The sequence below is a fragment of the Erinaceus europaeus genome, chromosome 17 (genome assembly GCF_950295315.1).
Source record: "Erinaceus europaeus chromosome 17, mEriEur2.1, whole genome shotgun sequence".
Lineage (NCBI taxonomy): Eukaryota > Metazoa > Chordata > Mammalia > Eulipotyphla > Erinaceidae > Erinaceus > Erinaceus europaeus.
The window spans coordinates 44,616,221-45,769,653 of NC_080178.1; the positions used below are offsets into that span (position 1 = coordinate 44,616,221).

The 1,153,433-nt window shown below is 42.5% G+C and overlaps 3 protein-coding genes, 2 long non-coding RNA genes, 3 other non-coding genes and 9 pseudogenes across 10 annotated transcripts; 8 read left to right on the forward strand and 9 right to left on the reverse strand.

Annotated features, from left to right (window-relative positions):
• Positions 1-2,007: 2,007 nt before the first annotated feature.
• Positions 2,008-2,975, forward strand: LOC132533719 (protein SET-like; annotated as a pseudogene).
• An 11,227-nt stretch (positions 2,976-14,202) lies between these two features.
• On the reverse strand, positions 14,203-20,342 carry LOC132533720 (polycomb protein EED-like; annotated as a pseudogene).
• Positions 15,440-15,565, reverse strand: LOC132534186 (small nucleolar RNA SNORA3/SNORA45 family). The gene has a single exon (XR_009545859.1). It is a non-coding gene; the product is annotated as a small nucleolar RNA SNORA3/SNORA45 family (small nucleolar RNA).
• A 99,287-nt stretch (positions 20,343-119,629) lies between the features above and the next one.
• On the reverse strand, positions 119,630-120,260 carry LOC132533721 (protein SET-like; annotated as a pseudogene).
• Positions 120,261-215,012: 94,752 nt separating this feature from the next.
• LOC132533722 (polycomb protein EED-like) lies at positions 215,013-600,853 on the forward strand. Its single transcript, XM_060175777.1, is given in 6 exon segments — positions 215,013-215,129; positions 218,339-218,435; positions 218,438-218,490; positions 220,855-220,947; positions 235,205-235,351; positions 600,775-600,853. Coding segments are annotated over 5 exon segments (429 nt in total). The 3' UTR covers positions 235,274-235,351; positions 600,775-600,853.
• Positions 219,792-219,917, forward strand: LOC132534187 (small nucleolar RNA SNORA3/SNORA45 family). The gene has a single exon (XR_009545861.1). It is a non-coding gene; the product is annotated as a small nucleolar RNA SNORA3/SNORA45 family (small nucleolar RNA).
• LOC132533955 (protein SETSIP-like) lies at positions 232,407-233,369 on the reverse strand (annotated as a pseudogene).
• LOC132533987 (coiled-coil domain-containing protein 81-like) lies at positions 306,541-311,421 on the forward strand. 2 transcript variants are annotated; one of them, XM_060177407.1, is made up of 6 exons: positions 306,541-306,741; positions 307,287-307,391; positions 308,263-308,435; positions 309,576-309,654; positions 309,860-310,080; positions 311,273-311,421. In XM_060177407.1, exons 1-6 carry the CDS (start codon positions 306,616-306,618, stop codon positions 311,400-311,402), a joined length of 834 nt encoding a protein of 277 aa, XP_060033390.1. In that variant the 5' UTR covers positions 306,541-306,615; the 3' UTR covers positions 311,403-311,421. The 2 variants fall into 2 exon arrangements, with proteins under 2 accessions (XP_060033390.1, XP_060033391.1); XM_060177408.1 differs by having other exon boundaries at positions 311,281-311,421.
• On the reverse strand, positions 315,526-327,747 carry LOC132533723 (NADP-dependent malic enzyme, mitochondrial-like; annotated as a pseudogene).
• Positions 354,590-828,621, forward strand: LOC132533990 (polycomb protein EED-like; annotated as a pseudogene).
• On the forward strand, positions 358,108-358,237 carry LOC132534169 (small nucleolar RNA SNORA3/SNORA45 family). The gene has a single exon (XR_009545842.1). It is a non-coding gene; the product is annotated as a small nucleolar RNA SNORA3/SNORA45 family (small nucleolar RNA).
• On the reverse strand, positions 424,564-461,889 carry LOC132533980 (NADP-dependent malic enzyme, mitochondrial-like; annotated as a pseudogene).
• Positions 597,130-598,644, reverse strand: LOC132533956 (protein SET-like; annotated as a pseudogene).
• On the forward strand, positions 727,515-729,806 carry LOC132534001 (uncharacterized). Of its 2 annotated transcripts, XR_009545719.1 has the most exons (4): positions 727,515-727,821; positions 728,196-728,346; positions 728,961-729,039; positions 729,245-729,806. It is a non-coding gene; the product is annotated as an uncharacterized LOC132534001 (long non-coding RNA). The 2 variants fall into 2 exon arrangements; XR_009545718.1 differs by lacking the exon at positions 728,196-728,346.
• Positions 828,622-931,551: 102,930 nt separating the features above from the next.
• LOC132534009 (uncharacterized) lies at positions 931,552-933,418 on the reverse strand. The gene is made up of 3 exons (XR_009545728.1): positions 933,350-933,418; positions 931,922-932,244; positions 931,552-931,697 (listed from the first exon to the last, which is right to left on the reverse strand). It is a non-coding gene; the product is annotated as an uncharacterized LOC132534009 (long non-coding RNA).
• A 551-nt stretch (positions 933,419-933,969) lies between these two features.
• LOC132533724 (coiled-coil domain-containing protein 81-like) lies at positions 933,970-935,749 on the reverse strand. Its single transcript, XM_060175779.1, has 3 exons — positions 935,340-935,749; positions 934,429-934,522; positions 933,970-934,137 (listed from the first exon to the last, which is right to left on the reverse strand). Exons 1-3 carry the CDS (start codon positions 935,525-935,527, stop codon positions 933,970-933,972), a joined length of 450 nt encoding a protein of 149 aa, XP_060031762.1. The 5' UTR covers positions 935,528-935,749.
• Positions 935,750-1,068,180: 132,431 nt separating this feature from the next.
• Positions 1,068,181-1,069,177, forward strand: LOC132533725 (protein SET-like; annotated as a pseudogene).
• Positions 1,069,178-1,153,433: the final 84,256 nt, after the last annotated feature.

Sequence of the window (1,153,433 nt, forward strand, 5' to 3'; positions counted from 1 at the left end):
ACAAGACTTTAGTCTGCTCAGGGAAACCTGGTTCTTGAACACAGTGTCCTTGTCTTTCGTTATCAGCTATCTCCATAGAATCTGCTCGGTCTCTGGATCCTTTTTTTATGTTTCCTCCCGGCAGTACAGCAGGCTGTTGGCCTTGACACGATGCATGCACCCATAGCACAGCTCCTACAACGACACCAAGGGTCTGCTTGTACCTTTTTCTTTCTTACCTTCAGAATTCTTCCTGTGCTCTCCCAAGACTGGATTTCTCCAGAACTGTGTTTGATAAAAAGATGTATGAACAATGATCAGCACAATGTGTTTGATAGGTTGAGACCTCCGGTTGCAGGAGTGGCCACAATTCTGCTTGAAGTGCAGGGTCTACATGAACTCAGAACCCTTACTCTCCCAGCCCTATTTGTGTTCAGTGGCAGACACCCCATCATTTGCTTGTCTGGGGAGACCAGTACCTGCCCTGCTTTCTCATGATCCCTGCAAGATGTAGTCTCAGAGGTCTTAGGTTCTGTTTTGGTGTTCTTTGATGGACTATGGATGCGGTATTCTATAAGAAAACAACAACCACACAATTTCACATCTAGAGTAACTATCATCTAAGAGGCAAATATAGACAATGGAAGATGTCTCAGTGGTTCTTTTCAGGGATCTGCATTGCAGAAGTTAGGGATCTATGTGTCTGATAAGCCTGGACTTCAATCTCAGCATGCTTGCTTACAACTTTACTTTTGAACATTACGGACAGCACAGTCTCAGGCATAGAAAATGCGGTCAGCACACACACACACACACACACACACACACACACACACTGCCTGTGGAATTAACATTCTAAAGCAAAGTTACTAAACAAGGTAAGTGAAATCTCTAGTGTATTTGGAAACACTGATGACTATACAGTTCTACCTTCTTCCTGAGAGACTGTGAGCCCTGGACATCCCTGCTGTCCTCACTATGGAGCACAAATGGTGGGACACTCTGTGAAGGCATGAATGCAAATATCTAATATTTCTGAATCAAGATACAACTCAAATTACATTTAGTAAAGTGTGCACTTCCACCCCCCCAAAAAAAAAACAGCCTGTTACCTTTTGGTTCTTGTTTTTGTAAAGACAGACTTATTAAGCTCCAAGGTGATAAGCAATGTTACAGGTGCAATATTTCCAGAGGCTGGAATGGGTTTTTAACCTGGAGGTTTAGGTAGAAAGTTGACTGCAGAATTAGAGAGAGAGAGAGAGAGAGAGAGAGAGAGAGAGAGAGAGTTGGTTTCCTTTCAAACTTTTCATTTTAGGCTTTAGAGGTCATATAGATACACTGAAGAGAGAATAATACAATAGGAACCTATAATACATTCTTACTCTACACCAACAGTGCTAAGTGCTTAATATAATGCATAATGGGCAAGGGATATAGGAAAGTTTTTATGCAAAATTATTTTTTGTGTCTGACGCTTTGAGGTGACAGGTTCAGTTCCTGGCAGAGGGGGGGAGAGATAGAGAGGGAGAGAGAGAAATAGGGGGGATAGGAGAGAATGAAAGAAGATTGCATAAATAGCAACTTAAGATAACAAAGAAAATCTCTAAATCGAAGGACCAGTCCTCAAAAGGTTGTCTGACAACTTCTAGGTATCTCGAGCACCTAAAAACAAACAAACAAACAAACAAAAAAAAAACTTTGGATTTCTCCATATGCTTCAAGCAAAGTCACGAGTCACAGACATGAGGACCCTACTAATTTCTATTAAGCCACATAGCTCAGTTTAGAACTACAACTCAGGATATATATAATGGAACACGGTACATTCAGCTCACTTGATGCATTTCTTTCACCTACCTAGGCCATCCTCCTTACCCAGCAGACATCTGAACTTTGACTCTTTGAAGTAGTAGAGAGTCAGCAAAGAGTCTTAGTTGAGAATCTCAGGGATTAGAATTAAGGTGAGATAGAAAATTCTAGAAATCTCCTAGCTGGCTTGTTCATTAAGTCTATTTCATTCTGTACTAAATGGATATATTCCATTGCTTCCTGTTGCTTTTTCACCAAGCTGCTTTATGGGGAGTGACAATTTTGAAGGTAGAACAGAAATATATCAAACTCTGCCAACCATTTTTTCAGAAGAGATCAGAATTGATGGCCAATATGCCAAAGTTTGGGGTAGCATTTGTCAACCACCCACAGGTGTCTACACTGCTTGGGGAAGAGGATGAAGAAGCGCTGCATTACCTGACAATAGTTGAAGTGACAGAATTTGAAGATAGTGAATCAGGTAACAGAATAGACTTTTATTTTGTTTAAAACCCTTACTTTGAAAATAAAGTTCTCCCCAAAGAATTTCATCTGAATGAGAGTGGTGATCCTTCTTTTTGAAGGATCCACTGAAATCAAATGGAAATCTGGAAAGGATTTGATCAAATGTTCAATTCAAACACAAAATAAAACCAACAGGAAGAGACAGCATGAGGAACCAGAGACCTTCTTCACCTGGTTTATTGACCATTCTGGTGCAGATGCAGGTGAGTTAAGAGAGGTCATTAAAGATGGTATCTGGCCAAATCCACTACAATACTACTTGATTCCTGATATGGATGATGAATAAGGTGAGGGGGAAGATGATGATGATGATGATGATGAAGGAGAAGAGGAAGAAGGATTAGAAGATATGAAGAAGTGGGGGCCTGGTGGTGGTGCACATGGTTGAGCTCACGTGTTACAATGTGCAAGGACCTGGGTTCAAGCCCCCAATCCCCACCTGCAGGGGGTAGAGCTTCACAAGTGGTGAAGTAGTACTGCAGGTGTCCCTCTGTCTCTCACCCTCTCTATCCTTCCCTTCCCTCGTGATTTCTGACAGTCTCTATCCAATCAATAAATAGATAATATTTTTTTAAAAAAGAAGATATGAAGGAGATGAGGATGAAGGAGAAGAAGATGGTGACTAGGGGGAGGAAAGAGAGGAAGATGAAGGATATGACTAATGAAACACTGATGAATTTCAGCATTTTAAAATTTTCTCCTGTCCCTGGGAGCAAGTTGTATTCTTTATTTTTTTCCATTTTTTCCCTCCCTTGTACACAGTCACCCTGTCTTTGAGGTCTTCTCTCTCCTTTATACGATAGTTATCAACTTATTGGGGGGGGGGATACTTTGATAAGAATAGTTGAAAAGAATCTCTATCCTTTTCTGTTCCAAACTAATATATTTTTTCATTTAAAACATTTTTAAGAAAACCTGTATCTTTCTGCAGTTAGCAGAAAGACAGACAGCTTTGTGTTGTTGTTGTTTTTCATTATTTTTATTTATAAAAGGAAACACTGATAAAACCATAGGATAACAGGGGTAAAACACCCTCATCCTTTTTCAACAAAAACTTTTGGAATCAATATCACCAAGCTCTGTGGGAACAAAAAACAACTTTCTGCTCCTTCAGCTCTGCTAGAAGCTGGGCGCTTCTGTGTAGTAGTGCATAGAATTCTCGCTTTTTTCCTCCTTTCTCTCAGATCTTGAATCTGAGGGGATCATATGGCAAAGCAGGCACCTTCCCAGTTTTTGTTTGTTTGCTTGTTTTTGTTTTTGCCTCCAGGGTTATAGCTGGGGCCCAGTGCTGGCACTACAAATTGACTGCTCCTGGTGGCCATCTTTTGTCCATTGTTGCTGCTGTTATTCTTGTTACGACTGCTGTTAGACAGGACAGAGAAAAATTGAGAGGAGGGGAAGTTGGAGTGGAGGAGAGAAAAACAGACATCTGCAGACCTGGTTCACGGCTTGCAAAATGACTCCTCCCTCCCCCGCAGGGAACTGAACTGGGATCATTGTGCACATCCTTGTGCTTCACACTATGTGTGCTTAACCCGGTGTACTAGCTAGTTTTGAATCCTCATTCCCAGACTATTCCAGTCTGACTATTCCAGTCTATTTTCAGTCTGAAAATGTAATTCAGGAGCTAGGTGGTGACACACCAGTACAGTGCATATGACACTGCAGAAGGACCTGGGTTCAAGCCTCTGGTCCCTAGCTGCTGCAGGGAGGGAAGCATCATGAGTGATGATGCAGTGCTGCTGATGCTACTGCTGCATATGTTAGTGCTGCAGATGTTCCTTCCCTTTCTTCTCTAATTCTCCCTTCCCTCTCAATTTCTGTCTCTATCCAACAAATGAATAAAGAAATGAAATAGTAAAGAAGTGAGTGCAGATGTAAAAATAAAAATGCAATTTCATCAAACTTTGAGCTGTGGGAGTATCATAGCCAATGAGCTTTATCAGAGTTGAACTACCGTTAACTGGAGAAGAAAACCATCATAAAATTCCTTTTAAGAATCCCAATTGCCAGGAGCCATTTCTCTGCTTGATAGATGATAAGCTTTGAGATAATGGAACCCCTCAAGACAAGTGTTAATTCCCCCCTGGGCAGGCCATTTCTCCTCAGGTAAACCATTTATCAGTAATCAAGTGAGTCAACACAAGTGAGTCAACACACAGTTTGGTTTCCGCCATTTGTTGCAAGGAACATTCCGCTTTGAAGTTTGCTCCCCCTCCCCCCTCCTCCAGCATTCCCTTTCCTTCCCCAAAGCCTTATAATGCCTGGGAACACAATAAAATTTTGCAGCTTGATCAGAAACCTGTCCTGCTGTCATTCTTTCGTGTCTCGTGTCCCTTTCATTCCAGGTCTTTTTGGGTTCCTAGCCCCTGCTCACCACCCTGCTGGTTGGGGCACCAAATGTTACAAATAATCTTCTCAGTCACACTGAAAGTCACAGTAGATTAATTCAGAACCTGATACCAACTGCATTTCTATCAACAGAGCTTCTTGACCCATGACAACTAAACACGATCAGGGCAGGTTAAGAAATGTACACATTGGAAGTCCGGGGATAGCGCAGCAGGTTAAGCGTACATGGCGTAAAGCACAAGGACCGGTATAAGGATCCTGGTTCAAGCCCCTGGCTCCCCACCTGCAGGGGAGTCGCTTCACAAGCAGTGAAGCAGGTCTGCAGGTGTCTATCTTCTCTCCCTCTCTCTGTCTCCCACTCCTCTCTCCATTTCTCTCTGTTCTATACAAACGATAACATCAATAACAACAACAATAATAACTACAACAATAAAAACAACAAGGGCAACAAAAAGGGAAAATGAATAAATATTTTTAAAAATCTTAAAAAAAGAGAAATGTACACATCAAGGGTGGGTTGGTGGCACAGTTGGATTACACATGACTATGCACAAGGACCCAGGTTCAAGATCTCAGCCCCCAACTGCAGGGGGTGGAGGGGGGGAAGCTTCAGGAGTAGTAAGGCAGTGATGCAGGTGTCTTTCTTCCCCCCTCAGAATTTCTCTATGTCCTATATAAGAAAACTAAAATAAAACAAAATAAAAAAAAAAGAAAGCAGACACTGTATTACTGAGTCTCCTTGCATAAAAGTTCCTAAAATACTGGTATCTTCCCTTATGTATAAATGGTTCAACAGATGCTGACAGTATACCAGACATTATACCAGAGGCTATGAATACACATGCTCACATATAACATATACCTATGATTTCATATCAATACTTTAAAAGAAGCATTATTCTTGGAGGATGTTAAACGGAAATGAACTCAATTTCTGTACTTTTTCTGAAAACCTAAATTATTTATTTATTAGTAAGACACAGGTTATGGAGGAGGAGAGGGAGGCAGAGTGAGAACCAGAGCATCACTCTGGCATGAGATGCCAAAGCTTGAACTCAAAACTTCTTGCATGAGAGTCCAACATCACCTCTCAGGTACACAATCACCTTTAAAAAAAAAATGACATACAGGGCAGGGGTAGATAGTCTAATGGTTATGCAAAGAGACTCATGCTAGAGGCTCTGAAGTCCCAGGTGATCTAAAATAAGTATTTAAGATATCACCGAATGAATGAAATCTTTAAATAAAAAACAGATTTATAAGTATCCAAGGAGTCTCTAAAACAGCTGACTCAAGTACAGAGTTTTGTCATGTGCAAGAGCCAGGTTCCAGGCCCGGCCCAGCGCACTGGAGGAAGCCGCGCTGCTGTGGTCCTTAACACCATTCAACAAAGAGTCTGCAACACTGAACAGCAGCAAGAAAGCAGAGCTCTGGGACATTTCCAGGCGGCTTCCAAGGTGGCGAGCCAGGCTGCCTCCAGAGTATTCCTGACCATTTCAGGGGGTGACCTCGCCCCTGTCACACAATCTAGCCCAGTGGGCATCCTCTCTGGGGACCTTACAAGGAGTCCTGCTACCGACCAACACAGGGCGACTGGGGAGAAACTTAGGTCCGGCTTGCCCTGGACTCCTCCAGGCTACACCCGGCCGGGTAGGTCTACACTGTCCGAGCACGGGGGTCGTTAAAAAAACAGGGTCCTCAAACCAGATGAGAACTCCCGACTGCCGGCGGGTGACAGGAGCTCCGGCAGAGGTCTACACTGCCAGCCACACAGCTTGACCTGGGTGGGAACTGGAGCTCCTGGAGAGGGTGGTGAGCAAAGAAAGGCCCAGCCAGGATGCGCCTGCAGAGGCCAGGTTTGGGGCCAGACATCCCTGCTCCCCGCCCAGCCTGGCCTCAACACCACCCCCACCCCGCCCTTCCTCACCAGTCTCCCAGCCACTAAGCAGTGAACATGGCGGAGACCCTGCGCCAGCTGGCGGGTGGCCAAAACCTTTGATGAGTCGCGGATATGCCAGGCCATGTGGGGAGGAATTCTGTCCAGCAGATGCAGGAGGCTCAAGGGCCCATACTACAGGGCCACCCAGTGCATGACCTCTGTCCTCCCTCACAACTAGCGACCCACCCTGGGAACCAGTACTTCCGGGCAATGTGCCAAGCTCTGCCACTACAAGTGAGTGACAATCATCTATAGTGTGATTTTCTTTGGGCGGTGGGAGGGTGCATTCAATTTTGTAAACCGCTACTAATCACAATTTTCAAAAAGGAAAAATTAATGTGCAATATGGTGTATTATCATGATCGTTGTTATATAAATAAGGGCCATAAACCTAAAAAAAAAAAAAAAACTTGTCAAAAAAAAAATCAGTCTTTGTGTTTTGTGATCACCTGACTTTTCTTTCCAGATCTTGAGAGAGAGAATCAGACATCTCTTTCTCTCTTAGGTACATGTGCTATAAAGGATGAAACTCACAGGACTTCATCCTTGGGATTCCAACACCCTGTCCACTGTACCACCTCCCAGATGGCATTTTAGTTTCTACCTGCTTTACAGGCCTTCTGTATTGCCTCTGCTTTAGATACACTCATTTCATCTGCTGTCTCCGGATATTCTGGGATTTTATGGTCTTTTACCTTCTGATTTCATTTTTGTTTCTTAAACATAAATATATGAAAAATCATGTTGCCTTTGGGATAAAACAGCGATTGTCAGCTCTATGATATCCTCAACCAATTATTCTTAACCAATTTACAGGTGAAATAATTCACTTTAGGCATACTTGACATCATTGTTAGCCTTCTGCATTTGTTTCTACTTCTAAGTTCATTCCTTCTTTAATATTCCCACTAAAAGTCCTATGGCAATATTTTACATATTACTAAATATTTTGTATTCAACTGTAGTCAGGAAATAGCTCATGAAATAGATGAGCTTATTGAGTGTGAGGTCCTGCATTCAAACCAGGTATGAAACAGGAGTACCAGAGATCACATGGAGAGTGGGAGGAGTGGCAGGAGAGCTCCATGAATGGTGGCATGGTGCTAGGTGTCTCTCTAGATAAATGGAAAGAAAAAAATGTGCTTGGGTACACTCACAGTCCAGAGTTTATTCCTCAGGGAACACTAATAAAATTATATATATATTAGAATTTGCAGGCCATCAAAATAACTCACTTTAATAGTGTGGTGTGGGTGGGGGGAGATAGCATAATGGTTATGCAAAGGTCATAATGGTTATGCCTCAGGCTCCAAAGACCCAGGTTCAGTCACCCACACTACCAAAAGCCAGAGCTGATCAGTTCTCTGGTTAAAATAAATAAATAAATAAATAAATAAATAAAATAGATTAATACTGGGATGCTCTGACATGCCTAGAACCTAGGTTCAAGCCCAGCTCCCTCTGCATTGGAGGAAAGCATTGGTGATGAGTCTATTTGAAAGTCAGGTCAGAGTAGTGCAGCCATGCTGACAAAATTTTAAAACTAAAATTTTTAATAAAATTAAAAATGTATTTACGGTTTAGTGTAGGCTACATTCCAGTTGCTTTACATGTGTTAACTGACTGTATGGATACAATAACCCTATGAAGCTTATTATTCCATACATAAGGAAACTGGAACAAATTCTAAGATATTTATCCAAGGTTAGCACATGGTGGCAGCAAAATCTTATGTGTTTTTTTGTTTTGTTTTGTTTTGTTTTGTTTAGAAGTAAATGATCCAAACTTTATTTGGACTGGCAGAACCACAATTTATGTCCTATCAGGAAAAAGAACTACAAAAATAAAGATCATTACAAAAAGGTAAGTCATATATTTATTACTTTCAACCATTCTTTTCATCACAATGAAGCAACATAATTTTACAAAAATAAAATTTTATTAAAAGCAGTAGAATCTGAGCAAGAGACAGTATAAAGAATGTGAACAGTGTAAACATCACTACATTCAGCTCACCTTGGTTGAATGCTGATAGACAACAATGGCTCTAAGTGCCCTTAATAGTTCTCTTGTACACAGAAAACACACGCTAATTTTGATTAGGAAAAGGTATTTTATCGAAGTCGGTCCCATCATCAAATGCTGCCATTGTCACAAATAGCTATGAGCATGCCACTGTCTCTGCTAAGCTGGTTTGACAAATAGCAACCCCACATTTATGATGAGACAATGTTGTACATCTAGGGAGAAAACATGACAACAGGTTATACTATTCATGCAGAATGCTGTCGTGTTTCATTCATTTACATCTAACTCACTTAAAACTGTGAATGAGACAGTGAACAATGTTCCACCTCATGTAGAAGGCATTCAAAACAAAACAGACTTCACACAAAGACTTCTGTCCAAAATGAGCATATTTTAAATTTAAGATGTACTGTGTAACTTACATAGAAAACTAATATTCCTTCACTATACTCCTGAAAAGCAATAAAATAAAAAAAACAAAAAAGTAGGGCTGGGGAGACACCATAGTGGTTGTGTGAAAGATTTTCATGCCTGAGGCTCCAGGCCCCAGTGTTCAAACCATAGCACCACCATAAGCCAGAGCTGCGCAGTGCTTTGGTAAAAACTAAATAGGTGCATCAAAATAACTCTGGAATGATATAAGAATCTCTAAAGTGATAAAACATTTTAGAGAAAAGGATAGAAATTATGAATTTCTAAATACTTGCTTAGCTTTGTGAGGATCTTCAGCTTCTAAATCCCAAACATAGAGTTTGCCAACCCAATTGCCCAGTGCAAGCATCTGTATAAACCTATTTTTAAAACCATCGAATTATCAAAGTAAGGCCACTGAGTAGTCAAATTGTCCTAAGAAACCTTTCTACCTTTAGAAAAGTCACCTCTTGAAAATGAGTGTATTATCATTCTATTGCGTTTTTTACTTCTGATTTGTAAATGGGTGCAAGAAACATTGTAAATGGACTATGAAATCTCATCTGAAATTACCCTTTCCAGTAATTTGTTATGCCATGGCCAATTCTGATAAGAAATTACATGCTATTTGGTGGCAGAGAAACACAGCTTTTATTACAGTAATATTGCAACTGTCCCTTTGTTATTGCTATTAATCTCTTACTGTGCTTAATTTATAAACCAAACTTCACCATAGGTGTGTATGCATCTTAGGAAAAAGCAGGATATACACAGGTGCTACCTGAACTTTGAAAATTAAGGTATTATGCAAATCATTTGACAATGACTTTACAACTTGCACCAGCCAGTAGTTTCTTCTGTTGTAACAGTATAGCCAAAGCTATAGAAAACTCTTTCAATACTTTCATCCTAATATCAAATGTCCTAAGAATTTCAGATAGCTGCTATTTTTGTCTTTACCTTATGTACTGATTTTTTTCAAATTTTTCTGGTAATGTTACACAGATGGATTAATAATCTAGCCTCCAATATTAAAACTTAGTAACAGGGGGAAGAGCCAACATGGTGACTGGAATGTAGCAGCACCTGTGGGCGCTGACATCAACTGCTAGAAAGCCTTGAAATCCTGGCCTTCAGCGGGACAAGCAAGGAGGCATCCTAAAAGTAGACCATGGAGGTGATTATAATTCAATTTGGGTAAAAAATAAGAAAGTATATTTCTTGATTAACTCTCTTAGACGCCTCTCCCCATAACCAGACCCCAGGGGTAGGGAGCTGCTGCTAGAAGGCTCCCCGTGGAGCTCTTTCTTTACCAAGATTCCTGGCCCTCAGGGGTGCCATTAACCCTGCTTCCAAATTTCTAGGCTATTTCTGTTGTTCCTCTGATTAAGGGACTTAGACAAATTCAAATGATAATTAGCTGATCAAGCAAGCCTCACCCAGCCTGCTTGAAAGTTTTAATTTTCATATTTGTTTTGTATTGTGTTTTCTTTCTCAATCAGGTGTCTAGACTAAATGTACATAGGCTAACAGGGAGCTATCCAAGCTGAAGACACATTGCTTGGGCTTTTTATTCTGTTTTATTTTACAAATACTATTATATATACATGCATATCCCTTCCCCTCCTCAGGTAACCAAAATTAACACTTAGTATACTTTCCATTGCTAGATGACAAGAATTACCACCCACTGTGAGAGAAACTTGTCTCACTTTTCATACCTCCTCTTAACACTATCACCCTTCTCCCACATTCAAGCCAATTAAAAAATATATATACACAACTCTCCTTTCACTACTTTTTTTCTTTTTCCTACTTTTCTTTTCTCTCTTTTTTTCCACTGTCTTCCTTTCTCCCTTGCTCCTCCCTCTACCTTGTGAATTCACTGATACTTATTTGTGAACACTTTCAGGGAAGAAGACTGACTCAGAGCGGACTCTCTTTGTGTGTGTCTCTGCTCTACTTCCCCTTCCCCTCTTGCTACTCCTAGAATCTATAGTGGACAGTAGATTTGCATAACTGTCTATTCCTGCTATCCCTTTTTTCCTTTCTCTTTCTTTTTCATTTAGATTTGGTTGCTATTTTTTTCTTGAACTGGAGACATTGTAGGACTAACTGGTATTGGTTATACTGCTTCAGTCATTGCTTTAGTTTCTACTGTAATTTCTGAGGGTGGTGATTGCATTTGTCATAAAGGTATTTAGTATAGTGTGGCTTGTACATAAAACAAAGCAACTGAGGAGCAACAGAACATAAAAATAAAAAACACATTAAAATGGGTAGATCAAGAGCAAATAGAACTGCTAATACAATAAATGAAGACAAGAGCCAAGAAGAAACTACAAATCAGACAGAAGTAACAATAGATAAAAAAAAGCATGCAAGCGATAATAAATTTAGTAATCACAGAAATGAAAACAGCTTTGGATGAAAGGAATAGCACTTTAGGGAAACAAGAGATGAGACCCTCAAGGAAAATACTAACTACCTTGAGGCAATTAGAGAACTGAAAGCTGAAATAGCTATAATGAAGAAAGCAGCCGAGGGAAGGGAAAGCAGACTAGCAGAAGCAGAAAACAGAATTAGTCAGACAGAGGATGAGTTAGAGAAAAATAATAAATAGTTGAAAGAGCTCAAAAAGAGATTGAGAGACACTGAAAACAGCAACAGAGACATATGGGATGATCTCAAAAGAAGTATCATTTGCATAGTTTGCCTGCCAGAGGAAGAAAGAGAGGAAGGGGAAGCAAGCATTCTAGAAGAAATTATAGAAGAAAACTTTGCAGACCTGAACAACAGAAAGGACATTAAGATCCAAGAGGCTCAAAGAGTCCCAAACAGAATCAACCCAGACCTGAATACACCAGGACACATTATAGTCACAATGAAAAGAAGTAAGGATAAAGAAAGGATCCTACAGGCTGTAAGAGAAAAACAAAAAATCACATGCAGGGGAAAACCTATAAGACGATCAGCAGACTTCTCTACCCAAACTCTAAAGGCCAGAAGAGAATGGCAAGATATCTATCGAGCCCTGAATGAAAAAGGGTTTCAACCAAGGATAATATATCCAGCTAGACTTTCATTCAAACTAGATGGAGTCATCAAAACCTTCTCAACAAACAACAGTTAAAGGATGCAACTATCACCAAACTGGCCCTGAAAGAGGTTCGAAAAACCTCTTACAAACAAGAACATCACTATAATACTTGCAAAGTATCATATAAAAACTTGTTGAACAATGGGACTACAACACATTAAATCCATAATATCAGTAAATGTCAATGGCTTAAACTCACTCATCAAAAGGCACAGAGTGGGATGATGGGTCAGAAAACATAACCCAACCATATGCTGCTTGCAAGAATCCAACTTGACCCAACAAGACAAACACAGACTTAAAGTAAAAGGATGGAAAACTATCCTACAGGCTAATGGAATACAAAAAAAAGGCAGGAACAGCCATTCTCATGTCAGACACAATAGGTTTTAAATTAAATAAAGTAATAAAAGATAGGCAAGGTGATTACATAATGATTAAAGGACCAATCAGCCAAGAAGGTATAACAATTACTAACATTTATGCACCCAATGAAGGACCATCTATATAATCAAACACCTTCTCAAAGAACTTCAAAAACACAACAATAGTAATACAATAATAGTGGGAGACTTTAACACCCCATTCTCACACTTAGACAGATCAACAAATCACAGAATCAACAAAGAAAAAAGAGAATTAAATGAAGAGATTGACAGACTAGAACTCTTGGACATTTTCAGAGCTCTTAACCCCAAAAACTTGGAATACACATTCTCTTCAAATACACACAACACATATTCAAGGATAAAAATTGCTCACTTGGATGGCGAGCTGCTGTGCCCCCACCACAATGAAGTAGCTTCAGTTCTTTGGTCTTGTGCACACACACTCCTCCCCCCCTTTATTTATTTGATAGGACAGAGAAATTGAGAGGAAGAGGACAGGTTAGGGTAAAGAGAGACATGGATCACTACTTCATAGCTTGTAAAGCTTCCCCCTGCAGGTGGGGACTGGGGATTGTACCCTGCACATGGCAAAAAAAAACTAGCAATAATATATATATATATATATATATATATATATATATATATATACCAGAGTACTGATTATCTCTGGCTTATGGTGGCACAGGGACTGAACCTGGGACTTCAGAGCCTCAGACATAATCATGCTATCTAACCCCTACCAAAATGATAAAATATAAAAATCTCTTTCATGATAGGCTGAAAGTATGAATCTCCACCCCTGTGAAACAATTACAGAAGCCAGACCTTCCACCTTCTACACCCCATAATGATCCTGGGTCCATATTACCAGAGAGATAAAGAATAGGGAAGTCTTCAAGGAAGGGGATGCAATACAGAGTTCTGGTGGTGGTAACTGTGTGGAATTGTACCCCTTTTATCCTATGGTCTTGCCAATTTTTCCATTCTATAAATGATAAAAAATACTTTAAAACTTAGAAAGCAAAAGGCTTACAATTCTACAGATATGAAAAAGAATATGAGAGGAACAAAAACCTCTCATGAAAATCCAGAGAAATATGAAAGAAATGATGTTTAGTCATTAATACTAGCTTTGCTAGGACAATTTTAAAAAACTAGCCTGAGAGATGGCACAGTGGCTAAAGCCTTGGGACCTCAGGCAAGAGGTGCTGAGTTCAATCCTGGTATGCATATGACTGTGATAATCGGGTTATCTCTCTCATTAATAAACAAATAAATATTCTTAAAATTTTTATTTAGGGTGGAGGCAGACAGCATAATGGCTATGCAAAGAGACTCTCATGTCTGAGGTTCCAATGTCCTGCACCACCGTAAACCAGAGCTGAACAGTGCTCTGGTAAAAATAGAAAATAGAATCAATAAAAGTTATAGTGGAAAGAGACAGAAATTAAGAGGAAAGGGGAGATAAACACACCTGCAGCACTGTTTCCGCACTCATGAAGCTTTTCCCCCTGTAGGAGGGGGTTGGCGAATTGGATCAGGGTCCTTATACAGTACGCTCTACCAGGTGTGCCACAGCCCAGCACCAGGAAGGAGAATCTCTTGGCCTAATCATATATATTTTTAAATTTAAATTTACTTAATCAATAACTGATACTCCAAGACCAAAGCACTGCTCAGCTCTAGCTATGGGTGATGCTGGGGTTTCTATCTGGGTCCTTAAAGAGTCAGGGATGAATGCCTTTTGTATAATCATTTTGCTGTCTCCTCAGCCCGTAACTTTATACAAAAAAACAGCCAAGCCAACTACATAAACTTCAAAAACATCACAATTCAGTATTTATGCACACACCTGCATCTACCAGCTCACATCCAGGAAGACTTACTCTTTTGCTTCATACTGTTGTGAACACTAATGGATCCCCACCTTTACTGCGCCAGTTAAACTGAACCTCAAACAGTGGCTGTCTGTGACCTTCCTATAAAATAAAAATGAGGAAAAAATATGAGTATTTTAGAAATCAAAAACATGGTAAGCCACTTGACCATTTCTCCATACAACATTCTTCCAAAATACAAGCCAGTATTTTATATACCATCACTTTCTGATACATAAAGAGACTTAATAGTCCAGTTATGACATTTTAAATAAATTTATTTTATTTTATTTATTTAATATTGAATAGAGATAGAGAAAAATTGAGAGGGGAGATGAGAGAGAGACAGAGACACCTGTCTCCCCTTGCTGGTGGGGGGGACGAGGGGCTTGAACCCAGGTCCGTGCACACGGTAGCGTGTGTGCTCAGCCAGGTGCCCCACCACCTGCTCCCCCCCCCCCCGTTATGACATTTTCAAATACTGGCTGCATGGTAACATTTTATTACAAACACTTAACTCAGAGGCTTGGTGACAAGTACTTATCTAGAAAACTGCTTGAAACTTGCTTTCTATTTTCTTAAACCATCATAAGATTTTGAATCAAAATCAGTACTTTTAATGACTCTTCCTCTGTGTGCTTTCACACTCACAAGACATAAGCTCCCCCTACACCTCAGTCAGCTTCTCAGCCCTTCTGCTAAAGAATGTGGTCTTCAGGACATCAGTGGGCTTTGGGAGCTCTCCCTCCAGAGCCCTGTAGCAGCCCTATCACACCACATCAGGTATGGGAGTAGCTCCAATCTTAATTCTGGTAGCGTTTTCCAGTGTCTGCACTCTGCACATGGTCCAGGGTGGACAACTGAGCAAAAGTTCTGACTCCTCTTTACATAGCAATGCTTCTTACCAACTTCCCCAAAGTAACCTTGGTGTAATGGAGGTCTCCTATGCAAACCTAGAGGTCAAACCACTAAGGAAGTGCCCTGACATTGGCCTCTTGTGGACACTATTTTTAGTACATATCAATGTAATGCATGTCCCTGCCCTGTTGACTATGCCAGGAGGGCCATAGCAAGAGAATAAGGTCAGCAGTGATACTCCAAGGACCCAAGCACACTAAGACAAAAGATGGTACCCAAGAATGACTCTAGTTTCAATAACCCACAGCTCCAAGATGGAAAAGGAACAGATGTAGAGGAAAACAACTAAAATCACCAGTCATCCCTCCCTCTTATCGATAAAATCTACTGAGGAAGAAGTTTTCACCTCCCCCCAGGGTTATTGCTGGGGTTCAGTGTCAGCACTACTAATCCACCTCTTCCAGTGGCCTTTTTTTGTTTTCATTTTTTACCCCAGTTTGACAAGACAGAGAGAAATTGAGAGGGGAAGGGGAGATAGAGAAGGGAAGGGAGAAATATGTGCTTCACTGCTTGTGAAGTGTGCTCCTGAGGTGGGGAATGTGGACTCAAACCTGGGTCCTCGCACTTGTACTTGGAGATAATGGGCACTAAATCAGGTGTGCCACCACCAGTCTCCCCCGAGGACGTAATTACTTATGTAACCAAGTCTGTCTTCCCCAAATACTCAACAATCAAAAATGTATTACATTTATATGCTCTCCTTACACACATACTGTCACCCCCCCCCCCAACTTCTTTTTACTTCTGCTCAGCTCTGGCTTACAGTGGTGTGGAGAGTGAACTTGAGATCTTTGGAGTCTCAGACATGACAGTCTCTTTTGCATAATTATTACGCTATCTCCCCATCCCACATTTATACCCTTTCTTTGAAAGCAATCACAAGCAAAGAACAAAACATATATGTGGGAGTTGGGCAGTAGCGCAGCGGGTTAAGCGCAGGTGGCGCTAAGCACAAGGAGCAGTGGAAGGATCCAGGTTCGAGCCCCTGGCTCCCCACCTGCACGGGAGTCACTTCACAGGTGGTGAAGCAGGTCTGCAGGTGTCTGTCTTTCTCTCCCCCTCTGGGTCCTCCCCTCCTCTCTCCATTTCTCTCTGTCCTATCCAACAACGACGGCATCAATAATAACTACAACAACAAAATAACAAAGGCAACAAAATGAATAAATAAAAAAATAAAAATTTTAAAAAACATATGTATGAACTGCACAAAAATATCTTTCAATTCATACAGACTTAAGGTTAACTAGTCAACTATTTTCAGAAACAAGTGCTACTTATATATTTTTAAGATTTTATCAAAAGAGTAACATTTCCCACAATAGTTTCCTTGAATAAAAACAGAAAAAATAGTCTTATGTGCCAAGTATTACCCATTTAAAACAAAGTAAAAAATTAAGCAATACAAAATGACTATTCATCTCAACTACAAAACAGAAAACTTGAGAATAATCTAAATTGGAATTACTCTAACCTCGACAGTTTCTCAAAGATACTTTCCACTGCAAAGTAACTGTAATGCTTAGTGTTCAGCACATACCTTGAGACTATTCACACACTTGAAGGAGTATTTACACTTCTTTGACTTCCATTTCCTTTCCCCCAGCTTTACCTTCCAGGTGCATTCATGGTAATGGTATGTGTATCGGGGCATTCTGAACTTGTATCACCTTCTACACGGACAGCATCATACTGCAAGGAATAAGTTTAGGGGGAAAAATCCACCAAGTGTGAGCACACTTTTTTAGTAGCAAATTACTTTTACTGGGTAGCTTGATATTAAAAAAAGCATTTTCCAAATAAAAAGCATATCAGCTGGTGTCAGCAGGTGGTTCACCTGTGGAGTATACAGGCTATCATGACTAAGACCCTGGGTCTGAGTCCCAGGCCACCATAGAGGACAGTTTGTGTGGTGGGGGTGGGGCTTCTGAAGTAGTGGAGATGTGCTGTGGGGTCTATCCTGTCTCTCTATCTCTCTTATCTCTCACCTATCATCTAGAGAAAAGAAAAAAGTGGCAGGGTTGTTGGCATTCAGGTGGGGTGACACTAACAGGAAAGCTAATCCAACTGGTTCCCTCCCCCCCTTCTCTCTCTCTCTCAAGGGATGACACAAAGCAGGGACACCGGAGATAACTGATGTGTTCTCAAATATCCTTTATTATCAGGTGGGCATGAGTTTAAATAGAAAACCAAACTAAGGACATTATTCAAATATGTCAGAAATTACAGGTTTCTTAAAGGTCAGCTTGCCCCTATGGTATGGGGCTGGTATCACAGGAATTGATGAGATACAAGACACTTATTCACCATGACGCAAACAACTTAATTATCCAAAGGTATTTGGAAGAAACATAGGGGTTAAACCAGTAGAGAGAGACAGAGAGAAGATGGATATCAAAGGCCATATAGTTGAGAATTTCTCTTGTCTGGGGTCTGAGGTATATGATGGAGTGTATGATAAGGTGTGTTCTCCTCTGTGATCAGAAGGTGAGGTGAACTTTGAGTAAATGAATCTTAAGGTAGGCAGCCATGTGGCCTGCGGTTAATGGAGAGGGGTAGGGAGGTTTCTGTGGGCTTGAGAGTCAAAAAGGAAGAGCTAAGTATAAGAGATGTGGTTTCTCCCCATTGCTCACCTCAGCAAGGGAGACTTACAAGTGGGTGTCTTTCCCAGACCTTAATCCAGGGATGGGGGAGCTCTCCCTAAGCTCTATCAAGCTTACACATAGCCCCACACAGGGTGGGGACAGCAGGTGGCTTACCAGGGTGCCAGCACAAGTCACCACATGGTAACATCTTGGGTGGCTGGGGGAAGTTTGACAAGTGGTGGAGTGGTGTTACAGTCTATCTCATTCTCTGTTCCTTATCCTTTATCACAAGAAGAAAAAAAGAAGAATCTGGACACTACAAACAGTAGAGTCCTCTAAGCATTAAAGTCCCAAGTGAATTCTAGAATTGGTGCCTTAACATATCAGCAAAAAATACAAAGAAAGCACCCCCAATGAGAATGATGGGAATGATACTACCTTTATGTGGCCTCATGTGTGCCAGTCACTTTAATATTCTGGCTTATTTCACCTAACTGATCTTTTGCTGGGTAGGGTTGCAGGTTTCAAACTCACTTGCACTTAACCCACTGTAATACTACCAACTCCCTATCTGTGGGAATTCTAACCTACTACCTGTATCCAGTACCAGGTTCTAATCACTGATAAAATGCAAGGACCGGCTTAAGGATCCCAGTTCACGCCCCCGGCTCCCCACCCAAAGGGGCGTCACTTTACAGGTGGTGAAGCAGGTTGGCAGGTGTCTTTCTCTCCCCCTCTGTCTTCCCTTCCTTTCTCCATTTCTCTCTCTGTCCTATCCACCAACAACGATAACAATGACAACTGCAACAATAGAACAAGGGCAATAAAAGGGAACAAATAAATAGTTTACAAAATGTAAACTCCCAATACTGAGTAAGATTGGGAACACAAGCAGGAAAGGGAAAATGATGTAAAATGCAGTCTCCAGAAAATTCAAGGATAAATCCCACAGACAAGCCCCCACTATCTTGAATACTTTGAAAGTCAAGGCCTACCTTGCAAAGGCTGTGTCTGTGCCAGTGTATTTCAGTGATGAAGACTCTAGGGACTAGATGTGTAAGATGCAACCTTTACTCCTAACATTGGTCCAACAAAAACAAACACCACACACCCTGAGAAACTTACACCAGCCTCCTGTAACAAACCAGTTTAAGCTATGATCTTGAGGTCTGTCAGGCAGCCCCCCCTGCTCCATCCTCCATTGCTGACACCATGGCCTATTTACATAATCACTGTTTTGCCTGATCTATCTTCTTTGTACCTTGAGATCTGCCCTGCCTTCAGGGTATTAATTAATCCCACCCACGGGTTAAAACCTTCACAACATTTGCTAAAAGAGTCTCTAACATTCGCCTGCTCTTTCCTTTTCTCCATGCCCTTTCCTAGTCATTTCATTTTCTGACTTGCCACTTCTGGTTTGTGTTGTCTCTGATCAATAAAACCCATTGCTTTCCATCTCTGCCAGGAGTTCCTGGTCTCTCTTCCTCTCCTGGTCTCTCTTCTGTTAGCTAAGCAGCAGCCCAGGTTGGCTCCGGTCCAGTTCTCTCCAACCCAGAGAGCAGGTGCCCAGGAAGAAACACCTGTATCCTTAGCCTAGCAGTGGTCTATCAGAAGAGGCTTCAGAATTTAGAAGAGCAACTTTGAACACATCGTCACTTAAGACAGTTTGAGGAGCTCACTGTATAGAAACTTCACCATGAAACTGGGCTTAGTGGTAACATTCATTTCTTTCTTTTCCTTTTTATCAGAGTATGGCTCAGCACCAGCTGCTGGTGTTGCTGGGGGCTGAATTTAGAACTTTGGAGCCTCAGGCAGAAATGTGATTGTGCAGAATCATTATGCAGGTCTCCCTTGCCCTAGTAATGCCAACTTGTTATTATTATTCCATGTCTCATGACTCGCCTCAACACAGTCAGTCACTGGGCCTAGATGAGTCATCAAGGTCCATGGCAGAGCTTTAAAAATTTAGTAATAGTCATCATAATCATAATCATAACAGTAATAGATTCGACTTTGGAGGTTGGGGAGGAGGCACAGCAGGCAGGGCCCAGGCTTTGCAAACACAAGGTCGCAGGTTCCATCCCCCACTCCACGCATGCCAGGTTCCTGCTCCAGTCTCATTTAGAAAATTATCATTGTTATTTTTTTAATGTGACCACGGGTGGTGAAGGAAGGGGAAAGGAAGAAAGAGAAAGGGTGATAAATGTCTGTAAAAACTCACAAAGCCAGGAGTCCTTGCTCTGACTCCCCCGCTGCCAGTGGGATGGGAGCAGAGCACACCCAGAGCCCTGCACTCCCAGACCACACTGCACTCACATTCTTGTCCCAGGACAGGTTCAGGTTGCTGTTCCAGTTGCTGCTCAGCTTCTGCTTCTTGGAGGCAGGCATGTAGCTTCCCACCACTACCACCACTGCCACACCTCCCTCAGACATGTTCCCCTGCCGTCACCAGTGTGGCAAAGGGCTCCCAGCCTCCATGGGCGGGCGGGCTGGCGACCTCCACACTGCTGACAAAGACACGTGCCCGCCCGCACGTGTCTGGCCAGTCAACGACTGAGAGTGATCGCTGGGCTCTGAAGGCAGCGCCTTGCCTCTCCTCTCCTCACAGGACCCCTGCCCACCAGTGCTTGGACAGCAGAGGTGGGCTCTGAGGGTCTCCCCTCAACCCCAGCTCCTACGCAAACGGTGCAGGAACACTGCCCACACCTACATGCCCAGCCGCCTGGAAGACGCTGGAGTCTGGGCCGTGGACCAGCCCACTCAGCCTTGGTGGCCCACTACACGGCTCGGCTCTGTAATCTCCGATGCAGTAGTTAAAACCTTCACATTATGCACAGGGATGTTCACAGCCCAACTTTTAAAAACTCAGATGGGAATTGAAATGCTAGAGGAAGCCAGACTGGCCTCCCCCATCCTGTCAGTGAAAGAGTCCCTGGCAGGTGCGCAGGCGCCAGTTGAGTTCTCCAGTGGTCCAGTGGGCGCTGATCCAGGCCACGCCCCGTCGGGCCACGCCCCCTCAGGCCAGGTGGATGTGGCCTGGGATGGGTTTCTAGGCCCCACCCCATGTTCTGCTCAGGGCCGCCCAATTCAGCCCTGATGCATATTTATGAGACTGAGTGATGGGTGTCCTCCAGGCAGTGCTCCTGCTGGGTCAAGTGGATGAAGTCATTCTAGAAGTAGGAATATAAGTCTAAACTCTCAAGTGCTCTATTTTTTATTAATTTTTAAAAAGTTAGCCAGAGCACTTTTCAGCTCTGGCTTAAGGTGGTGCTGAAGGTTGAGCCAGTGACATTCGAGCCTCAGGCATGACAGATATTATTATTATTATTAACCGCCATGATGTCGCCCTGGCATATTAACAGTAGTTAAAGCATCCTGGAGCTTGATTCAGGACTGTTGGAGCAAGTACTGAGGCTCCTAGGAGAGAAAGATTCTGTTCTAATTATAGTAAGGTCAGAGATTAGGGGTCATGAGGCAGTTGGGGGACGGGGGAGTCAGGACAAACTGCCCACAGTGTGTGGCTTTGGTACAGTGATGATTTTAGCAGAAGGCACTTGGATCAGGCTATCTCAGGACTCCCAGGACTCCACATATCTGACTAAAGACGGATCCTCCAGTGGCACGGGAGGTAGTGAAGTTCATAAATCAATGACCTGGCAAGCCTGAGGTCTTTTCTGAGCAATGTTCTTGTTCTCTCTCTCATCATTAATATTTTTTTCTTTTAAAAGCATTGGGCATGAGTAGATAGCATAGTGGCTATGCAAAGAGACTGTCATGTCTGAGGCTCCAAAGTAACAGGTTCAATTTCCCGCAAGACCCGAGCACTGCTCTGGTGTTTCTCTCTGTATATTACTATCTCAGCATTGCTCTCAAAAATAAAATAAAATAAAATACTTTAAAAAATTAATTTCTTTAAAAATTTTATTTATATCACTGACTTAATAATGATTGACAATGATTTAATAATGATTGTGGGTTTAAGAGGGTTATAATTCCACACAATTCTGAAGGCTTTTTTAAAATTTATATAATTTTACTTTATAAAATGGAAATATTGACAAGAACATAGGATAAGAAGGGGATAATCCCACACAATTCCCACCACCAGAAATCTGTATCCCACCCTCTGCCCTGATAGCTTTCCTATTCTTTACCCCTCTGGGAGTATGGACCCAGGGTCATTATGGGGTGCAGAAGGTAGGTCTGGCTTCTGTAATTGCTTCCCCGCAGAACATGGGCATTGGCAGGTTGATCCATACTCCCAGCGTGTCTCTTTCTTTCCCTAGCAGGGGAAGGGCCTGGGGAGGCAGGGCTCCATGACACCTGATGGTGTCATCTGCTCAGAGAGGTCAGGTTGGCATCATGGTATCATCTGGAACTTGGTGGCTGAAGAAGTGTTAAGATACAAAGTAGATCAAATATTTGACTAATCATGAGCCTTAAGGCAAAAATATTACAGATGAAAATTTGGGGTCTCTGTTTTAGAAAAAGCAGGTAGGCCTATTTTAGGTATATTCCAAGGGTCCCATGACCATTAGTTTTTGCCTGAGTCTGACATCTGAGATGCAGGTGGACCCAACTTCTTCTCTGGGGAGATGGTGTCATAGTTGTAAAAAGGACTGGAAATCTGGATCAGGGAAGAGAGTAGCTTCCAAATATGGGAAAAGTATATAAATATTTTTAACTACAAACCCCACCGGTTTGATCTGGAGCCCATATTCAGCACAGAAGTCTGTTGTAACGTCTGTATCCCTGTAGGTCTGAGTTCACATTCTGTGGTCACTACTAGGAACACTCTGGGCTGCATTAATTTCAGAACCCATCTTCCTCTGGTGATAGGTAGAGTAAGTTATCCAACCTTCATTTGGAGAATGGAATAATAGTCCTACCATTGTTGATCCAGCTTGATTGCAAGGTCCTCAACATAATTGTTCCACAAAGGGGTCTATTATATTGTTCCTGATGGAGATTACCAGTGACAGTGGTGAGAGAGATCACTTAGAGGTCTAGGCCCATCATGTCTCTGTGGGAATCCCAGGACTCCCTGACTAGAGTCCCAGGTGATGGGATGTCCTGGTAGTGACTAAAGAGTTATCATTAAAGTATGCCCATCTCATGCCCTTATTCAGCTTTTGTAGTCCTTATTTTGGCAAAGTGAGCTTTGGAGTGATGGAGGGAAGAGGGCATCTAGGTCTAAGTAGAAACTATTTGATTAGGTACTTTATGGTGTCTTTTTAGATCTTTCTGCTTTGCTGCATTTTTGACTCACTGCAAACTATTGTGCACTTTTGCTTAAAGGTATTTATTTCCTCTTACTTTATAGATGCATGTGTTCATGGGCCCTGGTCTATATATAGGTCTTGAGACTTTGTTAAGAAGTGCACCACCCTAAATGGAATTAAGGAGTCCTATGAGCTAGGAAAGGTCTCAGCAGGGTAATGAAGCTGAAGAGTTGACATTCTGTTGAGCAGTAAACTAGCTCCCCCCTGCTTAAAGCCTCTGTCTCTAATCCTGCTTAACTAAGCACCGCCCTGCCAGTTTAACACTGCAGTCTATTTACATAACACTGTTAACTAAGCACCACCCTGCCTCCAGGGCATTGGTTTAATCCTCACTGGTTCCGGCTTTTTCCTTCTCCCCACCCCCTATCCTAGGTACATCCTCTTCCGACCTGACAGTTCCACCTCAGGATATATAAGGACAGGATTGTGATTAGAGATAGCTTAGATTGCACTGCATTCCACATGAATAAAGACTGAACTGCGTACCACTTAGCCATGAGTCCCTGGTCATCTCTCTCTTCCACCTGTGAAGCTAGCTCGGTAACATTCAACACCTGACATCTCTGAACACAGTCCAACGTGAAACATGCTGAGGTGGTACTCCTTGCATTGATTAGGTTAGATCCGCAGATGCAGTATCAGTTGGTATGACTTGAGAGAAGCATGCCAGAAAGTGAGCCCCACCCTTAAGATTTAAGAACTGGAGAAAATACTGGCTTTATGGGAGTCGGGCTGTAGTGCAGTGGGCTAAGCGCAGGTGGCGCAAAGCACAAGGACCGGCATAAGGATCCCGGTTCTAACCCCGGCTCCCCACCTGCAGGGGAGTTGCTTCACAGGCGGTGAAGCAGGTCTTCAGGTGTCTATCTTTCTCTCCTCCTCTCTGTCTTCCCCTCCTTCTCTCCATTTCTCTCTGTCCTATCCAACAACGACAACAACAATAATAACTACAACAATAAAACAACAAGGGCAACAAAAGGGAATAAATAAATAAAATAAATTTTAAAAAAAGAAAGAAAATACTGGATTTATAGGGAAAGGGGAAGGTTCCTGCTGTCTCAGAGTTTAAGATGGCAATCTCGGGAACCAGGCAGTAGCACAGCGGGTTAAGTGCAGGTGGTGCAAAGCTCAAGGACCAGCATAAGGATCCCGGTTCAAGCCCCCGGCTACTCAATTGCAGGGGAGTCGCTTCACAGGCACTGAAGCAGATCTGCAGGAGTCTATCTTTCTTCTCCTCTCTGCCTCCCCCTCCTCCCTCCATTTCTCTCTGTCATATCCAACAACAATGACATCAATAATAACTACAACAATGAAACAGCAAGGACAACAAAAGGAAATAAATAAATACATAAATTTTAAAAAAAGAAGACAATCTCTTGCTATAAACAAATTATTTGGCAATTGGGTTAACTTTGAAAATCCCATTGTTCCAGGTGTCATCAGGATGCCGGCCAGACTTCCCTGGATTGAAGACACCACCAATGTGTCCTGGAGCTCAGCTTCCCCAGAGACCCATCCTACTAGGGAAAGAGAGAGGCAGACTGGGAGTATGGACCGACCAGTCAACGCCCATGTTCAGCGAGGAAGCAATTACAGAAGCCAGACCTTCTACCTTCTGCAACCCTCAATGACCCTGGGTCCATGCTCCCAGAGAGATAGAGAATGGGAAAGCTATCAGGGGAGGGGGTGGGTTAAAAAAAAAAAAAAAGAAACAGAAGGATGAATACGGGATGATCTCACTCTCAGGCCGAAGTTGAAAAACAAGATTAGAAAAGAAAACACAAGTCGAACCTGAAATGGAATTGGAGTATTACACCAAAGTAAAAGACTCTGGGGTGGGTGGGTGGGTGGGGAGAATACAGGTCCATGAAAAATGATGAATGAATAGTGGGGGTTGTATTGTTAAATGGGAATCTGGGGAATGTTATGCATGTAAAAAAAAAAAAAAGAAGTAAAAACGCAAAGCAGAAATTGACTGAGTTTGGAGCATGGCACCAAAGTAAGAAAGCAGAAGTACACTAGAGTTTGCAGTGAGTACCTCCCTAATACTTCCTCTCCACTTTTCCAAGCTTTGGGTCCAGGATTGCTCAACAATTTGTTTGGCTTTGTATGTTAACTCTCTTTTCAGTCACCAGGTTCCAGGTGTCATCAGGATGCCGGCCAGACTTCCCTGGATTGAAGACCCCACCAATGTGTCCTGGAGCTCAGCTTCCCCAGAGACCCACCCTACTAGGGAAAGAGAGAGGCAGACTGGGAGTATGGACCGACCAGTCAACGCCCATGTTCAGCAGGGAAGCAATTACAGAAGCCAGACCTTCTACCTTCTGCAACCCACAATGACCCTGGGTCCATGCTCCCAGAGGGATAGAGAGTGGGAAAGCTATCGGGGGAGGGGGCGGGATATGGAGATTGGGTGTTGGGAATTGTGTGGAGTTGTACCCCTCCTACCCTATGGTTTTGTTAATTAATCCTTTCTTAAATAAAAAAAAAAAAAAAAAAAAAGAAAATCCCATTGTTAAGATATCATATCATAGAAAACCTCACCAAAATTTATGTCCTTTAAATTATGTCCTTTAATGTTATTTATATATAGTCCTATCTTAGAAAATAATGCCACCAGTTGCATCTGTACTCCCTGGTCTAAGCTTTTAGGAGATTTAATATTTAAAAGAATAAGTCACTATTAGAAATGTGTAAGCAAATGAGCCCATTCAAAAATGGGCAGAGTTGATGAACAGAATACTCACTACAGAAGAGATCCAAAAGGTCAGCAAATGTATGAAAAAATTGTTCCAGGTCACTGATTGTCAGAGAAATGCAAATAAAGACAACACTGAGATACCACCTCACCCCTGTAAGAGTGGCATGCATCAAAAAGGACAGCAGCAAAAATGCTAGAGAGATTGTGCAGACAAAGGAGACCTCCTATAGTGCTGTTGGGAATGTAAACTAGTCTGCCCACTGTGGAGAGCAGCCTGAGGAGCCCACACAAGGATAGAGGTGGACCTTCCATATGACCCAGTAATTCCTCTCCTAGGGATATACCCCAAGGACTCCGTAACACCCAACCAAAATATACGTGTACATCTATGTTCAGCAGCACAATTTGTAATAGCTAAAACCTGGAAGCAACCCAGGTGCCCAGCAACAGAGGAGTGGCTGAGAAAGTTGTGAGATTATATATATATATATATATATATATATATATATATATATATATATATATATACAATGAAATAAGATGTAGCTATTAAGAATAATTATTATGAGAAATAGATGATCACAGAGTGCATTGTTGTTTTCTTTGGGCTGGCTTCACGGGTGGGAGACATAGATGACCAGAAACTCATGGCTGAGCTGAGAAAGCAGTTTAATCTTTATTCATGAGCAGGCAAACAGTCCAACAACCTAATCACAACACAATGGGCTCCCCCATCTCTCTCCTCCTGGCCACCACATCAGGAACCAAGGAAGTACTTACAATTGGGGGCAGGGAGAAGGAAGAAGCCCAGAACTAGCAAGGACTAAACCAAAATCTCCCGGAGGCAGGGGGAGCAAGACCAAACCAATGTAACAGAATGACCATGTAAATAGACCACAATGTCAAGCAATGTAACAGAATAGACCCCAGAAGCAGAACTAGAAGCATACCAACAGTGCATACTCCCCTGATTTACCCCATGTGGATACTTTAGTCTATGTGCCTGGTGAAGAAGTGCCTTTCCTCTCTGATATGGAGACATAGCCTCAGACTGCATTTCCTTTGTACTTGCTCTCCTGGCAATTAAAACAGTTGCTGTAGTTGTTACCCTTCCCTCCCTCCCCTCCACATTGCTAAGCTAATGGGCCCCAGACAGCAGTGCTAAAGGAAAACTGATGACTAGGGAGTAAATTGAGCTGTCTCTAGACTGATGCATGCCAGGCACTAGTTCTTCCCTTTCTTTACCCACACCACAGATAAGGAAGGTGTATAGCGATTACCGGAAAGATTGCCTTTGTCTGTTTCTGCCTACTTTGTAATAGTGAAACAAACCTGCTCTCTCCACTCCACTGTGGAGTAGGACCTCAATAAAACTGTGTGCTTTTCAAAGATACAGAGAGAAATTCCCAGAGTGACCTGGAGTCTCTTATACACCGATGTAATAAAGTCCTCTAATGCACCAAATACTGGCTCAAGTCTTGTGCTTTGGGAATCATTTCTGTAACATAATGAACCCACCTTCTCTGAGCCATCTTGGAGGAAGATAGAAGGAATTTTTGCAGGAGTCGGATGGTGGCACAGTGGGTTAAGCGCAATTTGTGCAAAGCGTTAAGGGCCAGCATAAGGATCTCGGTTCCACCCCTGGCTCTCCACCTGCAGGGGAGTCACTTTACAAGTTGTGAGGCAGGTGTCTGTCTTTCTCTCCCCCTCTCTGTCTTCCCCTCTGCTCTCCATTTCTTTATGTCCTATCCAACAACAATGACATTAATAACCACAACAATGTTAAACAACAAGGGCAACAAAATGGAAAATAAATATAAAAAATAAGGTATTTTTTTCCTGAGCCTGACATCTAATATACAGGTGGACCCAGGCTATCTGGGGGATTTTGTTTCATAGTTGGAAGAAAGATTAGAAAGCTGGATCAGGGAAAAGAGTAGGGAGAAAATTTTTTATTGGATGGTAAGCTCAAGGCTTTTGTCACTGAGCTCCCAAGAAAGCCTTCCACTAGTGTTGCTTCCATGGAGCCTGTGAGTTATCCAGGTCCTGGACTATAGACCAGGCGTTACTCTCATCTCTTTTTAGTCTCCAGAATCCTCACACTGTCGATCCAAGTATACAAACACAGAAGCTTCAAAGAAACATCCAAACAGTGTTCCTTCCTTCCCTAGGTGAGTGCAATGCCCCACAGGTTCCACGAGGCTATCAACACTGGCCTCCAAAGTTCTCTGCCAAGTACATACCACTCTGACACCACTGTACTGGATCTGGTGACAGAGCTGGAAAAAGCACGTTCAAACTGAAACCAAAACCCAAAGTCATCCTCACCCATCCTGCGTTAGAGTACCTTTTCAGACATCAATTTAGAAAAGGCAGGCCACAGTCAGACTCAGGATAAAAAGAGAACAATTCTAAGTCTGTAACTTCACATAACCAAGTCCAGACTCTCACTCCCAGGAGACAGACTTATTTCAGAATTGTCAGGCTGGCTGCGGTGCTGCTCAGAACTGAGAATTCTCCTAGTGTTCTATTCAGGTCCAGTGAACAGACAAACATTTTGACCCATTCCTAGAATTGAATTCAAGTTAAAAACCAGAAATGTATCATTGGATACTATTACTAAAAATATCGAACCAGGCAAAGACGATCTTCAAGGTAGACCAAAGATTTTAGGTATCATCTCCTAAAACCAGTGGGGAATGTGACAGGCTTCCCACTTCCTTAACATAACTGACTCCATCTTGACTTAACCTGAACCTGTTCAACCACTTTGCTAACAAAAGTAGCTATTAGTGTTTTGAAATTATTAATTGTTGATTGCTTTCATAACGGGTTATCCTGACTGCAGCAACAGACCAACCTAACAACCGCATGTTGGGCTTCTGTAACCTAGCTTGCTTCCTGCACCTGCCCCTAAAATGGCTGTGCTACACTGAGCTCCAGACAGCATTCTGAGCAGTACTTTTAGCTGTTGAGTGTAGTCACCATCTGGCTTAATAACGGCTCTCAAATTTCTGGGAGTCAGGCAGTAGTGCCATGGGTTAAGCGCACATGGTGCAAAGTACAAGGACTGGGTGAAGAATCCCAGTTCGCACACCCAGCTCCATGCCTGCAGGGGAGTCATTCCACAGGCAGTGAAGCAGGTCTGTAGGTGTCTGTCTTTCTCTCCCTGTCTCTGTCTTCCCCTCTTATCTCCATTTCTCTCTGTCCCACCAAGCAATGACAACATCAATAACAGCAATAATAATAGCTACAACGGTAAAAAACAAACAAACAAGGGCAACAAAAGGGAATAAACAAATAAATATTTTAAAATAAAGACTCAAATTTCACTCAACTGGCCTCGAGTGGTCTCAGATGTTTACCCCACAACAACCTTGCATATCTCTAACCTTACATTTGGTGGCCAGAGGAGTCTTGGAGAATAGTCTCTTAAGAGCACAAGACTTCAAGGACAAGTTCCAGCTCACTATAGACACCATCACAGTTTCCCTGGCTTCACTGCAACACCAGATCACCTCACATGCCCAGGTGGCTCTTCAAAACCTCCCTGCACTAGAACTTCTGATGGCAGATTGTTTTCTTACAAGGAGAGTGCTGCTACTGTGTTAATGAATCAGTCCTAGTCAAGCAGAATCTCTCAACACTAACTAAGTTGAGCAAAGACCTGCAATCCTGATATCTCTCTGCCACCTCCCACAGGGGATGGCTGTGAGAACAAGGACTGTGAGTTGATGTAGACACTACACATCAAGCAGAATTGTGGCCACCCCTGCAAACCAAGGGGCTTAGCCTATCAAAACCATCATGCCAATGGCTGCTCATATGTCCTTTTAGCAAACACACTCTTTGAGAAATAAACTCTTGGGAGCACACAAAGTAGTGTAAAGGTAAGAAAGCAAAAGGTAGGAATAGATCCATCATGTCATTATAGGAGCTATGGTATCTGTGCATGCAGCGTGCCAAGGTCTGCAGTGTGGTATATTACAGTGTGAAAAAACAAACAAATAAAAAAAAGATTAGAGGCTGAGCAGACTGTATGGAGCTATTAAATGCTTAAGGAGAAGGAAGCAGTTTTCAAGGACCAGGTAGTGCAATGCTTTGACTGAGAGGGGGTGCAGTGGGGGCAGCAGACAAGACAAGGCCACTGCAGATGTCCCGCGCATGTCTGCCTGGCAGTGTGCCAAATCAGGCATTTCATGTGAGAATGAAGTTTAGGTCACGGCCAGGTTTCCAGGAACAGACTAAAGGCATGTTTGGTGCACTACGTTTTGGAGCTGATGCTACTTTCTGATCTCCTCACAGCTTATATAAATGCATTGGGGAGGGGTTTGGAGGATGAATGGAGGGTTTACTCTTCTCTGTTGCATGAGTGCAGGGCAGAATATAGACAGCCACACATTTTCAGGTGCCATTTCAGGTGGTCAGTTGTGTTAGTAGAGGAAGAAGGGGCCAGTATAATGCAGGGACCCTTCCCAGTGTAGGTTTATGATCAGTCTGTTGGGGGTCCAGGACCAGGGTCAGGAGTGTGGGGGCCCAGACTGGAAGTAGGGTCCAGGCCATCATGGAAAGGCTTCCCCATGTTCATACCTGCCATTCTCCTGGGATGAACATTCCTCTCATTTCCCAGTCCTGAGGAAAGAGTGTTTGGTTACATTTGGACTGAGGATGAGCATTTGGGTCAGGGAGGATGTTAGGAGAGCAGTGAAGGAAACTTATCTGGGAAAGACTCCCCCAAATGGAGATAGTTTCTGCCTCCCTAAAGCTAGTCTCTTCCTCCCATCCCTTCCTTATTTGTCACTATGGTTATCTGGGGCTTGGTGCCTCTGATGCTCCACCATTTCTGACAGTCATTTTTTTTTATATATATAGAATGTGTGTATGTGTGTGTCTGTCTGTGTGTGTATGTGTGTGTGTGTGTATGTGTGTGTGTGTGTGTGTGTGAGAGAGAGAGAGAGAGAGAGAGAGAGAGAAAGAGAGAGCAGGAGAGATACCTGCAGCACTGTTCCACTGTTTGTGAAGTGTCTCATTTGCAGGTTCAGAACTTGATCTCAGGCCTTTGCACATGGCAGCATGTGTGCTCTCCTAGATGAGACACCACCTGGCCCCAAGTTCTGTCTCCATCAAGTGCAATGGAAGCTTCCAGAAGGAAGTACCAGCTTTTATTTCCTAGGCACTTATTCTCACTATTACTTGGTAGACATGTTATGATGATTTTGGTCGACATTAGAATAAACTGTGCCTTTACCTCCTCTTCTTCCAGTTATCAGGATTGTAGATTAAAAAGCTCAACTCTGAAAGGACAAATGTGATGAAAAAGAGGTATATAAAAAATCCCTAGAAGCCCAGGAAAGTGATGGTTGCTTTTTTGAGAACTACAAACTGCTACCTAGCATTGTGAATGTTGGTGTGTGGATGATAGAATACTGTGCCCCCACCCATCTACCTGGTTTCCTCATGTGAGTTTGGGGTGCCCTGGCTCCTTCCTCTAACAGTAGGCCTGTCATTGTACCCCAAAGCTTCAGCCTTCACTCTGGCCCTCTTTGTTCTGGCTGAAACACCGACTTTACAGACTGCCCATTTATGAGCCCATGAGCACTTCACCATTGTTGGGAAAAATGAGAAAGATGCAGTGAAGCATAGACTGTATGGAAGAAGAGATGGAAGCCACTGAAGGAGACAAAAGAAAAATGATCCCAAGCCACATTGAAAGTCAGCAACAAGACAAACACATGCTACAGAAAAACCAAGAATAGTAAGGGGCTTGGGCCTTCCTTCCCCACCATAACCCTCTCCTCCTTTCTCTGCCTCTCCTCCCCTCTCCCTCTAGACAGCTTACTAGAAACATGGGTGGACACATGGAGAGTCCATGACTGGCCCTAGCTCATCCCACCCTAGTTCTCATCTGACTCTCCCCAGTCACCCTCTGAGGCTGTCGCTTGTCACATGCCACCCTATGAGATGACGTTTTAGATAAGTTAATGAAAACGAGCATCTTTGAGTGGAGATTCATTGACAGAAAGAGGGTTTTGGCTAAAAGACCTGGACTCCTCAGTTGTCAGAGAACTAGGGTTCCATGGTTCTGCTCATGTCATTGACTCTTTTTCTTTCTTTCTTTCTTTCTTTCTTTCTTTCTTTCTTTCTTTCTTTCTTTCTTCCTTCCTTCCTTCCTTTCTTTCTCTCTTTATTTCTTTTTTTGTCGAAAAATCTTATTTATTTTGGATAGAGATAGGGAGAGAGGCAGAGAGATACCTGTTGCACTTCATCCCTGAAGCTGGGGACCTGAGGCTTGAGCCTGGGTCTTGCACACTGTAATGTGTGCTTTCAACTAGGTGCACCACCACCTGGCATCTGCCTTTACCTCTTATTTCAAAGAGTGAGAGCAAAACCAGATTTCCCACTGAATCCAAAGGACAGAGGACTTGGGGGGAGGTGGTTTCAGTGGATGGAGTCATACTCTTGCCTTCCCTCCCAGAATTTAGCAGAAAGAACAGGAATGAACAAAGAAAATCAATTTAAGCCTACAGAAAGAATGGAATAAAGATGTGCTGAAGCAGCAGTGAGATGAAGATGCCAAAGATTTTGACAAGTAATTGCCTTCTGCGGTTCCAAGTTGTCTCCTTTCCCCATTTCCTCCACTCTGATCTGGGGATCTGTAGGGCTTCATGCAAATGAGTGGGGATTGCCAAGGGAACTCTATAGAGGATAGAGATCTGGGTTTAGTGTGGGGACACTTGTGTTGCCTGTTATATATTTACCAACGGTGTTGCAGTCTGCCTCTACTCGAGGAAGCTTTGTTTTCCTTTTGTGGAGGGTGGGGAAGTCTGGGTGGATCAGATGACAGGGTATTTCTCTTTGGAAATAACAAGTTTGAAGCAGGGAGAGTGGCTTTCCATCCCAGGCTTATGGAGTGGTCATATAAGAATGGAGCTGGAGAGTTATGGATAAGTGGGAGAGTCAATTAAGAACAGAGATGAGGAATCATGGGTAAGTGGGAGAGTCAGTAAAGAACAGAGTTGGAGAATCCTGGGTAAATGGGTGGTCAGTTAGGGATGGGGCTGAGTAGTCATGGGTAATGGGTGCTGGACAAAGTGAGACATCCAGCAAGGAACCAGCCCAGACCATCCTCTCAGAGGGCACCTGTCCCCTCTCCTCAGCCCTCTGTCTCTACTCACCACCCACGAGCAAAGCCTCCAGCCCCAGGCCATGGAGGTTAACAGCTAGCCTGGGAAAGGTGAAAGGCTGATGATCATTTGTCTTATGTTCATTTGTCAATGGGGAAAGTTAACAAGTGCCTGACTTAAAATGTGAGAACTTGCCAAAACAGATGGAGCCTATCCCTTCAGATGCTATCAAAGCCTCAATATACCAAACTTTTTTTTTTTTTTTTTTTTTTTTGCCCAGAGCTCAGCTCAGGCTTATAATGGATCTGGGACATAAAGGAAATGAAAGTCATTTGCAGAACCACTGCGCTATCTCCTGAGGCCACATATATTCTAAACGGCCAATTAACAACTTGTAATCCTGGGTAACCCATGGATAACTCCTCCTTCTGGTACAGAGGATTGAACCTGGGACTTCAGAGTCTCAGACATGCAAGTCTTTTGCAGAACCACTGTGCTATCTTTCCCACTGGGATACAATCTCTTCTAAAGGAGATGTGCTGATTTTGGTGGAAGGCATTTCCTCTCCATCTTTCATGTAGGGCCCATCATTTGTGGCAGTGAGTGATAGGAGAAGAACAGGCCGGGGGAAGGGGAGCAGGTACTGGGGGCGGGGGTCACTGTCCTTGTCTCCTTTTCACAGTTTTGAGGAAGCTATGCAGAGTATCTGTCAACCAGCTTCTCCTACACTCTTACATTCCTCTGCAGGTTGGGCCCTCACAGACCTATTCCTACCTTTAACCCCTACCACATGTCGCCCCCATTTAGCAGGAAGCAGCCAGAATGACTTTGGCACCCTATATAACCAAAAAGGTAAGAATGATACAACTGGGACGGCCTGACCTTTGAAGGCGCTTGTGGCTAAAAACACTCAATCATAAGAATGTGGAACCCAGCAATACCAGCTCCTCCCTGGAATGCCTGCTGGAGGCTAGCAGTTTCCTAAACCACAGACCCACCACACTTAATGTCATGGAAAATGCCCACTGAACTCTCACCTAAGTTCCTTGTTCTCCTCACCTATAAGAATCTCCCTCCCTGACCCTGGCTGCGACTCCATGCCCACCCCACCCCACCCTGCCTGCCTAGACTGGAGAACCTTGCCCCAGGAGCACACAAATAAAGCCCTTGTTGATGATATTCACGGCCTGAATTTTTCTATCAGGTTCCTTTCGCCACCCACCAGACCATTCAATCAGTAGACAGCAGACAGGCACTGGTCTCCCCAGACAAGCAAATGATGGAGTGGCTTCACTGAACACACACAGGGCTGTGAGAACAAGGATTCTGAGTTGATGTAGACACTGCACATCAAGCTGAATTGGGGCCACTCCTGCAACCCAAGGAGCTCAGCCTACCAAAATCATCGAGCCTAGCATACCCTCCTACCTATGATGGTTGTGGGCTTCACCTGCTGCACCACCTCCTCCAAGGAGCCCTTCTCAGCATGATCCTGGGCAAAAGTCTCTTTCTCAGGGCTCAGATGACTCCTCCCCTGCAGGAGAGGAAGAAGGCATGTGGCTGTGGGGAACCCGGGCAAAATTGCTGCATTTGAGCCACAGAGTGTACTCTTTGTACTTCTTTCCGAGACACACACACACACACACACACACACACACACACACACACACACACAGAAGGAGAGCCACCACAGCACCAGAGCTTCTCCCAGTACAGTGACACCCTCCCATGTGATGCTAGGGTTTGAATGTGATTCAAGTGCATGCCCACTGAAATATATGCCTCTCAGATGCAGGTGTCCATAGTTCTTAAACTTTAATTTTATTATTATCATTATTGCCAGCAGTGTCATTGTCCAGGATCAGTGGTTACACAACTCCACTGCTCATGGTGGCCACTTTGTTTCCTTCCTCCCTCCTCCTTTTCATCTCTTTTCTTTTTTTAAAAAAATATTTATTTATTTTCCTTTGTGTTGCCCTTGTTATTTTTTTATTGTTGTAGTAGTTATTATTATTGTTGTTGATGTTGTCATTGTTGGATAGGACACAGAGAAATGGAGAGAGGAAGGGTAGACAGAATGGGGGAGAGAAAGACAAACACCTGCAGACATGCTTCACCACCTGTGAAGCAACTCCTCTGCAGGTGGTGAGCCAGGGGCTCGAAGCATTCTCTTCTTTTTTCTCCCTTCTTTTATAGAGACAGAGACTGAGAGAAACGGAGTAAGGAGGGACATGTTCAGCCTGTTCTACTATTTGGGAAACTTTTCCTTTGCAGGTCAGGACCAGGCACTTGAACCCAGGTTCTCACAAATGGGAACGTGTGTGTTCTACCAGGTGTGTCAACTCTTAGCCCAGGTTTTTACATTTTCAGCTCTGACCTTTGAACTGTCTCTCCTGTCCCTCTCCCCAGTTTTCTATGCTAGTGGAATCTGGGACCTGAATTCAGGCTCTGAGTGACATCTGAGGGGAATCACTCTGTGCTGCAGATGTCTCCCCTTCTCTCTACTTCCCTCTCTTTTTCCCTATGTATTCCTCTCTATCTCTCCCTTTCTCTGCAATAAAAATGGCATTCAGGAATAGTGAAGCAGTATGGTAACCCTGGTGGCAAAATCAATCAATCCATCAATGCAAATAAAGAGCAGGCCCTGCCCTCCTCGACCTCCTCTCTCTCCTGCCTGCCAGGCTTGCCTCCTCACAGGTGAACACCCCATCTCCAGCTGCTGTAAGACACCCCATGTCTTGCCCCCAGACCAACACATCTTGACAATGAGTCCCCTGGAGTCCACTATCCAGATCTTCTTGGTGGCCTCAGCTGCAGGGACGCCTTCCTTCTCCAGGGCCATAACCAGGAGGTGAGTGATGCCCAGGGCAGCATGGGGGTGCCACACAGGACAGGCTCAGACCCAGGGAGGCAGCAGCCAGCCCTCCTCCCTCTACACCTGGGGCATGCAGGGATCCTCAAGTGAGAGAGGGTGCAAAAAGCCCATAGGTCTGGAGGTTCCTCCAATGCAGTGGTCGTGCACATGGCAAAGGAGTGCAGTGTCCAGATGAGGCATCGTGCCAGGCTGCCTCTAGGCTTCTCCATTTCCTGGCAGTACCTACTTCCCCGGCTCCTTGGAAGATGAACACATGGCTAGAGAGCTGGCTTCTGCTGACCCACAGAGTCACAAGGATCCCAGCCACCACCATGAATCCTTCTTGGACCTGTATTCTTCCCAGCCATCCACCACAGAGTCTTTTACTTTGATGCAATATGCAATTCCATTTCAGGTTCTACTTCTTTTTTTTTTTTTTTTTCTGATCTTGTTTTTCAACTTCTGCCTGAGAGTGAGATCATCCCATATTCACCCTTATGTTTCTTACTTATTTCACTCAACATGATTTTTTCAAGGTCCATCCAAGATCGGCTGAAAATGGTGAAGTCACCATTTTTTAGAGCTGAGTAGTATTCCATTGTGTATAGACCACAACTTGCTCAGCCACTCATCAGTTGTTGGATATCTGGGTTGCTTACAGGTTTTGGCTATTAAGAATTGTGCTGCTAAGAACATATGTACACACAGATCTTTTTGGATGGATGTGTTGTGTTCCTTAGGATATATCTCAGGAGAGGAATTGCAAGATCATAGGGTAGGTCCATTTCTAGCCTTCTGAGAGTTCTCCAGACTATTCTCCACAGAGGATGGACCAATTGACATTCCCACCAGCAGTGTAAGAGGGTTCCTTTGACCCACGACCTCTCCAACATTTGCTGCTCTTACCTTTTCTAATGTATGACATTCTCATAGGAGTGAAGTGGTGTCTCATTGTCTTTATTTGCATTTCTCTGACAATCAGAGACTTGGAGGATTTTTTCATGTGTTTCTCGGCCTTTTCAATCTCTTCTGTGGTGAATATTCTGTCCAAGTCCTCCCCCCATTTTTGGATGGGGTTATTTGTTGTCTTGTTTTTGAGTCTGACAAGCTCTTTATATATGTTGGTTATTAAACTCTTATCTGATGTACGTCATGTAAGGATCTTCTCCCATTCTGTGAGGGGTCTCTTGGTTTGGGTAGTTGTTTCTTTTGCTGTGAAGAAGCTTTTTAATTTGATGTAGTCCCATAGGTTTATACTTGCCTTAGTCTTCTTTGTTTTTAGTCTGTCTTAGTCTGGATTTGTTTTATTGGTGATGTCTTTAAATTTTATGCGGAAAAGAATTCTGCTAATATTTTCTTCTAAGTATCTGATAGTTTGTGGTCTAACATCCAAGTCCTTGATCCACTTGGAATTTACTTTTATATTTGGTGAAATACAGTGTTTCAGTTTCATTCTTCTGCCTATTTCAACCCATTGTTTCTAACACCATTTGTTGAAGAGACTCTGCTTTTCCCATTTAATAGTCTGATCCCCTTTGTTGAAGATTAGATGTCCATAGGTGTGGGGTCTCACTTCTGGGCTCTCAGTTCTATTCCATTGGTCATGGTGTCTATTCATGTTCCCGTATCAAACAGTTTTGATGACAATGGCCCTGTAATACAATTTGAGATCTGGGAGTGTGATGCCTCCAGTTCTGTTCTTTATTCTCAAGATTGTTTTGACAATTCTAGGTCTTTTCAAGCGTTGGACAGGGTGGGCGAAGATATCCGCGTATATTGGCAAGTCCAGTTGAGCGTAGATGTGGGAAATGAACTTAGATGATGCCGCATCCCGATGAATATCTGGTGGGACGATGTTGCTAAGAACTGGCAGCCATGGAACCGGGGTGGAACGGATGGTTCCAGAAATTATCCTCATGGAGGAATATAATTTGGAATCGACCAAGTGGACATGGGGGCTACAGAACCATACTGGGGCACAGTATTCTGCAGTGGAATAGCATAATGCCAGAGATGATGATCGTAGTGTGGAAGCGCTCGCGCCCCATGAGGAGCTGGCCAGTCTTGCAATGATGTTATTCCTCGCGCCCACCTTTGCTGCAGTTTTTATGAAATGTTTGTGAAATGACAGAGTGCGATTGAGAGTAACGCCAAGATAGACTGGCTGGGCTTCATGCCGGATTCTTGTATCGCCAAGCTGCACATTAAGCTTACATGAGGCCGAGGCATGGTGTAGATGGAAAACAGATGATACCGTTTTTGCAGTGCTAGGGATTAGTCGCCATTTTTTACAGTAATCACATATCAGAGACATGTCTTTCGTGAGTGTTTCCTCAAGGATGTCGAACTTGGATGCCTGAGTTGCACAGCAGATGTCATTGGCGTAGATGAACTTCCTTGAAGAAGTTTCTGGGAGGTCATTGATGTAAATATTAAATAGCGTAGGAGCCAGAACAGAGCCCTGGGTGAGGCCACTTGAGACAAGTCTCCATCTGCTAGACTTGTCACCCAGATGCACCCGGAATCTTCTGTTTTGGAGAAGAAACGATATAGTGTTGGCCACCCATGGAGGCAGGCATCTTGAGATCTTGACTAGGAGACCATGGTGCCAGACCATGTCATAGGCTGCTGTGAGATCAACAAAGCCAGCACCCGTCTTTAAATTCTTCTGGAATCCATTTTCAATGTAAGTTGAGAGGGCCAGGGCTTGTTCGCAGGTAGATCTTCCTGGGTGTCTCAACTGATAAACTGTAGGACTGTTACCAGCCACTTAGACTCTCCCTAGGCTCCTCTCTATCACAATCCATGTGTATTTGCACTCACCGGTGATTTAGTGGGTTCCTGTAGTCGTTCTAGTCCTGTCTTGTTTAGGTCCCAGGTGGTCTCCTTTGGTATCTCTAGTTGATTCTCAGAGGAAAGGAGAGGAGAGGAGAAAAACAGATCTGCTGCAGCTGTTAGCCCCGCTTCTGGAAGTCAAAAAATAGAAGATAGATCTCTGTTAACACAGAGAGAAGCTGAAACAGGATTCTTGACATTTTGGTGCTTTATTCCTCCATGGAATGTGCAAACATTATCTAGTACTTTAGTGGCTTTGGTCCTGAGGGGCTTTTCTGGCAGGAGAAAACGAAGTCAGCTATCATGTGATAACATTAAAAAGTGCCAAGAAAACTCAGAATGAGCTGGTTACAAAGGGGTTTCTTTTTCTATTGGAATGTTTATGCCTCCAAAAATTATGACTTTTAGAACACAGCTCTTTTGTAACATGAGTTTCTGATTTATCCAAAGTAAGCTTCCCTTAAACACAAGAGCCTGTAATTGGTATGCTTCTGACCGAGTGGCACACTCAAACAGGCAAATTGTTTGCAAGTATAAATGACACAGTATGAGAGAAATACCCTACTGGCTTGGTTTTTCCAAAGAGGGCCTGGTTTACTTTTGTCCCCTCAGTCATCCTTGTTTGTGCTTTGTGCCTCAGTTTTTTTTTTTTTTTTTTTTTGGGGGGGGGGAGATGAGACAGGTGTGCAGAGATGCTCTCAAGAAACACTGAGGCAGCAGCTTTGGAGCCAAGGTCAAACTGATTTCCTCCACACTGTGTCCCATTGCACACTGTCATTAAAGGGACAGTTGTCCATGCAGACATCTGTGAACCATCTTGAAGTAATTTGTAAGTGGAGGGAGGGATCTTCCCCCTTTAATTTATTCAGACACTCAGGTGGATGGAGCTCACAGGCATCCAGTGCCAAGAACTAGAGTTTTGAGGAGAACACAGTGAAGTACTTACTCAGTGAGGACAGAAGGTTATTACATGTCCCTGTCACAGGAAGCCAAAACACAAACATGGATGACTAAGGGGACAAAAACAAACCAGTCAAGAGAAACACTTGCAGTACTACTTTACTACTTGTGAAGCTTGGGACCACCGTGGGCTTGAGCCCTCTATCCTTGCACCTGTTAATGCATGTGCTCAGTTGGTGCACTACTGCCTGGCCCCAGGAAAAGTGCTCTCAAGTCAGGATGAAGTGGACCATGACCTTCATTCCCCCTTGACCTTTTACCAGGTGGGAGAGGTCAACAGGCTTCAGACTGCATTTTGCACTCAGTCCTCTCAGCTTGCCCGGGATCTCTGTGACTCGGAAGGTGTTGCTGTAAAGTGAGGCACTATCAAGCATGAGTCCCAAATTCCATCCCTGGTATGGCAGATCCCAGAGTGATGCTTTGGGTCTCTCTCTCAACTGTATAAACAAACAAACAAATGAGCCTTAAAAAGAAATAGGGTAGTCTTTAAGGAAACCTCTGAGGACATTCTAGTAAGAGAATGTGAAGGAATCCTATTTATTGCAGTGGTCTCACACAGGGAAGGGATCTAACACTGGAGCTGGGTTGACCAGTTGGTTGGTGCTGAGTTTCTTTGCTGACCAGGAAGCCTGTACATTCATTGAAGCCATTCTACAACGAGGCTTCACTCATGCCCTAGTCCAGAGCCTTTGGGAACACTTGTGCCCTTTGCAGCCTCTTTTAAGAAGCTTCTCTTTTGGGACAGAGCTTTAGCCAGCTGGTGTGTGTGTGTGGGGGGGTTGGGGGGCACCTGTTTAAGAGCATTTCACAGGTCAGTGGGAGAGCAAGGCCAAGTGTCTGCATGCACGCCTTTCCTTGGGTTAGGAAATTCTCCCCACCCCCTTCTTTTTATCCCTATGGCCAGGATGGCCAGGACCAGGGAAAGAAAAGGTGAAAGGCAGATAAAAAGGAAACTCAAAAAAAAAAAAAAAGAAAAGAAAAGAAAAAAGGTAACTCAGGTCCATTTGTTTCCATTGCCAGGAAGCTCTGCCTTTAGCTGAAGGTTCTCAAGCTCAGGGCAATCTGTTGGAGTTGTGAAACTTCATCTGCCTCTGGTTCCAGTGGGAAATAAGACATGAGGTCTGCCAGCCCCCTGACACTCCAGTCCCTGTGCCCACACTCACAGGAGCATGTTGGGTGTTCCCTGCTTCCCAAATACAAGCTGCTCCTTCAGTATGCCAAAAAATTCCTACTCACGTGCATCTGAGACTTTATTTAGTTATATATATATATATATATATATATATATATATATATATACATATATATCATATTTAACAGAAGATATATATATCTTAACCCCTGATGATAATTGTTTATTTTGCCCTTTATCCGTTTCACCCTAACAAAACTTTCTATTCTTTTTTAAAAAAATTATTTATTCCCTTTTGTTGCCCTTGTTTCATTGTTGTAGTTATTACTATTGTTGTTATTGATGTCATTGTTGTTAGATAGGACAGAGAGAAATGGAGAGAGGAGGGGAAGACAAAGAGGGTGAAAGACAGACACCTGCAACCTGCTTCACCGCCTGTGAAGGGATTCCCCTGCAGGTGGGGAGCTGGGGGCTCGAACCGGGATCCTTATGCCAGTCCTTGTGCTTTGCGCCAAGTGCACTTAACCCGCTGCTCTACCGCCCAACTCCCAAAACCTTCTATTCTTTAAACCTGTTGAGAGCAAGAGCTCCCCATTTTGAGAGTTTCTCCATCTTAGGGACTTGTTTCTTTTCAAGTAAAAGTTGAGAAACAAACTAACCTCTCTCCCAGGAATGACCAAGGCCATCTGGGTAGCTATAGATAACTAGCCTGCAATAGTGATGATGCAAAATAATGTTTATGTGACAGTTTAAAAATGGAGGAAGAATTGTGCTTTGCCTTGTTCAAGGCAAAGATTAGAATGTAACGTGCACCTGTTTTCCCTTGGGACATCCTGCTTGTGCAACCACCATCCCTCGAGAGTGTAAATAGGGGGTCTTAGAGTTGCCTGAGGGATCTGTCCCAGCTAGACCCTCAGTGCTGAGTTCCCCTGTGTGTGTGTCTTGTGTGTCTGTGTGAATAAATACTTTAACTTTGTCAATTGCCTGTGTCAGCCTCAGTTTGTGATAGGGCTCTGTCAGTAGCAACTTAGCACTGTTCTCAGCTCCCACAGTGAATCCTTAAGCACCCAAGTCCTAAGTTCGTTTTTAAGTCTCAAGTTACAACACAGATCCAATCCCCTTTTAAAGTTAAATTTCAACAAATGGCGCCTCAACGTGTTGAATATATATTTTTTAATTTATCCCACCTCTATTTTAGTTGACTTTCATTTCGCCCTACCCACTTTGTTCACATTACAAATCCATTGTTCCTGGCGGCCAATTAAAACAAAAAAATCTGAGGAGTCAGGTGGTAGCGCAGAGGGTTAAGCGCAAGTGGCACAAAGCGCAAGGACCAGTGGAAGGATACTGGTTTGAGCCCCTGGCTCCCCACCTGCAGGAGTGTCACTTCACAGGCAGTGAAGCAGTTCTGCAGGTGTCTCTCTTTCTCTCCCCCTCTCTGTCTTCCTCTCCTCTCTCCATTTCTCTCTGTCCTAGCCAACAACAATGACATCAATAATAACTACAACAATTAAGGGCAACAAAGGGAATAAATAAATATTAAAAAATTAAAAAAATTAAATAAAACATTTTTTTTTCATTTCAGAAGGACAAAGAGAAACTGAGAGGGGATGGAGAGATAGAGGGGAAAAAAAGATAAGACACCTGTAGACTTGTTTCCTGACGGTTGGGAGTGTGGCTCGAACCCAGGTTCTTGCCTTTGGTGGTATGTGTGCTTAACTGGTGCACCACAGCCCTGCACCCTTCTGCTTCTTTTTCTTGTTAATGAATAATTATTTCTTTAAAGGAAAGAGTGATAATGCCTGCTGTAAGGATTTAGTGAAGCGATGCTTATAAAGGCGCACTGTAATTTCTTTCTTTCTTTCTTTCTTTCTTTCTTTCTTTCTTTTTTGTAATTGTATTTATTTATCTTCCCTTTTGTTGCCCTTGTCTCTTTTTTAATTGTTGTTGTAGTTATTGTTGTTGTAGTTGATGTCGTCGTTGTTGGATATGAGAGAAATGGAGAGAGGAGGGGGAAGACAGAGAGGAGGAGAGAAAGACAGACACCTGCTGATCTGCTTCACCACCTGTAAAGTGACTCCCCAGCAGGTGGGGAGCCTGGGGCTCAAACAGTGGTCCTCATGCCTGTCCTTGCGCTTAGCGCCACCTGCGCTTAACCCGCTGCGCTACAGCCGGGCTCCCGCACTGTAATTTCTTAAACACTACACAGAGGCAATAACTCAACTGTCAATCAATTCTGATTCCAGAATTTGGGAGCCCAAATTTTCTCAATGGGGGTGTGTTTTCAGGGACCATAACCTACAGTAAGTAGGCGCGAAGCCTTCTGGGACTTGTAGTTTTCATTTATGTTCACGCACTTATAGTGGCGGAGCTTGGCGCAGGCCCGGAAATACTTGTTCCAGGGGCAGATAGCTAGTTGTGAGGGGGGGTCAGAGGTCCGCCTGGCCGGCATCCCCGCGACTCGAGGACGGTTTCGGCCGCCCATCAGCTGGCGTAGGGTCGCCGCCATGTTCGCTGCTTAGTGGCTGGGAGACTGGTGAGGATGGCTGGGGTGTGAGCCCAGCTGGGCGGGGAGCAGGCGATGCCTGCCTGGAGCCTGGCCACTGCAGGCACATCTTAGGCTATTGCTTGCCGCCCTCTCCCGGAGCTCCAGTTCCCACCCTGGGCGAGCTGCGTGGCTGGCAGTGTAGACTTCTGCCCGAGCTCCTGTCACCTGGCGGGCAGTCAGTTCTCATGTGGTCTGAGGACCCTGTTTTTTTTTAGGTCTACCCTGCAGTGTAGACCTAAGGGGCCTGGGGTAGCCTGGAGGACTCCTGGGCAATCGGGCCTGAGGTTCTCCCCAGTCGCCCCGTGTTGGTCGGTAGCAGCAGGCCTCCTTGTAAGTTCCCCAGAGAGGATGCCCACTGGGCTAGATTGTGTGACAGGGGCAAGGTCACCCCCTGAAATGGTCAGGAATACTCTGGAGTCATCCTGGCTCGCCACCTTCGAAGCCGCCTGGAAATGTCCCAGAGCTCTGCTTTCTTGCTGCTGTTCAGTGTTGCAGACTCTTTGTTGAATGGTGTTAAGGACCACAGCAGTGCGCCTTCCTCCAGTGCGCTGGGCCAGGCCTCGAACCTGGCTCGTGAGCATGGCAAAGCTCTGTACTATCCGAGTCAGCTGTTTCAGAGCCTCCTTGGATACTTATAAATCTGTTTTTTATTTAAAGATGTCCTTCACTCAGTGATCTCTTAAATACTTATTTTAGATCACTAAGCTTTATGCTTTTCTGGTATATTTGTTAATGACATGGAATATTAGATTAGCTATTATTAGATTATTAGTGGTATAATGATTGTAATTGATTATACTTAGAAGTAGTGCTTACAGCTGTACTATAAAGGTAATAGAAACCTACCAGACTTTTCAACTAAGAGGAGTTAAGAATAGTGATAAAAATAATAATAAGTGAACTGGGGACTGGTTGGTGGTGCACCTGGTTAAGTGCACATAGCACCAAGCTCAAGGACCAGGGAATACTCTCGCACCCCGTGGAGACATTCTGCGAGTGGTGAAGCAGGTCTACAGGTGTCAGGCTTTTCTCTCTTTTTTTTATATATATTTATTTTATTTATTTATTCTCTTTTGTTGCCCTTGTTGTTGTTTTTTTATTGTTGTAGTCGTTGTTGGATAGGACAGAGAGAAATGGAGAGAGGAGGGGAAGACAGAGAGGAGGAGAGAAAGATAGACACCTACAGACCTGCTTCACCGCCTGTGAAGCGACTCCCCTGCAGGTGGGGAGCCGGGGCTCGAACCAGGATCCTTACGCCAGTTCTTGTGCTTTGCGCCACCTGCGCTTAACCCACTGCGCTACAGCCCGACTCCCACTTTTCTCTTTTCTATCTCTCCCCTCCCTCTCAATTTTCTCAGTCTTATCCAACAAAATAGAAAAAAAGGAAAAACTGCCCCCTGGAAGTGTTGTATTCACAGTGCTGGCACCAAACCCCAGTAGTAACCTTGGTGGGAAATAAACTAAGGGAGAATTTCGTTTGTTCCAGGTGCAAAGAGCTGCACAGCAAGTAGGAGAAGATAAATTTGTTTTCGATTTGCCTGATTATGAAAATATCAACCACGTTTTTTTTTTTTGTTTGTTTGTTTGTTTTTTGCTGGGAACTGTCCCGTGGATCAGTCTACTTTTCCTACCAGGATTTCAAATGGGGTGACAGTCTGACAGCTCCTGGGATTTGTCACGAATGGGAAGCCAAGTGCCATCTTCAAAATTTCAGGTCTTCAATCAGGACAGAATGGAACATTGAAACAGTCTCCTAATTGGTGAACTGTTTTCTTAGGAAAAGACTTCCTTTGCTCCTCATATTAACACCTTCTGCCCCTGGGGAAAACCACTCAAAATGTTCTCTTTGTAAAGGGATTTTCCTGATTAATGGATGTATACTGAATAGGAGAGGGCAGTGAAATAGCTCACTCGGATAATGCACTGCATTGCCTTATGCATGACCCAGGTTTGAGCCCAGCCCCCAATCCTTTGAAGGAAACTCCAGTGCTCTGGTCTCCTTCACTTTCTTTGCCTTTTTACCTCTTTGTCTGTGTCAGTGTTTAAAAAAAGAAGTTGAGCACCTGAGAGGTGGTGTTGTGGAACAAGAGTTGGACTCTCAAGCAAGAAGTTTTGGTTTAAGCCCTGGCATCTCATGCCAGGGTGATGCTCTGGTTCTCTCACGGTCTTCCTCTCCTCCATAACCTCTGTCTTACTAATAAATAAATAATTTAGCTTTTGAGAAAAAGTACAGAAATTGAGTTGATTTCCATTTAACATTCTCCAAGAATGATGCTTCTTTTAAAGTATTGATATTATGAAATTGTGAGTATATGTTAGAAGTGGGTATATGTATATATAGCCTCTGGTATACCATCAGGATCTGTTGGACTATTTATATTTTTTTTCCTTTTTTTTTTTAGGGAAGATACCAGTATTTTAGGAATTTATATGCAAGGAGACTCCGTAATACAGTGTCTGGTTTCTTTTTCTTGATTGTAGTTTTCTCATATTTGATAGGACAGGGAGAACTTGCGAGGGGGTGGGAAAAAGACATCTGTATCACTGCCTTACTACTCCTGAGCTGCCACCCCCCCCCCCAAGTGGGGACTGAGAGCTTGAACCTCGGTCCTTGTGCATGGAAATGTGTAATCTAAGTGCGCCACCACCCAGCCCCTGATGTGTACATTTCTTAACTCTGCTCAGAACATGTTAGTTGTCATGTTTCAAGAAGCTTTGTTGATAGAATTGCAGTTGCTAGCGGGTCCTGAATTAATCTACTGTGAATTCAGTTTGAGATTATTTTTTAATTATTTTTTAATTTTATTTATTCCCTTTTGTTGCCCTTATCGTTTTATTGTTGTCGTTATTATTGTTGTTGTCGTCATTGTTGGATAGGACAGAGAGAAATGGAGAGAGGAGGGGAAGACAGAGAGGAGGATAGAAAGATAGACACCTGCAGACCTGCTTCACCGCTTGTGGAGTGACTCCCCTGCAGGTGGGGAGCCGGGGCTCGAACCGGGATCCTTATGCTGGTCCTTGTGCTTTGTGCCACCTGTGCTTAACCCGCAGCGCTACAGCCCGACTCCCTGAGATTATTTTTAACACTTGGATTTTGAAAAGGAGTTTTGTGATGAATTTTTTTTCAGTTAACAGTAGTTAAGCTCATAAAGCTCATTGGCTATGATACTCCCACAGCTCAACGTTTGATGAAATTAAATTTTTATTTCTACATCTACATTCTAACCCTTTTTACTATTTCATTTATTTGTTTGTTGGATAGAGACAGAAATTGAGAGAGAAGGGAGAGACGGAGGAGGGGGGGGGACATCGGTAGCATTGCTTCATCACTTGTGCAGCTTCCCTCCGTGTAGCTGAGGACTGAACCCAAATCCTTGTGTACTGTCATATGTACTCTACTGTTGTGCCACCACCCAGCTCCTGAATTACATTTTCAGACTGATGCTTGAATAGCCTGGGAATGATGATTAAAAACTAGGATGGGGCTGGGGGATCCTGGTGTTCCTGTAGCAGGTTGAGTTCACATGGTGCAAAGTGCAGGGACTGGATTAAGGATCTCAGTTTGAGCCTGGGCTCCCCACCTGCTGGTGGGTGGTTTCACAAGTAGTGAAGCAGGTAGGCAGATATTTATCTTTCTCTCCCCCTCTCTGTCTTCCCTCCCTCTCTGGATTTCTTTCTATCTTAAAAATAACTTGGTTAGGGAGCTAGGTGATAGTATACTGGGTTAAGCGTATGTAGTGTGAAGTACAATGACTCATGCAGTGATCCCAGTTCGAGTCTCCTGCAGGTGGAGTCACTTTGCAAGCTGGGAAGTAGATCTGCAGGTGTCTTTCTCTCCTCCTCTCTGCCTTTCCTCAAATTTTTCTGTTCTATTCAACAGCAGTAGTAACAACAATAACAGCAGCAGCAGTGGACAAAAGATGGCCACCAGGAGCGTTCAGTTTGTAGGTTGTGTCAGTACCATCCCCAGAGATAACCCTGGAAGAAAAAAGAAAGAAACAAACAAAAAACTGGGATAGGTGGGCCTTGGAAGGTGCCTGCTTTGACATAGGATTCAGTCAGATTCCAGATCTGTCACACAGCACTGAGGGAAGCTTCAGTGAGTGCTGCTGTGGTATGTGGCTCACTTGCTCTCTTTCTCTTTCTCTCACACTCCCCACCCTTGCACCCCCCACCCCCACTTTGCCTTTCCCTTTCTGTCTGGGAAAAAGATAAACAGAAAGTTATCACAGACCTGTGAAAATCCCGGAAAAAAAACAAAACAAAAAACTAGCATGGGACTAATCTTGAGAATGTAAAATGAAAGGTTCACTATTTCAAAACAGGAAGGAACTTTCTTCCCTTCATTTCTACCTCCAACAAAAATCTGTCTTTTTAAATTATTTTTTGCATATATTTCTCTCATAGGTATGATTTGGTAGCTACAGAATTTGGGATGTTTAAATGAATCTTTTCCTATTTTGTCTTTAGGTCGTGTCTTCTTCCTAACGTGCATGAGACATTTAACTGAAAACTCAGTACAAATAATGAACTACTGGAAGTTTATAAAGAGTTTTATAGAGATTCTTTGCTTTTGTAAGTACATATGAATTCATATAAGCACATATCAGGAAGTGTTAACAAGGTTAAACATTTTTTTTGTTTTATTTTTGAAACTGCCAGGTAGTGCTATTAGTTACTAGTAGTGTGGTATAAGTACTGTATGTCTGTTTGCTATAACTTGATTTTTAAACTGTCTACACTGTGAAAGCTTAGGGAAATATTTGGAATTTATATTTAAGTTACAGAAGAAAAAATGATCTGAATTTGTGGTTAAGACTGTGTTGTTTATCTTTTTTAAAAATATTTATTTAATTTATTTATTACCTTTTGTTGCCCTTGTTGTTTTATTGTTGTGGTTATTATTGTTGTTGTAGTTGTCGGATAGGACAGAGAGAAATGGAGAGAGGTGGGGAAGACAGAGAGGGGGAGAGAAAGATAGACACCTGCAGACCTGCTTGACAGCCTGTGAAGCGACTCCCTTGCAGGTGGGGAGCCGGGGGCTCGAACCGGGATCCTTGCGCTGGACTGTGTTGTTTATCTTATTCCTCATGAATATCTATTCTTTCTTCACATGTATGCTTCAAAGTGATGACTGTTTTTGGGATAGTCATATCACAGATAAGCAGCATTCAAAGAAAACAAACGGTGCACTGGTTGAAACAGATCTATGAAAGGTAACGTTTCTAAAGTGTTCAGTGGGCTTGGATGGGATAAAAGTGGGAGAATGCCAACTGCGTTTGGTAGTAGTTAGAATCATCAACTAGTAACATCTGCACCTTCAAGTGGAGAGGGAGCTTTTAGGATGGCATGATAGGGTTATTTTTGGAAAGTCTTGAAGATCAAGTAGATTCGATGGCATACAGGATTGCACACTCCAACATGAGGTCCTGAGTTTAATCCCTGGCATCACATGTGGTAGAGTGATGCTCTGGTTCTTTCTCATTGATAAATATTTAAGTAAATAAATGTTGAGTTGAATTGAGTTGAGTTGTGTTATAGCCACACTAGGGGGGGTTTCTGTTTTTTTTCCCTTCTAGTGGGCACATATTTGAGCAAGACTATATTCACATTGGTGTTTGAGGAAAACTTGTCTGGGATGACTTGAAGAATCTTGGTTAGGTTAGAGTCAAAGGGTAATAGATGCTGACCGTGCAATGTGCCATTGCAAACTTTTCCTGTGTACTAGCTATGTTATATTTTAAAATCAACCTTTTGATGTGGTGCTATTGATATCTTCTGTTTCAAGAGACTGAGTTACAAGAAGTTTAGTATGTTGTTTAGGCAACCCACTGATTTGTGGGCAGTAAACAGTCATACTTTGAAGAGCAGCACCATGCCTCATTCAACAAGTTCCAACTGCTGGAAATTTGGGGGTGGCCTCATATTTCCTTAGCGTTTTACCAGCAATGCTGCAACAAGTATTCTTGCATGTGTCTTTGCACATATTTTGTAGCACTGTTTTTCTGTAGAAGGAACTAGAAGTGAAACTGAATCCCTGGATTAAAATGCCCCTTAAACAAATGGTATAGGAGGCCTGGAGAAAGGGTACTGAGTGGCTGTGGATAATGGATCACTCTTGTTATGCAGTGTGAGAGGGGGAGAGAAAAAAAGACACCTGCAGACTTCCTTCACTGCCTGTGAAAGGACTCCCCTGCAGGTGGGGAGCTGGGGGCTGAAACCTGGATCCTTAGGTTGGTCCTTAAGCTTTGGGCCACCTGCGCTTAAACCAGATGTGCTGCTGCCCAACTCCTCATGCAGAAGCTTTTTAATATGATGTAGTCCCATAGGTTTATTCTTGCCTTAGTTTTCTTTGCAATTGGATTTATTTCATTGAGGATGTCTTTAAACATTATGTGGAAAGATGTTCTGCCAATATTTTCCTCTAAGTATCTGAAAGTTTCTGGTCAAACATCCAAGTCCTTGATCCACTGGAATTTACTTTTGTGTTTGGTGAAATATAGTGGTTCAGTTTCATTCTTCTGCATGTTTCAACCCAGTTTTTCCAACACCATTTGTTGAAGAGACTGTCTTTTCCCCATTTAATAGTCTGGGCTCCTTTGTCAAAGATTAGATGTCCATAGGTATGGAGGCTCGCTTCTGGGCTCTCAATTCTAATCCACTGGTCAGTGTGTCTATTCATTTTCCAGTATCAAGCAGTTTTGATGACAATGGCCCTATAATACAGTTTGAAATCTGTGAGTGTGATGCCTCCGGTTCTGTTCTTTTTCTCAAGATTGTTTTGGCAATTCTAGGTCTTCTCTGGTTCCAGATAAACATTTGTCGCCTTTGTTCTATTCTCCTAAAAAATGTGGTTGGGATCTTGATGGAGATATCATTAAATTTGTAGATGGCTCTGGGTAGTATATTCATTTTGATGATGTTAATTCTTCCAACCCATGAACATGGAATATCTTTCCACTTCTTTGTGTCTTTTTCAATTTCCTTGAGTAGTGACTCATAATTTTCAGTGTACAAGTCTTTCACTTCTTTGGTTAGGTTTACTCCTAGATATTTTATTGTTTTTGTTGCTATAGTAAAAGGAATTGATTTCTGGATTTCAATTTCTTCTAGTTTAGTGTTAGCATACAGGAATGCCACTGCCTTTTGAATGTTAATTTTATAGCCTGATACCTTACTGTATGTCCTGATGATTTCCAAAATCTTCTTGTTGGATTCCTTAGGTTTGAGTTCTTTTTTTTTTGAAGGTTTTGTAGAATTCATTTGTTAAACCATCTTGCCCTGGTCTTTTATTCTTGGGAAGGTTATAATAACTGTTTCAATTTTGTTAGTTGTGATGGGCCTGCTCATATTATTTAGTTCCTCTTTATTTAATTTTGTATGTTTGTAGGTATCTAAGAAGTTGTCCATTTAGTCCATGTTCTCTAACTTGGTGGCATATAGTTGTTCATAGAAACCTCACATGATATGTTGAATTTCTGCTGTCTTTTTTTGATATCTCCTCTTCAATTTACAATCTGATTTATTTTGGTCTTCTCCCTTTTTTTTTTTTTTCAATTTTGTTAGTCTGGCTAAAGGTTTGTGGATTTTGTTTACTCTTTTGAAGAACCTATGTTTACTTTCATTGATCTTTTTTTATAGTTTTCTTATTTTCAGTGTTATTTATTTCTGCCCTAACTTTAGTGATTTCTGTCCTTCTGGTTGTTTTAGGTTTCCTGTATTCATCTTTTTCTAGGTCTTTAAGGTGTGAAGTCAGGCTATTTCTTTGTGCTTTTTCTTGTTTCCTAATGTGTGCTTATATGGCTGTCAGCTTCGTTCTCAGTACTTCCTTAGCTGTATCCCAAATGTTTTGATAGCTTGTGTCTTCATTTTCATTGAGTCTAGAAATATTTTGATTTCTTCCTTTATTTCCTCTTTGTCCCAGTAGCTGTTAAGTAGTGTACTCTTGAGCTTCCACATTTTGGGACCATTAGTAATTTTTTTCTTGATTGTTAAGTGTTTCATACCACTGTGGTTTGAGAAGATGCTTGGAATGATTTCAATGCTCTTGAATTTGCTGATGCTATCTTTGTGGCCTAAAATGTGGACTGTCCTTGAGAATGACCCATGTGGACTTGAGTACAATGTGTATTAGTTTCTTGTGGTGAAAGACTCTGAATATGTCCAATGGTTCTAGATTATTTATCTCTTCATTTAGCACCTTCATTTCTTTTACTTATTTATTTATCTATTTATTTAGTTGTTTTTTATTGATGTAGTTATTATTGTTATTGATGTCATCATTGTTAGATAGTATAGAGAGAAATAGAGATATTGGGGAAGACAGAGAGAGAGACAGAAAGACACCAGCAGACCTGCTTCACCACCTGTGAAGTGACTCCACTTCGGGTGGGGAGTCGGGGACTTAAACTGGGACCCTTATGCTGGTCTTTGCACTTTGCACTACTTGCACTTAATCTGCTGCACAACCGCCTGTCTCCCTATCTCCTTCATTTCCTTAGTGATTTTCTGCCTGTATGATCTGTCATGTTGAGAGAGTGGGGTGTTGGATACCCCAATATTACTGTGTTGTTGTCTGTATATTACTGTACCTCTTTCAGTACATGTTTGATGTATTTAGATGACTTCTCAATAAGTGCATAAATGTTAATAATGTTAAATCCTCTTGATTGATTGATCCTCTGTGAGTTAGGTAGTGTCCATCCATATCTTTTTAACTTTTATTCATTTTAAAATCTATCGTGTCAGATACGATAATAGCTGTTCCTGCCCTTTTTTGTGTGCCATTGGCTTGTATGACAGTTTTCCATTCTTTCACTTTGTATGTGTTTGTCTTGTGGAATTAGGTGGGTTTCGTATAGACAACATATAGTTGGGTTCTGTTTTCTGATCCATCTTTGTACTCAATGCCTTTTAATATGTGAATTTAGGCAATTGACATTTATTGATATCATAGGCTGAAAATATTTTAACATCATTATTGTAGATTCTTAGAGTGATCTGATAGATGGCATGTTTATGGTGGTCTGTTTATAGGAGGCCTTTCAGAACTTATTTCAGGGCAGGTTTGGTGATAGTTGATTCTTTCAACTATTGCTTATCTGAGAAGGTTTTTATGCTTCCATCTAATCTGAATGGCAGTCAGGCAGGATACAGTAGTCTTGGTTGAAAGCCTTTGTCATTAAGCACTCGATAAATATCTCTTTTGGCCTGCAGTGTTTGTGTGGAGAAGTCTGCTGCTAATCTTATGGGTTTTCCTCTGTAGGTGACTCTTTGTTTTTTCTCTTGCAGCCTTAAGGATATTTCTTTATCCTTTTTCCTTTCCATTCTAAATATCATGTGTCTTGTTGTCTTTAAGTCTGGGTTAATTCTGTTTGGGACCCTCTGGGCTTCTTGAACTTTTATGTGTGTAGAGTAGGGAAGTTCTCAGCTACTATTTACTGAAGAATGCTTTCTTCCCTTCCTCCTCTTCCTCTGGTAAGCCAATAATACATATATTATTATTATTATTATTTTAATTTTTTAATTTTTAATTTATAAAAAGGAAACATTGACAAAACCATAGGATAAGAGGGACCAACTTCACACAATTCCCACCACCAGAACTCTGTATGACATCCACTCCCCTCCCCTGATAGCTTTCCTATTCTTTAACCCTCTGGGATTATGGATGCAAGGTCAATATGGACTACAGAAGGTTGAAGGTCTGGCTTCTGTAATTGCTTTTCCACTGAACATGGGCATTGACAGGTCCATCCATACTCCCAGCCTGTCTCTTTCCTTAGTGAGGAAGGACTCTGGGGGAAGCAGAGCTCCAGGACACATTGTTGGGGTTGTCTGTCCAGGGAATTCTGGTTAGCATCATGCTAGCATCTGGAACCTGGTAGTTGAAAAGAGAGTTAACATACAAAGCCAAACAAATTATTAACCTATCATGAACCTAAGGGCTGAAATAGTGCAGATGAAGAGTTGGGGGCAGGGTCCTCCATTCTGTAGATAGCTAGTAGGCATATTTTAGTTAAATTTGAAAGGGCTTGTGGCTATGCTAGTTTGATGGGCCTAGACCTCTAATAAATACTTCTCTCCATTTTTATGGGTCATTTCTGATAGCAACAACTCAATAGACCTCTTTGTGGGCCCCCATAGGACCTTGCCCTCAACTTGGATCAACAATGATAGAGAGTGCAGGGGAGATAGCATACTGGTTATACAAACAGACTCACTCTCATGCTTGAGGCTCCAAAGTCCCAGGTTCAATCCCCCTGAGCACCACCATAAACCAGAGCTGAGCAGTGCTCTGGTATTTCTCTTTATCTCTCTCTCTCTCTCTCTCTCTTTCTCTCTTCCTCTCTTTCTCTCTCTTACTCTGTGTATTCATCTCTATCAAAAATAAAATAAATAAAATATATTTTAAAAAATGGTAGAAAGTGTTCTTTCCTCCAAAGGGAGGATGGACAACATGCTCTATGCTACATCTGAGGAAGATGGATTGATATTGGAGCAACATGGAATGTTCCTACTCAGGACCACAGAATGTGATCTCAGATTTAGAGGGATACAGAGGTCACATAGGCTCCTAAACTCAATATGGGCCCCAGATCACATGAAATCGATGGTGTTTATAGTCAGCAATATTTATACACCTTTCCCATATTTGGGAGCTAGTCTCTTTCCTGATCCAGATTTCTGGTCCTTTTTACAGCCATGACATCATCTCCCTAGACAATAACTTGGGTCCACTGGCATATCAGATTTCAGGCTCAGGGACAAAATGGAAAAAAAAAAAAAAACGCGTATATTATTTCGTTTGAAGTCATCCCATAGGTCTCTGTTGTTTATGTCAGTATCTCTTAATGTCATTTTGAGATCTCTAATTTCATTTTTAGTTGTCTCTAAGTCATCCTCCAACTTGCTCATTCTGTCTTCAGCCTCATTTATTTTATTCTCTCTCCCCTCTACTGTTTTCTGGAGTTCATCTATTTTTTTTAATATATTTATTTTTATTTCTTTCTTGGGGAATTAATGTTTTACATTAAACAGTAAATATAATAGTGTGTACATGCATAACATTCCCCAGTTTCCCATATAACAATACAGCCCCCACTAGGTCCTCTGTCATCCTTCTTGGACCTGTATTCTCCCCACCCACCCACCCCAGCGTCTTTTACTTTGGTGTGAGAGTTCATCTATTTTGTTATCCTGTTCTGATACTGTTTTGGCTTCTCCAGCCTGTTGTGTTCTTAGCTCAGCTATTTCAGCTTTCATCTCTCTAATAACCTTGAGATAATTAGTGTTTTCTTCCAGTGTTTCATTTGTTGTTTCTGCATATCTGGTGAGAATTCTTTCAAACTCTTTACACACTCCTGTCACTATTTCCTTAACTAGTGTTTGGATGTTGACCTCATTATTTTGTGCCTCACCCTTTGGGGCCCTTTTAGTTGGACTGTGGTCCTGGTTAATTTTCCCAATATTTATTCTTGTTGGTTTAACCATTCTATACAGTATATTATGAGGTCTCTCTCTCAGCACTTTTCAAATTACTGCAGGGGAGTCGCTTTACAGGTGGTGAAGCAGGTCTGTAGGTGTCTGTCTTTCTCTCCCCCTCTCTGTCTTCCCCACCTCTCTCCATTTCTAAGTGTCCTATCTAACAATAACACCAGCAATAACAACAATAACTACAACAACAATGAAAAAACAACAAGGGCAACAAAAAAGGAACATAAATAAATAAATAAACAAATAAAATATTTAAAAAAAGAGCGAGAAAGAGGCAGAGTGATGGGTGTGGGTAGATAACATAATGGTTATGCAAACAAACTGTCATGCCTGAGGCTCCAAAATCACAGGTTCAATCCCCCGCACCACCATAAGGCAAAGTTGATTAGTGCTCTGGTAAAAAGAGAGAGAGAGAGAGAGTGAGAGAGAGTGAGAGAGAGAGGCAGGCAAAGTGAAGAGACCACAGCACCAAAGCTTCCTTTAATGCTATGGGGACTCAGCTTCAGGCTGGGTTATGCACATCGCAAAGCAACACACTTTCCAAGTGAGATATTTCACTGGCACTGGCTCTCTCTCTCTCTCTCTCTCTCTATCTCTCTATCTCTCTCTATCTCCCTCTTCCTCTCTCCCTCTTCCTCTCTCTCTCTCACTCTCTCCCCCATATATATATATATATATATATATATATATATATATATATATAATATAGTCCAGGAGAAGTGAAATAATATACAAGACAATGTCATCTTTAAGATTTGCTTTTAATGAGCAGAATCAGAAATGTATAGATTTTCATATTTTGTTCAGTAGCAAAAATTACCAGATGGAAGCATTTCAGTTGTTGGATAGATCAGACATTGAATACAAAGAGGCAAGGCGCTTGAGTTTGGTGGCTAGTCTGAGGTTGGGTGAGAATATTGTCTGAATGAATGGTGTCAGAGTAGAGAAAAGGGCTAGATATTCAGATAAGGGCAGGGAGTAGCTCCCATTATTATGGAAAAAATATGTGCCTAAAATTAACTATTTACCTCTATCCATCTTTTCCAGGGCATATATATATATATATATATATATTTATGTTTAGCACAGAGCCTGAGTAACCTCTAAGTCCCTGTTGGTCTTAGCTTATACCTCATGGTCACATCTGAGGACCATTGCAGGCTGTACTCATTCCAGGATCAATCTTTTTCAAGTGGAAGGGCAGGATACCCTCAGCTTCCCTTCAGAGTCTGGGGCTATCTCTACCATCATTGCTTTATGGTAGAGCTAAGGTCCTGGAAGGCCCCCAAGAGGCTGTTCCTTATGGAAGTGACCAGCAGTAGTGGAGATAGGGACCTTATAGTGTTCAAGGCCCAGTATATGTGTATGGGAATCCAAGGATTCCCTAAGTAGGGCCCCTGATGATCAGATGGTACGATATTGACCAAACAGGCCATTACTAAGTGGGCCAGTCTCTTGCCCTTAACCAACTTTTGTAGTCCTTTCTTTATCTGATGATCTTACATTTTCTCTCAGTTGTTCAGGCATTGAGTATCATTTGTTGAGTTCAACCAGAGTTAGGTTTTGGGGATGTGTCTTCTTAGGACCTTTCTGTTAGGCTGCCCTGCTAATTTGGTCTAAATCCAATCAATTAAAGTTTAAAAAAATATTTTATTCAATTTTATTGAGAGTTAGAATGAAAGAAATCACAGTACTGAAGCATCCTTTCTGGTTGCATCTATGTCACCTGTCCCTGCAAAATGTTTATGGGTGCATGTATTCATCATTGCTACCTGAGACTGCAGTGTCATTGGTTCAGACTGCAAACCAAGTACAAAAGCTCAGGAGAAAAGACTGGGAAGAAGGATTTTGAAATTCTCAATACATACCATGTATATAAAGAATTAACTGTAAATCTCAAAATATTCTAAAAAGTAGACTATGTGAAGTATATTCTCTCAGTGTTGATAGAAATGACAGATCTGGAAAGTTAACATGTAAAATTAAAATAATTTTAAGGGGACTAGGTGGTGATGCACCAGGTTGAGCACACGTGTTACAATGCACAAGGGCCCAGGTTCAAGCCCCTGGTCACTACCTGAGGGGGAAAGCTTCATGAGTGGTGAAGCAGCGCTGCAGGTGTCTTCTCTGTCTCCTTCCTTCTCAATTTCTCTGTCTCTATCCAATAGTAATAAATACATAATTTAGAATAATTTTAAAAGCACTGAAAAATCTCAGACCAGTTATGTATAGTGAATGTGTTTTTTAGAGCATTTAAACACATTTATGGTTTTTCTCATTTGCTTGAAAATTTAAGAAGGGTTTTGATATTTGCAGTAAATATTCGAGTTATTAGGATCACTTTTCTAAAAACTAGGTTTTTTTTGTCTCAGTGTCTTATTTAATTAATTAGTTAGTTAATTTTTTGGTCAAGCTTCCTTGTTTGTTTAGCAGCTAGAACACAGACTTGCATATTTAAGGCCCTGGGTTCAACCTTCAGCTCTGTAATTCTGCAGTGATGCTTTGGTCTCTCCAAACTAAATTCAAAACCAAAGTAAAACATCTAAAAGTTTTACAGTTATAGAAAGTTCAGGTAATTGGATAAAAGATTGTAACTTCATTGTATGTTTTTCTTAAGAGGTATAATCTGTAGAAGTGGCCATTTATAGATCTTTCTTTGGTGAAATTTTCAGGAAATGTTAAAACCTGCCAGGGGCCAGCCCCAGCAGGTCTCATGGATCCCAAAGGAGGGGTGTTGGCCAAGAATGAGAGATGAGTGAGTTGATGCTGAATCAAGCTCAGGCAGACATCTCTGTCATGCTCAAGCAGAACTTTATTTTTATAGTCTCATAAGGCATAGATCATTAATACAGAAATCACCAAGGTATAGATTATTAAAACAAAAATCACCAAGTAAGCACAGCACAGGTAGGGAACATCTGCTTTGTGGAATATTCACATTCTAGGGGCACTTTTCTCCCTAGAGATCACATCACAGTTTCTAGGTCTTTTGTTATTTCCTGTACCTATGTGCTAGTCAGATGTCCTTTTGATTAAGATTAATATTCTCCCTATTATGTATGTTTATGCCATCCTCTTGCCCCTAGGCATCGGAAGCTGTGGTTCATAGAAAATTCAAGCTTGTTATGTTTCTAGGGGCCTTAAACAAATTGAACAGCCCATTTTTCATATATTCTGTTCCATTGTTTTATCAAGGAGTTTTGTTTTGTTTCTTACTGAGAATGCAGCAAGGTGATACTTAATTTTACCCCATAAAATTAAGCTTGCTTTTTTGTATGCTCATTATGTGACCTAGATTCTCATGTACTATTCCTGTATAAGGAAGTGGGAGCATGGTGGGTGGTAGCTTAAAAGGCCCATTGTATGTATCTAGGCAAGTACCTTAACTTTCCATTTATTAATTAGGCTATGTAAGGTGACCCCTCCACTGTGGGAACCACCAATCTTTCTCTATGTTTTAGGGGGACTACTAAAGGAAGTGGTGTAGATAAATGGGGAAACAATTCTTCCTCTTGGAGTCTCCTGAAAAATTCTGCATTACTGATATTCCTTGTTCCATTATGATCAGTCTTACAGGGTGCAATGCAAGTTTTGTCATTACTTTTGTTATTGATCAGGCTCTGAGCCTGGCCATAGGTAAATATTATTAAGACCACACAGAGCTTAATCCCAAGACCTATACATGGCAAAAGGCAAGATGGTTTCAGTTTATCCTGGAGATTCCAGCAAGCTGAACTTCCTGCAAAGCTGGTAGTGTGTCAAGCAGGTCGCATGACAGTGCCTGTGCCATCTCCCCCTTTTTTATTTTGTAAATGAAACTTTCATGTTTCATTGAAATGGCTTTGATGCTGTGCCTTAGCACTCACTGAGCTCTTATGGTTGTTTTTGCTTTAATTTTAACTATGATTAATTATCCCTAAGCAAGCTTCCTGGAGTAGCTATTGTTTCTAAAAGGTGAGTTTTTATGAAGCAAATTAACAGTCTACCCCTATTCTATAAGCTTCTCAAGGCTGTGGGAAGAACCCACTGCTCTCTATATTTCCCTCTAAACTTTTCTGCTAGGGGTGTAGGTACCGGGATGATAAAGGGGCGGGGGAGCTAGGAATTGCCTTACAGACAGCTTATCTGATAATTGGCCCATTGCTGTTTTAGACCTCTTTAGTCTGGGGGTCTTTAAGGGGTTGTTTTTTGTTAAACAGCATTCTCCTTAGGAACTTGCTATTTTCTCAGTTGTCATTTGGAAATTAACCAATAAATCTTATAAAATAGCCAATAATACCCAATATTAATATCATGATTAGTGGAACAAAAAGGCAGAGTGGTTTCGGTTCATTCCAGGGCCACTCACCTTGCAGAGGCCCCCCACCATGCTTGGATCTTGTCAGATAGCTGGTGTGACTTCGCCTTCCCTAAAAACTGGTCCTTAAAGTCTTTAAAACCATTCTTCCCTCAGAGTTAACATTGAAAATCTTTTATCTGATACTTGCTCTCATTCATTGATTTCTCTCTTTTTATTCTGTCAACTTCCAGCTATACTAATTTAATACAATTTAGAAAAAGCTACTTTTTATGGTGGGGGAAATGTTATGTGATGATTTGTATTTTTATTTAGCAATATGGTAAAAACTCATTCTTTACAGTTAAAAAAGCAAACTTTCAAATAATAACACACACACATATATATATGTATGTGTATATATATATATACACATACATATATATACATATATATATATATATTTAAGCTAGAACACTGCTCAGCTATGGTTATGGTGGTGTAGAGGATTAATTCTGGGCAAATAAAAATTATTCTGGGCAAATAAAAATTATAAAAATACATTTATTGGGAGTCAGGCGGTAGCACAGTGCGTTAAGCACACGTGGTGCAAAACGCAAGGACCGGCTTAAGGATCCCAGTTCGAGCCCCAGCTCCCCACATGCAGGGGAGTCACTTTATAGGTGGTGAAGCAGGTCTATAGGTGTCTATCTTTCTCTCCCCTTCTCTGTCTGAACTACTCTGCAAGGACTACTGAGCATCATTCTGGTACATGTGAAACTAGGGATCAAGATTTCGGACCTTATGCTTTCAAGCCCAGTATTTCATTCCCGACCCCACCTAACAAGCCACTTAATTTATTAATTAACATGAAACTGAGAGAACAGGGCATTGCTCCGGCAATCCAGGCATTGAACTCAAGACCTCATGCTTAAGACTCCAACACTGTTAGCCATCTCCCAGTCTGCTTCAGAACTGATTTTTAAAGGGTTGAGTTTATTCCATAGGTGGTAGACCATTATATTCACATGACAGAAGCCACAGTGCCACTCCAGTAGGTGTGTGTGGCACTGGGAATTGAATCAGGAGCCTCCTGCATGCAAGTCCTGCACTCTACCAATGGAGCTATTTCCCTGACTGCTTATATCAAAACTTGCTTTCTTTAACTGCATTTACACTGGAAGTTCTTACTTATTTATGAATTAATTTATATGGACCCCAGTTAGGCTTGAAATATGTGTATATGTTCTTTTTTTTTTCCAGGAGAAGGGAGCCAGCATCCTTTTGGAGCCATGAATATGGTGTGGACTCCATCTGTTGCTCAGATTGGAATTTCAGTGGAATTACTGGATAGCGTGGCTCAGCAAACTCCTGTAGGCAATGCTGCTGTGTCCTCAGTTGACTCCTTCACTCGGGTAATGTCATCTTATTTCCTTACTCCTTTAAAAAACAATATATACTTTAAAAATAAGCCTGGTGGGGAGTCGGGTAGTGAGTTAAGCACACGTGGCACAAAGTGCAAAGACTTGCATAAGGATACCGGTTCGAGCCCCCTGCTTCCCACCTGCAGGGGAGTCACTTCACAGGTAGTGAACCAGGTCTGCATGTGTCTATCTTTCTCTCCCCTTCTCTGTCTTCCCATCCTCTCTCCATTTCTCTCTGTGCTATGTAACAATAATAATAACTACATCAACAATGAAAAATAAGGACAACAAAAGGGAAAATAAATAAATATAAAAAATTTATATAGTAAAAAATAGCCTGGTACTGGAAAGTTAAAAAAATGAAGGTGGATATATGACATTAATTACTGACTTTATGAATGCTTTTAGTTTATTTGTATATGCTTAAGTATCTTAGTATTTGTAAATGTTTTGATGAGTTTTTTTTTAACATTTATTTGTATGTGTGCTAGAACAAGAGAACTCTGTTTATAGTGATTTTTATGACATTTAGGCTTAACTATTATACTTTACATATATGTTCTAAATTTTAAAAATTATTTTATTTATTTTATTTTTGAGAGAGTTGCAGAGAGAGAAAGACACAGAGAAACACCAGAGCAAGACACAGCTCTGGCTTATTGTGATGCGGGGGATTGAACCTGGGACTTTGGAGCCTCTTTGCATAACCATTATCCTACTTACTTTTTTTTTTCTCTTCATTTTACTTACTGATGAGAGCATATGGATGAGAGAGAGAGAGAAAACAAGAAAATCTTTGGTGTATATAGTGCCAGTGCTCAATCTCAGAGCCTCTGTGCACACAGGTCTGATGCTATCACGTTCATCCTCACTACTTCCATTTTTTTTTAAGATAAATATTGGGCTATAAGTAGCTTAGCAATCTACACAACAGACTTTCATGTAAAAGGCCCCAGAGGTCCAGAGCTGAGCAGTTCTCTGTTTTTTTTGTTTTTTTTTTTAAACCAGAGCACTACTCAGTTCTGGCTTATGGTGGTGCGGGGGATTGAACCTGGGACTTTGGAGCCTCAGGCATGAGAGTCTCTTTGCATAACCATTATGCTATTTACCCTCTGCCCTGCTTTCTTTTTTAAATATAATTTATTTAATTGTTTTCCCTTTTGTTGCCCTTGCTTTTTATTGTTGTAGTACTTATTATTGTTGTTATTGATGTCATCATTGTTAGACAGGGCAGAGAGAAATGGAGAGAGGAGGGGGAGACAGAGAGGGGGAGAGAAAGGTAGACACCTGAAGACCTGCTTCATTCACTGCCTGTGAAATGACTCCCCTGCAGGGTGGGGAGCCGGGGGCTCGAACTGGGATCCTTATGCTGGGTCTTGCACTTTGCGCCATGTGTGTTTAACCACTGCGCTACCAACCGACTCCAAGCAGTTCTCTTCTTAAAAAGAGAAAAGCAAAATTACACATATGGTCCACTGCCCTTCCGTTTCCCTCCTTATATCTGCTCTGTGTCTTTTTTTTTTAATGATAAGAAATTTATTTATTTATTTATTTATTTATTTATTTATTTATTGTGCCTTCAGGGTTATCACTGGGACATGGTTCCTGCACTACAAATCCACTGCTCTTGGAGGTCATTTTTCCCATGTATGTTGCCCTTGTTGTTGTTATTGTTGGATAAGATAGAGACATCGAGAAGGGAGGGGAAGACAGAGAGGGAGAGAAAGGTAGATACCTGCAGACCTACTTCACCACTTGTGAAGCGACACCCAAAACGCCACCACCACCACCACCACCACCCTCCCCCCTTGCAGGTGGGTACCCTGGAACTCGAACTGGGATCCTTATGTAGTCCTTGTTCTTTGCCCCATGTGCAATTAACCTGCTGTGCTACCACCCTACTCCCTTGATAAGACCTTTTTATCTGTGTTCCAGTGGATAGTGGCATTACTTCTAGATCTGGAATCTGTACCATAAATCAGTACATTTATCTATGTGTGTGAGTTTCTTTGTATTTGAAATGCCTGGAAGCATTTGTCCTGTGAATACTGACATCCTAGTGCCTTCTGGTATGTCGATTACATGGAGCAGTCTGCAGCCTAGAGGAGGGCTCACACCAAGCTGGCACCTTGATCTTGAACTTGCAGTCTCCAGAATTGTGAGAAATCTTGTGTTAACATCTACCCAGTCTGAGGTCATTTGTGATAGCAGTTGAATGGGAAAAGATACACTGACACTTATTTTTTTATTAATAAATGTCATATATATATATATGTTAACCCAGGCAAGCTAAATTCTGGTAATATGCCAAGTTATCTTCTGTTAAGTTCAGTTATTAATGGAGAGCTCAGCTAGCGTTTAGGCAGTTTAGATTTGGAGAATACTGAAGAAACTAAATTTCTCCTGTTATCTCTTCTGAAAGGTGAAGGAAACCCAAAGAGCTCATGCAGAAAGGCATCTTAGCAGTTTTATTGTGACTGGATTTGGGAAAGGCAAATTCAATGAGCTGTCATAGAAGACAAGGTATGAATGAATACGAGTAAACAGTATGTGTAAGGCAAGAAATAGTCTCCATTTTCTGGATCCAATACACTAGAAAACATAATACAGTTTGCAGCTGATGTCCCAGTACCCCCCAGAGTACTTTTTTCCAAATCTGTCTTTAAAAATATAAATTTATCTTTATTTTACTTGTTAAAAGAGAGAACCAGAGCCTCACTCCAGCATGTACACTACCATGTACTGACTGAACTTGGAGCCTCATGCTTGTGTACAACAATTTCGCCACTGTGTCAGCTCCTGGATCACCTTTATTTTTATTTATTTTTTGACCAGAACTTTATTTAGCACTGGTTTAAAGTGGTGCCAGAGATTCATTGGGACCCCAGAGCCTCAGACATAAGAGTCTTTTGCAATGAGGATCCTGGTTAGGGCCCCTGGATTCCCACCTGCAGGGGAGTCGCTTCACAGCCGGTGAAGCAGGTCTGCAGGTGTCTGTCTTTCTCTCCCCCTCTCTGTCTTCCCCTTCTCTCTCCATTTCTCTCTGTCCTATCCAACAACAACAACATCAATAATAACTACAACAATAAAACAAAGAGGGCAACAAAAGGGAATAAATAAATATTAAAAATGCAAAAAAAAAAGTCTTTTGCATAACCACTATGCAATCTCCTAACCCAAATTTCCCTTTCCAGTGTTTTTTATGCAACCAAAAACACACAGTACAGTCTTTTGTGAGTCCCTTCCTTCATTTAGCATGTTTCCCGATTTACTCATTTTTAACATGTATAATACATATTTTTTGCTAAAAAATATTTTTTCCATTTCATGATTATGCCACATTTCCCTCAGAAGAACTGGGGCCTCATTTATATGTAATTTCATTGTTCTTAGATTGATTTTTCATTCAGCTAGAAAGGGGGAGAGACAGACGGTTCCAGAGCTACCCCTGTTTCCATGTCACCTTGTACTTGGTGCCAGTGCTTGAGTCCCACCCACACAATTAGACAAGGCATGTCCCCTAGATCATGAGCTGTCTCTCTAGATGGATAGACCGCATTTTAGCCATACTTTTGGGTTGATTGCATCTTTGGCTGTTATGAGTAATGTTGCTGTGTATATTCATGTACAAGGTTTATTTTATTTTTTTGTTTTTGTTTTGTCCTCTCTGGGGCCTCACTTTTCTGTAAAGAAAGGGACAGATACCACAGCAACAAAACGTTCCTCAGTGTGATAGTGCCCCCATGTGGTGTAGCAGTAGCTCAAACCTGGGTGGTGCACCTGGCAAAGCAGACACCCTCCCAGGTAAAGTATCTCACTGTCCCCTGTATACATGTTTTTTTTAATGGACATGTGCTGTCATTTCTCTTGCATATATTTTCAAGAATAGAATTATAGGTTCTCTATGCCTAACTTTAAAAATATTTTTGTTAGTGATTTAATATTGATTTACAAAATTATAAGATAACAGGAGTATAATTCCATGTTTTTCCCACTGCCAGTGTTTTCTATCCCCATGCCCTCCATAGGATACTGCATTTGTTCTCCCAAGATCACAAATATAGGTTGACTATTATTTGTACAACTGTCAGTCTCTCTCTCTATATATATTTCCCCATTTTCCCTATGATCTTGCTTCCTCTTCCTTTCTAAGTCAAACTTAATACTTGTGTGTCCCCCCCTTTTTTTTGTCTTTTTCTATTTCTTTTCCTTCTCTCTCTGGTTCCTGATGAAATTGGAGTTCAGAGCCCTGTAGTCACCTTTCCCTGACATTTACCCCTCTGGGAGTATGGACCAAAATTCTTTATGGGGTACTGAAAATGGAAGTTCTGGCTTCTGTAATTGCTTCTCCACTGGACATGGACATTGGTATCTTGTGTTGGGTTTTTGGTTTATTTATTAAAAAGAGAGAAAGAACAGCATTAATCTCCCATACTTGACGCCAGGTCACAAAACCATTGCACCACAAATGCAAAGTCCTATACTCTACCTGCACAGCTACCTTTCATCACAGATTTTGTTGTAAGAGTTATAGGAATAAATTCTATATGGAGGCCAGGTAGTGACATGCCAGGTAGGGCACAAAGACCTGAGTTCAAGCTCCCAGCCTTGACTAGCTCAGAGGAGTGCTGCAGGTATCTCTCTTTTTCCTTCCCACTCTATTCCCCCATGTCTCCCCCCCCCTCTCTCTCTCTCTCTCACACACACACACACACACACACACACACACACACACACACACACACAGGTTTTCATAGCTCTTGGCCCAGTAAAATAGAATAGTTTACATCCATATGGCCCACAAGGAAATGGACTGGGAACACTGGTGCAGAGAGCATCTTGATCTCTCTTGACACTAGTGCCACTTTATCACTAGTGTCCCTCACCTCCCAGAGCAGAGGCTTTCCCTAGAAATTGCTTCACTCCAGCCCCCTCCATCAGGACTATTGCTAGGGGTGAAGACACAGTTTTTACATAGTTTTCTTCCATCAGCCAACAAGATATTTCATTAGTGTGCATGTACAGAGTGAGTGGGCTTAGAACACTAAGGAGAGTGAGATGACCTTTTTCATGCAAAACCAAAGAGGAAGAGAGAGACTTGGGAGTCAAGAGTTCTCCTCAGGGAGGCACACAGGAAGCTGGGTTTCACCAGGAGCACAGGCACTCAAGGCAGGGGTAAGAACTCTGGGGAAACTCAGTGGAGAGCCATGCTGGCAACAGAAACTCTTCTTCCTTCTAGTGAAGTCAACACTCTTCCTGGGATCTGGTGCCTCCCAAAAAATGACCCACACCCTCTAGCTGACTGATACAAATATGGGATATAAAGTATGTGATGACTGTGTTAAGAAGATAATAAAGGACAGACGGGGTGGGTGGTAGGATAGGTAACATATGGTTATGCAAAGAGATTCTGATGCCTGAGACTCCAAAGTCTCAGGTTCAGTCCCTTGCACCACCATAAACTAGAGCTGATCAGTGCTCTGGTAAGAAAGAAAAAAAAAAATGACAGTGTGATAATAAAATAAAAATTTAAGTCTTCCATCTCTACTTCTCATCAGCAAGGCAGTCACTTTGCAACTAAGTGGGTTACTGTCAGTGAGAGACACATAATAGGGATAAAGTATTGTTTCCCAGGACTGCTAATACAGTTTATACAAAAGTGCTTGTAACTATACAGCATAGCACATGTTATGTGTTATTACAATTATAACGAGTACCTATGATGTCATTGCAGTTGTCCTGATGATAAAAATGATCTTTTATGCTTCTTTTTACTGGGTGGTTAGATGTATAGATGAATTGATAGAAAGATTAGACATACAGAAAGTCATATTCATAGTTAGGGAGACAACATAGTGGCTTTGCAAAAGATTTTCATGCTTGATGATCTGAAGTCCCAGGTTTAGTCCTGAGCACCACCATAAGCCAGAGCTGAGCAGCACTCTAATCTTTCTGTATCTCTATTTTTCTCTCCCATTAAAATAAAATAAAATATTAAAAAAGAGGTCCTATTTATGAACATTCCCTGTTACATAACAAATTACAAAAACTTTTCTTCATCATCTTTGTTCAGGTGAAAGCAAAACTATCAGCCATGCAAGTTAGACTGTGACTGTGGTATGCAGTATATCAGCAATTTCAGAATATGGTACAAAACTTTTTAAAAATTTTTTATGAGAGGGATAGGGGAGAGAGAAAGAACCAGACATCACTGGTACATGTGCTACCGGGGATCGAACTCAAGACCTAACGCTTGAGAGTCCAACACTTTACCTAGTAGGCTAAATCCCATACCACTGGTACAGAACATTTTAACAAGTATCAAGTTATGACTAATTACAAGATAAATTATTAGTTAGAACTATAATTTACAGAGGATGGGCTGTGTTGCATCTGGTTGTGCACATGTTACAATGTGTAAGGACCTGGATTCAAGTCCATGGTCCCCACCTGCAGGGGGAAAGGTTTACAAGTGCTGAAGCTGTGTTGCAGGTTTTTCTCTCTCTCCCTCTCTATTTCCTTCTTCCATGTCCACTTCTCTTAGTCTCTATTCAATAATAAAAAATATTTTACAAAATGAATTAGAGGGTGGGAGTAAATAGCAAAATGGTTATGCAAAGAGACTCTCATGCCTGATGCTCCAGAGTCCCAGGTTCAGTCCTGCACACCACCATAATCCAGAACTGAGTACTGCTCTGGTAAAAAAAAAAAAAAAAAAAAGAATTGTAATTTACAGATATAGAAATTGAGAGATGGAGAGATAGCATAATAGTATAATAGTTATGCAGAGACTCTCTTCCGTGAGGTTTTAAAATTCCAGTTTCAGTTCCCCATACACAAGCCAGAACTGTGTTAAATAAAATTTAAAAAAAAAAAAAAAAAAAAAAAAAACTTGAAAGGCAGACATGACAAATGAGCAGAAGAGAAAGGAAGAAAAAATTTACTCTTATTAGATTTTAAGTTGAGTTAGAATCTGTGACTCCTCCAGACGCAACCTATGTAATAGGATAACATCTGTGCAAATCATATATCTAAATGCAGGTTTATATTCAAAATGATAACTTAAAGGAACTCATGAAACTCAAAGCGTCTGACACCAAATTACTCAAGTTTGTAAATAGGCAAAACCACTGACCAGATATTCCTCCAAAGAAGATCTACAACAGGATTGTGGGAAAAGTTGAGTACCCACCAGAGAAATGGAAGCCAAAACCTCAGTACCTGCTAGAGTAGATATTATTCAAACAGAAATGAGTGCTGAGAGGAGAAGAAATTGGAGGCCCTGGGTGTACTGTTGATGGGTAGGTAAAGTGGAGCAGTCCCTGTGGAAAACAGACCAGATGTTGCTCACAAAAGGAAAAGTAGAACTACTTCCAAATAAACTCATGTCTAGGCCCTTGAAGATGTCCTTGTACACCCTTGTCCACTGCATAGTTAGCATGAACTTGTCTTGAAAATGATAAAATGTAAGTAACCCCATGCTAACAGAGCTGCCAAGTCCCAGACCCCTAGACTGGAACCCAGAGGCCAGATCACAAAACCCTTCACTGGTGTGTCTAGTGCAGACTGTCTTTGGACTGGTGCTCCACTGTTCCAGTTAATGCAAGCCGGTGGTTTCTACCTAGTGCACATTCTCTAATAGAAATGCAAATGATGACAGCCCTGTAGATGCAAATTCATTTTTTCTTCTTTATTGGGGGGAATCAATGCTCTACAGTCAAAAGCAAACACAACAGTTTGTACATGCATAACACCTCCCACTCCTCCACACAACACTACATCCCCCAGTAGGCCCTCTATCATCCTGTCCCAAGACCTGAACTCCCTCTCCCACTCATTAACTCCAGAGTCTTACTTTGCTGCATTATACCACCTGCAGTTGGGGTTCAACTTAGTGCTTTCTCTTCTGATCTAGTTTTTCAACTTCTGCCTGTGAATGAGGTCATCTCATATACATCCTTCTGTTTCTGACTTATTTCACTTAACATGATTTCTTTAAGCTCCATCCAAGATGGGCTGAAAATGATTACATCACCATTTTTACTCTCCTTATTTACCTTTCTCATTTCTTTATTGGTTTTCTGCCTGGATAATCTTTCAAGTGAATAGAGTGGTATGTTTAAGTTCCCTATTATGACTGTGTTACTTGCTGTTAATATATTGCTGTAGCTCTTGCAGTAGATATTTGATATATTTAAATAGCGTCTCCTTGGTTGCATAAATGTTGATTGATCCTCTGAGCACTAAGTAATGTCCTTCCCTATCTTTTTAAATTTTATTTATTTTAAGGTCTATTGTGTCAGGTATACACATAGCTGTTCCTGTCCTTTTTTGTGTGGTCCATTGCCTCATACGATAGTTTTCCATCTTTTCACTTTGAGTCTGTGTTTGTCTTGCTGAGATAGGTGGGATTCCTACAGACAACATAGGACTTTTTTTTTCTTTCTGATCCATGTTTCTACTTTGCCCGTTTTAATACGTGAATTCATGCCATTGACATTTATTTATTTATTTACTATTGGATAGAGACAGAAATGGAGAGGGAAGGGGGAGATAAAGAGGGAGAGAGACACCTGAAGCCCTGCTTTACCACTTGTGAATCTTCCCCCTGCAGGTGGGGACCAGGCGCTTGAACCCAGGTTCTTGTGCACTGTAACGTGAGCGCTTAAATAGGTGTGGCACTGCCTGGTTCCCTCATTGATGTTTATTGTTATCATAGATTGAAGATATTTTATCATCATTATTGTAGATATTTAGAGTGTTCTGTTATATGGCATATTTAAGGTGATCTGAATGTTTATACAACTTTCAGAATTTCTTTCAGAGCAGGTTTGGTGATAGTTGATTCTTTCAACTGCTGCTTGTCTTAGAAGGTTGTTATGCCTCCATCTATTCTGAATGAGAGTCTAACAGTAATCTTGGATGAAAGCCTTTCTGATTGAGCACTAGATAGATATCTTGCCATTCTCTTCTGGCCTTTAGTGTTTGTGTGGAGAAATTTGCTGCCGATCTTATGGGTTTTCCTCTGTAAGTGACTCTTTGTTTTTCTCCTGCAGCCTTTGGGATCCTTTCTTGTTGAGTTATGTTGGTTTCCTGTAGATATCATATTGTTGGGTTGTGTTTTTGGAACCATCTTCCTTCTCTGTGCCTTTTAATAGGTGAATTCTGACCATTGACATCTATTGATATCATAGATTGAATATATTTTAACATCATTATAGATTTTTAGTGTGTTCTGATATATGACATAATTATGGTGTTCTGACTGTTTATAGGAGACCTTTCAGAACTTCTTTCAGGGGAGGCTTGGTGATAGTTGATTCTTTCAACTGTTGCTTGTCTGAGAAGGTTTTGATGCCTCCATCTAGTCTGAATGACAGTCTAGCAGGATACAGTAGTCTTGGCTGAAAGCCTTTCTCATTGAGCACTAGATAGATATCTTGCTATTCTCTTCTGGCCTGTAGTGTTTGTGTGGAGATGTCTGCTGTTAATCTTATGGGTTTTCCTCTGTAGGTGACTCTTTGTTTTTCTCTTGCTGCCTTCAGGATCCTTTCTTTATCCTTATCCCTTTCCATTCTAAATATGAAGTGTCTAGGTGTCTTTAAGTCTGGGTTAATTCTGTTTGGGAACCTCTGGGCTTCTTGAACCTTTATGTCTTTGATGTTATTTAGACTAGAGAAGTTCTCTCTCTCTTTTTTTTTTCCTCCAGGGTTATTGCTTGGACTTGGTCCTTGCACTACAAATCCATTGCTCCTGGATGTTTTTATTCCCCCTTTTTCCCCCTTGTGTAAGGATCCCGGTTTGAGCTGCCGGCTCCCCACCTGCAGGGTATTCACTTCACAGGCAGTGAAGCAGGTCTGCAGGTGTCTTTCTCTCCCCCTCTGTCTTTCCCTCTTCTCTCCATTTCTCTCTGTCTTTTCTAACAACAATGACATCAATAACAACAATAATAACTACAGCAATTTAAAAAAAGGCAACAAAGGGAATACATATTTAAAAAATTTTTAAAAAGCTTTAAATCAAAACCATAAACATACGGGGCATCATTTATTTTTTTAAGTTGTTTTTTAATATGTATTCCCTTTTGTTGCCCTTGTTTTTTTCATTGTTATGGTTACTAATATCATCTTTGTTTGGATAGAACAGAATGAAATGGAGAGATGAGGGGAAGACAGAGGGAGAGAGAAACATAGACACCTGTAGACCTGCTTCACGGCTTGTGAAGCGACTCCCCTGAAGGTGGGGAGCTGGGGGCTTGAACCGGGCTCTTTACATAGGTCCTTGTGCTTTGTGCTGCATGTGCTTAATCTGCTGCGCTACCTCCATACTCCCACAGGGCATCTTTCGAACAAAATCCCCTGCAATCCTTCCATATAGGTGCCAACATTTACAAGCTTTTTCTTTCTTTTTTTTTATTTTCCCTTCTGTTGCACTTGTTTTATTGTTGTTGTAGTTATTATTGTTGTTGTTATTAATGTCGTCATTAGGACAGAGAGAAATAGAGAGAGGAGCAGAAGACAGAGAGGGAGAGAGAAAGATATAGACACCTACAGACCTGCTTCATTGCTTGTGAAGCGACTCCCCTGCAGATGGGGAGCCAGGGTCTCGAACCGGGATCCTTACTCCTACCCTTGCACTTTGCACCACTTGCACTGAATTACTGCGGCGCTATCACCGAAATCCCGGTTTTTTCTTTTTTAATGGTCATTACTGTTCACAGTAGACAATAAGAAGAAGAGATTAAGAAAAAGCCATTAAGAAAAAAGCCATTAAGAAAAATAATAAAGAAAAAAAGGGAAAAGAATAGAGAGATGTGTTGCTCTATAGATGTCAATGATGGGGACCAGGCAGTGGTGCATTTGGCAGAGTACAATAGTTAAAATACACAAGGACCCATTTCAAGCCCTTGGTCCACACACACACATATCTGTCTGCAGGGGGAAAGCTTCAGAAAAGGTGAAGCATTGTTGCAAGTGGCTCTTTCTCTCTTCATCTCTGTCTTCTCTCTCAATTTCTTTCTGCCCCTACTCAATAAATAAATAATAAAAAAATTAAAAGATGTCAAGAACATGTTCTATAAACAAAGACAAGTAGCCAGAGTTGCGAATTGTGGGTTCTGTCATAGTCACCTACATTGGTAACATTCACATCAAGATGTATTGGTGGAGACTCAACCCTATGGGGCATGTGGATGATTTATAAAAGGAAAAGATAATAACAGTAAAAAGAATCTCCAGACTGCTTCCCACAGGAGTTGTACCAATTTTCATTCCCCCCAGCTGTATAGAAGGCTTTCCCTCTCCCCATCCCCTTGCCAGCAGTTGGTGTTTCTGTCCTTTCTGATGTCTAACATTCTCACAGCTGGCATCTCTTTGTTGTTCTTGCTTGCATTTCTCTGATAATCAGTGACTGGACATTTATTCATGTGTCTATTGGCCCTGGAGATCTCCACCTATCACAAGGATATAAGAAATGGTACTCAGATGTCAATAACTGTCCTATAAACCATTATTTCTCCCAGGAAAATTGCTTGGGGCGGGGGATGGTCTGCAGAGCTGGCTCAGAGGCAGAGCACATGCATGAGCCCCTGAGTTTGATTCCTCCGCATCTTATTTCTGAAAAATACATCAGAAACTTCTGCCTTCAAACAGTGAAATGTCTCATCTCAATGCTGGAGGCATGCATCCTGGGATGAAGGTATTGGCAGGGTCATGTGCTTTCTAAAAAATATGCCAGGGGTTGGGGGAGGTGGAGTCCTGTCTTGCCTCTGTAGCTTCTGAACTTCACAAGCAAGCCTATTCCCTCCTTAGTCTGTGGATTCTGCTGCATTCACCCAGTCTCCCACCACCACCACATGCCAGTCTCTCCCTGTGTGTCCCTCTCTTCCCCTCTTCTCTGGAGACAAACAACAGACTAGATGACAGGTCCTCTTACCTTGAATGTGTCAGGAAAAAAAACCCAGTTTCCAAGTAATTTCACTGGGATTAGGGTTTCCAAATGCCTATTAGCTAGATCCAGTCCCCCAGGGAGTTAGCAGGAAATACCTGGCTATGGTATCACTCTCTAGCAAAAGTAACCCTCCTCCACCCTTATTTATGGACTGCTAGGTCATGCCCCTGGTCCCATGTCATCCTCATTTTGAGGTGACTCTGATGATATGTCCAGAGGCTCTATTCACTGAAAAAACGAAAAACAAAAAAGTAAGATGTAGACCTGTACACTTGTGTGTATGTGAGTGTCCTGGATCCAACAAGCTCACAAGTGCCCTGTGGAGGGTGATGGTAGGGTAGGCTCTGGGGTGGCACCGGTGAGAAGACAGGTATTTTCTGGTCCCACAGAATAGACAGTCTAGTGGGAGGAGGTTTGCACTCAAGATGTGGCTTCCTAAATAACAACCTCTAGCCAGACCTGAGGACAGAGCCTGGTTATGTGCATGCCTGGGCTCTGGAGTCCTCTGGTGACTGTGGCTGTGTCTCTCCTAGTGGGCTATTCATCACCATTCATGACAAGGGCCACATTGCCACCATACTCAACTCATGGCCTGAGGATGACATTAAGGTAGGGATCTTCTCTTCTGTGCTGTTGCTCTGTGCTGGACTGGGTCCTCTCAGCCTGGACCAGAAAGAAAGCCACCAGAGCACCAAAGGGAAGAGTCAGCACACCTGTCAGGCCTGACTCACCCACCTGTCAGCTACGCACAGGAAGGCCTGACAGAGGGAGAGTGAGTCAGAACAAGGCCTCCAGGTGTCGCGGGGGCTGAGGATTTGAACCCAGATCCTGGTGCAGGGTAGCCTTGGTTTCTCTGAAGGATGATGGCAGATGGGTTTCCTCCACTGAGCCTGCAGCAACCACCAACCCTTAAAGGGGAGTCGAGGGGACAGGGGCCCACATTGGCTCAGGCAGGTTGGCATCCAGAGGAGGACCACTGCAGGAGCACTCCCCCTGTCTTGCTTGCTGTGGTGGTGACAGATGGGGAACACATCCTTGGCCTGGGGGACCTGGGCTGCTACGGTATGGGCATCCGAGTGGGCAAGCTGGTGCTTTACACGGCATGCAGGGTCATCATCCCATGCCAGTGCCTGCCTATGATGCTGAATGTAGACCACCTGCTGCCAGAGTGCCATTAGGGCTCCAGTGCCTCATGGCTGAGGCTTCGCTGTGACCTGGGAGAGAGTGCTGGGGCTTTGCTAAGCCACTGCACCCTGGTCTAGACCTTGGAGACTATGGCCACATCCAGGGAGATGAGTACTACATGACTGCATGTATCTGTGACTGTACAAGGACGCAGGGTCGAGCCTCTGGACACCACATGGGAGCACCTACAAGAGGGAAGCTTCCTGAGCAATGGAGCAGTGCCATGGTGTGTCTCCTCTTTCTATCTCTCTCACTCTTAATCTCTCTCTCTCTCTTAACATCTATCATATATATCATGTAGGCATTGAGCCCTATCAAGAACACTGGTGGCAAAAAAAAAAATGGAATGAAACATGTAAAGGGCATTCTAAATAATGCAGCCAGCTAGTACAAGAGCACCTTTGTGAGCCACAGTTTCAGCCTCTGTCCACAGAGAAAGCTAACAAAGACCTGGGGCAGATACAGTAAATGTTTAAAGCACTAATATATGGGGTCATATGGTGGCATGGCCAGTAGATCATACAGGTGATCATGCTCAAGGACCCATGTTGAAGCCCACAGTCCTCCTGCAACAGGAAGCAGGAAGCTGCATGAGCAGTGAAGCCATATGACAGATTCCTCTCCGCTCTGTCTCGAAAGACCAGATATCCTTGGTATCTACACTTGCAGGGAATGATGAAGTGTGAGCAATGGGTTCCCTTTCTGGTGGCCATGAAGACCTACAGGATGTGGGAGGAGCTTCTAGCAGACACTGACAAGGATGTCCTGGGGTGGAAGTACCCAGGAGGGTCCAGAGTAGAGCCCTCAACTATGGGGACTGGATAGCTGTCCCCAGGGCCAACATGGGCCTGTGACTGCAGGCAGGGGACACTACAGGGACAGGAGTCTCTGGGGAGCAGCTCTGCTCACTACCAACCCAGTGGCTGGGCATGCTGCACCTGCTGCCCCCTGCCTTTCCCTCTTGCCCTGTCAGGGCTGCCACCATGCTGAGACAGAGCAGGCCAAGTAAAGCAGTCCTGGTGTTGGGGTTGGGAGGTGGAGGTGGGGGCCTGGGTCCTTCATCCTTGGGCTGACTCTCTACAGAACTTTAGAGGAAATGCATGGCTCTGATTCAGGGGATTACTGCTGTTCTGTTTGGGACCTGGAACGTCCCAGCGACCACCAAAAAGGGGGTTGTAACAGGAGAGTCCTTGCTGGAGGCCAGCAACTCCCCACCAGGCTGGGTAGAGGGAAGCCCATCAGGTCCTCCCTGGTTTTGCCCTGGTGGTACCTGCCAGGGAATCCATGGGGGGAGGGTGGGGGGTGCACACCAGGTCCCATCACCTTTATGCCTCCCACTGTCCACTTGTGGCTTCCATTAAGTGGCCCAAACTCTGCCTCACTGTGACACAGGGCTGACAGGGAACCCACAGTGACAGCTGGCCAGTCATGATGGCAGGCCTCCAACAAGCCCACCTTTCTATAATAAATAATTCAACTGGAGGCTGGCCCACTAATCAGCCCTCCTGACCCATTTGGTCTGAAGGTTTTGTCAAGTGACCAAGAATCTGGGGGTTAGCAACTTGAGGAGACATTGCAGTGGTTCTACAAAAAGGCTTTTACTCCTGAGGCTCTGAGGTACGGGTACAGTCCCCAGCACAACCAAAACTCAGAACTGAACAGTGCTTTGTTTAAAAAAATAAATGGGTAAATAATGCAATCCCTCTAGAATATACATATATGAAATACACACACACACACACACACACTCATATATATATATATATATATATATATGTATATATGTATGGGTGGTGATGCACCTGGTTAAGTGTGTGTATTATCATGCACAAGGACCCAAGTTCAAGCCCCCGGTCTGTGCTATATGCAAGAGGAAAGCTTCATAAGTGATGAAGCAGTGCTGTAGGTTCTATCTCCTCCTGTCTCTCAGTTTCTCTCTGCTCTATCAGATAAGATAAAGTAAATAAATAAATGTTAGAAAGAAATGTAAACTACATGGTCCGGGAGGTCATGCAGTGTTAAAGCTTTGGACTCTCAAGCATGAGGTCCCGAGTTTGATCCCAGTCAGCACATGTGCCAGAGTGATGTTTGGTCCTTTCTCTCTCCTTCTTTCTCATAAATAAATACAATCTTTTAAAAAATATAAACTGCATATATGAAATATATATACATATTCAAAAGAAACAGGGTTAGGGTGGGGGCTTTGAGGGAGACAGGCAAAATAGCTCATTCAGATAGTGCTCTCCTTTCTCCTGTGCACAACCCAGGTTTGAGCACAGCCCCCCACCACACTGGAGGAGCTATGGTCTCTTTAACTCCCATTCTCTCTCTCTCTCTCTTTCTTTCTCTGTCAGAAGTACACAGAGTACTCTCTGTGACTCAGCTGCAGCAACACTGCCTAGGTTTCCCACAGCCACATGCCTTCCTTCTCTCTTGCAGGGGAGGAGCCATCTGAGCCCTGAGAAAGAGACTTTTGCCCAGGATAATGCTGAGATGGGCTCCTTGGAGGAGGTGGTGTGGTGGGAGAAGCCCACAACCATCATAGGTAGGAGTGTCAGCCAGGCTTGATGGGTTTGATAGGCTGAGCCCCTCGGGTTGCAGGAGTGGCCCCAATTCAGCTTGATATGCAGTGTCTACATCAACTCAGAATCCTTGTTCTCACAGCCCTGTGTGTGTTCAGTGGAAGCCACCCCATCATTTGCTTGTCTGTGGAGACCATTGCCTGCCTGCTATCTCATGATTGTGTGGTCTGGTGGGTGGTGGCGAAATGGACCTGACAGAAAAAGTCGGGCCATGAATATTATCAACAAGGGCTTTATTTGTGTGCTCCTGAGGCAAGGTTCTCAGGTCCAAGTGTGCCGGGGGTGGGGGTGGGCATGAAGTCGCAGCCAGGGTCAAGGAGGGAGATTCTTATAGGTGAGGAGAAAAAGAAACTTAGGTGAGAGTTCAGTGGGTATTTTCCATGATGTTAAGTGTGGTGAGTCTGTGATTTAGGAAACTGCTAGCCTCCAGCAGGCATTCCAGGGATGGGCTAGTATTGCTGGGTAACACATTCTTATGACTGAGTGTTTTTAGCCACAAGCGCCTTCAATGGTCAGGCACTCCCAGATTTATCATTCTGACCTTTTTGGTCATATAGGGTGCCAAGGTCATTCTGGCTGCTTCCTGCTAAACAGGGGCAATATGGGGGTGGGGTTAAAGGTAATAATAGGTCTTCCGGGGCCCAACATGCAGAAGAATGTAAGAGTGTAGGAGAAGCTGGTTGACAGATACTCAGTATAGCTCTTGAATGTAGGTCATAATGGACCTAATAAGGCAGGGAGCAAAAAGAAAAAGCAAAGAAATTAGGATTAGAGTGGTATCTCCACAGAATCTTTTCATCCTCTAGATCCTTCTTTTGTTTTTCCTCTCTGTGGTGTGGGGGGTGGCGGGGGAGGACAGGGAATCCAAAGTTAGACTGAGTGCTTCCTCCCCAGCTGTCCTGGTATCAGGGCTTTGAGGTTGAGGGTGGACTGGGGATGGGGACTGCGGGGAGAGAGGGTGGCCTAGTTGGAGGGGGTTTGATGGGGTTGTGTGGGGTGGACTGGTGGATGTAGGGGTTTAGGCGAGCACACCACAACCAGTCTTAGGCTGGATGTCTTGTCCCCAGCTGGCCTGAGTGTGGACTGGGAAGGTGGAAGGATGGTGATTGGGGTGGGGGATGTTGAATGGGATAGAGTGCTTTGGGGTACTAAATGGGGTAGAGGCAGTTCAATTAATCCCCGTAGGGGGTGGTATTTGGGGTTGTTTAGTGGGGTGCCTCCTCTTCAGTTGGGTGCCTCCTCCCTCAAGCCCCCCAGTCCACTCTCAACCCTCTAGCCCCTAATACCAGGACAATTGGGGAGGAGGCACAGGCAATAGTGAGAGGCCTTCCTCAAAACTATGAAAAGGAGACAAGGACAGTGACACCCCCCCCCCCCAGTACCTGTTCCCCTTTCCCCCAGCCTGCCCTTCTCCTCTCACTCACTGTCACAAATGATGGGCCCTACATGGGAGAGGGGGAGAAAATGCCTTCCACTAAAATCAAAACATCTTCTCTAGAAGAGATTATATCCTAGTGGGAAATATAGCATGACGGTTCTGCAAAAGACTTGCATGTCTGAGGCTCTGAGATCCCAAGTTCAGTCCTCTGTATCATCATCAGCCAGAGTGAAGGAGGAGTAGAGAGAGGAAGAAGAGTAGAAGAGCAAGGAGGAACATGAGGAGTTATCCATGGGTTACCCACAATAACAATTTATTAACTAGTCATTTAGAATACTTGGGGGCTGGGGATATAGCATAGAGGTTTTGCAAATGATTTTTGTTTCCTTATATGTTCCATTTTGATCCCCAACTCCACTATAAGCCTGAGGTGAGCACTGGGCAGAAAAATAAAGTTTGGCATATTGAGGCTTTGATAGCATCTGAAGGGATAGGCTCCATCTGTTTTGTCAAGTTTTTCACATTCTCAGTCAAGCACATGTTAACTTTCCCCATTGACAAATGAACATAAGACAAAAGATCATCAGCCTTTCCCAGGCTAGCTGTCAGCCTTCATGGCCTGGGGCTAGAGGCTCTGCTCCTGGGTGGTGAGTAGAGAGAGAGGGCTGAGGAGAGGGGACAGGCACCCTCTGGGTGGATGGTCTGGGCCTGTTCCCTGCTGGGTGTCTCACTTTGTATACCACCCATTACCCATGACTCCATTCCTAACTGACTGCCCATTTACCCATGATTCTTCAGCTCCCCTCTTAACTGAACACTCAGTAAGCCTGGTATGGAAAGTCACTCTCTCTGCTTCAAACTTATTATTTCCAAAGAGAAATGCCCACACCCTATTCCTCACCCTCCACAATAGGAAAACAAAGCTTCCTAGAGTAGAGGCAGACCAAAACACAGTTGGTAGACATTTAGCAGGCAGCACAGCTATCCCACACTAAACCCAGACTTCTGTCCTCTATAGAGTTCCCTTGGCAATCCCCACTCGTTTGCATGAAGCTCTATAGATCCCCAGATCAGAGTGGAGGAAATGGGGAGAGGAGGCAACTTGCAACCCCAGAAGGCAATTACTTGTCAAAGGCCTTGGCATCTTCATCTCGCTGATGCTTCAGCACAACATCTTTATCCCATTCTTTTGTCAGGCGTTGATTGATGGTGTTCCTTCGATCCTCTTCTGCACATCTTTCTGCTAAATGCCTGGAGGGAAGGCAAGAGTCTGACTCCATCCACTGCCACCATCTCCCCCCAAGTCCTCTCTCCTTTGGATTCAGTGGGAAATCTAGTTTTGCTCTCACTATTTTGAATAAGAGGTAAAGTTGGAGGCCAAGTGTTGGTGCACCTAGTTGAAGGCACACATTACAGTGTGCAAGGACCCAGGTTCAAGCCTCCGGTCCTCAGTTTCAGGAGGGAAGTGAAGCAGGTTTCTCTCTGCCTCTCTCCCTATCTCTATCCAAAATAAATGAAAATTTTCACCAAAACAAAAAAAGGAAAAGAAAAAGTCAATGCCATGAGCCCACACAGTGAACCCTACTTCTCAGATAATTGAAGGGACCAGGACTGCTTACTTTCAGCCAAAACCCTCTTCTGGTCAATGAATTCCCACACAAAGCTGCTCGTTTCCATTAACTGATCTAAAACCTCATCTCATGAGGGGGTGAGTGACAAGGGACAGCCTAAGAGGGTGACTGGGGAGAGTGAGATGAGAAACAGGGTGGGGTGAGCTAGGGCCAGTCATGAACTCTCCATGTGTCCACCCATGTTTCTAGTAAGGTGTCAAGTGGGAGCGGGCAGGAAAGGGAGGTGAAGGAGGAGAGGTTTATGGTGGGGAAGGAGGGCCCAGGCCCCTTACTGTTCTTGGTTTTTCTGTAGCATGTGTTGGTCTTATTGCTGACTTCTAATGTGGCTCCGGCTAATTTTTCTTTTGTCTCCTGCACTGGCTTCCATTTGCTCTTTCATACAGTCTATGCTTCACTGCTGCTTTCTTGTTCTTCCCAAAGATGGTGAAGTGCCCATGGGCTCATAGATGGACTGTCTGTAAAGTCTGTGTTTCAGCTGGAACAGAGAGAGCCAGAGTGAAGGCTACAGCTTTGGGGTACACTGACAGAGGTCGTCTTTCTTTTTTTTCTTCCCTATGGTGTGTGTGTGTATATGTGTGTGTGTATGTGTGCGTGTGTGTGTATGCAGTCAAAGCCCAGGGTCACAGGTGTACAATCCCAGAATCTCCCACTAAGCTCTACCCCTGGCCAAAACCCTACATGGTGAACAAAGGCAATACAGTGGGCTAACTATATGTCCAGAGAGTTGTCGGGTTAACTAGATAATTGTTTGAAAAGAGGACTATTTAGGCAGAGAAAAAAAAGAAGCCATAGTGACTAAAAACATGAAAGTGTTGGTCAAGCATGTTCACTACCACCTGAAATGAGGCTTCTTGAACTTTCTGAACCTATAGCTCACCTGAGGTTCTTCCTCATGTGGAGACCTCAGTTCTGGGTCTATGGGGAGCGGCCACCCAGAGAGGAAATGTCACTCTTGCAAAGCCCACTGGCATCCCTACAATCTGCCCTCCAGAGAATAGGTTCAAATAGTCCCAAATAGGGTTATATGCAACAGAGAGGCAGAAACAACTCTTACATAAAAGTGACATTCTGGTTCTTGTGTGCTTTCATAACTTCTGCAACGCTGAATTTACAGACTGCATTCTTTTTTATAAAAATATGTTATTTATTTATTTTTGTCAATGACAAAGAGAGAAAGGAACAGAAATCACTCTGGTACATGTGCTGCCAGGGATTGAACTCAGGACCTTATGGTTGAGAATCAGTGCTTTGTCCACTATGCCACCTCCTGGACCACTAGTCTGCTCTCTTCATGAACCTCTCTTTTTCAGCATTTAGTCTCAACTTTGCAAGGAAAAAGACAATAAATAAAAAACATGCTGGAAATGTAATTCTGTTTGTGTGGGCTACTAATATTCTTATCTTTCTCTCTACAAAGACTATGTTTTATGGGAGTCCAAACTGATTGGGCTTTTCTGTGTTTTGAATTTTTTCTGCTAGCTGAGGAGTTTTTCAGTCAAGGTCTTTCTTCTTCAAATTCAAGGCCTTGCCCAAGCAAGCCAAGCAGAATGGCACATGAAAATCTGTGGCTGTCTATGTTCTTCCCTGCACTCATACAACATAGTAGAGTAAACCCTCCATTCATCCTCCAAACTCCTCCCCAATGCATTTATATAAGCTGTGAGGAGATCAGAAAGTAGCTTCAGCTCCTAAACGTAATGCACCAAACATGCCTTTAGTCTGTTCCTAGAAACCTGTCCATGACCCAGTCTTCATTCTCACATGAAATTTGGCACCATTCAGGCAGAAATTCGAGGGACATCTACAGTGGCCTTGTCTGCTGCACCCACTGCACCGCCTCTCAATCAAAGCATTGCACTACCTGGTTCTGGTATTTGAACACTAATTCTTTCTCCTTAAGCGTTTGATAGCTCCATAGAATCTTGTCCTCTAATACTTTTTTTTTTTTTCCCACACTGTAGTATACCACACTGCTGGCCTTGGCACACTGCATGCACAGATCACATTGCTCCTAGAATGACACCATGGGTCTGTTCCTACCTTTTGCTTTCTTACCTTCATACTTCTTCCTGTGGCCCCCAGGACTGGATTTCTCAAGAATGTGTTTGATCAAAGGATGTATGAACAGCCATCAGCAGGATGGGTTTGATAGGCTGAGCCCCTTGTTTTGCGGAAGTGGCTACAATTCTTCTTGTTGTGTAGTGTCCACATCAACTCAGAAACCTGTTCTCACAGCTGTCCCCTGGGAAAGGTGTCAGAGAGATAGCAGGATCGAGGGTCTTTTCTCAGCTTAGTGAGTGCCCAGAGTTTCTGTTTGACTAGGCCAGATTCATTGCACAGTAACAGCACTCTCCGTGTAATAAAACACAGGTTCCCCCTCTCTCTGCCTTCAGAAGGTCTAGTGCTTCCAGTTTTAAGTGCCACCTGGGCATGTGAGCTTCTCTGGTGCTGGAGGGAAGCCAGTCAAGCTGTGGTGGAGTTGATGGCTAGGTAGAGCTTGTCTTTTAAGTCTTGGGTTGTTACAAGATTGTTATCTAAGGCTCCTCTAGCTACTATATGTAAGGCCAGAGTTATGTAAGGTTGTCGTGAGGTACACGTCAGAGACCACCCGAGGCCAGTTCAGTGACATTTGAGAGCCTTTTTGTTTTTGTAATATTTATTTACTTAATTAATGTATTCCCTTTTGTTGCCTTTGTTGTTTTTTTATTGTTGTAGCTATTATTATTGCTAATATTGATGTCGTCATTGCTGGGTAGGACAGAGAGAAATAGAGAGAGGAGGGGGAGAGGGGTAAGAAAGACACCTGCAGACCTGCTTCACTGCCTGTGAAGTGACTTCCCTGCATTTGGGGACCTGGGTGTTAGAACCGGGACTCTTCCACTGGTCCATGAGCTTTGTGCTATGTGCACTTAACCTGTGGTGCTACCATCCAACTCCAAGAAATTTGGGAGTCTTTATTAAGCCACTGGTGACTACACTCAACAGCTAAAAGTACTGCTCATAGTGCTGTCTGGAGCTCAGTGTAGCACAGCCATTTATAGGGGCAGGTGCAAAAGCAAGCTAGGTTACAGAAGCCCAACATGTGGTGGTTAGGGTGGTCTGTTGCTGCAGTCAGGACAACCCGTTACAGAAACAATTAACAATGGACAATTAATAATTTCAGAACACTAGTATCTACTTTTTTCTTGGCAAGTAAAGTGGTTGAATAGGTTGAGGTTAAGTCAAGATGGAGTCAGTTATGTTAAGGAAGTGGGAAGTGTGACCCTGTCACATTTCCCACTGGTTTTAGGAGATGATACCTAAAATCTTTGGCCTACCTTGAAGATTGTCTTTGCCTATTTGACTTTTGGCGTGATATTTTCAGTAATTCTATACAATCTGGTTTTTAACTTGAATTCAGTTCTAGAAGTGGGTCAAAATGTTTGTCTGCTCACTGGACCTGAATAGGGCACAAGAATTCTCAGTTCAGAGCAACACCCCAGCCAGCCTGATAATTCTGAAGTAAGCCTGCTTGTCTTCTGGGAGTGAGTGTCTGGACTTGGTTTTGCAGAAGTCACAGACTACTGTCCAGTGTTTCATTGATGCTTTTTAACTTGAATTCAATTCTAGGAATGGGCCAAAATATTGTTCACTGGATCTGAATAGGACATTAGGAGAATTCTCATTTCTGAGCAGCACCCCAGCCAGCCTGATAATTCTGAATTAAGCCTGTCTCCCAGGATTGAGTGTCTGGATTTGGTTATGCAAAAGTCACAGACTTACTCTCCTTCTTGTTTTAGGCTAAATCTGACTGCTACTGGTCTCTTCTAAACTGAGGTCTGAAATGGTACTCTTCTGCAGGGTGGGTGGGGATGACTTTGGGTTTTGGTTTCAGTTTGAACATCCTTTTTCTAGTTCTGTCACCAGATCCAGTACAGTGGTGTCAAAGTGTACTTGGCAGAGAACTTTGGAGGCCAGTGTTGTTAGACACTGATGGAACCTCTGGGGTATTGCACTCATCTAGGGAAGGAAGGAACACTGTTTGGATGACTCTTTGAAGCTTCTGTGTTTGCTATACCTGAACCCACAGTTTGAGGTTTTGGGAGACTAAGGAGAGAGGAGAGTTATACCTGGTTTATAGACCAGGACCTGGATAACTCATAGGCTCCCTGGAAGCAATGCTAGTGGAAGACTTCCTTGGTGGGTGCTCAGTGACTAAAGCCTTGAACTTACCATCCAATAAAAATTTTTCTCCCTACTCTTTTCCTTGATCTAGCTTTCTAGTCTTTTTTTTCCAACGATGACACAAAATCCCCAGAGAGCCTGCATATTAGATGTCAGGCTCAGGAAAAAATTCCTTCTATCTCCTTCCAAGATGGGTCAGAGAAGGTGGACTCATTATGTTACATAAATGATCCCCATAGCACAAGACTTGATCCAGTATTTGGTTCATTAGAGGACTTTATGACACGGGTGTTTAAGAGACTCCATGTCACTCTGGGAAGTTCTCTCTGCACCTTTGAAAAGCACACAGTTTTACTGAGGTCCCCCTCAGCAGGAGGGTGGCGAGAGCAGGTTTTTTTCATTATTAAAAAGTAGGCAGAAATAGACAAAGGCAATCTTTCTGGTTATTGCTATACATCTTCCTTATCTGTGGTGTGCGTAAAGAAAGGGGAGAACTAGTGCCTGGCATGCATCAGTCTAGAGACAGCTCAATTTACTTCCTAGTCATCAGTTAACCTTTAGCACTGCTGTCTGGGGCCCATTAGCTTAGCAATGTGGAGTGAAGGGAGGGGTAGCAACTATAGCCACTGTTTTAATTGCCAGGAGAGCAGGCACAAAGGAAATACAGTGTGAGGCTATGTCTCCATATCAAAGAGGTAAGGCACTTCTTCACCAGGCACATAAATTAAAATATCCACATGGGGTAAATCAGGAGAGTATGCACTCTGGGTTCTTCTATCTCCCATAATTATGGGAATAATAATTTTAGCTTAATAGCTATGTTTTATTCCTTTATATATATATATATATATATATGTACATATATATGTATGTATATATCAAATTGTGCTGCTGAACATAGGTGTGCATGCATATGCCCTTGAGGTTTAGGTGGGAAAGTGTTTCACCGATGTTTTCCTCTAAGTATTTGATAGTTTCTAGTCTGACATCCAGGTCTTTGATCCATTTGGAGTGGATTTTTGTTTCTAGTGAGATAAGGTGGTTCAATTTCTTCTTCTGCATGTTAAAACCCAGTTTTCCCAGCATCATTTATTGAAGAGAGTCTCCTTCTTCCATTCAATACTTTGGGCCCCCTTATCAAAGATTAGATGTCCATAGGTGTGGGGAGTTATGTATATTTTTAATATTCAAGGTATTTTATTCAGTTTTTTGTCCAGGCTTTGGAAATCTGTTGTTGGGCACCTGGGTTCCTTCCATGTTTTAGCTATTATGAATTGTGCTGCTATGAACTTAGATGTACACCCATCTTTTTGGTTGGGCATTATGGAATCCTTGGGGTATATCTCCAGGAGAGGAATTACTGGGCCATATGGAAGGTCTTTGTCTATCCTTGTGAGAGTTCTCCAGACTGCTCTCCAGAGAGGCTGGACCAATTTACATTCCCACCAGCAGTGTAGAAGGGTTCCTCTGTCCCCACAGCCACCCCAACATTTGTTGCTGCTGTCCTTTTTGATGTATGCCATTCTCACAGGAGTGAGGTGGTGTCTTCATGTTGTTTTTAATTGCATTTCTCTGACAATCAGCGACCTGGAACAGTTTTTCATATGTTTGTTAGCCTTCTGCATCTCCTCTGAGGTGAATGTTTTATTCATATGCTCTGCCCATTTTTGAATGGGGTCATTTGCTTTTTTGGTACTAAGTTTGCTGAGTTCTTTGTCTATTTTGGTGATTAGTCTCTTGTCTGATGTTTGGCACGTGAAGATCTTCTCCCATTCTGTGAGGGATCTCTTTGTTTGTGTGATAGTTTCTTTGGCTGTGCAGATGATTTTCAATTTGATGTAGTCCCATTGGTTTGTTTCTGCTTTAGTCTTCCTTGCAATTGGATTTGTTTCATCAAAGATGTCCTTGAGGTTTAGGTGGGAAAGTGTTTCACCAATGTTTTCCTCTAAGTGTTTGATAGTTTCCTGTCTGACATCCAGGTCTTTGATCCATTTTTAGTTGAATTTTATTTCTTGTGAAATAAGGTGTTTCAATTTCATTCTTCTGCATGTTATAACCCAGTTTTCCCAGCACCACTTACTGAAGGGAGCCTCCTTCTTCCATTTAATACTTTAGGCCCCCTTATCAAAGATTAGATAACCATAGGTGTAGGGGTTCAGATCTGGGTTTTCAATTCTGTTCCACTGCTCTGTGTGCCTATTTTTCTTCCAGTACCAGGCTCCTTTGATGATGATGGCCTTATAATATATTTTGATCTGGGAGTGTTATGCCTCCATTTCTATTTCATTTCCTCAAGATGGTTTTGGCAATTCTAGGTGTTTTCAGGTTCCAGATAAATGAATGTATTTTTGTTCTATTTTCTTAAAGAAGCTTGGTGGAACTTTAATGGGTTTCGCATTAAGTTTGTGTACGGCTCTGGGGAGAATATTCATTTTGATTATATTAATTCTTCCAATCCATGAGCATGGGATGTCTTTCCATTTCTTGGTATCAGTTTCTATTTCCTTAAAGAGTGACTCATAGTTTTCAGTATACAAGTCTTTCACTTCTTTGGTCAACTTTACTCCTAGGTATTTTATTAATTTTGTTTCAACAGTGAATGGGAGTGATTTCTGGATGTCTTCTTCTTCTTCAGGTTTAGTGTTTGCATAGAGAAATACCACAGTTTTTTGTACACTGATTTTATAACCTGACACCTTGCTATATTGCCTAATAACTTCCAGTAGTTTTCTGCTGGGTTCTTTAGGTTTTTCTATGCATACTATCATATCGTCTGCAAATAGTGAGAGCTTGACTTCTTCCCTTCCTATCTGTGTTCCTTTAATTTCTTTCTCTTGCCTGATTGCTATGGCAAGAACTTCCAATACTATGTTGAAGAGTAATGGTGACAGTGCACAGGCGTGTCTAGTCCCTGATATGAGGGGAAATACTTTCACCTTCTTTCCATTGAGTATGATGTTGGCTGTAGGTTTGCTATATATGGATTCCACTATCTTGAGGAATTTCCCATCTATTCCCATTTTTTGTAGAGTTTTGAGCATGAATGGGTGTTGGATTTTGTCAAAGGCTTTCTCTGCATCTATTGAGATAATCATGTGGTTTCTGGCTTTGCTTTTATTGATGTGGTGAATGAGATTGATAGACTTACTGATGTTGAACCAGCCTTGCATTCCTGGGATGAATCCCACTTGTTCATGATGAACAATTTTTTTGATGTGCTGCTCTATCCGGTTGGCCAAGATCTTGTTTAATATTTTGGCATCTATGTTCATCAGAGATATTGGTCTGTAGTTTGCTTTTTTTGTTGTTTCCCTATCTGCTTTTAGGATCTGGGTGATGTTGGCTTCTTAGAAGGTGGAAGGGAGTATTCCTGTTTCTTCAATCTTATGGAAATATTAAAAACTATGGGTACTAACTGTTTCCTGAAAGTTTTGTAGAATTCGTTTGTGAAGCCATCTTGTGCAGGACTTTTGTGGTTGGGGAGATTCTTAATAATGGTTTCAATTTCTTTGTCTGTGATTAATGCATTTAGCTTTTGTAGTTCTTCTTGATTCAGTTATGGGAGGGCATATGTTTCTAGGAATGCTTCCATTTCTTCCAGATCTCTAGCTTGGTGGCGTATAGTTCTTCATAGATGTTTCACATGATTTTCTGGATTTCTGTGGTGGCAGTTGTGATATCTCCTTTATAGTTTACAATTCTATTAATTTGCGTCTTCTCTGTTTTTTTTTTTTTTTTTTGAAGAGTCTGGCTAGGGGGTTGTCAATTTTGTTTAATTTTTCAAAGAACCGATATTTGACTTCATTGATCTTTTGTATGGTTCTCTTATATTCGATGTTTATTTCTGCTCTAATTTTAGTGATTTCTGTACTTCTGGTTGCTTTAGGGTTCCTTTGTTACTCTTCCTCTAAGTCTTGAGGTGTGCAGTAAGGTCATTCATTTGAGCTTTTTACTGTTGTTTAATATGTGATTTTTATGGCTGTAAGTTTCCCTCTCAATACTGCTTTAGCTGTGTCCCAAATATTTTGATAGGTTGTGTCTTCATTTTCATTTGTTTCCAGGAACATTTGAATTTCCTGCTTGACTGACTCTCTGACCCAGTGGTTCTTAAGGAGTATGTTGTTTAGTTTCCAAGTTCTTTGACTTTTAATAGTTTTCTGTTTGTTGTTATATGTTAGTTTTACTCCACAGTGGTGTGAGAAGATACTTTGGATGATTTCAATGCTCTTGAATTTATTGATGCTATCTTTGCGGCCTAACATGTGGTCTATCCTTGAGTATGTGCTATATGGATTTGAAAAGAATATGTATTCCAGTTTTTTGGAGTGAAGGACTCTGAAAATGTTCAAGAGGTCTAGTATGTCAATCTCTTCATTTAATTATCTTCTATCTTCGTTGATTCTCTGCTTTGTTGATCTACGTTTGAGAGTCGGATATCAAAGTCTCCCACTATTATTGTATTACTATTGATGTATTTTTGAACTTCTTTCAGTAGGTGCTTGATGTATTTAGATGTTCCCTCATTGGGTACATAGATGTTAACAATTGTTAAGTCTTCTTGGCTGATTGATCCTTTAATAATTATGTAATGTCCTTGTCTATCTTTTATTACTTTATTTAATTTAAAATCTATTGTTCCTGAGATGAGAATTGTTGTTCCTGCCTTTTTTTGTGGTCACTTACCCTGTATGATAGTTTTCCATCCTTTCATTTTAAGTCTGTGTTTATCTTGTAGTGTCAGATGGGATTCTTGCAAGCAGCATATGATTGGGTTGTGTTTTCTGATCCATCTCCCCACTCTGTGCCTTTTGATGGGTGAGTATAAGCCATTGACATTTATTGATATTATGTATTTGATGTATTGTAGTGCCATTGTTCAACAATTTTTGTTTGCTCTGATATATTGCAAGCATTATAGTGATGTTCTTGTTTACAAGAGGTCTTTTAGAACCTCTTTCAGGGCCGGTTTGGTAATGGTTGCCTCCTTTAGCTGTTGTTTGTCTGAGAAGGTTTTGATGACTCCATCTAGTTTGAATGAAAGTCTAGCAGGATACATTATCCTTGGTTAAAACCCTTTTTCATTCAGGGCTCCATAGATATCTTGCCATTCTCTTCTGGCTTTTAGAGTCTGAGTGGAGAAGACTGCTGATAGTCTTATGGGTTTTCCCCTGTATGTGACTTTTTGTTTCTCTCTTGCAGCCTTTAGGATTTATTCTTTATCCTTACTTCTTCTCATTGTGACTATGATTTGTCTTGATGTCTTCCGGTCTGGGTTGATTCTTTTTGGAACTCTCTGGGCCTCTTGAATCTTGATGTTCTTTCTGTGGTTCAGGTCTGAGAAGTTTTCTTCTATAATTTTCTCTAGAATTTTTCCTTCCCCTTCCTGTCTTTCTTCCTCTGTCAGGCTGTTATACAAATGATATTTCTTTTATGATCATCCCATATGTCTCTGTTGTTGTTTTCAGTGTCTCTCAATCTCTTTTAGAGCTCTTTCACATCTTTATTAGTTCTCTCTAACTCATGCTGTGTCTGAGTAATTCTGTTCTCTGTTTCTGTTAGTCTGCTTTCCCTTCCATCAACTTCTTTCTTTAGTTCAGCTATTTCAGCTTTCAGTTCTCTACTACTACTACTAGCGTTTGCCCTTCTTCCGTAGCCAGATAACAGCATCAGGTTGAGCCTGATGTAAAGTTTCGAGACCTCCTTTGAATCTGGAGAGGTGGCAGTCGTTGACTATGTGGGTCATAGTTTGTCTGTAGACGCAGGGGCAGTTCGGGTCGTCTCTGGCTCCCCAGCGATGGAACATAGCGGCGCACTGGCCATGGCCTGTTCGATAGCGATTGAGGAGAGCCCAGTCATAACGTGCTAGGTCAAAGCTGGGTTGACGCTAGCAGGAGTCTGTGATGAGGTGTTTGTTCTTTAAGTCAGCTGACTGCCAGCTCTGTTTCCAAGAGACTGGAACACAGAAGTTCAGTGTAGGCATTGGGGACCAGATTGGGTGATGAGACGTCAAGCGTTGGACAGGGTGGGCAAAGATATCCGCGTATATTGGCAGGTCCGGTCGAGCGTAGGCGTGGAAATGAACTTAGATGATGCCGCATCCCGATGAATATCTGGCGGGGCGATGTTGCTAAGAACTGGCAGCCATGGAAATGGGGTGGAATGGATGGTTCCAGAAATTATCCTCATGGAGGAATATAATTTGGAATCGACCAAGTGGACATGGGGGCTACGGAAGCATACTGGGGCACAGTATTCTGCAGTGGAATAGCATAATGCCAGAGGTGATGATCGTAGTGTGGAAGCGCTCACGCCCCATGAGGAGCTGGCCAGACTTGCAATGATATTATTCCTCGCGCCCACCTTTGCTGCAGTTTTTATGAGATGTTTGTGAAATGACAGAGTGCGATCGAGAGTAACGCCAAGATAGACTGGCTGGGCTTCATGCCGGATTCTTGTATCGCCAAGCTGCACATTAAGCTCACGCGAGGCCGAGGCATGGTGTAGATGAAAAACAGATGATACCGTTTTTGCAGTGCTAGGGATTAGTCGCCATTTTTTACAGTAATCACATATCAGAGACATGTCTTTCGTGAGTGTTTCCTCGAGGATGTCGAACTTGGATGCCTGAGTTGCACAGCAGATGTCTTCGGCGTAGATGAACTTCCTTTAAGAAGTTTCTGGGAGGTCATTGATGTAAATATTAAATAGCGTAGGAGCCAGAACAGAGCCCTGGGGGAGGCCACTTGAGACAAGTCTCCAGTTCTCTAATTGCCTCAAGATAATCTGTTTCATTGGGAGTCTCAACTGTTGTTTCCCTAATACTGCCATTCCTTTCCTCTAATGTTGTTTTCATTTCTGTGATTAATAAGTTTGTTATTGCTTACATACTTTTCTTATCTATGGTTACTTCTTGGTGATTTGTAGTTTCTTCTGGGCTCTTGTCTTCATTCTTTGGAGTATCAGTTTTATTTGTTTTTGATATACTCATTTTTTTGATTTATGTGTTTCTTATTTTTATGTTCTGTTGTTCCTCAATTGTTTTGTTTTGAGTACAAGCAACACTGTACTAAATACATGACAAATGCAATCACCAACCTCAGGAATTATAATAGCAACTGAAGCAAGGATTGAAATAATTTGTTCACTACCAGTTAGCCAAACAATGTCTCCAGTCTGTTGAAAAATGGCAAACAAGTCCAAGTGTAGAAGACAGAGAAAGGAAAGAAGGAATAGCAATAATAGATAATTATGCAAATCCACTATTCACTGTATATTCTAAGGGTAGCAAGAGGAGAAAGGGAAGTAGAGCAGAGATACACACATACAGAGTCCACTCTGAGTCAGATTTCTTCCCCAAAATAATTCACAAATGAATATCAGTGAATTCAGAAAGACAAAGAAGAAAGAAGAAGAAATGGAAGACAAGATAAAAAAAAGAGAAACAAGAGAGAGAAATGAAAAACAGCTGTAATAAAAGAGCATTGAAAGGAACATTTTTAATTGGTTAATTAATTTTTAGTTTAATTTTATTTTTTAATTAGCTAGGAGGAGGGAGAAGAGGAGAGTCTGTAGATTAGGTAGGAGTAGTGAAACAAGTTTGTCTCGTAGTGGATAATATGCCCAGTCCCCTAGTAATGAAAGATACCCTAAGAGTTAATTCTGGTCAGCCTAAAGGAAGCAGGGAAAGAGATACACCTTTATATAATATTAATAATAAAATACAGTATGGTGAAAATCCTGTCCCATATTGCCTCAAGCCTCCTGAGCAGAGGAAGCTAATTATTCAGAAAGTAAAAAACAAAAAAATCCTCAGGACTAGACAAGCATAGCAGGAATAGACAGTTATGCAAATCTATTACACACTGTATACTCTAGCCTGGCTAGAGGAGAAAGGGAAGTAGAGCAGAGATACATGCAGAGAGGTCCACCCTGTTTCAGATTTCTTCCCCAAAATAATTCCCAAACGTGTATCAGTGAATTCACTAAGTTGAAGAAGGAAGGAAGAAAGGATGACAAGAATGAGAAAAAGAAGAAAAGAGAGAGAGAGAAAAAAAGATAAGAAAAAGAACAGTAATATAAGAACAGTTAAAGGAGAGTCATGTATTTATTCATTTATTATTATTTAATTAGTTATATGGCGGGGGAGGGAGAAAATGGGTAGGGGTGGTAAGAAGAGTCAAACAAGTTATTTTAGCAGTGAATAAGTCACCTAGTCCCCTAGCAATTGAAAATACACTAAGAGTTAATTCTGGTCAACCTGAAGGAGAGGGGGAAAGGGATATGTGTTTATCTTGTATTGATCATAAAATAGAACAGATTAAAAAACCCTCTCCTGTCTTCAGCTTGTATGGCTCCAGATTGCCTCAGGCCCCCTGAGCAGAGGCAGCTGATTGGCTACTTAGAAAGAAAAAAGGCCGAAGGTTTCAGAAGGAATAAAACTAGAATGGATTACATCCCCTTGTGGTACAGGAATCTTGGTAAAGAAAGAAGCTCAGCAGGGGAGCCTGCTAGGAGCAGATCTGTGGCCCCCAGGAACTGGTTATGGGGGGAGGGGGGACGGGGTGCTCTTCGGGAATAATAATAAAAAAAAACAATTTTCCCTTTCTTTTTACTCTATTTTCTAACCCAAATTGAGTTATAGGCACCTCCTTGGTGTCAAAGCTAGGGCCTCTTATTGACTGTCCTACTAAAGGCAAAAAATCCTACTGTTTCCAGTAGATGAAGTCAGAGCTCAAGCCACTGGCAGCTTCTGGAATCTCCCACTGTTTCAGTTTCATTAGCTGTGTTGGGCCTGTTCATATTATCTAGTTCCTCTTTATTTAACTATGGAAGTTCCTACATATCTAGGAAATTATCCATTTCTTCAATGTTCTCTAGCTTGGTGGCATATAGTTGTTCATAGAAGCCTCATTTCCATTAACAGCAGGAATAATCTTAAACAATATTATTATTATTATTATATTATTATCATAGGTATATATTATTTGAAAAGTTACCTCTGTTTGGGGCATCCCAGTCTTGCCTTATAAGTTTCCTGGGTCTGGGGTAGTCTAAATCTACCCTTGAAACTTCCCTTGGTCTGGAGTAGTCTAAATTTTCCCTTAAATGACCATCTGTGTTCTGACTGTCTCTCTGTTCTGACCTTCTGTGTGAATAAATATTTTTCCCTGGAGATAAGTCTAATAGCCTTTCTTCTTAACCCATTCTTGGATGGGTCTAACTAGATCATACGCCAAGTTTTTTTAATGAAATCTTCTGGGAGTTGGTCGGTAGCACAGTGGGTTAAGCTCACATGGCACAAAGCACAAGGACCGGCCTATGGATCCCAGTTTGAGCCCCAGCTCCCTCTTGCAGGGGAGTAACTTCACAGGCACTGAAGCAGGTCTTCAGGTGTCTATCTTTCTCTCCGCTTCTCTGTCTTCCCCTCCTCTCTTCATTTCTCTGTGTCATATCCAACAACGATGACAAGACAAATAACTACAACAATAAAACAAGAGCAACAAAAGGGAATAAATAAATAAATAAATAAATATGAAAAAAGAAGTCTTCTGCTGTTAAGTAAACATACACCATGCTGACTCTCTTATGGTTAACCTTTGCATATATGAATGTTCACTGAATTTTAGGTAATGAAAGTTTACTTACTTCTACCCATATACCCTAACATTAGCTATTTAACTGTACAACTTCTACATTCATCATGTATGCCTATAAGTGGAAGCAAGGGTATGTGAGTGAGGGTACACAATAGGGCCTCTTTATATTTAGATGGAGATCACAGTCTGTCACTCATGCTACATGCCACACATGATTCTGGTTTTTAGTCTAAGTACAGCTAATAGAGAAACTGTAATGGTGACAAATAGCTCTTTTTCTGAAAGCCTCCCAGTAGGTACAGCAGCTTTTGCTCTTAGGCCATTTTTAGTCTTGTTACACTCACTGCTATAATTGTTGTCACAATGTACTTCCCCCAGAGATCTCCTTTTATTGTTCCCAGGTATTATTTGTGCATATCCAATATAACCAATAGGTCTTTAAATTATCAATGTAAGAAAAAATAGCTTCAGTTTAGTCTTAGGACTCCACGCTTTGTGGTTAACTCTAGTATGCTGGGGCTGTGTCATACAGCAGGCCTGACTTTGCCTCCATCATTGTCCTCAGGTAATACTTGTGTATTTTCAATATTGCCAATAAGTGTTTAAATTATCAATGTAAGCAAAAACGTTTCAATTTAGTCTTAGGACTCCCTGCTTTGTGGTTAGCCCTAGCCTGCTGGCTCTGTGCCATACAGCAGGCCTGACATTGCATCTGTCACTCTCCTCTTTTGATTTCTCTCTGACCTATCCAAAACAACAACAGCAATGGCAACAATAACAACAAGAAAAAGGGCAACAAAATGGGAAAAGAATGGCTCTAGGAGCAGTGCATTCCTAGTGCAGGTACAGAGCCCCAGAGATAACCCTGGAGGCAAAAAAAATGATTAGAGACAGAGAACTTGAGAGGGGATTAGGACAATAGATAGGGAAAGAGTCAGAGAGACACCTGCAGCACTGTTTAACCACTTGTGAAGTGTTTCCCATGCAGGTTAGGCCAGTGGCTTATACCCTGGTCCATGTGCATTGTAGCTTGTGCACTCCACAAGGCTTTTCATGACCTAAACTCATCTTCAACCCTAACTCTACCTTTATATCTCTAAAAGAGAGGCAGAGTGAAAGAGACCACAGCACCAGATCTTCATTTAGTGCTATGGGGACTGGGCTCCAAGCTGGGTTCTGCACATGGCAAAGCAACACACTTTCCAAGTGAGATATTTCATTTCATTGATGCCCCCCTATATAGTATATGAAAAAGCTACTCCATTAGCATTAAAATAATATGAAAGACAATGCCATCTTTATAGATTTGCTTTTCGCTTTTAATGAGCAGAATCAGAAATGTATAAATTTTCATTTTTGTTCAGTAGCAACAATTAACAACAGATGGAAGCATTTCAGTTGTTGGTTAGATCAGAAATTGAATACAAAGAGCAACGAGCATTCCAGACTGATAATGAAGATGATCATATAAGCAAAACACTTGTGAAAACTCAGATGATCTTTCTTTTTTTATCTATAAACTTACCAGAATGTTTTCATTAGTGATTTAATATTGGTTTACAAAATTAGAAGGTAACTGGGGTACACCTTTCCCATCAGCATAACTCTGTATCCCTACTCCCTCTACTAGAAACTGCGATATTTCTCCAAAAACACAGATAGAGGTTGACTGTTCTTTCTATAATTCTCTATATTTATATATATTTGTGCCCCCCCCCCTTTATGCTCCTGCCTTCTCTTCCTTTCCAAGGCACACCTACTACTTCTGAATGGTTTTATTTTCCCTTGCCCAGTGGGTCCTGGTGGAATTGGAATTCAGAGTCCTTTGTTCATCTTTCCCTCTGGGAGGCAATCTCTTAAATAATTTTCTGTCAAACTGTAAAATTGAATAGTACATATCTGAAGGGTAAAGAGAAGAATATTTTATGATAAAACCTTGCATCTGTGATAAGGGATGTTTGTTGGTATTCCTCTATCTCTCATGGCCATGTCCCAAAGTTGAGGGGACTCAGTGTGTAAATGGAAATTTGGAACATATGTTCTCAAAGAGCATTGGAAGGATATGTATAGAGGTATATTGCTCATTCTAAGCTATGCTTTTAACTCTAAAGCTGATGGTGTTAGAGGCCAGGTGGTTGTGTATCTGTTAGAGCATATGTGTGACCATGCAAGAGAACCCAGGTTCAAGAACCGAATTCTCTACTTCAAGGGGGAAGCTTCACTAGTGGTGGAGCAGTGCTGCAGGTGTCTTAGTCTTTCTCTCTATCTCTGTCTCTCACCCCCTATCAAATTAATAGAAGGGAGAAGTGGCCACTGGCAATAGTGCATTCATCCTGCAGGCATGGAGTTCTAGTGATAACACTGATGGCAAAAAAAAAATTCTGACAATTTTGTAAATTTTGGATCACTGATGGAACTGTAGGTGTTTTTCTCCCTTCTTCTCCCCCTTTCTCCTTTGATTCTTTTTTAATTTTTAATTATAAAAAGGAAACATTGGCAGAAACCATGGGATAAGAGGAGTACAGATGCACACAGTTCCCACCAACAGAACTCTGTGTCCCATCCGTTCCCCTGATAGCTTCCCTATTCTTTATCCCATAATGACCCAGCGTCATTATTTGGTACAGAAGGTTGAAGGTCTGGCTTCTTTAATTGCTTCCCCACTGAACATGGGCATTGACAGGTCAGTCCATACTCCCAACTGGTCTTTCTCTTTCCCTAGTGGAGTGGGGTTCTGGGGAAAGGAGGGCTCCAGTGTGTATTGGTGGGGTCGTCTGTCCAGGGAAGTCCGGTTGGCATGGTGGTAGCATCTGGAACCTGGTGGCTGAAAGAAGAGCTAACATATAAAGCCAAATAAATTGTTAAATAATCATGAACCTAAAGGCTGGAATAGTAAAGATGAAGATTTGAGGGTCTTAGTTTTGTAGATAGTAGCTCTATTTTAGTTATATTTCAAAGGGTCTATGACTATACTCCTGGTTTTTTATTTTATTTATTTATTTATTTGTTTTTTGTTTTTCTGAGCCTGACATCTGACATGCAGGTAGGCCCATGTTATTTTCTGGGGAGATGTTGTCATGGCTATAAAAAGGACCAGAAAGCTGGATGAGGGATGAAAGTACTCCCAAATATGAGGAACTTTATAAATACTATTGACTGTAAACCCCATCAATTTGATCTGATGTGGGTCCCATATTCTGATTAGGACCCTATGTGATCTCAGCGTCCCTGTAGATCTAAGCTCACATTCTGTGTCATGAGTAGGAACGTTCCAAGCTTCCCCAGTTTCAGGAACCATCTTCCTCATGTGGAGCATGGAGTATGATGTCTAGTCTCCCTTCAGAGGATGGAACATTCTCTGCTGTTGTTGATCCACACTGAAAAAACGGTTGTCTAGAATGATCTCATGGATTTGTGCAGACACTGAGCACCTTGGTGACACTGAAGTAAAAAATAAAAAGTACGACACAGTCTGAAGTGAAGCATGTTGGGGTGGCAATCCTTGCATTGATTAGATTGTGATCGGCAGATGCACTATTATTTGATATGGATTGGGAGAGGCATATGGGAAAGTGGGCCCTATCAAAGGGTTCCAGGACTGGGGGAAGTAGATGCTCATAGTGGAGATGTGAGGTTCCTGCTGGCTTAGGGTTCAAAAAGACAATGGATAGTTAATGTTATCATCACATTATTTGGTAATTGGATTAACTTTGAAAAGTCCTTTTGTAAGGGTTTGCTGTACAGTACCCAGTATCTTGTATACAGCTGTGCTATTGGTTGCTTCTGATCTACTTGGTCTAGGCTTTTGAGAGAGTCTGCATATCAAATACACAGCCTATATATTAAAGAGATTCAGTCTGTGTTTTAAAAAACTTTAAGACATACAATTAATTTCCCCCTCTCATATTAACTAGTGATTTATATGACTACATTTTACTAGGAGTGTACCTAAACACCATTCCCACCACCAAAAGATTGTGCCCCATCCCTCCCACCCACTGCCACTCCCCACTGTCCCAGGAAGCTGCATGTCTACCCCTCAGCACAGGGTTTTTACTTTGGTGCCCTACTTACAATTTGGTCAGGTCCTGCTTTTAGTTTTCCTTTCAGATCTTCTTACTCAACTTCTGTTGATGAATGGGATCATCCCATACTCATCTTTATCTTTCTGACTTAGCTCACTTAACATAATTCCTTCTCGCTCTGTCCAAGATGGGTCAGAGAAGGTGGGTTCATTGTTCTTGATAGTTGCATAGTATTCCATTGTGTATATATATAACACAGCTTTCTCAGCCACTCATCTGTTGTTGGGCACCTGGGTTGCTTCCAGGTTTTAGCTATTATGAATTGTGCTGCTATGAACATAGGAATACACACCTTTTTTTGGTTGGGTGTTATGGTGTCTTTGGGGTATAACCCCAGGAGAGGAATTACTGGATCAAATGATAGGTCCATGTCTAGCCTTGTGAGTGTTTTCCAGACTACTCTCCACAGAGGTTGGACCAATTTACATTACCACCAGCAATGTAAAAGGGTTCCTCTGTCCCCACAACCTCTCCAGCATTTGTTGCTGCTGTCCTTTTTGATGTATGCCATTCTTACAGGCGTGAGGTGGTATCTCAGTGTTGTCTTAATTTGCATTTCTCTGACAATCAGTGACCTAGAGCAGTTTTTCATATGCTTGTTAACCTTTTGGATCTCCTCTGAGGTGAATGTTTTGTTCATATGCTCTGCCCATTTTTGGGTGGGGTCATTTGCTTTTTTGGTGCTAAGTTTGCTGAGCTCTTTATATATTTTGGTAATTAGTTTCTTGTCTGATATATGGCATGTGAAGATCTTCTCCCATTCTGTGAAGAGCTGAAAGGGAAACTAAAAGCAGGATCTGACTAAATTGAAAGTAGGGCACCAAAGTAAAAACCCTGTGGTGAGGGGTAGCCATGCAGCTTCCTGGGCCGGTGGGGGGTGGGGGTGGGTGGGTGGGTGGGATGGGACACAGTCTTTTGGTGGTGGGAATGGTGTCTATGTACACTCCTAGTAAAGTGTAGTCACATAAATCACTAGTTAATTAATGAGAGGGGAAAATAATTGTATGTCTCAAAGTTTTAAAAACACAGACTGAGTCTTTTTAAGACAGGCTGTGTATTTGATATGCGGACTCTCTCAAAAGCCTCGACCAAGTGGTTCAGAGGCAACCAGTTGCACAGCTATTTACAAGATACTGGATACTATACAGCAAACCCTAACAAAAGGACTTTTCAAAGTTAACCCAATTACAAAATAATGTGAAGGTAACCTTAATTATCCATTGTCTTTTGAACCCTAAGACAACAGAAACCTCACATCTCCACTATACAGCCTATATTTCTCCCAGTCCTGGAACCTTAGGATAGGGCCCACTTTCCCGCATGCCTCTCCCAATCCATATCAAATAATAATGCATCAGCCGATCGCAACCTAATCAAGGCAACAATTGCCACTTCAACATGCTTCAGCTCAGACTGTGTCAGAGACTTCACGTGTGGAATGACAACCCTTCATCTTCATTACTCAGGTGAGAACTTTCCTTTCATAGCTTTCTCTAATTCCATCCCAGGTGGATCTCTTTCTGACAAAGTCCCCAAACCTAGATATACACAAGGTTCTGTGAGAGAGAGCATATGTTGACACGTATCCATAAACAAGTGGAAATATATACCTGAAAGCAGAAGTACACTGGAGTTTGCAGTGACTACCCCCCCCCCAACACTTCCTCTCCACTATTCCCACCTTTGGGTCCATGATTGCTCAACAATTTGTTTGACTTTGTATGTTAACTCTCTTCAGCCACCAGGTTCCAGATGCCATCAGGATGCCGGCCAGGCTTCCCTGGACTGAAGACCCCACCAATGTGTCCTGGAGCTCAGCTTCCCCAGAGACCCACCCTACTAGGGAAAGAGAGAGGCAGATTGGGAGTATGCACCGACCAGTGAATGTCCATGCTCAGCGGGGAAGCAATTACAGAAGCCAGACCTTCCACCTTCTGCAACCCACAATGACCCTGGGTCCATGCTCCCAGAGGGATAGAGAATGGGAAAGCTATTAGGGGAGGGGATGGGCTATGGAGATTGGGTGGTGGGAATTGTGTGGAGTTGCACCCCTCCTACCCTATGGTTTTGTTAATTTAACCTTTCTTACATAAAAAATAAATTTTAAAAAAGGATTGTTTCCCAGGACTGCTAATATGATTTATACATAAGTGCTTATAACTATACAGCACATGTTGTGTAATATTATAATTATAACAAGTACCTATGATGTCATTGCAGTTTTCCTAATAATCAAAATTATGATATGCTACTTTTACTGGGTGGTTAGATGTATAGATGAATTACTAGGAAGATTAGACATGGAAAATCATATTCACAGCTGGGGGGACAGCATAGTGGATCTGCAAAAGACTTTATTATTTATTTTTATTTTTTAACTTATATTTATACAAAGAAAACACTGACAAAAAACATACTAAGAGGGATACAACTTTGCACAGTTCTCACCACCAGAACTCCATATCCCATCCCCTCCCTGAAAGCTTTCCCATTCTTTATCCCTCCGGGAGTATGGACCCAAGGTCATTATGTGGTACAGAAGGTTGAAGGTCTGGCTTCTGTAATTGCTTCCCTACCGAACATGGGCATTGATAGGTCAATCCATACTCCCAATTGGTCTTTCTCTTTCCCTAGTGGGATGGGGTTCTGGGGAAGCAGGGCTCCAGTGTGTATTGGTGGGGTCGTCTGTCCAGGAAGTCCGGATGGCATAGTGGTAGCATCTGGAACCTGGTGGCTGAAAGAAGAGCTAACATATAAAGCCAAACAAATTGTTGACTAGTCCTGAACCCAAAGGCTGAAATAGTGCAGATGAAGAGTTGGGGTGTTTCCAGTTTGTATATAGTTAGTAGGTCTATTTTAGTTATATTCGAAAGTGTCCATGAGTGTACTCATGCTTTTTTTTTTTTTCCTGAGCCTGACATCTGATATGCAGGTACGCCCAAGTTATTGTCTTGGGAGATGTTGTCATGGCTGGAAAAAAGAACCAGAAAGACGAACTGGGAACATTCTCTACCATTGTTGTTCCATGTTGAAGGCAAGGTCTTATGGGGGCCTGAAAAGGGGTCTATTGTGTTGTTCCTGATAAAGATAACCGGTAACAATGGAGAGAGGGATTTATTTGAGGTCTAGGCCCATCATGTCTGTTTGGGAATATGAGGACTCCCAGACTAGGACCCAACTGATTGGGTGGCCTGATGACTAAAGAGTCATTGTTAATGTATGCCAGTCTCTTGCCCTTATTCGGTGCAAATGACATTCATTTTTGTTTTCTCTGTTGTCTTTTTTTTTTTTTTTTTTTTTTTTTTGCATCCAGGTTTATTGCTGGGGCTCAATTCCTGCACTATGAATCCACTGCTCCTGGAGGCCATTTTTTCCCTTTTGTTGCCCTTGTTGTTTATCATTCTTTGTTGTTACTATTATTGTTGTTGTCATTGTTGGGTAGGACAGAGAGTACTGGAGAGATGAGGGGAAGACAGAAAGGGCCAGAGAAAGGTAGACACCTGCAGACCTGCCTCGCCACCTTTGAAGCAACTCCCCTGCAGGTGGAGAGTCTGGGGCTCGAACAGGGTTCCTTACCTGGGTCCTTGCACTTTGTGCCACATGCACTTAACCCGCTGCACTACTGCCCGGCCCCCAGACTTTCATTTTTGAGGGTCTGAAGTCCCAGGTTTGGTCATGAGCACGACCATAAGCCAGAGCTGAGCAGTACTCTAATCTTTCTGTGTCTGTATTTTTCTCTCTTTATTAAGAAATTATTTATTTGTTCCCTGTTGCCCTTGTTATTTTTTGTTGTTGTTGTTGTTGTTGTTGTTGTAGTTATTCTTCTTTTCGTCGTTGTTGGATAGGACAGAGAGAAATGGAGAGAGGAGGGGAATACAGAGAGGGGAAAAGAAAGATAGACACCTGCAGACCTGCTTCAGTGTCTGTGAAGTGACTCCCCTGCAGGTGGGGAGCCTGGAGCTCAAACTGGGATGCTTATGCTGGTCCTTGCACATTGTGCCACATGCACTTAACCCCCTGCGCTCCTGTATTTTTCTCTCTTATTAAAATAAAATATTTTTAAAAGAAGTGATATTATGAACATTCCCCATTACCTAACATTACAAAACCTTTTCTTCATCATCTTAGTTCAGGAGAAAGCTAAACTCTCAGCCATGCAAGTACAGCTGTGACTATGGTATGCAATATATTGGCAACTTAAGTATATGGTACAAAACTTTTTTTTTTTTTTTTTTTTGTGAGAGGGATAGGAGGGAGAGAGAGAGAACCAGCTATCACTTTGGTACATGTGCTGTCAGGGACCAAACTCAAGGCCTAATGCTTGAGAGTCCACCACTTTATCCATTATGCCACGTCCCAGAACTGGCACAGAACATTTTGACTAATAACAAGTTATGACTACTCACAAGGTAAATAATTAGTTAGAATTATAATTACAGGGGCTTGGCTGTGGTGCACCTGGTTGAGTCCACATGTTACAGTGTGCAAGGACATATATTCAAGCCCCTGCTTTCCACCTGAAGGGATAAAGTTCACAAGTGGTGAAGCTGTTCTGCAGGTGTCTCCTCTTCTCTCCCTCTTCCCTCTCCACTTCTCTTAGTCTCTATTCAATAATGATAAATAAAGTATAAATAAAGTTTTTTACAAGTATTTTAAACTATTGAGAATATAGTAAGGGCCAGTATGCTGTAGCCTTGGGTGATGGACACTTGATTTGTTCAATAGTTATTGATCCTTGTGAAAGTTGTGAAGAGATCAGAGCACTGCCTAGTTCTGGCATATGGTGGTCTTGGAGTGAAGCTGAACCTCAGGGGTTTCAGTCACACAAGCTTGGTATGCCTCTTGCAGGGCTACCTCCCTGGCCCTGGCTACTGTTTGGGTAAATAAATTTCATAGGTACACAAGCAGTGTCTGGCTGTCACTGCAGAGCTGAGTAGTGAAGCAAAGAGCCAAATAATAAATATTGAGTGGAAGGCATTGCTTTTGTTTGATCACATGCTATACTTTTTTTTTTCTTTTTGTCTCCAAGGTCATTGCTGGGACTTAATTCCTGCATTACAAATCCAAATCCATTGCTCTTGGTGGCCATCTTTGTTCCATTGTTGTTGCTGTTGTTATTGTTGTTGTTTTGGATAGGACAGAAAAATTGAGAGGGGGAGAGGAAGACACCTGCAGACCTGCTTTGCTGCTTGTGAAGCAACCCTCCCTGCAGGTGGGAGCCTGGGGCTTGAATCGGGATTCTTGAGCCGGTGCACTTTGCACTATGTACACTTAACCCTGTGTGCCATCACCTCTCCTCACCCCCGTGTAGTTTTTTGATGAAAAGGCTTGTTAAATCTAATGGTATAAAGAGAAATGAGAACTTCTGTGTCAGAAACTTTTATCAGTTCTTGAGAACCCCCGTGTGTTGAATTGTAACCCTTTTATTTTTTGAAAACAGTGACTTCTTAACTGACACTTATTAGGTTGATGAAAATGTTTACACTTGTGGGTGGACATATGATTGCAATACCAGCCATCTTCTGCTGGCTGTGGCTGGATCTAGAGGCATAGTTAGGATTATTAATCCCATAACAATGCAGTGCATAAAGGTAGGTTTCTGGTTCAGTTGTAGTGCAGTAGTACTCCCTCCCTTTCTCCTTCCCTGCTTGTCCCCCTTACCCTCTCAGTGCACCCCTGAGTACTACCTCAGAAGTATTTCTCCTCATTCGGGATAGCTATCATAGCACTGAAGCTTCCTTCAGTACTATGAGGGTCAGGCTCAAACTGGGGCCAAGTGTATGGCCACGTGAGCATACTATGAAAGTAAGTTATGTTTGCCTGTCCTAAAATATTTTTAAGACCTACAGGTATATTTTTTCTGCTCATGAAAGTTTGAGCTCATACCTTTAAATTTACATGAGATATAAATATTTAAAGTTACAGTATAATCTCATTTTTGTTCTTTACACAGCTGATGTCCAAGTTTTTTAAAATATATATATTTATTTATTTTTCCCTGTTATTTCCATTGTTGTTTATTGTTGTTATTATTGCTATGGGCACGAGGAATAACATCATTGCAAGACTGGCCAGCTCCTCATGGGGCGCGAGTGCTTCCACACTACGATCATCATCTCTGGCATTATGCTATTCCACTGCAGAATACTGTGCCCCAGTATGCTTCCGTAGCCCCCATGTCCACTTGGTCGATTCCAAATTATATTCCTCCATGAGGATAATTTCTGGAACCATCAGTTCCACCCCGGTTCCATGGCTGCCAGTCCTTAGCAACATCGCCCCGCCAGATATTCGTCGGGATGCGGCATCATCGAAGTTCATTTCCCATGTCTACGCTCGACCGGACCTGCCAATCTACGCGGATATCTTCGCCCACCCTGTCCAACGCTTGACGTCTTCTCACCCAATCTGGTCCCCTACGCCTACACTGAATTTGTCTGTTCCAGTCTCTTGGAAACAGAGCTGGCAGTCAGCTGAGGTAAAGAACAAACACCTCATCACAGACCCCTGCAAGCATCAACCCGGCTTTGACCTAGCACGTTATGATTGGGCCCTCCTCTGTTCGCTATCGAACAGGCCATGGCCAGTGCGCCGCTATGTTCCATCGCTGGGGGGCCAGAGATGACCCGAACTGCCCCTGCGGGTACAGACAGACTATGAACCACATAGTCAACGACTGTCACCTCTCCAGATTCAATGGAGTTCTCGAAACTTGACATCAGGCTCAACCTGACGCTGTTGACTGGCTACGGAAGAAGGGCAAACGCTAGAAGAAGAATAAGATTATTGCTGTTGTCATTGTTGTTGGATAGGATAGAGAGAAATCAAGAGAGGAGGAGAAGACAGAAAGGGGGAGAGAAAGATAAACACCTACAGACCTGCCTCACCACTTGTGAAGCAACTCCGCTTCAGGTGGGTTGCCATGTGCTCCATAGGAGATCCTTATGCTGGTCCTTGTACTCTGCTAGACATGTACTTAATCCGCTGCACTACCGAGTGACTCCCAAAGTCCAAAATTTTCAAGTTACTATATAAAAGTCAGTATCTAAATGTAAGTGATTTTGACCTTTTTTTTTTTTTTTTGTCTGTGCTAGACAGACACTCTGGTGGCAATATTTGGTGGTGTGGAAGGGCGCAGAGATGAAGTTCTCAGTGCTGTAAGTTGAGAGCTGCAGGGCAATGACCTTCAGGTGTATGTAGCTGGGCATGACCCTTGTGGGCCTCTTCCCTTAGAAGGAAGAATATGATTTGTCTCATGAAATCTGCCAGCTTCACTGACTTATGACATAGAGGTTTTTAATCTTACAGTTGAAGACCTGATGGAAGTTCCTTGGTGTTTGAGCCATATTCATTTTTTTTTTTTTTTTTACTAGAGAACTGCTCAGCTCTGCCTTATGGTGGTACCAGGATTGAACCTGGGTTTTTAGAGCCTCAGGCATGAGAGTATCTTTGCATAACCATTATGCTGTTTACCCCAACCCTTGATCCATATTCTTTCATATTCTTTTTAAAATTTCTTTATTAGATTAATATTTTACATATCACAGAAAATACAATAGTTTGTACCTGCATAACATTTCCCAGTTTTCCACATATCAATACAACCCCCACTAGGTCCTCTGTCATCCTTTTCCAGGACCTGCACTCTCCCTCCACCCCCAATCCAGAGTCTTTTAATTTGCTGTAATACACCAACTCCAGGTTCTACTTGTGTCTTCTCTTCTGATCTTGTTTTTCAACTTCTGCCTGAAATCCCATATTCATCCTTCTGTTTCTGACTTATTTCACTTAACATGATTTCTTCAAGCTCCATCCAAGATAGGCTGAAAATGGTGAAATCACTGTTTTTAATAGCTCAGTAGTATTCCATTGTGTATATAGACCACAACTTGCTCATTCACTCATCTGTTGTTGGACACCTGAGTTGCTTCCAGGTTTTGGCTACTACAAATTGTGCTGCTATGTAGATAGGTATACACAAATCTTTTTGGAAGGGTGTGTTGGGTTCCTTAGGATATATCCCCAGGAGAGGAATTGCAGGATCATAGGGCAGGCCCATTTCTAGCCTTCTGAGAGTTCTCCAGAATGCTCTCCCCAGAGGTTGGACCAATTTATGTTCCCAACTGCAGTGCAGGAAGGTTCCTTTGACCCCACAACCTCTGCAGGATTGGTTGCTGCTACCTTTTCTGATGTATGACATTCTCACAGGAGTGAAGTGGTATCTGATGTTTGTCTTTATTTCCATTTCTCTGACAATCAAAGACTTGGAGGATTTTTTCACGTTTCGTGGCCTTTGGGGTCTCTTCTGTGGAGAATTTTCCGCCCATGTCTTCTCCCCGTTTTTGGATGGGGTCATTTATTTTCTTGTTGTTGAGTTTGGCAAGCTCTTTATATATTTTGATTATTAAACTATTGTTATAGTGATTCAATTTCATTCTTCTGCATGTTTTACCCCATTTTTTCCAACACCATTTGTTGAAGAGACTCTGCTTTCTCCATTTAATAGTCTGGGCCCCTTTTGTCACAGATTAGATGTCCATATGTGGGGGCTTACTTCTGAGATCTCACTTCTATTCCACTGGTCAGTGTGTCTATTCATGTTCCAGTACCAAGCAGTTTTGATGACCTGACCCCATTATACAATTTTTAGATCTGAGAGTGTGATGCCTCCAGTTCTGTTCTTTCTGCTCAAGATTGTTTTGGCAATTCTGGGTGTTTTCTGGTTTCAGATAAACATTTGTAGCATTGTTTCTATTTTCCTAAAAAATGTGGTTGGGATCTTGATGGAGATATCATTAAATTAGTAGATGGCTCTGGGTAGGTTATTCATGTCAATGATATTAGTTCTTCCTTGATAGTCTTTTTAAATGATATTTATTGGTTTTTCAGAAAAGTTATGATACATGTTTCATAGAAAAATACTCCATTATTTTTCCTACAACCAAAGACATAATATAGGTTTGTGTGTTTAGGTACTGCACCTGGTGTGTGAATGATTCCACCCTTCTGAACTGCTTTTTAAAAGTTATTATTAATCGTTAGTTACAAGATTATGAGATATACACTTTATAGTTCGATACCATCTCCACCCTTCCTCCTCCCAAAGATAATCACTGTAGTTTTCATAATTCTTAACAGTTTCCTTGCTTCTGTTTTGTTTGGATTCCCCCACCACCACTTTGGCAAATTCATGTAAATCAGATCTCTAAATTCCACAGCACAGATCTGTAGACACTGCAGCACCAGAGCTACTTTTTCCATAGTACCCACCATATATTGCTAGGATTCAGACTGGGGCATTGCGCTACGTGATGAACTCTCTCTTGATCCCACATAACATAATTTTAAATACTGAGTGTGTCCTACCTATCTACTGTAGCACTGCTCAACTATGGCTTATGGTAGTGCCTGGGGCATTAGAGACTCAGGCATTAAATTTTATGCAGAACCGTTTTACAGTCTCCCGTTCCCCTGGGTTAATTCCTCTTCACTGAAATAGGTACACTTCTTTATACTTGGGTGTTGTGAGTCATTTGATGTCACAGTACCTCCCAGAATGGGTGGCTTCAAGTTTGTTGGCAAGTGGCCTGACAGAGGTAGTCATGAGCAGAACTTCCCCCCCTTCAACTTAACTTCTTTCTTCTGCCGTTTCTCCTGGTATGGGGTTTTTCTCTCTCTCTCTCTTCCCTCCTTGGAGCTTCATGTGGCCCAAGCATAATTCCAAAATGGATATAATGTACCCACTCCACATTTACAATCGCTCAGTGAAGTGAGCACTTGCTTTTATTACTACCAAATAATTGTTGTTTATAGCCTCTTGTAGTTTGTGTATTCCTTATGTAAATAAACAAACAAATGTGGCTATTTCATTCTTCCTTATTTAGTTTTATTTTTTAATTTTTATTTATAAAAAGGAAACACTGACAAAAAACCATACAATAAGAGGGGTGCAACTTTGCACAGTTCCCACCACTTGAACTCTGTATGCCATCCCCTCCCTTGATAGCTTCCTATTATTTATCCCTCTGGGAGTATGGGCCCAGCGTCATGGGGTGCAGAAGGTGAATGGTCTGGCTTCTATAATTGCTTCCTTGCTGAAGATGGGCATTGGAAGGTGGATCCATACTCCCATGCTGTCTCTCTCCTTCCCTAGTGTGGCGGGGTTCTGGGGAAGTGGGGCTTCAGGACACATTGATGGGGTCATCTGTCCAGGAGGTCTCATTGACTAATCATGAACCTAAAGGTTGTAATAGTGCAGATGAAATGTTGGGGGGGGTCTCCGTTTTGTAGATAGCTAGTAGGCCTATTTTAGTTATATTCCAAAGGGCCCATGACTATACTAGTTTTTTATTTTTATTTTTTTGATCCTGACATCTGATATGAAGGTGGATCTAAATTAATGTCTGGGGAGATGATGTCATGGCTTGAAAAAGACCAGAAAGCTGAAAATCAGGGAAGAGAATAGCTACCAAATATGGGAAAGGTTATAAATAATGTTGACAGTAAACCTCATCAATTTGATGTGATCCTGGTCCCATATTCAGCTTAGGAGCCTATGTGACCTCTGCATCTCTTTAGATCTGACCTCACATTCTGTGGTCATGAGTAGGAACATTCCAAGCTACCCCAGTTTCAGGACCCATCTTCCTCAGGCGTAGCATAGAGTATGTTGTCCAGCCTCCCTTCAGAACATTCTCTACCATTGTTGATCCACATTGAGGACAAGGTCCTATGGGGGCCCAAAGAGGGGTCTATTGTGTTGTTCCTCATAGAGATGACCATTAACAATGGAGAGAGGGTTATATTTGAGATCTAGGCCCATCATGTCTGTTTGGGAATCTCAGGACTCCCTGACTAGGGCATCAGCTGACGGGATGGCCTGATAGTGACTAAAGAGTCATTATTAGAGTATAATAGTCTCTAGCCTTTTTTAAATATTTATTTATTTATTTATTTTCCCTATTGTTGCCCTAGTTTTTCATTGTTGTTGTAGTTATTATTGTCGTCATCATTGCTGGATAGGACCGAGAGAAATGGAAAGAGGAGTGGAAGACAGAGAGGGGGAGAGAAAGATAGACACCTGCAGACCTGCTTCAGTGCCTGTGAAGCAACTCCCCTGGAGCCAGGGGCTCTCTAACCGGAATCCTTATGGCAGTCCTTGCGCTGTGTCTTGCCTTTATTCAGTTTTTGGAGTCCTTACTTTGATAAGGTTAGCTTTGGAGTGACTGAGAGAAGTATAATAGGAAGTAGGTGAGGAGGGTATCTAACTCTAAGTAGACACTATTTCATTAGGAACTTTATGGTGTCTCTTTAGGTCTTTATACTTGCTTGCTGCATATACTGACTTACTACAGACTATTGTGCCCTTTTGCTTTCAGGCATATAGTCTGCCCTAATTTATGGATACATGTGAATATAGGCCCTGTCTCGCTCTGGCTTATGGTGATGTTGAGAACTGAACCTGGGACCTTTGGTGCCTCAGGCCAGAAAGACTTTTTGCACAACTATTATGCCATCTCCCCAACCCAATACCTCTGTCTTTTACTGTAGTAACCTCTACAGTCTTTCCATACTTAGAAAAAAGCTGTTCTTAATAGGTGAGTCATGGGTGACTAGGTAAAGGGGTGAGTTGGATGCGTACACTGTACTTGAGTTCAGTTCTCTACTCTCTGTTCTTCAGAAGTTCATGAGTGTTCATCTCAATTGAATCTCAGTTCGGGAGTTGGACAGTAACACAGTGGGTTAAGCACACATGGCACAAAGTGCAAGGACTGGTGTAAAGATCCCAGTTTGAGCCCCCCCCCCCTGCTCCCCACCTGCAGGGGGGGTGCTTCACAAGTGATGAAGTGGGTCTGCAGGTGTCTATCTTTCTCTTCCTCTCTCTGTGTTCCCCTCCTCTCTCTCTTTCTCTCTGTCCTATCTAACAACAACAATAACAACATCAATAACAACAATAAGAAGAACTACAAGACTAAAAGAAGGGCAACAAAAGGGAATAAATAAATAAATAAATAAATATTTAAAAAAAGAATCTCAGTTTGTTTGCCTCACTTCAGGCAACTTCCATGGCATGAACTTAGTAGTGGAAATCAGGTGCCAGAGCACAGAAGATATCTACAACAGCAGGACTTCTTCGTGGAGCCCTATTAGTTTCTTCAGCCGAAGGAACAGAGATGCAGGTGTCTCTCCACCTCTCTATTTCCTCCTCCCCTCTCAATGTCTGTCTATCCAATAATACTAACTAATTGCCGGATTAGCTTTGGAGGCAGGAGACAGAGACGACCAGGGACTCATGGCTCAGCTGAGAACGCAGTTCAGTCTTTATTCAAGAGTGGGGATGCAGTTCAAAAAACTAATCTCTTCTAATCACAACACGATTCTGTCCTGCATCTCTCTTCTCTGGCGGAAGAGTCAGGAACAAAGGAAGTACATAGGATAGGGGACGTGGAGAAGGGAAGAGGGGGAACCAGGGAGGACTAAACTTAATGTCCTAGAGGCAGGGGAAGTGAGGGCCAAACCAATATCCAGGAGGCAGGGGGGTGCCCAGCTAACAGTGGACACAAACAGAACTCATCACAAGCAACACAAAGCGAAACCAATGTGATGATAAAAACAGAAGGCTTCACAAGCAGAATCTAGAAGCATACCAACAAATAATAATATTTAATTTTTTTTAAATGAGAGATAGACACCTACAGACCTACTTCACCACTTGTGAAGTATTCTCCTGTGGGGGTTGGGGTGGGCACTCAGACCTTAGGAGGGAGTCCTTGTACTTTTTACTAGTATGCTTAACTGGGTGTGCCAATGTCTGTCTTTCTCCCTCTCTATCTCTTCCTCCCTTCAATTTCTATCTGCTATGTCAAATAAGTTAAAAGAAAAACAGGGAGGGAAGAAGGAAGGAATGTGAAAAAATAGCCTCCAGGAGTGGTGGCTTTGCCATGTAGATACCTAGCCCCAGTGATAACCCTGGTGGCAGTAAACATAAAATAAGAAGTGCAGATTTCTGCCTCCCTTAAGTTTTATCAAAACATTCAAGGACATAACTAGGCAACTGGAGCATACAGATGGACTCTGTAAAATAAACAGATTAATTGAAAAGGGTTTATCATATTACATGGTGGCAAGGCAGTTTATCCAAAGCATTCATTAACTGTGCACGTAAAGCACTCACAGAGGGATTTTTTTTTGCCTTTAAATCTAATACATCTATAGAACAGTATATTAGATAATTTAGTGTGAATTTTAGAAAAAATGTAAAAATGAAAGCAAACTAGTGTTTTTTTTTATTTAAGAAAGGATTAATCAACAAAACCATATGGTAAGAGGGGTACAACTCCACACAATTCCCACCACACAATCTCCATATCCCATCCCCTTCCCTGACAGCTTTCCCATTCCCTATCCCTCTGGGAGCATAGACCCAGGATCATTGTGGGTTGCAGAAGGTAGAAGGTCTGGGTTCTCTAATTGCTTCCCCGCTGTACATGGGCGTTGACTGTTCAGTCCACACTCCCAGTCTGCCTCTATCTTTCCCTAGTAGGGTGGGTCTCTGGGGAACCGGAGCTCCAGGACACATTGGTGGGGTCTTCAATCCAGGGAAGCCTGGCCAGCATCCTGATAGCATCTGGAACCTGGTGACTGAAAAGAGAGTTAACATATGAAGCCAAACAAATTGTTGAGCAATCATGGACCCAAAGGTTGGAATAGTGGAGAGGAAGTGTTAGGGTGTTACTCACTGCAAACTCTAGTGTGCTTCTGCTTTCAGCTAAAACTAGTGTGTTTTAACAAGAGTTATTTTAAAAATATTTATTGTAGAGAGAAGAGAGCACCAGAGTATGGTCACTCTGGCACACGCTGTTGCTGGAGGTCAACCTTGGGGACACTGTGCTTCTGAGCCCAGATTTTTATCTATTGTGCCACCTCCCAGGTTACAACAAATTACACTGGAAAAATATTTGATTTTGGGGCCATGCAGTGGTGCACTTTGGTTAAGTGCTCACATTATAGTGCTCAAGGAACCAGGTTCAGAGCCCCTCGTCCCAACCTGCAGGAGGAAAGTTTCACGAGTTATGACACAGGCTGCAGGTGTCTCTGTTTCATTCCCTCTTTTTTTTTTTCTTTTTTTGCCCCCAAGATTATTGCTGGGGCTCAGTGCCCATACTATAAATCCACTAGTCCTGGAGGCTATTTTTCCCCTTTGTTGCCCTTGTTGTTTATCATTGTCATTTTTATTATTATTGTTGCTGTCATTGTTGTTGGATTGGACAGAGAGAAATCAAGAAAGGAGGGGAAGACAGAGAAGGGGAGAAAAAGATGGACACCTGCAGATCTGCTTCACCGATTGTGAAGCAACTCCCCTGCAGATGGGTGTCGGGGGCTGCAAACCAGGATTATTATGTGCTTTGCACCATGTGCACTTAACTCACTGCACTACTACGAACACCCCTCTTTCCCTCTTTATCCCCACCTTCCCTTTCAATTTCTCTGTCTGAATACAATAATATATAAATAAAAGGTTGAAAAGGATTTATAAAATTATTTAATTGATTTCTTAATACAAGGTAATGGTGTGGTGGGGAGATCCAGAGCATCCTATTGTTTCTGAGTGACGTTTCAGTGTCTCAGCAGATTATGTTCAGAATACAAATAGTAGAGCTGTCTTCACAAACTCTTGAGTTCAGTTTAGCTACTACATTGCCATCATCATCATCATCATCATCATCATCATCATCATTTCCATGACCAAGAGCTTTCACTGACTTTACCCTGTTCTGGAAGTTCACCATATACTCTTAGGGTTGCAGCTTCCTCTCCACTGTGCATATGGCATCAACTTTGTTACTCCAGTGGTCTGGAACACCAACCAGTGTAACATGTGAGGTGTTTCTCCAGATCCTCTGATATGACATCTCTTTATACCATCAAAATGCATTGCTTCTAATCATACACTTCTTAACAAGTAATTTCCTACGCACACTCTTGACTGTCCTCTGCAATCATCAGTTCTCTCTCTTACTTCTTTGTCTCTTTGTTTTTATTCTTGTGCATGGGATTGGCAGTCACCTCACAGTCTGCCTACATCCTTCCAGATTATGGCAGTGAAACGGCCACTGCTTTCAGAGATGACTACAAGTCTCTTCATCTTTTTTTTCTTTTCTGAGACTTTAAATAAAATTTAAGTATTCATAATAATCTTAAGATGACTAACCAGTTGCCCAGATGAAGTGAATTTCCTGGAGTTACAAATGCAATGAGCTTTTGGGTGGGAAAAGATGAAATTATTGAAGTAGCTGGGCCCATATTGAAGAACCATGCATTCTCAGACAGAATTTCTAATTTTCTTTTCCTATAAACCACTTGAAGTCTCTGAACACCAAAGGGCCTAGAACTGAAGGTGATTTTGTCTGGCAGAGACAAAATTATCATTTCCAAAGTAAATACCCCATACAATGTATTGCTTTTTTGTTATCAAATTCTGTTGCTAATCAGACTTCTTATCCTCAAGTGTGGATACTGAATCAGCTTAAATGAATATATGTCACTGTCTCTTGGTAGATGGGTTACCCTGTTTCATGAACTGTCAGTTCTAAAATGACAAAGGGAAAACCAACTTTTTTTTCTTGTTTATAAAATGACAACGGGAAAATCAATTTTTTTTCTTGTTGTAGTTATTTTTGTTGTTATTGATGTTGTCATTGTTACATAGGACAGAGAGAAATGGATAGAGGTGGGGAAGACATACAGGGAGAGAAAGACAGACATCTGCAGACCTGCTTCACTGACTGTGAAGCCACTCCCCTGCAGTGGGGAACCTGGGGCTTGAATCTGGATCCTAACAGGGTCCATGTGCTTAGTGCCACATGTGTTTAACCCTCTGCGCTACTGCCCGACTCCTGCTACTTTGTTTTTATATTTAATAATGAGTTTTGCAAACATTTCTTTATTTTTATTGTTGTTGTTATTGATGCCGTTGTTGTTTGATAGGACAGAGAGAAATGGAGAGAGGAGGAGAAGTCAGAGAGGGGAAGAGAAAGATAAACACCTGCAGATCTGCTTCACCACTTGTGAAACGACTGCCCTGCTGGTCGGGAGCCAGGGGCTCGAACCAGGATCCTAACACTGGACCTTGAGCTTTGCACCAGTGCGCTTAAGCCACTGCACTACCACCCGACCCCCGTAACATTTCTTTTTTCTCCTTTTTATTTATTTATTTATTCCCTTTTGTTGCCCTTGTTGTTTTTTTTTTTGTTGTAGTTATTATTGTTGTTGTCGTCGTTGTTGGATAGGACAGAGAGAAATGGAGAGAGGAGGGGAAGACAGAGAGGAGGAGAGAAAGATAGACACCTGCAGACCTGCTTCACAGCCTGTGAAGCGACTCCCCTGCAGGTGGGGAGCCGGGGTTCGAACCAGGATCCATATGCTGGTCCTTGTGCTTTGCGCCACCTGCGCTTAACCCGCTGCGCTACAGCCTGACTCCCTCTCCTTTGTTTTTTTAAGTCTTGTGAAATGCCATTGTGGCCTGGTAACCTGACAAGATGGAAGATGATATAGATAACATTAAACCCAATGAATCTAAATAAATTAAATAATAATTAAATACAGTGTGACTATCCTTGCGTGATTTGTTTACAGTCGGTATGACATTTGGTACATGAGGTTTTATGGATTTCTGAAAAAAGGTAGCAAAATTTACATATGAAATTACAAAATTATGATTATTGTTTTCTCTTCTGCACATCTTTTGTTGTTTCATGTAAGAACTTACTCAGTGCTTTGCGTGTTTCTCTTTTTTTTTCCACCTTAGATGCTATTCTACCTTTGTGACTTCACTCACCATCTGTACTGCTATTATGAATGAATTGATAGCTGCCAGTGGTGGCAGTTTGGTGTATATTTTCCATAACATCTGTTACTAAGATTTAATATTGGAGGCTAGGGTATTAATCCATCTGTGTACCATTACCAGAAAAACTTGAAAGAATCAGTATATAAGGCAAAGACAAAAATAGCAGCCATCTGAAATTCTTAAAACATTTGATATTAGGATGAAAGTATTGAAAGAGTTTTCTATAGCTTTGGCTATACTGTTAAAGCAGAAGAAACAATTAGCTGGTGCAAGTTGTAAAGTCATTGCCAAATGATTTGCATATTACCTTAATTTTCAAAGTTCAAGTAGCATCTGTGTATATCCTGCTTTTTCCTAAGATGCATACACACTGATGGTGAAGTTTGTTTTATAAATTAAGCACAATAAGAGATTAATAGCAATAACAAAGGGATAGTTGCAATATTATTGTAATAAAAGCTGTGTTTCTCTGCCACCAAATAGCATGTAATTTCTTATCAAAATTGGCCATGGGGTAACAATTACTGGAATGGAAAAGTTCAGATGAGATTTCAAGTCCATTTACAATGGTTCTCGCACCCATTTACAAATCAGAAGTAAAAAAACGCAATAGAATGATAATATACTCATTTTCAAGAGGTGACTTTTCTAAAGTTAGAAAGGTGTCTTTGGACAACTTGACTACTCAGTGGCCTTATTTTGATAATTTGATGTTTTTAAAAATAGGTTTATACAGATGCTTGCATTGGGCAATTGGGTTGGCAGACTCTATGTTTGGGATTTAGAAGTTCCTGAAGATCCTCACAAAGCTAAGTAAGTATTTAGAAATTCATAATTTATACCCTTTTCTCTAAAATGTTCTATCACTTTAGAGATTCTTATATCATTCCAGAGTTATTTTGATGCACCTATTTAGTTTTTACCAAAGCACTGCTCAGCTCTGGCTTATGGTGGTGCTATGGTTTGAACACTGGGGCCTGGAGCCTCAGGCATGAAAATCTTTCAGATAACCACTATGCTGTCTCCCCAGCCCTACTTTTTTGTTTTTTTAATCGCTTTTCAGGAGTATAGTGAAGGAAACTTAGTTCTCTATGTAAGTTACACAGTACATCTTAAATTTAAAATATGCTCATTTTGCACAGAAGTCTTTGTGTGAAGTCTGTTTTGTTTTGAATGCCTTCTACATGAGGTGGAACATTGTTCACTGTCTCATTCACAGTTTTAAGTGAGTTAGATGTAAATGAATGAAACACGACAGCATTCTGCATGAATAGTATAACCTGTTGTCATGTTTTCTCCCTAGATGTACAACATTGTCTCATCATAAATGTGGTGCTGCTATCTGTCAAACCAGCTTTAGTAGAGACAGCAACATTCTCATAGCCATTGTTTGTGTCAATGGCAGTATTTGCCGATGGGACCAACTTCGACAAAATACCTTTTCCTAATCAAAATTAGGGTGTGTTTTCTGAGTACAGGAGAACTAATGTATCTTGCTATTAAGGGCACTTAGAGCCATTAAAGTTGTCTGTCAGCATTCAATCAAGGTGAGCTGAATGTAGTGATGTTTACACAGTTCACATTCTTTGTACTGTCTCCTGCTCAGACTCTACTGCTTTTACTAAAATTTTATTTTTGTAAAATTGTGTTGCTTCATTGTGATGAAAAGAACGGTTGAAAGCAATAAATGTATGCCTTACCTTTTTGTAATGATCTTTATTTTTGTAGTTCTTTTTCCTGGAAAAGAAATGCAATGTAGTAAAGTATAAGCTCCATATAGGACATAAATTGTGCTTCTGCCAGGCAAAATAAAGGTTGGATTATTTACTTCTAAACAAAACAAAACAAAAATGAGATTCTGCTGCCGCCATGTGTTGACCTTAGAAAAGTATCTTAGAATTTGTTCCAGTTTCCTTATGTATGGAACAGGGATAATCAGCTTCATAGGGTTATTGTATCAATCCAGTCAGTTAACACATGTAAAGTACCTGGAATGCAGCCTACACTAAACCGTAAATACATTTTTAAGTTTATTAAAAATTTTAGTTTTAAAATATTGTCAGCATGGCTGCATTACTCTGACCTGGCTTTCAAATAGACTCATCACCAAAGTTTCCTCCAATGCAGAGGGAGCTGGGCTTGAACCTAGGTTGCAGGCATGTCAGAGCATCCCAGTATTAATCTATTTTATTTATTTACTTATTTATTTTAACCAGAGAACTGATCAGCTCTGACTTTTGGTAGTATGGGTGATTGAACCTGGGACTTTGGAGCCTGAGGCATCACCATTATGATCTTTGCATAACCATTATGCTATCTCCCCCCACCCACACCACACTATTAAAGTGAGATATTTTAATGGCCTGCAAATTATATATATATGTATATATAATTTTTATAAGTGTTCCCTGAGGAGTAAACTCTGGCTGTGAGCATACTGAGCAAATTCCCAAGCCTATTTTTTCTTTCCATTTATCTAGAGAGACACCTAGCACCATGCCACCATTCATGGAGCTCTCCCCCCACTCCTCCCATTCTCTTATGCTCTCTGGTACTCCTGTTTCATACCTGGTTTGAACCAAGGTATGAAACCCAGGTATTGAAGCCAGGTTTGAAAGGTCAAGTGATTACAAAATACAAAGACTGATTTTTTGACAAGTTTGTTTTAGGTTTATGGCTCTTATTTATATAACAACAACCATGATAATACATCCTCTTGCACATTTATTTTTTCCTTCTTGAAAATTGTGATTAGTAGTGGTTTACAAAATTGAATGCACCCTCCCACCTCCCAAAGAAAATCACTATAGGTGACTGTCACTCACCTATAGTGACAGAGCTTGGCACATGCCCTGGAAGTACTGGTCCTCAGGGCGGGTCGCTAGTTGTGAGGGAGATCAGAGGTCATACGCTGGGTGGCATAACCTTTTTAAAAAAGGCCGTTGTGCACCTGAGAGGTGATGTTGGACTCTCATGCAAGAAGTTTTGAGTTCAAACCTTGGCATCTCATGCCAGAGTGATGCTCTGGTTCTCTCTCTGTCTCCGTCTCCTCCTCCATAACCTCTGTCTTACTAATAAATAAATAATTTTGGTTTTCAGAAAAAGTACAGAAATGGAGTTCATTTCCATTTAACATCCTCCAAGAATAATGCTTCTTTTAAAGTAATGATATGAAATCATGAGTATATGTTATGTGTGAGCATGTGTATTCATAGCCTCTGGTATACTGTCAGGATCTGTTGAACAACTTATACATTTTTTTCATTTATTTTTTTAAGGGAAGATACCAGTATTTTAGGAACTTTTATGCAAGGAGAGTCAGTAATACAGTGTCTGCTTTTTTTTTCTTTCTTTTGCTTTATTTTAGTTTTCTTATATTTTATAGGACAGAGAGAAATTCTGAGGGGGGAAGAAAGACACCTGCTAATATTACTGCCTTACTACTCCTGAAGCTTCCCCCCTCCTCCACCCCCTGCAGTTGGGGGCTGAGATCTTGAACCTGGGTCCTTGTGCATGGTCATGTGTAATCCAAGTGTGCCAACACCCTGCTGTTGATGTGTACATTTTTTTAAAGATTTTTAAAAACATTTATTCATTTTCCCTTTTTGTTGCCCTTGTTGTTTTTATTGTTGTAGTTATTATTGTTGTTGTTATTGGTGTCATCGTTTGGATAGAACAGAGAGAAATGGAGAGAGGAGTGGGAGACAGAAAGAGGGAGAGAAGTTAGACACCTGCAGACCTGCTTCACCGCTTGTGAAGCGACTCCCCTGCAGGTGGGGAGCCGGGGGCTTGAACCTGGATCCTTATACCAGTCCTTGTGCTGTGCGCCATGTACACTTAACCCGCTGCACTACCCCTGACTCCCAATGTGTACATTTCTTAACCTGCACTGAAAGTGTTACTTGTCATGGGCCAAGAAGCTCTGTTGATAGATATGCAGTTGGTAGCAGGTTCTGAATCTATTGTGACTTTCAGTTTGACTGAGAAGATTATTTGTAACACTTGGATTCAGAAAAGGAATTTTATGATGATTTTCTTTTCCAGTTAACAGTAGTTAAACTCTGGTAAAGCTCATTGTCTATGATACTCCCACAGCTCAAAGTTTGATGAAATTGCATTTTTATTTTTACATCTGCACTCACTTCTTTACTATTTCATATCTTTATTTGTTGGATAGAGACAGAAATTGAGAGGGAAGGGGGAGTTAGAGAAGAGAGGAAAGGAACATCTTCAGCACTAACATCTGCAGCAGTAGCATCAGCAGCACTGCTTCATCACTCATGATGCTTCCCTCCCTGCAGCAGCTAGGGATCAGAGGCTTGAACCCAGGTCCTTCTGCACTGTCATATGCACTTGACTGGTGTGTCACCACCTAGTTCCTGAATTACATTTTCAGACTGAAAATAGACTGGAATAGTCAGACTGGAATAGTCTGGGAATGATGATTCAAAACTAGGATGAGGGCCAGGCGCTAGACACCGAGTTAAGCGCACATAGTCTGAAGCACAAGGACCTGCACAATGATCCCAGTTCAGTTCCCTGCAAGGGGGGGGGGGTCATTTTGCAAGCCATGAACCAGGTCTGCAGATGTCTGTTTTTCTCTCCTCCTCTCTAACTTCCCCTCCTCTCAATCTTTCTCTGTCCTGTCTAACAGCAGTCATAACAAGAATTACAGCAGCAACAATGGACAAAAGATGGCCACCAGGAGCAGTCAATTTGTAGTGTCAGCACTGAGCCCCAGCTATAACCCTGGAGGCAAAAATAAAAACAAGCAAACAAAAACTGGGAAGGTGTCTGCTTTGCTATATGATCCTCTCAGATTCAAGATCTGAGAGAAAGGAGGAAAACAGCTAGAATTCTATGCACTACTACACAGGGGCCTAACAGCCCCCAGACTCTAGCAGAGCTGAGGGAGCAGAAAGTTGGTCTTTGTTCCCACAGAGCATGGTGGTATTGATTCCAAAAGTTTTTGTTGAAAAAGGATAGGGGAGTAGTACCACTGTTGTCCTATGGTTTTATCAGTGTTTGCTTTTATAAAAAAAAAAATTCAAAAAAAAAAAAAAACCACAAAGCTGTCTGTCTTTCTGCTAACTGCAGAAAGATACAGGTTTTCTTAAAAATATTTTAAATGGAAAAAATGTTACTTTGGAAGAGAAAAGTATAATCTATTCAACTTATTCTTCTCAAGGTACCCCCCCAAATAAGCTGATAACCATTGTACAAAGGAGAGAGGAGACCTCAAAGACAGGGTGACTGCACACAGAGGGAGGGAAAATGGGGGAAAAAAGACTGCAACTTGCTCCTAGGGACAGGAGAAAATTAAAAAAGGCTGGAATTCATCAGTGTTTCATTAGTCATATCCTTCATCTTCCTCTCTTTCCTCTCCCTCATTATCATCTTCTCCTTCATCCTCATCTCCTTCTTCATCTTCTTTTTTTAAAAAAAATATTATCTATTTATTGATTGGATAGAGACAGTCAGAAATCAAGAGGGAAGGGAGGGATAGAGAGGGTGAGAGACAGAGAGACAACTGCAGTACTACTTCACCACTTGAGAAACTTTCCCCCCTGCAGGTGGGGACTGGGGGCTTGAACCCATGTCCTTGCACATTGTAACATGTGAGCTCAACCATGTGCATCACCACCAGGCCCCCACTTCTTCATATCTTCTAATCCTTCTTCCTCTTCATCATCATCATCTTCCCCCTTACCTTATTCATCATCCATATCAGGATCCAAGTAGTACTGTAGTGTATTTGGCCAGATACCATCTTTAATGACCTCTCCTAACTCACCTGCGACTGCACCAAAATGGTCAGTAAACCAGGTGAAGAAGCTCTCTAGTTCCTCATGCTGTCTCTTTCTGTTGGTTTGATTTTGTGTTTGACTTGAACATTTGATCAAATCCTTTCCAGATTTCCATTTGATGTCAGTGGATCCTTCAAAAAGAAGGATCACCACTCTCATTCAGATAAAATTCTTTGGAGAGAACTTTATTTTCAAAGTAAGGGTTTTCAACAAAATAAAAGTCTATTCTGTTACCTGATTTACTATCTTCAAATTCTGTCAATTCAAATATTGTCAAGTAATGCAGTGCCTCTTCATCCTCTTCTCCAAGCAGTGTAGACACTTGTGGGTGGTTGACAAATGTTAATCCTAAATTTGGGATATTGACCATTAATTCCGATCTCTTCTGAAAAAATGGCTGGCAGAGTTTGTTATATTTCTGTTCTAACTTCAAAATCGTCACTCCCCAGAAAGCAGCTTGATAAAAAAGCAACAGGAAGCAATGGAATATATCCATGAAGTACAGAATGAAATAGACTTAATGAACAAGTCAGCTAGGAGGTTTCTAGAATTTTCTATCTCACCTTAACTCTAATCCTTGAGATTCTCAACTAAGACTCTTTGCTGACTCTCTACTACTTAAAAGAGTCAAAGTTCAGGTGTCTGCTGGGTAAGGAGGATGGCCTAGGTAGGTAAAAGTAATGCATCAAGTGAGCTGAATGTACCATGTTCCATTATATATATATCCTGAGTTGTAGTTTTAAACTGAGCTATGCGGCTTAATAGAAAATAGTAGGGTCCTCATGTCTGTGGCTCATGTGACTTTGTTTAAAGTATATGGAGAAATCCAATTTTTTTTTTTAAGTGCTAGAGATACCTAGAAGTTGTCAGACAACCTTTTGAGGACTGGTCCTTCGATTTAGAGATTTTCTTTGTTATCTTAAGTTGCTATTTGTGCAATCTTCTTTCATTCTCTCCTATCCCCCCTATTTCTCTCTCTCTCTCCCTCTCTCGCTATCTTTCCCCCTCTATGCCAAAGACTAAACCTGACACCTCAAAGCATCAGACACAAAAAAGAATTTTGCCTAACCACTTATGCTATTTCTCTGGTCCATTTTGCATTATATTAAGCACTTAGCACTGTTGGTGTAGAGTAAGAATGTGTTATACGTTCCTATCTTATTTTTCTCTCTTCAGTATATCTATATGGCCTCTAAAGCCTCAAAGGAAACGATTGAAAGTAAACCAACTCTCTCTCTTAATTCTGCAGTCAACTTTCTACCTAGACCTCCAGGTTAAAAACCCATCCCAGCCTCTGGAAATATTGCACCCGTAGCATTACTTATCACATTGGAGCTTAATAAGTCTGTCTTTACAAAAACAAGAACCAAAAGGTAACATGCTGGTCTTTGGGGGCGGCGCACACTTTACTAAATGTACTTTGAGTTGTATCTTGATTCAGGAATATTAGATATTTCCATTCATGCCTTCACATAGTGTCCCAGCGTTTGTGCTCCGTAGTGAGGACAGCAGAGATATCCAGGGCTCACAGTCTCTCAGCAGGGAGCTAGGGCTGCATGGTTATCAGCAGTTCCAAATACACTAGAAATTTCACTTACATTGTTTAGTAACTTTGCTTTAAATGTTAATTTCACAGGCAGTGTGTGTGTGTGTGTGTGTGTGTGTGTGTGTGTGTGTGTGTGTACTGACTGCATTTTCTATGCCTGAGACAGTGCTGTCCATAATGCTCAAAAGTCAAGTTGTAAGCAAGCATGCTGGGATTGAAGTCCAGGCTTATCAGACACATAGATCCCTAACCTCTGCAATGCAGATTGCAGAAAAGAACCACTGAGACAACTTCCATTGGCTGTATTTGCCTCTAAGATGATCATTACTCTAGATGTGTAATTGTGTAGTTGTTATTTTCTTATAGCATACTACATCCATATAGTTCATCAAAGAACACCAAAACAGAACTTCAGACCTCTGAGACTACAACTTGTAGGGATCATGAGAAAGCAGGACAGGAACTGGTCTCCCCAGACAAGCAAATGATGGGGTGTCTGCTACTCAACACAAATAGGGCTGGGAGAACAAGGGTTCTGAGTTGATGTAGACCCTGCACTTCAATCAGAATTGTGACCACTCCTGCAACCGGAAATCTCAGCCTATCAAACACACTGTGCTGATCGTTGTTCATACATCTTTTTATCAAACACAGTCCTGGAGTAATCCAGTCTTGGGAGAGCACAGGAAGAATTCTGAAGGTAAGAAAAACCCTTGGTGTCATTGTAGGAGCTGTGCTATGGGTGCATGCATCGTGCCAAGGCCAACAGCCTGCTGTACTGCTGAAACATAAAAAAAGGATCCAGAGACCAAGAGATTCTATGGAGATACCAGATAATGAAGACAAGGGCGCTGTGTTCAAGAACCAGGTAGTGTTATGCTTTGATTGAGAGGTGGTGCAGTGGGGGCAGCAGACAAGACAAGGTCACTGCAGATATCCTGTGCATGTCTGCCTGGCAATGTGCCAAATCATGCATTTCATGTAAGAATGAAGTTTGAGTCATGACCTTGTTTCCAGGAACATACTAAAGGCATGTTTGGTGCACTACATTTTGGAGCTGATGCTACTTTCTGATCTCCTCACAGATTATATAAATGCACTGGGGAGGGGTTTGGAGCATGAAGGAGGGTTTACTCTACTCTGTTGCATGAGTGCAGGGAAGAACATAGACAGTCACACATTTTCAGGTGCCGTTCTGCTTGGCTTGCTTGAGCCAGACCTTAGGTTTGAAAAAGAAAGGCCTTGACTGAAAAAACTCTTCTCAGCTAGGAAAAAAACAACAACAGAAAAGCCCATAATTTGCACTCCTATGAAACATAGCCTTTGTAGAGAGAAATATTAGTAGTCCACAAAAAGAACTACATTTCTAGCATGTGTTTTATTTACTTATTAATTTTTTATTTATATTATTTTTCCCTGTAATGTTGGCCTACAATCAGAAAAAAAAAAAAACAGTTCATGAAGAATGCAGCTAATAACCTTGGAGTCACAGATGCTATGAAGGCACATAGGAACCAGAAATGCCACTTTTTCTGTAAGAGTTGTTTCTGCCTCACTCTTGCATATAACCCTGTCTGGGAATGTTTGAACCCACCCACTGGAGGGCAGATTGAAGGGATGTCAGTGGGCTTTACAAGAGTGATACTTCGTCTCTGTGTGGGAGCTCATTCCATAGAATCTTGGGCCCCTTCCCACACCCCCAGAACTGAGGTCTCCACCTGACTAAGACCCTCAGGTGAGCTATAGGTGCAGAAGGTTCAAGAAACCTCTTTTCAGATGGTAGTGAACATGTCTGACCATCATTTTCATGTTTTTCGTCACTATGGCTTCTTTTTTTATTTGCCTAAATCATCCTATTTTCAAACCATTATCTAGTTAAACTGACAATTCTGGACATAATAGATAGTCCAGAGTATTGCCTTTGTTCAACATGCAGGACTTTGGGCCAGGGGTAGAGCTTAGTGGAAGACTCTGTGGTTGCATGCCTGTGGCCCTGGGGTTTGATTACACACACCACACACACACACACACACACACACACACACACCATAGGGAAAAAAAAAAAGAACTGTTGCTTCTGGTAAGATTTGCTCAGAGTCTCATTTGAGCACGTGAGTTCAACATGTGGCTGCTTCATTCGCACATTTAAACATTATTATTTTTTCTTTTAGATAGATAGAGAATGCAACCAGAGCACTGAGGCTTCCTTCAGTGTGGAGGGGCCGGGCCTGAAACCCAATTCTCCAATGACAAAGCAGCCACTGTATAAGCCAGATATTTTACTAGCCCATCAGTTGTTTTCTTGCTCAGCTCAAAGAAATGAACTGCCCCTCTTTCATCTTGGAATTCATACATCTTTGAAGACCAATCACTCTGTCATCTCTGCAAAAACAAGAGGACTATTCTGAGTTTGCTAAAACAAAGAGATGCCAATTGTGAACTGGCCAAGAAAAAGCAACAAAACCAGGAAGTCTTGGAGCAACTAGAACTGCTGCAACTCAAACAAGAGTGAGTTTTGGCGGATATGCAGGGAGACAACAGTGGGGAAGGTTCAGGCAGCACAACTAGTGCTTCAGCACATCTCAGTCAGCCAACTGGGGTCTCCACGCAGCCCTTCATCGCCACCATGCTTAGCGTCAGGACAGCCTTGGTGGCCAGGAACAGTTGTCAATCAGCATCATGTCCTTTAGCTTTGTGATCAGTGGTGTTAGTAGAGGAAGAAGGGGCCAGTCTGAAGCAGGAACCCCTCCCAGTGTAGTTTTATCAACAGTCTGTTGGGAGCCCAGGACCCAGGGTCAGGAGTGTGGGGTCCCAAACTGGAAGCAGGGGCCAGGCCATCACGGAAAGCCTTCCCTATACTCATACCTGCCATTCTTCTGCAGCTCACCCTGGGATGAATATATCTCTCATTTTCATTTCCTGAGGAAAGAGAGTATTTAGTTGCTCTTGGCCTGAGGCTGAGCATTTGGGTCAGGGAGCAGGTTAGGAGAACAGTGAAAGAAACTGCTGTGGGGAAGACTCCCCCAAATGGAGGTAGTTCCTTCCTCCATAAAGCTAGTCTCTCTCTCTCTGTCTTCCTCCCTTGCTCCCTCTTTCCTTCCCTCCCTTCATTCCTTCCATATTTACTACTATATTATGTGGGGCTTGGTGTCCTGATGCTCCACTATTTCGGGCAGTCCTTTCTTTGATAGAATGTATGAACTAGAGGGAAACAGAGAGCAGGAGAGGCACCTGCAAAACTGTTCTACTACTTGTCAAATATCTCCATTGCGCATGAGGACCTTGAACACAGGTCTTTGCAAATGGCAGATAGTGTACTCTTCTAGATGAGACACCACCAGGTCCCAAGTCCTGTCATCATCAAATGCAATGGAATCTGCCCACTATCACCAGTGCTATTCAACATAGTGTTGGAAATTCTTGTCATGGCAATCAGGCAGGAACAAAGAATTAAAGGCATACATATTTGTTGTATGCTTCTCATTGGTTTTGGTCTCCCCTACCCTGCCTCTGGAAGATTGTGGTTTAGCCCCTGCTAGTTTCTCGCCTCCCCTTCTCACTGCCCCCAACCCTACATATTTCCTGAGTTCCTGCCTCAGCCTCCAGAGGAGAACAATGCAGGACAGGTCTGTGTGGTGATTAGTTTAAGAGTCTCTCTCTGCCACTGGAGGAGAAAGACAAGGGAGCACATGTTTGCCCGCTCGTGAAAAAAGATTAAACTGCGTTCTCAGCTCAGCCGTGTGTCTCTGGTCGTCTCTGTTACCCACCCGTGAAGCTATCCCGGTTAAAACAACACATATTGGAAGAGAAGCAGTCAAACTCTCCCTATTTGCATAGGACATGAGAGTCTACATAGAAAAATCTAACCAGGGAGATGGGCACTAGTGAAGCAGGTTAAGCTCACATGGCGCAAAGCACAAGGACTGGCATACAGATCCTGTTTCAAGCCTGTGGCTCTACACCTGCAGGGGAGACTCTTCACAGGTGGTGAAGCAGGTCTGAAGGTGTCTATCTTTCTTCCCCCCTTTTGTCTTCCTTTCCTCTCTCCATTTCTCTCTGTCCTATCCAACAACAATGTCATCAATAACAACAACAATAATAACTACAACAATAAAACAACAAGGGCTACAAAGGGGAATAAATAAATATTAACAAAAATATTTAAAAAAAAGTAAAACCTAGGGAATCCAAAAAGAAGCTTTCAGAAGTCATCAGGCAATACAGTAAGGTGTCAGGCTACCAAATTAACATTCAAATGTCAGTGGCATTCCTCTTCGCAAACACTAAGTTAGAAGAAGTTGAAATCCAGAAGTCAACTCCTTTTACTATAGCAAAAACAAAAAATATCTAGGAATACACTTAACCAAAGAAGTAAAAGACTTGTATACTGAAAATTATGAGTCACTACTCAAGGATAATGAAAAAGACACAAAGATTTGGAAAGATATCTCATGTTCATGGGTTGGAAGAATTAGCATCATCAAAATGAATATACTACCGAGAGCCATATACAAATTTAATGCTCTCCCCATCAAGATCTCAACCACACTTTTGGGATTGATGTTACCCTGCATGCAGGGCAGGTCTGGAGGTAAAAGAAGATACATCAGTGGGATGGGTGGGGATATTTTAGGCAAAACAATCATTATGTAAATAGGCCATACTGTCAGCAATGCAGGATGGAGCAGGAGGGCTGGCTTAATGCCTGACAATGGGCTGCTTAAAAATATTTAATTCAAAAGACTTAAGAGAAAAAAATTCATCTAGGAAAAAAAACTACAGAATATTGTTGAATGGGTAGATAGTATTTTGTATTTATAAACTTACTGGATAGATATGGAAATTGAGAGAGGGGGAGACAGAGTGAGACACACATTGACTCACACATGCACCACTGGCTCACTGCTAGGGAAGCTTCCACCTCACAGGTAGAGATGGGTCTTGAACCTGGGTCTTGTGTGCTCATTTGCATACACTACTGCACTGAGATTTTAAAGGGGGTAAAAATATTCTTAAAAAAAGGTTAGACATACCACGTAATGCTTGATAAGATATTTCTTCCATATCTGTTTGCAAAATAAGAAAAGACAAGGATGTCCATTTAGTCTTCCTTAGTCATTATGGAATGAAGTGACTTGTAACTACATGTAGAAGGCCTCAGGGAGCCAGGCACACTTGTTTGAGTACACACATTACAGTGTGCAAGGAGCCAGGTTCAAGTCCCTGGTCCCTGCCTACAGTGGGAAGCTTCATGAGTGGTGGAGCAGAGCTGCAGGTGTCTCTCTATTCCCCTCTCAATTTGTACCTGTTCATTAGTAAATAAATAAATAGTAATATATGTAAAATTTAGAGAGACAGAGAGAGAGAGAGAGAGAGAGAAGGATGGTACATATGATAGCAATACCAGCCTTCCTCTGCTGGCTGTGGCTGGATCTAGAGACATAATTAGGATTATTATACCATAATGCCAGGATTGTGTGGGGAGGCCTCTCTCAGGCACAGATTTCCTGGCATGTCCACCCTGTTGCGCACCAGGAGTGGGTGCTTAGGAAAATGTGAATCGAGGCAGCCGGGGTAGGGCCTTACGGGATTCTCAGTGTCCGTTGCTAGTGACATGACATAAAATGACCCAGAGACTGTGTTTAGGAATGATCCGTTTATTGAACAGCAAAGCAGGGGTTTAAGGGATCATAGGAGGAAGTAACATGTATATTCCATATATGGTAGGAAGTCAAGTGGCCTGGAGGGGGTCAGGACTTCTCTAGTGAGTGATTTAAGGAACGAGGGAATTGTTAGAGGTTGAGAAAAGGTCAGGGTTTGATTAGTGACTATTGAGCAAGGGTTTATTTGGTTGGAGGAATGAGGAAATGGGTTATCAATAACCAGAAGACAGAGACGGGTCCTGAGGGCAGAGAGAAGATGGATCAGGTATGATCAAAGGAACGGAGTGGGTTGGGAGAGGGCCTGAAGTTACTGTTTGACAGAGAGCAGAACAATGATGTATGGGTCATATACGATCAAAGAGATGAACTTCCAGTAACCCCAGAGCTAACCATCTGGTTTGGAAATGAGCAAGTGGGCTGTGTGTCAGGGGCTACAGGGTCTTTGTGAAGCAGGGATACTGATGGGGGGGACAGATCCTGTTGGTTGTTTCCCTCCTTGCTTGGTCTCTAGTGGAGAGAGAGAGGCTAACAGGATGGTCGTGCCATCCAGGCACCCATCTTTCAATGGGAGGTCCCACACCAAGCTCAACCACAATCTCACAATTTCCCTACACCATAACAATGCAGTGCATAAAGTAGGTTTCTGGTTCTGTTGTAGTGCACTTTCATTCCCTCCCTCTCTTCTCTCCCCCTTCCTCCCCCTCACCCCTGTAATGCATCTCTGTGAAAGAAAACTTCTTGTGCTGAATTTAAAGCTAGTGGAATAATGTCTGTAAAATTTCTCATTTGACTTTGTTTAAACAGCTTATTTCTACCTTCAGAAAGGTCCTTAGTAAAAATTTTCACTTTTGAGTAATAAAAATTAAAGTGGAAATGCAAAGATTTTTATTTGTGAAGCACTTTCCCTCCTATCTTGCCTTATTTTTTAAAAGATTTTATTTATTTATTTATTTATTTATTTATTTATTTATGAGAAAGATACAAGAGAGAGAGAAATAACCAGACGTCACTCTGGTACATGTGCTGCCAAGGATTGAAATCAGGACCTCATGCTTGAGAGTCAAGTGCCTTAGCCACTGTGCCACCTCCTGGACCACTCTTGCCTTATTCTGAAAGCGTAAATCACTAGTAACAGAAGAGTGATTCCATATTACAAGATACTCACATGAACTACACTGCCTTGAATCTTTGCTAAGAATATTTTAATTTTTTAAATTTTTATTTTTTAAAGAAAGGATAAATTAACAAAGCCATAGGGTAGGAGGGGTACAACTCCACACAATTCCCACCACCCAATATCCATATCCCACCCCTTCCCCTGATAGCTTTCCCATTCTCTATCCCTCTGGGAGCATGGACCCAGGGTCATTGTGGGTTGCAGAAGTTGGAAGGTCTGGCTTCTGTAATTGCTTCCCAGCTGAACATGGGCGTTCACTGGTCCCAGTCTGCCTCTCTCTTTCCCTATTAGGGTGGGTTTCTGGGGAACCGGAGCTCCAGGACACATTGGTGGGGTCTTCAATCCAGGGAAGCCTGGCTGGCATCCTGCTGGGATCTGGAACCTGGTGTCTGAAAAGAGTGTTAACGTACAAAGCCAAACAAATTGTTGAGCTATCATGGACACAAAGGTTGGAATAGTGGAGAGGAAGTGTTAGGGAGGTACTCACTGTAAACTCTAGTGCACTTCTGCTTTCAGGTATATATTTTACACTAGTTTATGGATACATTTGAACATATGTTCTCTCTCACAGATACTGGTGTCTATCTAGGTTTTGGGACTTGCTAAGAACTTTTGCCAATCCAAAAGTTTCATCCTGGGGCACATTGGAGTCTCTTTTCAATCTTTGTTTGTGCCTTGGCTAATCTAACCCGAACTGGAGTGGCTATAGGTGAGTCTTGTGAGTTTTTTTCCATCTAAGAATAGGGGTAACTTCAAGTCATAATCAAGATTAAGAAGTATTGTTCAAAGTGAAACTATTTTCCCAATTTCTTTCTTTTATTTTTTTATTTTTACACCAGAGCACTGCTCAGCTCTGGCTTATGGTAGTGTGAGGGCTTGAACCTGGGACTTCAGAGCCTCAGGCATGAGAGTCTCTTCATTTAACCATTATGCTATCTACCTCACCCTTATTTCCCCATTCTCTAAAGACTAAGGGAAAACTTATTGATGTCTAAATGTGAAACTGGAAATGTTTAGTTTATTCTAGTACTATGTTGGTCATGGAAATGCTATTAATGAGCTGAAATTCCACCCAAGGGATCCAAATCTTCTCCTGTCAGTAAGTAAAGGTAAGAAAAGTAAAAGTACGTGTAGTCCTATTTATTTGGGTATGGTTTATTTATTTATTTTCTTTGTTTTATGAGAGCAAGAAGACTAGAGGACTGTAGCTTCTGTCCACAATTAAAAAATTTCTGTTGACTATAGGGGTGGTGTAGTGGGTAATGTGTTGGAGTCTTAAGTCTGAGGTTCTTCCTTCAATCCTAGTATTACCTGTGCCAGAGTGATGCTCTCTGGTTCTTCCTCTCTCTCTCTTTTATTTTAAATATTTTAATATTTATTTATTCCCTTTTGTTGTCCTTGTCTTATGTTGTAGTTATTGTTGTTATTGCTGCTGCTGTGGTTGGATAGGACAGAGATTAATGGAGAGAGATGGGGAAGACAGAGAGGGGGAGAGAAATATAGACATAGACACCTGCAGACTTGCTTCACCTCTTGTGAAGCAACTCCCCTGCAGGTGGAGAGATGGGAGGTCAAACAGGGATCCTTTTGTCAGTCCTTGGGCTTTGCACCACTTGCTTAACCTGCTGTACTACTGACCAACTCCCACTCTCTCTCTTTCTTTTCCCTCCTATCATAAATAAATAAGTACCTTTTTAAAATAAAGAAGAAACAAAGATTTAAAATATTTTTTTATTGTGTAGAGGCAGGGAGACACCTGAAGCCCTGCTTCATTACTTGTAAAGCAAACAGACAAACACCTCATCACAGACCCCTGAAAGCGTCAACCCGGCTTTTTTTTTTTTTTTATGATTGGGCCCTCCTCAATCGCTATCGAACAGGCCATGGCCGGTGCGCCGCTATGTTCCATCGCTGGGGAGCCAGAGACGACCCGAACTACCCCTGTGGCTACAGACAGACTATGAACCACATAGTCAATGACTGCCACCTCTCCAGATTCAAAGGTCTCGAAACTTTACATCAGGCTCAACCTGACGTTGTTGACTGGCTACGGAAGAAGGGCAAATGCTAGAAGAAGAACTTGTAAAGCTCTCCCTTTGCAGGTAGGGACCAGGGCCTTGAACCTGAGTCCTTTCGCACTATAGTGTGTGTGCCTAAGCAGCTGTGTCACTACCTGGCCTGAATTTTTTTTTTTCTGTTCTATTTTTCCTTGTTTATATGCAGGGCCTCACATATGGTCGGCATGTGTTTTTCCATTGACTCTTTGACCCTGTGATTTCCTTTTTTTTTCTTTCTTTCTTTTTTGTCATCAAGATTGCTGCTGGTGGTTATCAGTGACAATGTACCCCACCTTTTTCTTTTCTTTCTTTTTTTAAGATGTAGTTATTTACACATGGGTAGTTGAGAAGAGAGAGCTAGAGCATCATTCTTGCACATAACCTGATGCTCTTGAACTTTTGCACTTTTGGCACTGTGCCACCTTCTGGGCCATGGCTTTTCCTTAAAATCTATTTAATTTAATTAATTTTTTATTTTTTGTGGGGCTGGGAGACACCTTACCTTGTAGACAGCAGTGTACATCACCATGCTTGAGGATCAGAATTTAAGCCCCTGACCAGCACATGGGAACATCTGTTTGGGGGAGACTTCACAAGGGTCAAGAAATGCTGTGGTGTCTCTTCCCCTCTCCTCCCTAACCCATCCTCTTCTCTCTCTCTCTCTCTATCTCTATCTCTATCTGTCCATCTCTCTTTACCAGAAAACTGCTCAGCTCTTGTTTATGGTGGTGTGGGGGAATGAACCTGGGACTTGGAAGCATCAGGCAGCTTTGTTATCTGAACATTGTGGAGAGACAGGACCATAAAAGTGATGGCAAGGAATTAAAATACTTCCTGTATTTTCTCATGAGAAAGAATACATAAGAGCAGAGCAGAGATTTGTCATGTATGATGCCAGGAATTGAGTCTAGGGTGTCATGCAGGCACCTGGTATTTTGGGTTTAATATAGGAATCTTATACATCTACATGATCCCCTTCCTTTCAACCTTCTCCCCAAGATTTTACTGTTCTGTCAAGTGTACACATTATTATGAGCAGATCCAGGTTCACACCCATAGCTTCCACCCACACTAGGGAAGTTCCCCCTGCACCTCCCCCCTGAGCAGTATTCAGCTCTGGCTTGTGGTGCTGGGAATTAAACCTGAGATTCTGGTACCTCAGGAATGAACGTCTTTTTGCATAACCATTATGCCTTCTCCTCTCTTGATTTCTTTGTGCTGTCAAATTAAAATTTTCAACAATATTTAAAAGTTTCACTTATCTGTTTAAATTGTTATGATATACCAGAGCATTGTCCAGCTGTGACCTAAAGAAATCCCAGGAATTGAACCATCAGCCTCTGGGATTTCAGATGTATGGACTAGTGATCTAATGAACTGAGCTACCCCCTTTACTTTGTTATCATGCCTGTGGTTAGTATCTGGTGGCAAATATCAGTATAAACTTAAATCCATGAGTACCACCTCAGAAGATTTCTCCTCATTAGGGAAAGCCATTATAGCACTGAAGCTTCCTTCAGTACTATGGGGGCCAGGCTCAAACTGGGGACAAGTGCATGGCCAAGTAAGCATACTATGAAAGTAAGTTATTTCTGCCTGTCCTAAAATGTTTTTAGGACCTAGAGGTATATTTTTTTCTGTTCTTGAAAATTTGAGCTCATACCTGTAAATTTACATGAGTTATAAATATTTAAAGTTGCAGTACAATCCTATTTTTGTTCTTTATACAGCTGATGTCCAAGCTTTTTAAAACATATTTATTTTCCCTTTTGTTTCCCTTATTGTTTATTGTTATTATTATTATTATTGTCATTGTTGTTGGATAGAACAGAGATCAATCAAGAGAGGAGGTGTCAGGCCTTAAAGCCAGTCCTCCTTGCTCTGCTCCCTGCTCCCTTGTTGACACTATGTTCTATTTACATAATCATTGTGTTGCCTGAAAGATCCCCACCAATTTATACCCGCAGGGTATATTGCTAATTCAGTTAAAACCATTGCAGCAGTTGCTAAGGATGTTTCCATCTTCCCAGCATACTTTTTACTCTCCCCACCTCCTTTCCTAGCAATTTCCATTTCAGGCTTGCCACTTCTGTTTTGTACCCTATAAAGCTTGCTGCGCTTCTGGTTTCACTCTCTTTCTCTTCCAAGTTCTGACCAGGAGATGGGCTGGAGTGCATAGCGGGAGGTGGCTATTTTGCTAGCTCCATGTGGCCTAAACTCACTGTGCTCACTCCTGATTCTGGGATAACCGGATCAATAAGGAATTGTATGACCACACTGCCACGAGTTCCTCGTCTCTTTCTTTGGTGAAGCTAGCCCAGCAAGGAGGGGAAGGCAGAAAAGTGGAGAGAAAGATATACACCTGCATACCTGCTTCACCACTTATGAAGCGACTCCCCTGCAGGTGGTGGTTGGGGGCTGTGTACCATCATCTTTATGTGCTTTGCACCATGTGCACTTAACCCACTGCACTACTGCACGACCCCCTCTTTCCCTTTTTAGCCCCACCTCCCCTTTCAATTTCTCTGCATTCAATAATAAATAAATATAAGGTTGAAAAAGATTTATAAAATTATTTAATTGATTTCTTAATACAAGGTAGTGGTGGGGTGGAGAAATCCAGAGCATCCTATTGTTTCTGAGTGACATTTCAGTGTCTCAGCACTGATTAAGGTCAGAATACAAATAGTAGAGCTGTCTTCACAAACTCTTGAGTTCAGTTTAGCTACCACGTTGTCTTCATCATCATCATTTCCACGACCATGGAGCTTTCACTGCCTTTACCCTGTTCTGGAAGTTCACCATATACTCTTAGGCTTGCGCCTCATCTCCACTATGCACATGACATCAGCTTTGTTACCCCAGTGGTCTCAAACACCAGCCAGTGTGACATGTGAGGTGTTTCTCCAGATCCTCTGATGTGACATTTCTTTACACCATCAAAACGCATTGCTTCTAATCATACATTTCCTATGCACACTGCTGACTGTCCTCTGCAAACATCAGTTCTCACTCTTACTTCTTTGCCTCTTTGCTTTTATTCTTGTGCATGGTACTGGCAGTTAACTCACTCTCTGCCTACATCCTTACTGATTATGGCAGTGAAACAGCCACTACTTTCAGAGATGACTACAAGTCTCTTCATATTTTTTCTTTGCTGAGACTTTAAATAAAGTTGTAAGTATTCATAATAATCTTAAGATGACTAAACAGTTGCCCAGTGAAGTGAATTTCCTGGAGTTACAAATGCAATGAGCTTTTGGGTGGGGAAAGATGAAATAGTGAAGTAGCAGGGCGCATATTGAAGAACCATGCATTCTCAGACACAATTTGTAATTTTCTTTCTCCTATAAACCAACTGAAGTCTTTGGACACCAAGGGGCCTAGAACTGAAGGTGATTTTGTAGTGCAGCGGGTTAAGTGCATGAGGCACAAAGTTCAAGGACCCAGGTAAGGAACCCTGTTCGAGCCCCAGGCTCTCCACCTGCAGGGGAGTTGCTTCAAAGGTGGCGAAGCAGGTCTGCAGGTGTCTACCTTTCTCTGGCCCTTTCTGTCTTCCCCTCCTCTCTCCAGTACTCTCTGTCCTACCCGACAATGACAACAACAATAATAGTAACAACAAAGAATGATAAACAACAAGGGCAACAAAAGGAAAAAAATGGCCTCCAGGAGCAGTGGATTCATAGTGCAGGAATTGAGCCCCAGCAATAAACCTGGATGCAAAAAAAAAAAAAAAAAAGACAACAGAGAAAACAAAAATGAATGTCTTTTGCACCGAATAAGGGCAAGAGACTGGCATACATTAACAATGACTCTTTAGTCATCAGGCCACCCAATCAGTTGGGTCCTAGTCTGGGAGTCCTCATATTCCCAAACAGACATGATGGGCCTAGACCTCAAATAAATCCCTCTCTCCATTGTTACCGGTTATCTTTATCAGGAACAACACAATAGACCCCTTTTCAGGCCCCCATAAGACCTTGCCTTCAACATGGAACAACAATGGTAGAGAATGTTCCCAGTTCGTCTTTCTGGTTCTTTTTTCCAGCCATGACAACATCTCCCAAGACAATAACTTGGGCGTACCTGCATATCAGATGTCAGGCTCAGGAAAAAAAAAAAAAGCATGAGTACACTCATGGACACTTTCGAATATAACTAAAATAGACCTACTAACTATATACAAACTGGAAACACCCCAACTCTTCATCTGCACTATTTCAGCCTTTGGGTTCAGGACTAGTCAACAATTTGTTTGGCTTTATATGTTAGCTCTTCTTTCAGCCACCAGGTTCCAGATGCTACCACTATGCCAACCGGACTTCCTGGACAGACGACCCCACCAATACACACTGGAGCCCTGCTTCCCCAGAACCCCATCCCACTAGGGAAAGAGAAAGACCAATTGGGAGTATGGATTGACCTATCAATGCCCATGTTCGGTAGGGAAGCAATTACAGAAGCCAGACCTTCAACCTTCTGTACCACATAATGACCTTGGGTCCATACTCCCGGAGGGATAAAGAATAGGAAAGCTTTCAGGGAGGGGATGGGATATGGAGTTCTGGTGGTGAGAACTGTGCAAAGTTGTATCCCTCTTAGTATGTTTTTTGTCAGTGTTTTCTTTGTATAAATATAAGTTAAAAAATAAAAATAAATAATAAAGTCTTTTGCAGATCCACTATGCTGTCCCCCCAGCTGTGAATATGATTTTCCATGTCTAATCTTCCTAGTAATTCATCTATACATCTAACCACCCAGTAAAAGTAGCATATCATAATTTTGATTATTAGGAAAACTGCAATGACATCATAGGTACTTGTTATAATTATAATATTACACAACATGTGCTGTATAGTTATAAGCACTTATGTATAAATCATATTAGCAGTCCTGGGAAACAATCCTTTTTTAAAATTTATTTTTTATGTAAGAAAGGTTAAATTAACAAAACCATAGGGTAGGAGGGGTGCAACTCCACACAATTCCCACCACCCAATCTCCATAGCCCATCCCCTCCCCTAATAGCTTTCCCATTCTCTATCCCTCTGGGAGCATGGACCCAGGGTCATTGTGGGTTGCAGAAGGTGGAAGGTCTGGCTTCTGTAATTGCTTCCCCGCTGAGCATGGACATTCACTGGTCGGTGCATACTCCCAATCTGCCTCTCTCTTTCCCTAGTAGGGTGGGTCTCTGGGGAAGCTGAGCTCCAGGACACATTGGTGGGGTCTTCAGTCCAGGGAAGCCTGGCCGGCATCCTGATGGCATCTGGAACCTGGTGGCTGAAGAGAGTTAACATACAAAGTCAAACAAATTGTTGAGCAATCATGGACCCAAAGGTGGGAATAGTGGAGAGGAAGTGTTGGGGGGGGGGTAGTCACTGCAAACTCCAGTGTACTTCTGCTTTCAGGTATATATTTCCACTTGTTTATGGATACGTGTCAACATATGCTCTCTCTCACAGAACCTTGTGTATATCTAGGTTTGGGGACTTTGTCAGAAAGAGATCCACCTGGGATGGAATTAGAGAAAGCTATGAAAGGAAAGTTCTCACCTGAGTAATGAAGATGAAGGGTTGTCATTCCACACGTGAAGTCTCTGACACAGTCTGAGCTGAAGCATGTTGAAGTGGCAATTGTTGCCTTGATTAGGTTGCGATCGGCTGATGCAATATTATTTGATATGGATTGGGAGAGGCATGCAGGAAAGTGGGCCCTATCCTAAGGTTCCAGGACTGGGAGAAATATAGGCTGTATAGTGGAGATGTGAGGTTTCTGTTGTCTTAGGGTTCAAAAGACAATGGATAATTAAGGTTACCTTCACATTATTTTGTAATTGGGTTAACTTTGAAAAGTCCTTTTGTTAGGGTTTGCTGTATAGTATCCAGTATCTTGTAAATAGCTGTGCAACTGGTTGCCTCTGAACCACTTGGTCGAGGCTTTTGAGAGAGTCCGCATATCAAATACACAGCCTGTCTTAAAAAGACTCAGTCTGTGTTTTTAAAACTTTGAGACATACAATTATTTTCCCCTCTCATTAATTAACTAGTGATTTATGTGACTACACTTTACTAGGAGTGTACATAGACACCATTCCCACCACCAAAAGACTGTGTCCCATCCCACCCACCCACCCACCCCCACCCCCCACCGGCCCAGGAAGCTGCATGGCTACCCCTCACCACAGGGTTTTTACTTTGGTGCCCTACTTTCAATTTAGTCAGATCCTGCTTTTAGTTTCCCTTTCAGCTCTTCACAGAATGGGAGAAGATCTTCACATGCCATATATCAGACAAGAAACTAATTACCAAAATATATAAAGAGCTCAGCAAACTTAGCACCAAAAAAGCAAATGACCCCACCCAAAAATGGGCAGAGCATATGAACAAAACATTCACCTCAGAGGAGATCCAAAAGGTTAACAAGCATATGAAAAACTGCTCTAGGTCACTGATTGTCAGAGAAATGCAAATTAAGACAACACTGAGATACCACCTCACGCCTGTAAGAATGGCATACATCAAAAAGGACAGCAGCAACAAATGCTGGAGAGGTTGTGGGGACAGAGGAACCCTTTTACATTGCTGGTGGTAATGTAAATTGGTCCAACCTCTGTGGAGAGTAGTCTGGAAAACACTCACAAGGCTAGACATGGACCTATCATTTGATCCAGTAATTCCTCTCCTGGGGTTATACCCCAAAGACACCATAACACCCAACCAAAAAAAGGTGTGTATTCCTATGTTCATAGCAGCACAATTCATAATAGCTAAAACCTGGAAGCAACCCAGGTGCCCAACAACAGATGAGTGGCTGAGAAAGCTGTGTTATATATATACACAATGGAATACTATGCAACTATCAAGAACAATGAACCCACCTTCTCTGACCCATCTTGGACAGAGCGAGAAGGAATTATGTTAAGTGAGCTAAGTCAGAAAGATAAAGATGAGTATGGGATGATCCCATTCATCAACAGAAGTTGAGTAAGAAGATCTGAAAGGAAAACTAAAAGCAGGACCTGACCAAATTGTAAGTAGGGCACCAAAGTAAAAACCCTGTGCTGAGGGGTAGACATGCAGCTTCCTGGGACAGTGGGGAGTGGCAGTGGGTGGGAGGGATGGGGCACAATCTTTTGGTGGTGGGAATGGTGTTTAGGTACACTCCTAGTAAAATGTAGTCATATAAATCACTAGTTAATATGAGAGGGGGAAATTAATTGTATGTCTTGAAGTTTTTTAAAACACAGACTGAATCTCTTTAATATATAGGCTGTGTATTTGATATGCAGACTCTCTCAAAAGCCTAGACCAAGTAGATCAGAAGCAACCAATAGCACAGCTGTATACAAGATACTGGGTACTGTACAGCAAACCCTTACAAAAGGACTTTTCAAAGTTAATCCAATTACCAAATAATGTGATGATAACATTAACTATCCATTGTCTTTTTGAACCCTAAGACAGCAGGAACCTCACATCTCCACTATGAGCATCTACTTCCCCCAGTCCTGGAACCCTTTGATAGGGCCCACTTTCCCATATGCCTCTCCCAATCCATATCAAATAATAGTGCATCTGCCGATCACAATCTAATCAATGCAACGATTGCCACCCCAACATGCTTCACTTCAGACTGTGTCGTACTTTTTATTTTTTACTTCAGTGTCACCAAGGTGCTCAGTGTCTGCACAAATCCATGAGATCATTCTAGACAACCGTTTTTTCAGTGTGGATCAACAACAGCAGAGAGTGTTCCATCCTCTGAAGGGAGACTAGACATCATACTCCATGCTCCACATGAGGAAGATGGTTCCTGAAACTGGGGAAGCTTGGAACCTTCCTACTCATGACACAGAATGTGAGCTTAGATCTACAGGGACGCTGAGATCACATAGGGTCCTAATCAGAATATGGGACCCACATCAGATCAAATTGATGGGGTTTACAGTCAATAGTATTTATAAAGTTCCTCATATTTGGGAGTACTTTCATCCCTCATCCAGCTTTCTGGTCCTTTTTATAGCCATGACAACATCTCCCCAGAAAATAACATGGGCCTACCTGCATGTCAGATGTCAGGCTCAGAAAAACAAAAAACAAATAAATAAATAAATAAAATAAAAAACCAGGAGTATAGTCATAGACCCTTTGAAATATAACTAAAATAGAGCTACTATCTACAAAACTAAGACCCTCAAATCTTCATCTTTACTATTCCAGCCTTTAGGTTCATGATTATTTAACAATTTATTTGGCTTTATATGTTAGCTCTTCTTTCAGCCACCAGGTTCCAGATGCTACCACCATGCCAACCGGACTTCCCTGGACAGACGACCCCACCAATACACACTGGAGCCCTCCTTTCCCCAGAACCCCACTCCACTAGGGAAAGAGAAAGACCAGTTGGGAGTATGGACTGACCTGTCAATGCCCATGTTCAGTGGGGAAGCAATTAAAGAAGCCAGACCTTCAACCTTCTGTACCAAATAATGACGCTGGGTCATTATGGGATAAAGAATAGGGAAGCTATCAGGGGAACGGATGGGACACAGAGTTCTGTTGGTGGGAACTGTGTGCATCTGTACTCCTCTTATCCCATGGTTTCTGCCAATGTTTCCTTTTTATAATTAAAAATTAAAAAAGAATCAAAGGAGAAAGGGGGAGAAGAAGGGAGAAAAACACCTGCAGTTCCATCAGTGATCCAAAATTTACAAAATTGTCAGAATTTTTTTTTTGCCATCAGTGTTATCACTAGAACTCCATGCCTGCAGGATGAATGCACTATTGCCAGTGGCCACTTCTCCCTTCTATTAATTTGATAGGGGGTGAGAGACAGAGATAGAGAGAAAGACTAAGACACCTGCAGCACTGCTCCACCACTAGTGAAGCTTCCCCCTTGAAGTAGAGAATTCGGTTCTTGAACCTGGGTTCTCTTGCATGGTCACACATATGCTCTAACAGATACACAACCACCTGGCCTCTAACACCATCAGCTTTAGAGTTAAAAGCATAGCTTAGAATGAGCAATATACCTCTATACATATCCTTCCAATGCTCTTTGAGAACATATGTTCCAAATTTCCATTTACACACTGAGTCCCCTCAACTTTGGGACATGGCCATGAGAGATAGAGGAATACCAACAAACATCCCTTATCACAGATGCAAGGTTTTATCATAAAATATTCTTCTCTTTATCCTTCAGATATGTACTATTCAATTTTACAGTTTGACAGAAAATTATTTAAGAGATTGTCTGCCTCCCAGAGGGAAAGATGAACAGAGGACTCTGAATTCCAATTCCACCAGGACCCACTGGGCAAGGGAAAATAAAACCATTCAGAAGTAGTAGGTGTGCCTTGGAAAGGAAGAGAAGGCAGGAGCATAAAGGGGGGGCACAAATATATATAAATATAGAGAATTATAGAAAGAACAGTCAACCTCTATCTGTGTTTTTGGAGAAATATCGCAGTTTCTAGTAGAGGGAGTAGGGATACAGAGTTATGCTGATGGGAAAGGTGTACCCCAGTTACCTTCTAATTTTGTAAACCAATATTAAATCACTAATGAAAACATTCTGGTAAGTTTATAGATAAAAAAAGAAAGATCATCTGAGTTTTCACAAGTGTTTTGCTTATATGATCATCTTCATTATCAGTCTGGAATGCTCGTTGCTCTTTGTATTCAATTTCTGATCTAACCAACAACTGAAATGCTTCCATCTGTTGTTAATTGTTGCTACTGAACAAAAATGAAAATTTATACATTTCTGATTCTGCTCATTAAAAGCGAAAAGCAAATCTATAAAGATGGCATTGTCTTTCATATTATTTTAATGCTAATGGAGTAGCTTTTTCATATACTATATAGGGGGGCACCAATGAAATGAAATATCTCACTTGGAAAGTGTGTTGCTTTGCCATGTGCAGAACCCAGCTTGGAGCCCAGTCCCCATAGCACTAAATGAAGATCTGGTGCTGTGGTCTCTTTCACTCTGCCTCTCTTTTAGAGATATAAAGGTAGAGTTAGGGTTGAAGATGAGTCTAGGTCATGAAAAGCCTTGTGGAGTGCACAAGCTACAATGCACATGGACCAGGGTATAAGCCACTGGCCTAACCTGCATGGGAAACACTTCACAAGTGGTTAAACAGTGCTGCAGGTGTCTCTCTGACTCTTTCCCTATCTATTGTCCTAATCCCCTCTCAAGTTCTCTGTCTCTAATCATTTTTTTTGCCTCCAGGGTTATCTCTGGGGCTCTGTACCTGCACTAGGAATGCACTGCTCCTAGAGCCATTCTTTTCCCATTTTGTTGCCCTTTTTCTTGTTGTTATTGTTGCCATTGCTGTTGTTGTTTTGGATAGGTCAGAGAGAAATCAAAAGAGGAGAGTGACAGATGCAATGTCAGGCCTGCTGTATGGCACAGCGCCAGCAGGCTAGGGCTAACCACAAAGCAGGGAGTCCTAAGACTAAATTGAAACGTTTTTGCTTACATTGATAATTTAAACACTTATTGGCAATACTGAAAATACACAAGTATTACCTGAGGACAATGATGGAGGCAAAGTCAGGCCTGCTGTATGACACAGCCCCAGCATACTAGAGTTAACCACAAAGCGTGGAGTCCTAAGACTAAACTGAAGCTATTTTTTCTTACATTGATAATTTAAAGACCTATTGGTTATATTGGATATGCACAAATAATACCTGGGAACAATAAAAGGAGATCTCTGGGGGAAGTACATTGTGACAACAATTATAGCAGTGAGTGTAACAAGACTAAAAATGGCCTAAGAGCAAAAGCTGCTGTACCTACTGGGAGGCTTTCAGAAAAAGAGCTATTTGTCACCATTACAGTTTCTCTATTAGCTGTACTTAGACTAAAAACCAGAATCATGTGTGGCATGTAGCATGAGTGACAGACTGTGATCTCCATCTAAATATAAAGAGGCCCTATTGTGTACCCTCACTCACATACCCTTGCTTCCACTTATAGGCATACATGATGAATGTAGAAGTTGTACAGTTAAATAGCTAATGTTAGGGTATATGGGTAGAAGTAAGTAAACTTTCATTACCTAAAATTCAGTGAACATTCATATATGCAAAGGTTAACCATAAGAGAGTCAGCATGGTGTATGTTTACTTAACAGCAGAAGACTTCTTTTTTCATATTTATTTATTTATTTATTTATTCCCTTTTGTTGCTCTTGTTTTATTGTTGTAGTTATTTGTCTTGTCATCGTTGTTGGATACGACACAGAGAAATGAAGAGAGGAGGGGAAGACAGAGAAGCGGAGAGAAAGATAGACACCTGAAGACCTGCTTCAGTGCCTGTGAAGTTACTCCCCTGCAAGAGGGAGCTGGGGCTCAAACTGGGATCCATAGGCCGGTCCTTGTGCTTTGTGCCATGTGAGCTTAACCCACTGTGCTACCGACCAACTCCCAGAAGATTTCATTAAAAAAACTTGGCGTATGATCTAGTTAGACCCATCCAAGAATGGGTTAAGAAGAAAGGCTATTAGACTTATCTCCAGGGAAAAATATTTATTCACACAGAAGGTCAGAACAGAGAGACAGTCAGAACACAGATGGTCATTTAAGGGAAAATTTAGACTACTCCAGACCAAGGGAAGTTTCAAGGGTAGATTTAGACTACCCCAGACCCAGGAAACTTATAAGGCAAGACTGGGATGCCCCAAACAGAGGTAACTTTTCAAATAATATATACCTATGATAATAATATAATAATAATAATAATATTGTTTAAGATTATTCCTGCTGTTAATGGAAATGAGGCTTCTATGAACAACTATATGCCACCAAGCTAGAGAACATTGAAGAAATGGATAATTTCCTAGATATGTAGGAACTTCCATAGTTAAATAAAGAGGAACTAGATAATATGAACAGGCCCAACACAGCTAATGAAACTGAAACAGTGGGAGATTCCAGAAGCTGCCAGTGGCTTGAGCTCTGACTTCATCTACTGGAAACAGTAGGATTTTTTGCCTTTAGTAGGACAGTCAATAAGAGGCCCTAGCTTTGACACCAAGGAGGTGCCTATAACTCAATTTGGGTTAGAAAATAGAGTAAAAAGAAAGGGAAAATTGTTTTTTTTTATTATTATTCCCGAAGAGCACCCCGTCCCCCCTCCCCCCATAACCAGTTCCTGGGGGCCACAGATCTGCTCCTAGCAGGCTCCCCTGCTGAGCTTCTTTCTTTACCAAGATTCCTGTACCACAAGGGGATGTAATCCATTCTAGTTTTATTCCTTCTGAAACCTTCGGCCTTTTTTCTTTCTAAGTAGCCAATCAGCTGCCTCTGCTCAGGGGGCCTGAGGCAATCTGGAGCCATACAAGCTGAAGACAGGAGAGGGTTTTTAAATCTGTTCTATTTTATGATCAATACAAGATAAACACATATCCCTTTCCCCCTCTCCTTCAGGTTGACCAGAATTAACTCTTAGTGTATTTTCCATTGCTAGGGGACTAGGTGACTTATTCACTGCTAAAATAACTTGTTTGACTCTTCTTACCACCCCTACCCATTTTCTCCCTCCCCCGCCATATAACTAATTAAATAATAATAAATGAATAAATACATGACTCTCCTTTAACTGTTCTTATATTACTGTTCTTTTTCTTATCTTTTTTTCTCTCTCTCTCTTTTCTTCTTTTTCTCATTCTTGTCATCCTTTCTTCCTTCCTTCTTCAACTTAGTGAATTCACTGATACACGTTTGGGAATTATTTTGGGGAAGAAATCTGAAACAGGGTGGACCTCTCTGCATGTATCTCTGCTCTACTTCCCTTTCTCCTCTAGCCAGGCTAGAGTATACAGTGTATAATAGATTTGCATAACTGTCTATTCCTGCTATGCTTGTCTAGTCCTGAGGATTTTTTTGTTTTTTACTTTCTGAATAATTAGCTGCCTCTGCTCAGGAGGCTTGAGGCAATATGGGACAGGATTTTTACCATACTGTATTTTATTATTAATATTATATAAAGGTGTATCTCTTTCCCTGCTTCCTTTAGGCTGACCAGAATTAACTCTTAGGGTATCTTTCATTACTAGGGGACTGGGCATATTATCCACTACGAGACAAACTTGTTTCACTACTCCTACCTACTCTACAGACTCTCCTCTTCTCCCTCCTCCTAGCTAATTAAAAAATAAAATTAAACTAAAAATTAATTAACCAATTAAAAATGTTCCTTTCAATGCTCTTTTATTACAGCTGTTTTTCATTTCTCTCTCTTGTTTCTCTTTTTTTTATCTTGTCTTCCATTTCTTCTTCTTTCTTCTTTGTCTTTCTGAATTCACTGATATTCATTTGTGAATTATTTTGGGGAAGAAATCTGACTCAGAGTGGACTCTGTATGTGTGTATCTCTGCTCTACTTCCCTTTCTCCTCTTGCTACCCTTAGAATATACAGTGAATAGTGGATTTGCATAATTATCTATTATTGCTATTCCTTCTTTCCTTTCTCTGTCTTCTACACTTGGACTTGTTTGCCATTTTTCCACAGACTGGAGACATTGTTTGGCTAACTGGTAGTGAACAAATTATTTCAATCCTTGCTTCAGTTGCTATTATAATTCCTGAGGTTGGTGATTGCATTTGTCATGTATTTAGTACAGTGTTGCTTGTACTCAAAACAAAACAATTGAGGAACAACAGAACATAAAAATAAGAAACACATAAATCAAAAAAATGAGTATATCAAAAACAAATAAAACTGATACTCCAAAGAATGAAGACAAGAGCCCAGAAGAAACTACAAATCACCAAGAAGTAACCATAGATAAGAAAAGTATGTAAGCAATAACAAACTTATTAATCACAGAAATGAAAACAACATTAGAGGAAAGGAATGGCAGTATTAGGGAAACAACAGTTGAGACTCCCAATGAAACAGATTATCTTGAGGCAATTAGAGAACTGGAGACTTGTCTCAAGTGGCCTCCCCCAGGGCTCTGTTCTGGCTCCTACGCTATTTAATATTTACATCAATGACCTCCCAGAAACTTCTTCAAGGAAGTTCATCTACGCCGAAGACATCTGCTGTGCAACTCAGGCATCCAAGTTCGACATCCTCGAGGAAACACTCACGAAAGACATGTCTCTGATATGTGATTACTGTAAAAAATGGCGACTAATCCCTAGCACTGCAAAAACGGTATCATCTGTTTTTCATCTACACCATGCCTCGGCCTCGCGTGAGCTTAATGTGCAGCTTGGCGATACAAGAATCCGGCATGAAGCCCAGCCAGTCTATCTTGGCGTTACTCTCGATTGCACTCTGTCATTTCACAAACATCTCATAAAAACTGCAGCAAAGGTGGGCGCGAGGAATAATATCATTGCAAGTCTGGCCAGCTCCTCATGGGGCGTGAGCGCTTCCACACTACGATCATCAACTCTGGCATTATGCTATTCCACTGCAGAATACTGTGCCCCAGTATGCTTCCGTAGCCCCCATGTCCACTTGGTCGATTCCAAATTATATTCCTCCATGAGGATAATTTCTGGAACCATCCATTCCACCCCATTTCCATGGCTGCCAGTTCTTAGCAACATCGCCCCGCCAGATATTCATCGGGATGCGGCATCATCTAAGTTCATTTCCACGCCTACGCTCGACCGGACCTGCCAATATACGCGGATATCTTTGCCCACCCTTTCCAACGCTTGACGTCTCATCACCCAATCTGGTCCCCAATGCCTACACTGAACTTCTGTGTTCCAGTCTCTTGGAAACAGAGCTGGCAGTCAGCTGACTTAAAGAACAAACACCTCATCACAGACTCCTGCTAGCGTCAACCCAGCTTTGACCTAGCACGTTATGACTGGGCTCTCCTCAATCGCTATCGAACAGGCCATGGCCAGTGCGCCGCTATGTTCCATCGCTGGGGAGCCAGAGACGACCCGAACTGCCCCTGCGTCTACAGACAAACTATGACCCACATAGTCAACGACTGCCACCTCTCCAGATTCAAAGGAGGTCTCGAAACTTTACATCAGGCTCAACCTGATGCTGTTATCTGGCTACGGAAGAAGGGCAAACGCTAGTAGTAGTAGTAGAGAACTGAAAGCTGAAATAGCTGAACTAAAGAAAGAAGTTGATGGAAGGGAAAGCAGACTAACAGAAACAGAGAACAGAATTACTCAGACACAGCATGAGTTAGAGAGAACTAATAAAGATGTGAAAGAGCTCTAAAAGAGATTGAGAGACACTGAAAACAACAACAGAGACATATGGGATGATCATAAAAGAAATAACATTTGTATAACAGCCTGACAGAGGAAGAAAGACAGGAAGGGGAAGGAAAAATTCTAGAGAAAATTATAGAAGAAAACTTCTCAGACCTGAACCACAGAAAGAACATCAAGATTCAAGAGGCCCAGAGAGTTCCAAAAAGAATCAACCCAGACCGGAAGACATCAAGACAAATCATAGTCACAATGAGAAGAAGTAAGGATAAATAATAAATCCTAAAGGCTGCAAGAGAGAAACAAAAAGTCACATACAGGGGAAAACCCATAAGACTATCAGCAGTCTTCTCCACTCAGACTCTAAAAGCCAGAAGAGAATGGCAAGATATCTATGGAGCCCTGAATGAAAAAGGGTTTTAACCAAGGATAATGTATCCTGCTAGACTTTCATTCAAACTAGATGGAGTCATCAAAACCTTCTCAGACAAACAACAGCTAAAGGAGGCAACCATTACCAAACCGGCCCTGAAAGAGGTTCTAAAAGACCTCTTGTAAACAAGAACATCACTATAATGCTTGCAATATATCAGAGCAAACAAAAATTGTTGAACAATGGCACTACAATACATCAAATACATAATATCAATAAATGTCAATGGCTTATACTCACCCATCAAAAGGCACAGAGTGGGCAGATGGATCAGAAAACACAACCCAATCATATGCTGCTTGCAAGAATCCCATCTGACACTACAAGATAAACACAGACTTAAAATGAAAGGATGGAAAACTATCATACAGGGTAAGTGACCACAAAAAAAGGCAGGAACAACAATTCTCATCTCAGGAACAATAGATTTTAAATTAAATAAAGTAATAAAAGATAGACAAGGACATTACATAATTATTAAAGGATCAATCAGCCAAGAAGACTTAACAATTGTTAACATCTATGTACCCAATGAGGGAACATCTAAATACATCAAGCACCTACTGAAAGAAGTTCAAAAATACATCAATAGTAATACAATAATAGTGGGAGACTTTGATATCCGACTCTCAAACGTAGATCAACAAAGCAGAGAATCAACGAAGATAGAAGATAATTAAATGAAGAGATTGACATACTAGACCTCTTGAACATTTTCAGAGTCCTTCACTCCAAAAAACTGGAATACATATTCTTTTCAAATCCATATAGCACATACTCAAGGAAAGACCACATGTTAGGCCGCAAAGATAGCATCAATAAATTCAAGAGCATTGAAATCATCCAAAGTATCTTCTCACACCACAGTGGAGTAAAACTAACATATAACAACAAACAGAAAACTATTAAAAGTCAAAGAACTTGGAAACTAAACAACATACTCCTTAAGAACCACTGGGTCAGAGAGTCAGTCAAGCAGGAAATTCAAATGTTCCTGGAAACAAATGAAAATGAAGACACAACCTATCAAAATATTTGGGACACAGCTAAAGCAGTATTGAGAGGGAAACTTACAGCCATAAAAATCACATATTAAACAACAGTAAAAAGCTCAAATGAATGACCTTACTGCACACCTCAAGACTTAGAGGAAGAGTAACAAAGGAACCCTAAAGCAACCAGAAGTACAGAAATCACTAAAATTAGAGCAGAAATAAACATCGAATATAAGAGAACCATACAAAAGATCAATGAAGTCAAATATCGGTTCTTTGAAAAATTAAACAAAATTGACAACCCCCTAGCCAGACTCTTCAAAAAAAAAAAAAAAAAAACAGAGAAGACGCAAATTAATAGAATTGTAAACTATAAAGGAGATATCACAACTGCCACCACAGAAATCCAGAAAATCATGTGAAACATCTATGAAGAACTATACGCCACCAAGCTAGAGATCTGGAAGAAATGGAAGCATTCCTAGAAACATATGCCCTCCCATAACTGAATCAAGAAGAACTACAAAAGCTAAATGCATTAATCACAGACAAAGAAATTGAAACCATTATTAAGAATCTCCCCAACCACAAAAGTCCTGCACAAGATGGCTTCACAAACGAATTCTACAAAACTTTCAGGAAACAGTTAGTACCCATAGTTTTTAATATTTCCATAAGACTGAAGAAACAGGAATACTCCCTTCCACCTTCTAAGAAGCCAACATCACCCAGATCCTAAAAGCAGATAGGGAAACAACAAAAAAAGCAAACTACAGACCAATATCTCTGATGAACATAGATGCCAAAATATTAAACAAGATCTTGGCCAACCGGATACAGCAGCACATCAAAAAAATTGTTCATCATGAACAAGTGGGATTCATCCCAGGAATGCAAGGCTGGTTCAACATCAGTAAGTCTATCAATCTCATTCACCACATCAATAAAAGCAAAGCCAGAAACCACATGATTATCTCAATAGATGCAGAGAAAGCCTTTGACAAAATCCAACACCCATTCATGCTCAAAACTCTACAAAAAATGGGAATAGATGGGAAATTCCTCAAGATAGTGGAATCCATATATAGCAAACCTACAGCCAACATCATACTCAATGGAAAGAAGGTGAAAGTATTTCCCCTCATATCAGGGACTAGACACGCCTGTGCACTGTCACCATTACTCTTCAACATAGTATTGGAAGTTCTTGCCATAGCAATCAGGCAAGAGAAAGAAATTAAAGGAACACAGATAGGAAGGGAAGAAGTCAAGCTCTCACTATTTGCAGACGATATGATAGTATGCATAGAAAAACCTAAAGAACCCAGCAGAAAACTACTGGAAGTTATTAGGCAATATAGCAAGGTGTCAGGTTATAAAATCAGTGTACAAAAAACTGTGGTATTTCTCTATGCAAACACTAAACCTGAAGAAGAAGAAGACATCCAGAAATCACTCCCATTCACTGTTGAAACAAAATTAATAAAATACCTAGGAGTAAAGCTGACCAAAGAAGTGAAAGACTTGTATACTGAAAACTATGAGTCACTCTTTAAGGAAATAGAAACTGATACCAAGAAATGGAAAGACATCCCATGCTCATGGATTGGAAGAATTAATATAATCAAAATGAATATTCTCCCCAGAGCCGTACACAAACTTAATGCGAAACCCATTAAAGTTCCACCAAGCTTCTTTAAGAAAATAGAACAAAAATACATTCATTTATCTGGAACCTGAAAACACCTAGAATTGCCAAAACCATCTTGAGGAAATGAAATAGAAATGGAGGCATAACACTCCCAGATCAAAATATATTATAAGGCCATCATCATCAAAGGAGCCTGGTACTGGAAGAAAAATAGGCACACAGAGCAGTGGAACAGAATTGAAAACCCAGATCTGAACCCCCACACCTATGGTTATCTAATCTTTGATAAGGGGGCCTAAAGTATTAAATGGAAGAAGGAGGCTCCCTTCAATAAGTGGTGCTGGGAAAACTGGGTTATAACATGCAGAAGAATGAAATTGAAACACCTTATTTCACAAGAAACAAAATTCAACTACAAATGGATCAAAGACCTGGATGTCAGACAGGAAACTATCAAATACTTAGAGGAAAACATTGGTGAAACACTTTCCCACCTAAACCTCAAGGACATCTTTGATGAAACAAATCCAATTGCACGGAAGACTAAAGCAGAAACAAACCAATGGGACTACATCAAATTGAAAATCATCTGCACAGCCAAAGAAACTATCACACAAACAAAGAGATCCCTCACAGAATGGGAGAAGATCTTCACGTGCCAAACATCAGACAAGAGACTAATCACCAAAATAGACAAAGAACTCAGCAAACTTAGTACCAAAAAAGCAAATGACCCCATTCAAAAATGGGCAGAGCATATGAATAAAACATTCACCTCAGAGGAGATGCAGAAGGCTAACAAACATATGAAAAACTGTTCCAGGTCGCTGATTGTCAGAGAAATGCAATTAAAAACAACATGAAGACACCACCTCACTCCTGTGAGAATGGCATACATCAAAAAGGACAGCAGCAACAAATGTTGGGGTGGCTGTGGGGACAGAGGAACCCTTCTACACTGCTGGTGGGAATATAAATTGGTCCAGCCTCTCTGGAGAGCAGTCTGGAGAACTCTCACAAGGATAGACAAAGACCTTCCATATGGCCCAGTAATTCCTCTCCTGGAGATATACCCCAAGGATTCCATAATGCCCAACCAAAAAGATGGGTGTACATCTAAGTTCATAGCAGCACAATTCATAATAGCTAAAACATGGAAGGAACCCAGGTGCCCAACAACAGATTTCCAAAGCCTGGACAAAAAACTGAATAAAATACCTTGAATATTAAAAATATACATAACTCCCCACACCTATGGACATCTAATCTTTGATAAGGGGGCCCAAAGTATTGAATGGAAGAAGGAGACTCTCTTCAATAAATGATGCTGGGAAAACTGGGTTTTAACATGCAGAAGAAGAAATTGAACCACCTTATCTCACTAGAAACAAAAATCCACTCCAAATGGATCAAAGACCTGGATGTCAGACTAGAAACTATCAAATACTTAGAGGAAAACATCGGTGAAACACTTTCCCACCTAAACCTCAAGGGCATATGCATGCACACCTATGTTCAGCAGCACAATTTGATATATACATACATATATATGTACATATATATATATATATATATAAAGGAATAAAACATAGCTATTAAGCTAAAATTATTATTCCCATAATTATGGGAGATAGAAGAACCCAGAGTGCATACTCTCCTGATTTACCCCATGTGGATATTTTAATTTATGTGCCTGGTGAAGAAGTGCCTTACCTCTTTGATATGGAGACATAGCCTCACACTGTATTTCCTTTGTGCCTGCTCTCCTGGCAATTAAAACAGTGGCTATAGTTGCTACCCCTCCCTTCCCTCCACATTGCTAAGCTAATGGGCCCCAGACAGCAGTGCTAAAGGTTAACTGATGACTAGGAAGTAAATTGAGCTGTCTCTAGACTGATGCATGCCAGGCACTAGTTCTCCCCTTTCTTTACGCACACCACAGATAAGGAAGATGTATAGCAATAACCAGAAAGATTGCCTTTGTCTATTTCTGCCTACTTTTTAATAATGAAAAAAACCTGCTCTCGCCACCCTCCTGCTGAGGGGGACCTCAGTAAAACTGTGTGCTTTTCAAAGGTGCAGAGAGAACTTCCCAGAGTGACATGGAGTCTCTTAAACACCCGTGTCATAAAGTCCTCTAATGAACCAAATACTGGATCAAGTCTTGTGCTATGGGGATCATTTATGTAACATAATGAGTCCACCTTCTCTGACCCATCTTGGAAGGAGATAGAAGGAATTTTTTCCTGAGCCTGACATCTAATATGCAGGCTCTCTGGGGATTTTGTGTCATCGTTGGAAAAAAAAGACTAGAAAGCTAGATCAAGGAAAAGAGTAGGGAGAAAAATTTTTATTGGATGGTAAGTTCAAGGCTTTAGTCACTGAGCACCCACCAAGGAAGTCTTCCACTAGCATTGCTTCCAGGGAGCCTATGAGTTATCCAGGTCCTGGTCTATAAACCAGGTATAACTCTCCTCTCTCCTTAGTCTCCCAAAACCTCAAACTGTGGGTTCAGGTATAGCAAACACAGAAGCTTCAAAGAGTCATCCAAACAGTGTTCCTTCCTTCCCTAGATGAGTGCAATACCCCAGAGGTTCCATCAGTGTCTAACAACACTGGCCTCCAAAGTTCTCTGCCAAGTACACTTTGACACCACTGTACTGGATCTGGTGACAGAACTAGAAAAAGGATGTTCAAACTGAAACCAAAACCCAAAGTCATCCCCACCCACCCTGCAGAAGAGTACCATTTCAGACCTCAGTTTAGAAGAGACCAGTAGCAGTCAGATTTAGCCTAAAACAAGAAGGAGAGTAAGTCTGTGACTTTTGCATAACCAAATCCAGACACTCAATCCTGGGAGACAGGCTTAATTCAGAATTATCAGGCTGGCTGGGGTGCTGCTCAGAAATGAGAATTCTCCTAATGTCCTATTCAGATCCAGTGAACAAAATTTTGGCCCATTCCTAGAATTGAATTCAAGTTAAAAAGCATCAATGAAACACTGGACAGTAGTCTGTGACTTCTGCAAAACCAAGTCCAGACACTCACTCCCAGAAGACAAGCAGGCTTACTTCAGAATAAGCAGGCTGGCTGGGGTGTTGCTCTGAACTGAGAATTCTTGTGCCCTATTCAGGTCCAGTGAGCAGACAAACATTTTGACCCACTTCTAGAACTGAATTCAAGTTAAAAACCAGATTGTATAGAATTACTGAAAATATCACGCCAAAAGTCAAATAGGCAAAGACAATCTTCAAGGTAGGCCAAAGATTTTAGGTATCATCTAAAACCAGTGGGAAATGTGACAGGGTCACACTTCCCACTTCCTTAACATAACTGACTCCATCTTGACTTAACCTCAACCTATTCAACCACTTTACTTGCCAAGAAAAAAGTAGATACTAGTGTTCTGAAATTATTAATTGTCCATTGTTAATTGTTTCTGTAACGGGTTGTCCTGACTGCAGCAACAGACCACCCTAACCACCACATGTTGGGCTTCTGTAACCTAGCTTGCTTTTGCACCTGCCCCTATAAATGGCTGTGCTACACTGAGCTCCAGACAGCACTATGAGCAGTACTTTTAGCTGTTGAGTGTAGTCACCAGTGGCTTAATAAAGACTCCCAAATTTCTGGGAGTTGGGTGGTAGCACCACAGGTTAAGTGCACATAGCACAAAGCTCATGGACCGGTGGAAGAGTCCCGGTTCTAACACCCAGGTCCCCAAATGCAGGGAAGTCACTTCACAGGCAGTGAAGCAGGTCTGCAGGTGTCTTTCTTACCCCTCTCCCCCTCCTCTCTCTATTTCTCTCTGTCCTACCCAGCAATGACGACATCAATAATAGCAATAATAATAGCTACAACAATAAAAAAACAACAAAGGCAACAAAAGGGAATACATTAATTAACTAAATAAATATTACAAAAACAAAAAGGCTCTCAAATGTCACTGAACTGGCCTCGGGTGGTCTCTGACGTGTACCTCACAACAACCTTACATATCTCTGGCCTTACATATAGTAGCCAGAGGAGCCTTAGATAACAATCTTGTAACAACCCAAGACTTAAAAGACAAGCTCTACCTAGCCATCAACTCCACCACAGCTTGACTGGCTTCCCTCCAGCACCAGAGAAGCTCACATGCCCAGGTGGCACTTAAAACTGGAAGCACTAGACCTTCTGAAGGCAGAGAGAGGGGGAACCTGTGTTTTATTACACGGAGAGTGCTGTTACTGTGCAATGAATCTGGCCTAGTCAAACAGAAACTCTGGGCACTCACTAAGCTGAGAAAAGACCCTCGATCCTGCTATCTCTCTGACACCTTTCCCAGGGGACAGCTGTGAGAACAGGTTTCTGAGCTGATGTGGACACTGCACAACAAGAAGAATTGTAGCCACTTCCGCAAACCAAGGGGCTCAGCCTATCAAACCCATCCTGCTGATGGCTGTTCATACATCCTTTGATCAAACACATTCTTGAGAAATCCAGTCTTGGGGGCCACAGGAAGAAGTATGAAGGTAAGAAAGCAAAAGGTAGGAACAGACCCATGGTGTCATTCTAGGAGCAATGTGATCTGTGCATGCAGTGTGCCAAGGCCAGCAGTGTGGTATACTACAGTGTGGGAAAAAAAAAAAAAAAAGTATTAGAGGACAAGATTCTATGGAGCTATCAAAAGCTTAAGGAGAAAGAATTAGTGTTCAAATACCAGAACCAGGTAGTGCAATGCTTTGATTGAGAGGCGGTGCAGTGGGTGCAGCAGACAAGGCCACTGTAGATGTCCCGCGAATTCTGCCTGAATGGTGCCAAATTTCATGTGAGAATGAAGACTGGGTCATGGACAGGTTTCTAGGAACAGACTAAAGGCATGTTTGGTGCATTACGTTTAGGAGCTGATGCTACTTTTTGATCTCCTCACAGCTTATATAAATGCATTGGGGAGGGGTTTGGAGGATGAATGGAGGGTTTACTCTACTATGTTGTATGAGTGCAGGGAAGAACATAGACAGCCACAGGTTTTCATGTGCCATTCTGCTTGGCTTGCTTGGGCAAGGCCTTGAATTTGAAGAAGAAAGACCTTGACTGAAAAAGTTCTCCTCAGCTAGCAGAAAAAATTCAAAACACAGAAAAGCCCAATCAGTTTGGACTCCCATAAAACATAGTCTTTGTAGAGAGAAAGATAAGAATATTAGTAGCCCACACAAACAGAATTACATTTCCAGCATGTTTTTTATTTATTGTCTTTTTCCTTGCAAAGTTGAGACTAAATGCTGAAAAAGAGAGGTTCATGAAGAGAGCAGACTAGTGGTCCAGGAGGTGGCATAGTGGATAAAGCACTGATTCTCAACCATAAGGTCCTGAGTTCAATCCCGGGCAGCACATGTACCAGAGTGATTTCTGTTCCTTTCTCTCTTTGTCATTGACAAAAATAAATAAATAAATAAATAACATATTTTTATAAAAAAGAATGCAGTCTGTAAATTCAGCGTTGCAGAAGTTATGAAAGCACACAAGAACCAGAATGCCACTTTTATGTAAGAGTTGTTTCTGCCTCTCTGTTGCATATAACCCTATTTGGGACTATTTGAACCTATTCTCTGGAGGGTAGATTGAAGGGATGCCAGTGGGCTTTGCAAGAGTGACATTTCCTCTCTGGGTGGCCGCTCCCCATAGACCCAGAACTGAGGTCTCCACATGAGGAAGAACCTCAGGTGAGCTATAGGTTCAGAAAGTTCAAGAAGCCTCATTTCAGGTGGTAGTGAACATGCTTGACCAACACTTTCATGTTTTTAGTCACTATGGCTTCTTTTTTTTCTCTGCCTAAATAGTCCTCTTTTCAAACAATTATCTAGTTAACCCGACAACTCTCTGGACATATAGTTAGCCCACTGTATTGCCTTTGTTCACCATGTAGGGTTTTGGCCAGGGGTAGAGCTTAGTGGGAGATTCTGGGATTGTACACCTGTGACCCTGGGCTTTGACTGCACACACACACATGCACACATACACACACACATATACACACACACACCATAGGGAAGAAAAAAAAGAAAGACGACCTCTGTCAGTGTACCCCAAAGCTGTAGCCTTCACTCTGGCTCTCTCTGTTCCAGCTGAAACACAGACTTTACAGACAGTCCATCTATGAGCCCATGGGCACTTCACCATCTTTGGGAAGAACAAGAAAGCAGCAGTGAAGCATAGACTGTATGAAAGAACAAATGGAAGCCAGTGCAGGAGACAAAAGAAAAATTAGCCGGAGCCACATTAGAAGTCAGCAATAAGACCAACACATGCTACAGAAAAACCAAGAACAGTAAGGGGCCTGGGCCCTCCTTCCCCACCATAAACCTCTCCTCCTTCACCTCCCTTTCCTGCCCGCTCCCACTTGACACCTTACTAGAAACATGGGTGGACACATGGAGAGTTCATGACTGGCCCTAGCTCACCCCACCCTGCTTCTCATCTCACTCTCCCCAGTCACCCTCTTAGGCTGTACCTTGTCACTCACCCCCTCATGAGATGAGGTTTTAGATCAGTTAATGGAAACGAGCAGCTTTGTGTGGGAATTCATTGACCAGAAGAGGGTTTTGGCTGAAAGTAAGCAGTCCTGGTCCCTTCAATTATCTGAGAAGTAGGGTTCACTGTGTGGGCTCATGGCATTGACTTTTTCTTTTCCTTTTTTTGTTTTGGTGAAAGTTTTCATTTATTTTGGATAGAGATAGGGAGAGAGGCAGAGAGAAACCTGCTTCACTTCCCTCCTGAAACTGAGGACCGGAGGCTTGAACCTGGGTCCTTGCACACTGTAATGTGTGCCTTCAACTAGGTGCACCACCACCTGGCCTCCAACTTTACCTCTTATTCAAAATAGTGAGAGCAAAACTAGATTTCCCACTGAATCCAAAGGAGAGAGGACTTGGGGGGAGATGGTGGCAGTGGATGGAGTCAGACTCTTGCCTTCCCTCCAGGCATTTAGCAGAAAGATGTGCAGAAGAGGATCGAAGGAACACCATCAATCAACGCCTGACAAAAGAATGGGATAAAGATGTTGTGCTGAAGCATCAGCGAGATGAAGATGCCAAGGCCTTTGACAAGTAATTGCCTTCTGGGGTTGCAAGTTGCCTCCTCTCCCCATTTCCTCCACTCTGATCTGGGGATCTATAGAGCTTCATGCAAACGAGTGGGGATTGCCAAGGGAACTCTATAGAGGACAGAAGTCTGGGTTTAGTGTGGGATAGCTGTGCTGCCTGCTAAATGTCTACCAACTGTGTTTTGGTCTGCCTCTACTCTAGGAAGCTTTGTTTTCCTATTGTGGAGGGTGAGGAATAGGGTGTGGGCATTTCTCTTTGGAAATAATAAGTTTGAAGCAGAGAGAGTGACTTTCCATCCCAGGCTTACTGAGTGTCCAGTTAAGAGGGGAGCTGAAGAATCATGGGTAAATGGGCAGTCAGTTAGGAATGGAGTCATGGGTAATGGGTGCTATACAAAGTGAGACACCCAGCAGGGAACAGGCCCAGACCATCCACCCAGAGGGTGCCTGTCCCCTCTCCTCAGCCCTCTCTCTCTACTCACCACCCAGGAGCAGAGCCTCTAGCCCCAGGCCATGAAGGCTGACAGCTAGCCTGGGAAAGGCTGATGATCTTTTGTCTTATGTTCATTTGTCAATGGGGAAAGTTAACATGTGCTTGACTGAGAATGTGAAAAACTTGACAAAACAGATGGAGCCTATCCCTTCAGATGCTATCAAAGCCTCAATATGCCAAACTTTATTTTTCTGCCCAGTGCTCACCTCAGGCTTATAGTGGAGTTGGGGATCAAACTGGAACATATAAGGAAACAAAAATCATTTGCAAAACCTCTATACTATATCCCCAGCCCCCAAGTATTCTAAATGACTAGTTAATAAATTGTTATTGTGGGTAACCCATGGGTAACTCCTCATGTTCCTCCTTGCTGTTCTACTCTTCTTCCTCTCTCTACTCCTCCTTCACTCTGGCTGATGATGATACAGAGGACTGAACTTGGGATCTCAGAGCCTCAGACATGCAAGTCTTTTGCAGAACCGTCATGCTATATTTCCCACTAGGATATAATCTCTTCTAGAGAAGATGTTTTGATTTTAGTGGAAGGCATTTTCTTCCCTTCTCCCATGTAGGGCCCATCATTTGTGGCAGTGAGTGAGAGGAGAAGGGCAGGCTGGGGGCAAGGGGAACAGGTACTGGGGGGGGGGGTGTCACTGTCCTTGTCTCCTTTTCATAGTTTTGAGGAAGGCCTCTCACTATTGCCTGTGCCTCCTCCCCAATTGTCCTGGTATTAGGGGCTAGAGGGTTGAGAGTGGACTGGGGCGCTTGAGGGAGGAGGCACCCAACTGAAGAGGAGGCACCCCACTAAACAACCCCAAATACCACCCCCTACTGGGGATAATTGAACTGGCTCTACCCCATTTAGTACCCCAAAGCACTCTATCCCATTCAACATCCCCCACCCCAATCACCATCCTTCCACCTTCCCAGTCCACACTCAGGGCAGCTAGGGACAAGACATCCAGCCTAAGACTGGTTGTAGTATGCTCGCGTAAACCCCTACATCCACCAGTCCACCCCACACCACCCCATCAAACCCCCTCCAACTAGGCCACCCTCTCTCCCTGCAGTCCCCATCCCCAGTCCACCCTCAACCTCAAAGCCCTGATACCAGGACAGCTGGGGAGGAAGCACTCAGTCTAACTTTGGATTCCCTATCTGTCCTCCCCTGCCACCCCCCCACCACAGAGAGGAAAAACAAAAGAAGGATCTAGAGGATGAAAAGATTCTGTGGAGATACCACTCTAATCCTAATTTCTTTGCTTTTTCTTTTTGCTCCCTGCCTTATTAGGTCCATTATGACCTGCATTCAAGAGCTATGGTGAGTATCTGTCAACCAGTTTCTCCTACACTCTTACATTCTTCTGCATGTTGGGCCCCGGAAGACCTATTATTACCTTTAACCCCACCCCCATATTGCCCCTGTTTAGCAGGAAGCAGCCAGAATGACCTTGGCACCCTATATGACCAAAAAGGTCAGAATGATAAATCTGGGAGTCCCTGACCATTGAAGGCGCTTGTGGCTAAAAACACTCAGTCATAAGAATGTGTTACCCAGCAATACTAGCCCATCCCTGGAATGCCTGCTGGAGGCTAGCAGTTTCCTAAATCACAGACTCACCACACTTAACATCATGGAAAATACCCACTGAACTCTCACCTAAGTTTCTTTTTCTCCTCACCTATAAGAATCTCCCTCCTTGACCCTGGCTGCGACTTCATGCCCTCCCCCACCCCCGGCCCACTTGGACCTGAGAACCTTGCCTCAGGAGCACACAAATAAAGCCCTTGTTGATAATATTCATGGCCCGACTTTTTCTGTCAGGTCCATTTCGCCACCACCCACCAGACCACACAATCATGAGATAGCAGGCAGGCAATGGTCTCCACAGACAAGCAAATGATGGGGTGGCTTCACTGAACACACACAGGGCTGTGAGAACAAGGATTCTGAGTTGATGTAGACACTGCATATCAAGCTGAATTGGGGCCACTCCTGCAACCTGAGGGGCTCAGCCTATCAAACCCATCAAGCCTGGCCGACACTCCTACCTATGATGGTTGTGGGCTTCTCCCACCACACCACCTCCTCCAAGGAGCCCATCTCAGCATTATCCTGGGCAAAAGTCTCTTTCTCAGGGCTCAGATGGCTCCTCCCCTGCAAGAGAGAAGGAAGGCATGTGGCTGTGGGAAACCTAGGCAGTGTTGCTGCAGCTGAGTCACAGAGAGTACTCTGTGTACTTCTGACAGAGAAAGAAAGAGAGAGAGAGAGAGAGAATGGGAGTTAAAGAGACCATAGCTCCTCCAGTGTGGTGGGGGGCTGTGCTCAAACCTGGGTTGTGCACAGGAGAAAGGAGAGCACTATCTGAATGAGCTATTTTGCCTGTCTCCCTCAAAGCCCCCACCCTAACCCTGTTTCTTTTGAATATGTATATATATTTCATATATGCAGTTTATATTTTTTAAAAGATTGTATTTATTTATGAGAAAGAAGGAGAGAGAAAGGACCAAACATCACTCTGGCACATGTGCTGACGGGGATCAAACTCGGGACCTTATGCTTGAGAGTCCAAAGCTTTAACACTGCATGACCTCCCGGACCATGTAGTTTACATTTCTTTCTAACATTTATTTATTTACTTTATCTTATCTGATAGAGCAGAGAGAAACTGAGAGACAGGAGGAGATAGAACCTACAGCACTGCTTCATCACTTATAAAGCTTTCCTCTTTCATATAGCACAGACCGGGGGCTTGAACTTGGGTCCTTGTGCATGATAATACACACACTTAACCAGGTGCATCACCACCCATACATATATACATATATATATACATATATATATATGAGTGTGTGTGTGTGTGTGTGCATTTCATATATGTATATTCTAGAGGGATTGCATTATTTACCCATTTATTTTTTTAAACAAAGCACTGTTCAGTTCTGGGTTTTGGTTGTGCTGGGGACTGTACCCGTACCTCAGAGCCTCAGGAGTAAAAGCCTTTTTGTAGAACCACTGCAATGTCTCCTCAAGTTGCTAACCCCCAGATTCTTGGTCACCTGACAAAACCTTCAGACCAAATGGGTCAGGAGGGCTGATTAGTGGGCCAGCCTCCAGTTGAATTATTTATTATAGAAAGGTGGGCTTGTTGGAGGCCTGCCATCATGACTGGCCAGCTGTCACTGTGGGTTCACTGTCAGCCCTGTGTCACAGTGAGGCAGAGTTTGGGCCACTTAATGGAAGCCACAAGTGGACAGTGGGAGGCATAAAGGTGATGGGACCTGGTGTGCACCCCCCACCCTCCCCCCATGGATTCCCTGGCAGGTACCACCAGGGCAAAACCAGGGAGGACCTGATGGGCTTCCCTCTACCCAGCCTGGTGGGGAGTTGCTGGCCTCCAGCAAGGACTCTCCTGTTACAACCCCCATTTTGGTGGTCGCTGGGACGTTCCAGGTCCCAAACAGAACAGCAGTAATCCCCTGAATCAGAGCCATGCATTTCCTCTAAAGTTCTGTAGAGAGTCAGCCCAAGGATGAAGGACCCAGGCCCCCACCTCCACCTCCCAACCCCAACACCAGGACTGCTTTACTTGGCCTGCTCTGTCTCAGCATGATGGCAGCCCTGACAGGGCAAGAGGGAAAGGCAGGGGGCAGCAGGTGCAGCATGCCCAGCCACTGGGTTGGTAGTGAGCAGAGCTGCTCCCCAGAGACTCCTGTCCCTGTAGTGTCCCCTGCCTGCAGTCACAGGCCCATGTTGGCCCTGGGGACAGCTATCCAGTCCCCATAGTTGAGGGCTCTACTCTGGACCCTCCTGGGTACTTCCACCCCAGGACATCCTTGTCAGTGTCTGCTAGAAGCTCCTCCCACATCCTGTAGGTCTTCATGGCCACCAGAAAGGGAACCCATTGCTCACACTTCATCATTCCCTGTAAGTGTAGATACCAAGGATATCTGGTCTTTCGAGACAGAGAGGAGAGGAATCTGTCATATGGCTTCACTGCTCATGCAGCTTCCTGCTTCCTGTTGCAGGAGGACTGTGGGCTTGAACATGGGTCCTTGAGCATGATCACCTGTATGATCTACTGGCCATGCCACCATATGACCCCATATATTAGTGCTTTAAACATTTACTGTATCTGCCCCAGGTCTTTGTTAGCTTTCTCTGTGGACAGAGGCTGAAACTGTGGCTCACAAGGGTGCTCTTGTACTAGCTGGCTGCATTATTTAGAATGCCCTTTACATGTTTCATTCCATTTTTTTTTGCCACCAGTGTTCTTGATAGGGCTCAATGCCTACATGATATATATATATATATATATATATATATATATATATATATATATATATATGATAGATGTTAAGAGACAGAGAGAGATTAAGAGTGAGAGAGATAGAAAGAGGAGACACACCATGGCACTGCTCCATTGCTCAGGAAGCTTCCCTCTTGTAGGTGCTCCCATGTGGTGTCCAGAGGTGTTGGTATGCATGAGACCCCTTCTGTTTCATTTGGTTTAAATCCCCCCTGCTTAACACTATTCTATTTAGATAACCACTTCATTCTATTTACATAACCGATGTTAACAAGCACCTCCCTCCAGGGCATTGGTTCAATCCCCACTGTTTCATGATATGTTTTTGCTCCACCCCCCTCCTTGTCACACCCTGATCCCTTCTTTATCACACCCTGATTTTCACCAGTCATTTTTCTCTCCACCCTCTCTATGTCACACCCTGCTTCCACCCTACTTGGCAAGTATATATAAAGACAGCATTGTGAGTTTCAGAGTACTGTACTTTGAGTTTAACTTAGCTCATCTTAGATTGTGCTGTGTCCTGCATGAATAAAGAGATACTGCCTACAGCTCAACTATGAGTCCCTGGTCGTCTGTTACCCGCCCGTGAAGCCAGGCCGGCGAAAACAACATAACCCGTCGAAAACAACACAGAGGCTCGACCCTGCGTCCTTGTACAGTCACAGATACATGCAGTCATGTAGTACTCATCTCCCTGGATGCGGCCATAGTCTCCAAGGTCTAGACCAGGGTGCAGTGGCTTAGCAAAGCCCCAGCACTCTCTCCCAGGTCACAGCGAAGCCTCAGCCATGAGGCACTGGAGGCCTAGTGGCACGCTGGCAGCAGGTGGTCTACATTCAGCATCATAGGCAGGCACTGGCATGGGATGATGACCCTGCATGCCGTGTAAAGCACCAGCTTGCCCACTCAGATGCCCATGCCGTAGCAGCCCAGGTCCCCCAGGCCAAGGATGTGTTCCCCATCTGTCACCACCACAGCAAGCAAGACAGGGGGAGTGCTCCTGCAGTGGTCCTCCTCTGGATGCCAACCTGCCTGAGCCAATGTGGGCCCCTGTCCCCTCGACTCCCCTTTAAGGGTTGGTGGTTGCTGCAGGCACAGTGGAGGAAACCCATCTGCAATCATCCTTCAGAGAAACCAAGGCTACCCTGCACCAGGATCTGGGTTCAAATCCTCAGCCCCCGCGACACCTGGAGGCCTTGTTCTGACTCACTCTCCCTCTGTCAGGCCTTCCTGTGTGTAGCTGACAGGTGGGGAGTCAGGCCTGACAGGTGTGCTGACTCTTCCCTTTGGTGCTCTGGTGGCTTTCTTTCTGGTCCAGGCTGAGAGGACCCAGTCCAGCACAGAGCAACAGCACAGAAGAGAAGATCCCTACCTTAATGTCATCCTCAGGCCATGAGTTGAGTATGGTGGCAATGTGGCCCTTGTCATGAATGGTGATGAAAAGCCCACTAGGAGAGACACAGCCACAGTCACCAGAGGACTCCAGAGCCCAGGCATGCACATAACCAGGCTCTGTCCTCAGGTCTGGCTAGAGGTTGTTATTTAGGAAGCCACATCTTGAGTGCAAACCTCCTCCCACTAGACTGTCTATTCTGTGGGACCAGAAAATACCTGTCTTCTCACCGGTGCCACCCCAGAGCCTACCCTACCATCACCCTCCACAGGGCACTTGTGAGCTTGTTGGATCCAGGACACTCACATACACACAAGTGTACAGGTCTACATCTTACTTTTTTGTTTTTCGTTTTTTCAGTGAATAGAGCCTCTGGACATATGATCAGAGTCACCTCAAAATGAGGATGACATGGGACCAGGGGCATGACCTAGCAGTCCATAAATGAGGGTGGAGGAGGGTTACTTTTGCTAGAGAGTGATACCATAGCCAGGTATTTCCTGCTAACTCCCTGGGGGGACTGGATCCAGCTAATAGGCATTTGGAAACCCTAATCCCAGTGAAATTACTTGGAAACTGGGTTTTTTTTCCTGACACATTCAAGGTAAGAGCACCTGTCATCTAGTCTGTTGTTTGTCTCCAGAGAAGAGGGGAAGAGAGGGACACACAGGGAGAGACTGGCATGTGGTGGTGGTGGGAGACTGGGTGAATGCAGCAGAATCCACAAACTAAGGAGGGAATAGGCTTGCTTGTGAAGTTCAGAAGCTACAGAGGCAAGACAGGACTCCACCCCCCCAACCACTGGCATATTTTTTAGAAAGCACATGACCCTGCCAATACCTTCATCCCAGGATGCATGCCTCCAGCATTGAGATGAGACATTTCACTGTTTGAAGGCAGAAGTTTCTGATGTATTTTTCAGAAATAAGATGCGGAGGAATCAAACTCAGGGGCTCATGCATGTGCTCTGCCTCTGAGCCAGCTCTGCAGACCATCCCCCGCCCCAAGCAATTTTCCTGGGAGAAATAATGGTTTATAGGACAGTTATTGACATCTGAGTACCATTTCTTATATCCTTGTGATAGGTGGAGATCTCCAGGGCCAATAGACACATGAATAAATGTCCAGTCATTGATTATCAGAGAAATGCAAGCAAGAACAACAAAGAGATGCCAGCTGTGAGAATGTTAGACATCAGAAAGGACAGAAACACCAACTGCTGGCAAGGGGATGGGGAGAGGGAAAGCCTTCTATACAGCTGGGGGGAATGAAAATTGGTACAACTCCTATGGGAAGCAGTCTGGAGATTCTTTTTACTGTTATTATCTTTTCCTTTTATAAATCATCCACATGCCCCATAGGGTTGAGTCTCCACCAATACATCTTGATGTGAATGTTACCAATGTAGGTGACTGTGACAGAACCCACAATTCGCAACTCTGGCTACTTGTCTTTGTTTATAGAACATGTTCTTGACATCTTTTAATTTTTTTATTATTTATTGCGTAGGGGCAGAAAGAAATTGAGAGAGAAGACAGAGATGAAGAGAGAAAGAGCCACTTGCAACAATGCTTCACCTTTTCTGAAGCTTTCCCCCTGCAGACAGATATGTGTGTGTGTGGACCAAGGGCTTGAAATGGGTCCTTGTGTATTTTAACTATTGTACTCTGCCAAATGCACCACAATGCCTGGTCCCCATCCTTGACATCTATAGAGCAACACATCTCTCTATTCTTTTCCCTTTTTTTCTTTATTATTTTTCTTAATGGCTTTTTCTTAATCTCTTCTTCTTATTGTCTACTGTGAACAGTAATGACCATTAAAAAAGAAAAAACCGGGATTTCGGTGATAGCGCCACAGTAATTAAGTGCAAGTGGTGCAAAGCGCAAGGGTAGGAGTAAGGATCCCGGTTCGAGACCCTGGCTCCCCATCTGCAGGGGAGTCGCTTCACAAGCAATGAAGCAGGTCTGTAGGTGTCTATATCTTTCTCTCTCCCTCTCTGTCTTCTGCTCCTCTCTCTATTTCTCTCTGTCCTAATGACGACATTAATAACAACAACAATAATAACTACAACAACAATAAAACAAGTGCAACAAAAGGGAAAATAAAAAAAAGAAAGAAAAAGCTTGTAAACGTTGGCACCTATATGGAAGGATTGCAGGGGATTTTGTTCGAAAGATGCCCTGTGGGAGTATGGAGGTAGCGCAGCAGATTAAGCACATGCAGCACAAAGCTCAAGGACCTATGTAAGGAGTCCAGTTCAAGCCCCCAGCTCCCCACCTTCAGGGGAGTCGCTTCACAAGCCGTGAAGCAGGTCTACAGGTGTCTATGTTTCTCTCTCCCTCTGTCTTCCCCTCATCTCTCCATTTCATTCTGTTCTATCCAAAACAAAGATGATATTAATAACCATAACAATGAAAAAAAACAAGGGCAACAAAAGGGAGTACATATTAAAAAACAACTTAAAAAAATAAATGATGCCCCGTATGTTTATGGTTTTGATTTAAAGCTTTTTAAAATTTTTTTAATATGTATTCCCTTTGTTGCCTTTTTTTAAATTGCTGTAGTTATTATTGTTGTTATTGATGTCATTGTTGTTAGAAAAGACAGAGAGAAATGGAGAGAAGAGGGAAAGACAGAGGGGGAGAGAAAGACACCTGCAGACCTGCTTCACTGCCTGTGAAGTGAATACCCTGAAGGGGGGAGCCGGCAGCTCAAACCGGGATCCTTACACAAGGGGAAAAAAGGGGGAATAAAAACATCCAGGAGCAATGGATTTGTAGTACAAGGACCAAGTCCCAGCAATAACCCTGGAGGAAAAAAAAAAAGAGAGAGAGAACTTCTCTAGTCTAAATAACATCAAAGACATAAAGGTTCAAGAAGCCCAGAGGTTCCCAAACAGAATTAACCCAGACTTAAAGACACCTAGACACTTCATATTTAGAATGGAAAGGGATAAGGATAAAGAAAGGATCCTGAAGGCAGCAAGAGAAAAACAAAGAGTCACCTACAGAGGAAAACCCATAAGATTAGCAGCAGACATCTCCACACAAACACTACAGGCCAGAAGAGAATAGCAAGATATCTATCTAGTGCTCAATGAGAAAGGCTTTCAGCCAAGACTACTATATCTTGCTAGACTGTCATTCAGACTAGATGGAGGCATCAAAACCTTCTCAGATAAGCAACAGTTGAAAGAATCAACTATCACCAAGCCTTCCCTGAAAGAAGTTCTGAAAGGTCTCCTATAAACAGTCAGAACACCATAATTATGTCATATATCAGAACACACTAAAAATCTATAATGATGTTAAAATATATTCAATCTATGATATCAATAGATGTCAATGGTCAGAATTCACCTATTAAAAGGCACAGAGAAGGAAGATGGTTCCAAAAACACAACCCAACAATATGATATCTACAGGAAACCAACATAACTCAACAAGAAAGGATCCCAAAGGCTGCAGGAGAAAAACAAAGAGTCACTTACAGAGGAAAACCCATAAGATCGGCAGCAAATTTCTCCACACAAACACTAAAGGCCAGTAGAGAATGGCAAGATATCTATCTAGTGCTCAATCAGAAAGGCTTTCATCCAAGATTACTGTTAGACTCTCATTCAGAATAGATGGAGGCATAACAACCTTCTAAGACAAGCAGCTGTTGAAAGAATCAACTATCACCAAACCTGCTCTGAAAGAAATTCTGAAAGTTGTATAAACAGTCAGATCACCTTAAATATGCCATATAACAGAACACTCTAAATATCTACAATAATGATGATAAAATATCTTCAATCTATGATAACAATAAACATCACTGAGGGAACCAGGCAGTGCCACACCTATTTAAGCACTCACGTTACAGTGCACAAGAACCTGGGTTCAAGCGCCTGGTCCCCACCTGCAGGGGGAAGATTCACAAGTGGTAAAGTAGGGCTTCAGGTGTCTCTCTCCCTCTCTATCTCCCCCTTCCCTCTCCATTTCTGTCTCTATCCAATAGTAAATAAATAAATAAATGTCAATGGCATGAATTCACGTAGTAAAAGGGGCAAAGCAGAAACATGGATCAGAAAGAAAAAAAAAAGTCCTATGTTGTCTGTAGGAATCCCACCTATCTCAGCAAGGCAAACACAGACTCAAAGCGAAAGGATGGAAAACTATCGTATGAGCCAATGGACCACACAAAAAAGGACAGGAACAGCTATGTGTATATCTGACACAACAGACCTTAAAATAAATAAAATTTAAAAAGATAGGGATGGACATTACTTAGTGCTCAGAGGATCAATCAAGAGGACTTAATGATTATCAACATTTATGCAACCAAGGAGAGGCTATTTAAATATATCAAATATCTACTGCAAGAGCTACAGCAATATATTAACAGCAAGTAACACAGTCATAATAGGGAACTTAAACATACCACTCTATTCACTTGAAAGATTATCCAGGCAGAAAATCAATAAAGAAATGAGAAAGGTAAATAAGGAGAGTAAAAATGGTGATGTAATCATTTTCAGCCCATCTTGGATGGAGCTTAAAGAAATCATGTTAAGTGAAATAAGTCAGAAACAGAAGGATGTATATGAGATGACCTCATTCACAGGCAGAAGTTGAAAAACTAGATCAGAAGAGAAAGCACTAAGTTGAACCCCAACTGCAGGTGGTATAATGCAGCAAAGTAAGACTCTGGAGTTAATGAGTGGGAGAGGGAGTTCAGGTCTTGGGACAGGATGATAGAGGGCCTACTGGGGGATGTAGTGTTGTGTGGAGGAGTGGGAGGTGTTATGCATGTACAAACTGTTGTGTTTGCTTTTGACTGTAGAGCATTGATTCCCCCCAATAAAGAAGAAAAAATGAATTTGCATCTACAGGGCTGTCATCATTTGCATTTCTGTTAGAGAATGTGCACTAGGTAGAAACCACCGGCTTGCATTAACTGGAACAGTGGAGCACCAGTCCAAAGACAGTCTGCACTAGACACACCAGTGAAGGGTTTTGTGATCTGGCCTCTGGGTTCCAGTCTAGGGGTCTGGGACTTGGCAGCTCTGTTAGCATGGGGTTACTTACATTTTATCATTTTCAAGACAAGTTCATGCTAACTATGCAGTGGACAAGGGTGTACAAGGACATCTTCAAGGGCCTAGACATGAGTTTATTTGGAAGTAGTTCTACTTTTCCTTTTGTGAGCAACATCTAGTCTGTTTTCCACAGGGACTGCTCCACTTTACCTACCCATCAACAGTACACCCAGGGCCTCCAATTTCTTCTCCTCTCAGCACTCATTTCTGTTTGAATAATATCTACTCTAGCAGGTACTGAGGTTTTGGCTTGCATTTCTCTGGTGAGTACTCAACTTTTCCCACAATCCTGTTGTAGATCTTCTTTGGAGGAATATCTGGTCAGTGGTTTTGCCTATTTACAAACTTGAGTAATTTGGTGTCAGACGCTTTGAGTTTCATGAGTTCCTTTAAGTTATCATTTTGAATATAAACCTGCATTTAGATATATGATTTGCACAGATGTTATCCTATTACATAGGTTGCGTCTGGAGGAGTCACAGATTCTAACTCAACTTAAAGTCTAAGAAGAGTAAATTTTTTCTTCCTTTCTCTGCTGCTCATTTGTCATGTCTGCCTTTCAAGTTTTTTTTTTTTTTTTTTTTTTTAATTTTATTTAACACAGTTCTGGCTTGTGTATGGGGAACTGAAACTGGAATTTTAAAACCTCACGGAAGAGAGTCTCTGCATAACTATTATACTATTATGCTATCTCTCCATCTCTCAATTTCTATATCTGTAAATTACAATTCTTTTTTTTTTTTTTTTTTACCAGAGCAGTACTCAGTTCTGGATTATGGTGGTGTGCAGGACTGAACCTGGGACTCTGGAGCATCAGGCATGAGAGTCTCTTTGCATAACCATTTTGCTATTTACTCCCACCCTCTAATTCATTTTGTAAAATATTTTTTATTATTGAATAGAGACTAAGAGAAGTGGACATGGAAGAAGGAAATAGAGAGGGAGAGAGAAAAACCTGCAACACAGCTTCAGCACTTGTAAACCTTTCCCCCTGCAGGTGGGGACCATGGACTTGAATCCAGGTCCTTACACATTGTAACATGTGCACAACCAGATGCAACACAGCCCATCCTCTGTAAATTATAGTTCTAACTAATAATTTATCTTGTAATTAGTCATAACTTGATACTTGTTAAAATGTTCTGTACCAGTGGTATGGGATTTAGCCTACTAGGTAAAGTGTTGGACTCTCAAGCGTTAGGTCTTGAGTTCGATCCCCGGTAGCACATGTACCAGTGATGTCTGGTTCTTTCTCTCTCCCCTATCCCTCTCATAAAAATTTTTTAAAAAGTTTTGTACCATATTCTGAAATTGCTGATATACTGCATACCACAGTCACAGTCTAACTTGCATGGCTGATAGTTTTGCTTTCACCTGAACAAAGATGATGAAGAAAAGTTTTTGTAATTTGTTATGTAACAGGGAATGTTCATAAATAGGACCTCTTTTTTAATATTTTATTTTATTTTAATGGGAGAGAAAAATAGAGATACAGAAAGATTAGAGTGCTGCTCAGCTCTGGCTTATGGTGGTGCTCAGGACTAAACCTGGGACTTCAGATCATCAAGCATGAAAATCTTTTGCAAAGCCACTATGTTGTCTCCCTAACTATGAATATGACTTTCTGTATGTCTAATCTTTCTATCAATTCATCTATACATCTAACCACCCAGTAAAAAGAAGCATAAAAGATCATTTTTATCATCAGGACAACTGCAATGACATCATAGGTACTCGTTATAATTGTAATAACACATAACATGTGCTATGCTGTATAGTTACAAGCACTTTTGTATAAACTGTATTAGCAGTCCTGGGAAACAATACTTTATCCCTATTATGTGTCTCTCACTGACAGTAACCCACTTAGTTGCAAAGTGACTGCCTTGCTGATGAGAAGTAGAGATGGAAGACTTAAATTTTTATTTTATTATCACACTGTCATTTTTTTTTTTTCTTTCTTACCAGAGCACTGATCAGCTCTAGTTTATGGTGGTGCAAGGGACTGAACCTGAGACTTTGGAGTCTCAGGCATCAGAATCTCTTTGCATAACCATATGTTACCTATCCTACCACCCACCCCGTCTGTCCTTTATTATCTTCTTAACACAGTCATCACATACTTTATATCCCATATTTGTATGAGTCAGCTAGAGGGTGTGGGTCATTCTTTGGGAGGCACCAGATCCCAGGAAGAGTGTTGACTTCACTAGAAGGAAGAAGAGTTTCTGTTGCCAGCATGGCTCTCCACTGAGTTTCCCCAGAGTTCTTACCCCTGCCTTGAGTGCCTGTGCTCCTGGTGAAACCCAGCTTCCTGTGTGCCTCCCTGAGGAGAACTCTTGACTCCCAAGTCTCTCTCTTCCTCTTTGGTTTTGCATGAAAAAGGTCATCTCACTCTCCTTAGTGTCCTAAGCCCACTCACTCTGTACATGCACACTAATGAAATATCTTGTTGGCTGATGGAAGAAAACTATGTAAAAACTGTGTCTTCACCCCTAGCAATAGTCCTGATGGAGGGGGCTGGAGTGAAGCAATTTCTAGGGAAAGCCTCTGCTCTGGGAGGTGAGGGACACTAGTGATAAAGTGGCACTAGTGTCAAGAGAGATCAAGATGCTCTCTGCACCAGTGTTCCCAGTCCATTTCCTTGTGGGCCATATGGATGTAAACTATTCTATTTTACTGGGCCAAGAGCTATGAAAACCTGTGTGTGTGTGTGTGTGTGTGTGTGTGTGTGTGTGTGTGTGTGTGTGTGTGAGAGAGAGAGAGAGAGAGAGAGAGAGGGGGGGGGAGACATGGGGGAATAGAGTGGGAAGGAAAAAGAGAGATACCTGCAGCACTCCTCTGAGCTAGTCAAGGCTGGGAGCTTGAACTCAGGTCTTTGTGCCCTACCTGGCATGTCACTACCTGGCCTCCATATAGAATTTATTCCTATAACTCTTACAACAAAATCTGTGATGAAAGGTAGCTGTGCAGGTAGAGTATAGGACTTTGCATTTGTGGTGCAATGGTTTTGTGACCTGGCGTCAAGTATGGGAGATTAATGCTGTTCTTTCTCTCTTTTTAATAAATAAACCAAAAACCCAACACAAGATACCAATGTCCATGTCCAGTGGAGAAGCAATTACAGAAGCCAGAACTTCCATTTTCTGTACCCCATAAAGAATTTTGGTCCATACTCCCAGAGGGGTAAATGTCAGGGAAAGGTGACTACAGGGCTCTGAACTCCAATTTCATCAGGAACCAGAGAGAGAAGGAAAAGAAATAGAAAAAGACAAAAAAAAGGGGGGGGGACACACAAGTATTAAGTTTGACTTAGAAAGGAAGAGGAAGCAAGATCATAGGGAAAATGGGGAAATATATATATAGAGAGAGACTGACAGTTGTACAAATAATAGTCAACCTATATTTGTGATCTTGGGAGAACAAATACAGTATCCTATGGAGGGCATGGGGATAGAAAACACTGGCAGTGGGAAAAACATGGAATTATACTCCTGTTATCTTATAATTTTGTAAATCAATATTAAATCACTAACAAAAATATTTTTAAAGTTAGGCATAGAGAACCTATAATTCTATTCTTGAAAATATATGCAAGAGAAATGACAGCACATGTCCATTAAAAAAAACATGTATACAGGGGACAGTGAGATACTTTACCTGGGAGGGTGTCTGCTTTGCCAGGTGCACCACCCAGGTTTGAGCTACTGCTACACCACATGGGGGCACTATCACACTGAGGAACGTTTTGTTGCTGTGGTATCTGTCCCTTTCTTTACAGAAAAGTGAGGCCCCAGAGAGGACAAAACAAAAACAAAAAAATAAAATAAACCTTGTACATGAATATACACAGCAACATTACTCATAACAGCCAAAGATGCAATCAACCCAAAAGTATGGCTAAAATGCGGTCTATCCATCTAGAGAGACAGCTCATGATCTAGGGGACATGCCTTGTCTAATTGTGTGGGTGGGACTCAAGCACTGGCACCAAGTACAAGGTGACATGGAAACAGGGGTAGCTCTGGAACCGTCTGTCTCTCCACCTTTCTAGCTGAATGAAAAATCAATCTAAGAACAATGAAATTACATATAAATGAGGCCCCAGTTCTTCTGAGGGAAATGTGGCATAATCATGAAATGGAAAAAATATTTTTTAGCAAAAAATATGTATTATACATGTTAAAAATGAGTAAATCGGGAAACATGCTAAATGAAGGAAGGGACTCACAAAAGACTGTACTGTGTGTTTTTGGTTGCATAAAAAACACTGGAAAGGGAAATTTGGGTTAGGAGATTGCATAGTGGTTATGCAAAAGATATTTTTTTGCATTTTTAATATTTATTTATTCCCTTTTGTTGCCCTCTTTGTTTTATTGTTGTAGTTATTATTGATGTTGTTGTTGTTGGATAGGACAGAGAGAAATGGAGAGAGAAGGGTAAGACAGAGAGGGGGAGAGAAAGACAGACACCTGCAGACCTGCTTCACCGGCTGTGAAGCGACTCCCCTGCAGGTGGGAATCCAGGGGCCCTAACCAGGATCCTCATTGCAAAAGACTCTTATGTCTGAGGCTCTGGGGTCCCAATGAATCTCTGGCACCACTTTAAACCAGTGCTAAATAAAGTTCTGGTCAAAAAATAAATAAAAATAAAGGTGATCCAGGAGCTGACACAGTGGCGAAATTGTTGGACACAAGCATGAGGCTCCAAGTTCAGTCAGTACATGGTAGTGTACATGCTGGAGTGAGGCTCTGGTTCTCTCTTTTAACAAGTAAAATAAAGATAAATTTATATTTTTAAAGACAGATTTGGAAAAAAGTACTCTGGGGGGTACTGGGACATCAGCTGCAAACTGTATTATGTTTTCTAGTGTATTGGATCCAGAAAATGGAGACTATTTCTTGCCTTACACATACTGTTTACTCGTATTCATTCATACCTTGTCTTCTATGACAGCTCATTGAATTTGCCTTTCCCAAATCCAGTCACAATAAAACTGCTAAGATGCCTTTCTGCATGAGCTCTTTGGGTTTCCTTCACCTTTCAGAAGAGATAACAGGAGAAATTTAGTTTCTTCAGTATTCTCCAAATCTAAACTGCCTAAACGCTAGCTGAGCTCTCCATTAATAACTGAACGTAACAGAAGATAACTTGGCATATTACCAGAATTTAGCTTGCCTGGGTTAACATATATATATGACATTTATTAATAAAAAAATAAGTGTCAGTGTATCTTTTCCCATTCAACTGCTATCACAAATGACCTCAGACTGGGTAGATGGTAACACAAGATTTCTCACAATTCTGGAGACTGCAAGTTCAAGATCAAGGTGCCAGCTTGGTGTGAGCCCTCCTCTAGGCTGCAGACTGCTCCATGTAATCGACATACCAGAAGGCACTAGATGTCAGTATTCACAGGACAAATGCTTCCAGGCATTTCAAATACAAAGAAACTCACACACATAGATAAATGTACTGATTTATGGTACAGATTCCAGATCTAGAAGTAATGCCACTATCCACTGGAACACAGATAAAAAGGTCTTATCAAGGGAGTAGGGTGGTAGCACAGCAGGTTAATTGCACATGGGGCAAAGAACAAGGACTACATAAGGATCCCAGTTCGAGTTCCAGGGTACCCACCTGCAAGGGGGGAGGGTGGTGGTGGTGGTGGTGGTGGCGTTTTGGGTGTCGCTTCACAAGTGGTGAAGTAGGTCTGCAGGTATCTACCTTTCTCTCCCTCTCTGTCTTCCCCTCCCTTCTCGATGTCTCTATCTTATCCAACAATAACAACAACAAGGGCAACATACATGGGAAAAATGACCTCCAAGAGCAGTGGATTTGTAGTGCAGGAACCATGTCCCAGTGATAACCCTGAAGGCACAATAAATAAATAAATAAATAAATAAATAAATAAATAAATTTCTTATCATTAAAAAAAAGACACAGAGCAGATATAAGGAGGGAAACGGAAGGGCAGTGGACCATATGTGTAATTTTGCTTTTCTCTTTTTAAGAAGAGAACTGCTTGGAGTCGGTTGGTAGCGCAGTGGTTAAACACACATGGCGCAAAGTGCAAGACCCAGCATAAGGATCCCAGTTCGAGCCCCCGGCTCCCCACCCTGCAGGGGAGTCATTTCACAAGCAGTGAATGAAGCAGGTCTGCAGGTGTCTACCTTTCTCTCCCCCTTTCTGTCTCCCCCTCCTCTCTCCATTTCTCTCTGCCCTGTCTAACAATGATGACATCAATAACAACAATAATAAGTACTACAACAATAAAAAGCAAGGGCAACAAAAGGGAAAACAAATAAATTATATTTAAAAAAGAAAGCAGGGCAGAGGGTAAATAGCATAATGGTTATGCAAAGAGACTCTCATGCCTGAGGCTCCAAAGTCCCAGGTTCAATCCCCCGCACCACCATAAGCCAGAACTGAGTAGTGCTCTGGTTTAAAAAAAAAAAAAAACAAAACAGAGAACTGCTCAGCTCTGGACCTCTGGGGCCTTTTACATGAAAGTCTGTTGTGTAGATTGCTAAGCTACTTATAGCCCAATATTTATCTTAAAAAAAAATGGAAGTAGTGAGGATGAACGTGACAGCATCAGACCTGTGTGCACAGAGGGTCTAAGATTGAGCACTGGCACTATATACACCAAAGATTTTCTTGTTTTCTCTCTCTCTCTCATCCATATGCTCTCATCAGTAAGTAAAATGAAGAGAAAAAAAAAAAAGTAAGTAGGATAATGGTTATGCAAAGAGGCTCCAAAGTCCCAAGTTCAGTCCCCCGCATCACAATAAGCCAGAGCTGTGTCTTGCTCTGGTGTTTCTCTGTGTCTTTCTCTCTCTGCAACTCTCTCAAAAATAAAATAAATAAAATAATTTTTAAAATTTAGAACATATATGTAAAGTATAATAGTTAAGCCTAAATGTCATAAAAATCACTATAAACAGAGTTCTCTTGTTCTAGCACACATACAAATAAATGTTAAAAAAAAACTCATCAAAACATTTACAAATACTAAGATACTTAAGCATATACAAATAAACTAAAAGCATTCATAAAGTCAGTAATTAATGTCATATATCCACCTTCATTTTTTTAACTTTCCAGTACCAGGCTATTTTTTACTATATAAATTTTTTATATTTATTTATTTTCCCTTTTGTTGTCCTTATTTTTCATTGTTGATGTAGTTATTATTATTGTTACATAGCACAGAGAGAAATGGAGAGAGGATGGGAAGACAGAGAAGGGGAGAGAAAGATAGACACATGCAGACCTGGTTCACTACCTGTGAAGTGACTCCCCTGCAGGTGGGAAGCCGGGGGCTCGAACCGGTATCCTTATGCAAGTCTTTGCACTTTGTGCCACGTGTGCTTAACTCACTACCCGACTCCCCACCAGGCTTATTTTAAAAGTATATATTGTTTTTTAAAGGAGTAAGGAAATAAGATGACATTACCCGAGTGAAGGAGTCAACTGAGGACACAGCAGCATTGCCTACAGGAGTTTGCTGAGCCACGCTATCCAGTAATTCCACTGAAATTCCAATCTGAGCAACAGATGGAGTCCACACCATATTCATGGCTCCAAAAGGATGCTGGCTCCCTTCTCCTGGAAAAAAAAAAAGAACATATACACATATTTCAAGCCTAACTGGGGTCCATATAAATTAATTCATAAATAAGTAAGAACTTCCAGTATAAATGCAGTAAAAGAAAGCAAGTTTTGATATAAGCAGTCAGGGAAATAGCTCCATTGGTAGAGTGCAGGACTTGCATGCAGGAGGCTCCTGATTCAATTCCCAGTGCCACACACACCTACTGGAGTGGCACTGTGGCTTCTGTCATGTGAATATAATGGTCTACCACCTATGGAATAAACTCAACCCTTTAAAAATCAGTTCTGAAGCAGACTGGGAGATGGCTAACAGTGTTGGAGTCTTAAGCATGAGGTCTTGAGTTCAATGCCTGGATTGCCGGAGCAATGCTCTGTTCTCTCAGTTTCATGTTAATTAATAAATTAAGTGGCTTGCTAGGTGGGGTCGGGAATGAAATACTGGGCTTGAAAGCATAAGGTCCGAAATCTTGATCCCTAGTTTCACATGTACCAGAATGATGCTCAGTAGTCCTTGCAGAGTAGTTCAGACAGAGAAGGGGAGAGAAAGATAGACACCTATAGACCTGCTTCACCACCTATAAAGTGACTCCCCTGCACGTGGGGAGCTGGGGCTCGAACTGGGATCCTTAAGCCGGTCCTTGCGTTTTGCTCCACATGTGCTTAACGCACTGCGCTACCGCCTGACTCCCAATAAATGTATTTTTATAATTTTTATTTGCCCAGAATAATTTTTATTTGCCCAGAATTAATCCTCTACACCACCATAACCATAGCTGAGCAGTGTTCTAGCTTAAATATATATATATATGTATATATATGTATGTATATATATATACATACATATATATGTGTGTGTGTTATTATTTGAAAGTTTGCTTTTTTAACTGTAAAGAATGAGTTTTTACCATATTGCTAAATAAAAATACAAATCATCACATAACATTTCCCCCACCATAAAAAATAGCTTTTTCTAAATTGTATTAAATTAGTATAGCTGGAAGTTGACAGAATAAAAAGAGAGAAATCAATGAATGAGAGCAAGTATCAGATAAAAGATTTTCAATGTTAACTCTGAGGGAAGAATGGTTTTAAAGACTTTAAGGACCAGTTTTTAGGGAAGGTGAAGTCACACCAGCTATCTGACAAGATCCAAGCATGGTGGGGGGCCTCTGCAAGGTGAGTGGCCCTGGAATGAACCGAAACCACTCTGCCTTTTTGTTCCACTAATCATGATATTAATATTGGATATTATTGGCTATTTTATAAGATTTATTGGTTAATTTCCAAATGACAACTGAGAAAACAGCAAGTTCCTAAGGAGAATGCTGTTTAACAAAAAACAACCCCTTAAAGACCCCCAGACTAAAGAGGTCCAAAACAGCAATGGGCCAATTATCAGATAAGCTGTCTGTAAGGCAATTCCTAGCTCCCCCGCCCCTTTATCATCCCGGTACCTAAACCCCTAGCAGAAAAGTTTAGAGGGAAATATAGAGAGCAGTGGGTTCTTCCCACAGCCTTGAGAAGCTTATAGAATAGGGGTAGACTGTTAATTTGCTTCATAAAAACTCACCTTTTAGAAACAATAGCTACTCCAGGAAGCTTGCTTAGGGATAATTAATCATAGTTAAAATTAAAGCAAAACAACCATAAGAGCTCAGTGAGTGCTAAGGCACAGCATCAAAGCCATTTCAATGAAACATGAAAGTTTCATTTACAAAATAAAAAAGGGGGAGATGGCACAGGCACTGTCATGCGACCTGCTTGACACACTACCAGCTTTGCAGGAAGTTCAGCTTGCTGGAATCTCCAGGATAAACTGAAACCATCTTGCCTTTTGCCATGTATAGGTCTTGGGATTAAGCTCTGTGTGGTCTTAATAATATTTACCTATGGCCAGGCTCAGAGCCTGATCAATAACAAAAGTAATGACAAAACTTGCATTGCACCCTGTAAGACTGATCATAATGGAACAAGGAATATCAGTAATGCAGAATTTTTCAGGAGACTCCAAGAGGAAGAATTGTTTCCCCATTTATCTACACCACTTCCTTTAGTAGTCCCCCTAAAACATAGAGAAAGATTGGTGGTTCCCACAGTGGAGGGGTCACCTTACATAGCCTAATTAATAAATGGAAAGTTAAGGTACCTGCCTAGATACATACAATGGGCCTTTTAAGCTACCACCCACCATGCTCCCACTTCCTTATACAGGAATAGTACATGAGAATCTAGGTCACATAATAAGCATACAAAAAAGCAAGCTTAATTTTATGGGGTAAAATTAAGTATCACCTTGCTGCATTCTCAGTAAGGAACAAAACAAAACTCCTTGATCAAACAATGGAACAGATTATATGAAAAATGGGCTGTTCAATTTGTTTAAGGCCCCTAGAAACATAACAAGCTTGAATTTTCTATGAACCACAGCTTCCGATGCCTAGGGGCAAGAGGATGGCATAAACATACATAATAGGGAGAATATTAATCTTAATCAAAAGGACATCTGACTAGCACATAGGTACAGGAAATAACAAAAGACCTAGAAACTGTGATGTGATCTCTAGGGAGAAAAGTGCCCCTGGAATGTGAATATTCCACAAAGCAGATGTTCCCTACCTGTGCTGTGCTTACTTGGTGATTTTTGTTTTAATAATCTATACCTTGGTGATTTCTGTATTAATGATCTATGCCTTATGAGACTATAAAAATAAAGTTCTGCTTGAGCATGACAGAGATGTCTGCCTGAGCTTGATTCAGCATCAACTCACTCATCTCTCATTCTTGGCCAACACCCCTCCTTTGGGATCCCTGAGACCTGCTGGGGCTGGCCCCTGGCAGGTTTTAACATTTCCTGAAAATTTCACCAAAGAAAGATCTATAAATGGCCACTTCTACAGATTATACCTCTTAAGAAAAACATACAATGAAGTTACAATCTTTTTTCCAATTACCTGAACTTTCTATAACTGTAAAACTTTTAGATGTTTTACTTTGGTTTTGAATTTAGTTTGGAGAGACCAAAGCATCACTGCAGAATTACAGAGCTGAAGGTTGAACCCAGGGCCTTAAATATGCAAGTCTGTGTTCTAGCTGCTAAACAAACAAGGAAGCTTGACCAAAAAATTAACTAACTAATTAATTAAATAAGACACTGAGACAAAAAAAAAAAAACCCTAGTTTTTAGAAAAGTGATCCTAATAACTCGAATATTTACTGCAAATATCAAAACCCTTCTTAAATTTTCAAGCAAATGAGAAAAACCATAAATGTGTTTAAATGCTCTAAAAAACACATTCACTATACATAACTGGTCTGAGATTTTTCAGTGCTTTTAAAATTATTCTAAATTATGTATTTATTACTATTGGATAGAGACAGAGAAATTGAGAAGGAAGGAGACAGAGAAGACACCTGCAGCGCTGCTTCACCACTCATGAAGCTTTCCCCCTCAGGTAGTGACCAGGGGCTTGACCCTGGGCCCTTGTGCATTGTAACACGTGTGCTCAACCTGGTGCATCACCACCTAGTCCCCTTAAAATTATTTTAATTTTACATGTTAACTTTCCAGATCTGTCATTTCTATCAACACTGAGAGAATACTCTTCACATAGTCTACTTTTTATAATATTTTGAGATTTACAGTTAATTCTTTATATACATGGTATGTATTGAGAATTTCAAAATCCTTCTTCCCAGTCTTTTCTCCTGAGCTTTTGTACTTGGTTTGCAGTCTGAACCGATGACACTGCAGTCTCAGGTAGCAATGATGAATACATGCACCCATAAACATTTTGCAGGGACAGGTGACATAGATGCAACCAGAAAGGATGCTTCAGTACTGTGATTTCTTTCATTCTAACTCTCAATAAAATTGAATAAAATATTTTTTAAACTTTAATTGATTGGATTTAGACCAAATTAGCAGGGCAGCCTAACAGAAAGGTCCTAAGAAGACACATCCCCAAAACCTAACTCTGGTTGAACTCAACAAATGATACTTAATGCCTGAACAACTGAGAGAAAATGTAAGATCATCAGATAAAGAAAGGACTACAAAAGTTGGTTAAGGGCAAGAGACTGGCCCACTTAGTAATGGCCTGTTTGGTCAATATCGTACCATCTGATCATCAGGGGCCCTACTTAGGGAATCCTTGGATTCCCATACACATATACTGAGCCTTGAACACTATAAGGTCCCTATCTCCACTACTGCTGGTCACTTCCATAAGGAACAGCCTCTTGGGGGCCTTCCAGGACCTTAGCTCTACCATAAAGCAATGATGGTAGAGATAGCCCCAGACTCAAGGGAAGCTGAGGGTATCCTGCCCTTCCACTTGAAAAAGATTGATCCTGGAATGAGTACAGCCTGCAATGGTCCTCAGATGTGACCATGAGGTATAAGCTAAGACCAACAGGGACTTAGAGGTTACTCAGGCTCTGTGCTAAACATATATATATATATATATATATATATATATATATATATATATATATATATATATATGCCCTGGAAAAGATGGATGGAGGTAAAAAGTTAATTTTAGGCACATATTTTTCCATAATAATGGGAGCTACTCCCTGCCCTTATCTGAATATCTAGCCCTTTTCTCTACTCTGACACCATTCATTCAGACAATATTCTCACCCAACCTCAGACTAGCCACCAAACTCAAGCGCCTTGCCTCTTTGTATTCAATGTCTGATCTATCCAACAACTGAAATGCTTCCATCTGGTAATTTTTGCTACTGAACAAAATATGAAAATCTATACATTTCTGATTCTGCTCATTAAAAGCAAATCTTAAAGATGACATTGTCTTGTATATTATTTCACTTCTCCTGGACTATATTATATATATATATATATATATATATATATATATATATATATATATATATATGGGAAGAGAGTGAGAGAGAGAGGAAGAGGGAGAGAGGAAGAGGGAGATAGAGAGAGATAGAGAGAGAGAGAGAGAGAGAGAGAGAGAGCCAGTGCCAGTGAAATATCTCACTTGGAAAGTGTGTTGCTTTGCGATGTGCATAACCCAGCCTGAAGCTGAGTCCCCATAGCATTAAAGGAAGCTTTGGTGCTGTGGTCTCTTCACTTTGCCTGCCTCTCTCTCTCACTCTCTCTCACTCTCTCTCTCTTTTTACCAGAGCACTAATCAACTTTGCCTTATGGTGGTGCGGGGGATTGAACCTGTGATTTTGGAGCCTCAGGCATGACAGTTTGTTTGCATAACCATTATGTTATCTACCCACACCCATCACTCTGCCTCTTTCTCTCTCTTTTTTTAATATTTTATTTGTTTATTTATTTATTTATGTTCCTTTTTTGTTGCCCTTGTTGTTTTTTCATTGTTGTTGTAGTTATTGTTGTTATTGCTGGTGTTATTGTTAGATAGGACACTTAGAAATGGAGAGAGGTGGGGAAGACAGAGAGGGGGAGAGAAAGACAGACACCTACAGACCTGCTTCACCACCTGTAAAGCGACTCCCCTGCAGTAATTTGAAAAGTGCTGAGAGAGAGACCTCATAATATACTGTATAGAATGGTTAAACCAACAAGAATAAATATTGGGAAAATTAACCAGGACCACAGTCCAACTAAAAGGGCCCCAAAGGGTGAGGCACAAAATAATGAGGTCAACATCCAAACACTAGTTAAGGAAATAGTGACAGGAGTGTGTAAAGAGTTTGAAAGAATTCTCACCAGATATGCAGAAACAACAAATGAGACACTGGAAGAAAACACTAATTATCTCAAGGTTATTAGAGAGATGAAAGCTGAAATAGCTGAGCTAAGAACACAACAGGCTGGAGAAGCCAAAACAGTATCAGAACAGGATAACAAAATAGATGAACTCTCACACCAAAATAATAGACGCTGGGGTGGGTGGGTGGGGAGAATACAGGTCCAAGAAGGATGACAGAGGACCTAGTGGGGGCTGTATTGTTATATGGGAAACTGGGGAATGTTATGCATGTACACACTATTATATTTACTGTTGAATGTAAAACATTAATTCCCCAAGAAAGAAATGAAAATAAATATATTAAAAAAAATAGATGAACTCCAGAAAACAGTAGAGGGGAGAGAGAATAAAATAAATGAGGCTGAAGACAGAATGAGCAAGTTGGAGGATGACTTAGAGACAACTAAAAATGAAATTAGAGATCTCAAAATAACATTAAGAGATACTGACATAAACAACAGAGACCTATGGGATGACTTCAAACGAAATAATATACGCGTTTTTTTTTTTTTTCCTTTTTGTCCCTGAGCCTGAAATCTGATATGCCAGTGGACCCAAGTTATTGTCTAGGGAGATGATGTCATGGCTGTAAAAAGGACCAGAAATCTGGATAAGGAAAGAGACTAGCTCCCTAATATGGGAAAGGTGTATAAATATTGCTGACTATAAACACCATCGATTTCATGTGATCTGGGGCCCATATTGAGTTTAGGAGCCTATGTGACCTCTGTATCCCTCTAAATATGAGATCACATTCTGTGGTCCTGAGTAGGAACATTCCATGTTGCTCCAATATCAATCCATCTTCCTCAGATGTAGCATAGAGCATGTTGTCCATCCTCCCTTTGGAGGAAAGAACACTTTCTACCATTTTTTAAAATATATTTTATTTATTTTATTTTTGATAGAGATGAATACACAGAGTAAGAGAGAGAAAGAGAGGAAGAGAGAGAGAGAGAGAGAGAGAGAGAGAGAGAGAGAGATAAAGAGAAATACCAGAGCACTGCTCAGCTCTGGTTTATGGTGGTGCTCAGGGGGATTGAACCTGGGACTTTGGAGCCTCAAGCATGAGAGTCTGTTTGTATAACCAGTATGCTATCTCCCCTGCACTCTCTATCATTGTTGATCCAAGTTGAGGGCAAGGTCCTATGGGGGCCCACAAAGAGGTCTATTGAGTTGTTGCTATCAGAAATGACCCATAAAAATGGAGAGAAGTATTTATTAGAGGTCTAGGTCCATCAAACTAGTATAGCCACACGCCCTTTCAAATTTAACTAAAATATGCCTACTAGTTATCTACAAAATGGAGAACCCTGCCCCCAACTCTTCATCTGCACTATTTCAGCCCTTAGGTTCATGATAGGTTAACAATTTGTTTGGCTTTGTATGTTAACTCTCTTTTCAACTACCAGGTTCCAGATGCTAGCATGATGCTAACCAGAATTCCCTGGACAGACAACCCCAACAATGTGTCCTGGAGCTCTGCTTCCCCCAGAGTCCTTCCTCACTAAGGAAAGAGACAGGCTGGGAGTATGGATGGACCTGTCAATGCCCATGTTCAGTGGAAAAGCAATTACAGAAGCCAGACCTTCAACCTTCTGTAGTCCATATTGACCTTGCATCCATAATCCCAGAGGGTTAAAGAATAGGAAAGCTATCAGGGGAGGGGAGTGGATGTCATACAGAGTTCTGGTGGTGGGAATTGTGTGAAGTTGGTCCCTCTTATCCTATGGTTTTGTCAATGTTTCCTTTTTATAAATTAAAAATTAAAAAATTAAAATAATAATAATAATAATATATGTATTATTGGCTTACCAGAGGAAGAGGAGGAAGGGAAGAAAGCATTCTTCAGTAAATAGTAGCTGAGAACTTCCCTACTCTACACACATAAAAGTTCAAGAAGCCCAGAGGGTCCCAAACAGAATTAACCCAGACTTAAAGACAACAAGACACATGATATTTAGAATGGAAAGGAAAAAGGATAAAGAAATATCCTTAAGGCTGCAAGAGAAAAAACAAAGAGTCACCTACAGAGGAAAACCCATAAGATTAGCAGCAGACTTCTCCACACAAACACTGCAGGCCAAAAGAGATATTTATCGAGTGCTTAATGACAAAGGCTTTCAACCAAGACTACTGTATCCTGCCTGACTGCCATTCAGATTAGATGGAAGCATAAAAACCTTCTCAGATAAGCAATAGTTGAAAGAATCAACTATCACCAAACCTGCCCTGAAATAAGTTCTGAAAGGCCTCCTATAAACAGACCACCATAAACATGCCATCTATCAGATCACTCTAAGAATCTACAATAATGATGTTAAAATATTTTCAGCCTATGATATCAATAAATGTCAATTGCCTAAATTCACATATTAAAAGGCATTGAGTACAAAGATGGATCAGAAAACAGAACCCAACTATATGTTGTCTATACGAAACCCACCTAATTCCACAAGACAAACACATACAAAGTGAAAGAATGGAAAACTGTCATACAAGCCAATGGCACACAAAAAAGGGCAGGAACAGCTATTATCGTATCTGACACGATAGATTTTAAAATGAATAAAAGTTAAAAAGATATGGATGGACACTACCTAACTCACAGAGGATCAATCAATCAAGAGGATTTAACATTATTAACATTTATGCACTTATTGAGAAGTCATCTAAATACATCAAACATGTACTGAAAGAGGTACAGTAATATACAGACAACAACACAGTAATATTGGGGTATCCAACACCCCACTCTCTCAACATGACAGATCATACAGGCAGAAAATCACTAAGGAAATGAAGGAGATAGGGAGACAGGCGGTTGTGCAGCAGATTAAGTGCAAGTAGTGCAAAGTGCAAAGACCAGCATAAGGGTCCCAGTTTAAGTCCCCGACTCCCCACCCGAAGTGGAGTCACTTCACAGGTGGTGAAGCAGGTCTGCTGGTGTCTTTCTGTCTCTCTCTCTGTCTTCCCCAATATCTCTATTTCTCTCTATACTATCTAACAATGATGACATCAATAACAATAATAACTACATCAATAAAAAACAACTAAATAAATAGATAAATAAATAAGTAAAAGAAATGAAGGTGCTAAATGAAGAGATAAATAATCTAGAACCATTGGACATATTCAGAGTCTTTCACCACAAGAAACTAATACACATTGTACTCAAGTCCACATGGGTCATTCTCAAGGACAGTCCACATTTTAGGCCACAAAGACAGCATCAGCAAATTCAAGAGCATTGAAATCATTCCAAGCATCTTCTCAAACCACAGTGGTATGAAACACTTAACAATCAAGAAAAAAATTACTAATGGTCCCAAAATGTGGAAGCTCAAGAGTACACTACTTAACAGCTACTGGGACAAAGAGGAAATAAAGGAAGAAATCAAAATATTTCTAGACTCAATGAAAATGAAGACACAAGCTATCAAAACATTTGGGATACAGCTAAGGAAGTACTGAGAACGAAGCTGACAGCCATATAAGCACACATTAGGAAACAAGAAAAAGCACAAAGAAATAGCCTGACTTCACACCTTAAAGACCTAGAAAAAGATGAATACAGGAAACCTAAAACAACCAGAAGGACAGAAATCACTAAAGTTAGGGCAGAAATAAATAACACTGAAAATAAGAAAACTATAAAAAAAGATCAATGAAAGTAAACATAGGTTCTTCAAAAGAGTAAACAAAATCCACAAACCTTTAGCCAGACTAACAAAATTGAAAAAAAAAAAAAAGGGAGAAGACCAAAATAAATCAGATTGTAAATTGAAGAGGAGATATCAAAAAAAGACAGCAGAAATTCAACATATCATGTGAGGTTTCTATGAACAACTATATGCCACCAAGTTAGAGAACATGGACTAAATGGACAACTTCTTAGATACCTACAAACATACAAAATTAAATAAAGAGGAACTAAATAATATGAGCAGGCCCATCACAACTAACAAAATTGAAACAGTTATTATAACCTTCCCAAGAATATGGAGACCAGGGCAAGATGGTTTAACAAATGAATTCTACAAAACCTTCAAAAAAAAAAGAACTCAAACCTAAGGAATCCAACAAGAAGCTTTTGGAAATCATCAGGACATACAGTAAGGTATCAGGCTATAAAATTAACATTCAAAAGGCAGTGGCATTCCTGTATGCTAACACTAAACTAGAAGAAATTGAAATCCAGAAATCAATTCCTTTTACTATAGCAACAAAAACAATAAAATATCTAGGAGTAAACCTAACCAAAGAAGTGAAAGACTTGTACACTGAAAATTATGAGTCACTACTCAAGGAAATTGAAAAAGACACAAAGAAGTGGAAAGATATTCCATGTTCATGGGTTGGAAGAATTAACATCATCAAAATGAATATACTACCCAGAGCCATCTACAAATTTAATGATATCTCCATCAAGATCCCAACCACATTTTTTAGGAGAATAGAACAAAGGCGACAAATGTTTATCTGGAACCAGAGAAGACCTAGAATTGCCAAAACAATCTTGAGAAAAAGAACAGAACCGGAGGCATCACACTCACAGATTTCAAACTGTATTATAGGGCCATTGTCATCAAAACTGCTTGATACTGGAAAATGAATAGACACACTGACCAGTGGATTAGAATTGAGAGCCCAGAAGCGAGCCTCCATACCTATGGACATCTAATCTTTGACAAAGGAGCCCAGACTATTAAATGGGGAAAAGACAGTCTCTTCAACAAATGGTGTTGGAAAAACTGGGTTGAAACATGCAGAAGAATGAAACTGAACCACTATATTTCACCAAACACAAAAGTAAATTCCAGTGGATCAAGGACTTGGATGTTCGACCAGAAACTTTCAGATACTTAGAGGAAAATATTGGCAGAACATCTTTCCACATAATGTTTAAAGACATCCTCAATGAAATAAATCCAATTGCAAAGAAAACTAAGGCAAGAATAAACCTATGGGACTACATCATATTAAAAAGCTTCTGCACGAGGAGTTGGGCAGCAGCACATCTGGTTTAAGCGCAGGTGGCCCAAAGCTTAAGGACCAACCTAAGGATCCAGGTTTCAGCCCCCAGCTCCCCACCTGCAGGGGAGTCCTTTCACAGGCAGTGAAGGAAGTCTGCAGGTGTCTTTTTTTCTCTCCCCCTCTCACACTGCATAACAAGAGTGATCCATTATCCACAGCCACTCAGTACCCTTTCTCCAGGCCTCCTATACCATTTGTTTAAGGGGCATTTTAATCCAGGGATTCAGTTTCACTTCTAGTTCCTTCTACAGAAAAACAGTGCTACAAAATATGTGCAAAGACACATGCAAGAATACTTGTTGCAGCATTGCTGGTAAAACGCTAAGGAAATATGAGGCCACCCCCAAATTTCCAGCAGTTGGAACTTGTTGAATGAGGCATGGTGCTGCTCTTCAAAGTATGACTGTTTACTGCCCACAAATCAGTGGGTTGCCTAAACAACATACTAAACTTCTTGTAACTCAGTCTCTTGAAACAGAAGATATCAATAGCACCACATCAAAAGGTTGATTTTAAAATATAACATAGCTAGTACACAGGAAAAGTTTGCAATGGCACATTGCACGGTCAGCATCTATTACCCTTTGACTCTAACCTAACCAAGATTCTTCAAGTCATCCCAGACAAGTTTTCCTCAAACACCAATGTGAATATAGTCTTGCTCAAATATGTGCCCACTAGAAGGGAAAAAAAAATAGAAAGCCCCCCTAGTGTGGCTATAACACCACTCAACTCAACTCAACTCAACATTTATTTACTTAAATATTTATCAATGAGAAAGAACCAGAGCATCACTCTACCACATGTGATGCCAGGGATTAAACTCAGGACCTCATGTTGGAGTGTGCAATCCTGTATGCCATCGAATCTACTTGATCTTCAAGACTTTCCAAAAATAACCCTATCATGCCATCCTAAAAGCTCCCTCTGCACTTGAAGGTGCAGATGTTACTAGTTGATGATTCTAACTACTACGAAACGCAGTTGGCATTCTCCCACTTTTATCCCATCCAAGCCCACTGAACACTTTAGAAACGTTACCTTTCATAGATCTGTTTCAACCAGTGCACCGTTTGTTTTCTTTGAATGCTGCTTATCTGTGATATGACTATCCCAAAAACAGTCATCACTTTGAAGCATACATGTGAAGAAAGAATAGATATTCTTGAGGAATAAGATAAACAACACAGTCCAGCGCAAGGATCCCGGTTCGAGCCCCCGGCTCCCCACCTGCAAGGGAGTCGCTTCACAGGCTGTCAAGCAGGTCTGCAGGTGTCTATCTTTCTCTCCCCCTCTCTGTCTTCCCCACCTCTCTCCATTTCTCTCTGTCCTATCCGACAACTACAACAACAATAATAACCACAACAATAAAACAACAAGGGCAACAAAAGGTAATAAATAAATTAAATAAATATTTTTAAAAAAGATAAACAACACAGTCTTAACCACAAATTCAGATCATTTTTTCTTCTGTAACTTAAATATAAATTCCAAGTATTTCCGTAAGCTTTCACAGTGTAGACAGTTTAAAAATCAAGTTATAGCAAACAGACATACAGTACTTATACCACACTACTAGTAACTAATAGCACTACCTGGCAGTTTCAAAAATAAAACAAAAAAAAATGTTTAACCTTGTTAACACTTCCTGATATGTGCTTATATGAATTCATATGTACTTACAAAAGCAAAGAATCTCTATAAAACTCTTTATAAACTTACAGTAGTTCATTATTTGTACTGAGTTTTCAGTTAAATGTCTCATGCATGTTAGGAAGAAGACACGACCTAAAGACAAAATAGGAAAAGATTCATTTAAACATCCCAAATTCTGTAGCTACCAAATCATACCTACGAGAGAAATATATGCAAAAAATAATTTAAAAAAGACAGATTTTTGTTGGAGGTAGAAAGGAAGGGAAGAAAGTTCCTTCCTGTTTTGAAATAGAGAACCTTTCATTTTACATTCTCAAGATTAGTCCCCTAGTTTTTTGTTTTGTTTTTTTCTGGGATTTTCACAGGTCTGTGATAACTTTCTGTTTATCTTTTTCCCAGACAGAAAGGGAAAGGCAAAGTGGGGGTGGGGGGTGGAAGGGTGGGGAGGGTGTGAGAAAGAGAAAGAGAGCAAGTGAGCCACATACCACAGCAGCACTCACTGAAGCTTCCCTCAGTGCTGTGTGACAGATCTGGAATCTGACTGAATCCTATGTCAAAGCAGGCACCTTCCAAGGCCCACCTATCCCAGTTTTTTGTTTGTTTCTTTCTTTTTGCTTCCAGGGTTATCTCTGGAGATGGTACTGACACTACCTACAAACTGAATGCTCCTGGTGGCCATCTTTTGTCCACTGCTGCTGTTGTTATTGTTGTTACTACTGCTGTTGAATAGAACAGAAAAAATTTGAGGAAAGGTAGAGAGGAGGAGAGAAAGACACCTGCAGATCTACTTCCCAGCTTGCAAAGCGACTCCACCTGCAGGATACTCGAACTGGGATCACTGCGTGAGTCCTTGTACTTCACACTACATGCGCTTAACCCAGTATACTATCACCTGGCTCCCCAACCAAGTTATTTTTAAGATAGAAAGAAATCCAGAGAGGGAGGGAAGACAGAGAGGGGGAGAGAAAGATAAATAGTGGTATAATGATTGTAATTGATTATAAAAGATAAATATCTGCCTACCTGCTTCACTACTTGTGAAGCCACCCACCAGCAGGTGGGGAGCCCTGGCTCAAACTGAGATCCTTAATCCAGTTCCTGCACTTTGCACCATGTGAACTCAACCTGCTACAGGTACACCAGGATCCCCCAGCCCCATCCTAGTTTTTAATCATCATTCCCAGGCTATTCAAGCATCAGTCTGAAAATGTAATTCAGGAGCTGGGTGGTGGCACAACAGTAGAGTACATATGACAGTACACAAGGATTTGGGTTCAGTCCTCAGCTACAGGGAGGGAAGCTACACAAGTGATGAAGCAATGCTACCGATGTCCCCCCCCCTCTCTCCTCTGTCTCTCCCTTATCTCTCAATTTCTGTCTCTATCCAACAAATAAATAAATGAAATAGTAAAAAGGGTTAGACTGTAGATGTAGAAATAAAAATTTAATTTCATCAAACGTTGAGCTGTGGGAGTATCATAGCCAATGAGCTTTATGAGCTTAACTACTGTTAACTGAAAAAAAATTCATCACAAAACTCCTTTTCAAAATCCAAGTGTTAAAAATAATCTCAGGGAGTCGGGCTGTAGTGCTGCGGGTTAAGCACAGGTGGCACAAAGCACAAGGACCAGCATAAGGATCCCGGTTCGAGCCCCGGCTCCCCACCTGCAGTGGAGTCACTCCACAAGCGGTGAAGCAGGTCTGCAGGTGTCTATCTTTCTATCCTCCTCTCTGTCTTCCCCTCCTCTCTCCATTTCTCTCTGTCCTATCCAACAACGACTACAACAATAAAAAAACAACAACACGGGCAACAAAAGAGAATAAATAAATAAAATAAATATATATTAAAAAAAGAGAGAAAAGCCTGACACCTGTAGACCTGCTTCACCACTCGCAGAATGTCTCCATGGGGTGCGAGAGTATTCCCTGGTCCTTGAGCTTGGTGCTATGTGCACTTAACCAGGTGCACCACCAACCAGTCCCCAGTTCACTTATTATTATTTTTTATCATTATTCTTAACTCCTCTTAGTTGAAAAGTCTGGTAGGTTTCTATTACCTTTATAGTACAGCTGTAAGCTCTACTTCCAAGTATAATCAATTACAATCATTATACCACTAATAATCTAATAATAGCTAATCTAATATTCCATGTCATTAACAAATATACCAGAAAAGCATAAAGCTTAGTGATCTAAAATAAGTATTTAAGAGATCACTGAGTGAAGGACATCTTTAAATAAAAAACAGATTTATAAGTATGCAAGGAGGCTCTGAAACAGCTGACTCGAATAGTACAGAGCTTTGCCATGCTCACGAGCCAGGTTTGAGGCCTGGCCCAGCGCACTGGAGGAAGCTGCGCTGCTGTGTCCTTAACACCATTCAACAAAAAGGCTGCAACACTGAACAGCAGCAAGAAAGCAGAGCTCTGGGACATTTCCAGGCGGCTTCGAAGGTGGCGAGCCAGGATGACTCCAGAGTATTCCTGACCATTTCAGGGGGTGACCTCGCCCCTGTCACACAATCTAGCCCAGTGGGCAACCTCTCTGGGGACCTTACAAGGAGGCCTGCTGCTACAGACCAACACGGGGCGACTGGGGAGAACCTCAGGCCCGATTGCCCAGGAGTCCTCCAGGCTACACCAGGCCCCTTAGGACTACACTGCAGGGGCACCAGAGTCTTAAAAAAAAAACAGGGTCCTCAGACCACATGAGAACTGACTGCCTGCCAGGTGACAGGAGCTCGGGCAGAAGTCTACACTGCCAGCCACGCAGCTCGCCCAGGGTGGGAACTGGAGCTCCGGGAGAGGGCGGCGAGCAATAGCCTAAGATGTGCCTGCAGTGGCCAGGCTCCAGGCTGGCATAGCCTGCTCCCCGCCGCCCAGCTGGGCTCAAGCCCCCGCCATCCTCACCAGTCTCCCAGCCACTAAGCAGCGAACATGGCGGTGACCCTGCGCCAGCGGATGTGCGGCCGAAACCTTCCATGAGTCGCGGGGATGCCAGGCCAGGCGGACCTCTGACCCCCCTCACAACTAGCTATCTGCCCCTGGAACAAGTATTTCCGGGCCTGCGCCAAGCTCTGCCACTATGAGTGAGTGAACATAAATGAAAACTACAAGTCCCAGAAGGCTCCGCGCCTACTTACTGTAGGTTATGGTCCCTGAAAACACACCCCCATTGAGAAAATTTGGGCTCCCAAATTCTGGAATCAGAATTGATTGACAGTTGAGTTATTGCCTCTGTGTAGTGTTTAAGAAATTACAGTGCGGGAGCCGGGCTGTAGCGCAGCGGGTTAAGCGCAGGTGGCGCTAAGCGCAAGGACAGGCATGAGGACCACTGTTTGAGCCCCAGGCTCCCCACCTGCAGGGGAGTCACTTTACAGGTGGTGAAGCAGATCAGCAGGTATCTGTCTTTCTCTCCTCCTCTCTGTCTTCCCCCTCCTCTCTCCATTTCTCTCCTATCCAACAACGACGACATCAACTACAACAACAATAACTACAACAACAATTAAAAAAGAGACAAGGGCAACAAAAGGGAAGATAAATAAATACAATTACAAAAAAAAAAAAGAAAGAAAAATTACAGTACGCCTTTATAAGCATCGCTTCACTAAATCCTTACAGCAGGCATTATCACTCTTTCCTTTAAAGAAATAATTATTCATTAACAAGAAAAAGAAGCAGAAGGGTGCAGGGCTGTGGTGCACCAGTTAAGCACACATACCACCAAAGGCAAGAACCTGGGTTCGAGCCACACTCCCAACCGTCAGGAAACAAGTCTACAGGTGTCTTATCTTTTTTTCCCCTCTATCTCTACATCCCCTCTCAGTTTCTCTTTGTCCTTCTGAAATGAAAAAAAAAATGTTTTATTTAATTTTTTTAATTTTTTAATATTTATTTATTCCCTTTGTTGCCCTTAATTGTTTTAGTTATTATTGATGTCATTGTTGTTGGCTAGGACAGAGAGAAATGGAGAGAGGAGAGGAAGACAGAGAGGGGGAGAGAAAGAGAGACACCTGCAGAACTGCTTCACTGCCTGTGAAGTGACACCCCTGCAGGTGGGGAGCCAGGGGCTCAAACCAGTATCCTTCCACTGGTCCTTGCAATTTGCGCCACCTGAGCTTAGCCCTCTGCGCTACCACCTGACTCCTCAGATTTTTTTGTTTTAATTGGCCGCCAGGAACAATGGATTTGTAATGTGAACAAAGTGGGTAGGGCGAAATGAAAGTCAACTAAAATAGAGGTGGGATAAATTAAAAAATATATATTCAACACGTTGAGGCGCCATTTGTTGAAATTTAACTTTAAAAGGGGATTGGATCTGTGTTGTAACTTGAGACTTAAAAAGGAACTTAGGACTTGGGTGCTTAAGGATTCACTGTGGGAGCTGAGAACAGTGCTAAGTTGCTACTGACAGAGCCCTATCACAAACTGAGGCTGACACAGGCAATTGACAAAGTTAAAGTATTTATTCACACAGACACACAAGACACACACACAGGGGAACTCAGCACTGAGGGTCTAGCTGGGACAGAACCCTCAGGCAACTCTAAGACCCCCTATTTACACTCTCGAGGGATGGGGGTTGCACAAGCAGGATGTCCCAAGGGAAAACAGGTGCACGTTACATTCTAATCTTTGCCTTGAACAAGGCAAAGCACAATTCCTCCTCGATCTTTACCTAAACAGCACATTCCAATCTCTTTCTATGGCACGAGTTTATCTCAGCAAAGCAGGTAAACAGAAGCGAAATGAGCGGGAACATTCGAATTTAAACTGTCACATAAACATTATTTTGCATCATCACTATTGCAGGCTAGTTATCTATAGCTACCCAGATGGCCTTGGTCATTCCTGGGAGAGAGGTTAGTTTGTTCCTCAACTTTTACTTGAAAAGAAACAAGTCCCTAAGATGGAGAAGCTCTCAAAATGGGGAGCTCTTGCTCTCAACAGGTTTAAAGAATAGAAGGTTTTGGGAGTTGGGCGGTAGAGCAGCGGGTTAAGTGCACTTGGCGCAAAGCACAAGGACTGGCGTAAGGATCCCGGTTCGAGCCCCCAGCTCCCCACCTGCAGGGGAATCCCTTCACAGGCGGTGAAGCAGGTTTGCAGGTGTCTGTCTTTCACCCTCTTTGTCTTCCCCTCCTCTCTCCATTTCTCTCTGTCCTATCTAACAACAATGACATCAATAACAACAACAGTAATAACTACAACAATGAAACAAGGGCAACAAAAGGGAATAAATAATTTTTTTAAAAAAGAATAGAAAGTTTTGTTAGGGTGAAACGGATAAAGGGCAAAATAAACAATTATCATCAGGGGTTAAGATATATATATCTTCTGTTAAATATGATATAAATGTATATATATATATATATATATATATATATAACTAAATAAAGTCTCAGATGCACGTGAGTAGGAATTTTTTGGCATACTGAAGGAGCAGCTTGTATTTGGGAAGCAGGGAACACCCAACATGCTCCTGTGAGTGTGGGCACAGGGACTGGAGTGTCAGGGGGCTGGCAGACCTCATGTCTTATTTCCCACTGGAACCAGAGGCAGATGAAGTTTCACAACTCCAACAGATTGCCCTGAGCTTGAGAACCTTCAGCTAAAGGCAGAGCTTCCTGACAATGGAAATAAATGGACCTGAGTTACCTTTTTTCTTTTCTTTTTTTTTTTTTTGAGTTTCCTTTTTATCTGCCTTTCACCTTTTCTTTCCCTGGTCCTGGCCATCCTGGCCATAGGGATAAAAAGAAGGGGGTGGAGAGAATTTCCTAACCCAAGGAAAGGCGTGCATGCAGGCACTTGGCCTTGCTCTCCCACTGACCTGTGAAATGCTCTTAAACAGGTGCCCCCCCCCCACACACACACACACCAGCTGGCTAAAGCTCTGTCCCAAAAGAGAAGCTTCTTAAAAGAGGCTGCAAGTGTTCTCAAAGGCTCTGGACTTGTTCTCAAAGGCTCATGAGTGAAGCCTCGTTGTAGAATGGCTTCAATGAATGTACGGGCTTCCTGGTCAGCAAAGAAACTCAGCACCAACCAACTGGTCAACCCAGCTCCAGTGTTAGACCCCTTCCCTGTGTGAGACCACTGCAATAAATAGGATTCCTTCACATTCTCTTACTAGAATGTCCTCAGAGGTTTCCTTAAAGACTACCCTATTTCTTTTTAAGGCTCATTTGTTTGTTTGTTTATGGAGTTGAGAGAGAGACCCAAAGCATCACTCTGGGATCTGCCATACCAGGGATGGAATTTGGGACTCGTGCTTGATAGTGCCTCACTTTACAGCAACACCTTCCGAGTCACAGAGATCCCGGGCAAGCTGAGAGGACTGAGTGCAAAATGCAGTCTGAAGCCTGTTGACCTCTCCCACCTGGTGAAAGGTCAAGGGGGAATGAAGGTCATGGTCCACTTCATCCTGACTTGAGAGCACTTTTCCTGGGGCCAGGCAGTAGTGCACCAACTGAGCACATGCATTAACAGGTGCAAGGATAGAGGGCTCAAGCCCACGGTGGTCCCAAGCTTCACAAGTAGTAAAGTAGTACTGCAAGTGTTTCTCTTGACTGGTTTGTTTTTGTCCCCTTAGTCATCCATGTTTGTGTTTTGGCTTCCTGTGACAGGGACATGTAATAACCTTCTCTCCTCACTGAGTAAGTACTTCACTGTATTCTCCTCAAAACTCTAGTTCTTGGCACTGGATGTCTGTGAGCTCCATCCACCTGAGTGTCTGAATAAATTAAAGGGGGAAGATCCCTCCCTCCACTTACAAATTACTTCAAGATGGTTCACAGATGTCTGCATGGACAACTGTCCCTTTAATGACAGTGTGCAATGGGACACAGTGTGGAGGAAATCAGTTTGACCTTGGCTAAAAAGCTGCTGCCTCAGTGTTTCTTGAGAGCATCTCTGCACACCTGTCTCATCTCCCCCCCCCAAAAAAAAAAAAAAAAAACTGAGGCACAAAGCACAAACAAGGATGACTGAGGGGACAAAAGTAAACCAGGTCCTCTTTGGAAAAACCAAGCCAGTAGGGTATTTCTCTCATACTGTGTCATTTATACTTGCAAACAATTTGCCTGTTTGAGTGTGCCACTCGGTCAGAAGCATACCAATTACAGGCTCTTGTGTTTAAGGGAAGCTTACTTTGGATAAATCAGAAACTCATGTTACAAAAGAGCTGTGTTCTAAAAGTCATAATTTTTGGAGGCATAAACATTCCAATAGAAAAAGAAACCCCTTTGTAACCAGCTCATTCTGAGTTTTCTTGGCACTTTTTAATGTTATCACATGATAGCTGACTTCGTTTTCTCCTGCCAGAAAAGCCCCTCAGGACCAAAGCCACTGAAGTACTAGATAATGTTTGCACATTTCATGGAGGAATAAAGCACCAAAATGTCAAGAATCCTGTTTCAGCTTCTCTCTGTGTTAACAGAGATCTATCTTCTATTTTTTGACTTCCAGAAGCGGGGCTAACAGCTGCAGCAGATCTGTTTTTCTCCTCTCTTCTCCTTTCCTCTGAGAATCAACTAGAGATACCAAAGGAGACCACCTGGGACCTAAACAAGACAGGACTAGAACGACTACAGGAACCCACCAAATCACTGGTGAGTGCAAATAAACATGGATTGTGATAGAGAGGAGCCTAGGGAGAGTCTAAGTGGCTGGTAACAGTCCTACAGTTTATCAGTTGAGACACCCAGGAAGATCTACCTGCGAACAAGCCCTGGCCCTCTCAACTTACATTGAAAATGGATTCCAGAAGAATTTAAAGACGGGTGCTGGCTTTGTTGATCTCACATCAGCCTATGACATGGTCTGGCACCGTGGTCTCCTAGTCAAGATCTCAAGATGCCTGCCTCCATGGGTGGCCAACACTATATCGTTTCTTCTCCAAAACAGAAGATTCCGGGTGCATCCGGGTGACAAGTCTAGCAGATGGAGACTTGTCTCAAGTGGCCTCCCCCAGGGCTCTGTTCTGGCTCCTACGCTATTTAATATTTACATCAATGACCTCCCAGAAACTTCTTCAAGGAAGTTCATCTACGCCGATGACATCTGCTGTGCAACTCAGGCATCCAAGTTCGACATCCTTGAGGAAACACTCATGAAAGACGTGTCTCTGATATGTGATTACTGTAAAAAATGGCAACTAATCCCTAGCACTGCAAAAACGGTATCATCTTTTTTCCATCTACACCATGCCTCGGCCTTGCGTAAGCTTAATGTGCAGCTTGGCAGTACAAGAATCCGGCACGAAGCCCAGCCAGTCTATCGTGGCGTTACTCTCGATCGCACTCTGTCATTTCACAAACATTTCATAAAAACTGCAGTAAAGGTGGGTGCGAGGAATAACATCATTGCAAGACTGGCCAGCTCCTCATGGGGCGCGAGCACTTCCACACTACGATCATCATCTCTGGCATTATGCTATTCCACTGCAGAATACTGTGCCCCAGTATGGTTCTGTAGCCCCCATGTCCACTTGGTCGATTCCAAATTATATTCCTCCATGAGGATAATTTCTGGAACCATCCGTTCCACCCCGGTTCCATGGCTGCCAGTTCTTAGCAACATCGCCCCGCCAGATATTCATCGGGATGCGGCATCATCTAAGTTCATTTCCCACATCTACGCTCAACTGGACCTGCCAATATACGCGGATATCTTCGCCCACCCTGTCCAACGCTTGACGTCTGGTCCCCTATGCCTACACTGAACTTCTCTGTTCCAGTCTCTTGGAAACAGAGTCAACCTGGCTTTGACCTAGCACGTTATGATTGGGCACTCCTCAATCGCTATTGAACAGGCCATGGCCAGTGCACCGCTATGTTCCATCGCTGGGGAGCCAGAGACGACCCGAACTGCCCCTGCGGCTCCAGACAGACTATGACCCACATAGTCAACGACTGCCACCTCTCCAGATTCAAAGGAGGTCTAAAAACTTTACATCAGGCTCAACCTGATGCTGTTGACTGGCTACGGAAGAAGGGCAAACGCAAGAAGAAGAAGAAGTTGAGACCCCACCTCCAGTCTGTTCCACCAACAAGGGGACAGCTGAAGGGAGGAGAGGACTCCCTGGAGACTCACCAAGTGCAATTCTAAGTCTCCATTGCTACTGCCCTCAGAATCTGGAGCAGTAGTAGGGAGGGACAACAGGGGACAGAGATCTAACCAGGAAACAGAGGAGAAGACCTATGCCTCCATGGCATAGCTGTTGGACTGTGAAAGTCTCTTTGCATAACCACTGGACTATCTCTGCCACACACTGCCTTATCTCTTGGTCAGGAGTCAGTGATTAAGCTAAGAAGCCTACTTATAGTTTAAAAACTCTCAGGCTCCCATAGCCTAAAGAGAGAGAGAGAGAGAGAGAAAAAGAGACTTTCAAATCACTGAGCTCCAACTCAAGGATTAAAATACTATTTAACATCTGTTAACTTCCACCACTGTGAACCCTTTAATTACCTTACTTAGACACAAGTCAACCCAGGAAATAGTGGTCAGTAATTTGAAAAGTACTAACACAGGGAAATCATAACATAATATATAAAATAGGTAAACCAACAAGAAGAACTATTGGAGAAACAAACCAGGACAAGAGTCCAGCTAAAAGCCCTCCAAAGGGAGAAGCACAAAATAGCAACTTCAGCATCCAAACATTAGCTAAGGAAATAATCACAGGAGTGAGTAAAGGGTTTGAAAAAATTGTAATCAGAAACACGGGAACAACAAATGAGACTCTGGAAGAAAACAGTAACTAACGATCTCAAGGTTATTAGAGAGCTGAAAGCTGAAATAGCTGAGCTAAGAACTCAACTGGTTGAACAAGCTAAAACAGTGTCAAAACAGAGTAACAAAAAAAATGAACTGCAGAAAACAGTAGAGGGCAGAGAGAATAGAATCAATGAGGATGAAGGCAGGATTAGCAAGATTGAGGACGATTTAGAGACAACTAAAAAAGAAGTAAGACATCTCAAAAAGAGATTAAGAGGTGCGGAAAATAACAACAGAGACCTATGGGTTGACTTCAAAGGAAACAATATACACATAGAGTAGGAAGATGGATCAGAAAATACAACCCAACAATATGCTGTCTATAAGAAGCCCACCTAACTCAACAAGACAAACACAGACTTAGAGTGAAAGGATGGAAAACTATCATACAAACCCATGGCCCACAAAAATAGGCAGGAATAGCTATTCTCACATCTGAAATGATACACTTCAAAATAGATATGATTAAAAAAGATAGGAATGGACACTACTTAATGCTTAGAGTATCAGTAAATCAAGAGGACTTCACAATTTTTAACATCTATGCACCCAATGAGAAGCCACCTAAATACATCAAACATCTTCTGAAAGAGCTAAAGTAATTTATTCATAGCAACACAGTCATAGTAAGGGACTTCAACACCTCAGTCTCTCAATTTGACAGATCATCCAGGTATAAAATCAATAAAAACATAAGGGAGCTAAATGAAGAGATAGATAAACTAGAACTATTGGACATTGTCAGAGTCATTCATCCCAAGAAACTGGAATACACATTTTACACAAGTCCACATGGATCACTCTCAAGAATAGACTATATGTTAGGCCACAAAGACAGCATCAGCAAATTCAAGAGCATTGAAATCATCCCAAGCATCTTCTCAGTCCACAGTGGAAATAAAATAACACTTAACAATCAACAGAAGATTACTAATAGTCCCAAAATTTGGAAGCTCAACAGTATACTTCTTAACAACCTCTGAGTCAAAGAGGAAATCACGGAAGAAATCAAAATGTTTCGAGACTTCAAAGAAAATGAAGACACAAACTATCAAAATATTTGGGACACAGATATGGCAGTACTGAGAGGGAAGTTCATAGCTGTACAAGCACACATTAGGAAACAAGAAATAGTACAAATAAACAGCCTGACTGCATATCTTAAAGACCAGGAAGAACAACAACAAAGGAACCCTAAAGCAACGAGAAGGACAGAAATCACTAAAGTTAGGGCAGAAATAAATAACATTGAGAATAAGAAAACCATACAAAAGATCAATGAAAGTAAATGTTGGTTCTTCAAAAGAATAAACAAAATCAACAAACCTTTAGCCAGATTCACAAAACAAAAGAGAAGACCCAAATAAATCAGATCATAAATGAAAGAGGAGCTATCACAACAGACACCGAAGATATTCAACATATCATGTGAGGCTTCTATGAACAACTATATGCCACCAAGCTAGAGAACCTGGAAGAAATGGACGATTTCCTACATATCTACCAACTTCCAAAACTAAGTAAAGAGAAAGTGGATAACATGAGCAGGCCCATCACAGCTAATGAAATTGAAACAGTTATCAAAAATAAAAGTCCTGGACCAGATGGTTTTAAAAAAGAATTCTACAAAACCTTCAGGGAAAAACTAATACCTCTACTTTTAAAAGTCTTCCAGAAGATTAAAGACACTGGAATACTCCCTGCCAGCTTCTATGAAGTCAACATCACTCTGATACCAAAAGCAGACAGGGACATAAACAAAAAAGAAAACCTCAGATCAATATCTCTGATGAACAATGATGCTAAAATACAGAACAAGATTCTAGCCAACCAGATACAGCAGTATATTAAAAAGATTGTTCATCATGAACTATGTGATCCAGCACATCAACAAAAGCAAGACTGAAAACCACATGGTCATATCAATAGATGAAGAGAAAGCCTTTGACAAAATACATGGCTTTATGAGTGGAAAGATATTCCATGTTCATGGGTTGGTAGAAGTAACATCATCAAAATGAATATACTACCCAGAGCCATATACAAATTTAATGCTATCACCATCAAGATCCCAAGCACATTTCTAGGAGAATAGAACAAATGCTACAAATGTTTATCTGGAACCAGAAAAGACCTAGAATTGTCAAAACAATCTTGAGAATAAAGAACAGAACTGGAGGCATCACACTCCCAGATCTCAAATTGTATTACAGGGCCATTGTCATCAAAACTGTTTGATACTGGAACATGAATAGACACCATGACCAATGGAATAGAATTGAGAGCCCAGAAGTGAGACCCCACACCTATGGACATCTAATTTTCAACAAAGGGGATCAGACTATTAAATGGGAAAAGCAGAGTCTCTTCAACAAATGGTGTTAGAAACAATGGGTTGAAATAGGCAGAAGAATGAAACTGAAACACTGTATTTCACCAAATATAAAAGTAAATTCCAAGTGGATCAAGGACTTGGATGTTAGACCACAAACTATCAGATACTTAGAAGAAAATATTAGCAGAATTCTTTTCCGCATAAAATTTAAAGACATCACCAATAAAAAAAATCCAATTACAAAGAAGACTAAGGCAAGTATAAACCTATGGGACTACATCAAATTAAAAAGCTTCTTCACAGCAAAAGAAACAACTACCCAAACCAAGAGACCCCTCACAGAATGGGAGAAGATCCTTACATGACGTACATCAGATAAGAGTTTAATAACCAACATATATAAAGAGCTTGTCAGACTCAAAAACAAGACAACAAATAACCCCATCCAAAAATGGGGGGAGGACTTGGACAGAATATTCACCACAGAAGAGATTGAAAAGGCCGAGAAACACATGAAAAAATCCTCCAAGTCTCTGATTGTCAGAGAAATGCAAATAAAGACAATGAGACACCACTTCACTCCTATGAGAATGTCATACATTAGAAAAGGTAAGAGCAGCAAATGTTGGAGAGGTCGTGGGTCAAAGGAACCCTCTTACACTACTGGTGGGAATGTCAGTTGGTCCATCCTCTGTGGAGAATAGTCTGGAGAACTCTCAGAAGGCTAGAAATGGACCTACACTGTGATCTTGCAATTCCTCTCCTGGGATATATCCTAAGGAACACAACACATCCATCCAAAAAGATCTGTGTGTACATATGTTCTTAGCAGCACAATTCTTAATAGCCAAAACCTGGAAGCAACCCAGATATCCAACAACTGATGAGTGGCTGAGCAAGTTGTGGTCTATATACACAATGGAATACTACTCAGCTCTAAAAAATGGTGACTTCACCATTTTCAGCCGATCTTGGATGGACCTTGAAAAAATCATGTTGAGTGAAATAAGTAAGAAACATAAGGGTGAATATGGGATGATCTCACTCTCAGGCAGAAGTTGAAAAACAAGATCAGAAAAAAAAAAGAAGTAGAACCTGAAATAGAATTGCATATTGCATCAAAGTAAAAGACTCTGTGGTGGGTGGCTGGGAAGAATACAGGTCCAAGAGGGATTCCATGGTGGTTGCTGGGATCCTTGTGACTCTGTGGGTCACCAGAAGCCAGCTCTCTAGCCATGTGTTCATCTTCCAAGGAGCCGGGGAGGTAGGTACTGCCAGGAAATGGAGAAGCCTAGAGGCAGCCTGGCACGATGCCTCATCTGGACACTGCACTCCTTTGCCATGAGCACGGCCACTGCATTGGAGGAACCTCCAGACCTATGGGCTTTTTGCACCCTCTCTCACTTGAGGATCCCTGCGTGCCCCAGGTGTGGAGGGAGGAGGGCTGGCTGCTGCCTGCCTGGGTCTGAGCCTGTCCTGTGTGGCACCCCCAGGCTGCCCTGGGCATCACTCACCTCCTGGTCATGGCCCTGGAGAAGGAAGGCGTCCCTGTAGCTGAGGCCACCAAGAAGATCTGGATGGTGGACTCCAGGGGACTCATTGTCAAGATGTGTTGGTCTGGGGGCAAGACATGGGGTGTCTTACAGCAGCTGGAGATGGGGTGTTCACCTGTGAGGAGGCAAGCCTGGCAGGCAGGAGAGAGAGGAGGTCGAGGAGGGCAGGGCCTGCTCTTTATTTGCATTGATGGCTTGATTTTGCCACCAGGGTTACCATACTGCTTCACTATTCCTGAATGACATTTTTATTGCAGAGAAAGGGAGAGATAGAGTGGAATACATAGGGAAAAAAGGAGAGGGAAGTAGAGAGAAGGGGAGACATCTGCAGCACAGAGTGATTCCCCTCAGATGTCACTCAGAGCCTGAATTCAGGTCCCAGATTCCACTAGCATAGAAAACTGGGGAGAGGGACAGGAGAGACAGTTCAAAGGTCAGAGCTGAAAATGTAAAAACCTGGGCTAGGAGTTGACACACCTGGTAGAACACACACGTTCCCATTTGTGAGAACCTGGGTTCAAGTGCCTGGTCCTGACCTGCAAAGGAAAAGTTTCCCAAATAGTAGAACAGGCTGAACATGTCCCTCCTTACTCCGTTTCTCTCAGTCTCTGTCTCTATAAAAGAAGGGAGAAAAAAGAAAAGAGAATGCTTCGAGCCCCTGGCTCACCACCTGCAGAGGAGTTGCTTCACAGGTGGTGAAGCATGTCTGCAGGTGTTTGTCTTTCTCTCCCCCATTCTGTCTAGCCTTCCTCTCCATTTCTCTGTGTCCTATCCAACAATGACAACATCAAGAACAATAATAATAACTACTACAACAATAAAAAAATAACAAGGGCAACACAAAGGAAAATTAATAAATATTTTTTTTAAAAAAAGAAGAGAAGAGAAGGAGGAGGGAGGAAGGAAGGAAACAAAGTGGCCACCATGAGTAGTGGAGTTATGTAACCACTGATCCTGGACAATGACACTGCTGGCAATAATGATAATAATAAAATTAAAGTTTAAGAACTATGGACACATGCATCTGAGAGCCATATATTTCAGTGGGCAGGGTAGATACCTTGCCATGCACTTGAATCACATTCAAACCCTAGCACCACATGGGAGGGTGTCACTGTACTGGGAGAAGCTCTGGTGCTGTGGAGGCTCTCCTTCTGTGTGTGTGAGTGTGTGTGTGTGTGTGTGTGTGTGTGTGTGTGTGTGTGTGTGTATCTCGCAAAGAAGTACGAAGAGTACACTCTGTGGCTCAAATGCAGCAATTTTGCCCGGGTTCCCCACAGCCACATGCCTTCTTCCTCTCCTGCAGGGGAGGAGTCATCTGAGCCCTGAGAAAGAGACTTTTGCCCAGGATCATGCTGAGAAGGGCTCCTTGGAGGAGGTGGTGCAGCAGGTGAAGCCCACAACCATCATAGGTAGGAGGATATGCCAGGCTCGATGATTTTGGTAGGCTGAGCTCCTTGGGTTGCAGGAGTGGCCCCAATTCAGCTTGATGTGCAGTGTCTACATCAACTCAGAATCCTTGTTCTCACAGCCCTGTGTGTGTTCAGTGAAGCCACCCCATCATTTGCTTGTCTGGGGAGACCAGTGCATGTCTGCTGTCTACTGATTGTATGGTCTGGTGGGTGGCGAAAGGAACCTGATAGAAAAATTCAGGCCGTGAATATCATCAACAAGGGCTTTATTTGTGTGCTCCTGGGGCAAGGTTCTCCAGTCTAGGCAGGCAGGGTGGGGTGGGGTGGGCATGGAGTCGCAGCCAGGGTCAGGGAGGGAGATTCTTATAGGTGAGGAGAACAAGGAACTTAGGTGAGAGTTCAGTGGGCATTTTCCATGACATTAAGTGTGGTGGGTCTGTGGTTTAGGAAACTGCTAGCCTCCAGCAGGCATTCCAGGGAGGAGCTGGTATTGCTGGGTTCCACATTCTTATGATTGAGTGTTTTTAGCCACAAGCGCCTTCAAAGGTCAGGCCGTCCAGTTGTATCATTCTTACCTTTTTGGTTATATAGGGTGCCAAAGTCATTCTGGCTGCTTCCTGCTAAATGGGGGCGACATGTGGTGGGGGTTAAAGGTAGGAATAGGTCTGTGAGGGCCCAACCTGCAGAGGAATGTAAGAGTGTAGGAGAAGCTGGTTGACAGATACTCTGCATAGCTTCCTCAAAACTGTGAAAAGGAGACAAGGACAGTGACCCCCGCCCCCAGTACCTGCTCCCCTTCCCCCGGCCTGTTCTTCTCCTATCACTCACTGCCACAAATGATGGGCCCTACATGAGAGATGGAGAGGAAATGCCTTCCACCAAAATCAGCACATCTCCTTTAGAAGAGATTGTATCCCAGTGGGAAAGATAGCACAGTGGTTCTGCAAAAGACTTGCATGTCTGAGACTCTGAAGTCCCAGGTTCAATCCTCTGTACCAGAAGGAGGAGTTATCCATGGGTTACCCACGATTACAAGTTGTTAATTGGCCGTTTAGAATATTTGTGGCCTCAGGAGATAGCTCAGTGGTTCTGCAAATGACTTTCATTTCCTTTATGTTCCAGTTTGATTCCCAGATCCACTATAAGCCTGAGCTGAGCTCTGGGCAAAAAAAAAAAAAAAAAAAAAGTTTGGTATATTTAGGCTTTGATAGCATCTGAAGGGATAGGCTCCATCTGTTTTGGCAAGTTCTCACATTTTAAGTCAGGCACTTGTTAACTTTCCCCATTGACAAATGAACATAAGACAAATGATCATCAGCCTTTCGCCTTTCCCAGGCTAGCTGTTAACCTCCATGGCCTGGGGCTGGAGGCTTTGCTCGTGGGTGGTGAGTAGAGACAGAGGGCTGAGGAGAGGGGACAGGTGCCCTCTGAGAGGATGGTCTGGGCTGGTTCCTTGCTGGATGTCTCACTTTGTCCAGCACCCATTACCCATGACTACTCAGCCCCATCCCTAACTGACCACCCATTTACCCAGGATTCTCCAACTTTGTTCTTTACTGACTCTCCCACTTACCCATGATTCCTCATCTCTGTTCTTAATTGACTCTCCCACTTATCCATAACTCTCCAGCTCCATTCTTATATGACCACTCCATAAGCCTGGGATGGAAAGCCACTCTCCCTGCTTCAAACTTGTTATTTCCAAAGAGAAATACCCTGTCATCTGATCCACCCAGACTTCCCCACCCTCCACAAAAGGAAAACAAAGCTTCCTCGAGTAGAGGCAGACTGCAACACCGTTGGTAAATATATAACAGGCAACACAAGTGTCCCCACACTAAACCCAGATCTCTATCCTCTATAGAGTTCCCTTGGCAATCCCCACTCATTTGCATGAAGCCCTACAGATCCCCAGATCAGAGTGGAGGAAATGGGGAAAGGAGACAACTTGGAACCGCAGAAGGCAATTACTTGTCAAAATCTTTGGCATCTTCATCTCACTGCTGCTTCAGCACATCTTTATTCCATTCTTTCTGTAGGCTTAAATTGATTTTCTTTGTTCATTCCTGTTCTTTCTGCTAAATTCTGGGAGGGAAGGCAAGAGTATGACTCCATCCACTGAAACCACCTCCCCCCAAGTCCTCTGTCCTTTGGATTCAGTGGGAAATCTGGTTTTGCTCTCACTCTTTGAAATAAGAGGTAAAGGCAGATGCCAGGTGGTGGTGCACCTAGTTGAAAGCACACATTACAGTGTGCAAGACCCAGGCTCAAGCCTCAGGTCCCCAGCTTCAGGGATGAAGTGCAACAGGTATCTCTCTGCCTCTCTCCCTATCTCTATCCAAAATAAATAAGATTTTTCGACAAAAAAAGAAATAAAGAGAGAAAGAAAGGAAGGAAGGAAGAAAGAAAGAAAGAAAGAAAGAAAGAAAGAAAGAAAGAAAGAAAAAGAGTCAATGACATGAGCAGAACCATGGAACCCTAGTTCTCTGACAACTGAGGAGTCCAGGTCTTTTAGCCAACACCCTCTTTCTGTCAATGAATCTCCACTCAAAGATGCTCGTTTTCATTAACTTATCTAAAACGTCATCTCATAGGGTGGCATGTGACAAGCGACAGCCTCAGAGGGTGACTGGGGAGAGTCAGATGAGAACTAGGGTGGGATGAGCTAGGGCCAGTCATGGACTCTCCATGTGTCCACCCATGTTTCTAGTAAGCTGTCTAGAGGGAGAGGGGAGGAGAGGCAGAGAAAGGAGGAGAGGGTTATGGTGGGGAAGGAAGGCCCAAGCCCCTTACTATTCTTGGTTTTTCTGTAGCATGTGTTTGTCTTGTTGCTGACTTTCAATGTGGCTTGGGATCATTTTTCTTTTGTCTCCTTCAGTGGCTTCCATCTCTTCTTCCATACAGTCTATGCTTCACTGCATCTTTCTCATTTTTCCCAACAATGGTGAAGTGCTCATGGGCTCATAAATGGGCAGTCTGTAAAGTCGGTGTTTCAGCCAGAACAGAGAGGGCCAGAGTGAAGGCTGAAGCTTTGGGGTACAATGACAGGCCTACTGTTAGAGGAAGGAGCCAGGGCACCCCAAACTCACATGAGGAAACCAGGTAGATGGGTGGGGGCACAGTATTCTATCATCCACACACCAACATTCACAATGCTAGGTAGCAGTTTGTAGTTCTCAAAAAAGCAACCATCACTTTCCTGGGCTTCTAGGGATTTTTTATATACCTCTTTTTCATCACATTTGTCCTTTCAGAGTTGAGCTTTTTAATCTACAATCCTGATAACTGGAAGAAGAGGAGGTAAAGGCACAGTTTATTCTAATGTCGACCAAAATCATCATAACATGTCTACCAAGTAATAGTGAGAATAAGTGCCTAGGAAATAAAAGCTGATACTTCCTTCTGGAAGCTTCCATTGCACTTGATGGAGACAGAACTTGGGGCCAGGTGGTGTCTCATCTAGGAGAGCACACATGCTGCCATGTGCAAAGGCCTGAGATCAAGTTCTGAACTTGCAAATGAGACACTTCACAAACAGTGGAACAGTGCTGCAGGTATCTCTCCTGCTCTCTCTTTCTCTCTTTCTCTCTCTCTCTCTCTCTCACACACACACACACACACACATACACACACACACACACACACATACACACACAGACAGACACACACATACACACATTCTATATATATATAAAAAAATGACTGTCAGAAATGGTGGAGCATCAGAGGCACCAAGCCCCAGATAACCATAGTGACAAATAAGGAAGGGATGGGAGGAAGAGACTAGCTTTATGGAGGCAGAAACTATCTCCATTTGGGGGAGTCTTTCCCAGATAAGTTTCCTTCACTGCTCTCCTAACATCCTCCCTGACCCAAATGCTCATCCTCAGTCCAAATGTAACCAAACACTCTCTTTCCTCAGGACTGGGAAATGAGAGGAATGTTCATCCCAGGAGAATGGCAGGTATGAACATGGGGAAGCCTTTCCATGATGGCCTGGACCCTACTTCCAGTCTGGGCCCCCACACTCCTGACCCTGGTCCTGGACCCCCAACAGACTGATCATAAACCTACACTGGGAAGGGTCCCTGCATTATACTGGCCCCTTCTTCCTCTACTAACACAACTGACCACCTGAAATGGCACCTGAAAATGTGTGGCTGTCTATATTCTGCCCTGCACTCATGCAACAGAGAAGAGTAAACCCTCCATTCATCCTCCAAACCCCTCCCCAATGCATTTATATAAGCTGTGAGGAGATCAGAAAGTAGCATCAACTCCAAAACGTAGTGCACCAAACATGCCTTTAGTCTGTTCCTGGAAACCTGGCTGTGACCTAAACTTCATTCTCACATGAAATGCCTGATTTGGCACACTGCCAGGCAGACATGTGCGGGACATCTGCAGTGGCCTTGTCTTGTCTGCTGCCCCCACTGCACCCCCTCTCAGTCAAAGCATTGCACTACCTGGTCCTTGAAAACTGCTTCCTTCTCCTTAAGCATTTAATAGCTCCATACAGTCTACTCAGCCTCTAATCTTTTTTTTATTTGTTTGTTTTTTCACACTGTAATATACCACATTGTAGACCTTGGCACGCTGCATGCACAGATACCATAGCTCCTATAATGACATGATGGATCTATTCCTACCTTTTGCTTTCTTACCTTTACACTACTTTGTGTGCTCCCAAGAGTTTATTTCTCAAAGAGTGTGTTTGCTAAAAGGACATATGAGCAGCCATTGGCATGATGGTTTTGATAGGCTAAGCCCCTTGGTTTGCAGGGGTGGCCACAATTCTGCTTGATGTGTAGTGTCTACATCAACTCACAGTCCTTGTTCTCACAGCCATCCCCTGTGGGAGGTGGCAGAGAGATATCAGGATTGCAGGTCTTTGCTCATCTTAGTTAGTGTTGAGAGATTCTGCTTGACTAGGACTGATTCATTAACACAGTAGCAGCACTCTCCTTGTAAGAAAACAATCTGCCATCAGAAGTTCTAGTGCAGGGAGGTTTTGAAGAGCCACCTGGGCATGTGAGGTGATCTGGTGTTGCAGTGAAGCCAGGGAAACTGTGATGGTGTCTATAGTGAGCTGGAACTTGTCCTTGAAGTCTTGTGCTCTTAAGAGACTATTCTCCAAGACTCCTCTGGCCACCAAATGTAAGGTTAGAGATATGCAAGGTTGTTGTGGGGTAAACATCTGAGACCACTCGAGGCCAGTTGATTGAAATTTGAGTCTTTATTTTAAAATATTTATTTGTTTATTCCCTTTTGTTGCCCTTGTTTGTTTTTTACCGTTGTAGCTATTATTATTGCTGTTATTGATGTTGTCATTGCTTGGTGGGACAGAGAGAAATGGAGATAAGAGGGGAAGACAGAGACAGGGAGAGAAAGACAGACACCTACAGACCTGCTTCACTGCCTGTGGAATGACTCCCCTGCAGGCGTGGAGCTGGGTGTGCGAACTGGGATTCTTCCCCCAGTCCTTGTACTTTGCACCATGTGCGCTTAACCCATGGCACTACTGCCTGACTCCCAGAAATTTGAGAGCCGTTATTAAGCCAGATGGTGACTACACTCAACAGTTAAAAATACTGCTCAGAATGCTGTCTGGAGCTCGGTGTAGCACAGCCATTTTAGGGGCAGGTGCAGGAAGCAAGCTAGGTTACAGAAGCCCAACATGCGGTTGTTAGGGTGGTCTGTTGCTGCAGTCAGGATAACCCGTTATGAAAGCAATCAACAATTAATAATTTCAAAACACTAATAGCTACTTTTGTTAGCAAAGTGGTTGAACAGGTTCAGGTTAAGTCAAGATGGAGTCAGTTATGTTAAGGAAGTGGGGAGCCTGTCACATTCCCCACTGGTTTTAGAAGATGATACCTAAAATCTTTGGTCTACCTTGAAGATCGTCTTTGCCTGGTTCGATATTTTTAGTAATAGTATCCAATGATACATTTCTGGTTTTTAACTTGAATTCAATTCTAGGAATGGGTCAAAATGTTTGTCTGTTCACTGGACCTGAATAGAACACTAGGAGAATTCTCAGTTCTGAGCAGCACCGCAGCCAGCCTGACAATTCTGAAATAAGTCTGTCTCCTGGGAGTGAGAGTCTGGACTTGGTTATGTGAAGTTACAGACTTAGAATTGTTCTCTTTTTATCCTGAGTCTGACTGTGGCCTGCCTTTTCTAAATTGATGTCTGAAAAGGTACTCTAACGCAGGATGGGTGAGGATGACTTTGGGTTTTGGTTTCAGTTTGAACGTGCTTTTTCCAGCTCTGTCACCAGATCCAGTACAGTGGTGTCAGAGTGGTATGTACTTGGCAGAGAACTTTGGAGGCCAGTGTTGATAGCCTTGTGGAACCTGTGGGGCATTGCACTCACCTAGGGAAGGAAGGAACACTGTTTGGATGTTTCTTTGAAGCTTCTGTGTTTGTATACTTGAATCGACAGTGTGAGGATTCTGGAGACTAAAAAGAGATGAGAGTAAGGCCTGGTCTATAGTCCAGGACCTGGATAACTCACAGGCTCCATGGAAGCAACACTAGTGGAAGGCTTTCTTGGGAGCTCAGTGACAAAAGCCTTGAGCTTACCATCCAATAAAAAATTTTCTCCCTACTCTTTTCCCTGATCCAGCTTTCTAATCTTTCTTCCAACTATGACACAAAATCCCCCAGATAGCCTGGGTCCACCTGTATATTAGATGTCAGGCTCAGGAAAAAAATACCTTATTTTTTATATTTATTTTCCATTTTGTTGCCCTTGTTGTTTAACATTGTTGTGGTTATTAATGTCATTGTTGTTGGATAGGACATAAAGAAATGGAGAGCAGAGGGGAAGACAGAGAGGGGGAGAGAAAGACAGACACCTGCCTCACAACTTGTAAAGTGACTCCCCTGCAGGTGGAGAGCCAGGGGTGGAACCGAGATCCTTATGCTGGCCCTTAACGCTTTGCACAAATTGCGCTTAACCCACTGTGCCACCATCCGACTCCTGCAAAAATTCCTTCTATCTTCCTCCAAGATGGCTCAGAGAAGGTGGGTTCATTATGTTACAGAAATTATTCCCAAAGCGCAAGACTTGAGCCAGTATTTGGTGCATTAGAGGACTTTATTACATCGGTGTATAAGAGACTCCAGGTCACTCTGGGAATTTCTCTCTGTACCTTTGAAAAGCACACGGTTTTATTGAGGTCCTACTCCACAGTGGAGTGGAGAGAGCAGGTTTGTTTCACTATTACAAAGTAGGCAGAAACAGACAAAGGCAATCTTTCCGGTAATCGCTATACACCTTCCTTATCTGTGGTGTGGGTAAAGAAAGGGAAGAACTAGTGCCTGGCATGCATCAGTCTAGAGACAGCTCAATTTACTCCCTAGTCATCAGTTTTCCTTTAGCACTGCTGTCTGGGGCCCATTAGCTTAGCAATGTGGAGGGGAGGGAGGGAGGGGTAACAACTACAGCAACTGTTTTAATTGCCAGGAGAGCAAGTACAAAGGAAATGCAGTCTGAGGCTATGTCTCCATATCAGAGAGGAAAGGCACTTCTTCACCAGGCACATAGACTAAAGTATCCACATGGGGTAAATCAGGAGAGTATGCACTGTTGGTATGCTTCTAGTTCTGCTTCTGGGGTCTATTCTGTTACATTGCTTGACATTGTGGTCTATTTACATGGTCATTCTGTTACATTGGTTTGGTCTTGCTCTCCCTGCCTCCGGGAGATTTTGGTTTAGTCCTTGCTAGTTCTGGGCTTCTTCCTTCTCCCTGCCCCCAATTGTAAGTACTTCCTTGGTTCCTGATGTGGTGGCCAGGAGGAGAGAGATGGGGGAGCCCATTGTGTTGTGATTAGGTTGTTGGACTGTTTGCCTGCTCATGAATAAAGATTAAACTGCATTCTCAGCTCAGCCATGAGTTTCTGGTCGTCTATGTCTCCCACCCGTGAAGCCAGCCCAAAGAAAACAACAATGCACTCTGTGATCATCTATTTTCTCATAATAATTATTCTTAATAGCTACATCTTATTTCATTGTGTATATATATATATATATATATATATATATATATATATATATATATATATATATCACAACTTTCTTAGCCACTCCTCTGTTGCTGGGCACCTGGGTTGCTTCCAGGTTTTAGCTATTACAAATTGTGCTGCTGAACATAGGTGTACACGTATATTTTGGTTGGGTGTTACGGAGTCCTTGGGGTATATCCCTAGGAGAGGAATTACTGGGTCATATAGAAGGTCCACCTCTATCCTTGTGTGGGCTCCTAGGCTGCTCTCCACAGTGGGCGGACTAGTTTACATTCCCAACAGCACTATAGGAGGTCTCCTTTGTCTGCACAATCTCTCTAGCATTTTTGCTGCTGTCCTTTTTGATGCATGCCACTCTTACAGGGGTGAGGTGGTATCTCAGTGTTGTCTTTATTTGCATTTCTCTGACAATCAGTGACCTGGAACAATTTTTTCATACGTTTGCTGACCTTTTGGATCTCTTCTGTAGTGAGTATTCTGTTCATCAACTCTGCCCATTTTTGAATGGGCTCATTTGCTAACACATTTCTAATAGTGACTTATTCTTTTAAATATTAAATCTCCTAAAAGCTTAGACCAGGGAGTACAGATGCAACTGGTGGCATTATTTTCTAAGATAGGACTATATATAAATAACATTAAAGGACATAATTTAAAGGACATAAATTTTGGTGAGTTTTTCTATGATATGATATCTTAACAATGGGATTTTCAAAGTTAACCCAATTGCCAAATAATTTGTTTATAGCAAGAGATTGTCTTCTTTTTTTAAAATTTATGTATTTATTTATTTCCTTTTGTTGTCCTTGCTGTTTCATTGTTGTAGTTATTATTGATGTCGTTGTTGTTGGATATGACAGAGAGAAATGGAGGGAGGAGGGGGAGGCAGAGAGGAGAAGAAAGATAGACTCCTGCAGATCTGCTTCAGTGCCTGTGAAGCGACTCCCCTGCAATTGAGGAGCCGGGGGCTTGAACCGGGATCCTTGTGCTGGTCCTTGAGCTTTGCACCACCTGCACTTAACCCGCTGTGCTACTGCCTGGTTCCCGAGATTGCCATCTTAAACTCTGAGACAGCAGGAACCTTCCCCTTTCCCTATAAATCCAGTATTTTCTTTCTTTTTTTAAATTTATTTTATTTATTTATTCCCTTTTGTTGCCCTTGTTGTTTTATTGTTGTAGTTATTATTGTTGTTGTCATTGTTGGATAGGACAGAGAGAAATGGAGAGAAGGAGGGGAAGACAGAGAGGAGGAGAGAAAGATAGACACCTGAAAACCTGCTTCACCGCCTGTGAAGCAACTCCCCTGCAGGTGGGGAGCCGGGCTTAGAACCGGGATCCTTATGCCGGTCCTTGTGCTTTGCGCCACCTGCGCTTAGCCCGCTGCACTACAGCCCGACTCCCATAAAGCCAGTATTTTCTCCAGTTCTTAAATCTTAAGTGTGGGGCTCACTTTCTGGCATGCTTCTCTCAAGTCATACCAACTGATACTGCATCTACGGATCTAACCTAATCAATGCAAGGAGTACCACCTCAGCATGTTTCACGTTGGACTATGTTCAGAGATGTCAGGTGTTGAATGTTACCGAGCTAGCTTCACAGGTGGAAGAGAGAGACGACCAGGGACTCATGGCTAAGTGGTACGCAGTTCAATCTTTATTCATGTGGAATGCAGTGCAATCTAAGCTATCTCTAATCACAATCCTGTCCTTATATATCCTGAGGTGGAACTGTCAGGTCGGAAGAGGATGTACCTAGGATAGGGGGTGGGGAGAAGGAAAAAGCCTGAACCAGTGAGGATTAAACCAATGCCCTGGAGGCAGGGTGGTGCTTAGTTAACAGTGTTATGTAAATAGACTGCAGTGTTAAACTGGCAGGGCGGTGCTTAGTTAAGCAGGATTAGAGACAGAGGCTTTAAGCAGGGGGGAGCTAGTTTACTGCCCTACAGAATGTCAACTCTTCAGCTTCATTACCCTGCTGAGACCTTTCCTAGCTCATAGGACTCCTTAATTCCATTTAGGGTGGTGCACTTCTTAACAAAGTCTCAAGACCTATATATAGACCAGGGCCCATGAACACATGCATCTATAAAGTAAGAGGAAATAAATACCTTTAAGCAAAAGTGCACAATAGTTTGCAGTGAGTCAAAAATGCAGCAAAGCAGAAAGATCTAAAAAGAAACCATAAAGTACCTAATCAAATAGTTCTACTTAGACCTAGATGCCCTCTTCCCTCCATCACTCCAAAGCTCACTTTGTCAAAATAAGGACTACAAAAGCTGAATAAGGGCATGAGATGGGCATACTTTAATGATAACTCTTTAGTCACTACCAGGACATCCCATCACCTGGGACTCTAGTCAGGGAGTCCTGGGATTCCCACAGAGACATGATGGGCCTAGACCTCTAAGTGATCTCTCTCACCACTGTCACTGGTCATCTCCATCAGGAACAACATAATAGACCCCTTTGTGGAACAATTATGTTGAGGACCTTGCAATCAAGCTGGATCAACAATGGTAGGACTATTATTCCATTCTCCAAATGGAGGTTGGATAACTTACTCTACCTATCACCAGAGGAAGATGGGTTCTGAAATTAATGCAGCCCAGAGTGTTCCTAGTAGTGACCACAGAATGTGAACTCAGACCTACAGGGATACAGACGTTACAACAGACTTTTGTGCTGAATATGGGCTCCAGATCAAACCGGTGGGGTTTGTAGTTAAAAATATTTATATACTTTTCCCATATTTGGAAGCTACTCTCTTCCCTGATCCAGATTTCCAGTCCTTTTTCCACCTATGACACCATCTCCCCAGAGAAGAAGTTGGGTCCACCTGCATCTCAGATGTCAGACTCAGACAAAAACTAATGGTCATGGGACCCTTGGAATATACCTAAAATAGGCCTACCTGCCTTTTACAAAACAGAGACCCCAAATTTTCATCTGTAATATTTTTGCCTTTAGGCTCATGATTAGTCAAATATTTGATCTACTTTGTATCTTAACTCTTCTTCAGCCACCAAGTTCCAGATGATACCATGATGCCAACCTGACCTCTCTGAGCAGATGACACCATCAGGTGTCATGGAGCCCTGCCTCCCCAGGCCCTTCCCCTGCTAGGGAAAGAAAGAGACACGCTGGGAGTATGGATCAACCTGCCAATGCCCATGTTCAGCGGGGAAGCAATTACAGAAGCCAGACCTACCTTCTGCACCCCATAATGACCCTGGGTCCATACTCCCAGAGGGGTAAAGAATAGGAAAGCTATCAGGGCAGAGGGTGGGATACAGAGTTCTGGTGGTGGGAATTGTGTGGGATTATCCCCTTCTTATCCTATGTTCTTGTCAATATTTCCATTTTATAAAGTAAAATTATATAAATTTTAAAAAAGCCTTCAGAATTGTGTGGAATTATACCCCTCTTAAACCCACAATCATTATTAAATCATTGTCAATCATTATTAAGTCAGTGATATAAATAAAATTTTTAAAGAAATTAATTTTTTAAAGTATTTTATTTTATTTTATTTTTGAGAGCAATGCTGAGATAGTAATATACAGAGAGAAACACCAGAGCAGTGCTCAGGTCTTGCGGGAAATTGAACCTGTTACTTTGGAGCCTCAGACATGACAGTCTCTTTGCATAGCCACTAAGCTATCTACTCATGCCCAATGCTTTTAAAAGAAAAAAATATTAATGATGAGAGAGAGAACAAGAACATTGCTCAGAAAAGACCTCAGGCTTGCCAGGTCATTGATTTATGAACTTCACTACCTCCCGTGCCACTGGAGGATCTGTCTTTAGTCAGATATGTGGAGTCCTGGGAGTCCTGAGATAGCCTGATCCAAGTGCCTTCTGCTAAAATCATCACTGTACCAAAGCCACACACTGTGGGCAGTTTGTCCTGACTCCCCCGTCCCCCAACTGCCTCATGACCCCTAATCTCTGACCTTACTATAATTAGAACAGAATCTTTCTCTCCTAGGAGCCTCAGTACTTGCTCCAACAGTCCTGAATCAAGCTCCAGGATGCTTTAACTACTGTTAATATGCCAGGGCGACATCATGGCGGTTAATAATAATAATAATATCTGTCATGCCTGAGGCTCGAATGTCACTGGCTCAACCTTCAGCACCACCTTAAGCCAGAGCTGAAAAGTGCTCTGGCTAACTTTTTAAAAATTAATAAAAAATAGAGCACTTGAGAGTTTAGACTTATATTCCTACTTCTAGAATGACTTCATCCACTTGACCCAGCAGGAGCACTGCCTGGAGGACACCCATCACTCAGTCTCATAAATATGCATCAGGGCTGAATTGGGCGGCCCTGAGCAGAACATGGGGTGGGGCCTAGAAACCCATCCCAGGCCACATCCACCTGGCCTGAGGGGGCGTGGCCCGACGGGGCGTGGCCTGGATCAGCGCCCACTGGACCACTGGAGAACTCAACTGGCGCCTGCGCACCTGCCAGGGACTCTTTCACTGACAGGATGGGGGAGGCCAGTCTGGCTTCCTCTAGCATTTCAATTCCCATCTGAGTTTTTAAAAGTTGGGCTGTGAACATCCCTGTGCATAATGTGAAGGCTTTAACTACTGCATCGGAGATTACAGAGCCGAGCCGTGTAGTGGGCCACCAAGGCTGAGTGGGCTGGTCCACGGCCCAGACTCCAGCGTCTTCCAGGCGGCTGGGCATGTAGGTGTGGGCAGTGTTCCTGCACCGTTTGCGTAGGAGCTGGGGTTGAGGGGAGACCCTCAGAGCCCACCTCTGCTGTCCAAGCACTGGTGGGCAGGGGTCCTGTGAGGAGAGGAGAGGCAAGGCACTGCCTTCAGAGCCCAGCGATCACTCTCAGTCGTTGACTGGCCAGACACGTGCGGGCGGGCACGTGTCTTTGTCAGCAGTGTGGAGGTCGCCAGCCCGCCCGCCCATGGAGGCTGGGAGCCCTTTGCCACACTGGTGACGGCAGGGGAACATGTCTGAGGGAGGTGTGGCAGTAGTGGTAGTGGTGGGAAGCTACATGCCTGCCACCAAGAAGCAGAAGCTGAGCAGCAACTGGAACAGCAACCTGAACCTGTCCTGGGACAAGAATGTGAGTGCAGTGTGGTCTGGGAGTGCAGGGCTCTGGGTGTGCTCTGCTCCCATCCCACTGGCAGCGGGGGAGTCAGAGCAAGGACTCCTGGCTTTGTGAGTTTTTACAGACATTTATCACCCTTTCTCTTTCTTCCTTTCCCCTTCCTTCACCACCCGTGGTCACATTAAAAAAATAACAATGATAATTTTCTAAATGAGACTGGAGCAGGAACCTGGCATGCGTGGAGTGGGGGATGGAACCTGCGACCTTGTGTTTGCAAAGCCTGGGCCCTGCCTGCTGTGCCTCCTCCCCAACCTCCAAAGTCGAATCTGTTACTGTTATGATTATGATTATGATGACTATTACTAAATTTTTAAAGCTCTGCCATGGACCTTGATGACTCATCTAGGCCCAGTGACTGACTGTGTTGAGGCGAGTCATGAGACATGGAATAATAATAACAAGTTGGCATTACTAGGGCAAGGGAGACCTGCATAATGGTTCTGCACAATCACATTTCTGCCTGAGGCTCCAAAGTTCTAAATTCAGCCCCCAGCAACACCAGCAGCTGGTGCTGAGCCATACTCTGATAAAAAGGAAAAGAAAGAAATGAATGTTACCACTAAGCCCAGTTTCATGGTGAAGTTTCTATACAGTGAGCTCCTCAAACTGTCTTAAGTGACGATGTGTTCAAAGTTGCTCTTCTAAATTCTGAAGCCTCTTCTGATAGACCACTGCTAGGCTAAGGATACAGGTGTTTCTTCCTGGGCACCTGCTCTCTGGGCTGGAGAGAACAGGACCGGAGCCAACCTGGGCTGCTGCTTAGCTAACAGAAGAGAGACCAGGAGAGGAAGAGAGACCAGAAACTCCTGGCAGAGATGGAAAGCAATGGGTTTTATTGATCAGAGACAACACAAACCGGAAGTGGCAAGTCAGAAATGAAATGACTAGGAAAGGGCATGGAGAAAAGGAAAGAGCAGGCGAATGTTAGAGACTCTTTTAGCAACTGTTGTGAAGGTTTTAACCCGTGGGTGGGATTAATTAATACCCTGAAGACAGGGCAGATCTCAAGGTACAAAGAAGATAGATCAGGCAAAACAGTGCTTATGTAAATAGGCCATGGTGTCAGCAATGGAGGATGGAGCAGGGGGGGCTGCCTGACAGACCTCAAGATCATAGCTTAAACTGGTTTGTTACAGGAGGCTGGTGTAAGTTTCTCAGGGTGTGTGGTGTTTGTTTTTGTTGGACCAATATTAGGAGTAAAGGTTGCATCTTACACATCTAGTCCCTAGAGTCTTCATCACTGAAATACACTGGCACAGACACAGCCTTTGCAAGGTAGGCCTTGACTTTCAAAGTATACAAGATAGTGGGGGCTTGTCTGTGGGATTTATCCTTGAACTTTCTGGAGACTGCATTTTACATCATTTTCCCTTTCCTGCTTGTGTTCCCAATCTTACTCAGTATTGGGAGTTTACATTTTGTAAACTATTTATTTGTTCCCTTTTATTGCCCTTGTTCTATTGTTGCAGTTGTCATTGCTATCGTTGTTGGTGGATAGGACAGAGAGAGAAATGGAGAAAGGAAGGGAAGACAGAGGGGGAGAGAAAGACACCTGCCAACCTGCTTCACCACCTGTAAAGTGACTCCCCTTTGGGTGGGGAGCCGGGGGCGTGAACTGGGATCCTTAAGCCGGTCCTTGCATTTTATCAGTGATTAGAACCTGGTACTGGATACAGGTAGTAGGTTAGAATTCCCACAGATAAGGAGTTGGTAGTATTACAGTGGGATAAGTGCAAGTGAGTTTGAAACCTGCAACCCTACCCAGCAAAAGATCAGTTAGGTGAAATAAGACAGAATATTAAAGTGACTGGCACACATGAGGCCACATAAAGGTAGTATCATTCCCACCATTCTCATTGGGGGTGCTTTCTTTGTATTTTTTGCTGATATGTTAAGGCACCAATTCTAGAATTCACTTGGGACTTTAATGCTTAGAGGACTCTACTGTTTGTAGTGTCCAGATTCTTCTTTTTTTCTTCTTGTGATAAAGGATAAGGAACAGAGAATGAGATAGACTGTAACACCACTCCACCACTTGTCAAACTTCCCCCAGCCACCCAAGATGTTACCATGTGGTGACTTGTGCTGGCACCCTGGTAAGCCACCTGCTGTCCCCACCCTGTGTGGGGCTATGTGTAAGCTTGATAGAGCTTAGGGAGAGCTCCCCCATCCCTGGATTAAGGTCTGGGAAAGACACCCACTTGTAAGTCTCCCTTGCTGAGGTGAGCAATGGGGAGAAACCACATCTCTTATACTTAGCTCTTCCTTTTTGACTCTCAAGCCCACAGAAACCTCCCTACCCCTCTCCATTAACCGCAGGCCACATGGCTGCCTACCTTAAGATTCATTTACTCAAAGTTCACCTCACCTTCTGATCACAGAGGAGAACACACCTTATCATACACTCCATCATACACCTCAGACCCCAGACAAGAGAAATTCTCAACTATATGGCCTTTGATATCCATCTTCTCTCTGTCTCTCTCTACTGGTTTAACCCCTATGTTTCTTCCAAATACCTTTGGATAATTAAGTTGTTTGCGTCATGGTGAATAAGTGTCTTGTATCTCATCAATTCCTGTGATACCAGCCCCATACCATAGGGGCAAGCTGACCTTTAAGAAACCTGTAATTTCTGACATATTTGAATAATGTCCTTAGTTTGGTTTTCTATTTAAACTCATGCCCACCTGATAATAAAGGAGATTTGAGAACACATCAGTTATCTCCCGTGTCCCTGCTTTGTGTCATCCCTTGAGAGAGAGAGAGAAGGGGGGGAGGGAACCAGTTGGATTAGCTTTCCTGTTGGTGTCACCCCACCTGAATGCCAACAACCCTGCCACTTTTTTCTTTTCTCTAGATGATAGGTGAGAGATAAGAGAGATGGAGAGACAGGATAGACCCCACAGCACATCTCCACTACTCCAGAAGCCCCACCCCCACCACACAAACTGTCCTCTATGGTGGCCTGGGACTCAGACCCAGGGTCTTAGACATGATAGCCTGTATACTCCACAGGTGAACCACCTGCTGACACCAGCTGATATGCTTTTTATTTGGAAAATGCTTTTTTTTTATAACAAGCTACCCAGTAAAAGTAATTTGCTACTAAAAAAGAGTGCTCACACTTGGTGGATTTTTCCCCCTAAACTTATTCCTTGCAGTATGATGCTGTCCGTGTAGAAGGTGATACAAGTTCAGAATGCCCCGATACACATACCATTACCATGAATGCACCTGGAAGGTAAAGCTGGGGGAAAGGAAATGGAAGTCAAAGAAGTGTAAATACTCCTTCAAGTGTGTGAATAGTCTCAAGGTATGTGCTGAACACTAAGCATTACAGTTACTTTGCAGTGGAAAGTATCTTTGAGAAACTGTCGAGGTTAGAGTAATTCCAATTTAGATTATTCTCAAGTTTTCTGTTTTGTAGTTGATATGAATAGTCATTTTGTATTGCTTAATTTTTTACTTTGTTTTAAATGGGTAATACTTGGCACATAAGACTATTTTTTTTCTGTTTTTATTCAAGGAAACTATTGTGGGAAATGTTACTCTTTTGATAAAATCTTAAAAATATATAAGTAGCACTTGTTTCTGAAAATAGTTGACTAGTTAACCTTAAGTCTGTATGAATTGAAAGATATTTTTGTGCAGTTCATACATATGTTTTTTAAAATTTTTATTTTTTTATTTATTCATTTTGTTGCCCTTGTTATTTTGTTGTTGTAGTTATTATTGATGCCATCGTTGTTGGATAGGACAGAGAGAAATGGAGAGAGGAGGGGAGGACCCAGAGGGGGAGAGAAAGACAGACACCTGCAGACCTGCTTCACCACCTGTGAAGTGACTCCCGTGCAGGTGGGGAGCCAGGGGCTCGAACCTGGATCCTTCCACTGCTCCTTGTGCTTAGCGCCACCTGCGCTTAACCTGCTGCGCTACTGCCCAACTCCCACATATATGTTTTGTTCTTTGCTTGTGATTGCTTTCAAAGAAAGGGTATAAATGTGGGATGGGGAGATAGCGTAATAATTATGCAAAAGAGACTGTCATGTCTGAGACTCCAAAGATCTCAAGTTCACTCTCCACACCACTGTAAGCCAGAGCTGAGCAGAAGCAAAAAGAAGTTGGGGGGGGGGGTGACAGTATGTGTGTAAGGAGAGCGTATAAATGTAATACATTTTTGATTGTTGAGTATTTGGGGAAAACAGACTTGGTTACATAAGTAATTACGTCCTCGGGGGAGACTGGTGGTGGCACACCTGATTTAGTGCCCATTATCTCCAAGTGCAAGTGCGAGGACTCAGGTTTGAGTCCACATTCCCCACCTCAGGGGCACACTTCACAAGCAGTGAAGCACATATTTCTCCCTTCCCTTCTCTATCTCCCCTTCCCCTCTCAATTTCTCTCTGTCTTGTCAAACTGGGGTAAAAAATGAATACAAAAAAAGGCCACTGGAAGAGGTGGATTAGTAGTGCTGACACTGAACCCCAGCAATAACCCTGGGGGGAGGTGAAAACTTCTTCCTCAGTAGATTTTATTGATAAGAGGGAGGGATGACTGGTGATTTTAGTTGTTTTCCTCTACTTCTGTTCCTTTTCCATCTTGGAGCTGTGGGTTATTGAAACTAGAGTCATTCTTGGGTACCATCTTTTGTCTTAGTGTGCTTGGGTCCTTGGAGTATCACTGCTGACCTTATTCTCTTGCTATGGCCCTCCTGGCATAGTCAACAGGGCAGGGACATGCATTACATAGTGTCCACAAGAGGCCAATGTCAGGGCACTTCCTTAGTGGTTTGACCTCTAGGTTTGCAAAGGAGACCTCCATTACACCAAGGTTACTTTGGGGAAGTTGGTAAGAAGCATTGCTATGTAAAGAGGAGTCAGAACTTTTGCTCAGTTGTCCACCCTGGACCTTGTGCAGAGTGCAGACACTGGAAAACGCTACCAGAATTAAGATTGGAGCTACTCCCATCCCTGATGTGGTGTGATAGGGCTGCTACAGGGCTCTGGAGGGAGAGCTCCCAAAGCCCACTGATGTCCTGAAGACCACATTCTTTAGCAGAAGGGCTGAGAAGCTGACTGAGGTGTAGGGGGAGCTTATGTCTTGTGAGTGTGAAAGCACACAGAGGAAGAGTCATTAAAAGTACTGATTTTGATTCAAAATCTTATGATGGTTTAAGAAAATAGAAAGCAAGTTTCAAGCAGTTTTCTAGATAAGTACTTGTCACCAAGCCTCTGAGTTAAGTGTTTGTAATAAAATGTTACCATGCAGCCAGTATTTGAAAATGTCATAACGGGGGGGGGGGGAGCAGGTGGTGGGGCACCTGGCTGAGCACACACGCTACCGTGTGCACGGACCTGGGTTCAAGCCCCTCGTCCCCCCCACCAGCAAGGGGAGAGCTTTGCAAGAGCTGAAGTAGAGCTACAGGTGTCTCTGTCTCTCTCTCATCTCCCCTCTCAATTTTTCTCTATCTCTATTCAATATTAAATAAATAAAATAAAATAAATTTATTTAAAATGTCTTAACTGGACTGTTAAGTCTCTTTATGTATCAGAAAGTGATGGTATATAAAATACTGGCTTGTATTTTGGAAGAATGTTGTATGGAGAAATGGTCAAGTGGCTTACCCTGTTTTTGATTTCTAAAATACTCATATTTTTTCCTCATTTTTATTTTATAGGAAGGTCACAGCCAGCCACTGTTTGAGGTTCAGTTTAACTGGCGCAGTAAAGGTGGGGATCCATTAGTGTTCACAACAGTATGTAGCAAAAGAGTAAGTCTTCCTGGATGTGAGCTGGTAGATGCAGGTGTGTGCATAAATACTGAATTGTGATGTTTTTGAAGTTTATGTAGTTGGCTTGGCTGTTTTTTTGTATAAAGTTACGGGCTGAGGAGACAGCAAAATGATTATACAAAAGGCATTCATCCCTGACTCTTTAAGGACCCAGATAGAAACCCCAGCATCACCCATAGCTAGAGCTGAGCAGTGCTTTGGTCTTGGAGTATCAGTTATTGATTAAGTAAATTTAAATTTAAAAATATATATGATTAGGCCAAGAGATTCTCCTTCCTGGTGCTGGGCTGTGGCATACCTGGTAGAGCGTACTGTATAAGGACCCTGATCCAATTCGCCAACCCCCACCTACAGGGGGAAAAGCTTCATGAGTGTGGAAACTGTGCTGCAGGTGTGTTTATCTCCCCTTTCCTCTTAATTTCTGTCTCTTTCCACTATAACTTTTATTGATTCTATTTTCTATTTTTACCAGAGCACTGTTCAGCTCTGGTTTACGGTGGTGCAGGACATTGGAACCTCAGACATGAGAGTCTCTTTGCATAGCCATTATGCTGTCTGCCTCCACCCTAAATAAAAATTTTAAGAATATTTATTTGTTTATTAATGAGAGAGATAACCCGATTATCACAGTCATATGCATACCAGGATTGAACTCAGCACCTCTTGCCTGAGGTCCCAAGGCTTTAGCCACTGTGCCATCTCTCAGGCTAGTTTTTTAAAATTGTCCTAGCAAAGCTAGTATTAATGACTAAACATCATTTCTTTCATATTTCTCTGGATTTTCATGAGAGGTTTTTGTTCCTCTCATATTCTTTTTCATATCTGTAGAATTGTAAGCCTTTTGCTTTCTAAGTTTTAAAGTATTTTTTATCATTTATAGAATGGAAAAATTGGCAAGACCATAGGATAAAAGGGGTACAATTCCACACAGTTACCACCACCAGAACTCTGTATTGCATCCCCTTCCTTGAAGACTTCCCTATTCTTTATCTCTCTGGTAATATGGACCCAGGATCATTATGGGGTGTAGAAGGTGGAAGGTCTGGCTTCTGTAATTGTTTCACAGGGGTGGAGATTCATACTTTCAGCCTATCATGAAAGAGATTTTTATATTTTATTATTTTGGTAGGGGTTAGATAGCATGATTATGTCTGAGGCTCTGAAGTCCCAGGTTCAGTCCCTGTGCCACCATAAGCCAGAGATAATCAGTACTCTGGTATATATATATATATATATATATATTATTGCTAGTTTTTTTTTTACCATGTGCAGGGTACAATCCCCAGTCCCCACCTGCAGGGGGAAGCTTTACAAGCTATGAAGTAGTGATCCATGTCTCTCTTTACCCTAACCTGTCCTCTTCCTCTCAATTTCTCTGTCCTATCAAATAAATAAAGGGGGGGAGGAGTGTGTGTGCACAAGACCAAAGAACTGAAGCTACTTCATTGTGGTGGGGGCACAGCAGCTCGCCATCCAAGTGAGCAATTTTTATCCTTGAATATGTGTTGTGTGTATTTGAAGAGAATGTGTATTCCAAGTTTTTGGGGTTAAGAGCTCTGAAAATGTCCAAGAGTTCTAGTCTGTCAATCTCTTCATTTAATTCTCTTTTTTCTTTGTTGATTCTGTGATTTGTTGATCTGTCTAAGTGTGAGAATGGGGTGTTAAAGTCTCCCACTATTATTGTATTACTATTGTTGTGTTTTTGAAGTTCTTTGAGAAGGTGTTTGATTATATAGATGGTCCTTCATTGGGTGCATAAATGTTAGTAATTGTTATACCTTCTTGGCTGATTGGTCCTTTAATCATTATGTAATCACCTTGCCTATCTTTTATTACTTTATTTAATTTAAAATCTATTGTTTCTGAGATGAGAATGGCTGTTCCTGCCTTTTTTTTTTTTTTGTATTCCATTAGCCTGTAGGATAGTTTTCCATCCTTTTACTTTAAGTCTGTGTTTGTCTTGTTGGGTCAAGTTGGATTCTTGCAAGCAGCATATGGTTGGGTTATGTTTTCTGACCCATCATCCCACTCTGTGCCTTTTGATGAGTGAGTTTAAGCCATTGACATTTACTGATATTATGGATTTAATGTGTTGTAGTCCCATTGTTCAACAAGTTTTTATATGATATGTTGCAAGTATTATAGTGATGTTCTTGTTTGTAAGAGGTTTTTAGAACCTCTTTCAGGGCCAGTTTGGTGATAGTTGCATCCTTTAACTGTTGTTTGTTGAGAAGGTTTTGATGACTCCATCTAGTTTGAATGAAAGTCTAGCTGGATATATTATCCTTGGTTGAAACCCTTTTTCATTCAGGGCTCGATAGATATCTTGCCATTCTCTTCTGGCCTTTAGAGTTTGGGTAGAGAAGTCTGCTGATCGTCTTATAGGTTTTCCCCTGCATGTGATTTTTTGTTTTTCTCTTACAGCCTGTAGGATCCTTTCTTTATCCTTACTTCTTTTCATTGTGACTATAATGTGTCTTGGTGTATTCAGGTCTGGGTTGATTCTGTTTGGGACTCTTTGAGCCTCTTGGATCTTAATGTCCTTTCTGTTGTTCAGGTCTGGGAAGTTTTCTTATATAATTTCTTCTAGAATGCTTGCTTCCCCTTCCTCTCTTTCTTCCTCTGGCAGGCAAACTATGCAAATGATACTTCTTTTGAGATCATCCCATGTGTCTCTGTTGTTGTTTTCAGTGTCTCTCAATCTCTTTTTGAGCTCTTTCAACTATTTATTATTTTTCTCTAACTCATCCTCTGTCTGACTAATTCTGTTTTCTGCTTCTGCTAGTCTGCTTTCCCTTCCCTCGGCTGCTTTCTTCATTATAGCTATTTCAGCTTTCAGTTCTCTAATTGCCTCAAGGTAGTTAGTATTTTCCTTGAGGGTCTCATCTCTTGATTCCCTAAAGTGCTATTCCTTTCATCCAAAGCTGTTTTCATTTCTGTGATTACTAAATTTATTATTGCTTGCATGCTTTTTTTTTTATCTATTGTTACTTCTGTCTGATTTGTAGTTTCTTCCTGGCTCTTGTCTTCATTTATTGTATTAGCAGTTCTATTTGCTCTTGATCTACCCATTTTAATGTGTTTTTTATTTTTATGTTCTGTTGCTCCTCAGTTGCTTTGTTTTATGTACAAGCCACACTATACTAAATACCCTTATGACAAATGCAATCACCACCCTCAGAAATTACAGTAGAAACTAAAGCAATGACTGAAGCAGTATAACCAATACCAGTTAGTCCTACAATGTCTCCAGTTCAAGAAAAAAATAGCAACCAAATCTAAATGAAAAAGAAAGAGAAAGGAAAAAAGGGATAGCAGGAATAGACAGTTATGCAAATCTACTGTCCACTATAGATTCTAGGAGTAGCAAGAGGAGAAGGGGAAGTAGAGCAGAGACACACACAAAGAGAGTCCGCTCTGAGTCAGTCTTCTTCCCTGAAAGTGTTCACAAATAAGTATCAGTGAATTCACAAGGTAGAGGGAGGAGCAAGGGAGAAAGGAAGACAGTGGGAAAAAAAGAGAGAAAAGAAAAGTAGGAAAAAGAAAAAAAGTAGTGAAAGGAGAGTTGTGTATATATATTTTTTAATTGGCTTGAATGTGGGAGAAGGGTGATAGTGTTAAGAGGAGGTATGAAAAGTGAGACAAGTTTCTCTCACAGTGGGTGGTAATTCTTGTCATCTAGCAATGGAAAGTATACTAAGAGTTAATTTTGGTCACCTGAGGAGGGGAAGGGATATGCATGTATATATAATAGTATTTGTAAAATAAAACAGAATAAAAAGCCCAAGCAATGTGTCTTCAGCTTGGATAGCTCCCTGTTAGCCTATGTACATTTAGTCTAGACACCTGATTGAGAAAGAAAACACAATACAAAACAAATATGAAAATTAAAACTTTCAAGCAGGCTGGGTGAGGCTTGCTTGATCAGCTAATTATCATTTGAATTTGTCTAAGTCCCTTAATCAGAGGAACAACAGAAATAGCCTAGAAATTTGGAAGCAGGGTTAATGGCACCCCTGAGGGCCAGGAATCTTGGTAAAGAAAGAGCTCCACGGGGAGCCTTCTAGCAGCAGCTCCCTACCCCTGGGGTCTGGTTATGGGGAGAGGCATCTAAGAGAGTTAATCAAGAAATATACTTTCTTATTTTTTACCCAAATTGAATTATAATCACCTCCATGGTCTACCTTTAGGATGCCTCCTTGCTTGTCCCGCTGAAGGCCAGGATTTCAAGGCTTTCTAGCAGTTGATGTCAGCGCCCACAGGTGCTGCTACATTCCAGTCACCATGTTGGCTCTTCCCCCTGTTACTAAGTTTTAATATTGGAGGCTAGATTATTAATCCATCTGTGTAACATTACCAGAAAAATTTGAAAAAAATCAGTACATAAGGTAAAGACAAAAATAGCAGCTATCTGAAATTCTTAGGACATTTGATATTAGGATGAAAGTATTGGAAGAGTTTTCTATAGCTTTGGCTATACTGTTACAACAGAAGAAACTACTGGCTGGTGCAAGTTGTAAAGTCATTGTCAAATGATTTGCATAATACCTTAATTTTCAAAGTTCAGGTAGCACCTGTGTATATCCTGCTTTTTCCTAAGATGCATACACACCTATGGTGAAGTTTGGTTTATAAATTAAGCACAGTAAGAGATTAATAGCAATAACAAAGGGACAGTTGCAATATTACTGTAATAAAAGCTGTGTTTCTCTGCCACCAAATAGCATGTAATTTCTTATCAGAATTGGCCATGGCATAACAAATTACTGGAAAGGGTAATTTCAGATGAGATTTCATAGTCCATTTACAATGCTTCTTGCACCCATTTACAAATCAGAAGTAAAAAACGCAATAGAATGATAATACACTCATTTTCAAGAGGTGACTTTTCTAAAGGTAGAAAGGTTTCTTAGGACAATTTGACTACTCAGTGGCCTTACTTTGATAATTCGATGGTTTTAAAAATAGGTTTATACAGATGCTTGCACTGGGCAATTGGGTTGGCAAACTCTATGTTTGGGATTTAGAAGCTGAAGATCCTCACAAAGCTAAGCAAGTATTTAGAAATTCATAATTTCTATCCTTTTCTCTAAAATGTTTTATCACTTTAGAGATTCTTATATCATTCCAGAGTTATTTTGATGCACCTATTTAGTTTTTACCAAAGCACTGCGCAGCTCTGGCTTATGGTGGTGCTATGGTTTGAACACTGGGGCCTGGAGCCTCAGGCATGAAAATCTTTCACACAACCACTATGGTGTCTCCCCAGCCCTACTTTTTTGTTTTTTTTTATTTTATTGCTTTTCAGGAGTATAGTGAAGGAATATTAGTTTTCTATGTAAGTTACACAGTACATCTTAAATTTAAAATATGCTCATTTTGGACAGAAGTCTTTGTGTGAAGTCTGTTTTGTTTTGAATGCCTTCTACATGAGGTGGAACATTGTTCACTGTCTCATTCACAGTTTTAAGTGAGTTAGATGTAAATGAATGAAACACGACAGCATTCTGCATGAATAGTATAACCTGTTGTCATGTTTTCTCCCTAGATGTACAACATTGTCTCATCATAAATGTGGGGTTGCTATTTGTCAAACCAGCTTAGCAGAGACAGTGGCATGCTCATAGCTATTTGTGACAATGGCAGCATTTGATGATGGGACCGACTTCGATAAAATACCTTTTCCTAATCAAAATTAGCGTGTCTTTTCTGTGTACAGGAGAACTAATATATCTGGCTGTTAAGGGCACTTAGAGCCATTGTTGTCTATCAGCATTCAACCAAGGTGAGCTGAATGTAGTGATGTTTACACTGTTCACATTCTTTATACTGTCTCTTGCTCAGATTCTACTGCTTTTAATAAAATTTTATTTTTGTAAAATTGTGTTGCTTCATTGTGATGAAAAGAATGGTTGAAAGTAATAAATATATGACTTACCTTTTTGTAATGATCTTTATTTTTGTAGTTCTTTTTCCTGATAGGACATAAATTGTGGTTCTGCCAGTCCAAATAAAGTTTGGATCATTTACTTCTAAACAAAACAAAATAAAACAAAAAAACGCATAAGATTTTGCTGCCACCATGTGCTAACCTTGGATAAGTATCTTAGAATTTGTTCCAGTTTCCTTATGTATGGAATAATAAGTTTCATAGGGTTATTGTATCCATACAGTCAGTTAACACATGTAAAGCAACTGGAATGTAGCCTACACTAAAACGTAAGTACATTTTTAATTTTATTAAAAATTTTAGTTTGAAAATTTTGTCAGCATGGCTGCACTACTCTGACCTGACTTTCAAATAGACTCATCACCAATGCTTTCCTCCAATGCAGAGGGAGCTGGGCTTGAACCTAGGTTCTAGGCATGTCAGAGCATCCCAGTATTAATCTATTTTATTTATTTATTTATTTATTTATTTATTTAAACCAGAGAACTGATCAGCTCTGGCTTTTGGTAGTGTGGGTGACTGAACCTGGGTCTTTGGAGCCTGAGGCATAACCATTATGACCTTTGCATAACCATTATGCTATCTCCCCTCACCCATACCACACTATTAAAGTGAGTTATTTTGATGGCCTGCAAATTCTAATATATATATAATTTTATTAGTGTTCCCTGAGGAATAAACTCTGGACTGTGAGTGTACCCAAGCACATTTTTTTCTTTCCATTTATCTAGAGAGACACCTAGCACCATGCCACCATTCATGGAGCTCTCCTGCCACTCCTCCCACTCTCCATGTGATCTCTGGTACTCCTGTTTCATACCTGGTTTGAACGCAGGGCCTCACACTCAATAAGCTCATCTATTTCATGAGCTATTTCCTGACTACAGTTGAATACAAAATATTTAGTAATATGTAAAATATTGCCATAGGACTTTTAGTGGGAATATTAAAGAAGGAATGAACTTAGAAGTAGAAACAAATGCAGAAGGCTAACAATGATGTCAAGTATGCCTAAAGTGAATTATTTCACCTGTAAATTGGTTAAGAATAATTGGTTGAGGATATCATAGAGCTGACAATCGCTGTTTTATCCCAAAGGCAACATGATTTTTCATATATTTATGTTTAAGAAACAAAAATGAAATCAGAAGGTAAAAGACCATAAAATCCCAGAATATCTGGAGACAGCAGATGAAATGAGTGTATCTAAAGCAGAGGCAATACAGAAGGCCTGTAAAGCAGGTAGAAAGTAAAATGCCATCTGGGAGGTGGTACAGTGGACAGGGTGTTGGAATCCCAAGGATGAAGTCCTGTGAGTTTCATCCTTTATAGCACATGTACCTAAGAGAGAAAGAGATGTCTGATTCTCTCTCTCAAGATCTGGAAAGAAAAGTCAGGTGATCACAAAACACAAAGACTGATTTTTTTTTTTGACAAGTTTTTTTTTTTTTTTTTTAGGTTTATGGCCCTTATTTATATAACAACGATCATGATAATACACCATCTTGCACATTAATTTTTCCTTTTTGAAAATTGTGATTAGTAGCGGTTTACAAAATTGAATGCACCCTCCCACAGCCCAAAGAAAATCACACTATAGATGATTGTCACTCACTTGTAGTGGCAGAGCTTGGCACATTGCCCGGAAGTACTGGTCCCCAGGGTGGGTCGCTAGTTGTGAGGGAGGACAGAGGTCATGCACTGGGTGGCCCTGTAGTATGGGCCCTTGAGCCTCCTGCGTCTGCTGGACAGAATTCCTCCCCACATGGCCTGGCATATCCGCGACTCATCAAAGGTTTTGGCCACCCGCCAGCTGGCGCAGGGTCTCCGCCATGTTCACTGCTTAGTGGCTGGGAGACTGGTGAGGAAGGGCGGGGTGGGGGTGGTGTTGAGGCCAGGCTGGGCGGGGAGCAGGGATGTCTGGCCCCAAACCTGGCCTCTGCAGGCGCATCCTGGCTGGGCCTTTCTTTGCTCAACACCCTCTCCAGGAGCTCCAGTTCCCACCCAGGTCAAGCTGTGTGGCTGGCAGTGTAGACCTCTGCCGGAGCTCCTGTCACCTGCCGGCAGTCGGGAGTTCTCATCTGGTTTGAGGACCCTGTTTTTTTAACGACCCCCGTACTCGGACAGTGTAGACCTACCCGGCCGGGTGTAGCCTGGAGGAGTCCAGGGCAAGCAGGACCTAAGGTTCTCCCCAGTCGCCCTGTGTTGGTCGGTAGCAGGACTCCTTATAAGGTCCCCAGAGAGGATGCCCACTGGGCTAGATTGTGTGACAGGGGCGAGGTCACCCCCTGAAATGGTCAGGAATACTCTGGAGGCAGCCTGGCTCGCCACCTTCGAAGCCGCCTGGAAATGTCCCAGAGCTCTGCTTTCTTGCTGCTGTTCAGTGTTGCAGACTCTTTGTTGAATGGTGTTAAGGACCACAGCAGCGCGGCTTCCTCCAGTGCGCTGGGCCGGGCCTGGAACCTGGCTCTTGCACATGACAAAACTCTGTACTTGAGTCAGCTGTTTTAGAGACTCCTTGGATACTTATAAATCTGTTTTTTATTTAAAGATTTCATTCATTCGGTGATATCTTAAATACTTATTTTAGATCACCTGGGACTTCAGAGCCTCTAGCATGAGTCTCTTTGCATAACCATTAGACTATCTACCCCTGCCCTGTATGTCATTTTTTTTTTAAAGGTGATTGTGTACCTGAGAGGTGATGTTGGACTCTCATGCAAGAAGTTTTGAGTTCAAGCTTTGGCATCTCATGCCAGAGTGATGCTCTGGTTCTCACTCTGCCTCCCTCTCCTCCTCCATAACCTGTGTCTTACTAATAAATAAATAATTTAGGTTTTCAGAAAAAGTACAGAAATTGAGTTCATTTCCGTTTAACATCCTCCAAGAATAATGCTTCTTTTAAAGTATTGATATGAAATCATAGGTATATGTTATATGTGAGCATGTGTATTCATAGCCTCTGGTATAATGTCTGGTATACTGTCAGCATCTGTTGAACCATTTATACATAAGGGAAGATACCAGTATTTTAGGAACTTTTATGCAAGGAGACTCAGTAATACAGTGTCTGCTTTCTTTTTTTTTATTTTGTTTTATTTTAGTTTTCTTATATAGGACATAGAGAAATTCTGAGGGGGGAAGAAAGACACCTGCATCACTGCCTTACTACTCCTGAAGCTTCCCCCCCTCCACCCCCTGCAGTTGGGGGCTGAGATCTTGAACCTGGGTCCTTGTGCATAGTCATGTGTAATCCAACTGTGCCACCAACCCACCCTTGATGTGTACATTTCTCTTTTTTTAAGATTTTTAAAAATATTTATTCATTTTCCCTTTTTGTTGCCCTTGTTGTTTTTATTGTTGTAGTTATTATTGTTGTTGTTATTGATGTTATCGTTTGTATAGAACAGAGAGAAATGGAGAGAGGAGTGGGAGACAGAGAGAGGGAGAGAAGATAGACACCTGCAGACCTGCTTCACTGCTTGTGAAGCGACTCCCCTGCAGGTGGGGAGCCAGGGGCTTGACCCAGGATCCTTATACCGGTCCTTGTACTTTACGCCATGTACGCTTAACCTGCTGTGCTATCCCCCGACTCCCAATGTGTACATTTCTTAACCTGCCATGATCGTGTTAGTTGTCATGGGTCAAGAAGCTCTGTTGATAGAAATGCAGTTGGTATCAGGTTCTGAATTAATCTACTATGACTTTCAGTGTGACTGAGAAGATTATTTGTAACATTTGGTGCCCCGACCAGCAGGGTGGTGAGCAGGGGTTAGGAACCCAAAAAGACCAGGAATGAAAGGGACACGAGACACGAAAGAATGACAGCAGGACAGGTTTCTGATCAAGCTGCAAAATTTTATTGTGTTCACAGGCATTATAAGGCTTTGGGGAAGGAGAGGGAATGCTGGAGGAGGGGGGAGGGGGAGCAAACTTCAAAGAGGAATGTTCCTTGCAACAAATGGCGGAAACCAAACTGTGTGTTGACTCACTTGTGTTGACTCACTTGATTACTGATAAATGGTTTACCTGAGGAGAAATGGCCTGCCCAGGGGGGAATTAACACTTGTCTTGAGGGGTTCCATTATCTCAAAGCTTATCATCTATCAAGCAGAGAAATGGCTCCTGGCAATTGGGATTCTTAAAAGGAATTTTATGATGGTTTTCTTCTCCAGTTAATGGTAGTTCAACTCTGATAAAGCTCATTGGCTATGATACTCCCACAGCTCAAAGTCTGATGAAATTGCATTTTTATTTTTACATCTGCACTCACTTCTTTACTATTTCATTTCTTTATTCATTTGTTGGATAGAGACAGAAATTGAGAGGGAAGGGAGAATTAGAGAAGAAAGGGAAGGAACATCTGCAGCACTAACATATGCAGCAGTAGCATCAGCAGCACTGCATCATCACTCATGATGCTTCCCTCCCTACAGCAGCTAGGGACCAGAGGCTTGAACCCAGGTCCTTCTGCAGTGTCATATGCACTGTACTGGTGTGTCACCACCTAGCTCCTGAATTACATTTTCAGACTGAAAATAGACTGGAATAGTCAGACTGGAATAGTCTGGGAATGAGGATTCAAAACCAGCTAGTACACCGGGTTAAGCACACATAGTGTGAAGCACAAGGATGTGCACAATGATCCCAGTTCAGTTCCCTGCGGGGGAGGGAGGAGTCATTTTGCAAGCCATGAACCAGGTCTGCAGATGTCTGTTTTTCTATCCTCCACTCCAACTTCCCCTCCTCTCAATTTTTCTCTGTCCTGTCTAACAGCAGTCGTAACAAGAATAAAAGCAGCAACAATGGACAAAAGATGGCCACCAGGAGCAGTCAATTTGTAGTGCCAGCACTGGGCCCCAGCTATAACCCTGGAGGCAAAAACAAAAACAAGCAAACAAACAAAAACTGGGAAGGTGCCTGCTTTGCCATATGATCCCCTCATATTCAAGATCTGAGAGAAAGGAGAAAAAAAGCGAGAATTCTATGCACTACTACACAGAAGCGCCCAGCTTCTAGCAGAGCTGAAGGAGCAGAAAGTTGTTTTTTGTTCCCACAGAGCTTGGTGATATTGATTCCAAAAGTTTTTGTTGAAAAAGGATGAGGGTGTTTTACCCCTGTTATCCTATGGTTTTATCAGTGTTTCCTTTTATAAATAAAAAAAATGAAAAACAACAACAACACAAAGCTGTCTGTCTTTCTGCTAACTGCAGAAAGATACAGGTTTTCTTAAAAATGTTTTAAATGAAAAAATATATTAGTTTGGAACAGAAAAGGATAGAGATTCTTTTCAACTATTCTTATCAAAGTATCCCCCCCAATAAGTTGATAACTATCGTATAAAGGAGAGAGAAGACCTCAAAGACAGGGTGACTGTGTACAAGGGAGGGAAAAAATGGAAAAAAATAAAGAATGCAACTTGCTCCCAGGGACAGGAGAAAATTTTAAAATGCTGAAATTCATCAGTGTTTCATTAGTCATATCCTTCATCTTCCTCTCTTTCCTCCCCCTAATCACCATCTTTTTCTCCTTCATCCTCATCTCCTTCATATCTTCTTTTTTAAAAAAAATATTATCTATTTATTGATTCGATAGAGACTGTCAGAAATCACGAGGGAAGGGAAGGATAGAGAGGGTGAGAGACAGAGGGACACCTGCAGTACTACTTCACCACTTGTGAAGCTCTACCCCCTGCAGGTGGGGATTGGGGGCTTGAACCCAGGTCCTTGCACGTTGTAACACGTGAGCTCAACCATGTGCACCACCACCAGGCCCCCACTTCTTCATATCTTCTAATCCTTCTTCCTCTTCTCCTTCATCATCATCATCATCATCATCATCATCATCTTCCCCCTCACCTTATTCATCATCCATATCAGGAATCAAGTAGTATTGTAGTGGATTTGGCCAGATACCATCTTTAATGACCTCTCTTAACTCACCTGCATCTGCACCAGAATGGTCAATAAACCAGGTGAAGAAGGTCTCTGGTTCCTCATGCTGTCTCTTCCTGTTGGTTTTATTTTGTGTTTGAATTGAACATTTGATCAAATCCTTTCCAGATTTTCATTTGATTTCAGTGGATCCTTCAAAAAGAAGGATCACCACTCTCATTCAGATGAAATTCTTTGGGGAGAACTTTATTTTCAAAGTAAGGGTTTTAAACAAAATAAAAGTCTATTCTGTTACCTGATTCACTATCTTCAAATTCTGTCACTTCAACTATTGTCAGGTAATGCAGCGCTTCTTCATCCTCTTCCCCAAGCAGTGTAGACACTTGTGGGTGGTTGACAAATGCTACCCCAGACTTTGGCATATTGGCCATCAATTCTGATCTCTTCTGAAAAAATGGTTGGCAGAGTTTGATATATTTCTGTTCTACCTTCAAAATTGTCACTCCCCATAAAGCAGCTTGGTGAAAAAGCAACAGGAAGCAATGGAATATATCCATTTAGTACAGAATGAAATAGACTTAATGAACAAGCCAGCTAGGAGATTTCTAGAATTTTCTATCTCACCTTAATTCTAATCCCTGAGATTCTCAACTAAGACTCTTTGCTGACTCTCTACTACTTCAAAGAGTCAAAGTTCAGATGTCTGCTGGGTAAGGAGGATGGCCTAGGTAGGTGAAAGAAATGCATCAAGTGAGCTGAATGTACCGTGTTCCATTATATATATCCTGAGTTGTAGTTCTAAACTGAGCTATGTGACTTAATAGAAATTAGTAGGGTCCTCATGTCTGTGGCTCGTGACTTTGCTTGAAGCATATGGAGAAATCCAAAGTTTTTTTTTGTTTGTTTGTTTGTTTGTTTTTAGGTGCTCGAGATACCTAGAAGTTGTCAGACAACCTTTTGAGGACTGGTCCTTCGATTTAGAGATTTTCTTTGTTATCTTAAGTTGCTATTTATGCAATCTTCTTTCATTCTCTCCTATCCCCCCTATTTCTCTCTCTCCCTCTCTATCTCTCCCCCCTTCTGCCAGGAACTGAACCTGTCACCTCAAAGCGTCAGACACAAAAAATAATTTTGCATAAAAACTTTCCTATATCCCTTGCCCATTATGCATTATATTAATCACTTAGCACTGTTAGTGTAGAGTAAGAATGTATTATAGGTTCCTATTGTATTATTCTCTCTTCAGTGTATCTATATGACCTCTAAAGCCTAAAATGAAAAGTTTGAAAGGAAACCAACTCTCTCTCTCTCTCTCTCTCTCTTAATTCTGCAGTCAACTTTCTACCTAAACCTCCAGGTTAAAAACCCATTCCAGCCTCTGGAAATATTGCACCTGTAACATTGCTTATCACCTTGGAGCTTAATAAGTCTGTCTTTACAAAAACAAGAACCAAAAGGTAACAGGCTGTTTTTTTTTTGGGGGGGGGTGGAAGTGCACACTTTACTAAATGTAATTTGAGTTGTATCTTGATTCAGAAATATTAGATATTTCCATTCATGCCTTCACAGAGTGTCCCACCATTTGTGCTCCGTAGTGAGGACAGCAGGGATGTCCAGGGCTCACAGTCTCTCAGGAAGAAGGTAGGACTGTATGGTCATCAGTGTTTCCAAATACACTAGAGATTTCACTTACCTTGTTTAGTAACTTTGCTTTAGAATGTTAATTCCACAGGCAGTGTGTGTGTGTGTGTGTGTGTGTGTGTGTGTGTGTGTGTGTGTGTGTGTGTGCTGACCGCATTTTCTATGCCTGAGACTGTGCTGTCCGTAATGTTCAAAAGTAAAGCTGTAAGCAAGCATGCTGAGATTGAAGTCCAGGCTTATCAGACACATAGATCCCTAACTTCTGCAATGCAGATCCCTGAAAAGAACCACTGAGACATCTTCCATTGGCTATATTTGCCTCTAAGATGATAGTTACTCTAGATGTGAAATTGTGTGGTTGTTGTTTTCTTATAGAATACCGCATCCATAGTCCATCAAAGAACACCAAAACAGAACCTAAGACCTCTGTGACTACATCTTGCAGGGATCATGAGAAAGCAGGGCAGGTACTGGTCTCCCCAAACAAACAAATGATGGGGTGTCTGCCACTGAACACAAATAGGGCTGGGAGAGTAAGGGTTCTGAGTTCATGTAGACCCTGCACTTCAAGCAGAATTGTGGCCACTCCTGCAACCGGAGGTCTCAGCCTATCAAACACATTGTGCTGATCATTGTTCATACATCTTTTTATCAAACACAGTTCTGGAGAAATCCAGTCTTGGGAGAGCACAGGAAGAATTCTGAAGGTAAGAAAGAAAAAGGTACAAGCAGACCCTTGGTGTCATTGTAGGAGCTGTGCTTTGGGTGCATGCATCGTGTCAAGGCCAATAGCCTGCTGTACTGCCGGGAGGAAACATAAAAAAAGGATCCAGAGACCGAGCAGATTCTATGGAGATAGCTGATAACGAAAGACAAGGACACTGTGTTCAAGAACCAGGTTTCCCTGAGCAGACTAAAGTCTTGTTTGGTGCACTACATTTTGGAGCTGATGCTACTTTCTGATCTCTTCACAGCTTATATAAATGCTTTGGCGAGGGTTTTGGAGGATGAATGGAGGGTGTGCTCTACTCTGTTGCATGAGTGCAGGGAAGAACATAGACAGCCACACATTATCAGGTGCCATTCTGCTTGCTTGCTTGAGCCAGTCCTTAGGCTTGAAAAAGAAAGGCCTTGACTTAAAAACCTTCTCTCAGCTAGGAAAACACACACACACACACACACACACACACACACACACACACACACACACACACACACACACAGACACACACATATAAAAGCCCATAATTTGAACTCCTGTGAAACGTAGCCTTTGTAGAGAGAAAGATTAGTAGTCCAGAAAAAGAAATATATTTCCAGCATGTGTTTTATTTATTTATTAATTTTTAAAAAAATTTTTCCCCGTAAAGTTGGACTACAATCAGAAAAAAAAAAACAGTTCACGAAGAATACAGCTAATAACCTTGGAGTCGCAGAAGCTATGAAAGCACACAGGAACCAGAAATGACACTTTTTCTGTAAGAGTTGTTTCTGCCTCTCTCTTGCATATAACCCTGTCTGGGAATGTTTGAACCCACCCTCTGGAGGAAAGATTGAAGAGATGCGAGTGGGCTTTAGAAGAGTGACACTTTCTCTCTGGGTGGGAGCTCATTCCATAGAATCTTGGGCCCCTCCCAATACCCCCAGAACTGAGGTCTTTTCCTGAGTAAGACCATCAGGTGAGCTGTAGGTGCAGAAGGTTCAAGAAACCTCATTTCAGATGGTAGTGAACATGTCTGACCATCATTTTCATGTTTTTAGTCACTATGGTTCCTTTTTTTATTTGCCTAAATCATCCTATTTTCAAACTATTATCTAGTTAAACTGACAATTCTGTACATAATAGATAGTCCAGAGCATTGCCTTAGTTCAACATGCAGGGCATTGGGCCAGTGGTAGAGCTTAGTGGAAGACTTTGTGGATGCACACCTGTGGCCCTGGTGTTTGATCTCACACACACACACACACACACAGACACACACACACACACACACACACACACACACACACATCATAGGGAAGAATAAAAGAACTATGACCTCCGGTCAGTTTTTCTCAGAGTCACATTTGATCAGGTGAGCTTAACATGTAGCTGCTTCATTGGCACATTTAAACATTATTATTTTTTCTTTTAGATAGATAGTGATGGCAACCAGAGCACTGAGGTTTCCTTCAGTGTGGAGGGGGCAGGCCTGAAACCCAAGTCTCACCAATGACTGTTTAAGCCAGCTATTTTACTAGCCCATCAGTTGTTTCCTTGCTCAGCTCAAAGAAAGGAACTGCCCCTCTTTCATCCTAGAATTCATACATCTTTGAAGACCTATCACCAATGCTGCTGTCATCTCTGCAAAAACAAGAGGACTATTCTCAGAGTCTGCTAAAACAAATAGATGCCAATCGTCAACTGGCCAAGAAAGAGCAACAAAGCCAGGAAGTCTTGTAGCAAGTAGAACTGCTACAACTCAAACAAGAGTAAGTTTTGGTGGACTTGCAGGGACACTCTAGTGGGGAGAGGTCGGGCAGCACATCTCAGCCAGCCAACTGGGGTCTCCATGCAGCCCTTCATCACCACCATGCTTAGCGTCAGGACAGCCTTAGTGGCCAGGAACAGTTGTCAATCAGCACCATGTGCTTTGGCTTTGTGATCAGTGGTGTTAGTAGAGGAAGAAGGGGCCAGTCTGAAGCAGGAACTCCTCCCAGTGTAGGTTTATCATCAGTCTGTTGGGGGCCCAGGACCCAGGGTCAGGAATGTGTGGTCCCAAACTGGAAGCAGAGGCCAGACCATCACGGATAGCCTTCCCTATACTCATACCAGTCATTCTCCTGCAGCTCAGCCTGGGATGAACATATCTCTCATTTCCATTTCCCGAGAAAAGAGAGTGTTTAATTGCTCTTGGCCTGACACTGAGCATTTGTGTCAGGGAGCAGGTTAGGAGAGCAATGAAAGAAATTTCTGTGGGAAAGACTCCCCCAAATGGAGGTAGTTCCTTCCTCTATGAAGCTAGTCTCTGTCTCTCTTCCTCCCTTGCTTCCTCTTTCCCTCCCTCCCTTCATTCCTTCCATATTTACTACTATATTATGTGGAACCTGGTGTCCTGATTCTCCACTATTTCTGGCAGTCCTTTCTTTGATAGAATGTGAGAGCTAGAGGGAAACAGAGAGCAGGAGAGGCACCTGCAAAACTGTTCTAATATTTGTCAATCATCTCCATTGCGGGTGAGGACCTTGAACTCAGGTCTTTGCAAATGGCAGAATGTGTACTCTTCTAGATGAGACACCACCAGGCCCCAAGTCCTGTCATCATCAAGTGCAATGGAAGCTGCCCACTATCACCAGTACTATTCAGCATAGTGTTGGAATTTCTTGTCATGGCAATCAGGCACGAACAAGGTATTAAAGGCATGCATATTGGAAGAGAAGTAGTCAAACTCTCCCTATTTGCAGAAGACATGAGAGTATAAATATAAAAACCTAATCAGGGAGCTGGGAAGTAGTTCAGTGGGTTAAGCTCACATGGCAAAAAGCACAAGGACCAGCATACAGATCCCGATTCAAGCCCATGGCTCCACACTTGCAGGGGAGACTCTTCACAGGTGGTGAAGCAGGTCTGCAGATGTCTATCTTTCTCCCCCCTTTTGTCTTCCTCTCCTCTCCTCTCTCCATTTCTATCTGTCCTATCCTACAACAACATCATCAATAGCAACAACTATAATAACTACAACAATAAAACAAGGACAACAGAGGGGAATAAATAAATATTAAAAAAAGAAACACCTAAGGAATCCAACAAGAAGCTTTCAGAAGTCATCAGGCAATACAGTAAGGTGTCAGGCTACCAAATTAACATTCAAAAGTCAGTGGCATTCCTCTATGCAAACACTAAGTTAGAAGAAGTTGAAATCCAGAAGTCAACTCCTTTTACTATAGCAATAAAAACAAAAAATATCTAGGAATACACTTAACCAAAGAAGTAAAAGACTTGTATACTGAAAATTAGGAGTCACTACTCAAGGATATTGAAAAAGACACAAAGATGTGGAAAGATATCTCATGTTCATGGGTTGGAAGAATTAGCGACATCAAAATGAATATACTACCCAGAGCCATACACAAATTTAATGCTATCCCCATCAGATCTCAACTACATTTTTGGGATTGATGTTACCCTGCATGCAGGGCGGGTCTCGAGGTAATATAAGATACATCAATGGGATGGGTGGGGATCTTTTAGGCAAAACAATCATTATGTAAATAGGCCGTACTATCAGCAATGCAGGATGGAGCAGGAGGGCTGGCTTCATGCATGACAACTGACTGCTTTAAAAATATTTAATTCCAAAGGCTTAAGAGAAAGAAAATTCATTTAGGAAACAAAATACTACAGAATAGGGTTGAATGGGTAGATTGTATTTTGTATTTCTAAACTTACTGTATAGATATGGAAATTGAGAGAAGGGGGAGACAGAGACACACATTGACTCACAAGTGCACCACTGGTTCACTTCTAGGGAAGCTTCCACCTCACAAGTTCGAGATGGGGCTTGCACCTGGGTCTTTGTGTGCTCATTTGCATACACTACTGCACTGATATTTTAAAGTGGGTAAAATATTCTTTAAAAAAGGTTAGACATACCACATAAAGCTTGATAAGATATTTCTTCCATATCTGATTGCAAAATAAGAAAAGACAAGGATGTCTATTTAGTCTTCCTTAGTCATTATGGAATGAAGTAACTTGTAACTACATGTAGAAGCCCTCAGGGAGCCAGGCACACTTGTTTGAGTATACACATTACAGTGTGCAAAGAGCCAGGTTCAAGTCCCTGGTCCCTGCCTAAAGTGGGAAGCTTCATGAGTGGTGGAGCAGAGCTACAGGTGTGTCTCTAATCCCATCTCAATTTGTACTTGTTCATTACTAAATAAATAAAAAGTAATATATGTGAAATTGAGAGAGACAGAGAGAGAGAGAGAGAGAAGGGTGGGACATATGATAGCAATATCAGCCATCCTCTGCTGGCTGTGGCTGGATCTAGAGGCATAATTAGGATTATTGTCCCATAATTCCGGGCTTTTGAGGAGAGGCCTCTCTTGGGCACAGATTCCCTGGCGTGTCCACCCTGTTGTGCACCAGGAGCAGGTGCATAGGAAAATGTGAATCGAGGCAGCCTGGGTAGGGCCTTATGGAACTCTCAGTGTCCATTGCTAGTGACATGACATAAAATAATCTGGAGACCATGTTTAGGAATGATCCATTTATTTAACAGGAAAGCAGGATTTTTAAGGGATCGTAGGAGGAAGTAACATGTATATTCCATATATGGTAGGAAGGCAAGGGGTCTGGAGGGGGTCAGGACTTCTCTAGTGAGTGATCTAAGGAACGAGGGAAATGTTAGAGATTGAGAAAAGTTCAAGGTTTGTTTAATGACTATTGAGAAAGGGTTTAATTGGTTGGAGGAAAGAGGAAATGGGGTTATCAATGACCAGAAGACAGAGAAGAGTCCTGAGGGTAGAGAGAAGATGGATCAGGTATGATCAAAGGAACAGAGTGGGTTGGGAGAGGGCCTGAAGTTACTGTTTGACAGAGAGCAGAACAATGATGTATGGGTCATATACGATCAAAGAGAAGAACTTCTAGTAACCCCTGAGTAAGCTAACCATCTGGTTTGGAAACGAGTAAGTGGGCTGTGTGTCAGGGGCTGCAGGATCTTTGTGAAGCAGGGATACTGACAGGGGGGCAGATCCTGTTGGTTGTTTCCCTCCTTGCTCAGTTTCTAGTGGAGAGAGAGAGGGTAACAGGATGGCCGTGCCATCCAGACACCCATCTTTCAATGGGAGGTCCCACACCAAGCTCAACCGCATCCTCACAATTTCCCTACACCATTGCAATGAGTGCATAAAGTAGGTTTCTGGTTCAGTTGTAGTGCACTTTTACTCCCTCTGTCTCTCCTCTCATCCCTCCTCCCACTCACCCTTGCAATGCATCTCTGTGAAAGAAAACTTATTGTGCTGAATTTAAAGCTAGTGGAATAATATCTGTAAAATTTGCTGGACAGTACCCAGTATCTTGTATATAGCTGTGCTATTGGAAGCTTCTAATCTACTTGGTCTAGGCTTTTGCGAGAGTCCGCATATCAAATGCATAGCCTATATATTAAAAAGATTCAGTTTGTCTTTTGAGAAACTTTGAGACATACAATTGATTTCCCCCTCATATTAATTAGCTACTGATTTATATGTCTACATTTTGCTAGGAGTGTACATAAACACCATTCCCACACCATAACAAAGGGACTTTTCAAAGTTAACCCAATTAACAAATAATGTGATGATAATATTAACTATTGATTGTCTTTTTGAACCCTAAGACAGCAGGAACCTCACATCTTCACTATAGAGCCCCTACTTCCCCCAGTCCTGGAACCCTTGGATAGGGCCCACTTTCCCGTATGCATCTCCCAATCCAAACCAAATAACATTGCATCTGCCGATCACAACCTAACCAAAGCAACGATTGCTACTTCAACATGCTTCACCTCAGAATGTATCCAGAGACTTCACGTGTGGAATGAGAACCCTTCAGCTTCATCACTCGGGTGAGACCTTTCCTTTAATAGTACACTCTAATTTCATCTCAGGTAGTTCACTTTCTAACAAAGTCCCATAACCTAGATATACACCAGTTTCTGTGAGAGAGAGCTTATGTGCACACGTATCCATAAACTACTGCAAAATATATACCTGAAAGCAGGACTACACTAGAGTTTGCAGTGAGTACCTCCCTAACACTTCCTCTCCACTATTCCAAGCTTGGGATCCATGATTGCTCAACAAATTGTTTGGCTTCATATGTTAACTCTCTTTTCAATCACCAGGTTCCAGATGCCACCAGGATGCTGGCTAGGCTTCCCTGGATTGAAGACCCCACCAATGTGTCCTGGAGCTCAGCTTCCCCAGAGTCACACCCTACTAGGGAAAGAGAGAGGCAGACTGGGGGTATGGACCGACCAGTCAATGCCCATGTTCAGCGGGGAAGCAATTACAGAAGCCAGACCTTCTACCTTCTGCAACCCTCAATGACCCTGGGTCCATGCTCCCAGAGGGATAGAGAATGGGAAAGCTACCATGGGAGGGGGTGGGTTATGGGGATTGGGTGTTGGGAATTGTGTGGAGTTGTACCCCTCCTACCTTATGCTTTTGTTCACTAATCCTTTCTTAAATAAAAAACTAAAAAAAATATATCTGTAAAATTTCTCATTTGACTTTGTTCATACAGCTTTTCTTCTTCTAGCGTTTGCCCTTCTTCCGTATCCAGTCAACAGCGTCAGGTTGAGCCTGATGTAAAGTTTCGAGACCTCCTTTGAATCTGAAGAGGTGACAGTTGTTGACTATGTGGGTCATTGTCTGTCTGTAGCCGCAGGGGCAGTTCGGGTCATCTCTGGCTCCCCAGCGATGGAACATAGCAGCGCACCAGCCATGGCCTGTTCGATAGCGATTGAGGAGGACCCAATCATATCGTGCTAGGTCAAAGCCGGGTTGACGCTTGCAGGGGTCTGTGATGAGGTGTTTGTTCTTTACCTCAGCTGACTGCCAACTCTGTTTCCAAGAGACTGGAACAGAGAAGTTCAGTGTAGGCGTAGGGGACCAGATTGGGTGACAAGACGTCAAGCGTTGGACAGGGTGGGCGAAGATATCCGCGTATGTTGGCAGGTCCGGTCGACTAATCCCTAGCACTGCAAAAACAGTATCATCTGTTTTCCATCTACACCATGCCTCGGCCTCGCATGAGTTTAATGTGCAGCTTGGCGATACGAGAATCCGGCATGAAGCCCAGCCAGTCTATCTTGGCGTTACTCTCGATCGCACTCTGTCATTTCACAAACATCTCGTAAAAACTGCAGCAAAGGTGGGCGCGAGGAATAACATCATTGCAAGACTGGCCAGCTCCTCAGGGGGCACGAGCACTTCCACACTATGATCATCATCCCTGGCATTATGCTATTCCACTGCAGAATACTGTGCCCCAGTATGGTTCCGTAGCCCCCATGTCCACTTGGTCGATTCCAAATTACATTCCTCCATGAGGATAATTTCTGGAACCATCCATTCCATTCATACAGCTTATTTCTACCTTCAGACGTAAAATTTTTCACTTTTGAGTAATCAAAATTAAAGTGGAAATGCAAAGATTTTTTTTCCAAGCACTTTCCCTCCTGTCTTGCCTTATTCTGAAAGCGCAAATCACTAGTAACAGAAGAGTAATTCCATATTACAAGACACTCACATGAACTAAACTGCCTTGAAGCTTTGCTAAGAACTTTTGCCAGAGAGGTTCCTGGAAGATGGTGGACTGAGAAGCTGCTAGTGGCTTGAGCTCTGACCACATCTTCTGGAAATGGTAGGATTTTCTGCCTTTAGTAGGCCAATCAATAAGGGGTCCTAGCAGTGACTATAACTTAATTTGGGTGAAGAAATAGAGTAGAAAAAAAGGGGAAAAAATTCTTTCCTTTTAATTAGTAAGCACACCCCCTCCCTTCCCCCCCCTCCCATAACCAATCCCTGGGGACCAGCTCCTAGCCGGATCCCCTGCTGAGCTTCTGTCTTTACCAAATTCCTGTCCCACCATGGAGTATCATTCATTCTAAGTCTATAGCCTTCTGAAACCTCTGGCCTTTTTTCTTTCTAAGTTGCTAACCAACCTCACCTCAACCCACATAGCTAATTAAATAATTAAAAATAAATAAATAAATAATCTCTTTCCTTTCACATTTCTGTTATGACTGTTCTTTTTTATCTTTTTCTTTTTTCTCTCTTTCTTTTTTTTCTTTTTCTGATTCTTGTCACCCTTTCTTCCTTAATCCTACAGCTTCCAAAGCCACAGGCCCCAACCCCCACACCACCAAACAGAGTGCTTTTTTGACGTCACTGATACACATTTGGGAATTATTTTGGGGAAGAATTCTGACTCAGTGTGGACTCTCACTGCGAGTGTCTCTGCTCCACTTCCCTTCCTCCTTTAGCCACCCCTGGAATATACAGTGGATAGTAGATTTGCATAACTGTCTATTTCAGCTATCCTTGTCTAGTCCTGAGGTTTTTTTTTCTTCTCATTCTTAACAGTCAGCTGCCTCTGATCACGAAGTTTGAGGTAATCTGGGACAGGGTTTTTTTTTTACCCTGCTCTATTTTATTATTAATATTATATAAAGGCATATATCTTGCCCCCTTTAGGTTGATCAGAATTAACTCTTAGGGTATCTTTAATTGCTAGGGTAGTGGGCATTTTATATATTGTGGGAGGAACTTGTCTCCTTACTACTACCTCCTTTACAGACTCTCCCCTCCCTTCTCCTCCTAGCTAATTAAAAAAATAAAATCAAATTAAATTAAAAATAAAGTAATAAATAAAGCCTTTCCTTTCACTGCTCTTTGATTAGAGCTCTTTTTCTTATCTTTTCGCTTTTCTCTCACTTGTGTCTTTTTTCTTTTTTCTTTTTCTTTTTTTATCTTGTCATACACTTCTTCCTTCCTTCTTCTTTGCCTTTCTGAATTTGTGAATTATATTGTGGAAGAAATATGACTCAGAGTGGACTCTCTATGTGTGTATCTCTGCTCTACTTCCCTTACCCCTCTCGTTACCCCTAGAATATACAGTGGATAATAGATTTGCATAACTGTCTATTGCTATCCCTTCCTTCTTTTCTATTTCTTCTTCACTGGGATTTGGTTACTATTTTTTCACAGACTGGAGAAATTGTTTGGCTAACTGGAAGTGATTAAACTGCTTCAATACTTGCTTCAGTGTCTACTGTAATTCCTGAGGTTGGTGAATGCAATTGTCATAAAGGTATTTAGTACAGTGTTGCTTGTGCTCAAGACACAACAACTAAGTAACAACAGAGCATTAAAAAAGAAACACATAAATCAAAAAAATGGGTAGATCAAAAACAAATAAAACTGCTACTCCAATGAATGAAGACAAGAGCCTAGAAGAAACTAGAAATCAGACAGAAGTAACCATAGATGAGAAAAGCATGCAAGCAATAATAAACTTATTAATCACATAAATGAAAACAACATTGGAGGAAAGGAATGGCAGTATTAGGGAAACGACAGTTGAGACCCCCAAGGAATATACTGATTATCTTGAGGCAATTAGAGAACTGAAACCTGAAATAGCTGTAATGAAGAAAGAAGCTGAGGCAAGGGAAAGCAGACTAACAGAAGCAGAAAACAGAATTAGTCAGACAGAGGATGAGTTAGAGAAAACGAAGAAAGAGGTGAAAGAGCTTAAAAAGAGATTGAGAGACACTGAAAACAACAACAGAGACATATGGGATGACCTCAAAAGAAGTATTATTAGCATAATTGGCCTGCCAGAGGCAGACAGAGAGGAAGGGGAAGCAAAAATTCTAGAGGAAATAATAGAAGAAAACTTCCCAGACCCGAATAACAGAAAGGACATCAAGATTCAAGAGGAGCAGAGAGTACCAAACAGAATCAACCCAGACCTGAAGACACCAAGACACATCATAGTCACAATGAGAAGGAGTAAGGATAAAGAAAGGATCCTAAAGGCTGCAAGAGAGAAACAAAAAGTCACATACAAGGGAAAACCCATAAGATTATCTGCAGATTTCTCCACTCAAACTCTAAAAGCCAGAAGAGAATGGCAAGATATCTATCAGGCCTTAATGAAAAAGGGTTTCAACCAAGGATAATATATCCCACTAGACTTTCATTCAAACTAGATGGAGGGATCAAAACCTTCTTAGATAAACAACCATCACCAAACCGACCCTGAAAGAGGTTCTGAAAGACCTCTTATAAACAAGAACATCACTATAATACTGGCAATATATTAGAGCAACCAAAAAAAATTTTTTTTGAACAATGGCACTACAATACATTAAATCCATAATATCAATAAATGTCAATGGCTTAAACTCACCCATCAAAAGGCACAGAGTTGGGGGATGGATCAGAAAACATAATCCAACCATATGTTGCTTGCAAGAATCCCATCTGTCACAACAAGATAAACACAGACTTAAAGTGAAAGGATGGAAAACTATCATACAGGCTAACGGACCACAAAAAAGGTCAGGAACAGCCATTCTCATCTCAGACACGATAGATTTTAAATTACATAAAGTAATAAAAGATAGGCAAGGACATTACATAATGATTAGAGGACCAATCAGCCAAGAAGACTTAACAATCATTAACATCTATGCACCCAATGAGGGACCATCTAAATACGTCAAGCACTTACTGAAAGAATTTCAAAAATATATCAATAGTAAAACAATAATAGTGGGAGACCTCAATACCCCACTCTCACTCTTAGACAGATCAACAAAGCAGAGCATCATCAAAGATACAAGAGAATCGAATGAAGAGATTGACAGACTAGACCTCTTGGACATTTTCAGAGTCCTTCACCCCAAAAAACTGGAATACACCTTCTTTTCAAATCCACATAACACATACTCAAGAATAGACCATATGTTAGGCCACAAAGACAGGATCAATAAATTCAAGAACATTGAAATCATCCGAAGCATCTTCTCAGACCACAGTGGAGTAAAACTAACATTTAACAACAAACAGACAATTATTAAAAGTCACAGAATTTGGAAACTAAACAACATGCTCCTTAAGAACCACTGGGTCAGAGACTCACTCAAGCAGGAAATTCAAATGTTCCTGGAAACTAATGAAAATGAAGACACAACCTATCAAAACATTTGGGACACAGCTAAAGCAGTACTGAGAGGGAAACTTATAGCCAAACAATCACATATTAAACACCAAGAAGAAGCTCAAATGAACGACCTTCCTGCACAGCTCAAGGACTTAGAGGAAGAGGAACAAAGCATCCAGAAGGACAGAAATCACTAAATTAGAGCAGAAATAAACAACATCCAAAATAAAAGAACCATACAGAAGACCAATGAAGCCAAATGTTGGTTCTTTGAAAGAATAAACAAAATTGACAAACCCATAGCCAGACTCACCAAACATAAAAGATAATTTGAGAAGACTCAAATTAATAGAATTGTAAACGATGGAGGATATATCACAACTGACACCAGAGAAATCCAGAGAATCCTGTGAAACTTCTATAAAGAACTATACACCACCAAACTAGAGTATCTGGAAGAAATGGAACAATTCCTAGAAGCATATGCCCTTCAAAAACTGAACCAAGAAGAACTACAAAATCTAAATGCACCAATCACAGACAAAGAAATTGAAACCGTTATTAAGAACCTTCCCAACAACAAAAGTCCTGGACCAGATGGCTTCACAAATGAATTCTGCAAAACTTTCAGGAAACAGTTAGTACCCATACTTCTTAAGCTTTTCCATAAGACTGAAGAAACAGGAATACTCCCTTCCACCTTCTATGAAGCCAACATAACCATGATACCAAAAGTTGATAGAGACAGAACAAAAAAGGAAAACTACAGACCAATATCTGTGATGAACACAGATGCCAAAATATTAAACAAGATCTTGACCAACCGGATACAACAACATATCAAAAAGATTGTTCAACATCACCAAGTGGGATTCATCCCAGGAATGCAAGGCTTGTTCAACATCCATAAGTCAATCAATGTCATTCACCACATCAATAAAAGCAAAGCCAGAAACCACATGATTATCTCAATAGATGCAGAGAGAGCCTTTGACAAAATCCAACACCCATTCATGCTCAAAACTCTACAAAAATGGGAATAGATGGGAAATTCCTCAAGATAGTGGAGTCTATATACAGCAAACCAACAGCCAACATCATACTCCATGGACAGAAGCTGAAAGCATTCCCCCTCAGATCGGGGACTAGAGAGGGCTGTCCACTGTCACCGTTACTCTTCAACATAGTATTGGAAGTTCTTGCTATAGCAATCAGGCAAGAGAAAGAAATCAAATAAATACAGACTGGAAGGGAAGAAGTCAAGCTCTCACTATTTGCAGATGATATGATAGTATACATAGAAAAACCTAAAGAATCCAGCAGAAAATTACTGGAAGTTATTAGGCAATATATCAAGGTATCAGGCTACAAAATCAATGTACAAAAATCAGTGGCATTTCTTTATGCAAACACTAAATCTGAAGAAGACATTCAGAAATCACTCCCACTTACTGTTTCAGCAAAATCAATCAAATACCTAGGAATAAAGTTGACCAAAGAAGTGAAAGACTTGTAGGCTGGAAACTATGAGTCGCTACTCATGGAAATAGAAACTGATACCAAGAAATGGAAAAATATCCCATGCCCATGAATTGGAAGAATAAATATCATCAAAATGAATATTCTCCCCAGAGCCATATACAAATTTAATTCAATACCCATCAAAGTTCCACCAAGCTTTTTTAAGAGAATAGAACACTACAATCATTTATCTGGAACCTGAAAACACCTAGAATTGCCAAAACCATCTTGAGGGAAAAAAAAAAAACCAGAAATGGAGGCATCACACTCCCAGACCTTAAACTATATTATAAAGGCATCATCATCAAAACAGCATGGTACTGGAACAAAAATAGGCACACAAACCAGTGGAACAGAATTGAAAGCCCAGAAATAAATCACCACACCTATGGACATCTAATCTTTGATAAGGGGGCCCAAAGGATTAAATGGAAAAAGGAGGCTCTCTTCAGTAAATGGTGCTGGGAAAACTGGGTTGTAACATGCAGAAGAATGAAATTGAACCACTTTATCTCACCAGAAACAAAAATCAACTCCAAATGGATCAAAAACCTAGATATCAGACCAGAAACAATCAAATACTGGTTTTGTTAATTAATCCTTTCTTAAATAAAAAATAAATGAATAAATAACTTTTGCCAATCTGAAGTTTTACATCTGGGGTCACATTGGATTATCTTTTCAATCTTTGTTTGTACTTGGCTAATTTAAATGATACAGGAGTGGCTATAGGTGGGTCTTCTGAGTTTTTTCCATCCAAGAATGGGGGGTAATTTCAATTCATAATCAGACTAAGAACTATTGTTCAAATGAAGCTATTTTCCCATTTTTTATCTTTTATTTTTTTATTTTTACACCAGAGCGCTGCTCAGCTCTGGCTTATGGTGGTGTGAGGGCTTGAACCTGGGCCTTCAGAGCCTCATGTGAAGCAACTCCCCTGCAGGTGGAGAGACAGGAGCTCAAACATGGATCCTTTTGTCAGTCCTTGGGCTTTGCACCACTTGCTTAACCCGCGGCACTACTGACCAACTCCCGCTCTCTCTCTCTCTTTTCCCTCCTATCATAAATAAATAAATAAATACCTCTTTAAAATAAAGAAGAAACAATGTTTTAAAATATTTTTTATTGGGTAGAGGCAGGGAGTCACCTGCAGACCTGCTTCGTTACTTGTAAAGCTCTCCCTTTGCAGGTAGGGACCAGGGCCTTGAACCTGAGTCCTTTCTCACTATAGTGTGTGTGCCTAAGGAGGTGTGCCACTAACTGGGCCTGAAAAAAATTTTTTTTTCTATTCTATTTTTCTTTGTTTATATGCAGGGCCTCACATATGGTTGGCATGTGTTTTTCCATTGACTCTTTTACTTTTTTTTTTTCTTTCTTTTTTTGTCATCAAGACTGCTGTTGGTCGTTCTCAATGACAATGTACACCACCTTTTTCTTTTCTTTATTTTTTAAGATGTAGTTATTTACACATGGGTAGTTTAGAAGAGAGAACTAGAGCATCATTCTGGCACATAAACTGATGCTCTTGAACCCAACACTTTTGGCACTGTGCCACCTTCTGGTCCATGGCTTTTCCTTAAAAACTATTTAATTTAATTAATTTGTTTATTTTTGTGGGACTGGTAGATACCTTACCTCGTAGACAGCAGTGTACATTACCATGCTTGAGGATCAGTGTTTAAGACCCTCACCAGCACATGGGAACATCTGTTTGGGGAGACTTCATAAGGGTCAAGAATTGCTATGTGTCACTTCCCTTCTCCTCCCTAACCCATCCTCTTTATCTATCTATCTATCTATCTATCTATCTATCTATCTATCTATCTATCTATCTCTGTCTGTCTCTCTTTACCAGAAAACTGCTCAGCTCTTGTTTATGGTGGTGTGGGGGAATGAACCTGGGAACTGGAAGCATCAGGAATGAGAGTTTCATTGCATAACCATTATGCTATTTACTCCTGACCTCCATCTCCCAGTCTCTAAAGAAAAATATAATAATTCTTTGGGAGCTGTGTTATCTGAAAGTTGTGGAGAACACGGACCATAAAAGTTGTGGTAAGAAATTAAAATACTTCCTGTATTTTCTCATGATAAAGAATACATAAGAGCAGAGCAGAGATTTGTCATGTATGATGCCAGGAATTGAGTCTAGGGTGTCATGCAGGCACCTGGTATTTTGGGTTTAATATAGGAATCTTATACATCTACATGTTCCCCTTCCTTTCAACCTTCCCCCCAAGATTTTACTGTTCTGTCAAGTGTATACATTATTATGAGCAGAACCAGGTTCACACCCATGGTTTCCACCCACACTAGGAAGTTCCCCCTTGAGCCCCCCCCCCCCAGCAGTATTCAATTCAGGCTTGTGGTGCAGGGAATTGAACCTCAGATTTTGGTACCTCAGGAATGAAAGTCTTTTTGCATAACCATTATGCCTTTCCCTTTCTTGATTTCTTTGTGCTATCAAATTAAATTTTTCAACAATCTTTAAAAGTTTAATTTATCTATTTTATTTGTTATGATATACCAGAGCATTCTCCATCTGTGGCATAAAGTAGTACCAGGAATTGAACCATCAGCTTCTTGGATTTCAGGTGATCTAATGAATGATCTAATGAACTGAGCTACCCCCTTTAGTTTGTTATCAGGCCTGTGGTTAGGAACTGCTGGCATAATATCAGTATAAACTTAAACCCATGAGTACCATCTCAGAAGTATTTCTCCTCATTAGGGAAAGCCATTATAGCACTGAAGTACTAAGGGGGCCAGGCTCAAACTGGGGCCAAGTGCATGGCCAAGTAAGCATACTATGAATGTAAGTTATTTCTGCCTGTCCTGAAATGTTTTTAAGACCTAGAGTTATATTTTTTCTGTTCTTGAAAATTTGAGCTCATACCTGTAAATTTACATGAGATATAAATATTTAAAGTTGCAGTATAATCCTATTTTTGTTCTTTACACAGCTAATGTCCAAGCTTTTTAAAACATATTTATTTTCCCTTTTGTTTCCATTATTGTTTAATGTTGTTGTTATTATTGTTGTCATTGTTGTTGAATAAGACAGAGATAAATCGAGAGAGGCGGTGTCAGGCCTAAAGCCAGTCCTCCCTGTAATACTCCATTCTCCATTGCTGACACTATGGTCTATTTACATAATCATTGTTTTGCCTGAAAGATCCCCACCAAGTTATACACTCAGGGTATTGCTAATTCAGTTAAAACCGTTGCAGCAGTTGCTAAGGATGCTTCCATATTCCCAGCATGCGTTTTATTCTCTCCACCCACTTTCCTGGCAATTTCCATTTCAGGCTTCCCACTCTGTTTCTTACCCTATAAAGCGCGCTACTCTTCTGGTTTCACTCTCCTTCTCTTCCACGCTCTGACCTGGAGAAGGGCTGACATGCATAGTAGGAGGTGGCTTTTGCTAGCTCCATGTGGCCACATCAATAAAGTATTGTATTACCACACTGCCACAAGTTCCTTGTCTCTTTCTCTGGTGAAGATAGCCCAGCAAGGAGGGGAAGACAGAAAAGGGGAGAGAAAGATATACACCTGCATTCCTGCTTCACCACTTAAGAAGCAACTCCCCTGCTGGTGGGGGTTGAGGGCTGTGTACCATAATCTTTATGTGCTTTGTGCCATGTGCACTTAACCCACTGCACTACTGCACGACCCCCCTTTCCCTTTTGAGCCCCACCTCCCCTTTCAATTTCTCTTCATTCAATAATAAATAAATAAAAGGTTGAAATGATATATAAAAATATTTAATTGATTTCTTAATGCAAGGTAGTGGTGGGGTGGGGAGATCCAGAGCATCCTATTGTTTCTGAGTGACATTTCAGTGTCTCAGCAGATTATGTTCAGAATACAAATAGTAGAGCTGTCTTCACAAACTCTTGAGTTCAGTTTATCTACCACATTATATTCATCATCCTCATTTCCACGACCAGGGAGCTTTCACTGACATTACCCTTTTCTGGATGTTCACTATATATTCTTAGGCTTGCAGCTTCATCTCCACTATGCACATGACATCAGCTTTACTACTTTAGTGGTCTCAAACACCAACAGGTGTAACATATGAGGTGTTTCTCCAGATCATCTGATGTGACATTTCTTTACACCATCAAAATTCATTGCTTCTAATCATATACTTCTTAACAAGTAATTTCCTATGCACACTGTTGACTGTCCTCTGCAAACATCAGTTCTCTCTCTTCTTTGCCTCTTTGCTTTCATTCTTGGGATGGTACTGGCAGTCACCTCACTATCTGCCTACATCCTTCCTGATTATAGCAGTGAGATGACCGCTACTTTCAGAGATGACTACAAGTCTCTTAATCTTTTTTCTTTGCTGAAACTTTAAATGAAATTGTAAGTATTCATAATAATCTTAAGATGACTAACCAGTTGTCCAGTGAAATGAATTTCCTCAAATTACAAATGCAATGAGCTTTTGGGTGGGGAAAGATGAAATAGTGAAGTAGCAGGGCCCATATTGAAGAACCATGCATTTTCAGACAGAATTTGTAATTTTCTTTCTCCTATAAAACATTTATAGTCTCTGGACCCCAAAGGGCCTAGAACTGTAGGTGATTTTGTCTGGCAGAGAAATTGTGATTTCCAAAATAAATACCCCATACAATGTAATGCTTTTGTGTTATCAAATTCTGTTGCTAATCAGACTTCTTATCCTCAAGTGTGGATACTGAATCAGTATAAATGAATGTATGTCCCCAATAAAGAAATTTTTAAAAAAGTAAATAACCATGGTGGCAAAAAAAAAGAAAGAAAATTTACTTACTGACTGTGCATAATTGATCATTCTTTTCATGCAGTGTGCAGTGATTTATGAAGATGGGACAGTGTGCTTGACACTACACAAAACACAAACTGAGCATATGCTCACCAAGTAGAGTAATGGAGTAAGTCATGGAGCATTAGAATGGAAGGCCTTAAAATAATATACTCTGATTTGTAATTGTGTTTTTGAAACCTGAAACACCTTTTTTTCCTTTTTCTTTCCTTTACTTCTCCTTCTTCTTCTTTCCCTCTCTTCCCATTAAGGTTATTGCTGGTGCTTGCTGCCTCCACAGCAAAACCATCACTCCTACCCACCATATTTTCATTTTTTGATAAAAGATGAGACAAATAGAGAAGGAGGAAAGACACCCTCAACACTAATCCACCACTTGTGAAGCTCCCACCTACAGTTGGTGACTAAGGGCTTAAACCCCAATTTTCAAGCATGGTCACATGTAATCTTTCTGTTCTAAATATTTTTTTAAATTTATTTATTGGGGAATTAATGTTTTACATACAACAGTAAATACAATAGTTTGTACATGCATAACATTTCCCACTTTTCCATATAACAATACAACCCCCACTAGGTCCTCTGTCATACTCTTTGAGCCTGTACTCTTCAACCTCCCCAGAGTCTTTTACTTTGGTGCAATACACCAACTCCATTCCAGTTTCTGCTTGTGTGTTATCTTCTGATCTTGTTTTTCAAATTCGGCCTGAGAGTAGAATCATACCCTATTCATCCCTTCTGTTTCTGACTTATTTCACTGAACACGATTTCTTCAAGGTCCATCCAAAATGGGCTGAAAATGGTGAAGTCACCATTTTTAATAGCTAAGTAGTATTCTATTTTGTATATAGGCCACAATTTACTCAGCCACTCATCTGTTGTTGGACACCTGGATTGCTTCCAGGTTTTGGCTATTAAAAATTGTGCTGCCAAGAACATATGTGTACACAGATCGTTTTTGGATGGGTGCGTTGGGTTCCTTTGGATATATTCCCAGGAGAGGAATTGCAGGATCATAGGGTAGGTCCATTTCTAGCCTTCTGATAGTTCTGCAGACTGTTCTCCACAGAGATTGGACCATTCACTTTCCCACAAAAAGTGGAGGATGGTTCCTTTGACCCCACAACCTCTATAGCATTTATTGCTGCTATCTTTGCTGATGTATGACATTCTTATAGGAGATAAGTGGTATCTCATTGTTGTATTCATTTGAATTTCTCTGACAATCAAAGACCTGGAGCACTTTCTAATGTGTTTCTTGGCCTTTTGGACCTATTCTGTGGTGAATATTCTGTCCCTGTTCTCTCCCCATTTTTGAATGGGGTTATATGTTTTCTTGTGATTGAGTTTGGCAAGCTCTTTATATATTTTGGTTATTAAACTCTTCTCTGATGTTTGACATGTAAAGAGGGCTGTCTTTCTTTGGCTATTGGTTCCTTTTTCTGTGCAGAAGCTTTTTAATCTGATGAAGTCTGATAGGTTTTTACTTGGCTTAGTCTTCTTTGTAATTGGATTAGTTTCATTGAAGATGTCTTTAAATTTATGCAGAAAAGAGTTCTGCCAATATTTTCCTCTAAGTTGTGCTAGTTTCTTGTCTAAAATCTAAGTCCTTGGTCCACTTGGAATTTCCTTTTGTATTTAGTGAAATATAGAGGTTCAGTTTCATTCTTCTGCATGTTTCAACCCATTTTTTCAACTCCATTTATTGAAAGGACTCATTTTTTCCCCACTTAGTAGTCTGGGCACCTTTGTCAAATATTAGATGTCCATGATGTGGGGCCTTACTTATGGACTCTCAGTATACTATTCCACTGGTCTGTGTGTCTATTCATGTTCCAGTACCAAGCAATTTTTATGACAATGGCTCTATAATAAAAATTGAGATCTAGGAGTGTGATGCCTACAGTTCTGTTCTTTCTTTTTTGTTTTTAATTCTTTATTGTGGAATTAATGTTTTACATTAAACAGTAAATACAATAGTTTGCACATGCATAACATTCTCCAGTTTCCCATATAACAATACAATCCCCACTAGGTCCTCTATCATCCTTCATGGACCTGTATTCTCACGTCTGTTTTGACAATTCTAAATATTTTCTGGTTCCAAATAAGCATTTGTAGCATTTGTTCTATTCTCTTAAAAAATGTGGTTGAGATCTTGATGGGGATAGCATTACATTTTTCTATGGCTCTGGGGGTAGTATATTCATTTTGATGATGTTAATTCTTTCAACCAATGAAAATGGAATATCTTTCCATTTCTTTGTGTCTTTTACTATTTCCTTGAGTAATGACCCATAATTTCCATTATACAAGTCTTTCACTTCTTTGGTTTGGTTTATTCCTAGGTCTTTTATTGTTTTGTTGTTGTTATTGCTATAGTAATAGGAATTGATTTCTGGATTTCATCTTCTTCTAACTTAGTGTTTGCATAGAGAAATGCCACTGAATTTTAATATTGTACCCTAAGCCTTAGTGCATTGCCTGATTATTTCCTAAAGCTTATTGCTAGATTACTTAGGTTTTTTGCTTATATTGTCATGTCATCTGCAAATAGGGAGAGTTAGACTTCTTCTCTTCCAATCTGTCTCCCTTCAATTCCTTGATCCTGCCTGATTGCTATGGCAAGAACTTCCAACCCTATGTTGAAATATAATGGTGATAGTCAGCAGCCCTGTCGAGTACTTGATCTAAGTGGAAATGCTTCCAGTTTTTCACCACCGAGTATCATGTTGGCTGTATAGTATCTTGAAGAATTTTCCATCTATTCCCATTTTTGTAGTGTTTTGATCATAAAGGGATGTTGTATTTTGTCAAAGGCTTTCACTGCATCTATTGATATGACCATGTGGTTTTTGGTCTTGCTTTTGTTGATGTATTGGATCACATTGTTTAACTTATGTATATTAAACCAACCTTGCATGCCTGGGATAAACCCCACTTGGTCATGATGAACAATCTTTTTGATGTACTACTGTATCTGGTTGGCTAGAATTTTGTTCAATATTTTAGCATCTACTTTCATCAGAGATATTGATCTGAGGTTTTCTTTTTTTGTGTGTGTTCCTGTCTGCTTTTGTTATCGTGTGATGTTGTCTTCACAGAAGCTGGCAGGGAGAATTCCAGTGTCTTCAATCTCCTGGAAGACTTTTAAAAGTAGAGGTATTAGTTTTTCCCTGAAGGTTTTATAGAATTCATTTGTAAAACGATCTGGTCCAGGACTTTTATTTTTGGGAAGATTTTTGATAACTGTTTCAATTTCATTAGCTGTGATGGGCCTGTTCATGTTATCCACTTCCTCTTTACTTAGTTTTGGAAGTTGGTAGATATCTAGGAAATCATCCATTTCTTCTAGGTTCTCTAGCTTATTGGCATATAGTTGTTCATAAAAGCCTAGCCTGATATGTTGAATTTCTGTGGTGTCTGCTGTGATATATCCCCTTTCATTTACTATCCAATTTATTTGGGTCTTCTCCCTTTTTTGTTTTGTGAGTCTGGCTAAAGGTTTGTCGATTTTCTTTACTCTTTCGAAGAACCACCATTTACTTTCATTGATTTTCATTGATCTTTTGTATGGTTTTCTCATTCTCAGTGTTATTTATTTCTGCCTAATTTTAGTGACTTCTGTCCTTCAAGTTGCTTTAGGGTTCCTTTGTTCTTCTTCTTTTAGATCTTTAAGATGTGCAATCAGGATGTTTATTTATGCTTTTTCTTGTTTCCTAATGCTTGTATAGCTATGAACTTCCCTCTCAGTACTGCCTTAGTTGTGTCCCAGATATTTGGATAGCTTGTGTCTTCATTTTCATTGACGTCTTGAAACATTTTGATTTCTTCCTTTATTACCTCTCTGACCCTAAAGTTGTTAAGAAGTGTACTTTTGACCTTCCACATTTTGGGACTATTACTAATATTTCGTTGATTGTTAGGTGTTAGTTTAATTCCACTTCGCTCTGAGATATTTCTGGGGATGACTTCAATGCTCTTGAAATTTCTGATGCTGCTTTGTGTTCTAACATATGGTCTATCCTTGAGAATGACCCATGTGGATTTGAGTAAAATTTGTATTCTAGTTTCTTGGGTTGAATGACTCTGACAATGTCCAATAGTTCTAGTTTATCTATCTCTTCATTTAGCTTCCATATGTCTTTATTGATTTTCTGCCTGGATGATCTGTCAAGTTGAGAGAGTGGGGTGTTGAAGTCCCCTACTATGAATGTGTTGCTGTTCATATATTGCTGTAGCTCTTTCAGTAGATGTTTGATGTACTTAGATGGCTTCTCATTGGGTGCATAGATGTTAATAATTGTTAAGTCCTCTTGATTGACTGATCCTCTGAGCATTAAGTAGTGTCCATTCCTATATTTTTTTAATCATATCTATTTTGAAGTCTATCATGTAAGATATGAGAATAGCTCTTCCTGCCCTTTTTTGTGGGCCATTGGCTTGTATGATAGTTTTCCATCCTTTCACGTTGAGTCTGTGTCTTGTTGAGTTAGGTGGTTTTCCTGTAGACAGCATATTGCTGGGTTGTGTTTTCTGATCCATCTTCCTATTCTGTGTTCTTTAATAGGTGAATTCAGGCGATTGACATTTCTCAAAGTTTGATGATATTTTAATGCCATTCTTATAGAGTTTTAGAGTGTTCTGATATATGACCTATTTATGGTGGTCTGACTGTTTCTAGAAGAACTTTCATAACTTCTTTCAGGGCAGGCTTGTTGATAGTTGATTCCTTCAACTGTTCCTTTTCTGAGAAGTTTTTGGTGCCTCCATCTAGTCTGAATGACACTGTAGCAGGATATAGTATTCTTGGTTGAAAGCCTTTTTCATTGAGTACTTGATAGATATCTTGCCATTCTCTTCTGGCCTGTAGTGTTTGTGTGGAGTAGTCTGCTGCTAATCTTATGGGTTTTCCTCTGTAGGTGACATTTTGTTTTTCACTTGCAGCCTTCAGGATCTTTTCTTTATCCTTATTTCTTTCCATTCTAAATAAGGTGTCTCTTGGAGTCTTTAGGTCTGGGTTAATTCTGTTTGGGATCCTCTGGGCTGCTTGAATCTTTATGTCTTTGATGTTGTCTAGACTAGGGAAGTTTTCTTCTATTATGGCCTGAAAAATGCTTTCTTCCTCTCCCTCTCTTTCTTCTTCTGGTTAGCCAATAATGTGTATATTGTTTCTTTTGACGTCATCCCATAGGTCTCTGTTGTTTTCAGCATCTGTTAATCTCTTTTTGAGATCTCTTACTTCTTTTTTAATTGTCTCTAATTCGTCCTTGATCTTTCTAATTCTGTCTTCAGCCTCATTGATTCTATTCTCTGTTTTCTGGAGTTCATCTATTTTGTTGCCCTGTTCTGATACTGTTTGAGCTTGTTCAGCTAGTTGTGTTCTTAGCTCAGCTACTTCAACTTTCAGTTCTCTAATAACCTTGACATAATTAGTGTTTTATTCCATAGTCTCATTTGTTGTTCCTGTATTTCTGATTAAAATTCTTTCAAACTCTTTACTCACTCCTGTGAATATTTCCTTAGCTACTCTTTGGGTGTTGAACTCATTATTTTGTACTTCACCCTTTGGGGGTTTTTAGCTGGACCATTTTCCTGGTTTGTTTCTCCATTATTTCTTCTTGTTGGTTTAACCATTTTATATATTATGTTATGAGTTCCCTTTCTCAATACTTTTCAAATTGTTGATCACTATTTCCTGGATTGACTTGTGTCTAAGTAAGTCAATTAAAGGGTTCACAGTGGTGGAAGTTAACAGTTGTTTCAATAGTTTTTAATCTCTCAGTTGGAGCTCAGTGATTTAAAAGCCTCTATTTCTTTTTCTTCCCTGTAGACTATGGGAGCCTGAGGGCTTTTAAACTATAAGTAGGCTTCTTAGCTTATTCATTGACTCTTGACCAAGAGATAAAGCAGGGTGTGGCAGAGATACTCCAATGATTATGCAAAAAGACTTTCACCGCTGGACATCTATGCCACCAAGGTATAGCTCTTCTCCTGAGTTTCCTGGTTAGATCTCTGTTCCCTGGTGTCCCTCCCTGCCACTGCTCCAGATTCTGAGGGCAGTAGCAATGAAGACTCAGAGTTGCACTTGGTGAGTCTCTGGGAAGTCTTCTCCTCCCTTCAGCTGTCCCCTTGTTGGTGGGACAGTCTCTAGGTGGTGTCTCAACTGATAAACTGTCAGACTGTTACCAGCGACTTAGTCTCTCCCTAGGCTCCTCTCTGTCACCAGCCACAAATGTTTGTACTCCCCAGTGATTTTTATGGGTTTCTGTAGTCATTCTAGTCCTGTCTTGTTTCGGTCCCAGGTTGTCTCCTTTGATATTCTTAGTTGATCCGGGAGAGGAGAAGAGAGGAGAGGAGGAGAGAGGAGAGGAGAGGAGGAGAGAAAGATATCTGCTGTGGCTCCCCTATTCTTTATTCCTCTGGGAATCTGGCTGCTGCATCATTATGTCATGCAGAAGGTTGAAGGTCTGGCTTCTGTAATTGCTTCCCCCCCAAACATGGGCATTGACAGGTCAGTCCATACTCCCATACCGTCTTTCTCTTTCCCTAGTGGGGCGGGATTCTTGTGAAGCAGGGCTCCAGAGTGTATTGGTGGGGTCATCTGTCCAGGGAAGTCAAGTTGGCACCATGGTAGCATCTGGAACCTTGTGGCTGAAAGAAGAGCTAACATATAAGCCAAATAAATTGTTGACTAATCATGAACCTAGGCTGGAATAGTGAAGATGAAGATATGAGGGTCTTAGTTTTGTAGATTATAGCCCTATTTTAGTTATATCCAAAAGGTCTGTGACTATATTCCTGTTTTTTTATTTTTATTTATTTATTTACTTACTTATTTATTGTTTTTCTGAGCCTGACATCTAACATGCAGGTGGGCCCATGTTATTGTGTGGGGAGATGTTGTCCTGGCTGTAAAAAGAACCAGAAAGCTGGATCAGGGAGGAAAGTACTCCCAAATATGAGAAACAGTATAAATATTGTTGTCTGTAAACCCCATTAATTTGACCTGATGTGGGGCCCATATTTGGATTAGGATCCTGTGTGACCTCAGCGTCCCTGTAGATCTGAGCTCACATTCTGTGGTCATGATATTTTTAAAAGAAGTGATATTATGAACATTCCCCAATTAACTAACCTTACAAAACCTTTTCTCCATCATCTTATTTCAGGAGAAAGCTAAACTCTCAGCCAGGAAGTACAACTGTGATTATGGTATGCAGTACATCGGCAATTTAAGTATATGGTACAAAACTTTTTTTTTTTTTTTTTTGGTGAGAGGGATAGGAAGGAGAGAGAACCAGCTGTCACTCTGGTGCATGTGCTGCCAGGGATCACACTCAAGGCCTAATGCTTGAGAGTCCAACACTTTATCCATTACACCACATCCCAGAACTGGCACAGAACATTTTGACTAATAACAAGTTATGACTACTAACAAGGTAATTAATTAGTTAGAATTATAACTACAGGGACTTGGCTGTGATGCACCTGGTTGAGTCCACATGTTACAATGTACAAGGACCTATATTCAAGCCCCTGCTCCCCACCTGCAGTGGTAAATTTCACAAGTGGTGAAGTTGTTCTGCAGGTGTCTCCTCTTCTCTCCCTCTTCCCTCTCAACTTCTTTTAGTCTCTATTAATAATGATAATTAAAGTATTTTACAATATGAGGTATAGGGTGGGGTAAATAGCATAATGGTTATGCAGAGAGACTCTCATGCCTGAGGATCCAGAGTTCCAGGTTCAACTCTCACACTACCACAAGCCAGAGCTGAGCAGTGCTCTGGTTAAAAAAAAAGACTTATGATTTACAGATATGGTAATTGAGTGATGGAGAGATAGCTTGATAGTTATGCAGAGACTCTCATCCAGCTTCAGTTCCTTACACTACTACAAGCCGGAGCTGAGCAGTACTCTGGTTAAATGGAAATTAAAAAAGTGAAAGATGGCAAATGAGTAGCAGAAAAAGGAAGGAAATGTTTACTCTTCTTAAATTTTTAAGTTGAGTTAGAATCTATGACTCCTTCAGAGGCTACGCATGTAATAGGATAAAATCTGTGCAAATCAAATATCTAATGTGGGTTTAATATTCAAAATGATAACTTAAAGGAACTCCTGGAACTCAAAGCATCAAACACCAAACAACTCAAGTTTATAAATAGGCAAAACCACTGACCAGATATTCCTCCAAAGAAGACCTACGACAGGATTGTGGGAAAAGTTGAGTACTCACCAGAGAAATGCAAGCCAAAACCTCAATACCTGCTAGGGTGGATATTATTCAAACAGAAACGAGTTCTGACAGGGAGGAGAAGAAATCAGAGCCCTGGGTGTACTGTTTGTGGGTAGATAAAGTGGAGAAGCCCCTGTGGAAACAGACTATATGTTGCTCACAAAAGGAGAAATAGAACTACTTCCAAATAGACACTCATGTCTAGGCCCCTGAAGCTGTCTTCGTACACCCTTGTTCACTGCATATTTAGCATGCACTGCATATTTAGCATGCAGTAGTCTTGAAAATGATAACAGAGCTGCCAAATCCCAGACCTCTGGACTGGAATCAAGAGACTAGATCTGAAAACCCTTCACGGGTACATCTAGTGCAGACTGTCTTTAGACTGGTGCTCCCTTGCTCCAGTTAATGCAAGCCTGTGGTTTCTACCTAGTGAACATCCTCTAATGGAAAAGAAAAGGACAACAGACCAGTAGATACTCATTCTATGCCAGTCTTGATAAGGCCTCCCTGAAAAATGGCCAGAGAGAAATTGAGAGGAGAGGGAGAGATAGAGAAGGAGAGAGGAAGAGAGATACCTGCAGCACTGTGCCACAACTTGTGAAGCTCGTCCTGCAGTTGAGTACCAGGGACTTGAACCAGGTCCCTGTGCCTCTTTCTCTCTCTCTCTGAATCTTCCCACTCCCTCTCAATTTTACTCTTTCATATCAAATAAAACAGGGAAAATAGAAAGAAAAGAAAAAAAGACAAAATAGCCATCGAGCATGATGGATTGATAGCACTGATCTCCAGCGATAGCCCTGATGGATACAAAAAAAGAAAAAAGGTATAAGGGGCCAGGTGGTGGCTCGCATGGTTAAACACACACATCACCATATACAAGGACCCAGGTTCAAACCCTGTGTGTCCCCACCTGTAGGAGCAAAGCTTCATGAGTGGTGAAGCAGGACTGCAGGTGTCTCTCTCTATCCATTAATAAAAATTAAAGGATAAGAAAAAAGGTCCTAGAAATATGTATGCTCAACCTACTTCACTACCAATCAACCCTAATATAAACTTTGAATGAAAATCATAAATATATAGTGTATCTTTTAAACAAACCCCCTGCAAGCCTCCCATATAGGTGCCAACATTTTCAAGATTTTTCCTTTTTTTCATAGTCATTATTGTTCCCAGTAGGCTATATATGCCATTATGAAAAAGAAGAAACCAGAAAAAGGAAAAGAAAAGAGAGATGTGTTGATCTACAGATGTCAAGAATGGGGACCATGCAGTGGCACAGTTGGTGGGGCAGAAATGACAATACACAAAGACTCACTTCAAGCCCTAAGTGCTTGCCTTCTGCTCCTACCTGCAGGGGGAAAGCATCACAAAAGGTGAAGCAGTGCTGCAGATGTCTTTTTCTCTCTGCATCTCTATCTTCTCTCTCAATTTCTTTCTTCTCCAACTCAATATTTTTTTCTTTAATGTCAAGAATGTATTCTATAAACAAAGGCAAGTAGCCAGAGTTGTGAGCTGAAGGTTCTGTCACAGTCACCTTTATTGGTAACATTTTGTAGGATCTTCAGATCAAGATGCATTTGGAGTCTCAGCTCTATGGACATGAATGAAAACGAGTAAATAAACTGTACTGCATCAAGCTAAAAGTCTTCTACACATTGAAAAAGCTATCCAAGGGGAGGCAGAGCTATAAGCAGCAGCAAATCACTTTCTCTCCTCTCCTCTCTTCTCCTCTTCTCTCCTCCCCTCTCCTCTCCTCTCCTCATCTCTCCTCTACCGGATCAACTAGGAATACCAAAGGAGACCACCCGGGACTGAAACAAGACAGGACTAGAATAACCACAGGAACCCACTTACTCACTGGTGAGTACAAACACGTGTGGCTGGTGACAGAGAGGAGAGAGGAGCGTAAGGAGATATTAAGTGACTGCTAACAGTCCAGCAGTTTTTCAGTTGAGACACCACCTCTAGTCTGCTCCACCAACAAGGGAGGAGACGACTCCCCAGAGACTCACCAAGTGCAACTCTGAGTCTCCATTGCTACTGCCCTCAGCATCTGGAGCAGCGACAGGGAGGGACACCAGGAGAGAGAGATCTAACCAGGAAACTCAGTAGAAGACCCATACCTCGGTGGCATAGCTGAGGGGCTGTGAAAGTCTCTTTTCATAACCACTGGATAATCTCTGCCACACCCTGCTTTATCTATTGGTCAGGAGTCAGTGATTAAGCTGAAGCCTAATGTTAGTTTAAAGGCACTCACACTCCCATAGCCTACAAGGAAGAAAAAAAAGAGGCTTTTAAATCTCTGAGACCCAACTCAGGCATTAAAATACTGTTGAAACAACTGTTAACTTCCACCACTGTGAACCCTTTAATTGACTTACTTAGACACAAGTCAATCCAGGAAATAGTGATCAGTAATTTGAAAAGTACTGATAATGGGAACTCATAAAATAATATATAAAATGGTTAAAATAACAAGAAGAAATATTGGAGAATTGAACTAGGACAAGAGTCCAGCTAAAAGCCCACCAAAGGGTGAAGCATAACATAATGCGTTCAACCTCCTAACATTAGCTAAGGAAATAATAACAGGAGTGAGTAAAGAATTTGAAAAAAATTGTAATCAGAAATACAGGAACAACAAATGAGACTATGGAAGAAATTACTAATTATCTCATGTTATTAGAGAGCTGAAAGCTGAAATCACTGAGCTAAGAGCACAACTAGCTTAACAAGCTAAAACAGTGTCAGAACAGGGCAACAAAATAGATGAACTCCAGAAAACAGTAGAGGGCAGAGAGAATAGAATCAATGAGGCTGAAGACAGAATTAGCAATATTGATGATGAATTAGAGATAACTAAAAAAAGAAGTAAGAGATCTCAAAAAGAGATTAATAGATTCTGAAAACAACAACAGAGTCCTATGGGATGACTTCAAAATAAAGAATATATGCATTATTGGCATACCAGAGGAAGAAAGAAGGAGAGGAAGAAAGTGTTTTCCAAGCCATAATAGCTGAAAACTTCTCTAGTCTAGAAAACATCAAAGACATAAAGATTCAAGAAGCCCAGAGGGTCCCAAACAGAATTAACCCACACCCAAACACACCAAGACATATCATACTTAGAATGGAAAGGAATAAGGATAAAGAAAGGATCATGAAGGCTGCAAGAGAAAAACAAAGAGACACCTACAAAGGAAAACCCATAAGATTAGCAGCAGTCTTCTCCATACAAACACTACAGGCCAGAAGAGAATGGTAAGATATCTATCGAGTGCTCAATGAGAAAGGCTTTCAACCAAGAATACTATATCCTGATACACTGTCATTCAGACTAGATGGAGGCATCAAAACCTTCTCAGACATGCAACAGTTGAAGGAATTAACTATCAACAAGTCTGCCCTGAAAGAAGTTCTGAAAGGTCTCCTTTAAACAATCAGACGACCACAAATAGGACATATATCAAAACACTCTAAAACTCTACAACAATGGCGTTAAAATATCTTCAATCTTTGATATCAATAAATGTCAATGGCCTGAATTCACCTATTAAAAGACACAGAGTAGGAAGATGGATCAGAAAACACAACCCAACAGTATGCTGTCTACAGGAAACCCACCTAACTCAACAAGACAAATACAGACTTAAAGCGAAAGAATGGAAAACTATCATATAAGCCAATGGCCCACAAAAAGGGCAGGAAGAGCTATTCTCATATCTGACACGATAGACTTTAAAATAGATAAGATTAAAAAAGATAGGAATGGACACTACTTAATGCTTAGAGGATCAGTCAATCAAGAGGACTTAACAATTATTAACATCTATGCACCCAATGAGAAGCCATCTAAATACATCAAACTTAAAGAGCTACAGCAATATTAAAACAGCAACACAACCATAGTAGAGGACTTCAACACCCCAGTCTCTCAACTTGAAAGATCATCCAGGCAGAAGATCAATAAAGACATATGGAAGCTAAATGAAGAGATAGATAAACTAGAACTATTGGACATTTTCAGAGTCATTCATCCCAAGAAACTGGAATACACATTTTACTCAAATCCATTGGGTCATTCTCAAGGCCACAAAGACACCATCTGCCAATTCAAGAGCATTGCAATCATCCCAAACATCTTCTCAGACCACAGTGGAATTAAACTAATACTTAACAATCATCAAAAGACTAGTAACATTCCCAAAATATGGAAGCTCAACAGTATACTTCTTAACAACTTCTGGGTCAAAGAGGAAATAAAGGAAGAAATCAAAATGTTTCAAGACTTCAATGAAAATGAAGACACAAGCTATCCAAATATTTGGGACACAGCTAAAGCAGTACTAAGAGGGAAGTTCATAGCTATACAAGCACACATTAGGAAACAAGAAAAAGCACAAATAAACAGCCTGATTGCACATCTTAATGACCTAGAAGAAGAACAGTAAAGGAACCCAAAAGCAACCAGATGGACAGAAATCACTAAAGTTAGGGCAGAAATAAATAACATTGAGAATAAGAAAACCTTACAAAAGATCAGCGAAAGTAAATGTTGGTTCTTTGAAACAGTAAACAAAATCGACAAACCTTTAGCCAGACTCACAAAACAAAAAAGGGAGAAGACCCAAATAAATCAGATAGTAAATGAAAGAGGAGATACCACAACAAACACTGCAGAAATTCAGCATATCAGGTGAGGTTTCTATGAACAACTAAATGCCACCAAGATAGAGAACCTGGAGGAAATGGACGATTTCCTAGATACCTACCAACTTCCAAAACTAAGTAAAGAGAAAGTGTATAACATGAACAGGCCCATCACAGCTAATGAAATTGAAACAGTTATCAAAATCTTCCCAAAAATAAAAGTCCTGGACCAGATGGTTTTACAAATGAATTCTACAAAACCTTCAGAGAAGAGCTAATACCTCTACTTGTAAAAGTCTTCCAGAAGATTGAAGACACTGGAATACTCCCTGTCAGCTTCTATGAAACCAACATCACTCTGATACCAAAATCAGACAGGGAAACAACAAAAACGAAAACTACAGACCAATATCTCTGATGAACATAGATGCGAAAATATTGAACAAAATTCTAGCCAACCGGATACAGCAGTATATCAAAAAGATATATGTGGAGTCTATATATAGCAAACCTACAGCCAACATCATACTCAGTGGTGAAAAACTGGAAGGGAAGCATTACCACTCAGATCAGGTACTAGACAAGGATGCCCACTATCACCATTACTATTCCACATAGTGTTGGAAGTTTTTGCTATAGCAATCAGGCAGGAGCAAGGAATTAAAGGCATACAGATTGTAGTAGAAGAAGTCAAACTTTCTTTATTTGCAGATGACGTGATAGTATACATAGAAAAACCCAAGGAATCCAGCGAGAAGCGCTTGGAAATCATCAGGCAATACAGAAACGGTGTCAGGCTATAAAATTAACATTCAAAATTCTGTGGCATTCCTCTATGCAAACACTAAGTTCGAAGAAATTGAAATCCAGAAATCAATTCCTTTTACTATAGCAACAAAAACAATAAAATATCTAGGAGTAAATCTAACCAAAGAAGTGAAAGACTTGCATACTGAAAATTATGAGCCACTACTTAAGGAAATTGAAAAAGACACAAAGAAGTGGAATGATATTCCATGTTCATGGGTTGGAAAAATTAACATTATCAAAATGAATATATTATCCAGAGCCATCTACAAATTTAATGCTATCCCATCAAGATCCTAAGCACATTTTTTAGGAGAACAGAACAAATGCTACAAATGTTTATCTGGGACCAGAAAAGATATAGAATTGCCAAAACAATCTTGAGAAAAAAGAACAGAACTGGAGGCATCACACTCCCAGATTTCAAACTGTATTTTAGGGCCATTGTCATAAAAACTGGTTGGTACTAGAACATGAATAGACACACTGAACAGTTTAATAGAATTGAGAGCCCATAAATGAGGCCCCACACCTATGGATATCTAATCTTTGACAAAGGTGCCCAGACTATTAAATGCAGAAAGCAGAGTCTCTTCAACAAATGATGTTGGAGACAATGGTTTGAAACATGCAGAAGAATGAAACTGAATCACTGTATTTCACCAAATACAAAAGTAAATTCCAAGTAGATCAAGGACTTGGATGTTAGACCACAAACTATCAGATACTTAGAGGAAATTATTGGCAGAGCTCTTTTCCGCAGAAATTTTAAAGGCAGTTTCAATGAAAGGAATCCAATTACAAAGAAGACTAAGGCAATTATAAACCTATGGAACTACATCAAATTAAAAAGCTTCTTCATAGCAAAAGAAACCACTACACAAACCAAGAGACCCCTCACAGAATGGGGAAGATCTTTACACACCATACATCAGATAAGAGCTTAATAACCAACATATATAAAGAGCTTTCCAAACTCAACAACAAGACAACAAATAAACCCATCCAAAAATGGGGGGAGAACTTGGACAGAATATTCACCACAGAAGAGATACAAAAGGCCAAGAAGCACATGAAAAAATGCTCCAAGTCTCTGATTGTCAGAGAAATGCAAATAAAGATAACAACAAGATACCACTTCCCTCCTGTGAGAATGACATACATCAGAAAAGGTAACAGCAGCAAATGCTGGAGAGGGTGTGGGGTCAAAGGAACCATCCTACACTGCTGGTGAGAATGTCAATTGGTCCAACCTCTATGGGAACTCTCAGAAGGCTAAAAATGGACCTACCCTATGACCCTGCAATTCCTCTCCTGGGGTATATCCTAAGGAACCCAACACATCCATCCAAAAAGATCTGTGTACACATATGTTCTTGGCAGCACAATTGTAATAGCCAAAACCTGGAAGCAACCCAGGTGTCCAACAACAGATGAGTGGCTGAGTAAGTTGTGATCTATATACACAATGGAATACTTCTCAGATGTAAAAAAAATGGTGACTTCACCATTTTCAGCCGATCTTGGATGGACCTTGAAAAATTCATCTTATGTGAAATAAGTCAGAAACAGAAGGATGAATATGGGATGATCTCACTCTCAGGCAGTAGTTGAAAAACAAGATCAGAAATGAAAACACAAGTAGAACCTGAAATCTAATTGGTATAACGCACCAAAGTAAAAGACTCTGGAGTGGGTAGGTGGGGAGAATATAGGTCCATGAAGGATGATAAATGATATAGTGTGGGTTGTATTGTTAAATGGGAAACTGGGCATGTACAAACTATTGTATTTACTGTTGAATGTAAAACATTAATTCCCCAATAAAGAAATAAATTAAAAAAATAAAGACAAGACAGACAGATCCTTACATATCATTAGGGTGGCCAGTTCAAAATCTCAGCCAACTAGGCTTTTTGTCTCTATTAAGTTAAGCATTGAACCCCCCTACACCTTTCCTCCAAAATAAATTGGTCAGTCTTTTTTTACCACCAACTATCACCATTCTCTAAAATAGAAATGCCTCCAAGTTGTCTCCTAATTCCTCCTCACCTGTGACAGGGGCTAGTCTGTTTAGATTATGCCTCAAAATACCTCAGTCTCTTCTGTACCATCACTGCTACTGCCTTATTCTGGTTCATCTCAACTCTTACCTGGATGACTACCACAGCCACTGATTATGACATCTCCCCCTGAAGTATGTACCTCCCATTGTAAAAAAAAAAAAAAAAAAAGAAAAGAAAAAGAAAAAGCTATCCAAGGATAACCAGGTGACACAGTAACTAGGAGAAGATATTTGCACTTCCTACTTGTAGAAGTGACTGATACTAAATATCTATAGGGAACTGGTACAAATTACAAGGGGAACAAAACAGCAATAAAAATATGTCCCAACCCTTGGATACAACCTAAAATAGACTTTCCTAGTTTCTTTCCATATGAGGACACCTAGTTTTATCAGTTCTATTGTTTTTTTTTTTGAAAGGATTTTATTTATTTATGAGAAAGGAAGAGAGAGAAAGAACCAGACATCATTCTGGCACATGTGCTGCTGGGGATAGAACTCGGGATCCCATGCTTGAGTGTGCAAAGTTTTATCTCTGCTTCATCTCCCGGACTGCTATCTGTTCTCTTCTTACTTTTACGTTCCTGTTCATTAAACAATTTGTCCCGCTTTATATCTTACTGCCTTTCCCCCCCACGTTGCAGATGCTACCATGATGCCATCCTGATTTCCATGGGCAGACAGAATCACTAATGTGTCCTGGAACCTCACCTCCCCAGAGCCTTACCCCATTAGGTAAAGATAGGAACAGCCTGGGGTTATAGATCGACCTGCTTATGACCATTTTCAGAGGAGAAGCAATTGCAGAAGCCAGACCTTCCCTTTTTTGTAGCTTGTAAAGAATTTTGGTCCATACTCCCAGAGGGATAAAGAATAGGCAATCTTCAAACAGAGGGTATGGGATTTGGAACTCTGGTGGTGGCAAGTATGGTGTTGTTGCCCTATTATTTGGTAGTTTTGTTAATCGTGATTAAATCTCTAATAAGACTTTTTTTTAAATTGTGGCCAAGGGGACCGGGCAATGGCACAGTGGGTTAAGCGCACTTGGCAGGGCTCACAGATCCCAGTTCGAGCCCCTAGCTCCTCACCTGCAGGGGAGTCGCTTCACAGGAGGTGATGCAGGTATGCAGGTGTCTATCTTTCCCTCCCCATCTCTGGATTCCCCTCCTTTAGCCATTTCTCCTTGTTCTATCCAACAACAACAACATCAATAACAACAACAATAACCCCAACAATGATAAAACAACAAGGGCAACAAAAGGGGAAAAAATAACCTACAGGAGCAGTGGATTCATGGTGCAGGCACTGAGCCACAGCAATAACTCTGGAGGAAAAAAACAAACACAAAAATGTGGCCAAATAACTGAACAGTTGTTGAAAGAAGAGGTTCACATGGCGCACAGACACCTGAAGAAATACTTAACATTAGAGAAGTGCAAATTGAAACTACACTGAGATTCCACTTACCTTACCACTAAAATTCCATTACCTTATAATTCAGCAATAAATAAAGAGATGAAAGAAAACTACCAGATAGTTTCACTCCTGTGGAATCCAGAGAACTGATACTCATGAATAAGAGAAAAGAAAAGAAAAGAAAAGGTAAAAACCCATACTGTGTGAGCAGAGTTGAGATTGAAACACAGAACTTTGGTGGTAGGTGTGGTGTAGAACTATGTCCTATAATTTCTTGTGACCCAGTATTGATCACACACAAACTAAAATCTACACTGAGATTCCACATTAAACCTGGAGAATGACCTACATCAACAAAACAGGAGATGACAAATGTGGGTAAAGTTGTGGAGACAACGGGACTTTATTATATTGCTTGTGGGAATGTAAACTCTGCAGTTCCTTTGGAAGACTGGAGGATCCTTTAATAAAAATGAAATTACCTGATGATCCAGTGTAGGAGTAAATGTATATATCTTAGTGTAGGCAAATTGTAAGGATATGGCTGAGCATGGTGTGGGACCTCCCATTGAAAAACGGGGGCCTGCATGGCACGACCTTCCTATTAGTCTCTCTCTACCTGAGATTGAGCATGGAGGAAAACAACCACCAGGAAATGTCCCCTCTGTCAGTCTCTCTGCCTCACAAAGACTCTGAATGCAGTCAATTTCCTTGTTCCCAAACCAGATGGTTTACTTACTCAGAAGTAAATGGAAGTTCATCTTCCTTGATCACATATGACCCATATATTATTGTTCGGCTCCGTCAAACAATAACTAGGAGCATTTTCCTTACTCATCCACCCCTTCCAGTCCCTTTAATTTTACATGATCTATCTTCTCTCTGCCCTTCAGACCCTTTCTGTATGTTAGTTATTGATAACCTTACTTTCCTCGTTCCTTTGATCAATTAAACCCCTTGCTCAACATTTGATAGAAATGCTCTGCTCTTTTCCCAACCCATTACCTCTCTTTGCCCCTGTTCTCCCAAACCATATATGGAATGGATAACTTACTTCCTCCTATGACCCCTTATAATCCCTGATGTGCTGTTCAATAAATGGATTGTTATCAGACACAAGTCCCTGGGTCATCTCTTGTCACTGCACTAGCACCGGACACTGAGTTAGTCCTGTAGGCTCACTCCTGCTGCCACCGAACATTCTCCTAGGCCCCAGCATCTGGTGTACAGCAGGGCAGGTAAGCCGGGAGTCAGTGCCCAAGAAGAGGCCTCCCCACAAGAAGTACAGCATCTTAGCATGCCAGGTTTGTAGCTGCCTCAGGTTTTCACAACCCATGGCCTAACTACCCTGTAAGGCTGATGACATCTAAATTTGCAAACACTAATTAGTGTCTATGGATGCCACAGCTCCAGAGCCCAAACCCTAACCAAATCTTCATCTCACAGCACCCTCATTGGTCACATTATATAACTGACCCTTCTTTACTTGAATCACATCCTTGTGTTTTATCCACCAAAAGCTAATAAGGGGCTGGCAGGTGGGTTCCTCTGAGTGCACACATTACCATGCAGGAGGACTCACATTCAAGTCCTAGGTCCCACATGGGAGCATCCAGAGGACCCAGGGAAGCTTCATCAGTGGTGGACAGTGCTGTAGTGTCTTCCCTTTTCTGTTTGTCCCCCCACCCCCAGACTTTATCTAATCAAAGAAAAAAAAATATAGGTCTCTGGGACCAGGGGGTGATTCACCTGGTTGAGTGCACATGTTACAACCTACAAGGACCCAGGTTGGAGCCCTTTGTCCCCATCTGCACAGAGAAAGCTTTGCAAGTAGTGAAATAGTGCTGCAGGTATTTTTTTCTCTTTTCTTCTCTATTTCCCCCTTCGCTTGTGATTTCTGACTGTCTCTATAAAATAAATAAAGAAAAATTTAAAATAATAATAATAAAAAGAATGGACTCTGGAAATGGTGGAGACTTGCAGGCACTGAGCCTTGGTGCTAACCCTGATGACAAAAAGGAAAAACAAAAAGCCACAATCAGTTGTCACCATAGCAATACTTAGAATACTTAATCCTTGCAATACCCATCAAATTTCCACAAAGGCATCTTGAAGAGAATAGAACAAACACTACACTCATTTATCTGGAACCTAAAAACACCTAGAATTGCCAAAACCATCTTGAGGAAAATAAACAGAAATGGAGGCATCACACTCCCAAACCTTAAATTATATTATAAAGCCATCATCATCAAAAAAGCATGGTACTGGAACAAAAATAGGCACACAAACCAGTGGAACAGAATTGAAAGCCCAGAAATAAATCCCCACACCTATGGACATCTAATCTTTGATAAGAGGGCCCAAAGGATTAAATGGAAAAAGGAGGCTCTCCTCAGTTAATGGTGCTGGGAAAACTGGGTTGTAACATGCAGAAGAATGAAATTGAACCACTTTATCTCACCAGAAACAAAAATCAACTCCAATTGGATCAAAGACCTAGATGTCAGACCAGAAACAATCAAATACTTAGAGGAAAACATTGGTAAAACAGTTTCCCACCTACACCTCAAGGACATCTTTGATGAATCAAACCCAATTGCAAGGAAGACTAAAGCAGAAACAAACCAATGGGACTACATCAAATTGAAAATCATCTGCACAGCCAAAGAAACTATCACACAAACAAAGAGACCTCTCACAGAATGGGAGAAGATCTTCACATGCCATACATCAGACAAGAAACTAATCACCAAAATATACAAAGAGCTCAGCAAACTTAGCACCAAAAAATCAAATGACCCCATCCAAAAATGGGCAGATGATATGAACAAAACATTCACTACAGAGGAGATCCAAAAGGCTAACAAACATATGAAAAACTGCTCTAGGTCATTGATTGTCAGAGAAATGCAAATTAAGAAAACACTAAGATACCACCTCACTCCTGTAAGAATGGCATACATCAAAAAGGACAGCAGCAACAAATGCTGGAGAGGTTGTGGGGACAGAGAAACCCTTTTACATTGCTTGTGGGAATGTATATTGGTACAGCCTCTGTGGAGAGCAGTCTGGAAAACTCTCAGAAGGCTAGACATGGATCTTCCATATGATCCAGTAATTCCTCTGCTGGGGTTATACCCCAAGGACTCCATAACACCCAACCAAAAAGAGGTGTGTACTCCTATGCTCATAGCAGCACAATTCATAATAGCTAAAACCTGGAAGCAACCCAGGTGCCCAACACCAGATGAGTGGCTGAGAAAGCTGTGGTATATATACACAATGGAATACTATGCAGCTATCAAGAACAATGAACCCACCTTCTCTGACCCATCTTGGACAGAGCTAGAAGGAATTATGTTAAGTGAGCTAAGTCAGAAAGATAAAGATGAGTATGGGATGATCCCATTCATCAACAGAAGTTGAGTAAGAAGATCTGAAAGGGAAACTAAAAGCAGGACCTGATCAAATTGTAAGTAGGGCACCAAAGTAAAAACCTTGTGCTGAGGGGTAGACATGCAGCTTCCCAGGCCAGTGGGTGGGAGGGATGGGTCACAGTCTTTTGGTGGTGGGAATGGTGTTTATGTACACTCCTAGCAAAATGTAGACATATAAATCACTAGTTAATTAATATGAGAGGGGGAAATCAATTGTACGTCTCAAAGTTTTTCAAAACACAACCTGAATCCTTTTAATACATAGGCTGTGTATTTGATATGCGAACTCTCTCAAAAGCCGAGACCAAGTAGATCAGAAGCATCTAATAGCACAGCTATATACAAGATACTGGGTACTCTACAGCAAACCATAACAAAAGGACTTTTCAAAGTTAACCCAATTACCAAATAATGTGATGATAACATTAACTATCGATTGTCTTTGTGAACCCTGAGACAGCAGGAACCTCACATCTCCACTATAGAGCCCCTACTTCCCCCAGTCCTGGAACCCTTGGATAGGGCCCACTTTCCCGTATGCCTCTCCCAATCCATATCAAATAATATTGCACCAGTTTCTGTGAGGGAGACCATATGTTCACACATATACATAAACTACTGCAAAATATATAACTGAAAGCAGAAGTACATTAGAGTTTGCAGTGAGTACCTCCCTAACACTTCCTCTCCACTAATCCAAGCTTTGGGTCCATGATTGCTCAACAATTTGTTTGGCTTCATTTGTTAACTCTCTTTTCAGTCACCAGGTTCCAGATGCCATCAGGATGTTGACCAGGCTTCCCTGGATTGAAGACCCCACCAATGTGTCCTGGAGCTCAGCTTCCCCGGAGTCACACCGTACTAGGGAAAGAGAGAGGCAGACTGGGAGTATGAACCAACCAGTCAACTCCCATGTTCAATGGGGAAGCAATTACAGAAGCCAGATTTTCTACCTTCTGCAACACACAATGGTCCATGCTCCCAGAGGGATAGACAATGGGAAAGCTATCAGAGGAGGGAGAGGGATATGGAGATTGGGTGGTGGGAATTGTGTGGAGTTGTACCCCTCCTATCCTATGGTTTTGTTAATTAATCCTTTCTGAAATAAAAAAAGAATGAAAAAAAAAAGAATACTTAATCTTTCAGGTGTTTCATGCCACTTTATCTCAGAAATTCCTCTGGCTGTCCCTGTCATATATTTGTGCCATGCCATGAAATGCAAAGTCTATTTTAGTGCTATGCTAAACAATTGAAGAAATTGTCTGTGAGTGTTAAGGCCATCCTCTTATCCCAGGACTATCAGGAATCACTACACCTTTTAAATGAAGTCTGAAGTGACTGACTTAGCATTCCGGTGGGTCATCTCAGCTAGATGTAATTTCCCTTCACATCTTCCTGGCACACCATCTTCCCACCTTTCAGAAGCTCCTTCACTTAGCTTGCAGCTGATACACTGAATATGTGTATCAATTCAAGTCTCAGGAGAGCCGAACAAGAATCATTTAAGGGGGCTTCACAGCTCACAATGTGGCACTGTGCTCTAACTCTGGACTTAAGAAGTCTGCTTCCTGGGGGGCTGGGCGGTGGAGCACCTGGTTCAGTATGCATGTTACCATGTGCTAGGACTCCAGTTCAAGCCCCCCGTCCACACATGCAGCAGGGAAGCTTGAGGGGTAGTAAAGCAGTATCTCGGGTCTCTCTTCTTTCTCTCTCTCCCTCCTCCCTTCCCTCTCTATATTCTCTGTCTTTATACAATCAATAACAAATAAAATATAAAGTAAAAAATAAAGAAGTTTGATTCCTAACTTTAAAGTGCCAGAACTCTAGTTCTGTCTCTTTCTTCCTTTTCTGAAAATAAATTTTTATGGCCCTGAAGTTGGGCAATGGCTAGAATACTCGACTCCAAAGCATGAGATTCTGGGTTCAGTGTCCAGCATCACTTGTGCCAGAGTGACGCTCTGATTATTTCCCCTTCTCTCTCATGTTAATAAGTAAGTTTTTTTTTTTTTTTTTTTTGCCTCCATGGTTATCACTGAGGCTCGGTGCCTGCACTGTGAATCCACTGCTCCTGGGAGCCATTTTTCCAATTTTCCCATTTTGTTGCCCTTATTGTTATTGCTGTTATTATTGTTGGATAGGATAAGAGAAATCAGAGAGGAGGGGAAGAAAGGGAGAGAGAGACACCTGCATACCTGCTTCACCACATGTGAAACAACCCCATCCTTCAGGTGGGGAACCAGGGACTTGAACTGGGATCCTTAATGCTGGTCCTTGTGCTTCACACCATGTGTGCCTAACCCGCTGTGCTACCACCCATCCCTACCCCAGTAATTGTTTTTTTAAAAGTAGGAAGGTGGGTGGTGAAGTAGTAAAGTTGAGGGTCCAAGTGGTGATGCACCTGCCCAAGTATGTGCATTAAAATGTACAGGAATTCAAGCACTCCAGTGTTGGTATTGCTTCGGTCCCCCTCCCCCCATCTCTAGTTGATTGTGGTTTAGTCTTGCTAGTTTTGGTGGGGCCGCTTGTCCCCGCCCTAGGAAGAAACCCCAACAGAGTTCCAGAGTTGAGTGGTAATTGGCGCCACCGCATGAGAAGGAGGCAGGAGAGTTCTGTTTGGTGATTAGTTTGGTTTAGTTTATAAATCGCTGATCTTAAATAAAGAAATACAGCTTCCAGGCCCAGCCGTGTGTCTCTGGTCGTCTCTGTTACCCGCCCGTGAAGCTAGCCCAGCCTGCTGAAGCCAGCCTGTCGAAAACAACATATGGCGCCTACACCATGGGACCAGAACTGCGCAACTCCCAGATAAGTGAAGATTTTGACTACCTATGTACTATGGCCTTCTCTTCTGCTTGTCAAGAGATCTCCAAACGCCTCTGCCCTTTCTTCACAAGGCTGTTTTGCTGTTTCTGGAACATTTATCTCTGGACCACTCTGTGGTTTCCACTTCCTCAGTCGCACTCAGAACAGCCAGCAGAGTCGGGAGAAGCCAGCAGGCGGGGGGCGAGGTGTGGAGCTGCCATTTCCACTTGGTGGAGCAGCCAGCCAGCCAGCTGGCCGCACCCAGACAACCCCACATACCACGCCCGCAGCCCCACAGCCCGCAGGAGGCTGACGCCAACCCACAGGAGCCCCCCCCACGCGCCTGCAGGAGCCCCCCGACGCCAGCCCGCAGGAGCCCCCCAAGACCGGCCCACAGGAGCCCCCGATGACCACCTGCAGGAGCCCCCCACGCCAGCCCAAAGGTGCTAGCCTTCCGCTGCATGTTGTGGGGCACTGGGTGACGGCTCCCTCCATGCTGCTCAGCCACTGAGAGCAGGGCAGCAGACATGGCAGGGCCATGGGGCAGGACAGCAGATATGACAGGGCCATGGGGCACGGCCATGGCGGCCTATCTTGGCAGCCACTCCTGGGCACCTCGGCCCATGCCTTCTGCACAGCTGGCCCGCCCACCCTCGTGCTTTGAGATCTGCATGCATCCCAGCCCCCCCCACACACCACGCCCGCAGCCCCGCAGCCCCGCAGCCTGCAGGAGGCTGACCCCAGCCCACAGGAGCCCCCCACGCCCGCCTGCAGGAGCCCCCCGACGCCAGCCCGCAGGAGCCCCCAAAGGCCGGCCCACAGGAGCCCCCGATGACCACCTGCAGGAGCCCCCTGACACCATCCTGCAGGAGCCCCCCGACGCCAGCCCAAAGGAGCTGGCCTTCTGCTATATGTTGTGGGGAATCGAGCCACGGCCTCCAGTTCCCAACTGCAGGAGGAAAACTTCCATGGGTGGTGATGCAGGGCTGTGGGTGTCTCTGTCTGTAAACCTCTCTAGCTCTACCCAATAAAACAAGTCATTTTTATTTAGTTATTGATTTTTCAAAAATAGCTAATGGGTAATGTGCTGCTTTGCCAAGTGTGCACCCATATTCAAGCCTGGCCCTCAATGATTTGAATTAAGATTTGGTGCTGTGGTGTGTCTGTCTATTTGTCTCTCTCTCTCTCTATGCCTCTATTTAAAAAAAACGCACACACACACACACACACACACGGGATTTTATTTGAGCACATACACATAGCCACTTATCTCCTCTTGATTGGTGACTAGTGTCCTACCAATTAAGCAACAAGTGTGAATCTTAGGGCTAGGTGGTGCACCTAGATAACAACACACAGTATAGTGCAAAAGGACCTGGGTTCAAGCCCCTGTTCCCCCCTGCAGGGGGAATGCTTCACGAGTGGCGAAGCATGGCAGCAGTTGTCTCTCTGTCTCTCCTTTCTAACTCAGTCTCCCCTCTCAATTTCTGCTGTCATTAAATGTAAATCATGTTCTTATAATTTGCATTTACTCTTAATGAAGACAGAAGAGATTTCATCCCTAATAGAGTTAGTAGTTTAGAATAAAGAATATATATCATTGTATTTTAATATAGAAAGTCATAACATTTTTGGAAACTCAAAATACAGGTTGCTTAAATCCATTGCTTATTGGTGGTGGCGTTTTTGTTCTTACTGTTATTGTTTTACAAAGTGATTCAGAACATACTGTTTTTATTGACAATGTTGTACTTTATTTACTAGGTAAAACAAAGCAAGAAATTTCTGGGTTTTGAAAGGTATGTCTCATTCTGAAGTCCTATAAATATACTACCATTGATTTAGTCTTGATAACTCATCTCTAAGATGTTATCTATTTAAAATATTCAATGACTTGAGAGAGTGAGAAAGGAATACCAATGCACCAAAGATGTTTCTCAACATATATATTCTTATCACCTGATCAGCTGAAACAAATGCAGTTGAAACAAATTTAGAAGAGATCTTTTTGCTTTTTTTTTTGTTGTTGTTGTTTTCTTCACATATTCATTTAACCGAGCCCTGCTCAGCTCTAGTTTATGGTGGTATGGGGGACTGAACCTGGGACTTCAAAGCATCAGGCATGAGAGTCTCTTTGCATAAGCATTATGCTTAGAATAGATCTTTACTAGAAGACCAGATGGGATGCATTGGATCGACCTTCCCATGGTGCATCCCGTGAGTACCCATTCATTGGGGAAACTGACGATCCTTCCTAGCCGACTGAATCCACATGGATCCCAGTCACTTTCAAAGCCAGCAACAAGTAGCTCTTGACAACTTTCAAGCTGTTGGTCCTGCTCTTCGAGTCCTCCAACTTAATGTTGAGGGGCTGTCCTTTGCCGAACGCGTTCTTATTGGTCAATTGGTGATACAGCATCAGGCAGATGTTATTTGCCTACAAGAAACACATATAGCAGTTGATGAAGCTGCTTGATTCACCATCAGTGGATTTGATTTAATATGCTATAATCTCCATCGTAAACACGGCCGAGCCATCTACGCCAAATCGTGTCTTGCGGACGTTTACCATAAGGCCTCTTCGACCTTCTATGACTCCATTACTATTGGAACTATTCAGCTCGTCAATGTATATAAGCCTCCCAGTGCCTCATGGGATAATGAGGTCCTGCCTAGCCCGAAACACCCAGCCATTTACGTTGGAGACTTTAATAGTCATCACCAAGACTGGGGATATTCCTCCACTCGTGCTGACGGCTCTATCTTAGCCGACTGGTCTTCAGCAAATGACCTCTCCCTATTATACGATCCCAAACAGCCAGTGCTAGATGGAATAAAGACTCTTTACACAGTGCTAGATGGAATAAAGATGTGTCACCCGACCTGTGCTGGATTAGCACAGTCAACAGCCAAGCCTTTCCCTCTACGAGACACCTTCGTTCTCAACATCTTCCTTCACAGTCATCACTATCCAGCTATCATCCACATTGGTCTCCAGCTCCCACTGTGCTCGGAGAAACTAAGATGGAACTTTCGGAAAGCAAACTGGCGTCTGTTCAGTGATCTTACCAACAAATCTATTCCTGCAATTCCAATTAACTCTATCCCCTCTGAAGACTCCTACAGGCGCTTCCACCAAGCCATCTTCAAAGCAGCTTCCCAAGCTATTCCTCGTGGGAGACGTGCTAACTATAAGCCTTGTCTTGATGCTGAATGCGAGCAACTACTAAAGCAGTATGATGAGTCGGGTGACCCAGATGTGGATGACCAGCTCATTGCCTCCCTGGATGCAGCACGCCAAGCCCGCTGGCAACAACTCATGGAAGGCCTGGAAGCTTCTTCACAGACTGGGTGCCGGTAGCCAACCCCCTCCAGTCTCCCATCCTCCCGTATCTCCAAACTCAGTGGCCAGTCACCTAACTCAAGTTGGACGTGCTAAGATCGACCCAGTCTGGAAAAGAGAAATTTCCCATGAGTGGTCATCCCACTTCCGGTTGTCTTGTCTATGTCCAAAACTCTCTCCCTTTACACTGTCTGAACTGGAAGATGCTTTGAAGAGGGTTAAACCGGGAACAGCTGCTGGCTATGATAACATAACCCCAGAACTCATTCTTAACTTGGGCCCCGCGGCAAAGAAGTGGCTCACTACATTCCTGTCCCACATCTTGGAATCGGAATCTATGCCCAAAATTTGGCGTCGTACCAAGATAATAGCAGTTTTGAAACCAAAGAAAGACCCAACACTGACCGCCAGCTATAGACCAATTTCTCTCCTCTCCGTGTGTTACAAACTCCTTGAGAGGCTGCTTCTGTCACGAATTTCTCCTCTTACAGAGAAATTCCTATCACCCGCCCAAGCTGGTTTCCGCCCAGAAGATCTACCTGCCAACAAGCCCTGGCCCTCTCAACTTACATTGAAATTGGATTCTAGAAGAAGTTAAAGACGGGGGCTGTCTTTGTTGATCTCACAGCAGCCTATGACACGGTCTGGCACCGTGGTCTCCTAGTCAAGATCTCAAGATGCCTGCCTCCATGGGTGGCCAACACTATATCGTTTCTTCTCCAAAACAGAAGATTCCGGGTGCATCTGGGTGACAAGTCTAGCAGATGGAGACTTGTCTCAAGTGGCCTCCCCCAGGGCTCTGTTCTGGCTCCTACGCTATTTAATATTTACATCAATGACCTCCCAGAAACTTCTTCAAGGAAGTTCATCTACGCCGATGACATCTGCTGTGCAACTCAGGAATCCAAGTTTGACATCCTCGAGGAAACACTCATGAAAGACATGTCTCTGATATCTGATTACTGTAAAAAATGGCGACTAATCCTAGCACTGCAAAAACGGTATCATCTGTTTTCCATCTACACCATGCCTCGGCCTCGCGTGAGCTTAATGTGCAGCTTGCCGATACGAGAATCCGTCATGAAGCCCAGCCAGTCTATCTTGGCATTACTCTCGATCGCACTCTGTCATTTCACGAACATCTCATAAAAACTGCAGCAAAGGTGGGCGCGAGGAATAACATCATTGCAAGACTGGCCAGCTCCTCATGGGGCACGAGCGCTTTCACACTACGATCATCATCTCTGGCATTATGCAATTCCACTGCAGAATACTGTGCCCCAGTATGCTTCTGTAGCCCCCATGTCCACTTGGTTGATTCCAAATTATATTCCTCCATGAGGTTAATTTCTGGAACCATCCGTTCCACCCCAGTTCCATGGCTGCCAGTTCTTAGCAACATTGCCCCAACAGATATTCGTCGGGATGTGCCATCATCTAAGTTCATTTCCCACGTCTTCGCTGGACCAGACCTGCCAATATACGTGGATATCTTCACCCACCCTGTCCAAAGCTTGAAGTCTGGTCACCCAATCTGGTCCCCTACACCTACACTGAACTTCTCTGTTCCAGACTCTTGGAAACAGAGTTGGCAGTCAGCTGAGGTAAAGACCAAACACCTCATCACAGACCCCTGCAAGCGTCAACCCGGCTTTGACCTAGCACGTTATGATTGGGCCCTCCTTAATTGCTATTGAACAGGCCATGGCCGGTGCGCCGCTATGTTCCATCGCTGGGGAGCCAGAGACCCGAACTGCCCCTGCGGCTCCAGACAGACTATGACCCACATAGTCAACAACTGCCACCTCTCCAGATTCAAAGGAGGTCTCGAAACTTTACATCAGGCGCAACCTGACGCTGTTGACTGGCTTCGAAAGAAGGGCAAACGCTAGAAGAAGAAGAAGAAGACCAGACCATGAAGAAAACCAAACTAAAGGGTAGTTATAAGAGTTACTTCCTAATGAGTGGTTTGAAAGCAAGTTCTATGCCATATATATGATAATTAAATGTATTTTCTGTGTACTATATACACTGATTTAATATGCAAGGATTAATATAATGCAGAAGTTCATAAAGTTATATTATTTGATGTTCATTAATAAATACATGCTACAGAAAATATATTTATTGATCCTGGAAATATTTTAACAGGAAAGAATGACAAGAAATTTAAGTTAAAATAGCTAATATTGAAGAGAATTTATATATATATATATATATATTTCACCAGAGCACTGCTCAGCTCTGGTTTATGGTGGTGTGGAGAATGAACCTGGGACTTTGGAGCCTCTCTCTTGAGAGTCTGTTTGCATAACAATTATGCTATTTGCCCCACCCAAGAGTTTTTTTTAAAAAAGTTTTACATTCTCCTGCAGGTAAGGACTGGGGCTTGAACTTGGGTTCTTGTGCATATTAATGTGTGCATTCTACTGTATGTGCCAATGCCTTTCTCCCACATTCCTCAACTTTTTTTTAAAGATTTATTTATTAATGAGAGAGAAAGATCACTGTTCTGAGTAATTGACCTCAGGACCTCATGTTTGCAGGCCCTGTGCTCCCCTGCTTTACCCACCACTCCTTGAGATATTAAGTGCTCCCGTTTTTTCCTTCACTATATTATTTTTTCTTCAATAAATATGTGTCAAGTGGGGAATAAATGAATTGTCTACCTCTTGCATGGAGGGTTTTGTCTCTGCCTCACCATCTTGCCTCTTGTATCTTAGCAACCAGCCAAGTGCCTGGTAAAAGCTAATATATGCTCAGTAGACATGGGTTAACTTTCTGGCAGGTTTTGAATATTACAAAAGTGAGGGCATTGTAAATGTCTTCTCTTTCAGATACATCCCCAGACTGTCCTTATTCAGAGTGTGAGTCTTTGGGTTGTGTGGCTGCTGAGGGATCTGAATGAAAAAGTGACTGTCATGTGGGTTTTGCAATGCAAGTCAGAGCTTGCAGAAAAGCATATGTGCATTGAGGCAGCTTAGAAAACTCTGACCCAGTTCATTTCTGTCTGTTTGCTTAAATCCCTATACTCTCCCTGCACTTTACTCTGTGTGTTTCTTACCTTGACCAACTCTTGGACTACTTGAAAAGTAACCCATACTCTTGGTGATCAGTAAATTGTAAAAGGCAGTAGCCTTGAAATTCCCTTTTTATGCAGTTGTTTGTTAAGTGCTTTTAGTATGAGTTGCTTGTAGTATGAGGTGGAAAATTCCTTGCTCCTTCCCCCTTGAATAAGCAGGACCTAATCAGTGAAGGCCACCCATTGTTCGAAGGACCCTGCCTGGGGACAAGCCTTATCAGGACCTAATCAGTGAAGGCCACCCATTGTCTTGTAAGTTGTTCGAAGGACCCTGCATGGGGACAAGCCTTATCAGGACCTTTGCACAGACTTTGTGGTGTGCTGTCTACCGGATGGGTGGTCATAGCCGATGGCAGGAGGATGTGGCAACCCTGCCTGGTTGAATTCTATTGGTTGTGTGATCTTACTATATTTGAAAATAGCCCGCGCTTTGCTTTGAATGGATCATGCTTTTGCTAAGTTTGAAATGATTGGATCTTGTGTTTGCTATAGCCTGTTATTGGATGTAGGTTGATAAGGTGATGTGCTCCCCCTCCCTGAGTGTAGTCTGAATTCCTATAAATTGTATGGTTTGAGCCCTGTTCGGGGTCGAGCTTGGTAGACTAACACCAGTCACCATCTCGGCCCGGATTGCAATTCGTCAATAAACATCTTTGCTTCCTTACAGTGGATGGTGGTTTGATTTATGCTCGCTAACATTTGGAGGCTCCAGCGAGATCCCTCAGATGGGAATTCCTGAGGACACCCCATCCCGGGTCCGGACCCTCAGAGGCCTTGGAAGCCCTGCCCGGCGCCGGTAAGTTAGGCCTAAATTTTGTGCGGTACCGTTTTGTTTTCAGTTTTGTGCCTCCGGAGGACTGGTAGATCAGGCCTGATTTTTGGTGCACGTCCCCGCGGGGCCTGAGGGTCTGTGGATTGCGGGACGCCGCGGTGTAATCCCAGACCTCGGTGCTGAGAAGTGACGACTTCCAGGCCGTTGGGGCAGGTCAGACTGGTGACGAATCTGAAAGAGGATCGACACCCTAGGGATCTGGAAGAAGATCCGACAGCCCCGGTTAGGCAGGGTGGTAATAGGACTTGAGAGATAGTTCACGCCCTGACCGCGATTTGTCTTGTGTGGCCACTCTCTGTCTGTCCTTTTTCTTTCTCTCACCCTTTGGCAATTCGCGAAAAGGCTGAGCTTGATAGTGCAGCTGAGGGGGTCTGGCCAGAGCTACTCTCTGGTGATTCCCGAAGGCCTAACTGGCAATATTCCTTAGTAGCGGTGGCTGGAATGGTAATTGCCCAATCTTGACTGAATGGATGGTCTGCTGCGTGTGTGTGAATGTTATGTGCCTCACGGCCTGAAAAGCTACGGGGCTTGAGTGGGCTCTAACCTGCGTGTCCGTGGGGTCGTTTCAGCTAAGTGGGGGTTCTCAATGTAGTTGAGACCTAGACCGGGGATCATACGGTCACCCCTAAGCTAAGACCCCTTAAGGTCCCGCGAGGGGCCCGGCCAGGCGAGCATCGTTGTGTGCCTGACATCTGTCAGATGTCAGTTCCTTTTCCCCACTTACAATCTGCCTTGTTGGTCTCGCAGCATTTGCGGTTTGTCTTTTTGTTTGTCTCCTTCCCTTATTTTGTGTTACGGTACCACAGGAGGTTAAAGGTTAAAAAATTTTAGAAAAACTGGAGTCTCCATTAATAAAAACTACTTGCAACCTAAAAAGGGAAGAAGGTCCCAAGTGGACACCCTTTGGGTTGATAGGGAAAAAGTGTGTGAGAATGAGAAAACGGTGTGCCAGCTGGCTGTAAGAAAAAGTATAAAAAGAACCCGTGAAATCTGGGGTGTTAGATATTGTCTGGACATTTGTTAAGCGCGCTTGTCTGTCTGTGTGTGTCTTGTCTGTTTGTCAGTCTGTGTTTCGTGTTCACTTACTTTCACTTTGCAGGAATGGGCCAGGCGGCATCTACCCCACTGGACCTGGTTACTCATAGTTTGGGGGTAGGAGTGCATAAATATAAACTCATGACTTTTTGTTCCTCAGAGAGGCTCACCTTCGATGTAAGATGTGTTTCTGTGCTTTTTTGTGTCCCTGTGTCTTTTTGGTCAACATTAAGAAATCATCTCAGAGCGACGGGACCAGATTTGGTTCCGGCCTGAAGTTGCCAGCTGAATTTTGCCTTGTCTTTGTCTCTCTTTTAAGCCTGAGTAGCAGAATCATGTCCTCAGGCTAGTCCAGGCAGGACCCTGAGGGTGCCACCCCGCCCTGCCCTCACAGGAGTCAGGCTGGCTGGTCACAGCAGGGGCCTGGAGCCAGGCCAGGCAGCAGCTCTAGTGCAGGGGCGACACCCCGCCCTGCCTCGGTGTGGCTGTGACCTGGGACTGGCCCATGGGTGCAGATGGGTGATAGTGCTAGCATGTGTGTGGCTTTACCCATGCCCCCGGAGCTGACTGGAGCTGTCTGAAAACTGTCCTTGGTCCTCTTGGGCTCCTCGTGGAGAGAAGCTGAAAGAATTTGTTTCTTCTTCCTTGTTTTTTTAGGGCTAGTTAAGGTTGTCCTAGGAGCTATTGGATAAAAAGAAAAATCTTAGTATATAAATGTGAGATGTTTCATCTTGAAAAATTGTGTGAGTGCAGATCTAAATTTGTGTTTGACCAGGTATGTTGCTAAGATGTGTCTGTACTGGTTAAAAGCTGCTCTTTTCCCTTAAACAATCAGCCCAGATATATAAATGATAAAAAGGTGGCTATGAGATGTCTTACATGTTTATATGTGTGTTTTAGGTTTGTTTTTGTGGCCTAAAAATGTTAATCTTAAGGTTAAAAGTGTAAGTAACTTTAAAGCTGCATTCTTATCAAAGTTCTTAAAAAAAGAGTTTTCAATACAGTTCTTATGTGGTAATATAAGGGTAAAAAATTCATTTGCTAAGACAGCTAAAGATTTAAAGTCTTGAGTATTTAATGTGACAATTCATCTTCTCCAAATTGATATGCAAATTATCTATTTTATAGATATTGGTCCACAGCAAATTTGGCATTTGTCTGACATTGAAAATGCTTTGAGAAGTCACTAGTATGTGTTAACTCTCTAAGTAATTAGAGTTTGTTTAAAGTTTAAAGAAAAATTTAGTTAAACTGAATTTGGTTTAGAGATCCTGGTTATGGAAATTGCTACAGGAGGTTAAAAAAATAACTTTTAAATGTATGCTCTTTAAAATTCAAACAGAGTCTCTCAAGTTAGGTATCATACACTGAAGATGTGTCTCTATCTCTTGTGTGAAAAATGGCAGGAAGGTTATTGACATGTAAACGTTTTAAAATACCTTCTCAACTAAAGAAGTAGAACTGGCTTAGGTGAGTGAAAAATAACACAGTGGTTATATTAATGATTTTCTAGCCTGAGGCTTTTGCTCTGGTTTTATATCTTTCTGCTTTTAAAAATTATCTGGTTTGTTTTAAGACACTGTCAGAGATTTATTCTTGACAAATGGTATTTTTGGTCTGATAGATTTGTTTTGGCAAATCCTGATTTAACAAAATTATTATTTTAAATATTTAAGTTATGAGGTTTATTTTAGCCCTTTAAGTTGCCATATTAGAGTTCTAAGGGGTAAAATCTATTAAGAGTTTTATATCTACACTTATTCATGATAGCTTTGTGATGAGTAAAGATCTTAACAAAAACTGTTTTGATATTGTGCTTAAATTGTCCAAGCAGTTTAAAATAATGCTAAAAAATGGTGATCATTTTATTATGTCAACACATTAGATATTGACTTTATATACTATACTGGTATATCTGTTTGTTAAAAAGACCTTCTAAAATTACATAGAGATGTATAGGCAAATTCTGGTCATTAGATTGTCAGTTTTGGTAAGCTCTTAATCTGGTTTTGTGTATGTCTTACTGGTTACAAATGTACGAGTACGGCAGTGATACCCCTTCAATCATACTGCCAGGTTCTCTTAGGGGGTCTCCAAGAGGCAGTAAAATGGCCCACAAATTTCTCTAAGGTAAATAGAATGACACTAAACTGGGCCTTTTGTTGCTCAAATCTGCCCCAGGTGTTAGAAAAAAGTTACAGAAGACAGAAAGATTTTAAAGAAAAGCTGAGAGATTGCTCAGAGGGTTTTTAAGAAGTTGGTAAATGTTTTGACATTAGACTTTGGAAAGAAAGAAAGGAAGAAAGAAAGAAAGAGAAAGTTGGGGCAGTGCCCAGAGGGAAAAGGAAAGTCAGAAAATAGGGGCTAAGGGTAGAGAAAGATCAGTGATGTTACTGCAAAGAAAAAGGACACTGGAAGAAAGGCTGTTTTATCAACAAGCCATTTAGACTGCTGGTGGATGAACTTAAAGGCATAAGCCGGGGAGTGCTGACCCAAAAACTTAGGCCATGGCACAGACCCATTGCCTATTTGTCAAATATTGGACCCTGTGGCTGCTGGATGGACAAAATGCCTGAGGACAATAGCACCTGTGGCACAGCTGGTAAGGAAAGCAGACAAGCCATCACTGGGGCAAGTCCAATGCCCACCTAACCTGCTACCAAGTTCTGTTCCTAGACCAGCCATGGGTGAAATTCAGTGCTGCCACCAGCCTGAACCCTGCCACCCTGATGTAGGAGACGGATCCTGAGGCTCCCTACAAAAGCATGACTGCCAAGAGGTATGCCTTTGCTACATGGCGTGTGCATGGAGCATGTGGGGAGAGAAGATTCCTGACTCCCACCGGGAAGATGATCCAGCAAAAGAACCTACTGGAGGCCGCATGGACCCTGCAAGAAGCAGCCGTGACCCATTGTTCCGGACATCAGAAAAGAAACTAGAGGGCAGATGAAGCCATTTGTGCAGCTACACAACAAGCAGGGCCAGCCTTGACATTGATTCTACTAGGCTCCCTGCTTCCAAAGGACCCTGGATACAGTAAGGAGAAATAAGATGGGCAAGAGATTAGGACTAGAGACTAAATAGATTTTACAGAAGTAAAATCAGAGACTTTTGGGTATAAGTACTTGCTGATATTTATAGACACATTTTCAAGTTGGGTAGAGGTTTAACCAATAAAGTCTGAGGGGGCATAGATGGTGAGCAAGAAAATTTTAGATAAAACAGTGCCCAGGTGGAGAGTTCCCTCTCACCATTGGTTCTGGTAAGCAGACATTCACTGTTTTTGTGTCTCAGTTAGTGGCCCGAGAAATGGGAACAAATTGGAAATTTCATTATGCTAACGAGCCCCATATCCCTGGGCAGGTAGAGAGATAAATTAGACCTTAAAGGAGACTTTAACTAAATTAACCCTTGAAACTGGCAGGGGATGGGTATCGCTCCTGGCTCAGGCCCTTCTGAGAGTACACTGTCTCCCATTGTAAACAAACTGTCTCCCTTTGAAATGGTTTTTGGCAGACTGCTGCTGTCATGATCTGTGATGCTCTTGTCTCTGATCTATCCCACAACTGTTACCAAGTTCTTACAGATCTCCAGACTATATTGCAGGACAATTAGAGTGCTGTGCTACAAGCCTTTGGGAAGGACCCTGTCACCTGCTGCCTGCTCCACAAGGCACACCCTGTGAGAAAGACCTTATATTGTGATCCTGAGTACACCAACTGCTGCAAAGGTTGCCGGAAAGTGCCACTAGATTCATCACACTCCTTTGAAGAGGACAGTTGCTGATCCCACTGACCCAAAAGAAAAAAAGATGAAGATGAATCAAAGATTTGATTCTCGGCTAAGACAAGTGGGGAATGTAAAAGGCAGTAGCCTTGAAATTCCCTTTTTATGCAGTTGTTTGTTAAGTGCTTTTAGTATGAGTTGCTTGTAGTATGAGGTGGAAAATTCCTTGCCCCTTCCCCCTTGAATAAGCAGGACCTAATCAGTGAAGGCCACCCATTGTTCGAAGGACCCTGCCTGGGGACAAGCCTTATCAGGACCTAATCAGTGAAGGCCACCCATTGTCTTGTAAGTTGTTCGAAGGACCCTGCATGGGGACAAGCCTTATCAGGACCTTTGCACAGACTTTGTGGTGTGCTGTCTACTGGATGGGTGGTCATAGCCGATGGCAGGAGGATGTGGCAACCCTGCCTGGTTGAATTCTATTGGTTGTGTGATCTTACTATATTTGAAAATAGCCCGCGCTTTGCTTTGAATGGATCATGCTTTTGCTAAGTTTGAAATGATTGGATCTTGTGTTTGCTATAGCCTGTTATTGGATGTGGTTGATAAGGTGATGTGCTCCCCCTCCCTGAGTGTAGTCTGAATTCCTATAAATTGTATGGTTTGAGCCCTGTTCGGGGTCGAGCTTGGTAGACTAACACCAGTCACCATCTCGGCCCGGATTGCAATTCGTCAATAAACATCTTTGCTTCCTTACAGTGGATGGTGGTTTGATTTATGCTCGCTAACATAAATAAGAGAGAAAAATAAGCAAAATAATTCCCTGAACTCTTCCTCCCCCTTCACATACGATGTCACATGGTTCCCAAACAATCACAGCCAACACTTTAGTGTATCTTTCCTCAAAGACTTATACAGGCTTGCACAGTATACTTATGCCAGGGAACAAACTTCATAGTTAACTTTGTACCACCTGGCATATAAGTTTGGCATTGTTCCCACTGAACTTTTCTCCTGTTTTTTGCAGAGCAGATTGTTGGCAGGGAAATAGCCTGGGTGCCCTAGCTTTGCTGTGGACTGAAGCCTGTGTGTTCTGCACCCCGAGTAGAGTCCAACTAGTCTCTAGTCTCTGTTGGGACAGACTGGGGAGCAGGATGGAACAGTTGTTTCTTTCTTTTTTTTTTCCTCCAGAGTTACTGCCTGCATTACGAATCCACGGGAGGCTATTTTCCCCATTTTGTTTCCCTTATTGTTGTGCTTGTTGTAGTTGTTTTTGTTGGCATAGCTGTTGTTGTTGATGTTGTTGCATAGGATAGAGAGAAATGGAGGGAGGAGGGGAATACAGAGAGTGGGAGAGAAAGATAGACACCTGGAGACCTGCTTCAACACTTAGGAAATTACCTCCAGCAGGTGGGGAGCTAGGGCTTGAATCAGGATCCTTACTCTGGCCCTTGGGTTTTGTGCCATGTGCATTTAAACTGCTGCACTACTGCCCAGCTCCCCGGAGCAGCTGTTTCTATTACTGATGAAGTTCTAGTTCTTGCCTTCGGCAAGGTGTTGTTTTCGACGGGTTATGTTGTTTTCGCCAGGCTGGCTTCACGGGCGGGTAACAGACGACCAGGGACTCATGGTTGAGCTGTAGGCAGTATCTCTTTATTCATGCAGGACGCAGCACTAAGACGAGCTAAGTTAAACTCAAAGTACAGTACAGTACAACTCACAATGCTGTCTTTATATATACTTGCCAAGTAGTGTGGAAACAGGATGTGACATAGAGAGGGTGGAGAGAAAAGTGACTGGCGAAAATCAGAGTGTGACAAGGAGGGGGTGGAGCAGGCGAGAATCCTATCACTGAACCACAAATGCCCTGGAGGGAGGGTGGTACTTGTTAACAGTGGTTATGTAAATAGAATGAAGTGGTTATGTAAATAGAATAGTGTTAAGCAGGGGGGATTTAAACCAAATGAAACATAAGGGGTCTCATGCATACCAACAACAAGGTATACATGACTGTGTTTAAGGTGTGAGAAGTCATAGCTAGCAGTGAAGAGTGTGAAAAACAACAGTGCAGGATGGTGGGGCAGGTAAGGGAATGGAGGGGCAACTGGATAAAGAAGTGTCAAGTGCGATGAGACAAATACTGCTTTGTAATTTAAAAAAAGACCATTGGAGGTGATGATGCTGAGTGAAATAAGGGAGTGAAAGGCAGCTACCATTTGGTTTTGCTCATGTGTGGAATATAGAGGGTTGAAACACAAACTTAGGAAAGGAGGGGGTAAGGGATGGAAGGGAGGGGGAAAAGAGGAGGAGAAATGATAAATAATGAAGGAGAATGAAGAAAGGAGAAGACAGGTGAAGGGGGTGGGTGGTAAGAGGGGCCAAATTGTCTCTAAGACTTTGTGAGGTGGGTCAGGTGGCAGCACACATGACCTGAAGCACAAGGACCAGTGTAAGCATCCTGGTTTTAACCCCAGGGTATTCACCTACAGGGGGCTGCTTGACAAGTGGTGAAGCAGGTCTGCAGGTGTCTACCTTTCTCTGTTCCTCTCTGTCTTCCCCTCCTCTCTCCATTTCTCTCTTTCCTATCCAGCAACAACGATGTCAATAACAACAATAATAACCACAAGGATGATAAAACAACAAGGGCAACAAAAAGGGGGGGGGCACAAAAACCTCTAGGACTGGTGGAGGCACCAAGCCCCAGCAATAACACCAGAAACAAAACAAAACAAAAAAAACTTTGTGAGAACTATGGTTATTTTGTGGTGGGGGTAGGGTGTCACATAACTCTGGTGGTGGGTGTAATGTGCAACTATACCCTTGTAATCTTATCATCTTGTCAGCCACTATCAGATCACTGATGATGATAATACTGAAAAAGGTTCATCCCAGCTATAAACTCATTTTTTAGGTTAAGAACAGAACATTAAAAAAAAAGTCAACCTAAACTGGAGTTTGTGTATTGCACCAAAGTAAAAGATTATGGGGTGGGTGAGTGGTAGAGTACAGGTCCTGGAAAAGGATGACAGAGGACCTAGTGGGGGTTGTATTGTAATGTGTAAAACTGAGAAATGTAACTGAGAAATGTTATGCATGTACAAGCTATTGTATTTACTATGGAATGTAAAACATTAATCCCCCAATAAGTGAAAACATAAAAATTAAAATGAAATAAAAAAGTATGAAAGGGGGAAAAACCTTCAACAGAGAAAGCCAGAATGACAACCTGTGGAGCAGATCTGACAGCAGCATTCTAGCAACGGGGTGGGGGCTGGGGGCCCAGGTGATGACCTCTGAGCCTTTGTTCTTTGTTGCTTGCTTGCCTGGCCACGCCCCTTCGGCAGGTTGCCCACATTTTCTCTCTGAATCCTGAGAGTGTAGGAGGGCAGGAACCCAGCTCCATTGTAGCACTGCCCTTCTGGCACTCTTGCCCTAAATACTGAGCCCAGAGGGTGTGGAGGGGAGTCTAGGAAGAGCCTTTGCCCTATATTAAAAAAAAAAAAATCAAATTGCCCATTCAGTTTTAGTGTAATTTGGAGGCACAGCCAGAAGTCAGACAACCCCAGTGCCTGCCTTGGTGGGCGATCCCCACCGCCCACCTCCGTGGGGAGGGTGGAAACCATGCGCCCTGCGGACAAGACAGGCCTCGGCCCTTCTGCCGCCATGGGTGCCACTGCAGAAGAGTTGACCATCTGGCGACAGCACATGAATAAGAACAAGCTGCACACCCTAGCTCGGCTGAGCCGGGATGGTAAGGACACCACGCACCCCTCTGTGTCCCTCTCCGTGGGCAGGCTGGTGGGGCTGGGGGGCGGGTAGGGGGAACCCACACTCTGACAGCCTGGGGTGCCCCAAAATCTGATATGATCTGTATACTGGCAACAAGTCTGTGCCCAATAAATGCCACTCACCACAGCCACCTCCAAGCTTCCTGGCCAGGAAAAGACGGCCGGTGGCATCCCTGAATCCTGGGCTTGTGTTTTGTTAAGAAACTGGGGTGAGGAGGGCCCAGGTTCAAGGCCCCAGTTCCCACCTTCAGAGGGTGGAGATTTTTAGGAGCAGTGGAGCAGTGCTGCAGGTATCTCTTCAGTTTCTCTTGCACTTTCTCTCTGTTTTCCCCCTCTGTTGGAAAGTAAGTGGGGGTGAACGTAAAAAGAGCTGCTTAATGTTTGGGAGAGGACCAGAGCAGCATCTCCTAGAAGACTTTCTAGGCTTGTTTGAAAGTGAACCCCAAGGGGGTGCTGAGCTCTTGGCAAAACAGGTGCCTCATGAATGGCACCACCATTACCATTAAGTCACTGGGCTCTTGCCCAGACTCTCACTAAATGATGTGAGATAAACCAGGAAGAGGCATCTCTTCTTTCCCTTCCTTGGCATCTATTCGACTTCCATATTTTTATAAGAACTTTATTCTGCTGTCAGGAACAGGAGAGCTATGGTGTTTTGGTTCACTGGAAGTCATCTTCCTCTGTTGGACATTTAATTACTTTCCCAGTTTTCATATTTCCATTAAATTATAGTTAAAACATTTCTTACTAAACATCGGTTATTTTTTTTCCCCCAAACAAATTCTGAAATGAAACATAACAGGTAATGGTTTTATGGGTCTTCTTTTTAAAAATTATTTTAAAAATATTTATTTACTTATTTCCTTTTGTTGTTCTTGTTTTATTGTTATTGTTGTTGCTATTAATGTCATAGTTGTTGGATAGGACACAGAGAAATTGAGAGAGGAGAAAGATAGATAGCTGCAGCTGACCTGCTTCACCCCTTTAAGCCACTGCGCTACAGTCCGACTCCCGATGTTATGTGTCTTAAGAAATCTATGCCTGGGCAAATTTCTCATTTTTTTTCTTGATTTCTTTCTGATTTCTGCTAGTATTCCTTCCACCAAGCCATTTGGCTAGAGGTCAGGTTGCCTGGGAGATGATTATGTCACAAAGGCCACCCTGACTGCCAGTCCCCAGGTCATAAAGGCTTGTATTGTTATATGGGAAGCTGGGGAATGTTATGCATGTAAAAACGATTGTATTTACTGTTGAATGTAAAACACTAATTCCCCAATAAAGAAAAAAAATGACATTTGTGAACTGTGAAAAAAAAAAAAAACGTGGGCACTGTTGGGGAGACCAGTATGTGACAAAGGTCAGCCTGGATGCCAGGTCCCAGGTCATAAAGGTGGACATTTCCCAGCACCTCCAAGTGTATGGCTGTGTGCTGGGTACTGGGGAACTGATCAAAGTCAAACTTTTTTTTTTTAATTTATAACCTAGTAGGGGGAGATACACAAAACCCAGTAAGCACAGATATAAACACACATGTACAGTGAGTGTGAGTTGTAATTTGTATGGTTACTAGGAATGCTATTTTTTAAAATTTCCTTATTGGGGGATTAATGTTTTCCAGTTAACAGTAAATACAATAGTTTGTAGATGAATAACATTTCTCAATTTTTCCACATAACAATACAACCCCCACTAGGTACTCTGCCATCATGTTCCAGGATCTGAACTACAAGGAAGACTTTTACAGAGGGCGAGGGTGGGGTATGTTTCAATGTTGACTAGAGAAGGGGGAGATGTGAAGTGAGAATCAGGATCAGTGGAGCAGGAGGGGAGGATTTTCTTTGGTAGAGGGAACAAGGAGAACAAACACACTTGACTGAGGGTGGGTGGACAGTGTGTGAAAGGAGGTGAATGACAACACTATGGCTGCTGTCTGACTGGGCATGGAAGTATGTGATTTTTTTCCCACCAAGGTTATAGTTGGGGTGTCGTGTTGGTAATACAAAGTCAGCACTCTTGGCAGCCATATTTTCCTTTTAAGACAGCAGAATTTAGAGAGTAGGGAGAGAGAAAGATAGTCACCTGTAGTCCTGTTTCATTGTTTGTAAAACATCCGCACTGCTGGTGGAGAGCCAGGACTCAAACTCAGGTCCTTGCACAGGTCCTTGCACAAAAAACTATGTGCACTTAACTGGGTGCATGACACGCAGCCAAAGTGTCTGTTTAATGAGAGGGAAAAGTCATGTTATTTGGGGCACTGTCAGTCACATCACATAGGTTGGCATTGAAGATAATCCTAATGAGGGGGTAGAAGAGGAATGAACCCCCAAGATCTGTGCTGGGAAACACTGGCTCAGGTGGTAGTGTGGAGAATTAAGTGGAGGTCGGGAGTGCCTTTAAGAGTGATCTAAGTGACAGCTCAGGTGGTGGCACAGTGGATAAGATGTTGGACTCTCGTGTATTTGTTATACTTTTGCATAGAGAGTGCAAAAGCTCACAAGAACAAAATTTCATTTAAGGAGTTGGAGGCTGGGCTTGGACCTGGATAGCACACATGCAAAGTACTTCATTGTCCAAGGAAGCATTTTGCTAACTCAATTTGTTGGATTTTCAAGCTTGAGGTCTTGAGAATAATTCCATGGCATCCTATGTGCCAGAATGGTTCTCTGGTTCTGTCTCTTTCTCTCTACTTATTCTTTTCCTCATAGGGTTCCCCCTCCCCACCCCTCCTCGTGTTTTAAACTTTAATCAGGAAAATGAAAAGGCCACGCACTAGTGAAGCATGTGCGCCACTTAGGCAACAATGGATGACCTAACGTGGAACAATTGTTTCCTTTCAGAGTTATCTAAGAGAGAAAGGATGGCAACTTGGCATGAATTGGTAGAATGAAGTGTAGAACGTGGACAGACTCAAAGTCCAGTGGGACATGAAAATCTATTGGTTACGTTGATGGAGTACACGACAGGATAAAGCAGAGAGGAACTTTCCAAGCAGCTTTTGAGCTCGGGTCTATGCAAGTGAATCAGTGATGATGCTATTCGTCGAGAGCAAAAACCTGAATCGAAAACAAGATTTAATGGAAGCCCGATTCTAGTTTTGAGTGAGTTGTGTGTGGTTTTTCCCAGAGCACTGACCTTTGCAGGCTTATGGTTGTGCTGGGAATTGACCCTTGCACCTCAGAGCTTCAGGCTTGAGTCTTTTTGTATAACCATTGTGCTATTTATTTCTCCAATCGAAGCATATCGATTGTGGGATATTCAGGTAGGAAGTCAAAAGGTGATTGTGTGTATGTTGGTGGTAGGGGGTTGACAGGAGGGAACCTAGGCTTCTGAATTTGCCTTTGGCAGAGATCTGCATAGTGATGGTTGGCAAGGTCCTGGGCATGATGTAAGCAGAGGGCATGGAGGGAAAAAAGAGAATGTGGGGCTAGACCTCAACAAGCTCCAGCACTGATGTCAAAACTGAGCAAGTGAACCTGCTGAGGGAACTGAAAAGAAATGGCAGAGAGACATAGGGAATCCCAAGAGAGAATGATGCCACAAAGCCAGCCTTTGATGCCACAAGCCCTCATCTCCAGGGCACAGTGGATGCAGGCTCAGTGAGCTTGTTGGCAAGGTAACAGTGTCAGTGACTGCTGCAAAAGCCTCATTGGTTGAAGGGTAGAGAAGTATTTTTAAATATAAAAGTCATATTCCAATTCTCTGACACACTGACATATTGGGTCATCAGAAAAACTAGTTCGAAATCAAGTCTGTAAGGTTTCTAAATCTATACCAACTGAATTGCAGAGGCCTGAAACTATTCTAGAGGGGGGCAAGCGGTAGCTCACCGGCTTATGTGCACATAGTGCAAACTGCAAGGAGCTGCACAATCATACCATTTCAACCCCTTGGTTCCCCATGAGCAGGGGAGTCTATTCACAAGTGGTGAAGCAGGTCTGCAGGTGCCTACCTTTCTCCTCTCTGCAGTATTTTCTCCTCTCAGTTTCTCTCTGTCCTATCCAAGAAAAGAAAAAAAAAACGGTGTCCAGGGGCAATGGGTTCATAGTGTAGGTACTAAGCTCCAACAGCCCTGGAGGAAAAAAAAAGAAAAAGAAAAACTTCTGAGAGTGAATACTGTGCATGTGTTCTCTGTCTTCAATGAGAAGTAGGAAATATCAGGTCAAAGGAATTTAATGTTGTTCTTATTAGAACATCTACTAGATTCTTAAAAGCAAAACCACACAGTGGATTTGTATAGTATCCAGATGAAGAAACATGACTCTTACATTTCCAATTTAGCTCTCACAAGCCGTTCTACTCACATTTGGTTGCAAGAAATACTGTTTCTCTGGGTCCCAACTAGGTCATTTTCTTTTTGAATAGATGTGTTTCCTGAAATCTGAGCTGCCTGCCACAAATCTATGTGAAAGACAGTGATTTTGACGCACTAACTTGGAAAGGGCTCCCTTAGATCCAAATAGTGAGATTCTGTTTTATTCCTATGTATATTTGATCATGATGAAAATTTTAACTTGGTGGGTACAAGTTGGACTAGGTTGGAGGATCTCTTTTGTGCTTAGCTTCCAGGAGGAGAATTCTTTGGTGATGAAAATATGACAGGATAGAGGAAATAAATGATCAGATTCAGAGCTTGTTTGGAGGTTCTAGCAGGGGAGCACAGCTACTCTTATACCCTCAACCAAAGACCAGTCACTTCTACTTAGGGAAGGCCATCCTCCTCGACCGAGTGCAGGACATTGGGAGGATCACACATGGAGTGGTGAGGGAGGAAGGTGACACCCGCCTAGCCAGCCAGATCAGCCAAATCAACCTGACAATCAATGGGGTGACAGATGTCACAGCCAGATTGCCCTCACATGCCCTGATTAGTTTTAATACATTGATTAGCTATGATTTAGACCATGTTTTAGAGGATAGGGCAAAAATCTTAGTATTTGACTTACTTACCTTTAGTACTTGGCTTATCATAGCATATGTTTTGGGGTAGGTTTCCACCACCAAGTTTGTCTCCAATGTCCATAAGAGCAATTACTAGTTCTCCTTGAACAACCTGTGCTTCCTTCCTCGGACATCAGAAAGACTGTGTATAACCTCCACATACTGGAAGTGAAAGACTATGGTATCTCTGTCTCGGGTAGTGGTTTGGGGGTGGAGGAAATATTCCAATGAATTGAGTGAGAGTTTGCTTTATTCCAGAAAGACTTTCTTCGAGCACACATCATGATGTGCTATTTCTTACATATTTACAGAGCTTAGCAGGGGTAAAGTTAAACAATCAGGGAAACAGACTTTCAGGAAGGACCTTATTTTCTGTCTGTTCCTAGCTGAGAATGACTTGCTATTTGACAGAGTGTTTTCCATTTGAATTTGGATAGTGACAGGGGCACTTACATAAATAAAATTATGTTTTTGTTTTCTTTGAATTTCAGAAGTCTCTATGATATGGAGCTATGTTTGTGACTTTATTCTACGACAGCTGAGGCTGCAAAAGGTAGGACTTAGGAAGGTGACAAGGCAGTAGAGCACAGACCCTGCACACATGCCTGAGATCTTGAGTGTGAAGCCTGGCACTGACTGTGCTGGTGTGGTGCTCTGGTATCATGCTCTCTCACCTCTCTCTGTCTCTGTCTCTCTCTCTCTCCATATATATATATATATGCAACTATGGCATCCCTATAGCTTCTCTTAATATTATAGCCTTTGAGCTAGAAATGGACCTACTCTATGATCTTGCAATTCCTCTCCTGGGGATATATTCTAAGGAACCCAACATACCCATCTAAAATATCTGTGTACACATATGTTCTTGGCAGAACAATTTGTAATAGCCAAAACCTGGAAGCAACCCAGGTGTCCAACAATAGATTAGTGGCTGAGCAAGCTGTGGCATATATATATATATATATATATATATATATATATATATATATATATATAATACTACTTAGCTATAAAAATGGTGACTTCACCTTTTTCAGCTGATCTTGGATGGACCTTGAAAAATTCATGTTAAGTGAAGTAAGTCAGAAACAGAAGGATGAATGTGGGTTGATTGCACTCTCAGGAAGAAGTTAAAAATCAAGATTAGAAAGGAAAACACAAGTAGAACCTGAACTGGAATGGGTGCATTGCACAAAAGTAAAAGACTCTAGAGTGGGTGGATGGGGAGAATACAGATCCAAGAAGGATGACAGAGGACTTAATGGGGGTTGTATTATTATATGGAAAAATGGGAAATGTTATGCATGTACAAACTATTATATTTACTGTTGAATGTGAAACATTAATTCCCCAATAATTTTTTTAAAAAGAAAAAATATATCATAGCCTTCTAATTGGTTATATTTTATGCAAAAATCATGTGAAAACTTTGAGTCTAAACTTCTCTCAGGATTCTTCTTTATTATCCCTTCAGAGAAGTCAGCATCTTTTCTTCCCACCTTTTTGCTGCATTTCTAGGGGATCTACATACCTGCTTTTGGGACATTTACTTTTATGTGGCAAAAACTAGATGCTGGGAACAGGTTTAGCTCTATCCAGATACCGATCTTTATCATGTCAGAGAAGCTATTGCAGCTACACGGACTACGACAAACTAAAATCCACACACCTGGTAAGTCCCTTTACTGGCTAAGCCTTCCCATTAAAAGAGAGACAGTTACTTCTGAGTATCTGCCATCCGCTCACTGTCTTTCCCGCACACAACTGTCCTTTTCTCTTCCAGGGGATATCCCCGTTGTACCACTGAATTTTATCATGGTTGCCATAGCGGGGCATTATAGCAGGGACACAGTCGAAGGATGCATTAAAGAAACTCTGCAGCTCTTATCACGATCAATCTGCACACGAAAGAAAGTTGAATTTACTTTCCAAGGAATCGGTATCCTTACAATTGAAAATGACAAAGTAAAAATGAAATTTTTTCAGGACTTCTTGTCTGCAGTGAATACAAGTGGCAATCTGGAGAAAGATATTGCAAAGGTAATATTGACCTTCTAATTGTTTCTCTTTCTTACAGTTCTCTGTTGTCTACAGAGGTGTCATCCTTCAGTTGTTGGTCTGTCTTAGATGACAAGTGCCCCATGGGCAAAGAAATGCTTGATTCTAAGTGTCTTACTCAGATAAAATAGTCAGAAGGACAAAACAATCTGAAGGTCTGAGCCAAGGCCAGGGGAAAAATATGGTTTAAAAGTATCTTATTGGGAGTTGGGAAGTTGTGCAGCAGGCTGAGTACAGTTGACCCAAAGCACAAGAACTGGCATAAGGATCCTGGTTTCAGCCCCTGGCTCCCCACCTGTAGGAGAGTCGATTCACAAGCAGTGAAGCAGGTCTGCAGGTGTCTATGATTCTCTCCCCCTCTCCATCTTCCCCTCCTCTCTCCATTTTTCTCTGTCCTACCCAAAAACAAAGACTTCAATAACTACAATAACTACAACAATAAAACAACAGGGGCAATAAAAAAGAGAATAAATAAATATAAAAATAGATAAAAGTATCTCACACACATAATTTCTTTTTGATTATTTTTCTTGGGGAATTAATGTTTTACATTCAACAGTAAATACAATAGTTTGTACATGCATAACATTTCTCAGTTTTCCACATAACAATAAAATCCCCACCTGGTTCTCTGTCATCCTTTTTGGACCTGTACTCAACCACCACTGCACCACGGAATCTTTTACATTCTTCTTCTAGCGTTTGCCCTTCTTCCGTAGCCAGTCAACAGCGTCAGGTTGAGCCTGATGTCTGCTTGTTGCTGGCTTTGAAAGTGACTGGGATCCAATGTGGATTCAGTCGGCTAGGAAGGATCGTCAGTTTCCCCAATAAATGGGTACTCACGGGATGCACCATGAGAAGGTTGATCCAATGCAATATACCAACTCCAGTTCAATTTCTACTTGTGTTTTCTGATCTTGTTTTTAAGCTTCTGCCTGAGAGTGGGATCATCCATATTCATCCTTCTGTTTTTGACTTATTTCACTTAACATGGTTTCTTCAAGATCCATCCAATATGGGCTGAAAACGGTAAAATCACCATTTTTAAAACCTGAGTAGTACTCCATTGTGTTTATAGACCACAACTTGCTCAGCCACTCAACTGTTATTGGACACCTTTGTTGCTTCCAGGTTTTGGCTATTACAAATTGTGCTGCCAAGAACATAGGTATACACACATCTTTTTTGGATGGGCATGTTGGGTTCCTTAGGATATATCTCCAGGAGAGGAATTGCAGGATCATAGGGTAGGTCCATTTCTAGCCTTCTGGAAGTTCTCCAGACTGTTCTCCATAGAGGTTGCACCAAGGAACAGCAGCGCAGGGGGGTTCTTTTGACCCCACAACCTTGTAGCATTTGTTGCTGCTACCTTTTCTGATGTATGACATTTTCATAGGAGCGAAGTGGTATCTAACGGTTGTCTTTATTTGCATTTCTCTGACAGTCAAAAACTTGGAGCATTTTTTAATTTGTTTCTTGGTCTTTTGGATCTCTTCTGTGGTGAATATTCTGTCTATGTCTTCTCCCCATTTTTGGATGGCGTCATTTGTTTTCTTGTGGTTGAGGCTGGTAAGCTCTTTATATATTTTGGTTATTAGCCTCTTGTTTGATGCATGGCATGTGACGATCTTCTCCCATTCTGTGAGGGATCTCTTGGTTTGGGTATTGGTTTCTTTTGCTGTGCAGAAGCTTTTTAATTTGATGAAGTCCGATAGGTGTATATTTGCCTTAGTCTACTTTGTAACTGGATTCATTTCATTGAAGATGTCTTTAATATTTATATGGAAAAGAGTTCTGCCAATATTTTCCTCTGAGTATCTGATAGGTTCTGCTCTAACATCTAAGTCCCTGATCCATTTAGAATTTACTTTTGTGTTTTGTGATTCACATTCATTCCTCTGCATGTTTCAACCCATTTTTCCAACACCATTTGTTGAAGAGACTCTGCTTTCCCCTTTAATAGTCTGGGCACCTTTGTCAAAAATTAGATGTCCAATGTGTAGGGGCTTTCTTCTGGGTTCTTGGTTCTATTCCACTGGGTAGTGTGTCTATTCATGTTCCATTACCAAGCATGTTTGATTACAATGGCACCATAAAAGAATTTGAGATCAGGGAGTATGATCCCTCCAGTTCTGTTCTATCTTAAGATTATTGTTGACAATTCTAGGTCTTTTCTGGTTCCAGATAAACATTTGTAGAATTTGTTCTATTCTCCTACAAAATGTGTTTGAATTCTTGATGGGGATAGCATTAAATTTGTATATGGCCTTGGGTAGTATATTCACTTTAATAATGATAATTCTTCCAACCCATAAACATGGAATTATCTTTCCACTTCTTTGTGCCTTTTTTCAATTTCCTTGATTAGTGACTCATACTTTTTAGTATACAAGCCTTTCACTTCTTTGGTTAGGTTTATTCCTAGACATTTTATTGTTTGTTGTTGTTGTAGTAAAAAGAACTGATTTCTCAATTTTTCTTCTTCTAACGTAGTGTTTGCATAGAAGAATGCCACTGAATTTGAATGTTAATTTTGCAGCCTGACACCTTACTGTATTGCTTGATGATTTCCTAAAGTTTCTTGCTGGATTTCCTAGGCTTATCTATGTATACTATCATGTCATCTGCAAATAGGGAGAGTTTGATGTCTTCTCTTCCAATCTGTATGCCTTTAATTCCTTGCTCCTGCTTGAATGCTAGGGCAAAAACTTCCAACACTATGTTGAATAGTAATGGTGATAGTAGGCAGCCCTGTCTAATACCTGATATGTGTGGAAATGCTTACAGTTTTTCACCATTGACTATGATTTTGGCTGTGGGATTCTGAGGGATCAGAGCTCCAGGACACATTGGTGGGGTTATCTGTCCAGGGAAGTCTGGTGGCATCATGCTAGCATCTGCATCCTGGTGGCTGAAAAGAGAGTTAACATATAAAGACAAACATGTTGTTGACTGATTATGAACCTAAAGGCTTGAGTGGTACAGATGAAGAGTTGGGGTTGGTCTCCATTCTGTGGATATCTAATGGGCATATTTTAGTTATATTCATTTTTCTAGCTTTATTTTTTTATTTATGAAAGGAGACATTAACAGAACTGTAGGATAATAGAGGTACAACTGCGCACAATTCCCACCACCCGATCTCCATAACCCATCTCCTCCCCTGATAGCTTTCCTATTCTCTATCCCTCTGGGAGTATGGACCCAGGGTCATTGTGGGTTGCAGAAGGTGGAAGGTCTGGCTTCTGTAATTGCTTCCCTGCTGACCATGGGTGCTGACTGGTCGATCCATACTCCCAGTCTGCCTCTCTCTTTCCCTAGTAGGGTTGGTCTCTGGGGAAGTGGGATTCAGGTCACATTGGTGGAGACTTCAGTCCAGGGAAGTCTGGTCGGCATCATTCTGGCATCTGGAACCTGGTAACTAAAAAGAGAGTTAACATACAAAGCCGAACAAATTGTTGAACAATCATGGACTTAAAGGCTGGAATAGTGCAGATGAGGTGTTGGGGGGGTACTCACTGCAGACTCTTGTGTACTTCTGCTTTCAGGTGTATATTTTTCCCTGGTTTATGGACACATGTGAACATGTGCTTTATCTCAGGGGATCTGGTCTATATCTAGGATTGGGGACTTTATTGGGGAGTGGACCACCTGGAATGGAATTAGAGAATACTATGAAAGGAAAGGTCTTACCTGAGTGATGAAGCTGAAGGGTTGTTGTCCCACACCTGAAGTCTCTGGACACAGTCTGAAGTGAAGCATGCTGGGGTGGCCTGATAGTGACAAAGAGTCATTGTTAAAGTATGCTAGTCTCTTGCCCTTATTGAGCTTTTGCAGTCCTTGCTTTGATAAGGATATCTTGGCAGTAAGTATAATAGGAAATAGGGAACGAACTTCCCTATTCTTTATCCCTCTGAGAGTATGGACTCAGGATCATTATGAGGTACAGAAAGTGGAAGGTCTGGCTTCTGTAATTGCTTCCCCACTGAACATTGGCATTGGCTGGTCAATCCATATTCCCAGCCTGTCTCTCTCTTTCCCTAGTGGGGCAGAGATGTGAGATAGGTGTGGCTCCAGGTAGAGTCGTCTGTCCAGGGAAGTCGGTTGGCATCATGGTATCATCTGGAACCTGGTGGCTGAAAAAGAGTTAATATAGAAAGCTGAACATATTCTTGACTAATCATGAACCTAAAGGCAAGGATATTGCAGATGAAGATTTGGGGTCTCTATTTTGGAAAAAGCAGGTCTATTTTAGGTTTATCCAAGGGGTTCATTTTTGCCTGAACCTAACAGGTAATATGCAGGTGGACACAGGTTATTGTCTGGGGAAATGGTGTAATAGTTGGAAAAGGGACTAGAAAGCTGGATCTGGGAGAAGAGTAGGGAGATCGTTATTAAATGGACGGTAAGCTTGAGGCTTTAGTCACTGAGCACCCAACAAGCCAGCCTTCCAGTAGCATTGCTTCCAGGGAGCCTTTGAGTCATCTATGTCCTGGAATGTAGACCAGGTATAAATCTCCTCTCTCCCTATTTTCCAGAAAACTCAAAATGTCAATTCAACTATAGCAAACATCAAAACTTCGAAGAGAAATCCAAACTGTGTTCTTTCCTTCCCCAGGTGAGTGCCTTGCCCCATAGGTTCCATGGACCTATCAACTCTGGCCTCCCAAACTCTCTGCCAACCACATACCACTCTGACAGCCCTGTACTGAATCTGGTGACAGAACTAGAAAAGACACATTCAAACTGAAACCAAAACCCAGAGGCATCCCCTCCTTCCCCCCCCCGCCCCCCGGAGTACTTTTGAGACCTCAGTTTAGAAGAGGCAGGTCACAGTCAGACTCAGGCTAAAAAAGAAAAGAGTCTTCAGTCTGTGACTTCTGCATAACAAAGTCCAGGCACTCACTCATGGAAGAGAAGTAGGTTTATTTCAGTATTATCATGCTGGCTGGGGTGCTGCTCAGAACTGAGAATTCTCCTAGTATCTTATTCAGATCCAGTGAGCAGGCAAACATTTTGGTCCATTCCTAGAATTGAATTTGAATTAAAAGGAAATAATGAAACACTGGAAAAAATTGAACAACCTAAACTGAGGAAATCCGTGTTAAGAATGAAGTCAGACAAAGATGATGTGCAAGGTAAGCCAAAGATTTTAGCTGTCTTCTCTTTTCTGCTAAGCAGCAGGGCATTGTTGCTGAGCAACTCCTGTGCCGAAAATCAGTACCATTAGAGTTATAAGAAATGTGTTCTTCTAAGAAACTGGTCTTCTAGAATTTTCTTTTTTTTTTAAATTTTATAATTATTTATTTTCCCTTTTGTTGCCTGTTTTTTATTGTTGTTGTAGTTGTTATTGTCATTGATGTCCTTCTTGGATAGGACAGAGAAATGGAGAAAGGAGGGGAAGACAGAGAGGGGGAGAGAAAGGCAGACACCTGCAAACCTACTTCACTGCTTGTGAAGGGACTCCTCTGCAAGTGGGGAGCCAGGGGCTTGAACCAGGATACTTATACCCGTCCTTGTGTTTTGTGCAATCTGCATTTAACCGGCTGCGCTATTGCCCGACTCCCAAGAAATATGCTCTTCTAAGAAACAGCTCTTCTAGGGAGTCAGGCGGTAGCACAGCGGGTTAAGCACAGGTGGCTAAGCACAAGGACTAGTGTAAGGATCCCGGTTCGAGCCCCCGGCTCCCCACCTGCAGGGGAATTGCTTCACAAACGGTGAAACTGGACTGCAGGTGTCTATCTTTCTCTCCCCTTCTTGGTCTTCCCCTCCTCTCTCCATTTCTTTCTGTCCTGTCCAACAACAATGGGATCAACAACAACTACAACAATAAAAACAAAAAAAGAAGAGCTCTTCTAGAATTTTCTATCACACCTTAACTAAAATCCATGAGATTCTCAACTAAGACTCTTTGCTGTCTCTATACTACTTAAAAGACTCAAGTTCATATGGCTACCGGGGGAGTGGAGTGGCCTAGGTAGGTAACAGAAATACATCAAGTGAGCTGCATGTAACATGTTCCATATATATATTCTGAGTATGAGTTTTACAACTGTCTTATATGGCTTAATAGAAAATAGTAGGATTCTCATGTCTGTAGCTGATGTGACTTTGGTTGAAACATATGTAGAAATAACAAAGGTTTTATTTATTTTTTCTAAGTTACTAGAGATAGCTAGAAGTTGCCAGACAATGTTTTGAGGACTGTTCCTTTCATAAAGAGATACTATTTGTTATCTTAAGTTGTTATTTATGCAATCTTTTCCTTTCATTTTCTTCCTTTCTCTCTCTCTCTGTATCTGTCTCTGTGTCTCTCTGCCAGGGATTGAACCTGTGATTTCAGAGCATCAGACACAAAAAAGTCTTTGGCATAACCACTATGCGATCTCCCTGGCCCATTATGCATTATATTAAGCACTTAGCACAGTTGGTGTAGAGTAAGAATGTGTTATATGTTCCTATTGTAATTTTCTCTCTTCATTGTATCTATGACCATTAAAGCCTCAAAGGAAACGACTGAAAGGAAACTTAACTCTATCTCTTATTCCGCAGACAACTTTCTACCTAGACCTCCAGGTCAAAAACCCATTCCAGCAACTGGAAATATTGTTCCCATAATATTGCCTATCTCAGTGGAGCCTAATAAGACTGTCTTTACAAAAACAGGGACCAAAAGGTAACATGCTGGTCTTTTGTGGAGTGTGGGGATTACACTGTACTAAGTGTAGTTTGAGTCTTATCTTGATTCAGGGATATTAGATGTTTCCATCCATGCCTTCACATGGTGTCCCTGCATTTGTGCTCCATGGTGAGGACTGCAGGGATGTCCAGGGCTCACAGTCTATCAGAGGGAAGCTAGGTGTGCATGGTCGTCAGCAGTGCCAAACACACTGGAGACCTCACTTACCTTGTTTAACTTTGCTTTAGAATGTTAATTCCACAGGCAGAAGGTGTGTGTGTGTGTGTGTGTGTGTGTGTGTGTGTGTGTGCGTGTTCACTGTACCTCCCATGCCTGAGAAAGTGCAGTCAGTAATGCTCAAAAGTCAAGTGTAAACAAGCATGCTGAGATTGAAATCCAGGGTTATCAGACACATAGGTCACTAACCTATACAATGCAGAGCTCAGAAGAGAACCACTCAGCTGTCTTCCATTGGCTATATTTGCCTCTAATTTCACTCTAGATGTGAAAATGTGTTGTTGTTTTTTAATTATTTATTTATTTATTCCTTTTTTCTGACATTGTTGTTTTATTGTTGTAGTTATTGTTGTCTTTATTGTTGGATAGGTCATAGAGAGATGGAGAGAGAAGGGGAAGACAGAGAGAGGGGAGAGAAAGATAGATACTTGCAGTTCTGCTTCACTTCTTGTGAAGCGACTACCCTGCAAGTGGGGAGCCAGGAACTCAAACTGGGATTCTTAGGCCGCTCCTTTTGTTTGCGCCATGTGCACTTAACCCGCTGTGCTACTGCCCGACTCCCTGTTGTTGTTTTCTTATAGTGTGCCACATCCACCCAGTCCATCAAAGAACACCAAAACAGAACCTAAGACCTCTGAGACTACAACTTGTAGGGATCATGAGAAAGCAGGACAGGTACCAGTCTCCTCAGACAAGCAAATGATGGGGGTGGGTGCCACTGAACACAAACAGGGCTGGGAGAACAAGGGTTCTGAGTGAACATAGACCCTGCACATCAAGTGGGATTGTGGCCACTCCTGCAACCCGAGGACTCAGCCTATCAAACCCATCATGCCAATCGCTGTTAAATGTCCTTTTATCAAACACACTCCTGAGACTGGAGAAATCCAGTCATGGGGGAGGCACAGGAAGAAGTGTGAAGATAAGAAAGCAAAAGATAGGAACAGACCCTTGGTGTCATTGTAGGAACTTTGTTACGTGTGTATGCAGCGCACTAAGGCCAACAGTACACTGTATTCTAAAGTCGAGAACAAAGAAGAAGAACAGGACGAGCAATTTCTACATCAATACCAGATAATGAACAACAAGGACACTGCATTCAAAGACCAGGTAGTGTTATGCATTGATTGAGAGGTGGTGCAGTGGGGGCAGCAGACAAGACAAGGCCACTGCAGATGTCCTGCGCATGTCTCCCTGGCAGTGTGCCAAATCAGGCATTTCATGTGAGAATAAAGTTTGGGTCATGTCCAGGTTTCCAGGAACAGACTAAAGTCTTGTTTGGTGCACTATGTTTAGGAGCTGAAGCTAATTTTTGATCTCTTCACAGCTTATATAAATGCCCTGGGGAGGGGTTTGGAGGATTAATGCCTTTACTCTTCTCTGCTGCATGAGTGCAGGGAAGAACATAGATAGCCACCATTTTCAGCTGCCATTCTGCTTGGCTTGCTTGACCCATCAGGCCTTGGGTTTGAAAAAGAAAGGTCTTGACTGGGAAACATTTTGTCAGGGAGCAAAACAAACATAGAAAAGCCCAATCAGTTTGGACTCATTTGAAACACAGTCTTTGTAGAGAGAAAGGTTAGTAGCCACAGAAACAGAATGACATTTTCAGTGTCTGTTGGTTTTATTTATTTATTTTCTTTTTCCTTGCAAAGTTGAGACTAAAATCAGAAAAAGAAGAATGCATGAAGAATGCTGCATATAACCTTGGTGTCGCAGATGCTATAAAATCACAGAGGAATCAGAAATGCCACTTTTCTGTAAGAATTGTTTCTGCCTCTCACTTGCATATAACCCTGTCTGGGAATGTTTGAACCCACCCTCTGGAGGGCAGATTAAAGGTATTCCAGTGGGCTTTACAAGAGTGACACTTACTTTCTGAGTGGGAGCTCATAGAATCCATAGAATCTTGGGCCCCTCCCCACACCCCCAGAACTGAGGTCTCCACAGGTGTAAGACCCTCAGGTGAGCTTTAGGTGCAGAAGTTTCGAGAAACCTCATTACAGATGGTAGTGAATATGCTTCACCACCATTTTCATGTTTTTAGTCACTTTGGCTTCTTTTTTTATCTACCTAAATCATCCTTTTTTCACACCATTATCTAGTTAACCTGAGAACTCTTGGACATGATAGATAGTCCACTGTATTGCCTTTGTTCACCATGCAGGGCTTTGGGCCTAGGGTAGAGCTTAGTAGAAGAACCTATGATTGCACACCTTTGGCCCTGGGGTTAGATTGTTCACATACACACACACACACACACACACACACACACACACACACACACACACACATATTCACATCACACACATATACATACATACATACACATACCATGGGGAAGAAAAAAAAGACCTGTGACCTCTGGTCAGTTCTGCTCAGAGTCACCTTGGAGCAGGTGAGTTCAACATGTAGCTGCTTCATCAGCACTTTGAAAAATGACTTTTCTTTCTTTTAGATAGATGTAGAAAGCAACCACAGCACTGAGGCTCCTTCAGTGTGGTAGCGCAGGGCTGAAACCCAGGTCTTACCAACGACAAAGCAGTCACTGTATAAGCCAGCTATTTTCCTAGACCATCAGTTGCTTTCTTGCTCAGCTCAAAGAAATGAACTGCTCCTCTTTCATCCTAGAATCCATACATCTTTGAGAACCGACCAGAAAGTGCTGCTATTGTCACTGAAAAGAAAAATGAGTATACTAAGAACCTTCTTAAACAAATAGATGCCAATAGTAAACTGGCCAAGAAAAAAAAAGAAAGCCAGGAAGTCTTGGAGCAGCTAGAACGGCTGCAACTCAAACAAGAGTGAGTTTTGGTGGACTTGCAGGGAGACTCCGGTGGGGAAGGGTTGGGCAGCACAGCTAGTGCTTCAGCACATCTCAGGCAGCCAACCAGGATCCCCATGCAGCCCGTCATCGCCACCATGCTTAGTGTCAGGACAGCCTTAGTGGCCAGGCACAGTTGTCAGTCAGCACCATGGCCTTTGGCTTTGTGGTCAGTGGTGTTAGTAGAGGAAGAAGGGGCCAGTCTGAGGCAGGGACCCTTCCCAGTGTAGGTTTATCATCAGTCTCTTGGGGGCCCTGGAGCCAAGGTCAGGAGTGTGGGGGCCCAGACTGGAAGCAGGGTTCAGGCCATCATGGAAAGCATTCAACATACTCATACCTGCCATTCTCCTGTAGCTCAGACAGGGATGAACATTTCTCTCATTTCCCACTTCTGAGGAAAGAGAGTGTTTTGTTGCACATGGCTTGAGGCTGAACATTTGAGTCAGGGAGGAGGTTAGGAGAGAAGTGAAGGAAACTGCTGTGGGAAATACTCCCCCAAATGGAGGTAATTCCTGCCTCCATAAAGCTAAACTCTCTCTCTCTCTCTCTCTCTCTCTCTCTCTCTCTCTCTCTCTCTCCCCCTTCCTCCCTCCTTCCCTCCATTCCTTCCTTATTTGCCACTATGGTTATTTGGGGCCTGGTGCCCTGACACTTCACTATTTTTGACAGTCCTTTCTCCCATCCAAGTACTAACCAGGTCTGACCCTGCTTAGATTCTGAGATCAGATGACATCGGGTGTGTTCAGGGTGGTATGGCCATAAACCTGACAGTCCTTTCTTTGATAGACTGAGAGAGAGAGAGAGAGAGAGAGAGAGAGAGAGAGAGAGAACAGGAGAGACACCTGCAGCACTGTTTCACTGTTTGTGAAGCATCTTCTTTCCAGGTGAGGACCTTGAGCTCTCAGGTCTTTACACATGGCAGCATGTGTGCTCTCCCAGATAAGACACCACCAGGCTCCAAGGCCCGTCTCAATCAGGTGTAATGGAGGCTTCCAGAAGGAAGTGCCAGCTGTTAATTCCTTGGAACTTATTCCCACTGTAACTTGTTGGGTGTGTTTTGATGATGTTGGTCTCCATTAGAATAAACTGTGGTCTCACCTCCTCCTCTTCCAATTATCAGGATTGATGAACAAAAAGCTGAACTGAAGAAACATCAATTTGAGCAGAGAGAAATGTATAAGAAAGCACTGGAATACCAGGTAAGTGGACGGGTTGCTATTTTGAGAACTGTACACTGCTTCCTAGCACTCTGAACATAGGTGTGTGGAGGGTAGAATACTGGGCCCCCACCCACCTAGCAGGTTTCCTCATGTGAGTTTGGGTGCCCTGGCTCCTTCCTATAAACAGTGGGTCTGTCAGTGTACCCCAATGCTGCAGACTTCACACTGGCTCTCTCTGTTCCAGCTGAAACACAGGCCTTCCAGACTGCCCATCTATGAGCCCATGGGCACCTTCACCAACTTTGGGCAGAATGAGAAGACCCTGGAGGCCGAGAAGCGGCAGAGAAATATTGAATACATGAAGCAGCAGGTGGAAGCCGCTGCAGGCCACAAAAGACAGCTTATCCTCAGCCACATAAAAAATCTGCAGCAAGAAAAAGAAATGCTCCAGAAAAACCAAGAAAAGTAAGGGGCCTGGCCCTTCCTTCCCCACCATAATCCTCTCCTCCTTTCTCTCCCTCTCCTCCCCCACCCCTTGACACCGACCTTAGTAGAAACATGTGTGGACAGGTGGAGAGTCATGAATGACCCTAGCTCGCCCCAGCCTGCTTCTCATCTCTACTCCCCTGTCAACTTCTGAGGCTGTTGCATGTCACAAGCCACCTTATGGGATGAGTATATATCCAGGGATTAATGTTTTACATTCAACAGTAAATACAATAGTTTGTACATGCATAACATTTCTCAGTTTTCCACATAACAATACAAACTGCACTAGATGCTCTGTAATCATTTTTGGACATGGACTCTCCCCCCACTGCACCACAGAGTCTTTTACTTTGGTGCAATACAGCAACTGCAGTTCTGGTTCTACTTGTGTTTTCTCTTCTGATCTTGTTTTTCAACTTCTGCCTAGGAGTGAGATCATCCCATACTCATCCTGTTTCTGACTTATTTCATTTAACCTAATTTCTTCACACTCCATCCAAGATGGGCTGAAAATGGTGAAGTCACCATTTTTATCACTGAGTAGTATTCCATAGTGTATATAGACCACAACTTGCTCAGCCACTCATCTGTTGGACACCTGGGTTGCTGGTAGCTATTACAAATTGTGCTGCTATGAACATATGTGTATACAGATCTTTTTGGATGTGTATGTTGGGTTCCTTAGGATATATCCCAGGGAGAGGAATTGCAGGATCATAGGGTAGATCCAAGAGATGTGTTTTTAGATGAGTTAAAGGAAACAAACAGCTTTTGAGTGGGGATTCATTGACAGAAACAAGGTTTTGGCTGAAAGCAAGCGGTTCTGGACCCCTTAACTAGGGTTCACTCTATCTGCTCATGTTATTGACTCTTTTTCTTTTTTTTTTTTTGTTGAAAAAAATTTATTTATTTTGAGTTGAGATTGGTAGAAAAGTAGAGAGAAACCTGTTGCACTTTCCTCCTGAAGTTGGGGACCTGAGGCTTGAACGTGGGTCCTTGCACACTACAATGTGTGCCTTCAGCTAGGTGCCCCACCATCTGGACTCCACCTTTACCTCTTATTCCAAAGAGTGAGAGCAAAACCAGATTTCCCACTGAATCCAAAGGAGAGAGGACTAGGCGGGAGATGGTGGCAGTGGATGGAGTCAGACTCTTGCCTTCCCTCCAGGCATTTAGCAGAAAGATGTGCAGAAGAGGATCGAAGGAACACCATCAATCAACACCTGAGAAAAGAATGGGATAAAGATGTTGTGCTGAAGCATCAGCGAGATGAAGATGCCAAGGCCTTTGACAAGTAATTGCCTTCTGGGGTTGCAAGTTGCCTTCTCTCCCCATTTCCTCCCCTCTGATCTGTGGGTCTATAGAGCTTCATGCAAATGAGTGGGGATTGCCAAGGGAACTCCATGGAGGACAGAAGTCTGGGTTTAGTGTGGGGACAGCTGTGCTGCCTGCTAAATGTCTACCAACTGTGTTTTCCTCTGCCTCTACTCAAGGGACCTTTGTTTTCCTTTTGTGGACGGTGGGGAACAGAGTGTGGGGCATTTCTCTTTGGAAATAACAAGTTTCAAGCAGTGAGTTATTTTCCAACCCAGGCTTATGGAGTGTTAAGAGCAGAGCTGAAGAATCATGGGTAAATGGGCAGTCAGTTAGGAATGGAGTCATGGGTAATGGGTGCTATACTAAGTGAGACACCCAGCAGGAAACAGGAAACAAGACCATCCTCCCAGAGGGTGCCTGTCCCCTCTCCTCAGCCCTGTCTCTCTCTACTCACCACCCAGGAGCAGAGCCTAGGGCCATGGAGGTTGACAGCTAGCCTGGGAAAGTCTGATGATCTTTTGTCTTATTTTCATCTGCCAATGGGGAAAGTTAACATGTGCCTGACTGAGAATGTGAAAAACCTGCAGAATCAGATGGAGCCTATCCCTTCAGATATTAGCAAAGCCTCAATATGCCAAACTTTTTTTTCTGGACCTTTGGTCAGGCTTATAGTGGAGCTGGGAATTAAACTGAAACTTAAAAGGAAGTGAAAGTCACTTGCAGACCACTATGTTATCTCCCTAGCCCCAAGTATTCTAAATGACCAATTAGCGACTTGTTATCCTAGGTGACCCATGGATAACTCCTCCTCCTCCTTCCTCTCCTCCTACTCTTCTTCCTCTCTCTACTCCTCCTTCACTCTGGCTAATGATGATACAGAGGATTGAACCTGGGACCTCAGAGCCTCAGACATGCAAGTCTTTTGCACAACTGCCATGCTAGCTTTCCCACTGGGATACAATCTGTTCTAGAGAAGATGCTTTGATTTTAGTGGAAGGTGTTTCCTCCCCCTCTCCCATGTAGGGCCGTCATTTGTGGCAGTGAGTGAGAGGAGAAGGGCAGGCTGGGGGCAAGGGGAACAGGTAGTTGGGGGGGGGGGTCACTGTCCTTGTCTCCTTTTCACAGCTTTGAGGAAGGCCTCTCACTATTACTTGTGCTTCCTCCCCTGCAGGGCCCCAGACAAACTATTTATTTTGGATCAGTGTAATGACTACAAACACTGCAGACAGTGTCAGCGAGACCCGTCCAACAAGGGCAAGACCCACTTCTGGCCTTATAACAAACACTTGCCAGGGTATCGCATGCTCCTGTGATGCCAGAGTCCGATCCTCGCCTCTCAGTTGTCTTGGGACTCCAGCAGGATGCCATCTGGGAGCTTGCGGAGGAGATTGTGTCTGTCCTCCCACCTTTTGTGAATCCATGTGTGCCTGATCACCCCCAGCCTCCCCCTAGTCCACCTGCACCCCAGAGCATAATGTGACAGCTGTGGGGAGGAGTTATGTAGCCTCAACCTAGGGTGTAGTGCTGTCCTCCACCCACACCACCAACATCAATCTAGCCTCAACCTCACAGCACCTGCTGCCAAGGTGGCAGGGGTGAAGGCACCCAGCCTCACCTGAGCTGTGGTGCGCTGCCCTCACACCCGCCCGCCCCCACATCCCTTTCCCTCACAGCCCTGATTTCAGGACAGCTGGTGAGAGTGCTCCCAGCCTAACTCTGGACTATGCATCTGACCTCAACCTCCAGCCTGCACCAGACCACTCTCATCCCTCCCACTAAACTTCCCTATCTCCCAGTCTAAACCCCTTGCCCAACCCTCCCCATTCCTCTATTCCAGCCCATCCCCATCCCACCCCTCCCCCCCTCAAATCCCACACCTCCCACTCTACTCCTCCCTGAACCTACCCCCTCCCCATTACCCCTCCCTCTCCACTCCAAACCTCTCCCATTCCATTCCCTCTCCCCCACTTTACCCCTCCCCCAACCCACCCCTCCCCACTTCACCCCCCATTCCCCTCACTCTCCCCCAGTCTACCACTCCCCAAACCCACTCCCTTCCCAACCACCTCTCTCCTCCCACTCCAACCTTCTCCATTCCACATCACTCCACCAACCTCCTTCCCCCCACTCCACCAGTTCCCTTCAGTCCAAGCCAACCCTTCTTGTCCACCAGTGCAGCCTCCTGTCCTCTAGGCTCACCCTTGACCCCATATCACTCAATTCCAGGGCAGCTGGGGAGGGGGACCCCAGCTTTACCCCCTAGCTGTGCAGTGCTGTCTTTATTCTCATGCCCTTGGCACCCAGTCCATGCTCCCCAGAGCATCTGCCAAAGAAGCTGGGGAAGAGGCACCCAGCCTCACCTAGCCTGGGGTGTATTCCTGCTTGTGCATGTACCCTCCTTGTGTGTCACCCCCGTCCTTTTCTAAAAAAGCACAACCTCCTCTTGGAATTCATGTTAAAATAATAAAGCATTTCTATGTGCCTGCTTGCTCTTAATCTTTTTTTTTTTTTTTCTCATCAAGACTTAACCACTATGGGCTGACTTTTTGAGAGACAGAAGCAGCACTGAATTTCCCTCAATTCTGTGGATGCCAGGTTTGAACCAGGGTCATGCACATGACAAAGCAGCACACTGTTTTAGTGAGCTATTTTTCCAGTCCATAGTTCTTTGTCTAATGTGGTGCCTTGTTCGAGGTGGAATCCAGGGGCCTCATGCCTGCTCATTGTGACTGAGCTACCTTCCTCGGACAACCTGTAAGTCTGTATGTTTTAGAGAGAAGACAAGATCAAACTACTGTCCCACCATCCATGGAGCCCAATCCAAGGCTTCAGCCCTCCAGGGAATTCTTTCAGACAGAGGGAGAGCAGGAAAGACCCCAGTAGGGCAGCTTCCTCCACTGTGGTGGGGGTTGGGCTCTAGCAGGGTTGAGTGTAGGGCCAAGCAGGGTCTGTTCAGGGAAGCTTTTCTGCCAGCCTTCCACTGGCCTTTATCCAGGGTGCTCCCATGTAATGGTAGGTCTCCAACTCAGGGCCTCCTGCATCAAGGCTTTATCACAGCTCCCTCCTGGGTCCCTGCATGTAACAACTTTCTGTAGCTAATGGTAAGGAACCCAAGGCCCTGTGCTTGTGTAATTCCATTGCTCAGAGGCCTCCTGGCTTTAAATGTTCCACTGTGTCCAGAGGGGGAGAGAGACTAAAGTTACCCTAGCACCGGTCCCCTGACCATGAAGCTCCCCACCCCTTTTACCATTCATGGTACTCTCATGTGGTACAGGGGCTCGAACCCAGGGCCTTAGTATGAAGAGCTATTTTCTGCCTCTCTCCTCCAGAAAAGTTGCTTGTGAATCTGATCATGCCTCCCTAAGCCTGGACTTTTCTGAAGGAATGAATGTTCTGGAACAACCCCCAATCCCCATGAATCTTTAGCCCGAATCCAGGAGTCATGGGACAGAGCTATGCTTTGGGGACACTACACTGAGTGTCAGCACACTGGGAGATATGGAGAGACTAAGACCTGCACGAAAGGGGCCTGTTGTGGCTGAAAGATGGCAGTGTGGCTCTAGGCAGAGCAGGCAGCAGGGGTTTCCTGAGTGTCTGCTTCCTGTGTCATGCAGTATCATCACTGGCACACTCGATGTCAAGGATTGAAGTCAGGATCTCATGCTTGTGACTCGTGTATTTTAGTTACTGCTCCACCACTCTGCTCTCTCACTTCTCAGCTGCATGTCCTGAACCACTCTCCTCCCGTCCAAGTGACTCCCCACATGGCACACTTCTGTCCCCACCAGCAGCTATGGGCACTGTCAGGGCTGAGCTCCAGGTGGGGCTTTTAGATTTCTCACAAGCTTAGGTTCAGAGCTGGCAACAGAAAGTCTGGAGAAATCCTTAAGCCAGATGTTGAGGGAGGTTCTAAAAAGATGGGCACTTAGGGCCTGTGGGACAAGATGTCCCTGGGCTTCTGCTCTTGAGCAGAGAGTTTAGGGATAGACAGTGACAAGGACAGCCATCAGAGGTCATCTGTATTGTGGGTGTCCCTCCCTTGTCCCTGCCCCCAGCCCTGCAGAAATGGCATCAGACCATCTGCACACTCATGGCTTCCCTAGGCTAGGTGTAGCTGTCCAGTGAGAAGGAGTCGTAGTCAGGAGTGTAGACCAGGGAGAAAACAAACACCTCCTTGTCCAAGGGTTCCGGGCAGTAAGTGGCCAGGTTGTGCTTGTAGGCATATGTGAGGACCTGTGAGATGGTCGGGGTGGGGGATGAACGGCCGTTAGTGTGCCCCTAAGGAGGGCACCAGCTAGGGGAGCAGGGACAGTTAGGAGGACTATATACTATGAAGCTCCTCAATTCTAGGAAATGAAAAAACACAAATAATAATTGGGGCCAGGTAATCACACATCTGATTGAGCACATTTGATACAATGCCCAGTGACAAGGGCTCAGGCTCCCAGTCCCCATCTGCAGGAGGGACGCTGCACAAGTGATTGAGCAGTACTGCAGGCATCTCTCTGTCTCTATCTCCCTCTTCCCTTTCAATTTCTGATTCTATCCAACAAATATTGCAAATATTAAAAATGATTGGGGAAATAAATACTTCAGGTATATTCATAGAAGCACTATTTGTATCAACCCAAGTTTCGAAGCAACCAGATGCCCAATGACAGATGAGTCGCTAAGAAAGTGGAGCACTGGTGGAACACTGATCAGCTGTGAATAATGACAAGGTCATCTCCTTTTCCTCATTGTGGATGGAACTTGAAAGAATCATGTGAAATAAGATCAGCCCCAAAGAGAAGGATGAATACTGGATGATCTCACTCACAGGCAGATCTTAACAGTCAAGGACAGCAAGGGAAAACAAGTAAAATTGAACTGAGTTTCATGTATTGCACAAAAACAGCAAAGGACTCTGGGGAAGGTTGTGGGAAAAGGGCCGTGGGGGAGCTTGAAGGGAGGATTTCTGTTGCATGATGGAACAGAAGGACCTAAGTTAAGATTGAGAGTGTTCTGCAGGTGAGAGATTGCACCCATGTGTCAACAACTGTCCTGTAAACCACTATCCAGCCAACATAACAGTAAAAAATTGGTTTAATCAACAAAAAAGATGTAAGGTATATATGTATATGTATATTAATATAAATAACAATATAATAATGTCCTCAGCATTCCTGGAATCATCAAAGATAACTTCACTGCTCCACATTTGTTTTTTCCACCAGGGGCATTTCTGGGGTTCAGTGCCTGCATGGATCCACTCTGCCCTGTGGTTATTATTTTTTAATGAGACAGAGATAGTGATAGATAGAAGTGAGAGACAGAATTAGAGGGAGAGACAGAATTGGAGCCACCTGCAGCACTGCTCCACTGCTTATGAAGATGCCCTTGCAGATGGGGATCGTGGCTTGAACCTAGGTAACCTGTGCTCTCTACGAGGTGAGCTACCACCTGGCCACTCTGATTTACGCTTATGGCCTGGGCTCTCAGGTTCCATTTCTGGTTCCATACAGTCTTCTGTGTATACACATGTACATTAACACATATGTGCATGCATAAGATGCACATGTACACACATGTGCAGCTATGTCTTTCCATACCTGTGTGTGCACAAACATATGTGGGAGCACTGGGTGAGAGCATGGCTGACAGGAAGCAAGGAGGGGACAGCCCAGGTAGCACAGTTCCAGCTTCCTCTGCACCATTCTCCCCTCCTCTCCGCAAGCCACAGAGAAGGCCACTTGCCTCCCTGCCAGTGTCACAGGGCAGATGTCCTCATCTTGATGGCGATTCTCAGAGACACATCTCTGATGGAGCTGAGGGGCGGGTACTGTCTCCCCTGTGACAGGTGCTGCTCTGACACCTCCTGGACATTTTGCTGGGGGGGTGGGGTGGGGTGCTCTTGGGGAGGGGAGTAGGGAATGGGAAGAGAGAAAGAAGTTGAGTTTGGCCATTTCCAGAACAAAGCCAAAGTCTGAGCCTTGGCTTGGTGGGGGGTGGGGGGAGGTTGGCACTGACTAAACTCTCAGAAACACTCAGCTTCACTCACTACAACAGGGGGACACCAGCAGTTGAGTACAGGTCCCCCAAGCCCGAGGGTATGCCTTGCATGTGCCAGAGCTCAGCAGTCTCTCTCTCCCTCTCTCTCTCTCCCCTCATCAAAATAAATATTTAGTCAAATATAGCTGTTCTTATGAATGCCCAGAGTTGTCCAGAAAGAATCCATGAAGCGCATCAGAGTCTTCTAAGAGTGGAAGCAGCCTAAATGTAATGATAAGCTGAGTAAGTACCAGGATATATATTCCATGGAATACTACTCTGCGTCCAAAAAAACTTGACATTGTGATCTTTGGGGCAACATGGATGGAACTGGAAGTGATTATGCAGGCTCTAGGTCCCAGAGCCTGCCTATTTCAGCCTGCCCACCTACCTGCCCTCCAGCTGCCCACCTGCCTGACCATTCACCTGTCCACTTGGATACCCACCCACTTGCCTGCCAGCCCCACAGCTCTTGGGTCATGTCCATGCCTCCTCCAGGCTCCCAGGCCCCAGATCATCTTCCCCTGGAGGGCTCATCTGCCCGCCTGGTAAGGGCCTTCTGACCTGGATGTTGCAGTAGCACTGCTCAGCTGTGCACTCGGCCCTGCTGGTGGGGTTGCTCAGTGCGAAAATTATGGAGCGCTCATGGAAGGAGGCCATGTCCCTGAGGGAAAGCATCTGATAGATATCTTTTATCTTACTTATTTCACTAAGCATAATCAGGTGATTGACACAAACTCTCTCTTCTCAGTCCAATCCTACAATACTACAATATTTTATTTTATTTTATTCTATTTTTTGCCATCAGGGTTCTTGTTGGGACTCTGTGTCTGCATACCTCCACCAGTGGCCCCTTTCCCCTATTTCCTCCAAAGAGAAACACAGAGATAAGGGGGACATTGCAGAATAACTCCAACTTTGGGAATCTCCCCTCCTGCTGCTGCTCCCTTTGGTGACATGGGACTTGAACTCAGGCCTTTAAGTCTGGTCACGTGTGCACTCTGCCAGGAGGGCCCCTGCTGTCCCCATAGTCCCAAGACTTTTACCCAGTAGCTGCTCAACAAAAAACGTGGCCTGAGCAAAGAGCTTTGCCAGCATGGAGTCTCAATACCTCCGAGCCTGGCCGACCCTCCTACCTATGATGGTTGTGGGCTTCACTTGCTGCACCACCTCCTCCAAGGAGCCCATCTCAGCATGGTCCTGGGCAAAAGTCTCTTTTTCAGGGCTCAGATGGCTCCTCCCCTGCAAAGACAGAAAGAAAGGGTGTAGCTGTGAGGAACCTGGGGAGAGTTGCTGCATTTGAGCCACAGAGAGCACTCTGTACTTCTTTCTGAGAGAGAGAAAGAGAGAGAGAGAGAGAGAGAGAGAGAGAGGGACACACACTCACACACACACACACACACACACACACACACACACACACACACACACACACAAGGGTAGCCATCACAGCATCAGAGCTTCTCCCAGTAATGACACCCTCCCATGTGGTGCTAGGGTTTGAATGTGATTCAAGTGCATGGCAAGGCATACACCCTGCCCACTGAAATATATGGCTCTCAGATGCAGGTGTCCATGGTACTTATACTTTAGTATTATTATTATTGCCAGTAGTGTTATTGCCCAGGCTCAGTGCTTACATAACTCCACTACTCTTGGTGGTCACTATTTCCTTGTTCCTTTCTTACCTTCCTCCTCCCTCCTCCTTTTCTTTTCTTTTTTCTCCCTTTCTTTCATGGAGACAGAGAGTGACAGAAAGGGAGTAAGGTGAGACATCTTCAGCCTGTTCTATAATTTGGGAAACTTTTCCTTTGAAGGTCAGTACCAGGCACTTGAAACCTTGAACTCAGGTTCTCACAAATGGGAACCTTTGTGCTCTACCAGGTGTGCCACCTCCTAGCCCCAGTTTTTACATTTTCATCTCTGACCTTTGAACAGTCTCGTGGGTCCCTCTCCCCAGTTTTCTAAGCTAGTGGAATCTGGGACTTGAGTTCAGGCTCTAAGTGACATCTGAGTGGGGTCACTCTGTGCTGCAGGGTAATTATCTTTCTCTCTCCTTTTCCCCTTCCTATTTCTCTCTATCTCTTCCTCTCTACATAAAAAAGGCAGCCAGGACTAATGAAGCAGTGTAGGCACCGAGCCCCAGTGGTAACCCTGGTGGCAAAATCAATCAAGCCATCAATCCAAATAAAGAGCAGGCCCTGCCCTCATCCTCCTCCTCTCTCTCCTGCCTGCCAGACTTGCCTCCTCACAGGTGAGCACCCCATCTCCAGCTACTGTAAGATACCCCATGTCTTGCCCCCAGGCCAACCCACCTTGACAATGAGTCCCCTGGAGTCCACCATCCAGATCTTCTTGGTGGCCTCAGCCGCAGGGATGCCTTCCTGCTCCAGGGCCATGACCAGGAGGTGAGTGATGCCCAGGGCAGCCTGGGGGTGCCATACAGGACAGGCTCAGACCCAGGGAGGCAGCAGCCAGCCCTCCTCCCTCCACACCTGGGAGACGCAAGGATCCTCAAATGAGAGAGGGTGCTAAAAGCCCATAGGTCTGGATGTTCCTCCAATGCAGTGCCCGTGCACATGGCAAAGGAGCGCAGTGTCCAGATGAGGCATTGTGCCAGGCTGCCTCTAGGCTTCTCCATTTCCTGGCAGCACCTACAACCCCGACTCCTCCCCGCTTCCTTGGAAGACGAACACATGGCTAGAGAGCCGGCTTCTGGTGACCCACAGAGCCGCAAGTATCCCAGCCACTGCCATGGAGGCTGTGCCTGTGACAGAGCAGAGTGAGCTCAGCTACTTGGTGGGGGTGGGGGTGCCCCGTGTGTCCAGCTGGCTCCTAGAGAGACTGAGGAAGACCTAATTAACAGTCTGTTATGTAAAGACAGAAGCTGCTGTGTAGCCCTCCCACTCAGAAGCAAACATAGTAATGGACCAGATCAAATAATGATAATCTTGTGGATATTAAAACCAGTGAATGGGAACCAGAAGAGAAGAGGGGCTCTTTAGGGAGAGGTAGGAAACCAGGGTCAGGGGATGCTGATTTTCTTTCTCCCAATAAACCCCGCCCCCCAAACACACACACCAGCCCTTTATATTGATTTGCTGTGTGGGGACTCAAGCACAGTCTTTGGCCTACATTTTTATCCCAGTGGATCACCAGGGCCTTACACTACTGCAGACAGGGGAGAAAAGATTCGAACATGAATTTACAGCTTGGTTTGCAGAGCATTTAGATTGTCTGGGGACCTAGTAGGAGTAGGTCTCTTGGGCTGATGAAATCATACTCAACTCAAAGAAACTTCCAAAGCCAAGTCAGGGAGTCACAAATCTGAACTCACAGATCTTATGACACAAAAGATAGATATCTTTCCCCGAATGACAATAGGCCCTCGAAATCCAGCAAAGAAGTCTCTGGTCCCCTTTTTTGGATAGGTATTTCCCCAGAGCCCTCTTTAATGTTGATCTCTTGGAGTCTAAAGATGTGTTTCTGCCAACTTGATGATTTTTTGAGCGCCTGTAAATCTTCCCTAGAAGAATTCCAGGGTTTCCTCAGCCTGGGAACCTATTTCAGCACAGCCTTCTGCCTCTTGGAGGAGGGATTGTGCTCTGACCAGCAGATGGCTCAAAGACCATCATCAGAACAGCCCCAAGGCAGGGCCTTGGTGCTGGGAGTGGAATGTTCTCTCTGGTGGCTGGAATCTGAATAACCCTGACAGTATCCACTGCCAAGGTGCTCTCTGCTCTACTGACAGGCAATTTGCTCCCCCAGGTCACCAAATATAATTTTCCTAGACTTCTGAGCAGCACCTTGACCTTTGACCATTGGTACTCTCTATATCCAGCAGTGTATGTGGCTTCCTGAGCCCCCCAACCCCTTGGCTGCCTAGCTGGCTTTGGGTGTTCTCCCTGGGGTGCCTTTGGAGGAAAAAGTTACTCCCCCCACAACACACAGTTCAGCCCAGAACCTCAAAGGCTGAACAACAAGTCTTGAGCTCTACAACAGAAGGTTTGTTTTTTTCTCCAACATTGACTTTCATGGGGGTTGGGGGTGGCTCTTGGGTGACATATTAAGGACTTAGAAAGGGGGGATCAGAAGTCGGCTCACCCTGTAGAGTGTACACATTACCATATATAAGGTCCTGGGTTCAAGTCCCCCAGCCACCCTAAGGGAGCTTCTGCAGAGGGGTGGGGGCTTCTCAAGTGGTGGAACAGTACTGTGGTATCTCTCCTTCCCTTGAAGTCTTTCATTCTCCATCTCAAGGAAAAAAATGGTCATTGGGAGTAGTGGAGTCAGGCAGACACTGAACCCCAGTGATAACCCTGGTGACAAAGAGAGAGAGAGAGAGAGAGAGAGACCATAGCACCTCCAGTGTGTGGGGGCTGGGCTCAAACCTGAGTTGTGCACAGGAGAAAGGAGTGCACTATCTGAATGAGCTGTTGTGCCTGTCTCCTTCAAAGCCTCCCACCTTAACCATGTTTCTTTCAAATATGTATATGTATTTCATATATATGTAGTTTATCTTTCTTGCTAACATTTATTTATTTATTTACATTATTTATTTTATCTGATAGAGCAGAGAGAAACTGAGAGGGGGGAGGTAGAGAGAACCTCCAGCACTGCTTCACCACCTACGAAGCTTTCCCCTTGCAGGTAGCGACAGATTGAGGACTTGAACTTGGGTCCTTGCGCATGATAATAAAGCCCTTAACCAGGTGCACCACCACCCAGGCCCCAATACTTCATATATCTGTATGTGTGTATTTCAAATATGTATATTCAAGAGGGATTTCATTATTTATCCATTTATTTTTTAAACAAAGCACTGCTCAGTTCAAACTTATGGTTCTGCTGGGATTGTACCTGTACTTCAGAGGCTCAGGAGTGAAAACCCTTTTGCAAAACCACTGCAATGTCCTTTCAGGATGCTAATCCCCAGATTCTTGGTCACCTGACAAACCCTTCAGATCAACTAGGGAATGAGGGCTGAATAGGGAGCCAATGTGGCCTCCAGTTGAACCATTTATTGTAGAAGGTGGGCTTGTTGGAAGCTAGCCATAGTGACTGGCCAGCTGTCCCTGTGGGCCCATTGTCAGCCCCGTGTCACAGTGAGGCTGAGTTGGGTCACTTAATGGAAGCCACAAGTGGCCACTGGGAGGCATAAAGGTGATGGGACCTGATGTGCCCTCCCCCATCTACCCCTATAGATACAGGGACCAGGGAGAAACCAGGGAAGACCAGGTGGGCTTCCCTCTCCCCAGCCTAGTGCAGAGTTACTGGACTCCAGCAAGGACTCTCCTATCACCACCCCCTTTTTGGTGTCTTCTGGGACATTCCTGGTCCCAGACAGACCAGCAGTAGTCCCCAGAGTCAGAGCTACGTATTTCCTCCCAAATTCTGCAGTGAGTCTACCCAAGGATGAAGGACACAGGCCCCCACCCCTACTTCCCAACCTCAACCCCCGGACTGCTTTACTTGGCCTGTTCTGACTCAGCATGCTGGCAGCTCTGCCGGGACCAGAGAGAAAGGCAGGAACATCTGGTGCAGCATGCCCAGACACTGGACTGGCAGTGAGCATGGATGCTCCCCAGAGAGTCCTGTCCCTGTGGAGTGTCCTCTATCTGCAGTCACAGGCCCTAGGGACATCTTTCTAGTCCCCACTGTTGAGGACCCCTCTCTGGATCCTCCTTGGCACTTCCAATCCAGGTCGTGCTTATCAGTGTCTACTAGAAGCCCCTCCCAACCCCTGGGGTCTTCAAGGCCACCAGAAAGGGGACACACTACTCATAGTTCGTCATTCCCTGTAAATGCAGACATGACAGACATATGGTTGAGAGAGAGAGAGAGGAGGGACATCTGCCATACTGCTTCAGTACTCATGAAGCTTCCTGCTGCAGGTGAGGACTGGGGGCTTGAACTTGGGTCCTTGAGCATGATAACCTGTATGATCTACTAGCCATGCCACCATAGGACCCCTATATATTAAGTGCTTTAAACATTTACTGTATCTGCCCCAGGTCTTTGTTAGCTTCTTCTGTGGAGAGAGGCTGAAACTGTAGCTCACTACCAGCTTGTACTAGCTGGTTGCATTATTTAGAATGCCCTTTACATGTTTCATTCCTTTTTTTGGTCACCAGTGTTCTTCATAGGGCTCAATGCCTAAATATATATATATATATATATATATATATATATATATATATATATATATATATGGTATGATAGACGTCAAGAGACAGAGATAGATTAAGAGTGAGAGAGATAGAAAGAGGAGAGACACCATGGCACTGCTCCATTGCATGAAGCTTCCCTCTTGTAGGTGCTCCCATATGGTGTCCAGAGGCTCGACCCTGCGTCCTTGTACAGTCACAGATATATGCAGTCATGTAATACTCATCTCCCTGGATGCAGCTATGGTCTCCAAGGAGCAGTGGTTTAGCAAAGCCCCAGCACTCTCTCCCAGGTCACAGGGAAGCCTGAGTCATGAGGCAGTGGAGCCACAGTGGCACGCTGGCAGCAGGTGGTCCTGTGTGAGGGAGCCAGTCCCAGATACTCAGTCCCAAGGCAGAACCTACCTTGGATGTCATCACTGAACATGCAGTACTTTTCTCAGTCTTGTTTAGCAGACGGAAAGCATTGGCACTGGCCAAGTCCTCAAACTGGATGAGGCAGTGGATTCCGTATCTGAGTGGAGAAGTCAGTGAGAGTATATGCTACTATGCAAGAGGTCCTGGGTTTGAACCTCAGCCACAACATGTGGGCAAATGTGGATGGGGAGGGACTTCACAAGTAGTGGACCAGCACTGTGGTTTCTCTTCTCTCTGTGTCTCTCCTCTCTATCTCTCTGTCACTCACCCTTTATCTAGAGGAAAGAAAATAAAAAGCTTCTGTGAGCTGTGGAGCTGTGCAGGCACTGAACCCCAGCAATGAGTTGAAAGGGTGAGATACTGAAAGGGATAGAGAGCTAGTGAAGGGGAGACACCTCCACAGCACTGCTCCTCTGCACAGGAAGTGTCTCCCCTGCAGGTGCTCACACACAGTGGCCTGGGATTCAAACCAGGGTCCTCTGGCCACGTAACATGTGCACTCTACCAGACAAGCCCCCTAGTGCCTTGTTGCTCCCTATTTTTTGTTTGGGGTGGGGGCATGAAACAGAAAGAAACAGCACTGGTCCACCAGGCATAAAGTGCCCCTGGTGTTGTGATGCTCTCACGTGGTGCTGGGGCTTGAACCCAGCACTTGCAGCTACTCCCAGCTTCTTGAAGAGTCCCTGAAGAGCCACTGAGACACGCAGTTCATTCAGTTCCTCATCCTGTGTCAGGGTGCTCTGCCCCAAGAGAAGCCAGAGCACTGTGGGAGGTGCTGGCTTATTTAGGCCAGAGGACAACCTCTCTGGGCATTTCTGGATGACATCCCTCTGGCTCTTCTCCAAACATCTACCACATTCCTGCCCCTTTGAGCCTCAGTCTCATGTGTCCTCCTCAGCATACTCGTCCCTTCAGATACATTTTCAGCTCCTTTTTCTGGATCTTTCTTTTTGGCTCCAAGTGTGTGTGTGTGTGTGTGTGTGTGTGTGTGTGTGTAGCTGGTCGATGTGATTTGGGGCAAGACAGAGCAAGAAACTCACTGGCCTTAGCTGGGCTTCCCCTGGGCAGTTCTCCACAGAGTGAGGGCACCCTCATTCCAGGGAGGAGATGTCCCCTCATTAATCTCACAGCCAGTATCCACAGGACCTGCTCACTCACTCAACCTGGCCCCAGGTAGGGGTGAGGCATCCTGAATGCTAGAACCTTTTGTGGGAAGGACACATTTCCCCTCCACTCATAACATCCTGAAGCCTGCCTCCAGTCAGAACAGCTCGGGCCTGGAGGTTTCCCTCTTTGGACTTTAGATGCTGGGTTCCCTCCCCTATGTGCCTCAGGAACCACCCAAGCCCACACCCCACACACACTCACCACTGATGGCCCTTACTGTCTCTGAATTCAGAGGTGAGGTCAGCTCAGTTAATTGTTTCTTTGTTTAAATTTTGACACAGGGTTGGTCCTGGAGCTTGGTGCCTGCACAACAAAACCGCTGGTTCTGGCAGTCACTTGTTTTTCTTCCTTTTTGTAAGTTATAACTTTATTTTATTTATTTATTGCTGGATAGATACAGAAATTGAGAGAGGAGAGGGAGATAGAGAAGGAAAGAGACAGAGACACACATGCAGCTTTATTTCAGTTCTTGTGAAGTTTTACCGTGCAGGTGGGGACCAGGGGTTTGAACCAAGATCCTTGCACACTGCAGTGTGTGCTAAACCAGGTGCACCACTGCCTGCCTCTCTCCCCAACTGTTTTTCTTTTAGTTACTTGTTCAGAGGTAGAGACAGACAGACAGAAGAGAGACACTGGAGCATAGCTCCTAACTTTCCCCTCCCATCCACACCTGCAGGACCATCTTTTCCTTTCTCCTTTTATTTCTTCCTTCCTTCATTTCTCTCTCTCTCTCTCTCTCTCTCTCTCTCTCTCTCTCTGTCTTTCTTCCTTCCTTCCTTTCTCTCTTTCTCCCTCCCCTCCAACATTGCTTAGCTCTTGTTTATGGTGTGATTGGGGGTTGAACCTGTGACCTCAGAGCCTCAGGCAGGAAAGTATTTGTGTAGAATCCCTGTGCTATCCCCCCAGCCTTATGTTTCTAAGAATTTATCCTAAGAAGATAATCAGGATGGAACACAAACACTGATCCGTAGATACTCAGTGCTAGAACTGGGTTTCTATTTGCCAGGAGATGAGAAACCAGTTGTGGGAGGGAATTTCTTTATGGAACTCTGGATACACCCAGCATCTGATCAAATGACACCTTTCAGCAGGGAGGCAAAGGATACAGCTTAATGGTAATACTAAAAAAAACCCATGCTTGAGGCTCCAAGGTCACAGGTTCAATCCTTAGCACGAACAATAAGCCAGAGCTGATTGGTGCCCTGGCAAAACAAACAAACAGACAGACAGACACAAGCAAACAAACAAAGCAATGACACAGTAGGACAAAAGGTAACTTGGGAGGGAACTCAGAATACACATGACCTTGAGAACAGCTGAATTCTGGTGGCTGGGAAAAGGCATCTTAGGCCTTAAGGATGGCTTTGGTGGAAAAAAGACTGAAGAAAAGAGTCTAGAATGGGAACCACTATTCTACTTTCACCACTTCTCTTCATGTTCTCCATGACTTTAGCTTTTTGGAACCAGGACTAAGGCATGGGTAATTTCATTGCCCAGGACCACATTTTTCAGAAGAGAGAGAGAGAGAGAGAGAGAGAGAGAGAGAGAGAGAGAGAGAGAGAGAGAGAGAGAGAAAGGAAAAGGAGGAGGTGGTGAAGAATGAGTAAAGTCATCACAGCACCTGAATTTCCCCTGGTGCCAAGCATCCCTGTGTGGTGTGGGGGCTCACACCTGGGCCAGGCCCTTGTCCTACTTGGTCTGGCTTCTTTTCCTGGTTCCTTTTAATTTGATGTTTTATTAGTGACTTAATAGTGTGCTGCAAAATCATAGGATAATAGGGGTCTAATACCATACTACCCCTACCATCAGAGTTCTGTGTTTCCATCCCTCTCCAGCAGAAATTGCTATAGTTCTGAGGTCATAGGTGTCGGTTGAGTATATTTTCCTCTCTCTCTCTCTCTCTCTCTCTCTCTCTGTGTGTGTGTGTCTATATATAGGTGTGTATGTAGTTATATTTTTGCCCATTTTTATTCATTTTAATTATTTATTCACTTCCTTTCTAAGTCACACCTACACCTATTACTTCTTCCAAATGTCCTCCCTTTTTCCCCTTTTCTCCAAGATAAGCAAAAAAGTACCTGACTTCCTCTGGTTTTTGAGATTCTCTTCCCTCTCAGTGATGGTATAGAAATAAAGATACTTGGTGACAAACATTTCAGGTCCCAGTGGAATTCAGGTCATCTTCCCCTAACATTTTCCCCCTCTGGGAGTAAGAACCAAAATTCTTTTTGGGGCAACAAAGGAGTTCTGGCTTCTGTAACTACTTCTCTGCTGGACACATATGTTGCCTGGCCTGGCATCTCTCTCTCGCTCTGTCTCTCTCTCTCCTTCTCCGATGTGGCCTGTGCAGAGGAGGTGCCCTGAGGCAGAAGCATCCCTGCCCTTGTGACTCAGGTTGGGGCATTACCTGGTTGTTGGTGCTCACATCCAGCATCACAGGCAGGCACTGGTGTAAGTTGATGCCCCCACATGCTGTGTATAGTGCCAGCTTTCCCACAGGGATGCACATGCCATAGGTGCCCCAGGCCAAGGATGCGTTCCCCATCTGTCACCACGACACCTGCAAGACAGGGGGAATGCTTCTGCAGTGGTCCTCCTCTGGATGCCAGCCTACTTGAGCCAGCGTAGGACTCTGACCCCTTGACTCCCCTCTGAGGATTTGTGGTTTCTGCAGGCTCAGTGGAGGGAACCCATCTGTCATCATCCTTCAGAAAAACCAAGGTTACCATGCACCAGGATATGGGTTCAAACCCTCAGCCCCCACTATCCCTGGAAGCCTTTCTCTGGCCCACTCTAACTCTGTCAGGCCTATCAGGTGTGTGAGCCTGTCTTAGCTAAGACAGGATGACTCTTCCCTTGGTGCTGCGGTGGCTTTCTTTCTGGTCCAGGCTGAGAGGACCCAGTGCACCACAAAGTAACAGCACAGAAGAGAAGAACCCTACCTTAATGTCATCCTCAGGCAGAAGTTGAGCATGGTGGCAATGTGGCCCTTGTCATGAATGGTGATGAACAGCCCACTATGGGAGACACAGCCACAGTCACCAGAGGGCGCCAGAGGCCAGGCATGCTAATCACCAGGCTCTGTCCTCAGGCCTGTCTAGAGGTTATCATTTAGGAAGCCACATCTTGAGTGCAAATGGCCTCCCACTAGACTGTTTATTCTGTGGGGCCAGAAAACACCTGTCTTCTCACTGGCACCACAACCATAGCCTACCCTACCATCACCCTCCACAGGGCACTTGTGAGCTTGTTGGATCCAGGACACTCACATACATACAAGTGCACTGGTCTGCATCTTATGTTTTTGTTTTTATTTTTGTATTTAGTGAATAAAGCCTCTGGGAATATGATCAGAGTGACTTCAAAATGAGGATGACATGGGATAAAAAGTGCCGGGGCATGACCTAGCAGTCCATAAATGAGGATGGAGGTGGGTTACTTTTGCTAGAGAGTGATACTATAGCTAGATATATCCTGCTAACCCCTCAGAGGAACTAGATCCAGCTAACTGGCATGTGGAAACCCTAATCCTAGTGACCTTACTTAGAAATTGGGTTTTTGCTGACAATTTAAGGTAAGAGGCGCTGTCATCTAGTCTGTCAGTTGTCTCCCAAAAAGAGGAAAGAGAGAGACACACAGGGAGAAATGGGTGCCCCAACCAGCAGGGCGGTGAACAGGTGCTAGGAATCCAATGAGACCTGAAATGATGGAACATGAGACACGAAGAATGACAGCAAGACAAGTTTCTGATCAAGCTACATTTTATTGTGAATACAGGCATTATAAGGCTTTGGGGAAGGAAAGGGAATGCTGGAGGAGGGGGGAGGGTGCTGGGATAGCCTGAGGGTACTTCTTCCCGAGCTAGTGCTCTCTGGGTTGGAGAGAACTCAACTGGAGCCGATCTAGGCTGCTGCGTGGGAGAGGGATCAGGAACTCGTGCCGCACCAACTTTGCAGGAGATACACTCTGGAACTCTCGGAGCCGGAAAGCAATTTCCAAGTGTCTTTAATCAGAAGAGCAGCTGTTTTTATACTCTCCAAGTAGGGTGGAAACAGGATGTGATATAGAGAGGGTGGAGAGAAAAGTGACTGGTGAAAATCAGAGTGTGACAAGGAGGGGGCAGAGCCGGCAAGAATCCTATCACTGAACCACCAATGCCCTGGAGGGAGTGCTTTATGTAAATGTAAAAGTGATTTATGTAAATAGACCAAAGCTTTGAATGGGTTCAGTAAATCCCTATATAGGCATATGGTTAAGCAGAAGCCAGGGGGAGGTGGTATACTACCCAACAGGAGGGGGAGCAAACTACAAAGCGGAATTTTCATTGCAACAAATGGAAGGAACCAAACTGTGTGTTGACTCACTTGTGTTGACTCACTTGATTACTAATAAATGGTTTACCTGAGGGGAAATGGCCTGCCCAGGGGGGAATTAACACTTGTCTTGAGGGGTTCCGTTGTCTCAAAGCTTATCATCTATAAAGCAGAGAAATGGCTCCTGGCATATCCTCCCTTTTTATAATTTAAAATTGAGGCAGGCAATGGGGGTGAGGAGCAGAGACCCTAACAGCAGGTTTGGTGGGCGTAACCAGAGGAAGGAAGTATTGACCTGATTCCTCCCGCGGAGTGGGTGCAAAACCAACCTGCCCGCATCTTATAAGGCTCTCGGTGTCTTTTTGGGGAGGGGAGGCAGAGCCACAGTTTCTAGGGAAACAATTTTTGTTGCTGACACCAACCTCCATGCAAATCAGGTTTGCTTCACGGGGGACTCAGAGGCGGACGATAGGGTCCTCCCCCTGCAGTGCTTTGCCTTGTACCCCTTACTGGTGTCCTTGCCCTGCCATGGTTGGATGTCTCGATGCATAATTCTGAGTTTTATGCCATCTGAAAAGGGGGTCTGTCATCCTCAGGTTTAGCCAGGCCTCTGTCAGCCAAATCAAGTCTGTGATAATGTATTTGCAAAGGTTTTGATGCCAAGGAGTCAATCTGCCATTTTATAAAATCAGTAATCTTATTAAAATAAAGGACCTTAAGGTAATCATTAACAAAAGACTAATAAGGGTCTCATAAGGGGCTCTGTAGTGACTCAAGACTATTTGTGGTGGAGTCTATAACCTGTTGTAATTTGTCAGAAAATTCATGGGAGAAATATATAGAGTGTCCTAGCGTGCCACCAGCAAGTCTAAGGGAAGCAGTCAGTGGATGTGATGTCTAGGGGAAGAAACACAGCACGTCTGGTCTTCTGGTCAGCGCCAACTGATGAAATTTTTCTCTTCATAGAGGGTCAGCTGTGGAACAAGCAAAACTAGGAGGCAAGGACCAGGTAGAGAAGAATTGACATGAAAATATAGGATGGTGTTGTACCAAAACACAGAGGAGGTGCATACACATTAGAAGTCAAGGTGAGGTTCCTTGAACATCGAGGAACATTTTGAGAAAAGTGAGCAGTCAATAAACATGCAAAGATAAAGTCAGCAGTGGTAGGTCAGCAGAAAGAGAAGACTTGGATAGGCTGGTGAGGTTAGCTGGAGTATCTACTGCCATGGCATCCTTTGTGGTAAGGACTTGCCAACAGGGACTCTGTGGATTTTGCAAGAGCAATGTCATCCACCATAATAAAAGGAAAACAAACATGGACATCCAGTGTTGAAAAAGAGAAAAAGAATATGTCTCTGTGACTGGAAAAGTGGGTGGCTTTGTCAATGAGATACAATAAATGGACAATTCGAATTTTTGTAAATATTAAGAAGATTTAGTATGTTACTTCATTGACACTTTAGCCAACTGAATACTGGGGGGTGCATTTCCCTTTTTTATTAATTAAGCTTAAGGGTTTTAGTTTTTCTTTTTTTTAATTTTTTTAATATTTATTTAATTTATTCCCTTTTGTTGTCCTTGTTGTTTTATTGTTGTAGTTATTATTGTTGTTCTCATTGTTGGATAGGACAGAGAGAAATGGAGAGAGGAGGGGAAGACAGAGAGGAGGAGAGAAAGACAGACACCTGCAGACCTGCTTCACCACCTGTGAAGCGACTCCCCTGCAGGTGGGGAGCAGGGGTTCGAACCAGGATCCTTATGCCGGTCCTTGTGCTTTGCGCCACCTGCGCTTAACCCGCTGCGCTACAGCCCGACTCCCACGGTTTCAGTTTTTCTTGTTTGAGCTGTAGCCCAATAAATTTAGAAAAAATATCAACTGAGAAAAAAAAGTTTTTGTTTACTAAACATGGGCAGGTGAATTACATCAATCTGTCAGAGAGCATTGGCTTTTATCAATGGAGATTAATCTTAAAAGTCTGAATAACAGGATCTTAATTAAACAATGCAGGAGCCAGTAAAGTGCTCTCACTATGGCAGGTCAAGCGTTAAAATATTTAGAGGCTTGTAAAAAAAATGAGAAAAATTTTAGGATATGAGTGACTTCAGGAGTCATCACACACCCATAAATAAAAATAAAAAATGTTTAGTTTTAAATCTTACCATATGAGCAGTCAGTTCTTCATGTGCAGATGTACCTATAATTATTTACTTAGAGAGAGAACTTGTACCAAGTTAATTGATGATCTAATGGTTAGAATTGGCTTGAGTTTTTTTTCTATGATTTTAGAAGGCTTTTTATTAGAATATACCAATATGTTATAGAAAGTCAATACCTAAAGTGTTGACATGATAAAATGTTTACCTTTTTTTGGCATTATTTTAAACTGATTAGACAGTTTAAGCACACTATTATACCTTTAGTTTACTAAGATCTTTACTCATCACAAGGCTATCATGGGTAAGCATAGATATAAAACTCTTAATAGATTTTGTTCTTTAGAACTCTAATATGACAACTTAAAAGGCTAAAATAAAACCTCATAACTTAAATGTTCAAAATATTAATTTTGTTAAATCAGGATTTGCCAAAACAAATCTTCTATCAGACCAAAAACACCATTTATTACCTTAATTTATCAAGAATAAACCTCTGGCAGTGTCTTAAAACCAGATAATTTTTAAAAGCAGAAAGATATAAAGAGGAAAACCAGAGCAAAAGCCTGTGACATGTAAATAATTAACATAACCATTGTGTTATCTTTTACTAACCCAAGCCAGTATTAAAAACAATTTTAAGTAAAATGTTAAACTTTATTTGCTAGGACCTTTGTTTATCACAAAGCTATCACACCCTTAAGGCAGCTATGAACAAGGGTGGGTACACGACTTAATTGATCTTTCACTTTGACTTGGATAGGTAACTTAAAAAGCTAAGATAAAACTTATAACTAAAATGTTAAAATAAATTTTTACTGTTAACATTTCTTTTAGATGATTATTTTACACTAAATAATTTTGTTGAATCACATCTGTTGAATGAAAATTTTTTATCAGGCCAGGAATATGTTTAACCCTTTTTTTTCCTGGCAAGGCCACTGCTCTACACTGACTGGGTTATTAGAAAGTCAGTTCAAGCATGGAATTAAATTAACAAACAGTGGCAGTTGATATTGAGGTGCTGGTAATATCTACAATTTTCACAAGAGTGAGAGAGACTGTAGAGGCATTTTACCATGCCTAGAGATCTCAGAAAATATTTTAACTAATGAATTGATGTTGATATTAGCTATCAGAAGGACGAAACTGTCTTATATTTTACTCTGGTAAAGGTGTGCCAACTCTATGAGTCCGGATCTTTAAAACCACATTTAGCTTAACTAAATCTTATTTAAAACTTGAAACAACTTTAGTTACTTAGGGGTTAACATACATTAATGAAAACAAGGTTAGCACAGACTTAAAACATACATTTTTGGTGAAAAGAAAATTTTCCCTTTGAAAAACCGCTTTGTTTTTTGGATTTCTAACTCACAGACTATCTAACCAGGTGGGGCTTTTGTAACTAGGGAATGATTGACTGCAGTCTTTGCCAATCTGTGGAGCAGGGGCTCTGAGCCGTGATTGGCTGTGCAGGCGGAACAGGCGGGCTTAGTTTACCGCCGCCGAACAGAGAAAAATCCTTGAAATTTTTTTTCTAGGCTAAGATACATTTTACAGTTTTAAAGAAAGTGGTCTAATCAGTATTATTGGCCAAATCAAGGACCGGAGCACAAAACGGAGGGGCGGTGGTGTAGGGAGGCAGTTTGGACAAGGAAGAGCATAGGGGTTAGGGTTAGCCAGTTTGAGCCTGGCTCCGAGTAACAGGGAAAGCCAAAACCTGTCTTGATTTAGATGGTTTAGTTTTAGTTTTAGGGATTGGGTTTTTTGGTGAGGCTAAGAATGTAAGCTCTTCTGTAACTGCAGCTATTTCTTTCATTAATTGAAGCTGCTCTCTCCGGTCAGCAAGGACCTTGCGGAGGGTGGAAATTCCTGTAAGGGCTCCTGAGCGTGCCTGCCTGATATAAGGATTGTCAAGAAGAGGGTCAGGCTGGAGAGCAGGGGCACGGATATAGGGAGGGAAATTAAAGGGAGGAGGACACCAATCAGGATTGTAGTATCTGGCAGCCTCTTTTTCTAGCAAAGCCTCATTCTCTGAGGGAAGTGCTTCAGGAGAGGGGGGGTTTGTAAAACTGGATAGAGGCGGGGAAAGAATGCTGGGTTTCATTCTCATGTGAATTAGCAATAGGAGGGTCAATGGAGAGAACTTCAGTGAGTGCGGTGGAACCTGTAGGGAGGGGAACAGGGCTTTTACTTTCATCTGGTGCTGGGAGGCTTTTATTTTGACTGGGTACTGGGGGATCAAGATCAATAATCACAGAAGGGCATGGGGATGGGGACTTTGTCCTGGACAGCGGACTAGAAAGTTGCTGGAGGACCTTTTCACCCTCTTTAATAAGGTTTTTAATATCAGGGTGATTATTATAAATGTTTAAGATATCATTAAATTCCAGTAACAAACGGCAGAAACAGTTACACGTTCAGGAAAAAAGACTGATAGTGATCATTAATACAGTCACCAATTCTCCAATGTTTTTCATCTATAGTGCCTTCCTGGGGGAACCAGGGGCAAATATTTCCAATATAATCTAAAAACTTCTTTAATTCTTTCTTTTTAACCCTAGTTCCTCGTGTCTTGAGTGACTCCTTGAGTCCTATAATGAATAAATATTGTTTGCTAAATTCATGTCCCATGGTTTTGCTTACCTCAGCCGCTGTGACACTCTCCTCCAGATGCTACTCACGGTCCAGTATCTCTGTGGCTATCTATGCGAGTCTTTGCGTTACCCTCCTTCGGCCAAGGTGACTCATTGAATTCGGGTAGGCCTACCCTCTCCATCAGCGGAGTTTCTAGGTCTAGAAGGCTTCTTCGCCCCACGTTCTGGGTGCCAGAATGCCCCGACCAGCAGGGTGGTGAACAGGGGCTAGGAACCCAATGAGACCTGAAATCAAAGAACATGAGACACGAAGAATGACAGCAAGACAAGTTTCTGATCAAGCAGCAAAATTTTATTGTGAATACAGGCATTATAAGGCTTTGGGGAAGGAGAGGGAATGCTGGAGGAGGGGGGAGGGGGAGCAACCTTCAAAGCGGAATGTTCCTTGCAACAAATGGCAGGAACCAAACTGTGTGTTGACTCACTTGTGTTGACTCACTTGATTACTGATAAATGGTTTACCTAAGGAGAAATGGCCTGCCCAGGGGGGAATTAACACTTGTCTTGAGGGGTTCCATTGTCTCAAAGCTTATCATCTATAAAGCAGAGAAATGGCTCCTGGCAAATGGGCATGTAGTGATGATGGCAGACTGCAGGAGAATCTACAAACTAAGGATGGACTAGGCTTGCTTGTGAAGTTCACAAGCTACAGAGATAAGACAGGACCCCCCCCATAGCTTTTAGAAAGCTCATGACCCTACCATTACCTTCATTCCAGGATGCAAGCCTCCAGCAGTGAGATGAGACATTTCACTGTTTGAAGCCACAAGTTTCTGATGTATTTTTCAGAAACAAGATACTGAGGAATCAAACTCATGCATGTCCTCTGCCTCTGAGCTAGCTCTGCAGTCCATCCCCCACCACAAGCAATTTTCCTGGGAGAAACCATGGTTTACAGGACAGTTACTGACACCTGAGGACAGTTTCTTATCTCCTTGTGATAGATGGAGATCTCAAGGGCCAGTAGACATGTGAATAAACATTCAGTCACTGGTTATCAGAGAAATGCAAGTAAGAACAACAAAGAGATGTCAGCTGTGAGGATGTCAGACATCAGAAATGACAGAAACACCAAGTGCTGGCGAGGGGATGGGGAGAGGGAAAGCCTTCTATACATCTGGGAGAATGCAAATCCAAGCCCTGTGGGAAGCAGTCTGGAGATTCTTTTGATTCTTCTTATTTTTCTTTTTATCAATATTTTTAATCATTTTGTTGGGGGATAATGGTGTACACTATAGTTGTTGACACATATAAAATTAAACCAGGCTCCGTGTACATTGTAATGTGTGTGCTCTACCAGGTGTGCCACCACCCAGCCCCTGTAGACTCTTCAGAACACTAGAAACAGATATGTTGAGAGGAAGATCCAAGATGGTGACTGGAATGTAGCAGCACCAGTGGGCTGTGACATCAACTGCTAGAAAGCATTGAAATCCTGGCTTTCAGCGGGACAAGCAAGTAGGCATCCTAAAGGTAGACCAGGGAGGTGATTATAATTTAATTTGGATTAAAAATTAGATCAAAAAGAAAGGAAAGTTCTTGATTATTTGTCTCAGCCCTCCTCTCCCCATAACCAGACCTCAGGGGTAGAGAGCTGCTGCTAGCAGGTTCCCCATGGAGCTCCTTTCTTTACCAAGATTCATGGCCCACCAGGGTGCCAATAAACCCTGCTTCCAAATTTCTAGGCTATTTTTATTGTTTCTCTGATTTAGGGACTTAGACCCATTCAAGTGACAATTAGCTGATCAAGCAAGCCTCTCCCAGCCTGCTTGAAAGTTTTTTCTTTCTTTTTTTCACATTCGCTTTGTATTGTGTTTTCTTTCTCAATCAGTTGTCTAGACTAAACTTACATAGGCTAACAGGGAGATGACCAAGCTGTAGACTCATTGCTTGGGCTTTTACTCTGTTCTGTTTTACAAATACTATTATATATACACGCATATCCCTTCCCCCCCTCAGGTGACCAAAATTAACTCTTAGTATACTTTCCATTGCTAGATGACAAGAATTATCACCCACTGTGAGAGAAACTTGTCTCACTTTTCATACCTTCTCTATACACTATCGCCCTTCTCTCACGTCCAAGCCAATTAAAAAATATATATATACATATACATATACATATACATATACATATACATATACATATACATATACATATACATATACATATACATATACATATACATATATATATATATACTCTCCTTTCACTGATTTTTTCCTGTTTTCTCCTTTTCTTTTTTCTTTTCTCTCTTTTTTCCCCCTGTCTTCCTTTCTTCCTTCCTCCTCCCTCTGCCTTCTGAATTCACTGATCCTTATTTGTGAACTATTTCAGGAAAGAAGTCTGACTCAGAGGGGACTCTGTGGGTGTCTCTGCTCTACTTCCCCTTCCCCTCTTGCTACCCTAGAATCTACAGTAGACAGTAGATTTGCATAATTGTCTATTCCTGCTATCCCTTTTGTCCTTTCTCTTTCTTTTCCATTTAAATTTTGTTGCTATATTTTCTTGAACTGGAGACATTTTGGGAGTAACTAGTATTGGTTAAACTTCTTCAGTCATTGCTTTAGTTACCATTGTAATTTCTGAGAGTGGTGATTGCATTTGTCATAAAGGTATTTAGTATAGTGTGACTTGTACATAAAACAAAGCAACTGAGGAACAGCAGAACATAAAAATAAAAACACATTAAAATGGGTAGATCAAGGGCAAATAAAACTGCTACTCCGATGAATGAAGACAAGAGCCTAGAAGAAACTACAAATCAGACAGAAGTAACCCTAGATAAGAAAAGCATGCAACAACAACAAAAGCCCTGGACCAGATGGCTTCACAAACGAATTCTACAAAACTTTCAGGAAACAGTTAATACCCATACTTCTTAAGCTATTCCATAAGATTGAAGAAACAGGAATACTGCCTTCCACCTGTTATGAGGACAAGATCACTCTGATACCAAAAGCTTATAGGGACAGAACAAAAAAGGAAAACTATAGACCAATATCTCTGATGAACATAGATGCCAAAATATTAAACAGGATCTTGGCCAACCGGATACAGCAACACATCAAAAAGATTGTGAATCATGACCAAGTGGGACTCATCCCAGGAATGCAAGGCTGGTTCAACATCCGTAAGTCAATCAATGTCATTCACCACATCAATAAAAGCAAAGCCAGAAACCACATGATTATCTCAATAGATACAGAGAGAGCCTTTGACAAAATCCAACACCCATTCATGCTCAAAACTCTACAAAAAAATGGGAATAGATGGGAAATTCCTCAAGATAGTGGAGTCTATATATAGCAAACCAACAGCCAACATCATACTCAATGGACAGAAGCTGAAAGCATTCCCCCTCAGATCGGGGACTAGACAGGGCTGTCCACTGTCACTGTTACTCTTCAACATAGTATTGGAAGTTCTTGCCATAGCAATCAGGCAAGAGAAAGAAATCAAAGGAATACAGATTGGAAGGGAAGAAGTCAAGCTCTCACTATTTGATGATATGATATGATATAGATGATATGATAGTATACATAGAAAGACCTAAAGAATCCATTAGAAAATTACTGGAAGTTATTAGGCAATATATTAGGCAAGGTATCAGGCTACAAAATCAATGTACAAAAATCAGTGGCATTTTTGTATGCAAACACTAAATCTGAAGAAGAAGACATCCAGAAATCACTCCCATTTACTGTTTCAGCAAAATCAATCAAATACCTAGGAATAAAGTTGACCAAAGAAGTGAAAGACTTGTATACTGAAAACTATGAGTCGCTACTCAAGGAAATAGAAACTGATACCAAGAAATGGAAAGATATCCCATGCTCATGGATTGGAAGAATAAATATCATCAAAATGAATATTCTCCCCAGAGCTATATACAAATTGAATGCAATACTCATCAAAGTTCCACCAAGCTTCTTTAAGAGAATAGAACAAACACTACAATCATTTCTGGAAACAGAAAACACCTAGAATTGCCAAAACCATCTTGAGGAAAAGAAACAGAAATGGAGGCATCACACTCCCAGACCTTAAACTATATTATAAAGCCATAATCATCAAAGCAGCATGGTACTGGAACAAAAATAGGCACACAGACCAGTGGAACAGAATTGAAAGCCCAGAAGTAAATCCCAACACCTATGGGCATCTAATCTTTGATAAGGGGGCCCAAAGGATTAAATGGAAAAAGGAGGCTCTCTTCAGTAAATGGTTCTGGGAAAACTGGGTTGAAACATGCAGAAGAATGAAATTGAACCACTTTATCTCACCAGAAAAAAAAATCACCTCCAAATGGATCAAAGACCTAGATGTCAGACCAGAAACAATCAAATACTTAGAGGAAAACATTGGTAAAACACTTTCCCACCTACACCTCAAGGACATCTTTGATGATTCAAACCCAATTGCAAGGAAGACTAAAGCAGAAACAAACCAATGGGACTACATCAAATTGAAAAGCTTCTGCACATCCAAAGAAACTATCACACAAACAAAGAGACCCCTCACAGAATGGGAGAAGATCTTCACATGCCATATATCAGACAAGAAACTAATCACCAAAATATATAAAGAGCTCAGCTAACAAACATAGGAAAAACTGCTCTAGGTCATTGATTGTCAGAGAAATGCAAATTAAGAAAACACTAAGATACCACCTCACTCCTGTCAGAATGGCATACATCAAAAAGGACAGCAGCAACAAATTCTGGAGAGGATGTGGGGACAGAGGAACCCTTTTACATTGCTGGTGGGAATGTAAGTTGGTACAACCTCTGTGGAGAGCAGTCTGGAAAACTCTCAGAAGGCTAGACATGGACCTTCCATATGACCCAGTAATTCCTCTCCTGGGCTTATACCCCAAGGACTCCATAACACCCAACCAAAAAGAGGTGTGTACTCCTATGTTCATAGCAGCACAATTCATAATAGCTAAAACCTGGAAGCAACCCAGGTGCCCAACAACAGATGAGTGGCTGAGAAAGCTGTGGTATATATACACAATGGAATACTATGCAGCTATCAAGAACAATGAACCCACCTTCTCTGACCCATCTTGGACAGAGCTAGAAGGAATTATGTTAAGTGAGCTAAGTCAGAAAGATAAAGATGAGTATGGGATGATCCCACTCATCAACAGAAGTTGATTAAGAGGATCTGAAAGGGAAACTAAAAGCAGGACCTGATCAAATTGTAAGTAGGGCACCAAAGTAAAAACCCAGTGGTGAGGGGTAGACATGCAGATTCCTGGGCCAGTGGGGGGTGGTAGTGGGTGGGAGGGATGGGTCACAGTCCTTTGGTGGTGGGAATGGTTTTTATGTACACTCCTAGCAAAATGTAGACATATAAATCAGTAGTTAATAAATATGAGAGGGGGAAAATCAATTGTATGTCTCAAAGTTTCTCAAAACACAAACTGAATCCTTTTAATATATAGGCTGTGTATTTGATATGCGGACTCTCTCAAAAGCCTAGACCAAGTAGATTAGAAGCATCCAATAGCACAGCTATATGCAAGATACTGGATACTGTACAGCAAACCATAACAAAAGGACTTTTTCAAAGTTAACCCAATTAACGAATAATGTGATGATAACATTAACTATCGATTGTCTTTTTGAACCCTAAGACAGCAGGAACCTCACATCTCCACTATAGAGCCCCTACTTCCCCCAGTCCTGGAACCCTTGGATAGGGCCCAGTTTCCCGTATGTATCTCCCAATCCAAACCAAATAATATTGCATCCGCCGATCACAACCTAACCAACGCAACGATTGCCACCTCAACATGCTTCACCTCAGACTGTTCTAGAGACTTCACGTGTGGAATGACAATCCTTCAGCTTCATTACTTGGGTTCCAGATGCCACCAGGATGCTGGACAGGCTTCCCTGGATTGAAGACCCCACCAATGTGTCCTGGAGCTCAGTTTCCCCAGAGACACACCTTACTAGGGAAAGAGACAGGCAGACTGGGAGTATGGACCGACCAGTCAACGCCCATGTTCAGCGGGGAAGCAATTACAGAAGCCAGACCTTCTACCTTCTGCAACCCTCAAAGACCCTGGCTCCATGCTCCCAGAGGGCTAGAGAATGGGAAAGCTATCATGGGAGGGGGTGGGTTATGGAGATTGGGTGGTGGGAATTGTGTGGAGTTGTACCCCTCCTACCTTATGTTTTTGTTCAGTAATCCTTTCTTAAATAAAAAATTTTAAAAAATGAATAAAACACCATAAATTCATAATTTGTTCAAAAGTTTTAAAAAAAAGAAAAGCATGCAAGCAATAATAAATTTATTAACTTCAGAAATGAAAACAACTTTGGAGGAAAGGAATAACAGTATTAGGGAAACAACAAATGAGACCCTCAAGGAAAATACTAACTACCTTGAGGCAATTAGAGAACTGAAAGCTGAAATAGCTGTAATGAAGAAAGCAACCAATGGAAGGGAAAACAGACTAGCAGAGGTAGAAAACAGAATTAACCAGACAGAGGATGAGCTAGAGAAAACTAAGAAAGAGGTGAAAAATCTCAAAAAGATATTGAGAGACACTGAAAACAGAAACAGGGACATATGGGATGGTCTCAAATGAAGTGACATTCACATAATTGACCTGCCAGAGGCAGACAAAGAGGAAGGGGAGCAAGCATTCTAGATGAAATAATAGAAGAAAGCTTCCCAGACCTGAACAACAGAAAGGAAATTAAGACCCAAGAGGCTCAAAGAGTCCCAAACAGAATCAACCCAGACCTGAAGACACCAAGACACATCATAGTCACAGTGAAAAGAAGTAAGTATAAAGAAAGAATCCTAAAGGCTGCAAAAGAAAAACAAAATCACATGCAGAGGAAAACCTATAAGACGATCATCAGACTTCTCTACCCAAACTCTAAAGGCCAGAAGAGAATGGCAAGATATCTATTGAGCCCTGAATGAAAACGGGTTTCAACCAAGGATAATATGTCCCGCTAGATTTTCATTGATACCAAAAGGAGTCATCCAAACTTTCTCAGGCAAACAACAGTTAAAGGAAGCAATGGCCACCAAAATGACCCTAAAAGAGGTTCTAAAAGACCTCTTCTAAACAAGAACATCACTATAATACCTGCAACTTATCATATAAAAACTTGTTGAACAATGGCACCACAACACATTAAATCCATAATATCAGTAAATGTCAATGGCTTAAACTCACCCATCAATAGGCACAGAGTGAAAGGTTGGATCAGAAAACATAATCCAACCATATGCTGCTTGCAAGAATCCCACTTGACCCAACAAGAAAAACACAGACTTAGGAAAGGATGGAAAACTCCTACAGGCTAATGGACTACAAAAAAAAAAGAAAGAAAAAAGGGCAGGGACAGCCATTCTCATCTCAGACACAATAGATTTTAAATTAAATAAAGTAATAAAAGTTAGGCAAGGTGATTACATAATGATTAAAGGATCAATCAGCCAAGACGATATAACAATTATTATATAACAATTATTAACATCTATGCACCCAATGAGGGACCATCTAAATACATCAAACACCTTCTCAAAGAACTTCAAAAATATATCAATAGTAATACAATAATAGTGGGAGACTTTAACACCCCACTCTCACACTTAGATCAACAAAACACAGAATCAACAAACAACAGAATTAAATGAAGAGATAGACAGACTAGACCTCTTGGACATTTTCAGAGCTCTTCTCCCCAAAAAGTTGGAATACACATTCTTTTCAAATCCACACAACACATACCCAAGGATAGACCACATGTTAGGCCAGAAAGACAGCATCAAAAAAATTCAAGATCATTGAAATCATCTCAAGTATCTTCTCAGACCACAGTGGAGTAAAACTAACTTTTAACAACAAACAGAAAATTATTAAAAGTCACAGAATCTGGAAATTAAACAACATACTGCTTAAGAACCACTGGGTCAGAGAGACACTCAAGCAGGAAATACAAGTGTTCCTGGAAACAAATGAAAATGAAGGCACAACCTATCAAAATATTTGGCACACAGCTAAAGCAGTAATGAAGGGGAAACTCATAGCCATACAATCACATATTAAACAACAAGAGAAAACTCAAATAAACAACCTTACTGCACACATTAAGGACTTAAAGGAAGAGGAACAAAGGAACCCTAAAGCAATCAGACAGACACAAATCACTAAAATTAGAGCAGAAATAAACAACATAGAAAATAAGAGAACCATACAGAAGATCAATGAAGCCAAATGTTAGTTCTTTGAAAGATTAAACAAGATTGACAAACCCCTAGCCAGACTCACTAAACAAAAAAGGGAGAAGACTCAAATTCATAGAATTGTAAATGATAGAGGAGATATCACAACTGACACCACAGAAATCCAGAAAATCATGCAAGACTTCTATGAAGTACTATACACCACCAAGATGGAAAATCTGGAAGAAATAGAAGAATTCCTAGAAGCATATGCCCTTCCAAAACTGAACCAAGAAGAACTACAAAACTTAAATGCACCAATCATAGACAAAGAAATCGAAACTGTTACTAAGAATCTCCCCAACATAAAAGTCCTGGACCAGATGGATTCACAAATGAATTCTACAAAACCTTCAGGAAACAGTTGATACCCATACTCCTAAAACTTTTCCATAAGATCAAAGAAACAGGGACACTCCCTTCCACCTTCTATGAAGTCAACACCACTCTGATACCCAAAGCAGATAGAGACACAACAAAAAAGGAAAACTACAGAACAATATCTCTGATGAACATAGATGCCAAAATATTCAACAAGATCTTGGCCAACCGGATACAACAGCACATCAAAAAGATTGTTCATCACGACCAAGTGGGATTCATCCCAGGAATGCAAGGCTTGTTCAACATCCATAAGTCAATCAGTGTCATTCACCACATCAATAAAAGCAAAGCCAAAAAAAACATGATTATCTCAATAGATGAAGAGAAAGCCTTTGACAAAATCCAACACCCATTCATGCTGAAAACTCTACAAAAAATGGGAATAGATGGGAAATTCCTAAAGATAATGAAACCCATATATAGCAAACCAACAGACAACATCATACTCAATGGATAGAAGTTGAAAGCATTTCCCCTCATATCAGGGACTAGACAGGGATGCCCACTATCACCATTACTCTTCAACATAGTATTAGAAGTTCTTGCCATAGCAATCAGGCAAGAGAAAGAAATCAAAGGAATACAGATTGAATACAGCCAGAGTGAAGGAGGAGTAGAGACAGGAAGAAGAGTAGGAGGAGAGGAAGGAGGAGAAGGAGTTATCCATGGGTTACTCATGATAACAATTTGTTAATTGGTCATTTAGAATATTTGGGGGCTGGGGATATAGCACAGTGGTTCTTCAAACGACTTTCATTCCCTTTTATGTTCCAGTTTGATTCCCAAATCCACTATAAGCCTGATCTGAGCTCTGGGGGAAAAAAGTTTGGAATATTGAGGCTTTGATAGCATCTCCATCTGTTTTGGCACGTTTTTCACATTTTCAGTCAGGCACGTGTTAACTTTCCCTGTTGACAAATGAAAATAAGACAGGCTAGCTGTCAACCTCCATGGCCCGTGGCTAGAGGCTCTGCTCCTGGGTGGTGAGTAGAGACAGAAGATTGAGGAGAGCTGACAGAAGCCCTCTGGTAGGATGTTCTGGGCCAGTTCCCTGCTAGGAGTCTCACTTTGTATAGCACCCATTACCCATGACTATTCAGCTCCATTTTTTAAAATTGATTTTTATTTAAGAAATGATAAATTAACAAAACCATAGGGTTCATCTCCATTCTTAACCAAGCACCCATTTACCCATGATTCTTCAGCTCTGCTCTAAATTGAAAATTCCATAAGCCTGGGATGGAAAGTCACTCTCCTTGCTTCCAACTTGTTATTTCCTAAGAGAAATGCCCTGTCATCTGATTCCACCCAGGTTTGCCCACCCTCCATAAAAGGAAAACCAATTTCCTCTGAGTAGAGACAGACCAAAACACTGTTGGTAGATTTTTGTTTTCCTCCAGTGTTATTGCTGGGCTCGGTGCCTGCACCATGAATCCACTGCTCCTGGAGGCCATTTTTTACCCCTTTTTGTCGCCCTTGTTGTTGTAGCCTCGCTGTGGTCATTATTATTGCCATTGTTAATGTTGTTCGTTGTTGGAAAGGACAGGGAGAAATGGAGAGAGGAAGGGAAGATAGAGAGGGGGATAGAAAGATAGACACCTCCAGACCTGCCTCACCACCTGTGAAGCAACTCCCCTGCAGGTGGAGAGCCGGGGGCTCCTGGTCCCTGCATTTTGCACCCCATGTGCTTAACCCACTGCGCCACCGCCCAACCCCCACTGTTGGTAGATTTTTAACAGGCAACACAGCTATCCCCACACTAAACCCAGAGTTCTATCCTCCATAGAGTTCACTTGGCAGCCCCCACTCACCTGCATGAAGCCCTGTCAAGCCCCAGATCAGAGTGGCAGAAACGAGGAGAGGAGGCAACTTACAACCCCAGAGGGCAATTACTTGTCAAAAGCCATGGCATCTTCATCTCACTGCTGCTTCAGCACAAAGTCTTTATCCCATTCTTTCTGTAGGCTGAAATTGATTTTATTCCTTCTATCCTGTTCTGCACATCTTTCTGCTAAATGCCTGGAGGGAAGGCAAGAGTCTGACTCCATCCACTGCCACCACCGCACCCCCAAGTCCTCTCTTCTTTGGATTCAGTGGGAAATCTAGTTTTGCTCTCGCTCTTTTAAATAAGAGGTAAAGGCAGAGGCCAGGTGGTGGTGCACCTAGTTAAAGGCACACATTACAGTGTGCAAGGACCCAGGTTCAAACCTCATGTCCCCAGCTTCAAGAGGGAAGTGCAGCAGGTTTCTCTCTGCCTCTCTCCCTATCTCTATACAAGATCGATATTTTTTTCAAAAAATAAAAGGAAAAAAAAGAAAAAGTGTCAATGACATGAGAAGGAACAGCGAACTCTAGCTCTCTGATAACTGAGGGGTCCGGGACTGCTTGCTTTCAGCCAAATCCCTCTTCTGGTCAATCAATTACCACTCAAAACTGTTCATTTCCTTTAACTGATTTAAAATCTCATCTCATAGGGTGACATGTGACATGTGACAGCTTCACAGTGTGACTGGGGAGAGTGAGATGAGAACCAGGGTGGGGTGAGCTAGGGCCAGTCATGAACTCTCCATGTGTCCACCCATGTTTCTACTACAGTGTCAAGGGGGTGGGGGAGGAGGGGGAGGGGAAGGAGGAGAGGGTTATGGTGGGGAATGAAGGCCCACACCCCTTACTATTATTAGATTTTCTGCAGCATTTGTTTGTCTTGTTGCTGACTTTCAATGTGGCTCGAGATAATTTTTTTTCTTTTATCTCCTACAGTGGCTTCTGTCTGTTCTTTCATACATTCTATGCTTCACTGCTGCTTTCTCTTTCTTCCCAACGATGGTGTAGGTGCCCATGGGCTTATAGATGGACAGTCTTTAAGGTCTATGTCTCAGCTGGAACATAGAGCCATTGTGAAGGCTGCAGCTTTGGGCTACAGTGACAGACAGAAGTTGTATTTCTTTTTTTTTTCTTCCCTATGGGGTGTGTGTGTATGTGTGAGCAATCAAACACCAGATCCACAGGTGTGCAATCACAGAGTCTTTCACTACTAAGCTCTACCCCTGGCCCAAAGCCCTGCATGGTGAACAATACAGTGGACTATCTATCATGTCCAGAGAGTTGTCAGGTTAACTAGATAATGGTTTGAAAAGAGGATGATTTAGGCAGATACAAAAAGAAGGCATAGTGACTAAAAACATAAAAATGGTGGTGAAGCATGTTCACTACCATCTGAAATGAGGCTTCTAGAACCTTCTGCACCTACAGTCCACCTGAGATTCTTCCTCATGTGGAGACCTCAGTTCTGGGGGTATGGGGAGGGGCCCAAGATTCTTTGGAATAAGCTCCCACCCAGAGAGGAAGTGTCACTCTTGAAAGGCCACTGGCATCCCTTCAATCTGCCCTCCAGAGAGTGGGTTCAAACATTCCAAGACAGGATTATATTCAATAGAGAGGCAGAAACAACTCTTACATAAAAGTGGCATTCTTGTTCTTGTTTGTTCTGATAGCTTCTGCAAGGCTGAGGTTATAGGCTGCATTCATTTTTTTAAATATTTATTTATTTTTATCAATGAGAAAGAGAGAGATAGAGAGAGAGAGAGACAGAAAGGACAAAACATCACTCTGGTACATGTGCTACCAGGGATTGAACTCAGGACCTCATGCTTGTGAAACAGAGCTTTGTCCACTATGCCACCTCTGGACCACTAGGCCACACACTTCATAAAATGTTCCTTTTTGGCATTTAGTCTCAACTTTGCAAGGAAAAAGAAAATAAATTTTGAAAGGCTGGAAATGTAATTCTGTTCACGCAGAATACTAATTTTCTAATCTTTCTTTCTACAAAGGCTACATTTCATAGGAGTCCAAATTATCAGCTTTTCTGTGTTTTTTGTTTGTTTGTTTTGTTTTTTGGCTGAGGAGAGGTTTTTCAGTCAAGGCCTTTAATTTTCAAATCCAAGGTCTGGCCCAAGTAAGCCAAGCAGAATGGCACCTGAAAATGTGTGGCCATCTATGTTCTTTCCTGCACTCATGCATCAGTGTAGAGTAAACCCTCCATTCATCCTCCAAGCCCTTCGCCAATGCATTTATATAAGCTGTGAGGAGATCAGAAAGTAGCATCAGCTCCTAAACGTAGTGCACCAAACATGCCTTTAGTCTGTTCCTGGAAACTTGGCCATGACCCAAACTTCATTCTCACATGAAATGCCTGATTTGGCACACTGCCAGGCAGATATGCGCAGGACATCTGCAGTGACCTTGTCTTGTCTGCTGCCCCCACTGCACCACATCTAAATCAAAGCATTGCACTACCTGGTTCTTGAACACTGCTTCCTTCTCCTTAAGCATCCGATATCTCCAGAATCTGCTCATCCTCTAATTCCATTTTTGTTTGCCCACACTGTAATATACCGCACTATTGACCTTGTTGCACTACATGCAGAGATAGTATATTTCCTACAATGACACCATGTGTCTGTTCCTACCTTTTGCTTTTTTACCTTCACACTTCTTCTTGTGCTCCCCCAAGAATGGATTTCTCATGAAGTGTGTTTCATTAAAGGAGGTATCAACAGCAATCAGCAAGATGGGTGTGATAGTCTGAGCTCCTTGGTTTGTGGCAGTGGCCACAATTTTGCTTGATTTGCAGTGTCTACATCAACTCAGAATCCTTGTTCTCACAGCCGTCCTCTGGGGATGTGGCAGAGAGATGGTAGAATCACAGGTCTTTGCTAAGCTTTATGAGTGTCCAGAATATCTGCTTGATTAGGCCGGATTCATTAACATAGTAGAAGCACTCTCCTTGTAAGAAAACACAGATTCCCCCCTTTCTCTGCCACCAGAAGGTCTACTTCAGGACAATTTTGAAGAGCCACCTTGGCATGTGAGGAGATTTGGTGCAGGAGAGAAGCCAGGGAAGCTGTGGTGGAGTCCATGGCTAGCTGGAGCTTGTCTTTGAAGTCTTGGGCTTTTACGAGACTGTTATCCAAGGACCCTCTGACCACAAATGTAAGGTTAGAGATATGTAAGGTTGTTTTAGGGTAAGCATCAGAGACCACCTGAGGCCAGTTCAGTGAAATTTGAGTCTTTTTTAAAAATATATTTATTTATGTATTCCCTTTTGTTGCTCTTTTTTATTATTGTTGCAGCTATTATTATTGCTGTTATTGATATCATCATTGCTGGGTAGGACAGAGAAAAGTGGAGAGAGGAGGGGAAGACAGAGAGGGGGAGAGAAAGACAGACACCTGCAGACCTGCTTCACCGCCTGTGAAGTGACTTCCCTGCAGGTGGAGAGCCGGGGTTTGAACCGGATCCTTCAGCCAGTCCTTGCACTTTGTTCCCTGTGTGCTTAACCCACAGTGCTACTGCCCAACGTCCAGAAATTTGAGAGTCTTTATTATATCAACAACTAAAATTACTGCTCAGAGTGCTGTCTGGAGTTTACTGTAGCACAACCATTTATAGAGGCCAGTGCAGGAAGCAAGCTAGGTTACAGAAGCCCAAGATGTGGGGGTTGGGCGGTCTGTTGCTGCAGTCAGGACAACTTGTTACGGAAACAATCAACAATCAACAATTAATAATTTCAGAACACTAGTATCTACTTTTTGTTGGCAAGTAAAGTGGTTGAATAGGTTCAGGTTAAGTCAAGATGGAGTCAGTTACATTAAGGAAGTGGGGATCGTGCCACATTCCCCACTGGTTTTAGGAGATAATACCTAAAATCTTGAAGATCGTCTTTGCCTGGTTTGCCTTTTGGTCTGATATTTTCAGTAATATTATCCAATGATATAATTCTGGTTTTTAACTTGAATTCAATTCTAGTAGTGGGTCAAAATGTTTATCTTGGGAGCTGGACGGTAGTGCAGCGGGTTAAGCGCAGGTGCACTAAGCGCAAGGACTGGCATGAGGATCCCGGTTTGAGCCCCCAGCTCCCCACCTGCAGAGGAGTCGCTTCACAGGTGGTGAAGCAGATCTACAGGTGTCTGTCTTTCTCTCCTCCTCTCTGTCTTCCCCTCCTCTCTCCATTTCTCTCTGTCCTATCCAACAACGACGACATCAACTACAACAACAATAACTACAACAACAATAAAAAGACAACAAGGGCAATAAAAAGGGAAGATGAATAAATAAAATTACAAAAAAAATTTTTTTTAAAAGTTTGTCTGTTCACTGGACCTGAATAGGGCACTAGGAGAATTCTCACTTCTGAGAGCACCCCAGCCAGCCTGATAAATCTGAAATTAACCTGCTTGTCTTCCTGGAGTGAGTGTCTGTACTTGGTTATGTAGAAGTCACAGACTACTGTCCAATGTTTCATTGTTGGTTTTTAACTTGAATTCAATTCTAGGAATGGGTCAAAATGTTGTTCACTGGATCTGAATAGGACATTAGGAGAATACTCATTTCTGAGCAGCACCCCAGCCAGCCTGACATAATTCTGACATAAGCCCGTCTCCCAGGAGGGAGTGTCTGGTGTTGGTTATGCAGAAGTCACAGCCTTAGACCCATTCTCTTTTTAGCCTGAGTCTGACTGTGACCTGCCTCTTCTAAACTGAGGTCTGAAAAGGTAATCTTATGCAGGGTGGATGGGGTTGACTTTGGGTTTTGGTATTAGTTTGAATGTCCTTTTTCTAGTTCTGGCACCAGATCCAGTACAGTGGTGTCAGAGTGGTATGCACTTGGCAGAGAACTTTGGAGGTCAGTGTTGGTAGCCTCGTGGAACCTGTGGGGCATTACATTCACCTAGGAAAGGAAGGAACACTGTTTGGATATTTCTTTGAAGCTTCTGTGTTTGCTATACTTACATCCACAGTTTGAGGTTTCTGGAAACTAAGGAGAGAGGAGTGTTACAGCCGGTCTATAGATGACTCACAGGCTTTCTGAAAGCAATGCTACTGGAAGGCTTTCTTGTTGGGTGCTCAGTGACTAAAGCCTTGAGCTTACCATCCAATAAAGAATGTTCTCCCTACTCTTTTCCCTGACCCAGCATTCTAGTCCTTTTTCCAACTATGACACAAAATCCCTAGATAGCCTGGGTCCACCTGCATATTAGATGTCTGGCTCAGGCCAAAATTCCTTCTATCTCCCTCCAAGATGGGTCAGAGAATGTGGGTCCATTATTTTACAGAAATGATTCCCAAAGTGCAAGACTTGAGCCAGTATTTGGTGCATTAGAGGACTTTATTACACCGGTGTATAAGAGACTCCAGGTCCCTCTGAGAAGTTCTCCCCACAGTTTTGTAAAGCACACAGTTTTAGTGAGGCCCCCTTCAGCAGAGGGGTGGAGGGAGCAGGTTTGTTTTACAATTACAAAGTAGGCAGAAACAGACAAAGGCAATCTTTCCAGTAACTGCTATAGATCTTCCTTATCCGTGGTTTGGTTAAAAAGGGGGAGAAAATAGTGCCTATCATGGATCAGTCTTGAGACAGCTCAATTTATTCCCTAGTCATCAGGTACCTTTAGCACTGCTGTCTGGGGCCCATTAGCTTAGCAATGTGGAGGGGAGGAGGGGTAGCAACTACAGCCACTGTTTTAATTGCCAAGAGAGCAAGCACAAAGAAAATGCAGTCTGAGGCTATGTCTCCATATTAGAGAGGAAAGGCACTTCTTTACCAGATACATAGATTAAAATATTCACATGGGTAAATCAGGAGAGTATGCACTCTATGTTCATCTCTTTCCCATAATAGTTATTTTTAATAGCTACATTATATATATACATATACATATATATACATATATATATATATATATATATGTAAATATCACAACTTTCTCAACCACTCATCTGTTGTTGGGCACCTGGGTTGTTTCCAGGGTTTAGCTATTACAAATTGTGCTGCTGAACATAGGTGTACACATATCTTTTTGGTTGGGTGTTATGGAGTCCTTAGGGTATATCCCTATGAGAGGAATTACTGGGTCATAAGGAAGGTCCATGTCTAGCCTTGTAAGAGTTCTCCAGACTGCTCTCCACAGAGGGTGGGCCAGTTTACATTCCCAACAGCACTATAGGAGGTCTCCTTTGTCTGCACAATCTCTCTAGCATTTGTTGCTGCTGTCCTTTTTGATATATGCCATTCTTACATGGGTGAGGTGGTATCTCACTGTTGTCTTTATTTGCATTTCTCTGATAATCAGTGACCTGGAACAATTTTTCCTATGTTTGCTAACCTTTTATCTCTTCTGTAGTGAATATTCTGTTCATCTCCTCTGCCCATTTTTGGATGTGCTCATTTGCTAACACATTTCTAATAATGACTTGTTCTTTGAAATATTAAATCTCCTAAAAGCTTAGACCAAGGAGTACAGAGACAACTGTTTGCATTACTTTCTAAGACATGGTTTTTATAAAAATAGCATTAAAGGACATAAATTATGGTAAGGTTTTCTATGATATAGCAAATCTTAAGAATGGGGTTCTCAAAGTTAACCCAATTGCCAAATAATTTGGTTAGAGCAATCTATTGCCTTCTTAAACCCTAAGACATCTGGAACCTTTCCCTTTCCCTATAAAGCTAGTATTTCTCTCAGTCCTGGAACCTTAAGGGTGGGGCTCACTTTCCAGCATGCTTCTCTCAAGTCATACCAACTGATACTGCATCAACCTCATCAATGCAACCAGTACCACCTTGGCATGTTTCACTTCAGCCTGTGTTCAGAGACGTCAGGCGTTGAATGTCAACTCTTCAGCTTCATTACCTTTCCTAGCTCATAGGTCTCCTAAATTCCATTTCAGGCGGTCTACTTCTTAACAAAGTCTCAAAACCTAGATATAGACCAGGGCCCATGAGATAGGGCATATATACACATGTATTCATAAATTAGGGGAGAATAAATACCTTTAAGCAAAGGTGCACAATATTTTGCAGTGAGTCTATAAGTGAAACAAAGTAGAAAAATTAAAAAGACACCATAAAGTACCTAATCAAATAGTTTCTACTTAGACCTAGATACCTATTTCATCTATTTCCTATTACACTTCCCTCCATCACTCCAAAGCTAACCTTGTCAAAATAAGGACTATTAAAGCTGAAAAAGGGCAAGAGACTGGCATACTTTAATGATGACTCTTTAGTCACTACCAGGCCACCCCATCACCCTAGTCAGGGAGTCCTGGGATTCCCACGGAGACACGATGGGCCTAGACCTCTAAGAGATCCCTGTCACCACTGCCACTGGTCATCTCCATCAGGACCAATATAATGGACCCCTTTGTGGGCCTCTTATGTTGAGGACCTTTCCCTCAAGGTAGATCAACAATGGTAGGACTGTTCAATTATCCAAAGGGAGGTTGGATAACTTACCCTACCTACCAGCCGAGGAAGATAGGTCCTGAAATTAGTGCAGCCTAGAGTGTTTCTAGTAGTGACCACAGAATCTGAGCTCAGACCTACAGGGATGCAGAGGTTACATAGGCTCCTGTGATGAATATGGGCCTCAGATCAAACTGGTGGGATTTACAGTTAACAATATTTATATAGTTTTCCCATATTTGGGAACTACTCTCTTCCCTCATCCAGCTTTCCAGTCCTTTTTGCAACTATGATGCCATCTCCCCAGACAATAATTTGGGTCCACCTGCATATCAGATCTCAGGCTCAGGCAAAAACTAGTAAATAAAATATACCTACCTGCTTTTTCCAAAACAGAGACCCCAAATCTATATCTGCAATATTCTTGCCTTTAGGTTTATGATTAGTCAAAAATTTGATCTTCTTTATATCTTAACTCTTTTTCAGCTACCAATTTCCAGACTGTCGTGAGCATAGACCGAAAAAATGACCCTGATATTCATTAATTAAATAGGAGAAAGAATTCTGCCAGTGGAGACCAAGGCTGTTATTTTATAAGTGCTGCAGTACTCATTTAGTGACACTAGATGGGGCGGCTCTAACACTATGTTACACTTTAACATCACACTCTTAGATTAAATTATTTAAATGCAGTTTATAAATCTCAATAATATTCTGACATCAAATTCTTATAATTACAATTATGTATCCCAAATACCTCCTCAGTATAAGACAGGTAGGTGCGCAGGTAAGGTCATAACAAGTGATGTCCTCAGGTTGAGAAAGCTGGTCCAGGCAGAGTTCTGGTCCGGCTGGGTCCTGGTTCTGGTCCGGCTGGGTCCTGGTTCTGGTCCTGATCTGGTCTGGTGTTGGTCCTGATCTGGTCCATTTCTGGTCCAGGGAGATGGTCTGAATCCTTTACTGGCTTGGTTCGGAATCTGCAGATGCCTCCGTGACTGATGTCAGTGTGTTGATTGCCACGGGGTATGCTGGATGTATTTACAGACTACCATGCAGTTCAAAAGTTGCCATCCATGTTCAAAAGTCTGGGGCTTTTTATTCCTGAGCTAGGCTGGAGTGTGGATTAGGTCATTTCCAGTCAATGAAAATTGGGGGCTTCGTGACATGTACGTCTAACTTTATCAGGCTATACAGATGTAGCGCTTGCCCTGCACAGGACTATATCTTATGCTGGTGTAAGAAGCATTTGAGAGAACTCAGGGGCCGCATAGGGCTTGCCCTGCACAAGACTTTATCTTATGCTGGTCTGCAGGGGGCATTTCAAAGAACGGGGCTTGCTCTACATGTGACATTATCTTATGCGGGTGCAGGAGCATTTCAGGGCGTATGTCCTATATAGGACTGGATGGATCAACCTGCCAATGCCCATGTTCATCGGGGAAGCAATTACAGAAGCCGGACATTGACCTTCTGCACCCCATAATGACCCTGGGTCCATACTCCCAGAGGAGTAAAGAATAGGAAAGCTGAAAAGTGCTCTGGCTAACTTTTAAAAATAAATAAATAAATAATAAAAAGAGCACTTGAGTGTTTAGACCAATATTCCTAGTTCTAGATTGATTTCTTCCACTTGACCCAGCAGGAGCACCACCTGGAGGACACCTATCACTCAGTCTCATAAATATCCATGAGGGCTGAATAGGGCGGCCCTGAGCAGAACAAGGGGCGGCGCCTAGAAACCCATCCCAGGTCACATCCCCCTGGTCTGAGAGCACAACCCAGAGGGGACTTGGCCCGATGGGGCGTGGCCTGGATCAGCGCCCACGGGAGAACTCAACTGGTGCCTGCGCACCTGCCAGAGACTCTTCCACCAACAGGATGGGGGAGGCCAGTCCGGCTTCCTCTAGCTTTTCAATGCCGGTCTCAGTTTAAAAAGTTGGGCTGTGAACATCCCTGTGCATAACGTGAGGGTTTTAATATGGAGCAGTGCGGTGGGCCACCAAGGCCGAATGGGCGAGTCCACAACCCAGACGTCAGTGTCTTCAATGAGGCCCAGCGCAGAGGGCTGGGCAGTGTTCCTGCAGCATTTGCGTAGGAGCTGGGGTTGAGGGGAAACCCTCGGAGCCCGCCTCTGCTGTCCAAGCACCGGTGGCCAGGGGTCCTGCAGGGGTCCTGCGAGGAGAGGCGAGGAGAGGCGAGGCGAGGCGAGGCGAGGCGCTGCCTTCAGAGCCCGGCAATCACTCTCAGTCGTGGACGGGCCAGACACGTGCGGGCAGGCGCCCTGCGCCCCATTGTCAGCAGTGTGGCGGTCACCCGCCCACGGAGGCTGGGAGCCCTTTGCCACAGTGGTGGCAGCAGGGGAACATGTCCAAGAGGGAGGCGGCTGTGAAGGCAGGAAGCTACATACCTGCCGCTAAGAAGCAGAAGCTGAGCAGCTAGGAGAGGAGAACAGCAACCCGGACCTGTCTGGGGATGAGATTGTGAGTGTGGCGCTGGGGCTGGCAGCACAGGGCTCTGGCTGTGCTCTGCTCCCACCCCGCTGGCAGCAGGGAGTCTGAGCAAGGACTCCTGGCTTCTTGAGGTTCTGGTTTTTACAGACTTATCTCCCTTTCCCTTTCTTCCCTTCCCCTTCTTTCACCACCCCTGGTCATTGATAATTGACATTGATAATTTAATAAATTAAATTAATTAAATTAATAAAATAAATTAATAAAATAAATAACATTGATAATTTTCTAAAACATTGTTAAAAGTTCTGTTAATGAGACTGGAGCAGGAACCTGGCATGTGCGGACTGGGGGTTCGAACCTGCGACCTTGCGTTTGCAAAACCTGCACCCTGCCTGCTGTGCCTCCTCCCCAACTTCCAGAGTCGGATCTATTACTGTTATGATTATGATGACTATTACTAAATTTTTTAAGCTCTGCCATGAACCTTGGTGAATCATCTAGGCCTGTATTGACTGACTGTGTTGAGGCAGTCACGAGACATGGAATAATAATAACAGGTTGGCATTATTAGGGCAAGGGAGACCTGCATAATGGTTCTGCACAATCACTTTTCTGCCTGAGGCTCCAGAGTTCCAAATTCAGCCCCCAGCACCACCAGCAGCCCGTGCTGAGCCATACTCTGATAAAAAGGAAAAGAAAAAAAAAAAAAGAATATTACCACTAAGCCCAGTTTCATTGTGAAGTTTCTATCCAGTGAGGTCCTCAAACTGTCTCAGTGACGATGTGTTCAAAGTTGCTCTTCTAAAATATGAAGCCTCTTCTGATAGATCGATAGATCATAGCTTAAACTGGTTTGTCACAGGAGGCTGGTGTAAGTTTCTCAGGGTGTGTGATGTTTATTTGCTTTGGACCCCTGTTAGGAGTAAGGTTACATCTTACACATCTAGTCCCTAGAGTCTCCATCACTGAAATACACCAGCACAGACACAGCCTTTGCAAGCTAGGCCTTGACTTTCAAAGTATACAAGATAGTGGGGGCTTGCCTGTGGTATTTGTACTTGAAATTTCTGGAGACTGCATTTTACATCATTTTTCCTTTCCTGCTTGAGTTCCAATATTACTCTGTATTGGGAGTTTACATTTTGTTGCCCGTGTTTTATTGTTGTAGTTATTATTGATATCGTTGTTGTTGGATAGGACAGAGAGAGAAATGGAGAGAGGAGGGGAAGACAGAGGGGGGAGAGAAAGACACCTACAGACCTGCTTCACTGCTTGTGAAGCGACTCCCCTTCGGGAGGGGAAGCAGGGGCTTGAACTGGGATCCTTACACCAGTCCTTGTGTTTTGCACCACCAGGAGTTGACATTTTTTACCTCTTTTACTCCTGTCCTTGGGAAATGTTTTATTCTCTTAAATTTTGTTAGGCAAGTTTTTGTAGTGATTAGAAGCTGAGACTGGATACAGTTAGCAGGTTAGAATTCCCACAGATAGGGAGTCGGAGGTGTCACAGCAGGTTAAGTGCAAGTGAGTTTGAAACCTGCAGCCCTCCCAAGCAAAAGATCAGTTATGCGAAATAAGCCAGAATATTAAAGAGACTGGCACACATGAGGCCACATAGAGGTAGTATCATTCTGACCATTCTCACTGGGGGTGCTTTCTTTGTATTTTTTGCTGACATGTCAAGTCAACAATTCTAGAATGCACTTGGGACTTTAATGCTTAGAGGACTCTACTGTTTGTAGTGTCCAGTTTCTTCTTTTTTTCTTCTTGTGATAAAGGGTAAGTGACAGAGAATGAGATAGACTGTAACACCACTCCACCACTTGGCAAACCCCCCATCCATCCAAGATGTTACCATGTGGTGACTTGTGCTGGCACCTTGGTAAGCCATCTGCTGTCCCCAACCTTCCCCTTTTTTCTTTTCTCTAGATGATAGGTGAGATATAAGAGAGATAGAGAGACAGCAGAGACCCCACAGCACATCTCCAATACTCCTGAAGCCCTACCCCCACCCCACAATCTGTCTTCTATGGTAGCCTGGGACTCAGACCCAGGGTCTTAGACATGGTAGCCTGTACACTCCACAGGTGAGCCTGCTGACACCAGCTGGTATGCTTTTTAATCTTTATTTGGAAACAAAAAAGTCTGTTTCTTAGAAAATGCTTTTTCTTTTTAGATCAGTCAGGCTATCCAGTAAAAGTAATTTGCTACTAAAAAAGAGTGTTAACACTTGGTGGATTTTTTCCCCTAAACTTATTCCTTGCAGGATGATGCTGTCAGTGTAGAAAGTGGCACAAATACAGAATGCCCCAATACACCTACAAATACCCTGAATACACATGGAAGGAAAAGCTGGTGGAAGGGAAATGGAAGTCAAAGAAATGTAAATCCTCCTTCAACTGTGTGAATAGTCTCAAGGTACGTGCTGAACACTCAGCATTACAGTTACTTTGCAGTGGAAAGCATCTTTAAGAAACTGTCCAGTTTAGAGTAATTCCAATTTACATTACTCTCAAGTTTTCTGTTTTGTAGTTGAGATACATAGTCATTTTGTATTGCTTAACTTTTTGCTTTGCTTTGTTTTAAATGGGTAATACTTGGCACAGCAGACTATTTTGTCTATGTTTTTATTCAAATTAGCTATTGTGGGAAATGTTACTCTTTTGATAAAAATCTTAAAAAATATAAGGAGCACTTGTTTGTAAAAATAGTTGACCATTTAACCTTAAGTCTCTATGAATCGAGTGATATTTCTGTGCAGTTCATACATATATGTTTTGTTTGTTGCTTGTGATTGCTTTCAAAGAAAAGGGTATAAATGTGGGCTGGGGAGATAGCGTAATAGTTATGCAAAAGAGACTTTCATGTCTGAGGCTCCAAAGATCTCAAGTTCACTCTCCAGCACCACTATAAGCCAGAGCTGAGCAGAAGTAAAAACAAGTGTGTGGGGGGGGTGAGAGTGTGTGTGTAAGGAGAGGGTATAAATGTAATACATTTTTGATTGTTGAGTATTTGGGGAAGACAGACTAGGTTACATAAGTAATTATGCCCTCAGGGGAGACTGGTGGTGGCACACCTGATTTAGTGCCCATTATCTCCAAGTGCAAGTTCAAGGACCCAGGTTTGAGCCCACATTCCCCACCTGCAGGGTCACACTTCACAAGCAGTGAAGCACATATTTCTCCCTCCCATTCTCTATCTCGCCTTCCCCTCTCTATTTCTCTCTGTCTTGTCAAACTGGGGAAAAAATGAAAACAAAAAATGGCCACTGGGAGAGGTGGATTAGTAGTGCTGACACGGAATCCCAGCGATAACCCTGGGGGTGGTGAAAATTGCTTCCTCAGTAGATTCTATTGATAAGAGGGAGGGTTGACTGGTGCTTTTAGGTGTTTTCCTCTACATCTGTTCCTTTTCCATTTTGGAGCTGTGGGTTATTGAAACCAGAGTCATTCTTGGGTACCATCTTTTGTCTTAGTGTGCTAGGGTCCTTGGAGGGTCACTGCTGACCTTATTCTCTTGCTATGGCCTTCCTGGCATAGTCAGTCACCAGGGCAGGGATATGCATTACATTGATATGTACTAAAAATGATGTCCACAAGAGGGAGATATCAGGGCACTTCCTTAGTGGTTTGACCACTAGGTTTGCATGGGAGACCTCCATTACACCAAGGTTACTTTGGGAAAGTTGGTAAGAAGCATTACCACTTAAAGAGGAGTCAGAACTTTTGCTCAGTTGTCCACCCTGTTAAACACTGGACCTTGTGCAGAGTGCAGACACTGGAAAACGCTGCCAGAATTAAGACTGGAGCTACTCCCATACCTGATGTGGTGTGTTAGGGCTGCTACAGGGCTCTGGAGGGAGAGCTCCCAAAGCCCACTGATGTCCTGAAGACCACATTCTTTAGCAGAAGGGCTGAGAAGCTGACTGAGGTGTAGGGGGAAAGCACACAGAGGAAGAGTCATTAAAAGTACTGACTTTGATTCAAAATCTTATGATGGTTTAAGAAAATAGAAAGCAAGTTTCAAGCAGTTTTCTAGATAAGTACTTGTCACCAAGCCTCTAAGTTAAGTCTTTGTAACAAAATGTTACCATGCAGCCAGTGTTTGAAAATGTCATAACTGGGGGCCAGGTGGTGGGGCACCTGGTTAAGCACACACAGTACAGTGTGCAAGGACATGGGTTCAAGCCTCTGGTCCCCCCCACAAGCAGGGGGAGAGCTTCGCAAGAGGTAAAGCAGAGTTACAAGTGTCCCAGTCTCTCCCTCTGCTCCCCTCTCAATTACTCTCTATCTCTATCCAATATTAAATAAATAAAATAAATTTCTTCAAAATGTCATAACTGGACTGTTAAGTCTCTTTAGGTATCAGAAAGTGATGATATATAAAACAGTGGCTTCCAGAATTTTGGAAGAATGTTGTATGGAGAAATGGTCAAGTGGCTTACCCTGTTTTTGATTTCTAAAATATTCATTTGTTTTGCTTCATGTTTATTTTATAGGAGGGTCACAACCAGCCACTGTTTGGGGTTCAGGTTAACTGGCTCAGTAAAGAAGGGATCCATTAGTGTTCGCAACTGTAGGAATCAAAAGAGTAAGTCTTCCTGGATGTGAGCTGGTCGATGCAGGTGTGTGCATAAATACTGAATTGTGATGTCTTTGAAGTTTATGTAGTTGGCTTGGCTGTTTTTTGTATAAAGCTACAGGCTCAGGAGATATCAAAATGATTATACAAAAGGCATTCATCTCTGTCTCTTTAAGGACCCAGATAGAAACCCCAGTATCACCCATAGCCAGAGCTGAGCAGTGCTTTGGTTTTGGAGTCTCAGTCTCTGATTAAGTAATTTTAATATATATATATGTATATATTTAATTAAATTTTACATATATATATATATATATATATATATTCTAAAAACTGAAGTACTTTAGAAATTGTCCTATCAGGTGAGGGCAGATCACAGAATGATTATGCAAAGAGACTCTTCTTTCTGGGGCTGGGTTGTAGCATGCCTGGTAGAGTGCAGTGTGTAAAGACCCTGATCCAAGTCGCCAACCCCCACCTACAGGGGGAATAGCTTCATGAGTGCGGAAACAGTGTTGTGGGTGTGTTTGCCTTCCTTTTCCTCTTAATTTCTGTCTCTTTCCACTATAACTTTTATTGATTTGTTTTATTTTAATATTTTTTACCATACCACTGTTCAGCTTTGGTTTATAGTGGTACAAGGCATTGGAGCCTCAGACATGAGAGTCTTTTTGCATAGCCATTATACTATCTACCCCCACCCACAATAAAAATTTAAAGAATATTTATTTGTTTATCAATGAGAGAGAGAACCAGATTATTACAGTCACATGCATACCAGGATTGAAATCAGCACCTCTTGCCTGAGATCCCAAGGCTTTAGACACTGTGCCATCTCTCAGGCTAGTTTGTTTTTAAAAAATTGTCCTATCAAAGCTAGTATTAATGACTTTTATATTTATTTGGATTTTCAGGGGAGTTTTTTTCCCTCTCATATTCTTTTTAATTTCTGTAGAATTATAAGCCATTTGTTTTCTAATTTTTACATTATTTTTTATCATTTATAAAGTGGAAATATTGGCAAGACCATAGGATAAGAGGGGTATAATTGCACACAGTTCCCACCACCAGAACTCCCTATCCCATTCCCTCCCTTGAAGATGTCCCTATTGTTTATCTCTCTGGTAATATGGACCCAGGATCATTACGGGGTGTAGAACATGGAAGGTTTGGCTTCTGTAATTGCTTCACAAGGGCAGAGATTCATAATTCTAACCTGTCATGAGACAGATTTTTATATTTTATTATTTCAGTGGGGGGTAGATAGCATAAGGGTTATGCAAAGAAACTCTCATGTCTGAGGCTCTGAAGTCCCAGGTTCAGTCCCCTGCACTACCATAAGCCAGAGCTAATCAGTGCTCTGTTTTTAACCATATATGTGTGTATGAGTGTATATATATGTATGTTTGGTTTTTTATTTGTTTATTTTTGACCTGAGAACCCCATAGTTCCCAGGTCTCCAGTACAGTCTCCAACACCGTTAAAAACCAGAGCTGAGCAGTGTTCTGGTCTTTCTCTCTGTATCTCTCTCATTACAATAAATAAAATATTAAAAGAGAAAGGAAGAACGGTGACTTGTCATTCAGTTATTTCTGACTGGCTCTAGTTGGAATACAGCAAGGGCCAGTATGCTGTAGTCTTGGGTGATGGCCACTTGATTTGTTCAATAGTTACTGATCTTTGTGAAAGTTGGGAAGAGATCAGAGCACTGCCTGGTTCTGGCATATGGTGGTGTCTTGGAGTGAAGCTGAACCTCAGGAGTTTCAGTCATACAAGCTTGGTGTGCAGCTTGCAGGGCTGCCTCCCTGGCCCTGGCCAGTGTTTGGGTAAATAAACTTCATTGGTACACAAGCAGTGTCTGGCTGTCACTGCAGAGTTGAGTAGTGCAGCAAAGAGCCAAATAATAAAAAAATATTGAGTGGAAGGCATTGCTTTTGTTTATCACATGCTGTAGATATTTCTTTTTGTCTCCAGGGTCATCCCTGGGACTTAATGCCTGCATTACAAATCCAAATCCATTGCTCCTGGTAGCCATCTTTGTTCCATTGTTATTGCTATTGTTATTGTTTTTGTTTTGGATAGGATGGAGAAATTGAGAGGGGGAGAGAAAGATACCTGCAGATCTGCTTTGCCCATTGTGAAGCAATCCTCCCTGCAGGTGGAAGTCTGGGGCTTGAACCAGCATTCTTGAGCCAGTCTTCGCACTCTGCACTATGTGCTCCTAACCCTGTGTGCCACCCCTCCATGTAGCTTTTTGATGAAAAGACTTGTTTAAATCTAATGGTGTAAAGAGAAATGAGAACTTCTGTGTCAGAAACTTTTATCGGTTCTTGAGAACCTCCACGTGTTGAATTATAACCCTTTTACTTTTTGAAAACAGTAACTTGTTAACTGACATATCTTAGGCTGATGAAAATGTTTACACTTGTGGTTGGACATATGATAGCAATACCAGCCATCTTCTGCAGGCTGTGGCTGTATGTAGAGGCATAATTAGGATTATTAATCCATAACAATGTAGTGCATAAAGGTAGGTTTCTGGTTCAGTTGTAGTGCAATTGCACTTCCCCCCCTCTCCTCTCCCCTCTCCCCTCTTCTCCCACTTACCCCCTCAGTGCACCCCTGAGTACTACCTCAGAAGTATTTCTCCTCATTCAGGAAAACTGTCATAGCACTGAAGCTTCCTTCAGTACTTTGGGGGCTCAAACTGGGCTCAAAAGTGCACGGCCAAGTAAGCATACTATAAAAGTAAGTTATGTTTGCCTGTTCTAAAATGTTTTTAAGACCTAAAGGTATATTTTTTTTCTGCTTTTGAAAGTTTGAGCTCATACCTGTAAATTTACATGAGATACAAATATTTAAAGTTGCAGTATAATCCCATTTTTGTACTTTACACAGCTGATGTCCAAGCTTCTTAAAAAAAATTATTTATTTTGCCCTGTTGTTTCCCTTGTTGCATATCGTTGTTATTATTGCTGTTGTAATTGTTGTTGCATAGGACAGAGAAAAATCGAGAGAGGAGGAGAAGACAGAAAGGGGGAGGGAAAGATAAACACCTACAGACTTCCTTCACCACTGGAGCAACTCCCCTGCAGGTGGGGGAGACATGGGCTAGATCTGGGATTCTTATGCTGGTCCTTGCGCTCTGCTCAACCTGCACTTAACACACTGCGCTACCGCCTGACTCCCAAAGTCCAAACTTTTCAAGTTACTATATATTACTATATAAAAGTCTACAGTAAGTGATTTTGACCTTTTTTTTTTTTTTTTGTCTGTGCTAGACAGACACTCTGGTGGCAATATTTGGTAGTGTGGAAGGGCACAGAGATGAAGTTCTGAGTGCTGTAAGTTGAGAGCTGCAGGGCAGTGACCTTCAGGTGCATGTAGCTGGGCATGGCCCTTGTGGGCCTCTTCCCTTACAAGAAAGAATATGATTTGTCTCATGGAATCTGCCAGCTTCACTGACTTATAGAATCGAGGTTTTTATCTTACAGGTGAAAACCTGAAGGAAGTTTCTTGGTTTTTGCTCCATATTCTTTTTTTTACCAAAGGACTGCTCAGCTCTGGCTTATGGTGGTATGAGGGAGTGCACTTGGGTCTTTAGAGCCTCAGGCATGAGAGTACCTTTGCATAACCATTTGCTGTCTACCCCCAACCCTTGATCCATGCTCTTTTTTTTATTTCTTTGTTGGGAGAGTAGTGTTTTGCATACCACAGTAAATACAATAGTTTGTACATGCATAACATTTCTCAGTTTTCCACATAACAATACAATCCTCAATAGGTCCTCTGTCATCCTTTTCTAGGACCTACACTCTCCCCCCACCCCCAACCCAGAGTCTTTTAATTTGGTGTAATCCACCAACTCTAGTTCAGGTTCTACTTGTGTTTTCTCTTCTGATCTTGTTTTTCAACTTCTGCCTGAGAGTGAGTTCATCCCATATTCATCCTTCTGTTTCTGACTTATTTCACTTAACATGATTTCTTCATGTTCCATCCAAGATGCGCTGAAAATGGTGAAATCACTGTTTTTAATAGCTGAGTAGTATTCCGTTGTGAACATAGACCTCAACTTGCTCATTCACTAATCTGTTGTTGGACACCTGGGTTGTGTCCAGGTTTTGGCTATTACAAATTGTGCTTCTGTGAACACAAATCTTTTGGAAGGGTGTGTTGTATTCCTTAGGATATATCCCCAGGAGAGGAATTGCAGGATCGTAGGGCAGGTCCATTTCTAGTCTTCTGAGAGTTCTCCAGAATGCTCTCCCCAAAGGCTGGACCAATTTACATTCCCACCAGCAGTGCAGGAAGGTTCCTTTGACCCCACAACCTCTGCAGCATTTGTTGCTGCTATCTTTTCTGATGTATGACATACACACAGAAGAGAAGTGGTATCTGATGGTTGTCTTTATTTGCATTTCTCTAACAATCAAAGACTTGGAGAATTTTTTCATGTGTTTCATGGCCTTTTGAGTCTCTTCTGTTGTGAATATTCTGCCCATGGCTTCTCGCCATTTTTGGATGTGGTCATTTGTTTTCTTGTTGTTGAGTTTGGCAAGCTATTTATATATTTTGATTATTAAACTATTGTTATGTGATTCAGTTTCATTCTTCTGCATGTTTCAACCCATTTTTTCCAACACCATTTGTTGAAGAGACTCTGCTTTCTCCATTTAATAGTCTGGGCACCTTTGTCAAAGATTAGATGTCCATGATGTGGGGGCTTACTTCTGGGTTCTCACTTCTATTCCACTGGGCAGTGTGTCTATTCATGTTCCATTAGCAAGCAGTTTTGATGACAGTGACCCCATAATACAATTTTGAGATCTGGGAGTGTGATGCCTCTAGTTCTGTTCTTTCTACTCAAGATTGTTTTCGCAATTCTAGGTCTTTTCTGGTTCCAGATAAACATTTGTAATATGTGTTCTCCTAAAAATGTGTTTGGGATCCTGATGGGGATATCATTAAATTTGTAGATGGCTCTGGGTAGTATATTCACATTAATGATGTTAATTCTTGCTTGATAGTGTTTTTTAATGATATTTGTGGGGTTGTCAGAAAAGTCATGACACATTTTACATAGAAAAGTACTTCATTACTTTTCCTGCAACCCAAGACATAATACAGGTTTGTGTGTTAAGGAACTGGGTTTAAGTTACTTACTATTAATAGTTATTAATATTATAATTACAAGATTATAAGATATACACTTTATAGTTCCATACCATGTCCACCCTTCCACCTCCCAAAGCTAACCACTGTAGTTCTCTTAATTCTTAACAGTTTCCTTGCTTCTGTTTTGTTTGGATGCCCCACCCTTTGATAAGTTCATGTAAATCAGTTCTCTAAATTCTACATATGAGTGAAACTATCTGGTAGTTTTCTTTCATCTGTTTACTTATTTCACTAAGCATAATCACCTTCAGTTCCATCCATTTGTCCCAAAGGACACAATATCATCTTTTTAACTGCACAGTAGTATTCCATTGAATATATATGTCATAACTTCTTTGGCCAGTCATCTGATGAGGGTCATCCAGACTGCTTCCACTTTGGCTATTTTGAATAACGCAGCTGTGAACATAGAGGTGCATATGTCCCTTCTAATTGGCACTTGAATGGGATGCTTTTTTGTTCTGATAGAAGGAGAGACACCGCAGCACCAGAGCTCCTTTTTCCATAGTACCCACCATATAGTGCTGGGCTTCAGATCGGGGCATTGCGCTGTGTGATGAACTCTCTCTTGTTCCCTCATAATATAATTTTAAATACTAAGTGTGTCCTACCTACCTACCATTGCACTGCTCAACTATGGCTTATGGCAGTGCTGACGACTGAGCCTGGGGCCTTGGAGACTCAGGCATGAAATTTTATGCAGAACCATTTTGCAGTCTCCCCTTCCCCTGAGTTAATTCCCCTCCACTGAAATAGGTACACTTCTTTATACTTGGGTGTTCTGACTCATTTGATGTCACAGTACTTCCCAGACTGGGTGGCTTCAGGTTTGTTTGAAAGTGAAGTGACAGAGCTACTTATGAGAAGAATCCCCCCTTCAACTTAACTTTTTTTCTGCTGTTTCTCCTGGTATGGGGTTTTTCTCTCTCTCTTCCCTCCTTGGAGCTTCATGTGGCCCAAGCATAATTCTGAGACGGGTGTAATGTACCCACTCCACATTTGCAATACTTAGATTTTTTTTAAATTTTTTAAAATTATATTTACTTATTGGATAGAGACAGCCAGAAATTGAGAGTAGGGGGAGATAGACAGAGAGACACCTGCAGCCCTGCTTCGCCACTCGCAGAGCTTTCCTCCTGCAGGTGGGGGCCAGGGGCTTGAACCTGGGTCCTTGCGCACTGTAACATGTGCGCTCAACCAGGTGCGCCACCATCCGGCCCCACAATGCTTAGATTTATCGAGGTAGTTTCATCCCCCAGTGAAGTGATCACTTGCTTTTATCACTACCAAATAATTTTTGTTTATAGCCTCTGGTGGTCTGTGCATTCCTTATGTAAGTGATCAAACAAATGAATGTGGCAATTTCATTCTTCCTTATTTTGTTTTATATCTTAATTTTTATTTATATAAAGGAAACACTGACTAAAACCACAGCATAAGAAGGGTACAACTCCACAAACTTTTCACCACCAGAACTCTGTGTCCCATCCACTCCCTTGATAGCTTCTTATTTTTTATCCCTCTGGGAGTATCGACCCAGGGTCATGGGGTCCAGAAGATGGAAGGTCTGGCTTCTATAATTGCTTGCCTGCTGAAGATGGGCATTAGCAGGTTGATCCATTCTCCTAGGCTGTCTCTCTCTTTCCCTAGTGGGGTGGGGTTCTGGGGAAGTGGGGCTCCAGGACATGGGGTCATCTGGGGAAGTGGGGCTCCAGATGATGGGGTCATCTGTCCAGGGAAGTCCGGTTGGCATCATGTTAGCATCTAGACCCTGGTGGCTGAAAAAAGAGTTAATATATAAAGCCAAACAAATTGTTGACTAATCATGAACCTAAAGGCTATAAAAGTGCAGATGAAGAGTTTGGGGTTGGGGTGGTCTCTGTTTTGTAGATAGCTAGTAAGCCTATTTTAGTTATATTCCAAAGGACCCATGACTATACTAGTTGTGTTTTTTTTTCTTCCTGAGAATGACATTTGACATGAAAGTGGATCTAAGTTACTGTCTGGGGAGATGATATCATGACTGGAAAAAGGACCCGAAAGCTGTATCAGGGAAGAGAGTAGTTCCCAAATATGGGAAAGGTGTATAAATATTGTGGACTGTAAACCTCATCAATTTGATCTGATCCTGGGCCCATATTCAGCTTAGGAGCCTATGTGACCTCTGCATCCCTATAGATCTGAGCTCACATTCTGTGGTCATGAGTAGGAGCGTTTCAAGCTGCCCCAATTTCAGGACCCATCTTCCTCAGGTGTAGCATAGAGTATTTTATCCATCCTCCTCTCAGAGGATGAAACATTCTGTACCGTTTTTGATCCACATTGAGGACAAGGTCCTATGGGGATCCACAGAGAGGTATATAGTGTTGCTCCTCATAGATACGACCATTAGCAATGGTGAGAGGAATCTATTTGAGATCTAAGCCTATCATGTATGTATGGGATACTCTGGACTCCCTGACTAGGGCCCCAGCTGATGGGGTGGCCTGATAGTGACTAAAGAGTCATCATCAAAGTATGCCAGTCTCTTGCCTTTTTAATTTTTTATATTTATTTATTTATTTATTTATTTTCTCTGTTGTTGCCCTTGTTTTTCATTGTTCTTGTAGTTATTATTGTTGTCGTCATTGTTGGATAGGACAGAGAGAAATGGAGAGAGGAGGGGAAGACAGAGAGGGGGAAAGATAGACACCTGCAGACCTGCTTCACCGCCTGTGAAGCGACTCCCCTGTAGGTGGGGAGCTAGGGGCTCTAACCAGGATCCTTATGCCACTCCTTGCGATGTTTCTTGCCTTTATTCAGCTTTTGTAGTCCTTACTTTGATAAGGTTAGCTTTGGAGTGACTGAGGGAAGTATAATAGGAAGTAGGTGAGGAGGGTATCTAACACTATTTCATTAGGAACTTTATGGTGTCTCTTTAGGTCTTTCTGCTTGCTTGCTGCATATACTGACTCACTACAGACTATTGTGCCCTTTTGCTTTCAGGTATATAGTCTGCTCTAATTTTTTTTTAAATTTTTTATCCTAATTTATGGATACATGTGAATATAGGCCCTATCTCACGGAACCAGAGCACTGCTCGGCTCTGGCTTATGGTGATGCTGAGGATTGAACCTGGGACCTTTGGTGCCTCAGGCAAGAACATCTTTTTGCATAACTGTTATGCCATGTCCCTAACCCAATACCTTTGTCTTTTACTGTAGTAAACTCTACAGTCTTTTCATACTTAGAAAAAAGCTTTTCTACGGTTCGAACCCTGGCTCCCCACCTGCAGGGGAGTCGCTTCACAGATGGTGAAGCAGGTCTTCAGGTGTCTATCTTTCTCTCCTGCTCTCTGTCTTCCCCTCCTCTCTCCATTTCTCTCTGTCCTATCCAACAATGACAACAACAATAATAACTACAACAATAAAACAACAAGGGCAACAAAGGGAATAAATAAATAAAATTTAAAAAGATGAAAAAAAGCTCTTCTAAATAGATGAGTAATGAGTGATTAGGTAAAGGGGTGAGTTGGATGCTTACACTGTACTTGAGGTCAGCCCACTACTCTATTCTTCAGAAGTTCATGAGTGCTCATCTCAATTGAATCTCAGGTCCAGAGTCGGGTGGTAACTCAGCAGGTTAAGCACACATGGCGCAAAGCACAAGGATTGGTTTAAAGACACCAGTTCGAGCCCCTGGCTCCCCATCTGCGGGGGGGGGGGGCTGTGCTTCACAAGTGATGAAGTGGGTCTGCAGGTGTCTATCTTTCTCTCCCCCTCTCTATCTTCCCCTCTGCTCTCCATTTCCCTCTGTCCTATCCAACTAGGATGACTCAATAACAACAACAATAATAACTACAACAATAAAATAAGGGCAACAAAATGGAATGAACAAATAAATAAATATTTTAAAAAAGAATCTAAGTTTGTTTCCCTCACTTCAGGCAACTGCCATGGCATGAACTTTGTAGTGGAAATCAGGTGCCAGAGAACAGAAGATAGCTACAGCAGCAGGACTTCTTCCTGGAGGAATATGAGTTTCTTCAGTCGGAATTTATTGCCTAGTTGAAACTTTATACTAAGATAAGCATTTGGTGCTATGAATTTACCTTTAGCCCCTTGTTATATTTGTCTTATTGATTTATAGTTTGATTCCATTGTGGTCAGAATATATTTTATGATTTTCTTTATTTTGCTTTTAAAATACTAACATGAGAGAGAGCCAGGGCACCACTCTGACATGTGATGTTAGGAGTAAAACTTGGGGCCTCCTGCTAAATTTTAAGTCTACCCCTCTGGTGTTGAGATATATTTAACATATTTTTGCAGCTACTAATCAGAAATGCTGTATGAACTAGACGGCATTTTGGAAACCTGTTTTTTTTTTTTTTAATGGCATGGAAATGTAAAAAGATGACAAGAATATGTGTCATCTTGTCAACATTGGGTTGTCAGAAACATGATGCGTTTTTGCATAGGAAAAATATGTCATGACATTTCCAAAATTTAATGGCATAAAAGTACATACAACTCTGTGAATGTGAACATAGCCTCTCTTTTGATTTTAGGGTGCTGGGCAGTGGCACACCTAGTTAAGTGCACACATTACCATGCATGCTTCCATGGTTCACTAGTGGTAAAGCAGGTTTGCAGATGTCTCTCTCTGTCTCTTTCTCCCAGGGTTATCACTGGTGTTGGGTAGCTGGCAATACAAATCCACTGCTCGTGGAGGCCATTTTTTAATTTTATTTGATAGGACAGAGAGATATTGAGAAAGGGAGGGAGACAGAGAAAGAAGACACTAGGGCCAGTCAGTGACACACCTTTTTAATTAAGCACACACATCACAGTGTACAAGGACATGGGTTCAAGCCCTTGGCTCCACATGCAGGGGGAAATCTTCACAAGTAATGAAACAGTGCTGCAGGTGTATCTGTCTCTCTCCCTCTCTATTTCCTCCTCCCCTCTCTATTTCTCTCTGTCTTTCCAATAATAATAAATAATAATATTTAAATTTTTTAATTTACTTCTTTATTGGGGAATTAATGCTTTACATTCAACAGTAAATACAATAGTTTGTACATGCATAACATTTCCCGGTTTCCAATTTAACAATACAACCCCAACTATGTCAATTATCATCCTTCATGGACCTGTATTCTCTCCACCCACCCACCCCAGAGTCTTTTACTTTGGTGCAATATGCCAACTACATTTCAGGTTCTACTTATGTTTTCGTTTCTGATCTTGTTTTTCAACTTCTGCCTGAGAGTGAGATCATCCCATATTCATTCTTCTGTTTGTGACTTATTTCACTTAACATGATTATTCCAAGGTCCATCCAAGATTGTCTGAAAACGGTGAAGTCACTATTTTTTTACAGCTGAGTAGTATTCCATTGTGCATATATACCATAACTTGCTCAGCCACTCGTCTGTTGTTGGACACCTGGGTTGCTTCCAAGTTTTGGCTATTACAAATTGTGCTGCCAAGAACATATGTGTACACAGATCTTTTTGGATGGATGTGTTGTGTTCCTTAGGATATATCTCCAGGAGAGGAATTGCAAGGTCATTGGGTAGGTCCATTTCTAGCTTCTGAGAGTTTTCCAGACTGTTCTCCACAGAGGTTGGACCATTGACATCCCCACCAGAAGTGTAGGAGGGTTCCTTCGACCCCACACCCTCTCCAGCATTTGTTGCTGTTACCTTTTCTGATGTATGACATTCTCAAAGGAGTGAAGTGATATCTCATTGTTGTCTTCATTTGCATTTCTCTGACAATCAGAGACTTGGAGCATTTTTTCATGTGTTTCTCGGCCTTTTGAATCTCTTCTGTGGTGAATATTCTGTCCAAGTCCTCCCCCCATTTTTGGATGGGGTTATTTGTTGTCTTGTTGTTGAGTTGGGCAACTTTAAAATTTATGCGGAAAAGAGCTCTGCCAATATTTTCCTCTAAGTATCTGATAGTTTCTGGTCTAACCTCCAAGTCCTTGACCCACTTGGAATTTACCTTTGTATTTGGTGAAGTACAGTGATTCAGTTTCATTCTTATGCATGTTTCAACCCATTGTTTCCAACATCATTTGTTGAAGAGACTCTGTTTTCCGCATTTAATAGACTGGGCACCTTTGTCAAAGATTAGATGTCCGTAGGTGTGGGGCCTCATTTCTGGGCTCTGAATTCCACTGCTCAATGTGTCTATTCATGTTCCAGTACCAAGCAGTTTTGATGACAATGGCCCTATAATACAGTTTGAAATCTGGGAGTGTGATGCCTCTGGTTCTGTTCTTTTTTCTCAAGATTGTTTTGGCAATTCTAGGTCTTTTCTGGTTCCAGCTAAACTTTTCTAGCATTCTATTCTCCGAAAAAATGTGCTTGGATTCTTGATGGGTATAGCATTAAATTTTAGATGGCTCTGGGTAATATATTCATTTTGATGATGTTAATTCTTCCAACCCATGAACATGGAATATCTTTCCACTTCTTTGTGTCTTTTTCAATTTATTTGAGTAGTGACTCATAATTTTCAGTATACAAGTATTTCACTTCTTTGGTTAGATTTACTCCTAGATATTGTTGGCTAGTATGCCAGCTCCCCCGTCTTCTGTCTCTAGTCCTGCTTAACCAAGCACTGGTATGCCTGTATGGGATTGGTCTGATCCCACTCAAAGCTGCAGTCTATTTACATAAATCACTAACTATGCACCACCCTCCCTCCAGGGCATTGGTGGTTCAGTGGTAGAATTCTCACCTGCTCCGCCCCCTCTCCTTGTCACACCCTGATTTTCACCAGTCACTTTTCTCTCCACCCTCTCTACATCACATCTTGTTCACACCCTACTTGGAAAGTATATATAGGACAGGATTGTTCCTTTTAGTTTAGCATAGCTTGGCTTAGATAGTGCTGAGTCCTGCATGAATAAAGAGATACTGTGTACAGCTCAGCCATGAGTCCCTGGCCGTCTGTCTCCTGTCAGTGAAGCTCAGCACGACAAGATATATTATTGTTTCTGTTGCTATAGTAAAAGGAATTGATTTCTGGATTTCAATTTCTTCTAACGTAGTGTTTGCATAGAGGAATGCCACTGACGTTTGAATGTTAATTTTGTAACCTGACACCTTACTGTATTGCCTGATGATTTCCAAAAGCTTCTTGCTGGATTCTTTAGGTTTTCCATGTATACTATCATGACATCTGCAAATAAGTAGAGTTTGACTCCTTCTCTTCCAATCTGTATGCCTTTAATTCCTTGCTCCTGCCTGATTGCTATGGCAAGAACTTCCAACACTATGTTGAATAGTAATGGTGATAGTGGGCAGCCCTGTCTAGTACCTGATCTGAGGGGAAATGCTTCCAGTTTTTCACCATTGAGTATGATGTTGGCTGTAGGTTTGCTATATATAGACTCCACTGTCTTCAGGAATTTTCTATCTATTCCCATTTTTGTAGTGTTTTGATCATAAAGGAATGTTGTATTTTGGCAAAGTCTTTCTCTGCATCTATTGATATGACCATGTGGTTTTTGGTCTTGCTTTTGTTGTTGTGGTGGATCACATTGATTGATTTATGTATACTAAACCAACCTTGCATGCCTGGGATAAACCCCACATGGTCATGATGAACAATCTTTTTGATATACTGCTGTATCTCGTTGTCTTGAATTCTGTTCAATATTTTTGCATCTATGTTCATCAGAGATATTGGTCTGGAGTTTTCTTTTTTGTTTGTGTCCCTGCCTGCTTTTGGTATCAGAGTGATGTTGGCTTCATAGAAGCTGGAAGGGAGTATTCCACTGTCTTCAATCCTCTGGAAGACTTTTACAAGTAGAGGTATTAGTTCTTCTTTGAATGTTCTGTAGAATCCATTGGTAAAACCGTCTGGTCCAGGACTTTTATTTTGGGAAGCTTTTTGATAACTGTTTTAATTTCATTAGCTGTGATGGGCCTGTTCATGTTATCCACTTCCTCTTTACTTAGTTTTGGAAGTTGGTAGGTATCTAGGAAATCGTACATTTCTTACAGGTTCTCTAGATTGGTGGCATATAGTTGTTCATAGAAGCCTCGCATGATATGTTGAATTTCTGTGGTGTCTGTTGCGATATCTCCTCTTTCATTTACTATCTGATTTATTTGGGTCTTCGCCCTTTTTTGTTTTGTGTGTCTGGCTAAAGGTTTGTTGGTTTTGTTCACTCTTTTGAAGAACCAACATTTACTTTCGTTGATCTTTTGTATGGTTTTCCTATTCTCAATGTTATTTATTTCTGCCCTAACTTTAGTGATTTCTGTCCCTCTGGTTGCTTTAGGGTTACTTTGATCTTCTTTTTCTAGGTCTTTAAGATGTGCAATCAGGCAGTTTATTTTTGCTTTTTCTTGTTTCCTAATGTGTGCTTGTTTAGCTATGAACTTCCCTCTTAGTACTGCTTTAGCTGTGTCCCAAATATTTGGATAGCTTGTGTCTTCATTTTCATTGAAGTCTCGAAACATTTTGATTTCTTCCTTTATTTCTTCTTTGACCCAGAAGTTGTTAAGAAGTGTACTGTTGAGCTTCCACATTTTGGGACTGTTACTAATCTTTTGTTGATTGTTAAGTGTTAGTTTAATTCCACTTTGGTCTGAGAAGATGCTTGGGATGGTTTCAATGCTCTTGAGTTGAATGATGCTGTGTTTGTGGCCTAATATGTGGTCTGTCCTTGAGAATGACCCATGTGGATTTGAGTAAAATGTGTATTCCTGTTTCTTGGGATGAATGACTCTGACAATGTCCAATAGTTCCAGTTTATTTATCTCTTCATTTAGCTCCCTTATGTCTTTCTTGATATTCTGCCTGGATGATGTGTCAAGTTGAGAGAGTGGGGTGTTGAATTCCCCTACTATGATTGTGTTGCTGTTAATATATTGCTGTAGCTCTTTCAGTAGAAGTTTGATGTATTTAGATGGCTTCTCATGGGATGCATAGATGTTAATAATTGTTCAGTCCTCTTGATTGACTGATCCTCTGAGCATTAAGTAGTGTCCATTCCTATCTTTTTTAATCTTATCTATTTTAAAGTCTGTCATGTCAGATATGAGAATAGGTGTTCCTGCCCTTTTTTGTGGGCCACTGGCTTGTAAGATAGTTTTCCATCCTTTCACTTTTGAGTCTGTGTTTGTCTGGTTGAATTATATGGGTTTCCTGTAGACACCATACTGTTGGGTTGTGTTTTCTGATACATCTTCCTACTCTGTGTCTTTTAATAGGTGAATTCAGGCCATTGACATTTATTGATATCAAGGAGTGAAGATATTTTAATGCCATTCTTGTAGAGTTTTAGAGTGTTTTGATATATGTCTGCCGGGATAGCCTGAGGTTACTTCTTCCCAAACTAGTGCTCTTTGGTTTGGAGAGAACTCAACTGGAGCCGATCTAGGCTGCTGTGTGGGAGAGGGATCAGGAACTCGTGCCACACTAACTTCGCAGGAGACACACTCTGGAACTCTCGGAGCCGGAAAGCAATTTCCAAGTGTCTTTAGTCAGAAGAGCAGCTGGTTTTATACTCTCCAGGTAGGGTGGAAACAGGATGTGATATAGAGAGGGTGGAGAGAAAAGTGACTGGTGAAAATCAGAGTGTGACAAGGAGGGGGCAGAGCCGGCAAGAATCCTATCACTGAACCACCAATGCCCTGGAGGGAGTGTGGTGATTTATGTAAATGTAAAAGTGATTTATGTAAATAGACCAAAGCTTTGAATGGGATTAAATCTATCCCTATATAGGCATATGGTTAAGCAGAAGCCAGGGGGAGCTGGCATACTATCCAACATCTCCTCCTTTCTTTTTAACTATTTGCCATAGTATCAGGAGTGTGGGACACTTTGTGAGGCAGGGAGACTGATAAGCGGCACACTTTTTGGGGTTCTACTGTCCCTCCTTGCTCAATCTCTCCGTAGAGAGAGAGACTAACAGGTTTGACACACCCCTCAGGCTCAAGCCCTTCCAAGCTCAACCATATCCTCACAATTCCCCCAACATCTCCCTCTTACTTAATGGCCATATATAACTGGGTCAATGTCTGTAAAAGGCTTCATCTCTGTCAGGGGAATAGCAGTGTAGGGGTGAACAGAAACCTGTTGGGAAGAAAGCAGAATGATAGCGTGTAAGTGTCTTCAAAAAGAACTAGCACAAGACAGGGAGGGATAAGTAAGATTAGCAAGAGACAGAGTGAGCCTGATGGGTGGAGGAGTGGGGGCCTGATAAGCTGAGGGGCTAGAGGGGTGATCTGGCATTGCAAAATCCCAAGTCAACTGGCGGAAAGTTCTATGAACTGCTACAGTCATTCTTCAAGAAGTCCAGCAGTATAAAGGGAGTGTCCAATAAGTTCTATAGAAGCATCAGTCCAATGTCAATGGCCAGGAAATAAATGCCACATGTCTATCTTGATGGAGGAGGACTGGAACTTTTCTTCTCTGTAGAGAGTGACCTGGAATCGCCAAAACATGATGGGCGAAACAGAAGCAGGAAGAGCAGACACCGATGGTTGAGAGAAAGGCAGTAGGAAAGTCTTGTCCTTTAGAGTCTGTGAATCAGGTTCTACAGATTGTGTCAGGTCACATCATGGGTTTTGGGGGATGGCTGTAATTGTGGGTGATGTCAGAGGTCAGGGGTCCAAGATGGATTTCTGGGGATTCTATATGAGCAGATGCTTCTTTATGCAAAGGCTTGTCATAGCTGTAGTCAATTACTTATGAAAAAACTTTGTAACAAATTAGAAGTTTGCTACAATTGATAACTCAATGATTATAATTGGTTTAGGTATCTTTATAATTTCGTGTAAAGGTCATCTTATGTGACCTCATGTAGCAGTCTCTATATAGCAAAATTTTCATACCGAATTTAAGTCACATATATTGATTCTTAACTATTTTTACATTGGGTTTTGAAGCAAACTCAGGTTATTAGAATTAGCACATTTTAGTGACAATTTTTTTTGGTACATTTACAATATCAGATTGATGCCAAATTTGTTGTGGTTTAATTTCCAGATAGCTTACAGGACATTTTTGGGGATCCTCCAAAAATGTCCTGTATAGAGGATTTGTATTTTAACTTAGGAGATGATGAATTGTCACATTGAATATTTAGAATTTTACCTTAAGCACTCAGTTACTTTAATGAATTGATTTTACCTCTTCTCGTAAGAATGTAGCTTCGAAGTTACAATTTAACCTTTATGTTAATGTTTACCAAACTTGAAACACACGTATTAAACATATAGTTTATAACACCAAGGAGGAGAAAAACTTGTAAATAAGACATATCATTTCAAATGCGAATTTAGATCTACTGTCATAGTTGAACCATCTTTACTCACACAGTTTAAGACTAAACATTTCATATTTATATCAAGACTTAAAAAAGAAATCAAAAAGGGGAATGAACAATTTTTGGACTGTTTCTGGACGTCTCCAGAAACCATGGCTGTGTCCAGCCGTTTTATATAAAGTTAGTTAACTTTCAGAGTACTCTGAGCACAATGGGTCATCCAAAAATTTTTGTCACTCAATTTTTTTTTTTACTCACTCACTCACAAAATACAACTGGCCAGTCATAGCACAAGACATTTGGTGTTAGGGGGGGAAAGTTCTGTGAATCATATATTTTTTATTCTGCTATGCTGTATTATGGATCCTGGGGTGCATCCTGCAGCCAGTCCTCTTGTAGCCAGTCTTCTTGCAGTGTTTCTTGTTAGTCAGGGATATCAGCGCCATCATGTGGGTATTGCCGAACATGGTGGGCAGGAACCCAAACAGGCTTGGAGTAATTTTGTGGAAAAATGCATGTGAAACCCCTCCCCATAGTCAACAGGGGGTCAGGTCCTTTCCATATTTCATCAAGTGAGTCTTTCCATTAAACTTTAATAGCTGGGAGGGTGGGTGGTGTTTGCCAATGAAGAATAATAGGAGGTTGGTCTGAGTTTTTGTAAATATTAAAGAGGTTTAATGTAGTTAAGGCTTTTGCCAGCTGGATATTGGGGGGGTACATTTCCCTTTTTTCTTTATTTAATTGAGCCTTAAGAGTTTGATGGGTCCTCTCAACAATGCCTTGTCCCTGTGGATTATACGGAATGCCTGTAGTATGAGTAATGTTCCAGAGGGAACAAAAATCTTTAAATTGTTTGCTGGTAAAAGTAGGTCCATTATCTGTTTTAAGTTGAAGAGGTAATCCCATTACAGCAAAACAGGAGAGCATATGGCTTATAAGCTTTTTTGAGTTTTATCCAGTCTGAGCTGTAGCCCACATAAACTTAGAGAAGGTATCAATTGAGACGAACACATATTTTTGTTTGCCAAAGTTGGGTATGTGGGTAACATCAATTTGCCAAAGAGTGTTGGCTTTTTAACCTCGAGGATTAACCCCCAGAGTTTGAATAGCAGGTGTTTTGATTAGACCTGTATAGGAGGAACATGTAGCAAGAATATGTTTTAACTGTGGCAGAGGAATATCAGGAAATCGAGCTCCAAGACCTTTAAGATTAACATGGGTTAGGGAATGAAAGTCAGCAGGATTAGAGACAGAAGCTAGGAGTATTCCTGTGGTGGGCACAGCACCAAGCGGGCAACCTGCTTCCTTCCCTCTTGGGGGCGTGGCTAAGGGAAGCCCCACACCTAGTTTAAATCCCTGTTTACATTTGGCAGAGGCGTGCCATTCCTATGGAACCTTGAGCAACAATCTCTCCTCCAGTGAAATCCTTTCTGGCATCTGGGACAAGGCATTCGTGGTCTCTGATTCCCTGTCTGGAGGCCGAGTTGCCCTGACTGGAGGCAGGGTTGCCCTGACTGGAGGCAGGGTTGCGGTCTATTTTCTGGACATTGGTTACACCAATGCCCTTGGCGACCGCACTGAAAGCAAGCCCCTTTTTGCTTATGTAAGGTAGCTGCATAGGCTTGTAACATAGGTCCTTGAAAAGAGCTTGATCTGAGATCCTGTGTAGCTAGAATCCAAGTATCTGGGTGTTCGTTTTTAAGAGTGATACAGGCCTGTCGAAATTGCAGAAGCATTCCATCCCAGACTATGGATCGCAGGAGGAGAAAACGAGCGTCAGGATTATAAATCTTCTTTTCCAAACTCGACTGGACCCTGGCAATGAATTTAGCGAGGGATTCATCAGGTTCTTGTTGCAGGGAGAGAATGGGGGCTGAGGCTGCTCCCATGGGTGGTGTTAATCGCTCCCATGCTTTTAATGCACACAGGCGTACCTGACCAAAATACCCCGGTGGAAACTTGGCTTCCGCCTGTTGAATCCCTGTTTCTAATTGGCCTGTTCCAAGCAATGCATCAAAATTCCCCACTGGCTGATTTTGAATATTTTTCCGCGATTGTTGTGAACATTCTTTGCGAAAGAATGCCTCCCATTGCAGGAAGAGGGGACCTGGGAGCGTAGCGTGAGTTACATCCCTCCAATCTTGGGGGGTATTAAGGTTCTGAAGCAGGCCTTGTAAAATGGACCTGGTCAATGGGCCATGAACACTGTCATCCTTGATAGCCTGGCGTAGTTCCTTCAGGTCTGTGGCGGAATATGGATACCAGGCCTGAGGTTTTTGTCTATTGGGGGCAACATTGACCAGAAATGTGTAGACTTGCTCTGATAAGTGTGTAGCAGTAGGAGTAGTCACCAAAGTGGAAGCTTCTGGACAAGTGGCCGAAGAAGTGGTTTTGGAGGCTACAGGAGAATTCGGACATGTGTCTGTCAAAATGGGTGTGTGCTAAGAAGCAGCCGTGGAGGCAGCAGGAGGTTCCAGACACGTGTCTGCCAAAATGGGGGTGCCTGAAGAAGTGGCTGTGGAGTCCAAAGGGGAATTCGGACACTTGTCTGCCAAAATAGGGGCCTCAGGGCAAGATGCCAAAATAGGGGCCTCAGGGCAAGATGCAGAGGAATTAGGGTGGGTCAGGATCATGACAGGCCTTTGCTTCTTCTTGTTTTTAAGGTGCTGCTTAAGTTCTATGATCACTTCCTTTATCTCTTGGACCTCAACCTCTAGGTCCTTAAGCGTTTTGAGAGGTTGCCCTATATATCCCTTAAAAGCTGCTATGATGATAAACAGGATATAAGGTGCAGCCCCGAGAAAATGTCCCAGATATATAAAAATTGTATACTGGAAAAAGAATGCATAATTTGGAAAAGATTTTCCATGGTGGAGAGATCTCAGGAAAACAATAAGAAAGAAAAAAATCACTGCGCCTTAACAGAATATTGCAGATACCCAAAAGGTGTGTACTTATCTAGGATGTCTTCTTGTAAATCTGCTGCTTACATGTCCCTTTTCGGGCGCCAGATGCCGAGATAGCCTGAGGGTACTTCTTCCTGAGCTAGTGCTCTCTGGGTTGGAGAGAACTCAACTGGAGCCGATCTAGGCTGCTGCGTGGGAGAGGGATCAGGAACTCGTGCCACACTAACTTCGCAGGAGATACACTCTGGAACTCTCGGAGCCAGAAAGCAATTTCCAAGTGTCTTTAGTCAGAAGAGCAGCTGTTTTTATACTCTCCAGGTAGGGTGGAAACAGGATGTGATATAGAGAGGGTGGAGAAAAAAGTGACTGGTGAAAATCAGAGTGTGACAAGGAGGGGGCGGAGCAGGCGAGAGTCCTATCACTGAACCACCAATGCCCTGGAGGGAGTGTGGTGCTTTATGTAAATGTAAAAGTGATTTATTTAAATAGACCAAAGCTTTGAATGGGATTAAATCTATCCCTATATAGGCATATGGTTAAGCAGAAGCCAGGGGGAGCTGGCATACTATCCAACATATGTCCTATTTTTGATGGTCTGATTGTTTATAGGAGACCTTTCAGAACTTCTTTTAGGGCAGCCTTGGTGATAGTTGAGTCCTTCAACTGTTGCTTGTCTGAGAAGGTTTTGATGCCTCCATCTAGTGTGAATGACAGTCTAGCATGATATAGTATTCTTGGTTGAAAGCCTTTCTCATTGAGCACTTGATAGATACCTTGCCATTCTCTTGTGTCCTGTAGCGTTTGTATGGAGAAGTCTGCTGCTAATCTTATGGGTTTTCCTTTGTAGGTGACTCTTTGTTTTTCTCTTGCAGGCTTCAGAATCCTTTCTTTATCCTTATTCCTTTCCATTCTAAATATGATATGTCTTGTTGTTTTTAGGTCTGGGTTAATTCTGTTTGGGACCCTCTGGGCTTCTTGAATCTTTATGTCTTTGGTGTTGTCTAGACTAGAGAAGTTTTCAGCTATTATGGCCTGCTTTCTTCCTCTCCTTCTCATTCTTCCTCTGGTATGCCAATAATTCGTATATTGTTTCTTTTGAAGTCATCCCATAGGACTCTGTTGTTGTTTTCAGCATCTATTAATCTCTTTTTGAGATCTCTTACTTCTTTTTTAGTTGTCTCTAATTCATCCTCAATGTTGCTAATTCTGTCTTCAGCCTCATTGATTCTATTCTCTCTGCCCTCTACTGTTTTCTGGAGTTCATCTATTTTGTTGCCCTGTTCTTACACTGTTTTTGCTTGTTCAGCTAATTGCGTTCTTAGCTCAGCGATTTCAGCTTTCAACTCTCTAATAACCATGAGATAATTAGTATTTTCTTCCATAGTGTCATTTGTTGTTCCTGTATTTCTGATTTCAATTTTTTCACACTCTTTACTCACTCCTGTTATTATTTCCTTAGCTAATGTTTGGATGTTGAACTCGTTATTTTGTGCTTCACCCTCTGGAGGACTTTTAGTGGACTCTTGTCCTGGTTCAATTCTCCAATATTTCTTCTTGTTATTTTCACCATTTTATATATTATTTTATGGGTTCCCTTTATCAGTACCTTTCCTATTACTGATCACTATTGCCTGGATTGACTTGTGTCTAAGTAAGTTGATTAAAGGGTTCACAGTGGTAGAAGTTAACAGTTGTTTCATAGTATTTTAATCCCTGAGTTGGAGCTCAGTCATTTAAAAGCCTCTTTTTTTTGTTCCCTGTAGCCTATGGGAGTGTGAGTGCTTTTAAAATATCAATAGGCTTCAGCTTAATCACTGACTCCTGACCAAGAGACAAATCAGGGTGTGGCAGAGATAATCCAGTGGTTATGCAAAGAGACTTTCACAGCCCCTCAGATATGCCACCGAGGTATAGGTCGTCTCCTGAGTTTCCTGGTTAGATGTCTGTCCCCTGGTGTCCCTCCCTATAGCTGCTCCAGATTCTGAGGGCAGTAGCAATGGAGACTCAGAGTTGCACTTGGTGAGTCTCTGGGGAGTCCTCTCCTCCCTTCAGCTGTCCCCTTGTTGGTGGAGCAGACTGGAGGTGGTGTCTCAACTGATAAACTGCTGGACTGTGAGCAGTCACTTAATCTCTCCTTATGCTTCTCTCTCCTATCTGTCACCAGCCACACATGTTTGTACTCACCGGTGATTTAGTGGGTTCCTGTGGTCATTCTAGTCCTCTCTTGTTTTGATCCTGGGTGGTCTCCTTTGGTATCCTAGTTGATCAGGGAGAGGAGAGGAGAGGAGAGAAAGCGATCTGCTGCTGCTCGTAGCTCCACCTCCAGAAGTCTCCCCGGCGATTAGTTTCTTGTCTGATGTATGGCATGTGAAGATCTTCTCCCATTCTGTGAGGGGTCTCTTTGTTTGTTTGATAGTTTCTTTGGATGTGCAGAAGCTTTTCAATTTGATGTAGCAGGAACCTCACATCTCCACTATAGAGCCTATATTTGTTTCTCCCAGTCCTGGAACCTTAGGATAGGGCCCACTTAAATGCATGCCTCTCCCAATCCATATGAAATAATAATGCATCAACCGATTGCAACCTAATCAATGCAACGATTGCCACCCCAACATGCTTCATTCAGACTGTGTCCAGAGACTTCAGGTGTGGAATGACAACCCTTCAGCTTCATTACTAGGGTGAGACCTTTCCTTTCATAGCATTCTCTAACTCCATCCCAGGTGGTTTACTTTCTAACAAAGTCCCAAAACCTAGATATACACCAGGTTCTGTAAGAGAGAGCATATGTTTACACGTGCCCATAAACAAGTGCAAAATAGATACCTGAAAGCAAAAGTACACTAGAGTTTGCACCACCAGGTTTCAGATGCCATCAGGATGCTGGCCAGGCTTCCCTGGACTGAAGACCCCAACAATATGTCCTGGAGCTCCGATTCATCAAAGACCCACCCTGCTAGGGAAAGAGAGAGGCAGACTGGGAGTATGGACCAACCAGTCAATGTCCATGTTCGGCGGGGAAGCAATTACAGAAGCCAGACCATCCACCTTCTGCAACCCACAATGACCCTGGGTCCATGCTCCCAGAGGGATGGAGAATGGGAAAGCTATTAGGGGAGGGGATGGGATGGGATATGGAGATTGGGTGGTGGGAATTGTGTGGAGTTGTACCCCTTCTACCTTATGGTTTTGTTAATTTATCCTTTCTTAAATAAGAACTAAATTTAAAAAAATATTTTTGTAAAATCGTGTTACTCTAGCTTATTTTCACTGAGATGAAAAGAACTGTTGAAAGTAATAAAAGTATGCCTTACCTGTTTGTAAAGATCTTTATTTTTGTAGTCCTTGCTCCTGGAAAAAGAAATGCAATGTAGTTAAGTATAATCTCCAGAGTGGGACATTAATTTTGGTTCTGCCAGTCCAAATAAAGGTTGGATCATTTACTTCTAAAAACAAAACAAAAGAAAACAAAAAACAAATGAGATTTTGCTGTTGCCATGTGCTGACCTTGGATAAGTATCTTAGAATTTGTTCCAGTTTCCTTATGTATGGAACAGGGATAATAAGCTTCATAGGGTTATTGTACCAATCCAGTCAGTTCACACATGTAAAGTAATTGGAACACAGCCTACACTAAACCGTAAATACATTTTTTAAGTTTATTTAAAAAAATAGGCTTTAAAAGTTTGTCAGCAGGGCTGCAATACTCTGACCTGACTTTCAAATAGACTCATCACCAAAGCTTCCTCCAGTGCAGAGGGAGCTAGGCTTGAACCTAGGTTCCAGGCATGTCAGAGCATCCCAGTAATGATCTATTTTTATTTGTTTGTTTATTTATTTTTTATTTATTTTAACCAGAGAACTGATCAGCTCTGGATTTTGGTAGTGTGGGGGATTGAACCTGGGACTTTGGAGCCTGAGGCATAACCATTATGGTCTTTGAATAACCATTATGCTATCTCCCCCCACCCACACCACACTATTAAAGTGAGCTATTTTGATGGTCTGAAAATTTTATTTTGTTTTCTCATATATATATAATTTTAAATATATATGCACATATATGTGTGTGCATACATATATACAAACATGTATATGTATGTATATATGTATATACATATATATATATATATATATATATATATATATATATATATATACATATTCTTTATTAGTGTGCCCTGAGGAATAAACTTTGTGCTGTGAGCATACTGAGCAAACTCCAAAGCCCATTTTTTCTTTCCATTTATCTAGAGAGACACCTAGCACCATGCCACCATTCCTGGAGCTCTCCCCCCACTCCTCCCACTCTCCATGTGCTCTCTGGTACTCCTGTTTCATACCTGGTTTGAACCCAGGAACTCACACTCAATAAGCTCATCTATTTCATGAGCTATCTCCTGACTACAGTTGGATACAGAATAATTATTAACCTGTTTTTCAATATGTAAAATATTGCCATAGGACTTTCAGTGGGCATATTTTCCCCTTTTGTTGCCCTTTTTTGTTTTTATTGTTATAGTTATTCTTCTTCTCATCATTATTGGATAGGACACAGAGAAATGGAGAGAGGAGGGGAAGACAGAGTGGGAGAGAGAACAAGGCACCTGCAGACCTGCTTCAGTGCCTGTGAAGCATCTTCCATGAAGGTGGAGAGCTGGGGGCTCAAACCAGGATCCTTATGCTGGTCCTTGTGCTTTGCGCTACATGTGCTTAACCTGCTGCGCTACCCCCAAAATCCCTGTATTTTTCTCTCATTAAAATAAAATAAAATGTTTTAAAATTGAAGTGATATTATGAACATTACCCATTACCTAACATTTCAAAAACTTTTCTCCATCATCTTAGTTCAGGAGAAAGCTAAACTCTCAGCCATGCAAGTTAGACTGTGACTGTGGTATGCAATATATCAGCAATTTAAGTATATGGTACAAAACTTTTTTTTTTTTTTTGTGAGAAGGATAGCAGGGAGAGAGAGAGAACCAGCTATCACTCTGGTACATGTGCTGCCAGGGATCACACTACTCAAGGCCTAATGTTTGAGAGCCCAACAGTTTATTCGTTGTGCCACATCCCAGAACTGGCACAGAACATTTTGACAAATAACAAGTTATGATTACTTACAAGATAAATAATTATTTAAAATAATAATTACAGGGGCTTGGCTGTGGTGCACATGGTTGAATGCACATGTGCAAGGACCCACATTCAAGCCTCTGCTCCCCACCTGCAGGGGGAAAGTTCACAAGTGGTAAAGCTGTTCTGGAGTTGTCTCCTCTTCTCTCCCTCTTCCCTCTCCACTTCTCTTAGTCTCTATTCAATAATGATAAATAAAGTATTTTTAATATGAGGTATAGGGTGGGGGTAAATAGCATAATGGTTATGCAAAGAGACTCTCATGCCTGAGGCTCCAGAGTCCAGGGTTCAGCTCCCACACTACCACAAGCCAGAGCTGAGCAGTGCTCTGGTTAAAAGAAAAAATAAAGACTTATAATTTACAGATATGGTAATTGAGTGATGGAGAGATAGCTTGATAGTTATGCAGAGCCTCTCATCCAGCTTCACCTCCCCACACCACTACAAGCCGGAGCTGAGCAATACCCTGGTTAAATGAAAATGTAAAAAGTGAAAGATGGCAAATGAGCAGCAGAGAAAGGAAGAAAAAGTTTTCTTAGATTTTTAAGTTGAGTTAGAATCTGTGACTTCCTCAGAGGCAACCCATGTCATAGGATAACATCTGTGCAAATCATATATCTAATGTGGGTTTAATATTCAAAATGATAACTTAAAGGAACCCCTGCAACTCAAAGTGTCAAATACCAAATAACCCAAGTTTGTAAACAGGCAAAACCACTGAACAGATATTCCTCCAAAGAAGATCTACAACAGATACTTTTTGTGTGTGGGAAAAGTTGAGTACTCACCAGAGAAATGCAAGCCAAAACTTCTGTACCTGCTAGGGTGGATATTATTCAAACAGGGAGGAGAAAAAAATCAGAGCCCTGGGTGGGTAGGTAAAGTGGTGAGGTCCCTGTGGAAAACAGACTAAATGTTGCTCTCAAAATGAAAATTAGAACTACTTCCAAATGTAGGCCCTTGAAGAGGTCTTTGCACACCCTTATTCGCTGCATAGTTAGTATGCACTAGTCTTGAAAATGATAAAATGTAGGTATCCCCATGCTAACAGAGCTGCCAAGTCCCAGACCCGTAGACTGGAACCCAAAGCCCAGATCTGAAAATTCTTCACTGGTGTGTCTAGTGCAGACTGCCTTTGGACTGGTGCTCTTCCACTCCAGTTAACACAAGTCTGTGGTTTCTACCTAGTGCACATCCTATAATAGAAAAACAAAGGACAACAGCCCAGTAAATGCTCATTCTAAGTCTTGATAAGGCCTCCCTGAAAAATGAACGGAGAGAAATTGAGAGGAGAGGGAGAGATAGAGAAGGAGAGAGGAAGAGAGATACCTGCAGCACTGTGCCACAGCTTTTGAAGTTCCCCCCTGCAGGTGAGTACCAGGGGCTTGAACCAGGTCCCTGTGCCTCTTTCTCTCTCCCTCAGTATCCCCCCACTCCCTCTCAATTTTTCTTTCTGTCATATCAAATAAAACAAGAAAATTAGAAAAGAAAAAATAGCCACCCAGCACGGTGGATTCATAGTGCCAGTACTGAGATCCAGCAATAAACCTGGTGGCTTTAAAAAAAAGAGAAAAAGCCCAAGGGGCCAGGGAGTGGTGCACCCGGTGAAACACACACATTACTGTGTACAAGGACCCATGTTCTTGCCCTGGGTCCACACATGCATGGGGAAAGCTTCACAAGTAGTGAAGCAGGACTGAAGGTGTCTATCTCTATTGATAAAAATTAAAGGATAAGGTAAAAGGACTTAGAAATGTGTATGCTCAACTGATTTCACGACCAATCAACCCCAATATAAACTTTAAATGTAAGTCATAAACATATAGTGTATCTTTTAAACAAATGCCCTCTAAGCCTCCCATACTGGCACCAGAATTTTCAAGCTTTTTCCTCTTTTCAGTGGTCATTATATACAGTAAGCCATACGCCATTATGAAAAAGAAGAAACCAGAAAAAGGAAAAGAAAAGAGAGATGTGTTGATCTACAGATGTCAAGAACCTGGACCAGGCAGTGGTGAAGTTGGTAGGGCAGAAATGACAATACACAAAGACTCAGTTCAATCCCTCGGTCCATGACCTCTGCCCCCACTTGCAGGGGGAAAACATCAAAAAAGGTGAAGCAGAGGGAGCCACGCTGTAGCGCAGCGGGTTAAGCGCAGGTGGTGCTAAGCACAAGGATCAGCATGAGGATCCCGGTTCGAGCCCCCGGCTACCCACCTGCAGGGGAGTCGCTTCACAGGCGGTGAAGCAGATCTGCAGGTATATGTCTTTCTCTCCTCCTCTCTGTCTTCCCCTCCTCTCTCCATTTCTCTCTGTCCTATCCAACAACGATGACATCAACTACAACAACAATAACTACAACAACAATAAAAAGACAACAAGGGCAACAAAAGGGAATATAAATAAATAAAATTATAAAAAATACATTTTAAAAAAAGGTGAAGCAGTGCTGCATGTGTCTCTTTCTCTCTGCATCTCTATCTTCTCTCAAGTTCTTTATGCCATGAATCAATATTTTTTTTGAATGTCACGAATGTGTTCTATAAACAAAGGCAAGTAGCAGAGTGCTGAGCTGTGGGCTCTGTCACAGTCACCTTCATTGGTAACATTTTGTAGGATCTTCACATCAAGATGTATTTGGAGACAACTCTATGAACGTGAATGAAAATGAGTAAATAAACTGTACTGCATCAAGCTAAAAGGCTTCTACACTTTGAAAAAAGCTATCCAACAATAACCAGATGACAACAGTAACTGGGAGAAGGTATTTGAATTTCCTACTTGTAGAAGTGACTGATACTAAATATCTATAGGGAACTGGTACAAATTACAAGGGGAAAAAAAGCAATAAATATATGGTCCAACCCTTGGAATATACCTAATATAGACTTTCCTAGTTTCTTTCCATATGAGGAGCCCTGGTTTTATCTGTTCTGTGGTTTTTTTTAGAGCATTTTATTTATTTATGAGAAAGATAGGAGGAGAGAGAAAGAACCAGACATCACTCTGGCACATGTGCTGCCGGGGATCGAACTTGGGACCCCATGCTTGCGAGTGCAAAGCTTATCTCTGCCTCACCTTCCAGACTACTGTCTGTTCTATTCTTACTTTTACGTTCCTGTTTATTAAAATATTTGTCCTGCTTGATATCTTGCTGCCACCAAGTTGCAGATGCTACCATGATGCCATCCTGATTTCCATAGGCAGACAGAATCACTAATGTGTCCTGAAACCTCACCTCCTTACCCCATTAGGTAAAGATAGGAATATCCTGGGGTTATAGATCGACCTGCCTAGGATCATGTTCAGAGGAGAAGCAATTACAGAAGCCAGACCTTCTCCCTTGTGCAGCCTGTAAAGAATTTTTGTCCATACTCCCGGAGGGATAAAGAATAGGGAACTTTCCAACAGTGGGAATGGGTTGTGGAACTCTGGTGGTGGCAAGTATGGAGTTGCCCCCCTATTAGCCTAAATCACTAACAAAACTTTAGTGATGGCACAGTGGGTTAAGTGCACATGACAGGAAGCACAAGGACTGGCTCAGGCATCCCAATTAGAGCCCCTGGCTCCCTACCTTCAAGGGAGTTGCTTTAAGGGAGCTGAAGCATGTCTGCAGGTGTCTGTTTTTCCCTCCCTTCCCCTGTCTTCCCTTCCATTATCCATTTCTCCTTGTTCTATCCATCAACAACTACATCAATAACAACAACAATAACCCCAACAATGACAAAACAACAAGGGCAACAAAAGGGGAAAAATTAGCCTCTAGGAGTAGTAGATTCATGGTGCACGTACTGAGCCCCAGCAATAACTCTAGAGGCAAAAAACAAACAAGAAATGTGGCCAAATAACTGAACAGTTGTTGAAAGAAGAGATACACATGGCCTACAGACACCTGAAGAAATACTTAACATTAGAGAAGTGCAAATTGAAACTGTACTGAGATTCCACTTACCTTACCATTGAGATTCAATTACCTTATGACTCAGCAATAAGTAAAGAGATGAAAGACAATTACCAGATAGTTTCACTCCTGTGGAATCTAGAGTACTGATACTCATGAATAAGATTTTTAAAAAAAAGGAAAAGAGAAAAAAAAAAACCCATACTGTGTGAGTACAGTGACGATTGGGACACAGAACTTTGGTGGTGGGTGTGGTGTAGAACTATATCCTCTAATTTCCTGTGACCCAGTATTGATCACACACAAACTAAAATCTACACTGAGATTTCACATTAAACCTGGAGAATGACCTACATCAACAAAACAGGAAATGACAAATGTTGGGTAAAGTTGTGGAGACAAAGAGACTCTATTACACTGATTGTGGGAATGTAAACTCTGCAGCACCTTTGGAAGACTGGAGGATCCTTTAATAAAAATGAAATTACCTGATGATCCAGTGTAAGAGTAAATGTATATATCTTAAGTGTAGGGGAATTGTGAGGATTTGGTTGAGCATGGTGTAGGACCTCCTATTGAAAAATGGTGCCTGGATGGCACGACCTTCCTATTAGTCTCTCTCTACCTGAGATTGAGCATGGAGGAAAACGACCACCAGGAAATGTCCCCTCTGTCAGTCGCTCTGCCTCACAAAGACTCTGCACGTAGCCCATTTCCTTGTTTCCAAACCAAGTGGTTTGTTTACTCAGAGGTAAATGGAAGTTCATTTTCCTTGATCACATATCCCATATATTATTGTTCAGCTCCATCAAACAATAACTAGGATCATTTTCCTTACTCCTCCACTCCCTTTAAACTTACATGATCTATCTTCTCTTTGCCCTTAATACCCCTCTCTGTCTGCTAGTTATTGATAACCTTAATTTCCTCATTCCTTTGATCAATTAAACTCCTTGCTCAACATTTTCTAGGAATGCTCTGATCTTTTCCCAACCCATTACCTCTCTTTGCCCCTATTCTCCCAAACTATATATGGAATAGATAACTTACTTCCTCCTACGACCCCTTATAAACCCTGCTTTGCTGTTGAATAAACGGATTGTTATCAGACACGAGTCCCGGGTCATCTCTTGTCACGGCACTAGCACCGGACGCCGAGTTAGTCCTGTAGGCTCACTCCTGCTGCCATGGAACATTCTCCTAGAACCCTGCATCTGGTGTACAGAAGGACAGGTAAGCCAGGAGTCTATGCCCGAGAAGAGGCCTCCCCACAAGAAGTACAGCATCTTAGCATGCCAGGTTTGTAGCTGCCTCAGGTTTGCACATCTCATGGCCTAACTGCTCTGCAGGGCTGATGACGTCTAACTTTTCAAACGCTAATTGGTGTCTATGGATGCCACAGCTCCAGTGCCCAAACCCTAACCAAATCTTCATCTCACAACACCCTCATTGGTCACATTATATAACTGACCCTTCTTCACTTGAATCAAATCCTTTGTGTTTTGTCCACCCAAAGGTAGTAAGGGGCTGGCAGGTGGCTTCTTCTGAGTGCACACATTACCATGCATGAGGACTCGTGTTCAAGTCCTAGGTCCCACATGGGACCATCTACAGGACCCAGGGAAGCTTTATCAGTGGTAGACAGTGCTATAGTATCTTTCTTTTTCTCCTTGTCTCCATAAAATAAATAAAATAATTAAAAATAATTATAAGGAGAATAATAATAATGGCTTCTGTAAATGGTGGAGTCTTCAGGTACTGTGCCTTGGTTATAACCCTGATGGCAAAAAGGAAAATAAAAAAGTCATAATCAGTTTTCACTATAGCAATACTTAGAATACTTAATCTTTCAGGTGTTTGATGCCACTTCATCTCTCTTAGAAATTAGTCTGAGTGTCACTGTCATATAAAGTATTTGTGCCATGCCAATGAAATGCAAAGTCCATTTTAATGCAATGCTAAAGAATTGAAGAATTTGTCTGTGAGTGTTAAGTGTTAACCCTCTTATCCCAGGGTTTTCAGGAATCACTACACCTTTTAAATGAAGCCTGAAGTGACTGGCTTAGCATTCCGGTGGGTCATCTCAGCTAGAAGTAATTTCCCTCCACATCTTCCTGGCACACCATCTTCCCACCTTTCAGAAGCTCCTTCATTTAGCTTGCAGCTGATACACTGAGTCTTTGTATCAGTTCAAGTCTCAGGAGAGCTGAACAAGAATCATTTAAGGGGGCTTCACAGTGCATAAGGTGGCACTGTGCTCTAACTCTGGACTTAAGAAATTTGCTTTCTGGGGGGCTGGGCTGTGGAGCACCTGGTTCAGCATGCATAGTACCATGTGCTAGAATTCCAGTTCAATCCCCCAGTCCTCACATGCAGCAGGGAAGCTTGAGGAGTAGTAAACCAGTATCTCAGGTCTCTCTTCTCTCTCTCTCTCTCCCTCTCTCCCTTCTTCCCTCCCTCTCTATATTCTGTCTTTAACCAATCATAACAAATGTAATATAAAAGAAAAAATAAATAAGTTTGATTCCTGACTTTAAAATGCCAGACCTCTGGTTCTGTCTCTGTCTTCCTTTTCAGAAAATAAATTTTTATGGTCCTGAAGACAGGCAATGGTTAAAACATTATACTCCAAAGCATGAGATTCTGAGTTCAGTGTCCAGCTTCGCTTGTGCCAGAGGAACACTCTGATTATTTCCCTTTCTCTCATTTGTGTAAGTTTTTTTTTTCTTTTTGGCCTCCATGGTTGTCCCAGGGGCCCGTGCCTGATCAATGAATCCACTGCTCCTGGGGGCCATTTTTCCCATTTTGTTGCCCTTGTTGTTATTGCTGTTGGATAGGATAGAGATAAATCAGCGGAGAAGAAGATGGAGAGGAGAGAGAGAGAGAGAGAGAGAGAGAGAGAGAGAGAGAGACCTTCAGACCTGCTTCACCACATGTGAAATAACCCCCTCCTTCAGGTGGTGAGCCAGGGACTTAAACTGGGATCCTTAATGCTGGTCCCTGTGCTTCACACCATGTGCACCTAACCCACTGCACTACCACCCAGGACTCCCGTAATTGTTTTTAAAAAGTAGGAAGGTGGGTGGTGAAATAGTTCTCAATTGGGGGGGAGGCGGAAGTGGTGGTGCACCTGGCCTAGTATGCACTGTTGGTATGTTTCATCTTGGATTGGTCTCCTTCCCTACACCAGGAGAATTGGTTTGGCCCTTGCTAGTTTTGTGGGCCCTTTCTCCCCGCCCCCTATGCTATGTAGTTCCCGAGTTCTGGCAGAACCGCTGGGGGAGAAGGATGCAGGACAGATCTGAGTGGTGATTAGTTTAAGGGTCTCTCTCTGCCACCAGAGCAGAAAGACAGGAGAGCACATGTTTGCCCGCTCGTGAATAAAGCTTCTCTGCCCAGCCGTGTGTCTCTGGTCATCTCTGTCAACCACCGTGAAGCTAGCCCAGCCTGCTGGAGCCCTGAACGTTAAGGGCACGCACATTACAATGTAAAAAAATTTAAGCACCCCAGTTTCCACATGTTCCGACAGGTGCCTCTGTCTCTATTCCTCTCTATCTCTATCCAATAAAACAAGTTATTTTTATTTATTTATTTATTTATTTTTTCAAAAATAGCTCACGGTAGTCTGCTGCTTTGCCAAGTGTGCACCCATGTTCAAACCTGGCCCCCACTGATTTGAAGGAAGATTTGGTGCTGTGGTGTGTCTGTCTGTCTCTCTCTCCCTCTCCCTCTGCCTCTATTTAAAAAAAAAAAAACTGGCTCTCATGCAATGATTTTACCACCCCAGACCACTTTTTAAACACACACACACACACACACACACACACACACACACGATTTTATTTGGGCACATACACATAGCCATTCATTTTCTCTTGATTGGTGACTGGTATCCTACCAATTAAGCAACAAGTGTGAATCATAGGGCCAAGCGGTGCACCTGGATAAGAGCATACAGTACAGTGCACAAGGACCTGGGTTCAAGCCCCTGGTTCCCCTGAAGGGGGAATGCTTCACGAGGGCAGCAGTTTTCTCTCTGTCTCTCCTTTCTACCCCTGTATCACCTCTCAATTTCTGCTGTCATCAAATAGAAGTCATGTTCTTATAATTTGCATTTACTCTTAATGAGGACAGAAGAGATTCCATCCCTAATAGAGTTAGTAATTTAGAATAAAGAACATTCATCATTGTATTTTAATATAGAAAGTCATAACATATTTTGGAAACTCAAAACTCATAACATTTTTTGGAACATTCAAAACAAATGAATTTAACAATGGTTCAATTCATTGCTTAGCTTTTGTTGTTGGTGGTGTTTTTGTTCTTACTGTTATTGTTTTACAAAGTGATTCAAAACATACTGGTTTTATTGACAATGTTGTACTTTATTTACTAGGTAAAACAAAGCAAGAAGTTTCTGGGTTTTGAAAAGTATGTCTCATTTTGAAGTCCTACAAATATACTACCATTGATTTAGTCTTGATAACTCGTCTCTAAGATGTTATCTATTTTTAATTATCAATGAGTTGAAAGAGTGAGAAAGGAAAACCAATTCACCAAATATGTTTCTCAACATATATATTCTTTTTTTTTAAATTTCCCCCCTTGTTTTATCGTCATTGTGGCTATTATTATTGTTATTGATATAATTGTTGTTGGATAGGACAGAGAGATATGGAGAGAGGAGGGAAAGACAGAGGGGGAGAGAAAGATGTTTGACACCTGCAGACCTGCTTCACCGCCTGTGAAGCAACTCCCCTACAGGTGGGAGCCAGTGGCTCAAACCGGGATCCTTACCCTAGTCTTTGTGCTTTGCGCCACGTGCACTTAACCCGCTGAGCTACTGCCCGACTCTCAACATATATATTCTTATCACCTGATCAGCTGAAACAAATGCAGTTGAAACAAATTTAGAATAGATCTTTTTGCTTTTTTTGTTTTCTTTATGTATTTATTTAACCAGAGCCCTGCTCAGCTCTAGTTTATGGTGGTATGGGGGACTGAACCTGGGACTTTGAAGACTCAGGCATGAGAGTCTCTTTGCATAACCACTATGCTTAGAATAGATCTTTACTAGAAGACCAGACCATGAAGGACACCAAAGGAAAGGGTAGTTATAAGAGCTACTTCCTGATAGGTAGTTTGAAAGCAAGTTCTACCCCATACATGAAATAGTTTAATTAAATGTATTTCTATGAACTATATACACTAATTTAATATGCAAGGATTAATATAATGCAGAAGTTCATAAAGCTATATTATTTGATGTTCATTAATAAATACATGCTACAGAAAACATATTTATTGATCCTGGAAATATTTTAACATGAAAGAATGACAAGACATTTACATTAAAATAGCTAATATTGAAGAGAATTTTTACTTATTTATTTTTCACTAGAGTGCTGCTCAGGTCTGGTTTAAGGTGGTGTGGAGAATGAACCTGGGACTTTGGAGGCTCAGGTTTGAGAGTCTCTTTGCATAACCATTATGCTATTTACCCCACCCAAGATATTTTTTTTTAAAAGAAAGCTTTACATTCTCCTGCAGGTAAGGACTGGGGGCTTGAACTTTGGTTCTTGTGCATATCAATGTGTGCATTCTACTGTATGTGCCAATGCCTTTCTCTCACATTCCCCACCTTTTTTTTTTAAAGATTTATTTATTAATGAGAGAGAAAGGTCACTGTTCTGGGTCATTGACTTCAGGACCTCATGTTTGCAGGCCCTGTGCTCCCCTGCTTTACCCACCACTCCTTGAGATATTAAGTGCTCCCGTTTTTTCCTACATTATAGTATTTTTTCTTCAATAAATATGTGTTAAATGGGGAATAAATGAATTTTATACCTCTTGCATGGAGGGTTCTCTCTCTGTCCCACCATCTCACCTCATGTCTCTTAGCAGCCAGCCAAGTGCCTGGCAAAAGCTAATATATGCTCAGTAGACATGGGTTAACTTTCTGGCAGGTTTTGAATAATACAAAAGTGAGGGAATTGTAAATGTCTTCTCTTTCAGATACATCCCCAGGCTGTCCTTATTCAGAGTGTGAGTCTTTGGGTTGTGTGGCTGCTGAGGGGTCTGAATGAAAAAGTGACTGTCATGTGGGTTTTGCAAGGCACATCAGAGCTTGCAGAAAAGCATATGTGCATTGAGACAGCTTAGAAAACTCTGACCCAGTTCATTTCTGTCTGTGTTTGCTTAATTCCCTATACTCTCCCTGCACTTCACTCTGTGTGTTTCTTACCTTGGCCAACACTTGGACCACTTGAAAAGTAATCCATACTCTTGGTGATCAGTAAATAAGAGAGAAAAATGAGCAAAATAGTTCCCTGAATTCTTCCTCCCCCTTCACATACAATGTCACATGGTCCCCAAACAACCACAGTCAACACTTTTGTGTATCTGTCCTCAAAGACTGATACAAGTTTGGATAATATACTTGTGTCAGGGACCAAACCTAGCAGTTATCTTTGTACCACCTGGCATATAAGTTTGGCACTTTTCCCACTGAACTTTTCTCCTGTTTTTTTCAGAGCAGATTGTTGGCAGGGGAATAGCCAGGGTGCCCTCGCTTTGCTGTGCACTGAAGGCTGTGTGGTCTACACTCTGAGTAGAGTCCAGCTAGTCCCTAGTCTCTGTTGGGGAGCAGGATGGAGCAGCTGTTTCTTTTCTTTTCTTTTCTCCAGGGTTATTTCCAGGGCTCAGTGCCTGCAGTTCGAATCCTCTGTTCCTGGAGGCTATTTTTCCCATTTTGTTGCCCTTGTTGTTGGGCTTATTATAGTTGTTTTTGTTGCCATAGCTGTTGTTGTTGTTGGATAGGACAGAGAAAAATGGAGGGAGGAGAGGAATACAGAGAGTAGGACAGAAAGATAGACACCTGGAGACCTGCTTCACCACTTGTGAAGCGACCTCCCACAGGTGGGGAGCTGGACTCGAACCGGGATCCTTACTCTGGCCCTTGAGTTTTGTGTCCTGTGTGCTTAAACCGCAGCTCTACCGCCCAGCTCCCTGGAGCAGCTGTTTCTATCACTGATGAATTTCTAATTCTTGCTTTAGGCTAGGTTTACTTGACTGTGTTTAATGTGTGAGAATTCACAGCTAGCAGTGAAGAGTGTAAAAAAGCAACAGTGCAGGATGGTGGGGCTGGTAAGGGAATGGAGGGCCAACTGGATAAAGAAGTTGCAAATGTGATGAGACAAATACTGCTTTGTAATTTAAAAACAAAGACCATTGGAGGTGATGATGCTGAGTGAAATAAGGGAGTGAAAGGCAGCTGCCATTTGGTTTTGTTCATGTGTGGAATATAGAGGGTTGAAACACAAACTATGGAAAGGAGTGGGGGGAGGGAGGGAAGGAAAAGGGAAAAGAGGAGGAGAAAATATGAATAATGAAGGAGAATGAAGAAAGGAGGAGAGAGATGAACAGGGTGGGTGGGAAGAGGAGCCAAATTGTCTCTAAGACTTTGTGAGGTGGGTCAGGTGGTAGCGCCCCAGCGCACATGGCGAGAAACACAAGGACCAGTGTAAGGATCCTGGTTTTAACCCCGGGCTAGTCACCTACAGGGGGTTGCTTGACAAGTGGTGAAGCATGTCAGCAGATGTCTATCTTTCTCTCCCTCTGTCTGTCTTCCCTTACTCTCTCCATTTCTCTCTAACCTATCCAACAACAATGTCAATAACAACAATAACATCAACAATATTAAAACAACAAGGGCAACAAAAAGGAGGGAAAAAAAACACAAAAAACCTCCAGGACTGGTAGATTCCTGGTGGAGGCACTGAGCCCCAGCATAACCCCAGAAGAAAAAAGGAAAAAAACAAATAAACTTTGTGAGAACTATGGTTATTTTGGTGTGGGGGTAGGGTGTCACATAACTCTGGTGATGGGTGAAATGTGCAGCTATACCCTTGTAATCTTAACATCTTGTCAGCCACTATCAGATCACTGATAATTATAGTAGTGAAAAAAGTTCATCCAGCTGTAAACTCATTTTTTAATTTAAGAGAAGAACATTAAAAAAAAAAGTCAACCTAAACTGGAGTTGGTGTATTGCACCAAAGTCAAAGATTCTGGGGTGGGTGGGTGGTAGAGTACAGGTCCTGGAAAAGAATGACAAGAGGACCTAGTGCGGGTTGTATTGTTATGTGCAAAACTGAGAAATGTTATGCATGTACAAACTATTGTATTTACTGTGGAATGTAAAACATTAATCCCCCAATAAATAAATTTACAAAATAAAAATAAAAAAAAAAACAATATGAAAGGGAAAAAAAGGCAACAGAGAGAGCCAGAGTGACAGCCTGTGGAGCAGATAGGGTTGCAGCATTCTGGCAATGGGGTGGGGCTTGGGGCCCAGGTGATGACCTCTGAGCCTTTGTTGCTTGCTTCCCTGGCCACGCCCCTCCACCAGGTTGCCCTGCATATTCTCTCTGAATCCCTGGAAAGCAGGAGGGTAGGAACCAGGCTCAGCTGTGGCACTGCCCTTCTGGGTCTCTTTCCCTAAATACTTAGCTCAAGGGGCTTTGAGGGGAAGCAAGGAAGAGCCTTTGCATATATATTTTAAAAAATCAATTTGATCACTCAAAGATAGTGTAATTTCGAGGCACAGTCAGAAGTCGGACAACCCCAGTGCCTGCCTTGGTGGGCGAGTCCCACCGCCCACCTCCTTCGGTGGGGCGGGGGGAACCATGCGCCCAGCAGACAGGACTGGCCTCTGCCCTTTCGATGCCATGGGCGCCACAGCAGAAGAGTTGACGGTCTGGCAACAGCACATGAGTAACAACAAGCTGCACACCCTAGCTCGACTGAGCTGGGATGGTAAGGACCCACCCATCCCTCTGTGCCTCTCTTCCTGGGCAGGCTGGCAGGGCTGGGGGCCCTGGAGGGGAAACTTACACCCTGAAAGCCTGGGGTGCCCCAAACTCTGATATGATCTGTTTTATTGACACCAAGTCTGTGCCGAATAAATGCCACTCAACACAGCCACCTCCAGGCTTCCTGGCCAGGACTAGACAGCCAGTGGCATCCCTGATTCCTGGGGCTGTGTTAAGAAACTGGGGTGAGGAGGCCCAGGTTCAAGCCCCCAGTTCCCACCTTCAGAGGGTGGAGATCTTTAGGAGCAGTGGAGCAGTGCGACAGGTATCTCTTCAGTTTCGCTCTTGCACGTTCTCTGCCCCTCTGTTGGAAAGTAAGCCAGGGGTGAATATGAAAATAGTGGCTTAATGTTTGGGAGAGGACCAGAGCAGCATCTCCTAGAAGACTTTCTAGGCTTGTTTGAAAGAGAACCCCAAGGGGGCGCTGAGCTCTTGGCAAAACAGGTGCCTCAGGAATGGCACCACCATTATCATTATGTCATTGGGGCTCTTGCCCAGAGTCTCACTAAATGATTTGAGATAAACCAGGGAGAGGCATCTCTTCTTTCTCTTCCTTGGCATCTGTTCTACTTCCATATTTTTATAAGAACTTTATTCTGCTGTCACTGTTAGTCGTCGTCCTCTGTGTGACATTTAATTACTTTCCCAGTTTTCACATTTCCATTAAATTATAGTTAAAACATTTCTTACAAAACACCAGTTGATTTTTCCCCCCAAACAAATTCTGAAATGAAACATCACAGGTAATGATTTTATGGGTCTTTTTAAAAAAGATATTTTTGAAGTATTTATTTACTTATTTCCTTTTGTTGCCCTTGTTGTTTTATTATTATTGTTGTTGTTGCTATTATTGTCATAGTTGTTGGATAAGACAGAGAGAAAGGAAGAGAGGAGAAAGTTGACACCTGCAGCAGGCCTGCTTCACCCCTTCAACCCACTGCGCTATTGCCCAACTCCCGATCTTCTACATCTTAAGAAATCTATGTCTGGGCAAATTTCTCCATTTTTTTCTTGATTTCTTTCTAATTTTTGGTAGTTGTCCTTTCATCAAGCCATTTGGAGAGCCCATACTGTGACTTGGTGTGGCTAGAGGTCAGGTTGCCTGGGAGATGAGTATGTCACAAAGGCCACCCTGACTGCCAGTCACCAGGTACTAAAGGTGGACATTGCTGGGGAGACCAGTATGTGACAAAGGTCAGCCTGGATGCCAAGTCCCAGGTCATAAAGGTGGACATTGCCCAGCACCACCAAGTGTATGGCTATGTGCTGGGTACTGGGTTACTCATCAAATTCAAACATTTTTTGAATTTATAACCTAGTGGGGAGAGACAAACAAAACCCAGTAAACACAGATGTAAACACACGTGTACAGTGAGTGTGAGTCATAATTTGTATGGTTACAAGGAATAATTTTTTAATTTCCTTATTGGGGGATTAATGTATTCCTGTTAACAGTAAGTACAATAGTTTGTAGATGAATAACATTTCTCAAGTTTTCCACATAACAATACAACCCCCACTAGGTACTCTGCCATCATGTTCCAGGACCTGAACTACAAGGAAGATTTTTACAGAGGGCGAGGGTGGGGTATGTTTCAAGGCTGACTAAAGAAGGGGGGGGGGATGTGAAGTGAGAATAAGGATTAGTGGAGCAGGAGGGGAGGATTTTCTTTGGTAGAGGGAACAAGGAGAACAAACACACTTGACTGAGGGTGGGTGGACACTTTGTGGAAGGAGGTGAAAGACAACACTATGGCTGCTGTCTGACTGGGCATGGAAGTATGTGATTTTTTTCCCACCAAGCTTATTTTTGGGGTGTTGTGTTGGTAATACAAAGTCAGAACTCCTGGCAGCCATATTTTCCTTTTCTTTTTTAATAGGACAGAAGAAATTAGAGAGTAGGGAGAGAGAAAGATAGACACGTGCAGGACTGCTACAGTGCTTGTGAAACATCCCCACTGCAGGTGGGGATCCCGGACTCAAACTCAGGTCCTTGCACAAAAAAATGATGTGCACTTAACTGGGTGCATGACACCCAGCCAAAGTGTCTGTTTAATGAGAGGAAAAAGTCAGGTTATTCGGGGCACTGTCAGTCAAATCACATATGTTGGCATTGAGGATAATCCTAATGAGGGGGTAGAAGAGGAGTGACCCCCCAAGATCTGTGCTGGGAAACACTGGCTCAGGTGGAAGTGTGGAGAATTAAGCGGAGGTCGGGTGGTGGCACAGTGGATAAGATGTTGGATGTTGTTTCATATATTTGTTATTTGTTTGCACAGAGAGTGCAAAAGCTCACAAGAACAAAATTTCATTTAAGGAGTTGGAGGCTGGGATTAACCCTGGATAGCACACATGGCAAAGCACTTCAGTGTCCAAGGGAGCATTTTGCTGACCCAGGTTGTTAGATTTTTAAGCATGAGGTCTTGATAATAATTCCATGGCATTCTATGTGCCAGAACAGTTCTCTGGTTCTGTCTCTTTCTCTCTACTATTTCTTTTCCTCCCTATCCGCACCCCCCTGTTTTAAACTTTAATCAGGAAAATGAAAAGGCCATGCAATAGAGAAGCATGTGGACCACTCAGGCAACAATGGATGACTTAACATAGAACAACTGTTTCCTTTCAGAGTTATCTAAGAGAGAATGAATGGTGACTTGGCCTGAATTGGTAGAATGAAGTGTAGAGAGTGGACAGAGTTAAAGGCCTGTGGGACATGAAAATCTATTGGTTGCGGTGATGGAGTAAATGACAGGATATAGCAGAAAGGAACTTCCCAAGCAGCTTTTGAGTTTGGGTCTATGCAAGTAAATCAAGTGATGATGCTCTTTGTCAAGAGCAAAAAGCCTGACTCAAAGACAATATTTAAAGGAAGCTTGATTCTGGCTTTGAGTGAGCTGTGTGTGGTTTTCCCCAGAGCACTGGGCTTCGCAGGCTTATAGTTGCACTGAGGATTGAACCTGGGACCTCAGAGCTTCAGGCATGAGTCTTTTTGTATAACCATTGTGCTATTTATTTCTCCAGTCCAAGCATATTGATTGTGGGATATTCAGGTAGGAAGTCACATGCACAGGATCAAAAAGGTGATTGTGTGTGAGTTGGCGGTAGGGGGTTGGAGGGAGGGAACCTAGGCTTCTGAATTTGCCTTTGGCAGTGATCTGCATAGTGATGGTTCACAAGGCCCTGGGCATGATATAAGCAGGGGGCATGGAGGGAAAAAAGAGAATGTGGAGCTAGACCTCAACAAGTGCAATACTGAGCAAGTGAACCTGCTAAGGGAACTGAGAAGAAATGGCAGAGAGACACAGGGAATCCCAAAAGAGAATGGTGCCACAAAGCCAACCTTTGATGCCACAAGCCCTCATCGCCAGGGCACAGTGGGTACATATCCAGTGAGCTTGTTGGCAAGGAAACAGTGTTAGTGACTCCTGAAAAAGCCTCACTGGTTGAAGGGCAGAGAAGTATTTTTAAATATAAAAGTCATATTTTTAAACACATGTAAAATAAATTCCAGTTCCCTGACACACTGACATATTGGGGCATCAGAAAAAGTAGTGCAAAATCAAGAGTCTGTAAGGTTTCCAAGTCTAGTCCAACTGAATTGCAGACGCCTGAAACTTGTCTAGAGGGGGCCAGGTGGTAGCCCACCGGCTTATGTGCACATAGTGCAAACTGCAAGGAGCTGCACAATGATCCTCTTTCAAACCCCTGATTCCCCACAAGCAGGGGATTTGATTCACAAGTGGTGAAGCAGGTCTGCAGGTGCCTGTCTTTCTCTTCTCTGCACTATTTTCTTCTCCTCTCAATTTCTGTCTGTCCTATCCAAAAAAAAAAAAAAGAGAAAAGGTTCATAGTGCAAACACTAAGCTCCAATAGCCCTGCAGGAAAAAAAAAAAAAAAAAAGAAAGAAAAAGAAAAACTTCTTAGGGAGTCGGGCTGTAGTGCAGCAGGTTAAGTGCAGGTGGTGCAAAGCACAAAGACCGGCATAAGGATCCCGGTTCGAACCCTGGCTCCCCACCTGCAGGGGAGTCGCTTCACAGGTGGTGAAGCAGGTCTGCAGGTGTCTATCTCTCCTCCTCTCTGTCTTCCCCTCCTCTCTCCATTTCTCTCTGTCCTATCCAACAACGACAACAACAATAATAACTACAACAATAAAACAACAAGGACAACAAAAGGGAATAAATAAATTAAATAAATAAATATAAAAAAATAAAAACTTTTTAGAGTGAATACTGTGCATGTGTTCTCTGTCTTCAATGAGAAGTAGGAAATACCAGGTCAAAGGAATTTAATGCTGATCTTATTAGAACATCTATTAGATTCTTAAAAGCAAAACCACACAGTGGGTTGGTATAATACCTAGATGAAGAAACATGACTCTTCCATTTCCAATTTAGCTTTCACAAACCTTTCTACTTGCATTTGGTTGCAAGGAATATCATTTCTCTGGATCCCGACTAGGTCATTTCCTTTTTGAATAGATGTTTTTCCTGAAATCTGAGCTACCTGTCACATGAAAGACAATAGTTTTGAATAGTGGAGAGGAAGTGTTAGGGAGGTACTCACTGCAAATTGGGTGGTGGGAATTGTGTGGAGTTGTACCCCTCCTACCCTATGGTTTTGTTAATTAATCCTCTCTTAAATAAAAAAAAATTAAAAAAATAAAGACAATAGTTTTGACACACTAACTTGGAAAGAGCTCCCCTATATCCAGATAGTGAGATTCTATTTTATTCCTGTGTATATTTGATCATGATGAAAATTTTAACTTGGAGGGTACAAGTTGGACTAGGTTGGAGTATCTCCTTTGTGCTTAGCTTCCAGGAGGAGAATTATTTTGGTGATGAAAATATGACAGGATAGAGGAAATATCTGATCAGGTTCTAGCAGGGGAGCACAGCTACTAATATACCCTCAACCAAAGACTGGTGACCTCTACTCGGTAGGCCGTCAGTCTTCAACCAAGTGCAAGGCTTCTGGAGGATCACACATGGAGTGGTGACGGAGGAAGGGGACACCCGCCTAGCCAGCCAGATCAGCCAAATCAACCTGGCAATCAATGGGGTGACAACTGTCACAACCAGATCACCCTCACATCCCCTGATCAGTTTTAGTACATTGATTAGCCATGATTTAGAGCATGGTAGAGAGGATAGGACAAAATCTTAGTCTTTGACTTACTTACCTTTAGTACTTGGCTTACCATAGCACATGTTTTGGGGTAAGTTTCCACCACCCAGTTTGTCTCCAATGTCCATAAGAGCAATTACTAGTTCTCCTTGAACAACCTGTGCTTCCTTCCTAGGACATCAGAAAGAACTGTGTATAACCTCCACATACTGGAAGTGAAAGACTGTGGTATCTCTGTCTTGGGTAGTAGTTTGGGGGTGGAGGGAATATTCCAATGAATTGAGCAGTTTGCTTTACTCCAGAAAGATTTTCTTCAAGCACACATCATGATGTACTATTTCTTACATGTTTACAGAGCTTAGCGGGGGTAAAGTTAAACAATCAGGGAAACGGATTTTCAGGAAGGACCTTATTTCTGTCTGTTCCTAGCTGAGAATGACTTGCTATTTGAGGGAGTCTTTTGCATTTGCCTTTGGACAGTGACAGGGACACTTACATAAATCAAATTCTGTTTTTGTTTTCTTTGAATTTCAGAAGTCTCTATGATATGGAGCCACGTTTCTGACTTTATTCTACGACAGCTGAGGCTGCAAAAGGTAGGACTTCGGAAGGTGACTTGGCAGTGGAGCACCAACCCTGCACACATGCCTGAGGTCTTGAGATTGAAGCCTGGCACTGACTGTGCTGGATTGGTGCTCTGGTATCATGCTCTCTCACCTCTCTCTGTCTCTGTTTCTCTCTCTCTCTCTCTCTCTCTCTCTCTCTATATATATATATATATATATATATATATATATATATATGCAACTATGGCATCCCTATATTTTGTCTTAATATCTTAGCCTTTGAGCTAGAAATGGACCTACTCTATGATCCTGCAATTCCTCCCCTGGGGATATATCCTAAGGAAGCCAACACACCCATCCAAAAAATCTGTGTACACATATGTTCTTGGCAGCACAATTTGTAATAGCCAAAACCTGGAAGCAACCCAGGTGTCCAACAACAGATGAGTGGCTAGCAAGTTGTGGTATATCTACACAATGGAATACTACTCTGCTGTTAAAAATGGTGACTTCACCATTACTAGCCGATCTTGGATGGACCTGGAAAAATTCATGTTAAGTGAAATAAATCAGAAACAGAAGGATGAATATGGGATGATCCTGCTCTTAGGTAGAAGTTGAAAATCAAGATCAGAAAAGAAAACACATGTAGAACCTGAACTGGAATTTGCGTATTGCACCAACGTAAAAGACTTTAGGGTGGGAGGGAGGGGAGAATGCAGATACAAGAAGGATGACAGAGGACTTAGTGGGGGCTGTATTGTTACATGGAAAACTGGGAAATGTTATGCATATACAAACTATTGAATTTATTGAATCTGTTGAATGTAAAACAGTAATTCCCCAATAAAGAAATTTTAAAATGTGAAAAAGGTATCATAGCCCTTAAAGTGGTTATATTTTATGCAAAAATCATTTGAAAATTTGAGTCTAAAATTCTCTCAGCATTCTTCTTTATCATCCCTTCAGTGAAGTCAGCATGTGGTTATTTTCTTCCCACCTTCTTTTTGCTTTGTTTCTAGGGGGTCTACTTACCTGATTTTGGGACATTTACTTTTATGAGGCAAAAACTATATGTTGGGAACAGGTTTAGCTTTATCCAGATACCGATCTTTATCATGTCAGAGAAGCTATTGCAGCTGCATGGACTACAACAAACTAAGATCCACACAGCTAGTAAGTAGCTCTACTGGCTCAACCTTTCCCATTTAAAGAGAGACAGTTACTTCTGAGTATCTGCCATCTGCTCACTGTCTTTCCCCCACACAACTGTCTTTTTCTCTTCCAGGGGATATCCCCGTTGAACCACTGAATTTTATCACGGTTGCCATAGCGGGGCATTATAGAAGGGACACAGTCGAAGGATGCATTAAAGAAACTGTGCAGCTCTTATCACGGTCAATCTGCACACGAAAGAAAGTTGAATTTACTTTCCAAGGAATCGGTATCCTTACAATTGAAAATGACAAAGTAAAAATGAATTTTTTTAAGGACTTCTTGTCTGCAACGGATAAAAGTGGCAATCTGGAGAAAGGTATTGCAAAGGTAATATTGACCATCTACTTGTTTCTCTTTCTTACAGTTCTGAATTGTCATCCTTCAGTTATTGACCTGTCTTAAGTGACGAGCGCCCCATGGGCAAAGAAATGCTTGTTTCTAAGTGACTTCTTCAGACAAAATGGTCAGAAGGGCTGAAAATCTGAAGGTCTGAGCCAAGGCCAGGAGAAAAGTATAGTATAAAAGTATCTCACTGGGAGTTGGGAAGTAGTGCAGCAGGCTGAGCACACTTGGCCCAAAGCAAAAGGACTGGCATAAGGATCCTGGTTCAAGCCCCCGGCTCCCCACCTTCAGGGGAGTCGATTCACAAGCAGTGAAGCAGGACTCCAGGTGTCTATCATTCTCTCCCCCTCTCTGTCTTCCCTTCCTCTCTCCATTTCTCTCTGTCCTACTCAACAACAAAGACATCAATAATGACAATAATACCTGCAACAATAAAACAACAAGGGCAATAAAAAGGGAATAAATAAATATATATATATATATATATATATAATAGATAAAAGTATCTCACCCACATAATTTGTTGTTTTATTTCTTTATTGGGTGGTTAATATTTTACATTCAACAGTAAATACAATAGTTTGTACATGCATAACTTTTCTCAGTTTTCCACATAACAGTACAATACCCACTAGGTTGTCTGTCATCCCTTTTGGACCTGTACTCAGCCAACACTGTACCACAGAGTCTTTTATTTTGGTGAAATACGCCAATTCCAGTTCAGGTTCTACTTGTGTTTTCTGATCTTGTTTTTCAGCTTCTGCCTGAACATAGGTATGCACACATATTTTTGGATGTGCATGTTGGGTTCCTTAGGATTTATCTGCAGGAAAGGAACTGCAGGATCATAGGGTAGGTCCGTTTCTAGCCTTCTGAAAGTTCTCCAGAGTGTTTTCCAAATAGGTTGGACCAATTTACATTCCCACCAGCAGTGTTGGAAGGTTCTTTCGACCCCACAACCTATGTAGCATTTGTTGCTGCTACCTTTTCTGAAGTATGACATTTTCATAGGAGTGAAGTGGGATCTAATGGTTGTCTTTATTTGCATTTCTCTGCCAGTCAAAGACTTGGAGCATTTTTTCATGTGTTTCTCATCCTTTTGGATCTCTTCTGTGGTCAATATTCTGTCCATGTCCTCTCCCCATTTTTGGATGGTGTCATTTGTTTTCTTGTGTTTGAGGCTGGTAAGCTTGTTATATATTTTGGTTATTATCCTCCTATTTGATGCACGGCATGTGATGATCTCCCATTCTGTGAGGGATCTCTTGGTTTGCGTATTGGTTTCTTTTGCTGTGCAGAAGATTTTTAATTTGATGAAGTCCGATAGGTGTATACTTGCTTTGATCGACTTTGTACCTGGATTCATTTCATTGAAGATGTCTTTAAAATTTATGCGGTAAAGAGTTCTTCCAATGTTTTCCTCCAAGTATCTGATAGTTTCTGGTCTAACATCCAAGCCCCTGATCCATTTAGAATTTACTTTTGTGTTTGGTGGTTCACATTCATTCCTCTGCATGTTTCAACCCATTTTTCCAACACCATTTGTTGAAGAGACTCTACTTTCCCCTTTTAATAGTCTGGCACCTTTGTCAAAGATTAGATGTCCATTGTGTGGAGGCTTACTTCTGGGTTCACAGTTCTATTCCACAAGGCAGTGTGTCTATTCATATTCCATTACCAAGCAGTTTTGATTATAACGGCCCCATAATACAATTTGAGATTGGGGAGTGTGATGCCTCCAGTTCTGTTCTTTCTTCTCAAGATTGTTTTAACAATTCTAGGTCTTTTTTGGTTCCAGCTAAACATTTGTAGAATTTTTCTATTCTCCTACAAAATGTGCTTGGATTCTTGATGGGTATAGCATTAAATTTGTATATGGCCCTGGTTAGTATATTCATTTTAATGATGATAATTCTTCCAACCTATGATCATGGAATTATCTTTCCACTTCTTTGTGTTTTTTTTCAATTTCCTTGAGTAGTGACTCATAAATTTTAGTATACAAGTCTTTCACTTCTTTGGTTAGGTTTATTCCTAGATATTTTTTGTTGTTGTTGTTGTTGTTCTTGCTGTAGTAAAAGGAATTGATTTATCGCTTTTTCTTCTTTTAACATAGTGTTTGAATAGAGGAATGCCACTGACTTTTGAATGTTAATTTTGTAGCCTGACACCTTGCTGTATTGCTTGATGATTTCCTAATGCTTCTTGCTGGATTTCCTTGGTTTGTCTATGTATACTATCATGTCATCTGCAAATAGGGAGATTTTGACTTCTTCTCTTCCAATCTCTATGCCTTTAATTCCTTGCTCCTGCATGAATGCTACAGCAAGAACTTCCAATACTATGTTGAATAGTAATGGTGATAGTAGGCAGCCCTGTCTAGTACATGATCTGCCTGGAAATGTTTTCAGTTTTTCACCATTGAGTATGATTTTGGCTGTAGATTTGCTATACATAGACTCTACTATCTTGAGGAATTTCCCATCTATTCCCATTTTGTATTGTTTTGATCATAAAGGGATATTGTATTTTGTCAAAGTCTTTCTCTGCGTCTATTGCATGTGGCTTTTGGTCTTGCTTTTGTAGATGTGGTGGATCACGTTGATTGATTTACATATATTAAACTAACCTTGCATCCCTGGGGTAAACTCCACTTGGTTATGATGAACAATCTTTTTAATATACGAGTATATCAAGTTGGCTAGAATTTTGTTCAATATTTTAGCATCTTTGTTCAGCAGAGATAATGGTCTGTAGTTTTCTTTTTTGGTTGTGTCCCTGTCTGTTTTTGGAATCAGATTGATGTTGGCTCATAGAAGCTGTGGGGTAGTATTCCTGTGTCTTCAATATTCTGGAAGACTTTTAAAAGTACAGGCATGAATGAACTCTTCCGTGAAGATTTTGTATCATTCATTTGTAAAACAATCTGGTCCAAGGATTTTATTCTTGAGAAGGTTTTTAATAACTGTTTCAATTTCATTGACTGTGATGGGCCTGTTCATATTATCTAGTGCCCTTTCTTTAATTTTGGAAGTTTGTAGGTATCTTGGAAATCATCCATTTCTTCCAGTTTCTCTAGCTTGGTGGCATATAGTTGTTTATAGAATCCTTGCATGATACATTGAATTTCTTCAATGTCTGCTATGATATCTGCTTTCCATTTACAATCTGATTTTTTGGGTCTTCTCCATTTTGTTTTGTGAGTTTGGTTAGAGGTTTCTCCACTGCTCATTCTCATGGACCATGGTTTCTTCTTCTTCTCCTCCTCCTCCTCCTCCTCCTCCTCCTCCTCCTCCTCCTCCTCCTCCTCCTCCTCCTCCTCCTTCTTCTTCTTCTTCTTCTTCTTCTTCTTCTTCTTCTTCTAAGTCCTTAATGTGTGCAATCAGGTTATTTGTGTGTTTTCTTGTTTCCCAATGTGTGCTTGTATGGCTATGAACTTCCCTCTCAGTACTGCCTTAGCTGTGTCCCAAATATTTTTATAGCTTCTGTCTTCATTTTCATTGAACTCTCAAAATATTTTGATTTCTTCCATGATTTCCTCTGTGTCCCAGTAGTTGTTAAGTAGTGTATTGTTGAGCATTCACATTCTGTGACTATTACTAATCTTTTGTTGATTGTTAAGTGTTAGTTTAATTCCACTGTGATCTGTGAAGATGCTTGTGATGATTTCAATGCTCTTGAATTTGCTGATGCTGTCTTTGTGACCTAACATATGGTTTATCCTTGAGAATGACCCATGTGGACTTGAGTAGAATGTACATTTCAGTTTCTTGGTGTGAATGACACTGAAAATGTCCAATAGGTCTAGTGTATCTATCTCATTTAGCTCCCTCTTGTCTTTGTTGATTTTCTGCCTGGGTGATCTGTCAGAGAGAGGGAGTGGGGTGTTGTTGTTCCCTACTATGACTGTGTTGCTGTTAAAGTATTGCTGCAGCTCTTTAAGTAGACGTTTGATGCATTTAGATGGCTTCCCATTGGATGCATATTTGGTAATAATTGATCATTTCTCTTGGTTGACTGATCCTCCGAGTATTAAGTAATGTTCATCCATGTCTTTTAAATTTTATTTATTTTAAAGTCTATTATGTCAGGTATGAGAATAGCTGTTCCTTCCCTTTTCGTTGGGCCATTGGCTTATATGATAGTTTTCCATTCTTTCACTCTGAGTCTGTGTTTGTCTTGTTGAGTTAGGTGGATATCCTGTAGAAAGGATATTGTTGGGTTGTGTTTCCTGATCCATCTTCTTACTCTGTGCCTTTTAGTAGGAGAATTCAGGCCATTGCCATTTATTGATATCTTTGATTGAAGATATATTAATATCACTATTGTAGATTTTTAGAGTATTCATATATATAGCATACTTATGGTGGTCCTGAGAGTTTATAGGAGATCTTTTAGAACTTCTTTCAGGGCAGATTTGGTGATAGTTGATTGTCTCAACTGTGGCTTATATGAGAAGGTTTTTATGCCTCCATCTAGTCTGAATGATAGTCTACCAACATACAGTAGTCTTGGTTGAAAGCCTTTCTCATTGAGCATTCTACAGATATCTTGCCATTCTCTTCTGGCTTGTAGTGTTTGTTTGGAGAAGTCTGCTGCTAATCTTATGGGATTCCCTCTGTAGGTGACTCTTTGTTTTTCTCTTGCAGCCTTCAGGATCCTTTCTTTATCCTTATTCCTTTCCATTCTAAATAAGATGTGTCTTGGTGTCTTTAAGTCTGGGTTAATTCTGATTTGGACCCTCTGGGCTTTTTGAACCTTTTATGGCTTTGATGTAGTCTAGACTAGAGAAGTTTTCAGCTATTATGTTCTGAAGAATGCTTTCTTCCCCTCCCTCTCTTTCTTCCTCTGGTAAGCCAGTGATGTGCATATTATTTATTCTGAATTCATCCCATAAGTCTCTGTTGTTGTTTTCAGAATCTCTTAATCTCTTTTTTGAGATCTCTTACTCCTTTCTTCATTGTCTCTAATTCATCCTCCATCTTGCTCTTTCTGTCTTCAGACTCATTTATTCTATTCTCTCTGCCCTCTACTGTTTTCTGGAATTCATCTATTTTGTTACCTTGTTCTTATACTGTTTTAGTTTATTCATCTAGTTGTGTTCTTAGCTCATCTATTTTAGCTTTTGGCTCTCTAATAACCTTGAAATAAGTAGTGTTTTCTTCCAGAGTATCATTTGTTGTTTCTGCATTTCTGATGACAAATCTTTCAAACTCTTTAATCACTCCTGTGATTATTTCCTTAACTAGTATTTGGATGTTGACCTCATTATTTTATGCTTCAACCTTTTTTTGGGGGGTGGCTTCTAAGTGGACTCTTGACGTGGTTCTTTTCTCCAGTATTTCTTCTTGTTGGTTTATATATATAAACCATTCTATATAGTATGTTATGAGGTCCCTCTCTCAGTACTTTTCATATTACAGATCACACTTGCCTTGATTGACTTGTGTCTAAGTAAGGTACTTAAAAAGTTCACAAGGGAGTTGGGCAGTAACACAGCAGGTTAAGCACAGATAGTGCAAAACACAAGGACTAGCTTAAGGATACAGTTTGAGCCCCTGGCTTCCCACCTGCAGGAGAGTCACTTCACAGGCAGTGAAGGAGCTCTGCAAGTGTTTCTCTTTCTCTCCTCTTCTCTTTTTCCCCCTCCTCTCTCTATTTATCTCTGTCCTATTCAACAATGATGACATCAATAACAACAACAATAATAACTACAACAATTGAAAAAACAACAAGAGAAACACAAGGGAATAAATAAATAAATATTAAAATAAAAAAAAGAGCTCACAGTTGTGGAACTTGACACTTATTTCAATATTATTTCAGTCCCTGAGTTGGAGCACAGTAGCTGTTAAAAACTGTTTTGTTCTTTTTCTTCCCTCTAGGCTATGGGAGCCTGAGAGCTATTAAACTATAAGGCTTGTTATCTTAATCCCTCACTGCTGACCAAGAGGTAAAGCAGGGTTGGGGAGAGATAGCACAGTGATTGCAGAAAGAGACTCACACCCCAAAAATCCAAAGCTCCAGTCTTAATTGAGCTTCTCTGCCAAGCCAGGCAACACTGGTGGCCCTTGTGAGTTTCTAAACAAGTCCCATTTATAGTCTGTAGGTTCTGAGGCAATTATTATTCACCATTTTCTCATATGGAGAAAAACATGGAAAAGCTCCCACTATACAGCCCCACTACTAGGCCACTGAGATGTAGATGTAGCTCTTCTCCTGAGTTTCCTCCTCAGTTCTCTATTCTCAGATGTCAGCTGAGGGCCTCCCCCTGCTGCTCCAGCCTCTGATGGCAGTAGCAGTGGAGACTCACAGTAGCATTTGGTGAGTCTTAGGGGAGTCCTCTCCTCCTTTCAGCAGTCTTTTAGTTGGTAAAACAGACTGGAGGTGTTGCCTCAACTGGTGAACTGCTGGACTGTTACCGGCTTCTCAGTCTCTCCTTAGGCTCCTCTCTGTCCACAGACCACACATGTTTGCACTCACTGGTGATTTGGTGGGTTCCTGAAGTCGTTCTAGTCCTGATGTGGTTCTAGGTGATCTACTTTGGTATTCCTAGTTGACCTGGAACAGAAATGAAGAGAGAAACATAGCTGCTGCTGCAACATAGCCCCACCTCCAGAAGTCTCACACACATAATTCATATAAATCTCAAAACTTCCTAAAACAAGTATAGTTGCCATTACAATGTTATGAATGAGAGACAAGGAAGGGCTTAGAAGGTAATGTGGGAAGCCTCTAGTCATGGTGCTGTTAGGACTGTAACAGGTTTCCAAAATATTTTTTCGCTGCTGATTATCTAAAATGAAAATCACCAACCAATACTAATGCAAGTCCAGGAAATGTACCTTCACCTTTAAGTTGCCATGTTGTGAAAGCAACCTCATCCCTAGCCCCATCCTTGCTACTATCATGTAGCTGATGGGGACCCTTGTGTGAGGTTGTGCATAGAGCTTAAGGGATATCATTCTTTTTGTTTCCTCTTTTTTAGTTTTTATCTATAAAATGGAAATATTGAAAATACTATAGGGGTACAATTCCACATACTAAAGGGGTACAATTCCACATAATTCCCACCCCCAGAACTCTGTATTCACTACTCTCCCTTGATAGCTTCCCTATTCTTTTTTTTAAAGATTTTCATTTTTTATTGTTGCATAGAGACAGAGATAAATTGAGAGGGGAGAGAGAGAGTGAAAGAGACAGAGATATTTGCAGCCCTCATTCACATCTTGTGAATCTCTACCCTTGCAGGTGGGGACTAGGGGCTTCAACCTGGGTACTTATACTCTATAATGTGTGTGCTTATCCAGGCGCACCACTGCATGGAACCTAACATTCTTTTTTTAAATATATTTTTAATTTATAAAAAGGAAACAGTGACAAAACCATAGGATAAGAGGAGTACAACTCCACACAATTTCTACCACCAGAACTCTGTATTCCATCTCCTCCCTTGATAGCTATTCTCTAACCCTCTGGGAGTATGGACCCAAGGTCATTATGGGGTGCAGAAGGTGGAAGGTCTGACTTCTGTAATTGCTTCCCTACTGGACATGGGTGTTGACAGGCTGATCCATACTCCCAGCCTGTTGTTGTGGTGGTCTGGTGTTGGGCTGCACCGCAGAGAAGAGAGCGGACGTCCAGAACAAAGGGGTACACAAATCTTTATTATAGGATGGGGGGGGTTTGGTTCAGACCACGTAGAGCCAGCCGGCAATGGCCGTCCCCACTACCTGACCACGGGAGGAGAGCAGGGAGCAAGACTTAGAGAGGGAGAGCTGAGAGCCCAGAGAGAGAGGGGGAGTGAGGGGGCTTTTTATTGGGCGACAACCAGGGGTGACGTGTAGGGCCAAGATTGGTTGAAGGGGGCAATGCTAGGATTTCGCGGGGCATACTAAAACCTGGGGGTGGAGACTGCATCAGAATAACTCCTCAGCAACACCAGCCTGCCTCTATCTTTCTCTAGTGGGGTGGGGTTCTGAGGAATATGAACTCCAGGACACATTGGTGAAGTTATCTGTCCAGGGAAGTCCGGTTGGCATCATGCTAGCATCTGGATCCTGGTGGATGAAAAGAAGTTAATATATAAAGCCAAACATGTTGTTGACTAATCATGTACCTAAAGGGTAGAGTGGTGCAGATGAAGAGTTGTGGGTGGTCTCCATTTTAGTTATATTCCAAAGGGCCTGTAGGTATACTAGTTGTTTTTTCCCCTGAGCCTGAAATCTGATATGCAGATGGATCCTAGTTATTGTCTGGGGAGATGATGTCATGACTAGAAAAAGGACCAGAAAGCTGGATCAGGGAAGAGAGTAGCTTCCAATTGTGGGAAAGGTATATAAATATTGATGACTATAAACCCCATCAATTTGATCTGAACTGTGGCCCATATTCAGTTTAGGAGCCTATTTGACTTCTGTATCCCTGTAGATTCAACCTCACATTCTGTGGTCATCTGTAAAAACATTCCAAGCTGCTACAAAAGTAAGACCCATCTTCCTCAGTTGTAGCATACAGTATGTGGTCCAGCCTCTTTTCAGAGGATGGAACATTCTCTATCTTTGTAGATACAAGTTGAGGGCAAGGCCATGTAGGGGTCCACAAAGGGATCTATTTTGTTGTCCCTGGTGACCAGTAACAATGGAGAGAGAGATTTATTTGAGGTCAAGGCCCATCATGTCTGTTTAGGAGTCTCAGGACTCCCAGACTAGGGCCCCAGCTGATGGGGTGGCCTGATAGTGACTAAGGAGTCATTCTTAAAGTATGCCAGTCTCTTGCCCTTATTGAGCTTTTGCAATCCTTGCTTTGATAAGGATATCTTGGCAGTAAGTATAATAGGAAATAGGGAAGGAACTTCCCTATTCTTTATCCCTCTGAGAGTATGGATTCAGGATCATCATGGGGAACAGAAAGTGGAAGGTCTGGCTTCTGTAATTGCTTCCCCACTGAACATTGGCATTGGCTGGTCAATCCATATTCCCAGCCTGTCTCTCTCTTTACCTAGTGGGGCAGAGATCTGAGATAGGTGTGGCTCCATGTAGAGTCCTCTGTCCAGGGAAGTCAGGTTGGCATCATGGTATCATCTGGAACCTGGTGGCTGAAAAAGAGTTAATATAGAAAGCTGAACATATTCTTGACTAATTATGAACCTAAAGGCAAGGATATTGCAGATGAAGATTTGGGGTCTCTATTTTGGAAAAGCAGGTAAGTCTATTTTAGGTTTATTCCAAGGGGTCCATTTTTGCCTGAGCCTAACAGCTAATATGAAGGTGGATGCAGGTTACTGTCCGGTGAAATGGTGTCATAGTTGGAAAAAGGACTAGAAAGCTGGATCTGGGAGAAGAGTCGGAAGATCGTTATTAAATGGGGGGGGGGGGTAAGCTTGAGGCTTTAGTCACTGAGCATTCAACAAGCCAGCCTTCCAGTAGCATTGCTTCCAGGGAGCCTGTGAGGCATCTGGGTCCTGGAATATAGACCAGGTATAAATCTCCTCTCTCATTTTTCTCCAGAAACCTCAAAGTGTAAATTCAACTTTAGCAAACATCAAAAATTCGAAGAGAAGTCCAAACTGTGTTCTTTCATTCCCCAGGTGAGTGCCTTACCCCACAGGTTCCATGGACCTATCAACCCTGGCCTCCCAAACTCTCTGCCAACCACATACCACTCTGACAGCCCTGTATTGAATCTGGTGACAGAACTAGAAAAGTCACATTCAAACTGAAACCAAAACCCAAAGGCATCCCCTCCCTCCCCAGAGTATGAGTACCTTTTGAGACCTCAGTTCAGAAGAGGCAGGTCACAGTCAGATTCAGGCTAAAAAAGAAAAGAGTCTTCAGTCTGTGATTACTGCATAACAAAGTCCAAGCACTCACTCATGGCAGAGTGGTAGGTTTATTTCAGTATTATCAGGCTGGCTGGGGTGCTGCTCAAAACTGAGAATTCTCCTAGTGTCTTATTCAGATCCAGTGAGCAGGCAAACATTTTGGTCCATTCCTAGAATCGAATTCAAATCACAACAAAATAATGAAACTACGGAAACATCTAAACTGAGAAAGTCCGTGTTAAAAATGAAGCTGGACAAAGACGATGTGCAAGGTAGGCCAAAGATGGTAGCTATCATCTCTTTACTGCTAAGCAGCAGGGCATTGTTGCTGAGCAACTCCTATGCCCAAAGTCAGTACAATTAGAGTTATAAGAAATGTGTCTTTCTAAGAAACAGATCTTTTATAATTTTCTTTTTTAATTTTTTAAATTATTTTCCCTTTTGTTGCCCTTTTTATTGTTGTTGTAGTTGTTATTGTCATCGATGTCATCATTGTTGGATAGGACAGAGAAATGGAGAAAGGAGGGGAAGGCAGATAGTAGGAGAGAAAGGCAGACACCTGCAAACCTACTTCACTGCTTGTGAAGGGACTCCTCTGCAGGTGGGGAGCCAGGGGCTCGAACCGAGATACTTAAACCAGTCCTTGTGTTTTGTGCTACATTTGTTTCACCAGCTGCGTAATCCCCTGACTCCCAAGAAATATGTTCTTCTAAGAATCAGCTCTTCTAGAATTTTCTATCACACCTTACTTAACTGTAATCCCTAAGATTCTCAACTAAGACTCTTTGCTGGCTCTCTATTAATTAAAAGAATCAAAGTTCAGATGGCTACCGGGGCAGGGCGGGTGGCCTAGGTAGGTAACAGAAATGCATCAAGTGAGCTGCATGTAACATGTTCTATATATATATATATATATATATATATGTATATATATATATATATATATATATATATTCTGAGTACCAGTTTTACAACTGTGTTATATGGCTTAATAGAAAATAGTAGGGTTCTCATATCTGTAGCTGATGTGACTTTGGTTGAAATATACGTAGAAATACAAAGGTTTTCTTTATTTTTTCTAAGTTAATAGAGATGGCTAGAAGTTACTGGACAATGTTTTGAGGACATTTCCTTTAATAAAGAGATTTTATTTGTTATCTTAAGTTGTTATTTATGCAATCTTTTACTTTCATTTTCTTCCTTTCTCTCTCTCTCTGTCTCTGTCTCTCTCTCTGTCTCTTTCTGCCAGGGATTGAACCTGCAAATTCAGAGCATCACATACAAAAAATTCTTTTGCATAGCCACTATGCTATCTCCCTGGCCCATTATGCATTATATTAAGTACTTAGCACAGTTGTTGTAGAGTAAGAATGTGTTATAGGTTCCTATTGTATTTTTTCTCTCTTCATTGTATCTATATGACCATTAAAGCCTCAAAGGAAACTTAACTCTATCTCTTATTCTGCAGCCAACTTTCTACCTAGACCTCCAGGTCAAAAACCCATTCCAGCATCTGGAAATATTGCACCCATAATATTGCCTATCACATTGGAACCTGATAAGACTGTCTTTACAAAAACAAGAACCAAAAGGTAACAACACACTGGTCTTTTGTGGGGGGGTGGGGATCACACTTTACTTTACTAACTGTACTCTGAGTCCTATCTTGATTCAGGGATATTAGATGTTTCCATCCATGCCTTCACATGGTGCCCTTGCATTGTGCTCCATGGTGAGGACTGCAGGGATGTCCAGGGCTCACAGTCTATCAGGGGGAAGCCAGGTGTACATGATCATCAGCAGTACCAAATACACTTGAGACCTCATTTACGTTGTTTAGTAACTTTGCTTTAGAATGTTAATTCCTCAGGCAGAGGGTGTGTGTGTGTGTGTGTGTGTGTGTGTGTGTGTGTGTGTGTGTGTGTGTTCACTGCACCTCCCATGCCTGAGAAAGTGCAGTCAGTAATGCTCAAAAGTCAAGTGTAGACAAGAATGCTGGGATTGAAGTCCAGGCTTATCAGACACATAGGACACTAATTTCTGCAATGCAGAAGAGAACCACTGAGATATCTCCCACTGGCTGTATTTGCCTCTAAGATGATTGTTACTCTAGATGTGAAATTGTGTTCTTGTTTTTAATATTTATTTATTCCCTTTTACTGCCCTTGTTGCTTTATTGTTGTATTTATTGTTGTCGTCATTGTTGGATGGGACATAGAGAAATGGAGAGAGGCGGGGAAGACAGAGAGAGAGAGAAATAGAGACCTGCAGTTCTGCTTCACCACTTGTGAAGTGACTCCACTGCAAGTGGGGAGCCAGGAAGTCATACCGGAATCCTTACACAAGTCCTTCCACTTTGCGCCATGTGCACTTAACTCGCTGTGCTGCCACCTGACTCCCTGTTGTTGTTTTCTTATAGCGTGCCACATCCACCCAATCCTTCAAAGAACATGAAAACAGAACCTAAGACCTCTGAGACTACAACTTGTAGGGATCATGAGAAAGCAGGACAGGTACTGGTCTCCCCAGACAAGCAAATGATGGGGTGTCTGCCACTGAACACAAACAGGGCTGGGAGAACAAGGGTTCTGAGTGAACATAGACCCGGCACATCAAGTGGGATTGTGGCCACTCCTGCAACCCAAGGACTCAGCCTATCAAACCCATTGTGCCGATTGCTGTTCATATGTTCTTTTATCAAACACACTCCTGGAGAAATCCAGTCTTGGGGGAGCACAGGAAGAAGTGTGAAGGTAAGAAAGCAAAAGGCAGGAACAAACCCCTGGTCATTGTAGGAACTTTGTTACGTGTGTATGCAGTGCACGAAGGCCAACAGTGCACTATATTCTCATATCGAGAAGAACAAAGAAGAAGAGGAGGACAAGCAATTTCTACATCAATACCAGATAATGAGAGATAAGGACACTGCATTCAAAGACCAGGTAGTGCAATGCTTTGACTGAGAGGTGGTGCAGTGGGGGCAGCAGACAAGACAAGACCACTGCAGATGTCCCGCGCATGTCTGCCTGGCAGTGTGCCATATCAGGCATTTCATGTGAGAATGAAGTTTGGGTCATGGCCAGGTTTCCAGGAACAGACTAAAGGCATGTTTGGTGCACTACATTTAGGAGCTGATACTACTTTCTGATCTCTTCACAGCTTATATAAATGCATTGGCGAGGGGTTTGGAGGATAAATGGAGGGTTTACTCTACTCTGTTGCATGAGTGCAGGGAAGAACATAGACAGCCACACATTTTCAGGTGCCATTCTGTTTGGCTTGCTTGAGCCACCATGGCCTTTGGTTTGAAAAAGAAAGTTCTTGACTTTGAAACATTTTCTCAGGGAGCAAAACAAACATAGAAAAGCCCAATCAGTTTGGAATCATTTGAAACACAGTCTTTGTAGAAGGAAAGGTTAGTAGCCTGCAAAAAAAGAATGATATTTCCAGTGTGTGTTTGTTTTATTTATTTTCTTTTTCCTTGCAAAGTTGAGACTAAAATCAGAAAAAGAAGAATGCATGAAGAATGCTGCTTATAACCTTGTTGTCGCAGATCCTATAAAATCACAGGGGAATCAGAAATGCCACTTTTTTTGTAAGAGTTGCTTCTGCTTCTCTTGCATATAACCCTGTCTGGGAATGTTTGAACCCACCTTCTAGAGGGCAGGTTGAAGGGATGCCAGTGGCCTTTAGAAGAGTGATGCTTCCTCTCTCAGTGGGTCTGTCAGTGTACCCCAATGCTGCAGCCTTCACACTGGCTCTCTCTGTTCCAGTTAAAAAAAAGATCATCCATACTTCCAGTATACGAGCCCATAGGAGACTTTATTATAAGAGGCAAAAATAAGAACACTCTGGAGGCTGAGAAGTGGCAGAGAAATATTCAATTTGTACAACATCCGGTGGAAGCCGCTGCAGGTGACAAGAAAGAAAGTATCCCCAGCCAAACAAATAGTCATCAGCAAAAGAAAGAAATGACCCAGAAACATTACAGGTAAGGGGCCTGGGCCTTCCTTCCCCACCATAACACTCTTCTCCTTTCTCTCCCTCTCATCCCCCACCCCTTGACACCAACCTTAGTAGAAACATGTGTGGACACATCGAGAGCCATGACTGACCCTAGCTCGCCCCAGCCTGCTTCTTTCTCATCTCAACTCCCCAGTCAACTTCTGAGGCTGTTGCATATCACAGGCCACCTTATGGGATGAGTATATATCTCAGCTTATGGGATGTGGGATTAATGTTACACATTCAACAGTAAATACAATAGTTTGCACATGCATAGCATTCCCCAGTTTTCCACATAACAATACAAACCCCACTAGGTGCTGTTTCATCGTTTTTGAACATGAACTCTCCCCGGACTGCACCTGAGTCTTTTATTTTGGTGCAATACAGCAACTGCAGTTCTGGTTCTATTTGTGTTTTCTCTTCTGATCTTGTTTTTGAACTTCTGCCTGGGAGTGAGATTATCCCATATTCATCCTTCTGTTTCTGACTTATTTCATTTCAAATGATTTCTTCATGCTCCATCCAAGATGGGCTGAAAATGGTGAAGTCACCATTTTTAAACACTGAGTAGTATTCCATTGTGTATATAGAACACAACTTGCTCAGCCATTCATCTGTTGTTGGACAACTGGGCTGCTTCCAGGTTTTGGCTATAACAAATTGTGTTTCTAAGAACATATGTGTACACAGATTTTTGGATGGGTGTGTTGGCTTCCATAGGATATATCCCCAGGAGAGGAATTGTAGGATCATAGTGTAGGTCCATGAGATGAGTTTTTAGATGAGTTAAAGGAAGCAAACCACTTTTGAGTGGGGATTCATTGACGGGAAGAGGGTTTCAGCTGTTTTGGTTTGCCTTTACTCAAGAAAGCTTTGTGTTTTTATTTTATTTTATTTATTTATCTTCGCTTTTGTTGCCCTTGTTGTCTTTCTTTTTAATTTTTTATTTAAGAAAGGATTAATGAACAAAACCATAAGGTAGGAGGGGTACAACTCCACAGAATTCCCACCACCCAATCTCCTTACCCCCCCCCCCCCTCCCATGATAGCTTTCCCATTCTCTAGCCCTCTGGGAGCATGGACCCAGGGTCATTGAGGGTTGCACAAGGTAGAAGGTCTGGCTTCTGTAATTGTTTCCCCGCTGAACATGGGCATTGACTGGTCGGTCCATACTCCCAGTCCCTTGTTGTCTTTTTATTGTTGTTGTAGTTGATGTTGTCATTGTTGGATAGGACAGAGAGAAATGGAGAGAGAAGGGAAGACAGAGAGGAGGAGAGAAAGACAGACACCTGCAGATCTGCTTCACCGCCTGTGAAGCGACTCCCCTGCAGATGGGGAGCCTGGGGCTCGAACTGGGATCCTCATGCTGGTCCTTGCGCTTAGCGCCACCTGCGCTTAACCCGCTGCGCTACAGCCTGGCTCCCTGAAAGCTTTGTTTTTTCTTTTGTGCAGGGTGAGGAACAGAGTGTGGGATATTTCCCTTTGGAAATAACAAGTTTGAAGCAGGGAGAGTGACTACATCCTTGGCTTATGGACTGTTCTAAGAACAGAGCTGAAGAATCATGGGTAAATGAATAGTCAGTTAGGAATGGAGTCATGGGTAATGGGTCCTATACAAAGTGAGACACCCAGCAGGGAACAGGCCCAGACCATCCTTCCACAGGATGCCTTTCCCCTCTCCTCCGCCCTCTCTCTCTACTCACCACCCAGGTGCAGAGCCTCTAGTCCCGGGGCCATGGAGGTTGACAGCTAGCCTGAGAAAGAGTGATGATCTTTTGTCTTATTTTCATTTGTCAATGCAGAAAGTTAACATGTGCCTGACTGAGAAGGTGAAAAACTTGCCAAATCAGATGGAGCCTGTCCCTTCAGATGCTATCAAAGCCTCAATATACTGAACTTTTTTTTCCCCCTGACCTTAGGTCAGGCTTATAGTGGAGCTGGGAATTAAACTGGAACATAAAAGAAAATGAAAGTCACTTGCAGAACCACAGTGCACTGTCAGTAGCCCCAAATATTCTAAATGGCCAATTAACCAATTGTTATCCTGGGTAACCCATGAATAACTCCTCCACTTCCTCTCCTGCTACTCTTCTTCCTGTCTCTACTCCTCCTTCACTCTGGATAATGATGATACAGAGGATTGAACCTGGGACCTCAGAGCCTCAGACATACAAGTCTATTGCAGAACTGCCATGCTATTTTTACCACTGGGATACAATCTCTTCTAGAGATGTTTTGATTTTAGTGGAAGGCATTTCCTCCCCCTCTCCCAGGTAGGCTCATCATTTGTGGCAGTGAGTGAGAGGAGAAGGGCAGGCTGAAGGCTAAGGGAGCAGGTACTGGGGAGGGGTTGCAATCCTTTTCTCCTTTTCACAGTTTTGAGGAAGGTTTCTCACCATCACCTGTGCTTCCTCCCCTCCAGGGCCCCAGACAAACTATTTATTTTGGATCAGTGTAATGACTACAAACGCTGCAAACAGTGTCAGCGAGACCCATCGAACAAGGGCAAGACCTACTTCTGGCCCTATAACAAACACTTGCCAGGGTCTCCCATGATCATGTGAAGCCAGAGTCCAGTCCTCGCCTCCCAGTTGTCTTGGGACTCCAGCTGGATGCCAACTAGGAGCTTGAGGAGGAGACTGTGTCTGTCCTCCCTCCTTTTCTGAATCCATGTGTGCCTGACCACCCCCAGCCTCCCCCCCAGTCAACCTGTACCCAGAGCATAATGTAACAGCTGTGGGGAGGAGTTATGTAGCCTCACCCTAGGGTGGAGTGCTGTCCTCCACCCACACCCCTGACATCAGTCCAGCCTCAACCTCACAGCACCTGCTGCCAGGGTGGCAGAGGAGAAGGCACCCAGCCTTACCTGAGCTGTGGTGCGCTGCCCTCAAACCCGCCCCCCCCACACACACAACCCCTCTCCTCACAGTCTACTTCATCCCTCTCTGGCCATCCCCTCATACCCCAGTTGACCCTACCCCAGCCAACCATCCTCCCTGCAGTCTGTTTCCCATCTCCCTATCCACCACACTCCCCTCATCCACCACCGTCCCTGCAGTCCACCCCAGTCCTCCATCCACCGCCCTCCCCTTATCCACCACCCTCCCCTCATCCACCACCCTCCCCTGCAGTCCACCTCCCTTGCCCCAGTCCACGTCCACATCCACTCAAGAGTCCACTACCCACCCGACTCAGTCCATCCTCACCCCACACCAAACTGGCTGTGCTGTGCTGTCCTCACCCTCACTCTACCCCCCCAGTCTACCCCCTTCTCTCCAAATCCACACCTCTCCCTTACTGCACCCCTCCCCTCCCAGTCCACTATGACCCACCAGTCCATTCAGGTCACCCCCACTGGATTCCCCCCTACAAAGCACCCAACCATTACTCTACCCTCCCTACACCCCCACATTCTGTCCATTCTCAGCCGTAAAGCTACCCATTGCCAGAGTGGCTGGGGAGAGCCACCCAACCTCCATTTGGCTTTGGTGTATTGCTTCCCCGCCCTAACCAGTGCAACCAACCTTCCCCTTTTTGAACCCCTTCTCTAAGTCCAGCCTCCTCCCTCCACCTTCCCTGTCCATCTTCACCCACTGTACCTGCTGCCAGGAAGGAGACACCCAGCCTCACCCTGACTGATGTTTCAACCCCCTCCTCCCACCAGTGCTCTCCCCTTCCTCATTAGACCCCCTTCCCACTCCCATTAGTCCACCCTCCCTCCACCCCCCACCTGTCTATCTTCCTTCTCTTACCAAACCCCTCCTCTCCATCTCCCATTAGTCCACCCTCTGCCCACCACCCCCAGTCCACCCACAACCCCACAGCACCTGCTACCAGGACAGCTGAGGACAAGGCACCCACCCTAACACTGGCTGTGCTGTGCTGTTTTTGACCCCGGCCCCCACCACTGCACCCCTCCCCCCACTCAAAACCCCTCCAACCCCCTGCCCTCCTTCCACCACCCCATCTCCCTTCTACCTTCAGGCCCACAATACCTGCTGCCAGAGCAGCTGGGAGGCACCCAGCTTCCCTGGCAGCCAAGGCCATGGGGTTGAAGGTGGACAGGAGATGGGGTGGTGGTGAAAGGAGGGTAGTTGGGGTGAAGGGGTGTTGAGTGTGGAGGAGGGGTGGAGTGGTGGGGGGGTGGGCATTGAGGACCAAGACTGAACATCACAGCCAGTTAGGCTGGGTGCCTCCTCCTCAGTAGTCCTGGTAGCAGGTCCTGGGGGTTAGGGGTGGACTGGGGGGTAGAGGGAGGATTCACCCCACTCAACAAACCCTCACCCCCACCCCCTACCCCCACCACTCAACCTGCCTCTACCCCTTTCAGCACCCCCAACCCAACCACCCTCCTTACACCCTCCCAGTGCACCCTCAGGGCAGCTGGGAAGAAGGCACCCAGCTTCATACTGAATGTGGTGAGCTCTCCTCACTCCCTACACCCACCAGTCCATCCCTCTCTTGGCCCCAGATCCCCTGGGACTAGTCCAGCACCACTGTCAACCTCACAGCCCTGATACCAGGACAGATGGAGAGGGTGCTCCCAGCCTAACTCTGGATTATGCGTCTATCCCCACCCCCACCCCACACCAGACCACTCTCATCCTTCCCACTAAACTCCCCTATCTGCCAGTCTAAACCCCTCCCCTCAAGACTCCCCATTCCTCTATTCCAGCCCATCCCCATCCCACCCCTCCCCCACTCAAATTCCACACCCCCTCACTCTACTCCTCCCTGAACCCACCCCCTCCCCACTCCAACCCTCTCCCATTCCAATCCCTCTCCCCCACTTTATCCCTCCCACAACCCACTCCTTCCCACTTCATGCCCTCCCCCATTCCACTCATTCTCCCCCACTCTAACCCTCCCCCAAATCACCCCTCCCCACTTTACTGTGTCCCCCATTCCACTCACTCTCCAACATTCTACCCCTCCTCCAACCCACTCCCTTCTCAAATCCACCTTTCTCCCCCCACTCCAACTGTCCCCATTCCACCTCACTCCACCAAACTCCTTCCCCCCACTCCACCAGTTCCCCTCAGTCCACTCCAACCCCTCTTGTCCACCAGTGCAGCCTCCTGTCCTCCAAGCTCACCCATATCACTTAATTCCAGGGCAGCTGAGGAGGGGGACCCCAGCCTTACCCCCTAGCTGTGCAGTGCTGTCTTCATTCTCATGCCCTTGGCACCCAGTCCATGCTCCCCAGAGCATCTGCCAAAGAAGCTGGGGAAGAGGCACCCAGCCTCACCTAGCCTGGGGTGTATTCCTGCTTGTACATGTACCCTCCTTGTGTGTCACCCCCGTCCTTTTCTAAAAAAGTACAACCTCCTCTTGGAATTTATGTTAAAATAATAAAGCATTTCTATGTGCCTGCTTGCTCTTAATCTTTTTTTTTTTCTCATCAAGACTTAACCACTATGGGCTGACTTTCTGAGAGACAGAAGCAGCACTGAATTTCCCTCAATTCTGTGGTTGTCAGGTTTGAACCAGGGCCATGCACATGACAAAGCAGCACACTGTTCTACTAAGCTATTTTTCTAGTTCATAGTTTTTTTATCTAATGTGGTGCCTTGTTCCAGGAGGAAACCAAGGGCCTCATGCCTGCTCATTGTGACTGAGCTACCTTCCCGGACAATCTGTAAGTCTGTATTTTTAGAGAGAAGACAAGATCAAAGTACTGTCCCACCATCCATGGAGCCCCATCCAGGGCTTCAGCACTCCAGGCAATTCTTTCAGACAGAGGGAGAGCAGGAAAGACCCCAGCAGGGCAGCTTCCTCCAGTGTGGTAGGGGTTGGGCTCTAGCCAGGGCTAAGTGTAGGGCCAAGCAGGCCTCTGTTCAGGGAAGCTTTTCTGCCAGCCCTCCACTGGCCTTTGTCCAGGGTGCTCCCATTTAGTGGTAGGTCTCCAACTTTGGGCCTCCTATATCAAGGCTTTATCACAGCCCCCTCCTGGGTCCCTGCTTGTAACAGCTTTCTGTAGCTAAAGGCAAGAAGCCCAAGGCCCTGTGCTAGTGTAATTCCATTGCTCAGAGGCCTCCAGCTTCAAATGTTTTACTGTGTCCAGAGGGGGAGAGAGACTAAAGTTACCCTAGCACTGTTCCCCTGACCATGAAGCTCCCCAACCCTTTTACCATTCATGGTGCTCCCATGTGGTACTGGGGTTCGAACCCAAGGCCTTAGTATGAAGAGCTATGTTCTGCCTCTCTCCTCCAGAACAGTTACTTGTGAATCTGATCATGCCTCCCCAAGCCTGGACTTTTCTGAAGGAATGAATGTTCTGGAACAACCCCCAACCCCCATGAATCTTTAGCCCGAATCCAGGAGTCATGGGACAGAGCTATGCTTTGGGGACACTACACTGAGTGTCAGCACACTGGGAGATATGGAGAGACTAAGACCTGGGCCAAAGGGGCCTGTTGTGGCTGACAGATGGCAGTGTGGCTCTAGGCAGAGCAGGCAGCAGGGGTTTCCTGAGTGTCTGCTTCCTGTGTCATGCAGTGACATCACTGGCACACTCGATGTCAAGGATTAAACTCAGGATCTCATGCTTGTGACTCGTGTATTTTAGTTACTGCTCCACCACTCTGCTCTCTCATTGCTTAGCTGCATGCCCTGAACCACTCTCCTCCTGGCCAAGTGACTCCCCACACCACACTTCTCTCCCCACCAGCAGTCATGGGCACTGCCAGGGCCGAGGTCCAGGTGGGGCTTTTAGATTTCTCACAAGCTTAGGTTCAGGGCTGGCAACAGGAAGTCTGGAGAAATCCTTAAGCCAGATGTGGAGGGAGGTTCTAAAAATATGGGCATTTAGGGCCTGTGGGACAAGATGCCTCTGGGCTTCTGCTCTTGCACAGAGAGTTTAGGGATAGACAGTGATAAGAACAGCCATCAGAGGTCATCTGTATTGTGGGTGTCCCTCCCTTGCCCCTGCCCCCAGCCCTGCAGAAATGGCATCAGACCATCTGTCCACTCATGGCTTCCTTAGGCCAGGTATAGCTGTCCAGTGAGAAGGAGTCATAGTCAGGAGTGTAGACCAGGGAGCAAACAAACACCTCCTTGTCCAAAGGTTCTGGGTTGTAAGTGTCCAGGTTGTGCTTGTAGGCATATGTGAGGACCTGTGAGATGGTGGGGATGAAGGATGAAGGGCCTTTAGTGTGCCCCTAAGGAGGGCACCAGCTAGGGGAGCAGGGACAGTTAGGAGGACTATATACTATGAAGCTCCTCAATTCTAGGAAATGAAAAAACACAAACAATAATATGGGGCCAGGTAAAAGTGCAATCATTGTAATGTGCAGTGACCAGGGCTCAGGCTCCCAGTCCCCATCTGCAGGGGACACGCTGCACATGTGATAGAGCAGTGCTGCAGGTGTCTCTCTGTCTCCATCTCCCTCTTCCCTCTCAATTTCGCATTCTATCCAATAAATATTACAAATACTAAAAATGACTTGGGAAATAAATACTACAGGTATTTTCATAGCAGCACTATTTGTATCAACCCAAGTTTCAAAGCAACCAGATGCCCAATGACAGATGAGTCGCTAAGAAAGTGGAGCACTGGTGGGACACTGATCAGCTGTTAAAAATGACAAGGTCATCTCCTTTGCCTCATGTGGATGGAACTTGAAGAAATCATGTGAAGTGAGATCAGCCCCAAATAGAAGGATGAATAATGGATGTTGTCACTCACAGGCTGATCTTAACAGTCAAGGACAGAAAGGGAAAACAAGTAAAATTGAACTGAGTTTCATGTATTGCACAAAAACAGCAAAGGATTTTTGGGAAGGAGGCAGCAAAAGGGCTGTGGGGAGCTTGGAGGGAGGTTTTCTGGTGCACGGTGGAACAGAAGGACCTAACTTAGAATTGAGAGTGTTCTGCAGATGACACATTGTACCCATGTGTCCACAACTGTCCTGTAAACCACTATCCAGACAACAAAACAGTAAAAAATTGGTTTAATCAACAAAAAAGATGTAAAGATATACATGTATATGTATATTAATAGAAATAACAATATAATAATGTCCTCAGCACTCCTGGAATCATCAAAGTTAACTTCACTGCTTCACATTTGTTTTTTCCATCAGGGATATTTCTGGGGCTCAGTGCCTGCATAACTCCACTATTCCCTGTGGCCATTATTTTTTAATGAGACAGAGATACTGGGAGATAGAATTAAGAGACAGAATTAGAGGGAGAGACAGAAGGGGAGCCACCTGCAGTACTGCTACACTGCTTATGAAGCTCTCCCTGGAGATGGGGATCTGTGGCTTGAACCTGGGTAACTTGTGCTCTCTGCGAGGTGAGCCACCACCTGGCACCTCTGATTTATGTTTATGGCTTGGGCTCTCAGGTTCCATTTCTGGTTCCATACAGTCTTCTGTGTATACACGTGTGCATTCACACATATGTGCATGCATAAGATGCACATGTATACACATGTGCAGCCATGTCTTCACATACCTGTGTGTGCACAAACATAAGTGGGAGCCCTGGGTGAGAGCATGGTTGACAGGAAGCAAGGAGGGTTTAGCCCAGGCAGCACATTCCCAGCATCCTCTGCACCATTCTCCCCTCCTCCCTCAAGCCACAGAGAAGGCCACTTGCCTCTCTGCCAGTGTCACAGGGCAGAGGTCCTCACCTTGATGGCGATTCTCAGAGACACATCTCTGATGGAGCTGAGGGGCAGATATAGCTGAGGGGCAACAACTCACGGAAAGTCTGAACTTCACCCACTCAAGTAGGAAGGCCTGGAAGCTTCTTCACAGTCTGGGTGCCAGTAGCTAACCCCCTCCAGTCTCCCAGACTCCCGTATCTCCAAACTCAGTGGCCAGTCACCTAACTCATGTTGGACGTGCTAAGATCAACCCAGTCTGGAAAAGAGAAATTTCCCATGAGTGGTCATCCCACTTCCGGTTATCTTTTCCATCTCCAAAACTCTCTCCCTTTACACTGTCTGAACTGGAAGACGCTTTGAAGAGGGTTAAACCGGGAACAGCTGCTGGCTATGATAACATAACCCCAGAACTCATTCTTAACCTGGGCCCCGCTGCAAAGAAGTGGCTCACTTCATTCCTCTCCCACATCTTGGAATCTGAGTCTATGACCAAAGTTTGGCGTCGTACGAAGGTAATAGCGGTTTTGAAACCAAAGAAAGACCCAAAACTGGCCGCCAGCTATAGACCAATTTCTCTCCTCTCTGTGTGTTACAAACTCCTTGAGAGGCTGCTTCTGTCACGTATTTCTCACCTTACAGAGAAATTCCTATCACCTGCCTAAGCTGGTTTCCGCCCAGAAAGATCTACCTGCGAACAAGCCCTGGCCCTGTCAACTTACATTGAAAATGTATTCCAGAAGAATTTAAAGACGGGTGCTGTCTTTGTTGATCTCACAGCAGCCTATGACACGGTCTGGCACCGTGGTCTCCTAGTCAAGATCTCAAGATGCCTGCCTCCATGGGTTGCCAACATTATATCGTTTCTTCTCCAAAACAGAAGATTCCAGGTGCATCTGGGTGACAAGTCTAGCAGATGGAGGCTTGTCTCAAGTGGCCTCCCCCAGGGCTCTGTTCTGGCTCCTACGCTATTTAAAATTTACATCAATGACCTCCCAGAAACTTCTTCAAGGAAGTTTATCTACGCCGATGACATCTGCTGTGCAACTCAGGCATCCAAGTTCGACATCCTCGAGGAAACACTCATGAAAGACATGTCTCTGATATCTGATTACTGTAAAACATTGCGACTAATCCCTAGCACTGCAAAAACGGTATCATCTGTTTTCCATCTACACCATGCCTCGGCTTCAAGTGAGCTTAATGTGCAGCTAGGCGATACGAGAATCCGGCATGAAGCCCAGCCAGTCTATCTTGGCGTTACTCTCGATCGCACTCTGTCATTTCACAAACATCTCATAAAAACTGCAGCAAAGGTGGGCGCGAGGAATAACATCATTGCAAGACTGGCCAGCTCCTCATGGGGCGTGAGCGCTACCACACTACAATCATCATCTCTGGCATTATGCTATTCCACTGCAGAATACTGTGCCCCAGTATGGTTCCGTAGCCCCCATGTCTATTTGGTCGATTCCAAATTATATTCCTCCATGAGGATAATTTCTGGAACCATCCGTTCCACCCTGGTTCCATGGCTGCCAGTTCTTAGCAACATTGGCCCGCCAGATATTCGTCAGGATGCGCCATCATCTAAGTTCATTTCCCACGTCTATGCTCGACCAGACCTGCCAATATACGGGGATATCTTCGCCCACCCTGTCCAACGCTTGACGTCTCGTCACCCAATCTGGTCCCCTACGCCTACACTGAACTTCTCTGTTCCAGACTCTTGGAAACAGAGTTTTCAGTCAGCTGAGGTAAAGAACAAACACCTCATCACAGACCCCTGCAAGTGTCAACCCGGCTTTGACCTAGCATGTTATGATTGGGCCCTCCTCAATTGCTATCGAACAGGCCATGGCCAGTGCGCCACTATGTTCCATTGCTGGGGAGTCAGAGACAACCCGAACTGCCCCTGCAGCTACAGACAGACTATGACCCACATAGTCAATGACTGCCACCTCTACAGATTCATAGGAGGTCTCCAAACTCTACATCAGGCTCAACCTAACGTTGTTGACTCATTACAGAAGAAGGGCAAACGCTAGAAGAAGAAGAAGAGACACATCTCTGATGGAGCTGAGGGGCGGATATAATCTCCCCTGCAACAGGTGCTGCTCAGACACCTCCTGGGAAATTTCTTGGGGGGGGTCGGTGAGGTTGGGGAGGGGAGGAGGGAGTGGGAAGAGAGAAATAAGCTGAGTTTGGCCATTTCCAGAACAAAGGCAAAGTCTGAGCCTTGGCTTCTGGGGGGGGGAGTGTTTGGGGGAGGTTGGCACTGAATAAACTCTCAGAAACACTCAGAATCACTCACTACAACAGGGAGACACTCCAGCAGTTGAGTACAGGCCCCCCAAGCCTGAGGGTGCGCCTTGCATGTGCCAGAGCTGAGCAGTCTCTCTCCCCCTCTCTTCCTCTCCCCCACCATCAAAATAAATATTTAGTCAAATATAGCTGGTCTTATGAATGCCCAGAGTTGTCCAGAAAAAAAATCCATGAAGCACGTCCAGTGCAAAGTCTTCTAAGAATGGAAGCAGACTAAATGCCCATCAAGAAATGGTGGACTGAGCAAGTTCCAAGATATATATTCCATGGAATACTACTCTATGACCAAAAAAAAACTTGACATTATGACCTTTGGGACAACATGGATGGAATTAGAGGTGATTATGCTTAGTGAAATAAATAAGATAGAAGATATCTATCAGATGGTTTCCCTCATAAGTGAAATCTAGAGAGTGGGTACAGATGAACTTGAAAAGAGGAGGAGGATAAGAAAGAGGAGGAGGAATAGTAGGAGGAGGAGAAGCAGCACCTGAAGCAGCAGATTTTGTAAGACTTGTGAGAACTATGGTGGTTATCTTTGGGAGGTGGAAGGGTGGGGATACAGAACTTTGGTGATGAGCGTGGTGTGAAACTATACACTGTAAAATCTTATAATTTACTATTAATCACAAACTTTAAAAAGTGGGAAAAAAATCTTCTGGGGCCAAGGAGACAGCAAGCATAGTGCTTCAAAAGACTTTCCTGCCTGAGGCTCTGAGATCCCAGGTTCCATCCCTGCCCACCACCATCAACCAAAGCTGAGCAGTGTTCCATAATGAGCAAATCAATTCAAACCAACACACAAACTACAGTGACTATATCAGGGCCGGGAGTTAACTCACCTGGGAACATAGGGGCTTTCCCAGATGTGAAACCCAGTCCAGGCCCAGCTCCCACAGCACGGGGGAAAGGGGAAGCTTTGGGGCTATGGGCCTCTCCCCTCTCCCTCCTTTATCTGAAAAAGTTAGCCCAATGTGCTGAAGCTGGTGACAAGAACAGAAAGGACCTTCATGTCCACACTTTACCTGGAGGGGTATCCACCCCCTTTTTCTGAGTTGGGACAGATACTCAGACATGCACCCTACCTTTGCTTCTGGAAAGTTTCTGTGGGCTTCCCCAGCAGGTGGCCTACCTCTGCAGTGAGGAGGAAGAGCTCATCAGGGATGTTCCACACATCACCTGCGATGACACCCAATGCCAACCCTGGGAACACGTAAGCGTTGTTGCCCTGCCCAGGCATCAAGGTGTGGCCATCTTCCAGGGTCATGCACTCAAAGGGGCTGCTGCTGGAAAAGATGCCCCAGCCCTGGGGTGGGGGTAGGGGGACAGAGCTGGGAGCCCCTTGCTAGGTCCTAGAACCTGCCTATCTCAGCCTGCCCACCTACCTGCCCTCCAGCTGCCCACCTGCCTGCCCATTCACCTGTCCACTTGGACACCCACCCACTTGCCTGCCAGCCCCACTGCTCTTGGGCCATGTCCATGCCTCCTCCAGGCTCCCAGGCCCCATCGTCATCTTCCCCTGGAGAGCTCGTCTGCCCGCCTGGTAAGGGCCTGCTGACCTGGGTGGCATGGTAGCACTGCTCAGCTGTGCACTCGGCCCTGCTGGTGGGGTTGCTCAGGGCGAAGATGATGGGACGCTCGTGGAAGGAGGCCGTGTCCCTGAGGAGTTGCTCTGTGAAGGCACCAGCCATGACTGCCACACCTGGGAGCCGGCACACGAGGGAGGAGTCACAGCTAGATTATTTGATCTTGGCCAGTATAGCTAAATGTGTTAATTACTACTATTGCTAATGCTATTGCTAATGCTACTGCTACTGCTACTACTACGGCTTCTGGTGACACCAGGCTTGACCCTGGGACCTCAGAGCCTCAGGCATGGAAGGTATCTGAGCCCTTCTGGAAGCCTCAGTGCTCTGGCTTTGGAACAGGGTGGGGAACACTGTCACATGCGATACCACCTACACCCCAGTCAATCCCCTCCATGTAATATCTGAGAGAGAGGTGAGAAAGACAGAGAGAGAAAGACACCATGGCATCACCCTATTATCCATGGAGCTCTCCTGGTGGCAGGATACCAGGGCTTGAACCCAGGGTCAGGTGACTCAAACTCTCTCTTCTCAGTCCAATCCTATAATACTATAATATTTTATTTTATTTTATTTTATTTTTTGCCATCAGGGTTCTTGTTGGGACTCTATGTCTGCACAGCTCCACCGCTCCCAGTGGCCCCCTTTCCCCTATTTCCTCCAAAGAGAAACACAGAGGGAAGGGGGGCACTGCAGAATAGCTCCACCTTTGAGAAGCTCCCCTCCTGTAGCAGCTCCCTTTGGTGACATGGGACTTGAACTCAGGCCTTCAAGTCTGGTCACATGCGTACTCTGCCAGGAGGGCTCCTGCTGTCCCCATAGTCCCAAGACTTTTACCCTGTAGCTGCTCAACAAAAGCTGTGGCCTGAGCAGAGAGAGCTTTGCCAGCATGGAGTCTCAATACCTCCGAGCCTGGCCGACCCTCCTACCTATGATGGTTGTGGGCTTCACCTGCTGCACCACCTCCTCCAAGGAGCCCATCTCAGCACAGTCCTGGGCAAAAGTCTCTTTTTCAGGGCTCAGATGGCTCCTCCCCTGCAAAGACAGAAAGAAAGGGTGTAGCTGTGAGGAACCTGGGGAGAGTTGCTGCATTTGAGCCACAGAGAGTACTCTGTACTTCTTTCTGAGAGAGAGAAATAGAGAAAGAGAGAGAGAGAAATTCACACACACACACACACACACACACACACACACGGAAGGGGAGCCATCACAGCACCAAAGCTCTCAGTACAGCGACACCCTCCCATGTGGTGCTAGGGTTTGAATGTGATTCAAGTGCATGGCAAGGCACACACCCCGCCCACTGAAATATATGACTCTTGGATGCAGGTGTCCATGGTTCTTATACTTTAATGTTATTATTATTATTATTATACCCAGCATTGTTATTGCCCAGGCTCAGTACTTACATAACTCCACTACTCTTGGTGGTCTCTATTTCCTTTTTCCTTTCTTTCCTTCTCCCCTCTTCTCCTTTTCTTTACTTTTCTTTTTTCTCCCCTTCTTTTATAGAGACAGAGAGTGACAGAAAGGGAGTAAGGAGAGACATCTTAAGCCTGTTCTGCTATTCGGGAAATTTTTCATTTGCAGGTCAGGACCAGGCACTTGAACCCAGGTTCTCACAAATGGGAACGTGTGTGCTCTACTGTCGCGTCTCTGGCGGGGTGCTCTACTGTCGCGTCTCTGGCGGGGGGGAAAGGTAACGGACCAGTTCTTTCTCGCTCACTACAGGGGTGACATGAAGTAAAAGACACCAGGGAGCTCTCCAGCGTGCTCAGAACTCGTTTATTAGCAAGGTGGACATGAGTTAAATAGAAAACCAAACAAAGGGAATTATTGAAATATGTCAGAAATTACAGGTTTCTTAAAGGCCGGCTTGGCCCTATCGTAGGGGGCTGGTATCACAGGAATTGATGAGATACAAGACAGTTATTCTCCATGATGCAGCAACTTAATAATCTAAGGGTATTTGAGAGAAGCATAGGGGTTAAACCAGAAGGGTGAGACAGAGAGAAGATGGATATCAAAAAGCCATATAGTTTGGAATTTCTCTTGTCTGGGGTCTGAGGTGTGTGATGAAGTGTGTTCTTCTGTGATCAGAAGGTAACATTGAATAAGTGAATCTGCAGCCATGTGGCCTGCAGTTAATAGAGGGTAGTATTGGGGTTTCTGTGGGCCTGAGAGTCGAGAAGGAAAGAACTAAGTCTGAGTTTCCCCCCTTTTGCTCATCTTGGTTGAGAGAGACTTACCAAGAGGTTATCTTCTCAGACCTCCATCCAAGGACAGGGGTGGTTCTCCCTAAGCTCTATCAGGTTTACACATAGTCCCAACACTCTACCAGATGTGCCACCTCCTAGTCCCAGTTTTTACATTTTCAGCTCTGACCTTTGAACAGTTTTGTGGGTCCCTCTCCCCAGTTTTCTAAGCTAGTGGAATCTGGGGCTTGAGTTCAGGCTCTAAGTGACATCTGAGTGGGGTCACTCTGTGCTGCAGGGTAATTACATTTCTCTCTGTTTCTCTCTCCTTTTGCCCCTTTCTGTTTCTCTCTATCTCTTCCTCTCTACATAAAAAAGCAGCCAGAACTAATGAAGCAGTGTAGGAACTGAGCCCCAATGGTAACCCTGGTGGCAAAATCAATCAAGCCATCAATCCAAATAAAGAGCAGGCCCTGCCCTCCTCCTCCTCCTCTCTCTCCTGCCTGCCAGACTTGCCTCCTCACAGCTGAGCACCCCATCTCCAGCTACTGTAAGATACCCCATGTCTTGCCCCCAGGCCAACCCACCTTGACAATGAGTCCCCTGGAGTCCACCATCCAGATCTTCTTGGTGGCCTCAGCCGCAGGGATGCCTTCCTGCTCCAGGGCCATGACCAGGAGGTGAGTGATGCCCAGGGCAGCCTGGGGGTGCCACACAGTACAGGCTCAGACCCAGGGAGGTAGCAGCCAGCCCTCCTCCCTCCACACCTGGGGGACGCAGGGATCCTCAAATGAGGGAGGATGCAAAAAGCCCACAGGTCTGGAGGTTCCTCCAATGCAGTGCCCGTGCACATGGCAAAGGAGTGCAGTGTCCAGATGAGGCATTGTGCCAGGCTGCCTCTAGGCTTCTCCATTTCCTGGCAGTACCTACCTCCCCAGCGGAAGATGAACACATGGCTAGAGAGCCGGCTTCTGGTGACCCACAGAGCCACAAGGATCCCAGCCACTGCCAGGGAGGCTGTGCCTGTGACAGAGCAGAGTGGGCTCAGCTACTTGGTGGGGGTAGGGGGTGCCCCATATGTCCAGCTGGCTCCCAGAGAGACCGAGGAAGACCTAAGTAGCAGTCTGTTATGTAAAGACAGAAGCTGCTGTGTAGCCCTCCCACTCAGAAGCAAACACAGGAATGGACCAGATCAAATAATGATAATCTTGTGGATGTTAAAGCCAATGAATGGGAACCAGAAGGGAAGAGAGGCTCTTTGGGGAGAGGTAGGAAATCAGGGTCAAGGGATGCTGATTTTCTTTCTCCCAACATCCTACCCTCCAAACACACACACCAGCCCTTTATATTGATTTGCTGTGTGGGGACTCAAGCACAGTCTTTGGCCTACATTTTATGCCTAGTGGATCACCAGGGCCTAAAACTACTGCAGACAGGGGAGAATAGATTTGAACATGAATTTACAGCTTGGTTTGCATCGCATGTATATTGTCTGGGGGCCTAGTAGTAGGAGGTCTCTTGGGCTCATGAAATCATATTCAACTCAAAGAAACTTCCAAGGCCAAGTCAGGGAGTCACAAATCTGAACTCACAGATCTTATGACACAAAAGATAGATATCTTTCCCTGAATGACGAGAGGCCCTCGAAATCCAGCAAAGAAGTCTCTGGTCCCCTTTTTGAATAGGTATTTCCCGCCAACCGTCTTTAATATTAATTTCTTGGAGTATAAAGATGTGTTTCTGCCAACCTGATGATTTTTGAGCCCCTGTAAATCTTCCCTAGAAGAATTCCAGGGTTTCCTCAGCCTGGGAACCTATTTCAGCGCAGCCTTCTGCCTCTCAGAGGAGGGATTGTGCTCTGACCAGCAGATGGCTCAAAGACCATCAGCAGAACAGCCTCAAGGCTGGGCCTTGGTCCTGGGAGTGGAATGTTCTCTCTGGTGGCTGGAATCTGATTAACCCTGATAGTATCCACTGCCACCTTGCTTCCTGCTCTACTGCACCCAGTTTGCTCCCCCAGGTCACCAAATATACTTTTCCTAGACCTCTGAGCAGCACCTTGACCTTTGAACATTGGTACTCTCTACCCCAGCAGTGTATGTGGCTTCCTGAGCCCCCCAACACCTTGGCTGCCTTGCTGGCTTTGGGTGTTCTCCCTGGGGTGCCATTGGAAGCTCCCTTTGGAGGAAAAAGTTACTCCCCCCACAACACACAGTTCAGCCCAGAACCTCAAAGGCTGAACAACAAGTCTTGAGCTCTACAACAGAAGGTTTGTTTTTTTCTCCAACATTGACTTTCATGGGGGTTGGGGGTGGCTCTTGGGTGACATATTAAGGACTTAGAAAGGGGGGATCAGAAGTTGGCTCACCCTGTAGAGTATACACATTACCATATATAAGGTCCTGGGTTCAAGTCCCCCAGCCACCCTAAGGGAGCTTCTGCAGAGGGGTGGGGGCTTCTCAAGTGGTGGAACAGTACTGTGGTATCTCTCCTTCCCTTGAAGTCTTTCATTCTCCATCTCAAGGAAAAAAATGGTCATTGGGAGTAGTGGAGTCAGGCAGACACTGAACCCCAGTGATAACCCTGGTGACAAAGAGAGAGAGAGAGAGAGAGAGAGAGAGAGAGAGAGAGAGAGAGGGACCATAGCACCTCCAGTGTGTGGGGGCTGGGCTCAAACCTGGGTTGTGCACAGGAGAAAGGAGTGCACTATCTGAATGAGCTGTTGTGCCTGTCTCCTTCAAATCCTCCCACCTTAACCATGTTTCTTTCAAATATGTATATTTATTTCATATATATGTAGTCTATCTTTCTTGCTAACATTTATTTTTTATTTACTTTATTTATTTTATCTGGTAGAGCAGAGAGAAACTGAGAGGGGGGAGGTAGAGAGAACCTCCAGCACTGCTTCACCACCTACGAAGCTTTCCCCTTGCAGGTAGCAACAGATTGAGGACTTGAACTTGGGTCCTTGCGCATGATAATAAAGCCCTTAACGAGGTACACCACCACCCAGGCCCCAATACTTCATATATCTGTATGTGTGTATTTCAAATATGTATATTCAAGAGGGATTTCATTATTTATCCATTTATTTTTTAAACAAAGCACTGCTCAGTTCAAACTTATGGTTCTGCTGGGATTCTACCTGTACCTCAGAGGCTCAGGAGTGAAAGCCTTTTTGCAAAACCACTGCAATGTCTTTTCAGGATGCTAAGCCCCAGATTCTTGGTCACCTGACAAACCCTTCAGACCAACTAGGGAATGAGGGCTGAATAGTGGGCCAATGTGGCCTCCAGTTGAACCATTTATTGTAGAAGGTGGGCTTGTTGGATGCTAGCCATAGTGACTGGCCAGCTGTCCCTGTGGGCCCATTGTCAGCTCCGTGTCATTAAGTTGGGTCACTTAATGGAAGCCACAAGTGGCCACTGGGAGGCATAAAAGTGATGGGACCGGGTGTGCCCTCACTCCCATCTACCCCCATGGACACAGGGACCAGGGCAAAACCAGGGAAGACCAGGTGGGCTTCCCTCTCCCCAGCCTAGTGTGGAGTTGCTGGACTCCAGCAAGGACTCTCCTATCACCACCTCCTTTTTGGTGTCTTCTGGGACATTCCTGGTCTCAGACAGACCAGCAATAGTTCCCAGAGTCAGAGCCATGTATTTCCTCCTAAATTCTGAAGAGAGTCTACCCAAGGATGCAGGACCCAGGCACCCACCCCACCTCCCAACCCCAACCCCTGGACTGCTTTACTTGGCCTGCTCTGACTCAGCATGACAGCAGCTCTGCCAGAGCCAGAGGGAAAGGCAGGGGCAGCAGGTGCAGCATGCTCTTACACTGGGCTGGCAGTGAGCAGGACTGTTCCCCAGAGAGTCCTTTCCCTGTGGGGTGTCCTCTATCTGCAGTCACAGGCCCATGTGTTGGCTGTGGGGACAGCTTTCTAGTCCCCACTGTTGAGGGCCCCTGGACACAGTCTGGACCCTCCTGGGCACTTCCAATGCAGAACGTGCTTGACAGTGTCTGCTAGCAGCCCCTCCCGTCCCCTGTGGTCTTCAAGGCCACCAGAAAGGGGACCCACTACTCACACTTCATCATTCCCTGTAAATGTAAACATGAAGGACATCTGGTTGAGAGAGAGAGAGAGAGAGAGAGAGAGAGAGAGAGAGATCTGCCATACTGCTTTAGTACTCATGAAGCTTCCTGCAGCAGATGAGGACTGGGGGCTTGAACTTGGGTCCTTGAGCATGATAACCTGTATGATCTACTAGCCATGCCACCATATGATCCCCATATATTAGCATTTTAAACATTTACTGTATCTGCCTCAGGTCTTTGTTAGCTACTTCTTGTGGAGAGAGGCTGAAACTGTGGCTCACAAAGGTGCTCTGTCCTAGTCCAGTTTGCACTTGCTGGTTGCATTATTTAGAATGTCCTTTACATGTTTCATTGCATTTTTTGCCACCAGTGTTCTTGATAGGGCTCAATACCTACTATATATATATATATATATATATACATATATACATATATATATATGATAGACATCAAGAGACAGAGAGATTAAGAGTGAGAGAGATAGAAAGAGGAGAGACACCATAACACTGCTCCATTGCTCATGAAGCTTCCCTCTTGTAGGTTATCCCATGTGGTGTCCAGAGGCTAGACCCTGCGACCTTGTACACAGTCACAGATATATGCAGTCATGTAATACTCATCTCCCTGGATGCAGCCATGGTCTCCAAGGTCTAGACCAGGGAGCAGTGGTTTAGCAAAGCCCCAGAACTCTCTCCCAGGTCACAGTGAAACCTGAGCCATGAGGCAGTGGAGCCCCAGTAGCACGCTGGCAGCAGGTGGTCCTGTGTGAGGGAGTCAGTCCTAGATACTCAGTCCCAAGGCAGAACCTACCTTGCATGTCATCATTTAACATGCAGTACTTGTTTCAGGACTTGTTTAGCAGAAGGTAGGCATTGGCATTGGTGATGCCCTCAAACTGGACATGGCAGTGGATTCCGTATCTGAGTGGAGAAGTCAGTGAGCGTATATGCTACTATGCAAGAGGTCCTGGGTTTGAACCTCAGCCACAACATGGGGGCACCAGTGGAGGGGGGAGTGGCTTCACAAGTATTGGACCAGCGCTATGATTTCTCTTCTCCTCTCTGTGTCTCTCCTCTCTATCTCTCTGTCACTCACCCTTTATCTAGAGGAAAGAAAAATAAATGGCTTCTGGGAGCTATGGAGCTGTGCAGGCACTGAGCCCCAGCAGTGAGTTGAAAGGGTGACATACCGAAAGGGATAGAGAGCTAGAGAAGGGGAGACACATCCACAGCACTGCTCCTCTGCACAGGAAGTGTCCCCCCTGCAGGTGCTCACAGATAGTGGCTTGGGATTCAAACCAGGGTCCTCTGGCCTTATAACATACGCACTCTACCAGACAAGCCCCATAGTGCCTTGTTGCTCCCTATTTTTTGTTGGGGGTCAGGCATAAAACAGAAAGAAACAGCACTGGTCCACCAGGCATAAAATTTCCCTGGTGTTGGGATGCTCCCATGTGGTGCTGGGATTTGAACCCAGCACTTTCAGCTACTCCCAGCTCCTTGAAAAGTCCCTGAAGAGCCACTGAGACACGCAGTTCATTCAGTTCCTCATCCTGTGTCGGGGGGCTCTGCTCCAAGAGAAGCCAGAGCACTGTGGGCAGCGCTGGCTTATTTAGGCCAGAGGACAACCTCTGTGGGCATTTCTGGATGACATCCCTCTGGCTCTTCTCCACACATCCACCACACTCCTGCCCCTTTGAGCCTCAGCCTCATGTGTCCTCTTCAGCATACTCGTCCCTTCAGGTACATTTTCAGCTCCTTTTTCTGGATCTTTCTTTTTGGTTCCAAGTATGTGTGTGTAGCTGGTTGATGGGATTTGGGGCAAGACAGAGTGAGCAACTCACTGGCCTTAGCTGGACTTCCCTGGGCAGTTCTCCGCAAAGTGAGGGCACCATCATTCCAGGGCAGAGATGTCCCCTCATTAATCTTACAGCCAGCATCCACAGGACCTGCTCACTTACTCAACCTGGCCCCAGGTAGGGGTGAGGTATCCTAAATGCTAGAACCTTCTGTGGGAAGGACACATTTCCCCTCCACTCATAACATCCTATAGCCTGCCTCCAGTCAGAACAGCTCAGGCCTGGAGGTTTCCCTCTTTGGACTTTAGATGCTGGGTTCCCTCCCCCATGTGTTTCAGTAACCACTCACCTCCAAACCCCACACACACTCACCATTGATGGCCCTGATTGTCTCTGAGTTCAAAGGTGAGGCAGTCTCCATTCCTCATCCCCCCTGAGCACTCCCCCACCTCAGTTTGTTCTCAGAGCCCCTTCCTGCCCCACAACATCACAGGGGCTTGTGTCTCTCACTTGTGGGTGACTGCATCCATGAACTCGTCCAGCATCTGGTCTTAATCCTAATCTTCCCCATGTACATGCTCCTGCCACAGGCTATGTACAGGGGGTCACCCAGCAGCTCCTGGGGCAGAAAGACAGACTGACAGACTATTCAGGATGGCAGCCCAGTGGGAAGGATGGATGTGGGGTTGGGAGGTGATGATCTGTGCTGAAGGGGCCTGGGGGCTAAGCTTCCAGCCTAGGGGGCTACTCTGCACCTCCAAGCCAGCTCAGTTATTTGTTTCTTTGTTTAAATTTTGACACAGCATTGGTTTCGGAGCTCGGTTCCTGCACAACAAAACTGCTGGTTCCAGCAATCAATTGTTTTTCTTCCTTTTTGTAATTTATAACTTCATTTTTTTTATTTATTGCTGGATAGAGACAGAGAGAAATTGAAAGGGGAGAGGGAGATAGAGAAGGAAAGAGACAGAGACACACATGCAGCTTTACTTCAGTACTTGTGATGTTTTGCCCCTGCAGGTGGGGACCAGGGGCTTGAACCCAGAACCTTGCACACTGCAGTGTGTGCTAAACCAGGGGCACCACTGCCTGCCTCTCTCCACAACTGTTTTTCTTTTAGATACAGGTTCAGAGGTAGAGAGAGTCAGACAGAAGAGAGACACTGGAGTACAGCTTCTAACGTTTGCCTCCCCTCCACACCTGCAGGATCTTTCTTCTCCTTTCTCCTTTTATTTCTTCCTTCCTTCCTTCATTTCTTTCTCTCTGTGTCTCTCTCTCTCTGTCTCTCTCTCTCTCTCTTTCTTCCTTCTTTCTTTTCTCTCTTTCTACCTCCCCTTCAACACTGCTTAGCTCTGGTTTATGGTGTGATTGGGGGTTGAACCTGTGACCTCAGAGCCTCAGGCAGGAAAGTATTTGTGTAGAATCCCTGTGCTATCCCTCCCAGCCTTATGTTTCTAAGAATTTATCGTAAGAAGATAATCAGGATGGAACACAAACACTGATCCATAGATACTCAGTGCTAGAACCAGGTTTCTATTTGCCAGGAGATGAGAAACTTCCTGAGTCCGGTTGTGGGAGGGAATTTCCTTATGGAACTCTGGATACACCCAGCATCCAATCAAATGACACCTTTGGGCGGGGAGGCAAAGGAGACAGCTTAATAGTAATACCAAAAACACCCCATGCCTGAGTCTCCAAGGTCACAGGTTGAATCCTTAGCCATTGCTGATTGGTGCCCTGGTAAAACAATCAAACAGACAGACAGACAAGCAAACAAACAGCTGAATTCTAGTGGCTGGGAAAGGTATCTTTGGACTTAAGGATGGCTTTGGTGGAAAAAAGACTGAAGAAAAGAGTCTAGAATGGGAACCACTATGCTACTTTCACCATTTCTCTCCATGTTCTCCATGACTTTAGCTGTTTGGAACCAGGACTAAGGCATGCACAATTTCATTGCCCAGGACCAAGTTTTTCAGAGAGGGAGAGAGAGAGACAGAGAGAGAGAGAGAGAGGAATGAGAAGGAGGAGGTGGTGAAGGAGGAGAAAAGATACCACAGCACCTGAATTTCCCTTAGTGCCAAGCATCCCTGTTTGGTGTGGGGGCTCACACCTGGGCCAGGCCCTTGTCTTACTTGGTCTGGCTTCTTTTCCTGATTCCTTTTAATTTGATGTTTTATTAGTGACTTAATAGTGTGCTACAAAATTATAGGATAATAGAGGTCTAATTCCATACCATCCCTACCACCAGAGTTCTGTGTTTCCATCCATCTACTGCAGAAATTACCATAGTTCTGAGGTCATAGGTGTGGGTTGAGTATATATTTCTCTCTCTCTCTCTCTCTCTCTCTCTGTGTGTGTGTGTATGTGTGTGTGTGTGTATATATGTGTATGTAGTTTTATTTTTTGCCCACTTTTATTCATTTCTATTATTTATTCACTTCCTTTCTAAGTCACATTTACACCTATTACTTTTTCCAAATGTCCTTCCTTTTCCCTCTTTTCTCCCAGAGAAGCAAAACAGTACCTGACTTCCTCTGTTTTTTGAGATTCTCTTCCCTCTCAGTGATGGTATAGAAATAAAGATTCTTGGTGACAAACATTTCAGATCCCAGTGGAATTCAGGTCATCTTCCCTTAACATTTGCCCCCTCTGGGAGTATGAACCAAAATTCTTTTGGGGAGACAGAACAAAGGAGTTCTGGCTTCTGTAACTACTTCATTGCTGGACACATATGTTGCCTGGTCTGGCATCTACATATGTTGCCTGACCTGGCATCTCTCTCTTTCTGCCTGTGTGTCTCTCTCTATCCTTCTCCTGTGTGGCCTGTGCAGAGGAGGTGCCCTGAGGCAGAAGCATCCCTGCCCTTGTGACCCAGATTGGGAGCATTATCTGGTTGTTGGTGCCCATATCCAGCATCACAGGCAGACACTGGTGTGGGTAGACACCCCCGTCATGCTGTGTATAGTGCCAGTTTGCCCACAGGGATGCCCAAGCCATAGCTTCCCAGGTCCCCCAAGCCAAGGATGTGTTCACCACCACAGCCTGCAAGACAGGGGAGTGCTCCTGCAGAGGTCCTTCTCTGGATGACAGCCTATCTGAGCCAGCGTGGTCCTCTGTCCCCTCGACTCCCCTCTGAGGGTTTTTGGTTGCTGCAGGCTCAGTGGAGGGAACCCATCTGTCATCATCCTTCAGAGAAGCCAAGGTTACCATGCACCAGGATATGGGTTCAGACCCTTAGCCCCTGATATCCCTGGTAGCCTTGCTCTGGCCCACTCTCCCTCTGTCAGGCCTTTCCCTGCGTAGCTATGACAGGTGTGTGAGCCTGTCATAACTGGGACAGGTGTGTTGACTCTTCCTTTTAGTGCTGTGGTGGCTTTCTTTCTGGTCCAGGCTGAAAGGACCCAGTACACCACAAAGCAACAGCACAGAAGAGAAGAAACCTACCTTAATGTCATCCTTAGGCCAGGAGTTGAGCATGGTGGCAATGTGGCCCTTGTCATGAATGGTGATGAACAGCCCACTAGAAGAGACACAGCCACAGTCACCAGAGGGCACCAGAACCCAGGCATGCACATCACCATACTGTTCTCAGGCCTGGCTAGAGGTTATCATTTAGGAAGCCACATCTTGAGTGCAAACAGCCTCCCACTAGACTGTTTATTCTGTAGGGCCAGAAAATACCTGTCTTCTCACTGGTGCCACCCCCATAGCCTACCCTATAATCACCCTCCACAGGGCACTTGTGAGCTTTCTGGATCCAGGACACTAACATACACACAAGTGCACCGGTCTGCATCTTTTCTTATGTTTCTGTTTGTATTTTTCTTTTGAGTGAATAAAGCCTCTGGACATATGATCAGAGTCACCTCAAAATGAGAATGACATGGATAAAATGTGCCAGGGGCATGACCTAGCAGTCCATAAATGAGGATGGAGGAGGGTTACTTTTGCTAGAGAGTGATACTATAGCCAGATATTTCCTGCGAACCCCTCGGAGGAACTGGATCCAGCTAACTGACATGTGGAAACCCTAATCCCAGTGATCTTACTTAGAAATTGGGTTTTTCTGAAAGCAGAAGTACATTAGAGTTTGCAGTGAGTACCTCCCTAGCACTTCCTCTGCACTATTCCAAGCTTGGGATCCATGATTTCTCAACAAATTGTTGGCTTCGTATGTTAACTCTCTTTTCAATCACCAGGTTCCAGATGCCACCAGGATGCTGGCCAGGCTTCCCTGGATTGAAGACCCCACCAATGTGTCCTGGAGCTCTGCTTCCCCAGAGACACACCTTACTAGGGAAACAGAGAGGCAGACTGGGAGTATGGACCGACCAGTCAACGCCCATGTTCAGCGGGGAAGCAATTACAGAAGCCAGACCCCCTTCTGCAACCCTCAACGACCCTGGGTCCATGCTCCCAGAGGGCTAGAGAATGGGAAAGCTATCATGGGAGGGGGTGGGTTATGGAGATTGGGTGGTGGGAATTGTGTGAAGTTGTACCCCTCCTACCTTATGTTTTTGTTCATTAATCCTTTCTTAAATAAAAAATTTAAAAAAAAAGAAATTGGGTTTTTGCCGACACATTCAAGGTAAGAGGCACTGTCATCTAGTCTATTGGTTGTCTCCTGAGAAGAGGGGAAGAGAGAGACTCACAGGTAGAAATGGACATGTAGTGATGATGGCAGACTGGGTGAATGCAGCAGAATCCACAATAAACAGGGACTAGGCTTACTTGTGAAGTTCAGAAGCTACAGAGACAAGACAGGACACCCCCATAGCTTTTAGAAAGCTCATGACCCTACCATTACCTTCATTCCAGGATGCAAGCCTCCAGCAGTGAGATGAGACATTTCACTGTTTGAAGCCACAAGTTTCTGATGTATTTTTCAGAAACAAGATACTGAGGAATCAAACTCATGCATGTGCTCTGCCTCTGAGCCAGCTCTGTAGTCCATCCCCCACCACAAGCAATTTTCCTGGGAGAAATCATGGTTTACAGGACAGTTACTGACACCTGAGGACAGTTTCTTATCTCCTTGTGATAGGTGGAGATCTTGATGGCCAACAGACATGTGAATAAACGTTTAGTCACTGGTTATCAGAGAAATGCAAGTAAGAACAACAAAGAGATGCCAGCTGTGAGGATGTCAGACATCAGAAAGGACAGAAACACCAAGTGCTAGCAAGGGGATGGGGAGAAGGAAAGCCTTCTATACAGCTGGGAGAATGCAAATCCAAGCCCTGTGGGAAGCAGTTTGGAGATTCTTTTGATTCTTCTTATCTTTCTTTTTATAAATCTTTTTAATCATTTTATTGGGGGATAATGGTGTACACTATAGTTGTTGACACATATAAAATAAACCAGGCTCCGTGTAATGTGTGTGCTCTACCAGGTGTGCCCCCACCCAGCCCCTGTAGTCTCTTCAGAACACTAGAAACAGATATGTCCTCTGATCTATCAGTTCCTTTCCTAGGGATCTAGCTAAAGAACACAGAAACACCAGCTCCAAAGAGATCTTTATACACATATATGTTGGTATGCTTCTAGTTCTGCTTCTGGGATCTAGTTCTGCTTCTGTTACATTGCTTGACATTGTGGTCTATTTACATAGTCTTTTCTGTTATATTGCTTTGGTCTCACTCTCCCCCACTGGGAGATTTGGTTTAGCCCTTGCTAGTTTCTTCCTTCTCCCCATGCCCTTTCCTATGTACTTCCTGAGTTCCACGCTTCCTCTGGAGGAGAAAGATGGAGGAGCACATTTCCCGCTCATAAATAAAGATTAGACTGCATTCTCAGCTCAGCCGTGTGTTTCTGGTGGTCTGTTACCCAACCGTGAAGCCAGCCCCGGCGAAAACAACACATATATTCACAGCTGCATAGTTTGTAATTGCATAGATGTCAATGACAGTTGAGTGGCTAGAAAAGCTGTGGTCTATTTACAAAATGGAATACTGCTCATGCATGCGACCCAATTTTTACTATATATTTGAGAGAGAGAGAGAGAGAGAGAGAGAAGGAGAGTATTGTGGGGGAGGGTAAAGTCATGCCCTGCTACTCATGAATCCCTTTTGTCTCTGTCCATGGTGCTGTTGTGTAGTGTTGGGGATCAAACCCAGAGCCTCATGCTTGGAGGCATATGCTCTCCCTGTGGATCCACCTTTCTGGCCAGAGTTTTGGGCATTTTGTTGTGGTAACTTTAGGAAGTGAATACAACAACCATGTGGCAGCTATGAGCAGAGGCACCCACAGTTTCCCCTCTTTCTTCTCTTATCACTCTTTCCTTCTTTTTGATAGAGATGAGAGAGAGATCATGAGGAAAAGTGATAGAGATAAGTAGGAAGGGAGGGAGGCAGAGCAAGATACTTAGACGAGAGCCTATAGCACTATTGTACCACCGATGAAGCTTCCCCATGCAGGTGGGGACTGGGGTTATGAACTCAAGTGCTGGCATATGGTGCATTTCTTAGAATCTGGTCTGCTGAGATTTCATAAGGGGAATTACAGGCAATGCTATCTCCACCCAAAAGAGGCCTGTTAATCACAGCAGCATCTGAAGTTTCCATCAGGAGCCAGAAAAAAACTCTCAACTTTCAGAATGAAGTTACATGAGAGGAAAAAGAAACCAAGACCATTCCACTTAGGAGAATGTAAATGTCCCTTAGGCCTTATCTAAGCCTGCAAAGGAGTGAGTGACCCCTAGAACTCTCCTCAAATAGAATTAGACAAGAGAGACTGACAAAACCCACTCAAACAGAAAACATTGGACTGGGATTCTTGACATTGGGTCAAACACAAAAGGAAAACTTAATGAAATCGGGGGGTGGTGGGGAGGGGTGTGTCTGTATCTTCAACTCTGCAACAAAGGCTCTCTGTTGCTGACAAAAACCTCCATTCCACACATTTTTTGGCAAAAGGGAACCTGTCCTCTTAGAACCAGTGAGGAAATGTTTTTAATGCCTGAGAGTCAGAGGGCCCTGTAGAAATATTGCTTCCCTGCTCAGCCATGTGTCCCTGGTCATCTGTCTCCCTCTACAAAGCTAGCCCAGCATACTGGTGCCGTGAACTTTCACTGACACCACACCACCACAAACCAGAGTTATTCAGTATACTGGTAAAATAATAATAATGATGATGATGATGATGATGATGATGATGATGATGATAAACAGAGATACACCTGCAGCACTGCTTCACTACTTGTGAAGTTTTCCTCCTACAGGTGGGGACCAGGGGCTTAAACCTTTGTTTGTGTGCACTGTAATGTGTGTTCTTAACCAAGTGTGCCATTGCCTGGTCCCTGGGTGTGAGTTATTCACTTTTTTTTCTTTTTAAAATGTATTTACTTATAAAATGGAAACACTGACAATACCATAGGATAAGAGGAATACTATTCCCACCACTAGATCTCTATATCCCATCCCCCTCATAGCTTTCCTATTCTTTAACCCCATGGGAATATGGACCCAGGGTCACCATGGGGTGCAGAAGGTAGAAGGTCCGGCTTCTGTAATTGCTTCCCCACTGAACATGAACGTTGAGAGGTTGATCCATACTCCCAGCCTGTCTTTCTCTTTCCCTATTAGGGCAGGGCTCTGAGGAAGTGGAGCTCCTGGGAATTACTCTTAAGACAGTAATCCCTTTAGAAGTAGATCTCTGGAAATCAGGTGGTAGCACAGCGGGTTAAGTGCATGTGGCACAAAGTGCAAGGACTGTCATACTGGCTTCCCACCTGTATAGGAGTCACTTTACAGGTGTGAAGCAGGTCTACATATGTCTGTCTCTCTCTTTCCCTATGTGTCTTCCCCTCCTCTCTCAATTTCTTTCTGTTTTATCTAACGATGATATCAATAACAACATTAATAACTACAACAACAATTGAAAACAAAAACAGCAAGAGCAACAAAAGGGAAAATAAATAAATAAAATATAAAAAATTAAAAAAGAAGATACGTCTCTGTTAACACAGAAGAAGCTAAAACAGGTTTCTTGACATTTTGATGCTTTATTCCTTCCTGAAATGTGCAAACATTATCTACTACTTTAGCGGCTTTGGTCCTAAGGTGCTATTTTTTTTCTTGCAAGAGAAAATGAAGTCAAATTCTAAGGATTATGGGGGAATGTTTCCAGCTCTTCTCCTTGGAGAGAATAAGGTGTGCAAACAGCTGGAGAAGAAACATGTTGTGCTCATGCAGACAAGCGAATGCTCATTGAAAAGCTGACAGGATCTTATCACAGCCAATGGCACAGTTTATAAGCAACAGAAGAATCAGAAAGGCTCCCAAAGATGAAAATTTCTGCTTAACCTGACACCCCAGCCCAAACATCAGATGACTTCAGCATTTGAAAAAATCCTCATTTGGCAACTCCCAGATGCTTCCATCTAGAGTAGGGGAGGTCAATGTGGTTTCAGCTGTTATGTGACAACCATAAAAAGTGACAAGAAAACTCAGAATGAGTTACAAAGGGTTTTCTTTTTCTACTGTAATGTTTATGACTCCAAAAATAATAATAGCAGAGGCTTTGAATACCCCCTTCCCATCTCAAGAAGTCACACTTAACATGTCACAACGTTCTTTCAAAGCTATGCTGTAGACCCCCTCACACCACCACTTTATAAAATAAGAAAACATGTAGAAAGCCTGAACATAATATGGACCTTTGGGCATTATGCCTTTTGGAACACAGCTCTGCTCTAACATGAGTTTCTGGTTTATCCAAAGCAAGTATTCCTTATACATAAGAGCCTGCAATTGGTATGTTTCTGACCCAGTGGCCCACTCAAATAGGTGACTTATGTGTAAGTATGAATGAGACAGTGAGAGAAAAAGACCCTACTGGCTTGTTTTTTACAAAGTGGACCAGGATTACTTTTGTCCTCTTAGTCATTCATGTTTGTGTTTTGTGCCTCAGTTTTTTGTTTTCTGTTTTTATTATTTGTTGAGGGGTGAAACAGGTGTGGGGAGATGCTCTCAAGACCCACTGAGGCAGCAGCTTGGGAGCCAAGGTTAAACTGCTTTCCTCCACACCCAGAGTCCCATTTCACACTGTCATTAAAGGGGCAGTTTTCCATGCAGAGGTCTGAGGACAATCTTGAAGTTATTTGTGAGTGGAGGGAGGGCTCTTCCCACTTTAATTTATCTCAGAAGCTTGGCTAGACAGAGCTCACAGACTCCTGGTGCCAAGAACTAGAGTTTTAAGGAGAACAGAGTGAAGTACTTAGTGAGGAGAGAAGGAAACATATGTCCTGGTCACAGGAAGCCAAACTTAGAGACAACAAAATGTGTGGAACTGGGAGTCTGAGAGGTGCCCTGCTCAGAGGTCATCAGTGATGGTGTGGAAAGGAATAGTACAGGGCAGTGGAGGGGTGGGGAAGGAGCATGGTGGTGGTAGTGATGGGGTAGTAGTAACAGGTAGGAACAGAGATCCAAAGATGAGTGACAGTGACACAGAGAGAAGACATAGCTTGTAAGTCACTAGCAGCCAATGAATCTGTCTGTTCCATGCTTATGCCCAGGTAGAACCACAGGGATAAACAGAAATAGCCAGGGAAGGACAGACACTGGGGCAGGTGGCCAGAGGTGAAGATGTTTGGGAGGACTTGAAAAAGGAAGCAAGAGTTTGTATGAAGGAGGGGAAAAACCAAGCTAATTGATTGGTCATGTGGTATCTGCCAGTTACTGAAAGAGAATACTAGAACATGTATACTTGGATATGTAGAAACTGAGAGGGAGAGAGGGATAGAGAGGGCTAGAGAAAGAAAAACATTTGCAGTATTACTTTATGACTTGTGCAGGTTGGGACCACCGTGAGCTTGAGCCTGGATCCATGCACCTGGTAATGTGTGTGCTCAGTGGGTGCACTACTGCTTGGCCCCAGTGAAAGTGCTCTTAAGTCAGGATGAAGTGGACCATGACCTTCGTTCCCCCCTGACTTTTCACCAGGTGGGAGAGGTCAACAGGCTCCAGGATGCATTTTGCACTCAGTGCTCTCAGATTGCCCGGGATCTCTGAAAATATGCTCTGTGTCTCAGAAGATGCTGCTATAAGGTGCACTACTATCAAGCATGAATTCTAAGTTCCATCACTGGAATGGCAGTATCCAGAGTGATGCTTTGGTTCTCTCTCTCAACTCCATGAATAAACAAACAAACAAAACATTTTTTAAACCTCTGAGGACATTCTAGTAGGAGAATTTAAAGGAATCCCATCCAGTGCAGTGGACTCACACAGAGAAGGGGTCTAAGTTGGAGCTGGGTAGACCAGTTGGTTGGTGCTGAGCTTCTTTGCTGAACAGGCAGTCTGTACTTTCATTGAAGCTATTCTACAATGAGTCTTCACTCACGCCCTAGTCTAGAACCTTTGAGAACACCTATGCCCTTTGCAGCCTCTTTCAAGAAGCTTCTCTTTTGGGATGGAGGCTTTGGTCAGCTTGAGGGGACATCAGGTTGAGGGCATTTCACAAGTCAGTAGGAGAGCAAGATTATCTGAGGAAAGGTCTGGGCCACATGCCTGCATACACACATTTCCCTTTTGGGTTAGGAAATTTTCCCTACACCTCTTCTTTTGATTGCTGTAGCCAGGATGGCCAGGACCAAGGGAAGAAAAGGTCAAGGGCTGATCAAAAAGAAACTCAGGTCCATTTGTTTCCATTGCCAGGGAGCACTGCCTTTAGCTGAAGGGTCTCAAGCTCAGGACATCCTGTTGGAGTTGCGAAACTTCATCCCCCTCTGGCTCCAGTGGGAAATAGGAATGCATCTACATGAGGCCTGTCAGTCCCCTGACACTCCAGTCCCTGTGTCCACACTCATAGGAGCATGTAGGGTGTTCCCTGCCTCCCCAAATACAAGCTGCTCCTTCGGTATGCCAAAAAATTTCCACTCATGTACATCTTAGACATTATTTTGTGTATGTAAATCTCCACATGCCTTTAAAAAATACTGACTAGGGGTGGGAGTGGGGGAAGAGAGACAGCACAATGTTCATGCAGAAGACTTTCATGCTGGAGTCTCTGAGGTCCCAGGTTCAACACCCAGCACCACCTAAAGTCAGGGATGAGCAGTGCTCTTGTCTTTCTCTCAATAAAATGAAATATATATATATATATATATATATATATATATATATATATATATATATATATATATATTCAAATGGCAGAGTGCAGGACTTGAATTCTCTATGGGTCAGTGCAGTGATCAGATGATCTCTCTCTTGCATACAGAACTGTACTTTAATAAGAGCTAGTCCATCCAGTGATTGAAACCCATGAGTCAAGCCCCAGGGTAAGTGGCCCCACACTATCCTGTCTCTTGCACCCAGCTCTCTCCTGCAGAGTATGACAGTGATTGGGGGATCAGATGGAATTTTGCTGAAAGACCCTCGAAATCCCCCTTAGGCCACTTCTTCAGCTCTGGCCCAGTGCCAGTGGCTGAGCCATAGCATTAAGCGTCAGCCAGTCTTTGGTAGGCAGAAAATGAAAGAAACTCAGGGAGAAACTAGGGCAGTGGGTGTTCCTTTTCTTTTCAAATTGTTTTTAAATATTTATTTATTTACTTATTCATTTTTGTTGTCCTTGTTTTATTGTTGTAGTCATTATCTTTGTTGGATAGAACAGAGAGAAATGGAGAGAGGAGGGGAAGACAAAGATGGGGAGAGAAAGATAAACACCTGCAGACCTGCTTCACTGCCTATGAAGTGACTCTCCCTGCAGGTGGGGAGCTGGGGATTGAATTGGGATCCTTATGCAGGTCCTTGAACTTTCTGCCATGTGCACTTAACTTGCTTTGCTGCTACCGCCTGACTTCCTCTCTCATTATTTTTATGTATTAAATTTTAATTTTTTTCATAGCTGAAGTTTTATACATATATGGTTTCATAATTCATGGCAACTGTTTCTTTCATATAAAGACACCATTGCACTGGAGCTTCCTCTGCTGTCATGTCATAGCACTTCCCATGTGGTGCCTGTGTCATGGGGATGACAAGGTATATGTCCAATTGGCCCCCCAACTGCTGCCCTTTCTTTTTGTCATTAGGGTTTTCAGGGTTATCACTGATATATGCCTGCCTGACTCCACCATTCCTAGTGGCTTTTTTTTAAAACAGAAGGTGAAAGGTAGAATGAGAGAGGGAAGGAAGGAGAGAGAGACAGAGAGGGAGAAAGAGACAGCATTTAGGACTGCTTCACTACTCATATAGTGTCCCTCCTACCCCCGCCCCATGCTGGGGTCCTGTGTCTTGAATCCGGGCCTTTACTTTTGGTAATGTGTACTCTACCAGGTAGGCTACTTCCAGCCCCCAATTGCAAAATTTTTAAAAAAAGGATATTTTGAACATGCCAGGAGCCATTCTCTGCTTGATAAGCTTTGAAACAATGGAAGCCCTCAAGACAAGTTTTCATTTCCCCCACGGGCAGGCCATTTCCCCTCAGGTAGGCCATTTATCAGAAAGCAAGTGACACACCACATAGTTGTGGTAACAAACATGGTTTCGGCTATTGTATGTTGCAAGGAACATTCCACCCTGATGATTGCTCCCCCTCCTCTTCCTCCTCCAGTACTTCCCCCTTCCCCAAAGCCTTATAATGCCTGTGAACACAATAAAATTTTGCAGCTTGATCAGAATCCTGTCTTGCTGTCATTCCTTGTGTCTCCTGTTCCTTTCATTTCAGGTTCTTGGGTTCCTAGCCCCTATTCACACCCCGCTGGCTGGGGCATCTGGCGCCTGAACATGGGGTGAAGAAGCCTTCTGGACCTTGGAATGCTGTTGCTATCCGAAATTCACTGAGCCACCGTGGCCCGAGGAGGTAATGCACAGGCTCGCATAGATCACCATGGAGCTGCCCGGCCGTGAGTCAGGTCTGAAGGAGTGTCACAGAGGCACAAGGTAAGCATTACCATGGGACAGGCATTTAGCAAACAGGATTTATTTATTAATGGACTCAAGGAGTCTTTCAAGACACGAGGAACAAGGGTTAAAAAGAAAGATTTAAAGAAGTTTTTAGACTATATTGGAGATATTTGCCCCTGGTTTCCCCAGGAAGGCACTATTGATGAGAGGCGTTGGAGGAGAATTGGTGATTGTCTTAATGACTACTATCAATCTTCTGGTCCTGAAAATGTCCCTGTTTCAGCCTTTTCCTATTGGAATTTAATTAATGATATCTTAAAAAATTTATAATAATCACCCTGATATTAAAAGCCTCATTACAGAGGGTGAAAAGGTCCTCCGGCAACTTTCTTGCCTGCCCTCCAGGACAAAGACCCCATCCCAGTGCCCTTCTGTAATTGTTGACCTTGATCCCCCCGTATCCGGCCAAAATAAAGACCCTGTCCCCCTGCCTACAGGTTCCACCTCACTCACTAAAGTTACCTCCATTGACCCTCGTATTGCTAATTCACATGAGAATAAAACCCTGCAATCTTTCCCCCGCCTCTATCCAGTTTTACAAACCCCCCCCCCCTCCTGAAGCACTTCCCGTGGAGGAGGAGGCTTCGCTAGAAAGAGAGGCTGCCAAATACCACAATCCTGATTGGTGTCCTCTTCCCTTTAATCCCCCTCCTTACATTCATGCCCCTGCTCTCCAGCCTGACCCCCTCCTTGATGATCCTTCCATCAGGCAGGCACGCTCAGGAGCCCTTACAGGAATTTCCACCCTCCACAAGGTCCTTGCTGACTGGAGAGAGCAGCTTCAATTAATGAAAGAAATAGCTGCAGTTACAGAACTTACATTTTTAGCCTCACCAAAAAACCTAAGCCCAATCCCTAAAACTAAATCATCCAAATCAAAACCAGTTTTGGCTTTCCCTGTCACTCGGAGCCAGACTCAAACTGACCCTGCACATAAGGTTTCTATACAAATAGAAGACCCTGAAGAACCTCCAGATTCAGATGTTGATAGCGACAATAATCTCCCACAATCTTCCACCCCCTCTAAAACTAAAAATGACAAAGCCCAATCAAGTTCAGATGATGATAATGATGATAATTGTTCTCAAAAACATAAAAATCTAAATTTTAAATACTTAGAAAAATTTAAAGGGGTGGTTGCTAACTATGGTCCGACCGCTCCTTTTACTGTAGCTTTGTTAGAAGGATTTAGTGATAAATGGCTCACTCCCAATGACTGGAATCGGCTGGCTCGCACTGCTCTTAATGGAGGCGATTATGTCTCCTGGAAAATTGAGTTTATAGAAAACTGTAGGGACCTGGCTCAGGGCAATGAGAAAAAAAGATTCCTCAAAGACTTGGACTCTTAAAAAACTCGTAGGTGAGAGCCCCTATAATTCCAACGAGGTTCAAGCCCGTTTCCCACCCGGCTTGCTCACCCAGATACAACAGGCTGGCTTAAAAGCATGAAAGCGCCTGACAAGGCCCAGAGAGCCCTATAGTGATTTTATTAGCCGCTTAAATGAGGCTAAATCAAAAGCAGAAAGGCTTTTCAGAGGTGATGAAACTGATAATCCTTGTGTTAAACATTTGTCTTTTGAAAATGCTAATCCCGCTTGTCAAGATGCCATCTGTCTTCACAAGCGTGGCACTCTTGCTAATTATGTTAAGCTTTGCTCTGGCATCGGCACTACACATGCTCTTGGGCTTGCCATTGGTGTCACCCTCCGTAACAACAATTTTTCTGCAGGCGCCGGCCAACAAAACAAGACCTGCTTTAACTGCAAACAGCCTGGTCATTTTATCAGAGAGTGTATGGCCACCGCCCAAGCCCAACCTCCTGTATTGGGGCACCCTCCTCCAGCAACAGTTTGTCTGCGCTGCCAAAGAGGCAAGCACTGGGCCTCTGAATGTAGATCTAGAAGTAACATCCAGGGCCAATTCTTAAACCCCCGACCGTTGGGAAACTTCCTGCGGGGCTGGCACCTGGCCCCCACACAAAGGACAACCCCTGGGGCTATCAGGTTTGTCCCTCAGGCTCCAGCCCAGCTGCTTCCCCCTCCCCAGCCAACTCCCAATGCCTCAGCAGATCGGTCTCTAGTCTCTGGAGAGCCACCGCTTGCAGCGCAGGACTGGACCTCTGTGCCACCTCCCTCACAGTATTAACCCCTGATACAGGCCCTCTGACCATAAATACTGCAGTCTTTGGCCCCCTCCCTCAAAATTTGTCTGGCCTAATACTAGGAAAAGCTAGTTCCACCCTCCAAGGTCTACATGTGGTCCCCGGAGTTGTTGACAATGACTTCACTGGAGAAATTAAAGTTATCGCCTCCTCTCAAGAAGGCACACAGGTCATTCCACCCGGTGAGCATTTAGCACAACTAATATTACTTCCCTTACAGCACCTTAATAGTAATTTCCATAAACAGTCCCATCTCGATGACCCCCCCTGGATTCTCAGACGCATATTGGGTCCAACAGGTTTCTCTCGACCACCCCTCCTTAAAACTATTTTTAAATGGCAAACCTTTTACTGATATTATAGACACAGGGGCTGATGCCACAGTCATTTCTGAAAAAGACTGGCCACACACTTGGCCCTTAACGGCCTCTCACACCCACTTAAAAGGCATAGGCCAGTCCACTGACCCCAAAGTCAGCTCCCAGGCTCTTACTTGGTCAGATGAAGAGGGCGATACTGGCTCTGTTACTCCATTTGTTATCCCTGGGCTGCCAGTTAATCTCTGGGGCCGTGATATTCTATCTCAAATGAATGTCATTATGTGCAGCCCCAACGAAAAGGTGTCCCAGCAGATGTTAAATCAAGGTTTTCTCCCGGGAAGTGGATTTGTAAAAAAACTCTCAAGGAATTAGAGAACCCCTTACAGTCATCCAAAGGACAGATCAGTCTGGGCTGGGTATCCCTCCCCCTCTGCCTTTTTCCTAATGGCCGTTGACATGCCTGCACCCCAAGCAGAAAAAATTGCCTGGAAAACAAGTGTCCCCGTATGGGTTGATCAATGGCCTTTAACACAAGAAAAAGCCAAAGCAACACTGACGCTAGTGCAGGAGCAGCTTGCTGTAGGTCACATAGAGCCAACTACCTCCCCGTGGAATATCCCAATTTTTGTCATAAAAAAGAAATCAGGAAAATGGCGATTATTACAAGATTTAAGAGCTATTACCAAAGTAATGTTCCCTATGGGGACCCTTCAACCAGGTCTACCCTCCCCTGTAGCAATCCCCTCTGGCTATCTTAAAATAGTTATTGATCTCAAAGATTGTTTCTTCACTATTCCCTTACACCCTGATGACAGGCCCCATTTTGCCTTCAGCATAACCCAAATAAATTTTCAGGGCCCTATGCCCCGTTATCAATGGAAAGTATTACCACAAGGCATGGCCAATACCCATACCCTTTGTCCAAAATTTGTTGATGAGGCTGTTGCTCCAATTAGACAAAAATGGCCTTCCATATATATTCTACATTATATGGATGATATACTTTTGGCTGCTGACCAAAAGGACAGCCTGTTTCAATGCCTAGAAGACCTGACAGCCAGCCTTTCAAATAGAGGACTTCAAGTTGCCCCCAATAAAGTACAAATAGCTGACCCTTATACTTATTTGGGATATGGATTGCTTCACCATCGCATGCTAACCTCTCAAATTCAACTATGCACCTCCCATTTACAGACCTTAAATGACTTCCAAAAACTTCTAGGTGATATTCAATGGCTTAAATCATATTTAAAATTGCCCACTCATTCCCTGCTCCCCCTAAATGAAGTCCTTAACGGTGACCCAAACCCATTGTCTCCCAGAAAGCTCTCCGCTGAAGCCCAAGCTTCCTTAAACCGCACTATACAAGAGCAGACTGTTTTTCAAATTGACTATAATACACCCCTGCTATTTTGTTATCTGTTCCACTTCTCATACACCCACTGGTGTTTTCTGGAAAAACTCACTTAAAGCCAAAGATAAGGGGCACCCCCTACTATGGGTTCATCTGCCTGCTTCCCCTCAAAAGGTGCTTGCCACATATCCATTCCTGGTTGCACAGCTGATTATAAAAGCACGAAAACTGAGCCGTCAATATTTTGGAAAAGATCCTGACTCTCTTATCTTACCCTACACTAAAAATCAGCTTGATTGGTTGCTCCAAGCCTCTGATGACTGGCCTATTGCATGTGCCTCCTTCTCAGGCACCACTGATAATAATTATCCCAACAGTCCCCTGCTACAATTTGCTGCTGTGCATCCCTTTGTATTCTCCAAGATAACAGCTACCCAGCCTCTTAATAAGGCCTCCTTGGTATTTACTGACGGCTCTGTTAATGGAACTGCAGCCTACGTATTGATGGGAACCCTACCAAATGCTTAAGGCAACTCTACATAAACTCAAAAAGACTTCCATCTATGAAACTCGTGGAGTGCCACGTAATAGCCTCAACCATGCTCTTTTTGTTCTTAATTTTCTCAATCTGGATGCACAAGAAAGATCTGCTGCTAACCATGTCTGGCATCCTGAGACCCATAATAGACAAGCCATGTTCAGGTGGTATGACCCCCTCACAATGGAAAGGTCCTGACCCTGTCCTCATCTGGGGACGTGGCTCGGCCTGCATATATGATCAAAATGAAGGAGCTCCTACGTGGCTTCCTGAAAGGCTTGTTAGACAAGTCAATGGAATCTCACCCGCAAGGGGAGATTGCCCTGCTCTTCCTAAAAACAGTGTTGATACACTTCACTAAAGCCCCAAGAATTACTAATGTATTCCGTGCCCAAGAATGTGAGTTCCTGAGGCCCTTTTTTCTTCTTTTGTCTTTCAGGAAAACAACACTAAAATCTGAAGATGGTTCCAAAGAAGTCCAACCGTGTGATGCTTCCTTGTCTTCTCTACATGCCCCTAATATTGGCCATTCCCACTTGTACAGCCCTTGTTTATCAGTGGGAATTCCAGGTTAGAGAGACACAAACCAAAGACTCTCACACTACAGTCCAAAACATTGGCACAGCACGCTATCCTCCTAAAGGTTTCCGGGAGACTGTTGTCATTAATATTTCTCCCAAGACTATATCTAGCACCCATCGGCCTTATGCCTGCTTTCTTTTTGATAATAAGGACCGGAGCAGATGCCTTACTGATGTTTCCACTTGTGGAGGCTGCCGCTATTGGTCCTGCATTCTCCATGATGCCCACTTGCCAAGAACCAAAACAGGAAAGCCCAGTAGTCTCAGATTACAAGGGTCCCAGTTTACTATTCAGATTTCTGATCCCTGGGATACCCATTGGCAAGAGGGAGTTACAGGTAAATTATATAATAATGGATACTCCACATATCCTACAGTAACTATACATTTCTCCAGACAATTGGCATTGGCCAAGCATAGAGAACAAGTAAATCAAGTCATTATAGAAACAGAGAATAAGCTCCATTCGGCTTTCCAAACAAATTCGGCCATGGAAGTCACTAAAAAATGGGCTACTTGGCCCCTATATCTCCAATATGCAATTAACCTTTTAAGTTATTCTCAGATTTTTCTCAACATTTCCCATTGCTTGCTATGTGCATCCCTTTCACTACCCATTCTTGCAGCAGAACCTTTAAACAACACACTGCCAACTTTTCTAGATGCAACCACAAATGAACCCCCTATGGGGCCCCATCCCTCCGTCTCCTCAGTCCCACTTTTTCTAGAACACATAGGCAATTCATTTATACTGGTATTCCTTTATACCAACAACACTGGCCCTGTTAATTTCACTTGCACCCATAATGTTTCTGTAAGCACTGTCCATGAAGCACCACAATTAGCTTACTTCTGGTGCTGTGGGACACTTCTGACTAGCATAAATACCACTACCCTTGGGCCCTGCCTCATGGTAGCTATAGTCCCCCAACTCACTTTATATGAACCTGATGAGTTTGCATGGCTCCTACACTCCACTCATAAAAGATCTGTTTTCCTCCCATTGATAGTTGGCATAGGTTTAGCTACCTCTACTGGCATAGTTGGTGGGGCAGTAGGACATTCTATTTACTTCTCCCATGACTTTTCTGACAAATTACAACAAGTCATAGATTCCACCACAAACAGTCTAGAGTCACTACAGAGACAGATCACATCTCTGACAAAGGTTACTTACAGAACAGACGAGTCCTTGACCTTCTCACAGCAGAAAAGGGAGCAACCTGCTTAGCTTTACAAGAATAATGTTGTTTTTATATTAATGAATCAGGAATTATAGAACAAAATGTTAAAAACCTACAAACACTTAGTTGAGATTTGAGAAATAGATATGACCCTTCCTCTGCACAATCATGGATAAATTCCCCCTTCTTGGCTGCCTTCAGTCGTGGGACCCCTGATTAGTCTTTTGTTAATGATTACCTTAGGACCCTTTATTTTTAATAAGATTACTGATTTTATAAAATGGCAAATTGACTCCTTGTCATCAAAACCGTTACAAATACATTATGATAGGTTTGATTTGGCTGACAGAGGCTTGGCTGAACCTGAGGGTGACAGACCTCCTTTTCGGAGGGCATAAAACTCAGAATTATAAATTGAGACATCCAACCTTGGCAGGGAAAGGGCACCAGGAAGGGGTGAAAGGCAAAGCACTTCAGGGGGAGGACCCTATAGTCCACCTCTGAGTCCCCCGTGAAGCAAACCTGATTTGCATGGAGGTTGGTGTCAGCAAGAAAAAACTTCTGCCTTGAAGTTGTCTACACCCTGAAAACTTTGGCTCTGCCTCCCCTCCCCAAAAAGACACCAAGAGCCTTATAAGATGCGGGAAGACTGGTTTTACATTCACCCCACAGGAGGAATCAGGTCAATACTTCTTCCCTCTGGTTAATGCCCACCAAAACTGCTGTTAAGGTCTCTATACCTCACCCATGATTGCCTGCCTCAGTTAAATTGTAACAAAGGGAGGAGATGCCAGGAGCCATTCTCTGCTTGAGAAGCTTTGAAACAATGGAAGCCCTCAAGACAAGTTTTCATTTCCCCCACGGGCAGGCAATTTCCCCTCAGGTAGGCCATTTATCAGAAAGCAAGTGACACACCACATAGTTGTGGTAACAAACATGGTTTCGGCTATTGTATGTTGCAAGGAACATTCCACCCTGATGATTGCTCCCCCTCCTCCTCCTCCTCCAGTACTTTCCCCTTCCCCAAAGCCTTATAATGCCTGTGCACACAATAAAATTTTGCAGCTTGATCAGAATCCTGTCTTGCTGTCATTCCTTGTGTCTCCTGTTCCTTTCATTTCAGGTTCTTGGGTTCCTAGCCCATGTTCATGTCCCGTTGGCAGGGGCATGAATACACTATGAAAACAACCCCCCCACACACAAACCCCCCATGAAGGATCGCTTTAGGAAATGTTCCTGGAAATCTTTGTTTCTGAAAGAAGTTGGAACCCCTGTCCCCTCTTGCCCCACCCTAATAAAATCACATTTGAAGTGAAATTAGAGTGAAACACAAAGGAGGGTGTTTGGCTCTTTGAGTCAGCCTGAGAACTCTTGTCTTTGGAATCCAAACATTCAGTGATCCATCAGTGACACCCAGCAGGCAGGCAAGCTCACCTCCCTTCCTTCAGAAATGACCAGGAAACAGGCAGTGGGGAGGTGAGAGGGAGATACGGGGAGAAAAACAGACAGCAACACAGCTCTGAATGAGGCACTTGCCGGTCAGATCTTAGTCAGGGCTGGGGGAGCTCTGCAGTGCTTTTGTCAAAACTTTCTCATCTCAACTTGTTACTTCCATGTGGAGAGTGGTCCTTAAGCCTTGAGGGGGTTGAACCCCAGGTTCCCTCTACAAAGAGATCAGCATGTGCTTCCAGCCTCAGCTTACAAGAAGCTGAATGGACCACTGACCTGCAATAAAAGAAGCCCTCCCCCTGGCCAGAGATAAGATTAGCCCTACTCTCCAGGACCAGCCTGATCATAAATTCCTTTACTAGCCACTTTGTTCAGCATACTAGCAATGGGCCTTTCCCCAATAGTCCTTATTTGGAGTGATCCTCTTCTATTAGTTCTCTCCCTTTTTTGCCACTTTTATTTCTTTGTTTTTTCTATTTGTTTATTTATTCCCTTTTGTTGTCCTTGTTGGTTTGTTGTTGTTGTTGTAGTTATTACTGTTGTCATCATTATTGGATAGGACAGAGAGAAATGGAGAGAGGAGGGGAAGACAGAAAAGGGGAGAGAAAGACAGACACCTGCAGACCTGCTTCACTGCTTGTGAAGAAACTCCCCTGTGAGCAGGTGGGGAGCCAGGGGCTCAAACCAGGATCCTTATGCTGGTCCTTGTCTTTGTACCACCTGCACTTAACCTGCTGTGCTACCGCCCAAATCCTTTTCTTCCTTTTCTAACCATATATATATATATATATATATATATATATATACCTGTTATCACCCCAATAAAATTGAGTTGTCTCTCTGAAGTACTCCCAGAAGTTCGTGTCTCCACACGACCATGCCTGGCCCTTGGTACCTCCATGGGCCTCCAGTGGTCCCCCAACCCTTGCCTCCATCAGCCGAGGAGGTGGTGGGGTTTTGCAGATGCAGCCCACAGTTCCATAGAGACGTTGTCTTTGGGATGTGATGCATTTAGTATAGTCAGTGCTGTCAAATTTGTTTATTTCCTTGTTCCCTTTTATTTCTTTCTTTATTTATTGGGTAGTGCTGAAAAGTAGATGTCTTGGGCTAGCAAGAGAGCTCACCTGGATAGTGAGCTGCTTTGCCCTGTACTGTATGTGGCCCAGGGTCAATTTTGTTCCCCAACATATTGGACAATGCTTCAATGCTGTGGTCTCTCTCTGTCTCTGTCTGTCTCTCTCTCTGAAAAAGGTGGCATGGAGAGGAGAAGCCCCAGGCATGGTGAAAAGAAAATAAGAACTATTTTTAACATCAGGAGTTGGCAAGTAGAAGTCCAGTGGCCAAAGCCAGCAGAAGGAATGGGGTCCTATCCAGGAGATGTCTCCACCTCTACTACTATCCCCAGGACCCACTGTGGCCTCCGGTAGGTCAGGCCATAGTGTTGACAGGCCAGCCCCATGGTGGGCATGTACACAATGGGCATGAACCCTCCACATCAGACGTCAGCACCCGGTAGAAGAGCTTCTCATTCTGATTCTGGAGCGTCATGGGGATGATGTACCTCAGGAAGGAAGACAAGAACCAGGCTGAGGGCTCTGGTGGTGGCTCATCCCATCCCCATTTGTGAGGGTCCAGGATTGACTCTCTTGCCCCCACCTGAAGGGGAAGCTTTCCACGTGGTGTAGCAGTGCTGCAGATATCTCCCTTATTTTCCTTCTCTTACTTGTCACTCATTATAAAAAATGGTGGTCAGGATGGTGGATTCATGTAGGCAGCAAACATTTCCCTTCCTGAAAGCTGGATGCTGTCACATGCCAGCTTTGACATGAAAAGATATTTGCATTATTGTCACTTGAACTTGGAAATCAGAGATAGAGTCCATGAAATCCACTACCTGACGCACTCGCTCCTTCTAGGTAGGTAGAAATAGAGGAAGGGGCTAGAGAAATATCTCACTGGTTGGGGAGGACTTGCCTTGACATGTATGTGGCCCAGGTTGGAGTCCCAGCACCACACAGGAGGGTGATAGAGCACCAGGAAAGCTCTGGTGCTGTGGTGTGTCTCCCTCTTTCTCTGTCTGAATCTCTCTCTCTCTCTCTCTCTCTCTCTCTCTCTTTCATACACACACACACACACACACACACACACACTCACACACACTCACACATGACATTCAGGAAACCCCATTTCACCTCCCCCTCCCTTAAGAATGGCCATGGGAAGGACTGGAAAGATTTTAACCTGATTTAGGGCAAGCAGAGAGAAGCCAAACACCTTGCATTTTCCTACCTCTGGGAGTAGAGTGTCTCAAAACTTCCTCCTAGACTTCAGTTCACAAAGGGTCTTGATTTTTTTGTTTGTTTGTTTCAAGAGGGTAAAACCATCAGGTGGACTTTCTGTCTTTCGAGACAGAGGGAGAGGAAGAGGGAGAGAGGGAGAGAGAGAGAGAGAGAAAGAGAGAGAGACCACAGCACTGAAGCTTTGTCCAGTGATTGGGGGCCAGGCTCAAACCTGGGTGACTCACATGGCAGAGATTACCTAGCTGAGTTATCTGTCCAAAGACCAGTAGGATTCTAGTCCTTGAGGCTGTGCTTTGGTCTCAAGATTCAGCTTTAGTCTCTGAGTGGCTGGAAGTAAGCTTCAATTCCATTTACCACTCTGATCACTGATGTCCCCAGAACCCCATCTGTCCTGTTGGGGGCAGGTTTCACTAGTATCACATGTGACAGTAGGATCCTGGAGGCAAGGAACCCTCTTCTCTCCCTCCACCCCACACAGCATCATTCTCCTCATTCCAGGAGCCGAGGGTCCCACCAGAAAATCCACACAGTTCAATGAAGGCATTCATTCATGCTTCTCTCTGGTTGACTCAAATGCCACCTCTTTTTAAGGGGCTTTCTGGGTTTTCATGGATGGAATCCTTCCCAGTCAAACAGATAGAACCTTAGGGGGACCTGCACTGCTCTGGGGGCCAGGTTGGGTTTGGGGTGCCTGCAGGAGTGTATTAGAAAGCAGTTGGCCAGAGGACACCACTGATCTATCCAGGTCACTCTGCTGCCGCTCGTAGGACCTCATGACACGGAGCAGCTGCACGTCCTGGCTCCGGAAGCAGGGCGGGGTCAAGCCATGTATGCACAGCTGCAGCTGCTCCTCTAGCATGAAGGCCATGCCCTGGAGAGGAGGAAGAGAGGCAGACCCATGGGTATCTAGAACCCCACCATCTAGCCCTGAATTCCCTGCAGATTCCGAGTGGGGGTGGGGAGTTGGAGCTGCATTTGAACTCCAGCTCTGCTGACTCAACCACCTGGCACAGGTAAGTCAGGGTCTACTCTGTGCCCTAGCTTCCTCCTGGGAATTGGGGCACCATCTCTGCTTGTGAACTGCCTGGGGTTTGGGTCATCACTGTGTTGTACCTAGTTGATCTTGATATAGCTTTTAGCTTTACAGAAAAAAAAGGAAATACACACACACACACACACACACACACACACACATATATATATATATATATATATAGAGAGAGAGAGAGAGAGAGAGGAATAGGATAGAAGATACACACAGATTGGCACTCTCTTTCATTTGTTTTTAATTTATTTTTTTGTTATTACTGGGGCTCCACTACTTCTCAAAAAAAACATGATAATTTATGTATTGCTGTTGCTGGGGGGCTTCACTGGCTCCAATATGATAATTTTTACGAGAGAGAGAGAGAAGCAAGGAGAGAGGGAAAGAGACCGTAATCCCAAAGCTTCCTCCAGTGTGATGGGGCTGGGCTTGAATCCAGGTTGTGCACATGGCAAAGCAGCACACTATCCAAGTGAACTTTCTTTTACCCTTACAATACCACTAAACATCTCCTGGGTGTTCAGTGCTATTTGAAGTCCAGCTAGCACAGCAGAAGCATTTGAAAGCCTCTTATGTACACAAGAGGCTTAAATTCTGCCCCCACTTGCATTGGATGGGGAAGGGGAACTTTAGGAGCAGTGAAACAGTGCTGCAGGTATCTGTCCTTTTCTTTCTCTCTCTCCTCTCTCTGTGTCTTACCACTATTAAAAAATGGCCACTGGGGATTGTGAAGCCTCAGCAATAACACTGATGGCAAAGGGTGAAGGGAGAAAAGAGAGAATGAAGACATAAAGAGACAGAGAGAGAAAGAGTTATACTAACAAGGAAAGATGTACTTTAGGAAAGAAGAAAGAAAGAAAGAAAGAAAGAAAGAAAGAAAGAAAGAAAGAAAGAAAAGAGAGCATGAACTTAATTGTCAAAAAGCAGACTGATTTTATATTCTCCATTATTTTTCCCTTTTGTTGCCTTTGTTTATCACTGTTGTTATTATTGTTGTTATTGTTGTTGGATAGGACAGAGAGCAATCAAGAGAGAATGGGAAGACAGAGAGAGGGAGAAAAATATAGACACCTCAGACTTGTTTCACCGCTTGTGAAGGGACTCCTCCTGCAGGTGGGAAGTTGTGGGCTCAAACCAGGATCTTTATGCTGGTCCTTGCATTTTGCACCTTGTGTGCTTAACCCACTGCACCACTGCCACACCGTATATTCTCTATTATTCATTTAAGTGTTTTGTAAAATTAAAACTCAGTGTGCAAGTATCTGCAGGATTTTGCCACATCTCCCTGCTGATGTGAAAAGCTGCCTTGCAGCTTTGTACTGCTTTACAGTTTCATTTTAAATTTATTTGTGTATGATACAGACTGAAATTGAGAGGGAACAGGGAAGTAGAGGGGGAAAGAGAGACACCTGCAGTACTGCTTCACTGCTCATGATGCTCCCCCCTGCAGGTGGGGGCTGGGGCTTGAAGCAGGGTCTTTGCTCATGGTGGTATGTGCTCTACTGGGTGTGCCCAGGCCCCTGCCATTCAGACCATTTGACCCCAACCAGGACAGAGGGGTTCTGACAGCACTTATGGAAGAGTAAACTGAGGCTCATCTCTGTCTACAGTACTACAAAGTCACATGGTTAGCACAGGCAGTTCAAATGCACTTGAGAATGAGGATTTATTTATTTTTTGTTCATTTTTTTGCCTGTAGATGACTTGTTTTGCAAAGCTGTTGGTTGTGAACCAATGTGGAAAGAAAGGTTGAGTCTGTCCCTGAAATCTTTGGCACTGCTGGGATGGTGTCCTGTCCAAACAAAGGAAGTGCTCTGAAAGGCTGGTGAATCATTCCTTAAACAGAATTCCCTGTGGCCAGCTCCCTGCTTTCCAAGAGTCTGTTTGTAAGCCTATTGTTCTTGACTCCCAAACACCAAAACACCAAAACACTGCTCAGCTCTGGCATATGGCAATGCTGGGGTAGCATCTGTGACCTCTGGCATTTATCTTTGATCTCCATCATCAGCCCATGATAGGGATATTTTTTTCAAACTCGGTAAAGTGGCCCAGCCAGTGTGGTTTTCCAGCTTTGTATTTGAAGCCTTCAGGCATTGGCTCTGAAGCACTGACTCTCTAGCTGTTGCACTGAAATCTTGACCACAGTGTCACTGACAAGTGTGACCTGGGTAAATGACCATACCACTTTGCAAATAGCATCACCTCATGGAATTTGGTTTTTTTTCCAGGTATATTAGAAAGGAGCAAAAGACATTTGTCTGCTGAACTATGTCATCATCATTGTATGCATTATATCATTTGAAAGGATTGACAAAAATCAAAGAACTTAGGACAGGATATGACCTATTAAGGTGCTGTATGATTCTTTGCTATTATTGTTAGTTTTAATTATATGCTATTGAGGCGACCAGTCAGGCAAGAGTCAAGCAACCAGGGCATTGTTAGAGAAATAACAGCTTATGCAGAGATAACAAAATGGTTATGCAAAGAGACTCTTATGCCTGAGCCTGAGCTGAACAGTGTTCTTGCACAGAAGACAAAAATAAATAAATAAATAAATAAATAAAAAGACAACTTAACCTGCATTTCAATCAATTGATTTTTACATTCTCTCTCCCTCTCTCCCTCCCTCCCTCCCTCCCTCCCTTTCTCAATCTTTTTTTTTTTTTTTTAACCAGGGTTATCACCGTGGTTTAGTGCCTGTACACCACTCCCAGGACTTTTTTACCCTTACTTTTTAAAAAATATTTATTTATTCCCTTTTGTTGTCCTTGTTGTTTTATTGTTGTAGTTATTCTTGTTGTTGTTGGATAGGACAGAGAGAAATGGAGAGAGAAAGGGAAGACAGAGAGGAGGAGAGAAAGAGAGACACCCGCATACCTGCTTCACTGCTTGTGAAGTGACTCCCCTGCAGGTGGGGAGCTGGGAGCTTGAACCAGGAACCTTACGCTAGTCCTCGTGCTTTTCCCCATGTGCACTTAACCCAGTGAAGCCTGAATCCTTAAAAAAAATTTTAATGTATTATAGGAAGAGATAAAGAGGAGGAAAAACAGGAGAGGAGGAGGTGGAGGAGGAAGAGAAAGAGAGAGAGAGAGAGAGAGAGAGAAACTTGTAGTACTGCTTCACCACTTCTGAAACCTCCTTGCCCCTCATAGGTGGGGACTGGGATCTTGAACCAGGGACATCATGCACAGGGACATGTGCACTCTATGAGCTGCACCACCCATCCAGCCCCCAATAGTCCCTTTCATAGGTACCTCTGATGGATATTCCCATTCAACAGCAGTCACCAAGTATTCTGTGTGTTCAGATGCATTGTGGATAGGCGGAAATAAAAATGCCCTATTGTAAATGTAGTGGACATCCTTGGAGTGTCTGCCAGCTCAGGGTCTCCACCACCATCCAGCTCACACTCCAGTATGTCACACCAAGATCTGTGGTCCTTCCTTCCAATTGGAGTATCCTATTCTTTCTCTCATAATTTAGCATTGAGATGATGTGAAGGCAGAACTTGTATCTTTTGTAAGCTAAGATAAGCCTGGGATCTGGGGGCAGTCTATGTGAGAAATTGGGGAGGAGGAGGAGAAATTGCATTTCTTTTTATAATTTTTTATTTTTATTTCTTTATTGTGGGATTAATGTTTTACAGTCAACAATAGTTTATACATGTATAACATTTCTAATTTTTTCACACAGCAATACAACCCCATGGGATCCTCTGCAATCCTGTACCAGGATCTGTACTCTCCCCACCCACCCCAGAGTCTTTTGCTTTGGTGCATTACATGAGCTCCAGTCTAAGTCTACTTAGTGTTTTCTCTTCTGATCTTGTTTTTAAACTTCTGCCTGTGAGTGAGATCATCCCATATCCATCCTTCTGTTTCTGACTTATTTCACTTAACATGGTTTCTTCAAGCTCCATCTAAGATGGGATGAAAATGGTGAAATCACCAGTTTTACTCTGAAAATGTTCAATAGCGCTAGTTTATCTATCTCTTAACTTATCTCCCTCATTTTCTTTATTAATTTTTTGCCTGGATGAAGTGTCAATTTGAGAGAGTGGGGTGTTACTATTACTGTGCTGCTACTGATATATTGCTGTTTGATGTATTTAGATGACCTCTCAAAAGGTGCATAGATGTTGCTAATCATTTATTTATTTATTTATTTTAATATTTATTCCCTTTTGTTGCCCTTGTTTATTCTTGTAGTTATTGTTGTTATTGTTATTGATGTCATCATTGTTGAATAGGACAGAGAGAATTGGAGAGAGGAGGGGAAGACAGAGAGGGGAAGAGAAATACAGACACCTGCAGACCTGCTTCACCACCTGTGAAGCGACTCCCCTGCAGGTGGGGAACCGGGGGCTTGAACCGGGATCCTCACACCTGTCCTTGCTTTGCGCCACGTGCGTTTAACCCACTGTGCTACCACCTGACTCCCGTTGATAATCATTAAATCCTCTTGATTGACTGGTCCTCTGAGCCCTAAGTAATGTCCACCCCTATCTTTTTAAATTTTATTTATTTTAAGGTCTATCTTGCCAGATATGAGAATAGCTATTCCTGCCCCCCTTTTTTGTGGCTTATATGATAGTTTTCCATTTTTTCACTTTGAGTCTGTGTTTGTCTTGTTGAGTTTTGGGACTCTTGCAGACAACATATGGGTGGGTTGTGTTTTCTGGTCCCATCTTCCTACTGTGTGCCTTTTAATAGGTGAATTCAGGCCACTGGCATTTATCAATATTATAGAATGAAGATATTTTAACACCCTTTTTGAAGATTTTTAGAGTGTTCTGACATATGACATGTTTAAGGTGATCTGATTGCTTATAGGAGACCTTTCAGAACTTCAGGGAAGGCTTGGTGATAGTTGATTCTTCTAACTGTTGCTTGTTTGAGAAGGTTTTTATGCCTCCTAATCTGACTAACAGGCTAGCAGGATACAGTAGTCTTGGTTGAAAGCCTTACTCACTGAGTACTCGATAGATATCTTGCCATTCCTTTCTGGCCCTGTAGTGTTTGTGTGAAGAAATCTGCCGCTAATTTTATGGGTTTTCCTCTGTAGGTGACTCTTTGTTTTTCTCTTGCAGCCTTCCATATCCTTTGTTTACACTTATTACTTTTCATTCTAAATATGATATGTCTTGGTGTCTTTAAGTCTGTGTCAATTCTCTTTGGGACCCTCTGGGCTTCTTTTTTATTTTTTATTTTATTTTTATTTTTATTTAAGAAAGGAGACATTAACAAAACCATACAATAAGAGGGGTACAATTCCACACAGTTCCCATAACCCGATCTCCATATCCCCTCCCCTCCCCTGATAGCCATTCCATTTTCTATCTCTCTGGGAGTATGGATCCAGGGTTGTTGTGGGTTGAAGAAGGTGGAAGGACTGGCTTCTGTAATTGCTTCCCCGCTGTACATGGGCATTGACTGACCGATCCACCCAGTCTGCCTCTTTCTTTCCCTAGTAGGGTGGGGCTCTGAGGAAGTAGAGCTCCAGTACATATTGATCAGGTCGTCTGTCCAGGGAAGTCTGGTTAGCATCTTGCTGGCATCTGGAACCTGGTGGCTGAAAAGAGAGTTAATATACAAATCCAAACAAACTGTTGAACAATCATGGACCTAAAGACTGGAATAGTGCAGATGAAGTGTTGGGGGGTATTCCCTGGATGCTCTTGTGTACTTCTGCTTTCAGGTATATATTTTTCCCCTAGTTTATGGGTATGGGCACATGTGAACCTATGCTCTATCTCAGGGGACCTGGACTATATCTAGGTTTGGGGACTTTATTGGGGAGTGGACCACCTGGAATGGAATTAGAGAATACTATGAAAGGAAAGGTCTCACCAGGGCTTCTTGAACCTTTACGTTTTTGGTGTTGCCTAGACTAAGGAAATTCTCATCTATTATGTCCTGTAGAATGATTTCTTCCTCTCCCTTTCTTTCTCCCTCTGTTGGCCTATAATGCATATATTATTTCTTTTTAAGTCACCCCAAAGGTCTCTGTTGCTTTTTTCAGTATCTCTTAATCTCTTTTTGAGATCCCTTACTTCTTTCTTAGTTGTCTCTAATTTGTTCTCAATCTTGCTAATTCTGTTTTCTGCCACATTTATTCTGTTCTCTCTCCCTTCTGTTATTTTCTGTAGCTCAGCTATTTTGTTATCCTTTTCTGATACTGTTTTAGCTTGTTCAGCTATGTTTAGCGTGTTCTTAGCTCAGCTATTTCAGCTTTCAGCTCTCTAATTACCTAGACATAGTTAGTGTTTTCTTCTAGAGTTTCATTTGTTGTTCCTGCATTTCTGATGATTATACTTGGAAACTCTTTCCTCACTCCTGTGATTAACTCCTTAATTAACATTTGGATGTTGACCTCATTGTTCGGTGCTTCAACCTTTAGGGTCTTTTCGCCAAACTTTTGTCCTGGTTCATTTCTCCAATGTTTCTCCTTGTTTTAACCATTATTATCATGTGTTATGAAGTTCTTCTCTCAGTACTTTTCAGTCCACTGATCACTCTTGCCTGGATTGACTTGTGTCTAAGTAACGTACTTAAAGAGTTCACAGTTGTGGAAAGTAACAGTTCTCTCAATGTTATCTCAGTCCCTGAGTTGAAACACAGCGGCTACTAAAGCCTCTTTTGTTCTTTTTCTTCCCTGCAGGCTCTGGTAGCCTGAGGGATTTTATTTTTATTTTTATTTTTATTTTTTGCCTCCAGGGTTATTGCTGAGACTTGGTGCCTGCACCACAAATCCACTGCTTGTGTAGACTTTTTTTTCCACTTTTGTTGCCCTTGTATTATCATTGTTGTGGTTATTATTATTAATATAGTTGATTTTGGATAGGACAGAGAGAAATGGAGAGAAGAGGGGAATGCAGAGAGGGGGAGAGAAAGATAGACACCAGCAGACCTGCTTTACCACTTGTGAAGTGATTCACCCCCTGCAGGTGGGGAGCCAGGGGTTCTTACTAGGGTCCTTACTAGGTTCTTACTAGGGTCCTTACATGTGTCTAAGCATGTGTGCTTAACCCAGTTCGCTACCGCCTGGTCCCCTCCTGAGGGATTTTTACCTGTAATTAGTTTTTTTATCTTAATCACTCACCCCTGATCAAGAGATAAAGCTGGGTGGGGGGAGAGACAGCACAGTGGTTATGCAAAGAGACTCTGACACACCAAGGATCCAAAGCTTTGGGCTCAGTTTAGCTTCTCTGCTAGCAGTCAGAGTCAAGCTGGGCAGTACTGCTGGGCCCTGTGAATTTCTAAACAAGACTTGTTTATAGTCTGTAGGTTCTGAGGCAATTATTCCCCATGTTCTCATCAGGAGAACAATGTGGATAGGCTCCCACTATAGGGTCCCACTAATAGACCACCAGGGTGTAGATCTTGTCCTGAGTTTCCTGGTTAATTCTCTGCCCCCCTCCCTGCCCCATGTCAGCACAGGACTTCGCCCCTGCTGCTCCAGCCTCTGAGGGCAGTAGCAATGGAGACTCACAGTTGCATTTGGTGAGTCTTTATCGGTGTCCTTTCCTCCCTTCAGCAGAATTTTGTTGGTAAAACAGACTGGATGTGGCTCCTCAACTGAAAACTGCCAGACTGTTAACAGCCACTCAGGAATAGATATGTCCTTTAGCGCCAGGAATCTCTCTTTAGGCTCCTCTCTGTCCCACATGTGTTTTCACTCACCAATGACTTGGTGGGCTCCCAGTCTCACCTTGTTGCAGTCTCAGGTGATCTTTGATATTTCTTGTCATTTGGAGAAGTTTCTCAACTGGATAGAGCTGGGGGTCTGCACAGAGTTGTGGTCTCTGGATGCTCTGGTGATTTGGTGCGTTTCCAAAGTAGTTCTAGTCCTGTCTTGTTGTGGTCCCAGGTGGTCTCCTTTGATATTCCTAGTTCAGAAGTCTTTCTAACATGAAGAGAATCAAGAAGCTAGAGCATTCTGAGGGGCCCCCAGCCCCTGACTCTGGGTTTCCCCTGGACCTGCCTGCTGCCACTGTGTGAGGGTTGTCTGCATCACTCTGGCTTTCAATTTTGTTTGTCTGAATCTGGATCAAGTGTGGTAGAGTTCCAGCCAGATGCCTCCAATCCAGTAAACAGAGACTGAAGCAGAATTAATATACTTCTTATAAAAATAAAGCTTGGGTTAACTTTGAAAATCCCATTATTAGGATTGCGGTAACATACAAGACCTCACCATAATTTATGTCCTTTTACATTATTTACTTATAGCTCTACCTTATAAAGGAACATCACCAGTTGCTTTTGTTCTCCCTGGTCTAAGATTTAAGGAGATTTAATATTTCAAAGATCAAGTCATTATTAAAAATCCCAGACAATAGCATAGGTCACATACATATTGGATGTCAGGTATAGGCAAGAACTGCTTGGCTTATGGACGCCTTGGAATGTACCTAGGATAGACCTACTAGCTTTTTTCCAAAACGGAGACCCCAGACCTCCATCCACAATATTCTTTCCTTTAGGTTCATGACTAGTCAACAATTTGCTCTGTTTTCTATCTTATATCATTTTTAGCCACCAGATTCCAGATGCTATCATTATGCCAACTGGACTTCTCAGGGCAGATGACCCCACCAATGTGTCCTGGAGTCCCACATCCGCAGATTCCTGCCTCACTAGGGAAAGAGAGAGACAGGCTGGGCGTGTGAATCGGCCTGTCAATACCCATGATCAGTGGAGAAGCAACTACAGAAACCAGACCTTCTACCTTCTGCATCCCATAATGTCCCTGGGTCCATGCTCCCAGAGGGATAAATAATAGGAAAGCTATGGGGTGTGTCTGAGATATAGAGTTTCAGTGGCAGGAATTGTATGGAATTGTAGCTCTCTTATCCTTTGGTCTTGTCAGTGTTCTCATTTTATAAAAACTTTAAATATGTATATATAGCTTGAAGACCACTCCCCTACTGTCTCTCTCTCAACTTTTCTTTACTCTTTTTATTAGAGACATACTTATTTATGAGAGGAGACACACACACACACACAGAGAGAGAGAGGTATTAGAGTATCATGCTGGCACATGTGATGCCAGTGATTGAACTTGAGACCTCAACATTGAGACTCCAGTGCTCTAGCCACTGCATCACATCCTGGGCAGTTGTCTTCATTTTTTTTTTTTTTTTTGTCTCCAGGGTTATTGCTGGGTCTCTGTGCCTGCACTACATATCCACTGCTCTTGGAGGCTAGTTTTTCCGTTTTGTTGCCCTTGCTGTTAGTCATTTTTGTTGTTACTGTTGTTGGATAGGACAGAGAGAAATTGAGAGAGGAGGGGAAGACAGAGGTGGGGAGAGAAAGATAGACACTATTAGACCTGCTTTACTGTTTGTGAAGCCACCCCCCTGCAGGTGGGGAGCCAGGGGCTCAAACCAGGATTTTCATGCTGGTCCATGCGCTTTGAGCCATGTGTGCTTATCTTGCTGCACTATCCTGTAGTCCCCACTATCTTCACTTTTTTCCCTTGTTTTTCAGCACTCTCAGAATTCAATTCTCTCTGTAGGGAGGGGCCTGGGAGACACACACTCCTCTCTCTCAAACCCCACCTCCACACACACACACACACACACACACACACACACACACACACACACACACACAAGCTCCCTAGAAAGTCAGCTGTTGATGCAGAAGACTAAGTGGGCCTGACCCAGCAATTGTCTTCTGTGAGGAATGAAAGCCTAGGGCTGGAAACCACAGCCCTGCTATCTTCTCACAGGGTCATGAGAATGGCTAGCCTCTCTAGCCTGTCCAGTCAGTGGCCCTGAACATGCAGTCCTTTGTCATCCCATTTCCTGCAGTGGGGACTCTTCCACGACTTTGTCAGTGGGTTTCTGAATTTATTTCCAGAGAAAACTGTGGGGTGAGCCCATGGGATTGACTTCTTAAAGACAGCATTAGCTTTGGAAATCAGCTCTTAAAAACAACAGGGCACTCTGCAAAGCTGAAGGGGAGTTGGGGGATGGGTGGGAAAGGCTGACTCAGCATGGGACTGATCTTTTTGTGTTTTGTATAGATTTCTTTATTTGTTTTTGCCACCAGGGCCATCAGTGGGGCTGGAAGTCAAGGGAACCTTTCAAGGGGGTCCAACAGAGAATCTCTCTCTTTCTCTCTCTCTCTCTCTCTCTCAATCAAGTAATTGATAAACTAAGACCAAGGAGACCAGACACTCAAACACATGTGATGACAATCTCCTGGGCCTGAATCTTGAGTATAGCACCTTCCAGAAACTTCATTTTTAGCACCTCCAGGAGAGTCCTTCCAACATCAGACTCAGGATCACACCCCATGATTCCAAAGTGCTCAGTTGTGGCATCTGGGCTGCAGTACCCAACCCTGCCTTGGGAAAACAAGGAGCATGGCTGGTGGCATCCTAGTTCCAGCCTGCCCAAGAGTAAGGATCACATTCCTGCTGAAAAGGGTCCTGGCTTTTGTATTTGCTGAATGTTTTGTTTTCTGTTTTGGGGGTGGTGGTGGTAGTGGACAAAAACAACAAATCCAGCCAGAGGCTAGTAGATAATCCTCTTCTATCTATTGCAGTCTCTCTGGCAAATGCTCTGGCGGGCCCCTTTGAATATTGTCCTTGACCATCCCTGCAAGCTGGTGGGTGATAAGGGACAATGACAGGCAATTCAGACAGAGTCCTGCTGCCAGTCCCCAGGGGTGGTGATGTCTGCACTTCATTCTTCACAGAAGCACTGAAAATAGTTAGGTTTGGATAATCTGAACATGCCCCCCCCAACATGCTGGAAGTGCTTAGTGATGGTCTCCCAGCCCTCTGCTTTCTTTTTATTTATTTATTTATTTTTTATTTTTTTATTGGATAGAGACAGAGAAAAATTGAGAGAGAAGGGGGAGATAGAAAGGACACTAGCAGACCTCCTTCACTGCTTGTGAAGCCACTCCCCTTCAGGAGGGGAGCCAGGGGGCTTGAACCGGGATCTTACCCAGTCCTTGTGATTTGCGACTCATGTGCTTAACCCGTGGCACTACCACTCAACTCCTCTCTGCTTTCTTCTTCTGCTTCTCCTGATCTGTCCCTGGTAGAGAGAGTTCTCATAGTGCAGAGGAGGTGGAGCTGGGCAGTAAAGGTAGACACTCAGTGGGAGAAGCCTGGATCACAGCCCCCATGGCAGAGAGAAGAAGCCTGAGTCCTTGCAGGGCTATAGGAACTATTCCCTCAGCAAGCACCAGGAGGAAGCTGTGCTGTATGTACAGCGCCAACCCAGGCTCCTGGAGCCATAACAACAGACTCAACAGTCACTGTCCTTGGGGAGTCCATAAAGGTGGGTGTGATAAAAAACAAGGGTGTGAACAGGGTGGTGAGACAAACAGGGAGATTCAATGGAGAAATGTGGAGGTACAGTGCCCACATTTGGGGCAGAGCTGCCTGGGAAGGGTTCCAGAGGAAATGACATGAACTGGCACTGATAAAAGAGAAAAATGCATGTCAGACCAGGGACAGGAGGAAGTGAGGAGAAGGCACTACAGACACTAAACAGAGAGGCCCTAGAAATATCCACAAGGGAAAAGATGAGATCTGGGACTAAACTTCCAGATGTGGCTCTGTCTTAACTGAATTACCTGGCTTCCAGTTTCTGCAGAAAACCTCAGCCTGGCTCTGCCTCCCTATGGGTCATTTTGGCTATATCCTTTAAAAAACAAACAAACAAAAACATTAGTAGTGGCTGGTGATGACATACTCATTGGAGTGCACAGGTTACTATGAGTGAGGACATAGATTCAAGGCCCTGGTCCCCACCTTCAAGGGAGAAGTTTCATAAGTGGTGGAGCAGTGTTGCAGGTATCTCTCATGAAAACATCAAGCTCCAGGAAGCTAGATCACCCCTTCAAGAATGTGAAGATCCTCCACCTCCCTGGATCCCTACCCCACTCGGGAAAGTTAGAGACAGTCTTGGGATATGGATCAACCTGTCAACATGTCCAGAGGAGAAGCAATTACAAAAGCCAGAACTTCTGTGCCCCGTGGAGATCTTTGGTCCATACTTCCAGAGAGATAAAGTATGGGAGAGCTTCCAGTGGAGGGGATGCAATTTGGTACGCTGATGGTGAAAGTTGTGTGAATTATGCCCTTCTTATCCCACAATCTTTTCTATCAGTATTAAATCAGAGAGAGAGAGAGAGAGAGAGAGAGAGAGAGAGAGAGACTGAATAATAATATTGTACCAAAGTAAAAGAATCTGGGGTGGGGTAGGGGCAAGGGCCAGGACCTACAACATGATGGTAGAAGAGGATCTAGAGGGGGTTGAATTGCTATGTGGAAAACTGAGAATGTTACACAGTACAAATTACTGTATTTTACTGTGATTGTAAACCATTAATTCCCCCAATAAAGAAAAAAAAAGTGTGAAGATCTGCCCAACAGAACTGTAAACATCCATGTCCAAAACCTCTTTTTTCTTCCCTGTAGGCTATGGTAGCCTGAGGGCTTTTTACCTATAAGTAAATATTTTTAGCTTAATCACTCACTCCTGAGCTAGAGATAAAGAAGAGTGGGGGAGAGATACACAGTGGTTATGAAAAGAGACTCCCACACCTCAAGGATCCAAAGACTCGAGCTCAATTCAGCTTCTCTGCCAGTAGCCAGAGCCAAGCTGCCAAGCTGCACAGTTCTGCTTGGTCTTGTGAGTTTCTAAACAAGTCCCATTTATAGTCCGTTGGTTCTGAGGCAATTAATTATTCATCCCAGTAGGCTCCCACTATACAGCTCCACCTCTAGACTACTGGGATGTAGATCTTCTCTTGAGTTTCCCTGTCAGTTCTCTGCTCCCCGATGTTAGCACAGGGCCTCCCCACTGTTGCTCCAGTCTCCGAGAGGCAGTAGCAATGGAGATTCACAGTTGTGTTTGGTGAGCTTTAGGAGAGTCTTCTTCTCCCTTCAGCAGTCTTTTTGTTGGTAAAAACAGACTGGAGGTTGCTCCTCAACAGGCAAACTGCTGGACCGGACCGTTACCAGCTGCTCAGGAGTAGATATGGGTTTCAGCCCCAGGAATATCTCCCTAGACCCCTTTCTGTCCACGAGTCACATGTGTTTTCATTCACCGTTGACTTGGTGGGTTCCCAAGGCAGTCTTAGTCTAGTCTTGTTGCAGCCTCAAATGATCTTCTTTGATATTCCTAGTTGGCCAGAGTGAGGAGAGGAGAGAAACATAGCTGCTGCTACTCTGTAGCCCCACTTCTGGAAGTCCTAGTATCCCCTTTTGCAATTCTAATGGGGTAAATATCAAGCAGAAGAGAAGAGTAGGAGAGTCATCTCCTCACACACTTGGTAAGGAAAATAGAGAAAACAACAGTAGTAAAACTCACAAGTTTGAAGCAGAAATGGTATCTGAACACAGAAACCAAAAGAAAGGACTTGAGTGAAGTACTTTGACCAAAGATGCTAACACAGCAGTTCCTGTCTGTGTGGGCTTAAGAGATGAAGTTAATGAAACAAACGCTTCCTCCATGGAAATTCGGGGCCTAAGAGTCCCTCAGATCTACAAACCCTCAGCTAAATGGATGCAAATGTGTTCGCAGTCTTCCTCCCTTGAAGAGTAATTACATGAGATGTTTCTGGTAGTGGTCTCCATTATGAAAATCCACTCTTACGAAAAGAAGTGTATTAAAGGCAGTAACTCCAATTACACTGTAGGACATTATACAAGATCAAAGACTTGGGAAAGTCATGGTATAAAACTGATGCTTTTTACAATTTGGCAAGGGCACTAGCTTTCTAAGTCTCTTTTCATTCCAGAAAATGTGTATTCATTACAGGATTCTCTTCCCCTAGCCCCGTCCTTCCCTCTTCCCCTTCCTTCCTTCCTCTACCCCTTCCTCTTTTCTCCTCTCTCCCTCTCTCTCTCTCTCTCTCTCCCACCAAGGTCACCATAGGGGCTCAGTGTCTGCTTGACTCCTTCACTCCCGGTGGCCATTTCTTTTTCTGACAGAGTGAAAGGCAGAGAGAAGGAAAGGTATTGCAACACTCCTCTGCCAATCATAAAGCTTCCCCATAGCAGACACTCCCATGTGGTGACTTGGGGCTCAAACTCAGGTTCTCACGTGTGAAAATGTGTGCTGTAAAGGGTGATCCACCTCCCACTCCCTGGACTTTTCTTTGCTGTCTGTAGCTTCATGACTAGAGCACATGATGTGACCTTTGTCCAGGTAACACAAGAAATGTACTCAGAGTGAGTTGTCAGGGGCCCGGCAGTGGTACACTTGGTAGAACAAATATCTTATAATATTCTATGGCCTGGGTTCAAGCCCCCAGTCCCCTCCTGCAGAGAGGAAGTTTCATGAGCTGTGATGCAGGTGCCTCTCATTTTTTCTCTTTCTCTGTCTCCCTCTTCTCTCTTGATTTCTCTGTCTTCATCCAAAAAAAAAAATTCATAGACAAATTTTTTTAAAGAATGAGAGAGCTGGGCAGTGGAACCTGGTAGAGCACTCATATTACTATGAGCAAGGACTAGTTCAAGCCCCCAGTACCCAAGTGAAAGGGTTATGTTTTATGAGCAATTAAATAGTACTTGTGGTATTTCCCTTTCTATTTCCCTCTCTGACTCCTCTTCCCTCTCTCAAATTCTCTCTGGCTCTATTCAAAATGTGTAAATAAGATACTTTTAAAAATAAAACCCAGAGAGATAGAGAATGGGAAGGCTATCAGGGGAGGGGATGGGATGTGGAGATCGGGTTACGGGAATTGTGCGGAATTGTACCCCTCTTATTCTATGGTTTTCTTAATGTCTCTTTTCTTAAATAAAAAAATAATAAGGAAAAATAATGAGTCGACTTGCTATAATATTCTTTCTGCAAATCTTATTAAAACTTAATTTCTGGGAAAAAAATTTCAACCTAGACAAGTGTTTGACACTAAGGTAAAATTAGCCAAGAACATAATTTCTTCAAGCATCCAGTTTTCTATAGTTTTCTTTTGCAGGCGCTGTGTTTCACAAAGACAGGGCAAGCCTCACTGCACAGAGAGAGGCAAGCTAACATTCCAAGGGGGGAAAAAGGGACAGTATGGTGCCAACAAAGGATCAAATTATTGAAAGGGTTGCATATCATGTGCTACAGACCCTGTTTCTTTCTGCTATGCCAGAGTCTTCTCAAAATAAAGGGGGGAGGGGTCAGGCAGTGGCACAGTGGGTTAAGCGCATGTGGTGCAAAGTGCAGGGACCAATGTAAGGATCCCGGTTCGAGCCCCCAGCTCTCCACCTGTAGGGAAGTTACTTCACAGGCAGTGAAGCAGGTCTGCAGGTGTCTATCTTTCTCTCCCCCTCTCTGTCTTCCCCCCTCTCTCCATTTCTTTCTGTCCTATCCAACAACAAACAACATCAACGATGGCAATAGTAATAACCATAGTGAGGCTAAACAACAAGGGCAACAAAAAGGGGGAAAAATGGCCTCCAGGAGTGGTGGATTCATGGTGCAGGCACCGAGCCCAGCAATACCCCTGGAGGGGAAAAAATAAATAAATACAAAATAAAGAGAAAGGATGAAAAAATAAAGTGAATGGTGGAGTTTTTCACAGAGCACATGTGTGCCCCAGACTATGACAAGTCTTTTCATTTGCAAGGCAGGAAGTTACTATTGTCCCAGAGACCTGAGGACTAAGCCTTGTATAGCTTGAGTTGTTAAAAGAGCTCTGGATGGGAGCCTATGCAGGATCCAGGACACTAATGTGGTGGTGTCCTTAGTGATATGAAGCCTTCTCTCCAATGTGGGTGACAAAATGACAGCCAGCACAGTGCTCTGTGGATGTAAAACCAATGCAGGAACACTCAGGCCGGGCTCCTGATCAAACGTCTCAGATAAGGAGAGCCCAAGCCTGGAATTGCTCTCATGGATGCCTGACCCAAGATGCTCCTGAAGGAATCTCTTTTTAAAAAGCCTTGCATCTGTGACATTCATATTCTAATGATCAGAAGTGTCAAGCAGAGGTCCTGATGAATTGCCAGCATGAACCAGTCCATTTGGTTTTATTTTAGGCAGGAACAAAGGAGTTTGGATGTGCTAATAAAGATGTGCAAATTCACTGTGGGATATCATTGGCTTAGGAGACAGCATAATGGTGTTGCAAATGATTTTCATGCCTTGAGGCTCCAAGATCCCAGGTTCTATCCCCAGACCACTCTAAGCTAGAGCAGAGCAGTGGTCTGGTAAATAAGTCAAAAAACAAATAAAATAAAAAATAGAATCTGTGCTACAAGGGGTGGCATAGTGGATAAAGCTCTAGACTCTCAAGCATGAGGTCCTGAATTCAATCCCCGGCAGCACATGTACCAGAGTGATGTCTGGTTTTTGTTCTCTCTCTCTCCTCCTATCATTCTTCATGAATCAATAAATAAAATCTTTATAAATACATAATAGTCTTGACCATGAATCTTGACCAACATTCCTGGTGTTATAAAGCCCAATTCAGTTCACTGTTTCCCCAGTACTCACTGAATGTCCCCTGACTCCTGTAAGGGATTAATTTAAGGACAGAAGTGAGGAGGTGGGGGTTTGGACTGGTTGGGGGTTGGCAACACAGGAAAGCCAAATGGAGGCTGGGTGCCTTCTCCCCAGCCACTCTGGCAGTGGGTAGCTTTCAGGCTGAGAATGGACAGGGAGTGGAGGGTTGAGGGAGGGTGGAGTAATGGGTGGGTGTTTTGACAGTGGGAGTCCAGTGGAGGTGAGGTATCTGGATTGGTGGGTGGTGGAATAGGAGGGGAGAGGTACAGTAAAGGGAGGGGTGTGGATTTAGAGCTGAAGTGGTAGACTAGGGGAGGGTAGAATGAGGATGAGGACAGCACACCACAGCCAGGGTGGTATATGGTGACGGTGGACTGAGGGGGGTAGGTAGTGTACACTGAGTGGACGTGGACTGGGGCAAGGGAGGCACACTGCAGGGAGTGTGGTGGATGAGGGGAAGGTGGTGAATGGGGGGAAGGAAGGTGGACTGGAAGGAGAGTGGTGGGCTGGGGTAGACGTGGACTTGGGTTTGAGGGGATGGCCAGTGGACTGTGAGGGAAGGAAATGTGGGGAGGCAGGTTTGAGGGCAGTGCACCACAGCTCAGGTGAGGCTAGCTGCCTACTCCCCTGCCACCCTGGCAGCGGGTGCTGTGAGGTTGAGGCTGGACTGGTGTCCGGGGTGGGGGTGGAAAACAGCACTCCACCCTAGGGTGAGGCTACATAACTCTGCCCCAGAGCTGTCACATTATGTTCTGGGGTGCAGGTGGACTGGGGGAAGGCTGGGGGTTGTCAGGCACACATGGATTCACAAAGGGAGGGAGGACAGACACAATCTCCTCTGCAAACTCCCAGTTGGCATCCTGCTGGAGTCCCAAGACAACTGGGAGGCAAGGACCAGACTCTGGCTTCACATGAGCATGCAAGACCCTGGCAAGTGTTTGTTGTAGGGCCAGAAGTGGGTCTCGTCCTTGTTGGACGGGACTCACTGACACTGCAGCGTTTGTAATCATTACACTGATCCAAAATAAATAGTTTGTCTGGGGCCCTTGAGGGGAAGAAGCACAGGCAATGGTGAGAGGCCTTCCTCAAAATGGTGAAAAGGAGACAAGGACAGTGACCCCCCCAGTACCTGCTCCCCTTTCCCTCAGCCTGCCCTTCTCCTCTCACTCACTGCCACAAAAGATGGGCCCTACATTGGAGATGGGGAGGAATTACCTTCCACTAATATCAAAACATCTCTAGAAGAGATTATATCCCAGTGGGAAAGATAACTTGGCAGTTCTGCAAAAGACTTGAATATCTGGGGCTCTGAGGTCCCAGGTTCAATCCCTTGTACCATCATCAACCAGAAAGAAGGAGTAGAGAGAGAAAGAAGAGTAGGAGAAAAGGAAGGAGGAGGAGGAGTTCTCATGATAACAATTACCCATGATAACAATTACCCATGATAACAATTTATTAATTGGTTGTTTAGAATGTTTGGGGCTGGGGAGATAGTACAGTGGTTCTGAAAATGACTTTCATTTCCTTTTATGTTCCAGTTTGATCCACAGCTCAACTATAACCTTGACCTAAGTCTTGGGAAAAAAAAAGTTTGGCATATTGATGCTTTGATAGTATCTGAAGGGATAGGCTCCATCTGTTATTGGCAAGTTTTTCACATTCTCAGTCAGGCACATGTTAATTTTCCCCACTGACAAATGAAAATAAGATGAAAGATCATCAGCATTTCCCAGGCTAGCTGTTAACCTCAAGGGCCCTGGGATAGAGGCTCTGCTCCTGGGTGTTAAGTAGAGCCAGAGGGCTGAGGAGAGGGGACAGGTGCCCTCTGGGAGGATGGTCTGGGCAGGTTCCCAGCTGGATGTCTTACACTGTATAGTACCCATTACTCATGACTCTTCAGATCCATTCTTAACTGTCCATGCATTTACCCAAGATTCTTCAGTTCTGTTCTTGACTGACAACTCCATAATTTTGGGATGCAAAGTCACTCGCCCTGTTTCCAACTTGTTATTTCCAAAGAGAAATGTGCTACCCCTTCTTCCACCCAGGTTTTCCCACCCTCCACAAAAGGAAAATAAGGATCTCTTGAGTAGAGGCAGACCAAAGCACTGTTGGTAGACATTTAACAGGCAACACAACTGTCCCCACACTAAACCCAGATTTCTATCCTTCATGGAGCTCCATTGGCAATCCCCATATATTTTCATGAAGCTCTATAGACCCCCAGATCAGAGGGAGGAAACTGGGAGAGGAGGGAACTTGCAACCCCAGAGGGCAATTACTTGTCAAAAGCCTTGGCATCTTCATCTCGCTACTGCTTCTGCACATCTTCATCCCATTCTTTCTGTAGGCTTAAATTTATTTTGTTCCTTCAATCGTGTTATGCACACCTTCCTGCTAAATACCTGGAGGGAAGGCAAGAGTCTGACTCCATCCACTACCACCACCGTTCTAAAGTCCTTGTACCCTTCGATTCAGTAGGAAATCTGGTTTTGCTCTCACTCTTTGAAACAGGAGGTAAAAGCAGAGGCCAGGTGGTGGTGCAACTACTTGAAGTGTACACATTGCAGTGTGCAAGAACCCAGGTTCAAGCCTCAGTTCCTCAGCTTCAGGATGGAAGTGCAGCAGGTATCTCTCTACCTTTCTCCCTATCTCTATCCAAAATAAATAAATAAAAGTAAAAGGGAAGAATGAAAGAAAAAGAGTCAATAGCATGAGCAAATACAAAGAACCCTAGCTTTCAGATAACTGAGGAGTCCAGGACTGCTTGCTTTCAGCAAAGACCCTCTTCTGGTCAATCCATCCTCACCTAAAAGCTGTTCATTTCTTTTAACTGGTCTAAAAACTTGTTGGGGCTCATGTTGGGTGGATCCAGCCAGGAAGTAAGATTACCGTTCCTCTCTCACCAGTTCTAGTGACTGCGTGATAAAGAAAAGTATAGATGTATAATTATAGAAGTAATAGTCAATCCATATCTATAATCTTAGGAGAACAAGTAAAATTTTTCAATGGAAGGAATGTGGAAACAGAACTTTGGTGGTGGGAAAGGTGCGGAATTATATCCTTGTTACCTTATAAGTTTGTAGATCTATACGAATAAAATAAAAATAAAATTATGTCACGCTGGATTAGAAAAAGAAAAAGGGCTCAGGGAGCATCTTGGTACAAACACTTGTTTTATTTGAGGGTGGGCTTGAGTATATATAGAAAGTTAAACAAAGAACATTTTTCAAATACGTCTGAAATTACAGGTTTTTAAAGGTCAGCTTGCCCTTATGTTAGGGGGCTAGTATGACAAGAATTGATGTGATACATAAAGGTCAAGACAACTATTCCTCCAAAATTCAGTCAAGTTAATTATCCAAAGGCATTTGAGAGAAGCATAGGGGTTTAACCAGTAAGGTGAGATAGAGAGAAGAGAATCAAGGCTTGATGTAAACCATGGATATCCAAAACCATCAGGAAATGGAGTTTTGGGGTTTTCTCTGTCTGGTGTTGGGGAGGTATATGATAGAGTGTTTTCTCCTCTGTGATTAAATGGTGAAGTGGATGTGTGAACTTTGAGTGAGTATGTGAACTTTGAATGAACCTTAAATCAGGCAGCCATGTGGTCTGCTGCTAGCAGGGAGAAACTGTAAAATTTCTGCGAGCTTGAGAGTCTAACAAGAAGAAACTGAGTCTGGGAGACTTTTCCATATTGGCTCATCTCTTTGATGAGAGAGGCTAACAAGTGGGGTGTCTTTCCAGACCTCCATCCAATGATGGGAGAGCTTCCCTAAGCTCTACCAAGCTTTCATATAGTCCCACAAAAACTCATATCATAGGGTGGATTGTGGCATGCAACAGCCTCAGAGGTGACTGGGGAGAGTGAGATGAGAAAGCAGGGTGGGGTGAGCAAGGGCCAGTCATGAACTCTCCATGTGTCCACCCATGTTTCTAGTAAGGTGTCAAGGGGGAGCGGGGAGGAGAGGGAGGAAAGGGAGAAGAGTATTGTTGTGGGGAAGGAAGGCCCAGGCCCCTTACTTTTCTTGGTTTTTCTGTAGCATGTGTTTGCCTTTTTGACGACTTTTAATGTGGCTCAGGATAGTCTTTCTTTTGTCACCTGTAGTGTCTTCTATCTGCTCTTTCATACAATCTATGTTTCACTGCCATTTCTCACCTCCAGGGTCATCTCATTCATCCCAAAGATGGTGAAGGTGCTCATGGGCTCATATACAGGAAGTCTGTAAGGTCTGTGTTTCAGCTGGAACAGAGAGAGACACAGTGAAGGATGCAGGATTGGGGTACACTGACAGACCCACTATTTATAGGAAGGAGTCAGGGCATCCTAAACTCACATGAGGAAACCAGGTGGGTTTGTGGGTGCCCAGTATTCTACCCTCCACACAAGAATTTTTTTTATTTACTGGGGGATTAATGTTATACAATCAACAGTAAATGCAATAGTTTGTACATGCATAACATTTCCCTGTTTTCCATAAAACAATACAACCCCCACTGGTTCCTGTGTCATCTTTTTTGGGCCTGATCCACACACACACACACACACACACACACACACACACACACACATACACACACACCCAGATCTTTTACTATTGTGCAGTACACCAATTCCAGCACAGGTTCTACTTGTGTTTTCCCTTCTGATCTTCTTTTTTGCAAGGCTAGCATAGCAGTACCTCTTCCTGAATGCGTAATCTCTAGGTTGGAGAGAACTCTACTGAAGCGTGCCTGGGCTGCTACTCATTCAGCGACTTGAAGGACTCAAGTCAGACACTTGTCGGTGAGGCAATGCAATATATTTATTGACCAGAGAGCCCAGGTTTTTAAAGGGCAGACCCGGAAGTGGCAACTCGGAAACGGAAATGGCTATGAAAGGGGTGGAGAAAGGCAAAAGGGACTGGAAAGGTAGGAACGTCCCTTAGCAACTGTTGTGAAAGTTTTATCTGGTAGGAGTAATGCTACCATGCAGGCTGGAAGGGTCTTGAGAGTTGAAAGAAAATAGATCTAAGGAATGGAATGGGTGGGGATCTTTCAGCCAAAACAATGATTATGTAGAGAGGCCATAGTATCAGGAATTCAGGGTGGAACAGGTGGAGCTGGCTTAATGTTTTGAGGAATGCCAGGTTCCTGGAGGCAGAAAAATGCAGGGTGCTTTGTGAGGCTCCTCGCAATTTCCCAACATCACCCCTTTTCTTTTTATCTAATGGCCATAGTATCAGTATGGCCATAGTCTGCTAAGATGGGGCAAACCTTAGGGCTCACTCCTGTCCCTTCTTGCTCAACCTCTTGGTAGAGAGAGATTGACAGTATAGATGTACTCCTCATATCAAGCCAACCTCCTCATATCATGCCAAGCTCAACCACATCCTCATAATTTTCTGACATCTCTCCCTTTCATTTTATCTAATGGTCATATTTAAATGGGTCAATGTTGTAAAAGACTCCATTTCTCTCAGAGGAATAGCAGTGTAGGGGTGAACAGAAACCTTTTGTGTAGAAACCTGAATGATATAGTGCAGGTGTTTTTAAAAGAACTGGGTTAAGACAGGGAGTGATAAGTAAGAGTAGCAAGGGCCAGTGTGATGCTGAGGGGAGGCCTGGTAGGTGGAGAGGGGCTGCCTAGTGGGTGGAAGAAGCGCTTCCTGTTAGGTGGAGGAGCAGGAGCCTGATAGGCCAAGGGGCGAGAGGGGTGATCTGGCATTGCAGGGTCCTGAGACAGCTGGCTGTAAATTGCATGGACTGCTACAGTTGGTCCTCGAGAAGAATAGCAGAGTAAAGGGAGTTTCTAAGAGCTCCACCAGCAAATCTGATAGAATTGTCAGTCCATTTGCTGCTATTATCTTTTCTGATGTATGAAATTTTCACAGGAGTGAAGTGGTATCTCCTTGTTGTCTTTATTTGCAGTTCTCTGACAATCAGAGATTTGGAGCATTTTTTCATGTGTTTCTCAGCCTTTTGGATCTCTTCTGTGGTGAATATTCTGTCCATGTCCTCCCCCCATTTTTGGAGGGGGTTGTTTGTTTTCTTATTGTTGATTTTTGCAAGCTATTTATATATGTTGGTTATTGAACTCTTGTCTGCACAACTTGTAATAGCCAAAACCTGGAAGCAACCCAGGTTTCCATAAACAGATGAGTGGCTGAACAAGTTGTGGTATATATACACAATGGAATACTACTCAGCTCTGAAAAATGGTGACTTCACCGTTTTCAGCCTATCTTGGATGGACCTTGGAATAATCATGTTGAGTGAAATAAGTCAGAAACAGAAGGATGAATATGGGATGACCCCCTCTCAGGCAGAAGTTGAAAAACAAGATCAGAAAAGAAAACAGAAGTAGAACCTGAAATGGAATTGGCATATCACACAAAAGTGAAAGACTCTGGGTTGGGTGGGTGGGGAGAATACAGGTCCAGGAAGGATTCAGAGGACCTAGTGGGGGTTGTATTGTTATATGGGAAACTGGGGAATGTTATACATGTACAAACTATTGTACTTACTGTTGAATGTAAAACATTAATTCCCCAATTAAAAAAATAAAAGTAAAAAAAAAAAAAAAAAAAAGAAGTGTCTGTCCATTGCCATCAACCAGGGGAAGAAACACCACACATCTTAACTTGGAGGGGGAAGACAGACACTGGAATTTTGTTTTTCTTTAGAGAGTGTGCTGAAACTGCCAAAAGGTGACAGGTGATGCAGAAGCAGGAAGGGCAGACAGTGATGGGCAAGAGAAGGGCAGTAGGAAAGTTTTGTCCTTGGACTCTGTGAATCAGGTTCTTCAGATTGGGCCAGGTCACATCATGGGTTGCGGGGTATTGTAGTTGTGCCATATATTTTTTGTTGTTGTTGTTGTCGTCATTGTTGGATGGGACAGAGAGAAATGGAGAGAGGAGGGAAGACAGAGAGGGGGAGAGAAAGACAGACACCTGCAGACCTGCCTCACCACCTGTGAAGCGACTCCCCTACAGGTGGGGAGCCGGGGGCTCGAATCGGGATCCTTATGCGGGTCCTTGTGCTTTGCGCCCGTGCGACTAGCAAGCTGCACTACTGCCTGACTCCCAGTTGGACCATCTTGTGGACAATGTCAGAGGGCAGAGTCCAAATGGTCTTGGGGATTCCGTATGAGCTGCTGGTTCTTCATGTGAAGGCTTGACATAGCTGTAAGCATTTACTTGTGAAGAATAAAACTTGTACCAAGTTAGAAGTTTACTATAATTGATAACTGGATAATTAGAATTGGTTTAAATATCTTTATAATTTTGGAAGCTCTTTTTTTAGTATGATTTAAGGCTGTTTAAAAAGTTTAAGTGCAATATTAGAACTTGGTTTACTGCTGGGATCTTAGTAATTTGTTTATTAATTACTTGTTTATACTCTCATATTTTAGCTATATCCCGAGGAGAGGAATTGCAGGATCATAGGGTAGGTCCATTTCTAGCCTTCTGGGAGTTCTCCAGACTGTTCTCCACAGATTCTGGACCAATTTACATTCCCAACAGCAGTGCAGGAGGGTTCCTTTGACAGCACAACCACTCCAGCATTCGTTGCTGCTACCTTTTCTGATGTATGACATTCTCCCAGGAGTGACGATAGTATCTGATAGCAGTCTTTATTTGCATTTATCTGACAATTAAACATTTGGAGCACTTTTTCATATGTTTCTTGGCCTTTTGGATCTCTTCTGTGGTGAATATTCTGTCCATGTCTTCTCCCCATTTTGGGATGGGGTTATTTGTTTTCTTGTTGTTGAGTTTGGCAAGCTCTATATATATTCTGGTTATTAGCCTATTGTCTGATGTATGGCATGTAAAGATCTTCTTCCATTCTGTGAGGGGTCTCTTAGTTTGGGCAGTGGTTTCATTTGCTGTGCAGAAGCTTTTTGATTTGATGTAGTCTCATAGGTCTGTTGCTTGCCATATTCTTTGTAATTGGATTCATTTCAGTGAAGATGTCTTTAAAATTTATGCTGAGAAGAGTTTTAAGAGTTCTGCCAATATTTTCCTCTAAGTATCTGACAGCTTCTGGTCTAATATCCAAATCCTTGATCCACTTGGAATTTCCTTTTGTATTTGGTGAAATATAGTGATTCAGTTTCATTCTTCTGCATGGTTCAACCCATTTTTTTTTTTCAAATACCATATATTGAAGAGACTCTGCTTTCCTCATTTCATCGTCTGGGCACCTTTGTTTAAGACTAGATGTCCATAGGTGTGGGGGCTTACTTTTTGGATCTCAATTCTATTCCACTGGTCAGTATGTCTATTCATGTTCCAGGACCAAGCACTTTTGATGACAATAGCCCTATAATACAATTTGAGATCTGGGAGTGTGATGCCTCCTTCCGTTCTTTCTTCTCATGATTGTTTTTGCAATTCAAAGTCTTTTCTGGTTCCAGATAAACATTTGTAGCATTTTTTCTATTCCCTTTAAAAATGTGATTGACATCTTGATTGGAATAGAATTAAATTTGTGTATGGCTCTGGGTAGTATATTCATTTTGATGATGCTAATTCTTCCAACCCATGAACATGGAATATCTTTCCACATCTTTGTGTCTTTTTCAATATCCTTGAGTAGTGACTCATAATTTTCAGTATACAAGTCTTTCACTTCTTTGGTTAGGTTTATTCCTAGATATTTTATTGCTTTTGTTGCTATAGTAAAAGGAATTGACTTCTGGATTTAAACTTCTCCTAACTTAGTGTTTGCATAGAGGAATGCCACTGACTTTTGAATGTTAATTTGGTAGCCTGACACCTTACTGTATTGCATGATAACATCTGAAAGCTTGTTGCATTCCTTAGGTTTTTCTTTTTTTTTTTAGTTTTTTTCTTTTTTTTTAATTTTTTAATATTTATTCCCTTTTGTTGCCCTTGTTTTATTGTTGTAGTTATTATTGTTGTTGTTGTTGTTGGATAGGATAGAGAGAAATGGAGAGAGGAGGGGAAGACAGAGAGGAGGAGAGAAAGATAGACACCTGCAGACCTGCTTCACTGCCTGTAAAGCGACTCCCCTGCAGGTGGGGAGCCAGGGTTCGAACCAGGATCCTTATGCCGGTCCTTGTGCTTTGCGTCACCTGCGCTTAACCCGCTGCGATACAGTCCGACTCCCTAGTTTTTTTCTTTTAATATTTATTTATTCCCCTTTGTTGCCCTTGTTTTATTGTTGTAGTTATTAATGACGTTGTTGTTGAATAGGACAGAGAGAAATGGAGAGAGGAAAGGAAGACAAAAGGGGGGGAGAAAGATAGACACCTGCAGACCTGCTTCACCACCTGTGAAGAGTCTCCGTCTCCCCTGCAGGTGTGGAGCCGTGGACATGAATCGAGATCTGTATGCCGGTTCTTGTCCTTTGTGCCACGTGAGCTTAACCCGCTGCACTACTGCCCAACTCCCTGGTTAGGTTTTTCTATTTATACTCTCATGACTTCCACAAATAGGGAGAGTTTCACTGTTTCTCTTCTAATATGCATGCCTTTAATTCCTTGTTCCTGCCTGATTGCCATAACAAGAACTTCCAACAGTATGTTGAATAGTACTGGTGATAGTGGGCAGATTCCATTGCACTTGATGATGACAGGACTTGGGACCTGGTGGTGTCTCATCTAGAAGAGTACACATTCTGCCATTTGCAAAGACTGAGTTCAAGGTCCTCACCTTCAATGGAGATGTTTGATAAGTAGTAGAACAGTTTTGCAGGTGCCTCTCCTGCTCTCTGTTTCCATCTAGTTCACACATTCTATCAAAGAAAGGACTGCCCAAAATAGTGGAGCATCAGGACACCAAGCCCCACATAATATAGTAGTAAATACAGAAGGAATGAAGGGAGGGAAGGAAAAAGGGAGCAAGGGAGGAAGAGAGAGAGAGACTAGCTTTATGGAGGAAGGAACTACCTCCATTTGGGGGAGTCTTTCTCACAGCAGTTTCTTTCACTGCTCTCCTAACCTGCTCCCTGACCCAAATGCTCAGCCTCAGGCCAAGAGCAACTAAACACTCTCTTTCCTCAGGAAATGGAAATGAGAGATATGTTCATCCCAGGCTGAGCTGTAGGAGAATGGCAGGTATGAGTATAGGGAAGGCTTTTCATGATGGCCTAGCCCTGCTTCCAGTTTGGGACCCCACACTCCTGACCCTGGGTCCTGGGTTCCCAACCTACTGATGATAAACCTACACTGGGATGGGTTCCTGCTTCAGACTGGCCCCTTCTTCCTCTACTAACACCACTGACCACAAAGCCAAAGGCCATGGAGCTGATTGACAACTGTTTCTGGCCACGAAGGCTGTCCTGACGCTAAGCATGGTGGCGATGAAGGGCTGCGTGGAGACCCCAGTTGGCTGGCTGAGATGTGCTGAAGCACTAGCTGTGCTGCCCCAACCTTCCCCACTGGAGTCTCCCTGCAAGTCCACCAAAACTCACTCTTGTTTGAGTTGCAGCAGTTCTACTTGCTCCAAGACTTCCTGGCTTTGTTGCTCTTTCTTGGTCAGTTCACAATTGGCATCTTGTATTAGCAGATTCTGAGAATAGTCTTCTTGTTTTTGTAGAGATGACAGCAGCATTGGTGATCGGTTTTCAAAGATATATAAATTCTAGGATAAAAGAGGGGCAGTTCATTTCTTTGAGTTAAGCAAGAAAACAACTGATAGGCTAGTAAAATAGCTGGCTTTTATAGTGGCTGCTTTGTCATTGGTGAGAATTGGGTTTCAGATCCGTCCCCTCCACACTGAAGGAAGCCTCAGTACTCTGGTTGCATTCTCTATCTATCTAAAAGAAAAAATAATAATGTTTATATGTGCCAATGAAGCAGCTACATGTTGAGCTCACCTGCTCAAATGTGACTCTGAGAAAAACTGATCAGAGGTCATAGTTCTTTTTTTTTTCTTCCCTATGGTGTGTGTGTGTGTGTGTATGTGTGTGTGATCAAACCTCAAGTCCACAGGTGTGCAACCACAGAGTCTTCCACTAAGTTCTACCGCTGGCCCAAAGCCCTGCATGTTGAACAAAGGCAATACTCTGGACTATCTAGTATGTCCAGAATTGTCAGTTTAACTAGATAATGGTTTGAAAATAGGACAATTTAGGCAAATAAAAAAAGAAGCCATAGTGACTAAAAACATGAAAATGATGGTCAAACATCTGAAATGAGTTTTCTTGCACCTTCTGCACCTACAGCTCACCTGAGGGTCTTACTCAGGTGGAGACCTCAGTTCTGGGGGTGCGGGAGGGGCCCAAGATTCTATGGAATGATTTCCCACCCAGAGAGGAAGTGTCACTCTTGTAAAGCCCACTGGCATCCCTTCAATCTTCCCTCCAGAGGGTGGGTTCAAACATTCCCAGACAGGGTTATATGCAAGAGAGAGGCAGAAACAACTCTTATGTAAAAGTGGCATTTCTGGTTCCTGTGTGCTTTCTTTTTTTTTTTTATTATTTTTTAATATTTATTTTATTTATTTATTCCCTTTTGTTGCCCTCTTTGTTTTATTGTTGTAGTTATTATTGTTGTTGTTGGATAGGACAGAGAGAAATGGAGAGAGGTGGGGAAGACAGAGAGGAGGAGAGAAAGATAGACACCTGCAGACCTGCTTCACCGCCAGTGAAGCGACTCCCCTGCAGGTGGGGAGCCGTGGTTCGAACCGGGATACTTATGCCGGTCCTTGTGCTTTGCGCCACCTGCGCTTAACCCGCTGACCTACAGCCCGACTCCCTCCTGTGTGCTTTCACAGCATCTGGGATTCCGAGGTTTTTAGCTGCATTCTTCATGAACTGTTTTTTTTTTTTTTTTTACTGTAGCCCAACATTACAGGGAAAATAAAATAAATAAAAAATTAATGAATAAATAAAACACATTCTGGAAATGTAGTTCTTTTTGTGGACTACTAGTCTTTCTCTCTACAAAGGCTATGTTTCATAGGAGTCCAAATTATGAGCTTTTCTGTTTTTTGATTTTTTTCCTAGCTGAGAAGAGGTTTTTCAGTCAAGGCATTTGTTTTTCAAACGTAAGGTCTGGCTCAAGCAAGCCAAGCAGAATGGCACCTGAAAATGTGTGACTGTCTATGTTCTTCCCTGCACTCATGCAACAGAGTAGAGTAAACCCTCCTTCATGCTCCAAACCCCTCCCCAGTGCATTTATATAAACTGTGAGGAGATCAGAAAGTAGCATCAGCTCCAAAATGTAGTGCATCAAACATGCCTTTAGTCTTTTCCTGGAAACCAGGTCATGACCCAAACTTAATTCTCACATGAAATGCATGATTTGGCACACTGCCAGGCAGACATGCGCGGGACATCTGCAGTGGCCTTGTCTTGTCTGCTGCCCCCGCTACACCACCTCTCAGTCAAAGCATTGCACCACCTGGTTCTTGAACACAGCGTCCTTGTCTTCATTATCTGGTATCTCCATAGAATCTTCTTGGTCTCTGGATCCTTTTTTTTTATGTTTCCTCTCAGCAGTACAGCAGACTGTTGGCCTTGGCACGATGCATGCACCCATAGCACAGCTCCTACAATGACACCAAGGGTCTGCTCTTACCTTTTTCTTTCTTACCTTCAGAATTCTTCCTGTGCTCTCCCAAGACTGGATTACTCCAGGACTGTGTTTGATAAAAAGATGTATGAACAACAATCAGCACAATGCGTTTGATAGGCTGAGACCTCCGGTTGCAGGAGTGGCCACAATTCTGCTTGAAGTTCAGGGTCTATGTCAACTGAGACTCCTTGTTCTCCCAGCCCTATTTGTGTTCAGTGGCAGACACCCCATCCTTTGCTTGTCTTGAGAGACCAGTACCTGTTCTGCTTTCTCAGGATCCTTACAAGTTGTAGTCTCAGAGGTCTTAGGTTCTGTTTTGGTGTTCTTGGATGGACTGTTGTATGCTATAGGAAAACAACAACTATACAATTTCAATCTAGAGTAATGATCATCTTAGAAGCAAATATAGCCAATGGAAGTTGTCTCAGTGGTTCTTTTCTGGGATCTGCATTGCAGAGTTTAGGGATCTATGTGTCTGATAAGCCTGGACTTCAATCCCAGCATGCTTGCTTACAATTGACTTTTGAGCATTACAGACAACACTGTCTCAGGCATAGGAAATGCAGTGAACACACACACACACACACACACACACACACACACACACACACACACACACACACACTCTGCCTGTGGAATTAACATTCTAAAGCAAAGTTACTAAACAAGGTAAGTGAAGTCTCTAGTGTATTTGGAACTGCTGACGACCATGCAGCCCTAGCTTCCTCCTGAGAGACTGTGAGCCCTGGACATCCCTATTGTCCTCATTTTGGAGCACAAATGCTGGGACACTATAGGAAGGCATGAATGGAAATATCTAATATTCCTAAATCAAGATACAACTCAAAGTACATTTAGTATAGTGTGCACTCCCCCCCCCCCCAAAAGAAAAACAGCCTGTTAACTTTTGGTTCTTGTTTTTTTAAAGACAGACTTATGAAGCTCCAATGTGATAAGCAATGTTACAGGTGCAATATTTCCAGAGGCTGCGATGGGTTTTTGACCTAGAAGTCTAGGTAGAAAGTTGACTGCAGAATTAAGAGAGAGAGAGAGAGAGAGAGAGAGAGAGAGTTGGTTTCCTTATAATCTTTTTATTTGAGGCTTTAGAGGTCCTATAGATACACTGAAGAGAGAATAATACAATAGGAACCTATAACACATTCTTACTCTACAACAACAGTGCTAAGTGCTTAATATAATGCATAATGGGCCAAGGAGAGAGGATAAGTGGCTATGCAAAATTCTTTTTTGTGTCTGATGCTTTGAGGTGACAGGTCATCAGCGTAGATGAACTTCCTTGAAGAAGTTTCTGGGAGGTCATTGATGTAAATATTAAATAGCGTAGGAGCCAGAACAGAGCCCTGGGGGAGGCCACTTGAGACAAGTTTCCATCTGCTAGAGTTGTCACCCAGATGCACCCGGAATCTTCTGTTTTGGAGAAGAAATGATATAGTGTTGGCCACCCATGGAGGCAGGCATCTTGAGATCTTGACTAGGAGACCCCGGTGCCAGACCATGTCATAGGCTGCTGTGAGATCAACAAAGACAGCACCCGTCTTTAAATTCTTCTGTAATCCATTTTCAATGTAAGTTGAGAGGGCTAGGGCTTGTTCGCAGGTAGATCTTCCTGGGCGGAAACCAGCTTGGGCAGGTGATAGGAATTTCTCTGTAAGATGAGAAATACGTGACATTTGCTGTGCAACTCAGGCATCAAAGTTCGACATCCTCAAGGAAACACACACGAAAGACATGTCTCTGATATCTGATTACTGTAAAAAATGGCGACTAATCCCTAGCACTGCAAAAATGGTATCATTTGTTTTCCATCTACACCATGCCTCGGCCTCGCGTGAGCTTAATGTGCAGCTTGGCGATACGAGAATCCGGCATGAAGCCCAGCCAGTCTATCTTGGCTTTACTCTCGATCGCACTCTGTCATTTCACAAACATCTCATAAAAACTGCAGCAAAGGTGGGCGCGAGGAATAACATCATTGCAAGACTGGCCAGCACCTTATGGGGCGCGAGCGCTTCCACACTACGATCATCATCTCTGGCATTATGCTATTCCACTGCAGAATACTGTGCCCCAGTATGGTTCCATAGCCCCCATGTCCACTTGGTCAATTCCAAATTATATTCCTGCATGAGGATAATTTCTGGAACCATCCATTCCACCCTGGTTCCATGGCTGCCAGTTCTTAGCAACATCGCCCCACCAGATATTCGTCGGGATGCGGTATCATCTAAGTTCATTTCCCACATCTATGCTCGACCGGACCTGCCAATATATGCGGATATCTTTGCCCACCCTGTCCAACACTTGACGTCTCGTCACCCAATCTGGTCCCCTATGCCTACACTGAACTTTTCTGTTCCAGTCTCTTGGAAACAGAGTTGGCAGTCAGCTGAGGTAAAGAACAAACACCTCATCACAGACCCCTGCAAGCGTCAACCCGGCTTTGACTTAGCACGTTATGATTGGGCCCTCCTCAATCGCTATCGAACAGGCCATGGCCGGTGCACCGCTATGTTCCATCGCTGGGGGGCCAGAGATGACCCGAACTGCCCCTGCGGCTACAGACAGACTATGACCCACATAGTCAAAGACTGCCACCTCTCCAAATTCAAAGGAGGTCTCGAAACTTTACATCAGGCTCAACCTGATGCTCTTGACTGGCTACAGAAGAAGGGCAAACGCTAGAAGAAGAAGAAGGTGACAGGTTCAGGTCCTGGCAGAGGGGGGAGAGATAGAGAGAGAGGAAGAGAGAGAGAGAAATAGGGGAGATAGGAGAGAATGAAATAAGATTGCATATATAGCAACTTAAGATAACAAAGAAAATCTCTAAATCCAAGGACCAGTCATCAAAAGGTTGTCTGACAACTTGTAGGTATCTCGAGCACCTTAAAAAAAAACAAACAACAACAAAAAAAAAAACTTTGGATTTCTCCATATGCTTCAAGCAAAGTCACATGAGCCACAGAAATGAGGACCCTACTATTTTCTATTAAGCCACATAGCTCAGTTTAGAACTACAACTCAAGATATATATAATGGAACACGGTACATTCAGCTCACTTGATGCATTGCTTTTATCTACCTAGGCCATCCTCCTTACCTAGCAGATATCTGAACTTTGACTCTTTTAAGTAGCAGAGAGTCAGCAAAGAGTCTTAGATGAGACTCTCAGGGATTAGAGTTAAGGTGAGATAGAAAATTCCAGAAATCTCCTAGCTGGCTTGTTCCTTAAGTCTATTTCATTCTGTACTTCATGGATATATTCAATTGAATCCTGTTGCTTTTTTACCAAGCTGATTTCTGGGGAGTGACAATTTTGAAGTTAGAACAGAAATATAACAAACTCTGCCAACCACTTTTTCAGAAGAGATCAGAATTTTTGGCCAATATGCCAAAGTTTGGGGTAACATTTGTCAACCACCCACAAGTGTCTACACTGCTTGGGGAAGAGAATGAAGAGGCACTGCATTACTTGACAAGAGTTGAAGTGGCAGTATTCAAAGATAGTAAATCAGGTAATAGAACAGACTTTTATTTTGTTGAAAACCCTTACTTTGAAAATAAAGTTCTCTTCAAAGAATTTTATCTGAATGAGAGTGGTGATCCTTCTTTTGAAGGATCCACTGAAATCAAATGGAAATCTGGAAAGGATTTGATCAAATGTTCAAGTCAAACACAATATAAAACCAACAGGAAGAGACAACATGAGGAACCAGAGACCTTCTTCACCTGCTTTATTGACCATTCTCATGCAGATGCAGGTGAGTTAAGAGAGGTCATTAAAGATGGTATCTGGCCAAATCCACTACAATTCTACTTGGTTCCTGATATGGATGATGAATAAGGCGAGGGGGAAGATGATGATGATGATGATGAAGAAGAAGAAGAAGAAGAGGAAGAAAGATTAGAAGATATGAAGAAGTGGGAGCCTGGTGGTGGTGCACTTGGTTGAGCTCACATGTTACAATGCACAAAGACCTGGGTTCAAGCCCCCAATTCTCACCTGCAGGGGGGAGATCTTCACAAGTGGTGAAGCAGTACTGCAGCTGTCTCTCTGTCTCTCACCCTCTCTATTCCTCCCTTCCCTCTTGATTTCTGACCATCTCTATCCAATTAACAAATAAAAATAATTTTTTTAAAAAAGAAGATATGAAGAAGGAGACGAGGATGAAGGAGAAGAAGATGGTGATGAGCGGGAGGAAAGAGAGGAAGATGAAGGAGATGACTAATGAAACACTGATTAATTCCTGCATTTTTAAATTTTCTCCTGTCCCTGGGAGCTAGTTGCAGTCTTTATTTTTTTCTGTGTTTTTCTCTCCCCTTGTACACAATCACCCTGTCTTTGAGGTCTCCTCTCTCCTTTATACAATAGTTATCAACTTCTTGGGGGGGAGGATACCTTGACAGAATACAGTTGAAAAGAATCTCTATCCTTTTCTGTTCCAAACTAATATTTTTTTATTTTTTATTTTTTTATTTAAGAAAGGATTAATTAACAAAACCATAGGGTAGGAGGGGTACAACTCCACACAATTCCCACCACCGAATCTCCATATCCCACCCCCTCCCCTGATAGCTTTCTCACTCTCTATTCCTCTGGGAGCATGGACCCAGGGTCATTGTGGGAAGTAGAAGGTGGAAGGTCTGGCTTCTGTAATTGCTTCCCCGCTGAACATGGGTGTTGACTGGTCGGTCCATACTCCCAGTCTGCCTCTGTCTTTCCCTAGTATGGTGGGCCTCTGGGGAAGTGGAGCTCCAGGCCACATTGGTGGGGTCTTCAGTCCAGGGAAGCCTGGCCGGCATCCTGATGACATCTGGAACCTGGTGACTGAAAAGAGAGTTCACATACAAAGCCAAACAAATTGTTGAGCAATCATGGACCCAAAGCTTGGAATAGTGGAGAGGAAGTGTTAGGGGGATACTCACTGCAAACTCTAGTGTACTTCTGCTTTCAGGTATATATTTTGCAGCAAACTAATATTTTTTTCCACTTAAAACATTTTTAAGAAAACCTTTATCTTTCTGCAGTTAGCAGAAAGACAGCTTTGTGTTGTTGTTGTTTTTCAATTTTTTTATTTATAAAATCAAACACTGATAAAACCATAGGATAATAGGGGTACAACTCCCCCATCCTTTTTCAACAAAAATTTTTGGAATCAATACCACCATGCTCCGTGAGAACAAAGAACAACTTTCTGTTCCCTCAGCTCTGCTAGAAGCTGGGGGCTTCTGTGTAGTAGTGCATAGAATTCTAGCTTTTTTCCTCCTTTCTCTCAGATCTTGAATCTATGGCAAAGCAGGCACCTTTTCAGTTTTTGTTTGTTTGCTTGTTTTTGTTTTTGCCTCCAGGGTTATAGCTGGGGCCCAGTGCTGGCACTACAAATTGACTGCTCCTGTTGGCCATCTTTTGTCCATTGTTGCTGCTGTTATTCTTGTTATGACTGCTGTTAGACAGGACAGAGAAAAATTGAGAGGAGGGGAAGTTGGAGAGGAGGAGAGAAAAACAGACATCTGCAGACCTGGTTCATGGCTTGCAAAATGACTCCCCCCTCCCCCCTGCAGGGAACTGAACTGGGATCATTGTGCACATCCTTGTGCTTCACACTATGTGCGCTTAACCCGGTGCGCTAGCGCCTGGCCCTCATCGTAGTTTTGAATCATCATTCCCAGACTATTCCAGTCTGACTATTCCAGTCTATTTTCAGTCTGAAAATGTAATTCAGGAACTAGGTGGTGACACACCAGTACAGTGCATATGACAGTGCAGAAGGACCTGGGTTCAAGCCTCTGGTCCCTAACTGCTGCAGGGAGGGAAGCGTCATGAGTGATGAAGCAGTGCTGCTGATGCTACTGCTGCGTATGTTAGTGCTGCAGATGTTCCTTCCCTCTCTTCTCTAATTCTCCCTTCCCTCTCAATGTCTGTCTCTATCCAACAAATGAATAATGAAATGAAATAGTAAAGAAGTGAGTGCAGATGTAAAAATAAAAATGCAATTTCATCAAACTTTGAGCTGTGGGAGTATCATAGCCAATGAGCTTTATCAGAGTTGAACTACCGTTAACTGGAAAAGAAAACCATCATAAAATTCCTTTTCAGAATCCAAATGTTACAAATAATCTTCTCAGTCAAACTGAAAGTCACAGTAGATTAATTCAGAACCTGATGCCAACTGCATTTCTATCGACAGAGCTTCTTGACCCATGACAACTAAGATGATCAGGGCAGGTTAAGAAATGTACACATTGAAAGTTGGGGGATAGCACAGCAGGTTAAGCGTATATGGCGCAAAGCACAAGGACCGGTATAAGGATCCTGGTTCAAGCCCCTGGGTCCCCACCTTCAGGGGAGTCACTTCACAAGCAGTGAAGCAGGTCTTCTCTCCCTCTCTCTTTCTCCCACTCCTCTCTCCATTTCTCTCTGTTCTATCCAAACAGTGACACCAATAACAACAACAATAATAACTACAACAATAAAAACAACAAGGGCAACAAAAAGAAAAATGAATAAATATTTTTAAAAATCTTTAAAAAAAAAGAAATATACACATCAAGGGCGGGTAGGTGGCACACTTGGATTACACATGACCATGCACAAGGACCCAGGTTCAAGATCTCAGCCCCCAACTGCAGGAGGTGGAGGAGGGGGGAAGCTTTAGGGGTAGTAAGGCAGTGATGCAGGTGTCTTTCTATTCCCCTCAGAATTTCTCTCGGTCCTATAAAATATAAGAAAACTAAAATAAAGCAAAAGAAAAAAAAAAGAAAGCAGACACTGTATTACTGAGTCTCCTTGCATAAAAGTTCCTAAAATACTGGTATCTTCCCTTATGTATAAATGGTTCAACAGATGCTGACAGTATACCAGACAGTATACCAGAGGCTATGAATACACATGCTCACACATAACATATACCCATAATTTCATATCAATACTTTAAAAGAAGCATTATTCTTGGAGGATGTTAAACGGAAATGAACTCAACTTCTGTACTTTTTCTGAAAACCTAAATTATTTATTTATTAGTAAGACAGAGGTTAAGGAGGAGGAGAGGGAGACAGAGTGAGAACCAGAGCATCACTCTGGCATGAGATGCCAAGGCTTGAACTCAAAACTTCTTGCATGAGAGTCCAACACCATCACCTCTCAGGTGTACAATGACCTTTTTTTTTAAAAAATGACATACAGGGCAGGGGTAGATAGCATAATGGTTATGCAAGGAGACTCATGCTTGAGGCTCTGAAGTACCAGGTGATCTAAAATAAGTATTTAAGATATCACCGAGTGAATGAAATCTTTAAATAAAAAACAGATTTTTAAGTATCCAAGGAGTCTCTAAAACAGCTGACTCAGATAGTACAGAGTTTTGTCATGCTCACGATCCAGGTTCGAGGCCTGGCCCAGCGCACTGTAGGAAGGCGCGCTACTATGGTCCTTAACACCATTCAACAAAAAGGCTGCAACACTGAACAGCAGCAAGAAAGCAGAGCTCTGGGACATTTCCAGGCGTCTTCCAAGGTGGCGAGCCAGGCTGCCTCCAGATTATTCCTGACCATTTCAGGTGGTGACCTCGCCCCTGTCACACAATCTAGCCCAGTGGGCATCCTCTTTGGGGAACTTACAAGGAGGCCTGCTACCGACCAACACGGGGCGACTGGGGAGATCCTCAGGTCCGGCTTGCCCTGGAGTCCTCCAGGCTACACCCGGCCCGGTAGGTCTACACTGTCCGAGCACCGGGGTCATTAAAAAAACAGGGTCCTCAGACCAGATGAGAACTCCCGACTGAACGCCGGGTGACAGGAGCTCCAGCAGACGTCTACACTGCCAGCCACGCAGCTTGACCTGGGTGGGAACTGGAGCTCCTGGAGAGGGTGATGAGCAAAGAAAGGCCCAGCCAGGATGCACCTGCAGAGGCCAGGCTTGGGGCCAGACATCCCTGCTCCCCACCCAGCCTGGTGCTCACCACCACCCCCACCCCGCCCTTCCTCACCAGTCTCCCAGCCACTAAGCAGTGAACAAGGTGGAGACCCTGCGCCAACTGTCGGGCAACTGAAACCTTTCATGAGTCGCAGATACGCCAGGCCAGGAGGGGAGGAATTCTGTCCAGCAGATGCAGGAGGCTCTAGGGCCCACACTACAGGGCCACCCACTGCATGACCTCTGACCTCCCTCACAACTAGCTACCTGCCCTGGGGACAAGTACTTCAGGGGCATGTGCCAAGCTCTTCCACAATCACCTATAGTGATTTTCTTTGGGCGATGGGAGAGTGCATTGAATTTTGTAAACCACTACTAATCACAGTTTTCAAAAAGGAAAAATAAATGTGCAAGATGGTGTATTATCATGATCGTTGTTATATAAATAAGGGCCATAAGCCTAAAAAAAAAAAAACTTGTCAAAAAATCAGTCTTTGTATTTTGTGATCACCTGACTTTTCTTTCCAGATGTTAAGAGAGAGAATCAGACATCTCTTTCTCTCTCAGGTACATGGTAGCTAAACTGAACTCAATAGTTTGTGAAGACAGCTCTACTATTTGTATTCTGAACATAATCTGCTGAGACACTGAAAGTGTCACTCAGAAACAATGGGATGCTCTGGATCTCCCACCCCACCACTACCTTGTATTAAGAAATAAATTAAATATTTTATAAATCCTTTTCAACTTTTTATTTATTTATTTATTATTGAATGCAGTCACAGAAATTGAAAGGGCCAGTGGGGATAAAGAGGGAAAGAAGGGGGTCGGGCAGTAGTGCAGTGGGTTAAGTGTACATGGCACAAAGCATATAAATATCATGGTTCACAGCCCCCAATCCCCACCTCTAGGGGAGTAGCCTTATAAGTGGTGAAGTAGGTATGCAGGTGTATATATTTCTCTCCCTCTTTCTGTCTTCCCCAACTTGCTGTGCTTGCTTCACTGGAGAAAGAGATGAGGAACTCGTGGCAGTGTGATAATACAATTCTTATTGATGCGGACACCCCAGAATCAGGAGCCAGCACAGTGGGTTTAGCCACAAAGAGTTAGCAAAATAGCCATGCTCATGGATTGGAAGAATAAATATCATCAAAATGAATATTCTCCCCAGAGCCATATACAAATTTAATGCAATACCCATCAAAGTTCCACCAAGCTTCTTTAAGTGAATAGAACAAACACTACAATCATTTATCTGGAACGTGAAAACACCTAGAATTGCCAAAACCATCTTGAGGAAAAGAAACAGAAATGGAGGCATCACACTCCCAGACCTTAAACTATATTATAAAGCCATCATCATCAAAACAGCATGTTACTGGAACAAAAATAGGCACACAGACCAGTGGAACAGAATTGAAAGCCCAGAAATAAATCCCAACACCTATGGATATCTAATCTTTGATAAGGGGGCCCAAAGGATTAAATGGAAAAAGGAGGCTCTCTTCAATAAATGGTGCTGGGAAAACTGGGTTGTAACATGCAGAAGAATGAAATTGAAACACTTTATCTCACCAGAAACAAAAATCAACTCCCAATGGATCAAAGACCTAGATGTCAGACCAGAAACAATCAAATACTTCGAGGAAAACATTGGTAAAACACTTTCCCACCTACACCTCAAGGACATCTTTGATGAATCAAACCCAATTGCAAGGAAGACTAAAGCAGAAACAAACCAATGGGACTACATCAAATTGAAAAGCTTCTGCACATCCAAAGAAACTATTAAACAAACAGAGAGACCCCTCACAGGATGGGAGAAGATCTTCACATGCCATACATCAGACAAGAAACTAATCACCAAAATATATGAAGAGCTCAGCAAAATTAGCACAAAAAAAGCAAATGACCCCATCCAAAAATGAGCAGAGGATATGAACAAAACATTCACTACAGAGGAGATCCAAAAGGCTAACAAACTTATGAAAAACTGCTATAGGTCACTGATTGTCAGAGAAAGGCCACAAATATTCTAAATGGCCAATTAACAAATTGTAATCCTGGGTAACCCATGGATAACTCCTCCTTCCTCTTCTCCTACCCTTCTTTCTCTCTCTACTCCTCCTTCAGTCTGGCTTATGATGGTACAGAGGATTGAACCTGGGACTTCAGAGTCTCAGACATGCAAGTCTTTTGCAGAACCACCATGCTATCTTTCCCACTGGGATACAATCTCTTCTAAAGGAGATGTACTGATTTTGGTGGAAGGCATTTCCTCCCCCTCTCTCATGTAGGGTCCATCATTTGTGGCAGTGAGTGATAGGAGAAGAACAGGCTGGGGGAATGGGAGCAGGTACTGGGGGGGGGGTGGTCACTGTCCTTGTCTCCTTTTCACAGTTTTGAGGAAGGCCTCTCACCATTGCCTGTGTCTCCTTCCCAGTTGTCCTGCTAGCAGGGACTGGAGGGTTGAGGGTGGACTAAGGGGCTTGAGAGAGGAGGTACCCAACTGAATTGGAGGAACCCACTAAACAACCCCAAATCCCACCCCATCCCTACTAGTTCACCTGCCTCTACCCCATTTAGCACCCCAACCACCAACCTTCCACCTTCCCAGTCCACCCTCAGGGCAGCTGGGGACAAGGCACCAAGCCTAAGACTGATGTGGTGTGCTCGCCTAAACCCCTACATTCACCACTCCACCCCACACCATCCCATCAAACCCCCTCCAATTAGTCCAGGATCTCTCCCCCAATCCCCACAACCTGTCCACCCCCAACCTCACAGACCTGGTACCAGCACAGCTGGGGAGGAAGCACCCAGCCTAATTCCGGATTCCCTATTTTTCCTCCCTCTGCCCGCATGTACCACAGAGAGGAAAAACGAAAGAAGAATCTAGAGAATGAGACGATTCTACAGAGATACCACTCTAATCCTAATTTCTTTGCTTTTTCTTTTTGCTCCCTGCCTTTTTAGGTCCATTATGACCTGCATTCACAAGCTATGCATAGTATCTGTCAACCAGCTTCTCCTACACTCTGACATTCCTCTGCAGGTTGGGCCCCCACAAACCTATTCCTACCTTTAACCCCCACCACATGTCGCCCCCATTTAGCAGGAAGCAGCCAGAATGACTTCGGCACCCTATATAACCAAAAAGGTAAGAATGATACAACTGGGACGGCCTGACCATTGAAGGCGCTTGTGGCTAAAAACACTCAGTCATAAGAATGTGGAACCCAGCAATACCAGCTCCTCCCTGGAATGCCTGCTGGAGGCTAGCAGTTTCCTAAACCACAGACCCACCACACTTAATGTCATGGAAAATGCCCACTGAACTCTCACCTAAGTTCCTTGTTCTCCTCACCTATAAGAATCTCCGTCCCTGACCCTGGCTGTGACTCCATGCCCACTCCACCCCACCCTGCATGCCTGGACTGGAGAACCTTGCCCCAGGAGCACACAAATAAAACCCTTGTTGATGATATTCATGGCCTGAATTTTTCTATCAGGTTCCTTTCGCCACCCACCAGACCATACAACCAGTAGACAGCAGACAGGCACTGGTCTCCCCAGACAAGCAAATGATGGGGTGGCTTCACTGAACACACACAGGGCTGTGAGAACAAGGATTCTGAGTTGATGTAGACACTGCACATCAAGCTGAATTGGGGCCACTCCTGCAACCCGAGGAGCTCAGCCTACCAAAATCATCGAGCCTGGCATACCCTCCTACCTATGATGGTTGTGGGCTTCACCTGCTGCACCACCTCCTCCAAGGAGCCCTTCTCAGCATGATCCTGGGCAAAAGTCTCTTTCTCAGGGCTCAGATGACTCCTCCCCTGCAGGAGAGGAAGAAGGCATGTGGCTGTGGGGAACCCGGGCAAAACTGCTGCATTTGAGCCACAGAGTGTACTCTTCGTACTTCTTTCTGAGACACACACACACACACACACACACACACACACACACACACACACACACACACACACACACACACAGAAGGAGAGCCACCACAGCACCAGAGCTTCTCCAGTACAGTGACACCCTGCCATGTGGTGCTAGGGTTTGAATGTGATTCAAGTGCATGGCAAGGTATCTACCCTGCCCACTGAAATGTATGGCTCTCAGATGCAGGTGTCCATGGTTCTTAAACTTTAATTTTATTATTAGCATTGTTGCCAGCAGTGTCATTGTCCAGGATCAGTGGTTACACAACTCCACTGCTCATGGTGGCCACTTTGTTTCTTTCCTCCCTCCCTCCCTCCTCCTTTTCTTATCTTTTCTTTTTTTAAATATTTATTTATTTTCATTTTTGTTTCCCTTGTTATTTTTTTATTGTTATAGTATTTATTATTGTTGTTGTTGATGTTGTCATTGTTGGATAGGACACAGAGAAATGGAGAGAGGAAGGGTAGACAGAAAGGGGGAGAGAAAGACAAACACCTGCAGACATGCTTCACCACCTGTGAAGCAACTCCTCTGCAGGTGGTGAGCCAGGGGCTCGAAGCATTCTCTTTTCTTTTTTCTCCCTTCTTTTATAGAGACAGAGACTGATAGAAAGGGAATAAGGAGGGACATCTTCAGCCTGTTCTACTATTCGGGAAACTTTTCCTTTGCAGGTCAGGACCAGGCACTTGAACCCAGGTTCTCACAAATGGGAACGTGTGTGTTCTACCAGGTGTGTCAACTCTTAGCCCAGGTTTTTACATTTTCAGCTCTGACCTTTGAACTGTCTCTCCTGTCCCTCTCCCCAGTTTTCTATGCTAGTGGAATCTGGGACCTGAATTCAGGCTCTGAGTGACATCTGAGGGGAATCACTCTGTGCTGCAGATGTCTCCCCTTCTCTCTACTTCCCTCTCATTTTTTCCCTATGTATTCCTCTCTATCTCTCCCATTCTCTGCAATAAAAATGGCATTCAGGAATAGTGAAACAGTATGGTAACCCTGGTGGCAAATCAATCAATCCATCAATGCAAATAAAGAGCAGGCCCTGCCCTCCTTGACCTCCTCTCTCTCCTGCCTGCCAGGCTTGCCTCCTCACAGGTGAGCACCCCATCTCCAGCTGCTGTAAGACACCCCATGTCTTGCCCCCAGACCAATACATCTTGACAGTGAGTCGCCTGGAGTCCACCATCCAGATCTTCTTGGTGGCCTCAGCTGCAGGGATGCCTTCCTTCTCCGGGGCCATAACCAGGAGGTGAGTGATGCCCAGGGCAGCCTGGGGGTGCCACACAGGACAGGTTCAGACCCAGGGAGGCAGCAGCAAGCCCTCCTCCCTCCACACCTGGGGGACGCAGGGATCCTCAAGTGAGAGAGGGTGCAAAAAGCCCATAGGTCTGGAGGTTCCTCCAATGCAGTGGCCGTGCACCTGGCAAAGGAGTGCAGTGTCCAGATGAGGCATCGTGCGAGGCTGCCTCTAGGCTTCTCCATTTCCTGGCAGTACCTACCTCCCCTGCTCTTTGGAAGATGAACACATGGCTAGAGAGCTGGCTTCTGGTGACCCACAGAGTCACAAGGATCCCAGCCACAGCAATGGAATCCTTCTTCGACCTGTATTCTTCCCATACATCCACCCCAGAGTCTTTTACTTTGATGCAATATGCAATTCCATTTCAGATTCTATTTCTGGTTTTTTTTTCTGATCTTGTTTGTCAACTTCTGCCTGAGAGTGAGATCATCCCATATTTACGCTGATATTTCTGACTTATTTCACTCAACATGATTTTTTCAAGGTCCATCCAAGATCGGCTGAAAATGGTGAAGTCATCATTTTTTAGAGCTGAGTAGTATTCCACTGTGTATATAGACCACAACTTGCTCAGCTACTCATCAGTTGTTGGATATCTGGGTTACTTCCAAGTTTTGGCTATTAAGAATTGTGCTGCTAAGAACATATGTATACACAGCTGTTTTTGGATGGATGTGTTTGGTTCCATAGGATATATCCCAGGAGAGGAATTGCAATATCATAGGGTAGGTCCATTTCTAGCCTTTTGAGAGTTCTCCAGACTGTTCTCCACAGCGGTTGGACCAATTGACATTCCCACCAGCAGTGTAAGAGGGTTCCTTTGACCCACAACCTCTCCAACATTTGCTGCTCTTACCTTTTCTAATGTATGACATTCTCACAGGAGTGAAGTGGTATATCTTGTCTTTATTTGCATTTCTCTGACAATTAGAGACTTGGAGGATTTTTTCATGTGTTTCTCGGCCTTTTGGATCTCTTCTGTGCTGAATATTCTGTCCAAGTCCTCCCCCCAGTTTTGGATGGGGTTATTTGTTGTCTTGTTTTTGAGTCTGACAAGCTCTTTATATATGTTGGTTATTAAACTCTTGTCTGATGTATGTCATGTAAAGATCTTCTCCCATTCTGTGAGGGGTCTCTTGGTTTGGGTAGTGGTTTCTTTGCTGTGAAGAAGCTTTTTAATGTGATGTAGTCCCATAGGTTTATACTTGCCTTAGTCTTCTTTGTAATTGGATTTGTTTTATTGGTGATGTCTTTAAATTTTATGCGGAAAAGAATTCTGCCAATATTTTCTTCTAAGTATCTGATAGTTTGTGGTCTAACATCCAAGTCCTTGATCCACTTGGAATTTACTTTTATATTTGGTGAAATACAGTGTTTCAGTTTCATTCTTCTGCCTGTTTCAACCCATTGTTTCTAACACCATTTGTTGAAGAGACTCTGCTTTTCCCATTTAATAGTCTGAGCCCCTTTGTTGAAAATTAGATGTCCATAGGTGTGGGGTCTCACTTCTGGGCTCTCAATTCTATTCCATTGGTCACGGTGTCTATTCATGTTCCAGTATCAAACAGTTTTGATGACAATGGCCCTGTAATAAAATTTGAGATCTGGGAGTGTGATGCCTCCAGTTCTGTTCTTTAATCTCAAGATTTTTTGACAATTCTAGGTCTTTTCTGGTTCCAGATAAACATTTGTAGCATTTATTCTATTCTCCTAAATATGTGCTTGGGATCTTGATGGTGATAGCATTAAATTTGTATATGGCTGTGGGTAGTATATTCATTTTGATGATGGTAATTCTACCAACCCATGAACATGGAATATCTTTCCGCTTCTTTGTGTCTTTTTCAATTTCTTTGAGTAGTGACTCATAATTTTCAGTATACAAGTCTTTCACTTCTTTGGTTAGGTTTACTCCTAGATATTTTATTTTAGTTGCTATAGTAAAAAGAATTACTTTCTGGGTTTCAATTTCTTCTAGCTTAGTGTTTGAATAGAGGAATGCCACTGACTTTTGAATATTAATTTTATAGCCTGACACCTTACTGTATTGCCTGATGATTTCCAAAAGCTTTTTGTTGGATTCCTGAGGTTTTCTGTGTATACTATCATGTAATCTGTAAATAGGGAGAGTTTGACTTCTTCTCTTTCAATCTGTATCCCTCTAATTCCTTGCTCCTTCCTGATTGCTATGGCAAGAACTTCCAACACTATGTTGAATAGTAATGGTGATAGTGAGCAGCCCTCTCTAGTACCTGATCTGAGTGGAAATGATTCCAGGTTTTCACCATTGAGTATGATGCTAGCTGTAGGTTTGCTATATGTAGACTCCACTATCTTCAGGAATTTTCCATCTATTCCCATTTTTTGTAGTGTTTTGATAATAAAGCCATGTATTTTGTCAAAGGCTTTCTCTGCATCTATTGATATGACCATGTGGTTTTCAGTCTTGCTTTTGTTGATGTGCTGGAGCACATAGATTGATTTATGTATATTAAGCCAACCTTGCATGCCTGGGATAAACCCCACTAGTTCATGATGAACAATCTTTTTAATATACTGCTGTATCCAGCTGGCTAGAATCTTGTTCTGTATTTTTAGCATCTATGTTCATCAGAGATATTGATCTGATGTTTTCTTTTTTGTTTATGTCCCTGTCTGCTTTTGGTATCAGAGTGATGTTGACTTCATAGAAGCTGGCAGGGAATATTCCAGTGTCTTCAATCTTCTGGAAGACTTTTAAAATTAGAGGTATTAGTTTTTCTTTGAAGGTTTTGTAGAATTCTTTTTTAAAACCATCTGGTCCAGGACTTTTATTTCTGATAACTGTTTCAATTTCATTAGCTGTGATGGGCCTGTTCATGTTATCCACTTTCTCTTTACTTAGTTTTCGAAGTTGGTAGATATGTAGGAAATCGTCCATTTCTTCTAGGTTCTCTAGCTTGGTGGCATATAGAAGCCTCACATGATATCTTGAATTTCTGCAGTGTCTGTTGTGATAGCTCCTCTTTCATTTATGATACGATTTATTTGGGTTTTCTCTCTTTTTTGTTTTGTGAGTCTGGCTAAAGGTTTGTTGATTTTGTTCATTCTTTTGAAGAACCAACATTTACTTTCATTGACCTTTTGTATGGTTTTCTTATTCTCAATGTTATTTATTTCTGCCCTAACTTTAGTGATTTCTGTCCTTATGGTTGCTTTAGGGTTCCTTTGTTGTTCTTTTTCTAGGTCTTTAAGATATGCAGTCAGGCTGTTTATTTCTGCTTTTTCTTGTTTCCTAATGTGTGCTTGTACAGCTATGAACTTCCCTCTCAGTACTGCCATATCTGTGTCCCAAATATTTTGATAATTTGTGTCTTCATTTTCTTTGAAGTCTCGGAACATTTTGACTTCTTCCGTGATTTCCTCTTTGACTCAGAGGTTGTTAAGAAGTGTACTGTTGAGATTCCAAATTTTGGGACTATTAGTAATCTTCTGTTGATTGTTAAGTGTTAGTTTATTCCACTGTGGACTGAGAAGATGTTTGGGATGATTTTAATGCTCTTGAATGTGCTGATGCTGTCTTTGTGGCCTAACATATAGTCTATCCTTGAGAGTGATCCATGTGGACTTGTGTAAAATGTGTATTCCAGTTTCTTGGGATGAATGACTCTGACAATGTCCAATAATTCTAGTGTATCTATCTCTTCATTTAGCTCCCTTATGTTTTTATTGATTTTATACCTGGATGATCTGTCAAGTTGAGAGACTGGGGTGTTGAAGTCCCTTACTATGACTGTGTTTCTATGAATAAATTACTTTAGCTCTTTCAGTAGATGTTTGATGTATTTAGGTGGCTTCTCATTGGGTGCATAGATGTTAAAAATTGTGAAGTCCTCTTGATTGACTGATCCTCTGAGCATTAAGTAGTGTCCATTCCTATCTTTTTTAATCATATCTATTTTGAAGTGTATCGTTTCAGATGTGAGAATAGCTATTCCTGCCCATTTTTGTGGGCCATGGGTTTGTATGATAGTTTTCCATCCTTTCACTCTAAGTCTGTGTTTGTTTTGTTGATTTAGGTGGGTTTCTTATAGACAGCATATTGTTGGGTTGTATTTTCTGATCCATCTTCCTACTCTTTGTCTTTTAATAGGTGAATTCAGACCATTGACATTTATTGATATCAAAGATTGAAGATATTTTAACACCATTCTTGTAGGGTTTTAGAGTGTTCTGATATATGACCTATTTATGATGGTCTGACAGTTTATAGAAGAGCTTTCAGAACTCTTTCAGGGCAGGCTTGGTGATAGTTGATTCCTTCAACTGTTGCTTGCCTGAGAAGGTTTTAATGCCTCCATCTAGTCTGAATGACAGTCTAGCAGGATACAGTATTCTTGGTTGAAAGACTTTCTCATTGATCCCTCAGTAGATACATTGTCATTATCTTCTGACCTGTAGTGTTGGTGTGGAGAAGTCTGCTGCTAATCTTATGGGATGTCTTCTATAGGTGACTCTTTGTTTTTCTCTTGCAGCCTTCAGGATCCTTTATTTATCATATTCCTTTCCATTCTAAAAATGATGTGTCTTGGTGTCTTTATGTCTGGGTTGATTCTGTTTGGGACCCTCTGGGCTTCTTGAACCTTTATGCCTTTTTTTTGTTGTTGTTGTTAATATTTATTTTATTTATTTATTTATTTATTCCCTTTTGTTGCCCTTGTTTTTTTTTATTGTTGTAGTTATTATTGTTGTTGTCTTTCTTGGATAGGACAGAGAGAAATGGAGAGAGGAGGGGAAGACTGAGAGGAGGAGAGAGAAAGATAGACACCTGCAGACCTGCTTCACTACCTGTGAAGTGACTCCCCTGCAGGTGGGGAGCTGGGGCTCAAACTGGGATCCTTATGCCAGTCCCTATGCTTTGCACCACCTGCGCTTAACCTGCTACACTACAGCCCGTCTCCCATCTTTATGTCTTTGATGTTGTCTAGACTAGAGAATTTTTCAGCTATTATGGCCTGAAGAATGATTTCTTCCTTTCCCTCTCTTTCTTCCTCTGGTAAGCCAATGATGTGTATATTGTTTCCTTTTAAGTCAACCCATAGGTCTCTGTTGTTATTTTCAGCACCTCTTAATCTCTTTGTGAGATGTCTTACTTCTTTTTTAGTTGTCTCTAATTCGTCCTCAATCTTGCTAATCCTGCCTTCAGCCTCATTGATTCTATTCTCTCTGCCCTCTACTGTTTTCTGCAGTTCATTTATTTTGTTACTCTGTTTTGACACTGTTTTAGCTTGTTCAACCAGTTGAGTTCTTAGCTCAGCTATTTCAGCTTTCAGCTCTCTAATAACCTTGAGATCGTTAGTTACTGTTTTCTTCCAGAGTCTCATTTGTTGTTCCCGTGTTTCTGATTACAATTTTTTCAAACTCTTTACTCACTCCTGTGATTATTTCCTTAGCTAATGTTTGGATGCTGAAGTTGCTATTTTGTGCTTCTCCCTTTGGGGGGCTTTTAGCTGGACTCTTGTCCTGGTTTCTTTCTCCAATAGTTCTTCTTGTTGGTTTACCTATTTTATATATTATGTTATGATTTCCCTCTCTTAGTACTTTTCAAATTACTGACCACTATTTCCTGGATTGACTTGTGTCTATGTAAGGTAATTAAAGGGTTCACAGTGGTGGAAGTTAACAGATGTGAAATAGTATTTTAATCCTTGAGTTGGAGCTCAGTGATTTAAAACTCTCTTTTTTATTTTTTTTTCTCTCTCTTTAGGCTATGGGAGCCTGAGGGTTTTTAAACTATAAGTAGGCTTCTTAGCTTAATCACTGACTCCTGACCAAGAGATAAGGCAGTGTGTGGCAGAGATAGTCCAGTGGTTATGCAAAGATACTTTCACAGTCCAACAGCTATGCCACAGAGGTATAGGTCTTCTCCTCTGTTTCCTGGTTAGATCTCTGTCCCCTGTTGTCCCTCCCTACTACTGCTCCAGATTCTGAGGGCAGTAGCAATGGAGACTTAGAATTGCACTTGGTGAGACTCCAGGGAGTCTTCTCCTCCCTTCAGCTGTCCCCTTGTTTGTGGAACAGACTGGAGGTGGTGTCTCAACTGATAAACTGTTGGACTGTTAACAGCCACTTAGACTCTCCCTAGGCTCCTCTCTATCACAATCCATGTGTATCTGCACTCACTGGTGATTTGGTGGATTCCTGTAGTCATTCTAGTCCTGTCTTGCTTAGGTCTCAGGTGGTCTCCTTTGGTATCCCTAGAGATTGGAATGTGCTGTTTAGGTAAAGATTGAGGAGGAATGTGTGCTTTGCCTTGCTCAAGGCAAAGATTAGAATGTAATGTGTACCTGTTTTACCTTGGGGCATCCTCCTTGTGCAACCCCCATCCCTAGAGAGTGTAAATAGGGGGTCTTAGAGTTGCCTGAGGGATCTGTCCCAGCTAGACCCTCAGTGCTGAGTTCCCCTGTGTGTGTGTCTTGTGTGTCTGTGTGAATAAATACTTTAACTTTGTCAATTGCCTGTGTCAGCCTCAGTTTGTGATAGGGCTCTGTCAGTAGCAACTTAACACTGTTCTCAGCTCCCACAGTGAATCCTTAAACACCCAAGTCCTAAGTTCCTTTTTAAGTCTCAAGTTACAACACAGATCCAAGCCCCTTTTAGAGTTAAATTTCAACAAATGGCGCCTCAACATGTTGAATATATGTTTTTTAATTTATCCCACCTCTATTTTAGTTGACTTTCATTTCGCCCTACCCACTTTTTTCACATTACAAATCCATCGTTCCTGGCGGCCAATTAAAACAAAAAAATCTGAGGAGTCAGGTGGTAGCGCAGAGGGTTAAGCGCAGGTGGCACAAAGCACAAGGACCAGTGGAAGGATACTGGTTAGAGCCGCTGGCTCCCCACCTGCAGGGGTGTCACTTCACAGGTAGTGAAGCAGGTCTACAGTTGTCTCTCTTTCTCTCCCCCTCTCTGTCTTCCTCTCCTCTCTCCATTTCTCTCTGTCCTAGCCAACGACAATGACAGCAATAATAACTACAACAATTAAGGGCAACAAAGGGAATATATAAATATAAAAAAATAAAAAATAAAATAAAACAATGTTTTTCATTTCAGAAGGACAAGAGAAACTGAGAGGGGATGGAGTGATAGAGGGGAAAAAAAGATAAGACACCTGTAGACTTGTTTCGTGATGGTTGGGAGCGGGGCTCAATGCCAGGTTCTTGCCTTTGGTGGTATGTGTGCTTAACTGGTGCACCACAGCCCGGCACCCTTCTGGTTCTTTTTCTTGTTAATGAATAATTATTTCTTTAAAGGAAAGAGTGATAATGCCTGCTGTAAGGATTTAGTGAAGCGATACTTATAAAGGCGCACTGTAATTTCTTTTCTTTTTTTTTTTTTTTGTAATTGTATTTATTTATCTTCCCTTTTGTTGCCCTTGTCGTCTCCTTTTTTATTGTTGTTGTAGTTATTGTTGTTGTAGTTGATGTCGTCGTTGTTGGATATGACAGAGAGAAATGGAGAGAGGAGGGGAAGACAGAGAGGAGGAGAGAAAGACAGACACCTGCAGATCTGCTTCACCACCTGTGAAGCGACTCCCCTGAGGTGGGGAGCCTGGGCTTGAACAGTGGTCCTCATGCAGGTCCTTACACTTAGCGCCACCTGCGCTTAACCCGCTGCGCTACAGCCGGGCTCCCGCACTGTAATTTCTTAAACACTACACAGAGGCAATAACTCAACTGTCAATCAATTCTGATTCCAGAATTTGGGAGCCCAAATTTTCTCAACGGGGGTGTGTTTTCAGGGACCATAACCTACAGTAAGTAGGCGCGGAGCCTTCTGGGACTTGTAGTTTTCATTTATTGTCACTCACTTATAGTGGCGGAGCTTGGCGCAGGCCCGAAAATACTTGTTCCAGGGGCAGATAGCTAGTTGTGAGGGGGGTCAGAGGTCTGCCTGGCCTGGCATCCCCGCGACTCTGGACGGTTTCGGCCGCCCTTCAGCTGGCGCAGGGTCACTGCCATGTTCGCTGCTAAGTGGCTGGGAGACTGGTGAGGATGGCAGGGGCGTGAGCCCAGCTGGGCGGGGAGCAGACGATGCCAGCCTGGAGCCTGGCCACTGCAGGCACATCTTAGGCTATTGCTCGCCGCCCTCTCCCGGAGCTCCAGTTCCCACCAGGGCGAGCTGCATGACTGGCAGTGTAGATGTCTGCCTGAGCTCCTGTCAGTTCTCATCTGGTCTGAGGACCCTGTTTTTTTTTAAAGACCCCGGTGCCCCTGCAGTGTAGACCTACAGGGCCTGGTTTAGCCTGTAGCACTCCTGGGCAATCAGGCCTGAGGTTCTCCCCACTCGCCCCGTGTTGGTGGGTAGCAGGCCTCCTTGTAAGGTCCCCAGAGAGGATGCCCACTGGGCTAGATTGTGTGACAGGGGCGAGGTCACCCCCTGAAATGGTCAGGAATACTCTGGAGGCAGCCTGGCTAGCCACCTTGGAAGCCGCCTGGAAATGTTCTTGCTGCTGTTCAGTGTTGCAGCCTTTTTGTTGAATGGTGTTAAGGACCACAGCAGCGCAGCTTCCTCCAGTGCGCTGGACCGGGCCTCGAACCTGCCTCTTGAGCATGGCAAATATCCGAGTCAGCTGTTTCAGAGCCTCCTTGGATACTTATAAATCTGTTTTTTATTTAAAGATGTCCTTCACTCAGTGATCTCTTAAATACTTATTTTAGATCACTAAGCTTTATGCTTTCCTGGTATATTTGTTAATGAAATGGAATATTAGATTCACTATTATTAGATTATTAGTGGTATAATGATTGTAATAGATTATACTTGGAAGTAGAGCTTACAGCTGTACTATAAAGGTAATAGAAACCTACCAGACTTTTAAACTAAGAGAAGTTAAGAATAATGATAAAAAATAATAATAAGTGAACTGGGGACTGGTTGGTGCTGCACCTGGTTAAGTGCACATAGCACCAAGCTCAAGGCCCAGGGAATACTCTCGCATCCTGTGGGGACGTTCTGCGAGTGGTGAAGCAGGTCTACAGGTGTCAGGCTTTTCTCTTTTCTATCTCTCCCTTCCCTCTCAATTTTCTCTGTCCTATCCAACAAAATAGAAAAAAAAGGGAAAACTGGCCGCTGGAAGTGTTGTATTCACAGTGCTGGCACCAAACCCCAGTAGTAGCCTTGGTGGGAAATAAACTAAGGGAGAATTTCATATGTTCCAGGTGCAAAGAGCTGCACAGCAAGTAGGAGAAGATAAATTTGTTTTTTCGATTTGCCTGATTATGAAAATATCAACCACGTGGGGAAAACCATGGACTTCCTCTCCTCCATAACCTCTGTCTTACTAATAAATAAATAATTTAGCTTTTGAGAAAACGTACAGAAATTGAGTTGATTTCCATTCAACATTCTCCAAGAATGATGCTTCTTTTAAAGTATTGATATTGTGAAATTGTGAGTATATGTTAGAAGTGGGTATATGTATTTATAGCCTCTGGTATACCATCAGGATCTGTTGGACTATTTATACTTTTTTTTTCTTTTTTTTTTTAGGGAAGATACCAGTATTTTAGGAATTTTTATGCAAGGAGACTCTGTAATACAGTGTCTGCTTTCTTTTTCTTGATTGTAGTTTTCTCATACTTGAGAGGACAGGGAGAAATTGTCATGGGGTGGGAAAAAGACATCTACATGACTGCCTTACTACTCCTGAGCCGCCCCCCTCGCCCACCCCACCCCCCGCAAGTGGGGACTGAGAGCTTGAACCTGGGTCCTTGTGCATGGAAATGTATAATCTAAGTGCGCCACCACCCAGCCCCTGATGTGTACATTTCTTAACTCTGCTCAGAACGTGTTAGTTGTCATGTTTCAAGAAGCTTTGTTGATAGAATTGCAGTTGCTAGCAGGTCCTGAATTAATCTACTGTGAATTCAGTTTGAGATTATTTTTTAATTTTTTTAAAAAATTATTTATTCCCTTTTGTTGCCCTTCTTGTTTTATTGTTGTCGTTATTATTGTTGTTGTCGTCATTGTTGAATAGGAAGAGAGAAATGGAGAGAGGAGGGGAAGACAGAGAGGAGGAGAGAAAGATAGACACCTGCAGACCTGCTTCACCGACTGTGAAGTGACTCCCCTGCAGGTGGGGAGCCGGGGCTCGAACCGGGATCCTTATGCCGGTCCTTGTGCTTTGCGCCACCTGCGCTTAACCCACAGTGCTACAGCCCAACTCTCTGAGATTATTTTTAACACTTGGATTTTCAAAAGGAGTTTTGTGATGAAATTTTTTTCAGTTATCAGTAGTTAAGCTCATAAAGCTCATTGACTATGATACTCCCACATCTCAACGTTTGATGAAATGAAATTTTTATTTTTACATCTACATTCTAACCCTTTTTACTATTTTATTTATTGCCAGGAGCCATTTCTCTGCTTTATAGATGATAAGCTTTGAGACAATGGAACCCCTCAAGACAAATGTTAATTCCCCCCTGGGCAGGCCATTTCCCCTTAGGTAAACCATTTATCAGTAATCAAGTGAGTCAACACAAGTGAGTCAACACACAGTTTGGTTCCGCCATTTGTTGCAAGGAACATTCCGCTTTGAAGTTTGGACCCCTTCCTCTCCTCCAGCATTCCCTCTCCTTCCCCAAAGCCTTATAATGCCTGTGTTCTCAATAAAATTTACAGCTTGATCAGAAACTTGACTTGCTGTCATTCTCTCGTGTCTCATGTTCCTTCATTTCAGATTTCATTGGGTTTCTAGCCCCTGTTCACCGCCCTACTGGTCGCGGCATTCTGGCGCCCAGAACGTGGGGCGAAGAAGCCTTCTGGACCTAGAAACTCCGCTGATCGGGAGGGTAGGCCTACCCGACTTCACTGAGTCACCGCGGCCCAAGGGGGGTAACGGAAAGACTCGCATAGATCACCATGGAGATACCCGACCGTGAGTCGCATCTGGAGGAGAGTGTCACAGCAGCTGGGGTAAGCAATACCATGGGACATGAATTCAGCAAACTATTTATTCATTAAAGGACTCAAGGAGTCACTCAAGACACGAGGAACTAGGGTTAAAAAGAAAGAATTAAAGAAGTTTTTAGATTATATTGGAAATATTTGCCCCTGGTTCCCCCAGGAATGCACTATAGATGAGAAGCGTTGGAGGAAAATTGGTGACTGTCTTAATGATCACTATCAGTCTTTTGGTCCTGAACGTTTACCTGTTTCTGCCTTTTGTTACTGTAATTTAATTAATGATATCTTAAAAACTATAATAATCACCCTGATATTAAAAACCTTATTACAGAGGGTGAAAAGGTCCTCCGGCAACTTTCTAGTCCGCTGTCCAGGACAAAGTCCCCATCCCCATGCCCTTCTGTGATTATTGATCTTGATCCCCCAGTACCCAGTCAAAATGAAAGCCTCCCAGCACCCATTGAAAGTAAAAGCCCTGTTCTCCTCCCTACAGGTTCCACCTCACTCACTAAAGTTCCCTTTATTGACCCACCTATTGCTAATTCACATGAGAATGAAAACCAGCATTCTTTCCCCCACCTCTATCCAGTTTTACAAACCCCCCCTCTCCTGAAGCGCTTCCCACAGAGAATGAGGCTTTGCTAGAAAAAGAGGCTGCCAGATACTACAATCCCGATTGGTGTCCTCCTCCCTTTAATTTCCCTCCCTATATCCATGCCCCTGCTCTCCAGCCTGACCCTCTCCTTGACAACCCCTCCGTCAGGAGGGCACGCTCAGGGGCCCTTACAGGAATTTCCACTCTCCGCAAGGTCCTTGCTGACCGGAGAGAGCAGCTTCAATTAATGAAAGAAATAGCTGCAGTTACAGAAGAGCTTACATTTTTAGCCTCACCAAAAAACCCAATCCCTAAAACTAAAACTAAGACTAAACCATCCAAATCAAACCCGGTTTTGGCTTTCCCTGTTACTCGGAGCCAGGCTCAAACTGGCTAGCCCTATCCCCTACGCTCTTCCTTTGTCCAGACTGCCTCCCTACACCACCGCCCCTCCGTTTTGTGCTACTGTCCTTGACTTGGCCAATAATACTGATTAGACCACTTTCTTTAAAACTGTAAAATGTACCTTAGCCCAGAAAAAAAAAATTTCAAAGATTTTTCTCTGTGCGCGGCAGTAAACTAAGGCCGCCTGTTCCGCCCGCACAGCCAATCACGGCACAGAGCCCCTGCTCCACAGATTGGCAAAGACTGAGGTCAGTCATTCCTTAGCCACTAACGCCCCTCCTTAGGCAACCTGGTCCTGGGTAGAGAGGCTGTGAGCTAGGAATCCAAAAACCAAAAGCGGTTTTTCAAAGGGAAAATTTTTCGGTTCACCAAGAATGTATGTTTTAAGTCTGTGCTAACCTTGTTTTCATTAATGTGTGTTAACCCCTAAGTAACTAAAGTTTGTTTTAAGTTTTAAATAAGATTTAGTTAAGCTAAATGTGGTTTTAAAGATCCTGACTCATAGAGTTGGCACACCTTTACCAGAGTAAAATATAGGACAGTTTCGTCCTTCTGATAGCTAATATCAGCATCAATTCATTAGTTAAAAGATTTTCTAAGATCTCTAGGCATGGTAAAATGCCCCTGCAGTCTCTCTCCCTCTTATGAGAATTGTAAACCTTAACAGCACCCCAATACCAACTGCCACTATTTGTTACTTTGTTAATTTAATTCCATGCTTGAGCTGACTTTCTAATAACCCAGTCAGTGTAGAGCAGTGGCCTTGTCAGGAAAAAAAAGGGTTAAACGTGCTATTCCTGGCCTGATAAAAAATTTTTATTCAACAGATGTGATTCAACAAAATTATTTAGTGTAAAATGGTCATATAAAAGAAATGTTAACAGTAAAAATTTATTTTAACATTTCAGCTATAAGGTTTATCTTAGCTTTTTAAGTTACCTATCCAAATCAAAGTGAAAGATCAATTAAGTTGTGTACCCACCCTTGTTCATAGCTGCCCTAAGGGTGTGATAGCTTTGTGATAAACAAAGGTCCTAGCAAAGTTTAACATTTTACTTAAAATTGTTTTTAAAACTGGCTTGGATTAGTAAAAGATAACACAATAGTTATGTTAATTATTTACATGCCAGAGGCTCTTGCGCTGGTTTTCCTCTTTATATCTTTCTGCTTTTAAAAATTATCTGGTTTGTTTTAAGACACTGCCAGAGGTTTATTCTTGATAAATTAAGGTAATACATTGTATTTTTGGTCTGATAGAAGATTTGTTTTGGCAAATCCTGATTTAACAAAATTAATATTTTGAACATTTAAACTATGAGGTTTTATTTTAGCCTTTTAAGTTGCCATATTAGAGTTCTAAAGAGTAAAATCTATTAAGAGTTTTATATCTATGCTTACTCATGATAGCCTTGTGATGAGTAAAGATCTTAGTAAACTAAAGGTATAATAGTGTGCTTAAACTGTCTAATCAGATTAAAATAATGCCAAAAAAATTGTAAACATTTTATCATGTCAACACATTAGATATTGACTTTCTATAACATATTGGTATATTCTAATAAAGAGCCTTCTAAAATCATAGAAAAAACTCAAGTCAATTCTAACCATTAGATCATCAATTAACTTGGTACAAGTTCTCTCCCTAAGTAAATAATTATAGGTACATCTGCACATGAAGAACTGACTGCTCATATGGTAAGATTTAAAACTAAACATTTTTAATTTTTTATTTATGGGTGTGTGATGACTCCTAAAGTCACTCATATCCTAAAATTTTTCTCATTTTTTTTACAAGCCTCTTAACAATTTCAATGCTTGACCTGCCATAGTGAGAGCACTTTACTGGCTCCTGCATTATTTAATTAAGATCTTGCTATTCAGACTTTAAAGATTAATCTCCATTGATAAAAGCCAATGCTCTCTGACAGATTGATGTAATTCACCTGCCCATGTTTAGTAAACAAAAAAACTTTTTTCTCAGTTGATATTTTGTCTAAATTTATGTGGGCTACAGCTCAAACAATAAAAACTAAAACCCTTAAGCTTAATTAATTTTAAAAAAAGAAGGGAAATGCACCCCCCAGTATTCAGTTGGCTAAAGTGTCAATGAAGTAACATACTAAATCTTTTTAATATTTACAAAAATTCTAATTGTCCATTTATTGTATCTCATTGACAAAGCCACCCACTTTTCCAGTCATAGAGACATATTCTTTTTCTCCTTTTTCAGCACTGGATGTCCATGTTTGTTTTCCTTTTATTATGGTGGATGACATTGTTCTTGCAAAATCCACAGAGTCCCTGTTGGCAAGTCCTTACCACAAAGGACGCCATGGCAGTATATACTCCAGCTAACCTCACCAGCTTATCCAAGTCTTCTCTTTCTGCTGACCTACCACTGCTGACTTCATCTTTGCATGCTTATTGACTGCTCACTTTTCTCAAAATGTTCCTTGATGTTCAAGGAACCTCACCTTGACTTCTAATGTGTATGCACCTCTTCTGTGTTTTGGTAAACACCATCGTATATTTTCATGTCAATTCTTCTCTACCTGGTCCTTGCCTCCTAGGTTTGCTTGTTCCACAGCTGACAGGAAGAAGAAAATTTCATCAGTTGGCGCTGACCAGACCAGACGTGCTGTGTTTCTTCCCCTGCACATCACATCCACTGACTGCTTCCCTTAGACTTGCTGGTGGCATGCTAGGACACTCTATATATTCCTCCCATAAATTTCCTGACAAATTACAACAGGTTATAGACTCCACCACAAATAGTCTTGAGTCACTACAGAGCCCCTTATGGGAACCTTATTAGTCTTTTGTTAATGATTACCTTAAGACCCTTTATTTTTAATAAGATTTCTGATTTTATAAAACGGCAGATTGACTCCTTGGCATCAAAACCTTTGCAAATACATTATCACAGACTTGATTTGGCTGACAGAGGCCTGGCTGAAACTGAGGATGACAGACCCCCTTTTCGGATGGCATAAAACTCAGAATTATGCATGGAGACATCCAACCTTGGCAGGGTAAGGACACCAGTAAGGGGTGTAAGGCAAAGCACTGCAGGGGGAGGACCCTATAGTCCACCTCTGAGTCCCCCGTAAAGCAAACCTGATTTGCATGGAGGTTGGTGTCAGCAACAAAAATTGTTTCCCTAGAAACTGTGGCTCTGCCTCCCCTCCCCAAAAAGACACCAAGAGCCTTATAAGATGTGGGAAGGTTGGTTTTGCACCCACCCTGCGGGAGGAATCAGGTCAATACTTCCCTCCTCTGGTTACGCCCACCAAAACTGCTGTTAGGGTCTCTGATCCTCACCCCCATTTCCAGCCTCAATGTTAAATTATAACAAAGGGAGGATATGCCAGGAGCCATTTCTCTGCTTTATAGATGATAAGCTTTGAGACAATGGAACCCCTCAAGACAAATGTTAATTCCCCCCTGGGCAAGCCGTTTCCCCTTAGGTAAACCATTTATCAGTAATCAAGTGAGTCAACACAAGTGAGTCAACACACAGTTTGGTTCCTGCCATTTGTTGCAGGGAACATTCCGCTTTGAAGTTTGGTCCCCCTTCCTCTCCTCCAGCATTCCCTCTCCTTCCCCAAAGCCTTATAATGCCTGTGTTCTCAATAAAATTTACAGCTTGATCAGAAACTTGACTTGCTGTCATTCTCTCATGTCTCATGTTCCTCCATTTCAGGTTTCATTGGGTTCCTAGCCCCTGTTCATCGCCCTGCTGGTCGGGGCAATTTATTTATTTGTTGGATAGAGAAAGAAATTGAGAGATAAGGGAGAGATAGAGGAGGGGGGACATCGGTAGCATTGCTTCATCACTTGTGAAGCTTCCCTCCTTGTAGCTGAGGACTGGATGCTTGAACCCAAGTCCTTGTGTACTGTCATATGTACTCTATTGTTGTGCCACCACCCAGCTCCTGAATTACATTTTCAGACTGATGCTTGAATAGCCTGGGAATGATGATTAAAAACTAGGATGGGGTTGGGGGTTTCCTGGCGTTCCTGTAGCAGGTTGAGTTCACATGGTGCAAAGTGCAAGGACTGAATTAAGGATCTCAGTTTGAGCCTGGGCTCCCCACCTGCTGGTGGGTGGCTTCACAAGTAGTGAAGCAGGTAGGCAGATATTTATCTTTTATAATCAATTACAATCATTATACCACTATTTTCTCTCCCCCTCCCTGTCTTCCCTCCCTCTCTGGATTTCTTTCTATCTTAAAAATAACTTGGTTGGGGAGCCAGGTGATAGTATACTGGGTTAAGCGCATGTAGTGTGAAGTACAAGGATTCATGCAGTGATCCCAGTTCGAGTCTCCTGCAGGTGGAGTCGCTTTGCAAGCTGGGAAGTAGATCTGCAGGTATCTTTCTCTCCTCCTCTCTAACAGCAGCAGCAGTGGACAAAAGATGGCCACCAGGAGCATTCAGTTTGTAGGTAGTGTCAGTACCATCCCCAGAGATAACCCTGGAAGCAAAAAGAAAGAAACAAACAAAAAACTGGGATAGGTGGGCCTTGGAAGGTGCCTGCTTTGCCATAGGATTCACTCAGATTCCAGATCTGTCACACAACACTGAGGGGAGCTTCAGTGAGTGCTGCTGTGGTGTGTGGCTCACTTGCTCTCTTTCTCTTTCTCACACCCTCCCCACCCTCCCACCCCCCACCCCCACTTTGCCTTTCCCTTTCTGTCTGGGAAAAAGTTAAACAGAAATTTATCACAGACCTGTGAAAATCCCGGAAAAAAAAACAAAACAAAAAACTAGCATGGGACTAATCTTGAGAATGTAAAATGAAAGGTTCACTATTTCAAAACAGGAAGGAACTTTCTTCCCTTCCTTTCTACCTCCAACAAAAATCTGTCTTATTTTATTATTTTTTTTGCATATATTTCTCTCGTAAGTATGATTTGTAGCTACAGAATTTGGGATGTTTAAATGAATCTTTTCCTATTTTGTCTTTAGGTCGTGTCTTCTTCCTAACGTGCATGAGACATTTAACTGAAAACTCAGTACAAATAATGAACTACTGGAAGTTTATAAAGAGTTTTATAGAGATTCTTTGCTTTTGTAAGTACATATGAATTCATATAAGCACATATCAGGAAGTGTTAACAAGGTTAAACATTTTTTTTTTTGTTTTATTTTTGAAACTGCCAGGTAGTGCTATTAGTTACTAGTAGTGTGGTATAAGTACTGTATGTCTGTTTGCTATAACTTGATTTTTAAACTGTCTATACTGTGAAAGCTTAGGGAAATACTGGGAATTTATATTTAAGTTACAGAAGAAAAAATGATCTGAATTTGTGGTTAAGACTGTGTTGTTTATCTTTTTAAAAAATATTTATTTAATTTATTCCCTTTTGTTATCCTTGTTGTTTTATTGTTGTGGTTATTATTGTTGTTGTAGTTGTCGGATAGGACAGAGAGAAATGGAGAGAGGTGGGGAAGACAGAGAGGGGGAGAGAAAGATAGACACCTGCCGACCTGCTTCACAGCTTGTGAAGCGACTCCCCTGCAGGTGGGGAACCGGGGGCTCGAACCGGGATCCTTGCGCCAGACTGTGTTGTTTATCTTATTCCTCAAGAATATCTACTCTTTATTTGCCTGTATGCTTCAAAGTGATGACTGTTTTTGGGATATTCATATCACAGATAAGCAGAATTCAAAAAAAACAAACAGTGCACTGCTTGAAACAGATCTACGAAAGGTAACGTTTCTAAAGTGTTCTGTGGGCTTGGATGGGATAAAAGTGGGAGAATGCCAACTGCGTTTGGTAGTAGTTAGAATCATCAACTAGTAACATCTGCAACTTCAAGTGGAGAGGGAGCTTTTAGGATGGCATGATAGGGTTATTTTTGGAAAGTCTTGAAGATCAAGTAGATTTGATGGCATACAGGATTGGACACTCCAACATGAGGTCCTGAGTTTAATCCCTGGCATCATGTGTGGTAGAGTGATGCTCTGGTTCTTTCTCATTGATAAATATTTAAGTAAATAAATGTTGAGTTGAGTTGAGTTGAGTTGAGTTGAGTTGAGTTGAGTTATGTTATAGCCACACTAGGGGCGGGGGGTTTCTATTTTTTTTTTCCCTTCTGGTGGGAACATATTTGAGCAAGACTATATTCACATTGGTGTTTGAGGAAAACTTGTCTGGGATGACTTGAAGAATCTTGCTTAGGTTAGAGTCAAAGGGTAATAGATGCTGACCATGCAATGTGCCATTGCAAACTTTTCCTGTGTACTAGCTATGTTATATTTTAAAATCAACCTTTTGATGTGGTGCTATTGATATCTCCTGTTTCAAGAGACTGAGTTACAAGAAGTTTAGTATGTTGTTTAGGCAACCCACTGATTTGTGGGTAGTAAACAGTCCTATTTTGAAGAGCAGCACCATGCTTCATTCAACAAGTTCCAACTGCTGGAAATTTGGGGGTGGCCTCATATTTCCTTAGCATTTCACCAGCAATGCTGCAACAAGTATTCTTGCATGTGTCTTTGCACATATTTTGTAGCACTGTTTTTCTGTAGAAGGAACTAGAAGTGAAACTGAATCCCTGGATTAAAATGCCCTTTAAACAAATGGTATCTGAGGCCTGGAGAAAGGGTACTTAGTGGCTGTGGATAATGGATCACTCTTGTTATGCAGTGTGAGAGGGGGAGAGAAAAAAAGACACCTGCAGACTTCCTTCACTGCCTGTGAAAGGACTCCCCTGCAGGTGGGGAGCTGGGGGCTGAAACCTGGATCCTTAGGTTGGTCCTTAAGCTTTGGGCCATGTGCGCTTAAACCAGATGCACTGCTGCCCGACTCCTCGTGCAGAAGCTTTTTAATATGATGTAGTCCCATAGGTTTATTCTTGCCTTAGTCTTCTTTGCAATTGGATTTATTTCATTGAGGATGTCTTTAAACATTATGTGGAAAGATGTTCTGCCATTATTTTCCTCTAAGTATCTGAAAGTTTCTGGTAGAACATCCAAGTCCTTGATCCACTTGGAATTTACTTTTGTGATTGGTGAAATATAGTGGTTCAGTTTCACTCTTCTGCATGTTTCAACCCAGTTTTTCCAACACCATTTGTTGAAGACACTGTGCTTTCCCCATTTAATAGTCTGGGCCCCTTTGTCAAAAATTAGATGTCCACAGGTATGGAGGCTCGCTTTTGGGCTCTCAATTCTAATCCACTGGTCAGTGTGTCTGTTCATGTTCCAGTATCAAGCAGTTTTGATGACAATGGCCCTATAATACAGTTTGAAATCTGTGAGTGTGGTGCCTCCGGTTCTGTTCTTTTTTCTCAAGATTGTTTTGGCAATTCTAGGTCTTCTCTGGTTCCAGATAAACATTTGTCGCCTTTGTTCTATTCTCCTAAAAAATGTGGTTGGGATCTTGATGGAGATATCATTAAATTTGTAGATGGCTCTGGGTAGTATATTCATTTTGATGATGGTAATTCTTCCAACCCATGAACATGGAATATCTTTCCACTTCTTTGTGTCTTTTTCAATTTCCTTGAGTAGTGACTCATAATTTTCAGTGTACAAGTCTTTCACTTCTTTGGTCAGGTTTACTCCTAGATATTTTATTGTTTTAGTTGCTATAGTAAAAGGAATTGACTTCTGGATTTCAATTTCTTCTAGTTTAGTGTTAGCATACAGGAATGCCACTGCCTTTTGAATGTTAATTTTATAGCTTGATACCTTACTATATGTCCTGATGATTTCCAAAAGCTTCTTGCTGGATTCCTTAGGTTTGAGTTCTTTTTTTTTGAAGGTTTTGTAGAATTCATTTGTTAAACCATCTTGCCCTGGTCTTTTATTCTTGGGAAGGTTATAATAACTGTTTCAATTTTGTTAGTTGTGATGGGCCTGTTCATATTATTTAGTACCTCTTTATTTAATTTTGTATGTTTGTAGGTATCTAAGAAGTTGTCCATTTAGTCCATGTTCTCTAACTTGGTGGCATATAGTTGTTCATAGAAACCTCACATGATATGTTGAATTTCTGCTGTCTTTTTTGATATCTCCTCTTCAATATACAATCTGATTTATTTTGGTCTTCTCCCTTTTTTTTTTTTTTTCTTCAATTTTGTTAGTCTGGCTAAAGGTTTGTGGATTTTGTTTACTCTTTTGAAGAACCTACATTTGCTTTCATTGATCTTTTTTTATAGTTTTCTTATTTTCAGTGTTATTTATTTCTGCCCTAACTTTAGTGATTTCTGTCCTTCTGATTGTTTTAGGTTTCCTTTATTCATCTTTTTCTAGGTCTTTAAGGTGTGAAGTCAGGCTGTTTCTTTGTGCTTTTTCTGGTTTCCTAATGTGTGCTTGTATGGCTGTCAGCTTCCTTTTCAGTACTTCCTTAGCTGTATCCCAAATGTTTTGATAGCTTGTGTCTTCATTTTCATATAGTCTCGAAATATTTTTATTTCTTCCTTTATTTCCTCTTTATCCCTGTAGTTGTTAAGTAGTGTACTGTTGAGCTTCCACATTTTGGGACCATTAGTCATTTTTTTCTTGATTGTTAAGTGTTTCATACCACTGTGGTTTGAGAAGATGCTTGGAATGATTTCAGTGCTCTTGAATTTGCTGATGCTGTCTTTGTGGCCTAAAATGTGGACTGTCCTTGAGAATGACCCATGTGGACTTGAGTAGAATGTGTATTAGTCTTGTGGTGAAAGACTCTGAATATGTCCACTAGTTCTAGATTATTTATCTCTTCATTTAGCACCTTCATTTCTTTTATTTATTTATTTATTTATCTATTTATTTAGTTGTTTTTTATTGATGCAGTTATTATTGTTATTGATGTCATCATTGTTAGATAGCATAGAGAGAAATAGAGATATTGTGGAAGACAGAGAGAGACAGAAAGACACCAGCAGACCTGCTTCACCACCTGTGAAGTGACTCCACTTAAACTGGGACCCTTATGTTGGTCTTTGCACTTTGCACTACTTGCACTTAATCTGCTGCACAACCGCCCATCTCCCTATCTCCTTCACTTCCTTAGTGATTTTCTGCCTGTATGATCTGTCATGTTGAGAGAGTGGGGTGTTGGATACCACAATATTACTGTGTTGTTGTCTGTATATTATTGTACCCCTTTTAGTACATGTTTGATGTATTTAGATGACTTCTCACTAAGTGCATAAATGTTAATAATGTTGAATCCTCTTGATTGATTGAGTTAGGTAGTGTCCATCCATATCTTTTTCAATTTTATTCATTTTAAAATCTATTGTGTCAGATATGATAATAGCTGTTCCTGCTCTTTTTTGTGTGCCCTTGGCTTGTATGATAGATTTCCATCCTTTCACTTTGTATGTGTTTGTCTTGTCGAATTAGGTGGGTTTCCTATAGACAACATATAGTTGGGTTCTGTTTTCTGATCCATCTTCATACTCAATGCCTTTTAATATGTGAATTTTGGCCCTTGACATTTATTGATATCATATGCTGAAATTATTTTAACATCATTATTGTAGATTGTTAGAGTGTTCTGATAGATAGCATGTTTATGGTGGTCTGACTGTTTATAGGAGGCCTTTCAGAACTTATTTCAGGGCAGGTTTGGTGATAGTTGATTCTTTCAACTGTTGCTTGTCTGAGAAAGTTTTTATGCTTCCATCTAATCTGAATGGCAGTCTAGCAGGATACAGTAGTCTTGGTTGAAAGCCTTTGTCAGTAAGCACTTGATAGATATCTTGTTATTCTCTTTTGGCGTGCAGTGTTTGTGTGGAGAAGTCTGCTGCTAATCTTATGGGTTTTCCTCTGTAGGTGACTCTATGTTTTTCTCTTGCAGCCTTCAGGATCCTTTCTTTATCCTTTTTCCTTTCAATTCTAAATATCCTGTGTCTTGTTGTCTTTAAGTGTGTGTTGATTCTGTTTGAGACCCTCTGGGCTTCTTGAACTTTTATGTGTGTAGAGTAGGGAAGTTCTCAGCTACTATTTACTGAAGAATGCTTTCTTCCCTTCCTCCTCTTCCTCTGGTAAGCCAATAATACATATATTATTATTATTCTAATTTTTTAATTATTTATTTATAAAAAGGAAACATTGACAAAAGCATAGGATAAGAGCAACCAACTTCACACAATTCCCACCACCAGAACTCTGTATGACATCCCCTCCCCTCCCCTGATAGCTTTCCTATTCTTTAACCCTCTGGGATTATGGACGCAAGGTCAATATGGACTACAGAAGGTTGAAGGTCTGGCTTCTGTAATTGCTTTTCCACTGAACATGGGCATTGACAGGTTCATCCATACTCCCAGCCTGTCTTTTTCCTTAGTGAGGAAGGAATCTGGGGAAGCGCAGCTCCAGGACACATTGTTGGGGGTTGTCTGTTCAGGGAATTCTGGTTAGCATCATGCTAGCATCTGGAACCTGGTAGTTGAAAAGAGAGTTAACATACAAAGCCAAACAAATTGATAACCTATCATGAACCTAAGGGCTGAAATAGTGCATATGAAGAGTTCTGGGCAGGGTCCTCCATTTTGTAGATAGCTAGCTGGAATATTTTAGTTAAATTTGAAAGGGCTTGTGGCTATACTAGTTTGATGGGCCTAGACCTCTAATAAATACTTCTCTCCATTTTTATGGGTCATTTCTGATAGCAACAACTCAATAGACCTCTTTGTGGGCCCCCGTAGGACCTTGCCATAAACCAGAGCTGAGCTGTGCTCTGGTATTTCTTTTTATCTCTCTCTCTCTCTCTCTCCCTCTCTTTCTCTCTCTCACTCTGTGTATTCATCTCTATCAAAAATAAAATAAATAAATAAATAAAATATATTTTAAAAAATGGTAGAAAATGTTCTGTCCTCCAAAGGGAGGATGGACAACATGCTCTTTGCTACATCTGAGGAAGATGGATTGATATTGGAGCAACATGGAATGTTCCTACTCAGGACCACAGAATGTGATCTCAGATTTAGAGGGATATAGAGGTCACATAGGCTCCTAAACTCAATAGGGGACCCAGATCACATGAAATCGATGTTGTTTATAGTCAACAATATTTATACACCTTTCCCATATTAGGGAGCTAGTCTCTTTCCTGATCCAGATTTCTGGTCCTTTTTACAGCCATGACATCATCTCCCTAGACAATAACTTGGATCCACTGGCATATCAGATTTCAGGCTCAGGGACAAAAAGGAAAAAAACAAAAAACTCATATAATATTTCATTTGAAGTCATCCCATACGTCTCTGTTGTTTATGTCAGTATCTCTTAATGTCATTTTGAGATCTCTAATTTCATTTTTAGTTTTCTCTACGTCATCCTCCAACTCACTAATTCTGTCTTCAGCCTCATTTATTTTATTCTCTCTCCCCTCTACTGTTTTCTGGAGTTCATCTATTTTTTAAATATATTTTTTTATTTCTTTCTTGGGGAATTAATGTTTTACATTCAACAGTAAATATAATAGTGTGTACATGCATAACATTCCCCAGTTTCCCATATAACAATACAGCCCCCACTAGGTCCTCTGTCATCCTTCTTGGACCTGTATTCTCCCCACCCACCCACCCCAGCGTCTTTTACTTTGGTGTGAGAGTTCATCTATTTTGTTATCCTGTTCTGATACTGTTTTGGCTTCTCCAGCCTGTTGTGTTCTTAGCTCAGCTATTTCAGCTTTCATCTCTCTAATAACCTTGAGATAATTAGTGTTTTCTTCCAGTGTCTCATTTGTTGTTTCTGCATATCTGGTGAGAATTCTTTCAAACTCTTTACACACTCCTGTCACTATTTCCTTAACTAGTGTTTGTATGTTGACCTCATTATTCTGTGCCTCACCCTTTGGGGCCCTTTTAGTTGGACTGTGATCCTGGTTAATTTTCCCAATATTTATTCTTGTTGGTTTAACCATTCTATACAGTATATTATGAGGTCTCTTAGCACTTTTCAAATTACTGCATGGGAGTCGCTTTACAGGTGGTGAAGCAGGTCTGCAGGTGTCTGTCTTTCTCTCCCCCTCTCTGTCTTCCCCTCCTCTCTCCATTTCTAAGTGTCCTATCTAACAAGAAAAACAGCAATAACAACAATAACTACAACAACAACGAAAAAAAACAAGGGCAACAAAAAAAGGAACATAAATAAATAAACAAAATATTTAAAAAAGAGAGAGAGGCAGAGTGATGGGTGAGAGTAGATAGCATAATGGTTATGCAAACAAACTGTCATGCCTGAGGCTCCAAAACACAGGTTCAATCCCCCGCACCACCATAAGCCAAAGTTGATCAGTGCTCTGGTAAAAAGAGAGAAAGAGAGAGAGGGGGGGCAGTGTGAAGAGACCACAGCACCAAAGCTTCCTTTAATGCTATGGGGACTCAGCTTCAGGCTGGGTTATGCACATGGCAAAGCAACACACTTTCCAAGTGACATGTTTCACAGGCTCTCTCTGTCTCTCTATCTCCCTCTCTCTCTCCCTCTTCCTCTCTCTCTCCCTCTCTCATATATATATATATATATATATATATATATATATATATATATATATATATATATATAATATAGTCCAGGAGCAGTGAAATAATATACAAGACAATGCCATCTTTAAGATTTGCTTTTAATGAGCAGAATCAGAAATGTATAGATTTTCATATTTTGTTCAGTAGCAAAAATTACCAGATGGAAGCATTTCAGTTGTTGTATAGATCGGACATTGACTACAAAGAGGCAAGGCGCTTGAGTTTGGTGGCTAGTCTGAGGTTGGATGAGAATATTGTCTGAGTAGAGAAAAGGGCTAGACAGTCGGATAAAGCCAGGGAGTAGCTCCCATTATTATGGAAAAAAATATGTGCCTAAAATTAACTATTTACCTCCATCCATCTTTTCCAGGGCCTATATATATATATATATTTATGTTTAGCACAGAGCCTGTGTAACCTCTAAGTCCCTGTTGGTCTTAGCTTATAGCTCATGGTCACATCTGAGGACCATTGCAGGCTGTACTCATTCCAGGATCAATCTTTTTCAAGTGGAAGGGCAGGATACCCTCAGCTTCCCTTCAGAGTCTGGGGCTATCTCTACCATCACTGCTTTATGGTAGAGCCAAGGTCCTGGAAGGCCCCCAAAAGGCTGTTCCTTATGGACGTGACCAGAAGTAGTGGAGATAGGGACCTTTTAGTGTTCAAGGCCCAGTATATGTGTATGGGAATCCAAGGATTCCCTAAGTAGGGCCCCTGATGATCAGATGGTACGATATTGACCAAACAGGCCATTATTAAGTGGGCCAATCTCTTGCCCTTAACCAACTTTTGTAGTCCTTTCTTTATCTGATGATCTTACATTTTCTCTCAGTTGTTCAGGCATTGAGTATCATTTGTTGAGTTCAACCAGAGTTAGGTTTTGGGGATGTGTCTTCTTTGGATCTTTCTGCTAGGCTGCCCTGCTAATTTGGTCTAAATCCAATCAATTAAAGTTTAAAAAATATTTTATTCAATTTTATTGAGAGTTATAATGAAAGAAATCACAGTACTGAAGCATCCTTTCTGGTTGCATCTATGTCACCTGTCCCTGCAGAATGTTTATGGGTGCATGTATTCATCATTGCTGCCTGAGACTGCAGTATCATTGGTTCAGACTGCAAACCAAGTACAAAAGCTCAGGAGAAAAGACTGGGAAGAAGGATTTTGAAATTCTCAATACATACCATGTATATAAAGAATTAACTGTAAATCTCAAAATATTCTAAAAGGTAGACTATATGAAGTATATTCTCTCAGTGTTGATAGAAATAACAGATCTGGAAAGTTAACATGTAAAATTAAAATAATTTTAAGGGGACTAGGTGGTGATGCACCAGGTTGAGCACACATGTTATAATGCACAAGGGCCCAGGGTCAAGCCCCTGGTCACTACCTGAGGGGGAAAGCTTCATGAGTGGTGAAGCAGCGCTGCAGGTATCTTCTCTGTCTCCTTCCTTCTCAACTTCTCTGTCTCTATCCAATAGTAATAAATACATAATTTAGAATAATTTTAAAAGCACTGAAAAATCTCAGACCAGTTATGTATAGTGAATGTGTTTTTTAGAGCATTTAAACACATTTATGATTTTTCTCATTTGCTTGAAAATTTAAGAAGGGTTTTGATATTTTCAGTAAATATTCTAGTTATTAGGATCACTTTTCTAAAAACTAGGGTTTTTTTTTGTCTCAGTGTCTTATTTAATTAATTAGTTAATTTTTTAGTCAAGCTTCCTTGTTTGTTTAGCAGCTAGAACACAGACTTGCATATTTAAGGCCCTGGGTTTAACCTTCAGCTCTGTAATTCTGCAGTGATGCTTTGGTCTCTCCAAACTAAATTCAAAACCAAAGTAAAACACCTAAAAGTTTTACAGTTATAGGAAGATCAGGTAATTGGTAAAAAATTGTAACTTCCTTGTATGTTTTTCTTAAGAGGTATAATCTGTAGAAGTGGCCATTTATAGATCTTTCTTTGGTGAAATTTTCAGGAAATGTTAAAACCTGCCAGGGGCCAGCCCCAGCAGGTCTCAGGGATCCCAAAGGAGGGGTGTTGGCCAAGAATGAGAGATGAGTGAGTTGATGCTGAATCAAGCTCAGGCAGACATCTCTGTCATGCTCAAGCAGAACTTTATTTTTATAGTCTCATAAGGCATAGATCATTAATACAGAAATCACCAAGGTATAGATTATTAAAACAAAAATCACCAAGTAAGCACAGCACAGGTAGGGAACACCTGCTTTGTGGAATATTCACATTCCAGGGGCACTTTTCTCCCTACAGATCACATCACAGTTTCTAGGTCTTTTGTTATTTCCTGTACCTGTGTGCTAGTCAGATGTCTTTTTGATTAAGATTAATATTCTACCTATTAAGTATGCTTATGCCATCCTCTTGCCCCTAGGCATCGCAAGCTTGTTATGTTTCTAGGAGCCTTAAACAAATTGAACAGCCCATTTTTCATATAATCTGTTCCATTGTTTGATCAAGGAGTTTTGTTTTGTTCCTTACTGAGAAGGCAGCAAGGTGATACTTAATTTTACTCCATAAAATTAAGCTCGCTTTCTTGTATACTTATTATGTGACCTAGGTTCTCATGTACTATTCCTGTATAAGGAAGTGGGAGCATGGTGGGTGGTAGCTTAAAAGGCCCATTGTATCTAGGCAGGTACCTTAACTTTCCATTTATTAATTAGGCTATGTAAGGTGCCCCCCTCCACTGTGGGAACCACCAATCTTTCTCTATGTTTTAGGGGGAATACTAAAGGAAGTGGTGTAGATAAATGGGGAAACAATTCTTCCTCTTGGAGTCTCCTGAAAAATTCTGCATTACTGATATTGCTTATTCCGTTATGATCAATCTTACAGGGTGCAATGCAGGTTTTATCATTACTTTTGTTATTGGTCAGGCTCTGAGCTTGGCAATAGGTAAATATTATTAAGACCACACAGAGCTTAATCCCAAGACCTATACATGGCAAAAGGCAAGATGGTTTCAGTTTATCCTGAGAGTCCAGCCTAGCTGAACTTCCTGCAAAGCTGTTACTGTGTCAAGCAGGTCGCATGACAGTGCCTGTGCCATTTTTTTATTTTGTAAATGAAACTTTCATGTTTCATTGAAATGGCTTTGATGCTGTGCCTTAGCATCACTGAGCTAAGCTCTCTGAGCTCTTATGGTTGTTTTTGCTTTAATTTTAACTATGATTAATTATCCCTAAGCAAGCTTCCTGGAGTAGCTATTGTTTCTAAAAGGTGAGTTTTTATGAAGCAAATTAACAGTCTACCCCTTTTCTATAAGCTTCTCAAGGCTGTGGGAAGCACCCACTGCTCTCTATATTTCCCTCTAACCTTTTCTGCTAGGGGTGTAGGTACTGGGATGATAAAGGGGCGGGGGGAGCTAGGAATTGCCTTACAGACAGCTTATCTGATAATTGGCCCATTGCTGTTTTGGACCTCTTTAGTCTGGGGGTCTTTAAGGGGTTGTTTTTTGTTAAACAGCATTCTTCTTAGGAACTTGCTATTTTCTCAGTTGTCATTTGGAAATTAACCAATAAATCTTATAAAATAGCCAATAATACCCAATATTAATATCATGATTAGTGGAACAAAAGGCAGAGTGGTTTCGGTTCAATCCATGGCCACTCACCTTGCAGAGGCCCCCCACCATGCTTGGATCTTGTTAGATAGCTGGTGTGACTTTGCCTTCCCTAAAAACTGGTCCTTAAAGTCTTTAAAACCATTCTTCCCTCAGAGTTAACATTGAAAATCTTTTATCTGATACTTGCTCTCATTCATTGATTTCTCTCTTTTTAGTCTGTCAACTTCCAGCTATACTAATTTAATACAATTTAGAAAAAGCTACTTTTTATGGTGGGGGAAATGTTATGTGATGATTTGTATTTTTATTTAGCAATATGGTAAAAACTCGTTCTTTACAGTTAAAAAAGCAAACTTTCAAATAATAACACACACACACATATATATGTATGTATATATATATACATATATATATATACATATATATATATTTAAGCTAGAACACTGCTCAGCTATGGTTATGGTGGTGTAGAGGATTAATTCTGGGCAAATAAAAATTATAAAAATACATTTATTGGGAGTCAGGTGGTAGCGCAGTGCATTAAGCACACGTGGCGCAAAACGCAAGGACTGGCTTAAGGATCCCAGTTCGAGCCCCGGCTCCCCACGTGCAGGGGAGTCACTTTACAGGCGGTGAAGCAGGTCTATAGGTGTCTATCTTTCTCTCCCCTTCTCTGTCTGAACTACTCTGCAAGAACTACTGAGCATCATTCTGGTACATGTGAAACTAGGGATCAAGATTTCGGACCTTATGCTTTCAAGCCCAGTATTTCATTCCCGACCCCACCTAGCAAGCCACTTAATTTATTAATTAACATGAAACTGAGAGAACAGAGCATTGCTCCGGCAATCCATGCATTGAACTCAAGTCCTCATGCTTAAGACTCCAACACTGTTAGCCATCTCCCAGTCTGCTTCAGAACTGATTTTTAAAGGGTTGAGTTTATTCCATAGGTGGTAGACCATTAGATTCCATGACAGAAGCCACAGTGCCACTCCAGTAGCTGTGTGTGGCACTGGGAATTGAATCAGGAGCCTCCTGCATGCAAGTCCTGCACTCTACCAACGGAGCTATTTCCCTGACTGCTTATATCAGAACTTGCATTCTTTTACTGCATTTACACTGGAAGTTCTTACTTATTTATGAATTAATTTATATGGACCCCAGTTAGGCTTGAAATATGTGTATATGTTCTTTTTTTTTTTTCCAGGAGAAGGGAGCCAGCATCCTTTTGGAGCCATGAATATGGTGTGGACTCCATCTGTTGCTCAGATTGGAATTTCAGTGGAATTACAGGATAGCGTGGCTCAGCAAACTCCTGTAGGCAATGTTGCTGTGTCCTCAGTTGACTCCTTCACTCGGGTAATGTCATCTTATTTCCTTACTCCTTTAAAAAACAATATATACTTTAAAAATAAGCCTGGTGGGGAGTCGGGTAGTGAGTTAAGCACATGTGGCACAAAGTGCAAAGACTTGCATAAGGATACCGGTTCAAGCCCCCGGCTTCCCACCTGCAGGGGAGTCACTTCACAGGCAGTGAACCAGGTCTGCAGGTGTCTATCTTTCTCTCCCCTTCTCTGTCTTCCCATCCTCTCTCCATTTCTCTCTGTCCTATGTAACAATAATAATAACTACATCAACAATGAAAAATAAGGACAACAAAAGGGGAAATAAATAAATATAAAAAATTTATATAGTAAAAAATAGCCTGGTACTGGAAAGTTAAAAAAATGAAGGTGAATATATGACATTAATTACTGACTTTATGAATGCTTTTAGTTTATTTGTATATGCTTAAGTATCTTAGTATTTGTAAATGTTTTGATGTGTTTTTTTTAACATTTATTTGTATGTGTGCTAGAACAAGAGAATTCTGTTTATAGTGATTTCTATGACATTTAGGCTTAACTATTATACTTTACATATATGTTCTAAATTTTAAAAATTATTTTATTTATTTTATTTTTGAGAGAGTTGCAGAGAGAGAAAGACACAGAGAAACACCAGAGCAAGACACAGCTCTGGCTTATTGTGATGCGGGGGATTGAACCTGGGACTTTGGAGCCTCGTTGCATAACCATTATCCTACTTACTTTTTTTTTTCTCTACATTTTACTTACTGATGAAAGCATATGGATGGGAGAGAGAGAAAAAACAATAAAATCTTTGGTGTATATAGTGCCAGTGCTCAATCTCAGACCCTCTGTGTACACAGGTCTGATGCTATCACGTTCATCCTCACTACTTCCATTTTTTTTTAAGATAAAATATTGGGCTATAAGTAGCTTAGCAATCTACACAACAGACTTTCATGTAAAAGGCCCCATAAGTCCAGAGCTGAGCAGTTCTCTGTTTTTTTTTTTTTTTTTTTTAAACCAGAGCACTACTCAGTTCTGGCTTATGGTGGTGTGGGGGATTGAACCTGGGACTTTGGAGCCTCAGGCATGAGAGTCTCTTTGCATAACCATTATGCTATTTACCCTCTGCCCTGCTTTCTTTTTTAAATATAATTTATTTAATTGTTTTCCCTTTTGTTGCCCTTGCTTTTTATTGTTGTAGTACTTATTATTGTTGTTATTGATGTCATCATTGTTAGACAGGACAGAGAGAAATGGAGAGAGGAGGGGGAGACAGAGAGGGGGAGAGAAAGATAGACACCTGCAGACCTGCTTCATTCACTGCCTGTGAAATGACTCCCCTGCAGGGTGGGGAGCCGGGGGCTCGAACTGTGATCCTTATGCTGGGTCTTGCACTTTGCGCCATGTGTGTTTAACCACTGCGCTACCAACCGACTCCAAGCAGTTCTCTTCTTAAAAAGAGAAAAGCAAAATTACACATATGGTCCACTGCCCTTCCATTTCCCTCCTTATATCTGCTCTGTGTCTTTTTTTTTTATGATAAGACATTTATTTATTTATTTATTTATTCTGCCTTCAGGGTTATCACTGGGACATGGTTCCTGCACTACAAATCCACTGCTCTTGGAGGTCATTTTTCCCATTTATGTTGCCCTTGTTGGATAAGATAGAGACATCGAGAAGGGAGGGGAAGACAGAGAGGGAGAGAAAGGTAGATACCTGCAGACCTACTTCACCACTTGTTAAGCGACACCCAAAACGCCACCACCACCACCACCACCACCACCCTCCCCCCTTGCAGGTGGGTACCCTGGAACTCGAACCGGGATCCTTATGTAGTCCTTGTGCTTTGCCCCATGTGCGATTAACCTGCTGTGCTACCACCCTACTCCCTTGATAAGACCTTTTTATCTGTGTTCCAGTGGATAGTGGCATTACTTCTAGATCTGGAATCTGTACCATAAATCAGTACATTTATCTATGTGTGTGAGTTTCTTTGTATTTGAAATGCCTGGAAGCATTTGTCCTGTGATCCTAGTGCCTTCTGGTATGTCGATTACATGGAGCAGTCTGCAGCCTAGAGGAGGGCTCACACCAAGCTGGCACTTTGATCTTGAACTTGCAGTCTCCAGAATTGTGAGAAATCTTGTGTTACCATCTACCCAGTCTGAGGTCATTTGTGATAGCAGTTGAATGGGAAAAAATACACTGACACTTATTTTTTTATTAATAAATGTCATATATATATATATATATATATATATATATATATATATATATATTAACCCAGGAAAGCTAAATTCTGGTAATATGCCAAGTTATCTTCTGTTAAGTTCAGTTATTAATAGAGAGCTCAGCTAGCGTTTAGGCAGTTTAGATTTGGAGAATACTGAAGAAACTAAATTTCTCCTGTTATCTCTTCTGAAAGGTGAAGGAAACCCAAAGAGCTCATGCAGAAAGGCATCTTAGCAGTTTTATTGTGACTGGATTTGGGAAAGGCAAATTCAATGAGCTGTCATAGAAGACAAGGTATGAATGAATACGAGTAAACAGTATGTGTAAGGCAAGAAATAGTCTCCATTTTCTGGATCCAATACATTAGAAAACATAATACAGTTTGCAGCTGGTGTCCCAGTACCCCCCAGAGTACTTTTTTCCAAATCTGTCTTTAAAAATATAAATTTATCTTTATTTTACTTGTTAAAAGAGAGAACCAGAGCCTCACTCCAGCATGTACACTACCATGTACTGACTGAACTTGGAGCCTCATGCTTGAGTCCAACAATTTCGCCACTGTGTCAGCTCCTGGATCACCTTTTATTTTTATTTATTTTTTTCACCAGAGCTTTATTTAGCACTGGTTTAAAGTGGTTCCAGAGATTCATTGGGACCCCAGAGCCTCAGACATAAGAGTCTTTTGCAATGAGGATCCTGGTTAGGGACCCTGGATTCCCACCTGCAGGGGAGTCGCTTCACAGGCGGTGAAGCAGGTCTGCAGGTGTCTGTCTTTCTCTCCCCCTCTCTGTCTTCCCCTCCTCTCTCCATTTCTCTCTGTCCTATCCAACAACAACAACATCAATAATAACTACAACAATAAAACAAAGAGGGCAACAAAAGGGAATAAATAAATATTAAAAATGAAAAAAAAGTCTTTTGCATAACCACTATGCAATCTCCTAACCCAAATTTCCCTTTCCAGTGTTTTTTATGCAACCAAAAACACACAGTACAGTCTTTTGTGAGTCCCTTCCTTCATTTAGCATGTTTTCCCGATTTACTCATTTTCAGCATGTATAATACATATTTTTTGCTAAAAAATATTTTTTCCATTTCATGATTAAGCCACATTTCCCTCAGTGGAACTGGGGCCTCATTTATATGTAATTTCATTGTTCTTAGATTGATTTTTCATTCAGCTAGAAAGGGGGAGAGACAGACGATTCCAGAGCTGCCCCTGTTTCCATGTCACCTTGTACTTGGTGCCAGTGCTTGAGTCCCACCCACACAATTAGACAAGGCATGTCCCCTAGATCGTGAGCTGTCTCTCTAGATGGATAGACCGCATTTTAGCCATACTTTTGGGTTGATTGCATCTTTGGCTGTTATGAGTAATGTTGCTGTGTATATTCATATACAAGGTTTATTTTATTTTTTTGTTTTTGTTTTGTCCTCTCTGGGGCCTCACTTTTCTGTAAAGAAAGGGACAGATACCACAGCAACAAAACGTTCCTCAGTGTGATAGTGCCCCCATGTGGTGTAGCAGTAGCTCAAACCTGGGTGGTGCACCTGGCAAAGCAGACACCCTCCCAGGTAAAGTATCTCACTGTCCCCTGTATACATGTTTTTTTAATGGGCATGTGCTGTCATTTCTCTGGCATATATTTTCAAGAATAGAATTATAGGTTCTCTATGCCTAACTTTAAAAATATTTTTGTTAGTGATTTAATATTGATTTACAAAATTATAAGATAACAGGAGTATAATTCCATGCTTTTCCCATTGCCAGTGTTTTCTGTCCCCATGCCCTCCATAGGATACTGCATTTGTTCTCCCAAGATCACAAATATAGGTTGACTATTATTTGTACAACTGTCAGTCTCTCTCTATATATATATTTCCCCATTTTCCCTATGATCTTGCTTCCTCTTCCTTTCTAAGTCACACTTAATACTTCTGAGTCCCCCCCCCTTTTTTTTTCTTTTTCTCTTTCTTTTCCTTCTCTCTCTGGTTCCTGATGAAATTGGAGTTCAGAGCCTTGTAGTCACCTTTCCCTGACATTTACCCCTCTGGGAGTATGGACCAAAATTCTTTATGGGGTACAGAAAATGGAAGTTCTGGCTTCTGTAATTGCTTCTCCACTGGACATGGACATTGGTATCTTGTGTTGGGTTTTTGGTTTATTTATTAAAAAGAGAGAAAGAACAGCATTACTCTCCCATACTTGACGCCAGGTCACAAAACCATTGCACCACAAATGCAAAGTCCTATACTCTACCTGCACAGCTACCTTTCATCACAGATTTTGTTGTAAGAGTTATAGGAATAAATTCTATATGGAGGCCAGGTAGTGACATGCCAGGTAGGGCACAAAGACCTGAGTTCAAGCTCCCAGCCTTGACTAGCTCAGAGGAGTGCTGCAGGTATCTCTCTTTTTCCTTCCCACTCTATTCCCCCATCTCCCCCCCCCTCTCTCTCACACACACACACACACACACACACACACACACACACACACACACACACAGGTTTTCATAGCTCTTGGCCCAGTAAAATAGAATAGTTTACATACATATGGCCCACAAGGAAATGGACTGGGAACACTGGTGCAGAGAGCATCTTGATCTCTCTTGACACTAGTGCCACTTTATCACTAGTGTCACTCACCTCCCAGAGCAGAGGCTTTCCCCAGAAATTGCTTCACTCCAGCCCCCTCCATCAGGACTATTGCTAGGGGTGAAGACACAGTTTTTACATAGTTTTCTTCCGTCAGCCAACAAGATATTTCATCAATGTGCATGTACAGAGTGAGTGGGCTTAGGACACTAAGGAGAGTGAGATGACCTTTTTCATGCAAAACCAAAGAGGAAGAGAGAGACTTGGGAGTCAAGAGTTCTCCTCAGGGAGACACAGAGGAAGCTGGATTTCACCAGGAGCACAGGCACTCAAGGCAGGGGTAAGAACTCTGGGGAAACTCAGTGGAGAGCCATGCTGGCAATAGAAACTCTTCTTCCTTCTAGTGAAGTCAACACTCTTCCTGGGATCTGGTGCCTCCCAAAAAATGACCCACACCCTCTAGCTGACTGATACAAATATGGGATATAAAGTATGTGATGACTGTGTTAAGAAGATAATAAAGGACAGACGGGGTGGGTGGTAGGATAGGTAACATATGGTTATGCAAAGAGATTCTGATGCCTGAGACTCCAAAGTCTTAGGTTCAGTCCCTTGCACCACCATAAACTAGAGCTGATCAGTGCTCTGGTAAGAAAGAAAAAAAATGACAGTGTGATAATAAAATAAAAATTTAAGTCTTCCATCTCTACTTCTCATCAGCAAGGCAGTCACTTTGCAACTAAGTGGGTTACTGTCAGTGAGAGACACATAATAGGGATAAAGTATTGTTTCCCAGGACTGCTAATACAGTTTATACAAAAGTGCTTGTAACTATACAGCATAGCACAAATTATGTGTTATTACAATTATAACGAGTACCTATGATGTCATTTCAGTTGTCCTGATGATAAAAATGATCTTTTATGCTTCTTTTTACTGGGTGGTTAGATGTATAGATGAATTGATAGAAAGATTAGACATACAGAAAGTCATATTCATAGTTAGGGAGACAACATAGTGGCTTTGCAAAAGATTTTCATGCTTGATGATCTGAAGTCCCAGGTTTAGTCCTGAGCACCACCATAAGCCAGAGCTGAGCAGCACTCTAATCTTTCTGTATCTCTATTTTTCTCTCCCATTAAAATAAAATAAAATATTAAAAAAGAGGTCCTATTTATGAACATTCCCTGTTACATAACAAATTACAAAAACTTTTCTTCATCATCTTTGTTCAGGTGAAAGCAAAACTATCAGCCATGCAAGTTAGACTGTGACTGTGGTATGCAGTATATCAGCAATTTCAGAATATGGTACAAAACTTTTTTAAAATTTTTTATGAGAGGGATAGGGGAGAGAGAAAGAACCAGACATCACTGGTACATGTGCTACCGGGGATCGAACTCAAGACCTAACGCTTGAGAGTCCAACACTTTACCTAGTAGGCTAAATCCCATACCACTGGTACAGAACATTTTAACAAGTATCAAGTTATGACTAATTACAAGATAAATTATTAGTTAGAACTATAATTTACAGAGGATGGGCTGTGTTGCATCTGGTTGTGCACATGTTACAATGTGTAAGGACCTGGATTCAAGTCCATGGTCCCCACCTGCAGGGGGAAAGGTTTACAAGTGCTGAAGCTGTGTTGCAGGTTTTTCTCTCTCCCTCTCTATTTCCTTCTTCCATGTCCACTTCTCTTAGTCTCTATTCAATAATAAAAAATATTTTACAAAATGAATTAGAGGGTGGGAGTAAATAGCAAAATGGTTATGCAAAGAGACTCTCATGCCTGATGCTCCAGAGTCCCAGGTTCAGTCCCGCACACCACCATAATCCAGAACTGAGTACTGCTCTGGTAAAAAAAAAAAAAAAAAAAAAAAGAATTGTAATTTACAGATATAGAAATTGAGAGATGGAGAGATAGCATAATAGTTATGCAGAGACTCTCTTCCATGAGGTTTTAAAATTCCAGTTTCAGTTCCCCATACACAAGCCAGAACTGTGTTAAATAAAATTAAAAAAAAAAAAAACTTGAAAGGCAGACATGACAAATGAGCAGCAGAGAAAGGAAGAAAAAGTTTACTCTTCTTAGATTTTAAGTTGAGTTAGAATCTGTGACTCCTCCAGACGCAACCTATGTAATAGGATAACATCTGTGCAAATCATATATCTAAATGCAGGTTTATATTCAAAATGATAACTTAAAGGAACTCATGGAACTCAAAGAGTCTGACACCAAATAACTCAAGTTTGTAAATAGGCAAAACCACTGACCAGATATTCCTCCAAAGAAGATCTACAACAGGATTGTGGGAAAAGTTGAGTACTCACCAGAGAAATGCAAGCCAAAACCTCAGTACCTGCTAGAGTAGATATTATTCAAACAGAAATGAGTGCTGAGAGGAGAAGAAATCAGAGGCCCTGGATGTACTGTTGATGGGTAGGTAAAGTGGAGCAGTCCCTGTGGAAAACAGACTAGATGTTGCTCACAAAAGGAAAAGTAGAACTACTTCCAAATAAACTCATGTCTAGGCCCTTGAAGATGTCCTTGTACACCCTTGTTCACTGCATAGTTAGCATGAACTTGTCTTGAAAATGATAAAATGTAAGTAACCCCATGCTAACAGAGCTGCCAAGTCCCAGACCCCTAGACTGGAACCCAGAGGCCAGATCACAAAACCCTTCACTGGTGTGTCTAGTGCAGACTGTCTTTGGGCTGGTGCTCCACTGCTCCAGTTAATGCAAGCCGGTGGTTTCTACCTAGTGCACATTCTCTAATAGAAATGCAAATGACGACAGCCCTGTAGATGCAAATTCATTTTTTCTTCTTTATTGGGGGGAATCAATGCTCTACAGTCAAAAGCAAACACAACAGTTTGTACATGCATAACACCTCCCACTCCTCCACACAACACTACATCCCCCAGAAGGCCCTCTATCATCCTGTCCCAAGACCTGAACTCCCTCTCCCACTCATTAACTCCAGAGTCTTACTTTGCTGCATTATACCACCTGCAGTTGGGGTTCAACTTAGTGCTTTCTCTTCTGATCTTGTTTTTCAACTTCTGCCTGTGAATGAGGTCATCTCATATACATCCTTCTGTTTCTGACTTATTTCACTTAACATGATTTCTTTAAGCTCCATCCAAGATGGGCTGAAAATGATTACGTCACCATTTTTACTCTCCTTATTTACCTTTCTCACTTCTTTATTTATTTTCTGCCTGGATAATCTTTCAAGTGAATAGAGTGGTATGTTTAAGTTCCCTATTATGACTGTGTTACTTGCTGTTAATATATTGCTGTAGCTCTTGCAGTAGATATTTGATATATTTAAATAGCCTCTCCTTGGTTGCATAAATGTTGATCATCATTAAGTCCTCTTGATTGATCCTCTGAGCACTAAGTAATGTCCATCCCTATCTTTTTAAATTTTATTTATTTTAAGGTCTATTGTGTCAGATATACACATAGCTGTTCCTGTCCTTTTTTGTGTGGTCCATTGGCTTATATGATAATTTTCCATCCTTTCACTTTGAGTCTGTGTTTGTCTTGCTGAGATAGGTGGGATTCCTACAGACAACATAGGACTTTTTTTTTTCTTTCTGATCCATGTTTCTACTTTGCCCCTTTTAATACGTGAATTCATGCCATTGACATTTATTTATTTATTTACTATTGGATAGAGACAGAAATGGAGAGGGAAGGGGGAGATAGAGAGGGAGAGAGACACCTGAAGCCCTGCTTTACCACTTGTGAATCTTCCCCCTGCAGGTGGGGACCAGGCACTTGAACCCAGGTTCTTGTGCACTGTAACGTGAGTGCTTAAATAGGTGTGGCACTGCCTGGTTCCCTCATTCATGTTTATTGTTATCATAGATTGAAGATATTTTATCATCATTATTGTAGATATTTAGAGTGTTCTGTTATATGGCATATTTAAGGTGATCTGACTGTTTATACAACTTTCAGAATTTCTTTCAGAGCAGGTTTGGTGATAGTTGATTCTTTCAACTGCTGCTTGTCTTAGAAGGTTGTTATGCCTCCATCTATTCTGAATGAGAGTCTAACAGTAATCTTGGATGAAAGCCTTTCTGATTGAGCACTAGATAGATATCTTGCCATTCTCTTCTGGCCTTTAGTGTTTGTGTGGAGAAATTTGCTGCCGATCTTATGGGTTTTCCTCTGTAAGTGACTCTTTGTTTTTCTCCTGCAGCCTTTGGGATCCTTTCTTGTTGAGTTATGTTGGTTTCCTGTAGATATCATATTGTTGGGTTGTGTTTTTGGAACCATCTTCCTTCTCTGTGCCTTTTAATAGGTGAATTCTGACCATTGACATCTATTGATATCATAGATTGAATATATTTTAACATCATTATAGATTTTTAGTGTGTTCTGATATATGACATAATTATGGTGTTCTGACTGTTTATAGGAGACCTTTCAGAACTTCTTTCAGGGAAGGCTTGGTGATAGTTGATTATTTCAACTGTTGCTTGTCTGAGAAGGTTTTGATGCCTCCATCTAGTCTGAATGACAGTCTAGCAGGATACAGTAGTCTTGGCTGAAAGCCTTTCTCATTGAGCACTAGATAGATATCTTGCTATTCTCTTCTGGCCTGTAGTGTTTGTGTGGAGATGTCTGCTGCTAATCTTATGGGTTTTCCTCTGTAGGTGACTCTTTGTTTTTCTCTTGCTGCCTTCAGGATCCTTTCTTTATCCTTATCCCTTTCCATTCTAAATATGAAGTGTCTAGGTGTCTTTAAGTCTGGGTTAATTCTGTTTGGGAACCTCTGGGCTTCTTGAACCTTTATGTCTTTGATGTTATTTAGACTAGAGAAGTTCTCTCTCTCTTTTTTTTTCCTCCAGGGTTATTGCTGGGACTTGGTCCTTGCACTACAAATCCATTGCTCTTGGATGTTTTTATTCCCCCTTTTTTCCCCTTGTGTAAGGATCTCGGTTTGAGCTGCCGGCTCCCCACCTGCAGGGTATTCACTTCACAGACAGTGAAGCAGGTCTGCAGGTGTCTTTCTCTCCCCCTCTGTCTTTCCCTCTTCTCTCCATTTCTCTCTGTCTTTTCTAACAACAATGACATCAATAACAACAATAACAACTACAGCAATTTTAAAAAAGGCAACAAAGGGAATATATATTTAAAAAAATTTTAAAAAGCTTTAAATCAAAACCATAAACATACGGGGCATCATTTATTTTTTTAAGTTGTTTTTTAATATGTATTCCCTTTTGTTGCCCTTGTTTTTTATTGTTATTGTTATTAATATCATCTTTGTTTGGATAGAACAGAATGAAATGGAGAGATGAGGGGAAGACAGAGGGAGAGAGAAACATAGACACCTGTAGACCTGCTTCACGGCTTGTGAAGTGACTCCCCTGAAGGTGGGGAGCTGGGGGCTTGAACCGGGCTCCTTACATAGGTCCTTGTGCTTTGTGCTGCATGTGCTTAATCTGCTGCGCTACCTCCATACTCCCACAGGGCATCTTTTGAACAAAATCCCCTGCAATCCTTCCATATAGGTGCCAACATTTACAAGCTTTTTCTTTCTTTTTTTTATTTTCCCTTTTGTTGCACTTGTTTTATTGTTGTTGTAGTTATTATTGTTGTTGTTATTAATGTCATCATTAGGACAGAGAGAAATAGAGAGAGGAGCAGAAGACAGAGAGGGAGAGAGAAAGATATAGACACCTACAGACCTGCTTCATTGCTTGTGAAGCGACTCCCCTGCAGATGGGGAACCAGGGTCTCGAACCGGGATCCTTACTCCTACCCTTGCACTTTGCACCACTTGCACTTAATTACTGTGGCGCTATCACCCAAATACCGGTTTTTTCTTTTTTTAATGGTCATTACTGTTCACAGTAGACAATAAGAAGAAGAGATTAAGAAAAAGCCATTAAGAAAAAAGCCTTTAAGAAAAATAATAAAGAAAAAAAGGGAAAAGAATAGAGAGATGTGTTTCTCTATAGATGTCAAGGATGGGGACCAGGCAGTGTGGTGCATTTGGCAGAGTACAATAGTTAAAATACACAAGGACCCATTTCAAGCCCTTGGTCCACACACACACATATCTGTCTGCAGGGGGAAAGCTTCAGAAAAGGTGAAGCATTGTTGCAAGTGGCTCTTTCTCTCTTCATCTCTGTCTTCTCTCTCAATTTCTTTCTGCCCCTACTCAATAAATAAATAATAAAAAAATTAAAAGATGTCAAGAACATGTTCTATAAACAAAGACAAGTAGCCAGAGTTGCGAATTGTGGGTTCTGTCACAGTCACCTACATTGGTAACATTCACATCAAGATGTATTGGTGGAGACTCAACCCTATGGGGCATGTGGATGATTTATAAAAGGAAAAGATAATAACAGTAAAAAGAATCTCCAGACTGCTTCCCACAGGAGTTGTACCAATTTTCATTCCCCCCAGCTGTATAGAAGGCTTTCCCTCTCCCCATCCCCTTGCCAGCAGTTGGTGTTTCTGTCCTTTCTGATGTCTAACATTCTCACAGCTGGCATCTCTTTGTTGTTCTTGCTTGCATTTCTCTGATAATCAGTGACTGGACATTTATTCATGTGTCTATTGGCCCTGGAGATCTCCACCTATCACAAGGATATAAGAAATGGTACTCAGATGTCAATAACTGTCCTATAAACCATTATTTCTCCCAGGAAAATTGCTTGGGGCGGGGGATGGTCTGCAGAGCTGGCTCAGAGGCAGAGCACATGCATGAGCCCCTGAGTTTGATTCCTCCGCATCTTATTTCTGAAAAATACATCAGAAACTTCTGCCTTCAAACAGTGAAATGTCTCATCTCAATGCTGGAGGCATGCAGCCTGGGATGAAGGTATTGGCAGGGTCATGTGCTTTCTAAAAAATATGCCAGGGGTTGGGGGGGGGGTGGAGTCCTGTCTTGCCTCTGTAGCTTCTGAACTTCACAAGCAAGCCTATTCCCTCCTTAGTTTGTGGATTCTGCTGCATTCACCCAGTCTCCCACCACCACCACATGCCAGTCTCTCCCTGTGTGTCCCTCTCTTCCCCTCTTCTCTGGAGACAAACAACAGACTAGATGACAGGTCCTCTTACCTTGAATGTGTCAGGAAAAATAACCCAGTTTCCAAGTAATTTCACTGGGATTAGGGTTTCCAAATGCCTATTAGCTGGATCCAGTCCCCCAGGGAGTTAGCAGGAAGTACCTGGCTATGGTATCACTCTCTAGCAAAAGTAACCCTCCTCCACCCTCATTTATGGACTGCTAGGTCATGCCCCTGGTCCCATGTCATCCTCATTTTGAGGTGACTCTGATCATATGTCCAGAGGCTCTATTCACTGAAAAAACGAAAAACAAAAAAGTAAGATGTAGACCTGTACACTTGTGTGTATGTGAGTGTCCTGGATCCAACAAGCTCACAAGTGCCCTGTGGAGGGTGATGGTAGGGTAGGCTCTGGGGTGGCACCGGTGAGAAGACAGGTATTTTCTGGTCCCACAGAATAGACAGTCTAGTGGGAGGAGGTTTGCACTCAAGATGTGGCTTCCTAAATAACAACCTCTAGCCAGACCTGAGGACAGAGCCTGGTTAAGTGCATGCCTGGGCTCTGGAGTCCTCTGGTGACTGTGGCTGTGTCTCTCCTAGTGGGCTATTCATCACCATTCATGACAAAGGCCACATTGCCACCATACTCAACTCATGGCCTGAGGATGACATTAAGGTAGGGATCTTCTCTTCTGTGCTGTTGCTCTGTGCTGGACTGGGTCCTCTCAGCCTGTACCAGAAAGAAAGCCACCAGAGCACCAAAGGGAAGAGTCAGCACACCTGTCAGGCCTGACTCACCCACCTGTCAGCTACGCACAGGAAGGCCTGACAGAGGGAGAGTGAGTCAGAACAAGGCCTCCAGGTGTCACGGGGGCTGAGGATTTGAACCCAGATCCTGGTGCAGGGTAGCCTTGGTTTCTCTGAAGGATGATGGCAGATGGGTTTCCTCCACTGAGCCTGCAGCAACCACCAACCCTTAAAGGGGAGTCGAGGGGACAAGGGCCCACATTGGCTCAGGCAGGTTGGCATCCAGAGGAGGACCACTGCAGGAGCACTCCCCCTGTCTTGCTTGCTGTGGTGGTGACAGATGGGGAACACATCCTTGCCCTGGGGGACCTGGGCTGCTATGGCATGGGCATCCGAGTGGGCAAGCTGGTGCCTTAAACGGCATGCAGGGTCATCATCCCATGCCAGTGCCTGCCTATGATGCTGAATGTAGACCACCTGCTGCCAGCGTGCCACTAGGCCTCCAGTGCCTCATGGCTGAGGCTTCGCTGTGACCTGGGAGAGAGTGCTGGGGCTTTGCTAAGCCACTGCACCCTGGTCTAGACCTTGGAGACTATGGCCGCATCCAGGGAGATGAGTACTACATGACTGCATGTATCTGTGACTGTACAAGGACGCAGGGTCGAGCCTCTGGACACCACATGGGAGCACCTACAAGAGGGAAGCTTCCTGAGCAATGGGGCAGTGCCATGGTGTGTTTCCTCTTTCTATCTCTCTCACTCTTAATCTCCCTCTGTCTCTTAACATCTATCATATATATATATATATATATATATATATATATATATATATATCATGTAGGCATTGAGCCCTATCAAGAACACTGGTGGCAAAAAAAAATGGAATGAAACATGTAAAGGGCATTCTAAATAATGCAGCCAGCTAGTACAAGAGCACCTTTGTGAGCCACAGTTTCAGCCTCTGTCCACAGAGAAAGCTAACAAAGACCTGGGGCAGATACAGTAAATGTTTAAAGCACTAATATATGGGGTCATATGGTGGTATGGCCAGTAGATCATACAGGTGATCATGCTCAAGGACCCATGTTCAAGCCCACAGTCCTCCTGCAACAGGAAGCAGGAAGCTGCATGAGCAGTGAAGCCATATGACAGATTCCTCTCCTCTCTGTCTCGAAAGACCAGATATTCTTGGTATCTACACTTGCAGGGAATGATGAAGTGTGAGCAATGGGTTCCCTTTCTGGTGGCCATGAAGACCTACAGGATGTGGGAGGAGCTTCTAGCAGACACTGACAAGGATGTCCTGGGGGGGAAGTACCCAGGAGGGTCCAGAGTAGAGCCCTCAACTATGGGGACTGGATAGCTGTCCCCAGGGCCAACATGGGCCTGTGACTGCAGGCAGGGGACACTACAGGGACAGGAGTCTCTGGGGAGCAGCTCTGCTCACTACCAACCCAGTGGCTGGGCATGCTGCACCTGCTGCCCCCTGCCTTTCCCTCTTGCCCTGTCAGGGCTGCCACCATGCTGAGACAGAGCAGGCCAAGTAAAGCAGTCCTGGTGTTGGGGTTGGGAGGTGGAGGTGGGGGCCTGGGTCCTTCATCCTTGGGCTGACTCTCTACAGAACTTTAGAGGAAATGCATGGCTGATTCAGGGGATTACTGTTGTTCTCTTTGGGACCTGGAATGTCCCAGTGACCACCAAAAAGGGGGTTGTAACAGGAGAGTCCTTGCTGGAGGCCAGCAACTCCCCACCAGGCTGGGTAGAGGGAAGCCCATCAGGTCCTCCCTGGTTTTGCCCTGGTGGTACCTGCCAGGGAATCCATGGGGGGAGGGTGGGGGGTGCACACCAGGTCCCATCACCTTTATGCCTCCCACTGTCCACTTGTGGCTTCCATTAAGTGGCCCAAACTCTGCCTCACTGTGACACAGGGTTGACAGTGAACCCAGAGTGACAGCTGGCCAGTCATGATGGCAGGCCTCCAACAAGCCCACCTTTCTATAATAAATAATTCAACTGGAGGCTGGCCCACTAATCAGCCCTCCTGACCCATTTGGTCTGAAGGTTTTGTCAGGAGACCAAGAATCTGGGGGTTAGCAACTTGAGGAGACATTGCAGTGGTTCTACAAAAAGGCTTTTACTCCTGAGGCTCTGAGGTACGGGTACAGTCCCCAGCACAACCAAAACTCAGAACTGAACAGTGCTTTGTTAAAAAAAATAGATGGGTAAATAATGAAATCCCTCTAGAATATACATATATGAAATACACACACACACACACACACACACACACACACACACACACATATATATATATGTATGGGTGGTGATGCACCTGGTTAAGTGTGTGTATTATCATGCACAAGGACCCAAGTTCAAGCCCCCGGTCTGTGCTATATGCAAGAGGAAAGCTTCATAAGTGATGAAGCAGTGCTGTAGGTTCTATCTCCCCCTGTCTCTCAGTTTCTCTCTGCTCTATCAGATAAGATAAAGTAAATAAATAAATGTTAGAAATAAATGTAAACTACGTGGTCCGGGAGGTCACGCAGTGTTAAAGCTTTGGACTCTCAAGCATGAGGTCCGAGTTTGATCCCCCTCAGCACATGTGCCAGAGTGATGTTTGGTCCTTTCTCGCTCCTTCTTTCTCATAAATAAATACAATCTTTTAAAAAATATAAACTGCATATATGAAATATATATACATATTCAAAAGAAACAGGGTTATGGTGGGGGCTTTGAGGGAGACAGGCAAAATAGCTCATTCAGATAGTGCTCTCCTTTCTCCTGTGCACAACCCAGGTTTGAGCACAGCCCCCCACCACACTGGAGGAGCTATGGTCTCTTTAACTCCCATTCTCTCTCTCTCTCTCTTTCTTTCTCTCTCAGAAGTACACAGAGTACTGTCTGTGACTCAGCTGCAGCAACACTGCCTAGGTTTCCCACAGCCACATGCCTTCCTTCTCTCTTGCAGGGGAGGAGCCATCTGAGCCCTGAGAAAGAGACTTTTGCCCAGGATAATGCTGAGATGGGCTCCTTGGAGGAGGTGGTGTGGTGGGAGAAGCCCACAACCATCATAGGTAGGAGGGTCGCCAGGCTTGATGGGTTTGATAGGCTGAGCCCCTCGGGTTGCAGGAGTGGCCCCAATTCAGCTTGATGTGCAGTGTCTACATCAACTCAGAATCCTTGTTCTCACAGCCCTGTGTGTGTTCAGTGGAAGCCACCCCATCATTTGCTTGTCTGTGGAGACCAGTGCCTGCCTGCTATCTCATGATTGTGTGGTCTGGTGGGTGGTGGCGAAATGGACCTGACAGAAAAAGTCGGGCCATGAATATTATCAACAAGGGCTTTATTTGTGTGCTCCTGAGGCAAGGTTCTCAGGTCCAAGTGTGCCGGGGGTGGGGGTGGGCATGAAGTCGCAGCCAGGGTCAAGGAGGGAGATTCTTATAGGTGAGGAGAAAAAGAAACTTAGGTGAGAGTTCAGTGGGTATTTTCCATGATGTTAAGTGTGGTGACTCTGTGATTTAGGAAACTGCTAGCCTCCAGCAGGCATTCCAGGGATGGGCTAGTATTGCTGGGTAACACATTCTTATGACTGAGTATTTTTAGCCACAAGCGCCTTCAATGGTCAGGCACTCCCAGATTTATCATTCTGACCTTTTTGGTCATATAGGGTGCCAAGGTCATTCTGGCTGCTTCCTGCTAAACAGGGGCAATATGGGGGTGGGGTTAAAGGTAATAATAGGTCTTCCGGGGCCCAACATGCAGAAGAATGTAAGAGTGTAGGAGAAGCTGGTTGACAGATACTCAGCATAGCTCTTGAATGCAGGTCATAATGGACCTAATAAGACAGGGAGCAAAAAGAAAAAGCAAAGAAATTAGGATTAGAGTGGTATCTCCACAGAATCTTTTCATCCTCTAGATCCTTCTTTTGTTTTTCCTCTCTGTGGTGTGGGGGGTGGCGGGGGAGGACAGATAGGGAATCCAAAGTTAGACTGAGTGCTTCCTCCCCAGCTGTCCTGGTATCAGGGCTGTGAGGTTGAGGGTGGACTGGGGATGGGGACTGCGGGGAGAGAGGGTGGCCTAATTGGAGGGGGTTTGATGGGGTGGTGTGGGGTGGACTGGTGGATGTAGGGGTTTAGGCGAGCACACCACAACCAGTCTTAGGCTGGATGTCTTGTCCCCAGCTGCCCTGAGTGTGGACTGGGAAAGTGGAAGGATGGTGATTGGGGTGGGGGGTGTTGAATGGGATAGAGTGCTTTGGGGTACTAAATGGGGTAGAGGCAGTTCAATTAATCCCCAGTAGGGGGTGGTATTTGGGGTTGTTTAGTGGGGTGCCTCCTCTTCAGTTGGGTGCCTCCTCCCTCAAGCCCCCCAGTCCACTCTCAACCCTGTAGCCCCTAATACCAGGACAATTGGGGAGGAGGCACAGGCAATAGTGAGAGGCCTTCCTCAAAACTATGAAAAGGAGACAAGGACAGTGACACCCCCCCCCCCCAGTACCTGTTCCCCTTGCCCCCAGCCTGCCCTTTTCCTCTCACTCACTGTCACAAATGATGGGCCCTACATGGGAGAGGGGGAGAAAATGCCTTCCACTAAAATCAAAACATCTTCTCTAGAAGAGATTATATCCTAGTGGGAAATATAGCATGACAGTTCTGCAAAAGACTTGCATGTCTGAGGCTCTGAGATCCCAAGTTCAATCCTCTGTATCATCATCAGCCAGAGTAAAGGAGGAGTAGAGAGAGGAAGAAGAGTAGAAGAGCAAGGAGGAACATGAGGAGTTATCCATGGGTTACCCACAATAACAATTTATTAACTATTCATTTAGAATACTTGGGGGCTGGGGATATAGCATAGAGGTTTTGCAAATGATTTTTGTTTCCTTATATGTTCCAGTTTGATCCCCAACTCCACTATAAGCCTGAGGTGAGCACTGGGCAGAAAAATTAAGTTTGGCATATTGAGGCTTTGATAGCATCTGAAGGGATAGGCTCCATCTGTTTTGTCAAGTTTTTCACATTCTCAGTCAGGCACATGTTAACTTTCCCCATTGACAAATGAACATAAGACAAAAGATCATCAGCCTTTCCCAGGCTAGCTGTCAGCCTTCATGGCCTGGGGCTAGAGGCTCTGCTCCTGGGTGGTGAGTAGAGAGAGAGGGCTGAGGAGAGGGGACAGGCACCCTCTGGGTGGATGGTCTGGGCCTGTTCCCTGCTGGGTGTCTCACTTTGTATACCACCCATTACCCATGACTCCATTCCTAACTGACTGCCCATTTACCCATGATTCTTCAGCTCCACTCTTAACTGAACACTCAGTAAGCCTGGGATGGAAAGTCACTCTCTCTGCTTCAAACTTATTATTTCCAAAGAGAAATGCCCACACTCTATCCCTCACCCTCCACAATAGGAAAACAAAGCTTCCTAGAGTAGAGGCAGACCAAAACACAGTTGGTAGACATTTAGCAGGCAGCACAGCTATCCCACACTAAACCCAGATTTCTGTCCTCTATAGAGTTCCCTTGGCAATCCCCACTCGTTTGCATGAAGCTCTATAGATCCCCAGATCAGAGTGGAGGAAATGGGGAGAGGAGGCAACTTGCAACCCCAGAAGGCAATTACTTGTCAAAGGCCTTGGCATCTTCATCTCGCTGATGCTTCAGCACAACATCTTTATCCCATTCTTTTGTCAGGCGTTGATTGATGGTGTTCCTTCGATCTTCTTCTGCACATCTTTCTGCTAAATGCCTGGAGGGAAGGCAAGAGTCTGACTCCATCCACTGCCACCATCTCCCCCCAAGTCCTCTCTCCTTTGGATTCAGTGGGAAATCTAGTTTTACTCTCACTATTTTGAATAGGAGGTAAAGTTGGAGGCCAGGTGGTGGTGCACCTAGTTGAAGGCACACATTACAGTGTGCAAGGACCCAGGTTCAAGCCTCCGGTCCTCAGTTTCAGGAGGGAAGTGAAGCAGGTTTCTCTCTGCCTCTCTCCCTATCTCTATCCAAAATAAATAAAAATTTTCACCAAAACAAAAAAACGTAAAGAAAAAGTCAATGCCTTGTGCCCACACAGTGAACCCTACTTCTCAGATAATTGAAGGTACTAGGACTGCTTACTTTCAGCCAAAACCCTCTTCTGGTCAATGAATTCCCACACAAAGCTGCTCATTTCCATTAACTGATCTAAAACCTCATCTCATGAGGGGGTGAGTGACAAGGGACAGCCTAAGAGGGTGACTGGGGAGAGTGAGATGAGAAGCAGGGTGGGGTGAGCTAGGGCCAGTCATGAACTCTCCATGTGTCCACCCATGTTTCTAGTAAGGTGTCAAGTGGGAGCAGGCAGGAAAGGGAGGTGAAGGAGGAGAGGTTTATGGTGGGGAAGGAGGGCCCAGGCCCCTTACTGTTCTTGGTTTTTCTGTAGCATGTGTTGGTCTTATTGCTAACTTCTAATGTGGCTCCGGCTAATTTTTCTTTTGTCTCCTGCACTGCCTTCCATTTGTTCTTTCATACAGTCTATGCTTCACTGCTGCTTTCTTGTTCTTCCCAAAGATGGTGAAGTGCCCATGGGCTCATAGATGGACTGTCTGTAAAGTCTGTGTTTCAGCTGGAACAGAGAGAGCCAGAGTGAAGGCTACAGCTTTGGGGTACACTGACAGAGGTCGTCTTTCTTTTTTTTCTTCCCTATGGTGTGTGTGTGTATGTGTGTGTGTGTATGTGTGCGTGTGTGTGTGTGCAGTCAAACCCCAGGGTCACAGGTGTACAATCCCAGAATCTCCCACTAAGCTCTACCCCTGGCCAAAACCCTACATGGTGAACAAAGGCAATACAGTGGGCTAACTATATGTCCAGAGAGTTGTCGGGTTAACTAGATAATTGTTTGAAAAGAGGACTATTTAGGCAGAGAAAAAAAAGAAGCCATAGTGACTAAAAACATGAAAGTGTTGGTCAAGCATGTTCACTACCACCTGAAATGAGGCTTCTTGAACTTTCTGAACCTATAGCTCACCTGAGGTTCTTCCTCATGTGGAGACCTCAGTTCTGGGTCTATGGGGAGCAGCCAACCAGAGAGGAAATGTCACTCTTGCAAAGCCCACTGGCATCCCTTCAATCTGCCCTCCAGAGAATAGGTTCAAATAGTCCCAAATAGGGTTATATGCAACAGAGAGGCAGAAACAACTCTTACATAAAAGTGGCATTCTGGTTCTTGTGTGCTTTCATAACTTCTGCAACGCTGAATTTACAGACTGAATTCTTTTTTTATAAAAATATGTTATTTATTTATTTATTTTTGTCAATGACAAAGAGAGAAAGGAACAGAAATCACTCTGGTACATGTGCTGCCAGGGATTAAACTCAGGACCTTATGGTTGAGAATCAGTGCTTTATCCACTATGCCACCTCCTGGACCACTAGTCTGCTCTCTTCATGAACCTCTCTTTTTCAGCATTTTGTCTCAACTTTGCAAGGAAAAAGACAATAAATAAAAAACATGCTGGAAATGTAATTATGTTTGTGTGGGCTACTAATATTCTTATCTTTCTTTCTACAAAGACTATGTTTTATAGGAGTCCAAACTTGCCCCGACCAGCAGGGCGGTGAACAGGGGCTAGGAACCCAATGAAACCTGTAATGAAGGAACATGAGACACGAAAGAATGACAGCAAGTCAAGTTTCTGATCAAGCTGTAAATTTTTATTGAGAATACAGGCATTATAAGGCTTTGGGGAAGGAGAGGGAATGCTGGAGGAGGGGAAGGGGGAGCAAACTTCAAAGCGGAATGTTCCTTGCAACAAATGGCAGGAACCAAACTGTGTGTTGACTCACTTGTGTTGACTCACTTGATTACTGATAAATGGTTTACCTAAGGGGAAATGGCCTGCCCAGGGAGGAATTAACATTTGTCTTGAGGGGTTCCGTTGTCTCAAAGCTTATCATCTATAAAGCAGAGAAATGGCTCCTGGCATATCCTCCCTTTGTTATAATTTAAAATTGAGGCAGGCAATGGGGGTGAGGAGCAGAGACCCTAACAGCAGGTTTGGTGGGCGTAACCAGAGGAGGGAAGTATTGACCTGATTCCTCCCGCGGGGTGGGTGCAAAACCATCCTTCCAGCATCTTATAAGGCTCTTGGTGTCTTTTTGGGGAGGGGAGGCAGAGCCACAGTTTCTAGGGAAACAATTTTTGTTGCTGACACCAACCTCCATGCAAATCAGGTTTGATTCACGGGGGACTCAGAGGTGGACTATAGGGTCCTCCCCCTGCAGTGCTTTGCCTTGCACCCCTTACTGGTGTCCTTGCCCTGCCATGGTTGGATGTCTCAATGCATAATTCTGAGTTTTATGCCATCCGAAAAGGGGGTCTGTCATCCTCAGGTTCAGCCAGCCCTCTGTCAGCCAAATCAAGTCTGTGATAATGTATTTGCAAAGGTTTTGATGCCAAGGAGTCAATCTGCCATTTTATAAAATCAGTAATCTTATTAAAAATAAAGGGTCTTAAGGTAATCATTAACAAAAGACTAATAAGTTTCTCATAAGGGGCTCTGTAGTGACTCAAGACTATTTATGGTGGAGTCTATAACCTGTTGTAATTTGTCAGAAAATTCATGGGAGGAATATATAGAGTGTCCTAGCGTGCCACCAGCAAGTCTAAGGGAAGCAGTCAGTGGATGTGATGTCCAGGGGAAGAAAGAGCACGTCTGGTCTTCTGGTCAGCGCCAACTGATGAAATTTTCTTCTTCTGGTCAGCTGTGGAACAAGCAAAACTAGGAGGCAAGGACCAGGTAGAGAAGAATTGACATGAAAATATAGGATGGTGTTTACCAAAACACAGAGGAGGTGCATACACATTAGAAGTCAAGGTGAGGTTCCTTGAACATCGAGGAATATTTTGAGAAAAGTGAGCAGTCAATAAGCATGCAAAGATGAAGTCAGCAGTGGTAGGTCAGCAAAAAGAGAAGACTTGGATAAGCTGGTGAGGTTAGCTGGAGTATATACTGCCATGGCGTCCTTTGTGGTAAGGACTTGCCAACAAGGACTCTGTGGATTTTGCAAGAGCAATGTCATCCACCATAATAAAAGGAAAACAAACATGGACATCCAGTGTTGAAAAAAGAGAAAAAGAATATGTCTCTATGACTGGAAAAGTGTGTGGCTTTGTCAATGAGATATAATAAATGGACAATTCAAATTTTTGTAAATATTAAAAAGGTTTAGTATGTTACTTCATTGACACTTTAGCCAACTGAATACTGGGGGGTGCATTTCCCTTCTTTTTTATTAATTAAGCTTAAGGGTTTTAGTTTTTCTTGTTTGAGCTGTAGCCCATACAAATTTAGAAAAAAATATCAACTGAGAAAAAAAAAGTTTTTTTTGTTTACTAAACATGGGCAGGTGAATTACATCAATCTGTCAGAGAGCATTGGCTTTTATCAATGGAGATTAATCTTAAAAGTCTGAATAGCAAGATCTTAATTAAACAATGTAGGAGCCAGTAAAGTGTTCTCACTATGGCAGGTCAAGCGTTAAAATTTTTTTAAGAGGCTTGTAAAAAAATGAGAAAAATTTTAGGATATGAGTGACTTTAGGAGTCATCACACACCCATAAATAAAAAATTAAAAATGTTTAGTTTTAAATCTTACCATATGAGCAGTCAGTTCTTCATGTGCAGATGTACCTATAATTATTTACTTAGGGAGAGAACTTGTACCAAGTTAATTGATGATGTAATGGTTAGAATTGACTTGAGTTTTTTCTATGATTTTAGAAGGCTCTTTATTAGAATATACCAATATGTTATAGAAAGTCAATACCTAATGTGTTGACATGATAAAATGTTTACCATTTTTTTTGGCATTATTTTAAACTGATTAGACAGTTTAAGCACACTATTATACCTTTAGTTTACAAAGATCTTTACTCATCACAAGGCTATCATGAGTAAGCATAGATATAAAACTCTTAATAGATTTTGTTTATTAGAACTCTAATATGGTGACTTAAAAGGCTAAAATAAAACCTCATAGTTTAAATGTTCAAAATATTAATTTTGTTAAATCAGGATTTGTCAAAACAAATCTTTTATCAGACCAAAAACACAATGTATTACCTTAATTTATCAAGAATAAACCTCTGGCAGTGTCTTAAAACAAACCAGATAATTTTTAAAAGCAGAAAGATATATAGAGGAAAACCAGCACAAGAGCCTCTGGCATGTAAATAATTAACATAACTATTGCGTTATCTTTTACTAACCCAAGCCAGTCTTAAAAACAATTTTAAGTAAAATGTTAAACTTTGTTTGCTAGGACCTTTGTTTATCACAAAGCTATCACACCCTTAGGGTAGCTATGAACAAGGGTGGGTACACAACTTAATTAATCTTTCACTTTGATTTGGATAGGTAACTTTCAAAGCTAAGATAAACCTTATAGCTGAAATGTTAAAATAAATTTTTACTGTTAACATTTCTTTTATATGACCATTTTACACTAAATAATTTTGTTGAATCACATCTGTTGAATAAAATTTTTTTTTATCAGGCCAGGAATAGCACGTTTAACCCTTTTTTTTCCTGGCAAGGCCACTGCTCTACACTGACTGGGTTATTAGAAAGTCAGTTTAAGCATGGAATTAAATTAACAAACAGTGGCAGTTGATATTGAGGTGCTGGTAATATCTACAATTTTCACAAGAGTGAGAGAGACTGTAGAGGCATTTTACCATGCATAGATATCTCAGAAAATCTTTTCAACTAATGAATTGATGCTGATATTAGCTATCAGAAGGATGAAACTGTCCTATATTTTACTCTGGTAAAGGTGTGCCAACTCTATGAGTCTGGATCTTTAAAACCACATTTAGCTTAACTAAATCTTATTTAAAACTTAAAACAAACTTTAGTTACTTAGGGGTTAACACACATTAATGAAAACAAGGTTAGCACAGACTTAAAACATACATTCTTGGTGAAAGGAAAATTTTCCCTTTGAAAAACCGCTTTGGATTTTGGATTCTTAATTCACAGACTCTCTACCCCCCCCCCCCCAAGGAGGGGGCTTTGTGGCTTAGGGGAATGATTGACTGACTGAATTTGCCAATCTGTGGAGCAGTAGCTCTGTGCCATGATTGGCTGCGAGGGCGGAACAGGCGGGCTTAGTTTACTGCTGCCATGCAGAGAAAAATCTTTGGAATTCTTTTTCTGGGCTAAGGTACATTTTACAGTTTTAAAGAAAGTGGTCAAATCAGTATTATTGGCCAAGTCAAGGACCGGAGCACAAAATGGAGGGGCAGTGGTGTAGGGAGGCAGTCTGGCAAAGGAAGAGTGAAGGTGTTAGGGTTAGCCAGTTTGAGCCTGGCTCCAAGTAACAGGGAAAGCCAAAACCGGTTTTGATTTGGATGGTTTAGTCTTAGTTTTAGTTTTAGGGATTGGGTTTTTTGGTAAGGCTAAAAATGTAAGCTCTTCTGTGACTGCAGCTATTTCTTAAATTAATTGAAGCTGCTCTCTCCGCTCAGCAAGGACCTTGCGGAAAGTGGAAATTCCTGGAAGGGCTCCTGAGCATGCCCACCTGACAGAAGGATTGTCAAGGAGAGGGTCAGGCTGCAGAGCAGGGGCATGGATATAGGGAGGGAAATTAAAGGGAGGAGGACACCAATCGGGATTGTAGTATCTGGCAGCCTCTTTTTCTAGCAAAGCCTCATTCTCTGTGGGAAGTGCTTCAGGAGAGGGAGGGTTTTGTAAAACTGGATAGAGGTGGGGGAAAGAATGCTGGGTTTCATTCTCATGTGAATTAGCAATAGGAGGGTCAATAAAGGGAACTTTAGTGAGTGAGGTGGAACCTGTAGGGAGGGGAACAGGGCTTTTACTTTCATCTGGTGCTGGGAGGCTTTTATTTTGACTGGGTACTGGGGGATCAAGATCAATAATCACAGAAGGGCATGGGTATGGGGACTTTGTCCTGGACAGCGGACTAGAAAGTTGCCGGAGGACCTTTTCACCCTCTGTAATAAGGTTTTTAATATCAGGGTGATTATAGATTTTTAAGATATCATTAATTAAATTCCAGTAACAAAAGGCAGAAACAGGTACACGTTCAGGACCAAAAGACTGATATTGATCGTTAAGACAATCAACAATTCTCCTCCAACGCTTCTCATCTATAGTGCCTTCCCGGGGGAACCAGGGGCAAATATTTTTAATATAATCTAAAAACTTCTTTAATTCTTTCTTTTTAACCCTAGTTCCTCGTGTCTTGAGTGACTCCTTGAGTCCTTTAATAAATAAATCTTGTTTGCTAAATTCATGTCCCATGGTATTGCTTACCTCAGCCGCTGTGACACAGTCCTCCAGATGCGACTCACGGTCAGGTATCTCCGTGGCGATCTATGCGTGTCTTTGCATTACCCCCCTCGGGCCGCAGTGACTCAGTGAATTCGGCTAGGCCTACCCTCTCGATCAGCAGAGTTTCTAGGTCCAGAAGGCTTCTTCGCCCCACGTTCCGGGCGCCAGAATGCCCCGACCAGCAGGGCGATGAACAGGGGCTAGGAACCCAATGAAACCTGAAATGAAGAAACATGAGACATGAGAGAATGAGAGCAAGACAAGTTTCTGATCAAGCTGTAAATTTTTATTGAGAATACAGGCATTATAAGGCTTTGGGGAAGGAGAGGGAATGCTGGAGGAGGAGAAGGGGGAGCAAACTTCAAAGCGGAATGTTCCTTGCAACAAATGGCAGGAACCAAACTGTGTGTTGACTCACTTGTGTTGACTCACTTGATTACTGATAAATGGTTTACCTAAGGGGAAATGGCCTGCCCAGAAGGGAATTAACATTTGTCTTGAGGGGTCCCATTGTCTCAAAGCTTATCATCTATAAAGCAGAGAAATGGCTCCTGGCACAAACTGATTGGGCTTTTCTGTGTTTTGAATTTTTTCTGCTAGCTGAGGAGAAGTTTTTCAGTCAAGGTCTTTCTTCTTCAAATTCAAGGCCTTGCCCAAGCAAGCCAAGCAGAATGGCACATGAAAATCTGTGGCTGTCTATGTTCTTCCCTGCACTCATACAACATAGTAGAGTAAACCCTCCTTTCATCCTCCAAACCCCTCCCCAATGCATTTATACAAGCTGTGAGGAGATCAGAAAGTAGCATCAGCTCCTAAACGTAATGCACCAAACATGCCTTTAGTCTGATCCTAGAAACCTGTCCATGACCCAGTCTTCATTCTCACATGAAATTTGGCACCAGTCAGGCAGAAATTCGAGGGATATCTACAGTGGCCTTGTCTGCTGCGCCCACTGCACCGCCTCTCAATCAAAGCATTGCACTACCTGGTTCTGGTTCTTGAACACTAATTCTTTCTCCTTAAGCTTTTGATAGCTCCATAGAATCTTGTCCTCTAATACTTTTTTTTCCCCACACTTTAGTATACCGCACTGCTGGCCTTGGCACACTGCATGCACATATAACATTGCTCCTAGAATGACACCATGGGTCTGTTCCTACCTTTTGCTTTCTTACCTTCATACTTCTTCCTGTGGCCCCCAAGACTGGATTTCTCAAGAATGTGTTTGACCAAAGGATGTATGAACAGCCATCAGCAGGATGGGTTTGATAGGCTGAGCCCATTGGTTTGCAGAAGTGGCTACAATTCTTCTTGTTGTGCAGTGTCCACATCAGCTCAGAAACCTGTTCTCACAGCTGTCCCCTGGGAAAGGTGTCAGAGAGATAGCAGGATCGAGGGGCTTTTCTCAGCTTAGTGAGTGCCCAGAGTTTCTGTTTGACTAGGCCAGATTCATTGCACAGTAACAGCACTCTCCATGTAATAAAACACAGGTTCCCCCTCTCTCTGCCTTCAGAAGGTCTAGTGCTTCCAGTTTTAAGTGACACCTGGGCATGTGAGCTTCTCTGGTGCTGGAGGGAAGCCAGTCAAGCTGTGGTGGAGTTGATGGCTAGCTAGAGCTTGTCTTTTAAGTCTTGGGTTGTTACAAGATTGTTATCTAAGGCTCCTCTGGCTACTATATGTAAGGCCAGAGATATGGATGGTTGTCGTGAGGTACACGTCAGAGACCACCCGAGGCCAGTTCAGTGACATTTGAGAGCCTTTTTGTTTTTGTAATATTTATTTAATTAATTAATGTATTCCCTTTTGTTTCCTTTGTTGTTTTTTATTGTTGTAGCTAGTATTATTGCTATTATTGATGTCGTCATTGCTGGGTAGGACAGAGAGAAATAGAGAGAGGAGGGGGAGAGGGGTAAGAAAGACACCTGCAGACCTGCTTCACTGCCTGTGAGGTGACTTCCCTGCATGTGGGGACCTGGGTGTTAGAACCGGGACTCTTCCACCGGTCCATGAGCTTTGTGCTATGTGCACTTAACCTGTGGTGCTACCACCCAACTCCCAGAAATTTGGGAGTCTTTATTAAGCCACCGGTGACTACACTCAACAGCTAAAAGTACTGCTCATAGTGCTGTCTGGAGCTCAGTGTAGCACAGCCATTTATAGGGGCAGGTGCAAAAGCAAGCTAGGTTACAGAAGCCCAACATGTGTTGGTTAGGGTGGTCTGTTGCTGCAGTCAGGACAACCCGTTACAGAAACAATTAACAATGGACAATTAATAATTTCAGAACACTAGTATCTACTTTTTTCTTGGCAAGTAAAGTGGTTGAATAGGTTGAGGTTAAGTTAAGATGGAGTCAGTTATGTTAAGGAAGTGGGAAGTGTGACCCTGTCACATTTCCCACTGGTTTTAGGAGATGATACCTAAAATCTTTGGCCTACCTTGAAGATTGTCTTTGCCTATTTGACTTTTGGTGTGATATTTTCAGTAATTCTATACAATCTGGTTTTTAACTTGAATTCAGTTCTAGAAGTGGGTCAAAATGTTTGTCTGCTCACTGGACCTGAATAGGGCACAAGAATTCTCAGTTCAGAGCAACACCCCAGCCATCCTGATAATTCTGAAGTAAGCCTGCTTGTCTTCTGGGAGTGAGTGTCTGGACTTGGTTTTGCAGAAGTCACAGACTACTGTCCAGTGTTTCATTGATGCTTTTTAACTTGAATTCAATTCTAGGAATGGGCCAAAATATTGTTCACTGGATCTGAATAGGACATTAGGAGAATTCTCATTTCTGAGCAGCACCCCAGCCAGCCTGATAATTCTGAAATAAGCCTGTCTCCCAGGATTGAGTGTCTGGATTTGGTTATGCAAAAGTCACAGACTTACTCTCCTTCTACTTTTAGGCTAAATCTGACTGCTACTGGTCTCTTCTAAACTGAGGTCTGAAAAGGTACTCTTCTGCAGGGTGGGTGGGGATGACTTTGGGTTTTGGTTTCAGTTTGAATATCCTTTTTCTAGTTCTGTCACCAGATCCAGTACAGTGGTGTCAAAGTGTACTTGGCAGAGAACTTTGGAGGCCAGTGTTGTTAGACACTGATGGAACCTCTGTGGTATTGCACTCATCTAGGGAAGGAAGGAACACTGTTTGGATGACTCTTTGAAGCTTCTGTGTTTGCTATACCTGAACCCACAGTTTGAGGTTTTTGGAGACTAAGGAGAGAGGAGAGTTACACCTGGTCTATAGACCAGGACCTGGATAACTCATAGGCTCCCTGGAAGCAATGCTAGTGGAAGACTTCCTTGGTCGGTGCTCAGTGACTAAAGCCTTGAACTTACCATGCAATAAAAATTTTTCTCCCTACTCTTTTCCTTGATCTAGCTTTCTAGTCTTTCTTTTCCAACGATGACACAAAATCCCCAGAGAGCCTGCATATTAGATGTCAGGCTCAGGAAAAAATTCCTTCTATCTCCTTCCAAGATGGGTCAGAGAAGGTGGACTCATTATGTTACATAAATGATCCCCATAGCACAAGACTTGATCCAGTATTTGGTTCATTAGAGGACTTTATGACACCGGTGTTTAAGAGACTCCATGTCACTCTGGGAAGTTCTCTCTGCACCTTTGAAAAGCACACAGTTTTATTGAGGTCCCCCTCAGCAGGAGGGTGGAGAGAGCAGGTTTTTTTCATTATTAAAAAGTAGGCAGAAATAGACAAAGGCAATCTTTCTGGTTATTGCTATACATCTTCCTTATCTGTGGTGTGCGTAAAGAAAGGGGAGACCTAGTGCCTGGCATGCATCAGTCTAGAGACAGCTCAATTTACTCCCTAGTCATCAGTTAACCTTTAGCACTGCTGTCTGGGGCCCATTAGCTTAGCAATGTGGAGGGAAGGGAGGGGTAGCAACTATAGCCACTGTTTTAATTGCCAGGAGAGCAAGCACAAAGGAAATACAGTGTGAGGCTATGTCTCCATATCAAAGAGGTAAGGCACTTCTTCACCAGGCACATAAATTAAAATATCCACATGGGGTAAATCAGGAGAGTATGCACTCTGTGTTCTTCTATCTCCCATAATTATGGGAATAATAATTTTAGCTTAATAGCTATGTTTTATTCCTTTATATATATATATATGTACATATATATGTATGTATATATCAAATTGTGCTGCTGAACATAGGTGTACACGCATATACCCTTGAGGTTTAAGTGGGAAAGTGTTTCACCAATGTTTTCCTCTAAGTATTTGATAGTTTCCAGTCTGACATCCAGGTCTTTGATCCATTTGGAGTGGATTTTTGTTTCTGGTGAGATAAGGTGGTTCAATTTCTTCTTCTGCATGTTACAACCCAGTTTTCCCAGCACCATTTATTGAAGAGAGTCTCCTTCTTCCATTCAATACTTTGGGCCCCCTTATCAAAGATTAGATGTCCATAGGTGTGGGGAGTTATGTATATTTTTAATATTCAAGTTATTTTATTCAGTGTTATGTCCAGGCTTTGGAAATCTGTTGTTGGGCACCTGGGTTCCTTCCATGTTTTAGCTATTATGAATTGTGCTGCTATGAACTTAGATGTACACCCATCTTTTTGGTTGGGCATTATGGAATCCTTGGGGTATATCTCCAGGAGAGGAATTACTGGGCCATATGGAAGGTCTTTGTCTATCCTTGTGAGAGTTCTCCAGACTGCTCTCCAGAGAGGCTGGACCAATTTACATTCCCACCAGCAGTGTAGAAGGGTTCCTCTGTCCCCACAGCCACCCCAACATTTGTTGCTGCTGTCCTTTTTGATGTATGCCATTCTCACAGGAGTGAGGTGGTGTCTTCATGTTGTTTTTAATTGCATTTCTCTGACAATCAGCGACCTGGAACATTTTTTCATATGTTTGTTAGCCTTCTGCATCTCCTCTGAGGTGAATGTTTTATTCATATGCTCTGCCCATTTTTGAATGGGGTCATTTGCTTTTTTGGTACTAAGTTTGCTGAGTTCTTTGTCTATTTTGGTGATTAGTCTCTTGTCTGATGTTTGGCACGTGAAGATCTTCTCCCATTCTGTGAGGGATCTCTTTGTTTGTGTGATAGTTTCTTTGGCTGTGCAGATGATTTTCAATTTGATGTAGTCCCATTGGTTTGTTTCTGCTTTAATCTTCCTTGCAATTGGATTTGTTTCATCAAAGATATCCTTGAGGTTTAGGTGGGAAAGTGTTTCACCAATGTTTTCCTCTAAGTATTTGATAGTTTCCTGTCTGACATCCAGGTCTTTGATCCATTTTTAGTTGAATTTTGTTTCTTGTGAAATAAGGTGTTTCAATTTCATTCTTCTGCATGTTATAACCCAGTTTTCCCAGCACCACTTATTGAAGGGAGCCTCCTTCTTCCATTTAACACTTTAGGCCCCCCTTATCAAAGATTAGATAACCATAGGTGTGGGGGTTCAGATCTGGGTTTTCAATTCTGTTCCACTGCTCTGTGTGCCTATTTTTCTTCCAGTACCAGGCTCCTTTGATGATGATGGCCTTATAATATATTTTGATCTGGGAGTGTTATGCCTCCATTTCTATTTCCTTTCCTCAAGATGGTTTTGGCAATTCTAGGTGTTTTCAGGTTCCAGATAAATGAATGTATTTTTGTTCTATTTTCTTAAAGAAGCTTGGTGGAACTTTAATGGGTTTCGCTTTAAGTTTGTGTATGGCTCTGGGGATAATATCCATTTTGATTATATTAATTCTTCCAATCCATGAGCATGGGATGTCTTTCCATTTCTTGGTATCAGTTTCTATTTCCTTAAAGAGTTACTCATAGTTTTCAGTATACAAGTCTTTCACTTCTTTGGTCAGCTTTACTCCTAGGTATTTTATTAATTTTGTTTCAACAGTGAATGGGAGTGATTTCTGGATGTCTTCTCCTTCAGGTTTAGTGTTTGCATAGAGAAATACCACAGTTTTTTGTACACTGATTTTATAACCTGACACCTTGCTATATTGCCTAATAACTTCCAGTAGTTTTCTGCTGGGTTCTTTAGGTTTTTCTATGCATACTATCATATCGTCTGCAAATAGTGAGAGCTTGACTTCTTCCCTTCCTATCTATGTTCCTTTAATTTTTTTCTCTTGCCTGATTTATATGGCAAGAACTTCCAATACTATGTTAAAGAGTAATGGTGACAGTGCACAGGCGTGTCTAGTCCCTGATATGAGGGGAAATACTTTCACCTTCTTTCCATTGAGTATGATGTTGGCTATAGGTTTGCTATATATGGATTCCACTATCTTGAGGAATTTCCCATCTATTCCCATTATTTGTAGAGTTTTGAGCATGAATGGGTGTTGGATTTTGTCAAAGGCTTTCTCTGCATCTATTGAGAGAATCAGGTGGTTTCTGGCTTTGCGTTTATTGATGTGGTGAATGAGATTGATAGACTTACTGATGTTGAACCAGCCTTGCATTCCTGGGATGAATCCCACTTGTTCATGATGAACAATTTTTTTGATGTGCTGCTGTATCCGGTTGGCCAAGATCTTGTTTAATATTTTGGCATCTATGTTCATCAGAGATATTGGTCTGTAGTTTGCTTTTTTTGTTGTTTCCCTATCTGCTTTTAGTATCTGTGTGATGTTGGCTTCTTAGAAGGTGGAAGGGAGTATTCCTGTTTCTTCAGTCTTATGGAAATATTAAAAACTATGGGTACTAACTGTTTCCTGAAAGTTTTGTAGAATTCGTTTGTGAAGCCATCTGGTCCAGGACTTTTGTGGTTGGGGAGATTCTTAATAATGGTTTCAATTTCTTTGTCTGTGATTAATGCATTTAGGTTTTGTAGTTCTTCTTGATTCAGTTATGGGAGGGCATATGTTTCTAGGAATGCTTCCATTTCTTCCAGATTCTCTAGCTTGGTGGCGTATAGTTCTTCATAGATGTTTCACATGATTTTCTGGATTTCTGTGGTGGCAGTCATGATATCTCCTTTATAGTTTACAATTCTATTAATTTGCGTCTTCTCTGTTTTTTTTTTTTTTTGAAGAGTCTTGCTAGGGGCTTGTCAATTTTGTTTAATCTTTCAAAGAACCGACATTTGAATTCATTGATCTTTTGTATGGTTCTCTTATTTTCGATGTTTATTTCTGCTCTAATTTTAGTGATTTTTGTGCTTCTGGTTGCTTTAGGGTTCCTTTGTTACTCTTCCTCTAAGTCCTTGAGGTGTGCAGTAAGGTCATTCATTTGAGCTTTTTACTGTTGTTTAATATGTGATTTTTATGGCTGTAAGTTTCAATCTCAATACTGCTTTAGCTGTGTCCCAAATATTTTGATAGGTTGTGTCTTCATTTTCATTTGTTTCCAGGAACATTTGAATTTCCTGCTTGACTGACTCTCTGACCCAGTGGTTCTTAAGGAGTATGTTGTTTAGTTTCCAAGTTCTTTGACTTTTAATAGTTTTCTGTTTATTGTTATATGTTAATTTTACTCCACTGTGGTATGAGAAGATACTTTGGATGATTTCAATGCTCTTGAATTTATTGATGCTATCTTTGCGGCCTAACATGTGGTCTATCCTTGAGTATGTGCTATATGGATTTGAAAAGAATGTGTATTCCGGTTTTTTGGGGTGAAGGACTCTGAAAATGTCCAAGAGGCCTAGTATGTCAATCTCTTCATTTAATTATCTTCTATCTTCGTTGATTCTCTGCTTTGTTGATCTACGTTTGAGAGTCGGATATCAAAGTCTCCCACTATTATTGTATTACTATTGATGTATTTTTGAACTTCTTTCAGTAGGTGCTTGATGCATTTAGATGGTCCCTCATTGGGTACATAGATGTTAACAATTGTTAAGTCTTCTTGGCTGATTTGATCCTCTAATAATTATGTAATGTCCTTGTCTATCTTTTATTACTTTATTTAATTTAAAATCTATTGTGTCTGAGATGAGAATTGTTGTTCCTGCCTTTTTTTGTGGTCACTTACCCTGTATGATAGTTTTCCATGCTTTCACTTTAAGTCTGTGTTTATCTTGTAGTGTCAGATGGGATTCTTGCAAGAAGAATATGATAGGGTTATGTTTTCTGATCCATCTCCCCACTCTGTGCCTTTTGATGGGTGAGTTTAAGCCATTGACATTTATTGATATTATGTATTTAATGTATTGTAGTGCCATTGTTCAACAATTTTTGTTTGCTCTGATATATTGCAAGTATTATAGTGATGTTCTTGTTTATAAGAGGTCTTTTAGAACCTCTTTCAGGGCCGGTTTGGTAATGGTTGCCTCCTTTAGCTGTTGTTTGTCTGAGAAGGTTTTGATGACTCCATCTAGTTTGAATGAAAGTCTAGCAGGATACATTATCCTTGGTTAAAACCCTTTTTCTTTCAGGGCTCCATCGATATCTTGCCATTCTCTTCTGGCTTTTAGAGTCTGAGTGGAGAAGACTGCTGATAGTCTTATGGGTTTTCCCCTGTATGTGACTTTTTGTTTCTCTCTTGCAGCCTTTAGGATTTATTCTTTATCCTTACTTCTTCTCATTGTGACTATGATTTGTCTTGATGTCTTCCGGTCTGGGTTGATTCTTTTTGGAACTCTCTGGGCCTCTTGAATCTTGATGTTCTTTCTGTGGTTCAGGTCTGAGAAGTTTTCTTCTATAATTTTCTCTAGAATTTTTCCTTCCCCTTCCTGTCTTTCTTCCTCTGTCAGGCCAGTTATACAAATGTTATTTCTTTTATGATCATCCCATATGTCTCTGTTGTTGTTTTCAGTGTCTCTCAATCTCTTTTTGAGCTCTTTCACATCTTTATTAGTTCTCTCTAACTCATGCTGTGTGTGAGTAATTCTGTTTTCTGTTTCTGTTAGTCTGCTTTCCCTTCCATCAACTTCTTTCCTCAGTTCAGCAATTTCAGCTTTCAGTTCTCTACTACTACTACTACTAGCGTTTGCCCTTCTTCCGTAGCCAGTCAACAGCATCAGGTTGAGCCTGATGTAAAGTTTCGAGACCTCCTTTGAATCTGGAGAGGTGGCAGTCGTTGACTATGTGGGTCATAGTCTGTCTGTAGCCGCAGGGGCAGTTCGGGTCGTCTCTGGCTCCCCAGCGATGGAACATAGCGGTGCACTGGCCATGGCCTGTTCGATAGCGATTGAGAGCCCAGTCATAACGTGCTAGGTCAAAGCCGGGTTGACTCTAGCAGGGGTCTGTGATGAGGTGTTTGTTCCTTACCTCAGCTGACTGCCAGCCCTGTTTCCAAGAGACTGGAACAGAGAATTTCAGTGTAGGCATAGGGGACCAGATTGGGTGACGAGACGTCAAGCGTTGAACAGGGTGGGCGAAGATATCTGCGTATATTGGCAGGTCCGGTCGAGCGTAGACGTGGGAAATGAACTTAGATGATGCTGCATCCCGATGAATATCTGGCGGGGCGATGTTGCTAAGAACTGGCAGCCATGGAAATGGGGTGGAATGGATGGTTCCAGAAATTATCCTCATGGAGGAATATAATTTGGAATCGACCAAGTGGACATGGGGGCTATGGAAGCATACTGGGGCACAGTATTCTGCAGTGGAATAGCATAATTCCAGAGATGATGATCGTAGTGTGGAAGCGCTCGCGCCCCATGAGGAGCTGGCCAGACTTGCAATGATGTTATTCCTCACGCCCACCTTTGCTGCAGTTTTTATGAGATGTTTGTGAAATGACAGAGTGCGATCGAGCGTAACGCCAAGATAGACTGGCTGGGCTTCATGCCGGATTCTTGTATCGCCAAGCTGCACATTAAGCTCACGCGAGGCTGAGGCATGGTGTAGATGGAAAACAGATGATACCGTTTTTGCAGTGCTAGGGATTAGTCGCCATTTTTTACAGTAATCAGATATCAGAGACATGTCTTTCGTGAGTGTTTCCTCGAGGATGTCGAACTTGGATGTCTGAGTTGCACAGCAGATGTCATCGGCGTAGATGAACTTCCTTGAAGAAGTTTCTGGGAGGTCATTGATGTAAATATTAAATAGCGTAGGAGCCAGAACAGAGCCCTGGGGGAGGCCACTTGAGACAAGTCTCCAGTTCTCTAATTGCCTCAAGATAATCAGTTTCATTGGGAGTCTCAACTGTTGTTTCCCTAATACTGCCATTCCTTTCCTCTAATGTTGTTTTCATTTCTGTGATTAATAAGTTTGTTATTGCTTACATACTTTTCTTATCTATGGTTACTTCTTGGTGATTTGTAGTTTCTTCTGGGCTCTTGTCTTCATTCTTTGGAGTATCAGTTTTATTTGTTTTTGATATACTCATTTTTTTGATTTATGTGTTTCTTATTTTTATGTTCTGTTGTTCCTCAATTGTTTTGTTTTGAGTACAAGCAACACTGTACTAAATACATGACAAATGCAATCACCAACCTCAGGAATTATAATAGCAACTGAAGCAAGGATTGAAATAATTTGTTCACTACCAGTTAGCCAAACAATGTATCCAGTCTGTGAAAAAATGGCAAACAAGTCCAAGTGTAGAAGACAGAGAAAGGAAAGAAGGAATAGCAATAATAGATAATTATGCAAATCCACTATTCACTGTATATTCTAGGGGTAGCAAGAGGAGAAAGGGCAGTAGAGCAGAGATACACACATACAGAGTCCACTCTGAGTCAGATTTCTTCCCCAAAATAATTCACAAATGAATATCAGTGAATTCAGAAAGACAAAGAAGAAGGAAGAAGAAATGGAAGACAAGATAAAAAAAGAGAAACAAGAGAGAGAAATGAAAAACAGCTGTAATAAAAGAGCATTGAAAGGAACATTTTTAATTGGTTAATTAATTTTTAATTTAATTTAATTTTTTAATTAGCTAGGAGGAGGGAGAAGAGGAGAGTCTGTAGAGTAGGTAGGAGTAGTGAAACAAGTTTGTCTCGTAGTGGATAATATGCCCAGTCCCCTAGTAATGAAAGATACCCTAAGAGTTAATTCTGGTCAGCCTAAAGGAAGCAGGGAAAGAGATACACCTTTATATAATATTAATAATAAAATAGAGTATGGTAAAAATCCTGTCCCATATTGCCTCAAGCCTCCTGAGCAGAGGCAGCTGATTATTCAGAAAGTAAAAAACAAAAAAATCCTCAGGACTAGACAAGCATAGCAGGAATAGACAGTTATGCAAATCTATTATACACTGTATACTCTAGCGTAGCTAGAGGAGAAAGGGAAGTAGAGCAGAGATACATGCAGAGAGAGTCCACCCTGTTTCAGATTTCTTCCCCAAAATAATTCCCAAACGTGTATCAGTGAATTCACTAAGTTGAAGGAGGAAGGAAGAAAGGATGACAAGAATGAGAAAAAGAAGAAAAGAGAGAGAGAGAGAAAAAAGATAAGAAAAAGAACAGTAATATAAGAACAGTTAAAGGAGAGTCATGTATTTATTCATTTATTATTATTTAATTAGTTATATGGCGGGGGAGGGAGAAAATGGGTAGGGGTGGTAAGAAGAGTCAAACAAGTTATTTTAGCAGTGAATAAGTCACCTAGTCCCCTAGCAATGGAAAATACACTAAGAGTTAATTTTGGTCAACCTGAAGGAGAGGGGGAAAGGGATATGTGTTTATCTTGTATTGATCATAAAATAGAACAGATTAAAAAACCCTCTCCTGTCTTCAGCTTGTATGGCTCCAGATTGCCTCAGGCCCCCTGAGCAGAGGCAGCTGATTGGCTACTTAGAAAGAAAGAAGGCCGAAGGTTTCAGAAGGAATAAAATTAGAATGAATTACATCCCCTTGTGGTACAGGAATCTTGGTAAAGAAAGAAGCTCAGCAGGGGATCCTGCTAGGACCAGATCTGTGGCCCCCAGGAACTGGTTATGGGGGGAGGGGGGACGGGGTGCTCTTCGGGAATAATAATTTAAAAAAAAAATTAACCTTTCTTTTTACTCTATTTTCTAACCCAAATTGAGTTATAGTCACCTCCTTGGTGTCAAAGCTAGGGCCTCTTATTGACTGTCCTACTAAAGGCAAAAAATCCTACTGTTTCCAGTAGATGAAGTCAGAGCTCAAGCCATTAGCAGCTTCTGGAATCTCCCACTGTTTCAGTTTCATTAGCTGTGTTGGGCCTGTTCATATTATCTAGTTCCTCTTTATTTAACTATGGAAGTTCCTACATATCTAGGAAATTATCCGTTTCTTCAATGTTCTCCAGCTTGGTGGCATATAGTTGTTCATAGAAGCCTCATTTCCATTAACAGCAGGAATAATCTTAAACAATATTATTATTATATTATTATTATAGGTATATATTATTTGAAAAGTTACCTCTGTTTGGGGCATCCCAGTCTTGCCTTATAAGTTTCCTGGGTCTGGGGTAGTCTAAATCTACCCTTGAAACTTCCCTTGGTCTGGAGTAGTCTAAATTTTCCCTTAAATGACCATCTGTGTTCTGACTGTCTCTCTGTTCTGACCTTCTGTGTGAATAAATATTTTTCCCTGGAGCTAAGTCTAATAGCCTTTCTTCTTAACCCATTCTTGGATGGGTCTAACTAGATTATACACCAAGTTTTTTTAATGAAATCTTCTGGGAGTTGGTCGGTAGCACAGTGGGTTAAGCTCACATGGCACAGAGCACAAGGACCGGCCTATGGATCCCAGTTTGAGCCCCAGCTCCCCACTTGCAGGGGAGTAACTTCAAAAGCACTGAAGCAGGTCTTCAGGTGTCTATCTTTCTCTCCGCTTCTCTGTCTTCCCCTCCTCTCTTCATTTCTCTGTGTCGTATCCAACAACGATGACAAGACAAATAACTACAACAATAAAACAAGAGCAACAAAAGGGAATAAATAAATAAATAAATAAATATGAAAAAAGAAGTCTTCTGCTATAAAGTAAACATACACCATGCTGACTCTCTTATGGTTAACCTTTGCATATATGAATGTTCACTGAATTTTAGGTAATGAAAGTTTACTTACTTCCACCCATATACCCTAACATTAGCTATTTAACTGCACAACTTCTACATTCATCATGTATGCCTATAAGTGGAAGCAAGGGTATGTGAGTGAGGGTACGCAATAGGGCCTCTTTATATTTAGATGGAGATTACAGTCTGTCACTCATGCTACATGCCACACATGATTCTGGTTTTTGGTCTAAGTACAGCTGATAGAGAAGCTGTAATGGTGACAAATAGCTCTTTTTCTGAAAGCCTCCCAGTAGGTACAGCAGCTTTTGCTCTTAGGCCATTTTTAGTCTTGTTACACTCACTGCTATAATTGTTGTCACAATGTACTTCCCCCAGAGATCTCCTTTTATTGTTCCCAGGTATTATTTGTGCATATCCAATATAACCAATAGGTCTTTAAATTATCAATGTAAGAAAAAATAGCTTCAGTTTAGTCTTAGGACTCCACGCTTTGTGGTTAACTCTAGTCTGCTGGGGCTGTGTCATACAGCAGGCCTGACTTTGCCTCCATCATTGTCCTCAGGTAATACTTGTGTATTTTCAATATTGCCAATAAGTGTTTAAATTATCAATGTAAGCAAAAAAGTTTCAATTTAGTCTTAGGACTCCCTGCTTTGTGGTTAGCCCTAGCCTGCTGGCGCTGTGCCATACAGCAGGCCTGACATTGCATCTGTCACTCTGCTCTTTTGATTTCTCTCTGACCTATCCAAAACAACAACAGCAATGGCAACAATAACAACAAGAAAAAGAGCAACAAAATGGGAAAAGAATGGCTTCTAGGAGCAGTGCATTCCTAGTGCAGGTACAGAGCCCCAGAGATAACCCTGGAGGCAAAAAAAAATGATTAGAGACAGAGAACTTGAGAGGGGATTAGGACAATAGATAGGGAAAGAGTCAGAGAGACACCTGCAGCACTGTTTAACCACTTGTGAAGTGTTTCCCATGCAGGTTAGGCCAGTGGCTTATACCCTGGTCCATGTGCATTGTAGCTTGTGCACTCCACAAGGCTTTTCATGACCTAGACTTATCTTCAACCCTATCTCTACCTTTATATCTCTAAAAGAGAGGCAGAGTGAAAGAGACCACAGCACCAGATCTTCATTTAGTGCTATGGGGACTGGGCTCCAAGCTGGATTCTGCACATGGCAAAGCAACACACTTTCCAAGTGAGATATTTCATTTCATTGGTGCCCCCCTATATAGTATATGAAAAAGCTACTCCATTAGCATTAAAATAATATGAAAGACAATGCCATCTTTATAGATTTGCTTTTCGCTTTTAATGAGCAGAATCAGAAATGTATAAATTTTCATTTTTGTTCAGTAGCAACAATTAACAACAGATGGAAGCATTTCAGTTGTTGGTTAGATCAGAAATTGAATACAAAGAGCAACAAGCATTCCAGACTGATAATGAAGATGATCATATAAGCAAAACACTTGTGAAAACTCAGATGATCTTTCTTTTTTTAACTATAAACTTACCAGAAAGTTTTCATTAGTGATTTAATATTGGTTTACAAAATTAGAAGGTAACTGGGGTACACCTTTCCCATCAGCATAACTCTGTATCCCTATTCCCTCTACTAGAAACTGCGATATTCCTCCAAAAACACAGATAGAGGTTGACTGTTCTTTCTATAATTCTCTATATTTATATATATTTGTGCCCCCCCCCTTTATGCTCCTGCCTTCTCTTCCTTTCCAAGGCACACCTACTACTTCTGAATGGTTTTATTTTCCCTTGCCCAGTGGGTCCTGGTGGAATTGGAATTCAGAGTCCTCTGTTCATCTTTCCCTCTGGGAGGCAGACAATCTCTTAAATAATTTTCTGTCAGACTGTAAAATTGAATAGTACATATCTGAAGGGTAAAGAGAAGAATATTTTATGATAAAACCTTGGATCTGTGATCAGGGATGTTTGTTGGTATTCCTCTATCTCTCATGGCCATGTCCCAAAGTTGAGGGGACTCAGTGTGTAAATGGAAATATGGAAAATATGTTCTCAAAGAGCATTGGAAGGATATGTATAGAGGTATATTGCTCATTCTAAGCTATGCTTTTAACTCTAAAGCTGATGGTGTTAGAGGCCAGGTGGTTGTGTATCTGTTAGAGCATATGTGTGACCATGCAAGAGAACCCAGGTACAAGAACCGAATTCTCTACTTCAAGGGGGAAGCTTCACTAGTGGTGGAGCAGTGCTACAGGTGTCTTAGTCTTTCTCTCTATCTCTGTCTCTCACCCCCTATCAAATAAATAGAAGGGAGAAGTGGCCACTGGCAATAGTGCATTCATCCTGCAGGCATGGAGTTCTAGTGATAACACTGATGGCAAAAAAATAATTCTGACAATTTTGTAAATTTTGGATCACTGATGGAACTGCAGGTGTTTTTCTCCCTTCTTCTCCCCCTTTCTCCTTTGATTCTTTTTTAATTTTTAATTATAAAAAGGAAACATTGACAGAAACCATGGGATAAGAGGAGTACAGATGCACACAGTTCCCACCAACAGAACTCTGTGTCCCATCCCTTCCCCTGATAGCTTTCCTATTCTTTATCCCATAATGACCCAGCGTCATTATTTGGTGCAGAAGGTTGAAGGTCTGGCTTCTTTAATTGCTTCCCCACTGAACATGGGCATTGACAGGTCAATCCATACCCCCAACTGGTCTTTCTCTTTCCCTAGTGGGGTGGAGTTCTGGGGAAAGGAGGGCTCCAGTGTGTATTGGTGGGGTCGTCTGTCCAGGGAAGTCCGGTTGGCATGGTGGTAGCATCTGGAACCTGGTGGCTGAAAGAAGAGCTAACATATAAAGCCAAATAAATTGTTAACTAATCATGAACCTAAAGGCTGGAATAGTACAGATGAAGATTTGAGGGTCTTAGTTTTGTAGATAGTAGCCCTATTTTAGTTATATTTCAAAGGGTCTATGACTATACTCCTGTTTTTTTATTTTTATTTATTTATTTATTTATTTGTTTTTTGTTTTTCTGAGCCTGACATCTGACATGCAGGTGGGCCCATGTTATTTTCTGGGGAGATGTTGTCATGGCTATAAAAAGGACCAGAAAGCTGGATGAGGGATGAAAGTACTCCCAAATATGAGAAACTTTATAAATATTATTGACTGTAAACCCCATCGATTTGATCTGATGTGGGTCCCATATTTGGATTAGGATCCTATGTGATGTCAGCGTCCCTGTAGATCTAAGCTCACATTCTGTGTCATGAGTAGGAACGTTCCAAGCTACCCCAGTTTCAGGAACCATCTTCCTCATGTGGAGCATGGAGTATGATGTCTAGTCTCCCTTCAGAGGATGGAACATTCTCTGCTGTTGCTGATCCACACTGAAAAAATGGTTGTCTAGAATGATCTCATGGATTTGTGCAGACACTGAGCACCTTGGTGACATTGAAGTAAAAAATAAAAAGTACGACACAGTCTGAAGTGAAGCATGTTGGGGTGGCAATCGTTGCGTTGATTAGATTGTGATCGGCAGATGCAATATTATTTGATATGGATTGGGAGAGGCATATGGGAAAGTGGGCCCTATCGAAGGGTTCCAGGACTGGGGGAAGTAGATGCTCATAGTGGAGATGTGAGGTTCCTGCTGTCTTAGGGTTCAAAAAGACAATGGATAGTTAATGTTATCATCACATTATTTGGTAATTGGGTTAACTTTGAAAAGTCCTTTTGTAAGGGTTTGCTGTACAGTACCCAGTATCTTGTATACAGCTGTGCTATTGGTTGCTTCTGATCTACTTGGTCTAGGCTTTTGAGAGAGTCTGCATATCTAATACACAGCCTATATATTAAAAAGATTCAGTCTGTGTTTTAAAAAACTTCAAGACATACAATTAATTTCCCCCTCTCCTATTAACTAGTGATTTATATGACTACATTTTACTAGGAGTGTACCTAAACACCATTCCCACCACCAAAAAGACTGTGCCCCATCCCTCCCACCCACTGCCACTCCCCACTGTCCCAGGAAGCTGCATGTCTACCCCTCAGCACAGGGTTTTTACTTTGGTGCCTTACTTACAATTTGGTCAGGTCCTGCTTTTAGTTTTCCTTTCACATCTTCTTACTCAACTTCTGTTGATGAATGGGATCATCCCATACTCATCTTTATCTTTCTGACTTAGCTCACTTAACATAATTCCTTCTCACTCTGTCCAAGATGGGTCAGAGAAGGTGGGTTCATTGTTCTTGATAGTTGCATAGTATTCCATTGTGTATATATATAACACAGCTTTCTCAGCCACTCATCTGTTGTTGGGCACCTGGGTTGCTTCCAGGTTTTAGCTATTACGAATTGTGCTGCTATGAACATAGGAATACACACCTTTTCTTGGTTGGGTGTTATGGAGTCTTTGGGGTATAACCCCAGGAGAGGAATTTCTGGATCAAATGATAGGTCCATGTCTAGCCTTTTGAGTGTTTTCCAGACTACTCTCCACAGAGGTTGGACCAATTTACATTACCACCAGCAATGTAAAAGGGTTCTTCTGTCCCCACAACCTCTCCAGCATTTGTTGCTGCTGTCCTTTTTGATGTATGCCATTCTTACAGGCATGAGGTGGTATCTCAGTGTTGTCTTAATTTGCATTTCTCTGACAATCAGTGACCTAGAGCAGTTTTTCATATGTTTGTTAACCTTTTGGATCTCCTCTGAGGTGAATGTTTTGTTCATATGCTCTGCCCATTTTTGGATGGGGTCATTTGCTTTTTTGGTGCTAAGTTTGCTGAGCTCTTTATATATTTTGGTGATTAGTTTCTTGTCTGATATATGGCATGTGAAGATCTTCTCCCATTCTGTGAAGAGCTGAAAGGGAAACTAAAAGCAGGATCTGACTAAATTGAAAGTAGGGCACCAAAGTAAAAACCCTGTGGTGAGGGGTAGACATGCAGCTTCCTGGGCCGGTGGTGGGTGGGGGTGGGTGGGTGGGATGGGACACAGTCTTTTGGTGGTGGGAATGGTGTCTATGTACACTCCTAGTAAAGTGTAGTCACATAAATCACTAGTTAATTAATGAGAGGGGAAAATAATTGTATGTCTCAAAGTTTTAAAAACACAGACTGAGTCTTTTTAAGACAGGCTGTGTATTTGATATGCAGACTCTCTCAAAAGCCTCGACCAAGTGGTTCAGAGGCAACCAGTTGCACAGCTATTTACAAGATACTGGATACTATACAGCAAACCCTAACAAAAGGACTTTTCAAAGTTAACCCAATTACAAAATAATGTGATGATAACCTTAATTATCCATTGTCTTTTGAACCCTAAGACAACAGAAACCTCACATCTCCACTATACAGCCTATATTTCTCCCAGTCCTGGAACCTTAGGATAGGGCCCACTTTCCCGCATGCCTCTCCCAATCCATATCAAATAATATTGCATCAGCCAATCGCAACCTAATCAAGGCAACAATTGCCACCTCAACATGCTTCAGCTCAGACTGTGTCAGAGACTTCACGTGTGGAATGACAACCCTTCATCTTCATTACTCAGGTGAGAACTTTCCTTTCATAGCTTTCTCTAATTCCATCCCAGGTGGATCTCTTTCTGACAAAGTCCCCAAACCTAGATATACACAAGGTTCTGTGAGAGAGAGCATATGTTGACACGTATCCATAAACAAGTGGAAATATATACCTGAAAGCAGAAGTACACTGGAGTTTGCAGTGACTACCCCCCCCCAACACTTCCTCTCCACTATTCCCACCTTTGGGTCCATGATTGCTCAACAATTTGTTTGACTTTGTATGTTAACTCTCTTCAGCCACCAGGTTCCAGATGCCATCAGGATGCCGGCCAGGCTTCCCTGGACTGAAGACCCCACCAATGTGTCCTGGAGCTCAGCTTCCCCGGAGACCCACCCTACTCGGGAAAGAGAGAGGCAGATTGGGAGTATGCACCAACCAGTGAATGTCCATGCTCAGCGGGGAAGCAATTACAGAAGCCAGACCTTCCACCTTCTGCAACCCACAATGACCCTGGGTCCATGCTCCCAGAGGGATAGAGAATGGGAAAGCTATTAGGGGAGGGGATGGGCTATGGAGATTGGGTGGTGGGAATTGTGTGGAGTTGTACCCCTCCTACCCTATGGTTTTGTTAATTTAACCTTTCTTACATAAAAAATAAATTTTAAAAAAGGATTGTTTCCCAGGACTGCTAATATGATTTATACATAAGTGCTTATAACTATACAGCATAGCACATGTTGTGTAATATTATAATTATAACAAGTACCTATGATGTCATTGCAGTTTTCCTAATAATAAAAATTATGATATGCTACTTTTACTGGGTGGTTAGATGTATAGATAAATTACTAGGAAGATTAGACATGGAAAATCATATTCACAGCTGGGGGGACAGCATAGTGGATCTGCAAAAGACTTTATTATTTATTTTTACTTTTTAACTTATATTTATACAAAGAAAACACTGACAAAAAACATACTAAGAGGGATACAACTTTGCACAGTTCTCACCACCAGAACTCCATATCCCATCCCCTCCCTTGAAAGCTTTCCTATTCTTTATCCCTCCGGGAGTATGGACCCAAGGTCATTATGTGGTACAGAAGATTGAAGGTCTGGCTTCTGTAATTGCTTCCCTACCGAACATGGGCATTGATAGGTCAATCCATACTCCCAATTGGTCTTTCTCTTTCCCTAGTGGGATGGGGTTCTGGGGAAGCAGGGCTCCAGTGTGTATTGGTGGGGTCGTCTTTCCAGGAAGTCCGGTTGGCATAGTGGTAGCATCTGGAACCTGGTGGCTGAAAGAAGAGCTAACATATAAAGCCAAACAAATTGTTGACTAGTCATGAACCCAAAGGCTGAAATAGTGCAGATGAAGAGTTGGGGTGTTTCCATTTTGTATATAGTTAGTAGGTCTATTTTAGTTATATTCGAAAGTGTCCATGAGTGTACTCATGCGTTTTTTTTTTTTTTCCTGAGCCTGACATCTGATATGCAGGTACGCCCAAGTTATTGTCTTGGGAGATGTTGTCATGGCTGGAAAAAAGAACCAGAAAGATGAACTGGGAACATTCTCTACCATTGTTGTTCCATGTTGAAGGCAAGGTCTTATGGGGGCCTGAAAAGGGGTCTATTGTGTTGTTCCTGATAAAGATAACCGGTAACAATGGAGAGAGGGATTTATTTGAGGTCTAGGCCCATCATGTCTGTTTGGGAATATGAGGACTCCCAGACTAGGACCCAACTGATTGGGTGGCCTGATGACTAAAGAGTCATTGTTAATGTATGCCAGTCTCTTGCCCTTATTCGGTGCAAAAGACATTCATTTTTGTTTTCTCTGTTGTCTTTTTTTTTTTTTTTTTTTTTTGCATCCAGGTTTATTGCTGGGGCTCAATTCCTGCACTATGAATCCACTGCTCCTGGAGGCCATTTTTTCCCTTTTGTTGCCCTTGTTGTTTATCATTCTTTGTTGTTACTATTATTGTTGTTGTCATTGTTGGGTAGGACAGAGAGTACTGGAGAGAGGAGGGGAAGACAGAGAGGGTCAGAGAAAGGTAGACACCTGCAGACCTGCTTCGCCACCTTTGAAGCAACTCCCCTGCAGGTGGAGAGCCTGGGGCTCGAACAGGGTTCCTTACCTGGGTCCTTGCACTTTGTGCCACATGCACTTAACCCGCTGCACTACTGCCCGGCCCCCAGACTTTCAATTTTGAGGGTCTGAAGTCCCAGGTTTGGTCATGAGCACGACCATAAGCCAGAGCTGAGCAGTACTCTAATCTTTCTGTGTCTGTATTTTTCTCTCTTTTTTAAGAAATTATTTATTTGTTCCCTGTTCCCTTGTTTTTTGTTGTTGTTGTTGTTGTAGTTATTCTTCTTTTCGTTGTTGTTGGATAGGACAGAGAGAAATGGAGAGAGGAGGGGAATACAGAGAGGGGAAAAGAAAGATAGACACCTGCAGACCTGCTTCAGTGTCTGTGAAGTGACTCCCCTGCAGGTGGGGAGCCTGGAGCTCAAACTGGGATGCTTATGCTGGTCCTTGCACATTGTGCCACATGCGCTTAACCCCCTGCGCTCCTGTATTTTTCTCTCTTATTAAAATAAAATATTTTTAAAAGAAGTGATATTATGAACATTCCCCATTACCTAACATTACAAAACCTTTTCTTCATCATCTTAGTTCAGGAGAAAGCTAAACTCTCAGCCATGCAAGTACAGCTGTGACTATGGTATGCAATATATCGGCAACTTAAGTATATGGTACAAAACTTTTTTTTTTTTTTTTTTTGCAAGAGGGATAGGAGGGAGAGAGAGAGAACCAGCTATCACTTTGGTACATGTGCTGTCAGGGACCAAACTCAAGGCCTAATGCTTGAGAGTCCACCACTTTATCCATTATGCCACGTCCCAGAACTGGCACAGAACATTTTGACTAATAACAAGTTATGACTACTCACAAGGTAAATAATTAGTTAGAATTATAATTACAGGGGCTTGGCTGTGGTGCACCTGGTTGAGTCCACATGTTACAGTGTGCAAGGACATATATTCAAGCCCCTGCTTTCCACCTGAAGGGATAAAGTTCACAAGTGGTGAAGCTGTTCTGCAGGTGTCTCCTCTTCTCTCCCTCTTCCCTCTCCACTTCTCTTAGTCTCTATTCAATAATGATAAAGTATAAATAAAGTTTTTTTACAAGTATTTTAAACTATTGAGAATATAGTAAGGGCCAGTATGCTGTAGCCTTGGGTGCTGGACACTTGATTTGTTCAATAGTTATTGATCCTTGTGAAAGTTGTGAAGAGATCAGAGCACTGCCTAGTTCTGGCATATGGTGGTCTTGGCATATGAAGCTGAACCTCAGGGGTTTCAGTCACACAAGCTTGGTGTGCCTCTTGCAGGGCTACCTCCCTGGCCCTGGCTACTGTTTGGGTAAATAAATTTCATAGGTACACAAGCAGTGTCTGGCTGTCACTGCAGAGCTGAGTAGTGAAGCAAAGAGCCAAATAATAAATATTGAGTGGAAGGCATTGCTTTTGTTTGATCACATGCTATACTTTTTTTTTTCTTTTTGCCTCCAAGGTCATTGCTGGGACTTAATTCCTGCATTACAAATCCAAATCCATTGCTCTTGGTGGCCATCTTTGTTCCATTGTTGTTGCTGTTGTTATTGTTGTTGTTTTGGATAGGACAGAAAAATTGAGAGGGGGAGAGTAAGACACCTGCAGACCTGCTTTGCTGCTTGTGAAGCAACCCTCCCTGCAGGTGGGAGCTTGGGGCTTGAATCGGGATTCTTGAGCCGGTGCACTTTGCACTATGTACACTTAACCCTGTGTGCCATCACCTCTCCTCACCCCCGTGTAGTTTTTTGATGAAAAGGCTTGTTAAATCTAATGGTATAAAGAGAAATGAGAACTTCTGTGTCAGAAACTTTTATCAGTTCTTGAGAACCCCCATGTGTTGAATTGTAACCCTTTTATTTTTTGAAAACAGTGACTTCTTAACTGACACTTATTAGGTTGATGAAAATGTTTACACTTGTGGGTGGACATCTGATTGCAATACCAGCCATCTTCTGCTGGCTGTGGCTGGATCTAGAGGCATAGTTAGCATTATTAATCCCATAACAATGCAGTGCATAAAGGTAGGTTTCTGGTTCAGTTGTAGTGCAGTAGTACTCCCTCCCTCTCTCCTTCCCTGCTTGTCCCCCTTACGCTCTCAGTGCACCCCTGAGTACTACCTCAGAAGTATTTCTCCTCACTCGGGATAGTTTCCTTCAGTACTATGAGGGTCAGGCTCAAACTGGGGCCAAGTGCATGGCCACGTGAGCATACTATGAAAGTAAGTTATGTTTGCCTGTCCTAAAATATTTTTAAGACCTACAGGTATATTTTTTCTGCTCATGGAAGTTTGAGCTCATACCTTTAAATTTACATGAGATATAAATATTTAAAGTTACAGTATAATCTCATTTTTGTTCTTTACACAGCTGAAGTCCAAGTTGTTTAAAATATATATATTTATTTATTTTTCCCTGTTATTTCCATTGTTGTTTATTGTTGTTATTATGGCTGTGGGCGCAAGGAATAACATCATTGCAAGACTGGCCAGCTCCTCATGGGGCGCGAGTGCTTCCACACTACGATCATCATCTCTGGCATTATGCTATTCCACTGCAGAATACTGTGCCCCAGTATGCTTCCGTAGCCCCCATGTCCACTTGGTCAATTCCAAATTATATTCCTCCATGAGGATAATTTCTGAAACCATCAGTTCCACCCTGGTTCCATGGCTGCCAGTCCTTAGCAACATTGCCCCGCCAGATATTCGTCAGGATGTGGCATCATCTAAGTTCATTTCCCACGTCTACGCTCGACCGGACCTACCAATATGCGCGGATATCTTCACCCACCCTGTCCAACGCTTGACGTCTCGTCACCCAATCTGGTCCCCTACGCCTACACTGAACTTCTCTGTTCCAGTCTCTTGGAAACAGAGTTGGCAGTCAGCTGAGGTAAAGAACAAACACCTCATCACAGACCCCTGCAAGTGTCAACCCAGCTTTGACCTAGCACGTTATGATTGGGCCCTCCTCTGTTCGCTATCGAACAGGCCATGGCCGGTGCGCCGCTATGTTCCATCGCTGGGGGGCCAGAGATGACCCGAACTGCCCCAGCCGCTACAGACAGACTATGAACCACATAGTCAACAACTGCCACCTCTCCAGATTCAAAGGAGGTCTCGAAACTTTACATCAGGCTCAACCTGACGCTCTTGACTGGCTACAGAAGAAGGGCAAACGCTAGAAGAAGAAGATTATTGCTGTTGTCATTGTTGTTGGATAGGATAGAGAGAAATCAAGAGAGGAGGAGAAGACAGAAAGGGGGAGAGAAAGATAAACACCTACAGACCTGCCTCACGGCTTGTGAAGCAACTCCACTTCAGGTGGGGAGCCATGTGCTCCATAGGAGATCCTATGCTGTCCTTGTACTCTGCTAGACATGTACTTAATCCGCTGCACTACCGCGTGACACCCAAAGTCCATACTTTTCAAGTTACTATACAAAAGTCAGTATCTAAATGTAAGTGATTTTGACCTTTTTTTTTTTTTTTGTCTGTGCTAGACAGACACTCTGGTGGCAATATTTGGTGGTGTGGAAGGGCGCAGAGATGAAGTTCTCAGTGCTGTAAGTTGAGAGCTGCAGGGCAATGACCTTCAGGTGTATGTAGCTGGGCATGACCCTTGTGGGCCTCTTCCCTTAGAAGGAAGAATGTGATTTGTCTCATGAAATCTGCCAGCTTCACTGACTTATGACATAGAGGTTTTTAATCTTACAGTTGAAGACCTGAAGGAAGTTCCTTGGTGTTTGAGCCATATTCATTTTTTTTTTTTTTTTTTACTAGAGAACTGCTCAGCTCTGCCTTATGGTGGTACCAGGATTGAACCTGGGTTTTTAGAGCCTCAGGCATGAGAGTATCTTTGCATAACCATTATGCTGTTTACCCCAACCCTTGATCCATATTCTTTCATAATCTTTTTTAAATTTCTTTATTAGGAGATTAATGTTTTACATATCACAGAAAATACAATAGTTTGTACCTGCATAACATTTCCCAGTTTTCCACATATCAATACAACCCCCACTAGGTCCTCTGTCATCCTTTTCCAGGACCTGCACTCTCCCTCCTCCCCCAATCCAGAATCTTTTAATTTGCTGTAATACACCAACTCCAGGTTCTACTTGTGTCTTCTCGTCTGATCTTGTTTTTCAACTTCTGCCTGAAATTCCATATTCATCCTTCTGTTTCTGACTTATTTCCCTTAACATGATTTCTTCAAGCTCCATCCCAGATAGGCTGAAAATGGTGAAATCACTGTTTTTAATAGCTCAGTAGTATTCCATTGTGTATATAGACCACAACTTGCTCATTCACTCATCTGTTGTTGGACACCTGAGTTGCTTCCAGGTTTTGGCTACTACAAATTGTGCTGCTATGTAGATAGGTATACACAAATCTTTTTGGAAGGGTGTGTTGGGTTCCTTAGGATATATCCCCAGGAGAGGAATTGCAGGATCATAGGGCAGGCCCATTTCTAGCCTTCTGAGAGTTCTCCAGAATGCTCTCCCCAGAGGCTGGACCAATTTATGTTCCCAACAGCAGTGCAGGAAGGTTACTTTGACCCCACAACCTCTGCAGGATTGGTTGCTGCTACCTTTTCTGATGTATGACATTCTCACAGGAGTGAAGTGGTATCTGATGTTTGTCTTTATTTCCATTTCTCTGACAATCAAAGACTTGGAGGATTTTTTTCATGTTTCGTGGCCTTTTGTGTCTCTTCTGTGGAGAATTTTCCGCCCATGTCTTCTCCCCGTTTTTGGATGGGGTCATTTGTTTTCTTGTTGTTGAGTTTAGCAAGCTCTTTATATATTTTGATTATTAAACTATTGTTATAGTGATTCAATTTCATTCTTCTGCATGTTTTACCCCATTTTTTCCAACACCATTTGTTGAAGAGACTCTGCTTTCTCCATTTAATAGTCTGGGCACCTTTGTCACAGATTAGATGTCCATATGTGGGGGCTTACTTCTGAGATCTCACTTCTATTCCACTGGTCAGTGTGTCTATTCATGTTCCAGTACCAAGCAGTTTTGATGACCTGACCCCATTATACAATTTTTAGATCTGAGAGTGTGATGCCTCCAGTTCTGTTCTTTCTGCTCAAGATTGTTTTGGCAATTCTGGGTGTTTTCTGGTTTCAGATAAACATTTGTAGCATTGGTTCTATTTTCCTAAAAAATGTGGTTGGGATCTTGATGGAGATATCATTAAATTTGTAGATGGCTCTGGGTAGGTTATTCATGTCAATGATATTAATTCTTCCTTGATAGTCTTTTTAAATGATATTTATTGGGTTTTCAGAAAAGTTATGATACATGTTTCATAGAAAAATACTCCATTATTTTTCCTACAACCAAAGACATAATATAGGTTTGTGTGTTTAGGTACTGCACCTGGTGTGTGAATGATTCCACCCTTCTGAACTGCTTTTTAAAAGTTATTATTAATCGTTAGTTACAAGATTATGAGATATACACTTTATAGTTCGATACCATCTCCACCCTTCCTCCTCCCAAAGATAATCACTGTAGTTTTCATAATTCTTAACAGTTTCCTTGCTTCTGTTTTGTTTGGATTCCCCCACCACCACTTTGGCAAATTCATGTAAATCAGATCTCTAAATTCCACAGCACAGATCTGTAGACACTGCAGCACCAGAGCTACTTTTTCCATAGTACCCACCATATATTGCTGGGATTCAGACTGGGGCATTGCGCTACGTGATGAACTCTCTCTTGATCCCACATAACATAATTTTAAATACTGAGTGTGTCCTACCTATCTACTGTAGCACTGCTCAAGTATGGCTTATGGTAGTGCCTGGGGCCTTAGAGACTCAGGCATTAAATTTTATGCAGAACCATTTTACAGTCTCCCCTTCCCCTGGGTTAATTCCTCTTCACTGAAATAGGTACACTTCTTTATACTTGGGTGTTGTGAGTCATTTGATGTCACAGTACCTCCCAGAATGGGTGGCTTCAAGTTTGTTGGCAAGTGGCCTGACAGAGGTAGTCATGAGCAGAACTTCCCCCCCTTCAACTTAACTTCTTTCTTCTGCCGTTTCTCCTGGTATGGGGTTTTTCTCTCTCTCTTCCCTCCTTGGAGCTTCATGTGGCCCAAGCATAATTCCAAGATGGATATAATGTACCCACTCCACATTTACAATCGCTCAGTGAAGTGAGCACTTGCTTTTATTACTACCAAATAATTGTTGTTTATAGCCTCTTGTAGTTTGTGTATTCCTTATGTAAATAAACAAACAAATGTGGCTATTTCATTCTTCCTTATTTAGTTTTATTTTTTAATTTTTATTTATAAAAAGGAAACACTGACAAAAACCATACAATAAGAGGGGTGCAACTTTGCACAGTTCCCACCACTTGAACTCTGTATGCCATCCCCTCCCTTGATAGCTTCCTATTATTAATCCCTCTGGGAGTATGGGCCCAGCGTCATGGGGTGCAGAAGGTGAATGGTCTGGCTTCTATAATTGCTTCCTTGCTGAAGATGGGCATTGGAAGGTGGATCCATACTCCCATGCTGTCTCTCTCCTTCCCTAGTGCGGCGGGGTTCTGGGGAAGTGGGGCTTCAGGACACATTGATGGGGTCATCTGTCCAGGAGGTCTCATTGACTAATCATGAACCTAAAGGTTGTAATAGTGTAGATGAAATGTTGGGGGGGGGTCTCCATTTTGTAGATAGCTAGTAGGCCTATTTTAGTTATATTCCAAAGGGCCCATGACTATACTAGTTTTTTATTTTTATTTTTATTTTTTTGATCCTGACATCTGATATGAAGGTGGATCTAAATTAATGTCTGGGGAGATGATGTCATGGCTTGAAAAAGACCAGAAAGCTGAAAATCAGGGAAGAGAATAGCTACCAAATATGGGAAAGGTTATAAATAATGTTGACAGTAAACCTCATCAATTTGATGTGATCCTGGTCCCATATTCAGCTTAGGAGCCTATGTGACCTCTGCATCTCTTTAGATCTGACCTCACATTCTGTGGTCATGAGTAGAAACGTTCCAAGCTACCCCAGTTTCAGGACCCATCTTCCTCAGGCAACATAGAGTATGTTGTCCAGCCTCCCTTCAGAACATTCTCTACCATTGTTGATCCACACTGAGGACAAAGTCCTATGGGGGCCCAAAGAGGGGTCTATTGTGTTGTTCCTCATAGAGATGACCATTAACAATGGAGAGAGGGTTATATTTGAGATCTAGGCCCATCATGTCTGTTTGGGAATCTCAAGACTCCCTGACTAGGGCATCGGCTGACGGGATGGCCTGATAGTGAGTAAAGAGTCATTATTAGAGTATAATAGTCTCTAGCCTTTTTTAAATATTTATTTATTTATTTTCCCTATTGTTGCCCTAGTTTTTCATTGTTGTTGTAGTTATTATTGTCGTCATCATTGCTGGATAGGACCTAGAGAAATGGAAAGAGGAGTGGAAGACAGAGAGGGGGAGAGAAAGATAGATACCTGCAGACCTGCTTCAGTGCCTGTGAAGCGACTCCCCTGGAGCCAGGGGCTCTCTAACCGGGATCCTTATGGCAGTCCTTGCGCTGTGTCTTGCCTTTATTCAGTTTTTGGAGTCCTTACTTTGATAAGGTTAGCTTTGGAGTGACTGAGAGAAGTATCATAGGAAGTAGGTGAGGAGGGTATCTAACTCTAAGTAGACACTATTTCATTAGGAACTTTATGGTGTCTCTTTAGGTCTTTATACTTGCTTGCTGCATATACTGACTCACTACAGACTATTGTGCCCTTTTGCTTTCAGGTATATAGTCTGCCCTAATTTATGGATATATGTGAATATAGGCCCTGTCTCATGAGACCAGAGCACTGCTCAGCTCTGGCTTATGGTGATGTTGAGAACTGAACCTGGGACCTTTGGTGCCTCAGGCCAGAAAGACTTTTTGCACAACTATTATGCCATCTCCCCAACCCAATACCTCTGTCTTTTACTGTAGTAACCTCTACAGCCTTTCCATACTTAGAAAAAAGCTGTTCTTAATAGGTGAGTCATGGGTGACTAGGTAAAGGGGTGAGTTGGTTGCGTACACTGTACTTGAGTTCAGTCCTCTACTCTCTGTTCTTCAGAAGTTCATGAGTGTTCATCTCAATTGAATCTCAGTTCGGGAGTTGGACAGTAACACAGTGGGTTAAGCACACATGGCACAAAGTGCAAGGACTGGTGTAAAGATCCCAGTTTGAGCCCCCCCCCCCGCTCCCCACCTGCAGGGGGTGGTGCTTCACAAGTGATGAAGTGGGTCTGCAGGTGTCTATCTTTCTCTTCCTCTCTCTGTGTTCCCCTCCTCTCTCTCTTTCTCTCTGTCCTATCTAACAACAACAACATCAATAACAACAATAAGAAGAACTACAACACTAAAAGAAGGGCAACAAAAGGGAATAAATAAATAAATAAATAAATATTTTAAAAAAGAATATCAGTTTGTTTGCCTCACTTCAGGCAACTTCCATGGCATGAACTTAGTAGTGGAAATCAGGTGCCAGAGCACAGAAGATATCTACAACAGCAGGACTTCTTCGTGGAGCCCTATTAGTTTCTTCAGCTGGAGGAACAGAGCTGCAGGTGTCTCTCCACCTCTCTATTTCCTCCTCCCCTCTCAATGTCTGTCTATCCAATAATACTAACTAATTGCCGGATTAGCTTTGCGGGCGGGAGACAGAGACGACCAGGGACTCATGGCTCAGCTGAGAACGCAGTTCAGTCTTTATTCAAGAGTGGGGATGCAGTTCAAAAAACTAATCTCTTCTAATCACAACACGATTCTGTCCTGCATCTCTCTTCTCTGGCGGAAGAGTCAGGAACAAAGGAAGTACATAGGATAGGGGACGTGGAGAAGGGAAGAGGGGGAACCAGGGAGGACTAAACTTAATGTTCCAGAGGCAGGGGAAGTGAGGGCCAAACCAATATCCAGGAGGCAGGGGGGTGCCCAGCTAACAGTGGACACACAAACAGAACTCATCACAAGCAACACAAAGCGAAACCAATGTGATGATAAAAACAGAAGGCTTCACAAGCAGAATCTAGAAGCATACCAACAAATAATAATATTTAATTTTTTTTAAATGAGAGATAGACACCTACAGACCTACTTCACCACTTGTGAAGTATTCTCCTGTGGGGGTTGGGGTGGGCACTCAGACCTTAGGAGGGAGTCCTTATACTTTTTACTAGTATGCTTAACTGGGTGTGCCAATGTCTGTCTTTCTCCCTCTCTATCTCTTCCTCCCTTCAATTTCTATCTGCTATGTCAAATAAGTTAAAAGAAAAACAGGGAGGGAAGAAGGAAGGAATGTGAAGAAATAGCCTCCAGGAGTGGTGGCTTTGCCATGTAGACACCTAGCCCCAGTGATAACCCTGGTGGCAGTAAACATAAAATAAGAAGTGCAAATTTCTCCCTCCCTTAAGTTTTATCAAAACATTCAAGGACATAACTAGGTAACTGGAGCATACAGATGGACTGTGTAAAATAAACAGATTAATTGAAAAGGGTTTATCATATTCCATGGTGGCAAGGCAGTTTATCCAAAGCATTCATTAACTGTGCACGTAAAGCACTCACAGAGGGATTTTTTTTTTTTGCTTTTAAATCTAATACATCTATAGAACAGTATATTAGATAATTTAGTGTGAATTTTAGAAAAAATGTAAAAATGAAAGCAAACTAGTGTTTTTTTTTTTTTATTTAAGAAAGGATTAATCAACAAAACCATATGGTAAGAGGGGTACAACTCCACACAATTCCCACCACCCAATCTCCATATCCCATCCCCTTCCCTGACAGCTTTCCCATTCTCTATCCCTCTGGGACCATGGACCCAGGGTCATTGTGGGTTGCAGAAGGTAGAAGGTCTGGGTTCTCTAATTGCTTCCCCGCTGTACATGGGTGTTGACTGGTCAGTCCACACTCCCAGTCTGCCTCTATCTTTCCCTAGTAGGGTGGGTCTCTGGGGAACCGGAGCTCCAGGACACATTGGTGGGGTCTTCAATCCAGGGAAGCCTGGCCAGCATCCTGATAGCATCTGGAACCTGGTGACTGAAAAGAGAGTTAACATATGAAGCCAAACAAATTGTTAAGCAATCATGGACCCAAAGGTTGGAATAGTGGAGAGGAAGTGTTAGGGTGTTACTCACTGCAAACTCTAGTGTGCTTCTGCTTTCAGCTAAAACTAGTGTGTTTTAACAAGAGTTATTTTAAAAATATTTATTGTAGAGAGAAGAGAGCACCAGAGTATGGTCACTCTGGCACACGCTGTTGCTGGAGGTCAACCTTGGGGACACTGTGCTTCTGAGCCCAGATTTTTATCTATTGTGCCACCTCCCAGGTTACAACAAATTACACTGCAAAAATATTTGATTTGGGGGCCATGCAGTGGTGCACCTTGGTTAAGTGCTCACATTACAGTGCTCAAGGCACCAGGTTCAGAGCCCCTCGTCCCAACCTGCAGGAGGAAAGTTTCACGAGTTATGACACAGGCTGCAGGTGTCTCTGTTTCATTCCCTCTTTTTTTTTTTTTTTCTTTTTTTGCCCCCAAGATTATTGCTGGGGCTCAGTGCCCATACTATAAATCCACTAGTCCTGGAGGCTATTTTTTCCCCTTTGTTGCCCTTGTTGTTTATCATTGTCATTTTTATTATTATTGTTGCTGTCATTGTTGTTGGATTGGACAGAGAGAAATCAAGAAAGGAGGGGAAGACAGAGAAGGGGAGAAAAAGATGGACACCTGCAGATCTGCTTCACCGATTGTGAAGCAACTCCCCTGCAGATGGGTGTCGGGGGCTGCAAACCAGGATTATTATGTGCTTTGCACCATGTGCACTTAACTCACTGCACTACTACGAACACCCCTCTTTCCCTCTTTATCCCCACCTTCCCTTTCAATTTCTCTGTCTGAATACAATAATATATAAATAAAAGGTTGAAAAGGATTTATAAAATTAATTGATTTCTTAATACAAGGTAATGGTGTGGTGGGGAGATCCAGAGCATCCTATTGTTTCTGAGTGACATTTCAGTGTCTCAGCAGATTATGTTCAGAATACAAATAGTAGAGCTGTCTTCACAAACTCTTGAGTTCAGTTTAGCTACCACATTGCCATCATCATCATCATCATCATCATCATCATCATCATCATCATCATTTCCATGACCAAGAGCTTTCACTGACTTTACCCTGTTCTGGAAGTTCACCATATACTGTTAGGGTTGCAGCTTCCTCTCCACTGTGCATATGGCATCAGCTTTGTTACCCCAGTGGTCTGGAGCACCAACCAGTGTAACATGTGAGGTGTTTCTCCAGATCCTCTGATATGACATCTCTTTATACCATCAAAATGCATTGCTTCTAATCATACACTTCTTAACAAGTAATTTCCTACGCACACTCTTGACTGTCCTCTGCAATCATCAGTTCTCTCTCTTAGTTCTTTGCCTCTTTGTTTTTATTCTTGTGCATGGGATTGGCAGACACCTCACAGTCTGCCTACATCCTTCCTGATTATGGCAGTGAAACGGCCACTGCTTTCAGAGATGACTACAAGTCTCTTCATCTTTTTTTCTTTTCTGAGACTTTAAATAAAATTTAAGTATTCATAATAATCTTAAGATGACTAACCAGTTGCCCAGATGAAGTGAATTTCCTGGAGTTACAAATACAATGAGCTTTTGGGTGGGAAAAGATGAAAGTAGTGAAGTAGCAGGGCCCATATTGAAGAACCATGCATTCTCAGACAGAATTTCTAATTTTCTTTTCCTATAAACCACTTGAAGTCTCTGAACACCAAAGGGCCTAGAACTGAAGGTGATTTTGTCTGGCAGAGACAAAATTATGATTTCCAAAGTAAATACCCCATACAATGTATTGCTTTTTTGTTATCAAATTCTGTTGCTAATCAGACTTCTTATCCTCAAGTGTGGATACTGAATCAGCTTAAATGAATATATGTCATTGTCTCTTGGTAGATGGGTTACCCTGTTTCATGAACTGTCAGTTCTAAAATGACAAAGGGAAAACCAACTTTTTTTTTCTTGTTTATAAAATGACAACGGGAAAATCAATTTTTTTCTTGTAGTTATTTTTATTGTTATTGATGTTGTCATTGTTACATAGGACAGAGAGAAATGGATAGAGGTGGGGAAGACAGGGAGAGAAAGACAGACATCTGCAGACCTGCTTCACTGACTGTGAAGCCACTCCCCTGCAGGTGGGGAACCTGGGGCTTGAATCTGGATCCTAACAGGGTCCATGTGCTTAGTGCCACGTGTGTTTAACCCTCTGCGCTACTGCCCGACTCCTGCTACTTTGTTTTTATATTTAATAATGAGTTTTGCAAACATTTCTTTATTTTTATTGTTGTTGTTATTGATGCCGTTGTTGTTGGATAGGACAGAGAGAAATGGAGAGAGGAGGAGAAGACAGAGAGGGGAAGAGAAAGATAAACACCTGCAGATCTGCTTCACCGCTTGTGAAACGACTGCCCTGCTGGTCGGGAGCCAGGGCCTCGAACCGGGATCCTAACACTGGTCCTTGAGCTTTGCGCCAGTGCGCTTAAGCCACTGCACTACCACCCGACCCACGTAACATTTCTTTTTTCTCCTTTTTATTTATTTATTTATTTATTCCCTTTTGTTGCCCTTGTTTTTTTGTTGTAGTTAGTATTGTTGTTGTCGTCGTTGTTGGATAGGACAGAGAGAAATGGAGAGAGGAGGGGAAGACAGAGAGGAGGAGAGAAAGATAGACACCTGCAGACCTGCTTCACAGCCTGTGAAGCGACTCCCCTGCAGGTGGGGAGCCGGGGTTTGAACCGGGATCCTTATGCCGGTCCTTGTGCTTTGCGCCACCTGCGCTTAACCCGCTGCGCTACCGCCCGACTCCCTCTCCTTTGTTTTTTTAAGTCTTGTGAAATGCCATTGTGGCCTGGTAACCTGACAAGATGGACGATGATATAGATAACATTAAACCCAATGAATCTAAATAAATTAAATAATAATTAAATACAGTGTGACTATCCTTGCGTGATTTGTTTACAGTCGGTATGACATTTGGTACATGAGGTTTTATGGATTTCTGAAAAAAGGTAGCAAAATTTACATATGAAATTACAAAATTATGATTATTGTTTTCTCTTCTGCACATCTTTTGTTGTTTCATGTAAGAACTTACTCATTGCTTTGCATGTTTCTCTTTTTTTTTTCCACCTTAGATGCTATTCTACCTTTGTGACTTCACTCACCATCTGTACTGCTATTATGAATGAATTGATAGCTGCCAGTGGTGGCAATTTGGTGTATATTTTCCATAACATCTGTACTAAGATTTAATATTGGAGGCTAGGGTATTAATCCATCTGTGTACCATTACCAGAAAAACTTGAAAGAATCAGTATATAAGGCAAAGACAAAAATAGCAGCCATCTGAAATTCTTAAAACATTTGATATTAGGATGAAAGTATTGAAAGAGTTTTCTATAGCTTTGGCTATACTGTTAAAGCAGAAGAAACAATTAGCTGGTGCAAGTTGTAAAGTCATTGCCAAATGATTTGCATAATACCTTAATTTTCAAAGTTCAAGTAGCATCTGTGTATATCCTGCTTTTTCCTAAGATGCATACACACTGATGGTGAAGTTTGTTTTATAAATTAAGCACAATAAGAGATTAATAGCAATAACAAAGGGATAGTTGCAATATTATTGTAATAAAAGCTGTGTTTCTCTGCCACCAAATAGCATGTAATTTCTTATCAAAATTGGCCATGGGGTAACAATTACTGGAATGGAAAAGTTCAGATGAGATTTCAAGTCCATTTACAATGGTTCTCGCACCCATTTACAAATCAGAAGTAAAAAACACAATTGAATGATAATATACTCATTTTCAAGAGGTGACTTTTCTAAAGTTAGAAAGGTGTCTTTGGACAACTTGACTACTCAGTGGCCTTATTTTGATAATTTGATGTTATAAAAAATAGGTTTATACAGATGCTTGCATTAGGCAATTGGGTTGGCAGACTCTATGTTTGGAATTTAGAAGCTGAAGATCCTCACAAAGCTAAGTAAGTATTTAGAAATTCATAATTTATACCCTTTTCTCTAAAATGTTTTATCACTTTAGAGATTCTTATATCATTCCAGAGTCATTTTGATGCACCTATTTAGTTTTTACCAAAGCACTGCTCAGCTCTGGCTTATGGTGGTGCTATGGTTTGAACACTGGGGCCTGGAGCCTCAGGCATGAAAATCTTTCAGATAACCACTATGCTGTCTCCCCAGCCCTACTTTTTTGGTTTTTTTTTAATTGCTTTTCAGGAGTATAGTGAAGGAAACTTAGTTCTCTATGTAAGTTACACAGTACATCTTAAATTTAAAATATGCTCATTTTGCACAGAAGTCTTTGTGTGAAGTCTGTTTTGTTTTGAATGCCTTCTACATGAGGTGGAACATTGTTCACTGTCTCATTCACAGTTTTAAGTGAGTTAGATGTAAATGAATGAAACATGACAGCATTCTGCATGAATAGTATAACCTGTTGTCATGTTTTCTCCCTAGATGTACAACATTGTCTCATCATAAATGTGGTGCTGCTATCTGTCAAACCAGCTTTAGTAGAGACAGCAACATTCTCATAGCCATTTTTTGTGTCAATGGCAGTATTTGCCGATGGGACCAACTTCGACAAAATACCTTTTCCTAATCAAAATTAGGGTGTGTTTTCTGAGTACAGGAGAACTAATGTATCTTGCTATTAAGGGCACTTAGAGCCATTAAAGTTGTCTGTCAGCATTCAATCAAGGTGAGCTGAATGTAGTGATGTTTACACAGTTCACATTCTTTGTACTGTCTCCTGCTCAGACTCTACTGCTTTTAATAAAATTTTATTTTTGTAAAATTGTGTTGATTCATTGTGATGAAAAGAACGGTTGAAAGCAATAAATGTATGCCTTACCTTTTTGTAATGATCTTTATTTTTGTAGTTCTTTTTCCTGGAAAAGAAATGCAATGTAGTAAAGTATAAGCTCCGTATAGGACATAAATTGTGCTTCTGCCAGGCCAAATAAAGGTTGGATTATTTACTTCTAAACAAAACAAAACAAAAATGAGATTCTGCTGCCGCCATGTGTTGACCTTGGATAAGTATCTTAGAATTTGTTCCAGTTTCCTTATATGGAACAGGGATAATCAGCTTCATAGGGTTATTGTATCAATCCAGTCAGTTAACACATGTAAAGTACCTGGAATGCAGCCTACACTAAACCGTAAATACATTTTTAAGTTTATTAAAAATTTTAGTTTTAAAATATTGTCAGCATGGCTGCACTACTCTGACCTGGCTTTCAAATAGACTCATCACCAAAGTTTCCTCCAATGCAGAGGGAGCTGGGCTTGAACCTAGGTTGCAGGCATGTCAGAGCATCCCAGTATTAATCTATTTTATTTATTTACTTATTTATTTTAACCAGAGAACTGATCAGCTCTGACTTTTGGTAGTATGGGTGATTGAACCTGGGACTTTGGAGCCTGAGGCATCACCATTATGATCTTTGCATAACCATTATGCTATCTCCCCCCACCCACACCACACTATTAAAGTGAGATATTTTAATGGCCTGCAAATTATATATATATGTATATATAATTTTTATAAGTGTTCCCTGAGGAGTAAACTCTGGCTGTGAGCATACTGAGCAAACTCCCAAGCCTATTTTTTCTTTCCATTTATCTAGAGAGACACCTAGCACCATGCCACCATTCATGGAGCTCTTCCCCCACTCCTCCCGTTCTCTTATGCTCTCTGGTTCTCCTGTTTCATACCTGGTTTGAACCAAGGTATGAAACCCAGGTATTGAAGCCAGGTTTGAAAGGTCAGGTGATTACAAAATACAAAGACTGATTTTTTGACAAGTTTGTTTTAGGTTTATGGCCCTTATTTATATAACAACGACCATGATAATACATCCTCTTGCACATTTATTTTTTCCTTCTTGAAAATTGTGATTAGTAGTGGTTTACAAAATTGAATGCACCCTCCCACCTCCCAAAGAAAATCACTATAGGTGACTGTCACTCACCTATAGTGGCAGAGCTTGGCACATGCCCTTGAAGTACTGGTCCTCAGGGCAGGTCGCTAGTTGTGAGGGAGATCAGAGGTCATACGCTGGGTGGCATAATCTTTTTTTAAAAGGCCGTTGTGCACCTGAGAGGTGATGTTGGACTCTCATGCAAGAAGTTTTGAGTTCAAACCTTGGCATCTCATGCCAGAGTGATGCTCTGGTTCTCTCTCTGTCTGTCTCCTCCTCCATAACCTCTGTCTTACTAATAAATAAATAATTTTGGTTTTCAGAAAAAGTACAGAAATGGAGTTCATTTCCATTTAACATCCTCCAAGAATAATGCTTCTTTTAAAGTAATGATATGAAATCATGAGTATATGTTATGTGTGAGCATGTGTATTCATAACCTCTGGTATACTGTCAGGATCTGTTGAACAATTTATACATTTTTTTTCATTTATTTTTTAAGGGAAGATACCAGTATTTTAGGAACTTTTATGCAAGGAGACTCAGTAATACAGTGTCTGCTTTTTTTTTTCTTTCTTTTGCTTTATTTTAGTTTTCTTATATTTTATAGGACAGAGAGAAATTCTGAGGTGGGAAGAAAGACACCTGCCAATATTACTGCCTTACTACTCCTGAAGCTTCCCCCCTCCTCCACCCCCTGCAGTTGGGGGCTGAGATCTTGAACCTGGGTCCTTGTGCATGGTCATGTGTAATCCAAGTGTGCCACCACCCTGCTCTTGATGTGTACATTTTTTAAAAGATTTTTAAAAACATTTATTCATTTTCCCTTTTTGTTGCCCTTGTTGTTTTTATTGTTGTAGTTATTATTGTTGTTGTTATTGGTGTCATCGTTTGGATAGAACAGAGAGAAATGGAGAGAGGAGTGGGAGACAGAGAGAGGGAGAGAAGTTAGACACCTGCAGACCTGCTTCACCGCTTGTGAAGCGACTCCCCTGCAGGTGGGGAGCCGGGGGCTTGAACCTGGATCCTTATACCAGTCCTTGTGCTGTGCGCCATGTACACTTAACCCGATGCACTACCCCTGACTCCCAATGTATACATTTCTTAACCTGCACTGAAAGTGTTAGTTGTCATGGGCCAAGAAGCTCTGTTGATAGATATGCAGTTGGTAGCAGGTTCTGAATCTATTGTGACTTTCAGTTTGACTGAGAAGATTATTTGTAACACTTGGATTCTGAAAAGGAATTTTATGATGATTTTCTTTTCCAGTTAACAGTAGTTAAACTCTGGTAAAGCTCATTGTCTATGATACTCCCACAGCTCAAAGTTTGATGAAATTGCATTTTTATTTTTACATCTGCACTCACTTCTTTACTATTTCATATCTTTATTTGTTGGATAGAGACAGACATTGAGAGGAAATGGGGGAGTTAGAGAAGAGAGGAAAGGAACATCTGCAGCACTAACATCTGCAGCAGTAGCATCAGGAGCACTGCTTCATCACTCATGATGCTTCCCTCCCTGCAGCAGCTAGGGATCAGAGGCTTAAACCCAGGTCCTTCTGCACTGTTATATGCACTCTACTGGTGTGTCGCCACCTAGTTCCTGAATTACATTTTCAGACTGAAAATAGACTGGAATAGTCTGGGAATGATGATTCAAAACTAGGATGAGGGCCAGGCGCTAGCACACCGGGTTAAGTGCACATAGTGTGAAGCACAAGGACCTGCACAATGATCCCAGTTCAGTTCCCTGCAAGGGGGAGGGGTCATTTTGCAAGCCGTGAACCAGGTCTTCAGATGTCTGTTTTTCTCTCCTCCTCTCTAACTTCCCCTCCTCTCAATTTTTCTCTGTCCTGTCTAACAGCAGTCATAACAAGAATAACAGCAGCAACAATGGACAAAAGATGGCCACCAGGAGCAGTCAATTTGTAGTGTCAGCACTGAGCCCCAGCTATAACCCTGGAGGCAAAAATAACAAAAACTGGGAAGGTGTCTGCTTTGCTATATGATCCTCTCAGATTCAAGATCTAAGAGAAAGGAGGAAAACAGCTAGAATTCTATGCACTACTACACAGGGGCCTAACAGCCCCCAGATTCTAGCAGAGCTAAGGGAGCAGAAAGTTGTTCTTTGTTCCCACAGAGCATGGTGGTATTGATTCCAAAAGTTTTTGTTGAAAAAGGATAGGGGAGTAGTACCACTGTTATCCTATGGTTTTATCAGTGTTTGCTTTTATAAATAAAAAAATTCAAAAAAAAAAAAAAACCACAAAGCTGTCTGTCTTTCTGCTAACTGCAGAAAGATACAGGTTTTCTTAAAAAAGGTTTTAAATGAAAAAACATATTAGTTTGGAAGAGAAAAGGATAATCTATTCAACTTATTCTTCTCAAGGTATCCCCCCAAAAAATAAGTTGATAGCCATTGTATAAAGGAGAGAGGAGACCTTAAAGACAGGGTGACTGCACACAGGGGCAGGGAAAATGGGGGAAAAAAAGACTGCAACTTGCTCCTAGGGACAGGAGAAAATTAAAAAAGGCTGGAATTCATCAGTGTTTCATTAGTCATATCCTTCATCTTCCTCTCTTTCCTCCCCCTCATTATCAACTTCTCCTTCATCCTCATCTCCTTCTTCATATCTTCTTTTTTAAAAAAAATATTATCTATTTATTGATTGGATAGAGACAGTCAGAAATCAAGAGGGAAGGGAGGGATAGAGAGGGTGAGAGACAGAGAGACAGCTGCAGTACTACTTCACCACTTGAGAAGCTTTCCCCCCTGCAGGTGGGGACTGGGGGCTTGAACCCACATCCTTGCACATTGTAACATGTGAGTTCAACCATGTGCATCACCACCAGGCCCCCACTTCTTCATATCTTCTAATCCTTCTTCCTCTTCATCATCATCATCTTCCCCCTCACCTTATTCATCATCCATATCAGGAACCAAGTAGTACTGTAGTGTATTTGGCCAGATACCATCTTTAATGACCTCTCCTAACTCACCTGCGACTGCACCAAAATGGTCAGTAAACCAGGTGAAGAAGCTCTCTGGTTCCTCATGCTGTCTCTTTCTGTTGGTTTGATTTTGGGTTTGACTTGAACATTTGATCAAATCCTTTCCAGATTTCCATTTGATTTCAGTGGATCCTTCAAAAGAAGGATCACCACTCTCATTCAGATAAAATTCTTTGGAGAGAACTTTATTTTCAAAGTAAGGGTTTTCAACAAAATAAAAGTCTATTCTGTTACCTGATTTACTATCTTCAAATTCTGTCACTTCAACTCTTGTCAAGTAATGCAGTGCCTCTTCATCCTCTTCTCCAAGCAGTGTAGACACTTGTGGGTGGTTGACAAATGTTAATCCTAAATTTGGGATATTGACCATCAATTCCGATCTCTTCTGAAAAAATGGCTGGCAGAGTTTGTTATATTTCTGTTCTACCTTCAAAATCGTCACTCCCCAGAAAGCAGCTTGATAAAAAAGCAACAGGAAGCAATGGAATATATCCATGAAGTACAGAATGAAATAGACTTAATGAACAAGCCAGCTAGGAGGTTTCTAGAATTTTCTATCTCACCTTAACTCTAATCCCTGAGATTCTCAACTAAGACTCTTTGCTGACTCTCTACTACTTAAAAGAGTCAAAGTTCAGGTGTCTGCTGGGTAAGGAGGATGGCCTAGGTAGGTAAAAGTAATGCATCAAGTGAGCTGAATGTACCATGTTCCATTATATATATATCCTGAGTTGTAGTTTTAAACTGAGCTATGCGGCTTAATAGAAAATAGTAGGGTCCTCATGTCTGTGGCTCATGTGACTTTGTTTAAAGTATATGGAGAAATCCAATTTTGTTTTTTTTTTAAGTGCTAGAGATACCTAGAAGTTGTCAGACAACCTTTTGAGGACTGGTCCTTCGATTTAGAGATTTTCTTTGTTATCTTAAGTTGCTATTTATGCAATCTTCTTTCATTCTCTCCTATCCCCCCTATTTCTCTCTCTCTCTCCCTCTCTCACTATCTTTCCCCCTCTATGCCAAAGACTAAACCTGACACCTCAAAGCATCAGACACAAAAAATAATTTTGCCTAACCACTTATGCTGTTTCTCTGGTCCATTTTGCATTATATTAAGCACTTAGCACTGTTGGTGTAGAGTAAGAATGTGTTATACGTTCCTATCTTATTTTTCTTTCTTCAGTATATCTATATGGCCTCTAAAGCCTCAAAGGAAACGATTGAAAGTAAACCAACTCTCTCTCTTAATTCTGCAGTCAACTTTCTACCTAGACCTCCAGGTTAAAAACCCATCCCAGCCTCTGGAAATATTGCACCCGTAGCATTACTTATCACATTGGAGCTTAATAAGTCTGTCTTTACAAAAACAAGAACCAAAAGGTAACATGCTGGTCTTTGGGGGTGGCGCACACTTTACTAAATGTACTTTGAGTTGTATCTTGATTCAGGAATATTAGATATTTCCATTCATGCCTTCACATAGTGTCCCAGCGTTTGTGCTCCGTAGTGAGGACAGCAGAGATATCCAGGGCTCACAGTCTCTCAGCAGGAAGCTAGGGCTGCATGGTCATCAGCAGTTCCAAATACACTAGAAATTTCACTTACATTGTTTAGCAACTTTGCTTTAAATGTTAATTACACAGGCAGTGTGTGTGTGTGTGTGTGTGTGTGTGTGTGTGTACTGACTGCATTTTCTATGCCTGAGACAGTGCTGTCCATAATGCTCAAAAGTCAAGTTGTAAACAAGCATGCTGGGATTGAGGTCCAGTCTTATCAGACACATAGATCCCTAACCTCTGCAATGCAGATCCCAGAAAAGAACCACTGAGACAACTTCCATTGGCTGTATTTGCCTCTAAGATGATCATTACTCTAGATGTGTAATTGTGTAGTTGTTATTTTCTTATAGCATACTACATCCACATAGTTCATCAAAGAACACCAAAACAGAACTTCAGACCTCTGAGACTACAAGTTGTAGGGATCATGAGAAAGCAGGACAGGTACTGGTCTCCCCAGACAAGCAAATGATGGGGTGTCTGCCACTCAACACAAATAGGGCTGGGAGAACAAGGGTTCTGAGTTGATGTAGACCCTGCACTTCAATCAGAATTGTGACCACTCCTGCAACCAGAAGTCTCAGCCTATCAAACACACTGTGCTGATCGTTGTTCATACATCTTTTTATCAAACACAGTCCTGGAGTAATCCAGACTTGGGAGAGCACAGGAAGAATTCTGAAGGTAAGAAAGACCCTTGGTGTCATTGTAGGAGCTGTGCTATGGGTGCATGCATCGTGCCAAGGCCAACAGCCTGCTGTACTGCTGAAACATAAAAAAAAGGATCCAGAGACCAAGAGATTCTATGGAGATACCAGATAATGAAGACAAGGACGCTGTGTTCAAGAACCAGGTAGTGTTATGCTTTGATTGAGAGGTGGTGCAGTGGGGGCAGCAGACAAGACAAGGTCACTGCAGATATCCTGTGCATGTCTGCCTGGCAATGTGCCAAATCATGCATTTCATGTAAGAATGAAGTTTGAGTCATGACCTTGTTTCCAGGAACATACTAAAGGCATGTTTGGTGCACTACATTTTGGAGCTGATGTTACTTTCTGATCTCCTCACAGTTTATATAAATGCACTGGGGAGGGGTTTGGAGCATGAAGGAGGGTTTACTCTACTCTGTTGCATGAGTGCAGGGAAGAACATAGACAGTCACACATTTTCAGGTGCCATTCTGCTTGGCTTGCTTGAGCCAGACCTTAGGTTTGAAAAAGAAAGGCCTTGACTGAAAAAACTCTTCTCAGCTAGGAAAAAAACAACAACAGAAAAGCCCATAATTTGGACTCCTATGAAACATAGCCTTTGTAGAGAGAAATATTAGTAGTCCACAAAAAGAACTACATTTCCAGCATGTGTTTTATTTACTTATTAATTTTTTATTTATATTATTTTTCCCTGTAATGCTGGCCTACAATCAGAAAAAAAAAAAAAACAGTTCATGAAGAATGCAGCTAATAACCTTGGAGTCACAGATGCTATGAAGGCACATAGGAACCAGAAATGCCACTTTTTCTGTAAGAGTTGTTTCTGCCTCACTCTTGCATATAACCCTGTCTGGGAATGTTTGAACCCACCCTCTGGAGGGCAGATTGAAGGGATGTCAGTGGGCTTTACAAGAGTGATACTTCCTCTCTGGGTGGGAGCTCATTCCATAGAATCTTGGGCCCCTTCCCACACCCCCAGAATTGAGGTCTCCACCTGACTAAGACCCTCAGGTGAGCTATAGGTGCAGAAGGTTCAAGAAACCTCTTTTCAGATGGTAGTGACCATCATTTTCATGTTTTTCGTCACTATGGCTTCTTTTTTTATTTGCCTAAATCATCCTATTTTCAAACCATTATCTAGTTAAACTGACAATTCTGGACATAATAGTCCAGAGTATTGCCTTTGTTCAACATGCAGGACTTTGGGCCAGGGGTAGAGCTTAGTGGAAGACTCTGTGGTTGCATGCCTGTGGCCCTGGGGTTTGATTACACACCACACACACACACACACACACACACACACATACCCACACACACACCATAGGGATGAAAAAAAAGAACTGTTGCTTCTGGTAAGTTTTGCTCAGAGTCTCATTTGAGCACGTGAGTTCAACATGTGGCTGCTTCATTCGCACATTTAAACATTATTATTTTTTCTTTTAGATAGATAGAGAATGCAACCAGAGCACTGAGGCTTCCTTCAGTGTGGAGGGGCCGGGCCTGAAACCCAATTCTCCAATGACAAAGCAGCCACTGTATAAGCCAGCTATTTTACTAGCCCATCAGTTGTTTTCTTGCTCAGCTCAAAGAAATGAACTGCCCCTCTTTCATCTTGGAATTCATACATCTTTGAAGACCAATCACCAATGCTGCTGTCATCTCTGCAAAAACAAGAGGACTATTCTGAGTTTGCTAAAACAAAGAGATGCCAATTGTGAACTGGCCAAGAAAAAGCAACAAAACCAGGAAGTCTTGGAGCAACTAAAACTGCTGCAACTCAAACAAGAGTGAGTTTTGGTGGATTTGCAGGGAGACTCCAGTGGGGAAGGTTCGGGCAGCACAGCTAGTGCTTCAGCACATCTCAGCCAGCCAACTGGGGTCTCCACGCAGCCCTTCATCGCCACCATGCTTAGCATCAGGACAGCCTTGGTGGCCAGGAACAGTTGTCAATCAGCATCATGTCCTTTGGCTTTGTGATCAGTGGTGTTAGTAGAGGAAGAAGGGGCCAGTCTGAAGCAGGAACCCCTCCCAGTGTAGTTTTATCAACAGTCTGTTGGGGGCCCAGGACCCAGGGTCAGGAGTGTGGGGTCCCAAACTGGAAGCAGGGGCCAGGCCATCACGGAAAGCCTTCCCTATACTCATACCTGCCATTCTTCTGCAGCTCACCCTGGGATGAATATATCTCTCATTTTCATTTCCTGAGGAAAGAGAGTATTTAGTTGCTCTTGGCCTGAGGCTGAGCATTTGGGTCAGGGAGCAGGTTAGGAGAACAGTGAAAGAAACTGCTGTGGGGTAGACTCCCCCAAATGGAGGTAGTTCCTTCCTCCATAAAGCTAGTCTCTCTCTCTCTGTCTTCCTCCCTTGCTCCCTCTTTCCTTCCCTCCCTTCATTCCTTCCATATTTACTACTATATTATGTGGGGCTTGGTGTCCTGATGCTCCACTATTTCGGGCAGTCCTTTCTTTGATAGAATGTATGAACTAGAGGGAAACAGAGAGCAGGAGAGGCACCTGCAAAACTGTTCTACTACTTGTCAAATATCTCCATTGTGCGTGAGGACCTTGAACACAGGTCTTTGCAAATGGCAGATAGTGTACTCTTCTAGATGAGACACCACCAGGTCCCAAGTCCTGTCATCATCAAGTGCAATGGAATCTGCCCACTATCACCAGTGCTATTCAACATAGTGTTGGAAGTTCTTGTCATGGCAATCAGGAAGGAACAAAGAATTAAAGGCATACATATTTGTTGTATGCTTCTCATTGGTTTTGGTTTCCCCTACCCTGCCTCTGGAAGATTGTGGTTTAGCCCCTGCTAGTTTCTGGCCTCCCCTTCTCCCTGCCCCCAACCCTACATATTTCCTGAGTTCCTGGCTCAGTCTCCAGAGGAGAAGAATGCAGGACAGATCTGTGTGGTGATTAGTTTAAGAGTCTCTCTCTGCCACTGGAGGAGAAAGACAAGGGAGCACATGTTTGCCCACTCGTGAAAAAAGATTAAACTGCGTTCTCAGCTCAGCTGTGTGTCTCTGGTCGTCTCTGTTACCCACCTGTGAAGCTAGCCCGGTTAAAACAACACATATTGGAAGAGAAGCAGTCAAACTCTCCCTATTTGCATAGGACATGAGAGTCTACATAGAAAAATCTAACCAGAGAGATGGGCACTAGTGAAGCGGGTTAAGCTCACATGGCGCAAAGCACAAGGACTGGCATACAGATCCTGATTCAAGCCTGTGGCTCTACACCTGCAGGGGAGACTCTTCACAGGTGGTGAAGCAGGTCTGAAGGCGTCTATCTTTCTCCCCCCCTTTTGTCTTCCTCTCCTCTCTCCATTTCTCTCTGTCCTATCCAACAACAATATCATCAATAACAACAACAATAATAACTACAACAATAAAACAACAAGGGCTACAAAGGGGAATAAATAAATATTAACAAAAATATTTTTTAAAAAAGTAAAACCTAGGGAATCCAAAAAGAAGCTTTCAGAAGTCATCAGGCAATACAGTAAGGTGTCAGGCTACCAAATTAACATTCAAATGTCAGTGGCATTCCTCTTCGCAAACACTAAGTTAGAAGAAGTTGAAATCCAGAAGTCAACTCCTTTTACTATAGCAATAAAAACAAAAAATATCTAGGAATACACTTAACCAAAGAAGTAAAAGACTTGTATACTGAAAATTATGAGTCACTACTCAAGGATAATGAAAAAGACACAAAGATGTGGAAAGATATCTCATGTTCATGGGTTGGAAGAATTAGCATCATCAAAATGAATATACTACCCAGAGCCATACACAAATTTAATGCTCTCCCCATCAAGATCTCAACCACACTTTTGGGATTGATGTTACCCTGCATGCAGGGCAGGTCTGGAGGTAAAAGAAGATAGGATGGGTGGGGATATTTTAGGCAAAACAATCATTATGTAAATAGGCCATACTGTCAGCAATGCAGGATGGAGCAGGAGGGCTGGCTTAATGCCTGACAACTGGCTGCTTTAAAAATATTTAATTCAAAAGACTTAAGAGAAAAGAAATTCATCTAGGAAAAAAAAACTACAGAATATTGTTGAATGGATAGATAGTATTTTGTATTTCTAAACTTACTGGATAGATACGGAAATTGAGAGAAGGGGGAGACAGAGTGAGACACACATTGACTCACACATGCACCCCTGGCTCACTGCTAGGGAAGCTTCCACCTCACAGGTAGAGATGGGGCTTGAACCTGGGTCTTGTGTGCTCATTTGCATACACTACTGCACTGAGATTTTAAAGGGGGTAAAAATATTCTTTAAAAAAGGTTAGACATACCACGTAATGCTTGATGAGATATTTCTTCCATATCTGTTTGCAAAATAAGAAAAGATAAGGATGTCCATTTAGTCTTCCTTAGTCATTATGGAATGAAGTGACTTGTAACTACATGTAGAAGGCCTCAGGGAGCCAGGCACACTTGTTTGAGTACACACATTACAGTGTGCAAGGAGCCAGGTTCAAGTCCCTGGTCCCTGCCTACAGTGGGAAGCTTCATGAGTGGTGGAGCAGAGCTGCAGGTGTCTCTCTATTCCCCTCTCAATTTGTACCTGTTCATTAGTAAATAAATAAATAGTAATATATGTAAAATTTAGAGAGACAGAGAGAGAGAGAGAAGGATGGTACATATGATAGCAATACCAGCCTTCCTCTGCTGGCTGTGGCTGGATCTAGAGACATAATTAGGATTATTATACCATAATGCCAGGATTTTGTGGGGAGGCCTCTCTCAGGCACAGATTTCCTGGCATGTCCACCCTGTTGCGCACCAGGAGTGGGTGCTTAGGAAAATGTGAATCGAGGCAGCCGGGGTAGGGCCTTACGGGATTCTCTGTGTCCGTTGCTAGTGACATGACATAAAATGACCCAGAGACTGTGTTTAGGAATGATCCGTTTATTGAACAGCAAAGCAGGGGTTTAAGGGATCATAGGAGGAAGTAACATGTATATTCCATATATGGTAGGAAGTCAAGCGGCCTGGAGGGGGTCAGGACTTCTCTAGTGAATGATCTAAGGAACGAGGGAATTGTTAGAGGTTGAGAAAAGGTCAGGGTTTGATTAGTGACTATTGAGCAAGGGTTTATTTGGTTGGAGGAATGAGGAAATGGGGTTATCAATAACCAGAAGACAGAGACGGGTCCTGAGGGCAGAGAGAAGATGGATCAGGTATGATCAAAGGAACGGAGTGGGTTGGGAGAGGGCCTGAAGTTACTGTTTGACAGAGAGCAGAACAATGATGTATGGGTCATATACGATCAAAGAGATGAACTTCCAGTAACCCCAGAGCTAACTATCTGGTTTGGAAACGAGGAAGTGGGCTGTGTGTCAGGGGCTACAGGGTCTTTGTGAAGCAGGGATACTGATGGGGGGGGCAGATCCTGTTGGTTGTTTCCCTCCTTGCTTGGTCTCTAGTGGAGAGAGAGAGGCTAACAGGATGGTCATGCCATCCAGGCACCCATCTTTCAATGGGAGGTCCCACACCAAGCTCAACCATAATCTCACAATTTCCCTACACCATAACAATGCAGTGCATAAAGTAGGTTTCTGGTTCTGTTGTAGTGCACTTTCATTCCCTCCCTCTCTTCTCTCCCCCTTCCTCCCCCTCACCCCTGTAATGCAACTCTGTGAAAGAAAGCTTCTTGTGCTGAATTTAAAGCTAGTGGAATAATGTCTGTAAAATTTCTCATTTGACTTTGTTTAAACAGCTTATTTCTACCTTCAGAAAGGTCCTTAGTAAAAATTTTCACTTTTGAGTAATAAAAATTAAAGTGGAAATGCAAAGATTTTTATTTGTGAAGCACTTTCCCTCCTATCTTGCCTTATTTTTTTAAAGATTTTATTTATTTATTTATTTATTTATTTATTTATGAGAAAGATACAAGAGAGAGAGAAATAACCAGACGTCACTCTGGTACATGTGCTGCCAGGGATTGAAATCAGGACCTCATGCTTGAGAGTCAAGTGCCTTAGCCACTGTGCCACCTCCTGGACCACTCTTGCCTTATTCTGAAAGCGTAAATCACTAGTAACAGAAGAGTGATTCCATATTACAAGATACTCACATGAACTACACTGCCTTGAAGCTTTGCTAAGAATTTTTTTTAATTTTTTTAATTTTTATTTTTTTAAGAAAGGATAAATTAACAAAGCCATAGGGTAGGAGGGGTACAACTCCACACATTTCCCACCACCCAATATCCATATCCCACCCCTTCCCCTGATAGCTTCCCCATTCTCTATCCCTCTGGGAGCATGGACCCAGTGTCATTGTGGGTTGCAGAAGTTGGAAGGTCTGGCTTCTGTAATTGCTTCCCAGCTGAACATGGACGTTCACTGGTTGGTCCATACTCCCAGTCTGCCTCTCTCTTTCCCTATTAGGGTGGGTTTCTGGGGAACCGGAGCTCCAGGACACATTGGTGGGGTCTTCAATCCAGGGAAGCCTGCTGGCATCCTGTTGGGATCTGGAACCTGGTGTCTGAAAAGAGTGTTAACGTACAAAGCCAAACAAATTGTTGAGTTATCATGGACACAAAGGTTGGAATAGTGGAGAGGAAGTGTTAGGGGGGTACTCACTGTAAACTCTAGTGTACTTCTGCTTTCAGGTATATATTTTACACTAGTTTATGGATACATTTGAACATATGTTCTCTCTCACAGATACTGGTGTCTATCTAGGTTTTGGGACTTGCTAAGAACTTTTGCCAATCTAAAGGTTTCATCCTGGGGCACATCGGAGTCTCTTTTCAATCTTTGTTTGTGCCTTGGCTAATCTAACCCGAACTGGAGTGGCTATAGGTGAGTCTTGTGAGTTTTTTTCCATCTAAGAATAGGGGTAACTTCAAGTCATAATCAAGACTAAGAAGTATTGTTCAAAGTGAAACTATTTTCCCAATTTCTTTCTTTTATTTTTTTATTTTTACACCAGAGCACTGCTCAGCTCTGGCTTATGGTAGTGTGAGGGTTTGAACCTGGGACTTCAGAGCCTCAGGCATGAGAGTCTCTTCATGTAACCATTATGCTATCTACCTCACCCTTATTTCCCCATTCTCTTAAGACTAAGGGAAAACTTATTGATGTCTAAATGTGAAACTGGAAATGTTTAATTTATTCTAGTACTATGTTGGTCATGGAAATGCTATTAATGAGCTGAAATTCCACCCAAGGGATCCAAATCTTCTCCTGTCAGTAAGTAAAGGTAAGAAAAGTAAAAGTACGTGTAGTCCTATTTATTTGGGTATGGTTTATTTATTTATTTATTTTTTTATGAGAGCAAGAAGACTAGAGGACTGTAGCTTCTGTCCACAATTATAAAATTTCTGTTGACTATAGAGGTGGTGTAGTGGGTAATGTGTTGGAGTCTTAAGTCTGAGGTTCTTCCTTCAATCCTAGTATTACCTGTGCCAGAGTGATGCTCTCTGGTTCTTCCTCTCTCTCTCTTTTATTTTAAATATTTTAATATTTATTTATTCCCTTTTGTTGTCCTTGTTTTATGTTGTAGTTATTGTTGTTATTGCTGCTGCTGTGGTTGGATAGGACAGAGATTAATGGAGAGAGATGGGGAAGACAGAGAGGGGGAGAGAAATATAGACATAGACACCTGCAGACTTGCTTCACGTCTTGTGAAGCAACTCCCCTGCAGGTGGAGAGATGGGAGGTCAAACAGGGATCCTTTTGTCAGTCCTTGGGCTTTGCACCACTTGCTTAACCTGCTGCACTACTGACCAATTCCCTCTCTCTCTCTTTCTTTTCCCTCCTATCATAAATAAATAAGTACCTTTTTAAAATAAAGAAGAAACAAAGATTTAAAATATTTTTTATTGTGTAGAGGCAGGGAGACACCTGAAGCCCTGCTTCATTCCTTGTAAAGCAAACAGACAAACACCTCATCACAGACCCCTGAAAGCATCAACCCGGCTTTTTTTTATTTTTTATGATTGGGCCCTCCTCAATCGCTATCGAACAGGCCATGGCCGGTGCGCCGCTATGTTCCATCGCTGGGGAGCCAGAGACGACCTGAACTACCCCTGTGGCTACAGACAGACTATGAACCACATAGTCAACGACTGCCACCTCTCCAGATTCAAAGGAGGTCTCGAAACTTTACATCAGGCTCAACCTGACGCTGTTGACTGGCTACGGAAGAAGGGCAAGCGCTAGAAGAACTTGTAAAGCTCTCCCTTTGCAGGTAGGGACCAGGGCCTTGAACCTGAGTCCTTTCTCACTATAGTGTGTGTGCCTAAGCAGCTGTGTCACTACCTGGGCCTGAATTTTTTTTTTCTGTTCTATTTTTCCTTGTTTATATGCAGGGCCTCACATATGGTCGGCATGTGTTTTTCCATTGACTCTTTGACCCTGTGATTTCCTCTTTTTTTTTTTTCTTTCTTTTTTGTCATCAAGATTGCTGCTGGTGGTTATCAGTGACAATGTACCCCACCTTTTTCTTTTCTTTCTTTTTTTAAGATGTAGTTATTTACACATGGGTAGTTGAGAAGAGAGAGCTAGAGCATCATTCTTGCACATAACCTGATGCTCTTGAACCCGACACTTTTGGCACTGTGCCACCTTCTGGGCCATGGCTTTTCCTTAAAATCTATTTAATTAAATTAATTTTTTATTTTTTGTGGGGCTGGGAGACACCTTACCTTGTAGACAGCAGTGTACATTACCATGCTTGAGGATCAGAATTTAAGCCCCTGACCAGCACATGGGAACATCTGTTTGGGGGAGACTTCACAAGGGTCAAGAAATGCTGTGGTGTCTCTTCCCCTCTCCTCCCTAACCCATCCTCTTCTCTCTCTCTCTCTATCTCTATCTCTCTGTCCGTCTCTCTTTACCAGAAAACTGCTAATCTCTTGTTTATGGTGGTGTGGGGGAATGAACCTGGGACTTGGAAGCATCAGGCATAAGGGATTCATTGCATAACCATAATGCTGTTTGCCCCTCACTCCCCATCTCCCAGTCTCTAAAGAATAATATAATAATTCTCTGGGAGCTTTGTTATCTGAACATTGTGGAGAGACAGGACCATAAAAGTGATGGTAAGGAATTAAAATACTTCCTGTATTTTCTCATGAGAAAGAATACATAAGAGCAGAGCAGAGATTTGTCATGTATGATGCCAGGAATTGAGTCTAGGGTGTCAGGCAGGCACCTGGTATTTTGGGTTTAATATAGGAATCTTATACATCTACATGATCCCCTTCCTTTCAACCTTCTCCCCAAGATTTTACTGTTCTGTCAAGTGTACACATTATTATGAGCAGATCCAGGTTCACACCCACACTAGGGAAGTTCCCCCTGCACCTCCCCCCTGAGCAGTATTCAGCTCAGGCTTGTGGTGCTAGGAATTAAACCTGAGATTCTGGTACCTCAGGAATGAACGTCTTTTTGCATAACCATTATGCCTTCTCCTCTCTTGATTTCCTTGTGCTGTCAAATTAAAATTTTCAACAATATTTAAAAGTTTCACTTATCTATTTAAATTGTTATGATATACCAGAGCATTGTCCAGCTGTGACCTAAAGAAATCCCAGGAATTGAACCATCAGCCTCTGGGATTTCAGATGTATGGACTAGTGATCTAATGAACTGAGCTACTCCCTTTACTTTGTTATCATGCCTGTGGTTAGTATCTGGTGGCAAATGTCAGTATAAACTTAAACCCATGAGTACCACCTCAGAAGATTTCTCCTCATTAGGGAAAGCCATTATAGCACTGAAGCTTCCTTCAGTACTATGGGGGCCAGGCTCAAACTGGGGACAAGTGCATAGCCAAGTAAGCATACTATGAAAGTAAGTTATTTCTGCCTGTCCTAAAATGTTTTTAGGACCTAGAGGTATATTTTTTTCTGTTCTTGAAAGTTTGAGCTCATACCTGTAAATTTACATGAGTTATAAATATTTAAAGTTGCAGTACAATCCTATTTTTGTTCTTTATACAGCTGATGTCCAAGCTTTTTAGAACATATTTATTTTCCCTTTTGTTTCCCTTATTGTTTATTGTTATTATTATTGTTGTCATTGTTGTTGGATAGAACAGAGATCAATCAAGAGAGGAGGTGTCAGGCCTTAAAGCCAGTCCTCCTTGCTCTGCTCCCTGCTCCCTTGTTGACACTATGGTCTATTTACATAATCATTGTGTTGCCTGAAAGATCCCCACCAATTTATACCCGCAGGGTATTGCTAATTCAGTTAAAACCATTGCAGCAGTTGCTAAGGATGCTTCCATCTTCCCAGCATACTTTTTACTCTCCCCACCTCCTTTCCTAGCAATTTCCATTTCAGGCTTGCCACTTCTGTTTTGTACCCTATAAAGCTTGCTGCTCTTCTGGTTTCACGCTCTTTCTCTTCCAAGTTCTGGCCAGGAGATGGGCTGGAGTGCATAGCGGGAGGTGGCTATTTTGCTAGCTCCATGTGGCCTAAACTCACTGTGCTCACTCCTGATTCTGGGATAACCGGATCAATAAGGAATTGTATGACCACACTGCCACGAGTTCCTCGTCTCTTTCTTTGGTGAAGCTAGCCCAGCAAGGAGGGGAAGGCAGAAAAGTGGAGAGAAAGATATACACCTGCATACCTGCTTCACCACTTATGAAGCGACTCCCCTGCAGGTGGTGGTTGGGGGCTGTGTACCATCATCTTTATGTGCTTTGCACCATGTGCACTTAACCCACTGCACTACTGCACGACCCCCTCTTTCCCTTTTTAGCCCCACCTCCCCTTTCAATTTCTCTGCATTCAATAATAAATAAATATAAGGTTGAAAAAGATTTATAAAATTATTTAATTGATTTCTTAATACAAGGTAGTGGTGGGGTGGAGAAATCCAGAGCATCCTATTGTTTCTGAGTGACATTTCAGTGTCTCAGCACTGATTAAGGTCAGAATACAAATAGTAGAGCTGTCTTCACGAACTCTTGAGTTCAGTTTAGCTACCACGTTGTCTTCATCATCATCATTTCCACGACCATGGAGCTTTCACTGCCTTTACCCTGTTCTGGAAGTTCACCATATACTCTTAGGCTTGTGCCTCATCTCCACTATGCACATGACATCAGCTTTGTTACCCCAGTGGTCTCAAACACCAGCCAGTGTGACCTGTGAGGTATTTCTCCAGATCCTCTGATGTGACATTTCTTTACACCATCAAAACGCATTGCTTCTAATCATACATTTCCTATGCACACTGCTGACTGTCCTCTGCAAACATCAGTTCTCACTCTTACTTCTTTGCCTCTTTGCTTTTATTCTTGTGCATAGTACTGGCAGTTAACTCACTCTCTGCCTACATCCTTACTGATTATGGCAGTGAAACAGCCACTACTTTCAGAGATGACTACAAGTCTCTTCATATTTTTTCTTTGCTGAGGCTTTAAATAAAGTTGTAAGTATTCATAATAATCTTAAGATGACTAAACAGTTGCCCAGTGAAGTGAATTTCCTGGAGTTACAAATGCAATGAGCTTTTGGGTGGGGAAAGATGAAATAGTGAAGTAGCAGGGCGCATATTGAAGAACCATGCATTCTCAGACACAATTTGTAATTTTCTTTCTCCTATAAACCAATTGAAGTCTTTGGACACCAAGGGGCCTAGAACTGAAGGTGATTTTGTCTGATAGAGGAAAAATTGTGATTTCCAAAATAAATACCCCATACAATGTAATGCTTTTGTGTTATCAAATTCTGTTGCTAATCAGACTACTTATCCTCAAGTGTGGATACTGAAAAATTTCTTTATTGAGGACATACAATCAGCATAAATGAATGTATGTCCCCAATAAAGAAATTTTTTAAAAAGTAAATAACCATGAAGGCAAAAAAAAAAAATAAAGAAAATTTACTTACTGACTGTGCATAATTGATCATTCTTTTCATGCAGTGTTTAGTGATTTGTAAAGATGGTACAGTGTGCTTGACACTACACAAAACACAAACCGAGCATATGCTCACCAAGTAGAGTAATGGAGTAAGTCATGGAGCATTACAATGGAAGGCCTTAAAATGATTCACTCCCATTTGTAATCGTGTTTATGAAACCTAAAACACCTTTTTTTTCTTTTTCTTTTCTTTTACTTCTCCTCCTCCTCCTCCTCCTCCTCCTCCTCCTCCTCCTCCTCCTCCTCTTTCTTCTCTTCTTCTTTCCTTCTTCCCATTAAGCTTATTGCTGGTGCTTGCTGCCTCCACAGAAAATCTATCACTCCTACCCACCATATTTTCCTTTTTTGATAAAAGATGAGACAAATAGAGAAGGAGGAGAGACACCTGCAACACTAATCCACCACTTGTGAATCTCCCCCCTACAGTTGGGGGCTAACGGCTTGAACCCCAATCTTCAAGCATGTAGTCTTTCTGTTCTAAATTTTTTTTACTTTCTTTATTGGGGAATTAATGTTTTACATTTGACAGTAAATACAATAGTTTGTACATGCATAACATTTCCCAGTTTTCCATATAACAGTAGAACCCCACGAGGTCCTCTGTCATACTTTTTGAGCCTGTACTCTACAACCGCCCACCCCACCCCCCTCCCCCCCGAGTCTTTTACTTTGGTGCAATACACCAACTCCAGTCTACAACTTGCTCATTCACTCATCTGTTCTTGGACAACTGGGTTGCTTCCATGTTTTGGCTATTAAAAATTGTGCTGCCAATAATATATGTGTACACAGATCTTTTTGGGTGGGTGTGTTGGGTTCCTTAGGATACATCCCCAGGAGTGGAATTTCAGGATCATAGGATAGGTTCATTTCTAGCCTTCTGAGAGTTCTGCATACTGTTCTACACAGAGGTTGGACCATTCACATTCCCACCAGAAGTGCGGGAGGGTTCCTTTGACCCCACAACCTCTGTAGCATTTGTTGCTGCTACCTTTTCTCATGTATGACATTCTTATAGGAGAGAAGTGGTATCTCTTTGTTGTATTCATTTGCATTTCTCTGACAATCAAAGACTTGGAGCACTTTTTAATGTGTTTCTTGGCCTTTCGGACCTCTTCTGTGGTGAATATTCTGTCCCTGTTCACTCCCCATTTTTGAAAGGGGATATATGTTTTCTTGTGATTGAGTTTGGCAAGCTCTTTATATATTTTGGTTATTAAACTCTTCTCTGATGTTTGTCATGTAAAGAGGGCTGTCTTTCTTTGGCTATTGGTTCCTTCTTCTTCTAGCGTTTGCCCTTCTTCTGTAGCCAGTTAAATGGCTTTGAAAGTGACTGGGATCCATGTGGATTCAGTCGGCTAGGAAGGATCGTCAGTTTCCCCAATGAATGGGTACTCAGGGGGTGCACCACGGGAAGGTCGATCCAATACACCCCATTGGTTCCTTTTGCTGTGCAGAAGCTTTTAAATATGATGAAGTCTGATAGGTTTTTACTTGCCTTAGTCTTCTTTTTAATTGGATTAGTTTCATTGAAGATGTCTTTAAAATTTATGCAGAAAAGAGTTCCGCCAATAGTTTCTTCTAAGTTGTGCTAGTTACTTGTCTAAAATCCAAGTCCAAGTCCTTGGTCCACATGGAATTTACTTTTGTATTTGGTGAAATATAGAGTTTCAGTTTCATTCTTCTGCATGTTTCAACCCATTTTTTCCAACTCCATTTATTGAAAAGACTCATTTTTTCCCCACTTAGTAGTCTGGGCACCTTTGTCAAAGGTTAGATTTCCATGATGTGGGGTCTTACTTCTGGGCTCTCAGTATACTATTCCACTGGTCTGTGTGTCTATTCATGTTCCATTACCAAGCAGTTTTTATGACAATGGCTCTATAATACAATTTAGATCTAGGAGTGTGATGCCTCCAGTTCTGTTCTTTCTTTTTTGTTTCTATTTCTTTATTGGGGAATTAATGTTTTACATTCAACAGTAAATACAATAGTTTGCACGTGCATAACATTCTCCAGTTTCCCATATAACAATACAATCCCCACTAGGCCCTCTATCATCCTTCATGGACTTGTATTCTCATGACTGTTTTGACAATTCTAGATATTTCCTGCTTCCAAATAAGCATTTGTAGCATTTGTTCTATTCTCTTAAAAATGTGGTTGAGATCTTGATGGGGATAGAATTATTTTTTCTATGGCTCTGGGGGTAGTATATTCATTTTGATGATGCTAATTCTTCCAACCAATGAACATGGAATGTCTTTACACTTCTTTGTGTTTTTTCTATTTCCTTTAGTAATGACCCATAATTTCCATTATACAAGTCTTTCACTTCTTTGGTTTGGTTTTTTCCTAGATGTTTTCTTGTTCTTTTTTGTTGTTATTGTTGCTATAATAAAATGAATTGATTTCTGGATTTCCTCTTCTTCTAATTTAGCGTTTGCATAGAGGAATGCCACTGACTTTTGTATGTTAATGTTGTACCCTGAAGCCTTAGTGCATTGCCTGATTATTTCCTAAAGCTTATTGCTAGATTCCTTAGGTTTTTTTGTTTATATTGTCATGCCATCTGCAAATAGGGAGACTTAGACTTCTTCTCTTCCAACCTGTCTCCCTTGAATTCCTTGATCCTGCCTGATTGCTATGTCAAGAACTTCCAACCCTATGTTGAATAGTAATGGTGATAGTGGGCAGCCCTGTCTAGTACCTGATCTGAGGGGAAATGCTTCCAGTTTTTCACCATTGAGTATTATGTTGGCTGTAGGTTTGCTATATATAGACTATAGTATCTTGAGGAATTTCCCATCTATTCCCATTTTTGTACTGTTTTGATCATAAAGGGATGTTGTATTTTGTCAAAGGCTTTCTCTGCATCTATTGATAGGACCATGTGGTTTTTGATATTGCTTTTGTTGATGTGTTGGCTCACATTGATTGACTTATGTATATTAAACCAACCTTGCATGCCTGGGATAAACCCCACTTGGTCATGATGAACAATCTTTTTAATATACTGCTGTATCAGGTTGGCTAGAATTTTGTTCAATATTTTAGCATCTATGTTCATAAGAGATATTGGTCTGTGGTGACTTTTTTGGATGTGTCCCTGTCTGCTTTTCGTATCAGAGTTATGTTGCCTTCATAGAAGCTGGCAGGGAGTATTCTAGTGTCTTCAATCTTCTGGAAGACGTTTAAAAGTAGAGGTATTAGTTCTTCATTGAAGGTTTTGTAGAATTCATTTGCAAAACCATCTGGCCCAGGACTAATTTTTGGGAAGACTTTTGATAACTGTTTCAATTTCATTAGCTGTGATAGACCTGTTCATGTTATCCACTTCCTTTTTACTTAGTTTTGGAAGTTGGTAGGTATCTAGGAAATCATCCATTTCTTCTAGGTTCTCTAGCTTGGTAGCATATAGTTGTTCATAGAAGCCTTTCCTGATATGTTGAATTTCTGCTGTGTCTCTTTTTTAGTGTCCAATTTATTTTGTCTTCTCCTTTTTTTGTTCTGTAAGTCTGGCTAAAGGACTGTCAATTTTGTTCACTCTTTCGAAGAACTGACATTTACTTTCATTGATTTTCATTGATCTTTTGTATGGTTTTCTTATTCTCAGTGTTATTTATTTCTGCCTAACTTTAGTGACTTCTGTCCTTCTGGTTGCTTTAGGGTTCCTTTGTTCTTCTTCTTCTAGGTCTTTAAGATGTTCAGTCAGGCTGTTTATTTGTGCTTTGTCTTGTTTCCTAATGTGTGCTTGTATAGCTATGAACTTCCCTCTAAGTACTGCCTTAGCTGTGTCCCAAATAATTGGATAGCTTTTGTCTTCATTTTCATTGAAGTCTCGAAGCAGTTTGATTTCTTCCTTTATTTCCTCTTTGACACAGAAGTTGTTAAGAAGTGTACTTTTGACCTTCCAAATTTTGGGACTGTTACTAATCTTTTGTTGATTGTTAAGTGTTAATTTAATTCCACTGGGGTCTGAGAAGATTCTGGGGATGGTTTCAATGCTTTTGAATTGGCTTATGCTTTCTTTGTGGCATAACATATGGTCTATCCTTGAGAATGACCCATGTGGATTTGAGTAAAATGTGTATTCCAGTTTCTTGGGATCAATGACTCTGAAAATGTCCAATAGTTCTAGTTTATCTATCTCTTCATTTAGCTTCCTTATGTCTTTATTGATTTTATACCTGGATAATCTGTAGTTGAGACAGTGTGGTATTGACGTCCCCTACTATGACTGTGTTGCTGTTCATATATTGCTATAGCTCTTTCAGTAGATGTTTGATGTATTTAGATGGCTTCTCATTGGGTGCATAGATGTTAATAATTGTTTAGTCCTCTTGACTGACTGATTGACTGATCCTCTGAGCATTAAGTAGTGTCCATTCCTGTCTTTTTTAATCATATCTATTTTGAAGTATATCGTGTCAGATATGAGAATAGCTGTTCCTGCCCTTTTTTGTGGGTCAATGGCTTGTATGTTAGTTTTCCATCGTTTCACGTTGAGTCTGTGTCTTGTTGAGTTAGGAGGGTTTCCTGTCGACAGCATATTGTTGGGTTGTGTTTTCTGATCCATCTTCATACCCTGTGTCTTTTAATAGGTGAATTCAGTCCATTGAACTTTATTGGCATTTCTCAAAGATTGATGATATTTTAATGCCATTCTTGTAGAGTTTTGGAGTGTTCTGATAAATGACCTATTTATGGTGGTCTGAATGTTTCTAGAACTTCTTTCAGGGCAGGCTTGTTGATAGTTGATTCCTTCAACTGTTGCTTGTCTGAGAAGGTTTTGATGCCTCCATCTAGTCTGAATGACAGTCTAGCAGGATATAGTATTCTTGGTTGAAAGCCTTTCTCATTGAGCACTCAATAGATATCTTGCCATTCTCTTCTGGCTTGTAGTGTTTCTGTGGAGAACTCTGCTGCTAATCTTATGGGTTTTCCTCTGTAGGTGATTCTTTGTTTTTCTCTTGCAGCCTTCAGGATCCTTTCTTTATCCTTCTTCCTTTCCATTCTAAATAAGATGTCTCTTGATGTCTTTAAGTCTGGGTTAATTCTATTTGGGATCCTCTGGGCTTCTTGAATCTTTATGTCTTTGATGTTGTCTAGACTAGAGAAGTTTTCTGCTATTATGGCCTGAGAAATGCTTTCTTCCTCTCCCTCTCTTTCTTCTTCTGGTTAGCCAATAATGTGTACTTTGTTTCTTTTGAAGTCATCCCATAGGATTCTGTTGTTGTTTTCAGCATCTCTTAATCTCTTTTTGAGAGCTCTTATTTTTTTTTTGGAGTTGTCTCTAATTCATCCTCGATCTTGCTAATTCTGTCTTCAGCCACATTTGTTCTATTCACTCTGCCCTCTACTTTTTTCTGGAGTTCATCTATTTTGTTACCCTTTTCTGATACTGTTTTAGCTTGTTCAGCTAGTTGTGTTCTTAGCTCAGCTACTTCAGCTTTTGGCTCTCTGATAACCTTGAGATAGTTAGTGTTTTCTTCCAGAGTCTCATTTGTTGTTCCTGTATTTCAGATTACAATTGTTTCAAACTCTTTACTCACTGCTGTGATTATTTCCTTGGCTAATGTTTGGATGTTGAACTCATTATTTTGTACTTCACACTTTGGGGAGCTTTTAACTGGACTCTTGTCCTGGTTTGTTTCTCCATTATTTCTTCTTGTTGGTTTAACCATTTTATATATTATGTTATGAGTTCCCTCTCTCAATACTTTTCAAATTACTGATCACTATTTCCTGGATTGACTTGTGTCTACATAAGGTAATTAAAGGATTCACAGTGGTGAAAGTTAACTGTTGTTTCAATAGTTTTTAATCCCTGAGTTGGAGCTCAGTGGTTTAAAAGACTATTTATTTTTCTTCCCTGTTACCTATGGGAGCCTGAGGGCTTTTAAACTACAAATAGGCTTCTTAGCTTATTCACTGACTCCTGACCAAGAGATAAAGCAGGGTGTGGCAGAGATACTCCAGTGATTATGCAAAGAGACTTTCACAGCCTGACAGCTTTGCCATGGAGGTATAGGTTTCCCGGTTAGATATCTGGTGTCCCTCCCTGCCCCTGCTCCAGATTCTGAGTGCAGTAGCAATGAAGACTCAGAGATGCACTTGGTGAGTCTCCGGGAAGTCCTCTCCTACCTTCAGCTCTCCCTTTGTTGGTGGAAAAGACTGGAGGTGGTTTTTCAACTGATCAACTGAGGGACTGTTACCAGCCACTTAGTCTTTCCCTAGGCACCTCTCCGCCACCAGCCACACGTGTTTGTACTCCCCAGTCATTTTGTGGGTTCCTATAGTCATTCTTGTCCTGTCTGGTTTCTGTCCCATGTGGTCCCCTTTGATATTCCTAGTTGATCTGGGAGAGGAGAGGAGAGGAGAGGAGAGAAATAGATCTGCTGCTGCTCCCCTATTATTTATCGCTCTGGGAATCTGGACCCTGCATCATTATGTGGTGCAAAAGTTTGAAGGTCTGGCTTCTGTAATTGCTTCCCCCCAAACATGGGAATTGACAGGTCAGTCCATACTCCTCGCCCGTCTTTCTCTTTCCCTAGTAGGATGAGGTTCTGGGGAAGCAGGGCTCCAGTGTGTATTGGTGGGTCATCTGTCCAGGAAAGTGCGGTTGGCATCGTGGTAGCATTTGGAACCTGGTGACTGAAAGAAGAGCTAACATATAAAGCCAAATAAATTGTTGACTAATCATGAACCTAATGGCTGGAATAGTGCAGATGAAGATTCGAGGGTCTTAGTTTTGTAGATGGTAGCCCTATTTTAGTTATATTCCAAAGGGTCTATGACTATACTCCTGTTTTTTTTTATATTTATTTATTTATTTATTTATTTATTTATTTATTGTTTTTCTGAGCCTAGAGTCTGACATGCAGGTGGGCCCAAGATATTGTCTGGGGAGATGTTGTCATGGCTATAAAAAGGAGCAGAAAGCTGGATGTGGGAGTAAAGTACTCCCAAATATGGGAAACTGAATAAATATTGTTGACTGTAAACCCCATCGATTTGATCTGATATGGGGCCTATATTTGAATTAGGATCTTGTGTGACCTCTTCATCCCTGTAGATCTGAGCTCACATTCTGTGGTCATGAGTAGGAACGTTCCAAGTTACCCCAGTTTCAGGACCCGTCTTCCACATGTGGAGCATAGAGTATGTTGTCTAGTCTCCCTTCAGAGGATGGAAGATTCTCTGCCATTGTTGATCCGCATTGAAAAAATTGGTTGTCTAGAAAGCTCTCATGGATTTGTGCAGGCACTGAGCACCAGTGATACCTAAGTGACAATGAAGTAAGAATAAAAAGTACATGAAATACCAGCCAAAACTTTTTTTCTTCACAATTTTAAATGCCCTTTATTTTTATTTTCATATATAATGTTTTATTTATTTTTTATTCTTTATATTCACTTTCATTGCCCTTGTTTTTACACTGTTGTAGTGATTTTGTTGTGGATGTCATCATTGTTCAATAGGACAGAGAGAAATGGAGAGGAGGGAAAGCAGAGAGGGGGAGAAAAAGGTAGGCACCTGCAGATCTGCTTCACTGCCTGTGAAGAGACTACTGCCCTGCAGGTGGGGAGCAGGGAGCTCTAACCAGGATCCTTACTTGGTTCTTCTGTTCGCTTAACCTGCTGCACTACCATCATACTCTCCATGATGACCTTTTTCATGCAGATCCACAGAGGAAGAGAGAGGTTTGGGAGTCAAGAAGTCTCCTCAGGGAGGCACACAGGAAGCCGGGTTTCACCAGGAGCACAGGCACTCAAGGCAGGGGTGAGAACTCTGGGGAAACATAATGGAGAGCCATGCTGGCAACAGAAACTCTTCTTCCTTCTAGTGAAGTTAACACTCTTACTGGGGTCTGGTGCCTTCCAAAGAATGACACATAATCTCTAGCTGACAGATATAAATATGGGTTATAAACTATGTGACAAATGTGTTAAAGAGATAATAAAGGGGGAGAGGTAGGATAGATAATATAATGGTTATGCAGAGAGACTCTGATGCCTGAGCCTCCAAAGTCCCAGGTACCAGAAAAAAGGAAAAGAAAAGAGAGATGTGTTGATCTACAAATGTCAAGAATGGGGACCAGGCAGTGGCACAGTTGGTAGGGCAGACATGACAATACACAAACACTCAGTTCAAGCCTAGGTCCTTGCCTTCTGCCCCCACCTGCAGGGGGAATGCATCACAAAAGGTGAAGCAGTGCTGCAGATGTCTCTTTCTCTCTGCATCTCTATCTTCTATCTCAATTTCTTTCTACCCCAACTCAATATTTTTTTTTCTTTAATGTCAAGAATGTGTTCTATAAAAGCAAGTATCCAGAGTTGTGCGCTGTGGGCTCTGTCACAGTCACCTTCATTGGTAACATTTTGTAGGATCTTCACTTCAAAATGTATTTGGAGACTCAACTCTATGGACATGAATGAAAATGAGTAAATTAATTGTACTGCGTCAAGCTAAAAAGCTTCTACACATTGAAAAAGCTATCCAAAGATAACCGGGTGACACAGTAATTAGGAGAAGATATTTGCACTTCCTACTTGTAGAAGTGACTGATCCTAAATATCTATAGGGAACTGGTACAAATTACAAGGGGGAAAAAAGCAATAAAAATATGACCCAAGCCTTGGATACTACCTAAAATAGACTTTCCTAGTTTCTTTCCATATGAGGACCTCTGGTTTTATCTGTTCTATCATTTTTTAAAAGGATTTTATTTATTTATGAATAAGATAGGAGGAGAGAGAAAGAACCAGACATCATGCTGGCACATGTGCTGCTAGGGATAGAACTCGGGATCCCATGCTTGCGAGTGCAAAGCTTTATCTCTGCCTCACCTCCCGGACTGCTATCTGTTCTCTTCTTACTTTCATGTTCCTGTTCATTAAACAATTTGTCATGCTTTATATCTTAATGCCTTTCACCCACCACGTTGAAGATTATACAATGATGCCATTCTGATTTCCATGGGCAGACAGAATCACTAATGTGTCCTGGAACCTCACCTCCCCAGAACCTTGCCCCATTAGGTAAAGATAGGAACAGCCTGGGGTTATAGATTGCCTGTAAAGAATTTTGGTCCATACTCCCAGAGGGATAAAGAATAGGGAATCTTCCAACATAGGGAATGGGATGTGGCACTCTGGTGGTGGCAAGTGTGGTGTTGTCCTTCTATTATTCTGTAGTCTTGTTAATCATGATGAAATCACTAAGAAGACTTTTAAAAAAATTGTGGCCAAGGGGGGTGAGCAATGGCACAGTGGGTTAAGCACACATGGCACGGATCACAGATCGCAGTTTGAGTCCGCAGCTCCCCATCTGCAGGGGAGTCGCTTCACAGGAGGTAATTCAGGTCTGCAGGTGTCTATCTTTCCCTCCCTTTCTCTGTCTTCCCCTCCTTTACCCATTTCTCCTTGTTCTATCCAACAACAACAACATCAATAACAACAACAATAACAATAACCCCAACAATGATAAAACAACAAGGGCAACAAAAGGGGAAAAAAATAATCTATAGGAGCAGTGGATTCATGGTGCAGGCACTGAGCCACAGCAATAACTCTGGAGGAAAAAAAACAAACACAAAAATGTGGCCAAATAACTGAACAGTTGTTGAAAGAAGAGGTTCACATGGCCCACAGACACCTGAAGAAATACGTAACATTAGAGAATTGCATATTGAAACTACACTGTGATTCCACTTACCTTACCACTGAGATTTCATTACCTGATGATTCGACAATTAGTAAAGAGATAAAAGACAATTACCAGATAGTTAGAATCCTGTGGAATCTAGAGAACTGATACTCATGAATAAGAGAAAAAAAAAAAAAAAAGGAAAAAAACCCATACTGTGTGAGTACAGTTGTGATTGGGTCACAGAACTTTGGTGGTGGGTGTGGTGTAGAACTATGTCCTCTAATTTCCTGTGACCCAGTATTGATCACACACAAACTAAAGTCACACACTGAGATTCCACATTAAACCTGGAGAATGACCTACATCAACAAAACAAGAGATGACAAATGTTGGGTAAAGTAGTGGAGACAAAGGGACTTTATTATACTGCTTATGGGAATGTAAACTCTTCCTTTGGAAGATTGAAGGATCCTTTAATAAAAGTGAAATTACCTGATGATCCAGTGTAGGATTAAATGTATATATCTTAGTGTAGGGAAATTGTGAGGATACGGCTGAGCATGGTGTGGGACCTCCTATTGAAAAATTGGGGTCTAGATGGCATGACCTTCCTATTAGTCTCTCTCTACCTGAGAGTGAGCATGGAAGAAAACGACCACCAGGAAATGTCCCTTCTGTCACTCTCCCTGCCTCACAAAGACTCTGAACGCAGCCCATTTCCTTGTTCCCAAACCAGATGGTTTACTTACTCAGAGGTAAATGGGAGTTCATCTTTCTTGATCACATATGACCCATATATTATTGTTTGGCTCCGTCAAACAATAACTAGGAGCATTTTCCTTACTCCTCCACCCACTCCGGTCCCTTTAATTTTACATTATCTATCTTCTCTCTGCCCTTAAGACCCTTTCTGTCTGCCATTTATTGATAACCTTACTTTCCTCATTCCATTGATCAACTAAACCCCTTGCTCAACATTTGCTAGGAATGCTCTGATCTATTCCCAACCCATTACCTCTCTTTGCCCCTGTTCTCCCAAACCATATCTGGAATGGATAATTTACTTCCTCCTATGACCCCTTATAATTCTGGATGTGCTGTTCAATAAATGGATTGTTATCAGACACAAGTCCCCGGGTCATCTCTCGTCACGGCACTAGCACCGGATGCTGAGTTAGTCCTGTAGGCTCACTCCTTTCTTCTTCTAGCATTTGCCCTTCTTCCGTAGCCAGTCAAGAGCGTCAGGTTGAGCCTGATGTAAAGTTTCGAGACCTCCTTTGAATCTGGAGAGGTGGCAGTCGTTGACTATGTGGTTCATAGTCTGTCTGTACCCGCAGGGGCAGTTCGGGTCATCTCTGGCCCCCCAGCGATGGAACATAGCGGCGCACCGGCCATGGCCTGTTCGATAGCGAACAGAGGAGGGCCCAATCATAATGTGCTAGGTCAAAGCCGGGTTGACGCTTGCAGGGGTCTGTGATGAGGTGTTTGTTCTTTACCTCAGCTGACTGCCAGCTCTGTTTCCAAGAGACTGGAACAGAGAAGTTCAGTGTAGGCGTAGGGGACCAGATTGGGTGACGAGACGTCAAGCGTTGGACAGGGTGGGCGAAGATATCCGCGCATATTGGCAGGTCCGGTCGAGAGTAGACATGGGAAATGAACTTCGATGATGCCGCATCCCGATGAATATCTGGCAGGGCGATGTTGCTAAGGACTGGCAGCCATGGAACCGGGGTGGAACTGATGGTTCCAGAAATTATCCTCATGGAGGAACATAATTTGGAATCGACCAAGTGGACATGGGGGCTATGGAAGCATACTGGGGCACAGTATTCTGCAGTGGAATAGCATAATGCCAGAGATGATGATCGTAGTGTGGAAGCACTCGCGCCCCATGAGGAGCTGGCCAGTCTTGCAATGATGTTATTCCTCGCGCCCACAGCAATAATAACAACAATGGAAATAACAGGGAAAAATAAATAAATATATATATTTTAAAAAACTTGGACATCAGCTGTGTAAAGAACAAAAATGAGATTATACTGTAACTTTAAATATTTATATCTCATGTAAATTTAAAGGTATGAGCTCAAACTTTCATGAGCAAAAAAAATATACCTGTAGGTCTTAAAAATATTTTAGGACAGGCAAACATAACTTACTTTCATAGTATGCTCACGTGGCCATGCACTTGGCCCCAGTTTGAGCCTGACCCTCATAGTACTGAAGGAAGCTATCCCGAATGAGGAGAAATACTTCTGAGGTAGTACTCAGGGGTGCACTGAGAGGGTAAGTGGGACAAGCAGGGAAGGAGAGAGGGAGGGAGTACTACTGCACTACAACTGAACCAGAAACCTACCTTTATGCACTGCATTGTTATGGGATTAATAATGCTAACTATGCCTCTAGATCCAGCCACAGCCAGCAGAAGATGGCTGGTATTGCAATCAGATGTCCACCCACAAGTGTAAACATTTTCATCAACCTAATAAGTGTCAGTTAAGAAGTCACTGTTTTCAAAAAATAAAAGGGTTACAATTCAACACATGGGGGTTCTCAAGAACTGATAAAAGTTTCTGACACAGAAGTTCTCATTTCTCTTTATACCATTAGATTTAACAAGCCTTTTCATCAAAAAACTACACGGGGGTGAGGAGAGGTGATGGCACACATGGTTAAGTGTACATAGTGCAAAGTGCACCGGCTCAAGAATCCCGATTCAAGCCCCAAGCTCCCACCTGCAGGGAGGGTTGCTTCACAAGCAGCAAAGCAGGTCTGCAGGTGTCTTACTCTCCCCCTCTCAATTTTTCTGTCCTATCCAAAACAACAACAATAACAACAGCAACAACAATGGAACAAAGATGGCCACCAAGAGCAATGGATTTGGATTTGTAATGCAGGAATTAAGTCCCAGCAATGACCTTGGAGGCAAAAAGAAAAAAAAAAGTATAGCATGTGATCAAACAAAAGCAATGCCTTCCACTCAATATTTATTATTTGGCTCTTTGCTTCACTACTCAGCTCTGCAGTGACAGCCAGACACTGCTTGTGTACCTATGAAATTTATTTACCCAAACAGTAGCCAGGGCCAGGGAGGTAGCCCTGCAAGAGGCACACCAAGCTTGTGTGACTGAAACCCCTGAGGTTCAGCTTCATATGCCAAGACCACCATATGCCAGAACTAGGCAGTGCTCTGATCTCTTCACAACTTTCACAAGGATCAATAACTATTGAACAAATCAAGTGTCCAGCACCCAAGGCTACAGCATACTGGCCCTTACTATATTCTCAATAGTTTAAAATACTTGTAAAAAAACTTTATTTATACTTTATCATTATTGAATAGAGACTAAGAGAAGTGGAGAGGGAAGAGGGAGAGAAGAGGAGACACCTGCAGAACAGCTTCACCACTTGTGAACTTTATCCCTTCAGGTGGAAAGCAGGGGCTTGAATATATGTCCTTGCACACTGTAACATGTGGACTCAACCAGGTGCACCACAGCCAAGCCCCTGTAATTATAATTCTAACTAATTATTTACCTTGTGAGTAGTCATAACTTGTTATTAGTCAAAATGTTCTGTGCCAGTTCTGGGACGTGGCATAATGGATAAAGTGGTGGACTCTCAAGCATTAGGCCTTGAGTTTGGTCCCTGACAGCACATGTACCAAAGTGATAGCTGGTTCTCTCTCTCTCCCTCCTATCCCTCTTGCAAAAAAAAAAAAAAAAAAAGTTTTGTACCATATACTTAAGTTGCCGATATATTGCATACCATAGTCACAGCTGTACTTGCATGGCTGAGAGTTTAGCTTTCTCCTGAACTAAGATGATGAAGAAAAGGTTTTGTAATGTTAGGTAATGGGGAATGTTCATAATATCACTTCTTTTAAAAATATTTTATTTTAATAAGAGAGAAAAATACAGGAGCGCAGGGGGTTAAGCGCATGTGGCACAATGTGCAAGGACCAGCATAAGCATCCCAGTTTGAGCTCCAGGCTCCCCACCTGCAGGGGAGTCACTTCACAGACACTGAAGCAGGTCTGCAGGTGTCTATCTTTCTTTTCCCCTCTCTGTATTCCCCTCCTCTCTCCATTTCTCTCTGTCCTATCCAACAACAACGAAAAGAAGAATAACTACAACAACAACAACAACAACAAAACAAGGGAACAGGGAACAAATAAATAATTTCTTAAAAAAGAGAGAAAAATACAGACACAGAAAGATTAGAGTACTGCTCAGCTCTGGCTTATGGTCGTGCTCATGACCAAACCTGGGACTTCAGACCCTCAAAAATGAAAGTCTGGGGGCCGGGCAGTAGTGCAGCGGGTTAAGTGCATGTGGCACAAAGTGCAAGGACCCAGGTAAGGAACCCTGTTCGAGCCCCAGGCTCTCCACCTGCAGGGGAGTTGCTTCAAAGGTGGCGAAGCAGGTCTGCAGGTGTCTACCTTTCTCTGACCCTCTCTGTCTTCCCCTCCTCTCTCCAGTACTCTCTGTCCTACCCAACAATGACAACAACAATAATAGTAACAACAAAGAATGATAAACAACAAGGGCAACAAAAGGGAAAAAATGGCCTCCAGGAGCAGTGGATTCATAGTGCAGGAATTGAGCCCCAGCAATAAACCTGGATGCAAAAAAAAAAAAAAAAAAAAGACAACAGAGAAAACAAAAATGAATGTCTTTTGCACCGAATAAGGGCAAGAGACTGGCATACATTAACAATGACTCTTTAGTCATCAGGCCACCCAATCAGTTGGGTCCTAGTCTGGGAGTCCTCATATTCCCAAACAGACATGATGGGCCTAGACCTCAAATAAATCCCTCTCTCCATTGTTACCGGTTATCTTTATCAGGAACAACACAATAGACCCCTTTTCAGGCCCCCATAAGACCTTGCCTTCAACATGGAACAACAATGGTAGAGAATGTTCCCAGTTCATCTTTCTGGTTCTTTTTTCCAGCCATGACAACATCTCCCAAGACAATAACTTGGGCGTACCTGCATATCAGATGTCAGGCTCAGGAAAAAAAAAAAAAACGCATGAGTACACTCATGGACACTTTCGAATATAACTAAAATAGACCTACTAACTATATACAAAATGGAAACACCCCAACTCTTCATCTGCACTATTTCAGCCTTTGGGTTCATGACTAGTCAACAATTTGTTTGGCTTTATATGTTAGCTCTTCTTTCAGCCACCAGGTTCCAGATGCTACCACTATGCCAACCGGACTTCCTGGAAAGACGACCCCACCAATACACACTGGAGCCCTGCTTCCCCAGAACCCCATCCCACTAGGGAAAGAGAAAGACCAATTGGGAGTATGGATTGACCTATCAATGCCCATGTTCGGTAGGGAAGCAATTACAGAAGCCAGACCTTCAATCTTCTGTACCACATAATGACCTTGGGTCCATACTCCCGGAGGGATAAAGAATAGGAAAGCTTTCAAGGGAGGGGATGGGATATGGAGTTCTGGTGGTGAGAACTGTGCAAAGTTGTATCCCTCTTAGTATGTTTTTTGTCAGTGTTTTCTTTGTATAAATATAAGTTAAAAAGTAAAAATAAATAATAAAGTCTTTTGCAGATCCACTATGCTGTCCCCCCAGCTGTGAATATGATTTTCCATGTCTAATCTTCCTAGTAATTCATCTATACATCTAACCACCCAGTAAAAGTAGCATATCATAATTTTGATTATTAGGAAAACTGCAATGACATCATAGGTACTTGTTATAATTATAATATTACACAACATGTGCTATGCTGTATAGTTATAAGCACTTATGTATAAATCATATTAGCAGTCCTGGGAAACAATCCTTTTTTAAAATTTATTTTTTATGTAAGAAAGGTTAAATTAACAAAACCATAGGGTAGGAGGGGTACAACTCCACACAATTCCCACCACCCAATCTCCATAGCCCATCCCCTCCCCTAATAGCTTTCCCATTCTCTATCCCTCTGGGAGCATGGACCCAGGGTCATTGTGGGTTGCAGAAGGTGGAAGGTCTGGCTTCTGTAATTGCTTCCCCGCTGAGCATGGACATTCACTGGTTGGTGCATACTCCCAATCTGCCTCTCTCTTTCCCGAGTAGGGTGGGTCTCTGGGGAAGCTGAGCTCCAGGACACATTGGTGGGGTCTTCAGTCCAGGGAAGCCTGGCCGGCATCCTGATGGCATCTGGAACCTGGTGGCTGAAGAGAGTTAACATACAAAGTCAAACAAATTGTTGAGCAATCATGGACCCAAAGGTGGGAATAGTGGAGAGGAAGTGTTGGGGGGGGGTAGTCACTGCAAACTCCAGTGTACTTCTGCTTTCAGGTATATATTTCCACTTGTTTATGGATACGTGTCAACATATGCTCTCTCTCACAGAACCTTGTGTATATCTAGGTTTGGGGACTTTGTCAGAAAGAGATCCACCTGGGATGGAATTAGAGAAAGCTATGAAAGGAAAGTTCTCACCTGAGTAATGAAGATGAAGGGTTGTCATTCCACACGTGAAGTCTCTGACACAGTCTGAGCTGAAGCATGTTGAGGTGGCAATTGTTGCCTTGATTAGGTTGCGATTGGCTGATGCAATATTATTTGATATGGATTGGGAGAGGCATGCGGGAAAGTGGGCCCTATCCTAAGGTTCCAGGACTGGGAGAAATATAGGCTGTATAGTGGAGATGTGAGGTTTCTGTTGTCTTAGGGTTCAAAAGACAATGGATAATTAAGGTTATCATCACATTATTTTGTAATTGGGTTAACTTTGAAAAGTCCTTTTGTTAGGGTTTGCTGTATAGTATCCAGTATCTTGTAAATAGCTGTGCAACTGGTTGCCTCTGAACCACTTGGTCGAGGCTTTTGAGAGAGTCTGCATATCAAATACACAGCCTGTCTTAAAAAGACTCAGTCTGTGTTTTTAAAACTTTGAGACATACAATTATTTTCCCCTCTCATTAATTAACTAGTGATTTATGTGACTACACTTTACTAGGAGTGTACATAGACACCATTCCCACCACCAAAAGACTGTGTCCCATCCCACCCACCCACCCCCACCCACCACCGGCCCAGGAAGCTGCATGTCTACCCCTCACCACAGGGTTTTTCCTTTGGTGCCCTACTTTCAATTTAGTCAGATCCTGCTTTTAGTTTCCCTTTCAGCTCTTCACAGAATGGGAGAAGATCTTCACATGCCATATATCAGACAAGAAACTAATCACCAAAATATATAAAGAGCTCAGCAAACTTAGCACCAAAAAAGCAAATGACCCCATCCAAAAATGGGCAGAGCATATGAACAAAACATTCACCTCAGAGGAGATCCAAAAGGTTAACAAACATATGAAAAACTGCTCTAGGTCACTGATTGTCAGAGAAATGCAAATTAAGACAACACTGAGATACCACCTCATGCCTGTAAGAATGGCATACATCAAAAAGGACAGCAGCAACAAATGCTGGAGAGGTTGTGGGGACAGAAGAACCCTTTTACATTGCTGGTGGTAATGTAAATTGGTCCAACCTCTGTGGAGAGTAGTCTGGAAAACACTCAAAAGGCTAGACATGGACCTATCATTTGATCCAGAAATTCCTCTCCTGGGGTTATACCCCAAAGACTCCATAACACCCAACCAAGAAAAGGTGTGTATTCCTATGTTCATAGCAGCACAATTCGTAATAGCTAAAACCTGGAAGCAACCCAGGTGCCCAACAACAGATGAGTGGCTGAGAAAGCTGTGTTATATATATACACAATGGAATACTATGCAACTATCAAGAACAATGAACCCACCTTCTCTGACCCATCTTGGACAGAGTGAGAAGGAATTATGTTAAGTGAGCTAAGTCAGAAAGATAAAGATGAGTATGGGATGATCCCATTCATCAACAGAAGTTGAGTAAGAAGATGTGAAAGGAAAACTAAAAGCAGGACCTGACCAAATTGTAAGTAAGGCACCAAAGTAAAAACCCTGTGCTGAGGGGTAGACATGCAGCTTCCTGGGACAGTGGGGAGTGGCAGTGGGTGGGAGGGATGGGGCACAGTCTTTTTGGTGGTGGGAATGGTGTTTAGGTACACTCCTAGTAAAATGTAGTCATATAAATCACTAGTTAATAGGAGAGGGGGAAATTAATTGTATGTCTTGAAGTTTTTTAAAACACAGACTGAATCTTTTTAATATATAGGCTGTGTATTAGATATGCAGACTCTCTCAAAAGCCTAGACCAAGTAGATCAGAAGCAACCAATAGCACAGCTGTATACAAGATACTGGGTACTGTACAGCAAACCCTTACAAAAGGACTTTTCAAAGTTAACCCAATTACCAAATAATGTGATGATAACATTAACTATCCATTGTCTTTTTGAACCCTAAGACAGCAGGAACCTCACATCTCCACTATGAGCATCTACTTCCCCCAGTCCTGGAACCCTTCGATAGGGCCCACTTTCCCATATGCCTCTCCCAATCCATATCAAATAATATTGCATCTGCCGATCACAATCTAATCAACGCAACGATTGCCACCCCAACATGCTTCACTTCAGACTGTGTCGTACTTTTTATTTTTTACTTCAATGTCACCAAGGTGCTCAGTGTCTGCACAAATCCATGAGATCATTCTAGACAACCATTTTTTCAGTGTGGATCAGCAACAGCAGAGAATGTTCCATCCTCTGAAGGGAGACTAGACATCATACTCCATGCTCCACATGAGGAAGATGGTTCCTGAAACTGGGGTAGCTTGGAACGTTCCTACTCATGACACAGAATGTGAGCTTAGATCTACAGGGACGCTGACATCACATAGGATCCTAATCCAAATATGGGACCCACATCAGATCAAATCGATGGGGTTTACAGTCAATAATATTTATAAAGTTTCTCATATTTGGGAGTACTTTCATCCCTCATCCAGCTTTCTGGTCCTTTTTATAGCCATGACAACATCTCCCCAGAAAATAACATGGGCCCACCTGCATGTCAGATGTCAGGCTCAGAAAAACAAAAAACAAATAAATAAATAAATAAATAAAAATAAAAAAACAGGAGTATAGTCATAGACCCTTTGAAATATAACTAAAATAGGGCTACTATCTACAAAACTAAGACCCTCAAATCTTCATCTGTACTATTCCAGCCTTTAGGTTCATGATTAGTTAACAATTTATTTGGCTTTATATGTTAGCTCTTCTTTCAGCCACCAGGTTCCAGATGCTACCACCATGCCAACCGGACTTCCCTGGACAGACGACCCCACCAATACACACTGGAGCCCTCCTTTCCCCAGAACTCCACCCCACTAGGGAAAGAGAAAGACCAGTTGGGGGTATGGATTGACCTGTCAATGCCCATGTTCAGTGGGGAAGCAATTAAAGAAGCCAGACCTTCAACCTTCTGCACCAAATAATGACGCTGGGTCATTATGGGATAAAGAATAGGAAAGCTATCAGGGGAAGGGATGGGACACAGAGTTCTGTTGGTGGGAACTGTGTGCATCTGTACTCCTCTTATCCCATGGTTTCTGTCAATGTTTCCTTTTTATAATTAAAAATTAAAAAAGAATCAAAGGAGAAAGGGGGAGAAGAAGGGAGAAAAACACCTGCAGTTCCATCAGTGATCCAAAATTTACAAAATTGTCAGAATTATTTTTTTGCCATCAGTGTTATCACTAGAACTCCATGCCTGCAGGATGAATGCACTATTGCCAGTGGCCACTTCTCCCTTCTATTTATTTGATAGGGGGTGAGAGACAGAGATAGAGAGAAAGACTAAGACACCTGTAGCACTGCTCCACCACTAGTGAAGCTTCCCCCTTGAAGTAGAGAATTCGGTTCTTGTACCTGGGTTCTCTTGCATGGTCACACATATGCTCTAACAGATACACAACCACCTGGCCTCTAACACCATCAGCTTTAGAGTTAAAAGCATAGCTTAGAATGAGCAATATACCTCTATACATATCCTTCCAATGCTCTTTGAGAACATATTTTCCATATTTCCATTTACACACTGAGTCCCCTCAACTTTGGGACATGGCCATGAGAGATAGAGGAATACCAACAAACATCCCTGATCACAGATCCAAGGTTTTATCATAAAATATTCTTCTCTTTACCCTTCAGATATGTACTATTCAATTTTACAGTCTGACAGAAAATTATTTAAGAGATTGTCTGCCTCCCAGAGGGAAAGATGAACAGAGGACTCTGAATTCCAATTCCACCAGGACCCACTGGGCAAGGGAAAATAAAACCATTCAGAAGTAGTAGGTGTGCCTTGGAAAGGAAGAGAAGGCAGGAGCATAAAGGGGGGGGGCACAAATATATATAAATATAGAGAATTATAGAAAGAACAGTCAACCTCTATCTGTGTTTTTGGAGGAATATCGCAGTTTCTAGTAGAGGGAATAGGGATACAGAGTTATGCTGATGGGAAAGGTGTACCCCAGTTACCTTCTAATTTTGTAAACCAATATTAAATCACTAATGAAAACTTTCTGGTAAGTTTATAGTTAAAAAAAGAAAGATCATCTGAGTTTTCACAAGTGTTTTGCTTATATGATCATCTTCATTATCAGTCTGGAATGCTTGTTGCTCTTTGTATTCAATTTCTGATCTAACCAACAACTGAAATGCTTCCATCTGTTGTTAATTGTTGCTACTGAACAAAAATGAAAATTTATACATTTCTGATTCTGCTCATTAAAAGCGAAAAGCAAATCTATAAAGATGGCATTGTCTTTCATATTATTTTAATGCTAATGGAGTAGCTTTTTCATATACTATATAGGGGGGCACCAATGAAATGAAATATCTCACTTGGAAAGTGTGTTGCTTTGCCATGTGCAGAATCCAGCTTGGAGCCCAGTCCCCATAGCACTAAATGAAGATCTGGTGCTGTGGTCTCTTTCACTCTGCCTCTCTTTTAGAGATATAAAGGTAGAGATAGGGTTGAAGATAAGTCTAGGTCATGAAAAGCCTTGTGGAGTGCACAAGCTACAATGCACATGGACCAGGGTATAAGCCACTGGCCTAACCTGCATGGGAAACACTTCACAAGTGGTTAAACAGTGCTGCAGGTGTCTCTCTGACTCTTTCCCTATCTATTGTCCTAATCCCCTCTCAAGTTCTCTGTCTCTAATCATTTTTTTTTGCCTCCAGGGTTATCTCTGGGGCTCTGTACCTGCACTAGGAATGCACTGCTCCTAGAAGCCATTCTTTTCCCATTTTGTTGCTCTTTTTCTTGTTGTTATTGTTGCCATTGCTGTTGTTGTTTTGGATAGGTCAGAGAGAAATCAAAAGAGCAGAGTGACAGATGCAATGTCAGGCCTGCTGTATGGCACAGCGCCAGCAGGCTAGGGCTAACCACAAAGCAGGGAGTCCTAAGACTAAATTGAAACTTTTTTGCTTACATTGATAATTTAAACACTTATTGGCAATATTGAAAATACACAAGTATTACCTGAGGACAATGATGGAGGCAAAGTCAGGCCTGCTGTATGACACAGCCCCAGCAGACTAGAGTTAACCACAAAGCGTGGAGTCCTAAGACTAAACTGAAGCTATTTTTTCTTACATTGATAATTTAAAGACCTATTGGTTATATTGGATATGCACAAATAATACCTGGGAACAATAAAAGGAGATCTCTGGGGGAAGTACATTGTGACAACAATTATAGCAGTGAGTGTAACAAGACTAAAAATGGCCTAAGAGCAAAAGCTGCTGTACCTACTGGGAGGCTTTCAGAAAAAGAGCTATTTGTCACCATTACAGCTTCTCTATCAGCTGTACTTAGACCAAAAACCAGAATCATGTGTGGCATGTAGCATGAGTGACAGACTGTAATCTCCATCTAAATATAAAGAGGCCCTATTGCGTACCCTCACTCACATACCCTTGCTTCCACTTATAGGCATACATGATGAATGTAGAAGTTGTGCAGTTAAATAGCTAATGTTAGGGTATATGGGTGGAAGTAAGTAAACTTTCATTACCTAAAATTCAGTGAACATTCATATATGCAAAGGTTAACCATAAGAGAGTCAGCATGGTGTATGTTTACTTTATAGCAGAAGACTTCTTTTTTCATATTTATTTATTTATTTATTTATTCCCTTTTGTTGCTCTTGTTTTATTGTTGTAGTTATTTGTCTTGTCATCGTTGTTGGATACGACACAGAGAAATGAAGAGAGGAGGGGAAGACAGAGAAGCGGAGAGAAAGATAGACACCTGAAGACCTGCTTCAGTGCTTTTGAAGTTACTCCCCTGCAAGTGGGGAGCTGGGGCTCAAACTGGGATCCATAGGCCGGTCCTTGTGCTCTGTGCCATGTGAGCTTAACCCACTGTGCTACCGACCAACTCCCAGAAGATTTCATTAAAAAAACTTGGTGTATAATCTAGTTAGACCCATCCAAGAATGGGTTAAGAAGAAAGGCTATTAGACTTAGCTCCAGGGAAAAATATTTATTCACACAGAAGGTCAGAACAGAGAGACAGTCAGAACACAGATGGTCATTTAAGGGAAAATTTAGACTACTCCAGACCAAGGGAAGTTTCAAGGGTAGATTTAGACTACCCCAGACCCAGGAAACTTATAAGGCAAGACTGGGATGCCCCAAACAGAGGTAACTTTTCAAATAATATATACCTATAATAATAATATAATAATAATATTGTTTAAGATTATTCCTGCTGTTAATGGAAATGAGGCTTCTATGAACAACTATATGCCACCAAGCTGGAGAACATTGAAGAAACGGATAATTTCCTAGATATGTAGGAACTTCCATAGTTAAATAAAGAGGAACTAGATAATATGAACAGGCCCAACACAGCTAATGAAACTGAAACAGTGGGAGATTCCAGAAGCTGCTAATGGCTTGAGCTCTGACTTCATCTACTGGAAACAGTAGGATTTTTTGCCTTTAGTAGGACAGTCAATAAGAGGCCCTAGCTTTGACACCAAGGAGGTGACTATAACTCAATTTGGGTTAGAAAATAGAGTAAAAAGAAAGGTTAATTTTTTTTTTAAATTATTATTCCCGAAGAGCACCCCGTCCCCCCTCCCCCCATAACCAGTTCCTGGGGGCCACAGATCTGGTCCTAGCAGGATCCCCTGCTGAGCTTCTTTCTTTACCAAGATTCCTGTACCACAAGGGGATGTAATTCATTCTAATTTTATTCCTTCTGAAACCTTCGGCCTTCTTTCTTTCTAAGTAGCCAATCAGCTGCCTCTGCTCAGGGGGCCTGAGGCAATCTGGAGCCATACAAGCTGAAGACAGGAGAGGGTTTTTTAATCTGTTCTATTTTATGATCAATACAAGATAAACACATATCCCTTTCCCCCTCTCCTTCAGGTTGACCAAAATTAACTCTTAGTGTATTTTCCATTGCTAGGGGACTAGGTGACTTATTCACTGCTAAAATAACTTGTTTGACTCTTCTTACCACCCCTACCCATTTTCTCCCTCCCCCGCCATATAACTAATTAAATAATAATAAATGAATAAATACATGACTCTCCTTTAACTGTTCTTATATTACTGTTCTTTTTCTTATCTTTTTTCTCTCTCTCTCTCTTTTCTTCTTTTTCTCATTCTTGTCATCCTTTCTTCCTTCCTCCTTCAACTTAGTGAATTCACTGATACACGTTTGGGAATTATTTTGGGGAAGAAATCTGAAACAGGGTGGACTCTCTCTGCATGTATCTCTGCTCTACTTCCCTTTCTCCTCTAGCTACGCTAGAGTATACAGTGTATAATAGATTTGCATAACTGTCTATTCCTGCTATGCTTGTCTAGTCCTGAGGATTTTTTTGTTTTTTACTTTCTGAATAATCAGCTGCCTCTGCTCAGGAGGCTTGAGGCAATATGGGACAGGATTTTTACCATACTCTATTTTATTATTAATATTATATAAAGGTGTATCTCTTTCCCTGCTTCCTTTAGGCTGACCAGAATTAACTCTTAGGGTATCTTTCATTACTAGGGGACTGGGCATATTATCCACTACGAGACAAACTTGTTTCACTACTCCTACCTACTCTACAGACTCTCCTCTTCTCCCTCCTCCTAGCTAATTAAAAAATTAAATTAAATTAAAAATTAATTAACCAATTAAAAATGTTCCTTTCAATGCTCTTTTATTACAGCTGTTTTTCATTTCTCTCTCTTGTTTCTCTTTTTTTATCTTGTCTTCCATTTCTTCTTCCTTCTTCTTTGTCTTTCTGAATTCACTGATATTCATTTGTGAATTATTTTGGGGAAGAAATCTGACTCAGAGTGGACTCTGTATGTGTGTATCTCTGCTCTACTGCCCTTTCTCCTCTTGCTACCCCTAGAATATACAGTGAATAGTGGATTTGCATAATTATCTATTATTGCTATTCCTTCTTTCCTTTCTCTGTCTTCTACACTTGGACTTGTTTGCCATTTTTTCACAGACTGGATACATTGTTTGGCTAACTGGTAGTGAACAAATTATTTCAATCCTTGCTTCAGTTGCTATTATAATTCCTGAGGTTGGTGATTGCATTTGTCATGTATTTAGTACAGTGTTGCTTGTACTCAAAACAAAACAATTGAGGAACAACAGAACATAAAAATAAGAAACACATAAATCAAAAAAATGAGTATATCAAAAACAAATAAAACTGATACTCCAAAGAATGAAGACAAGAGCCCAGAAGAAACTACAAATCACCAAGAAGTAACCATAGATAAGAAAAGTATGTAAGCAATAACAAACTTATTAATCACAGAAATGAAAACAACATTAGAGGAAAGGAATGGCAGTATTAGGGAAACAACAGTTGAGACTCCCAATGAAACTGATTATCTTGAGGCAATTAGAGAACTGGAGACTTGTCTCAAGTGGCCTCCCCCAGGGCTCTGTTCTGGCTCCTACGCTATTTAATATTTACATCAATGACCTCCCAGAAACTTCTTCAAGGAAGTTCATCTACGCCGATGACATCTGCTGTGCAACTCAGACATCCAAGTTCGACATCCTCGAGGAAACACTCACGAAAGACATGTCTCTGATATCTGATTACTGTAAAAAATGGCGACTAATCCCTAGCACTGCAAAAACGGTATCATCTGTTTTCCATCTACACCATGCCTCAGCCTCGCGTGAGCTTAATGTGCAGCTTGGCGATACAAGAATCCGGCATGAAGCCCAGCCAGTCTATCTTGGCGTTACGCTCGATCGCACTCTGTCATTTCACAAACATCTCATAAAAACTGCAGCAAAGGTGGGCGTGAGGAATAACATCATTGCAAGTCTGGCCAGCTCCTCATGGGGCGCGAGCGCTTCCACACTACGATCATCATCTCTGGAATTATGCTATTCCACTGCAGAATACTGTGCCCCAGTATGCTTCCATAGCCCCCATGTCCACTTGGTCGATTCCAAATTATATTCCTCCATGAGGATAATTTCTGGAACCATCCATTCCACCCCATTTCCATGGCTGCCAGTTCTTAGCAACATCGCCCCGCCAGATATTCATCGGGATGCAGCATCATCTAAGTTCATTTCCCACGTCTACGCTCGACCGGACCTGCCAATATACGCAGATATCTTCGCCCACCCTGTTCAACGCTTGACGTCTCGTCACCCAATCTGGTCCCCTATGCCTACACTGAAATTCTCTGTTCCAGTCTCTTGGAAACAGGGCTGGCAGTCAGCTGAGGTAAGGAACAAACACCTCATCACAGACCCCTGCTAGAGTCAACCCGGCTTTGACCTAGCACGTTATGACTGGGCTCTCAATCGCTATCGAACAGGCCATGGCCAGTGCACCGCTATGTTCCATCGCTGGGGAGCCAGAGACGACCCGAACTGCCCCTGCGGCTACAGACAGACTATGACCCACATAGTCAACGACTGCCACCTCTCCAGATTCAAAGGAGGTCTCGAAACTTTACATCAGGCTCAACCTGATGCTGTTGACTGGCTACGGAAGAAGGGCAAACGCTAGTAGTAGTAGTAGTAGAGAACTGAAAGCTGAAATTGCTGAACTGAGGAAAGAAGTTGATGGAAGGGAAAGCAGACTAACAGAAACAGAAAACAGAATTACTCACACACAGCATGAGTTAGAGAGAACTAATAAAGATGTGAAAGAGCTCAAAAAGAGATTGAGAGACACTGAAAACAACAACAGAGACATATGGGATGATCATAAAAGAAATAACATTTGTATAACTGGCCTGACAGAGGAAGAAAGACAGGAAGGGGAAGGAAAAATTCTAGAGAAAATTATAGAAGAAAACTTCTCAGACCTGAACCACAGAAAGAACATCAAGATTCAAGAGGCCCAGAGAGTTCCAAAAAGAATCAACCCAGACCGGAAGACATCAAGACAAATCATAGTCACAATGAGAAGAAGTAAGGATAAAGAATAAATCCTAAAGGCTGCAAGAGAGAAACAAAAAGTCACATACAGGGGAAAACCCATAAGACTATCAGCAGTCTTCTCCACTCAGACTCTAAAAGCCAGAAGAGAATGGCAAGATATCGATGGAGCCCTGAAAGAAAAAGGGTTTTAACCAAGGATAATGTATCCTGCTAGACTTTCATTCAAACTAGATGGAGTCATCAAAACCTTCTCAGACAAACAACAGCTAAAGGAGGCAACCATTACCAAACCGGCCCTGAAAGAGGTTCTAAAAGACCTCTTATAAACAAGAACATCACTATAATACTTGCAATATATCAGAGCAAACAAAAATTGTTGAACAATGGCACTACAATACATTAAATACATAATATCAATAAATGTCAATGGCTTAAACTCACCCATCAAAAGGCACAGAGTGGGGAGATGGATCAGAAAACATAACCCTATCATATTCTTCTTGCAAGAATCCCATCTGACACTACAAGATAAACACAGACTTAAAGTGAAAGCATGGAAAACTATCATACAGGGTAAGTGACCACAAAAAAAGGCAGGAACAACAATTCTCATCTCAGACACAATAGATTTTAAATTAAATAAAGTAATAAAAGATAGACAAGGACATTACATAATTATTAGAGGATCAAATCAGCCAAGAAGACTTAACAATTGTTAACATCTATGTACCCAATGAGGGACCATCTAAATGCATCAAGCACCTACTGAAAGAAGTTCAAAAATACATCAATAGTAATACAATAATAGTGGGAGACTTTGATATCCGACTCTCAAACGTAGATCAACAAAGCAGAGAATCAACGAAGATAGAAGATAATTAAATGAAGAGATTGACATACTAGGCCTCTTGGACATTTTCAGAGTCCTTCACCCCAAAAAACCGGAATACACATTCTTTTCAAATCCATATAGCACATACTCAAGGATAGACCACATGTTAGGCCGCAAAGATAGCATCAATAAATTCAAGAGCATTGAAATCATCCAAAGTATCTTCTCATACCACAGTGGAGTAAAATTAACATATAACAACAAACAGAAAACTATTAAAAGTCAAAGAACTTGGAAACTAAACAACATACTCCTTAAGAACCACTGGGTCAGAGAGTCAGTCAAGCAGGAAATTCAAATGTTCCTGGAAACAAATGAAAATGAAGACACAACCTATCAAAATATTTGGGACACAGCTAAAGCAGTATTGAGATTGAAACTTACAGCCATAAAAATCACATATTAAACAACAGTAAAAAGCTCAAATGAATGACCTTACTGCACACCTCAAGGACTTAGAGGAAGAGTAACAAAGGAACCCTAAAGCAACCAGAAGCACAAAAATCACTAAAATTAGAGCAGAAATAAACATCGAAAATAAGAGAACCATACAAAAGATCAATGAATTCAAATGTCGGTTCTTTGAAAGATTAAACAAAATTGACAAGCCCCTAGCAAGACTCTTCAAAAAAAAAAAAAAACAGAGAAGACGCAAATTAATAGAATTGTAAACTATAAAGGAGATATCATGACTGCCACCACAGAAATCCAGAAAATCATGTGAAACATCTATGAAGAACTATACGCCACCAAGCTAGAGAATCTGGAAGAAATGGAAGCATTCCTAGAAACATATGCCCTCCCATAACTGAATCAAGAAGAACTACAAAACCTAAATGCATTAATCACAGACAAAGAAATTGAAACCATTATTAAGAATCTCCCCAACCACAAAAGTCCTGGACCAGATGGCTTCACAAACGAATTCTACAAAACTTTCAGGAAACAGTTAGTACCCATAGTTTTTAATATTTCCATAAGACTGAAGAAACAGGAATACTCCCTTCCACCTTCTAAGAAGCCAACATCACACAGATACTAAAAGCAGATAGGGAAACAACAAAAAAAGCAAACTACAGACCAATATCTCTGATGAACATAGATGCCAAAATATTAAACAAGATCTTGGCCAACCGGATACAGCAGCACATCAAAAAAATTGTTCATCATGAACAAGTGGGATTCATCCCAGGAATGCAAGGCTGGTTCAACATCAGTAAGTCTATCAATCTCATTCACCACATCAATAAACGCAAAGCCAGAAACCACCTGATTCTCTCAATAGATGCAGAGAAAGCCTTTGACAAAATCCAACACCCATTCATGCTCAAAACTCTACAAATAATGGGAATAGATGGGAAATTCCTCAAGATAGTGGAATCCATATATAGCAAACCTATAGCCAACATCATACTCAATGGAAAGAAGGTGAAAGTATTTCCCCTCATATCAGGGACTAGACACGCCTGTGCACTGTCACCATTACTCTTTAACATAGTATTGGAAGTTCTTGCCATATAAATCAGGCAAGAGAAAAAAATTAAAGGAACATAGATAGGAAGGGAAGAAGTCAAGCTCTCACTATTTGCAGACGATATGATAGTATGCATAGAAAAACCTAAAGAACCCAGCAGAAAACTACTGGAAGTTATTAGGCAATATAGCAAGGTGTCAGGTTATAAAATCAGTGTACAAAAAACTGTGGTATTTCTCTATGCAAACACTAAACCTGAAGGAGAAGACATCCAGAAATCACTCCCATTCACTGTTGAAACAAAATTAATAAAATACCTAGGAGTAAAGCTGACCAAAGAAGTGAAAGACTTGTATACTGAAAACTATGAGTAACTCTTTAAGGAAATAGAAACTGATACCAAGAAATGGAAAGACATCCCATGCTCATGGATTGGAAGAATTAATATAATCAAAATGGATATTATCCCCAGAGCCATACACAAACTTAAAGCGAAACCCATTAAAGTTCCACCAAGCTTCTTTAAGAAAATAGAACAAAAATACATTCATTTATCTGGAACCTGAAAACACCTAGAATTGCCAAAACCATCTTGAGGAAAGGAAATAGAAATGGAGGCATAACACTCCCAGATCAAAATATATTATAAGGCCATCATCATCAAAGGAGCCTGGTACTGGAAGAAAAATAGGCACACAGAGCAGTGGAACAGAATTGAAAACCCAGATCTGAACCCCCACACCTATGGTTATCTAATCTTTGATAAGGGGGGCCTAAAGTGTTAAATGGAAGAAGGAGGCTCCCTTCAATAAGTGGTGCTGGGAAAACTGGGTTATAACATGCAGAAGAATGAAATTGAAACACCTTATTTCACAAGAAACAAAATTCAACTAAAAATGGATCAAAGACCTGGATGTCAGACAGGAAACTATCAAATACTTAGAGGAAAACATTGGTGAAACACTTTCCCACCTAAACCTCAAGGATATCTTTGATGAAACAAATCCAATTGCAAGGAAGACTAAAGCAGAAACAAACCAATGGGACTACATCAAATTGAAAATCATCTGCACAGCCAAAGAAACTATCACACAAACAATGAGATCCCTCACAGAATGGGAGAAGATCTTCACGTGCCAAACATCAGACAAGAGACTAATCACCAAAATAGACAAAGAACTCAGCAAACTTAGTACCAAAAAAGCAAATGACCCCATTCAAAAATGGGCAGAGCATATGAATAAAACATTCACCTCAGAGGAGATGCAGAAGGCTAACAAACATATGAAAAAATGTTCCAGGTCGCTGATTGTCAGAGAAATGCAATTAAAAACAACATGAAGACACCACCTCACTCCTGTGAGAATGGCATACATCAAAAAGGACAGCAGCAACAAATGTTGGGGTGGCTGTGGGGACAGAGGAACCCTTCTACACTGCTGGTGGGAATGTAAATTGGTCCAGCCTCTCTGGAGAGCAGTCTGGAGAACTCTCACAAGGATAGACAAAGACCTTCCATATGGCCCAGTAATTCCTCTCCTGGAGATATACCCCAAGGATTCCATAATGCCCAACCAAAAAGATGGGTGTACATCTAAGTTCATAGCAGCACAATTCATAATAGCTAAAACATGGAAGGAACCCAGGTGCCCAACAACAGATTTCCAAAGCCTGGACATAACACTGAATAAAATAACTTGAATATTAAAAATATACATAACTCCCCACACCTATGGACATCTAATCTTTGATAAGGGGGCCCAAAGTATTGAATGGAAGAAGGAGACTCTCTTCAATAAATGGTGCTGGGAAAACTGGGTTGTAACATGCAGAAGAAGAAATTGAACCACCTTATCTCACCAGAAACAAAAATCCACTCCAAATGGATCAAAGACCTGGATGTCAGACTGGAAACTATCAAATACTTAGAGGAAAACATTGGTGAAACACTTTCCCACTTAAACCTCAAGGGTATATGCGTGTACACCTATGTTCAGCAGCACAATTTGATATATACATACATATATATGTACATATATATATATATATAAAGGAATAAAACATAGCTATTAAGCTAAAATTATTATTCCCATAATTATGGGAGATAGAAGAACACAGAGTGCATACTCTCCTGATTTACCCCATGTGGATATTTTAATTTATGTGCCTGGTGAAGAAGTGCCTTACCTCTTTGATATGGAGACATAGCCTCACACTGTATTTCCTTTGTGCTTGCTCTCCTGGCAATTAAAACAGTGGCTATAGTTGCTACCCCTCCCTTCCCTCCACATTGCTAAGCTAATGGGCCCCAGACAGCAGTGCTAAAGGTTAACTGATGACTAGGGAGTAAATTGAGCTGTCTCTAGACTGATGCATGCCAGGCACTAGGTCTCCCCTTTCTTTACGCACACCACAGATAAGGAAGATGTATAGCAATAACCAGAAAGATTGCCTTTGTCTATTTCTGCCTACTTTTTAATAATGAAAAAAACCTGCTCTCTCCACCCTCCTGCTGAGGGGGACCTCAATAAAACTGTGTGCTTTTCAAAGGTGCAGAGAGAACTTCCCAGAGTGACATGGAGTCTCTTAAACACCGGTGTCATAAAGTCCTCTAATGAACCAAATACTGGATCAAGTCTTGTGCTATGGGGATCATTTATGTAACATAATGAGTCCACCTTCTCTGACCCATCTTGGAAGGAGATAGAAGGAATTTTTTCCTGAGCCTGACATCTAATATGCAGGCTCTCTGGGGATTTTGTGTCATCGTTGGAAAAGAAAGACTAGAAAGCTAGATCAAGGAAAAGAGTAGGGAGAAAAATTTTTATTGGATGGTAAGTTCAAGGCTTTAGTCACTGAGCACCGACCAAGGAAGTCTTCCACTAGCATTGCTTCCAGGGAGCCTATGAGTTATCCAGGTCCTGGTCTATAGACCAGGTGTAACTCTCCTCTCTCCTTAGTCTCCAAAAACCTCAAACTGTGGGTTCAGGTATAGCAAACACAGAAGCTTCAAAGAGTCATCCAAACAGTGTTCCTTCCTTCCCTAGATGAGTGCAATACCACAGAGGTTCCATCAGTGTCTAACAACACTGGCCTCCAAAGTTCTCTGCCAAGTACACTTTGACACCACTGTACTGGATCTGGTGACAGAACTAGAAAAAGGATATTCAAACTGAAACCAAAACCCAAAGTCATCCCCACCCACCCTGCAGAAGAGTACCTTTTCAGACCTCAGTTTAGAAGAGACCAGTAGCAGTCAGATTTAGCCTAAAAGTAGAAGGAGAGTAAGTCTGTGACTTTTGCATAACCAAATCCAGACACTCAATCCTGGGAGACAGGCTTATTTCAGAATTATCAGGCTGGCTGGGGTGCTGCTCAGAAATGAGAATTCTCCTAATGTCCTATTCAGATCCAGTGAACAATATTTTGGCCCATTCCTAGAATTGAATTCAAGTTAAAAAGCATCAATGAAACACTGGACAGTAGTCTGTGACTTCTGCAAAACCAAGTCCAGACACTCACTCCCAGAAGACAAGCAGGCTTACTTCAGAATTATCAGGATGGCTGGGGTGTTGCTCTGAACTGAGAATTCTTGTGCCCTATTCAGGTCCAGTGAGCAGACAAACATTTTGACCCACTTCTAGAACTGAATTCAAGTTAAAAACCAGATTGTATAGAATTACTGAAAATATCACACCAAAAGTCAAATAGGCAAAGACAATCTTCAAGGTAGGCCAAAGATTTTAGGTATCATCTCCTAAAACCAGTGGGAAATGTGACAGGGTCACACTTCCCACTTCCTTAACATAACTGACTCCATCTTAACTTAACCTCAACCTATTCAACCACTTTACTTGCCAAGAAAAAAGTAGATACTAGTGTTCTGAAATTATTAATTGTCCATTGTTAATTGTTTCTGTAACGGGTTGTCCTGACTGCAGCAACAGACCACCCTAACCAACACATGTTGGGCTTCTGTAACCTAGCTTGCTTTTGCACCTGCCCCTATAAATGGCTGTGCTACACTGAGCTCCAGACAGCACTATGAGCAGTACTTTTAGCTGTTGAGTGTAGTCACCGGTGGCTTAATAAAGACTCCCAAATTTCTGGGAGTTGGGTGGTAGCACCACAGGTTAAGTGCACATAGCACAAAGCTCATGGACCGGTGGAAGAGTCCTGGTTCTAACACCCAGGTCCCCACATGCAGGGAAGTCACCTCACAGGCAGTGAAGCAGGTCTGCAGGTGTCTTTCTTACCCCTCTCCCCCTCCTCTCTCTATTTCTCTCTGTCCTACCCAGCAATGACGACATCAATAATAGCAATAATACTAGCTACAACAATAAAAAACAACAAAGGAAACAAAAGGGAATACATTAATTAATTAAATAAATATTACAAAAACAAAAAGGCTCTCAAATGTCACTGAACTGGCCTCGGGTGGTCTCTGACGTGTACCTCACGACAACCATCCATATCTCTGGCCTTACATATAGTAGCCAGAGGAGCCTTAGATAACAATCTTGTAACAACCCAAGACTTAAAAGACAAGCTCTAGCTAGCCATCAACTCCACCACAGCTTGACTGGCTTCCCTCCAGCACCAGAGAAGCTCACATGCCCAGGTGTCACTTAAAACTGGAAGCACTAGACCTTCTGAAGGCAGAGAGAGGGGGAACCTGTGTTTTATTACATGGAGAGTGCTGTTACTGTGCAATGAATCTGGCCTAGTCAAACAGAAACTCTGGGCACTCACTAAGCTGAGAAAAGCCCCTCGATCCTGCTATCTCTCTGACACCTTTCCCAGGGGACAGCTGTGAGAACAGGTTTCTGAGCTGATGTGGACACTGCACAACAAGAAGAATTGTAGCCACTTCTGCAAACCAATGGGCTCAGCCTATCAAACCCATCCTGCTGATGGCTGTTCATACATCCTTTGGTCAAACACATTCTTGAGAAATCCAGTCTTGGGGGCCACAGGAAGAAGTATGAAGGTAAGAAAGCAAAAGGTAGGAACAGACCCATGGTGTCATTCTAGGAGCAATGTTATATGTGCATGCAGTGTGCCAAGGCCAGCAGTGCGGTATACTAAAGTGTGGGGAAAAAAAAGTATTAGAGGACAAGATTCTATGGAGCTATCAAAAGCTTAAGGAGAAAGAATTAGTGTTCAAGAACCAGAACCAGGTAGTGCAATGCTTTGATTGAGAGGCGGTGCAGTGGGCGCAGCAGACAAGGCCACTGTAGATATCCCTCGAATTTCTGCCTGACTGGTGCCAAATTTCATGTGAGAATGAAGACTGGGTCATGGACAGGTTTCTAGGATCAGACTAAAGGCATGTTTGGTGCATTACGTTTAGGAGCTGATGCTACTTTCTGATCTCCTCACAGCTTGTATAAATGCATTGGGGAGGGGTTTGGAGGATGAAAGGAGGGTTTACTCTACTATGTTGTATGAGTGCAGGGAAGAACATAGACAGCCACAGATTTTCATGTGCCATTCTGCTTGGCTTGCTTGGGCAAGGCCTTGAATTTGAAGAAGAAAGACCTTGACTGAAAAACTTCTCCTCAGCTAGCAGAAAAAATTCAAAACACAGAAAAGCCCAATCAGTTTGTGCCAGGAGCCATTTCTCTGCTTTATAGATGATAAGCTTTGAGACAATGGGACCCCTCAAGACAAATGTTAATTCCCTTCTGGGCAGGCCATTTCCCCTTAGGTAAACCATTTATCAGTAATCAAGTGAGTCAACACAAGTGAGTCAACACACAGTTTGGTTCCTGCCATTTGTTGCAAGGAACATTCCGCTTTGAAGTTTGCTCCCCCTTCTCCTCCTCCAGCATTCCCTCTCCTTCCCCAAAGCCTTATAATGCCTGTATTCTCAATAAAAATTTACAGCTTGATCAGAAACTTGTCTTGCTCTCATTCTCTCATGTCTCATGTTTCTTCATTTCAGGTTTCATTGGGTTCCTAGCCCCTGTTCATCGCCCTGCTGGTCGGGGCATTCTGGCGCCCGGAACGTGGGGCGAAGAAGCCTTCTGGACCTAGAAACTCTGCTGATCGAGAGGGTAGGCCTAGCCGAATTCACTGAGTCACTGCGGCCCGAGGGGGGTAATGCAAAGACACGCATAGATCGCCACGGAGATACCTGACCGTGAGTCGCATCTGGAGGACTGTGTCACAGCGGCTGAGGTAAGCAATACCATGGGACATGAATTTAGCAAACAAGATTTATTTATTAAAGGACTCAAGGAGTCACTCAAGACACGAGGAACTAGGGTTAAAAAGAAAGAATTAAAGAAGTTTTTAGATTATATTAAAAATATTTGCCCCTGGTTCCCCCGGGAAGGCACTATAGATGAGAAGCGTTGGAGGAGAATTGTTGATTGTCTTAACGATCAATATCAGTCTTTTGGTCCTGAACGTGTACCTGTTTCTGCCTTTTGTTACTGGAATTTAATTAATGATATCTTAAAAATCTATAATCACCCTGATATTAAAAACCTTATTACAGAGGGTGAAAAGGTCCTCCGGCAACTTTCTAGTCCGCTGTCCAGGACAAAGTCCCCATACCCATGCCCTTCTGTGATTATTGATCTTGATCCCCCAGTACCCAGTCAAAATAAAAGCCTCCCAGCACCAGATGAAAGTAAAAGCCCTGTTCCCCTCCCTACAGGTTCCACCTCACTCACTAAAGTTCCCTTTATTGACCCTCCTATTGCTAATTCACATGAGAATGAAACCCAGCATTCTTTCCCCCACCTCTATCCAGTTTTACAAAACCCTCCCTCTCCTGAAGCACTTCCCACAGAGAATGAGGCTTTGCTAGAAAAAGAGGCTGCCAGATACTACAATCCCGATTGGTGTCCTCCTCCCTTTAATTTCCCTCCCTATATCCATGCCCCTGCTCTGCAGCCTGACCCTCTCCTTGACAATCCTTCTGTCAGGTGGGCATGCTCAGGAGCCCTTCCAGGAATTTCCACTTTCCGCAAGGTCCTTGCTGAGCGGAGAGAGCAGCTTCAATTAATTTAAGAAATAGCTGCAGTCACAGAAGAGCTTACATTTTTAGCCTTACCAAAAAACCCAATCCCTAAAACTAAAACTAAGACTAAACCATCCAAATCAAAACCGGTTTTGGCTTTCCCTGTTACTTGGAGCCAGGCTCAAACTGGCTAACCCTAACACCTTCACTCTTCCTTTGCCAGACTGCCTCCCTACACCACTGCCCCTCCATTTTGTGCTCCGGTCCTTGACTTGGCCAATAATACTGATTTGACCACTTTCTTTAAAACTGTAAAATGTACCTTAGCCCAGAAAAAGAATTCCAAAGATTTTTCTCTGCATGGCAGCAGTAAACTAAGCCCGCCTGTTCCGCCCTCGCAGCCAATCATGGCACAGAGCTACTGCTCCACAGATTGGCAAATTCAGTCAGTCAATCATTCCCCTAAGCCACAAAGCCCCCTCCTTGGGGGGGGGGGGGGTAGAGAGTCTGTGAATTAAGAATCCAAAATCCAAAGCGGTTTTTCAAAGGGAAAATTTTCCTTTCACCAAGAATGTATGTTTTAAGTCTGTGCTAACCTTGTTTTCATTAATGTGTGTTAACCCCTAAGTAACTAAAGTTTGTTTTAAGTTTTAAATAAGATTTAGTTAAGCTAAATGTGGTTTTAAAGATCCAGACTCATAGAGTTGGCACACCTTTACCAGAGTAAAATATAGGACAGTTTCATCCTTCTGATAGCTAATATCAGCATCAATTCATTAGTTGAAAAGATTTTCTGAGATATCTATGCATGGTAAAATGCCTCTACAGTCTCTCTCACTCTTGTGAAAATTGTAGATATTACCAGCACCTCAATATCAACTGCCACTGTTTGTTAATTTAATTCCATGCTTAAACTGACTTTCTAATAACCCAGTCAGTGTAGAGCAGTGGCCTTGCCAGGAAAAAAAAGGGTTAAACGTGCTATTCCTGGCCTGATAAAAAAAAATTTTATTCAACAGATGTGATTCAACAAAATTATTTAGTGTAAAATGGTCATATAAAAGAAATGTTAACAGTAAAAATTTATTTTAACATTTCAGCTATAAGGTTTATCTTAGCTTTGAAAGTTACCTATCCAAATCAAAGTGAAAGATTAATTAAGTTGTGTACCCACCCTTGTTCATAGCTACCCTAAGGGTGTGATAGCTTTGTGATAAACAAAGGTCCTAGCAAACAAAGTTTAACATTTTACTTAAAATTGTTTTTAAGACTGGCTTGGGTTAGTAAAAGATAACGCAATAGTTATGTTAATTATTTACATGCCAGAGGCTCTTGTGCTGGTTTTCCTCTATATATCTTTCTGCTTTTAAAAATTATCTGGTTTGTTTTAAGACACTGCCAGAGGTTTATTCTTGATAAATTAAGGTAATACATTGTGTTTTTGGTCTGATAAAAGATTTGTTTTGACAAATCCTGATTTAACAAAATTAATATTTTGAACATTTAAACTATGAGGTTTTATTTTAGCCTTTTAAGTCACCATATTAGAGTTCTAATAAACAAAATCTATTAAGAGTTTTATATCTATGCTTACTCATGATAGCCTTGTGATGAGTAAAGATCTTTGTAAACTAAAGGTATAATAGTGTGCTTAAACTGTCTAATCAGTTTAAAATAATGCCAAAAAAAATGGTAAACATTTTATCATGTCAACACATTAGGTATTGACTTTCTATAACATATTGGTATATTCTAATAAAGAGCCTTCTAAAATCATAGAAAAAACTCAAGTCAATTCTAACCATTACATCATCAATTAACTTGGTACAAGTTCTCTCCCTAAGTAAATAATTATAGGTACATCTGCACATGAAGAACTGACTGCTCATATGGTAAGATTTAAAACTAAACATTTTTAATTTTTTATTTATGGGTGTGTGATGACTCCTAAAGTCACTCATATCCTAAAATTTTTCTCATTTTTTTACAAGCCTCTTAAAAAAATTTTAACGCTTGACCTGCCATAGTGAGAACACTTTACTGGCTCCTACATTGTTTAATTAAGATCTTGCTATTCAGACTTTTAAGATTAATCTCCATTGATAAAAGCCAATGCTCTCTGACAGATTGATGTAATTCACCTGCCCATGTTTAGTAAACAAAAAAAACTTTTTTTTTCTCAGTTGATATTTTTTTCTAAATTTGTATGGGCTACAGCTCAAACAAGAAAAACTAAAACCCTTAAGCTTAATTAATAAAAAAGAAGGGAAATGCACCCCCCAGTATTCAGTTGGCTAAAGTGTCAATGAAGTAACATACTAAACCTTTTTAATATTTACAAAAATTTGAATTGTCCATTTATTATATCTCATTGACAAAGCCACACACTTTTCCAGTCATAGAGACATATTCTTTTTCTCTTTTTTCAACACTGGATGTCCATGTTTGTTTTCCTTTTATTATGGTGGATGACATTGCTCTTGCAAAATCCACAGAGTCCTTGTTGGCAAGTCCTTACCACAAAGGACGCCATGGCAGTATATACTCCAGCTAACCTCACCAGCTTATCCAAGTCTTCTCTTTTTGCTGACCTACCACTGCTGACTTCATCTTTGCATGCTTATTGACTGCTCACTTTTCTCAAAATATTCCTCGATGTTCAAGGAACCTCACCTTGACTTCTAATGTGTATGCACCTCCTCTGTGTTTTGGTAAACACCATCCTATATTTTCATGTCAATTCTTCTCTACCTGGTCCTTGCCTCCTAGTTTTGCTTGTTCCACAGCTGACCAGAAGAAGAAAATTTCATCAGTTGGCGCTGACCAGAAGACCAGACGTGCTCTTTCTTCCCCTGGACATCACATCCACTGACTGCTTCCCTTAGACTTGCTGGTGGCACGCTAGGACACTCTATATATTCCTCCCATGAATTTTCTGACAAATTACAACAGGTTATAGACTCCACCATAAATAGTCTTGAGTCACTACAGAGCCCCTTATGAGAAACTTATTAGTCTTTTGTTAATGATTACCTTAAGACCCTTTATTTTTAATAAGATTACTGATTTTATAAAATGGCAGATTGACTCCTTGGCATCAAAACCTTTGCAAATACATTATCACAGACTTGATTTGGCTGACAGAGGCCTGGCTGAACCTGAGGATGACAGACCCCCTTTTCGGATGGCATAAAACTCAGAATTATGCATTGAGACATCCAACCATGGCAGGGCAAGGACACCAGTAAGGGGTGCAAGGCAAAGCACTGCAGGGGGAGGACCCTATAGTCCACCTCTGAGTCCCCCGTGAATCAAACCTGATTTGCATGGAGGTTGGTGTCAGCAACAAAAATTGTTTCCCTAGAAACTGTGGCTCTGCCTCCCCTCCCCAAAAAGACACCAAGAGCCTTATAAGATGCTGGAAGGATGGTTTTGCACCCACCCCGCGGGAGGAATCAGGTCAATACTTCCCTCCTCTGGTTACGCCCACCAAACCTGCTGTTAGGGTCTCTGCTCCTCACCCCCATTGCCTGCCTCAATTTTAAATTATAACAAAGGGAGGATATGCCAGGAGCCATTTCTCTGCTTTATAGATGATAAGCTTTGAGACAACGGAACCCCTCAAGACAAATGTTAATTCCTCCCTGGGCAGGCCATTTCCCCTTAGGTAAACCATTTATCAGTAATCAAGTGAGTCAACACAAGTGAGTCAACACACAGTTTGGTTCCTGCCATTTGTTGCAAGGAACATTCCGCTTTGAAGTTTGCTCCCCCTTCCCCTCCTCCAGCATTCCCTCTCCTTCCCCAAAGCCTTATAATGCCTGTATTCTCAATAAAAATTTACAGCTTGATCAGAAACTTGACTTGCTGTCATTCTTTCGTGTCTCATGTTCCTTCATTACAGGTTTCATTGGGTTCCTAGCCCCTGTTCACCGCCCTGCTGGTCGGGGCAAGTTTGGACTCCTATAAAACATAGTCTTTGTAGAAAGAAAGATAAGAATATTAGTAGCCCACACAAACATAATTACATTTCCAGCATGTTTTTTATTTATTGTCTTTTTCCTTGCAAAGTTGAGACAAAATGCTGAAAAAGAGAGGTTCATGAAGAGAGCAGACTAGTGGTCCAGGAGGTGGCATAGTGGATAAAGCACTGATTCTCAACCATAAGGTCCTGAGTTTAATCCCTGGCAGCACATGTACCAGAGTGATTTCTGTTCCTTTCTCTCTTTGTCATTGACAAAAATAAATAAATAAATAACATATTTTTATAAAAAAAGAATTCAGTCTGTAAATTCAGCGTTGCAGAAGTTATGAAAGCACACAAGAACCAGAATGCCACTTTTATGTAAGAGTTGTTTCTGCCTCTCTGTTGCATATAACCCTATTTGGGACTATTTGAACCTATTCTCTGGAGGGCAGATTGAAGGGATGCCAGTGGGCTTTGCAAGAGTGACATTTCCTCTCTGGTTGGCTGCTCCCCATAGACCCAGAACTGAGGTCTCCACATGAGGAAGAACCTCAGGTGAGCTATAGGTTCAGAAAGTTCAAGAAGCCTCATTTCAGGTGGTAGTGAACATGCTTGACCAACACTTTCATGTTTTTAGTCACTATGGCTTCTTTTTTTTCTCTGCCTAAATAGTCCTCTTTTCAAACAATTATCTAGTTAACCCGACAACTCTCTGGACATATAGTTAGCCCACTGTATTGCCTTTGTTCACCATGTAGGGTTTTGGCCAGGGGTAGAGCTTAGTGGGAGATTCTGGGATTGTACACCTGTGACCCTGGGGTTTGACTGCACACACACACACGCACACATACACACACACACATACACACACACACCATAGGGAAGAAAAAAAAGAAAGACGACCTCTGTCAGTGTACCCCAAAGCTGTAGCCTTCACTCTGGCTCTCTCTGTTCCAGCTGAAACACAGACTTTACAGACAGTCCATCTATGAGCCCATGGGCACTTCACCATCTTTGGGAAGAACAAGAAAGCAGCAGTGAAGCATAGACTGTATGAAAGAACAAATGGAAGGCAGTGCAGGAGACAAAAGAAAAATTAGCCGGAGCCACATTAGAAGTTAGCAATAAGACCAACACATGCTACAGAAAAACCAAGAACAGTAAGGGGCCTGGGCCCTCCTTCCCCACCATAAACCTCTCCTCCTTCACCTCCCTTTCCTGCCTGCTCCCACTTGACACCTTACTAGAAACATGGGTGGACACATGGAGAGTTCATGACTGGCCCTAGCTCACCCCACCCTGCTTCTCATCTCACTCTCCCCAGTCACCCTCTTAGGCTGTCCCTTGTCACTCACCCCCTCATGAGATGAGGTTTTAGATCAGTTAATGGAAATGAGCAGCTTTGTGTGGGAATTCATTGACCAGAAGAGGGTTTTGGCTGAAAGTAAGCAGTCCTAGTACCTTCAATTATCTGAGAAGTAGGGTTCACTGTGTGGGCACAAGGCATTGACTTTTTCTTTACGTTTTTTTGTTTTGGTGAAAATTTTTATTTATTTTGGATAGAGATAGGGAGAGAGGCAGAGAGAAACCTGCTTCACTTCCCTCCTGAAACTGAGGACCGGAGGCTTGAACCTGGGTCCTTGCACACTGTAATGTGTGCCTTCAACTAGGTGCACCACCACCTGGCCTCCAACTTTACCTCCTATTCAAAATAGTGAGAGTAAAACTAGATTTCCCACTGAATCCAAAGGAGAGAGGACTTGGGGGGAGATGGTGGCAGTGGATGGAGTCAGACTCTTGCCTTCCCTCCAGGCATTTAGCAGAAAGATGTGCAGAAGAAGATCGAAGGAACACCATCAATCAACGCCTGACAAAAGAATGGGATAAAGATGTTGTGCTGAAGCATCAGCGAGATGAAGATGCCAAGGCCTTTGACAAGTAATTGCCTTCTGGGGTTGCAAGTTGCCTCCTCTCCCCATTTCCTCCACTCTGATCTGGGGATCTATAGAGCTTCATGCAAACGAGTGGGGATTGCCAAGGGAACTCTATAGAGGACAGAAATCTGGGTTTAGTGTGGGATAGCTGTGCTGCCTGCTAAATGTCTACCAACTGTGTTTTGGTCTGCCTCTACTCTAGGAAGCTTTGTTTTCCTATTGTGGAGGGTGAGGGATAGAGTGTGGGCATTTCTCTTTGGAAATAATAAGTTTGAAGCAGAGAGAGTGACTTTCCATCCCAGGCTTACTGAGTGTTCAGTTAAGAGTGGAGCTGAAGAATCATGGGTAAATGGGCAGTCAGTTAGGAATGGAGTCATGGGTAATGGGTGGTATACAAAGTGAGACACCCAGCAGGGAACAGGCCCAGACCATCCACCCAGAGGGTGCCTGTCCCCTCTCCTCAGCCCTCTCTCTCTACTCACCACCCAGGAGCAGAGCCTCTAGCCCCAGGCCATGAAGGCTGACAGCTAGCCTGGGAAAGGCTGATGATCTTTTGTCTTATGTTCATTTGTCAATGGGGAAAGTTAACATGTGCCTGACTGAGAATGTGAAAAACTTGACAAAACAGATGGAGCCTATCCCTTCAGATGCTATCAAAGCCTCAATATGCCAAACTTAATTTTTCTGCCCAGTGCTCACCTCAGGCTTATAGTGGAGTTGGGGATCAAACTGGAACATATAAGGAAACAAAAATCATTTGCAAAACCTCTATGCTATATCCCCAGCCCCCAAGTATTCTAAATGAATAGTTAATAAATTGTTATTGTGGGTAACCCATGGATAACTCCTCATGTTCCTCCTTGCTCTTCTACTCTTCTTCCTCTCTCTACTCCTCCTTTACTCTGGCTGATGATGATACAGAGGATTGAACTTGGGATCTCAGAGCCTCAGACATGCAAGTCTTTTGCAGAACTGTCATGCTATATTTCCCACTAGGATATAATCTCTTCTAGAGAAGATGTTTTGATTTTAGTGGAAGGCATTTTCTCCCCCTCTCCCATGTAGGGCCCATCATTTGTGACAGTGAGTGAGAGGAAAAGGGCAGGCTGGGGGCAAGGGGAACAGGTACTGGGGGGGGGGGTGTCACTGTCCTTGTCTCCTTTTCATAGTTTTGAGGAAGGCCTCTCACTATTGCCTGTGCCTCCTCCCCAATTGTCCTGGTATTAGGGGCTACAGGGTTGAGAGTGGACTGGGGGGCTTGAGGGAGGAGGCACCCAACTGAAGAGGAGGCACCCCACTAAACAACCCCAAATACCACCCCCTACTGGGGATTAATTAAACTGCCTCTACCCCATTTAGTACCCCAAAGCACTCTATCCCATTCAACACCCCCCACCCCAATCACCATCCTTCCACTTTCCCAGTCCACACTCAGGGCAGCTGGGGACAAGACATCCAGCCTAAGACTGGTTGTGGTGTGCTCGCCTAAACCCCTACATCCACCAGTCCACCCCACACCACCCCATCAAACCCCCTCCAATTAGGCCACCCTCTCTCCCCGCAGTCCCCATCCCCAGTCCACCCTCAACCTCACAGCCCTGATACCAGGACACCTGGGGAGGAAGCACTCAGTCTAACTTTGGATTCCCTATCTGTCCTCCCCCGCCACCCCCCACACCACAGAGAGGAAAAACAAAAGAAGGATCTAGAGGATGAAAAGATTCTGTGGAGATACCACTCTAATCCTAATTTCTTTGCTTTTTCTTTTTGCTCCCTGTCTTATTAGGTCCATTATGACCTGCATTCAAGAGCTATGCTGAGTATCTGTCAACCAGCTTCTCCTACACTCTTACATTCTTCTGCATGTTGGGCCCCGGAAGACCTATTATTATCTTTAACCCCACCCCCATATTGCCCCTGTTTAGCAGGAAGCAGCCAGAATGACCTTGGCACCCTATATGACCAAAAAGGTCAGAATGATAAATCTGGGAGTGCCTGACCATTGAAGGCGCTTGTGGCTAAAAATACTCAGTCATAAGAATGTGTTACCCAGCAATACTAGCCCATCCCTGGAATGCCTGCTGGAGGCTAGCAGTTTCCTAAATCACAGAGTCACCACACTTAACATCATGGAAAATACCCACTGAACTCTCACCTAAGTTTCTTTTTCTCCTCACCTATAAGAATCTCCCTCCTTGACCCTGGCTGCGACTTCATGCCCACCCCCACCCCCGGCACACTTGGACCTGAGAACCTTGCCTCAGGAGCACACAAATAAAGCCCTTGTTGATAATATTCATGGCCCGACTTTTTCTGTCAGGTCCATTTCGCCACCACCCACCAGACCACACAATCATGAGATAGCAGGCAGGCACTGGTCTCCACAGACAAGCAAATGATGGGGTGGCTTCCACTGAACACACACAGGGCTGTGAGAACAAGGATTCTGAGTTGATGTAGACACTGCACATCAAGCTGAATTGGGGCCACTCCTGCAACCCGAGGGGCTCAGCCTATCAAACCCATCAAGCCTGGCGACCCTCCTACCTATGATGGTTGTGGGCTTCTCCCACCACACCACCTCCTCCAAGGAGCCCATCTCAGCATTATCCTGGGCAAAAGTCTCTTTCTCAGGGCTCAGATGGCTCCTCCCCTGCAAGAGAGAAGGAAGGCATGTGGCTGTGGGAAACCTAGGCAGTGTTGCTGCAGCTGAGTCACAGACAGTACTCTGTGTACTTCTGAGAGAGAAAGAAAGAGAGAGAGAGAGAGAATGGGAGTTAAAGAGACCATAGCTCCTCCAGTGTGGTGGGGGGCTGTGCTCAAACCTGGGTTGTGCACAGGAGAAAGGAGAGCACTATCTGAATGAGCTATTTTGCCTGTCTCCCTCAAAGCCCCCACCATAACCCTGTTTCTTTTGAATATGTATATATATTTCATATATGCAGTTTATATTTTTTAAAAGATTGTATTTATTTATGAGAAAGAAGGAGCGAGAAAGGACCAAACATCACTCTGGCACATGTGCTGAGGGGGATCAAACTCGGACCTCATGCTTGAGAGTCCAAAGCTTTAACACTGCGTGACCTCCCGGACCACGTAGTTTACATTTATTTCTAACATTTATTTATTTACTTTATCTTATCTGATAGAGCAGAGAGAAACTGAGAGACAGGGGGAGATAGAACCTACAGCACTGCTTCATCACTTATGAAGCTTTCCTCTTGCATATAGCACAGACCGGGGGCTTGAACTTGGGTCCTTGTGCATGATAATACACACACTTAACCAGGTGCATCACCACCCATACATATATATATATGTGTGTGTGTGTGTGTGTGTGTGTGTGTGTGTGTGTGTGTATTTCATATATGTATATTCTAGAGGGATTTCATTATTTACCCATCTATTTTTTTTAACAAAGCACTGTTCAGTTCTGAGTTTTGGTTGTGCTGGGGACTGTACCCGTACCTCAGAGCCTCAGGAGTAAAAGCCTTTTTGTAGAACCACTGCAATGTCTCCTCAAGTTGCTAACCCCCAGATTCTTGGTCTCCTGACAAAACCTTCAGACCAAATGGGTCAGGAGGGCTGATTAGTGGGCCAGCCTCCAGTTGAATTATTTATTATAGAAAGGTGGGCTTGTTGGAGGCCTGCCATCATGACTGGCCAGCTGTCACTCTGGGTTCACTGTCAACCCTGTGTCACAGTGAGGCAGAGTTTGGGCCACTTAATGGAAGCCACAAGTGGACAGTGGGAGGCATAAAGGTGATGGGACCTGGTGTGCACCCCCCACCCTCCCCCCATGGATTCCCTGGCAGGTACCACCAGGGCAAAACCAGGGAGGACCTGATGGGCTTCCCTCTACCCAGCCTGGTGGGGAGTTGCTGGCCTCCAGCAAGGACTCTCCTGTTACAACCCCCTTTTTGGTGGTCACTGGGACATTCCAGGTCCCAAAGAGAACAGCAGTAATCCCCTGAATCAGCCATGCATTTCCTCTAAAGTTCTGTAGAGAGTCAGCCCAAGGATGAAGGACCCAGGCCCCCACCTCCACCTCCCAACCCCAACACCAGGACTGCTTTACTTGGCCTGCTCTGTCTCAGCATGGTGGCAGCCCTGACAGGGCAAGAGGGAAAGGCAGGGGGCAGCAGGTGCAGCATGCCCAGCCACTGGGTTGGTAGTGAGCAGAGCTGCTCCCCAGAGACTCCTGTCCCTGTAGTGTCCCCTGCCTGCAGTCACAGGCCCATGTTGGCCCTGGGGACAGCTATCCAGTCCCCATAGTTGAGGGCTCTACTCTGGACCCTCCTGGGTACTTCCACCCCAGGACATCCTTGTCAGTGTCTGCTAGAAGCTCCTCCCACATCCTGTAGGTCTTCATGGCCACCAGAAAGGGAACCCATTGCTCACACTTCATCATTCCCTGCAAGTGTAGATACCAAGGATATCTGGTCTTTCGAGACAGAGAGGAGAGGAATCTGTCATATGGCTTCACTGCTCATGCAGCTTCCTGCTTCCTGTTGCAGGAGGACTGTGGGCTTGAACATGGGTCCTTGAGCATGATCACCTGTATGATCTACTGGCCATGCCACCATATGACCCCATATATTAGTGCTTTAAACATTTACTGTATCTGCCCCAGGTCTTTGTTAGCTTTCTCTGTGGACAGAGGCTGAAACTGTGGCTCACAAAGGTGCTCTTGTACTAGCTGGCTGCATTATTTAGAATGCCCTTTACATGTTTCATTCCATTTTTTTTTGCCACCAGTGTTCTTGATAGGGCTCAATGCTTACATTATATATATATATATATATATATATATATATATATATATATATATATATGATAGATGTTAAGAGACAGAGAGAGATTAAGAGTGAGAGAGATAGAAAGAGGAGTCACACCATGGCACTGCTCCATTGCTCAGGAAGCTTCCCTCTTGTAGGTGCTCCCATGTGGTGTCCAGAGGCTCGACCCTGCGTCCTTGTACAGTCACAGATACATGCAGTCATGTAGTACTCATCTCCCTGGATGCGGCCATAGTCTCCAAGGTCTAGACCAGGGTGCAGTGGCTTAGCAAAGCCCCAGAACTCTCTCCCAGGTCACAGCGAAGCCTCAGCCATGAGGCACTGGAGGCCTAGTGGCACGCTGGCAGCAGGTGGTCTACATTCAGCATCATAGGCAGGCACTGGCATGGGATGATGACCCTGCATGCCGTTTAAAGCACCAGCTTGCCCACTCGGATGCCCATGCCGTAGCAGCCCAGGTCCCCCAGGCCAAGGATGTGTTCCCCATCTGTCACCACCACAGCAAGCAAGACAGGGGGAGTGCTCCTGCAGTGGTCCTCCTCTGGATGCCAACCTGCCTGAGCCAATGTGGGCCCTTGTCTTCTCGACTCCCCTTTAAGGGTTGGTGGTTGCTGCAGGCTCAGTGGAGGAAACCCATCTGCCATCATCCTTCAGAGAAACCAAGGCTACCCTGCACCAGGATCTGGGTTCAAATCCTTAGCCCCCGCGATACCTGGAGGCCTTGTTCTGACTCACTCTCCCTCTGTCAGGCCTTCCTGTGCGTAGCTGACAGGTGGGTGAGTCAGGCCTGACAGGTGTGCTGACTCTTCCCTTTGGTGCTGTGGTGGCTTTCTTTCTGGTCCAGGCTGAGAGGACCCAGTCCAGCACAGAGCAACAGCACAGAAGAGAAGATCCCTACCTTAATGTCATCCTCAGGCCATGAGTTGAGTATGGTGGCAATGTGGCCTTTGTCATGAATGGTGATGAATAGCCCACTAGGAGAGACACAGCCACAGTCACCAGAGGACTCCAGAGCCCAGGCATGCACATAACCAGGCTCTGTCCTCAGGTCTGGCTAGAGGTTGTTATTTAGGAAGCCACATCTTGAGTGCAAACCTCCTCCCACTAGACTGTCTATTCTGTGGGACCAGAAAATACCTGTCTTCTCACCGGTGCCACCCCAGAGCCTACCCTACCATCACCCTCCACAGGGCACTTGTGAGCTTGTTGGATCCAGGACACTCACATACACACAAGTGTACAGGTCTACATCTTACTTTTTTGTTTTTCATTTTTTCAGTGAATAGAGCCTCTGGACATATGATCAGAGTCTCCTCAAAATGAGGATGACATGGGACCGGGGGCATGACCTAGCAGTCCATAAATGAGGGTGGAGGAGGGTTACTTTTGCTAGAGAGTGATACCATAGCCAGGTATTTCCTGCTAACTCCCTGGGGGACTGGATCCAGCTAATAGGCATTTGGAAACCCTAATCCCAGTGAAATTACTTGGAAACTGGTTTTTTTTTTCCTGACACATTCAAGGTAAGAGCACCTGTCATCTAGTCTGTTGTTTGTCTCCAGAGAAGAGGGGAAGAGAGGGACACACAGGGAGAGACTGGCATGTGGTGGTGGTGGGAGACTGGGTGAATGCAGCAGAATCCACAAACTAAGGAGGGAATAGGCTTGCTTGTGAAGTTCAGAAGCTACAGAGGGAAGACAGGACTCCACCCCCCCCAACCCCTGGCATATTTTTTAGAAAGCACATGACCCTGCCAGTACCTTCATCCCAGGCTGCATGCCTCCAGCATGCAGACATGCATGGAGACATGCAGATGAGACATTTCACTGTTTGAAGGCAGAAGTTTATGATGTATTTTTCAGAAATAAGATGCAGAGGAATCAAACTCAGGGGCTCATGCATGTGCTCTGCCTCTGAGCCAGCTCTGCAGACCATCCCCCGCCCCAAGCAATTTTCCTGGGAGAAATAATGGTTTATAGGACAGTTATTGACATCTGAGTACCATTTCTTATATCCTTGTGATAGGTGGAGATCTCCAGGGCCAATAGACACATGAATAAATGTCCAGTCACTGATTATCAGAGAAATGCAAGCAAGAACAACAAAGAGATGCCAGCTGTGAGAATGTTAGACATCAGAAAGGACAGAAACACCAACTGCTGGCAAGGGGATGGGGAGAGGGAAAGCCTTCTATACAGCTGGGGGGAATGAAAATTGGTACAACTCCTGTGGGAAGCAGTCTGGAGATTCTTTTTATTGTTATTATCTTTTCCTTTTATAAATCATCCACATGCCCCATAGGGTTGAGTCTCCACCAATACATCTTGATGTGAATGTTACCAATGTAGGTGACTGTGACAGAACCCACAATTCGCAACTCTGGCTACTTGTCTTTGTTTATAGAACATGTTCTTGACATCTTTTAATTTTTTTTATTATTTATTTATTGAGTAGGGGCAGAAAGAAATTGAGAGAGAAGACAGAGATGAAGAGAGAAAGAGCCACTTGCAACAATGCTTCACCTTTTCTGAAGCTTTCCCCCTGCAGACAGATATGTGTGTGTGTGGACCAAGGGCTTGAAATGGGTCCTTGTGTATTTTAACTATTGTACTCTGCCAAATGCACCACTGCCTGGTCCCCATCCTTGACATCTATAGGGCAACACATCTCTCTATTCTTTTCCCTTTTTTTCTTTATTATTTTTCTTAATGGCTTTTTTCTTAATGGCTTTTTCTTAATCTCTTCTTCTTATTGTCTACTGTGAACAGTAATGACCATTAAAAAAGAAAAAACCGGGATTTCGGTGATAGCGCCGCAGTAATTAAGTGCAAGTGGTGCAAAGCGCAAGGGTAGGAGTAAGGATCCCGGTTCAAGACCCTGGCTCCCCATCTGCAGGGGAGTCGCTTCACAAGCAATGAAGCAGGTCTGTAGGTGTCTATATCTTTCTCTCTCCCTCTCTGTCTTCTGCTCCTCTCTCTATTTCTCTCTGTCCTAATGACGACATTAATAACAACAACAATAATAACTACAACAACAATAAAACAAGTGCAACAAAAGGGAAAATAAAAAAAAGAAAGAAAAAGCTTGTAAATGTTGGCACCTATATGGAAGGATTGCAGGGGATTTTGTTCGAAAAATGCCCTGTGGGAGTATGGAGGTAGCGCAGCAGATTAAGCACATGCAGCACAAAGCACAAGGACCTATGTAAGGAGCCCGGTTCAAGCCCCCAGCTCCCCACCTTCACAAGCCATGAAGCAGGTCTACAGGTGTCTATGTTTCTCTCTCCCTCTGTCTTCCCCTCATCTCTCCATTTCATTCTGTTCTATCCAAACAAAGATGATATTAATAACCATAACAATGAAAAAAACAAGGGCCACAAAAGGGAATACATATTAAAAAACAACTTAAAAAAATAAATGATGCCCCGTATGTTTATGGTTTTGATTTAAAGCTTTTTAAAAATTTTTTAAATATGTATTCCCTTTGTTGCCTTTTTTAAAATTGCTGTAGTTATTATTGTTGTTATTGATGTCATTGTTGTTAGAAAAGACAGAGAGAAATGGAGAGAAGAGGGAAAGACAGAGGGGGAGAGATAGACACCTGCAGACCTGCTTCACTGTCTGTGAAGTGAATACCCTGCAGGTGGGGAGCCGGCAGCTCAAACCGGGATCCTTACACAAGGGGAAAAAAGGGGGAATAAAAACATCCAGGAGCAATGGATTTGTAGTGCAGGGACCAAGTCCCAGCAATAACCCTGGAGGAAAAAAAAAGAGAGAGAGAACTTCTCTAGTCTAAATAACATCAAAGACATAAAGGTTCAAGAAGCCCAGAGGTTCCCAAACAGAATTAACCCAGACTTAAAGACACCTAGACACTTCATATTTAGAATGGAAAGGGATAAGGATAAAGAAAGGATCCTGAAGGCAGCAAGAGAAAAACAAAGAGTCACCTACAGAGGAAAACCCATAAGATTAGCAGCAGACATCTCCACACAAACACTACAGGCCAGAAGAGAATAGCAAGATATCTATCTAGTGCTCAATGAGAAAGGCTTTCAGCCAAGACTACTGTATCCTGCTAGACTGTCATTCAGACTAGATGGAGGCATCAAAACCTTCTCAGACAAGCAACAGTTGAAAGAATCAACTATCACCAAGCCTTCCCTGAAAGAAGTTCTGAAAGGTCTCCTATAAACAGTCAGAACACCATAATTATGTCATATATCAGAACACACTAAAAATCTATAATGATGTTAAAATATATTCAATCTATGATATCAATAGATGTCAATGGTCAGAATTCACCTATTAAAAGGCACAGAGAAGGAAGATGGTTCCAAAAACACAACCCAACAATGTGATATCTACAGGAAACCAACATAACTCAACAGGAAAGGATCCCAAAGGCTGCAGGAGAAAAACAAAGAGTCACTTACAGAGGAAAACCCATAAGATCGGCAGCAAATTTCTCCACACAAACACTAAAGGCCAGAAGAGAATGGCAAGATATCTACCTAGTGCTCAATCAGAAAGGCTTTCATCCAAGATTACTGTTAGACTCTCATTCAGAATAGATGGAGGCATAACAACCTTCTAAGACAAGCAGCAGTTGAAAGAATCAACTATCACCAAACCTGCTCTGAAAGAAATTCTGAAAGTTGTATAAACAGTCAGATCACCTTAAATATGCCATATAACAGAACACTCTAAATATCTACAATAATGATGATAAAATATCTTCAATCTATGATAACAATAAACATGAATGAGGGAACCAGGCAGTGCCACACCTATTTAAGCACTCACGTTACAGTGCACAAGAACCTGGGTTCAAGTGCCTGGTCCCCACCTGCAGGGGGAAGATTCACAAGTGGTAAAGCAGGGCTTCAGGTGTCTCTCTCCCTCTCTATCTCCCCCTTCCCTCTCCATTTCTGTCTCTATCCAATAGTAAATAAATAAATAAATGTCAATGGCATGAATTCACGTATTAAAAGGGGCAAAGTAGAAACATGGATCAGAAAGAAAAAAAAAAGTCCTATGTTGTCTGTAGGAATCCCACCTATCTCAGCAAGACAAACACAGACTCAAAGTGAAAGGATGGAAAATTATCATATAAGCCAATGGACCACACAAAAAAGGACAGGAACAGCTATGTGTATATCTGACACAATAGACCTTAAAATAAATAAAATTTAAAAAGATAGGGATGGACATTACTTAGTGCTCAGAGGATCAATCAAGAGGACTTAATGATGATCAACATTTATGCAACCAAGGAGAGGCTATTTAAATATATCAAATATCTACTGCAAGAGCTACAGCAATATATTAACAGCAAGTAACACAGTCATAATAGGGAACTTAAACATACCACTCTATTCACTTGAAAGATTATCCAGGCAGAAAATAAATAAAGAAGTGAGAAAGGTAAATAAGGAGAGTAAAAATGGTGACGTAATCATTTTCAGCCCATCTTGGATGGAGCTTAAAGAAATCATGTTAAGTGAAATAAGTCAGAAACAGAAGGATGTATATGAGATGACCTCATTCACAGGCAGAAGTTGAAAAACAAGATCAGAAGAGAAAGCACTAAGTTGAACCCCAACTGCAGGTGGTATAATGCAGCAAAGTAAGACTCTGGAGTTAATGAGTGGGAGAGGGAGTTCAGGTCTTGGGACAGGATGATAGAGGGCCTTCTGGGGGATGTAGTGTTGTGTGGAGGAGTGGGAGGTGTTATGCATGTACAAACTGTTGTGTTTGCTTTTGACTGTAGAGCATTGATTCCCCCCAATAAAGAAGAAAAAATGAATTTGCATCTACAGGGCTGTCGTCATTTGCATTTCTATTAGAGAATGTGCACTAGGTAGAAACCACCGGCTTGCATTAACTGGAGCAGTGGAGCACCAGCCCAAAGACAGTCTGCACTAGACACACCAGTGAAGGGTTTTGTGATCTGGCCTCTGGGTTCCAGTCTAGGGGTCTGGGACTTGGCAGCTCTGTTAGCATGGGGTTACTTACATTTTATCATTTTCAAGACAAGTTCATGCTAACTATGCAGTGAACAAGGGTGTACAAGGACATCTTCAAGGGCCTAGACATGAGTTTATTTGGAAGTAGTTCTACTTTTCCTTTTGTGAGCAACATCTAGTCTGTTTTCCACAGGGACTGCTCCACTTTACCTACCCATCAACAGTACACCCAGGGCCTCTGATTTCTTCTCCTCTCAGCACTCATTTCTGTTTGAATAATATCTACTCTAGCAGGTACTGAGGTTTTGGCTTGCATTTCTCTGGTGAGTACTCAACTTTTCCCACAATCCTGTTGTAGATCTTCTTTGGAGGAATATCTGGTCAGTGGTTTTGCCTATTTACAAACTTGAGTTATTTGGTGTCAGACTCTTTGAGTTCCATGAGTTCCTTTAAGTTATCATTTTGAATATAAACCTGCATTTAGATATATGATTTGCACAGATGTTATCCTATTACATAGGTTGCGTCTGGAGGAGTCACAGATTCTAACTCAACTTAAAATCTAAGAAGAGTAAACTTTTTCTTCCTTTCTCTGCTGCTCATTTGTCATGTCTGCCTTTCAAGTTTTTTTTTTTTTTAATTTTATTTAACACAGTTCTGGCTTGTGTATGGGGAACTGAAACTGGAATTTTAAAACCTCATGGAAGAGAGTCTCTGCATAACTATTATGCTATCTCTCCATCTCTCAATTTCTAAATCTGTAAATTACAATTCTTTTTTTTTTTTTTTTTTTTACCAGAGCAGTACTCAGTTCTGGATTATGGTGGTGTGCAGGACTGAACCTGGGACTCTGGAGCATCAGGCATGAGAGTCTCTTTGCATAACCATTTTGCTATTTACTCCCACCCTCTAATTCATTTTGTAAAATATTTTTTATTATTGACTAGAGACTAAGAGAAGTGGACATGGAAGAAGGAAATAGAGAGGGAGAGAGAAAAACCTGCAACACAGCTTCAGCACTTGTAAACCTTTCCCCCTGCAGGTGGGGACCATGGACTTGAATCCAGGTCCTTACACATTGTAACATGTGCACAACCAGATGCAACACAGCCCATCCTCTGTAAATTATAGTTCTAACTAATAATTTATCTTGTAATTAGTCATAACTTGATACTTGTTAAAATTTTCTGTACCAGTGGTATGGGATTTAGCCTACTAGGTAAAGTGTTGGACTCTCAAGCGTTAGGTCTTGAGTTCGATCCCCGGTAGCACATGTACCAGTGATGTCTGGTTCTTTCTCTCTCCCCTATCCTTCTCATAAAAAATTTTTAAAAAGTTTTGTACCATATTCTGAAATTGCTGATATACTGCATACCACAGTCACAGTCTAACTTGCATGGCTGATAGTTTTGCTTTCACCTGATCAAAGATGATGAAGAAAAGTTTTTGTAATTTGTTATGTAACAGGGAATGTTCATAAATAGGACCTCTTTTTTAATATTTTATTTTATTTTAATGGGAGAGAAAAATAGAGATACAGAAAGATTAGAGTGCTGCTCAGCTCTGGCTTATGGTGGTGCTAAGGACTAAACCTGGGACTTCAGATCATCAAGCATGAAAATCTTTTGCAAAGCCACTATGTTGTCTCCCTAACTATGAATATAACTTTCTGTATGTCTAATCTTTCTATCAATTCATCTATACATCTAACCACCCAGTAAAAAGAAGCATAAAAGGTCATTTTTATCATCAGGACAACTGAAATGACATCATAGGTACTCGTTATAATTGTAATAACACATAATTTGTGCTATGCTGTATAGTTACAAGCACTTTTGTATAAACTGTATTAGCAGTCCTGGGAAACAATACTTTATCCCTATTATGTGTCTCTCACTGACAGTAACCCACTTAGTTGCAAAGTGACTGCCTTGCTGATGAGAAGTAGAGATGGAAGACTTAAATGTTTATTTTATTATCACACTGTCATTTTTTTTCTTTCTTACCAGAGCACTGATCAGCTCTAGTTTATGGTGGTGCAAGGGACTGAACCTAAGACTTTGGAGTCTCAGGCATCAGAATCTCTTTGCATAACCATATGTTACCTATCCTACCACCCACCCCGTCTGTCCTTTATTATCTTCTTAACACAGTCATCACATACTTTATATCCCATATTTGTATCAGTCAGCTAGAGGGTGTGGGTCATTCTTTGGGAGGCACCAGATCCCAGGAAGAGTGTTGACTTCACTAGAAGGAAGAAGAGTTTCTGTTGCCAGCATGGCTCTCCACTGAGTTTCCCCAGAGTTCTTACCCCTGCCTTGAGTGCCTGTGCTCCTGGTGAAACCCAGCTTCCTGTGTGCCTCCCTGAGGAGAACTCTTGACTCCCAAGTCTCTCTCTTCCTCTTTGGTTTTGCATGAAAAAGGTCATCTCACTCTCCTTAGTGTCCTAAGCCCACTCACTCTGTACATGCACATTAATGAAATATCTTGTTGGCTGATGGAAGAAAACTATGTAAAAACTGTGTCTTCACCCCTAGCAATAGTCCTGATGGAGGGGCTGGAGTGAAGCAATTTCTAGGGAAAACCTCTGCTCTGGGAGGTGAGGGACACTAGTGATAAAGTGGCACTAGTGTCAAGAGAGATCAAGATGCTCTCTGCACCAGTGTTCCCAGTCCATTTCCTTGTGGGCCATATGTATGTAAACTATTCTATTTTACTGGGCCAAGAGCTATGAAAAACTGTGTGTGTGTGTGTGTGTGTGTGTGTGTGTGTGTGTGTGTGTGTGTGTGTGTGAGAGAGAGAGAGGGGGGGGGGATGGGGGAATAGAGTGGGAAGGAAAAAGAGAGATACCTGCAGCACTCCTCTGAGCTAGTCAAGGCTGGGAGCTTGAACTCAGGTCTTTGTGCCCTACCTGGCATGTCACTACCTGGCCTCCATATAGAATTTATTCCTATAACTCTTACAACAAAATCTGTGATGAAAGGTAGCTGTACAGGTAGAGTATAGGACTTTGCATTTGTGGTGCAATGGTTTTGTGACCTGGCGTCAAGTATGGGAGAGTAATGCTGTTCTTTCTCTCTTTTTAATAAATAAACCAAAAACCCAACACAAGATACCAACGTCCATGTCCAGAGGAGAAGCAATTACAGAAGCCAGAACTTCCATTTTCTGTACCCCATAAAGAATTTTGGTCCATACTCCCAGAGGGGTAAATGTCAGGGAAAGGTGACTACAGGGCTCTGAACTCCAATTTCATCAGGAACCAGAGAGAGAAGGAAAGGAAAGAGAAAAAGAAAAAAAAAGGGGGGGGGGGGCTCACAAGTATTAAGTGTGACTTAGAAAGGAAGAGGAAGCAAGATCATAGGGAAAATGGGGAAATATATATAGAGAGAGAGACTGACAGTTGTACAAATAATAGTCAACCTATATTTGTGATCTTGGGAGAACAAATGCAGTATCCTATGGAGGGCATGGGGACAGAAAACACTGGCAATGGGAAAAGCATGGAATTATACTCCTGTTATCTTATAATTTTGTAAATCAATATTAAATCACTAACAAAAATATTTTTAAAGTTAGGCATAGAGAACCTATAATTCTATTCTTGAAAATATATGCCAGAGAAATGACAGCACATGCCCATTAAAAAAACATGTATACAGGGGACAGTGAGATACTTTACCTGGGAGGGTGTCTGCTTTGCCAGGTGCACCACCCAGGTTTGAGCTACTGCTACACCACATGGGGGCACTATCACACTGAGGAACGTTTTGTTGCTGTGGTATCTGTCCCTTTCTTTACAGAAAAGTGAGGCCCCAGAGAGGACAAAACAAAAACAAAAAAATAAAATAAACCTTGTATATGAATATACACAGCAACATTACTCATAACAGCCAAAGAAGCAATCAACCCAAAAGTATGGCTAAAATGCGGTCTATCCATCTAGAGAGACAGCTCAAGATCTAGGGGACATGCCTTGTCTAATTGTGTGGGTGGGACTCAAGCACTGGCACCAAGTACAAGGTGACATGGAAACAGGGGCAGCTCTGGAATCGTCTGTCTCTCCCCCTTTCTAGCTGAATGAAAAATCAATCTAAGAACAATGAAATTACATATAAATGAGGCCCCAGTTCCACTGAGGGAAATGTGGCTTAATCATGAAAAGTAAAAAATATTTTTTAGCAAAAAATATGTATTATACATGCTGAAAATGAGTAAATCGGGAAAACATGCTAAATGAAGGAAGGGACTCACAAAAGACTGTACTGTGTGTTTTTGGTTGCATAAAAAACACTGGAAAGGGAAATTTGGGTTAGGAGATTGCATAGTGGTTATGCAAAAGACTTTTTTTTTCATTTTTAATATTTATTTATTCCCTTTTGTTGCCCTCTTTGTTTTATTGTTGTAGTTATTATTGATGTTGTTGTTGTTGGATAGGACAGAGAGAAATGGAGAGAGGAGGGGAAGACAGAGAGGGGGAGAGAAAGACAGACACCTGCAGACCTGCTTCACCACCTGTGAAGCGACTCCCCTGCAGGTGGGAATCCAGGGTCCCTAACCAGGATCCTCATTGCAAAAGACTCTTATGTCTGAGGCTCTGGGGTCCCAATGAATCTCTGGAACCACTTTAAACCACTGCTAAATAAAGCTCTGGTGAAAAAAATAAATAAAAATAAAAGGTGATCCAGGAGCTGACACAGTGGCGAAATTGTTGGACTCAAGCATGAGGCTCCAAGTTCAGTCAGTACATGGTAGTGTACATGCTGGAGTGAGGCTCTGGTTCTCTCTTTTAACAAGTAAAATAAAGATAAATTTATATTTTTAAAGACAGATTTGGAAAAAAGTACTCTGGGGGGTACTGGGACATCAGCTGCAAACTGTATTATGTTTTCTAATGTATTGGATCCAGAAAATGGAGACTATTTCTTGCCTTACACATACTGTTTACTCGTATTCATTCATACCTTGTCTTCTATGACAGCTCATTGAATTTGCCTTTCCCAAATCCAGTCACAATAAAACTGCTAAGATGCCTTTCTGCATGAGCTCTTTGGGTTTCCTTCACCTTTCAGAAGAGATAACAGGAGAAATTTAGTTTCTTCAGTATTCTCCAAATCTAAACTGCCTAAACGCTAGCTGAGCTCTCTATTAATAACTGAACTTAACAGAAGATAACTTGGCATATTACCAGAATTTAGCTTTCCTGGGTTAATATATATATATATATATATATATATATATATATATATGACATTTATTAATAAAAAAATAAGTGTCAGTGTATCTTTTCCCATTCAACTGCTATCACAAATGACCTCAGACTGGGTAGATGGTAACACAAGATTTCTCACAATTCTGGAGACTGCAAGTTCAAGATCAAGGTGCCAGCTTGGTGTGAGCCCTCCTCTAGGCTGCAGACTGCTCCATGTAATCGACATACCAGAAGGCACTAGGATCACAGGACAAATGCTTCCAGGCATTTCAAATACAAAGAAACTCACACACATAGATAAATGTACTGATTTATGGTACAGATTCCAGATCTAGAAGTAATGCCACTATCCACTGGAACACAGATAAAAAGGTCTTATCAAGGGAGTAGGGTGGTAGCACAGCAGGTTAATCGCACATGGGGCAAAGCACAAGGACTACATAAGGATCCCGGTTCGAGTTCCAGGGTACCCACCTGCAAGGGGGGAGGGTGGTGGTGGTGGTGGTGGTGGCGTTTTGGGTGTCGCTTCACAAGTGGTGAAGTAGGTCTGCAGGTATCTACCTTTCTCTCCCTCTCTGTCTTCCCCTCCCTTCTCGATGTCTCTATCTTATCCAACAATAATAATAACAAAGGCAACATAAATGGGAAAAATGACCTCCAAGAGCAGTGGATTTGTAGTGCAGGAACCATGTCCCAGTGATAACCCTGAAGGCAGAATAAATAAATAAATAAATAAATAAATAAATAAATAAATAAATGTCTTATCATAAAAAAAAGACACAGAGCAGATATAAGGAGGGAAACGGAAGGGCAGTGGACCATATGTGTAATTTTGCTTTTCTCTTTTTAAGAAGAGAACTGCTTGGAGTCGGTTGGTATCGCAGTGGTTAAACATACGTAGCGCAAAGTGCAAGACCCAGCATAAGGATCCCAGTTCGAGCCCCCGGCTCCCCACCCTGCAGGGGAGTCATTTCACAGGCAGTGAATGAAGCAGGTGTCTGTCTTTCTCTCCCCCTCTCTGTCTCCCCCTCCTCTGTCCATTTCTCTCTGCCTGTCTAACAATGATGACATCAATAACAACAATAATAAGTACTACAACAATAAAAAGCAAGGGCAACAAAAGGGAAAACAATTAAATAAATTATATTTAAAAAAGAAAGCAGGGCAGAGGGTAAATAGCATAATGGTTATGCAAAGAGACTCTCATGCCTGAGGCTCCAAAGTCCCAGGTTCAATCCCCCACACCACCATAAGCCAGAACTGAGTAGTGCTCTGGTTTTAAAAAAAAAAAAAAAAACAGAGAACTGCTCAGCTCTGGACCTCTGGGGCCTTTTACATGAAAGTCTGTTGTGTAGATTGCTAAACTACTTATAGCCCAATATTTTATCTTTAAAAAAATGGAAGTAGTGAGGATGAACCTGATAGCATCAGACCTGTGTGCACAGAGGGTCTGAGATTGAGCACTGGCACTATATACACCAAAGATTTTCTTGTTTTCTCTCTCTCTCTCATCCATATGCTCTCATCAGTAAGTAAAATGTAGAGAAAAAAAAAAGTAAGTAGGATAATGGTTATGCAAAGAGGCTCCAAAGTCCCAGGTTCAATCCCCCGCATCACAATAAGCCAGAGCTGTGTCTTGCTCTGGTGTTTCTCTGTGTCTTTCTCTCTCTGCAACTCTGTCAAAAATAAAATAAATAAAATAATTTTTAAAATTTAGAACATATATGTAAAGTATAATAGTTAAGCCTAAATGTCATAGAAATCACTATAAACAGAATTCTCTTGTTCTAGCACACATACAAATAAATGTTAAAAAAAACTCATCAAAACATTTACAAATACTAAGATACTTAAGCATATACAAATAAACTAAAAGCATTCATAAAGTCAGTAATTAATGTCATATATCCACCTTCATTTTTTTAACTTTCCAGTACCAGGCTATTTTTTACTATATAATTTTTTATATTTATTTATTTTCCCTTTTGTTGTCGTTATTTTTCATTGTTGATGTAGTTATTATTATTGTTACATAGGACAGAGAGAAATGGAGAGAGGATGGGAAGACAGAGAAGGGGAGAGAAAGATAGACACATGCAGACCTGGTTCACTGACTGTGAAGTGACTCCCCTGCAGGTGGGAAGCCGGGGGCTCGAACCGGTATCCTTATGCAAGCCTTTGCACTTTGTGCCACGTGTGCTTAACTCACTACCCGACTCCCCACCAGGCTTATTTTTAAAGTATATATTGTTTTTTAAAGGAGTAAGGAAATAAGATGACATTACCCGAGTGAAGGAGTCAACTGAGGACACAGCAGCATTGCCTACAGGAGTTTGCTGAGCCACGCTATCCAGTTATTCCACTGAAATTCCAATCTGAGCAACAGATGGAGTCCACACCATATTCATAGCTCCAAAAGGATGCTGGCTCCCTTCTCCTGGAAAAAAAAAAAAAGAACATATACACATATTTTAAGCCTAACTGGGGTCCATATAAATTAATTCATAAATAAGTAAGAACTTCCAGTGTAAATGCAGTAAAGTTCTGATATAAGCAGTCAGGGAAATAGCTCCATTGGTAGAGTACAGGACTTACATGCAGGAGACTCCTGATTCAATTCCCAGTGCCACACACACCTACTGGAGTGGCACTGTGGCTTCTGTCATGTGAATATAATGGTCTACCACCTATGGAATAAACTCAACCCTTTAAAAATCAGTTCTGAAGCAGACTGGGAGATGGCTAACAGTGTTGGAGTCTTAAGCATGAGGACTTGAGTTCAATGCATGGATTGCCGGAGCAATGCTCTGTTCTCTCAGTTTCATGTTAATTAATAAATTAAGTGGCTTGCTAGGTGGGGTCGGGAATGAAATACTGGGCTTGAAAGCATAAGGTCCGAAATCTTGATCCCTAGTTTCACATGTACCAGAATGATGCTCAGTAGTCCTTGCAGAGGAGTTCAGACAGAGAAGGGGAGAGAAAGATAGACACCTATAGACCTGCTTCACCACCTGTAAAGTGACTCCCCTGCACGTGGGGAGCTGGGGCTCGAACTGGGATCCTTAAGCGGTCCTTGCGTTTTGCGCCACGTGTGCTTAACGCACTGCGCTACCGCCTGACTCCCAATAAATGTATTTTTATAATTTTTATTTGCCCAGAATAATATTTATTTGCCCAGAATTAATCCTCTACACCACCATAACCATAGCTGAGCAGTGTTCTAGCTTAAATATATATATATATATGTATATATATGTATGTATATATATATATATACATACATATATATGTGTGTGTGTGTTATTATTTGAAAGTTTGCTTTTTTAACTGTAAAGAACGAGTTTTTACCATATTGCTAAATAAAAATACAAATCATCACATAACATTTCCCCCACCATAAAAAGTAGCTTTTTCTAAATTGTATTAAATTAGTATAGCTGGAAGTTGACAGAATAAAAAGAGAGAAATCAATGAATGAGAGCAAGTATCAGATAAAAGATTTTCAATGTTAACTCTGAGGGAAGAATGGTTTTAAAGACTTTAAGGACCAGTTTTTAGGGAAGGCGAAGTCACACCAGCTATCTGACAAGATCCAAGCATGGTGGGGGGGCTCTGCAAGGTGAGTGGCCCTGGAATGAACCGAAACCACTCTGCCTTTTTGTTCCACTAATCATGATATTAATATTGGGTATTATTGGCTATTTTATAAGATTTATTGGTTAATTTCCAAATGACAACTGAGAAAATAGCAAGTTCCTAAGGAGAATGCTGTTTAACAAAAAACAACCCCTTAAAGACCCCCAGACTAAAGAGGTCCAAAACAGCAATGGGCCAATTATCAGATAAGCTGTCTGTAAGGCAATTCCTAGCTCCCCCCGCCCCTTTATCATCCCAGTACCTACACCCCTAGCAGAAAAGGTTAGAGGGAAATATAGAGAGCAGTGGGTTCTTCCCACAGCCTTGAGAAGCTTATAGAATAGGGGTAGACTGTTAATTTGCTTCATAAAAACTCACCTTTTAGAAACAATAGCTACTCCAGGAAGCTTGCTTAGGGATAATTAATCATAGTTAAAATTAAAGCAAAAACAACCATAAGAGCTCAGTGAGTGTTAAGGCACAGCATCAAAGCCATTTCAATGAAACATGAAAGTTTCATTTACAAAATAAAAGAGGGGGAGATGGCACAGGCACTATCATGCGACCTGCTTGACACACTACCAGCTTTGCAGGAAGTTCAGCTAGGCTGGACTCTCCAGGCCAAACTGAAACCATCTTGCCTTTTGCCATGTATAGGTCTTGGGATTAAGCTCTGTGTGGTCTTAATAATATTTACCTATGGCCAGGCTCAGAGCCTGATCAATAACAAAAGTAATGACAAAACCTGCATTGTACCCTGTAAGATTGATCATAATGGAACAAGGAATATCAGTAATGCAGAATTTTTCAGGAGACTCCAAGAGGAAGAATTGTTTCCCCATTTATCTACACCACTTCCTTTAGTAGTCCCCCTAAAACATAGAGAAAGATTGGTGGTTCCCACAGTGGAGGGGGCACCTTACATAGCCTAACTAATAAATGGAAAGTTAAGGTACCTGCCTAGATACATACAATGGGCCTTTTAAGCTACCACTCACCATGCTCCCACTTCCTTATACAGGAATAGTACATGAGAATCTAGGTCACATAATAAGCATACAAAAAAGCGAGCTTAATTTTATGGGGTAAAATTAAGTATCACCTTGCTGCCTTCTCAGTAAGGAACAAAACAAAACTCCTTGATCAAACAATGGAACAGATTGTATGAAAAATGGGCTGTTCAATTTGTTTAAGGACCCTAGAAACATAACAAGCTTGAATTTTCTATGAACCACAGCTTTCGATGCCTAGGGGCAAGAGGATGGCATAAACATACATAATAGGGAGAATATTAATCTTAATCAAAAGGACATCTGACTAGCACACAGGTTTAGGAAATAACAAAAGACCTAGAAACTGTGATGTGATCTGTAGGGAGAAAAGTGCCCCTGGAATGTGAATATTCCACAAAGCAGGTGTTCCCTACCTGTGCTGTGCTTACTTGGTGATTTTTGTTTTAATAATCTATACCTTGGTGATTTCTGTATTAATGATCTATGCCTTATGAGACTATAAAAATAAAGTTCTGCTTGAGCATGACAGAGATGTCTGCCTGAGCTTGATTCAGCATCAACTCACTCATCTCTCATTCTTGGCCAACACCCCTCCTTTGGGATCCCTGAGACCTGCTGGGGCTGGCCCCTGGCAGATTTTAGCATTTCCGCTTCCCCAGAGTCCTTCCTCATTAAGGAAAGAGACAGGCTGGGAGTATGGATGGACCTGTCAATGCCCATGTTCAGTGGAAAAGCAATTACAGAAGCCAGACCTTCAACCTTCTGTAGTCCATATTGACCTTGCGTCCATAATCCCAGAGGGTTAAAGAATAGGAAAGCTATCAGGGGAGGGGAGGGGATGTCATACAGAGTTCTGGTGGTGGGAATTGTGTGAAGTTGGTTGCTCTTATCCTATGGTTTTGTCAATGTTTCCTTTTTATAAATAAATAATTAAAAAATTAGAATAATAATAATATATGTATTATTGGCTTACCAGAGGAAGAGGAGGAAGGGAAGAAAGCATTCTTCAGTAAATAGTAGCTGAGAACTTCCCTACTCTACACACATAAAAGTTCAAGAAGCCCAGAGGGTCCCAAACAGAATCAACACACACTTAAAGACAACAAGACACATGATATTTAGAATGGAAAGGAAAAAGGATAAAGAAAGGATCCTGAAGGCTGCAAGAGAAAAACATAGAGTCACCTACAGAGGAAAACCCATAAGATTAGCAGCAGACTTCTCCACACAAACACTGCAGGCCAAAAGACAATAACAAGATATCTATCAACTGTTTAATGACAAAGGCTTCAACCAAGACTACTGTATCCTGCTAGACTGCCATTCAGATTAGATGGAAGTATAAAAACCTTCGCAGACAAGCAATAGTTGAAAGAATCAACTATCACCAAACCTGCCCTGAAATAAGTTCTGAAAGTCCTCCTATAAACAGTCAGACCACCATAAACATGCCATCTATCAGAACACTCTAACAATCTACAATAATGATGTTAAAATAATTTCAGCATATGATATCAATAAATGTCAATGGCCTAAATTCACATATTAAAAGGCATTGAGTATGAAGATGGATCAGAAAACAGAACCCAACTATATGTTGTCTATACGAAACCCACCTAATTCGACAAGACAAACACATACAAAGTGAAAGGATGGAAAACTATCATACAAGCCAAGGGCACACAAAAAAGAGCAGGAACAGCTATTATCATATCTGACACGATAGATTTTAAAATGAATAAAATTTAAAAAGATATGGATGGACACTACCTAACTCAATCAATCAAGAGGATTTAACATTATTAACATTTATGCACTTATTGAGAAGTCATCTAAATACATCAAACATGTACTAAAAGAGGTACAATAATATACAGACAACAACACAGTAATATTGGGGTATCCAACACCCCACTCTCTCAACATGACAGATCATACAGGCAGAAAATCACTAAGGAAGTGAAGGAGATAGGGAGATGGGCAGTTGTGCAGCAGATTAAGTGCAAGTAGTGCAAAGTGCAAAGACCAACATAAGGGTCCCAGTTTAAGCTACCGACTCCCCACCCGAAGTGGAGTCACTTCACAGGTGGTGAAGCAGGTCTGCTGGTGTCTTTCTGTCTCTCTCTGTCTTCCACAATATCTCTATTTCTCTCTATGCTATCTAACAATGATGACATCAATAACAATAATAACTGCATCAATAAAAAACAACTAAATAAATAGATAAGTAAATAAATAAATAAAAGAAATGAAGGTGCTAAATGAAGAGATAAATCATCTAGAACTATTGGGCATATTCAGAGTCTTTCACCACAAGAAACTAATACACATTCTACTCAAGTCCACATGGGTCATTCTCAAGGACAGTCCACATTTTAGGCCACAAAGACAGCATCAGCAAATTCAAGAGCACTGAAATCATTCCAAGCATCTTCTCAAACCACAGTGGTATGAAACACTTAACAATCAAGAAAAAAATGACTAAAGGTCCCAAAATGTGGAAGCTCAACAGTACACTACTTAACAACTACAGGGACAAAGAGGAAATAAAGGAAGAAATAAAAATATTTCGAGACTATATGAAAATGAAGACACAAGCTATCAAAACATTTGGGATACAGCTAAGGAAGTACTGAAAAAGAAGCTGACAGCCATACAAGCACACATTAGGAAACAAGAAAAAGCACAAAGAAACAGCCTGACTTCACACCTTAATAAGACCTAGAAAAAGATGAATAAAGGAAACCTAAAACAATCAGAAGGACAGAAATCACTAAAGTTAGGGCAGAAATAAATAACACTGAAAATAAGAAAACTATAAAAAAAGATCAATGAAAGTAAATGTAGGTTCTTCAAAAGAGTAAACAAAATCCACAAACCTTTAGCCAGACTAACAAAATTGAAGAAAAAAAAAAGGGAGAAGACCAAAATAAATCAGATTGTAAATTGAAGAAGAGATACCAAAAAAGACAGCAGAAATTCAACATATTATGTCAGGTTTCTATGAACAACTATATGCCACCAAGTTAGAGAACATGGACTAAATGGACAACTTCTTAGATACCTACAAACATACAAAATTAAATAAAGAGGAACTAAATAATATGAACAGGCCGATCACAACTAACAAAATTGAAACAGATATTATAACCTTCCCAAGAATAAAAGACCAGGCCAAGATGGTTTAACAAATGAATTCTACAAAACCTTCAAAAAAAAAGAACTCAAACCTAAGGAATCCAGCAAGAAGCTTTTGGAAATCATCAGGACATACAGTAAGGTATCAGGCTATAAAATTAACATTCAAAAGGCAGTGGCATTCCTGTATGCTAACACTAAACTAGAAGAAATTGAAGTCCAGAAATCAATTCCTTTTACTATAGCAACAAAAACAATAAAATATCTAGGAGTAAACCTAACCAAAGAAGTGAAAGACTTGTACACTGAAAATTATGAGTCACTACTCAAGGAAATTGAAAAAGACACAAAGAAGTGGAAATATATTCCATGTTCATGGGTTGGAATAATTAACATCATCAAAATGAATATACTACCCAGATTCATCTACAAATTTAATGATATCTCCATCAAGATCCCAAACACATTTTTTAGGAGAATAGAACAAAGGCGACAAATGTTTACCTGGAACCAGAGAAGACCTAGAATTGCCAAAACAATCTTGAGAAAAAAGAACAAAACCGGAGGCATCACACTCACAGATTTCAAACTGTATTATAGGGCCATTGTCATCAAAACTGCTTGATACTGGAACATGAACAGACACACTGACCAGTGGATTAGAATTGAGAGCCCAAAAGTGAGCCTCCATACCTGTGGACATCTAATCGTTGACAAAGGGGCCCAGACTATTAAATGGGGAAAGCACAGTATCTTCAACAAATGGTGTTGGAAAAACCGGGTTGAAACATGCAGAAGAATGAAACTGAACCACTATATTTCACCAAACACAAAAGTAAATTCCAAGTGGATCAAGGACTTGGATGTTCGACCAGAAACTTTCAGATACTTAGAGGAAAATATTGGCAGAACATCTTTCCACATAATGTTTAAAGACATCCTCAATGAAATAAATCCAATTATAAAGAAGACTAAGGCAAGAATAAACCTATGGGACTACATCATATTAAAAAGCTTCTGCATGAGGAGTCGGGCAGCAGCGCATCTGGTTTAAGCGCACATGGCCCAAAGCTTAAGGACCAACCTAAGGATCCAGGTTTCAGCCCCCAGCTCCCCACCTGCAGGGGAGTCCTTTCATAGGTAGTGAAGGAGGTCTGCAGGTGTCTTTTTTTCTCTCCCCCTCTCACACTGCATAACAAGAGTGATCCATTATCCACAGCCACTCAGTACCCTTTCTCCAGGCCTCAGATACCATTTGTTTAAAGGGCATTTTAATCCAGGGATTCAGTTTCACTTCTAGTTCCTTCTACAGAAAAACAGTGCTACAAAATATGTGCAAAGACACATGCAAGAACACTTGTTGCAGCATTGCTGGTGAAACGCTAAGGAAATAGGAGGCCACCCCCAAATTTCCAGCAGTTGGAACTTGTTGAATGAGGCATGGTGCTGCTCTTCAAAGTATGACTGTTTACTGCCCACAAATCAGTGGGTTGTCTAAACAACATACTAAACTTCTTGTAACTCAGTCTCTTGAAACAGGAGATATCAATAGCACCACATCAAAAGGTTGATTTTAAAATATAACATAGCTAATACACAGGAAAATTTTGCAGTGGCACATTGCACAGTCAGCATCTATTACCCTTTGACTCTAACCTAAGCAAGATTCTTCAAGTCATCCCAGACAAGTTTTCCTTAAACACCAATATGAATATAGTCTTGCTCAAATATGTGCCCACCAAAAGGGAAAAAAAATAGAAACCCCTCCCCCAGTGTGGCTATAACACAACTCAACTCAACATTTATTTACTTAAATATTTATCAATGAGAAAGAACCAGAGCATCACTCTACCACACGTGATGCCAGGGATTAAACTCAGGACCTCATGTTGGAGTGTGCAATCCTGTACGCCATCAAATCTACTTGATCTTCAAGACTTTCCAAAAATAACCCTATCATGCCATCCTAAAAGCTCCCTCTCCACTTGAAGGTGCAGATGTTACTAGTTGATGATTCTAACTACTACCAAACGCAGTTGGCATTCTCCCACTTTTATCCCATCCAAGCCCACTGAACACTTTAGAAACGATACCATTCATAGATCTCTTTCAACCAGTGCACCGTTTGTTTTCTTTGAAACCTGCTTATCTGTGATATGAATATCCCAAAAACAGTCATCACTTTGAAGCATACATGCAAATAAAGAGTAGATATTCTTGAGGAATAAGATAAACAACACAGTCCGGCGCAAGGATCCCAGTTTGAGCCCCCGGCTCCCCACCTGCAGGGGAGTCGCTTCACAGGCTGTGAAGCAGGTCGGCAGGTATCTATCTTTCTCTCCCCCTGTCTGTTTTCCCCACCTCTCTCCATTTCTCTCTGTCCTATCCGACAACTACAACAACAATAATAACCACAACAATAAAACAACAAGGATAACAAAAGGGAATAAATAAATTAAATAAATATTTTAAAAAAAGATAAACAACACAGTCTTAACCACAAATTCAGATCATTTTTTCTTCTGTAACTTAAATATAAATTCCAAGTATTTCCCTAAGCTTTCACAGTATAGACAGTTTAAAAATCAAGTTATAGCAAACAGACATACAGTACTTATACCACACTAATAGTAACTAATAGCACTACCTGGCAGTTTCAAAAATAAAACAAAAAAAAATGTTTAACCTTGTTAACACTTCCTGATATGTGCTTATATGCATTCATATGTACTTACAAAAGCAAAGAATCTCTATAAAACTCTTTATAAACTTCCAGTAGTTCATTATTTGTACTGAGTTTTCAGTTAAATGTCTCATGCACGTTAGGAAGAAGACGCAACCTAAAGACAAAATAGGAAAAGATTCATTTAAAGATCCCAAATTCTGTAGCTACCACATCATACCTACGAGAGAAATATATGCAAAAAAATAATAAAATAAGACAGACTTTTGTTGGAGGTAGAAAGGAAGGGAAGAAAGTTCCTTCCTGTTTTGAAATAGTGAACCTTTCATTTTACATTCTCAAGATTAGTCCCATGCTAGTTTTTTGTTTTGTTTTTTTCCGGGATTTTCACAGGTCTGTGATAACTTTCTGTTTATCTTTTTCCCAGACAGAAAGGGAAAGGCAAAGTGGGGGTGGGGGGTGGGAGGGTGGGGAGGGTGTGAGAAAGAGAAAGAGAGCAAGTGAGCCACACACCACAGCAGCACTCACTGAAGCTTCCCTCAGTGCTGTGTGACAGATCTGGATTCTGAGTGAATCCTATGGCAAAGCAGGCACCTTCCAAGACCCACCTATCCCAGTTTTTTGTTTGTTTCTTTCTTTTTGCTTCCAGGGTTATCTCTGGGGATGGTACTAACACTACCTAAAAACTGAATGCTCCTGGTGGCCATCTTTTGTCCACTGCTGCTGCTGTTATTGTTGTTACTACTGCTGTTGAATAGAACAGAAAAAATTTGAGGAAAGGTAGAGAGGAGGAGAGAAAGACACCTGCAGATCTACTTCCCAGCTTGCAAAGGGACTCCACCTGCAGGAGACTCTGGGATCACAGCATGAGTCCTTGTACTTCACACTACATGTGCTTAACCCAGTATACTACCACCTGGCTCCCCAACCAAGTTATTTTTAAGATAGAAAGAAATCCAGAGAGGGAGGGAAGACAGAGAGGGGGAGAGAAAGATAAACATCTGCCTACCTGCTTCACTACTTGTGAAGCCACCCACCTGCAGATGTGGAGCCAGGCTCAAACTGAGATCCTTAAGCCAGTCCTTGCACTTTGCACCATATGCACTCAACCTGCTAAGAGAACGCCAGGATTCCCCAGCCCCATCCTAGTTTTTAATCATCATTCCCAGACTATTCAAGCATCAGTCTGAAAATGTAATTCAGGAGCTGGGTGGTAGCACAACAGTAGAGTACATATGACAGTACACAAGGACTTGGGTTCAAGCCTCCAGTCCTCAGCTACAGGGAGGGAATTCACAAGTGATGAAGCAATGCTACCAATGTCCCCCCCCCTCCTCTATCTCTCCCTTATCTCTCAATTTCTGTCTCTATCCAACAAATAAATAAATAAAATAGTAAAAAGAGTTATAATGTAGATGTAAAAATAAAAATTTAATTTCATCAAACGTTGAGCTGTGGGAGTATCATAGCCAATGAGTTTTATGAGCTTAAATACTGTTAACTGAAAAAAATTTCATCACAAAACTCCTTTTCAAAATCCAAGTATTAAAAATAATCTCAGGGAGTTGGGCTGTAGCGCTGTGGGTTAAGCGCAGGTGGCGCAAAGCACAAGGACCGGCATAAGGATCCCAGTTCGAGCCCCAGCTCCCCACCTGCAGGGGAGTCACTTCACAGTCGGTGAAGCAGGTCTGCAGGTGTCTATCTTTCTATCCTCCTCTCTGTCTTCCCCTCCTCTCTCCATTTCTCTCTGTCCTATCCAACAATGACGACAACAACAATAATAACGACAACAATAAAACAAGAAGGGCAACAAAAGGGAATAAATAAATTTTTTAAAAAATTAAAAAATAATCTCAAACTGAATTCACAGTAGATTAATTCAGGACTCGCTACCAAGTGCAATTCTATCAACAAAGCTTTTTGAAACATGACAACTAACACGTTTTGAGCAGAGTTAAGAAATGTACACATCAGGGGCTGGGTGGTGGCACACTTAGATTACACATTTCCATGCACAAGGACCCAGGTTCAAGCTCTCAGTCCCCACTTGGGGAGGGGGGCGGCTCAGGAGTAGTAAGGCAGTGATGCAGATGTCTTTTTCCCACCCCATCACAATTTCTCCCTGTCCTATCAAATATGAGAAAACTACAATCAAGAAAATGAAAGCAGACACTGTATTACGGAGTCTCCTTGCATAAAAATTCCTAAAATACTGGTATCTTCCCTAAAAAAAAAAAAAGAAAAAAATGTATAAATAGTCCAACAGATCTTGATGGTATACCAGAGGCTATAAATACATATACCCACTTCTAACATATACTCACAATTTCATAATATCAATACTTTAAAAGAAGCATCATTCTTGGAGAATGTTAAATGGAAATCAACTCAATTTCTGTACTTTTTCTCAAAAGCTAAATTATTTATTTATTAGTAAGACAGAGGTTATGGAGGAGAGGAAGACCGTGGTTTTCCCCACGTGGTTGATATTTTCATAATCAGGCAAATCAAAAACAAATTTATCTTCTACTTGCTGTGCAGCACTTTGCACCTGGAACATACGAAATTCTCCCTTAGTTTATTTCCCAGCAAGGTTACTACTGGGGTTTGGTGCCAGCACTGTGAATACAACACTTCCAGCGGCCAGTTTTTCCTTTTTTTCTATTTTGTTGGATAGGACAGAGAAAATTGAGAGGGAAGGGAGAGGTAGAAAAGAGAAAAACCTGACACCTGTAGACCTGCTTCACCACTCGAGAGTATTCCCTGGGCCTTAAGCTTGGTGCTATGTGCACTTAACCAGGTGCGCCACCAACCAGTCCCAGTTCACTTATTATTATTTTTTATCATTGTTCTTAACTTCTCTTAGTTTAAAAGTCTGGTAGGTTTCTATTACCTTTATAGTACAGCTGTAAGCTCTACTTCCAAGTATAATCAATTACAATCATTATACCACTAATAATCTAATAATAGTGAATCTAATATTCCATGTCATTAACAAACCAGGAAAGCATAAAGCTTAGTGATCTAAAATAAGTATTTAAGAGATCACTGAGTGAAGGACATCTTTAAATAAAAAACAGATTTATAAGTATCCAAGGAGGCTCTGAAACAGCTGACTCGGATATTTGCCATGCTCAAGAGGCAGGTTCGAGGCCCGGTCCAGCGCACTGGAGGAAGCTGCGCTGCTATGGTCCTTAACACTATTCAACAAAAAGGCTGCAACACCGAACAGCAGCAAGAAAGCAGAGCTGTGGGACATTTCCAGGCGGCTTCCAAGGTGGCTAGCCAGGCTGCCTCCAGAGTATTCCTGACCATTTCAGGGGGTGACCTCGCCCCTGTCACACAATCTAGCCCAGGGGGCATCCTCTCTGGGGACCTTACAAGGAGGCGTGCTACCTACCAACACTGGGCGAGTGGGGAGAACCTCAGGCCCAATTGCCCAGGAGTCCTCCAGGCTACACCAGGCCCTGTAGGTCTACACTGCAGGGGCACCAGGGTCTTTAAAAAAAAAACAGGGTCCTCAGACCAGATGAGAACTGACTGCCCGCCGGGTGACAGGAGCTCAGGCAGACGTCCACACTGCCAGTCATGCAGCTCTCCCTGGTGGGAACTGGAGCTCCGGGAGAGGGCAGAGAACAATAGCCCAAGATGTGCCTGCAGTGGCCAGGCTCCAGGCCCGCATAGCCTGCTCCCCGCCCAGTTGGGCTCATGCCCCCGCCATCCTCACCAGTCTCCCAGCCACTAAGCAGCGAACATGGCGGCGACCCTGCGCCAGCCGATGGGCGGCCGAAACCGTCCACGAGTCACGGGGATGCCAGGTCAGGCGGACCTCTGAGCCCCCTCACAGCTAGCTATCTGCCCCTGGAACAAGTATTTCCGGGTTGCGCCAAGCCCTGTCACTATAAGTGAGTGACAATAAATGAAAACTACAAGTCCCAGAAGGCTCCGCGCCTACTTACTGTAGGTTATGGTCCCTGAAAACACACCCCCGTTGAGAAAATTTGGGCTCCCAAATTCTGGAATCAGAATTGATTGACAGTTGAGTTATTGCCTCTGTGTAGTGTTTAAGAAATTACAGTGCGGGAGCCCGGCTGTAGCGCAGCGGGTTAAGCGCAGGTGGCGCTAAGTGCAAGGACCTGCATGAGAACCACTGTTCAAGCCCAGGTTCCCCACCTGCAGGAGAGTCACTTCACAGGTGGTGAAGCAGATCTGCAGGTGTCTGTCTTTCTCTCCTCCTCTCTCTCTTCCCCTCCTCTCTCCATTTCTCTCTGTCATATCCAACAACGACGACATCAACTACAACAACAATATCTACAACAACAATAAAAAAAGAGACAACAAGGGCAACAAAAGGGAAGATAAATAAATACAATTACAAAAAAAAAAAAAAAGAAATTACAGTGCGCCTTTATAAGTATCGCTTCATTAAATCCTTACAGCAGGCATTATCACTCTTTCCTTTAAAGAAATAATTATTCATTAACAAGAAAAAGAACCAGAAGGGTGCCGGGCTGTGGTGCACCAGTTAAGCACACATACCACCAAAGGCAAGAACCTGGCATCGAGCCCCGCTCCCAACCATCACGAAACAAGTCTACAGGTGTCTTATCTTTTTTTCCCCTCTATCATTCCATCCCCTCTCAGTTTCTCTTTGTCCTTCTGAAATGAAAAAAACATTGTTTTATTTTATTTTTTATTTTTTTTATATTTATATATTCCTTTTGTTGCCCTTAATGTTGTAGTTATTATTGATGTCATTGTTGTTGGCTAGGACAGAGAGAAATGGAGAGAGGAGAGGAAGACAGAGAGGGGGAGAGAAAGAGAGACAACTGTAGACCTGCTTCACTACCTGTGAAGTGACACCCCTGTAGGTAGGGAGCCAGTGGCTCTAACCAGTATCCTTCCACTGGTCCTTGTGCTTTGCGCCACCTGAGCTTAACCCTCTGCGCTACCACCTGACTCCTCAGATTTTTTTGTTTTAATTGGCCGCCAGGAACAATGGATTTGTAAAGTGAAAAAAGTGGGTGGGGCGAAATGAAAGTCAACTAAAATAGAGGTGGGATAAATTTAAAAATATATATTCAACACGTTGAGGCGCCATTTGTTGAAATTTAACTTTAAAAGGGGCTTGGATCTGTGTTGTAACTTGAGACTTAAAAAGGAACTTAGGACTTGGGTGCTTAAGGATTCACTGTGGGAGCTGAGAACAGTGTTAAGTTGCTACTGACAGAGCCCTAACACAAACTGAGGCTGACACAGGCAATTGACAAAGTTAAAGTATTTATTCACACAGACACACAAGACACACACACAGGGGAACTCAGCACTGAGGGTCTAGCTGGGACAGATCCCTCAGGCAACTCTAAGACCCCCTATTTACACTCTCGAGGGATGGGGGTTGCACAAGCAGGATGCCCCAAGGGAAAACAGGTGCACATTACATTCTAATCTTTGCCTTGAGCAAGGCAAAGCACACATTCCTCCTCAAGCTTTACCTAAACAGCACATTCCAATCTCTAGGGATACCAAAGGAGACCAACTGGGACCTAAACAAGACAGTACTAGAATGACTACAGGAATCCACCAAATCACCAGTGAGTGCAGATACACATGGATTGTGATAGAGAGGAGCCTAGGGAGAGTCTAAGTGGCTGTTAACAGTCCGACAGTTTATCAGTTGAGACAACACCTCCAGTCTGTTCCACCAACAAGGGGACAGCTGAAGGGAGGAGAGGACTCCCTGGAGTCTCACCAAGTGCAATTCTAAGTCTCCATTGCTACTGCCCTCAGAATCTGGAGCAGTAGTAGGGAGGGACAACAGGGGACAGAGATCTAACCAGGAAACAGAGGAGAAGACCTATACCTCTGTGGCATAGCTGTTGGACTGTGAAAGTATCTTTGCATAACCACTGGACTATCTCTGCCACACACTGCCTTATCTCTTGGTCAGGAGTCAGTGATTAAGCTAAGAAGCCTACTTATAGTTTAAAAACCCTCAGGCTCCCATAGCCTAAAGAGAGAGAAAAAAAAATAAAAAAGAGAGTTTTAAATCACTGAGCTCCAACTCAAGGATTAAAATACTATTTAACATCTGTTAACTTCCACCACTGTGAACCCTTTAATTACCTTACATAGACACAAGTCAATCCAGGAAATAGTGGTCAGTAATTTGAAAAGTACTAAGAGAGGGAAATCATAACATAATATATAAAATAGGTAAACCAACAAGAAGAACTATTGGAGAAAGAAACCAGGACAAGAGTCCAGCTAAAAGCCCCCCAAAGGGAGAACAACAAAATAGCAACTTCAGCATCCAAACATTAGCTAAGGAAATAATCACAGGAGTGAGTAAAGAGTTTGAAAAAATTGTAATCAGAAACACGGGAACAACAAATGAGACTCTGGAAGAAAACAGTAACTAACTATCTCAAGGTTATTAGAGAGCTGAAAGCTGAAATAGCTGAGCTAAGAACTCAACTGGTTGAACAAGCTAAAACAGTGTCAAAACAGAGTAACAAAATAAATGAACTGCAGAAAACAGTAGAGGGCAGAGAGAATAGAATCAATGAGGCTGAAGGCAGGATTAGCAAGATTGAGGACGAATTAGAGACAACTAAAAAAGAAGTAAGACATCTCACAAAGAGATTAAGAGGTGCTGAAAATAACAACAGAGACCTATGGGTTGACTTAAAAGGAAACAATATACACATCATTGGCTTACCAGAGGAAGAAAGAGAGGGAAAGGAAGAAATCATTCTTCAGGCCATAATAGCTGAAAAATTCTCTAGTCTAGACAACATCAAAGACATAAAGATGGGAGATGGGCTGTAGTGCAGCAGGTTAAGCGCAGGTGGTGCAAAGCACAGGGACTGGCATAAGGATCCCAGTTTGAGCCCCAGCTCCCCACCTGCAGGGGAGTCGCTTCACAGGTAGTGAAGCAGGTCTGCAGGTGTCTTTCTCTCTCCTCCTCTCTGTCTTCCCCTCCTCTCTCCATTTCTCTCTGTCCTATCCAACAACGACAACAACAATAATAACTACAACAATAAAAAAAAAAACAAGGGCAACAAAAGGGAATAAATAAAGAAAATAAAATAAATATTAACAACAACAACAAAAAGGCATAAAGGTTCAAGAAGCCCAGAGGGTCCCAAACAGAATTAACCCAGACATAAAGACACCAAGACACATCATCTTTAGAATGGAAAGGAATATGATAAATAAAGGATCCTGAAGGCTGCAAGAGAAAAACAAAGAGTCACCTATAGAAGACATCCCATAAGATTAGCAGCAGACTTCTCCACACCAACACTACAGGTCAGAAGAGAATGACAAGGTATCCATTGAGGGCTAAATGAGAAAGTCTTTCGACCAAGAATACTGTATCCTGCTAGACTGCCATTCAGACTAGATGGAGGCATCAAAAGCTTCTCAGACAAGCAACAGTTGAAGGAATCAACTATCACCAAGCCTGCCCTGAAAGAAGTTCTGAAAGCTCTTCTATAAACTGTCAGACCATCATAAATAGGTCATATATCAGAACACTCTAAAACTCTACAAGAATGGTGTTAAGATATCTTCATTCTTTGATATCAATAAATGTCAATGGCCTGAATTCACCTATTAAAAGACACAGAGTAGGAAGATGGATCAGAAAATACAACCCAACAATATGCTGTCTATAAGAAACCCACCTAAATCAACAAGACAAACACAGACTTAGAGTGAAAGGATGGAAAACTATCATACAAACCCATGGCCCACAAAAATGGGCAGGAATAGCTATTCTCATATCTGAAACGATACACTTCAAAATAGATATGATTAAAAAAGATAGGAATGGACACTACTTAATGCTCAGAGGATCAGTCAGTCAAGAGGACTTCACAATTATTAACATCTATGCACCCAATGAGAAGCCACCTAAATACATCAAACATCTACTGAAAGAGCTAAAGTAATTTATACATAGCAACACAGTCATAGTAAGGGACTTCAACACCCCAGTCTCTCAACTTGACAGATCATCCAGGTATAAAATCAATAAAAACATAAGGGAGCTAAATGAAGAGATAGATAAACTAGAACTATTGGACATTGTCAGAGTCATTCATCCCAAGAAACTGGAATACACATTTTACACAAGTCCACATGGATCACTCTCAAGGATAGACTATATGTTAGGCCACAAAGACAGCATCAGCAAATTCAAGAGCATTAAAATCATCCCAAACATCTTCTCAGTCCACAGTGGAAATAAACTAACACTTAACAATCAACAGAAGATTACTAATAGTCCCAAAATTTGGAAGCTCAACAGTACACTTCTTAACAACCTCTGAGTCAAAGAGGAAATCACGGAAGAAATCAAAATGTTTCGAGACTTCAAAGAAAATGAAGACACAAACTATCAAAATATTTGGGACACAGATATGGCAGTACTGAGAGGGAAGTTCATAGCTGTACAAGCACACATTAGGAAACAAGAAAAAGCAGAAATAAACAGCCTGACTGCATATCTTAAAGACCTAGAAAAAGAAGATCAAAGTAACCCTAAAGCAACCAGAAGGACAGAAATCACTAAAGTTAGGTCAGAAATAAATAACATTGAAATAACAAGAAAACCATACAAAAGATCAATGAAAGTAAATGTTGGTTCTTAAAAAGAATGAACAAAATCAACAAACCTTTAGCCAGACTCACAAAACAAAAAAGAGAGAAAACCCAAATAAATCATATCATAAATGAAAGAGGAGCTATCACAACAGACACCGCAGAAATTCAAGATATCATGTGAGGCTTCTATATGCCACCAAGCTAGAGAATCTAGAAGAAATTGACGATTTCCTACATATCTACGAACTTCGAAAACTAAGTAAAGAGAAAGTGGATAACATGAACAGGCCCATCACAGCTATTGAAATTGAAATAGTTATCAGAAATAAAAGTCCTGGACCAGATGGTTTTAAAAAAGAATTCTACAAAACCTTCAAAGAAAAACTAATACCTCTACTTTTAAATGTCCTCCAGAAGATTGAAGACACTGGAATACTCCCTGCCAGCTTCTATGAAGTCAACATCACTCTGATACCAAAAGCAGGCAGGGACATAAACAAAAAATAAAACCTCAGATCAATATCTCTGATGAATATAGATGCTAAAAATACAGAACAAGATTCTAGCCAGCCAGATACAGCAGTATATTAAAAAGATTGTTCGTCATGAACTAGTGGGGTTTATCCCAGGCATGCAAGGTTGGCTTAATATACATAAATCAATCTATGTGATCCAGCACATCAACAAAAGCAAGACTGAAAACCACATGGTCATATCAATAGATGCAGAGAAAGCCTTTGACAAAATACATGGCTTTATTATCAAAACACTACAAAAAATGGGAATAGATGGAAAATTCCTGAAGATAGTGGAGTCTACATATAGCAAACCTACAGCTAGCATCATACTCAATGGTGAAAACCTGGAAGCATTTCCACTCAGATCAGGTACTAGACAGGGCTGCCCACTATCACCATTACTATTCAACATAGTGTTGGAAGTTCTTGCCATAGCAATCAGGAAGGAGCAAGGAATTAGAGGGATACAGATTGAAAGAGAAGAAGTCAAACTCTCCCTATTTACAGATGACATGATAGTATACACAGAAAACCTCAGGAATCCAACAAAAAGCTTTTGGAAATCATCAGGCAATACAGTAAGGTGTCAGGCTATAAAATTAATATTCAAAAGTCAGTGGCATTCCTCTATTCACACACTAAGCTAGAAGAAATTGAAACCCAGAAAGAAATTCTTTTTACTATAGCAACTAAAATAACAAAATATCTAGGAGTAAACCTAACCAAAGAAGTGAAAGACTTGTATACTGAAAATTATGAGTCACTACTCAAAGAAATTGAAAAAGACACAAAGAAGAGGAAAGATATTCCATGTTCATGGGTTGGTAGAATTACCATCATCAAAATGAATATACTACCCAGAGCCATAAACAAATTTAATGCTATCACCATCAAGATCCCAAGCACATATTTAGGAGAATAGAATAAATGCTACAAGTGTTTATCTGGAACCAGAAAAGACCTAGATTTGTCAAAACAAACTTGAGAATAAAGAACAGAACTGGAGGCATCACACTCCCAGATCTCAAATTGTATTACAGGGCCATTGTCACCAAAACTGTTTGATACTGGAACATGAATAGACACAGTGACCAATGGATTAGAATTGAGAGCCCGGAAATGAGACCCCACACCTATGGACATCTAATCTTCAACAAAGGGGCTCAGACTATTAAATGGGAAAAGCAGAGTCTCTTCAACAAATGGCGTTAGAAACAATGGGTTGAAACAGGCAGAAGAATGAAACTGAAACACTGTATTTCACCAAATATAAAAGTAAATTCCAAGTGGATCAAGGACTTGGATGTTAGACCACAAACTATCAGATACTGAGAAGAAAATATTGGCAGAATTCTTTTCCGCATAAAATTTAAAGACATCACCAATAAAAAAAAATCCAATTGCAAAGAAGACTAAGGCAAGTATAAACCTATGGGACTACATCAAATTAAAAAGCTTCTTCACAGCAAAAGAAACCACTACCCAAACCAAGAGACCCCTCACAGAATGGGAGAAGATCTTTACATGACATACATCAGATAAGAGTTTAATAACCAACATATATAAAGAGCTTGTCAGACTCAAAAACAAGACAACAAATAACCCCATCCAAAAATGGGGGGAGGACTTGGACAGAATATTCACCACAGAAGAGATCCAAAAGGCTGAGAAACACATGAAAAAATGCTCCAAGTCTCTGATTGTCAGAGAAATGCAAGTAAAGACAAGAGATAACACTTCACTCCTGTGAGAATGTCATACATTAGAAAAGGTAAGAGCAGCAAATGTTGGAGAGATTGTGGGTCAAAGGAACCCTATTACACTGCTGGTGGGAATGTCAATTGGTCCATCCTCTGTGGAGAATAGTCTGGAGAACTCTCAGAAGGCTAGAAATGGACCTACACTATGATCTTGCAATTCCTCTCCTGGGATATATCCTAAGGAACCCAACACATCCATCCAAAAACATCTGTGTATACATATGTTCTTAGCAGCACAATTCGTAATAGCCAAAACCTGGAAGCAACCCAGATATCCAACAACTGATGAGTGGCTGAGCAAGTTGTGGTCTATATACACAGTGGAATACTACTCAGCTCTAAAAAATGGTGACTTCACCATTTTCAGCTGATCTTGGATGGACCTTGAAAAAATCATGTTGATTGAAATAAGTCAGAAATATCAGGGTGAATATGGGATGATCTCACTCTCAGGCAGAAGTTGAAAAACAAGATCAGAAAAAAAAAACAGAAATAGAACCTGAAATGGAATTGGCATATTGCCTCAAAGTAAAAGACTCTGGGGTGGATGTTTGGGAAGAATACAGGTCGAAGAAGGATCCCATGGCTGTGGCTGGGATCCTTGTGACTCTGTGGGTCACCAGAAGCCAGCTCTCTAGCCATGTGTTCATCTTCCAAAGAGCATGGGAGGTAGGTACTGCCAGGAAATGGAGAAGCCTAGAGGCAGCCTGGCACGATGCCTCATCTGGACACTGCACTCCTTTGCCATGTGCACGGCCACTGCATTGGAGGAACCTCCAGACCTATGGGCTTTTTGCACCCTCTCTCACTTGAGGATCCCTTCGTGCCCCAGGTGTGGAGGGAGGAGGGCTGGATGCTGCCTCCCTGGGTCTGAGCCTGTCCTGTGTGGCACCCCCAGGCTGCCCTGGGCATCACTCACCTCCTGGTCATGGCCCTGGAGAAGGAAGGCGTCCCTGCAGCTGAGGCCACCAAGAAGATCTGGATGGTGGACTCCAGGGGACTCATTGTCAAGATGTGTTGGTCTGGGGGCAAGACATGGGGTGTCTTACAGCAGTTGGAGATGGGGTGCTCACCTGTGAGGAGGCAAGCCTGGCAGGCAGGAGAGAGAGGAGGTCAAGGAGGGCAGGGCCTGCTCTTTATTTGCATTCATGGATTGATTGATTTTGCCACCAGGGTTACTATACTGTTTCACTATTCCTGAATGCCATTTTTATTGCAGAGAAAGGGAGAGATAGAGAGGAATACATAGGGAAAAAATGAGAAGGAAGTAGAGAGAAGGGGAGACATCTGCAGCACAGAGTGATTCCCCTCAGATGTCACTCAGAGCCTGAATTCAGATCCCAGATTCCACTAGCATAGAAAACTGGGGAGAGGGACAGGAGAGACAGTTCAAAGGTCAGAGCTGAAAATGTAAAAACCTGGGCTAGGAGGTGGCACACCTGGTAGAACACACACGTTCCCATTTGTGAGAACCTGGGTTCAAGTGCCTGGTCCTGACCTGCAAAGGAAAAGTTTCCCGAATAGTAGAACAGGCTGAAGATGTCCCTCCTTATTCCCTTTCTATCAGTCTCTGTCTCTATAAAAGAAGGGAGAAAAAAGAAAAGAGAATGCTTCGAGCCCCTGGCTCACCACCGGCAGAGGAGTTGCTTCACAGGTGGTGAAGCATGTCTGCAGGTGTTTGTCTTTCTCTCCCCCATTCTGTCTACACTTCCTCTCTCCATTTCTCTGTGTCCTATCCAACAATGACAACATCAACAACAATAATAATAACTACTACAACAATAAAAAATACAAGGGCAACAAAAATGAAAATAAATAAATATTTTGAAAAAGAAAAGAGAAGAAAAGGAGGAGGGAGGAAGGAAGGAAACAAAGTGGCCACCATGAGCAGTGGAGTTATGTAACCACTGATCCTGGACAATGACACTGCTGGCAATAATGATAATAATAAAATTAAAGTTTAAGAACCATGGACACCTGCATCTGAGAGCCATATATTTCAGTGGGCAGGGTAGATACCTTGCCATGCACTTGAATCACATTCAAACCCTAGCACCACATGGGAGGGTGTCACTGTACTGGGAGAAGCTCTGGTGCTGTGGTGGCTCTCCTTCTGTGTGTGTGAGTGTGTGTTTGTGTGTGTGTGTGTGTGTGTGTGTGTGTGTGTGTGTGTGTGTCTCAGAAAGAAGTATGAAGAGTACACTCTGTGGCTCAAATTCAGCAATTTTGCCCAGGTTCCCCACAGCCACATGCCTTCTTCCTCTCCTGCAGGGGAGGAGTCATCTGAGCCCTGAGAAAGAGACTTTTGCCCAGGATCATGCTGAGAAGGGCTCCTTGGAGGAGGTGGTGCAGCAGATGAAGCCCACAACCATCATAGGTAGGAGGGTATGCCAGGCTCGATGATTTTGGTAGGCTGAGCTCCTCGGGTTGCAGGAGTGGCCCCAATTCAGCTTGATGTGCAGTGTCTACATCAACTCAGAATCCTTGTTCTCACAGCCCTGTGTGTGTTCAGTGAAGCCACCCCATCATTTGCTTGTTTGGGGAGATCAGTGCCTGTCTGCTGTCTACTGGTTGTATGGTCTGGTGGGTGGCGAAAGGAACCTGATAGAAAAATTCAGGCCGTGAACATTATCAACAAGGGTTTTATTTGTGTGCTCCTGGGGCAAGGTTCTCCAGTCCAGGCATGCAGGGTAGGGTGGAGTGGGCATGGAGTCACAGCCAGGGTCAGGGACGGAGATTCTTATAGGTGAGGAGAACAAGGAACTTAGGTGAGAGTTCAGTGGGCATTTTCCATGACATTAAGTGTGGTGGGTCTGTGGTTTAGGAAACTGCTAGCCTCCAGCAGGCGTTCCAGGGAGGAGCTGGTATTGCTGGGTTCCACATTCTTATGATTGAGTGTTTTTAGCCACAAGCGCCTTCAATGGTCAGGCCGTCCCAGTTGTATCATTCTTACCTTTTTGGTTATATAGGGTGCTGAAGTCATTCTGGCTGCTTCCTGCTAAATGGGGGCGACATGTGGTGGGGGTTAAAGGTAGGAATAGGTCTGTGGGGGCCCAACCTGCAGAGGAATGTAAGAGTGTAGGAGAAGCTGGTTGACAGATACTCTGCATAGCTCGTGAATGCAGGTCATAATGGACCTAAAAAGGCAGGGAGCAAAAAGAAAAAGCAAAGAAATTAGGATTAGAGTGGTATCTCTGTAGAATCGTCTCATTCTCTAGATTCTTCTTTTGTTTTTCCTCTCTGTGGTACATGGGGGCAGAAGGAGGAAAAATAGGGAATCCGGAATTAGGCTGGGTGCTTCCTCCCTAGCTATGCTGGTACCAGGTCTGTGAGGTTGAGGGTGGACAGGTTGTGGGGATTGGGGGAGAGATCCTGGACTAATTGGAGGGGGTTTGATGGGATGGTGTGGGGTGGAGTGGTGAATGTAGGGGTTTAGGCGAGCACACCACATCAGTCTTAGGCTTGGTGCCTTGTCCCAAGCTGCCCTGAGGGTGGACTGGGAAGGTGGAAGGATGGTGGTTGGGGTGGGGGACATTGAATGGGATAGGGTGGTTTGGGGTGCTAAATGGGGTAGAGGCAGGTCAACTAGTAGGGATGGGGGTGGGATTTGCGGTTGTTTAGTGGGTGCCTCCAATTCAGTTGGGCACCTCCTCTCTCAAGCCCCCCAGTCCACCCTCAACACTCCAGTCCCTGCTAGCAGGACAACTGGGAAGGAGACAAAGGCAATGGTGAGAGGCCTTCCTCAAAACTGTGAAAAGGAGACAAGGACAGTGACCACCCCGCCCCAGTACCTGCTCCCATTCCCCCAGGCTGTTCTTCTCCTATCACTCACTGCCACAAATGATGGGCCCTACATGAGAGAGGGGGAGGAAATGCCTTCCACCAAAATCAGAACATCTCCTTTAGAAGAGATTGTATCCCAGTGGGAAAGATAGCATGGTGGTTCTGCAAAAGACTTGCATGTCTGAGACTCTGAAGTCCCAGGTTCAATCCTCTGTACCATCATAAGCCAGACTGAAGGAGGAGTAGAGAGAGAAAGAAGGGTAGGAGAAGAGGAAGGAGGAGTTATCCATGGGTTACCCAGGATTACAATTTGTTAATTGGCCATTTAGAATATTTGTGGCCTTTCTCTGACAATCAGTGACCTATAGCAGTTTTTCATAAGTTTGTTAGCCTTTTGGATCTCCTCTGTAGTGAATGTTTTGTTCATATCCTCTGCCCATTTTTGGATGGGGTCATTTGCTTTTTTGGTGCTAAGTTTGCTGAGCTCTTTATATATTTTGGTGATTAGTTTCTTGTCTGATGTATGGCCTGTGAAGATCTTCTCCCATTCTGTGAGGGGTCTCTCTGTTTGTTTAATAGTTTCTTTGGATGTGCAGAAGCTTTTCAATTTGATGTAGTCCCATTGGTTTGTTTCTGCTTTAGTCTTCCTTGCAATTGGGTTTGATTCATCAAAGATGTCCTTGAGGTGTAGGTGGGAAAGTGTTTTACCAATGTTTTCCTCAAAGTATTTGATTGTTTCTGGTCTGACATCTAGGTCTTTGATCCATTGGGAGTTGATTTTTGTTTCTGGTGAGATAAAGTGGTTCAATTTCATTCTTCTGCATGTTACAACCCAGTTTTCCCAGCACTATTTATTGAAGAGAGCCTCCTTTTTCCATTTAATCGTTTGGGCCCCCTTATCAAAGATTAGATATCCATAGGTGTTGGGATTTATTTCTGGGCTTTCAATTCTGTTCCACTGGTCTGTGTGCCTATTTTTGTTCCAGTACCATGCTTTTTTGATGATGATGGCTTTATAATATAATTTAAGGTCTGGGAGTGTGATGCCTCCATTTCTGTTTCTTTTCCTCAAGATGGTTTTGGCAATTCTAGGTGTTTTCACGTTCCAGATAAATGATTGTAGTGTTTGTTCTATTCTCTTAAAGAAGCTTGGTGGAACTTTGATGGGTATTGCATTAAATTTGTATATGGCTCTGGGGAGAATATTCATTTTGATGATATTTATTCTTCCAATCCATGAGCATGGCTATTTTGCTAGCTCTTTGTGGCTAAACCCACTGTGCTGGCTCCTGATTCTGGGGTGTCCGCATCAATAAGAATTGTATTATCACACTGCCACGAGTTCCTCGTCTCTTTCTCCAGTGAAGCTAGCACAGCAAGGTGGGGAATACAGAAAGAGGGAGAGAAATATATACACCTGCATACCTGCTTCACCACTTATAAAGCTACTCCCCTAGAGGTGGGGATTGGGGGCTGTGAACCATGATATTTATATGCTTTGTGCCATGTACACTTAACCCACTGCACTACTGCCCGACCCCCCTCTTTCCCTCTTTATCCCCACTGCCCCTTTCAATTTCTGTGACTGCATTCAATAATAAATAAATAAAAAGTTGAAAAAGATTTATAAAATATTTAATTTATTTCTTAATACAAGGTAGTGGTGGGGTGGGAGATCCAGAGCATCCTATTGTTTCTGAGTGACACTTTCAGTGTGTCAGCAGATTATGTTCAGAATACAAATAGTAGAGCTGTCTTCACAAACTATTGAGTTCAGTTTAGCTACCATGTACCTGAGAGAGAAAGAGATGTCTGATTCTCTCTCTTAACATCTGGAAAGAAAAGTCAGGTGATCACAAAATACAAAGACTGATATTTTGACAGGTTTTTTTTTTTTTTAGGCTTATGGCCCTTATTTATATAACAAGGATCATGATAATACACCATCTTGCACATTTATTTTTCCTTTTTGAAAATTGTGATTAGTAGTGGTTTACAAAATTCAATGCACTCTCCCACCGCCCAAAGAAAATCACGATAGGTGATTGTGGAAGAGCTTGGCACATGCCCCTGAAGTACTGGTCCCCAGGGCAGGTAGCTAGTTGTGAGGGAGGTCAGAGGTCATGCAGTGGGTGGCCCTGTAGTGTGGGCCCTAGAGCCTCCTGCATCTGCTGGACAGAATTCCTCCCCTCCTGGCCTGGCGTATCTGCGACTCATCAAAGGTTTCAGTTGCCCGACAGTTGGCACAGGGTCTCCACCTTGTTCACTGCTTAGTGGCTGGGAGACTGGTGAGGAAGGGCGGGGTGGGGGTGGTGGTGAGCACCAGGCTGGGCGGGGAGCAGGGATGTCTGGCCCCAAGCCTGGCCTCTGCAGGTGCATCCTGGCTGGGCCTTTCTTTGCTCATCACCCTCTCCAGGAGCTGCAGTTCCCACCCAGGTCAAGCTGCGTGGCTGGCAGTGTAGACGTCTGCTGGAGCTCCTGTCACCCGGCGGGCAGTCGGGAGTTCTCATCTGGTCTGAGGACCCTGTTTTTTTAATGACCCCGGTGCTCGGACAGTGTAGACCTACCGGGCCGGGTGTAGCCTGGAGGACTCCAGGGCAAGCCGGACCTGAGGTTCTCCCCAGTCGCCCCGTGTTGGTCGGTAGCAGGCCTCCTTGTAAGGTCCCCAGAGAGGATGCCCACTGGGCTAGATTGTGTGACAGGGGCGAGGTCACCCCCTGAAATGGTCACGAATACTCTGGAGGCAGCCTGGCTCGCCACCTTGGAAGACGCCTGGAAATGTCCCAGAGCTCTGCTTTCTTGCTGCTGTTCAGTGTTGCAGCCTTTTTGTTGAATGGTGTTAAGGACCATAGTAGTGCGCCTTCCTATAGTGCATTGGGCCGAGCCTCGAACCTGGATCGTGAGCATGACAAAACTCTGTACTATCTGAGTCAGCTGTTTTAGAGACTCCTTGGATACTTAAAAATCTGTTTTTTATTTAAAGATTTCATTCACTCGGTGATATCTTAAATACTTATTTTAGATCACCTGGGACTTCAGAGCCTCAAGCATGAGTCTCCTTGCATAACCATTATGCTATCTACCCATGCCCTGTATGTCAGTTTTTTTAAAAAAAGGTCATTGTACACCTGAGAGGTGATGTTGTTGTACTCTCATGCAAGAAGTTTTGAGTTCAAGCCTTGGCATCTCATGCCAGAGTGATGCTCTGGTTCTCACTCTGTCTACCTCTCCTCCTCCATAAACTCTGCCTTACTAATAAATAAATAATTTAGGTTTTCAGAAAAAGTACAGAAATTGAGTTCATTTCCGTTTAACATCCTCCAAGAATAATGCTTCTTTTAAAGTATTGATATGAAATTATGGGTATATGTTATGTGTGCGCATGTGTATTCATAGCCTCTGGTATACTGTCAGCATCTGTTGAACCATTTATACATAAGGGAAGATACCAGTATTTTAGGAACTTTTATGCAAGGAGACTCAGTAATACAGTGTCTGCTTTCTTTTTTTTTTCTTTTGCCTTTATTTTAGTTTTCTTATATTTTATAGGACCGAGAGAAATTCTGAGGGGAAAAGAAAGACACCTGCATCACTACCTTACTACCCTTAAAGCTTCCCCCCTCCTCCACCCCCTGCAGTTGGGGGCTGAGATCTTGAACCTGGGTCCTTGTGCATGGTCATGTGTAATCCAAGTGTGCCACCTACCCGCCCTTGATGTGTATATTTCTTTTTTTTTAAGATTTTTAAAAATATTTATTCATTTTTCTTTTTGTTGCCCTTGTTGTTTTTATTGTTGTAGTTATTATTGTTGTTGTTATTGCTGTCACCGTTTGGATAGAACAGAAAGAAATAGAGAGAGGAGTGGGAGAAAGAGAGAGGGAGAGAAGATAGACACCTGCAGACCTGCTTCACTGCTTGTGAAGTGACTCCCCTGAAGGTGGGGAGCCAGGGGCTTGAACCGGGATCCTTATACCGGTCCTTGTGCTATGTGCCATGTACGCTTAACCTGCTGTGCTATCCCCCAACTTCCAATGTGTACATTTCTTAACCTGCCCTGATCATCTTAGTTGTCATGGGTCAAGAAGCTCTGTTGATAGAAATGCAGTTGGCATCAGGTTCTGAATTAATTTCAGTTTGACTGAGAAGATTATTTGTAACATTTGGATTCTGAAAAGGAATTTTATGATGGTTTTCTTTTCCAGTTAACGGTAGTTCAACTCTGATAAAGCTCATTGGCTATGATACTCCCACAGCTCAAAGTTTGATGAAATTGCATTTTTATTTTTACATCTGCACTCACTTCTTTACTATTTCATTTCATTATTCATTTGTTGGATAGAGACAGACATTGAGAGGGAAGGGAGAATTAGAGAAGAGAGGGAAGGAACATCTGCAGCACTAACATACGCAGCAGTAGCATCAGCAGCACTGCTTCATCACTCATGACACTTCCCTCCCTGCAGCAGTTAGGGGCCAGAGGCTTGAACCCAGGTCCTTCTACACTGTCATATGCACTGTACTGGTGTGTCACCACCTAGTTCCTGAATTACATTTTCAGACTGAAAATAGACTGGAATAGTCAGACTGGAATAGTCTGGGAATGATGATTCAAAACTACGATGAGGGCCAGGCGCTAGCGCACCGGGTTAAGCGCACATAGTGTGAAGCACAAGGATGTGCACAATGATCCCAGTTCAGTTCCCTGCGGGGGGTAGGGGGGAGTCATTTTGCAAGCCATGAACCAGGTCTGCAGATGTCTGTTTTTCTCTCCTCCTCTCCAACTTCCCCTCCTCTCAATTTTTCTCTGTCCTAACAGCAGTCATAACAAGAATAACAGCAGCAACAATGGACAAAAGATGGCCAACAGGAGCAGTTAATTTGTAGTGCCAGCACTGGGCCCCAGCTATAACCCTGGAGGCAAAAACAAAAACTGAAAAGGTGCCTGCTTTGCCATAGATTCAAGATCTGAGAGAAAGAAGGAAAAAAGCTAGAATTCTATGCACTACTACACAGAAGCCCCCAGCTTCTAGCAGAGCTGTGGGAGCAGAAAGTTGTTCTTTGTTCCCACAGAGCATGGTGGTATTGATTCCAAAAGTTTTTGTTGAAAAAGGATGGGGGAGTTGTACCCCTATTATCCTATGGTTTTTATCAGTGTTTGATTTTATAAATAAAAAAAATTGAAAAACAACAACAACACAAAGCTGTCTTTCTGCTAACTGCAGAAAGATAAAGGTTTTCTTAAAAATGTTTTAAGTGGAAAAAAATATTAGTTTGCTGCAAAATATATACCTGAAAGCAGAAGTACACTAGAGTTTGTAGTGAGGATCCCCCTCACACTTCCTCTCCACTATTCCAAGCTTTGGGTCCATGATTGCTCAACAATTTGTTTGGCTTTGTATGTGAACTCTCTTTTCAGTCACCAGGTTCCAGATGTCATCAGGATGCCGGCCAGGCTTCCCTGGACTGAAGACCCCACCAATGTGACCTGGAGCTCCACTTCCCCAGAGGCCCACCATACTAGGGAAAGAGAGAGGCAGACTGGGAGTATGGACCGACCAGTCAACACCCATGTTCAGCGGGGAAGCAATTACAGAAGCCAGACCTTCCACCTTCTACTACCCACAATGACCCTGGGTCCATGCTCCCAGAGGAATAGAGAGTGAGAAAGCTATCAGGGGAGGGGGTGGGATATGGAGATTGAGTGGTGGGAATTGTGTGGAGTTGTACCCCTCCTACCCTATGGTTTTGTTAATTAATCCTTTCTTAAGTAAAAAAATAAAAAATAAAAAAATATTAGTTTGGAACAGAAAAGGATAGAGATTCTTTTCAACTGTATTCTGTCAAGGTATCCTCCCCCCCAAGAAGTTGATAACTATGGTATAAAGGAGAGTGGAGACCTCAAAGACAGGGTGATTGTATACAAGGGGAGAGAAAAAAAACGGAAAAAAATAAAGACTGCAACTTGCTCCTAGGGACAGGAGAAAATTTTAAAATGCAGGAATTAATCAGTGTTTCATTAGTCATCTCCTTCATCTTCCTCTCTTTCCTCCCCCTCATCACCATCTTCTTCTCCTTCATCCTTGTCTCCTTCTTCATATCTTCTTTTTTTAAAAAAAATTATTTTTATTTGTTAATTGGATAGAGACGGTCAGAAATCAAGAGGGAAGGGAGGGATAGAGAGGGTGAGAGACAGAGAGACAGCTGCAGTACTGCTTCACCACTTGTGAAGATCTCCCCCCTGCAGGTGAGAATTGGGGGCTTGAACCCAGGTCTTTGTGCATTGTAACATGTGAGCTCAACCAAGTGCACCACCACCAGGCTCCCACTTCTTCATATCTTCTAATCTTTCTTCCTCTTCTTCTTCTTCTTCATCATCATCATCTTCCCCCTCGCCTTATTCATCATCCATATCAGGAACCAAGTAGTATTGTAGTGGATGTGGCCAGATACCATCTTTAATGACCTCTCTTAACTCACCTGCATCTGCATGAGAATGGTCAATAAAGCAGGTGAAGAAGGTCTCTGGTTCCTCATGCTGTCTCTTCCTGTTGATTTTATATTGTGTTTGACTTGAACATTTGATCAAATCCTTTCCAGATTTCCATTTGATTTCAGTGGATCCTTCAAAAGAAGGATCACCACTCTCATTCAGATAAAATTCTTTGGAGAGAACTTTATTTTCAAAGTAAGGGTTTTCAACAAAATAAAAGTCTATTCTATTACCTGATTTACTATCTTTGAATACTGCCACTTCAACTCTTGTCAAGTAATGCAGTGCCTCTTCATCCTCTTCCCCAAGCAGTGTAGACACTTGTGGGTGGTTGACAAATGTTACCCCAAACTTTGGCATATTGGCCAAAAATTCTGATCTCTTCTGAAAAAAGTAGTTGGCAGAGTTTGTTAAATTTCTGTTCTAACTTCAAAATTGTCACTCCCCAGACATCAGCTTGGTAAAAAAGCAACAGGATTGAATTGAATATATCCATGAAGTACAGAATGAAATAGACTTAAGGAACAAGCCAGCTAGGAGATTTCTGGAATTTTCTATCTCACCTTAACTCTAATCCCTGAGAGTCTCATCTAAGACTCTTTGCTGACTCTCTGCTACTTAAAAGAGTCAAAGTTCAGATATCTGCTAGGTAAGGAGGATGGCCTAGGTAGATAAAAGCAATGCATCAAGTGAGCTGAATGTACCGTGTTCCATTATATATATATCAGAGTTGTAGTTCTAAACTGAGCTATGTGGCTTAATAGAAAATAGTAGGGTCCTCATGTCTGTGGCTCATGTGACCTTGCTTGAAGCATATGGAGAAATCCAAAGTTTTTTTTTTGTTGTTTGTTTTTTTTTTAGGTGCTCGAGATACCTAGAAGTTGTCAGACAACCTTTTGATGACTGGTCCTTTGATTTAGAGATTTTCTTTGTTATCTTAAGTTGCTATTTATACAATCTTCTTTCATTCTCTCCTATGTCCCCTATTTCTCTCTCTCTCTTCCTCTCTCTCTATCTCTCCCCCCTCTGCCAGGACCTGAACCTGTCACCTTCTTCTTCTTCTAGCGTTTGCCCTTCTTCCGTAGCCAGTCAACAGCATCAGGTTGAGCCTGATGTAAAGTTTCGAGACCTCCTTTGAATCTGGAGAGGTGGCAGTCATTGACTATGTGGGTCATAGTCTGTCTGTAGCCGCAGGGGCAGTCCGGGTCATCTCTGGCCCCCCAGCGATGGAACATAGCGGCACACCGGCCATGGCCTGTTCGATAGCGATTGAGGAGGGCCCAATCATAACGTGCTAGGTCAAATCCGGGTTGACGCTTGCAGGGGTCTGTGATGAGGTGTTTGTTTTTTATCTCAGCTGACTGCCAACTCTGTTTCCAAGAGACTGGAACAGAGAAGTTCAGTGTAGTCATAGGGGACCAGATAGGGTGACGAGACGTCAAGCGTTGGACAGGGTGGGCGAAGATATCCCAGTATATTGGCAGGTCCGGTTGAGCGTAGACGTGGGAAATGAACTTAGATGATGCCGCATCCCGACGAATATCTGGCGGGCGATGTTGCTAAGAACTGGCATCCATGGAACTGGGGTGGAACGGATGGTTCCAGGAATTATCCTCATGGAGGAATATAATTTGGAATCGACCAAGTGGACATGGGGGCTACAGAACCATACTGGGGCACAGTATTCTGCAGTGGAATAGCATAATGCCAGAGATGATGATCGTAGTATGGAAGCGCTCACGCCCCATGAGGAGGTGGCCAGTCTTGCAATGATGTTATTCCTTGCGCCCACCTTTGCTGCAGTTTTTATGAGATGTTTGTGAAATGACTGAGTGCGATCGAGAGTAACGCCAAGATAGATTGGCTGGACTTCATGCTGGATTCTCATATCGCCAACCTGCACATTAAGCTCACGCGAGGCCGAAGCATGGTGTAGATGGAAAACAGATGATACCGTTTTTGCAGTGCTAGGGATTAGTCGCCATTTTTTACAGTAATCACATATCAGAGACATGTCTTTCGTGAGTGTTTCCTTGAGGATGTTGAACTTGGATGCCTGAGTTGCACAGCAGATGTCATCGGCTTAGATGAACTTCCTTGAAGAAGTTTCTGGGAGGTCATTGATGTAAATATTAAATAGCATAGGAGCCAGAACAGAGCCCAGGGGGAGGCCACTTGAGACAAGTCTCCATCTGCTAGACTTGTCACCCAGATGCACCCGGAATCTTCTGTTTTGGAGAAGAAACGATATAGTGTTGGCCACCCATGAAGGCAGGCATCTTGAGATCTTGACTAGGAGACCATGGTGCCAGACCATGTCATAGGCTGCTGTGAGATCAACAAAGACAGCACCCGTCTTTAAATTCACTCCTGCTGCCACGGAACATTCTCCTAGGCCCCTGCATCTGGTGTACAGCAGGGCAGGTGAGCAGGGAGTCTGTGCCCGAGAAGAGGCCTCCCCACAAGAAGCACAGCATCTTAGCATGCCAGGTTTGTAACTGCCTCAGGTTTGCACATCCCATGGCCTAACTGCTCTGCAGGGCTGATGATGTCTAACTTTTCAAACACTAATTAGTGTCTATGGGTGCCACAGCTCCAGTGTCCAAACCCTAACCAAATCTTCATCTCACAGCACCCTCATTGGTTACATTATATAACTGATCCTTCTTCACTTGAATCACATCCTTTGTGTTTTATCCACCAAAAGGTAGTAAGGGGCTGGCAGGTGGCTTCCTCTGAGTGCACACATTACCATGCACGAGGACTCACATTCAAGTCCTAGGTCCCACATGGGAGCATCTAGAGGACCCAGGGAAGCTTCATCAGTGGTGGACAGTGCTGTAGTGTCTTCCCTTTTCTGTTTCTCCCCCCCACCCCCAGGACTAACCAAGGAAAAAAGAATGGTCTCTGGGGCCAGGTGGTGATTCACCTGGTTGAAAAGCCATAATCACTTGTCAGCATAGCAAAACTTAGAATACTTAATCTTTCAGGTGTTTGATGCCACTTTATCTCTCTCAGAAATTCCTCTGGCTGTCCCTGTCATATGTTTGTGCCATGCCATGAAAGGCAAAGTCTATTTGAGTGCAATTCTAAACAATTGAAGAAGTTGTCTCTGAGTGTTAATACCATCCTCTTATCCCAGGACTTTCAGGAATCACTACACCTTTTAAATGAAGCCTGAAGTGACTGACTTAGCATTCTGGTGGGTCATCTCAGCTAGAAGTAATTTGCCTCCACATCTTCCTGGCACACCATCTTCCCACCTTTCAGAAGCTCCTTCACTTAGCTTGCAGCTGATACAATGAGTATGTGTATCAATTCAAGTCTCAGGAGAACCGAACAAGAATCATTTAAGGGGGCTTTATAGCCCACAATGTGTCTCTGTGCACTAACACTGGACTTAGGAAGTTTGCTTCTTGTGGGGCTTGGCTGTGGAGCACCTGGTTCAGCATGCATGTTACCATGTGCTGGGACTCCAGTTCAAGCCCCCGGTCCTCACATGCAGCAGGGAAGCTTGAGGAGTAGTAGTACAGCAGTATCTCGGGTCTCTCTTCTCTCTCTCTCCCTCTCTATATTCTCTGTCTTTATCCAATCAATAACAATTAAAATGTAAAGTAAAAAATAAAGAAGTTTGATTCCTGACTTTAAAGTGCCAGAACTCTACTTCTGTCTCTGTCTTCCTTTTCTGAAAATAAATTTTTATGGTCCTGAAGGTGGGCAATGGCTAGAACACTGGACTCCAAAGCATGAGATTCTGAGTTCAGTGTGCCAGAGTGATGCTGTGATTATTTCCCCTTCTCTCTCATGTTAATACGTAAGTTTTTTTTTTTTTTTTTTTTTTTTTTTTTTTTTGCCTCCAGAGTTATCACTGGGGCTTGGTGCCTGCACTATGAATCTGCTGCTCCTGGGGGCCATATTTCCCATTTTCCCATTTTTGTTACCCTTGTTGTTATTGCTGTTATTGTTGTTGGATAGGACAAGGGAAATTAGAGAGAAGGGGAAGAAAGGGAGAGAGAGACACCTGCATACCCGCTTTACCGCATATGAAATGACCCCATCCTTCATGTGGGGAACCAGGGACTTGAACTGGGATCCTTAATGCTTGTCCTTGTGCTTCACACCATGTGAGCCTAACCCGCTGTGCTACCACCCAGCCCCCACCCCCAATAATTGTTTTTTAAAAAGTAGGAAGGTGGGTGGTGAAGTAGTAAAGTTGAGGGTCCAAGTGGTGATGTACCTGCCCAAGTATGTGCATTAAAATGTACAGGAATTCAAGTACTCCAGTTCCCAACTGCAGGAGGAAAACTTCCATGGGTGGTGATGCAGAGCTGCAGGTGTCTCTGTCTGTAAACCTCTCTACCTCTGTCCAATAAAACAAGTTATTTTTGTTCAGCTATTTATTTTTCAAAAAATAGCTAATGGGTAGTGTGCTGCTTTGTCAAGTGTGCACCCATGTTCAAGTCTGGCCCCCAATGATTTGAAGGAAGATTTGGTGCTGTGGCTTGTCTGTCTATTTCTCTCTCTCTCTCTCTCTCTCTCTCTCTCTCTCTGCCTATATAAAAAGAAATGAAGGCTACACATAGGATTTTATTTGGGCACATACACATAGTCACTTATCTCTCTTGATTGGTGACTAGTGTACTACCAATTAAGCAATATGTGAGAATCTTAGGGCCAGGTGGTGCACCTGGCTAAGAACGCACAGTACAGTGCACAAGGACCTGGGTTCAAGCCCATGGTCCCCCCTGCAGGGGAAATGCTTCACGCGTGGTGAGGCATGGCAGCAGTTGTCTCTCTGTCTCTCCTTTCTAACTCAGTCTCCCCTCTCAATTTCTGCTGTCATCAAATATAAATAATGTTCTTAGAATTTGCATTTAGTCTTAATGAGGACAGAAGAGATTTCATCTCTAATAGAGTTAGTAGTTTAGAAGAAAGAACATATATCATTGTATTTTAATATAGAAAGTCATAACATTTTTGGAAACTCAAAACACAGGTTGCTTAAATTCATTGCTTAGTTTTTGTTGGTGGTGGTGTTTTTGTTCTTACTGTTATTGTTTTACAAAGTGATTCAGAACATACTGGTTTTATTGACATTGTTGTACTTTACTTACTAGGTAAAACAAAGCAAGAAGTTTCTGGGTTTTGAAAGGTATGTCTCATTTTGAAGTCCTACTTCAAAAATATACTACCATTGATTTAGTTTTGATAACTCATCTCTAAGATGTTATCTACTTATAATAATCAATGAGTTAAAAGAGTGAGAAAGGAAAATCAATGCAGCAAAGATGTTTCTCAACATATATATTCTTATCACCTGATCAGCTGAAACAAATGCAGTTGAAACAAATTTAGAAGAGATCGTGTTGCTTTTTTTATTTTCTTTACGTATTTATTTATTTAATCAGAGCCCTGCTCAGCTCTAGTTTATGGTGGTATGAGGGACTGAACCTGGGACTTTGAAGCCTCAGGCATGAGAGTCTCTTTGCATAACTATTATGCTTAGAATAGATCTTTACTAGAAGACCTGACTATGAAGAACACCAAACTAAAGGGTAGTTATAAGAGTTACTTCCTGATGGGTGGTTTGAAAGCAAGTTCTGCCACATATATGAGATAGTTTAATTAAATGTATTTTCTTTGTACTATATACACTCATTTAATATGCAAGGATTAATATAATGCAGAAGTTCATAAACCTATATTATTTTATGTTCATTAATAAATACATGCTACAGAAAATATATTTATTGATCCTGGAAATATTTTAACATGAAAGAATGACAAGAAATTTAATTTAAAATAGCTAATATTGAAGAGAATTTTTATTTATTTATTTTTCACCAGAGCACTACTCAGCTCTGGTTTATGGTGGTGTGGAGAATGAACCTGGGACTTTGGAGCCTCTGTCTTGAGAGTCTGTTTGCATAACCATTATGCTATTTACCCCACCCAAGAGATTTTTTTTAAAAAGTTTTACATTCTCCTATAAGTAAGGACTGGGGCTTGAACTTGGGTTCTTGTGCATATTAATGTGTGCATTCTACTGTATGTGCCAACGCCTTTCTCCCACATCCCCCACCTTTTTTTTTTAAGATATATTTATTAACGAGAGAAAGATCACTTTTCTGGGTAATTGACTTCAGAACTCATGTTTGCAGGCCCTGTGCTCCCCTGCTTTACCTACCACTCCTTAAGATATTAAGTGCTCCCATTTTTTCCTTCATTATATTATATTTTCTTCAATAAATATGTGTTAAATGGGGAATAAATGAATTGCCTACCTCTTGCATGGTGGGTTCTCTCTCTGCCCCATCATCACGCCTCTTATCTCTTAGCAACCAACCAAGTGCCTGGTAAAAGCTAATATATGCTCAGTAGACATGGGTTAACTTTCTGGCAAGTTTTGAATAATACAAAAGTGAGGGCATTGTAAATGTCTTTTCTTTCAGATACATTCCCAGCCTGTCCTTATTCAGAGTGTGAGTCTTTGGGTTGTGTGGCAGCTGAGGGATGTGAATGAAAAAGTGACTGTCATGTGGGTTTTGCAATGCAAGTCCAAGCTTGCAGAAAAGCGTATGTGCATTGAGGCAGCTTAGAAAACTCTGACCCAGTTCATTTCTGTCTGTTTGCTTAAATCCCTATACTCTCCCTGCACTTCACTCTGTGTGTTTCTTACCTAGGCCAACTCTTGGACTACTTGAAAAGTAACCCATACTCTTGGTGATCAGTAAATAAGAGAGAAAAATGAGCAAAAAGTTCCCTGAACTCTTCTTCCCCTTCACTTAAAATGTCACATGGTCCCCAAACAACCACAGCCAACACTTTTGTGTATCTGTCCTCAAAGACTGATACAAGTTTGGAAAGTATAGTTGTGCCAGGGACCAACCTTAGCAGTTAACTTAGTACCACCTGGCATATAGGTTTGGCCCTGTGCCCACTGCACTATTCTCCTGTTTGTTTTTTTTCAGAGCAGATTATTGGCAGGGGAATAGCCATGGTGCCCTAGCTTTACTGTGGACTGAAGCCTGTGTGGTCTGCACTGCGAGTAGAGTCCAGCTAGTCCCTAGTCTCTGTTGGGACAGACTGGGGAGTAGGATGGAACAGTTGTTTCTTTCTCTTTTTTTCCTCCAGAGTTATTTGCCTGCACTGAGAATCCACTGGATGTTATTTTTCCCATTTTGTTGCCCTTGTTGTTGTGCTTGTTGTAGTTGTTTTTGTTGGGAGAGCTGTTGTTGTTGTTGGATAGGACATAGAGAAATGGAGGGAGGAGGGGAATACAGAGAGAGGGAGAGAAAGATAAACACCTGGAGACCTGCTTCCAACACTTACAAAATGACCTCCCGCAGGTGGGGAGGCAGGGCTCAAGTCGAGATCCTTACTCTGGCCCTTGGGTTTTGCGCCATGTGCATTTAAAATGCTGCACTACCACCCAGCTCCCTAGAGCAGCTGTTTCTATCACTGATGGAGTTCTAGTTCTTGCCTTGGGCAAGGTTTACATGACTGTGTTTAACGTGTGAGAATTCACAACTAGCAGTTGAAGAGGGGGAAAAAACAGTGCAGGATGATGGGGCACAGGTAAGGGAATGGAGGGGCAACTGGATAAAGAAGTGTCAAATGAGATGAGACAAATACTGCTTTGTAATTTAAAAATAAAGACTATTGGAGGTGATGATACAGAGTGAAATAAGGGAGAGAAAGGCAGCTACCATTTGGTTTTGCTCATGTGTGGAATATAGAGGGTTGAAACACAAACTTAGGAAAGGAGGGGGGTGAGGGACGGAAGGGAAGGGAAAAAGAGAAGGAGAAATGATAAATAATGAAGGAGAATGAAGAAAGGAGGAGAGAGATGAAGGGGGTGTGTGGGAAGAGGAGCCAAATTGTCTCTAAGACTTTGTGAGGTGGGTCAGGTGGCAGTGCACATGGACTGAAGCACAAGGACCAGTGTAAGCATCCTGGTTTTAACCCCAGGCTATTCATCTACAGGGGGTTGCTTGACAAGTGGTGAAGCAGGTCTGCAGGTGTCTACCTTTCTCTCTTCCTCTCTGTCTTCCCCTCCTCTCTCCATTTCTCTCTTTCCTATCCAGCAACAATGATGTCAATAACAACAATAATAACCACAAGGATGATAAAACAACAAGGGCAACAAAAAGGGGGGGGGGAACACAAAAACCTCTAGGACTGGTGGAGGTACCAAGCCCCAGCAATAACACCAGAAACAGAAAAACAAACAAACAAAAAACAATAAAAAAACTTTGTGAGAACTATGGTTATTTTGTGGTGGGGGTAAGGGTGTCACATAACTCTGGTCGTGGGTGTAATGTGCAACTATACCCTTGTAATCTTATCATCTTGTCAGCCATTATCATATCACTGATAATAGTGAAAAAAGTTCATCCCAGCTGTAAACTCATTTTTTTATTTAAGAAAATAACATTAAAAAAAAAAAGTCAACCTAAACTGGAGTTGGTGTATTGCACCAAAGTAAAAGATTCTGGGGTGGGTGTGTGGTAGAGTCCTGGAAAATGATGACAGAGGACCCAGTGGGGGTTTTATTGTTATGTGTAAAACTGAGAAATGTTATGCATGTAGAAGCTATTGTATTTACTGTGGAATGTAAAACATGAATCCCCAAAAAGTAAATTTAAAAACATAAAAATAAAAATTAAAAGAAAATATGAAAGAGGGGGAAAAAACCATCAACAGAGAGAGTCAGAGTGACAGCCTGTGGACCATATCTGGCAGCAACATTCTAGCAAAGGGGTGGGGGCTGGGGGCCAGGCGCCCAGGTGATGACCTCTGAGCCTTTGTTGCTTGCTTGCCTGGCCACGCCCCTTCTCCAGGTTGCCCAGATTTTCTCTCTGAATCCTGAGAGTGCAGGAGGGCAGGAACCTAGCTCCTCTGTAACACTGCCCTTCTGGGAGTCTTGCCCAAAGTACTGAGCCCAGGGGGTGTGGAGGGGAGGCTAAGAAGAGCCTTTGCCCTTATATTAAAAAAAAAAAAAATCAAATCGCTCATTCAGTTATAGCGTAATTTCGAGGCACAGTCGGAAGTCAGACAACCCCCGTGCCTGCCTTGGTGGGCGAACCCCACCGCCCACCTCCTTTGGTAGGGTGGGCATCATGCGCCCTGCGGACAAGACAGGCCTCGGCCCTTCTGCCGCCATGGGCGCCACTGCAGAAGAGTTGACGATCTGGAGACAGCACATGAATAAGAACAAGCTGCACACCCTAGCTCGGCTGAGCCGGGATGGTAAGGACACCACCCACCCCTCTGTGTCCCTCTCCGTGGGCAGGCTGGCTGGGCTGGGGGGCGGGTAGGAGGAATCCACACTCTGACAGCCTGGGGTGCCCCAAACTCTTATATGATCTGTATACTGGCACCAAGTCTGTGTCCAATAAATGCCACTCAACACAGCCACCTCCTGGCTTCCTGGCCAGGACTAGACAGCCGGTGGCGTCCCTGATTCCTGGGGTTGTGTTGTGTTAAGAAACTGGGGTGAGGAGGGCCCAAGTTCAAGGCCCCAGTTCCCACCTTCAGAGGGTGGAGATTTTTAGGAGCAGTGGAGTAGTGCTGCAGGTATCTCTTCAGTTTCTCTTACACTTTCTCTCTCCCCCTCTGTTGGAAAGTAAGGAGGGGGAAACCATAAAAAGAGCTGCTTAATGTTTGGGAGAGGACCAGAGCAGCATCCCCTAGAAGACTTTCTAGGCTTGTTTGAAAGAGGATGCTGATCTCTTGGCAAAACAGATGCCTCAAGAATGGCACCACCACTACCATTAAGTCACTGGGCTCTTGCCCAGACTCTCACTAAATGATGTGAGATGAACCAGGAAGAGGCATCTCTTCTTTCCCTTCCCTGACATCTATTCGACTTCCATATTTTTATAAGAACTTTATTCTGCTGTCAGGAACAGGAGTGCTATGTTTTGGTTCACTGTCAGTCGTCTTCCTCTGTGGGACATTTAATTACTTTCCCAGCTTTCACATTTCCATTAAATTATAGTTAAAACATTTCTTACTAAATATCAGCTGATTTTTCTCCCAGAAACAAATTCTGAAATTAAACATCACAGGTAATGATTTTATAGGTCTTCTTTTTAAAAATATTTTAAAATTATTTATTTACTTATTTCCTTTTGTTGCTCCTGTTCTTTTATTGTTATTGTTGTTGCTATTAATGTCATAGTTATTGAATAGGGCAGAGAGAAATGGAGAGAAGAAAAAGATAGATACCTGCAGCAGACCTGCTTCACCCTTTCAACCCACTGCACTACCGCCCGACTCCCGATGTTATGTGTCTTAAGAAATCTATGCCTGGGCAAATTTCTCAGTTTTTTTCTTGATTTCTTTCTAAATTTTGGTAGTATTCTTTTCATCAAGCCATTTGGAGAGCCCATTCTGTGGCTTGGTGTGGCTAGAGGTCAGTTGCCTGGGAGATGAGTATGTCACAAAGACCACCCTGACTGCCAGTCACCAGGTCATAAAGGTGGACATTGTTGGGGAATCAGTATGTGACAAAGGTCAGCCTGGATGCAAAGTCCCAGGTCATAAAGGTGGACATTGCCCAGCACCACCAAGTGTATGGCTGTGTGCTGGGTACTGGGGAACTGATCAAAGTCAAACATTTTGAATTTATAACCTAGTGTTGGGAGATACACAAAACCCAGTAAGCACAGATATAAATGCACATGTATAGTGAGTGTGAGGAGTAATTTGTATGGTTATAAGGAATGCTTTTTTAAAATTTCCTTATTGGTGGATTAATATATTCATTTAACAGTAAATACAGTAGTTTGTAGATGAATAACATTTCTCATGTTTTCCACATAACAATACAACCCCTCTGCCATCATATTCCAGGACCTGAACTACAAGAAAGACATTTACAGAGGGCGAGGGTGGGGTATGTTTCAAGGCTGACTAAAGAAGGGGGAGATGTGAAGTGAGAATCAGGATCAGTGGAGCAGGAGGGGAAGATTTGTTTTTTTTTGGTAGAGGGAACAAGGAGAACAAACACACTTAACTGAGGGTGGATGGACAGTTTGTGGAAGGAGGTGAAAGACAACACTATGGCTGCTGTCTGACTGGGCATGGAAGTATGTGATTTTTTTTCCCACCAAGGTTATAGTTAGGGTGTAATGTTGGTAATACAAAGTCAGAACTCCTGGCAGCAATATTTTCCTTTTCTTTTTTAATAGGACATCAGAATTTAGAGAGTAGGGAGAGAGAAAGATAGACACCTGCAGTCCTGCTTCAGTGCTTGTGAAACATTCCCACTGCAGGTGGAGAGCCAGGACTCAAACTCAGGTCCTTGCACAAAAAACTATGTGCACTTAACCCAGCCAAAGTGTTTGCTTAATGAGAGGAAAAAGTCATGTTATTCGGGGCACTGTCAGTCACATCACATAGGTTGGCATTGAGGATAATCCTAATGAGGGGGTAGAAGAGAAGTGAACCCCCAAGATCTGTGCTGGGAAACACTGGCTCAGGTGGCAGTGTGGAGAATTAAGTGGATGTCAGGATTGCCTTTATGAGTGATCTAAGTGACAGCTCAGGTGGTGGCACAGTGAATAAGATGTTGGACTCTGTTTCATGTATTTGTTATTTGTTTGCATAGAGAGTACAAAAGTTCACAAGAACAAAGTTTCATTTAAGGAGTTGGAGGCTGGGCTTGAACCTGGATAGCACACATGGCAAAGTACTTCAGTGTCCAAGGAAGCATTTTGCTGGCCCAGGTTGTTGGATTTTCAAGCTTGAAGTCTCAAGAATAATTCCATGACATCCTATGCGCAAAAATGGTTCTCTGATTCTGTCTCTTTCTCTCTACTAATTCTTTTCCTCGTAGGGTTCCCCCCTCCGCAGCCCTCCCCCATGTTTTAAACTTTAATCAGGAAAATGAAAAGGCCACACACTAGAGAAGCATGTGGGCCACTCAGGCAAAAATGGATGACCTAACGTGGAACAATTGTTTCCTTTCAGAGTTATCTAAGAGAGAAAGGATGGCGATTTGGCCTGAATTGGTAGAATGAAATGTAGAGAGTGGACAGACTTAAAGGACAGATGTGAAAATCTATTGGTTACAGTGATGTAGTAAATGATAGGATATAGCAGAAAGGAACTTTCCAAGCAGCTTTTGAGTTTGGATCCATGCAAGTGAATCAAGTGATGATGCTATTCGTCGAGAGCAAAAGCCTACATCAAAGACAAGATTTAAAGGAAGCCCGATTCTGGCTTTAAGTGAGTTAGGTGTGGTTTTTCCCAGAGCACTGATTTTTGTTGGCTTATGGCTGTGCTGGGAATTGACTGTTGGACCTCAGAGCTTCAGGCTTGAGTCTTTTTGTATAACCATTGTGCTATTTATTTCTCCAGTCCAAGCATATCGATTGTGGGATATTCAGGTAGGAAGTCACATGCATAGGATCAAAAATGTGATTTTGTGTGAGTGTGTTGGTGGTAGAGAGTTGGGGGGAGGGAACCTTGGCTTTTGAATTTGCCTTTGGCAGAGATTGGCATAGTGATGGTTGGCAAGGCCCTGGGCATGATGTAAGCAGAGGGGATGGAGGGAAATAAGAGAATGTGGAGCTAGACCTCAACAAGCTCCAACACTGATGCCTAAATTGAGCTAGTGAACCTGCTGAGGGAACTGAGAAGAAATGGCATAGAGACACAGGGAATCCCAAGAGAGAATGGTGCCACAAAGCCATCCTTTGATGCCACAAGCCCTCATCGCCAGGGCACAGTGGGTGCATGCCAGGTGAGCTTGTCGGCAAGGTAACAGTGTCAGTGACTCCTGCAAAAACCTCACGGTTGAAGGACAGACAAGTATTTTCAAATATAAAAGTCATATTCCAATTCTCTGACACACTGGCATATTGGGGCATCAGAAAAACTAGTTCAATACCAAGTCTGTAAGGTTTCCAAGTCTATTCCAACTGAACTGCAGAGGACTGAAACTGTTCTAGAGGGCACCAGGTGGTATCCCACGGGCTTATGTGCACATAGTGCAAACTGCAAGGAGCTGCACAATGATCCTGTTTCAACCCCTTGGTTCTCCACGAGCAGGGGGGTCAATTCACAAGTGGTAAAGCAGGTCTGCAGGTGCCTTTCTCTTCTCTGCACTATTTTCTCCTCTCAATTTCTCTCTGTCCTATCCAAAAAAAGAAAAAAAAGGAAAGAAAAAAAGGTGTCCAGGAGCAATGGGTTCATAGTGCAGGCACTAAGCTCCAATAGCCCTGGAGGAAAAAAAAGAAAAACTTCTTGGAGTGAATACTGTGCATGTGTTCTCTGTCTTCAATGAGAAGTAGGAAATATCAGGTCAAAGGAATTTAATGCTGCTCTTATTAGGACATCTATTAGATTCTTAAAAGCAAAACCACACAGTGGATTTGTATAGTATCCAGATGAAGAAACACGACTCTTACCTTTCCAATTTAGCTCTCACAAGCCTTTCTACTAGCATTTGGTTGCAAGAAATATTGTTTCTCTGGGTCCCAACTAGGTCATTTCCTTTTTGAATAGATGTGTTTCCTGAAATCTGAGCTGCCTGCCTCAAATCTACATAAAAGACAGTAGGTTTGACGCACTAACTTGGAAAGGGCTCCCCTATATCCAGATAGTGAGATTCTATTTTATTCCTGTGTATATTTGATTGTGATGAAATTTTAACTTGGGGGGTACAAGTTGGACTAGGTTGGAGAATCTTCTTTTGTGCTTAGCTTCCAGGAGGAGAATTCTTTTGGTAATGAAAATATGATAGGATAGAGGAAATACCTGAACAGATTCAGAGCTTGTCTGGAGGTTCAATCAGGGGAGCACAGCTACTCATATACCTTCACCCAAAGACCGGTCACCTCTACTTAGGGAAGGCCATCCTCCTCGACAGAGCACACGGCTTTGGGAGGGTCACACATGGAGTGATGATGGAGCAAGGGGACACCCACCTAACCAGGCAGATGAGCCAAATCAACCTGGCATTCAATGGGGTGACAGATGTCACAACCAGATCGCCCTCACATTCCCTGATCAGTTTTAATACATTAATTAGCCATGATTTAGACCATGGTTTAGAGAATAGGGCAAAATCTTAGTCTTTGACTGACTTACTTTTAGTACTAGGCTTACCATAACATATGTTTTGGGGTAGGTTTCCACCACCCAGTTTGTCTCCAATGTCCATAAGAGCAATTACTAGTTCTCCTTCAACAACCTGTACTTCAGTCCTAGGCCATCAGAAAAAAACTGTGTATAACTTCCACATACTGGAAGTGAAAGACTGTGGTATCTCTGTCTCGGGTAGTGGTTTGGGGGTGGGGGAATATTCCAGTGAATTGAGCAGTTTGCTTTATTCCATAAAGATTTCCTTCAAGTACATATCATGATGTACTATTTCTTACATATTTACAGAGCTTAGCAGGGGTAAAGTTAAACAATCAGGGAAACTGACTTTCAGGAAGGACCTTATTTCTGTCTGTTTCTAGCTATGAATGACTTGCTATTTGAAGGAGTCTTTTGCATTTGCATTTGGATAGTGACAGGGTATTTACATAAATCACACTGTGTTTTTGTTTTCTTTGAATTTCAGAAGTCTCTATGATATGGAGCCACGTTTCTGACTTTATTCTACGACAGCTGAGGCTGCAAAAGGTAGGACTTCGGAAGGTGACTTGACAGTAGAGCACTGACCCTGCACACATGCCTGAGGTCTTGAGTGTGAAGCCTGGCACTGGCTGTGCTGGAGTGGTGGTCTGGTATCATGCTCTCTCATCTCTCTGTCTCTCTCTGTCTCTGTCTCTGTCTGTCTCTCTCTCTCTCTCTCTCTCTATATATATATATATATATATATATGCAACTATAGCATCCCTATAGTTTCTCTTAATATTATAGCTTTCGAGCTAGAAATGGACCTAATCTATGATCCTGTAATTCCTCTCCTGGAGACATATCCTAAGGAACACAACACACCCATCCAAAAAGATCTCTATACACATATGTTCTTGGCAGCACAAGTTGTAATAGCCAAAACCTAGAAGCAACCCAGGTGTCCAACAACAGATGAGTGGCTGAGCAAGTTGTGGTATATATATATATTAAAGTACTACTTAACTATAAAAGTGGTGACTTTGGGAGTAAGGCTGTAGCGCAGCGGGTTAAGCGCAGGTGGCGCAAAGCACATGGACCAGCATAAGGATCCCGGTTCGAACCCCATCTCCCCACCTGCAGGGGAGTCACTTCACAGGCAGTGAAGCAGGTCTGCAGGTATCTGTCTTTCTCTCCCCCTCTCTGTCTTCTCCTCCTCTCTCCATTTCTCCTGTCCTATCCAACAACGACAACAACTATAATAACTACAACAATAAAACAACAAGGGCAACAAAAGGGAATAAATAAATAAAATAAAAAATAAAAAAAGTGGTGACTTCACTGTTTACAGCCGATCTTGGATGGACCTTGAAAAATTCATTTTAAGTGAAATAAGTCAGAAACAGAAGGATTAATATGGGTTGCTCTCACTCTCAGGCAGAAGTTGAAAATCAAGATCAGAAAGGAAAACACAAGTAGAACCTGAACTGGAATGGGTGTATTGCACCAAAGTAAAAAACTCTAGGGTGGGTGGGTGGGGAGAATACAGATCAAAGAAAGATGACAGAGGACTTAAGGGGGGTTGTATTATTATATGGAAACTGGGAAATTTTATTCATGTACAAACTATTGAATTTACTATTGAATTTAAAACATTAATTTCCCAATAAGGAAATTTGTTAAGAAAGAAAAATATAGCCTTTGAATTGGTTATATTTTATGCAAACATCATTTGAAAACTTTTAGTCTAAAATTCTCTCAGGATTCGTCTTTATCATCCCTTCAGAGAAGTCAGCATGTGGTTCTTTTCTTCCCACCTTCTGTTTGCTTCGTTTCTAGGGGGTCTACATACCTGCTTTTGGGACATTTACTTTTATGAGGCAAAAACTAGATGCTGGGAACAGGTTTAGCTCTATCCAGATACCGATCTTTATCATGTCAGAGAAGCTATTGCAGCTGCATGGACTACGACAAACTAAGATCCACACACCTGGTAAGTAGCTCTACTGGCTAAACCTTTCCCATTAAAAGAGAAACAGTTATTTCTGAGTATCTGCCATCTGCTCACTGTCTTTCCCCCACACAACTGTCCTTTTCTCTTCCAGGGGATATTCCCGTTGTACCACTGAATTTTATCATGGTTGCCATAGCGGGGCATTATAGCAGGGACACAGTCGAAGGATGCATTAAAGAAACTCTGCAGCTCTTATCACGATCAATCTGCACACGAAAGAAAGTTGAATTTACTTTCCAAGGAATCGGTATCCTTACAATTGAAAATGACAAAGTAAAAATGAAATTTTTTCAGGACTTCTTGTCTGCAGTGGATACAAGTGGCAATCTGGAAAAAGGTATTGCAAAGGTAATGTTGACCTTCTAATTATTTCTCTTTCTTACAGTTCTGAATTGTCTATAGAGGTGTCACCCTTCAGTGTTGGCCTGTCTTAGATGACAAGTGCCCCTTGGGCAAAGAAAGGCTTGATTCTAAGTGTCTTACTCAGATAAAATGGCCAGAAGGATAAAACATCTGAAGGACTGAGCCAGGGACAGGGGAAAATATGGTTTAAAAGTATCTTACTGAGAGTTGGGAAGTAGTGCAGCGGGTTGAGCACAGTAGGCCCAAAGTGCAAAGACTGGCATGAGGATCGTGGTTTGAGTCTGCAGGTGTCTATCATTCTCTCCCCCTCTCTGTCTTCCCCTCTTCTTTCCATTTCTCTCTGTCCTACCCAACAACAAAGACTTCAATAAGGACAATAACTACAACAATAAAACAACAAGGGCAATAAAAAGAGAATAAATAAATATAAAAATAGATAAAAGTATCTCACCCACATAATTTCTTTTTTATTATTTTTATTGAGGAATTAATGTTTTATATTCAACAATAAATACAATAATTTGTACATGCATAACATTTCTCAGTCTTCCACATAACAATACAATCCCCACTAGGTTCTATGTCATCCTTTTGGAACCTGTACTCAACCACCACTGCACCAGGGAATGTTTTACGTTGTGGCAGTACACCAACTCCAGTTCGGTTTCTACTTGTGTTTTCTGATCTTGTTTTTAAGCGTCTGCCTGAGAGTGGGATCATCCATATTCATCCTTCTGTTTCTGACTTCTTTCAGTTAACATGATTTCTTCAAGCCCCATCCAATATGGGTTTACAATGGTGAAATCACCATTTTTAATAGCTGAGTGTTATTCCATTGTGTATATAGACCACAACTTGCTCAGCCACTCAACTGATGTTGGACACCTGTGTTGCTTCCAGTTTTTGGCTATTACAAATTGTGCTGCCAAGAACATAGGTATACACAAATCTTTTTGGATGTGCATGTTGGGTTCCTTAGGATATATCCCCAGGAGAGGAATTGCAGGATCATAGGGTAGGTCCATTTCTAGCCTTCTGAGAGTACTCCAGACTGTTCTCCACAGAGGTTGGACTAATTTACATTCCCACCTGCAGTGCAGGAGGGTTCCTTTGACCCTACAACCTCTATAGTATTTGTTGCGCTACCTTTTTTGAAGTATGACATTTTCATAGGAGTGAAGTGGGATCTATTGGTTGTCTTTATTTGCATTTCTCTGCCAGTCAAAGACTTGGAGCATTTTTTCATGTGTTTCTCATCCTTTTGGATCTCTTCTGTGGTGAATATTCTGTCTATGTCTTCTCCACATTTTTGGATGGCTTCATTTGTTTTCTTGTGGTTGAGGCTGGTAAGCTCTTTATATATTTTGGTTATTAGCCTCTTGTTTGATGCAGGGCATGTGACAATCTTCTCCCATTCTGTGAGGGGTCTCTTGGTTTGGGTATTGCTTTTTTTGCTCTGCAGAATCTTTTTAATTTGATGAAGTCCGATAGGTATATATTTGCCTTAGTCTACTTTGTAACTGGATTCATTTCATTGAAGATGTCTTTAATATTTATGTGGAAAAGAGTTCTGCCAATATTTTCCTCTAAGTATCTGATAGTTTCTGGTCTAACATCCAAGCCCCTGATCCATTTAGAATTTACTTTTGTGTTTGGTGGTTCACATTCATTCCTCTGCATGTTTCAACCCATTTTCCCAACACCATTTGTTGAAGAGACTCTGCTTTCCCCCTTTTAATAGTCTGGGCACCTTTGTCAAAGACTAGATGTCCAGTGTGTGGGGGCTTACTTCTGGGTTCTTGGTTCTATTCCACTGGGCAGTGTGTCTATTCATGTTCCATTACCTAGAAGGTTTGATTACAAGGACCCCATAAAACAATTTGAGGTCAGGGAGTGTGATCCTCCAGTTCTGTTCTATCTTCTCAAGATTATTTTTGACAATTATAGGTCTTTTTGGTTCCAGATAAACATTTGTAGAATTCGTTTTATACTCCTACAAGATGTGTATGGATTCTTGATGGGGATAGCATTAAATTTGTATATGGCCTTGGGCAGTATATTCATTTTAATGATGATAATTCTTCCAACCCTTGAACATGGAATTATCTTTCCACTTCTTTGTGTCTTTTTCAATTTCCTTGATTAGTGACTCACAATTTTAGTATACAAGCATTTCACTTCTTTGGTTAGGTTTATTCCTAGATATTTTATTTTTTTGTTCTTGTTGTTGCTGTAGGAAAAGGAATTGATTTCTCGATTTTTCTTCTTCTAACATAGTGTTTGCACAGAGGAATGCCACTGAATTTGAATATTAATTTTGCAGCCTGACACCTTACTGTATTGCTTAATGATTTCCTAAAGCTTCTGGCTGGATTTCCTAGGTTTATCTATGTATACTATCATATCATCTGCAAATAGGGAGAATTTGACTTCTCTTACAATATGTATGCCTTTAATTCCTTGCTCCTGCGTGAAAGCTTGGGCAAGAACTTCCAAAACTATGTTGGGTAGTAATGGTGATAGTAGGCAGCCCTGTCTAGTACCTGATATGTGTGGAAATGCTTACAGTTTTTCACCATTGAGTATGATTTTGGCTGTAGGGTTCTGAGGGATCAGAGCTCCAAGACACATTGGTGGGGTTATCTGTCCAGGGAAGTCTAGTTGGCATCGTGCTTGCATCTGCAACCTGTTGGCTGAAAAGAGAGTTAAAATGTAAAGCCAAACATGTTTTTGACTGATTATGAACCTAAAGGCTAGAATGGCACAAATGAAGAGTTGGGGGTGGTCTCCATTCTCTACTAATAGGCGTATTTTAGTTATATTTGTTTTTTAAGCTTTATTTTTTTTATTTACAAAAGGAGACAATAACAGAACTGTAGGATACTAGGGGTACAACTCCACACAATTCCCACCACCTGATCTCCATATCCCATCTCCTCTCCTGATAGCTTTCCTATTCTCTATCCCTCTGGGAGTATGGACCCAAGGTCATTTTGGGTTGCAGAAGGTGGAAGGTCTGGCTTCTGTAATTGCTTCCCCACTGAGCATGGGCTTTTACTCATTGATCCATACTCCCAGTCTGCCTCTCTCTTTCCCTAGTAGGGTGGATCTCTGGGGAAGTGGAGCTCCAGGACACATAGGTGGTGTCATCAGTCCAGGGAAGTCTGGTCGGCATCATGCTGGCATCTGGAACCTGGTGGCTGATAAGAGAGTTAACATACAAAGCCAAACAAATCGTTGAACAATCATGGACCTTAAGGTTGGAATAGTGGAGAGGAAGTGCTAGGGGGGGTACTCACTGCAGACCAGTGTACTTGTGTACTTCTGCTTTCAGGTATATATTTTTCCTTGGTTTATGGACACATGTGAACATATGCTCTATCTCAGGGGACCTGGTCTATATCTGGGTTTGGGGACTTTATTGGGGAGTGGACCACCTGGAATGGAATTAGAGAATACTATGAAAGGAAAGGTCTCTCCTGAGTGATGAAGCTGAAGGGTTGTCGTTCCACACCTGAAGTCTCTGGACACAGTCTGAAGTGAAGCATGCTGGGGTGGTACTCGTTGCGTTGATTAGGTTGTGATCGGCGGATGCAATATTATTTGACATGAATTGAGAGAAGCATGCAGGAAAGTCCAAAGGGCCTGAGGATATACTAGTTTTTTTTCTCCCTGAGCCTGAAATGTTATATGCAGATGGATCCTAGTTATTGTCTGGGGAGATGATGTCATGGCTGGAAAAAGGACCAGAAAGCTGGATCAGGGAAGAGAGTAGCTTCCAAATATGCTAAAGGTATATAAATATTGTTGACTGTAAACCCCATCTATTGGATCTGATCTGTTGCCCTACTTCAGCTTAGGAGCCTATTTGATTGACCTCTGTATCCCTTTAGATCAAACCTCACATTCTGGATCATCAGTGAGAACATTCCAATTGCCCCAAAATTAGGACCCATCTTCCTCAGGTGTAGCATAGAGTATGTGGTCCAGCCTCATTTCAGAGGATGGAACATTCTCTACTGTTGTTGATTTGAGTGCAAGGACCTGTGGGGGTCCACAAAGGGATCTGTTTTGTTGTTCCTGATACAGATGACTGGTAACAATGGAGAAAGGGATTTATTTGAGGTCAAGGCCCATCATGTCTGTTTGGGAGTCTCAGGACTCCCAGACTAGGGCCCCAGCTTGATGGGGTGGCCTGATAGTGACTAAAGAGTCATTGTTAAAGTATGCCAGTCTCTTGCCCTTATTGAGCTTTTGCTGTCTTTGCTTTGATAAGGATATCTTGGGAGTAAGTATAATAGGAAATAGGGAAGGAACTTCCCTATTCTTTATCCCTCTGAGAGTATGGACTCATGATCATTATGGGGTGCAGAAGGTGGAAGGTCTGGCTTCTGTAATTGTTTCCCTGTTGAACACTGGCATTGGCTGGTCAATCCATATTCCCAGCCTGTCTCTCTCTTTCCCTAGTGGGGCAGAGATCTGAGATAGGTGTGTCTCCAGGTGGAGTCATCTGCCCAGGGAAGTCAGATTGGCATCATGGTATCATCTGGAACCTGGTGGCTGAAAAAGAGTTAATATAGAAAACTGAACATATTGTTGACTAATCATGAACCTAAAGGCAACAATATTGCAGATGAAGATTTGGGGTCTCTGTTTTGGAAAAAACAGGTTTGTCTATTTTAGGTTTATTCTAAGGGCTCCATTTTTGCCTGAGCCTAACAGCTGATATGCAGGTGGACACAGGTTACTGTCTGGGGAAATGGTGTCATAGTTGGAAAAGGGACTAGAAAGCTGGATCTGGGAGAAGAGTCAGAAGATCGTTATTAAATGGGGGGCGGGGGGGGTAAGCTTGAGGCTTTAGTCACTGAGCATCCAACAAGCCAGCCTTCCAGTAGCATTGCTTCCAGGGAGCCTGTGAGGTGTCTGGGTCCTGGACTATAGACCAGCTATAAATCTCCTCTCTCCTTTTTCTCCAGACACCTCAAAGTGTAAATTCAACTTTAGCAAACATCAAAAATTCGAAGAGAAGTCCAAACTGTGTTCTTTCATTCCCCAGGTGAGTGCCTTACTCCACAGGTTCCATGGACCGATCAACCCTGGCCTCCCAAACACTCTGCCAACCACATACCACTCTGACAGCCCTGTATTGAATCTGGTGACAGAACTAGAAAAGTCACATTCAAACTGAAACCAAAACCCAAAGGCATCCCCTCCCCCCCAGAGTATGAGTACCTTTTGAGACCTCAGTTTAGAAGAGGCAGGTCACAGTCAGACTCAGGCTAAAAAAGAAAAGAGTCTTCAGTCTGTGATTTCTGCATAACAAAGTCCAGGCACTCACTCATGGCAGAGAAGTAGGTTTATTTCAGTATTATCAGGCTGGGTGGGGTGCTGCTCAGAACTGAGAATTCTCCTAGTTTCTTATTCAGATCCAGTGAGCAGGCAAACCTTTTGGTCCATTCCTAGAATTGAATTTGAATTAAAAGGAAATAATGAAACACTGGAAAAAATTGAACAACCTAAACTGAGGAAATCTGTGTTAAGAATGAAGTCAGACAAAGATGATGTGCAAGGTAGGCCAACGATTTTAGCTGTTTTCTCTTTTCTGCTAAGCAGCAGGGCATTGTTGCTGAGCAACTCCTGTGCCGAAAATCAGTACCATTAGAATTATAAGAAATGTGTTCTTCTAAGAAACTGGTCTTCTAGAATTTTCTTTTTTTTTAATTTTATAATTATTTATTTTCCCTTTTGTTGCCTGTTTTTTATTGTTGTTGCAGTTGTTATTGTCATTGATGATGTTGTTGTTGGATAGGACAGAGAAATGGAGAGAGGAGGGGAAGGCAAGACGGGGGAGAGAAAGACAGACACCAGCACACCTGCTTCACTGCTTGTGAAGTGACTCCTCTGCAGGTGGGGAGCCAGGGGCTAGAACTGGGATACTTACACTGGTCCTTGTGTTTTGTGCCACTGGCATTTTTCCAGCTGCGCTATCACCTGACTCCCAAGAAATATGCTCTTCTAAGAAATAGCTCTTCTAGAATTTTCTATCTCACCTTAACTCTAATCCCTGAGATTCTCAACTAAGACTCTTTGCTGGCTCTCTACTACTTAAAAGAGTCAAAGTTCAGATGGCTACCGGGGGAGGGAAGTGGCCTAGGTAGGTAACAGAAAAGCATCAAGTGAGCTGTATGTAACATGTTCCATATATATATATATATATTCTGAGTAGGAGTTTACAACTGTCTTATGTGGCTTAATAGAAAATAGTAGGATTCTCATGTCTGTAGCTGATGTGACTTTGGTTGAAACATATGTAGAAACACAAAGGTTTTCTTAATTTTTTTCTAAGTTACTGGAGATAGCTAGAAGTTGCCAGACAATGTTTTGAGGACTGTTCCTTTCATAAAGAGATTTTACTTGTTATCTTAAGTTGTTATTTATGCAATCTTTCCCTTTCACTTTCTTCCCTTCTCTCTCTCTCTCTCTCTCTCTCTCTGTATCTGTCTCTGTGTCTCTCTGCCAAGGATTGAACCTGTGATTTAAGAGCATCAGACACAAAAAAGTCTTTTGCATAACCACTATGCTATCTCCCTGGCCCATTATGCATTAGATTAAGCACTTAGCACAGTTGGTGTAGAGTAAGAATGTGTTATCTGTTCCTATTGTATTTTTCTCTCTTCATTGTATCTATATGACCATTAAAGCCTCAAAGGAAAAGACTGAAGGGAAACTTAACTCTTTCTCTTATTCTACAGTCAACTTTCTACCTAGACCTCCAGGTCAAAAACCCACTCCAGCATCTGGAAATATTGCACCCGTAATATTGCCTACCACAGTGGAACCTAATAAGACTGTCTTTACAAAAACAAGAACCAAAAGGTAACATGATGGTCTTTTGTGGGGGGTTAGGTGGGGATCACACTTTACTAACTGTAGTCTGAGTCTTATCTTGATTCAGGGATATTAGATGTTTCCATGCATGCCTTCACATGGTGTCCCTGCATTTGTGCTCCATGGTGAGGACTGCAGAGATGTTCAGGGCTCACAGTCTATCAGGGGGAAGCTAGGTGTGCATGGTCATTAGCAGTGCCAAATACACTGGAGACCTCACTTACCTTGTTTAGTAACTTTGCTTTAGAATGTTGATTCCACAGGAAGAGGGTGTGTGTGTGTGTGTGTGTGTGTGTGTGTGTGTGTGTGTGTGTGTGTTTGTGTGTGTGTGTGTGTGTGTGTGTTCACTGCACCTCCCATGCCTGAGAAAGTGCAGTCAGTAATGCTCAAAAGTCAAATGTAAACAAGCATGCTATTATTGAAATCCAGGCTTATCAAACACATAGGTCGCTCACCTGTACAATGCAGAGCTCTGAAGAGAACCACTGAGCTATCTTCCTTTGGCTATATTTGCCTCTAATTTCACTCTGGATGTGAAATTGTGTTGTTTTTTAATATTTATTTATTCCCTTTTGCTGCCCTTGTTTTATTGTTGTAGTTATTGTTATCATTATTGTTGGATAGGACATAGAGAAATGGAGAGAGAAGGGGAAGACAGAGAGAGGGGAGAGAATGATAGACACCTGCAGTTCTGCTTCTCTACTTGTGAAGCAACTCCCCTACAAGTGGGGAGCCAGGTTTGATCCTTATGCCAGTCCTTGTGCTTTGTGTCCTGTGCACTTAACCCACTGTGCTACAGCCTGACTCCCTATTGTTGTTTTCTTATAGTGTGCCACATCCACCCAGTCCATCAAAGAACACCAAAACAGAACCTAAGACCTCTGAGACTACAACTTGTAGGGATCATGAGAAAGCAGGACAGGTACCAGTCTCCTCAGACAAACAAATGATAAATGATGGGGGTGGGGGCCACTGAACACAAACAGGGCTGGGAGAACAAGGGTTCTGAGTGAACATAGACCTTGCAAATCAAGTGGAATTGTGGCCACTCCTGCAACCTGAGGACTCAGCCTATCAAACCCATTGTGCACATCGCTGTTCATATGTCTTTTTATCAAACACACTCCTGGAGAAATCCAGTCTTGGGGAGCACAGGAAGAAGTGTGAAGATAAGAAAGCAAAAGGTAGGAATAGACCCTTGGTGTCATTGTAGGAACTTTGTTATGTGTGTATGCAACGCAGGAAGGCCAACAGTGCACTGTATTCTAATGTCAAGTTGAAAAAAGAAGAAGAACAGGACGACCAAATTCTACATCAATATCAGATAATGAAAGACAAGGACACTGAATTCAAAGACCAGGTAGTAGAATGCTTGGATTGAGAGGTGGTGCAGTGGGGGCAGCAAACAAGACAAGGCCACTGCAGATGTCCTGTGCATGTCTGCCTGGCAGTGTGCCAAATCAGGCATTTCATTTGAGAATGAAGTTTGGGTCATGGCCAGGTTTTCAGGAGCAGACTAAAGTCTTGTTTGGTGCACTACATTTTGGGGCTGAAGCTACTTTCTGATCTCCTCACAGCTTATATAAATGCATTGGGGAGGGGTTTGGAGGATGAATGGAGGGTTTACTCTACTCTGTTGCATGAGTGCAGGGAAGAACATAGACAGCCATCCATTTTCAGGTGCCATTCTGCTTGACTTGCTAGAGCCGCCAGGCCTTGGGTTTGAAAAAGAAAGTTCTTGACTGGGAGACATTTTCTCAGGGAGCAAAACAAACATAGAAAAGCCCAATCAGTTTGGACTCATTTGAAACACAGTCTTTGTAGAGAGAAAGTTAGTAGCCTTCACAAACAGAATGACATTTCCAGTGTGTGTTTATTTTCTTTTTCCTTGCGAAGTTGAGACTAAAATCAGAAAAAGAAGAACGCATGAGGAATGCTGCTTATAACCTTGGTGTCGCAGATGCTATAAAATCACAGAGGAATCCGAAATGCCACTTTTCTGTAAGAGTTGTTTCTGCCTCTCTCTTGCATATAACCCTGTCTGGGAATGTTTGAACCCACCCTCTGGAGGGCACATTGAAGGGATTCCTGTGGGCTTTACAAGAGTGATACTTCCTTTCTGGGTGGGAGCTCATTCCATAGAATCTTGGGCCCCTCCCGACACCCTCAGAACTAAGGTCTCCACCTCAGTAAAACCCTCAGGTGAGCTGTAGGTGCAGAAGTTTCAAAAAACTTCATTTCAGATGGTAGTGAACATGCTTCACCACCATTTTCATGTTTTTAGTATCTTTGGCTTCTATTTTTATCTGCCTAAATCATCCTCTTTTCAAACCATTTTCTAGTTAACCTGACAACTCTTGGACTTGATAGATAGTCCATTGTATTGCCTTTGTTCACCATGCAGGGCTTTGGGACACACACACACACACACACACACACACACACACACACACACACACATACATACACACACACACAGACACACCATGGAGAAGAAAAAAAGACCTGTGTTGTTAAAATTCGGAGTCTCTAGCTGGCCAGGCTAGCTTCACGAGCGGGTAACAGAGATGACCAGAGACATACGGCTGGGCAGAGAAGCTGTATTTCTTTATTTAGGATCAACGATTTATAAACTAAGACAAACTAATCACCAAACAGAACTCTGCTGCCTCTTTCCCATGGTGGCGCCAAGAACTCTCTCTAACTCTGCCACTCTGGAACTCTGTTGGGGTTCCTAGGGGCGGGGCCAAGCAGGCCCTCGAAACTAACTGGACTGATGCAATTCTCTTGGTGGGGGAGAGCTAGAACAAACCAATGTAAAGCATACAACAGACCTGTGACCTCTGGTCAGTTCTGCTCAGAGTCACCTTGGAGCAGGTGAGTTCAACATGTAGCTGCTTTATCGGCACTCTGAAAAATGACTTTTCTTTCTTTTAGATAGATGGAGAAAGCAACCACAGCACTGAGGCTCCTTCAGTGTGGTAGCGCAGGGCTGAAACCCAGGTCTCACCAACGACAAAGCAGTCACTGTATAAGCCAGCTATTTTGCTAGCCCATCAGTTGCTTTCTTGCTCGTCTCAAAGAAATGAACTGCTCCTCTTTCATCCTAGAATCCATATTACTTTGCAAACCGACCAGCAAGTGCTGCTATTGTCACTGAAAAGAAAAATGAGTATACTAAGAACCTTCTCAAACAAATAGATGCCAATAGTAAACTGGCCAAGAAAAAGAAAGAAAATCAGAAAGTCTTGGAGCAACTAGAACGGCTGCAACTCAAACAAGAGTGAGTTTTGGTGGACTTGCAGGGGGACTCCAGTAGGGAAGGGTAGGGCAGCACAACTAGTGCTGCAGCACATCTTAGCCAGCCAACCAGGATCCCCATGCAGCCCATCATTGCCACCATGCTTAGTGTCAGGACAGCCTTGGAGGCCAGATACAGTTGTCAGTTGGGACCATGGCCTTTGGCTTTGTGGTCAGTGGTGTTAGTAGAGGAAGAAGGGGCCAGTCTGATGGAGGGACCCTTCCAAGTGTAGGTTTATCATCAGTCTGTTGGGAGCCCAGCGCCCAGGGTAAGGAGTGTGGGGGCCCAGACTAGAAGCAGGGGCCAGGCCATCATGGAAAGTCTTCCACATACTCATACCTGCCATTCTCCTGTAGCTCAGCCTGGGATGAACATTTCTCTCAATTCCCAGTCCTGAGGAAAGAGAGTGTTTGGTTGCACTTGGCCTGAGGCTGAGCATTTGAGTCAGGGAGGAGGTCAGGAGAGCAGTGAGGGAAACTGCTGTGGGGAAGACTCCCCCAAATGGAGGTAATTCCTGCCTCCATAAAGCTAGTGTCTCTCTCTCTCTCTCTCCCTTGCTCCCTCCTTTCCTCCCTCCCTCCATTCCTTTCTTATTTGCCACTATGGTTATTTGGGGCCTGTTGCCCTGATGCTTCACTATTTCTGACAGTCCTTTCTCCCATCTAAGTACTAACCAGGTCCAACCCTGCTTAGATTCTGAGATCAGATAACATCGGGTGTGTTCAGGGTGGTATGGCCATAGACCTGACAGTCCTTTCTTTGATAGACTGTGAGAGCTAGAGAGAAGACAGTGAGAGAGAAAGAGAGACAGAAATAGAGAGAGAGAGAGAGAAAAGGAGAGATCCCTGCAGCACTGTTCCACTGCTTGTGATACGTCTCCCTTGCAGGTGAGGACCTTGGGCCCAGTTCTTTGCACATGGCAGCATGTGTGCTCTCCTAGATGAGACAAAACCAGGCTCCAAGGCCCGTCTCAATAAGGTGTAATGGAAGCTTCCAGAAGGAAGTACCAGCTTTTATTTTCTTGGAACTTATTCCCACTATTACTTGCTAGGTGTGTTTTGATGATGTTGGTCTCCATTAGAATAAACTGTGGCCTCACCTCCTCCTCTTCCAATTATCAGGATTGATGAACAAAAAGCTGAACTGAAGAAACATCAATTTGAGGAGAGAGAAATGTATAAGAAAGCACTGGAATACCAGGTAAGTGGACGGGTTGCTATTTTGAGAACTGTACACTGCTTCCTAGCACTCTGAACGTAGGTGTGTGGAGGGTAGAATACTGGGCCCCCACCCACCTACCAGGTTTCCTCATGAGAGTTTGGGTGCCCTGGCTCCTTCCTATAAACAGTGGGTCTGTCAGTGTACCCCAATGCTGCAGACTTCACACTGGCTCTCTCTGTTCCAGCTGAAACACAGGCCTTCCAGACTGCCCATCTACGAGCCCATGGGCACCTTCACCAACTTTGGGCAGAATGAAAAGACCCTGGAGGCCGAGAAGCGGCAGAGAAATATTGAATATATGAAGCAGCAGGTGGAAGCCGCTCTAGGCCACAGAAGACAGCGTGTCCTCAACCAAATAAAAAATCTGCAGCAAGAAAAAAAAATGCTTCAGAAAAACCAAGAAAAGTAAGGGGCCTGGCCCTTCCTTCCTCACCATAACCCTCTCCTCCTTTCTCTCCCTCTCCTCCCCCACCCCTTGACAACAACCTTAGTAGAAACATGTGTGGACACGTGGAGAGTCATGACTGACCCTAGCTCGCCCCAGCCTGCTTCTCATCTCTACTCCCTAGTCAACTTCTGAGGCTGTTGCATGTCACAAACCACCTTATGGGATGAGTATAAATACAATATGAGTATAAATACAATAGTTTGCACATGCATAGCATTTCTCAGTTTTCCACATAACAATGCAAACCGCACTAGATGCTCTGTCATCATTTTTGGACATGGACACTGCCCCCCCCCCCACTGCACCCCAGAGTCTTTTACTTTGGTGCAATACAGCAACTGCCGTTCTGGTTCTACTTGTGCTTTCTCTTCTGATACTGTTTTTCAACTTCTGCCTGGGAGTGAGATCTTCCCATATTCATCCTGTTTCTGACTTATTTCATTTAACCTGATTTCTTCACACTCCATCCAAGATGGGCTGAAAATGGTGAAGTCACCATTTTTTTTTATTATCACTGAATAGTATTCCATTGTGTATATAGACCACAACTTGCTCAGCCACTCATCTGTTGGACACCTGGGTTGCTTCCAGGTTCTGGCTATTACAAATTGTGCTGCTTACGAACATATGTGTACACAGATCCTTTTGGATGCGTGTGTTGGGTTCCAACCAGGAGAGGAATTGCAGGATCATAGGGTAGGTCCAGGAGATGAGTTTTTAGATTAATTAAAGGAAACAAACATCTTTTGACAGAAAGAGGGTTTTCATTGACATAAAGAGGGTTTTGGCTTAAAGCAAGCAGTCTTGGACCCTTCAGCTAGGGTTCCCTGTATCTGCTCATGTTACTGACTCTTTTTCTTTCTTTTTTTTTTTTGAAAAAGTTTTATTTATTTTGGATAGAGATTGGGAGAAAAACAGAGAGAAACCTGTTGCACTTCCTAATTGAAGTTGGGGACCTGAGGCTTGAACCCAGGTCCTTGCACACTGCAATGTGTGCCTTCAGGTAGGTGCACCACTACCTGGCCTCCAACTTTACCTCTTATTCCAAAGAGTGAGAGCAAAACCAGATTTCCCACTGAATCCAAAGGAGAGAGGACTAGGCGGGAGATGGTGGCAGTGTATGGAGTCAGACTCTTGCCTTCCCTCCAGGCATTTAGCAGAAAGATGTGCAGAAGAGGATCGAAGGAACACAATCAATCAACACCTGAGAAAAGAATGGGATAAAGATGTTGTGCTGAAGCATCAGCGAGATGAAGATGCCAAGGCCTTTGACAAGTAATTGCCTTCTGGGGTTGCAAGTTGCCTCCTCTCCCCATTTCCTCCACTCTGATCTGTGGGTCTATAGAGCTTCATGCAAATTAGTGGGGATTGCCAAGAGAACTCCATGGAGGACAGAAGTCTGGGTTTAGTGTGGGGACAGGTGTGCTGCCTGCTAAATGTCTACCAACAGTGTTTTGGTCTGCCTCTACTCAAGGGAGCTTCGTTTTTCTTTTGTGGAGGGTGCAGGGCATTTCTCTTTGGAAATAACAAGTTTGAAGCAGGGAGAGTGAGTTTCCATCCTTGGCTTATGGAATGTTCTGCTCTAAGAGCAGAGCTGAGGAATCATGGGTAAATGGGCAGTCAGGGGAGTTGGGCTGTAGCGCAACGGGTTATGCGCAGGTGGCGCAAAGCACATGGGCCGGCATAAGGATCCCGGTTCGAACCCCAGCTCCCCACCTGCAGGGGAGTCGCTTCACAGGCAGTGAAGCAGGTATGCATGTGTCTATCTTTCTCTCCTCCTCTCTGTCTTCCCCTCCTCTCTCCATTTCTCTCTGTCCTATCCAACAACGACAACAACAATAATAACTACAACAATAAAACAACAAGGGCAACAAAAGGGAATAAATAAAATAAATATTTAAAATTTTTTTTTTAATTAAAGATTAAAAAAAAAAGTAAAAAAAATGGGCAGTCAGTTAGGAATGGAGTCATGAGTAATGGATGCTATACAAAGTGAGACACCCAGCAGGGAACAGGCCCAGACCATCCTCCCAGAGGGTGCCTGTCCTGTCTTCTCAGCCCTCTCTCTCTACTCACCACCAGGAGCAGAGCCTCTAGCCTCGGTCCATGGAGGCTGACAGTTAGCCTGAGAAAGGCTGATGATCTTTTGTTTTATTTTCATTTGTCAATGGCGAAAGTTAACATGTGCCTGACTGAGAAGGTGAAAAACTTGCCAAAACAGATGGAGCCTATCCCTTCAGATGTTATCAAAGCCTCAATATGACAAACTTTTTTTTTTTTCATGAACCTTATGTCAGGCTTATAGTGGAGCTGGGAATTAAACTGAAACTTAAAAGGAAATGAAAGTCACTTGCAGAACCACTGTGCTATATCGGTAGCCCCAAATATTCTAAATGACCAATTAACAAATTGTTATCTTGGCTAACCCATGGATAAGTCCTCCTCCTCCTTCCTCTCCTCCTACTCTTCTTCCTCTCTCTACTCCTCCTTCACTCTGACTAATGATGATACAGAGGATTGAGCCTGGGACCTCAGAGCCTCAGACATGCAAGTCTTTTGCACAACTGCCATGCTAGCTTTCCCACTGGGATACAATCTGTTCTAGAGAAGATGTTTTGATTTTAGTGGAAGGTGTTTCCTCCCTCTCTCCCATGTAGGGCCCATCATTTGTGGCAGTGAGTGAGAGGAGAAGGGCAGGCTGGGGGCAAGGGGAACAGGTACTGGGGGGGTGGGTCACTGCCCTTGTTTCCTTTTCACAGTTTTGAGGAAAGCCTCTCACCATCACATGTGCTTTTCCACTTCAGGGCGCCAGACAAACTATTTATTTTGGATCAGTGCAATGACTACAAACGCTGTAAACAGTGTCAGAGAGACCCGTCCAACAAGGGCAAGACCCACTTCTGGCCCTACAACAAACACTTGCCAGGGTCTCTCATGCTCATGTGAAGCCAGAGTCCTGTCCTCGCCTCCCAGTTGTCTTGGGACTCCAGCAGGATGCCACCTGGGAGCTTGCAGAGAAGATTGTGTCTGTCCTCCCTCGTTTTGTGAATCCATGTGTGCCTGATCACCCACAGCCTCACCCCAGTCCACCTGCACCCCAGAACATAATGTGACAGCTGTGGGGATGAGTTATGTACCCTCACCCTAGGGTGGAGTGCTGTCCTCCACCCCCACCCCGGACACCAGTCCAGCCTCAACCTCACAGCACCTGCTGCCAGGGTGGCAGGGGAGAAGGCACCCAGCCTCACCTGAGCTGTGGTGCTCTGTCCTCAAACCCACCCCCCCACCCACAGCCCCTTCCCTCACAGTCGACTTCATCCCTCCCCTGGCCATCCCTTCATACCCCAATTGACCCTTACCCCAGCCCACCACCCACCCTGCAGTCTATCTCCCTTTTCCCCATCCACCACCCTCCCCTCATCCACCACCCACCCTGCAGTCCACCCTCTTCCCCCCATCCACCACCCTCCCCTCATCCACCACCCACCCTGCAGTCCACCCCCTACCCCCCCATCCACCACCCTCCCCTCATCCACCAACCACCCTGCAGTCCACCTACCTGCCCCAGTCCACGTCCACGTCCACTCAGAGCCCACTATCTACCTCCATCAGTCCACCCTTACCCCATAGCACCCTGGCTGTGGTGTGCTGTCCTTACCCTCACTCTACTCCCCGACCCAGTCTACCAATCCCCCTCCAAATCCACACATCTCCCTTATTGCACCCCTCCCCTCTAAGTTCACCAACACACATCAGTCCATCCAGCTCACCCCTACTGGACTCCCCACTATCAAAGCACCCAACCATTACTCCACCCTCCCTCCACCCTCATTTTCTGTCCCTTCTCAGCCCTAAAGGTACCCACTGCCAGATGGCTGGGGAAAGCCACCCAGCCTCAATTTGGCTTTGGTATATTGCCCCCCCCTAACCAGTGCAACCAAAGTTCACCTTTTTGGACCCCCCTCTCTAAGTCCAGCCTCCTCCCTTCACCTTCCCTGTCCCTCCTCATCCACTGTACCTGCTGCCAGGGATGAGACATCCAGCCTCACCCTGAGTGATGTTTCAGCCTCCTCCTCCCACCAGTCCTCTCCCCTGCCTCATTAGACCCCCTTCCCCTCCCATTAGTCCACCCTCCCTCCAACCCCCACTTGTGCATCCCTCCTCTAACCACACCCCTCCAACTCTCCTTCCATTAGCCCACCCTCTGCCCACCCCACCCCCCAGTCCACCCACAACCCCACAGCACCTGCTACCAGGACAGCTGAGGACAAGGCACCCAGCCTAATACTGGCTGTGCTGTGCTGATTTTGACCCTGGCCCCCACCACTGCACCCCTCCCCCCACTCAAAACCCCTCCAACCTCCTGCCCTCCTTCCACCACCCCATCTCCCTTCTACCTCCAGGCCCACAATACCTGCTGCCAGAGCAGCTGGGAGGCACCCAGCTTCCCTGGCAGCCAGGGCCATGGGGTTGAAGGTGGACAGGAGATGGGGTGGTGGTGAAAGGAGGGTAGTTGGGGTGAAGGGGTGTTGAGTGTGGAGGAGGGGTGGAGTGGTGGGGGGGTGGGCCTTGAGGACCAGGACTGAACATCACAGCCAGTTAGGCTGGGTGCCTCCTCCTCAGCTGTCCTGGTAGCAGGGCCTGGGGGTTAGGGGTGGAATGGGGGGTGGGGGGGTTGAGGGAGAATTCACCCCACTCAACAACTCCTTACCCCAACCCCCTACTCCCACCACTCAACCTGCCCCTACCCCTTTCATCACCCCCAACCCAACCACAAACCTTACACACTCCCAGTGCACCCTCAGGGCAGCTGGGGAGAAGGCACCCAGAGTCAGACTGGATGTGGTGAACTCTCCTCACTCCCTTCACCCACCAGTCCTCCCCTCTCCTGGCCAAGATCCCCTCGGACTAGTCCAGAACCACAGCCCACCCCCACTCCACTATCAACCTCACAGTCAGGTTACCAGGACAGCTGGTGAGAGTGCTCCCAGCCTAACTCTGGATTATGTATCTGTCCTCACCCCCCACCCCACACCAGACCACTCTCATCCCTCCCACTCAACTCCCCTATCTCCCAGTCTAAACCCCTTGCCCAACTCTCCCCATTCCTATATTCTAGCCCATCCCCATCCCACCCCTCCCCCACTCAAATCCCACACCTCCCCACTCTACTCCTCCCTTAACCCACCCCCTCCCCATTATCCCTCCCTCCCCACTTCAACCCTCTCCCATTCCATTCCCTCCCCCACCTTATCCCTCCCCCAAACCACTCCTTCCCACTTCACCCCCTCCCCCATTCCACTCATTCTCCCCCACTCTACCCCTCCCCAACACACGCCCTTTCCAATTCCACCTCTCTCCCCCCACTCCAACCCTCCCCATTCCATCTCACTCCACCAACCTCCTTTCCCCCATTCCACACCCTCCCCTTAGTCCACTCCAACCCCTCTGGCCCCTTAGTGCAGCCTCCTATCCTCCAAGCTCACCCTAGACCCTTTATCACTGAATTCCAGGGCAGCTGGGGAGGGTGACCCCAGTCTTACCCCGAGCTGTGCAGTGCTGTCTTCATTCTCATGCCCTTGGCACCCAGTCCATGCTCCCCACAGCATCTGCTGCCAAAGGAGCTGGGGAAGAGGCACCCAGCCTCACCTTGCCTGGGGTGCATCCCTGCTTGTGCCTGTACCCTCCTTGTGTATCACCCACAATCTTTTCTAAAAAAGCACAACCTCCTCTTGGAATTGATGTTAAAATAATAAAACGTTTCTATGTGCCTGCTTGCTCTTAATATTTTTTTTCTTTTTCTTTTTTTTTTCATCAAGACTTAACCACACTGGGCTAACTTATTGAGAGAGAGAGAAGCAGCACTGACTTTCCCTCAATTCTGTGGGTGCCAGATTTGAACCAGGGTCATGCACATGACAAAGCAGCACACTGTTCTACTAAACTATTTTTCCGGTCCATATTTCTTTATCTAATGTGGTGCCTTGTTAGAGGAGGAATCCAGTGGCCTCATGTCTGCTCATTGTGACTGAGCTACCTTCCCGGACAATCTGTAAGTCTGTATTTTTAGAGAAAAGACAAGATCAAAGTACTGTCCCACCATCCATGGAGCCCCATTCAAGGCTTCAGCACTCCAGGCAATTCTTTCAGAGGGAGAGCAGGAAAGACCCCAGCAAGACAGCTTCCTTCAGTGTGGTGGGGCTAGGCTCTAGCCTGGGTTGAGTATAGGGCCACGCAGGGTTCTGTTCAGGGAAACTTTTCTGCCAGCCCTACACTGGCCTTTATCCAGGGTGCTCCCATGTAGTGGTAGGTCTCCAACTCGGGGCCTCCTACATCAAGGCTTTATCACAGCCCCCTCCTGGGTCCCTGTGTGTGTAGCAATCTTCTTTAGCTAAAGGCAAGAAACCTAAGGTCCTGTGCTTGCGTAATTGCATCGCTCAGAGGCCTCCTAGCCTCAAATGTTTCACTGTGTCCAGAGGGGGACGGAGACTAATGTTATCCTAGCACCGGTCCCCTGACCATGAAGCTCCCCACCCATTTACCATTCATGGTGCTCTCATGTGGTACAGGGGCTCAAACTCAGGGCCTTAGTATGAAGAGCTATTTTCTGCCTCTCTCCTCCAGAACAGTTACTTGTGAATCTGATCATGCCTCCCTAAGCCTGGACTTTTCTGAAGGAATGAATGTTCTGGAATACCCCCCAACCCCCATGAATCTTTCAACTCAAATCCAGGAGTCATGGGACAGAGCTATGCTTTGGGGACACTACACTGAGTGTCAGCACACTGGGAGATATGGGGAGACTAAAACCTGGGCCAAAGTGGCCTGTTGTGGCTGACAGATGGCAGTGTGGCTCTAGGCAGAGCAGGCAGCAGGGGTTTCCTGAGTGTCTGCTTCCTGTGTAACACAGTGACATCACTAGCACACTCAATGTCAAGGACTCAACTCAGGATCTCATGCTTGTGACTCATGTAGTGTAGTTTAGTCACTGCTCCACCACTCTGCTCTCTCACTGCTCAGCTGCATGCCCTGAACCACTCTCCTCCTGTTCAAGTGACTCCCCACGTGACACACTTCTCTCCCCACAAGCAGCCATGGGTACTGTCAGGGCTGAGCTCAGGTGGGGCTTTCAGATTTCTCACAAGCTTAGGTTCAGGGCTGGCAACAGAAAGTCTGGAGAAATCCTTAAGCCAGATATGGAGGGAGGTTCTGAAAAGATGGGCATTTAGGGCCTGTGGGACAAGATATCTCTGGGCTTCTGCTCTTGCACAGAGAGTTTAGGGATAGACAGTGACAAGGACAGCCATCAGTGGTCATCTGTATTGTGGGTGTCCCCCCCTTGTCCCTGCTCCCAGCCCTGCAGAAATGGCATCAGACCATCTGCACATTCATGAGTTCCCTAGAACAGGTGTAGCTATCCAGTGAGAAGGATTAGCACAAAAGAGAAGGATGATTATTGGATGATCTCACTCATAGGCAGATTTTAACAGTCAAGGACAGAAAGGGAAAACGCCAAGTAAATTTGAACTGCATTCCATGCATTGTACAAAAACAGCAAAGGATTCTGGGGAAGGAGGCAGCAAAAGGGCTGTGGGAGCTTGGAGGGATGGTTTCTGGTGCACGATGGAACAGAAGGACCTAAGTCAGGATTGAGAATGTTCTGCAGATGAGACATTGTACCCATGTGTCAACAACTGTCCTGTAAACCACTATCCAGCCAACAAAACACTAAAAAATTGGTTTAATCAACAATAAAGATGTAAGATATACATGTATATGTATATTAATAGAAATAACATAATAAGAATGTCCTTAGCATTCCTAGAATAATCAAAGTTACCTTTACTGTTCCACATTTGTTTTTGACACTAGGGATATTTCTAGGGCTCAGTGCCTGCATGATTCCACTATTCCCTGTAGCCATTATTTTTTAAATGAGACAGAGATAGTGGGAGATAGAAGTGAGAGACAGAATTAGAGGGAGAGACAGAAGGGGAGCCACCTGCAGGACTGCTCCACTGCTCATGAAGCTCCCCCTTCAGATAGGGATCCATGGCTTGAACCTGGGTAACATATGTTCTCTGTGAGGTGAGCCACCACCTGACCCCTCTGATTTATGTTTATTTCCTGGGCTCTCACGTCTCATTTCTGGTTCCATACAGTCTTCTATGTGTACATGTGTACACTCACACATATGTACATATATAAGACACACATGTACACACATGTGCAGCCATATCCTCACATACCTGTGTTTGCACAAACATAAGTGGGAGCCCTGGATGAGAGCATGTCTGACAGGAAGCAAGGAGGGGACAGTCCAGGCAGCACACTCCCAGCTTCCTTTGCACCATTCTCCACTCCAAAGCCAAAGTCTGAGCCTTCGCTTGGCGGGGGTGGGGGGAGGCTAGCACTGAATAAACTCTCAGAAACACTGAGCATCACCCCCTACAACAGGGAGACTCTCCAGCAGCTGAGCACAGGCCTCCCAGCCCCGAGGGTGTGCCTAGCATGTGCCAGAGCAGATCAGGCCCCCTTGCAATCCCCCCTCAGCATCAAAATCAATATTTAGTGAAATACAGCCATTCTTATGAATGCCCAGAGTTGTCCAGAAAGAATCCATGAAGCACGTCCAGTACAGAGTCTTCTAAGAGTGGAAGCAGCCTAAATGCCCATCAAGAAATGACAGGCTGTTGTCTGGGAGGTGGCACAGTGGATAAATCATTGGATTATCAACCATGAGGTTCTGATTATAATCCCCGGCAGCACATGCCAGAGTGGTGTCTGTTTCTTTCTCTCTCTACCTATCTTTCTCATGAATAAATAAACAAATTCTTTAAAAAAAAAAAAAGAGATGACAGGCTGAGGACGTTCTGGGATATGTATTCCATGGAATACTACTCTTTGACCAAAAACCATGACATTGACCTTGTGACCTCTGGGACAACATGGATGCAGTAGAGGTGACCATGCTTAGTGAAATAAGTAGACATCTGGGTTACTTCTTATTTGAACTCTTAGAAGTCATGCTGCTGGGAGACGCGCTATAATGCAGAGGGCTAAGCGCAGGTGGCACAGAGCTCAAGGACCTGCTTAAGGATCCTGGTTTGATCTCCTGTCTCCCCACCTGCAGGGGAGTCGCTTCACAAGTGGTGAAGCAGGTCTCTAGGTATCTATCTTTCTCTTTGTCTTCCCCTCCTCTCTCCCTCTCCATTTCTCTCTGTCCTATCCAACAATGATGACATCAACAACAACAACAATAATAACTACAACAATAAAACAACAAGGGAAACAAAAGGGAATAAATAAATATTTTTAAAATCTTTTCTTAAAAAAGAAACTATGCTGCTCCGAACTTAGGGGTGCAGAGATCTTTTTGGATAGGTATTCCTCCCAACCCTCTTTCATCTGAATTTCTTGGAGTCCACAGAAGTGCTTTTGCCTACCCTGAAGATTATTTTGAGCCCCTATAAATCTGCCCTAGAAGACTTTCAGAGTTTCCTCAGCCTGGGAATCTATTTCAGCACAGCATTCTGCCTCCTGCATGAGCGACTGCGCTCTGACCAGCAGATGGTACCAAAGACCATCAGTAGAACAGCCTCCAAGGCTGGGCCTTGGTACTGTGAGTGGCATGTTCTTTGGTGGCTGGAATCTGAATAACCCTGATAATATCCACTGCTACCTTGCACCTTGCACTGTTAACACTCAGCCTGATCGCCCAGGTCACCAAGTATACTTTCTCTGGGCCTCTGCACAGCACCTTGATCTTAAAATAAGTTTTGGCACTCTGCTCCAGCAGTGTATATGACTTCCAGAGCCTCCAGACCTTTTGGTACCCTAGGGTGCCATCTGAGGCTACCTTTGAAGGGAGAAGTTACCCCCACCCCCAACCCCCACACACTACAGCCCAGAACCTCAAAGGATGAACAACAGGTCTCGAACCCTACAACAGAAAGTTTGGGTTTTTTTTTTTTTTTTCCAACAGTGACTTTCTTGGAGCAGGGGCTCTTGGATCACATATTAAGGACTTAAAAATAGAAAGGAGGACCAGCAGTTGGCTCACCTGGTAGAATGTACACATTAACATGTATAAGGACCTGGGTTCAAGTCTCCCAGCCACCATAAGGGAGTTTCTGCAGAGGGGTGGGGTCTTCTGTGGTGGCGGAACAGTACTGTGGTATCTCTCCTTCCCTCGCTGTCTTTAATTCTCTATCTCAAGGAATAAATGGTTACTAGGAGCAGTGGAGTCATGCAGGCACTGAGCCCCAGTGATAACCCTGATGGCAGAGAGAGAGAGGGGGACAGGTAGTGAAAGAGAACGTAGCACCTCCGGTGTGGTGGGGGCTGGGCTCAAACCTGGGTTGTGCACAGGAGAAAGGAATGCACTATCCGAATGAGCTATTTTGCCTGTCTCTCTCAAAGCCCCCACCCTAACTTTGTTTCTTTCTTATATTTATATAAAATTTCATGTACATATATTTCATGTATATATATATATTTCACATATATGTAGTTTATATTTCTTTCAACATTTATTTACTTACATTATGTTTTAAATTTCATTTTTGAGGAATTAATGTTTCACCTTCAACAGTAAATAGATTGTACATGCATAACATTCCCCATTTTCCCATATAACAATACAACCCCCACCAGGTCCTCTGTTATCCTTCTTAGACCTGTATTGTCCCCACCCCCACCCCCCCAGAGTCTTTTACTTTGTTGCAATACACCAATTCCAGTTCAGGTTCTACTTGTGTTTCTTTTTCCGATCTTGTTTTTCAACTTCTGCCTGAGAGTGAGATCATCCCATATTCATCCTTCTGTTTCTGACTTATTTCATTTAACATGAATTTTTCAAGGTCCATCCAAGATTGGCTGAAAACAGTGAAGTCACCATTTTTTATAGCTGAGTAGTATTCCATTGTCTATATATACAACTTGCTCATCTGTTTTTGGACACCCGGGTAGTTTCCAGGTTTTGGCTATTACAAATTGTGCTGCCGAGAGCAATGCATACACAGATCTCTTTGGAGGGGTGTTTTGGCTTCCTTAGGATATATCCCCAGGAGAGGAATTGCAGGATCATAGGGTAGGTCCATTTCTAGCCTTCTGAGAGTTCTCCAGACTGTTCTCCACAGAGGTTGAACCAATTGACATTCCCACCAGCAGTGTAAGAGGGTTCCTTTGACCCCAAACCCTCTCCAGAATTTGCTGCTGTAACCTTTTCTGATGTATGGCATTCTCACAAGAGTGAAGTGGCATCTCATTGTTGTCTTTATTTACATTTCTCTGACATTCAGAGACTTGGAGCATTTTTTCATGTCTTTCTCAACCTTTTGGATCTCTTCTGTGGTGAATACTCTGTCCAAGTCTTCTCCACATTTTTGGATGGGGTTATTTGTTGTCTTGTTGTTGAGTTTGGCAAGCTCTTTATATATGTTGGTTATTTAACTCTTGTCTGATGTATGGCATGTAAAGATCTTTTCCCATTCTGTGAGGTGTCTCTTGGTTTGGTAGTGGTTTCTTTTGCTGTGAAGAAGCTTTTTAATTTGATGTTGTCCCATAGGTTTATACTTGTCTTAGTGTTCTTTGTAATAGGATTCATTTCATTGAAGATGCCTTTAAAATTTATGCAGAAAAGAGTTCTGCTACTATTTTCCTCTAAGTATCTGATAGTTTGTGGTCTAACCTCCAAGTCCTTGATCCACTTGGAATTTATATTTGTATTTGGTGAAATACAATGGTTCAGTTTCATTCTTCTGCATGTTTCAACCCATTCTTTCCAACACCATTTGTTGAAGAGACTTTGTTTTCTCCATTTAATAGTCTGGGCCCCTTTGTCAAGGATTAGATGTCCATAGGTGTGGGGCTTATTTACTTACATTATTTATTTAATCTGATAGAATAAAGAGAAATCGAGAAGGAGGGGCCACGTGGTGGCACATGTGGTTGAGCACACATGGTATAGCACAAGGACCCAGGTTCGAGCTCTCAGTCCCCACCCGCAGGGGGAGTGCTTTGCAAGTGGTGAAGCAATGTTGCAGGGGTCTCTCTGTCTCTTCTTCTCTATCACCCCCTTCCCTCTCGATTTCTGGCTGTTTCTATCTAGTCAATAAAATAAAGATAATAAAAAAATTAAGAATAAATTGAGGGAGGAGAGATAGAGAGAACCTATATCACTGCTTCACCACTTATGAACCTTTCCCCTGACAGGTGGTGACAGATTGGGTCCTTGTGCATAATAACACCTGTACTTGACCAAGTGCACCAACACTCAGGCCCCAGTATCTCATATGTGTTTGTGTGAGTGTGTGCCTGTGCATGTGTGTGTGTGTGTACAATTCATATATGTGTATTCAAGAGGGATTTCATTATTTATCCATTTATATTATTTTTTAATTTTTTAATATTATTTATTTCCTTTTGTTGCCCTTGCGGCTTTTTATTGTTGTAGTTATTCTTGTTGTTATTGATGTCATTGTTGGATTCAACAGAGAGAAATGGAGAGAGGAAGGCAAGACAGAGAGAGGGAGAGAAAGATAGACACCTGCAGACCTGCTTCACCACCTGTAAAGCAACTCCCCTGCAGGTAGGGAGCCTGGGGCTGGAACCAGTATCCTTCCTCTGGTCCTAGTACTTTGTACCATGTGCGCTTAACCCACTGCACTACAGCCCTACTCCCTATCCATTTATTTTTAAACAAAGCACTGCTCAGTTCTGACTTTTGGTTGTGCTGGGGACTGTACCTGTACCTCAGAGCCTCAGGAGTGAAAGCCTTTTTGCATAACCACTGCAATGTCTCCTCAGGCTCCTAACTCCCAGAGTCTTGGTCACCTGACAAAACCTTCAGACCAACTGGGACCAGAGGGCTGAATAGTGGGCCAGTGTGGCCTCCAGTTGAACCCTTTATTACAGAAGGTGGGCTTGTTGGAGGCCCACCATCATGTCTGGCCAGCTGTCATGTGGGTCCACTGTCAGCCCTGTGTCACAGTGAGGCAGAGTTTGGGCCACTTAATTGCAGCCACACATGGCCAGTGGGAGGCATAAAGGTGATGGGCCCTGGTGTGCACCCCCCACACTCTCCCCATGGATTCCCTGGCAAGTACCACCAGTGCAAAACCAGGAAGTGCTGGGAAATTGTGAGCATGTGGTTGGGCTTGACTTGAGGGGAGATCCATCCTCTCCCTGCCTCTCAAACCACCCTACATTCCTGATACTATGGCCTGTTCTTTTATTATCTACATATCAATTTTCTGCATTGTCTTACAAATGATTAAAGGTCTCCTTCCTAATTCCCCACAAGATATAGCTAATCCTAAGAGTTGATCCCCTAGCAGGGTTTCCACCAAGCAGGTTGCGATCAGCAGATGCAATATTATTTGATATGAATTGGGAGAGGCATGCAGGAAAGTGGGTCCTATCCTAAGGTTCCAGGACTGGTGGAAATATAGGCTCTATAGTGGAGATGTGAGGTTCCTGCTGTTTTAGGGTTCAAAAAGACAATGGATAGTTATTGTTATCATCACATTATTTGGTAATGGGGTTAACAAACTCTTTTGTTAGGGTTTTCTGTATAGAACCCAGTATATTGTTTATAGCTGTGCCACTGGTTGCTTTTGATCTACTTGGTCTAGGCTTTTGAGAGAGTCCGCAAATCAAATACACAGCTTATATATTAAAAAGACTCAGTCTGTTTTAAATTACGAGGAGTGTACATAAATACCATTCCCACCACCAAAAGACTGTGTCCCATCCCACCCACCCACACCCACCCCCACCAACCCAGGAAGCAGCATGTGTACCCCTCACCACAGGGTTTTTACTTTGGTGCCCTACTTTCAATTTAGTCAGATCCTGCTTTTAGTTTCCCTTTCAGATCTTCTTTCTCAACTTCTGTTGATGAGTGGGATCATCCCATACTCATCTTTATCTTTCTGACTTATCTCACTTAACATAATTCCTTCTCTCTCTGTCCAATATGGGTCAGAGAAGGTGGGTTCATTGTTCTTGATAGCTGTATAGATTTCCACAGCTTTCTCGCCACTCATCTGTTGTTGGGTACCTGGGTTGCTTCCAGATTTTAGCTATTATGAATTGTGCAGCTATGAACATAGGAGTACACACCTCTTTTTGGTTGGGTGTTATGGAGTCCTTGGGGTATAACCCTAGGAGAGGAATTACTGGATCATATGGAAGGTCTATGTCTAGCCTAGTGAGAGTTCTTCATACTGCTCTCCACAGAGACTGGACCAATTTACATTCCCACCACAGTTTTAAACCAGAGTTCTGCTCAGCTCTGGTTTGTGATGATGCTTGAGATTGAACGTGGGAACTCAGAACCTGAAACATCCAAATCTTTTGCATAACTACTGTGCTATCTTCCTGACCTCCTCCTCTCCCTTGTTTTTTTTTTTTTTTTTTTTTTTTTTTACTCGGGAGTTTTACATTTGACAGTAAATACAATTTGTTGTACATGCATAACATTTCTCAGTTTTACTTATAACTATACAACCCCCACCAGGTCCTCTGAATCCTTCTTGGACCTGTATTTTCCACAACCCCCCACCCAGCCCAGAGTCTTTTAATTCCTGTTCAGCTTCTACTTGCATTTTCTCTTCTGATCTTGTTTTTCAACTTCTGCCTGAGAGTGAGATCATCCCGTATTCATCCTTCTGTTTCTGACTTATTTCACTTAACATGAGTCCTTCAATGTCTATCCCAGATTGGCTGAAGACAGTGAAGTTACCATTTGTTATAGCTAAGTAGTATTCCATTGTGTATCTAGACCACCACTTGCTCAACTTGTCACTCATTTGTTGTTGGACACCTGGGTTACTTTCAGGTTTTGGTTATTACAAATTGTGCTCCTAAGAACATATGTGAACACAGATGTTTTGTATGGGTGTGTTGGGTTCCTCAGGATATATCCCCAGGAGAGAAATTGCAGTATCATCGGGTAAGTCCATTTCTAGCCTTCTAAGAGTTCTCTAGACTCTTCTCCACAGAGATTAAACCAATTGACATTCCCACCAGCAGTGCAGGAATGTTCCTTGGTCCCTACAACCTCTCCAGCATTTGCTGCTGTTACGTTGTCATTTAAAATTTTTTTTTTTTAGTTATATAAAAGGAAACATTGACAAAACCATAGAATAAGAGGGATACAGCTTTTCACAGTTCCCACCACCATACCTCCAAATCCCATCCCTTCCTCTGATGCCTTTCCTCTTCTTTAACCCCTTGGGAGTATAAACTCAATATCCTTGTGGGTTGCAGAAGGATAAAGGTCTGGGTTCTATAGTTGCTTTCCTGCTGGACATGGGCATTGACAAGTCAATCCATACTCCCAGCCTGTTTCTCTTTCCCTAGGAGGAAGGGTTATGGGGGAGCATAGCTCCAAGATACATTGGTGGGATTGTCTGTCCAGGGAAGTCTGGTTGCATACTCCTAGCATCTGGAACCTGGTGGCTGAAAAGAGAGTTAATATACAAAGCCAAACAAATTGTTGACCATTCATGGACCTAAAGTCTGGAATAGTGCAGATGAAGAGTTGGGGGGGGGGGTCCTCCATTTTGTAGATAGCTAGTAGGCATAATTTAGTTATATTTCAAAGAGCAAAGGGCCTGTAGCTATACTAGTGTTTTCTTTTTTGTTTTTGTTGTTGTTTTTGCCTGAGTCTGAAATCTGATATGCAGGAGGATCCTAATTATTGTCTGGGGAGATGATGTCATGGCTGGTAAAAGGATCAGAAAGCTGGATTAGGGAAGAGAGTACCTCCCTAATATGGGACAAGGCTATAAATATTACTCAAACTCCAGCGATGTTATGTTGTCTGGGGCCCATAATTAGCTTAGTTGCCTGTGTGACCTCTTCATTCCTCTAGATCTGATCTCACATTCTGTGGGCATGACAGGAGTGCTGTTACTTTTTCTGATGTATGGCATTCTCACAGGAGTGAAGTGGTATCTCATTGATGTCTTTATTTGCATTTCTCTGACAATCTAACACTTGGAGCATTTTTTCATGTGTTTCTCGGACCTTTTGGTTCTCTTCTGTAGTGAATATTCTGTCCATTTCCTCCCCCCATTTTTGGATGCGGTTATTTATTTTCTTGTTTTTGAGTTTGGAAAGCTCTTTATATATTCTGGTTATTAGCCTATTGTCTGATGTATGGCCTATAAAGATCTTCTCCCATTCTGTAAGGGCTTTCTTGGTTTGGTAGTGGTTTCCTTTGCTGTGCAGAAGCCATTTAATTTGATGTAGTCCCTTAGGTTTATACTTGCTTTAGTCTTCTTTTAGTTGGATTAGTTTCACTGAGGATGTCTTTAAATTTTATGTGCAAAACATTTTTGCCAATATTTTCCTCTGTCTGATAGTTTGTGGTCTAACCTCCAAGTCCTTGATCCACTTGGAATTTACTTTTGTGTTTGGTGAACTATATCAGTTCAGTTTCATTCTTCTGTATGTTTCAACCCATTCTTTCCAAAACCACTTCTTAAAGAGAGTCTGTTTTCCCCATTTAATAGTCTGGGAACCTTTGTCAAAGATTAGATGCCCGTAAGTGTGGAGGTTTACATCTGGGCTCTCAATTCTATTCCACTGGTCAGTGTGTCTATTCATGTTTCAGTACCAAGAATTTTTTATGATAGTGGCCCTATAATACAATTTGAGATCTGGGAGGATGATGTCTCCAGTCCTGTTCTTTCTTCTCAAGACTGTTTTTGTAATTCTAGGTCTTTTCTGGTTCCAGATAAACATTTGTAGCATTTGCTCTATTCTCTTAAAAATGTTTTTGGGATCATGATGGGGATAGCATTAAATTTGTATATGACTCTGGGGGGCTAGTATATAAATTTTGATGATGTGAATTCTTCCAACCCATGAACATGGAATGCCTTTCCACTTCTTGGTGTCTTTTTTTATTTCCTTGAGTAGTGACTCGTAATTTTTAGTAAGCAAGACTTTCACTTCTTTCATTAGATTTATTCCTAGATATTTTGTGAATTTTTTTTGTTACTATAGTAAAAGGCCTGATTTATAGGGCCAGAACTTCCAACACTATGTTGAATAGTACGTTAGAATCATAAAAGCTGGAAGGAAGTATGCCAGTGTCTTCAATATTTTGGAAGACTTTTAAAGTGTCTTTCCACTTCTTGGTGTCTTTTTTTATTTCCTTGAGTAGTGACTCGTAATTTTTAGTAAGCAAGACTTTCACTTCTTTCATTAGATTTATTCCTAGATATTTTGTGAATTTTTTTTGTTACTATAGTAAAAGGCCTGATTTATAGGGCCAGAACTTCCAACACTATGTTGAATAGTACGTTAGAATCATAAAAGCTGGAAGGAAGTATGCCAGTGTCATCAATATTTTGGAAGACTTTTAAAAGTAGAGGTGTTAGTTCTTCTTTGAATGTTTTGTAGAATTCATTTGTAAAACCATCTGGACCAGGACTTTTATTTTTGGGAATGTTTTTTGACAACTGTTTCAAATTCACTAGCTGTGATGGGCCTGTTCGTGTTATCTACTTCCATTTATTTAATTTTGGAAGTTTGTAGGTATGTAGGAAATTGTCCATTTTCTGCAGGTTCTCTAGCTTGGTGGCATATATTTATTCATAAATGCCTCCACATGATGTCTTGAATTTCTGCGGTGTCTTTGTGATATCTCTTTTTCATTTATGATCCGATTTATTTGGTTCTTCTCCCTTTTCTGTTTTCTGAGTCTGGCTAAAGGCTTGTCAATTTTGTTCACTCTTTCGAAGAACCAACATTTGTTTTCATTGATCTTTGTGTCATTTTCTTATTTTCAATCTTATTTATTTCTGCCCTAATTTTAATGATTTCTTTCCTTCTGTTTGCTTTAGAGTTCCTTTGATTTTCTTCTTCTAGGTCTTTAACATATGCAATCAGGTTGTTTATTTGTGCTTTTTCTTGTTACCTTATATGTGCTTGTGTGGATAAGAACCTTCCACTCAGTATAACAATACCTGTGTTCCAAGTATTTTGATAGCTCATGTCTTAAATTTTATTGACCTCTCAAAACATCTTGATTTCTTCCTTGATTTTGTCTTGTTAAGTAATGTACAGCTGAGATTCCACACTTTGGGACACTTACTAATCTTATGTTGATTGTTAAGTGTTAGTTTAATTCCACTGTGGTCTGAGAAGATCCTTGGGAAGATTTCAATGCTCTTGAATTTGCTGATGCTGTCTGTGTGGCTTAATATATGGTCTATCTTTGAGAATGACACATGGGAATTTGAGTAAAATGTGTACTCCAGTTTCATGGGGTGAATGACTCTGACAATGTCCAATATTTTTTTTATCTATCTCCTCATTTAGCTCCCTTATGTCTTTATGGTTTTCTGCTTGGGTTATCTGTTAAGATGAAAGAATGGTGTCTGAAGTCCCCTACTATGAATGTGTTGCTGTTAATACATTGCTGTGGCTCTTTCAGTAGATGTTTGATGTATTTAGATGTCTTCTCATTGGGTGCATAGATATTAGTAATTGTTCAGTACTCTTGATTGACCAATCTACTGACCATTAATTAGTGTCCATTCCTATCTTTTTAAATTTTATTTATTTTAAAATCCATCATGTCAGATATAAGAATAGCTGTTCCTGCCCCTTTTTGTGGACCATTGGCTTGTATGATAATTATCCATCCTTTCACTTTAAGTCTGTGTTTGTCTTGTTGAGTTAGGTGGGTTTCCTGTAGACAGCAAATTGCTGGGTTGTATTTTATGATCCATCTTCCTACTCTGTGTCTTTTCATAGGTGAATTCAGGCCACAGACATTTACTGATATCAAAGATTGAAGATATTTTAATGCCATTCTTGTAGAGTTTTAGAGTGTTCTGATATAAGTCTTATTTATGGTGGTCTGAATGTTTATAGGAGGCCTTGCAGAACTTCTTTCAGGGCAGGCTTGGTGATAGTTGATTCTTTTAACTGTTGCTTGTCTGAGAAGGTTTTGATGCCTCCATCTAGTCAGTTTAGTTTGAATGACAGTCTAGCAGGATACAATAGTCTTGATTGAAAGCCTTTCTCCTTGAGCACTTAATAGATATCTTGCCATTCTATTCTGGCCTGTAGTGTTAATGTGGAGAATTAAGCTGCTAATCTTATGGGACTTCCTCTGTAGGTGACTCTGTTTTTCTCTTGCAGCCTTCAGAATCCTTTCTTTATCCTTAATCCTTTCCATTTCTAAATATGATGTTTCCTGGTGTCTTTATGTCTGGGTTAATTCTGTTTGGGAACCTCTGGGCTTCTTGAATCTTTATGTCTTTGATGTTGTCTAGACTAGAGAAGTTCTCACCTATTATGTCCAGAAGAATGCTTTCTTCCCCTCTCTCTCTTTCTTCCTTAACTAAGCCAATAATGCATATATTGTTTCCTTGAAAGTCATACCATAGGTCTCTGTTGTTGTTTTCAATATCTCTTAACGTCTTTTTGAGATCTCTTACTTCTTTTTTAGTCATCTCTAATTCTTCCTTGATACTGCTAATTCTGTCTTCAGCCTCATTTATTCTATTCTCCCTCCCCTATACTGTTTCTGGAGTTCTCTTATTTTGTTACCCTGTTCTGATGCTGTTTTAGCTTGTTCAGTTTGTTGTGTTCTTAGCTCAACTATTTCAGTTGTTGGTTCTCTAATAACCTTGAGATAATTCGTGTTTTTTCCAGGGTCTCATTTGGTGTTTCAGCATTTCTGATTACAATTCTTTCAAACTCTTTACTCACTCAGGTGAGTATTTCCTTAACTAGTGTTTGAATGTTGACCTCATTATTTTGTGATCCAACCTTTGGGGGACTTTTAGTTGGACTCTTGTCCTCATTCATTTCTCCAGTATTTTTTCTTGTTGGTTTAACCATTTTATATATGTTATGAGGTCCCTCTCTCAGTAATTTTCAAATTACTGATCACTCTTGCCTGTATTGACTTGTGTCTAATTAAGGTAATTACAGGGTTCACAGTTGTGCAAATTGACCGTTGTTTCAATAGTATTTTAATCCCTGAGTTGGAAGTAAGTGGCTTAAAAGCCTCTTTTGTTCTTTCTCTTCCCTGTAGGCTATAGGAGCCTGAGTGCTTTTAAACTTTAAGTAGGCTTCTTTGCTTATTCACTGACTCCTGACCAAGAGATAAAGCAGGGTGTGACAAAGATAATCCAGTAGTTTTGCAAAGAGACATTCATAGTCCCACCACTATGTCACAAAGGTAGAGATCTTCTGCTGAGTTTTGTCATTAGTTCTCTGTCCCCTGGTGTCAGCACACTGCCTCTATGCTGCTGCTCCAGATTCTGAGGGCAATAACAACGGAGATACACACTTGCATTTGGTGAGTCTCAGGAGAGTCCTCTCCTCCCTTCAACCATTTCTTTGTTGGTGAAACAGAGTGGATGTGTTGTCTTAACTGGTAAACTGCCACTTACCTGTTAAAATGGTAAAGTGTTAAACTGCCACTTAAACTGGTAAACCAGCCACTTAATCTCTCCTTAGGCTCATCTCTGTCCACGAGCCATACATGTTTGTACTCACCAGTGATTTGGTGGGTTCCTGAAGTTAAAGTCATTCAATTGTCATGTGGTTCCAGGAGTCTCCTGTGGTATTCCTAGTTGACCCAGGAGAGGAGAGGAGAGAAACATAGTTGCTATTGTTCTGTAGCCCAACCTCCAGAAGTGTTTCCCTTCTCTTCTTATTTTTCCACCAAGATCATCACTGGAGTTTGTTTCCCACATGACAGTATTGCTCCCAGTGAGAGAAAAGGAGGCAGGGAGGGAGAGAGAGAGAGAGAGAGAGAGAGAGAGAGAGAGAGAGAGATAGAGAGAGAGTGAGAGAGAGAGAAAGAGAGAGAGAGAAAGAGAGAGAGAGAGAGAGAGAGAGAGAGTAATCTCTTGTACTGCTTCACTGTTCATGATGTTTGGGTCCTTGAGCCTGATAACCTGTATGATCTAATGTCCATGCAACCATATGAACTCCATACATTTGCAATTTAAACATTTACTATATCTGCCCCAGGTCTTTGTTAGCTTATTCTGTGGAGAGAGTCTGAAACTGTGACTCACAAAAGTGCTCTGTCCTATTCCATCTTCCACTTGCTGGTTGTATTATTTAGAAAGCTCTTTACATGTTTAATTTCATTTTCTTTTTTTTTTCTCCAGTGTTCTTGCTATGGCTGAATGCATACATGTGATAGAATCAAGATATGGAGAGAGACTACGAGTGAGACAGACAGAAAGAGGGGTGACACCATGGCACTGATCCATTGCTCATGAAACTTCCCTCTTTTTCTTTATTTTTGTTTCTTTTTTTAAATACTATTTATAGAATGAAACACTTACAAGATCATAGAAAAAGGGAGGTACAATTCCCAATGCCAGATCTTCATATCACACCCCGTCTGTTCATAGCTTTCCTATTCTTTAACTCTGTGGGAGTGAGTATGGCCCCAAGGTCATTGTGGGGTGTAACTGCTTCCCTGCTGAATATGGGCATTGACAGGTTGATCCATACTCCCAGCCTGTCTCTTTCTTTCCTTAATGGGTCAGGTTTCTGTGGAAATGGGGCTCCAGTAAAAACTGCTGGGGTTGTCTTCCCAGGGAAGTCCTGTTGGCATCATGTTAGCATCTGGAATATTGTGACTGAAAGAAGAGGTAACATAGAAAGCCATACAAGCTTCCATCTTGTAGGTGCTCCCATGTGGTTTCCAGAGGCTCAAACATACATCCTTGTACACAGTCACAGATATATTCAGTAATGTAATACTCATTTCCCTGAATGTGGCCATGGTCTCCAAGGTATATGGCCTCTGGTATATGGGCCAAAATTCTTTTTGGGGGACAGAACAAAGGAGTTCTGGCTTCTTTAACTGCTTCTCTCTATGTTATGTATGTTGCCTGGCCTGGCATCTCTCTCTCTCTCACTCTCGCTGTCTCTCTCTCCTGTCTCTGCTCTCTCCTCCTGTATGGCCTGTACAGAGGAGGTGCCCTGAGCTAGAAGCATCCCTGCTGTCCTCAGGGCCTTATGCCCAGTTTTGGGGGGATTATCTGCTTGTTGTTACCCACATGTACCATCACAGGCAGGCACTGGCGTGGGGAAATGATCCCACACAGTCTGTATAGCACCAGCTTGCCCACAGGGATGCCCATGCCTTAGAAGCGCAGGCCAAATGGTTGCTTGCTTTAAGGTTATTTCACTCAAACTTCACACATACACTTCACCTTTTGATCACAAAGGAAGAACACATCCTGTCACACACTGAAAAGCCCCCAAAACCTTATTTCCTGGTTTACTTTGATGTCCTTAATTTACATCAAGCCTTGTTCTTCCTTCTCTATCTCACCTTACTGGTTCAACCCCTATTCTTCTTTCAGATGCCTTTGGATAATTAAATTCCTGCATCAGAAGACTGACTGTTTTGACCTTTATGTGTCACATCAACTCTTGTCATACCAACCACTTACCATAGGGGGCAAGTTGACCTTTAAGAAACCTGTGAATTCTGACATATCTGAAAAATGTTCTTTGTTTCACTTTATATAGTAGCCCCAAACAACCCCCCAGTAAATGGGTATTTGTACCAGAATTCTTCTTGAGTCCCCTTTATATTGCAGTCCCTAGAGCTGGTGTTAGGGCCTCAGTAAGCTTACCTTCTGGCTGGAGCTACCTCACATGAGCCTCAGCAGGTATGCTTCTGACCCAGTGGCCCACCCAACTTGCTTGCAAGTATAAATGAGACAGTAAGAGAAAAAGACCCTACTGGCTTGTTTTTTCCAAAGTGGATCTAGTTTACTTTTGTCCCCTCAGTCATCCATGTTTGTGTTTTGTGCTTTAGTTTTTTGTTTGTTTGTTTGTTTCCTGTTTTTTTTTCTTTTAGTGGTGTGGTGTGAGACAGGTGTGGGTAGATGCTTTTAAGACCCAGTGAGGCAGCAGCCTGGGAGCCAAGGTCAAACTGCTTTCCTCCACACCCAGAGTCCCATAGCACACTGTCATTAAAGGGACAGTTGTCCATGCATTCTGAGGACAATCTTGAAGTAATTCTAAGTGGAAGGAGGGCTCTTCCCACTTTAATTTATTCAGATGCACGGCTGAATGTAGCTCACACACTCTTGGTGTCAAGAACTAGAGTTTGAGAACACAGTGAAGTACTCAGTGAGGACATGAGTTGGTAAGGAAACATGTGGCCCGGTCACAGAAAGCCAAAACAAACATGGATGACTAAGAGGACAAAAGTAAACCAGTCAAGAGAGACACTTGCAGTACTACTTTACTACTTGTGAAGTTTGGGACCACCGTGAGCTTGAGCCTGGATCCTGGCACCTGGTAATGTGTGTGCTCAGTGGGTGCACTACTGTCTGGCCCCAGGGAAAGTGCTCTCAAGTCTAGATGAAGTAGACAATGACCTTCATTCCCCATTGACCTTTCACCAGGGGGGAGAGGTCAATAGGCTCCAGGTTGCATTTTGCACTCAGTGCTCTCAGTTTGCCCAGGATCTCTGAAAAAATGCTCTGTGACTCAGAAGGTGTTTTTGTAAAGTGTGGCACTATCAAACATGAGGCCCAAGTTCCATCCGTGATATGGCAGGTCCCAGAGTGATGCTTTGATCTCTCTCTGAACTCCATAAACAAACAAACAAATGAGCATTAAAAAGAAAAAGGTTAGCATTTAAAGAAACCTCTGAGGACATTCTATTAAGAGAATGTAAGGGAAACCTGTAGGGCAGCCCCCCTGCTCCATTGCTGATAGTACGGTCTATTTACATAATCATTGTTTTTCCTGAGACCTGCCCTGCCTGCATAGTATTGATTACTCCCACTGGTTTCAACCTTCTCAACAGCTGCTCTGGAAGCTTTCAACCTTGGTGCACTTTTTTCCACCCCCTCTCCTAGCCATTTCCTTTTCCCACTTGCCACTTACGTTTAAAGTTAAATATAAAGGAGTTGTCTCTGGTCACTAAAGGCATGACATTATGTTCCCACTCTGACACGAGTTCCCAGTCTCTCTTTCTTTCCTGAGAAGCTAGCCCGGCAGAATCCCATCGAGTGCAGTGGACTCACAGAGGGAAGGTATCTAACAATGGAGCTTGATTGACCAGTTGGTTGGTGCAGAGTCTTTGATGACCAGGCAGCCTGTACTTTTATTGAAGCCATTCTACAATGAGGCTTCACCCATGCCCTAGTACAGAACCTTTGAGAACACCTATGTCCTTTGCCGCCTCCAAGATGCTTCTCCTGACACTCCAGTCCCTGTGCCCCCACTCACAGGAGCATGTAGGGTGTTCCCTGCTTCCCCAAATACAAGCTTCCCCTTCAATATGCCAAAAAATTCCCATTCACATACATCTGAGACTTTATTTTGTGTCATATATCTATATCTATCTATCTATATATATCTCCATATATATATATATATATATATATATATATATATATATATATATATATATATAAACTTATTGGCTGGGGAGGTAGCTCCACTGGCAGAGTGCAGGACTTGCATGCTACTTGGGTCAGAGCAGTACTCACATGATTTCTCTCTTGCATACAAAATTGTACTTTAATAAAAGCTAGTCCATCCCTTGATTGAAACCCACATGAGTCATGACCCAGGGTAAGTGGTGCCACTCTATCCTGTCTCTTGCACCCAGCTCTCTTCTGAGAAGCATATCAGTTAGGGGGGATAAGATAGAATTCCACTGACAGACACTCTAGGGTCACTTTAGTTCCCCTTCTTTAGCTGTGGCCCAGTGTCAGTGGCTGCCAGTTCTTAGCAACATCGCCCCGCCAGATATTCGTCGGGATGCAGCATCATCTAAGTTCATTTGCCACGTCTATGCTCTACCAAACCTGCCAATATACCCGGATATGTTCGCCCACCCTGTCCAACGCTTGATGTCTCGTCACCCAATCTGGTCCCCTACGCCTCCACTGAACTTCTCTGCTCCAGACTCTTGGAAACAGAGTTGGCAGTCAGCTGAAGTAAAGAACAAACACCTCATCACAGACCCCTGCAAGCGTCAACCCGGCTTTGACCTAGCACGTTATGATTGGGCCCTCCTCAATTGCTATCAAACAGGCCATGGCCGGTATGCCACTATGTTCCATCGCTGGGGAGTCAGAGACAACCCGCACTGCCCCTGCGGCTCCAGACAGACTATGACCCACATAGTCAACGACTGCCACCTCTCCAGATTCAAAGGAGGTCTTGAAACTTTACATCAGGCTCAACCTGACGCTGTTGACTGGCTACGGAAGAAGGGCAAACACTAGAAAAAGAAGAAGTGTCAGTGGCTAAGCCACAGCATCAAGCATCAGCCAGTTTTTGGTGGGCAGAACATGAAAGAAACTCAGGCCGCAGGTATTTTTTTTTCATTTAAGCAAAAAAAAAAAAAATTTCCAACAAGGTTATCACTGGAACTCCATGCCAGCACAGTGAAGTCAACTGTTGCTGGCAGTATTTTTTCCTTTTCTTGAAATATAATGGGACAGGTGTTATTCTCCTCTCCTCTCCCCAGTCCACTAAGAACATCTAAGGAAACAACTTGGGTCCAAAACAAAACAGGACTAGAATGACTTTGGGAACCCACCAAACAACCAGTAAGTACAAACACATGTGGCTTGTGGACAGAGAGTAGCCTAAAGAGAGATTCCTGGAGCTGAAGCCTACATTTACTCCCAACTTGCTGGTAGCAGTCTGGCAGTTTACCAGTTGAGGCTCCACCTTCAGTCTGCTTTACTAACAAAAAGACTGATGAAGGAAAGAGAGGACTGAGGTAAGGCTCACCAAATGCAACTGTTATTCTCCATTGCTACTGACCCTCGGAGACTGGAGCAGCAACTGGGAAGCCCCATGCTGATATTGGGGTGCAGAGAACTTACTTCTCCTGTGAGCTACCAGGTTCCAGATGCTAGCATGATGCTTACCAGACTTCCCTGGACAGACAACCCTACAAATGGGTCCTGGAGTTCTACTTCCCCAGAGCCCTTCTCCACTAGGGAAAGAGAGATAGCCTGAGAGTATGGGTCAGCCTCTCAATTCCCATGTTCAGCAGGGAAGCACTTACAGAAGCCAGACCTTCAACCTTCTGCATCCCACAGTGACCTTGGGTCCATACTCCCACAGGGATAAAGAATAGGAAAGCTATCAAGGGAGGGGAGGGGATACAGAGTTCTGGTGGTGATAATTGTGTGAAGTTGTACCCCTCTTATCTTATGGTTTTGTCAATGTTTCCTTTTTATAAATAAAAAAAGGTAAAAAATGAAAAGCAGGAGAATATCTATACCCTGGTGGGCTATAGGTGGAGCTGTAAAGTGAGTATATTTCCACATTGTTTTCCTGATAAATTGGGGAGAGATGGGAATAATTGCCACAGAACTGACAGAGTATAAACAGGAAGAGTTTGGAAACTCTCTGGGCCAAGTACTTTCAGTTTGTCTCTGGCTGCTAGAGAGAACTGGTGAATTGAGCCCTTTGGGGCTGGGAGTCTCTTTGCATAATCACTGTGTTACCTCTCCCCCACCCTGATTTATCTATTGGTCTGGAGAGAGTGATTAAGATAAGAAGCTTACCTATAGTTAAAAAGCCCTCAGGCTCTCATTGCCCACAGGAAGAAGAAGAACAAAAGATGCTTTAAAAGTCACTATGCTCCAACTCAGGGATTGAAATAATATAGAAACAACCGTTAATTTCCAAAGTACATTACCTAGACACAAGTCAATCCAGGCATGAATTAACAGAACTTTCAAAAGTACTGAGTTAGAGACCTCAAAACATACTATGTAGCATGGTTAAACCAAGAAGAAATATTGTAGAAATGAACCAGGAAAAAAAGACCAGCTAAAATCCCACCAAAGGTTGAAGCACAGAACAATGAGGTCAACATCCAAATGATACTTAATGATTTATCCAAATGAGACTTAAGGAATTAATCACAGGAGTGAGGAAAGAGTTTGAAAGTATAGTCATCAGAAATGAGGAAACAACAAATGAGACTCTGGAAGAAAGTACTAATTATCTGTAGGTAATTTGAGAGCTAAAAGCTGAAATAGCTGAGCTAAGAACTCCACTAGCTGAATAAGCTAAAACAGTATTAGAATGGGGTAACAAAATAGTGGAACTACAGAAAACAGCAGAGGGGAGAGAGAATAGAAAAAATGAGGCTGAAGACAGAATTAGCAAAATTGAGGACAAATAAGAGAAAACTATGAAATTAGAGATGTCAAAAGAGATTTAGAGATACTGAAAATAACAGAGACCTATAGGATTACTTAAAAAGAAACAATATATGCTATATTGGCTTACCAGAGGAAGAAAGAGAGGGAGGGGAAGAAAGCATTCTTCTGGACATAATAGCTAAGAACTTCTCTAGTCTAGGCAACATCAAAGACAGAAAGGTTCAAGTAGCCCAGAAGGTGCCAAACAGAATTAACCCAGGTTTAAAGTGACCAAAACACACCATATCTAGAATGGAAAAGAATAAGTATAAATAATGGATCTTTAAGGCTGCAAGGGAAAAACAAAGAGTCACCTACAGAGGAAAACCCATAAGATTAGCAGCATACTTCTTCACACAAACACTACAGGCCAGAAGAGAATGGCAAGGCATCTATCAAGTGCTTAATGAGAAAGGCTTTTAACCAAGACTCCTTTATCCTGTTAGACTGTCAATCAGATAATACAGAGCCATAAAAACTTTCACAGGTAAGCAGTAGTTGAAAGAATCAAGGATCATCTAGTCAGACTGAAAGGACTTCTGAAAGATCTCCCATATACAGTCAGACAAACAATAATACGCCATATATCAGAACACTCTAAACATCTACAATACTGCTATTAAAATATCATCAATATTTGATATCAGTAAATAACAATGGCCTGAATACACCTATTGAAAGACAGAGTAGGAAGATAGATCAGAAAACACAATTCAACAATATACTGTCAATAGGAAACCCAACTAACTCATCAAGACAATCACAAACTCAAAGGGGAAAAATGGAAAATTTTCATACAATCCAATGGCCCACCAAAAAATGGCACGTACAGCTATTCTCATAACTAACATGATAGACTTTAATATAAATAAAATTAGAAAAGATAGAGATACATATTACTTAGTGCTCAGAGGATCGGTCAATCAAGAGGACTTAACAATTATTAGCATCTATGCACCCAGTAAGAAGCCATCTAAATATATCAAACATCTACTGAAAGAGCTAAAGAAATGTTTTAACAGAAACACAGTCTTAGTAGGGGACTTCAACACCCCAGTCTCTCAACTTGACAGATCACCCAGGCAGAGACATCAATAAAGACATAAGGGATTTAAATGTGGAGAGAGATAAACTAGAAATATTGGACATTTTCAGAGTCATTCACCCCAAGAAACTGGAGTACACATTTTACTCAAGCCAACATGTGTTATTCTCAAGGATAGACCATATATTAGACTACAAAGACAGCATCAAGAAATTCTAGACCATTGAAATCATCCCAAACATCTTCTCAGACCACAGTAGAATTAAACTAACACTTAACAATCAACAAAAGATTAATAATAGTTCCAAAATGTAGGAGCTCAACAGTATTACTTAACAACTACTGGGTCAAAGAGGAAGAAAAGGAAGAAATCAAAATGTTTTGAGAGATCAATGAAAATGAAAAAACGAGCTATCAAAATATTTGAGACATAGCTATCACAGTACTGAGAGGGAAGTTCATAGCCATACAAGCACAGAAAAGATCACAAGAGAAAGCAAAGATAAACAGCCTGATTGCACACCTTAAAGACCTAGAAGAAGAAGAACAAAGGGACTCTAAAGCAACCAGAAGGACAGAAATCACTAAAGTTGGGGCAGAAATGAATAACATTATAAATAAAAAACCATACAAAAGATCAATGAAAATAAATGTTGGCTCTTGGAAAGAGTGAACAAAATCAACATGGCTTTAGCCAGACTCACAAAGCAAAAAAAAGGAGAAGACCCAAATAATCAGATCATAATTGAAAGAGGAGATATCACAACAGACCCACAGAAATTCAGCATATTATGCGAGGCTTCTATGAACAAGTATATGCCACCAAGCTAGAGAACCTGGAAGAAATGGATGATTTCTTAGTTACCTACAAACTTCCAAAATTAAATTAAGGGAACTAGGTAATATGAACAATCCCATGAAAGCTAATGAAGTTGAAACAGGTATCAAAAACATTCCCAAGAATAAAAGTCCTGGACCAGATGGTTTTTTTCAAATGAATTGTAAAAACCTTCAAAAAGAAATAATACCTCTACTTGAAAAAGTCTTCCAGAAGATTGAAGTCACAGGAATACTCCCTGTCAGCTTCTATGAAACCTACATCCAAAAGCAGACAGGGACACAACCAAAAAAGTAACGTACAGATCATTATTTCTGATTAACATAGATATTAAAATATTGAACAGAATTCCAGCCAGCCGGATATAGCAATATATTAAAAAGATTGTTCATTATGACCAAGTGGGGTTTATCACAGGGATGCAATTTTAGGTAAATATATGTAAATCAATCAACATGATCCATCAAATCAATAAAACGAAGACCAAAAACCACATGGTCATATCAATAGATGCGTAGAAAGCCTTTGACAAAATCCAACATCCCATAATGATCAAAATGCTACACAAAATTAGAATAACCTCCGTCCTGTGATAATGGCATACAACAAAAAGGACAGCATCAACAAAAGCTTGAGAGGCTGTGGGGACAGAGGAACCCTTTTGAACTGCTGGTGGGAATGTTAATTAGTCCAGCTTCTGTGAAAAGCAGTCTGGAAAACTCTTACAAAGCTAGACATGGACCTTCCTTATGACCCAGTAATTCCTTTCCTGGGGATATACCTCAAGGACTCCATAACCCCCAACCAAAAAGATATGTTTACTCTTATTTTCATAGCAGCACAATTTGTAATAGCTAAAATCTGGAAGCAAGCCAAGTGCCCAACAACAGATGAGTGGCTGAGAAAGCTGTCGTATATATACACAATGGAATACTACGCAGCTATTAAGAACAATGAACCCACCCTCTCTGACCCATCTTGGATGGAGCTAGAAGGAATCATGTTAAGTGAACTAAGTCAGAAAGATAACGACAAGTATGGGATGATCCCACTCATAAACAAACGTTGAGAAATAATAACAGAAAGGGAAACTCAAAGCAGGATCTGACTAAATTTGTAGTAGGGCACCAAAGTAAAAACCCTGGGTGGAGGGTGAGGGTGGATGTTCAGCTTCATGGGGCAACGCTGAGGGGGGTTGGGATGGGACATAATATTTTGGTGGTGGGAATTGTGTTTATGTACACCCTATTATTTTGTAGTCATATAAATCACTAATATGAGAGGGGGAAAACTGATTGAATGTTTCAAAGATTTTAATGCACAGACTGAATTTTTAAATGCATAGGGTGAATCTTTGATATGTTGACTCTCTTAAAAATTAGTCCAGGGAAAACAAAAGCAACCAGAGGCATAGTTATATGCAAAACAATGTCAAAGAACATAAAATATGGTCATGGTGTGTATGATGTAGCAAATCCTAACAAAGAGATTTTTCAAAGTTAACCCAATAGCCAAATAATGTGATTATTGAAATAACTATCTCTTGTCTTCTTAAACCCTAAGACAATAGGAATCTCTCACTTCTTCTATAGAGCCTATGTTTCTCTCAATCCTAGAACTTCTGGAGTGGGGCTTATTTGCCTGCATGCTGCTCTCGAGTCATACCAAATGATATTGCATCCACCGATTCCAACCTAATCAAAGCAACGAGTACCATCTCAGCATACTTCTCATCAGACTGTGTACAGAGACATCAGGCATGGAATGCAACCTTTCACCCTCATCACTTGGGTCAAACCTTTCTTTTTATGGTATTCTCTGATTCCATTCCAGGAGGTGCACTTCCTAAGCAATATCCAAAATCTAGATATAGGCCAGGTCCCATTAGATAGAGCATATGTTCACATGTATCCTTAAATTAGGCGAAAATATATACCTGAAAGCTAAAATACACAATAGTCTGTAGTGAGTCAGTATCGAGTTCTGGTCCTTTTCCCATCCATGGCATCATCTCCCCAGACAATAACTTGGATCCACCTGCATATCAGATTTCAGTTCTCTCACTCACTCCAAAGCTAACCTTATCAAAGCAAAGACTGCAAAAGCTGAATAAGAGCAAGAGACTTGCATACTTTACTGATGTCATTTCGCCAGCTGAGGCTCTACTCAGGGAGTCCTGAGATTCCCAAACAGACATGATGGGCCTAGAACTCAAATAAATCTCCCTCTCCATTGTTACTGGTCATCTCTATCAGGAACAACAATATAGGCCCCTTTTGGGCTCCCATAGGCCCTTGCCTTCAACTTGGATCAAAAATTGTAGAGAATGTTCCATCCAATGAAGGGGGGATGGACAACATACTCTATGCTACACCTGCGGAAGATGGGTCAATATTGGGGCATCATGGAATGTTCCTACTCATGACCACAGTATGTGAACTCAGGTCTAGAGGGTTGTAGAGGTCATACAGGATCCTAAGCTAATTATGGGCCCCAGATCACATCAAATCAATGGGGTTTACAGTCAACAATATTTATACCCCTGTCCCATATTTGGGAGCTACTGTCTTCCCTGATCTAGCTTTCTGGTCCTTTTCCCATCCATGGCATCATCTCCCCAGACAATAACTTGGATCCACCTTCATATCAGATTTCAGGCTCAGGAAAAAACAAACAAACAAAAGAAAAAACTAGTATATCTACAGGCCCATTGAAATATAACTAACATAAGCCTACTAGCTATCTATAAAACGGAGGACCCCCCTCCCAACACTTCAACTGCACTATTCCAGCCTTCAGGTCCATGATTGGTCAACAATTTGTTTGGCTTTGTATGTTAACTCTCTTTTCAGCTACCTGGTTCCACATGCTATCAGGATGCGACCAGATTTCCGTGGACAGACAACCCTACCAATCTGCCTTGGAGATCTAATTCCCCAGAACCCTTCCCCACTAAGGAAAGAGAGAGGCAGACTGGAAGTACAGATCAACCTGTCAACGCCCATGTTCATCAGGGAAGCAATTAATGAAGACAGACCATCCACTTTCTGCATTCTACGATGACCTTGGGTCCATACTCCCAGTGGGTTAAAGAATAGAAAAGTTATCAGGGGAGGGGATGGGATACAGAGTTCTGGTGGTAGGAATTGTGTGAATCTGTACCCCTCTTATCCTATGATTTGTCAATATTTTCTTTTTTATAAGTAAAAAATTAAAAAAAGAAAAAGTCAAAGACTTGGAGCAGGTTGCTCTCTTTGTTCGCAGCTTCATTTTGGCAGAGGTGCTCCAGGTATCCACCATCGCTACTTCTCTCGGGAACAGAACACGTGTGACTCTGCTAGCCGGTAAACTTTTAGACCCCTCTAGAGCCATGAGCAACTTTTACCTCAGCTGATAATGGTTTATCTTATGGGACTGACCTTTTTATAACTATACTCAGACTTTATGGACCTAGTGTACTCTTAACCCCTGATGATAATCGTTTATTTTCCATATCTAAATATACGTCCCAGGCTTTTTAATGCTCTAATAAACCTTATATTGTTTAAATTCATTATATTAATATATTAACTATTTATATTTGGTTAGAGGCAGAAATTGTGAGGCAAGGGCAGACACAGAAAAAGACAGAAACCTACAGCACTGCTTCACCACTCTGAAGCTTTCCCTGCTGCAAGTGGTTCCAAAGGCTTGAACCGGGTTCCTTGTGCACTATAATGTGGGCTCTTACCTAGGTGTGCCATCACCTGTGGCCCTGCACTTCTTTTTAAAGATTTATTAATGTGAAGATAGGGAATCACTCAGACACACCCATTGATGAAACTGAACATAGGACCTCACATCTGAGACTCTAAGCCTTTTTTATTGTGCCACTGAGTACTGAAATATTGTGTAGCATAAAGAAATACAAAGGGTATTTGGATTAGTACTTGGATCCAGGCTCCAATATTTGGTCCTATATAAAGACTTGGGAGCGTCCTTCTGGCTGATGTCCTCCTCTGCAAGAAAAAGGAAATGGCCTCCAGCAGGTGGTGAAGTGCTAGAACCTGGGCCCTTGAACCTCCAGCATCTGCTGGACAAGATCCCTCCCTGCCTGGCCTGGCATCCCTATGACTTGTCGATGGTTCCGGCTTCCTGCAGGCTGACACAGGGTCGCCGCCATGTTTGGCTGCTTAGAGGCTGGGAGACTGGTGAGGACGGGTGAGGGCATGAGCCCAGGCTGGTTGGGGAGCAGGCAATGCCTGCCTGAAGCCAGGTCACTGCAGGCACATCTTGGACCATTGCTTGCTGCCCTCTCCTGGAGCTTGGACTGAGGTTCCACCCAACCCAACCCCACCCCCCATCGCCTGTGTAGGTCAGTAGCAGGGCTCCTTGTAAGGGCTCCAGAAAGGATGCCTGCTGTTCTAGATTGTGTGACACGGGCGAGGTCACCCCCTGAAATGGTCAGGAATAATCTGGAGGTGCAGCCTGGCTTGCCTTCTTTGAAGCCACCTGGAAGTGTCCCAGAGTTCTGCTTTCTTGCTGCTGTCCAATGTTGCAGTTGCTTTGTTGAATGGTGTTAAGGATCACAGCAGCGCGGCTTCCTCCTATGTGCTGGGCTTGGCCTCGAACATGGGTCCTCCACACGGCAAAGCTCTGTACTATCCGAGTTATCTGTTTCACAGCCTCCTTGGATACTTATAAATCTGTTTTTTATTTAAAGATTTCCTTCACTCATTGATCTCTTAAAGTTAAAGACTTATTTTAGATCACTAAGGTTTACACTTTACTGGTATACATGGACTATTAGATTAACCAAGGTTATACATAGTGTACTGATCGTATTTGATTATACTTGCTATTAGAGCTAACAAATGTTCTGTAAAGGTTATAGAAACTTAGGTGACATTTTCTAAGAGGAGTTAAGAATAACTTTAAAAAGTAAGTAAAGTGGGGACCGGGTGGTGGCGCACCTGGTTGAGTGCACAAAGCACCATGCTCAAGGACCAAGAATGTGCCCCCCAACACCCCCCCCCCCGTGGGGAATGTTCTGCAACTGGTGAAGCAGGTCTGCAGGTGTCTGGCTTTCTCCTCTATCTCTGTCTGGCAGCTGCTTAGATTTGTCATGAATGGGAAGCCAAGTGCCATCTTCAAAATTTCATGTCTTCAATCAGGACAGAACGGAACATTGAAAAAGTCTTCTAATTGGTGAACTGTTTTCTTAGGAAAAGACTTCCTTTGCTCCTCATATTAACACCTTCTGCCCCTGGGGAAAACCGCTCAAAATGTTCTCTTTGTAAAGGGATTTTCCTGATTAATGGATGTATACTGAATAGGAGAGGACAATGAAATAGCTCACTCTGATAATGCACTGCATTGCCTTTTGCATGGACCAGGTTTGAGCCCAGCCCCCACTCCTTTGAAGGAAACTCCAGTGCTCTGGTCTCCTTCACTTTCTTTGCCTTTACCTCTTTGTCGAGAAAAAAGGGGGGGGAGAGAATAAATATATGTCAGGTTTTTAAATATTTTATTAATTTTATTTTTGAGAGAGTTGCAGAGAGATAGAGAAACACCACACCAGTGCACTGCCCAGCTCTGGCTTATGGTGGTGAGGGGGATTGAACCTGGAACTTCAGAGCTTCAGGCATGAGAGTCTCTTTGCATAACCATCTTGCTATCTACATCCACCCTGTATGTCAGTTTTTTTTTTTTTTAAGTTGAGCAACTAGACTCTCATGCAAGAAATTTTGAGTTCAAGCCTTGGCATCTCATGCCAGAGTGATGCTATGGTTCTCTCTCTGTCTTCCTCTATTCCCCCATAGCCTCTATCTTACTAATAAATACATTATTTAGCTTTTTTTAAAGAAAAGTACAGAAATAGAGTTGATTTCCATTTAACATCCTCCAAAAATAATAAATATTTTAAAGTATTAATATAAAATCATGGGTATATGTTATGTATGGACATATGTATTCCTAGCCTCTGGTATACTTTCTGGGTCTGTTGGACCATTTACACATTTTTCCTTTTTTTTTAAAGGGAAGATACCAGTATTTTAGGAATTTATATGCAAGGAGACTCAGTAATACAGTGTCTGCTTTCTTTCTTTTTCTTTTTCTTCTTCTTCTTCTTTTTTTTTTTTTTTTTGCTTTATTTTAGTTTTCTTATATTTGGTAGGACAGAGAGAAATTCTGAGGGGGGAAGAAAGACACCTGCATCTCTGCCTTACTACTCCTCTGCCCCCTGCAGTTCAGGACTGAGAACTTGAACCTGGGTCCTTGTGTATGGTCATGTGCTACCACAGAGCCCCTGATGTGTATATTTCTTAACTCTGCACTGAACGTGTTAGTTGTCGTGGGTTAAGAAGCTCTGTTGATAGAATTGCAGTTGGTAGCAGGTCCTGAATTAATCTACTGTGACTTTCAGTTTGACTGAGAAGGTTATTTGTAACACTTGGATTCTGAAAAGGAATTTTATGATGATTTTCTTTTCTAGTTAATGGTAGTTAAACTCTGATAAATCTCATTGGCTATGATACTCCCACAGCTCACTGTTTGATGAAATTGCATCTTTATTTTTACATCTGCACTCACTTCTTTACTCTTTCATTTATTTATTTGTTGTATAGAGACAGAAACTGAGAGGAAAGGGAGAGATAGAGAAGAGGAGGGAGGGAACATCTTCAGCACTAGCATCTGCAGCACTGCTTCATCACTCATGATGCTTCCCTCCCTGCAGCAGCTGGGGAACAGAGGCTTGAACACAGACCCTTCTGCACTGTCATAGGCACTCTACTGCTGTGCCACCACCCAGCTCCTGAATTACATTTTCAGACTGATGCGGGAATAGTCTGGGAATGATGATTCAAAACTAGGATGAGGGGGCAAGTGCTAGCACACCAGGTTAATCGCACATAGTGTGAAGCACAAGGATCCGCACACTAATCCCAGTTCAGTTCCTTGCAGGGGGGTTGCTTTGCAAGCGCTGAAGCAGATCTGCAAATGTCTGTCTTTCTCTCCTCTTCTCTACCTTCCCCTACTCTAACAACAATAACAGCAGCAACAACAGCACTGAGCCCCAGCTATAACCCTGGAGGCAAAACCAAAAGCAAACTAACAAAAAACTGGGATAGGTGGGCCTGGGAATGTACCTATTTTGCCATATGATTCACTCAGATTCGAGATCTGTCCCACAGTACTGAGGGAAGCTTCAGCTACTGCTGCTGTGGCCGTCTGGCTCTCTCTTCCTGTTTTGAAATAGTAAAACTTTCATTTTATATTTTCCAGTTTAGTACCATACTGGTTTTTTGTATTGCTTATTTCTGGGATTTCACCATTCTCTGACAACCTTCTTTTTATCTTTTTCGCTGACAGAAAGAGCAGGGCAGAAACAAAGTGGAGGAGGAGGTGGAGAGGAGAAAGTGAGAGACAGACAGACCCCACAGCACTCTCTGAAGCTTCCCTTAGTGCTTGGGACAGATCTCGAATCTGAGTGCATCATATGACCAAGCAGGTACCTTCCCAGCCCCACCTTCTCTCCCTTTCTAGCTCCAACAAAAATATGCCTTTTATTATTATTGTTTTCCCTTTTTTGCACATATTTTCTCTCAGGTATGATTTGGTAGCTAGAGAATTTGGGATATTTAAATGAATCGTTTTCTATTTTTTTCATTATCTTAATTTATTGGATAGGGACAGCCAGAAATCAAGAGGGAGGGGAGAGTTAGAGATAGAGAGAGACAGAGCGACACCTGCAGCCCGGCATCACTACTTGCAAAGCTTTCCCCCTACAGGTGGAGACCAGGAACTCGAACCTGGGTCCTTGAGCACTGTAACATGTGAGCTCAACCAGGTGTGCCACCATCTGGCCCCTAAATGAATCTTTTTCTATTTTGTCTTTAGATGAGTCTCTTCTTCCTAATATGGATGAGACATTTAATTAAAAACTCAGTACAAATAAATAACTAATTAATAATTAAATAATTAATAATTTGGAGTTGATAAAGAGTCTTATATATTCTTTGATTTTGGAAGTACATTCTTTGATTTGAATTAGCACATATCAGGAGATGTTAATAGTTAACATTAGTTTTTGTTTTGATTTTGGAACTGCCAGGAAGTGTAATAAGTTACTAGTAATGTGGATTAGGCACTATATGTCTGTTGGTTATACCTTGAGTTTTTTAAATTTTATTTATTTTCCCTGTTGTTGCCCTTGTTGTCTTTTTATTGTTGCTGTAGTTGTTGTTGTTATTGATGTCACTGTCATTGTTGTATACAACAGAGAGAAATGGAGAGAGGAGGGGAAGACAGAGAGGCGGAGAGAAAGACACCTGCAGACCTGCTTCACCACCTGGGAAGCTACATACCTTGATTTTTAAACTGTCTCTATATAGTGAAACCTGGGGAAAAATACTTGGAGTTTATATTTGAGTTCCAGAAGAAGAAAGGACATGCTCTTGTGGTTAAGACTGTGTTGTTTATCTTATTCCTCAAGAATATCTACTCTTTCTTAGCATGTGTGCTTTAAAGTAGTGACTGTTTTGGGGATATTCAAGTCACAGAAGCAGGATTCGAAGAAAACAAACAGTGCAATGGCAGAAATAGTCTATGAAAGATAATGATTCTCAAGTGTTCAGTAGACTTGAATGGGATAAAAGTGGGAGAATGACAACTGTGTTTGGTAGTAGTTAAAATCATCAACTAGTAACATCTGCTGCACCTTCAAGTAGAGGGGAAGCGTTTAGGATGGCATGATAGGCTTATTTTTGGAAAGTCTTGAAGATCAAGTAGATTGGGTAGCATACAGGATTGGGCACTCCAACATGAGGTCCTGAGTTTAATCCCAGGCATCACGTGTGGTGGAGTGATGCTCTGGTTCTTTCTCATTGATAAGTACTTAAATAGGGAGCAGGGCGGTAGTGCAGCAGGTTAAGCACACCTGGCAGAAAGCATACCCACCAACATCAGGATCCTGATTCCACGTTTGAGCTCCAGGCTCCAATCTGGTTCCACGTTTGAGCTCCACGCTCTCCACCTGCAGGGGCTTCACTTCACAGGCTGTAAAGCAGGTCTGCAGGTTTCTGTCTTTGTCTCCCCCCTCTCCGTCTTCCTCTCCTCTCTCTATTTCTCTCTCTGTCCTATCCAACAACAGTGATAGCAATGACAACACAAAGAATAATAACAACGATAAACAACAAAGGCAACAAAAGGAAAATAATTAAAAGGTCATCAAAAGGAAGAAAATTAAAAAAGAAAAGTTAAAAATATATTTAAATAAATAAGGAAGTAAATAAATGTTGAGATGGGTGATACGCACACTAGAGGGGGTTTCAATTTTTTTTCTTTTTTACCTTCTGGTAGGCAAATATTTGAGCAAGACTCTATTCACATTGGTGTCTGAAGAAAACTCTTATCTTGGATGGTCTCAAGACTCTCGCTTAGGTTAGAGTCAAAGAAACCACCTAGTAATAATAGTGGGATCATGACTGAGGGATGAAGGAAAAGGTAATAGATACTGACTCTGTGCAATGTGCCTTTGCAAACATTTCCTGTGTACTAGCTACATCATCTTTAAAAATCAACCTTTTGATGTGGTGCTATTGATATCTCCTGTTTCAAGAGACTGGGTTACAAGAAGTTTAGTATGTTGTTCAGGGAACCCACTGATTTGTCAGCAGTAAACAGTCATACTTTGAAGAGCAGCACCATACCTTATTCAACTAGTTCCAACTGCTGGAAATTTGGGAGGGGGGCTCATATTCTCTTAGCATTTCAACAGCAATGCTGCAACAAGTATTCTTACATATGTCTTTGTACATATTTTGTAGCACTGGTTTTCTGTAAAATAATCTCTTAGAAGTGAAACTGGATCCCTGGATTAAAATACCCTTTAAAGAAAATGGTATAGGAGGCCTGGAGAAAGGGTACTTAATGACTGTGGATAATGGATCATTCTTGTCATGCAGAGATGTAAAAAAGGTACAGTGTGCTTGGTTCTACAGAAAACACAGAGTACATGCTCACCAAGTAGAGTAATGGAGGGATTCATGGAGCATTAGAATGGAAGGCCCTAAAATAATTCATTTCCCATTTGTTAATTGTATTTTTGAAACCTAAAAGACCTTTGTCTTCTCCTTCTTCTCCTTCCCCTTCCCCTCCTCCTCCTCCTTCTCCTCCTTCTTTCTTCTTCTTCCTCTTCTTCCTCTTCTTCTTCTTCTTCTTCTTCTTCTTCTTCTTCTTCTTCTTCTTCTTCTTCTTCTTCTTCTTCTTCTTTTTCTCCTTCTCCTTCTCCTTCTCCTTCTCCTTCTCCTCCTCCTCTTCCTTCTTCTTCTCCCTCTCTTGCAATTAAGGTTATTATTTTTTAATTTTTAGTATATATTTTCCCTTTTGTTGTCCTTGTTTATTATTGTTGTTGTAGTTATTTTTGTTGATGTTGTTGTTATATAGGACAGAGAGAAATGGAGAGAGGAGGGGAAGACAGAGGGGAAGAGAAAGGCAGACACCTGTAGACCTACTTCACCTTCTGTGAGGTGACTCTTCTCCAGGTGGGGAGACGGGCTCAAACTTGGATCTTTATGCTGGTCCTTGCACTTCACACCACATGCTTAACCTGCTGTGCTACCACCGGACTCCCCCACTTAAGGTTATTGCTGACTGCAGAACAGAGCCATCACTCCTACCCACCATCTTTTCTTTTCTTGATAAAAGATGAGAGACATACAGACAAGGAGGAGAGATACTTGGAACCCTGCACCACAACTTGTGAAGCTCCCCCCACAGGTGGGGACTAAGGGCTTGAACCCCAGTCCTCAAACATGGTCACGTGTACTCTATTCTAAATCTTTCACCCATCCAAAGTTATTTGTTTATTTATTTTTAAACCAGAACACTGCTCAGCTCTGGCTTGTGGTCATGTGGCGAAATGAACCTGCGACTTTGGAGCCTCAGGCATGAGAGTCTCTATGCATAACCATTATGCTATCTAACCCTGTTTTTTCTCCTTTTATTAAACTTTTTGTTTTATTTGGTAGCTCATTGAATGCACTCTTAGTTCCTCTGATCAGTTAGGAATCACTCTGTCATTTCTCTGAATTTGTAGGTGTCCTCTGCAGTAAATCTCGGTTTGGTGAACGTGCTTAGGCCTGTTCCTATGAAGTCTTCATTGGAACATTCAGAATAAAGGGTTTTTCTACTGTTGTCTTGTCCCATCATTATAGGTGGTTTTCTTTCCCTGCTTTCAACTGTCTGCACATTTGGAGTTTTTAGCTTTTTTTTTCTGGAGTATTTAGCCTTTTCTGTTGGGCCCAGTGGACCATTGGAGAGAACCTCTGGCTGTTCCAGGCAGGTGGCCCTGCTGAGCATTCATCAGGGTGAATGAATGTCCAGAGCAGTGCAGACCTGCTGGGAGCATGTGGAACTGAGCAGGGGATAGATTGTTACCTTTGTTGTGAAAGTCTCTCCCACTTCACTGACTACAATCTGAGCTTGTTCTTTTGTCCTTAGTTTACCTGAGCTCCAACCTTGTTTCCATGCTGGTGTTTTTCCATGTATGCTCTAGTTGTTTGTTCCAGCAGTGGTGGTGTAAAAAACAGGTTGGACTAGTCCACTTGGCTAGAGGTGAACATTATAATTCTTACCAGCATATAAGGGAGTCAGTCAGATATGGAGAACAGGAAAGTAAAAATGTTGTTATATTGAAGGGCCAAGCAGTGGTTGAGCATTTGTTATAATGTGGAAGGACCCAGGTTCAAGCCACAGGTCCTCGACTGCAATAGGGGAAGCTTCATGAGTGGTGAAGCAGTGCTGCAGTTATCTCTTCTTTTCTCTCCCTCTCTGTCCTCAATTTCTTTCTCTATCGAATAATTAAGTAAAATAGTAATGAAAAATTGTGTTATAAACATTCACATCCTAGGCTAAAAAGACAGTTCACTGGGTGGGGTGCCTGCCTTACCTTCTGCTGAACCCATGTGAGTGTCACATCACTGAGAGAAACTTCTGTACTCTATGCTCTGTCTCTATATATTATTTTAGTTTTGCATTATTATTTTTTATTTGTAAAATGGAAGAATTGGCAAGATCCTTGGATAAAAGAGGTATAATTCCGTATAATTCCCACTGCAAGAACTCCTTATCCAATCCCCTCCCTTCAAAGCTTCCCTATTTTTTATCCCTCTAGGTGTATGGCCCCAAGATCATTATGGGGTGTATATAGTGGGAGGTCTGTCTTCTGTAATTGCTAACCTGCTGAACATGGGCATTTACAGGTTGATCCATACTCTCAGCCTGTCTGTCTCTTCCCCTAGTGGGGTAAAGATCTGGGGAGGTGGGGCTCCAGGACACATTGGTGGGGTTGTCTGCCCAGGGAAGTCAGGTTGGCATCATGATAGTGTCTGGAACATGGTGTCTGAAGAACAGTTAAGATATAAGGCAGAAAACATTGTTGACTAATCACGAACCTAAAGACAAGAATATTACAGATGAATATTTGGGTTATCTGTTTGGAAAATGCTAGTAGGCAGATGAGCCTACTAGTTATTCCCTGAGTTTGACATCTAACATGCAGGTGACTTAAGTTATTGTCTAAGAGAACGGTGTCTTAGTTGGAAAAAGGACTAGAAAGCTGGATCAGGGAAGAGAGTATACACATTCACATCCTGGGCTAAAAAGACAGATCACTGTGTGGAGTGCCTGCCTTCCTTTCTGCTGAAACCTTGTGAAAGTGTCACAGCACTGAGAAAAACTCCTGCACTGTATCCTCTAGCTCCATATTTTTATTTATATATTTATTTACTGTGAGATTAATGTTTTACTTTCGACTGTAAATACAATAGTTTGTACATGCAAAACAATTTTCTGTTTTCAAAATAACAATATAACTCCCACAAGATGATCTGTCATCCTTTTCCAGGACCTGCACTGTACCTGCCACCCAACCCTGAGTCTTTTATTTTGGTGTAATATACCAACTTCAGTTCAGGTTCTACTGGTGTTTTCTCTTCTGATCTTTTTATTCAACTAATGCGTGAGAGTGAGATTATCCCATAGTCATCCTTCTGTTTCTGCCTTATTTTACTTAACATGATTTCTTCAAGCTCCATCCCAGATGGGCTGAAAAAGGTGAAATCACCATTTTTAGTAGCTGAGTAATATTGCACAGTGCATATATATCACAACTTGCTCAGCCACTCATCTGCTGTTGGACACCTGGGTTGCTTCCAGGTTTTGGCTATTACAAATTGTGCTGCTTAAAACATATGTGTACACAAATCCTTTCAGATGGGTGTGTTGGGTTCCTTAAGATATATCCCCAGGAGAGGAATTGCAGGATCATAGGGTAGGTCCATTTCTAGCCTTCTGAGAGTTCTCTAGACTGTTCTCCACAGAGGTAGGACCAATTTACAATCTCACCAGCAGTGCAGGAAGGTTCCTTTGACCCCACAATCTCTGCAGCATTTGTTGCTGCTACCTTTTCTGATGCAGGACATTCTTATAGGAGTGAAGTGGTATCTGATGGTTGTCTTTATTTGCATTTCTCTGACAATCAGAGACTTGGAGCATTTTTTCATGTATTTCTCATCCTTTTGGATCTCTTCTGTGGTGAATATTCTGTCCATGACCTCTCCCCATTTTTAGATGGGTTGTTTTCTTATTGTTGAGTTTGGCATGCTCTTTATATATTTTGGTTATTAAACTCTTGTCTGAAGTATGACATGTAAAGATATTCTCCCATTCTGTGAAGGGTCTCTTGGTTTGGGTTTTTGTTTCTTTTGCTATGCAGAAGCTTTTTAATTTAATGCAGTCTCATAGGTTTATACTTGCCTTAGTATTCTTTGTAATTGGATTTGTTTCATTGAAGATGACTTTAAAAGTTATGCAGAAAAGAGTTCTGCCAATATTTTCTTCTAAGTATCTGATAGTTTGTGGTCTAACATCCAAGTCTTTGATCCACTTGGAATTTACTTTTGTATTTGGTGAAATATAGTGGTTCAGTTTCATTATTCTGCATGTTTCAACCCATTTTTTATAACACCATTTGTTGAAGAGACTCTATTTTTCCTTTTAATAGTCTGGACACTTTTATCAAGGATTAGTTGTCCATGATGTGTGGTGGGTTCTCAATTCTATTCCACAGGTCAGTGTGTCTATTCATCTTCCAGTGCCAAGCAGTTTTGAGAACAATCACCCTATAATACAATTTGAGATCTGGGAGTGTGATGCCTCCAGTTCTGTTCTTTTTTCTCAAGGTTGTTTTGGCAATTCTAGGTCTTTTTTGGTTCCAGATAAACATTTGTAAGCATTTGGTCTATTCTCCTAAAAGTGTGCTTGGGATCTTGATGGGGATAGCATTAAATTTGTATATGATTCTGGGGGTAGTATATAAATTTTGATGATGTGAATTCTTCCAACCCATGAACATTGGCTATCTTTCCACTGCTTTGTGTTTTTTTAAGTTCCTTGAGTATTCATTCATAATTTTCAGTATACAGATCTTTCACTTCTTTGGTTAGGTTTATTCCTAGATATTTTATTAGTTGTTGTTGTGTAATAAAAAGAATTTATTTCTGGATTTCAGCTTCTTTTAACTTAGTGTTTGCATAAAGGAATGCCACTGACTTTTGAATGTTGATTTTGTAGCCTGAAACCTTATTGTATTGCCTGATGATTTCCAAAAGCTTCTTGCTGGATTCCATAGGTTTTTCTATGTATATACTATCATGTTGTCTGCAAATAGGGAGAGTTTGACTTCTTCTCTTAGGGGCTTTACCTACAAATAGATTTTTTTTAGCTTAATTACTCTCTCCTGATTAAGAGAAAAAGCGGGGTGGGAAAGAGATAGCACAGTGGTTATGCAAAGAGACTCCCACACCCCACAGATTCAAATTTCTGGACTCAATCCAGCTTCGCTGCCAAGTCAGGCAGTACTGCTGGACCCTGTGAGTTTCTACACAAGTCTCCTTTATAGTCTGTAGATTCTGTAGCAATTATTCACTATGTTCTCATAAGGAGAACAATGTGGAAAGGTTCCCACTATACAGTCCCAGTGCTAGACTACCAGGGTGTATACCTCCTGAGTTTCCTGGTCACTTCTCTGCCCCTTTTTGTCAGCACAGCAACCTCTCCCCCCCATCCCACCCCCTCCTGGCTGCAGCTACAGCCTCTGAAGGGCAGTAGCAAATGGAGACTCACAGTAGTATTTGGTGAGTCTAGGGGCATCCTCCCCTCCATTCATCAGTCTTTTGTCAGTAAAACAAACTGGAGGTGGCTCCTCAACTGGAAAACTGCCAGACTGTTACCAGTAGCTCAAGAATCTCTCTCTAGTGTCCTCTCTTTCCACGAGTCACATGTGTTTTCACTCACCCATGTCTTGCTGGGCTCCCAAAGTAGTCCCAGCCTCTTCTTGTTGCAGTATCCGGTGATCTTTGATATTCCTTGTCATTTAGAGAAGTTTATCAACTGGGAGAGCTGGAGGTCTCGGCAGAGTTGTGGCCTCTGGATGCTCTGGAGATTTGGTGGGCTCCCAAAGTAGTTCTAGCCCGGTCTTGTTGCCATCCCTGGTCTTATTTGACATTACTAGTTGAACAAGGAGAGGAGAGAAATGCAGCTTCCACTAATAGCTTTTATTTTTCATATTTATTTTATTTTACTGGGAGATAGAGAGAAAGACACTTAGATAAAGGCAAGATACCTGCTCATCTGTGGCTTATGTCCCATTGTGGGTTATTTGATGCTCTTTCTAAGCCAGTCTTGATAAGGCCTCCCTGAAAAATGGACAGAGAGAAATTGAGAGGGGAGGAGAGGGAGATACAGAGAAGGAGAGAGGAAGAGAGATATTTGTAGCACTGTGCCACAGCTGTGAAGTTCCCCTTGCAAGTGAGTACCATGGACTTGAAACAGGTCCTTGTGTCTCTTTCTCTCTCCGTCTGTACCTCTCTACCCCATCTCAATTTCTCTCTGTCATTTTGAATACAACAGGAAAAGTTAAAAGACCAAATGGCCACTGAGAGGGGTGGATTCATAGAGCCAACACTGAGCTCCAGCGATAACCCTGGTAGCAATAAAAGAAAAAGTGTCCAAGGGACCAGACAGTGGCACACTTCATTAAGCACACACATTACAGTGTGCAAGGACCCAGGTTCAAGCCCCTGGTCCCTATTTGTAGGGGGAAGCCTCATGACTGGTGAAGCCGGGCTGTAGGTATCTGTCTCTTTCTACCTCCCCTCTCAATGTCTCTGTCTCTATCCAATAATGAATATATAACAGGTGGCCAGGTGCTAGTGAAGTGGGTTAAGTGCACATGACACAATAAATGAATAACAACATAAAAAGAAAAGAAAAAAGCACCCTTTAAGTGTGTCTGCTCAACTGTCTACACCAACAACCAACCCCAATTTAAACTTTTAATCAGAAGGAGACAGTTGGTAGTGCAGTGGGTTAAGCGCACATGGTGCAAAGCTCAAGGACCAGCAAAAGGATCATGGTTTGAGCCCCTGTCCCCCATCTGTGGGGGAGTTGCTTCACAGCCAGTAAAGCAGGTCTTCGGGTGTCTATATATCTCTCCCCCTTCTGTCTTCTACTCCTCCATTTATTTCTGTCCTTTCCAAGTGCAATGCCATAATAACAACAACAATTACAAAATAAGGGCAACAAAAGGAATAAATAAATAAATATTTTAAAAAATCAAAACCACAAACATAGGGGGCATCTTTTGAACAAAACACCCTGCAAGACTCACATATAGGTGCCAAGATTTTCAAGATTTTTCTTTTTTAATGGTCATTATTGTTCGCTGTAGACAATATGCCATTAATAAAAAGAAGAATAGAGACTTCCAGAGGTGGGGCTCCGAGCAGTAGCAGATCTCTTTCTCTCCTCTCCTCTCCCAGATCATCTAGGAATACCAAAGAAGACCATCTGGGACCGAAACAAGACAGGACTAGAATGACTACAGGAACCCACCAAATCACCAGTTAGTGCAAACATGTGTGGCTGGTGACAGAGAGGAGCCTAAGGAGAGATTAAGTGACTGGTAACAGTCCAGCAGTTTATCAGTTGAGATACCACCTCCAGTCTGTTCCACCAACAAGGGGACAGCTGAAGAGAGGAGAGGACTTCCCGGAGACTCACCAAATGCAACTCTGAGTCTCCATTGCTACTACTGCCCTCAGAATCTGGAGTAGTGGCAGGGCAGGACACTGGTGGACAGAGACTAACCAGAAAACTCAGGAGAAGACCTATACCTCAGTGGTATAAAGGTGACTCTGTGAAAGTCTCTTTGCATAACCTCTGGATTATCTCTGCCACACCATGCTTTATCTCTTGTTCAGGAGTCACTGATTAAGCTAAGAAGCCTACTTGTAGTTTAAAAGCCCTCAGGCTCACATAGCCTACAGGGAAGAAAAAAAAAGATGCTTTTAAACCACTGAGCTCCAATTCAGGGATTAAAATACTACTGGAACAACTATTATCTTCCACTACTGTGACCCCTTTAGTTAACTAACATAGATACAAGTCAGTCCAGGCAATAGTGAACAGTAATTTGAAAAGTACTGAGACAGGGAACTCATAACATAATATATAAAATGGTTAAACCAACAAGAAGAAATATTGGAGAAACAAACCAGGACAAGAGTCCAGCTAAAAGCCCCCCAAAGGGTGAAGCACAAAATAATGTGTTCAACATACAAACACTAGCTAAAGAAATAATCACAGGAGTGAGTAAAGACTTTGAAAGAATAGTGATCAGAAATACAGGAACAAAAAATGAGACTCTGGGAGAAAACACTAATTATCTCAAGGTTATAAGAGAGCTGAGAGCTGAAATCACTGAGCTAAGAACTCAAGTAGATGAACAAGCTAAAACAATATAAGAACAGGGTAACAAAACAGATGAACTCCAGAAAACAGTAGAGGGCAGAGAGTAGAATGAATGAGGCTGAAGACAGAATCAGCATGATCAAGGATGAAATAGAGACAACTAAAAAAGAAGTAAAACATCTCAAAAAGAGATTAAGAGATGCTGAAAACAACAACAGAGACCTATGGGATGACTTCAAAAAAACAATATACGAATTATTGGCTTACTAGAGGGAGACAGAGAGGGAGAGGAAGAAAGTATTCTTCAGACCATAGTAGCTGAAAACTTCTATAGTCTAGACAATATCAAAGACATAAAGATTCAAGAAGCCCAGACGGTCCTAAACAGAATTAACCCAGACTTAAAGACAACAACACACATCATACTTAGAATGGAAAGGAATAAGGATAAAGAAAGTATCCTGAAGGCTGCAAGAGAAAAACAAAGAGTCACCAACAGAGGAAAACCCATAAGATTAGCAGCAGACTTCTCCACAAAACACTACAGGCCAGAAGAAAATTGCAAGATATCTATTGAGTGCTCAATGAGAAAGGCTTTCAACCAAGAATACTATATCCTGCTACACTGTCATTCAGATTAGATGGAGGCATCAAAACCTTCTCAGACAAGCAACAGTAGAAGGAATCAACTATCACCAAGCCTGCCCTGAAAGAAGTTCTGAAAGGTCTCCTATAAACAATCAGATCACCATAAATAGATATATCAGAACATTCTAAAACTCTACAAGAATGGCATTACCATATCTTCAAACTTTGATATCAATAAATTCCAATGACCTGAAGTCACCTATTGAAAGATACAGAGTAGGAAGATGAATCAGAAAATACAACCCAACAATATGATGTCTATAGGAAACCCACCTAACTCAACAAGACAAACACAGACTTAAAGTGAAAGGATGGAAAACTATCATTCAAGCCAATGGCCCACAAAAAAGGGCAGGAACAGCTATTCTCATATCTGACATGATAGACTCCAAAATAGATACTATTAAAAAAGATAGGAATGGAGACTACTTAATGTTCAGATGATCAGTAAATCAAGAGGACTTAACAATTATTAACATCTATGCACCCAATGAGAAGTTATCTAAATACATCAAATGTCTACTGAAAGAGCCACAGCAATTTATTAACAGCAACACAATCATAGTAGGAGACTTCAACACCCCCCTCTCTCAACTTGATAGATCATCCAGGCATAAAATCAATAAAGATATAAGGGAGCTAAATGAAGAGATAGATAAGCTAGAACTATTGGACATTGTCAGAGTCATTCATCCAAGAAAATGGAATACACATTTTACTCAAATCCACATCGGTCATTCTCAAGGATAGACCATATGTTAGGCCACAAAGACAGCATTAGCAAATTCAAGAGCTTTGAAACTATCCCAAGCATCTTCACAGACCACAGTGGAATTAAACTAACACTTAACAATCAACAAAATAATTAGCAATAGTCCCAAAATTACACTTCTTGACAACTTCTGGGTCAAAGAGGAAATAAAGGAAGAAATCAAAATGTTTTGAGACTTCAATGAAAATGAAGACACAAGCTATCAAAATATTTGGGACACAGCTAAGGCAGTACTGAGAGGGAAGTTCATAGCTATACAAACACACATTAGGAAACAAGACGAAGCACAAATAAACAGCTTGATTGCACATCTTAAAGACCTAGAAGAAGAACAACAAAGGAACCCTAAAGCAACCAGAAGGACAGAAATCACTAAAGTTAGGACAGAAATAAATAACATTGAGAATAAGAAAACCATACAAAAGATCAACGAAAGTAAATGTTGGTTCTTCGAAAGAGTGAACAATATCGACAATCCTTTAGCCAGACTCACAAAACGGAAAAGGGAGAAGACCCAAATAAATCAGATCATAAATGAAAGAGGAGATATCACAACAGACACCGTAGAAATTCTACATATTATGAGAGGCTTCTATGAACAACTATATGCCACCAAGCTAGAGAACCTGGAAGAAATGAATGATTTCCTACATACCTAGCAACTTCCAAAACTTAGTAAAAAGGAAGTAGATAACACGAACAGGCCCATCACAGCTAGTGAATTTGAAACAGTTATCAAAAACATTCCCAAAAATTAAAGTCCTGGACCAGGTGGTTTTACAAATGAATTCTATGAAACCTTCAAAGAAGAACTAACACCTCTACTTTTAAAAGTATTCCAGAAGATTGAAGACACTGGAATATTCCCCGCCAGCTTCTATGAAGCCAGCATCACTCTGATACCAAAATCAGACAGGGACACAACCAAAAAAGGAAACTACAGACCAATATCTCTGATGAGCATAGATGCTAAAATATTGAACAATATTCTAGTGAACTGGATTCAGCAGTATATCAAAAGATGGTTCATCATGACCAAGTGGGGTTTATCCAAGGCATGCAAGGTTGGTTTAATATATGTAAATCAATCAATGTGATCCACCACATCAACAAAAGCAAGACCAAAAACCACATGGTCATAACAATAGATGCAGAAAAAGACTTTGACAAAATCCATCAGCCCTGTATGGTCAAAACACTACAAAAAATGGGAATAGATGGAAAATTCCTGGAGATAGTGGAGTCTATATATAGCAAAACTACAGCCAGTATTATACTCAATGGTGAAAAACTGGAAGCATTTGTACTCAGATCAGGTACTAGACTGGGATGCCCACTATCACCATTACTATTCAACATAGTGTTGAAAGTTCTTGCCATAGCAATCAGGCAGGAGCAAGGAATTAAAGGGATACAGATTGGAAGAGAAGAAATCAAACTCTCCCTATTTGCAGATACCATGATAGTATACACAGAAAAACCTAAGAAATCCAGCAAGAAGCTTTTGGAAATAATCAGGCAACACAGTAAGGTGTCAGGCTACAAAATTAACATTCAAAAGTCAGTGGCGGGGAGGTAAGATGGCGAAGGCCTGAGAAGTCGCTAACAGCGAGTGCTCTGATAGCATCGTCGGCAAAGGTAGGATTTTCTGCCTTTAGCAGGCCAGTCAACAAGGGGGGAGCACCAAAGAAGTGATTACAGTTTAATTTGGGTTAACAATTAGAGCAAAGGGGACACAGACTAGCGGGGCTCCAGAATTCCCAGGCGGCGCCAGGCAAGGCGAGTGCGCCGGGCATTGTCCTCTGCCCGCCCGGGAAGGCGGCTCCTCCGCCGCCAGTTGCAGAGCGCAGCGGGCAGAGGACCCGGAGAGAGCACTTTAGCTCGGGGGCTGCCTCTTGGGAGTCGCTAGGGTCCACTGCGACCCTGAGGGTGGATCCAAAGACTTCTTGAGTATAGCTCTCATTGGATCAAAGGACTTGGAGCTAGTTTTCATTTTTGAGAAATCCTTTAAAAAAGTCTGGAGGGCGGGGTTTCCCGGAAGATGGCGCCCGGAGAAGAAGAAGCGGCTAGCCTTTGAGCTCCGGACACATCTCGTGTAAACAATAGGATTTTCTGCCTTTAGCAAGCCAGCCAATAAGGGGCCATAACGGTCATACCAAGGATGTTTCTATAACTTAATTTGGGTTAAGAATTAGAGTAGGGGAAAAAATTCTTTTTTCTTCCTTTTAATTTTCAAGCATACATCCTTCACGCCGCCCCCCCCCCCCCATAAGCAGTGCCTGGGACCAGCTACTAGCAGGATACCCCATACCACCAAACAGGTTTTTTTTTTTTTTTCCTCTTTCCTTTTTTTTTTTTTTTTTTTTTTTTAATTCACTGATACACATTTGGGAAGTTCCTCGCACTGCTCTTTAATTACAACTCTACTTCTTATCTTCTCCCTTTTCTCTCTCTTATCTCTCTCTATCTCTCTCTCTTTTTTTTTTTTTTTTTAATCTTGTCATACACTTCTTTCTTCTTTGCCTTTCTGAATTTGTGAATTACTTTGGGGAAGAAATCTGACCCAGAGTGGACTCTCTATGTGTGTATCTCTGCTCTAGTTCCCTTTACACTCTTGTTACCCTTAGAATATACACTGGATAGTAGATTTGCATAACTGTCTATTCTTGCTATCCTCTCTTCCTTTTCTCTTTCTTCACTGGGGTTTGGTTACTATTTTTTCATGGACTGGAGAAATTGTTTGGCTAACTGGTAACGATTAAACTCCTTCAATACTTACTTCAATTGCTACGGTTATTCCGGAGGTTGGTGAGTGCAATTGTCATAAAGGTATTTAGTACAGTGTTACTTGTGCTCAAAACACAACAACTGAGGAACAACAGAGCATTAAAAAAAAGAGAGAGAGAAACACATAAATTAAAAAAAAAATGGGTAGATTAAAAACAAATAAAACTGCTACCCCAATGAATGAAGACAAGAGCCCAGAAGAAACCACAAATCAGTCAGAAGTAACCATAGATAAGAAAAGTATGCAAGCAATAATAAACTTATTAATCACAGAAATGAAAACAACATTGGAGGAAAGAAATGGCAGTATTAGGGAAACAACAGTTGAGACCCCCAAGGAAAATACCGATTATCTTGAGACAATTAGAGAACTGAAAGCTGAAATAGCTGTAATGAAGAAAGAAGCTGAGGCAAGGGAAAGCAGACTAACAGAAGCAGAAAACAGAATTAGTCAGACAGAGGATGAGTTAGAGAAAACTAAGAAAGAGGTGAAAGAGCTTAAAAAGAGATTGAGAGACACTGAAAACAACAACAGAGACATATGGGATGATCTCAAAAGAAGTAACATTCGTATAATTGGCCTGCCAGAGGAAGAAAGAGAGGAAGGGGAAGCAAACATCCTAGAGGAAATAATACAAGAAAATTTCCCAGACCTGAATAACAGAAAGGATATCAAGGTGCAAGAGGCCCAGAGAGTACCAAACAGAATCAACCCAGACCTGAAAACACCAAGACACATCATAGTCACAATGAGAAGAAGTAAGGATAAAGAAAGGATCCTAAAGGCTGCAAGAGAGAAACAAAAAGTCACATACAGGGGAAAACCCATAAGACTTTCTGCAGATTTTTCAACTCAAACTCTAAAAGCCAGAAGGGAGTGGCAAGATATCTATCGAGCCCTGAATGAAAAAGGGTTTCAACCAAGGATTATATATCCTGCTAGACTTTCATTCAAGCTAGATGGAGGGATCAAAACCTTCTTAGACAAACAACAGTTAAAGGAGGCAACTATCACCAAGCCGGCCCTGAAAGAGGTACTAAAAGACCTCTTATAAACAAGAACATCACTATAATACTTGTAATATATCAGAGTAAACAAATTGTTTTTTAGAACAATGGCACTACAATACATTAAATCCATAATATCAATAAATGTCAATGGCTTAAACTCACCCATCAAAAGGCACAGGGTGGGGGGATGGATCAGAAAACATAACCCAACCATATGCTGCTTGCAAGAATCCCATCTGTCACAACAAGATAAACACAGACTTAAAGTGAAAGGATGGAAAACTATCATACAGGCTAACGGTCCACAAAAAAGGGCAGGAACAGCCATTCTCATCTCAGACACGATAGATTTTAAATTAAATAAAGTAATAAAAGATAGGCAAGGACATTACATAATGATTAGAGGATCAATCAGCCAAGAAGACTTAACAATTATTAACATCTATGCACCCAACGAGGGACCATCTAAATACATTAAACACCTATTGAAAGAATTTCAAAAATACATCAATAGTAATACAATAATAGTGGGAGACTTCAATACCCCACTCTCACACTTAGACAGATCAACAAAGCAGAGAACCAATAAAGATACAAGAGAATTGAATGAAGAGATTGACAGACTAGACCTCTTGGACATTTTCAGACTCCTCCACCCCAAAAAACTGGAATACACCTTCTTTTCAAATCCACACAACACATACTCAAGTATAGACCACATGTTAGGCCACAAAGACAGCATCAATAAATTCAAGAGCATTGAAATCATCCCAAGTATCTTCTCAGACCACAGTGGAGTAAAACTAACTTTTAACAACAAACGGAAAATTATTAAAAGACATAGAATTTGGAAACTAAACAACATGCTCCTTAAGAACCACTGGGTCAGACACTCACTCAAACAGGAAATTCAAATGTTCCTGGAAACTAATGAAAATGAAGACACAACCTATCAAAATATTTGGGACACAGCTAAAGCAGTACTGAGAGGGAAACTTATAGCTATACAATCACATATTAAACACCAAGAAGAAGCCCAAATGAACGAACTTACTACACACCTCAAGGACTTAGAGGAAGAGGAACAAAGGAACCCTAAAGCAACCAGAAGGACAGAAATCACTAAAGTTAGAGCAGAAATAAACAACATCGAAAATAAAAGAACCATACAAAAGATCAATGAAGCCAAATGATGGTTCTTTGAAAGATTAAACAAAATTGACAAACCCCTAGCCAGACTCACCAAACAAAAAAGAGAGAAGACTCAAATTAATAGAATTGTAAACGATACAGGAGATATCACAACTGACACCACAGAAATCCAGAGAATTCTGCGAAACTTCTATAAAGAACTATATGCCACCAAGCTAGAGAATCTGGAAGAAATGGAACAATTCCTAGAAACCTATGCACTTCCAAAACTGAACCAAGAAGAACTACAAAATCTAAATGCACCAATCACAGACAAAGAAATTGAAACCGTTATTAAGAATCTCCCCAACAACAAAAGTCCTGGACCAGATGGCTTCACAAACGAATTCTACAAAACTTTCAGGAAACAGTTAATACCCATACTTCTTAAGCTATTCCATAAGATTGAAGAAACAGGAATACTCCCTTCCACCTTCTATGAAGCCAACATCACCCTGATACCAAAAGCTGATAGGGACAGAACAAAAAAGGAAAACTACAGACCAATATCTCTGATGAACATAGATGCCAAAATATTAAACAAGATCTTGGCCAACCGGATACAGCAACACATCAAAAAGATTGTTCATCATGACCAAGTGGGATTCATCCCAGGAATGCAAGGCTGGTTCAACATCCATAAATCAATCAATGTCATTCATCACATCAATAAAAGCAAAGCCAAAAACCACATGATTATCTCAATAGATGCAGAGAAAGCCTTTGATAAAATCCAACACCCATTCATGCTCAAAACTCTACAAAAAATGGGAATAGATGGGAAATTCCTCAAGATAGTGGAGTCTATATATAGCAAACCTACAGCCAACATCATACTCAATGGAGAGAAGCTGAAAGCATTCCCCCTCAGATCAGGGACTAGACAGGGCTGCCCACTGTCACCGTTACTCTTCAACATAGTATTGGAAGTTCTTGCCATAGCAATCAGGCAAGAGAAAGAAATCAAAGGGATACAGATTGGAAGGGAAGAAGTCAAGCTCTCACTATTTGCAGATGATATGATAGTATACATAGAAAGACCTAAAGAATCCAGTAGAAAATTACTGGAAGTTGTTAGGCAATATAGCAAGGTATCAGGCTACAAAATCAATGTACAAAAATCAGTGGCATTTCTTTATGCAAACACTAAATCTGAAGAAGAAGACATCCAGAAATCACTCCCATTTACTGTTTCAGCAAAATCAATCAAATACCTAGGAATAAAGTTGACCAAAGAAGTGAAAGACTTGTATGCTGAAAACTATGAGTCGCTACTCAAGGAGATAGAAACTGATACCAAGAAATGGAAAGATATCCCATGCTCATGGATTGGAAGAATAAATATCATCAAAATGAACATTCTCCCCAGAGCCATATACAAATTCAATGCAATACCCATCAAAGTTCCACCAAGCTTCTTTAAGAGAATAGAACAAACATTACAATCATTTATCTGGAACCTGAAAACACCTAGAATTGCCAAAACCATCCTAAGGAAAAGAAACAGAAATGGAGGCATCACACTCCCAGACCTTAAACTATATTATAAAGCCATCATCATCAAAACAGCATGGTACTGGAACAAAAATAGGCACACAGACCAGTGGAACAGAATTGAAAGCCCAGAAGTAAATCCCAACACCTATGGGCATCTAATCTTTGATAAGGGGGCCCAAAGGATTAAATGGAAGAAGGAGGCTCTCTTCAATAAATGGTGCTGGGAAAACTGGGTTGAAACATGCAGAAGAATGAAATTGAACCACTTTATCTCACCAGAAACAAAAATCAATTCCAAATGGATCAAAGACCTAGATGTCAGACCAGAAACAATCAAATACTTTGAGGAAAACATTGGTAAAACACTTTCCCATCTACACCTCAAGGATATCTTTGATGAATCAAACCCAATTGCAAGGAAGACCAAAGCAGAAACAAACCAATGGGACTACATCAAATTGAAAAGCTTCTGCACATCCAAAGAAACTATTAAACAAACAGAGAGACCCCTCACAGAATGGGAGAAGATCTTCACATGCCAGACATCAGACAAGAAACTAATCACCAAAATATATAAAGAGCTCAGCAAACTTAGCCGCAAAAAAGCAAATGACCCCATCCAAAAATGGGCAGAGGAAATGAACAAAACATTCACCACAGAGGAGATCCAAAAGGCTAACAAACATATGAAAAACTGCTCTAGGTCACTGATTGTCAGAGAAATGCAAATTAAGACAACACTAAGATACCACCTCACTCCTGTAAGAATGGCATACATCAAAAAGGACAGCAGCAACAAATGCTGGAGAGGATGTGGGGACAGAGGAACCCTTTTACATTGCTGGTGGGAATGTAAATTGGTACAGCCTCTGTGGAGAGCAGTCTGGAAAACTCTCAGAAGGCTAGACATGGACCTTCCATATGACCCAATAATTCCTCTCCTGGGGTTATACCCCAAGGACTCCATAACACCCAACCAAAAAGAGGTGTGTACTCCTATGTTCATAGCAGCACAATTCATAATAGCTAAAACCTGGAAGCAACCCAGGTGCCCAACAACAGATGAATGGCTGAGAAAGCTGTGGTATATATACACAATGGAATACTATGCAGCTATCAAGAACAATGAACTCACCTTCTCTGACCCATCTTGGACAGAGCTAGAAGGAATTATGTTAAGTGGACTAAGTCAGAAAGTTAAAGATGAGTATGGGATGATCCCACTCATCAACAGAAGCTGACTTAGAAGATCTGAAAGGGAAACTAAAAGCAGGACCTGATCAAATTGTAAGTAGGGCACCAAAGTAAAAACCCAGTGGTGAGGGGTAGACATGTAGCTTCCTGGGCCAGTAGGGGGTGGGAATGGGCGGGAGGGATGGGTCACGGTCCTTTGGTGATGGGAATGGTGTTTATGTACACTCCTAGCAAAATGTAGACATATAAATCAGTAGTTAATTAATATGAGAGGGGGAAATCAATTGTATGTCTCAAAGGTTCTCAAAAGACAAACTGAATCTTTTTAATAGATAGGCAACGTATTTGATATGCGGACTCTCTCAAAAGCCTAGACCAAGTAGATTAGAAGCTTCCAATAGCACAGCTATATACAAGATACTGGGTACTGTACAGCAAACCATAACAAAGGGACTTTTCAAAGTTAACCCAATTAACAAATAATGTGATGATAATATTAACTATCGATTGTCTTTTTGAACCCTAAGACAGCAGGAACCTCACATCTTCACTATAGAGCCCCTACTTCCCCCAGTCCTGGCACCCATGGATAGGGCTCACTTTCCTGTATGCTTCTCCCAATCCATACCAAATAATATTGCATCCGTCGATCACAACCTAACCAAAGCAACGATTGCCATCTCAACATGCTTCACCTCAGAGTGTATCCAGAGACTTCACGTGTGGAATGACAACCCTTCAGCTTCATTACTCGGGTGAGACCTTTCCTTTTATAGTACACTCTCATTTCATCTCAGGTAGTTCACTTTCTAACAAAGTCCCATAACCTAGACATACACCAGTTTCTGTGAGAGAGAGCGTATGCGCACACGTATCCATAAACTACTGCAAAATATATACCTGAAAGCAGGATTACACTAGAGTTTGCAGTGAGTACCTCCCCAACACTTCCTCTCCACTATTCCAATCTTGGGATCCATGTTTGCTCAACAAATTGTTTGGCTTTGTATGTTAACTCTCTTTTCAATCACCAGGTTCCAGATGCCACCAGGATGCTGGCTAGGCTTCCCTGGATTGAAGACCCCACCAATGTGTCCTGGAGCTCAGCTTCCCCAGAGACACACCTTACTAGGGAAAGAGAGAGGCAGACTGGGAGTATGGACCGACCAGTCAACGCCCATGTTCAGCGGGGAAGCAATTACAGAAGCCAGACCCTCTACCTTCTGCAACCCTCAATGACCCTGGGTCCATGCTCCCAGAGGGCTAGAGAATGGGAAGGCTATCATGGGAGAGGGTGGGTTATGGGGATTGGGTGGTGGGAATTGTGTGGAGTTGTACCCCTCCTACCTTATGCTTTTGTTCACTAATCCTTTCTTAAATTAAAAATTTAAATTAAAAAAAAGGGAATAAATAAATATTTAAAAAAAATTTTTAATAAAAAAAAAAAAGATAACCTATGGATTAAGACTTTCTAATGCCATGGAAAAACATTTCTTAATTTTTCTCTTTGATTAAAGCATAATACTGAAATATATATATAAAAAAAAAGTCAGTGGCATTTCTCTATGCAAACACTAAGATAGAAGAAATTGAAATCCAAAAATCAATTCCTTTTACTATAGCAACAAAACAATAAAATATCTAGGAGTAAACGTAACCAAAGAAGTGAAAGACTTGTGTACTGAAAATTATGAATAAAAGACACAAAGAAGTGGAAGGATATGCCATGTTCATGGGTTGGAAGAATTCACATCATCAAAATGAATATACTACCCAGAGCCATCTAGAAATTTAATGCTAGCCCCATGAAGATCCCAAGCACCTTTTTAGGAGAATACAACAAATGCTACAAATGCTTACCTGGAACCCGGAAAGACCTAGAATTGCCAAAAAATCTTGAGAAAAAAGAATAGATTCGGAAGCATTAGAGTCCCAGATCTCAGATTGTATTATAGAGCCACTGTCATCAAAACTGCTTGGTACTGGAACATGAATAGACACTGACCAGTGGAATAGAACTGAGAGCCCAGAAGTGAGCCCCCACACCTATGGACTTCTAATCTTTGACAAAGGGGCCCAGAATATTATTTGGGGAAATCAGAGTAAACAAATGGTGTTAGAAAACATGGGTTGAAACATGCAGAAGAATGAAACTGAACCACTATATGTCACCAAATACAAAAACATCTTCCAAGTAGATCAAGGACCATCTGGATGTTAGACAGAATATTCACCACAGAAGAGATCCAAAAGGCCAAGAAACACATGAAATAATGCTCCAAGTCTCTGATAGTCATAGAAAGGCAAATAAAGACAACAACAAGATACCACTTCACTCTTGGGAGAATGTCATAGATCTGAAAAGGTAACAGCAGCAAATGCTGGAGAGGATGTGGAGTCAAAGCAACCGTCCTACACTGCTGGTGGGAATGTCAATTGGTCCAGCCTCTGTGGAGAACAGTCTGGAGAACTATCAGAAGGCTAGAAATGGACCTGCAATTCCTCTCCTGGGGATATATCCTAAGGAAGTCAAAACACCCCTCCATAAAGATCTGTGTACACATATGTTCTTAGCAGCACAATTTGTAATATCCAAAACCTGGAAGTAACCCAGGTGTCCAACAACAGATGAGTGGCTGAGCAAGTTGTGGTATATATATATACTACTCAGGTGTGAAAAATGGTGACTTCACCGTTTTCAACTGATCATGGATGGACCTTGAAAAATTCATGATAAATAAAATAAATCAGAAACAGAGGGATGAATATGGGATGATCTCACTATCAGGAAGAAGTTGAAAAACAAGATCAGAAAATAAAAAACAAGTAGAAGCTGAAATGGAATTGGTATATCACACCAAAGTAAAAGACTCTGGGGTGGATGGGTGGAGAGAATACAGGTCCAAGAAGGATGACAGAGGACCTGGTGGGGGTTGTATTGTTATATGGGAAAATGGGGAATATTATGCATGTAAAACTATTGTATTTACTGTTGAATGTAAAACATTAATTCCCCAATAAAGACATTTAAAAAAGTAAAAAAAAAAGAAGAAGAAGAAGAAGAAAGAAAACTACAAAGGAAAAGAAAAGAGAGATGTGTTGATCTATAGATGACAAGGATTAGCACCAGGCTGTGGTGCATTTGACAGAGAAGAATAGTTACAATACACAAGGACCCACTTCAAGCCCTTGGTGTGTACACACACACACACACACACACACACACACACACACACACACACACCACACCACCTGCAGGGGGAAAGCTCAGAAAAGGTGAAGCAGTGTTGCAGGTGGTTCTTTCTCTCTTCATCTCTGTCTTCTCTCTCAATTTCTTTCTGCCCCCACTCAATAAATAAATAATACAATTTTTAAAAGATGTCCAGAACACGTTCTATAAATAAAGCCAAATAGCCAGAGCTGAGAGCTGTGGGCTCTGTCACAGTCACCTTCATTGGTAAAATTTTGTAGGATCTTCACATCAAGATGCATTGGTTGAGACTCAACTCTATGGGCATATGAATGATTAATAAAAGGAAAAGATAATAATAGTAAAAAGAATCTCCAGACTGCTTCTACCAGGGGTTGGACCAACTTCCACCCCGCCCCAGCTATATAGAAGACTTTCCCTCTCCCCATCCCCTTGCCTGCACTTGGTGTTTCTGTCCTTTCTGATGTCTGACATCCTCACAGCTGGCATCTCTTTGTTGTTCTTACTTGCATTTCTCCGATAATCAGTGACTGAATGTTTATTCACATGTCTATTGGTCCTCGACATATTACAAGAATACAATAAACTGTCCTCATATGCCAATACTGTAAAACATTATTTCTCCCAGGAAAATTGTTTGTGGTGGGGGATGGACTGCAGAGCTGTCTCAGAGGCAGAGCACATGCATGAGCCCCTGAGATTGAGTCCTCAGCATATTGTTTCTAAAAAATACATCAGAAACTTCTGCCTTCAAACAGAGAAATGTCTCATCCCACTGCTGGATGTTTGTACCTGGGATGAAGGTGTTACAGGGCCATGTTCTTTCTAAAAACTATGGCGAGAGCAGAGGGGGGAGTCCTGTCTTACCTCTATAGTTTCTGAACTTCACAAACAAGCCTAGTTCCTCCTTAGTTGGTGGATTCTGCTGCATTCACCCAGTCTCCCACCATAACCACATGTCCATTTCTCTCTGTGTGACCCTCTCTTTCCCTCTTCTCGGGAGACAAACAACAGACTAGATGATAGCTCCTCTTACCTTGAATGTGTCTGCAAAACCCCAATTTCCAAGTAAGATGACTAGGATTAGTGTTTCCACATTCCTGTTAGCTGGATCCAGTCCCCCAGGAAGTTAGCAGAAAATATCTGGCTATGGTATCACTCTCTAGCAAAAGTAACTCTCTTCCACCCTCACTTATGGACTGCTAGGTCATTCCCCTGGCACATTTTATCCTATGCCATCCTCATTTTGAGGTGACTCTGATCATATGTCCAGGGGCTCTATTCACTGAAAAAGCTGAAAACAAAAACATAAGATGCAGACCTGTACACTTGTGTGTATGTGAGTGTCCTGGCTCCAACAAGCTCACAAGTGCCCTGTGGAGAATGATGGTAGGGTAGGTTCTGGGGGTGGCACCGGTGAGAAGACAGGCGTTTTCTGGCCCCACAGAATAGACAGTCTAGTGGGATGAGGTTTGCACTCAAGATGTGGCTTCCTAAATAACAACCTCTAGCCAGGCCTGAGGACAGAGCCTGGTGATGTGCATGCCTGGCCTCTGGCACCCTCTGGTGACTGTGGCTGTGTCTCTCCTAGTGGGCTGTTCATCACCAATCATGACAAGGGCCACATTGCCACCATGCTCAACTCATGGCCTGAGGATGACATTAAGGTAGGGTTCTTCTCTTCTGTGCTGTTGCTCTGTGCTGGACTGGGTCCTCTCAGCCTGGACCAGAAAGGAAGCCATTGCATCACCAAAAGGAAGAGTCAACAAACTTGTATAAGGCCTGGCTTCCACACCTGTCATAGCTATGCACAGCAATCCTGACAGAGGGAGAGTGGGTCAGAACAAGGCGTCCAGGTATAGCAGGGGCTGAGGATTTGAACCCAGATCCTGGTGCAGGGTAACCTTGGTTTCTCTGAAAGATGATGGCAGATGGGTTTCCTCCACTGAGCCTGCAGCTACCACCACCCAGTAAAGGGGAGTCGAGGGTACGGGGGCCTATGCTGACTTAGGTAGGCTGGCATCCAGAGGAGGACCACTGCAGGAGCACGCCCCCTGTCTTGCAGGCTGTGGTGGTGACAGATGGGGAACACACCCTTGGCCTGGGGGACCTGGGCTGCTATGTCATGGGCATCCAAGTGGGCAAGCTGGTGCTATACACAGTGTGCAAGAGAGTCAACTCACAGCAGTGCCTGCCTGTGATGCTGGATGTGGGTACCAACAACCAGGTAATGACCCCAACCCACGGTACAAGGCCCTGAGGACAGCAGGGATGCTTCTGCCTCAGGGAACCTCCTTTTCATGGACAACACAGGAGGAGAGAGAAAGAGAGATAAGTATAGAGACAGAAATGCCAGGTCAGGCCACATACATGTCCTGCAATAAGCAATCACAGAAACCAGAACTCCTTTGTTCTGCACCCTAAAAAGAATTTATGTCCTGGGACCGGGTGGTGGTACACCTGGTTGAGTGCACACGTTACAGTGCTTGAGGACTCAGGTTTGAGCCCCCAGTCCCCACTTGCATACAGAAAGCTTTACAAGTGGTGAAGCAGTTTTCCAGGTGTCTCTCCTCTCTTCCTTGATATCTCCTCTAACTTCTCGATTTATGGCTATCTCGAGTCAATAAATAATGACAAGAAAAATAATAATAAAGGAATTTTGTCCCATACTCCCAAAGGGGGGAAATGTTAGAGGAAGATGACCAGAGGAGACTAAACCCCTATTATCCTGGGATCTAAAATGTTTTCACCAACAGTCTTTGTTTCTAAACCATCATTGAGAGGGAAGAGAATCAGGAAAATCAGAGGATGTCAGGTACTGTTTTGCTTATCTGAGAGAGAAGAGGGAAAAGAAGGAAGGGCATTCAGAAGTAGTGATAGGTGTAGCTATGACGTAGAAAGGAAGTGAAGACAGAGTCATAGAAATGAATAAAAATGGGCAAAAGAGATAAAAATTCACACACACACACAGGCAGAGAGAGAGAGAGGGAGAGGGAGAGGGAGAGGAGAGGGAGAGGAAGCGGGAGAGGGAGAGGGAGAGGGAGAGGGGCACCAATATATATTCAACCCACACCTATAACCTCAGAACTATGGTGGTTTCTGCTGGAGGGGGTTGGAAACACAGAACTCTGATGGTAGGGATAGTATAGAATTAGACCCCTATTATCCTATAATTTTGTAGCACACTATTAAGTCACTAATAAAACATAAAATTAAAAGGAAGCAGGAGAAAAAGCCAGGTCAAGTAGGACAAGGGCCTGGCCTAGATGTGAGTCCCCCCACACCACACAGGGGTGCTTGGCTTCAGGGGAAATTCAGGTGCTTTGGAGTCTCGCCTTCTCCTCCTCCTCCTCCTCCTCCTCCTCCTCCTGCTCCTGCTCCTGCTCCTCGTCCTCCTCCTCTTTCCTTTCTGTCTCTCACTCTTTCTCTATCTGAAAAAGTTGGTGGGGCAATGAAATTGCACATGCCTGAGGCCTGGCTCCAGAAAGCTAGTCATGGAGAACATGAAGAGAAGTGGTGAAAGTAGAATAGTGGTTTCCATTCTAGGCTCTTTTCTTCAGTATTTTTCCACCAAAGCCATCCTACATCCTAAGACCAAAGCTGCCTTTTCCCAGCAAAGCCATTGGAATCCAGCTGTTCTCAAGTTCATGTGTATTATGAGTTCTTTCCCAAGTTAGCTTTTGTCCTACTGTGTCATTGCTTTGTTTGTTTGTTTGTCTGTCTTTCTGACTACTTTACCAGGGCACCAATCAGCTATGGCTTATTGGTGATGCTGAGGATTGAACCTGAGACCTTGGAGCCACAGGCATGGGACTTTTTTTTATTACCATCAAGTTGTCTCCCTTGCCTCTCTGCTCCAAGGGTGTCATTTGATTGGCTGTTGAGTGTATCCACAGTTCCATAAGGAACTGCCCTCCCACAACTGGACTCAGGAAATTTCTCATCTCCTGGCAAATAGAAAACTGGTTCCAGCACTCAGCATCTACAGATTGGTGTTTATTTTCCATCTCGATTATCTTCTTAGGAAAAATTCTTAGAAATATCAGACTGGGGAGATAGCATAGGTCAATAGAAACACTTTTCTACCTGAGGCTCTGAGGTCAAAGTTTCAACCCCCAATCCCATCATAAACCAGAGTTAAGCAATGTTGAAGGGGAGGGAGAAAGAAAGAAAGAAAGAAAGAAAGAAAGAAAGAAAGAAAGAAAGAAAAGAAATGAAATATGGAAGAAAGGATGAAAGGAAGGAAGGAAGGAAGGAAGGAAGGAAGGAAGGAAGGAAGGAAGGAGGGAAGGAAGGAAGGAAGGAAGGAAGGGAAAGGAAGGGAAGGGAAGGGAAGGGAAGGGAAGGGAAGGGAAGGGAAGGGAAGGGAAGGGAAGGGAAAGGAAGAAGTAAAGAGACTTAAGAAGAAAGAAAGAAAAAAAAGAAGTAGGGACCAGAAGATAGTTCACCCAGTATGGCACACATGTTATCATGTGTAAGTAACGACCCAATTTCAAATGCTCATGGTGGTCTTCCGGCTTGGAGGGGAGGAAACTAGAAGCAGTGCCTCAGTGTCTCTCTTCTGTCTGTCTCTCCTCTCTGTCTCCCTCTATGCCTTTCAACCTGTATCTAAAGAGAAATAATTGAGAGTGGGTGGGCCCATGCAATGGTGTACCTGGTTATGTACACACTGCAGTGTGCAAGGATGTGGCTTCAAGCCCCTGGTCCCCACCTACAGGGGCAAAATGTCACAAGTAGTGAAGGAAAGCTGCATGTGTCTCTCTATATCTTCCCTTCTCTAGCTCCCTCTCCCCTCTCAATTTCTGTCTCTATCCAATAATAAATAAATAAAGTTATAAATTATAAAAAGGAAGTAAAACATTTGGCTGCTTGAACCAGCAATTTTGTTGTGCAGGCACCAAGCTTCAGGACCAACCCTGTGTCAAAATTTAAACAAAGAAACAAATAACTTAGCTGGCCTGGAGGTGCAGAGGAGCCCCCTAGGCTGGAAGCTTAGCCCCCAGAGCCCTTCAGCACAATCACCTCCCAGCCCCATGTCCATCTTTCCCACTATGCTGGGCTCCTGATTCGTCTGTCAGTCTGGCTGGCTGCCCCAGGAGCTGCTGGGGGACACCCTGTACATCAGCCTGCAGCAGGAGAGCATGCATGGGGAGGATTATGACCAGTTGCTGGAGGAGTTCATGCAGGCAGTCACCCACAAGTGAGCAACACAAGCCACTGGGATGGGGTGGGGCAGGAAGTGGCTCCGAGGACAAACTGGGGTAGGGAGAAGGGTGCATGGGAGGCGAGGGAAGAAGACTCTGCCTCACCTCTAAACTCAGAGACAATCAGGGCCATCAGTGGTGAGTGTGAGTGGGGTGTGGGGGTGTGTGGTTACTGAGGCCCATGGGGGAGGGAACCCAGCATCTGAAGTCCAAAAAGGAATACAGGCCTGAGCTGTTCTGACTGGAGGCAGGCTTCAGAATGTTTTGAGTGGAGGGGAAATGTGTCCTTCCCACAGAAGGTTCTAGAATTCAGGATGCCTCACCCCTACCTGAGGGCCAGGCTGTGTGAATAAGCAGGTCCTGTGGATACTGGCTGTGAGATTGATGAGGGGACATCTCTGCCCTGGAATGAGGGTGCCCTCACTCAGTGGGAGACCTACCCGGAGGAGCCCAGCTAAGGCTAGTGAGTTCCTCACTCTGTCTTCCCCCAGCAGCCACACACACACACACACACACACACACACACACACATACACACACATCTGGTGCCAAAAAGATAGATCCTGAAAAAGGAGCTGAAAGTGTCCCTGAAGAGATGAATATGCTGAGGAGCACACATGACGCTGAAGCTCAAAGGGGCAGGAGTGTGGTGGATGTGTGGAGAAAAGCCAGAGGATTGTCATCCAGGAATGCCCAGAGAGGCTGTCTTCTGGCCTAAATTAGCCAGCGCTGCCCACAGTGCTCTGGCTTCTCTTGGGGCAGAGCCCCCTGACACAGGATGAGGAACTGAATGAACTGCATGTCTCAATGTCTCTTCAGGGACTCTTCAAGGAGCTGGGAGTAGCTGCAAGTGCTGGGTTCAAGCCCCAGCACCACGTGGGAGCATCACAACACCAGGGTAACTTTATGCCTGGTGTTGTTTCTTTCTGTTTCATGCCCCCAGCCCCAACAAAAAATAGACAGTGACAGGGCAATAGGTGTGTTGTCTGGTAGAGTGCATATGTTACGAGGCCAGAGAACCGTGGTTTGAACTGCAGGCCACTTTGTGTGAGCACCTGCAGAGGAGACACTTCCTGTGCAGAGGAGCAGTGCTGTGGAGGTGTCTCCCCACCTCTAGCTCTCTATTCCTTTTGGTATCTCACCCTTTCAACTCATTGCTGGGGCTCAGTGTCTGCACAGCTCCACCGCTCCCAGATGCCAATACTTTCTTTCCTCTAGATAAAGGGTGACTGACAGAGAGATAGAGAGGAAAGACACATAGAGGAGAAGAGAAACCACAGCACTGGTCCACTACTTGTGAAGCCCCCCAACCCCCATTGACAGGTACCCATGTAGTGGCTGGGGTTCAAACCTAGGACCTCTTGCATAATAGCCTATATTCTCACTGACGTCTAACTCAGATACGGAATGCACTGCCTCGTCCAGTTTGAGGACTTCACCAATGTCAATGCCTTCTGTCTGCTAAACAAGTACCAAGACAAGTACTGCATGTTCAGTGATGACATCCAAGGTATGTTCCGCCCTGAGACTGAGTGGCTGGGACTGGCTCCCTCACACAGGACCACCTGCTACCAGAGTACCACTGGGGCTCCACTGTCTGGTGACTCAGGCTTCGCTGTGACCTGGGAGAGAGTGCTGGGGCTTTGCTAAACCACTGCTCCCTGGTCTAGGCCTTGGAGACCATGACCACATCCAGGGAGATGAGTATTACATGACTGCATATATCTGTGACTGTGTACAAGGATGCAGGTTTGAGCCTCTGGACACCACATGGGAGCACCTACAAGGGGGAAGCTTCATGAGCAATGGAGCGGTGTTATGTTGTCTCTCCTCTTTCTATCTCTCTCACTTTTAATCTCTCTGTCTCTTGACTTCTATCATATACATATATACATATATATACATATACATACACACACACACACACACACACATATATGTCATGTAGGCATTGAGTCCCAGCAAGAACACTGGTGGCAAAAAAAAAAAAAAATTGAATGAAACATGTAAGGGGCATTCTAAATAATTTAACTAGCAAATGCAAGCTGGACTAGGACAGAGCACCTTTGTGAGCCACAGTTTCAGCCTCTCTCCACAGAAGAAGCTAACAAAGACCTGGGGCAGATATAGTAAATGTTTAAAGCACTAATATATGGGGGTCATATGGTGGCATGGCCAATAGATCATACAGGTTATCATGCTCAAGGACCTGACCCAAGTTCAAGCCTCCAGTCCTCACCTGCATCAGGTAGCAGGAAGCTTCATGAGCAGTGAAGCATTATGACAGATGCCTCTCCTTCTCTCTGTCTCAAAGCACTGGATATACTTACAGGGAATTATGAAGTGTAAGCAGTGGGTCCCCTTTGACCTTGAAGACCTGTTTGTGGGGGACATAGCAAACACTGTCAAAATCTACAAGGACGTCCTGGGGTGGAAGTCCCCAGGAGGGTCCAGAGAGGGGCTTGAACCAAGGTCTTTAGACATGGTTATGTGTTCACTCTACCATGTGACCCAACTGCTGGTCCCCTTTTCTATTTCTAAGTCCTAACACGTCACCCAAGAGCTCCCCACCCCAATGAAAGTCAATGTTGAAGAAAAAACCCAAACCTTCTGTTGTAGGGTTCAACAAATGCTAATCAGTCTTTGAGGTTTTGGGCTGTAGTAGGGGGTAACTTTTCCCTCCAAGGGAGTCTCAGATGTCACCCCAGGGAGAACACTGGACCAACAGGGTAGACAAAAGGCTGGGGTGTGGGCTCTGGAAGCCACACACAATGCTGGGGCAGAGTACCAAAGATCAAAGATTTAGTAGCTGCTCAGAGGTCTAGATAAAGTTTACTTAGTAACCTGAGGGAGCAAGTTGGGTGTCAGTAGAGCAAAGTGCAAGATGGCAGTGGATACAATCAGGGTTATTCCCATCACAGGGAGATTAGATTCTACCCATCACAGGATTAATTTGATTCCAGCCACCTGAGAGAACATTCCACTCCCAGGAACAAGACCCAACCTTGGAGGCTGTTCTGCTGAGGGTCTTTGGTGCCATCTGGTGGTTAGAGCACAATCCCTCCTCCAGGAGGTAGAAGGCTGTGCTGAAATAGATTCCTGGGCTGAGGAAACTCTGAAAGTCTTCTAGGAAAGATTTGCAGGGACCCAAAGATCACCAGGGTTGGCAGAAGCACATCTGTGGACTCCATGAGATTCAGCTGAAAGAGGGTTGGGAGGAATACTATTTAAAAAGGTCTCTGCACCCCTAACTTCACAGCAGCATAGTTTCTTTTTTTTTTCATTTATTTAAGAAAGGAGACATCAACAAAAACATAGGATAGGAGGGGTACAACTCCACACAGTTCCCACCACCTGATCTCCATATGCCATCCCCTCCCCAATAGCTTTCCCATTCTCTATCCCTCTGGGAGTATGAACCATGTTCCGTGAGATAGAGCATATGTTCACATGTATCCATAAACTAGGGCAAAATATATACCTGAAAGCAGAAGTACACTAGAGTCTGCAGTGAGTACCCCACAACACTTCATCTCCACCATTCCAAACTTTGGGTCCACGATTGTTCAGCAGCATAGTTTCTAAGAGCCCAAACATGGAAGCAACCCAGGTGTCTAACAAAAGATGAGAGGCTGAGAAATTGTGGTCTATATGCACAATGGAATACTACTCAGCTGTTAAAAATGATGAAGTCATATGTTTTACTTCGTGTTGAATGGAGTTTAAAAGAATCATGTTAAGTGAGATCACTAACAAAGAGGAGAATGAATACTGAATGATCTTACTCCTGGGGGAAATTAAAAACAAGGATAGAAAGAGAAAACACAAAGTGAGACTTGCACTCAGTGTTTGCACCAAAACAAAGGAGGAGAAGAGAAGGAGAGGAAGGGACTTTGGGGCCCCTGGGCTGAAAGGACCTAAGCTTGGGGTGACAGTGTTCTGCAGACACCCACCACAGGGAGGTGAGACTTGCACACATGTGTCAGCAACTACCCTGTAAACCATTACCCCCCAATAAAGTTATTTGGTGGTGAGGATTTTAAAGAGCAAGAGGAAGATGGATGGACTTACTCTATATCCTAGGAGAAGAGGAAAACAGTTGGTGATATACTAAGAGGGCTTTGATAAAATGGTGGGCAAAGGGAACTGGAGATTTCTGGAGGAGGGTCAGTCTATGCAATGTTTAACACCTCTGTAACTGGCCTGAGAGAAAGAGACAGAGATGAGGAGAGACTTACACCATGGCACTTGAATCTTTATCTCATAGACAGGAAGCAGGAGTTTGAACCTGGGTTTTTGCACATGGCAATGTGTGTGCTGTGACAGGTATGTCACCACCTAGCCTCATAAACAAAAAGTTAAGTCCAATGACTACTTCTCTTATTTATTTATAAAATAAAAAATAGAAAAAACATATGGTAAGTGGGGTAAAATTCCACACAATTCCAACTGTCATAGTTCCATATCGCATCCCCTGCCCTGATATCTTTCCTAATCTTTATTCCTCTGGGAGTATGGACCCAGGATCATTATGGGGTGCAGAAAGTGGGAGGTCTGGTTTCTGTAATTGCTTCTCCACTGAGAATGGGCATTGGAATGTCAAACCATACTCCCAGCCTGTTTCTATCTTTCCTAGTGGGGCAGGGCTTTGAAGAGTTGGGATTCCAAGATACATTGATAAGGTCATCTTCCCAGGGAAGTCAGGTTGGTATACTGATAATGTCTGCAACTTGATGTCTGAAATGACTACTTCTGAGTTGTCCTCACCCTTTGTAATAATTGAGTGACTTCTTTCTTTTTAAGGGTCCATAGACTTTTTGTTGGAATTTGAGGGCCTCTTCTCATTCAGGGAAAGATATATCTATCTTTGTGTCATAAGATCTAAGTGTGAGTTCAGATTTGTGACTCCCTCTCTGGGCCTAGGAAGTTTCTTTGGGTTGAATATGATTTCATGAGCCCAAGAGACCTCCTCCTACTAGGTCCCCAGAAAATCTACATGCTCTGCAAACCAAGCTGTAAATTCATGTTCAAATCTCTTCTCCCCTGTCTGTAGTAGTGTAAGGCCCTGGTGATCCACTGGGCATAAAATGTAGGCCAGAGACTGTGCTTGAGTCTCCCCCCAAAAAAAAAATCAATGTAATGGGCTGGTGGGGGGGCAGGGGTTGTTGCAAGAAAGACAATCAGCATCCTCTGATCCTGATTTACTACCTCTCCCAGGAGTGTCTCTCTTCCCTTCTGGTTCCCATTCAATGGTTTTCAAGCATATCCTTATTTGATCTGGTAGATTTGTGTGTTTGCTTATAAGTGAAAGTTCACACTGTCTCTGTTTCCCCGCTGGCCTTGTTTCTTGATGTGGAAGCCCTCTAGGTCCTTCTTGGTGCAGGTGGTGAGTCTCTGTTTGGGTCTTTGTCTTCTTCTGTTTTGTGTTGTTATTTTGATTTTTGCTTTTGGCAGCAACAAAAAATGCAGTGCTGCCCTGTGCAGTGTTCTGCTGGCATCTGTTTATAGGCACTTAGGTCAATGCCAGAAATGATCCCAGGATGACTGTGGGAGGGATACACAGCAGCTTCTATCTTTACATAACAGGCAGTTACTCAGATCTTACTCGGTCTCTGGAAGCCAGATGGACACACGGGGTACGCCCCCCAACAAAGAAACTGAACCCACTCTGCTCTGTCACAGGCACAGCCTCCGTGGTGGCCCAGATCCTAGCAGCTCTGCGGGTCATCATAAACTGGCTCTCTAGCCATGTGTTCATTCTTTCAAGGAGCAGGGGAAGTAGGTGCTGCCAGGAAATGGAGAAGCCTAGAGGTGGCCTGGCATGATGCCTCATCTGGACACTGAGCTTCTGTGCCATGTGCATTGGGCTGCATTGGAGGAACCTCCAGACCTGTGGGCTTTTTGCACCCTCTCTCATTTGAGGATCCCTGCGTCCCCCAGGTGTGGAGGTAGGAGGGCTGGCTGCTGCCTCCCTGGGTCTGAGCCTGTCCTGTGTGGCACCCCCACGCTGCCCTGGGCATCGCTCACCTCCTGGTCATGGCCCTGGAGAAGGAAGTCGTCCCTGCGGCTGAGGCCACCAAGAAGATCTGGATGGTGGACTCCAGGGGACTCATTGTCAAGGTGGGTTGGTCTGGGGGCAAGACTTGGGGTATCATACAGCAGCTGGAGATGGGGTGCTTACATGTGAGGGGGAAAGCCTGGCAGGCAGGAGAGAGATGAGGAGGTCAGGGCAGGGACTGCTCTTTATTTGGACTGATAAATTGATTTTTCCTACCAGGGTTACCACACTGCTTCACTGTACCTGACGGCCATTATTAATGCAGAGAAAGGGAGAGAGAGAAACACATAGGGAAAAAATGAGAGGAAAATAGAGAGAAGGGGAGACTTCTGAAGCACAGGGTGATCCCCCTCAGATGTCACTCAGAACCTGAATTCAGGTCCCAGATTCCATTAGCTTAGAAAACTGGGGAGAGGGACAGGAGTGACAGTTCAAAGGTCATAGCTGAAAATGTAAAAACCGGGGCTAGGAGGTGGCACACCTGGTAGAGCACACACGTTCCCATTTGTGAGAACCTGGGTTCAAGTGCCTGGTCCTGACCTGCAAAGGAAAAGTTTCCTAAATAGTAGAAAAGTCTGAAGATGCCTCTCCCTTTCTATCAGTCTCTGTCTCTATAAAAAAAAAGGGGAGAAAAAAAGAAAAGAAATGTAAAGAAAAGGAGGATGGAAGAAGGAAGGAGACAAAGTGATCACTGTGAGTAGTGGAGTTGTGTAAGCACTGAGCTTACACAATAATACTGCTGGCAATGATAATAACAATAAATTAAAGTATAAGAATCATGGACACCTGCATGCAAGAGCCATATATTTCAATGGGCAGGGTGCATGCCTTGCCATGCACTTGAATCACATTCAAACCCTAGCACCACATGGGAGGTTGTCACTGTACTGGGAGAAGCTCTGGTGCTGTGGTGGCTCCCCTTCCGTGTGTGTGTGTGTGTGTGTGTGTGTTTCTCTCTCTCTCTCTCTCTTTGTCTCTCTCTCTCAGTACACAGAGTGCTCTCTGTGGCTCAAATGCAGCAACTCTGCCTAGGTTCCCTGTAGGACCATGTGAAATCTTGGTAGAGTTTAGGGGCGCTCTCCTATCCTTGGATGGAGGTCTGGAAGGACACCCCACTTGTTGGCCTCTCCCGTATAAGGGTGAGCTAAGAGGGAAAAGTCTTCCATGACTCAGTTTCCCCTTGCTAGTCTCTCAAGCCCACATAAAGCAGACAAGCCTCTCACATTAAGTTTTCCCTGATAGCAGGCCAAATGGCTGCCTGATTGAGAGTTCACTCAAAGTTCACTATAGTCCTTCAAAGTTCACGCATTCACTATAAGTTCACCTTTTGATCATATAAGAGAACAAACTTTATCATACACTCTTTCCAGTGATTTGGCTGTGAGACCCCCACATCTATTTCCTTGGTTTTCATCTATGACTTACATGAAGCCTTACCTCTTTCTGTTTCATCTCATTCTACTGGTTTTACCACTATGCTTTTCTTAATACCTTTGGATAATTAACATGCCCGCATCATGGAGACTAATTGTCTTGACCTTTTGGTATCACATCAATTCTTGTCATTCCTACCCCTCCCCACCATAGGGGTAAGCTGACCTTTAAAAAACTTGTAATTTATGACATATATGAATAATGTCCTTTGTTCTCTTTTCTACAAAGCCGTGTGTTTTACACTAAATAAATTAGAGCTTCATACTAAGATCTCTCCTGGTGTTCTTACTGCATCTCAGAGTCCCTATAACTTGCGACAAAGAAGCCAGTGGCTTACCTCCTGGTTGGAGGCACTCCACGTGAGCGCCAGCAGTTCCCTACAGCCACACATCTTCTTTCTCTCCAAGCAGGGGAGGAGCCATCTGAGCCCTGAGAAAGAGACTTTTCCCCAGGACCATGCTGAGAAGGGCTCCTTGGAGGAGGTGGTGCAGCAGGTTAAGCGATGGGTTTGATAGGCTGAGCCCCTCGGGTTGTAGGAGTGGCCCGAATTCTGCTTGATGTGTGGTGTCAGAATCCTTGTTCTCACAGCCCTGTGTGTGTTCAGTGGCCACCTCCCTGTCATTTGCTAGTCTGGGGAGACTAGTGCTTGTCTGATGTCTTGTGATTGTATGGTCTGGTGGGTGGCCAAAGGGACCTGACAGAAAAAGTCAGGCCGTGAATATTATCAATAAGGGCTTTATTTGTGTGCTTCTGGAGCAAGGTTCTCGGTTCCGGGCAGGTAGGGGGTCACATGAAGTTGCAAGCAGGGTAAAGGAGGGAGATTCTTTCTTTTTTTTTAATATTTATTTTATTTATTTATTTATTCCCTTTTGTTGCCCTTGTTGTTTTATTGTTGTAGTTATTATTGTTGTTGTTGTTGTTGTTGGATGGGGCAGAGAGAAATGGAGGGAGGAGGAGAAGACAGAGAGGAGGAGAGAAAGATAGACACCTGCAGACCTGCTTCACCACCCGTGAAGCGACTCCCCTGCAGGTGGGGAGCCAGGGTTCGAACCGGGATCCTTATGCAGGTCCTTGTGCTTTGTGCCACCTGCGCTTAACCCGCTGTGCTACAGCCCAACTCCCAGGAGGAAGATTCTTATAGGTGAGGAGAAAAAAGAAACTTAGGTGAGAGTCCAGTGGGCATTTTCCATGACGTTAAGTGTGGTGGGTCTGTGGTTTAGGAAATTGCTAGTCTCCAGCAGGCATTCCAGGGATGCGCTGGTATTGCTGTGCTCTACATTCTTATGACTGAGTGTTTTTATCCACAAGTGCCTTCAATGGTCAGGCCCTCCCAGATCTATCATTCTGCCCTTTTTGGTCATATATGGAGGTAAGGTCATTATTGCTGCTTCCTGCTAAACGGGGGTGATGTGGGGTGTGAGTTAAAGGTCAGAATAGGTCTGCAGAGGCCCAATGGGCAGAGGAATGTAAGAGTCTAGAAGTTGGTTGACAGATACTCTGCATAGCTCTTGAATACAGGTCATAATGAACCTAATAAGGCAGGGTTAAAAAAAAGCAAAGAAATTAGGATTAGAGTGATATCTCTGTAGAATCTTCTCATCCTCTAGATACTTCTTTTATTTGTTCCCACTGTGGTGCAGGGGGGTCAGGGGGAGGACAGAGAGGGAATCCACGGTTAGTCTGGGTGCTTTCTCCCCAGATGTCCTGGTATCAGGGCTGTTGGGCTATGCCATGGAGGAGAGAGGAGATCCGGAGCAAAGAGGGAACACAAATCTTTATTTGCATGGGCACCTCAGAGTTGCGTGAGAGTGCTGTGGTTCGGGGCACGTGGAGGTAGCAAAAATGGCCACCTCCTGGACCACCCTCCTTTACATCTTATCACCTAAGTGAAAAAATGGGCAAAAAAGGCTAGGGGCAGAAGGAGAAGGGTTTTATAGGGCAACAACCAGGAGTGCCGTGTCTGGACAGGATTGGTTGAAAAAGGCACTGAGAGAATATCTTGGGAATTGGCAAAGCCTGAGGGGATAGCCTGACAGATGCGACTGCATCTGCATAATTCCCCAGCATCTCCCCCTTTTCCTTTATATCTAATGGACCCAGTATAGGAAATATAGAGTGGAGCAGGTTTAAGTGTTTTTAATGGAATGCTGTGCTCAGGTGTGGAGATGTAGGACTTTTTGTGGGGATGGGAAGACTTACATGGCTGCCAACTTTGTGAGATTCATGTCCCCCCCCCCATGCTCAACCACTCTTTAGAGAGAGAGACTTACCTAGAGGGACTCATCTCATAGGTTAAGCTCTGCCAGGCTCCACCATCTCCTCACATTTTTTTGTATCTTTTTATCTAGTTATTACATTAATATAGTTCAATATCTGTAAAAGACTCTATCTGTGACAGAGGAATATTAGTGTACGGGTGAGCAGAATCCTTTTAGGCATAAACCTGAATGATATAACAAAACAGGAAGGGACAAGTAGGGGAGCAGTAAGAGCCAGTTTGATGCTAAGAGGAGTCATGGTGTGCAAAAGGGGCATTTCCTGTCTCTGGGACAGGGATTAGTAATGAGGTGAGGGGTTCTGCCTCTGGGGTCATCTCCTGCCCCGGGGGACAATGCTTAGTAATGAGGGGGTGTTTCCTGCCTCAAAGGACAGGACCTGCATGAGGGAGGGTGTGGCCTGCCAAGAGGAGGAGCTATTTGGCGTTGTATAGTCCTCAAGGCAACAGTCTGCAAAGTCCATGAACTACTCTGGGTCAGTCTTTGAAAAACCAGCAGCATGAAGGGAAGAAAGCTGCTATAAAATTGTGTAAAGTGTCCAAAGGGTATACCAGCAAGTCTGATAGAAGTCTCAGTCCAAAGTAGGTGACTAGGGGGAGAAATGCCATGGGATGAAATGATGCACGTCTATCTCCACGGGGTACGTCAGCCACTGGAATTCTGCTTTTCTGTAGAAAGTGGGCTGGAACTGCCATAACATGACAGACAATGCAGAAGCGGGAAGGGCATACAGGCAGTAAGAAAGTTCTGTCCTTGGAGTCTGTGAATCAGGTTCTTCAGATCGCATCAGGTTTCGGGGGGGGAGGGGTGCCACTGTAGCCATGCCATCTAGTGGGCGATGTCAGAGTGTGTAGGGGTCCAGATGGTTTTTCCCAGGATTCCTGTGAGAGAAACACAAAGAATCTGCTTCCCGTGGTTAGCAGGGCATCTGATTTGAATTTCATATAGAAAAAGAGGTTTGATGCCTTAGCCAACTGAAAATTGGGGGATGTATCTTTCTTTATTTCTTTGTTTGGTTAATTGGGCCTAGGTGTTTGGAAGGCCTTCTCAGCAACCATTTGTCTTTGGGGGTAGTAAGGGATGTTTGTGGCATGGGTCGATGCTATAAAGGGAAACATCTTTAAATTGTTGGCTGACAAAGGCAGGCCTATAGTGGCAAGATGAGATACACCAGTTAAGTGTAGAAGAATATGTGAATGTTGTTAATTCACATAGGTTGTGTACGGAGGAACTTCTTATAGTTTAATACCTTACCATATGAGCAGATGCTTCTTCATGTGAAGGCTTTGACATAGTTGTAGTCAATTACTTGTGAAAAAATTAACAAGTTAGAAGTTTACTATAATTGATGATTCAATGATTATAATTGGTTTAACTATATAATTTTGTTTAAAGGTCATCTAATGTGACCTCCTGTAGCAGTCTCTACATCAGGATCTTTAGACCAATTTTTGTTAAAATATATATCGCTTTTTTAACCATTTTTACTTTGGACTATAAACAGACTCAGGTTACTTAGAGAGTTAACACATGTTAGTGACAATGGTTTTAATATTTTCAGTGTCAGGGTGATGCCAGATCTGTTGTGGATTAATTTCCACAAGATAGCTTACAGGGCACTTTGGGGGGAACTCCTATAGCGTCCTGTATAGAGAATTTGTATTTTAGTTTGGGGAATGTATTGTCACATTAAACATTTAGACTTTTACCTTAAATAGTTACTTTTAGCAAATTAGTTTTGCCTTGCCTTGTAATAATGTAGCTTTAAGGTTACACTTTTAACCATTAAATTAGTGTTTACCAAACTTGAAGCATACCCATAAACATTTAGTTATAACACACAATTTGAGAAAAACTTTATTATGAAAACATATCATTTTAAAAGAAAATTTAGATCTATCTTTACTCACACAGTTTAAGACTAACCATTTTATATATACACCAAGACTTTTACATTAAAAATCAAAAGAGAGAAAAAAATTGGAATGTTTCTGGACTTCTCCAGAAAACTTGGCTGCATCCAGCATTTTTATATAAAGTCACTTACGTTTTTTAGAGTACTGTGAGCAAATGGGTCATACAAAAATTTTTGGTCATTCAATACACTCACTCACAAAACACAACTGGCCAGTCATAGCATAAGATATTCAGAGAAGGGGTAGGAGAGAGGGCTCTGTGAGCCAGATTTTACAGATTTCACCATGTCATATTATGGGTCCTGGGGTGCATCCTGCATATACTTCTCTTTCAGTATTTCTTGTTCCTCGGGGATAGCAGCGTCATCATGCAGGTATTGTTGGACATGGTGGCCAGGGACCCAGACAGGTTTGGAGTACTTCTGTGGAAAAACGCATGTGAAACCCCTCCCGATGGTCAATAGGGGGTCAGGCCCTTTCCACATTTTATTGAGTGGGTCTTTCCATTTGACCTTAATAGCTGGGAGGGTGGATGGTGTTTGCCAATGAAGAATAGTAGGAGGCAGGTCTGAGTTTTTGCAAATATTAAAGAGATTGAATGTAGTTAAAGCTTTTGCTAGCTGGATATTGGGGGCTACATTCATCCTTTATCTTTATTTAATAGAGCCTTAAGGGTTTGATGGTCCCTCTCAACAATGCCTTGTCCCTGTGGATTAAAGAGAATGTCTGTGGTATGAGTAATGTTCCAATGGGAACAAAATCTTTAAATTGTTTGCTGGTAAACACATTCCTATTGTCAGTTTTCAGTTGAAGAGGTAAGCCCATTACAACAAAACAGGAGAACATATGGATTATAAGCTTTTTTGAGCTTTCTCCCATCTGAGCTGTCACCCACATAAATTTAGAAAAGGTATTAATTGAGACAAACACATATTTTTGTTTGCCAAAGTTGGGTATGTGGGTGACATCCATTTGCCAGAGATCATTGGCTTTTAAGCCTTGGGGTTTAACCCCAAGAGTTTGAATAGCAGGTGTTTTTATGAGACCTGCACAGGAAGAACATGTAGCAAGAATATGTTTCAAATGTGCTAAAGGAACATCAGGAAATCAAGCTCAAAGGTCTTTAAGATTAACATAGTCTACGGCCATACCACCCTGAACACGCCCGACCTCGTCTGATCTCAGAAGCTAAGATTAACATGGGTTAGAGAATGAAAGTCAGCAGGATTAGAGACAGAGGTTAGGAGAATTCCTGTGGAGGTGAGGCAGTCAGCTGCAGCATTCCCTTCAGATAGCGAACCAGGAAGAGTGCTGTGGGAACGAAGGTGTTGAACATACATTGGTTGGGTTCAAGAACAGAGCATAGAGAATTTGAACCAAGAGAGAGGAAAGTGGGTTGTCATCAATTTTCACATAAGAATGATCAAGCAGTGGAAGTAAGTTAACAGTATACACACTGTTAGAAAAAAGGTTGAAGGATTCTGGTACAGCTTTTAATGCAAGGAAAACAGCATAAAGTTCTCTGTACTGAGGGGAATTATCAGGAAGCTCAGTAAAGAGGGGTTTAGGGGATTCCTTGTCTGGGTAATATGTAAGGGAAGCAGCTGCCTTTTATCCACCATCAGTGAAGACAGTAGGAGCAGCGGGGATGGGATCTAGAGAGAAACGTTTAGGTACTAGTAGAGGCAACAGAGGTAAAGAAGCTATTAATTTATTAGAAGTTAAATGGTTATCTATTTGTCCTGGAAACCCCACTAAACTTACAGCAAAATGAGAATGGTGGTGTATGAGCCACTCTATATCTGTGAGAGAAAAGTGAAGAATAATTAAATCCGGCTCCCTTCCTACAACTTGAACCGATCTGTTTCTTCCTTGGTGAACCATGAATGCTAATGCATCTATCTCAGTAAGAAGTCTTGGAGCTCCGCCTACTGGCATATGAAGTCACTCGAGAACCCCATGGTTCTGCCACAGTTCCCCCACTACTGTGGGGGTGTAGTTAAAGATTAGAAGGTTTACCAGTGAGGAGGGGGAGAATTGAACAAGGTTCATGTCTTGGAGGGCCTGGTTAACCTTTCCAGTGCCAAGGAGGCTTTGGGTGTTAACATACATTTTGAGGATGGCTCTTTGTTTCCTTTTAACAGGTCAAAAAGTGGTTGGAGACAGCTAGTAGGCAGATAAAGATACTGCATAAGCCAATATAAATTTCCAAGAAAACTTTGTAAAGAAGCAAGAGTGAGATTAGAAGCAAAGGTAACAAGATTTTAAAGGATGAATTTGCGTTAAAGAAATTTCTGAACCTAAGAAATATATTGGAGGAATTAGCTATTCCTTCTCAGGAGCTACATTAAGGCCACTTTTCTTTAAGGCAGGAATAAGAAAATCACGTAGGGCACGGAGATCTGTTATCTAATTCTCCCTATATTAAGATGCCATCCATGTAGTGAAAAACCTTAAGACCCTAATGAATATATGGAAAAAGGGCAGATTCAACAGCCTCTTGACAAATTGTAGGACTATTGGCAGTACCACCCATTCAAATCTATCAGCAGGGCTGCCAATATTAATGGAAAGAACACAGAAGGCAAAACACTTACTATCTTGTGGGTGCAAGGGAATAGAGAAAAAACAATCTTGTATATCAATAGCCATGATTGGAATTCCCATGGGAATTGCAGAAGCAAAAGGCAAACCGTTTGGGGGGAGCCCCAGACTTGCATGGTTTTATTTACCACACAGAGATCTTTGAGGAGGTGCCATTTTCCCGAATGTTTTTTAATCACAAAGACAGGAGCATCCCACGGGCTTCAGGAATGATGAATGTGTACCAAGGAAAACTACTCTCAAACAAGCAATTTTAAAATTTCTAGTTTATCCCTAGGCAAAGGCCACTGTTCCACTCAGGCTCATTAGAAAGTCAGTCTAAGCAGGAAGTTTGGTTACGAACAGTGGCAGTTAGTATTGGGGGTGCTGGTTAGATCTAGAAGTCTCACAGGAGGGGGTGTTGCACTCTGAAGAGGCATCTGTGGGTATTATAACATCGAAAGATTCCAGAATATCTCTGCCCAGTAGGTTGGTGCTAATATCAGCTACCAAAGGGTGGAAGTGTCCAGTAGTCCCTTCGGGGTCTTCCCACATAAGCAAATCTGGTGTGAGAAAGGCTTGGTTCAACCCTCCAACTCCGTGTAAATGGGGCCCTGGGAGGAGTTCCAAATTCTGGGGAACCTCTGCTTGCCTTAGAATCATCTTTTCTGCCCCCGTGTCAATCAAACATTTAAAAGGAATATTGCCAATCCTTACTGTCATAGTAGGGTGACCTCATTGTAAAACAGAAATGGTCCACAAAATTTCAGGGTCTGAATTTGAACCATTCAGGGACATGCCATTTTTTATGAAACTTGGACCAGCAATCTCTCCTCCAATGAAAACCTTTCTGGCATCTAGGACAAGGTGTTCGTGGCCTCTGGCTCTCTGACTGGAGGCATGGTTGTCCTAAGGTGGGGTCACAGCTTATCTGGACATTGGTTATGCCAATGCCCTTGGTAACCTCACTGAAAGCAGGCCCCATTTTGCTTATGTGGGGTAGCTGCATAATCCTGTGTCATAATGAGTGCCCCATAAGAGCCTGGTCCATGTTCTTGTGTTACTAAAATCCAATTATCTGTCTTTTGGTGTTTAAGACTGAGGCATGCCTGATGGAATTCCGGTAGCATTCCATCCCAGACAATAGAACACAGGAGGAGAAAACGGGCTTTATGATTATAAATCTTTCTCTCTAAGCTTGACCACACTCTGGAAATGAAGTTAGATAAGGATTCATGGGTTTCTTAGTGAAGGGAGAAAATGTGGACTGAGGTTGCTCCTTTGGGTTGGGTTAACCTCTCCCATGCTTGTGATGTGCAGACGCATATATATTCATAATAACCAGCTGGAAACTTGGCTTCTGCCTGATGAATTCTGGTTTCAAACTCTCCTTCTCCAAATAGTGCATCAAAATTCCACTCCAGCTGGTTCTGACTCTTTCTCTGGGATTGCTTTGAGCATTCACCATGAAAACATGCCTCCCATTGCAGGTAGATGGGGTCAGGGAGTGTAGCATGAGCTACGTGCCTCCAATCTTGGGGGTTATTAAGGTGCTGGAGAAAGCCTCATAAAATGGAGTTGGTCCATGGGGCATGAATGCCGTCATGTTTAAGTGCCTGTCTGAGCTCCCTAAGTTCTTTGGAGGAGTATGGGTGCCATACCTTAGGGTTTTGTCTATTGGGTACCACATTTACCGGGAAGGTGTGGACTTTTTTGATAATGAGGTAGCAGCGGGGGGTGGAGTCATGGACATGTAAGCCGCTGGAGGAGTGGCAATGACAGCAGCAGCCAGAGAAACTGAACACGTGTCTGCCAAAATGGAACACTTGGGGTAAAATGCAGAGGGCTTAGGCAGGGCGATATATATGTATGTATATATATATATATATATATATATATATATATATATATATATATATATATATATCTCAAAAGCTGCAAACATAGCCAAGAGTAGTATCCACAGTGCAGCCCCAAGTAAAACATCTCCAAGATAGAAATCCTGTCCCATGAGAAAAGAGTAGAGGGTTTGGGAAGCCTCTTCCTAAAATGGAGTGAATCCCATGGCAGAGAGGAACATGGGGCTGCAGAGAGTCAAGTGGCTGTGTACTTACCTGCATCTGGGCGGGTCAAGCCCCACGTTGGGTGCCAGGTGTCAGGTTGTGCCTTGGAGAAGAAAGAGAGGAAATCCAGAGAGAAGAGAGAACACAAATCTTTCTTCACATGGGCACCTCAGAGTTGGATGAGAGCGCTGTGGTTCGGGCCACGGGGAGGTAGTAAAAATGGCTGCCTCCCAGACCACCCTCCCTTGCATCTAATCATCTAAGTGAAAAAATGGGCAAAAGAGGCGAGGGGCAGAAGGAGAAGGGCTTTATAGGGCAACAACCAGGAGTGACGTGTTGGGCCAGGATTGGTTGAAAAAGGCACTCTGAGATCGTCCCAACTCTTGCAGGAACTGGCACTGCCAGCTTGGCAGATGTGACTGCATCTGCATAAATCCCAGCTAGGGCTGTGAGGTTGAGGGTGTACTGAGGGTGGGGACTAGGCAGAGAGAGGGTGGACTTATTGGAGGGTGTTTGATAGATGGTGTGGAGTGGACTGGTGGATGTAGGGGTTTAGGCAAACACCCAACATCCAGTCTTAGGTTGGGTGCCTTGTCCCCAGCTTCCCTGAGAGTGGATGGGGAGGGTGGAAGGATAGTGGTTGTGGTGGGGGATGTTGAATGGGGTAAAGTGTGTTGGGGTGCTGAAAGGGGTAGAGACAGGTGAACTTGGGGCAGGGGTGGGATTTGGGGTTGTTTAGCGGGGTTCCTCCTCTTTGGTTGGGTGCCTCCTCCCTCAAGCACCCAGTCCACCCTCAACCAACCCTCCAGCACCTGCTACCAGGGCAACTGGAGAGGAGGCACAAGCGACAGTGAGAGGCCTTCCTCAAAACAGTGAAAAGGAGACAAGGACAGTGACACCCCCGCAGTACCTGCTCCCCTTTCTCCTAGCCTGCCCTTCTCCTCTCACTCACTGCCACAAATGATGGTCCCTTCTTGGGAGAGGAGGAGGAAATGCTTTCCAACAAAATCAGAACATCTCCTTTAGAATAGATTATATCCCAGTGAGAAAGATAGTATGGTGGCTCTGCTAAAGACTTGCATGTCTGAGACTCTGAGGTTCCAGATTCAATAATCTGTATCATCATCAGCCAGAGTGAAGGAGGAGTAGAGAGAGGAAGAAGAGCAGAAGAGCAGGAGTGTGGGGTGAACTGAGAGTGGGCAGGCCAGCCGTGCAGAAGGCGCAGCTCTGCCTGCCATGTCTGCGGCCCTGTTCCCAGCATCCGAGCAGCATGGAGGGAGCCCGTGCCCAATGCCCCGCACCATGTGACATAGAGCCGGCTCCAGTGGGAGGGCGGCAGGTGGAAACCAGAGTTTGTCTCAGAGAGAAATGTTCCAGAAACAGAGAAACAGTCTCTTGAACAAGGGGAAGAGGCCTTTGGAGATCTCTTCACAGCAGAAAATCAGCCCATAGTGGGTAGGTAGCCAAATCTGCACTTATATGGGGGATGGACAAGAAAGAACCCACGTTGGGTGCCAGTATGTAGTCATGCATGAATCCCTTCTTCTTCTAGCATTTGCCCTTCTTCCGTAGCCAGTCAACAGCGTCAGGTTGAGCCTGATGTAAAGTTTCGAGACCTCCTTTGAATCTGGAGAGGTGGCAGTAGTCGACTATGTGGGTCACAGTCTGTCTGTAGCCTCAGGGGTAGTTCAGGTGGTCTCTGGCTCCCCAGCGATGGAACATAGCGGCGCACCAGCCATGGCCTGTTCGATAGCGATTGAGGAGGGCCCAATAATAATGTGCTAGGTCAAAGCCGGGTTGACGCTTGCAGGGGTCTGTGATGAGGTGTTTGGTCTTTACCTCAGCTGACTGCCAACTCTGTTTCCAAGAGTCTGAAACAGAGAAGTTCAGTGTAGGCATAGGAGACCAGATTGGATGACGAGACGTCAAGCGTTGGACAGGGTGGGCGAAGATATCCGCGTATATTGGCAGGTCCGGTCGAGCGTAGACGTGGGAAATGAACTTCGATGATGCCGCATTCTGACGAATATCTGGCGGGGCGATGTTGCTAAGAACTGGCAGCCATGGAACCGGGGTGGAACGGATGGTTCCAGAAATTATCCTCATGAATCCCTATAAACCCCCAGATCAGAGTGGAAGAAACAAGGAGAGGAGGCAACTTGCAACTCCAGAGGGCAATTACTTGTCAAAAGCCATGGCATCTTCATCTCACTGCTGCTTCAGCACAAAGTCTTTATCCCATTCTTTCTGTAGGCTGAAATTGATTTTATTCCTTCTATCCTGTTCTGCACATCTTTCTGCTAAATGCCTGGATGGAAGGCAAAAGTCTGACTCCATCCACTGCCACCACCGCCCCCCAAGTCCTCTCTCCTTTGCACTCAGTGGGAAATCTGAGTTTTGCCCTCACTCTTTGAAATAAGAGGTAAAGACAAAGGCCAGGTGGTGGTACACCTAGTTAAAGGCACACATTACAGTGTGCAAGGACCCAGGTTCAAACCTTATGTCCCCAGCTTCAAGAAGGAAGTGCATCAGGTTTCTCTCTGCCTCTCACCCTATCTCTATACAAGACAAATAATTTTTTCAACAAAAAAAGAAAAAAAAGAAAAACTGTCAATGACATGAGCAGAAACAGTGAACTCTAGGTCTCTCATAACTGAGTGGTCCAGGTCTGCTTGCTTTCAGCCAAATCCCTCTTCTGGTCAATCAATTACCACTCAAAACTGTTTATTTCCTTTAACTGATTTAAAATCTTATCTCACAGGGTGACATGTGACATGTGACAGCCTCAGAGTGTGACTGGGGAGAGTGAGATGAGAACCAGGGTGGGGTGAGCTAGGGCCAGTCATGAACTCTCCATGTGTCCACCCATGTTTCTACTACAGTGTCAAGGGAGGGGGAGGAGAGGGAGGGGAAGGAGGAAAGGGTTATGGTGGGGAAGGAAGGCCCACAACCCTTACTGTTCTTGGTTTTTCTGTAGCATGTGTTTGTCTTGTTGCTGACTTTCAATGTGGCTCAGGATAATTTTTCTTTTGTCTCCTACAGTGGTTTCTACCTGTTCTTTCATACAGTTTATGTTTCACTGCTGCTTTCTCTTTCTTCCCAACGATGGTGTAGGTGCCCATGGGATTATTGATGGGCAGACTTTAAGTTTTGTGTTTCAGCTGGAACAGAGAGTCATTGTGAAGGCTGCAGCTTTGGTCTACAGTGACAGATAGAATTTGTCTTTCTTTTTTTTTCTTTCCTATAGGGTGTGTGTGTATGTGTGAGCAATCAAACCCCAGGGCAACAGCTGTGCAATCACAGAGTCTTTCATTACTAAGCTCTCCCCTTGACCAAAAGCCCTGCATGGTGAACAACACAGTGGACTATCTATCATGTACAGAGAGTTGTCAGGTTAACTAGATAATGGTTTGAAAAGAGGACTATTTAGGCAGATACAAAAAGAAGGCATAGTGACTAAAAACATATAAATGGTGGTGAAGCATGTTGACTACCATCTGAAATGAGGTTTCTTGAACCTTCTGCACCTACAGTCCACCTGAGGTTCTTCCTCATGTGGAGACCTCAGTTCTGGGGGTATGGAGAGGGGCCCAAGAGTCTATGGAATAAGCTCCCACCCAGAGAGGAAGTGTCACTCTTGAAAGGTCACTGGTATCCCTTCTATGTGCCCTCCAGAGAGTGGGCTCAAACATTCCAAGACAGGATTATATTTAATAGAGAGGCAGAAACAACTCTTACATAAAGCTGCCATTCTGGTTCTTATGTCTTCTCATAGCATCTGCAATGCTGAGCTAATAGGCTGAATTCATTTTTTAAATATTTATTTTTTTTTTATCAATGAGAAAGAGAGAGAGAGTGGACCAAACATCACTCTGGTACATGTGCTGCCAGGGATTGAACTCAGGACCACATGCTTGTGAATCAGTGTTTGTTCACTATGCCACCTCCTGGACCACTAGGCCACACTCTTCATAAAATGTTCCTTTTTGGCATTTAGTCTCAAATTTGCAAGGAAAAAGAAAATAAATTTTAAAAGGCTGGAAATGTAATTCTGTTCATGCAGAACACTAATTTTCTAATCTTCCTCTCTACAAAGACTACATTATGATTCCAAATTATGAGCTTTTATGTTTTTTTTTTTTAGCTGAGGAGAGGTTTTTCAGTCAAGGCCTTTATTTTTCAAACCCAAGGTCTGGCCCAAGCAAGCTAAGCAGAATGGCACCTGAAAATGGGTGGCTGTCTATGTTCTTCCTTGCACTCATGCAATACAGTAGAGTAAACTCTCCATTCATCCTCCAAACGCCTCGCCAATACATTTATATAAGCTGTGAGGAGATCAGAAAGTAGCTTCAGCTCCAAAATGTAGTGCACCAAACAAGACTTTAGTCTGCTCCTGAAAACCTGGCCATGCCCCAAACTTCATTCTCACATGAAATGCCTGATTTGGCACACTGCCAGGCAGACATGCACAGGACATCTGCAGTGGCCTTGTCTTGTCTGCTGCCCCACTACACCACCTCTCAGTAAAAGCATCTCACTACCTGGTTCTTGAACACTGCTTCCTTCTCCTTAAGCATCTGATATCTCCATAGAATCTGCTCATCCTCTAATTCTATTTTTTGTTTGCTCACACTGTAATATACCGCACTATTGACCTTGTCACACTACATGCAGAGATAGTATTTTTCCTACAATGACACCGTGTGTCTGTTCCTACCTTTTGCTTTTTACCTTCACAATTCTTCTTGTGCTCCCCCAAGAATGGATTTCTCAAGAAGTGTGTTTGATTAAAGGAGGTATCAACAGCAGTCAGCAAGATGGGTGTGATAGTCTGAGCTCCTTGGTTTGTGGGAGTGGCCACAATTTTGCTTGATGTGCAGTGTCTACATCAACTCAGAATCCTTGTTCTCACAGCCGTTCTCTGGGGATGTGGCAGAGAGATAGTAGAATCACAGGTCTTTGCTAAGCTTAATAAGTGTCTAGAATATCTGCTTGACTAGGCTGGAATCATTAACATAGTAGAAGCACTCTCCTTGTAAGAAAACACAGATCACCCCTTTCTCTGTCACCAGAAGGTCTACTTCAGGGAAGTTTTGAAGAGCCACCTTGGCATGTGAGGAGATTTGGTGCAGGAGGGAAGCCAGGGAAGCTGTGGTGGAGTCCACGGCTAGCTGGAGCTTGTCTTTGAAGTCTTGGGCTTTTACGAGACTGTCATCCAAGGCCCCTCTGACCTCAAATGTAAGGATAGAGATATGTAAGTTTGTTTTAGGGTAAGCATCAGAGACTACCTGAGGCCAGTGCAGTGAAATTTGAGTCTTTTTTAAAAAATATTTATTTATTTATTTATTTATTCCCTTTTGTTGCTCTTTTTTATTGTTGCAGCTATTATTATTGCTGCTATTGATGTCATCATTGCTGGGTAGGACAGAGAAAATTGGAGAGAGGAGGGGAAGACAGAGAAGGGGAGAGAAAGACAGACACCTGCAGACCTGCTTCACTGCCTGTGAAGTGACTTCCCTGCATTTGGAGAGCTGGAGTTCAAACTAGGATCCTTCCACCAGTCCTTGCACTTTGTACCCTGTGTGCTTAACCCACAGTGCTACCGCCCAACTCCCAGAAATCTGAGAGTCTTTATTGTATCAACAACAAAAATTATTGCTCAGAGTGCTGTCTGGATCTTAGTGTAGCACAACCATTTGTAGAGGCAGGTGCAGGAAGCAAGCTAGGTTACAGAAGCCCAACATGTGGTGGTTAGGGCAGTCTGTTGCTGCAGTCAGGACAACTCGTTATGGAAACAATCAACAATTAATAATTTCAGAACACTAGTATCTACTTTTTGTTGGCAAGTAAAGTGGTTGAACAGGTTCAGGTTAAGTCAAGATGGAGTCAGTTACGTTAAGGAAGAGGGGATCGTGCCACATTCCCCACTGTTTTTTGGAGATGATACCTAAAATCTTTGGCCTACCTTGAAGATTGTCTTTTCCTGGTTTGCCTTTTGGTTTGATATTTTCAGTAATATTATCCAATGATATAATTCTGGGTTTTAACTTGAATTCAATTCTAGTAGTGGGTCAAAATGTTTGTCTGTTCACTGCACCTGAATAGGGGACTAGGAGAATTCTCAGTTCTGAACAGCACCCCAGCCAGCCTGATAAATCTGAAATAAACCTGCTTGTCTTCCTGGAGTATCTGTACTTGGTTATGTAGAAGTCACAGACTACTGTCCAATGTTTCATTGTTGGTTTTTAACTTGAATTCAATTCTAGGAATGGGTCAAAATGTTGTTCACTGGATCTGAATAGGACATTAGGGGAATGCTCATTTCTGAGCAGCACCCCTGCCAGCCTGATAATTCTGAAATAAATCCGTCCCCCAGAAGGGAGTGTCTGGTCTTGGTTATGCAGAAGTCACAGCCTTAGGCCCATTCTCCTTTTAGCCTGAGTCTGACTGTGACCTGCCTCTTCTAAACTGAGGTCTGAAAAGGTACTCTTATGCAGGGTGGATGGGGTTTACTTTGGGTTTTGGTATTAGTTTGAACGTCCTTTTTCTAGTTCTGTCACCAGATCCAGTACAGTGGTGTCAAAGTGGTATGTACTTGGCAGAGAACTTTAGAGGCCAGTGTTGATAGCCTCATGGAACCTGTGGGGAATTGCACTCAGCTAGGGAAGAAGGGAACACTGTTTGGACATTTCTTTGAAGCTTCTGTGTTTGTTATACTTACATCCACAGTTTGAGGTTTCTGGAGACTAAGGAGAGAGGAGAGTTACACCCGGTCTATAGACCAGGACCCAGATGACTCACAGGCTCTCTGGAAGCAATGCTACTGGACTGCTTTCTTGTTGGGTGCTCAGTGAATAAAGCCTCTAACTTAACATCCAATAAAGAATGTTCTCCCTACTCTTTTCCCTGATCCAGCATTCTAGTCCTTTTTCCAACTATGACACAAAATCACTAGATAGCCTGGGTTCACCTGCATATTAGATGTCTGTCTCAGGCAGAAATTCCTTCTATCTACTTCCAAGATGGGTCAGAGAATGAAGGTCCATTATGTTACAGAAATGATTCTCAAAGCGCAAGACTTGAGCCAGTATTTGGTGCATTAGAGGACTTTATTACACCAGTGTATAAGAGACTCCAGGTCACTCTGAGAAGTTCTCTCCGCAGTTTTGAAAAGCCCACAGTTTTATTGAGGTCCCCCTCAGCAGTGGGCGTGTTGGGAGCAGTTTTCTTTCACTATTACAAAGTAGGCAGAAACAGACAAAGGTAATCTTTCTGGTTATTGCTATGCACCTTCCTTATCTGTGGTGTGGGTAAAGAAAGGGAAGAACTAGTGCCTGGCATGCATCAGTCTAGAGACAGCTCAATATACTCCCTAGTCATCAGTTTACCTTTAGCACTGCTGTCTGGGGCCCATTGGCTTAGCAATGTGGAGGGGAGGGAGGGAGAGGTAGCAACTACAGCCACTGTTTTAATTGCCAGGAGAGCAAGCACAAAGGAAATGCGGTCTGAGGCTATGTCTCCATATCAGAGAGGAAAGGCACTTCTTCACCAGGTACATAGATTAAAATATCCACATGGGGTAAATCAGGAGAGTATGCACTCTGTGTTCTTCTATTTCCCATAATAATTATTTTTAATAGCTACATTATAACATCATATATATATATACATATATATATATATATATATATATTATCACAACATTCTCAGCCAATCATCTGTTGTTGGGCACCTGGGTTGCTTTCAGGTTTTAGCTATTATGAATTGTTCTGCTGAACATAGGTGTACACATATCTTTTTGGTTGGGTGTCATGGAGTTCTTAGGGTATATCCCTACAAGAGGAATTACTGGGTCATAAGGAAGGTCCATGTCTAGCCTTGTAAGAGTTCTCCAGACTGCTCTCCACAGAGGGTGGACCAGTTTACATTCCCAACAGCACTATAGGAGGTCTCCTTTGTCTGCAAAATCTCTCTAGCATTTGTTGCTGCTGTTCTTTTTGATATATGCCATTTTTACAGGGGTGACGTGGTATCTCAGTGTTGTCTTTATTTGCATTTCTCTGATAATCAGTGACCTGGAACAATTTTTCCTATGTTTGCTAACCTTTGATCTCTTCTGTAGTGAATATGTTCATGTCCTCTGCTCATTTTTGGATGGCCTCATTTGTTAACACATTTCTAATAATGACTTGTTCTTTGAGATATTAAATCGCCTAAAAGCTTAGACGAAGGAGTACACAGACAACTATTTGCATTAATTTCTAAGATAGGGTTTTTATAAAAATAGCATTAAAGAACATAAATTATGGTGAGGTTTTCTATGATATAGCAATTCTTAACAATGGGATTCTCAAAGTTAATCCAATTGCCAAATAATTTGGTTAGAGCAATCTATTGCCTTCTTAAACCCTAAGACATCAGGAACTTTACATTTTCCCTATAAAGCTAGTATTTCTCTCAGTCCTGGAACCTTAAGGGTGGGGCTCACTTTCCAGCATGCTTCTCTCAAGTCATATCAACTGATACTGCATCTACTTAATCAATGCAACCAGTACCACCTCGGCATGTTTCAGACTGTGTTCAGAGGCGTTGAATGTCAACTCTTCAGCTTCATTATCTTTCCTAGCTCATCGGTCTCCTTAATTCCATTTCAGGTGGTGCACTTCTTAAAAAAGTCTCAAAACCTAGATATAGACCAGGGCTCATGAGATAGGGCATATATACATATATGTATTCATAAATTCAGGGAGAATAAATACCTCTAAGCAAAGGTGCACAATTTGCAGTGAGTCTATAAATTCAACAAAGTAGAAAAATTAAAAAGAGTACCATAAAGTATGCAATCAAATAGTTTCTACTTAGACCTAGATACCCTCTTCACCTATTTCCTATTACACATCCCTCCATCACTCCAAAGCTAACCTTGTCAAAATAAGAACTATTGGTATGCTTCTAATTCTGCTTCTAAAAACCCCTTCTGTTTCATTTAGTTTAATCCCCCCTGCTTAAGACTATTCTATTTACATAACTAAGCACCAGCATGCTGGCATGGCATTGGTTTAATCCCCACTTGTTCATGATGTCTTTTTGCTCTGCCCCCTATTGTAGTATACCCTGATTTGCACCAGTCACTTTTCGCTCCACCCTCTCTACGTCACATCCTGTTTCTTCCCTACTTGGTGAGTATATATAGGATTGTGTTTTTAGTTTAGTTTAGTTTAGTTTAGCTTGGCTTAGATTGTGTTGTGTTCCGGTGAATAAAGAGATACTGCCTACAGCCCAGCCATGAGTCCCTGGTCGTTTGTCTCCCGCCAGTGAAGCTCAGCCCGACAAAGGACTACTAAAGCTTAAAAGGGGCAAGAGACTGGCATACTTTAATGATGACTCTTTAGTCACTACCAGGCCACCTCATCACATCCCAGGGAGTCCTGGGATTCCCATAGAGACACGGTGGGCCTAGACCTCTAAGAGATACATGTCACCACTGGCACTGAGCATCTCCATCAGGACCAACATAATGGACCCCTTTGTGGGCCTCTTATGTTGAGGACCTTGCCCTCAAGGTGAATCAACAATGGTAGGACTGTTCAATTATCCAAAGGGAGGTTGGATAACTTACTCTACCTACCAGCCGAGGAAGATAGGTCCTGAAATTAGTGCAGCCTAGAGTGTTTCTAGTAGTGACCACAGAATCTGAGCTCAGACCTACAGGGATGCAGAGGTTACATAGGCTCCTGTGATGAATATGGCCCCCAGATCAAACCAGTGGGGTTTACAGTTAACAATATTTATATAATTTATATAATTTTCCCATATTTGGAGCTACTCTCTTCCCTGATCCAGCTTTCCAGTCTAATACCACGTTACACTTTAACATCACACTCTTACATTAAATTATTGAAATGCAGTTTATAAATCTTAATAATATTCTGACATCAAATTCTTATATTACAATTATCTATCCCAAATACCTCCTCAGTATAAGACAGGTAGGTGCCCAGGAAAGGTCACAACAAATTATGTCCTCAGGTTGACAAAGCTGGTCCAGGCAGAGTTCTGGTCCGGATGGGTCCTCGTTCTGGTCCAGATCTGGTCTGGCTATGGTCCTGATCTGGTCTGGCTATGGTCCTGATCTGGTCTGGTTCTGGTCCTGATCTGGTCTGGTTTCGGTCATGATCTGGTCCATTTCTGGTCCAGAGAGCTGGTCTGAGTCCTTTACTGGTTTGGTTCGGGAATCTGCAGACACCTCGTGACTGAGGTCAGTGTGTTGATTGCCACGGGATATGCTGGATGGGGGCTTCAGAATTTACAGACTACCATGCAGTTCAAAAGTTGCCATCCATGTTCAAAAGTCTGGCACTTTTTGTTCCTGAGCTAGGCTGGAGTGTGGATTTCCAGCCAATGAAAATTGGGGGCTTCGTGACATGTACATCTAACTTTATCAGGCTATACAGATGTAGCGCTTGCCCTGCACAGGACTATATCTTATGCTGGCGTAAGGAGCATTTCAGAGAACTCAGGGACCGCATAGGGCTTTCCCTGCACAAGACTATCTTATGCTGGCCTGCAGGGGGGGGGGGGGCATTTCAAAGAACAACAGGGGCTATAAGGCTTGCCCTACATCGGCCATTATCTTATGCGGGTGCAGGAGCATTTCATGGCGTTTGTCCTGCATAGGACTGGATGAATCAACCTGCCAATGCCCAGTTTCAGCGGGGAACCAATTACAGAAGCCAGACATTGACCTTCTGCACCCCATATCCCTGGGTCCATATCCCCAGAGGGATAAAGAATAGGAAAGCTGAAAAGTGCTCTGGCTAATTTTTAAAAAATAAATAAATAAATAATAAAAAAGAGCACTGAGAGTTTAGACCAATATTCCTAGTTCTAGATTGACTTCTTCACTTGACCCAGCAGGAGCACCACCTGGAGGACACCCATCACTCAGTCTCATAAATATCCATCAGGGCTGAATAGGGCGGCCCTGAGCAGAACTAGGGGCGGCGCCTAGAAACCCATCCCAGGCCACATCCACCTGGCCTGAGAGCGCAACCCAGAGGGGGCGTGGCCCGATGGGGCGTGGCCTGGATCAGCGCCCATGGGAGAACTCAACTGGTGCCTGCGCACCTTCCAGAGACTCTTCCACTAACAGGATGGGGGAGGCCAGTCCGGCTTCCTCTAGCTTTTCAATGCTGGTCTCAGTTTAAAAAGTTGGTCTGTGAATGTCCCTGTGCATAACGTGAGGGCTTTAACTCCAGCTTGGAAGATTAGGAGCCACGTGGTCATAGTCTGCTGCCAAGGCCGAGTGGGCTGGTCCACGGCCCAGACTCCAGCATCTTAGACCGCGGAGGTGTGGGCAGTGTTCCTGCAGCGTTTGCGCAGGAGCTGGGGTTGAGGGGAGACCCTCGGAGCCGCCTCTACTGTCCAAGCACCTGTGGGCCCTGCGAGGCAAGGCGCTGCCTTCAGAGCCCAGCAATCACTCTCAGTTGTGAACGGGACACATGAGGGCGGGCGCCCTGCGCCCCTTTGTCAGCAGTGTGGTGGCCGCACTCCCGCCCACTGAACATGGGAGCCCTTTGCCACAGTGGTGGCAGTAGGGGAACATGCCTGAGAGGGAGGCTGCTGAGAAGGCAGGAAGCTACATACCTGCCACCGAGAAGCAGAAGCTGAGCAGAGAGGAGAACAGCAACCCGCACCTGTCTGGGGATGAGATTGTGAGTGTGGCGCGGGGGCTGGGAGCGCGGGGCTCTGGGTGCCCTCTACTCCCATCCCCCTGGCAGCAGGGATTCTGAGCAAGGACTCATGGCTTCTAGAGGTTCTGAGTTTTTATAGACTTATCTCCCTTTCCCTGTCTTCCCTTCCCCTTCTTTCACCACCCGTGGTCACGTTAAAAAACAACATTGATAATTTTCTAAAACGTTAAAAGTTCCATTAATGGAACTGGAGCAGGAACCTGGCTTGTGCAGACTGGGGGATCAAACCTGTGACCTTGCGTTTTCAAAGCCCGCACCCTGCCTGCTGTGCCTCCTCTCCAATCTCCAAATTTGAATCTATTACTGTTATGATTATGGTGACTATTACTAGATTTTTAAAGCTCTGCCATGAACCTTAGTGAATCATCTAGGCCTGTATTGACTGACTGTGTTGAGGCAGTCACGAGACATGGAATAATAATAACAGGTTGGCATTATTAGGGCAAGGGAGACCTGCATAATGGTTCTGCACAATCACTTTTCTGCCTGAGGCTCCAGAGTAACAAATTCACCCCCCAGCACTGCCAGCCGCCTGTGCTGAGCCATACTCTGATAAAAAGGAAAGGAAAAAAAAATGAATGTTACCATTAAACCCAGTTTCATGGTGAAGTTTCTATCCAGTGATGTCCTCAAACTGTCTCAGTGATGATATGTTCAGTGATGATATGATATGATGATATGTTCAGTGATGATATGTTCAAAGTTGCTCTTCTAAAATATGAAGCCTCTTCTGATAGACTGCAAGATCATAGCTTAAACTGCTTTGTCACAGAAGGCTGGTGTAAGTCTCTCAGGGTGTGTGGTGTTTGTTTGCGTTGGACCCTTGCTAGGAGTAAGGTTGCATCTTACACATCTAGTCCCTAGAGTCTCCATCACTGAAATACACTGGCACAGACACAGCCTTTGCAAGTTAGGCCTTGACTTTCAAAGTATACAAGATAGTGGGGGCTTGTCTGTGGGATTTGTACTTGAAATTTCTGGAGACTGCATTTTACATCATTTTTCCTTTCCTGCTTGTGTTCCCAATCTTACTCTGTATTGGGAGTTTACACTTTGTAAAATATTTATTTTTTCCCTTTTGTTGCCCTTGTTTAATTGTTGTAGTTATTATTGATATCATTGTTGTTGGATAGGACAGAAAGAGAAATGGAGAGAGGAGGGGAAGACAGAGGAGGGAGAGAAAGAAACCTGCAGTCCTGCTTCACTGCTTGTGAAGCGACTCCCCTTTGGGAGGGGAAGCAGGCGCTTGAACTGGGATCCTTACAGCAGTCCTTGTGTTTTGCACCACCAGGAGTTGACATTTTTGACCTCCTTTATTCCCGTCCTTTGAAAATGTTTTATTCTCTTAAATTTGTTAGGCAGGTTTTTCTCAGTGAATAGAAGCTGGGACTGGATACAGTTATTAGGTTAGAAGTCCCACATATAGGGAGTCGGGGGTATCGAAGCAGGTTAGCAGCAGGTTAAGTGCAAGTTGTGAAGTGGAAAATTCCTGTAACTCCCGTTTATGAAAACGGGGCTGGACAAGAAACCACACTAAGATATAAGCCACTTGTTGTTTGTCTTAAAAGAAATAGCTAGCTTAACTGCAAACCCAAGTCCTTGAAACCCAACCGCTTGCTCAAGGTCGAGGGAGCTGATAGCCAGGCGGTCTTAGCTGATAACGGGAAAGTGTGGCAACCCTATTTTGCATAAAGATTTGAAATCAAACAATTCCTATAGGCTGCTTAGTGTGTTGCTATGTCTGAAATGATTGGATCCCCCATTTCCAGTAAATTGTTATTGAGTGTGTTGTAGAATCCTCATTTTGCATATCTCCACACCCAGAATGCACTCTAGAATCCTATAAATTGTGTGGCTTGAGTTCTGTTTGGGGTTGAGCCTTGGTGGACTGCTGGCAGTCCCCCGCTCATCCCAGATTCGAATCTGTAATAAACATCTTTGCTTCCCTGCAGCGGATGGTGGTCTGGTTTTTACTCGCTAAAATGTTTTATTCTCTTAAATTTTTTTAGGCATGTTTTTCGCAGTGAATAGAAGCTGGGATACAGTTATTAGGTTAGAATTCCCACAGATAGGGAGTCGGGGGTATTGAAGCAGGTTAGCAGCAGGTTAAGTGCAAGTGAGTTTGAAACCTGCAGCCCTCCCCAGCAAAAGATCAGTTATGTGAAATAAGCCAGAATATTAAAGAGACTGGCACACATGAGGCCACATAGAGGTAGTATCATTCCCACCTTTCTCATTGGGGGTGCTTTCCTTGTATTTTTTGCTGATATGTCAAGTCACCAATTCTAGAATGCACTTGGGACTTTAATGCTTAGAGAACTTTACTGTTTGTAGTGTCCAGTTTCTTCTTTTTTTCTTCTTGTGATAAAGGGTAAGTGACAGAGAATGAGATAGACTGTGACACCACTCTACCACTTGGCAAACTCCCCCCCTATCTACCCAAGATGTTCCCATGTAGCGACTTGTGCTGGCACCCTGGTAAGCCACCTGATGTCCCCAACCTGCCCCTTTTTTCTTTTCTCTAGATGATAGGTGAGAGATAAGAGACAGAGAGATAGGAGAGACCCCACAGCACATCTCCAATACTCCTGAAGCCCTACCCCCACCCCACAAGCTGTCTTCTATGGTGGCCTGGGACTCAGATCCAGGGTCTTAGACATGGTAGCCTGTACACTCCACAGGTGAGCCACCTGCTGACACCAGCTGGTATGCTTTTTAATCTTTATTTGGAAACAAAAAAGTCTGTTTCTTAGAAAATGCTTTTTCTTTTTAGATCAGTCGGGCTATCCAGTAAAAGTAATTTGCTATTAAAAAAGAGTGTTAACACTTGGTGGATTTTTTCCCTAAACTTATTCCTTGCAGGATGATGCTGTCAGTGTAGAAAGTGGTACAAATACAGAAAGCTTCAATACACCTACAAATACCCTGAATACACCTGGAAGGAAAAGCTGGGGGAAGGGAAATGGAAGTCAAAGAAGTGTAAATGCTCCTTCAACTGTGTGAATAGTCTCAAGGTACGTGCTGAACACTCAGCATTACAGTTACTTTGCAGTGGAAAGCATCTTTAAGAAACTGTCGAGTTTAGAATAATTCCAATTTACATTACTCTCAAGTTTTCTGTTTTGTAGTTGAGATGCATAGTCATTTCGTATTGCTTAACTTTTTGCTTTGCTTTGCTTTAAATGGGTAATGCTTGGGACAGCAGACTATTTTGTCTATGTTTTTATTCAAATTAGCTATTGTGGGAAATGTTACTCTTTTGATAAAATCTTAATAATATATAAGGAGCACTTGTTTCTAAAAATAGTTGGCCAATTAACTTTAAGTCTGTATGAATCGAATGAAATTTCTGTGCAGTTCATACATATATGTTTTGTTTGTTGCTTGTGATTGCTTTCAAAGAAAAGGGTATAAATGTGGGCTGGGGAGATAGCGTAATAGTTGTGCAAAAGAGACTTTCATGTCTGAGTCTCCAAAGATCTCAAGTTCACTCTCCAGCACCACTATAAGCCAGAGCTGAGCAGAAGTAAAAACAAGTGGGGGGGGGTGAGAGTGTGTGTGTAAGGAAAGGGTATAAATGTAATACATTTTTGATTGTTGAGTATTTGTGGAAGACAGACTTGGTTACATAAGTAATTACACCCTCAGGGGAGACTGGTGGTGGCACACCTGATTTCGTGCCCATTATCTCCAAGTGCAAGTGTGAGGACCCAGGTTTGAGCCCACATTCCCCACCTGCAGGGGTACAATTCCACACAGTTCCCACCACCAGAACTACGTATCCCATTCCCTCCCTTGAAGACTTCCCTATTGTTTATCTCTCTGGTAATATGGACGCAGGATCATTATGAGGTGTAGAACGTGGAAAGTTTGGCTTCTGTATTAGCTTCTCAAGGGCAGAGATTCATACTCCCAACCTGTCACGAGACAGATTTTTCTATTTTATTATTTCGGTGGGGAGTAGATAGCATAATGGTTATGCAAAGAGACTCTCATGACTGAGGCTCTGAAGTCCTAGGTTCAGTCCCCTGCACTACTATAAGCCAGAGCTAATCAGTGTTCTGTTTTTTTTTAATATATATATTTATTTATATATAGTTGTTTTTTTATTTGCTTATTTTTGACCTGAGAACCCCAAAGTTCCCAGGTCCCCAGTACAGTCTCCAAAACCATAGTAAACCAGAGCTGAGCAGTTCTCTGGTCTTTCTCTCTGTATCTCTCTCATTACAATAAATAAAATATTAAAAGAGAAAGGAAGAACAGTGACTTGTCATTCAGTTGTTTCTGACTGGCTCTAGTTGGAAAGTATTGAGAATACAGCAAGGGCCAGAATGCTGTAGCCTTGGGTGATGGCCACTTGATTTGTTCAATAGTTATTGATCTTTGTTAAAGTTGGGAAGAGATCAGAGCACTGCCTGATTCCGGCATATGGTGGTGTCTTGGAGTGAAGCTGAACCTCAGGGGTTTCAGTCATACAAGCTTGTTGTGCTGCTTGCAGGGCTGCCTCTCTGGCCCTGGCCACTGTTTGGGTAAATAAACTTCATAGGTACACAGGCAGTGTCTCGCTGTCACTGCAGAGTTGAGTAGTGAAGCAAGAAGCCAAACAGTAAAAAATATTGAGTGGAAGGCATTGCTTTTGTTTATCACATGCTGTAGATTTTTTTCTTTTTGCCTCCGGGGTCATCGCTGGGACTTAGTTCCTGCATTACAAATCCAAATCCATTGCTCCTGGTAGCCATCTTTGTTCCATTGTTGTTGCTATTGTTATTGTTGTTGCTTTGGATAGGACAGAGAAATTGAGAGGGGGAGAGAAAGAAACTTGCAGACCTGCTTTGCCCTTTGTGAAGCAACCCTCCCTGCAGGTGGGAGCCTGGGGCTTGAACCAGGATTCTTAAGTCAGTCTTCACACTTTGCACTCTGTGCGCTTAACCCTGTGTGCCACCCCCCCCCCCCCATGTAGCCTTTTGATGAAAAGACTTGTTTAAATCTGATGGTGTAAAGAGAAATGAGAACTTCTGTGTCAGAAACTTTTATCAGTTCTTGAGAACCTCCACGTGCTGAATTATAACCCTTTTACTTTTCGAAAACAGTTACTTCTTAACTGACATATCTTAGGCTGATGAAAATGTTTACACTTGTGGGTGGACATATGATTGCAATACCAGCCATCTTCTGCTGGCTGTGGCTGGATCTAGAGGCATAATTAGGATTATTAATCCCATAACAATGCAGTGCATAAAGGTAGGTTTCTGGTTCAGTTGTAGTGCAATTGAACTCCCTCCCTCTCTCATCTCCCCAATTCTCCCCCTCACCCCTCTCAGTGCACCCCTGAGTACTACCTCAGAAGTATTTCTCCTCATTCAGGAAAGTTATCATAGCACTGAAGCTTCCTTCAGTACTATGGTGGCCAGGCTCAAACTGGGGTCAAGTGCATGACCAAGTAAGCATACTATAAAAGTAAGTTATGTTTGCCTGTCCTAAAATATTTTTAAGACCTATAGGTATATTTTTTTCTGCTCTTGAAAGTTTGAGCTCATACCTGTAAATTTCCATGAGATACAAATATTTAAAGTTACAGTATAATCCCATTTTTGTACTTTATACAGCTGATGTCCAAGTTTTTAAAAAAATATTTATTTTCCCCTGTTGTTTCCCTTATTGCATATCATTGTTATTATTGCTATTGTAATTGTCACCTAGGACAGAGATAATTCAAGAGAAGAGGGGAAGACAGAAAGGTGGAGAGAAAGATAAACACCTACAGACCTGCTTCACCACTTGTGAAGCAACTCCCCTGCAGGTGGGGAACCATGGGCTAGAACTGGGATCCTTATGCAGGTCCTTGTGCTCTGCTAGACCTGCACTTAACACACTGCGCTACCACCCGACTCCCACCAAAGTCCAAACTTTACAAGTTACTATATAAAAGTCTACAGTAAGTGATTTTGACCTTTTTTTTTTTTTTTGTCTGTGTTAGACAGACACTCTGGTGGCAATATTTGGTGGTGTGGAAGGGCACAGAGATGAAGTTCTGAATGCTGTAAGTTGAGATCTGCAGAGCAGTAACCTTCAGGTGTATGGAGCTGGGCATGACCCTTGTGGGCCTCTTCTCTTAGAAGGAAGAATATGATTTGTCTCATGGAATCTGCCAGCTTCACTGACTTATGACATGGAGGTTATTATCTTACAGGTGAAAACCTGAAGGAAGTTTCTTGGTGTTTGATCCATATTCTTTTTTTTTTTTTTTTTTTTACTAGAGAACTTCTCAGCTCTGGCTTATGGTGGTACGAGGGATTGAACTTGGGTCTTTAAAGCCTCAGACATGAGAGTATCTTTGCATAACCATTTGCTGTCTACCCCCAACCCTTGATCAATACTCTTTTTTTTTAAATTTCTTTGTTGGGAGATTAAAGTTTCACATACCACAGTAAATAAAATAGTTTGTACATGAATAACATTTCTCAGTTTTCCACCTAACAATACAATCCTCACCAGGTCCTCTGTCATCCTTTTCCAGGACCTATACTCTCCCCCACCCCCAACCCAGAGTCTTTTAATTTGGTGTAATACACCAACTCCAGTTTGGATTCTATTTGTGTTTTCTCTTCTGATCTTGTTTTTCAGCTTCTCTCTGAGAGTGAGATCATCCCATATTCATCCTTCTGTTTCTGACTTATTTCACTTAATATGATTTCTTCAAGCTCCATCCAAGATGGGCTGAAAATGGTGAAATCACTGTTTTTAATAGCTGAGTAGTGTTCCATTGCGTATATAGACCACAACTTGCTCAGCCACTCATCTGTTGTTGGACACCTGGGTTGCTTCCAGGTTTTGGCTATTATAAATTGTGCTACTGTGAACATATGTGTACACAAATCTTTTTGTAAGGGTGTGTTGGGTTTCTTAGGATATGTCTCCAGGAGAGGAATTGCAGGATCATAGGGCAGGTCCATTTCTAGCTTTCTGAGAGTTCTCCAGAATGCTCTCCCGAAAGGCTGGACCAATTGACATTCCCACCAGCAGTGCAGGAAGGTTCCTTTGACCCCACAATCTCTGCAGCATTTGTTGCTGCTACCTTTTCTGATGTAGGACATACTCACAGGAGTGAAGTGATATCTGATGGTTGTCTTTATTTGCATTTCTCTAAAATTCAAAGACTTGGAGCATTTTCTCATGTGTTTCTTGGCCTTTTGGGTCTCTTCTGTTGTAAATATTATGTCCATGGCTTCTCCCCACTTTTGGATGTTGTCATTTGTTTTCTTGTTGTTGAGTTTGGCAAGCTCTTTAAATTTTTTGATTATTAAACTATTGTTATAGTGATTCAGTTTCATTCTTCTGCATGTTTCAACCCATTTTTTCCAACACCATTTGTTGAAGAGACTCTGCTTGCTCCATTTAATAGTCTAGGCACCTTTGTCAAAGATTAGATGTCCATGATGTGGGGGCTTTCTTCTCCGTTCTCACTTCTATCCCACTGGGCATTGTGTCTATTCATGTTCCATTAACAAGCAGTTTTGATGGCAATGACCCCATTATACAATTTTGAGATCTGGGAGTGTGATGTCTCCAATTCTGTTTTTTCTACTCAAGATTCTTTTGGCAACTCTAGGTCTTTTCTGGTTCCAGATAAATATTTGTAACATTTGTTCTCCTAGAAATGTGTTTGGGATCTTGATGGAGATATCATTAAATTTGTAGATGGCTCTGGGTAGTATATTCACGTTAATGATTTTAATTCTTCCTTGATAGTCTTTTTAAATGATATTTATTGGGTTGTCATAAAAGACATGACACATTTTACATAGAAAAATACTCCATTACTTTTCCTGCAACCCAAGACATAATACAGGTTTGTGTGTTAAGGAACGGGGCTTAAGTTATTTATTATTAATAGTTGGTTACAAGATTATAAGATATACACTTTATAGTTCCATACCATCTCCACCCTTCCACCTCCCAAAGATAACCACTGTAGTTTTCATAATTCTTAACAGTTTCCTTGCTTCTGTTTTATTTGGACCCCCCCCCCTTTGGCAAGTTCATGTAAATCAGTTCTCTAAATTCCACATATGAGTGAAACTGTCTGGTAGTTTTCTTTCATCTGTTTACTTATTTCACTAAGCATAATCACCTTCAGTTCCATCCATTTGTCCCAAAGGACACAATATCATCTTTTTAACTGTACAGTAGCATTCCATAGACTATATATGTCATAACTTCTTTGGTCAGTCATCTGATGATGGTCATCCAGACTGTTTCCACTCTGGCTATTGTGAATAACGCAGCTGTGAACATAGAGGTGCATATGTCCCTTCTAATTAGCGCTTGAGCGGGATGCTTTTTCATTCTGATAGAAGGTGAGACACCACAGCACCAGAGCTACTTTTTCCATAGTACCCACCATATAGTGCTGGGATTCAGATCGGGGCATTGCACTATGTGATGAACTCTCTCTTATTCCCTCATAATATAATTGTAAATACTGAGTGTGTCCTACCTACCTACCAGAGCACTGCTCAACTATGGCTTCTGGTAGTGCTGGCGATTGAGCCTGAGGCCTTGGAGACTCAGGCATGAAGTTGTTGTGCAGTCTCCCCTTCCTCTGAGTTAATTCCTCTTCACTGAAATATGTACACTTTTTCCTACTTCAGTGTTCTGACTCATTTGTTATCACACTACCTCCCAGACTGGGTGGCTTCAGGTTTGTTTGAAAGTGAAATGACAGAGCTAGTAATGAGAAGAATCCCCCCTTCAACTTAAATTTTTTCTGCCATTTCTCCTGGTATGGGGTTTTTCTCTCTCTCTTCCTTCCTTGGAGCTTCATGTGGCCCAAGCATAATTCCGAGACGGGTGTAATGTACCCACTCCACATTTACAATGCTTAGATTTATCCAGGTAGTTTCACCCCCCAGTGAAGTGAGCACTTGCTTTTATCACTACCAAATAATTGTTGTTTATAGCCTCTGGTGATTTGTGCATTCCTTATGTAAGTGAACAAACAAATGAATGTGGCTATTTCATTCTTCCGTATTTTGTTTTATTTTTTAATTTTTATTTATAAAAAGGAAACATTGACCAAAACCACAGGATAAGAGGGGTACAACTCCACAAACTTTTCACCACCAGAACTCTGTGTCCCATCCACTCCCTTGATAGCTTCTTATTCTTTATCTTTCTGGGAGTATCTACTCAGGGTCATGGGGTCCAGAAGGTGGAAGGTCTGGCTTCTATAATTGCTTCCTTGCTGAACATGGGCATTGGCAGGTCGATCCATACTCCCTGGCTGTCTCTCTCTTTCGCTAGTGGGGTGGGGTTCTGGGGAAGTGGGGCTTTAGGACACATTGATGGGGTCATCTGTCCAGGGTAGTCTGGTTCGCATCATGTTAGCATCTAGAACCTGGTGGCTGAAAAAAGAGTTAATATATAAAGCCAAACAAATTGTTGACTAATCATGAACGTAAAGGCTGTAATAGTGCCAATGAAGGGTTTTGGTGGGTGGTGGTCTCTGTTTTGTAGATATTTAGTAGGCCTATTTTTAGTTATATTCCAAAGGGCCCATGACTATACTAGTTTTTTTGTTTTTTTGTTTGTTTGTTTTTCTGAGCCTGACATCTGATATGAAAGTGGATCTAAGTTACTGTCTGGGGAGATGATGTCACAGCTGGAAGAAGGACTAGAAAGCTGGATCAGGGAAGAGAGTAGTTCCCAAATATGGGAAAGGTATATAAATATTGTTGACTGTAAACCTCATCAATTTGATCTGATCCTGGGCCCATATTCAGCTTAGGAGCCTATATGACCTCTGCATCCCTATGGATCTGAGTTTACATTCTGTGGTCATACGTAGGAATGTTTCAAGCTGCCCCAATTTCAGGACCCATCTTCCTCAGGTGTAGCATAGAGTATTTTGTCCATCCTCCACTCAGGGGATGGAACATTCTCTACTGCTTTTGATTCACATTGAGGGCAAGGTCCTATGGGGACTCACAAAGGGGTCTATTGTGTTGTTCCTCATAGAGATGACTAGTAGCAATGGCGAAAGGGATCTATTCGAGACCTAAGCACATCATGTATGTTTGGTATGCTCTGGACTCCCTGACTAGGGCCCCAGCTGATGGGGTGGCCTGATAGTGACTAAAGAGTCATCATCAAAGTATGTCAGTCTCTTACCTTTTTTATTTTTTATATTAATTAATTTATTTTCCCTGTTGTTGCCCTTGTTTTTCATTGTTCCTGTAGTTATTATTGTTGTCGTCGTGGCTGGATAGAACAGAGAGAAATGGAGAGAGGAGGGGTAGACAGAGAGGGGGAGAGAAAGACCTGCTTCACCGCCTGTGAAGTGACTCCCCTGCAGGTGAGGAGCTGGGGCCTCTAACCAGGATCCTTATGGCAGTCCTTGCGCTGTGTCTTGCCTTTATCCATCTTTTGTAGTCCTTACTTTGATAAGGTTAGCTTTGGAGTGACTGAGGGAAGTATAATAGGAAGTAGGTGAGGACGGTATCTAACTCTTAAGTAGACACTATTTCATTAAAGGAACTTTATGGTGTCTCCTTAGGTCTTTCTACTTGCTGGCTGCATATACTGACTCACTACAGACTATTGTGCCCTTTTTCTTTCAGGTATATAGTCTGCCCTAATTTATGGATACATGTGAACATAGGCCCTATCTCATGGGACCAGAGCACTGCTCAGCTCTGGCTTATGGTGATGCTGAGGGTTGAACCGGGGACCTTTGGTACCTCAGACCAGAAAGTCTTTTTGCATAAGTATTATGCCATCTCCCCAACCCAATACCTTTGTCTTTTACTATAGTAACCTCTACAGCCTTTCCATACTTAGAAAAAAGCTCTTTTTAATAGATCAGTGATGGGTGACTAGGTAAAGGGGTGAGTTGGATGCTTACACTGTACTTGAGGTCAGCCCACTATTCTGTTCTTCAGAAGTTCATGAGTGCTTATCTCAACTGAATCTCAGTTCAGGAGTTGGGTGGTAATGCAGTGGGTTAAGCACACGTGTTACAAAGCACAAGGACAGTGTAAAGATACCAGTTTGAGTCCCCGGCTTCCCATCTGCGGGGGTTGGGGGGGGGAGGGCTTGCTTCACAAGTGATGAATTGGTTCTGCAGGTGTCTATCTTTCTCTTCCCCTCTCTATCTTCCCCTCTAGTCTCCATTTCTCTCTGTCCTATCCAACAACGATGATATCAATAACAACAACAATAATAACTACAACAATAAAAGAAGGGCAACAAAATGGAATGAATAAATAAATAAATATTAAAAAAAGAATCTCAGTTTGTTTCCCTCACTTCAGGCAACTGCCATGGCATGAACTTTGTAGTGGAAATCAGGTGCCAGAGTACAGAAGATAGCTACAGCAGCAGGACTTCTTCCTGGATGCCTATGAGTTTCTTCAGCCGGAATTTATTGCTTAGTTGAAACTTTATACTAAGATAAGCATTTGTTGTTATGAACTTACCTTTAGCCTCTTGTTATATTTGTCTTATTGATTTCTAGTTTGATTCCATTGTGGTCAGAATTTATTTTATGATTTTCTTTATTTTGCTTTTAAAATACTAACATGAGAGAGATTCAGGGCACCACTCTGACATGTGATGTTAGGAGTAAAATTTGGGGCCTCCTGCTAAATTTTAAGTCTACCCCTCTGGTGTTGAGATATTATTTAACATATTTTTCCAGCTACTAATCAGAAATGCTGTATGAATTAGACAGCATTTTGGAAACCAGTTTTTTTTTTTTTTAATGATGTGAACAATGTAAAAAGATGACAAGAATATGTGTTATCTTGTCAACATTGGGTTGTCAGAAACATGATGCATTTTTACATAGGAAAAAATAATGTCATGACATTTCCCAAACCCAATAGCATGAAACTACATACAACTTTGTAAATGTGAACATAGCCTCTCTATTTTGATTTCAGGGTGCTAGGCAGTGGCACACCTAGTTAAGTGCATACATTACCATGCATGCTTCCATGGTTCACTAGTGGTGAAGCAGGTCTGCATATGTCTCTCTCTGTCTCTTTCTCCAGGGTTATCACTGGTCTTGGGTAGCTGACAATACAAGTCCACTGCTCGTGGCGGCCTTTTTTTTTTTTTTTTTTTTTTTTCATTTTATTGAATAGGACAGAGAGAAATTGAGAAAGGAATGGAGACAGAGAAAGAAGACACCAGGGCCAGGCAGTGACACATCTGGTTAATTAAACACACACATTACAGTGTACAAGGACATGGGTTCAAGCCCTTGGTCCCCACCTCCAAGGGGAAATCTTCACAAGTAATGAAACAGTGCTGCAGGTATCTCTGTCTCTCTCCCTCTCTATTTCCTCCTCCCCTCTCAATGTCTCTCTGTCTTTCCAATAATAATAAATAATAATATTTAATTTTCTTAAAAAAATGAGAGATAGACACCTACAGGCCTACTTCACCACTTGTGAAGTATTCCCCTGTGGGGGTTGGGCACTCAGACCTTAGGAGGGAGTCCTTGTACTTTTTACTAGTATGCTTAACAGGGTGTACCAATGTCTGCCTTTCTCCCTCTCTATCTCTTCCTCCCCTCAATTTCTATCTGCCATGTCAAATAAGTTAAAAGAAAAGAAAAGAAAAAAAGGGAAGGAAGAAGGAAGGAATGTGAAAAATAGCCTCCAGGAGTGCTGGCTTTGTCATGTAGACACCTAGCCCCTGTGATAACCCTGGTGGCAATAAACATAAAATAACAAGTGCAGATTTCTGCCTCCCTTAACTTTTATCAAAACACTCCAGGACATAACTAGGTAACTGGAGCATACAGATTAACTCTGTAAAATAAACAGATTAATTGAAACTAGGGTCTATCATATTCCATGGTGGCAAGGCAGTTTATCCAAAGCATACATTAACTGTGCATGTAAATCAGTCACAGAGGGAATTCTTTTGCTTTTAAATCTAATACATCTGAAGAACAGTATATTAGATAATTTAGTGTGAATTTTAGAAAAAATGTAATAATGAAAGTAAACTAGTGTGTTATTTAAAAAAAAAATTACTGTAGAGAGAAGAGAGCACCAGAGTATGGTCACTGTAGCATACGCTGTTGCTAGAGGTCAAACTTGGGGACATTGTGCTTGTGAGCCCAGTTTTTTATCTACTGTACCACTTCCCAGGTTACAACAACCTACACTTGGAAAAATATTTGATTTGGGGGCCATGCGGTGGCACAACTGTGTTATGTGCTCACATTATATTCCTAAAGGTGCCAGGGTCAGGGTTCCTGGTCCCCACCTGCAGGAGGAAAGCTTCACAAGTAGTGACACAGGCTGCAGGTGTCTCTCTGTTTCCTTCCCTCTTTTTTTTTTTGCCTCCAGGTTTATTGTTGGGGCTCAGTGCCCACACTATAAATCCACTAGTCCTGGAGGCTATTTTTCCCCGTTTGTTGCCCTTGTTGTTTATCGTTGTCATTTTTATTATTGTTGTTGCTGTCATTGTTGTTGGATTGGAAAGAGAGAAATCAAGAAAGGAGGGGGAGACAGAAAAAGAGAAAATTATAGACACTTGCAGACCTGCTTCTCCTCCTGTGAAGCAATTCCCCTGCAGGTGGGGGTTGGGGTCTTCAAACCAGGATCTTTATGTGCTTTGCGCCATGTGCACTTAACTCATTGTGCTACTGCCCCACCCCCTCTTTCCCTCTTTATCCCCTTTCAGTTTCTCTGTCTGCATTCAATAGTAAATAAATAAAAATTTGAAAAGGATTTATAAAATTATTTAATTGATTTAATACAAGGTAGTGGTGGGGTGGGGAGATCCAGAGCATCCTATTGTTTCTGAGTGACGTTTCAGTGTCTCAGCAGATTATGTTCAGAATACAAATAGTAGAGCTGTCTTCACAAACTCTTGAGTTCAGTTTAGCTACCACATTGTCATCATCATTTCCATGACCAAGAGCTTTCACTGACTTTACCCTGTTCTGGAAGTTCACCATATACTCTTAGGCTTGCAGCTTCATCTCCACTGTGCATATGGCATCAGCTTTGTCACCCCAGTGGTCTGGAACACCAACTAGTATAACATGTGAGGTGTTTCTCCAGGTCCTCTGATGTGACATCTCTTTATACCATCAAAACACATTGCTTCTAATCATACACTTCTTAACAATTAATTTCCGTCGCACACTCCTGACTGTAGTCCGCAAACATCAGCTCTCTCTCTTTTTTGCCTCTTTGCTTTTATTCTTGGGCATGGTATTGGCAGTCACTTCACAGTCTGCCTACGTCCTTCCTGATTTTGGAAGTGAGACGGTCAATGCTTTCAGAAATGACTACAAGTCTCTTCATCTTTTTTCTTTGCTGAGACTTTAAATAAATTTAAATAAGTATTCATAATAATCTTAAGATGACTGACCAGTTACCCAGATGAAGTGAATTTCCTGGAGTTACAAATGCAGTAAGCTTTTGGGTGGGAAAAGATGAAAGTAGTGAAGTAGCAGGGCCCATATTGAAGAACCATGCATTCTCAGACAGAATTTATGATTTTCTTTTTCCTATAAAACACTGGAAGTGTATGGACACCAAAGAGCCTAGAACTGAAGGTGATTTTTGTCTGGCAGAGACACAATTGTGATTTCCAAAATAAATATCCCATACAATGTAATGCTTTTGTGTTATCAAATTCTGTTGCTAATCAGACTTCTTATCCTCAAGTGTGGATACTGAATCAGCATAAATGAATATATGTCACTGTCACTTGGTAGGTGTGTTACCGTGTTACATGAATTGTCAGTTCTAAAATGACGATGAGAAAAGCAACTTTTTATTGTTGTATAAAATGACAGTGGGAAAATCAACTTTTTAATTGTTGTCGTTGTTGTTGTTATTAATGTTGTCATTGTTACATAGGACAGAGAGAAATGGAGAAAGGAGGGAAAGAGAAAGACAGACACCTGCAGACCTGCTTCAACGCCTATGTAGCGACTCCACTACAGGTGGGGAGCCCGGGGCTTCAATCAGGAACCTGATCCGTGCACTTAGCACATTAATTAATAGCAATAAAAAGGGACAGTTGCAACATTACTGTAATAAAATTTGTGTTTCTCTGCCACCAGATACCATGTAATTATTTATCACAATTGGCCATGGGGTAGCAGATTACTGGAAAGCAAAATTTCAGATGAGATCTTATAGTTCATTTATAGTGGTTCTTGCTCCCATTTACAAATCAGAAGTAAATAATGCAACAGAATGAAAATATAGTCATTTTAAGAGGTGACTTTTCTAAAAGTAGAAAGGTGTCTTAGGACAACTTGGCTACTCAGTGGCCTTATTTTGATAATTTGATTTTTTTAAAAAAATAGATTTATACAGATGCTTGCGTTGGGCAGTCGGGTTGGCAAACTCTATGTTTGGGATTTAGAAGTTGAAGATCCTCACAAAGCTAAGTAAGTATTTAGAAATTTCTGTTTATAATTTCTGCCCTTTTCTCTAAAATGTTTTTATCACTTTAGAGATTCTTACATCATTCCAGAGTTATTTTGATGTACCTATTTATTTTTTACCAAATCACTGCTCAGCTCTGGCTTATGGTGGTGCTGGGGTTTGAACCCTGGGGCCTTGGAGCCCCAGGCATGAAAATCTTTCATATAACCACTATGCTGTCTCCCCAGCCCTACTTTTTTGTTTGTTTATTGTTTTTCAGGAGTATAGTGAAGGCAACTTAGTTCTCTGTGTAAGTTACACAGTACATCTTAAATTTTAAATTGCTCATTTTGCACAGAAGTCTTTGTGTGAAGTCTGTTTTGTTTGAATGCCTTCTACATGAGGTGGAACATTGTTCACTGTCTCATTCACTGTTTTAAGTGAGTTAGACGTAAATGAATGAGACATGACAGCATTCTGCATGGATAGTATTTAACCTGTTGTCATGTTTTCTCCCTAGATGTACAACATGGAGTCATCATAAATATGGTGCTGCTATTCGTCAAACCAGCTTTAGCAGAGACAGCAGCATTCTCACAGCTGTTTGTGATGATGCCGGTATTTGGCGATGGGACTGACTTCGATAAAGTACCTTTTCCTAATCAGAATTAGAGTGTGTTTTTGTGTACAGTAGAACTAATGTATCTTTCTAGTAAGGTTCTTAGAGCCATTAAAGTTGTCTATCAGCATTCAGTCAGGCTGAGGTGAATGTGGTGATGTTTACACTGTTCACAAATTTGTACTGTCTCCTGCTCAGACACTACTGCTTTTAATAAAAATTTATTTTTGTAAAATTGTGCTACTCTAGCTTATTTTCATTGAGATAAAAATAACTTGTTGGAAGAAATAAAATATGCCTTACTGTTTGTAATAATTTTTATTTTTGTAGTCCTTTTTCCTGGAAAAAGAAATGCAATGTAGTAAATATAAGCTCCAGAGTGGGACATAAATTTGGGTTCTGCCAGTCCAAATAAAGGTTGGATCATTTACTTCTAAAAATCAAAACAAAACAAAACAAAAAACAAATGAGATTTTGCTGCTGCCATGTGCTGACCTTGGATAAGCATCTTAGAATTTGTTCCAGTTTCCTTATGTATAAAACAGGTATAATCAGCTTCATAGGGTTATTATACCAATCCAGTCAGCTAACACATGTAAAATAATTGGAACACAGCCTACACTAAACCGTAAATACATATTTTAAGTTTATTGAAAAAAAGTAGCTTTAAAATTCTGTCAGCAGGGCTGTACTACTCTGACCTGATTTTCAAATAGACTCATCACCAAAGCTTCCTCCAATGCAGAGAGAGCTGTCTTGAAACTAGATTCCAGGCATGTCAGAGCATCCCAGTAATGATCTATTTTTATTTGTTTGTTTATTTATTCATTTATTTATTTATTTTAATCAGAGAACTGATCAGCTCTGACTTTTGGTAGTGTGGGAGATTGAACCTGGGACTTTGGAGCCTGAGGCATGACCATTATGATCTTTGCATAACTATTATGCTATCTCCTCCCACCCACACCACACTATTAAAGTGAGATATTTTGATGGCCTGCAAATTCTATTTTGTTATTTTGTTTTCATATATATATATATATATATATATATATATTCAAAATTTAAAATATATGTGCATATATATGTGTGTGCATACATATATACAAACATGTATATGTATGTATATATTTGTATATGTATATGCATGTATATACATATATATACATGTTCTTTATTAGTGTTCCCTGAGGAATAAACTCTGGGCTGTGAGAGTACTGAGCAAACTCCCAAGCCTATTTTTTCTTTCCGTTTATCTAGAGAGACACCTAGCACCATGCCACCATTCATGGAGCTCTCCTGCCACTCCTCCCACTCTCCATGTGCTCTCTGGTACTCCTGTTTCATACCTGGTTTGAACCCAGGAACTCACACCCAATAAGGTCATCTATTTCATGAGCTATCTCCTGACTACAGTTGGATACAGAATAATTAAGAAATTGTTTTTCAATATGTAAAATATTGCCATAGGACTTTTAGTGGGCATATTTTTCCCTTTTGTTGCCCTTTTTTGTTGTTTTTATTGTTGTAGTTATTCTTCTTCTCGTCCTTATTGGATAGGACAGAGAGAAATGGAGAGAGGAGGGGAAGACAGAGTGGGGGAGAGAAAGAGGCACCTGCAGACCTGCTTCAGTGCCTGTGAAGTATCTCCCATGCAGGTGGAGAGCCAGGGGCTCGAGAAACCAGGATTCTTATGCTGGTCATTGCACTTTGCACCACGTGTGCTTAACCTACTGTGCTACTGCCCAACTCCCTGTAATTTTCTCTCATTAAATTAAATATTTTAAAATTGAAGTGATATTATGAACATTCCCCATTACCTAACATTACAAAAACTTTTCTCCATTATCTTAGTTCAGGAGAAAGCTAAACTCTCAGCCATGCAAGTTAGACTGTGACTGTGGTATGCAATATATCGGCAATTTAAGTATATGGTAGAGAACTTTTTTTGTGTGTGTGTGAGAAGGATAGCCAGGAGAGAGAGAGAAACAGCTATTGCTCTGATACATGTGCTACCAGGACAAACTCACGGCCTAATGCTTGAGAGTCCAACAGTTTATTCGTTGTGCCACATCCCAGAACTGGTACACAACATTTTGACAAATAACAAGTTATAACTACTCACAAGATAAATAATTAGTTAGAATTATAATTACAGGGGCTTGGCTGTGGTGCACCTGGTTGAATGCACATGTGCAAGGACCCATATTCAAGTCCCTGCTCCCCACCTGCAGGGGGAAAGTTCACAGTTGGTGAAGCTGTTCTGCAGGTGTGTCCTCTTCTGTCCCTCTCCGCTCTCCACTTCTCTTAGTCTCTATTCAATAATGAAAAATAAAGTATTTTACAATATGAGGTATAGGGTGGGGGTAAATAGCATAATGGTTATGCAAAGAGACTCTCATGCCTGAGGTCCCTGTGGAAAACAGACTAAATGTTGCTCACAAAATGAAAAATAGAACTACTTCCAAATAGACTCATGTCTAGGCCCTGGAAGAGGTCTTTGTACACCCTTGTTCACTGCATAGTTAGCATGCACTAGTCTTGAAAATGATAAAATGTAAGTATCCCCATGCTAACAGAACTGCCAAGTCCCAGACCCCTAGACTGGAACCCAGAGCCCAGATCTGAAAATACTTCACTGGTGTGTCTAGTGCAGACTGCCTTTAGACTGATGCTCCTCCACTCCACTTAACGCAAGCCTGTGGTTTCTACCTAGTGCACATCCTCTAATGGAAAAACAAAGGACAACAGCCCAGTAGATGCTCATTCTAAGTCATGATAAGGCCTCCCTGAAAAATGGACGGAGAGATATGAGAAGAGAGGGAGAGATAGAGAAGGAGAGAGGAAGAGAGGTACCTGCAGCACTGTGGCACTGCTTGTGAAGTTCCCTCTGTATGTAAGTACCAGGGGCTTGAACCAGGTCCCTGTGCCTCTTTCTCTCTCCCTCTGTATCACCCCTCTGTATCTCTGTATCTCTGTATCAATTTTTTTCTTTCTGTCATATCAAATAAACAAAAGTAGAAAGAAAAGAAAAAAAGAAAAATAGCCACCGAGCAGAGTGGATTCATAGTGCCAGCACTGAGATCCAGCAATAAACCTGGTGGCAATAAAAAAATAAAACAAGTCCAATGGGCCAGGGAGTGGTGCACCTGGTGAAACACACACATTACTGTGTACAAGGACCCCGGTTCTAGCCCTGAGTCCCCACCTGCAGGGGGAAAGCTTCACGAGTAGTGAAGCAGGAATGAAGGTGTCTATATCTATTAATAAAAATTAAATGATAATTAAAAAGGTCCTAGACATATGTATGCTCAACTGACTTCACGACCAATCAACCCCAATATTTTAAATGAAAATCATAAACATATAGTGTATCTTTTAAACAAATCCCCTGCAAGACTCGTATACTGGCACCAGAATTTTCAAGCTATTTCCTCTTTTTAATGGTCATTATTGTTCACAGTAGGCCATATGCCATTATGAAAAAGAAGAAACCAGAAAAAGGAAAAGAAAAGAGAGATGTGTTGATCTACAGATGTCAAGAACGGGGACCAGGCAGTGGCACAGTTGGTGGGGAAGAAATGACAATACACAAAGACTCAGTTTAAGCCCTCGGTCGGTCCTTGCCTTCTGCCCCCACTTGCAGGGGGAAAACATCACAAAAGGTGAAGAAGTGCTGCACATGTCTCTTTCTCTCTGCATCTCTATCTTCTCTCTCAAGTTCTTTCTGCCATGACTCAATAATTTTTCTTTAATGTCAAGAATGTGTTCTATAAACAAAGGCAAGTATCCAGGGTTGTGAGCTGTGGGCTCTGTCACAGTCACCTTCATTGGTAACATTTTGTAGTATTTTCACATCAAGATGTATTTGGAGACTCATCTCTATGGACGTGAATGAAAACGAGTAAATTAACTGTACTGCATCAAGCTAAAAGGCTTCTATACATTGAAAAAGCTATTCAAGGATAACCAGGTGACACAGTAACTGGGAGAAGATATTTGCACTTCCTACTTGTAGAAGTGACTGATACTAAATATCTATAGGGAACTGGTACACATTACACGGGGTGGGGGGGAAGCAATAAAAATATGGCCCAACCCTTGGAATATACCTAAAATAGTCTTTCCTAGTTTCTTTCCATATAAGGACCCCTGGTTTTATCTGTTTTCTTGGTTTTTTTTTTAAAGGATTTTATTTATTTATGAGAAAGGAGGAGAGAGAAAGAACCAGACATCACTCTGGCACATGTGCTGCCGGGGATCAAACTCAGGACCCCATGCTTGAAAGTGCAAAGCTTTATCTCTACCTCACCTCCAGGACTACTATCTGTTCTGTTATTACTTTTACATTCCTCTTTATTTGAAAATTTGTCCTGCTTGATATCTTTCTGCCTTTTACCCACCAAGTTGCAGATGCTACTATGATGCCATCCTGATTTCCATAGACAGACAGAATCACTAATGTGTCCTGGACCCTCACCTCCCCAGAGCTTTACCCAATGAGGTAAAGATAGGAATATCCTGGGGTTATAGATCGACCTGCCTAGGACCATGTACAGAGGAGAAGCATTTACAGAAGCTAGACCTTCTCCCTTGTGCAGCCTGTAAAGAATTTGGGTCCATCCTCCGGGAGGGATAAATAATAGGGAATCTTCCAACAGAGGGAATGGGATGTGGAACTCTGGGGGTGGCAAATACGGAGCTGCCCCCCTATTATCCTAAATCACTTAACAAAACTTTTTAAAAAATTGTGGCCAAGTGGTCTGGGCGATGGCACAGTGGGTTAAGTGCACATGACGGGAAACACAAGGACCAGCTCAGGGATCCCAGTTCGAGCCCCTGGCTCCCCACCTACAGGGGAGTTGCTTCACAGGTGAAGCATGTCTGCAGGTGTCTATCTTTCCCTCCCCTTCTCTGTCTTCTCCTCTATTATCCATTTTTCCTTGTTCTGTCTATCAACAACTACATCAATGACAACAGCAATAACCCCAACAACGATAATACAACAAGGGCAACAAAAGGGGAAACATTAGCCTCCAGGAGTAGTGGATTCATGGTGCAGGCACTGAACCCAAGCAATAACTCTGGAGGCAAAAAACAAACAAAAATGTGGCCAAATAACTGAACAGTTGTTGAAAGAAGAGGTACACATGGCTCACAGACACCTGAAGAAATACTTAATATTAGATAATTGCAAATTGAAACTACACTGAGATTCTACTTACCTTACCACTGATATTCCATTACCTGATGACTCAACAATATGTAAAGAGATGAAAGACAATTACCAGATAGTTTCACTCCTGTGGAATCTAGAGAATCGATACTCATGAATAAGAAAAAAAAAGGAAAAAGAAAAAAAAAACCCATACTATGTGAGCACAGTTGAGATTGGGACAGAGAACTTTGGTGGTGGGTGTGGTGTAGAACTATGTCCTCTAATTGCCTGTGACCCAGTATTGATCACACACAAACTAAAATTTACACTGAGATTTCACATTAAACCTGGAGAATGACCTACATCAACAAAACAGGAGATGACAAATGTTCGGTAAAGTTGTGGACACAAAGGGACTTCATTATACTGCTTGTGGGAATGTAAACTCTGCAGCTCTTTTGGAAGACTGGAGGATCCTTTAATAAAAATGAAATTACCTGGTGATCCAGTGTAGGAGCAAATGCATATATCTTAGTGTAGGGAAATTATGAGGATATGCTTGAGCATGGTGTGGGACCTCCTATTGAAATATGGGGGCCTGGGTGGCATGACCTTCCTATTAGTCTCTCTCTACCTGAGATTGAGCATGGAGGAAAATGACCACCAGGAAATGTCCCCTCTGTCACTCTCCCTGCCTCACAAAGACTCTGCACACAGTCCATTTCCTTGTTCCAAAACCAGATGGTTTGTTTACTCAGAGGTAAATGGAAGTTCATCTTCCTTGATCACATATGACCCATATATCATTGTTTGGCTCCATCAAACAATAACTAGGAGCAAATTCCTTACTCATCCACCCCCTCTGGTCCCATTAATCTTACACGATCTATCTTCTCTCTGCCCTTAAGACCCCTCTCTGTCTGCTAGTTATTGATAACCCTGTTTTCCTCGTTCCTTTGATCAATTAAACCCCTTGCTCAATATTTGCTAGGAATGCTCTGTTATTTTCCCAACCCATTACCTCTCTTTGCCCCTGTTCTCCCAAACCATATATGGAATGGATAACTTACTTCCTCCTATGACCTCTTATAATCCCTGATGTGCTGTTCAATAAACGGATTGTTATCAGACACAAGTCCCTGGGTCATCTCTTGTCACGGTACTATCACTGGACGCTGAGTTAGTCCCATAAGCTTACTCCTGCTGCCACGGAACATTCTCCTAGGCCCCTGCATCTGGTGTACAGCAGGGCAGGTAAGCCAGGAGTCTGTGCCCGAGAAGAGGCCTCCCCACAAGAAGTACAGCATCTTAGCATGCCAGGTTTGTAGCTGCCTCAGGTTTGCACAACCCATGGCCTATCTGCTCTGCAGGGCTGATGACGTCTAACTTTTCAAACACTAATTGGTGTGTATGGATGCCACAGCTCCAGTGCCCAGACCCTAACCAAATCTTCATCTCACAGCACCCTCATTGGTCACATTATATAACTGACCCTTCTTCACTTGAATCACATCCTTTGTGTTTTATCCACCAAAAGGTAGTAAGGGGCTGGCAGGTGGCTTCCTCTGAGTGCACACATTACCATGCACAAGGACTCACGTTCAAGTCCTAGGTCCCACATGGAAGCATCTAGAGGACCCAGGGAAGCTTCATCAGTGGTAGACAGTGCTGTAGTATCTTTCTTTTTCTCTGTTTCTCCCCCCACCCCCAGACTTTATCTAACCAAGGAAAACAGCATGGTCTCTGGGGCCAAGTGGTGATTCACCTGGTTGAGTGCACATGTTACAATGCACAAGGACCCAGGTTTGAGCCCCTGATCCCCACCTGCAGGGAGAAAGTTGTGCAAGTGGTGAAGCAGTGCTGCAGGTATTTATATGTCTCTCTTCTTCTCCATTTCTCCCTTCCCTTGTGATTTCTGTCTCCATAAAAAAATAAAGATATTTAAAAATTATAATAATAATAATAAGAAGAAGAATGGCCTCTGGAAATGGAGTCTTCAGGCACTGAGCCTTGGTGATAACCCTGATGGCAAAAAGGAAAATCAAAAATCATAATCAGTTGTCACTATAGTAATACTTAGAATACTTAATCTTTCAGGTAGGTGTTTGATGCCACTTCATCTCTCTCTCAGAAATTCCTCTGAGTGTCACTGTCATAAAGTATTTGTGCCATGCCATGAAATGCAAAGTTCATTTTAATGCAAGGCTAAAGAATTGAAGAAGTTGTCTGTGAGTGTTAAGGCCATCCTCTTATCCCAGGGTATTCAGGAATCTCTATACTTTTTAATTGAAGCCCAAAGTGGGTGGCTTAGCATTCTGGTGGGTCATCTCAGCTAGAAGTAACTTCCCTCCACATCTTCCTAGCACACCATCTTCCCACCTTTCAGAAGCATCTTCACTTTGCTTGCAGCTGATACGCTGAGTCTGTGTATCAATTCAAGTCTCAGGGAGCCAAACAAGAATAATTTAAAGGGGCTTCACAGCCCACAAGGTGGCACTGTGCTCTAACTCTGGACTTAAGAAGTTTGCTTCCTGGGGGGCTGGGCTGTGGAGCACCTGGTTCAGCATGCATGTTACCATGTGCTAGGACTCCAGTTCAAGTCCTCAGTCCTCACATGCAGCAGGGAAGCTTGAGGAGTACTAAAGGAGTATATCAGGTCTCTCTTCTCTCTCTCTCCCTCGTTCCCTCCCTCTCTATATACTGTCTTTATCCAATCATAACAAATAAAATATAAAATTAAAAGTAAAGAAGTTTGATTCCTGACTTTAAAGTGCCAGAACTCTGGTTCTGTCACTGTCTTCCTTTTCTGAAAATAAATTTGTATGGCCCTTAAGGTGGGCAATGGTTAGAACATTGGACTCCAAAGCATGAGATTCTGAGTTCATAGTCCAACATCACTTGTGCCAGAGTGATGCTCTGATTATTTTCCCTTCTCTCTGATGTTAATAAGTAATTTTTTTTCTTTTTTGCCTCTAGGGTTATTACTGGGGCTCAGTGCCTGCACTATGAATCCACTGCTCCTGGGGGCCCTTTTTCCCATTTTGTTGCCCTTGTTATTATTGTTGTTGTTGGATAGGACAGAGAGAGAAATCAAGAGAGGAGGGGAAGACACGGAGAGAGGGAGAGAAAGAGAGAGAGAGAGGGAGAGAGATCTGAAGACCTGCTTCACCACATGTGAAATAACTCCCTCCTTCAGGTGGGAAGCCAGGGTCTTAAACTGGAATTCTTAATGATGGTCCTTGTGCTTCACACTATGTGTGCCTAACCCCTGCGCTACCACCCAGCACTCCCGTAATTGCTGTTTTATTTAAGAAAGGACATTAACAAAACCATAGGATAAGAGGGGTACAATTCCGCACAATTCCCATAACCTGATCACATCCCACCCCTCCCCTGATAGCCTTCCCATTCTCTATCTCTCTGGGAGTATGGATCCAGGGTCATTGTGGGTTGCTGAGGGTGGAAGGTCTGGCTTCTGTAATTGCTTCCCCGCTGAACATGGGCGTTGACTGGTTGATCCATGCTCCCAATCTTTCTCTCTCTTTCTCTAGTAGGGTGGGGCTCTGAGGAAGTAGCGCTCCAGTACATATTGATGGGGTCGTCTGTCCAGGTAAGTCTGGTCAGCATCCGGAACCTGGTGGCTGAAAAGAGAGTTAACGTACAAAGCCAAACAAATTGTTGAACAATCATGGACCTAAAGACTGTAATAGTGCATATGAAGTGTTGGGGGTATTCCCTGTATGCTCTTGAGTACTTCTGCTTTCAAGTATATATTTTTCCCTTAGTTTATGGGCATGGGTGAACCTATGCTCTATCTCAGGGGATCTGGACTATATCTAGGTTTGGGGACTTTATTGGGGAGTTTGAACACCTGGAATGGAATTAGACAATACTATGAAAGGAAAGGTTTCACCTGAGTGATGAAGCTGAAGGGTTGTCATTCCACACCTGAAGTCTCTGGTCACAGTCTGAAGTGAAGCATGCTGGGGTGGCACTCATTGTGTTGATTAGGATGCAATCCACGGATGCAATATTATTTGATTTGAATTGAGAGCAGCATGCAGAAAAGTGGGCCCCACCCTAAGGTTCCAGGACTGGGGGAAATATAGGCTCTATAGTGGAAATGTGAGGTTCCTGTTGTCTTAGGGTTCAAGAAGACAATGGATAGTTATTGTTATCATCACATTATTTGGTGATAGGGAAAATCCCTTTGATAGGGTTTGGAGTATATTACCCAGCATCTTGTATACAGCTGTGCTGTCGGTTGCTCCGTAATTGTTTTTTAAAAAGTAGGAAGGTGGGTGGTGAAATAGCTCTCAATTGGGGGGACAATTGGTGGTGCACCTGGCCAAGTACACACATTACAATGTACAAGAATTCAAGCACCCCAGTTCCCACCTGCAGGAGGAAAACTTCCATGGGTGGCGATGCAGGGCTGCAGGTGACTTTGTCTCTATTCTCTATCTCTATCCAATAAAACAAGATTTTTATATTTGTTTCAAAAATAGCTCGTGGGTAGTCTGCTACTTTGCCAAGTGTGCACCCATGTTTAAGCCTGGCCCCCATTGATTTAAAGGAAGATATGGTGCTGTGGTGTGTCTGTCTGTTTCTCTCTCTATCTCTATTTCTCTCTTTCTCTCTTTTTCTCCCTCTGCCTCTATTTAAGAAAAAACAACTAGCTCTCTTGCAATGATTTTACCACCCCACACCACTCTTTACACACACACACACACACACACACACACACACACACACACACACACACACACACACACAGAGGATTTTATTTGTGCACATACACATAGCCACTCATCTTCTCTTGATTGGTGACTAGTGTCCTACCAATTAAGCAATAAGTGTGAATTTTAGGGGCAGGTGGTGCACCTGGCTACAAGCACACAGTACAGTACACAAGGACCTGGGTTCAATCCCCTGGTTCCCCTGAAGGGGGAATGCTTCACGAGGGAAGCTGTTTTCTCTCTGTCTCTCCTTTCTATCCCCGTCTCCCCTCTCAATTTCTGCTGTCATCAAACATAAGTCATGTTCTTATAATTTGCATTTACTCTTAATGAGGACAAAAGAGATTCCATCCCTAATAGAGTTAGTAGTTTAGAATAAAGAACATTTATCAGTCTATTTTAATATACAAAGTCATAACATTTTTTGGTAACTCAAAACATAGGTTGGTTAAATTCATTGCTTAGCTTTTGTTGGTGGTGGTGTTTTTGTTCTTACTGTTATTGTTTTACAAAGTGATTCAGAACATACTGGTTTTATTGACAATATTATACTTTATTTACTATGTAAAACAAAGCAAGCAGTTTCTGGGTTTTGAAAGGTATGTCTCATTTTGAAGTCATACAAATATACCACCATTGATTTATGTTGGGTAGTATGCCAGCTCCCTGAGCTTAAAGCTTGTGTCTCTAACCCTACTTAACTAAGTACTGGCATGCCTACAGGGCATTGGTTTTGATGCCACTTAAAGCTGAGGTCTATTTACATAAACCACTGTTAACTAAGCACCACCCTGTCTCCAGGGCATTGGTATAATCCTGCTGGTTCATAGTCTCTTTGCTCTGCCCCCTCTCCTTGTCACATCCTGATTTTCACCAATCTCTTTTTGCTCCACCCTCTCTACGTCACACCCTGTTTCCACCCTACTTGGCTAGTTAATATAAAAGCTGCTTTTCTGAGCAAAAACACTTGGAATTGCTTTTCAGCTCCAAGAGTTTCAGAGTGTATCTCCTGCGAAGTTAGTGCAGCATGAGTTCCTGATCCCTCTCCCATGCAGCAGCCTAGATCGGCTCCAGTTGAGTTCTCTCTAACCCAGAGAGCACTTGCCTGGGAAGAAACACCCTCAGGCCATCCCAGCATTTGGCGCCTGGAGCAGGGACACATAGGCAGCAGATTTACAAGAAGACATCCTAGATAAGTATACACCATTTGGATATCTGCAACCTCCTGTTAAGGCACTGTGATTTTTTTTTTTCTGTTTTCTTCCTTATTATTTTACTGAGACCTCTCTACCATGGATGATCTTTTCCAAATTCTGTATTCTTTTTTCTATATACACTTTTTATATAACCTTGGAACTTTGATGCCTCAGGCATGAGAGTCTCTTTGCATATCCATTATGCTTAGAATAGATCCTTACTAGAAGACCAGACCATGAAGGAAACCAAACTAAAGGGTAGTTATAAGAGTCACTTCCTGATAGGTGGTTTGAAAGCAAGTTTTACCCTATATATATAATAGTTTAATTAAATATATTTCTGTGTACTATATACACTAATTTAATATGCAAGGATTAATATAATGCAGAAGTTCATAAAGCTATATTTTTGATGTTCATTAATAAATACTTGTTAGAGAAAATATATTTATTGATCCTGGAAATATTTTAACATGAAAGAATGATGAGAAATTTAAGTTAAAATAGGTAATATTGAAGAGCATTTTTATTTATTTATTTTTCACCAGAGTACTGCTCAACTCTAGCTTATGGTGGTGTGGAGAATGAACCTGGGACTTTGGAGGCTCAGGCTTCAGAGTCTGTTTGCATAACCATTATGCTATTTACCCCACCCAAGAGATTTTTTTTTTTTAAAAGCTTTACATTCTCCTGCAGGTAAGGACTGGAGGTTTGAACTTGGGTTCTTGTGCATATTAATGTGTGCATTCTACTGTATATGCCAATGCCTTTCTCCCACATTCATCACCTTTTTTAAAAAGATTTATTTATTAATGAGAGAGAAAGATCACTGTTCTGAGTAATTGACCTCAGTACCTCATGTTTGCTGGCCCTGTGCTCCCCTGCTTTACCCACCACTCCTTGAGATGTTAAGAGCTCTCGTTTTTTCCTTCATTATATTATTTTTTCTTCAGTAAATATGTGTTAAATGGGGAATAAATGAATTTTATACCTCTTGCATGGTGGGTTCTCTCTCTGCCTCACCATCTCGCCTTTTGTCTCTTAGCAACCAGCCAAATGCCTGGTAAAAGCTAATATATACTCAGTAGACATGGGTTAACTTTCTGGCAGGTTTTGAATAATACAAAAGTGAGTGCATTGTAAATGTCTTCTCTTTCAGATACATTCCCAGACTGTCCTTATTCAGAGTGTGAGTCTTTGGGTTGTGTGGCTGCTGAGGGATCTGAATGAAAAAGTGACTGTCATGTGGGTTTTTCAATGCAAGTCAGAGCTTGCAGAAAAGCATATGTGCATTGAGGCAGCTTAGAAAACTCTGACCCAGTTCATTTCTGTGTGTTTGCTTAAATCCCTATACTCTTCCTGCACTTCACTCTGTGTGTTTCTTCCAACTCTTGGACCACTTGAAAAGTAACCCATACGCTTGGTGATCAGTAAATAAGAAAGAAAAATGAGCAAAATAGTTCCCTGAACTCTTCCTCCCCCTTCACATACAATGTCACATGGTCCCCAAACAACCATAGCCAACACTTGCCAGAGGCATGAAGCACTCCCAGAGGCAAGAAATGCCCTTTCGCCTGCTAGGCCTTGCCCTTTGAGGCAAGAAATGTTCTCCTTGGCATCACACTGATTATTGCTGTTTGCCTATTTTGTTTTCCATGTCTTATGCCAGTTCTTTTGAAAACGCCTGTACGATACAGGTTTCTGTTCACCCCACAATGGCCATTAGTTAAAAAGAAAGGGGGAATTGTTGGTATGCAAGAGACCCCTTCTGTTTCATTTGGTTTAAATCCCCCCCTGCTTAACACTATTCTATTTACATAACCACTTCATTCTATTTACATAACCACTGTTAAGAAGTTTCACCCTCCCTCCAGGGCATTTGTGGTTCAGTGATAGGATTCTCGCTTGCTCTGCCCCCTCTTTGTCACACTCTGATTTTCACCAGTCACTTTTCTCCCCACCCTCTCTATGTCACATCCTGTTTCCACCCTACTTGGGAAGTATATATAAAGACAGCATTGTGAGTTTGACAGTACTTTTACCTTGAGTTTACCTTAGCTCATCTTAGATTGTGCTGCGTCCTGCATGAATAAAGAGATACTGCCTACAGCTCAACCATGAGTCCCTGGTCATTTGTTACCCGCCCGTGAAGCCAGCCCGGCGAAAACAACATAGCCCGCGCAAAACAACACTTGCGTATCTGTCCTCAAAGACTGATACAAGTTTGGAAAGTATACTTATGCCAGGGACTAAACCTAGCAGTCATCTTTCTACCACCTGGCATATAAGTTTGGCCCTGTACCCACTGAACTGTTTTCCTTTTTCCTGCAGAGCAGATTGTTGGCAGGGGAATAGCCAGGGTGCCCTAGCTTTGCTGTGGACTGAAGACTTTGTGGTCTACTCTCCGAGTAAGTCCAGCTAGTCGCTAGTCTCTGTTTGGACAGGCTGGGGAGCAGGATGGAGCAGTTGTTGCTTTTCTTTCTTTTTTTTTTCTCCAAGGTTTTTGCCAGGGCTCAGTGCCTGCAATACGAAACCTCTTTTCCTAGAGGCTATTTTTCCCATTTTTTTGCCCTTGTTGTTGTGCTTATTGTAGTTGTTTTTGTTGTCATACTGTTGTTGTTGTTGGATAGGACAGAGATAAATGGAGAGAGGAGGGGAATACAGAGAGTGCAAGAGAAATATAGACACCTGGAGACCTGCTTCACCACTTGTGAAGTGACCTCCCACAGGTGGGGAGCCAGGACTTGAACCGGGATCCTTACTCCGGCCCTTGAGTTTTGTGCCATGTGTGCTTAAACTGCTGCTCTACCGCCCAGCTCCCTGGAGCAGCTGTTTCTATCACTGATGAAGTTTTAATTCTTGCCTTGGGCAAGGTTTACATGACTGTGTTTGATGTGTGAGAATTCACAGCTAGCAGTGAAGACTGTGAAAAACAACAGTGCAGGTTGGTGGGGCTAGTAAGGGAATCCAGGGGCAACTGGATAAAGAAGTTGCAAATGTGATGAGACAAATACTGTTTTGTAATTAAAAAAAAACATTGGACGTGATGACGCTGATTGAAATAAGGGACTGAAAGGTAGCTACCATTTGATTTTGCTCATGTGTGGAATATAGAGGGTTGAAACACAAACTAAGGAAAGGAGTGGGGAGGGTGGGAAGGAAAAGGGAAAAGAGGAGGAGGAAATATGAAAAATGAAGGATTATTAAGAAAGGAGGAATGAGATGAAGGATGCCACCCACCCCTCTGTGCCCCTCCCCCTGTGCAGGCTGGTAGGGCTGGGGGGTGGGTAGGGGGAACCCACACTCTGACAGCCTGGGGTTCCCTAACTCTTATATGATCTGTATACTGGCACCAAGTCTGTGCCCAATATATGCCACTCAACACAGCCACCTCCAGGCTTCCTGGCCAGGACTAGACAGCTGGTGGCATCCCTGATTACTAGGGTTGTGTTAATAAACTGGGGTGAGGAGGGCCCAGGTTCAAAGCCCCAGTTTCCCACCTTCAGAGAGTGGAGATCTTTAGGAGCATTGGAGAAGTGCTGCAGGTAACTCTTCAGTTTCTCTTGCACTTTCTCTCTCCCCCTCTGTTGGAAAGTAAGGCAGGGGTGAACATAAAAACAGTGGCTTAATGTCTAGGAGAGGACCAGAGCAGCATCTCCTAGAAGACTTTCTAGGCTTGTTTGAAAGTAAACCCCAAGGGGGTGCTGAGCTATTGGCAAAACAGGTGCCTCATGAATAGCACCACCATTACCATTAAGTCTCTGGGCTCTTGCCAGGACTCTTACTAAATGATTTGAGATAAACCAGGAAGAGTCATCTCTTCTTTCTCTTCCTTGGCATCTATTCGTCTTCCATATTTTTATAAGAACTTTATTCTGCTGTCAGGAACAGGAGAGCTATGGTGTTTTGGTTCACTGTCAGTAGTCTTCCTCTGTGGGACATTTAATTACTTTCCCAGTATTCACATTACCTTTAGATTATAGTTAAAATATTTCTTACTAAACACAGGTTGATTTTTTTTCCCAAAGAAATTCTGAAATGAAATATCACAGGTAATGATTTTATGGGTCTTTTTTTAAAAAGATATTTTTAAAGTATTTATTTACTTATTTCCTTTTGTTGCCCTTTTTGTTTTACTGTTATTATTGTTGTTGCTATTATTGTCGTAGTTGTTGGATAGGACAGAGCAAAATGAAGAGAGGAGAAAGTTAACACCTGCAGCAAGCCTGCTTCACCCCTTCAACCCACTGCGCTACCGCCCGACTCCAGATGTTATGCGTCTTAAGAAATCTATGCATGGGCAAAATTCTCAGTTTTTTTCTTGATTTCTTTCTAATTTTTGGTAGTATTCCTTTCATTAAGCCATTTGGAGAGCCCATACTGTGGCTTGCTGTGGCTAGAGGTCAGGTTGCCTGGGAGATGAGTATGTCACAAAGGCCACCCTGACTGCCAGGCCCCAGGTCATAAAGGTGGACATTGCTGGGGAGACCAGTATGTGACAAAGGTCAGCCTGGTTGCCAGGTCCCAGGTCATAAAGGTGGATATTGCCCAGCACCACCAAGTGTATGGCTGTGTGCTGGGTACTGGGGAACTGATCAAAGTCAAACATTTTTTGAATTTATAACCTAGTGGCGAATACACAAAAACAGTAAACACAGATGTAAACACAGTACAGTGAATGTGAGTCATAATTTGTATGGTTACAAGGAATGCTTTTTTAAAAATTTCCTTATTGGGGGATTAATGTTTTCCAGTTAACAGTAAATACAATAGTTTGTAGATGAATAACATTTCTCAAGTTTTCCACATAACAATACAACCCCCACTAGGTCCTCTGCCATCATGTTGCAGGACCTGAACTACAAGGAAGACTTTTACAGAGGGCGAGGGTGGGGTATGTTTCAAGGCTGACTAAAGAAGGGGGAGATGTGAAGTGAGAATCAGGATCAGTGGAGCAGTAGGGGAGGAATTTTTTTTTTTTTGGTAGAGGGAACAAGGAGAACAAACACACTTGACTGAGGGTGGGTGGACAGTGTGTGTGGAAGGATGTGAAAGACAACACTATGGCTGCTGTCTGACTGGGCATGGAAGTATGTGATTTTTTTTCCACCAAGGTTATTTTTGGGGCGTTGTGCTGGCAATAAAAAGTCAGCACTCCTGGCAGCCATATTTTCCTTTTCTTTTTTAATAGGACATCATAATTTAGAGAGTAGGGAGAGAGAAAGATAGACACTTGCAGGCCTGCTTCAGTGCTTGTGAAACATCCCCACTGCAGGTGGGGAGCCTGGACTCAAACTCAGGTCCTTGCATAGGTCTTTGCACCTAAAACTGTGTGCACTTAACTGGGTGCATCACACCCAGCCAAAGTGTCTGCTTAATGAGAGGAAAAAGTCAGGTTATTTGGGGCACTGTCAGTCACATCACATAGGTTGGCATTGAGGATAATCCTAATGAGGGGGTAGAAAAGGAGTGAACCCCCAAGATCTGTGCTGGGAAACACTGGCTCAGGTGGCAGTGTGGAGAATTAAGTGGAGGTCGGGAGTGCCTTTAAGAGTGATCTAAGTGACAGCTCAGGTGGTGGCAAGTGGATAAGATGTTGGACTCTGTTTCATATATTTGTTATATTTTTGCATAGAAAGTGCAAGAACAAAATTTCATTTAAGGAGTTGGAGGCTGGGCTTGAACCTGGATAGCACACATGGCAAAGTACTTCAGTGTCCAAGGAAGTATTTTGCTGGCCCAGCTTGTTGGATTTTCAAGCTTAAGGTCTTGAGAATAATTTCATGGCATCCTATGTGCCAGAATGGTTCTCTGGTTCTGTCTCTTTCTCTCTACTAATTCTTTTCCTCATAGGGTTCCCCGCTCCCTAGCCCCCCCCCCCTTTTTAAACTTTAATCAGGAAAATGAAAAGGCCATGCACTAGTGAAGCATGTGGGCCACTCAGGCAACAATGGATGACCTAACGTGGAACAACTGTTTCCTTTCAGAGTTATCTAAGAGAGAAAGGATGGTGACTTGGCCTGAATTGGTAGAATGAAGTATAGAGAGTGGACAGACTTAAAGACCAGTGGGAAATGAAAATCTATTGGTTGTAGTGATGGAGTAAATGACAGGATATAGCAGAAAGGAACTTCCCAAGCAGCTTTTGAGTTCAGGTCTATGCAAGTGAATCAAGTGATGATGCTATTTGTAGAGAGCAAAAGTCTTACTCAAAGACAAGATTTAAAGGAAGCTCGATTCTGGCTTTGAGTGAGTTGTGTGTGTTTTTTCCCAGAGCACTAGTCTTTTCAGGCTTATGTTTGCACTGAGGTTTGAACCTGGGACCTCAGAGCTTCAGGCTTGAGTCTTTTTGTATAACCATTGTGCTATTTATTTCTCCAGTCCAAGAATATCAATTGTGGAATAATCAGGTAGGAAGTCGCATGCACAGGATCAAAAAGGTGATTGTGTGTGAGTTGGTGCTAGAGGGTTGGAGGGAGGGAACCTAGGCTTCTGAATTTGCCTTTGGCAGTGATCTGCATAGTGATGGTTGGCAAGGCCCTGGGCATGATGTAAGCAGAGGGCATGGAGGAAAAAAGAGAATGTGGAGCTAGACCTCTACAAGCTCCAACACTGATATCAAAATTGAGCAAGTGAACCTGCTAAGGGAACTGAGAAGAAATGGCAGAGAGACACAGGGAATCCCAAAAGAGAATGGTGCCACAAAGTCAGCCTTTGATGCCACAAGCCCTCATTGCCAGGGCACAGTGTGTACATGTGCAGTGAGCTTGTTGGCAAGGTAACAGTGTCAGTGAATCCTGCAAATGCCTCATTGGTTTAAGGGCAGAGAAGCATTTTTAAATATAAAAGTCATATTTTAAAACACATGTAAAATATATTCCAATTCTCTGACACACTGACATATTGGGGCATCAGGAAAAGTAGTTCAAAATCAAGAGTCTGTAAGGTTTCCAAGTCTAGTCCAACTGAATTGCAGACGCCTGAAACTTTTCTAGAGGGGGCCAGGTGGTAGCCCACCGGCTTATGTGCACATAGTGCAAACTGCAAGGAGCTGCACAATGATCCTGTTTCAATCACCTGTTTCCCCACGACCAGGGGGGAAATGTCAGTTCAAAATGTCAGTTCAACTTTAGCAAACATCAAAAATTCGAAGAGAAGTCCAAACTGTGTTCTTTCCTTCCCCAGGTGAGTGCCTTGCCACACAGGTTCCATGGACCTATCAACCCTGGCCTCCCAAACTCTCTGTCAACCACATACCACTCTGACAGCCCTGTATTAAATCTGATGACAGAACTAGAAAAGTCACATTCAAACTGAAACCAAAACCCAAAGGCATCCCCTCCGCCCCTTTTGAGTATGAGTATGAGTACCTTTTGAGACCTCAGTTTAGAAGAGGCAGGTCATAGTCAGACTCAGGCTAAAGAAGAAAAGAGTCTTCAGTCTGTGATTTCTGCATAACAAAGTCCAAGCACTCACTCATGGGAGAGATGTAGGTTTATTTCAGTATTATCAGGCTGGCTGGGGTGCTGCTCAGAACTGAGAATTCTCCTAGTGTTTTATTCAGATCTAGTGAGCAGGCAAACATTTTGGTCTATTCCTAGAATCGAATTCGAATTAAAACGAAATAATGAAACTATGGAAACATCTAAACTGAGAAAGTCTGTGTTAAAAATGAAGCCAGAAAAAGACGATGTGCAAGGTAGGCCAAAGATTGTAGCTGTCATCTCTTTACTGCTAAGCAGCAGGGAATTGTTTCTCAGCAACTCCTATGCCCAAAGTCAGTACAATTAGAGTTATAAGAAATGTGTCCTTCTAAGAAACAGATCTTTTAGAATTTTCTTTTTTTATTTTTTAAATTATTTTCTCTTCTGTTGCCCTTTTTATTGTTGTTGTAGTTGTTATTGTCATCGATGTTGTCATTGTTGGGTAGGACAGAGAAATGGAGAGTGGAGGGGAAGGCAGAGGGGGGAGAGAAAGACAGACACCTGCACACCTGCTTCACTCCCTGTGAAGCAACTCCTCTGCAGGTGGGGAGCCAGGGGCTCGGACCGAGATACTTAAACCAGTCCTTGTGTTCTGTGCCACGTTCGTTTCGCCAGCTGCGTAATCCCGACTCCCAAGAAATATGTTCTTCTAAGAATCAGCTCTTCTAGAATTTTCTATCACACCTTACTTAACTGTAATCCCGAAGATTCTCAACTAAGACTCTTTACTGGCTCTCTACTAATTAAAAGAGTCAAAGTTCAGATGGCTACCAGGCCGGGGAGGGGTGGCCTAGGTAGGTAACAAATGCATCAAGTGAGCTGCATGTAACATGTTCCATATATACATGTATATGTACATGTATATATGTATTCTGAGTACCAGTTTTACAACTGTGTTATATGGCTTAATAGAAAATAGTAGGGTTCTCATGTCTGTAGCTGATGTGACTTTGTTTGATACATACGTAGAAATACAAAGGTTTTATTTATTTTTTCTAAGTTAATAGTGATGGCTAGAAGTTACTAGACAATGATTGATTGAGAGGTGGTGCAGTGGGGGCAGCAGACAAGACAAGACCACTGCAGATGTCCCGCGCATGTCTGCCTGGCAGTGTGCCAAATCAGGCATTTCATGTGAGAATGAAGTTTGGGTCATGGCCAGGTTTGCAGGAACAGACTAAAGTCTTGTGTGGTGCACTACATTTAGGAGCTGAAGCTACTTTCTGATCTCCTCACAGCTTATATAAATGCATTGGCGAGGGGTTTGGAGGATAAATGGAGGGTTTACTCTACTCTGTTGCATGAGTGCAGGGAAGAACATAGACAGCCACACATTTTCAGGTGCCATTCTATTTGGCTTGCTTGAGCCACCAGGCCTTGGGTTTGAAAAAGAAAGTTGTTGACTTTGAAACATTTTCTCAGGGAGCAAAACAAACATAGAGAAGCCCAATCAGTTTGGTTTCATTTGAAATACAGTCTTTGTAGAAGGAAAGGTTAGTAGCCTGCAAAAACAGAATGACACTTCCAGTGTGTGTTTGTTTTATTTATTTTCTTTTTCCTTGCAAAGTTGAGACTAAAATCAGAAAAAGAAGAATGCATGAAGAATGCTGCTTATAACCTTGGTGTCACAGATGCTATAAAATCATAGGGGAATCAGAAATGCCACTTTTTTGTAAGAGTTGCTTTTGCTTCTCTTGCATATAACCCTCCCTGGGAATGTTTGAACCCACCCTCTAGAGGGCAGATTGAAGGGATGCCAGTGGGCTTTAGAAGAGTAATGCTTCCTCTCTCGGTGGGTCTGTCAGTATACCTCAATGCTGCAGCCTTCACACTGGCTCTCTCTGATCCAGTTAAAGAAAATATCATCCATACTGCCAGTATTCGAGCCCATAGGAGACTTTATTATAAGAGGCAAAAATCAGAACACTCTGGAGGCTGAGAAGCGACAGAGAAATATTCAATTTCTAAAACTTCCTGTGGAAGCCGCTGCAGGTGACAAGAAACAGATTATCCCCAGCCACACAAAAAGTCTGCAGCAAGAGAAAGAAATGACACAGAAAAATTACAGGTAAGGGGCCTGGGCCTACCTACCCCACCATAACACTCTTCTCCTTTCTCTCCCTCTCATCCCCCACCCTTTGACACCGACCTTAGTAGAAACATGTGTGGACACATCGAGAGCCATGACTGACCCTAGCTCGCCCCAGCCTGCTTCTTTCTCATCTCAACTCCCCAGTCAACTTCTGAGGCTGTTGCATATCACAGGCCACCTTATGGGATGAGTATATATCCCAGCTTATGGGATGTGGGATTAATGTTACACATTCAACAGTAAATACAACAGTTTGTACATGCATAGCATTCCGCAGTTTTCCACATAACAATACAAACCCCACTAGATGCTCTGTCATGGTTTTGGAACATGAACTCTCCCCCGACTGCACCTGAGTCTTTTATTTTGGTTCAATAGAGCAACTGCAGTTCTGGTTCTATATGTGTTTTCTCTTCTGATCTTGTTTTTCAACTTCTGCCTGGGAGTGAGATTATCCCATATTCATCCTTCTGTTTCTGACTTATTTCATTTCAAATGATTTCTTCATGCTCCATCCAAGATGGGCTGAAAATGGTGAAGTCACCATTTTTAATCACTGAGTAGTATTCCATTGTGTATATAGAACACAACTTGCTCAGCCATTCATCTGTTGTTGGACACCTGGGCTGCTTCCAGGTTTTGGCTATAACAAATTGTGCTGCTAAGAACATATGTGTACACAGATTTTTTGGATGGGTGTGTCGGCTTCCATAGGATATATCCACAGGAAAGGTATTGCAGGATCACAGTGTAGGTCCATGAGATGAGTTTTTAGATGAGTTAAAGGAAACAAACCACTTTTGAGTGGGGATTCATTGATGGGAAGAGGGTTTCAGCTGTTTTGGTTTGCCTTTACTCAAGAAAGCTTTGTTTTTTCTTTTGTGGAGGGTGAGGGACAGAGTGTGGGATATTTCCTTTTGGAAATAACAAGTTTGAAGCAGGGAGAGTGACTTTACATCCTTGGCTTATGGACTGTTCTGTTCTAAGAGCAGAGCTGAAGAATCATGGGTAAATGAACAGTCAGTTAGTTATGGAGTCATGGGTAATGGGTGCTATACAAAGTGAGACACCCAGCAGGGAACAGGCACACACCATCCTTCCACAGGGTTCCTTTCCCCTCTCCTCAGCCCTCTCTACTCACCACCCAGGTGCAGAACCTCTAGTCCCGGGCCATGGAGGTTGACAGCTAGCCTGGGAAAGAGTGATGATCTTTTGTCTTATTTTCATTTGTCAATGCGGAAAGTTAACATGTGCCTGACTGAGAAGGTGAAAAACTTGCCAAATCAGATGGAGCCTGTCCCTTCAGATGCTATCAAAGCCGCAATATACCAAAAAAATTTTTCCCCCTGACCTTAGGTAAGGCTTATAGTGGAGCTGGGAATTAAACTGGAACATAAAAGAAAATGAAAGTCACTTGCACAACCACTGTGCTCTATCAGTAGCCCCAAATATTCTAAATGGCCAATTAACCAATTAACCAATTGTTATCCTGGGTAACCCATGAATAACTCCTCCTACTTCCTCTCCTGCTACTCCTACTTCCTCTTCTTCCTGTCTCTACTCTTCTGTCACTCTGGATAATGATGATACAGAGGATTGAACCTGAGACTTCAGAGCCTCAGACATGCAAGTCTTTTGCAGAACTGCCATGCTATTTTTACCACTGGGATACAATCTCTTCTAGAGAAGATGTTTTGATTTTAGTGGAAGGCATTTCCTCCCCCTCTCCCAGCTAGGCTCATCATTTGTGGCAGTGAGTGAGAGGAGGACACACTAGGGGCTAGGGGAACAGGTACTGGGGAGGGGTTGCAGTCCTTTTCTCCTTTTCTCAGTTTTGAGGAAGGCTTCTCACCATCACCTGTGCTTCCTCCCCTCCAGGGCCCCAGACAAACTATTTATTTTGGATCAGTGTAATGACTACAAACGCTGCAAACAGTGTCTGCGATACCCATCCAACAAGGGCAAGACCTACTTCTGGCCCTACAACAAACGCTTGCCAGGGTCACCCATGCTCATGTGAAGCAAGAGTCCGGTCCTTGCCCCCAGTTGTCTTGGGACTCCAGCTGGATGCCGCCTAGGAGCTTGCGGAGGAAATTGTGTCTGTCCTCCCTCCCTTTGTGAATCCATGTGTGCCTGACCACCAGCCTCCCCCCAGTCAACCTGAACCCAGAGCATAATGTAACAGCTGCAGGGAGGAGTTATGTAGCCTCACCCTAGGGTGGAGTGCTGTCCTCCACCCACACCCCTGACATCAGTCCAGCCTCAACCTCACAGCACCTGCTGCCAGGGTGGCAGAGGTGAAGGCACCCAGCCTTATCTGAGCTGTGGTGCGCTGCCCTCAAACCTGCCCCCCCACACAAACCCTCCCCTCACAGTCTACTTCATCCCTCCCTGGCCATACCCTCATACCCCAGTTGACCCCTACCCCAGCCAACCATCCTCCCTGCAGTCTATCTCCCATCTCCCTATCCACCACACTCCCCTCATCCACCACCCTCCCTACAGTCTACCCCTGTCCCCCATCCACCACCCTCCCCTTATCCACCACCCTCCCCTCATCCACCACCCTCCCCTCATCCACCACCCTACCCTGCAGTCCACCTCCCTTGCCCCAGTCCACGTCCACATCCACTCAGAGTCCACTACCCACCCGACTCAGTCCACCCTCACCCCACACCAACCTGGCTGTGGTGTGCTGTCTTCACCCTCACTCTACCCCACAGTCTACCCCCTCCCCTCCAAATCCACACCTCTCCCTTACTGCACCCCTCCCCTCCCAGTCCACTACCACCCACCAGTCCATTCAGCTCACCCCCACTGGACTCCCCACTATCAAAGCACCCAACCATTACTCCACCCTCCCTCTACCCCCACATTCTGTCCATTCTCAGCCCTAAAGCTACCCATTGCCAGAGTGGCTGGGAAGAGCCACCCAGCCTCCATTTGGCTTTGATATATTGCCCCCCCCCAACCAGTGCAACCAAAGTTCACCTTTTTGCACCCCCCTCTCTAAGTCCAGCCTCCTCCCTTCACCTTCCCTGTCCCTCCTCATCCACTGTACCTGCTGCCAGGGAGGAGACACCCAGCCTCACCCTGACTGATGTTTCAGCCTCCTCCTCCCACCAGTCCTCTCCCCTGCCTCATTAGACCCCCTTCCACTCCCATTAGTCCACCCTCCCTCCACCCCCACCTGTCTATCTTCCTTCTCTTACCAAACCCCTCCTCTCCTCCATCCAACCCTCCTCCCATTAGTCCACCCTCTGCCCACCCCACCCCCCCAGTCCACCCTCAACCCCACAGCACCTGCTACCAGGACAGCTGAGGACAAGGCACCCAGCCTAACACTGGCTGTGCTGTGCTGTGCTGTTTTTGACCCCGGCCCCCACCACTGCACCCCTCCCCCCACTCAAAACCCCTCCAACCTCCTGTCCTCCTTCCACCACCCCATCTCCCTTCTAAAATCAGGCCCACAATACCTGCTGCCAGAGCATCTGGGAGGCACCCAGCTTCCCTGGCAGCCAGGGCCATGGGGTTGAAGGTGGACAGGAGATGGGGTGGTGGTGAAAGGAGGGTAGTTGGGGTGAAGGGGTGTTTAGTGTGGAGGAGGGGTGGAGTGGTGGTGGGGTGGGCATTGATGACCAGGAATGAACATCACAGCCAGTTAGGCTGCGTGCCTCCTCCTCAGTTGTCCTGGTAGCAGGGCCTGGGGGTTAGGGGTGGATTGGGGGGGGTATAGGGAGGATTCACCATACTCAACAACCCCTCACCCCCACCCCCTACCCCCACCACTCAACCTGCCTCTACTCCTTTCAGCACCAGCAACCCAACCACCCTCCTTACACCCTCCCAGTGCACCCTCAGGGCAGCTGGGAAGAAGGCACCCAGCTTCATACTGAATGTGGTGAGCTCTCCTCACTCCCTACATCCACCAGTCCATCCCTCTCTTTGCCTCAGATCCCCTGGGACTAGTCCAGCACCACTGTCAACCTCACAGCCCTGATACCAGGACAGCTGGAGAGGGTGCTCCCAACCTAACTCTTGATTATGCATCTATCACCACCCCCCACCCCACACCAGACTACTCTCATCCTTCCCACTAAACTCCCCTATCTGCCAGTCTAAACCCCTGCCTTCAATCCTCCCCATTCCTCTATTCCAGCCCATCCCCATCCCACCCCTCCCCCACTCAAATTCCACACACCCCACTCTACTCCTCCCTGAACCCACCCCCTCCCCCCTCCAACCCTCCCCCATTCCATTCCCTCTCCCCCACTTCATCCCTCCCACAACCCACTCCTTCCCACTTCACCCCCTCCCCCATTCCACTCATTCTCCCCCACTCTACTCCTCCCCAAATCACCCCTCCCCACTTTACTGTGTCCCCCATTCCACTCACTCTCCACCATTCTACCCCTCCTCCAACCCGAATTCCCTTCTCAAATCCACCTTTCTCCCCCCACTCCAACTGTCCCCATTCCACCTCACTCCACCAAACTCCTTTCCCCCCACTCCACCAGTTCCCCTCAGTCCACTCCAACCCCTCTTGTCCACCAGTGCAGCCTCCTGTCCTCCAAGCTCAACCAAATCACTGAATTCCAGGGCAGCTGGGGAGGGGGACCCCAGCCTTACCCCGAGCTGTGCAGTGCTGTCTTCATTCTCATGCCCTTGGCACCCAGTCCATGCTCCTCACAGCATCTGCTGCCAAAGAAGCTGGGGAAGAGGCACCCAGCCTCACCTTGCCTGGGGTGCATCCCTGCTTGTGCCTGTACCCTCCTTGTGTTATCACCCCGTCCTTGTCTAAGAAAGCACAGCCTCCTCTTGGAATTTGTTAAAAACAATAAAGCTTTTCTATGTGCCTGCTTGCTCTTAATCTTTTTTCTTTCTTTTCTTTTCTTTTTTGTCATCAAGACTTCACCACTCTGGTCTGACTTTTTGAGAGACAGAAGCAGCACTGAATTTCCCTCAATTCTGTGGGTGCCAGGTTTGAACCAGGGTCATGCACGTGACAAAGCAGCACACTGTTCAAAGCTATTTTTCCAGTCCATAGTTTTTTATCTAATGTGGTGCCTTGTTCCAGGAGGAATCCAGGGGCCTCATGCCTGCTCATTGTGACTGAGCTACCTTCCCAGACAATCTGTAAGTCTGTATTTTTAGAGAGAAGACAAGATCAAAGTACTGTCCCATCATCCATGGAGCCCCATCCAGGGCTTCAGCCCTCCAGGCAATTCTTTCAGACAGAGTGAGAGCAGGAAAGACCCCAGCAGGGCAGCTTCCTCTAGTGTGGTGGGGGCTGGGCTCTAGCCAAGGTTGAGTGTAGGGCCAAGCAGGCCTCTGTTCAGGGAAGCTTTTCTGCCAGCCCTCCACTGGCCTTTGTCCAGGGTGCTCCCATTTAGTGGTAGGTCTCCAACTTTGGGCCTCCTATATCAAGGCTTTATCACAGCCCCCTCCTGGGTCCCTGTGTGTAACAGCTTTCTGTACCTAAGTGCAAGGAGCCCAAGGCCCTGTGCTAGTGTAATTCCATTGCTCAGAGGCCTCCAGCTTCAAATGTTTTACTGTGTCCAGAGGGGGAGAGAGACTAAAGTTACCCTAGCACTGTTCCCCTGACCATGAAGCTCCCCAACACTTTTACCATTCATGGTGCTCCCATGTGGTACAGGGGCTCGAACCCAGGGCCTTAGTATGAAGAGCTATGTTCTGCCTCTCTTCTCCAGGACAGTTACTTGTGAATCTGATAATGTCTCCCAAGCCTGGACTTTTCTGAAGGAATGAATGTTTTGGAACACCCCCCAACCCCCATGAATCTTTCAACCCAAATCCAGGAGTCATGGGACAGAGCTATGCTTTGGGGACACTACACTGAGTGTCAGCACACTGGGAGATATGGAGAGACTAAGACCTGGGCCAAAGGGGCCCGTTGTGGCTGACAGATGGCAGTGTGGCTCTAGGCAGAGCAGGCAGCAGGGGTTTCCTGAGTGTCTGCTTCCTGTGTCATGCAGTGACATCACTGGCACACTCAATGTCAAGGACTGAACTCAGGATCTCATGCTTGTGACTTGTGTATTTTAGTCACTGCTCCACCGACTCTGCTCTCTCACTGCTCAGCTGCATGCCCTGAACCACTCTCCTCCTGGCCAAGTGACTCCCCACACTGCACTTCTCTCCCCACCAGCAGTCATGGGCACTGCCAGGGCCGAGGTCCAGGTGGGGCTTTTAGATTTCTCACAAACTTAGGTTCAGAGCTGGCAACAGAAATCTGGAGAAATCCTTAAGCCAGATGTAGAGGGAGGCTCTAAAAAGATGGCCATTTAGGGCCTGTGGGACAAGATATCCCTGGGTTTCTGCTCTTGCACAGAGTTTAGGGATAGACAGTGACAAGGACAGCCATCAGAGGTTATCTGTATTGTGGGTGTCCCTCCATTTCCCCTCCCCCAGCCCTGCAGTAATGGCATAAGACCTTCTGCACACTCATGGCTTCCTTAGGCCATGTGTAGCTGTCCAGTGAGAAGGAGTCATAGTCAGGAGTGTAGACCAGGAAGTAAACAAACACCTCCTTGTCCAAGGGTTCCAGGTAGTAAGTGGCCAGGTTGTGCTTGTAGGCATAGTCAAAGACCTGTGAGGGGTGGGGGTGGGGGATAAAGGGAATTAGTGTGCCCCTAAGCAGGGCACCAGCTAGGGGAGCAGGGACAGTTACGAGGACTATATGCTATGAAGCTCTTCAATTCAATTCTAGGGAATGAAAAAACACAGAAATAGTAATATGGGGCCAGGTAATAGCACATATGGTTGAGCACACGTGCTAAAATGCCCAGTGACCAGGGCTCAGGCTCCCAGTCCCCATCTTCATGGTAGATGCTGCAAGTGATAGAGCAGTGCTGCAGGTGTCTCTCTGTCTCCATCTACCCCTTCCCTCTAAATTTCTGATTCTGTCCAATAAATATTACAAATATTAAAAAATTACTGTGGAAATAAATACATACTACAGGTATGTTCATAGCAGCACTATTTGTAACAACCTAAGTTTCGAAGCAACCAGATGCCCAATGACAGATGAGTCGCTAAGAAAGTGGAGCCCTGGTGGAACACTGATCAGCTGTGAAAAATGACAAGTTCATCTCCTTTTCCTCATGTGGATGAAACTTGAAGGAACCATGTGAAGTGAGATTAGCCCAAAAAAGAAGGATGAATACTGGATGATCTCACTCACAGGCAGATCTTAACAGTCAAGGACAGAAAGGGAAAATTCCAAGTAAATTTGAACTGAATTTCATGCATTGCACAAAAACAGCAAAGGATTATGGGGAAGGAGGCAGCCAAAAAGCTGTGGGGAGCTTGAAGGGAGGGTTTCTGGTGCACGATGGAACAGAAACACCTAAATTAGGATTGAGAGTGTTCTGCAGATGACAGATTGCACCCATGTTTCAACAACTGTCCTGTAAACCACTATCCAGCCAACATAACAGTAAAAAATTGGTTTAATCAACAAAAAAGATGTAAGATATACATGTATATGTATATTAATAGAAATAACAATATAATAATGTCCTCAGCACTCCTGGAATCATCAAAGATAACTTCGCTGCTCCACGTTTGTTTTTTCCACTAGGGATATTTCTGGGGTTCAGTGCCTGCATGACTCCACTCTTCCCTGTGGCTATTATTTTTTAATGAGACAGAGATAGTGGGAGAGAGAAGTGAGAGACAGAATTAGAGGGAGAGACATGAGGGGAGCCACTTGCAGCACTGCTTCACTGCTCATGAAGCTCCCTCTGCAGATGGGGATCTGTTGCTTGAACCTGGGTCACTTGTGCTTTCTGCAAGGTGAACCATCTCCTGGCCCCTCTGATTTATGTTTATGGCCTGGGCTCTCAGGTCCCATTTCTGGTTCCATACAGTCTTCTGTGTATACACATGTGCATTCACACATATGTACACACAAGAGACATACATGTACACACATGTGCAGCCTAGTACTCACATACCTGTGTGTGCACAAACATAAGTGGGAGCCCTGGGTGAGAGCATGTCTGACAGGAAGCAAGCAGGGGACAGCCCTGGCAGCACACTCCTAGCTTCCTATGCACGATTCTCCCCTCCTCCCGCAAGCCATAGAGAAGGCCACTTGCCTCCCTGCCATTGCCACAGGGCAGAGGTCCTCACTTTGATGGTGATTCTCAGAGACACATGGAACTGAGGTCGGGTACAGTCTCCCCTGTGACAGGTGCTGCTCTGACACCTCCTGGGCAATTTGCTGGGGTGGGGCGGTCGGTGAAGTTGGGGAGAGGATGAGAGAGTGGGAAGAGAGAAACAAGCTGAGTTTGGCCATTTCCAGAACAAAGCCAAAGTCTGAGCCTTGGCTTGGTGCCCGGATAGCCTAAGGGTGCTTCTCCTGAGCAAGTGCTCTCTGGGTTAGAGGGAACTCGACTGGAGCCAACCTAGGCTGCTGCATGGGAGAGGGATAAGGAACTTGTGCCTGGCTAGCCTAGCAGGAGAGAGACTCTGGGATTCTCAGAGCCCTAAGGCAATTCCAAGTTTCTGCCTCCATAAAGCTAGTCTCTTCGTTCTCCCCTCCATTCCTTCCTTTTTTGCCACTATGGTTATTTGGGGCTTGGTGCCTTTGATGCTCCACCGTTTCTGACAGTCATTTTTTTAAATAGAATGTGTGTGTGTGTGTGTGTGTGTGTGTGTGTGTGTGTGTGTGTGTGTGTGTGAGAGAGAGAGAGAGAGAGAGAGAGAGAGAGAGAGAGAGAGCAGGAGAGATACCTGCAGCACTGTTCCACTGCTTGTGATGTGTCTCCTTTGCAGGCTCGAACCTTGATCTCAGGTCTTTACACATGGCAGCATGTGTGCTCTCCTAGATAAGGCACCACCAGGCCCCAAGTCCTGTCTCCATCAGGTGCAATGGAAGCTTACAGAAGGAAGTGCCAGATTTTATTTCCTGGGCACATATTCCCACTTTTACTTGGTAGACATGTTATGTTGGTTTTGGTCAACATTAGAATAAACTGTGACTTTACCTCCTCCTATCCCAGTTATCAGGATTGTATATTTAAAAGCTCAACTCTAAAAGGACAAATGTGATGAAAGAGCGGTATATAAAAAGCTCTAGAAGCCCAGGAATGTTGCTTTTTTGAGAACTACAAACCGCTACCTAGCATTGTGAATGTTGGTGTGTGGATGGTAGAATACTGTGCCTCCACCCATCTACCTGGTTTCCTCATGTGAGTTTGGGGTGCCCTGGCTCCTTCCTCTAACAGTAGGCCTGTCAGTGTACCCCAAAGCTTCAGCCTTCACTCTGGCCCTCTCTGTTCTGGCTGAAACACCGACTTTACAGGCTGCCCATCTATGAGTCCATGGGCACTTCACCATTGTTGGGAAAAATGAGAAAGAGGCAGTGAAGCATAGACTGTATGGAAGAACAGATGGAAGCCACTGCAGGAGACAAAAGAAAAATGATCCCAAGCCACATTGAAAGTCAGCAACAAGACAAACACATGCTACAGAAAAACCAAGAACAGTAAGGGGCCTGGGCCTGCCTTCTCCACCATAACCCCCTCCTCCTTTCTCTGCCTCTCCTCTCCTCTTTCCCTAGACACCTTACTAGAAACATGGGTGGACACATGGAGAGTCCATGACTGGCCCTAGCTCACCCCGCCCTGGTTCTCATCTCACTCTCCCCAGTCACCCTCTGAGGCTGTTGCTTGTCACATGCCAACCTATGAGATGAGGTTTTAGATCAGTTAATGGAAACAAGCAGCTTTGAGTGGAGATTCATTGACCAGAAGTGGGTTTTGGCTGAAAGCAAGGAGACCTGGACTCCCCAGTTGTCAGAGAACTAGGGTTCACTGTATCTGCTCATGTCATTGACTCTTTTTCTTTCTTTCTTTCTTTCTTTCTTTCTTTCTTTCTTTCTTTCTTTCTTTCTTTCTTTTTTGTTGAAAAATCTTATTTATTTTGGATAGAGATAGGGAGAGAGGCAGAGAGATACCTGTAGCACTTCATCCCTGAAGCTGGGGACCTGAGGCTTGAACCTGGGTCCTTGCACACTGTAATGTATGCCTTCAACTAGGTTCACCAACACCTGGCCTCTCCCTTTACCTCTTATTTCAAAGAGTGAGAGCAGAACCAGATTTCCCACTGAATCCAAAGGAGAGAGGACTTGGGGGGAGGTGGTTTTTGTGGATGGAGTTAGACTTTTGCTTTCCCTCCAAGAATTTATCAGAAAGAACAGGATTGAACAAACAAAATCAATTTAAGCCTACAGAAAGAATGGAATAAAGATGTGCTGAAGCAGCACTGAGATGAAGATGCCAAAGCTTTTGACAAGTAATTGCCTTCTGGGGTTGCAATTTGCCTCCTCTCCCCATTTCCTCCACTCTGATCTGGGGATCTATAGAGCTTCATGCAAATGAGTGGGGATTGCCAAGGGAACTCTATAGAGGATAGAGCTCTGAGTTTAGTGTGGGGACAGTTGTGTTGCCTGTTAAATATCTACCAACAGTGTTTTGATCTGCCTCTACTTGAGGGAGCTTTGTTTTCCTTTTGTGGAGGGTGGGGAATCCTGGGTGGATCAGATGGCAGGTTATTTCTCTTTGGAAATAACAAGTTGGAAGCAAGAAGAGTGACTTTCCATCCCAGGCTTATGAAGTGTTCAGATAAGAATGGAGCTGGAGAGTTATGGATAAGTGAGAGAGTCAGTTAAGAACAGAGCTGAAGAATCATGGGTAAGTGGGAGAGTCAAGAACAGTGCTGAGGAATCATGGGTAAGTGGGAGAGTCAGTTAAGAACAGAGGTAAGGAATCATGGGTAACTGGGAGAGTCAGTTAAAAACAGAGGTGAGGAGTCATGGGTAAGTGGGACAGTCAGTTAAGAACAGAGGTGAGGAATCATGGGTAAGTGGAAGAGTCAGTTAAAAACAGAGTTGGAGAATCCTGGGTAACTGGGCAGTCAGTTAGGAATGGAGCTGAAGAGTCATGGGTAATTTGTGCTGAACAAAGTGAGACACCCCGCAAGGGAACTGTCACAGACCATCCTCCCAGAGGGCACCTGTCCCCTCTCCTCAGCCCTCTGTCTCTACTCACCACCCAGGAGTAGAGCCTCTAGCCCAGGGCCATGGAGGTTGACAGCTAGCCTGGGAAATAGTGATGATCTTTTGTCTTATTTTCATTTGTCAATGGGGAAAATTAACATGTGCCTGACTGAGAATGTGAAAAAGTTGCCAAAACAGATGGAGCCTATCCCTTCAGATGCTATCAAAGCCTCAATATGCCAAACATTTTTTTTTCTGCACAGAGCTCTGCTCAGGCTTATAGTGAAGTTGGGGGGATCAAACTGGAACATATAAGGAAATGAAAATCATTTGCAAAACCTCTATGCTATATCTCCAGCCCCCAAATATTTTAAATGACTAGTTAATAAATTGTTAACGTGGGTAACCCATGGATAACTCCTCATGTTCCTCCTTGGTCTTCTCCTACTCTTCTTCATCTCTCTACTCCTCCTTCACTCTGGCTGATGATGATACAGAGGATTGAAATTGGGACCACAGAGCCTCAGACATGCAAGTCTTTTGCAAAACCACCATGCTCTCTTTCCCACTGGGATACAATCTCTTCTAAAGGAGATATTCTCATTTTGGTGGAAGGAATTTCATTGCCCATCATTTGTGGCAGTGAGTGAGAGGAGAAGACAAGGCTGAGAGCTAGGGGAGCAGGCACTGGGGGGGGGGGTCACTGTCCTTGTCTCCTTTTCACAGTTTTAAGGGAGGCCTCTTACCATTGCCTGTGTCTCCTTCCCAGTTGTCCTGGTCGCAGGGGCTGGAGGGTTGAGGGTGGACTGGGGGGCTTGAAGGAGGTATCCAACTGAATTGGAGGCACCCACTAAACCCCAAATCCCACCCACTATCGCCACTAGTTGACCTGCCTCTACCCCTCTCAGCACCGCAACACACTTTACCCCATTCAACATCCCACACCCAAACCACCATCCTTCCACCCTCAGGGCAACTGGGGACAAGGCACCCAGCCTAAGACTGATGTGGTGTGCTCGCCTAAACCCCTACATTCACCAGTCCACCCCACACCATCCCATCAAACCCCCTCCAATTAGTCCAGGATCTCTCCCCCAATCCCCACAACCAGTCCACCCTCAACCTCACAGACCTGACACCAGCACAGCTGGGGAGGAAGCACCCAGCCTAATTCTGGATTCCCTATTTGTCCTCTCTATGCCCCCATGTACCACAGAGAGGAAAAATGAAAGAAGGATCAAGAGAATGAGAAGATTCTACAGAGACACCATTCTAATCTAATATCTTTGTTTTTTCTTTTTATTCCCTGCCTTATTAGGTCCATTATGACCTGCATTCAAGAGCTATGCAGAGTATCTGTCAACCAGCTTCTCCTACACTCTTACATTCCTCTGCAGGTAGGACCCCCACAGACCTATTCTGAGTTGATGTAGACACTGCACATCAAGCAGAATTGGGGCCACTCCTGCAACCCGAGGGGCTCAGCCTATCAAACCCATCTTCTTCTTCTAGCGTTTGCCCTTCTTCCATAGCCAGTCAACAGTGTCAGGTTGAAAGCTGTCAGGAGCTGCTTGTAGCTGGCTTTGAAAGTGACTGGGATCCATGTGGATTCAGTCAGCTAGGAAGGATCGTCAGTTTCCCCAATGAATGGGTACTCACGGGATGCACCATGAGAAGGTCGATCCAATGCATCCAATCAAACCCATCAAGCCTGGCCGACACTCCTACCTATGATGGTTGTGGGCTTCACCTGCCAGAAAACCTCCTCCAAGGTTTCTCAGCATGGTCATGAGAAAAAGTCTCTTTCTCAGGGCTCAGATGGCTCCTCCCCTGCAGGAAAGAAAGAAGGCATGTGGCTGTGGGGAACCTGGGCAGAATTGCTGCATTTGAGCCACAGAGAGTAGTCTGTGTACTTCTTTCTGAGAGAGAGAGAAAGAAAGAGGAGAAACACACATACGCATACACACACATGCATGCACACACACACACAAGCGCACACACACACACACGGAAGGCGAGCCACCACAGCACCATGGCTTCTCCCAGTACAGTGACAACCTCCCATATGGTGCTAGGGTTTGAATGTGATTCAAGTGCATGGCAAGGCATGCACCCTGCCCATTGAAATAAATAGCTCTAGATGCATGTGTCCATGGTTCTTATAATTTAATAATAATAATAATAATAATAATAATAATAATATTGTCAGCACTGTTATTGCCCAGGCTCAGTGCTTACATAACTCCACTACTCATGGAAGTCACTATTTCCTTCTTCCTTTCTTTCCTTCCTCCCCACTCCTCCTTTTCTTGTCTTTTCTTTTTTTCCCCCTTACTTTATAGAGACAGAGAGTGATAGAAAGGGAGTAAGGAGAAACATCTTCAGCCTGTTCTATAATTTGGGAAACTTTTCCTTTGCAGGTCAGGACCAGGCACTTGAACCCAGGTTCTCACAAATGGGAACATGTGTGCTCTACCAGTGTGCCACCTCCTAGCCCCAGTTTTTACACTTTCAGTTCTGACCTTTGAACTGTCTCGCAGGTCCCTCTTCCCAGTTTTCTAAGCTAGTGGAATCTGGGACTTGAGTTCAGGCTCTAAGTGACATCTGAGTGGGATCACTCTGTGCTGCAGGGTAATTACCTTTCTCTCTATTTCTCTCACATTTTCTCCCTTTCTATTTCTCTTGATCTCTTCCTCTACATAAAAAAGGCAGCCAGGACTAGTGAAGCAGTGTAGGAACTGAGCCCCAGTGGTAACCCTGGGGCTCAATCAATCAATCCATTGATCCATTGATCAATCAATCCATTGATCAATCAATCAATCCATTGATCCAAATAAAGAGCAGACCCTGCCCTGATCCTCCTCCTCTCCTTCCTGCCAGGATTGCCTCCTCACAGGTGAGCACCCCATCTCCAGCTGCTGTAAGACACCCCACGTCTTGCCCCCAGACCAACCCACCTTGACAATGAGTCCCCTGGAGTCCACCATCCAGATCTTCTTGGTGGCCTCAGCCGCAGGGATGCCTTCCCTCTCCAGGGCCATAACCAGGAGGTGAGTGATGCCCAGGGCAGCATGGGGGTGCCACACAGGACAGGCTCAGAGCCAGGGAGGCAGCAGCCAACCCTCCTCCCTCCACACCTGGGGCATGCAGGGATCCTCAAATGAGAGAGGGTGCAAAAAGCCCACAGGTCTGGAGGTTCCTCCAATGCAGTGGCCGTGCACATGGCAAAGGAGTGCAGTGTCCAGATGAGGCATCGTGCCAGGCTGCCTCTAGGCTTCTCCATTTCCTGGCAGCACCTACCTCCCCTGCTCCTTGGAAGACAAACACATGGCTAGAGAGCCGGCTTCCGGTGACCCACAGAGTCGCAAGCATACCGGCCACCACGGAGGCTGTGCCTGTGACAGAGCAATCTGGGCTCAGCTTCTTTGTTGGGGGGGGGTGCCCTGTGTGTCCAGCTGGCTCCCAGAGAGACCGAGGAAGACCTAAGTAACAGCCTGTTATGAAAAGACAGAAGCTGCTGTGTAGCCCTCCCACGGTCATTCTGGGATCATTTCTGGTATTGACCTCAGTGCCTGTAAACAGATTCCAGCAGAACACTGCATAGAGCAGGACAGCATTTTTTGTTGCTGCCAAAAGCAAAATCAAAATAATATCACAAAATAGAAGAAGACAAAGACCCAAACAGAGACGCACCACCTGCACCAAGAAGAACCTAGAGGGCTTCCTCATCAAGAAACAAGCCCAGCATGGAAACAGAGACAGTGTGAATTTCCACTCATAAGCAAACACAGAAATGGATCAGATAAAATAATGATAAGCTTGTGGATGTTAAAACCAGTGAATGGGAACCAGAAGGGAAGAGATGCACTCCGGGGAGAGGGAGGAAATCAGGGCCAGGGGGGCGCTGATTTTCCTTCTCCCAACATCCCCCCCACACACACACACACCAGCCCTTTACATTGATTTTTGGTTGGGGACTCATGCACAGTCTTTGGCCTACATTTTATGCCCAGTGGATCACCAAGGCCTTACACTACTGCAGACAGGGGAGAAGAGATTTGAACATGAATTTATAGCTTGATTTGCAGAGCATGTAGATTGTCTGGGGACCTAGTAGGAGGAGGTCTCTTGGGCTCATGAAATCATATTCAACTCAAAAAACTTTCTAGACCCAGAGAGGGAGTCACAAATCTGAACTCACACTTAGATTTTACAACACAAAGATAGATAAATCTTTCCCTGAATGAGAATAGGCCCTCAAAATCCAACAAAAAGCCTATGGTCCTTTAAAAAGAAAGAAGTCACTCAATGATTACAAGGGTGAGGACAACCCAGAAGTAGTCATTTCAGACACCAAGTTGTAGATGTTATCATTAATACCAACCTTGACTTCCCTGGGAAGACGACCTCACCATGTATACTGGAACACCAACTCTTCAGAGCCCTGCCCCACTAGGGAAGGATAGAAAGAGGCTTGGAGTATGGATTGACATTACAATGCCCATGTTCAATGGAGAAACAATTACAGAAACCAGACCTCCCACTTTCTGCACCCCATAATGATCCTGCGCCCATACTCCCAGAGGAATAAAGATAGGAAAGCTATCATGGCAGGGGATGGGATATGGAACTCTGGCAGTGGGAATTGTGTGGAATTTTACCCCACTTATCCTATGGTTTTTCTATTTTATTTTATAAATAAATAAGAGAAGTAGTCATTGGACTTAACTTTTTGTTTATGGGGCTAGGTGGTGGCATACCTGTCACAGCACACACATTGCCATGTGCAAGGACCCAGGTTCAAACTCCTGCTTCCTGTCTATGAGATAAAGATTCAAGAGCCATGGTGTAAGTCTCTCCTCATCTCTTTCTCTTTTTCTCAGGCCAGTTACAGAGGTGGTAAACATTGCATAGGCTGACCCCCCTCCAGAATTCTCCAGTTCCTTTTGCCCACCATTTTATCAAAGCCCTCTTAGTATGTCACCAACTGTTTTCCTCTTCTCCTAGGATATAGAGTAAGTCCATCCATCTTCCTCTTGCTCTTTAAAATCCTCACCCCCAAATAACTTTATTGGAGGAGGTAATGGTTTACAGGGTAAACCATTGCTGACACATGGGTGCAAGTCTCACCTCCCTGTGGTGGGTGTCTGCAGAGCACTGTCACCCCCAGCTTAGATCCTTTCAGCATCATAGCCCAGGGCCCCCAAAGTCCCTTCCTCTCCCTCCCTTCTCCTATGTATTGGTGCAAACACCACACCCAGTGCAAGTCTCACTTTGTGTTTTGCCTTTCTATCCTTGTTTCTTAATTTCCCCAGGAGTAAGATTATTAAGTATTCATTCTCTTTATTTCTGATATCACTTAACATGATTCTTTTAAACTCCATTCAACATGAAGTAAAACACATGACTTCCTCATTCTAACATCTGACTAGTATTCCATTGTGCATATAGACCACAATTTCTCAGCCTCTCATCTTTTGTTAAGATACCTGGTTTGCTTCCATGTTTGGGCGCTTAGAAACTATGCTGCTGAACAATCATGGACCCAAAGGTTGGAATGGTGGAGATGAAGTGTTGTGGATTACTCACTGCAGACTCTAGTGTACTTCTGCTTTCAGGTATATATTTTGCCCTAGTTTATGGATACATGTGAACATATGCTCTATCTCACGGAACCTGGTCCATACTCCCAGAGGGATAGAGAATGGGAAAGCTATTGGGGAGAGGATGAGATATGGAGATCGGGTGGTGGGAATTGTGTGGAGTTGTACCCCTCCTATCCTACAGTTTTGTTGATGTCTCCTGTTGTTGTGGTGGTCTGGTGTTGGGCTGCACCGCGGAGAAGAGAGCAGACGTCCAGAGCAAAGGAGTACACAAATCTTTATTATAGGATGGGGGGGGTTTGGTTCAGACCACGTGGAGCCAGCCGGCAATGGTCATTGACCACGGGGGGAGAGCAGGGAGCGAGACCTCAGAGAGGGAGAGCTGAGAGCCCAGAGAGTGAGGGGGGTGAGGGGGATTTTTATTGGGCGACAACCAGGGGTGACGTGTAGGGCCAGGATTGGTTGAAGGGGGCAATGCTAGGGTTTCACGCAGTGTAGTGAAACCTGGGGGCGGAGACTGCATCAGAATAACTCCTCAGCAACATCTCCTCCTATCTCTTTATATCTAAATGGACACAGTAAAGAAAAATGGAATGGAGCAGGCTTAAATGTTTTAGAGGAATGCCATGTTCAGGTGGGAAGATGTAGGACTTTCTGTGGAGGAGGGAAGGCCTAAATGGCTGCGAACCTTGTGAGATTTATGCGTCCTCCTGTGCTCAACCCCTCTTTAGAGAGAGAGACTTACCTGGAGAGACTCATCTCATAGGTTTAAGCGCAGCCTGCTCAACCATCTCTTCACAATATCTCTACATCTTTTCTATCTTTCTATCTAGTAATTGCATAAGATGTACAAAGTCTGTAAAAGACTATCATGGGGCAGAAACCTTTTGGGCATAAGCCTAAATGATATAACAAAATAGGAAGGGACAAGTAGGGGAGTAGTAAAAGCAAGTGTGGTGTGAAGGGAAGGATTGGTGTGTAAAGGAACATTCTCTGCTTGGGTGGGGAAAGGGGCAAGGGTACATAATGAGGGGGAGGCGGGAGGCATGACCCACCAAACAGAGGGGCTATTTGGCATTGTATAGTCCTCAAGGCAACAGTCTGTAAAGTCTATGGATTACTCAGGATCAGTCTATGAAAAACCAGCAGCGTGAAGGGAAATAAGCTGCTTCAAAATTGTGTAAAATGTATATAGGGTATGTCAGAAAGTCCGATACAAGTCTCATTCCAAAGTAGATGGCTAGGGGAAGAATTGGCAGGGGATGCAACGCTGCATGAGGGAGGTCAGCCGCTGGAATGTTGCTTTTCTGTAGATAGCCAGCTGGAACTGCCAACACATGACAAGCAGGTCAGAAGCAGGAACGGTAACCAGGCATGAAGAAAGTTCTGTCCTTGGAGTCTGTGTATCAGGTTCTTCAGATCGCGTTGAGTGACACCTAGGGTTTTGGGGGGTGTGCCACGGTAGTCGTGCCATCTAGTGGGTGACGTCAGGGTGTGCAAGGGTTCAGATGGTTTTTCCGGGATTCCTGTGAAAGAAACACAAACAATCAGCTTCTCGTGGTTAATTTGAACTTGTAACAAGTTATAGGTTTGTTATAGTTGATACCTCGATGATTATAATTGGTTTAGACTCTCTTTATGATTTTATTTAAAGGTCATCTAATGTGACCTCCTGTAGCAGCCTCTACTGCAGGATCTTGAGACCAATTTTAGCTAAAATATGTATTTTAAACAGACTCAAATTGCTTAGAGAGTTAACGCATATTCGTGACAATGATTTTAATGTTTACAGTGCCAGATTGATGCCAGATCTGTTGTGGATTAATTTCCACAAGATAGTTTACAGGGAACCTTTGGGGGCCCTTCAAAGGTGTCCTGTATATAAAATTTATATAGTTTAGTTTTGGGAATGAATAGTCACGTTGAACATTTAGACTTTTACCTAAATAGTAAGTTACCTTAACAAATTAATTTTTACCTTGTCTGGTAAAAGTGTAGCTGTAGGGTTACACTTTTGACCGTTAAGTTAGTGTTACCAAACTTGAGACATATCCATAAACATTTAGTTATAACAAACTGGAGGAAAAAGAACTTTTGTTATAAAAACACATTATTTAAAAACAAATTTAAATCTGTCATTAGTCACACAGTTTAAGACTAAACACTTACATATATACCAAAACTATATATAAAATTCAAAAGAGGGAGAAAGAAAAAAAATTTTTGGAATGTTTCTGGACATCTCCAGAAACTGGCTGCGTCCAGCATTTTTATATAAAGCCAATTACATTTTAGAGTACTCCAAGAAGATGGGTCATGCAAAAAAAAAGTTTTTTTGTCATTCAACACACTCACTCACAAAAACAACTGGCCAGTTATAACATAAGACATACATGGAAAGGGTATGAGAGAGGTCTCTGTGAGGCAAATTTTGTAGGTTCTGCCATGTCGTATTACGGGTCCTGGGATGTATCCTGCATCTGGTCCTCTTGTAGTATTTCTTGTCCTTCAGGAATAACAGCGCCATCCTGCGGGTGTTGTCGGACATGGCGGGCAGGAACCCAGACAGGTTTAGAGAAATTTTGAGGAAAAATGCATGTGAAACCCCTTCCCATGGTCAATAATGGGTCAGGCCCTTTTCAAATTTTATCGAGTGGGTCTCTCCATTTGACCTTAATAGATGGGAGGGTAGATGGTGTTTGCCAGTGAAGAATAATAGGGGGTAAGGCCGAGTTATTGTAAATATTAAAGAGATTTAACGTAGTTAAGGCTTTTGCTAGCTGGATATTGGGGGGATATGTTCCTCCTTTATCTTTATTTAGTTGAGCCTTCAGAGTTTGATGGGCCCTCTCGACAATGCCTTGTCCCTGTAGATTGTAGGGAATGCCCGTGGTATGAGTAATATTCCAGAGGGAACAAAAATCTTTAAATTGTTTGCTTGTAAACATAGGTACATTGTCTGTTTTCAAAAATAATGGGACCCCCATAATGGCAAAACAAGAATTGAATAAAGAAATACAGCTTCCCTGCCCAGCCGTTGTCTCCGCGTCTCTGTTACCCACCCGTGAAGCCAGCCTGCCCGGCTAGAGCCTCCGAAATTTAACAACAAATGGCGCCCACGTGGACCTGACCTGCGCATCTCTCAGATGAGTAAAGACAATTTGGCTACCTATGTACTATGGCCTTCTCTTCTGCTTGTGAAGAGATCTCCAAAGGCCTCTGCTCTTTCTTCACGAGACTGTTTTGCTGTTTCTGGAACATTTATCTCTGGATCACTCTGTGGTTTCCACTCACTCGGGCGAACTCAGAACAGCCAGCGGGAAGAGCCAGCGGGCGGGAAGCGAGGTGCGGAGCTGCCGTTTCCACCTGGTTAAACAGCCAGCCAGCCGGCTGCACCCAGACAACCCCATGCACCACGCCCACAACTCCGCAGCCCCGCAGCCTGCAGGAGGCTGATGCCAACATGCTGGAGCCCGATGCCAACACGCTAGAGCTCGATGCCAACACGCAAGAGCCCGAGGCCAGCCCACAGGAGCCGGCTCTCCACCGCGTGGCGCAGGGCACTGGACGTGTGATCCCTCCACGCTGCTCGGCCACTGCGAGCAGGGCAGCAGACATGGCAGGGCCATGGGGCAGGGCCGTGGCGGCCTATCATGGCCGCCACCCCTGGGCACCTAGGCCCATACCTTCTACAAGCCTGACCCGCCTGCCCTCTTGCTATAAATTCTGGAATGATCCCGGGCCTCCCGGACCCCCGGGCTCCCTGCCGAAACTGGGCACACGAGATCTCCAGCTGCCGGTCCAGTCTGAAGGCAGACAAGCTGGAGTATGCAGAGATTTGTGCAGAGATCGCAACCTGCAATTCCTAGAAGTGAGGCTGCGCGGGAAGCCACCTCCGGATGGTGAACCCCCCCCCAACAACTAAGACAGTACAGATTTAAATTCGTGTTTAAAATGACATGTCTTCGTAACAAAGGTTTCTCTCCTTGTGTATTAATGACCATGTTTATGTGTATGTTTAAAGTTTGGTAAACAGTAGCTTTAAGGCTAAATTCTTACTAGTCAAAGTTAAATGAAAAAGGTTTTCAACATAATTCTCATAAAGATAAAATTAACTTACATTTAAAGTCTGAGGTAAAAATTAGTTAACAATCAATATATTTTAACTAAGTTGGTCTAAACAAAAGGTTAAATAGACTTGTTGATATGTAAAACTCTTCACTACCTTCTCTATTAGAAATGGTAGATCGCACAATGGCTATGCTAATTATTCTCATGCCTGAAGTTTCCTTTCCTGCCCACAACTAGGGTGTGTCTCCATCTTGAATGGGTGTAACAAAAGGTTAAAAGACGTTGTTGATATGTAAAAGTCTCAAATTCCTTCTCTATTAGAAACGTTGGATCGTGCAGTAGATATGCTAATAACAAGTTTTGTTTCATAGTAAGGAAATTGCAGCCAGCTGCCTTTGGGACTCTAGGCCATTCCCCGCCCCCATGCAAATGCCCGTTGAGGCAAGTAGCCCCCCAGAGGCAAGAAAGTACGCCCCCCAGAGGCAAGAAATGTTTTTTTTAAGCTGATAAAGTTTAGCCCACAGAGGCAGATATGGCCCCCTCAGGCCTTCCCTTGGCAACACGCTGGTTCTTGTTATTTGCTTGCATGTTTCTCCATGTTTGTGCCAGTTTCTTTTTTAAAAATGCCTGTATGATATATGTTTCTGTTCACCCCACACCCTTGATACTGTAGTCATTTAGTTAAAAGGAAAGGGGGAATTGTTGTATGCTTTACATTGGGTTCTAGTTCTCCCCCGCCAAGAAAATTAGATCAGTCCAGTTAATTTCGCGGGCCCGCTTGGCCCCGCCCCTAGGGACCCCGCCAGAGTTCCAGAGTTAGAGTTGGAGAGTCCCTGAATTCCAGAGTTCAAGTGTAAGAGAGAGTGCTTGTGCCGCCGCAAAGATACAGCAGAGTTCTGTTTGGTGATTAGTTTGGTTTAGTTTATGAATCGTTGTTCCTGAATAAAGAAATACAGCTTCCCTGCCCAGCCGTTGTCTCCGTGTCTCTGTTACCCGCCCATGAAGCCAGCCCGCCCGGCTAGAGCCTACGAATTTTAACAACAGTCTCCTTTCTTAAATAAATGAAAAAAAAGAAATTATGATGACAGAGAGATTAAGAGTGAGAAAGATAGAAAGAGGAGTAACACCATAACACTGCTCCATTGCTCATGAAGCTTCCCTCTTATAAGTATCCCATATGGTATCCAGAGGCTCTAACCTGCATTCTTGTACACAGTCACAGATATATGCAGTCATGTAGTACTCATCTCCCTGGGTGCTGTCATGGTTTCCAAGGTCTAGACCAGGGAGCAGTGGTTTAGCAAAGCCCCAGCACTCTCTCCCAGGTCACAGTGAACCCTGAGCCACCAGGCAGTGGAGCCCCAGTGGCATGCTGGCATCAGGTGGTCCTGTGTGAGGTAGCCAGTCTCAGGGAGTAACCTACCTTGGATGTCATCATTGAACATGCAGTACTTGTCTAGGTACTTGTGTAGCAGACGGAAGGCATCGGCATTGGCGAAGTCCTCAAACTGGATGAGGCAGTGGATTCCATATCTGAATGTAGACATCAGTGAGAATATATGCTATCATACAAGAGGTCCTAGGCTTGAAGCCCAGCCACAACATGGGGATACCTGTTGATGGGGCTGGGGGGGCTTCACAAGTAGTGGACCAGTGCTGTGGTTTCTCTTCTCCTCTCTGTGTCTCTCTTTTGTATTGCTCACCCTTTATCTAGAGGAAAGAAAATAAATGGCATTTGGTAGCAGTTGAGTTGTGCAGGCACTGAGCCCCAGCAATGCACTGAAAGGGTGAGATACCAAAAGAGAGAGAGAGCTAGAGGTGGGGAGACACCTCCACAGCAATGCTCATTTGCACAGAAAGTGTCCCCTCTGCAGGTGCTCACACAAAGTGGCCTGCAGTTCAAACCACGGTCCTCTGGCCTGGTAACATTTGCACTCTACCAGACAAGCCACGTAGTGCCTTGTTGCTCCCTATTTTTTGTTTGGGGGTGGGGGCATGAAACAGAAAGAAACAGCACTGGTCCACCAGGCATAAAGTTTCCCTGGTGTTGTGATGCTCCCACGTGGTGCTGGGGGCTTGAACCCAGCACTTAAAGCTACTCCCAGCTCCTTGAAGAGTCCCTGAAGAGCCACTGAGACACGCAGTTCATTCAGTTCCTCATCCTGTGTCAGGGGGCTCTGCCCCAAGAGAAGCCAGAGCACTGTGGGCAGCACTGGCTTATTTAGGCCAGAAGACAACCTCTCTGGGCATTCCTGGATGACATCCCTCTGGCTCTTCTCCACACATCCACCACACTCCTGCCCCTTTGAGCTTCAACCTCATGTGTCCTCCTGAACATACTCATCTTTTCAGGAACATTTTCAGCTCCTTTTTTGGATCTATCTTTTTGGCTCCAGGTGTGTGTGTGTGTGTGTGTGTGTGTGTGTGTGTGTGTGTGTGTGTGTGTGTGTGTGTTTCTGGCTGCTGGGGGAAGACAGAGGAACTCTCTGGCGTTAGCTGAGTGCTGGAACCAGCTATATTTGCCAGGAGATGAGAAATTTCCTGAGTCCAGTTGTGGGACGGAAGTTCCTTATGGAACTGTGGATACACTCAGCAGCCAATCAAATGACACCCTTGGGGCAGGGAGGCAAGGGAGACAACTCCTCTTTGTAATAAAAAAAAAGTCCCATGTCTGTGGCTCCAAGGTTCCAGGTTCCAGGTTCAGTCCTCAGCACCACCAATAAGCCAGAGCTGATTGGTACCCTGGTAAGACAGTCAGACAGAGAAACAGACGAACAAAGCAATGACACAGTAGGACAAAAGCTAACTTGGGAAAGAACTCAGAATACACATGAACTTGAGAACAGCTGGATTCCAGTGGCTTTGCTGGGAAAAGGCAGCTTTGGTCTTAGGATGTAGGATGGCTTTGGTGGAAAAATACTGAAGAAAAGAGCCTAGAATGGGAACCACTATTCTACTTTCACCGCTTCTCTTCATGTTCTCCATGACTAGCTTTCTGGAGCCAGGCCTCCGGCATGCACAATTTCATTGCCCCAACAGCTTTGTCAGGTAGAGAAAGAGTGAGAGACAGAGAGGAAAAACAAAGAGGAGGAGAGACTCCAAAGCACCTGAATTTCCCCTGATGCCAAACACCCCTGTGTTGTGGGGGCTCGCATCTGGGCCAGACCCTTGTCCTACTTGGCCTGGCTTTTTTTCCCTGCTTCCTTTTAATTTTATGTTTTATTTGTTACTTAATAGTGTGTTACAAAATTATAGGATAATAGGGGTCCAATTCCATATCATCCCTACCATCCGAGTTCTGTGTTTCCATCGCCCTCCAGCAGAAACCACCATAGTTCTGAGGCCACAGGTGTGGGTTGAGTATATATTTGTCTCCCTCTTGCTGTGTGTGTGTGTGTGTGTTTCTGAAGTTTTGTTTTGCCCATTTTTATTCATTTCTATGACTCTGTCTTCACTTCCTTTCTACGTCATAGCTACACCTATTGCTACTTCTGAATGTCCTTCCTTTTCCCTCTTCTCTTTCAGATAAGCAAAACAGTACCTGACATCCTCTGATTTTCCTAATTCTCTTCCTTCTCAGTGATGGTTTAGAAGCAAAGACTGTTGGTGAAAACATTTAGATCCCAGGATAATAGGGGTTTATTCTCCTCTGGTCATCTTCCCCTAATATTTTCCTCCATTCGGAGTCTGAGACAAAGTACATTTTTTTTGTCATCATTTATTGACTCCAGATAGCCATAAATTGAGAAGTTAGAGGAGATATCAAGGAAGAGGGGAGAGACACCTGCAAAACTGCTTCACTACTTGCAAAGCTTTCCGTATGCAAGTGGGAACTGGGGGCTCGAACCTGGGTCCTCAAGCACTATAACATGTGTGCTCCACCAGGTGTACCACCACCTGGTCTCTGGAAGAAATTCTTTTTAGGGTGCAGAACAAAGGAGTTCTGTTTTCTATAATTGCATCTTGCAGGACATGTATGTTTCCTGACCTGGCATCTCTCTCTCTCTCTGTTTTTCTCTCTCTCTCCTCTTATGTCGTCTAAGAAAAGGAGGTTCCCTGAGGCAGAAGCATCCCTGCTGTCGTCAGGGCCTTGTGCCTTGGGTTGGCGCCATTACCTGGTTGTTGGTGCCCACATCCAGCATCACAGGCAGCCACTGGCATGAGTTGACTCTCCTGCACACTGTGTATAGCACCAGCTTGCCTACTTGGATGCCCATGACATAGCAGCCCAGGACCCTCAGGCCCAGGATGCATTCCCCATCTGTCACCATCACAGCCTGCCAGACAAGGGAGAGTGCTCCTGCAGTGGTCTTCCTCTGGATGCCAGCCTACCTGAGCCAACGTGGGCCCCTGTCCCCTCAACTCCCCTTAAAGGTGTGGTGGTTGCTGCAGGCTCAGTGGAGGAAACCCATCTGCCATCATCATTCAGAGATACCAAGGTTACCCTGCACCAGAATCTGTGTTCAATTCCTCAGCCCCACTATCTCTGGAACCCTTGCTCTGGCCCACTTTCCCTCTGTCAGGATTCCTGTGCATAGCTATGACAGGTATGGGAGCCAAGCCTTATACAAGTGTGTTGACTCTTCCTTTTGGTGATGCAATGGCTTTCTTTCTGATCCAGTCTGAGAGGACCGAGTCCAGTACAGAACAACAGCATAGAAGAGAAGAACCCTACCTTAATGTCATTCTCCGGTCATGAGTTGAACATGGTGGCAATCTGGCCCTTGTCATGAATGATGATGAACAGCCCACTAGGAGAGACACAGCCACGGTCACCAGAGGGCGCCAGAACCCAGGAATGCACATCACCAGGCTCTGTCCTCAGGCCTGTCTAGAGGTTGTTACTTTGGAAGACACATCTTGAGTGTAAACCTCCTCCCACTAGACTGTCTATTCGGTGGGACCAGAAACACCTGTCTTCCCACCGGTGCCATCCCCAGAGCCTACCCTACCATCACCCTCCACAGGGCATTTGTGAGCTTGTTGGATCCAGGACACTCACATACACACAAGTGAATTGGTCTGCATCTTATGTTTTTGTTTTCAGTTTTTTTTCAGTGAATAGAGCCTCTGGACATATAATCAGAGTCACCTCAAAATGAGGATGACATGGGATAAAATGAGCCAAGGCCATGACCTAGCAGTCCATAAATGTGGATGGAGGAGGGTTACTTTTGCTAGAGAGTGATATCATAGCCAGATATTTCCTGCTCACTCCCTGGGGGACTGGATCAAACTAACAGGCATGTGGAAACCCTGATCCCAGTAATATTACTTGGAAAATGGTTTTTTGCAGACACATTCAAGGTAAGAGGAGCTATCATCTAGTCTGTTGTTTGTCTCCCGAAAAGAGGGAAAGAGAGGGTCACACAGGGAGAGGGAAAGAGAGGGTCACACAGGGAGAAATGGACATGTGGTTATGGTGGCAGACTGGGTGAATGCAGCAGAATCCACAAACTAAGGAGGGACTAGGCTTGCTTGTGATTTTCAGAAGCTACAGAGACAAGATATGACTCCACCCCAGCCCCCCCCCACCCCCGCCATTGTTTTTATAAAGAGCATGGCCCTGCCAACACCTTCATCCCAGGTGCAAGCCTCCAGCAGTGGGATGAGACATTTCACTATTTGAAGCCAGAAGTTTCTGATGTATTTTGCAGAAATAAGATGCTTAGGACTCAAACTCAGGGGCTCATGCATGTGCTCTGTCTCTGAGTCATCTCTGCAGTATCCCCCACCACAACCAATTTTCCTGGGAGAAATAATATTTTACAGTATTGGCATCTGAGGACAGTTTCTTATATTCTTGTGATACGTGGAGATCTCGAGGGCCAACAGACATGTGAATAAACATTCAGTCACTGATTATCGGAGAAATGCAAGTAAGAACAACAAAGAGATGCCAGTTTTGAGGATGTCAGACATCAGAAAGGACAGAAACACCAAATGCTGGCAAGGGGATGGGGAGAGGTAAAGCCTTCTATATAGCTGGGGGGAATGGAAATTGGTCCAACCCTTGTGGGAAGCAGTATGGCGATTCTTTTTACTATTATGATCTTTCTCTTTTATAAATCATTCATATGCCCATAGAGTAGAGTCTCCACTAATACATCTTGATGTGAAGATCCTACAAAAATTTAACAATGAAGGTGACTATGACAGAGCCCACAGCTCTGGCTATTTGTCTTTGTTTATAGAACATGTTCTGGACATCTTTTAAAAATTGTATTATTTATTTATTGAGTGGGGGCAGAAAGAAATTGAGAGAGAAGATAGAGAGGAAGAGAGAAAGAGCCACCTGCAACACTGCTTCACCTCTTCTGAGCTTTCCCCCTGCAGGTGGTGGTGGTGGTGGTGGTGGTGGTGGTGTGTGTGTGTGTGTGTGTGTGTGTGTGTGCGTGTGCATGTGTGTGTGGTGTGTGTGTGTTTGCATGAGTGTGTGTGTGTGTGTTTGCATGTGTGTACACCAAGGGCTGGAACTGGGTCCTCATGTATTGTAACTATTCTTCTCTGTCAAATGCACCATTGCCTGGTCCCCATCCTTGACATGTATAGATCAATACATCTCTCTTTTCTTTTCCCTTTTTTGGTTTTCTTTATTTTTCTTTTAATTAATCTCATATTGTCTACTGTGAACAATAATGACCATTACAAAAAGAAAAAGCTTGAAAATCATGGCACCTATATGGGAGGCTTGCAGGGTGTTTTGTTCAAAAGATGCCCCCTATGTTTGTGGTTTTGATTTTTTAAATATTTACTTATTCCTTTTGTTGGCCTTGTTTTGTTATTGTTGTAGTTACTGTTGTTGTTATTGATGGCATTGCTTTTGGAAAGGACAGAAAGAAATGGAGGAGGGGAAGACAGAGGGGGGAGAGATATATAGACACCTGAAGACCTGCTTTACTGCCTGTGAGGCAACTCCCCCACAGGTGGGGTGACTGGGGCTCGAACCGTGATCCTTATGCTTGTCCTTGAGCTTTGCACCATGTGCGCTTAACCCACTGCACTACCGACTGTCTCCTTCTGATTAAAAGTTTAAATTGTGGTTGACTGTTGGTGACTAATTGAGCAGACACATTTAAAGGATGCTTTTTTCTTTTCTTTTTATATTGTTATTCATTTATTGTGTCATGTGTGCTTAACCCACTGCACTACCACCCGGCCACCTGTTGTTATATATTCATTATTGGATAGAGATAGAGACATTGGGAAGGGAAGTAGGGAGAGACAGACACCGCAGCCCTGCCTCACCAGTTGTGAAGCTTCCCCCTGCAGATAGGGACCAGGGGCTTGAACCTGGGTCCTTGCACACTGTAATGTGTGTGCTTGATGAGGTGTGCCACTTTTATTTTATTGGATATCTTTTATTTTATTGTCACCACGGTTATCGCTGGAGCTCAGTGTTGGCTCTATGAATCCACCCCTCTCAGTGGCCATTTGTTATTTTTTACTTCTCCTGTTGTATTCAAAATGACAGAGAGAAATTTAGATGGGGTAGGGAGGTACAGAGGGAGAGAGATAAAGGCACAAGGACCTGGTTCAAGCCCATGGTACTCACTTGCAAGGGGAACTTCATAAGCTGTGGCACAGTGCAACAAATATCTCTCTTCCTCTCTCCTTCTCTATCTCCCCCCTCCTCTCAATTGCTCTCTGTCCATTTTTCAGGGAGGCTTTGTCAAGACTAACTTAGAAAGAGCATCAAATAACCCACAGTGGGACATAAGCCACAGGTGAGCAGTGATCTTGCCTTTATCTCATTGTCTTTCTCTCTTTATCTCCCAGTAAAATAAAACAAATATGATAAATAAAACCTATTAGCAGCAGCTGTGTTTCTCTCCTGTCCTTGGTCAACTAGTAACGTCAAGGGATGGCAATAAGACAGGACTAGAACTACTTTGGGAGCCCACCAAATCTCCAGAGCATCCAGAGGCCACAACTCTGCTGAGACCTCCAGCTCTCCCAGCTGAGAAACTTCTCTAAATGACAAGGAATATCAAAGATCACCAGAGGCTGCCACAAGGCGAGCGAGACTGGGATTACTTTGGGAGCACAACAAGTCACGGGTGAGTGAAAACACATGTGGCTCGTGGAAAGAGAGGACACTAGGGAGAGATTCCTGAGCGGCTGGTAATAGTCTGGCAGTTTTCCAATTGAGGAGCCACCTCCAGTTTGTTTTACCGACAAAAGACTGATGAATGGAGGAGAGGATGCCCCTAGACTCACCAAATACAACTGTGAGTCTCCATTTGCTACTGCCCTTCAGAGGCTGGAGCAGCAGCCTGGGGGGTGGGGGGGTGGCTGTGCTGACAACAAGGGGCAGAGAAGTGACCAGGAAACTCAGGAGGTCTACACCCCGGTAGTCTTGAACTGTGGCTGTATAATGGGAACCTTTCCACATTGTTCTCCTTATGAGAACATAGTGGATAATTGCTACAGAATCTACAGACTATAAAGGATACTTGTGTAGAAACTCACAGGGCCCAGTAGTATGGCCTGGCTTGGCAGTCAAGTTGGATTGAGCCGGAACTTTGAATCTGTGGGGTGTGGGAGGCTCTTTGCATAACCACTGTGCTATCTCTCCCCCACGGTGCTTTATCCCTTGGTCAGGAGAGAGTGATTAAGCTAAAAAAATCTATTTATAGGTAAAGCCCCCCCCCCCCAAGAGAAGAAGTCAAACTCTCCCTATTTGCAGACAACATGATAATATATACATAGAGAAACCTATGGAATCCAGCAAGAAGATTTTGGAAATCATCAGGCAATACAATAATGTTTCAGGCTACAAAAATAACATTCAAAAGTCAGAAGAAGCTAAAATCCAGAAATCAATACTTTTTATTACACAACAACAACAACAAATAAAACATCTAGGAATAAAGCTAACAGAAAAAGTGAAAGACATGTATACTGAATATTATGAATGACTAATCAAGGAAATTTTAAAAAGACACAAAGAAGTGGAAAGATACTCCATGTTCATGAGTTGGAAGAATTCACATCATCAAAATTTATATACTACCCCAGAGTCATATACAAATTTATTGCTATCCCCATCAAGATCCCAAACACATTTTAGGAGAATAGACCAAATGCTTAACAAATGTTTATCTGCAACCAAAAAAGACCTAAATATGCCAAAACAATCTTGAGAAGAAAAAACAGAACTGGAGGAATCACACTCCCAGATATAAAATTATATATTATAGGGCCATTGTCATCAAAACTGCTTGGTACTAAGACATGAATAGACACACTGACCTGTGAATAGAATTGAGAACCCAAGAGTAAACCCCCACATCATGGACATCTAATCTTTAACCAAAGTGTCCAGACTATTAAATGGGGAAATAGAGTCTCTTCAACAAATGGTATTAGAAAAAAATGGGTTGAAACATGCAGAAGAAAGAAACTGAAACACTATATTTCACCAAATACAAAAGTAAATTACAAGTGGATCAAGGACTTGGATGTTAGACCACAAACTATCAGATACATAGAGGAACATATTGGCAGTACTCTTTTCTGCATAAATTTTAAAGACATCTTCAATGAACCAAACCCAATTACAAAGAATACGAAGGCTAGAATAAACCTATGGGACTATACTAAATTAAAAAGCTTCTGACCAGCAAAAGAAACCACTACCCAAACCAAGAGACCCCTCACAGAATGGGAGAAGATCTTTACATGTCATTCTTCAGACAAGAGTTTAATAACCAACCATATAAAGAGCATGTCAAACTCAACAACAAGAAAACACATGACCCCATCCAAAAATGGGGATAGGTCATGGACAGAATATTTACCACATAAGAGATCCAAAAGGCCGAGAAACACATGAAAAAAAAAATGCTGCAAGTCTCTGATTGTCAGAGAAATGCAAAGAAAGACAACCATCAGATCCCACTTCACTCCTGTGAGTATGTCATACATCAGTGGCAACAAATGCTGCTGAGATAGTGTGGTCAAAGGAACCTTCCTGCACTACTGGTGAGATTGTAAATTGGTCCAACCTCTGTGTTGAGCAGTCTAGAGAACTCTCAGAAGGCTAGAAATGGACCTACCCTATGATCCTGCAATTCCTCTTCTGGGGATATATCTAAAGGAACCCAACACACCCATCCAAAAACATTTGTGTATACATATGTTTTAAGCAGCACAATTTGTAATAGCCAAAACTTGGCTATTACAACAGATGAGTGCAACAGCAGATGAGTGGCTGAGCAAGTTGTGGTATATATGCACAGTGGAATATTACTCAGCTACTAAAAATGGTCATTTCACCTTTTTCAGCCTATCTGCGTTGGAGCTTGAAGAAATCATGTTAAGTGAAATAAGTCAGAAACAGAACGATGAATATAGGATGATCTCACCCTGAGGCAGAAGTTGAAAAACAAGATCATAAGAGAAAACCCCAGTACAATATGAACTGGGATTGGTTCATTGCACCAAATTAAAAAAGACTCTAGGTTGGGTGGCAGGGACAGTGCAGGACCTGGAAAAGAATGAAAGATCATCTTGTGGGGGTTATATTGTTATTTGGAAAACAGAAAAATGTTTTGCATGTACAAACTATTGTATTTACAGTCGACTGTAAAACATTAGTCCCCCAGTAAATAAATATATAAATAAAAATATAGAGGATACAGTGCAGGAGTTTTTATCAGTGCTGTGACACTTTCACAAGGTTTCAGCAGAAAGGAAGGCAGGCACTCCATACAGTAATCTGTCTTTTTAGCCTGGGATGTGAATGTGTATACTCTCTTCCCTGGTCCAGCTTTCTAGTCCTTTTTCCAACTAAGACACCGTTCGCCTAGACAATAACTTAAGTCACCTGCATGTTAGATGTCAAACTCAGGGAATAACTAGTAGGCTCATCTGCCCCTTGGAATACACTTAAAATAGACCTACTTGCGTTTTCCAAATAGATAACCCAAACATTCATCTGTAATATTCTTGTCTTTAGGTTTGTGACTAGTCAACAATGTTTTCTGCCTTATATCTTAACTGTTCTTCAGACACCAGGTTCCAGACACTATCATGATGCCAACCTGACTTCCCTGGGCAGACAACCCCACCAATGTGTCCTGGAGCCCCACCTCCCCAGATCTTTACCCCACTAGGGGAAGATAGAGACAAGCTGAGAGTATGGAACAACCTGTAAATGCCCATGTTCAGCAGGTTAGCAATTACAGAAGACAGACCTCCCACTGTCTACACCCCATAATGATCTTGGGTCCATACACCTGTAGGGATAAAAAATAGGGAAGCTTTGAAGGGATGGGATTGGATAAGGAGTTCTTGCAGTGGGAATTATACAGAATTATACCTCTTTTATCCAAGGATCTTGCCAATACTTCCATTTTATAAATAAATAATGATAAAGCAAAACTAAAAAAAAAATAGAGAGATAGAGTATAGAGTACAGAAGTTTCCCTCAGTGATGTGAAACTCTCACATGGGTTCAGCAGAAGGTAAGGCAGGCACCCCACCCAGTGAGCTGTCTTTTTAGCCTAGGATGTGAATGTGTATAACACAATTTTTCATAACTATTTTACTTAATTATTCGATAGAGAAAGAAATTGAGGACAGAGAGGGAGATAAAAAAAGAGATAACTGCAGCACTGCTTCACCACTCATGAAGCTTCCCCTATTGCAGTTGAGGACCTGTGGCTTGAGCCTGGGTCCTTCCACATTATAACAAATGCTCAACCACTGCTCGGCCCTTCAATATAACAACATTTTTACTTTCCTGTTCTCCATATCTGACTGACTCCCTTATATGCTGGTAAGAATTATAATGTTCACCTCTAGCCAAGTGGACTAGTCCAATCTGTTTTTTACACCACCACTGCTGGAACAAACAACTAGAGCATACATGGAAAAACACCAGCATGGAAACAAGGTTGGAGCTCAGGTAAACTACGGACAAAAGAATAAGCTCAGGTTGTAGTCAGTCAAGTGGGAGAGACTTTCACAACAAAGGTAACAATCTATCCCCTGCTCAGTTCCACATGCTCCCAGCAGGTCTGCACTGCTCTGGACATTCATTCACCCTGATGAATGTTCAGCAGGGCCACCTGCCTGGAACAGCCAGAGGTTCTCTCCAATGGTCCACTGGGCCCAACAGAAAAGGCTAAAAACTCCAGAAAGAAAAAGCTAAAAACTCCACATGTGCAGACAGTTGAAAGCAGGGAAAGAAAACCACCTATAATGATGGGACAAGACAACAGTAGAAAAACCCTTTATTCCGTATGTTCCCAAAGACTTCATGGGAACAGGCCTAAGCATGTTCACCAAACTGAGATTTACTGCAGAGGACACCTACAAATTCAGAGAAATGACAGAGCGATTCCTAACTGATCATAGGAACTAAGAGTACATTGACTGAGCTACCAAATAAAACAAAAAGTTTAATAAAAGCAGAAAAAACAGGGTTAGATAGCATAATGGTTATTCAAAGAGACTCTCATGCCTGAGACTCCAAAGTCACAGGTTCATTTCCACATGACCACAAGCCAGAGCTGAGCAGTGTTCTGGTTTAAAAATAAATAAACAAATAACTTTGGATGGGTGAAAGATTTAGAGCAGAGTACATGTGACCATATTTGAGGACTGGGGTTCAAGCGCTTATCCCCCACCTCTGGCGGGAGCTTCACAAGTTGTGGTGCAGGGTTCCAAGTATCTCTCCTCCTTGTCTATATGTCTCTCATCTTTTATCAAGAAAGAAAAAGATGGTGGGTAGGAGTGATGGCTCTGTTCTGCAGTCAGCAGTAACCTTAAAGGGGGGGAGTCCGGTGGTAGCACAGCAGGTTAAGCATGTGGCGTGAAGTGCAAGGACCAGCGTGAATATCCAAGTTCAAGCCCCCGTCTCCCCACCTGGAGAAGAGTCGCCTCACAGTAGGTGAAGTAGGTCTACAGGTGTTTGCCTTTCTCTCCTCTCTGTCTTCTCCTCCTCTCTCCATTTATATCTGACCTATATAACAACAACATCAATAAGAATAACTACAACAATAGTAATAAACAAGGACAACAAAAGGGAAAATATATACTAAAAAATTTTAAAAATAATAATAACCTTAATTGCAAGAGAGGGAGAAGAAGAAGAAGAAGAAGGAGAAGGAGAAGAAGAAGGAGAAGGAGGAAGAGGAAGAGGAAGAGGAAGAAGAAGAAGAAGAAGAAGAAGAAGAAGAAGAAGAAGAAAGAAGAAAGAAGAAGGAAGAAGGAGGAGGAGGGGGAGGAAAAGGAGAAGGAGAAGAAGGAGACAAAGGTCTTTTAGGTTTCAAAAATACAATTAACAAATAGGAATGAATTATTTTAGGGCCTTCCATCTAATGCTCCATGACTTCCTCCATTACTCTACTTGGTGAGCATATACTCTGTCTGTTGTACTCTGTTTGTGTTTTCTGTAGAACCAAGCACACTGTACCTTTTTTACATCTCTCTACACACTGCATGACAAGAATGTTCCATTATCCATAGTCACTAAGTACCCTTTCTCCAGGCCTCATATACCATTTTCTTTAAAGGGCATTTTAATCCAGGGATTCAGTTTCACTTCTCGGAGATTATTTTACAGAAAAACAGTGCTACAAAATATGTACAAAGACATATGTAAGAATACTTGTTGCAGCATTGCTAGTGAAACGCTAAGAGAATATGAGCCCCCCCCCCCCCCAAATTTCCAGCAGTTTGAACGAGTTGAATGAGGTATGGTGCTGCTCTTCAAAGTATGACTGTTTACTGCCCACAAATCAGTGGGTTGCCTGAACAACATACTAAACTTCTTGTAACCCAGTCTCTTGAAACAGGAGATATCAATAGCACCACATCAAAAGGTTGATTTTTAAAGATGACGTAGCTAGTACACAGGAAATGTTTGCAAAGGCACGTTGCACAGAGTCAGTATCTATTACCTTTTCCTTCATCCCTCAGTCATGATCCCACTATTATTACTAGGTGGTTTCTTTGACTCTAACCTAAGCTACAGTCTTGAGTCCATCCAAGATAAGAGTTTTCTTCAGACACCAATGTGAATAGAGTCTTGCTCAAATATTTGCCTACCAGAAGGTAAAAAAGAAAAAAATTGAAACCCCCTCTAGTGTGCCTATCACCCATCTCAACATTTATTTACTTCCTTATTTATCTAAATATATTTTTAACTTTTCTTTTTTAATTTTCTCCCTTTTGATGACCTTTTAATTATTTTCCTTTTGTTGCCTTTGTTGTTTATCGTTGTTATTATTCTTTGTGTTGTCATTGCTATCACTGTTGTTGGATAGGACAGAGAGAGAAAAGGAGAGAGGAGGGGAAGACAGAGAGGGGGAGACAAAGACAGAAACCTGCAGACCTGCTTTACAGTCTGTGAAGCGAAGCCCCTGCAGGTGGAGAGCCTGGAGCTCAAACGTGGAACCAGAGTGGAGCCTGGAGCTCAAACGTGGGACCAGGATCCTGATGTTGGTGGGTATGTTTTCTGCCAGGTGTGCTTAACCTGCTGCACTACCACCCTGCTCCCTAGTTAAGTACTTATCAATGACAAAGAACCAGAACATCACTCCGCCACACATGTTGGAGTGCCCAATCCTGTATGCTACCCAATCTACTTGATCTTCAAGACTTTCCAAAAATAAGCCTATCATGCCATCCTAAAAGCTTCCCCTCTACTTGAAGGTGCAGCAGATGTTACTAGTTTATGATTCTAACTACTAACAAACACAGTTGTCATTGTCCCACTTTTATCCCATTCAAGTCTACTGAACACTTGAGAATCATTATCTTTCATAGGCTGTTTCTGACAGTGCACTGTTTGTTTTCTTCGAATCCTGCTTCTGTGACTTGAATATCCCCAAAACAGTCACTACTTTAAAGCACACATGCTAAGAAAGAGTAGATATTCTTGAGGAATAAGATAAACCACACAGTCTTAACCACAAGAGCAGGTCCTTTCTTCTTCTGGATCTTAAATATAAACTCCCAAGTATTTTCCCCCAGCTTTCACTATATAGAGACAGTTTAAAAATCAAGGTATATAGCTTCCCAGGTGGCGAAGCAGGTCTGCAGGTGTCTATCTTTCTCTCCGCCTCTCTGTCTTCCCCTCCTCTTTCCATTTCTCTCTGTCATATCCAACAATAACAGTGACATCAATAACAACAACAACTACAGCAACAATAAAAAGACAACAAGGGCAACAACAGGGAAAATAAATAAAATTTTTAAAAAACTCAAGGTATAACCAACAGACATATAGTGCCTAAACCACATTACCAGTAACTTATTACACTTCCTGGCAGTTCCAAAATCAAAACAAAAACTAATGTTAACTGTTAACATCTCCTGATATGTGCTAATCCAAAGCAAAGAATGTACTTCCAAATCAAAGAATCTATAAGACTCTTTATAAACTCCCAATTATTAATTATTTAATTAATAATTATTTAATTATTTGTACTGAGTTTTTAATTAAATGTCTCATCCATATTAGGAAGAAGAGACTCATCTGAAGACAAAATAGAAAAAGATTCATTTAGGGGCCAGATGGTGGCACACCTGGTTGAGCTCACATGTTACAGTGCTCAAGGACTCAGGTTCGAGTCCCTGGTCTCCACCTGTAGGGGGAAAGCTTTGCAAGTAGTGATGCCGGGCTGCAGGTGTCGCTCTTTCTCTCTCTATCTCTAACTCTCCCCTCCCTCTTGATTTCTGGTTGTCTCTATCCAATACATTAAGATAATGAAAAAAAATAGAAAATGATTCATTTAAATATCCCAAAGTCTCTAGCTGCCAAATCATACCTGAGAGAAAATATGTGCAAAAAAGGGAAAACAATAATAATAAAAGGCATATTTTTGTTGGAGCTAGAAAGGGAGAGAAGGTGGGGCTGGGAAGGTACCTGCTTGGTCATATGATGCACTCAGATTCGAGATCTGTCCTAAGCACTAAGGGAAGCTTCAGAGAGTGCTGTGGGGTCTGTCTGTCTCTCACTTTCTCCTCCCTATCTCCTCCTCCACTTTGTTTCTGCCCTTCTCTTTCTGTCAGTGAAAAAGATAAAAAGAAGGTTGTCAGAGAATGGTGAAATCCTAGAAAAAAAAAAAACAAAAAACCAGTATGGTACTAAACTGAAAAATATAAAATGAAAGTTTTACTATTTCACAACAGGAAGAGAGAGCCAGACAGACCCCACAGCAGCAGTAGCTGAAGCTTCCCTCAGTGCTGTGGGGCAGATCTCGAATCTGAGTGAATCATATGGCAAAGCAGGTACGTTCCCAAGCCCACCTATCCCAGTTTTTTGTTAGTTTGCTTTTGGTTTTGCCTCCAGGGTTATAGCTGGGGCTCAGTGCTGGCACTACAAACTGGCTGCGCCTGATGGCCATCTTTTGTCCATTGTTGCTGCTGTTATTGTTGTTAGAGGAGGGGAAGGTAGATAAGAGGAGAGAAAGATAGAAATTTGCAGGTCTGCTTCAGCGCTTGCAAAGCAACCCCCCTGCAAGGAACTGAACTGGGATTAGTGTGCGGGTCCTTGTGCTTCACACTATGTGCGCTTAACCTGGTGTGCTAGCACCTGCCCCCCATCCTAGTTTTGAATCATCATTCCCAGACTATTCCCGCATCAGTCTGAAAATGTAATTCAGGAGCTGGGTGGTGGCACAGCAGTAGAGTGCCTATGACAGTGCAGAAGGGTCTGTGTTCAAGCCTCTGTTCCCCAGCTGCTGCAGGGAGGGAAGCATCATGAGTGATGAAGCAGTGCTGCAGATGCTAGTGCTGAAGATGTTCCCTCCCTCCTCTTCTCTATCTCTCCCTTCCCTCTCAGTTTCTGTCTCTATACAACAAATAAATAAATGAAAGAGTAAAGAAGTGAGTGCAGATGTAAAAATAAAGATGCAATTTCATCAAACATTGAGCTATGGGAGTGTCATAGCCAATGAGCTTTATCAGAATTTAACTACCATTAACTAGAAAAGAAAATCATCATAAAATTCCTTTTCAGAATCCAAGTGTTACAAATAACCTTCTCAGTCAAACTGAAAGTCACAGTAGATTAATTCAGGACCTGCTACCAACTACAATTCTATCAACAGAGCTTCTTGACCCACGACAACTAACACGTTCAGTGCAGAGTTAAGAAATGTACACATCAGGGGCTCTGTGGTGGCACATGACCATACACAAGGACCCAGGTTCAAGTTCTCAGTCCTGAACTGCAGGGGGCAGAGGAGTAGCAAGGCAGTGATGCAGGTGTCTTTCTTCCCCCCTCAGAATTTCTCTCTGTCCTACCAAATATAAGAAAACTAAAATAAGGCAAGAAGAAGAAGAAGAAGAAGAAGAAGAAGAAGAAGAAGAAGAAGAAGAAGAAGAAGAAGAAGAAGAAGAAAGAAAGAAAGCAGACACTGTATTACTGAGTCTCCTTGCATAAAAATTCCTAAAATACTGGTATCTTCCCTTTAAAAAAAAGGGAAAATATGTGTAAATGGTCCAACAGACCCTGAAAGTATACCAGAGGCTATGAATACATATGTCCATACATAATATATACCCATGATTTTATATTAATACTTTAAAAGATTTATTATTCTTGGAGGATTTTAAATGGAAATCAACTCTATTTCTGTACTTTTCTTTAAAAAATCTAAATAATTTATTTATTAGTAAGATAGAGGCTATGGGGGAATAGAGGAAGACAGAGAAAGAACCATAGCATCACTCTGGCATGAGATGCCAAGGTTTGAACTCAAAGTTTCTTGCATGAGAGTCTAGTTGCTCAACTTAAAAAAAAAAAAACTGACAAACAGGGTGGATATAGACAGCAAGATGGTTATGAAAAGAGACTCTCATGCCTGAAGCTCTGAAGTTCCAGGTTCAATCCCCCGTACCACCATAAGCCAGAGCTGGGCAGTGCACTGGTGTGGTGTTTCTCTCTCTATCTCTCTGCATCTCTCTCAAAAATAAAATGAATAAAATATTTTTAAAAACTGACATATATTTAATCTATGCCCCCCTTTTTTCTCGACAAAGAGGTAAAAAGAAAGTGAAGGAGACCAGAGCACTGGAGTTTTCTTCAAAGGAGTGGGGCTGGGCTCAAACCTGGGCCATGCAAAAGGCAATGCAGTGCATTATCCGAGTGAGCTATTTCATTGTTCTCTCCTATTCAGTATACATCCATTAATCAGGAAAATCCCTTTACAAAGAGAACATTTTGAGTGGTTTTCCCCAGGGGCAGAAGGTGTTAATATGAGGAGCAAAGGAAGTCTTTCCCTAAGAAAACAAGTTTCTAAGTTCACCAATTAGGAGACTGTTTCAATGTTCCGTTCTGTCCTGATTGAAGACCTGAAATTTTGAAGATGGCACTTGGCTTCCCATTCGTGACAAATCTCAGGAGCTGCCAGACAGAGATAGAGGAGAAAGCCAGACACCTGCAGACCTGCTTCACCAGTCGCAGAACATTCCCCAAGCGGGGGGTTTGGGGGGGCACATTCTTGGTCCTTGAGCATGGTGCTTTGTGCACTCAACCAGGTGCGCCACCACCTGGTCCCCACTTTACTTACTTTTTAAAGTTATTCTTAACTCCTCTTAGAAAATGTCACCTAAGTTTCTATAACCTTTACAGAACATCTGTAAGCTCTAATAGCAAGTATAATCAATTATGATCAATACACTATGTATAACCTTGGTTAATCTAATAGTCCATGTATACCAGAAAAGTATAAAGCTTAGTGATCTAAAATAAGTATTTAACTTTAAGAGATCAATGAGTGAAGGAAATCTTTAAATAAAAAACAGATTTATAAGTATCCAAGGAGGCTGTGAAACAGCTAACTCGGATAGTACAGAGCTTTGCCGTGCGCAGGACCCAGGTTCGAGGCCAGGCCCAGCACATTGGAGGAAGCCGGGCTGCTGTGATCCTTAACACCATTCAACAAAGCAACTGCAACACTGAACAGCAGCAAGAAAGCAGAACTCTGGGACACTTCCAGGTGGCTTCAAAGAAGGCAAGCCAGGCTGCACCTCCAGATTGTTCCTGACCATTTCAGGGGGTGACCTCGCCCGTGTCACACAATCTAGAATGGCATGCATCCTCTCTGTGGCCCTTACAAGGATCCCTGCTACTGACTTACATGGGCGATGGAAGTGGGGGGTGGGGTTGGGTTGGGGGGTGGAACCTCAGTCCCAGCTCCAGGAGAGGGCAGCAAGCAATGGTCCAAGATGTGCCTGCAGTGACCTGGCTCCAGGCGGGCATTGCTTGCTCCCCAACCAGCCTGGGCTCAAGCCCTCGCCCGTCCTCACCAGTCTCCCAGCCACTAAGCAGCCAAACATGGCAGCGACCCTGTGCCAGCCTGCAGGCAGCCGGAACCATCGACAAGTCATGGGGATGCCAGGCCAGGCAGGGAGGGATCTTGTCCCATAATTAGCCCATAATTAGCTTAGGAGCCTGTATGACCTCTACAACCCTCTAGACCTGAGTTCACATACTGTGGTCATGAGTAGGAACATTCCATGCTGCCCCAATATTGACCCATCTTCCTCAGGTGTAGCATAGAGTATGTAGTCCATCCCCCCTTCATAGGATGGAACATTCTCTACCATTGTTGATCCAAGTTGAGGGCAAGGTCCTATGGGAGCCCAAAAGAGGCCTATTTTGTTGTTCCTGATAGAGATGACCAGTAACAATGGAGAGGGAGATTTATTCGAGTTCTAGGCCCATCAAGTATGTTTGGGAATCTCAGGACTCCCTGAGTAGAGCCCCAGCTGGCGGAATGACATCAGTCAAGTATGCAAGTCTCTTGCTCTTATTCAGCTTTTGCAGTCTTTGCTTTGATAAGATTAGCTTTGGAGTGAGTGAGAGAACTGTAATTGGAAGTAGGTGAGGAGGGTATCTATGTCTAAGTGGACACTATTTCATTATGAACTTGATACTGACTCACTACAGACTATTGTGTATTTTAGCTTTCAGTTATATATTTTCCCCTAATTTAAGGATACATGTGAACATATGCTCTATCTAATGGGACCTGGCCTATATCTAGAGTTTGGATATTTGTTAGGAAGTGCACCTCCTGGAATGGAATCAGAGAATACCATAAAAAGAAAGGTTTGAGCCAAGTGATGAGGGTGAAAGGTTGCATTCCATGCCTGATGTCTCTGTACACAGTCTGATGAGAAGTATGCTGAGATGGTACTCGTTGCTTTGATTAGGTTGGAATCGGTGGATGCAATATCATTTGGTATGACTCGAGAGCAGCATGCAGGCAAATAAGCCCCACTCCAGAAGTTCTAGGATTGAGAGAAACATAGGCTCTATAGAAGAAGTGAGAGATTCCTATTGTCTTAGGGTTTAAGAAGACAAGAGATAGTTATTTCAATAATCACATTATTTGGCTATTGGGTTAACTTTGAAAAATCCCTTTGTTAGGATTTGCTACATCATACACACCATGACCATATTTTATGTTCTTTGACATTGTTTTGCATATAGTTATGCCTCTGGTTGTTTTTGTTCTCCCTAGACTAATTTTTTAAGAGAGTTAACATATCAAAGATTCATCCTATGCATTTAAAAATTCAGTCTGTGCATTAAAATCTTTGAAACATTCAATCAGTTTTCCCCCTCTCATATTAGTGATTTATATGACTACAAAATAATAGGGTGTACATAAACACAATTCCCACCACCAAAATATTATGTCCCATCCCAACCCCCCTCAGCATTGCCCCATGAAGCTGAACATCCACCCTCACCCTCCACCCAGGGTTTTTACTTTGGTGCCCTACTACAAATTTAGTCAGATCCTGCTTTGAGTTTCCCTTTCTGTCATTATTTCTCAACTTTTGTTTATGAGTGGGATTATCCCATACTTGTCTTTATCTTTCTGACATAGTTCACTTAACATGATTCCTTCTAGCTCCATCCAAGATGGGTCAGAGAAGGTGGGTTCATTGTTCTTAATAGCTGCGTAGTATTGCATTGTGTATATATACAACAGCTTTCTCAGCCACTCATCTGTTGTTGGGCACCTGGCTTGCTTCCAGATTTTAGCTATTACGAATTGTGCTGCTATGAAAATAGGAGTACACATATCTTTTGGTTGGGTGTTATGGAGTCCTTGAGGTATATCCCCAGGAAAGGAATTACTGGGTCATAAGGAAGGTCCATGTCTAGCTTTGTAAGAGTTTTCCAGACTGCTCTCCACAGAGGCTGGACTAATTTATATTCCCACCAGCAGTTCAAAAGGGTTCCTCTGTCCCCACAGCCTCTCAAGCTTTTGTTGATGCTGTCCTTTTTGTTGTATGCCATTATCACAGGAGGGAGGTTATTCCAATTTTGTGTAGTATTTTGATCATTAAGGGATGTTGGATTTTGTCAAAGGCTTTCTCCGCATCTATTAATATGACCATGTGGTTTTTGGTCTTGGTTTTATTGATTTGATGGATCATGTTGATTGATTTACATATATTTACCTAATATTGCATCCCTGTGATAAACCCCACTTGGTCATAATGAACAATCTTTTTAATATATTGCTATATCCGGCTGGCTGGAATTCTGTTCAATATTTTAACATCTATGTTAATCAGAAATGATGGTCTGTACGTTACTTTTTTGGTTGTGTCCCTGTCTGCTTTTGGATGTAGGTTTCATAGAAGCTGACAGGGAGTATTCCTGTGTCTTCAGTCTTCTGGAAGACTTTTTAGAGTAGAGGTATTATTTCTTTTTGAAGGTTTTTACAATTCATTTGAAAAAAAAAAACATCTGGTCCAGGACTTTTATTCTTGGGAATGTTTTTGATACCTGTTTCAACTTCATTAGCTTTCATGGGATTGTTCACATTACCTAGTTCCCTTTATTTAATTTTGGAAGTTTGTAGATAACTAAGAAATCATCCATATCTTCCTGGTTCTCTAGCTTGGTGGCATATACTTGTTCATAGAAGCCTCGCATAATATGCTGAATTTCTGTGGGGTCTGTTGTGATATCTCCTCTTTCAGTTATGATCTGATTATTTGGGTCTTCTCCTTTTTTTTGCTTTGTGAGTCTGGCTAAAGCCATGTTGATTTTGTTCACTCTTTCCAAGAGCCAACATTTATTTTCATTGATCTTTTGTATGTTTTTTTTTCAGTGTTATTCATTTCTGCCCCAACTTTAGTGATTTCTGTCCTTCTGGTTGCTTTTGAGTCCCTTTGTTCTTCTTCTTCTAGGTCTTTAAGGTGTGAAATCAGGCTGTTTATCTTTGCTTTCTCTTGTGACCTTATCTGTGCTTGTATGGCTATGAACTTCCCTCTCAGTACTGTGATAGCTATGTCTCAAATATTTTGATAGCTCGTTTTTTCATTTTCATTGATCTCTGAAAACATTTTGATTTCTTCCTTTTCTTCCTCTTTGACCCAGTAGTTGTTAAGGAATACTGTTGAGTTCCTACATTTTGGAACTATTATTAATATTTTGTTGATTGTTAAGTGTTAGTTTAATTCTACTGTGGTCTGAGAAGATGTTTGGGATGATTTCAATGGTCTTGAATTTCTTGATGCTATCTTTGTAGTCTAATATATGGTCTATCCTTGAGAATGACCCATGTGGGCTTGAGTAAAATGTGTACTCCAGTTTCTTGGGGTGAATGACTCTGAAAATGTCCGATATTTCTAGTTTATCTCTCTCCACATTTAAATCCCTTATGTCTTTATTGATGTCTCTGCCTGGGTGATCTGTCAAGTTGAGAGACTGGGGTGTTGAAGTCCCCTACTAAGACTGTGTTTCTGTTAAAATATTTCTTTAGCTCTTTCAGTAGATGTTTGATATATTTAGATGGCTTCTTACTGGGTGCATAGATGTTAATAATTGTTAAGTCCTCTTGATTGACCGATCCTCTGAGCATTAAGTAATATGTATCTCTATCTTTTCTAATTTTATTTATATTAAAGTCTATCATGTTAGTTATGAGAATAGCTGTACGTGCCATTTTTTGGTGGGCCATTGGATTGTATGAAAATTTTCCATTTTTCCCCTTTGAGTTTGTGATTGTCTTGATGAGTTAGGTGGGTTTCCTGTGGACAGCATATTGTTGAATTGTGTTTTCTGATCTATCTTCATACTCTGTGTCTTTCAATAGGTGAATTCAGGCCATTGTTATTTACTGATATCAAATATTGACGATATTTTAACAGCATTATTGTAGATGTTTAGAGTGTTCTGATATATGGCGTATTACTGTTGGTCTGACTGTATTTGGGAGACCTTGCAGAGGTCCTTTCAGGTCTGACTTGATGATCCTTGATTCTTTCAACTACTGCTTACCTGAGAAAGTTTTCATGGCTCCGTATTATCTGATTGACAGTCTAATAGGATAAAGGAGTCTTGCTTAAAAGCCTTTCTCATTGAGCACTTGATAGATGCCTTGCCATTCTCTTCTGGCCTGTAGTGTTTGTGTGAAGAAATATGCTGCTAATCTTATGAGTTTTCCTCTGTAGGTGACTCTTTGTTTTTCTCTTGCAGCCTTAAAGATCCATTATTTATACTTATTCTTTTCCATTCTAGATATGGTGTGTTTTGGTCACTTTAAACCTGGGTTGATTCTGTTTGGCACCTTCTGGGCTACTTGAACCTTTCTGTCTTTGATGTTGCCTAGACTAGAGAAGTTCTCAGCTATTATGTCCAGAAGAATGCTTTCTTCCCCTCCCTCCCTTTCTTCCTCTGGTAAGCCAATATAGGATATATTGTTTCTTTTTAAGTAATCCTGTAGGTCTCTGTTATTTTCAGTATCTCTAAATCTCTTTTTGACAACTCTTTCTAATTTCGTAGTTTTCTCTTATTTGTCCTCAATCTTGCTAATTCTGTATTCAGCCTCATTTTTTCTATTCTCTCCCCCCTCTGCTGTTTTCTGTAGTTCCACTATTTTGTTACTCCATTCTGATACTGTTTTAGCTTATTCAGCTAGTGGAGTTCTTAGCTCAGCTATTTCAGCTTTTAGCTCTCAAATTACCTAAAGATAATTAGTACTTTCTTCCAGAATCTCATTTGTTGTTTCCTTATTTCTGATGAATATACCTTCAAACTCTTTCCTCACTCCTGTGATTAATTCCTTAAGTCTCATTTGGATAAATCATTAAGTATCATTTGGATGTTGACCTCATTGTTCTGTGCTTCAACCTTTGGTGGGCTTTTAGCTGGTCTTTTTTCCTGGTTCATTTCTACAATATTTCTTCTTGGTTTTAACTGGTATATAGTATGTTTTGATGTCTCTAACTCAATACTTTTCAAATTTCTGTAAATTCATGCCTGGATTGACTTGTGTCTAAGTAATGTACTTTGGAAATTTACAGTTGTTTCAATATTATTTCACTCCCTGAGTTGGAGCACAGTGGCTTTTAAAGCATCTTTTGTTCTTCTTCTTCCTGTGGGCAATGAGAGCCTGAGGGCTTTTTAACTATAGGTAAGCTTCTTATCTTAATCACTCTCCCCAGACCAATAGATAAATCAGGGTGGGGGAGAGGTAACACAGTGATTATGCAAAGAGACTCCCAGCCCCAAAGGGCTCAATTCACCAGTTCTTCTAGCATCAGAGCCAAACTGAAAGTACTTGGCTCAGAGAGTTTCCAAACTCTTCTTGTTTATACTCTGTCAGTTCTGTGGCAATTATTCACCATCTCTCCCCAATTTATCAGGAAAACAATGTGGAAATATACTCACTATGCAGCTCCAACTATAGCCCACCAGGGTATAGATATTCTCCTGCTTTTCATTTTTTAACTTTTTTATTTATAAAAAGGAAACATTGACAAAACCATAAGATAAGAGGGGTACAACTTCACACAATTATCACCACCAGAACTCTGTATCCCCTCCCCTCCCTTGATAGCTTTCCTATTCTTTGACCCTGTGGGAGTATGGACCCAAGGTCACTGTGGGATGCAGAAGGTTTAAGGTCTGGCTTCTGTAAGTGCTTCCCTGCTGAACATGGGAATTGAGAGGCTGACCCATACTCTCAGGCTATCTCTCTCTTTCCCTAGTGGAGAAGGGCTCTGGGGAAGTAGAGCTCCAGGACCCATTTGTAGGGTTGTCTGTCCAGGGAAGTCTGGTAAGCATCCTGCTAGCATCTGGAACCTGGTAACTCACAGGAGAAGTAAGTTCTCTGCACCCCAATATCAGCATGGGGCTTCCCAGTTGCTGCTCCAGTCTCTGAGGGCCAGTAGTAATGGCGAATGACAGTTGCATTTGGTGAGCCTTACCTCAGTCAGTCTTTTTGTTAGTAAAACAGACTGAAGGTGGTGCCTCAACTGGTAAACTGCCAGACTGCTACCAGTAAGTTGGGAGTAAATGTAGGCTTCAGTTCCAGGAATCTTTCTTTAGGCTACTCTCTGTCCATAAGCCACATGTGTGTGCACTCATTGGTTGTTTGGTGGGTTCCCAAAGTCATTCTAGTCCTGTTTTGTTTTGGACCTAAGTTGTTTCCTTAGATGTTCTTAGTGGACTGGGGAGAGGAGAGGAGAGTAACACCTGTCCTATTATATTTCAAGAAAAGGAAAAAATACTGCCAGCAACTTCACTGTGCTGGCATGGAGCTCCAGTGATAACCTTGTTGGAAATAATTTTTTTTTTGCTTTAATGAAAAAAAAATACCCGCGGCCTGAGTTTCTTTCATGTTCTGCCCACCAAAAACTGGCTGATGCTTGATGCTGTGGCTCAGCCACTGACACTGGGCCACAGCTAAAGAAGGGGAACTAAACTGACTCTAGAGTGTCTGTCAGTGGAATTCTGTCTTATCCCCCCTAACTGATATGCTTCTCAGAAGAGAGCTGGGTGCAAGAGACAGGATAGAGTGGGACCACATACCCTGGGTCTTGACTCATGTGGGTATCAATCAAGGGATGGACTAGCTTTTATTAAAGTATAATTTTGTATGCAAGAGAGAAATCATGTGAGTACTGCTCTGGCCCAAATAGCATGCAAGTCCTGCACTCTGCCAGTGGAGCTACCTCCCCTGCCAATAAGTTTATATATATATATATGGAGAAAGAGAGAGAGATATATATAGATATATAGATAGATATAGATATAGATATATGACACAAAATAAAGTCTCGGATGTATGTGAATGGGAATTTTTTGGCATATTGAAGGGGAAGGTTGTATTTGGGGAAGCAGGGAACACCCTACCTGCTCCTGTGAGTGTGGGCACAGGGACTGGAGTGTCAGGAGAAGCATCTTGGAGGCGGCAAAGGACATAGGTGTTCTCAAAGGTTCTGTACTAAGGCGTGGGTGAAGCCTCATTGTAGAATGGCTTCAATAAAAGTACAGGCTGCCTGGTCATCAAAGACTCAGCACCAACCAACTGGTCAATCAAGCTCCATTGTTAGATACCTTCCCTCTGTGAGTCCACTGCACTCGATGGGATTCTGCCGGGCTAGCTTCTCAGGAAAGAAAGAGAGACCGGGAACTCATGTCAGAGTGGGAACATAATGCCATGCCTTTAGTGATCAGAGACAACTCCTTTATATTTAACTTTAAATGGAAGTGGCAAGTGGGAAAAGGAAATGGCTAGGAGAGGGGGTGGAAAAAAGTGCACCAAGGTTGAAAGCTTCCAGAGCAGCTGTTGAGAAGGTTGAAACCAGTGGGAGTAATCAATACTATGCAGGCAGGGCAGGTCTCAGGAAAAACAATGATTATGTAAATAGACCGTACTATCAGCAATGGAGCAGGGGGGCTTCCCTACAGGTTTCTCTTACATTATCTTACTAGAATGTCCTCAGAGGTTTCCTTAAATGCTAACCTTTTTCTTTTTAATGCTCATTTGTTTGTTTGTTTATGGAGTTCAGAGAGAGATCCAAAGCATCACTCTGGGACCTGCCATATCACGGATGGAACTTGGGCCTCATGTTTGATAGTGCCACACTTTACAAAAACACCTTCTGAGTCACAGAGCATTTTTCGAGAGATCCTGGGCAAACTGAGTGCAAAATGCAACCTGGAGCCTATTGACCTCTCCCACATGGTGAAAGGTCAATGGGGAATGAAGGTCATTGTCTACTTCATCTAGACTTGAGAGCACTTTCGCTGGGGCCAGAGTAGTGCACCCACTGAGTACACACATTACCAGGTGCCGGGATCCAGGCTCAAGCTCACGGTGGTCCCAAACTTCACAAGTAGTAAAGTAGTACTGCAAGTGTCTCTCTTGACTGGTTTACTTTTGTCCCCTTAGTCATCCATGTTTGTGTTTTGGCTTTCTGTGACCGGGCCATATGTTTCCTCACCACCTGATGTCCTCACTGAGTACTTCACTGTGTTCTCAAACTGTAGTTCTTGGCACCAAGAGTGTGTGAGCTACATTCAGCCGTGAATCTGAATAAATTAAAGTGGAAAGAGCCCTCCTTCCACTTAGAATTACTTCAAGATTGTCCTCAGAATGCATGGACAACTGTCCCTTTAATGACAGTGTGCAATGGGACTCTGGGTGTGGAGGAAAGCAGTTTGACCTTGGCTCCCAGGATGCTGCCTCACTGGGTCTTAAAAGCATCTCCCCACACCTGTCTCACACCACCCCACCAAAAGAAAAAAAAAAAAAAACAGAAAACAAATAAACAAAAAACTAAAGCACAAAACACAAACATGGATGACTGAGGGGACAAAAGTAAACTAGGTCCACTTTGGTTAATACAAGCCAGTAGTGTCTTTTTCTCTTACTGTCTCATTTATACTTGCAAGCAAGTTGGGTGGGCCACTGGGTCAGAAGCATACCTGCTGAGGCTCATGTGAGGTAGCTCCAGCCAGAAGGTAAGCTTACTGAGGCCCTAACACCAGCTCTAGGGACTGCATGATAAAGGGGACTCAAGAAGAATTCTGGTACAAATACCCGTTTACTGGGGGGTTGTTTTTGGGCTACTATATAAAGTGAAACAAAGAACATTTTTCACATATGTCAGAACTCACAGGTTTCTTAAAGGTCATCTTGCCCCCTATGGTAAGGGGTTGGTATGACAAGAGTTGATGTGACACATAAAGGTCAAAACAGGCAGTCTTCTGATGCAGGAATTTAATTATCCAAAGGCATCTGAAAGAAGAATAGGGGTTGAACCAGTAAGGTGAGATAGAGAAGGAAGAACAAGGCTTGATGTAAATTAAGGACATCAAAGTAAACCAGGAAATAAGGTTTTGGGGGCTTTTCAGTGTGTGACAGGATGTGTTCTTCCTTTGTGATCAAAAGGTGAAGTGTATGTGTGAACTTTGAGTGAAATAACCTTAAAGCAAGCAACCATTTGGCCTGCGCTTCTAAGGCATGGGCATCCCTGTGGGCAAGCTGGTGCTATACAGAGTGTGTGGGATCATCTCTCCACGCCAGTGCCTGCCTGTGATGCTACATGTGGGTAACAACAAGCAGATAATCCCCCCAAAACTGGGTATAAGGCCCTGAGGACAGCAGGGATGCTTCTAGCTCAGGGCACCTCCTCTGTACAGGCCATACAGGAAGAGAGATACAGAGACAGAAGAGAGAGACAGAGAGAGTGAGAGAGAGAGAGAGATGCCAGGCCAGGCAACATACATGACCTACAGAGAAGCAGTTAAAGAAGCCAGAACTCCTTTGTTCTGTTCCCCAAAAAGAATTTTGGCCCATATACCAGAGGCTACACTGAGTCCCAAGACCAAAATATAAACAAAGAAATAAATAACTGAGCTTGTCTGAAGGTTCAGAGGAGCCCCCTAGAATGGAAGCTTAGCCCCAAGGAACCTCCAGCACAATCACCTCCCACCTCCACATACGGACTTCTCATTTGGATGGGGTCCTGAGTAATCTCCCTGTATGTCTCCCCCATGAGCTGATGGGGTCCCCTGTACATCGGCATGTGGTAGGAGAGCATGCATAGAGAGGATTACAACCAGCTTCTGGACGAGTTCATGCAGGCAGTCACCCACAAGTGAGCTTCACAAGCCCCTGGGATGGGGTGTGGCAGGGATAGGCTCTATGAACAAACTGGGATGAGGAGGAGGATGCACAGAGTGGGGGGGATGGAGACTCCTGCCTCACCTCAGAACTCAGAGACAATCAGTGCCACCAGTGGTGAGTGTGTGGAGGGTATGGGGATAGGTGGTTACTGAGGCCATGGGGGAGGGAACCCAGATGAAGTCCTAAGGGAAAACCTCCAGGCCTGAGCTGTTCTGACTGGAGGCAAGCGCAGGATGTTATGAGTAGAGGGGAAATGTATCCTTCCTGCAGAAAGTTCTAGCATTCAGGATGTCTCAACCCTTTCTGAGAGTATAGTGTAGTACAGTACAGTACAGTACAGTATAGTTTTTACTATCACGGACTTCTCTACTCTGATATGGAAACCACTCACTTGTCCAGATTGAGGACTTTGCCAATGCCAGTGCCTTCCTTCTGATAAACAAGTACTGAAACATGTACTGCATATACAGTGATGACATCCAAGGTAGTTTTCTCCCTGAGACTGAATGGCTGGGACAGGACCACCTGCTGCCAGTGTGCCACTGGGGCTCCACTGCCTCGTGGCTCAGGCTTTGCTGTGACCTGGGAGAGAGTTCAGGGGCTTTGCTAACCCACTGATCCCTGGTCTATACCTTGGAGACCATGGCCACATTAAGGGAAATGAGTATTACATTACTGAATATATCTGTGATGGTGTACAAGGATGTATGTTTGAGCCTCTGGAAACCACATGGGAGCACCTACAAGACGGAAGCTTGTATGGCTTTCTATGTAACCTCTTCTTTCAGTCACAATATTCCAGATGCTAACATGATGCCAACAGGACTTCCCGGGGAAGACAACCCCACCAATTTGTACTGGAGCCCCATTTCCCCAGAAACCTGACCCATTAAGGAAAGAAAGAGACAGGCTGGAAGTATGGATCAACCTGTCAATGCTCTTATTCAGCAGGGAAGCAGTTACACCCCACAATGACCTTGGGTCCATACTCACTCCCACAGAGTTAAAGAATAGGAAAGCTATAAGCAGATGGGATGGGATATGAAGATCTGGCATTGGGAATTGTACCTCTCTTTTTCTATGATCTTGTAAGTGTTTCATTTTATAAATAGTATTTTAAAAAGAGAATCAAAAATAAAGAAAAAAGAGGGAAGTTTCATGAGCAATGGATCAGTGCCATGGTGTCACCCCTCTTTCTGTCTGTCTCACTCGTAGTCTCTCTCCATATCTTGATTTCTATCACATATATGCATTCAGCCCTAGCAAGAACACTGGTGAAAAAAAAAAGAAAATGAAATTAAACATGTAAAGAGCTTTATAAATAATACAACCAGCAAGTGGAAGATGGAATAGGACAGAGCACTTTTGTGAGTCACAGTTTCAGCCTCTCTCCACAGAATAAGCTAACAAAGACCTGGGGCAGATACAGTAAATGTTTAAATTGCAAATGTATGGAGGTTATATGGTGGCATGGCCATTAGATCATACAGGTTATCAGGCTCAAGGACCCAAACATCATGAACAGTGAAGCAGTACAAGAGATTACTCTCTCATTCTCTCTCTCTCTCTCACTTTCTCTCTCTCTCTCTCCCTCTCTGCCTCTCTTTCTCTCACTGGGAGCAATACTGTCATGTGGGAAACAAACTCTAGTGATGATCTTGGTGGCAAAATAAGAAGAAAAGGGGAACACTTCTGGAGTTGGGCTACAGAACAATAGCAACTATGTTTCTCTCCTCTCCTCTCCTGGGTCAACTAGGAATACCACAGGAGACTCCTGGGACCACATGACGACTAGAATGACTTTAACTTCAGGAACCCACCAAATCAATGGTGAGTACAAACATATATGGCTCATGGACAGAGATGAGCCTAGGGAGAGATTAAGTGGCTGGTTTACCAGTTTAAGTGGCAGTTTAACAGTTTGCCAGTTTAACAGGTAAGTGGCAGTTTAACAGTTAAGACAACACCTCCACTCTGTTTCACCAACAAAGAAATGGTTGAAGGGAGGAGAGGACTCTCCTGAGACTCACCAAATGCAAGTGTGTATCTCCATTGTTACTGCCCTCAAAATCTGGAGCAGCAGCATAGAAGCAGTGTGCTGACACGAGGGGACAGAGAACTAATGGCAAAACTTAGCAGAAGATCTCTACCTTTGTGACTTAGTGGTGGGACTGTGAATGTCTCTTTGCAAAACTACTGGATTATCTTTGTCACACCCTGCTTTATCTCTTGATCAGGAGTCAGTGAATAAGCAAAGAAGCCTACTTAAAGTTTAAAAGCACTCAGGCTCCTATAGCCTACAGGGAAGAGAAAGAACAAAAGAGGCTTTTAAGCCACTGAGTTCCAACTCAGGGATTAAAATACTGTTATAACAACGGTCAATTTCCACAACTGTGAACCCTATAATTACCTTAATTATACACAAGTCAATACAGGCAAGAGTGATCAGTAATTTGAAAAGTACTGAGAGAGGGACCTCATAACATATATAAAATGGTTAAAACCAACAAGAAGAAATACTGGAGAAATGAATGAGGACAAGAGTCCAAATAAAAGTCCCCCAAAGGTTGGATCACAAAATAATGAGGTCAACATTCAGACACTAGTTAAGGAAATACTCACAGGAGTGAGTAAAGAGTTTGAAAGAATTGTATCAGAAATGCTGAAACACCAAATGAGACCCTGGAAGAAACACTAATTATCTCAAGGTTATTAGAGAACCAACAACTGAAATAGCTGAGCTAAGAACACAACAAACTGAACAAGCTAAAACAGTATCAGAACAGGGTAACAAAATAAGAGAACTCCAGAAACAGTATAGGGGAGGGAGAATAGAATAAATGAGGCTGAAGACAGAATTAGCAGTATCAAGGAAGAATTAGAGATGACTAAAAAAGAAGAGATCTCAAAAAGACATTAAGAGATATTGAAAACAACAACAGAGACCTATGGTATGACTTTCAAGGAAACAATATATGCATTATTGGCTTAGTTAAGGAAGAAAGAGAGAGAGAGGGGAAGAAAGAATTCTTCAGGACATAATAGGTGAGAACTCCTCTAGTCTAGACAACATCAAAGACATAAAGATTCAAGAAGCCCAGAGGTTCCCAAACAGAATTAACCCAGACATAAAGACACCAGGAAACATCATATTTAGAAATGGAAAGGATTAAGGATAAAGAAAGGATTCTGAAGGCTGCAAGAGAAAAACAGAGTCACCTACAGAGGAAGTCCCATAAGATTAGCAGCTGAATTCTCCACATAAACACTACAGGCCAGAATAGAATGGAAAGAAGTGCTCAAGGAGAAAGGCTTTCAACCAAGACTATTGTATCCTGCTAGACTGTCATTCAAACTAAACAGACTAGATGGAGGCATCAAAACCTTCTCAGATAAGCAACAGTTAAAAGAATCAACTATCACCAAGCCTGCCCTGAAAGAAGTTCTGCAAGGCCTCCTATAATCATTCAGACCACCATAAATAAGACATATCAGAACACTCTGAAACTCTACAAGAATGGCATTACAATATCTTCAATCTTTGATAACAGTAAATGTCAATGGCCTGAATTCACCTATGAAAAGACACAGAGTAGGAAGAAGGATCAGAAAATACAACCCAGCAATTTGCTGTCTACAGGAAACCCACCTCATTCAACAGGACAAACACAGACTTAAAGTGAAAGGATAGATAATTATCATACAAGCCAATGGTCCACAAAAGGGGCAGGAAAAGTTATTCTCATATTTGACATGATGGATTTTAAAATAAATAAAATTTAAAAAGATAGGAATGGACACTAATTAATGGTCAGTAGATCAGTCAATCAAGAGTACTGAACAATTACTAATATCTAAGCACCCAATAAGAAGCCATCTAAATACATCAAACATCTACTGAAAGAGCCACAGCAATATATTAACAGCAACATAGTCATAGTAGGGGACTTCAGACACCATTCTCTCATTTTGACAGATCACCCAAGCAGAAAACCATAAAGACATAAGGGAGCTAAATGAGGAGATAGATAAAAGAAATATTGGACATTGTCAGAGTCATTCACCCCATGAAACTGGAGTACACATTTTACTCAAGTTCCCATGTGTCATTCTCAAAGATAGACCATATATTAAGCCACATAGACAGCATCAGCAAATTCAAGAGCACTGAAGTCTTCCCAAGGATCTTCTCAGACCACAGTGGAATTAAACTAACACTTAACAATCAACATAAGATTAGTAAGAGTCCCAAAGTGTGGAATCTCAGCAGTACACTACTTAACAAGAGAAAATCAAGGAAGAAATCAAGATGTTTTGAGAGGTCAATAAAATTTAAGACACGAGCTATCAAAATACTTGGAATACAGGTATTGTTATACTGAGTGGAGGTTCTTATCCACACAAGCACATATAAGGTAACAAGAAAAAGCACAAATAAACAACCTGATTGCATATGTCAAAGACCTAGAAGAAGAATATCAAAGGAACTCTAAAGCAAATAGAAGGAAAGAAATCATTAAAATTAGGGCAGAAATAAGAATAAGATTGAAAATAAGAAAATGACACAAAAGATCAATGAAAACAAATGTTGGTTATTCAAAAGAGTGAACAAAACTGACATGCCTTTAGCCAGACTCAGAAAACAGAAAAGGGAGAAGAACCAAATAAATCGGATCATAAATGAAAAAGACATATCACAAAAGACACCACAGAAATTCAAGATATCATGTGGAGGCGTTTATGAACAAATATACGCCACCAAGCTAGAGAACCTGGAGAAAATGGACAATTTCCTACATACCTACAAACTTCCTAAATTAAATAAATGGAAGTAGATAACACGAACAGGCCCATCACAGCTAGTGAATTTGAAACAGTTGTCAAAGACATTCCCAAAAATAAAAGTCCTGGTCCAGATGGTTTTACAAATGAATTCTACAAAACATTCAAAGAAGAACTAACACCTCTACTTTTAAAAGTCTTCCAAAGGATTAAAGACACTGGAATACATCCTTCCAGCTTTTATGATGCTAACGTACTACTCAACATAGTGTTGGAAGTTCTGGCCCTATAAATCAGGCCTTTTACTATAGTAACAAAAAAATTAACAAAATATCTAGGAATAAATCTAATGAAAGAAGTGAAAGTCTTGCTTACCAAAAATTACGAGTCACTACTCAAGGAAATAGAAAAAGACACCAAGAAGTGGAAAGACATTCCATGTTCATGGGTTGGAAGAATTCACATCATCAAAATTTATATACTACCCCCCAGAGTCATATACAAATTTAATGCTGTCCCCATCATGATCCCAAAAACATTTTTAAGAGAATAGAGCAAATGCTACAAATGTTTATCTGGAACCAGAAAAGACCTAGGATTACGAAAACAATCTTGAGAAGAAAGAACAGGACTGGAGACATCATCCTCCCAGATCTCAAATATTGTATTTTCGGGCCACTATCATAAAAAATTCTTGGTACTGAAAAATGAATAGACACACTGACCAGTGGAATAGAATTGAGAGCCCAGATGTAAACCCCCACACTTACGGGCATCTATCTTTGACAAAGGTTCCCAGACTATTAAATGGGGAAAACAGTGTCTCTTCAACAAATGGTTTTGGAAAGAATGGGTTGAAACATACAGAAGAATGAAACTGAACTGATATAGTTCACCAAACACAAAAGTAAATTCCAAGTGGATCAAGGACTTGGAGGTTAGACCACAAACTATCAGATAGAGGAAAATATTGGCAGAAATATTTTCCACATAAATTTTAAATACATCCTCAGTGAAACTAAGCCAACTACAAAGAAGACTAAAGCAAGTATAAACCTAAGGGACTACATCAAATTAAAAAGCTTCCGCACAGCAAAGGAAACCACTACCAAACCAAGAGACCCCTTACAGAATGGGAGAAGATCTTTACAGGCCATACATCAGACAATAGGTTAATAACCAGAATATATAAAGAGCTTTCCAAACTCAAGAACAAGAAAATAAATAACCCCATCCAAAATGGGGGGGGGAGGAAATGGACAGAATATTCACTACAGAAGAGAACCAAAAGGCCCGAGAAACACATGAAAAAATGCTCCAAGTGTTAGATTGTCAGAGAAATGCAAATAAAGACATCAATCAGATACCACTTCACTCCTGTGAGAATTTCATACATCAGAAAAAGTAACAGCACTCCTGTCATGGCCACAGAATGTGAGATCAGATCTAGAGGAATGAAGAGGTCACACAGGCAACTAAGCTAATTATGGGCTCCAGACAACATAACATCGCTGGAGTTTGAGTAATATTTATAGGCTTGTCCCATATTAGGGAGGTACTCTCTTCCCTGATCCAGCTTTCTGATCCTTTTACCAGCCATGACATCATCTCCCCAGACAATAATGAGGATCCTCCTGCATATCAGATTTCAGACTCAGGCAAAAACAACAACAAAAACAAAAAAGAAAACACTAGTATAGCTACAGGCCCTTTGTCCTTTGAAATATAACTAAATTATGCCTACTAGCTATCTACAAAATGGAGGACCCCCCCAACTCTTCATCTGCACTATTCCAGACTTTAGGTCCATGAATGGTCAACAATTTGTTTGGCTTTGTATATTAACTCTCTTTTCAGCCACCAGGTTCCAGATGCTAGGAGGATGCGACCAGACTTCCCTGGACAGACAATCCCACCAATGTATCTTGGAGCTATGTTCCCCCAGAACCCTTCCTCCTAGGGAAAGAGAAACAGGCTGGGAGTATGGATTGACTTGTCAATGCCCATGTTCAGCAGGGAAGCAACTATAGAACCAAGACCTTTATCCTTCTGCAACCCACAGGGATATTGGGTTTATACTCCCAAGGGGTTAAAGAAGAGGAAAGGCATCAGAGGAAGGGATGGGATTTGGAGGTATGGTGATGGGAACTGTGAAAAGCTGTATCCCTCTTATCCTATGGTTTTGTCAATGTTTCCTTTTATATAAATAAAATTTTTTTTTAAAATGACAACGTAACAGCAGCAAATGCTGGAGAGGTTGTAGAGACCAAGGAACATTCCTGCACTGCTGGTGGGAATGTCAATTAGTTCAACCTCTGTGGAGAAGAGTCTAGAGAACTCTTAGAAGGCTAGAAATGGACTTACCCTATGATACTGCAATTTCTCTCCTGGGGATATATCCTGAGGAACCCAACGCACCCATACAAAAACATCTGTGTTCACATATGTTCTTAGGAGCACAATTTGTAATAGGCAAAACGTGAAAATAACCCAGGTGTCCAACAACAAATGAGTGACAAGTTGAGCAAGTTGTGGTCTAGATACACAATGGAATACTACTTAGCTATAACAAATGGTAACTTCACTGTCTTCAGCCAATCTGGGATAGACATTGAAGAACTCATGTTAAGTGAAATAAGTCAGAAATAGAAGGATGAATACAGGATGATCTAACTCTCAGGCAAAAGTTGAAAAACAAGATCAGAAGAGAAAATGCAAGTAGAAGCTGAACAGGAATTAAAAGACCCTGGGCTGGGTGGGGGTGGGGGTTGTGGAGAATACAGGTCCAAGAAGGATTCAGAGGACCTGGTGGGGTTGTATAGTTATAAGTAAAACTGAGAAATGTTATGAATGTACAACAAATTGTATTTACTGTCAAATGTAAAACTCCCCAGTAAAGAAAAAAAAAAAAAGGGAGGAGGAGGAGGTCAGGAAGATAGCACAGTAGTTATGCAAAGATTTGGATGCTTAAGGTTCTGAGTTCCCACGTTCAATCTCAAGCATCATCACAAACCAGAGCTGAGCAGAACTCTGGTGGGAATGTAAATTGGTCCAGTCTCTGTGGAGAGCAGTATGGAGAACTCTCACTAGGCTAGACACAGACCTTCCATATGATCCAGTAATTCCTCTCCTACGGTTATACCCCAAGGACTCCATAACACCCAACCAAAAAGAGGTGTGTACTCCTATGTTCATAGCTGCACAATTCATAATAGCTAAAACCTGGAAGCAACCCAGGTACCCAACAACAGATGAGTGGCTGAGAAAGCTGTGGTATATATACACAGTGGAAATCTATACAGCTATCAAGAACAATGAACCCACCTTCTCTGAACCATCTTGGACAGAGCGAGAAGGAATTATGTTAAGTGAGATAAGTCAGAAAGATAAAGATGAGTATGGGATGATCCCACTCATCAACAGAAGTTGAGAAAGAAGATCTGAAAGGGAAACTAAAAGCAGGATCTGACTAAATTGAAAGTAGGGCACCAAAGTAAAAACCCTGTGGTGAGGGGTACACATGCTGTTTCCTGGGTTGGTGGGTGTGGGTGTGGGTGGGTGGGATGGGACACAGTCTTTTGGTGGTGGGAATGGTGTTTATGTACACTCCTAGTAATTTAAAACAGACTGAGTCTTTTTAATATATAGGCTGTGTATTTGACTTGCGGACTCTCTCAAAAGCCTAGACCAAGTAGATCAAAAGCAACCAGTAGCACAGCTATAAACAATATACTGGGTACTATACAGAAAACCCTAGAAAAAGAGTTTGTTAACCCAATTACCAAATAATGTGATGATAACAATAACTATCCATTATATTTTTGAACCCTAAGACAGCAGGAACCTCACATCTCCACTATAGAGCCTATATTTCCCCCAGTCCTGGAACCTTAGGATAGGACCCACTTTCCCGCATGCCTCTCCCAATTCCTATCAAATAATATTGCATCTGCTGATCTCAACCTGGTTGGTGGAAACCCTGCTGGGGGATCAACTCCTAGGATTAGCTATATCTTGTGGGGAATTAGGAAGGAGACCTTTAATCATTTGTAAGACAAAGCAGGAAATTGATATGTAGATAATAAAAGAACAGGCCATAGTATCAGGAATGTAGGGTGGTTTGAGAGGCAGGGAGAGGATGGATCTCCCCTCAAGTCAAGCCCAACCACATGCTCAGAATTTCCCAGCACTCCCTGGTTTTGCCCTGGTGGTACCTGCCAGGGAATCCATGGGGGGAAGGTGAGGGGTGCACACCAGGGCCCATCACCTTTATGCCTCCCACTGGCCACGTGTGGCTGCAATTAAGTGGCCCAAACTCTGCCTCACTGTGACACAGGGCTGACAGTGGACCCACATGACAGCTGGCCAGACATGATGGTGGGCCTCCAACAAGCCCACCTTCTGTAATAAAGGGTTCAATTGGAGGCCACACTGGCCCACTATTCAGCCCTCTGGTCCTAGTTGGTCTGAAGGTTTTGTCAGGTGACCAAGATCTGGGGGTTAGGAGCCTGAGGAGACATTGCAGTGGTTATGCAAAAAGGCTTTCACTCCTGAGGCTCTGAGGTACAGGTACAGTCCCCAGCACAACCAAAAGTCAGAACTGAGCAGTGCTTTGTTTAAAAATAAATGGATAGGGAGTAGGGCTGTAGTGCAGCGGGTTAAGCGCACATGGTACAAAGTGCTAGGACCAGAGGAAGGATACTGGTTCGAGCCCCAGGCTCCCCACCTGCAGGGGAGTTGCTTTACAGGTGGTGAAGCAGGTCTGCAGGTGTCTATCTTTCTCTCCCTCTCTCTGTCTTGCCCTCCTCTCTATTTCTCTCTGTCGAATCCAACAATGACATCAATAACAACAATAACTACAACAATAAAAAGCAGCAAGGGCAACAAAAGGAAATAAACAATATTAAAAAATAAAAAAATAAAATAAATGGATAAATAATGAAATCCCTCTTGAATATACATATATGAATTGTACACACACACACACACATGCACAGGCACACACACACACACACACACACACAAACATATATGAGATACTGGGGCCTGAGTGTTGGTGCACTTGGTCAAGTACAGGTGTTATCATGCACAAGGACCCAATCTGTCACCACCTGTCAGGGGAAAGGTTCATAAGTGGTGAAGCAGTGATATAGGTTCTCCCTATCTCTCCCCCCTCAATTTATTTTTAATTTCTTTATTATCTTTATTTTATTGACTAGATAGAAGCAGCCAGAAATCGAGAGGGAAGGGGGTGATAGAGAAGAAGAGACAGAGAGACACCTGCAACATTGCTTCATCACTTGCAAAGCACTCCCCCTGCGGGTGGGGACTGAGGGCTCGAACCTGGGTCCTTATGCTATAACATGTGTGCTCAACCACATGTACCACCATGTGGCCCCTCCTCAATTTCTCTTTGTTATATCAGATTAAATAAATAATGTAAGTAAATAAGCCCCCACACCTATGGACATCTAATCCTTGACAAAGGGTCCCAGACTATTAAATGGGGAAAACAGAGTCTCTTCAACTAATGGTGTTGGAAAGAATGGGTTGAAACATGCAGAAGAATGAAACTGAAACACTGTATTTCACCAAATACAAATATAAATTCCAAGTGGATCAAGGACTTGGAGGTTAGACTACAAACTATCAGATACTTAGAGGAAAATAGTAGCAGAATTCTTTTCTGCATAAATTTTAAAGGCATCTTCAATGAAATGAATCCTATTACAAAGAACACTAAGACAAGTATAAACCTATGGGACAACATCAAATTAAAAAGGTTCTTCACAGCAAAAGAAACCACTACCAAACCAAGAGACACCACACAGAATGGGAAAAGATATTTACATGCCATACATCAGACAAGAGTTAAATAACCAACATATATAAAGAGCTTGCCAAACTCAACAACAAGACAACAAATAACCCCATCCAAAAATGGGGAGAAGACTTGGACAGAATATTCACCACAGAAGAGATCCAAAAGGTTGAGAAAGACATGAAAAAATGCTCCAAGTCTCTGACTGTCAGAGAAATGTAAATAAAGACAACAATGAGATGCCACTTCACTCTTGTGAGAATGTCATACATCAGAAAAGGTTACAGCAGCAAATTCTGGAGAGGGTTTGGGGTCAAAGGAACCCTCTTACACTGCTGGTAGGAATGTCAATTGGTTCAACCTCTGTGGAGAACAGTCTGGAGAAGTCTCAGAAGGCTAGAAATGGACCTACCCTATGATCCTGCAATTCCTCTCCTGGGGATATATTCTAAGGAAGCCAAAACACCCCTCCAAAGAGATCTGTATATGCATATGTTCTCGGCAGCACAATTTGTAATAGCCAAAACCTGGAAACAACCCTGGTGTCCAAAAACAGATGAGCAAGTTGTATATATAGACAATGGAATACTACTCAGCTATAAAAAATGGTGACTTCACTGTTTTCAGCCAATCTTGGATGGACCTTGAAAAATTCATGTTGAATGAAATAAGTCAGAAACAGAAGGATGAATATGGGATGATCTCACTCTCAGGCAGAAGTTGAAAAACAAGATCGAAAAAAGAAACACAAGTAGAACCTGAACTGGAATTGGTGTATTGCACCGAAGTAAAAGACTCTGGGGGTGGGGGGTGGGGACAATATAGGTCTAAGAAGGATGACAGAGGACCTGGTGGGGATTGTATTGTTATATGGGAAAATGGGGAATTTTATGCATGTACAAGCTATTGTATTTACTGCTGAAGGTGAAACATTAATTCCTCAAAAATGAAATTTAAAAAATTATGTAAGTAAATAAATGTTAGAAAGAAATATAAACTACATATATGTGAAATATATATACACATGAAATATATGTACATGAAATTTTATATAAATATAAGAAAAAAACAGGGTTAGGGTGGGGGCTTTGCGGGAGACAGGCAAAATAGCTCATTTGGATAGTGCGTTCCTTTCTCCTGTGCACAACCCAGGTTTGAGCCCAGCCCCCACCACACCGGAGGTGCTACGGTCTCTTTCACTACCTGTCCCCCTCTCTCTCTCTGCCATCAGGGTTATCACTGGGGCTCAGTGCCTGCATGACTCCACTGCTCCTAGTGACCATTTATTCCTTGAGATAGAGAAGTAAAGACAGCGAGGGAAGGAGAGATACCACAGTACTGTTCCGCCACCACAGAAGACCCCACCCCTCTGCAGAAACTCCCTTGTGGTGACTGGGGGACTTGAACCCAGGTCTTTATACATGGTAATGTGTACACTCTACCAGGTGAGCCAACTGCTGGTCCTCCTTTCTATTTTTAAGTCCTTAATATGTGATCCAAGAGCCCCTGCTCCATGAAAGTCACTGTTGGAAAAAAAAAAAAAAAAAACCAAACTTTCTGTTGTAGGGTTCAAGACATGTTGTTCATCATTTGAGGTTCTGGGCTGTAGTGTGTGTGTGGGGGGGGGTGGGGGTGGAGTTAACTTCTCCCTTCAAAGGTAGCCTCAGATGGCACCCTAGGTTACCAAAATGTCTGGAGGCTCTGGAAGTCATCTACACTGCTGGAGCAGAGTGCCAAAGCTTATTTTAAGATCAAGGTGCTGTGCAGAGGCCCAGAGAAAGTATACTTGGTGACCTGGGCGATCAGGCTGAGTGTTAACAGTGCAAGGTGCAAGGTAGCAGTGGATATTATCAGGGTTATTCAGATTCCAGCCACCAAAGAACATGCCACTCACAGTACCAAGGCCCAGCCTTGGAAGCTGTTCTACTGATGGTCTTTGGTGCCATCTGCTGGTCAGAGCGCAGTCGCTCATGCAGGAGGCTGAAGGCTGTGCTGAAATAGATTCCTAGGCTGAGGAAATTCTGAAAGTCTTCTAGGGCAGATTTATAGGGGCTCAAAATAATCATCAGGGTTGGCAAAAGCACATCTGTGGACGCCAAGAAATTCAGATGAAAGAGGGTTGGTAGAAATACCTATCCAAAAAGATCTCTGCACCCCTAAGTTCGCAGCAGCATAGCTTCTTTTTTAAGAAAAGATTTTAAAAATATTTATTTATTCCCTTTTGTTGCCCTTGTTGTTTTATTGTTGTAGTTATTATTGTTGTTGATGTCATCATTGTTGGATAGGACAGAGAGAAATGGAGAGGGAGAGAGGAGGGGAAGACAAAGAGAAAGATAGATACCTGGAGACCTGCTTCACCACTTGTGAAGCGACTCCCCTGCAGGTGGGGAGACAGGAGATCAAACCAGGATCCTTAAGCAGGTCCTTGAGCTCTGTTCCACCTGCGCTTAGCCCTCTACATTATAGCGCTTCTCCCAGCAGCATGATTTCTAAGAGCCCAAATAAGAAGTAACCCAGATGTCTACTTATTTCACTAAGAATGGTCACCTCTACTGCATCCATGTTGTCCCAGAGGTCACAATGTCAATGTCATGGTTTTTGGTCAAAGAGTAGTATTCCATGGAATACATATCCCAGAACGTCCTCAGCCTGTCGTTTTTTTTTAAAGAATTTGTTTATTTATTCATGAGAAAGATAGGCAGAGAGAGAAAGAAACAGACACCACTCTGGCATGTGCTGCCGGTGATTATAATCAGAACCTCATGGTTGATAATCCAATGATTTATCCACTCTGCCACATCCCAGACAACAGCCTGTCATTTCTTGATGGGCATTTAGGCTGTTTCCACTCTTAGAAGACTCTGTACTGGAAGTGCTTCATGGATTCTTTCTGGACAACTCTGGGCATTCATAAGAATGGCTGTATTTCACTAAATATTGATTTTGATGCTCAGGGGGGATTGCAAGGGGGCCTGATCTGCTCTGGCACATGCTAGGTACACCCTCGGGGCTGGGAGGCCTGTGCTCACCTGCTGGAGAGTCTCCCTGTTGTAGGGGGTGATGCTCAGTGTTTCTGAGAGTTTATTCAGTGCCAGCCTCTCCCCACCCCCACCAAGCAAAGGCTCAGACTTTGGCTTTGGAGTGGAAAATGGTGCAAAGGAAGCTGGGAGTGTGCTGCCTGGACTGTCCCCTCCTTGCTTCCTGTCAGACATGCTCTCACCCAGGGCTCCCACATATGTTTGTGCAAACACAGGTATGTGAGGACATGGCTGCACATGTGTGTACATGTGTGTCTTATACATGCACATATGTGTGAGTGCACACATGTACACACAAAAGACTGTATGGAACCAGAAATGAGACGTGAGAGCCCAGGCCATAAACATAAATCAGAGGGGTCAGGTGGTGGCTCACCTCACAGAGAACATATGTTACCCAGGTTCAAGCCATGGATCCCTATCTGAAGGGGGAGCTTCATGAGCAGTGGAGCAGTGCTGCAGGTGGCTCCCCTTCTGTCTCTCCCTCTAATTCTGTCTCTCACTTCTCCCACTATCTCTGTCTCATTTAAAAAATAATGGCTACAGGGAATAGTGGAATCATGTAGGCACTGAGCCCTAGAAATATCCCTGGTGTAAAAAACAAATGTGGAGCAGTAAAGTTAACTTTGATTATTCTAGGAATGCTAAGGACATTCTTATTATGTTATTTCTATTAATATACATATACATGTATATCTTACATCTTTATTGTTGATTAAACCAATTTTTTACTGTTTTCTTGGCTGGATAGTGGTTTACAGGACAATGTCTCATCTGCAGAACATTCTCAATCCTGATTTAGGTCCTTCTGTTCCATCGTGCACCAGAAACCATCCCTCCAAGCACTCCACAGCCCTTTTGCTGCCTCCTTCCCCAGAATCCTTTGCTGTTTTTGTGCAATGCATGGAATGCAGTTCAAATTTACTTGGCGTTTTCCCTTTCTGTCCTTGACTGTTAAGATCTGCCTATGAGTGAGATCATCCAATAATCATCCTTCTCTTTTGGGCTAATCCTTCTCACTGGACAGCTACACCTGTTCTAGGGAACTCATGAATATGCAGATGGTCTGATGCCATTTCTGCAGGGCTGGGAGCAGGGGCAAGGGAGGGACACCAACAATACAGATGACCACTGATGGCTGTCCTTGTCACTGTCTATCCCTAAACTCTCTGTGCAAGAGCAGAAGCCCAGAGATATCTTGTCCCACAGGCCCTAAATGCCCATCTTTTCAGAACCTCCCTCCACATCTGGCTTAAGGATTTCTCCAGACTTTCTGTTGCCAGCCCTGAACCTAAGCTTGTGAAAAATCTGAAAGCCCCACCTGAAGCTCAGCCCCGACAGTACCCATGGCTGCTAGTGGAGAGTGAAGTGTGCCACGTGGGGAGTCACTTGAACAGGAGGAAAGTGGTTCAGGGCAGGCAGCTGAGCAGTGAGAGAGCAGAGTGGTGGAGCAGTGACTAAACTACACTACATGAGTCACAAGCATGAGATCCTGAGTTGAGTCCTTGACATTGAGTGTGCCAGTGATGTCACTGTGTGACACAGGAAGCAGACACTCAGGAAACCCCTGCTGCCTGCTCTGCCTAGAGCCACACTGCCATCTGTCAGCCACAACAGGCCCCTTTGGCCCAGGTCTTAGTCTCCCCATATCTCCCAGTGTGCTGACACTCAGTGTAGTGTCCCCAAAGCATAGCTCTGTCCCATGACTCCTGGATTTGGGTTGAAAGATTCATGGGGGTTGGGGGGTGTTCCAGAACATTCATTCCTTCAGAAAAGTCCAGGCTTAGGGAGGCATGATCAGATTCACAAGTAACTGTTCTGGAGGAGAGAGGGAGAAAATAGCTCTTCATACTAAGGCCCTGGGTTCGAGCCCCTGCACCACATGAGAGCACCATGAAAGGTAAAAGGGGTGGGGAGCTTCATGGTGAGGGGAACGGTGCTAGGGTAACATTAGTCTCTCTCCCACTCTGGACACAGTGAAACATTTGAGGCCAGGAGGCCTCTGAGCGATGCAATTACACAAGCACAGGACCTTAGGTTTCTTGCCTTTAGCTACAGAAGGTTGTTACACACAGGGACCCAGGAGGGGGCTGTGATAAAGCCTTGATGTAGGAGTTGGAGACCTTCCACTACATGGGAGCACCCTGGATAAAGGCCAGTGGAGGGCTGGCAGAAAAGCTTCCCTGAACAGAACCCTGCTTGGCCTTACACTCAACCCTGCTAGAGCCCAACCCCCACCACACTGAAGGAAGCTGTCCTGCTGGGGTCTTTCCTGCTCTCCCTCTGAAAGAATTGCCTGGAGTGCTGAAGCCTTGAATGGGACTCCATGGATGGTGGGACAGTACTTTGATCTTGTCTTTTCTCTAAAAATACAGACTTACAGATTGTCTGGGAAGGTAGCTCAGTCACAATGAGCAGACATGAGTCCCCTGGATTCCTCCTCTAACAAGGCACCGCATTAGATAAAAAACTGTGGACTGGAAAAATAGCTCACTAGAATAGTGTGCTGCTTTGTCATGTGCATGATCCTGGTTCAAACCTGGCACCCACAGAATTGAGGGAAAGTCAGTGCTGCTTCTCTTTCTCAATAAGTTAGCCCAGTGTGGTTAAGTCTTGATGACAAAAAAGAAAAAAAAAATATTAAGAGCAAGCGGGCACATAGAAACACTTTATTATTTTAACATCAATTCCAAGAGGAGGTTGAGCTTTTTTAGAAAAGATTGTGGGTGATACACAAGGAGGGTACAGGCACAAGCAGGGATGCACCCCGGGCAAGGTGAGGCTGGGTGCCTCTTCCCCAGCTCCTTTGGCAGCAGATGCTGTGGGGAGCATGGACTGGGTGCCAAGGGCATGAGAATGAAGACAGCACTGCACAGCTCGGGGTAAGACTGGGGTCACCCTCCCCACCTGCCCTGGAATTCAGTGATAAAGGGTCTAGGGTGAGCTTGGAGGATAGGAGGCTGCACTAAGGGGCCAGAGGGGTTGGAGTGGACTAAGGGGAGGGTATGGAGTGGGGGAAAGGGGGTTGGTGGAGTGAGGTGGAATGGGGAGGGTTGGAGTGGGGGGAGAGAGGTGGAATTGGAAAGGGAGTGGGTTGGGGAGGAGTAGAGTGGGGGAGAATGAGTGGAATGGGGCTGGGGTGAAGGGGGAAGGAGTGGGATGGGGGAGGGGTAAGGTGGGGGAGGGAATGGAATGGGAGAGGGTTGAAGTGGGGAGGGAGGGGTAATGGTGAGGGGGTGGGTTCAGGGAGGAGTAGAGTGGGGAGGTGTGGGATTTGAGTGGGGGAGGGGTGGGATGGGGATGGGCTGGAATAGAGCAATGGGGAGGGTTGGGCAAGGGGTTTAGACTGGGAGATAGGGGAGTTGAATGGGAGGGATGAGAGTGGCCTGGTGTGGGGTGCAGGGTGAGGACAGATGCATAATCCAGAGTTAGGCTGGGAGCACTCTCACCAGCTGTCCTGGTAACCTGACTGTGAGGTTGATAGTGGACTGGGGGTAGGCTGTGGTGCTGGACTAGTCTGAGGGGATCTGAGGCCAGGAGAGGGGAAGACTGGTGGGTGAAGGGAGTGAGGAGAGTTCACCACATCCTGTCTGACTCTGGTGCCTTCTCCCCAGCAGGCCTGAGGGTGCACTGGGAGGGTATAAGGTTTGTGGTTGGGTTGGGGGTGATGAAAGGGGTAGAGGTAGGTTGAGTGGTGGGAGTATGGGGTTGGGGTATGGGACTGTTGAGTGGGGTGAATCCTCCCTCTACCCCCCCACCCCCCAGTCTACCCCTAACCCCCAGGCCCTGCTACCAGGACAGCTGAGGAGAAGGCACCCAGCCTAACTGGCTGTGATGTTCAGTCCTGGTCCTCAATGCCCAGCCCCCCACCACTCCACCCCTCCTCCACACTCAACACCCCTTCACCCCAACTACCCTCCTTTCACCACCACCCCATCTCCTGTCCACCTTCAACCCCATGGCCCTGGCTGCCAGGGAAGCTGGGTGCCTCCCAGCTGCTCTGGCAGCAGGTATTGTGGGCCTGGAGGTAGAAGGGAGATGGGGTGGTGGAAGGAGCACAGGAGGGTAGAGGGGTTTTGAGTGGCGGAAGGGTGCAGTGGTGGGGGCCGGGGTCAAAAACAGCACAGCACAGCCAGTGTTAGGCTGGGTGCCTTGTCCTCAGTTGTCCTGGTAGCAGGTGCTGTGGGGTTGAGGGTGGACTGGGGGGTGGGGTGGGCAGAGGGTGGGCTAATGGGAGGAGAGTTGGATGGAGGGGAGGAGGGGTATGGTTAGAGGAGGGGGATGCACAAGTGGGGGGTGGCGGGAGGGTGGACTAATGGGAGTGGGAGGGGGTCTAATGAGGCAGAGGAGAGGACTGGTGGGAGGAGGAGGCTGAAACATCAGTCAGGGTGAGGCTGGGTGTCTCCTCCCTGGCAGCAGGTACAGTGGATGAGGAGAGACAGGGAAGGTGAAGGGAGGAGGCTGGACTTAGAGAGGGGGGTCCAAAAAGGTGAACTTTGGTTGCACTGGTTAGGGGGGGGCAATACACCAAAGCCAAATGGAGGCTAGGTGGCTTTCTCCAGCCATCTGGCAGTGGGTACCTTTAGGGCTGAGAAGGGACAGAAAATGAGGGTGGAGGAAGGGTGGAGTGATGGTTGGGTGCTTTGATAGTGGGGAGTCCAGTAGGGGTGAGCTGGATGGACTGCTATGTTTTGGTGAACTTGGAGGGGAGGGGTGCAATAAGGGAGGTGTGTGGATTTGGAGGGGGATTGGTAGACTGGGGCGGGGAGTAGAGTGAGGGTGAGGACAGCACACTACAGCCAGGGTGCTGTGGGCTAAGGGTGGACTGATGGAGGTGGACAGTGGGCTCTGAGTGGACGTGGACGTGGACTGGGGCAGGTAGGTGGACTGCAGGGTGGTTGGTGGATGAGGGGAGGGTGGTGGATGGGGGGGAAGGGGGTGGACTGCAGGGTGGTTGGTGGATGAGGGGAGGGTGGTGGATGGGGGTAAGGGGGTGGACTGCAGGGTGGGTGGTGGATGAGGGGAGGGTGGTGGATGGGGAAAAGGGAGGTAGACTCCAGGGTGGGTGGTGGGCTGTGCTAAGGGTCAACTGGGGTATGAGGGGATGGCCAGGGGAGGGATGAAGTGGACGGTGAGGGAAGGGGCTGTGGGTGGGGGGATGGGTTTGAGGACAGATCACTACAGCTCAGGTGAGTCTGGGTGCCTTCTCCCCTGCCACCCTGGCAGCAGGTGCTGTGAGGTTGAGGCTGGACTGGTGTCTGGGGTGGGGGTGGAGGACAGCACTCCACCCTAGGGTGAGTCTACATAACTCCTCCTCACAGCTGTCACATTATGTTCTGGGGTGCAGGTGGACTGGGGTGAGGCTGTGGGTGATCAGGCACACACGGATTCACAAAAGGAGGGAGGACAGACACAATCTTCTCTGCAAGCTCCCAGGTGGCATCCTGCTGGAGTCCCAAGACAACTGGGAGGCGAGGACCGGACTCTGGCTTCACATGAGCATGAGAGACCCTGGCAAGTGTTTGTTGTAGGGCCAGAAGTGGGTCTTGCCCTTGTTGGACGGGTCTCTCTGACACTGTTTACAGCGTTTGTAGTCATTGCACTGATCCAAAATAAATAGTTTGTCTGGCGCCCTGAAGTGGAAAAAGCACATGTGATGGTGAGAGGCCTTCCTCAAAACTGTGAAAAGGAGACAAGGACAGTGAACCCCCCCCCAGTACCTGTTCCCCTTGCCCCCAGCCTGCCCTTCTCCTCTCACTCACTGCCACAAATGATGGCCCTACATGGGAGTGGGGGAGGAAACACCTTCCACTAAAATCAAAACATCTTCTCTAGAACAGATTGTATCCCAGTGGGAAAGCTAGCATGGCAGTTGTGCAAAGACTTGCATGTCTGAGGCTCTGAGGTCCCAGGCTCAATACTCTGTATCATCATTAGCCAGAGTGAAGGAAGAGTAGAGAGAGTAAGAAGAGTAGGAGGAGAGGAAGGAGGAGGAGGACTTATCCATGGGTTAGCCAAGATAATAATTTGTCAATTGGTCATTTAGAATATTTGGGGCTACCGATATAGCCCAGTCATTCTGCAAGTGACTTTCATTTCCTTTTAAGTTTCAGTTTAATTCCCAGCTCCACTATAAGCCTGACCTAAGGTTCATGAAAAAAAAAAAAGTTTGTCATACTGAGGCTTGGATAACATCTGAAGGGATAGGCTCCATCTGTTTTGGCAAGTTTTTCACCTTCTCAGTCAGGCACATGTTAACTTTCGCCATTGACAAATGAAAATAAAACAAAAGATCATCAGCCTTTCTCAGGCTAACTGTCAACCTCCATGGACCGAGGCTAGAGGCTCTGCTCCTGGTGGTGAGTAGAGAGAGAGGGCTGAGAAGACAGGACAGGCACCCTCTGGGAGGATGGTCTGGGCCTGTTCCCAGCTGGGTGTCTTACTTTGTATAGCATCCATTACTCATGACTCCATTCCTAACTGACTGTCCATTTTTTTTACTTTTTTTTTTATCTTAAATTTTTTTTTTAAATTTAAATATTTATTTTATTTGTTCCCTTTTGTTACCCTTGTTGTTTTATTGTTGTAGTTATTATTGTTGTTGTCGTTGTTGGATAGGACAGAGAGAAATGGAGAGAGGAGGGGAAGACAGAGAGGAGGAGAGAAAGATAGACACATGCAGACCTGCTTCACCGCCTGTGAAGCGACTCCTCTGCAGGTGGGGAGCCGGGGTTCAAACCAGGATCCTTATGCCAGTCCATGTGCTTAACCCGTTGCACTACAGCCCGACTCCCCTGACTGCCCATTTACCCATGATTCCTCAGCTCTGCTCTTAGAACAGAACATTCCATAAGCCAAGGATGGAAACTCACTCTCCCTGCTTCAAACTTGTTATTTCCAAAGAGAAATGCCCTGCACCCTCCACAAAAGAAAAACGAAGCTCCCTTGAGTAGAGGCAGACCAAAACACTGTTGGTAGACATTTAGCAGGCAGCACACCTGTCCCCACACTAAACCCAGACTTCTGTCCTCCATGGAGTTCTCTTGGCAACCCCCACTCATTTGCATGAAGCTCTATAGACCCACAGATCAGAGGGGAGGAAATGGGGAGAGGAGGCAACTTGCAACCCCAGAAGGCAATTACTTGTCAAAGGCCTTGGCATCTTCATCTCGCTGATGCTTCAGCACAACATCTTTATCCCATTCTTTTCTCAGGTGTTGATTGATGGTGTTCCTTCGATCCTCTTCTGCACATCTTTCTGCTAAATGCCTGGAGGGAAGGCAAGAGTCTGACTCCATACACTGCCACCATCTCCCGCCTAGTCCTCTCTCCTTTGGATTCAGTGGGAAATCTGGTTTTGCTCTCTCTCTTTGGAATAAGAGGTAAAGTTGGAGGCCAGGTAGTGGTGCACCTAGTTGAAGGCACACATTGCAGTGTGCAAGGACCTGGGTTCAAGCCTCAGGTCCCCAACTTCAATTAGGAAGTGCAACAGGTTTCTCTCTGTTTTTCTCCCAATCTCTACCCAAAATAAATAAAAATTTTTCAAAAATAAAAAAAAGAAAGAAAAAGAGTCAGTAACATGAGCAGATACAGGGAACCCTAGCTGAAGGGTCCAAGACTGCTTGCTTTAAGCCGAAACCCTCTTTCTGTCAATGAAAACGCTCTTTCTGTCAAAAGATGTTTGTTTCCTTTAATTAATCTGAAAACTCATCTCATGGACCTACCCTATGATCCTGCAATTCCTCTCCTGGGGATATATCCTAAGGAACCCAACACACACATCCAAAAGGATCTGTGTACACATATGTTCGTAAGCAGCACAATTTGTAATAGCCAGAACCTGGAAGCAACCCAGGTGTCCAACAGATGAGTGGCTGAGCAAGTTGTGGTCTATATACACAATGGAATACTATTCAGTGATAATAAAAAAAAAAATGGTGACTTCGCCATTTTCAGCCCATCTTGGATGGAGTGTGAAGAAATCAGGTTAAATTAAATAAGTCAGAAACAGGATGAATATGGGAAGATCTCACTCCCAGGCAGAAGTTGAAAAACAGTATCAGAAGAGAAAGCACAAGTAGAACCAGAACGGCAGTTGCTGTATTGCACCAAAGTAAAAGACTCTGGGGTGCAGTGGGGGGGGGGGGCAGTGTCCATGTCCAAAAATGATGACAGAGCATCTAGTGCGGTTTGCATTGTTATGTGGAAAACTGAGAAATGCTATGCATGTGCAAACTATTGTATTTATACTCATATTGTATTTATACTCATCCCATAAGGTGGTTTGTGACATGCAACAGCCTCAGCAGTTGACTGGGGAGTAGAGATGAGAAGCAGGCTGGGGCTAGCTAGGGTCAGTCATGACTCTCCACGTGTCCACACATGTTTCTACTAAGGTCGGTGTCAAGGGGTGGGGGAGGAGAGGGAGAGAAAGGAGGAGAGGGTTATGGTGAGGAAGGAAGGGCCAGGCCCCGTACTTTTCTTGGTTTTTCTGAAGCATTTTTTTTTCTTGCTGCAGATTTTTTATTTGGTTGAGGACACGCTGTCTTCTGTGACCTAGAGCAGCTTCCACCTGCTGCTTCATATATTCAATATTTCTCTGCCGCTTCTCGGCCTCCAGGGTCTTCTCATTCTGCCCAAAGTTGGTGACGGTGCCCATGGGCTCGTAGATGGGCAGTCTGGAAGGCCTGTGTTTCAGCTGGAACAGAGAGAGCCAGTGTGAAAGCTTGAAGCATTGGGGTACACTGACAGACCCACTGTTTATAGGAAGGAGCCAGGGCACCCAAACTCACATGAGGAAACCTGCTAGGTGGGTGGGGGCCCAGTATTCTACCCTCCACACACCTACGTTCAGAGTGCTAGGAAGCAGTGTACAGTTCTCAAAATAGCAACCCGTCCACTTACCTGGTGTTCCAGTGCTTTCTTATACATTTCTCTCTCCTCAAATTGATGTTTCTTCAATTCAGCTTTTTGTTCATCAATCCTGATAATTGGAAGAGGAGGAGGTGAGGCCACACTTTATTCTAATGGAGACCAACATCATCAAAACACACCTAACAAGTAATAGTGGGAATAAGTTCCAAGAAAATAAAAGCTGGTACTTCCTTCTGGAAGCTTCCATTGCACCTGATAGAGACAGGCCTTGGAGCCTGGTGGTGTCTCATCTAGGAGAGCACACATGCTGCCATGTGCAAAGACCTGAGCTCAAGGTCCTCACCTGCAAGGGAGACACATCACAAGCAGTGGAACAGTGCTGCAGGTGTCTCTCCTTTTCTCTCTCTCTCTCTCTATTTCTGTCTGTCTTTCTCTCTCACTGTCTTCTCTCTAGCTCTCACAGTCTATCAAAGAAAGGATTGTCAGGTCTATGGCCATACCACCCTGAACACACCCGATGTCATCTGATCTCAGAATCTAAGCAGGGTTGGACCTGGTTAGTACTTAGATGGGAGAAAGGACTGTCAGAAATAGTGAAGCATCAGGGCAACAGGCCCCAAATAACCATAGTGGCAAATAAGAAAGGAATGGAGGGAGGGAGGAAAGGAGGGAGCAAGGGAGAGAGAGAGAGAGAGACACTAGCTTTATGGAGGCAGGAATTACCTCCATTTGGGGGAGTCTTCCCCACAGCAGTTTCCCTCACTGCTCTCCTGACCTCCTCCCTGACTCAAATGCTCAGCCTCAGGCCAAGTGCAACCAAACACTCTCTTTCCTCAGGACTGGGAATTGAGAGAAATGTTCATCCCAGGCTGAGCTACAGGAGAATGGCAGGTATGAGTATGTGGAAGACTTTCCATGATGGCCTGGCCCCTTCTTCTAGTCTGGGCCCCCACACTCCCGACCCTGGGCGCTGGGCTCCCAACAGACTGATGATAAACCTACACTTGGAAGGGTCCCTCCATCAGACTGGCCCCTTCTTCCTCTACTAACACCACTGACCACAAAGCCAAAGGCCATGGTCCCAACTAACAACTGTACCTGGCCTCCAAGGCTGTCCTGACACTAAGCATGGTGGCAATGATGGGCTGCATGGGGATCCTGGTTGGCTGGCTGAGATGTGCTGCAGCACTAGTTGTGCTGCCCTACCCTTCCCTACTGGAGTCCCCCTGCAAGTCCACCAAAACTCACTCTTGTTTGAGTTGCAGCCGTTCTAGTTGCTCCAAGACTTTCTGATTTTCTTTCTTTTTCTTGGCCAGTTTACTATTGGCATCTATTTGTTTGAGAAGGTTCTTAGTATACTCATTTTTCTTTTCAGTGACAATAGCAGCACTTGCTGGTCGGTTTGCAAAGTAATATGGATTCTAGGATGAAAGAGGAGCAGTTCATTTCTTTGAGACGAGCAAGAAAGCAACTGATGGGCTAGCAAAATAGCTGGCTTATACAGTGACTGCTTTGTCGTTGGTGAGACCTGGGTTTCAGCCCTGCGCTACCACACTGAAGGAGCCTCAGTGCTGTGGTTGCTTTCTCCATCTATCTAAAAGAAAGAAAAGTCATTTTTCAAAGTGCCGATAAAGCAGCTACATGTTGAACTCACCTGCTCCAAGGTGACTCTGAGCAGAACTGACCAGAGGTCACAGGTCTGTTGTATGCTTTACATTGGTTTGTTCTAGCTCTCCCCCACCAAGAGAATTGCATCAGTCCAGTTAGTTTCGAGGGCCTGCTTGGCCCCGCCCCTAGGAACCCCAACAGAGTTCCAGAGTGGCAGAGTTAGAGAGAGTTCTTGGCGCCGCCATGGGAAAGAGGCAGCAGAGTTCTGTTTGGTGATTAGTTTGTCTTAGTTTATAAATCGTTGATCCTAAATAAAGAAATACAGCTTCTCTGCCCAGCCGTATGTCTCTGGTCGTCTCTGTTACCCGCTCGTGAAGCTAGCCTGGCCAGCTAGAGACTCCGAATTTTAACAACACAGGTCTTTTTTTCTTCTCCATGGTGTGTCTGTGTGTGTGTGTATGTATGTGTGTGTGTGTGTGTGTGTGTGTGTGTGTGTGTGTGTGTGTCCCAAAGCCCTGCATGGTGAACAAAGGCAATACAATGGACTATCTATCAAGTCCAAGAGTTGTCAGGTTAACTAGAAAATGGTTTGAAAAGAGGATGATTTAGGCAGATAAAAATAGAAGCCAAAGATACTAAAAACATGAAAATGGTGGTGAAGCATGTTCACTACCATCTGAAATGAAGTTTTTTGAAACTTCTGCACCTACAGCTCACCTGAGGGTTTTACTGAGGTGGAGACCTTAGTTCTGAGGGTGTGGGGAGGGGCCCAAGATTCTATGGAATGAGCTCCCATCCAGAAAGGAAGTATCACTCTTGTAAAGCCCACAGGAATCCCTTCAATGTGCCCTCCAGAGGGTGGGTTCAAACATTCCCAGACAGGGTTATATGCAAGAGAGAGGCAGAAACAACTCTTACAGAAAAGTGGCATTTCGGATTCCTCTGTGATTTTATAGCATCTGCGACACCAAGGTTATAAGCAGCATTCCTCATGCGTTCTTCTTTTTCTGATTTTAGTCTCAACTTCGCAAGGAAAAAGAAAATAAACACACACTGGAAATGTTATTCTGTTTGTGAAGGCTACTAACTTTCTCTCTACAAAGACTGTGTTTCAAATGAGTCCAAACTGATTGGGCTTTTCTATGTTTGTTTTGCTCCCTGAGAAAATGTCTCCCAGTCAAGAACTTTCTTTTTCAAACCCAAGGCCTGGCGACTCTAGCAAGTCAAGCAGAATGGCACCTGAAAATGGATGGCTGTCTATGTTCTTCCCTGCACTCATGCAACAGAGTAGAGTAAACCCTCCATTCATCCTCCAAACCCCTCCCCAATGCATTTATATAAGCTGTGAGGAGATCAGAAAGTAGCTTCAGCCCCAAAATGTAGTGCACCAAACAAGACTTTAGTCTGCTCCTGAAAACCTGGCCATGACCCAAACTTCATTCTCAAATGAAATGCCTGATTTGGCACACTGCCAGGCAGACATGCACAGGACATCTGCAGTGGCCTTGTCTTGTTTGCTGCCCCCACTGCATCACCTCTCAATCCAAGCATTCTACTACCTGGTCTTTGAATTCAGTGTCCTTGTCTTTCATTATCTGATATTGATGTAGAATTTGGTCGTCCTGTTCTTCTTCTTTTTTCAACTTGACATTAGAATACAGTGCACTGTTGGCCTTCCTGCGTTGCATACACACGTAACAAAGTTCCTACAATGACACCAAGGGTCTATTCCTACCTTTTGCTTTCTTATCATCACACTTCTTCCTGTGCTCCCCAAGACTGGATTTCTCCAGGAGTGTGTTTGATAAAAAGACATATGAACAGCGATGTGCACAATGGGTTTGATAGGCTGAGTCCTCAGGTTGCAGGAGTGGCCACAATTCCACTTGATTTGCAAGGTCTATGTTCACTCAGAACCCTTGTTCTCCCAGCCCTGTTTGTGTTCAGTGGCCCCCACCCCCATCATTTATCATTTGTTTGTCTGAGGAGACTGGTACCTGTCCTGCTTTCTCATGATCCCTACAAGTTGTAGTCTCAGAGGTCTTAGGTTCTGTTTTGGTGTTCTTTGATGGACTGGGTGGATGTGGCACACTATAAGAAAACAACAATAGGGAGTCAGGCTGTAGCACAGTGGGTTAAGTGCACAGGACACAAAGCACAAGGACTGGCATAAGGATCAAACCTGGCTCCCCACTTGTAGGGGAGTTGCTTCACAAGTAGAGAAGCAGAACTGCAGGTGTCTATCTTTCTCTCCCCTCTCTCTGTCTTCCCCTTCTCTCTCCATTTCTCTATGTCTTATCCAACAATAATGATAACAATAACTACAACAATAAAACAACAAGGGCAGCAAAAGGGAATAAATAAATATTAAAAAACAACACAATTTCACATCCAGAGTGAAATTAGAGGCAAATATAGCCAAAGGAAGATAGCTCAGTGGTTCTCTTCAGAGCTCTGCATTGTACAGGTGAGCGACCTATGTGTTTGATAAGCCTGGATTTCAATAATAGCATGCTTGTTTACATTTGACTTTTGAGCATTACTGACTGCACTTTCTCAGGCATGGGAGGTGCAGTGAACACACACACACACAAACACACACACACACACGCACACACACACAAACCCTCTTCCTGTGGAATCAACATTCTAAAGCAAAGTTACTAAACAAGGTAAGTGAGGTCTCCAGTGTATTTGGCACTGCTAATGACCATGCACACCTAGCTTCCCCCTGATAGACTGTGAGCCCTGAACATCTCTGCAGTCCTCACCATGGAGCACAAATGCAGGGACACCATGTGAAGGCATGCATGGAAACATCTAATATCCCTGAATCAAGATAAGACTCAGACTACAGTTAGTAAAGTGTGATCCCCACCTAACCCCCCACAAAAGACCATCATGTTACCTTTTGGTTCTTGTTTTTGTAAAGACAGTCTTATTAGGTTCCACTGTGGTAGGCAATATTACGGGTGCAATATTTCCAGATGCTGGAGTGGGTTTTTGACCTGGAGGTCTAGGTAGAAAGTTGACTGTAGAATAAGAGAAAGAGTTAAGTTTCCTTTCAGTCTTTTCCTTTGAGGCTTTAATGGTCATATAGATACAATGAAGAGAGAAAAATACAATAGGAACAGATAACACATTCTTACTCTACACCAACTGTGCTAAGTGCTTAATCTAATGCATAATGGGCCAGGGAGATAGCATAGTGGTTATGCAAAAGACTTTTTTGTGTCTGATGCTCTTAAATCACAGGTTCAATCCTTGGCAGAGAGACACAGAGACAGATACAGAGAGAGAGAGAGAGATAGACAGAGAGAAGGGAAGAAAGTGAAAGGGAAAGATTGCATAAATAACAACTTAAGATAACAAGTAAAATCTCTTTATGAAAGGAACAGTCCTCAAAACATTGTCTGGCAACTTCTAGCTATCTCCAGTAACTTAGAAAAAAATTAAGAAAACCTTTGTGTTTCTACATATGTTTCAACCAAAGTCACATCAGCTACAGACATGAGAATCCTACTATTTTCTATTAAGCCATATAAGACAGTTGTAAACTCCTACTCAGAATATATATATATATGGAACATGTTACATGCAGCTCACTTGATGCATTTCTGTTACCTACCTAGGCCACTTCCCTCCCCCGGTAGCCATCTGAACTTTGACTCTTTTAAGTAGTAGAGAGCCAGCAAAGAGTCTTAGTTGAGAATCTCAGGGATTAGAGTTAAGGTGAGATAGAAAATTCTAGAAGAGCTATTTCTTAGAAGAGCATATTTCTTGGGAGTCAGGTGATAGCGCAGCTGGAAAAATGCCAGTGGCACAAAACACAAGGACCAGTGTAAGTATCCCAGTTCTAGCCCCTGGCTCCCCACCTGCAGAGGAGTTGCTTCACAAGCAGTGAAGCAGGTGTGCTGGTGTCTGTCTTTCTCTCCCCCCTCTTGCCTTCCCCTCCTCTCTCCATTTCTCTGTCCTATCCAACAACAACATCATCAATGACAATAACAACTGCAACAACAATAAAAAACAGGCAAGAAAAGGGAAAATAAATAATTATAAAATTAAAAAAAAGAAAATTCTAGAAGACCAGTTTCTTAGAAGAACACATTTCTTATAATTCTAATGGTACTGATTTTCGGCACAGGAGTTGCTCAGCAACAATGCCCTGCTGCTTAGCAGAAAAGAGAAAACAGCTAAAATCGTTGGCCTACCTTGCACATCATCTTTGTCTGACTTCATTCTTAACACAGATTTCCTCAGTTTAGGTTGTTCAATTTTTTCCAGTGTTTCATTATTTCCTTTTAATTCAAATTCAATTCTAGGAATGGACCAAAAGGTTTGCCTGCTCACTGGATCTGAATAAGAAACTAGGAGAATTCTCAGTTCTGAGCAGCACCCCACCCAGCCTGATAATACTGAAATAAACCTACTTCTCTGCCATGAGTGAGTGCCTGGACTTTGTTATGCAGAAATCACAGACTGAAGACTCTTTTCTTTTTTAGCCTGAGTCTGACTGTGACCTGCCTCTTCTAAACTGAGGTCTCAAAAGGTACTCATACTCTGGGGGGGAGGGGATGCCTTTGGGTTTTGGTTTCAGTTTGAATGTGACTTTTCTAGTTCTGTCACCAGATTCAATACAGGGCTGTCAGAGTGGTATGTGGTTGGCAGAGAGTTTGGGAGGCCAGGGTTGATCGGTCCATGGAACCTGTGGGGTAAGGCACTCACCTGGGGAATGAAAGAACACAGTTTGGACTTCTCTTCGAATTTTTGATGTTTGCTAAAGTTGAATTTACACTTTGAGGTGTCTGGAGAAAAAGGAGAGAGGAGATTTATAGCTGGTCTATAGTCCAGGACCCAGACGCCTCACAGGCTCCTTGGAAGCAATGCTACTGGAAGGCTGGCTTGTTGGATGCTCAGTGACTAAAGCCTCAAGCTTACCCCCCCACCCCCCATTTAATAACAATCTTCTGACTCTTCTCCCCGATCCAGCTTTCTAGTCCCTTTTCCAACTATGACACCATTTCCCCAGACAGTAACCTGTGTCCACCTGCATATCAGCTGTTAGGCTCAGGCAAAAATGGAGCCCTTAGAATAAACCTAAAATAGACAAACCTGTTTTTTCCAAAACAGAGACCCCAAATCCTCATCTGCAATATTGTTGCCTTTAGGTTCATGATTAGTCAACAATATGTTCAGCTTTCTATATTAACTCTTTTTCAGCCACCAGGTTCCAGATGATACCATGATGCCAACCTGACTTCCCTGGGCAGATGACTCCACCTGGAGACACACCTATCTCAGATCTCTGCCCCACTAGGGAAAGAGAGAGACAGGCTGGGAATATGGATTGACCAGCCAATGCCAGTGTTCAACAGGGAAACAATTACAGAAGCCAGACCTTCCACCTTCTGCACCCCATAATGATCATGAGTCCATACTCTCAGAGGGATAAAGAATAGGGAAGTTCCTTCCCTATTTCCTATTATACTTACTCCCAAGATATCCTTATCAAAGCAAATACAGCAAAAGCTCAATAAGGGCAAGAGACTGGCATACTTTAACAATGACTCTTTAGTCACTATCAGGCCACCCCATCAAGCTGGGGCCCTAGTCTGGGAGTTCTGAGACTCCCAAACAGACATGATGGGCCTTGACCTCAAATAAATCCCTTTCTCCATTGTTACCAGTCATCTGTATCAGGAACAACAAAACAGATCCCTTTGTGGACCCCCACAGGTCCTTGCACTCAAATCAACAACAGTAGAGAATGTTCCATCCTCTGAAATGAGGCTGGACCACATACTCTATGCTACACCTGAGGAAGATGGGTCCTAATTTTGGGGCAATTGGAATGTTCTTACTGATGATCCAGAATGTGAGGTTTGATCTAAAGGGATACAGAGGTCAATCAAATAGGCTCCTAAGCTGAAGTAGGGCAACAGATCAGATCCAATAGATGGGGTTTACAGTCAACAATATTTATATACCTTTAGCATATTTGGAAGCTACTCTCTTCCCTGATCCAGCTTTCTGGTCCTTTTTCCAGCCATGACATCATCTCCCCAGACAATAACTAGGATCCATCTGCATGTAACATTTCAGGCTCAGGGAGAAAAAAAACTAGTATATCCTCAGGCCCTTTGGACTTTCCTGCATGCTTCTCTCAATTCATGTCAAATAATATTGCATCCGCCGATCACAACCTAATCAACGCAACGAGTACCACCCCAGCATGCTTCACTTCAGACTGTGTCCAGAGACTTCAGGTGTGGAACGACAACCCTTCAGCTTCATCACTCAGGAGAGACCTTTCCTTTCATAGTATTCTCTAATTCCATTCCAGGTGGTCCACTCCCCAATAAAGTCCCCAAACCCAGATATAGACCAGGTCCCCTGAGATAGAGCATATGTTCACATGTGTCCATAAACCAAGGAAAAATATATACCTGAAAGCAGAAGTACACAAGTACACTGGTCTGCAGTGAGTACCCCCCCTAACACTTCCTCTCCACTATTCCAACCTTAAGGTCCATGATTGTTCAACGATTTGTTTGGCTTTGTATGTTAACTCTCTTATCAGCCACCAGGTTCCGGATGCCAGCATGATGCCGACCAGACTTCCCTGGACTGATGACACCACCTATGTGTCCTGGAGCTCCACTTCCCCAGAGATCCACCCTACTAGGGAAAGAGAGAGGCAGACTGGGAGTATGGATCAATGAGTAAAAGCCCATGCTCAGTGGGGAAGCAATTACAGAAGCCAGACCTTCCACCTTCTGCAACCCAAAATGACCTTGGGTCCATACTCCCAGAGGGATAGAGAATAGGAAAGCTATCAGGAGAGGAGATGGGATATGGAGATCGGGTGGTGGGAATTGTGTGGAGTTGTACCCCTAGTATCCTACAGTTCTGTTATTGTCTCCTTTTGTAAATAAAAAAAATAAAGCTTAAAAAACAAATATAACTAAAATACGCCTATTAGCAGAGAATGGAGACCACCCCCAACTCTTCATTTGTGCCATTCTAGCCTTTAGGTTCATAATCAGTCAAAAACATGTTTGGCTTTACATTTTAACTCTCTTTTCAGCCAACAGGATGCAGCTGCAAGCACGATGCCAACCAGACTTCCCTGGACAGATAACCCCACCAATGTGTCCTGGAGCTCTGATCCCTCAGAACCCTACAGCCAAAATTATACTCAATGGTGAAAAACTGTAAGCATTTCCACACATATCAGGTACTAGACAGGGCTGCCTACTATCACCATTACTACCCAACATAGTTTTGGAAGTTCTTGCCCAAGCTTTCACGCAGGAGCAAGGAATTAAAGGCATACATATTGTAAGAGAAGTCAAATTCTCCCTATTTGCAGATGATATGATAGTATACATAGATAAACCTAGGAAATCCAGCCAGAAGCTTTAGGAAATCATTAAGCAATACAGTAAGGTGTCAGGCTGCAAAATTAATATTCAAATTCAGTGGCATTCCTCTGTGCAAACACTATGTTTGAAGAAGAAAAATCGAGAAATCAATTCCTTTTCCTACAGCAACAACAAGAACAAATATCTAGGAATAAACCTAACCAAAGAAGTGAAATGCTTGTATACTAAAATTGTGAGTCACTAATCAAGGAAATTGAAAAAGACACAAAGAAGTGGAAAGATAATTCCATGTTCAAGGGTTGGAAGAATTATCATCATTAAAATGAATATACTGCCCAAGGCCATATACAAATTTAATGCTATCCCCATCAAGAATCCATACACATCTTGTAGGAGTATAAAACGAATTCTACAAATGTTTATCTGGAACCAAAAAGACCTATAATTGTCAAAAATAATCTTGAGAAGATAGAACAGAACTGGAGGATCACACTCCCTGACCTCAAATTGTTTTATGGGGTCCTTGTAATCAAACCTTCTAGGTAATGGAACATGAATAGACACACTGCCCAGTGGAATAGAACCAAGAACCCAGAAGTAAGCCCCCACACACTGGACATCTAGTCTTTGACAAAGGTGCCCAGACTATTAAAAGGGGGAAAGCAGAGTCTCTTCAACAAATGGTGTTGGGAAAATGGGTTGAAACATGCAGAGGAATGAATGTGAACCACCAAACACAAAAGTAAATTCTAAATGGATCAGGGGCTTGGATGTTAGACCAGAAACTATCAGATACTTAGAGGAAAATATTGGCAGAACTCTTTTCCACATAAATATTAAAGACATCTTCAATGAAATGAATCCAGTTACAAAGTAGACTAAGGCAAATATATACCTATCGGACTTCATCAAATTAAAAAGATTCTGCAGAGCAAAAAAAGCAATACCCAAACCAAGAGACCCCTCACAGAATGGGAGAAGATTGTCACATGCCCTGCATCAAACAAGAGGCTAATAACCAAAATATATAAAGAGCTTACCAGCCTCAACCACAAGAAAACAAATGAAGCCATCCAAAAATGTGGAGAAGACATAGACAGAATATTCACCACAGAAGAGATCCAAAAGGATGAGAAACACATGAAAAAATGCTCCAAGTCTTTGACTGGCAGAGAAATGCAAATAAAGACAACCAATAGATCCCACTTCACTCCTATGAAAATGTCATACTTCAAAAAAGGTAGCGCAACAAATACTATAGAGGTTGTAGGGTCAAAGGAACCCTCCTGCACTGCAGGTGGGAATGTAAATTAGTCCAACCTCTGTGGAGAACAGTCTGGAGTACTCTCAGAAGGCTAGAAATGGACCTACCCTATGATCCTGCAATTCCTCTCCTGGGGATATATCCTAAGGAACCCAACATGCACATCCAAAAAGATTTGTGTATACCTATGTTCTTGGCAGCACAATTTGTAATAGCCAAAAACTGGAAGCAACACAGGTGTCCAACATCAGTTGAGTGGCTGAGCAAGTTGTGGTCTATATACACAATGGAATAACACTCAGCTATTAAAAATGGTGATTTCACCATTGTAAACCCATATTGGATGGGGCTTGAAGAAATCATGTTAACTGAAAGAAGTCAGAAACAGAAGGATGAATATGGATGATCCCACTCTCAGGCAGACGCTTAAAAACAAGATCAGAAAACACAAGTAGAAACCGAACTGGAGTTGGTGTACTGCCACAACGTAAAACATTCCCTGGTGCAGTGGTGGTTGAGTACAGGTTCCAAAAGGATGACATAGAACCTAGTGGGGATTGTATTGTTATGTGGAAGACTGAGAAATGTTATGCATGTACAAATTATTGTATTTATTGTTGAATATAAAACATTAATTCCTCAATAAAAATAATAAAAAAGAAATTATGTGGGTGAGATACTTTTATCTATTTTTATATTTATTTATTCTCTTTTTATTGCCCTTGTTGTTTTATTGTTGTAGTTATTGTCCTTATTGAAGTCTTTGTTGTTGGGTAGGACAGAGAGAAATGGAGAGAAGAGGGGAAGACAGAGAGGGGGAGAGAATGATAGACACCTGCAGACTCAAACCACGATCCTCATGCCAGTCTTTGCACTTTGGGCCTACTGTGCTCAACCCGCTGCACTACTTCCCAACTCTCAGTAAGATACTTTTAAACCATATTTTCCCCTGTCCCTGGCTCAGTCCTTCAGATGTTTTATCCTTCTGGCCATTTTATCTGAGTAAGACACTTAGAATCAAGCCTTTCTTTGCCCAAGGGGCACTTGTCATCTAAGACAGGCCAACACTGAAGGGTGACACCTCTATAGACAATTCAGAACTGTAAGAAAGAGAAATAATTAGAAGGTCAACATTACCTTTGCAATACCTTTTTCCAGATTGCCACTTGTATCCACTGCAGACAAGAAGTCCTGAAAAAATTTCATTTTTACTTTGTCATTTTCAATTGTAAGGATACCGATTCCTTGGAAAGTAAATTCAACTTTCTTTCGTGTGCAGATTGATCGTGACAAGAGCTGCAGAGTTTCTTTAATGCATCCTTCGACTGTGTCCCTGCTATAATGCCCCGCTATGGCAACCATGATAAAATTCAGTGGTACAACGGGAATATCCCCTGGAAGAGAAAAGGACAGTTGTGTGGGGGAAAGACAGTGAGCAGATGGCAGATACTCAGAAATAACTGTCTCTCTTTTAATGGGAAAGGTTTAGCCAGTAGAGCTACTTACCAGGTGTGTGGATCTTAGTTTGTCGTAGTCCATGCAGCTGCAATAGCTTCTCTGACATGATAAAGATCGGTATCTGGATAGAGCTAAACCTGTTCCCAGCATCTAGTTTTTGCCTCATAAAAGTAAATGTCCCAAAAGCAGGTATGTAGACCCCCTAGAAACGAAGCAAACAGAAGGTGGGAAGAAAAGAACCACATGCTGACTTCTCTGAAGGGATGATAAAGACGAATCCTGAGAGAATTTTAGACTAAAAGTTTTCAAATGATGTTTGCATAAAATATAACCAATTCAAAGGCTATATTTTTCTTTCTTAAAAAATTTCCTTATTGGGAAATTAATGTTTTAAATTCAATAGTAAATTCAATAGTTTGTACATGAATAAAATTTCCCAGTTTCCATATAATAATACAACCCCCCTTAAGTCCTCTGTCATCTTTCTTTGATCTGTATTCTCCCCACCCACCCACCCTAGAGTTTTTTACTTTGGTGCAATACACCCATTCCAGTTCAGGTTCTACTTGTGTTTTCCTTTCTGATCTTGATTTTCAACTTCTGCCTGAGAGTGAGAGCAACCCATATTAATCCTTCTGTTTCTGACTTATTTCACTTAAAATGAATTTTTCAAGGTCCATCCAAGATCGGCTGTAAACAGTGAAGTCACCACTTTTTTTATTTTTTATTTTATTTATTTATTCCCTTTTGTTGCCCTTGTTGTTTTATTGTTGTAGTTATTATTGTTGTTGTTGTTGTTGGATAGGACAGGAGAAATGGAGAGAGGAGGGGAAGACAGAGAGGGGGAGAGAAAGACAGATACCTGCAGACCTGCTTCACTGCCTGTGAAGTGATTCCCCTGCAGGTGGGGAGATGGGGTTCGAACCGGGATCCTTATACCGGTCCATGTGCTTTGCGCCACCTGCGCTTAACCCGCTGCGCTACAGCCTTACTCCCAAAGTCACCACTTTTATAGTTAAGTAGTACTTTAATATATATATACCACAACTTGCTCAGCCACTCATCTGTTGTTGGACACCTGGGTTGCTTCTAGGTTTTGGCTATTACAACTTGTGCTGCCAAGAACATATGTGTATACAGATCTTTTTGGATGGGTGTGTTGTGTTCCTTAGGATATGTCTCCAGGAGAGGAATTACAGGATCATAGATTAGGTCCATTTCTAGCTCGAAAGCTATAATATTAAGAGAAACTATAGGGATGCTATAGTTGCATATGTATATATATATATATATATATATAGAGAGAGAGAGAGAGAGAGAGAGAGAGACAGACAGACAGAGACAGAGAGAGACAGAGAGATGAGAGAGCATGATACCAGAGCACCACTCCAACACAGCCAGTGCCAGGCTTCACACTCAAGACCTCAGGCATGTGTGCAGGGTCAGTGCTCTACTGTCAAGTCACCTTCCGAAGTCCTACCTTTTGCAGCCTCAGCTGTCGTAGAATAAAGTCAGAAACGTGGCTCCATATCATAGAGACTTCTGAAATTCAAAGAAAACAAAAACACAGTGTGATTTATGTAAATACCCTGTCACTATCCAAATGCAAATGCAAAAGACTCCTTCAAATAGCAAGTCATTCATAGCTAGAAACAGACAGAAATAAGGTCCTTCCTGAAAGTCAGTTTCCCTGATTGTTTAACTTTACCCCTGCTAAGCTCTGTAAATATGTAAGAAATAGTACATCATGATATGTACTTGAAGGAAATCTTTATGGAATAAAGCAAACTGCTCAATTCACTGGAATATTCCCCCACCCCCAAACCACTACCCGAGACAGAGATACCACAGTCTTTCACTTCCAGTATGTGGAAGTTATACACAGTTTTTTTCTGATGGCCTAGGACTGAAGTACAGGTTGTTGAAGGAGAACTAGTAATTGCTCTTATGGACATTGGAGACAAACTGGGTGGTGGAAACCTACCCCAAAACATATGTTATGGTAAGCCTAGTACTAAAAGTAAGTCAGTCAAAGACTAAGATTTTGCCCTATTCTCTAAACCATGGTCTAAATCATGGCTAATTAATGTATTAAAACTGATCAGGGAATGTGAGGGCGATCTGGTTGTGACATCTGTCACCCCATTGAATGCCAGGTTGATTTGGCTCATCTGCCTGGTTAGGTGGGTGTCCCCTTGCTCCATCATCACTCCATGTGTGACCCTCCCAAAGCCGTGTGCTCTGTCGAGGAGGATGGCCTTCCCTAAGTAGAGGTGACCGGTCTTTGGGTGAAGGTATATGAGTAGCTGTGCTCCCCTGATTGAACCTCCAGACAAGCTCTGAATCTGTTCAGGTATTTCCTCTATCCTATCATATTTTCATTACCAAAAGAATTCTCCTCCTGGAAGCTAAGCACAAAAGAAGATTCTCCAACCTAGTCCAACTTGTACCCCCCAAGTTAAAATTTCATCACAATCAAATATACACAGGAATAAAATAGAATCTCACTATCTGGATATAGGGGAGCCCTTTCCAAGTTAGTGCGTCAAACCTACTGTCTTTTATGTAGATTTGAGGCAGGCAGCTCAGATTTCAGGAAACACATCTATTCAAAAAGGAAATGACCTAGTTGGGACCCAGAGAAACAATATTTCTTGCAACCAAATGCTAGTAGAAAGGCTTGTGAGAGCTAAATTGGAAAGGTAAGAGTCGTGTTTCTTCATCTGGATACTATACAAATCCACTGTGTGGTTTTGCTTTTAAGAATCTAATAGATGTCCTAATAAGAGCAGCATTAAATTCCTTTGACCTGATATTTCCTACTTCTCATTGAAGACAGAGAACACATGCACAGTATTCACTCCAAGAAGTTTTTCTTTTTTTTCCTCCAGGGCTATTGGAGCTTAGTGCCTGCACTATGAACCCATTGCTCCTGGACACCTTTTTTTCTTTCCTTTTTTTTCTTTTTTTGGATAGGACAGAGAGAAATTGAGAGGAGAAAATAGTGCAGAGAAGAGAAAGGCACCTGCAGACCTGCTTTACCACTTGTGAATTGACCCCCCTGCTCGTGGAGAACCAAGGGGTTGAAACAGGATCATTGTGCAGCTCCTTGCAGTTTGCACTATGTGCACATAAGCCCGTGGGATACCACCTGGTGCCCTCTAGAACAGTTTCAGTCCTCTGCAGTTCAGTTGGAATAGACTTGGAAACCTTACAGACTTGGTATTGAACTAGTTTTTCTGATGCCCCAATATGCCAGTGTGTCAGAGAATTGGAATATGACTTTTATATTTGAAAATACTTGTCTGTCCTTCAACCGTGAGGTTTTTGCAGGAGTCACTGACACTGTTACCTTGCCGACAAGCTCACCTGGCATGCACCCACTGTGCCCTGGCGATGAGGGCTTGTGGCATCAAAGGATGGCTTTGTGGCACCATTCTCTCTTGGGATTCCCTGTGTCTCTATGCCATTTCTTCTCAGTTCCCTCAGCAGGTTCACTAGCTCAATTTAGGCATCAGTGTTGGAGCTTGTTGAGGTCTAGCTCCACATTCTCTTATTTCCCTCCATCCCCTCTGCTTACATCATGCCCAGGGCCTTGCCAACCATCACTATGCCAATCTCTGCCAAAGGCAAATTCAAAAGCCAAGGTTCCCTCCCCCCAACTCTCTACCACCAACACACTCACACAAAATCACATTTTTGATCCTATGCATGTGACTTCCTACCTGAATATCCCACAATCGATATGCTTGGACTGGAGAAATAAATAGCACAATGGTTATACAAAAAGACTCAAGCCTGAAGCTCTGAGGTCCAACAGTCAATTCCCAGCACAGCCATAAGCCAACAAAAATCAGTGCTCTGGGAAAAACCACACCTAACTCACTTAAAGCCAGAATCGGGCTTCCTTTAAATCTTGTCTTTGATGTAGGCTTTTGCTCTCGACGAATAGCATCATCACTTGATTCACTTGCATGGATCCAAACTCAAAAGCTGCTTGGAAAGTTCCTTTCTGCTATATCCTATCATTTACTACATCACTGTAACCAATAGATTTTCACATCTGTCCTTTAAGTCTGTCCACTCTCTACATTTCATTCTACCAATTCAGGCCAAATCGCCATCCTTTCTCTCTTAGATAACTCTGAAAGGAAACAATTGTTCCACGTTAGGTCATCCATTTTTGCCTGAGTGGCCCACATGCTTCTCTAGTGTGTGGCCTTTTCATTTTCCTGATTAAAGTTTAAAACATGGGGGAGGGCTGCGGAGGGGGGAACCCTACGAGGAAAAGAATTAGTAGAGAGAAAGAGACAGAATCAGAGAACCATTTTTGCGCATAGGATGTCATGGAATTATTCTTGAGACTTCAAGCTTGAAAATCCAACAACCTGGGCCAGCAAAATGCTTCCTTGGACACTGAAGTACTTTGCCATGTGTGCTATCCAGGTTCAAGCCCAGCCTCCAACTCCTTAAATGAAACTTTGTTCTTGTGAACTTTTGTACTCTCTATGCAAACAAATAACAAATACATGAAACAGAGTCCAACATCTTATTCACTGTGCCACCACCTGAGCTGTCACTTAGATCACTCATAAAGGCAATCCTGACATCCACTTAATTCTCCACACTGCCACCTGAGCCAGTGTTTCCCAGCACAGATCTTGGGGGTTCACTTCTCTTCTACCCCCTCATTAGGATTATCCTCAATGCCAACCTATGTGATGTGACTGACAGTGCCCCGAATAACATGACTTTTTCCTCTCATTAAGCAAACACTTTGGCTGGGTTAAGTGCACATAGTTTTTTGTGCAAGGACCTGAGTTTGAGTCCTGGCTCTCCACCTGCAGTGGGAATGTTTCACAAGCACTGAAGCAGGACTGCAGGTGTCTATCTTTCTCTCTCCCTACTCTCTAAATTCTGATGTCCTATTAAAAAAGAAAAGGAAAATATTGCTGCCAGGAGTTCTGACTTTGTATTACCAACATTACACCCTAACTATAACCTTGGTGGGAAAAAAAATCACATACTTCCATGCCCAGTCAGACAGCAGCCATAGTGTTGTCTTTCACCTCCTTCCACAAACTGTCCATCCACCCTCAGTTAAGTGTGTTTGTTCTCCTTGTTCCCTCTACCAAAAAAAAACAAATCTTCCCCTCCTGCTCCACTGATCCTGATTCTCACTTCACATCTCCCCCTTCTTTAGTCAGCCTTGAAACATACCCCACCCTCGCCCTCTGTAAATGTCTTTCTTGTAGTTCAGGTCCTGGAATATGATGGCAGAGGGGTTGTATTGTTATGTGGAAAACATGAGAAATGTTATTCATCTACAAACTACTGTATTTACTGTTAAATGAATATATTAATCCACCAATAAGGAAATTTTAAAAAAGCATTCCTTATAACCATACAAATTACTCCTCACACTCACTATACATGTGCATTTATATCTGTGCTTACTGGGTTTTGTGTATCTCCCAACACTAGGTTATAAATTCAAAATGTTTGACTTTGATCAGTTCCCCAGTACCCAGCACACAGCCATACACTTGGTGGTGCTGGGCAATGTCCACCTTTATGACCTGGGACTTTGCATCCAGGCTGACCTTTGTCACATACTGATTCCCCAACAATGTCCACCTTTATGACCTGGTGACTGGCAGTCAGGGTGGCCTTTGTGACATACTCATCTCCCAGGCAACTGACCTCTAGCCACACCAAGCCACAGAATGGGCTCTCCAAATGGCTTGATGAAAAGAATACTACCAAAATTTAGAAAGAAATCAAGAAAAAAAACTGAGAAATTTGCCCAGGCATAGATTTCTTAAGACACATAACATCAGGAGTCGGGCGGTAGTGCAGTGGGTTGAAAGGGTGAAGCAGGTCTGCTGCAGGTATCTATCTTTCTCTTCTCTCCATTTCTCGCTGCCCTATTCAATAACTATGACATTAATAGCAACAACAATAACAATAAAAGAACAGGAGCAACAAAAGGAAATAAGTAAATAAATATTTTTTAAATATTTTTTAAAAAAGAAGACCCATAAAATCATTACCTGTGATGTTCAATTTCAGAATTTGTTTCTGGGAGAAAAATCAGCTGATGTTTAGTAAGAAATGTTTTAACTATAATTTAATGGAAATGTGAAAGCTGGGAAAGTAATTAAACGTCCCACAGAGGAAGATGACTGACAATGAACCAAAACACCATAGCACTCCTGTTCCTGACAGCAGAATAAAGTTCTTATAACAATATGGAAGTTGAATAGATGCCAGGGAAGGGAAAGAAGAGATGTCTCTTCCTGGTTCATCTCACATCATTTAGTGAGAGTCTGGGCAAGAGCCCAGTGACTTAATGGTAATGGTGGTGCCATTCTTGAGGCATCTGTTTTGCCAAGAGATCAGCACCCTCTTTCAAACAAGCCTAGAAAGTCTTCTAGGAGATGCTGCTCTGGTCCTCTCCCAAACATTAAGCAGCTCTTTTTATGGTTTCCCCCGCCTTACTTTCCAACAGAGGGGGAGAGAGAAAGTGCAAGAGAAACTGAAGAGATACCTGCAGCACTGCTCCACTGCTCCTAAAAATCTCCACCCTCTGAAGGTGGGAACTGGGGCCTTGAACTTGGGCCCTCATCACCCCAGTTTCTTAACACAACACAACCCCAGGAATCAGGGACGCCACCGGCTGTCTAGTCCTGGCCAGGAAGCCAGGAGGTGGCTGTGTTGAGTGGCATTTATTGGACACAGACTTGGTGCCAGTATACAGATCATATAAGAGTTTGGGGCACCCCAGGCTGTCAGAGTGTGGATTCCTCCTACCCGCCCCCCAGCCCAGTCAGCCTGCCCACGGAGAGGGACACAGAGGGGTGGGTGGTGTCCTTACCATCCCGGCTCAGCCGAGCTAGGGTGTGCAGCTTGTTCTTATTCATGTGCTGTCGCCAGATGGTCAACTCTTCTGCAGTGGCGCCCATGGCGGCAGAAGGGCCAAGGCCTGTCTTGTCCGCAGGGCGCATGATGCCCACCCTCCCAAAGGAGGTGGGCGGTGGGGCTCGCCCACCAAGGCAGGCACGGGGGTTGTCTGACTTCCGACTGTGCCTCGAAATTACGCTATAACTGAATGAGCGATTTGATTTTTTTTTTTTTTAATATAAGGGCAAAGGCTCTTCCTAGCCTCCCCTCCACACCCCCTGGGCTCAGTACTTTGGGCAAGACTCCCAGAAGGGCAGTGTTACAGAGGAGCTGGGTTCCTGCCCTCCTGCACTCTCAGGATTCAGAGAGAAAATCTGGGCAACCTGGAGAAGGGGCGTGGCCAGGCAAGCAAGCAACAAAGGCTCAGAGGTCATCACCTGGGCGCCTGGCCCCCAGCCCCCACCCCTTTGCTAGAATGTTGCTGCCAGATCTGTTCCACAGGCTGTCACTCTGACTCTCTCTGTTGACGGTTTTTTCCCCCTCTTTCATATTTTCTTTTAATTTTTATTTTTATGTTTTTAAATTTACTTTTTGGGGATTCATGTTTTACATTCCACAGTAAATACAATAGCTTCTACATGCATAACATTTCTCAGTTTTACACATAACAATAAAACCCCCACTAGGTCCTCTGTCATCATTTTCCAGGACTCTACCACACACCCACCCCAGAATCTTTTACTTTGGTGCAATACACCAACTCCAGTTTAGGTTGACTTTTTTTTTTAATGTTATTTTCTTAAATAAAAAAATGAGTTTACAGCTGGGATGAACTTTTTTCACTATTATCAGTGATCTGATAGTGGCTGACAAGATGATAAGATTACAAGGGTATAGTTGCACATTACACCCACCACCAGAGTTATGTGACACCCTACCCCCACCACAAAATAACCATAGTTCTCACAAAGTTTTTTATTGTTTTTGTTTGTTTGTTTGTCTGTTTCTGGTGTTATTGCTGGGGCTTGGTACCTCCACCAGTCCTAGAGGTTTTTGTGTTTCCCCCCCCTTTTTTGTTGCCCTTGTTGTTTTATCATCCTTGTGGTTATTATTGTTGTTATTGACATCATTGTTGCTGGATAGGAAAGAGAGAAATGGAGAGAGGAGGGGAAGACAGAGAGGAAGAGAGAAAGGTAGACACCTGCAGACCTGCTTCACCACTTGTCAATCAACCCCCTTTAGGTGAATAGCCTGGGGTTAAAACCAGGATGCTTACACTGGTCCTTGTGCTTCAGTCCATGTGCACTGCCACCTGACCCACCTCACAAAGTCTTAGAGACAATTTGGCTCCTCTTCCCACCCACCCCCTTTATCTCTCTCCTCCTTTCTTCATTCTCCTTCATTATTTATCATTTCTCCTCCTCTTTTCCCCTTCTCTTCCGTCCCTCACCCCCTCCTTTCCTAAGTTTGTGTTTCAACCCTCTATATTCCACACATGAGCAAAACCAAATGGTAGCTGCCTTTCTCTCCCTTATTTCACTCTGTATCATCACCTCCAATAGTCTTTATTTTTAAATTACAAAGCAGTATTTGTCTCATCTCATTTGACACTTCTTTATCCAGTTGCCCCTCCATTCCCTTACCTGTGCCCCATCATCCTGCACTGTTTTTTTCCCCCTCTTCAACTGCTAGTTGTGAATTCTCACACATTAAACACAGTCATGTAAACCTTGCCCAAGGCAAGAACTAGAACTCCATCAGTGATAGAAACAGCTGCTCTAGGGAGCTGGGTGGTAGTGCAGCAGTTTAAATGCACATGGCGCAAAACCCAAGGGCCAGAGTAAGGATCTCGACTGGAGCCCTGGCTCCCCACCTGCGGGAGGTCATTTTGTAAGTGTTGGAAGCAGGTCTCCAGGTGTTTATCTTTCTCTCCCTCTCTCTGTATTCCCCTCCTCCCTCCATTTCTCTATGTCCTATCCAACAACAACAACAGCTCTCCCAACAAAAACAACTACAACAAGCACAACAACAAGGGCAACAAAATGGGAAAAATAGCATCCAGTGGATTCTCAGTGCAGGCAAATAACTCTGGAGGAAAAAAAGAGAAAGAAACAACTGTTCCATCCTACTCCCCAGTCTGTCCCAACAGAGACTAGGGACTAGCTGGACTCTACTCGGAGTGCAGACCACACAGGCTTCAGTCCACAGTAAAGCTAGGGCACCATGGCTATTCCCCTGCCAATAATCTGCTCTGAAAAAAAAAAAAACAGGAGAATAGTGCAGTGGGCACAGGGCCAAACCTATATGCCAGGTGGTACTAAGTTAACTGCTAAGGTTGGTCCCTGGCACAACTATACTTTCCAAACTTGTATCAATCTTTGAGGACAGATACACAAAAGTGTTGGCTGTGGTTGTTTGGGGGCCATGTGACATTTTAAGTGAAGGGGAAGAAGAGTTCAGGGAACTTTTTGCTCCTTTTTCTCTCTTATTTACTGATCACCAAGAGTATGGGTTACTTTTCAAGTAGTCCAAGAGTTGGTCAAGGTAAGAAACACACAGAGTGAAGTGCAGGGAGAGTATAGGGATTTAAGCAAACAGACAGAAATGAACTGGGTCAGAGTTTTCTAAGCTGCCTCAATGCACATACGCTTTTCTGCAAGCTTGGACTTGCATTGCAAAACCCACATGACAGTCACTTTTTCATTCACATCCCTCAGCTGCCACACAACCCAAAGACTCACACTCCGAATAAGGACAGGCTGGGAATGTATCTGAAAGAAAAGACATTTACAATGCCCTCACTTTTGTATTATTCAAAACTTGCCAGAAACTTAACCCATGTCTACTGAGCATATATTAGCTTTTACCAGGCACTTGGTTGGTTGCTAAGAGATAAGAGGCGAGATGATGGGGCAGAGAGAGAACCCACCATGCAAGAGGTAGGCAATTCATTTATTCCCCATTTAACACATATTTATTGAAGAAAATATAATATAATGAAGGAAAAAATGGGAGCACTTAATATGTTAAGGAGTGGTAGGTAAAGCAGGGGAGCACAGGGCCTGCAAACACGAGTTCTGAAGTCAATTACCCAGAAAAGTGATCTTTCTCTCATTAATAAATATATCTTTAAAAAAAAGGTGGGGGATGTGGAAGAAAGGCGTTAGCACATACAGTAGAATGCACACATTAATATGCACAAGAACCCAAGTTCAAGCCCCAGTCCTTACCTGCAGGAGAATGTAAAACTTTTTTTAAAAAATCTCTTGGGTGGGGTAAATAGCATAATGGTTATGCAAACAGACTCTCAAGACAGAGGCTCCAAAGTCCCAGGTTCATTCTCCACACCACCATAAACCAGAGCTGAGTAGTGCTCTGGTGAAAAATAAATAAATAAAAATTCTCTTCAATATTAGCTATTTTAAATTAAATTTCTTGTCATTCTTTCATGTTAAAATATTTCCAGGATCAATAAATATATTTTCTGTAGCATGTATTTATTAATGAACATAAAATAATATAGCTTTATGAACTTCTGCATTATATTAATCCTTGCATATTAAATGAGTGTATACAGTACAAAGAAAAAACATTTAATTAAACTATCTCATATATGTGGCAGAACTTGCTTTCAAACCACCCATCAGGAAGTAACTCTTATAACTACCCTTTAGTTTGGTGTTCTTCATAGTCAGGTCTTCTAGTAAAGATCAATTCTAAGCATAATAGTTATGCAAAGAGACTCTCATGCTTGAGGCTTCAAAGTCCCAGGTTCAGTCCCTCATACCACCATAAACTAGAGCTGAGCAGGGCTCTGGTTAAATAAATAAATACGTAAAGAAAACAAAAAAAGGAAAACGATCTCTTCTAAATTTGTTTCAACTGCATTTGTTTCAGCTGATCAGGTGATAAGAATATATATGTTGAGAAACATCTTTGGTGCATTGATTTTCCTTTCTCACTCTTTTAACTCATTGATTATTATAAGTAGATAATATCTTAGAGATGAGTTATCCAAACTAAATCAATGGTAGTATATTTTTGAAGTAGGACTTCAAAATGAGACATACCTTTCAAAACCCAGCAACTTCTTGCTTTGTTTTACCTAGTAAGTAAAGTACAACATTGTCAATAAAACCAGTATGTTCTGAATCACTTTGTAAAACAATAACAGTAAGAACAAAAACACCACCAACAACAAAAACTAAGCAATGAATTTAAGCAACCTGTGTTTTGAGTTTCCAAAAATGTTATGACTTTCTATATTAAAATACAATGATATATGTTCTTTCTTCTAAACTACTAACTCTATTAGAGATGAAATCTCTTCTGTCCTCATTAAGACTAAATGCAAATTCTAAGAACATTATTTATATTTGATGACAGCAGAAATTGAGAGGGGAGACTGAGTTAGAAAGGAGAGACAGAGAGACAACTGCTGCCATGCCTCACCACTCGTGAAGCATTTCCCCTGCAGGGGGGACCATGGGCTTGAACCCAGGTCCTTGTGCACTGTACTGTGCGTTCTTAGCCAGGTGCACCACCTGGCCCTAAGATTCACACATATTGCTTAATTGGTAGGACACTAGTCACCAATCAAGAGAGATAAGTGACTATGTGTATGTGCCCAAATAAAATCCCGTGTGTAGCCTTCATTTCTTTTTATATAGGCAGAGAGAGAGAGAGAGAGAGAGAGAAATAGACAGACAAGCCACAGCACCAAATCTTCCTTCAAATCATTGGGGGCCAGACTTGAACATGGGTGCACACTTGACAAAGCAGCACACTACCCATTAGCTATTTTTGAAAAATAAATAGCTGAACAAAAATAACTTGTTTTATTGGACAGAGGTAGAGAGGTTTACAGACAGAGACACCTGCAGCTCTGCATCACCACCCATGGAAGTTTTCCTCCTGCAGTTGGGAACTGGAGTGCTTGAATTCCTGTACATTTTAATGCACATACTTGGGCAGGTACATCACCACTTGGACCCTCAACTTTACTACTTCACCACCCACCTTCCTACTTTTTAAAAAACAATTATTGGGGGTGGGGGCTGGGTGGTAGCACAGCGGGTTAGGCTCACATGGTGTGAAGCACAAGGACAAGCATTAAGGATCCCAGTTCAAGTCCCTGGTTCCCCACATGAAGGATGGGGTCGTTTCATATGCGGTAAAGCGGGTATGCAGGTGTCTCTCTCTCCCTTTCTTCCCCTTCTCTCTAATTTCCCTTGTCCTATCCAACAACAATAACAGCAGTAACAACAAGGTTAACAAAAATGGGAAAATGGGAAATATGGCCCCCAGGAGCAGCAGATTCATAGTGCAGGCACCGAGCCCCAGTGATAACTCTGGAGGCAAAAAAAGAAAAAAAAATTACGTATTAACATGAGAGAGAAGGGGAAATAATCACAGCATCACTCTGGCACAATGAACTCAGAATCTCATGCTTTGGAGTCCAGTGTTCTAGCCATTGCCCACCTTCAGGACCATAAAAATTTATTTTCAGAAAAGGAAGACAGAGACAGAAGTAGAGTTCTGGCACTTTAAAGTCAGGAATCAAACTTCTTTATTTTTTACTTTACATTTTAATTGTTATTGATTGGATAAAGACAGAGAATATAGAGAGGGAGAGAGAGAGAAGAGAGACCCGAGATACTGCTGTACTACTACTCCTCAAGCTTCCCTGCTGCATGTGAGGACCGGGGGCTTGAACTGGAGTCCCAGCACATGGTAACATGCATGCTGAACCAGGTGCTCCACAGCCAAGCCCCACAAGAAGCAAACTTCTTAAGTCCAGAGTTAGTGCACAGTGACACATTGTGGGCTATGAAGCCCCCTTAAATGATTCTTGTTCGGTTCTCCTGAGACTTGAATTGATACACATACTCAGTGTATCAGCTGCAAGCTAAGTGAAGGAGCTTCTGAAAGGTGGGAAGATGGTGTGCCAGGAAGATGTGGAGGCAAATTACTTCTAGCTGAGATGACTCACCAGAATGCTAAGTCAGTCACTTCAGGCTTCATTTAAAAGGTGTTGTGATTCCTGAAAGTCCTGGGATAAGAGGATGGTATTAACACTCAGAGACAACTTCTTCAATCGTTTAGCATTGCACTCAAATAGACTTTGCTTTTCATGGCATGGCACAAACATATGACAGGGACAGCCAGAGGAATTTCTGAGAGAGATAAAGTGGCATCAAACACCTGAAAGATTAAGTATTCTAAGTTTTGCTATGCTGACAACTGATTATGGCTTTTCAACCAGGTGAATCACCATCTGGCCCCAGAGACCATTCTTTTTTCCTTGGTTGGATAAAGTCCGGGGGTGGGGGGGAGAAACAGAAAAGGGAAGACACTACAGCACTGTCCACCACTGATGAAGCTTCCCTGGGTCCTCTAAATGCTCCCATGTGGGACCTAGGACTTGAATGTGAGTCCTCGTGCATGGTAATGTGTGCACTCAGAGGAAGCCACCTACCAGCCCCTTACTACCTTTTTGCCATCAGGGTTATTACCAAGGCTCAGTGCCTGCAAGACTCCACCATTTCCAGAGTCCATTTTTTTTATTATTATTATTTTAAACTTTTCTTTATTTACTTTATAGAGACAGTCAGAAATCACAAGGGAAAAGGGGAAATAGAGAAGGAGAGAGAAAAATACCTGCAGCACTATTTCACTACTTGCAAAGCTTTCTCTGTGCAGATGAGGACCAAGGGCTCCAACATGGGTCCTTGTAGGTTGTAACATGTGCACTCAACCAGGTGAATCACCACCTGGCCCCAGATACCATTCTTTTTTCCTTGGTTAGATAAAGTCTGGGGGTGGAGGGAGAAACAGAAAAGGAAAGACACTACAGCACTGTCCACCACTGATGAAGCTTCCCTGGGTCCTCTAGATGCTCCCATGTGGGACCTAGGACTTGAAAGTGAGTCCTCGTGCATGGTAATGTGTGCACTCAGAGGAAGCCACCTGCCAGCCCCTTACTACCTTTTGGTGGATAAAACACAAAGGGTGTGATTCAAGTGAAGAAGGATCAGTTATATAATGTAACCAATGAGGGTGCTGTGAGATGAAGATTTGGTTAGGGTTTGGACACTGGAGCTGTGGCATCCATAGACACTAATTAGTGTTTGAAAAGTTAGCCATCATCAGCCCTGCAGAGCAGTTAGGCCATGGGATGTGCAAACCTGAGGCAGTTACAAACCTGGCATGCTAAGATGCTGTACTTCTTGTGGGGAGGCCTCTTCTCGGGCATAGACTCCCGGCTCACCTGCCCTGCTGTACACCAGATGCAGGGGCCTAGGAGAATGTTCCGTGGCAGCAGGAGTGAATTTAAAGACGGGTGCTGTCTTTGTTGATCTCACAGCAGCCTATGACAAGGTCTGGCACCGTGGTCTCCTAGTCAAGATCTCAAGATGCCTGCCTCCATGGGTGGCCAACACTATATTGTTTTTTCTCCAAAACAGAAGATTCCGGGTGCATCTGGGTGACAAGTCTAGCAGATGGACACTTGTCTCAAGTGGCCTCCCCCAGGGCTCTGTTCTGGCTCCTATGCTATTTAATATTTACATCAATGACCTCCCAGAAACTTCTTCAAGGAAGTTCATCTAAGCCGATGACATCTGCTGTGCAACTCAGGCATCCAAGTTCAACATCCTCGAGGAAACACTCACGAAAGACATGTCTCTGATATGTGATTACTGTAAAAAATGGCGACTAATCCCTAGCACTGCAAAAACGGTATCATCTGTTTTCCATCTACACCATGCTTCGGCCTCGCGTGAGCTTAATGTGCAGCTTGGCGATATGAGAATCCAGCATGAAGCCCAGCCAGTCTATCTTGGCGTTACTCTCGATCGCACTCTGTCATTTCACAAACATCTCATAAAAACTGCAGCAAAGGTGGGCGCAAGGAATAACATCATTGCAAGACTGGCCAGCTCCTCATGGGGTGCGAGCGCTTCCACACTATGATCATCATCTCTGGCATTATGCTATTCCACTGCAGAATACTCTGCCCCAGTATGGTTCCGTAGCCCCCATGTCCACTTGGTCGATTCCGTGCTTTGCGCCCATGCGACTAGCAAGCTGCACTACCACCTGACTCCCAGTTGGGCCATCTTGTGGGCAATGTCAGAGGGCAGAGTCCAAATGGTTTTGGGGATTCCGTATGAGCTGCTGGCTCTTCATGTGAAGGCTTGACATAGCTGTAAGCATTTACTTGTGAAGAAAAAAACTTGTACCAAGTTAGAAGTTTACTATAATTGATAACTGGATAATTAGAATTGGTTTAAATATCTTTATAATTTTGGAAGCTCTTTTTTTAGTATGATTTAAGGCTGTTTAAAAAGTTTAAGTGCAATGTTAGAACTTGGTTTACTGCTGGGATCTTAGTAATTTGTTTATTAATTACTTGTTTATACTCTCATATTTTAGCTATATCCCGAGGAGAGGAATTGCAGGATCATAGGGTAGGTCCATTTCTAGCCTTCTGGGAGTTCTCCAGACTGTTCTCCACAGATTCTGGACCAATTTACATTCCCAACAGCAGTGCAGGAGGGTTCCTTTGACAGCACAACCACTCCAGCATTCGTTGCTGCTACCTTTTCTGATGTATGACATTCTCCCAGGAGTGATGATAGTATCTGATAGCAGTCTTTATTTGCATTTATCTGACAATCAAACATTTGGAGCACTTTTTCATATGTTTCTTGGCCTTTTGGATCTCTTCTGTGGTGAATATTCTGTCCATGTCTTCACCCCATTTTGGGATGGGGTTATTTGTTTTCTTGTTGTTGAGTTTGGCAAGCTCTATATTTATTCTGATTATTAGCCTATTGTCTGATGTATGGCATGTAAAGATCTTCTTCCATTCTGTGAGGGGTCTCTTAGTTTGGGCAGTGGTTTCTTTTGCTGTGCAGAAGCTTTTTGATTTGATGTAGTCTCATAGGTCTGTTGCTTGCCATATTCTTTGTAATTGGATTCATTTCAGTGAAGATATCTTTAAAATTTATGCTGAGAAGAGTTTTAAGAGTTCTGCCAATATTTTCCTCTAAGTATCTGACAGCTTCTGGTTTAATATCCAAATCCTTGATCCACTTGGAATTTCCTTTTGTATTTGGTGAAATATAGTGATTCAGTTTCATTCTTCTGCATGGTTCAACCCATTTTTTTTTCCAAATACCATATATTGAAGAGACTCTGCTTTCCTCATTTCATCGTCTGGGCACCTTTGTTTAAGACTAGATGTCCATAGGTGTGGGGGCTTACTTTTTGGATCTCAATTCTATTCCACTGGTCAGTATGTCTATTCATGTTCCAGGACCAAGCACTTTTGATGACAATAGCCCTATAATACAATTTGAGATCTGGGAGTGTGATGCCTCCTTCCGTTCTTTCTTCTCATGATTGTTTTGGCAATTCAAAGTCTTTTCTGGCTCCAGATAAACATTTGTAGCATTTTTCCTATTCCCTTTAAAAATGTGATTGACATCTTGATTGGAATAGAATTAAATTTGTGTATGGCTCTGGGTAGTATATTCATTTTGATGATGCTAATTCTTCCAACCCATGAACATGGAATATCTTTCCACATCTTTGTGTCTTTTTCAATATCCTTGAGTAGTGACTCATAATTTTCAGTATACAAGTCTTTCACTTCTTTGGTTAGGTTTATTCCTAGATATTTTATTGCTTTTGTTGCTATAGTAAAAGGAATTGACTTCTGGATTTAAACTTCTCCTAACTTAGTGTTTGCATAGAGGAATGCCACTGACTTTTGAATGTTAATTTGGTAGCCTGATACCTTACTGTATTGCATGATAACATCTGAAAGCTTGTTGCATTCCTTAGGTTTTTCTTTTTTTTTAGTTTTTTTCTTTTTTTAAAATTTTTTAATATTTATTTTATTTATTCCCTTTTGTTACCCTTGTTTTATTGTTGTAGATATTATTGTTGTTGTTGTTGTTGGATAGGATAGAGAGAAATGGAGAGAGGAGGGGAAGACAGAGAGGAGGAGAGAAAGATAGACACCTGCAGACTTGCTTCACCGCCTGTGAAGCGACTCCCCTGCAGGTGGGGAGCCAGGGTTCGAACCAGGATCCTTATGCCGGTCCTTGTGCTTTGCGTCACCTGCGCTTAACCCGCTGCGCTACAGCCCGACTCCCTAGTTTTTTCCTTTTAATATTTATTTATTCCCCTTTGTTGCCCTTGTTTTATTGTTGTAGTTATTATTGTTGTAGTTATTAATGACGTTGTTGTTGAATAGGACAGAGAGAAATGGAGAGAGGAAAGGAAGACAAAAGGGGGGGAGAAAGATAGACACCTGCAGACCTGCTTCACCACCTGTGAAAAGTCTCCCCTGCAGGTGTGGAGCCGTGGACATGAATCGAGATCTGTATGCTGGTTCTTGTCCTTTGTGCCACGTGAGCTTAACCCGCTGCACTACTGCCCAACTCCCTGGTTAGGTTTTTCTATTTATACTCTCATGACTTCCACAAATAGGGAGAGTTTCACTGTTTCTCTTCTAATATGCATGCCTTTAATTCCTTGTTCCTGCCTGATTGCCATAACAAGAACTTCCAACAGTATGTTGAATAGTACTGGTGATAGTGGGCAGATTCCATTGCACTTGATGATGACAGGACTTGGGACCTGGTGGTGTCTCATCTAGAAGAGTACACTATCTGCCATTTGCAAAGACTGAGTTCAAGGTCCTCACCTGCAATGGAGATGTTTGATAAGTAGTAGAACAGTTTTGCAGGTGCCTCTCCTGCTCTCTGTTTCCATCTAGTTCACACATTCTATCAAAGAAAGGACTGCCCGAAATAGTGGAGCATCAGGACACCAAGCCCCACATAATATAGTAGTAAATACAGAAGGAATGAAGGGAGGGAAGGAAAAAGGGAGCAAGGGAGGAAGAGAGAGAGAGACTAGCTTTATGGAGGAAGGAACTACCTCCATTTGGGGGAGTCTTTCTCACAGCAGTTTCTTTCACTGCTCTCCTAACCTGCTCCCTGACCCAAATGCTCAGCCTCAGGCCAAGAGCAACTAAACACTCTCTTTCCTCAGGAAATGGAAATGAGAGATATGTTCATCCCAGGCTGAGCTGTAGGAGAATGGCAGGTATGAGTATAGGGAAGGCTTTTCATGATGGCCTAGCCCTGCTTCCAGTTTGGGACCCCACACTCCTGACCCTGGGTCCTGGGTTCCCAACCTACTGATGATAAACCTACACTGGGATGGGTTCCTGCTTCAGACTGGCCCCTTCTTCCTCTACTAACACCACTGACCACAAAGCCAAAGGCCATGGAGCTGATTGACAACTGTTTCTGGCCACGAAGGCTGTCCTGACGCTAAGCATGGTGGCGATGAAGGGCTGCGTGGAGATCCCAGTTGGCTGAGATGTGCTGAAGCACTAGCTGTGCTGCCCCAACCTTCCCCACTGGAGTCTCCCTGCAAGTCCACCAAAACTCATTCTTGTTTGAGTTGCAGCAGTTCTATTTGCTCCAAGACTTCCTGGCTTTGTTGCTCTTTCTTGATCAGTTCACAATTGGCATCTTGTATTAGCAGATTCTGAGAATAGTCTTCTTGTTTTTGTAGAGATGACAGCAGCATTGGTGATCGGTCTTCAAAGATATATAAATTCTAGGATAAAAGAGGGGCAGTTCATTTCTTTGATTTAAGCAAGAAAACAACTGATAGGCTAGTAAAATAGCTGGCTTTTATAGTGGCTTCTTTGTCATTGGTGAGAATTGGGTTTCAGATCCGTCCCCTCCACACTGAAGGAAGCCTCAGTACTCTGGTTGCGTTCTCTATCTATCTAAAAGAAAAAATAATAATGTTTATATGTGCCAATCAAGCAGCTACATGTTGAGCTCACCTGCTCAAATGTGACTCTGAGAAAAACTGATCAGAGGTCATAGTTCTTTTTTTTTTCTTCCCTATGGTGTGTGTGTGTGTGTGTGTGTGTATGTGTGTGCGTGTGTGTGTTCATGTGTGTCTGTGCCTGTACGTGTGTGTGTGTGTGTGTGTGTGTGTGTGTGTGTGTGTGTGTGTGTGTGTGTGATCAAACCTCAAGTCCACAGGTGTGCAACCACAGAGTCTTCCACTAAGCTCTACCGCTGGCCCAAAGCCCTGCATGTTGAACAAAGGCAATACTCTGGACTATCTAGTATGTCCAGAATTGTCAGTTTAACTAGATAATGGTTTGAAAATAGGACAATTTAGGCAAATAAAAAAAGAAGCCATAGTGACTAAAAACATGAAAATGATGGTCAAACATCTGAAATGAGTTTTTTTGCACCTTCTGCACCTACAGCTCACCTGAGGGTCTTACTCAGGTGGAGACCTCAGTTCTGGGGGTGCGGGAGGGGCCCAAGATTCTATGGAATGATTTCCCACCCAGAGAGGAAGTGTCACTCTTGTAAAGCCCACTGGCATCCCTTCAATCTTCCCTCCAGAGGGTGGGTTCAAACATTCCCAGACAGGGTTATATGCAAGAGAGAGGCAGAAACAACTCTTATGTAAAAGTGGCATTTCTGGTTCCTGTGTGCTTTCTTTTTTTAAAATTTTTTAATATTTATTTTATTTATTTATTCCCTTTTGTTGCCCTCTTTGTTTTATTGTTGTAGTTATTGTTGTTGTTGTTGTTGGATAGGACAGAGAGAAATAGAGAGAGGAGGGGAAGACAGAGAGGAGGAGAGAAAGATAGACACCTGCAGACTTGCTTCACCGCCTGTGAAGCGACTCCCCTGCAGGTGGGGAGCCGGGGTTCGAACCGGGATACTTATGCCGGTCCTTGTGCTTTGTGTCACCTGCACTTAATCCGCTGACCTACAGCCCGACTCCCTCCTGTGTGCTTTCACAGCATCTGGGATTCCAAGGTTTTTAGCTGCATTCTTCATGAACTGTTTTTTTTTTTTTTTTTTTTTTTTTTTTTACTGTAGCCCAACATTACAGGGAAAATAAAATAAATAAAAAATTAATGAATAAATAAAACACATGCTGGAAATGTAGTTCTTTTGTGGACTACTAGTCTTTCTCTCTACAAAGGCTTTGTTTCATAGGAGTCCAAATTATGAGCTTTTCTGTTTTTTTGTTTTTTTCCTAGCTGAGAAGAGGTTTTTCAGTCAAGGCATTTGTTTTTCAAACATAAGGTCTGGCTCAAGCAAGCCAAGCAGAATGGCACCTGAAAATGTGTGACTGTCTATGTTCTTCCCTGCACTCATGCAACAGAGTAGAGTAAACCCTCCATTCATCCTCCAAACCCCTCCCCAATGCATTTATATAAGCTGTGAAGAGATCAGAAAGTAGCATCAGCTCCAAAATGTAGTGCATCAAACATGCCTTTAGTCTTTTCCTGGAAACCAGGTTATGACCCAAACTTCATTCTCACATGAAATGCATGATTTGGCACACTGCCAGGCAGACATGCGCGGGACATCTGCAGTGGCCTTGTCTTGTCTGCTGCCCCCACTGCACCCCCTCTCAGTCAAAGCATTGCACTACCTGGTTCTTGAACACAGCGTCCTTGTCTTCATTATCTGGTATCTCCATAGAATCTTCTTGGTCTCTGGATCCTTTTTTTATGTTTCCTCTCAGCAGTACAGCAGACTGTTGGCCTTGGCACGATGCATGCACCCATAGCACAGCTCCTACAATGACACCAAGGGTCCGCTCTTACGTTTTTCTTTCTTACCTTCAGAATTCTTCCTGTGCTCTCCCAAGACTGGATTACTCCAGGACTGTGTTTGATAAAAAGATGTATGAACAACGATCAGCACAGTGCGTTTGATAGGCTGAGACCTCCGGTTGCAGGAGTGGCCACAATTCTGCTTGAAGTTCAGGGTCTATGTCAACTGAGACTCCTTGTTCTCCCAGCCCTATTTGTGTTCAGTGGCAGACACCCCATCCTTTGCTTGTCTTGAGAGACCAGTACCTGTTCTGCTTTCTCAGGATCCTTACAAGTTGTAGTCTCAGAGGTCTTAGGTTCTGTTTTGGTGTTCTTTGATGGACTGTTGTATGCTATAGGAAAACAACAACTATACAATTTCACATCTAGAGTAATGATCATCTTAGAAGCAAATATAGCCAATGGAAGTTGTCTCAGTGATTCTTTTCTGGGATCTGCATTGCAGAGGTTAGGGATCTATGTGTCTGATAAGCCTGGACTTCAATCCCAGCATGCTTGCTTACAATTGACTTTTGAGCATTACAGACAACACTGTCTCAGGCATAGGAAATGCAGTGAGCACACACACACTCTGCCTGTGGAATTAACATTCTAAAGCAAAGTTACTAAACAAGGTAAGTGAAGTCTCTAGTGTATTTGGAACTGCTGACGACCATGCAGCCCTAGCTTCCTCCTGAGAGACTGTGAGCCCTGGACATCCTTACTGTCCTCATTTTGGAGCACAAATGCTGGGACACTATAGGAAGGCATGAATGGAAATATCTAATATTCCGAAATCAAGATACAACTCAAAGTACATTTAGTATAGTGTGGACTCCCCCCCCCCAAAAAAAAAAAAACAGCCTGTTACCTTTTGGTTCTTGTTTTTGTAAAGACAGACTTATGAAGCTCCAATGTGATAAACAATGTTACAGGTGCAATATTTCCAGAGGCTGCGATGGGTTTTTAACCTAGAAGTCTAGGTAGAAAGTTGACTGCAGAATTAAGAGAGAGAGAGAGTTGGTTTCCTTACAATCTTTTTATTTGAGGCTTTAGAGGTCATATAGATACACTGAAGAGAGAATAATACAATAGGAACCTATAACACATTCTTACTCTACACCAACAGTGCTAAGTGCTTAATATAATGCATAATGGGCCAGGGAAAGAGGATAAGTGGCTATGCAAAATTCTTTTTTGTGTCTGATGCTTTGAGGTGACAGGTCATCGGTGTAGATGAACTTCCTTGAAGAAGTTTCTGGGAGGTCATTGATGTAAATATTAAATAGCATAGGAGCCAGAACAGAGCCCTGGGGGAGGCCACTTGAGACAAGTGTCCATCTGCTAGACTTGTCACCCAGATGCACCCGGAATCTTCTGTTTTGGAGAAGAAACGATATAGTGTTGGCCACCCATGGAGGCAGGCATCTTGAGATCTTGACTAGGAGACCACTGTGCCAGACGGTGTCATAGGCTGCTGTGAGATCAACAAAGACAGCACCCGTCTTTAAATTCTTCGGTAATCCATTTTCAATGTAAGTTGAGAGGGCCAGGGCTTGTTCGCAGGTAGATCTTCCTGGGCGGAAACCAGCTTGGGCGGGTGATAGGAATTTCTCTGTAAGATGAGGAATACGTGACATCTGCTGTGCAACTCAGGCATCAAAGTTCGACATCCTCAAGGAAACACTCACGAAAGACATGTCTCTGATATCTGATTACTGTAAAAAATGGCGACTAATCCCTAGCACTGCAAAAACTGTATCATTTGTTTTCCATGTACACCATGCCTCGGCCTCGCGTGAGCTTAATGTGCAGCTTGGCGATACGAGAATCCGGCATGAAGCCCAGCCAGTCTATCTTGGCTTTACTCTCGATCGCACTCTGTCATTTCACAAACATCTCATAAAAACTGCAGCAAAGGTGGGCGCGAGGAATAACATCATTGCAAGACTGGCCAGCTCCTCATGGGGCATGAGCGCTTTCACACTACGATCATCATCTCTGGCATTATGCTATTCCACTGCAGAATACTCTGCCCCAGTATGGTTCCGTAGCCCCCATGTCCACTTGGTCGATTCCAAATTATATTCCTCCATGAGGATAATTTCTGGAACCATCCATTCCACCCCAGTTTCATGGCTGCCAGTTCTTAGCAACATCACCCCACCAGATATTTGTCGGGATGCAGCATCATCTAAGTTCATTTCCCACGTATATGCTCGACCGGACCTGCCAATATATGCGGATATCTTCGCCCACCCTGTCCAACGCTTGACGTCTCGTCACCCAATCTGGTCCCCTATGCCTACACTGAACTTTTCTGTTCCAGTCTCTTGGAAACAGAGTTGGCAGTCAGCTTAGGTAAAGAACAAACACCTCATCACAGACCCCTGCAAGCATCAACCCGGCTTTGACTTAGCACGTTATGATTGGGCCCTCCTCAATCGCTATCAAACAGGCCATGGCTGGTGCACCGCTATGTTCCATCGCTGGGGGGCCAGAGATGACCCGAACTGCCCCTGCGGCTACAGACAGACTATGACCCACACAGTCAATGACTGCCACCTCTCCAGATTCAAAGGAGGTCTCGAAACTTTACATCAGGCTCAACCTGACGCTCTTGACTGCCTTCAGAAGAAGGGCAAACACTAGAAGAAGAAGAAGGTGACAGGTTCAGGTTCTGGCAGAGGGGGAGAGATAGAGAGACAGGAAGAGAGAGAGAGAGAAATAGGGGAGATAGGAGAGAATGAAAGAAGATTGCATAAATAGCAACTTAAGATAACAAAGAAAATCTCTAAATCCAAGGACCAGTCATCAAAAGGTTGTCTGACAACTTGTAGGTATCTCGAGCACCTTAAAAAAAAAAAACAAACAAACAAAAAAAAAACTTTGGATTTCTCCATATGCTTCAAGCAAAGTCACATGAGCCACAGACATGAGGACCCTACTATTTTCTATTAAGCCACATAGCTCAGTTTAGAACTACAACTCAAGATATATATAATGGAACATGGTACATTCAGCTCACTTGATGCATTGCTTTTATCTATCTAGGCCATCCTCCTTACCTAGCAATATCTGAACTTTGACTCTTTTAAGTAGCAGAGAGTCAGCAAAGAGTCTTAGATGAGACTCTCAGGGATTAGAGTTAAGGTGAGATAGAAAATTCCAGAAATCTCCTAGCTGGCATGTTCCTTAAGTCTATTTCATTCTGTACTTCATGGATATATTCAATTGAATCCTGTTGCTTTTTTACCAAGCTGATTTCTGGGGAGTGACAATTTTGAAGTTAGAACAGAAATATAACAAACTCTGCCAACCACTTTTTCAGAAGAGATCAGAATTTTTGGCCAATATGACAAAGTTTGGGGTAACATTTGTCAACCACCCACAAGTGTCTACACTGCTTGGGGAAGAGGATGAAGAGGCACTGCATTACTTGACAAGAGTTGAAGTGGCAGTATTCAAAGATAGTAAATCAGGTAATAGAACAGACTTTTATTTTGTTGAAAACCCTTACTTTGAAAATAAAGTTCTCTTCAAAGAATTTTATCTGAGTGAGAGTGGTGATCCTTCTTTTGAAGGATCCACTGAAATCAAATGGAAATCTGGAAAGGATTTGATCAAATGTTCAAGTCAAACACAATATAAAACCAACAGGAAGAGACAGTATGAGGAACCAGAGACCTTCTTCACCTGCTTTATTGACCATTCTCATGCAGATGCAGGTGAGTTAAGAGAGGTCATTAAAGATGATCCACTACGATACTACTTGGTTCCTGACATGGATGATGAATTAGGCGAGGGGGAAGATGATGATGATGATGAAGAAGAAGAAGAAGAAGAGGAAGAAAGATTAGAAGATATGAAGAAGTGGGAGCCTGGTGGTGGTGCACTTGGTTGAGCTCACATGTTACAATGCACAAAGACCTGGGTTCAAGCCCCCAATTCTCACCTGCAGGGGGGAGATCTTCACAAGTGGTGAAGCAGTACTGCAGCTGTCTCTCTGTCTCTCACCCTCTCTATGCCTCCCTTCCCTCTTGATTTCTGACCGTCTCTATCCAATTAACAAATAAAAATAATATTTTTTTTAAAAAGAAGATATGAAGAAGGAGACGAGGATGAAGGAGAAGAAGATGGTGATGAGGGGGAGGAAAGAGAGGAAGATGAAGGAGATGACTAATGAAACACTGATTAATTCCTGCATTTTTAAATTTTCTCCTGTCCCTGGGAGCAAGTTGCAGTCTTTATTTTTTTCTGTTTTTTTCTCTCCCCTTGTACACAATCACCCTGTCTTTGAGGTCTCCTCTCTCCTTTATACCATAGTTATCAACTTATTGGGGGGGAGGATACCTTGACAGAATACAGTTGAAAAGAATCTCTATCCTTTTCTGTTCCAAACTAATATTTTTTTTATTTTTTATTTTTTTTATTTAAGAAAGGATTAATTAACAAAACCATAGGGTAGGAGGGGTACAACTCCACACAATTCCCACCACCGAATCTCCATATCCCACCCCCTCCCCTGATAGCTTTCTCACTCTCTATTCCTCTGGGAGCATGGACCCAGGGTCATTGTGGGTAGTAGAAGGTGGAAGGTCTGGCTTCTGTAATTGCTTCCCCGCTGAACATGGGTGTTGACTGGTCGGTCCATACTCCCAGTCTGCCTCTCTCTTTCCCTAGTATGGTGGGCCTCTGGGGAAGTGGAGCTCCAGGCCACATTGGTGGGGTCTTCAGTCCAGGGAAGCCTGGCCGGCATCCTGATGACATCTGGAACCTGGTGACTGAAAAGAGAGTTCACATACAAAGCCAAACAAATTGTTGAGCAATCATGGACCCAAAGCTTGGAATAGTGGAGAGGAAGTGTGAGGGCGATACTCACTGCAAACTCTAGTGTACTTCTGCTTTCAGGTATATATTTTGCAGCAAACTAATATTTTTTTCCACTTAAAACATTTTTAAGAAAACCTTTATCTTTCTGCAGTTAGCAGAAAGACAGCTTTGTGTTGTTGTTGTTTTTCAATTTTTTTTATTTATAAAATCAAACACTGATAAAACCATAGGATAATAGGGGTACAACTCCCCCATCCTTTTTCAACAAAAACTTTTGGAATCAATACCACCATGCTCTGTGGGAACAAAGAACAACTTTCTGCTCCCTCAGCTCTGCTAGAAGCTAGGGGCTTCTGTGTAGTAGTGCATAGAATTCTAGCTTTTTTCCTCCTTTCTCTCAGATCTTGAATCTATGGCAAAGCAGGCACCTTTTCAGTTTTTGTTTGTTTGCTTGTTTTTGTTTTTGCCTCCAGGGTTATAGCTGGGGCCCATTGCTGGCACTACAAATTGACCGCTCTTGTTGGCCATCTTTTGTCCATTGTTGCTGCTGTTATTCTTGTTATGACTGCTGTTAGACAGGACAGAGAAAAATTGAGAGGAGGGGAAGTTGGAGAGGAGGAGAGAAAAACAGACATCTGCAGACCTGGTTCATGGCTTGCAAAATGACTCCCTCCTCCCCCCCGCAGGGAACTGAACTGGGATCATTGTGCACATCCTTGTGCTTCACACTATGTGCGCTTAACCCGGTGCGCTAGCGCCTGGCCCTCATCGTAGTTTTGAATCATCATTCCCAGACTATTCCAGTCTGACTATTCCAGTCTATTTTCAGTCTGAAAATGTAATTCAGGAACTAGGTGGTGACACACCAGTACAGTGCATATGACAGTGCAAAAGGACCTGGGTTCAAGCCTCTGGCCCTTAACTGCTGCAGGGAGGGAAGTGTCATGAGTGATGAAGCAGTGCTGCTGATGCTACTGCTGCGTATGTTAGTGCTGCAGATGTTCCTTCCCTCTCTTCTCTAATTCTCCCTTCCCTCTCAATGTCTGTCTCTATCCAACAAATGAATAATGAAATGAAATAGTAAAGAAGTGAGTGCAGATGTAAAAATAAAAATGCAATTTCATCAAACTTTGAGCTGTGGGAGTATCATAGCCAATGAGCTTTAGCAAAGTTGAACTACCGTTAACTGGAAAAGAAAACCATCATAAAATTCCTTTTCAGAATCCAAATGTTACAAATAATCTTCTCAGTCAAACTGAAAGTCACAGTAGATTAATTCAGAACCTGATGCCAACTGCATTTCTATCAACAGAGCTTCTTGACCCATGACAACTAAGATGATCAGGGCAGGTTAAGAAATGTACACATTGGAAGTTGGGGGATAGCACAGCAGGTTAAGCGTACATGGCACAAAGCACAAGGACCGGTATAAGGATCCCGGTTCAAGCCCCTGGCTCCCCACCTTCAGGGGAGTCACTTCACAAGCAGTGAAGCAGGTCTGAAGGTGTCTATCTTCTCTCCCTCTCTCTTTCTCCCACTCCTCTCTCCATTTCTCTCTGTTCTATCCAAACAGTGACACCAATAACAACAACAATAATAACTACAACAATAAAAACAACAAGGGCAACAAAAAGAAAAATGAATAAATATTTTTAAAAATCTTAAAAAAAAAGAAATATACACATCAAGGGCGGGTAGGTGGCACACTTGGATTACACATGACCATGCACAAGACCCAGGTTCAAGATCTCAGCCCCCAACTGCAGGAGGTGGAGGAGGGAGGAAGCTTTAGGGGTAGTAAGGTGGTGATGCGGGTGTCTTTCTTTTCCCCTCAGAATTTCTCTCGGTCCTATAAAATATAAGAAAACTAAAATAAAGCAAAAGAAAAAAAAAGAAAGCAGACACTGTATTACTGAGTCTCCTTGCATAAACGTTCCTAAAATACTGGTATCTTCCCTTATGTATAAATGGTTCAACAGATGCTGACAGTATACCAGACAGTATACCAGAGGCTATGAATACACATGCTCACACATAACATATACCCATAATTTCATATCAATACTTTAAAAGAAGCATTATTCTTGGAGGATGTTAAATGGAAATGAACTCAACTTCTGTACTTTTTCTGAAAACCTAAATTATTTATTTATTAGTAAGACAGAGGTTATGGAGGAGTAGAGGGAGACAGAGTGAGAACCAGAGCATCACTCTGGCATGAGATGCCAAGGCTTGAACTCAAAACTTCTTGCATGAGAGTCCAACAACATCATCTCTCAGGTGTACAATGACCTTTTTTTAAAAAAATGACATACAGGGCAGGGGTAGATAGCATAATGGTTATGCAAGGAGACTCATGCTTGAGGCTCTGAAGTCCCAGGTGATCTAAAATAAGTATTTAAGATATCACCGAGTGAATGAAATCTTTAAATAAAAAACAGATTTATAAGTATCCAAGGAGTCTCTAAAACAGCTGACTCAGATAGTACAGAGTTTTGTCATGCTCACGATCCAGGTTCGAGGCCTGGCCCAGCGCACTGTAGGAAGGTGCGCTACTGTGGTCCTTAACACCATTCAACAAAAAGGCTGCAACACTGAACAGCAGCAAGAAAGTAGAGCTCTGGGACATTTCCAGGCGTCTTCCAAGGTGGCGAGCCAGGCTGCCTCCAGAGTATTCCTGACGATTTCAGGTGGTGACCTCGCCCCTATCACACAATCTAGCCCAGTGGGCATCCTCTCTGGGGACCTTACAAGGAGGCCTGCTACCGACCAACACAGGGCGACTGGGGAGAACCTCAGGTCCGGCTTGCCCTGGAGTCTTCCAGGTTACACCCGGCCCGGTAGGTCTACACTGTCTGAGCACCGGGGTCATTAAAAAAAACAGGGTCCTCAGACCAAATGAGAACTCCCGACTGCCCGCCGGGTGACAGGAGCTCCAGCAGATGTCTACACTGCCAGCCACGCAGCTTGACCTGGGTGGGAACTGGAGCTCCTGGAGAGGGAGATGAGCAAAGAAAGGCCCAGCCAGGATGCACCTGCAGAGGCCAGGCTTAGGGCCAGACTGCTCCCAGCCCAGCCTGGCACTCACCACCACCCCCACCCCGCCCTTCCTCACCAGTCTCCCAGCCACTAAGCAGTGAACAAGGTGGAGACCATGCACCAACTGTCGGGCAACTGAAACCTTTGATGAGTCGCAGATACGCCAGGCCAGGAGGGGAGGAATTCTGTCCAGCAGATGCAGGAGGCTCTAGGGCCCACACTACAGGGCCACCCACTGCATGACCTCTGACCTCCCTCACAACTAGCTACCTGCCCTGGGGACCAGTACTTCAGGGGCATGTGCCAAGCTCTTCCACAATCACCTATAGTGATTTTCTTTGGGCGGTGGGAGAGTGCATTGAATTTTGTAAACCACTACTAATCACAATTTTCAAAAAGGAAAAATAAATGTGCAAGATGGTGTATTATCATGATCGTTGTTATATAAATAAGGGCCATAAGCCTAAAAAAAAAACTTGTCAAGAAATCAGTCTTTGTATTTTGTGATCACCTGACTTTTCTTTCCAGATGTTAAGAGAGAGAATCAGACATCTCTTTCTCTCTCAGGTACATGGTAGCTAAACTGAACTCAATAGTTTGTGAAGACAGCTCTACTATTTGTATTCTGAACATAATCTGCTGAGACACTGAAAGTGTCACTCAGAAACAATGGGATGCTCTGGATCTCCCACCCCACCACTACCTTGTATTAAGAAATAAATTAAATATTTTATAAATCCTTTTCAACTTTTTATTTATTTATTATTGAATGCAGTCACAGAAATTGAAAGGGGCAGTGGGGATAAAGAGGGAAAGAGAGGGGTCGGGCAGTAGTGCAGTGGGTTAAGTGTACATGGCACAAAGCATATAAATATCATGGTTCACAGCCCCCAATCCCCACCTCTAGGGGAGTAGCCTTATAAGTGGTGAAGCAGGTATGCAGGTGTATATATTTCTCTCCCTCTTTCTGTCTTCCCCACCTTGCTGTGCTAGCTTCACTGGAGAAAGAGACGAGGAACTCGTGGCAGTGTGATAATACAATTCTTATTGATGCAGACACCCCAGAATCAGGAGCCAGCACAGTGGGTTTAGCCACAAAGAGCTAGCAAAATAGCCATGCTCATGGATTGGGAGAATAAATATCATCAAAATGAATATTCTCCCCAGAGCCATATACAAATTTAATGCAATACCCATCAAAGTTCCACCAAGCTTCTTTAAGAGAATAGAACAAACACTACAATCATTTATCTGGAACGTGAAAACACCTAGAATTGCCAAAACCATCTTGAGGAAAAGAAACAGAAATGGAGGCATCACACTCCCAGACCTTAAACTATATTATAAAGCCATCATCATCAAAACAGCATGGTACTGGAACAAAAATAGGTACACAGACCAGTGGAACAGAATTGAAAGCCCAGAAATAAATCCCAACACCTATGGATATCTAATCTTTGATAAGGGGGCCCAAAGGATTAAATGGAAAAAGGAGGCTCTCTTCAATAAATGGTGCTGGGAAAACTGGGTTGTAACATGCAGAAGAATGAAATTGAACCACTTTATCTCACCAAAAACAAAAATCAACTCCCAATGGATCAAAAACCTAGATGTCAGACCAGAAACAATCAAATACTTCGAGGAAAACATTGGTAAAACACTTTCCCACCTACACCTCAAGGACATCTTTGATGAATCAAACCCAATTGCAAGGAAGACTAAAGCAGAAACAAACCAATGGGACTACATCAAATTGAAAAGCTTCTGCACATCCAAAGAAACTATTAAACAAACAGAGAGACCCCTCACAGAATGGGAGAAGATCTTCACATGCCATACATCAGACAAGAAACTAATCACCAAAATATATGAAGAGCTCAGCAAACTTAGCACAAAAAAAGCAAATGACCCCATCCAAAAATGGGCACAGGATATGAACAAAACATTCACTACAGAGGAGATCCAAAAGGCTAACAAACATATGAAAAACTGCTATAGGTCACTGATTGTCAGAGAAAGGCCACACATATTCTAAATGGCCAATTAACAAATTGTAATCCTGGGTAACCCATGGATAACTCCTCCTTCCTCTTCTCCTACCCTTCTTTCTCTCTCTACTCCTCCTTCAGTCTGGCTTATGATGGTACAGAGGATTGAACCTGGGACTTCAGAGTCTCAGACATGCAAGTCTTTAGCAGAAACACCATGCTATCTTTCCCAATGGGATACAATCTCTTCTAAAGATGTTCTGATTTTGGTGGAAGGCATTTCCTCCCCCTCTCTCATGTAGGGCCCATCATTTGTGGCAGTGAGTGATAGGAGAAGAACAGGCTGGGGGAAGGGGAGCAGGTACTGGGGGGGGGGGTGGTGATCACTGTCCTTGTTTCCTTTTCACAGTTTTGAGGAAGGCCTCTCACCATCGCCTGTGTCTCCTTCCCAGTTGTCCTTCTAGCAGGGACTGGAGGGTTGAGGGTGGACTGGGGGGCTTGAGAGAGGAGGTACCCAACTGAATTGGAGGCACCCACTAAACAACCCCAAATCCCACCCCCATCCCTACTAGTTCACCTGCCTCTACCCCATTTAGCACCCCAAACCACCCTATCCCATTCAATGTCCCCCACCCCAACCACCAACCTTCCACCTTCCCAGTCCACCCTCAGGGCAGCTGGGGACAAGGCACCAAGCCTAAGACTAATGTGGTGTGCTTGCCTAAACCCCTACATTCACCACTCCACCCCACACCATCCCATCAAACCCCCTCCAATTAGTCCAGGATCTCTCCCCCAATCCCCACAACCTGTCCACCCTCAACCTCACAGACCTGGTACCAGCACAGCTGGGGAGGAAGCACCCAGCCTAATTCCCGATTCCCTATTTTTCCTCCTTCTGCCCCCATGTACCACAGAGAGGAAAAACGAAAGAAGAATCTAGAGAATGAGACGATTCTACAGAGATACCACTCTAATCCTAATTTCTTTGCTTTTTCTTTTTGCTCCCTGCCTTTTTAGGTCCATTATGACCTGCATTCACGAGCTATGCAGAGTATCTGTCAACCAGCTTCTCCTACACTCTGACATTCCTCTGCAGGTTGGGCCCCCACAGACCTATTCCCACCTTTAACCCCCACCACATGTCGCCCCCATTTAGCAGGAAGCAGCCAGAATGACTTCGGCACCCTATATAACCAAAAAGGTAAGAATGATACAACTGGGACGGCCTGACCATTGAAGGCGCTTGTGGCTAAAAACACTCAATCATAAGAATGTGGAACCCAGCAATACCAGCTCCTCCCTGGAATGCCTGCTGGAGGCTAGCAGTTTCCTAAACCACAGACCCACCACACTTAATGTAATGGAAAATGCCCACTGAACTCTCACCTAAGTTCCTTGTTCTCCTCACCTATAAGAATCTCCGTCCCTGACCCTGGCTGTGACTCCATGCCCACTCCACCCCACCCTGCATGCCTGGACTGGAGAACCTTGCCCCAGGAGCACACAAATAAAACCCTTGTTGATAATATTCATGGCCTGAATTTTTCTATCAGGTTCCTTTCGCCACCCACCAGACCATACAATCAGTAGACAGCAGACAGGCACTGATCTCCCCAGACAAGCAAATGATGGGGTGGCTTCACTGAACACACACAGGGCTGTGAGAACAAGGATTCTGAGTTGATGTAGACACTGCACATCAAGCTGAATTGGGGCCACTCCTGCAACCCGAGGAGCTCAGCCTACCAAAATCATCGAGCCTGGCATACCCTCCTACCTATGATGGTTGTGGGCTTCACCTGCTGCACCACCTCCTCCAAGGAGCCCTTCTCAGCATGATCCTGGGCAAAAGTCTCTTTCTCAGGGCTCAGATGACTCCTCCCCTGCAGGAGAGGAAGAAGGCATGTGGCTGTGGGGAACCTGGGCAAAATTGCTGCATTTGAGCCACAGAGTGTACTCTTCGTACTTCTTTCCAAGACACACACACACACACACACACACACACACACACACACACACACTCACACACACTCACACACACACAGAAGGAGAGCCACCACAGCACCAGAGCTTCTCCCAGTACAGTGACACCCTCCCATGTGGTGCTAGGGTTTGAATGTGATTCAAGTTCATGGCAAGGCACACACCCCGCCCACTGAAATATATGGCTCTCAGATGCAGGTGTCCATGGTTCTTAAACTTTAATTTTATTATTAGCATTATTGCCAGCAGTGTCATTGTCCAGGATCAGTGGTTACACAACTACACTGCTCATGGTGGCCACTTTGTTTCCTTCCTTCCTCCCTCCCTCCTGCTTTTCTTCTCTTTTCTTTTTTTAAATATTTATTTATTTTCATTTTTGTTGCCCTTGTAATTTTTTATTGTTGTAGTAGTTATTATTATTGTTGTTGATGTTGTCATTGTTGTATAGGACACAGAGAAATGGAGAGAGGAAGGGTAGACAGAAAGGGGGAGAGAAAGACAAACACCTGCAGACATGCTTCACCACCTGTGAAGCAACTCCTCTGCAGGTGGTGAGCCAGGGGCTCGAAGCATACTCTTTTCTTTTTTCTCTTTTCTTTTATAGAGACAGAGACTGATAGAAAGGGAATAAGGAGGGACATCTTCAGCCTGTTCTACTATTCAGGAAACTTTTCCTTTGCAGGTCAGGACCAGGCACTTGAACCCAGGTTCTCACAAATGGGAACGTGTGTGTTCTACCAAGTGTGCCACCTCCTAGCCCAGGTTTTTACATTTTCAGCTCTGACCTTTGAACTGTCTCTCCTGTCCCTCTCCCCAGTTTTCTATGCTAGTGGAATCTGGGACCTGAATTCAGGCTCTGAGTGACATCTGAGAGGAATCACTCTGTGCTGCAGATGTCTCCCCTTCTCTCTACTTCCCTCTCATTTTTTCCCTATGTATTCCTCTCTATCTCTCCCTTTCTCTGCAATAAAAAAGGGATTCAGGAATAGTGAAACAGTATGGTAACCCTGGTGGCAAAATCAATCAATCCATCAATGCAAATAAAGAGCAGGCCCTGCCCTCCTTGACCTCCTCTCTCTCCTGCCTGCCAGGCTTCCCTCCTCACAGGTGAGCACTCCATCTCCAGCTGCTGTAAGACACCCCATGTCTTGCCCCCAGACCAACACATCTTGACAATGAGTCCCCTGGAGTCCACCATCCAGATCTTCTTGGTGGCCTCAGCTGCAGGGACGCCTTCCTTCTCCAGGACCATGACCAGGAGGTGAGTGATGCCCAGGGAAGCCTGGGGGTGCCACACAGGACAGGCTCAGACCCAGGGAGGCAGCAGCCAGCCCTCCTCCCTCCACACCTGGGGCACGCAGGGATCCTCAAGTGAGAGAGGGTGCAAAAAGCCCATAGGTCTGGAGGTTCCTCCAATGCAGTGGCCGTGCACATGGCAAAGGAGTGCAGTGTCCAGATGAGGCATCGTGCCAGGCTTCCTCTAGGCTTCTCCATTTCCTGGCAGTACCTACCTCCCCTGCTCTTTGGAAGATGAACACATGGCTAGAGAGCTGGCTTCTGGTGACCCACAGAGTCACATGGATCCCAGCCACAGCAATGGAATCTTTCTTCGACCTGTATTCTTCCCATACATCCACCCCAGAGTCTTTTACTTTGAGGCAATACGCCAATTCCATTTCAGGTTCTATTTCTGTTTTTTTTTTTTTCTGATCTTGTTTTTCAACTTCTGCCTGAGAGTGAGATCATCCCATATTCACCCTGATATTTCTGACTTATTTCACTCAACATGATTTTTTCAAGGTCCATCCAAGATCGGCTGAAAATGGTGAAGTCACCATTTTTTGAGCTGAGTAGTATTCCACTGTGTATATAGACCACAACTTGCTCAGCCACTCATCAGTTGTTGGATATCTGGGTTGCTTCCAGGTTTTGGCTATGACGAATTGTGCTGCTAAGAACATATGTATACACAGATGTTTTGGGATGGATGTGTTGTGTTCCTTAGGATATATCCCAGGAGAGGAATTGCAAGATCATAGTGTAGGTCCATTTCTAGCCTTCTGAGAGTTCTCCAGACTATTCTCCACAGAGGATGGACCAATTGACATTCCCACCAGCAGTGTAAGAGGGTTCCTTTGACCCACAATCTCTCCAACATTTGCTGCTCTTACCTTTTCTAACGTATGACATTCTCACATGAGTGAAGTGTTATCTCTTGTCTTTACTTGCATTTCTCTGACAATCAGAGACTTGGAGCATTTTTTCATGTATTTCTCAGCCTTTTGGATCTCTTCTGTGGTGAATATTCTGTCCAAGTCCTCCCCTCATTTTTGGATGGGGTTATTTGTTGTCTTATTTTTGAGTCTGACAAGCTCTTTATATATGTTGGTTATTAAACTCTTATCTGATGTATGTCATGTAAAGATCTTCTCCCATTCTGTGAGGGGTCTCTTGGTTTGGGTAGTGGTTTCTTTTGCTGTGAAGAAGCTTTTTAATTTGATGTAGTCCCATAGGTTTATACTTGCCTTAGTCTTCTTTGTAATTGGATTTTATTTTATTGGTGATGTCTTTAAATTTTATGCGGAAAAGAATTCTGCCAATATTTTCTTCTAAGTATCTGATAGTTTGTGGTCTAACATCCAAGTCCTTGATCCACTTGGAATTTACTTTTATATTTGGTGAAATACAGTGTTTCAGTTTAATTCTTCTGCCTGTTTCAACCCATTGTTTCTAACACCATTTGTTGAAGAGACTCTGCTTTTCCCATTTAATATTCTGAGCCCCTTTGTTGAAGATTAGATGTCCATAGGTGTGGGGTCTCACTTCCGGGCTCTCAATTCTATTCCATTGGTCACTGTGTATATTCATGTTCCAGTATCAAACAGTTTTGGTGACAATGGCCCTGTAATAAAATTTGAGATCTGGGAGTGTGATGCCTCCAGTTCTGTTCTTTATTCTCAAGATTGTTTTGACAAATCTAGGTCTTTTCTGGTTCCAGATAAACACTTGTAGCATTTATTCTATTCTCCTAAATATGTGCTTGGGATCTTGATGGTGATAGCATTAAATTTGTTTATGGCTCTGGGTAATATATTCATTTTGATGATGGTAATTCTACTAACCCATGAACATGGAATATCTTTCCGCTTCTTTGTGTCTTTTTCAATTTATTTGAGTAGTGACTCATAATTTTCAGTATACAAGTCTTTCACTTCTTTGGTTAGGTTTACTCCTAGATATTTTGTTATTTTAGTTGCTATAGTAAAAAGAATTTCTTTCTGGGTTTCAATTTCTTCTAGCTTAGTGTTTGAATAGAGGAATGCCACTGACTTTTGAATATTAATTTTATAGCCTGACACCTTACTGTATTGCCTGATGATTTCCAAAAGCTTTTTGTTGGATTCCTGAGGTTTTTATGTGTATACTATCATGTCATCTGTAAATAGGGAGAGTTTGACTTCTTCTCTTTCAATCTGTATCCCTCTAATTCCTTGCTCCTTCCTGACTGCTATGGCAAGAACTTCCAACACTATGTTGAATAGTAATGGTGATAGTGGGCAGCCCTGTCTAGTACCTGAACTGAGTGGAAATGCTTCCAGGTTTTCACCATTGAGTATGATGCTAGCTGTAGGTTTGTTATATGTAGACTCCACTATCTTCAGGAATTTTCCATCTATTCCCATTTTTTGTAGTGTTTTGATCATAAAGTCATGTATTTTGTCAAAGGCTTTCTCTTCATCTATTGATATGACCATGTGGTTTTCAGTCTTGCTTTTGTTGATGTGCTGGATCACATAGATTGATTTATGTATATTAAGCCAACCTTGCATGCCTGGGATAAACCCCACTAGTTCATGATGAACAATCTTTTTAATATACTGCTGTATCCGGTTGGCTAGAATCTTGTTCGGTATTTTTAACATCTATGTTCATCAGAGATATTGATCTGAGGTTTTATTTTTTGTTTATGTCCCTGTCTACTTTTGGTATCAGAGTGATATTGACTTCATAGAAGCTGGCAGGGAGTATTCCAGTGTCTTCAATCTTCTGGAAGACTTTTAAAAGTAGAGGTATTAGTTTTTCTTTGAAGGTTTTGTAGAATTCTTTTTTAAAACCATCTGGTCCAGGACTTTTATTTCTGATAACTGTTTCAATTTCATTAGCTGTGATGGGCCTGTTCATGTTATCCACTTTCTCTTTACTTAGTTTTGGAAGTTGGTAGATATGTAGGAAATCGTCCATTTCTTCTAGGTTCTCTAGCTTGGTGGCATATAGAAGCCTCACATGATATCTTGAATTTCTGCAGTGTCTGTTGTGATAGCTCCTCTTTCATTTATGATACGATTTATTTGGGTTTTCTCTCTTTTTTGTTTTGTGAGTCTGGCTAAAGGTTTGTTGATTTTCTTCATTCTTTTGAAGAACCAACATTTACTTTCATTGATCTTTTGTATGGTTTTCTTATTCTCAATGTTATTTATTTCTGCCCTAACTTTAGTGATTTCTGTCCTTCTGGTTGCTTTAGGGTTCCTTTGTTGTTGTTCTTCCTGGTCTTTAAGATATGCAGTCAGGCTGTTTATTTCTGCTTTTTCTTGTTTCCTAATGTGTGCTTGTACAGCTATGAACTTCCCTCTCAGTACTGCCATATCTGTGTCCCAAATATTTTGATAGTTTGTGTCTTCATTTTCTTTGAAGTCTCGAAACATTTTGATTTCTTCTGTGATTTCCTCTTTGACTCAGAGGTTGTTAAGAAGTGTACTGTTGAGCTTCCAAATTTTGGGACTATTAATAATCTTCTGTTGATTGTTAAGTGTTAGTTTATTTCCACTGTGGACTGAGAAGATGTTTGGGATGATTTTAATGCTCTTGAATGTGCTGATGCTGTCTTTGTGGCCTAACATATAGTCTATCCTTGAGAGTGATCCATGTGGACTTGTGTAAAATGTGTATTCCAGTTTCTTGGGATGAATGACTCTGACAATGTCCAATAATTCTAGTGTATCTATCTCTTCATTTAGCTCCCTTATGTTTTTATTGATTTTATACCTGGATGATCTGTCAAGTTGAGAAACTGGGGTGTTGAAGTCCCTTACTATGACTGTGTTGCTATGAATAAATTACTTTAGCTCTTTCAGAAGATGTTTGATGTATTTAGGTGGCTTCTCATTGGGTGCATAGATGTTAATAATTGTGAAGTCCTCTTGACTGACTGATCCTCTGAGCATTAAGTAGTGTCCATTCCTATCTTTTTTAATCATATCTATTTTGAAGTGTATCGTTTCAGATATGAGAATAGCTATTCCTGCCCATTTTTGTGGGCCATGGGTTTGTATGATAGTTTTCCATCTTTTCACTCTAAGTCTGTGTTTGTCTTGTTGATTTAGGTGGGTTTCTTATAGACAGCATATTGTTGGGTTGTATTTTCTGATCCATCTTCCTACTCTGTGTCTTTTAATAGGTGAATTCAGGCCATTGACATTTATTGATATCAAAGATTGAAGATATTTTAACACCATTCTTGTAGAGTTTTAGAGTGTTCTGATATATGACCTATTTATGATGGTCTGACAGTTTATAGAAGAGCTTTCAGAACTTCTTTCAGGGCAGGCTTGGTGATAGTTGATTCCTTCAACTGTTGTTTGTCTGAGAAGGTTTTGATGCCTCCATCTAGTCTGAATGACAGTCTAGCAGGATACAGTATTCTTGGTCGAAAGACTTTCTCATTGAGCCCTCAATGGATACCTTGTCATTCTCTTCTAACCTGTAGTGTTGGTGTGGAGAAGTCTGCTGCTAATCTTATGGGATGTCTTCTATAGGTGACTCTTTGTTTTTCTCTTGCAGCCTTCAGGATCCTTTATTTATCATATTCCTTTCCATTCTAAAGATGATGTGTCTTGGTGTCTTTATGTCTGGGTTAATTCTGTTTGGGACCCTCTGGGCTTCTTGAACCTTTATGCCTTTTTTTTTTTGTTGTTGTTGTTAATATTTATTTTATTTTATTTATTTATTCCCTTTTGTTGCCCTTGTTTTTTTTTATTGTTGTAGTTATTATTGTTGTTGTCGTTGTTGGATAGGACAGAGAGAAATGGAGAGAGGAGGGGAAGACAGAGAGGAGGAGAGAGAAAGATAGACACCTGCAGACCTGCTTCAATACCTGTGAAGCGACTCCGCTGCAGGTGGGGAGCTGGGGCTCAAACTGGGATCCTTATGCCAGTCCCTGTGCTTTGCACCACCTGCGCTTAACCTGCTGCACTACAGCCCGTCTCCCATCTTTATGTCTTTGATGTTGTCTAGACTAGAGAATTTTTCAGCTATTATGGCCTGAAAAATGATTTCTTCCTTTCCCTCTCTTTCTTCCTCTGGTAAGCCAATGATGTGTATATTGTTTCCTTTTAAGTCAACCCATAGGTCTCTGTTGTTATTTTCAGCACCTCTTAATCTCTTTGTGAGATGTCTTACTTCTTTTTTATTTGTCTCTAATCCATCCTCAATCTTGCTAATCCTGCCTTCAGCCTCATTGATTCTATCCTCTCTGCCCTCTACTGTTTTCTGCAGTTCATTTATTTTGTTACTCTGTTTTGACACTGTTTTAGCTTGTTCAACCAGTTGAGTTCTTAGCTCAGCTATTTCAGCTTTCAGCTCTCTAATAACCTTGAGATAGTTAGTTACTGTTTTCTTCCAAAGTCTCATTTGTTGTTCCCGTGTTTCTGATTACAATTTTTTCAAACTCTTTACTCACTCCTGTGATTATTTCCTTAGCTAATGTTTGGATGCTGAAGTTGCTATTTTGTTGTTCTCCCTTTGGGGGGCTTTTAGCTGGACTCTTGTCCTGGTTTCTTTCTCCAATAGTTCTTCTTGTTGGTTTACCTATTTTATATATTATGTTATGATTTCCCTCTCTTAGTACTTTTCAAATTACTGACCACTATTTCCTGGATTGACTTGTGTCTATGTAAGGTAATTAAAGGGTTCACAGTGGTGGAAGTTAACAGATGCTAAATAGTATTTTAATCCTTGAGTTGGAGCTCAGTGATTTAAAACTCTCTTTTTTATTTTTTTTTCTCTCTCTTTAGGCTATGGGAGCCTGAGGGTTTTTAAACTATAAGTAGGCTTCTTAGCTTAATCACTGACTCCTGACCAAGAGATAAGGCAGTGTGTGGCAGAGATAGTCCAGTGGTTATGCAAAGAGACTTTCACAGTCCAACAGCTATGCCACGGAGGTATAGGTCTTCTCCTCTGTTTCCTGGTTAGATCTCTGTCCCCTGTTGTCCCTCCCTACTACTGCTTCAGATTCTGAGGGCAGTAGCAATGGAGACTTAGAATTGCACTTGGTGAGACTCCAGGGAGTCCTCTCCTCCCTTCAGCTGTCCCCTTGTTGGTGGAACAGACTGGAGGTGGTGTCTCAACTGATAAACTGTCGGACTGTTAACAGCCACTTAGACTCTCCCTAGGCTCCTCTCTATCACAATCCATGTGTATCTGCACTCACTGGTGATTTGGTAGATTCCTGTAGTCATTCTAGTCATGTCTTGTTTAGGTCCCAGGTGGTCTTCTTTGGTATCCCTAGAGATTGGAATGTGCAGTTTAGGTAAAGATTGAGGAGGAATGTGTGCTTTGCCTTGCTCAAGGCAAAGATTAGAATGTAATGTGCACCTGTTTTCCCTTGGGGCATCCTGCTTGTGCAACCCCCATCCCTAGAGAGTGTAAATAGGGGGTCTTAGAGTTGCCTGAGGGATCTGTCCCAGCTAGACCCTCAGTGCTGAGTTCCCCTGTGTGTGTGTCTTGTGTGTCTGTGTGAATTAATACTTTAACTTTGTCAATTGCCTGTGTCAGCCTCAGTTTGTGATAGGGCTCTGTCAGTAGCAACTTAACACTGTTCTCAGCTCCCACAGTGAATCCTTAAGCACCCAAGTCCTAAGTTCCTTTTTAAGTCTCAAGTTACAACACAGATCCAAGCCCCTTTTAAAGTTAAATTTCAACAAATGGCGCCTCAATGTGTTGAATATATATTTTTAAATTTATCCCACCTCTATTTTAGTTGACTTTCATTTCGCCCTACCCACTTTTTTCACATTACAAATCCATTGTTCCTGGCGGCCTATTAAAACAAAAAAATCTGAGGAGTCAGGTGGTAGCGCAGAGGGTTAAGCGCAGGTGGCACAAAGCACAAGGACCAGTGGAAGGATACTGGTTAGAGCCACTGGCTCCCCACCTGCAGGGGTGTCACTTCACAGGTAGTGAAGCAGGTCTACAGTTGTCTCTCTTTCTCTCCCCCTCTCTGTCTTCCTCTCCTCTCTCCATTTCTCTCTGTCCTAGCCAACAACAATGACATCAATAATAACTACAACATTAAGGGCAACAAAAGGAATATATAAATATAAAAAAAAATAAATAAAATAAAACAATGTTTTTTTCATTTCAGAAGGACAAAGAGAAACTGAGAGGGGATGGAATGATAGAGGGGAAAAAAAATAAGACACCTGTAGACTTATTTCGTGATGGTTGGGAGCGGGGCTCGATGCCAGGTTCTTGCCTTTGGTGGTATGTGTGCTTAACTGGTGCACCACAGCCCGGCACCCTTCTGGTTCTTTTTCTTGTTAATGAATAATTATTTCTTTAAAGGAAAGAGTGATAATGCCTGCTGTAAGGATTTAATGAAGCGATACTTATAAAGGCGCACTGTAATTTCTTTTTTTTTTTTGTAATTGTATTTATTTATCTTCCCTTTTGTTGCCCTTGTTGTCTCTTTTTTTATTGTTGTTGTAGATATTGTTGTTGTAGTTGATGTCGTCGTTGTTGGATATGACAGAGAGAAATGGAGAGAGGAGGGGAAGAGAGAGAGGAGGAGAGAAAGACAGACACCTGCAGATCTGCTTCACCACCTGTGAAGTGACTCTCCTGCAGGTGGGGAACCTGGGCTTGAACAGTGGTTCTCATGCAGGTCCTTGCACTTAGCGCCACCTGCGCTTAACCCGCTGCGCTACAGCCGGGCTCCCGCACTGTAATTTCTTAAACACTACACAGAGGCAATAACTCAACTGTCAATCAATTCTGATTCCAGAATTTGGGAGCCCAAATTTTCTCAACGGGGGTGTGTTTTCAGGGACCATAACCTACAGTATGTAGGCGCGGAGCCTTCTGGGACTTGTAGTTTTCATTTATTGTCACTCACTTATAGTGACAGGGCTTGGCGCAACCCGGAAATACTTGTTCCAGGGGCAGATAGCTAGCTGTGAGGGGGCTCAGAGGTCTGCCTGACCTGGCATCCCCGTGACAAGTGGACTGTTTCGGCCGCCCATCAGCTGGCGCAGGGTCGCCGCCATGTTCGCTGCTTAGTGGCTGGGAGACTGGTGAGGATGGCGGGGGCATGAGCCCAACTGGGCGGGGAGCCGGCTATGCGGGCCTGGAGCCTGGCCACTGCAGGCACATCTTGGGCTATTGTTCTCTGCCCTCTCCCGGAGCTCCAGTTCCCACCAGGGAGAGCTGCATGACTGGCAGTGTCGATGTCTGCCTGAGCTCCTGTCACCCGGCGGGCAGTCAGTTCTCATCTGGTCTGAGGACCCTGTTTTTTTTTTAAAGACCCTGGTGCCCCTGCAGTGTAGACCTACAGGGCCTGGTGTAGCCTGGAGGACTCCTGGGCAATTGGGCCTGAGGTTCTCCCCACTTGCCCAGTGTTGGTAGGTAGCACGCCTCCTTGTAAGGTCCCCAGAGAGGATGCCCCCTGGGCTAGATTGTGTGACAGGGCGAGGTCACCCCCTGAAATGGTCAGGAATACTCTGGAGGCAGCCTGGCTAGCCACCTTGGAAGCCGCCTGGAAATGTCCCACAGTTCTGCTTTCTTGCTGCTCTTCAGTGTTGCAGCCTTTTTGTTGAATGGTGTTAAGGACCATAGCAGCGCAGCTTCCTCCAGTGCGCTGGACCGGGCCTCGCTCGAACCTGGCTCTTGAGCATGGCAAAGCTCTGTACTATCCGAGTCAGCTGTTTCAGAGCCTCCTTGGATACTTATAAATCTGTTTTTTATTTAAAGATGTCCTTCACTCAGTGATCTCTTAAATACTTATTTTAGATCACTAAGCTTTATGCTTTCCTGGTTTATTTGTTAATGACATGGAATATTAGATTCACTATTATTAGATTATTAGTGGTATAATGATTGTAATTGATTATACTTGGAAGTAGAGCTTACAGCTGTACTATAAAGGTAATAGAAACCTACCAGACTTTTAAACTAAGAGAAGTTAAGAACAATGATAAAAAATAATAATAAGTGAACTGGGACTGGTTGGTGGCGCACCTGGTTAAGTGCACATAGCACCAAGCTCAAGGCCCAGGGAATACTCTCGAGTGGTGAAGCAGGTCTACAGGTGTCAGGTTTTTCTCTTTTCTACCTCTCCCTTCCCTCTCAATTTTCTCTGTCCTATCCAACAAAATAGAAAAAAAGGAAAAACTGGCCGCTGGAAGTGTTGTATTCACAGTGCTGGCACCAAACCCCAGTAGTAACCGTGGTGGGAAATAAACTAAGGGAGAATTTCGTATGTTCCAGGTGCAAAGAGCTGCACAGCAAGTAGGAGAAGATAAATTTGTTTTTGATTTGCCTGATTATGAAAATATCAACCACATGAGGAAAACCATGGTCTTCCTCTCCTCCATAACCTCTGTCTTACTAATAAATAAATAATTTAGCTTTTGAGAAAAAGTACAGAAATTGAGTTGATTTCCATTTAACATTCTCCAAGAATGATGCTTCTTTTGAAGTATTGATATTATGAAATTGTGAGTATATGTTAGAAGTGGGTATATGTATTTATAGCCTCTGGTATACCATCAGGATCTGTTGGAATATTTATACATTTTTTTTCTTTTTTTTTTAGGGAAGATACCAGTATTTTAGGAATTTTTATGCAAGGAGACTCCGTAATACAGTGTCTGCTTTCTTTTTGTTGATTGTAGTTTTCTCATATTTGATAGGACAGGGAGAAATTGTGATGGGGTGGGAAAAAGACATCTGCATCACTGCCTTACTACTCCTGAGCCGCCCTCCTCCCCAAGTGGGGACTGAGAGCTTGAACCTGGGTCCTTGTGCATGGAAATGTGTAATCTAAGTGCGTCACCACCCAGCCCCTGATGTGTACATTTCTTAACTCTGCTCAGAACGTGTTAGTTGTCATGTTTCAAAAAGCTTTGTTGATAGAATTGCAGTTGGTAGCGAGTCCTGAATTAATCTACAGTGAATTCAGTTTGAGATTATTTTTTAATTTTTTTAAAAATTTATTTATTCCCTTTTGTTGCCCTTCTTGTTTTATTGTTGTCGTTATTATTGTTGTTGTCGTCATTGTTGGATAGGACAGAGAGAAATGGAGAGAGGAGGGGAAGACAGAGAGGAGGATAGAAAGATAGACACCTGCAGACCTGCTTCACCGACTGTGAAGTGACTCCCCTGCAGGTGGGGAGCCGGGGCTCGAACCGGGATCCTTATATCGGTCCTTGTGCTTTGCGCCACCTGCGCTTAACCCACAGCGCTACAGCCCAACTCCCTGAGATTATTTTTAATACTTGGATTTTGAAAAGGAGTTTTGTGATGAAATTTTTTTCAGTTAACAGTAGTTAAGCTCATAAAGCTCATTGGCTATGATACTCCCACAGCTCAACCTTTGATGAAATTAAATTTTTACTTTTACATCTACATTATAACCCTTTTTACTATTTTATTTATTTATTTGTTGGATAGAGACAGAAATTGAGAGAGAAGGGAGAGATAGAGGAGGGGGGGGGGACATCGGTAGCATTGCTTCATCACTTGTGAATTCCCTCCCTGTAGCTGAGGACTGGAGGCTTGAACCCAAGTCCTTGTGTACTGTCATATGTACTCTATTGTTGTGCCACCACCCAGCTCCTGAATTACATTTTCAGACTGATGCTTGAATAGTCTGGGAATGATGATTAAAAACTAGGATGGGGCTGGGGAATCCTGGCGTTATTGTAGCAGGTTGAGTGCATATGGTGCAAAGTGCAAGGACTGGCTTAAGGATCTCAGTTTGAGCCTGGCTCCCCACCTGCGGGTGGGTGGCTTCACAAGTAGTGAAGCAGGTAGGCAGATGTTTATCTTTCTCTCCCCCTCTCTGTCTTCCCTCCCTCTCTGGATTTCTTTCTATCTTAAAAATAACTTGGTTGGGGAGCCAGGTGGTAGTATACTGGGTTAAGCGCATGTAGTGTGAAGTACAAGGACTCATGCAGTGATCCCAGTTCAAGTCTCCTGCAGGTGGAGTCGCTTTGCAAGCTGAGAAGTAGATCTGCAGGTGTCTTTCTCTCCTCCTCTCTACCTTTCCTCAAATTTTTTCTGTTCTATTCAACAGCAGTAGTAACAACAATAACAGCAGCAGCAGTGGACAAAAGATGGCCACCAGGAGCATTCAGTTTGTAGGTAGTGTCAGTACCATCCCCAGAGATTACCCTGGAAGCAAAAAGAAAGAAACAAACAAAAAACTGGGATAGGTGGGCCTTGGAAGGTGCCTGCTTTGCCATAGGATTCACTCAGATTCCAGATCTGTCACACAGCACTGAGGGAAGCTTCAGTGAGTGCTGCTGTGGTGTGTGGCTCACTTGCTCTCTTTCTCTTTCTCACACCCTCCCCACCCTCCCACCCCCCACCCCCACCCACACTTTGCCTTTCCCTTTCTGTCTGGGAAAAAGATAAACAGAAAGTTATCACAGACCTGTGAAAATCCTGGAAAAAAACAAAACAAAAAACTAGCATGGGACTAATCTTGAGAATGTAAAATGAAAGGTTCACTATTTCAAAACAGGAAGGAACTTTCTTCCCTTCCTTTCTACCTCCAACAAAAGTCTGTATTATTTTATTATTTTTTTTGCATATATTTCTCTCGTAGGTATGATGTGGTAGCTACAGAATTTGGGATGTTTAAATGAATCTTTTCCTATTTTGTCTTTAGGTTGCGTCTTCTTCCTAACGTGCATGAGACATTTAACTGAAAACTCAGTACAAATAATGAACTACTGGAAGTTTATAAAGAGTTTTATAGAGATTCTTTGCTTTTGTAAGTACATATGAATGCATATAAGCACATATCAGGAAGTGTTAACAAGGTTAAACATTTTTTTTGTTTTATTTTTGAAACTGCCAGGTAGTGCTATTAGTTACTAGTAGTGTGGTATAAATACTGTATGTCTGTTGGCTATAACTTGATTTTTAAACTGTCTATACTGTGAAAGCTTAGGGAAATACTGGGAATTTATATTTAAGTTACAGAAGAAAAAATGATCTGAATTTGTGGTTAAGACTGTGTTGTTTATCTTTTTAAAAAATATTTATTTAATTTTTTCCCTTTTGTTGTCCTTCTTGTTTTATTGTTGTGGTTATTATTGTTGTTGTAGTTGTCGGATAGGACAGAGAGAAATGGAGAGAGGTGGGGAAGACAGAGAGGGGGAGAGAAAGATAGATACCTGCTGACCTGCTTCACAGCCTGTGAAGCGACTCCCCTGCAGGTGGGGAGCCGGGGGCTCGAACTGGGATCTTTGCGCTGGACTGTGTTGTTTATCTTATTCCTCAAGAATATCTACTCTTTATTTGCATGTATGCTTCAAAGTGATGACTGTTTTTGGGATATTCATATCACAGATAAGCAGGATTCAAAGAAAACAAACGGTGCACTGGTTGAAACAGATCTATGAATGGTATCGTTTCTAAAGTGTTCAGTGGGCTTGGATGGGATAAAAGTGGGAGAATGTCAACTGCGTTTGGTAGTAGTTAGAATCATCAACTAGTAACATCTGCACCTTCAAGTGGAGAGGGAGCTTTTAGGATGGCATGATAGGGTTATTTTTGGAAAGTCTTGAAGATCAAGTAGATTTGATGGCGTACAGGATTGCACACTCCAACATGAGGTCCTGAGTTTAATCCCTGGCATCACGTGTGGTAGAGTGATGCTCTGGTTATTTCTCATTGATAAATATTTAAGTAAATAAATGTTGAGTTGAGTTGTGTTATAGCCACACTGGGGGAGGGGTTTTTTATTTTTATTTTTATTTTTTTTTCCCTTCTGGTGGGCACATATTCGAGCAAGACTATATTCACATTGGTGTTTAAGGAAAACTTGTCTGGGATGACTTGAAGAATCTTGCTTAGGTTAGAGTCAAAGGGTAATAGATGCTGACTGTGCAATGTGCCATTGCAAACTTTTCCTGTGTATTAGCTATGTTACATTTTAAAATCAACCTTTTGATGTGGTTCTATTGATATCTCCTATTTCAAGAGACTGAGTTACAAGAAGTTTAGTATGTTGTTTAGGCAACCCACTGATTTGTGGGCAGTAAACAGTCATACTTTGAAGAGCAGCACCATGCCTCATTCAACAAGTTCCAACTGCTGGAAATTTGGGGGTGGCCTCATATTTCCTTAGCGTTTCACCAGCAATGCTGCAACAAGTATTCTTGCATGTGTCTTTGCACATATTTTGTAGCACTGTTTTTCTGTAGAAGGAACTAGAAGTGAAACTGAATCCCTGGATTAAAATGCCCTTTAAACAAATGGTATCTGAGGCCTGGAGAAAGGGTACTTAGTGGCTGTGGATAATGGATCACTCTTGTTATGCAGTGTGAGAGGGGGAGAGAAAAAAAGACACCTGCAGACTTTCTTCACTGCCTGTGAAAGGACTCCCCTGCAGGTGGGGAGCTGGGGGCTGAAACCTGGATCCTTAGGTTGGTCCTTAAGCTTTGGGCCATGTGCTCTTAAACCAGATGCGCTGCTGCCTGACTCCTGGTGCAGAAGCTTTTTAATATGATGTAGTCCCATAGGTTTATTCTTGCCTTAGTCTTCTTTGTAATTGGATTTATTTCATTGAGGATGTCTTTAAACATTATGTGGAAAGATGTTCTGCCAATATTTTCCTCTAAGTATCTGAAAGTTTCTGGTCGAACATCCAAGTCCTTGATCCACCTGGAATTTACTTTTGTGTTTGGTGAAATATAGTGGTTCAGTTTCATTCTTCTGCATGTTTCAACCCAGTTTTTCCAACACCATTTGTTGAAGATACTGTGCTTTCCCCATTTAATAGTCTGGGCCCCTTTGTCAACAATTAGATGTCCACAGGTATGGAGGCTCACTTTTGGGCTCTCAATTCTAATCCACTGGTCAGTGTGTCTATTCATGTTCCAGTATCAAGCAGTTTTGATGACAATGGCCCTATAATACAGTTTGAAATCTGGGAGTGTGATGCCTCCAGTTCTGATCTTTTTTCTCAAGATTGTTTTGGCAATTCTAGGTCTTCTCTGGTTCCAGATAAACATTTGTCGCCTTTGTTCTATTCTCCTAAAAAATGTGTTTGGGATCTTGATGGAGATATTATTAAATTTGTAGATGGCTCTGGGTAGTATATTCATTTTGATTATGTTAATTATTCCAACCCATGAACATGGAATATCTTTCCACTTCTTTGTGTCTTTTTCAATTTCCTTGAGTAGTGACTCATAATTTTCAGTGTACAAGTCTTTCACTTCTTTGGTCAGGTTTACTCCTAGATATTTTATTGTTTTAGTTTCTATAGTAAAAGGAATTGATTTCTGGATTTCAATTTCTTCTAGTTTAGTGTTAGCATACAGGAATGCCACTGCCTTTTGAATGTTAATTTTATAGCCTGATACCTTACTCTATGTCCTGATGATTTCCAAAAGCTTCTTGCTGGATTCCTTAGGTTTGAGTTCTTTTTTTCTGAAGGTTTTGTAGAATTCATTTGTGAAACCATCTTGCCCTGGTCTTTTATTCTTGGGAAGGTTATAATAACTGTTTCAATTTTGTTAGTTGTGATGGGCCTGTTCATATTATTTAGTTCCTCTTTATTTAATTTTGTATGTTTGTAGGTATCTAAGAAGTTGTCCATTTAGTCCATGTTCTCTAACTTGGTGGCATATAGTTGTTCATAGAAACCTCACATAATATGTTGAATTTCTGTTGTCATTTTTGATATCTCCTCTTCAATTTACAATCTGATTTATTTTGTTCTTCTCCCTTTTTTTTTCTTCAATTTTGTTAGTCTGGCTAAAGGTTTGTGGATTTTGTTTACTCTTTTGAAGAACCTACATTTACTTTCATTGATCTTTTTTTATAGTTTTCTTATTTTCAGTGTTATTTATTTCTGCCCTAACTTTAGTGATTTCTGTCCTTCTGATTGTTTTAGGTTTCCTTTATTCATCTTTTTCTAGGTCTTTAAGGTATGAAGTCAGGCTGTTTCTTTGTGCTTTTTCTGGTTTCCTAATGTGTGCTTGTATGGCTGTCAGCTTCCTTCTCAGTACTTCCATAGCTGTATCCCAAATGTTTTGATAGCTTGTGTCTTCATTTTCATATAGTCTCGAAATATTTTTATTTCTTCCTTTATTTCCTCTTTGTCCCTGTAGTTGTTAAGTAGTGTACTGTTGAGCTTCCACATTTTGGGACCATTAGTCATTTTTTTCTTGATTGTTTAGTGTTTCATACCACTGTGGTTTGAGAAGATGCTTGGAATGATTTCAGTGCTCTTGAATTTGCTGATGCTGTCTTTGTGGCCTAAAATGTGGACTGTCCTTGAGAATGACCCATGTGGACTTGAGTAGAATGTGTATTAGTTTCTTGTGGTGAAAGACTCTGAATATGTCCAATAGTTCTAGATTATTTATCTCTTCATTTAGCACCTTCATTTCTTTTATTTATTTATTTATCTATTTATTTAGTTGTTTTTTATTGATGCAGTTATTATTGTTATTGATGTCATCATTGTTAGATAGCATAGAGAGAAATAGAGATATTGGGGAAGACAGAGAGAGACAGAAAGACACCAGCAGACCTGCTTCACCACCTGTGAAGTGACTCCACTTCGGGTGGGGAGTCGGGGGCTTAAACTGGGACCCTTATGTTGGTCTTTGCACTTTGCACTACTTGCACTTAATCTGCTGCACAACCGCCTATCTCCCTATCTCCTTCACTTCCTTAGTGATTTTCTGCCTGTATGATCTGTCATGTTGAGAGAGTGGGGTGTTGGATACCCCAATATTACTGTGTTGTTGTCTGTATATTATTGTACCTCTTTTAGTACATGTTTGATGTATTTAGATGACTTCTCAATAAGTGCATAAATTTTAATAATGTTAAATCCTCTTGATTGATTGAGTTAGGTAGTGTCCATCCATTTCTTTTTAAATTTTATTCATTTTAAAATCTATCGTGTCAGATATGATAATAGCTGTTCCTGCTCTTTTTTGTGTGCCCTTGGCTTGTATGATAGATTTCCATCCTTTCACTTTGTATGTGTTTGTCTTGTCGAATTAGGTGGGTTTCCTATAGACAACATATAGTTGGGTTCTGTTTTCTGATCCATCTTCATACTCAATGCCTTTTAATATGTGAATTTAGGCCATTGACATTTATTGATATCATATGCTGAAATTATTTTAACATCATTATTGTAGATTGTTAGAGTGTTCTGATAGATGGCATGTCTATGGTGGTCTGACTGTTTATAGGAGGCCTTTCAGAACTTATTTCAGGGAAGGTTTGGTGATAGTTGATTCTTTCAACTGTTGCTTGTCTGAGAAGGTTTTTATGCTTCCATCTAATCTGAATGGCAGTCTAGCAGGATACAGTAGTCTTGGTTGAAAGCCTTTGTCAGTAAGTACTTGATAGATATCTTGTTATTCTCTTTTGGCCTGCAGTGTTTGTGTGGAGAAGTCTGCTGCTAATCTTATGGGTTTTCCTCTGTAGGTGACTCTATGTTTTTCTCTTGCAGCCTTCAGGATCCTTTCTTTATCCTTTTACATTTCCATTCTAAATATCACATGTCTTGTTGTCTTTAAGTGTGTGTTGATTCTGTTTGGGACCCTCTGGGCTTCTTGAACTTTTATGTGTGTAGAGTAGGGAAGTTCTCAGCTACTATTTACTGAAGAATGCTTTTTTCCCTTCCTCCTCTTCCTCTGGTAAGCCAATAATACATATATTATTATTATTATTTTAATTTTTTATTTATAAAAAGGAAACATTGACAAAACCATAGGATAGAGCAACCAACTTCACACAATTCCCACCACCAGAACTCTGTATGACATCCCCTCCCCTCCACTGATAGCTTTCCTATTCTTTAACCCTCTGGGATTATGGATGCAAGGTCAATATGGACTACAGAAGGTTGAAGGTCTGGCTTCTGTAATTGCTTTTCCACTGAACATGGGCATTGACAGGTTCATCCATACTCCCAGCCTGTCTCTTCCCTTAGTGAGGAAGGAATCTGGGGAAGCGCAGCTCAAGGACACATTGTTGGGGTTGTCTGTCCAGGGAATTCTGGTTAGCATCATGCTAGCATCTGGAACCTGGTAGTTGAAAAGAGAGTTAACATACAATGCCAAACAAATTGTTAACCTATCATGAACCTAAGGGGTGAAATAGTGCATATGAAGAGTTGGGGGCAGGGTCCTCCATTTTGTAGATAGCTAGCTGGAATATTTTAGTTAAATTTGAAAGGGCTTGTGGCTATACTAGTTTGATGGGCCTAGACCTCTAATAAATACTTCTCTCCATTTTTATGGGTCATTTCTGATAGCAACAACTCAATAGACCTCTTTGTGGGCCCCCGTAGGACCTTGCCCTCAACTTGGATCAACAACGATATAGAGGGCAGGCGAGATAGCATACTGGTTATACAAACAGACTCTCATGCTTGAGGCTCCAAAGTCCCAGGTTCAATCCCCCTGAGCACCACCATAAACCAGAGCTGAGCTGTGCTCTGGTATTTCTCTTTATCTCTCTCTCTCTCTCTCTCTCTCTTTCTCTTCCTCTCTTTCTCTCTCTCACTCTGTGTATCCATCTCTATCAAAAATAAAATAAATAAAATATATTTAAAAAAATGGTAGACAATGCTCTGTTCTCCAAAGGGAGGATGGACAACATGCTCTATGCTACATCTGAGGAAGATGGATTGATATTGGAGCAACATGGAATGTTCCTACTCAGAACAACAGAATGTGATCTCAGATTTAGAGGGATATAGAGGTCACATAGGCTCCTAAACTCAATAGGGGACCCAGATCACATGAAATCGATGTTGTTTATAGTCAACAATATTTATACACCTTTCCCATATTAGGGAGCTAGTCTCTTTCCTGATCCAGATTTCTGGTCCTTTTTCAGCCATGACATCATCTCCCTAGACAATAACTTGGATCCACTGGCATATCAGATTTCAGGATCAGGGACAAAAAGGAAAAAAAAAAAAAACCTCATATATTATTTCATTTGAAGTCATCCCATAGGTCTCTGTTGTTTATGTCAGTATCTCTTAATGTCATTTTGAGATCTCTAATTTCATTTTTAGTTGTCTCTAAGTCATCCTCCAACTTGCTCATTCTGTCTTCAGCCTCATTTATTTTATTCTCTCTCCCTTCTACTGTTTTCTGGAGTTCATCTATTTTTTAAATATATTTTTTTATTTCTTTCTTGGGGAATTAATGTTTTACATTCAACAGTAAATATAATAGTGTGTACATGCATAACATTCCCCAGTTTCCCATATAACAATACAGCCCCCACTAGGTCCTCTGTCATCCTTCTTGGACCTGTATTCTCCCCACCCACCCACCCCAGCGTCTTTTACTTTGGTGTGAGAATTCATCTATTTTGTTATCCTGTTCTGATACTGTTTTGGCTTCTCCAGCCTGTTGTGTTCTTAGCTTAGCTATTTCAGCTTTCATCTCTCTAATAACCTTGAGATAATTAGTGTTTTCTTCCAGTGTCTCATTTGTTGTTTCTGCATATCTGGTGAGAATTCTTTCAAACTCTTTACACACTCCTGTCACTATTTCCTTAACTAGTGTTTGTATGTTGACCTCATTATTTTGTACCTCACTCTTTGGGGGCCTTTTAGTTGGACTGTGATCCTGGTTAATTTTCCCAATATTTATTCTTGTTGGTTTAACCATTCTATACAGTATATTATGAGGTCTCTCTCTCAGCACTTTTCAAATTACTGCAGGGGAGTCGCTTTACAGGTGGTGCAGCAGGTCTGCAGGTGTCTGTCTTTCTCTCCCCTTCTCTGTCACTCGGGTAATGTCATCTTATTTCCTTACTCCTTTAAAAAACAATATATACTTTAAAAATAAGACTGGTGGGGAGTCGGGTAGTGAGTTAAGCACATGTGGCACAAAGTGCAAAGACTTGCATAAGGATACCGGTTCAAGCCCCCGGCTTCCCACCTGCAGGGGAGTCACTTCACAGGCAGTGAACCAGGTCTGCAGGTGTCTATCTTTCTCTCCCCTTCTCTGTCTTCCCATCCTCTCTCCATTTCTCTCTGTCCTATGTAACAATAATAATAACTACATCAACAATGAAAAATAACGACAACAAAAGGGAAAATAAATAAATATAAAAATTTTATATAGTAAAAAATAGCCTGGTACTGGAAAGTTAAAAAAATGAAGGTGAATATATGACATTAATTACTGACTTTATGAATGCTTTTAGTTTATTTGTATATGCTTAAGTATCTTAGTATTTGTAAATGTTTTGATGAGTTTTTTTTTAACATTTATTTGTATGTGTGCTAGAACAAGAGAATTCTGTTTATAGTGATTTCTATGACATTTAGGCTTAACTAATTATACTTTACATATATGTTCTAAATTTTAAAAATTATTTTATTTGTTTTATTTTTGAGAGAGTTGCAGAGAGAGAAAGACACAGAGAAACACCAGAGCAAGACACAACTCTGGCTTATTGTGATGCGGGGGATTGAACCTGGGACTTTGGAGCCTCTTTGCATAACCATTATCCTACTTACTTTTTTTTTTCTCTTCATTTTACTTACTGATGAGAGCATATGGATGAGAGAGAGAGAGAAAACAATAAAATCTTTGGTGTATATAGTGCCAGTGCTCAATCTCAGACCCTCTGTGCACATAGGTCTGATGCTATCACGTTCATCCTCACTACTTCCATTTTTTTTAAGATAAAATATTGGGCTATAAGTAGTTTAGCAATCTACACAACAGACTTTCATGTAAAAGGCCCCAGAAGTCCAGAGCTGAGCAGTTCTCTGTTTTTTGTTTTTTTTTTAAACCAGAGCACTACTCAGTTCTGGCTTATGGTGGTGCAGGGGATTGAACCTGGGACTTTGGAGCCTCAGGCATGAGAGTCTCTTTGCATAACCATTATGCTATTTACCCTCTGCCCTGCTTTCTTTTTTAAATATAATTTATTTAATTGTTTTCCCTTTTGTTGCCCTTGCTTTTTATTGTTGTAGTACTTATTATTGTTGTTATTGATGTCATCATTGTTAGACAGGACAGAGAGAAATGGAGAGAGGAGGGGGAGACAGAGAGGGGGAGAGAAAGATAGACACCTGCAGACCTGCTTCATTCACTGCCTGTGAAATGACTCCCGTGCAGGGTGGGGAGCTGGGGGCTCGAACTGGGATGCTTATGCTGGGTCTTGCACTTTGCACCATGTGTGTTTAACCACTGCGCTACCAACCGACTTCAAGCAGTTCTCTTCTTAAAAAGAGAAAAGCGAAATTACACATATGGTACACTGCCCTTCCGTTTCCCTCCTTATATCTGCTCTGTGTCTTTTTTTTTATGATAAGACATTTATTTATTTATTTATTTATTTATTTATTTATTTATTTATTTATTCTCCATTCAGGGTTATCACTGGGACATGGTTCCTGCACTAAAAATCCACTGCTCTTGGAGGTCATTTTTCCCATTTATGTTGCCCTTGTTGTTGTTATTGTTGGATAAGATAGAGACATCGAGAAGGGAGGGGAAGACAGAGAGGGAGAGAAAGGTAGGTACCTGCAGACCTACTTCACCACTTGTGAAGCGACACCCAAAACGCCACCACCACCACCACCACCACCCTCCCCCCTTGCAGGTGGGTACCCTGGAACTCGAACCGGGATCCTTATGTAGTCCTTGTGCTTTGCCCCATGTGCGGTTAACCTGCTGTGCTACCACCCTACTCCCTTGATAAGACCTTTTTATCTGTGTTCCAGTGGATAGTGGCATTACTTCTAGATCTGGAATCTGTACCATAAATCAGTACATTTATCTATGTGTGTGAGTTTCTTTGTATTTGAAATGCCTGGAAGCATTTGTCCTGTGAATACTGACATCCTAGTGCCTTCTGGTATGTCGATTACATGGAGCAGTCTGCAGCCTAGAGGAGGGCTCACACCAAGCTGGCACCTTGATCTTGAACTTGCAGTCTCCAGAATTGTGAGAAATCTTGTGTTACCATCTACCCAGTCTGAGGTCATTTGTGATAGCAGTTGAATGGGAAAAGATACACTGACACTTATTTTTTTATTAATAAATGTCATATATATATATATATATATATATATATATATATATATATATATATATATATTAACCCAGGAAAGCTAAATTCTGGTAATATGCCAAGTTATCTTCTGTTAAGTGCAGTTATTAATAGAGAGCTCAGCTAGCGTTTAGGCAGTTTAGATTTGGAGAATACTGAAGAAACTAAATTTCTCCTGTTATCTCTTCTGAAAGGTGAAGGAAACCCAAAGAGCTCATGCAGAAAGGCATCTTAGCAGTTTTATTGTGACTGGATTTGGGAAAGGCAAATTCAATGAGCTGTCATAGAAGACAAGGTATGAATGAATACGAGTAAACAGTATGTGTAAGGCAAGAAATAGTCTCCATTTTCTGGATCCAATACATTAGAAAACATAATACAGTTTGCAGCTGGTGTCCCAGTACCCCCCAGAGTACTTTTTTCCAAATCTGTCTTTAAAAATATAAATTTATCTTTATTTTACTTGTTAAAAGAGAGAACCAGAGCCTCACTCCAGCATGTACACTACCATGTACTGACTGAACTTGGAGCCTCATGCTTGAGTCCAACAATTTCGCCACTGTGTCAGCTCCTGGATCACCTTTTATTTTTATTTATTTTTTGACCAGAGCTTTATTTAGCACTGGTTTAAAGTGGTGCCAGAGATTCATTGGGACCCCAGAGCCTCAGACATAAGAGTCTTTTGCAATGAGGATCCTGGTTAGGGCCCCCGGCTTCCCACCTGCAGGGGAGTCGCTTCACAGGCGGTGAAGCAGGTCTGCAGGTGTCTTTCTTTCTCTTCCCCTCTCTGTCTTCCCCTCCTCTCTCCATTTCTCTCTGTCTTATCCAACAACAACAACAATAACTACAACAATAAAACAAAGAGGGCAACAAAAGGGAATAAATATTAAAAATGCAAAAAAAAAGTCTTTTGCATAACCACTATGCAATCTCCTAACCCAAATTTCCCTTTCCAGTGTTTTTTATGCAACCAAAAACACACAGTACAGTCTTTTGTGAGTCCCTTCCTTCATTTAGCATGTTTTCCCGATTTACTCATTTTCAGCATGTACAATACATATTTTTTGCTAAAAAATATCTTTTCCATTTCATGATTATGCCACATTTCCCTCAGTGGAACTGGGGCCTCATTTATATGTAATTTCATTGTTCTTAGATTGATTATTCATTCAGCTAGAAAGGGGGAGAGACAGACGATTCCAGAGCTGCCCGTTTCCATGTCACCTTGTACTTGGTGCCAGTGCTTGAGTCCCACCCACACAATTAGACAAGGCATGTCCCCTAGATCGTGAGCTGTCTCTCTAGATGGATAGACTGCATTTTAGCCATACTTTTGGGTTGATTGCATCTTTGGCTGTTATGAGTAATGTTGCTGTGTATATTCATATACAAGGTTTATTTTATTTTTTTGTTTTTGTTTTGTCCTCTCTGGGGCCTCACTTTTCTGTAAAGAAAGGGACAGATACCACAGCAACAAAACGTTCCTCAGTGTGATAGTGCCTACATGTGGTGTAGCAGTAGCTCAAACCTGGGTGGTGCACCTGGCAAAGCAGACACCCTCCCAGGTAAAGTACCTCACTGTCCCCTGTATACATGTTTTTTTAATGGGCATGTGCTGTCATTTCTCTTGCATATATTTTCAAGAATAGAATTATAGGTTCTCTATGCCTAACTTTAAAAATATTTTTGTTAGTGATTTAATATTGATTTACAAAATTATAAGATAACAGGAGTATAATTCCATGCTTTTCCCACTGCCAGTGTTTTCTATCCCCATGCCCTCCATAGGATACTGCATTTGTTCTCCCAAGATCACAAATATAGGTTGACTATTATTTGTACAACTGTCAGTCTCTCTCTATATATATATTTCCCCATTTTCCCTATGATCTTGCTTCCTCTTCCTTTCTAAGTCACACTTAATACTTATGAGTCACCCCCCCCCTTTTTTTTCTTGTTCTCTTTCTTTTCCTTCTCTCTCTGGTTCCTGATGAAATTGGAGTTCAGAGCCACCTTTCCCTGACATTTACCCCTCTGGGAGTATGGACCAAAATTCTTTATGGGGTACAGAAAATGGAAGTTCTGGCTTCTGTAATTGCTTCTCCACTGGACATGGACATTGGTATCTTGTGTTGGGTTTTTGGTTTATTTATTAAAAAGAGAGAAAGAACAGCATTACTCTCCCATACTTGACGCCAGGTCACAAAACCATTGCACCACAAATGCAGAGTCCTATACTCTACCTGCACAGCTACCTTTCATCACAGATTTTGTTGTAAGAGTTATAGGAATAAATTCTATATGGAGGCCAGGTAGTGACATGCCAGGTAGGGCACAAAGACCTGAGTTCAAGCTCCCAGCCTTGACTAGCTCAGAGGAGTGCTGCAGGTATCTCTCTTTTTCCTTCCCACTATATTCCCCATTTCCCCCCCCCTCTCTCTCTCACACACACACACACACACACACACACACACACACACACACAGAGGTTTTCATAGCTCTTGGCCCAGTAAAATAGAATAGTTTACATACATATGGCCCACAAGGAAATGGACTGGGAACACTGGTGCAGAGAGCATCTTGATCTCTCTTGACACTAGTGCCACTTTATCACTAGTGTCCCTCACCTCCCAGAGCTGAGGCTTTCCCTAGAAATTGCTTCACTCCAGCCCCCTCATTCAGGACTATTGCTAGGGGTGAAGACACAGTTTTTACATAGTTTTCTTCCGTCAGCCAACAAGATATTTCATTAATGTGCATGTACAGAGTGAGTGGGCTTAGGACACTAAGGAGAGTGAGATGACCTTTTTCATGCAAAACCAAAGAGGAAGAGAGAGACTTGGGAGTCAAGAGTTCTCCTCAGGGAGGCACACAGGAAGCTGGGTTTCACCAGGAGCACAGGCACTCAAGCAGGGGTAAGAACTCTGGGGAAACTCAGTGGAGAGCCATGCTGGCAACAGAAACTCTTCTTCCTTCTAGTGAAGTCAACACTCTTCCTGGGATCTGGTGCCTCCCAAAGAATGACCCACACCCTCTAGCTGACTGATACAAATATGGGATATAAAGTATGTGATGACTGTGTTAAGAAGATAATAAAGGACAGACGGGGTGGGTGGTAGGATAGGTAACATATGGTTATGCAAAGAGATTCTGATGCCTGAGACTCCAAAGTCTCAGGTTCAGTCCCTTGCACCACCATAAACTAGAGCTGATCAGTGCTCTGGTAACAAAGAAAAAAAATGAGAGTGTGATAATAAAATAAAAATTTAAGTCTTCCATCTCTACTTCTCATCAGCAAGGCAGTCACTTTGCAACTAAGTGGGTTACTGTCAGCGAGAGACACATAATAGGGATAAAGTATTGTTTCCCAGGACTGCTAATACAGTTTATACAAAAGTGCTTGTAACTATACAGCATAGCACATGTTATGTGTTATTACAATTATAACGAGTACCTATGATGTCATTGCAGTTGTCCTGATGATAAAAATGATCTTTTATGCTTCTTTTTACTGGGTGGTTAGATGTATAGATGAATTGATAGAAAGATTAGACATACAGAAAGTCATATTCATAGTTAGGGAGACAACATAGTGGCTTTGCAAAAGATTTTCATGCTTGATGATCTGAAGTCCCAGGTTTAGTCCTGAGCACCACCATAAGCCAGAGCTGAGCAGCACTCTAATCTTTCTGTATCTCTATTTTTCTCTCCCATTAAAGTAAAATAAAATATTAAAAAAGAGGTCCTATTTATGAACATTCCCTGTTGCATAACAAATTACAAAAACTTTTCTTCATCATCTTTGTTCAGGTGAAAGCGAAACTATCAGCCATGCAAGTTAGACTGTGACTGTGGTATGCAGTATATCAGCAATTTCAGAATATGGTACAAAACTTTTTAAAAATTTTTTATGAGAGGGATAGGGGAGAGAGAAAGAACCAGACATCACTGGTACATGTGCTACCGGGGATCGAACTCAAGACCTAACGCTTGAGAGTCCAACACTTTACCTAGTAGGCTAAATCCCATACCACTGGTACAGAACATTTTAACAAGTATCAAGTTATGACTAATTACAAGATAAATTATTAGTTAGAACTATAATTTACAGAGGATGGGCTGTGTTGCATCTGGTTGTGCACATGTTACAATGTGTAAGGACCTGGATTCAAGTCCATGGTCCCCACCTGCAGGGGGAAAGGTTTACAAGTGCTGAAGCTGTGTTGCAGGTTTTTCTCTCTCCCTCTCTATTTCCTTCTTCCATGTCCACTTCTCTTAGTCTCTATTCAATAATAAAAAAATATTTTACAAAATGAATTAGAGGGTGGGAGTAAATAGCAAAATGGTTATGCAAAGAGACTCTCATGCCTGATGCTCCAGAGTCCCAGGTTCAGTCCCGCACACCACCATAATCCAGAACTGAGTACTGCTCTGGTAAAAAAAAAAAAAAAAAAAATTGTAATTTACAGATATAGAAATTGAGAGATGGAGAGATAGCATAATAGTTATGCAGAGACTCTCTTCCGTGAGGTTTTAAAATTCCAGTTTCAGTTCCCCATACACAAGCCAGAACTATGTTAAATAAAATTTAAAAACAAACAAAAAAAAACACACACACAAAACTTGAAAGGCAGACATGACAAATGAGCAGCAGAGAAAGGAAGAAAAAGTTTACTCTTCTTAGATTTTAAGTTGAGTTAGAATCTGTGACTCCTCCAGACGCAACCTATGTAATAGGACAACATCTGTGCAAATCATATATCTAAATGCAGGTTTATATTCAAAATGATAACTTAAAGGAACTCAAAGCGCCTGACACCAAATAACTCAAGTTTGTAAATAGGCAAAACCACTGACCAGATATTCCTCCAAAGAAGATCTACAACAGGATTGTGGGAAAAGTTGAGTACTCACCAGAGACATGCAAGCCAAAACCTCAGTACCTGCTAGAGTAGATATTATTCAAACAGAAATGAGTGCTGAGAGGAGAAGAAATCAGAGGCCCTGGGTGTACTGTTGATGGGTTGGTAAAGTGGAGCAGTCCCTGTGGAAAACAGACTAGATGTTGCTCACAAAAGGAAAAGTAGAACTACTTCCAAATAAACTCATGTCTAGGCCCTTGAAGATGTCCTTGTACACCCTTGTTCACTGCATAGTTAGCATGAACTTGTCTTGAAAATGATAAAATGTAAGTAACCCCATGCTAACAGAGCTGCCAAGTCCCAGACCCCTAGACTGGAACCCAGAGGCCAGATCACAAAACCCTTCACTGGTGTGTCTAGTGCAGACTGTCTTTGGACTGGTGCTCCACTGCTCCAGTTAATGCAAGCCGGTGGTTTCTACCTAGTGCACATTCTCTAATAGAAATGCAAATGACGACAGCCCTGTAGATGCAAATTCATTTTTTCTTCTTTATTGGGGGGAATCAATGCTCTACAGTCAAAAGCAAATACAACAGTTTGTACATGCATAACACCTCCCACTCCTCCACACAACACTACATCCCCCAGTAGGCCCTCTATCATCCTGTCCCAAGACCTGAACTCCCTCTCCCACTCATTAACTCCAGAGTCTTACTTTGCTGCATTATACCACCTGCAGTTGGGGTTCAACTTAGTGCTTTCTCTTCTGATCTTGTTTTTCAACTTCTGCCTGTGAATGAGATCATCTCATATACATCTTTCTGTTTCTGACTTATTTCACTTTACATGATTTCTTTAAGCTCCATCCAAGATGGGCTGAAAATGATTACGTCACCATTTTTACTCTCCTTATTTACCTTTCTCATTCTTTATTGATTTTCTGCCTGGATAATCTTTCAAGTGAATAGAGTGGTATGTTTAAGTTCCCTATTATGACTGTGTTACTTGCTGTTAATATATTGCTGTAGCTCTTGCAGTAGATATTTGATATATTTAAAAAGCCTCTCCTTGGTTGCATAAATGTTGATCATCATTAAGTCCTCTTGATTGATCCTCTGAGCACTAAGTAATGTCCATCCCTATCTTTTTAAATTTTATTTATTTTAAGGTCTATTGTGTCAGATATACACATAGCTGTTCCTGTCCTTTTTTGTGTGGTCCATTGGCTCATACGATAGTTTTCCATCCTTTCACTTTGAGTCTGTGTTTGTCTTGCTGAGATAGGTGGGATTCCTACAGACAACATAGGACTTTTTTTTTCTTTCTGATCCATGTTTCTACTTTGCCCCTTTTAATACGTGAATTCATGCCATTGACATTTATTTATTTATTTATTTATTTACTATTGGATAGAGACAGAAATGGAGAGGGAAGGGGGAGATAGAGAGGGAGAGAGACACCTGAAGCCCTGCTTTACCACTTGTGAATCTTCCCCCTGCAGGTGGGGACCAGGCGCTTGAACCCAGGTTCTTGTGCACTGTAACGTGAGTGCTTAAATAGGTGTGGCACTGCCTTGTTCCCTCATTGATGTTTATTGTTATCATAGATTGAAGATATTTTATCATCATTATTGTAGATATTTAGAGTGTTCTGTTATATGGCATATTTAAGGTGATCTGACTGTTTATACAACTTTCAGAATTTCTTTCAGAGCAGGTTTGGTGATAGTTGATTCTTTCAACTGCTGCTTGTCTTAGAAGGTTGTTATGCCTCCATCTATTCTGAATGAGAGTCTAACAGTAATCTTGGATGAAAGCCTTTCTGATTGAGCACTAGATAGATATCTTGCCATTCTCTTCTGGCCTTTAGTGTTTGTGTGGAGAAATTTGCTGCCAATCTTATGGGTTTTTCTCTGTAAGTGACTCTTTGTTTTTCTCCTGCAGCCTTTGGGATCCTTTCTTGTTGAGTTATGTTGGTTTCCTGTAGATATCATATTGTTGGGTTGTGTTTTTGGAACCATCTTCCTTCTCTGTGCCTTTTAATAGGTGAATTCTGACCATTGACATCTATTGATATCATAGATTGAATATATTTTAACATCATTATAGATTTTTAGTGTGTTCTGATATATGACATAATTATGGTGTTCTGACTGTTTATAGGAGACCTTTCAGAACTTCTTTCAGGGAAGGCTTGGTGATAGTTGATTCTTTCAACTGTTGCTTGTCTGAGAAGGTTTTGATGCCTCCATCTAGTCTGAATGACAGTCTAGCAGGATACAGTAGTCTTGGCTGAAAGCCTTTCTCATTGAGCACTAGATAGATATCTTGCTATTCTCTTCTGGCCTGTAGTGTTTGTGTGGAGATGTCTGCTGCTAATCTTATGGGTTTTCCTCTGTAGGTGACTCTTTGTTTTTCTCTTGCTGCCTTCAGGATCCTTTCATTATCCTTATCCCTTTCCATTCTAAATATGAAGTGTCTAGGTGTCTTTAAGTCTGGGTTAATTCTGTTTGGGAACCTCTGGGCTTCTTGAACCTTTATGTCTTTGATGTTATTTAGACTAGAGAAGTTCTCTCTCTCTTTTTTTTTTCCTCCAGGGTTATTGCTGGGACTTGGTCCTTGCACTACAAATCCATTGCTCCTGGATGTTTTTATTCCCCCTTTTTTCCCCTTGTGTAAGGATCCCGGTTTGAGCTGCTGGCTCCCCACCTGCAGGGTATTCACTTCACAGGCAGTGAAGCAGGTCTGCAGGTGTCTTTCTCTCCCCCTCTGTCTTTCCCTCTTCTCTCCATTTCTCTCTGTCTTTTCTAACAACAATGACATCAATAACAACAATGATAACTACAGCAATTTAAAAAAAGGCAACAAAGGGAATACATATTTAAAACATTTTTAAAAAGCTTTAAATCAAAACCATAAACATACGGGGCATCATTTATTTTTTTAAGTTGTTTTTTAATATGTATTCCCTTTTGTTGCCCTTGTTTTTTTCATTGTTATGGTTATTAATATCATCTTTGTTTGGATAGAACAGAATGAAATGGAGAGATGAGGGGAAGACAGAGGGAGAGAGAAACATAGACACCTGTAGACCTGATCACGGCTTGTGAAGCGACTCCCCTGAAGGTGGGGAGCTGGGGGCTTGAACCGGGCTCCTTACATAGGTCCTTGTGCTTTGTGCTGCATGTGCTTAATCTGCTGCGCTACCTCCATACTCCCACAGGGCATCTTTCGAACAAAATCCCCTGCAATCCTTCCATATAGGTGCCAACATTTACAAGCTTTTTCTTTCTTTTTTTTATTTTCCCTTTTGTTGCACTTGTTTTATTGTTGTTGTAGTTATTATTGTTGTTGTTATTAATGTCATCATTAGGACAGAGAGAAATAGAGAGAGGAGGAGAAGACAGAGAGGGAGAGAGAAAGATATAGACACCTACAGACCTGCTTCATTGCTTGTGAAGCGACTCCCCTGCAGATGGGGAGCCAGGGTCTCGAACCGGGATCCTTACTCCTACCCTTGCACTTTGCACCACTTGCACTTAATTACTGCGGCGCTATCACCGAAATCCCAGTTTTTTTCTTTTTTAATGGTCATTACTGTTCACAGTAGACAATAAGAAGAAGAGATTAAGAAAAAACCATTAAGAAAAATAATAAAGAAAAAAAGGGAAAAGAATAGAGAGATGTGTTGCTCTATAGATGTCAAGGATGGGGACCAGGCATTGTGGTGCATTTGGCAGAGTACAATAGTTAAAATACACAAGGACCCATTTCAAGCCCGTGGTCCACACACACACATATCTTTCTGCAGGGGGAAAGCTTCAGAAAAGGTGAAGCATTGTTGCAAGTGGCTCTTTCTCTCTTCATCTCTGTCTTCTCTCTCAATTTCTTTCTGCCCCTACTCAATAAATAAATAATAAAAAAATTAAAAGATGTCAAGAACATGTTCTATAAACAAAGACAAGTAGCCAGAGTTGCGAATTGTTGGTTCTGTCACAGTCACCTACATTGGTAACATTCACATCAAGATGTATTGGTGGAGACTCAACCCTATGGGGCATGTGGATGATTTATAAAAGGAAAAGATAATAACAGTAAAAAGAATCTCCAGACTGCTTCCCACAGGAGTTGTACCAATTTTCATTCCCCCCAGCTGTATAGAAGGCTTTCCCTCTCCCCATCCCCTTGCCAGCAGTTGGTGTTTCTGTCCTTTCTGATGTCTAACATTCTCACAGCTGGCATCTCTTTGTTGTTCTTGCTTGCATTTCTCTGATAATCAGTGACTGGACATTTATTCATGTGTCTATTGGCCCTGGAGATCTCCACCTATCACAAGGATATAAGAAATGGTACTCAGATGTCAATAACTGTCCTATAAACCATTATTTCTCCCAGGAAAATTGCTTGGGGTGGGGGATGGTCTGCAGAGCTGGCTCAGAGGCAGAGCACATGCATGAGCCCCTGAGTTTGATTCCTCCGCATCTTATTTCTGAAAAATACATCAGAAACTTCTGCCTTCAAACAGTGAAATGTCTCATCTCAATGCTGAAGGCATGCAGCCTGGGATGAAGGTATTGGCAGGGTCATGTGCTTTCTAAAAAATATGCCAGGGGTTGGGGGGGGTGAAGTCCTGTCTTGCCTATGTAGCTTCTGAACTTCACAAGCAAACCTATTCCCTCCTTAGTTTGTGGATTCTGCTGCATTCACCCAGTCTCCCACCACCACCACATGCCAGTCTCTCCCTGTGTGTCCCTCTCTTCCCCTTTTCTCTGGAGACAAACAACAGACTAGATGACAGGTTCTCTTACCTTGAATGTGTCAGGAAAAAAAAAACCCAGTTTCCAAGTAATTTCACTGGGATTAGGGTTTCCAAATGCCTATTAGCTGGATCCAGTCCCCCAGGGAGTAAGCAGGAAATACCTGGCTATGGTATCACTCTCTAGCAAAAGTAACCCTCCTCCACCCTCATTTATGGACTGCTAGTTCATGCCCCTGGTCCCATGTCATCCTCATTTGGAGGTGACTCTGATCATATGTCCAGAGGCTCTATTCACTGAAAAAACGAAAAACAAAAAAGTAAGATGTAGACCTGTACACTTGTGTGTATGTGAGTGTCCTGGATCCAACAAGCTCACAAGTGCCCTGTGGAGGGTGATGGTAGGGTAGGCTCTGGGGTGGCACCGGTGAGAAGACAGGTATTTTCTGGTCCCACAGAATAGACAGTCTAGTGGGAGGAGGTTTGCACTCAAGATGTGGCTTCCTAAATAACAACCTCTAGCCAGACCTGAGGACAGAGCCTGGTTATGTGCATGCCTGTGCTCTGGAGGCCTCTGGTGACTGTGGCTGTGTCTCTCCTAGTGGGCTATTCATCACCATTCATGACAAGGGCCACATTGCCACCATACTCAACTCATGGCCTGAGGATGACATTAAGGCAGGGATCTTCTGTGCTGTTGCTCTGTGCTGGACTGGGTCCTCTCAGCCTGGACCAGAAAGAAAGCCACCAGAGCACCAAAGGGAAGAGTCAGCACACCTGTCAGGCCTGACTCACCCACCTGTCAGCTACGCACAGGAAGGCCTGACAGAGGGAGAGTGAGTCAGAACAAGGCCTCCAGGTGTCGCGGGGGCTGAGGATTTGAACCCAGATCCTGGTGCAGGGTAGCCTTGGTTTCTCTGAAGGATGATGGCAGATGGGTTTCCTCCACTGAACCTGCAGCAACCACCAACCCTTAAAGGGGAGTCGAGGGGAAAGGGGCCCACATTGGCTCAGGCAGGTTGGCATCCAGAGGAGGACCACTGCAGGAGCACTCCCCCTGTCTTGCTTGCTGTGGTGGTGACAGATGGGGAACACATCCTTGGCCTGGGGGACATGGGCTGCTACGGTATGGGCATCCGAGTGGGCAAGCTGGTGCTTTACACGGCATGCAGGGTCATCATCCCATGCCAGTGCCTGCCTATGATGCTGAATGTAGACCACCTGCTGCCAGCGTGCCACTAGGCCTCCAGTGCCTCATGGCTGAGGCTTCGCTGTGACCTGGGAGAGAGTGCTGGGGCTTTGCTAAGCCACTGCACCCTGGTCTAGACCTTGGAGACTATGGCCGCATCCAGGGAGATGAGTACTACATGACTGCATGTATCTGTGACTGTACAAGGACGCAGGGTCAAGCCTCTGGACACCACATGGGAGCACCTACAAGAGGGAAGCTTCCTGAGCAATGGAGCAGTGCCATGGTGTGTCTCCTCTTTCTATCTCTCTCACTCTTAATCTCTCTCTGTCTCTTAACATCTATCATATATATATATATATATATATATATATATATATATATATCATGTAGTCATTGAGCCCTATCAAGAACACTGGTGGCAAAAAAAAATGGAATGAAACATGTAAAGGGCATTCTAAATAATGCAGCCAGCTAGTACAAGAGCACCTTTGTGAGCTTCAGTTTCAGCCTCTGTCCACAGAGAAAGCTAACAAAGACCTGGGGCAGATACAGTAAATGTTTAAAGCACAAATATATGGGGTCATATGGTGGCATGGCCAGTAGATCATACAGGTGATCATGCTCAAGGACCCATGTTCAAGCCCACAGTCCTCCTGCAACAGGAAGCAGGAAGCAGCATGAGCAGTGAAGCCATATGACAGATTCCTCTCCTCTCTGTCTCGAAAGACCAGATATCCTTGGTATCTACACTTGCAGGGAATGATGAAGTGTGAGCAATGGGTTCCCTTTCTGGTGGCCATGAAGACCTACAGGATGTGGGAGGAGCTTCTAGCAGACACTGACAAGGATGTCCTGGGGTGGAAGTACCCAGGAGGGTCCAGAGTAGAGCCCTCAACTATGGGGACTGGATAGCTGTCCCCAGGACCACATGGGCCTGTGACTGCAGGCAGGGGACACTACAGGGACAGGAGTCTCTGGGGAGCAGCTCTGCTCACTACCAACCCAGTGGCTGGGCATGCTGCACCTGCTGCCCCCTGCCTTTCCCTCTTGCCCTGTCAGGGCTGCCACCATGCTGAGACAGAGCAGGCCAAGTAAAGCAGCCCTGGTGTTGGGGTTGGGAGGTGGAGGTGGGAGCCTGGGTCCTTCATCCTTGGGCTGACTCTCTACAGAACTTTAGAGGAAATGCATGGCTCTGATTCAGGGGATTACTGCTATTCTGTTTGGGACCTGGAACGTCCCAGCAGCCACCAAAAAGGGGGTTGTAACAGGAGAGTCCTTGCTGGAGGCCAGCAACTCCCCACCAGGCTGGGTAGAGGGAAGCCCATCAGGTCCTCCCTGGTTTTGCCCTGGTGGTACCTGTCAGGGAATCCATGGGGGGAGGGTGGGGGATGCACACCAGGTCCCATCACCTTTATGCCTCCCACTGTCCACTTGTGGCTTCCATTAAGTGGCCCAAACTCAGCCTCACTGTGACACAGGGCTGACAGTGAACCCACAGTGACAGCTGGCCAGTCATGATGGCAGGCCTCCAACAAGCCCACCTTTCTATAATAAATAATTCAACTGGAGGCTGGCCCACTAATCAGCCCTCCTGACCCATTTGGTCTGAAGGTTTTGTCAGGTGACCAAGAATCTGGGGGTTAGCAACTTGAGGAGACATTGCAGTGGTTCTACAAAAAGGGTTTTACTCCTGAGGCTCTGAGGTACAGGTACAGTCCCCAGCACAACCAAAACTCAGAACTGAACAGTGCTTTGTTTAAAAAAATAAATGGGTAAATAATGCAATCCCTCTAGAATATACATATATGAAATACACACACACACACACACACATATATATATATGTATGGGTGGTGATGCACCTGGTTAAGTGTGTGTATTATCATGCACAAGGACCCAAGTTCGAGCCCCCGGTATGTGCTATATGCAAGAGGAAAGCTTCATAAGTGATGAAGCAGTGCTGTAGGTTCTATCTCCCCCTGTCTCTCAGTTTCTCTCTGCTCTATCAGATAAGATAAAGTAAATAAATAAATGTTAGAAAGAAATGTAAACTACATGGTCCGGGAGGTCACGCAGTGTTAAAGCTTTGGACTCTCAAGCATGAGGTCCCGAGTTTGATCCCCGTCAGCACATGTGCCAGAGTGATGTTTGGTCCTTTCTCTCTCCTTCTTTCTCATAAATAAATACAATATTTTAAAAAATATAAACTGCATATATGAAATATATATACATATTCAAAAGAAACAGGGTTAGGGTGGGGGCTTTGAGGGAGACAGGCAAAATAGCTCATTCAGATAGTGCTCTCCTTTCTCCTGTGCACAACCCAGGTTTGAGCACAGCCCCCCACCACACTGGAGGAGCTATGGTCTCTAACTCCCATTCTCTCTCTCTCTCTCTCTTTCTTTCTCTCTCAGAAGTACACAGAGTACTCTCTGTGACTCAGCTGCAGCAACACTGCCTAGGTTTCCCACAGCTACATGCCTTCCTTCTCTCTTGCAGGGGAGGAGCCATCTGAGCCCTGAGAAAGAGACTTTTGCCCAGGATAATGCTGAGATGGGCTCCTTGGAGGAGGTGGTGTGGTGGGTGAAGCCCACAACCATCATAGCTAGGAGTGTCGGCCAGGCTTGATGGGTTTGATAGGCTGAGCCCCTCGGGTTGCAGGAGTGGCCCCAATTCAGCTTGATGTGCAGTGTCTACATCAACTCAGAATCCTTGTTCTCACAGCCCTGTGTGTGTTCAGTGAAGCCACCCCATCATTTGCTTGTCTGTGGAGACCAGTGCCTGCCTGCTATCTCATGATTGTGTGGTTTGGTGGGTGGTGGCGAAATGGACCTGACAGAAAAAGTCGGGCCATGAATATTATCAACAAGGGCTTTATTTGTGTGCTCCTGAGGCAAGGTTCTCAGGTCCAAGTGGGCCGGGGGTGGGGGTGGGCATGAAGTCGCAGCCAGGGTCAAGGAGGGAGATTCTTATAGGTGAGGAGAAAAAGAAACTTAGGTGAGAATTCAGTGGGTATTTTCCATGATGTTAAGTGTGGTGAGTCTGTGATTTAGGAAAATGCTAGCCTCCAGCAGGCATTCCAGGGATGGGCTAGTATTGCTGGGTAACACATTCTTATGACTGAGTGTTTTTAGCCACAAGCGCCTTCAATGGTCAGGCATTCCCAGATTTATCATTCTGACCTTTTTGGTCATATAGGGTGCCAAGGTCATTCTGGATGCTTCCTGCTAAACAGGGGCAATACGGGGGTGGGGTTAAAGGTAATAATAAGTCTTCCGGGGCCCAACATGCAGAAGAATGTAAGAGTGTAGGAGAAGCTGGTTGACAGATACTCAGCATAGCTCTTGAATGCAGGTCATAATGGACCTAATAAGGCAGGGAGCAAAAAGAAAAAGCAAAGAAATTAGGATTAGAGTGGTATCTCCACAGAATCTTTTCATCCTCTAGATCCTTCTTTTGTTTTTCCCCTCTGTGGTGTGGGGGTGGCGGGGGAGGACAGATAGGGAATCCAAAGTTAGACTGAGTGCTTCCTCGCCAGCTGTCCTGGTATCAGGGCTGTGAGGTTGAGGGTGGACTGGGGATGGGGACTGCGGGGAGAGAGGGTGGCCTAATTGTAGGGGGTTTGATGGGGTGGTGTGGGGTGGACTGGTGGATGTAGGGGTTTAGGGGAGCACACCACAACCAGTCTTAGGCTGGATGTCTTGTCCCCAGCTGCCCTGAGTGTGGACTGGGAAGGTGGAAGGATGGTGATTGGGGTGGGGGATGTTGAATGGGATAGAGTGCTTTGGGGTACTAAATGGGGTAGAGGCAGTTCAATTACCCCAGTAGGGGGTGGTATTTGGGGTTGTTTAGTGGGGTGCCTCCTCTTCAGTTGGGTGCCTCCTCTCTCAAGCCCCCCAGTCCACTCTCAACCCTCTAGCCCCTAATACCAGGACAATTGGGGAGGAGGCACAGGCAATAGTGAGAGGCCTTCCTCAAAACTATGAAAAGGAGACAAGGACAGTGACACCCCCCCCCCAGTACCTGTTCCCCTTGCCCCCAGCCTGCCCTTCTCCTCTCACTCACTGTCACAAATGATGGGCCCTACATGGGAGAGGGGGAGAAAATGCCTTCCACTAAAATCAAAACATCTTCTCTAGAAGAGATTATATCCTAGTGGGAAATATAGCATGATGTTTCTGCAAAAGACTTGCATGTCTAAGGTTCTGAGATCCCAAGTTCAATCCTCTGTATCATCATCCGCCAGAGTGAAGGAGGAGTAGAGAGAGGAAGAAGAGTAGAAGAGCAAGGAGGAACATGAGGAGTTATCCATGGGTTACCCACAATAACAATTTATTAACTAGTCATTTAGAATACTTGGGGGCTGGGGATATAGCATAGAGGTTTTGCAAATGATTTTTGTTTCCTTATATGTTCCAGTTTGATCCCCAACTCCACTATAAGCCTGAGGTGAGCACTGGGCAGAAAAAATAAGTTTGGCATATTGAGGCTTTGATAGCATCTGAAGGGATAGGCTCCATCTGTTTTGTCAAGTTTTTCACATTCTCAGTCAGGCACATGTTAACTTTCCCCATTGACAAATGAACATAAGACAAAAGATCATCAGCCTTTCCCAGGCCAGCTGTCAGCCTTCATGGCCTGGGGCTAGAGGCTCTGCTCCTGGGTGGTGAGTAGAGATAGAGGGCTGAGGAGAGGGGATGGTCTGGGCCTGTTCCCTGCTGGGTGCCTCACTTTGTATAGCACCCATTACCCATGACTCCATTCCTAACTGACTGCCCATTTACCCATGATTCTTCAGCTCCCCTCTTAACTGAACACTCAGTAAGCCTGGGATGGAAAGTAAGCCTGGGATGGAAAGTCATTCTCTCTGCTTCAAACTTATTATTTCCAAAGAGAAATGCCCACACTAAATTCCGCACCCTCCACAATAGGAAAACAAAGCTTCCTAGAGTAGAGGCAGACCAAAACATAGTTGGTAGACATTTAGCAAGCAGCACAGCTATCCCACACTAAACCCAGACTTCTGTCCTCTATAGAGTTCCCTTGGCAATCCCCACTCGTTTGCATGAAGCTCTATAGATCCCCAGATCAGAGTGGAGGAAATGGGGAGAGGAGGCAACTTGCAACCCCAGAAGGCAATTACTTGTCAAAGGCCTTGGCATCTTCATCTCGCTGATGCTTCATCACAACATCTTTATCCCATTCTTTTGTCAGGCGTTGATTGATGGTGTTCCTTCAATCCTCTTCAGCACATCTTTCTGCTAAATGCCTGGAGGGAAGGCAAGAGTCTGACTCCATCCACTGCCACCATCTCCCCCCAAGTCCTCTCTCCTTTGGATTCAGTGGGAAATCTAGTTTTGATCTCACTATTTTGAATAAGAGGTAAAGTTGGAGGCCAGGTGGTGGTGCACCTAGTTGAAGGCACACATTACAGTGTGCAAGGACCCAGGTTCAAGTCTCCGGTCCTCAGTTTCAGGAGGGAAGTGAAGCAGGTTTCTCTCTGCCTCTCTCCCTATCTCTATCCAAAATAAATAAAAATTTTCACCAAAACAAAAAAAGGGAAAGAAAAAGTCAATGCCATGAGCCCACACAGTGAACCCTACTTCTCAGATAATTGAAGGGACCAGGACTGCTTACTTTCAGCCAAAACCCTCTTCTGGTCAATGAATTCCCACACAAAGCTGCTCGTTTCCATTAACTGATCTAAAACCTCATCTCATGAGGGGGTGAGTGACAAAGGACAGCCTAAGAGGGTGACTGGGGAGAGTGAGATGAGAAGCAGGGTGGGGTGAGCTAGGGCCAGTCATGAACTCTCCATGTGTCCACCCATGTTTCTAGTAAGGTGTCAAGTGGGAGCGGGCAGGAAAGGGAGGTGAAGGAGGAGAGGTTTATGGTGGGGAAGGAGGGCCCAGGCCCCTTACTGTTCTTGGTTTTTCTGTAGCATGTGTTAGTCTTATTGCTGACTTCTAATGTGGCTCCGGCTAATTTTTCTTTTGTCTCCTGTACTGGCTTCCATTTGTTCTTTCATACAGTCTATGCTTCACTGCTGCTTTCTTGTTCTTCCCAAAGATGGTGACGTGCCCAATGGCTCATAGATGGACTGTCTGTAAAGTCTGTGTTTCAGCTGGTACAGAGAGAGCCAGAGTGAAGGCTACAGCTTTGGGGTACACTGACAGAGGTCGTCTTTCTTTTTTTTCTTCCCTATGGTGTGTGTATGTGTGTGTGTATGTGTGCGTGTGTGTGTGTGTGTGTGTGTGTGTGTGTGCAGTCAAAGCCCAGGGTCACAGGTGTACAATCCCAGAATCTCCCACTAAGCTCTACCCCTGGCCAAAACCCTACATGGTGAACAAAGGCAATACAGTGGGCTAACTATATGTCCAGAGAGTTGTCGGGTTAACTAGATAATTGTTTGAAAAGAGGACTATTTAGGCAGAGAAAAAAAAGAAGCCATAGTGACTAAAAACATGAAAGTGTTGGTCAAGCATGTTCACTACCACCTGAAATGAGGCTTCTTGAACTTTCTGAACCTATAGCTCACCTGAGGTTCTTCCTCATGTGGAGACCTCAGTTCTGGGTCTATGGGGAGCGGCCACCCAGAGAGGAAATGTCACTCTTGCAAAGCCCACTGGCATCCCTTCAATCTGCCCTCCAGAGAATAGGTTCAAATAGTCCCAAATAGGGTTATATGCAACAGAGAGGCAGAAACAACTCTTACATAAAAGTGGCATTCTGGTTCTTGTGTGCTTTCATAACTTCTGCAACGCTGAATTTACAGACTGCATTCTTTTTTTATAAAAATATGTTATTTATTTATTTATTTTTGTCAATGACAAAGAGAGAAAGGAACAGAAATCACTCTGGTACATGTGCTGCCAGGGATTGAACTCAGGATCTTATGGTTGAGAATCAGTGCTTTATCCACTATGCCACCTCTTGGACCACTAGTATGCTCTCTTCATGAACCTCTCTTTTTCAGCATTTAGTCTCAACTTTGCAAGGAAAAAGACAATAAATAAAAAACATGCTGTGCCCCGACCAGCAGGGTGGTGAACAGGGGCTAGGAACCCAATGAAACCTGAAATGAAGAAACATGAGACACGAGAGAACGACAGCAAGACAAGTTTCTGATCAAGCTGTAAATTTTATTGTGAACACAGGCATTATAAGGCTTTTGGGGAAGGAGGGGGGAAGTGCTGGAGGAGGAGGAGGGGGAGCAATCTTCAAAGGGGGAATGTTCCTTGCTACATACAATGGATGAAATCGCATTTGCTACCACAACTATGTGTTGTGTCACTGTTTCTGGTAAATGGTCTACCTGAGGGGAAAATGGCCTGCCCAGGGGAAATGAAACTTGTCTCGAGGGCTTCCGTTGTCTCAAAGCTTATCATCTATCAAGTAGAGAAATGGCTCCTGGCATATCCTCCCTTTGTTATAATTTAAAATTGAGGCTGGCAATGGGGGTGAGGAGCAGAGACCCTAACAGCAGGTTTGGTGGGCGTAACCAGAGGAGGGAAGTATTGACCTGATTCCTCCCGTGGGGTGGGTGCAAAACCAACCTTCCCGCATCTTATAAGGCTCTTGGTGTCTTTTTGGGGAGGGGAGGCAGAGCCACAGTTTCTAGGGAAACAATTTTTGTTGCTGACACCAACCTCCATGCAAGTCAGGTTTGCTTCACGGGGGACTCAGAGGCGGACAATAGGGTCCTCCCCCTGCAGTGCTTTGCCTTGCACCCCTTACTGGTGTCCTTGCCCTGCCATGGTTGGATGTCTCGATGCATAATTCTGAGTTTTATGCCATCCGAAAAGTGGGTCTGTCATCCTCAGGTTCAGCCAGGCCTCTGTCAGCCAAATCAAGTCTGTGATATTGTATTTGCAAAGGTTTTAATGCCAAGGAGTCAATCTGCCGTTTTATAAAATCAGTAATCTTATGAAAAATAAAGGGTCCTAAGGTAATCATTAACAAAAGACTAATAAGGGTCCCATAAGGGGCTCTGTAGTGACTCAAGACTATTTGTGGTGGGGTCTATAACCTGTTGTAATCTGTCAAAAAATTCATGGGAGGAATATATAGAGTGTCCTAGCGTGCCACCAGCAAGTCTAAGGGAAGCAGTCAGTGGATGTGATGTTCAGGGGAAGAAATACAGCACGTCTTGTCTGGTCAGCACCAACTGATGAAATTTTCTTCTTCTGGTCAGCTGTGGAACAATTAAAACTAGGAGGCAAGGACCAGTAGAGAAGAATTGACATGAAAATATAGGATGGTGTTTACCAAAACACAGAGGAGGTACATACACATTAGAAGTCAAGGTGAGGTTCCTTGAACATCAAGGAACATTTTGAGAAAAGTGAGCAGTCAATAAGCATGCAAAGATGAAGTCAGCAGTGGTAGGTCAGCAGAAAGAGAAGACTTGGATAAGCTGGTGAGGTTAGCTGGAGTATATACTGCCATGGCTTCCTTTGTGGTAAGGACTTGCCAACAGGGACTCTGTGGATTTTGCAAGAACAATAATGTCATCCACCATAATAAAAGGAAAACAAACATGGACATCCAGTGTTGAAAAAAGAGAAAAAGAATATGTCTCTATGACTGGAAAAGTGGGTGGCTTTGTCAATGAGATACAATAAATGGACAATTAGAATTTTTGTAAATATTAAAAAGATTTAGTATGTTACTTCATTGACACTTTAGCCAACTGAATACTGGGGGGTGCATTACGCTTCCTTTTTTTTATTATTAATTAAGCTTAAGGGTTTTAGTTTTTCTTGTTTGAGCTGTAGCCCACATAAATTTAGAAAAAACATCAACTGAGAAAAAAAAAGTTTTTTGTTTACAAAACATGGGCAGGTGAATTACATCAATCTGTCAGAGAGCATTGGCTTTTATCAATGGAGATTAATCTTAAAAGTCTGAATAACAGGATCTTAATTAAACAATGCAGGAGCCAGTAAAGTGCTCTCACTATGGTAGGTCAAGTGTTAAAATTTTTAAGAGGTTTGTAAAAAAATGAGAAAAATTTTAGGATATGAGTGACTTTAGGAGTCATCACACACCCATAAATAAAAAATTAAACATGTTTAGATTTAAGTCTTACCATATGAACAGTCAGTTCTTCATGTGCAGATGTACCTATAATTATTTACTTAGGGAGAGAACTTGTACCAACTTAATTGATGATCTAATGGTTAGAATTGGCTTGAGTTCTTTCATATAATTTTAGAAGGCTCTTTATTAAAATATCGCAAAAACCTCTGGCATGTAAATAATTAAAATAACCATTGTGTTATCTATTACTAACCCAAGCCAGTCTTAAAAACAATTGTAAGTAAAATGTTAAACTTTGTTTGTTAGGATCTTTGTTTATCACAAAGCTATCACACCCTTAGGGCAGCTATGAACAAGGGTGGGTACACAACTTAATTGATCTTTCACTTTGATTTGGATAGGTAACTTAAAAAGCTAAGATAAACCTCATAGCTGAAATGTTAAAATAAATTTTTACTGTTAACATTTCTTTTAGATGACCATTTTATACTAAATAATTTTGTTGAATCACATCTGTTGAATAAAAATTTTTTATCAGGCCAGGAATAGCACGTTTAACCCTTTTTTTTCCTGGCAAGGCCACTGCTCTACACTGACTGGGTTATTAGAAAGTCAGTTCAAGCATGGAATTAAATTAACAAACAGTGGCAGTTGATATTGAGGTGCTAGTAATATCTACAATTTTCACAAGAGTGAGAGAGACTGCAGAGGCATTTTACCATGCATAGATATCTCAGAAAATCTTTTTAACTAATGAATTGATGCTGATATTAGCTATCAGAAAAACGAAACTGTCCTATATTTTACTCTGGTAAAGGTGTGCCAACTCTATGAGTCGGGATCTTTAAAACCACATTTAGCTTAACTAAATCTTATTTAAAACTTAAAACAAACTTTAGTTACTTAGGGGTTAACACACATTAATGAAAACAAGGTTAGCACAGACTTAAAACAGACATTCTTGGTGAACAGAACATTTTTCCCTTTGAAAAACCTCTTTGGTTTTTGGATTCTTAACTCATAGACTGTCTACCCAGGAGGGACGTTAGTGGCTAGGGAATGACTGACTGCAGTATGCCAATCTGTGGAGCAGGGGCTCTGTGCTGTGATTGGCTGTGTGGGCAGAACAGGTGGGCTTAGTTTACCACCGCCGCACAGAGAAAAATCTTTGGAATTCTTTTTCTGGGCTAAGGTACATTTCACAGTTTTAAAGAAACAAATCATTAAATTTCTATCAAAAGTGTGTACTGGTTCTCTGATTAATAGCTTTCAAGTTAAAGAGAACGTCTTGTTTGATTGATTTTATTTTTTCTCTAAGGAATAGCTAGTTAGCCAGATAAGATCTCACTCAGAACTGGTTTAAAGCTTTCTGAGAGTAGAGGGAAAAAAGCTGAATCTTTTTTTTTGTTGTTTTGATGACTAGTTTTAAGATAATGTCAAATCAAGAGCCCACAGTTTTTTAACTAATTGTAAATGTTCTCTTTTTTTTTTTTTTTTTTTTTTTACTAATTTTCTAAGGGAAACTGTTCTTCATGCTAGTTGAGTTTTAGACTTGGTATTATTGGCCAAGTCAAGGACCGGAGCACAAAACGGAGGGGCGGTGGTATAGGGAGGCAGTCTGGACAAGGAAGAGCCTAGGGGTTAGGGTTAACCAGTTTGAGCCTGGCTCTAAGTAACAGGGAAAGCCAAAACCGGTTTTGATTTGGATGGTTTAGTTTTAGCTATAGGGAATGGGTTTTTCGGTGAGGCTAAAAATGTAAGCTCTTCTGTGACTGCAGCTATTTCTTTCATTAATTGAAGCTGCTCTCTCCGGTCAGCAAGGACCTTGCGGAGGGTGGAAATTCCTATAAGGGCCCCTGAGCGTGCCCTCCTGATGGAGGGATTGTCAAGGAGAGGATCAGGCTGGAGAGCAGGGGCATGGATATAGGGAGGGGAATTAAAGGGAGGAGGACACCAATCAGGATTGTAGTATCTGGCAGCCTCTTTTTCTAGCAAAGCCTCATCGTCCACGGGAAGTGCTTCAGGAGAGGGGGGGTTTTGTGGGAGGTTTTGTAAAACTGGATAGAGGCGGGGGAAAGAATGCTGGGTTTCATTCTCATGTGAATTAGCAATAGGAGGGTCAATAAAGGGAACTTTAGTCAGTGAGGAGGGACCTGTAGGGAGGGGAACAGGGCTTTTACTTTCAATGGGTGCTGGGAGGCTTTTATTTTGACTGGGTACTGGGGGATCAAGATCAATAATCACAGAAGGGCATGGGGATGGGGTCTTTGTCCTAGATGGCGGACGAGAAAGTTGCCGGAGGACCTTTTCGCCCTCTGTAATAAGGTTTTTAATATCAGGGTGGTTATTATAGATTTTTAAGATATCATTAATTAAATTTCAGTAACAAAACGCAGAAACAGGTACACGTTCAGGACCAAAAGACTGATAGTAATCATTAAGACAGTCACCAATTCTCCTCCAACGTTTCTCATCTATAGTGCCTTCCTGGGGGAACCAGGGGCAAATATTTCCAATATAATCTAAAAACTTCTTTCTTTCTTTTTAACCCTAGTTCCTCGTGTCTTGAGTGACTCCTTGAGTCCTTTAATGAATAAATAGTTTGCTGAATTCATGTCCCATGGTATTGTTTACCTCAGCCGCTGTGACACTCTTCTCCAGATGCGACTCACGGTCGGGTATCTCCGTGGCGATCTATGCGAGTCTTTGCGTTACCCCCTCGTCCGCAGTGACTCAGTGAATTCGGTTAGGCCTACCTTCTCGATCAGCGGAGTTTCTAGGTCCAGAAGGCTTTTTCGCCCCACGTTCCAGGCGCCAGAATGCCCCGACCAGCAGGGCGGTGAACAGGGGCTAGGAACCCAATGAAACCTGAAATTAAGGAACATGAGACACGAGAGAATGACAGCAAGACAAGTTTCTGATCAAGCTGTAAATTTTATTGTGAACACAGGCATTATAAGGCTTTTGGGGAAGGAGGGGGGAAGTGCCGGAGGAGGAGGAGGGGGAGCAATCTTCAAAGGGGGGATGTTCCTTGCAACATACAATGGATGTAATCACGTTTGCTACCACAACTATGTGTTGTGTCACTGTTTCTGGTAAATGGTCTACCTGTGGGGAAAATGGCCTGCCCAGGGGAAATGAAACTTGTCTTGAGGGCTTCCGTTGTCTCAAAGCTTATCATCTATCAAGCAGAGAAATGGCTCCTGGCAATGCTGGAAATGTAATTCTGTTTGTGTGGGCTACTAATATTCTTATCTTTCTCTCTACAAAGACTATGTTTTATGGGAGTCCAAACTGATTGGGCTTTTCTGTGTTTTTAATTTTTTATGCTAGCTGAGGAGAAGTTTTTCAGTCAAGGTCTTTCTTCTTCAAATTCAAGGCCTTGCCCAAGCAAGCCAAGCAGATTGGCACATGAAAATCTGTGGCTGTCTATGTTCTTCCCTGCACTCATACAACATAGTAGAGTAAACCCTCCATTTATCCTCCAAACCCCTCCCCAATGCATTTATATAAGCTGTGAGGAGATCAGAAAGTAGCATCAGCTCCTAAACGTAATGCACCAAACATGCCTTTAGTCTGTTCATGACCGAGTCTTCATTCTCACATGAAATTTGGCACCAGTCAGGCAGAAATTCGAGGGATATCTACAGTGGCCTTGTCTGCTGCGCCCACTGCACCGCCTCTCAATCAAAGCATTGCACTACCTGGTTCTGGTTCTTGAACACTAATTCTTTCTCCTTAAGCTTTTGATAGCTCCATAGAATCTTGTCCTCTAATACTTTTTTTTCCCCACACTTTAGTATACCGCACTGCTGGCCTTGGCACACTGCATGCACATATAACATTGCTCCTAGAATGACACCATGGGTCTGTTCCTACCTTTTGCTTTCTTACCTTCATACTTCTTCCTGTGGCCCCCAAGACTGGATTTCTCAAGAATGTGTTTGACCAAAGGATGTATGAACAGCCATCAGCAGGATGGGTTTGATAGGCTGAGCCCATTGGTTTGCAGAAGTGGCTACAATTCTTCTTGTTGTGCAGTGTCCACATCAGCTCAGAAACCTGTTCTCACAGCTGTCCCCTGGGAAAGGTGGCAGAGAGCAGGATCGAGGGTCTTTTCTCAGCTTAGTGAGTGCCCAGAGTTTCTGTTTGACTAGGCCAGATTCATTGCACAGTAACAGCACTCTCCGTGTAATAAAACATAGGTTCCCCCTCTCTCTGCCTTCAGAAGGTCTAGTGCTTCCAGTTTTAAGTGCCACCTGGGCATGTGAGCTTCTCTGGTGCTGGAGGGAAGCCAGTCAAGCTGTGGTGGAGTTGATGGCTAGCTAGAGCTTGTCTTTTAAGTCTTGGGTTGTTACAAGATTGTTATCTAAGGCTCCTATGGCTACTATACGTAAAGCCAGAGATATGTAAGGTTGTCGTGAGGTACACGTCAGAGACCACCCGAGGCCAGTTCAGTGACATTTGAGAGCCTTTTTGTTTTTGTAATATTTATTTAATTAATTAATGTATTCCCTTTTGTTTCCTTTGTTGTTTTTTATTGTTTTAGCTATTATTATTGCTATTATTGATGTCATCATTGCTGGGTAGGACAGAGAGAAATAGAGAGAGGAGGGGGAGAGGGGTAAGAAAGACACCTGCAGACCTGCTTCACTGCCTGTGAAGTGACTTCCCTGCATTTGGGGACCTGGGTGTTAGAACCGGGACTCTTCCACCGGTCCATGAGCTTTGTGCTATGTGCACTTAACCTGTGGTGCTACCACCCAACTCCCAGAAATTTGGGAGTCTTTATTAAGCCACTGGTGACTACACTCAACAGCTAAAATTACTGCCCATAGTGCTGTCTGGAGCTCAGTGTAGCACAGCCATATATAGGGGCAGGTGCAAAAGCAAGCTAGGTTACAGAAGCCCAACATGCGGTGGTTAGGGTGGTCTGTTGCTGCAGTCAGGACAACCCATTACAGAAACAATTAACAATGGACAATTAATAATTTCAGAACACTAGTATCTACTTTTTTCTTGGCAAGTAAAGTGGTTGGATAGGTTGAGGTTAAGTCAAGATGGAGTCAGTTATGTTAAGGAAGTGGGAAGTGTGACCCTGTCACATTTCCCACTGGTTTTAGGAGATGATACCTAAAATCTTTGGCCTACCTTGAAGATTGTCTTTGCCTATTTGACTTTTGGTGTGATATTTTCAGTAATTCTATACAATCTGGTTTTTAACTTGAATTCAGTTCTAGAAGTGGGTCAAAATGTTTGTCTGCTCACTGGACCTGAATAGGGCACAAGAATTCTCAGTTCAGAGCAACACCCAGCCAGCCTGCTTATTCTGAAGTAAGCCTGCTTGTCTTCTGTGAGTGAGTGTCTGGACTTGGTTTTGCAGAAGTCACAGACTACTGTCCAGTGTTTCATTGATGCTTTTTAACTTGAATTCAATTCTAGGAATGGGCCAAAATATTGTTCACTGGATCTGAATAGGACATTAGGAGAATTCTCATTTCTGAGCAGCACCCCAGCCAGCCTGATAATTCTGAAATAAGCCTGTCTCCCAGGATTGAGTGTCTGGATTTGGTTATGCAAAAGTCACAGACTTACTCTCCTTCTCGTTTTAGGCTAAATCTGACTGCTACTGGTCTCTTCTAAACTGAGGTCTGAAAAGGTACTCTTCTGCAGGGTGGGTGGGGATGACTTTGGGTTTTGGTTTCAGTTTGAACATCCTTTTTCTAGTTCTGTCACCAGATCCAGTACAGTGGTGTCAAAGTGTACTTGGCAGAGAACTTTGGAGGCCAGTGTTGTTAGACACTGATGGAACCTCTGGGGTATTGCACTCATCTAGGGAAGGAAGGAACACTGTTTGGATGACCCTTTGAAGCTTCTGTGTTTGCTATACCTGAACCCACAGTTTGAGGTTTTTGGAGACTAAGGAGAGAGGAGAGTTACACCTGGTCTATAGACCAGGACCTGGATAACTCATAGGCTCCCTGGAAGCAATGCTAGTGGAAGACTTCCTTGGTGGGTGCTCAGTGACTAAAGCCTTGAACTTACCATCCAATAAAAATTTTTCTCCCTACTCTTTTCCTTGATCTAGCTTTCTAGTCTTTTTTTCCAACGATGACACAAAATCCCCAGAGAGCCTGCATATTAGATGTCAGGCTCAGGAAAAAATTCCTTCTATCTCCTTCCAAGATGGGTCAGAGAAGGTGGACTCATTATGTTACATAAATGATCCCCATAGCACAAGACTTGATCTAGTATTTGGTTCATTAGAGGACTTTATGACACCGGTGTTTAAGAGACTCCATGTCACTCTGGGAAGTTCTCTCTGCACCTTTGAAAAGCACACAGTTTTACTGAGGTCCCCCTCAGCAGGAGGGTGGAAAGAGCAGGTTTTTTTCATTATTAAAAAGTAGGCAGAAATAGACAAAGGCAATCTTTCTGGTTATTGCTATACATCTTCCTTATCTGTGGTAGAAAGGGGAGAACTAGTGCCTGGCATGCATCAGTCTAGAGACAGCTCAATTTACTTCCTATTCATCAGTTAACCTTTAGCACTGCTGTCTGGGGCCCATTAGCTTAGCAATGTGGAGGGAAGGGAGGGGTAGCAACTATAGCCACTGTTTTAATTGCCAGGAGAGCAAGCACAAAGGAAATACAGTGTGAGGCTATGTCTCCATATCAAAGAGGTAAGGCACTTCTTCACCAGGCACATAAATTAAAATATCCACATGGGGTAAATCAGGAGAGTATGCACTCTGTGTTCTTCTATCTCCTATAATTATGGGAATAATAATTTTAGCTTAATAGCTATGTTTCATTCCTTTATATATATATATACATATATATGTATGTATATATCAAATTGTGCTGCTGAACATAGGTGTACATGCATATGCCCTTGAGGTTTAAGTGGGAAAGTGTTTCACCAATGTTTTCCTCTAGGTATTTGATAGTTTCCAGTCTGACATCCAGGTCTTTGATCCATTTGGAGTGGATTTTTGTTTCTGGTGAGATAAGGTGGTTCAATTTCTTCTTCTGCATGTTACAACCCAGTTTTCCCAGCACCATTTATTGAAGAGAGTCTCCTTCTTCCATTCAATACTTTGGGCCCCCTTATCAAAGATTAGATGTCCATAGGTGTGGGGAGTTATGTATATTTTTAATATTCAAGTTATTTTATTCAGTTTTATGTCCAGGCTTTGGAAATCTGTTGTTGGGCACCTGGGTTCCTTCCAGGTTTTAGCTATTATGAATTGTGCTGCTATGAACTTAGATGTACACCCATCTTTTTGGTTGGGCATTATGGAATCCTTGGGGTATATCTCCAGGAGAGGAATTACTGGGCCATATGGAAGGTCTTTGTCTATCCTTGTGAGAGTTCTCCAGACTGCTCTCCAGAGAGGCTGGACCAATTTACATTCCCACCACCAGTGTAGAAGGGTTCCTCTGTCCCCACAGCCACCCCAACATTTGTTGCTGCTGTCCTTTTTGATGTATGTCATTCTCACAGGAGTGAGGTGGTGTCTTCATGTTGTTTTTAATTGCATTTCTCTGACAATCAGTGACCTGGAACAGTTTTTCATATGTTTGTTAGCCTTCTGCATCTCCTCTGAGGTGAATGTTTTATTCATATGCTCTGCCCATTTTTGAATGGGGTCATTTGCTTTTTTGGTACTAAGTTTGCTGAGTTCTTTGTCTATTTTGGTGATTAGTCTCTTGTCTGATGTTTGGCACGTGAAGATCTTCTCCCATTCTGTGAGGGATCTCTTTGTTTGTGTGATAGTTTCTTTGGCTGTGCAGATGATTTTCAATTTGATATAGTCCCATTGGTTTGTTTCTGCTTTAGTCTTCCTTGCAATTGGATTTGTTTCATCAAAGATGTCCTTGAGGTTTAGGTGGGAAAGTGTTTCACCAATGTTTTCCTCTAAGTATTTGATAGTTTCCTGTCTGACATCCAGGTCTTTGATCCATTTGTAGTTGAATTTTGTTTCTTGTGAAATAAGGTGTTTAAATTTCATTCTTCTGCATGTTATAACCCAGTTTTCCCAGCACCACTTATTGAAGGGAGCCTCCTTCTTCCATTTAATACTTTAGCCCCCCTTATCAAAGATTAGATAACCATAGGTGTGGGGGTTCAGATCTGGGTTTTCAATTCTGTTCCACTGCTCTGTGTGCCTATTTTTCTTCCAGTACCAGGTTCCTTTGATGATGATGGCCTTATAATATATTTTTATCTGGGAGTGTTCTGCCTCCATTTCTATTTCATTTCCTCAAGATGGTTTTGGCAATTCTAGGTGTTTTCAGGTTCCAGATAAATGAATGTATTTTTGTTCTATTTTCTTAAAGAAGCTTGGTGGAACTTTAATGGGTTTCGCATTAAGTTTGTGTATGGCTCTGGGGATAATATTCATTTTGATTATATTAATTCTTCCAATCCATGAGCATGGGATGTCTTTCCATTTCTTGGTATCAGTTTCTATTTCCTTAAAGAGTGACTCATAGTTTTCAGTATACAAGTCTTTCACTTCTTTGGTCAGCTTTACTCCTAGGTATTTTATTAATTTTGTTTCAACAGTGAATGGGAGTGATTTCTGGATGTCTTCTTCTTCAGGTTTAGTGTTTGCATAGAGAAATACCACAGTTTTTTGTACACTGACTTTATAACCTGACACCTTGCTATATTGCCTAATAACTTCCAGTAGTTTTCTGCTGGATTCTTTAGGTTTTTCTATGCATACTATCATATCGTATGCAAATAGTGAGAGCTTGACTTCTTCCCTTCCTATCTGTGTTCCTTTAATTTCTTTCTCTTCCCTGATTGCTATGGCAAGAACTTCCAATACTATGTTGAAGAGTAATGGTGACAGTGCACAGGTGTGTCTAGTCCCTGATATGATGGGAAATACTTTCACCTTCTTTCCATTGAATATGATGTTGGCTGTAGGTTTGCTATATAAGGATTCCACTATCTTGAGGAATTTCCCATCTATTCCCATTTTTTGTAGAGTTTTGAGCATGAATGGGTGTTGGATTTTGTCAAAGGCTTTCTCTGCATCTATTGAGATAATCATGTGGTTTTTGGCTTTGCTTTTATTGATGTGGTGAATGAGATTGATAGACTTACTGATGTTGAACCAGCCTTGCATTCCTGGGATGAATCCCACTTGTTCATGATGAACAATTTTTTTGATGTGCTGCTGTATCCGGTTGGCCAAGATCTTGTTTAATATTTTGGCATCTATGTTTATCAGAGATATTGGTCTGTAGTTTGCTTTTTTTGTTGTTTCCCTATCTGCTTTTAGTATCTGGGTGATGTTGGCTTCTTAGAAGGTGGAAGGGAGTATTCCTGTTTCTTCAATCTTATGGAAATATTAAAAACTATGGGTACTAACTGTTTCCTGAAAGTTTTGTAGAATTCGTTTGTGAAGCCATCTGGTCCAGGACTTTTGTGGTTGGGGAGATTCTTAATAATGGTTTCAATTTCTTTGTCTGTGATTAATGCATTTAGGTTTTGTAGTTCTTCTTGATTCAGTTATGGGAGGGCATATGTTTCTAGGAATGCTTCCATTTCTTCCAGATTCTCTAGCTTGGTGGCGTATAGTTCTTCATAGATGTTTCACATGATTTTCTGGATTTCTGTGGTGGCAGTCGTGATATCTCCTTTATAGTTTACAATTCTATTAATTTGCGTCTTCTCTGTTTTTTTTTTTTTTTTTTTTTTTGAAGAGTCTGGCTACGGGGTTGTCAATTTTGTTTAATCTTTCAAAGAACCGACATTTGACTTCATTGCTTCATTGATCTTTTGTATGGTTCTCTTATTTTCGATGTTTATTTCTGCTCTAATTTTAGTGATTTCTGTACTTCTGGTTGCTTTACGGTTCCTTTGTTACTCTTCCTCTAAGTCCTTGAGGTGTGCAGTAAGGTCATTCATTTGAGCTTTTTACTGTTGTTTAATATGTGATTTTTATGGCTGTAAGTTTCCCTCTCAATACTGCTTTAGCTGTGTCCCAAATATTTTGATAGGTTGTGTCTTCATTTTCATTTGTTTCCAGGAACATTTGAATTTCCTGCTTGACTGACTCTCTGGCCCAGTGGTTCTTAAGGAGTATGTTGTTTAGTTTCCAAGTTCTTTGACTTTTAATAGTTTTCTGTTTGTTGTTATATGTTAGTTTTACTCCACTGTGGTGTGAGAAGATACTTTGGATGATTTCAATGCTCTTGAATTTATTGATGCTATCTTTGTGGCCTAACATGTGGTCTATCCTTGAGTATGTGCTATATGGATTTGAAAAGAATGTGTATTCCAGTTTTTTGGGGTGAAGGACTCTGAAAATGTCCAAGAGGTCTAGTATGTCAATCTCTTCATTTAATTATCTTCTATCTCTGTTGATTCTCTGCTTTGTTGATCTACGTTTGAGAGTCAGATATCAAAGTCTCCCACTATTATTGTATTACTATTGATGTATTTTTGAACTTCTTTCAGTAGGTGCTTGATGTATTTAGATGGTCCCTCATTGGGTACATAGACGTTAACAATTGTTAAGTCTTCTTGACTGATTTGATCCTCTAATAATTATGCAATGTCCTTGTCTATCTTTTATTACTTTATTTAATTTAAAATCTATTGTGTCTGAGATGAGAATTGTTGTTCCTGCCTTTTTTTTGTGGTCACTTACCCTGTATGATAGTTTTCCATCCTTTCACTTTAAGTCTGTGTTTATCTTGTAGTATCAGATGGGATTCTTGCAAGCAGCATATGATTGGGTTATGTTTTCTGATCCATCTCCCCACTCTGTGCCTTTTGATGGGTGAGTTTAAGCCACTGACATTTATTGATATTATGTATTTAATGTATTGTAGTGCCATTGTTCAACAATTTTTGTTTGCTCTGATATATTGCAAGTATTATAGTGATGTTCTTGTTTATAAGAGGTCTTTTAGAACCTCTTTCAGGACCGGTTTGGTAATGTTTGCCTCCTTTAGCTGTTGTTTGTCTGAGAAGGTTTTGATGACTCCATCTAGTTTGAATGAAAGTCTAGCAGGATACATTATCCTTGGTTAAAACCCTTTTTCATTCAGGGCTCCATAGATATCTTGCCATTCTCTTCTGGCTTTTAGAGTTTGAGTGGAGAAGACTGCTGATAGTCTTATGGGTTTTCCCCTGTATGTGACTTTTTGTTTCTCTCTTGCAGCCTTTAGGATTTATTCTTTATCCTTACTTCTTCTCATTGTGACTATGATTCGTCTTGATGTCTTCCGGTCTGGGTTGATTCTTTTTGGAACTCTCTGGGCCTCTTGAATCTTGATGTTCTTTCTGTGGTTCAGGTCTGAGAAGTTTTCTTCTATAATTTTCTCTAGAATTTTTCCTTCCCCTTCCTGTCTTTCTTCCTCTGTCAGGCCAGTTATACAAATGTTATTTCTTTTATGATCATCCCATATGTCTCTGTTGTTGTTTTCAGTGTCTCTCAATCTCTTTTTGAGCTCTTTCACATCTTTAGTAGTTCTCTCTAACTCATGCTGTGTCTGAGTAATTCTGTTTTCTGTTTCTGTTAGTCTGCTTTCCCTTCCATCAACTTCTTTCTTCAGTTCAGCTATTTCAGCTTTCAGTTCTCTACTACTACTACTAGTGTTTGCCCTTCTTCCGTAGCCAGTCAACAGCATCAGGTTGAGCCTGATGTAAAGTTTCGAGACCTCCTTTGAATCTGGAGAGGTGGCAGTCGTTGACTATGTGGGTCATAGTCTGTCTGTAGCCGCAGGGGCAGTTCGGGTCGTCTCTGGCTCCCCCGCAATGGAACATAACGGTGCACTGGCCATGGCCTGTTCGATAGCGATTGAGGAGAGCCCAGTCATAACGTGCTAGGTCAAAGCCGGGTTGACGCTAGCAGGGGTCTGTGATGAGGTGTTTGTTCTTTACCTCAGCTGACTGCCAGCTCTGTTTCCAAGAGACTGGAACAGAGAAGTTCAGTGTAGGCATAGGGGACCAGATTGGGTGACAAGACGTCAAGCGTTGAACAGGGTGGGTGAAGATATCTGCGTATATTGGCAGGTCCGGTCGAGCGTAGACGTGGGAAATGAACTTAGATGATGCCGCATCCTGATGAATATCTGGCGGGGTGATGTTGCTAAGAACTGGCAGCCATGGAAATGGGGTGGAATGGATGGTTCCAGAAATTATCCTCATGGAGGAATATAATTTGGAATCGACCAAGTGGACATGGGGGCTACGGAACCATACTGGGGCACAGTATTCTGCAGTGGAATAGCATAATGCCAGAGATGATGATCGTAGTGTGGAAGCACTCACGCCCCATGAGGAGCTGGCCAGACTTGCAATGATGTTATTCCTCGTGCCCACCTTTGCTGCAGTTTTTATGAGATGTTTGTGAAATGACAGAGTGCGATCGAGAGTAACGCCAAGATAGACTGGCTGGCTTCATGCCGGATTCTTGTATCGCCAAGCTGCACATTAAGCTCACGCGAGGCTGAGGCATGGTGTAGATGGAAAACAGATGATACCGTTTTTGCAGTGCTAGGGATTAGTCGCCATTTTTTACAGTAATCAGATCTCAGAGACATGTCTTTCGTGAGTGTTTCCTCGAGGATGTTGAACTTGGATGCCTGAGTTGCACAGCAGATGTCATCGGCGTAGATGAACTTCCTTGAAGAAGTTTCTGAGAGGTCATTGATGTAAATATTAAATAGCGTAGGAGCCAGAACAGAGCCCTGGGGGAGGCCACTTGAGACAGGTCTCCAGTTCTCTAATTGCCTCAAGATAATCAGTTTCATTGGGAGTCTCAACTGTTGTTTCCCTAATACTGCCATTCCTTTCCTCTAATGTTGTTTTCATTTCTGTGATTAATAAGTTTGTTATTGCTTACATACTTTTCTTATCTATGGTTACTTCTTGGTGATTTGTAGTTTCTTCTGGGCTCTTGTCATCATTCTTTGGAGTATCAGTTTTATTTGTTTTTGATATACTCATTTTTTTTGATTTATGTGTTTCTTATTTTTATGTTCTGTTGTTCCTCAATTGTTTTGTTTTGAGTACAAGCAACACTGTATTAATACATGACAAATGCAATCACCAACCTCAGGAATTATAATAGCAACTGAAGCAAGGATTGAAATAATTTGTTCACTACCAGTTAGCCAAACAATGTCTCCAGTCTGTGAAAAAATGGCAAACAAGTCCAAGTGTAGAAGACAGAGAAAGGAATGAAGGAATAGCAATAATAGATAATTATGCAAATCCACTATTCACTGTATATTCTAGGGGTAGCAAGGGGAGAAAGGGAAGTAGAGCAGAGATACACACATACAGAGTCCACTCTGAGTCAGATTTCTTCCCCAAAATAATTCACAAATGAATATCAGTGAATTCAGAAAGACAAAGAAGGAAGAAGAAATGGAAGACAAGATAAAAAAGAGAAACAATAGAGAGAAATGAAAAACAGCTGTAATAAAAGAGCATTGAAAGGAACATTTTTAATTGGTTAATTAATTTTTAGTTTAATTTTATTTTTTAATTAGCTAGGAGGAGGGAGAAGAGGAGAGTCTGTAGAGTAGGTAGGAGTAGTGAAACAAGTTTGTCTCGTAGTGGATAATATGCCCAGTCCCCTAGTAATGAAAGATACCCTAAGAGTTAATTCTGGTCAGCTTAAATGAAGTAGGGAAAGAGATACACCTTTATATAATATTAATAATAAAATAGAGTATGGTAAAAATCCTGTCCCATATTGCCTCAAGCCTCCTGAGCAGAGGCAGCTGATTATTCAGAAAGTAAAAAACAAAAAAATCCTCAGGACTAGACAAGCATAGCAGGAATAGACAGTTATGCAAATCTATTATACACTGTATACTCTAGCGTAGCTAGAGGAGAAAGGGAAGTAGAGCAGAGATACATGCAGAGAGAGTCCACCCTGTTTCAGATTTCTTCCCCAAAATAATTCCCAAACATGTATCAGTGAATTCACTAAGTTGAAGGAGGAAGGAAGAAAGGATGACAAGAATGAGAAAAAGAAGAAAAAGAGAGAGAGAGAAAAAAAAGATAAGAAAAAGAACAGTAATATAAGAACAGTTAAAGGAGAGTCATGTATTTATTCATTTATTATTATTTAATTAGTTATATGGCGGGGGAGGGAGAAAATGGGTAGGGGTGGTAAGAAGAGTCAAACAAGTTATTTTAGCAGTGAATAAGTCACCTAGTCCCCTAGCAATGGAAAATACACTAAGAGTTAATTCTGGTCAACCTGAAGGAGAGGGGGAAAGGGATATGTGTTTATCTTGTATTGATCATAAAATAGAACAGATTAAAAAACCCTCTCCTGTCTTCAGCTTGTATGGCTCCAGATTGCCTCAGGCACCCTGAGCAGAGGCAGCTGATTGGCTACTTAGAAAGAAAAAAGGCCGAAGATTTCAGAAGGAATAAAATTAGAATGAATTACATCCCCTTGTGGTACAGGAATCTTGGTAAAGAAAGAAGCTCAGCAGGGGAGCCTGCTAGGAGCAGATCTGTGGCCCCCAGGAACTGGTTATGGGAGGAGGGGGGACGGGGTGCTCTTCGGGAATAATAATTTAAAAAAAACAATTTTCCCTTTCTTTTTACTCTATTTTCTAACCCAAATTGAGTTATAGTCACCTCCTTGGTGTCAAAGCTAGGGCCTCTTATTGACTGTCCTACTAAAGGCAAAAAATCCTACTGTTTCCAGTAGATGAAGTCAGAGCTCAAGCCACTGGCAGCTTCTGGAATCTCCCACTGTTTCAGTTTCATTAGCTGTGTTGGACCTGTTCATATTATCTAGTTCCTCTTTATTTAACTATGGAAGTTCCTACATATCTAGGAAATTATCCATTTCTTCAATGTTCTCTAGCTTGGTGGCATATAGTTGTTCATAGAAGCCTCATTTCCATTAACAGCAGGAATAATCTTAAACAATATTATTATTATTATTATTATATTATTATTATAGGTATATATTATTTGAAAAGTTACCTCTGTTTGGGGCATCCCAGTCTTGCCTTATAAGTTTCCTGGGTCTGGGGTAGTCTAAATCTACCCTTGAAACTTCCCTTGGTCTGGAGTAGTCTAAATTTTCCCTTAAGTGACCATCTGTGTTCTGACTGTCTCTCTGTTCTGACCTTCTGTGTGAATAAATATTTTTCCCTGGAGCTAAGTCTAATGGCCTTTGTTCTTAACCCATTCTTGGATGGGTCTAACTAGATCATGCACCATGTTTTTTTTAATGAAATCTTCTGGGAGTTGGTCGGTAGCACAGTGGGTTAAGCTCACATGGCACAGAGCACAAGGACCGGCCTATGGATCCCAGTTTGAGCCCCAGCTCCCCACTTGCAGGGGAGTAACTTCACAGGCACTGAAGCAGGTCTTCAGGTGTCTATCTTTCTCTCCGCTTCTCTGTCTTCCCCTCCTCTCTTCATTTCTCTGTGTCGTATCCAACAACGATGACAAGACAAATAACTACAACAATAAAACAAGAGCAACAAAAGGGAATAAATAAATAAATAAATAAATATGAAAAAAGAAGTCTTCTGCTGTAAAGTAAACATACACCATGCTGACTCTCTTATGGTTAACCTTTGCATATATGAATGTTCACTGAATTTTAGGTAATGAAAGTTTACTTACTTCTACCCATATAGCCTAACATTAGCTATTTAACTGCACAACTTCTACATTCATCATGTATGCCTATAAGTGGAAGCAAGGGTATGTGAGTGAGGGTACGCAATAGGGCCTCTTTATATTTAGATGGAGATCACAGTCTGTCACTCATGCTAAATGCCACACATGATTCTGGTTTTTGGTCTAAGTACAGCTGATAGAGAAGCTGTAATGGTGACAAATAGCTCTTTTTCTGAAAGCCTCCCAGTAGGTACAGCAGCTTTTGCTCTTAGGCCATTTTTAGTCTTGTTACACTCATTGCTATAATTGTTGTCACAATATACTTCCCCCAGAGATCTCCTTTTATTGTTCCCAGGTATTATTTGTGCATATCCAATATAACCAATAGGTCTTTAAATTATCAATCTAAGAAAAAATAGCTTCAGTTTAGTCTTAGGACTCCACGCTTTGTGGTTAACTCTAGTCTGCTGGGGCTGTGTCATACAGCAGGCCTGACTTTGCCTCCATCATTGTCCTCAGGTAATACTTGTGTATTTTCAATATTGCCAATAAGTGTTTAAATTATCAATGTAAGCAAAAAAGTTTCAATTTAGTCTTAGGACTCCCTGCTTTGTGGTTAGCCCTAGCCTGCTGGCGCTGTGCCATACAGCAGGCCTGACATTGCATCTGTCACTCTGCTCTTTTGATTTCTCTCTGACCTATCCAAAACAACAACAGCAATGGCAACAATAACAACAAGAAAAAGGGCAACAAAATGGGAAAAGAATGGCTTCTAGGAGCAGTGCATTCCTAGTGCAGGTACAGAGCCCCAGAGATAACCCTGGAGGCAAAAAAAATGATTAGAGACAGAGAACTTGAGAGGGGATTAGGACAATAGATAGGGAAAGAGTCAGAGAGACACCTGCAGCACTGTTTAACCACTTGTGAAGTGTTTCCCATGCACGTTAGGCCAGTGGCTTATACCCTGGTCCATGTGCATTGTAGCTTGTGCACTCCACAAGGCTTTTCATGACCTAGACTCATCTTCAACCCTATCTCTACCTTTATATCTCTAAAAGAGAGGCAGAGTGAAAGAGACCACAGCACCAGATCTTCATTTAGTGCTATGGGGACTGGGCTCCAAGCTGGGTTCTGCACATGGCAAAGCAACACACTTTCCAAGTGAGATATTTCATTTCATTGGTGCCCCCCTATATAGTATATGAAAAAGCTACTCCATTAGCATTAAAATAATATGAAAGACAATGCCATCTTTATAGATTTGCTTTTCACTTTTAATGAGCAGAATCAGAAATGTATAAATTTTCATTTTTGTTCAGTAGCAACAATTAACAACAGATGGAAACATTTCAGTTGTTGGTTAGATCAGAAATTGAATACAAAGAGCAACGAGCATTCCAGACTGATAATGAAGATGATCATATAAGCAAAACACTTGTGAAAACTCAGATGATCTTTCTTTTTTTATCTATAAACTTACCAGAATGTTTTCATTAGTGATTTAATATTGGTTTACAAAATTAGAAGGTAACTGGGGTGCACCTTTCCCATCAGCATAACTCTGTATCCCTATTCCCTCTACTAGAAACTGCGATATTTCTCCAAAAACACAGATAGAGGTTGACTGTTCTTTCTATAATTCTCTATATTTATATATATTTGTGCCCCCCCTTATGCTCCTGCCTTCTCTTCCTTTCCAAGGCACACCTACTACTTCTGAATGGTTTTATTTTCCCTTGCCAGTGGGTCCTGGTGGAATTGGAATTCAGAGTCCTCTGTTCATCTTTCCCTCTGGGAGGCAGACAATCTCTTAAATAATTTTCTGTCAAACTGTAAAATTGAATAGTACATATCTGAAGGGTAAAGAGAAGAATATTTTATGATAAAACCTTGGATCTGTGATCAGGGATGTTTGTTGGTATTCCTCTATCTCTCCTGGCCATGTCCCAAAGTTGAGGGGACTCAGTGTGTAAATGGAAATTTGGAACATATGTTCTCAAAGAGCATTGGAAAGATATGTATAGAGGTATATTGCTCATTCTAAGCTATGCTTTTAACTCTAAAGCTGATGGTGTTAGAGGCCAGGTGATTGTGTATCTGTTAGAGCATATGTGTGACCATGTAAGATAACCCAGGTTCAAGAACCGAATTCTCTACTTCAAGGGGGAAGCTTCACTAGTGGTGGAGCAGTGCTGCAGGTGTCTTAGTCTTTCTCTCTATCTCTGTCTCTCACCCCCTATCAAATAAATAGAAGGGAGAAGTGGCCACTGGCAATAGTGCATTCATCCTGCAGGCATGGAGTTCTAGTGATAACACTGATGGCAAAAAAAAAAAAAAAATTCTGACAGTTTTGTAAATTTTGGATCACTGATGGAACTGCAGGTGTTTTTCTCCCTTCTTCTCCCCCTTTCTCCTTTGATTCTTTTTTAATTTTTAATTATAAAAAGGAAACATTGACAGAAACCATGGGATAAGAGGAGTACAGATGCACACAGTTCCCACCAACAGAACTCTGTGTCCCATCCCTTCCCCTGATAGCTTTCCTATTCTTTATCCCATAATGACCCAGCGTCATTATTTGGTGCAGAAGGTTGAAGGTCTGGCTTCTGTAATTGCTTCCCCACTGAACATGGGCATTGACAGGTCAATCCATACTCCCAACTGGTCTTTCTCTTTCCCTAGTGGGGTGGGGTTCTGGGGAAAGGAGGGCTCCAGTGTGTATTGGTGGGGTCGTCTGTCCAGGGAAGTTCGGTTGGCATGGTGGTAGCATCTGGAACCTGGTGGCTGAAAGAAGAGCTAACATATAAAACCAAATAAATTGTTAACTAATCATGAACCTAAAGGCTGGAATAGTACAGATGAAGATTTGAGGGTCTTAGTTTTGTAGATAGTAGCCCTATTTTAGTTATATTTCAAAGGGTCTATGACTATACTCCTGTTTTTTTTATTTTTATTTATTTATTTATTTGTTTTTTGTTTTTCTGAGCCTGACATCTGACATGCAGGTGGGCCCATGTTATTTTCTGGGGAGATGTTGTCATGGCTATAAAAAGGACCAGAAAGCTGGATGAGGGATGAAAGTACTCCCAAATATGAGAAACTTTATAAATATTATTGACTGTAAACCCCATCGATTTGATCTGATGTGGGTCCCATATTCGGATTAGGATCCTATGTGATCTCAGCGTCCCTGTAGATCTAAGCTCACATTCTGTGGTCATGAGTAGGAACGTTCCAAGCTACCCCAGTTTCAGGAACCATCTTCCTCATGTGGAGCATGGAGTATGATGTCTAGTCTCCCTTCAGAGGATGGAACATTCTCTGCTGTTGCTGATCCACACTGAAAAAATGGTTGTCTAGAATGATCTCATGGATTTGTGCAGACACTGAGCACCTTGGTGACATTGAAGTAAAAAATAAAAAGTACGACACAGTCTGAAATGAAGCATGTTGGGGTGGCAATCGTTGCGTTGATTAGATTGTGATCGGCAGATGCAATATTATTTGATATGGATTGGGAGAGGCATATGGGAAAGTGGGCCCTATCGAAGGGTTCCAGGACTGGGGGAAGTAGATGCTCATAGTGGAGATGTGAGGTTCCTGCTGTCTTAGGGTTCAAAAAGACAATGGATAGTTAATGTTATCATCACATTATTTGGTAATTGGGTTAACTTTGAAAAGTCCTTATGTAAGGGTTTGCTGTACAGTACCCAGTATCTTGTATACAGCTGTGCTATTGGTTGCTTCTGATCTACTTGGTCTAGGCTTTTGAGAGAGTCTGCATATCTAATACACAGCCTATATATTAAAAAGATTCAGTCTGTGTTTTAAAAAACTTCAAGACATACAATTAATTTCCCCCTCTCCTATTAACTAGTGATTTATATGACTACATTTTACTAGGAGTGTACCTAAACACCATTCCCACCACCAAAAGACTGTGCCCCATCCCTCCCACCCACTGCCACTCCCCACTGTCCCAGGAAGCTGCATGTCTACCCCTCAGCACAGGGTTTTTACTTTGGTGCCCTACTTACAATTTGGTCAGGTGCTGCTTTTAGTTTTCCTTTCACATCTTCTTACTCAACTTCTGTTGATGAATGGGATCATCCCATACTCATCTTTATCTTTCTGACTTAGCTCACTTAACATAATTCCTTCTTGCTCTGTCCAAGATGGGTCAGAGAAGGTGGGTTCGTTGTTCGTGATAGTTGCATAGTATTCCATTGTGTATATATATAACACAGCTTTCTCAGCCACTCATCTGTTGTTGGGCACCTGGGTTGCTTCCAGGTTTTAGCTATTATGAATTGTGCTGCTATGAACATAGGAATACACACCTTTTTTTGGTTGGGTGTTATGGAGTCTTTGGGGTATAACCCCAGGAGAGGAATTACTGGATCAAATGATAGGTCCATGTCTAGCCTTGTGAGTGTTTTCCAGACTACTCTCCACAGAGGTTGGACCAATTTACATTACCACCAGCAATGTAAAAGGGTTCCTCTGTCCCCACAACCTCTCCAGCATTTGTTGCTGCTGTCCTTTTTGATGTATGCCATTCTTACAGGCGTGAGGTGGTATCTCAGTGTTGTCTTAATTTGCATTTCTCTGACAATCAGTGACCTAGAGCAGTTTTTCATATGTTTGTTAACCTTTTGGATCTCCTCTGAGGTGAATGTTTTGTTCATATGCTCTGCCCATTTTTGGATGGGGTCATTTGCTTTTTTGGTGCTAAGTTTGCTGAGCTCTTTATATATTTTGGTGATTAGTTTCTTGTCTGATATATGGCATGTGAAGATCTTCTCCCATTCTGTGAAGAGCTGAAAGGGAAACTAAAAGCAGGATCTGACTAAATTGAAAGTAGGGCACCAAAGTAAAAACCCTGTGGTGAGGGGTAGACATGCAGCTTCCTGGGCTGGTGGGGGGTGGGGGTGGGTGGGTGGGATGGGTCACACAGTCTTTTGGTGGTGGGAATGGTGTCTATGTACACTCCTAGTAAAGTGTAGTCACATAAATCACTAGTTAATTAATGAGAGGGGAAAATAATTGTATGTCTCAAAGTTTTAAAAACACAGACTGAGTCTTTTTAAGACAGGCTGTGTATTTGATATGCGGACTCTCTCAAAAGCCTCAACCAAGTGGTTCAGAGGCAACCAGTTGCACAGCTATTTACAAGATACTGGATACTATACAGCAAACCCTAACAAAAGGACTTTTCAAAGTTAACCCAATTACAAAATAATGTGATGATAACCTTAATTATCCATTGTCTTTTGAACCCTAAGACAACAGAAACCTCACAGCTCCACTATACAGCCTATATTTCTCCCAGTCCTGGAACCTTAGGATAGGGCCCACTTTCCCGCATGCCTCTCTCAATCCATATCAAATAATATTGCATCAGCCAATCGCAACCTAATCAAGGCAACAATTGCCACCTCAACATGCTTCAGCTCAGACTGTGTCAGAGACTTCACGTGTGGAATGACAACCCTTCATCTTCATTACTCAGGTGAGAACTTTCCTTTCATAGCCTTTCTCTAATTCCATCCCAGGTGGATCTCTTTCCCAGGTGGATCTCTTTCTGACAAAGTCCCCAAACCTAGATATACACAAGGTTCTGTGAGAGAGAGCATATGTTGACACGTATCCATAAACAAGTGGAAATATATACCTGAAAGCAGAAGTACACTGGAGTTTGCAGTGACTACCCCCCCCCCCAACACTTCCTCTCCACTATTCCCACCTTTGGGTCCATGATTGCTCAACAATTTGTTTGACTTTGTATATTAACTCTCTTCAGCCACCAGGTTCCAGATGCCATCAGGATGCCGGTCAGGCTTCCCTGGACTGAAGACCCCACCAATGTGTCCTGGAGCTCAGCTTCCCCAGAGACCCACCCTACTAGGGAAAGAGAGAGGCAGATTGGGAGTATGCACCGACCAGTGAATGTCCATGCTAAGCGGGGAAGCAATTACAGAAGCCAGACCTTCCACCTTCTGCAACCCACAATGACCCTGGGTCCATGCTCCCAGAGGGATAGAGAATGGGAAAGCTATTAGGGGAGGCGATGGGCTATGGAGATTGGGTGGTGGGAATTGTGTGGAGTTGTACCCCTCCTACCCTATGGTTTTGTTAATTTAACCTTTCTTACATAAAAAAATAAATTTTAAAAAAGGATTGTTTCCCAGGACTGCTAATATGATTTATACATAAGTGCTTATAACTATACAGCATAGCACATGTTGTGTAATATTATAATTATAACAAGTACCTATGATGTCATTGCAGTTTTCCTAATAATCAAAATTATGATATGCTACTTTTACTGGGTGGTTAGATGTATAGATGAATTACTAGGAAGATTAGACATGGAAAATCATATTCACAGCTGGGGGGACAGCATAGTGGATCTGCAAAAGACTTTATTATTTATTTTTATTTTTTAACTTATATTTATACAAAGAAAACACTGACAAAAAACATACTAAGAGGGATACAACTTTGCACAGTTCTCACCACCAGAACTCCATATGCCATCCCCTCCCTTGAAAGCTTTCCTATTCTTTATCCCTCCGGGAATATGGACCCAAGGTCATTATGTGGTACAAAAGGTTGAAGGTCTGGCTTCTGTAATTGCTTCCCTACCGAACATGGGCATTGATAGGTCAATCCATACTCCCAATTGGTCTTTCTCTTTCCCTAGTGGGATGGGGTTCTGGGGAAGCAGGGCTCCAGTGTGTATTGGTGGGGTCGTCTGTCCAGGAAGTCCGGTTGGCATAGTGGTAGCATCTGGAACCTGGTGGCTGAAAGAAGAGCTAACATATAAAGCCAAACAAATTGTTGACTAGTCATGAACCCAAAGGCTGAAATAGTGCAGATGAAGAGTTGGGGTGTTTCCATTTTGTATATAGTTAGTAGGTCTATTTTAGTTATATTCGAAAGTGTCCATGAGTGTACTCATGCGTTTTTTTTTTTTTTTCCTGAGCCTGACATCTGATATGCAGGTACGCCCAAGTTATTGTCTTGGGAGATGTTGTCATGGCTGGAAAAAAGAACCAGAAAGATGAACTGGGAACATTCTCTACCATTGTTGTTCCATGTTGAAGGCAAGGTCTTATGGGGGCCTGAAAAGGGGTCTATTGTGTTGTTCCTGATAAAGATAACCGGTAACAATGGAGAGAGGGATTTATTTGAGGTCTAGGCCCATCATGTCTGTTTGGGAATATGAGGACTCCCAGACTAGGACCCAACTGATTGGGTGGCCTGATGACTAAAGAGTCATTGTTAATGTATGCCAGTCTCTTGCCCTTATTTGGTGCAAAAGACATTCATTTTTGTTTTCTCTGTTGTCTTTTTTTTTTTTTTTTTGCATCCAGGTTTATTGCTGGGGCTCAATTCCTGCACTATGAATCCACTGCTCCTGGAGGCCATTTTTTCCCTTTTGTTGCCCTTGTTGTTTATCATTCTTTGTTGTTACTATTATTGTTGTTGTCATTGTTGGGTAGGACAGAGAGTACTGGAGAGAGGAGGGGAAGGCAGAGAGGGTCAGAGAAAGGTAGACACCTGCAGACCTGCTTCGCCACCTTTGAAGCAACTCCCCTGCAGGTGGAGAGCCTGGGGCTCGAACAGGGTTCCTTACCCGGGTCCTTGCACTTTGTGCCACATGCACTTAACCCGCTGCACTACTGCCCGGCCCCCAGACTTTCATTTTTGAGGGTCTGAAGTCCCAGGATTGGTCATGAGCACGACCATAAGCCAGAGCTGAACAGTACTCTAATCTTTCTGTGTCTGTATTTTTCTCTCTTTTTTAAGAAATTATTTATTTGTTCCCTGTTGCCCTTGTTTTTTTTTTGTTGTAGTTATTCTTCTTTTTGTCGTTGTTGGATAGGACAGAGAGAAATGGAGAGAGGAGGGGAATACAGAGAGGGGAAAAGAAAGATAGACACCTGCAGACCTGCTTCAGTGTCTGTGAAGTGACTCCCCTGCAGGTGGGGAGCCTGGAGCTCAAACTGGGATGCTTATGCTGCTCCTTGCACATTGTGCCACATGCGCTTAACCCCCTGCGCTCCTGTATTTTTCTCTCTTATTAAAATAAAATATTTTTAAAAGAATTGATATTATGAACATTCCCCATTACCTAACATTACAAAACCTTTTCTTCATCATCTTAGTTCAGGAGAAAGCTAAACTCTCAGCCATGCAAGTACAGCTGTGACTATGGTATGCAATATATTGGCAACTTAAGTATATGGTACAAAACTTTTTTTTTTTTTTTTGTGAGAGGGATAGGAGGGAGAGAGAGAGAACCAGCTAACACTTTGGTACATGTGCTGTCAGGGACCAAACTCAAGGCCTAATGCTTGAGAGTCCACCACTTTATCCATTATGCCACGTCCCAGAACTAGCACAGAACATTTTGACTAATAACAAGTTATGACTACTCACAAGGTAAATAATTAGTTAGAATTATAATTACAGGGGCTTGGCTGTGGTACACCTGGTTGAGTCCACATGTTACAGTGTGCAAGGACATATTTTCAAGCCCCTGCTTTCCACCTGAAGGGATAAAGTTCACAAGTGGTGAAGCTGTTCTGCAGGTGTCTCCTCTTCTCTCCCTCTTCCCTCTCCACTTCTCTTAGTCTCTATTCAATAATGATAAATAAAGTATAAATAAAGTTTTTTTTACAAGTATTTTAAACTATTGAGAATATAGTAAGGGTCAGTATGCTGTAGCCTTGGGTGATGGACACTTGATTTGTTCAATAGTTATTGATCCTTGTGAAAGTTGTGAAGAGATCAGAGCACTGCCTAGTTCTGGCATATGGTGGTCTTGGAGTGAAGCTGAACCTCAGGGGTTTCAGTCACACAAGCTTGGTGTGCCTCTTGCAGGGCTACCTCCCTGGCCCTGGCTACTGTTTGGGTAAATAAATTTCATAGGTACACAAGCAGTGTCTGGCTGTCACTGCAGAGCTGAGTAGTGAAGCAAAGAGCCAAATAATAAATATTGAGTGGAAGGCATTGCTTTTGTTTGATCACATGCTATACTTTTTTTTTTTCTTTTTGCCTCCAAGGTCATTGCTGGGACTTAATTCCTGCATTACAAATCCAAATCCATTGCTCTTGGTGGCCATCTTTGTTCCATTGTTGTTGCTGTTGTTATTGTTGTTGTTTTGGATAGGACAGAAAAATTGAGAGGGGGAGAGGAGGACACCTGCAGACCTGCTTTGCTGCTTGTGAAGCAACCCTCCCTGCAGGTGGGAGCCTGGGGCTTGAATCGGGATTCTTGAGCCGGTGCACTTTGCACTATGTAACCCTGTGTGCCATCACCTCTCCTTACCCCCGTGTAGTTTTTTGATGAAAAGGCTTGTTAAATCTAATGGTATAAAGAGAAATGAGAACTTCTGTGTCAGAAACTTTTATCAGTTCTTGAGAACCCCCATGTGTTGAATTGTAACCCTTTTATTTTTTGAAAACAGTGACTTCTTAACTGACACTTATTAGGTTGATGAAAATGTTTACACTTGTGGGTGGACATATGATTGCAATACCAGCCATCTTCTGCTGGCTGTGGCTGGATCTAGAGGCATAGTTAGGATTATTAATCCCATAACAATGCAGTGCATAAAGGTAGGTTTCTGGTTCAGTTGTAGTGCAGTAGTACTCCCTCCCTCTCTCCTTCCCTGCTTGTCCCCCTTACCCTCTCAGTGCACCCCTGAGTACTACCTCAGAAGTATTTCTCCTCATTCTGGATAGCTATCATAGCACTGAAGCTTCCTTCAGTACTATGAGGGTCAGGCTCAAACTGGGGCCAAGTGCATGGCCATGTGAGCATACTATGAAAGTAAGTTATGTTTGCCTGTCCTAAAATATTTTTAAGACCTACAGGTATATTTTTTCTGCTCATGAAAGTTTGAGCTCATACCTTTAAATTTACATGAGATATAAATATTTAAAGTTACAGTATAATCTCATTTTTGTTCTTTACACAGCTGATGTCCAAGTTTTTTAAAATATATATATTTATTTATTTTTCCCTGTTATTTCCATTGTTGTTTATTGTTGTTATTATTGCTGTGGGCGCGAGGAATAACATCATTGCAAGACTGGCCAGCTCCTCATGGGGCGCGAGTGCTTCCACACTACGATCATCATCTCTGGCATTATGCTATTCCACTGCAGAATACTGTGCCCCAGTATGCTTCTGTAGCCCCCATGTCCACTTGGTCGATTCCAAATTATATTCCTCCATGAGGATAATTTCTGGAACCATCAGTTCCACCCCGGTTCCATGGCTGCCAGTCCTTAGCAACATCGCCCCGCCAGATATTCGTCGGGATGCGGCATCATCTAAGTTCATTTCCCACGTCTACGCTCGACCGGACCTGCCAATATACATGGATATCTTTGCCCACCCTGTTCAACGCTTGACGTCTTGTCACCCAATCTGGTCCCCTACACCTACACTGAACTTCTCTGTTCCAGTCTCTTGGAAACAGAGTTGGCAGTCAGCTGAGGTAAAGAACAAACACCTCATCACAGACCCCTGCAAGCGTCAACCCGGCTTTGACCTAGCACGTTATGATTGGGCCCTCCTCAGTTCACTATCGAACAGGCCATGGCCGGTGCGCCGCTATGTTCCATCGCTGGGGGGCCAGAGATGACCCAAACTGCCCCAGCGGCTACAGACAGACTATGACCCACATAGTCAATGACTTCCACCTCTCCAGATTCAAAGGAGGTCTCGAAACTTTACATCAGGCTCAACCTGACACTGTTGACTGGCTACGGAAGAAGGGCAAACCCTAGAAGAAGAAAGGAGTGAGCCTACAGGACTAACTCAGCATCCGGTGCTAGTGCCGTGACGAGAGATGACCCGGGGACTTGTGTCTGATAACAATCCATTTATTGAACAGCACATCCAGAATTATAAGGGGTCATAGGAGGAAGTAAATTATCCATTCCAGATATGGTTTGGGAGAACAGGGGCAAAGAGAGGTAATGGGTTGGGAATAGATCAGAGCATTCCTAGCAAATGTTGAGCAAGGGGTTTAGTTGATCAATGGAATGAGGAAAGTAAGGTTATCAATAACTGGCAGACAGAAAGGGTCTTAAGGGCAGAGAGAAGATAGATCATGTAAAATTAAAGGGACTGGAGCGGGTGGAGGAGTAAGGAAAATGCTCCTAGTTATTGTTTGACGGAGCCAAACAATAATATATGGGTCATATGTGATCAAGAAAGATGAACTCCCATTTACCTCTGAGTAAGTAAACCATCTTGTTTGGGAACAAGAAAATGGGCTGCGTTCAGAGTCTTTGTGAGGCAGGGAGAGTGACAGAAGGGACATTTCCTGGTGGTCGTTTTCCTCCATGCTCAATCTCAGGTAGAGAGAGACTAATAGGAAGGTCATGCCATCTAGACCCCAATTTTTCAATAGGAGGTCCCACACCATGCTCAGCCGTATCCTCACAATTTCCCTACACTAAGATATATACATTTAATCCTACACTGGATCATCAGGTAATTTCACTTTTATTAAAGGATCCTTCAGTCTTCCAAAGGAAGAGTTTACATTCCCATAAGCAGTATAATAAAGTCCCTTTGTCTCCACTACTTTACCCAACATTTGTCATCTCTTGTTTTGTTGATGTAGTTCATTCTCCAGGTTTAATGTGGAATCTCAGTGTGTGACTTTAGTTTGTGTGTGATAAATACTGGGTCACAGGAAATTAGAGGACATAGTTCTACACCACACCCACCACCAAAGTTCTGTGACCCAATCACAACTGTACTCACACAGTATGGGTTTTTTTTTCCTTTTTTTTTTTCTCTTATTCATGAGTATCAGTTCTCTAGATTCCACAAGATTCTAACTATCTGGTAATTGTCTTTTATCTCTTTACTAATTGTTGAATCATCAGGTAATGGAATCTCAGTGGTAAGGTAAGTGGAATCACAGTGTAGTTTCAATATGCAATTCTCTAATGTTACGTATTTCTTCAGGTGTCTGTGGGCCATGTGAACCTCTTCTTTCAACAACTGTTCAGTTATTTGGCCACATTTTTGTGTTTGTTTTTTTTTCCTCCAGAGTTATTGCTGTGGCTCAGTGCCTGCACCATGAATCCACTGCTCCTATAGGTTATTTTTTCCCCTTTTGTTGCCCTTGTTGTTTTATCATTGTTGGGGTTATTGTTGTTGTTATTGATGTTGTTGTTGTTGGATAGAACAAGGAGAAATGGGTAAAGGAGGGGAAGACAGAGAAGGGGAGTGAAAGACACCTGCAGACCTGAATTACCTCCTGTGAAGCGACTCCCCTGCAGATGGGGAGCTGCGGGCTCAAACTGCGATCTGTGATCCGTGCCATGTGCGCTTAACCCACTGTGCCATTGCTCACCCCCCTTGGCCACAATTTTTTTTAAAGTCTTCTTAGTGATTTCATCATGATTAACAAGACTACAGAATAATAGAAGGACAACACCACACTTGCCACCACCAGAGTGCCACATCCCATTCCCTATGTTGGAAGATTCCCTATTCTTTATCCCTCTGGCAGTATGGACCAAAATTCTTTACAGGCAATCTATAACCCCAGGCTCTTCCTATCTTTACCTAATGGGGCAAGGTTCTAGGGAGGTGAGGTTCCAGGACACATTAGTGATTCTGTCTGCCCATGGAAATCAGAATGGCATCATTGTATAATCTTCAACGTGGTGGGTGAAAGGCATTAAGATATAAAGCATGACAAATTGTTTAATGAACAGGAACATGAAAGTAAGAAGAGAACAGATAGCAGTCCGGGAGGTGAGGCAGAAATAAAGCTTTGCACTCGCAATCATGGGATCCTGAGTTCTATCCCCAGCAGCACATGTGCCAGAATGATGTCTGGTTCTTTCTCTCTCCTCCTATCTTATTCATAAATAAATAAAATCCTTTTAAAAAATGATAGAACAGATAAAACCAGGGGTCCTCATATGGAAAGAAACTAGGAAAGTCTATTTTAGGTAGTATCCAAGGCTTGGGTCATATTTTTATTGCTTTTTTTCCCCTTGTAATTTGTACCAGTTCCCTATAGATATTTAGGATCAGTCACTGCTACAAGTAGGAAGTGCAAATATCTTCTCCTAGTTACTGTGTCACCTGGTTATCTTTGGATAGCTTTTTCAATGTGTAGAAGCTTTTTAGCTTGACGCAGTACAATTAATTTACTCATTTTCATTCATGTCCATAGAGTTGAGTCTCCAAATACATTTTGAAGTGAAGATCCTACAAAATGTTACCAATGAAGGTGACTGTGACAGAGCCCACAGCGCACAACTCTGGATACTTGCTTTTATAGAACACATTCTTGACATTAAAGAAAAAAAAATATTGAGTTGGGGTAGAAAGAAATTGAGATAGAAGATAGAGATGCAGAGAGAAAGAGACATCTGCAGCACTGCTTCACCTTTTGTGATGCATTCCCCCTGCAGGTGGGGGCAGAAGGCAAGGACCTAGGCTTGAACTGAGTGTTTGTGTATTGTCATGTCTGCCCTACCAACTGTGCCACTGCCTGGTCCCCATTCTTGACATTTGTAGATCAACACATCTCTCTTTTCTTTTCCTTTTTTCTGGTACCTGGGACTTTGGAGGCTCAGGCATCAGAGTCTCTCTGCATAACCATTATATTATCTATCCTACCTCTCCCCCTTTATTATCTCTTTAACACATTTGTCACATAGTTTATAACCCATATTTATATCTGTCAGCTAGAGATTATGTGTCATTCTTTGGAAGGCACCAGACCCCAGAAAGAGTGTTAACTTCACTAGAAGGAAGAAGAGTTTCTGTTGCCAGCATGGCTCTCCATTGTTTCCCCAGAGTTCTCACCCCTGCCTTGAGTTCCTGTGCTCCTGGTGAAACCCGGCTTCCTGTGTGCCTCCCTGAGGAGACTTCTTGACTCCCAAACCTCTCTCTTCCTCTGTGGATCTGCATGAAAAAGGTCATCATGGGGAGTATGATGGTAGTGCAGCAGGTTAAGCGAACAGAAGAACCAAGTAAGGATCCTGGTTAGAGCTCCCTGCTCCCCACCTGCAGAGGAGTAGTCTCTTCACAGGCAGTGAAGCAGATCTGCAGGTGCCTACCTTTTTCTCCCCCTCTCTGCTTTCCCTCCTCTCCATTTCTCTCTGTCCTATTGAACAATGATGACATCCACAACAAAATCACTACAACAGTGTAAAAACAAGGGCAATGAAAGTGAAAATAAAGAATAAAAAATAAATAAAACATTATATATGAAAATAAAAATAAAGGGCATTTAAAATTGTGAAGAAAAAAAGTTTTGGCTGGTATTTCATGTACTTTTTATTCTTACTTCATTGTCACTAAGGTATCACTGGTGCTCAGTGCCTGCACAAATCCATGAGAGCTTTCTAGACAACCAATTTTTTCAATGCGGATCAACAATGGCAGAGAATCTTCCATCCTCTGAAGGGAGACTAGACAACATACTCTATGCTCCACATGTGGAAGACGGGTCCTGAAACTGGGGTAACTTGGAACGTTCCTACTCATGACCACAGAATGTGAGCTCAGATCTACAGGGATGAAGAGCTCACACAGGATCCTAATTCAAATATAGGCCCCATATCAGATCAAATCGATGGGGTTTACAGTCAACAATATTTATTCAGTTTCCCATATTTGGGAGTACTTTACTCCCACATCCAGCTTTCTGCTCCTTTTTATAGCCATGACAACATCTCCCCAGACAATATCTTGGGCCCACCTGCATGTCAGACTTCAGGCTCAGAAAAACAATAAAATAAATAAATAAATAAAAATTAAAAAAACAGGAGTATAGTCATAGACCCTTTGGAATATAACTAAAATAGGGCTACTATCTACAAAACTAAGACCCTCGAATCTTCATCTGCACTATTCCAGCCATTAGGTTCATGATTAGTCAACAATTTATTTGGCTTTATATGTTAGCTCTTCTTTCAGTCACCAGGTTCCAAATGCTACCACGATGCCAACCGCACTTCCCTGTACAGATGACCCACCAATACACACTGGAGCCCTGCTTCCCCAGAACCTCATCCTACTAGGGAAAGAGAAAGACGGGCGAGGAGTATGGACTGACCTGTCAATTCCCATGTTTGGGGGGAAGCAATTACAGAAGCCAGACCTTCAAACTTTTGCACCACATAATGATGCAGGGTCCAGATTCCCAGAGGGATAAATAATAGGGGAGCAGCAGCAGATCTATTTCTCGCCTCTCCTCTCCTCTCCCAGATCAACTAGGAATATCAAAGGGGACCACATGGGACAGAAACCAGACAGGACAAGAATGACTATAGGAACCCACAAAATGACTGGGGAGTACAAACACGTGTGGCTGGTGGCAGAGAGGTGCCTAGGGAAAGACTAAGTGGCTGGTAACAGTCCCTCAGTTGATCAGTTGAAAAACCACCTCCAGTCTTTTTCACCAACAAAGGGATAGCTGAAGGTAGGAGAGGACTTCCCGGAGACTCACCAAGTGCATCTCTGAGTCTTCATTGCTACTGCACTCAGAATCTGGAGCAGGGGCAGGGAGGGACACCAGATATCTAACCGGGAAACCTATACCTCCATGGCAAAGCTGTCAGGCTGTGAAAGTCTCTTTGCATAATCACTGGAGTATCTCTGCCACACCCTGCTTTATCTCTTGGTCAGGAGTCAGTGAATAAGCTAAGAAGCCTATTTGTAGTTTAAAAGCCCTCAGGCTCCCATAGGTAACAGGGAAGAAAAATAAATAGTCTTTTAAACCACTGAGCTCCAACTCAGGGATTAAAAACTATTGAAACAACAGTTAACTTTCACCACTGTGAATCCTTTAATTACCTTACGTAGACACAAGTCAATCCAGGAAATAGTGATCAGTAATTTGAAAAGTATTGAGAGAGGGAACTCATAACATAATATATAAAATGGTTAAACCAACAAGAAGAAATAGTGGAGAAACAAACCAGGACAAGAGTCCAGTTAAAAGCTCCCCAAAGTGTGAAGTACAAAATAATGAGTTCAACATCCAAATATTAGCCAAGGAAATAATCACAGCAGTGAGTAAAGAGTTTGAAACAATTGTAATCTGAAATACAGGAACAACAAATGAGACTCTGGAAGAAAACACTAACTATCTCAAGGTTATCAGAGAGCCAAAAGCTGAAGTATCTGAGCTAAGAACACAACTAGCTGAACAAGCTAAAACAGTATCAGAAAAGGGTAACAAAATAGATGAACTCCAGAAAAAAGTAGAGGGCAGAGTGAATAGAACAAATGTGGCTGAAGACAGAATTAGCAAGATCAAGGATGAATTAGAGACAACTCCAAAAAAAAAAAAATAAGAGCTCTCAAAAAGAGATTAAGAGATGCTGAAAACAACAACAGAGTCCTATGGGATGACTTCAAAAGAAACAAAGTACACATTATTGGCTAACCAGAAGAAGAAAGAGAGAGGGAGGAAGAAAGCATTTCTCAGGCCATAATAGCAGAAAACTTCTCTAGTCTAGACAACATCAAAGACATAAAGATTCAAGAAGCCCAGAGGATCCCAAACAGAATTAACCCAGACTTAAAGACACCAAGAGACATCTTATTTAGAATGGAAAGGAAGAAGGATAAAGAAAGGATCCTGAAGGCTGCAAGAGAAAAACAAAGAATCACCTACAGAGGAAAACCCATAAGATTAGCAGCAGAGTTCTCCACAGAAACACTACAAGCCAGAAGAGAATGGCAAGATATCTATTGAGTGCTCAATGAGAAAGGCTTTCAACCAAGAATACTATACCTGCTAGACTGTCATTCAAACTAGATGGAGGCATCAAAACCTTCTCAGACAAGCAACAGTTGAAGGAATCAACTATCAACAAGCCTGCCCTGAAAGAAGTTCTAGAAACATTCAGACCACCATAAATAGGTAATTTATCATAACACTCTAAAACTCTACAAGAATGGCATTAAAATATCATCAATCTTTGAGAAATGCCAATAAAGTTCAATGGACTGAATTCAGCTATTAAAAGACACAGGGTATGAAGATGGATCAGAAAACACAACCCAACAATATGCTGTCTACAGGAAACCCTCCTAACTCAACAAGACACAGACTCAACGTGAAACGATGGAAAACTAACATACAAGCCATTGACCCACAAAAAAGGGCAGGAACAGCTATTCTCATATCTGACACGATATACTTCAAAATAGATAAGATTAAAAAAGATAGGAATGGACACTACTTAATGCTCAGAGGATCAGTCAATCAGTCAGTCAAGAGGACTAAACAATTATTAACATCTATGCACCCAATGAGAAGCCATCTAAATACATCAAACATCTACTGAAAGAGCTATAGCAATATATGAACAGCAACACAGTCATAGTAGGGGATGTCAATACCACACTGTCTCAACTACAGATTATCCAGGTATAAAATCAATAAAGACATAAGGAAGCTAAATGAAGAGATAGATAATCTAGAACTATTGGACATTTTCAGAGTCATTGATCCCAAGAAACTGGAATACACATTTTACTCAAATCCACATGGGTCATTCTCAAGGATAGACCATATGTTATGCCACAAAGAAAGCATAAGCCAATTCAAAAGCATTGAAACCATCCCCAGAATCTTCTCAGACCCCAGTGGAATTAAATTAACACTTAACAATCAACAAAAGATTAGTAACAGTCCCAAAATTTGGAAGGTCAAAAGTACACTTCTTAACAACTTCTGTGTCAAAGAGGAAATAAAGGAAGAAATCAAACTGCTTCGAGACTTCAATGAAAATGAAGACAAAAGCTATCCAATTATTTGGGACACAGCTAAGGCAGTACTTAGAGGGAAGTTCATAGCTATACAAGCACACATTAGGAAACAAGACAAAGCACAAATAAACAGCCTGACTGAACATCTTAAAGACCTAGAAGAAGAAGAACAAAGGAACCCTAAAGCAACCAGAAGGACAGAAGTCACTAAAGTTAGGCAGAAATAAATAACACTGAGAATAAGAAAACCATACAAAAGATCAATGAAAATCAATGAAAGTAAATGTCAGTTCTTCGAAAGAGTGAACAAAATTGACAGTCCTTTAGCCAGACTTACAGAACAAAAAAAGGAGAAGACAAAATAAATTGGACACTAAAAAAGATATACAGCAGAAATTCAACATATCAGGAAAGGCTTCTATGAACAACTATATGATACCAAGCTAGAGAACCTAGAAGAAATGGATGATTTCCTAGATACCTACCAACTTCCAAAACTAAGTAAAAAGGAAGTGGATAACATGAACAGGTCTATCACAGCTAATGAAATTGAAACAGTTATCAAAAGTCTTCCCAAAAATTAAAGTCCTGGGCCAGATGGTTTTGCAAATGAATTCTACAAAACCTTCAATGAAGAACTAATACCTCTACTTTTAAACGTCTTCCAGAAGATTGAAGACACTAGAATACTCCCTGCCAGCTTCTATGAAGGCAACATAACTCTGATACGAAAAGCAGACAGGGACACATCCAAAAAAAGTCACCACAGACCAATATCTCTTATGAACATAGATGCTAAAATACTGAACAAAATTCTAGCCAACCTGATACAGCAGTATATTAAAAAGATTGTTCATCATGACCAAGTGGGGTTTATCCCAGGCATGCAAGGTTGGTTTAATATACATAAGTCAATCAATGTGAGCCAACACATCAACAAAAGCAATATCAAAAACCACATGGTCCTATCAATAGATGCAGAGAAAGCCTTTGACAAAATACAACATCCCTTTATGATCAAAACAGTACAAAAATGGGAATAGATGGGAAATTACTCAAGATACTATAGTCTATATATAGCAAACCTACAGCCAACATAATACTCAATGGTGAAAAACTGGAAGCATTTTCCCTCAGATCAGGTACTAGACAGGGCTGCCCACTATCACCATTACTATTCAACATAGGGTTGGAAGTTCTTGACATAGCAATCAGGCAGGATCAAGGAATTCAAGGGAGACAGGTTGGAAGAGAAGAAGTCTAAGTCTCCCTATTTGCAGATGGCATGACAATATAAACAAAAAAACCTAAGGAATCTAGCAATAAGCTTTAGGAAATAATCAGGCAATGCACTAAGGCTTCAGGGTACAACATTAACATATAAAAGTCAGTGGCATTCCTCTATGCAAACGCTAAATTAGAAGAAGAGGAAATCCAGAAATCAATTCATTTTATTATAGCAACAACAACAACAAAAAAGAACAAGAAAAAATCTAGGAAAAAACCAAACCAAAGAAGTGAAAGACTTGTATAATGGAAATTATGGGTCATTACTCAAGGAAATAGAAAAAACACAAAGAAGTGTAAAGACATTCCATGTTCATTGGTTGGAAGAATTAGCATCATCAAAATGAATATACTACCCCCAGAGCCATAGAAAAAATAATTCTATCCCCATCAAGATCTCAACCACATTTTTTAAGAGAATAGAACAAATGCTACAAATGCTTATTTGGAAGCAGGAAATATCTAGAATTGTCAAAACACTCATGAGAATACAAGTCCATGAAGGATGATAGAGGGCCTAGTGGGGATTGTATTGTTATATGGGAAACTGGCGAATGTTATGCACGTGCAAACTATTGTATTTACTGTTGAATGTAAAACATTAATTCCCCAATAAAGAAATAGAAACAAAAAAGAAAGAACAGAACTGGAGGCATCACACTCCTAGATCTAAATTGTATTATAGAGCCATTGTCATAAAAACTGCTTTGTAATGGAACATGAATAGACACACAGACCAGTGGAATAGTATACTAAGTATACTAAGAAGTAAGACCCCACATCATGGACATCTAACCTTTGACAAAGGTGCCCAGACTACTAAGTGGGGAAAAAATGAGTCTTTTCAATAAATGGAGTTGGAAAAAATGGGTTGAAACATACAGAAGAATGAAACTGAAATGCTATATTTCACCAAATACAAAAGTAAATTCCATGTGGACCAAGGACTTGGACTTGGATGTTAGACAAGTAACTAGCACAACTAGAAGAAACTATTGGCAGAACTCTTTTCTGCATAAATTTTAAAGACATCTTCAATGAAACTAATCCAATTAAAAAGAAGACTAAGGCAAGTAAAAACCTATCAGACTTCATCAGATTTAAAAGCTTCTGCACAGCAAAAGGAATCAATGGGGTGCATTGGATCGACCTTCCCGTGGTGCACCCCGTGAGTTCCCATTCATTGGGGAAACTGACGATCCTTCCTAGCCGACTGAATCCACATGGATCCCAGTCACTTTCAAAGCCATTTAACTGGCTACGGAAGAAGGGCAAACGCTAGAAGAAGAAGGAACCAATAGCCAAAGAAAGACAGCCCTCTTTACATGACAAACATCAGAGAAGAGTTTAATAACCAAAATATATAAAGAGCTTGCCAAACTCAATCACAAGAAAACATATAACCCCATTCAAAAATGGGGAGTGAACAGGGACAGAATATTCACCACAGAAGAGGTCTGAAAGGCCAAGAAACACATTAAAAAGTGCTCCAAGTCTTTGATTGTCAGAGAAATGCAAATGAATACAACAAAGAGATACCACTACTCTCCTATAAGAATGTCATACATCAGAAAAGGTAGCAGCAACAAATGCTACAGAGGTTGTGGGGTCAAAGGAACCCTCCTGCACTTCTGGTGGGAATGTGAATGGTCCAACCTCTGTGGAGAACAGTATGCAGAACTCTCAGAAGGCTAGAAATGAACCTATCCTATGATCCTGAAATTCCACTCCTGGGGATGTATCCTAAGGAACCCAACACACCCACCCAAAAAGATCTGTGTACACATATGTTATTGGCAGCACAATTTTTAATAGCCAAAACATGGAAGCAACCCAGTTGTCCAAGAACAGATGAGTGAATGAGCAAGTTGTAGACTGGAGTTGGTGTATTGCACCAAAGTAAAAGACTCGGGGGGGAGGGGGGTGGGGTGGGCGGTTGTAGAGTACAGGCTCAAAAAGTATGACAGAGGACCTCGTGGGGTTCTACTGTTATATGGAAAACTGGGAAATGTTATGCATGTACAAACTATTGTATTTACTGTCAAATGTAAAACGTTAATTCCCCAATAAAGAAATTAAAAAAAATTTAGAACAGAAGGACTACATGCTTGAAGATTGGTGTTCAAGCCTTTAGCCCCCAACTGTAGGGGGGAGATTCACAAGTGGTGGATTAGTGTTGCAGGTGTCTCTCCTCCTTCTCTATTTGTCTCATCTTTTATCAAAAAAGGAAAATATGGTGGGTAGGAGTGATAGATTTTCTGTGGAGGCAGCAAGCACCAGCAATAAGCTTAATGGGAAGAAGGAAAGAAGAAGAGAAGAAGGAGGAGGAGGAGGAGGAGGAGGAGAAGTAAAAGAAAAGAAAAAGAAAAAAAAGGTGTTTTAGGTTTCATAAACACGATTACAAATGGGAGTGAATCATTTTAAGGCCTTCCATTGTAATGCTCCATGACTTACTCCATTACTCTACTTGGTGAGCATATGCTCGGTTTGTGTTTTGTGTAGTGTCAAGCACACTGTACCATCTTTACAAATCACTAAACACTGCATGAAAAGAATGATCAATTATGCACAGTCAGTAAGTAACTTTTCTTTATTTTTTTTTTTTTGCCTTCATGGTTATTTACTTTTTAAAAAAATTCTTTATTGGGGACATACATTCATTTATGCTGATTGTATGTCCCCAATAAAGAAATTTTTCAGTATCCACACTTGAGGATAAGTAGTCTGATTAGCAACAGAATTTGATAACACAAAAGCATTACATTGTATGGGGTATTTATTTTGGAAATCACAATTTTTCCTCTGTCAGACAAAATCACCTTCAGTTCTAGGCCCCTTGGTGTCCAAAGACTTCAATTGGTTTATAGGAGAAAGAAAATTACAAATTGTGTCTGAGAATGCATGGTTCTTCAATATGCACCCTGCTACTTCACTATTTCACCTTTCCCCACCCAAAAGCTCATTGCATTTGTAACTCCAGGAAATTCACTTCACTGGGCAACTGTTTAGTCATCTTAAGATTATTTTGAATACTTACAACTTTATTTAAAGTCTCAGCAAAGAAAAAATATGAAGAGACTTGTAGTCATCTCTGAAAGTAGTGGCTGTTTCACTGCCATAATCAGTAAGGATGTAGGCAGAGAGTGAGTTAACTGCCAGTACCATGCACAAGAATAAAAGCAAAGAGGCAAAGAAGTAAGAGTGAGAACTGATGTTTGCAGAGGACAGTCAGCAGTGTGCATAGGAAATGTATGATTAGAAGCAATGCATTTTGATGGTATAAAGAAATGTCACATCAGAGGATCTGGAGAAATACCTCACATGTCACACTGGCTGGTGTTTGAGACCACTGGGGTAACAAAGCTAATGTCATGTGCATAGTGGAGATGAGGCGCAAGCCTAAGAGTATATGGTGAACTTCCAGAACAGGGTAAAGGCAGTGAAAGCTCCATGGTCGTGGAAATGATGATGATGAAGACAACGTGGTAGCTAAACTGAACTCAAGAGTTTGTGAAGACAGCTCTACTATTTGTATTCTGACCTTAATCAGTGCTGAGACACTGAAATGTCACTCAGAAACAATAGGATGCTCTGGATTTCTCCACCCCACCACTACCTTGTATTAAGAAATCAATTAAATAATTTTATAAATCTTTTTCAACCTTATATTTATTTATTATTGAATGCAGAGAAATTGAAAGGGGAGGTGGGGCTAAAAAGGGAAAGAGGGGGTCGTGCAGTAGTGCAGTGGGTTAAGTGCACATGGTGCAAAGCACATAAAGATGATGGTACACAGCCCCCAACCACCACCTGCAGGGGAGTCGCTTCATAAGTGGTGAAGCAGGTATGCAGGTGTATATCTTTCTCTCCACTTTTCTGCCTTCCCCTCCTTGCTGGGCTAGCTTCACCAAAGAAAGAGACGAGGAACTCGTGGCAGTGTGGTCATACAATTCCTTATTGATCCGGTTATCCCAGAATCAGGAGTGAGCACAGTGAGTTTAGGCCACATGGAGCTAGCAAAATAGCCACCTCCCGCTATGCACTCCAGCCCATCTCCTGGCCAGAACTTGGAAGAGAAAGAGCGTGAAACCAGAAGAGCAGCAAGCTTTATAGGGTACAAAACAGAAGTGGCAAGCCTGAAATGGAAATTGCTAGGAAAGGAGGTGGGGAGAGTAAAAAGTATGCTGGGAAGATGGAAGCATCCTTAGCAACTGCTGCAATGGTTTTAACTGAATTAGCAATACCCTGCGGGTATAAATTGGTGGGGATCTTTCAGGCAACACAATGATTATGTAAATAGACCATAGTGTCAACAAGGGAGCAGGGAGCAGAGCAAGGAGGACTGGCTTTAAGGCCTGACACCTCCTCTCTTGATTGATCTCTGTTCTATCCAACAACAATGACAACAATAATAATAACAATAAACAATAAGGGAAACAAAAGGGAAAATAAATATGTTCTAAAAAGCTTGGACATCAGCTGTATAAAGAACAAAAATAGGATTGTACTGCAACTTTAAATATTTATAACTCATGTAAATTTACAGGTATGAGCTCAAACTTTCAAGAACAGAAAAAAATATACCTCTAGGTCCTAAAAACATTTTAGGACAGGCAGAAATAACTTACTTTCATAGTATGCTTACTTGGCTATGCACTTGTCCCCAGTTTGAGCCTGGCCCCCATAGTACTGAAGGAAGCTTCAGTGCTATAATGGCTTTCCCTAATGAGGAGAAATCTTCTGAGGTGGTACTCATGGGTTTAAGTTTATACTGATATTTGCCACCAGATACTAACCACAGGCATGATAACAAAGTAAAGGGAGTAGCTCAGTTCATTAGATCACTAGTCCATACATCTGAAATCCCAGAGGCTGATGGTTCAATTCCTGGGATTTCTTTAGGTCACAGCTGGACAATGCTCTGGTATATCATAACAATTTAAATAGATAAGTGAAACTTTTAAATATTGTTGAAAATTTTAATTTGACAGCACAAAGAAATCAAGAGAGGAGAAGGCATAATGGTTATGCAAAAAGATGTTCATTCCTGAGGTACCAGAATCTCAGGTTTAATTCCTAGCACCACAAGCCTGAGCTGAATACTGCTCAGGGGGGAGGTGCAGGGGGAACTTCCCTAGTATGGGTGGAAGCTATGGGTGTGAACCTGGATCTGCTCATAATAATGTGTACACTTGACAGAACAGTAAAATCTTGGGGAGAAGGTTGAAAGGAAGGGGATCATGTAGATGTATAAGATTCCTATATTAAACCCAAAATACCAGGTGCCTGCCTGATACCCTAGACTCAATTCCTGGCATCATACATGACAAATCTCTGCTCTGCTCTTATGTATTCTTTCTCATGAGAAAGTACAGGAAGTATTTTAATTCCTTGCCATCACTTTTATGGTCCTGTCTCTCCACAATGTTCAGATAACAAAGCTCCCAGAGAATTATTATATTATTCTTTAGAGACTGGGAGATGGGGAGTGAGGGGCAAACAGCATTATGGTTATGCAATGAATCCCTTATGCCTGATGCTTCCAAGTCCCAGGTTCATTCCCCCACACCACCATAAACAAGAGCTGAGCAGTTTTCTGGTAAAGAGAGATGGACAGAGAGATAGAGATAGAGATAGAGAGAGAGAGAAGCGGATGGGTTAGGGAGGAGAGGGGAAGAGACACCACAGCATTTCTTGACCCTTGTGAAGTCTCCCCCAAACAGATGTTCCCATGTGCTGGTCAGGGGCTTAAATTCTGATCCTCAAGCATGGTAATGTACACTGCTGTCTACAAGGTAAGGTGTCTCCCAGCCCCACAAAAAATACAAAATTAATTTAATTAAATAGATTTTAAGGAAAAGCCATGGCCCAGAAGGTGGCACAGTGCCAAAAGTGTCGGGTTCAAGAGCATCAGGTTATGTGCAAGAATGATGCTCTAGCTCTCTCTTCTCAACTACCCATGTGTAAATAACTACATCTTAAAAAAAGAAAGAAAAGAAAAAGGTGGGGTACATTGTCACTGATAACCACCAGCAGCAATCTTGATGACAAAAAAGAAAGAAAAAAAAAAAAAAAAGAGGAAATCACAGGGTCAAAGAGTCAATGGAAAATCACATGCCGACCATATGTGAGGCCCTGCATATAAACAAGGAAAAATAGAATAGAAAAAAAAAATTCAGCCCCAGGTAGTGACACAGCTGCTTAGGCACACACACTATCGTGAGAAAGGACTCAGGTTCAAGGCCCTGGTCCCTACCTGCAAAGGGAGAGCTTTACAAGTTCTTCTTCTAGCGTTTGCCCTTCTTCCGTAGCCAGTCAACAGCTTCAGGTTGAGCCTGATGTAAAGTTTCGAGACCTCCTTTGAATCTGGAGAGGTGGCAGTCGTTGACTATGTGGTTCATAGTCTGTCTGTAGCCACAGGGGTAGTTCGGGTCGTCTCTGGCTCCCCAGCGATGGAACATAACAGCGCACCAGCCATGGCCTGTTTGATAGCCATTGAGGAGGGCCCAATCATAAAAAAAAAAAAAAAAAAAAAAAGCCGGGTTGACGCTTTCAGGGGTCTGTGATAAGGTGTTTGTCTGTTTGCTTTACAAGTAATGAAGCAGGGCTTCAGGTGTCTCCCTGCCTCTACACAATAAAAAATATTTTAAATCTTTGTTTCTTCTTTATTTTAAAAAGGTACTTATTTATTTATGATAGGAGGGAAAAAAAAAGAGAGCGGGAGTTGGTCAGTAGTACAGCAGGTTAAGCAAGTGGTGCAAAGCCCAAGGACTGACAAAAGGATCCCTGTTTGACCTCCCATCTCTCCACCTGCAGGGGAGTTGCTTCACAAGAGGTGAAGCAAGTCTGCAGGTGTCTATGTCTATATTTCTCTCCCCCTCTCTGTCTTCCCCATCTCTCTCCATTAATCTCTGTCCTATCCAACCAAAGCAGCAGCAATAACAACAATAACTACAACATAAAACAAGGACAACAAAAGGGAATAAATAAATATTAAAATATTTAAAATAAAAGAGAGAGAGAGGAAGAACCAGAGAGCATCACTCTGGCACAGGTAATATTAGGATTGAAGGAAGAACCTCAGACTTAAGACTCCAACACATTACCCACTACACCACCTCTATAGTCAACAGAAATTTTTTAATTCTGGACAGAAGCTACAGTCCTCTAGTCTTCTTGCTCTCATAAAAAAAAGAAAATAAATAAATAAACCATACCCAAATAAATAGGACTACACATACTTTTACTTTTCTTACCTTTACTTACTGACAGGAGAAGATTTGGATCCCTTGGGTGGAATTTCAGCTCATTAATAGCATTTCCATGACCAACATAGTACTAGAATAAATTAAACATTTCCAGTTTCACATTTAGACATCAATAAGTTTTCCCTTAGTCTTAAGAGAATGGGGAAATAAGGGTGAGGTAGATAGCATAATGGTTACATGAAGACACTCTCATGCCTGAGGCTCTGTAGTCCCAGGTTCAAACCCTCACACTATCATAAGCCAGAGCTGAGCAGTGCTCTGGTGTAAAAATAAAAAAATAAAAGAAAGAAATTGGGAAAATAGTTTCACTTTGAACAATACTTCTTAGTCTTGATTATGACTTGAAGTTACCCCTATTCTTAGATGGAAAAAAACTCACAAGACTCACCTATAGCCACTCCAGGTCGGGTTAGATTAGCCAAGGCACAAACAAAGATTGAAAAGAGACTCCAATGTGCCCCAGGATGAAACCTTTAGATTGGCAAAAGTTCTTAGCAAGTCCCAAAACCTAGATAGACACCAGTATCTGTGAGAGAGAACATATGTTCAAATGTATCCATAAACTAGTGTAAAATATATACCTGAAAGCAGAAGTACACTAGAGTTTACAGTGAGTACCCCCCTAACACTTCCTCTCCACTATTCCAACCTTTGTGTCCATGATAGCTCAACAATTTGTTTGGCTTTGTACGTTAACACTCTTTTCAGACACCAGGTTCCAGATCCCAACAGGATGCCAGCCAGGCTTCCCTGGATTGAAGACCCCACCAATGTGTCCTGGAGCTCCGGTTCCCCAGAAACCCACCCTAATAGGGAAAGAGAGAGGCAGACTGGGAGTATGGACCAACCAGTGAACGCCCATGTTCAGCTGGGAAGCAATTACAGAAGCCAGACCTTCCAACTTCTGCAACCCACAATGACCCTGGGTCCATGCTCCCAGAGGGATAGAGAATGGGAAAGCTATCAGGGGAAGGGGTGGGATATGGATATTGGGTGGTGGGAATTGTGTGGAGTTGTACCCCTCCTACCCTATGGCTTTGTTAATTTATCCTTTCTTAAAAAAATAAAAATTTAAAAAATTAAAAAAATTCTTAGCAAAGCTTCAAGGCAGTGTAGTTCATGTGAGTATCTTGTAATATGGAATCACTCTTCTGTTACTAGTGATTTACACTTTCAGAATAAGGCAAGAGTGGTCCAGGAGGTGGCACAGTGGCTAAGGCACTTGACTCTCAAGCATGAGGTCCTGATTTGAATCCCTGGCAGCACATGTACCAGAGTGACGTCTGGTTATTTCTCTCTCTCTTGTATCTTTCTCATAAATAAATAAATAAATAAAATCTTTTAAAAAATAAGGCAAGATAGGAGGGAAAGTGCTTCACAAATAAAAATCTTTGCATTTCCACTTTAATTTTTATTACTCAAAAGTGAAAATTTTTACTAAGGACCTTTCTGAAGGTAGAAATAAGCTGTTTAAACAAAGTCAAATGAGAAATTTTACAGACATTATTCCACTAGCTTTAAGTTCAGCACAAGAAGCTTTCTTTCACAGAGATGCATTACAGGGGTGAGGGGGAGGAAGGGGGAGAGAAGAGAGGGAGGGAATGAAAGTGCACTACAACAGAACCAGAAACCTACTTTATGCACTGCATTGTTATGGTGTAGGGAAATTGTGAGATTGTGGTTGAGCTTGGTGTGGGACCTCCCATTGAAAGATGGGTGCCTGGATGGCACGACCATCCTGTTAGCCTCTCTCTCTCCACTAGAGACCAAGCAAGGAGGGAAACAACCAACAGGATCTGCTCCCCCCATCAGTATCCCTGCTTCACAAAGACCCTGTAGCCCCTGACACACAGCCCACTTCCTCATTTCCAAACCAGATGGTTAGCTCTGGGGTTACTGGAAGTTTATCTCTTTGATCGTATATGACCCATACATCATTGTTCTGCTCTCTGTCAAACAGTAACTTCAGGCCCTCTCCCAACCCACTCCATTCCTTTGATCATACCTGATCCATCTTCTCTCTGCCCTCAGGACCCGTCTCTGTCTTCTGGTTATTGATAACCCCATTTCCTCATTCCTCCAACCAAATAAACCCTTGCTCAATAGTCACTAATCAAACCCTGACCTTTTCTCAACCTCTAACAATTCCCTCGTTCCTTAGATCACTCACTAGAGAAGTCCTGACCCCCTCCAGGCCACTTGACTTCCTACCATATATGGAATATACATGTTACTTCCTCCTATGATCCCTTAAACCCCTGCTTTGCTGTTCAATAAACGGATCATTCCTAAACACAGTCTCTGGGTCATTTTATGTCATGTCACTAGCAACGGACACAGAGAATCCCGTAAGGCCCTACCCCGGCTGCCTCGATTCACATTTTCCTAAGCACCCACTCCTGGTGCGCAACAGGGTGGACATGCCAGGAAATCTGTGCCTGAGAGAGGCCTCCCCACAAAATCCTGGCATTATGGTATAATAATCCTAATTATGTCTCTAGATCCAGCCACAGCCAGCAGAGGAAGGCTGGTATTGCTATCATATGTACCATCCTTCTCTCTCTCTCTCTCTCTCTCTCTCTCTCTCTCTCTCTCTCTCTCTGTCTCTCTAAATTTTACATATATTACTATTTATTTATTTACTAATGAACAGGTACAAATTGAGAGGGGAATAGAGAGACACCTGCAGCTCTGCTCCACCACTCATGAAGCTTCCCACTGTAGGCAGGGACCAGGGACTTGAACCTGGCTCCTTGCACACTGTAATGTGTGTACTCAAACAAGTGTGCCTGGATCCCTGAGGCCTTCTACATGTAGTTACAAGTCACTTCATTCCATAATGACTAAGGAAGACTAAATGGACATCCTTGTCTTTTCTTATTTTGCAAACAGATATGGAAGAAATATCTTATCAAGCATTACGTGGTATGTCTAACCTTTTTTTAAGAATATTTTTACCCCCTTTAAAATCTCAGTGCAGTAGTGTATGCAAATGAGCACACAAGACCCAGGTTCAAGACCCATCTCTACCTGTGAGGTGGAAGCTTCCCTAGCAGTGAGCCAGTGGTGCATGTGTGAGTCAATGTGTGTCTCACTCTGTCTCCCCCTTCTCTCAATTTCCATATCTATCCAGTAAGTTTAGAAATACAAAATACTATCTATCCATTCAACAATATTCTGTAGTTTTTTTTCCTAGATGAATTTTTTTTTCTCTTAAGTCTTTTGAATTAAATATTTTTAAAGCAGCCCGTTGTCAGGCATTAAGCCAGCCCTCCTGCTCCATCCTGCATTGCTGACAGTATGGCCTATTTACATAATGATTGTTTTGCCTAAAATATCCCCACCCATCCCATTGATGTATCTTCTTTTACCTCCAGACCTGCCCTGCATGCAGGGTAACATCAATCCCGAAAGTGTGTTTGAGATCTTGATGGGGAGAGCATTAAATTTGTATATGGCTCTGGGTAGTATATTCATTTTGATGATGCTAATTCTTCCAACCCATGAACATGAGATATCTTTCCACATCTTTGTGTCTTTTTCATTATCCTTGAGTAGTGACTCATAATTTTCAGTATACAAGTCTTTTACTTCTTTGGTTAAGTGTATTCCTAGATATTTTTTGTTTTTATTACTATAGTAAAAGGAGTTGACTTCTGGATTTCAACTTCTTCTAACTTAGTGTTTGCGAAGAGGAATGCCACTGACATTTGAATGTTAATTTGGTAGCCTGACACCTTACTGTATTGCCTGATGACTTCTGAAAGCTTCTTTTTGGATTCCCTAGGTTTTACTTTTTTTAAATATTTTTGTTAATATTTATTTATTCCCCTTTGTATCCCTTGTTGTTTTATTGTTGTAGTTATTGTTGTTGTTGTTATTGATGACATTGTTGTTGGATAGGACAGAGAGAAATGGAGAGAGGAGAGGAAGACAAAAGGGGGGGAGAAAGATAGACGCCTTCAGACCTGCTTCACCACCTGTGAAGAGTCTCCCCTGCAGGTGTAGAGCCACAGGCTTGAATCAGGATCTGTATGCCAGTCCTTGTGCTTTGTGCCATGTGAGCTTAACCCACTTCACAAGTGCCCATCTCCCTGGTTAGATTTTTCTATGTAGACTCTCATGTCCTATGCAAATAGGGAGAGTTTGACTGCTTCTCTTCCAATATGTGTTGTTTTAATCGGGCTAGCTTCACGGGTGGGTAACAGAGACGACCAGAGACACACGGCGGAGCTGAGAACGCAGTTTAATCTTTCTTCACGAGCGGGCAAACATGTGCTCCCTTGTCTTTCTCCTCCAGTGGCAGAGAGAGACTCTTAAACTAATCACCACACAGATCTGTCCTGCATTCTTCTCCTCTGGAGGCTGAGGCAGGAACTCAGGAAATATGTAGGGTTGGGGGCAGGGAGAAGGGGAGGTGAGAAACTAGCAGGGGCTAAACCACAATCTTCCAGAGGCAGGGTAGGGGAGACCAAAACCAATGAGAAGCATACAACAAATATGCATGCCTTTAATTCTTTGTTTCTGCCTGATTGCCATGACAAGAACTTCCAACACTATGTTGAATAGCACTGGTGATAGTGGGCAGATTCCATTGCACTTGATGATGACAGGACTTGGGACCTGGTGGTGTCTCATCTAGAAGAGTACACTATCTGCCATTTGCAAAGACCTGTGTTCAAGGTCCTCACGCGCAATGGAAATATTTGACAAGTAGTAGAACAGTTTTGCAGGTGCCTCTCCTGCTCTCTGTTTCCCTCTAGTTCATACATTCTATCAAAGAAAGGACTGCCCGAAATAGTGGAGCATCAGGACACCAAGCCCCACATAATATAGTAGTAAATATGGAAGGAATGAAGGGAGGGAAGGAAAGAGGGAGCAAGGGAGGAAGACAGAGAGAGAGAGACTAGCTTTATGGAGGAAGGAACTACCTCCATTTGGGGGAGTCTTCCCCACAGCAGTTTCTTTCACTGTTCTCCTAACCTGCTCCCTGACCCAAATGCTCATCCTCAGGCCAAGAGCAACTAAATACTCTCTTTCCTCAGGAAATGAAAATGAGAGATATATTCATGCCAGGGTGAGCTGCAGAAGAATGGCAGGTATGAGTATAGGGAAGGCTTTCTGTGATGGCCTGGCCCCTGGTTCCAGTTTGGGACCCCACACTCCTGACCCTGGGTCCTGGGCCCCCAACAGACTGTTGATAAAACTACACTGGGAGGGGTTCCTGCTTCAGACTGGCCCCTTCTTCCTCTACTAACACCACTGACCACAAAGCCAAAGGACATGATGCTGATTGACAACTGTTCCTGGCCACCAAGGCTGTCCTGACGCTAAGCATGGTGGCGATGAAGGGCTGCGCGGAGACCCCAGTTGGCTGGCTGAGATGTGCTGAAGCACTAGCTGTGCTGCCCGAACCTTCCCCACTGGAGTCTCCCTGCAAATCCACCAAAACTCACTCTTGTTTGAGTTGCAGCAGTTCTACTTGCTCCAAGACTTCCTGGTTTTGTTGCTTTTTCTTGGCCAGTTCACAATTGGCATCTCTTTGTTTTAGCAAACTCAGAATAGTCCTCTTGTTTTTGCAGAGATGACAGCAGCATTGGTGATTGGTCTTCAAAGATGTATGAATTCCAAGATGAAAGAGGGGCAGTTCATTTCTTTGAGCTGAGCAAGAAAACAACTGATGGGCTAGTAAAATAGCTGGCTTATACAGTGGCTGCTTTGTCATTGGAGAATTGGGTTTCAGGCCCGGCCCCTCCACACTGAATGAAGCCTCAGTGCTCTGGTTGCATTCTCTATCTATCTAAAAGAAAAAATAATAATGTTTAAATGTGCGAATGAAGCAGCCACATGTTGAACTCATGTGCTCAAATGAGACTCTGAGCAAAACTTACCAGAAGCAACAGTTCTTTTTTTTTCATCCCTATGGTGTGTGTGTGTGTGTGTGTGTGTGGGTGTGTGTGTGTGTGGTGTGTATAATCAAACCCCAGGGCCACAGGCATGCAACCACAGAGTCTTCCACTAAGCTCTACCCCTGGCCCAAAGTCCTGCATGTTGAACAAAGGCAATACTCTGGACTATCTATTATGTCCAGAATTGTCAGTTTAACTAGATAATGGTTTGAAAATAGGATGATTTAGGCAAATAAAAAAAGAAGCCATAGTGACGAAAAACATGAAAATGATGGTCAGACATGTTCACTACCATCTGAAAAGAGGTTTCTTGAACCTTCTGCACCTATAGCTCACCTGAGGGTCTTAGTCAGGTGGAGACCTCAGTTCTGGGGGTGTGGGAAGGGGCCCAAGATTCTATGGAATGAGCTCCCACCCAGAGAGGAAGTATCACTCTTGTAAAGCCCACTGACATCCCTTCAATCTGCCCTCCAGAGGGTGGGTTCAAACATTCCCAGACAGGGTTATATGCAAGAGTGAGGCAGAAACAACTCTTACAGAAAAAGTGGCATTTCTGGTTCCTATGTGCCTTCATAGCATCTGTGACTCCAAGGTTATTAGCTGGATTCTTCATGAACTGTTTTTTTTTTTTTTTTCTGATTGTAGGCCAACATTACAGGGAAAAATAATATAAATAAAAAATTAATAAGTAAATAAAACACATGCTGGAAATGTAGTTCTTTTTGTGGACTACTAATATTTCTCTCTACAAAGGCTATGTTTCATAGGAGTCCAAATTATGGGCTTTTCTGTTGTTGTTTTTTTCCTAGCTGAGAAGAGTTTTTTTAGTCAAGGCCTTTCTTTTTCAAACCTAAGGTCTGGCTCAAGCAAGCCAAGCAGAACGGCACCTGAAAATGTGTGACTGTCTATGTTCTTCCCTGCACTCATGCAACAGAGTTGAGTAAACCCTCCTTCATGCTCCAAACCCCTCCCCAGTGCATTTATATAAGCTGTGAGGAGATCAGAAAGTAGCATCAGCTCCAAAATGTAGTGCACCAAACATGCCTTTAGTATGTTCCTGGAAACAAGGTCATGACTCAAACTTCATTCTTACATGAAATGCATGATTTGGCACATTGCCAGGTAGACATGCACAGGATATCTGCAGTGACCTTGTCTTGTCTGCTGCCCCCACTGCACCACCTCTCAATCAAAGCATAACACTACCTGGTTCTTGAACACAGCGTCCTTGTCTTCATTATCTGGTATCTCCATAGAATCTCTTGGTCTCTGGATCCTTTTTTTTATGTTTCAGCAGTACAGCAGGCTGTTGGCCTTGGCACGATGCATGCACCCATAGCACAGCTCCTACAATGACACCAAGGGTCTTTCTTACCTTCAGAATTCTTCCTGTGCTCTCCCAAGACTGGATTACTCCAGGACTGTGTTTGATAAAAAGATGTATGAACAACGATCAGCACAGTGTGTTTGATAGGCTGAGACTTCCGGTTGCAGGAGTGGTCACAATTCTGATTGAAGTGCAGGGTCTACATCAACTCAGAACCCTTGTTCTCCCAGCCCTATTTGTGTTGAGTGGCAGACACCCCATCATTTGCTTGTCTGGGGAGACCAGTACCTGTCCTGCTTTCTCATGATCCCTACAAGTTGTAGTCTCAGAGGTCTGAAGTTCTGTTTTGGTGTTCTTTGATGAACTATGTGGATGTAGTATGCTATAAGAAAATAACAACTACACAATTGCACATCTAGAGTAATGATCATCTTAGAGGCAAATACAGCCAATGGAAGTTGTCTCAGTGGTTCTTTTCTGGGATCTGCATTGCAGAGGTTAGGGATCTATGTGTCTGATAAGCCTGGACCTCAATCCCAGCATGCTTGCTTACAACTTGACTTTTGAGCATTATGGACAGCACTGTCTCAGGCATAGAAAATGCAGTCAGTACACACACACACACACACACACACACACACACACACACACACACACTGCCTGTGTAATTAACATTTAAAGCAAAGTTACTAAACAATGTAAGTGAAATTTCTAGTGTATTTGGAACTGCTGATGACTATGCAGCCCTAGCTTCCTGCTGAGAGACTGTGAGCCCTGGATATCTCTGCTGTCCTCACTACGGAGCACAAACGCTGGGACACTATGTGAAGGCATGAATGGAAATATCAAATATTCCTGAATCAAGATACAACTCAAAGTACATTTAGTAAAGTGTGCGCCACCCCCAAAGACCAGTATGTTACCTTTTGGTTCTTGTTTTTGTAAAGACAGACTTATTAAGCTCCAATGTGATAAGTAATGCTTCGGGTGCAATATTTCCAGAGGCTGGGATGGGTTTTTAACCTGGAGGTCTAGGTAGAAAGTTGACTGCAGAATTAAGAGAGAGAGTTGGTTTACTTTCAATCATTTCCTTTGAGGCTTTAGAGGCCATATAGATATACTGAAGAGAGAAAAATAAGATAGGAACGTATAACACATTCTTACTCTACACCAACAGTGCTAAGTGCTTAATATAATGCAAAATGGACCAGAGAAATAGCATAAGTGGTTAGGCAAAATTCTTTTTTGTGTCTGATGCTTTGAGGTGTCAGGTTTAGTCTTTGGCATAGAGGGGGAAAGATAGCGAGAGAGGGAGAGAGAGAGAGAAATAGGGGGGATAGGAGAGAATGAAAGAAGATTGCATAAATAGCAACTTAAGATAACAAAGAAAATCTCTAAATCGAAGGACCAGTCCTCAAAAGGTTGTCTGACAACTTCTAGGTATCTCTAGCACTTAAAAAAAAAACAAAATTGGATTTCTCCATATACTTTAAACAAAGTCACATGAGCCACAGACATGAGGACCCTACTATTTTCTATTAAGCCGCATAGCTCAGTTTAAAACTACAACTCAGGATATATATATAATGGAACATGGTACATTCAGCTCACTTGATGCATTACTTTTACCTACCTAGGCCATCCTCCTTACCCAGCAGACACCTGAACTTTGACTCTTTTAAGTAGTAGAGAGTCAGCAAAGAGTCTTAGTTGAGAATCTCAAGGATTAGAGTTAAGGTGAGATAGAAAATTCTAGAAACCTCCTAGCTGGCTTGTTCATTAAGTCTATTTCATTCTGTACTTCATGGATATATTCCATTGCTTCTTGTTGCTTTTTTATCAAGCTGCTTTCTGGGGAGTGACGATTTTGAAGGTAGAACAGAAATATAACAAACTCTGCCAGCCATTTTTTCAGAAGAGATTGGAATTGATGGTCAATATCCCAAATTTAGGATTAACATTTGTCAACCACCCACAAGTGTCTACACTGCTTGGAGAAGAGGATGAAGAGGCACTGCATTACTTGACAAGAGTTGAAGTAACAGAATTTGAAGATAATAAATCAGGTAACAGAATAGACTTTTATTTTGTTGAAAACCCTTACTTTGAAAATAAAGTTCTCTCCAAAGAATTTTATCTGAATGAGAGTGGTGATCCTTCTTTTGAAGGATCCACTGAAATCAAATGGAAATCTGGAAAGGATTTGATCAAATGTTCAAGTCAAACACAAAATCAAACCAACAGAAAGAGACAGCATGAGGAACCAGAGAGCTTCTTCACCTGGTTTACTGACCATTTTGGTGCAGTCGCAGGTGAGTTAGGAGAGGTCATTAAAGATGGTATCTGGCCAAATACACTACAGTACTACTTGGTTCCTGATATGGATGATGAATAAGGTGAGGGGGAAGATGATGATGATGAAGAGGAAGAAGGATTAGAAGATATGAAGAAGTGGGGGCCTGGTGGTGATGCACATGGTTGAACTCACATATTACAATGTGCAAGGACGTGGGTTCAAGCCCCCAGTCCCCACCTGCAGGGGGGAAAGCTTCTCAAGTGGTGAAGTAGTACTGCAGCTGTCTCTCTGTCTCTCACCCTCTCTATCCCTCCCTTCCCTCTTGATTTCTGACTGTCTCTATCCAATCAATAAATAGATAATATTTTTTTAAAAAAAAGAAGATATGAAGAAGGAGATGAGGATGAAGGAGAAGATGATAATGAGGGGGAGGAAAGAGAGGAAGATGAAGGATATGACTAATGAAACACTGATGAATTCCAGCCTTTTTTAATTTTCTCCTGTCCCTAGGAACAAGTTGCAGTCTTTTTTTCCCCCATATTCCCTGCCCCTGTGTGCAGTCACCCTATCTTTGAGGTCTCCTCTCTCCTTTATACAATGGTTATCAACTTATTTTTTGGGGGGATACCTTGAGAAGAATAAGTTGAATAGATTATCCTTTTCTCTTCCAAACTAATATATTTTTTCATTTAAAACCTTTTTAAGAAAACCTGTATCTTTCTGCAGTTAGCAGAAAGACAGACAGCTTTGTTTTTTTTTTTTTTTTTGAATTGTTTTATTTATAAAAGCAAACACTGATAAAACCATAGGATAACAGTGGTACTACTCCCCTATCCTTTTTCAACAAAAACATTTGGAATCAATACCACCATGCTCTGTGGGAACAAAGATCAACTTTCTGCTCCCTTAGCTCTGCTAGAATCTGGGGGCTGTTAGGCCCCTGTGTAGTAGTGCATAGAATTCTAGCTGTTTTCCTCCTTTCTCTCAGATCTTGAATCTGAGAGGATCATATAGCAAAGCAGACACCTTCACAGTTTTTGTTTGCTTGTTTTTATTTTTGCCTCCAGGGTTATAGCTGGGGCTCAGTGCTGACACTACAAATTGACTGCTCCTGGTGGCCATCTTTTGTCCATTGTCGCTGCTGTTATTCTTGTTATGACTGCTGTTAGACAGGACAGAGAAAAATTGAGAGGAGGGGAAGTTAGAGAGGAGGAGAGAAAAACAGACATCTGCAGACCTGGTTCACGGCTTGCAAAATGAGCCCCCCCCCCCCCTTGCAGGGAACTGAACTGGGATCATTGTGCAGGTCCTTGTGCTTCACACTATGTGCGCTTAACCAGGTGTGCTAGCGCCTGGCCCTCATCCTAGTTTTGAATCATCATTCCCAGACTATTCCAGTCTGACTATTCCAGTCTATTTCAGTCTGAAAATGTAATTCAGGAACTAGGTGGTGACACACCAGTAGAGTGCATATAACAGTGCAGAAGGACCTGGGTTTAAGCCTCTGATCCCTAGCTGCTGCAGGTAGGGAAGCATCATGAGTGATGAAGCAGTGCTGCTGATGCTACTGCTGCAGATGTTAGTGCTGCAGATGTTCCTTTCCTCTCTTCTCTAACTCCCCCTTCCCTCTCAATGTCTGTCTCTATCCAACAAATAAAGATATGAAATAGTAAAGAAGTGAGTGCAGATGTAAAAATAAAAATGCAATTTCATCAAACTTTGAGCTGTGGGAGTATCATAGACAATGAGCTTTACCAGAGTTTAACTACTGTTAACTGGAAAAGAAAATCATCATAAAATTCCTTTTCAGAATCCAAGTGTTACAAATAATCTTCTCAGTCAAACTGAAAGTCACAATAGATTCAGAACCTGCTACCAACTGCATATCTATCAACAGAGCTTCTTGGCCCATGACAACTAACACTTTCAGTGCAGATTAAGAAATGTACACATTGGGAGTCAGGGGTAGTGCAGCGGGTTAAGTGTACATGGCGCACAGCACAAGGACTGGTATAAGGATCCAGGTTCAAGCCCCCGGCTCCCCACCGGCAGGGGAGTCGTTTTACAAGCGGTGAAGCAGGTCTGCAGGTGTCTAACTTCTCTCCCTCTCTCTGTCTCCCACTCCTCTCTCCATTTCTCCCTGTTCTATCCAAACGATGACACCAATAACAACAACAATAATAACTACAACAATAAAAACAACAAGGGCAACAAAAAGGGAAAATGAATAAATGTTTTTAAAAATCTTTTAAAAAATGTACACTAAGACAGCAGGAACCTCACATCTTCACTATAGAGCCCCTACTTCCCCCAGTCCTGGAACCCTTGGATAGGACCCACTTTCCCGTATGCATCTCCCAATCCAAACCAAATAACATTGCATCTGCCGATCACAACCTAACCAAAGCAACGATTGCTACCTCAACATGCTTCACCTCAGAATGTATCCAGAGACATCACGTGTGGAATGACAACCCTTCAGCTTCATTACTCGGGTGAGACCTTTCCTTTAATAGTACACTCTAATTTCATCTCAGGTAGTTCACTTTCTAACAAAGTCCCATAACCTAGATATACACCAGTTTCTGTGAGAGAGAGCTTATGTGCACACGTATCCATAAACTACTGCAAAATATATACCTGAAAGCAGGACTACACTAGAGTTTGCAGTGAGTACCTCCCTAACACTTCCTCTCCACTATTCCAAGCTTGGGATCCATGATTGCTCAACAAATTGTTTGGCTTCATATGTTAACTCTCTTTTCAATCACCAGGTTCCAGATGCCACCAGGATGCTGGCTAGGCTTCCCTGGATTGAAGACCCCACCAATGTGTCCTGGAGCTCAGCTTCCGCAGAGTCACACCCTACTAGGGAAAGAGAGAGGCAGACTGGGGGTATGGACCGACCAGTCAACGCCCATGTTCAGCGGGGAAGCAATTACAGAAGCCAGACCTTCTACCTTCTGCAACCCTCAACGACCCTGGGTCCATGCTCCCAGAGGGATAGAGAATGGGAAATCTACCATGGGAGGGGGTGGGTTATGGGGATTGGGTGTTGGGAATTGTGTGGAGTTGTACCCCTCCTACCTTATGCTTTTGTTCACTAATCCTTTCTTAAATAAAAAATTTTTTAAAAAATGTGTCAGACACAGAAAAAAAAAATGTACACATCAACAGCAGGGTGGTGGCACACTTGGATTACACATGACCATGCACAAGGACCCAGGTTCAAGATCTCAGCCCCCAACTGCAGGGGGTGGAGGAGGGGGGAAGCTTCAGGAGTAGTAAGGCAGTAATATTAGCAGGTGTCTTTCTTCGCCCCTCAGAATTTCTCTCTGTCCTATAAAATATAAGAAAACTAAAATAAAGCAAAAGAAAGAAAAAAAAAAGCAGACACTGTATTACTGAGTCTCCTTGCATAAAAGTTCCTAAAATACTGGTATCTTCCCTTAAAAAATAAATGAAAAAAAATGTATAAATTGTTCAACAGATCCTGACAGTATACCAGAGGCTATGAATACACATGCTCACACATAACATATACTCATGATTTCATATCATTACTTTAAAAGAAGCATTATTCTTGGAGGATGTTAAATGGAAATGAACTCCATTTCTGTACTTTTTCTGAAAACCAAAATTATTTATTTATTAGTAAGACAGAGGTTATGGAGGAGGAGACGGAGACAGAGAGAGAACCAGAGCATCACTCTGGCATGAGATGCCAAGGTTTGAACTCAAAACTTCTTGCATGAGAGTCCAACATCACCTCTCAGGTGCACAACGGCCTTTTTTAAAAAGGTTATGCCACCCAGCGTATGACCTCTGATCTCCCTCACAACTAGCGACCCGCCCTGAGGACCAGTACTTCCAGGGCATGTGCCAAGCTCTGCCACTATAGGTAAGTGACAGTCACCTATAGTGATTTTCTTTGGGAGGTGGGAGGGTGCATTCAATTTTGTAAACCACTACTAATCACAATTTTCAAGAAGGAAAAAATAAATGTGCAAGAGGATGTATTATCATGGTCGTTGTTATACAAATAAGGGCCATAAACCTAAAACAAACTTGTCAAAAAATCAGTCTTTGTATTTTGTAATCACCTGACCTTTCAAACCTGGCTTCAATACCTGGGTTTCATACCTTGGTTCAAACCAGGTATGAAACAGGAGTACCAGAGAGCATAAGAGAATGGGAGGAGTGGGGGGAGAGCTCCATGAATGGTGGCATGGTGCTAGGTGTCTCTCTAGATAAATGGAAAGAAAAAATAGGCTTGGGAGTTTGCTCAGTATGCTCACAGCCAGAGTTTACTCCTCAGGGAACACTAATAAAAATTATATATACATATATATATATAATTTGCAGGCCATTAAAATATCTCACTTTAATAGTGTGGTGTGGGTGGGGGGAGATAGCATAATGGTTATGCAAAGATCATAATGGTGATGCCTCAGGCTCCAAAATCCCAGGTTCAATCACCCATACTACCAAAAGTCAGAGCTGATCAGTTCTCTGGTTAAAATAAATAAGTAAATAAATAAAATAGATTAATACTGGGATACTCTGACATGCCTGCAACCTAGGTTCAAGCCCAGCTCCCTCTGCATTGGAGGAAACTTTGGTGATGAGTCTATTTGAAAGCCAGGTCAGAGTAGTGCAGCCATGCTGACAATATTTTAAAACTAAAATTTTTAATAAACTTAAAATTGTATTTACGGTTTAGTGTAGGCTGCATTCCAGGTACTTTACATGTGTTAACTGACTGGATTGATACAATAACCCTATGAAGCTGATTATCCCTGTTCCATACATAAGGAAACTGGAACAAATTCTATGATACTTATCCAAGGTCAACACATGGCGGCAGCAGAATCTCATTTTTGTTTTGTTTTGTTTAGAAGTAAATAATCCAACCTTTATTTGGCCTGGCAGAAGCACAATTTATGTCCTATATGGAGCTTATACTTTACTATATTGCATTTCTTTTCCAGGAAAAAGAACTACCAAAATAAAGATCATTACAAAAAGGTAAGGCATACATTTATTGCTTTCAACCGTTCTTTTCATCACAATGAAGCAACACAATTTTACAAAAATAAAATTTTATTAAAAGCAGTAGAGTCTGAGCAGGAGACAGTACAAAGAATGTGAACTGTGTAAACATCACTACATTCAGCTCACCTTGATTGAATGCTGACAGACAACTTTAATGGCTCTAAGTGCCCTTAATAGCAAGATACATTAGTTCTCCTGTACTCAGAAAACACACCCTAATTTTGATTAGGAAAAGGTATTTTGTCGAAGTTGGTCCCATCGGCAAATACTGCCATTGACACAAACAATGGCTATGAGAATGTTGCTGTCTCTACTAAAGCTGGTTTGACAGATAGCAGCACCACATTTATGATGAGACAATGTTGTACATCTAGGGAGAAAACATGACAACAGGTTATACTATTCATGCAGAATGCTGTCGTGTTTCATTCATTTACATCTAACTCACTTAAAACTGTGAATGAGACAGTGAACAATGTTCCACCTCATGTAGAAGGCATTCAAAACAAAACAGACTTCACACAAAGACTTCTGTGCAAAATGAGCATATTTTAAATTTAAGATGTACTGTGTAACTTACATAGAGAACTAAGTTTCCTTCACTATACTCCTGAAAAGCGATTAAAAAAACAAAAAAGTAGGGCTGGGGAGACAGCATAGTGGTTATCTGAAAGATTTTCATGCCTGAGGCTCCAGGCCCCAGTGTTCAAACCATAGCACCACCATAAGCCAGAGCTGAGCAGTGCTTTGGTAAAAACTAAATAGGTGCATCAAAATAACTCTGGAATGATATAAGAATCTCTAAAGTGATAGAACATTTTAGAGAAAAGGGTATAAATTATGAATTTCTAAATACTTACTTAGCTTTGTGAGGATCTTCAGGAACTTCTAAATCCCAAACATAGAGTCTGCCAACCCAATTGCCCAATGCAAGCATCTGTATAAACCTATTTTTAAAAACATCAAATTATCAAAATAAGGCCACTGAGTAGTCAAGTTGTCCAAAGACACCTTTCTAACTTTAGAAAAGTCACCTCTTGAAAATGAGTATATTATCATTCTATTGCGTTTTTTTACTTCTGATTTGTAAATGGGTGCGAGAACCATTGTAAATGGACTTGAAATCTCATCTGAACTTTTCCATTCCAGTAATTGTTACCCCATGGCCAATTTTGATAAGAAATTACATGCTATTTGGTGGCAGAGAAACACAGCTTTTATTACAATAATATTGCAACTATCCCTTTGTTATTGCTATTAATCTCTTATTGTGCTTAATTTATAAAACAAACTTCACCATCAGTGTGTATGCATCTTAGGAAAAAGCAGGATATACACAGATGCTACTTGAACTTTGAAAATTAAGGTAATATGCAAATCATTTGGCAATGACTTTACAACTTGCACCAGCTAATTGTTTCTTCTGCTTTAACAGTATAGCCAAAGCTATAGAAAACTCTTTCAATACTTTCATCCTAATATCAAATGTTTTAAGAATTTCAGATGGCTGCTATTTTTGTCTTTGCCTTATATACTGATTCTTTCAAGTTTTTCTGGTAATGGTACACAGATGGATTAATACCCTAGCCTCCAATATTAAATCTTAGTAACAGATGTTATGGAAAATATACACCAAACTGCCACCACTGGCAGCTATCAATTCATTCATAATAGCAGTACAGATGGTGAGTGAAGTCACAAAGGTAGAATAGCATCTAAGGTGGAAAAAAAAAAGAGAAACACGCAAAGCACTGAGTAAGTTCTTACATGAAACAACAAAAGATGTGCAGAAGAGAAAACAATAATCATAATTTTGTAATTTCATATGTAAATTTTGCTACCTTTTTTCAGAAATCCATAAAACCTCATGTACCAAATGTCATACCGACTGTAAACAAATCACGCAAGGATAGTCACACTGTATTTAATTTTTATTTAACTTATTTAGATTCATTGGGTTTAATGTTATCTATAACATCTTCCATCTTGTCAGGTTACCAGGCCACAATGGCATTTCATAAGACTTAAAAAAACAAAGGAGAGGGAGTCGGGCTGTAGCGCAGCGGGTTAAGCGCAGGTGGCGCAAAGCACAAGGACCAGCAGAAGGATCCCGGTTCGAACCCCGGCTCCCCACCTGCAGGGGAGTCGCTTCACAGGCTGTGAAGCAGGTCTGCAGGTGTCTATCTTTCTCTCCTCCTCTCTGTCTTCCCCTCCTCTCTCCATTTCTCTCTGTCCTATCCAACAACGACGACAACAACAATACTAACTACAACAAAAAAAACAACAAGGGCAACAAAAAAATAAATAAATAAAAAGGAGAAAAAAGAAATGTTACGGGGTCGGGTGGTAGTGCAGTGGCTTAAGCGCACTGGCGCAAAGCTCAAGGACCAGTGTTAGGATCCCGGTTCCAGCCCCTGGCTCCCGACCAGCAGGGCAGTCGTTTCACAAGCGGTGAAGCAGATCTGCAGGTGTTTATCTTTCTCTTCCCCTCTCTGTCTTCTCCTCCTCTCTCCATTTCTCTCTGTCCTATCCAACAACAACGGCATCAATAACAACAACAATAAAAATAAAGAAATGTTTGCAAAACTCATTATTAAATATAAAAACAAAGTAGCAGGAGTCGGGCAGTAGCGCAGAGGGTTAAACACACGTGGCACTAAGCACATGGACCCTGTTAGGATCCAGATTCAAGCCCCAGGTTCCCCACCTGCAGGGGAGTGGCTTCACAGTCAGTGAAGCAGGTCTGCAGATGTCTGTCTTTCTCTCCCTGTCTGTCTTCCCCACCTCTATCCATTTCTCTCTGTCCTATGTAACGATGACAACATCAATAACAACAAAAATAACTACAACAAGAAAAAAATTAATTTTCCCGTTGTCATTTTATAAACAAGAAAAAAAAGTTGGTTTTCCCTTTGTCATTTTAGAACTGACAGTTCATGAAACAGGGTAACCCATCTACCAAGAGACAGTGACATATATTCATTTAAGTATTCACACTTGATTCAGTATCCACACTTGAGGATAAGAAGTCTGATTAGCAACAGAATTTGATAACAAAAAAGCAATACATTGTATGGGGTATTTACTTTGGAAATCATAATTTTGTCTCTGCCAGACAAAATCACCTTCAGTTCTAGGCCCTTTGGTGTTCAGAGACTTCAAGTGGTTTATAGGAAAAGAAAATTAGAAATTCTGTCTGAGAATGCATGGTTCTTCAATATGGGCCCTGCTACTTCACTAATTTCATCTTTTCCCACCCAAAAACTCATTGCATTTGTAACTCCAGGAAATTCACTTCATCTGGGCAACTGGTTAGTCATCTTAAGATTATTATGAATACTTAAATTTTATTTAAAGTCTCAGAAAACAAAAAAAGATGAAGAGACTTGTAGTCATCTCTGAAAGCAGTGGCCGTTTCACTGCCATAATGAGGAAGGATGTAGGCAGACTGTGAGGTGACTGCCAATCCCATGCACAAGAATAAAAACAGAGAGGCAAAGATGTAAGAGAGAGAACTGATGATTGCAGAGGACAGTCAAGAGTGTGCGTAGGAAATTACTTGTTAAGAAGTGTATGATTAGAAGCAATGCATTTTGATGGTATAAAGAGATGTCATATGAGAGGATCTGGAGAAACACCTCACGTTACACTGGTTGGTGTTCCAGACCACTGGGGTAACAAAGCTGATGCCATATGCACAATGGAGAGGAAGCTGCAACCCTAAGAGTATATGGTGAACTTCCAGAACAGGGTAAAGTCAGTGAAAGCTCTTGGTCATGGAAATGATGATGATGATGATGATGATGATGATGATGATGATGGCAATGTGGTAGCTAAACTGAACTCAAGAGTTTGTGAAGACAGCTCTACTATTTGTATTCTGAACATAATCTGCTGAGACACCGAAACGTCACTCAGAAACAATAGGATGCTCTGGATCTCCCCACCACACCATTAGCTTGTATTAAGAAATCAATTAAATAATTTTATAAATCCTTTTCAACCTTTTATTTATATGTTATTGTATTCAGACAGAGAAATTGAAAGGGAAGGTGGGGATAAAGAGGGAAAGAGGGGTGTTCATAGTAGTGCAGTGAGTTAAGTGCACATGGTGCAAAGCACATAATAATCCTGGTTTGCAGCCCCCGACACCCATCTGCAGGGGAGTTGCTTCACAATCGGTGAAGCAGATGTGCAGGTGTCCATCTTTTTCTCCCCTTCTCTGTCTTCCCCTCCTTTCTTGATTTCTCTCTGTCCAATCCAACAACAATGACAGCAACAATAATAATAAAAATGACAATGATAAACAACAAGGGCAACAAAGGGGAAAAAATAGCCTCCAGGACTAGTGGATTTATAGTATGGGCACTGAGCCCCAGCAATAATCTTGGGGGCAAAAAAAGAAAAAAAAAAAAGAGGGAATGAAACAGAGACACCTGCAGCCTGTGTCATAACTCGTGAAACTTTCCTCCTGCAGGTTGGGACGAGGGGCTCTGAACCTGGTGCCTTGAGCATTGTAATGTGAGCACTTAACCAAGGTGCACCACTGCATGGCCCCCAAATCAAATATTTTTGCAGTGTAATTTGTTGTAACCTGGGAGGTGGCACAATAGATAAAAATCTGGGCTCAGAAGCACAGTGTCCCCAAGGTTGACCTCCAGCAACAGCGTGTGCCAGAGTGACCATACTCTGGTGCTCTCTTCTCTCTACAATAAATATTTTTTAAATAACTCTTGTTAAAACACACTAGTTTTAGCTGAAAGCAGAAGCACACTAGAGTTTGCAGTGAGTAACACCCTAACACTTCCTCTCCACTATTCCAACCTTTGGGTCCATGATTGCTCAACAATTTGTTTGGCTTCATATGTTAACTCTCTTTTCAGTCACCAGGTTCCAGATGCTATCAGGATGCTGGCCAGGCTTCCCTGGATTGAAGACCCCACCAATATGTCCTGGAGCTCCGGTTCCCCAGAGACCCACCCTACTAGGGAAAGATAGAGGCAGACTGCGAGTGTGGACTGACCAGTCAACACCCATGTACAGCGGGGAAGCAATTAGAGAACCCAGACCTTCTACCTTCTGCAACCCACAATGACCCTGGGTCCATGGTCCCAGAGGGATAGAGAATGGGAAAGCTGTCAGGGAAGGGGATGGGCTATGGAGATTGGGTGGTGGGAATTGTGTGGAGTTGTACCCCTCTTACCATATGGTTTTGTTGATTAATCCTTTCTTAAATAAAAAAAAAAACACTAGTTTGCTTTCATTTTTACATTTTTTCTAAAATTCACACTAAATTATCTAATATACTGTTCTATAGATGTATTAGATTTAAAAGCAAAAAAAAATCCCTCTGTGAGTGCTTTACGTGCACAGTTAATGAATGCTTTGGATAAACTGCCTTGCCACCATGGAATATGATAAACCCTTTTCAATTAATCTGTTTATTTTACAGAGTCCATCTGTATGCTCCAGTTACCTAGTTATGTCCTTGAATGTTTTGATAAAACTTAAGGGAGGCAGAAATCTGCACTTCTTATTTTATGTTTACTGCCACCAGGGTTATCACTGGGGCTAGGTGTCTACATGGCAAAGCCACCACTCCTGGAGGCTATTTTTTCACATTCCTTCCTTCTTCCCTCCCTGTTTTTCTTTTAACTTATTTGACATAGCAGATAGAAACTGAAGGGAGGAAGAGATAGAGAGGGAGAAAGACAGACATTGGCACACCCAGTTAAGCATACTAGTAAAAAGTATAAGGACTCCCTCCTAAGGTCTGAGTGCCCACCCCAACCCCCACAGGAGAATACTTCACAAGTGGTGAAGTAGGTCTGTAGGTGTCTATCTCTCATTTAAAAAAATTTAAATATTATTATTTGTTGGTATGCTTCTAGATTCTGCTTGTGAAGCCTTCTGTTTTTATCATCACATTGGTTTCGCTTTGTGTTGCTTGTGATGAGTTCTGTTTGTGTCCACTGTTAGCTGGGCACCCCCCTGCCTCCTGGATATTGGTTTGGCCCTCACTTCCCCTGCCTCTGGAACATTAAGTTTAGTCCTCCCTGGTTCCCCCTCTTCCCTTCTCCACGTCCCCTGTCCCCTATCCTATGTACTTCCTTTGTTCCTGACTCTTCCGCTAGAGAAGAGAGATGCAGGACAGAATCGTGTTGTGATTAGAAGAGATTAGTTTTTTGAACTGCATCCCCACTCTTGAATAAAGACTGAACTGCGTTCTCAGCTGAGCCATGAGTCCCTGGTCGTCTCTGTCTCCCGCCTGCAAAGCTAATCCGGCAATTAGTTAGTATTATTGGATAGACAGACATTGAGAGGGGAGGAGGAAATAGAGAGGTGGAGAGACACCTGCAGCTCTGTTCCTCTGGCTGAAGAAACTAATAGGGCTCCAGAAGAAGTCCTGCTGTTGTAGATATCTTCTGTGCTCTGGCACCTGATTTCCACTACTAAATTCATGCCATGGAAGTTGCCTGAAGTGAGGCAAACAAACTGAGATTCTTTTTTAAAATATTTATTTATTTATTTATTTATTCCCTTTTGTTGCCCTTCTTTTAGTGTTGTAGTTCTTCTTATTGTTGTTATTGATGTTGTTGTTGTTAGGACAGAGAGAAAGAGAGAGAGGAGGGGAACACAGAGAGAGAAAGAGAAAGATAGACACCTGCAGACCAAAGTGTTAGCTGGTTCTCTCTCTCTCCCTCCTATCCCTCTCACAAAAAAAAAAAAAAAAAGTTTTGTACCATATACTTAAGTTGCCAATATATTGCATACCATAGTCACAGCTGTACTTGCATGGCTGAGAGTTTAGCTTTCTCCTGAACTAAGATGATGAAGAAAAGGTTTTGTAATGTTAGGTAATGGGGAATGTTCATAATATCAATTCTTTTAAAAATATTTTATTTTAATAAGAGAGAAAAATACAGGAGCGCAGGGGGTTAAGCGCATGTGGCACAATGTGCAAGGAGCAGCATAAGCATCCCAGTTTGAGCTCCAGGCTCCCCACCTGCAGGGGAGTCACTTCACAGACACTGAAGCAGGTCTGCAGGTGTCTATCTTTCTTTTCCCCTCTCTGTATTCCCCTCCTCTCTCCATTTCTTTCTGTCCTATCCAACAACGACAAAAAGAAGAATAACTACAACAACAACAAAAAAAAAAAAAAACAAGGGCAACAGGGAACAAATAAATAATTTCTTAAAAAAGAGAGAAAAATACAGACACAAAAAGATTAGAGTACTGCTCAGCTCTGGCTTATGGTCGTGCTCATGACCAATCCTGGGACTTCAGACCCTCAAAAATGAAAGTGTGGGGGCCGGGCAGTAGTGCAGCGGGTTAAGTGCATGTGGCACAAAGTGCAAGGACCCGGGTAAGGAACCCTGTTCGAGCCCCAGGCTCTCCACCTGCAGGGGAGTTGCTTCAAAGGTGGCGAAGCAGGTCTGCAGGTGTCTACCTTTCTCTGACCCTCTCTGCCTTCCCCTCCTCTCTCCAGTACTCTCTGTCCTACCCAACAATGACAACAACAATAATAGTAACAACAAAGAATGATAAACAACAAGGGCAACAAAAGGGAAAAAATGGCCTCCGGGAGCAGTGGATTCATAGTGCAGGAATTGAGCCCCAGCAATAAACCTGGATGCAAAAAAAAAAAAAAAAAGACAACAGAGAAAACAAAAATGAATGTCTTTTGCACCAAATAAGGGCAAGAGACTGGCATACATTAACAATGACTCTTTAGTCATCAGGCCACCCAATCAGTTGGGTCCTAGTCTGGGAGTCCTCATATTCCCAAACAGACATGATGGGCCTAGACCTCAAATAAATCCCTCTCTCCATTGTTACCGGTTATCTTTATCAGGAACAACACAATAGACCCCTTTTCAGGCCCCCATAAGACCTTGCCTTCAACATGGAACAACAATGGTAGAGAATGTTCCCAGTTCATCTTTCTGGTTCTTTTTTCCAGCCATGACAACATCTCCCAAGACAATAACTTGGGCGTACCTGCATATCAGATGTCAGGCTCAGGAAAAAAAAAAAAAAACGCATGAGTACACTCATGGACACTTTCGAATATAACTAAAATAGACCTACTAACTATATACAAAATGGAAACACCCCAACTCTTCATCTGCACTATTTCAGCCTTTGGGTTCATGACTAGTCAACAATTTGTTTGGCTTTATATGTTAGCTCTTCTTTCAGCCACCAGGTTCCAGATGCTACCACTATGCCAACCGGACTTCCTGGACAGACGACCCCACCAATACACACTGGAGCCCTGCTTCCCCAGAACCCCATCCCACTAGGGAAAGAGAAAGACCAATTGGGAGTATGGATTGACCTATCAATGCCCATGTTCGGTAGGGAAGCAATTACAGAAGCCAGACCTTCAACCTTTTGTACCACATAATGACCTTGGGTCCATATTCCCGGAGGGATAAAGAATAGGAAAGCTTTCAAGGGAGGGGATGGCATATGGAGTTCTGGTGGTGAGAACTGTGCAAAGTTGTATCCCTCTTAGTATGTTTTTTGTCAGTGTTTTCTTTGTATAAATATAAGTTAAAAAATAAAAATAAATAATAAAGTCTTTTGCAGATCCACTATGCTGTCCCCCCAGCTGTGAATATGATTTTCCATGTCTAATCTTCCTAGTAATTCATCTATACATCTAACCACCCAGTAAAAGTAGCATATCATAATTTTGATTATTAGGAAAACTGCAATGACATCATAGGTACTTGTTATAATTATAATATTACACAACATGTGCTATGCTGTATAGTTATAAGCACTTATGTATAAATCATATTAGCAGTCCTGGGAAACAATCCTTTTTTAAAATTTATTTTTTTATGTAAGAAAGGTTAACTTAACAAAACCATAGGGTAGGAGGGGTACAACTCCACACAATTCCCACCACCCAATCTCCATAGCCCATCGCCTCCCCTAATAGCTTTCCCATTCTCTATCCCTCTGGGAGCATGGACCCAGGGTCATTGTGGGTTGCAGAAGGTGGAAGGTCTGGCTTCTGTAATTGCTTCCCCGCTTAGCATGGACATTCACTGGTCGGTGCATACTCCCAATCTGCCTCTCTCTTTCCCTAGTAGGGTGGGTCTCTGGGGAAGCTGAGCTCCAGGACACATTGGTGGGGTCTTCAGTCCAGGGAAGCCTGGCCGGCATCCTGATGGCATCTGGAACCTGGTGGCTGAAGAGAGTTAATATACAAAGTCAAACAAATTGTTGAGCAATCATGGACCCAAAGGTGGGAATAGTGGAGAGGAAGTGTTGGGGGGGGGGGGTAGTCACTGCAAACTCCAGTGTACTTCTGCTTTCAGGTATATATTTCCACTTGTTTATGGATACGTGTCAACATATGCTCTCTCTCACAGAACCTTGTGTATATCTAGGTTTGGGGACTTTGTCAGAAAGAGATCCACCTGGGATGGAATTAGAGAAAGGCTATGAAAGGAAAGTTCTCACCTGAGTAATGAAGATGAAGGGTTGTCATTCCACACGTGAAGTCTCTGACACAGTCTGAGCTGAAGCATGTTGAGGTGGCAATTGTTGCCTTGATTAGGTTGCGATTGGCTGATGCAATATTATTTGATATGGATTGAGAGAGGCATGCGGGAAAGTGGGCCCTATCCTAAGGTTCCAGGACTGGGAGAAATATAGGCTGTATAGTGGAGCTGTGAGGTTTCTGTTGTCTTAGGGTTCAAAAGACAATGGATAATTAAGGTTATCATCACATTATTTTGTAATTGGGTTAACTTTGAAAAGTCCTTTTGTTAGGGTTTGCTGTATAGTATCCAGTATCTTGTAAATAGCTGTGCAACTGGTTGCCTCTGAACCACTTGGTTGAGGCTTTTGAGAGAGTCCGCATATCAAATACACAGCCTGTCTTAAAAAGACTCAGTCTGTGTTTTTAAAACTTTGAGACATACAATTATTTTCCCCTCTCATTAATTAACTAGTGATTTATGTGACTACACTTTACTAGGAGTGTACATAGACACCATTCCCACCACCAAAAGACTGTGTGACCCATCCCACCCACCCACCCCCACCCCCCACCAGCCCAGGAAGCTGCATGTCTACCCCTCACCACAGGGTTTTTACTTTGGTGCCCTACTTTCAATTTAGTCAGATCCTGCTTTTAGTTTCCCTTTCAGCTCTTCACAGAATGGGAGAAGATCTTCACATGCCATATATCAGACAAGAAACTAATCACCAAAATATATAAAGAGCTCAGCAAACTTAGCACCAAAAAAGCAAATGACCCCATCCAAAAATGGGCAGAGCATATGAACAAAACATTCACCTCAGAGGAGATCCAAAAGGTTAACAAACATATGAAAAACTGCTCTAGGTCACTGATTGTCAGAGAAATGCAAATTAAGACAACACTGAGATACCACCTCACGCCTGTAAGAATGGCATACATCAAAAAGGACAGCAGCAACAAATGCTGGAGAGGTTGTGGGGACAGAGGAACCCTTTTACATTGCTGGTGGTAATGTAAATTGGTCCAACCTCTGTGGAGAGTAGTCTGGAAAACACTCACAAGGCTAGACATGGACCTATCATTTGATCCAGTAATTCCTCTCCTGGGGTTATACCCCAAAGACTCCATAACACCCAACCAAAAAAAGGTGTGTATTCCTATGTTCATAGCAGCACAATTCATAATAGCTAAAACCTGGAAGCAACCCAGGTGCCCAACAACAGATGAGTGGCTGAGAAAGCTGTGTTATATATATACACAATGGAATACTATGCAACTATCACGAACAACGAACCCACCTTCTCTGACCCATCTTGGACAGAGCAAGAAGGAATTATGTTAAGTGAGCTAAGTCAGAAAGATAAAGATGAGTATGGGATGATCCCATTCATCAACAGAAGTTGAGTAAGAAGATGTGAAAGGAAAACTAAAAGCAGCACCTGACCAAATTGTAAGTAGGGCACCAAAGTAAAAACCCTGTGCTGAGGGGTAGACATGCAGCTTCCTGGGACAGTGGGGAGTGGCAGTGGGTGGGAGGGATGGGGCACAGTCTTTTGGTGGTGGGAATGGTGTTTAGGTACACTCCTAGTAAAATGTAGTCATATAAATCACTAGTTAATAGGAGAGGGGGAAATTAATTGTATGTCTTGAAGTTTTTTAAAACACAGACTGAATCTTTTTAATATATAGGCTGTGTATTAGATATGCAGACTCTCTCAAAAGCCTAGACCAAGTAGATCAGAAGCAACCAATAGCACAGCTGTATACAAGATACTGGGTACTGTACAGCAAACCCTTACATAAGGACTTTTCAAAGTTAACCCAATTACCAAATAATGTGATGATAACATTAACTATCCATTGTCTTTTTGAACCCTAAGACAGCAGGAACCTCACATCTCCACTATGAGCATCTACTTCCCCCAGTCCTGGAACCCTTCGATAGGGCCCACTTTCCCATATGCCTCTCCCAATCCATATCAAATAATATTGCATCTGCCGATCACAATCTAATCAACGCAACGATTGCCACCCCAACATGCTTCACTTCAGACTGTGTCGTACTTTTTATTTTTTACTTCAATGTCACCAAGGTGCTCAGTGTCTGCACAAATCCATGAGATCATTCTAGACAACCATTTTTTCAGTGTGGATCAGCAACAGCAGAGAATGTTCCATCCTCTGAAGGGAGACTAGACATCATACTCCATGCTCCACATGAGGAAGATGGTTCCTGAAACTGGGGTAGCTTGGAACGTTCCTACTCATGACCACAGAATGTGAGCTTAGATCTACAGGGACGCTGAGATCACATAGGATCCTAATCCGAATATGGGACCCACATCAGATCAAATCGATGGGGTTTACAGTCAATAATATTTATAAAGTTTCTCATATTTGGGAGTACTTTCATCCCTCATCCAGCTTTCTGGTCCTTTTTATAGCCATGACAACATCTCCCCAGAAAATAACATGGGCCCACCTGCATGTCAGATGTCAGGCTCAGAAAAACAAAAAACAAATAAATAAATAAATAAAAATAAAAAAAACAGGAGTATAGTCATAGACCCTTTGAAATATAACTAAAATAGGGCTACTATCTACAAAACTAAGACCCTCAAATCTTCATCTGTACTATTCCAGCCTTTAGGTTCATGATTAGTTAACAATTTATTTGGTTTTATATGTTAGCTCTTCTTTCAGCCACCAGGTTCCAGATGCTACCACCATGCCAACCGAACTTCCCTGGACAGACGACCCCACCAATACACACTGGAGCCCTCCTTTCCCCAGAACCCCACCCCACTAGGGAAAGAGAAAGACCAGTTGGGAGTATGGATTGACCTGTCAATGCCCATGTTCAGTGGGGAAGCAATTACAGAAGCCAGACCTTCAACCTTCTGCACCAAATAATGACGCTGGGTCATTATGGGATAAAGAATAGGAAAGCTATCAGGGGAAGGGATGGGACACAGAGTTCTGTTGGTGGGAACTGTGTGCATCTGTACTCCTCTTATCCCATGGTTTCTGTCAATGTTTCCTTTTTATAATTAAAAATTAAAAAAGAATCAAAGGAGAAAGGGGGAGAAGAAGGGAGAAAAACACCTGCAGTTCCATCAGTGATCCAAAATTTACAAAACTGTCAGAATTTTTTTTTTTTTTGCCATCAGTGTTATCACTAGAACTCCATGCCTGCAGGATGAATGCACTATTGCCAGTGGCCACTTCTCCCTTCTATTTATTTGATAGGGGGTGAGAGACAGAGATAGAGAGAAAGACTAAGACACCTGCAGCACTGCTCCACCACTAGTGAAGCTTCCCCCTTGAAGTAGAGAATTCGGTTCTTGAACCTGGGTTATCTTACATGGTCACACATATGCTCTAACAGATACACAATCACCTGGCCTCTAACACCATCAGCTTTAGAGTTAAAAGCATAGCTTAGAATGAGCAATATACCTCTATACATATCTTTCCAATGCTCTTTGAGAACATATGTTCCAAATTTCCATTTACACACTGAGTCCCCTCAACTTTGGGACATGACCAGGAGAGATAGAGGAATACCAACAAACATCCCTGATCACAGATCCAAGGTTTTATCATAAAATATTCTTCTCTTTACCCTTCAGATATGTACTATTCAATTTTACAGTTTGACAGAAAATTATTTAAGAGATTGTCTGCCTCCCAGAGGGAAAGATGAACAGAGGACTCTGAATTCCAATTCCACCAGGACCCACTGGCAAGGGAAAATAAAACCATTCAGAAGTAGTAGGTGTGCCTTGGAAAGGAAGAGAAGGCAGGAGCATAAGGGGGGGCACAAATATATATAAATATAGAGAATTATAGAAAGAACAGTCAACCTCTATCTGTGTTTTTGGAGAAATATCGCAGTTTCTAGTAGAGGGAATAGGGATACAGAGTTATGCTGATGGGAAAGGTGCACCCCAGTTACCTTCTAATTTTGTAAACCAATATTAAATCACTAATGAAAACATTCTGGTAAGTTTATAGATAAAAAAGAAAGATCATCTGAGTTTTCACAAGTGTTTTGCTTATATGATCATCTTCATTATCAGTCTGGAATGCTCGTTGCTCTTTGTATTCAATTTCTGATCTAACCAACAACTGAAATGTTTCCATCTGTTGTTAATTGTTGCTACTGAACAAAAATGAAAATTTATACATTTCTGATTCTGCTCATTAAAAGTGAAAAGCAAATCTATAAAGATGGCATTGTCTTTCATATTATTTTAATGCTAATGGAGTAGCTTTTTCATATACTATATAGGGGGGCACCAATGAAATGAAATATCTCACTTGGAAAGTGTGTTGCTTTGCCATGTGCAGAACCCAGCTTGGAGCCCAGTCCCCATAGCACTAAATGAAGATCTGGTGCTGTGGTCTCTTTCACTCTGCCTCTCTTTTAGAGATATAAAGGTAGAGATAGGGTTGAAGATGAGTCTAGGTCATGAAAAGCCTTGTGGAGTGCACAAGCTACAATGCACATGGACCAGGGTATAAGCCACTGGCCTAACGTGCATGGGAAACACTTCACAAGTGGTTAAACAGTGCTGCAGGTGTCTCTCTGACTCTTTCCCTATCTATTGTCCTAATCCCCTCTCAAGTTCTCTGTCTCTAATCATTTTTTTTGCCTCCAGGGTTATCTCTGGGGCTCTGTACCTGCACTAGGAATGCACTGCTCCTAGAAGCCATTCTTTTCCCATTTTGTTGCCCTTTTTCTTGTTGTTATTGTTGCCATTGCTGTTGTTGTTTTGGATAGGTCAGAGAGAAATCAAAAGAGCAGAGTGACAGATGCAATGTCAGGCCTGCTGTATGGCACAGCGCCAGCAGGCTAGGGCTAACCACAAAGCAGGGAGTCCTAAGACTAAATTGAAACTTTTTTGCTTACATTGATAATTTAAACACTTATTGGCAATATTGAAAATACACAAGTATTACCTGAGGACAATGATGGAGGCAAAGTCAGGCCTGCTGTATGACACAGCCCCAGCAGACTAGAGTTAACCACAAAGCGTGGAGTCCTAAGACTAAACTGAAGCTATTTTTTCTTAGATTGATAATTTAAAGACCTATTGGTTATATTGGATATGCACAAATAATACCTGGGAACAATAAAAGGAGATCTCTGGGGGAAGTATATTGTGACAACAATTATAGCAATGAGTGTAACAAGACTAAAAATGGCCTAAGAGCAAAAGCTGCTGTACCTACTGGGAGGCTTTCAGAAAAAGAGCTATTTGTCACCATTACAGCTTCTCTATCAGCTGTACTTAGACCAAAAACCAGAATCATGTGTGGCATTTAGCATGAGTGACAGACTGTGATCTCCATCTAAATATAAAGAGGCCCTATTGCGTACCCTCACTCACATACCCTTGCTTCCACTTATAGGCATACATGATGAATGTAGAAGTTGTGCAGTTAAATAGCTAATGTTAGGCTATATGGGTAGAAGTAAGTAAACTTTCATTACCTAAAATTCAGTGAACATTCATATATGCAAAGGTTAACCATAAGAGAGTCAGCATGGTGTATGTTTACTTTACAGCAGAAGACTTCTTTTTTCATATTTATTTATTTATTTATTTATTCCCTTTTGTTGCTCTTGTTTTATTGTTGTAGTTATTTGTCTTGTCATCGTTGTTGGATACGACACAGAGAAATGAAGAGAGGAGGGGAAGACAGAGAAGCGGAGAGAAAGATAGACACCTGAAGACCTGCTTCAGTGCCTGTGAAGTTACTCCCCTGCAAGTGGGGAGCTGGGGCTCAAACTGGGATCCATAGGCCGGTCCTTGTGCTCTGTGCCATGTGAGCTTAACCCACTGTGCTACCGACCAACTCCCAGAAGATTTCATTAAAAAAAACATGGTGCATGATCTAGTTAGACCCATCCAAGAATGGGTTAAGAACAAAGGCCATTAGACTTAGCTCCAGGGAAAAATATTTATTCACACAGAAGGTCAGAACAGAGAGACAGTCAGAACACAGATGGTCACTTAAGGGAAAATTTAGACTACTCCAGACCAAGGGAAGTTTCAAGGGTAGATTTAGACTACCCCAGACCCAGGAAACTTATAAGGCAAGACTGGGATGCCCCAAACAGAGGTAACTTTTCAAATAATATATACCTATAATAATAATATAATAATAATAATAATAATATTGTTTAAGATTATTCCTGCTGTTAATGGAAATGAGGCTTCTATGAACAACTATATGCCACCAAGCTAGAGAACATTGAAGAAATGGATAATTTCCTAGATATGTAGGAACTTCCATAGTTAAATAAAGAGGAACTAGATAATATGAACAGGCCCAACACAGCTAATGAAACTGAAACAGTGGGAGATTCCAGAAGCTGCCAGTGGCTTGAGCTCTGACTTCATCTACTGGAAACAGTAGGATTTTTTGCCTTTAGTAGGACAGTCAATAAGAGGCCCTAGCTTTGACACCAAGGAGGTGACTATAACTCAATTTGGGTTAGAAAATAGAGTAAAAAGAAAGGGAAAATTGTTTTTTTTTTATTATTATTCCCGAAGAGCACCCCGTCCCCCCTCCTCCCATAACCAGTTCCTGGGGGCCACAGATCTGCTCCTAGCAGGCTCCCCTGCTGAGCTTCTTTCTTTACCAAGATTCCTGTACCACAAGGGGATGTAATTCATTCTAATTTTATTCCTTCTGAAATCTTCGGCCTTTTTTCTTTCTAAGTAGCCAATCAGCTGCCTCTGCTCAGGGTGCCTGAGGCAATCTGGAGCCATACAAGCTGAAGACAGGAGAGGGTTTTTTAATCTGTTCTATTTTATGATCAATACAAGATAAACACATATCCCTTTCCCCCTCTCCTTCAGGTTGACCAGAATTAACTCTTAGTGTATTTTCCATTGCTAGGGGACTAGGTGACTTATTCACTAGTAAAATAACTTGTTTGACTCTTCTTACCACCCCTACCCATTTTCTCCCTCCCCCGCCATATAACTAATTAAATAATAATAAATGAATAAATACATGACTCTCCTTTAACTGTTCTTATATTACTGTTCTTTTTCTTATCTTTTTTTTCTCTCTCTCTCTTTTTCTTCTTTTTCTCATTCTTGTCATCCTTTCTTCCTTCCTCCTTCAACTTAGTGAATTCACTGATACATGTTTGGGAATTATTTTGGGGAAGAAATCTGAAACAGGGTGGACTCTCTCTGCATGTATCTCTGCTCTACTTCCCTTTCTCCTCTAGCTACGCTAGAGTATACAGTGTATAATAGATTTGCATAACTGTCTATTCCTGCTATGCTTGTCTAGTCCTGAGGATTTTTTTGTTTTTTACTTTCTGAATAATCAGCTGCCTCTGCTCAGGAGGCTTGAGGCAATATGGGACAGGATTTTTACCATACTCTATTTTATTATTAATATTATATAAAGGTGTATCTCTTTCCCTGCTTCCTTTAGGCTGACCAGAATTAACTCTTAGGGTATCTTTCATTACTAGGGGACTGGGCATATTATCCACTACGAGACAAACTTGTTTCACTACTCCTACCTACTCTACAGACTCTCCTCTTCTCCCTCCTCCTAGCTAATTAAAAAATAAAATTAAACTAAAAATTAATTAACCAATTAAAAATGTTCCTTTCAATGCTCTTTTATTACAGCTGTTTTTCATTTCTCTCTATTGTTTCTCTTTTTTATCTTGTCTTCCATTTCTTCTTCCTTCTTTGTCTTTCTGAATTCACTGATATTCATTTGTGAATTATTTTGGGGAAGAAATCTGACTCAGAGTGGACTCTGTATGTGTGTATCTCTGCTCTACTTCCCTTTCTCCCCTTGCTACCCCTAGAATATACAGTGAATAGTGGATTTGCATAATTATCTATTATTGCTATTCCTTCATTCCTTTCTCTGTCTTCTACACTTGGACTTGTTTGCCATTTTTTCACAGACTGGAGACATTGTTTGGCTAACTGGTAGTGAACAAATTATTTCAATCCTTGCTTCAGTTGCTATTATAATTCCTGAGGTTGGTGATTGCATTTGTCATGTATTAATACAGTGTTGCTTGTACTCAAAACAAAACAATTGAGGAACAACAGAACATAAAAATAAGAAACACATAAATCAAAAAAATGAGTATATCAAAAACAAATAAAACTGATACTCCAAAGAATGATGACAAGAGCCCAGAAGAAACTACAAATCACCAAGAAGTAACCATAGATAAGAAAAGTATGTAAGCAATAACAAACTTATTAATCACAGAAATGAAAACAACATTAGAGGAAAGGAATGGCAGTATTAGGGAAACAACAGTTGAGACTCCCAATGAAACTGATTATCTTGAGGCAATTAGAGAACTGGAGACCTGTCTCAAGTGGCCTCCCCCAGGGCTCTGTTCTGGCTCCTACGCTATTTAATATTTACATCAATGACCTCTCAGAAACTTCTTCAAGGAAGTTCATCTACGCCGATGACATCTGCTGTGCAACTCAGGCATCCAAGTTCGACATCCTCGAGGAAACACTCATGAAAGACATGTCTCTGAGATCTGATTACTGTAAAAAATGGCGACTAATCCCTAGCACTGCAAAAACGGTATCATCTGTTTTCCATCTACACCATGCCTCAGCCTCGCGTGAGCTTAATGTGCAGCTTGGCGATACAAGAATCCGGCATGAAGCCAGCCAGTCTATCTTGGCGTTACTCTCGATCGCACTCTGTCATTTCACAAACATCTCATAAAAACTGCAGCAAAGGTGGGCACGAGGAATAACATCATTGCAAGTCTGGCCAGCTCCTCATGGGGCGTGAGTGCTTCCACACTACGATCATCATCTCTGGCATTATGCTATTCCACTGCAGAATACTGTGCCCCAGTATGGTTCCGTAGCCCCCATGTCCACTTGGTCGATTCCAAATTATATTCCTCCATGAGGATAATTTCTGGAACCATCCATTCCACCCCATTTCCATGGCTGCCAGTTCTTAGCAACATCACCCCGCCAGATATTCATCAGGATGCGGCATCATCTAAGTTCATTTCCCACGTCTACGCTCGACTGGACCTGCCAATATACGCGGATATCTTCGCCCACCCTGTTCAACGCTTGACGTCTTATCACCCAATCTGGTCCCCTATGCCTACACTGAACTTCTCTGTTCCAGTCTCTTGGAAACAGAGCTGGCAGTCAGCTGAGGTAAAGAACAAACACCTCATCACAGACCCCTGCTAGCGTCAACCTGGCTTTGACCTAGCACGTTATGACTGGGCTCTCCTCAATCGCTATCGAACAGGCCATGGCCAGTGCACCGTTATGTTCCATTGCGGGGGAGCCAGAGACGACCCGAACTGCCCCTGCGGCTACAGACAGACTATGACCCACATAGTCAACGACTGCCACCTCTCCAGATTCAAAGGAGGTCTCGAAACTTTACATCAGGCTCAACCTGATGCTGTTGACTGGCTACGGAAGAAGGGCAAACGCTAGTAGTAGTAGTAGAGAACTGAAAGCTGAAATAGCTGAACTGAAGAAAGAAGTTGATGGAAGGGAAAGCAGACTAACAGAAACAGAAAACAGAATTACTCAGACACAGCATGAGTTAGAGAGAACTACTAAAGATGTGAAAGAGCTCAAAAAGAGATTGAGAGACACTGAAAACAACAACAGAGACATATGGGATGATCATAAAAGAAATAACATTTGTATAACTGGCCTGACAGAGGAAGAAAGACAGGAAGGGGAAGGAAAAATTCTAGAGAAAATTATAGAAGAAAACTTCTCAGACCTGAACCACAGAAAGAACATCAAGATTCAAGAGGCCCAGAGAGTTCCAAAAAGAATCAACCCAGACCGGAAGACATCAAGACGAATCATAGTCACAATGAGAAGAAGTAAGGATAAAGAATAAATCCTAAAGGCTGCAAGAGAGAAACAAAAAGTCACATACAGGGGAAAACCCATAAGACTATCAGCAGTCTTCTCCACTCAAACTCTAAAAGCCAGAAGAGAATGGCAAGATATCTATGGAGCCCTGAATGAAAAAGGGTTTTAACCAAGGATAATGTATCCTGCTAGACTTTCATTCAAACTAGATGGAGTCATCAAAACCTTCTCAGACAAACAACAGCTAAAGGAGGCAAACATTACCAAACCGGTCCTGAAAGAGGTTCTAAAAGACCTCTTATAAACAAGAACATCACTATAATACTTGCAATATATCAGAGCAAACAAAAATTGTTGAACAATGGCACTACAATACATTAAATACATAATATCAATAAATGTCAGTGGCTTAAACTCACCCATCAAAAGGCACAGAGTGGGGAGATGGATCAGAAAACATAACCCAATCATATGCTGCTTGCAAGAATCCCATCTGATACTACAAGATAAACACAGACTTAAAGTGAAAGGATGGAAAACTATCATACAGGGTAAGTGACCACAAAAAAAAGGCAGGAACAACAATTCTCATCTCAGACACAATAGATTTTAAATTAAATAAAGTAATAAAAGATAGACAAGGACATTGCATAATTATTAGAGGATCAAATCAGTCAAGAAGACTTAACAATTGTTAACGTCTATGTACCCAATGAGGGACCATCTAAATACATCAAGCACCTACTGAAAGAAGTTCAAAAATACATCAATAGTAATACAATAATAGTGGGAGACTTTGATATCTGACTCTCAAACGTAGATCAACAAAGCAGAGAATCAACAGAGATAGAAGATAATTAAATGAAGAGATTGACATACTAGACCTATTGGACATTTTCAGAGTCCTTCACCCCAAAAAACTGGAATACACATTCTTTTCAAATCCATATAGCACATACTCAAGGATAGACCACATGTTAGGCCACAAAGATAGCATCAATAAATTCAAGAGCATTGAAATCATCCAAAGTATCTTCTCACACCACAGTGGAGTAAAACTAACATATAACAACAAACAGAAAACTATTAAAAGTCAAAGAACTTGGAAACTAAACAACATACTCCTTAAGAACCACTGGGCCAGAGAGTCAGTCAAGCAGGAAATTCAAATGTTCCTGGAAACAAATGAAAATGAAGACACAACCTATCAAAATATTTGGGACACAGCTAAAGCAGTATTGAGAGGGAAACTTACAGCCATAAAAATCACATATTAAACAACAGTAAAAAGCTCAAATGAATGACCTTACTGCACACCTCAAGGACTTAGAGGAAGAGTAACAAAGGAACCGTAAAGCAACCAGAAGTACAGAAATCACTAAAATTAGAGCAGAAATAAACATCGAAAATAAGAGAACCATACAAAAGATCAATGAAGTCAAATGTCGGTTCTTTGAAAGATTAAACAAAATTGACAACCCCCTAGCCAGACTCTTCAAAAAAAAAAAAAAACAGAGAAGACGCAAATTAATAGAATTGTAAAGTATAAAGGAGATATCACGACTGCCACCACAGAAATCCAGAAAATCATGTGAAACATCTATGAAGAACTATACGCCACCAAGCTAGAGAATCTGGAAGAAATGGAAGCATTCCTAGAAACATATGCCCTCCCATAACTGAATCAAGAAGAACTACAAAACCTAAATGCATTAATCACAGACAAAGAAATTGAAACCATTATTAAGAATCTCCCCAACCACAAAAGTCCTGGACCAGATGGCTTCACAAACGAATTCTGCAAAACTTTCAGGAAACAGTACCCATGGTTTTTAATATTTCCATAAGATTGAAGAAACAGGAATACTCCCTTCCACCTTCTAAGAAGCCAACATCACCCAGATACTAAAAGCAGATAGGGAAACAACAAAAAAAGCAAACTACAGACCAATATCTCTGATGAACATAGATGCCAAAATATTAAACAAGATCTTGGCAACCGGATACAGCAGCACATCAAAAAAATTGTTCATCATGAACAAGTGGGATTCATCCCAGGAATGCAAGGCTGGTTCAACATCAGTAAGTCTATCAATCTCATTCACCACATCAATAAAAGCAAAGCCAGAAACCACATGATTATCTCAATAGATGCAGAGAAAGCCTTTGACAAAATCCAACACCCATTCATGCTCAAAACTGTACAAATAATGGGAATAGATGGGAAATTCCTCAAGATAGTGGAATTCATATATAGCAAACCTACAGCCAACATCATACTCAATGGAGAGAAGGTGAAAGTATTTCCCTCATATCAGGGACTAGACACGCCTGTGCACTGTCACCATTACTCTTCAACATAGTATTGGAAGTTCTTGCCATAGCAATCAGGCAAGAGAAAGAAATTAAAGGAACACAGATAGGAAGGGAAGAAGTCAAGCTCTCACTATTTGCAGACGATATGATAGTATGCATAGAAAAACCTAAAGAATCCAGCAGAAAACTACTGGAAGTTATTAGGCAATATAGCAAGGTGTCAGGTTATAAAGTCAGTGTACAAAAAACTGTGGTATTTCTCTATGCAAACACTAAACCTGAAGAAGAAGACATCCAGAAATCACTCCCATTCACTGTTGAAACAAAATTAATAAAATACCTAGGAGTAAAGCTGACCAAAGAAGTGAAAGACTTGTATACTGAAAACTATGAGTCACTCTTTAAGGAAATAGAAACTGATACCAAGAAATGGAAAGACATCCCATGCTCATGGATTGGAAGAATTAATATAACCAAAATGAATATTCTCCCCAGAGCCATACACAAACTTAATGCGAAACCCATTAAAGTTCCACCAAGCTTCTTTAAGAAAATAGAACAAAAATACATTCATTTATCTGGAACCTGAAAACACCTAGAATTGCCAAAACCATCTTGAGGAAACGAAATAGAAATGGAGGCAGAACACTCCCAGATCAAAATATATTATAAGGCCATCATCATCAAAGGAGCCTGGTACTGGAAGAAAAATAGGCACACAGAGCAGTGGAACAGAATTGAAAACCCAGATCTGAACCCCCACACCTATGGTTATCTAATCTTTGATAAGGGGGCCTAAAGTATTAAATGGAAGAAGGAGGCTCCCTTCAATAAGTGGTGCTGGGAAAACTGGGTTATAACATGCAGAAGAATGAAATTTAAACACCTTATTTCACAAGAAAAAAAATTCAACTACAAATGGATCAAAGACCTGGATGTCAGACAGGAAACTATCAAATACTTAGAGGAAAACATTGGTGAAACACTTTCCCACCTAAACCTCAAGGACATCTTTGATGAAACAAATCCAATTGCAAGGAAGACTAAAGCAGAAACAAACCAATGGGACTACATCAAATTGAAAATCATCTGCACAGCCAAAGAAACTATCACACAAACAAAGAGATCCCTCACAGAATGGGAGAAGATCTTCACGTGCCAAACATCAGACAAGAGACTAATCACCAAAATAGACAAAGAACTCAGCAAACTTAGTACCAAAAAAGCAAATGACCCCATTCAAAAATGGGCAGAGCATATGAATAAAACATTCACCTCAGAGGAGATGCAGAAGTCTAACAAACATATGAAAAACTGTTCCAGGTCGCTGATTGTCAGAGAAATGCAATTAAAAACAACATGAAGACACCACCTCACTCCTGTGAGAATGGCATACATCAAAAAGGACAGCAGCAACAAATGTTGGGGTGGCTGTGGGGACAGAGGAACCCTTCTACACTGCTGGTGGGAATGTAAATTGGTCCAGCCTCTCTGGAGAGCAGTCTGGAGAACTCTCACAAGGATAGACAAAGACCTTCCATATGGCCCAGTAATTCCTCTCCTGGAGATATACCCCAAGGATTCCATAATGCCCAACCAAAAAGATGGGTGTACATCTAAGTTCATAGCAGCACAATTCATAATAGCTAAAACATGGAAGGAACCCAGGTGCCCAACAACAGATTTTCAAAGCCTGGACATAACACTGAATAAAATAACTTGAATATTAAAAATATACATAACTCCCCACACCTATGGACATCTAATATTTGATAAGGGGGCCCAAAGTATTGAATGGAAGAAGGAGACTCTCTTCAATAAATGGTGCTGGGAAAACTGGGTTGTAACATGCAGAAGAAAATTGAACCACCTTATATCACCAGAAACAAAAATCCACTCCAAATGGATCAAAGACCTGGATGTCAGACTGGAAACTATCAAATACTTAGAGGAAAACATTGGTGAAACACTTTCCCACCTAAACCTCAAGGGCATATGCGTGTACACCTATGTTCAGCAGCACAATTTGATATATATAGGAATAAAACATAGCTATTAAGCTAAAATTATTATTCCCATAATTATGGGAGATAGAAGAACACAGAGTGCATACTCTCCTGATTTACCCCATGTGGATATTTTAATTTATGTGCCTGGTGAAGAAGTGCCTTACCTCTTTGATATGGAGACATAGCCTCACACTGTATTTCCTTTGTGCTTGCTCTCCTGGCAGTTAAAACAGTGGCTATAGTTGCTACCCCTCCCTTCCCTCCACATTGCTAAGTTAATGGGCCCAAGACAGCAGTGCTAAAGGTTAACTGATGACTAGGGAGTAAATTGAGCTGTCTCTAGACTGATGCATGCCAGGCACTAGTTCTCCCCTTTCTTTACGCACACCACAGATAAGGAAGATGTATAGCAGTAACCAGAAAGATTGCCTTTGTCTATTTCTGCCTACTTTTTAATAATGAAAAAAACCTGCTCTCTCCACCCTCCTGCTGAGGGGAACCTCAGTAAAACTGTGTGCTTTTCAAAGGTGCAGAGAGAACTTCCCAGAGTGACATGGAGTCTCTTAAACACCGGTGTCATAAAGTCCTCTAATGAACCAAATACTGGATCAAGTCTTGTGCTATGGGGATCATTTATGTAACATAATGAGTCCACCTTCTCTGACCCATCTTGGAAGGAGATAGAAGGAATTTTTTCCTGAGCCTGACATCTAATATGCAGGCTCTCTGGGGATTTTGTGTCATTGTTGGAAAAAAAGGACTAGAAAGCTAGATCAAGGAAAAGAGTAGGGAGAAAAATTTTTATTAGATGGTAAGTTCAAGGCTTTAGTCACTGAGCACCCACCAAGGAAGTCTTCCACTAGCATTGCTTCCAGGGAGCCTATGAGTTATCCAGGTCCTGGTCTATAGACCAGGTGTAACTCTCCTCTCTCCTTAGTCTCCAAAAACCTCAAACTGTGGGTTCAGGTATAGCAAACACAGAAGCTTCAAAGAGTCATCCAAACAGTGTTCCTTCTTTCCCTAGATGAGTGCAATACCCCAGAGGTTCCATCAGTGTCTAACAACACTGGCCTCCAAAGTTCTCTGCCAAGTACACTTTGACACCACTGTACTGGATCTGGTGACAGAACTAGAAAAAGGATGTTCAAACTGAAACCAAAACCCAAAGTCATCCCCACCCACCCTGCAGAAGAGTACCTTTTCAGACCTCAGTTTAGAAGAGACCAGTAGCAGTCAGATTTAGCCTAAAAGTAGAAGGAGAGTAAGTCTGTGACTTTTGCATAACCAAATCCAGACACTCAATCCTGGGAGACAGGCTTATTTCAGAATTATCAGGCTGGCTGGGGTGCTGCTCAGAAATGAGAATTCTCCTAATGTCCTATTCAGATCCAGTGAACAATATTTTGGCCCATTCCTAGAATTGAATTCAAGTTAAAAAGCATCAATGAAACACTAGACAGTAGTCTGTGACTTCTGCAAAACCAAGTCCAGACACTCACTCCCAGAAGACAAGCAGGCTTACTTCAGAAGTATCAGGCTGGCTGGGGTGTTCCTCTGAACTGAGAATTCTTGTGCCCTATTCAGGTCCAGTGAGCAGACAAACATTTTGACCCACTTCTAGAACTGAATTCAAGTTAAAAACAAGATTGTATAGAATTACTGAAAATATCACACCAAAAGTCAAATAGGCAAAGACAATCTTCAAGGTAGGCCAAAGATTTTAGGTATCATCTCCTAAAACCAGTGGGAAATGTGACAGGGTCACACTTCCCACTTCCTTAACATAACTGACTCCATCTTAACTTAACCTCAACCTATTCAACCACTTTACTTGCCAAGAAAAAAGTAGATACTAGTGTTCTGAAATTATTAATTGTCCATTGTTAATTGTTTCTGTAACGGGTTGTCCTGACTGCAGCAACAGACCACCCTAACCACCACATGTTGGGCTTCTGTAACCTAGCTTGCTTTTGCACCTGCCCCTATAAATGGCTGTGCTACACTGAGCTCCAGACAGCACTATGAGCAGTACATTTAGCTGTTGAGTGTAGTCACCAGTGGCTTAATAAAGACTCCCAAATTTCTGGGAGTTGGGTGGTAGCACCACAGGTTAAGTGCACATAGCACAAAGCTCATGGACCGGTGGAAGAGTCCCGGTTCTAACACCCAGGTCCCCAAATGCAGGGAAGTCACTTCACAGGCAGTGAAGCAGGTCTGCAGGTGTCTTTCTTACCCCTCTCCCCCTCCTCTCTCTATTTCTCTCTGTCCTACCCAGCAATGACGACATCAATAATAGCAATAATAATAGCTACAACAATAAAAAACAACAAAGGCAACAAAAGGGAATACATTAATTAATTAAATAAATATTACAAAAACAAAAAGGCTCTCAAATGTTACTGAACTGGCCTCGGGTGGTCTCTGACGTGTACCTCACAACAACCTTACATATAGTATAGTAGCCAGAGGAGCCTTAGATAACAATCTTGTAACAACCCAAGACTTAAAAGACAAGCTCTAGCTAGCCATCAACTCCACCACAGCTTGACTGGCTTCCTTCCAGCACCAGAGAAGCTCACATGCCCAGGTGGCACTTAAAACTGGAAGCACTAGACCTTCTGAAGGCAGAGAGAGGGGGAACCTGTGTTTTATTACACGGAGAGTGCTGTTACTGTGCAATGAATCTGGCCTAGTCAAACAGAAACTCTGGGCACTCACTAAGCTGAGAAAAGACCCTCGATCCTGCTATCTCTCTGACACCTTTCCCAGGGGACAGCTGTGAGAACAGGTTTCTGAGTTGATGTGGACACTGCACAACAAGAAGAATTGTAGCCACTTCTGCAAAACAAGGGGCTCAGCCTATCAAACCCATCCTGCTGATGGCTGTTCATACATCCTTTGATCTAACACATTCTTGAGAAATCCAGTCTTGGGGGCCACAGGAAGAAGTATGAAGGTAAGAAAGCAAAAGGTAGGAACAGACCCATGGTGTCATTCTAGGAGCAATGTGATCTGTGCATGCAGTGTGCCAAGGCCAGCAGTTCGGTATACTACAGTGTGAGAAAAAAAAAAAAGTATTAGAGGACAAGATTCTATGGAGCTATCAAAAGCTTAAGGAGAAAGAATTAGTGTTCAAGAACCAGAACCAGGTAGTGCAATGCTTTGATTGAGAGGCGGTGCAGTGGGCACAGCAGACAACGCCACTGTAGATGTCCCTCGAATTTCTGCCTGAATGGTGCCAAATTTCATGTGAGAATGAAGACTGGGTCATGGACAGGTTTCTAGGAACAGACTAAAGGCATGTTTGGTGCATTACATTTAGGAGCTGATGCTACTTTCTGATCTCCTCACAGCTTATATAAATGCATTGGGGAGGGGTTTGGAGGATAAATGGAGGGTTTACTCTACTATGTTGTATGAGTGCAGGGAAGAACATAGACAGCCACAGATTTTCATGTGCCATTCTGCTTGGCTTCCTTGGGCAAGGCCTTGAATTTGAATAAGAAAGACCTTGACTGAAAAAACTTCTCCTCAGCTAGCAGAAAAAATTCTAAACACAGAAAAGCCCAATCAGTTTGTGCCAGGAGCCATTTCTCTGCTTTATAGATGATAAGCTTTGAGACAATGGAACCCCTCAAGACAAATGTTAATTCCCCCCTGGGCAGGCCATTTACCCTTAGGTAAACCATTTATCAGTAATCAAGTGAGTCAACACAAGTGAGTCAACACACAGTTTGGTTCCTGCCATTTGTTGCAAGGAACATTCCGCTTTGAAGTTTGCTCCCCCTTCCCCTCCTCCAGCATTCCCTCTCCTTCCCCAAAGCCTTATAATGACTGTATTCTCAATAAAAATTTACAGCTTGATCAGAAACTTGACTTGCTGTCGTACTGTCGTGTCTCATGTTTCTTCATTTCAGGTTTCATTGGGTTCCTAGCCCCTGTCACCGCCCTGCTGGTCGAGGCATTCTGGCGCCCGGAACGTGGGGCGAAGAAGCCTTCTGGACCTAAAAACTCTGCTTATCGAGAGGGTAGGCCTACCCGAATTCACTGAGTCACCACGGTTCGAGGGGGGTAACGCAAAGACTCGCATAGATCGCCACGGAGATACCCGACCGTGAGTCGCATCTGGAGGAGAGTGTCACAGCAGCTGAGGTAAGCAATACCATGGGATATGAATTCAGCAAACTATTTATTCATTAAAGGACTCAAGGAGTCACTCAAGACACGAGGAACTAGAGTTAAAAAGAAAGAATTAAAGAAGTTTTTAGATTATATTGGAAATATTTGCCCCTGGTTCCCCCAGGAAGGCACTATAGATGAGAAACGTTGGAGGAGAATTGGTGACTGTCTTAATGATTACTATCAGTCTTTTGGTCCTGAACGTGTACCTGTTTCTGCCTTTTGTTACTGGAATTTAATTAATGATATCTTAAAAATCTATAATCACCCTGATATTAAAAATCTTATTACAGAGGGTGAAAAGGTCCTCTGGCAACTTTCTAGTCCGCTGTCCAGGACAAAGTCCCCATCCCCATGCCCTTCTGTGATTATTGATCTTGATCCCCCAGTACCCAGTCAAAATAAAAGCCTCCCAGCACCCATTGAAAGTAAAAGCCCTGTTCCCCTCCCTACAGGTTCCACCTCACTCACTAAAGTTCCCTTTATTGACCCTCCTATTGCTAATTCACATGAGAATGAAACCCAGCATTCTTTCCCCCACCTCTATCCAGTTTTACAAAACCCTCCCTCTCCTGAAGCACTTCCCGCAGAGAATGAGGCTTTGCTAGAAAAAGAGGCTGCCAGATACTACAATCCCGATTGGTGTCCTCTTCCCTTTAATTCCTCTCCCTATATCCATGCCCCTGCCCTCCAGCCTGACCCTCTCCTTGACAATCCTTCTGTCAGGTGGGCATGCTCAGGAGCCCTTCCAGGAATTTCCACCCTCCGCAAGGTCCTTGCTGACCGGAGAGAGCAGCTTCAATTAATGAAAGAAATAGCTGCAGTCACAGAAGAGCTTACATTTTTAGCCTTACCAAAAAACCCAATCCCTAAAACTAAAACTAAGACTAAACCATCCAAATCAAAACCGGTTTTGGCTTTCCCCGTTACTTGGAGCCAGGCTCAAACTGGCTAACCCTAACCCCTTCACTCTTCCTTGTCCAGACTGCCTCCCTATACCACCGCCCCTCCGTTTTGTGCTCCGGTCCTTGACTTGGCCAATAATACTGATTTGACCACTTTCTTTAAAACTGTAAAATGTACCTTAGCCCAGAAAAAGAATTCCAAAGATTTTTCTCTGCGTGGCGGCGGTAAACTAAGCCCGCCTGTTCCGCCCTCCCAGCCAATCATGGCACAGAGCTACTGCTCCACAGATTGGCAAATTCAGTCAGTCAATCATTCCCCTAAGCCACAAAGGCCCCTCTTTGGGGGGGGGTAGAGAGTCTGTGAATTAAGAATCCAAAATCCAAAGCGGTTTTTCAAAGGGAAATTTTTCCTTTCACCAAGAATGTATGTTTTAAGTCTGTGCTAACCTTGTTTTCATTAATGTGTGTTAACCCCTAAGTAACTAAAGTTTGTTTTAAGTTTTAAATAAGATTTAGTTAAGCTAAATGTGGTTTTAAAGATCCCGACTCATAGAGTTGGCACACCTTTACCAGAGTAAAATATAGGACAGTTTCGTCCTTCTGATAGCTAATATCAGCATCAATTCATTAGTTAAAAAGATTTTCTGAGATATCTATGCATGGTAAAATGCCTCTACAGTCTCTCTCACTCTTGTAAAAATTGTAGATATTACCAACACCTCAATATCAACTGCCACTGTTTGTTAATTTAATTCCATGCATAAAATGACTTTCTAATAACCCAGTCAGTGTAGAGCAGTGGCCTTGCCAGGAAAAAAAAGGGTTAAACGTGCTATTCCTGGCCTGATAAAAAAAAAATTTTATTCAACAGATGTGATTCAACAAAATTATTTAGTGTAAAATTGTCATATAAAAGAAATGTTAACAGTAAAAATTTATTTTAACATTTCAGCTATAAGGTTTATCTTAGCTTTTTAAGTTACCTATCCAAATCAAAGTGAAAGATCAATTAAGTTGTGTACCCACCCTTGTTCATAGCTGCCCTAAGGGTGTGATAGCTTTGTGATAAACAAAGGTCCTAGCGAACAAAGTGTAACATTTTACTTAAAATTGTTTTTAAGACTGGCTTGGGTTAGTAAAAGATAACACAATCGTTATGTTAATTATTTACATGCCAGAGGCTCTTGCACTGGTTTTCCTCTTTATATCTTTCTGCTTTTAAAAATTATCTGGTTTGATTTAAGACACTGCCAGAGGTTTATTCTTGATAAATTAAGGTAATACATTGTGTTTTTGGTTTGATAAAAGATTTGTTTTGACAAATCCTGATTTAACAAAATTAATATTTTGAACATTTAAACTATGAGGTTTTATTTTAACCTTTTAAGTCGCCACATTAGAGTTCTAATAAACAAAATCTATTAAGAGTTTTATATCTATGCTTACTCATGATAGCCTTGTGATGAGTAAAGATCTTAGTAAACTAAAGGTATAATAGTGTGCTTAAACTGTCTAATCAGTTTAAAATAATGCCAAAAAAATGGTAAACATTTTATCATGTCAACACATTAGGTATTGACTTTCTATAACATATTGGTATATTCTAATAAAGAGCCTTCTAAAATCATAGAAAAAACTCAAGTCAATTCTAACCATTAGATCATCAATTAACTTGGTACAAGTTCTCTCCCTAAGTAAATAATTATAGGTACATCTGCACATGAAGAACTGACTGCTCATATGGTAAGATTTAAAACTAAACATTTTTAATTATTTATTTATGGGTGTGTGATGACTCCTAAAGTCACTCATATCCTAAAATTTTTCTCATTTTTTTACAAGCCTCTTAAAAAAATTTTAATGCTTGACCTGCCATAGTGAGAACACTTTACTGGCTCCTACATTGTTTAATTAAGATCTTGCTATTCAGACTTTTAAGATTAATCTCCATTGATAAAAGCCAATGCTCTCTGACAGATTGATGTAATTCACCTGCCCATGTTTAGTAAAGAAAAAAAACCTTTTTTTTCTCAGTTGATATTTTTTCTAAATTTGTATGGGCTACAGCTCAAACAAGAAAAACTAAAACCCTTAAGCTTAATTAATAAAAAAGAAGGGAAATGCACCCCCAAGTATTCAGTTGGCTAAAGTGTCAATGAAGTAACATACTAAACCTTTTTAATATTTACAAAAATTTGAATTGTCCATTAATTATATCTCATTGACAAAGCCACACACTTTTCCAGTCATAGAGACATATTCTTTTTCTCTTTTTTCAACACTGGATGTCCATGTTTGTTTTCCTTTTATTATGGTGGATGACATTGCTCTTGCAAAATCCACAGAGTCCCTGTTGACAAGTCCTTACCACAAAGGACGCCATGGCAGTATATACTCCAGCTAACCTCACCAGCTTATCCAAGTCTTCTCTCTTTTGCTGACCTACCACTGCTGACTTCATCTTTGCATGTTTATTGACTGCTCACTTTTCTCAAAATATTCCTCGATGTTCAAGGAACCTCACCTTGACTTCTAATGTGTATGCACCTCCTCTGTGTTTTGGTAAACACCACCCTATATTTTCATGTCAATTCTTCTCTACCTGGTCCTTGCTTCCTAGTTTTGCTTGTTCCACAGCTGACCAGAAGAAGAAAATTTCATCAGTTGGCGCTGACCAGAAGACCAGACGTTCTGTTTCTTCCCCTGGACATCACATCCACTGACTGCTTCCCTTAGACTTGCTGGTGGCACGCTAGGACACTCTATATATTCCTCCCATGAATTTTCTGACAAATTACAACAGGTTATAGACTCCACCATAAATAGTCTTGAGTCACTACAGAGCCCCTTATGAGAACCTTATTAGTCTTTTGTTAATGATTACCTTAAGACCCTTTATTTTTAATAAGATTACTGATTTTATAAAACGGCAGATTGACTCCTTGGCATCAAAACCTTTGCAAATACATTATCACAGACATTGAGACAATGGAACCCCTCAAGACAAATGTTAATTCCCCCCTGGGCAGGCCATTTACCCTTAGGTAAACCATTTATCAGTAATCAAGTGAGTCAACACAAGTGAGTCAACACACAGTTTGGTTCCTGCCATTTGTTGCAAGGAACATTCCGCTTTGAAGTTTGCTCCCCCTTCCCCTCCTCCAGCATTCCCTCTCCTTCCCCAAAGCCTTATAATGCCTGTATTCTCAATAAAAATTTACAGCTTGATCAGAAACTTGACTTGCTGTCGTACTGTCGTGTCTCATGTTCCTTCATTTCAGGTTTCATTGGGTTCCTAGCCCCTGTTCACCGCCCTGCTGGTCGGGGCAAGTTTGGACTCCTATAAAACATAGTCTTTGTAGAAAGAAAGATAAGAATATTAGTAGCCCACACAAACAGAATTACATTTCCAGCATGTTTTTTATTTATTGTCTTTTTCCTTGCAAAGTTGAGACTAAATGCTGAAAAAGAGAGGTTCATGAAGAGAGAAGACTAGTGGTCCAGGAGGTGGCATAGTGGATAAAGCACTGATTCTCAACCATAAGGTCCTGAGTTCAATCCCTGGCAGCACATGTACCAGAGTGATTTCTGTTCCTTTCTCTCTTTGTCATTGATAAAAATAAATAAATAAATAAATAACATATTTTTATAAAAAAGAATGCAGTCTGTAAATTCAGCGTTGCAGAAGTTATGAAAGCACACAAGAACCAGAATGCCACTTTTATGTAAGAGTTGTTTCTGCCTCTCTGTTGCATATAACCCTATTTGGGACTATTTGAACCTATTCTCTGGAGGGCAGATTGAAGGGATGCCAGTGGGCTTTGCAAGAGTGACATTTCCTCTCTGGGTGGCCGCTCCCCATAGACCCAGAACTGAGGTCTCCACATGAGGAAGAACCTCAGGTGAGCTATAGGTTAAGAAAGTTCAAGAAGCCTCATTTCAGGTGGTAGTGAACATGCTTGACCAACACTTTCATGTTTTTAGTCACTATGGCTTCTTTTTTCTCTCTGCCTAGATAGTCCTCTTTTCAAACAATTATCTAGTTAACCCGACAACTCTCTGGACATATAGTTAGCCCACTGTATTGCCTTTGTTCACCATGTAGGGTTTTGGCCAGGGGTAGAGCTTAGTGGGAGATTCTGGGATTGTACACCTGTGACCCTGGGGTTTGACTGCACACACACACACGCACACATACACACACACATATACACACACACACCATAGGGAAGAAAAAAAAGAAAGACGACCTCTGTCAGTGTACCCCAAAGCTGTAGCCTTCACTCTGGCTCTCTCTGTTCCAGCTGAAACACAGACTTTACAGACAGTCCATCTATGAGCCCATGGGCACTTCACCATCTTTGGGAAGAACAAGAAAGCAGCAGTGAAGCATAGACTGTATGAAAGAACAAATGGAAGCCAGTGCAGGAGACAAAAGAAAAATTAGCCGGAGCCACATTAGAAGTCAGCAATAATACCAACACATGCTACAGAAAAACCAAGAACAGTAAGGGGCCTGGGCCCTCCTTCCCCACCATAAACCTCTCCTCCTTCACCTCCCTTTCCTGCCCGCTCCCACTTGACACCTTACTAGAAACATGGGTGGACACATGGAGAGTTCATGACTGGCCCTAGCTCACCCCACCCTGCTTCTCATCTCACTCTCCCCAGTCACCCTCTTAGGCTGTCCCTTGTCACTCACCCCCTCAAGAGATGAGGTTTTAGATCAGTTAATGGAAACGAGCAGCTTTGTGTGGGAATTCATTGACCACAAGAGGGCTTTGGCTGAAAGTAAGCAGTCCTGGTCCCTTCAATTATCTGAGAAGTAGGGTTCACTGTGTGGGCTCATGGCATTGACTTTTTCTTTCCCTTTTTTGTTTTGGTGAAAATTTTTATTTATTTTGGATAGAGATAGGGAGAGAGGCAGAGAGAAACCTGCTTCACTTCCCTCCTGAAACTGAGGACCGGAGGCTTGAACCTGGGTCCTTGCACACTGTAATGTGTGCCTTCAACTAGGTGCACCACCACCTGGCCTCCAACTTTACCTCTTATTCAAAATAGTGAGAGCAAAACCAGATTTCCCACTGAATCCAAAGGAGAGAGGACTTGAGGTGAGATAGTGGCAGTGGATGGAGTCAGACTCTTGCCTTCCCTCCAGGCATTTAGCAGAAAGATGTGCAGAAGAGGATCGAAGGAACACCATCAATCAACGCCTGACAAAAGAATGGGATAAAGATGTTGTGCTGAAGCATCAGCGAGATGAAGATGCCAAGGCCTTTGACAAGTAATTGCCTTCTGGGGTTGCAAGTTGCCTCCTCTCCCCATTTCCTCCACTCTGATCTGGGGATCTATAGAGCTTCATGCAAACGAGTGGGGATTGCCAAGGGAACTCTATAGAGGACAGAAGTCTGTGTTTAGTGTGGGATAGCTGTGCTGCCTGCTAAGAGTCTACCAACTGTATTTTGGTCTGCCTCTACTCTAGGAAGCTTTGTTTTCCTATTGTGGAGGGTGAGGAATAGAGTGTGGGCATTTCTCTTTGGAAATAATAAGTTTGAAGCAGAGAGAGTGACTTTCCATCCCAGGCTTACTGAGTGTTCAGTTAAGAGGGGAGCTGAAGAATCATGGGTAAATGGGCAGTCAGTTAGGAATGGAGTCATGGGTAATGGGTGGTATACAAAGTGAGACAGCCAGCAGGGAACAGGCCCAGACCATCCACCCAGAGGGTGCCTGTCCCCTCTCCTCAGCCCTCTCTCTCTACTCACCACCCAGGAGCAGAGCCTCTAGCCCCAGGCCATGAAGGCTGACAGCTAGCCTGGGAAAGGCTGATGATCTTTTGTCTTATGTTCATTTGTCAATGGGGAAAGTTAACATGTGCCTGACTGAGAATGTGAAAAACTTGACAAAACAGATGGAGCCTATCCCTTCAGATGCTATCAAAGCCTCAATATGCCAAACTTAATTTTTCTGCCCAGTGCTCACCTCAGGCTTATAGTGGAGTTGGGGATCAAACTGGAACATATAAGGAAACAAAAATCATTTGCAAAACCTCTATGCTATATCCCCAGCCCCCAAGTATTCTAAATGACTAGTTAATAAATTGTTATTGTGGGTAACCCATGGATAACTCTTCATGTTCCTCCTTGCTCTTCTACTCTTCTTCCTCTCTCTACTCCTCCTTCACTCTGGCTGATGATGATACAGAGGATTGAACTTGGGATCTCAGAGCCTCAGACATGCAAGTCTTTTGCAGAACTGTCATGCTATATTTCCCACTAGGATATAATCTCTTCTAGAGAAGATGTTTTGATTTTAGTGGAAGGCATTTTCTCCCCCTCTCCCATGTAGGGCCCATCATTTGTGACAGTGAGTGAGAGGAGAAGGGCAGGCTGGGGGCAAGGGGAACAGGTACTGGGGGGGGGGGTGTCACTGTCCTTGTCTCCTTTTCATAGTTTTGAGGAAGGCCTCTCACTATTGCCTGTGCCTCCTCCCCAATTGTCCTGGTATTAGGGGCTAGAGGGTTGAGAGTGGACTGGGGGGCTTGAGGGAGGAGGCACCCAACTGAAGAGGAGGTACCCCACTAAACAACCCCAAATACCACCCCCTACTGGGGATTAATTGAACTGCCTCTACCCCATTTAGTACCCCAAAGCACTCTATCCCATTCAACATCCCCCACCCCAATCACCATCCTTCCACCTTCCCAGTCCACACTCAGGGCAGCTGGGGACAAGACATCCAGCCTAAGACTGGTTGTGGTGTGCTCGCCTAAACCCCTACATCCACCAGTCCACCCCACACCACCCCATCAAACCCCCTCCAATTAGGCCACCCTCTCTCCCTGCAGTCCCCATCCCCAGTCCACCCTCAACCTCACAGCCCTGATACCAGGACAGCTGGGGAGGAAGCACTCAGTCTAACTTTGGATTCCCTATCTATCCTCCCCCGCCACCCCCCACACCACAGAGAGGAAAAACAAAAGAAGGATCTAGAGGATGAAAAGATTCTGTGGAGATACCACTCTAATCCTAATTTCTTTGCTTTTTCTTTTTGCTCCCTGCTTTATTAGGTCCATTATGACCTGCATTCAAGAGCTATGCTGAGTATCTGTCAACCAGCTTCTCCTACACTCTTACATTCTTCTGCATGTTGGGCCCCGGAAGACCTATTATTACCTTTAACCCCACACCCATATTGCCCCTGTTTAGCAGGAAGCAGCCAGAATGACCTTGGCACCCTATATGACCAAAAAGGTCAGAATGATAAATCTGGGAGTCCCTGACCATTGAAGGCGCTTGTGGCTAAAAATACTCAGTCATAAGAATGTGTTACCCAGCAATACTAGCCCATCCCTGGAATGCCTGCTGGAGGCTAGCAGTTTCCTAAATCACAGACTCACCACACTTAACATCATGGAAAATACCCACTGAACTCTCACCTAAGTTTCTTTTTCTCCTCACCTATAAGAATCTCCCTCCTTGACCCTGGCTGCGACTTCATGCCCACCCCCACCCCCGGCCCACTTGGACCTGAGAACCTTGCCTCAGGAGCACACAAATAAAGCCCTTGTTGATAATATTCATGGCCCGACTTTTTCTGTCAGGTCCATTTCGCCACCACCCACCAGACCACACAATCATGAGATAGCAGGCAGGCACTGGTCTCCACAGACAAGCAAATGATGGGGTGGCTTCACTGAACACACACAGGGCTGTGAGAACAAGGATTCTGAGTTGATGTAGACACTGCACATCAAGCTGAATTGGGGCCACTCCTGCAACCCGAGGGGCTCAGCCTATCAAACCCATCAAGCCTGGCCGACACTCCTACCTATGATGGTTGTGGGCTTCTCCCACCACACCACCTCCTCCAAGGAGCCCATCTCAGCATTATCCTGGGCGAAAGTCTCTTTCTCAGGGCTCAGATGGCTCCTCCCCTGCAAGAGAGAAGGAAGGCATGTGGCTGTGGGAAACCTAGGCAGTGTTGCTGCAGCTGAGTCACAGACAGTACTCTGTGTACTTTTGAGAGAGAAAGAAAGAGAGAGAGAGAATGGGAGTTAAAGAGACCATAGCTCCTCCAGTGTGGTGAGGTGCTGTGCTCAAACCTGGGTTGTGCACAGGAGAAAGGAGAGCACTATCTGAATGAGCTATTTTGCCTGTCTCCCTCAAAGCCCCCACCCTAACCCTGTTTCTTTTGAATATGTATATATATTTCATATATGCAGTTTATATTTTTTAAAAGATTGTATTTATTTATGAGAAAGAAGGAGAGAGAAAGGACCAAACATCACTCTGGCACATGTGCTGACGGGGATCAAACTCGGGACCTCATGCTTGAGAGTCCAAAGCTTTAACACTGCGTGAACTCCCGGACCATGTAGTTTACATTTCTTTCTAACATTTATTTATTTACTTTATCTTATCTGATAGAGCAGAGAGAAACTGAGAGACAGGGGGAGATAGAACCTACAGCACTGCTTCATCACTTATGAAGCTTTCCTCTTGCATATAGCACAGACCGGGGGCTTGAACTTGGGTCCTTGTGCATGATAATACACACACTTAACCAGGTGCATCACCACCCATACATATATATATGTGTGTGTGTGTGTGTGTGTGTGTGTATTTCATATATGTATATTCTAGAGGGATTGCATTATTTACCCATTTATTTTTTTAAACAAAGCACTGTTCAGTTCTGAGTTTTGGTTGTGCTGGGGACTGTACCCGTACCTCAGAGCCTCAGGAGTAAAAGCCTTTTTGTAGAACCACTGCAATCTATCCTCAAGTTGCTAACCCCCAGATTCTTGGTCACCTGACAAAACCTTCAGACCAAATGGGTCAGGAGGGCTGATTAGTGGGCCAGCCTCCAGTTGAATTATTTATTATAGAAAGGTGGGCTTGTTGGAGGCCTGCCATCATGACTGGCCAGCTGTCACTGTGGGTTCACTGTCAGCCCTGTGTCACAGTGAGGCAGAGTTTGGGCCACTTAATGGAAGCCACAAGTGGACAGTGGGAGGCATAAAGGAGATGGGACCTGGTGTGCACCCCCCATCCTCCCCCCAATGGATTCCCTGGCAGGTACCACCAGGGCAAAACCAGGGAGGACCTGATGGGCTTCCCTCTACCCAGCCTGGTGGGGAGTTGCTGGCCTCCAGCAAGGACTCTCCTGTTACAACCCCCTTGTTGGTGGTCGCTGGGACGTTCCAGGTCCCAAACAGAACAGCAGTAATCCCCTGAATCAGAGCCATGCATTTCCTCTAAAGTTCTGTAGAGAGTCAGCCCAAGGATGAAGGACCCAGGCCCCCACCTCCACCTCCCAACCCCAACACCAGGACTGCTTTACTTGGCCTGCTCTGTCTCAGCATGGTGGCAGCCCTGACAGGGCAAGAGGGAAAGGCAGGGGGCAGCAGGTGCAGCATGCCCAGCCACTGGGTTGATAGTGAGCAGAGCTGCTCCCCAGAGACTCCTGTCCCTGTAGTGTCCCCTGCCTGCAGTCACAGGCCCATGTTGGCCCTGGGGACAGCTATCCAGTCCCCATAGTTGAGGGCTCTACTCTGGACCCTCCTGGGTACTTCCCCCCCAGGACATCCTTGTCAGTGTCTGCTAGAAGCTCCTCCCACATCCTGTAGGTCTTCATGGCCACCAGAAAGGGAACCCATTGCTCACACTTCATCATTCCCTGCAAGTGTAGATACCAAGGATATCTGGTCTTTCGAGACAGAGAGGAGAGGAATCTGTCATATGGCTTCACTGCTCATGCAGCTTCCTGCTTCCTGTTGCAGGAGGACTGTGGGCTTGAACATGGGTCCTTGAGCATGATCACCTGTATGATCTACTGGCCATGCCACCATATGACCCCATATATTAGTGCTTTAAACATTTACTGTATCTGCCCCAGGTCTTTGTTAGCTTTCTCTGTGGACAGAGGCTGAAACTGTGGCTCACAAAGGTGCTCTTGTACTAGCTGGCTGCATTATTGAGAATGCCCTTTACATGTTTCATTCCATTTTTTTTTTTGCCACCAGTGTTCTTGATAGGGCTCAATGCCTACATGATATATATATATATATATATATATATATATATATATATATATATATATATATATATATATATATATATATATATATATGATAGATGTTAAGAGACAGAGAGAGATTAAGAGTGAGAGAGATAGAAAGAGGAGTCACACCATGGCACTGCTCCATTGCTCAGGAAGCTTCCCTCTTGTAGGTGCTCCCATGTGGTGTCCAGAGGCTCGACCCTGCGTCCTTGTACAGTCACAGATACATGCAGTCATGTAGTACTCATCTCCCTGGATGCGGCCATAGTCTCCAAGGTCTAGACCAGGGTGCAGTGGCTTAGCAAAGCCCCAGCACTCTCTCCCAGGTCACAGCGAAGCCTCAGCCATGAGGCACTGGAGCCCTAGTGGCACGCTGGCAGCAGGTGGTCTACATTCAGCATCATAGGCAGGCACTGGCATGGGATGATGACCCTGCATGCCGTGTAAAGCACCAGCTTGCCCACTCGGATGCCCATGCCGTAGCAGCCCAGGTCCCCCAAGCCAAGGATGTGTTCCCCATCTGTCACCACCACAGCAAGCAAGACAGGGGGAGTGCTCCTGCAGTGGTCCTCCTCTGGATGTTAACCTGCCTGAGCCAATGTGGGCCCTTGTCCCCTCGACTCCCCTTTAAGGGTTGGTGGTTGCTGCAGGCTCAGTGGAGGAAACCCATATGCCATCATCCTTCAGAGAAACCAAGGCTACCCTGCACCAGGATCTGGGTTCAAATCCTCAGCCCCCCCGACACCTGGAGGCCTTGTTCTGACTCACTCTCCCTCTGTCAGGCCTTCCTGTGCGTAGCTGACAGGTGGGTGAGTCAGGCCTGACAGGTGTGCTGACTCTTCCCTTTGGTGCTCTGGTGGCTTTCTTTCTGGTCCAGGCTGAGAGGACCCAGTCCAGCACAGAGCAACAGCACAGAAGAGAAGATCCCTACCTTAATGTCATCCTAAGGCCATGAGTTGAGTATGGTGGCAATGTGGCCTTTGTCATGAATGGTTATGAATAGCCCACTAGGAGAGACACAGCCACAGTCACCAGAGGACTCCAGAGCCCAGGCATGCACATAAACAGGCTCTGTCCTCAGGTCTGGCTAGAGGTTATTATTTAGGAAGCCACATCTTGAGTGCAAACCTCCTCCCACTAGACTGTCTATTCTGTGGGACCAGAAAATACCTGTCTTCTTACCGGTGCCACCCCAGAGCCTACCCTACCATCACCCTCCACAGGGCACTTGTGAGCTTGTTGGATCCAGGACACTCACATACACACAAGTGTACAGGTCTACATCTTACTTTTTTGTTTTTTGTTTTTTCAGTGAATAGAGCCTCTGGACATATGATCAGAGTCACCTCAAAATGAGGATGACATGGGACCAGGGGCATGACCTAGCAGTCCATAAATGAGGGTGGAGGAGGGTTACTTTTGCTAGAGAGTGATACCATAGCCAGGTATTTCCTGCTAACTCCCTGGGGGACTGGATCCAGCTAATAGGCATTTGGAAACCCTAATCCCAGTGAAATTACTTGGAAACTGGGTTTTTTTTCCTGACACATTCAAGGTAAGAGCACCTGTCATCTAGTCTGTTGTTTGTCCCCAGAGAAGAGGGGAAGAGAGGGACACACAGGGAGAGACTGGCATGTGGTGGTGGTGGGAGACTGGGTGAATGCAGCAGAATCCACAGACTAAGGAGGGAATAGGCTTGCTTGTGAAGTTCAGAAGCTACAGAGGCAAGACAGGACTCCACCCCCCCCAACCCCTGGCATATTTTTTAGAAAGCACATGACCCTGCCAATACCTTCATCCCAGGATGCATGTCTCCAGCATTGAGATGAGACATTTCACTGTTTGAAGGCAGAAGTTTCTGATGTATTTTTCAGAAATAAGATGCGGAGGAATCAAACTCAGGGGCTCATGCATGTGCTCTGCCTCTGAGCCAGCTCTGCAGACCATCCCCCGCCCCAAGCAATTTTCCTGGGAGAAATAATGGTTTATAGGACAGTTATTGACATCTGAGTACCATTTCTTATATCCTTGTGATAGGTGGAGATCTCCAGGGCCAATAGACACATGAATAAATGTCCAGTCACTGATTATCAGAGAAATGCAAGCAAGAACAACAAAGAGATGCCAGCTGTGAGAATGTTAGACATCAGAAAGGACAGAAACACCAACTGCTGGCAAGTGGATGGGGAGAGGGAAAGCCTTCTATACAGCTGGGGGGAATGAAAATTGGTACAACTCCTGTGGGAAGCAGTCTGGAGATTCTTTTTATTGTTATTATCTTTTCCTTTTATAAATCATCCACATGCCGCATAGGGTTGAGTCTCCACCAATACATCTTGATGTGAATGTTACCAATGTAGGTGACTGTGACAGAACCCACAATTCGCAACTCTGGCTACTTGTCTTTGTTTATAGAACATGTTCTTGACATCTTTTAATTTTTTATTATTTATTTATTGAGTAGGGGCAGAAAGAAATTGAGAGAGAAGACAGAGATGAAGAGAGAAAGAGTCACTTGCAACAATGCTTCACCTTTTCTGAAGCTTTCCCCCTGCAGACAGATATGTGTGTGTGTGGACCAAGGGCTTGAAATGGGTCCTTGTGTATTTTAACTATTGTACTCTGCCAAATGCACCACACTGCCTGGTCCCCATCCTTGACATCTATAGAGCAACACATCTCTCTATTCTTTTCCCTTTTTTTCTTTATTATTTTTCTTAATGGCTTTTTTCTTAATGGCTTTTTCTTAATCTCTTCTTCTTATTGTCTACTGTGAACAGTAATGACCATTAAAAAAAGAAAAAACCGGTATTTCGGTGATAGCACCACAGCAATTAAGTGCAAGTGGTGCAAAGCGCAAGGGTAGGAGTAAGGATCCCGGTTCGAGACCCTGGCTCCCCATCTGCAGGGGAGTCGCTTCACAAGCAATGAAGCAGGTCTGTAGGTGTCTATATCTTTCTCTCTCCGTCTCTGTCTTCTGCTCCTCTCTCTATTTCTCTCTGTCCTAATGACGACATTAATAACAACAACAATAATAACTACAACAACAATAAAACAAGTGCAACAAAAGGGAAAATAAAAAAAAGAAAGAAAAAGCTTGTAAATGTTGGCACCTATATGGAAGGATTGCAGGGGATTTTGTTCGAAAGATGCCCTGTGGGAGTATGGAGGTAGCGCAGCAGATTAAGCACATGCAGCACAAAGCACAAGGACCTATGTAAGGAGCCCGGTTCAAGCCCCCAGCTCCCCACCTTCAGGGGAGTCGCTTCACAAGCCGTGAAGCAGGTCTACAGGTGTCTATGTTTCTCTCTCCCTCTGTCTTCCCCTCATCTCTCCATTTCATTCTGTTCTATCCAAACAAAGATGATATTAATGACCATAACAATGAAAAAAACAAGGGCAACAAAAGGGAATACATATTAAAAAACAACTTAAAAAAATAAATGATGCCCCGTATGTTTATGGTTTTGATTTAAAGCTTTTTAAAATTTTTTTAAATATGTATTCCCTTTGTTGCCTTTTTTTAAATTGCTGTAGTTATTATTGTTGTTATTGATGTCATTGTTGTTAGAAAAGACAGAGAGAAATGGAGAGAAGAGGGAAAGACAGAGGGGGAGAGAAAGACACCTGCAGACCTTCTTCACTGTCTGTGAAGTGAATACCCTGCAGGTGGGGAGCCAGCAGCTCAAACCGGGATCCTTACACAAGGGGAAAAAAGGGGGAATAAAAACATCCAGGAGCAATGGATTTGTAGTGCAAGGACCAAGTCCCAGCAATAACCCTGGAGGAAAAAAAAAGAGAGAGAGAACTTCTCTAGTCTAAATAACATCAAAGACATAAAGGTTCAAGAAGCCCAGAGGTTCCCAAACAGAATTAACCCAGACTTAAAGACACCTAGACACTTCATATTTAGAATGGAAAGGGATAAGGATAAAGAAAGGATCCTGAAGGCAGCAAGAGAAAAACAAAGAGTCACCTACAGAGGAAAACCCATAAGATTAGCAACAGACATCTCCACACAAACACTACAGGCCAGAAGAGAATAGCAAGATATCTATCTAGTGCTCAATGAGAAAGGCTTTCAGCCAAGACTACTGTATCCTGCTAGACTGTCATTCAGACTAGATGGAGGCATCAAAATCTTCTCAGATAAGCAACAGTTGAAAGAATCAACTATCACCAAGCCTTCCCTGAAAGAAGTTCTGAAAGGTCTCCTATAAACAGTCAGAACACCATAATTATGTCATATATCAGAACACACTAAAAATCTATAATGATGTTAAAATATATTCAATCTATGATATCAATAGATGTCAATGGTCAGAATTCACCTATTAAAAGGCACAGAGAAGGAAGATGGTTCCAAAAACACAACCCAACAATATGATATCTACAGGAAACCAACATAACTCAACAAGAAAGTATCCCAAAGGCTGCAGGAGAAAAACAAAGAGTCACTTACAGAGGAAAACCCATAAGATCGGCAGCAAATTTCTCCACACAAACACTAAAGTCCAGAAGAGAATGGCAAGATATCTATCTAGTGCTCAATCAGAAAGGCTTTCATCCAAGATTACTGTTAGACTCTCATTCAGAATAGATGGAGGCATAACAACCTTCTAAGACAAGCAGCAGTTGAAAGAATCAACTATTACCAAACCTGCTCTGAAAGAAATTCTGAAAGTTGTATAAACAGTCAGATCACCTTAAATATGCCATATAACAGAACACTCTAAATATCTACAATAATGATGATAAAATATCTTCAATCTATGATAACAATAAACATCAATGAGGGAACCAGGCAGTGCCACACCTATTTAAGCACTCACGTTACAGTGCACAAGAACCTGGGTTCAAGCGCCTGGTCCCCACCTGCAGCCGGAAGATTCACAAGTGGTAAAGCAGGGCTTCAGGTGTCTCTCTCCCTCTCTATCTCCCCCTTCCCTCTCCATTTCTGTCTCTATCCAATAGTAAATAAATAAATAAATAAATGTCAATGGCATGAATTCACGTATTAAAAGGGGCAAAGTAGAAACATGGATCAAAAAGAAAAAAAAAGTCCTATGTTGTCTGTAGGAATCCCACCTATCTCAGCAAGACAAACACAGACTCAAAGTGAAAGGATGGAAAACTATCGTATGAGCCAATGGACCACACAAAAAAGGACAGGAACAGCTATGTGTATATCTGACACAATAGACCTTAAAATAAATAAAATTTAAAAAGATAGGGATGGACATTACTTAGTGCTCAGAGGATCAATCAAGAGGACTTAATGATGATCAACATTTATGCAACCAAGGAGAGGCTATTTAAATATATCAAATATCTACTGCAAGAGCTACAGCAATATATTAACAGCAAGTAACACAGTCATAATAGGGAACTTAAACATACCACTCTATTCACTTGAAAGATTATCCAGGCAGAAAATCAATAAAGAAATGAGAAAGGTAAATAAGGAGAGTAAAAATGGTGACGTAATCATTTTCAGCCCATCTTGGATGGAGCTTAAAGAAATCATGTTAAGTGAAATAAGTCAGAAACAGAAGGATGTATATGAGATGACCTCATTCACAGGCAGAAGTTGAAAAACAAGATCAGAAGAGAAAGCACTAAGTTGAACCCCAACTGCAGGTGGTATAATGCAGCAAAGTAAGACTCTGGAGTTAGTGAGTGGGAGAGGGAGTTCAGGTCTTGGGACAGGATGATAGAGGGCCTACTGGGGGATGTAGTGTTGTGTGGAGGAGTGGGAGGTGTTATGCAAGTACAAACTGTTGTGTTTGCTTTTGACTGTAGAGCATTGATTCCCCCCAATAAAGAAGAAAATATGAATTTGCATCTGCAGGGCTGTCGTCATTTGCATTTCTATTAGAGAATGTGCACTAGGTAGAAACCACCGGCTTACATTAACTGGAGCAGTGGAGCACCAGTCCAAAGACAGTCTGCACTAGACACACCAGTGAAGGGTTTTGTGATCTGGCCTCTGGGTTCCAGTCTAGGGGTCTGGGACTTGGCAGCTCTGTTAGCATGGAGTTACTTACATTTTATCATTTTCAAGACAAGTTCATGCTAACTATGCAGTGAACAAGGGTGTACAAGGACATCTTCAAGGGCCTAGACATGAGTTTATTTGGAAGTAGTTCTACTTTTCCTTTTGTGAGCAACATCTAGTCTGTTTTCCACAGGGACTGCTCCACTTTACCTACCCATCAACAGTACACCCAGGGCCTCTGATTTCTTCTCCTCTCAGCACTCATTTCTGTTTGAATAATATCTACTCTAGCAGGTTCTGAGGTTTTGGCTTGCATTTCTCTGGTGAGTACTCAACTTTTCCCACAATCCTGTTGTAGATCTTCTTTGGAGGAATATCTGGTCAGTGGTTTTGCCTATTTACAAACTTGAGTTATTTGGTGTCAGACTCTTTGAGTTCCATGAGTTCCTTTAAGTTATCATTTTGAATATAAACTTGCATTTAAATATATGATTTGCACAGATGTTATCCTATTACATAGGTTGCATCTGGAGGAGTCACAAATTCTAACTCAACTTAAAATCTAAGAAGAGTAAACTTTTTCTTCCTTTCTCTGCTGCTCATTTGTCATGTCTGCCTTTCAAGTTTTTTTTTTTTTTAATTTTATTTAACACAGTTCTGGCTTGTGTATGGGGAACTGAAACTGGAATTTTAAAACCTCACGGAAGAGAGTCTCTGCATAACTATTATGCTATCTCTCCATCTCTCAATTTCTATATCTGTAAATTACAATTCTTTTTTTTTTTTTTTTTTTTTTTACCAGAGCAGTACTCAGTTCTGGATTATGGTGGTGTGCGGGAGTGAACCTGGGACTCTGGAGCATCAGGCATGAGAGTCTCTTTGCATAACCATTTTGCTATTTACTCCCACCCTCTAATTCATTTTGTAAAATATTTTTTATTATTGAATAGAGACTAAGAGAAGTGGACATGGAAGAAGGAAATAGAGAGGGAGAGAGAAAAACCTGCAACACAGCTTCAGCAGTTATAAACCTTTCGTCCTGCAGGTGGGGACCATGGACTTGAATCCAGGTCCTTACACATTGTAACATGTACACAACCAGATGCAACACAGCCCATCCTCTGTAAATTATAGTTCTAACTAATAATTTATCTTGTAATTAGTCATAACTTGATACTTGTTAAAATGTTCTGTACCAGTGGTATGGGATTTAGCCTACTAGGTAAAGTGTTGGACTCTCAAGCGTTAGGTCTTGAGTTTGATCCCCGGTAGCACATATACCAGTGATGTCTGGTTCTTTCTCTCTCCCCTATCCCTCTCATAAAAAATTTAAAAAAAAGTTTTGTACCATATTCTGAAATTGCTGATATACTGCATACCACAGTCACAGTCTAACTTGCATGGCTGATAGTTTCGCTTTCACCTGAACAAAGATGATGAAGAAAAGTTTTTGTAATTTGTTATGCAACAGGGAATGTTCATAAATAGGACCTCTTTTTTAATATTTTATTTTACTTTAATGGGAGAGAAAAATAGAGATACAGAAAGATTAGAGTGCTGCTCAGCTCTGGCTTATGGTGGTGCTCAGGACTAAACCTGGGACTTCAGATCATCAAGCATGAAAATCTTTTGCAAAGCCACTATGTTGTCTCCCTAACTATGAATATGACTTTCTGTATGTCTAATCTTTCTATCAATTCATCTATACATCTAACCACCCAGTAAAAAGAAGCATAAAAGATCATTTTTATCATCAGGACAACTGCAATGACATCATAGGTACTCGTTATAATTGTAATAACACATAACATGTGCTATGCTGTATAGTTACAAGCACTTTTGTATAAACTGTATTAGCAGTCCTGGGAAACAATACTTTATCCCTATTATGTGTCTCTCGCTGACAGTAACCCACTTAGTTGCAAAGTGACTGCCTTGCTGATGAGAAGTAGAGATGGAAGACTTAAATTTTTATTTTATTATCACACTGTCATTTTTTTTTCTTTCTTACCAGAGCACTGATCAGCTCTAGTTTATGGTGGTGCAAGGGACTGAACCTGAGACTTTGGAGTCTCAGGCATCAGAATCTCTTTGCATAACCATATGTTACCTATCCTACCACCCACCCCATCTGTCCTTTATTATCTTCTTAACACAGTCATCACATACTTTATATCCCATATTTGTATCAGTCAGCTAGAGGGTGTGGGTCATTCTTTGGGAGGCACCAGATCCCAGGAAGAGTGTTGACTTCACTAGAAGGAAGAAGAGTTTCTGTTGCCAGCATGGCTCTCCACTGAGTTTCCCCAGAGTTCTTACCCCTGCCTTGAGTGCCTGTGCTCCTGGTGAAACCCAGCTTCCTGTGTGTCTCCCTGAGGAGAACTCTTGACTCCCAAGTCTCTCTCTTCCTCTTTGGTTTTGCATGAAAAAGGTCATCTCACTCTCCTTAGTGTCCTAAGCCCACTCACTCTGTACATGCACATTAATGAAATATCTTGTTGGCTGACGGAAGAAAACTATGTAAAAACTGTGTCTTCACCCCTAGCAATAGTCCTGATGGATGGGGCTGGAGTGAAGCAATTTCTGGGGAAAGCCTCTGCTCTGGGAGGTGAGGGACACTAGTGATAAAGTGGCACTAGTGTCAAGAGAGATCAAGATGCTCTCTGCACCAGTGTTCCCAGTCCATTTCCTTGTGGGCCATATGGATGTAAACTATTCTATTTTACTGGGCCAAGAGCTATGAAAACCTGTGTGTGTGTGTGTGTGTGTGTGTGTGTGTGTGTGTGTGTGTGTGTGTGTGTGTGTGTGAGAGAGGGGGGGGGAGAGATGGGGGATATAGAGTGGGAAGGAAAAAGAGAGATACCTGCAGCACTCCTCTGAGCTAGTCAAGGCTGGGAGCTTGAACTCAGGTCTTTGTGCCCTACCTGGCATGTCACTACCTGGCCTCCATATAGAATTTATTCCTATAACTCTTACAACAAAATCTGTGATGAAAGGTAGCTGTGCAGGTAGAGTATAGGACTTTGCATTTGTGGTGCAATGGTTTTGTGACCTGGCGTCAAGTATGGGAGAGTAATGCTGTTCTTTCTCTCTTTTTAATAAATAAACCAAAAACCCAACACAAGATACCAATGTCCATGTCCAGTGGAGAAGCAATTACAGAAGCCAGAACTGCCATTTTCTGTACCCCATAAAGAATTTTGGTCCATACTCCCAGAGGGGTAAATGTCAGGGAAAGGTGACTACAAGGCTCTGAACTCCAATTTCATCAGGAACCAGAGAGAGAAGGAAAAGAAACAGAAAAAGAAAAAAAAGGGGGGGGACTTACAAGTATTAAGTGTGACTTAGAAAGGAAGAGGAAGCAAGATCATAGGGAAAATGGGGAAATATATATATATAGAGAGACTGACAGTTGTACAAATAATAGTCAACCTATATTTGTGATCTTGGGAGAACAAATGCAGTATCCTATGGAGGGCATGGGGATAGAAAACACTGGCAGTGGGAAAAGCATGGAATTATGCTCCTGTTATCTTATAATTTTGTAAATCAATATTAAATCACTAACAAAAATATTTTTAAAGTTAGGCATAGAGAACCTATAATTCTATTCTTGAAAATATATGCAAGAGAAATGACAGCACATGCCCATTAAAAAAACATGTATACAGGGGACAGTGAGATACTTTACCTGGGAGGGTGTCTGCTTTGCCAGGTGCACCACCCAGGTTTGAGCTACTGCTACACCACATGGGGGCACTATCACACTGAGGAACGTTTTGGTGCTGTGGTATCTGTCCCTTTCTTTACAGAAAAGTGAGGCCCCAGAGAGGACAAAACAAAAACAAAAAAATAAAATAAACCTTGTATATGAATATACACAGCAACATTACTCATAACAGCCAAAGATGCAATCAACCCAAAAGTATGGCTAAAATGCAGTCTATCCATCTAGAGAGACAGCTCACGATCTAGGGGACATGCCTTGTCTAATTGTGTGGGTGGGACTCAAGCACTGGCACCAAGTACAAGGTGACATGGAAACAGGGGTAGCTCTGGAATCGTCTGTCTCTCCCCCTTTCTAGCTGAATGAATAATCAATCTAAGAACAATGAAATTACATATAAATGAGGCCCCAGTTCCACTGAGGGAAATGTGGCATAATCATGAAATGGAAAAGATATTTTTTAGCAAAAAATATGTATTATACATGCTGAAAATGAGTAAATCGGGAAAACATGCTAAATGAAGGAAGGGACTCACAAAAGACTGTACTGTGTGTTTTTGGTTGCATAAAAAACACTGGAAAGGGAAATTTGGGTTAGGAGATTGCATAGTGGTTATGCAAAAGACTTTTTTTTGCATTTTTAATATTTATTTATTCCCTTTTGTTGCCCTCTTTGTTTTATTGTTGTAGTTATTATTGATGTTGTTGTTGTTGGATAGGACAGAGAGAAATGGAGAGAGGAGGGGAAGACAGAGAGGGGGAGAGAAAGACAGATACCTGCAGACCTGCTTCACCGCCTGTGAAGCGACTCCCCTGCAGGTGGGAATCCAGGGTCCCTAACCAGGATCCTCATTGCAAAAGACTCTTATGTCTGAGGCTCTGGGGTCCCAATGAATCTCTGGCACCACTTTAAACCAGTGCTAAATAAAGCTCTGGTGAAAAAAATAAATAAAAATAAAAGGTGATCCAGGAGCTGACACAGTGGCGAAATTGTTGGACTCAAGCATGAGGCTCCAAGTTCAGTCAGTACATGGTAGTGTACATGCTGGAGTGAGGCTCTGGTTCTCTCTTTTAACAAGTAAAATAAAGATAAATTTATATTTTTAAAGACAGATTTGGAAAAAAGTACTCTGGGGGGTACTGGGACACCAGCTGCAAACTGTATTATGTTTTCTAATGTATTGGATCCAGAAAATGGAGACTATTTCTTGCCTTACACATACTGTTTACTCGTATTCATTCATACCTTGTCTTCTATGACAGCTCATTGAATTTGCCTTTCCCAAATCCAGTCACAATAAAACTGCTAAGATGCCTTTCTGCATGAGCTCTTTGGGTTTCCTTCACATTTCAGAAGAGATAACAGGAGAAATTTAGTTTCTTCAGTATTCTCCAAATCTAAACTGCCTAAACGCTAGCTGAGCTCTCCATTAATAACTGAACTTAACAGAAGATAACTTGGCATATTACCAGAATTTAGCTTGCCTGGGTTAACATATATATATATATATATACATATATATACATATATATATATATATATGATATTTATTAATAAAAAAATAAGTGTCAGTGTATCTTTTCCCATTCAACTGCTATCACAAATGACCTCAGAATGGGTAGATGGTAACACAAGATTTCTCACAATTCTGGAGACTGCAAGTTCAAGATCAAGGTGCCAACTTGGTGTGAGCCCTCCTCTAGGCTGCAGACTGCTCCATGTAATCGACATACCAGAAGGCACTAGGATGTCAGTATTCACAGGACAAATGCTTCCAGGCATTTCAAATACAAAGAAACTCACACACATAGATAAATGTACTGATTTATGGTACAGATTCCAGATCTAGAAGTAATGCCACTATCCACTGGAACACAGATAAAAAGGTCTTATCAAGGGAGTAGGGTGGTAGCACAGCAGGTTAATCGCACATGGGGCAAAGCACAAGGACTACATAAGGATCCCGGTTCAAGTTCCAGGGTACCCACCTGCAAGGGGGGAGGGTGGTGGTGGTGGTGGTGGTGGCGTTTTGGGTGTCGCTTCACAAGTGGTGAAGTAGGTCTGCAGGTATCTACCTTTCTCTCCCTCTCTGTCTTCCCCTCCCTTCTCGATGTCTCTATCTTATCCAACAATAACAACAACAAGGGCAACATAAATGGGCAAAATGACCTCCAAGAGCAGTGGATTTGTAGTGCAGGAACCATGTCCCAGTGATAACCCTGAAGGCAGAATAAATAAATAAATAAATAAATAAATAAATAAATAAATAAATAAATGTCTTATCATAAAAAAAAGACACAGAGCAGATATAAGGAGGGAAACGGAAGGGCAGTGGACCATATGTGTAATTTTGCTTTTCTCTTTTTAAGAAGAGAACTGCTTGGAGTCGGTTGGTAGCGCAGTGGTTAAACATACGTGGCGCAAAGTGCAAGACCCAGCATAAGGATCCCAGTTCGAGCCCCCGGCTCCCCACCCTGCAGGGGAGTCATTTCACAGGCAGTGAATGAAGCAGGTGTCTGTCTTTCTCTCCCCCTCTCTGTCTCCCCCTCCTCTCTCCATTTCTCTCTGCCTGTCTAACAATGATGACATCAATAACAACAATAATAAGTACTACAACAATAAAAAGCAAGGGCAACAAAAGGGAAAACAATTAAATAAATTATATTTAAAAAAGAAAGCAGGGCAGAGGGTAAATAGCGTAATGGTTATGCAAAGAGACTCTCATGCCTGAGGCTCCAAAGTCCCAGGTTCAATCCCCCGCACCACCATAAGCCAGAACTGAGTAGTGCTCTGGTTTAAAAAAAAAAAACAAAACAGAGAACTGCTCAGCTCTGGACCTCTGGGGCCTTTTACATGAAAGTCTGTTGTGTAGATTGCTAAACTACTTATAGCCCAATATTTTATCTTAAAAAAAATGGAAGTAGTGAGGATGAACGTGATAGCATCAGACCTGTGTGCACAGAGGGTCTGAGATTGAGCACTGGCACTATATACACCAAAGATTTTCTTGTTTTCTCTCTCTCTCTCATCCATATGCTCTCATCAGTAAGTAAAATGTAGAGAAAAAAAAAGTAAGTAGGATAATGGTTATGCAAAGAGACTCCAAAGTCCCAGGTTCAATCCCCCGCATCACAATAAGCCAGAGCTGTGTCTTGCTCTGGTGTTTCTCTGTGTTTTTCTCTCTCTGCAACTCTCTCAAAAATAAAACAAATAAAATAATTTTTAAAATTTAGAACATATATGTAAAGTATAATAGTTAAGCCTAAATGACATAAAAATCACTATAAACAGAATTCTCTTATTCTAGCTCACATACAAATAAATGTTAAAAAAAACTCATCAAAACATTTACAAATACTAAGATACTTAAGCATATACAAATAAACTAAAAGCATTCATAAAGTCAGTAATTAATGTCATATATCCACCTTCATTTTTTTAACTTTCCAGTACCAGGCTATTTTTTACTATATAAATTTTTTATATTTATTTATTTTCCCTTTTGTTGTCCTTATTTTTCATTGTTGATGTAGTTATTATTATTGTTACATAGGACAGAGAGAAATGGAGAGAGGATGGGAAGACAGAGAAGGGGAGAGAAAGATAGACACCTGCAGACCTGGTTCACTGCCTGTGAAGTGACTCCCCTGCAGGTGGGAAGCCGGGGGTTCGAACCGGTATCCTTATGCATGTCTTTGCACTTTGTGCCACGTGTGCTTAACTCACTACCCGACTCCCCACCAGGCTTATTTTTAAAGTATATATTGTTTTTTAAAGGAGTAAGGAAATAAGATGACATTACCCGAGTGAAGGAGTCAACTGAGGACACAGCAGCATTGCCTACAGGAGTTTGCTGAGCCACGCTATCCAGTAATTCCACTGAAATTCCAATCTGAGCAACAGATGGAGTCCACACAATATTCATGGCTCCAAAAGGATGCTGGCTCCCTTCTCCTGGAAAAACAAAAAAAGAAGATATACACATATTTCAAGCCTAACTGGGGTCCATATAAATTAATTCATAAATAAGTAAGAACTTCCAGTGTAAATGCAGTAAAGTTCTGATATAAGCAGTCAGGGAAATAGCTCCATTGGTAGAGTGCAGGACTTAAATGCAGGAGGCTCCTGATTCAATTCCCAGTGCCACACACACCTACTGGAGTGGCACTGTGGCTTCTGCATGTGAATATAATGGTCTACCACCTATGGCATAAACTCAACCCTTTAAAAATCAGTTCTGAAGCAGACTGGGAGATGGCTAAGAGTGTTGGAGTCTTAAGCATGAGGACTTGAGTTCAATGCATGGATTGCCAGAGCAATGCTCTGTTCTCTCAGTTTCATGTTAATTAATAAATTAAGTGGCTTGCTAGGTGGGGTCGGGAATGAAATACTGGGCTTGAAAGCATAAGGTCCGAAATCTTGATCCCTAGTTTCACATGTACCAGAATGATGCTCAGTAGTCCTTGCAGAGTAGTTCAGACAGAGAAGGGGAGAGAAAGATAGACACCTATAGACCTGCTTCATCACCTGTAAAGTGACTCCCCTGCACGTGGGGAGCTGGGGCTCGAACTGGGATCCTTAAGCCGGTCCTTGCGTTTTGCACCACGTGTGCTTAACGCACTGCGCTACCGCCTGACTCCCAATAAATGTATTTTTATAATTTTTATTTGCCCAGAATAATTTTTATTTGCCCAGAATTAATCCTCTACACCACCATAACCATAGCTGAGCAGTGTTCTAGCTTAAATATATATATGTATATGTATATATATGTATATATATATATATACATACATATATATGTGTGTGTGTTATTATTTGAAAGTTTGCTTTTTTAATTGTAAAGAACGAGTTTTTACCATATTGCTAAATAAAAATACAAATCATCACATAACATTTCCCCCACCCTAAAACGTAGCTTTTTCTAAATTGTATTAAATTAGTATAGCTGGAAGTTGACAGAATAAAAAGAGAGAAATCAATGAATGAGAGCAAGTATCAGATAAAAGATTTTCAATGTTAACTCTGAGGGAAGAATGGTTTTAAAGACTTTAAGGACCAGTTTTTAGGGAAGGCGAAGTCACACCAGCTATCTGACAAGATCCAAGCATGGTGGGGGGCCTCTGCAAGGTGAGTGGCCCTGGATTGAACCAAAACCACTCTGCCTTTTTGTTCCACTAATCATGATATTAATATTGGGTATTATTGGCTATTTTATAAGATTTATTGGTTAATTTCCAAATGACAACTGAGAAAATAGCAAGTTCCTAAGGAGAATGCTGTTTAACAAAAAACAACCCCTTAAAGACCCCCAGACTAAAGAGGTCCAAAACAGCAATTGGCCGATTATCAGATAAGCTGTCTGTAAGGCAATTCCTAGCTCCCCCCGCCCCTTTATCATCCCAGTACCTACACCCCTAGCAGAAAAGGTTAGAGGGAAATATAGAGAGCAGTGGGTTCTTCCCACAGCCTTGAGAAGCTTATAGAATAGGGGTAGATTGTTAATTTGCTTCATAAAAACTCACCTTTTAGAAACAATAGCTACTCCAGGAAGCTTGCTTAGGGATAATTAATTATAGTTAAAATTAAAGCAAAAACAACCATAAGAGCTCAGTGAGTGCTAAGGCACAGCATCAAAGCCATTTCAATGAAACATGAAAGTTTCATTTACAAAATAAAAAAGGGGGAGATGGCACAGGCACTATCATGCGACCTGCTTGACACAATACCAGCTTTGCAGGAAGTTCAGCTAGGCTGGACTCTCCAGGCCAAACTGAAACCATCTTGCCTTTTGCCATGTATAGGTCTTGGGATTAAGCTCTGTGTGGTCTTAATAATATTTACCTATGGCCAGGCTCAGAGCCTGATCAATAACAAAAGTAATGACAAAACCTGCATTGCACCCTGTAAGATTGATCATAATGGAACAAGGAATATCAGTAATGCAGAATTTTTCAGGAGACTCCAAGAGGAAGAATTGTTTCCCCATTTATCTACACCACTTCCTTTAGTAGTCCCCCTAAAACATAGAGAAAGATTGGTGGTTCCCACAGTGGAGGGGACACCTTACATAGCCTAATTAATAAATGGAAAGTTAAGGTACCTGCCTAGATACATACAATGGGCCTTTTAATCTACCACCCACCATGCTCTCACTTCCTTATACAGGAATAGTACATGAGAATCTAGGTCACATAATAAGCATACAAAAAAGCGAGTTTTAATTTCATGGGGTAAAATTAAGTATCACCTTGCTGCCTTCTCAGTAAGGAACAAAACAAAACTCCTTGATCAAACAATGGAACAGATTATATGAAAAATGGGCTGTTCAATTTGTTTAAGGCCCCTAGAAACATAACAAGCTTGAATTTTCTATGAACCACAGCTTCCGATGCCTAGGGGCAAGAGGATGGCATAAACATACATAATAGGGAGAATATTAATCTTAATCAAAAGGACATCTGACTAGCACACAGGTACAGGAAATAACAAAAGACCTAGAAACTGTGATGTGATCTCTAGGGAGAAAAGTGCCCCTGGAATGTGAATATTCCACAAAGCAGGTGTTCCCTACCTGTGCTGTGCTTACTTGGTGATTTTTGTTTTAATAATCTATACCTTGGTGATTTCTGTATTAATGATCTATGCCTTATGAGACTATAAAAATAAAGTTCTGCTTGAGCATGACAGAGATGTCTGCCTGAGCTTGATTCAGCATCAATTCACTCATCTCTCATTCTTGGCCAACACCCCTCCTTTGGGATCCCTGAGACCTGCTGGGGCTGGCCCCTGGCAGATTTTAACATTTCCGCTTCCCCAGAGTCCTTCCTCATTAAGGAAAGAGACAGGCTGGGAGTATGGATGGACCTGTCAATGCCCATGTTCAGTGGAAAAGCAATTACAGAAGCCAGACCTTCAACCTTCTGTAGTCCATATTGACCTTGCGTCCATAATCCCAGAGGGTTAAAGAATAGGAAAGCTATCAGGGGAGGGGAGGGGATGTCATACAGAGTTCTGGTGGTGGGAATTGTGTGAAGTTGGTTGCTCTTATCCTATGGTTTTGTCAATGTTTCCTTTTTATAAATAAGTAATTAAAAATTAGAATAATAATAATATATGTATTATTGGCTTACCAGAGGAAGAGGAGGAAGGGAAGAAAGCATTCTTCAGTAAATAGTAGCTGAGAACTTCCCTACTCTACACACATAAAAGTTCAAGAAGCTCAGAGGGTCCCAAACAGAATCACCACACACTTAAAGACAACAAGACACATGATATTTAGAATGGAAAGGAAAAAGGATAAAGAAAGGATCCTGAAGGCTGCAAGAGAAAAACATAGAGTCACCTACAGAGGAAAACCCATAAGACTAGCAGCAGACTTCTCCACACAAACATTGCAGGCCAAAAGAGAATAACAAGATATCTATCAACTGCTTAATGACAAAGGCTTCAACCAAGACTACTGTATCCTGCTAGACTGCCATTTGAATTAGATGGAAGCATAAAAACCTTCTCAGACAAGCAATAGTTGAAAGAATCAACTATCACCAAACCTGCCCTGAAATAAGTTCTGAAAGTCCTCCTATAAACAGTCATACCACCATAAACATGCCATCTATCAGAACACTCTAACAATCTACAATAATGATGTTAAAATAATTTCAGCATATGATATCAATAAATGTCAATGGCCTAAATTCACATATTAAAAGGCATTGAGTATGAAGATGGATCAGAAAACAGAACCCAACTATATGTTGTCTATAGGAAACCCACCTAATTCGACAAGACAAACACATACAAAGTGAAAGGATGGAAAACTATCATACAAGCCAAGGGCACACAAAAAAGAGCAGGAACAGCTATTATCATATCTGACACGATAGATTTTAAAAGGAATAAAATTTAAAAAGATATGGATGGACACTACCTAACTCAATCAATCAAGAGGATTTAACATTATTAACATTTATGCACTTATTGAGAAGTCATCTAAATACATCAAACATGTACTAAAAGAGGTACAATAATATACAGACAACAACACAGTAATATTGGGGTATCCAACACCCCACTCTCTCAACATGACAGATCATACAGGCAGAAAATCACTAAGGAAGTGAAGGAGATAGGGAGATGGGCGGTTGTGCAGCAGATTAAGTGCAAGTAGTGCAAAGTGCAAAGACAACATAAGGGTCCCAGTTTAAGTGGAGTCACTTCACAGGTGGTGAAGCAGGTCTGCTGGTGTCTTTCTGTCTCTCTCTGTCTTCCACAATATCTCTATTTCTCTCTATGTTATCTAACAATGATGACATCAATAACAATAATAACTGCATCAATAAAAAAAACTAAATAAATAGATAAATAAATAAATAAAAGAAATGAAGGTGCTAAATGAAGAGATAAATAATCTAGAACTAGTGGACATATTCAGAGTCTTTCACCACAAGAGTAATACACATTCTACTCAAGTCCACATGGGTCATTCTCAAGGACAGTCCACATTTTAGGCCACAAAGACAGCATCAGCAAATTCAAGAGCACTGAAATCATTCCAAGCATCTTCTCAAACCACAGTGGTATGAAACACTTAACAATCAAGAAAAAAATGACTAATGGTCCCAAAATGTGGAAGCTCAACAGTACACTACTTAACAACTACAGGGACAAAGAGGAAATAAAGGAAGAAATAAAAATATTTCGAGACTATATGAAAATGAAGACACAAGCTATCAAAACATTTGGGATACAGCTAAGGAAGTACCGAAAAGGAAGCTGACAGCCATACAAGCACACATTAGGAAACCAGAAAAAGCACAAAGAAACAGCCTGACTTCACACCTTAAAGACCTAGAAAAAGATGAATAAAGGAAACCTAAAACAATCAGAAGGACAGAAATCACTAAAGTTAGGGCAGAAATAAATAACACTGAAAATAAGAAAACTATAAAAAAAGATCAATGAAAGCAAATGTAGGTTCTTCAAAAGAGTAAACAAAATCCACAAACCTTTAGCCAGACTAACAAAATTGAAGAAAAAAAAAAAAAGGGAGAAGACCAAAATAAATCAGATTGTATATTGAAGAGGAGATATCAAAAAAGACAGCAGAAATTCAACATATCATGTGAGGTTTCTATGAACAACTATATGCCACCAAGTTAGAGAACATGGACTAAATGGACAACTTCTTAGATACCTACAAACATACAAAATTAAATAAAGAGGTACTAAATAATATGAACAGGCCCATCACAACTAACAAAATTGAAACAGTTATTATAACCTTCCCAAGAATAAAAGACCAGGGCAAGATGGTTTAACAAATGAATTCTACAAAACCTTCAAAAAAAAAGAACTCAAACCTAAGGAATCCAGCAAGAAGCTTTTGGAAATCATCAGGACATATAGTAAGGTATCAAGCTATAAAATTAACATTCAAAAGGCAGTGGCATTCCTGTATGCTAACACTAAACTAGAAGAAATTGAAATCCAGAAATCAATTCCTTTTACTATAGCAACAAAAACAATAAAATATCTAGGAGTAAACCTGACCAAAGAAGTGAAAGACTTGTACACTGAAAATTATGAGTCACTACTCAAGGAAATTGAAAAAGACACAAAGAAGTGGAAAGATATTCCATGTTCATGGGTTGGAAGAATTACCATCATCAAAATGAATATACTACCCAGAGCCATCTACAAATTTAATGATATCTCCATCAAGATCCCAACCACATTTTTTAGGAGAATAGAACAAAGGCGACAAATGTTTATCTGGAACCAGAGAAGACTTAGAATTGCCAAAACAATCTTGAGAAAAAAGAACAGAACCGGAGGCATCACACTCACAGATTTCAAACTGTATTATAGGGCTATTGTCATCAAAACTGCTTGATACTGGAACATGAACAAACACACTGACCAGTGGATTAGAATTGAGAGCCCAAAAGCGAGCCTCCATACCTGTGGACATCTAATTGTTGACAAAGGGGCCCAGACTATTAAATGGGGAAAGCACAGTGTCTTCAACAAATGGTGTTGGAAAAACTGGGTTGAAACATGCAGAAGAGTGAAACTGAACCACTATATTTCACCAATCACAAAAGTAAATTCCAAGTGGATCAAGGACTTGGATGTTCGACCAGAAACTTTCAGATACTTAGAGGAAAATAATGGCAGAACATCTTTCCACATAATGTTTAAAGACATCCTCAATGAAATAAATCCAATTGCAAAGAAGACTAAGGCAAGAATAAACCTATGGGACTACATCATATTAAAAAGCTTCTGCACGAGGAGTCGGGCAGCAGTGCATCTGGTTTAAGCGCACATGGCCCAAAGCTTAAGGACCAACCTAAGGATCCAGGTTTCAGCCCCCAGCTCCCCACCTGCAGGGGAGTCCTTTCACAGGCAGTGAAGGAAGTCTGCAGGTGTCTTTTTTTCTCTCCCCCTCTCACACTGCATAACAAGAGTGATCCATTATCCACAGCCACTAAGTACCCTTTCTCCAGGCCTCAGATACCATTTGTTTAAAGGGCATTTTAATCCAGGGATTCAGTTTCACTTCTAGTTCCTTCTACAGAAAAACAGTGCTACAAAATATGTGCAAAGACACATGCAAGAATACTTGTTGCAGCATTGCTGGTGAAATGCTAAGGAAATATGAGGCCACCCCCAAATTTCCAGCAGTTGGAACTTGTTGAATGTGGCATGGTGCTGCTCTTCAAAATAGGACTGTTTACTACCCACAAATCAGTGGGTTGCCTAAACAACATACTAAACTTCTTGTAACTCAGTCTCTTGAAACAGGAGATATCAATAGCACCACATCAAAAGGTTGATTTTAAAATATAACATAGCTAGTACACAGGAAAAGTTTGCAATGGCACATTGCATGATCAGCATCTATTACCCTTTGACTCTAACCTAAGCAAGATTCTTCAAGTCATTCCAGACAAGTTTTCCTCAAACACCAATGTGAATATAGTCTTGCTCAAATATGTTCCCACCAGAAGGGAAAAAAAAATAGAACCCCCCCCCCTAGTGTGGCTATAACATAACTCAACTCAACTCAACTCAACTCAACATTTATTTACTTAAATATTTATCAATGAGAAAGAACCAGAGCATCACTCTACCACACATAATGCCAGGGATTAAACTCAGGACCTCATGTTGGAGTGTCCAATCCTGTATGCCATCGAATCTACTTGATCTTCAAGACTTTCCAAAAATAACCCTATCATGCCATCCTAAAAGCTCCCTCTCCACTTGAAGGTGCAGATGTTACTAGTTGATGATTCTAACTACTACCAAACGCAGTTGGCATTCTCCCACTTTTATCCCATCCAAGCCCACTGAACACTTTAGAAACGTTACCTTTCATAGATCTGTTTCAACCAGTGCACCCTTTGTTTTCTTTGAATCCTGCTTATCTGTGATATGAATATCCCAAAAACAGTCATCACTTTGAAGCATACAGGCAAATAAAGAGTAGATATTCTTGAGGAATAAGATAAACAACACAGTACGGCGCAAGGATCCCGGTTCGAGCCCCCGGTTCCCCACCTGCAGGGGAGTCGCTTCACAGGCTGTGAAGCAGGTCGGCAGGTGTCTATCTTTCTCTCCCCCTCTCTGTCTTCCCCACCTCTCTCCATTTCTCTCTGTCCTATCCGACAACTACAACAACAATAATAACCACAACAATAAAACAACAAGGATAACAAAAGGGAATAAATTAAATAAATATTTTTAAAAAAGATAAACAACACAGTCTTAACCACAAATTCAGATCATTTTTTCTTCTGTAACTTAAATATAAATTCCCAGTATTTCCCTAAGCTTTCACAGTATAGACAGTTTAAAAATCAAGTTATAGCAAACAGACATACAGTACTTATACCACACTACTAGTAACTAATAGCACTACCTGGCAGTTTCAAAAATAAAACAAAAAAAATGTTTAACCTTGTTAACACTTCCTGATATGTGCTTATATGAATTCATATGTACTTACAAAAGCAAAGAATCTCTATAAAACTCTTTATAAACTTCCAGTAGTTCATTATTTGTACTGAGTTTTCAGTTAAATGTCTCATGCACGTTAGGAAGAAGACACGACCTAAAGACAAAATAGGAAAAGATTCATTTAAACATCCCAAATTCTGTAGCTACAAATCATACTTACGAGAGAAATATATGCAAAAAAAATAATAAAATAAGACAGATTTTTGTTGGAGGTAGAAAGGAAGGGAAGAAAGTTCCTTCCTGTTTTGAAATAGTGAACCTTTCATTTTACATTCTCAAGATTAGTCCCATGCTAGTTTTTTGTTTTGTTTTTTTTCCGGGATTTTCACAGGTCTGTGATAAATTTCTGTTTAACTTTTTCCCAGACAGAAAGGGAAAGGCAAAGTGGGGGTGGGGGGTGGGAGGGTGGGGAGGGTGTGAGAAAGAGAAAGAGAGCAAGTGAGCCACACACCACAGCAGCACTCACTGAAGCTTCCCTCAGTGCTGTGTGACAGATCTGGAATCTGAGTGAATCCTATGGCAAAGCAGGCACCTTCCAAGGCCCACCTATCCCAGTTTTTTGTTTGTTTCTTTCTTTTTGCTTCCAGGGTTATCTCTGGGGATGGTACTGACACTACCTACAAACTGAATGCTCCTGGTGGCCATCTTTTGTCCACTGCTGCTGCTGTTAGAGAGGAGGAGAGAAAGATACCTGCAGATCTACTTCCCAGCTTGCAAAGCGACTCCACCTGCAGGAGACTCGAACTGGGATCACTGCATGAGTCCTTGTACTTCACACTACATGCGCTTAACCCAGTATACTATCACCTGGCTCCCCAACCAAGTTATTTTTAAGATAGAAAGAAATCCAGAGAGGGAGGGAAGACAGAGAGGGGGAGAGAAAATAGTGGTATAATGATTGTAATTGATTATAAAAGATAAATATCTGCCTACCTGCTTCACTACTTGTGAAGCCACCCACCAGCAGGTGGGGAGCCCAGGCTCAAACTGAGATCCTTAATTCAGTCCTTGCACTTTGCACCATGTGAACTCAACCTGCTACAGGAACGCCAGGAAACCCCCAACCCCATCCTAGTTTTTAATCATCATTCCCAGGCTATTCAAGCATCAGTCTGAAAATGTAATTCAGGAGCTGGGTGGTGGCACAACAATAGAGTACATATGACAGTACACAAGGACTTGGGTTCAAGCATCCAGTCCTCAGCTACAGGGAGGGAAGCTTCACAAGTGATGAAGCAATGCTACCGATGTCCCCCCTCCTCTATCTCTCCCTTATCTCTCAATTTCTTTCACTATCCAACAAATAAATAAATTGCCCCGACCAGCAGGGCGGTGAACAGGGGCTAGGAACCCAATGAAACCTGAAATGGAGGAACATGAGACATGAGAGAATGACAGCAAGTCAAGTTTCTGATAAGGCTGTAAATTTTATTGAGAACACAGGCATTATAAGGCTTTGGGGAAGGAGAGGGAATGCTGGAGGAGAGGAAGGGGGACCAAACTTCAAAGCAGAATGTTCCCTGCAACAAATGGCAGGAACCAAACTGTGTGTTGACTCACTTGTGTTGACTCACTTGATTACTGATAAATGGTTTACCTAAGGGGAAATAGCTTGCCCAGGGGGGAATTAACATTTGTCTTGAGGGGTTCCATTGTCTCAAAGCTTATCATCTATAAATCAGAGAAATGGCTCCTGGCATATCCTCCCTTTGTTATAATTTAACATTGAGGCTGGAAATGGGGGTGAGGAGCAGAGACCCTAACAGCAGTTTTGGTGGGCGTAACCAGAGGAGGGAAGTATTGACCTGATTCCTCCCGCAGGGTGGGTGCAAAACCAACCTTCCCACATCTTATAAGGCTCTTGGTGTCTTTTTGGGGAGGGGAGGCAGAGCCACAGTTTCTAGGGAAACAATTTTTGTTGCTGACACCAACCTCCATGCAAATCAGGTTTGCTTCACGGGGGACTCAGAGGTGGACTATAGGGTCCTCCCCCTGCAGTGCTTTGCCTTACACCCCTTACTGGTGTCCTTACCCTGCCAAGGTTGGATGTCTCCATGCATAATTCTGAGTTTTATGCCATCCGAAAAGGGGGTCTGTCATCCTCAGTTTCAGCCAGGCCTCTGTCAGCCAAATCAAGTCTGTGATAATGTATTTGCAAAGGTTTTGATGCCAAGGAGTCAATCTGCCGTTTTATAAAATCAGAAATCTTATTAAAAATAAAGGGTCTTAAGGTAATCATTAACAAAAGACTAATAAGGTTCCCATAAGGGGCTCTGTAGTGACTCAAGACTATTTGTGGTGGAGTCTATAACCTGTTGTAATTTGTCAGGAAATTTATGGGAGGAATATATAGAGTGTCCTAGCGTGCCACCAGCAAGTCTAAGGGAAGCAGTCAGTGGATGTGATGTGCAGGGGAAGAAACACAGCACGTCTGGTCTGGTCAGCGCCAACTGATGAAATTTTCTTCTTCCTGTCAGCTGTGGAACAAGCAAACCTAGGAGAGAAGGACCAGGTAGAGAAGAATTGACATGAAAATATAGGATGGTGTTTACCAAAACACAGAGGAGGTGCATACACATTAGAAGTCAAGGTGAGGTTCCTTGAACATCAAGGAACATTTTGAGAAAAGTGAGCAGTCAATAAGCATGCAAAGATGAAGTCAGCAGTGGTAGGTCAGCAGAAAGAGAAGACTTGGATAAGCTGGTGAGGTTAGCTGGAGTATATACTGCCATGGCGTCCTTTGTGGTAAGGACTTGCCAACAGGGACTCTGTGGATTTTGCAAGAACAATGTCATCCACCATAATAAAAGGAAAACAAACATGGACATCCAGTGCTGAAAAAAGAGAAAAAGAATATGTCTCTATGACTGGAAAAGTGGGTGGCTTTGTCAATGAGATACAATAAATGGACAATTAGAATTTTTGTAAATATTAAAAAGATTTAGTATGTTACTTCATTGACACTTTAGCCAACTGAATACTGGGGGGTGCATTTCCCTTCTTTTTTTTAAATTAATTAAGCTTAAGGGTTTTAGGTTTTCTTGTTTGAGCTGTAGCCCACATAAATTTAGACAAAATATCAACTGAGAAAAAAGTTTTTTTTGTTTACTAAACATGGGCAGGTGAATTACATCAATCTGTCAGAGAGCATTGGCTTTTATCAAAGGAGATTAATCTTAAAAGTCTGAATAGCAAGATCTTAATTAAATAATGCAGGAGCCAGTAAAGTGCTCTCACTATGGCAGGTCAAGCATTGAAATTGTTAAGAGGCTTGTAAAAAAAATGAGAAAAATTTTAGGATATGAGTGACTTTAGGAGTCATCACACACCCATAAATAAAAAATTAAAAATGTTTAGTTTTAAATCTTACCATATGAGCAGTCAGTTCTTCATGTGCAGATGTACCTATAATTATTTACTTAGGGAGAGAACTTGTACCAAGTTAATTGATGATCTAATGGTTAGAATTGACTTGAGTTTTTTCTATGATTTTAGAAGGCTCTTTATTAGAATATACCAATATATTATAGAAAGTCAATACCTAATGTGTTGACATGATAAAATGTTTACCATTTTTTTGGCATTATTTTAAACTCATTAGACAGTTTAAGCACACTATTATACCTTTAGTTTACTAAGATCTTTACTCATCACAAGGCTATCATGAGTAAGCATAGATATAAAACTCTTAATAGATTTTACTCTTTAGAACTCTAATATGGCGACTTAAAAGGCTAAAATAAAACCTCATAGTTTAAATGTTCAAAATATTAATTTTGTTAAATCAGGATTTGCCAAAACAAATCTTCTATCAGACCAAAAATACAATGTATTACCTTAATTTATCAAGAATAAACCTCTGGCAGTGTCTTAAAACAAACCAGATAATTTTTAAAAGCAGAAAGATATAAAGAGGAAAACCAGCGCAAGAGCCTCTGGCATGTAAATAATTAACATAACTATTGTGTTATCTTTTACTAATCCAAGCCAGTTTTAAAAACAATTTTAAGTAAAATGTTAAACTTTGCTAGGACCTTTGTTTATCACAAAGCTATCACACCCTTAGGGCAGCTATGAACAAGGGTGGGTACACAACTTAATTGATCTTTCACTTTGATTTGGATAGGTAACTTAAAAAGCTAAGATAAACCTTATAGCTGAAATGTTAAAATAAATTTTTACTGTTAACATTTCTTTTATATGACCATTTTACACTAAATAATTTTGTTGAATCACATCTGTTGAATAAAAATTTTTTATCAGGCCAGGAATAGCACGTTTAACCCTTTTTTTCCTGACAAGGCCACTGCTCTACACTGACTGGGTTATTAGAAAGTCAGCTCAAGCATGGAATTAAATTAACAAAGTAACAAATAGTGGCAGTTGGTATTGGGGTGCTGTTAAGGTTTACAATTCTCATAAGAGGGAGAGAGACTGCAGGGGCATTTTACCATGCCTAGAGATCTTAGAAAATCTTTTAACTAATGAATTGATGCTGATATTAGCTATCAGAAGGACGAAACTGTCCTATATTTTACTCTGGTAAAGGTGTGCCAACTCTATGAGTCAGGATCTTTAAAACCACATTTAGCTTAACTAAATCTTATTTAAAACTTAAAACAAACTTTAGTTACTTAGGGGTTAACACACATTAATGAAAACAAGGTTAGCACAGACTTAAAACATACATTCTTGGTGAACCGAAAAATTTTCCCTTTGAAAAACCGCTTTTGGTTTTTGGATTCCTAGCTCACAGCCTCTCTATCCAGGACCAGGTTGCCTAAGGAGGGGCGTTAGTGGCTAAGGAATGACTGACATCAGTCTTTGCCAATCTGTGGAGCAGGGGCTCTGTGCCGTGATTGGCTGTGCGGGCGGAAGAGCGGCCTTAGTTTACTGCCGCGCACAGAGAAAAATTTTTGAAATTTTTTTTTTCTGGGCTAAGGTACATTTTACAGTTTTAAAGAAAGTGGTCTAATCAGTATTATTGGCCAAGTCAAGGACAGTAGCACAAAACGGAGGGGCGGTGGTGTAGGGAGGCAGTCTGGACAAAGGAAGAGCGTAGGGGATAGGGCTAGCCAGTTTGAGCCTGGCTCCGAGTAACAGGGAAAGCCAAAACCGGGTTTGATTTGGATGGTTTAGTCTTAGTTTTAGTTTTAGGGATTGGGTTTTTTGGTGAGGCTAAAGTTGTAAGCTCTTCTGTAACTGCAGCTATTTCTTTCATTAATTGAAGCTGCTCTCTCCGGTCAGCAAGGACCTTGCGGAGAGTGGAAATTCCTGTAAGGGCCCCTGAGCGTGCCCTCCTGACGGAGGGGTTGTCAAGGAGAGGGTCAGGCTGGAGAGCAGGGGCATGGATATAGGGAGGGAAGTTAAAGGGAGGAGGACACCAATCGGGATTGTAGTATCTGGCAGCCTCTTTTTCTAGCAAAGCCTCATTCTCTGTGGGAAGTGCTTCAGGAGAGGGGGGTTTGTAAAACTGGATAGAGGTGGGGGAAAGAATGCTGGTTTTCATTCTCATGTGAATTAGCAATAGGAGGGTCAATAAAGGGAACTTTAGTGAGTGAGGTGGAACCTGTAGGGAGGGGAACAGGGCTTTTACTTTCAATGGGTGCTGGGAGGCTTTCATTTTGACTGGGTACTGGGGGATCAAGATCAATAATCACAGAAGGGCATGGGGATGGGGACTTTGTCCTGGACGGCGGACTAGAAAGTTGCCGGAGGACCTTTTCACCCTCTGTAATAAGGTTTTTAATATCAGGGTGATTATTATAGATTTTTAAGATATCATTAATTAAATTACAGTAACAAAAGGCAGAAACAGGTAAACGTTCAGGACCAAAAGACTGATAGTGATCATTAAGACAGTCACCAATTTTCCTCCAACGCTTCTCATCTATAGTGCGTTTCTGGGGGAACCAGGGGCAAATATTTCCAATATAATCTAAAAACTTCTTTAATTCTTTCTTTTTAACTCTAGTTCCTCGTGTCTTGAGTGACTCCTTGAGTCCTTTAATGAATAAATAGTTTGCTGAATTCATGTCCCATGGTATTGCTTACCTCAGCTGCTGTGACACTCTCCTCACGGTGCGACTCACGGTCGGGTATCTCCATGGCGATCTATGCGAGTCTTTGCGTTACCCCCCTCGGGCCGCAGTGACTCAGTGAAGTCGGGTAGGCCTACCCTCTCGATCAGCGGAGTTTCTAGGTCCAGAAGGCTTCTTCGCCCCACGTTCTGGGCGCCAGAATGCCGCGACCAGTAGGGCGGTGAACAGGGGCTAGAAACCCAATGAAATCTGAAATGAAGGAACATAAGACACGAGAGAATGACAGCAAGTCAAGTTTCTGATCAAGCTGTAAATTTTATTGAGAACACAGGCATTACAAGGCTTTGGGGAAGGAGAGGGAATGCTGGAGGAGAGGAAGGGGGACCAAACTTCAAAGCGGAATGTTCCTTGCAACAAATGGCAGGAACCAAACTGTGTGTTGACTCACTTGTGTTGACTCACTTGATTACTGATAAATGGTTTACCTAAGGGGAAATGGCCTGCCCAGGGGGGAATTAACATTTGTCTTGAGGGGTTCCATTGTCTCAAAGCTTATCATCTATAAAGCAGAGAAATGGCTCCTGGCAATAAATAAAATAGTAAAAAGGGTTAGAATGTAGATGTAAAAATAAAAATTTAATTTCATCAAACGTTGAGATGTGGGAGTATCATAGCCAATGAGCTTTATGAGCTTAACTACTGTTAACTGAAAAAAATTTCATCACAAAACTCCTTTTCAAAATCCAAGTGTTAAAAATAATCTCAGAGAGTTGGGCTGTAGCGCTGTGGGTTAAGCGCAGGTGGCGCAAAGCACAAGGACCGGCATAAGGATCCCGGTTCGAGCCCCGGCTCCCCACCTGCAGGGGAGTCACTTCACAGTCGGTGAAGCAGATCTGCAGGTGTCTATCTTTCTATCCTCCTCTCTGTCTTCCCCTCCTCTCTCCATTTCTCTCTTCCTATCCAACAATGACGACAACAACAATAATAACGACAACAATAAAACAAGAAGGGCAACAAAAGGGAATAAATAATTTTTTTAAAAAATTAAAAAATAATCTCAAACTGAATTCACAGTAGATTAATTCAGGACCTGCTAGCAACTGCAATTCTATCAACAAAGCTTCTTGAAACATGACAACTAACACGTTCTGAGCAGAGTTAAGAAATGTACACATCAGGGGCTGGGTGGTGGCGCACTTAGATTATACATTTCCATGCACAAGGACCCAGGTTCAAGCTCTCAGTCCCCACTTGCGGGGGGTGGGGTGGGCGAGGGGGGCGGCTCAGGAGTAGTAAGGCAGTGATGCAGATGTCTTTTTCCCACCCCATCACAATTTCTCCCTGTCCTATCAAGTATGAGAAAACTACAATCAAGAAAAAGAAAGCAGACACTGTATTACAGAGTCTCCTTGCATAAAAATTCCTAAAATACTGGTATCTTCCCTAAAAAAAAAAAAAGAAAAAAAAAGTATAAATAGTCCAACAGATCCTGATGGTATACCAGAGGCTATAAATACATATACCCACTTCTAACATATACTCACAATTTCACAATATCAATACTTTAAAAGAAGCATCATTCTTGGAGAATGTTGAATGGAAATCAACTCAATTTCTGTACTTTTCCTCAAAAGCTAAATTATTTATTTATTAGTAAGACAGAGGTTATGGAGGAGAGGAAGTCCGTGGTTTTCCCCACGTGGTTGATATTTTCATAATCAGGCAAATCGAAAACAAATTTATCTTCTCCTACTTGCTGTGCAGCTCTTTGCACCTGGAACATACGAAATTCTCCCTTAGTTTATTTCCCACCAAGGCTACTACTGGGGTTTGATGCCAGCACTGTGAATACAACACTTCCAGCGGCCAGTTTTCCCTTTTTTTCTATTTTGTTGGATAGGACAGAGAAAATTGAGAGGGAAGGGAGAGATAGAAAAGAGAAAAACCTGACACCTGTAGACCTGCTTCACCACTCGCAGAACGTCCCCACAGGATGCGAGAGTATTCCCTGGGCCTTGAGCTTGGTGCTATGTGCACTTAACCAGGTGCAGCACCAACCAGTCCCCAGTTCACTTATTATTATTTTTTATCATTATTCTTAACTTCTCTTAGTTTAAAAGTCTGGTAGGTTTCTATTACCTTTATAGTACAGCTGTAAGCTCTACTTCCAAGTATAATCTATTACAATCATTATACCACTAATAATCTAATAATAGTGAATCTAATATTCCATTTCATTAACAAATAAACCAGGAAAGCATAAAGCTTAGTGATCTAAAATAAGTATTTAAGAGATCACTGAGTGAAGGACATCTTTAAATAAAAAACAGATTTATAAGTATCCAAGGAGGCTCTGAAACAGCTGACTCGGATATTTGCCATGCTCAAGAGGCAGGTTCGAGGCCCGGTCCAGCGCACTGGAGGAAGCTGCGCTGCTGTGGTCCTTAACACCATTCAACAAAAAGGCTGCAACACTGAACAGCAGCAAGAACATTTCCAGGCGGCTTCCAAGGTGGCTAGCCAGGCTGCCTCCAGAGTATTCCTGACCATTTCAGGGGGTGACCTCGCCCCTGTCACACAATCTAGCCCAGTGGGCATCCTCTCTGGGGACCTTACAAGGAGGCCTGCTACCCACCAACACGGGGCGAGTGGGGAGAACCTCAGGCCTGATTGCCCAGGAGTGCTACAGGCTAAACCAGGCCCTGTAGGTCTACACTGCAGGGGCACCAGGGTCTTTAAAAAAAAACAGGGTCCTCAGACCAGATGAGAACTGACAGGAGCTCAGGCAGACATCTACACTGCCAGTCATGCAGCTCGCTCTGGTGGGAACTGGAGCTCCGGGAGAGGGCGGCGAGCAATAGCCTAAGATGTGCCTGCAGTGGCCAGGCTCCAGGCTGGCATCATCTGCTCCCCGCCCAGCTGGGCTCACGCCCCTGCCATCCTCACCAGTCTCCCAGCCACTTAGCAGCGAACATGGCAGTGACCCTGCGCCAGCTGAAGGGCGGCCGAAACCGTCCAGAGTCGCGGGGATGCCAGGCCAGGCAGACCTCTGACCCCCCTCACAACTAGCTATCTGCCCCTGGAACAAGTATTTCCGGGCCTGCGCCAAGCTCCGCCACTATAAGTGAGTGACAATAAATGAAAACTACAAGTCCCAGAAGGCTCCGCGCCTACTTACTGTAGGTTATGGTCCCTGAAAACACACCCCCGTTGAGAAAATTTGGGCTCCCAAATTCTGGAATCAGAATTGATTGACAGTTGAGTTATTGCCTCTGTGTAGTGTTTAAGAAATTACAGTGCGGGAGCCCGGCTGTAGCGCAGCGGGTTAAGCGCAGGTGGCGCTAAGTGTAAGGACCTGCATGAGGACCACTGTTCAAGCCCAGGCTCCCCACCTCAGGGGAGTCGCTTCACAGGTGGTGAAGCAGATCTGCAGGTGTCTGTCTTTCTCTCCTCCTCTCTGTCTTCCCCTCCTCTCTCCATTTCTCTCTGTCATATCCAACAACGACGACATCAACTACAACAACAATAACTACAACAACAATAAAAAAGGAGACGACAAGGGCAACAAAAGGGAAGATAAATAAATACAATTACAAAAAAAAAAAAAAAGAAAAGAAATTACAGTGCGCCTTTATAAGTATCGCTTCACTAAATCCTTACAGCAGGCATTATCACTCTTTCCTTTAAAGAAATAATTATTCATTAACAAGAAAAAGAACTAGAAGGGTGCCGGGCTGTGGTGCACCAGTTAAGCACACATACCACCAAAGGCAAGAACCTGGCATTGAGCCCCGCTCCCAACCATCACGAAACAAGTCTACAGGTGTCTTATCTTTTTTTCCCCTCTATCACTCCATCCCCTCTCAGTTTCTCTTTGTCCTTCTGAAATGAAAAAAATTGTTTTATTTTATTTTTTATTTTTTTATATTTATATATTCCCTTTGTTGCCCTTAATTGTTGTAGTTATTATTGCTGTCATTGTCGTTGGCTAGGACAGAGAGAAATGGAGAGAGGAGAGGAAGACAGAGAGGGGGAGAGAAAGAGAGACAACTGTAGACCTGCTTCACTACCTGTGAAGTGACACCCCTGCAGGTGGGGAGCCAGTGGCTCTAACCAGTATCCTTCCACTGGTCTTTGTGCTTTGCGCCACCTGCGCTTAACCCTCTGCGCTACCACCTGACTCCTCAGATTTTTTTGTTTTAATTGGCCGCCAGGAACGATGGATTTGTAATGTGAAAAAAGTGGGTAGGGCGAAATGAAAACCAACTAAAATACAGGTGGGATAAATTAAAAAACATATATTCAACACGTTGAGGCGCCATTTGTTGAAATTTAACTCTAAATGGGGCTTGGATCTGTGTTGTAACTTGAGACTTAAAAAGGAACTTAGGACTTGGGTGCTTAAGGATTCACTGTGGGAGCTGAGAACAGTGTTAAGTTGCTACTGACAGAGCCCTATCACAAACTGAGGCTGACACAGGCAATTGACAAAGTTAAAGTATTTATTCACACAGACACACAAGACACACACACAGGGGAACTCAGCACTGAGGGTCTAGCTGGGACAGATCCCTCAGGCAACTCTAAGACCCCCTATTTACACTCTCGAGGGATGGGGGTTGCACAAGGAGGATGCCCCAAGGTAAAACAGGTACACATTACATTCTAATCTTTGCCTTGAGCAAGGCAAAGCACACATTCCTCCTCAATCTTTACCTAAACAGCACATTCCAATCTCTAGGGATACCAAAGGAGACCACCTGGGACCTAAGCAAGACAGGACTAGAATGACTACAGGAATCCACCAAATCACCAGTGAGTGCAGATACACATGGATTGTGATAGAGGGGAGCCTAGGGAGAGTCTAAGTGGCTGTTAACAGTCCGACAGTTTATCAGTTGAGACACCACCTCCAGTCTGTTCCACAAACAAGGGGACAGCTGAAGGGAGGAGAAGACTCCCTGGAGTCTCACCAAGTGCAATTCTAAGTCTCCATTGCTACTGCCCTCAGAATCTGGAGCAGTAGTAGGGAGGGACAACAGGGGACAGAGATCTAACCAGGAAACAGAGGAGAAGACCTATACCTCTGTGGCATAGCTGTTGGACTGTGAAAGTATCTTTGCATAACCACTGGACTATCTCTGCCACACACTGCCTTATCTCTTGGTCAGGAGTCAGTGATTAAGCTAAGAAGCCTACTTATAGTTTAAAAACCCTCAGGCTCCCATAGCCTAAAGAGAGAGAAAAAAAAAAATAAAAAAGAGAGTTTTAAATCACTGAGCTCCAACTCAAGGATTAAAATACTATTTCACATCTGTTAACTTCCACCACTGTGAACCCTTTAATTACCTTACATAGACACAAGTCAATCCAGGAAATAGTGGTCAGTAATTTGAAAAGTACTAAGAGAGGGAAATCATAACATAATATATAAAATAGGTAAACCAACAAGAAGAACTATTGGAGAAAGAAACCAGGACAAGAGTCCAGCTAAAAGCCCCCCAAAGGGAGAAGCACAAAATAGCAACTTCAGCATCCAAACATTAGCTAAGGAAATAATCACAGGAGTGAGTAAAGAGTTTGAAAAAATTGTAATCAGAAACACGGGAACAACAAATGAGACTCTGGAAGAAAACAGTAACTAACGATCTCAAGGTTATTAGAGAGTTGAAAGCTGAAATAGCTGAGCTAAGAACTCAACTGGTTGAACAAGCTAAAACAGTGTCAAAACAGAGTAACAAAATAAATGAACTGCAGAAAACAGTAGAGGGCAGAGAGAATAGAATCAATGAGGCTGAAGGCAGGATTAGCAAGATTGAGGACGAATTAGAGACAACTAAAAAAGAAGTAAGACATCTCACAAAGAGATTAAGAGGTGCTGAAAATAACAACAGAGACCTATGGGTTGACTTAAAAGGAAACAATATACACATCATTGGCTTACCAGAGGAAGAAAGAGAGGGAAAGGAAGAAATCATTCTTCAGGCCATAATAGCTGAAAAATTCTCTAGTCTAGACAACATCAAAGACATTTAGATGGGAGACGGGCTGTAGTGTAGCAGGTTAAGCGCAGGTGGTGCAAAGCATAGGGACTGGCATAAGGATCCCAGTTTGAGCCCCAGCTCCCCACCTGCAGGGGAGTCACTTCACAGGTAGTGAAGCAGGTCTGCAGGTGTCTATCTTTCTCTCTCCTCCTCTAAGTCTTCCCCTCCTCTCTCCATTTCTCTCTGTCCTATCCAAGAAAGACAACAACAATAATAACTACAACAATAAAAAAAAACAAGGGCAACAAAAGGGAATAAATAAATAAATAAATAAAATAAAATAAATATTAACAACAACAACAAAAAAAAGGCATAAAGGTTCAAGAAGCCCAGAGGGTCCCAAACAGAATTAACCCAGACATAAAGACACCAAGACACATCATCTTTAGAATGGAAAGGAATATGATAAATAAAGGATCCTGAAGGCTGCAAGAGAAAAACAAAGAGTCACCTATAGAAGACATCCCATAAGATTAGCAGCAGACTTCTCCACACCAACACTACAGGTCAGAAGAGAATGACAATGTATCTATTGAGGGCTCAATGAGAAAGTCTTTCAACCAAGAATACTGTATCCTGCTAGAGTGTCATTCAGACTAGATGGAGGCATCAAAACCTTCTCAGGCAAGCAACAGTTGAAGGAATCAACTATCACCAAGCCTGCCCTGAAAGAGTTCTGAAAGCTCTTCTATAAACTGTCAGACCATCATAAATAGGTCATATATCAGAACACTCTAAAACTCTACAAGAATGGTGTTAAAATATCTTCAATCTTTGATATCAATAAATGTCAATGGCCTGAATTCACCTATTAAAAGACAAAGAGTAGGAAGATGGATCAGAAAATACAACCCAACAATATGCTGTCTATAAGAAACCCACCTAAATCAACAAGACAAACACAGACTTAGAGTGAAAGGATGGAAAACTATCATACAAACCCATGGCCCACAAAAATGGGCAGGAATAGCTATTCTCACATCTGAAACGACACACTTCAAAATAGATATGATTAAAAAAGATAGGAATGGACACTACTTAATGCTCAGAGGATCAGTCAATCAAGAGGACTTCACAATTTTTAACATCTATGCACCCAATGAGAAGCCACCTAAATACATCAAACATCTACTGAAAGAGCTAAAGTAATTTATTCATAGAAACACAGTCATAGTAAGGGACTTCAACACCCCAGTCTCTCAACTTGACAGATCATCCAGGTATAAAATCAATAAAAACATAAGGGAGCTAAATGAAGAGATAGATACACTAGAATTATTGGACATTGTCAGAGTCATTCATCCCAAGAAACTGGAATACACATTTTACACAAGTCCACATGGATCACTCTCAAGGATAGACTATATGTTAGGCCACAAAGACAGCATCAGCACATTCAAGAGCATTAAAATCATCCCAAACATCTTCTCAGTCCACAGTGGAATAAACTAACACTTAACAATCAACAGAAGATTACTAATAGTCCCAAAATTTGGAATCTCAACAGTACACTTCTTAACAACCTCTGAGTCAAAGAGGAAATCACGGAAGAAGTCAAAATGTTCCGAGACTTCAAAGAAAATGAAGACACAAATTATCAAAATATTTGGGACACAGATATGGCAGTACTGAGAGGGAAGTTCATAGCTGTACAAGCACACATTAGGAAACAAGAAAAAGCAGAAATAAACAGCCTGACTGCATATCTTAAAGACCTAGAAAAAGAACAACAAAGGAACCCTAAAGCAACCATAAGGACAGAAATCACTAAAGTTAGGGCAGAAATAAATAACATTGAGAATAAGAAAACCATACAAAAGATCAATGAAAGTAAATGTTGGTTCTTCAAAAGAATGAAGAAAATCAACAAACCTTTAGCCAGACTCACAAAACAAAAAAGAGAGAAAACCCAAATAAATCGTATCATAAATGAAAGAGGAGCTATCACAACAGACACTGCAGAAATTCAAGATATCATGTGAGGCTTCTATATGCCACCAAGCTAGAGAACCTAGAAGAAATGGACGATTTCCTACATATCTACCAACTTCCAAAACTAAGTAAAGAGAAAGTGGATAACATGAACAGGCCCATCACAGCTAATGAAATTGAAGCAGTTATCAGAAATAAAAGTCCTGGACCAGATGGTTTTAAAAAAGAATTCTACAAAACCTTCAAAGAAAAACTAATACCTCTACTTTTAAAAGTCTTCCAGAAGATTGAAGACACTGGAATACTCCCTGCCAGCTTCTATGAAGTCAACATCACTCTGATACCAAAAGCAGACAGGGACATAAACAAAAAAGAAAACATCAGATCAATATCTCTGATGAACATAGATGCTAAAAATACAGAACAGGATTCTAGCCAGCTGGATACAGCAGTATATTAAAAAGATTGTTCATCATGAACTAGTGGGGTTTATCCCAGGAATGCAAGGTTGGCTTAATATACATAAATCAATCTATGTGCTCCAGCACATCAACAAAAGCAAGACTGAAAACCACATGGTCATATCAATAGATGCAGAGAAAGCCTTTGACAAAATACATGGCTTTATTATCAAAACACTACAAAAAATGGGAATAGATGGAAAATTCCTGAAGATAGTGGAGTCTACATATAGCAAACCTACAGCTAGCATCATACTCAATGGTGAAAACCTGGAATCATTTCCACTCAGATCAGGTACTAGAGAGGGCTGCTCACTATCACCATTACTATTCAACATAGTGTTGGAAGTTCTTGCCATAGCAATCAGGAAGGAGCAAGGAATTAGAGGGATGCAGATTGAAAGAGAAGAAGTCAAACTCTCCCTATTTACAGATGACATGATAGTATACACAGAAAACCTCAGGAATCCAACAAAAAGCTTTTGGAAATAATCAGGCAATACAGTAAGGTGTCATGCTATAAAATTAATATTCAAAAGTCAGTGGCATTCCTCTATTCAAACACTAAGCTAGAAGAAATTGAAACCCAGAAAGAAATTCTTTTTACTATAGCAACTAAAATAACAAAATATCTAGGAGTAAACCTAACCAAAGAAGTGAAAGACTTGTATACTGAAAATTATGAGTCACTACTCAAATAAATTGAAAAAGACACAAAGAAGCGGAAAGATATTCCATGTTCATGGGTTGGTAGAATTACCATCATCAAAATGAATATACTACCCACAGCCATATACAAATTTAATGCTATCACCATCAAGATCCCAAGCACATATTTAGGAGAATAGAATAAATGCTACAAATGTTTATCTGGAACCAGAAAAAACCTAGAATTGTCAAAAAATCTTGAGATTAAAGAACAGAACTGGAGGCATCACACTCCCAGATCTCAAATTTTATTACAGGGCCATTGTCATCAAAACTGTTTGATACTGGAACATGAATAGACACCGTGACCAATGGAATAGAATTGAGAGCCCAGAAGTGAGACCCCACACCTATGGACATCTAATCTTCAACAAAGGGGCTCAGACTATTAAATGGGAAAAGCAGAGTCTCTTCAACAAATGGTGTTAGAAACAATGGGTTGAAACAGGCAGAAGAATGAAACTGAAACACTGTATTTCACCAAATATAAAAGTAAATTCCAAGTGGATCAAGGACTTGGATGTTAGACCACAAACTATCAGATACTTAGAAGAAAATATTGGCAGAATTCTTTTCCGCATAAAATTTAAAGACATCACCAATAAAACAAATCCAATTACAAAGAAGACTAAGGCAAGTATAAACCTATGGGACTACATCAAATTAAAAAGCTTCTTCACAGCAAAGAAACCACTACCCAAACCAAGAGACCCCTCACAGAATGGGAGAAGATCTTTACATGACATACATCAGACAAGAGTTTAATAACCAACATATATAAAGAGCTTGTCAGACTTAAAAACAAGACAACAAATAACCCCATCCAAAAATGGGGGGAGGACTTGGACAGAATATTCAGCACAGAAGAGATCCAAAAGGCCGAGAAACACATGAAAAAATCCTCCAAGTCTCTAATTGTCAGAGAAATGCAAATAAAGACAAGATATACCACTTCACTCCTGTGAGAATGTCATACATTAGAAAAGGTAAGAGCAGCAAATGTTGGAGAGGTTGTGGGTCAAAGGAACCCTCTTACACTGCTGGTGGGGATGTCAGTTGGTCCAACCTCTGTGGAGAACAGTCTGGAGAACTCTCAAAAGGCTAGAAATGGACCTACCCTATGATCTTGCAATTCCTCTCCTGGGATATATCCTATGGAACCAAACACATCCATCCAAAAACATCTGTGTATACATATGTTCTTAACAGCACAATTCTTAATAGCCAAAACTTGGAAGCAACCCAGATATCCAACAACTGATGAGTAGCTGAGCAAGCTGTGGTCTATATACACAGTGGAATACTACTCAGCTCTAAAAAATGATGACTTCACCATTTTCAGCCGATCTTGGATGGACCTTGAAAAAATCATGTTGAGTGAAATAAGTCAGAAATATCAGCGTAAATATGGGATGATCTCACTCTCAGGCAGAAGTTGAAAAACAAGATCAGAAAAAAAAACCAGAAATAGAATCTGAAATGGAATTGCATATTGCATCAAAGTAAAAGACTCTGGGGTGGATGTATGGGAAGAATACAGGTCGAAGAAGGATTCCATTGCTGTGGCTGGGATCCTTGTGACTCTGTGGGTCACCAGAAGCCAGCTCTCTAGCGATGTGTTCATCTTCCAAAGAGCAGGGGAGGTAGGTACTGCCAGGAAATGGAGAAGCCTAGAGGCAGCCTCACACGATGCCTCATCTGGACACAGCACTCCTTTGCCAGGTGCACGGCCACTGCATTGGAGGAACCTCTAGACCTATGGGCTTTTTGCACCCTCTCTCACTTGAGGATCCCTGCGTCCCCCAGGTGTGGAGGGAGGAGGGCTTGCTGCTGCCTCCCTGGGTCTGAACCTGTCCTGTGTGGCACGCCCAGGCTGCCCTGGGCATCACTCACCTCCTGGTTATGGCCCCGGAGAAGGAAGGCATCCCTGCAGCTGAGGCCACCAAGAAGATCTGGATGGTGGACTCCAGGCGACTCACTGTCAAGATGTATTGGTCTGGGGGCAAGACATGGGGTGTCTTACAGCAGCTGGAGATGGGGTGCTCACCTGTGAGGAGGCAAGCCTGGCAGGCAGGAGAGAGAGGAGGTCAAGGAGGGCAGGGCCTGCTCTTTATTTGCATTGATGGATTGATTGATTTGCCACCAGGGTTACCATACTGTTTCACTATTCCTGAATGCCATTTTTATTGCAGAGAAAGGGAGAGATAGAGAGGAATACATGGGAAAAAAATGAGAGGGAAGTAGAGAGAAGGGGAGACATCTGCAGCACAGAGTGATTCCCCTCAGATGTCACTCAGAGCCTGAATTCAGGTCCCAGATTCCACTAGCATAGAAAACTGGGGAGAGGGACAGGAGAGACAGTTCAAAGGTCAGAGCTGAAAATGTAAAAACCTGGGCTAAGAGTTGACACACCTGGTAGAACACACACGTTCCCATTTGTGAGAACCTGGGTTCAAGTGCCTGGTCCTGACCTGCAAAGGAAAAGTTTCCTGAATAGTAGAACAGGCTGAAGATGTCCCTCCTTATTCCCTTTCTATCAGTCTCTGTCTCTATAAAAGAAGGGAGAAAAAAGAAAAGAGAATGCTTCGAGCCCCTGGCTCACCACCTGCAGAGGAGTTGCTTCACAGGTGGTGAAGCATGTCTGCAGGTGTTTGTCTTTCTCTCCCCCCTTTCTGTCTACCCTTCCTCTCTCCATTTCTCTGTGTCCTATCCAACAATGAAAACATCAACAACAATAATAATAAATACTATAACAATAAAAAATAACAAGGGAAACAAAAATGAAAATAAATAAATATTTAAAAAAAGAAAAGATAAGAAAAGGAGGAGGGAGGGAGGGAGGAAAGAAACAAAGTGGCCACCATGAGCAGTGGAGTTGTGTAACCACTGATCCTGGACAATGACACTGCTGGCAATAATGCTAATAATAAAATTAAAGTTTAAGAACCATGGACACCTGCATCTGAGAGCCATACATTTCAGTGGGCAGGGTAGATACCTTGCCATGCACTTGAATCACATTCAAACCCTAGCACCACATGGCAGGGTGTCACTGTACTGGAGAAGGTCTGGTGCTGTGGTGGCTCTCCTTCTGTGTGTGTGTGTGTGTGTGTGTGTGTCTCAGAAAGAAGTACGAAGAGTACACTCTGTGGCTCAAATGCAGCAATTTTGCCCGGGTTCCCCACAGCCACATGCTTTCTTCCTCTCCTGCAGGGGAGGAGTCATCTGAGCCCTGAGAAAGAGACTTTTGCCCAGGATCATGCTGAGAAGGGCTCCTTGGAGGAGGTGGTACAGCAGGTGAAGCCCACAACCATCATAGGTAGGAGGGTATGCCAGGCTCGATGATTTTGGTAGGCTGAGCTCCTCGGGTTGCAGGAGTGGCCCCAATTCAGCTTGATGTGCAGTGTCTACATCAACTCAGAATCCTTGTTCTCACAGCCCTGTGTGTTTTCAGTGAAGCCACCCCATCATTTGCTTGTCTGGGGAGACCAGTGCCTGTCTGCTGTCTACTGGTTGTATGGTCTGGTGGGTGGCGAAAGGAACCTGATAGAAAAATTCAGGCCATGAATATCATCAACAAGGGTTTTATTTGTGTGCTCCTGGGGCAAGGTTCTCCAGTCCAGGCATGCAGGGTGGGGTGGAGTGGGCATGGAGTCACAGCCAGGGTCAGGGACGGAGATTCTTATAGGTGAGGAGAACAAGGAACTTAGGTGAGAGTTCAGTGGGCATTTTCCATGACATTAAGTGTGGTGGGTCTGTGGTTTAGGAAACTGCTAGCCTCCAGCAGGCATTCCAGGGAGGAGCTGGTATTGCGGGTTCCACATTCTTATGACTGAGTGTTTTTAGCCACAAGCGCCTTCAATGGTCAGGCCGTCCCAGTTGTATCATTCTTACC

Excerpts from the sequence above, each read along its gene's own strand:
- LOC132533987 (XM_060177407.1), top strand. The coding sequence starts at position 306,616 with ATGCAGCGCACTAAGGCCAACAGTACACTGTATTCTAAAGTCGAGAAC. Across the intron at positions 308,436-309,575 it reads CGGCTGCAACTCAAACAAGA|GATTGATGAACAAAAAGCTG; the intron begins GTGAGTTTTGGT and ends TCCAATTATCAG. Across the intron at positions 310,081-311,272 it reads CTCCAGAAAAACCAAGAAAA|GCATTTAGCAGAAAGATGTG; the intron begins GTAAGGGGCCTG and ends CCTTCCCTCCAG.
- LOC132533724 (XM_060175779.1), bottom strand. The coding sequence starts at position 935,527 with ATGACCATTAAAGCCTCAAAGGAAAAGACTGAAAGGAAACTTAACTCT. Across the intron at positions 934,523-935,339 it reads ACAAAAACAAGAACCAAAAG|TGTGCCACATCCACCCAGTC; the intron begins GTAACATGATGG and ends GTTTTCTTATAG. Across the intron at positions 934,138-934,428 it reads ATCATGAGAAAGCAGGACAG|GAACTTTGTTACGTGTGTAT; the intron begins GTACCAGTCTCC and ends GTGTCATTGTAG.